General features: G+C 40.2%; 2 protein-coding genes, 1 non-coding gene and 1 pseudogene across 3 annotated transcripts; 1 reads left to right on the top strand and 3 right to left on the bottom strand.

Annotated features, from left to right (window-relative positions):
* Window positions 1-183,970: 183,970 nt before the first annotated feature.
* On the bottom strand, window positions 183,971-184,073 carry LOC122496391. The gene has a single exon (XR_006300792.1). It is a non-coding gene; the product is annotated as a U6 spliceosomal RNA (small nuclear RNA).
* Window positions 184,074-200,507: 16,434 nt separating this feature from the next.
* Window positions 200,508-201,872, top strand: OXGR1 (oxoglutarate receptor 1). Its single transcript, XM_043554608.1, has one exon. The coding sequence runs from the start codon at window positions 200,577-200,579 to the stop codon at window positions 201,591-201,593; it is 1,017 nt and encodes a 338-aa protein (XP_043410543.1). The 5' UTR covers window positions 200,508-200,576; the 3' UTR covers window positions 201,594-201,872.
* Window positions 201,873-307,673: 105,801 nt separating this feature from the next.
* Window positions 307,674-975,233, bottom strand: HS6ST3 (heparan sulfate 6-O-sulfotransferase 3). Its single transcript, XM_043581823.1, has 2 exons — window positions 974,348-975,233; window positions 307,674-314,728 (listed from the first exon to the last, which is right to left on the bottom strand). The coding sequence occupies exons 1-2, from the start codon at window positions 975,049-975,051 to the stop codon at window positions 314,020-314,022; spliced, it is 1,413 nt and encodes a 470-aa protein (XP_043437758.1). The 5' UTR covers window positions 975,052-975,233; the 3' UTR covers window positions 307,674-314,019.
* LOC122495973 lies at window positions 463,475-480,661 on the bottom strand (annotated as a pseudogene).
* Window positions 975,234-1,006,476: the final 31,243 nt, after the last annotated feature.

The following is a 1,006,476-nucleotide window of genomic DNA, read 5'->3' as shown; positions in this document are numbered from 1 at the left end:
CACCAGAACCTGACACACTGCAAGCTGATTTCAGACTTCTGGCCTCCAGAACCCCAAGAAAGCACATTTATGTGGTTTAAGCCACTCAGTCTACGTAGCATTTTGTTATGGCAGCTTGGGCTTGGGAACAAGACAAGAGTCCTCAACATGGCCTACGAGGTCCCATGATATCCAGCCCTAACCTACCTCTCTAGCCTAATCAGAAGCCTTTTCTTCAGGGAACTCTTCCCTGACCCCCAAGATGAGTTTAGGTCCCACCTGTTGTTTTTCTCTCACGGCCTGTGCACTCCAGAGCAGTGCTTCTCAAATTTAATGTGCGTGCAAATCCCCCAGGGATCTTGTTAAAATTCTCTCTCAGTAGTTCTTGGGTGAATACTGAGATTCCGCTTTGCTAACAAGGTCCCAGGTGATGCTGATGCTTCTGGTCCATGGACTACTCTTTGAGTAGCAAGATTTTATAGATGTTGTTTACTTTATAGAACTTTTTATAGGGTATGGAGATACATTTGTTTGGTAAATTACTGAAGATCTACTCAACCAGCTTATCAGCATTAGAAGTCACTATTGTTTCTCCAGCCTCTCATCTAGTATGTGCCTGGCACCTGACAGGAAGTTCCCAGTAATAAATATGTGTTTTGAATTAATGAATTTATCAATACAACATACTGCAGATCCAAGCTGGACTTTTCTTTTTCTTTTTCTCCCCTCACCCTTCCTCTTCTCTTCCTCCTTCCATCTGTAACTCAATATTGGAAGCCGTGAAACTCTGCAAAGAAAATGAATGTTTATTGAAGTCATGATATACTAAATAGAAGGGAGAATGATTGAGAAACCAAATAGAACAAGTGCCAAGAAAGTGTGACCTATGTCAAAGTAAAGAAGGTGGACACAGGACTCAAAACCAAAGACATTTGTCCAACAGAAGTTGTCAGTTATCTCCTTCAGGTTGATGTATTCAAGATCTATAACTCCGTCCCTTTCTCTTGACCTCTAGGCCCAATTTGTCACTTGAATGGACCAGAGATAACTCATTTTCACCTTGTCTGTAACTAAAATCATTGTTTATTTTATTGAAGTACATTTCTCTTACATTTCCCACTTGAGTGAATGGAGCCACAACCGCCTTTGATGCCCACCTCTGTCTCAACATCAATATCCAAACACTCCTACATTCTATAAATTCCTATCTCTTGAATTCGCCCATGTCTCCCCATCTTCACTGCTGTGTCCCTAATTTAAGTCCTCATCCTCTTCTGTCCACTCTTCACCTCTCTGCTTCCAATCTTGGCCCTCACTTATCATGCTATTATCTACATAAAGTCACTGAGGGGTGCCTCTTATCTTCATGTGAATCCCTTGCCTATTTCTTGAATATATGCTCTCACCACTCCTCTTGAACTCACTTCCCTCCTACTTAATACCCAGCACTAATCACTAGCACTGATAACTAGTTTTATCCCTAAAATGTGTTATGCCCTTTCTAATTTACAGCCTGGATTTCTTCTGCATGAAACGTCTCTGAATCCTTTCATACCCGTCTATCATCTTTCCGTCCATCAATACCCAAAATACACATCATCTCTTCCAGGAAGCCTTCCCTGACCACCATGGCTTCCTTGGCCCCTTGACATTATATTCATCATAGCAATCATCAAGATCTGTTGTAAATATGGTTTGCTTTTTTATGTACCCCACTAGTCTCTGTGAGAGAAGAACTCACATCTTTCTTGTTCATCAGTTTTTCTCTAGGACCTAGAACATGCAGTGATATAATAGCAGACACATACTAAATTGTTGATGAATGGTTAAATGGATAAACTTAAAAATAACACCAGTAATAAAATGGCAAAGAGAAATGCAGGGCTCAAACAAAAAAATTGATAGTGAAGGCATAGGAACAATGGACATTATATATATATATGGACATTATATTTACACACACACACACACACACACACACACACATACATATATTTAAAAAAGAAAGTTAAGCTAGAGAAGAGAAAGGAGAAATAATATAAAAACCAAAAGGCACAGTGCAGTTATGAGATCACTCCCTTTGTTGAAGGTACCAAAGTTAGCAAGCTCATAGGCAAGAGGAAAATTATCTCTGATGATGTTCAAAATGGAGGTGATTTCCATAGAAACAAAATCTTCCTTCGAGTGGAAGAAGATAGGTGTCCTGGAACAGATGGAAGTGTTGACTCTCCAGAAGAGATGGCTAGAAAGGAGGAGAAGGTTGTTTACTGCAAGAAGTGAGACAGGAATCACAGTGCAGATGGGCCTGGTCTGTGACAATTTGGTCTCAGGGCTCATTTCTCTCCCTGCATAATCTCTCAGTATACTCCTTCTAGCCTACACATGTCTACTTAGTCCTTTAGTATATACTGTTTTTTATTTTCCTCTAGCTCTTTTGTGTATAAACCTTACCACAAGTCCCTTGAGGGCAGAGACCATGCATTAAAGTCTTTTCGTAACCTCCACAGTGCCTCATATGGATCAGTGCTGACTTAATTTTGGTTGATGGGTTTTTACTGGTGAAAATGTGCATACTTTAGAAAACATAGGTGGTTTTTGTTTGGTTGATTTGTTTGTTTGTTTTTAATGTGCGAATTGTTGAAAAATGCAGCAGGGAATAGAAACATTGGTTTTATAATTGTCAGAAAAAAGTTATAGTGTTTTCCACTGAATTTATCACAAGAAAGATCAACTAGCTCTTAAATTTTCTCCATCGGTCCAGAGCAGAAGACTCTGGGAAAAGTCAGGACTATCATTTCTGGGTTAAGGAAAATAGAAAATAATTGTGAAAGCATGTAAATGAAATGATGTGAGAAAACTTTTGCATAAAACATGGCACATAATAAATTCTTAATATATGTTAGCTATTACTATTACTGTTTTTATCATCATCATGCTTAGGTTCTAGAATTCTGCTGAAATTTCACTGAAGAGTGATGATGTCAAAAAAATAATCACTAGAGGGGCGCCTGGGTGGCTCAGTTGGTTGAGCATTCGACTTCAGCTCAGGTCATGTTCTCCCAGTTTGTGAGTTTGGGCCCCGTGTAGGGCTCTGTGCTGACAGCTCAGAGCCTGGAGCCTGCTTTGTATTCTGTGTCTCCCTCTCTCTCCCCCAACCCCCGCTCACATTCTATCTGTCTCTCTCTCAAAAATAAATAGGGGTGCCTAGGTGGTTTAGTCCGTTACGCATCTGACTTCGGCTCAGATCATGATCTCGTGGTCTGTGGGTTCGAGGCCTGCATTGGGCTCTGTGCTGACAGCTGGAGCCTGGAGCCTGCTTGGGATTCTGTGTCTCCTTCTCTCTCTCTCTCTCTCTCTCTCTCTCTCTTTCTACCCCTCCCCATTCCCGCTCTGTCTCTCAAAAATGAATAAATGTTAAAAAAAATTTTTTTTAATTAACATTAAAAAAATAATCACTAGAGTAGAGATTTCCAAACTTTCTTGATTTGTAGCACTTTTGATGTTCTGTATCTTTTTTCACCGTGCTCCTAGGCTAAAAGAAACACCTAATTGTTTTATTTATTAAGTAATTAGATCCTAACAACTTAGTGTTTATGTTTTAACAACTTTGTAGCTGTTTGAAAAGTTAACACAAAAAGTTTGAAAGAAAAAAAAAAACGATTTTAATTTCATTCTTGAATAACCCTAATTAGTTATTAATGGATTGTGAGTGCCTATTGGGCACTGCATACAATTCTCAAAGCTTGAAATCAGACTGGAACCACTACTCCCGTTTCTCGGCCCACATTGATCTTTGTGCGGTACTTGCTTTTTGCCTTAGCCACTGCTAAAAATCCAACTTTGCAAAGACAGATGCTATCATTGAAAGGAAAATGTAGTATGAGTCTCATACCGAAGCTGAATTACCTTGGATTAGTATTTTGCACACTGTCTGACAAATGTTGAGCATAGCTGTGTTTTCCCTGGAAACACAAAATGTCCCACGGAACCCCTGTGAGTTCACTGCATTTTCTCAGCACATGTTTCATAGCACAGTTTGGGAACCATGCACTAAGGCAAGGGGCCCAGTAGGCTGGCCAATGTCAGCCAATGTCAAGGGTCCCATTGTCTTTTTTTTTTTTTTTTTTTCCTGATGTGATACTTGCATCAGGCCTACTGTCCTGAGGCCTAAGAGCATTTGAAGTTGCAGAAAGAAGGTCAGGTCAGAGGTTGCGGGACATGCCCCGCCTTGAAACTGAGGTCATTTGAAAACAAGCTTCTGAAATGTGGGTGAGGCTAATAGTCCTCCAGAATTTCAGATGCTTGTGGGGCCAAGAGAAAAGAACATGAAACAAAGAGGACGCTGATGCTGCCAGCTATTCATGGGGAAAGGCACTTGCTCATAACCGTTGCCTTTCAAAATGGTGAATTCTGGAAATAAGTGCAAAGAGGAAGGAATAATGAGTCTTTATACATACCTTTCGCTGCTTATCCCCACCGTTCTCCTAGGCTGGCGGGAACGACCATGCTTCCTTCATATGTACTGCGGTGTCCACGATAATTTGATCTTTTACCTATGATAAAGGATGAATATTCTTAGGCCCCGTCTCCCCCTCCTTGTATTAAAGCGGTGTTTCTGACAGAGAAGAGAATCCCCCAAACCGGAAATGCTCTAGGCGGCTGGCACGCTCTCCCTCCCGTGGGCTGACTTCGAAGATTTGTCCATCCATTACCTCCTACCCAGCTCCTGAATGAGGGGTCACGCTGGCCAGGGGCCCAGTAGCCCCTGGATGGGAGGAGAGCTACTCGCTCTGCTTTCCCTTCCTTTCCCACAGCTCCGGCTCTCGCGCGTCCGGACGCGCATCGTGGCTCCCGTCCATCAAACGTGTCCTTGATGTTTACTGTTTGTTGTTCCCTCTCTCCACTGGAGTATAAGCCCCTCACGGGCAGGGGGCTTTTTCTGTTTTGTTTAGTGGCATATTCCAAGTGCTGAGTACAGAACCTGACACATGGGACTGATGATGAATATTCGTTAAATAAATGAATAAAACGTGGAGGGATGGAAATATGGTACAGGATGAGTAAGAAACTGTGTTTGAGGCGGAGCATCCAAGCTGAAGTAACATCTGCTAAGGTGCTTCCCAGGGTCGTTAGAGTCACCTGTGTGAAGACCAGGGAAGAGTCACAACCCCCGATGGAGAACCACTTTGATGCCAACTTTGGCGTGAGCTATTGCAGAGTTGGGATTTCATGCTTCACTGATGTCCCACGAGCAGCCCAGATCCCTAGGAGGGCTCTTTGATGGAACGGGAGTGACCTCTTTTCCAGAAGGTGGAGAAGTGGGTGGGATTGAGGAAAAAGGCGATGTTGGAGAGGTCACGATGAGCCTCTGTGACAAGCGGGGGTATGTGAGCTCACTGCCTAGGAGGAGACACCGTTATCCCCGAGTGAAGGGATGGACTAGCTTCAGGAAGTAGAGTCAGGTGTGTGTATAAGTGCAGCTTTGATTACAAGCTAGCATTTAAAAAAATAAATGGAACTGGTTTTGATTTTCTACCATCTAATGTTCCTTAATGAAACTCTTTCCAATGCTCTGTCCCAACTCTGCTTCGTTTTGCTTCTCCCAGGATTTCTGCCCTACCTGGATCCACTCCTTCACTCATCTGATTAGGATTTATCAAATACTTGCCATATATCGGTCCCAATCGAAACATGGACGATCTAAAGATGAGCAAGACACAGCAGTGACCCCGAGGAGCTTGAAGAATTACACAGTGATCCCCAAAGCAAGACGGTCTCAAAAAGTTCCCGAAGGAAACAGCCAAATAGGCTCGGGAGATGTTGGAATCACCAATAAACGTGTACTTTCACCAAAGGACTTCTCAGAGCTTTTATTCTGGGAATGTACTTTGTGAGTCTCCAAAAAAGGTTGATATAGTTAGCTCTGTTTGAGAATTTATTTTATCACAGACCCTTTTATTTTAAAAACATCTAACTAGTATGATATTCTGGGGGATGCATTTTGGGAAACACTAGTCCAGACAAATCTTTTTTTTTTTTCTTCCGTTCTTGGGGCCTATATATGCTCACCTCATTCAACTCAACATCTTCTTTTTGATGTTCAATCTTCCTACTTTATAAGGGTCCTGAACTTTGTCAACAACTCATGAGGCAGCTACCATAATGACTCAATGCTACTTTCTATTCATTTCTTAGAACCACAGTTACCTGGAAGTTCCTGTGGCTCCAGAATATCTTGGCTGGACCAGACTTTCTTCCCTCGTCAAATGTCGCAGGCCATTTGCCCAGGCATTCCTGGCCAGCAGAGGGCCTATGGTGGCGGTAAAGTGACCTGGGGGCATAACCACCCTTTTAAATCTTAATCTCATCTAAACTCTACATTCTAAAAGAAACACCCATTTATAGAAAACATGTCACTTCCTTTGCTCCATTAAATGCCATTTGTGGCAAATGCTCCTGGGGAATTTCTACAGTCTTGGAGGTTGGAGGTGGGTAGAGACAATTTATTTCTTACACATGTACATGGCGATTACTATGTGTTGAGTACAACACTATGAAGCACATGCTATTATTATCCCAATCTTATAGACCGTCTCGTTCACCTTTCTGGGGCCACAAAGCCAGCCAGTGGTGGAGCCCGTTTGCCTCAGGGAGGCTGGCTACATAGTCCATTTCTTTACCACTGTACTAGGCTGGCTCTAAATGTAACATAGGTAATACGGTAATTAAGAAGTGTTAAGGGAAGAAGGAGACGAAGGAGAAGAAGAAGAAGAAACAGTAGGATACGATCAGGGGGATCAGACGATCTGAGCGAGAGTTGGGGGTGACAGATTGCATAGACAGGATAGGCCACCTCGAGAAAGATTTTGCCGAGGTGAGGAAGCGTGTCATGGGCCCTCGGGAGAAGCATGTTCCGAGCAGAAGATGCAAACTCCAGGGTCCAGGGAGAATTCTGGAGGGCATTCGTGTGGAAGGGGCTTCTGTGTTCAACTGTTCTGGCTGCCAGTTCGTCACTTAAGTTCTACCCCTTGTTTCTTAATGGTACCTCCTGGCTATGCCCTGCTCTCTCTCTGTTAACGGCACAATCCACCTTTCAGTCTGGATCAGCCATCAGCCACAAAACAGTGAATTCTGTCTTTCTTTCTTAGCACCCAGGACTCAGCTCACCACCTTCCCTCTATCAGCCAGATCTTTCTTTTCCCCTCTAGAAGGTTCCCTAGCTTCCCTTTCTAAATTCAAACTACGGCTACCTCTTTTCAGTTTGACTTATCAAACGATCCCATTCCAATACCCATTCAGATCTCGGTATATATTCTTGATAAATGAAAACTCCAAACTTCCAGACAATGTTCCGAATTTTCTTCCAAGAACATGTGGTGTGTTTTATAATAAAATTTTAATCTTTATTTTAAAAATAATTTGTGCAAAGAGAAAGCATCTGGCTTTGTTTTATCTGCTACAGAAAAGGGATCATGTCATGGATATATTCTTTACCAGAAATGGGCAATTATCGAGCCTTCCATCTGGATTAGAGAGAAAAACAGCTTCACCTTAGCAACAGCATTCTGATGCTGATGTCATCACCTTACATCATTTGGTCTCCTGTCACTGTGTTCTTTCTCTAACATCTCAAACCTTAAAAACCTCGGAGCTTTATAGATCTCTGCATTTAAAAGGCTTAATGAAAAAGGAAGAAATAACCGCATTTAAATATGCACTGAGTCATTATAATGTTGAACTCTGTTAGCAGGTCTCTTTGCTGGAGCAAAACAAAATGAGAATTGTTCTTTTTCAACTCACTCCAATTTTTGCCACTGTTTTGCCTGCACCCTTGTGTCTCCCGAGCTGATGCCCACAAGCTCCCCCTTGCACCCCCAACCTGTTGGACGGCCAGCCTCCCCAACAAGCCTGGTCACTTACAAATGTAATTATTTTATTTGGCAAAGCAGTCCAGTCCTGAAGGGATTGCGGTGAGATTACGATCATGGATCCCAGGGCTGGAAGAAATCTGACTATTCATCTAGATTCCAGTCCCTTATTTGAAGGCGGGGAAACAGAAACACAATGGTTGGCTTTTGTTAAACACAGAAAAGATCCTAACCCTCTGGAAGTTTGTGGTTCCTTAAGATTTCTGTGAGGATTCTCACAACGTGTCAGACCATTCCGCACCCCCCACCCTCCATCAGATGTCCTCCCCCCACCTCCCGTGGCTCCCTCCCTTGCCCCTGCCTCTCCCCTCCCCCCACGGTCCCCTCCATAGACAAAAATTCATGTGGCTCTGAACCAGTGCCAGGAATCTGTCCTGCGCCAGAAATTGGGCTGAAAGACTCCTCTGCCTGGAAGTTGAAATACAGGCTCTGGTCTCAAAATAAATAACATTTGAAAACTCACAGTTGTGTGGAATCATTTAAGTTAGGGTTACTTACAGTAATAAACATTTGTATATATTGGCAGGAACGATTCGCTGTCGATGAACAGAACACTATGCACAGACAGATGCCACTTTGGCAAAATCAGGCTCTCCGTTTTGGAAACCTCAGGCCGTGCCCCAAAGACAGAGACTTCCTTCAAGAGCCCTCTTCACACGTAAACCGCCAGGCTCTAAGAGTACTTTTACAAGTTCTCGATTTGCTGGATCCCTGACTAAGAAGCACACAGATGATATTTTTAATCTATTTTAATCTTAAAGTTATTTTTAACATAATTAAGCATTTATAACTTTGCTTTATATATACTTTGAGTTATATAACATCGCTGAGCTAATAATTTGGACTGCACTTTTAAAAATTCTCTATTCTCAAGATTTTTCACATTGAAGTATAATGAGGGAGGGAAACTGCCTTTTGGTTAGAAATCAATATCTTCCTTGTAAAGGCCCTTTTAATATTGAAAATCGCAACACAAAAGATCCCCAAACTTCTCAGAAAATGTGTATTTTACCGAAAGGGCAATTAGAACACATTTTTCACACTGAATCAACTAGTAAGTACTCACTGCCCCAATTACACTAACTGACACCTAAATACAGATTCTACCATTGTCCTCAGAGGAGACAAAAGGGCTGCCTAATTTGTCTTCATGTCTTCAATATTGGAAAGATTATTACTAAGCGTTCATTGCACACTTTCTTTTGGAAAGCACTTTACGATAATTTATCACTTCATACTCACATTCGATCTGGGAGGTCACTGTCTTTATCTTCATTTTAAAAGCAGAGACCCTGAGGCACAGCAGGCCCAGGACTTTATCCTGGGTCTCTGAAGGACCCACCTCTTTTATTCCTGGGTGACGGACCCACACTCGGTGTAAAATTTAGGTCCCTCAGTGGCACAAATACCCAAGACTCGGTTTAATTTGAAACTTTGAGCAAGGGTTTGGACTCAGCGGACACGTTTTATCAGGGAGTTGGCAAGCAAAACTTTGGTGGGTTCTCGCATTCATGTGGAAGAAAATAAGAAAGGAAGAGATTATCTTGGAAATATGGAAATATAGAGAACTTCCAGAAACATTCTAAAGGAAATTCAGAGGTTTAATTTAAAAAATCATCATTAAGTTACCCAGATCATATCTGCATAATGTTTTTAATTCATTTCTTGTGTTTTTAGCTGTGTGGGTGGCCTGTTTGATTTTTCTGCTCCCACCTTTAAAAACTCTGCTAAACAGGCAAACTAGCCACAGACTGACAGACCATAATGACACCTTGCAAAAACACATTTTCAGTTAGTTTACTTAGTTGCTGAGGTTAATGTCCAGGGCCACTGTGTACAATCAGCAAGGTTATGTTTGGCAAATCTCCAGTCCATAATTCAGGTTACAATCAATATTCTAGAGTCACCATTCTTGAAATATGTGCACATATTTGTGCAGTACACAACCTACTCAGCCATACATGTCTGCCCAGTTAAAATCTTCAGACCAAGCGTGAGTGAGTAGATAATAATAGGGCTGGTCACAGACTTACTACTTTTAGATAATCTTTGTGTTTCTCCACTGACTCTTTTCCAGTCTTTTGTAAATCTTGTCATTTTTCCCTCAACTCTTTCTCAAGCCCCTGACCCATATACATCTACAACTGAGATTTCACTACACTGTCCCTAATAGCCTAAGGACTAGGAACTAGAGTTTCTGTATCCCAGGAGATTAATAAGATAAATCCATGAATCAGCTTTTACTTCTAGAGTTCTAAGAACAATCTAGTTCTGTTGTACAATCTGGGCCAAGCTGCAGCTTCCTCAAAAGGCTCGAGTTCCAGCTCTACAATGCAATCAGAGGTATGGTGCTAGTCTCACTGCCCTGCTCCCTAAGTCACAGAAACAATTCCAAGCACTGAGTCCTACATTTAATAATTGGTGCCACTGGAGTCCAAAACATTCCCAAGTATTTTCCTGGTAAATACTAGTCCTACAAGATGACCTGGCGGGGGGGGGGTGGGGGGTGGGAAGGATTCTCTTACAAATTTGCTTGGGAAACCTTGCATACCGTATCCTCTACTTGGAGATACATATAGTTCATTAGCATATTAAAGGCTCTGACAAGTCCTGCAAGAAATTAATCTGTTTAATTTTGTTTATCCCGAAACTTATTTATTTACTTTTGGTAACTCCTTTTAATATCAATAATGCACTTTGGGAAATGCAAATCTACAGAGAAACAAGTTCTCTAAACAACGTTCCTTTACATGACTGAAGACTCTTCCCCTGATCTCACCCTCATTGATTAGCTAGTTTTTAGCATCCATGATAGTGTGCTCTGCACCATTTACATGTTTTCCTGAGCACTTTGCAGGTTTTCGCTGTACGATGAGTTGAGCTTTGCAACAATTTGCATTCAGGAAAGAGGAGGAGGGATACAAGGACTAGGGAGACAGGTGAATAGAGGGAAAAGAGCCAGATAGGTGACAAAGAGAACTCAGGGAAGGTTCCCTGAGTTTACCTGGCCACCCAGGTAAGATGAATGTAAATTCATCTTACATAAGGCGAAACTGAGGCTTAGGTAAGTTACATAACTTACTCTAGTTCACTCTACTAGTTTGATGCACAGCTTTAACAGGAACCCATGTGACTAACCCCGAATCCTCTATGCTCTCTCACTTCATTACATTTTGCACAGTATCACATTATTACGAATGCTGCCGCTATTGGAAAGGCATCATGGTGCAGCGGCCGAGGACAGGCTGTAATGCTTCCTCAAGTCCCACCTCTCCTGATGAGGAGCGCTGACAGCGGTCCCCTCTGCCTGGGATTCCTCGTCTCTGTAACAGGGACAGTCATCCTCGCAGGGTTGAAGAGAGAAAGAAAGGAATTAGTGCTCAGAGAAGACTTTGAATAATTCCCATCAATATTCAAATAAACACTGGAGTCATTGCCAATTGTTTTTGTTATTACTATTCATAGCTTAATTCCCACATTTTACAGGTTTCACAGCCAAGGCCTAGTTGTCGACTATCAGGAACAACTGGAACTGAATGTGAGGTATCATCTCCCCCCCCCCCCCCACCCCACACCCCCCTCCCCCGTCCTGACTTTCCCATAGAACTAAGAGGGGGCTGGGAGGTCTTCAGGTGTGAAAGGTCACATACTTACTGAGTGGGCTGTATGATGTCCTCAGTCCCTATGTAGTGAATGAAGAGTGAAAGAGCTGAGCATGGAAACAGAAAACAAAATACCCCCAGAGCCTTGGGCTCTGAGGCTCAGAATGGTATGAGTCACAACTCAGACACAGGGGTGAATTCTGCTGGGTCAAATGCTTTCTTGCTGATTCATTACTGTGAATATAGCTGATAGAGACCTGGGATGTTTACTGAGGGCTACAGCCCTGCTCGAAATACTCTCTGGCTTTCACATTGATTGATCTAATAGCCTGGATCTATAATCTCAAAAATAACTCTGAGTTGGGTGGTGTTTTTCCCCATTTCCAGTGAAAGGCTGTTAATACTCTCTCCTGATGAGGCAGACGGAGCACTTTACATGGATTAAAAACAAAGGAAAGTAAATATAAACTCTTTTCTACTATTTTTAACATCTCTCCCTTTGACCTTAGCAAGTGTGATTAAATTTAGAATTAAAATTTAACATTGGTAGAGCATTCAATGCATCAATATATTTTGATGACACATTACTGCAGCAGAGATGAATTTCGCCTTCTATTTAGGTCAGCTATGTAAATCAACCACATTAATGAGCTTTATTAAATCATCTTAGTAAAAGCTCCACTGTCTTTAATGTTTACTTAAATCCATGCCCAACAAAAAAACAGCTGTCACCTCCTGACAAATCTTATTCTGAGTGAGAGTTTCCTTCTTACAAGAGGAAAACTGATATACATTGTAGTCCAACAGAAATGTCATATTTAGACTCTTTTAAGAGGATACTTAGTTACAAAATGCAGGACTTACTGTTAAGGAAGAACATTGGTGAAGGGAGGAACCCAGGGGAAACACGGTGCGGCTGTCACATACTTTATATGCAGAACACAACTCTGCTGAAACCACTGAGTTACTTTATAGACAATTGCATTGACTTGAGGACGCAACGTCTAGAAGGTTTGGGGAGACTGGATGAACGAGGTTATGATGCAACTTCCTTACAACTTTCAGAAGAAAAGGCATTCGACTGCTGCATGGTTTCACTTTTTTTCAACATTCTTAAGAAAGTATAGGATATTTCTTCCTTGAGCCGTAAATTTAAACAGTCAAAAATAAAATAAACGGTCTACGCAAGGTGATGTTCCCCCAGGAAATGAAGTGTATGTGTTCAAGGAAACAGAGCTAGGAGTTCCTCAGATTGGTAATACTTGGTTAACAGCTTGCATTGATTCTGTGTACTTAAATGAACAAGACTGCCTTCTTTTGAACGTATTTTGTAAAATGTTGAAAGTTGATGTTGCGTTATTTCAGACAAGGCTTTTCCTAAGACATTTAATGACCGACCAAGGCACTAAATCGTAGTGCTGGCTTTAAAACTGTCTACAGGCAAGCTCGGGGACCCTATAACAAACAAAGTGCAGCCTCCACTCCGTGTGTGTGTGTCTCTCATGTGAGAGTAGGGTTTGCCGCATGGAGATGCTCTCACCTTGTAGGCCATGGGAGAAGTTCAGGTACCAGTGCTCCCAACAAGGAGACATCCATCACTGCTGTGAATGTCTGGAGTAAATCAGGTCCTCAGAGAGATAGATAGTGGGAACTCCGAAGACAGACCCTAGGTAGGCAGGGGAGGGAATTGGCCTTTGTCGGTTAAAAATGAATGCACCACAGCTTGTAATGGCAAGTTTTACACTTTTTAAAAAAATTTTTTATTTTTATTTATTTTTGAGAGAGAGAGAGGGCATGAGTGAGTGAGGGGCAGAGAGAAAGGGAGAGAGAGAATCCCAGGTGGACCCTCTGCATTGTCAGCGTGGAGCCCAAAGCAAGGCTGGAGCTCACCCAATGCGGGGCTGGAGCTCAGCAACCATGATATCATGACCTAAGCCGAAGCCGGACGCTTAACCGACTGAGCCACCCAGGTGCCTGGACAAGTTTTACATTTATTTCCCTTGTTCATTCGTTCATTATCATTCATTCTGTGAAATGGGTATTTGTTTAATAACTCTGTGCCAGGTAGCATTCTAGGCACTGGGGGTGTGTCCATTGAAGAAGTTATAAATACATGCCTGCGTGGGGTGGGGGAGATTCATAATTAACTGAGTAAATTACATAGTGTGTTAAAAGGTGATAAATGCTATGTAGCATAGTAAAATGAGGAAAAGGCTGGCAAACGCAGGTCTAGGGGGGGATCTACAGTATTCATAGGTTGTCGGGGAGGCCACACCAAGAAGGCTGTATTTGATCAAACACCAAGAAAGGGGCCACGGAGATACCAGAGAGGTCAGTTTTTGAGGTGGAGGCAAAGAAGACACAAAGACCTTGAAGCAGGGGCATACTTGCCTGGAGCTCGCTGGGGTGGTTGGTTAGCGGCCAGACCACGTACGGTGGGGGGTGGGTGTGTGTGTGGGGTGGGGGGGTGAGAGTTATGCAGATGGTGCTCCGGACAGTGAGCAGACTCACATAATATTCCAAAGACTTGGGTCTCTAGTCTTAGAGTTTTTAATCTGTTTTGCATCTATCAACGCATACATGAATTAACAATACCAGGTTTTTGTTTCCAAATGCATACACTTAACAGTGTCTAAAGTGATGACGCTTGCACCCCCCCCCCCAAAGTCCTCTGCAAAGCAAGCACTTTATTAAAAGTGGCCTGTATTGTGCATAAAGTGCTGTTCCTTAATTCTGCTCAAAGACATCCTTTCCTACAGCTGTCCCATCTCCAGCACAGCCTTTGCAGACAAATCACCACTCTACCGTGGCTTTTCTCCGTAGAGAAAGGACAAGAAGGTCAGCGGTGAAAGGGGGACCGAGGAAGAAAGCAACACACGGAAGAGGACAAGAGGGGTAGCCGAAGGGAGTCCACATTGAACAATTCCTTTGGCAATGAACAAAATCTGCTGGCCGTGACCGACAACACATGGTCCAGCCCCAGGCCAAAGCCACCTGTGGTGCCCACTGCTCAGCCGAGGAGAGGATATCAGGTTGCTGTGATTTTGGTACAGGTTCATCTTTACAATCAAGAGGATTCCTTCCTTCCTTCCTTCCTTCCTTCCTTCCTTCCTTCCTTCCTTTCTTTTTTCCTCAGAAATCAATAAAACAATTTAATTAAAAACTGATGAGTATAAAAGAACAATCCTATCAATCAACTTGATCATATTTACATTTCTAGAATATTCTACCATCAGCAGAATACATAATTTTTTCAAATGCATATGGAACATTTACTGAAATAGACCATAGTCTGGACCACAGAGTGAATCTTAACTAATGTAAAAAATTCAAACCATACAAGAATAGGCAAATCCATAAAGACTTAGAAAGCGAGGGGCTGGGGGGAAGGAAGTTTTTGTTTAGTAGGTGCAGAGTTTCTATCTGAAATAATTAGAAAGTTCTGGATAGACAGTGGGGATAGTTACACGGCATTGTGCATGTGTGTAAAGCCACTGAATTACACCCTTAAAAATGATATAAAATGGTAAATTTTATCCTATGTACCACAATACATAAAAATCAGTTGGAGAAACAATTCACATGCACAGTGTGTTATCTGACCAGAACAAAATTAAGCAAGAAAACAATAGAAAGGTATCAGAGAGTCCTCAAATATTTGGAAATGAAACAACACTTCTGCATCCTGTGATCTAACCTTTTGTCTTCCTCACTGCATGATCTGAACAGCTGAGCGAGCCCGCTTTCTATCTCAAATCCTGGGATAATAGTATTCACATCTTTTACTTACTTAACTTTTTTTTTTTTTTTTTACCATTGCCATGGCTGTGGAGGGGAAACAGAAAACCATAGCGATAAGGCATCCTTTCAAATAATGACAATAGCAGTAATAATATATTAAGTAAAATCTGATGGATTACTATTGTGCCAGGGGCTGTTTTAAGGGTTTTACTATGATCCCATTTAACCTCGACAACCCTGTGAGGGAGTTGCTTTACGCCCATTGTATAGGTGGGGTAAGATGATGGCTGGAAGTGACAGGCAGATCCGGAAGGGAAATCTCCCTTGTTTTGACTCCAGAGATGCTTCTCACCTCAATGCTCCAAGTCGCAGTGTTTTGTTGTTTTGTTTTGTTTTGTTTTTAACTAACTTTCTGTTCTGGAAAAACTCAAATGTTAACAGAAGTAGAGGGAGCAGCACAGTCAACTCCTCTGTACGCGTCACCCACTTTCGGTAATTACCAAATAAGGCCAGTCTGGTTTCATCTGGTTTTTTCTCCAAAACTATTTTATTCTGAAGCAAATCCAAGACATCAGATCATTTCATCTATAAACAACTCGGTATGTATTTCTAAAAGAGAACTGTTAAAAAGTATAACTGCAATACCATTTTCACATCTAAAGATACTAAAATAATTCATTAACATCATAACATATCCTGTCTCAAGCTGTGGTTTAACTACAAGGCCGTAATCTTATAGGTGTAAAATGATTCGGTAAAGATACAGAAGTAAATCTACCAGCCCCCTAATAGTATCCTTCGTTTTCAGGCACTAAAAAGCAAGGGGTATCTGATCAAATGAGATGTTTTACATGCACGTTGCTGAGGCCATACCTTGCTCCGAGTGGTAGAGTAGAAAACAAGAGGATGTAGGAAATCTAGGTTCAAGTCTGGCTCCCAAGCGTGAGTTTATTACTTACTGTTTTAGGGTCTCACTTTTCTGTGTATAAAATGAGAGGTTTCACAGTGATTTGTAGTTCCGAATTCTCAAATTCTAGAACTTTCTGAAGATTACGGTTTATCAATAGATAGATAGAGCCCAAAAGGATCTTATTTCATAAAAAAGACTTTCTTAGTAGACAAATCTTTCTTAACCTGAAAATGTAGAATCATTGGTATTAAAAGGGAATACTAGATAAATAATTTCAAACAGCCCCTTCCTCTCTGACACTCAATATATTTATCTATCCTATCCATCCACCCATCCACCCATCCATCATTTATCCATCCTTCAATCTATGTGCCTACCTATATATCTAACAAGACGTATGTCGAAAAGTAGTTTTTAAAATACTATGTGAAAGGAAACTATCATTTTTCACAGAACCCAAAACATAGTCATGCATGTGAATTATACCATTGTAAGTCTGATTGCTTTGTTATGTAATATGGAGAAAGAAAGAATTAATTGCAAATTCAGATGAGAATCAGACAGGAGGGCTTATGTGTTTCTAAAGATAAGATGCTCTTTGAAGTTCCACTTTTCTTCTTATGGGCAGATGACTATGACCCCCAGCCCTGTTTTACCAAGAAGAAAGTGATAGATCATTAAAAGCTCATCACTCAAGGGCTTCAAGGAAGAAGTGGCTTTGAAAGAACTTTTTTTTTCTCTCTCTTTCTAGTCTATCAGCTTAATGAGCAAGACAGAGGAAATAATCTGAGAGAGAGGAGAGTCTGAGGTCAACAGTAGGGAAAAAGGACAAAAATGGGTAATGAATAATGAACTTTCAAAAACAAAGGTAGAGTTTAAAAAGGAAATAAGTAAGAGCATAGTATGGCAGGGCCTTGGGCAGAAGGTCAGGTAGCCAGGCTCTGTAAGGAGCTGCGTAGCCTACCTCCCTAATGCATCTGGAACCTGTCTCCAGGAATAAAGGACAGAGCAGTAAGTCTAGTTAGTTTAAAATGTTCCATAATTGCCTTGTTCATCTTTTAGTGCTGTCTGTAGGTGGAAGAATATTAAATAAGACACTCAAATACAAGGAATTTTGGAGGGATTAAGTAAGCTGCAAATTTGAAAGAGTACATGGCCAAAATTTATGTAAAGCCATTTATAGTCAAAATCATGAAAGATGTAATCCACAAGAATTTTTTGTTATTGTCATCCAACGTCTACGGATATTTTATTATGCCCATTCTATAGATGCGAGAGAGATAACTTATAAGATACAAATATTGTGAGGAGCAGCTCTTACAACTGTGCTGTGTTGACTTATCTAAGCTGGAACTGCTCCCCTAGATTCCTTCCCTTGAAGGGTTCTGGGTTAGTACTGGCTACAAGAGACACTTGATGGGAATGTGGAAGGGAAGCGACAGCCATGTTTCCTTCCAGAGCTGAAGGGTGGTGCCAGGATCCGGGTACTGTGGTGGACCTGCTAGCTGGCCTGATGGGTATGGCACCTCGCCCAACTCATCACACCTCTAGCTCCTGGAAGATCTGCCTTCCAGATTTTCCAAGCCTTGGTACAGGTGCATGTGCACCTCTGTGCTGAAAGCCACCAGGTTCTCCCCACTGTAGTAGCATCATGGGAGAAGGTGGTGAGACACAGACAGGCTCCAAGTTATCTTGCAGGTTCCAATTAACTTTGTGGGAGTACCAGTTTATCAGTGTGGGGTGCCATTTGTCCTTGCTGTCACCCATAGTCAGCTTTCTTCCCGATTTACCTGTCTGGTAAAGGCTCTACATGTGAGGTTCAACATTAAGTGCACAGACACAGCCCACAGAGACTGTGCCACCAGCCCTGCACCTGCACACAGGTCTAACCCCTATAAGGCTCCCTTATGTTTTATCACACATGGCAATTCCTCTTGATCCAATATTGGCTGATACAGCAACCTTATGAGGTAGGAGAACTATTCAGAGACTAAAATTCATTCAGCGCTCGAAGCAAAAAACATCCTCCAAAATTCACAGAGGCCCCCAAATTGGCAAACAATGTGAATATTGTGTATAAAATTGACACGGACATATTTATTAATCAGTATTCTATTCAAATCTATAAGATAAAAATTAAATAATTCTAAAAATTAAATAATTCTAACAATTATTATTTAGTTAATTTAACAAAAAATGAATTCTAAAATTTCATAATTTTGGATTCCATATTATGTCAAATATTAAACAATTCTAATGAAAAATTAAATAATTGGGTTAAGTTTATTTATTTTGCGGGAGAAAAAGAGTGAGCATGTGCAGGAGAGGGAAAGAGAGAGAGGAAGAGAGAGAATTCCAACGAAGGGCTCGAACTCACAGACCGTACGTAGAACCACAACCTGAGCCGAAACCAAGAATTCGAATGCTTAACCCGCTGAGCCACCCATGGGACCTAAATCACTGTTTTCTAACAAAATAGTTCATTATTTTAAATGAATTATTTAATTTTTGAAGTAAATATTTGACCATGACAGAGCTTCTAGGAAAATAAATTTCCCACATAACGAAATCCAACATCACAGATTTTTTTTTTTAGCTTCATTGTGTATTTTTTATTTCACCAACTATAAATAAATTCTCAAAATTAAAGAAACAAAATCAAGGAGAAACGTCCTAAGACCACAAATCAAGAGTGTAGCAATGGATTTCACGTACTTGCTTTGCTTCAGCAATCTCCGCCTTTGGATGACCGTCCCCATAATGCCATTCTGAACTCCGGATCCGCATTCAAACGTCACTAAGTGTTATTCCACTAAATAACGCCACTGGAATTCAACTCCAGACTCAGCTTTTCATGATCTCCGCACCTCCAACCTCTTTCTCCTGATTCCTACTTTCTGTTAGTAGCAGAGATTGGTGTTTGTCATAAATGCGGCCTCCAATCCTGTTTTAAATACACCTTTTTCCTGTCCTTCCTTGCTGCTCTGGGGAAGGCGTCTGATGGAGGCCACCACCCCACCTGTATGCAGGCAAGACTTCCACTTAGAAGGACCAATGGGACACACTAAGCACTATTTCAAATTCATTTTTTGGTTGGGGCGCCCGGGTGGCTCAGTAGGGTAAGCATTGGATTCTTGGTTTCTGCTCAGGTCATGATTTCACGGTTTGTGGGACTGAGCCCCATGTCAGGTTCCACGCTGACAGTGCAGAGCCTGCTTAGTATTCTCTCTCTCTCTCTGACTCTCTCTCTCACTCTGCCCCTCCCTCCTCTCTCTCTCAAAAATAAATAAATAAACTTAAAAAAAAAACCAGAATTCTCTAAAAATAAATTAAATTCCCTTTTTTGGCAAAGGTGGCAGTTCGCTGCTTTTGGACACAAGGGTAGAGGCTCTGACTTCTGTTGCCCAATTCTGAGGCATGAATCATGGTGTTTGCTCCCAATGGAAACAGTGTGGTCTTTGCAGCATGCTCTGTGCATGGTTCTTGCTAAACAGTCTCTGGGCCTGATTCTTTGGACTTTCTGAAGATCTTATGAGCTACATAGGCAGGATCAAACGCTTAATCCAATGAGGGCAAATTCTCTTACTTGTAATGAAGAATATTGGCTGATGCAGGTGCCTGAGAGCAAGCCAGAATGCTCTTCAATTCTAAGTGGTTGAAAGACCTGGGTCCTTCTGCAAAATGTCTTCAGAATTTGTCCTCTTCTTTCTCACCCAATGCCCAATGTCACTACCCTAGTGAAGCTCAGAAAATAGCTAAGAGAGTGCTTTCCATATACCAGAACAATCTAAGCTTTTCATACATATTAACTCAATTAATCTTCATATCAACTCTATGATGTAGGCACCTTTAGTGCCTCCAGGAAGCAGATGAGCAGACTGGGTCTTGGAGAGATTAAGTAACTTGCAAGTATCTTGCAGAGCTGGGGCTGAAGGCCAGGTTTGTCTCCTAGATTCCATGCTTCACTGGTAACTTGCACACAGATATATCTCTGTCATTCCTCCACACTGACTGGAATCATGTCATTCTAGCCATGCCCCGGTGCGATGCCTTCCATGACTCCCTGGTGCCTCGGTGTTAAGTTCACATCTGTGGCTCCCATCCGAGGTCTTTAGGGGTCAGGTCACGACCATCTCCTCTTCGTCTTTATCTCAAGTTCCTCATGCATGTCCAGAAAGACCAGACACTCTGCTTGGCACAGGCCACGGGCTGTGTTTTCCCTGGTCTCCACACCCAGGGGACTTGTCTTACAAGACCAACCATCCATCGAAGTGTGCCTTTCATGCCAGGCCCCAGCGACCTGTGACATATACGAACCCCTTCAGTATTCACATGAACTCTAGGACACAGGCATTATACTGCATTTCCAGTTAAGAAAATGGAGGCGCAGAGAAAGATGAGGTGACTTACTGAAAGTCACGTAACTTGTAAGTGGCAAGGTCAGGATTTGAATCCAGGCCTGTCTAACAGAAAGCTCAAGCTTTCAACCACTGTGCTGCCGGCCTTCTATTCTATCGAAAAGTGGATCAAGGTGCCTGGGTGGCTCAGTCGGTTAAGCGTCTGACTCTTGATTTCGGCTCAGGTCATGAGCTCATGGTTGGTGAGTCTGAGCCCCAAATTGGACTCTGCACTGACAGTGTGGAGCCTGCTTGGGATTCTCTCTCCCCCCACCTTCTCTGCTCCTCACCCGCTCATGCATGAGCCCTCTCTCTCTGAAAATAAATAAATAGACATTTTTAAAAAGTGGGTCAAAGGTCCCTCAGATGTGACCTGCCCTTGGTCTTTGTAGCCAGAAGTGATGTCTGTGTCCACGCACACAACGCTTGTCTCAGACGGCTTGGGTAGCAATCATACACTCAACATTTAGCAATGGTCGTTCATGCCTATGCTTATTCATTCATTCAACATCTGTACTTTATATCCTGTGACTTATTTCATTTATAACTGAAATCTTATGCCTCTTAATCCCCTTCACCTCTTTCACCACCCCCACCCCTCCCCTCTGCCAGCCACCAGGTTGTTTAAGTCTCTTTCTGTTTTGTTTATTCATCTGTTTTGCTTTTTAGATTCTACATATAAGAGACATAATATGGTATTTGTCTCTGTCCCTGACTTACTTCACTTAGCATGACATGCTCTAGGTCAATCCATGTTGTTGCAAATGCCAAGATCTCATTCATTTTTATGGCTAAGTAGTATTTCATTATATATATCAATCACATTATGCCACGTTATACCACATTACACACACACACACACACACACACACACACATATATAAATATACACACACCACACTTTCATCCATTCATCTATCCTTGGATACCTTCACTGCTTCCATACCTTGGCTCTTGTAAATAATGCTGCAATAAACATTGGGGTGCATATATCTTTTCAAGTTAGTGGTTTCATTTCCTTTGGGTAAATACCCCAAGGTGGAGTTATGATATTTCTATTTTTAATGTAACTAATGAATTTTAAACTGTTTCTTAGGTGTCTATTCTGTACCAGGCACTGACCTTCATGTCGTGATACAGCAAGGAGGACAACAGGCAGACTCCTTGCCCTCATGGAGCTTGCATTCTAGCGGGAAGACATCGTATTAAAGAGTGAAGATATAATACGTAAGGTGCTGACAGCTGCTACAGAGAAAAGGAAGATCAATAGGAACTGTCAAAAAAGATAGGAATTGTTGATTTTCAGTAGGGTGGGAAGGGAAGGGTTTTCTGACAAGGTGGTACTTAAGAAGTGAAAGAAGTAAGGGACCAGCTACTGGGTCTCTGGTGGACAAATATTCTAGGAAGAGAGAACAGCACTCTGCAAAGACCCGAAGCAGAAGCAGGCTTGGTGCATTCTAGAAACAGCCAGGAGACCAGTATGCTCAACACACATGGGAAGAGGGAAAGTGGAAGTGAACAGGCCAGAGAAGTAGCAAAGGCAAATCATGTTGGACCTTATGCAAGCAATTTGTGAGGTCCTTTGCTTTTACTTTGAGTCACACATAAGGCCCCTGGAGCATTTTGAGCAGAGAAGTGTCATGCTCTGATTCATGCATTGAGGGCAGGCAATAGGGGGGCAACGGTGGGAGCAGGAGGCCAATTAGAAGCCTACTGATTATTAGACAAGAGACAGTGGTGGCTTGGAATAGAATGGGAGTCTGGAGATAGAACCAATGGCTCTCTCTGGAAGATTGTTGTGGAATGGGATAGAATAAGATGGCTCCAAGGATTCTGGCCTGAGTTCTTAGAAGGATGGAATTGCCATTCACTGAGAAAGGGAGAACTGAGGTTAGAAGCAGATTAGTGGAGGGAAGTGAAAAGTTTGCTCAGTCTGAGATACCCATTGGACACTCAATAGAAGGCAGCTAAATGTGGGTCTAATTTCAGTGCAGAGGTCTGGGCAGGTGATACAATTTGCATAGTCTTGTTTATACTAAAATCTTCATGACACAGCAGGATGTGTTCTGGCTTAACCTTTGCATCCAGCATAGAACTAGGGGCTCAACACATAACCACAGTGGAAAAAACAAAACAAAACAAAACACCAAAAAAAACAACTAAGGGTAAAAATCAGGCAAACGTTTAAGGAGTTAACAACCTTAGCTACTTTAATTGGGCCCTAATATCATCCAAATGCCCGTTAATATTATTCTCTAAGGAAACATTACATTAGTGAAATCAAAATTAGGGGGCTCATAAATACTTCAAATAAAGTAACGGTACATCTGTAGATAAAAGAACACAAATATTTTGTTCAAATGATTTTTATCAGGAGAGTTAAAAGTACAAGATGAGAGCATAGAGAATGAGCACAACTGACTGGAAAAAAAAATGGTTAATCGAAAAAAATGTTTGAACAAATCAAAAACGATCTCGATGGCAAACGAAAAGAAAACCGGGTTACGGCAGCATACTTTCGAGAGATTATCAATACTATTCCGGGAAAATGAATAAACAGAAAGTGGAGTTTGACACACTAATGGAATAAACGTAGAAACTCAATAACTAGGAATTGCAGAAATCCTCTTGTTAGCCACGGATGTGTAATGGCTAATTTCAAGTACAAAAATGTGAATCTACCGCGAGATCATGAATTCATTCTGCAGTTTGTTGTGACTTAGTAAAAGGGGGAGGATGTGATTCAGAATGTGCGGGCAAAGAACAGTAACTTTTTATTTTTTTATTTTTTAAAATATTTTTATTTATTTTTGAGACAGAGAGAGACAGAGCATGAGCAGGGGAGGGGCAGAGAGAGAGGGACACAGAATTTGAAGCAGGCTCCAGGCTCTGAGCTGTCAGCACAGAGCCCGACGTGGGGCTTGAACTCACGGACTGTGAGATCATGACCTGAGCTGAAATCAGACGCTTAACCGACTGAGCCACCCAGGCGCCCCAAGAACAGTAACTTTTTTTTTTAACTTTTTTTTTCAACGTTTATTTATTTTTGGGACAGAGAGAGACAGAGCATGAACGGGGGAAGGGCAGAGAGAGAAGGAGACACAGAATCCGAAACAGGCTCCAGGCTCTGAGCCATCAGCCCAGAGCCAGATGCGGGGCTGGAACTCACGGACCGCGAGATCGTGACCTGGCTGAAGTCGGACGCTTAACCGACTGCGCCATCCAAGCGCCCCAAGAACAGTAACTTTTTAAATAAAACTAGAAGCATGGTCTCCAGGCAGTGTATCTCCATGAGAAATGCAGTGTTATTTGTTATTCGAACTAGAGAAAAACGTTTCGCTGAGTTTACAGGTACCAGAGTGTAGGTGGGAGCTGTCTGACCTCCCTCAGTCAAGTAGCAGGCTGGGTAATCAATGTCTTTTGAGGTTCTGTGACTCTGCTTTTTAATTTGCAGTATCACTGAAAGCAATTTCCTGGCATTCCACAATCTAGCTCGAGGGGCAAAGTAATTGGTGACCCTTGATCTATGTAAACAATCTGAATAACAAAGATCACAAAAGGGACATTAGAGAGACATTCAATTTAAACTGCAGGCTTCTAGGCTGGGGGTTCTCAGAACCTTAAGGTGGCAAAGAATATGCTGGAAATGAGGAAGTTTCAAAAAAAAAAACTGTGAGGGGATCAGGGAGCGGGGATCCTAGTAATTAGAATTGTGGAATTTAACTTTTTTTTCTCCTTTTGCTTCTCCTTCAGCCTCACCTTTCTGGGCCCTGGAGTTGATCCTCTGTGGACTGCATCACTTGTACACCTGGAAGGAGATATTTTCCTTCATCATTCTGAAGCTCATTTCTGGAAGTGACTGTGACCCTTCATAGCTCCAGGGCTGGCTGAGCCCCTCTTCCTTGCCCTCAGCCAGGAGAAAGATTGGTTTCCCACTCTGCCTCACATCTCCTATAGGCTGTCTTTACCCTGACTTCACCTTTGTAGTCAGTACCTTCTTTAAAGCCTTCTGAACTATTTAAATTGGATTCTGCTTCCTTAGGTAACTGGAGTGCTAAGCAATTTCTAAGTGGCAGCAAAAACTCAAAGGGTAGCACACACAAGGCTCTCCTCATGAGAGTGCAGGACCCAATCCTGGGGAGGCAGGGCATTCTGCCCGGACCTTCCAGTGCCAGCCAGGGAAGGACATTCTCTGTCAGGCCCTGAGACAGGAGCCCTGGGCATCAGGGGGCAGCCTAGAGAAGCAGTATGGTGCAGTGGCTAACAGAGTGGATTTGTAAAACTGAACAGATTTGTGCTAAAACCCCAGGTCTGCCATGGAGCAAATTCCATTGCAAATCTTGGAACTACAATCTCCTAATATATAAACTGGGAAGCTAAAACCAACCTCGTGTAATTTACAAATTTTAAATAAACTAATACAAGAAAAAAAAAATTAAAAGGTAGGGACTCTGTAGTCTGATGCCCCCTAACACCATCTAAGGTAATTCACATGCAGTGCAATCTTCATATTTCTGTGTAAAAATGGTTGCTGGATTATAGCTGTATGCAACGCCGTTCACTCCCTGTATCAGCTGGATCCACCTCCCTCTAGACAGTCATTTCTCCATCTTTGAGTTTTCTATCATGCCCACAGAGCCTGCTGGAGGAACAGAGCTCCAACCATGCAAGGCACAAAAAGGTAGTTTATATTTATTACTGTTTATGGGATTAATATAGGACACAGCGTGGGAAAGATTAAGGTCAAAATTGTTTGAAAATTAATGTTCTCTAGGCTGAGACAAACGTAGCCACTTACACCCATTTGTCTTGCAGAGACGATGGAAACCCTTTGAGATTATGCTCTGGTTACCTTTGACTGATGCTGTCCAGTGAAATGAATGTGTGCAGCAACATTTGCTGTACCGTTAGAGAGAAAAACAACGTGCTATAGAATATGAGTCTCCATAACTAAAATGGATTATCACCAAGTAACATGTCAATTGGCAATATTAAAAATGCCCAAGATTACAAAGAATCAACCCTTAGTGAAAATGCACCTAAAACCTTTTAAAGTCACTTATCACATCTAATTGTCTGATACCAGGCACAATTACGCTATTATATATAATTTTAGTACCATGGCTTACATCATGCTAATTCACCCTATGTGCCATATTGAATTTCTAGTCTAAAATTATCAACATATTGACTTCAGTAAGACTCATATACGAGCCAGTCTAATATAGTTGTTCTAAGAAGCTCCCAGAGAGGGATATTTATCGGACAAAATTTTCTGAGCACCAATTATGTGCTAAGGAGCTAGATTCTGATAATATGGTGACAAATAATATGTCCTTGAAGCACACGCAGTGCAAAGGAGAGTGGGGTTGGGGAGAGACAAACAGCTCCAAATAGACAGCCGTGCCATAGTGGAGGAATATGAGGGGTTATGAGGGTGTCAGCTGGCATCTTTGGGGGAAGGGGAAAGTGGTTGAAATCATAGAGGAGTTCTCAAGGAGGACAAGGACACAGGCAAAATATTCCAGGAGTAGTGTCCTGAGACAGGATGTTCCATTTAGAGGTCTGCTAGGGATTGCTATGGCCACAGCACCAAGCTTAGGGGTGTCAGCATAAGGGCCTGGGTGGGTGGACAGGACTTTGTGTGTCAAGGGCTCTGATTTGCACTGTGTTACTTTGTGTACAGAAATTACTCTGTGTAATTTCTGGAGACCACTGCAGGTTTTAATCAGGTTAATTCATCTGGTCATGTAACAAGTATTTAAGGAGCCTACCCATGGGTGGGGTGTGTGCTAGGCACTGAGGATACAAAGGTGAGCCAAGTAGGAAAGGTCTCTATCCTCGTGGAACTTAGATTCTAAAGGAAGTGGGGTGTGCACTGAAAGAAAAACAGTTTTTTGGGGTTTTTTTGTGTTTTTTTGTTTAAAAAAATTTTTTTAATGTTTATTTATTTTTGACAGAGACAGAGATAGAATGCGAGTGGGTTAGGAGCAGAGAGAGAGAGAGGGAGACACAGAATCCAAAGCAGGCTCCAGGCTCCAGGCTGTCAGCACAGAGCCCGACGCGGGGCTCGAACTCACGAGTTGTGAGATCATGACCTGAGCCGAAGTTGGACGCTCAACCGACTGAGCCACCCAGGACCCCCGGAAAAACAGTTTTAATGAGAAAAGTCAGTACAAATTATGACTAATGTTATAAAAGAAATAAAGTACTGGCATGGAGAGTAATGGGTCAGGAGAATGAATTTTGGGTGAGGTGTTTAGAGAAAGACACGTTTAAGGAGGCGTCACTGAAGGAAAGGCCTGAAAGCTAAGAAAGATTCAGTTATACACAGAATGGAGGAAAGAATGTTCCAGAAGGATGTTCCAGGTAACATTATGCCTGGAGACAGGTAAGGAACTATACTTGCTCCAGAAACTAAAAGATCAGTGAGCCTGGAGCATAGCAAGAGGGAGGAGAGGGACCGAAGATGTTTTTGGAAAAGTCATCAGGAATCAGATCAGGGGAGGCTGTGAAGTCCAGGATAAAAAGTTTTAAAGTCCATTAAAGATGCTAAATGAAGGCATTTCAAGGCAGTGAGCAGTGAGCTGACATGACATGACCCTGGCTACTAGGTAAAGAAGGGACTGCAGGTAGGCAAGAATGGAAGCAGGAAGAGCAAGCATATGGCAGTTGTCCAGGAAGGAAGTCAATGTGGCTTGGATGACGGTAGCAGAGATGGTAAGACGTGGATATACCTTGGAGGCAGCACTGTTTTGTCTTCTGTCAGCATTCCTGGGGGATGTGGAGAAAGCATTTGATCCCAGATGATTCCTAACTATATGGGCCGGAACCATGTTCGTGAAGCCATTTACCGCAATGTGGATACGTGTGGGTTGCATGGGACAGGAGACATAATAAATTTATACTTTAAAAATAAAATCCTGCCTGTAGTTTGATGGATCTATTAAGCTTTGTGGGGTGTGTGGGAGGCAGGGAAAGGTAGAAAGACTTCCAGACAGAGGAAGGTTCTACATTCTAAGGGTAAGAAGGCTGCACTAACACACTGAGGAAATGACCACAATAGAGATGGACCCGGGTGAGAAACACAGAGCCCCTGGCGAGGCCAGTGGGACAGTGGCACAGTGGACAGGAGAGATGGCTTCATGGTGTGGAGAAAGTATGATATGCTCATGAAATGGATGAGCTGGCAAGGAGGGAGAGACGCCCATAGAGGAAGGGGATGGCCAGCGCCAGTGGTGATGACGTCCTGCAAAGTGCCCACAGATTTGGCAATTAGATGGTCAGAGGCCCTGGAAAGAACAGCTGGAGGGGCAGGGAGGGGGTAGAGGCACAGGTGAATGGTTGGTGAGGAAACGACAGAGTAGAGATGAACCTTGGAAACAGCTTCATTTTAAAGCAAGTTTGGGTTAGAGCGTCAAAGCACAGGGCAGATCACAGCGTGGGTACAGGCTACAAGGAGTGAGTCAGGGAGTGTTTGAAAAGGAAGGTGGATTGACAGAGAAAGGCCTGAGAAGTCGAATAACTTCATAATGCAGCAACATCCGCTGTAAGGAATGTCTATGCAAAAACTTCCTGCCGCGTGACCCTGATGGTGGCATTGAGTCCCCACAGGTAGAAACTGTAATCATCTGCATTTGACTGATAACACAATAGAGACTCAAGTGTTTTGCCCATGGTTTCTCAAGCCAAGAAGCGCCACCACCAAGATCCAAACTCAGTTTGGCTGTGGAAGGTGTCTCTTCACCCCTGTGCTGTGCTTCCTCCCCATTCTACCAGCTTTAATCCCAGGAGAAGCCAGCCAGTTTGTGTCCCTATCAATTCAGTGTCCGTCACTCATAGTTTTCAGCATCCTGCCTGTCTAGTGTTGCCACATATTGCCTTCAACTATCCTAAGGGCCCTCAGGATGTGACTACTGGCTGAGTACAATCGAAGCCAGCGGATGGCATGCGTCTTCCCCGAGGGCTGGCTTCTCTAAGGAAGACGGTACTTAGAGGAACGTGCCCATCCTCTGAACAGTGACGCTGCTGTTACTTTTTCCATTTCCGACCCCCTCTTGATCATCTCCATCTGGCCCAGCCCTCCACACCAGGTCCCTCTCTCTCAAAACAGTTCCTGTCCTCTATGTAACCACCCAGCTAAAATCATGTCAGGGTTCTTCAGACTTGGTGGGGTGGGGCAGGGATGCGCAGCAGCTTGGGGCAGAGTTATTACATCAAAACACTCATTGAGTCTGTCTTGATTAAATGGTCTTGGGACCAAAGTCCAGAATGGTTCTAGTTTTTATTCTTTCTCTGTTGGCTTCCTTGGTGACTTCAACCAGCATGGGAAGCTGCTGATTGATACTGGACATCTGTACACCCTTCGACTTCACCTCCCCTTGATCTTCACTTACTCCCTTGTTGTTGTCACAGCTGACCCACTTGTTTGTGGGTGAAATCTAGAACTATCTCTTAGTACGGTGTTTTTCAAAGAGTGGCCCACAGGTTCCTGGGCCTGCCATAAATCGATCGAATCAGAATCTCTGCAGGTGGAATAAGTCTAACCTCTGGTGAATAAAAGCTCTTTCTGGCCTCTTCTCTGGATCCTGGTTTCCTGACTGCCAAGCCATTGATGGTAAACAGGGCAGCTTACCTGGGCACCTCTGAGATCATTCAGATTCAACAACTCATGGGCACCTTTGTCTACACTGAGGGACTCAATCTCTTCTGCTTTCCCAGTGGCCTAACGCTTGAAGTATTAACTATTTTCTTAAGCTCTGGGATTAGCCCAGCTTTCAATTCCAAATTATTCAGTCTCACTTCTGCTTTTGATTGTTTGCACTTGATTCCTGCCTGGTGGATCAGGTCTGGTCTTATCTTCTCTAGTGACAGCCCAGGGTCCTATCCATCCTAGTAGCAAAAATAACGTTGGAAAGGTAGGGGCAGGGTCAGATAAAAGCTAAATTGAATAACTGCTTCTTTTTCGTGAAAGCATGAACAATGAAGTTTTCTCTCTTTTTCCCCCTGAATAAATATCCTTCAATCTCATGTCTGCCTTCATTTCCGAAGGTGTTAGTCTCTTATACGGTTTTCTTCCGTTTGAGGATTTGAATGTTAAACTTGAAATGTCCAACCAAGCTGCCATGGTAACAAGGCTGACCATCCTAGGACCAGGTTATTTCTGTTTTGTTTTTGTTTTTGTTGTTAGATCTTACAGTTAAAGACTGCCTGTCTCATATGTCAGTAACAGGGAATAGAAATTAGGAAATACATCAGAGTCACTCCCTGACCTATAAACACCTAAATTATGGATGTCCTATAAATAGAAATGTCCTGTACTGAGCCTCAAAGCATAGGTGCAGCATTTTCTTCTTTTCCTTTGAGAGGCCACGCAGATGCAGAGTGAAACATCCCTTCCCATCCTGGGTGCCACGTACCTGGAACAGCTACAGAGGGAATCTCCTTCCCCAGGGGACGCCTCTCACTGCGGGGTGGGCTGTGTGTCTTCCCGAATGCTTGTGAAAATGGGAATGTGTACTCACAGCCATCTTGAGTTGCCACTCGTGAGAACACTTTCCCATAGTGAATAGATAACCGTGCTGGTCCACCAAACTCCTTTTAATCCCAAACACAGCAGAATTATTACTCTTCTACCCTGCCCACACTACGAGTGCCCAGGCATTGGTTGGGTTGGCCTGACACGGATAGCATGTTTTTCAGTGTAACTTGCGTTCTAAATCTCAAACAAACCAACTCCAAAGGGAGCTTTTGGAACACCATCTTCAGGTAAATTAAAAATACGCATACATATGGTTCAGGTGACGGCTCTTTTCTCAGAACTACTCGTTCCATTGTTTTAACACAACAGCATGACTTCATTACAGGCACGAATTTCCAAGTAAATGAAGAAATTTTCCGTTTCATGTGACAATTTTTAATGAAAGTGCCCATCTCTTATGAAAACTTTGTGGTATCACCAGAAATCAAAACAGTAGGAGCTATTTTAGCCAACAGATGATAAGTTACAATAAAACAGCAAGCCAGTTCGTGATGTATGAATGTGTAGTATGTTGCACTTTGCATACGGGTGTTCGGAGCTGAAGTATTCTACTGACACCGTAAATTCCGACTCCGGCTTCAAACTCTGTCACACTGGCCTCTGAAGAACAAACATCACAGCACACTACAGCCATTCACCATGGCGGCAGACAGCTCCTATCAGAGCACTTCAGGGACGCCTGGGTGGCTCAGTCGGTTAAGGGTCCAATTTCAGCTCAGGTCATGATCTTTCGGTTCATGGGTTCAAGCCCCGCATCGAGCTCTGTGTTGGCAGCTCGGAGCCTGGAGCCTGCTTCCGATTCTGTGTCTCCCTCTCTCTCTGCCCCTCCCCTGCTCACACTCTTGTCTCTTACTCTCTCAACAATAAACTAATAAACATTATATGAATTAAAAAAAAAAAGAGCACTTGAGAACTGACAATTTTCTTTCATATGCACCACCTCCTTGGACATACAAGGGGAAGATATTTCTTTTTTAGCAATGAGAATATCAAGCCCAAGAAAGCAAATGACTTGTCCAGGTCCTATCAATGTCTGTGGACAAACTTAAAATACCTTCTGTCTCTAAGCCCATTGTTTTTCTACTGTATTGCCCCTCTGTTTTGGAATAAATACCTGATCCAAAATAAATATCACTTTTTCAGGCTTATCATGAGTAATTTGGGAAATCAAATTTACCTCTCTATTCTTGTTTTCTTCATTTTTTTAAAGTTTACTTCTGAGAGAGAGCAAGTGTGAGTAGAGGGGGCAAAGAGAGAGAGAGAGAGAGAATCAGAAGCAGGTTCTGTGTACCGTCAGCTTGGAGCCCACCACAGAGCTCGATCCCATGAACCACAAGATTGTGACCTGAGCTGAAAGCCAAGAGCCTGCCATTTAACCAACTGAGCCACTCAGGTGGCCCCTGGGTTTTTTGTTTTTTATTAAAAAAAATTAATGTTTATTTATTTATTTCTGAGAGAGAGAGAGAGAGAGAGAGAGAGAGAGAGAGAGAACAAGGAGAGATAAAGAGGGAGACACAGAATCTGAAGCAGGCTCCAGGCTGAGCTCTCAGCACAGAGCCTGACGCGGGGCTCAAACCCACGAGTTGTGAGATCCTGACCTGAACCAAGTCGGATGCTTAACCAGCCAAGCCACCAGGCGCCCTTGTTTTTTTTTTTTAAACGCGTTTTGATTTCCTTTCTCTACTATTGTGGAGAGCAAACAAAATAATGTGTGTGAAACACTGAATAAACTGTGAAGTGCCATCCAAAGGAAAAGGAATTATTCTGGTCTTCATAAACCATTTTTCTATCACTGTTGATGATGGTTTCTTTTTAAAATTTATTTACACAGGACAAGCGAACTGGAAAATTTCCTCAGAACGTTGTCAGAAGCAGCAAGGCCATGGGTTGGGTTCAAGAAGGGCTGAGCCTCAGCTCCTGTCACCTACTGTGGCCAGTTGGACTTGCTTTCTGTCATGCTAACACAGCACATGGAAACTAAGCAAGGGATCCGCTGAGGCAGGTGGCCAGAGCCCCATGCCACCTTACATGCCGCGGACACTCATGGTTTGAACTCCTTTGCCCAAACACAGATGAAGTGGTAAATTACATACGAGGCTGGGATATCTGCTATTTTCCTCCCTCATCTGTGTAACCAGGTATTACTGGAGAAGCACCAGGCAGAGCGTGGCCCATGCAGAATCGCTGGCTGCACATGCAGTGTATGTGGTTTCAAAAGTAAACATCCATAACCATTTGCTGAAAATTGGTTAGAAGGCCTTACGTGTCCCATAGCTGTGATCTTATTAGTTTCATTTGTGTGCACTGTGGGTTGTGTAGACATGTTGATAGATGATCTAGGAAAAGGAGAATATTTATGTATGTGTGTATACATATATACATGCATAGAGACCCAGTATATACATATAAGCCTATACACACACACATGCAGATATGTACATAGGCATGTATGTGTACATAAACATATACATGTGTATGTTTCCTTCCCCACAGAAACAAGGAACTATTGTGGTTCTTCTCCTATTAAAACATTTAGTTTCATCTTAAAAAAGCAAAATGTACTACTTCCATCTTGAATTTCCTTCCTTCCTTCCTTCCTTCCTTCCTTCCTTCCTTCCTTCCTTCCTTCCCCTTTGTAATAGGCATTTACTGAGTTCTAGCGTGTGCCAGGTCCCTATAGAACAAAGATGGAAAGTACAGTCCTCTACTCCAACAGTAAGGGACCCAGCAACTAAACTGACCTCTAGAACTCAGTGGGTGGGTGTTCTGATGAGGTAAATACGAGCAGCATGGACCACACTGCCCACTTTGGAGTGATAGCATATGGCCTCATAGGTCAAGGTGTGCACGAGCTGTTTGAAAGGATAAGGTGGTATTAGCAGATGGGGACAGGAGAGTCCCACAGCGGGAGATGAGCGTGTGTGGATAATGGTGTGGAGGCCTGCGAGAGTAGGGCTCTTCCAGGAATTTTAGGTAGTGTTGACCGTGAGTGAAGAAGTTGGCAGAGAGTGTGGCCTGGGTTGGGGGAACGGAGTTGAGGGTGGAACAGTGAATGATGGGCCAGGAGAGACTGAGCAGGAATTGAGTAATGAAGAACACGAGATGTCACAACAAGGAACTTAGAATGCATGCTCAAGGAAGCCCTGGCCTATGGCCCAAAGGACATCAGGGTGGGTTTAGTGAAAAATAAGGCTTCAAAGATATGTATTATCTTTGCCTCTCCTCCTTTTGTCTGGGCTTTTACGTGGATCAGTATTCCAGGGCAATGATATGTGCATCAGCTGTATGCAGATGCGTGGTTCCCACAGCCAGTTGACGGAGAAAGCCATAAGGAGTGGCAGGTCAGGTTAAGGAAGAGGCCCCATGTATTTCATTATGTGTGTGGCAGATGTGGATTCTCTGATCGAAACAGAAACGCGGGCGGAGAAGCAACTGTGTGTGTCCCACAAACTTTCACTGCTCTGAGATGATGGGTGTGATTGTGGCCCCAGGAGGGATGATAATTCCTGATATGCATGACTGTGGTCATCGCAGAGTGCCCTCATGCCCACTTACAGGATGCTACCAGGGGAAGCATCCCGTGCGGGGTCTGGAACGTGGATTTCTAGCCCCACTCTGCAGAGCAGGAAGCCCAGATCTGGACAGGTGACGGAATTACCCTGTCTTTTTGATAATGGCTGCAGTGGAGCCATTTGTCAGTTGGAGTGTCTCCTAAGGACCTTCTCACCTTTTGTAGCTTCATTTTAAGGACAATTATGCTGTGGGTGAATTTAGGGAAAATATTCCCTCTGCAATCGACAGCAGCCTTGCTCCAAGCATGAATCTGTCAGTGATGGCGATGAGAAACACAATGTTCCCCCGCAGATTTTTCTAGTAAATCAAGGGCTACATCAATTCTCCGTGGGTTAGGGGCTAATATCTCAGTCCTCAGTGCATTTAAGGAAAGATATTGTGTTAGTTTCATTTTCATTTTTTTTTTAGCCACGTACTGCACAATTTGAGGGTTCCCAATGGCAGAAGGAAACAGATAGGTTTGGCTTCCTAATTACATTAGGGAATATTATGTGTGGCTCTGGGCTCTGACTCCTTATGTTTGCTGCCACAGCACAAATAGAAGATTGCTTCTCCTATTTTTGAACCTTTTAGCTTCTCTGTTTCATGTTTTGCCCTCTGGCACAGACAAGAGCCTTTGAGTTACTTGCTACTTAGACAAAATCCTGGAAGAATATGAACCACATGTAAACAGTGACTAAATCTTAGTGATGGATTTAAGATGGGATTTATTTTCTATCTCTTAGATTATACTTACTTTCATTTCCTTGTTGTGCGAATATATATATATATATATATATATATATATATATATATATATATATCTCAACAGAAAGACAATAAGGCTGGAACCCCCTTGGAAAAATAAAAATTACTTACTCTCTGGTCTGTGCTTCGAAAAGTACATGGTTTGTCTCTCTCCATACTGCCCACACTTTCTAAGTAGTCATCTGTTAGGAAAAATCAGGTAAGATCTTTAAGAATCTCATTGCCAGTAGGACAAAATGCCCAAAACATGGAACCCGGTGGAGACAGACTTCTTACTATTCTAACTGAGGGTCAAAATAAGGCAGTGGAAGTCAATGGGACTCAACCCCAAACAAAGTCATTGGTCACGAGGTGAGCCCCTGGGATCCAATTTCAATACATCATCGCAAGCCAATAACACTTTTTGAGCACTGGAGGTGACAAGCGTGGAATGCTACCCTTTCTTTTACTGCATATGATCAAGATATTAATGCTTTATAACATGATTCACAATGATCATTTTTACTGTTATTATCAGAGTAACCTGGAAAGAGGAATAACCTCTGTAATACCAGACTAATATTACTATTACTATTACTATTATTTTAAATGATATTTATTTCTGAGAGAGACAGAGAGAGCAGGTGCATGGTGGGGTGGGGGGGGAGGGGCGGCGGTGGTGTGAGAGGGAGACAGAGGATCTGAAGCAGGCTCTGTGCTGACAGCAGAGAGCTTGATGCAAGCCTCAAACTCAGAAACCATGAGATCATGACCTGGGCTGAAGTCAGATGTTTAACCGACTCAGCCACCCAGGCACCCCATACCAGATTGATATTAAAAGGAGGATTTGCTGTGACTTCCAGAAGAATCTGAAAGTATTCACACGAGGAGGGAAAAGAGTCTGTGATTAGACTGATAAGGTCCATAGAAGTCTTCTAGTTAGTAGGAGGAACTGCATTGTAAATTTAAGAACTCATGCGTTGAATATAGTTAGATTGTCACACTGGGCTGTTCTATTAATTGACAAACAATGTTAATGTTACATTTATTTATATATGAACATTATGTTAATTTTATTAATAGCTAATGACAGCTACATTATACTAAAATAAGAGCTATACTCTACTATAACCACAGTCCTTGATGGATTGTAAATTACAAATATCCCAAGGTAAACAACTGAGCAGCTGTCCATACCTGAGCATGAGAATAGTATGGACCGAGGGATCTAAAAATAAGTCTGAGGTTTGAGGAGGCGATGACTGGATATTGCCAATGACCCGGATTGAGAATGCAAGGGAAGGGGAAGGATGTGGGGGAAACAGAGTTCAGTTTCGGGAATGTTGAGTTTAAGTACCTACGGGCACCTTCGAATAGACATGCCCAATAAGTTACTGGACACATGCACCTAGAGCCCAGGGAAGTTTGAGGATAGTAATAAATTGCTCATGTCTGATGGATCTGGAAAGAGGAGGATCTACTCTCTTCTTCTGGACAAGTGTTACACTCGGTGCTGTTAGTGGCCCAGGATTCTAGGTAAGGCCAGACGGTGAAAAGACAAAGGCTGAGTTAGCAAGAGAGAGGATCAGGGAAGTCAACCTGGCTTACAAAATATAACTGAAAGGGTAAGGTAAAGAGAAAAAACACAAGGCATGGGGGTAAGCAGCAAAATGAGGAGAAGCAGTAAAATGACTGGTGGGAGGTAGAGTTCTGAAGGACACCCTGAGTCCCCAGAGCAATGTTTTGCACGGTGCCTCTAGAATTTTGGCCCTGAGTGTGGAAGGGGATTGTGCTAGTTTTCTGTGGCTGCTGCAACAAATTGCCACAAACTTAGTGGCTTAAAACAACACACATTTATTATCTTACAGTTCCGTAGGCTGGAACCTAACGTGTAGATGGGTTCTACACGTTAAAACCAAGGTGCTGGAAGACCTGCATTTCTTGAGGAGGTGACAGGCGAGAATCCCTCTCCTTGCCTTTTCCAGCTTCCAGTAGCTGTTTGCATTCTTGGCCAATGGCTCCTTCCATCTTCAAAGTACATCACCCCGACCTCTGCTTTCATGGCCAGATTGCCTTCTCTCACGCTCTCACCTCCCTCCTAGGACCCTCGTGATGACACTGAGCCCAACATGGATAAGCCAAAATAATTCCCTGGTCTCAAGATCCTACACTTACATCTGCCAAGTTCCTTCTGCCATGTACGGTAACATATTCACAAGTTCTAGGGATCAGGACTTAGACATCTTTGGAGGAGAGATTCTTCAGCCTACTGTAGGGATGTAGAGATTCTGGAAAAACCTGATTCCCATGCAGAGGCACTCCAGATACAAGAAATCTTTCTTCTGAAAAATTATTATTTATGCATTGGACAATACTGCATGTTAACTGCAGGCCACACACTTTGTAGTTAGCTCCCATTTTGGAAATTTTCTTAGAGTAATTCAGCCTATCATGGATATGAATTCTGTTCTTTATTGTAGATACCAAATATCACTGTAAATTAAGGTCTGAACACTCTACTGAATACTATACAACAATTAAAAGCTTGAAAAATACAAGGAAACACAAAAAAATAGTTGAGATAATATATGCAAAATATGAAAACAGACCAGAAGGAAATATATTAGTTGAATAATTGTTGTTTCATTAGAAATACGGGAATATAGTCACACGTTGGTCCTTTTCTCTCTCACGTATTCTATAATTTGAAACTGTTTTTAAAAAGTGTCATACAAAAGAACTCATGTGTGTCTGACTCAGAGAGGAGACGGCGAGTAAGTCATTAATGCCAAATGCAAAAAAGGAAGTAAAGCGATGTCGAGGGAGGAGTCATCGCAGGATTTGGGAATGAGAGGGAGATTGGTGGTGGAGGAGAGGTGCAGCGGGAATGCAGACAAGTAGCGGGACAGTGTTCGTGTCCACAGGGCAGGAGCAGCCAGAGGGCACCGGTTAGGAAGGGAAAGATAAGAGCAAAACATCACGGAAGTCAGGGAGCAGTACAGTCAAGTCGTTGTTTTAAAGAGAAGAGAGGGACCCTCCCGTCTACCAAAGCAGCAGGCAGAGCTGTGTAACAAGGGCTAGACTACACTGACTGTACACTTGAGATTTTCCTGAGATGCTGCTCTCCTTACCCTGCAGCGAAGAGAAGCAGTGCCGGGGAGTGGAACGAATGTGAGAATAGTCTTTTCTCTCCCTCACGGTGGGAAGGTACCTCCATTTGACGGGCCTCAGTTTCCTCTTTAAAAAAAATGTTTTTATTTACATTTATTTATTTTTGAGAGACAGAATGAGACAGAGCGTGAGTGGAGGAGGGGCAGAGAGAGGAGACACAAAATCCAAAGCAGGCTCCAGGGTCTGAGCCATCAGCACAGAGCCCAATGCGGGGCTCGAACCCATGAACCGTGAGATCATGACCTGAGCCGAAGTCTGATGCTTAACCGATGAAGCCACCCAGGCGCCCCTCAGTTTCCTCATTTTTAACATGTGTGTTTTGGATCAGATGGTCTCTAAAAAGCACTGAAGCTATAATATTTCACACCCATCTCTGAAAACTCCTGCTGCATTTAGGAAGCCTTAGTTTTACCCTCTCAGAGTGATTAGACCAAAGCATAATGGCTGAAGACAGACTGCAGATCTTGTTTCATATCCAACTGTCTGCTTCCCATGCAGGCCAAACAATCAGCCCCCTCCCCCAGAAGCACTTTTATGCAAACAACTCACCAACTGGAAAAAAAAATGGCAATGGCCCAGGAGGTAGGATGATAAATTCTCCCTCTTAATGAAGACAGAAGGCAGGCAAGCACCATCTATCTAGGCAAGGGTCAGAAATTACCATTAAGAGGAACCATTACGGGAGAAAGTGAGGGTGTTCACTGGAGGACGCATAGTCTACCTTGGGTCCGGGAAGGCCATAGGGTTTTCGGAGGTATACCCAACTGTGGGTGTGCAATTCTCCAACACCAGGTGTTTGCCACTATGCATTTAGGAGAAATACAAATGGGTATCTGGGCAGAGAGGGCAGAGATCCTGTTGCGTACTAGACAGAGTATGATGGCAGACTGAGGAGGGCTGAGAGAAAAGAAATGGGACTATGGGAAGACATTGGCCAGACTGCATCTCCCAAAGAGAAAAACCCTAGTATTGTGCGATAAATGAAGGGAAGCAATTTTATGGGTACACTAGACACAGATGGAATCCTCTTTTGTGTACCTAAGAATAGAGGTAATTAGGGTTCAAGAAACATAGCTGCTGAATTTTGAGTAATTACTCTGAGAGACAGAATTTGCCACAATTTCCATAACAGAAAGAGGGAATAGTTGGGACAGAGACACACACAGTGATCACTGGTACTGAACAATCAAAGCAGAAGAGAAAGCCAAATTAGAGACACATCCTATAGCCACAGTTAAATTCAACTTTCTTCAAATCCTTGTGGAAAAGACGTTATAATTTATGAGAGAGCCCTCCTCTGTAATGTTTGATTTTGATACTCCTGCATTCAGATAGTAACTGTATCATAAACTGCATATACTTTCATTCTGTAGTGGTGAAATCAGACACTTATACCGACACTATAAAAATCTGGAGTTTAATTATTCTCCAAATACGGCAATAGCCACATGTATAGTTGGTGGAACTTGCTATGGACATTTGTCCTTTTTAATTTTGTTTTGTTTTTGGCTGCCAGCATGCATTCCCCTTCCCAAGATTAACTCTATTGCCTTGCCAAGATGAAATACACAATTGAGGGGAGTAATTCCACAGAAGGAATTCAGTACACTTTCGGAAAGGTGACAGTTCTGTGCAGGCAGCAAAAAAGAAAAAAAAGAAAAAAAAAGAAAAACAAAAAGAAAAACAACAACAACAACAACAAAACTGATGTACACTTAATAGAGTCCACTTGCTTGCCTAAAATCCACCACATCTTTTTTTTTCTTTTTCTTTCTTTCTTTTTTTTTTTAGAGAGGGCAAGAGCACGAGAACGGGAGGAGCAGGGACCGAGGAAGCGGAGAGAAAAAGAATCCCAAGCAGGCTCCACACCCAGTGGGGCAGATCCCATGACCATGAGCTCATGACCTGAGCTGAGATCAAGAGTCGGGAGCTCAACCAACTGAGCCATCTAGGCACCCCTTATTCCCATCTTGACAGTTCAAAAAAATGCCCAAACGAACGTAAGTTAACTCTCTTGACACATCAAAAGTGCACCAAAAGGAAGAGAACCCAGAGTCTTGCCAGTGACTCCATCCATCTCTAGGTTTACGTTATCCGATGATGCCCACCCCTTCTCTGCTTCCACCATGTTCCATGTTCTTCTCAACAGTCTTCCACCTATGAGCTAAGTAGCATCGATGCCACTTATAGGTAGTATATGTGATAACATGGCTCAGGAAGAGGAGAGAGAAGGGAACCCAGGTAAAACATTGAATATAAGCATAGCACAGCAAGGAAGCAAATGTGAGTTCATGGTTGCAGTTGTTACTTCTGTGACTTTCCACTGGGTGAGAACAGAGGACTCACGCCTTCCTTCTTCCACTTCTTCATCCCTTTGGCTGGAGTCTTCTGCGATGCACATGTTTCTGAGTCCCAGGTGGGTTTCTCTGTTTAGATTGCATGAGTCATGCAATGACAGTACCACAAGGCAACACCCATGGGACTCCCTGGGTTCTGTCCACACATTTTCCTTCCACCTATTGTCCCCTGATGGTCAGGGTCAAGGTTACCAGCCTACATGTTAACCCTTCTTTTGCTTGTTTGTCCAGTGGCATGCTGAAACAACCAGATTAAAAGGAAGTGGCTACTTCCTTGTCTCAAACAGCACATCTCAGAGTTACAGGGGCATGAGTACCTCACTGGGCATAATCACAAAAGAGGTAACCTTCATGGTGGCTATGTACTCTGAGTACTGCAACTATGGCAAAGAAAGTCAAGGTGTCAGTACTTAGAGTGAGCAGACCAGGAAAAGCTGTACTCTTACCAAATGGTGTCTTTACAAAACTTGATACGCCATATACTACCACTCATGGAACTCTAGAATGCCTCCATAAAAAAGCTGAACAAATTCTCAAGATGCCAAGGTTCAGATATCATTTATTATTCATACACATGTTCAAAAGTGGCAATTTCTTTAGGGTCGAAAACACCTAAAACTTATTGGGTAAAAATAACTTGGATTCTGTGGTATTGTAAATTCCATCATTTTCTCTACCTCATCCATTGTACTTCTCTATCTCTCTGAGTTTGATTCTGTCACATTAGAGGAAAAAATATGTCATTTAAAATACTTCATTTGTGGGGCACCTGGGTGGCTCAGTTGGTTGAATGACTGACTTCGGCTCAGGTCATGATCTCACAGTCCATGAGTTCGAGCCCCACGTCGGGCTCTGTGCTGACAGCTTGGAGCCTGGAGGTTGCTTCTGATTCTGTGTCTCCCTCTCTCTCTGCCCCTCCCCAGCTCATGCTCCGTCTGTCTCTCTCTCTCAAAGAATAAATAAACATTTAAAAAAGATTTTAAACACTTCATTTGTTTTCTTTTTTTTTTTTTCAACGTTTATTTATTTTTGGGACAGAGAGAGACAGAGCATGAACGGGGGAGGGGCAGAGAGAGAGGGAGACACAGTATCGGAAACAGGCTCCAGGCTCTGAGCCATTAGCCCAGAGCCCGACGCGGGGCTCGAACTCACGGACCGCGAGATCGTGACCTGGCTGAAGTTGGACGCTTAACCGACTGCGCCACCCAGGCGCCCCTCATTTGTTTTCTTTTAGTCACCTATTCAAAACATTTACAGAGTTGTACCTCTGTGGTGGGCAGAATGATAGTCCCTCAGAGATGTCCACATCCTAATCCAGAAAACTGTGAACATGTTACCTTACTTGACAAAAGGGATTTTTTTCAGACATGATTAAATTAAAAATCTTAAGGTGAGGAGATTATCCAGGATTATCCGGATGGGTTCAATGAAACCATGAGGGTCCTTATGAGAGGGAAGCCAGAGGGTGAGAGTCATACAGGGAGAAATGACACTAGTAGCAGAGATCAGAGAGAGAAAGAGTGGGGAGTGGGGACAGAAAGACACACGGATTTGAAATGTTAAACTGCAGGACTTCAAGATGGAGGAAGAAGCTACAAGCCAAGGGATGCAGAGTGCAGGTGACCTCTAGAAGCTGGGAAGGCAATAAATGTCCATCAACTGATGAATGGATAAAGAAATTGTGGTTTATACACACAATGGAGTACTACGTGGCAATGAGAAAGACTGAAATATGGCCCTTTGTAGCAACGTGGATGGAACTGGAGAGTGTTATGCTAAGTGAAATAAGCCATACAGAGAAAGACAGATACCATATGTTTTCACTCTTATGTGGATCCTGAGAAACTTAACAGAAACCCATGGGGGAGGGGAAGGAAAAAAGAAAAAGAGGTTAGAGTGGGAGAGAGTCAAAGCATAAGAGACTCTTAAAAACTGAGAACTTCTCGCGGTCCGTGAGTTCGAGCCCCGCGTCAGGCTCTGGGCTGATGGCTCAGAGCCTGGACCCTGTTTCCGATTCTGTGTCTCCCTCTCTCTCTGCCCCTCCCCCGTTCATGCTCTGTCTCTCTCTGTCCCAAAAATAAAAATAAAACATTGAAAAAAAAAAATTTTAAAAACTGAGAACAAACTGAGGGCTGATGGGGGGAAGGAGGGAGGGGAAGGTGGGTGATGGGTATTGAGGAGGGCACCTTTGGGATGAGCACTGGGTGTTGTATGGAAACCAATTTGACAATAAATTTCATATATTGGAAAAAAAAAAAAGCTGCGAAGGCAAGGGAACCCATCTGCCAACACCATAATTTCACCTAAGGGAAACCCATTTTGAACTCCTGACCTCCATTTTGGACTTCTGACATCCATTTTGGACTTCTGACCTCCATGTTGGACTTCTGACCTCCATTTTGGACTTCTGACCTCCATTTTGGGCTTCTGACCTCCATGTTGGACTTCTGACCTCCATGTTGGACTTCTGACCTCCATTTTGAACTTCTGACCTCCACTTTGGGCTTCTGACCTCCACGTTGGACTTCTGACCTCCATTTTGGACTTCTGACCTCCATTTTGGGCTTCTGACCTCCATGTTGGACTTCTGACCTCCATGTTGGACTTCTGACCTCCATGTTGGACTTCTGACCTCCATGTTGGACTTCTGACCTCCATGTTGAACTTTTGACCTCCATTTTGAACTTCTGACCTCCACTTTGGGCTTCTGACCTCCATGTTGGACTTCTGACCTCCATTTTGGACTTCTGACCTCCATTTTGGGCTTCTGACCTCCATGTTGGACTTCTGACCTCCATGTTGGACTTCTGACCTCCATGTTGAACTTTTGACCTCCATTTTGAACTTCTGACCTCCACTTTGGGCTTCTGACCTCCATTTTGAACTTTTGACCTCCATGTAGGACTTCTGACCTCCATTTTGGGCTTCTGACCTCCATTTTGGGCTTCTGACCTCCATTTTGGACTTCTGACCTCCATGTTGGACTTTTGACCTCCATGTTGAACTTTTGACCTCCATGTTGAACTTTTGACCTCCATTTTGAACTTCTGACCTCCATGTTGGACTTCTGACCTCCATTTTGGACTTCTGACCTCCATTTTGGGCTTCTGACCTCCATGTTGGACTTCTGACCTCCATTTTGGACTTCTGACCTCCATTTTGGGCTTCTGACCTCCATTTTGGGCTTCTGACCTCCATGTTGGACTTCTGACCTCCATTTTGGACTTCTGACCTCCATGTTGAACTTTTGACCTCCATTTTGAACTTCTGACCTCCACTTTGGGCTTCTGACCTCCATGTTGGACTTCTGACCTCCATTTTGGGCTTCTGACCTCCATGTTGGACTTCTGACCTCCATGTTGGACTTCTGACCTCCATGTTGAACTTTTGACCTCCATGTTGAACTTCTGACCTCCACTTTGGGCTTCTGACCTCCATGTTGGACTTCTGACCTCCATGTTGGACTTCTGACCTCCATTTTGGGCTTCTGACCTCCATTTTGGGCTTCTGACCTCCATGTTGGACTTCTGACCTCCATGTTGGACTTCTGACCTCCATGTTGAACTTTTGACCTCCATTCTGAACTTCTGACCTCCACTTTGGGCTTCTGACCTCCATGTTGGACTTCTGACCTCCATTTTGGACTTCTGACCTCCATTTTGGGCTTCTGACCTCCATGTTGGACTTCTGACCTCCATGTTGGACTTCTGACCTCCATGTTGAACTTTTGACCTCCATTTTGAACTTCTGACCTCCACTTTGGGCTTCTGACCTCCATTTTGAACTTTTGACCTCCATGTTGGACTTCTGACCTCCATGTTGGACTTCTGACCTCCATTTTGGACTTCTGACCTCCATTTTGGGCTTCTGACCTCCATTTTGGACTTTTGACCTCCATGTTGGACTTTTGACCTCCATGTTGAACTTTGACTTCCATTTTGGGCTTCTGACCTCCATGTTGAACTTCTGACCTCCATTTTGGACTTCTGACCTCCATGTTGAACTTTGACTTCCATTTTGGACTTCTGACCTCCATGTTGAACTTTTGACCTCCATTTTGAACTTCTGACCTCCACTTTGGGCTTCTGACCTCCATTTTGAACTTCTGACCTCCATTTTGGGCTTCTGACCTCCATTTTGGACTTCTGACCTCCATTTTGGACTTCTGATCTCCAGAACTGTAAGATAACAGATCTGTACTATTTTAAGCCAGTAAAGAGATAGAGACAATTTGGTCCTTATCTAGCATCCTCTAGCTTTGACTGCCCCCGCTGCTACTCAGTGTTCAAACAGGAAGTATGGGGGTCACACGGGAGATGCCTTTCTCTTTTCACTCCTAACCAGGTCATTACACAGGCTTGTTAATTTTACCTCCTAAATCCCTCTCTGTTTCAATTAACATCTCTCCATCTCTACCATCACCACCCTAATCCAACCACTGTTACTGTTGGATGGTGTTACTGCACCATTCTTTTTTTTTTTTAATTTTTTTCAATCTTTATTTATTTTTGAGAGAGAGAGAGAGAGAGAGAGAGAGAGAGAGAGTGAGGGAGGAACAGAGAGAGAAGGAGACAGAATCTGAAGCAGGCTCCAGGCTCTGAGCTGTCAGCACAGAACCCCATGCAGGGCTCAAACTCACCAACCGTGAGATCATGACCTGAGCTGAAGTCGGCGGCTCAACTGACTGAGCCCCCCGGGCACCCCTGTTACTGCACCATTCCTAACCGTTTTTCTCTTAGCCACACCTTACACATTCTCTGCACTTCACTCAAACTTATCTTTTATGGAAATACAATCAAAACCATTTCATGCTCCAAACAATTGCACTCGTCTTAAATAAAAACACTAATCCTCAAGCTGAATGAAAGGACTTGTGTCATGGAGCTTCAACACCGTGCTCCAGCCTCATCCGTTGCTGTCTTCTCTAACTTCTGAAGTTCTTCTCCGGACCTTTTTTCTGTCCCTCTGGCGTGCATTCCTTCTTTCCTTGGGTCCATTGTGCCTGCTGCTCATTTGCCTGGGCAAGTAGAAACTAGATTCTCCGGTCCAGGAAGCAGTCTCAGGAGTTGGAGCTGGGCAGAGGAGTGAGCAAAATGCCCAGCAAGTCAGGACATAGTTCAAGGGAAGCTGGTGACCTCATGTTAGATGAGGGCAGGTGAGGAGCCAAGCACGTCTGGAATTTAAGTCCAAGGAAGCAGAGAGAAGATATTCTGCAGAAGGGTCAGCTGCAGAACAGGATCCAGAGAGAGACTTGGGAGATGACATAGGAACTTAGTTACAGGTCCATGGAGAGCTCTTTGGAGCACATTTGCATGCCAAATAGAAAAAGCAGCTTTGGAGGGAGTGAGGAGATGGGGAGTGAACAGAGAAGTACAGAGAGTAGGAGAAATTGTTGTAGGTAAGCCCCAAGAGAATGCTGTGAAACGCAGTGAAACGCAGAAAGGGAAGTCTTGGGGTTGGTCAATGTAGAGGTCAGTAAGCATGGTGGATGGATAAGAGGAGACAGACAGTGAGGGCAACTGCCATGAAGAAGCTAGTCTGTGAAGAGACCAAAATGGAGCAGCAGGCTGAAAAAGCCCAAATGTCAAGGAAGGTTTGTGGTGTTCTTTGTTTTAAGACAGGACAGACTGGTACATGCTTCAATGTCTGTGAATTACTCATTGCTCTTTCTTATTGTGGAAATGACTGATTAAAAAAAAAAATTACTTATTTAAGTAATTTCCACACCTAACGTGGGGCTGGAATTCACAACCCCAAGATCAAGAGTTGCGTGCTCCCCTTGACTGAGCCAGCTGGATGCCCCCAGAAAATACTAGGTCCTTAATTTTGTGTATATGTATATATATATATACATACATACATGTACACAGTTTTAAAAAATCAAATGACATAAAGGTTAGTAAAAATAAATGTTAATTCCCTTCTCTCAAGCTTCCACCTCCAAGACTTACTCTCTGGAAACACATTCAATGATTTTAGCTGCTTACTTTGATATTTGCCATTGAATGTCTAAGCAATGTTCATTTTGGACATTTCTATTGACTCCTTTTTATGAATGAGGAGGTGTAAGCACTCAGAGAAATTCCATGTACCCCCCCCCCACATTTCTCTACCTCTATTTTCCCCAAAAGGTTATAGATCAATTTTTTTATTTAAATAAATATTCAGCATCTACTATGTAACTAATATTCATGGTAAGCCACAAAGTACACTGTTATTTATTTTTGTTGTACAGCTTTGTTTTTTCACAAAATTTCTCTGGGCTTGTCATTCATTCTTACCCAGCCTCTCCAATAGAATTGTATATTCCTCTCAATATAGTAAACACATAAATAAATCCATTCTGGTCTTGTAGTTGTTAGTGGCATTGAAGTCTTCCTTACTGCTCATCTGTCTGCTCCAATTCAGCCCAGCTACTCTCTCCTCATGTGCAAGGGCTATACATTTTACCAGAATCCTGTGGATTAATTCCCACAGACCATTTGTATATCGGAACTCCTGTTTCCTGAATTTTACGTCTTTTTCTTTCTTGCTTTACTCTGTCATTTTGGTAGTGCCACTTCTCTAGTAGCTTTCTAAGAACACAGACATAGGAGGTGAATTTATGAAATCTCAAATGTCTGAACATGTAAGTCATTTATACTCATATTTAATTAATAGTTTATCTTGGAGAATTCTAGGTCCAAAGTCATTTTCCACCAGAATTTGAGACATTGTTCCATTTTCTTCCAGCCCTTAATATAGTAATTGAGAATTCTGGTGCCATTCTGATCTTGACCCTTTACAGGTGACATGTTTTATCTTAATAGGAGTTTTTGTGATTATCTTTTTATCCTTAGTAATCTTAAGTTCAATGACAACGAATCTTATTTGTATTTTCAGTAATTCATCTTCAGGCATTTTCTTTTTTTTTTTAATTTTTATTTTATGTACTTAAAATTTTTTTCATGTTTATTTTTGAGACAGGAAGAAACAAAGCATGAGTGGGGGAGGGGCAGAGAGAGAGGGAGACACAGAATCTGAAACAGGCTCCAGGCTCTGAGCAGTCAGCACAGAGCCTGGCACGGGGCTCGAACTCACCAGTTGCAAGATCATGACCTAAGCTGAAGTCGGACGCTTAACCGACTGAGCCACCCAAACACCCTTCAGGCATTTTCTAAAAAGACATATCTTTTAATTTTGGAAAAATATTACTGCTGTTAATAATTTTCTTCTCTCTTTTTTCTCTATTTCTGAAATATTGGACCTAATTAACTGGTCCCCTATGTTTTTTCTCTCCTATTTGCCTTTTTGTTCTATTTTATCCTGAACTTTATCTTCCTAAGCTTCTACAGAGTTATTGATTTGTACTATAATAATTTCTAAATATCAAAAGCTTCTACTTATTCTTCAGATGTTCCATTTCAATGAAATCCTATGGTTCCTTCATGGCTGTGGTAGCTTCTCTTATTTCTCTGGGAAGTATAACCATGTTTTTATTCTTTTGCTCCCTGCTTCATATCCATTTCTGTTTTCCTTTACTGTTTGTTTTGTCTCTGTGCTCTTAAGGTAATCAATTTTCTCAACTGTCTGTGGAGCCTTGACTATTGATTCAGATTCATTATTTATTGACTATTGTTTTTTATTCATAATTTACTGATTCGTATTCATATTTAGGTACTAAAGAGTGCTGTCTGGAGGGACATCACTTCTATGAAGAATAAGTAGATCACTGAAGACTAATCTTCTACTAAGTATAAGTGAAAAAAATGACAATATACATAAAACATCTGCTGGGTTGTATCGGAAGGCCACTAAGGCATCGAGGACTTGAGGGACCAAGGTCTCTGAGAGAAGAGAAACATTTGGAGATAAACCTTGCATTCTTTGGAACTTCTCCCCTCGAAGCACTTGCAAATTCTTATACAGCGCAAGTTGCACTTCTTGGTGACACCATTTACCCTCCTGAAAGTGCATTCCTGATGGCTTAGGTGACTGTTGCCATCCTCTGAACCCTCTAGAGGAGAAGAAACTTCAAGAGAGACTTTGGGCCTACACTCCAGTCTTCTATGCCTTCCTCTGACATCTGCCAGGGAAACCCAACACATACTCAGGCTTATCTAACACAGAGTTTACCCCAACCCCTGGGATCCTGGACAGAGTATTTAATCCTGTGTTGCAAGAATGTACCCCCAAATCAATGTAATCTTGGTTACCCAGATTTACTGTGGCCTCCTTGATCAATCACCCTCAAATTCTAATCCCAAGCATCCATGTTGGACTAGCTCCTTCCAGTACACACTAGCTAATTCTTTCAGCTCCTTGGTGAGAAACTTCTTCCCTCCCTTTTTAGACCCAGTGTGTCTCCAGCCAGGTTATGCTGGGATTTAACTGGAGGTATCCACCTAGCAGGCAGGAAATGGAAAAGCCTCCGCAGTGTCCTCAGCATGGCAGAAGTAATAGCTTTTACTAGAAATGGGAGGGTTCAGAAGGTTCTGGGAGTTCAAGGGTATCAGCAGAGCCAAAACCTTTGGGGTGACCCATCCAGATAGCCCCATCCGATGTTTCAAAGTTTCAGATTTCCCTAACCATAGCCCTGAACTTAGCATAACCAGCACGGCTTGGGTTGCATTTAAGCATCTCTGGAGGTTGGCAACTCTTGAGTTTGCTCCTTAGCTGTGTCCACTCTTTAACTGCAGCAAGATAAGGGCCTCTTTATAAGCTGCCAGAGTCTCTCCACCTCTCACATTTAGCCTTTACCTATGTGGTTATAATCTTCAGTTTCTCACCATCCCTCTATGAGGTGCCAATACAAATCAGTGCTTATTAGCCAACTCTGCTGTGTTTGTGGGCATTGGTTCCTCTTAGCTTTTAAATACCTGATTATCTTGAATCATTGCAAAGGGCACTCACTTCTACTGAGACATTTTTATGGGTCACCACCAGTGAAATCTTCAGCACAGGGACCACCACCTCATGGCAGGGACTACACATGCTCCACCCAAGGTGGGGTTCTCCTTGCCAGCCAGGTGGTGAATGCGCTGGTCTCCAAACCCCACTGTAGCACCTGTTCTCTGAGACCGCCCTGAGTACCCCTTTTCCAGTACAGATCTTCTGAGAAGAGACCTCAGGACAGGATTAGATGTGCGACGGATGTAATGGGGTGGGGGTGGGGGGGAGCACCTTTGAAGGATGGAGGACAGGGTGGGATAGGCACGAAGAGCCACCAGACCACAGTGCAGGTCTGGTGGCCGGTGGCAGGAGACAGGAAAGGAATGAGTGGATAAGAAGAGTCCAAGATCACAGTACAGTTGTAGGAACATCTTGGCCAGGCTGTTGGAAGTCCCTGAGCAAGCTTGCCTGTTGGAAGAGTCCCCTGGCAGGCTCATACCCCTGAAATCTTCCGTCATTGGCTGGATGTAGTCTGTGACAGTGATAAGTATGTGGCCACAGAGGTGGGATTTGAAGCCTCCTTTCTGAGCGCTCTCCTGTTTCCTCTTGTAAGCCTGACTTCTCTCACATCCCCCAACCACCCACCTGTGTCATTCCAGAAGCGGCTTATGATGACATTTCTACTCTACTAAAAAAAATTCCCTTTTCTATTGTTTTACACAGCAATTTAAAAAATTCACTTTATTACAAGCACCGCACACAAAGCTCTGTGGATACAAAAATGTGTCACATGTGGCCCTTGCCTTTAAGGAATTTAAAAGTAGTGAGATAGATGATATAAGAAGACTATTTTAACATAATGTGGCAAGTTTTTATGGCACAGGAATTTAGAGTGTGGAAACATAATGGAGGGTCCCTAAATCAGCATGAGAATTGGACAAGATTCCTGCAGGAACTGAGGCCTCAGCTAAGTGCTGGATGATTCTAAGCCAGACAGAGATGGGGGGGGGTGAAATTCCAGAAATGGGTGACAGAATAGCCAGGGCATGGTGGTGAGAAATATCCTGCTGCATGTGGGGAGCTATAAGGCGGAGAGGGCAAGTGGGAGGTTGGGGAGCGGCCTTAGAGGAGGACAGGAAGTGCAAGGGCCCGATCTTGGGGTTTTCTGGTGTCACTTCAAGTAATTAAGGAAGAGTGACACAGTCTGACTTGGATATTGATATGGTCTGGCTTACGCCATAAGGAGTAAAGAGAGAGCAGGGCAGACTGGCAAGCGGCAGTGCGGGCCTGAACCTGGTAGGTAAGATTCAAGGGTAGCAACTGCAGCCAAAGACCAGGATGGAGTCATTACCCTGCCAGCCATCGTGCATGAGGTCATTCAGCCTCATTCCACACTGCCTGCCCTGTGCTGGCTAATTCTGCACATTGGAGAGGACGATCCCAGGAAGAACCTAATGTAGTGCTTGGCATATAAACAGTAATTTCATTCCGTTTCCTCACTCCATGTATCTAAGTAACTTCCAGTTTTCCCTCTTGTCGTGCCTTTGATAGTTATTTTAGGATGACAGGAATGGCAAGTAAACATGCTCAGTGGATCATCTTGCTTTAGATTAGTATGCTCCAGAGCCCACCTACCCATCGTTACATTACTTCTAAAGATAAGAGCGCGTGCGCGTGCACACACACACACACACACACCGTGCATCCATCCTTTTTCTTCCCGAGTTTCCTACTGTGGTCACCATTGCTCATTGCTCCCTTCCTCCACTTGCTGGGCCAAGAGTCCCAAAGAGTCTTGAGGATACTCAGAAATTCAAGATGTATCAAAGATTTCATGCAATTCATGTACTCATTTGACTTTACTTTTTTGAGCATTCACTCTATGACATCAAACAAGAGAACTCTTTGCACTCCTGGAGCTTTGGAAGAGCTGAGAGGGTTGGAAGCCTTCTGGTCACACACTGACTTTCTCAGTCGTTTGGAGGCAACATGTTCCAGGGCTCTTAACTGATGGCAGTGAGGTAACCAATGGGTGTGGGTTGTGCTGTTTCATTTGGCCAGCAGGATAGCATGGTGATTTCCTTCTTCAATCTCGTGGTACTACCCTAGGAACAACTGACAATGAATTCTCACTTAGCCACACTGTCTTCACATATGTAAGCTTCACTGATATCTAAAAAGCCTGAGCCCCCGAGCCAACTCCAGTGGAAAATTTGCTATCATGTCTAGATTAGATGCAGACCCAAGAATCCATCTTCCTACTGTGGAACAAGGCTTGTCACAAATAGCTTGAATTTATGGGTGCTCTTCTGCAGCAGAAACCGTTTCACCTTTTGAGGTAACCTTTACAGAATCATAAAATCAATCAGTTTTATTTGACATCCAAATCAGAGTGCTGCCCTAAATAGATCGCTAGCATTTTACGTGGAGAACAAAACAGAAGAGAGGAATGTGCCCAGGGGTCGGTGGAAGAGGACACTGGAACGAGAGCAGGACCATTCAGAGGTCACACAGTTGACTGTCAGACAGTACCCGGGCAGCATCGTGCCTTGGGTTCCTGTCTGTGATTCTGGATCTCCCCCCGTTCATCCTGGAATGGACCGATGAAAACGAGGTGGCAGGCTAAAAATGAATTGCACACAGGTTGATTCTCCTTTTAATCTTGTTTGGCTCAGTGCCCACAGGAATCTGTGTAGATTTGTCTGGTGGGAAAGGGGGCACAATTCTAGATGTAGTCTCTGTAGACAGATGGGATATATTCAGCTTAGTAAGTTTCAAACCTTAAATGAGTCATATGGTGAAGACTTCAAGAAAGGGGTGTGAAGTATGCAAACATCTGTGTGTGTGTGAGTGTGTGTGTGTGTGTGTGTGTGTGTGCATGTGTGTACGTGCGTGTGTGTGTGTGTGTGTGTGTGTGTGTGTGTGTGGTGTACTGTGGATACACATGAATCACATTTTGGTAGTTTCAAAGAAAAATTTTACAGTTCTAATGCTTTTGCAGAACTATCTTCAAAGGTATTTGTTCAACTGAAAAGCCAATATAACATAGTGGTTATCAGCCAGCCTCTGGCAATAGGTTTTCTGATCACAAATTTCAGTTCTATAACTTACAAGCTGTGTGACTTTCGGCAAGATCCTTAACCACTCTACATTTCAATTTCCTCAGTTATAATAATGGCACCTATCCCACTTATGAGTATTAAATGATATAAAATAAAGCACGAACAGTGCCTGGCTCATGACAAGTGCCAAGTGCTACGTATTAACTGTTATTATAAGTAAGGGGGCATGGTTGAACTCTGGAGAAAATCCTGCAGTTGGAATAGAGAGACAGTCTTATGTAGGCCTTGAGATCAGACAAACCAACATTTGGATCTAGCACTTCCACTTGCAACCTCAGGCAAGAGACTTATTTATTTTGGGGATAATTATGTCCCATAATTATTACTGGGAGTTTTTAATGAGATAGCACATGTAAAGTACCAAGCATAATGGCTAGCTCATAGTTGGCACTCAATAAATGGGAGTGATATTTACTAGTATCATTCACACACACGCCCTTGAAATAACATCACAAACTCGTAACTCATAACTATATGGTAGCACTTAGAATTTAGGATGAACTCAGACAAATAAGATATCGATGTCCTATCGATATCCTAAAATGAAAGGAGTCAGGATAAGCCTATAACGTGTAGTGTCAGAATGACCAGAACAGCCACTGTTAGCACGGTGAGCACTTCAGCCTTGGAGTTCTAATATTGTAGGTGGCTGTTGCGAAGATGTGGTGGCAACATGAGTAAAAATGACCAGAAGCTTCTTTAGTAGCAATTGCATTTCTTTTCCAAAATGTGCTAAGTGAAGGCCATCTTATTAGGATTAAAGTTGTAAAACTGAACGCACCTTTTGAGTTTCATGCTGAAAGGTGACATCAAACAATATGGCAGCATTTTAGGGAAATAACCTCCCAGAACACCAGCCCGTCACCAGCCCAGTAAAACAGGGCAGGTCTTGTTACTCATATTCACCAGGAAAGGTTTGGGAAGGGCAGCCCTAGTCATAAATGGGACGTAAGAGCAGGATAAAAAGAAGACTGTTGGTCCTGTGATTAGACCCTCTACCTTGATCTTTTCACATACAAACCATAAACACCAAAAAGATGGAGAACTTTAAACACAAAAGACAATATATGGGGCGCCTGGATGGCTCTGTCGGTTAAGCGTCCGACTTCAACTCAGGTCATGATCTTGTAGTTCGTGGGTTCGAGCCCTGTGTCAAAGCTCAGAGCCTGGAGTCTGCTTCGGGTTCTGTGTCTCCCTCTCTTCCCCTCCCCTGCTCATGCCCTGTCTGTCTCTCTCAAAAATAAATAAACACTAAAAAAAAAAAGACAATATATGGTCATTTTGTATTCATGATGCTATTTGGGGACACGGAAGACTTTCAAAATACAGTAATATGTTTGGTTTCAGCCACCTCGAGTTTTCTCAGAAAACTATGAAAGCAGAGAAATTTTGTTTCTGCAAAATTTCTAACCTGATTTATCCCTGACTGAGAACATTTGGGGAAATGCCCAAACACGGATAGGTAGAATTGAAACCATCATATTGTAGGTGCGCGCGCGCGCGTGTGTGTGTGTGTGTGTGTGTGTGTGTGTATTAAGACTTTATTTTTTTTAGAGCAGTTTTAGGTCCACAGCAAAACTGAAGAGTAGGCATAGAGTTTTCCCACATACTCCTAACTCACACACATTTATAGCCTCCACTATCAGTACCCTCCATGGAGTGGTACAGTTGTCTTAATTGATGAACTCACAATGACATATCATTATCCCCATAGTTTACATTAGGGTTCACTGTTGATATTGTATATTCTATGGGTTTGGATAAATATGTAATGGTATATGTTGTCCACCATTATAGTATCATCCAGAGCAGTTTCGCTGCCCTAAAAAAATCTTCTGCCCTTGGAATATTTATCTTTCCCTTTCTCCATCAACCCTTGGCAATAACTGATCTTTTTTACTGTCTCCATAGTTTTGCCTTTCCAGAATGTCATATAATTGGAATCATACACTACACATGATTGGCTTCTTTTACTTAGTAACACGCTTTTAAGGTTACTTCAGGTTTTTTTGTGGCTTGATAACTCGTTTCTTTTTAGAGCAGAATGATATCCCATCATCTGGATGTACCACAGTTTATATATTCATTCACTTTTGAAGGATACTTGGTTGCTTACAAGTTTTGGCAGTCATGAATAAAGCTTCTGTAAATACCTATATGCAGGTTTTTGTGTGGATTTAAGTTTTCAGGTCCTTCGGATACATACCAAGGAGCACGACTGCCAGATCACATGGTAGGAGTTGATTTAGTTTTATAAGAAAATACCAAACTGTTTTCCAAAGTGACTGTAGCATTTTGCATTCCCTCAACTAATGTGTTAGAGTTCCTGTTTGCTCCTCGTCCTCATCAGCATTTGGTGTTGTCAGTGGTCTCGATTTTGGACATTCTAGCAAGTGTACAGTTGTATCTCATTGTGTTTTAAGTTACATTTCCCTGATGACATATGTGATGACATACGGGGAGCATATTTTCATGTATTTACTTGCCATCTGTATGTCTGTTAAGGCCTTTGGCCCATTTTTTAATTGGGCCAAAGAATTTGAGTTTTCTTATTTTTGAGTTTTAAGACTTTTTTTTGCATATTTTGGATGACAGTCCTTTATCAGATATGTCTTTTGCAAATACCTTCTCTCAGTGTGTGGCCTGTCTCCTCATTCTCTTGATATGGTCTTTCTCAGAGCAGAAGTTTTCAATTTTAATGAAGCCCAACTTATAAGTTATTTCTTTCATGGATTGTATCTTTGGTTTTGTATCTAAAAAGTCACTACTGTGCCTAAGTTCATCTAGGCTTTCTCCTATGTTATTATTTAGGAGTTTTATAGTTTTGCATTTTACTTCTAGATCTGTGATCCATTGTGAGTTAATATATTTTTAAAAATTTTTTTAACGTTTATTTATTTTTGAGACAGAGAGAGACAGAGCATGAACAGGGGAGGGGCAGAGAGAGGGAGACACAGAATCTGAAACAGGCTCCAGGCTCTGAGCATTCAGCACAGAGCCCGACGCGGGGCTCAAACTCACGGACCGCGAGATCATGACCTGAGTCGAAGTCGGACACTTAACCGACTGAGCCACCCAGGCGCCCCGTGAGTTAATATTTTTGAAGGGTATAAAGTCTGTGTCTAGATTCTTTTTGTTTTTGCATGCATGTGGATAGCTAGTTATTTCAGCATCATTTGTTGACAACTATCTTTGCTCTGTCGTATTGCTTTTGTTTCTTTGTCAAAGATCAGTTGACCAGATTCATGGAGATCTGTTTCTGGGCTCTCTATTCATGTATTTATTTGTTCTTTCACCGGTACCGTACTGTCTCGATTGCCTTAGCTTTCTGGCAGGTCTTCACGTCATGTGGTGTCAGTTCTCCAACTTTGTTCTTCCCCTTCAGTATTGTACTGGCTGCCTGCTCGGGGTCTTTTCCCTCTCCACATAGAGTCATTTTGTTGATATTCAAAAATAACTTGCTGACATTATCACGGGATTGCACTGAATCTACAGACAAAATAGAGAAGAAATGACATCTTGACAATACCGAGTCTTCTCATGTATAAACAGGGACTATCTATTATTTTAGTTCTTTGATTTCATTTGTCGGAGCTTTTTAGTGTTCTTCATATAGATCTTGTACTTATTTTGTCAGAGTTGTACCAAAGGATTTCATTTTGGGGTTTGCTAATATAAATGGTGTTGCATTTTTAGCTTTCAACCTCACTTGTTCATTGCCGGTATACAGGAAAGTGATGGACTTTTGTACATTAACTGTGTATCCTGCAACCTTGTTACAATTGCTTATTAGTTCCAAGAGTTTTCTTTTTTGTTGATCCTTTCAGATTTTCTACAGAGATAGTCCCGTCATCTCTGAACAGCCATTCAATTTCTTCCTTCCCAATGAGTATACCTTTATTTCCTTTTACTGCCTTACTGCATGAGCTAGAACTTCCTGCACAATGTTAAATGGTGGGTGAGAGGGGGCATCCTTGCCTTGTTTCTTATCTTAGTGGGAAAGCTGCCAGTTTCTCATCATTAAGTAGGATATTAGCTACATGTGTTTTTTTGTAGATGTTCCTTCTCACGTTGAGGATATTTCTCTCTATGCCTAGTTTTCCAAGAGTTTTTATCATGGAAACCATCAAGTTTTAAAAGCCTTTCTGGTTAGGGGCACCTGGGTGTCTCAGTTGGTTAAGCATCCGCTTGTTGATTTTGGCTCAAATTATGATCTCACGGTTTGTGAGATGGAGCCCCATGTCGGGCTCTGTGCTGACAGCATGGAGCCTGCTTGGGACTCTCTCTCTCTCAAAATAAATAAATGAACTTTAAAAAATAAATAAAAGCTTTTCTTGTCCATCACGGTTTTTAGTGTCTAGCAGAGTGTCTGACACACTGCTATATACTATGCTTTTGGTTGCTTGTTATGGGCGATGAATGAAAGAAAATGAAACCACCTGAAATAATTATCCCCCCTATTTGATTTGATAGAGTAGTTAGTGTCCAATAAGAACTACAAGAACATGGCTGTCAAGTAAGAATTACCTGAAGTTATGAAGCATTCACCAATCTGACCTAGATATACTTATGATAAAAAGTCATTGGTCACAGAAATGGCCATTTACAGGGATGCTGCAGAGAGGGCAGCTTGGGTACAGCCTGCACATGCCAGAGAGGAATCCAGAAAGTAGATAATCTTTGCCCTCAAAGGGCACAGCTTCCCATCTGGGTTTTAGCATTTCCTGTCTTTGATGTTTTGGGACAAATCCTTTAACCTGTCTGAGACTCAGTAACCTCCTTTGTACATAGTGAGAATAGAAGAGAGTCCCCTAAGAGGCTTCTGGGAAACCAAATAAGACGATGCATAAGAAAGCACTTTCTAAATTGTGTAAGTGCCATAGCAATGCTATTCAGTTTATTGCTTCCATAAAGCATGACCTAACAGTCCTTGAGAAAACACCGCACCACATTCTGTTCTAACTAAACACTGACAGAAAATCGGGGCTCTGAGCTGTTACGTGTTTGCAGGATAGCTGAGATCCTTCGTTAATTCAACAAGTACTTATGATATGTTTACTATGTGCCAGGACTGTGTGAACACTAAAGATGCATCAGAAAATAAAACATGCGAAAATCCATGCCCTCATGAAGCTTACTTTCTTTTTTTTTTTTTTTCAACGTTTTACTTTATTTTTGGGACAGAGAGAGACAGAGCATGAACGGGGGAGGGGCAGAGAGAGAGGGAGACACAGAATCAGAAACAGGCTCCAGGCTCTGAGCCATCAGCCCAGAGCCCGACGCGGGGCTCGAACTCCCGGACCGCGAGATCGTGACCTGGCTGAAGTCGGACGCTTAACCGACTGCGCCACCCAGGCGCCCCATGAAGCTTACTTTCAAGTAGGGGACAAGACATTAAACAAAATTTAAAATTACATAGAATGTTAGAAGACAGCAAGTTCAATAGGAGAAAACAAAGTAGGGAAGGGAGGTAGGGATAGTGAGTGCAATATTTGTGTAATATTTCTAGTCTCTTTTGTTGACATACTATCTGTTCTTTCTTCATTGCTCTCCATTGTTGACAATTCTGGGGAACCACAAGGGAAACAAAAGTTAATTTAGGAATTAGTTGTGTTTGATGAGGTTTGAAGCTGATCTTTTTAAACTTCTAAACCACTTATTTTTTTATTTTTAGTTAAAGCACACACCAGCAAAAACTGTAAAGCTTCCCCCTTTTCCCCTTGCCACAGTATACATGAATATGGCAAGAAATTAATCAATTTAAAATTTGACAAATATATAGGTTAAGTAAAAAATGATACACACATTTTCTAAAATGTGGTAGAATGCACTCATTACTCAAATTTCATTTTCTGTTTTCAAAATGATCTCTACTCACTGGGACACAAGATGGGGAAAACGTGACTTCTAATACCATGTCTCTGATCCATACAGAATGAAACCCTTTACTTAAAACCCAACTTTATAATTAAAATAAAATGCAGCTATAACCTGTTTCAAATGTGCTAGATAAGCTGGTTTATAAAAATATAAAATACAATATGTGAGTCCAATTTGAGATTAATTTTACTTTTTGAAAACAATGAAATACCCATATATAAACAAAAGGAATTAATTCCCTATAATTTTTGTCTTTAATGCTTTATTCCCTTTACCTTTTAGGTTTTCCTATAGGAAATTCTACTTTATGGTTCCTGTTTCTCAGATCTACTTAAAAAATAGACGGTTAATTCATCTCCCTGTGTTTGGACAATGACAATGGCACCTTTATGGAGCACGTGGGTGAATATTACAATTAAGAGATTCGATTTAGTTACCTCTTTAAACAAAAGGTACTCTCCTATATATGTTCTGCTTGATTTGTTATTTGGTTCCTGGCCATAATTCCTGAGATTTCAAATTGAATGATTGTTATTTTGTTCTTTAATTACTGTTCTTAATATAGGCAGGTATCTGCCTGATATGTTAATATTCACTTATTAATCCAAAAAAATGTGATTAGTCACTTACTCTGTGTTGGGTGAATTCAAGGCATTCCCTTAACTTTGTAACAGGTAGCAGAGCCCAATGTGGAGAAGTGGGGTAGAAGAGACCTTTAGGCTAGTACATCCTTCAAGTTTCTGGGGTTCTCATTCAAGTAATGCAGTCAGAAGTACTCAGAGGAGGAAAGAACTGACACAGCATATGGATGTCCCGTGCTTTACTACCTGTCTCATCCACACTTGAAACTGAGGTAGAGTGAAAGCCATCCTCTATGGTAAGACCATGGCCCCGTTAGAACCAGACTCTCGAAAAGAGTCTGTTGGAATTCCTATGATTTATATGCTCCCTGAGAATTCATTTATTTTGGGAGAAAATGTCCTGAACAATACATCACCTAAGCTAAAAATCACCGTGTCTGCCCCTACTAATATCTTTAATCAACATGGAATACAGTTTTCATATTCCAAAGAGACTCATGCAGTGTTTTCTCCTCTCCTGTTAAAACTCTAACAAAATGTTACTTCGGGTTTACATAGCAATTATCCCCTGTGATTAGAAAGGGCTTCTAGTGATTTGTCTTAAAACATTGATAAGCAGTAGCTATAAGGGCCACACATGATTTCAATGATGGAGGAAGTCTATCCAAAGTAATAGGCTCTCAGGTTTGGGAACAGATTTCAAGGCTCTTGATATCCACAGATGGATCCTATATGTCATGGATAGTGTGATTTATACAAAGAGAAAATGAGAATATCAGGCATGGTGGTAACCTTTTTAAAGTACATGCCTCTTTTCAACAAGCATAAATATATTACATGGTGCTCAAGTTCAAAACTGATAAATAGCATCCCTCCTTGGGGAATATCCATACTGCAGGTGAGTTGCTGGTACTCAGATGTCTATCCTTTGTATGTCCCTACTGGTGAGGATTTGTCACTCTTTGCTTTCTTTCTATAATTTGTAGTATTAAAATATTGATTTTTTTCTAGGAGTAAATCTGTATTACAGTGTTGAATATGCTTTTCAAACCACTCATGCCCCAAGCCTTCCAACCAAAATTCTGATTTACTCTGCTTTCCTCTGAATAATTAATTCAGAACCAAAGGACTCACAAAAGACATTGGAAAATGATGTCAGGAAGGTTTTTTTTTTTAAGAAAAAGTAGCTCATCTTGGGTCAGTGCTTTAGATAATAGACTTTAACTGTGTCACAGATAGAAGAAATGTAATAGCAAAGCCCCAATTAAATTAAGGTGACATTTCCCCCTTTAAGGGATTATTTTAAAACCCTTCATTTCTCTTCATTTCCCTCAGGCTACGTTTTTGCATTGCTCCTTAGAGTTTGTTTTGGAAATAGAGCTTGTTTTCTTTTTCTAAGTGTGGGAACAAGGGAGAACTGCCTGATTTTGCCCCCAGGAGGCCCACACCGGACCTTCATAGTGGTCTGGGAGACCTGAGCATTGATGGGATCACATCAGGACAAAATCAGGTTTCCTAGAACTTAGAGCCATACTTCCCCCTGGCATTATTAGGAACTGGGAAAATTAATCACCATTGTAATTGTAAAAATTTGTCCAACTTGGGATCCCTCTTTTAGGGAAGATATAAAAATTAATGCAATACTTTGAAAAAGTTTCTGTTAGGCTACAGCACAGTGGAAATACCTGCACTGTTGCCATTTCTACCCCTCCCTTCGTGCTACGGCTGCTGCCTCACCCAGACTCGTCATTAAGTATTTAATTGTTTTTGCCTTTTGCATTAACCTCAATTGCTCATTCATTGGCTCATTCTGTATTTATTAAGTACCTCTGTACGCCAGGCACTGTGCTAGGAGAAACCAGTTAATATGGCACGGTAGCAACACTTAACAAAATTTCAGGTTAATTAGTTGTACAGATAGGAATGTAAATTCTAACAATCCCAATGGTTAGTGTCTCAGTAAAGTGCATTCCCATGGAGAAAGCATTAACAAACCGTGCTTGGAAGTTCTGAGAATGGTCGCTGCATGAGTTTCCTAAGGTTGTCATAACCAGCACCACAAACTGGGTGGCTTAGAACAACAGCAATGTTCTGCCACAGTTCTGGGGGCTGGAAGTCCAAGATCAAGGTGTTGGCAGGGCCATGCTGTCTCTGAAGGCTCTGGGGGAGAATCTGTTCCGAATTTCTCTTGGCTTCTGGAATTATCAGTGTTCTTTGGCATTATCTGCATTGTAGATGTATAACTCTGGTCTCTGCTTCCGTGGTCACAAGGCTACCTTCCTTCCTTTAAAATGATTTGTTTTTGTGTTTATTTATTTTTGAGAGACAGAGAGAGATAGAGCATGAGGAGGGGAGGGGCAGAGAGAGGGAGACACACAATCCGAAGCACGTTCCAGGCCCTGAGCCGTCAGCACAGAGCCCGATGCAGGGCTCAAACCCACAAACTGTGAGACATGACCTGAGCTGAAGTCGGATACTTAACCGACTGCGCCACCCAGGTGCCCCAAAGCCACCTTCCTTCTGTCCATCTGTGTGTTCACAAGAATGCTCCTTTCTATGTTTGTGTCTCTCTCTTCCCGTATGACGACAGTCATACTGGATTAGGGGCCCGCTCTACTGCAGTATGACCTCATCGTACTTAACTACATCTGCAGTGACCCAGTTTCTAAATAAGGGCACATACTGAGGTACTGGGGGTTAGGGTTTCAGTAGTTACTTCCTGTATAGAGGGTAAAAACTGATCTGTGTCCTGACTGATGAGCAGGAATTGCCGAAAAGGAAGAAATGGTCTGTGCAAGGTGTGTGTGTGTGTGTGTGTGTGTGTGTGTAAGTGGTGACAGACACTCCAGGCAAAGGAAGCACCATTAGCAAACAGTAATTTGTTGTTCACAATGGCACCAATGAGACTAGAATGCCACCTTAAACCTGGGCACAGACCAGACCGAGTAGCACTGGGTCTCACATTTCAGTGTCCTTGTGTATCTGAAACACCTTAGCACAAAGCATTTTCCTTCCCTTCAGTCTAAAATAAAGTTTTCTGCAAGTCATTGACCAGTGGAGCAAATAGGAATTACCTGGGGAAGATGCAGGGAGCAAACTGGGCCCCCAGGCCAGAGGACATGGGAGCAGTTGCTGGGAGTGTGCAAGTGTGTGCAGAGGGAGGAGACAATCCCAGCCTCTGCTCTTGGGAATCAGAGGAAGAGTGGGGAGTTTCCTTCTGAAGTTGGCCACCTAAGTCACCCAGGCAACATTTAGGCAAACTGAGATCCTTTTATAATCGCAGTCCTCTTTCCCCTGCTCTGGTGGCAAAGTTCTGAAAGGTGCTTAGAACTGCCTGATTAGGAAACTGAGTTGGAAACATGAAGTTGGACAAGAGGCTCCTGCCTGGCCTGGCACTTCGCAGAGCTGTGCAGGGTGGCCCCCTCCCAGAGTTTTCCTCTGCCTGGACCAGCTCCCACTCTGTCCCACCCCACTGATGTGCTCTAGGTCCCTCTCAGGGTCCCTCATGGCAAGGCTGCCCTGGGGGAGACAGGGCTCCATTAGCCACTGGACTGGGTTTCATAGTTTATAGATTTAAATGCCTGGCATCAGACCTCATCTGTCCTCTTTCCCCAGCCCACAACTGTTATAGCCCAGAAGGGAAAAGGGAAGGTGGGGCCAGGTCCTGTGAGGTGTAGGCTGGCACTTGCCCTTGTTGTGAGAGGTTCTTTGTGCTAATTGCTTTCTTCTTCTCCTTTAACTCTTAAGTATGGAGCACACATTCTTTGCTGTGACTTTGTTGTCGTTTTGGGTCATGACGGTGGCAGTGCAACTGTAGACCTGATCAGTCTGCAGCTGAAGGTAGGCCCATGCTCTGGTTAGCCCGGAAATGATCTTCTGTGGTGTCCCCTCCTCTTCCTCTAAATTTCCGCCCCACCCCCACCTCCACAGGAAGCTGGAGCTTCTCAAGTCCTTTGTTTCTTACCATCCTCCAGTGCCCTGGCTTTCCAGTCTCCCCCATCCTACCTGTAGTCTTCTTTAGTCACCCAGATCTTAGCTAGGTATTAAGAATAAACCTGTTTTATGTTAGATCTTGAAAGTAGATTACTAAAAAATATAATTTTGCACAGATCTGCACTCTTGGAAGCCATAGGCAAAGAGGAGTATATTCACTCCAACCAGTCTGTGTCAGTGGAGAGAGGCTGAACTACACAATGTCCATATGCTTCTTAACAGCTGTCCTGACTTCCTCCTGAGGACTGTGAATGAACAGTGAGGAGCACAAGGTGCCTGTATTTTCCAGGGTCTTAGGACCTATGCTTAGAGTTTCATAGTTTCCCTAAGCCATAAGCAGTAGGAACTATAGTCATAAAGACAAAGAAACCTATGTGTATGGATGTGCGTATTAAAAGTAACAGGTGTTACACAGAAAATAGGAGCCCTCTCTGCAAGAAGTCACTTCTATGAGTCACTGCTTACATACTGAACATTTCCACTTATCCAAGGTTAGAAGCCAGGAACCAGTGCATTTCCTATTCCCCCACCAGACTTTTCATTCTTAGAGTTGGTTTGATGTAGATCTCAGCTGGATGTCCTCCTCACACCCTGTGTCCCTGTGTTAAAATATAGGGCTTTTATCTTTAAGAAAAATCACTCACTGCATTCAAAAAATGGACCCCAAACACCATTCAAGTGTGTCTACCAATTCCAAGTAATTTTTAAAGCTTGGGGCAACTGAAGCCATGGCAAGCTTTCATTTGTCAATTGCTGGTAAGTCCCCAGTTCTATCAGGAAGGTTTACGGTCTATCAGCATAAAGACAGAATTCATGGTCATCTAGAATAAGCTATTCTATTCTATATGCATATTAGACCTTTTCAACATGATGCTTAACTTGTTCATTCATAAAAATATTACAGCCATAGTATTAATTATAATGAAAGCTTATAATAATCTGTACAAGATTTGTGCAACACTATTATAATCCAGTAAAAGAAGTAAAAGTTACTAAAAAAACCTGAAAGTTCCAACATTCTCTGGGAATTTCAGACCTTAAAGTCCAAACACTTTCAAGGAAGCTGTTCAAAGATTATCTTTACCCACTATTGCAAGGTACAACTCAGCTGTAAAAGGAGTTGATGACGGTTGTAATGAACAAGCAATGAGAACCCAGCCAAATACTTGAAAGTCTCTAGAGGTGTGGGGGCAAAAGAAGATGCTGCATTCTTGAAAAACAGAGTATGATGTTCAACTGGATTAATTTTCCTTTCAATGCCAAATGCCATTGGAATTAATCTGCACAGGCTTCCGTGAAACACAACATCCTAACTAGTGCTTCTCCAACTTTACTATATGAATTACCTAGCATTTTGTTAAAAAGAACATGAAGGGCTTGAGATTCTCTTTTTCTAAAACCCGTCAGGTGATGCCGAAGCTGTTGCACGTAGACCACAATGTGAACAGCAAGGACCAACAGACATCCTCCAACAAAACACCGAAATTCTCATCTTCAGTATTACAACAAAACCTTGCATGACATTCTCCATCTCCACTAAAAAATGAAGTGAGAACTGCCCCTTTTAACTTTTACCCAAACTATGGGGTCAGAAAAAAAAAGGGTTTTAACAAGTAAACAGTTTTGAGTGAAATAAAATAAAGCCCTCTTCACCAGGCTGTAAAGCCAACCTCTGGCTGCAACCATGCTAAGAAGAGCATGTTTGGAAAGCTGAGATTGCTGATTTCCATTCCCAGGTGTTTATCCTTGAGAATGAAAAGCCAATGCCAACAACTATGGTTAGCTTGGCTCTAATGAGGCAGAGGGGTAACCACCCAGGCTGTGCTAACAGTGTGAGTGCTGCAGGCAGATGGACATTGGCCAGCCAGGGCTACATGGCTTAGCAACACCCATCGGATGCCCTGAGAGTATGTAGGAAGGTATGTCCATGCTCAGAGAATAAATGGGGGCTGAGAACTGGCTTAAATGGTTTGTTATTGCCTCATAAATTACGTCCCATATATACAATGGTCCAAACGCTGCCTTGACTTACTCACCTACAAAGCTAAGAGAGTTAAGTGCTGAGATCCAAAAGAGAATTGATGGATCCAATATTTTTAATTTTCAAAAGATACCTTTATGGTTGGCCATATACCTTTTAAGCATATTTATGGGCTCACCTGTCTAATTCTTTCAGCGTGTGTGCGTATGTGGGTGTTTCAGTGCCTTGCAATGAAGCAAATGAAGTAAGTGCTACGTTTTCAAAGAATTAAAGGCAAACTAAATGCAATTAGACAGAAACGAAGAAATGTCTTCTCTTTATTTCTAGTAAGCAGAAGTCCTCCTGTTTTGGCGGCCCTACATTTATTCTTTCCTTGAAGCAATGGTTCCTTTCAATGAAAGCAATGTGAGACTTATTAGGGGGTTTCTTCTTCTGCAGTGAGTGGGGAAGCAGCCAGCTAGCTCAGCAAGGTGAGCTAAATACAGTCTGGATTTTCCTTACAACTCAACTGAAATCACTCAGCTGCCTTAAGAGACAATTGTCTGATTCCAGAAGGCTCTTTCTCTCCAGAGTTAACATTATAATAGACATCTGTCTCTTAACAGCTATACTGTCTTTTAAACATAAGAAAATAACTTCCTTCCCAATACATATAATGACTTTGGATTTAGACAAGGGTGAGAATGAGCGGAACAGAATTATATTTTGGATGGAAAAGTTATTTAAAACCTGCATTATATATATGTATATACACACACACATATATAATTATATATAATTATATATAATTTATATTAAATATATATTAAAGAAATACATGCACACACGTGCACACACACACACACACACACACACCTTGGTAAAGAGAAAAAGAGAACAAGAGAACAACCTGAAATGAGAGCATGGAAAATGTGTTTCTAACTCAAATAAAAATAGCTAAAAAAAGTCTTAAAGTCCGTGTGTGTAACTAGTCTGGTGGTTCCCTGAAATCTAAGCCAAGGAAACAAAGAGCTCTAAAAATGAGCAGTTTTAAAAACATGAGGCCCCTGGGAGTCTAGGCCCATCTCAAAATTGTACTTATGAAAGCTGAAGGCACTGGAATACTCATGTCCTGATGTATAGAAGAAGCCTTAGAATCAGGCCCTTCCAAAGATTTCTCTTTTGGAATCAACCCAAGTTATTGGCACTCTCCAGTGTATGGTTCTTCTACTCTTAGAATCACTTTCTTAATAAGCCAAGGTGAATTGCATATGAATTAGCCCATCCATCCATCCATCCATCCACCCTTCCTTCCACCATTTATTCATTCAAGAAACATTTAGGTCACACAAATCTTGTGCCAAGTACTCTGGTTAGGCATTAGGGAGAACAGCAGAACAAGATGCTTCTATCCCGTGTTGCCTTCTCTGCTTCTTCCTGATGGATTTAATCACTCCCTCTCTGCACTGCTGATGTGAATCCATATTCTTCAAAACTCAACCAGGTGAAAAATAGGGTTAACATCCTCTTGTGAAAACTAAAAGCCTTATACAAAATTCTTATGAGAATTAGAAGATTGGTTCATCTCCAGTCTAATTTTTGTACGCATCTAGTTTCCTTTTATGACTATGGGTTCTGAGAGGAAGAAATTGTTTCCCCAGCTTCTACACATATTAGACACACATAGGGAGGGAGGGCATGGAGGGAAGAGAGAGAGGAAGGAAGGAAGGAAGGAAGGAAGGAAGGAAGGAAGGAAGGAAGGAAGGGGAGATATGAGGGAAGGAAGGGAAGGAAGGAGAAAGGGAGGGAAGGAGGGAGGGAAGGAAGGCCGATCTTTGGTTCTTGAGCACACTTGAGTACATGGTCTACAACAGACTATTTGTCCTTTAGAAATATTTACTACTTGAAATTGAATTCACAGAGTCAATCAACATCTAATGAATTAGATACACATAGAACTTGGTCGTTAGAGTTCGGTTAAGTTCCTTCTACATAGAAGTATGTCAAAGGGTAGTGGTAGCATATGGGAGAAATTTATGGGCATACTTTATCTGGAAGCAAGAACATTGGTAAGTTTTCCACATATCAGAAAATCTCATGATACTGTGGACATGGTCAAATTGTTGGCCACTTTTCTGCCACCCTTTGTGAATGGGCGCCAGACCTGTGGGGTTGGGCATGATCCTTTATGGTTTACTTCTGCCTGGAGTCCACACTATCCTTTGTTCCAATCATTTAGGCAATAGTCAGGTATTCACAGATAGTTCTAGTCTTATTAAAGGTTTTCCATTTTCTCTAAATATAATCATTTTCTTTCTTGCTTTATGTTTAATATTTAATCAAAATTACATGTGTTCATGGCATTAAAATGAAATTTTTTTCTGCAAGTCTTACTTAAAAAATCTCAGTAGCCTCTTCTCCCCTGTCCCCCAACTACTTTAACTGTTAACTACTTCTATTTGCTGACTTCTATTGATTATGTCTTTTGATTATACTCACATTTATATAAATAATGTGCTCATAGTGTTCCAGTTACTGTTCTTAGTTCTCCATAGAAGACTAGAATTTAGAATTTAAGTTTTTTGGTTTTTTTAGCCCTCCCCCTCCCTGTAGGCAGTCTCTCTCTGTCTCTCTCTCTCCCCCTCATATTCTTCCTATACAATTATAATGTTGGTTTGCATCAACATATGGTCTTTTACATTGCTATGAAGTTGGAAAATGCTATTTCCGGCTGAGCCATATAGTGAACTATTGTTACACTTCCTTTCTTACACTCATGTTTATGTCCTTGGAGTTAGTGATTTTCCCTTCCCTTCCTTTCCCTACCCTTCCCTTCCCTTCCCTTCCCTTCCCTTCCCTTCCCTTCCCTTCCCTCCCCTCACCCCCTCTCCTCCCCCATCCCCTCCCTTCCCCTTCCTCCCCTTTTCTTTCCATTGAGGGAGTTGCCTAGTTTTCTATATACCTATTACTAATTAATCCCCAAATGCTTTACCACATATGTAAATCATATATGTAAATCTCCTCTTAATAGGCACACACATTCACGATGCTATTGATTCTTGTGTTTTGAGACTTCCTCGAAGCCCTGTGCCTCCCTGGCAGGATCTGGTGTTAATATTCTCTAGATTTACTGCTGAGATGCCCTTCTGGGATCTCTCTTCACCATTGCCCTTGGAGATTCTTTTGGCTATTCTGTTTCAGTACTTGGTTCCTGAACCCACTGTCCTTTTTAAATTTATATACTCCTTTGTTTTAAAATTTTTCTTCCTCTAGTTGCTTTCTGAAAAAAGGTGCAAGGAAAGAAAATTTTGGTTTTTTAAGTTTTTTTTTTTTTAAGGGAGGAAAATATGAGGACCTAGAATATCGGACCATGTCTTTATTTTATACTCTCAGTTGATGATGTGGCTGAAAACAGAGTACTAGATTGCAAATAATACCCCCCTCCACATTTTGAAGCCATGCATTGACATGTATCTCTACTTTCCAGCATGAAATTGAGAAGTGCAATGCTATTCTGAATCTTGATCATTTGTTTTGTTTAAAAAATTTTTAAATGTTTATTTATTTCTGAGACAGAGAGAGACAGAGCATGAGTGGGGTAGGGGCAGAGAGAGAGGGAGACAGAATCTGAAGCAGGCTCCAGGTTCTGAGCTGTCAGCACAGAGTCCGACGCGGGGCTCAAACCCACAGACCACGAGATCATGACCTGAGCCGAAGTCGGTGCTCAACCGACTGAGCCACCCAGGTGCCCCTTGATCATTTGTTTTTACTTTCTGAAAGTTTTATGAAAGGTTTTGTCTCTAGTGTTCTGAAATTTAACAGTGATGTGCCTGGGCTTGGGCCTTTTCTATCCAATTTTCTGACACTTGGTAGTCCCTTTAATTTGGAAACTCATGTATTTACATTCTGGAAACTTCATTTATAGCATTTCTTGGATAGTTTTCTCCTGTTTCTTCTTTTTGTATGAAACTCCTATCATTTGATTTTGCATCTCTTGGGTTAATAATCTATTTTAAAATATTTTTCTATCATTGTTCACTTATTTGCCTTTCCCCCTTTCAAGAAACTTTCCTGAGCTTTACCTTTCAACTCATTCATTGAGATTTTCCTGCTTTCCTACAGTACTTTTTTTTTAATTTTTAAGATTCCTTTCTGCTTTCTGAATGTTCCTTTATAAAGACTTCCTTTTCTTGTTTCATGAATGTAATAATCCATCCCAGTATTTTTGAAATGTTTTTCTACCACACTTTTTCTCTTTTTATTCCAAATTCCTTTTTGTTCTTTTTTCACTTCTGACTTTCAAGTTGGCATATTTCCTAAAATTACATCATCTTTGGATGTTTATAGGTCTGTAAAGCACCACTGAAAGCTCTTTGTAGGGAGGGCTTGTTGTCAGATGCACATTATAGAGGAATCTGGTTGGTCATTTCAGGGGGGTGCTCATGATTATAAGTATTTCCAAGTCTCCTTATCTCTTACCAACCTGTCAAATCCTCCAAGGGAAAAAAAAACCTTCCGATCTACTACCTATAAGGTATCATCCAGGCTGTGTGAATATGGGTATTGATAGAAAAGGAAATGGGGGCACCTGGGAAGCTCAGTTAAGCATCTGACTCTTGGCTTCGATTCAGGTCATGATCTCACGGTTTGTGGGTTCGAGCCCAGTGTGGGGCTCTGTGCTGACAGCTGCAGAGCCTCCTTGGGATTCTCTCTCTCTCCCTCTCTTTCTGCCCCTCCCCTGATGGCTCTCTGTCTCTCAAAATAAATAAATAAACATTAAAAAAAAATAAAAGGAAATGAAGGTGGAGGTTATCTCAGTTTGGTGCATAAACTTCCATTCAATACCTCTGTTTGTAGCATTGTTGGTGGTCCTGGAGCTAGTGTGTCCAGTTCAGAGAAGCTAATTATGTGTATCTCTTTCCAACTCCATGATCAGAGACTTTGTGTTGTTCACTGAAAATTAGCTTTGGTGGGAATATTTACCCCTTTGAAGTTGGCAGTGACTACAAATGGTCTTCCCCTTGCCCAGCCCAAGTGGATTGTTACCAGAACCAGTGCTTTGTGGAGCACACTACCCTGAGCTGTGCCCTGAGCTGTGTCTGGGTCTTCCCTGTGCCAGAACCCTGCTGGCGTACCCTCCAAAGACACACTTCTAGTCTCCTGCCCGGGGTGGGGGAAGGAAGCATGCTCGTGGGGCTATGCAGAATGGAGAGGGGGAGCCTAGCACCTACCCGCCTCTCAGACTTTCAACCCGCTCTCCCATCTCCAGCCCTCTCTTCACCCCCACTTTGAAAGCACCTGGCACCATCACTGCTGGTTTTCTGATGCACAGTCAGGTTGCTTCTTGTCTGTACCTGCTGCTGGCTTGGGTTTCAGCTCCCAGGGATCTGCCAAGTCAGTGGCCATTCATCCATCTGTCTTGCGACATGCAAAATTAGGTTTCTGTGGTTTCCTCTCTGTTGAGTGTTTTTTAATGTTTTTTTTAAAACCCTTTACACTCCTTTTAGAGGTTTGAGGGAGGAGCTCAATCTGCCCTTTTATTTTTATTTTTTATTTTTAACTAAAACATAGTTGACATACAATATTATATTCGTCTCAGGTGTACAACATAGTGATGTGAGAATTATATATATTATGCCCACGCCCAATAAGTTTAGTTGTCCTCTGTCACCATTCAATGTTATTACAAGGTTATTGACTGTAATCCATAGACTATACTTCTTATCCCCATGAGAGGATCTGTTTATTTATTTTACAACTAGAAGTTTGTTCCTCTTAATACTCTTCACCTGTTTCTCCCATCCCCCCACCTCCCTCCCCTCTGCCAACTGCCAATATGTTCTTTGTATTTATGAGTCTGTTTCTTCTGTTGTCATTGTTGTTCTTTCACTTGTTCATTTGTTATGTTTTTTAGATTCCACATATGAGTGAAGTCATATGGTACTTGTCTTTCTCTGTCTTAGCTCACTTAGCATAACACACTCTAGGTCCATCCACATTGTCATAAATGGCAAGATTTCATTCTTTTCTATGGATTAGTAATATTCCTCTGTGTGTATGTACATTATATATATATATATATATATATATATATATATATATATATATCTTGGCTATTGTAAATAATGCTGCAATAAACATAGGGGTGCATATATCTTCCTGAATTAGTGTTTTCCTTTTCATCAGAAAATAACCATAAGTGGAATTGCCAGGTTGTATGGTATTTCTACCTTTCTGTCTTTTTAATGTGAAAATCCAACTGAAGACTGTATGGTATATTAGGGGCTGGCCAAGAATCTGAGGGGTCTGGACCACTGAGGCACTCCTCCTATCCTGGGCCCACCCAGAAGTGCCTCTCAAGACCCCGGGAGGCCCCACAGCCAAGGTGGGCTTTCTTGTGCTACACTTAATAGTATGCAGGTCAGCACTGCCTTTGGGGGCAGGAGCAGAACCACATTAGTGAGGATGGAGTTACCATGGATATTTGCTAAGTATTCGCCTGATGTTATTCAGGGCTTGGCCAATAGCTACAAACTTGGTAACTCTGACTTCCTGAAACTCCATCTTATTGGCCTTTGTAAAAGACATACATATTTCCTCTTGGAAAAGTTTCCAAGTACCAGAGCACCTGAAGTGATCCTGTGGATTTGAGCCATTACCTGTTGGTCCATAAATTGGTTAGAATTTATTTGGCAATTGAGAAATAACTAATCTTGCTCCTGTTCCATGCAGCCTCAAGGTTCACACCATTCATCTTGTTAAATTCAGTTTTTCAGCTCCAAGAGGTAAGAAGGCATCTCAGCATGATAACTCTGATGAACAAATGGCATTTCTGGGCTGATCACTTAACAAAAATGTGTGCTGGGCAAGGAAAAAGCCATGCTGATTCCTTTCGTTCTGTGCCCAGTGGCCCTACCACTGGTGAGTGTAGGACGGCTGATTATTGAAGACTAGAAAACTTTTCCACTTTTCCTTATGAGACTGGCAACAATTTCTGAGACAAAGAACACTCTTGGCCCTGCAGGCAACCATGCAGCACCAATGTATACTCGGAAAACATGCTCTAAATGGTTTGCCTGGACTCTCAGGAGACCTTGTTCTCGGTGTGCCGGTGTGTGACATGGTGGGGCACCAACTTCACTTCTGGGAGCACAACTCCCCTGCTGGGACCAGAGGGAAAGGCTTCCATCCCCCTCAGAAACATCTGTAAGTGTGGGAACCCAGGAGATCAATGATTTCTGGATAAAAGTGGTGCTTTGCAGGGATAGGAGAGTAAGGTGTCCATCATATAAACGTGTGTGCTTGCAGTTAGATACTTGTGGGTCCCATCCTCAGCTCACCAGTTCCTAGCCATTTGCCTTTGGGCAACTGACCCTCTCTAAGCTTCGTTCTCTTTGAGAAAATGGAAGTAATCATAAGAATTACCTGGGGAAGCTGCCGGGAATAGGGAAAAGCAGAGGGCCCACTAAGAGTTTGTTATTGTGGGCTGTTACTGTGGGTGACATGGCTGCCTCCAGTCGGCTCAGAGCTATAGCAAGGTGGCTTCTTTGGAAGGGACAGATCAAGGTGCAGGGTCTACTCTCTGAGCACGTGCCAGGGCGGCTCCCTCAGAAAGCAGAGAAGGACTTTGTGAACCTCAAGAAGATGCGGAGTCAACATTAAATATTTACTAAGCATCCAGAGCACATGAGAAAGGAGATGAATTTATCTCCAGGAACATTTCACTTAACTTAAGGCATTAAACATCCATCGGAAGCATGAACACGTCCTCATTGAATCACTAATGAGAAGGTACCTTAGGAAGCATATTACATTCTTTAATGCCCGCCAGAGCTGAATCTTGCCCTATCACTTTTTCTCCTCTATTTTACACCCACACAGGTCACCGACAAAGCCCTGCATCTCTAAGACACACAGCCACAGTGACAGTGTATTTTGGCTTGAGCTCAGACATGTTTAATCAAATACACACACACACACACACACACACACACACACACACACACAGAGCAAACATATTGTGGGGAAAGTTCCCAAGTTCAAAGTTGGGTGTGAGTCTTTGCTCCTCTTTAGGCATTTTATTTATTTATTTATTTAAAAAATTTTAAACGTTTATTCATTTTTTTGGAGAGACAGACAGCGTGAGTGGGGGAGGTGCAGAGAAAGAGGGAAACACAGAATCTGAAGCAGCCTCCAGGCTCTGAGCTGTCAACACAGAGCCCGACGCGGGGCTCAAACTCACGTACTGTGAGATCATGACCTGAGTTGAAGTTGGCCGCTTAACCGAATGAGCCACCCAGGTGCCCTTTTTGGCATTTTAAATACATTTTGAATGGTGGGACTATGTGTGTGTGTGTGTGTGTGTGTGTGTGTGTGTGTGTGTGTGTGTATGTGTGCTAGTACGTATGAGTGCATATGGCTTTATACTAAGAATGGACCTATTTACCCCACTTCTACTTTTAAGAGCAGACATTGTTACCCCAAACATCTCTTTGGATCCCATTACATCCTATGCAAGATGTTCACTAACTCTGAAAATATATACCTTGGCATAAAAATCTTGAAATTTTCCATGGAAGATAGTAAATAATTAAGTAGCACTGATCCATATCTTATATGATACCGTCTCTTTGCTTCTTCACCTGTACAGTCATGGATTTTTTTTTTTCTTTTGAAAATAGACTTTACTTTTAGAGCTATTTTAGGTCTACAGCAAAATTGAGCTAGTGGCACAGAGATTTCCCATATACCCTCTGCCCCCACACACCCATAACCTCCCCCATTATCAATGTCCCCCACCAGTATGGGACGTATGTCCCAACTTATGAACCTACATGGACACATCACAATCACCCAAAGTCCGAGTTTACCTTGGGTTCACTCTTGTACATACTGTATGTTTTGACAACTGTATAATGACATGTGTCTGTCGATTATGTTAATGGTTCTTTGGCCTTACTGAATTGAAAGGACACCAATACAGATTTTTCTCCCCAGGCTCCACAGGCAGGAACTGCCTCAGCTAAGAAACACAGAGCTGCCCTTCTACCCAGAACATGGTCTAATGATATAACAAGGCTCCAACTTAAAAAAAAAAAAAAAAGTCTTCACAGAAGCCTCAAGTGAACATTGTCAGTAAATGAGTGTGTTTTCTAGGATTGAGCCTGTGCTGTTATGCTTTTCCCTGGAACCAATCGTTCAGCTTCCCTGTTTCTCAGCCATTTATCCTCAACCATGCAACTCCAGTTTTTCCCATGGTCAAGCTCGCACACTGGCAGGTTAGGCTGAATGGAGCCCTGACCATTCAGGGCTGACTCTGGTGTTATTTCTTCCTCTCTTCTAGTTGCCTCCAGCATTGCTGGGAGCCAGGGGGTCCTTGGCATTTCTTGTGCCTCTCCCCACCTGCTCCATGAAGCTAAGTGTTTTTGGTTTTTGCCCCTTAGTTCTGGAGCATGCTTACTCCCCTCACTCCTTCTCAGGCACCTCTCTTTCCTCAAACCATGAATTTCTTCTTTTTCCTCAAGGAAAACATGCTCTGGACACGAGACAAAGTAATCTCTACCTTCTTTCCTTTCCTATCTTCTTTCCTCTCCCCAATCTTTCCTTCTTACCCAAACGCACGCTGGTTTTAATGCTATTTCTTTCTTCTCCAGGTATTAAGGGCAGAGAAAGCTCTGGTTTTCATTGGCTCCATTACAATATTATAGTGCCAAATATCTCCTAAACTATAACCAATGTGAGGAATGGACTATTTCACTTGCAAGCTGAAAAATCAGGTAAATATGAGCATTTCTTTATTTAGTTAGTAGGAAAAAATCATTCTAGATTGTCCATGTGGGACCATTCCTAGCCACGGGTGGGCTATTGCTTTACACTCGGCTGAAGTTACAGCACCGGGTGGGGAGGCATGATTATAGAAACAGAGTTAGGGACAAATGCCAACATGAACATGTATTATATAAACAGAGCTCAAACTACCTCCATACACTCTGAATTTAGAAATGTTACCAATCCACAGATGAAAAACATTCTCACAAGTATCTAAGTCTGGGATAAGATAAAGTGAATGGACAGTGCATTGAGCACTAGAAGCACTGTTAGGAATTTCTCATGCCTTGTGCTACTTGCCGGCTTCACAAGCAACCGAAAGAATGGGACAGCCAATCAAAGTAGTTCATTTAACCTTTCAAATTTCCAGATGCTGGTCTTGTCTCTGCTCCTGTTTGGGTAACTGCCATGATGTTCCCTTTCCAATAAAACCTGGTGTGCAACACTCCCCCTGGGTGCTGCTGCTTTTATCTTGTTTCTCCTAAATTATCCAAAACTAACAGGGGTCTGTTGTGGTCCAAACTACAGCTGGAGCCTCCCCAGTCCAGCTGTAGACCCATGGGTTGCCTTTCCCATGAAGAGATGGCCAGTGTGGCTTTTCCTGAGGAAAAAATATACCCAAACCAGAAGTAGCCTGTAAGGCTTCATTTTAGTCTTACCCACATCATCCTCAGAAGTCAATAACCCCTACTGTTGTTGGGTGATGCATCATGGTCCCCTGGGAACAGACCCATCCTAGGGATTGCTACCCCTGGCTTTGGGTAGGAGGGGAGATTAGCCATGCATTCTAATGAAAATGCCAGAACATAGCTTTAGGTTTTGAACAGGGAAAAGGCTTTCTGTAAAATTAGACCTCTAGGAAACCTTCCTGTGCCAGTCATCCCTGCAACATATAGGGTCCTCCCCCAACAGGACCGCCACACAGATTTTTCATTCCCCACTGACCATTCTCAAGGCCCCTCGATCAAGTGAGATCCCTGGCCGACAGCAACCTTCCCTTAATAAGTCATATTTTTAAGTTTCAAATGTCACTTCATTCTGAATGAAGAGTGCATTTCATACGTGATGCTTGGAAGGAATATTAGAGAAGTGTTTTAGTATTTTGTCCATGATGGACTGGATCTGCTGTTAGAACGATTTTTTTCTTTGAAAATGAGGAACCCTTTATTCAAATAAAATCTTATGTGGAAGCCTGCTATACACATCACATCAAAGTGTAACTGCCCTGGGGGAAACCAAGGTAGATCAATTGTTGGGTCCACCTAGCCCCTGAGACAGCCATGTGGGAGCCTTACCTTGGGGCATGGTCTGAAGAACTTGGAATCAGATGATATGTCAGGCTCTTTCCTTCAACAAACTATTATTTGGTAATGTACCTGCACTGTCCAGTCTCAAAGACCATCTTGTGCCCATATGTTTTAGTTGGTTGGTTTGCATGTAAAAATAATACCAAGTCTTAAATATACAGATTGGGGGCAAAACTATGAAGATATTAGCTAGCAACCATTTACAAAGTAAAGGGAAATACATGGTTATCTCAAGACCCATACCCTCACTTTACATGGTGAGTTATCACCCCAGATATACCAGACAGCGTGCCCTCAATCATCTTGGTTCTTTTTCCTTTGTCACTTTCCCCTTTCACTTTCTTCTTGCCATCCTCTGCTCTTTCTCTTCTTTCTTATACTCTTTTTTTTCTGCTCTCTCCTTTTCTCCATGTCTTCCTTGATCTTTTTTTCTCCTTTTCTTCATCTTTAACTCTTTTACTTTCTTTCTTATTGTGTTTTCTTTTGGCATTTTCTCGGCTTCTGTCTGCTCCTTCAGTATCAGTCAGGCTAGGCTAGGTTACATCGCAGTAACAAAAATCCCTCAAATCTCAGGTGCTTAAAGCAAAAGGTTGATTTCTCAGTCATTCCACACAACCATCATAGTTTGATGGGGGCTCTGCTCATTGTAGTCATCCAGGAATCCAGGCCAATGGAATACCAATTTTCTCAAATGCTGCTAGAACAAAAAGAGGATGGGGGAAGCATACATCATCTCCAGAAGCTTCCACCTAGGCACGAAATATATATCATCTGCCTCCTCTTTCATTGTCAAAGCAAGTTGCACAGACATAGTTCAAGTTGGTGGGCAGAGTGCACCTCTACCAGGTGCCTGTGAGGTTAGAAAGTCCAAGCATATGGAAATGCCCCGGATGAGAACCACACTCGTTATGTAAACTCTGCAGATCTATTCCAGATTCCTTCTGCTCCTCAGCTGCTAATTGTCTTTCCCTCCAGCCCTGTCCCTTGCCCTCTTCATTTGTTGCCGATTGAAGCCCCTCCCAATTCCCTCCTCTTCCTTAGCCCATCATGTGGTGGCAGCACCAAGGATAGTCACAGGAAGTATTACTTAACACGCAGGGAGAGAAGCATCGTGGCTTTATGTACAATCCCTAGTGTAACATGATGACAGTCCTCGAAGCAGAAGAGAAGGTTGTGCCAGGTCCTTGTCTGGGCCCCTCCCTCAATGAGGTACAGCCCTGACAGACACTGGTCTTTTCCACTGTTGGTGCTAAAGTCGCGCTGCTTAAGACTCGTGTGGAACAGACTCTCCCTTTTCCCATTCTACATGGCTTCATATTAATAATCATTTAGACTCTTTCTCCATAACCACCATTTAGCTGCCCTAAAATAAGTCAGGGCAAAACCATTCCCACTATACTTTATAAACATATAGTAAGGGCACAAAGCAGAAATGTTAAGAGGGGTCACTTAGGATCAATTATAGTTATAATGGATCTGAAGAAATAGCTGCATTGTAAAATTATAAGGAAGTCTCTAAGGTAAAACCCAAACCTTAGCTATCAATAAAACAGTGCCTGAGAGTTGAAGAAAGGCAAGTACATTTTATTTGAATATAAATGTGATTCACTTCATCTGCTTAGTCAGATAGCACTGGAGGCCAGTAAACCAGAAGCTAAAATGCCTACTATACCTGCTCCTTTTCCCCAACTTGCTGAAAGTCATGTGCAGTTTTGAATCTTACACCTCTTTCCTGGATAGCATTCAATGGCATAGGGCTATTGAAGAACTTGTGAGGTATTGATAGCAGGAAGATTCTTCAGAAATTATTTTGTGTTACCTGGAGTGCCGTGGCTCACATCAGTTAAGGGTTATGTGGTATGATCAGAGACAATTGGGCTGGTGTCAGGAGTGGTCACATGTAAATGGTTGCTTCTACAAGATGATAAAAGACAAAGAAAACTTCTCAAACATCTCCCTCAATGTTCACCACGTTGACACAATTTTATAACTAGACAATTACTCTTTTGAGAACTAATTTTTTTTCGAGTTTTCAGAAAAACCAATAAAAATGTACCTGGGAGGTGCAATAATTAATTTTTTAAGCCATCACTGACTACCATGGTATTTTGGGGTTACTTGATATCATAAATCTGGACCAGGTAGTATGTGAGAAGGGAAGAGTAAGAGGAGGTAGTTGGTAATTCTTGGGAAACCAGAACCAAAACCAAAATTTACCACCTTCTCATTTTTTCCCAAAAAACAGCTCTGATTTTTTCTTAAGGCAAACTAGAAAATTTTGTGACACAGAAACAAAACTAAATGTTCCAAAGCTGCATGTTAGTCCTATTCCTTGGGCCACTAGATATATCCCAGATTTCACCCTTAGGGTAAGTAAACATGTTTCAATTCCCTGGCAAGTGTCCCTTCAAGTTGTTGCTTCCAAGATGGGGGACAGGAAGCTGACGTGTGGAGGTTGGGCTGGGAGGAGATGATCACAGGAAAGCTGAGGATACACAGCAATGCAGATGTGGGCATGTATGACCCATGCTGGGCTGGCCCATGACTATTTCAAATTCATGGGCCGTGTGTAGGGAGGAGTGTCTGGCTTGTTCAACTCCAGGCTTTGAGGAACTGAGACCTAACAATGATTGAGTTTTCATAGCAATTCCAAACACTTTCAAATACACAGCTGGGGTGGGAATTGTTTCTAAAAGGCCACAGACAAGACCCCTGCATTCAGGACTTCATGATTCTATTTACAATTGAGAAGCCAAAGGCGAATATATGGTTTCAGTAAGACAAGCCAAGTTCCATTCTTTGTAAGAAATCAAGTCTTATTGATTAGTAAATGAAAACATGCAGAATTATTAATATCTTATCTTTACTAAAGTTTCTTACTAAAGCAGCCACTGTCTATTGTTTTGTATACCATTTAAATGAATAGTACAGTAACCACATGCATTAATTCTCGTTACACGAGAAAGCTACCATCCCTGGGGCTTCACCCTCCTTTTCTTTGCTTCCTGTTTACCCTCTCTACGTAAAGTTGTTTCTTAATTTTTTCTTTTTCGTTTTGCAAGTCAACCTTCTCTTCGGCTTAGTTCTTTAGGTGACCAGTATTGGCTGTGCCTTATTTTAGGGCATCAAATACATGGAGATGCAAAACCCAAGGAAAAATGGTGACCGGGCTTTGGCTGCCTCTGTCGGAGGGAGTGCTCCATCGTTCCTGGGTCACAGCTCTCTGGGCTCTGCAGAAGCCTGCTCTCCATCTGCCTCCAGAGTAAACAAACAGCCTCCGGCCAGGTAGAGCTAATAACTCCATTTTTCTGCATGGGAGGGACTCATGACATAGAGAATGTGAGTCATCCTAGGAGTTCACACTGCCCACCCCCCAAGCTTGAGGACTCCGAACTATAGTAAACCATCTATAGAATGTAAGGGAGGAGTGACAGTGTGTGTAGACTATAGTGGGCACAGATGCTTCAACCAAATTGTAGGCATAATATATTTACATTTCAAGACAGGAGAAAAAAATACGTGTGCTACTTTTAAATAAAGAATATTCAGCATACACAACAACTGAAAGAATTCTAACACGCATTACTGCCTCTAAATAAATACTATTTTCGCAAAGGAGCTGACACATTGGATTTGGGGCATTTTCCTACTCTTATGGAGATGGTTTAAAATAGATTTGCATTTCAGATTTTTTTTTTAATCACTGAACATACATATGTCATCAGACCCATCCTATTGAATGCCATCCTAGGAGCAAGCTCACGAGACTCTGTTGCTAGAGCTGTGTCTAAATATCAGATGTAGGACAGGTATGAAGAATGATTTTTCTCACAACGTAGGGTCAAAATGATTATCTTTGGGTTCCTTTCCTATAATAGTCTTTCCAGAGAGCTCATGGTTTAACTGTTTGTTCCTAAATAAAGCATATTATTTTTCTTTTTTTCTTTAAATTTTCTTAATGTGTATTTTGAGAGAGAGAGAGAGAGAAAGAGAGCAAGTGGGGGAGGGGCAGAGAGAGAGAAAGGGAGAGAGAGAATCCCAAGCCGGGTCCACGCTGTCAGCACAGAGCCCGACGTGGGGCTTGATTTTACAAACTGTGACATCATGACCTGAGCCGGTATCAAGAGCTGGGTGCTTAACCATCTGGGCCACCCAGGCGCCCTAAGCATATTATTTTTCATAAGAGAAAATATGGAGTTTTTATGATCTAAAGATGGAAAAGTATAGCCAATATATTGTCAGAAGCAAATATATTTTCTTTATAAAAGACAATGCCGAAGCCTTTCTGGACATTATTTTTACCAGAATCTGCCAAAGCAAGACAGAGAATGGGATGGGCACACAGAGTGATTCTCAGAAGCCAAACCAAAAAGAAAAAAATTTAAGACAGATAAACATTATGTCATGTTTCTGAAACTTCCTGATCATCCTTAAAGTAGACCATCTGTCCCTGATGACGAAACTCACTGGATGAGACCTTGAGGAATGTAACTCTTTGTAAAATTTCTGAAACACTGAATTTGTTCCCCAGTATTCCAACTCTGTAGCAAATCTGTTACCCAGATGTAAATTTAGAAGCATCAGAGCTCTTGGCTCCCTGAAGGAAGAATTTCAATTTAGAAAAGGCATTATAGACTAACAAGAGAAGAATGCTCAAAACCTAAATTACCCAAAACAAACCAGGATGCAACATAAGGGAAGCAACTAGAGAATTCAGCAATAGGCCAAGGTGAGTTCCAGCCACTCTTATCACTGGGGGGAAAATACTCTGGCATCAAACAAAAATGAAACTCAGCAACATGATCCAAATGTTGAGCATATAGTCCGGTTTTGATGAAAAATTCACCTTTTGTTGAGTATTTTCCTAAGTGTCACTTAGCACATCAACAATTTCAAAGTTGACATTCTCCTAAGGGGTGCGTATGTGTGTGTGTGTGTGTGTGTGTGTGTGTGACTATCCATCACCAGCCCTCTACGACGGGGCAGATGGTACTGAGAAAAACAAAGTTGTCATAATAGAATCCATAAACAGAGTAACAGTGGGAGAGGTCAGAAAGGTTCAACAAGAAAAATCTTGGAGGAGGCACAGGTGAAATGGTGGAAGACATCAGGCAGTGGTGCTGACCTGGAAAACTTCTGCAGGAACAGTGCCAAGGAATATACTGCACGTAACCCTAAGAGGAGCGGGAGAATGGGTCCAGCCTCAAAGTAAGGAAGCAGATGAATGTAGCACGACTGAAAACAGGAGAGGTGAGGGGCCAGAGGAGGGGATTCGGGAGGGGCAGAAGGAGACCAATGGCTGACTAGCTAATGCGCTGGGCAGCCTCCCGCTCACACAGCTGCCCTGTAGAAGAGCATGTGCCCTCTGGCTCTGGGCGTCCTCAGAGCCTCAGACAAGGTTCCCTCTGTGTGCTTCTTAAGCTGGAATGTACCACACGAGAAGGTGATGGGCACTGAGGAGGGCACTTGTTGGGATGAGCACTGGGTGTTGTATGTAAGAGATGAATCATGGGAATCTACTCCCGAAGCCACACTGTATGTTAGCTAACTTGACAATAAATTAAATTTAAAAAAAAGTAAAAAAAAAAAGAATAAGAAAGTTCTTTCCACTGAACGTACAATGGCTGTCAAAGTGCACTTGAGCACAGTGGTTTGAAAATCAAAAAGACTCACCAAAATGAATCTGACATATTCACAATATGCCTAATAGCCATTGTACGTGTGACAATTAGGTCTTATAAATCACTACATTGCTTTGGCACCACTAAATGAAGGTGGTAATTTTCCATTCCATTAGATTTATCAATCACCACAGTGTATAGCATAATGAACACCATATACCCATTACCAAGAATAAACAGTTATTAACGCTTTGCCACATTTACTCTAATATTTTTTGATATAGTATATAAAGTAAGTTTCATGACACTTTACTCCTGAAGACTTCAGTAGCACCTCTAAAAACTAAGGACATTGTTCTATGTAATCATCACCCACTTCTGCATCTACCAAAATTAACAATAGCACCTACCGATCATATAGTCCTTGTTCCATATTCAACTTTCCCACATTGTCCCCCAAATGTGTTTTATGGCTCATTTATTCAAAGCAGGGTCCAATCAACGTTCACAAACTGCATTTGGTTGTTACATTTCTTTATTCTCTTTGAATCTTGCAGGCCTCCTCCACATTCCCTACCTCTGCACTGTTATTTCATGTTATTGAAGCAGGTAGCAGAAGAGGTTAGCAGGGGGCCTGGGGAATGGCCACCTTTTGGATTTGTCTAATTAACTTGCTCCTTGAGTCACTTCCCTTGGTTCCTAAACCCTCTGTTTCCTGTAAGCCGGAAGTTAGATCAAACGCTGTTCAAACAGTTTTGGTGAAAAGACTTCATCGATGATGCTGCGTGCTCCAGAGCAACTTCCAGCAGGATCCACATGTCCCACGGATCGTGAGGCGAAGGTGGATCGCTAGGTTAGGTGTGGTCATCGGAGCTTCATAGTTCCGGCAATCCCCCACTCCTTAACACCCACACCTGCTGAATGTACTGCCCACCAGCAAGCTTTCACGTGCTTACCAGAAATAAGTCCACATGACTGGCAGCATAGCACTGAAAGCTGTAAGTATTCATAGACTTCCAGCACCTTGGACGCCAAGGCACAGTTTCATTTAAGAATAAACTAACTTCCTATCAGCTGCTCTTTGGTTTGACGGGAGGAAGGAGGGCAATGAGTGGCAAACAGAACACAAAGGAGTAGAAATTTCATGAGAAATGAAGAGATGAAGAGACCAAATGAAAATAGGAATTTGGGGAAACTTTTTCTTTAAACACAGAGAGTGATCTATTGTGGGACCTGATGGCTTAGACTCCAAAGTCAGGACACAAGGATTCACCAGGTCTCATTGTCTGACTCTACTCTTGGGTACCTAACTTAACATCGCTGGACCGTCCTTCCCCATCAGAACCTCTCAATAATAAGGGCACTTCCCTAGTAGGGTTTCTGGGCAACTCAGTGTGAGAACAATACTTAGCACATTGCCAGACACATAGTAAGAGTATGGTGGATGCAGGTTGCTACTATTGCTTAATCCTGCACTGAATTAAGGAGCCATTTTCTTGTCCTGTATTTTTCCACTAACCATTCACAGGAAACTTTTTGAGAAAGCGGAAGATGAGGGAAAGCTATCAGAAGCAGGGGTTATATGGGGGTCAAGAACACTGGTCCCAAATTCCCCAAGGATAAGTCAGGGATGGGTGGGGAGAGCAGCTAAAACGAAAACCATCTTCCTCCTCAATGTCACAGGGCCAAATTCTTCTCAGACACAGAATTTCCTTGGTACTCCTCTTCATATGTGGCCCCGGTGTTGACAGGACTCAGTGGGCCCAGAGCTCTCTCTCTACCTCCAAGCTCCCTAGGGGACACGACCTGAACTCGGCAGGTCTGAGGGCAACACAGCTTAACGGGAAGCTGGGTACAAACTGACATTGATGGACCTAGTAATCAGCCTGGACAAGGGAAGTGAAACAGAACCTCATGAAATGCCATGGAGAAACATCGGTACCTCTACCATGGGTGCTCAGAGGGTCAGGCCCATGATGGAATGCTTTCCCTTTCCTCTGAAACACTGCTTTCCCTTCTGCCACAACCGGCTCAGTGGGTGCCTCTCAGACAGGAAATCTCGTGTTCCTCTGGGGCATTCATAATGCGGTATTTCATTTCAATAATCAAGGCACTCTGCATTCTGTAAAAGGGAAAACCAATGAATTCTACCACTTGCAATTTGGCTCTGACAGGAATTAATGTGGAAGGTTTCTTATTTTATTGAGCCACCCACAAAAGGGAGCGGAGAAAGCCTCAAATTCCTCTAAAAGCTCTTATTCCAGCAAAATAACCCAGATAAACATTTACGCTTCAGCTTTGAGATAATTTTCCCAAGCTCCATTTTTAACTTTTAGCGCAGCATAATCTTATCAGGATGGTTGATGCCCTTCAATTGAAGCATCAGCTCCTAGAAGAAGGGGTTACTAGACACTCACCCCGCTACCGACCTCAGTGGCCATCCTGAGATGGGGACTCCCAGGAGCTTTAGAAGGTGACCCCAGTGAGAGACATTGTGCGATGCCCTCTGAGGAGGAACACCTGTGTGGAAGGGGGCAAGCTGCCGGGGAGAGAGGGGAGAAGGCTGCCAGTGAGCAACTCTGCCTCCCGTCTCCACCCACAGCAGAATGGGAAGATGCCTATCTTTCATCTCAAGACTCGTCAAACCAGTGCCATCTGGTTACCTGTTCTTCAGGGCCAGCCTCCATTTCTACTGCGTTAACAGGCCCTGCATCTAGTAATCAGGAGAAGGTCAGCAGCAGGAGAAGGTCAAAAACAGCCCTCAGCAGGAAGCCCTGGGCCACTCTCATCGTGGATGCTAATGGGTATACACTACACACTGAAAAGAATTTTTTTTTAATTACACCATGATGAGGGAATTCTCATCAATTCTAAAAAAATATTTATGATCTATTTTGGTCTCTTCTAGGGCTTTCGGTCAGTCCACAGACTCCCGGAAGCCTTCAGAGCCTCTACAGTATATAAGAGCATGGTCATTTGACCTGTTGAAATCCCTCCATCATCTAAGCACAGTAATGAGCTTGTGGAAGGTGCTCAAATATTTCTTTCTGGGTTGAACAGAAATGGCCATTCATGTGCTGTTAAGTATTACATAATAATTTTCATTAGCTGAATCTTACTATGTGCCAGGCGCATATACATATACTAGTTTCTTCACACGTGCTATTTTACTGACTTCATTTAAACACGAGAAAATACCACAGAGGTTTCACACAGGTAGAAAGTGCTGGAGCTGCCATTTAAATGCAGGTCCATCTAGATCCATACCCCAAAGTCTAAACACTAGGAAAAGGACAGACAGAGAAAGTGGGAAAATGCCAATCGTGCCCTCAAGAGACTGATAATCTCACCAGAAAACAAGACACACTCCCATGAAATAATTGTAACGTGGAACATAATAAAATGCCTAAAGTAGGCACTATGTTCAGTTAGCAAGTGCTTCCAGAAGTCAAAGCTGGTGTTGATTAATGCACACGGGATGGTCGGGGAGGCAATGAGGTTTAAGGTGGGGTTTAGAAGACCACCATATTTTTGATTGACGTCAGTATAAGGAGGGGGCTTTGAGTGAGAGGGGAGGAGGATGGTAGAACCACACTAGCAGACAAGGCACCTAGCATTGTTCAGGTGTAATCCGTCCTGGGTGTTGAGTACTGTGGGAAATCACGGGATGTAAGGGAAAGAAGTGGCGAATGAAGGAGTGACGATGCTCAGTGGATCTTAAAGGAAAAGATAAAGGATGCAGATTTAGGCAGACGAGCTATAGCATGGTGAAAACAGGGTTTCAGGATGAACTATCAGGTGGTGGTGAGCAGGGCTCACTCCAGGCAGGGGCAGAGAGATGGAGAAAGCACCTTTCAGATTTCCAGTCATCAGAAGGATTGAGGACAAACAGAATATCTTCCTTAGCCATGCCAAGTGGACAGCTCCACGGAGAAGGTACGGACATTCGCCATGGGTAGGACCAGAGTGAGATATGGGTAAATATTTGCTTTGCCTCAGCTGGAGAAGATAGATTTTTAATAAAGAGACAGTGTGACTCATGTCACAGAGTGTACCAACAACTCAGGAAAAAGCCACTTCAGAAAATGCCAGAATGGCAGGCAGTCTCTCTTGATGTGCTCTCAGGAAGGGTTTGCACACACACACGTGCACACACACATACTTCCTCCTCCCAATGGCACTGGCACCATTCTATCCTACGGTGTCACTATGGGCCTGATGGGGTCTCCTGGGGACATTTTGGGTCTGGTTTCCACAGTCATTCCAGAGCCCTTGTAGATCCAGCTCCCCTGAAAGCTGTGCGATGTGGTGGTTGTGATTAGAGAATGCTGAGGGCCAACCAGACCATGCTCTATGACACCCTCAAAACAAAACCCACCGTGGTATCCACAGAGAGCAGAATTCTAAGAGGGCCCTATGATCTCCATCCCTCGGTGTCATGTCTCGTGTAATACCCTCCCCTCAGGTGTGAGCAGGACCCGGACTTGCTTCGAACCAATGGAATATGGCAAAGTAATAGGCTGTAGAGACTTCCCTGCTGGCTTCGAAGAAGTAAGATGCTATGCTGTGAGAGGGCCAGATGGCAGCAACCATGAGTGGTCTCTGGTTCCTAAGAGCGGTCCCCAGCTGACAGTCAGCAAGCAAACGGGCACCTCACTCTCAAGACAATAAGGAGATGAGTTCTGCCAGCAACCCAAGTGAGCTTACAAGTGAATCCTTCCCTGCTTGAGCCTCCAGATAAGGACTAGCCTGGCCATCATATTGATTGTAGCCTCGTGAGAACTTGAGCGAAGGACCCTGCTACACTGTGTGGGGAGTTCTGACCTGTAGAAATTGTGAAATAACAGAAATGCATTGTTTTAAGCCATTATGTTCATGGTAATTTGTTATGTAGTGAAAGAAAGCTAGTATAGCCCTCATTTTCCTGTCTTCCCATAAGAAGCCCAAGAAAGCTCCGGTAATACAGAGAGTCTGAGACTCTTTCAAAACAAGCTGGAAGAAAGGAGCACGACCTGGAGTTAAAGCTGAGGGCATGGAGTCCACAGCAGTCAAAGACTGCTGGCTACATAACCTTGGTCAAGATGGGAGTCCAGTTCTACCTCTCTCTAGATGACAGAGTTCTTCCAACTCCGATAGATTCTGATTTAAAAAACTGATGAATGAACGCATTTAATGTCAGTTGAACACCTACTGATGTGGCATGCTAAACATTACTGCATTCTGTCTCATTTAAACTTCAGAAAACATCGTGCCCACGTGATTATTACAGTCGCTTGCAGAGATAAGTAAACTGAGGTTCAGAGAAGTTTAATAATTTGCACAAGACCACATGGCTTGAAAGCGGTAGAGCCTGGAATCAGTCTTAGGACCTTTTCGCTGCATAATGCTGGACCGGCGCCCAGGAGAAAGTCTACTCAACTATTTAACTAGAAGCAATCAGGGAAACAGAGGAGCAGAGAAACCTCAGGAAGGGACCTGGAGTTGTAATAATCAAGTGGAGAGCCATGTAAGTGGTAATTCAATCTGACAGCTAAGACTGAATAGATTCCAAGTGATGGCTTTGAAAAAGTTAAATCACCAGGAAAGTTCATCAGAGTTCATTTTAGAGTGGAGAGAAGGGAGAAATTAGGATTTCAGGAGAATATTTCCCACCACACACTAAACACTGATGGTTCTAAATGGCTTTCTGTGGCCCAGACACGTCTCCTCAACTTTGGATCTATCTCTGCAGCCCTCCTGGTGGTCCCAATTTCAACTCAACATGTCCCCAAACCAAAGTCACCTTCACTGGAGTCCCCCTGCCCTGGTTAAACAACTTATGATTTCCTCATCTGGCTTTCATATCAGCAACTCCCTTTGCTTATCCCCTCACTTCTTAGTGGTCACCTACACCTCTAACCTATGGATTTCCTCCTCTTAAATGCTTTGAATCATTGTGCATGTTATCACGAACTCAGAGTTTCATTACCTCTCTGCTGGGCTATTTCAGTAGTCCCCTAACTTATTTCCCTATCCTCCAGCCCACCCCCACCCCCTTTCCTTACACAAATCCATCTTCCACATTAATTCCAAGGTGAACTTTCAAAAATGCAACTCACCGCCACATCTGAAGCATTTTAAAGACGCTCCAGCACTAACTGGATGCATTTCAAACTCCTTGATAAGGCATGCAAGACACTTCCTTCCTGGCCTCCGTCTCCTCGTACAACCTCATCCCCTCCCATATCTCCTCTTGTCCGGTTAACTTTATTTGAACCATATCCATATTTTACTCCATCGCCTGGGAGATTCCCTGCAATACCTTTCTATATTTTGTCTACCTACTCATCATTTCAAGGCTCAACTCAGGTGTCCCGTCCCCTACGAAGCCTGTTTGTGACTCTTCCCTGAGCGTCATGTTGCACATCTCCAGGATATCACTCACATTTTACCCTGAGGGCTGCCATTTGCATAGAAAATCATGCCCACGATCCCCCATGTATAACAGAGTGGCATGACACACTACCCTAAATGAACTCGGTGACTCTCCCACTATGACTACAATCTGATAACTGTCTCCTCTTCGAGACATTAAGCTAAGCTCTTTAACTGTAAAGGCCATGTCTTATTCATCTTTGAATTCTTAATGCCCATCTCAGTGCCCTACATACCGTAAGCCCTCAATAAGTCTCTGCTGAGTAACTGAGTGAACAGTTGGATGAAGTCATCAAAAGTCAGCCTGTGAAAGGGCAAGTACCTGAACTCTACATCCAGATTTAGAATCCAGAAAAAAGGACAAGTTTCTTGAGCCAGCTTACATTGGGCCTTCTGACCATACACCTCCCAAAGAATAATGCCAACTAGTTGACTGCAATGCTATTAGTCTGAAGATATTGGTAGAGAAAAATATTGCTGGTTCTTTCCATTTTTGGCACATATACAAAGTATTTTGTAAAAATCTCAGGGAGTCTGGTTCCAGCTGCATGCATGGAATGGACTTTCCTTTCTCTTTCCTTTCCCTTTTCTTTCTCTTTCTTTCCTTCTTTCTTTCCTTCCTTCCTTCCTTCCTTCCTTCCTTCCTTCCTTCCTTCCCTTCTTTCTTATCAATGTAGGAGAAATTTGGCTATTCCAGCATAATCAAAAAAATGTCTATGCAAGGTAAATCGGTGTCTTGGTAGCTTTCTGAGGTAATTACTTAGTTGTAGCTAAAATATCCAAGTCTAGGACTATAGGAGACTTAATTTTATTTATATATTGAGAAGTTAGGGTTCCCATCCCACTGTTTCTTCCTGAACAGCTGAGTGCATGGTTTTAGACTGCAGGAGAGTCTGAGGCTGTCCAAAGAGATTAACTTTCTTTCTTTCTTTCTTTCTTTCTTTCTTTCTTTCTTTCTTTCTTTCATGTATTTATTTACTTACTTAGCTGTTTATTTAGTGTTTTCTCTCTCTCTCTCTCTCTCTCCCTCTCTCTCTCTCTCTCTCCAGGGAATTTTAACTTGGCCACATAAACAGCGGCACAGACATCTTCATATTGGGAAACTGATCATAGACTTTCTAGCCTTTACTACTTGTTTATGGTGTGTGTGTGTGTGTGTGTGTGTGTGTGTATTTACTCCAAGGCCCCAGAACTGACTGTCCTATCTACAAACAGCACTACATTGGGAAATTGCACTCACCGCAGCCACATTTGCCTGAACACCTGTAAAAATCCCTGAGCTCATAAACTCTTACATGTTGCACAGTTATCAGAAAGATCCCGATATACTGTACCGTGTTTAGAATTGAAAGGTGGAAAGAGCTGGATTTTAACTTGGTTCTAGTTCTAATTGGCTAGGACAAATTGGGCAAGTCATTTGAATTCCCTGGGTCTTACATTCTCTTATCTATGGGCAAAAGTTTTTATGCAGATGACCTCCGAGACCCCTCTCAGTTTTAGATTTGGTTATTAGCTGGTTCCACCCCAACCCTGCATTACGTATTATATCAACAAAGACAAGCCAAAAGGCTGAATCTTATTGCTCTAGCTAGCAAAGAGCAGCATAAAGAGGTTAGTCGCTCAGCAATATTTAAGGTAAGCTCCTTGACGGTAAAGACCACGTCTTCATCGTCTTTCTGCCTAATGCCCAGCACAGTGCCCCGTGCATTCTAGAAGTCTGCAAACGTTAGCACATAGAAGGGTAAGTCCTAGTTAGAACTGTGGCTGGGAAGTGATTGCACAGGTGAGGACTACAATACCCAGGCTCCCTTGCTTCTAGGTGGGGCCATATGACTAGTTCCCCCCAACCGGATATGTGTTCCCCCCAAGACAGGTGGATGTACCTTTTCCACTGTCTCTTAGAAGCCGTGTTCTGAAGATGACAGAATTCCTGGGTCCTTGAATGCTCGTGTGGGGCAGAATACCCCATTACTCACTTGCGTCAAACTGTTTCGAAAGTAAGACGCAAACTTCCATTAAGTTAAGCCTCTAAAGTTTAGGGGTTGATTTGTTATGACAGTTGTTTTTACTTTAATGAGTACACAGAGAGTAATAATTGCTTCAATGCCAAAGCACATTAGATTTGCAAGAGATTCGCTGAGGGAAAGAGGGAGAAAGGGAGGGTGAGAGAGGGAAGAAAAGAAGGGGAAAGCAGGGAGAAGAGAGGAGAGGAGAGGAAAAGAAAAAGAAAGAGCTGGTTTGTTTGGAAAAGCATTTCATTTGGAAGACTGAAAGGTCAAGCTTGTAGGACTCAGACTGCAGAATTTTTTACAATAAGTCTAGAACAGAGAAGTACCTAGGACATTATGTAAGCATGACATAAGCAGTTTCCTCTGCATAGAAAGGGCTGGGGCTTGAACTAAGAAAAGTGTTGCACGGAAGAGCATTAAAATTGGGTCAATATCCCTGAGTAGACTCAGTCCAGCCCCATTCCACAGTCGAAACTGTGTTGGAGAGAGGTGCTGATAAGATGTTAGAAACACCGAATAGGTTAAGAGGGAATCTGTGACCCTCAGGGCTTATGCCCACCATCGGACTGAAACCCTGCAAGATTTGGAACACTTTGCATTATTCTCTAAGTCGACACAATGGCCTCGTATGTTGAGGTAAAGAGGGCCTGAGATACGTTCACTGACTCTTCTCCATTAAGTGTAGGGGAAGGCAGCCAAGATGCTGAGAGAGTCTGTGGGCTGCAGAGGTCTGGGGCAGGTTAAGAAGCAGACGTGGACCCGGGACTGGAGTTCCAGGAAGTCTCCCAGCAGCAGTGACAAGTACAGGTGCACGGCACCAGGGACCAGCCATCCCCAGTAGGTGCGGTGGCCTTCACACAAAAGCCCCGGCTGTGTGGTCACTCCAGGAGGAGCCAGAACAGAGGACTCAGACCAGACATTCCTTCCTGAGGCCGGTGGGTCACATACACCCCAGCTTCCCAGGGGAGAAGAAAACACAGTGGACTGGAGCATGATCCTCAACAGACTGACTTTTCACCAAGAGTTTCACCTGAAAAAGTCTAGTCTTAAACTGAACAATCCTCAAAAGACAAGATGTTCCCCCTCCATCCATACAAAGGAAGGCTCATGAGGAAATTTAATTCAGTTATAGAAAAATTAATTTTCCACAAATCCTAATTATCGTGCATAACTTTTATGCCCATTAAGTATATGTAGTATCCTTCCAGAAACAACACAAACCTGGTCAAAAAGCCGCGGTTACTGCCTTATTCTGAAGTCCAAAAGAAGTCAACTGGAGAAGAACTGTCCTCCTCTCCGTGACCAGAGGTGACCTCGTGCCCCAAACCTGCCTTTTAATCCCGGGGCGTGGAATCTTCTTGATTTCCTGCTGGAGCGGGAAGGCCTGGGCAGAACCCAGGACCCAGGGCTAATGTCCACAGCTGAGGCTAGAAATGGTCAAACTGCCAGACCTGTTAGGGTGACCAGACGCCCAAGTCTGCCTGGGACTGAGGAAGTGGGGGTGGAGTTCCCGAAACAGGGCTTTCCATTAAAGCCGGGAGACTCCTAGGCAAACTCATGCAAGTTGGTCATCCTATCCTCTTCCCCACTGAAAGGCCAGGCCAGGTGGAGAGAAGAGCAGAGGCCCTTCTGCTGGGCATGGATTTGTGCCCATTCACGGAGCATGGATGGGCAGGGGCTTCTCGGGCATGGTTGAGTCTTGGCACCCTTCTTGTAAGTGTGGAGTTACATAATGGAGTGAATGGACATGATTCACCATCACCGCCAGCGGAAGAACATACACACACCTAAATATAATTTACAAGTGGCTCCTCTTGATGGCATTGCACAACCAAATTAGCTCCTTTAAAAAAAAAAACACCCACTTTAAAGCACAACAGATGATCTGTACTTATGCTCGAAACCACAAAAGTTTGCTCTGGTGGCAGAAATGGCTGAGACAAACAGGACCGGATTTGGATTTAGTTCTGAGAGAATTGTATTTGTTACTGTACATCACACATGTGCCCGGCAACCTCCGAGATTGAAAAAAGTCCTGATCCAACACCCTATGTCAAATGCCTGGCCTTTGCACGCGCACGTAACTTGCAAGAGCGCTAAGCGCACTCAATTCCCTCCGCTGCAAGGAAGAGGCTGATAACGACTAGCAGAGGAAGGTTCGTGAAAGCACATCTGGAATGGCACAGATCTTGACGGTACTTCAGGATGATGGACTCCTCCCAGGAGAAGCGGCTCATGGAGGGAGGCTGCAATGCTCGAAGGGACTGAAGTTTCGAGAGCATCCAGACCTGGGGACCGGGCCTGGCTGTGCGAGCTCCCGGGCCGCTGCCCTGCTGAGTTTATTTTGGAAGTCTGTTTTGAATTTACAGCGCTGCCTCTTTAGGAGGGTATTTTAAGATGCTCTGCCAACCCGCAAGGGCTCCAAGTAGCTTTTGTTTCTGTACTCACACAGATGAGGAGCTAAACTAATTGAGAGACTGACCCAAATTTGTGAGTATCACAGAGTACCACAATTGGCCTGAATTCCCCGCACCCTTCGCATGTGTCTGTGTTCATGTCCATTTGGAAGTCGCTCTTGGAACCCTTGCAAAACTCTCCTCACTCACATATAATCAGTAAATAAATCATCAGTTCTGCTCCTAAGTGGTAATGTTCCAAGGTCCCAGGAAGAAAAATTTCAAGCGCTAAACTCTTCCAGAGGCCTTTGTTAATATAAACACAGCTTAGCAAAACAATTACTGTTTTCTTTCTTTGTTCCGTGACGGCACAGAGAGGCTTGTGCTCAGATATTGTCCTTTAATTGACATAATTTCGGTGTCTTAGTGTTGATCTACTCAAGGTTGTAAGAGCAAGAGATTCGCCTTACAGCCTTGGAATGTTTTCATTTTTATTCTTCCAAGTGTAGTTTTCTAGCCAAGAGCATTTCAAATCATCGTCAGAATTCACTGGAGAAAATAAAAGGGGGAAAATCACTCCCCACCCCGCTGTCTCTCCCCCCCACCCCCCACCCCCACCCTGCACACACACAGACACACAAAGGGAGGAAGGCATTTAAGGTAACTACAGGAATGCAAGTCCTACAAGAATTTTCATTTCAAATGGGCCTTTTCCATTCAGTTTATACATCTCTTTCTCCCTTTCCTTATTTCCAGCTTTCAAACTCCTTCATGATTAATAGATATGCCAGAAAGCTTCTTATTCTCTCTTTGGGAATCATGCTTATAACAAAGAGTAATTGGTTCAAAAAAGCAAGTTGCTGAGAGAGGGTGGGAGAGCGACGCACAGGAGTGTGTAAAGAAGGAGCAGCAAGGCAGGCGGAGCATGAGGCATGTGGGTGGCCTGCCAAGCGCAGCAGTTGGTGGGGACAGAAGGCTTCAGATGGACACATCCAGGTCCAGGCTGCTGGCTCAGACTCACCTGCACTGCGTCAGGCCTTGTGCCACCGAGCAAGAGTCTGCCCAGAGTCCCATCTCCAGGTTGACTCAGCTGCTGACCAAATCAAGGGTCCTTCGCCCCATCCCTCTAGGTTTTTTCTTAGGCACAATGTACACATAGGGATTTGGGAAAGGTAAGTCATCCTGCCGCACCGGGAACAGAAAGGGGAGACTGAGTCAACAGCTGAATGAAAGCTTAGAGAGAAAAGTGAGAAAAAGAAAAAAAAAAAAGAATCTAGAGGCTGGCTATTCAAAGCGTGGCCCACTCACCGGAGGCATTAACGTCTTCTGGGAGCTCATTAGAAATGCATGACCTCAAACCTCAACCCAGATCTACTGAAGAGGAATCTGCATCTCACATTCTTAGTGATTCATGTGCAGGAGCAAATTTGAGAAGTGCTGACCCGAGATTTCATCACATGGGGGGCTTTTAGCAACCACAACAGCCCATGCTCTGGTCTGCAGTAGGGCGCACACCTCAGTACTTTAAAAATAAAATCCTCTGGTGATTGGAATGGGCATCCAGAGTTGACCGCCAATAATACACAACAGAACAATGGTTCCCAAAGTGTGGTCTCCAGACCAGCAGCAGCAGCTGGTGAACCTGTTAAAAAGGCAGATTCTTGGGCCCCATCCAGACTCTGGGGTGGGGGACAGCAATCAATGTTTTAACAAACTTTCCAAATATTTATCCAGAAGAGCTATAGAAGGACCCCAAATAAGAGTAAGGGCTGTAAATACATTCAATTCTACCACTCAGAACTTCCCAGAAACATCCATTACCTGTAGTAGGTCTTTTCAAATGACATTTTAGGTTCTGCATGAATTAATCCAACATACCTTTCTAAATATACCCCCCCCCCATAATTTCCTTTAACGCATGCTGCTAAAATGAGTGGACTGGATTCTAGGGTCCCTTCCAGCTATAAGACACTGATTCTATGCTTCCAAAGCTATAACTTCAGCTACGTTTATTATCTCCCGGAATATGGCGACCTAGATGCTCAACCTTCTTTGTCTACAGAAGTCTCTTCTTCCTGTCTTCTTAGGTCAGATCCTATCCATTCTTGAAGGCCACGTATAAATGCTATCTCCTCTACTAACTGGTATCCCCTGCTAGAATGAAGCTCTCTCCCCATGTTTCTCATAGCATTTGCTCATTGCATACATTTCCCTGTTTTCGATCAGTCATTCGCCTGATGCTTTGGCTGTCAGCCATATGTACTGTTCCTTGAAACACAACAGTGTTTTATTCTTCCTCACTACTCCCAGCTTCTAGCACTGCCCTCTGCACATAGGAAGTAGCACATAAATACTGATCACAGTGAAATGACTGGGTTTGAGGGCTCTCCAGAGATTTTTGTGGACTATAAGATGAATCATGACTGCTTTTTTAAATATAGTGAGCAAGCACAGAATTCCAAACCAGCCAACGAGAGCACAGACATCATGAGTCTAATGAAAGTGACTGTTCCAAAAATTTGATTTCAAAAAAAGTCTAAGTCACATCCTCAAAAATCCATAAAAAGAAATTATATCAAATTTTACACTACTTGGCACATATTAGTCATTCAGTAATTATTTTGTTAGATGAATTTTTAGATGAATATTGATAGAAAATTTTCTGAACAAGAGCTCTAGAAAACTAAAAATGTTTTCATATATATATATATATATATGAATATATAACCTTTTAAAAAATGTTTAAAAGTTTGTTTATGTATTTATTTTGAAAGAGAGAGGAAATGAGTACCAGTAGGGGAAGGGCAGAGATAGAGAGGGAGAGAACCCCAAGCAGGTTCCGGGCGGTCCACACACAGTCCGACAAGGGGCTCAATCCCGTGAACCATGAAATCATGATCGGGGCTGAGATCAAGAGTCAGATGCTTAACCAACTAAGCCACCCAGGGGCCCCTATATGAAACCCTTTACTGAAATCTGATCTGACTTAACCCTCTGGCAGACACATTACAAATTTTATCTCATAATCTTCAAAACCCTAAGAGGGAGAGATTTTCTATTCTCCCTTCTGTGGGTAAATTCAGGCTACAGAAGGTTAAATAAGGCATTGAGAGCATCTGGCTAGAGAGGAGGCAGGACAAGGGCCCACCTCACACCTCCCTAAGTCCAGAACATCTCTGCTCTCCACTGTATAAAGATGCTTGGTGTTTCAAAGATTTCAAAACATTGATTTCTCTTATGTGACTTTGTAGATTTTGTGTCTATTTCTCCATTTTATGTTTGTCATTAACCACATACTTCTGAATGATGACGCGACCAATAGGACTTGGTGGGAATGATTCCTAATGAGCCTTTCTAGTGGGACATTAGAGAGGAGAAGGAGGACGAGAGCAAGGAGGGAGCAGAGGCTGTGCTGTGAATGGGGGGCGATACATCTGCACTGGTGTGTCTGCTATGCCTCTAAGAGTTTAAACTGGATTTAAATTGCACCTGGTAAAATACCTCACACACACAGGCACTGGCAACCTACAACCACATGCCAAGGGCAGAGGTGAAAGGCTTCACGGTGGTCTGTTTCAGGTGGATGTGCTGAAGAAATCCCGCAAACTCTGTGAATTCGCCCTCCTACCTCCCTTTATTAGCGGCACTACCAGCTCATTACAAAGTGCTACCTCATGCCGCCAGGCTCTGAGATCTTTTTGGTTTTAGAATGTTTCCCTACAGAATCTGCCTTCTTGCCTCTTACATTTAAGAATAACCCCTCTTCTCAATCCCAGTCTCCCACCTTTATCCAGAACTGCCAATTTGTCATTGAATGATAAAGTCACTTTATACTAAGGAGTGAATGACTGATAGGAATCCCCTGTCAGGGAATGCATCTGAAAAAAAAAAAAAAAAGATCTTAATGATCTTAATGCTCTTAAATGACTTTTTAATCAGTTAAACATGTAGAATTAGCTTGAAAGGTGACCAACCTTAGAAGTGTATGTGTTTATTGGTGGGGGGGGGGGGGGAGAAGGAGGATTGGATTTCCTTGGATTTATTTTCTTATTTAATCCTTATTTTTCAGGACAGAAAATTAGTGGCCATCACTAAGGCAGGAGACTTTTGATCTGACCTAGTTCTGTGATGGGCAGTGTTTAAAATTATGACTTTGATTCTGATTCTCTCTGGTTTATCTGAGAACAAAACTCATCAGTATGTAAATTAAACTCAGAGAGGCTGAGGTCAAAGTCAAGCACAATATAAGAACAGAGAAGAACCAGGGATGTTCAGGAAAGAAGAGCTCAGCGCCACAAAGGAGAAATGAAACAGAGCTCTGGAGTCAACACCACCACAAACAGAAGTTGTCATGGAAACCCCCGTTGGAAAGCAGGCAGTTGGATTCTGGAAACTGGATGAAGCAAGACTTGATGTCAAGAGAGGGGGGGAAAGGCTGAAGCCCCAAAATGAAGTCAGATCCTTCAGGGGAATGGAGTCATCATGCCATCACTGTGCCTGTGAATGTATACATCACTGCTACAAGATCGGAGCATGACCGATCTGTCCAGCCAGGAGGTCTATGAGTAAATGTGTTAGAATCTTCCTTTTATGGCATTGCGGTGCTCATGACTCATCCTGCAGAACAATGTGATAGGTGGGTGGAATCTCTTTTAAAAGATCCCCAAGAAGAATAGGTAGTATGTCCATATCTAATTTTGAGCTGAAATTCTTTCTCCACTCAAATATTAAGAGTGGAGGCAGGTTAAACAATCGCTGCCATGATTTTTTGTACTAAGTATTCCCTTACGAATACGGCCATGAGGATTGTGCAGGCATATCAAAGACTGACTTCCCTGTTTTCTGGCTCCAACAAACTCTGAAATTATATGATTACACGGACTTATAGCATTGGCACTCGTAATGTACGTGGATTGGTTTTCCATAAATTACCTCTTAAAGAAGAGTCTGTAGCACTAAATGTGCACATGTGGTTACAAAAATTTTCCAGAGAGGAAAAGCAGACAGTGTGCCAGAGAAAAGAAAGAACTCTTTCAGCAGCACATAAAAACTACAGAGGGCTAATTCAAAAGCAGAGTGTAAGTGCATGTTCTGTTACCTGAACACGGAATAAGACATTCTTTGGGACAGCAAGGGGTATATGTGAGGAAAAGGTAAAACAAGTCGCCCTAATGTAATATGTAGGGGGAAAAGGGCGGGTGACTTTGGCAATGAAGATCTGTCATGAGTAGGTCTGACAAGACTAAACTGGTCTACGCGTCCATGTTGAATAATACCACATCTATTCATTATGATCCTCGTGACTTCCTTTTGTATTTGTGAGTTACGCTCTAGCTTGAAGTTGGAAACAAGGATTGCAAGTGGAATGACAGGGATAGAAAAATGCTACACTTTAAGCATTTGGTTAAGTTGCTAGCTTAATACCATTATCATGACTAAGGGACGTGCTGGGTCTTCAAAACTAGGCAAGCAGTGAAAGGAAGAAAACTAGGACAAGACAGGGATGAGGTGGGAGCCAGGCCACGGGAGCAAACTCGGTTGCATCATTTGTGACCTGGGGCACCGGATTAACTAACACTGGTTGGGACCTAAAAGTGAATAGATCATGAGAACAGAAGTTGCCAGGCAGAAATATCAAAGGTGGGTGACGGCAACCCTGGGGTTTCAGGGAGGTTGTCTTAGGTTGGAGCCAAGTCCAAGAGGTAGAGTAGATAAGAGGCTATGGTTGAGTTTCTTAAGATGATTATCCAGCAAAGTTTAGGAAAGGCACAAGAGTCTTAGCCAGGTGGGCTGGGACCCACCATAGGGGCTGAATTTTTGCAGAAGACCTAGAATACAGAATGCAGAAGATTTGGAAGCAGGAGTGGAATCCTACCGATCTGTGGAACCGCGGAGGGAACAGAAAGGTTGTATCTCAGTGAGCTCAAAGCTGTGGCTCGGCTTAAACTCATTTCCAAATCATTGGCTACCAGATCTATGTTAGTAAAGGTTTGTTCAGGAAAATGGAAACTACTCCAGGTATTCCCAGAAGAAAAGACTTTATGCAGGGAGTTAAGGGCTTGCAAAACCCTTGGGAGAAAAGGGTAACAAAGGTCAGTGAACACTGCTTTTAGAATTTAGGGGAAAAGAACATTCAGGAATTACAGGTAACTCTGGTCAGTGATTTCAGACGCCTGCAACAGCACTACAGGTGGCCACAGAAGGCCTCCTGGAAGCCACAGGCAAAGCCTCCAAAGCTGCCTGTTGCTGCTACAGAAACAATGTTGACGTCAACTTCTCTTCTACTTTCAAATCTCCCTTGATATTTTCTCTTTGGCACAATCTAAGCAGGAAACCTCTGGAAAAGCTTCTGGGAAATGTAGTTTCCACATTTTACAGCCCACGTGATTCTGGGCGAACACAGAAGGGGGAAGAGGTGAACTGGCACAAGGACTACACGAGAAGCACTGATAATATCCCATTTGCTCGTGGAGATGTGATCCTGAAGTGATTTCCTGAAATGAGTTGGTAAGGCTGAGTCTGGGTGGGATTGATGCTAGGAAGCAAAGTCCAGTAGACTCCATAGTCACAGCCAAATGGAAGGATGGCTTGAAGAGTGTGTGGGACCACATAGGGAGAGACAGGCCATAGGGGGGAACATGGCAGGTGCAAGGTGATGACCTCCAGGAGTGACACAGGACATGCTCTGATTTAGAACTCTCACTGGAGTGTGGAGCATAAAGGGGGACAGAAAACTCAGCTGACTGAGGGCAGGCAAGCCAGGAGGAAGAGTCTATGGCAACCCAGACATTCAACTGATAGTTACTGAAAGGGTTTTATGAATAAAAAAATTACTCCAGAGCAGGAAAAAATTTGAATAGCCTGAAATAGGGCAGTGATGTTGGAACTAGAAGGAAAAAGGTAGAAATCTGAGCCATTGAAAAGGAAGTTCATAACCCAGTGGATAGTGGGGAGGGTAAAGAAGCCAAACAGACTCCTTGGTTTGTGATCTGGGCAACCTTGTGAATGGTACTACTAATTGAGATACTACTTGAACACAGACTAGAAGTTGGGTCTGAGTCATTCTGTTTTGGGTCTGTTCAGGGGGAAGCACGTTAGGATTACATGAAAGGCACAGTAATTCACTAAAGATGAGGATGTGTGTTGGGCTGGTCTTCCCCACTCCTGTGGACCAAAAAGATAAGCCTTATATGCAGATGTAAGTAAAAATAATCTACACATGTGACATTGGATGTCCCCTAGTCCTACTCCCTCACCAAGTTTGATGTCTACAATCCAACGATCGGTACTTTGCATTGTTGGCTTTAAGTTAAATACTTCAGCTTTTGTACTTGCAAGCCTCCTGCAGTGTGTGTGTGTGTGGGGTGGGGGGGTCGGTTGCCGTTTCCATCCAACACTTAGCCTGAAGACGGTCCACGGCATTTCTGTGTCACACTTACAATTCGCCACTGCTCTCAGATATAAGAATAAGACCAGGAGGAAGGGGAGCTAGAAGAACATTTTAGGGGCGCTTGGGAGGTTCAGTCGGTTAAGCGTCCGACCTTAGCTCAGGTCATGATCTCACAGTTTGTGAGTTCAAGCCCCGGGTCGCACTCAGACAGCTGCTGACAGCTCAGAGCCTAGAGCCTGCTTTAGATTCTGTCTCTGTCTCTCTCTACCCCTTCCCTGCTCACACTCTGCCTCTATCTCAAAAATAAATAAACATAAAAAAAAAAGAACGTTTCAATCCCACACAATGCAGGGATAGTCAGACATGTAGGGTTTGCAGACAGAGAGAACAGGACCTTCCTGCGATTATCTTTTCTTCTGTCTTCACAGACTCCTTTTCTGATTTAGACTTGGTACTTCCTTATTAATAACTTGATTCCTGAAATCTCAGGCAATTCCAAACCTATTTCTCCCATCAAAACAAAAAGAGTTCATCAAATAGAATCATGAGTCCATTAAGATTGGATGGTACATCTCCATGAAATTGTGATTTACATTGTACAACAGGTTAATAAAAATGAAAGCACTCTGTTGAAAGGGAAATATATCCAAGAATCTTTTAGGGCTATCTAAATTACATGAAATAATATTGCGAGAAAACCTGGAGAGACAGAGAAGGTACTGACTGAGAAAAAAGCACGACCAAAAACCCGCAAGCCAGTAAAGTGGTGTGGCTCAGAGCTCTAAGTTTTGGGTAGACAGCTGAAGCCAGAGAACATTCAGAGCTGCAGACAAACACTTAAATTAGGCATTCTGGTAGAGCAGGGGCTCCCACTGCAACGGCCTGTCCTACAGCTCTTATGAGGTCATTGTCGGTGTGTTGATTAATATGGCTCCTGAGAGCCCCTCCTAGCCAAAAGCTATGGGCTTTACAAGTGGTTCCAAGTGGACCAAAAACACTGCTCATTTCAACCTAGTCCAAAGAGTTCAAGAAAACAGTCATATGTCAAGAACTATGTAATAGTTTCCATATAATTCTGATTGTTTCAAATCATCAAAAACGCTAAAAGGAGTGGTCCCTGTAGCTATAGGGTAGTATGGGGCCTAAAACCCTTCCCAAATGCCTTCAAGCTAGTGTTGCTTTTATGTACTTTATTTATGTATACAAACATAAGTTCCCTTGGCCAGAAAACAGTTTGGAAACCACTAGCTTAAAGGATCGGTATGTCGGACAGAATTAGATGTTCGATGGAAACAAGACACAGAATGGGACACGAAGAGAGAACAGTGGCTACACTGCCCTGAAAAGGGGATGACTTCCTTGACGTGCTACAGCCAGCCTATAGGTGCTGGCTTCCAAGGAAAAAGGGGGCATGTCTTTCCCTAACTCTGAGTTCAGGGGCTTCACGTTAGCAGCTTGAAACTGGCCACGGTGGGAGTATTTACACCATAGAAACTGGCAAATGCCACACGAATCAGGGCTTTTTCTTTTTTTCCCTCTCAGACAGCTGGTTATAAACACTTGCCAGCATACCACTGGAACTTAATCCAAAGACGATTTAGCCAGGAAAACTGCCAAAGCCCTGTGAAACTCTGACCAATCGCCTCTGGCTGTGGTCAAGTTAGGGACGTGTGGAAGTTTGTAGAATCCAGAAAGAGGGGAAGGAGTTCTTCTTGGAAAACACACGTTCACTATGTAGTCGGACACACAGCCATAGACCAGGGATCTGAGAATTGACATGGAGAGGCCCATGTGGCAGGCGCTGCTCCGACAAGGAGCGAGAAACCTTTCTCACTCGACCAAAGACTCCACATAAAGGAAGGAGTTGGGAGAGCCAAGAAGGTTGGGACTCAGAAGGACCAGTATCCAGGTCATTCTGACAGCTAACTTCTGCTTCTGTTGGAGTCCAAACAAAAGAAAAATGGGTGCCAGCAACACATTCCTTAGGTATCACACAGAACTCTCCTAGACCAGGGGTCAGCAAGCCCTGGGTTAAGTGAGTGAGTGACATCACAGAAGCTCTTTCTGAGAGGCTCCAGATGGATATCATCCATCTGGGATGTCTGTGGCTCCCTCCTGACTGAAGCAAAGATTGGAAAATCTCTTCTGCTCCCTTCCTGGGTCCTGAGCCTCTTTAGCAAGATGTGTCATTAACCCTGAAATGGCTTCCAGCAAAACTCAGGAAAAGTTGAAGCTGTCACACACAGAATGAGAGGCTCTGCTCTGGCAGCCTAGTGGAAGGAAGTTTCGTTCCGTTTTGAGGAAGAAGTTGATCTCTTTGAATGGGTCTGGGACAAGCCTGCCTTTGCCTGACATGCCTCTCTAAATCTTACTGAGCCATATGTGTTTAAGATGGAGGGCCGGCTCAGGCAGCGAACGACAGCACTATGGGGCCACACGGTGTCCTTGCTATTTTCACCAGCTGCCTGGCAACTGGAGTCACAGTCACTGGGCAGCCAAGCGTGAGACCACAGGCAACGGTGCTTGTTCATCTCAATCCTGAGACCCAAGCTCATTAATTTCTTTAAAAAATTTTTTTAAAGTTTATTTATTTTGGGAGAGGGAGAGGAGAGAGAGCAGGGGAGGAGCGGAGAGAGAAACCCAAGCGGGGTCCATGCTTCGCACAGAGTCCGACGAAAGGCTTGATTTCATGACCCTGAGATCATGACCATGACCTGGGCCAAAATCGGGAGTCGGACACTTGACCAACTGAGCCACTGATGTGCCCCTTTTAAAGATGTTTTTATTTCATCTTTTTAAAGGAGGCTCTACAACCCACACGGGGCTTGAACTCAAAGCCCTGAGAGTGAGTCAGATGTTCCACTGACTGAGCCAGCCAGGAACCCCTCTCTGAGAAGCAAGTTCAAAGGCAATGTCGTCCCAAAGAAGGCTGAGTGCAGGCACGTTTTTCCTAGAGGGCGGCAATTTCCCTGATGGCTTACTCTCCAGCAGCATAGTTTGCTTTCTCAAGAAAACATTGACTTTATTATTTAGAAAAAAGATTTGAAGTATGTGAGGACAGCTTTAAGAGCTGCTATTCAAAATAGTTAACTAGTGTAATGTGGACACTGACCAATCAGAACAGGTGCTGGCATCAGTGCGAGGTTCCTGGAGACCCCCTGCATGCCAGCCTTAACTCCTTAGATGCTGGATCGTGAGAGATCGTCCCCAAGCTGGAGCATAGGTGACTGGGAAGCGGGACGCTCTGGGAGCTGGGGGGTGGGGTACACCAACCACTATGGAAACATTGCAATGTCTTAACAACCAATCAAGCTGTCCCCGTGCATCCTAGCTATGGAAACTTGACCATCCAGAACTTCATGGGCCAAAGGGGAAGAAAAGTCACTTTTGGCCGTGTTTCAGTTTGTATCATTGGTAATCAAGTGCCTGACCTTATGAGTTTCGGCCTGAAGAACAGGAATCCAGGATTATATAGTTCTTAAGCACCTGTTAAATTTCAAGCCGTTCCTTTATTTTCCTATCTTTGTGAATCTTTTCTATTTTTTAAGAGCACCCTTTGATGTCACTTTGATGACGTTTATTTATCTTCTCCAAACCTGCGAAGGCACTAGTACCTTTAAGTCGCAAAACGGATTCACGCTCGATGTTCTATATTTAGCAACCATCTGAGAGGGATCTGAGTCTGCACTTAGCCCTAAATAGCTACAAATAAGGGAGTAGCAGCAACATCCCTTCAAAAGCTTCTGTAGGAAGCACGGTGCCAGGGATGGTGTGACATCCCGGGACTTACAGGTGTGCAGGTGAGCTGTAAGTGAACAGGAAATCCAGGTAGTAGCTGATCGAAGAATCCGAGTGGTTTACTACGAAGCAGTTTCTCCACTTTTTCCAGATGGGTTGTAAGGAAACATTTCAGCGTGTTTATCTGTCTGCCCAACCCTATTTAGCAAAAAAAATGATTGCTCTTTGCTTCTTGTTACCATGCTCAGATGATACTATGGCAACCAGGCTGCATAAAAGGGAGGGGGTGGGGGGGGGATGCTGCTTAGCAACTTGAAGATTTTTAAAAGGCAAGTACTCATTTTAACAGCAACAGTTTCTCAAATGCCAGTTTTGAGGAGCGAAAAGAGAGGAACATTAGAGAAAGCGAATGGAATGACACAGTAAAGGAATGAGACTAAGCTCGTGGGAGTTTGGCAGGGTCCCTGCTCACTGATGGGGAAACTGAGGCTCACGGAGGGTGAGTGGCATCCTCAGGGGTGGCCAGTTAGGCAGGGGCAAAGCTGGAACTAACACGAAGACATCCTGATTCCAAATTCCACACTCTTTATCACACCATGCTTTAAAAAAAGAAAAAAAAAAGGAATGAGAAAATCTGAGAGAGGAAAAAATTTAAAAACCACATGAAAGTGTCAACAACGTGAAAAGAGATGGACATCTGTTTTTCAGGTAGAAACTCAATGGAAAGGAGAAAAATACATTTGAATGTATTTATTTAGGGCAAAAAACGGTGACAGGCAGACAGTGCTGAATTCTGGCGTTCCCTGAAAGGACCGCAGGTTGCCTGTTCCTGGAACACAGCATCTGGAGGAATCCCTGGACATTACAGAGACTCAATGCAGAGGGGCTGGAGGAGAGGGGAGGGCTGGAAAGGGGCGTGGAGGGAAAACGGAGGGCGGAAGCCTTGCTCTGATTTAGGAAAAGACTGTCTGAGTGGGAAACACAGGCCTCAAAATAGATGACCACGTGGTCTCGACCAGGACTAGAACCAAAGGTGGCCAGAGCTCCCACTGCCCTCCTCACAGGCCAACGACGCTCTGCTTCCCAGCTCCTCTGACCCCCCTGCCCCCTGCTTTCCTCTGGAGACGAAGTACTAGGTGACTTAAAAACCAGAGAGTTCAGGGGCGCCTGGGTGGCGCAGTCGGTTAAGCGTCCGACTTCAGCCAGGTCACGATCTCGCGGTCGGCGAGTTCGAGCCCCGCGTCAGGCTCTGGGCTGATGGCTCAGAGCCTGGAGCCTGTTTCCGATTCTGTGTCTCCCTCTCTCTCTGCCCCTCCCCCGTTCATGCTCTGTCTCTCTCTGTCCCAAAAATAAAAATAAACTTTGAAAAAAAAAAAAAAAAAAAAAAAACCAGAGAGTTCAAACACAGAGTCGCTGTGGGGTTAAGCCTGATGCGCGTGTCCAGGAGCGTGTCCAGCAACCACTGGAAGGTATGTCAGGCGAATGAGCCTTCTCCCAGGCAGACAGACCGGAGTCTCTGTATGATGCCCTGTCCTCAACCGTCTTGATCGGATCGAAGCCCTAACTCAGGCCCAACCTATTCCAAGCTAGCGGAAGTCCTATCTCAGCTTCCGGCGCCTGGAGTTGTAGGTGGAGACACGCATGGATGAAAACAGGCTGCTGGCTGAGTTTTCTGCTCTTCGGTCACTCTGTCACTCCATCACTCCACCAGCCCCCCGCCATGGAGGGCTGATCCTGTGCCGGGTGCTCCTCCCCACTTTGCCTTCGGCTGCCGTGCAACGGGAGGACCTCCAGGCCCAGGGATTCCAGGCCCTGGAGCGCGCCTCCTGGAAGAGGCGTCTCCTTGCTTTCCGGGTAATAACAGCACTGACAAGACAAGCGCAGCTTTGGGCTGCCGCGGTCACAACCAAGTAAGTCATGGGCTGGCTCCTCTCTGCGTTGTTTCCACTCGCTCCTAATTGTGTGGATGCAGAGTCAGCAAGAAACAGTAAACAGACTGCTTTTTCCTGTATGTAGTTCAACTCAAAGGGTTGTTAGGCTCCTAACGAACCAGCTGCCACCAAACATGAGTTCTAATGAGCCAAGAGTTTGAGGAGTGGGGAAGGGGGGGGGGTGGGGGCGCCGTTCTTATTCAGGACACAAAGACATGAAATGAGGACACTGACATGAAAGGAGGGATCTTCTGGGTTCTAGTCCTAATTTTGCCACTGGCACTTCCACCCCTTGCGATCACCACCCCCCTCCCCAGGTGTGCCACATACTCTGGCCATAATGAGTTTTTCTTTTCTTTTTTTTCTTTTCTTTTTTCTTTTCTTTTCTTTTCTTTTCTTTTCTTTTCTTTTCTTTTCTTTTCTTTTTCTCTTCTCTTCTCTTCTCTTCTCTTCTCTTCTCTTCCCTTCTTTTCATGTCTTTTATTTTTGAGACAGATAGAGTGTGAGTGGGAGAGGGACACAGAGAGGAAGACATAGAATCCGAGGCAGGCTACATGCTGTCAGCCCAAAGCCCAACGCAGGGCTCAAACCCACAAACCATGGGATCATGATCTGAGCTGGAGTCAGAGGCTTAACCAACTGAGTCGCCCAGGCACGCCCCCTCCTTAAGGAATTTCTTGAGAGCTCCATGAATAATTCCACACATTCGTTCCCCCTGTCCCCCAGTTCATGAGGAGGTGCCCTCACAAGACAATGCATTTGGTCTCGGGCTACTGCAGCTGGGGGTAGTCCTAACTGACATTTGTGTCATTTTTTTAAAAAGCACAAATCAGGGCCCCTGGGTGGCTCAGTTGATTTTGACTGAGGTCAAGGTCTCATGGTTGGTGAGTTCAAGCCTGGCATCTGGGCCCTGAGCTGACAGTGCAGAGTCGGCTTTGGGATTCTCTCTTCCTCTCTCTCTGCTGCCCGCTAGCCAAAAAAAAAAAAAAAAAAAAAAAAAAAAAAAAAAAAACCCTTAAAAAAATAAAAACCAGAAATTATTTTCAAAGTCGTAATCTCAGTGAATTAAAAAACAACCAGTTTTAGTTGTTTAGATAGCAATATCCCTCTTTTTATAGACAAGGACATGAGGGAAATCGTTTAGCTGGTCTTCTCCAGCTTAACCCGCCTGGGTCACTAGTTGGGAGCTAGTGAGGTTTGGGATAAGGTCCAACTCCAAATCCCCTGCTCTTTAAGGATTTGCAAACCTCCTTCTCTCTCGGCTTACATTAATTAAACCCAAACCTGCCTTTTAGAGCAAAGCAAAACAAATACACCCTCCCTTTCAAATATTGGCCCTCCAAATATGTGAAGGCAGCTACTGGCTCTCCTCCCGGGGCTTTGCTGGCTTCTCACACTTGAAAGTGCACAAGACTCACCTGGGGGAGTCTGTGAAACCTCAGATTCTGATTCACTGGTTCTGGGATGGGGCCTGGGATCCCCATTGCTAACAGGCCCCACCTCCTCCCAAATCAGTTGCTCAGAGGAGAAAAAAAAAATGTGTACCATCTTCACAGTCAAGACAAAGAACTTGCCTTGTTTGCCGTTCCCCTGCATGTACAAAAATGCCTCACTTACACGGAATATTTAATAAATGTCTCCTCTGTTGGCCAGACACAGTAAAATAAAGTACCTCCTCCTTCCCTCTTTCTTTAGAAAGAGCCTTTGTCTGTTCCCCGTTACTCAACTTATCTGAAGAACACAGTTGTCATCTCTAAATCGGTGGTGACTGTGATATTGAACCTTAGGTGCCCAGCATGGTGCCTGAAGCACATGGCGGGGAGGGCGGGGAGGCGTCTAATAAATGTAATGATCACCCCACCAGACAAACCCGAACCAAACCCGGCCACATATCAGTTGCCAAAACACAGTGTCCTCACTGAAACGAGACAGGAAAAATGCCTCCGCTGAAAAGAACACGCGGCAAGGACCGCTCCCGAGGCCTTTCCCGAAGGGGAACACAATGGCTCCCTGTTCGCCGGCGAGGCCGCGGGAGGAGCGCCCGGGCGAGCTCTGCTGCCCTCTGCTGGACGGAACGCCCACCCCGCGCCAGCGTGTCTGGTCACATCGCGCCAGCTCCCGGGGGACCCGTGTCCTGATCCAGCAGCTTATGCAACACCAGACTGCAGCCAGAGCACGTCTGAGAAAAGGAAACCACTGACTTCATGGCGCTTCGGTGAAAACTGGTGATAAGAAAACAGGGGGGCAAGAAAATAGCAAGTGCTCTTCCAGCGTAGCCGGCTCAGAGCAAAGGTCCTTGAACGTTATCTGCGCAGGACCCCCCAAACAGCAGCGGGCTCACTCCTATTTTGTTGTAGATGAGGAACCTGAGGCTCAGGGAACAGTTGGGTACATTACTGAGGGAAACTGACTGCAGAGAGCCCCAGCCAGGTTTTGAATCAGGGCCTCTTTGACTTAAGAATACCAAGCTGCCACACCTAGCTGTGCCCTTAATTAGCCATTAATTAGCTGTGTGAGCTGGACCAAATACCGGGTCGTGTTGGGTCTTGGTGCTCTTCATTTTCGGAATAAGGGGTTGGCTGAGGTAAACTGAGTTCCCTCTCAGCTCTCACATTCTGAATACAAGCCTTTGTTACTGGTCGCTCTTGTCGCCTAGGAATGGATTATGGGGTCATCTCCCCCAGGGAACCATGCATTTCTCATCAAGCATAATTACTGGGAGACAGCTGGCATGCCAGGCCCCCCACCATATTCTCCACAACTTACCTGGCTTCTCCTGTCCTCCAAATTATGTCAGAGGCTCAGAGGTGTGTTTTCTTTTTTTTTTTTTTTTAATTTTTAATGTTTATTTATTCTTGAGACAGAGAGAGACAGAGCACGAACAGGGGAGAGCAGAGAGAGAGGGAGACACAGAATCTGAAACAGGCTCCAGGCTCTGAGCTGTCAGCACAGAGCCCGACGCGGGGCTTGAACTCACGGACTGTGAGATCATGACCTGAGCCGAAGTCGGACGCTTAACCGACCAAGCCACCCAGGTGCCCCATCAGAGGTGTGTTTTCTAATTAGCCTTGCAGCTTTTCAAATCTGACCACTTGGTGAAATGTACCAAAGAGTCAGGCTTGCCTGTCCAAGATCCATGGTACATCATAATGTTGCAGAGAAAGGAATACTACAAACTGAACAGGTTCACCTAATGCCCATCAGAGGCCTTGAGAAACATTTATAAATTCTCCAGGGAGAGTCCCCGGGGTCCTGCCCAAATGAGCCAATGGGACCATTTACCTTTTTTGTTTTGTAAAAATGGTTTCATTGAGTGATTGACATACAAAAAGCTGCAGATATTTAAGGTATACAACTTGAGGTGTTTGGAGGCTAGTATATACCTGTGAAGCCATCATCGCAGTCAATGCCACAAATGTATCCATCACCTCCAAAAGTTTCCTCCTGCCCCATGTTTTGTTTGTTTTTTTGCCGTTCACTATTTACTTCAGGCATACTTTCTTTCAGTCTGCAATAATCCTTAGGAGTTTCAGTTGGATTCTTTAATGGTATGAAGGGGGTGGACATTTCAGTCCAGTCTAGTTTGGATATTGATTTATGACAGTCTTCTAGTTCATTGGAATCTTCAGGTCATAAAATATTTTAGGGGGCTCTTTTTCCACAGCGGGGCCAGGAAGCATCTCTGCTTCTCAGACAACTTGACAGAAAATTTCAAAATCCAAAAACATGAGAACTGGAAGGCACCCTAGAGATTATATGATCCCATTCTCTCATTTTATGGATGACAGTCTGAGCTATTTGTCCAAATAAAGAGAGTTCTCTGGAAACATTTTTTTTTTAAAGCAATAAAACAAAACCAAAACAAACCAATAAAAACAGATGCACCAAGCATCTTTTCCCAGACTCTGGATGGTACCTTTCATACACTGGCAGGAAGGCATTAGGAAAGCTTAGTCAACACAGAATCGGGGCAGCCACCAGAAAGTTAGGGTTCAGCCTGATTATTATATTCCCAGCTTTTAAGAAAGTCAGGTCTGGTGCCAAAAATATATTAATGCCTTTCCCGGAGCTCTCCCTCCAAACATGGCACCTGGAGGGCAACTCTGGTCTCAAGAAAACATGATACCACACAATATCCAGGGAGGCCCAAATGATGTTCACCCCTGAACTGATGATAAAATACCGATCAAACACTGATCAAACCTCTTTAGAGGCAGCCAAGTTGCAGTTGGAGACGGTATCTGGCAGAGTTTCCAGACTGAGAGCACATGCCAAGTGTAATTGAATGTGAGTATGATAAACAGTGATGGACCCCTCACTGACAGACTGCAATGCTGTTAGAACAAGATTCCCAGCCGTTCTGGAATTATGGGGAGATGCTGGGAGGTCCAGCTGCAACCCCCGAATTCTGCCATCCCAGCTTAGAGAAAACTCCTACTGTTTTTCCCTTAAAAAAATTAACTGTTTCAATCTGGTCTTTTGTTTGTTGGTTGGGTATTTTTTGGTCCCATCCACTGTTTTCCCTATTAACATGGAACTTCTGTGGCTTGTGTTTTATTTCATCCCATCGGGAGCAGTAAAGAAACTGCACAGGACTGAGGAGCCCCCCAGGGGTTCTTGGAAGTGAGGGGGTGGGGTTGGGGGTTCTTGAAGTCCCAGGATGAACCTGTAGGATGAACTTGGCCCATGTTCCAGGAGCATATTTATAACTCATGGTTTACATTTTTTGGTGGGGGGGGGAGGAGAGGAGGAAGAGATGACATTGACATTTTAGGAAGCAGCAAGTAAATCTGCATGGGTTTTAAAGATAAAGCACAAGATGTGAAGGAAATTCCTGCTTTGCAGCTAATTGCTTCGAGCTATCTATCGCCCCCCATGACCCCCTTGGGAGCCCACAGACGAAAAATACCAGATTTGACATTTGATTCCGTCCAACTTTTCGCCTGGAAAATACAATTACTACTATTATTATCACTGCTACCTGCACGACTACTACTTAGTACTATTTCTATCCCTCCAACTGTTACTTCCACTGCTATTACTAACACGCACCCCCCTTTTCTTCTTTTTTATAAGCTGGAGAAATCCCAGGACTCCAAGGGGACAAGACTGCTGCGATGTTCTGCAGGGCCTGAAAACATGGTGCTTCCTTTGACTTCCCACCTGAAGACACAACCCACTAAGAATTAATAATGGCTGAAAATAATAATAATACAGGCCAGTCTGCCAACACGGCGGCCATCAACCTTCGCGAGCCTGGGCGAACCACGGTGGATGTCTCATGCTAACACTTGGGTGACACACTGGATAAGTGTTAAGGCTGCTTGGGGCCAGCAGCCTGGGCCAGAGTCCAACTATCCTAGGCCTGCTCACTCTGAACTGAAGGGACTGATGTCACACTTGTAACACATCTGTGGCACACCACAGCAAGATCCGATTTAGCCTACTCATTACAGCAAATAATTTCAACAGTTTTTTCAGTTAGGAAAACAGAAGATTTCTCCTTGGGCTGATTCATCCCAGATGGGAAGGGGATTTGATTGAGAGAAGTCCGCATGTGACACTGATCACATGGAAATCTGTTGTTTTCTCCTCTGGGTTCTGAGATGCCACCTGCTGGTGTTTCCCAAAGACTTGAGGCTCAGTCGGCTCCTAACTGGAGAACAACCTCATTCAAGCAATTTTCATCCGTTCATTCATTCAACAAATACTTGTCGAATTCCTACCTTGTGCTATGCACTCCGCCGGGCACCGAGGATGTTATAAGGAGCCACTGCGGACATGTTCCTCCCACCGTGGAGCTTTCCACCTAGACAGGGACACAGAGAAATAAGCAGATTTGAAGCAGCATAGCGCAGGAAACAGAGTGCCACATGGCACACAAGCGCAGATGTGAAGGCTGACTTTGGGAATTGGGAAGTGCAGCGTCTAAGTGAAAAGCTAACAGAATTAGAAAAGTCAGCTGAATGTGGTGCAGGGAAGGCTACAGGAATCTGAACTGCCAGGTGATGCTGGAGGATAGAAGCTTAGGAAGGCAGAGTAAGGGGATAAAGACTGGAGTTCTGGCAAGGGCAGCAACGGGAATCTGCATTATCCATGACGCCCTAGCTCAGGGGAGCAGGGCCACGTCCACGTAAAGTCCATCCTCATTGTTTGGGGTTGCACAGGTGAGGCCCACCTCTCCACCGCCACTTAGTTTAATTTGGGCTCTCCCAGAGACATGTTCTCATAGGAGGCTTTGTGTGGATACTGGTAGCTGGGTTCCCATCTGTCACTTTCCTCCCAACCGAGCCTCCGGGTCCTCACCCAGGCTGGACCAAGGGGACAGAAGAATGTCTGTTCTCCGAGCTGGAAACACACCTCAGGAGAGACAAGGCACATGGACAGGGCTACATTGCTCCCTTTTTTGCTTTCTGAAATGCATTCTTAGATCTCTGTGACCTCAAAAAACTTTTATCACAATGTGGAGAAGTCCTAAACAGTTCAATTGCCCCAAAGCTCTTAAAAATGTTATCCAAGCATTATCTCCCAACACAGTTTTGGGGCCCAGATATTTTTAGGTCAATTCTTTCAAATCGTTAATTATGCAATTCCTATTTTTCCATAGACTTCTCTTAAAGATAGAAAATATAGAAGACTACCCAATTTATTTTATGAAGCCAGAATAATCTATTAAAGACTCCAGACATATCTGTCTCATTCTCCACCCTTCCCTCCCTCCTATCTCTCTCTCACAAATATAACTATTAACTTCAATTAACGAATAGCTCAAAAGCTCCTACAAAAGTCCCACAAAAATCTAGAAAATTAAAACTTAAAATGTAGTAGACTAATAATTCACTACAACCAAAAATGTCATCATAGCTTAAGGTGAGAAAAGCTAACAATATAGCCCATTGCATTAATGTCAGGTAAAAAATAGTAAATACTGAAAAGGCATTCAATAAGTTCAACAGCCATTCTTTCTTAGAAAAATACAAAAGAGGGGGTGCGTGGCTGGCCCTGTCAGTAGAGTGTGTGACTCTTGATCTCAGGATCATGAGTTCAAGCCCCATGTTGGGTGTAGAGATGACCAAATAAATAAATAAATAAATAAATAAATAAATAAAAATTATGAAATAGAGAAATGGAAGGAAGTTTCTCAAAAATACAAAAAATATTCACCTCAAAACAACAGGCGTATATAACAGTACAAACTAGGCCTGTAACTACTAAAATCAAGTCTGCGAGTGATGAGCACACTGGTATCATGATTAAGTAGCAGTGTTCTGGAAGATATGGCAAAGACATTAATTTGTGACACTCAAATAATCATAGAAAGAGAGGAGAAAATTGCAATTACTTGCAGGATATACAAATCATCCCAAATAAATCATGGAGAGACAGTAAAATGAATGGATATTAAGCACATGTATAAAAATGTGTTTATTTTTTTCATCTGTCACAAACAATTTGACATGTAAGAAATAAGACCCTTCATGATATCAAAAAAGCCCATAACATATGTAGAAATAATGTTACATCAGAAATATATAAGACCTCCATGTACCTATGACAGTATGACTTAAATAAATGGAGAAACACACTCTATTTTGGGGTGGGAAGACTTAATTTTGTAAAGATTTGAAAACTTACCAAAATCTAATGCTAAAATGTAAGAGTTTTCTTTGCAATTTATCAAAAATAATCCTAGAATATACAGAAAAATCCACGGGTGAAAATAGTAAAGAAAAATACTGAGAAAGGAAATTGATGATGCTGGATTACCATCAAGCAGAACAGGTCATGTGCCTGTCAAAGTTCCCTCTTCTGGGAGGATGGGACACCTTTTTCTAATAGGAATGCTTAGAGGAAAGTATATTTGCTAATTGGTTCACCCAAATGGGATGGCTTTTGCAATCTGACTGTCTGAGGGAGGGCCGTTCTTTTGAAGATTGAACAATGTAGAAAAAAAATAAACATTTCAATAAATGACAGTGGCCAACTGGGTATCCGTATAGAAAAAATGGAATTGGTTGCTTATCTTATACCATTCACAGAAATCAGTTTAAGGTGGTTTAAGGACCTATCAGTAATGGACAAAACTTTAAAACTTCTAGAAGAAAATATAGGATAGTAGTTTAACACCTCAGGGGAGAGTAGAATATCTTAAAACAAGTAATAAAAGCTTAAACCATAAACAGAATATGGTTACTTGACTACGTTAGAATTAAGAGCTATTTATCAAAAAACCACACAGTAAGAAGAAAAATTACTAACTGGCACACACACACACACACACACACACACACACACACACATTATGAAACTGGAGAAAGAATTTGTATGCAGAATATACCAAAAAACCCAAAACCCACATATGAATCAATAAGAAAAACACAAAAATGAAACATAAAATGGACAAAAAAATGACCAAAGGACAAACATAAATTTCCAATTAAAATACGAAAAGATTTTAAGCTTTTAAATAATTACAGCAATGTAAATTAAAACCACAATGAACCACTTTTTCTTTATCAGATTGGTAAACAAAAACATCCATCCATTCTAAGCTATGGTGAGGACAGTGAGTGGGCAAGAGCTTAATGGGACAAATAATCTGGAAAAGAGTCTGGCATTATCAAGACATTTAGAAACGTACATCCCCCAAATCCAGGATTTTCACCCTCACATATGAGAGGTAAGAACAACTCGTGAACACTGTCAACAAGGGACACATAAAAACAGTCATAGATGCCTTACCTGTAATAGGTAATACAAAACAACCAACCAAAATCATCAGTAGAATGAATAAAGCTGGTATATTCTTATAGTAGAATATTAAACAACAGTGCAAACAAATTACAGTTACAAGCATCCATGTAGATGAATCTTAAAACTTCATGTGGGTTGAAAACACCAAATTGTAAAAAAATTATATCCAGTTGATTCTACTTATATAAAAGTTAAAAATTAGCAAACCTAAAGAATACATACCGCATGGGTGGTAACACTATCGAGAAAAGCAAGATAATTCGATCGTCTTTTAACTTTTTTTTTTGTTTTTAAATCCTTGGCGGTTCTAAAATGGGCATTTGTTACCTACCTAATAATAAATGAATGTTTCAAAGAATATGCCTCAAGAGGTTTCACCATGGGAGGCCTTGGTTCTTATACGTTTTCATTCCTCAGGGCCCCTCGTCCTGGAGTCCACCAGGATCTTAACCTCCCTGAAGTGTTTTTCTTGGCCACCGCCTGGACTTGAGACCTAGAGAAGTGTCAGTTTTCAGGCTCCTTTACCTCCTTCACCTAGAGGGAGTGACACATGGCATGTTTGAAGTCCCCTTGTTTCACTGATCTGGGGAACAGGGTAAGAATGGACAGGAAGGAAGCTCCTGGCAGAAACATGGATGTACTGAGTGGTTAAGTTCAAGATGACCCAAAACGTTTTCTGATATTCCTACATGTGAGTTACAAGAGAACATTTTTTTTAATAATGATTTCTTCCCCTTTTTTCAATTTTTAAAAATTATTTAATAACTTTTTAAATTTTATTTAAATTCAAGTTAGTTAACATATGGTGTAGTCTTGGCTTCAGGAGTAGAACCCAGTGATTCATCACTTACATGTGACAGCCAGTGCTCATCCTGAAAAGTGCCCTCCTTAATGCCCATCACTCATTTAACCCATCCCTGCCTCCCCCTCACAGCCCTCAGTTTGTTCTCTGTATTTAAGAGTCTCTCGTGGCTGAAAATGGGGAGGATGTGTGTTCTTCTGACTGCCCTTCCAGTGGCCTGCTTATATCAGAGTCTATGTTGCATATCAAAGTTTGTCCCATGGCTTCGGTAGCAGGAACTCTAGGCTGCCTAAACTCATCTTCTGTCCAACCTTAATAGTTTGAGTCTTCATTTACCATTGATATCGATCCACGTTACCCTATAACGAAGGCTGTTTCACTGTATTGGATTGGATGTACTACTGGGCATCCAGTCTTTTTTCAGCATTGCCCAAATGAATGATCTGGTACATGGGCCTCCGGCGGAGGGAAAAGGTTTCACTGTATAAAAAACAGGAACATTGTTTCATTGTATACAAAATCGGGATGTTTCGCCCTTCTCCGCCACCTTTGACCTTGGTATAGCTTTGGAGTGTTTTTCAGATATTTAAATACATTTATTTTGAGTTACTTTTTAAGCATATCTTAAGGAATTCCTTCAATGTAATTTTTTTTTTATGGTTGCAGAAGTTACAATTAAACTAGTACCTGTCGGTCAGTGGTTCTGCCAGTGATTTTGCTCCTCAGGGGATATGTGGGGATGTCTGGAGACAATTCTGGCCATGGCATCTGGGGACCTAGCTGCATCCATCTGTGGGTGAAGGCCCAGATGCTGCCAGTCACCTTACAATGCCCAGAACAGCTCCTCACAGCAAAGAATGGTCCAGCCCCAAATGTCAGGAGCGCAGAGGTGGAGAATCCCAGGTGTCAATTTACGGTGAAGATAAAGCATGCGGGCAGGCATGCCTCTCTCCGAGTTTTGAATACTCAAGTCTTAGCCAACGCAACATCAGTCTCACTGACCCATCCCAGACAACAGCCATTTTGTTGTTGTCGTAGTTAACCAAATGGGTCAAGGCTATTTATGTTTCTCACAAGTCAAAAATCTCTCTTTGCCTAAAAGAACACCCTATTGGAGAACATTTTGTTTTGCCCTACACCACTTCACCTGCTGGCTTAGCTTGGCAACCGAAGTTGGTCGCACCGACTTTCCTGGCGTCACGAAGCTAAGGGTTTCGTTTTATTTCCCTGATGAAACCTAACGCAAAACTGGAGTGTGTAGCAATGCCCCAATGATTAACGATGTCACTTTTTCCCCTCAAAGTCTAAACGTTTCCATTTTCTGAAGCAATCTAGTTGTGTTAATTTTGGATAATGAATGAAAAAATTCCAATTAAAAATAACCCCAAATCATTGCCAGTGTTAGTTCTCAGGCTGTAAGTGAACTGATCAGAGACCACAGCAGCTTCAGAAAGAGAGCTGCACTCCAAGTAGCCTAAGAATCAATTCTTTTATTTTAATGAACTCTTTCAGGAGGTCTGGCCAGGCCCAGGTCCAGCCTGTGGGTCTCAGTGAGGTGAATATTACAGATTGTGGAAATTAGCACCGACCGGAAGGAGAGTAAGGCATTGTTTTGTACAGCAACCTGCATCTTAAGACCTCTGGCTGGGCAATCATAACAATAAAAAATATTACATACAGAGAAAGACAGATACCATATGGTTTCACTCTTATGTGGATCCTGAGAAACTTAACAGAAGACCATGGGGGAGGGGAAGGGGAAAAAAAGAGGTTAGAGAGGGAGGGAGCCAAAGCATAAGAGACTCCTAAAAACTGAGAACAAACTGAGGGCTGATGGGGGTGGGAGGGAGGGGAGGGTGGGAGATGGGTATTGAGGAGGGCACCTGTTGGGATGAGCACTGGGTGTTGTATGGAAACCAATTTGACAATAAATTTCATATTAAAAATATATATTATATAAAAGATTCGCAGGACAGCTTTTTAAAATAATGCAGATTTCTAGGGCTTCAGAGACTGAGATTAGTAGGTTTCGGATGGGAGCCTAGAATATCTAGCAAGCACCTTTGGGTGATCCGAAGCAGCTTGAGAAGGCCTGGTTTAGGACGGCATGCTTCTACTTCCTTGCATGCCCTATCACTAAGTTATTAAAGACATTTCTCTTTCCTGCTTGTCCTTTAGTGCAAAGATAAGTAGCAACGATTTAAAAGAAGGAACCTTGATTAACCACCGCTGTGGAAATGTTTGGCCTCAGCACTGTCTCCTTGGCCAAGGCAAAATAAAATTAGATGTTGCATGCAAAAATGCTTTATAAATTGAGGAGAGGGAAATAAGCCTATTTTCGTGCACTCAGCAAATAGCTTATATGTTGCCTCTCACACAAAAAAAGGTGCTTAGCGGCATGACTAAGCAGAGAAAAGCTACAGAATATCAAAATGTGACTGCATTGTTCTCTCTCATTTAGAGCTTAGGAAACAAGGATGGATCACTAGGCAGGGATTGATACCGTTCAACAGGATGAAAGGAGTCCCTAATTCAAAGAACTTTTGAATCCTGGCAGGCCGTCAAAGCAGAAGGTCATCATTCTGAAAATGACTCAGCAGAAATCTATAACCCCGCTAAGAGTACATCAGCAGATCTTTTTCAGGAAGCCTCACACATTTCAATTTAGAATCTCCTAGAAGGCTTGGGGGCCTGGCGTGGCCCGTTACACCCTTCATTCCATTCGGAAACTCACTATATGCCCGACCTCGGTCAAAATCCTGGAAAGTCTCCAAGATTACGTCCCCCTTTTGTGGAAATGGGGACAACTGTATTTGCCTCAGAAAGTCACTGGGAGGATTAAAAGAAATGATGTGTGATAAGAATGTCGACACAACAAAAGCACCTGTTCCCCTCCGCTGGAGACCCATGTACCAGATCATTAGTTTGGGCAATGCTCAAAAAAGACTGGATGCCAGCAGTACATACAATCCAATTTATTATTATACGCCAAAGCAGCCAACTGTGTGGGGAGCTTGACAAACGGGGACTGAACATGTGCAGTGCTAAAGTCTGTATGTTGGTACTTGACATCATATGCAATTTGCCTGGGAGGCCCAGCTCAGAGTCTTCCTGTTCTACTAGTCAACACCACACACACACACACACACAGTCTCATTCTCCCCAGCAAAGGTAGCTGCACTTCTGCAACAGAACTTTCACCTCTAAAGTCTTGATGCCCATCTTTTACCATCTTTTCACTTCGCCGACGGTCACTGCATCCTAAAACTTGCCAATAAAAACCTGAACAGGGCTGCACCTAGCAGTCAACTCCTCCCCATACAGTCAGTCAATTATCACAGCCACCCTGGAATTAGCAGGGTTTCCCGGGGGGTTTAAGTCATACGTTTTTCTGGCCTGAATGTGTGCTTTATTGGTGAAGGAAAGTTAGAATGAAGCACAAAGCAGCCAGCAGGGTGGACAAAGATCCCCACAAATCTTTGCTTAGACAATGATGTAGGTGAGGCTCGCCTGGGCAGGACGGGATTCTTCCCTCTGACAGTCAGCACTCAGCATTTATTTAAAACTACTTTCAGACACAGTTTACATCGATAGGAAAGGTGAGTCTTGTGATTCCACTCCTACCTCTTTTTTTAGATCGCTTGTGATACCACCCAGCTTCCCCCATCTGAATCCCCTGACATGGTTCTAAATGCCAGTTTAGAAAGTCAAGATCACCTTCACAGAATTAAGATTTATAACCTTTGAATATATTAAAAGAATGTGCCACAGGCTCTCCAAGAAACTCTTAAAAAGGAGTACTAGCAAAGTTTGAAAAATGGAATATGTGTGTAGTTGTCAAGTTAATTACATTGGAATGCAACATTCATGTGGAAGGAATATTTGATCTGCTTGCTTACAGAGGTCAGTTACATACCGTTTTTTTTGTCATAGAAGAATCATAGTAATATTTCTCCAAAGGCACAATATCAATGATTCTTTGAGCAGCACATAGGCACCGAATAGCTCCTAGGGACTGTTGTAGTTGAATTCAGATATTGAAAGGACACTGCAACCCGGCTTCCTTCTTCCCACAGAATGAGAACATTTAGTGTTGGATGGTGTTGATTATGGATGCAACTTCCAGAGAATAAGAATATTCAGTGTTGAGTAGTGTCTATTATGAGTGCAAATTAATTCGAAGAAGGGAAACAGTGTGCCTTAGTGTCGTGAGGAAAGCTTCAAGGACACTGGATGGGCCTGGAAAGATGGCTTGCACTGGTATCAGCAAAAGAACAGAGGAGGACAGTCCCACAAAAACACGGAAGCAGGGGCATGTGAATGGGCCCACCTGGCTGGTGTGGCACTAGTATGTTGGGGGATCGTGAGAAATAAAGGTGGAGTTGGGTCACATCGTAGAATGCCTTTGAAGGTTGGGGGACGGTATGTAATATCTTAGGGAAGAAAAAGTCATTACAGACTTGGGGCAAGAGAAATATCATGATAAAATACATGTTTCAGGAAAATTAAAGCAAAAATGACATCTAGGGGCTTGGAACAGAAGGCGGAGGAAACTATTTCAGTAACAGAGTTATGAGGCTAGAACAGAATAACAAGCGAATTGCTCACAGGTTCTGCATTTTTATATTTATCTTATTTTCCTCAGAATTTCTAAACATTTATTTCTATTATTTATTTGCCACTTAAGTTCTTCCTGCATGGTAGCCTTTAATTAATTAATTAATTAATTAATTATTTTGGCATTTCAAGAGATCACACACCTTCTCCACTAGGTTATATATTGGGACTCTATTTTATATTTATATTTTTTAATGCTCCTTAACATTGTTTACCCACAATTGGAAAAGAAGAAAAGGCAGCAAAATGATTTATATTGACTAAATTAGAGAAAGTTTTTACAAATCTTGACAAGAGATGGAGAAGCCAGGAGAGATGGTCAAAGGTATCTCCCAATTTTCTAACCTAGGAGAATAAAATATAATATATACTTAGAAAATGGTTTGTTATAGGGAAAGTTGATGAGTTAAGTTTTAGCTGTGTTGATATCCAAGCAGAAAGATCACATCGGCTTTTGGAAACAAACAAATAAGTGAGAAATCATCCATACTTTTGCATTACTTTTCACTGTCTCTTCTTATATTATCCTATTATGGCACTTTTGATTACCTATTCTGTTTCAAATACATGTTTTATCTCTATGGTGAATGCGGGATACATACCTATTTTATCTTTGTAGATATGGGACCACATTGTCAGATTTTTGTAGATAAAGGACTTTATCTTCCTCAAAATATTTAGCATATTGGGGTGCCTGGCTGGCTCAGTCGGTAGAGCACGCAACTCTTAATCTCGGGGTTGTAAATTCAAGCCCCACATTGGGTGTAGAGATTACTTAGTTATATATTATATTGTAACATATTATATTATATTAATTATATTATATTTATTATATAGTACATATACTATACTAATATATCATATACCATTATATACTACTATATATACTATATACTACTTTACGTGCTATTTAGTATATATAAATATATATATATTATATTGTATTAGTTATATAATATGGTTAACATAGTGAATTATACATGGTAGGTTATCGGTGCCATATCAATAAGCAGGCTGACAAATGTTTATCAGTGTTTCAAAACTTCAGCATTATTAATATTTTGGACCGTATAGTTGGGAGGCTGTCCTGTTGTACTGTAGGACGTTTAGTACCATGTCTGGCCCCTACCCACTAGCCGCCCACAGTATCCTCACTCCCCAAGTTGTGACAACTAAAAATGCATCCAGACATTGCCAGATGTCCCCTGGGAGTGACACTGTCCCTGGCTGGGGATCTGCTGGTTTAGACAGATGCTGGATTGGAGATTCAATTTAGGAGTCATTTAAATAAAGATTATGCTTTAAGGCTCGGTTCCAATAAGAAACGAAACAGAGAAGAAAGAGCTGGTGGCTAAGAACAAAACCTTGGGTGATGAATACGAAATGAGGGAGGGAGTTTTCAAAGAAATTTCTAGTTCCATGATATACCCATCTATACCTTGTACACAGTGGCAGCCAGCATTGCTCAATAGACAGTTGTGTTATGAATGTAATTTTAAATTTTCTAGTAGTTCTATTTTAAAAAGTAAAAATAAACTGATGAAATTAATTTTAATAGTACATTTTATTTAATAATACATATTACCACTTCAACATGTAATCAATATATAATAGTTATTTATGAGCTATTTACCTTCTTTTTCTGTATGAAAACTTTGGGATATGGAGTATATTTTATTTTATTTAAAAAAATTTTTTTTTAATGTTTATTCATCTTTGAGACAGAGAGAAACAGAGCATGAGTGGGGTAGGGGCAGAGCAAGAGGGAGACACAGAATCTGCAGCAGGCTCCAGGCTGAGCTGTCAGCACAGAGCCCGACGCGGGGCCCGAACCCACCAACCAAGAGATCATGACCTGAGCCGAAGTCGGCGCTCCCGACTGAGCCACCCAGGCGCCCCTGGAGTATATTTTATACTGATAGCACATCTCAATTTGATTATTCATTTCAAATGCTCTATAGCCACATGTGACTAGGGGCTGCCATATTGGATGGACAATTCAGTCGATTTAAATAAACGTTTTCTGATCCTTTCATTTTATGTTATTATGCTTTTCATAAAGGGAGCCACAAGGATTAGCGACGTGTCTGAAACTTTTTATCAATTTACTTAATACTTTATAAATATAAAAAAGATGTCTCTTTTTTACTTAATGTCTCAATTAAATTAAGATGTCTCAATTTACTTAATACTTTATAAATATAAAAAAGATGTCTCTTTTTTGTGATAGCGTTGTGTGAGTTTTGATAAATGCATGGAGTCAAGTAGCCATCACCAGAGTCAGGACACAGAACAGTTCTCATACCCCTAAAATTCTCTCTGCTGCTCTTTTGTAGTCCAGTTCTCTCCCACCCCAACTTCCATTTTTTTTTCTTTTCTTTTTTTTTTTGAAACAGGATTCTCTCCTTTTATCAAAAAAAAGATGTCAGGAAAAAAGGTAGATGGGAAGCAGACACAGTTGGGAAGATGCAACCGTCGACACTGAGTACATGTCTTTCCAAAGCTCACATGCGGTGAGCTCTGCTCTACTTGAAGTCATGCAAGCCCACTCTGAGAGGGGCCATGTGTCTTCCCTTCCCCCACATTCATCTGTCGTTCCTCTGCAGGTTACAGGAATAGGAAGGTCTCTCCCGGAATACTCTGCACGACAGATGGCAGGTTCACACTAGGAGACACCTAGAAGAAGAACTCAGCCTCCACAGGTGGGCGCCTTTCCATGGCTCAGGAACAAGGCACTGAAGTGGACCCTCCTTGCATGCTACATATTCCTTACACTCCGGCTTCTGGGTTCCCAAGTGTCTCTATCTTTTCATGGCCTCTTTGCTTTTCTAAGGAGAGAAACCTAAGAAAATGAGCTTTTTAGTGCATGTGCAGCTCCTAGAGTGGACAGGTCTGGACTGCGGCTGTCATCAAAGCATAGATGACCCGGGTTGTGCCAAACACCATGAGGGCAGGTATCCTTGGGCCAACTGACAGCAGTGGCTCTGGCTTTGTCATGCCTCTCAGCATCCCCGTTCTGTTCACAAAGCCGAGCAAGCAGATGGGAAGAGGCATGTAGAAGCACCTCCCTCACATATATGTCACTACTGGCACCCACGTTGGGAAGGGGAAGGTGGCCGGTTTGCTTGACATTGTTCCAGGAGCACATGCCTATTGTGCTGCCCAGAGAATCGGGCTCCAGAAATAGAGTTCCACAAGTCACACAAACGCCCACAAACACACGGAGACACAGAATATGCAGAGGCAAGCACATAGCCTCGAGTTCCCGCTGTTGAACATTTGTCCTTTGCTATTTGCCATCGTAACAATGCAATCATAACCTTTAGGGTGTCTATCTTGGACATCTTAGTATTCTCTACACTTTATATACTTGGGCTAACACTTCTCTTTATCCCTTACTCTCCCTCATATAAAGTTTTGAAGAAAAAAAAACAACAACAACAAGAGATTACAGTAACATAAAGGCAGGCACTGACCTAAACACATATGCATTAACTGACCAAGTACTTTGAGTAATCGTGTAATAAAATTAAACTAGAAAGAAATCCTACCAGAACCGGAGAATCCTTTTTACTTCACAGTTTTCCCTCCCAAAGTCTTCCAGCAACATGCCTCTACTGGAAAACCTGGAGACCATGTAAAGGCCTGCATGTTTGTAATGGATGACTGGCAACTAGTTTATCTAAGTTATTTCATTTTTTTAAATGTTTATTTTTGAGAGAGAAAGAGAGAGAATGAGCAGGGAAGGGGCAGAGAGAAAGGGAGACACAGAATCCAAAGTAGGCCCCAAGCTCTGAGCTGTCAGCACGGAGCCCGACGCGGGGCCCGAATCCATGAACCATGAGATCATGACCTGAGCTGAGGTCTTATGCTCAACCGACGGAGCCACCCAGGCGCCCCATCCAAGTTACGTCAAGTTTACCATGTAGTTCAACAAAATCCAGTATCCTCATTGGCACCCACTGTAAAAGGTGAGGAGTCCTGTGCACACTAGGACTTGCCAGGCAAAGAAGGAAAAGAGTGAAATAGTGGCAGTGGCAATACCATGTGTTCACAAATTACCGTTTCATTTCCTCCTGGGCATATGAGGACGCCACCTTTTCCCAGTCTCCCTTGCCAACTTAATTCTGGCTGGAAGAGACACAGACTAGAAAAGTCGCATGCCCTGTAGAGACCTAGTCCCTAAAGCCACCCACTGAAACCAGCACGTGCCCTCCTTGAGGGCCAACCAGATACTAGACACCCCATGAGGACCCAGGAGACGGCGGAGGCCCTCAATGGAAGGAGCCTGGGTCTCTGTTTGAGCACAGCCAATACTTCCAATCCTTAAACCACACTCAACTGTGAGATGAGCAAAAAATAAAGCTCTGTGAATTGCTCAGCTTCTGGAGTCGTCTGTAACAACATTTTTTTTTTTCATTTCCTAATCAACACGGGTCACAACCACCTGACTCCCAAATTTCCTAACCTTGGTCTCAAGGCGATCATACCAAGTCTCCTTCAGTTGGATGTAACCGTGAAGGCTGTGATGCTTATGGCTCTTTGGAGACCAAAACCTGTCTACTTCCCTGTCCAATTTCATTACTGTTTAGTTTAGTCCTGCCTACTATTCCATTTTGATTTGCCTGGTTTGGTCTAGAGGGGAAATAATTGGCGACAGGTTGGGTCTCCTAACATCCCCAAGGCAAAGAGCTGGCATACACTGTTTGGTAGTGTGCTGGTAAATGTTTAACGATTGGTTCTTTGGGAAAAATCATATGCATATATACAAGTGCATAAGTCTATTGCTACTTTTAATGATATTAAGAATATGTAGCACATAATTTACAAGTAATAAAATGTACAATACTTTTTAGTATAAATTTTATGTAGTCAATTGATTCTCACAGAACGTTTTCAGCAATTTTGCCCAAACTCTTGTATCCACAGGCAATCTACTATTGCAATTCAATCACGATTTGATAAAATTGCATTCCAGTCTGCTGATTCTTTTCTTAATACATTTATTGCCATTAAATCTGATATATTGTCTACCGTTAAACTATTTTTCAACCTCAAATTATATTCACCAAAATGAAACTTCCACCTCACCACAACACATACATATGGGAACTTGACTCATTTGTCCATTACGTGAGCAATGCTTTTGCTGAATTGGATAATTGTTTTTGAATCTTGGAGGAATTTTACAAGTTTTCATGCTAGCCACAGCATAAGGTCCATACATATGATGCCCTTTGATGTTTAAACTGTATTATCAAATATCTTCCCCATCAGTTTCCTATGTCTAGATCAGGGGCTTGGAGACACTTTCTGTAAAGGGCCAGTTAGTAAATATTTTAGGATTTGTGGGACAGATGGTCACTCTCACCGACTACTCAATTCTGCCATTATATAAAGGCAACTATAGGCAACACAGAAATAAATGGGCATGGCTGTTTTCCAATAAAACTTACCAGAAACAGACCTTCGGCTGAATTTGGGTCGCTGGCTGTAGTTTGCCAAATCTCGTCTAGGCAATCAATAAGACACTAAGTCAAGCCTCGATGTGTCGGGTTTGCCAATTTGTTTGGTGGACAGACTTCCATTGTAGTCAACTTCAGACTACTCATGTGGTATCACTGAATGCAGAGTCAGGAAGAAACGTGCAGTAGCTGAGCATCATGTAATACTTTCACCATACAGACACAATGGGGCTAACTGTAAAACCAGAGAGAATACCGAACTATAGCAAAACAATTAGGAAGTGACGCTGAGTATTCATCACCTTTGCTTTCAATGCGATTTAACTGCAAGGATTTATAACTTAATTTTTAATAATAGCTACCTTTCCCACATCGCTCAGGAAATTCCTGGAAGTTTACTAGTCAAGTCTCACGAGACGGTGCAAAAATGTTTCTAACACACCACCAGATCCCAGACAGTTTCTCTTCTCCATGGCCATTGTATTGGAGTCAGGGAATATCTCTCATCGATTTATTTTCTCCTGAGGCACAGTTACAGTTGTTGGAAGGTAAATATTATTGAATCAGTTATCTTGCTCAAAAGATAACTCTGTCAACACTTAAAACTCAAAGCATGCATCAATTCTTACTCACATGTTCAAAATTATTACAGGTTCATTGCATGCTTTACACCAAAACATGCTCGATATTTTCCTTACATAGTGTGGAGGTGACTCATCTTTATTTAAGGGGAGGTACGATGGATTATGACAGTGTGTGAAAAATCCTCAAGCACAGACTTCTTTACTCCTTTTAAGCATCCACTTCCAGGTGAGGAAATCAAAAACCTAAATGCAAATAAAGGTGACTTTGAACAACACAGGCTTGAACGCAGGTATGCAGGTCTGCTTGTACATGAAGTTTTGGGATAAATACAAGACAGTGTTGTAAATGTTTTCTCTTCCCTATGATTTTATTAACATTTTCTCTTCTCTAGCTTACTTTAGTGTAAGAATACAGGATGTAAGAATACAGGATATAATACATATGACACACAAAATTGTGTTCATCAACTGCTTATGTTATCGGTAAGGCTTCTGGTCAATAGTAGCGCTAAGGAGTGGTTAAGTCTGGGGACGGCCAAAATGTATACATAGATTTTCAACCGCATGGTGATCAGCACCCTTAACCCCCATGTTGTTCTAAGGGTCAACTGGATCCTAGAGCAAAACAGATCCTTACATAGATTGTCTGTACATGAGGCAACATGGCTTAATGGAAAAGGTCATGAGCTTTAGAATCAGACAAATTGGGTTCAAATCCCTGTTTTGATATGTGCTCGCTATATGACTGAAGGTAAATTCCTTAACCTTTTGAAGCCTCAGTCTCCTCTGTAAAATGGGTCATGAGGTTTAGAAGGTTCGAATGAGGAAAAAAATATGTGAAGTGCTACAACGTGCAGGGCTTCTGAAGCATTCGGTCAACGGCAGGTATTATCGTTATTCACTGAAACTCTCATAGTGCTCCGGTAAGTGTTATCATGAAGGTGGTGATACAATGGTTCTAGAAATGTCAACGATTATTCATGCCTTTAATGGTCTGATGCTTGGATTGGGGAGCCTGTGTTTCAGATACATGCGTCCTCTTCTTCATGCATTGGGTACCAGCAGTTGCTCTGAGTAGTCAAAAACTGTCAGGTCTACAACGCTGAATTAGCAATTGCCAATTCCTCGTGTGGCAGACTGAGCTGCTTCTGCTTTTCACCTAGACATGAGAAGCCACAGTGGCATGTTACCACTTGAAAATAATCTAGGGGCCTGCCATCGCATCAGTTTGTCCAACTTACTTAATAAAGCTGTCTAAGATGCTGTGCCAAAGATGAAGAGATGTACTTGGTTTTGAGTTAGCTTAACTTTTTTCTCTTCTATCTCACGGATGGGTAGCATCAGTTTTGGCCGTGGTATTAAGATGAGAGCATCTATTTCCTCCTGTGCTTCTACAGGAGCATCTTAAACTATACAAATGGTCAAACAATTCTTTAGGAAGATTTCTCTTTAATTTCAATATAAGGTCGTACACGATGCTTTGATATGCACTTGAGAGTTCCAACCTAACACTCAGGGAGCATGTTGGCCTCCTGTTGATATTGTCAAGTATCGTTCACGATGATCTCACGCCTCCTACATCTTTCAGTGGGGAAAGCACAGCCACATTAGAAATCTGGCTCGCTATTGCACTTTGAATCTTCCCCAAATACCATTGAAATGTCCAAAAATATAGATATGATCCTGATTTTCAATACAGTCATCTGATTTTATTTTTCTATTATAACTTAAGACACCTGTGCAGTAAGCAAAACTCATATTCTTGACCACCTGACCACTTTCAGTTGCTGATGACATCAAGTTACTGTCATCACGGTGACAGATAAACTTGACATATTTGGTGAAAGTATTCATCATTCTTAGCATATGTAGTTGAAGAATAACTATGTGTTCATTTGCTTTGATTTTTAATGAGGCAAAATAAAAGTCACCAGGACCAATATAGGTCAAAGAGCTTCCCGAAGGAAAGGAATAAGTGACTTTCTTTCTTTATATTTCTTTTCTTACTTCTGTTTTTCTTTCAAGCAACATGGAAACATGACCTCTACTTGCTGTATTTTGGTAACCAGAAACCTTCCAGCGAGATGCCTTTCTAGAGCTATTAAGTTGTATTTTGCTCCTTGTGTATTTAAATTCTCCAATTGCAGGCACAGGGCAAAGCCCTCAATATTTTCTTGTCTAGAGGATTTTTTAAGCCAAAAACAAAAGCCTTCAGCTCTTCCTGCTTTTTTGGGAAAACCTAAACACACAGGAGAGATTATGTTGGATCTCCCAGAGAGGAAGGGCAGTCCTAGACAGAGAAATGGGTGAGGTGTGCAGGCGAAATATTCTTCAGCAATGGGCCTAGTGAGATATTACCAGAAATGTCTGGTGTGAGTGAATACTGGCTTGTAGCTTGGGGGAATAAAACTGATTTTCATAACCCCAGAGAACCTGAGGATGGATTAAGTGCTCATTCAGCTGCAGGGGCTCCTAATGAAAGCAGTGTGGTGGCAAACACAGGCAAGAAACTCCCCACTAAGCAGAGAGTTCTCTCCTGAACAACTCTCTTAATAGGCAGGTGAAACTCTATATAGGCAAGAAGAGACAGACAGAGACATAGATAGATAGATAGATAGATAGACAGATAGATAATAGATAGATAGATAATAGATAATAGATAGATAATAGATAATAGATAGATAATAGATAAATTATAGATAGGTGATAGATACCTAGATACATAGATAGATAGATTTTTCCCATCCTCTTTAAGGATAAAAAGATGTGAATATGTAAATATATATTCAATATATAAATTTTCAAGACAACATATTTGACTTCCACATAATGGATGAACATAAGCATCTGAAAGGATATGAAAGCAAAAAAACACATTATACGGGGGGAAAATCCTGTAGTTCACAAGAAGTGCATGCATCTGAGTTATCAGAGGAAACATTCTGTGATGAAACAGATTATGCACCAAGCAAAATCCAGGAGAAAACTGTTTTTCAAGTCTAATTTATATTCTCAATATGATTCCCTAAGATATTATATAAATGAAAAAGGAAAAAAATTGAGAGCAGTGAAGATTACTTTCAGAGGGAAACTGTTATACTCAAAATGACAAACACAGTGGAGGCCCCAAAGAACAGAATGAATAGTAAATCAAGAAATGAGATAAACAGCTTGAGAACTCCTCCTAGAGCAAAAAAACAAAACACAACCCACAAGTAATGACTATAAGGAAAATATAAAAAGCAAAGAGGATAGCTCCTAGAGATATAATATAAACAAAAACAGGACAGCGCTCTTCATATCTTTCCCCACAGAAGAACAGTGACAGAGAATAAGTATATTTGTACCATCTGTGTATACAGAGTGAGGAGTGGAGGGGTTGGTGGAAAATGCAGAAGAGGTTCTAACCAGGGGTAGAATATCGAGTGATCCAGGAAAAACAAAAAATGTGTTTTCAGTCTTTTGCTCTATCTTAAAAGTTCTTGAATATTTAAATTTTATCCCAAAATATATCCAAGTCTCATTCAACACCATAAGAAAAAAAGAATGTTTCATACAGCTTTCTGATACTTGTATTAGCTGCTGAAAGGAGTTAAAACATTGGGTGGATTTTTAAAGTATATTATTAAAAGTTCTAAATAAATAATAGATAAATGAGTACCCTAAAAGTTAAGAAAGCATGGAAGTCTTTCTTGCCTTGAGGATTTGGTACTCTCAATACACCAATCTTACTGCTTACGGGATTCTAAATGAGAGGAGATTGCAAAGAAATCCCAGAGTCTGTACAAGATGGGGCCTGCTATAGAAAACTCTCTGCAGCCAATTCCCTCCACCATCCCTCCCAAAAAGCTGCTGAGACTCCAAATATCCATACATTGAAGGGTGAGGGCAAATCACAATGGCAAAACCCACGGGGAATTTCTTAATGGTTTCAAATCCTTTGGTTATACAGGTAATGTAAACTCTGGAATTTGGTTTAAAGAGGTAATGGAATTCAAGTGACCCCAGGCACTTTGGAGAAGTAAAAGTAAATTCTTTCTGGAGGGAAGCACCTGTACTATATGCCTCAAGTAATTCCTACAAATAATTTTTCATGTGCAATGTAATACACAGACAAAGGTAACCAGATACCCAAGAAAATTAATCTTCGTGAGAAAAATCAGCAGAATAAAACTACACAAAATACCTTCAAAAACTAGACTCAGACTGTAAAACAACTAGGCTATGTAAAAGAAATACTAGATAAGCTTAAAGATACCTGCAGAAACAGAAAACTATAAGAAAGTCACATTGTACATTTGAAAAATAACCAGATATAAGTTCTAGAAATTAAGAAGAAATTAACCTATTTAGAAACAATTTATGGCTTTAACATCAAATTAGAAACACCAGAATGGAAGGGTGCCTGGGTGGCTCAGTCCGTTAAGCACCCAGCTTCGGCTCAGGTCATGGTCTTGACAGTTTCTGGGTTCGAGCCCCGAGTTGGGCTCTGTGCTGACAGCTCAGAGCCTTGGAGCCTGCTTCGGATTCTGCATCTCCCTCTGTCTCTGTCCCTCCCCCGCTCACACTCTGTTTCTCTCTCTCTCTCTAAAAAAATAAATAAACATTAAAAAATTTTAAAAAAGGAAACACCAAAAAGGAGAATTACTAAAATAGAAGATAAATTATAATAAATTATACACAGTACAGCACAAAGTTGTAAACAAAACTAGGGGTAAAAGAAAAAGAAGGAGGAGGAGGAGGGGGAGAAAGAGTGAGAATCATAGAACACGGAGTGAAAAAGTTTAATATATATATGAACTAGAATCCAAGAAGGAGAAAAACAATTGAATGGGACAGAAGCATCACTCAATAGCAGATTAGACTTCGTGAAGACAGGATTAATACATAAGTGAACAAGTCAATAGAAATATCCAAACTGAAGACAGAGAGAGAAGAAAGAATGGAAGTTACAAAGAAGAGCATTAGCAATGTGGGACAGAGCAGGAATATGTAACATATGTGTAATCATAGTCCCAAGAGAAGAGGATAGAAGAAATGAGGCAAAATGATTATTCAAAGATATGATAGTTGAGTTTCTCAGACATGATAAAAAGCACCAGTCCACAGACGCCATGAACTCAATGAATCTCAAGCAAGATACAGAAGATGAAATCCACACCTAGACAAATTATGCAAAGACTGCAGAAAATCAGAGAGATCAGACAAAGAATAGAGTATCCTTAAAGAAGCTACAGTCGACTGACAGCTGACTTCTCAACATAAATAACAGTATCTATGAGTCCATGGAATGATATCTACAATGTACATTTAAAAAAACAGGGGTGCCTGCGTGGCTCAGTTGGTTAAGCATCTGACTCCAGCTCAGGTCATGATCACACAGTTCGTGAGTTGGGGTCCTGAGTTGGGCTCTGTGCTGACAGCTCAGGGCCTGGAGCCTGCTTCGGATTCTGTGTCTCACTCTTCTCTCTGCCCCTAGCCTGCTAGTTCCTTACTCTCTCTCAAATAAAAATAAAAAAACTATCAAGCTAGAATGCTATACTGGTTAAAATATCTTTTAAGACTAAGATGAAATAAAGATATTTCAGTAAAGGGGCGCCTGGGTGGCGCAGTCGGTTAAGCGCCCGACTTCAGCCAGGTCACGATCTCGCGGTCTGTGAGTTCGAGCCCCGCGTCAGGCTCTGGGCTGATGGCTCAGAGCCTGGAGCCTGTTTCCGATTCTGTGTCTCCCTCTCTCTCTGCCCCTCCCCTGTTCATGCTCTGTCTCTCTCTGTCCCAAAAATAAATTAAAATTTAAAAAAAAAAAAAAGATATTTCAGTAAAATAAAACTGAGAGCATTCACCATCAACACTACCTTAAAGGAAGTTCTAAAACATATAATTTAGGTAGAAGAAAATCTTAGATCTAAGATCTGAAATATAAAGGGATAAAAAGCAAAGGAAGTGGGAAATATGTGGGTAATTCTAAATGAATTGACTATAAACTTTTTTTAAATCAATGTTTTTTGGAATTTAAAAAGTGTATAATTAAAATATTGACAGAAGATTAAAGGAGGTAAACAATGGTAGAATTTTCAAAAGATCTTTGCATTGTTCAAGATGAGGATGAAAGAATTAATTCATATTAGACATAATAAATTAACCTACATTTCAATTTCCAAACTAAAAATAAAGAATAAAAGCGGGATATATAATTGCAAATAAGTAGAAGAAAAATATAAAATGCTAAAAAGAAAATAGGCCAAAAGAAGTCAGGAAAGGAGAAGAAAATAGCATGGAAGACGTTAGACAACTAGAAAACACAAAACTAGATGGCAGATTTGACCCAATATATCAGGAATTCTTGATGTATACATAAATGGATTACGTGACTGACTTCTGCCAGTACAAACGAAAACAAAACAAAATACAATAATTTTTGTTTTTTTTAAAACAAGAAATGTATTTAAACACAATAACAACAATAGTAACAACAACAAAACACTGGAAAGGTTGAGAGTGCTGTGTTAAGCATCACTTAGAGAAATTTGTAGTCTTGAAATAAATGTGTTAGAAATGAAGAAAGGCTGCAAATTAATAAGCTAAATATTCAACTCAAAACTTGGAAAATAATAGAGGAATAAACCCATTAGACTGAAGGAAAGTAGATAATAAAGTTGGGAGCCAAGATGAATAAAAATAAAAAACAAATATTCAACAGAAAGGAGCAGTGAAACTCACCAAACATTGGCCTTTTGAAAAAGCCTAATAAAACTGTTAAATCTTTGATGAGGCTGACTCAAAAACAAGAGAAAAGGAGATGAAACACAACTGGGACTCATATTACTACAGCGCCTTCGGACATTACAGAGGATCGTAAAAGGATATTATAATTTTATACCCTAAGTATGACAATTGAGATGAAATAGACAAATTCATAGAAAGGGTTTCAACTAAAAACACTGGCTCAAAAAGAAATAGAAACCCTGAAAAATCCTGTAAACACCAAAGAAATTAAATTAGTAAGAAAAATAATCTTGCAAAAAAGACCCAATGTGGATCAAGATCATCCAATCCAGTGAAGGCCTAAATGAACAGAAACGTACAAGAAAGTTTCCTGACTGTTGAGCTGGGACATTGATCTCCTGCTCTTGGCATTCTGGGTTCGCAGGTCTTCAGACCTGGACTGAAATCTACACCATTGGTTCTCTGGCTCTCACACCTTCCTTTGAGCACTACCACTGGTTTTCTTGGGTCTTCAGCTTGCAGATGGCACTTCAGCCCCCATCACCCCCTGAGTCAATACTTTATAATAAATATCTTTCTCCCCTGTGTGTGTGTATACGTATATACATATTATATATATTGTTTCTCTGAGGAATCCTAATATACAAAAAGATATCTTGTTTATTCCTATGATGCTACCAGCCCAAGATGGATGCAGACTCCCCACAAAAATTTTAAGCCTAACAATGGGCAAAATGGGGTTCAGACATAATCTAAGGAAGGGAAGTCATGGACAAGCCATTTAACTTCTATCCTAGGAACAAGTGCCCCCCATTGTCCAAATTGGCTACTTTGGGACCAAGAATAGAGGGGTGGGGGCAGGGGCTGGAGAAACTAATGCCAAGTCTATTCCCAAATATTTAGGACTCTTTATTTTATAAATAACTGGTATTAAGAGTGCCATTGGGGCGATTCAGTGATGAGAGGGGACAGGGAACTAATAAGAATGAAAATATAGACTGTTGGTCATATTTTAACTAATCCAATGATTCTACAACTAACCAGCCCCCTGTGTAGCCCTTAGGCTCTCGGGAGAAGCCTTGACAGCCACTGATTAAATAAACCTCTGCTGCTTGTGAATTGTTGCATGAGCTGCCCAATCCAGAAGCTGCTTGGGTCCAAGAGTTGCCACCTTCAGTCAGGACTTTTATTCGGGGCCCCTGTCCGAAGACACTGTTTTCTGCTTGGTTGATGGCATATCCGACGACTCTGTGCTGACTCTCCCAATTGGCAGTCAGATCACTTGTTCTTGGCCTCAGTATCAACTGTTCTGGAGAATAACCATAAATCTTCTGAGATGCTCCACCTTCACCCTCAAACACTACCAAAGGGAACTTTTAGTGTGTTTCATGACATACGTTTTAAGTCAAATCATCCCACTGCTACTTCTCAATTTTTGCAAAATTGCTAACGGGTAGAAAAAAGTATTTATAGACATTTTTTTTTCTATTAACACACGATTCTCCATTAGAGATTTTGAAAAAATTAATAGGAAATACCCCTAAAATTCTATGATAAATAGATAAATAGGAAATACCCCTAAAATTCTATCTCAGTGACAGAATTATAGATGGTTGCTCTCTAGAGTTTATGAAATGTTAGGTTACTTTAGTAATGGTTAGGTTAAATAAATAAGGAAGTAACCTGATTCTTTCATGGAAATTTTTATATTAATAAATAAATGCTTAAGGTATGTGTATACATATATGTATACATAAACATATATAATCTATTATATATATATATACACAAAATGTGTTGTATGTGTTAATATCTTTGTATGTCTGTAAGTGTATATATTGATATCATTCTTACACATTAACTCTTAGCGCTATAAGTACCTTAAAAAATTATCTTACCTTCTTCACACAAATCTAAAATTATCTGTTGTGTCCTGGGGTCATTTAAACCTACTTACATTTTGATTTTTATACTTATCAGTTGGTTTGCCTGGAATTGCAGAGAAGTCAATAGTCGTTGACTATTAAAGCCAGAGAAAACTTAACAGATCCAACTCAGCCCCTGCCAGAAAGATGATGAATTTATAATCATAACAAGAGGTGACTAAGGAAATCAAGTCCAATTTTATTAACAAGTGTATCTTGGGAGTAATTAGTTCTGGGCCAGAAGCCAATTTCAAGATCACTCCCTTCTTCTAAGTAGACTTTCATGTCCAGTCCCTTTGCTATGTTTTCACAATGCCAAAACCAAACATGCAACCGAACCATTTTAGTTAAAATGTCAAAATATCATTCATTTAGTTGGTTAACATGATACCAAGGCATCGAATTAATAGATGCTTTGCCCAAAATTGAGGAGATGCTTTTGTATCTATTGGCATAGCCTTTGTACATGTGATATTTAGGACTTTCACCTTCAGATGCCCTATGCTCCAAAGTATCATCGAAGACACACCGAACTCATACCTACACTACACTCAAAAATCAATTAGTCAATTTCAGATAGATTGAAGATTGACTTCATGTAAGAGATAAAACAATAAAGCTTCTAAAAGGTAATATGGTAGAACACCTTTGGGATCTTAAGATAGGCAAACATTTCTTAACAGGACACAAAAAAGCATTAACCATAAAGGAAAAGACGAAACAATTGAAAACTTCTCTCCATCTAAAGACACCATTCAGAGAGTGAAAAGGCAGACGAGAACAAAGAGAAGATGATTATTTTCAGTGACAAGGAACTCATATCCAAAATATTTAAACCAGTTCTACGTACTGATAAGAAATGCACAGGCAAACAAAACATGGACAAAAGATCTGAACAGGCAACTCACCAAAAGCAGATGTCCAGAAGGCCAATAAGCCTACTAAAAGTTATTGAACATCATTAGTCATCAGGAAAATGCAAACTAAATCTAAAACAAGATACAACTATATACCTAGCAGAAGGACTAGAATAATTGAACAACCTGACATCACCAAGTGTTGGTGAAACCGTGAACAATAGTGTGGGGGAACAAACTGATGCAATGCTTTCAAACAGTATCTGGTAAAGCGGAACACAGGTGCACCCTATAACCCAGCAATTCCCCTCCTACATATGCTTCCATATATACAAAAATGTGAAGATTTACAAAAATCTTCAAAGCGATGATGTTTATAATAATCCCACACTGGAAGTAACTCAAAAGTCCATGACAGTAAAGTGAGTAGATCAAGTGCGGTATGTTCATACAGTGGAATACTATACCTCACTGGGGGAATAAGGCACACGACACCTGAATACATCCCAGAAAGATGTTGCAGAATAAACCAGAAACACAAAAAACAGTATGGTTCCGTTTACATAAAGCTCAGCTCTGCACTGTACGTCAATAAGGAATGTTTACAAATAAACAAAGGCAATATAACCAGGCATGCTATATGCTTGGTCACAAGACAAACTACTTATAAAGCATGACTGTCATAAAATTACAGAACAAACACCCGACTTAGATTTATGTAACTCATTAATGCAGACACAAGTGAAAACATAAAGCTGGTTCAAACAAGAATTAGGGGAACCAGGGTTATAAAATCCACCAGGAAAGACAACATATTGAAATAATTTTCTGGGTTAGAGACAAAATCGTTCAATGTCCAACAGGGCAATAAAACTCATTTTTGTGATTACCAGTTCTATAAGACTGAAATATGTTCCAGTCTGACATTGAAAACACACAAGAGCTACCCTTTGTAGATATCAATGCTGTTAAGCATTTGATCGATCATCTTGAAGGATCAAGTGCGTGGAAAGAAGTGGGTTGTAAAGAATGAGCAAATAAATATATATGTGGAACTACTATAGGTTGTCAAAAACAAAGGAAATTGAAATTCTGTAAACATGGTTTCACATTCCAAATTTTCTATGATTCTTTTTTTTTTAAGTTTACTTATTTATTTTGAGAGACAGAGCACGCATTATGAGTGGTGAAGGGGCAGAGAGAGAGAGAAAGAGAGAGAGAGACAGAATCCCAAGCAGGCTCTGCATCGGCAGTGAGGAGCCTCATGTGTGACTCCAACTCATCAACAGTGAGATCATGACCTGAGCTGGATGCTTAACTGACTGAGCCCCCCAGGGGCCCCTAATTTTCTACAATTCCTCCTGGCCCACCTAAGCTGGTATATCTGAATAAATGATATACTATATTAAAAAATAAACATTATGTCAAGAGGGGGGTGGGCAAGAATATGAACTTCTTGCTTTGCTGAGAAATGAGTGCAAATAAGCAGGCCAGCCATGCATGAGATCGCTGTGGAGACAAGTCTCTACTACAGTAAAACCCGTCACCTGGCCTTCTCATCTCTGCATCCACAACCACCTTTGTGAAAGGTCTGCTGATGTCATATAAAATTTATGAAATTATAAGTTTTCTAATCTATAAAATTATAAGTTACCCCTTCTACGTGGTCTCAAGGCATTCAGTGTTCAACACACAGTCACGGAACCCTGTCCACATGGTAGGCACTGATCCAAATGCTGCGTAGCAGGAGTCAATGTGTAGGAAGTGGATGGACACATTTGGGATATATTTTTATGGTAAGAGGATGATCTTCCAAGAAACTGAAAATGGGTGGCTAGGAGGAGAGATATGAATCAGGAGTTTCACGATCTTGGGGTTTCTTCCTAAGAAAATTAGAAGGATGGTATTACAATTTACCAAGAGGGTAAAAAAATATAGGAAGATCAGCCTTACTAACTTTCTAACTTGAGAAAACTGGAGGTTCCAATGATAGTAGAGTGGGGAGATCAAGTGTGGTATGTTTATACAATGGCACACTATAAGGTGGGAAATGCTTATTGGACATCCACCATGGTAATGTTGAGCACGTGGTTGCATCCGGAACCTCACATTCAGGAATAGGTCCGGATTGAAGATACAGGATGCACAGGTTTTTAAAGCCACAGAACTGCATGTCATCACCAAGCAGGTGCGTACGGATGGAAGAGTTGAGGACAGAACCCTGGGGCACCCCAAGGTCGGAGCTCTGGAAGGTGAGGAGAAACAAAGCAAAGGAAACAAAGAAGAAAGGATGAGAGAAGTAGCAGGAGAACCAAGAGGGAGCATGTCCTGGAACAGGAATAGGAGGAAAGGCAGACGACAAGGCAAAGCTTCAGGCCAGGTGACAGAGGACACATGCAATTCCTCTACCATTTACTTTGCAGTGAAACAGGAAGGAGGATTATCCGACAGGGGTGAGGATGGGGCAAAGATAGCACAGGCTTGGAGAAAGAAAAGATGCACAACAGTAGTAGGCTAGGAGAGCAGGAGAGTGAACTAAAGGTAGGTGGGAAGCCTGAGGGCATGCTCAAGGTTAGCGTCGTGAAGAGAGAGTGGCATGACAACATGGTTTTATGTTTTCCTCCAGTTGCAGCCAGATGGTTCTGAGCGGGTGAGGAGAAGGCAGGGAGCTGGATTAATCCAGGGGCTGGGCTTTCCCAAAGGACCACGGCAAAGGGGGAGAGATTGAGCTATGGGTTTGTGGAAAGCATATATAATGGGCTTGCAGGTGAAGCTGTACAAGGAGGATGGAGCCGCCATGGGTAGGCAGGGGGAGTGGAAAGGTCGGAGGCTCCACGGATGGCAAATCCTGGTGGGATGGGATAAGTTCTTGAGTTGGGGGGCATGAGGGAGGGATCTGGCAAATGACAAGACGTGGAGGTCTGGAAGTGGGGTGGAGAAACTGAGGTTGGGAAGAGACGGGGCATGTAGTAATGGGAAGGTGCAGGGTACAGCTATGGGGGTGGAGGGCTGGGAGGGGGTGGAGGGCAGGGTCACTGGCGAAGAGGAAGCCAGAGAGCCGAGGCAGCAGAGGGCTGGGAAGGTCAGCATGTTCATTCCCCAGGGACTATTGCAGAGCTTGACCACTGGGCCTTTTCTGTGAAAGAGGAGGGCCCTGGGGTCACTGCACAAGGAAACCATCCAGGTGGAGGGCTTGGTGGAGGAGTCTTACACATGTGCCTTAAAGACGAAGGGGGAGGGTGTTCTGAAAGCGCAGGCCCAGGACCTGGCGGGCTGAGAGGTAGGCAACCGCCAGCCAGCGGGGGGCTGCCAGGAATGCATTATCCTCAGGGGAGACCAAATTACATCTCCTTAGGACAAGAGCTTGAGGACCCAATGGCCTCTGCTACTGAGCGGTCTGTTCAGAGGGCACAATGAGGGGGTCTGTGATGGGGTCAGACAGAGGGCCTCATGGGGACGGGGGTCCAGTGTTGAAGAAGGACATGGAAGTCTTTGGGCTCCTGTGGTGCTCTGAATAAAGAGGAGCAGTGGATCCGATGCACGATGGGACTAGGCCCGAGGCTGTCCCTTACTCTGTAAGGCTGAGGATGCAGAAGGGGCAGAATGGGAGGTAGGAGCCCAAGGCTCTGGGCTCCTCTTCACTCTGCCAACGCAGGCCCAGAGGCTAACGGGGTAGTGGTGATAGAGGAATGCACATTTCCTGAAGTCAAGCATTGGTTGTTACCACCTCTACAAAGAGCAAAAACAGGCCTACCAAGAGCTGGAAAACAGGGACAACAGGTATCTGCACATCTCACTGATATCTCTAGGTCAGGGGGAAGTTTAATCAGCGCACAGCACAAGGAGCCCTGTGGTCACCGATGAGAATGGCCATCGCCAATAAGAGAGATGAGAGACGAGACAGACTCCTTGCTGCTGAGGGCTGAGAATAGCGGTGGGGATTTTAAACCCCCTTTCCCATTTGTATGAAAAATCAGCAGACGCGATTTTGGAAACTGACTGTTGGTGAAGTGGAATCCACAACGGCCTCCACCCATGTGCTTTCAATTCATCAGGACATGTGAAGAATTAATATCCTGCCTGCCCAGTAGCAAGGAAGTTCTTGTGAATGGAAGGAGGGATGTGCCGTGGCTGCTGTTGCAGAAAGCCAAGCAGCATGAAGTATAATGGGAAGTGGGGAAAAATGGAAACTCAGCCAAGAACAGAAAACTGCACTTTAAGTGGATAATGGATAATGGAGATCGCTACTGGCCTAAGATGCCGTCCTCCAAAAAGAGTCACCTTTTAAGTGATTTGATTTCACCACTAAGCTGTTTGCCCATAAGATAAGTGCCCAATTAAGGCAGAGGGGGAGTTGCATTTGAAGAGATTAATGTTTCAGGCTTTTAGATTCCACATGGGAGAAAAAAAAAAATCAGGAATCAACTGTTTCTTGAACCTACCAGAATGATGCTTCCCTCCCTCCAGGTAATTGCTGCTGGGAGAGGCCAGCCTTCTTGAACTAGCATCCAACCTGGACCACTGTCCTTGGAGCTGATTGCTTGTAGGACAGAAAGGGCGGCTTTGGAGAAGCACTGAAATGCAATCACCACGTTGCCTCACAGGGGTGGCGCACTTTGCCCAGAAAGATCAGAGGGTAACTTGTTTGTACTACTCCTTGGCTGACTGGAAATCTTTACCTGGTTTCTAAACCTTAAATCAGGTTCCCCAGGGTCCTGGCATCTCATTTCTGGAAAGCAAGGTCAGTTTTAATGGTGGGAATTAGTATGAAGGAGAGAGAATGAGCTTCAAGGTGAAGGGCAGTGGCTGTTCAAATATCCACAGTGTTTACCTTCCCCTGATGGCTCCCCGGGCATTCCTACTTATTCTGGGGAATGTGCTTGAAGAGGTGCCATCGGCAGGGGGACATCAGAAGGCATGGCTGCAAGCAAACGCGCAGACATTAAATTCCACTTAAACACTGGATACCTTAATCTCCAAATTGTTCTGAGCCCAGCTATCCTTGCTCCCCTGCCTGGGGAGCCCACTATGTGGGAGGTCCCAAGTAACCATTAATTGCAGTGGCTTCCTTGAGCTCGTCCCTTATCAAACTGAAAGGCCAAAAGCAAACTGAATGTTAGTGGCACTGTGCACCACCCATCAGGTTTCTGTAACGCCAGAGGAAGGCGAATAGGCATGATGGTCACACCTTCCGAGAACTGTCGAGATGCTGAGCAAACAGGTGATTTATTGCTGCAGAGAGCCAGTAAGAGATTACTAAAGGGAGCAGGACACAGGAGATCAGTGACTAAATGATTTCTTAATGGCCTGAAAGAGTCCCACTGCCTCCCTCTGTACCTAATGTGATAGCAGAGGGTGCCCTTTGGACCCGGGACAGAATCTGGATCATTAACCTTAGCTGGATGTTTTCTAAGATAAAAGGAAAGTGGGTTGAGGCTAAGGGAAAATGCAGATAGTTGGGAAATTCTTCTTCACTGACAGGGATGGATCACAGACTTGTATTTGTGGTTTCTTGGATCGCTGAACACTGCCTTGAGAAATAAAAAGTTTTGGACTCTCACACTCCAGGCTCTGTGTGTGTGTGTGTGTGTGTGTGTGTGTGTATGTGTGTTTGTGTGCGTGTACATGCACATAACAGATTTTATATACAATTTCAGAGAACTAATGGACTCCTAAAAGTCACCCATTACATCCAGTTTAAGAAGTCCTGTCCTATATGGATTAGAGAGGGAAATGCCTTATCTAATAACACAATCCCCCTTCAAGAAGTTTGGAAATATTTACAAAGGAGGGTATATTCCTCATTAAAACAAATAAAATAGACATGGGTTAAAGTTAAATTCCTGAATATTTGTTTTTAGTTTCTCTTCCAGGCTTCCTTTGTCAACATGTCACCTCCAGGATTAAATATGGGTAAAACCTAGCCATTTATTAACAAAACATATATTTAGTATTAATAATGTGCAAACAAATATGCTAAGAGCCCTGCTAAGTATGCAGAGATAAACAAGGCCTGTTTTAGATGCTCAAAGAGATTCGGAACATGTTGTAAAAATTAGATACAGTAGCAATTCCGCTAATATATAGAATGTGACTTCCAGGCCAAGAAGATCAAAGGAAGAGAGTTCTGGGCCACATCATCTGGAAAGGTTTCTTGAATGACATGCAAACCGATGGTAAAAATGGGGCTCCTGGGGGGCTCAGTCGGTTGAGTGTCTGACTCCTGATTTCGGCTCAGGTCATGATCTCATGGTTCGAGCCCTGAGTTGGGCTCTGTGCTGGCAGCACGGAGCCTGCCTAAGAGTCTCTCTCTCCCTCTCTCTCTGCCCTTCCCTCACCTGCCTGCACTTTCTCTCTCTCAAAATAAATAAACATTAAAAAATAAACTGATGGTAAAAGTGTTTTTCAAACTGTTTTTCCCAGAAGAAATACATTTTATGTCACAGGATAGTACACATATTCATAGACATGAAATAAAAATTTTGCAAAGCAATATTTTCCCTTATAATGATCCAAAATACTCTGCTATATTCTACTCTACTCTGCTATACTATATTTGTTTTCATTTAACCAGAAATCATGATTGGAACCCATAAAGTTTATTTCACAACCCAATGACTATTTACCGTTTGGTAAATACTGTACAGTTTGATAAATCCTGCTTTAAAGGATGGCAGAGGTGGGGGTACTTTGCATGATTAATATCACCAGAGAGTTCCAGAAATTTTATGCTACAGGTACCATGATCATCGCTGTATGTCAGACAAGGAAATGGGACTGTGGACAGGTTAAGTAACACATTCAAGGTCGCTTAGCTCTTAAGTAGTGCAGCAGGGATTCGAACCTAGCACAACAGACTATGTAAAGGTCCAAGACCATGAGAAGGCACAGAGGGAAGAAACCGTATTTGCGGAAATGTGCAGTTTGGCGACTGTGTAGGGTAAAAGTAGGAGAATGGGGAGAGATGATTATAAAAGGAACCACATCATTATTATTTTCAAATAATTTAAGTAAAGTTCTTCTTGTCTTTGTTTCATTCTCAACCTTCTCCTGGAAAATGCACCTGCACCTAATCAGGTGCCTAATTCTTAGCCTAATTCTCTCACACTTGATTTTTTAGTTAGAGCCTTTAAGAAATGCAATTCTTACCATATTTCACACAGGAAAGAGTTGAAAACATATTGTGTTTCAATGCTAATGAAAACAGAAGAAAAAAGTGACAAGAAGGCTCTTTCGAGCACTCTGACTGGCAGGCAGAACTTACATAGGTGATTACATAGGTATATTAAATAAACATGCACATAAAGGGAAATGTTACTTTTGAAAATATAGGATGAATTACAGATACAAGTTAGAAGTCAAGAAAGGGAGAAAACATTTTCAATTGGTTCTTGGGATGTCCTAGGAAATAAATGGGATTTAGAAGGAAGATGTTCCAGATAAGATAAGGACAAGGGGAACCCAGAGAGTCCTTGGGAATTGGGTGATAGGAGGCAAACAGAGTAGGGGGGTGGGAGGTGAAAGCAACTGGAAGAGTTGATAGAGTGGTAAGGGGATTCAGGGCTGGGCCTGGATCGTGGAGGATCATCAACATAGTCTTAATTAAATTCTTGTCTTCTGTTATTCATAGTCAGCGCACGCTGTATGTCTGATGTATCTAAATGAGAATCTGATTCTTATAACAGCAGAGAGGAAAAGTCTAAACATAAAAACAAACCCAAAACCTAGCCTGTGTTTATGTTTGAAAAGTTATCCACAGAATCTTTTAAGTCACTATTAGTGTAATTTAGATGAGAGCACCCGCATTTTGAACTGACTGGCGGTGAGAGCAGGGGGATGCTTCTCAGCTCATACACAGTGACAGCTGTATTTATATTTTGAAGAAATAATGAAATGCTCTTATTTTTTCCTGTGTCCCATTAAATGCTGCCTTACATAATAAAAACATGCATTCAAAAGAAAGCACAGGACTTCGGGGCCAGATTCTTAATAATGATTATTACTCCAATGTTCATGACACCACGGATAAGTATCCTCTCCCTACTCCAAAAGTGATCATTTTAGGTCTTTGTTGACTTGCTGGATTATTGCATATATATGTATGTATAGCCTGTTCAAGAGATCTCAAAATATCCTTTCTGATTATTTGTGCTTTAATTTTAACATCAATAAAATGGAAAGAATAATTCATTAAATAGATCCACCTTGGATGACTATTTGCAGAAAAAAAAAGACATCTAAAAAGATATCTTGAACAATTTACAGATTCTAAGAAAACTGCCCTCACAGCTTCAACTGGAAATATGCCTCTGGTAGCCCAGACCTCTCCTAGCACGGGTCCAATAGGACAGAGACAATGTTGGTTCTTAGCTAATATTAAAACACCAATTTGGTTAGCAGTTGGAGTGAGTGTGTGTGTGTGTGTGTGTGTGTGTGTGTGTGTGTGTGAGAGAGAGAGAGAGAGAGAGAGAGAGAGAGATTTTGAATAAAGTAACTAGCCAGACCTTATTTTATCTGTTTTGTGTGTTAAAATGGTTTGACTGCCAAGCATTTGTTCTCAAAATCTGAACCTGTCTGAAACACAGTGGGTTTTTGTTTTCATGGGAGTTATGTTTTATAAACTCACTGTGAACACTAATCATTGCTCCTAGGAGAAATAGAAGGTTAGGTTCCTGTGAGCCTCTGGTCACATTTTTGTCAACGGATTAATACATACCCATATTTTATGTGTGTTTCTGTTTAAAGACACCTTATTTAATGTATAGTATCGATTCACTGACATTGAACTTGGCCAATAGCACTATAACTCAAGCCCAAACAAAGCTTATTAATGTGAAAGGGTGTTCAATATACCTAAATATTGAAAACTGAAAGTCAAAGAGTGATATGTATAGTGTATCCCCTTCTTGTAAAAACAAAAAGCAAACAAACAAAAAAAAACCTCCTATGTATGTGTGTGTTTGTGCTTACACAAGCATGCAGAAAAGAGTTGAAATATAATGCCAGGCTGTTAGCATTATCTCAGGGCAGTAAAGGGCAGAAAGGAAAGAAGAGTATTAACTTTTTCTCTATGCATCTTGTATTTTTTAAATGAAACATAAAGATATATTACTAATAAAATGTGTTTTATAAAATTTAATTTTAGCGTAGGCTGTAGCAACTTCTTTCTCGATATGTCTCCTGAGGCAAGGGAAACAAAAGCAAAAACAAACTATTGGGACTGCACTAAAATAAAAACCTTCTGCACAGCAAAGGAAACAAGCAACAAAACTAAAAGGCAGCCTATAGAATGGGAGAAGATATTTGCCAATGACATATCCGATAAAGGGTTTATATCCAAAATATCCAAATATATATCCAAAATATATAAAGAACTTGCACATCTGTCAGAATAGCTAAGGTCAACAACACAAGAAACAACACATGTTGGCAAGGATTCAGAGAAAGGGGAACCCTCCTACACTGTTGGAAATGCAAACTAGTGCAGCCACTCTGGAAAACACAATGGGGGTTCCACAAAAAGTTAAAAATAAACTACTCTATGATCCAGCAATTGCACTACTAGGTATTTGCCCGAAGAATACAAAAATAGTAATCCAAAGGAATGCATGCACCCTGATGTTTATAGCAGCATTATCTACAATAGCCAAATTATGGAAACAGCCCAAGTGTCCATCAACTGATGGAAGGATAAGGAAGATGTGGCGCACACACACACACACACACACGAAATGGAATATTCTCAGCCATAAAAGAGAATGAAATCTTGCCATTTGCAATGACATGGATGGAGCTAGAGAGTAAAATGCTAAGTGAAAGAACAGAGAAAGACAAATACCGTATGATTTCACTCATATGTGGACTTGAAGAAACAAAATAAATGAGCAAAGGTGAAAAAAGAGAGAGAGGCAAAACAAGACACAGACTCTTCACTGTAGAGAACAAACTGATGGTCACCAAAGGGGAGGTGGGTGGAGAAACAGGTGATGGGGATTAAGGAGTGCTCTTGTTGCGCAGAGCACAGGTGTTATACAGAATTGTCAAATCCCTATATTGTATGCCTGAAATTAATATTATACTGTATGTTAACTAACTGGAATTTAAATAAAAAAGTTTTTAAAAAGCGGAAACTATCTATTTATTTATTTATAAGAGAATAAAGGCGCCAATCAAAGTAATAAACCATTGGCTCTCTTTAGCTAGGCAAAAAACAAACAAACATGCAAAAAAAAAAAACAACCCAAAAACAAAGCAAACAAAAAACCCCAAAGAAATTAAACTAAGGAGAAGTTTTACAGTGTTTAAATTAGAATTGAAATAAAATAATGCTGGTAGAGTTGAAAATCTTGATAGTAGCTCACTTTTATAGAAAATATAAATTATTACAATAATGACAAAAAATAGAAAACCTGTGAAAATAATAACTATTAAAAATTAAAGTTATCAAAGAGTTACTTTTCCAAAGAGACTAAGCCATGATGATTCTAGCAGCCATTGCTTTTAAACAGACGATTTCAATACCATAAAAACAGTCGAGAGAAGGAAAAACCTATAAAGCCACCTTACTCATTCCATCGAAATGGAAATATATGTATGTGTCTCTCTCTTTCACACACACACACACACACACACACACACTGAAAAAGAATACATCTATCACGTTGCTGGGGAAGAAGTGTGAAACTAGAGAACCAGAAACTTTGAACAATGTTTGGAAGAAAAAGAAGACTGGAACAAAAGGGCACAGAAACCAGAGAAAGAAAAATATTACACGCAGAAAAGAAATGTGCAGACTAAAACCACACTTTCCCCCACCAAAGCCCTCTGGGCACTTCAACTTGGAAGGGCTCATGTAATTCATAAAGTGAAAGAATTCCAACTTGAAAAATGTAACAATTTTAATCTTGTATGCACTGAAAATAATGCATATTAATAAAATCTGCAGAATGAATAACAATTATAACAATAATGATACAACTACAAGGAGAAATGGACACACCTGCGGTACAATGAAAAACGTTTTAATTCTTGAGTAATTGGTAGACCAGGCAAACCAAAGAACTATCAGAAAAGGTATAGGGGATTTAAATAACACAAATAAAAAGTGCAGTCTGACGGATATTACTAAAGTATTCACCCATGGATCTATCCGTCAGGAGTGAACCAAGGAGACAGAAACCGCTTTAAGTCTTTGCAACAGGGGTGAGGGGATTTAGCGCAAGAAATTGGTTACACATGTGATGGGAGAGTTGCAATGACAGATGGGTGTTGTTGAGCTAAGAGATTAGCAGCAGCAGGAAGTCACCACCACTCCAAAGCTGGGATCAGTAGTAACAGACAGCTTTTTCAAGCAGTTTTACCATAATTAGTTAGAAAGGGATTTGGGGTCAGAGTTGGCTTTGTTTTGCTCTTTTAAGGGATCTCCCCCCCTCACTCCTGGAGGAAGAGGTTCTGGGCCTCCTTCAGTGCTGCTGCTGGAGGCTTGAGGTCCAAGGGGAGAGCAACTTTAATAAAGACCAGATGGAGGTCCAGGTCTGCGTCTCTACTTTCTTTAAAAAAAAAAAAAATCTAAACACGTTGTATAAGGATCATTCTCTGAAACAAATCTGCAGATTGAAGCAGGAGCATACTGTGTTCCAAAAAACTGTAATGTAGAAAGCTTAACACGGAGGCATATCCTGGTGAAGTGGTTGAATTTCAAAGATGAAGGATTTCTTCAGGCATTCAGGCAGCGATATCATATGCCCTAAGCAGCGAAAGCCGTCAGGCTGGCCTCCAACTCTCGCCAGTGGTGGTGAATGCCAGAAGACACTGATGCTGTGTTCTGAAGGAAAGAGTGACTCAGGACTAGTGTCCACAAATGTCTTGCCTTGCAAGCGCTATAGAATTTGGGGGGGTCTCAGAGCAAAATGAAAATGCAGAACCCCTTACTTAAAAGAATATTAAAACTTTCAAGACTGTGACAACAATATTAAACCAAGCACGGGGTCCTTCCAAGTGCCAGCCCCCGTGCAGTAGCGTGTGTTGCACACTGACAAAGCCAGTCCTGCTTTCTAGTATAAAGGAAATGCTCAGGCATACATACAAAATACCACGCAAACCCTCTTCAGCAGATTATTTGATGAAAAAATCCAGAGATAATATAAAGCAAAGAACTAAGAAATGAAGAGACTGCACTGGCCGTGAGGATTGAATTTATCTTACATATGAAACAAATACTAAACAACTTTGAGAATTATGGTTACGGAAAATAAATATTTGGCAATAAGAGAAAGGATGAAATTGCTAATGCCCTTATCTAGCCCTGCAGGTAATCAGCCGACACTGTCTAAAATTATATTATGTATTTAATGAGACATAATGACTCTACATTCTCAAGGTTTTATTTAGTCTCTTTCCTTAATTTTAGAGGGCTTTTTTTTTTAATTGAGAAATATCTCATGGAATGAAGAAATATTTATGTGAAGGTTAAGGGATCTCTCTGGTTTTGCTTCAGCTTATCTTCCTTCTATTAAATTCAGATAAATTACATTTAATACTTTTTATTGAGAAAAATAGATGACGCTGTTTTTATGAAAGTCCAAATGGTAATGATTATTCATAGATGATGGGATCTGAGTCCTTTACCTTCATCTCTGCCTTTTCTGCAGGAACTGGATTCTTTGTAAGTGCAGGCGTAAACAAAAGCTAAATTTACTTTTATTTTATTGCAAAATTTTAGTGAAATATTCTCTCACCAAAAGGCTCCAAGCCAGAAAGGATTTTATTGGTGAAGGCTAAAACTTCAGGAAGCGGAGTTTCTATAAGCTGGGCTGTTGTTTTATAGTGCAGAGAGTTAGAGAAGTTCCAACCCATTCCATGACATATCACTGATATCAAAGCAAGGCAATTTATTACCAAAAAACCCCACAATATGCCAATCACTTTGAATATAAACATGAACACAAATCACTTTGAATATAAATGAACATAACGATGCTATATAAAATATTTCCACCAGGCTAGACCCCCCCCCCCCCGCCCCATCCAGCCGCGCATGCTCCTGCGGGTGTGTGTGAAGTGAGAGATTTGTCACTAAGAAGTTGGTATACTGGGAGTCCAGCCTACGTTTGCGTGCGAGCGAAGGCGATATTCTCTGCCCCCCCACCCCCGCCCTTGACACTGGACTGAGGGCAATGTAGAGCTGTGGGCCACAAAGAAGGCTCAGAGATGGGCAGGGCCTACAGTGGACTGCTTCGGTTCAAACTGTCATGATCACAGAGAGGGGGCGCTGCCCTGGGTTGAAGAGGAAGGCATATCAAGGCGGGTGGTGGGAGGGGTCCACCCAGAGTACAGGCATGTAAGGGAGTGAAGTGCCTGCAGGCAGTTTGTTTTTTGTTCTGTAGTCAGTTTTAAAAACAGCTACGGGGCGCCTGGGTGGCTCAGTTGGTTAAGTGCGGGGCTCTTGATCTGAGCTCAGGTCATGATCTCACGGTCCTGAGTTTGAGCCCTGCATCGGGCTCTGTGCTGGGTGTGGAGCCTGCTTAAGATTCTCTCTTTCCCTCTTTCTCTGCCCTTCTCGCCCACTCAATGTTCGTTCTCTCTCTCTCTCTCTCTCTCAAAAAAAAAAATAGCTACTAGTTAGTCTGCTTATTATTACCAAGTATTTGCAATTCTAATGTCAGTGATAAAACACTCCCTTGTGAAAAAAAATACTCCCCCTTGGAATTAATAATATATATAATTTATATATATTATATAACATGTATAATGTATTATACATATTACATATTGTTAATTATGTATTAAATATATACACACATTATATACATTTAATAACATATTGTTAAATATATTATATATAATATATAATACTAAATAAATATATATAATATTACCTATACTTTAATAAATATTGCATTTTATAGGAAATTAAACTCAGAGATCTTTGAGTTACGCACTCAGCCATCAACATGCAGAATTAGCTCTACAGGAGTTTTTCAAGGCCAAGTTTGTAATGGTTTGGCTATTTTTAGCTGGCTTCAGAGGCAGCTTGTGTCACTAACCTCCGTGAAATGACCCATTCCTGTGTTTAAACGGTAAATTATATATAAACAATGATAGTGCAATGATTATAAAGTCAAAGAGACAAAACTCAGATTGTTTCAATTCTCTAAATTGTGGGATTTCTTGGACCTGTTACTTGGAACTTGAAACCGTGTGAAACAGAGAGCTCGCTGAAAGGTGTAATATTTTTGTTTGGTAAGTGAACATTTTAATTCGCACATGAAACATACTCATTTTCTTTCATGACTATCACTAAGGATATTCTGTAGTAGAGAGAGATGGGCGACACAAGAGGATCTACCTCAGGCAAGCATGGAAGCATGTTGCTGACGCTGATGCCCCCGTCACAATGGCCACACGAGGGAGTAGTTGCAGTGACAGCAGCCGAAAGAGAAGGGAGAGGGAGTCTCTTTAAGACACTGAGCACATTTCCTGCTCTGTTCTCAGGTAATCAGACAGAAATCGGCCCTGAATCCTCTGGACTGAGTAAGAGCCCTAAACTATTGCAAAGCAAGGGATTCAAGGGAGGAAAGAATGGATTTCTCTTGACTATTTGGATAAAGACTAGTATTCTTATGAATTTGGGTTTTGTGTGGACACCTCCACCTCAGCCATAGTAGAGTAACTGGAAACGAACTTACCTTCCCACCATAAACAGACAGAAAGCCAAACAAAATAAACGTGGCAACTATGTTCGGATATTGGACAACAGGCAGTGCGGGACTGCGATCCCTGAAATTAGGGGAACAAATGAGGTGAGCCTCAGCTTTCTTCCTAGAGACACTTTCTGCATCACAGTGCAGACAGGGAGACCCAAGCGAGGTCACAGGGATCTCCCAGAGGCAAGATAGCAGAGATTAGTGCCGGGGGAAGGTGGAGCATCTGGAATCTGTGGGACAGAGTAAAGGAGCAAAAAGTGCTTCATGGAGTAAGAGCTCCAGAACGTACAGAGGTTTCCCCTGGAGACTGAGGCTGAATATTAACTTCTGCATGTGTATGAAACGCTGGCCAAAGAACTTCCGGCTGAACAAGTCTTAGAGCTCACAGGGGATGAGAGAACACCCAGTTCGAAGCAGCCCGATGGAAAGCATTCCACAAAGACATGAGAGTCCAGCTTTAGTAGTGGGACTAAGCTAGATTTAGAGAAAGACTGCTGTAAACCCACTGACAAACCACAAAAGTAAACCTCAAAATCATCGGCTGGTCCACAAGTAACTCAAGCGTCTTCTTAAAGTCCATCATTGTTTGCAGGAAGATAACAAAACCCAGAACTCAACAATATAAAATCCACTATGCCCAGCTTCCAATACAAAAGGACTTTGTCATTAAATTCTTGCCACGGAAAAATATCAGGTCCAGATGGCTTCACTGTTGAATTCTGTCAATCACTTAAGGAAGAAATGATACCAAACCTCCACAGACTCTTGAGAAAAAACAGCCACTTTGTGTCGCTGGCACATTGGCACAAACCCAAAGAGCTTCTAAGAAATGGAAGCTGCAGACTGATACTGCTCATGAAAACAGTCACAAAAGCCTTAAGAAAATATTAGAAAATCAAATCCAGGTGCGCCTGGGTGGCACAGTCGGTTAAGCATCCAACTTCAGCCAGGTCACGATCTCGCGGTCCGTGAGTTCGAGCCCCGCGTCAGGCTCTGGGCTGATGGCTCGGAGCCTGGAGCCTGTTTCCGATTCTGTGTCTCCCTCTCTCTGCCCCTCCCCCGTTCATGCTCTGTCTCTCTCTGTCCCAAAAATAAATAAACGTTGAAAAAAAAAATTAAAAAAAAAAAAAAGAAAATCAAATCCAGCAATATATTGTATTAGCAGACTATATATGCATATATAGTATATACACATACACATAGACATATACATGTACATGTACATTCATATACATTCACATATATATATAACACACACCAGTTTTTATATATTAAATTTGTATATATTAGTTGATCTGTACTGATGTATATTATACCTCATTTACAATTATAAAAATGTAAATAGAACCAATTACTTGGAAAAAATTTTCAAAGCCTGTATCTGATAAGGGATTTGTCTTTAGATTCTATAAAGAACTCACATGACTCAAAAATAAAAAGGTAAATAACCCAATTAAAGAACAGGTAAAGGATATGAACAGCCATTTCTGTAGAGAAGATATACAAACGGTCAATAAACACATCAACAGATGCTCCGTATTATTAGTCATTAGGAAAAAGCAAATCAAAACTACACCGAGGGGTGCCTGGGTGGCTCAGTGGGTTAAGCATTTGACTTTGGCTCAGGCATGATCTCGCGGTTCGTGGGTTAGAGCCCCACATCGGGCTCTGTGCTGACAGCTCAGAGCCCGGAGCCTGTTTCACATTCCGTGTCTCCCTCTCTCTCTGCCCCTCCCCTGCTAGTGCTCTGTCTCTCAAAAATGAGTAAAACCGTTTAAAAAAATTAAAAATTAAAAAATACTGAAAGACTACTTTACACACTCTAGGATGGATATAAAAAAAGGTTAATAGCAAGTGTTGCTGAGGGTGTGGAGAAATCAGAACAAAAGTTACACACTTCCACCTTTTACACTACTTGTGGTAACGTAAATGGCGTATACACTTTGGAAAGCAGTCTGGCAGTTCCCCAGAACGTTAAATATAGCCTTATCATGTAACCCAGCAATTCCGTCCTTTCCCCGATATCTAACCAAGAGAAGTGAAAACATATGTTCACACAAAATCTTGCACACAAATGCTCATAGCAGCATCACTCATAATAGCAAGAAAGTGGAAACAACCCAATTATCCACCAACTAATGAATAAACAAAATGGGGCATTTCATTGTACGCCAATGTTTACAGCAGCATTTTTGTCACAGTCAAAAGATGGAAACAACCCAAATGTCCATCAATGGACGAAAGAATAAACAAAATGTGGTATATTCATGCAATGGAGTTGGCCATAACGAAGAATGAAGTAGGGGCACCTGGGTGGTTCAATCAGTTGAGTCTTGACTTGGGCTCAGGTCAGCATCTGACTTTGGCTCAGGCATGATCTCACAGTCGGTGAGTTCGAGCCCCGCGTCGGGCCCCTGCTGTCACCACTTCAGATCCTCTGTCCCCCTCTCTCTCGGCCCCTCCCCCACTCCTGCACTATCTTTCACGAATAAAAATAAACATAAAAAAAAAAGGAATGAAGTAGTTATATGCTACAACTTGGACGAACCCTGAAAATATTGCGTCAAGTGAAAACAGCCAGTCACGGAAGACCACATATTGTATGCGCCTGTTCCTCTGAAAGTCCGGAATAGGAAATCTATAGAGACAGAAAGAAGACTAGTAGCTGCTAAGGTCTGGGGCAGCAGATGCAGGGTGCGGTGCGTGAGAGCTACAGGGTATATGGGTTTTCTTTTCGAGATGATGAAAATGTTCTAAAATTGTGGTATGTCTGCATATCTGTGAATATACTAAGAGCCACTCAATTCTACACTTTAAATAGGTGAACTGTGTGGTGTATGAAATTATATCGCAATAAAGCTTTTTGTTGTTGTTTTCTAAGTCTGTTATTGGAACTAGGGCCTATGTTGTCAGAGAAACCACACGGCAGGGGCGGGACGCTGGCCCAGACACAGCCACACTCCCCAGGAGTGCAAAGAGCCGCCCCGAAACACAGCCTACACCCTGCTTTCGTGGGAGAACATGGGGAATCAGAAATCAAGAAACTGGGGACTCCCTGACCCATCCCCGTCCCCAGGAAGACAGGTGCCAGCGTAGACAGGCCTGCGGAGGCTCGAAGGTTCCACAGGTGCCGACCACCCACAGGCAGTCTGGGTGGGACCCCCGGGTCTGCAGTGACCCCGTCCCCCCTCCCGCACTGCGCAGCCTCTGGCCTGTGGCTTTGCCTCAAGGGCACCGCCCACGCTGCGTCCAGGGCCCCAGCTGACCTTGAGAGCACACTGAGCATGTCTGGGTGGGCGCCGGCCATAGGAAGGGTGAGGCGACTGCCGTGTACCACTCACCTCTGTCACCCAGGCTCCTGCTCCCTGGCCCTTGAGCCTGAAGCTTCTCTGACCGCGCCGCCAGGTCACGTGCGCAGAGTCGGTCCAGAGCAGGCTCTCGAGCGGCGTGCATGCGCGCTCCACGCGCTCGGGCACATCGTGGACACAAAGGGCGCCCAGCTGGTGAAGTCGCAGGTCATCTGGCCTGCTGCAGTTGAGTAGTTCCAGAGTGCCAGGCGGCCTCTGTGTGGCCCCGATACTGGAGCACCAGCTTCTCCCAGGGCTGACCTGACTTCCCTGAACAGGAGGAAGCCTCTCTCGGAGTCCAGGTTCCTCTGGGGTCCGCCCCCCGGGTCCTCCAGTTCAGTGTCGCTGGCAGCTGGTCAGGTGCTGTGCGCCCCTAGGCGCAGGCGCAGGGGAAAGTGGGGGGAGGGGGCGGTGTGCTGTACCTTAGCACTGCGTGGAGGTGGGGGAAGGGGGGGATGGTGTACACCAGCTGGACTCCAGCCCTGGCATGCCCCTCTTCCTGCACCCCCAGTGGAAATACTGTTTGACCATAAAAAGGAGTGAAGTAACGATGTATACTGGGACATGGATGAATCTTGAAAATACGCTAGTGAAAGGAGTCTAGGAAAATCTGTACAGATTGGTGGTTGCCTAGGGGTGAGGGGATGGGAAGGTTGGGGGGCTGGTAGTGATAGCGAAAGAGTACTGGGGGTTTGGAAAGTGGTGACGAAAATGTTCTAAAATTGACTGTGATGGGAGGTGCACGGCTCTGTGAAGGTACTAAAAACCTTTGACTTGTATCATTTAAATGGGTGAATTGCATGGTTTGTGAATTATAGCTCAGTGAAACTGTAATAAACGTATTTAAATAAAGAGTGGGTAAGAATGGAAAGAGTGGGAAAAAATGAGACTTTTCAGATACTATGGATAAGTAAGTATGGAAAGGAGTTTAATAGTACCTAGTAAAATGGAAAAGCTACATACTCTACGACCCAGAAATTTCACTTTTCTATGTGTCATCTGGAGCAGTTCCCCCCCAGTATGATCATGGGGTTAGGTCAAGAGTTTGCACCAGAATGTACATCAGAGGATCGCTGCTTCTCTCAGAAAAGTCTTGCTCTGTACTGTCATGTGAAATGAAAAGTGTGCTTGTGACATAGTTAACCTGTTCTGTCATAGACTCCTTACCTTACCATGGACCACGGCCAGTTTGTGGACCACAAACCACATTAAGCACTGCCAGTCTAGAGAAACTTGCCTATGTGCAAAAAGAAATAAACAAATACAGAATGTTGTGATGGTGAAAAATTAGAAACCGAACCAACTAATAGTCCATCAATAGTTAATGAATAAATAAATTGTGGAATATTGATTGAGTAGAATACCATTTAGTCACTAAAGGGAATGCAATACATATTTATATATAAATAGGTCTCAAAGTGTGTAATTTGGTATAAAAATACATAATAATATGATGTCATTCGTGTTAGTTAAAAACATATAAATCAATGCTCATTTATGCTCCTGGAAGTAAGTGTGTGTGTGTGTGTGTGTGTGTGTGTGTGTGTTTGGATAAACTGGAAAATACACACTCAATTCATGACAATGGCTACCTTTGGAGGAAGAGAGAATTCAGACTAAGAATTCAGGGCAAAGTGACTTCAGTTTTACTCATCATGTTTTATTAAATTACTTTTTTAAAAAAAGATTTGAGTCTAATATGTCAAAAATGTTAACAACTTTTGTTTTTAATGTTTATTTATTTTTGAGAGAGACAGACAGAGACAGAGCATGAGTCAGGGAGGGGCAGAGAGAGAGGGAGACGCTGAATCTGAAGCAGGCTCCAGGATCCAAGCTGTCAGCGCAGAGCCTGACGCAGCACTCGAACTCGTGAACCGTGAGATCATGACCTGAGCTGAGGTCAGACACTTAACCCAGTAAGCCACCCAGGTGCCCCGAAAATGTTAACAACTTTTAATACTGGGTGGTAGTTCATGGATACTTGATACATATTACTGGTACATTTATGTATTTTCAAATTTCTCAAGAAAAACAGCACAATAAGGTAGCTGTACTTTTAGTAAATTATGGCTGCATGTTACCCAGATATCTGCTCCAGTTATATTGAGAAACTGTTCGTGTGAAACTCCACCATCTGCTAAAGAAATCTTGACATCCATGGATAGCACAGAAACATCAAAGACTGACGTTTAAACCAGATGACAGAGCAGATATAGTTGGGGACATGTGGACAACTGTAGCCATTTGGGCAACAAATCCTGGAAACAAATTTCAGATTCCATCATAGAGTTAGTGAGGAGCATCTAGACCAAGGTGAAATTATCGACGGTACCGATTACGGTTTCATACACGACTTTTCATTAATTTTTCTGCTGGGTGGGAATAAAGAGCTGTTGAGCAGAATAAAACTTGTTAAAAGTGCAAGCTGTTCTGAGGAATCCTTATGTCTATTCCAGTCTGTTATTATAGGATTAAAGTGTTAAATGTGAGCAGGAACCCAGCAACATATGAAGAATCACAGCTTAAGCCCACCCCACCCCCCACCCCCCACTAGCAGTGAATTGTTTCTCTGACTCATCTTTTGTGCAGGCAAATTCATTAAAAGGCACTTGCCTGACTGTGAGGTGACTTCCTTGCTGAACTTCTGTGCTGGAGACCTGCTGAGGGCTGACTACGGTGCAAATTTCTGCAAGGGGGTGCTTGCTGTGGAAGTCCTTCCCCTGGAAAGTAATGCCCCATTTCATAAGTAATTGTGCAATCATGCAGTCATTTTTTCCCCCCGTTAAAATAAAATCACATATACTTATGTTCCAATTCTGCCCCTTGGCTTAAGGCAGACAAATTTACAAATTATGTGTCACACACAACGTTGATCCCTAAGAGTGTATAAGTACTAGAACTTATAAATAAAGTTTGGGGCTTTATTTATTAATTCAGTTCAACCAACTTTTATTTAGTTTCTACAAAGTCCCAGATACTTTATAAGTTACTGAAGATACAAAAATTAAAATGACATTTTTTGCCTTATAAATGGTTGTCAAATAGCGAAGAAAACAGATATGTAAACATATATGTATAGCTTAATGAGATACTAAAAGAGAACTATGAACAATGGTAAACCCCATGAAAACAGGACCACTGCTTTCCTTTTTCACAGCTCTCCTCCCAGACTTAGCCTAGTGCCTAACACACTGCATATATTGAGCGAATTTGTTTATTAATGAGCAAAAGTACTATAGATGAGAAAGTGATTGTGATGGAAGATGTCAGATGTTATTAAGGACAGTTGGCTAATTAAAAGTTTGGGTCAGAAGTTGGATCCGGGGCACTTACGTGGCTTAGTCGGTTAAGTGTTCGACCTAGGCTCAGGTCATGATTTTGCCGTCTGTGGGTTCAAGCCTCGCGGGGGGCTCTGTGCTGACAGCTCAGAGCCTGGAGCCTGCTTCAGATTCTGTGTCTCCCTCTCTCTCTGTCCCTCCCCCACTAGTGCTCTGTCTCTCTCTCGAAAATAACTAAACATTAAAACAATTTTTTTAAAAAAGAAGTTGGATCGAAAGTTGGTCGAAGTGGATACTTAACGAAAACCAACAAACCTGAAGCATTTTATTTAAAATAAAACATCATTTTGTTGTTGTTTGTGTTTTTCGTCAATCTTCTGATAAAGGGCCAAACCTTTTTGAGTGTCCAAACCCAGAGATGGGAATCTTTATTGCGCAAACCACATTTATGATGAATCTTCAATAATTTCCAGTTTCAATGGATTAAGAGTAGTAGAACCCAAAAAGAGTCTTGTGCGGTATCCTATCCCTCTAGATTTTTCTTTTTTCCCCCCAAATTTCCCCAAATTTCACACTTGTTTTGCCTATTAGTCCTTGCATGGTTTTTTTTTTTTGTATTTTTGAAGACTATCTTCATCAAGCCTTTTTAGTTTTCAGAGAAATATATCTATTGCCCATGCACATTTTCTTGATTTGTGTAAGCTCTAATTGAATCACATGGTTACAATAACACACACCATTGGAGCAATTGGTCCAAAGTGACTCCTGGTGAACACATGCTGACATGATGGGAGAAGCCAGCTGGAAAGCTGAAGAACACTCCAGAAGAAGGCTGCCCTGAGTGTGCTGTGGGCATTTTGCAGAGCCAGGGACAGGCTGGTTAATATGAAAAGCTAAGAAGTGGAGGTTGTTAAGAGCATTCATCTAATGTCAGATGACCTGATGTCAAAGCCATTTAAAAAAGGATTAAGGTTTTCTCAGTAGGCTAGGAAGAAAACTCTTCCAGATGAGAGGTCAAGTCTTGCAAACATACGACTCTCAAATAGGACTATATTTAGAGGGAATCTGAATCATTGGGATGTATCCTAATATGGGTTATTTTGAACAAGAAATTGCCTTTTGGAGGTAGTTTACTAGGATTATCAACCCAGTCTTTATTAAGTTGATTAGCTAAGGTAATTAATACACCTTCTATATGCATGAACCCATTGTTGATTGTACCGTTTATGCAGAGTTGATATTTGACTTTGCATGAGGATAAGAAGAAAGAAGAAAGAGAAGGGGGAGGGGGAGAGTAGGAGGATACATTAAGTTGATTCAAAGCAAAAACATTCTACAAGAAAGATTCTGACTTACATGGTGCCATACCCTGAGATGTTTACCTAGGGGTCTTTCATTTCGTTAAAATTGAAAGAACAACTTTAGAAATAATTTTACATGTTCATGTATGTATTCACCCCCATTCTCCCACACATTCACATGCACACCTACATAGTCAATACCTTTAAAAATATAATTTTATTTTAAAGTATGGCCATAAGATTTATCAGAAGCTCATAATTTAAATGTAATTTTATTGTAAACATGATCTTTAAATTCTAGTACCATACTTAAATTTTCATGAGAAGACTTTGCCCCAGAAAAATGGCATTACGTATGAGGGGTCATAAGACTTAGGAATTTTATTATGACCAAATCACTAAAAAGCTACAAAAAGTGAAGATCATCCCTTAATTAAGAGAGTTTTTCTTTAACTGGGAATTTATAATTTTGTATTCCAAAGAGGGAAAGGGCGTGAACTGACTGCAAACTTACTGTACAGATTGCTAGATTTCTTTGCTAGGCTTTTCCAGCAATTCCTTCTATTCCAATGCCTAAATTCTCCTGTCAGAAACCTTTCTCATGTTTCAAAACACCTAGGTTTTGTAGTGGGTTTTAGCAGGTCCCTTGCAGACGGTACAGAAATATTTGCTCAAAAACCATGGAAACAAACAGAAAGCCAGAACATGAAAACAAATCTTCATTAAATTATCATTTTTGCTTTTACAGGGTTTTTTTTATTGCAACTCGAGAAGATCTGTTTTCATACTTTCCTCTGTTATTTATGGATAAATCATAGTCTAATTTGTAGTAAAATAAAACATGTACGTGCTCTTGAAAGTTAAAATTTTCGATGAGGAAAAACAGAGATCCTCTGTCCTGTCCTTTTTTTTTAACCCTTTGTTTAAAAATCTTTAGGCCATTTTTACAGGCTTTTTACATATGTTTTAAAATGAAGTGTCATAATGTTATTTGCTCAATTTGTAGATTTAGCTGCCTATGGATTTTCCCAGCGATAGATGTGAACTTTGTTCTCCACCACCCCTCTCTCCATTTCCTCCAAATACCACATTTCTTCATTCAGTCAATATTCATAGTTTCTATGACTGTGGCTTATAATTGTTATAATTGTTTGCTTACACATCTTTCTGTTTTCCGGTAATTAATAATTCCTTATCTTTTTTGTTAAAATTTTTTGATATTTATTTCATTTTGAGAGAGAGAGAGAGAGAGAGAGACAGAGAGGGAGAGAGAGAGAGAGAGAGAGAGAGAGACAGAGCATGAGCAGGGGAGGGGCAGAGAGAGAAGGAGACACAGAATCTGAAGCAGGCTCCAGGCTCTGAGCTGTCAGCACAGAGCCTGACATGGGGCTCGAACTCACAGATGGCAAGATCATGACCTGAGCCAAAGATGGGCACTCAACAGACTGAGTCACCTAAGCACCTTAAATAATGCCTTACTTTAATTTTTATTAACAATGCCATGTCTGTTGGCCATGTCTGTACAGCTAATTTTTCTTTAAACTCTCCAGGAGAACAATACAATTCCTCTGGCTAGAAACCATTACTTTTGCTTTGGGGGACATCCCTCTTGGCCACTTCTGTTGTCCTGCTCCACTATGGGAGAGCTGTGCTCAGATCTGCTGACCCACTCGCCTCCGGGGACTTCTCGTTACCATGTTGGTGAGTGCTTCTTTCTCCCAAACACCGTTCTTCGATCCCGATCCCATGTCTTTTCTCTGAGTGCACTGCCTTGTTTTGGTTCCCTTTCCACCTGGGGGTTTCCTGAGAAAGGTGCACAAGAAGTAAAAATGATGAGGCCGTGAATATAGGAAAATAATATAGTTCACCTTTACACTGTTTTCCAGGTTGGCTGATCGCGACTCCTCTTGTAGAAGTAATTTCCTCCACAAGTGTTTGAAGGCACAGCTTTGTTGTGTTTTAGCTTTCAGTGTTGCTGGGAAGAAGACAAAGGTTGTTACACTTTCTGAAGTTTTGTACATGACCAATTTTTGTTTCCTCTCGGTTAGCTTTTAGATTGTTTATGATTATGATTATGATCATTTTAGAAATATACCCAGTATTTCGAGATTTTTTGATGGTGTGTGGTATTAAATAGTAATTGTCTTCCTTATTTTAGGAATTTGGTGACCTCTTTCCATCTGTAAACCTCTGTCTGTCTGTTCTGGAACTTCTTTTTATTTATTTATTTCTTAAACTTCTTGTTTAACATTTTATTTCATTTTGAGAGAGAGAGAGAGAGAAGGGGAGGGGCAGAGAGAGAGAGGGAGACACAGAATCCGAAGCAAGCTCCAGTCTCTGTGCTAATAGCTCAGTTCGATGTGGGGCTCGAACTCGCAAACTGTGAGACCATGACCTGAGCTAAAGTCGGACGTTTAACCAACTGAGCCACCCAGGCACTCCTGGAACTTCTTTTTATACCCTCCCTTCTATTTTCTCTTTTTCTATAATTTTTTAAAGTTTATTTATTTATCTTGAGAGAGAGAGAGCGTGGGCAGGGGTGGGGGAGAGAGAGAGAGAGAGAGAGAGAGAGAGAAAATCTCAAGCAGCTCTGCACTGATAGTGTGGAGCCTGATCCTGGGCTTGAACCCATGAACCGTGAGATCATGAACCAAGATCAAGAGTTGGATGCTTAACCAACTGAGCCACCCAGGTGCCCCACCTCTGTAATTCTTAATAAGCAGATGTTGGATTATCAGTTAGGAATGTATTCTGATTATCCACAAATAAGAATGTAAAAATCAGGATTTTTCTTTTTTTTTTTAATTTTTTTTTAACGTTTATTTATTTTTGAGACAGAGACAGAGCATGAACGGGGGAGGGGCAGAGAGAGAGGGAGACACAGAATCGGAAGCAGGCTCCAGGCTCTGAGCCATCAGCCCAGAGCCCGACGCAGGGCTCGAACTCACAGACCGCGAGATCATGACCTGAGCTGAAGTCGGACGCTTAACCGACTGAGCCACCCAGGCGCCCCAGGATTTTTCTTACATAACAGGATATGTGGATAGAGGCTAAAAGATGACCAGGGCTATACGTCTGTAAGATTCTCAGACTTTTCTTCATCTGTGCCAAATTACGGGTTTTTTTTAAAATTTATTTTAGAAAGAGAGAGAAAGCACACTGGGGGAGAAGTACAGATGGGGAGAGAGAGACAAAGGGAGAGCCAGAGAGAGAATGTTGTTAAGCAGGCTCTATGCTCAGCATGAAGCCCGATGTGGGGCTTGATTCCATCACCCTGGGATCATGACCTGAGCTGAAATCAAGAGTCCCAACGCACAACCCAATGAGCCACCCATGCACCTGCTAGCATCATATCTGCTTTCCACGATAGAAAAGGGTAAAAGGAAGTGAGTGAAGGGCCAGTGTAGTGCAGGGATCTAGCTGCTTTGGTCTGGGGACTCTTGACAATCTGGATGTCTTCTTTCCTGAGGGCTGTGAGTTTCTCCAACACTGAAGGCCATGTGCCATTCCAGGAATCTCAAGAGAAAGGTGCTGGAGGGAAGGGAAAAGTATGATGGAATGAAGCCACAGAGGTAAACAAGAAAAGGACCGTGTAGGATCTTGTGCTAGAAGATCATGTAAATACAGAACGAGCAGTGCGTGGTCCCTGTCTGCTGGAGGGTTACTGTCTATCTGGAAGAACTGTTATCAGTTGAAGAAATCTTGATAAAAGATAGTACATGCTCTGAACCATATTGTTTATTTTCTATTGAATAGTCTTCAAAGAAATGGAAATGTCCTCAGACTTCATAGCCACCAATATACAGCCACTGTTGTCAAGGGCCAATTAAAGATTCTTCTATAATCCATAGCTCTGGGGCAAATGATGTGCAAGTGTTCAGGCCAATTTCCACTGCTTGCTGGTTGACTGGGCACCTGAAAGGTATAATTCAAACACCTGACAGGATCATTTTTATCACAGCTCCTGTTTGTATCCCATAAGAGCATTAGCTCACACTTTTGATGTGGTACATGGGCTGTCCATTTTAGGGACAACAGTCCTGCTGTTATCAGCCCTGGAGAGGCTGCCTCCAGATCCTTTTCACGTGAGAGAAAAATAAACTATCTCTTTTAGGGCACGGGTATCTTTGTTTTCAATCACACACTACTGAATCTAATCCTGTGTGATATACACACATAGGGGCTTTCCTTAGCTGATGGATATTGCATGTATGTTCACATATGTGCACACCAACTAATTAAAACTTTCTGAAAATATAATATTAGAAACAAGAATTTACCTTCGGACCAAATCGTTTGTTTAGTAACACAATTCTGTATTTCAGTAAATACTGAAAGTTTCAATTCCATAATATAAAATTTACTAAGATCTATTCAATATATACTAAAGGATTCACAGATGGATTTTTTGAGACAAGAAATAAATGTTCTATGTTTCAGAACTTAAGTTTTCTCAGGTCAAAAATTCTGACCCATTTTATTTAATAATGTCTCCCAAGCATCTCTCATATAGTGAGAATTTGGTGTTTGTTGAACAAATTAATGGCCATGTGTACCAGTGCTGAATTATTGCCAGGATCAAGCACAAGCTTTGTTTCATTATTATATTAACATAGATTTGGTTATTATAAACCTAGATTTGTATAGATACAAAATGAAAATATATGCACATATCATATATCCTTTTTTTTAGTTAACATATAATATATATTTTAAAGTTGAATATAATTTATTTTTTAAGTTTATGTATTTATTTTGAGAGAGACAGAGACAGCACGAGTTGGGAAGGGGCAGAGAGAGAGGGAGAGAGAGAATCCCAAGCAGGTTCTTCACTGCCAGCCCAGAGTTCCATGCGGGGCTTGAACCCATGAAGCTATGAGATCATGACCTGAGCTGAAACCAAGAGTCGAATGCTTAACCCACTGAGCCACCCAGGCATCCAAGTTGAATGTAATTTAAAGGTGAATCCATCAAGGAGGGTTTTCTTGCTGGAAAATACAGTACAAGCAAAGGCTAAGGAATAAAAATATCTGGTCAGCTCTGTAATTTAGAGCCTTGTAGGTCTTTATAAGTGCCTGGAATTTATATTCTGGGCAATGGATTGGGAACTGCACTGAATAATTAGAATAGAGACGTAGCCAGATGTACCCTTCACATAGATGAGGCTGATGGCCATGGGTCACATGGAAGGCCCACCTTCTGGAAATTTCTGTAAGGACAAGAGAAGGGGATGGGATTGAGAAATATTTGGAAGACAGTCCATAAGACTTAGATTGATTGTAGGATCTAGGTGAAATATAGGAAGGTGTCCAGATCCCTGGGCAATTTCTAGAAGGCTTGTAGGACCACTCCTTGAGACAAAGGACTGTAGGAAGAAGTTGGGAGTGATGATGTGACAATGACTTCAGTTTTAAACATGATGCTTAATAGGATATCAAGTTGGAAATGTTTTGAGCAGTTAGATAGCTGTAAAGTTTGCTGTAGAAATTTACCTGTGGGTAATTTATCTTTACGTGGGTAAAGATTGCCAGGTACATATATACACACAATTCTCATCCATAGCTACATATAACTATGTATTTATGTGAAGATGCAGTGTATCTTTCACACCCTATATATAGATAAGTTTATCAGTAAGAATTGCTTATATAACATTATATGGGAATTGAGTGCACATTTATATGTTGAATTTAGATGTATAAGATAGAAATAACCATATATCTGTAGCCTTATCTCTGTGTAGATATTTCACATATATAACACATACATATTGATATTCTAAAAGGTTAGAATAGATGCTAGTATATTTGAGATCATTAACTCTGAAAAACCACAGTGGTAAAGGGGCACCTGGGTGGCTCAGTCTGTTGAGCATCTGACTTTGGCTCAGGCCATGACGTTGCAGTTTTGTGAGTTTGAACCTCACATCGGGTTCGCTCCTGTCAGCCTGTCAGTGCAGAGCCTGCTTCAGATCCTCTGCCCCCCTCTCTCTGCCCCTTCCCTGCTTGCACTCTCCCAAGAATAAATATTTTTTAAAAAATCACACTGGCAAAAAAAAATTGTCATGTTATTATTTGAAATGCTTAAATTCAGTATTCTGAGAAACTCTTAGATTAAACACAAATATGAAAGATGAGAAGTTCATGCAAAAATGTGGCAGGAAAGAAGGGAGAACTGCTTTGATATAATGACTTAGTCGGGTAACACGAAAATGCTACCAGGGGCTAAAACTTCTAAGGCCCTACACCAGGGCCTCGCTTAGGACCCAGTGACTCCAGTGTTCTACGGTCTCCACCTGGAGTGAATCTAGGAAGCCAGTTTCGGTTGCCATGTTGTGCAAATTATTTTTAAAAGCAAGGGGTTTTCATAAATATACGCTTTCTTTGACAAGCACATTTTGTGTATCCAATATAGGGCCAACATAACCACTACATTGTAAGGGAAAACAGGGAGGAAACCTCTTACGAGTTTAGAAACAGAGTCACCTTGCTTTAAAAACTGCTCTTTCGAGTTTTCTACTTGCCAGCATCATGAGACAAGGAAGATTGTGTTGGGTCTCCACCTTGTGGCTATAACATGTACATACCATTAGACATGAAGAGCTAAAATCCACATTGGAAATACTTATTTTCATTGACTTAACCTAAAATTTTTTGTCCAAATCATTTCCCTTCCATTGGACCCCTCAACTGCATCTGCTACACCACACACACACACACACACACACACACACACTTAATAATTGTTAATGACCTCAGCTGTACTTTTCCAATTATCAGTGAGCTAAGATTTATACTTTCAGAAGAGTGCAATTTGGAGTATAAAGTTCAAAAGTTTACCTTAAGAAACTCCTCTACAAGTTGGTTTTTTTTTCCATTCTCTCCTCCTCCCCCAAACAGATCTCTCTCTCTCTTTCTCTCTCTCTCTCTCTCTTAAAGCTTGGGATCTAGTGGAGGTTTGGAGTATGTGAAACTTTCACCTTCTCAAAAGCTGAAGCTCTGACTTACACGAAATTCCTACATTGGTAGCCATGTACGTGACTAAAAATGTCTTAAATTCTCCACTGTTTAGCACTGAGCAACTACTGTGTAAATCAGGCACTCCTCAATCCCTGTTATCCCTGGGCCTCACGTCATCGCCAGCATGGTGATGGAAACAACATGGGGCAGGCACCATCTGGCAGATCAGTCACAAGGGCTTGTAGTCATGTGTCCACCATGCCCATTGATCAATATACTAAATAAAAATAAACTTGGCATGAAAATGAAACATTTCCTTGAGAAAGACATCAGATATTGAGATGCAGAGTATGCATGATACCTGTGAATGTGCAGATGATTTTGCTTAGAATCATTCATAGAACCTTTTGAGATCAGCAAAGGACAAGATAGATACCCGTAGCTAAGGCAGCTGGAATTTCAGAGCCACATGAGTGATATGCCTTGGGTTGTGGAAGTGTGTGTGTGTGGGGGGGGGGGTGGGAGGCGGGGCGCGGTCAGGGGCAGGCAAGGCAATAACACAATTTTATATTTAAAAAAGAAAACAGAAATTATTTTGTCATGCAAAATACACGCTATACAGCTTAGAGGGAAACTCTTTCTGGATGGCAGCTGTGAATCTCGAGGAAGGATGAAATGCTGAGATCTTTATGATTCTCAGGATGAGCCAAGGATTAGAACTATATTGAAACACTGATCTGAGAAGGGGGACCCTCTGCCTGCTTAGACTCCATATTTAAAACCTGCATTAGATTGGACATATGTCAGAAAGTGGTTTAGTGCCAGGTCTGAAGACGGTGATCGGACCACAAAAATGATCATAACACAAAGGAAACAGTGTAAGAAACAGTGTAAACATTAAATGATTTCTCATGCAGTTTGGAAATGTGAATAAGGGCTATTCTTAAAATACTTTTGTATGTTATTATCTTATGAATAATAAACTTTAAAATAAGTTGGAAAACTTCTCTCTGACACTGGTTTCATGGGACAGACTTCCTCGTGACCAAAGTTGTTATGAAAGTTATTTTAAAAAGTGTTTCCATTTCAGTTTTACACCCCAAAGGTAATAAAGACTTAGTATAAACAAATACATTCAAACATGGATAAAGAGGGAAATGAAAGTCCTCTCTGTGTAGAGTGAAGATCTGACACGGAATGAAAGCTCCTGGCTTATGATTTCAACGCTTAGGAGTTTCACTGTCTGACAAAGCCATTTTGTGGCAGCGTCATCAAAAATCCTCTGTACAAATATTCAGCTTCTGCAGGCATCACGAGGGGCTGACACTAGGGGGCAGACAAGCCTATGTTTATGATCCAGCCTTCTGGAAATGGGATTGAGGCTTCAAATAATTGCTTGCAGACCTGACGAAAGAAGCAAAAAAACCCTGAAAAACAAACCAAAAAACTTAGCAATCCTTTAAAATAAAAAAGTAAAGAAACAAACCAAAACTGAGCTGTGTATTTTTGCCCAATTCAATAAAAACACTGACAGCTAAACAAAATATGTGTTTGCATATGAACAACACACACCAGTGAAATAGTGCTTAAGGAAGGAGATCCCGGTACAGCCTTATGGCTGAAGCCAGTGTGGCTGGAGGACAGTGTCTCAAGGGTGAGTGGATCAGGTTGGAGAGGCAGGCAAGTTCACATCTGGCAAGATCTTGTAGTCCTACAGAGGCCCAGGCATCCCCCTTTCCCGTTGTATGGATACCTTTGTAAATGGTGGTAGGATTCTTGGGGAAAGGATAAGGTGATATTGATACAGACAGGAAGCATCATCATGACCCCTATTGGAGTGAGAACATAGGAGTAGCTTCCTAAATGGAGTCTTGGTCCAGGCCAGCTTTCAATGGGAACATGGATCACACAGTGCCAATTTTCTCAGTCCCCAAATGTATAGCTGAGATGGACATAGGTAGGTTGAAAGAAAAATATACGGGAAAAGTTATATCCTGGAAATTTTAAGAATAAGAAAGCTCGTGTGCATATGTTAATGCCAATTGACTTCCAGAAAAATATTGTCAGAGGTATATACACAGGGAGATGTCATGATGATAAGGAGTCATTTCATCAGAACATGAACACCATAAATGTAATATGCCCAATAATGAAGCTTCAGAATACATGAAGCCAAAACTGACAAGACTAAAAGGAAAATAGAGAACGTATGATCAAAATTCAGGACTTGACACCCCCCTTCCTCAGAAATTGGTAGAACCACACACAAAAAATTGGTAAAGATATTGAAAATTTTAGCAACATTACTAATTTTGCCTTACATTCACAATGGCAGAACATTCGATCTTTTCAGGGGAACATAAAATGTTTGCCAAAATAGACCATGTGCTGGTCCATTAAATACATTTTAATAAATTCAAAAGATTACAGGATATGTTCTCGGACTATACTGCACCTTAAATTAAAAATAAGTGACAATAGTGTATGTTTTTAAAAACCCAAATATTTGGGATCCATTGTTCAAAGATTAAACCTCCAAGGAATTAGGAACACACTTCAAGCTGCATAATAATAAAAAGGCAGTAGATGAAAAATTGAGGAGGGGCATCTGGGTGGCTCAGCTGCTTAAGCATCTGATTCTTGATTTTGGTTCCGCATTGCGTGAAGCTTACTTGGGATTCTCTCTCTTACTCTCTAAATAAATAAACAGACAAACAAACAAATAAATAAACGAACATATAAAGAAGAGAAAGATTGAGGCAGCTGACATGGAACTAGATGGTCAATGCCTGTATTAGAAAAGGAGATAAATTAAAACCAATGATTTCAATGCACCTTCCAAGCTAGACTAAAATAGCAGCTTAAATCTGAACTACTAGATACAAAATAGTAAAAATAAAAGCAGAAATCGTTGAAAAAGGCAAAAGGGCAGCAACAGAGAAAATTAAAACCAGAAGACACTTCTTAGAAAAGACTAATAAAAGAGAAATAGCACTACACAGGAAAAAAGAAAAAAAAAGTTATAAATATCAGGAATGAAAGAGCATCTCACTACAGATCCTACGATCATAAAAAGAGAAAAAAAGGAATAGTCTGAATAACGTTATGCCAATAAATTTAATAAACTCAAATGAAAAATAAAATCTCCCAAACCTGATACAAAATAAAGAGAAAATGTCATTTAGGATATTGAATTTACTATTAAGAACTTTCCCCCCCCACACACAAAAAAACCCCTTCAGGTTATAGTTTCACGGTGAATTCTATCAAACACTTAAAGATGAAGTCACTTCTACTCTTACAGAAAGTGGAAGAAGGGGAATACTTTATAACTTATTTTATGAGGCCACTAACACTTAGATATCAAAACCTAAAAAAAAAGATTTTCCAAAAAAAAATTATAAGCAAAAATCCCTCAAGAATTTACATGTGGAAATTATAAACTTAATATTAGCAAATTGAGTCCACAATGTAAAAAAGGCATTTTTATGGAATGTGCATACTTTTATAGTACCTCAGTATATAGCACAGATAGTATTTTTAATATATATAGTATTTTTTGTATAATACTTTTATACTAAAAATATTCTTTTTTTTATCTGAAGTTCACTTTTAACTGGGAATTCTGTATTTTTACTTGATGTATCTGGTAACCCTATGAGTTCAAGATACCTGGAGTCTTTCACATAGTAAATGTTCTCTAGGCTGTTGGAATGGATGGGTTGGACATTGAACAGAAAGTAGTCACCACCACGCAGTTTCTAGATCATTGTGCCTAGGAATTAGTGTTCCTGAGGACATATAGTTTTGCATATCAGTTTAAGTTGACAAGGACCCTTTGGTCCTCGCATAGCACTGAGGTCACTTTCTAGCTATCTTCTTACTACCAACCAATTTGACCAAAACAGAGCCCACATCCAGAAGCAAAGACTGACATCATACCCTGTTGCCAAAGGAGCTTCTGAAATCAAAGGACCAAGTTAGAAAAGTGTACTGATTGATCTTGGAAAAGTTTTCCATAAAGTACCATAAAACAACATCTTAAAATTTAGGTGGAATATATTTCCTGACTACCCCAGGAAACAGAGTTTACTAGAATATAAGTTAACACTTCCGAGGAAGAGTTATTTTTAAAAATCCAAATAATCAATGCATCTAAAGACAATTATAATTTAACAAGTATCCTATTACTTGATTATTAAATCATTAAAATAATTAATTAATGGTTTTACCCTGATATTGCTGAAAGCAATGAGCATGGCAACTTTTCAAAGTAGTAGGATTTTTTTTTTTTAAGGAAAAAAATGTATACAACGGTCATAGTCATATTTTTCTAGTTTGCCAGTGTGGCTCTGCCTTCAGGGTGAAGGCGGGGTCCAGAGCCTTATCTGGTTACTTCTGTGTTCCCAGACCCCGCAGAGATGCTCAGAATGCTTTTCTGTGAGTCTCATTTCCATTCCTTTTGGTCCTAGCTGACAATAGAGGACCCTCTATTCTTCTGCAAATTCTCTCCCAATTATTTCTCAACATTACTAGAGTGTGCCTTGCATGTGCACGCAAACAAGTTCTGTTCACTCCCGCCCTGTGGCTCTGGATGTTTTCTAGCCCTTGTGTTTTGATTGAGCCCTGCTGAGAAGATGATGGCTCTGCACAGACAGAGAAGCTCCTTCCCCACATTCCTCAGCCTCCCTCCCCATGCCCCCTGCCTCTGAGGTAGGTATCAGGGAGGCACCAGGTTGTCTGAAACCCCCTCTGTTCTCTGCAGAAGTGGGGAGACACACACTCTCTCTTTTGATTAATTCTTTGTCTCCATGACAAAGCAACATGTACCCAATGACTTGCAGAGATTTTAGTAAAATAATTCTCATGCTCTCCATCATTTTCATCTCCAGTAGATGCTGTACATTCCTGCTAAAAGGCAACAGTGACATCTGCTGGTAGAGGGAAACATTTCCTGGTACAGCTATTTCCTTTTGTTTTGTTTCTCCTTTCAGTTTATGAAACTCTACAGTCAGGTCAAGGCAACCCTGACCCATAAGAACAGATCTGATTCCTGCCTGGCCATAATTATTTTATTTTTAAAATAAAATAAAATAAAATAAAATAAAATAAAATAAAATGTAAAATAAAATTACTGTCTAGCATATGATATTTACTATTTCAGTAACTATAGGGGATTCAAACAAAACAGATGAGCAGGTCAAGACATCACTGTCTAAAAGATCTCCCATTTCTAAGAACACTTAAAACGGAAACACATTAATTCACTAGCTGTTTTGCACGATATAGAACAAGTTTCCACTTTCAGTTCTGCAAAGACACAAGACAAACAAATGAACAACAAACCTGTATCACACTCAACCATGGAGATGTAGAATCCTGATTAGATGTGTGAACTCAGAGCTGTGGAGGCTGGGTTTGAGTCCCAAGTCTGCCTTTTAAACCTATCACCTTGGGCAAGTAACTGAATTTCTCTGTGGCTCAGTTTTCTTATCTGTACAGTGAAAATAAAGATAATAATACTTACCTCATAGCATTGTCATGAGGATTAAATGAGCTAATATGTGCAAGTGCTTAGCACGGTCCCTAAAATAGAGTAAGCACTCTATGAGTTGTAAGGAATATTATTATCTCATTTAAATGGTGTTAGTAAATGTTTCATATTAATCCTAATTAGCTGGAGAAGACTTGGGAGTACAATAAATAAAACAAACAACTCTAGAAATGTCAAATATTTCATCAGAATGAACATGAAAACAAAATGAATCTGCCAGGCAATCCTAAACCTTACAAACCTTCTTGAAAATTTAAAACTAGAAATGTTTTTGCTGTTTTAAAATTTACAAATTATTTTATTTTTTTTAACGTTTATTTATTTTTCAGACAGAGAGAGACACAGCATGAACGGGGGAGGGGCAGAGAGAGAGGGAAACACAGAATCGGAAGCAGGCTCGCAGGCTCTGAGCCATCAGCCCAGAGCCCGATGCGGGGCTGGAACCCGCGGACCGCGAGATCGTGAGCCGAAGTCCGACGCTCAACCGACTGAGCCACCCAGGCGCCCCCAAATTATTTTATTTTTACTAGCCATTGCCTATTCTGAAAAAGATCAAGAGAAAAAAAGAAAAGTCTTTTTTTTTTTTTTGCATTATGATAGAGTTCTGTTTCTTTTAGAATTCCAAATGCATGGTTTTATCATAATTTTAAAGTAGCTTTATATTTTCAAGATGAACAGATATTAAATCTTACATTAACTATAAGCAGATCCTCAAGACCAGCATATGTCAAATGACATCATTTGAGTCACATTAATTGAAACTTAACCTAATACAAAAACCACTATTGTTTCAAGAATTGAAACATGGCATGGGGCGCGTGGGTGGCTCAGCTGGTTAAGCATCTGACTTCAGCCTAGGTCATGATCTCACTGTTCCTGAGGCTGTGCTGGGCTCTGTGCTGACAGCTCAGAACGTGGAGCCTGTTTCGCATCTTGTGTCTCTTTCTCTCTCTGCCCCTCCCCCACTCATGCTCTGACTCTCTCTCTCTCTCTCTCTCAAAAGTAAATAAACATTAAAAAAATTTTTAAAAAAAAGAATGGAAACATGGCATGAATCAGAATTGATTAAGAATATTTTGTCCTCTACATTAAGAGGAAGAAAAAATGCTCAGTGACATTACACAGTAACAGTTACCCGAGGTCACTGCAGATTCAGCCTACACATCTTTGTTGTTTTAAAACAGAGGTTCACATAGCCCTGGGGCAGAGCTATGTTAGGGGTACACAGACTCACAGGGAAATAGAGCAGAGTCTTGTCAACACTTTTTTAAAAAAATCAACAATGTAGGTAAAAAAAAATTTTTTTTTTGGTATTTTAAAGTTTTTATCAGACATATGCACAAGTAAAATTAGCAGAATTCCATGTCTCCACTTTATCTAATGGAACGATTCGGGTCATTTTGAGAATTACTTTGAAAGATTAAACTGATACAGGAGGGCGAAGAGCAATGCCATTGTCTACTAAAGTGATTTCAAATCTGTTTCAGGTGAAGAAAAGAGACAGCCTGTCAAAGAAAAAAAAAACCCCAAAAACTTGTCCCATCAAAAAACTCAAACAACAAATTTTAATGTGCCCCAAGCATAAACTTGAACAGTTAACTGATAAACTGAATTAATCAATTTTCACAATATGTGCAGGCAAGCAGAGAAATGACGTACTTGGTGTTTCACTATTTTTTGCTTTCTGCATGAAGTGGTTTTGCTCAATTCGTAAGGAATTTCATGGTGAAATACCAAAGGACGTGAGTTTGTGGTCTGGTTCTAATTAAAGTCATTTTCAAATGGGCAAAACAAGCAGGTATCTGCAGAGAAGGCCCATTTGTGACAGAGCCCTGCACCCAAACACTCCCGCAGCCACTGCTGCCTCCGTCGGAAATGGTCTTTTTTTTAAATTTTATTTTAGGGGTATATTCAGTGGCTAGTAAAAACAGAACGATTGGCAAAACTTTTTAAAAAGCAAGCAACAATAAACCCAGATGAAATGCTCAGCTAAACACAGTTTATCAGTTCCCTGGTGCATTTTGGCCAGCCCGACAGCTGCCAGGAGGGAAATGCAAGACTGAAAGAAGATATAGCTATACAAAAATGCAGGAGAGAGAAAAACTAAAATATTACAGAAATTCTGAATTGAATGTATATCTTTAAATATATACAATGCACATATGACATATAAAGACACCAATATAGAGTATCTTTATATGTGTATATAAAACACACACTATATATAATATTATCTATATATTATGTGTATATATTATATAAGTAAATTACCATAACCTTGAAAACCTCAGTGAAAAAGATGAATTTCTAGCAAAAATGATTTTTTAATGGCATAAGGAGAAATAGAAAATACAAATGAGCTAAAAAACCTTTCTTTCTTGGGGCGCCTGGGTGGGTCGGTTAAGCGTCCGACTTCAGCCAGGTCACGATCTCGCGGTCCGTGAGTTCGAGCCCCACGTCAGGCTCTGGGCTGATGGCTCGGAGCCTGGAGCCTGTTTCCGATTCTGTGTCTCCCTCTCTCTCTGCCCCTCCCCCGTTCATGCTCTGTCTCTCTCTGTCCCAAAAAAATAAATAAACGTTGAAAAAAAAATGTTATAAAAAAAAATTCCTTTCTTTCTTTCTTTCTTTCTTCTTCCTTCCTTTCTTTCTTTCTTCTTTCTTTCTTTCTTCTGTTTATTTAATATGAGAGAAAGAGAGTGGGGGGTTGCAGAGAGAGAAGAAGAGAAAGAATCCCAAGCAGGCTCCCTGTTATCAGCACAGGGTCTGACACGGGGCTCCATCCCATGAATCGTGAGTTCAAGACCTGAGCCAAAATCAAGACTTGGACGCTTAACTGACAGAGCCACGCTGGCGCCCTAAAAACCATTGTAAATATTGCATTGTAACCACCAAAAGCACATGCCAAAATTTTGTACAAGTGTATCCCACCAAGTTTTTAAAGAAAAGATAATTGGGTGCTTGGGTGGTTCAGTTGGTTAAGTGTCCAACTTCGGCTCAGGTCATGTCTCACTGTTTATGGGTTTGAGCCACGCGTCGGGCGCTGTGCTCACAGCTCAGAGCCTGGAGCCTGCTTCGGATTCTGTGCCTCCCTCTCTCTCTGCCCCTTGCCTGCTCCTGCTCTGTCTCTCTCTGTCTCTCAAAATTGAATAAACATTAAAAAATTAAAAAAAAATAAAGAGCAGATAATCTTCATTGCCTTCTACAAAAATAGAAATCAAGTATTCTTTTTACTATTCAGTATGAATTCTCATACTGAAAGATTATCCCAATTTTCTATACAGCTAGCTGCTCACTCAGTAAGTCTGACTCATGCATCCATATCCAAGGGCTTCACCCCTGCGTGGGTTTATGTCTCCTCTACTCAGACCTGATTCAGTTGAAGGTGTGAATCCTTGCCCACACCCTGAGTCAGAGGTGCTGACCCAACTAAAGCCAAGAGATGGGACCGCAACATTCTGCATCTATTAGATTTTACTCAGGTACAGTTATTGATCTGCAGACAGACATCCTGGGAAGTTTCTTAGCAGAAGGGTTTTGTGGAACCCTAATTATTTCAATAAACTGCACTTATGTCCTACACCAGCTGAGTCTAACATCCAAAATGTACAACGGCAAGAATCACCTGCCAACATGGGAAGTGTGTGCTGAATTCGTTCTAATTCATAGGTGGATCAATGAAGACAATTTTCCAGTGGTCTTTTTTATAAAACACATACATCAGCTAAACCAACTTAGAGCTGTAGCCTGCAGAAGATGTGTGCTAAAATATTTTCTGACCCAGGAGATTTTTTTTTTAATGTTTTTATTTATTTTGAGACAGAGAGAGACAGAGCATGAGCTGGGGAGGGGCAGAGAGAGCGAGAGAGAGAGAGACAGAATCCGAAGCAGGCTCCAGGCTCTGAGCTGTCAGCACAGAGCTTGACGCGGGGCTTGAACTCACGAACTGTGAGATCATGACCTGAGCTGAAGTCGGATGCTTAGCCGACTGAGCCACCCAGGCGTCCCAAGGAGATTTTGTTTATTATAGAATTGTCCTTGGCCCTAATTCACCTAGATATGTTGTATAAGACTTCTGTTACTATGTGTTAAAATGCTTTTGAAGTTATAAACATTTACTCATTCATCCCGCAGTCTTTTATATGGTCCCCTATAGACTAGACTGGATTCATGATGTGAGGGAGAAACTGATGAATAAGACAGACGAGGTCCTTGCTTTTATGAGATTCGTATTCTAATGGGAGAACACAAATAAGTAGTGAGTAACACAGTTTCATGTAACAAATAAGGTAAACAAGAGAAGCAGGATAACGAGAGAGTGATTTAATGGGCCAGGGTTTGGGGGGGGGGGCGGTTAGATAGAGTGACATAGGAAGACTTCTCGGAGAAGGTGGCATTTGAAACAAAACCACATGCTGGGAGTCTTGGGAAGATCAGGCAAAAAGAATTCCAGACAAAACAATCAACAAACCTAAATAGCCTATGTTTGAAATGAGCTTTCTGTGGTCTAGAGACATCAACAAACCTAGAGTGCCTGGAGATAGTAAATGAGATAGATGATGGTCCAATCCTATGTGGCTTTGTAAGACAAAACATGGAATACTAGGAAAGACTGAGACACAAAGTAATGTACTTTGATGCCAGTTTTTTTAAAAGAGACTTTATTATGACTTACAAATTATTACAAGGAAGAAATGCTTTGTAGATTTCTTTGTAGGTTTAAAAGAATCTTTTATAGTCCTTTTATATGAGTTGGTTTTCCCAGAGATAGAGGAGAGAGGTCAGAGTGAAATAATTATCGCAAGGTTGGTGGGCAAAATCCATCACCCATGACAAAATCAGTTAACAACTTCAGGTGAATAAACATTAAAGAAATTTTTTTTAAATGTTTTTATTTATTTTGAGACAGAGAGAGAGACAGAGCATGAGCAGGGGAGGGACAGAGAGAGGGGGAGACATAGAACCCCGAAGCAGACTCCAGGCTCTGAGCTGTCAACACAGAGCCTGATACGGGGCTCAAACTCACGGACTATGAGATCATGACCTGAGCCAAAGCCGGATGCTCAACCGACTGAGCCACCCAGGCGCCCCAACATTTTTTTTTAAACAACAAGACGATCTTACAAATGTGATTTCCTATAGTAGACATTTTTAGTCTCAAGGACACATGCCAACAAAGTCCTGGAACTGTTAAGAACCCTTTCAAGGTAACAGGAAGGCTCTTTGACCTCCTTGGCAAATAGCTGGACCCTCATCCATGAAGACCAAAGAACGGCAGAGATGTCACTCAAATTTGGGAGTAACTAGCAGTATATATATTAGCTACATTTCCCTCATATTTATCTAGCAACAAGCAATTCTTCTTGATAGCCTGTCTTCTCAAGGGCTCATGTCAACAGTCTTCCATTCCTTCGGGATTTCTCATTAAACTCCAAGGGGAGGCACGTGGCTTCCATCTTCAGCTACATTTTCTGAATGAGCAAATATGGGGTTTATAACTTACTCTTTCTACAGAAATTTGGTTTTATTCTAAGTGGAGCAGAAAGTCATGGAGACTTCTGAAGTAGGAAAGTGATATGATGTTATTCGTATTCTAAAAAGAACATGAAGTCTTTAAAATGGATGTTGGGGCCTAAAAGTGAAAACAGAAACACTGACTAAGAGGTCATGGAAGCCTCCAAGGTATAATAGGGGGACTTCAACTCAGGGGCAGGTGGAGCTGTGATCAGGGATCAGACTTGATAAGCATTTTGGAATTGGAGCCAATAGGACTTACTGATGAGTTGGGCAGACACCTAGGAGAGGCGGTAGAAAGAATAGAATCATGAATGACTTTGGGGCTTGGGGTCTGAGCAATTGGATGGTATGATAATGAGATGGAGAGGATTTTGCAGGTATGCAGCAGAATCAGAAGTTCTGCTGGGTATCTGGAATTTAAAGTGGTCCAGGAGACATCAAGGTGGAGACAATAGGTAGTTCATTATATGTCTTTGGTAATCAGAGCCAATTTCCGGGAAGATATGAACTGATTCTATGCAATTGAATGGGATTTTCTAGGGAAAGAGTATGGATAGACAAGAGAAGATGACTGGAGTGAGCCCCGGCACATTTCAGCGTTTGCAGGACAGAATGGCAGAAGGACCCAGCAAAGCTGCAAAGAAAAGGAGAAACTGATGAGGGTGAAGGAATACCAGGAAAGCAGGTTGTCCCAGGAGTCAATGCACCATAAAAAATGTATGAGCTTGAGATATTGCCCCTGGACATGAGAGTCTGTGTGTACTAATCAGGACAGTCTCCATATGCTGCCGGAACAAATGGCCCAACAAGCATCCATTTCCCACTCATGCTACGTGTGCAGCTAGGGTTACCTGGCTGCCCTGCTCATTGTGGCCACTCAGGGACAGGGGCTGGTGGGAATTCTGTTTTGACACGTGCTTCCATGATTGACAGGACAGGGGAAAATGTGGTCACACATTGGCTCTCAGAGCTCTACTTGAACTTGACACAGGCCACTTCCTTTCACATCTTATTGGTTAAAGGAAGTCAGGTCCACAGTTAACCTCAAAATAGTTAGGCAAAAGCCATGTTACCATGCTCCCAGCAGAAGGTGAAAATAGCCCGAGTGATGATCAGGCAGTGAGTTGTTGGTAATAAGTAGAAGTGGGATGTCAGTGGTGCTATTCACCGCTCGTAGACAGTTAGAGACCAGAAAAGATTTTATTTTATTTTATTTTATTTTATTTTATTTTATTTTATTTCATTTTTAATATAATTTATTGTCAAGTTAGCTAACATACAGTGTAGACAGTGTGCTCTTTGTTTTGGGGATAGATTCCTGTGATTCATTGCTTACATACAACACCCATTGCTCATCCCAACAGGTGTCCTCCTCGTTGTCCATCACCCATTTTCCCCTCTCGCCCACTCCCCGCTCCTGAAAAGATTTTAAAGAAGATTCTTTGGTTCATTTCACCTAGCCTCGGCTTCAAAACCAGCTAGGATGGGGGACTTTTCATCCATGTGGTTTCACAGGAACAGGGGAAAGTTGAGTATTGGTAAAAGTTCCGGTGCTTTCTCCTAAGACACAGCTCAGCTGCGTAAGCACAATACCACGCTGCCTTAGGGATGAGTTCCCAGTCCACTACCCATGTAGCAGGGTCCAGTCAGGAGACAAACATTTTAATGGAGAGAATTTGGTAGAAAGAACTGTCAGCTGGATACAAGATCATTAACTACAAGAAGGAGTCAAAAAGAACTGTAAGGTTTAACAGGGCAGTAATGGTGGACAGCAGTTATAAATATAATGGCTGAGGGGCAATGATCAAGGAAGGAATCTGGAAACTTTGAGGAGGACCTTTCAGAGATGAGATTCAGAACTTTGGGCTGAAGGAGTGGTCGGTGGAGATACAGGCTCCTCAGGAAAGGTCACTACAGAGCACCTGCCTTTGAAGCCCAAGAGCCACAACCAGTGCCATGAACTCTGTGGGCATCTTAGCCCTCCTTGTGAGCAGATGTCACAGTGAGAACAGAAACAAAGAAAAAGAGTCATCCTGTTGTGGGTAGAGTTCATGCCGCAAAAGATACACTGAAGTCCTGATCCCGGGAAACTGTGAATAATGACTTCTTTTGGAAAGAGGGTTTTTGCTGATGTAATGAAGATGTAGGATTCGGTGAGGTTATAGTGGAGTATGGTGGGTCCTTCATCCAATATGGCTGGCATCCTTCTATGAAGAGAGGTACAGAGTCAGACACACAAAGAGAGCGTTGTGTGATGACAGGCAGAGAGGAGATGACCACGTGGTGGTGTGTGACATTGGGGTGATGCATCTACAAGCCAAGAAACGCCAAGGACTTCCAGAAACACCAGATGCCAAGACAAAGGCATGGAACAGATTCTCTTCTAGCACCATCAGAGAGAGTGTGGTCCGGCCAACACTTTGGTTTCAGACTTTTAGGCTCCAGAGCCAAGAGCAAATAAACTTCTGTTGTAAATTACCCAGTTTGTGGTAGCTTATGGCAGTTCTAGAAAACTAGCAGACTGTCTTTTCTCCCACTTCCAGCCCTCAGCCTCCCATCAGGACCACCCGTGGGCAGGCAGGGAGAAATGAGGTTCCCTGGAGTCCCCATGTCACAAAGCAGGATAAAAAGACTGTGTGGAGCTCAGAGGCACTAAAGTAATAATGGTTACAGCCTGGGAGATCTTGGACAAGCCAAAAAACTTCTACGACACTCAATTTCATCCCATATCAGATGGAGAACAATCCAACGGGGCCTCCTAGGGATGTTGCAAGGTTATATGTGAAATGCATGTAGTTGGCTTAGTTTCATACTTGCAAGACCCCCCCCCCCCACTTACTAAGATGTCTCTACATACGCTTAATATTTTTCACATGAGTTGAAAGCAAAGGAAAAGTTGCCTGATTTCCTGAGGGAATTTATGGCACGCCTACCTTTCTTTTGGAGAAATAAGAGCACAATGAAATTTCAGCTCTCTTGACAGTTTAAAGCCCCAGCATCTGGAGATGGGGGAGGACCCACGTGCAACCCCTAGAAATCCATCCAGTCAAAAGATGCTACATTTGAAATAAGTCCCCAAAATATCCAAACTAACTGGCATCCTGAATCTTTTCAGCAACCTAATGAAATGAACTTGAGATGAAAAACAGAGCAGTCAATTAAAAAAAAAAAAAAAAAGAATGTTATATAAGATATAGCAGCAATGCCAAGACCAGAACCGCTAGGCCGCTTTACTTTTTTAAGAAAGCACCTCTGTCACCTCTAACTTGTCTGAGTGGGAAATTTTGATCGCTCCCAGACACACAGCACATTTCCCACAAAACTAAGGGTCATTGGTCGTCTGTTTCACTCTCTTCCATCTAGGTTAATGACCTAAGTTTTAAAATGAAAGAGAAAATGAAAACAAAGTGGGACTCCTTCTAAGAGACCACGGGACCAAGTTTGCTCAAGAAAACAACGTTAAGGAGGCGACAGAAGTACAGATTCCTCTCTGTTTTCCTTGGGTATGCTCATGCTCAGAATTCTCAAGAGTTGACCCCAAGGAGGGGGGCACCACAAAAAACGGGTTTGCTAGTGTAGTGTGTATATTACAGGGCAATGGCTGGGTCCTGAGGATGCCTCACCAGGTCAGATCCCATAGCTTAGTCCGTAAAGACAATCCACCCTCTGAAACCGCTCCACCTTGTTGAATGGCTACCAGGGGCCAGAGCCTGTACTAGGGACAAGGCAAACAGTGATGAACCGGACACAGACTTAGAGCCTAGTAGGGAAGACCAACTCTGACCCATAATGGCATGTGTGACAATCCTTTTGCACACACAGTTCTCACTGTGCTTAGAACTTCCAGAAAACACTGTCATTTAGGTCATCCTGGGGCACCTGTGATTCCTCATGAGATCCTTAAAAGGCTTATTTTAGTCCAAAGCTGTTCTTTTGGAGCACAAACATCCAAAACTCAGCATGCATCTTGTGACTGCAGCTGCAGGGTATCTGGCTTCTGCTGGCCGCCCGGGTTCTTTGACCGCATCTCTGGCTGAATGTCAAATGTCCACTGGTTCTATACCTCTTAGAAACTCACCTAAGAAAGTGCTCTGAAATCGCCCGATTTTGCGTCATCCCACTGTGATGCGTGGTTCCGAGGGAGTATTCTGCCAGAGGCATAGATCTTCAAGAGATTCCTAAAATCTCTAATGGCGAATGGCCATTGATAAATGGTCACTTGAGCACCAAGTTCAGCTGCACCAGATTGGTGTTCAATAAAGTGTGCTGGGAGCGTGAGGGAATGGACCACTCTTCAACACTTCACGTTAAATGAAAACTCATGAAGAAAATTCATGACAAAAAAAACCATTCAGGGAAAAATACCCTATTTTCTGATATCAAGAGATCTATGGAGTTTCAGCATGGCTATCCAAAGCCCTTGGAATGTGGCCCCCATGTTTCACGTAGCAGTGTGGGGACACAGAGCTAAAAGGAACACAAGATAGTCATTAGTAGACTCCGAATTAGGAACAGTCATGCCAAGATTTTACGATTTTTGGAAGGAGGAATCAAAAGACATGCGCGAAGTTTTAGGAACCAGTGAATTCTCTCGGATATTTGAAGAAGGAACATGGAGTGGCTCTTAAGTTTGTCATATTCTGCTCAAGAACAGCGTTCTCACTAAGACCTCTTCTTTTTTTTTTTTTTTTTGATTGTGCTACTTTGGTGTTTTCAAATTGCTCGTTGTAATCTGACATACACTTGACTCAAGAGCCAGAAATGCTATTAAATTCTATTTCCTTATGCATTGTTTCAAAGGAACTTACACAACAGTTCAGTACTTTTAAGCAAGCGGACACAATGAAGCAGTCCTAACCAAATATGTTCATCGGCAGATTCAGCCCCACACGTGAGCAGAGCGCTGGCACCTATAGGACCCGCTTGGCAATTTCCTGTAGACACCCTCTCCACCAGCATCAGACACTCGGGTCTGAGTGTCCCATGAAGGGCTTCGTCAAAAGCTCCGCATTTTAAATAAGCTGACAGATTTCGAGAACTTTTAGAGGGGGAGCAATTAAGAAGGCTTAGTTTTTATGGTTAGGCTATTACTGTGGCTTATCATAAAGCTAGAAGTAGGGCTCCCAGGGAAAGATACATAGGGTCTTTGAGAAGATTACATATTGATCTCTTCTATAACTAAGTCCACTTAATTATTGCCTGTACTAAGTCTATAATACCAATGAAAAGATACGGCATGGTGTCAAGGTGAAGTCTGGAGTCTGGAGTTAGACTTCATGGGTTTCATATCTTGAGTTTGCCTTTTTCCTGAGGCCGGGCATGTGACCTTCAAACGGTATGCAGGATCACTGCATCTCATTACTTCATATGTAAAATGGACATAATCATAGAACCAACTTCGTAGACAGAAGTGTTGTTACGAACAATATATAATGTGGAGATCTAAAAAAGCATATCTGTACCACATACAGAGCCTTTCCTCCCAACAAGATTGTGATTTCATTTCAGATAGGCATGAAATATTAGTTATTTTTTATTCCATGCTGTCTGGGATGGTATTAAGCACTTGATAGTAATGCCTGACATTGCAGTCAACTCTAACAGTTTTCTTATGGTGTGTTATTATATGTGCAGTGTTTAGCCTGGTTCAATCTCTAAACCGTGAGATAGGCAAGAGGTATTTTCATCTCTAATTTACTACTGAGACAACAAAAGCCTCCAGAATTAAATAACTGGTCTAAGGTCATCCAGTGAGACATATGCAAAGCCAAACTCTGAACGGTGGTTTTTATTCTTTCAAATACATCTGTCCATCACCAGCATATTCTTTAGAAGGCTCTCAGTTAATATCTGTGCCTGTTTTGGTTGATTGACAGGAATGCAAGTCATGCTGAATTCTGGTACCTGGAGAGGCTCCTCAAGGAGGATTTGCGGTACCCAACATAGAGTGCCTTTCTGTGGTATTCTAGACTCAGCCCTGCCACTCCAGTCACTCAGCTTCAGGCACGATGCCTCTGGGGCACTGCTGTGGCCAAAGGATAAGGTCACAGAGGGAGACTGAGAGCAAGAGCAGAGGCAGGTCCAAACTGGTCATTGTTTATCCCTGCAGACAAGGCAGGTTGAGGTCAGCGCACAAGGGCAGGGAGGGGAAGGATGGTCCCAGATCCTTTATGGAGCCCAACACACTACTCTCCTGAATGCAATGGACTAGCTCTCATTCCTTGCTCCCACGAAAATGTTACAGCAGTGAGGGTTTGTCTCTGGAGCTGTCCACACTACACAAGGAGAAAAATGTAGGGACGCAGCCAGGATGTAACTCACTAGAAAAACACGTGCATGCGGCCCCATGGTTATATCTCTTGATAGGTAACAGGTTCACTTTCCAAAAGAAGTTAAAGATGGGAACCGTGGTTGGTAACTGCCCTGATATGTCTGAGGAAAACAGATTATTTGCAGACTCCTAGTATCCTCCCTGTCTTCAGTAATTTAATAAGACAAAAGCTTGAATTGTGCATAGAGCCAGCTTTAATGTCAGTTATGAAGAGATAACTTGCTGTGTCAGTCCTTGGGAAAGAAATCCATGTTACTGCTTCCTTGCTGCCCCACCTCTGTGTGTGTGTGTGTGTGTGTGTGTGTGTGTACACAGTGCTGTGGAGTGATTATATAACTCCTTGGGGCAAAGGTCTTTTTTTTTTACAGTTCCTCTTTTGTCTCTCAAGGCATTATTATCTACCTATCATCCCCTGTGGGTGGAGGGTCAGCCCCTGCAGGCAAAGTCCATCCAGAACCAAAGCCTTTCATAAATCACACATGCCACGTCCAAAAGATATCACCACTCAAGGGTCTGAGGGGGCATGACCCAGAAATGAATAAAAGGGGTGCCCTGCAACCTGGAGGCTCAAGAGGTTGAGGAACTTATGTGCCTGCACCCATGCAGAGATGAAGCCAGAGGTAATCCATTTCATTCATAGTTTATAAAATAATTCTGTGGCATCGAACAGGAAACCAGAGGTGTTGGAAGTCAACCCAATGAACTCAATCAAAGGAAACCAAATTTTGACGTCTGGTGGTCTACAAACATAAGAAATAGTAACTTAAGTGTTTCTTCCTCATTGACACTTCCAAAAATATTCTTGACTTTGGTACCTTTTCCGTGGTTGAACCTGAGTCGATCAAACAAGCGGTTTCCTAGTTCAAGGCCAGGCCTGACTTCATGGATGTGCAGACCATCCAGTAGCCCAGGGCTCATGTTCAAAAGGGTCCCTTGTTTGGCTTAATCCTGTATTGTTGTGTCTTGAAATGTTTAATCATGCTATCTTTGAACTTGTGTTTTGCAAGTGAAATGTGACGGGACAGTGGAACAGAGAAGTTACATGCTATATGCACGTGCACTGTGACTCTTTGTAGGCCTATTTACAAATAGAATGGATGACATTCAACGAGCAAAGAATTCTGGTGGATCCACAAGGCATGGCAGTTCAGTGACTCAGTACAAGTACCAGGCAAGTAAGTTGGGTCTTATAGCTGGGTATGAAGGGTCATTGACAACCCCTTTAGGCCATGCTTTCTGTTTAAAACAGAACCTGCTTCAGACCCGGAGGAAGACAATGACACTCTAATGAACACTAATGAACAAGGAACCCTATCAAGGAACCCATTCTTTACTTGTGTTACTTTCTTGAGTCGGCCAATAATACTGAAAATGGTGACCGAGAAAGAAAGGAAAAGATAGGGTAATGGTTTATTTTCTGTTCAGTCTTTCCTTACTCTTCAGTAAGCTGAAAACAGAGTTGGTAGAATGTGTGCTGTGCAAAGCAGAGTTGCTTTTGTGCAGTGTTTCCACTGTTGCAATAAAACCACAATAGACATGCAGCTTTGAAATTTGGCTTGTGTAATTTTGAGTATGCTACCTGAGAGACGAATGCTCTTACATTTTCATTTAAAACTAGTGTTGCACCCTATAAAGACCAATGGTACATTTCATGCTAATCACCTAAATATGTTGATTTTTCTGGGGGCGCCTGGGTGGCTCAGTCAGTGGAGCATCCGACTTTGGCTCAGGTCATGATCTCACGGCTTGTGAGTTCAAGCCCCACGTCAGGCTCTGTGCAGACAGTGCGGAGCCTGGAACCTACTTCAGATTCTGTCTCCCTCTCTCTCTGACCCTCCCCCACTCACACTTTGTCTCTGTCTGTCTCTATCTCAAAAATAAACAAACATTAAAAAATTTAAAAATTAAAATGTTGAATTTTTTCTGATTTAGAATGACATTAAATAGCAAAAGCCAAATCAAACCAAAACAAACAAAAAAAAAAAAAAGAAAAAAACAAACCCAATTACCATGGTAAGTCAAAAGGAGACTTCAGAAGAAAGGAAAAACCTTATGTTTTAATACTTTTTTTTTTTTTTTAAAGAGAGAGAGAGTGCAAACAGGGAGGAGAGGGGCTGAGGGAGAGAGAATTTTAAGCAGGCTCCAGGCTCAGGGTGGAGCCTGACCCCACGACCTTGGGATCAAGACCTGAGACAAAATCAAGTCAGTAGCTCAACCGGCTGAGCCACTCAGGGGCTCCTATTTTATTGCCTTTAAAGGCATTTTCTCCCCTACTTTTTCTTTCTTTTTTTATGGAACGCTTCACGAATTTGCGTGTCATCCTTGTGCAGGTTCCATGCTAATCTTCTCTGTATGGCTCCAATTTTAATATACAAGCTACCAAAGCAGGCCCTCTCCTACTTTTTAAAAAAGAAGCCCCACATTTTCATTCTGTAATGAACCCTGCAAATTATATAGCTGACCCTGCTCAAGGCCTCACACAAGCACAGGTCTGTTGTGCAAAACAGAGACTGCTGTAAATGTCTACTCTGGGTGACAATGTCAGAAAAGGACACTGCTCAAGGGCTCAGCCTTCAAAGAGCAAGTGGCTGTAGCCACGGGGTGCATGCATGGTAAGAAGGCTTCCCCGGAGCTGCTCTGTGGTCATAACTGCTCTGCAGAGTTGCTTCTCAGGAGGAGAAGCTTCTAGCACTGGCCTCGGTCTTCACAGGCTCCCACCCTGCTCTGTCCACATGGGAGTCACTGTAGAATGAACACAGAAACTAAAGCATAGCGTGTTGGAAAGCAGTGATGACCGAATGGCAATATTTTCTTTTCAAATAAATATACAATAAAATTACCAAACGTGGATGTGTCTATCTATTCAGTGTCTGTGCTGCTAAGGCGAGCACTGGGTGTAGTTATTCAAAGAATATCCCTTGGAGATTTTGGCGATCCGGTCGCCCCTAGTTAGAAATAAAATAAAACAGAAAGGTCAGCTCTGGAGACTCAAAAGGCTTGTAAAACCACAGGACCAGTGATTGGTATGTTTGATGTGGACAGGTGGGTTAGGGAGGACGGCAAAGGCCAGACAGACCACTTTTGAAGATGGGATCGAGAGAGGAGTGAGTCATCTGTCCTCAAGGTGCAGACTAACCAAACGGAGCATTCCTCAATTACCCCTGGACAGTGTTGAGGATTTCACAAGCATCTGGGTACGGTTTAACTCACAATTGGGATGAAAGCAGGATTTACAGTTAAAGGGGATTAGAACTGTTTTTGCGATTTAACCAGATATCAATCTGGCATAATTAGGAAGGGAGGAACAAGAAATAGCTTAATGATGTCACCTGGCCATCGTACATCAGTGCACATAGCAGAAGGGGCTGACTCCCGAGGACTGTCTGTGGCAAGTTGGAGAAAGAGAAACGGCGTCTTTGGCTAAATCACTTGCGTTTTTATTCTTTTCTGAACATGAGCGCTAAGATGAGCCACCCTAAGATTAAACACGATGCTGTCTTCACATCCCATTCCATTTCAACCTCCTCTTATTCACCAGCAGCTCATCCATCATGGACATGAGTGTGTCTGGCTTACTGTTCATCAGGCCCAGGCCAGCTGGAAACTGTTTGGGGTTTCTCACTCAAACCAGATTTCAACTCTGATTTTTCGAAGGTTAACAGGTTAGTACAGCGGTCTGTTGTGTCAACAAGGCCCTAGAAAAAAATTAATCGTGAAAGCAATATCAAAAGGTCAAATGGGAGAAATTGAAAATGCTATCATAAAAAAATTACATAAGCCTTTTGTATGTGTTTCTGGGGCATTTAAATTCAAATGCAGAAGCATGACAAAGAAAATAAGATGATGTTGCTCAATGTGGTCGCTGCCAGGGGCAAGTGACATAAGACACTAGCAGGGGAGGGAAAAGAATTTCAACAGCTCATAATGGCCTAATGTTCTCTAAAGAGTCTAGTGAAACAGGAGAAATCCTAACAGAGGTAGGAAGGGAATGGAATCTCTGGTAACAAATTACTTCTTTAGTGTTAGGTGAACTTAACGCAATCACCAATCACCATCGGCTGCTATAGAACTTGCAAATGAACTTTAGCACTGAAGAATTTGAATCTCTGAACTTCCTTTAGAGTGTTAAGTGTGGTTGATGTTCCCTTCACACGGTGAATGGAAAGAATGGAAAAACGTGGGGATACGGAAGGTAAGAGCGGTGCTGGGACAATTTTCTTCTATTTGCTTCAAACTCCCCATCCTGCGCTGGCCGTTGGTAGCGCCAGGGAGGCTCACAAAAGCCACGCATTGCATTATGGGTGCCTCAGCAAAGGAGAGAGCATGAAGGTAGGTCTACATGGTGAGTGTCTGTGTGTGTGCACAGGTGGGTGGGAGGAGTTACGTCTTAGACATAAAGACAAAGGTAATGTTTGTGTGATATGCTCGTATAGTTAAGCTTCCTTTTCCTGGTGAGAGACTTGGAACAGGCTCCTGAATAAAACAAGAAGATGGCTTAATGAGCCATGGGATTCCAGCCCAATGTTCTTTCCATCACTTCAAAGGTCCAAAGAAGAAAACAAAGAAATAAAACCTGAACCACAAAAGTAAACACCAGAAGATGAAAATCTGAATAATCAAAATATAATATATGCTTAAACATAATGGTATGTAACTAATATAAGACATGTGAAAGGTTAAATCTTTAAAGTAACAACAGCAAGCTGGTTCCTTTCTCCGAATAGTTTCCTGGGATATCCCCTTTACCTAGTAGAAATTTACTGATAAGATAATTGAACTAGGGGTGCCTGTGTGGCTCAGTCAGTGAAGAGTCTGACTCTTGATTTCAGCTCAGGTCATGATCTCTCAGTTCATGAGTTCAAGCCCCACATCAACGCAGAGCCTGCTTGGGATTCTCTCTCCTCTCTCTCTGCCCCTCCCCTGTTCATACTCTCTCTCTCTTAAAAATAAAGTAAATAAACACGTTTTAAAAAGATATTTGAACTAAATACCTGCTCAACAGAAAAACTAGTGGATAATTAGGTGTTCTACACATTTGAAATAGCTTTTATTAAACTTCCCTACTCAACCACTTTTAAAAACAATTTTTTTTACGTTTATTTACTTTTGAGAGCTAGAGAGACAGAGCACAAGTGGGGAGAAGCAGAGAGAGAGAGGGAGACACAGAATCCAAAGCAGATTCCAGGCTCTGAGCTGTCAGCACAGAGCCTGATGCAGGGCTAGAACTCACAGACCACAAGATCATGACCTGAGCTGAAGTCTGGTGCTTAACCAACTGAACTGTCCAGGCACCCCTCTACTCAACCACTTTTAATGGCTCCCCATTTGTTGTGTAATCAGATATATAGGTACAAATGCATATGCTAAAATGCACAGATTTTAAGTGTACAGTTTAGTGAGTTTGAGCAATGTATTTAGCTCAGTAACCAACACCTTAGTCAAGATACAGGATATTTCCATCAACCTAGAATGTTTTTAGTTGTCCATTCTGGCTAATTCTCCTCCCCTCCCCCAAACAACTATTATTCTAACTTTTATCCTCGTAGATTTTTTTCTTCTCTTCTCTTCTCTTCTTCTTTTCTTTCTTTTTTTTTTTTTTTTGCTTGATGTCAATGTCAATGGAATCACGATGGCATTATACAGAGTGGGTCTCTTCATTTCTGGCTTCTTTTGCTCAACGTAACATTTTCGACATTCACCCACGGTTGCCATCAGCATTCTTTAAAAGTTTTGAAGTGTCTACTTCAAAAATATATAGTCAAGCTTCAGAAATGAATCAACTCTGTGCAGTGTGTTTACCTGAAGAACTTTAAAAAAACAAACAAACAAAACAGTACTCATGCCCAACTTCAGAGTTACTGATTTAATTGGTCTGGGGTAGGAGAAAAGTATTGATGTTTCTGAAAGCTCCCCAGCTGATGCCAGTGTTGAAAACCTCCGGATGAGCCTCAGAAATGTTGGAATTTCCTCTTGAGTTCACACAGATCTTCCCCTACCCTCTTTTCTATTTCAGAGGCATTGGTGGCCCTTCCCCTTTCCGTTTGTGCTCCTGACTTAACAATAGCTGCTATTTTATGACAGCTTACACCATGCTAATGACTTCTATATATTACCTCATTTAGGTCTTAGAACAATCATGTTTTATCCCCGTTTGACATATGAACAAAATGAGGTTTAAAGAGAGAATTTGCGCAGCTTGTAAAAGTAGGAGCCAGGAGTCAAACATGGCTATTGTCATACGTCCCCCCCTGTGATCCTATCTCCTGTCCATTAATTATCTCTTTCCAATCTTTTCTTCCTTTGGCTTTTAATTTTTTCCTCAGTCTATACGAATGCTTAGGTTATCTTAAACTAAATAAGGAATAAATAGAGACTTCGCCCTTAAACATGTCAGCCTTCAAACTACACCCTGATTTCTTTCTTCCTGTTTTACTCTTCTGCTCACTTCACAAACTAGCGGCAGCCTCTAGCACGTGACTGCAGTGGCTCTCTGGTCACCAGTGATTTCTTATCCCTCCATTCAATCTTTCAATCTCTCCCTATGTTCTTTTTTAAAAAAATTTTTTTTAATGTTTATTTATTTTTGACAGAGAGAGAGAGAGAGAGACAGAGCATGAGCGGGGGAGGGGCAGAGAGAGAGGGAGACACAGAATCTGAAACAGGCTCCAGGCTCTGAGCTGTCAGCACAGAGCCCGACGCGGGGCTCGAACTCACGGACCATGAGATCATGACCTGAGCAGAAGTCGGACGCTCAACCAACTGAGCCACCCAGGCGCCCCTCCCTATGTTCTTTTCTTTTTTTTTTCTTTTTTTTTTTTTTTTAAATTTTTTTTTCAACGTTTATTTATTTTTGGGACAGAGAGAGACAGAGCATGAACGGGGGAGGGGCAGAGAGAGGGAGACACAGAGTCGGAAACAGGCTCCAGGCTCTGAGCCATCAGCCCAGAGCCTGACGCGGGGCTCGAACTCACGGACCGGGAGACGGTGACCTGGCTGAAGTCGGACGCTTAACCGACTGCGCCACCCAGGTGCCCCCCTATGTTCTTTTCATACGCTCAACTAATTGGACAGACGCCAGTGGGAAACTGCTTGGTGTCAACGTGTAACCGGAAACCTAAAGAACTTGGTATTAATTAAGGTCAAAAGAGGAATCAGATCCATGGGTATAGTAATAACTGCCCAAACAACAGGCAATTGTTATTGCTTGCTATGTATCTATGTAACATGCTGCTTAAGATCCAAAGAGGAGAATATAAGCTCCTCTCCCCTGAAATGGAGAAATCCGGTTGACCCAGGCAAGACTCAAGTTAGTAAAACTATTATAGTTAATAAAATTGTTAAACAATTTAAAAGTGAATAAATGCTGGATAAAATGGTATGGTTTACAAGTACAGCAAGTATCCAGAAAAGAAAAAAGTACTTCTGGGCAAAGAGACTCATAAAGTAGTTAGTATTTTATTAGGATGTATCACATCTCTAAGTCTTATATTGTCTTTCTGAGTCACAGAGTAGTTGGTAGGGTCAGAAAACTGGGAGGCAGGGACACTACACCAGTAGAGGCAAAGAGCTCAATTCCTTGATGATGATGCCTTTCTTTCTCTGCTGGCTTTTTTTTTTTTAAGAGTATTTATTTTAAGAGAGAGAGAGAGAGCACAAGTGGGGAAGGGGCAGAGAGAGAGGGAGAGAATCCCAACCAGGCTCTGTGCTGTCAAGGCAGAGCCCAATGCGAGGCTTGAACCCACAAAACTATGAGATCATGACCTGAGCTGAAATTGAGAGTTAGACACTTAAAATCAACTGAGCCATCCAGGTGCCCCTTCTCTGGCTTTTCTCTACTCCTTTTTTGTACCACATTTTCTTTGTCTATAATCTCCATTTCTCCCTGCTTCCATGGGTCACCATACTTCACATTAAAACTCCTCCTGAGCAGAGTGGCAATCCCATCCTTGGCTGTGGCCAGCAGCCGACCTGTACTAACTGCCTGGCTCTTTATCCTCCCAGAAGACCCTAACCATCTTCCAACTTTTACTGGGATTGAATCTAAAGAGACAATCTAGTCAGTCTCTTTCCCAAGAGTCTCAAATTTCTCAAATTTCCCAGAAAAACCTCTTTTTCAAAGAATCATCAAGATAACGTTCACATAGAAGCATAGCAAATGACTCACATTGGTGCAGCAACATCATACCTACTTTTCTAAGAAACAAAGCTTTGAGCTTCCCCTAGGTTTTCACAACTAAGACCCCTTTAATCTGGAACGGGCCATAGAGAATGTCTTGTCCAAACTCTGCTTTTCCTAGATGGAAACCTACGAAGGGAATGTCTTTTTTCAGCTAACGGAGTTGCTTTCCAAACACTAAAGTTCAGGCTTTAAATGTCTGGGCTTCTCTCCACTCTACCATAATGTCTTCTTCATTGAAGAAACATTGCAGGAATCTGGAAGGCATCACAACAATTCAATTCGTTGGCGAGTAGAGCATAGATCAAAAACTTGCTTTATTTAATAAGTGCATTTTCACTGAGCAATCCATTTTAAAGGCATTAGAAAACAAGTTAATCATTTTCTTTTAAATCAAGACAATTAATCTTATGAGAATACTGCTATCATATCAAGAGATATATCGTGGCTGAAATTACAAAAAAGCCTGACAAGGCTATAAATGGTGTTTCAAAACATAGGTTTGTTATTATTCAGGTATGGCGAGGTCAACAGATCAGGAGATGATTGCCATTGAAAAGACAGTTTGTTATGTTCACAGATCCCAGGAGGAGGGAGCACCCCACACCATGGATGGGGACACACAGGCATGCACTGGGATTGGCCAGGAGGCAGAAGGAAAGGAGGAACTTGATTACAGTTTCTGTGGGAAGGAACAGACAAGGCAGGGGAAGCAGACTTAGGACTGGCTAGTTTGAATAATTTCAGTGGGCTCTGGGGCACAGGCGCTGTCCCTATTTGTCTGGTGCCTGGCCTTGGGATGATTAGAGCAGATGGATGGTGGTCCAGAGTGTGACAGTCTGAAAAAGGAGGTGCTTGGGGATAGGAGCTCTGGATTGCTTGGTCTGCATTTGAAAAGTACACCCTCTGGTGGGTTTACTATCTCTAGAAATTGGCTAACCCCGAGAAAGGCGGTCTCTCCCAGGTCAGCAAAGTCCCAAACGTCAAAGCATCCGAATATAGACATACAAATGGTCATCAATGATAACTTCAGCTATAGTTGAAACTATGATCTGGAAACATGATCATTTCACATTTGGGTCAGGATAATCAGGGGAGAAAGAAATAGAATGGTTCTGCACAGTCACCAACCATTTGTCCCTTTCTCACTCAACTGAATAAGAGCTAAGACTAGTACTAATATGTTATTCCTTCCCCCCTGCCAGCCCCCAACTCAGTAATTAACGGCTTTCTGGAGAATGCTACTTGAATCTGCCTTCTCTGCAAAGTTTCACGGAGCTTTTTGGAGCAGGAGGATTTAAGATGTCAGTGCGTCTTTAAAAAAATTTTTTTTTAATGTTTATTTATTTTTGAGAGAGAGAGAGAGAGAGACAGAGTCAGAGACAGAGACAGAGACAGAGAGTGAGCAGGGGAAGGGCAGAGAGAGAGGGAGACACAGAATCTGAAACAGGTTCCAGGCTCTGAGCGGTCAGCACAGAGCCTGACACGGGGCTCAAACCCACGAATCGTGAGATCATGACCTGAGCTGAGGTTGGATGCTTAAGCGACTGAGGCACCCAGGTGTCCCAAAATTGGAGAATTTCTGAGTATCCAGATTATCCTGGAGATAACCCCATCCTCTGCTTCAAAGGCCCAATTGCAGCACATTGCAGGTGGCACCTGTGTTGCTCAAATAGCTGTGAAAGTAAGTGCTGGAATCCTGTTCTATCGAGTGTTCATTTAAAAGAAGAAAGTGCATTTCTGAATCTGGGCAGGAGACCAATTTTAAATGGAAGTTGAATTTTACCCTATAGGTCTTTGACTTGTGTTGCTAGAAGACCTAAATCTGAAGTTTAAACATAGTCTAAATTAGTGACATCATTCGCTAATGCAAGCTTGTTTTAAAGATATAAAAATTGTATCATTCTTTCTATTCAGAGAATGATTAAGGTCTATATTGGTTAGTATTTTTTTTTCCTGCAAATGACTACTTCATAGGTGAGAATTTTGAATTGTAGTAAGAAGTTATATTTACAAGTAAACATGAAAAAACAAGATAGTTAGCTCATAATAATCATCTTGTTGATAGAGCCAATATTGAGTGTCAGATTATAACACATTGTTTTCTGATAAAGTGATGGCTTCAATCAAGTGGCCACTCACGCGTAGCACGGAGAGGTAAGAACAGAGGCATTGGCCTCACAGAGACCTTCCTGGCACTCACCTCCGTCTTGCTTGGAGCTCTAGAATTCTCAGTGTCCTCCTGTGTAAAGGGAAGCCATAGGACTCGATGTTCAAATCAAAGTTTTAAAAAATTGTGGTAAGAGGGGCGCCTGGGTGGCGCAGTCGGTGAAGCGTCCGACTTCAGCCAGGTCACGATCTCGCGGTCCGTGAGTTCGAGCCCCGCGTCGGGCTCTGGGCTGATGGCTCGGAGCCTGGGGCCTGCTTCCGATTCTGTGTCTCCCTCTCTCTCTGCCCCTCCCCCGTTCATGCTCTGTCTCTCTCTGTCCCAAAATAAATAAACATTGAAAAAAAAAATTAAAAAAAAATTGTGGTAAGATACATAGAACGTAAAATTTTACTATCCCAACTATCTTTAGTGTACCTTCAGCGGCATTCGGTATATTCACACTGTTATGCATATCATCATCATCTGTCACCAGGACTCTTCGGCTTGTAAAATTGAAACTCTGTATCCACGAAACACACACCGTATTCCTCTCACTCCCAGCCCTGGGGCAACTGCCATTCTACTTTCTGTCTCCGAGAATTTGACTACTCTAAGTATCTCATATAAGCAGAACCATAACTGACTTTTCACTTACCATCGCGTCCTCAAGGTTCATCCATGTTGTAAGCACGCGTCAGAAGCTCCTTCCTTTCTAGGGGCGCCTGGGTGGCGCAGTCGGTTAAGCGTCCGACTTCAGCCAGGTCACGATCTCGCGGTCCGGGAGTTCGAACCCCGCGTCAGGCTCTGGGCTGATGGCTCAGAGCCTGGAGCCTGTTTCCGATTCTGTGTCTCCCTCTCTCTCTGCCCCTCCCCCGTTCATGCTCTGTCTCTTTCTGTCCCAAAAATAAATAAACGTTGAAAAAAAAATTAAAAAAAAAAAAAAGAAGCTCCTTCCTTTCTAAAGCTGAATAATACTCCATTACCTGTATATACCACATTCGGGTGGCTGCCACATTGTGGTTATTGTGAATGATGTTGCTATGAACACAGGCGTACAAATATCTCTTTGGATCTCTACTTTCAATTCTTTTGGGTGTTTACCCAGAAGGAGAATGGCTGGATCACATGGTAATCTATTTTTAATTTTGGGGGGAACGATTACACCCTTTTTTACAGTGGCTGCATCATTTTACATTTCTAGAACTGGGTATCTTAAAATGTCTTTTGCACATTTATGATTCTAGGACCTAACGCTCGTCCTTAAATCATTTCTTTCAGCCATTTCCTCTTCACCTGGAAATCCCGCTCATCACGGAAAAATGGTCAAAAGTCTTTTTACTCCAGGAAGCTTTTTCTGACCTCTCTTTCCCTTACAGTTGGATCAGGCACCTTATAGCACCCTAACTTACCAGTGTTAACACGAATCACTTTTCAAATCAATAGTTTATTTTTTTCCAGGACATGAGTTCCTAAAAGGCAGAGATCATGCCTTATTCCTCCTTATCTCCTCAGTGCCTGATACAGAATAATCAAGCAGCAAATGTCTGCGGAATGAATGTGGGTGGATTTGCACAAAATAGGGTCAAATACTTCCAAATGAGGGATTGAGGAAGTGATTAAAAACAGTGACACCGGAGAATACTTTTTCTCCTAATGCAGAGTATTTCCCTGGAAAGGCTGGGACTCAAATAATAATAATGAGAAGCATAACATTTAAAGACCTCTTAATAGTGCTGTCCAACCATCACCTGGGGGGGAATCTTCTCACTTGGGTTCTGGAAAGCCTGGTTCGGCATTCTTGCTGTCGCAGGCCTGCGTGCCAGAGGGTGAACTGGTGGTTTTACTGCCCACCAAGACGGAAGTGCAACCAGGGATTCTAGGCTCATCCACAGCAGAACGTGGAGGGGGCTTTCTCTGCTCACCTCTGTTAGACAATACAGAAAACTCGTCTCTAATGCTGGAAGGGACCTTAGAGTCCCATGATTCAGAGCCCTGTTATCTTGGATGGTGTAGCTGAGCTTCAGGGAAAGGAAGAGGCTGTTCGCAAGTCCTATGGCGAGAGGGCTTCACCCTGGATCCGGAGATCCAGACAAATGCTCTTCGCACACCGTTACAAACTATTTTTTTTTTTATTTTTTTCAACGTTTATTTAATTTTTGGGACAGAGAGAGACAGAGCATGAACGGGGGAGGGGCAGAGAGAGAGGGAGACACAGAATCGGAAACAGGCTCCAGGCTCTGAGCCGTCAGCCCAGAGCCTGTCGCGGGGCTCGAACTCCCGGACCGCGAGATCGTGACCTGGCTGAAGTCGGACGCTTAACCGACTGCGCCACCCAGGCGCCCCTACAAACTATTTTTAAACGACTTTGCAGAGCGGTGGAGGCCAGGCCTGTAACTGGATACAGTGAAAAGACACTTCAGTGGAAGTCTTCAATTTAGAGGGTCAGACTGAAGTTGCTTCCATTCCAAGCTAGATGAAAGGCCCTGAACCGTGGGCAAGCAGGTGATAGTACTGGAGCCAGACAACAGGACCTCAACCCTCCTGGGGCAAGAGGCCACCTCTGCAAATACTCCCTTTGTGCAGTCTTGGGTCCAGCCGGCAAGGAGGATGTCCAGAGATCCCTGGGAGTGTAAGCGGCTGTTCCGGGTAGGCCTCCAAAGTGGGCGAGGGAGGACGCTGTCTGCTGTCTGCCGGGGCGGGACCCTGAGCACTCAACTGCTCCGGCCTGGGAGGGGGGAGGGCTGGGAGGGGTAGGGGCGGCGCACCGGCCTCTGCTCCTAGTGTCCCGCCACCAGGGCGCAGCCGCGCTCCGAGGGCCACGCGGGGCGCACGGCGGCCCCATACCCGGTGCCAGGTGAGCGGAGACCGGATCCGGGAGCGGCCCGAGGGCCGGAGGGAGCCGGGTGCGGGGGTCCTGCGCCGATCCGGGAGGGACGCGGGGCGCCCTGAACCTGGGGAACAGAGCCCCGGCAAGTCCCTGTGACAGGACAGGGGCGGACAGAGCCGGGTCCCTGACTTCTCTCAGCAGCAGCAGGCGTACCCCGCACCCTGGCAGCGAAGACGAAAGCCTAAGATGGCCAGAGGTTTATCTCAGGGGAGCCTGAATAGGTTCCGGACTGTCAATCCCATCTTGTGCCTTTTTCACGACCAAGCGACCAAGCGTAGGTGTCTATGGGGGGTATTTTGGGGGCAGAGAGTTCATCTCTGACACTGATTTCGCTTTCTGGGTGCGTTCTCGGCCCCTTGCTGCCTCTTCCCAGGGTCAGCAAAGTCCAAAGACATTGCCCCACAGCCTCCCCAAGTAAAGGAACAAAACCTTACCCTCTCCCCAAAATGCCTTTCTTTACCGTCTTATCTTATGTTTTTTTTTTTTTGTTGTTGTTGTTGCTATGGATTTAATGAACAAGTTTGCTACTGTCTCTAAATATCCAAACTGTATGTAAAATTTCTGTGTGCCCATATTTGCACATTTCCCAGGAGAGATACCCATAGATTGTATTTGAAGATCAAATAGCTAAAATCCTAGCTTTGAGCCCCATCGACTGGGCCAGTGCTAACAGTCTTTAGCAACAGAGTTGCAGATTCTTTTTTTTTTTTAAGTTTATTTATCTTGAGAGAGAGAGAGAGAGAGAGAGAGAGAGAGAGAGAGAGAGAGAATGAACAGGGGAGGGACAGAGAGAGAGGGAGAGAGAGAATCCGAAGCAGTCTCTTCACTGTCAGCTCAAAGCCCGACACGGGGCTCTAACTCATAAACCTGAAATCAAGAGCCCTACCCTTAATGGACTGAGCCACCCAGGCACCCCCCAACCCTGAGTTGCAGATTCTTTCTTTTTTTTAATTTTTTAATGTTTATTTATTATTGAGAGACAGAGAAAGACAGAGCATGAGCATGGGAGGGGCAGAGAGAGGGGGAGACACAGAATCTGAAGCAGGCTCCAGGCTCTGAGCTGTCAGCACAGAGCCCGATGCAGGGCTTGAATCCACAAACTGTAAGATCATGACGTGAGCTGAAGTTGGATGCTTAACGGACTGAGCCAGCCAGGTGCCATGAGTTGCAGATTCTTAACTGAAAGCTGGAATTGAGGGAAAGGTTGGGGAGAAGGAGTCCTTCAAACTCAGGAAGGACAGCATTCATGCATCTCTCAAATTTGCCTGGATGAAGAACTGGTCTGTTTTCAACTAGTACCAAGTCAAATTAGTTTGCAGATATGTAGAGGAAGAAAGGAAGATGAATCTTTGTGAGTAAAATGTCTACCTATGGTTCCTCTTGGTACAACCCCAGCCATAGTTTCCAAGGACTCTGAAGGAATGTGAGAGGCACAGGGTTACAAGTTTATGCCTCCCGGTCCACTGGCAGCTTGAGAAGAGGAAAGAATGAATGTTAACTCAGCTTTGGAACAGCACCGGAAAAACCCAGGGTGTGTGTGGAGGGAAGGGAACTCTAACGGGGTGGGGTGGGGTATTGTTGGATTAAGAGTTTACTACAAAATTAACAGATACCCTAGAAAAATCACATTTCATCATGAATCCTACTCGTCTCCCCCCTCCCCTCACCCCCCAGCAGGCAAGAGGGTGCCATGGACATAAAACAGTTTATGCCATTTTTTGGTCCTGTCTTCCATATCAGAAGCTTGGAATCCCTGTCTATGAGGTTCATTGGCAAATTGACATTTAGGATAGCGGTTCTCAAACTGCTTGTTTCCAAAACACTGATAGCCTGCAGCTAGCCTCAAAGAATCACAATCTCTTCCCAATTTCCGAGAAAAAAAAATGAGCCAAAATGATGTGATTTTTTTCCTTTGTAAAAATATCCCCAAATCTTTGGTGTTTGCTTTTATTTGTGTGTTATCTAGTTTAGTTCAAACATATGCATCTGTTTATGTTGAAACTTAATAGATCATTATTTCTAGTTTGTAAAGAGTCTGTTAGTTCTAGGTGGTCTATAACCTCCCTTTGATTGAGGTCCGCTGTTGGAGCAAAATGTAGGGAGCATGTCATATCATTCTTGAGTGTCCCCTGAATGTAAATGAGTCCTTTGTGGACATCTGGCTCTCGGGATAGTAGCAGTGAATTGCACGAGATTGTGGGACGACTGAGGAAAGAAACCTGACCTCACATCCCTGACCAGTTTTGTCTGTTGTTGTAAACCTGACACATATTTTGTAAACTCAAACCATTCTTTTGCTGAGGTTTGTGGAAGAGGGGTTAAACTTCTTGGCCAACCCCTCCTCCCTTCCAGTTGGTCTGTCAGTCTTCATTAAATCCCCAGTTGAACTGTTGTTTTTCAAAACAAGAAGGTGGTTGTTTCTACCTACAACCTGTCTTTTCCTGATATGATTATTGTTTAAAATGGCCCCATGACATGGCCAGGGGTTCATTTGGCAATGACAGAAATTATAATTTTGCTTCTTACTGTATTTAGTTTAAAAAATTTTTAATGTTTATTTATTTTTGAGACAGAGAGAGACAGAGCATGAACAGAGGAGGGTCAGAGAGAGAGGGAGACACAGAATCCGAAGCAGGCTCCAGGCTCTGAGCTGTCAGCACAGAGCCTGACGCGGGGCTCGAACTCACAGACCGCGAGATCATGACCTGAGCCAAAGTCGGAAGCTCAACCCACTGAGCCACCCAGGAGCCCCACTTCTTACTTTAAAAGTCGTTAAAGAAGCAAACTTAAAACAAACAAAAAAAAGTTGCCATTTCATTAACCCTTCAGCCCCAGATAAAATTTTGCTGAAAATACTCATTGTTCTTTTCTTCAGCAAATATGTATTGAGAACCTTCACTGTGTTGGCCCTTAGGGTATGAGGTGATTCCGTGTTTCTGGTTTCAGGGAGTTGACAGACAAGCAGTGTGGACCTGACTAAGGACTTGCTAAGAACTGGCTTCTGGAAGTGCTGCCTCAGGGACTCTTCGACCGTGACCATTTTCTTTCAGGTACAAATTACTGCTCCCATCTGGGCATGAGCCCATTTAAAGAGTCTGGCCAAGGAAAAAGCTGTCTGCTGTAGTTTCCTGGCCTCAGAGAACCCTTGCTGGTCAGCAGTACCTGACTCGGATCACCTTCACTGCTGTGTAGGTAATAGTTCTAGGAATAGTGTGTCCAGCGAGAGTAAATTAACTTGACAAGGAAGGAAACATTTGCTCTCCATCTGTGATACACGGTCCCAGGGAGCACTGGCGTCTCCCCTGGAGGATCCTAACAGCTGCCCAGTGGCATGCTTCACATCCCGAGGCTAGTCTTTCCCCAATTCGTATGGAATAGAAGTCATAAATGTTTAAGGCCATCCTGATCTGCACCCTAAGTGAGATCCGGAAGAGTATATTCAAGGCCAATGAACTGGGGAGGAGTCTACTAGTTTCGATTAGTTTAAGCTGGGCCAGTCTGAAATCTACCTCTTTCCTGCACTGGGGGAAAGCTTGAAAGTGTCGATTTTAGTATCAGATAATAGTAATAATGACGGCAGACGATGATATAGCACGTATATCTTTCAAAACACATACATAAAGTATGTTTCAAAATATACTTAACTCATTTAACCTCTCTCAACCCAAAGAGGTGGGTGCTGTTATTGTTGACAGGTTAGCCCTGGATCACACAATTTAGGATGTTTGATATACTTAGCCCATCTGGGATACAGTCTAATTCAACCTTGTTATTTTAGAGCATTTATTTGCCTCTTGCCTACTCACTGTGAGAGGCATCCCAGCTCTGCAGACTGACTGCCCTAGTCCGCATCTTATGGCTCACTACTAACTAGCAGTGTGACCTTGAGCAACTCATTGTCTTCTTGGTGCCTCAGTTTCCTCTGTAAAATGGGCATGATCACAGAACTACCTTGCCAGACTGCTGGGAGGATAAAATGAATGCATACTAGAGTAGTAGTGCTTTGTACCCAGGACGCGCTATTATTTTTATTATCAGCTATTATTTTCTTTCCAGCTTCATCTCCCACTGGTCCTTAATATAGCAGCCATGCTGAGCAGAGCTCCCTTGAATATCTCCCTCTGTCATATCTCAGTGCCTTTGCACATGCTATTCCTTTTGCCTAGAATGCCTTTCCTTTCCTCTCGCTACTTTCTGCTTAAATGTTCCTTCCTAATGACCTTGCTTCATGCCCTCCCCTGTTCTCCAGGCAACTGTTCCCTTCCTTCTCATGCCATTCATCTATCAGAGGACTTAGTGATTAACAACTACCCAACATTTATTGAGCACTTATTATGTGCCCAATAGTGTTCCAAGTGTTTTTCCTGCCTTTTTAAAAAAATATATTGACAGCTCCATGTGGTAGGGTTACATTTCGTCAAAATTATGTCCATGTCTATCTCCCCCAGTAGACTGTGATAGTGGCTTGTACATCTGTGTGTGTTATTCATTTTGTATCTCTAGGAGCTGGCAGAGTGCCTAATTAATACACAGTGGGCACTCCGTAAATGTGTAAGTGGATACATTTTACCAACATCTATTTACATCTGAATAATAAGCTAATTGTAAGTGATTCTTCTTTTAAATAATCTTCATGCTTTTCTCGTTGCAGAAATTCACTGTCAAAATTTTAGAAAACCCTGATAAGTAAGAAGAAGGAAATTAAAACGCCACTGCTCCCAGCCCTGGAGAGCTTCAGCAACGTGCTTAGGGACACACAAGTGTTCTCAATAGCCAAACTGAGAATCAAGGTCAGGCAGGCTGGCGACAGAGCGCAAAGCTTTAACGCTGCATGAATCTGCTCTTCCTTCTCCCCTGGCAAACACACACACACACACACCCTCCCGTGAACAAATTATATTAGCTATTAAAATAGGTTGGAAGAGCCGACATTGGAAAATGAAATCTACCGTATGTATGATGGTGCAAGATGTGAAATCTACATTTAAAAAACGGACAGTATTCTGTCTTTTCATGCCTTCACACTTCCTGTTCCACCACGTACGTGAGGGAATCTGGACTGGGAGGCAGCGTAGTGAGGGAAGCAAGAATCGAGGATGGCCTCTAAATCAGAGAGACACAGGTTCGAGCCCCGGCTGTGCCACCAGGTGCCTTCCAGGGACGTGTTGCAAAACCTCCCTCAGTCTTTATTTCTCCTCTAAAATAGAGATAATAAGAAACACTTCACAGTGTCTTGTGAAGTTTGGAGGTTACGTGATGGTGAAGTGCCTTGCGCTTGATTAATGGTAGGTCTTGTTAAGTCTCTAATGGTGACATTCTGTGGCTTCCCCAAACAGCAACCTTGCCAACTTGATGTCCACGGCCGCTACGTGTATTTGTTTATTTGCAATCCTTCGTTTTCATTCTGGTGGTAACTTAACTTTCATATTATTATTAGATGCCTTGCCTCACAATCGTTTTCTTAGAAATTCAATCTCTTCTCCACAGGGTCTCTTTGAGATTAAAGAGAAAGAAGTGGCACATTTAGGATCTGAGAGCAATTTTCATTTAAAAGAAGATCATTGTTTTCATTACCCTATCATTAATGTTTTCTATTTTCCTTTATCAGGGAGTTAGTTTGAAGTGATTTGTGTTGCCAAACCGAACGCTTGTTTTCCTGCAAGATGAAAGGAGACAGCCATGAATGAGCCACTGGACAGTTTTGCAAATGCTTCTTCCGACTTCCCCGATTTTGCAGCGCCTTTTGGAAATTGCACTGATGAAAAAATCCCACTCAAGAGGCACTACCTCCCTGTAACATATAGCATCATCTTCCTGGTGGGCTTTCCAGGGAACGCAGTAGCGATTTCCACTTACATTTTCAAAATGCGGCCGTGGAAAGGCAGCACCGTCATTATGCTGAACCTGGCCTGCACAGACCTGCTGTATCTAACCAGCTTCCCTTTCCTGATTCACTACTATGCCAGTGGCGAAAACTGGATCTTTGGGGATTTCATGTGCAAGTTCATCCGCTTTGGCTTCCATTTCAACCTGTACAGCAGCATCCTCTTCCTCACCTGTTACAGCATCTTCCGATACTTCGTGATCATTCACCCCATGAGCTGCTTTTCCTTTCACAAGACTCGATGGGCCGTGGTGGCCTGTGCTGTGGTGTGGATCATTTCCCTGGTGGCCGTCATTCCCATGACCTTCCTGATCACATCAACCACCGGGCCCAATAGATCGGCCTGCCTCGACCTCACCAGTTCAGATGACCTCGCCACTATCAAATGGTACAATCTAGTTTTGACTGCAACTACTTTCTGCCTTCCCCTGGTGATAGTGACACTGTGCTATACAATGATTATCTGCACCCTAACCCAAGGACCTCAGAATCACAGCTGCCTTAAGCAGAAAGCTAGAAGGCTAACCATTCTGCTACTCCTCGTGTTTTACATATGTTTTTTACCCTTCCACATCTTGAGGGTCATTCGGATCGAATCTCGACTGCTTTCAATCAGCTGCCCCATCGAGAATCAGATCCATGAAGCGTACATCGTTTCTAGGCCGTTAGCCGCCCTGAACACCTTCGGTAACCTGTTACTGTATGTGGTGGTCAGTGACAACTTCCAGCAGGCCCTCTGCTCGATGGTGAGATGCAAAGCCAGTGGGGACCTGGAACAAGCAAAAAAAATCAGTTACTCAAACAACCCTTGACATACTTCATTTAGTCAACCAAGAAGAAAAGCCTACTGATATTTTAACTTCTAAGTCCAGAACGGCTCCCTCAGTGGCTCTCAGGAAATATTGTATGTTCAGGTAATCACGTGCCAAAGCCAGGACGGGGCTACCGGGAGTTCTTGGTAACCCATTTATTGAGATCTTCCCTAGGGTAGAGGTAAGAATGGGATACATGCATCTCAGCAGAAGATTCACATGTAGAATCCAAACTATTAGAAATCAGGGACATCTTACAAAACATCTAGTCTTGGGGCACCTGCATGGCTCAGTTGGTTAAGCCTCCAAATCTTGATTTCGATTCAGGTCATGATCTCGAAGTTCATGAGTTCGAGCCCCTCACTGGGGCCTGCACTGGCACTGAGGAGCCTGCTTGGGATTCTCTCTCACCCTTTCTCTCTCTGTCCTCCTCAGCTCTCACTTTCTCTCTCTCTCCTCTCTCTCAAAACAAAAAAATAGATAAACTTAAAAAAAAGAAAAACATGCCCTAGATCTGTCAGGAAGTTAGTGCCAAGATTGGAGAAAACCAAGCTACTCACTCATGGTTTCATGCCCCCTTCATACTGGGGCCTGTTTGTGTTGAACCCCCAGACTATCCAAGGCATTATTTATCTCTTTTTCAGTATTCTTTTTGTTTTCATTTCATAGCTTTAAAACTTACTCTTTCAAACTTTGCTTTGAGGCCATTAAACTGCGTTTCTCACAAGGCTTTAGTCAAGTAGATTCAAGGTGGTCAGTACAATTCACCTGAGACACCCCAAAGATGTCAGTGCAAATAGCAACATATGTGGGTCATTATGTCTGTATTGTTGTAGGTCGTTTTAAAAGTTGCTGTTGAGTTTATAAAAATGATCAACTAATACTAGTTGTTATCACCACATCCTGGGGAAGGAGGAGCCACTTCTTGGGGAAACAGAAGTCCTTTTAAATACCTTGTATATAGGGGCGACTGGGTGGCTCAATCGGTTGGGTGTCCAACTTCGGCTCAGGTCATGGTCTCACTGTTCGTGGGTTCGAGCCCCGCGTCAGGCTCTATGCTGACCACTTGGAGACTGGAACCTGCTTCGGATTCTGTGTCTCCCCCTCTCTCTGCCCCTCCCATGCTCATGCTCTGTCTCTCTCTGTCTCTCAATAATGAATAAATGTTAAAAATTTTTTTTAAATATCGTGTATATATTGGGTGTTAAGTAAAATCTAACGTCGTCATGATTTCTGTGGAAAACGATTCTCGGAAACACCGATTCCCTTTAGATAACTTTCTCTTTTGTGACTCTCTTGAAAATATGTTATCTATTTATTTTAACAGCTAAAGCTATTTTTGATTTATGTGTGTGCCTAATTATCACAATATAAGTTGAAATAATTTGAGAAAAATGCTCAGTCTGGACATTTAAAACCTTAGTAAATGTGTCGATACAATTAATAAACTAATTTATAAATTTTTTTATGTTTGCTTTTGAGAGAGAGAGACAGAGCGTGAGCAGGGGAGGGGCAGAGAGAGAGAGAGGGAGACACAGAATCTGAAGCAGGCTCCAGGTTCCGAGCTGTCAGCACAGAGCCCGACGCAGGACTCGAACTCACAAACTGCGAGATTGTGACCTGAGCCAAAGTCGGATGCTTAAGCAACTGAGCCACCCAAGTGCCCCAATAAACTAATTTAAAGACACTGGATAAATACTGAATAAGCTGGTAGTATTTTTCTGTGAAAGTGCAGTTTTACCACCATTATATATATTTACATGAAGCTTATGTTCTCCATGTGTAGAGAGCAAAACTGTTTGTGACTTTCAGGTTCTTCTAGAACATTACATCTGACTTAGACCTAAGTAAAGATGTGCTCCGGGAGCCTCTGCCAGGCTTGCAGGGGGAAGAAAGAGGCAGGCCGAAGCCTCCGCACATGGATGTTTCTGGATGATGGCACTGTCTCCACCACCCACCTTCTGAGCCATCGTCTCCAGGGCCTTTCCAGAGCATAAGGAACGAGTTGTTTGACTGGAGGGCTTGACTTCCTCATGCACGTTGGCTGCACAGCATGAAACAGCATTCAGAGGCCCGTTGGGAACCTGAAGGCCGGGTAGCTCTCCTTCCCATCTACCCAGTGTCCCGCCCTCACCAAAGTGTGGACAGGTCAGCCTCTGTACCACAGCTGTTGTTATTCTAGGCCGGGACGCAAACCCCTTTCTGTCTCTATTCTTTCTTATTTCAAAGATTTTACCCACCAGAAAAAAAGCCACCCGAATCTCCTTTATGTCTGTCTCAACTGTCTCTGTAGAATCTTTTTTATCCTTTTCCTTCTTCCCACAAATGTACAGAACAGTAAATCATTTCTCTTTCTGATTTCAATTCTTCCACTGTGTCTTTGGTCCTTACTCTGCTGTCTTAGGGATTTTACTCTGCCACTGTATCCTATTTTCTCAAATTTTTAACATTTCTATTACCTTGGATAACCGACCTTAGTTTGGGAACATGCATAATATTCCTTTATCCTCAAAATACCTTTGCTCACTCAGCTGTGTTATTCTTTTATTGGCCCTGCTCCCTGCAGGTATGGGTCAGGTGCAGATGACAGTCTGTCCTCCAGGGTTCTGCTGATAGAATATAATCGCAAAGATCCGAGCTAAATTAGACTCAAAGGGTCAGTCTTATTTTCCAAAGTAAAGAGTTCTGGGCTAATTGTGTTTGGAACTGAGGCCAAAAGAAGAGATTGATGATACTCCCAAGACTAGAATAGGACCCGAATGACCTTGTCTCATAGTTGTAGGCCAAGAAAGTACGGGGACAAAAGAGCAGAGCTCTGACTGTCTGCCAGAGAGGGAACTGCTGGGTCTTCTCACCATATGAGGAATCTAAGTTCAAGTCAGGCCCAATGTGCTTGAGTGCGGGGAATCTAGAAAAAACTGTTCCAAACTTTAGCGACGCGGTAACCCCTCCACTTTGTTTTTAACTGTCGATCATAGAATTTTTTTAAAAATGTTTTCTTTTTAATTTTTATTTTAGAGAGAGAGAGTGTGAGGGGGGGAAAGGGACAGAGGGAGAGAGAGAGTGCGCAAGAGAGCATCTCAAGCAGACTCCATGCTCAGCATGGATCCTGACATGGGGCTCAACCCCCCGGCCCTGGGATCATGACCTGAGCCGAAATCAAGATTCAGACGCTCAACCGACTGAACCACCCAGGAGCCCCTATCATGGAAATTTAAATGGTCAAAGAAGTAGAAAAAGTAACAAAATTACCTCCCATATCCATGACTGAATGTCACCAGTAACCAACATCCTGCCATTCTTGTTTCATCCATTCCCCCCACCCTTTTGTTTTGTTGCTAGAATATTTAAAAGCAAATCCTAGGAGACATAGCAGTTTCACCTATAAATGCTTCAACATTGATCTCTTTCAAAAAGCAGAAAACGAAACAAAATAAAAAATTATTTCTTAATATTATCTAATATCCAGTCCTTATTTTCCTTCCCTTGGCTACCCCAAACATGTCTTCATACGGTTGGCTTTTTCAAATTAGGGTCCAGGCAAGGTCTATGCACTACATGTGGTTGATGGGTCTATCAAATTTCTGTTCATCTATTAGAGTTCCCCTTTCCTTTATTTATTGTCATCTATTTACTGAAGGGATTGAGTCATTTGCCCTGTGGAATCTTCCTCATTGCGTTTTAATTCCGTTCGGCTGTTTGTCATGTGGCTCCATGCCCTGCATTTGGTGTAAGTTAGAAAGGAGAACTGGAGGTTAGATTAGATGTAGATTCTTTTCTCCCACCCTCGCTCCCTCCCTCCTCTCCCTTTCTTTCCCTCCCTCCCTCTTTCCCTGCCTCCTCTCCTTCCTCCTTTGTTTTCTTTTCCCAGAAACAGGACTCCACCTCAGGAGGTATAGGGCCTGACTGCTCTCCATTTAACGATTGAGCAGGGGTTTCAGGATGTATCGGCCTGATCCTTGTATCATAAAGATACAACTTCCTTTGCCCTTCATAGTTTTTCCATCATTACTTATTGTCTGGACCCACTAGGGTGTTCACAGTGGTGACTTTTAAAAGTCTAACACCCTTCTGCTTTCATTTGTTAAGACTTTTCTGTAAAGATCTTTAACCCATCAACTGTCTCTTCCCCTGCTACTCTGAGCACAGACCCACCGATTACATTTAGCTCCTCCTCCTCCTTTGGGAAGGCACAAATAAGGCATGAAAAGACAGAGTGTAAGTACTGGCAGAGTATCCTTTCTGGATGGGCCAAATTTTTGTTCTTTAACTCTTCAGGGTTAACGGCCATGCCTGTGACCCACAGGGTTAGAGCTGCAGCCTTGGGGACCGAGCTGGCCTTGTTGCACCATGCTTCTACAAACCCACCTTAGTGCCTCTGTGAATCTTCTTGGACTACGGCAGGGCATCTTCACTTTCCCCTAGAGAGTTCTGAGAAGAGGGAGAACAAGGCATTAATAATGACAAGGCCACGTAGCACTTGAGGCTAACTGCTCACTTCCTGTGCTAATTTCATTCTTAAATTCCACCCAGCGAACACCGTTCAATACAATCTACCTGATACTATACAATGAGTCCAGATGATATCAGATGATACAAGGCCAGCAAGGCAGAAATCCCTGAAGGGTGAGAGCCCTGTTCGTTACTGAGTTCCTGGGAAGAAACTACATTTGTTATGCACATTGATCTGTCTTCTTTCAATTCTATTTCCTTTTCTGCACTTTCTTCTGAATATTCTCTATTTACCTTTCATTAATCCTGGCTTGTACTATAGATAATTTGCTATGAAACTCATGCATCGAATTCCTGATTTCAGATATTGTATTTTTTTTTTTTTAATTTATACAATGTACTTTTGGTTCTCTTTATTCTACCACTTCCGCGAAGTAGTTTTTGTTGTTGTTGTTGTTTTTGTCTTTTGATCTGTTTTGTCCCTTTCCCTATATTTTCTAGAACTGAATAATCAGTTATTTTAAAGTCCCAATCTGTTTGCTCCAATGTCATATTACCATGGGGTCTGCTTCTCTTGTCTGCCATTTTGCCTGTGTTTATGGGTCATGGGATCCTGTCTCCTTGAATGTGTATTAGTTTTTGCTTGACTGATAAAAATTGCCCATAAGAATCAAAGGGACTCCCCTGAGAGGTTTTTATTTCAGTTATTTTACTTTTTGATTATAAAGTTTTTATTTAAGTCCACTTCTGAAATTTCCTCTCACTCACTAAATAAGTCATTTTCTTTTAACTCTTCAAGCATATTTACATAGCTCCTTTATTATCTTTGTCTATTAAATCTAGCAGGACTGGCTGTCTTGCCTTACTTCTGGTGGCTCCAGAAGGAAGCCATTTCCTGGCATTTTCCAGGTTCTAGAAGCCACCTCATTCCTTGGTTTATGGCTGCTCCTTCCATCTTCAAAGCCAACATCTTCAATTCTCTCTATTTGTGCTTCTAGGTGACTATCTCCTCTGCCCAACTCTGATTCTCCTACTTCTTTTTATTGTATCTCTTGCAATTACCTTGGGCCCACCTGGGTAACTCAGGATAATCTCTTCATCTCAAAATCCATAATTGAATCACATCCTCAAATCCCTTTTTCTGTGTAATGTAGGATATTTACAGGTTCCTGGGATTAGGACAAGGACATTTTTGGAAGGCTGCTTACACAGCTGACCACAGTGGTTTCTTAAAGAGCAACTGACTCAAGTAACAATAATAACAATGTAAAGTGACCTTGAGGCTGGTTTCTGATTGCTTTTTTTTTTCTTGGCTGTGAAACACATCTTTCTGTTTTTCATGTGTAATCATTTTTTACTGAATACTGGATATTGTGAGTACATCATTGTAGAGATTCTAGATTCTATTATTGTCCTCTGAAGATTGGTGACTTTTCTCTAGTAGACATAGCATTTACTTGCTAATCACTTTAAAATTATGTTGACTCGGTTCTACAAATTTTTAAAGAACAGATTTGTGAAAAGTCCACGATGTTTTCCATACCCTTCTAACACAGCAGGACCCAAATGCCAAATTCTGTTTCTCCTTTGGTCTTGTCCAGACTTGGCTTTAGGCTTTTTTTTGTCAAAGCATGTCTAGAATAGACCTTACTCTGGGGCATGGTCTTTACAGCTAAGACACAGCTTTCTGCCGTCTCAGCAAGATGCGTGAATGGAGTGTTAGTGAGATTTTTCTTCCCTGGTTGGGCCAGACGCCCTCACGCTGCTTGACCACTGGTGTCTCTGATGCCATAACAGCATCTTACTGGTGAATATCAAGTAGTCTCTCCTTGCAAACATCGCCCTTGACCCAAGAATCACAGGAAATCTGCATATATTTCTGCCCCTAAGCTCCCCATGATTTTTTTTGTCCTTGGTGCTCTGCTCCAAATATTTCAAATGATTCAACAATGCCAAACTCTGGCCTCTGTCTCCTTAGATCAACGGGACCACAGGACTGCTGTCTTCTGCTTAGACTTCAGATTTCTGCACCACAGTCAGGAAATTATTTCCGGACAGAGAGCCCGGGTGACCTTGGGGCTGATAGCATTACCTCGTCTATAGTCCCAGCCTGAAAACATTGGATCCTATGTTTCGCCTGGTCCTAGTGTTGCTAACAGTGGGAGGGCCTCTCCCTGACGTTCTACTGTACCGTGTACCAGGTGGGGGAGAGGTATCCGTGTGGAGGATTCCTGCCTTTCTCATTACTGCTTTCCACAAAACATGGGAGATTTTAGGGGCTCCTGGGTGGCTCAGTCAGTTGAGCGTCCGACTTCGGCTCAGGTCATGATCTCACAGTCCGTGAGTTCGAGCCCTGCGTCGGCTCTGTGCTGACAGCCTAGAGCCTGCTTCGGATTCTGTGTCTCCCTCTCTCTCTCTCTCTGCCCTTCCCCCCTCATGCTCTGTCTGTCTGTCTCTCTCTCTGTCAAGTACAAATAAACATTAAAAAATAGTTAAAATGTGGGAGATTTTAATTTAAACATGGAGGTGAGTCTCCTCCTCTCCTCAAGTGACACTAGAGCAATGACAGGAGCATAAGTATAAAGATATTGGAAGGTATGGAAGCTGAGAGCCCATGGTTGAGTGGTGAAGCCAGACAAAAACAGAGCTGGTAATGCGGGGAATCTGTAGGTAGGCTGACATACTCCGGTTAACTGCAAACTGCTTAGGAGTTACAACTACCACTAGCTCCCTCTCGGGGACGGTTGTAAATGGGACTGACAACAGGACGTTTGGTTTAAAGCCTGAATAAGAAACAACGGCATCTCCAGAGACTCTCCCTTCTCCTGTGCAAACCGACGACTGTCCCTTTCCCACACCAGAATTCAAGGCTCTTCATTCTGGGGAGGTTGAAGCAGGAAGTTTCTTGGGGACAATAGACAAAACCGAAGGCAGCAGAAAAGCGAGGTGCCAAGTACTGGATAAAAAGATGTGGCTCTGCTACCAAGGGCAACTCGTGCTTGCACTTCCTAACAGAAGATTGGTGCGTTCTTCTCTATGGAAATGAAAATACAGCAATAACCGATACAAATTCCTGATGTGGAAGAACGGCTTTCTTCATGCACCCAGGTGATCTGACTTCAGAGCCTGTGTGCAGAACTACTACACTCTCCTGACTTACATAAAAGGAGAGAAAATACTCGATGCTAACAGCTAGGGAATGGCTCAGCCTGCTCACCCACGGGGCTGCCTACGAGTTGACCCCCTCGTCAACCCTGCTTCTCAGCGCCTTCCTCTTCAGAATGAGCGGTCAGCCACAAATAACAAGGCGACCGATGAAAGCCTGGAGTAGGGATCAGAGACTCCAAAATGAACACACAGGGAAAAAGCACTCGGGGAAACAGAAACACCGTGGGGAGCATAAGAAAATTTCAAAAAAAACCCTATAAATTAATACTCTCAGAGACATCTTTGAAACAGACCAGGAGGTTCTAAAAGAATGACTGTTCAAAAGACAACAAAGAACTCTTGGCTACTGAGCAGGGGGAGGTTAGTGGGGTTATTCCACATGCCCTCCGCTACCTGCCCACGTCTTGGCATGTGCTCTGCCCTGGGGAGCCGAGAGTTCTCCTGGCATCTTCTTTCAATTTATCCTAAATGTTTCATAGCTAGAAGAAAGTCTCCGAGGCTGGTAGTATGATGCCAGAGTTATTTCCTGATTTCAGTGCAGGTAAAGCATTCTCTGATTTTTGTAATCTTGAGTGCCTCTGTGAGGTTTTAGGAAAGTGGGATGTCTTTAAGTGTACCTAAACCACTGAATTCCTTGAAGTTGCCCTATTTCCTTCTTATTTTACCTCTGTGATCGCATATGAAATAAGAGTATATGTTACGTGATTATATAGTAGCATATCATTTTTTTTCCTGTGATTTGAAAATATGCTCATAGCCTGAACATTGTTTTTCTTTCTAGAAATGCTCGCTGACACTACCTTAATGCTTCTAAATGATTTTTGGGGAGTTAGTCACAAGACCTTGCAGGAACATTAACAGAAAAAAAAAAACATACGTGCATAAAATCTTTTTTAGTCTTTATTTATATTGCTGCTGGTTAAGTAAAGGGATTTATAGAATGGAGGAATGCCTTCATGTTTAGGACTCGATATCAGTTTTAAATGCAATCAGGTTAACTAACACCAGCATCTTCTAAACCTCTATACCATGTGCAAAGTTCTGTGCTACACCCTGGAGACAGAAACCTGAGTAAGTAAGCAAGTCTGCTTCCAAAGATAGACAATCATGCAAACTAGCTGCATGATTGATATGTACCTTTTAGGGTGATTATTTATGCTACTCTGCATTTACTTACCAAATCTCAGCAAAATGTTTATCCAGTTCATTTTGCATTTTAGTTTATTATAACCCTAGTTATGTTCTAAGGAGCTTAATCCAAAGGGATTATTTCAGGAACATATATAATTATCTAAATCTCTCTCACTGATAACTCTGAAGGGTGTTCTAAATGGCAAAGCCACAGAAATATCCTAGGGTGCTAATTGTATATGGTTAAATGCCCTATTTATCCGTTTAAATCCACATAAGAGATAATCAATACCACAGTTAATACTTAGTATTATTTCATTATCAGAGGCAACACTATAAATATCTGAATCGTACACCATGAAAGCCAAAAAAAAAAAAAAATCTACATGTGCATCACAAATGATGCTCTCTGGATCAAAAAACAAAGTACCTTCTTGCAAAACATTTTCTGATTCACGTAGTCCATTTTAACTAATAGTGCTTCCCCTTCCCCAAACCCAGATGTTATTCATACTAAAGAATTAAAGCACAGCCAATGTTAAGGCCTCTATTCAATTTTTAGCCATCCACAAAAGCACTGCTGAAGTTTAGTTTTTGAGAACTTTTCTCCAACCATCCAGCCTAGGAAAACAAGCTTCCCACCTCTCTTTCCTATTCATGAGGCATTTTGAGCACTTTATTACACAGGATTTGGATTACCAGTCTTCCATGTCCGTGCATTCTTTTTGTCTCTGGTGAGATTTTAATTCCTCCAACACACAGTCACATTTACTTGTGTTTCCAGCTCCTAGCAATGTGCTAGAAGGTATGATATATGGAACAACAACACAAAGGAGCCTCTCTGAGAATAAGAAATATCTACTTATAATCCCACTTCTTATCTGACCAATTTCTGGATATGGAAAATTCATGCTTAAACTGAGTCTTTGTATTGCCTTTGAAGAAGAGGGGAAAGACTTGTTTTTAGTAACATGCTAAATTAAATCTACTGTGCAACCTTCCAATTGGAAACGACAAAAATGGCTAAACGAAGTATTGTCGTAAGCACCTATAAAAATGCTCACTGAGCTGGTAAGAAACTAAAAAATCCACAAAGGACAAAATGCAATATATAGCTAGGGAACTAGAGGTCAGCAAGCAACAAAAACAGCAATTTTCCAAACAGTACCTGGTGCTTTTGAGCCTAAGTTTTGATATCTGTGTTTGGATAAGTAGGGTGATCGTATATCCTGGTTAATGCCTGTTGCCTTGGTGTAATTATTAATAGCACCTACTCTTATTCTTAAAAGTATCTTGAGTGGCACATGGTCATCCTAATTATAAGAGACAGGACATAATGTAGGAAACTTGAAAAAGCAAGGATTCTAATAGGAGATCTCGCGAAAACCAGCGTGTTAATGGGCTCCATTCTCCATGTTAGGAAGAATGATAAATAAGGACACAAAGCCGAAGGAAGCAGCATGTGAAATAGCCTGTATTTACTTTGACACTGGGCAGAAGGAAAATGAATCTGCCCCTGAGAAATCATAGTCAGCATCAAGCCCTCATGTACATTTGTTGTTATCTGCATGTTTAAATTGAAGTTCAAGCGGAGAATTGCATTTAAAGTGATTTCCAGATGGGTAGTACCACCAGGCAACTGGCAGAACATATGCAAAACCTCTCTGAGGGGACACAGCTTTCACCTAGGTCTCCAAGAATTCCTGGTGGTAAAGTTTCCAAGGAAATGAGAAACACATTTAAAAAGAAAGCACAAGAAACGCCAACCAAAAGGCACAATGGGTGAAGTACATCAGAGTTGGAGGATAGAAGAATCAGAGTGTCAGACTTTCCTACGTGAGAAATATTAGGCATGGATTATAAAATGGAATGCTTATTTTGTTCAAAAAATTAAGAAAGTTCTAAGAAGTGGACTGATAAAGATAAGACTATAAAATGATTAAGCAAATTTAGGAAAACAAGACTTCCGGAAATAACAAATGTAAGTCGCTATAAAAAAATATTAATGGATTGGTAAAATAGGGGATTAGATACAGCAAAAAAGACCATTAAGGAGTTGGAAATGAGATAAGAAAGAAACTCTCTCGAATGATACCAAAGAAACCCAAAGAAACCAGAAAATGAAAAGTGTAAAAGGGCCCTGGATTGAAGCCTGAGGAGGCTTCACATATACATGAGCAGATTTTCAGAAGGAGATGGAAAAGAGAATGGGGGAAAAAGCAAAAACAGTCGCACAATTAGGTCACACGTGTTTATCGTAGTACTTAGCATGCAAACAAATGGGTCATACGAAGGGAGGCTTTGCATAGAATGGTGATGAGAATCTGTCGTAGGCCAAGGATTGTGATGAATCCAATTCTGTCACATGGCAAGTATAAAAGATAAGTCAGTCAACCAGCCAGTAAATAAATAAATAAATAAATAAATAAATAAAATTTAAATGAAATCAAGAAAGAAGAGGGAAAAAGAAACAGAAAAGTGGGACAAACAGAAGCCATACAATGAGATGGAAAAACAAACACAAATATGTCAGCAATCACACTAAATGTGAAAAGACTAAATATCCCAGTTAAAAAGAGCAAGGCTTTCAGACGACCCTTTAATTTAATATAACGTATGGCCTTTTAAAGAGACACATCTAAGACATAAAGACAAGTTACGAACTGGTGAAAAAATGAAAAATGCAACAGATTATAACCATGAAGGAACTAGAACTAGAAATTGTCTTAAGACAATACAAGTTTGATACTCATTAAAAAAATCAGTGTAGATGTTCCTGGTCAGAAGGCAGCTTTTGTCCATGCAGTGATTCATGGACCGAAAGACTTTTCATCTCCTGAGGCCTCCACTGCCCAGGGCCTCAGAATCTTCTTCTCTTTTAATGTTTATTTATTTATTTTGAGGGAGGGAGGGAGAGAGAGAGAGAGAAAGAGAGAGGGAGAGAGAAAGAAAGAGTGTGTGTGTGAACGGGTGGAGGGACAGAGAGAGGGAGAGAGAGAATCCCAAGCAGGCTCTGTGCTGAGAGCCTGCTCAGTCCCACAAAATGTAGGCTCATGACCTGAGCCCAAATCGAGAGTCTGATGCTTGACCAACTGCCACCCCACTGCCACTCGCATGCCCCCCGAATCTTCTCACCTTTCTCACATTCCATCAGCAATAACCGATCACAGTTCTCTCCAAATGGTTTGGTTGCAAGAGCCTCATTATCTGGCTATTTAGGAATTAAACGACTGGTTTTCTGTCGACCATCCCCACCTCAATACAGAACAAAGTAAAGATAGTATCAATGTAAAAGCTCCTTCAGAGAAAAGAAAAGGAAGAAGACAATAGTCATGGAAATGTTTAACCCCTGCCATGTAGACACTGTGAAAACCCTTTTCCCTGGCTGTGATGTTCCGGATTAGACTCAATTCTGTTCTCTAGAAGAAACTTCCTTTTCACTGTTCCCCATCCTCTGGGAGATTTTTCCTGATTCTTTCTCCTCTAAGGCAGGGGTTTTAAGATTTAGCAAGCATCAGAATTCCCCGGAGGGCTTGTTACAATACAAATTGCTAGGCACCATTCTTAGAACCTCTGATTCGGTGAGTCGGGATAATTTACATTTCTAACAGATTCCTGGGTGACGATGAAACTATTGGTTTGGGGACCACACTTTGGGAGAACCACAGTCCTAAGGCCCCATCTGAAATGGGCTGGAGGAATACGTACTCCTTGAGGGTGCTTCATGTTCACTGCCAGCTTCCTACTGGGGCAAGTTTGGAGGCGTGAGAGCTGTTTTATAGTTGCAGGCTTTTTAAAACCAGGCTTCAGTTTATTTAGCAAGATATTCCCACAGATACTTCCTAGATTCCTCATCTATTTGCTTCCAGTAAATCCCATGTATGAATAACCACATTAGTTCTTCCCTGGATAGAATTCTTTGATGTGTATCTTTACTTTCTGCTCCGCACCCCCCACGGTTGACTCTCTCAAATGCAATGACAGGTATCTCGAGGCCATGTTACAAAGTAACCTCGAAGTGGAAAGAAAGAACCTTAATGCAAACTTGGCCACAGAGCTGAACCCCTTCGTGTAACTGAGAACCCCTGCGGGACCTTTGCTGCTCAAAGTCCTTTTCCTTACAGCTTCTAATTTTGCTTTACAGCATAGATACAGTTTTGCCAATCCTCAAACGTGCAAGTTCCTGGACTCTCTCCATTCCCGTTCATCTCTGCCCTTGAGCCAGCCACTTCTTGCGGGGACTCACCTTTTTGTTTGTTGCACTTCACTCTAAGAAGAAACCAACACACCAACATTTCTAGCTCCTTCCAATTACTGCTTGCAAATCCACACATTTACTAGGCATCAGATACGCTTTCAAGATTACAGCAGGCCACGTTTTATGCTACCAGGGAATAGAGCTCTCCGTATTTCAGTCTGGTTTTATTGTTTTCCTTGCTGCCTGCCACCCACCTATTACCTCAATGCTACAAATTTTACAGTTTATTAAGGGGCGGGGGGGATTCCCACTTCAAGATAGCAATTTCCATACTGGTTAGGGTAATAAATGTTAGCTGATGAAACAAAATAGTCCCCAAATATAGTGATTTATGCAACAGAGGTCCTTTTCTTGCACAAGTGACTGCCCAACATAGGTGTTCCTGGCTGGTAGGCTATAGGGATTCAAGCGTTTCTGTGCCTTCTATCTGTGGCCTCACCAAGTCCCAGGATCCCAGAGTCCCTGCATCTGAGTGGATAAGGAAAGAGAGAAGGCATGCACTTCTTGCAACAGTGCCATATCACTTCTACACATATTCCATCGTCAAGAGCGGGTCATGTGGCCCCATCTCCATGCAGAGGTGGGTCAACTAACTGCCGACTGAGCAGACGCTTTCCCACGGTAGCTACCCTCAGAAAGGGGGGAGGGGCATGAGTTAGGGGGAGCTGCCAGGCCGTGAGCTTTCTTTGCACAAGTATCAAAGATAATACGGTAACGCTTTAGAAGGTAAAGGAGCCTGTCTTTAAACACCCGAAAAAGAAAGGATTTTTACACAAGCCACGAAAAGTTACAAACCGTAAATATATTGATAAATTCAACTATGTAAAAAATTAAGAGCTTCTAGTCATCCAAATACACCATGAAGAGAGCAAAACGACAAGCCTCAACTGTCTTTCGAGGCTGTCTCTGAAGATATTTGCTGTAGAAACAGCTGGCCCTACATACCCAGAATACGCGCAAAACCCTTCCAAGTGAATAAAAAAAGATAATTCGGTAGAAACAGTAAGTAAAACGACGTAAGTAGCGACTTCCTGGAAGTAGCACGAAAGGCCACCAGGTATGTGGAAAGCTGTTTCCACTCATTGGAATTTAGGGAAATGCAAAATGGAAGTGCAAAGAGCTGCCCTCTCGCACCCGTCAGGTTGGGTGAGTGTTTAAAGGTTGGGCAAAGCGAAGTATCGGTGAGGAGATGGAGAGAAGTGAATTCTCTTCCGGTGCTGTTAGGGACAAACATTTACACACTGATTTATCAAACAGACTGACATTGCCTCGTAAGGGTAGTGGGTGCCAGGGTTCTTGTTTTCTCATTATCCAATAGTAAACTGTGTGTGTGTGTGTGTGTGTGTGAGATCTATCTCACAGTACAAACATTTAAAACAGCACTCTTTTGAAAATATGGTGTAAGAACTATGGAAAAGAGAACGGCCACACCTCGGTTACCCTGGACACGTTTGTGAAGTCCCGTACTGCCTCCCTGTTTAGAACTGGCCCTTTCTTCCACCCCTGGATCAGCGGCGGATGGCATTTCTTCTCAGACTGATGAGAAATTCCAGCCCGAACAAATCCACCTCGTCATTTTAGTCTCAGTACTGGCGAACGGGGGATGAGAAAGCCGAGCCATGGAATCTTCTCCATCCCAACGCGCAGCCTTCTGCAGGAAATTCACGGAGGAAGCACACCTTCTGTTTATGTCAGAGGGGTTAATTAAGAAGAGTTGGTGTCATTTCCAATAATTACCAGAGATCGAAATTTACAGAAGGCGCAATGAGGGCCCGGAGGCTCTAGTAAAATAAATCTGCCTCTGACCACATGGCTGCAGCTGTTACATCTCAGAACGTATTTTTCAAATCACCTTGGCTTTTTGAAAGCCGGAGCCTGAGAATAGCGTGATTCCAACCACGTGGACTGGACCAGAAAACAAGAAGGCCCCACAAAATGCCACGTGGCTGTCCTCGGTGGCCTTAGAAAGGGACACAATTCATTTTCTTTTTCTCAGAGGAGTGAATTTTAAAGCTTCTTCTCCAGGATCCAGAATTTAAGGACAGAAATAGGCTCTTCCCTGTCAACTTTCAGACTGAAATAACCAGTTCTTATAATAAACTATCAAATGTAGTCTAAGTGAGGCAGAATTTCACACAGCCCTGTGTTGGGGAGCACAGGAAAAGAGGTTGGAAAGATACATTGGAAGTTTGCAACCTGTCTTTGTGGAAGGTGAGGTGAAGCCTAGAATTCAAGAATCTCCCGTTCTCTGAAGGTGCTCCAGAAACCACTTCAAATCCTACAATGAGTGCACAGCAGTTTTTCCTTTATCCCCCACAGGCGAAATTTTGCTCCCTAATTGCACATTACCTTGCCTCAAACACCAGAAACAAAACATCCACTAGAGGGCATAGAAAAGCTTATTAGAAATAAAAGTGCCTCTGAGAAAACCCTCAATATTGGAAAACATGAAAGGCTTAAAATGCGATCTCAGCCAAATGCAGCTGGGAAAGGCAAAGTGAGGATGCATTTTAAAAATACAGTCTCTTTCTATAAAATAAGATCCTCCTTTTGGAACGTGAACTAAATAGACAAAATTAGTAAATGGGCACCTTTTCCTACTGATGTGAAACAACTAACAATTTCTAACTTACCTTACAATTTAGATTAGCCCACAGATATCGGTGGTTTTCATCCAGAAAGGTCTTTCAAAAGAAAAGTACTGTAGTGGCTATTAAGCATCACAGCACTATTGGCTTACAAAGCCAGCACTTTCTTAACTCACTGTGCTTAGAAGCTTCCAAGGGACCCCTGACCCATAAGAGATGGGGTCTAATGAATGGAGATTTTGTTTGGGAGAGAGTAGGATCATCTGTTTTAGGAATCTGTGCCTTGAACTCACTGGGAAATAAAGTCATGATCATTTAGCTGGCTAATCCTTCATCTGGTTGGTTTATGGCCTTTGTGTTGTTGTTGTTGCTGTTGTTGGTGTTTATCTTGGGTCTGTGGGTCTCTCTCCGGAATGTAAGAAATGCGTATCAGCTTTGGAATCCTGCTTTGCGATAAAAATGAATTGCTAAGCCATGCTATGACTTCATTTGCCAACCACATTCCTTCTGCCTCTGCCGAATCACCAAATATCTCCGCGTTGCTGAAATCAGTTGAGCTACAAGTGAACTCTTAATAAGTATTGATGCATAAGGAAGATGAGGACATACCTGGAGACGAGATGCTGAGGGAAATTTTGTTGATCCCAACAGATAATCATTTGTTTTAAACTCGCAAGAAAATGGAAGTCAAAGGAGAAGTTGCCAAGAAATATAAAAAATTATGCTGTGGGTTACTTGGTTCCACGGAGCTTGTGGCAGAAGAGAAAAAAGGTGGGATGAAAAATGCAACAAAAGAGATAACACACTATAACAGAGCATATGTTGGTAATATTTCAACATGGAGACTGCTGTTATCTTTTGTCTTCCGGGATGGAAACATGGAAGAACAGCTGAGGAGCTTTTGGAAGAGACTCTCATCTTTAGTGACAGGTACGGTTTCCAGACCGAAGAATTCAGTGGAACCTCATCTAAAATTCCCTTGGGTGTCAGAAGCATCTCAAGTGAGCAGAAATTTTGAGGATTACGTTTTCTCCTGTAAAGGCAGTCTGTTTGCTTAAATTTTTACTGTGTGCTTGGCTTGGCATGTACAATAGAGGAGACATTTCAAATCAGAATTAAGAAGAACCATTAGACTATAGAATAATGATGGTGGTATCGATTATGACGATGACAACAAATTCTTCAGAGTGCTTGGTTGTAAGCACTTTGCGTATACTAACTCATCAAATCCTCACCAACGACCCTATAAATTAGAAATTACTATTATTATTCCCATTTATAGATGGAACTGAAGCGCAGAGAGATTAGGGAACTCACCCAAGGTCACGGGAGTAATAAACAGCGGAAATGGAATTGAACTCAAGGGATCTGTCTCAGGGCCTATGATTTTAACCGCTGGCCAAACTGCTTCTCTAATAAATAAATATTGTCTGTTATCATATGATGTTATGGTAAAACTTTGGTTTGCGAGCATAATTCGTTCCAGAAACATGCTTGTAATCCAAAGCACTTGTATATCAAAGTGAATTTCAAGAACCGTTGGCTCAGTTGTGATCATGTACTACTCGCTTTGCAAGACATCCCTTGTTTATCAAGTTAAAATTTATTAGAAACATTGGCTTGTCTTGGGGAACACTCGCAGAGCAAGTTCCTCACAATCCAAGGTTTTACGGTATTGTATATTACTTTATTGTCTGTTAGCACTCGTCGTGTGAATGAAAGGTAGTAATCTGCAAGTTCAAGTGTCCTGTACCAGTTGACAGATCCCTGCACAAGTTAAGAAGAACGAATGCTATTATTTGCACACAGTCTCATCTCGATCTTGTATCTTGAAATGTACAGTGGTATCTCAAATAATAAACTCTAAAGAAGCAGATCTCAACAATGTTCTTCATGTTAGATAGAATGTGCCAAAAATGTTTATATTCCTAGTCGCCTGGAAGGAATGGTTTGGGGCAATCGGAAGGCAAGTTCAGACACTGGTGTCATCCACTCGGCATCTTATTCCCTCCACTACCTTATTCCCACGTCTCCCTCTTCATTTTCCAGGCCTTTCCACATACTCATGACTATAAAATTTGCTCTCGCCCAGCAGTTTAGAAACTTTCATAAGACTGGTATCACACAGCGTTGGGGCTTTCTCTGAAGGTATGTTTCCCTCCCATCAGTCATTTTTAAGTAGAGCTTAATTTAAAATTCTATGACTTTGATCAAACCTAAGGGAATTCCTCGACCAGAAAAGATTGAGGGAGTGCCCATGAGGCACGGTTTTTATGGGTTTAGTTGGCCTATTCCTGTACTTACTCCCACCAAAGTAGAAGGCTTTAAAATATAGGTTTTATATTTAGTCCAATCATATGATCTCAGGCATTTTGCTTACCAAGTTTATCTGAGCATCTGCCTGAACTTTTCTAATCATTTCTTTCAGCTAATATTTTAGACATTAGGAGGTTTGAAAAACCATAAAACAATGCCACTCTTTTCACAAATATCTTTTGCTTTGGTAAATACAGTTATCTTTCAGAAATATGCATTATTTATGTTAATACATGATAGGTTTATTGTCATTTTTAAGTTAATAAATAAATTTAAAACTTATTCTTAAAAATTTTAAAGTTTATTTATTTTGAGAGAGACAGAGAGCATGCACACAGCAGGGGAGGAGCAGAGAGGGGAGAGAGAGTCACAAGCAGGCCCTGCACTGTCAGCACAGAGTCTGACATGGGGCTCAATCCCACGAAAAGTGGGATCATGACCTGAAAGAAATCAAGAGTCAGATGCTTAACTGAACGAGCCACCCATGTGCCCCCAACACTTTTTTTTTTGCTTTGATATCTAACATCACATTGATAGATATAATCCACATTAACCAAAGCTCTTTGAGGTCCTCACCACTTTTTTCATGAGTGTAAAGTGGTCCTGAGAACAGAGTCTAAAGACTTGTGCTTCACACACCTGGCCTCAGCAGCCCCAACCTCCACGCCATCAGAGGACCTGCCATGCTCCAGTGCCAAGACCACAATGGTAGAGTCTATAGCCCTGAGTCTGGTCATGACTGCCCATTTACTAAGAGGTGAGTCCTCCATGCCTTCATCCGTAGGGTGGAGACAATAACTAGTTCTAGGGATGTTAGAAAGCTTGCATAAGTTGCCAGAGGTTAATGTGCATAGCCCAGGGTCCAGAATAAAGTAGACAAGAAATACATAGTAGCTCCCTTCTAGTTTCCCGGGTGCCTCGTATGCACCGTACCATTACATCATATTGTCTTTAAATCCTTAATTTTTAGCCCAATAGATCATCGAGAACACCTGCTTATCTCTTTCCTAAATAATGTTCTTTCTAAATCTCTCCTCATGACAAAATCTTGTAACCAGAACCACAGCTTACATTTATATAGTGCTTGCTGTGTGCTAGGCACGGATCTACATATTTCATCTGTATTAATTCATTCAGTCCTAACGACAAACTCAAGAGTTAGGAGCTATTACATATAGTTTGGTTTTACACAATAAAAAACTGAAGGACAGATAGCAAGCAACTAATATAATATAACCAGCAAGTGTTGGAGTCAGCACTAGAACTCAGGCTGTTTTCAGATTCTATGGGCTTCACTTCGGCTGATGGTGCTAAACATTTTATAAATGGCTCCTAAGGAACTCTGTACCGGACCCCACGGGTTCTGTGTGCAGCCAGTTAAAATACGACTAATGGCAAATTGACTTCATCACATCGATATCTGCTTGGTTGAGAAATTGCAACAGCGTCTTCTCTCTCCTTGCTTTGGTATCTCCGTGGCAAAACAGGCCGACTTGTCAGCACTTAAGTAGGGTGGACCAACAAACCCAAGCTCGTTCTTCCGTGCAGTGGCTCTTTGGGACTGTTGCTGCTTAAACGCAATCAGATAATTGCCTCTGGAAGATAAACAAAAACAATTTCATATTTTCCTTCCAAATAATTGCACTGTAATCCATCGATTGGACTAAGGCCTCAGCATCAATGGCTACTTGACAACCCATGTTAAACATCTTTAAGTTGCCAGGGTTGGACAGAATGGGACATTGATACTTTTGTTGATGTGGGCACATTTGCATCCACACATACTGGAGACTTTTTAAAAATTTTAATAACATAATTACATAAATACATGACATACATTGTGTATGCACTCAAGCAGTAATTTCAAAACACGTTGTAATTTTTAGAACAGACGCTACATTGCTGCCAGAAGGATCTGAACAAGCCATTGTTTGGTGCCATGAGAATACTTCTCTTAATTTGTTTTTTTCCCCCTCACCTAGGTGTTAAACGACTGTCATTATTTTGTCATCTCCAGTGCCTAATCAAGTTAATTCGGAGCACCAAACATTTTTCTACAATAGGACATAACTTCTATTAGTTTCCCCAAGCTCATTGGAAGGTTGAGATTCACAGAATATTAAAGCTGGAGGGGCCCTGAGGGACCACCTAGTTTCTCCCTCTGATTTTACAGGTGGGGAAATAACTCGGTGTATGGTTCATGTGGGGTACATTGTTCAGACAGGGACGTAGAATGGGGGAAGGATGGTATTTCTTTTTTTTTTTTTTTAACTTTTTTTTTTCAACGTTTTTTATTTATTTTTGGGACAGAGAGAAACAGAGCATGAACTTGGGAGGGGCAGAGAGAGAGGGAGACACAGCATCGGAAACAGGCTCCAGGCTCTTAGCTGTCAGCACAGAGCCTGATGTGGGGCTCCAGGCTCCGGGCCATCAGCCCAGAGCCCGACGCGGGGCCCGAACTCACGGACTGCGAGATCGTGACCTGGCTGAAGTCGGACGCTTAACCGACTGCGCCACCCAGGCGCCCCAGGATGGTATTTCTATTTCTATTTCTTTTTCTAAATTTCCTTGCTAACTCTGGTGACCTAGTTTCTTCGGAGTTCTTTTTTCTCTTTGATCTCTGTGCCTTTCTCTCCGTCTTGGTCACATGATGGGTCACATCTGTCTCCTTCACACGCCAAAAGTTCCACTCAGCTGATGAAGTCACAGAGAGGAAACTTTCACTGGACGTAGGTAGGAGTAACAGCGTGGGGGCACTGCATCTCCTGACCGCATGGTAGATGAATTTAAATTGACCATTAGATGCTTCTTGTTGTAAAAGTCTCTGCTTCGTCTGGTGACCTACGTTTTCTGCCACATTCTCTGGATCTCTTCTGCCCATCCCCCCATCTCTCCCCCTTCTCTTCTCTCCCAGCTCCATACTGCTTTTTGTGGGTCTCAGGTTTTTAATCTCTCTCTGTGTTGTTCCTGCTTTCTCTCAAGGCCTTGTTTTCTGTTAGCTGTAGCTTTTCAGTGTGTTTTCCTAAACAAAAATGGTTCCTTCCCTAACCGGAACTCTGGTGCCAACAGCGAAACAATACTCTTCTTTTTACCCAGTTATATCATAGCTGAGACATATGCCAGAGCATTTTGGACAACTGGGCAAAAATGCTTCATCCTATTATAGGAAAGGTCATGCATGGCACCATTTGCTGTGGGAAATGAAGGAGGCAAGCTGGGGAGGAAGTCAGGTCAGGCCAGAAGAGCCACGTGGAGGTGAACGTAAAACAAGCAGCATTCTGCAGGGCACGGAGGGACCTGAAGTTCACAGTTCCTCTGGAGGTGGGAGGTGGTGATAAGCAGATGGATGTAGGGGCAGATAGCAAAGGGTCTTTCTTGTCATGGTGGGGTATTTAGATGGGGAACACCAGGCACCAGGATCTGTTCCCCTGGATCTTTAACTTCTCTACTAACATACTCTCCATCTGCCCTGCTGTGACCGTGGTCCAGCCTGCCATATCTTTTGCTTGGACTACTACCGTGCTTTGAGGTACAGAGACAAATAAGGACATGATACATGAGGCACACAGACTGTTAACTCAGGAGAGTTAGAGGAACAACGTGGAGGAGTAGATAGGAGATGAGGGGAAGACAAGCAGGGGCCTCGTCTCTTTCCAAAGCCGACTCTTCATCCACTCAACTCTCGAAGATCCTGGCAATATATCTACCCAAATCTGCTTATTCAACCTCCAGGAGGAAGTGTTCTCACCATCCAAACCTTTCTACCCACTGTCCTCTGGAAAAAACAAAACAAAAACAAAAACATGAACAATTTATGATTCTAGCGGATTTCTAGTGTCGCATAAAAGTTTCTTATAAAAATGAATATCAGAGTAACAATATTTTATTGATAAAGATCAATGAAATTAGTAGAGACGCTCCACGTTTACAAGAACTGGTTGTAATAATGTTTAGTTATTCTAGGCCATCTGTGCACACACAGAGATAGCCTCATTATATGTAAACACATAATAATACTAGTTATTAAAATTTGATTCTCTTTGTAGTGTATTCAAAATGAGAAGCAGAGAGGCTAAGGTACATATTCTTTTCTTTTTTTTTAATTTTTAAATGCTTATTTATTTTTGAGAGAGAGAGAGAGACAGAGAGACAGAGAGACAGAGCTTGAGCAGGGGGAGGGGCAGACAGAGAGGGAGACACAGAATCGGAAGCAGGCTCCAGGCTCTGAGTCATCAGCACAGAGCCCGACGTAGGGCTCAAACCCACAAACCGTGAGATCGTGACCCAAGCTGAAGTGGGACACTTAACCGACTGAGCCTCCCAGGTGCCCCACTAAGGTACATTTTCTATGAATGTGGAATCAGGAAAATAATTAGATGTGAAAAGAACTGTAGAGTTAAAACATTTTTTTCCCCTGGGATATTTATAGTTTTCATGAGAAAATCCAAGATGCCCTATAGGTTATCCTAGCTACTGACTAACCTTAATCACCCAGAGCTGGCAATGTTCATATATGGAAGTTCAGAGTCATCGAAAGCAGCAGGCTGCCTTGGGGAGTGTTCTCTGTCACACCATGTCATGCTGTCGTGCTGACCACGATCTCTGTCAAAGTCCCTGATGTTGACGAAGCCCATAATAAATGGTAGCTTCCTGGGGCGCCTGGGTGGCGAGTTCGAGCCCCGCCTCAGGCTCTGTGCAGACAGCTCAGAGCCTGGAGCCTGTTTCAGATTCTGTGTCTCCCTCTCTGTGACCCTCCCCGTTCATGCTCTGTCTCTCTCTGTCTCAAAAAAAAATAAATAAATAAACGTTAAAAAAAACAAATGGTAGCTTCCTTCCTTATTGGGTGAGGAAGGGGCTCCACCATCCCCACTGGAGTTTTACTTTCATAATTTATGTTTTGATTCTTTTTGAAGAAAAGAGAAAACAAGGCAACAGTTTATGGGTTTCTAGAATCTGCTAAACACTATGCACAATAGTTCTTTGTATGTGTATACACACATACGTATTTTTTTATATGCAGAACTGTCTTGTAACGTTGGTTTTACCATCTTTGTTTTACCGATGAGGCAAAAGTCTCAGCTATCGAATGGACACTGCAGACTGTAGACTAGATGAGCCAAAGAGCCAATATTTAGTTCAAGTTCTTGGTTCTCCAAAGCTCATCCTCTTCTTGAGCTTTCTTATTCTCCTGCCATCAGCTTTTTCCCCATGGGACTTGGGAGCCGATTAAAGAAACTTAAAGCCTTTTCTCCGACATATATCGAAAAAAGATGTCCAACATTCTGCATCAGCTAAGTTTGGGTTTTACGGTTGAAGCACACTTACTATTCACCCACTAGCTTTTGAAATTCCTTTGAATACAGGTAGCCCTCACTGCAGATGCAAACTGAAACCACGCAAAGTGGTTTGAATAATCAATAGGAAAAATCACGAGTGTTCCTTGGCCTTTAAAATTTTATACTGAGACATTAAAAACTCCCTTATGTCTGTTGTAAAACATTAGAAACACTGAGAATGAAAGTGTTTTCTTTGTAAAAAAAAAACATATCAAGAGTAGTTTGAAGAGTGCTCACTTTCTTCTCATTGTAGAACTTAGGACACGGAGCAAGCATCTTTTCTATGCCTTGTTGAATTGTTGTACTCCTTTCTAAACTTGGATCAGCTCTCGACGTTGTGTTCTCTGTGACTTCAATGTCATGAAACACCTCTGAGAATTCCTTTCATGTGAAGGTTTTCTTTGCCAGCTTTGCTTCCTCTGGGACATCTTTATTTATTTATTTCTTTTATTGCAACCACTTTCTTCATTTATGTTGATGAGTTCACTTCCAATAAGTTCCTTCTGCTGCACATCCAGACTCTCTCAAAAGGAGGCAGACTCAACATTCCTGACACCTGCTATTGCTTCTATAGTTCTTTTATGTTTGATTTGCATTTTACTTACATGGTTATCAGTTTTCACTTTTCTTTTTCTTTTCTTTCTCTTTTTTTGGCCGTCTTTGTTTCAATTTCCTCTTTATTTCCTAAAAAATGTTTCTTTATTTATTTTGAGAGAGAGAGAGAGAATGAGAGCAGGGGAGGGGCGGAAAGAAAGAGAATCCCAAGCAGGCTCCATGCTGCCAGCACAGAGCCCAGCGCGGGGCGTAATCCTGAAAACCATGATACCATGACCTGAGCTAAAATCGAGAGTCGGACACTTAACTGACCGAGCCACTCAGTTTCCTCTTTAGATCACCCTCACTGGGAAAGGCAAACATAACGATCCATACAAAACTATAATGGGGACATTTAAACCACTTTTAACCCTAATACATAAGTTAAAAGATAAAAAAAAAATTAAGAAGAGCTACAACTGCAGAAATTTGCCAGTGGATGCATAGCATAAAACATGTTAAGTATGGGGGATAAAGGGAAAGCATAGGGAATATGGTCAACAGTATTGTAACAGTGTTGCATGGTAACGGATGGCGGCTACATTTGTGGTACACGCCTATTGAATCGCTCTGTTGTATGCCCGAGATGAATATGATATTATGTTTCAATTATACTTCAATTAAAAAAAAAGATGTAAGTATGACATCAATAACATAAAGGGTTAAAGGGGGAGGGGTAAACATGGGGAGACTTTGTATGTGATTGAAGTTCAGTTATCAGCTTAAAATAAACAGTTGTAACTATGAGATGTTTAATGAAACCTTCATGGTTAACTACAAAGAAAATACCAACTGTAGACACACAAAAGAAAAAGAGAAAGGAATCAAAGCATATGACTACATTAAAAAAAAAATCAACAAATCACAAAGGAAGATGTCAAGAAAGGAAAAGAGGGAAGGACGAAAGAACCACACATCAGACAAAAAAATAACAGAAGGGTAACAGTGACTTTTTACTTAACAATAATTTCTTTGAACATAAATGGATACAGCTCTCCAATTCAAAGATACAAAATAAAATCAGGAAGTGTGATGACTACAGCTTTGCTTTTCTTGTCCCAAATTGCTTTCTCTATCCAGGGTATTTTGTGATTCCACATGAATTTTAGGATTGTTTTTTCTCTTTCTTTGAAAAATGTTATAGGAATTTTCATAGGGATTGCATTCATTCTGTAGATTGGGGGTGTGTGGCATGGACATTTCAACATTATTCATTTTCCCAACCCATTAGTATGAGATATCTTTCCATTCATTTGTGTCTTCAATTTCTTTAATCAATGTTTTATGGTACTCACTGTATCGATCTTCTACCTCCCTGGTTAAATTTATTCCTAAGCATTTTAGTCTCATTGATGCTACTGAAAATTATTTCAAATAATATTACAAAGCTACAGAAATAGAAAAGGTATGGTGCTGGCCTAAAAATAGACACAAGAGTAATGGAACATTAATAGGAAGCCCAGAAATAAATCCAACTGATCTTCGACAAATGCGCCAAGAATACACAACGGAGAAAGATAGTGTCTTTAAGAAATGGTGTTGGAAAAGCTGCATATCTAAATGCAAAAGAATGAAATTGGGTCTTTATTCTACACCATGCACAAAACAACTCAAAATGGATTGAAGACTCAAACATGATATCCAAAAATGAACATTTTAGGAGAAAATATAGGGGAAAAGCTCTTTAAATATTAGTTATGGCAATGATTTCTTATATATGGTGACAAAAAACACAAGCAACAAACACAAAAATGACCAAAAAAATCAAGTGGAAAATCTTTGTATAGCAATGGAAACAATCAACATAATGAAACACCAACTTTTGGAATGAGAGAAAATACCCACAAACCATATAGGTCATAATGGGTTATTATCCAAAACATATAAGGAACTCATACAAGTCAATAGCAAAAAAAAAAAAAAAAAAAAAAAAAAAAAAGTAACCCAGTTTAAAAATGGGTAAAGGATTGAACAGACATTTTTCTAAAGAAGACAAATGATGGCCAGTGAAAAGATGCTCATTATCTAGGAAATGCAAATCAAAACTGCAATGAGATATCACCCCACACCAGTTAGGATGGTTATTATTAAAAAAAAAAAATACAAGTTTTGATAAGGATGTGGAGAAAAGGAAACCCTTATACACTCTTTTTGGGAACGTAAAATGGTTAAGCCACTATGGAAAACAACAAAATTAAAAACAATAAATTAAAAATGGAACTACCATATGATCTGACAGTCCCGCTCCTGAGTATACACCCCAAAGAATGTAAATCAGGGCCTCTAAGTGATATCTGAATAATATCTTCACTCCCATGCCATGACAGTACTATCCACAATAGCCAAGTTATGGAAACAGCCCAAGCGATCATTGACAAACTAATAGATAAGGAAAATGTGGAATATTAGTCAGCCTTAAAAATAAAGGAAATATGGGGTGCCTGGGTGGCTCAGTTGGTTAAGCATGTGACTTCGGTTCAGGTCATGATCTTGCAGTTTGTGAGTTCAAGCCCCGCGTCGGGCTCTGTGCTGACAGCTCGGAGCCTGGGGCCTGCTTTGGATTCTGTGTCTCCCTCTCTCTCTGCCCCTCCCCTGTTCACACTCTGTCTCTCAATAATAAATAAACGTTAAAATTTTTTTTTTTAAATAAATAAAGGAAATACAGCCATTTGTGACAACATGAATGAACTTGGAGGACATTTTGCTACATGAAATAATCCAATCACAGAAGGACACATACTGTATGATTCCACTTACATAAACTACCTAAACTAACCAAACTCGAAGCACAGACTGGAATGGTGGTTATCAGGTGCCAGGAACAAGGGGCACCTGGCCAGGGGAGAGGGGCAAACGAGGAGTTGTTCAACTGTTCTAAAGTTTCAGTTATGCAAGATGGATAGCTCTAATGATCTGATGTCCAGCATAGCACCTAAGTCATCACTATGTATTATGCACTTAAAAATTTTAAAGTGTGGCTCTCATGTTAAGTATTCTTATGAAAAAAATCCACAAAGAGATAGAAGGAAACTTCAGAAGCGTTAGATGCATCTATTACCTTGGTTGTGGTGATGATTTCATGGGTATATACATATGTTGAAACTCGTCAAATTATATACGTTAAATATGTGCAATTTATTGTATGTTGATTATACTTTAATAAAGCCATTTTTTTTATTTGTTTTTAACAGCAAGCTAAGTGCATAAAAGAAAGAGTGAATTTCCTGGACAACTTCAGAAGCTCGTTCCTGCTTTAGGCACCACGTGAAAGAGTTGTCCTCAGTCTTTGTAACACCAATTTTTAACTCTGCTCTTTGGAGAATTATTTCCATGACCATGTATTTACCCAGCTCTTGGAGTCAATGAAGAAACTGCTTTCACTAATATTTACTTACTGCTGTTAACATATCTAAATGTTGAACAGCAGCTGGCCACCCCAGTTTCCACTGGGAGCTTTTATCTTCTTTTAGAGACGATTTTGTTTGACTATGTATCCCAGACGTTCTTCATGGTAAGTCAAGATATTTGCTCATATAAATATTTCAGGAAGGAATACAAAGAGCCTCAGAAAGAATCCTTGAAGAGGATACAGATTTAAGTCCAGATTCTCTTCCTGTGACACTTAAATTCTTTGTTCTTGTTTTCTAAACACAGTTCTAGAAATACTTCACCAGTGCAATCTCTCCAGATTTGAAGCGTCTCCCAGAGAAGGTCTAAAACAGGTCCAACCAGGAGCTGGCAGAGAGCTTCTCTTAGTCTGTGGTGTGTGTCAGGCACCATGCTCTCATTACAGTGCAGGGCTGTGTTGTGATGGAAGGAAGGACAAAGCATTCAAAATAAATATCTTGGTATTTTAAAGAGCCTTAATTATGAAAAAAGTGGCATTTTCACAATTCTTTCAACACCGTGGAAGGAAAAGCCTTTGTGCTCAAATGGCTTATTTCCTTGATTATTTAAAGGTTCTCTGCCTGTGGAGAAGGTCTTCTCCCAGAGGGAGGCAGAACCCTTGGGTCTCAGGGGGAAGGAGGTGAATCTGAATTCCACACAGTGGGTTAGTCTCAAGGATGAGCTTTGATGAAAGGAACAATGAAGATCGAATTGCACAGTAGTGATCGTAAACTTCATGCTTCCAAATCCCTCTAAGCTTTGGAGTAGATGAAGTTCAGGGTCTGCTGTCTACAGAATAGACAGTCATGATTCCAGCTGTGTCCACTCCTATACTATCCACTTACTCCTTCAACGAACTGATGTTAGAGTCAAATTTCAAATAAAGGACACATGCCCTCTTTCGGTAGGCCAGAGAAGACATCTTGGTGAGAAGGAGTGAGTTGTGTGCCTTCCCAAATGAAGTTATATTGCAAGCCTGAGTTTGTTGTTTGGAAATATGGTAGTTCAATCATCTTCAGAGAAATTAATTATTCAAGGATGTTCTAAGACAGTAAAGAGAAAGTTTTTAAAGAAAAAGGGGATTAGCAATAAAGCTATTGATGAGCAAATATTGAAACTAGAGATAATTAAAATTAATTCACCAGATATTTATTGAGCAAATACGTTATGCCAGGCAGGTCTGCCATGTGCGATTGTGCGGTATGTAGACTGTGCAAAAGCATCTGGCTACTCACAAAGAAACCATGTGAATTAGTGGAGACCCTAGAGTGAAAAAGATCTTTCAGCTCTGGGGATAGAATGGTGAACCCAACAGACAAAATCCCTCTCCTAATAGAGCTTATATTTCAGTGGAAGATGCACATTGGCAAGCACTTCTAGAACAGAGTGTGGGATGTTGCATATGTGGAATGCCATGGGCACAGTCAAGAGGACTCTGATCCAGGTAGAGTCTGGAGAGGGCAGAAAAATAAACTAACACCAGAGGGTGAGTGGGATCTAGACAGACTCACACACAGAATGTGGGCAAAGGGAGTGTTTCAGACTGAGCGAAGGAAATCGGTAAAAACTCAAAAGTGTTCCTGAGTTTGGGATTTTCAAGACTCTAAGTGAATTCCATTTTAGCTGGAGCATCAGAAGGAAGGCTGGAGAATGAGGCTGGGGGTGGGGGTGGGGGGTAGGCCAGGCAGGGCTCCCTACTGCAGAGCTTAGCTGACCATAGCAAAGTGGTTGGAGCAGTGAGTAACTGTTTTTGAGCAGGAAGGGAGGGAAGCAGGGGTGACAGGATCTTTTTTTTTTAATGTTTATTTATTTTTGAGAGAGAGACAGAGCATGAGTGGGAAAGGGGCAGAGAGAGAGGGAGATACAGAATCCGAAGCAGGCCCCAGGCTCTGAGCTGTCAGCACACAGCCCAACACAGGCCTCCAACCCACAAACTGCGAGATCGTGACCTGAGCTGAAGTTGGACACTTACCCGACTGAGCCACCAGGCGCCCCAGGATCTGCTTTTTGAAAAGACCATAATGAATGCAAGGTCCAGACTGGTTTAAGGGGAGCAAGAGACGAGTCTGCTTTGAACACACCCAGTATTGATTTTACTTTGGAACCATATACATTACTTCAACCACATTTAAATAAATTAAAAAGTAATTACTTAAAATTGAAAGTAAAATTAAACGGATGACCTTAACTACATATCTATTTGGAGACAAAACCATACAGAGAAGAGTTATTCCCAGTGACTTTAAAAAAACAATCACTTGATTGACCCTAGTGGGATAGACCTTGAGGAAAAAAGCACTGTAAGAAAAATCCCTTAAGATTTTAGAAAAATCCCTTAAGATTTAGCAATTATTTTGTTGGAAGAAATGTTAATATAAGTTTTCTGATATTTTTCTGTATGTGTCATGAACAATATCAAACAAGTAATTAAGTGAGCCATTCAGCAGTCTTGAAAGAAGATACAAGTATCAGAGCAAGGAGGTTAAAGGAAAACTCTATAGGTCTGAATTTGAATGGCAAGTATTACTATAAATTTATGCTCTATTTTTTTATTTAAGAAAAATTATATTATTATTAGACACAACGAGCAACCCATCTGCCGTGACACCATTAGTGCCCAGAGTGTCATCCATAAAGAGTGAAAGGAATCAGGGATCTTGTGAGAAGTATATTATCCTAGGTCTTGGCCCAGAATATGCACAAAATGAGTCTGGAATATCTCTTTGCACCAAAAGACACGATCTGAATTAGTTCCTGCTGGCCAAACATGAGCAAATGCAACCGTTAATAAGTACGATGGATTAAAAGACAATGTCTTCGTATGCTTGGGCTACCATAACAGAAGTACCATAGAGAAGGGGGCTTATAAACAATAGAAATTTCTCACAGTTCTGGAGACTCAAAGTCCAAAGTCAACATGCCTGCACGGGCGGGTCTGCTGAGAACCCTCTTCCTTCCAGGTTGCACATCACTGACTCCTCCCTGTGCGTCACACAGAGGAGAACAGAGAGGAAGCAAGCTCTTTCCTGAGTCCTAAAAGGACGCTAATGTTCATTCATGAGGGCCCCACCCTCATGACCTTATCTAATGCCAATCACCTCCCAAGGGCCCCACCTCCTAATACCAATGTGCGAGCGGGTAGAATTTCATGTGAATTTGAGGGGAGGACACGTTTATTCTAGAACACACAGCAAATGATATTTAAATGCCTGACCTCATAGATACCACAACAAACCAATAAATAAACAAAACCAAACCCTTACTGGTCGGTATGGGAGGATGAAAATGACTGACCTCGTGACCAAAGGTCCTTGAAGTCTTTAGAAATATCTGAACCCTTGGGGAAAGACAGCCAGTACCGGGATCAGGGGTAGACCTAAGATTTAAGCAGAGTCACCCATGTTTGTGGGGTTTCTGTTTCACAGTGTTTAAAAATCCCATTTACGCTCTGGGTCCGAGAGAAAGCCCGTTATTACTTAGAGCAACAGGTCTCACTCACCGAGACAATACTACCTTCCCCATTGTACATGAACGTACAGCTCTTTTTGGGCTGAAACCAAAATTTTTCTAAGTGATCTATGTGATCATCCATCACATAAATGAGATTTCCTAATCGTATAAGCACAAGAATTTTCCAGCATTCTAAAGAAATTGATTCCTCTCAGTTTAAATAAAAAAAAAAATGTGTCTCTCTTTTAAGATATAAATGGTGGAAGCTACAGAAGAACTATATCCAACACAAAAAAGAATTTCTTCCATTAACTAATTTCCAGAGATTGTAATTTTCTTAAAGACAAAAAAACGAAACAACAACAACAAAAAACGCTAATACAAATTTAGCTGGTTGGGAAAATCTTGAACTTTGCTAAATATGTCACTGTTATCTCTTTGTTTTCCCTGTAACAACGGCAGCAAAAAATAACTATTATTGGAAAGCTTTGCAAGTTAAAATGAAGCTACCCTGGGGAACCAAATAGAGTTGCTAATCCTGTATACTTAGCTGGTTAGTTGATATTTTAGACTATACTTTTCAATGTACAATGAAGGGCACCTGGGTGGCTCAGCTGGTTAAGCGTCCGACTCCTGATTTTGGTTCAGGTCATGATCTCATGGTTCATGGTATGGAGCCCCCGTAGGGCCCTTCGCTGACAGCACGGAGCCTGTTTGGGATTCTCTCTCTCTTCTTGTCTCTGCTCCTCCCCTGCTTGCATGCTTTCTCTCTCTTTCTTTCTCTCAAAATAAATTAATAAACTTAATAGATAGATAATTGCACGTCAAGAGACGTCCACTTAGGGAAAGTAAGAAACTGAGGGCTAAGCTAAGAAGGGACCCAGTTTGTATCGAGCACCCCAGCACACATCTCCCAGGCCTGGGCCCTCTCCAGTTTGAGAGAGTTACTTGCAATCTAAACAGAAAAAGGACATTAACTTGCATTCCTAGTGCTCTTAATTAGTCTCCCTACAAATCGATAAGAAAAAACAAATAGGAAACTGTGTGAAGGATGCAAAGCTGCTTCTCACAGGACAGGAAGGCCGCTGGTCAATAAGCACATCCCACTCATAAAGGGAGAAAAGCAGACGAAGCAGCAGTCCATTGCCATTTCCCACCTGCCTGACACGTTGGCCAAAAATTAGAAGTCTGACCAGCCGTGCCCGGGTGAGATGCGGGGCAATGGGAGCCCCACTCACTGCTTGTGGGATTAGACATCAGTCCACACATTCTGAAGGAGAATTTTGTATCATCTGGAAGTCCTGGATATTTGTTTCTTCTTTATGATGAAATATTTTGAGTATTAAAAAAAAAAGCGGGGGAAAATATGCAAACATCCATGTATCCGCCACCCAGAAGGAAGCATGCACGTGAAAGAAGCTCTAAATGTTTCTCCTTCTCATCCCTTTCTCCTCTTTTCAGATGAAGCCACCGTCTTGAAGGTGGTGTTTGCCGTTCTGATGCTTACTTACCTGTGTATGCGTCCACACGCCAAGTCCTCGAACTCCACGCAAATGATCTTATATTGTATATTTCTTCCCGGAACTTGGTTATTTTTATTTTTGTTCTTGGTTGCACGCACCATTATCTTTTCAGGAGTGACCCATATATCCACTTATCTTTACATCCATGATAGATGTAGCTGGAGTTTTTTCCTTTTAACTTCTTGCGGTGTTCCTTTGATAAATACACTGCAACTTATTTTTCAATCCACTACAGATGATCAATTATTTTTTTCCAGGTTTTTTGTGCTTTCTGGTTTGGGGTTTGCTATTATAAGCAATATTTCAATAGGCTTTCCTGTGTAGATAGCTCCTGTGAAAATGTGCGCGACTTATCCTGGGTGTGATTTGTACTCTCCTGTGGAGTAGTCTAGTTGAAAACCTCCCCAACTTGTAATGTGCATTGGAATCTTTTTCAAATGCAGATTCTGGTTCAGTGATGTCTGGGGTGGGAAGAGAAACCTCATTCTCAAAAACTCCAAGGTGATGCCAGGGTTGCTGGTCTGTGGACCACTTGGGGAGTTATGAGATATTAAGTAGCCTTTTGCTTCTTAGGACACTCCCATGCCCTTACATCAGTGAGCTCATGGTGTCCTTAGGTACGCCTTAAATGCAATTGGCCTGCTTTAAGTCTTTAGTGCGGAAGGGACCACTTATCTCAGTATACCTTCTCCGATCAATTCAATACACCATAACGGCGTTTTTAAGAGATGTGATAGAGTTTCTTTACGATGTCTTAACGTTGCCATAAGGCTCCCCTTGATTTTCACGTACAGGAGAGGTGATATGCAAGCCTTGGCTCGGCACTGGTGCTGAGCTGTCTCCGAACACAAACAGTGCTGGAGCCTGGGGTTACGAGGATGATTGCCAAGTGAACAACATGTTTTGTCCCTGGTCTTATATTTTATTCTCTTTACTGATTAGTGAAATTGTGTGTGTGTGTGTGTGTGTGTGTGTGTGTGCATGCATGTGTTTATTTTAATAAAAAAGTAATAAATGCACTTGGAAAAAACTAAACTGTGAAAAAATGAAACTGGATCCAACCCAATTGTGTGGTAAGTTACATGAGATTGTAGTGCTCATCTTGCTTGAGTTCCTTGCTACCTTGAGGGCTGTGTGGGTCCCGTGTGACATCCTTTAGGCGCCAAGGGGGGCCTCAGCTTCTGCAACAACCACGTGAGTTTGAAAGCAGATCCATTCCAGGGCACCTGGGTGGCTCAGTCGGTTAAGCATCAGACTTCGGCTCAGGTCATGATCTCACAGGTCATGAGTTCGAGCCCCACCTCGGGCTGTGTGCTGACAGCTTAGAGCTTGGAGCTGCTTTGGATTCTGTCTTCCTTTCTCTCTGCCCCTCCCCCACTCTCACTCTGTCTCTCTCTCTCTCAAAAATATATAAATATTAAAAAAAAAAAAGGAAAGCAGATCCATCCTAGTCAAAGCTTCAGGTGAGAGCACAGTCCACCTGCCGCTGTGACTGCGCCCTCGGAGGGAGTCCAGCCAAGCCATTCCCTGACTCCTGACACACAGAAACCAGGAGATAATGAGTGTGTATTGTCCTAACCATTATAACAACATGGATACACAGTAATAGAAAATGAATACACTACTTCCATAAATGATAAACATATACAAAAGATTTATACATCTCTCTCTCTTTTTTTTTTGCTCCAAATTTGGAAATTATTTAACATAGTCATATACACGTGTACTCTCTTAATTTCTAAGGCTGTCTTGTACTTCAGAGATTGAGGCTCTACATTTTCCTATTTAATGCACTTCTAGGTTGTTTCCCTTGGCTTTCAAAAGATCCCATTCTGTCGTCAGGGAATATATGAAAGTGGCTTCCAATGCCTAGGGACAGTAAACCATTTTTAAACATCTATCTGCTTTAGTTCCTGCTTCCCAGTCCCTTCTGTCTTTGTAGCCTTTCTTCCACTTGAGGTTTGAACTAAGATTAGTAACCATTTGGTTTACTCAGGACTAGGGTTTTTCTGGAATGCAAGATTTTTGGTGCTAACACTGGGGCAGTCCCCTCTCCCCCCAAGGGACAGTCACTAGTCCTGCAACCCCTTTAAAAGTTCAAACAAGAGGAAAAGGAGGCATTCTAAGGACTGCAGGCAATTTCCTCTATGCTCGGCCAACAGTGAAGGAATAACAGTCCCCACGTCTGGTCTCCGCGTTGCAGCCACGCTTGCATACCCAGCTTGGGGTTCCCTGTGAGCCTCTGCTAAAAGTGAATACGCAAGTGTCTTTACCTAATGCAAGAATGAATAAAAGACTGGATTTTCAGAGCAATCATCTACCTCTTTTTATAGGAGGGATAAACCTCTCAACCTAAAAGAATAGTTATCCACACAGGGCTTGGATTATGCCTCATAAAACAGCAAGCTTTCTATTATCACCTAAATAAAGCTGCCATCAAGCTGGAACAAAGAAGCCAGGCAGAGAAAGTCTCTGAAAACAAGAGGCTCGGCATTTTATTTTTTTTTATTTTTTATTTTTCTCTCAATATATGAAATTTATTGTCAAATTGGTTTCCATACAACACCCAGTGCTCATCCCAAAAGGTGTCCTCCTCAATACCCATCACCCACCCTCCCCTCCCTCCCACCCCCCATCAACCCTCAGTTTGTTCTCAGTTTTTAAGAGTCTCTTATGCTTTGGCTCTCTCCCACTCTAACCTCTTTTTTTTTTTCCTTCCCCTCCCCCATGGGTTTCTGTTAAGTTTCTCAGGATCCACATAAGAGTGAAAACATATGGTATCTGTCTTTCTCTGTATGGCTTATTTCACTTAGCATAACACTCTCCAGTTCCATCCATGTTGCTACAAAGGGCCATATAGTATCCAAAATCTATAAAGAGCTCACCAAACTCCACACCCAAAAAACAAATAACCCAGTAAAGAAATGGGCAGAAAACATGAATAGACACTTCTCTAAAGAAGACATCCGGATGGCCAACAGGCACATGAAAAGATGCTCAACGTCGCTCCTCATCAGGGAAATACAAATCCAAACCACACTCAGATATCACCTCACGCCAGTCAGAGTGGCCAAAATGAACAAATCAGGAGACTACAGATACTGGAGAGGATGTGGAGAAACGGGAACCCTCTTGCACTGTTGGTGGGAATGCAAATTGGTGCAGCCACTCTGGGAAACAGTGTGGAGGTTCCTCAAAAAATTAAAAATAGATCTATCCTATGACCCAGCAATAGCACTGCTAGGAATTTACCCAAGGGATACAGGAGTACTGATGCATAGGGGCACTTGTACCCCAATGTTTATAGCAGCACTCTCAACAATAGCCAAATTATGGAAAGAGGCTCGGCATTTTAAAGGCTTCGGAAATGCACAGTAGGGTGGTGATGCCGGGGTCTGGAGTCTGACTGGCTCGAGGCCTGGAGGAGATTATTCCTGCCTCCACTTCTCCGTTTTCTCATCTGCAGGGCCTAATACATGGCAGACGTTTTGTAAATCTACATCCCACCCTCTCCCTTTTCCAGAAGAGGACACGGAGGTCGTGCCTGGTGGTCCAAGGTGAACACTCGTTTCAGAAGGGCGGATAAGCCCATTCGACCTTGATGACACCCACGTCCAAGTGCACTTGGGAAGAGGCACTGAGAGCAGGCTCCAGAGCCTGGGGCCCCACTTCCTGCCCTCAGAAAGGTGACACCCCAGGTTTACGGCCCACACGTGAACTATATCCAGAGACAGACATTGCAAATCTGCTCAGTAGCACATTTGAGAGTCCCCACGAGGACAGATGGTTAGGGGATATTTCCTTGCGCCCAATGGCAGGATTTCTGGCTTTGTGTTTATGACTTCATGCTTCCTTGTCAGTGTTCAAAGCTATGGTTCTAAGGAATGTAAAAAAACAAAACCAAAAAACCTACACTTTCATATACTGGAAGCCCATAAATTAAGCACCTTTTAGCCTTTTCTTTCTTGGACTCAAAAAACCCAATCCACATACCATTTCCTGGGGAGCCGGAGATGCATTTGTGTGGCAGCTCGGAGCCTTCCATCCACAGCTGTCATTCTGCAGTCACGGTGCTCGGAGACCCTGGGACAAAGCTGTTACCTGCGCTTGCCAGCTCAGTAGTCAGGCTAAGTGGAATAAAAAGGGGCCCCAGGCAATGAGCACCCTCCTTTCACTCATGATGCTTCTAAATAGAGGCACAGGTGCCTGTGTGTTTGCTATTTTTATTTGCAAGTGTCCCATCTGCGGAAGGGCCTTTAAAACAACAACAACAAATGGGCTTTCGTTGGGGAAGGAAAACAAAATTGTCCGTTGAGAGTAATGAAAGTTTACTGATGACGACAGAACCCATTAAAGACTTTTCAATGTTTATTTATTTCTTTATTTGAGAGAGACAGAGAGTGCATGAGTGGGGGAGGGCAGAGAAGGAGGGAGGGGGGAGACAGAATCCTAAGCAGGTTCCATGCTTAGCACAGAGCCTGACTCAGGGCTCAATCCCACCACCAACTGTGAGATCATGACCTGAGTCCAGCTCCAGAGTCAGATGTTTAACCAACTGCACCACCAGGTGCCCCTGTTAAAGACTTTTAGAATAGACAGGAATCTGGGGTCTCCCATGTGTGACACCACAAGGTGTGTTATCAAAGAGAGAGATGTGGTTAAATGACTGTTCCTGGGCCACGGGGACAGGAAAGGAGCCAGAGAACCTTCAAGGAACGGCCGACAGACTTCCCTTTGTCTGGGGGCTCAGAGGGCAGAAGAAACAAAGAGGGTGGTAGCCCATGCGGATTCCTTCTGTACATTTTATCTTCTTACCTCCCTTTTTGCCCCACTCCCACCCCCTGGCCCTGAGACCTTTTAGTGACGGGCCTTCTGAGCCCGCAAACCTATCACGTATAGGTTTATATAGCCACCTTACGAGGAAGCCAGGATTGCATCCCTGAAAATGTCACTCAAGGTTTTTGCAGGAATCATATCGGTCTCCTTGGTTACTCGAAGCCATCCAGGTGACGTGTGTGTCTTTCACAAGCACGTGCTGCGAGGAAGCAGTTGAGAACCCAAGTGTCACAAGCACCAGGGTGCGCACTGCCCACATTCAGCAGCAATGGCAGTAGAAAAGGCAAACTGATACAGAGTTGATACGTGACTCAATAATGATGCATATTTCCGCTCTGGAATTTTTCACTGTCCTCAGTCATTCGTTCATTTACCAGATATTTATTTGGCCCTAGCCATCATGCCCCTCATGTTCCCACTTTCTCTGCAAACACCTTTAATTCCCTTGCTCTCTACCTGCCTGGTCGATACCAATACTAGAGAAACCAAATATCCACTTATTCCATTCCTGCAGCGGAGTAGCCAAACATTGGCTTAGCAAAGCACACAGTTTCATGTGTTTGTCTCACTTTGAGTCATGTTCATACATTTCAAACGGGCATACAATGCTGCTTGCTAATCTTATCACAGATCCCTAGTGGTCTCTTTCCCATTCCCTAAAGTGACTTTTTAACACATTGCCCTCTCTCCTCAAACATCTTGCTTCCCCTCCTCCCCCTTCACTCTCAACAAATGACCTTGCTCTAAAGTTCTAAGAGAAATTAGAAACAGTGAAATAGGAATTTCTTGTGCTTCCCGCCACTAGATTCACCATGAGCCTAAGGTTTGCACCTGCGCTCCAAGGGTGGTGACTAAAGTATCTCTTCAGATGTCAACCACATGTCTTCCACCTTCTCTCCCCTTTTCAAGAACATCACTCGTGTAAGTATCCCTTCTTTCTCTGGGATCATTAGTTTCCTCTTTGTACCAGATCATTCTAATGTGAAACAAAAGTGCCTCCAATCCTTAATAAAATATAAGATAGAACCACAGAATCCTCTCTCGACAATCTACCAATCTATTAGTGTTCCTTACCTCCCCAAGCAAACATTCTTGCAAGGGCTGTCCAGAGTTCCTGTCTTTACTACACATTGGGACTCCGCTAACACTGCTAATTAAAATTCCTGAGGATCCTGACTTTGCCACATTCTTTCTCTATTTTTGCCTTACCTGACTTCTACGGAATAGTTGATGTGATCAGACATTCCATCCTTCTTCAAACACTTTTTCCCCTTGGCCTCTGTGATAGCACACTCTCCTGATTTTTCTTTTACTTAGTTGTGGCCATTTATTCAGAGTCACTCATGCTTAGTCTCCTTTGTTGACTGATGCTCTTCTGCTTGGCCTTAAATATTGGAATATTCCAAGGGATATGTCTGGGACTCCTCCTCCCAAATGATACTCTCTTTAGGTGGTTTCAAGCGTCTCATTTCAATGTCATTCATAGGATAAAAAGTCTCACCTTGTGCATATACAGATCTTTTACACGCCAGACTCTTGCATCTAATTGATTATTAGATGCCTTTACTTAGTAACGTATCCCCCAGTCTTTCCTATATCAGTGACACTTGCAACTGAAAGTCAAAAAACAGGATGAAGTCTCTTTTTCCCTTACCCATCATATTGAATTCATTAGAAGGCTCTGAAAATTCTTCCTCCAGAACACATCCTGAATCTCTCCATTTCTAATGCTACAACCTGAAAGAAAGCCAACATCATTACTTCTCTAGATTATTCCATTAAGCCCTCAGTGATCTCTCTTCTTCCAGGTAGGTATTATCTTTATTTAACATATGAGGACACTAAAGCTCCACAAGGTCAAATGACTTCATACATTCATTCAGAAATATTTCTGAGCACCTGTTTTGTGCTGCCAGATGCTTATCTAAGTTGCAGGATATAATGGCAGTGCCAGTTCTATCTGACGCTAAAGCCCTGTTCTCAGTCTCACATACCATATTGGTATCAGATCAGGAATGTGCCAGAACATTCCTTCTAGTACAAGAAACAAATACATAGAAAATACACTGGTATGTAAGAACATCACATGCTTTGTAATAGCAGAAATATACTAACTCAACCTGAGGGCTTTGGGAAGTTTACCTAAGGGAGCCAAACTGATCTATTTCTATAGGAAATTTCTCCCAAGGATCCTGACATCTATTCCTTTACCAAAGTGGCTTTCTCTACCTGGCCTACCTTGTAGATCATTAGCCTGGCTAATGACTACTTAACTCTGCAAAAGCATTGCCTTATCTAGGAATGGTCTACCCTTGGCCTATCCATGTCAACAAAAGTTCTCTTCCTCTGTGTTCCTTAGTTGATGCTTATTATATTGTATTGCAATTTGGGGTTTATACCTACAAATAACTTTGTGAAATCCTTTAAAAAAATATTAGGTGCAGTTGATAAATCTAGATGGAAATACTTGAAAAATACATAGGGAATATCTAACTAACTAACTTTCCTTTGCAAAACCTGACACTCATCACCATGTTCTCTCTTACTAGCCTACATGTCTTGAAAACTAAAGAAGTTTAAAATGTGTATTCAGTACAGGGTTGAATGGAAATGTCATCCATATCAGTCACTACACAAGCCTGGAAAATACAAGCCCTTCTCTTTGATCTTTCCAATGAATCACAAGACTCATTTGCCTTTCTTAGTAGAATGGTGCTACAGTGGTGGTGGTGACACTTCCGAGGACAAAACAGAATCTGAACCAACTTTCCCCCGCACTCCAGGAAGTGGAGACTCTGTAAGGATGTTGCTGAAGATTGAGCCATCCCAGCCATCAAAGAAAGTGGGATCTAGGTACTTTGCACGTGTATGTATTTTTTTATTCCGAACAACTTGGGTTTTAGTTTTAATGGTTACTGCATCTCTCATTCAAGGCTTTTCATCTGGAATTCATCTCTATTCAAACAAAGTTGGGTTTATGGATGCTTGGCACAGCAAGCAAGACCACACATCATGGGGAAACGCCCAGTATTTCAGTAGGAGAGTGTCTGAAAGGATAATTAGTAGGGATGTGGGCTCTACTGAACATCAGGATGTTCTGGCACATTCCTGATCCAATACCAATATGGTATGTGAGGGGGCTTTGGGGGGAAATTTAAGGAAGCAGGAATGTTCTCTGCATATGTCACTGTCAGAAGGCAGGGGTAATTCTATAATCGAGCATGTCTCTTAAAAATTATTTATTTATTTATTTATTTATTTATTTATTTATTTATTTATTTATTTTTGAGAGAGAGGAAGCGAGAACGAGCAGGGGAGGGGCAGAGGGAGAGGGAGAGAGAATCCAAACAGGCTCCAGGCTGTCAGAGCAGAACCCTATGTGGGGCTCAAACTCGTGAACCATGAGACCATGACCTGAGCCAAAATCAAGAGTTAGATGCTTAACAGTATGAGCCATTCAGGCACCCATATATAATTGGGTATCTTAATAAATCTTATATCTAGAACCAAACAAACAAACAAAAAACAAACAAAAAAAACACACAAACAAACCAAAGAGTGAGGTTAAAGCATTAATTGGTAAAGGTGAGGTAGTCACTCAAGTTTGCCAGGAGAAGGGGATTGAGATATTATGAATTATAAGAAATGTACATATCTTATCTTCACCCACGTCTTTTGGGTGGCTCACATTTGGGGCCATTGCCTGAGTAATACCCATAGGGTATGCAGGGCAAAACCAGATGTATGTCTTTGTTCAAGTTTCTAGAACTGCTAAGTCAGCCCTTGCTAGCAAACCGCCAAATCATCACCTGGCTGGACGGCAGAAACCAGCTGGCTTTTGGAGGGGTAACGTGGTACCAATGCCATCTCTGGGGTCCACCCCAGACTCTGAAGCTGGAATGCTTGGGTTTGAAGGGTGACATTCCCACCCATTTCCTAGCTTTGCACATATATGCTCTGTTTCCTCCACTAAAATAGTATATACCTTGTAGGATCATTGTAAAGATTGAATACTTCCATGCATGTGAAGTTTCTAGACCCCTGAATGGCATATTGCCATCTGTGTTACTTCTCAATCCCACCACGCACACACATTCCTGGAATCCTTGGACCCCATACCTGAACTCAGTGGTTAGACAAACCCAGTTAGAGCTCCCAGGGCTGCATGGTTAGACAGACCGGATTAGCGCTTTCCAGTGAGGGGCAGGGGTCGTGGTGAGTAGGCAGGCCTGTCACGTGGTATTTGTGGAGTTGCAGAGATCACAGTCTGAATCTGGCATGAGGAGTCTGAATTGATTCTGCCAGTCCCCTGGGTCCTACACAGGGTGCCTGTAAGGCAGGGGTCATGGACCATGTGCAGATAAACACATTCTTGAGTGCAGTGGGCTGGAAGTGCCATTTTTCCAGGCCTCTTTCTTTCCAACGTGCATTTTCACACACAATAGATCCCAATAAAGCCTGTAAAACTGCCACAATTTCCCCATTTTAGGAAAGGCCAACCTCCCATTATAGGGAGGGGCTGTGTGCAGCAAGCATTAGTGCTGTAAATCACAAGGATGGGCTCTGCACACAGCGACTCCTTGCTTATAAGCCTTTTAATGTCTTCTTCCGTCACTGTGGCGTATGTTATTTACTCTCTGCCAGAGCTTTGGCTTCTGCCCTTCTGCTGACCATAAAAGTAATAGCCTATGTTTGTGCACAATGACAAATCAGAGAAAGCAAATATTATACCTGTGGAGTACAAATCCACCTGAACTCCTTTTGATCCCTATCACAAGGTTAGGTTATTTGGATGTGTCAGAGTAAGAGGATTTGGCTCTGTTTCCTTATGAGGGTAGATCTTACGAGCAAGCAGAGCAAATAGGCAAATACAGTTTGATTTGAGGGGTACAGACAAGGGCCTCTGTCCAGCTCCCCATTCTCCACAAAATGTGCAAGTATACTTTTAATCTATGTGCAATTGACTGCTTTACTCAAGAGTGTACAGTCTGAGGGCGGTCAGCTGGTCTTTCCTATTGACCTATTGCCAGATTTCAGAGCTAGGGGCATTTGCATTTCAAGTAATGCCAAGAGTTTAAGTTGAAGGAATACCTATCCAGTTGTATAATTCAACCAACAGTTAGTCTGTGGTGGAGGTATTTGCTGGAGCATGGCAGGTTGAGGTCCAAGGTTTTGGGCTACAATTTGCTATGCATGTGAACGTGGGTTCGTGCCCACTCAGATTCTAAAAGATATAGACAATTCTTTTTAGACCATTGAGGGACCATTAGTCCCATTGTGGCCACTAAATTCTGTTTTGGTTCAGTTGTATGCTTATTATTCTACATCATAAACAAAAAGCTCCCAGTATGGATCATGATGAAAATAATTTAATTGCCAGCTTGATGGAAACTCAGAAATTCCAACATCCCACCTCCTAAGAACCTATGCTAATTTCTAGGAGAAAATTCCCAATCGGGTGGACTATGAGTGTGGAGAAGGCTTTCCTGGGGCTGTGTTCTAAGGGAGGCCCATGCTCTGACCCTGGGGAAAGAAACTATAGACCCAGGTCAACTAGTAACCACAGCTGAACAACCATAGAAATGGAGGAATGGAACAAGACATGCCCTGGAAGGATTGAGTTGAGAAGACATGACTCTGGGCAGGAGATTCAACCCTGTCATGAAGTCTGAAACGTCCATTAAAGTACTCTACCTACAGTAACGAGGACTTATGAATGTGCAAGTATAGTTTTAATCTATGTGCAATTGACTGCTTTACTCAAGAGTGTATAATCTGAGGGAGGTCAGCTGGCATTATATTGGAAAATAACACATTTCAGGGGCAACTACAACATGTATTCTGAAAGCTAAATTTTAATCAACCCACAGTGTTCATTTGTATACCAAATGTCAGAAAGGGGTCTTATTGGTGAAAAAATATTGATCTATTGACTAGTATGAGGACTTAGAAATGGGATCTTATTGGTAAAATTCAAGGTTTCCAAGATATGTAGGTGTGCTAAGATATTTTGGAGACACCCCTGTGTTCCCTGCATCCCCCACATCTCACATGGCAAGGGTATAAAACCCAGCGAGGTCGGTAATCTGCTTATGCATACATAGCCCCTGAGATCCCCAAATGGTCCTTCATCCAACCATCAGGAGGATTTCTGAACATCTGACTAACTTTACATCCCAGAGTACTATGTCTGCAATGTTATGTTTGGCTCAAGAGAATATTTCATGCAAAGTAAGGCCAGAACATTTAGAAGGACCAAGAACCGGACCCTCATTGAACTTACTGAATGCTAATTATTTTTTCCTGCTTGCTTAATGTTGATTTAATAAATGTCTGACATGTGGATTGGCATTTTGACCTGCTCTCTTTAGAGCATGGTAGTGAGGTTATGGATAAAAAGCCACTCTCATCTAACTTAGTCATTTTGGGGTAGCTTCTAGTCTCTACCAAACAAACTAAAACAAAAAAAACACAAAGAGTCGGACATTACTATTTTTTCACCTGTTCAAGATGTAGTCTGAAACCTTTTTTTAGAAGGATAATTATATTATGTGGTTTTTAAATACTTTTCTAAATATAAGGATCTGTGGGAACATTTCTCTAGCGACATGGGGAAAGGGAAGGGATAACCAGATGGGGTCAGAAAAAGCGTCAAGTCTTTAGAGGGCATTAAACAGAAACACAGCACTGAAGGGAGTCAGAGGAACAGGTTTTCCCTTGGTTCTGCCACCAAACAGTTCTTTGTGGTTGTCTTTTCCTCTTGGACTCCATTACTCTCATCTGTGTAAAATAAGGAAGATGAATAGAAAAAGCTCAAAGGTTCCCTCTGGTTCTCAAGTTCTAGGAGTTCCAAGGGGGACAAGCAAACGGATCTCTCCACCTTCTGGGTAAGTCACCAGGAAGGTAATTCTATCCCAACAGATGAGCCCCCTGCCTGACGTTCAGGTAATAACTGGAACCACACTTTTGTGAACACTCCTCCTTTTCAATAAAGTATTATTAGAGGACAGTGGGAAATTACAAACATTTACAATTCATTGAAAATGAATTTCATTGATAGCTTTCTGATAGCTGTTAATACTTCATGAACTAGAATGTTGATCATTCTTCCATGACTGGAAGGGGAGGTAAGAAGGAAAAGAAGCAAGGGGTCATTTTCATCAGTGGTACAGAACTGAGGACAGGAATGGGGGAGGAGGTATGTTGAGGGGTGTTCAGGACACATGTAAGTACAAGTGGTGGTTAGTCAAAACCTGGACATCCAAGATTCCTAGGATGCCTGGGGAGTGAGAAAGGGAAATTGGGAAAGGAGGGACAAAAAAGGCACAGGTGATTACTAAGCAGATTTGCCTAGGGGTTACCTCTCCCCCAACAGGCCCTGTGCCATTACAGAAGCCACTGATGAACCCTGAATTTAGATTTGAGAGCAGAGAACACTATCCAGAAGGGGAGAAGGCACTGCCATCTTGGGATTCCCCAACTTTCCAGCTCTCTGCCACCTTTCCTCCAGAAGCTAATGCTTTCTCCTTCTCTTTGCTTTGTGAGCTGACTCAATGGGAAGGCCCAGGTTAACAGGGCCCACCCAGTTAACAGGTGTGTGTGTGCAGAGCCATTTTTGGTTGAAATCTGCTTCCCCTGTCGGCAGTTCAGAAGGAGACTCCTGGTCTCATCTGGGCCCCCAACAGAAGCTGACATGGGATCAGCCTTCCGGTGCTCGAGGTAAGATGGCAACATTCCAAACACACTTCACAAATCTTGCTCGGGGAGAATGGGCACAAGCTGCCTCAGGAGCCTACCGTTGGAGCACCTATCAGTCCCAGAGAGGGCAGCAGCCATCCTGCTTTCTTAGTGATCATCCAGCCCTATCTCTTCTGCCAAGAATATCTTCCAGAAGCTTTCTAAGATGGGGGGAGTGAGAGGGAAATTAGAACTTTTGCATATCCGAGCTCACTTTCATAGTCCCTACTCACACTTTATTGATCATTTGGTGGGTATAGATTTCTGGATTGAAAATGATTTCTCATTTTAACTTTGAAGGTGATGCTCCATGATCTGCTAAGCTTGTAATGGTAGCCTTGAGAAGTCTAAAGACATTCTGGCCCCTTACCCTTTGCTTTTTGTCCCTGGAGCATTTAGGGATATTTCATCACACTGCAGTATTTTGGCATTTGGCAAAGATATAACTTGGTATTGCTGTCCTTGCTTTAATTATGCTGGGGACTCATTTTCCTCATTTCTCAGAAATCTTATCATATTTCATTGATAATGTCTCTATTTTCTCTGCTATTCCTTTCTTGATTGCAATTTTAGCTGGATGTTGTATGCCCTAACTTGATGACCTAAATCGCTTATATTTTCTCTTCCATTTTCCCAACTTGGTTTTGCTGTTATTCTGTTTGATGTTTTGTAAAGTGTATGTTTTCAATCACTTTGATTAAGTTATATTTTCATTCCCCACAAAGTGCTCAGTTGAGAGTTTATCCCTTACTTTCCTATTTCAGTCTATGCACGTTTTCTTTTTAGTAGTGTCCTTTCAGTCAAAAGATTCTCCAAAAGGATAAAGACACACACCAAACAGACAAAACCCACAAGACTACAGAAGTGTCTTGACACTTGTGAAATACACATGATACTCTTCTACTTCAATGTCCCTTTTGTGGCCACATGAGTTGAGATACTCTTGTGGTTCCTGTGGCCAGCCCTGAAGATTCTATCCTACCTCTAAAATGCTGTTTCCACCAGAAGTTTCAGGAAACAACCGACTTGTCACCAAATCCATAAATGGAAGGGTTATGCAATCACTGTAGTCAAATGGATGAGCAAAGCCCTAACTAGCAGCTGCTTTAAAACATTGATTCAGAGTATGGCAAATCAGTACTCCAGAGTGGGGAAAGTATAGTCATGATCCTTCTGCTGAGTTTCATAGTTATAATCCAGAACATATCACTTTTACCGACTCCAGAGGATCAGAAAAGCCACTGAAATGATCATGGTTGTTGTAAATTTTTTCTTACTGGGTAACACAAGCTCAACATTTAATTGTAGCCATGTCCATGTACCTACACTCTGTTGAGATTCATTTTCACAAGGAAATATATTTTTTTCTGGTTTTTGTTCTTTGGGGTGTTGAGATCTGGAATTCATAACTGCAGATCTAAGAATGCTAAAGCCCTTTTCAGCCATAGGCAGTTCCCTATTTAAAAGATAGATTCCAAATTGGCATTTATCTCCAGTTCCAGAGTTGGAAAGTGGGTAGCAGCCTATAAGTGCCTCCCTGCTAGGAAAAAAGAGTTCCCGGGGTCAAGGAGACCAGGAGAAAGCAAAGACAGAGGTTGGAAGGTTGTCTGAGAATTACAGAGTTTCAAATATGCACCTTTCTGTCTCTATAGACACAAAAGTAAAAGAAAAAGTGTTGTAAAGGCCCTATTCTCTCTGAGTATGAGGGGTATTTCTGTACTGTGAGTCTGTCCACTGGGAAATCTGATTTCAGCCAGTAAATCATGTAGAATGTGGCTCAACAACTCTTCCTTATCCTTTTCTTAGCTTCACTCCGGAGAAGCAAACTTACTAATTCCGTGAAGACCAAATATTTCCATTAGGATAATAATACAGATCCCATAACTCTGTTATCACACTACTGGGCATTTATTCCACAGAAATAATTCTAGAAAAGAAAATACAGTTCTACCTGTTCTTCACAGAAAAATTATTTATAATTGCAGAACTACTGCTGTGAGCATTTGTGTCACACAGGGGAATGGTATGTAAACGATGCTATTTCCTTAATGGGTCATTAACAGTAATAACTATTAAAACCATGTAACTATTAAAACCATGTAACAGTAAGAAAAGAGATTTGCAGTTAAGTTTTAGTGAGAAAGGAACACAAAATATCACCTGTGTGATGATTGCCAAGTTTTAAAACGTATTTATATGGACTACGATGAGAAATAAAAAACAAAAATAAAGAATATTTACCAACAGTTTGCTGGTGGAAGTTTGGTCGGTGTCTCTTTGTTGTTATTTGTCAAATAGTGGTCACCGTGGAATCTCATTCTGGAACAGCCGTTCTGCAGAGAAGCAACTGGGAATCCCTGGCCTCTGATAATACTTCCTGGGTATGTTTCATGGTATACTTGTTAGGTCTAGGATACTAAGATATTCCATGAAAACAATACAAAGCAAAACAACAAAGAAAATACTTTTGACCAAATGAATGTTAAATCCATTTGCTCTCAAAAAATGTTACTGTAGGGCTCCTTAGAGACTTACATATGCTAATATAGAACATGAAGTTCCCAGAAGGGAAATAAATATGCAGTCTTTTCAAGACACCTCAGGCTACACAGATTCCCACCCTCTTCCCCAGCCCCACCTCCCTCTCTCCTCCCTCCCCTCCACCTGCCACACACACACACACACACACACACACACACACACACGCACACAGGCATTCTGCAGGACTAGTGTCTTGCTGAGCAAGCTGTGGGTCATTTCTGATTGGGTTGGCACATTTCCTTGGCTGTGCCAGAACTAAACAAACACTTCTCCAGGGTTCATCTTCTAACATAGTAGCTGAGCAATTTCTTTTCATCTTTCAAGGTCTCCCTCGAGTGTCACATCCTCTATGAGAACCTTCCCAATCCCTCCAGGCAGAACTAATGTTCCTTCCTCTCACTCCCCTTCCACTTTGCCTTTGTTATTGCACACTTTATTCTTTGGCAATTATTTGCGTTTGTTCTTCAGCTAGAAGGGCTGTTTTCAGTCCTCCCTGTGCTTCAGAATCCACTGGGGACCTTAACATAGTACAGACGCCCAGGAACCACCCCCAGAGATTCGGGTTCTTTGGGTCTGGAGTGAGACCTTGGCAAGGTCTGATGAGGACCACTGGGAGAAAGAATCAGCTCCTTAAGGCCAGGTGTGAGTTTCATTGATCTTTGTATTACTACTGCCTGTCACTAATGGGTAGGCACAAACTTCTGCTAAATCAATGTGCCCTAGCGAGAAAAGAGGAAATGCTTACTTAAACACTGGTTGTTAAATTCCTCTTAGTGAAATAACATGTTTTGAGTAGCGAGGTTCCTTCGTTTGCCATTTTAGTTATGGAAAGACAGCTGTGGAAGCGTCCAGGAGATGAGGAGAGAAAGGACACAAAAGGTCAGCATGTGAGAGACCATGAGGAGTGAATGGTCCTCTGGTGAGGACCAAGATGCCCGATGTTCAATGTTAAGTTTTCAGTTTTGCCTCATTGCCATACCCTGCTGTTGCTCTCAAACCTTAAGGAAAGAGCATTCCAGCATAACGCTCTGAAGTTCAACCAGTCAGGGCCTGGGCTGGGCTATCCCTTGAGTTTTGTCTGAAAAGAAGAGAGGCCAGAGCCTGCATTAGGGTGCAGGTGAGTGTGGTGCTTAGGGCACCAAAAACTCTGCAATCAAGATAAATACTATTCTGATGCAGTATTAAAAAAAATCAAAATGGGGGCGCCTGGGTGGCGCAGTCGGTTAAGCGTCCGACTTCAGCCAGGTCACGATCTCGCGGTCTGTGAGTTCGAGCCCCGCGTCGGGCTCTGGGCTGATGGCTCAGAGCCTGGAGCCTGTTTCCGATTCTGTGTCTCCCTCTCTCTCTGCCCCTCCCCCGTTCATGCTCTGTCTCTCTCTGTCCCAAAAATAAATAAACGTTGAAAAAAAAAAAATCAAAATGGAAACAAAAATAAGTCTATGATCAACCAAATACCAACATTTTATTATTTATTTAATTATTTATTGAATTTTTTTTTTATTTGAGAGAGAGAGAGAGAGAGAGATTGAGAGAAATGCCAGCAGGGGAGAGGGACAGAGGGAGAGAGATAGAATCCCAAGCAGACTCCATGCTTGGAGTGGAGCCCAATGCAGGGCTCGATTCCACAACCCTGCGATCATGAACTGAGCCAAAATCAAGAGTCGGACATCAACCGACTGAATCCCCCAGACACCCCCCAAAATTTTAAATAAAGACAGAATCAATCATAGCTGTGTCCCTAAACATAGTAGAGCCTGAGGAAAGGAAAAATCAGTAATACTAATCCTGTCTTTATCTAAAACTTTGGTATTACGTTCATGATGCATTTGGGGGTTCATTTTGATTGTTTAGTATATTGCACTAAAAAGTATTTATCAAAACCTTTACTGATCTTGATCACTGAAGCATCTGGTGCCCCCACCGGTTTTATGTCTGAAGCAAGTACCCTCACTTGCTTTACTCTAGTCCCAACCCTGAGATGGACACTTGGAAACTCCTCTGAAACTAGTCTTCCAGCTTTGCAAAGGATGCTGTGTTTGAGAATATAGGATGCCCAATTAAATTCCAAGAAAGGAGGCTAACCAAAAAATTGCTCAGATGACACAGTATAACCCAACATCTATAGTCACAGAACGTCTTAAAGAAAAGAATATTGCTTTTTGATAGTAGGAGGCTTCAGACTGATCTGGAGAAGGATCCCCACTGGACTAGCCCATTGATGCAAACTGCATGCAATCCTGGTCTGGGGATTGTCTTGGGACTGACAGAAATTGGAAAGGATAATATTGAAACATGGCAAGGATACACCAACAATCTGCTACAACATTGGCATGTGTATGACACAGAAAAGCAAGGAATCCTCCCTATGCTGGAATCAATGTCTTGGGCACAGAACTTCAAATCCCTCAGTGCAGGAGACTTCTGTCCCTGAGCCCACGAGTGTTGGTTAGGTGAAATGCAACCAGGACTTGCGGTCTAGTCTATAAAACATGGATGATACACCTGCATTGCTTGATGTATGTAAACCATTTTCTCTTGGGGATCAGTGTAAACAATTATTCAAGTTCTACAAATAAATGATGTGTTTCTTTCTGCCATCCTCACTCATGACTTCAGGGTGAAAATTTGAGGGGTAGGTACCCTTATGGGGACTGCAAAGATTTTGCTGAGAGGAAAATGTAACAGAACCACCACAACACCCCCCCTCCCTCACCTGCAAAACCCAGCTATGGTTGGCATATCAGCTGGTGGCAGGATTCCTTTCTATGGGGTGAAGAAGTTTTTCTGTCTGTAGTGAGATACCTTGATGGGTCCTTTCAGTTGGAGTGAGTGAGCACCCAGTCATGATGCAGGTCATCAGGGCAAAGCAGAGGGAGCCACGTTGCCCTGCCTTGTAAAGTGGGAGAAGCTGTAAGTTTCAGGACATCGCCATGATGCATGGGGTGCCCTGCTGGAGAATGGACATGAAAGGGAAATGAGTGCCTTTGGGACTTGGGGAGGCTATCCAAAGCTCTGTTTAAAGTTACTTGCTACAGTGTGCTTTGCTGTCATTTATAGCCTCACCCTCACTCACTCCACCACCAAATTCGTCAATAAAAATCTCTCTAAATATAAGCGTTTTTTGCAAACGGTGTTTTGAGAGAAAAGCACAACAAAAGCAAAACGGGTTAGCATTCTGTGCTTGGGTTGATGGGGGGCGGGGAGTGAAGAAGTGAAATGAATAGTCAGAGAATGGGAACTTCAGGGGAACTGAAATAAAGTATAGAAGCAAAATAGAAAAAAAGAAGCAAAAGCCCTTGAAACTCCTTGGCCTGTGTTAGGTGGGGGATGGAGAAACTGGGAATGAGGGTCCTTCCTCGTGGGGGAGCGAGGCTCCAGCCACCTCCTCTCACTATTACGAGAAAAGGTGACCCCATAAGACAGGCTAGGGTGAGGACTTCCAGGTGACTGACATAGAAATGAGAGCTTAAATGCCACCACGTGTCACATAATGGCATAATAGAGCTTCTTTTCCTAGAATAATAATAATGCACTTGACAAAAGGCTTTTACATGAGTAAAGAGAACATAATTTCTGAATATTTAATGCAAATTGCCATAGAATAAAATGATCATTAAATATGTAAATGCTATTTACACGTGCTTATTGCTACCATAACTCATCTCTTATATAATGCGATCTCTGTGCCCTAATTTGTTACTTGGTCATGGGTTCCACAAATCAAAATCTGGGGCAGCTTCTCACAAAGAAGCAAGTTGATGAAATGCACAAAAAATATCTCCTTTCAGCGCTAACAGGAGGTTTCTGAATTTGGCCTTTGTGCTCTTGATCCGAGGAGGAAAGATGGAGACCAGCACCCTACTGGGAACTGATGTGATGCCAGGTGCTGAAGGGCCATTCGGATCAAAGAGAAGCCCAAATGTCCCGTCTCAAGTACACACCGTGGGTCTCCTTAGTCTCCTTTAATGTAATACTAAGCAAAAGATTAAGAAAGTTTAAAAAATTGTCCTTTGATGATCACAAGTGAGCCAAATTTCTACTTTCTCTTGAGGGCTGCTTGGGTGCTATTTATTATTTTAAAAAGAAAATAAAGTGAAGCTGGTGAGAGCAGCCTCCCTCATTCTGACCCTCATTATTGTGCAGTTTTTGGATTTTCGTCAAAGGGCCCAAGGCCTGCTTACTCAAAGTGCATCTGGGCCAGCACTCTGATGCCAGGAGCATCTTCGTTAGAATCCACATCTTAACAGATTCCCCAGGTGGACTGTATACACATCTGTGGTGGGTTGTTTTTGTTTTAAGTTTATTTAGTTATCTGGAGAGAGACAGAGACAGCACGAATGGGAGAGGGGCAGAGAGAGAGAGGGAGACAAAGAATGCCAAGCAGGCTCTGCACTGTCAGCGTGGAGCCCGAGACTCAAGAAACCATGAGGTCATGACCTCAGCTGAAACTAAGAGTCAGAGGCTTAACCAACTGAGCCACCCAGGCTCCCCCCCCGTGGTGGTTTTATAACAGTGTCAGTTTGGATAAGACTCCCCCGAAATTAGGGTTGGCCAAAAGAAAACTTTTGCGGGAGATTGACAAGATGGACTTAAAGCAGCCTCAGTCCTGCTCTGGGGCCCTCCTAGCCAGGGTCCCTGTAAACAGGTGGCTGGGTTCCAGCTTTTCCCTGCTGTCCCCCCTCTACCTGCACACCCAGCTCTTCTATCCGACCGTCAGCCCAGCTAATCAAGGGAACTCCAGACAGGGGGCAACAGCCTTCCATAGGCTCCCTTCCCTTTCCCACTGGCCTCCTAGATTTCCCAGAAAGTTCCAACTTGTTCATGCATGCAAAAGCTTCAGGTCAGTTTCCTTAGTGACCTTTCTGATTCCCCAGTTCCACTTATGGGAACTTCCCAGCTCATTCCACAACCATAATAGGTGCAGTTTGTATAATAAACCCCTTCCTCTATATTACTCAGAGCAGCTTTGCTTTCTTGGTAGAATTCTTAACTAGAAACGCATTGAAGTTCAGAAGGCACTGGTCTAGGTTACAGTCGTGATTAGCAAGCAACATTGTAAGTTATTCATTTTGAGCAAGTCCACTGGCCCCATCCCTTACAGGGTTTATCCGAATGAAGTATGTGCTTTCCAAGCAGTGGTGGAGGGAGATTCAGAGGTCTCTGGTAATTTCTGGTGAGTGCCCCTTATTTATATGAGAACTAGTTTGGTGGAGACAGTTCATCTGGGAAGGCTACTGAGTCCTTTTAGCCACATTGATTGGATGTTTCAGCTCGGAAGAGGAAAAGGTGAGCTGTTCCTTTGGACTTTGGATACCTTATCCTAGTCCTTGAAAGTTTTCCTGGTGCATTTTTGAGTGATCTTTTTGAACTCTTTGAAGTTCTGTGCCGATCAGCTCTCTGTCATTTGAAAGTGATAGAAACCAACTCAAAAACAGCCCAAAGCAGTTAGAAGTGCTGTTTTGGTTGTTTGTTTGTTTTGTTTTGTTTCTCCCTTAACTTTTTTCTTTTTTTTTCTTTCTTTTTTTTTTTTTTTTTGGGTGGGAGGAGGGGTCAGCAAGTTTTAGGCTGAATTTGATCCAAGACCTAGGTGATGTCCTGAGGACTGAGTTTCCATCCCTCTGTCCTGGATCTTCCTCTTTGGGGAAAGATTTTTTTTCAATGGCTGCTGGAGACAATTCAGGGATCCAAAGTCCAGTGGCACAAAAAAGGTAATATCTTCTTTCTGGTCATGCAGGTGGAAATTCTGGGACCAGCCTGACAGGATCTGATGGACTGACCTATGCCACCTGCTCATCTATGATCCAGCCACCTGGCTAGGAGGTCATAGGCCGAGGTCCACCCTGACAGCTGCGATTGGCATAGTCTCTACCTGAGGCACCCTGAAGTCCTGGGACTGAGAACCAGTATGGCAGGAGGTGGTGTTTTTACAGGAATAGGAAATTGCTGTAGGCAGACACAAATCACCACAACCACCATGATGAAATGAATAGATGGCCACTTGAGGATCATAGTATAATATACTTTGGATTTCACTGTTCGGATTCTAGAAAGGAAATAAGATCATGGCCTCTTAGTTTAAAACTCATCGAATGTTCATTGTTGAAATTTTAGAAAGTGCAGGAAAGCATAAAAAGGAGGAAGAAAAAAAAGTCACAGCAATCTTATCACCAAGGGAAAATCATTGTTATTATGTAGGCAAGTAAACTTTTTTTCCAAGTAATTTACTGAAGAGTATTTTCCATATCATTAAATATACTTCTATACTGTGCTTTTCAGTAAAGGCACAATTTTTCATTGTATGTTTGTGCTACACACCTGGTCCCATATTGTAGACCTTTTTATTGTTTCTAAATTATGAATCCAATGTGTAAAATTCTTACCCATCAATCTTTGTGAATATTTATAATAATTTCCACAGGATAAATGCCTAGCAGAGAACTCGCTCGGTTCAAAGACATGGACATTTCCCCTAATTTCCAACATCTTGCTATCCATAAATGTATCAATTTATGTTTCTATCGGATGTTCATTTTGCTACTTCCTCAACAGTGATTATTAAGAGTATATTTTAAGCTTGCCAACTCCATAAGCAAAAATGTCATTGTTGTTTGCCCTTATATAACTGCGATGTTAACACACTTGCATATGTGAATATCGGGGCTTGTATATTTGTATGTGTGTGTGTACTTCCTCTTCAGGTTGTTTGCCCATTTAAGAAATTGGAGCATTTTTATCTTTTCCTTTATTTGTTAGACTCTTTGTAAACCAGGGACATTAATTCTTTATAATATATGTTATAAATATTTTTCCCAGTTTAACATGTACACTAAATTATTTTTTAATGGAAATTCAGATGTTTCCCTTTTTTTTTTTTTGTAGACCAAGTAATCTTTCCACTTATGTAACTTGCCCCTTTAGAATCGTTATTAAAAAATGCCTCTTTCATTGCAGGAAAGGGGGGGGGGGAAGGAAGACAAAAATGGAACTCCTGAAGTTCCTTTCCAGGCATTCTGTGCTATTCAACAGTTAATAATAGATATTTTGTTACCCGCTGATAGGAATTACACCAGCCGTTTCCCGTTCCTCCCAAACGCTTCTAAGAAGGCGAAAGTTGTTGCTAGCCATTTCTGACATAAAATAATGTTACTTTGCACTGCGTTTTCCGTATGAATTTGGGTTTCTTTTCATGTGGGTCGTTCATTTCCAGTGATAAGGGTGTCTGTTCTAGTCCCAGAAGCACACTGTTGAATGACTGCTACTTGGTAATATATTTTATTTTCTGCAAGTGTAAGTCACATCTAATTATTTTGATTATGTAAAATTTGACTACTATTTTATCTTTTTTTTTTGGATACACGGTAAAATAATTTTGTCAATCTAAACAAGTCCTTCTGAGTTTCTTATTGGAATTGCTTTAAGTTGATAAATTAACTTCAATAGAATTTCATATCTGTTTCTTTTTCTCAAAGAGCATCATCCCCCAAATTGAATATGCTTTAAGATCCACAAAACCATGACACCTCTCCTCCCACATTTAGAAATCCCGGGCTTGGGGCTGACAGCAGTACAATAGTTTAGCTTCCTTCTTTCCGGGTGATCCGCTGATCCCTCTGGCATTCCCAAGGTTTTCCAGTGAGGACTGGGGAGCTCTCTGTAAAATTCTCCATAACCAAATGAGATCTGACCTTGATCTCCAGCCCTGCCATGAGAGAGAGGGAGGAACTAAGAGGTCCCTCCCATGTTCTTTGCTCTTCAAGGGGGAAAAACACACCTTGCAGACAGGCTAACTCATGCTCCTCAAGGAAAACTGGGCAGAAGTCACAGTGGCAGAACTGGTCATTTTCTTCCACCTCAGAGCAGATTCTTTTAGAGCAGCAGGAAATGAAACGGTATTCACACTATCAATTACCCCAGCTGTTTACCTAACGAACTCAGCTGCAGAGACAGGCGTTTTCAAGACCAAAAGAATATAATAAGCCCACGGTAACCCTGCAGTAACAAGCACCTTGGCAAACTCAAGGTCTGAATTCACACGATTACAGTCTGGCTGCCGGGAAGATGCCATCACATTACTGACTTATAATGCCATGTTATTTATTGGGATAATTATGCTTTTCTACCCTTCAGGGGCCCAGAATCAGAGAAAGTGAGCAATTTATTCTTATTCATTCAGCATGTGAGCAAATTTCAAATTAGAATAGATTTCTCCAAGATCTATTATACTGCGTGGAGGCACTCTGCAGGCTTTGGTCCCTACCCGTAAAAATTACAGGGGCTTAGAGGCATTGTAGGAACCCGTGGGAAGCAGTGAAACAAATTTCCGTTTTGTCCAGAACTCTACTCTCCCTCTCTGCCCTCAAATGTTAGCATCTTGTGCCGGCTCTCTGAGCCGGTTTGTAACGTTGGACGCAGTAAAATGAAATTTTAAAAAAGCATCGCATCTATTCTGCATAACCCTGGAAAGGAGTTATTATTGCAGATGAGGAAGTAGTTAAATGACTTCTTTGGTGAACACAAGTTAATAATTTTCTTTTCACTGGGGCACCTGCGTGTCTCAGGGGTTAAGTATCTGACTCTTGATTTTGACTCAGGTTGTGATCTCACAGTTTGTGGGATTGAGCCCCAAGTTGGACTCTGTGCTGTCAGTGCAGAGCCTGCTTGGGATTCTCTCTCTTCCTCTCCCCCACCCCACCCCCGCCAAATAAATTAATAAATATTTTTAAACATAATTTTCTTTTCACTGAACATAATTCACTTGTTTGCTTATCTAATTTCCCACCAGGCTTCCAGGTCCTTGAAATCAGGCATCTTCTAGTTAGATCTCAAATACCTCTGGCTCTGGTATAGGTCCTAATATACAGTGGGAGTTTAACAATTGTCTGCTGAATGGTGGGTCAATACTGGGCTAAATGTTGGTAGAATGCTCAGATCCAGTCTCAGGCCTAATGATTATTATTAACCTCGTGAACCTGGGTCTATCACTTTGTTCTGGCCTTCATTTTTCTCATCTCTAAGGGGACATAATCTTACCAAACTTTTCTTTCTTTCTCACAAGTTTTTTTGCTAAGAATGAAATGAAATTTAGTGGAGGAGAGGGCTTTGAAATAAATTATAAAGTACGAATAAAATGAAATCCACCATGGGGAGCCTGGGTGGCTCAGTTGGTTAAGTGTCCGAACTTGGCTCAGGTCATGATCTCCAGTTCGTGAGTTCAAGCCCTGCATGGTGGTTGGGGGGGGGGGGGGGTCTGTACTGACAGCTCAGAGCCTGGAGCCTGCTTTGGATTCTGTGCCTCCCTCTCTCTCTGCCCCTGTCCCACTCGCGTGTGCGCGCTCTCTTAAAAATAAACATTAAAAAATTTTAGAAAAAGAAAAAATTTAAATGAAATATTAAATTCTTTTTAATACAAATTGACTAGATTAGAAGAGGCCATTATGAATGCTCTCATGCCTCTTAATATGCAGGTCAGGGCTGTTTTTGTGTCATCAGGGTTTACTGAGTTTATTCCGGTGGACCCTTCTTTCTGATGAGTGGTCTCTAGGTTCTATGCCCTTTTGAGTGGTGCAGGAGAAAGATCTCTGAATACGGAATCAAAGTATTAAGGCTTACTACCCGTTTTGCCAGTAATAAACCATGTGGTCAAATCATTTAAGCCCCGGATTTCAGTTTGTATTTTCTTTTCTGTGAAATAATGATGGTGATAGTGTTGGTGGTTGTGTCTACAGAGAGAGAGTGGGGTGGAGGGAATTGGCTAGATCATCTCTAAATTATGCTGCAGCTTTATTATTCCATGTTTTCACCTGTACCTTTAAAGTCTAGTTGCTATGGTCCAACTAGAGTTTAGAGAGAGCGTAGTTGAATTAGATGGAAAGCTCCGAGTTTGAGGCATCTGCATGAGCACACAGGGTCACTGCTAAAGAGTGAGAATCAAGAATACCATTTCCCTTTCTCCTCCTAAAAGAAAACATTTTACATATACTGCCAGTTGGGAGTAAATTCAGCTCCGAACTTGGACCTGCTTCCACTGGAGTTGAGGTAAGTTAGACACCAAACCTACCACTAAATTGGATGGCTTCCTAATGAGCCACTGGAACTCAGGCGGCCAGACTTCACTGTGAGGGCCTGAGCTGTTGACTTCTTCAGTGTGGGGAAGGTACTTACGAGGCTGTTGTCACAGGCATCACATGGAACTTTCTGAGGCCAGCACATGTTATGCCCAGAATCCGTGATCCCCAAAGACCACCAGGGAGCCGAGTCCGATGCAAAAGCAAAGAGCCTTTATTCGAGCTAGCTAAAGCTCAATCCCCTACCTGCACCGATGCAGCAATGAGATACCGGAGAGAGAGAGCGGGTTTCAAGAGCACAAAGGTTTTATAGGGATCATGGCCTTAGCCGATTGGCTGGGAAAGGGTCGTGGCCTCAGCCGATTGGCTGGGGAAGGATAGAACAATGGCTGCCAAGGTGTGGTCCCAGATCAGCAATTACCAGCGTCACCTGGAACTTGTTAAAAATGCAAATGTTGGGCCTGGTGGTCACAGACCCGCTGAATCAGAAACTCTGGGGATGGGGCTCATCAATCTGTGTTTGAACAAGTCTTCCAGGAGATTCTGATGCACCTGAAGTTTAAGAACCACTGTGTCAGAAGGTCCCTAACATGTTTGGCCTCAGTGTATACAGAACATTTCTCACTGGTCACCTATTAACCATTGGCTGTCAGCCTTGCTGTGCTATATAAATACCTAGCACCAAACACCATCCCCAGAGACTCTGATTAATTGGTTTGGGGAGGGGTAAAATGCTCCCAGGTCATTCTAAGCCTGGACAGGGTTGAGGGCTCCTGCCTTTGGCCCCTACCTGAGAGAAGCCCTCCCTCTTCTACTCACACTTTCCACACCTCTCACACTCCCTTTTCTCCCACCTTAAGACTTCAGAAGAATGCATCAGTCGGTAGCCTGCTTTCTTAGAAAACATAAGTTACTCAAGGGGAGGAGGCGTGGCCTGAGGTTTGATCGGGAACTTCTTTCTGAGGCCATGTCAGGGACATAGTTACTAATCAGCCAGCCTAGGTCTGCTCTTTCACACAGACTGTTCACCCACTGTTGCTTGTGTCCTGGTCTGACCATTCTTCCAGTGCTTCCTCTTCCTGGAGGTGCCCCAGCTCTAATCTTCTCCATTTTCCTAATGAATATTGCCCAGACATTGCAATTCTGCCCCTGCAGTATGTCTGAGAAATTCATCACCTTCTCTGGCAGGCTTTGAACTTAGCTGCTGACTCAGAGGATAGGATCCAATAAAACTGGTTTCCAAAACAGTGGGAATAACACAAATTTCATAAAAATCAAAGGCCCATCTTCTCTGTTGTATTTCACATGAGTTTCCCATGATTCACACATGTTGCTGTATTTTACCTTAAGAGATTGATGCTTCGTAGGGAGAAAAACATGTATGCTTGCAAAGTTTTCCATGGAAACTTTTCCTCCATCAGCCATGTTACTGCACTTCCTCAGGACTGTTTCGTTACAGACCCTGCTGAGACCTGATTCATATTCATGGGAAGAGAATACAAGCCTCTGAAGACATCTTGAACTTAAGGGTGAAGAAATATGCCTTGAGGAGACATTTCAGCTCCAGAGTACAGCTCAGAGCCACCAAATCTCCGAGAGAGGTGATGATGAAAGACAAAAACATTTTTTAGTCATGGGTTTTTATCAGCTAAACCCTGGGGATTAGTTCTTGGTGCTGGAAGAATGTGAGAGTCACATGGGCAAAGAGCCTGCTCAGTAATTTTAATGACCTTTCCTATGAATAAAATAGTTTTATTACTTTGTACCTTTGCTAAGGATTCAGGGCCTAAGAAAAGGCAGGCATGGCAGAAAAAGATGTTAGCTTTGACTTCAGTGGTGGAAAATACATTCCTCAAATAATCACACTGGGCTGGGCCAATGGAAGAGCTATTTTTGAAAAATACTGGAAATTACTGAGAGCCAAACCAAATGGGGTCTGAATACTCTCCCACCACCTTATATTTTCTTTCAGGCTGCTGCCTTCCATCGTCCAGAGAGGCAACTTCCAGTCATCCCCACTCATCCCTAAACACCTCATGCCACCTCCCCCAGGGACTCCCCAAAGATGACGTCGGGGCCAAAGTCATAGAATAAGAAACCACCACTGAGTCAGAATGGCCTTGACTTCTTGCCTCTCACATATGGACTTACCATGGCTGGCATGCTGTTAGTCAGCTAGGGTTTCTATAACACAGTAGTACAAACTGGATTGCTTGAATGACGGAAATGCATTGCCTCACAGTGCCGGAGGCCAGAAGTCCAAGATCAAGGGTGGGTTCCTTCTGAAGGTGCCAGTGAATAATCTGTTGCAGGCTTCTCTCCTAACTCCTGCTGGTTTGACAGTGTCTACAGCCTCACCTCAATCTCTGTCTTGATCTTCATGAGGCACTCTCCCTGTATGTGCATGTCTCTGTCCAAATTTCTTCTTCTAAGGGCATCAGACATATTGGATTAGAGGTCCACCATAGTCCAGTATGACCGCATCTTAACTAATTACACCTACAATGACCTACTTCCAAATAATGTCACATCTGGAGGTACTTAGGGCTGGGACTTCAACCTAGAAGTTTAGGGAGACACAATTTGATCCATAACAGGTTCCCATGCCTGATCTTTTCCAAAGTACCTTTCTCTCCCATGTGGCTACCCCTTAGCAGGGATGTTTTGGAGACCAACCACTCCTGCTTCCCCTAGAATCATCTCTCTTCACCAGGTGCCATTGCTTCTGCTATACTGATCCTCCCAATCAAGCCTTCCAACAAATTCACTTCTCTTTCTTCTGAAGAACGAGCTGCGGCCACAAAAGCTTTCCATGGCCTTTACGTTCCACTTAAGCCTTGGCCCTGCACCATCTTTTCCGCCACTGCCCCCCGTCCGCTCCCTCCATGTGCTGTCTCCCATTCACCCAACTCACTACAGTGTGGCCTTCACCTTCACTGCCTTACTGAAATGGCTCTTGCTGGGAATAGTAGACACCTTCCTTCAGCTATGGGCTGCAGAGGCTGCATCTTCCTTGACTGTATATCATGGCTTAACATTGCTAACCTGTTTTGACTTCCGGAAGTGCTCTCCCATTTCAGCTTCCCCAGCTCCTCATTCTCCTGACATCATGTTGTGTTGGGTTCCTTCCTGTCTCACTAGATGTTACAGTGCAGTCTCCTTTGCTGGCTTTTCTTTCTTTCTCAATTTCTTGAAGTGTCAGCGCTTCTCAGGGTCCAAGCCTCGATTCTCCAGACTCTCCCCTCCTGTGATCTCCTGTCCCACCAAACTCCAATGACCACCTCTATGCTATGACTTTCAAATGTCCTTCAAGCTCAGATGGCTCTCCTGAGCTCCAGGCTCGCATGTCTAATTATCTGCAGATGTCTTCGGGTGGATAACCACAGCCATCTCAAACTCAGTTTATTCCACACTGAATTCATGACAGACAATCCAAGTCTATTTCTATTTCTCTCTCTCTGCTCATTATCTTAATGGTACCATTAATGGTTTTACCCAGTGTTGAAGTCTTGGATTCTTCTTCACTCTTTCCTTTCCCATATACCACATCTAACCACGCTTATTCTCTAGATTCCATCTTGTTATCTTTTGGAATCCTGCTTCTGGCAGTGGCTTATGCAGGCTGGGGGCATCATTTTTCCAGACTACCACAGCAGCCTGTGGACAGGTCTCCTTGCCTCTGATCTTGCAGTTTGCTGATCCACTCTCCACACCACAGCCAGAGTGGCCTTTCACAGTGCAATACCGCTCTTCTGCTAAAAGAGATTTTTAATGCTTTTCATTGTTCTACAGTTGAAATTCAAACTCCTTAGCACTGGAGTCTCACAATTTGCTCACAACTATGCTGGACTCCTCAGCATCATTGTTCAATATCCTAATGGAGAGCTCCAATCTTTCTGAAGTACTTGCAAATCCCCAGTGCACTATGATTTCTTTCCACTCCTCACTCCATTCCCCTGCACGGCGAGCTCTTAGACCAGGAAACTCACCCCCAAAACTGACCTAAAAAGTCTTCCTCTATTTTCTCATCAGACAAGTTTCCACCACCTTTCCTAACTTTACCACATTATATATTGCATGCAGATTCATATATTCCTTGAAGACTAGGACTTTGCCATCTATGGAAAAGAAATAGCCTAATTTAGTGCACACAGCACAGGGACTGGCATATAGTAATCGTTCAATAAATGCCTGTTAAATAAAATGAAAGGATCAAACCTCCAGAGATAGCCAGCTTAGCCATATCCAACTTAAAATAGCAAAGAGTTTTGAAACCCCCACCAAATATTCTCAAATGCAGATAAGTTAAAAAAAATCAGAAAGGTCCCCAAAAGCTTGAGTACATGGGTAACGTTTAAGGACATAACATGAAGAATGTGTCCTTCTAATCTGTCTATTTGTAATATTTCAAGGTAAGATTGAGCCCTCTGAGGGGGAGAGGGAAGATTACTTATGTCTATGACTAATAAAAACAAATTCTGCTAACTCTTCCTTCAGAATATACCTCAAATCCAGTTACTTCCCACTACCCTCTCTGCTACTTCTCTGGCTCTAATCACCGTCATATTTTGCCTGGATTATTTCAAAAGCTTCCTAACATCTGCCTTCGCACTTTCACTTTGCATTCTTAATCCAGTAGCTAAGGGGATCCTGCTCAAAGAGAAATGTAACTTTTCACTCCTGTGTGTAATCCATAACAATAATCAAAATGCTTATAATGAGCTTCAAGATCTTACAAGAGTAGCCTTCCCACCTCCAGCCACAACCACTCTGACCTCCTCTCCCGCTGCTGCTCCTTCACCCTCACCACATCCCACACCTTGTTGCTCTTCACACACTTCAGGCGTGTTCCTGGCTCAGGGCTTCTGCACTTTCCCTTCTCTCAGTCCAAGTGCTTTCGCCAGATATGTCCCTGACTAGCTCATTTGTTTCCTGAGGTCTTTGCTGTGACGATTTCTTTTCAGTGGTGTCTCCCCTATTCACTCTACTTTAAATTACAATCGCTTTTCACCCCCACACTTCCTGTTTACCTTTCCTGTCTTGACTTGCTTTGTAGCACACAATCCTATCTGGTGCTCTGTCGGCTTGTTGATGTGTTTGTTTCTATTGCTTGATTTTTCCCACATGATATGCTCTTTAGGAGTTTTATCCACTCTTGCATTCTCTGCATTTAAAGCAGTGCCTGGCACATAATAGTTAATTGATAAATAAATGTTGGGTGAAAATATAAAATCAAATTTGAGGACTTTCACTTTAGCCATAGTGGAATGAGAGGGACCAGATTAATCTTCTGACTTAGAGAAAACATTAAAATGGAAAAATATAAGTAATAACATTTCCAGGTATTGGACAATGGGCAGCACAGGAAAGTTATCTCTGAGAGAAGGACAAGAAAGAAAATGAGACTCAAGATTGCTCCAGTTTACTGCCTTGAAATAATTCATGGGGTGTAATGCAGGTAGGGACCCAGCAGAATCCCTAAGTTGAGGAGGCAGAGACAGAATTTGGAGAGTCCAAGTTGGCTAGAACTCATAGGAAAGAATAATGGAGAGGTGATATCTATATATCTACATATTTATATATTGATATCTATCTGTCTACCTACCTATCTATCTATTTATTTATTTATAGAGAGGAAGAGGGAAAGAAATTTCTGGAAATCTACAGAGGATTCCCTTTGAATCTTTAACTGGGTACTGGCCAGTGCATGTGTGTGAGAAAACTGCACGAGGCCAGAAAAAGATAGCAGGAAGGATCAGATGGGACCAGTCCCCAGTGATCACATAGAGCCAAAAATAGTTTCTTTTCCACCAGCCAGAGTGGAAAGACCTCTTAATACCTGGATCATCAAATATAATGTTTGGAAGGGTATTGTCATAGCAGTGGGGCAAACAAGAATCAGAATAAAAATTGTTCTGAACCTATCTTAAAGTGGTTAAAAGAAAACATAAAGGTCAAATTATTTCCAAGTAACTTAAGTGTAACACTGAACATAGCCCCACAGAATTTATAGTTCTCTAGAAAATCATGATGTTAATTTCACAACATCTGGCATTGAATCAAAAATTAATAGGCATGCAAAGAAACAGAAAGTTTAATCCATAACAAGGACAAAAATAAATCAATAGAAAAGATCCAGAAATGAGATTGTTATAGGTTGGATAATGTCCCCCCCCCACCCCAACAAATTCATATGTTAAAGCCCTAAATCCCATATCTCAGAATGTGAAGCTATTTGGACATAGGCTCATTTTAGATATAATTAGATAAGATGAGGTTATTAGGGTGGTCTCTAACCCAAAATGACTGGTGCTCTTATTAAAAGGAAAATTTGGAGACATAAAGAAAGATGATGTGAAGAGACAGGTAGATGATTACCATCTTCAAGCAAGAAGAGAGTCCTGGAACAGATTTTCCCCTCATAGTCCTCAAAAAGGAACCAATCCTGCTGACACCTTGATTTTATATTTATAGTTTCTAGAAATGTGAGATAATAAATTTCTATTGTTTAAGCCACTTATTTTGTGGTACTTTGTTAAGGCAGCCCAAGCAAACTAATGCAGACATCAGTGGTAAAATTAGTACAGAGTGACACTATAAAGCTCCTATACATGTGAGGCATATATTTAAGAAGGTAAAGGAAAATATGTACATAATAAGAGACTTGGAAATACATTCAAAAGACTCAGACTTCAGTTCTATAAATAAAAACTATATTATTGGAGGAAGAGAATTACTAATAGGTTTTACCTGTAGAAGAATAACTTGAAGACGCAGCAATAGAAACAATTTGAAATCAAATACACAGAACAAAGGAAAACAAAATAATAACAGTATCAGTGAGTTGTGGGACAACTTTAAGTGGCCTACCACACAGGTAATCAGTCCTGGAAGGAGAAGAAGTTGAGGAAAAACAAATATTTAAAAAATATTTTATGGCCCAAAATTTTCAAAGAAGCTCAAAGAATTCAAGCAGATGAAACATAAAGAAAATTACAGCAAGGCATAATGTAATCAAATTATTTAAAAGTAATGTTAATGATTAAAAAATTTTTAAAGCAGCCAGAAGAAAAAGAAAAGAAACATTATGTACACAAAACAAAGTTAAGAGTGACACCAGGGTCAGAAATACTGCAAACAAATAGTAGTATAGCAACATCTTTAACATCTGAAAGGGGAAAACTATCAACATAAAATTTTATATCCAGCAAAAGTATCTTTTAAAAAATGAAAGCAAAATGAAAGCAGTGTGGAATGGCCCACCAAGTCATTTACTGAAAAACATTACAAGATAGTGAGAGATTTAAAAAGAAAAGAGAAAGAAAAAACCAAGAACAACAAAGACACAATAAATTGTTAACATTTCTCCTCTGTTGAGAAAATGCACAAAAATGCAAGCAATCCATGGTCACTTGTGTCCCAACAACAACAAGAAATCTTTATGCACCCAATAACAAACATTTAAAATACATAAAGTAAAGCTGTTAGAACTGAGGAAAGAAATAGACACATCTAGAACTATATAAGACATTTCAATGTTTCTCTCAACAATTGATGGAACATGTATACAGGAAATTGGTTAGGATAGAAGAAATGAAGAACTCATTTGACCAACTCGACCCAAGTGCACATGGAAAATTTACTAAATTAGGCCATATGCTGGTCCATAGGATATTGAAGTTTTAAATTATATAAAATATGTCACCTGATCACAATAGAATTAAATTAGAAATCAGTAACTCAAAGATATGTGGAAATTCACTAAATAGTTGGACACTACACACATAATTCATGCATCAAAGAAAAAATCATATGGGGAATTAGAAATTATTTTGAAGTGAATAGAAATGTAAATGCACTATACCAAACACTGGGGAATGAAACTAAAACAGTGTTTACAGGGAACTGTATAGCCCTAAACACTAGTATTAGAGAGGAAGAAGGGTTTCAAATCAATGACCTAAGCTTCCACTCTATAATCTAAAAGAGGAACAAATTAAAATCAAGCAATCAGAAAAAATGAAATAACAAGCATAAAAAGAGAAACGAATAAAATGGAGACAATATTAAAAATCAATAAAACCAAAAGCTGGGTCCTGGGGAAGATTATAAAAAAACAACAACAAAAAAGATAAATCTCTAGCCAGATTGATCAAGATGATCAAGATAGCTAGGGAAAAAAATTGACAAACCCACAAATTATACCAATATCAGAAGTTAGAGTGGGGAAATTCTACTGGTAGTACATTTATTAAAAGAATAATATAGAAATAATATGCATGATTTTGTGGCAATAAATTTGGCAACTTCTATAAAATAACACATTCCTCAAAAGTCATCGGCTACCAAAGTTCATTCAAGAAGATAACCTAGGGGCCTGGGTAGCTCAGTTGGTTAAGTGTTCAACTCTCGATTTTGGCTCAGGTCATGATCTCACAGTTGTGGGACGTGGGATCAAGCCCCATATCAGGCTCCACACTGAGCATTGAGTCTTGGGATTCTCTCTCTCTCTCTCTCTCTCCCCCCCACCCCCCTCATGCTATCTCTCTCTCAAAAAAAAAAAGTAAATAAAAATAAAAGGTAACCTAAACAGCTTTGTATCTATTATAGAAATTAAGTTCACAGTTAAAAACCTTCCTACAGTGAAAACTATAAGACCAGATGGCTTCACTGGTGAATTCTACTGAGTATTAATGAGGAAACAATATAAATTCTACACAAACTTCTCAGAAAATTGAAAGAGAGAGAGAGAGAGAGAGAACACTTCCAAACTCATTCTACAAGCCCAGTATCACTCTATAAAACCTGACAAAGATACTACAAGGAAATTACGACCAATATTTCTCTTGAACACAGATGAAAAATGTATTAATAAAATCTTGGCACATGATATTTAACAATATATAAAGGTATAATACATAATGACCTAGTTGATAAATCACATTAATTAGAAAAAAGGAACAAAATCACGTTATCAGCTCAACAGATACAGAACATAGTTTTTCAAAATTTAACACCTATTTATAAATTTAAAAAAAAAACTCTCAGAAAACTAAGAAGGGAGGAGATTTCCTCAATATGGTAAAGGAGATGAACAAAAATCACAGAGCTAACATCAACATTTAAAGTCTGTGGGACTTAACGTAGGACATAGGAATTCTGTTCCTAGATATTTACTCAGAAGAAATGAAATAAGTTGTAGGAGGTTTTTTTGTATATTTTTTTGCAGTATTGTAACTATCTTTTCTCACCTGCAGCTTGCATTTCTCTCTCTTAATATGACTTTTGATCAAGTCTCTTAATATGACTTTCATCAGGAGTTCTTAATTTTAAAATAGTTCTACTTATCAGTCTTTTCTAGTTATTGTTTTTTATGTCCTGATATTAGAACGTGATTACAAAAATGATTCTGTAGGCAAAAACTGGAAACAACCCCAAAGTCCATCAAGAATTTACTAAATAAACAGATTATGGTATTTTTACATGACTACTACTAAGCAAAGTGAAGAAACCAGGTACAAAAGAATTTATGCTGTATAATTAATTCTATTTATATGAAGTTCTAGAACAAAGAAAACCAATCTCTGCTTCTTACAATTAGAAGGATGCTTATAATTATCAGGGCCTGAGATGAGAAAGGGCAGGAAGGAGGCTTCTAGGAGGTTCTATATCTTGACTGAAGTAGTTGTTACACAGATATATGCATTTGTTGAATATCTTCACACTACATTTAAAATCTGGGCGTTTTATTGTATATCTTTATAATTTAAAAGTATTTTTTGGTAGTGAAATATTTATTTATTTTTCTTTAAACACTTTTTAAAAATTCCTTAATTTTTTTAATTTTTAAAAATTTATTTGAGTTCAAGTTAGTTAACATACAGTGCAGTCTTGGCTTCAGGGGTAGAACCCAGTGATTCATCTCGTACATATGACACCCAGTGCTCATCCCAACAAGTGCCCTCCTTAATGCCCATCACCCAGTAAACCCACTCCCCACCCACCTCCCCTCCAGCAACCCTCGGTCTGTTCTCTGTATTTAAGAATCTCTTACGGCTTGCCTCCCTCTCTACCCCCTTCTCCGCATCTATGAAAACATGCAGTAATAGGGATCAAGAACTTGAAGCTATGGCATATAAGGAACATGATGAGTGTGAATCAGGCTCGTAAAAATAAGATAGAGGAGTATCTCATCTAGCTTTTTAGACCATGTGAATTTCTTATCTTGGGTACCTATAAGGAAATGCACTCAGCAGGGAAGATAACTCATTATTGTTTAGTGGCAAACATTGATCTTTTTAAAGTTTCTAGAGGCTCTTGTGTAAAGGTCCTCCACTTTGTATCCAAGAAAAAGGGGCTTGTGACTCAGCAGACACTTGCCCAGCTGAGGCTCTGACGGAAAATCCAGTGCCAAGTGCTACTTGGAGATGTACATTCTGCAGCCATTTAGCAAACAGGTAGAGGTTGAACGAGTGCCCTCCTCTCTCAGGAGAAAGGGTAATCTACCCCTGAAGTAAAATCCAATCAGGTAGGATTCCAGTGGTCCTTGCAGCATGACGGTCACATGGCTCTACAATTAGCCTTACATATGCCCAGCCTTAACTGCAGGCGAGAGCACTGGTCACAGTTTTCAATCGTTCTCTGGAGGTTAATGCACTGGCTTTTAGCAAGATTTGACACAGCACAGAACAAGGTGCTGTGTTATTAACTACTTGGGAATTACAAATAGGTTATGGTAGACCAGATATGATTTGGAAACCACATAAAATGGAATGATCTGTAACTCACATTAAAACCAGAATTATGAAAATACTGCCTTGGCCTATGTAGCCTCTGTCCTAAAGGTCCAATGTATTGAAACCTCATTATTCCAGCTTTACTTCAAAGGCCCTGGGCTTTCTGTCCTCAATGAGTCTCCTAACTCCCCCAGTCAATGAGATGGTAACGTGGGCGACAACAGGACAATGAGCTGTGATGCAGAGCAGGGAGATTTCTCTGGAGTTCCCGCTGAAAGGCAATAGTCAGCCCTTCCTGGGGAGACATGATGCAGTAGCATTATCAGAAGCTCTCCCCCTGCTTCCATTTATTTTTCTTACTCTTACAGATGTCCAAGCGGCACTCTTACAGTCCAGTGGTCTTAGACGCGCACAGAAGGCGAGCCCCAAGCAGCCAACATCTTTTCAGTTATGAGAACTATCACCCCATGCCATAGATATGGAAAGCAAATGACATAACTACTATTCATGGAAAAGGCTTCTGTGAATCAACAACTAGCTGGGAAGATGAGGCAAAGAGCACAAATGGAGAATTTACAAAAGAAGAAATGCAAATCTCTAATCTGCATTAAATAGATCCACGTGTCACTAGTGAGCAATTTAAAGCAAAATGTGCGCCAGACTTCACGTCTCAGGTTAGTGCTGATTTGGAGAATAATTGTGAGTGTATGGTAAGACAAGTACTCTTATGCACTGTTAATGGAACAGTCCATGCCATACCCTTCTAGGGAAGCGATTTGGCAATCCATATTGAGTGACTTAAAATGTTCTTTCAATCAGTCATTATCTTATGACATGGTCCAAAGGAAATAATCTCACATGGGGACAAAGATGTGTATGCAAAGTGCTTATCACAGTGAGCAAAAACTGGAAATGACTTAAAGGTTTAATAAAGGAACAATGATTAACCAAGATATGTCAGATTAAGGAATATCATAAACCCATTATAAGTAATGTTTGTGGACAGTAAGAGACAGGATTCAAGGTTAAATGTTAAGTGCAAAGAGGATAAATGGGCAAAACTATGAATAGACATTCCAAAGAAGAAGAAGGTACATAATTCTATGCACAAGTGCTGAAACCCCACAGCTATCAGTTATAAATACAAATTAAAAAGAGACATTGATTTGCAGGCCTCAAAATAGCAAAAAATAGAAGAGCATATAATACAAAATGTCACTAAGTATGTGGGAAGATGGGAACTTGAACAACACTAGAAAGTGATATGTAGGTTCTTTGAGAAGTTTTCTCTGTGAGAACCTAAGGCCCAATAATTCCACTCACTCCTGGACATAGATCACAAAGACATTCTTACGCCCGTCCTTACAGGAACATGTAAAAGATGTTTGTCATGATATAGACTGGGGCGGCAAGAAGTTAGAATAACCCAAGTGTTCAACACTGGGGAAAGAACAGGCAAAATGTCATAGATTTACACTATGAAATGACAAAATTTGGATTAGGTATATGTCAATACATCTGTAAAAGAGAAGGTTGAATGAAAACACTAAAGGAGAATGGGATTTTAGTAGAAATGAATATTAAAGACCATATATGTGAAACAGTGCAACAATGTATTTCTCAAGAACAGGTGGATATATAGAAATGGGTAGGTAAGCATCTTTATCAGAAGGGAATCATAAATGTTATTATTATTATTGCTAGTTTATAATTACAATAGAAAAGGACTTTGCCTAGGTGGATATTCAATGATGAAATAGTTCTATAACTGAAAGGCATGAAAAATTCATTGCTCGGATACCTAGGACTTTAAAAAGAGAAGAGCCAGTATTAAGCTTCTACCATATAGTTCCAAGTTTGTAATAAATGTGCAAAAAACACAGGAAGGAAAGAAAAACATTACGATGTTAAAATTAGAATCTTTGAATGATCGTTTGTCACCTGCCTCCTTCATATCTGTAGGTAGGTGCCAAAGTCTGGCATAACGTGTCCAGCTGTTGGGACCTGGAGATATTTGAGCATGGGGAGTGGGCTGGGCTGGGGTGGGCAGAGCAACCTAAGATTCCACTGGATCAATGTTCTCATGGCATGAGCCTCAGAGCTCAGGCACCAAAGGGGCAGTAAATGTCCTCTGAAGACCCATTCTTTGGATACAGAACTTAGGCTAAGGGAGAGAGGAGCCACAGTCAGAAGGCAAGAAATGGTTCCCTAGTTTGCTAGGTCCTCAGTAAGAAGGTCTGGCTGGGGATGGGGGTGGAACTTGCTTTCCTCACATCTGCATGAAACCTCAGAGCTTTAGTCACACCGAGTGTCCTTTGGCAACTCCAAATCCTTAGGGAGGGGACTCTGAGTGGTCATATAAAGAAGAGCCCAGGGGTCCCCTCATTCGGTTTTGTAGGCAGCTGATGTCACTGAGTATGGCCAGATGTGGAAGGGAAATGATCAAAAGCCACAAATAACGGGCCAAACTAAATTATGAGCATCAGTCCAGGTGCTCTGGCCCCTTGGGTTTCTCATACTACCTAGAAATAAGAGGATGGAGGGGATAATAACTGGTTAGGGACTTGAGAACTTGCATTAGGAAGGAAGAGAAAGAACCGGTGAAATATGAGTTATTACTATTAATAATCATTCAGGTCAATGAGCTGAGGAAATGTTTCCTATTTTCCCTATTTTCTGAGCATTCAGCATATAAACATATTTTTATAATAAAAATTATAATAAATTAGAAAATAAAAGTCTCAAGTATAAAGGAAAAATAGAGAGGCAAGGTATTTCTAAGAAAAGTCCTGACGACAAACTGTCCTCATCGCAGGCTTATATTGCCTGTCTCTCTGCCCCATCCTAGGCTTTGTGTTGGAGTCTGGGAAAGAGAGAAGGAAAACACTGCCCTGTTGTCAAATGGCTCATGGTCTTGTTCTGGAAAAGCATCTAAAAGCCGTTCTTTTGACATAAGAAACTTTAATCCCATAGTTCAAGTTAAAGGACTGTTTCTAAGGCTATGGATATCAAATTTTGTGGAAGACAGTCTCTTCATGCCACCACCCTTACCGATGAAGAGTCACACCCCAAATTCTTTTTCTGCGGCTGGAAAGAAAGAAGTCGGGTTTATCACGGACCAACCACATTCTGCAGAAGCAGCTTCTTCCTGGTTAGTGTCCTGAGTCCTGTGGTAACCACCCCGCAATCCCTTTCCCCACAGGTCTCCCCACCAAACACTAGAGCCGGGGCCAGACTTCAGTAACACTGGTTGTCTTTGGTACTTGGCCTGTTTTCCATTTCCCGGGGCTTCCTCTCCTCTATCCCCAGAGAGGGCGCCCAGTCTCTCCCAATGCCCCACGCCTCCTGTTCCCATACCTATGTGCTACCGCGGAGCTTCACAAGCCAATATTTTCTCTTCCTCCACCTTCATAGTCTATCTCAGAGCTCTATTTGAATTTTCAAAGCACATATTTGTTATTACAAATGGATCTATTAGGCATGCTGTATATTTTACTTGCTTATTTTCTGCCTCTCTATATACTCTCTCCCACTCCCCAACATCAGTAATTCTTGTTTCTTATTCTCTGATGTAGTTCCAGGGTCTAAATCAGTGCTTGGCTTATAGAGAAAATCCTACTAGGCATTTGATGGAAGTATGAACAGATTTGAGGGAAATAATGTGGGGTAATGAACTTCCAGGAAGAAAGGCCTGGTAGATGATTGGCCATTCCATTCATTCATTCATCAGACATTTATAGAATACCCATGAAGTGTCAACCACTACTAGTATGGGAGGGGGGATTCAATTCTTGCCCTGGGGGAGCTCACAGTCTGCAAGGGTAGACATGCCAATGGAAACCAAATAGTGTGAAAAGCGCTATAACTGGGTAAGCATTGGAGCAAAGAGTGGGGGCATCCACTTGGGGGTCTCCATAAGGGCATCAAATGCCCACCTAGGCTGAGGCCATCAAGTAGGGAGGAGTAGCCGAAAAACCGGAAGTGGTAAGTTTTGAAACAGGGAGTTCGGGGCGGAGGGGGAAAATGCTGCCAAAGCTTGAGGGTGAGAGAGGGTAGTATAATCCGGGCCTTGGTGCTGCACAGCTCAAGGGGATGGTGTTCACATCATGCTGGAAGCGAGTACCTCTCTCAGGCACTTACAAACATCCAGAAGCAAAGGCCGTCAGGTGGCCATGGGAGTGTTCGGCACTTTGTAAATGCTCGGCGCACACTGGCTCTACCATAAGAGAGAACAGGAGGCTTCGGGTGGGAAAACGGGGAAGATGGGGCTGATCTTCCTAAGACAGTAGGCGTGGCTCACACTGAGAGAGTTTCTGCCAACAAGGAGGAGCAGGGCAGCACGTGAGATACGTAGCGTGTGAGGATGAGGTGGCAGTTAGTGGGGGTGACCGGGGGACAGGGACGCAGGGCTGGCTGAGAGTACTGCAGTTGTCCAGTTGTGAAGCAGCTCAAGGTTTCAACCAGAACGCAGGCAGTGGAGCAGAAGCACCAGGCTCGGGTGGGTAAAGGGAGGGTTGCTGGGATCTTGACTAATTATAGGGGAGAATAAAGTAGGTGGATGTGAGGACCGCCTCTGCAAGCCCCTGGCTCCAGGGCAGTGACGGGGACATGGTGAGGATGGCACAGGGGGCCGGAAGAAGAGCTTGCTCTCTGGCCCTCAGCCCCCACTAAGCACCTGCCAGCAGTCCGAGCTGCTCTGCAAGTGCCCACAGGACAGCAACTGTCCTGTGCTGCAAATAACCAGAAAGCCTCGAGATGCTTCTGCGCTCAGCATTTTAATAGATGGTGACAAATATTAAACCAAGGGAATGAATCTCTAATTATGGAGCTAGTCATCTGGGAGCAAAATAAGGATATCCAGGGCAGGAGAAATAAACTTCAAAATGCCTCCAGCCTGCAAATAAGATAGAGCCAACACACCCACTAGAATGGCTGTAATACAAAGGATGGAAAGTAACCAGCATTACTGAGGATGTGGAGAAACTGGGACACTTGCATTTGCTGGTGAGGAGGTAACATGGTCCAGCTGCCGTGGAAACAGCTCAGTGGCTCCTCTACAAGGTAAATATAAGTTAATTTATTTATTTTGAGGGGATGAGGGGCAGAGAGAGAGAGAGAGAGAGAGAGAGAGAGAGAGAGAGAGAGAAGAGACAATCCTAAGCAGGCTTCGCACTGTGAGTGCAGAGCCGGACATGGGGCTCGAACTCATGAACCGTGAGATCATGACTGGAGCCAAAACCAAGAGTCAGATGCTTAACTGACCGAGTCATGCAGGCACCCTTAAAAGGTAGATATAGAATTACCAGTCACCCGGCTATTCCACTCCTGGGTGTACATCCAAAAGATCTGCAATCAGGGACTCACAGATACTCGCATGCATGTTCATTGCAGCATTATTCACCACAGCTAAAAGGCAGAAATAACCCGTGTCCATCAACAGATGAGTGGATGCACAAAATGTGGTGTATACATGGGGTGCAGTATTATTACTCAGCCTTAGAAAGGGAGGATGTGCTGACAGAGGCTACAACACAGATGAAACTTGAGAACACTGTGCTAAGTGCAATAAGCCAGGCACAAACAGGCAAATACTGCGTGATTCCATCTACCTAGAAATGGCAAATTTGGGGGACAACAGGTAGAGTAGCGTCCGGGAGAGACGAGAATGGGGAGTAACTGCTTACTGCCTACCGAGTTTCTGCCTGGGGAGATGGAAACATGGTAGAAATTGATAGTGGTGACGGTCATACAACACGGTGAATGTCATTAATGCCGCTCAACTGTAAAGAACGGTTAACACGGCAACTTTTGTGTTATATGTAGTTTAGCATAGTAAAAAAGAAATTTAAGCACTTACATAAAATATGTAGGAAAAGGTACTGTAAAGATATGTCAGGGATTAAGATAAATATGGGGGGGTTCTTCTGGGTTTTGTGATGTTTTCGGGTAAACTGTAGCTTTTATACTTTGTAGTTTGTTGTGATTTCTTTTCTCATTTTGAGTACATTTTCCTATAGTAAAAAAAAAAAATACACAGAGCCAATGTGTAGTTGATAGTGCCATTACCCAAAGGAGATACTTGCGGAATAGTTAACTTGCTGCTGGACCTCCCTCTGTCTCTCTGTCTTCTTCACTCTTGCGGCATCCCTGGGTCCTAGTGTCCTCTCTTCACAGCTGAGGAAAGGGATCTGAGGAAGCGAAGGGACTTGCAAGGAGCCCCTCATCAGAAGCCCGCGCTTGTGGATGAGGCTGCCTTATGTTTGGAAAGTGCCACTTTGGATCATAACGCGGTTGAAGGAAATCACCACGGTGCAATTTCTTTCTAAGCAAATGTATGCCCCAAAATGAACTTTTCAGACTGAACCACAATGAGTTTTTGGTTGGAAAGAAAAAGCTGGTATCCTGTCCTGGCATAGCCACTGACAAGTCATGGAGCACTGGAAAAGCCAGTTAGCCGCTCTGGGCCTCGGTGACAGCATCTGCGAAAGCCAAGTCGATAATATTTATCAAGTGGCCACAAGGCACAAGACCCCAAGTGAGGCACTGAAGGATGGGGAGGCAGCATCGGCAGCTTTGCTCTCAGTGAACTTGGGATCCAATTGAGAAGACAGGATCTAGTTGAACAGAACTGAAGGCCCACGAAAGACGACGGAAGCCAGAGAACAGATCCATCAATTCTGTCTGGGGAAACAACAGTTGATGAAGTGTGAGAAGGAAATTGATAGGCGTGTAACTGAGTCACCGGCCTTTGTGTCTTGGAGGTGGGGGTGAGGGCTTCCAAGAACAGTCAGTGAAATCGGTTTTTCTGGTTAGCTGGTTGGCTGAACCCCTGCTTTGCTCTCTTCCATTCTCATAATGTATGGTTTTGATCTTAAATGCCTGCAGGTGACTTACAGGGGGTGGGAGAGGTGATGATCTATTCTCCGTCTTCTGCACGGTCCATGCACACACACACACACACACACACACACACATTCCAGAAAAGGCCAAGCATTTGCTTTCATATCTCAGTGGTAGAATGCCCTGTAAAGAGCTGGAAATTCTCATGCACTCATGTCTGTGCTTGTCCTGACCCACAGCCTTCTTGCCCCCACCACCCTGGTGCCTCCACTGGCATGTGGACTTTTTTTTAACTCCTTCCATCCCTTGAAGTCTTGACCTCCATCATTCTCTGGCTGGCCCTTCCTCACTGTTTCTCCTCAGTCTCTGAAACCTTAGATGTGTACATGAGTTATTCTGTTTGCTCTTCCCTTTGTTTCTGTGGTTGGGTTGGTCAGGAGGGCGGTGTGAAGAACTTTGGGTCTAAGAGTACAGGAAACGAGAAGGGTCATTTTAAAAGACAGGGATTCTGAATGGCAGCCTTTTGGCTCTTCTTAAGCTTTCACTACACCCCAAAGTCTCATTGTGTTAACTTTATTTGCCTGTTTTTAATTCCTGACTTTCTCAAACTTGAACACTCAAAGGGCCATAGATAAAAGACCATCCCATTTCAGATACAAAAGAGGGAAGGGTATTTCTGGCAGAGAGAACAGAAGGAGCAAAGTGGAAAAGATGGGAATAGGCATGATACATCATAGGCATGGAAATTGTCTAGTCCATCCAGTAAGTAGGGTCCTAGAAGAAAGTGGTAAGAAATGAACTCTCAGAATTAAATTGAGGACTCTGAAAAGTCTCAAGTGCCTCAATTAAACATGGTGGCCTTCATTCTGTAGCACATGGGAAACAACTATGGAAAGGTTCAGAAAAAGTAATGATACGATTGTGTCTTTGTTTTGCTTAATTCTGATGGTTGTATAGAATGAATTAAAGGGGAGAGAATATAGAAATCGACTTTTTAATTTATTCAGCAAATATTTATAAGTTGCTTCAATGTTACGGGTACTATATTAAATGTTGACACTAGACAGTGAACAAAATGGACAAAAATCCCTGTCCTCACAGAGCTTAAAGGCTATGGTTAGAACACTATGGGTTTGTTGTCACCTTCAATGGAGCAATGATAAGGGAATAGTTAATAAATATGAGATAATATTTTGGAAGTTCAATTAATAAGATGTTGAAACTTGGAGTATGAGAGAAGGTGGTAATACAGTTGACTACTTTAACCAACATAAGATACAGAGAATAAGAAGAAAGTTTTCTATAGCTTTCAGGAGAGTATGTTGTAGGTATACTAAGTACTAAGTGGGAGGTTTTTTTAAATTAATTAATTAATTTATTTTGAGAGACACCATGAGCTTGAGCCAGGAAAAGGTAGAGAGGGGGGAGAGAAAGAATCCAAAGCAGGCTCTGCATTGTCAGTTCAAAGCCTGATGTGGAGCTTGAACCCACTCACTGTGAGATCATGACCTGAGCCAAAATCAGGAGTTGGATGCTTAACCAACTGAACCACCCAGGAGCCCCTAAGCATGAATATTTTATAGGCATCCCTGTGGTGGTATCCAGAAGGCAGTTGGAAATATGCCTGGCGTTTGGGGGGCAGGTGAGAACTACAGAAGTGAAGGGCATCAGAATATAGGTGATAACTAAAGCCATGGGCAGAGTTGGAGTCATCCAGAAGGAATACATAGGGTAAAAAGAAAAGAAAATCAGGCTCATAACTTTTGACATCGGGGCTGCAAGACAAGAAATCAGTGAAAGACTGAGAAAAAGCCATCAGGGAAGCAAGAGGAGAAGTAGAAGATACTGGTGCTTTGGAGTTCAGAGGAAGCAAGTGTTTTAGGAAGGGATGGGTAGAGGTCAGTATGGGAGGAAGCCCAAGATAACCCATGAGATGGTCAAGCCCATATGGAAGCTTTGAAAGCAGCTTCTTCCTTGGAGCAGAAGGGTACAGGGAGGGAAGTCTGATTTTATAGAAGGAGGGAAATAAAGGGAGTTGAGGAAGGACTGTAAGGCATTCTCCAACTCTCTATTTCTTAACTTGAGTCTAGATACATTAGAAATAGTAGTTTGGGTGTTCTGTGACTTCCTCTGTGACACTTAACATGACACAATTCCTTTGCTATCATTTGTCTTATGAATTCCAAGAGACTAAATGTAGGGAGTGCAAAAGAATCAAACTTCTTCCTAAGGCCAACAGGAAATGTCTGATTTCCTTGTTGGAAATCAGGTCTTGTTCTCACTCCTCAGAGAGCTGGGGGTGCCTTGGATTCCCTCTCCATTGTCCATAGAAAGGATTCCCGGATTGCAGTGTCTAAGTGCTATCCCAACATCTTAGGAGATGGCACGGACGTGTTTCCCTATTTTGTAGCAGTAGCAGCAGCAGTGGCTTCAGATTAAAGATGAAATTCCCATGAAGGCTTCTCTGCGGTCAAAAAGCTCAGAAGCTTTTTGACTGCAACGCTCTTGAATGTCCTACAGAAAACAGGGTCCCCTTGGATGTTTCAACATCAGTATTTCTGAGGCATCATAAATCAGTAAATAATCCTTGGATCCGAATAAACTGAGTGAACCACAGCTGAGAGCTCTTAACTGGACAAGGCCTGCAGGAGATTTAAGGGATTAATAACTCAAACTTCCACCAGTCTACATGGTGACACAGCTTGATGTTGTCATAAGAACACCCGGTCCCCCTCTTTATTTATTGGAGTTCAAGTGCCTCTTCTTTCCTCCCATGGCAGTTCTCAGTGAATTTTGTGGCCAGCTCACACTAATTTATTTGTTCAAGTCTGCCCCCTTCAGCTTTCCGCAGAGGTTACAAAATTAAAAATTGTCAGTACCCATAACTGCCTGACCTTTTCAGTTGGAAAAGTTCAGAGACTGGCCCACTGGGGCTACAAGGTAATTCTGCCAGGAGCAGCTGTGGCCTCAAAGAATCAATGTAAATATTTCAAAAGGTAAATAATCAGTCAGAAGGCTTGGGCCAAAAAAACTACAAATGTTGAGCCAGACACAGGATGTCAAAGGTGGAGTAAACTTAAAAGGAAAGCTACAAGAGTGACATTTCATAAAAATAAAACCTTGTCAGAAGAAGAGCTTTGAAATAGAATTATCTAAGTTCCAATAAATGGCTACTCTTCAAGGGAACTCAAGAGAACAAATGGAAGAACATGTGAAGGTTTCCATTCATCCCGGACTTTGCACTGTAAGTGCTACACCATCACAATGGCCAAATTTATTATTTAAAACCTATGCAAAAAACCTTTTTTTTTTTTTTAGTCTTCAGGAGTTACTCTGCTGTTGGGTAGCACTGTAGAAAAGAAGCCAGGAAATACTTTAGTGAATGAGGAAGGAAAGACAAAAACATGATTACATGGCCTGAAAGTCTCTCAAAAGTCTTGCAACCAAGAGAAATGAGCAAAATGGAACTAACTGTGTCTGAATTATTCCCCATGAAAGTTCTATAAAAAGAGAGGGGTGTGAGCATTGAGAATGCACAAATAAACCCATATATCCACGGCCAATTGATTTTTGACAAGGGTGCCAAGACCATTCAATGGAGAAAAATAGTCTCTCCAATGAAATGTACAGGAACAACTAAATACCCCACATGGCAAAGAACTAAGTTGAACCCTTGCCTCACATTATATACAAAAGTTAACTCAAAATGGATCAACAACCTAAATAGAAGAGCTGAAACTATAAAACTTTTGGAGGAAAACATAGGGCTAAATCTTCATGACCTTGGATTTGGCAACAGATTCTTAGCTGTGATACCAAGAGCACAAGAAATAAAGGAAAGAATAGATATATTGGCCGTCATCAAAATTAAAAACTTGTGCACATCACAGGATATTATCAAGTAGTTAAAAAAGCCTACCCAATGGGAGAAACTATTTGCGAATCATATATTTGATAAGCATCTAGCATGCAGAATACATAAAGAATCATTACAACTCAACAATAAAAAGATAACTCAATTTTTAAAATGGGCTAAGGACTTCAATAGACATTTCTTAAAAAAAAAAAAAAGCTATCCAAAAGCTTACATGCCTTTAACTTGGGGCTCAGAGAAGACACACCAGATATTGACAGGCTTGTCAAGTAGACTCCTGTGACAGTATTGTCCTTCTTCAAGGGGATTAATCAGACTCATTCTCTAAGGCTCAGCTTAAGTGTTACCCGAACAAGAACATGAAAAATGTTCAACATAAATAGTCATTAAGAAAATGCAAATCAAAACTACAGTGAGATGCCTCTTCCCATCTGATAAGATGGCTATAAAAAAAAACAAAACAAAACTCCCAGAAAATAGTACATGTTGATGAGGATACGGAGACTTTGGGACCCTTGTGCATTGCTGATGGGAATGTAAAATGGTGCACCTGCTGTGGAAAGCAGTTTGGTGGCTCCTCAAAACGTTAAGCATAGAATTATCATATGACCCAGAAATTCTACTCCTAGGTACATACGCCACAGAACTGAAAACAGGAACTCAAATAAATGTATGTACATGTATGTTCATAGCAGCAAAATTCACGATAGCCAAAAAGTAGGAACAACTTCAATGTCCATTTGTGGACGGATGGATGGATAAATAAATTGTGGTGGAATATTATTCAGCCATAAAAAGGAATGAAGTCCTGATAGATGCTACAGTGTGGATGAACCTGAAACCCATTATGCTGAGTGAAAGAATTCAGGTATAAAATGTTACATATTGTAATATTCCATTTACATATATTCAGAATAGGTAAATCCATAGAGACAGAAGGCAATTTGGTGTTTGCCTGGAGTTTCCAGAAGGAGAAGCTGGCGAATGACTGTTTAATGGGGATGAGGATTCCTTTTGGAAGATGAAAATACTTTGGAAATAGACTGAGGCAGTGGTTGCACCATATTGTGAATGTACTAAATACCATTGGACTGTCCATTTTAAAACGGTTACTTTTATTCTATGGGAATTTCACCTCAATTTTTTAAAAAAATTAGAGAAGTGTGGGTCATAATTCTATGCAGAGTGACCTGGGCTTGCTCCTTTAGGAAACATCTGAGCCCAGTAATGTAAAAAAGTATTTCCGTAGAGCTTAGCCCAAAGACACGTGTGAAGTAGCTTTTGAGACTTTTCTCTCCTCATTTTACTGCACCAAGGCTGTGGGTGGGGCAGGGTGAGGTCTCTTTTTCACTGTCAAACACGCTTGCTTTCTCTACCCACCCCACACCCCAGAAGGGTCCCAAACAACCACCCTGAACTCTCAGTTTCATCCCTCCAGTAAATTTCACTTATCCTGGGGCTCTGAGAAGTGACACCAGATAGTGACAGATTTGTCAAGTAGACCAGTGAATTCACTCCTGCTATAGTATTGGACTTCTTCAAGGGGTGCCTAGCAGAATGCTCAATGTATTAAGGGTATCAATGCCAATAGATTGAAATACCTGTTGGATAATACATCTCAGACTAAGTAAAAATGTACTTATTCCTTAGCAATATATCCATGGGTGTGTGCGTGTGTGTGTGTGTGTGTGTGTGAGAGAGAGAGAGAGAGAGAGAGAGATGAATTGGGCAGAATATATTCACTTGTGGAAGCCTTTTCATGCATCAGATGACCTCCTGCCAATGCCTATGGGTATATCAGTCTTGCTACCACAGAGTTTCTGCCCTTCAAAGAATAAATTTATCATTCAGAGACCAATTAATTTAACCTAATTCTATCTTCAAAATAAATTGGGAGCTGCTTTATCGGAGGCCAGCTCTCTGAGACGGAACTGGAAATGGGCCGGAGAAAGGTGTTTGATGAGCAGCCGGTCACTGGTGACTGGAGGACTTGGCGGGAAGCAGGGGGCCATGGACACCACCTGCGGCTCTACACCTGGCTGTGATTCTGTCACCCCACAGCAGGCTACAGAGGACTTGGACGCTGTCAGCCTATGGGAGGGAGGACAGGAGAAGGAGGGTGGGGGAATTCAAGAAAGGAAATGCAATCGCTAGAGCAAAAATAACATTTTCTCCCCGAATCCAGAGTCAACCTGATTACTTCCATGTCCTCATTATATAAACTCTGAACAATGTCCGATTGTTCTGAAAGTGAATTCAGAACCTCGGGTGGAAGACAGCTGGTGGTTGGAGAAGAGGATGCAGAGGATGAGGAGAAGCTGCTAGGGCCTGAGCCCCCAGGGGAGGCGCTACAGGCAGCAGAGTGAGGGCCAGTTTATTTAAACTAAAACACAAGGTTTAATATATAGTTGACCCTTGAATAGAACAGGTTTAAACTGCGTGGGTCCCCTTATATGTAGATGTTTTCCAGTATACACAGGACACGACCATAAACGTATTTTCTCTTCCTTATGATTTTTCTTAATAACATTTCCTTTTCTCCAGCTGACTTTATGGTAAGAATACAGTATATAATCCATATGACATACAACATGTGTGTTCACCACCTGTTCATATTATCAGTAGGGCTTCCGGTCAACAGTAGACCGCTAGTAGTTAAGTTTTTGGAGAGTCACAGTTACACTTGGGGTTGTGACTACGCAGGAGGTCAGTGCCCCACCCCCACATTTTGGAGGACCGACTGGATCCACATTTCGCCGGCACTGCTGGGCTGCCGCTGTCCCCCATGGCATACTTTGGTTCTAAGAACTTCCCAAAACTCTACAGTGTGTCCTTTGCACTAACCCCCTGGAGAGGAGCCGTACTACGTGTGTGTCTTGCCAGTATGTTCTTTGATTGCTTTCACTGAATGCTTGCTTTGGAGTTTACAGGTTCAGACCACTGGAAATCATTTCATTGTGTGCCCTCCTCTTACTTAATCTGGTTGGCTTTTCTTAGGAAAGCCGTGAGGGGAAAAACTAACTTTACTCACGTTTGTGACATTGGTAAGAAAAGATAAGAAGAAGGTAGAGGGCCTGGTGGGAGACACGGGGCAGAGGGAGCTGCTGGGTAAGTGGGTACATTGTTACTCCACAATTTTGAAAGGATAGTAAAATCAACATAGAGTCAGTCATATCATTACCACCATGTAGTGGTAATTCTTGAAGCATGCAGGGGCAAATCAAATCACTGGCTTGAGTGTATGACCAAAGTTAGCCTGTTGCTGCACTGGTCATTGTAAAATAGTTTTGAATGTGGAAACACAGAACATTAAGACCAAAAGGCAGCTTAGGTATCATGTAATAGTATCTCTTCATTTTTCCTTCACTCCCTCTCTCACTGAATGAAAATCGGAGTAGCCACTGCCAGTGATCACGTTTCCCAAGATATGCCCCTGCCCTTGTGAAGCCTCGAAGCCTGGGAAAGAGTGGTGAATGACCTTGTCAAGGTCATATGAGTGCCGAGAGGCTGAGTCAAAACAGAATCCATGATACTTCCAACGGGCCTTCCTTCCCCAAGGGGTTTAAAGTAGCGGGAGCCCAGGAACCGCAGAAAGCCACGGGTCTTGACATACCTTCCAATCTATGACTAAACTAAAAAAAAGTTGAAAATTCCTGATGTTTTTTTCTGAAAAATTTGTTATGGGTTTTGCCTTTCCCCCTCAGGACACAGGTGGTTCCTGGAAGTCTGCAATGGCTTCCCCCAGCCCCCGCCACTTAGTACCGGGAATTTTTCCAGCAGCACAATTGCATTCTGAAGTTTATGCTTCAAAGCAAGTACTAACAGTGCTCTCCCTAGGTGCCCCAGCGAAGGCAACTCCCCCAACACCACCTCAAATGACTTTTAATTAAATCGAGCTCAGTCAGTCATGACTTATGCTTTGCCCTTCTGTTTTCCACATCTAAAGTTCTATTTATAAACCATTTAGTCATATGGGCTACTGGATTGGGAGCGTAATTAGAGTTGTATTACAGTATGGCCGCCTCAAACATTTGCCTCGCTTTGATAGGAGGCGGGCTAATTAATTGCTTGTGAAGGACCCACTGTACTCTTAGCAGGTTTGTCTGTGGATCCCATCTAAAGGGGATGCACTCCCTCTAAAAGCCCCAAGCCACACACTACTCCTTGGCCACCTCTCTCCGCTTACTGGCTGTGTGCTGTGTGGCTGTGTGCTGTGACAGAGGGAAGGAACAGCAGCCCCGCACCAAGCCCATGGGCAGCAGTGACTGCAGGCCCCCGGTCAGTGTGCGGGAGGCTTTGATCACCTTACAGCCTGCTGGTGGATCGGTATTGGAAGGTTTGGGCCCATTTCTCCTCCTGTCTTGGACGGAAGCCAGGATTTAAATAAAGGAAAGAAATAATAAGAAAAAGAAATCAAATAGAAATTCAACGACTGGAGTCAAGGGCAAGCGAAATTGATTTTAAAGGGCTGGCTTCAAGCCACAGAAACAAAAGAAAGTTGAGATGGAAATGACTCTCCTGCTCCTGGTTGAATCGCGGCCACTGCTGAAGGAGGGGGATATAATGGGAAAGGGGACATGAATGCTTCATTTTAGAATGCCCAGTGTACTGAAAATGAAGACGGGGCACGCTGCTTAAAATTTGAGAAAAACCTGTCCCCCAGAACAGTTCTGTCTGCCTAAAATGTAAGCAAGAGGCACCAAAATCAGAGCAAAATGAAAGGATGGTGGGAGGACAAGACAGCTTATATCTTGCAATTCTGCACTGTTCCTTTATTACTCGATTTCTCTACAGTCATGTAATTTGCAGCATGTAAGTAAGATGTCCAAATTTAGCCATTTTAACTCCACTTGTATCACCAGCTGCAAACAATGTCAGATTCATTAAGAGGTGATACTGCCTTGTGGTTAGGGGAGCCGGTTCTAAAGCCAGAATGCCTGCGTTCAAATGTTTGCCACTTATTAGCTGTGTGGCTTCAGACAAATTGTTTGACTTCTCTGAGCCTCAGTTTCTTAATCTATAATATAGGGATCATAGTAAGTGTAGTACATAAAGCAAGTGACATATGTAAAATGTAGAGGGCAGTATTTGCGCCTACTAAGTGGTAAAGTGTTTGTTAGTTTTGTTTTTAAATATTAATGCTTTCTGCTGCCCATCCTACTTATCTATTTAATTTTCCTCAAAAGTTATCAGTGCAAAATTTCCAAGTGGGGAAAAAATGAATCTTGACCTGATATTATACTGATATTATATACAAAAATTAATTCCAGGTATTGTGGGTATAAATAATAAAGTTGACACAATAAATCTTCTGGAGGAAAATGAAAAAATCTCTTTAGGACTATGGTTAAGGCAAAAATAATTTTTAAGCAGGACATAAAAAAACACTAACCATAAAAAAAAACACTAAAAAATTCTACTTAAAATTATTTATGCTATGGAAGTTAACAAACAAATGTGCTAAATAATTTAACCCCTCAAGTCTTAACATTTGTTTATAATCTATTCACATCTAAGTGAATTGAGCATGTGTGTGTGTGTGTGTGTGTGTGTGTTAGAATGTAAGTTCCATGAAGACAAGGATATTTGACTTTAAGACTTGCTGCTCCCATCTCTGGCCACTTCAATAGTGTCTGATATGTAGTAGGCACTGAATAAATATTCATTGGATGCATAAATGAATAAATGCCTTGCATTTGATAAATTAAAGGAAAGTTAATTTAATACTGTATTTGTAGGCCAGGAAAACGGAATGGGTTCCTTCCTAGGAGGTATAAATATTATGATTGATCTACTTTTATGTTTTCTCCAGCTAGTTTTTTTCAAGCAGGGTTTGTAATTGCAGGGAGTGATATATGAGTAATAGTCAACAGTGGGAACCAGTGTTCAAGGCCATGAAACATAAAGGAAATTAATTTCTGAGCCCACCAAGATATCTCAGTATCTATCACTTAACAGAATACATGCATTCCAGTAAAGATAACTCTAAAGCAATTTCTTTGGTAAAAGGAAATCTATTTTCCTATGGGAACTCTCAAAAGAAGTTGAATGAGTGTTTTCACAGGGAAAACTCCTACAATAAATGAGAGTTACAAAAGAAGTCTTTCTGTGAGAAAAGGCACAAGATGGCGGTCAGTTTCCTAACAGACTAAACATGACAGTACCTAGGACAGATCCTAGAGCATGCTTCTGATTGTCATTTCTACCTTGTTTATTCTTTATTTGCATAGGTTTCCCAAATTTTGCATTCTTTATATCCAATCAGGGAACAAATTTCTGTGAAAGTCTGTATTTCCTACCTTCTCTTTGGGGTCAGGTATTTTCCATATAACGAAGCCGGCGCATGATAGTTTGGGTCACCAGCATTAATAGTGATGTCACACTTTAGCTTCAACATCCTTCAAGTCTGAAGTCAAAGATTGTATCAAAAAAAATTTTTATAGTCTTTTGTTTAATGTTTATTCACTTTTGAGAGAGAGAGAGAGCGCAAGAGAGTAGGGGAGGGACAGAGAGAAAGAATTCCAAGCAGCCTCTGTAGTGAGAGCAGGGAGCCTGATGTGGGGCTCAAACTCACAAGCCATGAGATCATGACCTGAGCTGAAACCAACATTCGGACGCTTAACTGACTGAGCCACCCAGGTGCCCCGTGAAACAAATTTTTTAATGTGGCAAATTCCAAATCAGGTAAATCAACCTTAATTTTCCTAATGGATGAACTTAATTTGCACACATAGCTTCCAAAGCGATTAGGTCAGTAAGTGGTATCATCACCATCACCATCGCCATTTACACCCAGACGGCCAGAAAGTAGCCAAGTGATACAAGCCCAGTAGTTAACTGCTGGTTTTTGTGTGGATGGCTAAGAACTGGAATGGACTTTGGCCCTGAGACAGTTTAGCAGCTTGGCCTGAGGCACTGATCAGCTGGGGAGACCAGCTATTGTAGCTGCTGTTTTTGGTTCTGTCAGCACAGAGCAACTCATCACCATGCTGCATATTTCCATCTGCAAAATGGGGCTGAACACCACTCACAACAGGAAGGATTTCCACACTACCCATCTTGGAAACTGGCTGTGGAGGGAGCAGAATTAGCAAGGCAACGGGGAGGGAGGAAAGCCCTTGGGTTGCTGGTTGGAAGCTGAGAGCTGGCTGGAGATAATTCTCTCTGATCTATTGCCTGGAGAACATCAGGAGCCAGCTGGTCTGAGAAGATAAGAGAATTGTTCTTCTCCAGGCGAGATGGTGCCATTACCTATCAAGGAGTTGGGCTAGCTGCTTAGCAAACGTTACTTTCACCGTGTGCCAAAGTTTGCCCACGTTTCATCTGGATTTGAGAATTAGAAAAAAAAAAAGGGAAAAGGAAAAAAGCTCATGTTTTAAAAAATGACTTGGAATAACTTTGGAAATAACAGTAGTTTTGCATAAATGCTAAATTGCCCCTCATTGCCTCCTCCATCTGTTTGTATACCTGCTCTTGCTATCAGACTCTACCTTATCAGAAGCGGAGGTTCCACAGCTCAGAGGAAGAAAGGGAAACAATGGACTTTTACCCCTGCAGGATGGACGCATAAGAACAGAACTGAGTGTGGTGATGAGCGAATTTATATCTACTTGGGTAGGTTGTGGTGCCCAGCTGTTTGTTCCAAGACCAATCTAGGTGTTGCTATGAAGGTTATTTTTTTAGCTGTGGTTAACATTTAAATCAGTAGATTCAATTCTGACACCAATTCTAATGTGTGAGTTCTCCAAAGCCATTCTGTGACGCCAACAGTTCAACTCAATTCTCAATTCTGACACTAAGTACCTGGAGATAAAATTAGGTCCCATAGGTTAGGGGCTCGTTCCCCCCGTGCCCCCCGCCCCCCCCAACACTTCCAGATGCAAACCTGTGTTTCTGACTTACAAGCTATAGGTTGGAGGTTCTCATGATCCCCCCTCCTTGAATTAATTTGCTAGAGAGGCTCACAGAACTCAGAGAAACATCTTACTTACTAGATTACTGGTTTATGATAAAAAGACTTAAATCAGGAATAGCCAGATGGAGGAGACACATTGGACAGGGTAGGGGGAAAGCTGGGAGAATTTCCATGCTGTCTCTGAGCACACTACTGTTTCCAAAGCCCCACGTCTCCACCAACCCCGGCCTTTCCAGACCCTGTCCTCTTCTGTGTTTATGGAAGTGTCATTACACAGGCATGATTGATGAACTCATTGGCCATTGGTGATTGAACTCAATCTCCAGCCCCTCTCCCCTCCCCAGCAGTCAGGAGGTGGGACCTAAAGTTCCAATCCTCCAACCACAGGGTTGTCAGGTGACAAGCCCTAATCCTTAGTTGACCTAGGAGCATTCAAAAATTGTGTCATTAACATAACAAAAGACACCTTTATGCTTTCATTGTTTCAGAAAATTCCGAGGGTTTTAGGAGTTGTGTACCAGGAATGGTCTAAAGCCAAACATACAGTTGTTATTGTAGAAATAGAAGAAGAAGAAATTCTAAGTTACAACATAGAAACCCTGCCTGAGTTTCTAGCCTGCTGCCTTGCAGATTGTGGACTCAAGACTGCAACATCAATTCTTACCTGTTTCCAGCCTGCCCACCTGGCCTACAAATGGCTGACTAGCTAGCCAGCCCCAAATCACATGAGCCAATTCTTTGCCAGATCTATCTATCTATCTATCTATCATCTATTATCTATTTCTATCTCTATCTATCTATCTGTCTATATCTATCCACAGATAGAGTTCCCTACAGGATCTGTTTCCCTGTAGAATCCTGACGAACGCAAGCATCCCACTATTACAGTAAAGGAAAGATGTGCTGTTCCCCAGGAGGTATGGTTGAAAAGCTGCCAAAATATGGCCCGTCCTGAAACATCTCCTTCCTCTCTTTATCCCCAAGTCTACCAGTTAGCTTGCAAATTCATTCTGGAAAGCCACTGAGAGCGACAATATCTCATACAGAAGGCCATAGAAGCATTCTTACCCATTAGGCCATTAGCTTGGTAAATTTATCTGTTTGAGCAGGCCTTGCACCTTGAAGAGAGAGGCATAATACTGACTCCTGAAAATGGAGTTATATTGCTCATAGCCCTCAGGGGTAGGGGCCGGTCAGGGTAGTCATATAGGATGAGACAGGGACTACAAGGGCTGCCCGGGAGGAGGGTGAAAAGACACAAGGTAGATGCTTTGTTATGTTGGACACTATTATGAATGATCAGCATCATAAGATCAGTAAGCCCCAAGCTGGCCATCTAGTCATGGGGAGGCAAGTCCTGACTCAAGTAGCTCACAGGGGCACCAGAGTGAAGCCCCGCACCCCAGACCACTTCCAGCCGCCCCCTGCCTCCTAAGTGAGGTGCCCAGGTAACCCCACCCCGTCAGCAGCAAGCAGGGACTTGGCTTTCTCGATATGGGAAGAGGCACTCTGGGGTCGTTCGGCTTTCAAGGACTCACCGAATTTCTCCTCCTGGACATGTCATTCCTGGAAACCCAGCCCCTGTGCTGCAGGGGGATCCTCGGCAGCCAAACTCTTCCTCTCACTACTCCATCTTTGGTCTCTTATCATTTTTTTTCTTTAAAAAAAAAAAAAAAACAATTACCACGAACCAGGTTCCCATTCTCTTATCCTTACTTAGAACCCTTTGAGGTTAATAGTGCTCCATTTTGCAAGTGAGGCAATAGGCTGGGAGAGCTTGCCCAGATGTCAGCGGGCGGATCAGAGCTCGGCCTGGTGGAGGGCTGGTACTTGTGCTGACCCACAAGAAACTCAACGAGCGATAGACCAAGAAATGCCACGGCTGAGACCCCTTGGCCTGAGAGGGGCTCCAAGGTAGGGCCCCAGCACATGTGGGAAAGCCAGAAGAAAAGGGAGCTATTTAAAATGAAAGCCAAGGGGGTCTTTATTCTGTGAATTTAAATGCAGACATGACATTAACAGCAGGATAACCCAGGAATACTAGCTCACTGCTGGTAATTAGACATCGCACATCTTTACTCTTTGACAGATGCAAAGAATTTCAAAATATAATTAAACCTTCCAATACCCTTGTGAGGAGGTGGCATCATATTCATTTTACAGATGGGTGAATTGAGGCCAACAGAAGACGAGTCTCTGAAAGTTAGATCCCGAATCCATGAGAAAACATTAAGGAAAACCTGTGGTTCTTGGCTCCTCTGTGTTTCAGTCCCAACCAGCTCAGAGCAGTGGTCTAGAATTTTTAAGGGAGGAATCAAGATTAAATGTCGTTAAGGAAAGCATTTCACCCATATGTATCCATCTCAATATCTAAAGCAAATATCTAAAGCAACAGAACATAAGTTGGTCCGTACAAGCATTTAGCCCCTGTGTGAGTGGCAGTGGTCTTATCCGGGGTTTCCGAATAGGACTCCCACAGGTGCTACTTGTAAATGATACAGGTTTTCTGGATTCTCCCCTGGAGATTCTGATTTGGCAGGTCTGGGATGGATCCTAGGAGTCTGCGTTTTGAACAAGTTTCCAGGTGATTTTTTATAAGTAGGCAAGTTTGGGAAACACTGGATTAGTTTCGTTTTTTTTTCTAAGTACTTCTGAAGCCTATTAATGTGCCTAGCACTGTGTTAGGTTCTATCAGATAAACTCAGAGTATAAGGAACAGCCTCTTGGGGTGCCTGGGTGGCTCAGTCGGTTAAGCATCTGACACTGGCTCAGGTCATGAGCTCGCAGTCTGTGAGTTCGAGCCCCACATCGGGGTCTGTGCTGACAGCTCAGAGCCCAGAGCCTGCTTAGGATTCTTTGTCACCCTCGCTCTCTGCCCCTCCCCCACTCACGCTCTGTCTCTCTGTCTCCGTCTCTCTCTGTCTCTTGAAAATAAACAAACAAAAAAAGAAACAGCCTCTCCAATCCCTTTCTCCCCCTACTCAATGTCATGGAGTATACAACAAATGTTTAATGCCGGCCTACTCTACGGAAAGCCTTAGCTCTCAGGTTGGGTGCTACAGCAGTCACAAAGATCAAGAAACCAGGAGAGACAGACAGCTAAACAACAATTAGGAGCATGAGATAATAATGTGATAGAGGTGTGTACAAAGCATTCTGATAGAGGAGACAAGGGGGCAGGTAAATATAGCTGAAAGGAAGAGAGGGGAAATGTATATCAAGAGAAGACCTATGAGCTGGGTTTTGAAGGATGGATAGGAGTTTGTCCACTGGGAGTGCATTACAGAAAAAAAAACCAGTAACATAAGCAAAGGAATATATATATGTACATGTATGTGTACACATATATTTTAATCATGACTCTGAAGGAAAGGCAAGTGATTCAGTGTAAGTCTGTGACAAGGTGTGGTAAGAGGTGGTGGCTAAGGGTTTCTTTTAGTGCCCTCGTATGTCTTGCTCATTCATTCAACAAATATGTATTGGGTACCTGTTGGCTGCCAGAGAGTGTTTTAAGCTCCGGTGACTTATCAGTTACAAACTAATTTTTCAAAATGCCTTTCCTCATTAGTTAACACTCCAGTGGGGGGAGAAGGTCAAAAGAACAGCAGTTCTGCCTGGACGAGGCTTTGCTCATAAGGGGACATCTGGTCCTGGCTCTGAAGAAGGCAAGTGTGGGAACCAAGTGGGGGACAGAGTGTTTACATTAGAGGGGGAAGCAAACGGAAAAGCCTTGAGCATAGAGTTTGCCTGGGGCCTCTGAGATATAGAGAGGAGGCCAGCATGGCGGGACTGGAGGGAGACAGGAGAGAGTGTTAGGAGATGAGGTTAACAGGGTGACAGTGTTGGAGGGGACAGTTAGTGAGGTCTCAATAGGACGTTTGCAGTCAGGGTGAGCTATCAGGTAAGTCAGAGGCCTGTTCTGGCAGCTCTCCCAAAACGTAGCCACAAGAAGCCGGATCAAACCAGACAGGCCAAGACAAAGAAGGCTGGAGACACTGACCAAGTAAGGCAGAAAAGGCGTGAAACCCTGATGCCCCCAAATCCCCTCCCCAGTAATAAGCACTGCACCCCCCTGGCTAACATCTGTCAATAAAAGATAGAGACCCAAACCTTAGGTACAAACTCTCCCTTGAGCTCACCTGCTCTAATATCTCAAGAGTGCACTCACTTTAATAAACTTTCTTGCTTGTGCTCACTCAACCATCGTGATCTGGTCTATTCTTAAATTCTTTCTTGCCGTGAGACCAAGAGCCTCCAGTGACATCCCAGGGATGGGCTGACTGGAGGTCTTAAGGTTGGGGACCTCCCCAGTCTACCCAGCAACAACAATAGGCAGAGAGAAGGGGGACCTGATTACGAAGGGCTCTCTAGGATATCTTATGGGTTTTGGGCTTTTTTGAATGAGAAGGAAAACCACTGGAGGGTTTTAAGTAGAGGTGTGATGTGATCTGATTCTCTTCAAAGATGTATCACTCTGACGCCCATGATGAAAACAGCATGCAGGGTTAAGTGCAAAGCAGAGAGGAGACTACTGCAATGATCCGAGTGTGAGCTGATGGAAGCGTGGGCCCTGGGGGAAGCACTGGAGGTGGTATAAAATGGTAGACTTCTTGATGTCTTTTGAATTGTTAGAAGGGTGGATATAGAGCATGAAAGACAGAAGGAAGCTGAGGATCTTGGTCTCGTTCTGGAAACCATTTGCGACAGCATTACCTGATCTCTGCTTTGTGAAATCTTTCTGGTTTTCACCTAGAGAATAGGCGGAAGGCTATTACAACAAGCCAGGCAAGAGGTAAGGATGTTTGAACAAGACTGGGTCTGTGAGTTCCAAAGAAGGAACCGTGGTAAGAGAAGTTTTGGAAGAACAAGTGCAGAATTAGGTGACAAATTCAATGGGTTTAGTGTGACTGGTGCATGATGGAGGCACAGAGTAGCAGTCAGACTCATGGCAGGAGAGAGGATGACTTTGGCTTTGGCTTGTTGATCTTGAGATGTCTCCGATCTTTGGATCAATGATCCTTAGAAGGCCACAGGCAATTTAGCTCTGCCACTTGGGAAGGAGATCATGGCCAGGAAGTTGTGGAAACAGCTAGTGATTTTAGATATTGATGCTAACTTTAAAGTAAGCCTTCTAGATTTTGCCAAGGATAATGATTTTTACAATATATAGTGCTCATCTCTAAATTTAAGCACAGGAGGGCTTGGGAAATACTTGGAGATACAAATAGTCCAGTAGGATGAGCATGAGCGTTGGGGTGGGTGGAGGAGTATAGTGTGGGCTGTGAGAAATTCCCCAGCCGGCTTGGATTGGCCAGCCTCCACAAGCAGACTGCGTTCCTTGTGAGTTTTGTCTTTGCATAACTGCATAAGCACATTTATAAACTGTCTTTGCATTTTCATACGTTTATTTATTTATTTTGCAAGAGAGAGAGAGAGAGAAAGAGGCAGAGAGAGGGAGGGAGAGAGAGAATCCCTAGCAGGCTCCAGGTAGTTGGTGTAGAGTCAGATGTGGGGCTTGACTTCAAGAAGCATGAGATCATGACCTGAGCTGAGATCGAGTCAGATGTTTAACCGGCTGAGCTACCCAGGTGCTCTGCTTTTGCATTTTTGAAGCATATAACGGGGCAGTGGAGGCAGGGTTTGGGGGGAAGATGCCTGAGTGACTCAGTCAGTTGGACATCTGACTTCGGCTCAGGTCATGATCTCATGGTTTCATGGGTTCAAGTCCTGTGTCAGCCTCTGTGCCAACTGTTAGAGCCTGGAGCCTGCCTCAGATTATGCATCTCCCTCCCTGTCCCCCTCCCACCTGCACTGTCTCTCTCTCCTTCAGAAATGAGTAAACATTAAAAATATTTTTTTAATTAAAAAAAAAAAGCATGTAACAGGGATCTTCAGAAACCCCCCTGAGTGGCCCTTGAAATTCCTTACATGCCCACTATGTCATCTCTTGCTTTGGTTGTTGGCTGGACAGGCACGGGCTTCTAACGAACGAAAGACGGCCAAAGTGATGAGATGTCACTACTGACATTAGGTCATTAAAGACTGTGACTTCCATCTTGCCAGCACTTTCTGACCCTACCTGTTCACTTTGATGAAGCCAGCTGCCATTCTGGGAGCTTCCCTCCGGGGAAGCTCATGTAGCAAGAACCAGGGGTGGCCTCTGACCAATAGCTCAGGAGAAACTGAGGTCTAGAGACGACTGGTCCACAAGCAACTGAAGCCTGCCTACTACTACTGAAACAGCTTGGAAATAAGACTCTTCCTGGGTTGAGCCTTGAGATAACTACACCCCAGGTGAGCCCTAGACTTCAGCCTTGTGAGGGGCTCAGGGCAGCACACCCAGCTCAGCCATGCCCAGATTCCTGACCCACAGCAAATGTAAGATCATAAACGGGTATTACGTTAAGCTGCTAAAATCCAGGGTAATTTCTTACACAATAGATAATGAATACACCGATTAATGTAGCATAGCCTGGGATGGTTTGGAGGAAAAGAAATAAAGGGTCTTACATAACGAACCTGGGGGGTTTCCAAACATGTGACCCTGACATGGAAGGAAAGCTAAAAAAGAGGTCCTAAGAAGCGCTGGGGCAGAGCACAGAAAGAAAAGTGTGGAAATAAATGAAGACCAACCAAATGAGAAAAGCGGAGGCTACTTATTCCAGAGCTTGCTGGAACAAGCGAGTCGTTGACCATCACTTGCATTTGGCAGAGACTCAAAGGCGGGCAGAGGATGGGAGAGCTTCGAAGAGGAGAAAGAGGAAGTCTCCAGGGGTGTCCTGATTGGAGGCTGCTGGCCTGGGGAAGCAGGAGGCTGGCCAACTAGAAGTGGGCTGTCCTGTGTGATGGGTTAGGGGTGCACATCTGACTTCCTCTTGTTGGCCCCAAGTTGGAAGTGAGAACAAAAATTAGGGAAGTTGGCAGTTATTTATCGAAATCCTAGCCATTCGAGGCCAGTTGTTGCAGGGATTATTGTTCGGTTTCCTGGGCTGCTGATAAAGATAGTGCTCTGACTGGCCTTCTGGACGGCTTCACATAGATAAAGGGCTGGTTGCTGCAGACTGTAGGTCAGAGTTTTATTTTTATATTATGGTCTGGCCATTTCTATACTCAGTCTCTCAGAAGGAAGAGTAACTATGAAGAAATGGGCTACCTGAGCCAGATCCAGGAGATGCCCACAAAGGGACTCAGGACATCCCTAGTCACAGAAGGGAAAGTGTCGGGAGCCCCTGCTGCTTTTTCACAGGGTCACAGATGACCCAAGTGAATACCATGGAGAAATGCTTGGCTGCACCGTGCTTCTGGAATCTGGACCCATGACAAGTCACTGGTCCAATTTGAATTGCTCATGACCATGTTTTAGCCACACCTGTCTCTCCTTTCCTTACCTGGGTCTGAAAGCAAGTGGCAGTGCCGTTCCTGCCATCCACCTGATAGCCTTTCACACAGCCTGCTTTGCTCTCGCCGCATTTCTCTCCATAAAGCCACCATTTAAGTGGACTCTTAACCACTACGGCTTTTTTTTCTAGAAATAGTCCCAGGAGAGTCTTTACCTACATCGTCCTGAGTTGCACTGTAACTTTCTTTACTGGACCCCGTTTAATATGTTCTTTTTTTCACAGTCAGACTTAGGGGAGGTTTTCTTTTCCTTTTTTTTTTTTTTTTCTTTTTTGCTTTGCCTTTTCACCTGCTGACTAACTAGAAAATTACCCTCCGCATAGTAAATGCTATCTCATCCCGTTGTGAGAATCAAAAATTATCTTGTAACTTTGCTCTGTTGGGCAAAAATCTACATCAGATCAACACTCCCTCTTAGCAAGCAGTGACTTTCAGGAGAGGGACCAGGGTCTGGATAATAAGAGCAGGGCTTGTAATCTTCCCGGTGCTAATGAGGGTCGCATCCTCCCTGACTTTCAGGGCTTCTGCGGAGAGAGTTACAGCTTCCCCTGCTCTAATTAGCAATGGCTGATGGAAGTGGAAACCTGCGCCTTTAAAGGTATCCATTGCAAGTGGTTTGAACAATGCAGAGAACAATTATTTGCAGGCCCAATGGCAAAGATGGTTAATTAAAATAGTGATGATGTGGATGAGAGGCACGACAAACGGGGGTCTCTCTTTAATGAGAATGGTCTCATTCTCTGCTCCCTTCTCCCTTGGCTCATCAGGAAATAGCAGAGCGGAGCCCCCAGGAGACTCCTGCTCAATTAGGCCCCGCAGGCAGTGGAAGCTGCCAAAGGCCCTGTGAAGAGAAAATTTAACCACCTAATTTGGGAGGGAAGGAGAGAGGGCACAGGCTTTAATGGAATATGCCACTGGCACTTCCAGGTCTGTAGCTGATGGGACGCGCCTCTGGAAACAGAGCGTGTGATGTGAGCAGGAGACACACGGGCTTTGCCGCCACGCAGGCCTACACCGGGATCCTCATTCTGGCAGTGTTCCTCTCCCGCTCTGAGCCTGTCTTCTCATCGGAAAACATAATGACAATGACCTCCTTGAGGGCTGGGTGTGTATGTGTGAGGGGAAAAGAGAGGACGTTCACAGGGCTCACAGAGCACCCAAATAAAAATTGGCGCTTTTCCTCCTTACCTTCCTTTGTCCCAAACACACCTGCCCCGATGGACTTGATCCCTGTCATCTCTTGCAAACTACCGCTTACAGTTGATAGGACCTGTTTACAGTGGCCCACACTTTGTCCTGCCCGCTGTCACATTGAAGGTGTCCTAAAGACCTTTCTTGGGCATTTTGTGTCCTTTCTTCTAGGCGTCAGCACCCTAAGCATAGGAGCTGTTCTTTGTCACCTTCTTCGATCCTCAACAGACTGCCACTTGTCCCATCTGAGTTGGACATCACCTCCTCCCCTAAGAGAGAAGGGTCCTGGGAGGGACTCTGAGAACTAATGAACCCAACATCTGTCTCTTTCAGCTTTGAGGAAATCCCCCATTGTGGCTAACACCAATCTTTGTAAAGCAGAGGCATCTCGCGATCTCGATTTTGTTCTTTCCAATGACCTTGTGAAATTGTCCAACTTGGCTACAATCTAACTTTTTGGAAGAGGCAGAACTCAGGCCAAATATTCTGAGGACAAAGCTGGAATATACTCTCCATTTTCTGGAAATAACTAACATTGGACTCTGTATCTCAGGATAAATTATGAAAATCGCAGTGGCTGAAAATAACAAAGGCTTATTTCTGCCTCGTGCTACATGTCCATGATAGGTCAGTTGGGGTCCTGCCCACTAAGTCACCCCTGTAATCATCTGCACCGTGAGACCCGGGCTGATGGAACAGTGTCCCTTGGAGCATTGCTAACTGCCGGGGCAGAGGAAAGGCAGGCAAGCTAAGCATTTGCTTGATCCTAAAGCACTGGCCTGGAAGAGATGTATTTCACTCCACTCCCATTTCACTGACCATGCGTGAGTTCACCAGGGCAGGGAAGCATCACCCTCGCTGAGTGCGGGGCAGGGACACTGGTGAACAGTTGCACAGTTTCCCACTGACCCCATTTCTCTTTGTCTCAACTCCTCAGTGTTCTTGAAATCAGCAGAGTCTGTTAGTGGTCTACTCATTCCGGCTAGCGATTGTCACTACAGATGGAGGACTGTGGACCCTCTACGTGCTCTTTTTTGAAAGCAAAGACAAAGCAAGGATATCCACAGTAGTGTTTGCTTTGGAGGACACAAGTTAGAAGGTGATGTTTGCGCTTGGCGATCAATAACATGTTTAAATCCTGGACCGGAGGTTATATTAGCAACTGCAGAAGGAGAAGCTACGTGAGGCTTCTTGCCATAGATACGGTTCCAGTCTCCAGGGGTTCAAAGCCATGTGCAAATGTTTATGGTCTTCAACAGCAAGGTACTAACATGTCCCACTTTTTTGGTTTGTTTGCTGAAAAGAGGAGAGAACTAAATAACTTAACGAACAGCAGTTCGTGACGAACAGCAGAAACCGAATTTTAAAAGTGTTTGGAAGTGATACAGCAGAAGATGGCCAGGGGCCTGGAGTAAAGGACCCGAGGACTGAGTTCCCCTAGGACTGGAGTTGTCTTAGGACAGGCTGCGTGACTCCTCCATTTCTACCTCCAGTGTATGCTGTGTCTTCTTCCTTGAACTCATTTGCTTGTAAAAGAAAACAAAACAACACAAAACGAAAGTACCAAAAAAACTTTTTTTTTTTTTTTTTACAAACAAAAACCCAACCCAAAGCTTCTCCTTCTAGTTTATGTGACTTGTTGCATACAGGTAAACATCAGATATATTTACTTACCTACTCAGACTTCATGCTTCATCTACTTCTAGGTGGATTTGAGGCAGGGTCGGCTTTAAACTTTATGCAAATTAGGAAAGTTGGAACTGAAGCCAGAGCAGAGACCATAGAGTGAGTAGATGTTTCCACATCCCTGAAAACAGCTAATGATGGGCTCAGCACTGACTTGTCTCCATAGGTTCTGGAAACTATGGCACAGCAGGACCACACTGGCCTCTTGGGAGTGTCATGCATCTGAAGTCCAGGTGATTGTGCAGGCAAAGTGCCACTTTGAGGGCCATCCTCTCCTGCCTTTGTGGGACTACCTGTCCCCTGAGGCTTAGGAAAGGCTGACTTATTACTAGGATAGGTATGCAACAAAATCTGTCACACCAGCCCACTGACCAACAGTGTACGTAGCCCTCTCTCCATTCTGGTCCCTCCTAAGTCTCATGGCGGAAAAGCAGTCTGACCCATCTCTATGTTCAGATGTTATCTGAGACAACCTCAAGACCTGACCTGATTTAGGGATTTTTGTTCAATTCCATTTATCTAATGTTTATATATTGACTACATGTTCAGAGCCTGGAAATACAGAGATGGAGAAGACAGAGTGTCTGAATAAGAACACTGATTGGCAGAACCACCCTGGGACCTAGGCAGCTGGGGTCCCCTTGCTTATAGGACCCATTTTGGGCCTCCACCAGTCATGCCCCACCCTATAATGAAAGATTCTACAGTGCTGGGAGGGATGTGTCCAACTGAAGCCTGTGGCTCTCCCTCCTTCTGCTCCATGTTCTAGGTACACGGCACCCCAGATTTCCCTGCCCTAACAACCCACAACAGCATCTGGGGCCAGCATAAGTGTCTTCTGAAGATCTAACCTGGCCTGGTGGGAGTGCATCCAAAGCATGAGAGTAGGAGAGAGTTGGCCACAGTAGGACTCTTGGCCAGAGGTGTCCGCAGACTTGAGACCATCCCCTTCAGAGTGTGGGATGGAACAGGGGTGGGAGGTGGAGCAAGAGGGTCAGCAGGCCACGGCCTGTATTGGAATGTTTGCCCCTGGTCCTGAAAATGTGGAGATGACCTCGTGATTGGGCATTCTGGGAGGTAATGGTAGAGCTAGGTTGGAGACAGATCCCAAGTCTAGAATGGGTTTCTTTTGGCCAGCAAGGGGTTAGTCATCCACTGTTACCTATTTCTGATTGTTTACAGGAAGATTTGATCATGAAAAGCCAATGAAAGTGTTCAAGAGTCTGATTCTTCTTGTCTATCTAAATTACCATCTCAGGAGGTAAAGCAAACCAATTTACCTTGAGGCTTTCATCAAAGAAATCCGTAGACAGTTCAGGAACCACATGCTAACAAGATAGTGAGTCTCAAAGCAGAAAAACAAACTAAAAAGCCAAACTCCAACTAAAAGGTATTGCTTCATGATGAACTCCCACTTATTTGGGCCAAAGAATCCAAAGATAGCAGTATCATGGGGAAACACAAATAGTTTTGTCAACCGGATGTAAGTTAGGATTGAGTCTTCACAGATTTAAATTATTGTAATTTATAATATAATAATTATATTTATTATATAATACTAAAATTATACTAAATATGATTATATCCCTTCTTTGTTACTAACTTCAGTAATTTGGCAGATTGCCTTTATTATTATTATTTAGGTTGCTAATATGTGCTTAGGGTCTATCCTCCAAAGACTGACTAAGCAGTGGAAGTAGGACAAGAGGTCCCCTCCTTGTTATGACTGAAGACAGGTGCATTGGAACTTCTCATTAAAGAGAGGCAGAAACGTTTCTCCCATCGTGGCCCCTCTGTGGGTAACTCATGGCTTCACTGTTGCGATGGTACCTCAGTCTTCTCAACTGTTGTCATTCTAGAGTGTAGAGCTCATCAAAGAATTCTCTTTCACGAGAGAATTTCAGTGAAATTCTTTCTGCTCTGCCTTCTGTGTTGGGGGTCACATAATAGTTGTTGACTCAGACAAAATGGTTATCTTGCTATTTAAGTCCCTGCACCTGAAAAATGTGTAGGTCTTTGCTGTTCTTTGACTTCTTCCCTTATATTCTTAATTAACTCCATCTGTACCCACCCAGTGATCCCCTGAAGGCATTCCTCCTGCCATCCACCATGCCCACCCCAGGCCATTAGGTAGAATTCTTCAGAAATTCTGTGTAACTGGAAGACAGATTTAGTAAAGAGCAAGATGACGTGGGAGAGTGTGAGTGTGGTGGGGAGAGGTTGCTGGGCCCTAAATGCCATGCTTACTCTATCTCAAGGTCAATGGATTACCATTGGGAAGGTTGAACAGGGAAGTGATATGACCGAGTCTTTGAATAAGAAGAGGAAAAGGTTTGGAGGCTGGGAGAGCAATGATCTCATAGTCGAATGTGGGCTTTGGGTAGAAGCAAAGCTGATCTCAAATCCTAGTTCCAATATTTATCAACCGTGTATCCATTAGGTGGTTACTGTTTACTTTCTTTGATAAGTCAATTTCCTAATTAAAAAAAAAAATTGTAGTGCCTCAGAGTGTTTCTGTGAAGGTTAAAATGGGTATAAGAAGCTCCTACTGGCAGACTGGATGAGACAGAGGAAGGTCTACAGGCTGTGGCTGTGGAAATGGAGACCAGGGATGGATGCTGAAGGTAGAGTTGCCAAAAATGGTAAGAAGAGTCAGGGGTAGGCGGGTGTTCTGCCTCAAGTGACCTTATAGGCTGCACAGTTCATGACTGAGTGGGGGTGAGGCAGAACAGAAGGAACCAAAGACTAATTCAGATAGAAAAGAAGCTAATTTATTTCATTTTATATAAGTTGAATTGAGGGGTGAGTGGAAGACATTTAGGTGCAGGTGGTTATTAGTTCACCAAAGACAGGGGTCTAGAGAGCACTATTGGGACTGGTCAGAACATGGGCCATTGTGGTCACCCTGGGATTTGCTTAGCTTGCCCAAGAGGACAAGTTGGATTCACTCTCTCATTGATTTTTTCACCTACTAATTCACTCATCAAATATATACTATTTACTATGTGCCAGTGTAAGTGCTATTAAACAATGATGAATGTGCAGAAGTTGTGCCTGATCCTCAAGGTCTTATGTCAAGGTTATAGGATGAAAGGGAGCCAAGGATGCCCCTGGCCTTCAATCCTGGGCAGCCAAAAACCCAGGTCTGTGTGTGGGCTGGATGCCAGGCTGCTGAGCTGAGCATGGAACAAGGTAGAGCTGGTCTGTGGTCGTGGGTTAGGGCACAAGAGGAGGGAAGACTGTCTAGCCTGACAGTGTCTGAGAACAGAGCAAAATGCGGATCCAGAATAAACCATGTACAACACAGGGTAAGAAAGGTGGAGTGTGCAGGTCTAGATGTGGAAAGAGGAGAGGTTTTCTGAGGTATGACTGGGGCCAAGGGAAGAGCCTTTTCCAGCACACCTGTCACTTGGCCGATGAGTGCTAGAGAGATTGCCGAAGACATCAAATGGGCCCTATTCTTTTAACTTTAGCATCCAGCATCATGCCCCGCTCTTAGAAAGTTTAGTGTACATTTCTTAAAATGGAAAGACAAAGCAATAATAAAAAGAAAGGTAGGAAAGAGATATTGAAAAGAGCTCAATTGTCATTGTCATCAGTCTGTAGATTTAGAAGGTGGTAAAGATATTGTGGAGTCTCTATTGACCTTCAACCCAATTACAGAAATTATTAAGGGGGACAAAAAGTAGCTAATCTGAATTTGGGGGCTGTTGAAAATTCCTAAAAACTTGCTCCAATGACTTTGAGTACTAACACCAAGATGCACAACGTCATAGCGTGATGCTGAATGTATCAAGCACGTTTTCTAAAGTTCAGGATCTTAACTAGGGAAGGCTTTCTCCCCTAGAGAGCAAAGAAGCTGATGACATCAGATGGGGATTGTGGCTCTTCAGCTGTGACTGAGCTGCCTATGTGGGGTGCTGGTCTACTTTTCAATGGGGAGCAGCATGGGGGTGGCTGCGGGATTACTGGCTGTGGCTTGCAGCTGAACGTGGGAATACTGTCAGCAGTGACCTCTTAGAACAGTAATATATATGCTTCCATTTGAAACTTAACTGGCAGAGCTCCTGGGAGTGATGCCCTGGTTTGCAAAGACATAATGACTCCGTGTCATCCAACACCTGTAGGTACAGAGACGAGAAGGGAGGGCATCAGCACCTGGCTGTGCCCCAGATAAAGTGAGCCGCGTGAATTTGTGAAGGCACCGCCTTTCCTTTTGAGAAAAAAATTCTTTATTCAATAACTGTTACCTTAATTTTAAGATTGCCAATGTTTTCACTCAGAAATATTTTAAATTATATTCTTTTTGTAAGGTTTATTTGTTTTGAGAGAGAGAGAATGAGCAGGGGAGGGGCAGAGGGGAGGACAGAGGATCCGAAGGGGGCTCAGAGAGCCCGATGTGGGGCTCGAACTCACGAACTGTGAGATCATGACCTGAACTGAAAAAAAAAAAGGCTGTCACTCAACCGACAAGCCACCCAGGCGCCCCTAAATTATATTCTTAAAATATATCCCTGCTAGGTTCAATTCCCCCTTTTGTGTATATTAGGATGGGTTTAGTTAGTCATAAATTAAACTTGAGGACAATTGCATTTCTAGAGTCCTGATAGAATTTTCACTCCTTTGATTTCTTCTTTCTCTGAACAAACATGATTCACAGGAACTGAGGACATCCTGAAAGCTAGCTGCCCCCCATGGCTTTCAAACCTAATTTGTGAGGTCCTAATTTCCTCTTTAGCATATATCTTCTTATTTCACATGTGACAACTGTTTAAATAATTTAAATGATCAGATACATGCAAGCCTCACCCAGAAGTGTGAGGATTTTGGCTTTGAAAGTAACTCAGTATTTCCAGATTAGGATGAAAGTAACAGTTTGCCTATTTTTACTCTCCCATCTCCTTTTGATATAATTATAATGCTAGCTACAATGATGATATGACAACAGCAATGACACTACGAATCTAAACGTTCATATTATTTCTAATCCAGGGCTATTACTTCAGGTATTAAAATATTAAACACTTGGAAGTATGATGGGGGAAACTGATAAATGCTTGCATTTATATAAATGTGAATATCTTCAGATTATACAAGGAAAGCCAAATAAATATGATTGCGTTCTTACCACTGATTCCAAAGAAATTGTAGCTTATCAAAACAACAGAAAATAAAACAGGAAAGGAGCATAAGTAGTAGAAATCATAAAATAACTGAAGACAATAATCTATAAATTATAACCATTTTCTAATGAAAAGACCATGACTCAAATTATGTGAAGAAAAATTAAACTACATGTTAGTTACAGATTATAAAAAGTTGAAAACAATATTAAAATGAAAGTTGAATTGAAGGCAAAAAGTATTAAATGATACAAAGGGGGTCATTTGATATTGAAAATGGTAGCCTCATCAGTAAAGAATGTGGAACATTCTCTCTAATAAATTCTTATTTATTCTTTGATAACAAATCACCAAAGTATATAAACTAAAAACTATTATGAAATGATACACAGCTACAGTGGGAGAGTTTAGTATGCACTGTGTCTTTGATTAAAAAAAATACACACACATACAGTTGAGATATGTGTATATAATATAAATATATACATAAACAATACATATTTAATACATATATATCCTGGTATATAATCATTTAACTTGTGATACAAGTTAAATGTGCATATATATATATTTGTGCGTGTATATGCATTTGTGTGTGTGTAATTTGATAATGCAATACATTTTCTTTCCAGGTATCCATGAAATTTTTATGAAACCTGACCACTTACAAAGCCCCAAAGGAACCTCAGTAGAGTTTAGAAAGCAAAACTTTGCAGGCAGATTTATCTGAATACAACATGTTGATCAAAGATAATAGGAGTAAACGAATTTGTTTCAAAGTAAAGGGACAGTTACAACCAACAATGACAAACTGAAATAAACTTATAGAAAAGCAAGTAAAAGGATAAACTGTCAACAAAAATGAAAGGCAAAGCATTGAGACAGATGAAAATGGTGGGATTTAAAATAAATCATAAGGGGAGCCTGGGTGGCTTAGTTGGTTGAGTGTCTGACTTCAGCTCAGGTCATGATCTCTCTGTTCATGAGTTCGAGCCCCGCATCAGGCTCACTGTTGTTAGTGCAGACTCCACTTTGGATCCTCTGTCCCCCCCTCTCTCTGCCTCTCCCCTGCCTGCATTCTCTCAAAAATAAATAAAACATTAAAAAATAAAATAAAACATAAAATTAAATAAAAATATCCATGCACAAATTAAGATTAATATTTGAAAATGAAAATTAAGAAGTGGGATGATAAAGTAAAATATAATCACAAATAGGAAAAGAAAAATCTTATTAAAAGGAATGAATATTAACAGAGAGGTTTATGGGAGGGATGAGCAGACACAGAGGGAATCCCCCCAAAGCAGAAAGAGAGTGAAAGTTAATCACGAAAATCTGGAGTTTTGAAATAGAATGTGACGAAGCGGCCAATAATGAGAAAGCAATGGAAATAGAGAATTGATAAGAGCAGACTTGTTTCTAGAAACTTGTCAGACTGAGCTAACACGGATTCCTCTTTCAACCATAAACAAGTGGAAATGTTGGACCAAATATGCCAAAATAACTTTTCAAAACGTAGCTGAGCTCCAAAGACAGGACGGGAGCTAGAAGGAAGCAACAGCAGCAGCAGCAGCAGGCCCTGGAGGCTGGAACGCAGGCAAGCCTGGGTCCCTGGAGAGGAGGTGTGTGTGTGTGCGGAGGGTTCACTGGGAACAACCTGTCCCGAGAGTCAGGGCCCCAGGAGGGGCAGAGGCAGGAAGCGAACTGAGGCGTCTTACAATGAAATCCTCAGCTGACCCTACAGGCGCGTGCTTTGGAGCCGAGAAGTCCCCAGTTAAAAGACCTGGCCTTTGCCTCCGCAGCTACGTCATTAGAAACAGCCTGGCCTCTACAGGTGACATGACCTTGGAGGCAGCAGGTGCTCCAGGCAGACCCAGATGAGAGCTGTCAGCCAGCAGCCACACTCCCAGCATCTTGCGGGAATGTGCGCTTCCCTCCAGGGCCAGGAAGACAGTTCTGGAGAGATAACATATAATTTTCTTTGAGTATATGAATAACGTTCATTTTTCCCCCACAACTCATTTAGCTGCAGCTATGTTATTTTGACAACCTTGAATATGTTTTCTTTCTCAGTTGTTGGGGAGATCCAATCAAGCAGTCCACTGTCCTCTGTCCAACACGTGCACAAAGACAAAGATGCTACTTATGTATGCATATATTCATTTCAGTGTTAGTCATTTGGTGGAAACATTGAAAATAACAAGAATGCCCCAAAATATGGGAATGGTAGAATTACATGCACCTATTAAAATTATATTTTCGGGGCGCCTGGGTGGCGCAGTCAGTTGAGCGTCCGACTTCAGCCAGGTCACGATCTCGCGGTCCGTGAGTTCGAGCCCCGCGTCAGGCTCTGGGCTGATGGCTCAGAGCCTGGAGCCTGTTTCTGATTCTGTGTCTCCCTCTCTCTCTGCCCCTCCCCCGTTCATGCTCTGTCTCTCTCTGTCCCCAAAAACTAAACGTTGAGAAAAAAAAAATAAAAAAAAAATAAATAAAATTATATTTTCAAAGAATGGCAGTAAGAAGTTAATATATGTATTTACATTACATAGATTGTATGATTCTAATTCCCTAAAACATCTGTTATTTAAAATTTTACTCTAATTGCTAATACATAAAAAATGAAAGGAAAAGGTCAAAATAATGTCAGGATTTGGCTCTATTATGTATGCATTTTTTTCTCACATTTTTCAAATGATCTAAGATCACATAGTATGTTGTAATAAAAAATTAATGTAATATATAAAATAAAGAATTATGTTGAAATTAGCTTTTATTAATATTCAAATTTATTTTTATGTAAAAGCTGACCTGTGAAAGGGAAACTTTACTATATTGAGAGCAGATTTTCAGTAATATTTTTGACATTTCTTTCAGTCTTACCTTGAACAGTATTTTCATGGTGAAGGGGGAAAGAAGTCTTGAGTATTTCTTAGTTCTTCTCTTCACTTATCTGTTTTTTTTTCTTGGAAGACAGAAGCCCACAAAATGTCCATGCATGTCTGTGTGTGGGGGTGTGGGGGGATGCACACTTGTTTATATTTAACTTCAATTGTCTTTTGAAGCCTCTCCTATGGCTGCTCCAATTGCTCTAGAGTCAGGGACTTTGCCTATGATCCCCACTAGTTAGAGGAACACAGTCAAGTGACATGTCTCTGAGGCTTTAAATCTCATGAACCCATAAGCAAGGAAGGAATCCACAAATCCCACTTCCACAGAATAAAAAGAAAATGATAAAATGCACCATTCAGGGGATTTTTTTGAATGAAGGAACTTTTCTCTACTAGAAGTTAATTTTATTCTTTCTTTGCTTTTGTTGTAGGAACTAGTTATTTATTAAAAAATCTATGTGGATAAACTGTACACTTAGAAATTGTGGAGAAACCCACATCGGCTGCCATTGTTGTTGTTTTCTTCTTCTTCCATTTTCTCTCCCTGTCTTGCCTTTCCTCTCTCCCTCTTTTCCTTCCTTTTCTCATTTCTTTTCAGTTCCAAACTCCTTTGCTTCAGTTCCTGTTTTTGTCTCCCACCACTCTGTGTCAAACCTTTCCCTCATCCTTGCTCCCCAGGCTGCTGCTTTTCCAGGGCTCACAGTGAATTTCAATGTGCCGGGGGAGGGGGGTAGTGTGGGTGGGTGGGGAGGAGGGGGACAAAGAACAGGAGGACCACCGAAAACGACGGTTCTAGAAGCTCATGTGTTTGAGAGCCTGTGAAATCCTCCCTGGCCTCAGAGATTTTAAATTGTTCCAATCTATATTTTCTTTGTCTTTTATGCTTCTAAAGCTTCACATCCAATAGCCACATTTGTATCCAAAGCATGGATTCTTTAGAGTTTGACAAAGCTGATCCCATGCGTTCAATTTCCATAAATCCCTTAAAGTGTTTGACCAACTTTTCTCATTTTGCAAAAACGTCTAACAAAATCACAGGGGAAAACAATTGTTCTTGACATCACAACAGTTTAATATGGTAACTTATTCATTAAATTGTGCTTCACATCAATGGAGATCCTCAGTTCTACAAACTATCATGTTTTAAATAGCAATAAGGGTTGATAATGTCACAATACAATCTCCTAGTACCCGAGTTCATACATATTATTGCACAGAAACAAAAGGAAATATCTCTTAGGTGAAATAATTTACTATCTATTGGATAACTATCTTTACATCTAAAATGGGGCACCAGATAAAAGTCTAGATTTTTCTTTCCAACATTTTTCATCTTTGATACATTAAATGAAAAATAATGCAAACAAAACCCAGAAAGTACCTCTGGGGAACAAAAAGAAACAAGAGAAGAAGGAAAGAAAAGATGGCCATGTGATTACAAACAAAAGAAATGATGGGTTGGTGGAGGGCAACTGTGACAATAACTAAACCACGCAAACTCTGCTTCCTTAGAACGCCGTCTTCCCCGGCAAGAACTGAGGTCTTTCAGCACTGACATCTGGCCCTTTGAGGAGTTCCCACAGTGCAGCAGAGCACGTATCGCGCAGAGGCTCCATTTAATGCGTCAAAGGATGACAGTTGCAGCCTTTTCCGTAGAAAAGGAGACAGAACACAGGCTTCGGAAACATCTGTGCTTCGGCGTTCTCAGATCTGGAGTTTTGTTAGGTCACCTCGAGTCCTTGCCTGGAAGTTCAGGGGCTTTGGTCTTGCAGATGTAGCTGGTGTTCATAGCAAGGCCAGTCCTTCTGGAAATCTCAGCACTTCTGCAAGGTGGATTGGTTTTGCCAACGTGTGGCGTGGATGGGTCCATGTGCGTTCCATCCACGAGGCTACAAAACACACAGGTCTCAGAACTCACCCACTTGCCCAGAAGGGCTAATTCAAAGTTTTAGGGGGTTAATTCAGATGCATCCAGGTGAATGTGGTAGGAGGACAGCAGGATTCTGTCCCATGGAGAACGGAGGAGGGGGATAAGGAAGGTGCCTTGGAGAAGGAACCTCTCTCTGCATGCTCCCCAGAGGCGATGTGACTGGGTGGAATCATCAGACTCAGGCTGCCCTGATACCCAGCCGGGAGACTTTCAGTTGGAGTTCTGATGACCAGTGGAGGCACAATAACTGTGGGAAAGGAAAGCCTTGGAGACGCAGCTGTGAGCAGATCGGGGTATCCTTTGTCTAAGTCCAACCCAGGTTTCCCTTTGATCCGACCCTTCCAACTCATTCAGCCTTCAGTCCTGTCGATGCTCTGGTCCTGTTTCATGAGCCTCATGCCCTTGTCATCTCTTTTAAGTGGCCCAAAAAAATACAGTCCACATGTCTTCAGCCTGCTCTTGTTCTTGAGGACAGAAACCGTATGTCGTTTTTCTATTTTTCAATATTTCCTGGCACATATGTAATTCCCATTCTTTTCACCTTTGAAAGACTGCTTCCCTTTAAGGAGCCCTCTCCTCCTCTATAGTTACTCCTACTCTTCCAGACCCCCACCCCTGCATGATCCCATTATACAGGACTTTTTTCTCAGCTAGAGGTCAAGTTTAGAGAGGAAGACGATCAACTCTGTGTGAAGATGTTAGCCTATGACAGCTTAAAGCATTTCCTCTCTCTGGCAAATGTGCAAGGGGACTCATTTAACACCAAATATAACCTTTAAGAACCAAAGCAATAAGTTGCTGATAAAATTCCAGAGACCTGGGGAAGAAGTAGAGAGGAGGGGAGATTTTTTGAGCAGGGTTCTATTGATCATTCCTCACACCTAACTATTCAGGCTGTTACTGATTCTAGATATTTCTAACACTGAGCTTCCCTAAGGAGTTGTGAGCATATTCCCTCAGCCTTCATCTTGAATTGGACTTTGGATTGGCTGGGGTGAACAGCCAGCATGAGGTGTTTGAACGTCTGTGCTTCTCAATCTCCCCTGAAACACTGCCCATCTCTTGGACATTTCACTGCTAATAAGATGATTCCTCATTGGAGGCAGGGGTTGTGAGCCAACTCTACCAGTTTCCTTGGTATCTTGTAACTCAGTAGTTCTATAAGAAGGTAAGGAAAGATATAAATCAATAAAGACTTAGATTTCATAGTCTTGCAATTCCCAATCCTGATACTGATGCTGAACAGCATAAAGTAGTAGCAAAGGCTATGAAGTCAAGATGGGGGCTCTAAGCAACTTTCTTGTTAATAAACTAGAATTGAGAAATCTTTTAGCATCTCTGAATCCCCATGTGAAACTATCAGATGGGATAATGAATAGAGGTCCTCTGTAGCTAACACACAAGAAAGTAGTGGAGATAAAATGGGATACTGAGTGTACAAATGTTTGGAAAGCATTAAATGCTATACAAAGTTATGAATTTTAATCTTATCCTTTGCAAAACATATGACAGAATAGAGAACTCTGAAGAGCACTCGAAATATTTTTCAATTCCCTTTGGTGGCAGAGACTGATAGTTTTATCAGTATTAAGTTTCACATTGCCTCTTTAATAATAGATTCCCCCCTGTTGGTCAAGGTGCATGGCAACCAATAAGGAACACATTTCCTGGTATCCTTTGTTTACTTGTAGCTAATGGCTAGGTTCTAGCCCATGAGATGTGAATGGAAGCGATATTTGCAACTTCCTTCCGTGCCCTCTCTGTTGTCTGAAATACAAACAAGATGGCAGGAGCGGCAGCAGGCACCTTGCATCATGAGGTGGAAGGCACGTGTTCGTATGAAAGAGCAACAAAGAGGGGGCCCGGGCTTCTGTAACTCACCAGAGCTATCTGACCAGTTTGTCTTTTAAATGAGAGGACAATGGCTTTGATCTCCTTGAAGTCATTATTATTTTGAATTTCTCTGTTAAAGTGGCCAAGTGGGAATCCTATCCTATGGATTTAATGTTTGTTTTTGTTTTTGTTTTAATGATCCATGCTCATCTCCTTGCCAGGTCTATCTCTGGTAGATTTTCTTCCCTGTATAAATACTATCTCTACTCAGGCTTGAACAAGTCCTCATATTTCAAACCCTTGATTAGACGATGACCAAGTTACCTCCTCTAGATGATAAGAAACACGGTCTTATAATTCTTTAATAGCACACACGATATCCTTAGCTGTTGCCCAACACTGATTGCTAGTGTTATTAGTTATTAGAAGGAATATCCAAATAATTCTCAGGGCAGGCTTTCTCTGGTTAGCAAGAGTAGGCTGCCAAAAAATTAAAAAGAGACAGAAGAGATAGCATACCTTAGTCCCTGATGATAATTTAAACACACACACATGAACACGCACACGAGGACACCCCGTCCCAATCTGGGGCTCTCCTTGCCAAGAGAAGGGAAGGAATGTCTACCTGGGTGTTGTAGGAGTCAGTAGGATGTGGAAGCCCCTGGGGAATTTTCTCCCCCTCCTCTTGGGCTTTTAACAGCAATGTACCTGGTATTGATTTGGTTTTGGATCTTAAAGCTGTTGACTCCCCATGGCTCCCAAGATCCAGATGTCTTCTGTTGGCATCCCCTCTCTGAGCTTCACTCAGCATGTAGGTGTGCAGTCAATTTTTGGAGAACAAACTGTGTCCCTACCTCTTCATTTCTATCAACATAGGACCCCAGGGATATGACAAGCGTGCTGCTTTCGAATGAAATGATATGAGGGAGGAAGCCTGTGTCGGTCTTTTTAATTTGCTCAGCACTGGCCTCGGGCCAACACAAAGAGATGGTTTCTCCTCTGAACATCCTGATATCTGGTCTCAAGTGGAGCTCCATACATCACGCCTTCAGCGGCAAAGAGCCTTTTGATATAAATCCCGAGATGCCTAAGGAACAGTGTGAAGTCAGCAGAGGCTGCCTCCAAGTCTCAGCTATGCATGAATTCCCTGCCAAACATTTAAAGTGAGTTTAAAAGAAACAATCCGAATGCTTTCTAACTTGTTTTGATTTTCCACATGACAAAACACTGGATTGTTATTGTGTGAGTGTGTGTGTGCGAGCGTGTGCGCGTGTGCGTGTCACAGCGGCAAGCAGATAATTTGCAGCTAGGCAGAACATTAGATCCTAACATCGAAATGTGACGATGGAGAGAGAGCTGCTCATTAACTGTAGCTGCCATCTTCTTCCCTCTCTACCTCAGGAACAAATCATGGGTAAGATTTTGTGAGTCTAATTTCTACCGACTAACAAGCAATGTTTATTTGGTCCCTTTAACTTATATATGTCTCAAAAAGTGTGACTGCCTAAAAAGCCATCAGTCTCTCGGCTTGCTGGTGGGCCAGGGATGTAGAGACGTCCGGGCTCACCCCAGGCGGTGTGGCTCTGGGTCACGGCCGGCTCAGGGCTGGCACGGTTGTGCCACGCACGTGGGTTAGAGACAAATCCTTCTGGGCTTTAATAGCTGGCCTCTTGCATGATTGGCAGGAAGCTTTTATCCCTCATGGAACACACGAGTAAAAGGAGCTTGCACTTTGCAGTCCGTCACATCTAGCATACAACCTATGAGGAAGCCGGTTATGGTCTGTGGGATTCACTTTTCCCATCTACGTAATTGGGTCTAATAATATCTACCGTGTTGTGAATAGATTTAAAGTATGAAAAGGGCCCCCCCACAGTGATGGGCACAAGGGAGGCCCCCAATAATACTCCCCTCACGGGGCAGATGAAGCCAAGGGTAGTGAGAGAAGTACAAAGCCGCTTCTCCAAATCTCTCTTTGATGGAGACACTGGGCTCCCCTCTGTGCAGGCAGGCACTCCATGAATGCTTGTGGGTTGATTGACTCTCAACCCCAGAGAGACTATTCTGGAGGCTGAGATGTGGCTTACGTAAAGCTGGCTTAAACATCAAACATGTTAGATATCAATGAAATAGGCTTTTCAATCTGATTTAGGGGTTTCACTCATTTTGCCTTGAGCTCCTTGAAAGGACTGATCAGATCAATGTTGTGAAACTCTTGACCCGCTCTGATCCTGCTCCTGAATGCCAGGCAAGGGCTTTCTATCCCCTTTTCCCCACTTTTCCCCTTATTATTCGACAAACTTGGTGTTCCTGTAGTTGTGATTGGGAAAAATTAAAAACGAGAAGCAATTGGCAATGCAGCCCATTTTCAGGTCCTGTCTCACACACTCCAGCCCGAGCTGCCAGCTATGGGCATAGTCTAACAAGAGGAGAAGATCATGTGGGTAGAAGAAGGTTACCAGGCTGGAGATAGTCAAGATGTTGGGAGGTAGTCTGTCTAAACTCCTGGGACAACTGGCCCACTGAGTTCCATGTCTCCTAGCATAAATCAGTTATCATTTATTTAGTGACCCTGAAGATCTTTTGGATATTGGCTAGCTAAGCTCCTAGTCTTTGGGCCACATTCTTTTTAAACGTCTTCGCCTCTGTGCTATAGCAGCATTTCAAACTTGGAAGTACCATATCAAAGAAGATGCGGCTCCAAAGAGGTAAAACGGAAATACTCCTGGAAACACTACAAGTTCTGTAGCCTGTTTGGAAACGTTAGACATAGAGTTTTCTTCCTGCTTCCCCCAGCTCTTAATTTATTAGTCAATTCTTTTTGAACGAAAATAAAATCGGTAAAGGGTGATCTTAGACACTTGTTAATAAGCACTTTTTCTCTTAAATGCCACTACCAGTGTTCATTTCTCAGGGCCTGTCCTGAGACAGGCCTGTCCTGATTCTACCAGCCATTCCCTAAAAGACGGGAGATGCAGCACGGCTCCGAGCTGAGATGCAGGGGCTTTGCGGGGTGTGAGTCTCTAGTGATCGTTGATAGGAGGGTGACCTTGTTTAAAAACAGCTGCAACAACAAAACACTGCTACTTATGATTTGAACCGCATTCGCACCGGGTTCAAGATGAGAGTGAACAGCAAAGCGAGGGTTGGCGTAAAACCTCATTTAAGGGTGGAAGGGGACTTCTTTCTTTCTCTTTCTCTCTAGACAGACCAGTATTTCCATTACAGAGGCCGTGTGAAACAGACCAGTTTCAGCAGAACATCCAAGCCATAATTTGGCTTTTCATGTGTGCCTCTGTGGGTTCCCATGCTGCTGCAAAGGATGTTTTCAAGAACTGTTTCTTTCTGGTGCTTCTCTCCTTGAGCTTCTAAGGACGTCTAAGTCAGATGCATCCCTACCCTACTTAATATCATGGATTGAAAAACGTCAGGGGAAAAAAAGAAGAAGACAGATCCTCTCCAGCTGGGCAAGGATGAAGACAAAGAGGAAGCAGGTGTCCAAATCAAGCCACCTACAGCCAGATGTCCTCCAAAAGGCCCATCCTTCTCCAAGATAACCAACGCCACAGAAGGTTGGTGCGCCTGCTCATCCCCCCCCCCCCCCCGTCCTGAGGCAGGAGAGCACAGGGGGTCACCATCTCACCACCTGGCTGTTGTAGTCCTCGGTGACCGCCCCGTCTGTGTTCCCGTCCTCCTTGGGCCACCGGTGGCCCCTGTGCTCCCGCTGCAGCCTGCGCCCCTCCCGCCTCTTTTGCCGGTCCCTCTGGTGCTCTAGCTGCTTGGTGTGGTGGTAGCGCTGCTGGAAGAGATCCTTCGCGTACTCGTAAAGCTGCATGTCCAGGAAGTTGAGCTCCTCGATGCGCTGGCGGGCGCCCTCGTTGATGTCCACATTGGAAGCCCGCGTGATGTTGAACTGCGTGAAGGGGGAGATAAACTTGAGGTTGAATGTCCTCTCAAAGAGAAACTGAGTCTTCCTCTGGAATTCCGTGAGCCCAAAGAAGGCCATGTTCTTCAGGTTGTTTTTCGCGCTCTGCAACAGGATGGTGTTTCTCTCGCTCTCATTCATGAAAGTCAAGTTGTAGCAGCCCACCAGGCTCAGGTCGGCCAGCATGCGCACCTGGCGGTTGTTGGCCAGGTTGTAGGTGCAGTCCATGAACTCCCGCAAGCTGACCCCAGACCAGTCGTCCCCGGGGTAGCAGGTAGGCAGCTCATCAGGGGTGGGGCTTCTCCCATCACACATGTGGAGGGAGGTTTTCCACGTGGCCCCTCTCTGGACGTGTTTCCACTCGCTCAGGTAACGCGACACTGGATCCCGTAACATGGTGATGTAATAGAAATTCCTGGAAGAAATTAGAAGGAAGAGGGTCAGTCAGTCGTTGACAACCACAGCTCTGGGATTCTGAACCTCCGTTGTGTTTATATCAGCACTGAGTCAATTGCCTCTTCTGCCAAATGTTCATGTGAGCATCGTTGCTTGGATTTGCACCTATCAGGCAAATGTTCCCAAATGTGATATTTCCATAAACATGCATGGACCGGTTTTCAATACCATTCATTTGTTGGGTATTTCCTCCCTGCTCCAGTGTGGGGAGAGATGTGGTGGGGGAATAGGTCATTCATTCATTAAGCAATTTCTTCACTGATAAATTACTACCAGAAATAACAATACCTTATGTTAAGAAAACACACCAAGAGTTTTCAAAGTTATTCTCCAACCAATGTTTTATTTGATCCTTACAACAAACCTTTGTAGCAGATGTGGGACTATTTGACAGGGAAACGTGCAAGGAGGCAAAGTGATTCATCCAAGGTTGTGGGACCAAAAAGGGCAAAGCCGGGAGCCAAGCCTCCTTAGTCTTGCCTGTTTACACTGCTGTTTTGGATTACAAGGTAGGTGGGGTTGGGGGACGATGTGTTGTATGTGGAGACTGATGTTCACTGAACACCTACTGTGTACTAAGAGCTGCGACAGGTGCTTTATGATACTAGCACAGATAATCCTCAGCACAATTTCATAAAAGGTTCTTTATCATAACTTCTTCAAAGCTGAGACCATAGAGACTGAGAAAGGTGAAAACACAGCCTAAGATCCTAGAATGAATTAATACTTGAACTGCAATGGAGTCCAGGCCTATTGATTTTAACACTTCTGTGCTTTCCTATGTACTGTATTGCTATTTTAAAAATAAAAATATAATTAATATTTATTGAATGTCTTTTTTTTAATTTTTAAAAACGTTTATTTTTGAGAGACAGAGAGACAGACAGAGAGAGAGAGAGAGAAGAACCATGAGCAGGGGAGGGGCAAAGAGAGAGGGAGACACAGAATCTGAAGCAAGATCTAGGCTCTGAGCTGTCAGCACAGAGCCCGATGTGGGTCTCGAACCCACAAACTGCGAAATCAGACCTGAGCCGAAGTCAGACGCTTCACTGACTGAACCACCCAGGCCCCTTGAATGCCTATTAGTTGTCAGGTACTGTGGTTATTATAAGCACAGGTCTTCTCTACTGGCATCAGATGGAACATTGAGAAAAAATATGTCTTTCAAATGGTTAGCTTCAGAATGATTCTGTAAAGATCAGGGTGCTTCTTCTGGCTTAAAGAGGCAAGAAAACTGTAAAGAGGCAAGAAGAGAGTTGGAAAAGTAGATAGGTAAAGACACAACACAAAGCATTACAGGAAAGTAAATATTGATCAAAATGAGGAAAACCCGGGGCACCTGGGTGGCGCAGTCGGTTAAGCGTCCGACTTCAGCCAGGTCACGATCTCGCGGTCCGTGAGTTCGAGCCCTGCGTCAGGTTCTGGGCGGATGGCTCGGAGCCTGGAGCCTGTTTCCGATTCTGTCTCCCTCTCTCTCTGCCCCTCCCCCGTTCATGCTCTGTCTCTCTCTGTCCCAAAAATAAATAAAAATGTTGAAAAAATAAATAAATAAAATAAAATGAGGAAAACCCTTCTCATGATTTGAGCTGCCTCCCAATGGAATGAGCTGCCCACCCACCACTGGGACCAGGAGTGACAGTCAGAATGCCCCTGAGCAGACAAATGGTCCTGAAGAGCTCAGAAAGGAAGACTGGTCTTCCCTTGGCCAAGATAACCTGGATTTTTTTTTTTTAAACTTAATACCCAGGAAAAGCAATGACAAACATAAGGGCTTTGAGGGTGCACTGCTTTTGATGCTGCTTTTAAAAAGGAGTTGATAGGGTGCCAGGGTCGCTCAGTCGGTTAAGTGTCAGTCGGTTAAGCATTGGGCTTTGGCTCAGGTCATGATCTCGCAGTTCATGAGTTCGAGCCCCGTGTTGGGCTCTGTGCTGACAGCTCAGAGCCTGGAGCCTGCTTCAGATTCTGTGTTTCCCTTTCTCTCTGCCCCTCCCCTGCTCATGCTCTGTCTCTCCCTTTCTCTCTCTCAAACATAAATACACATTAAAATAAATAAGTAAATAGGACTAGATGAACTATAATATTTGAAACTACACATTTACTGTATTCAGTTATTTTGAATGCCTAGCCAGACAGTTTGAAACGTGCTAATGAAACTGCACTACCTTAAGGAATGCTAGCGTCTCCTTAAATTAGAAAGAGGAATGTGCTGACCACAGACAGGCCAGCCCCAGCCCCTGCTGTGGCCAGGCCCCATTTTACGTTACTCCATTGTCTTTCACTGTGACAGAATGACAATTCCATCAGTGGGAGAAAATTTCATGAAAGGTCAGTAGGGAAAGCAGAAAACAACTTGATACAGCTTCTGGGCTCCACGACGAAATGTTGATGGTGAAGTTTTGTTCAGAGTAGGTATTACTATGGTTGAATGCTATATGACATGTCATTACTTAATTCTGCTTTGGTCCCATCTCAGGGCTTGTTCATGTTTACATTTTATAAGCAGAGACTGATGTTTATTTCACAAGACAATTGCATAATAAATATAGAAACACAATAATGATGATAGTCACCTAACTCATTAAGGATGCCAAACACTTCAAGACAGAACAATCTAAAGCAGACCGATCTTTAAATTGGGACAAAGACCACAAATGGAAAATTTAAGATTTTCCTGTTAATTGGGCAGAAGAGAAAACACACACAAAAAAAGGATTTAAGGAAAACGCATGATGACAATCAGTTGATAAGTCTCCACCTCATTCACGTGTCTCAGGGTTAGAAACAATCTAGATTTTTTAAATCATAGGAGCCGGAGGGTTTTATGGCCAGGAATTACAACGGTTTGTGACGTAAAGGTTTAACTGGAATCTGCTCCTGGAATTTTAGTGGCTTTTGTCTGACTTGGGAAAACTGGCCATAGAATTGCTGGGGCCCTCGTTCCATTGGAAATTTACAGGGTCTCAAAGCTGACTGAACCTGGCTTGGCTTAAAATGGTATTGGTTTCAAATTTAACTTTATTCAATTTAACACCGCAGTTAACAATGACCACCCAAGCTGTAGGATGATGTTTACATGAGTAAAATAAGTCCCAAATGTCTTCAGGTTCTGCCAGCTAAATAGGTAAGAGATCAATTTGTACGTAAAACTCCGACATCAAGACACAAAAATGTACTAGTGGGACATTTACATTGACGGAGTACAAAGTTGTCCCAATCTCATGGTTCCGTAAAGGAATGGCCCTTCGCATTTAAGTATTGCTTTAGTCAGACATATTCTCATGTATGTTGTGTTTCCTTGTTTAAATCCTGCCAAGGATTCAAAATAGAAATTTAGAAAAACAGTAAAAATAAAACAACAGGTTGAAGAGCACTCAACTACTGGTGAAAGACAAAACACTTAAACATGATCAATTAAATAATTTTTTCTCATCTCTACTTTTCCATTTTCATTTGCTTCTCTCCTTGCAGACAGACAACTGCAAAGATCACTGTTGAAATGATGTTTATGTCCAGGCCACACGCCCACATGTGCAGCGTACAAGCTTTGCTCGGGTTTTATGAATCTTCTGCTCACTCCAAAGAACAACACGTACTCATTTTCTTCTGTTCTCCAGACTCCTGATTCAGTTTCTAGGGAGAAGTCTTAGAGGGTGCCACACTACTTAAATTTGCAAGTTTCTTTTGTACGCCTTTCTTGTTCAACAGCACAATGGAAGGTAAAGCAAAGAACAGAGAAAGACTAGCCCCAGCTCCCTAGCAAAGCCTGTTATGGCCACAGTGTGGAGGTCTTCATCCACTCTCTCTGTCTTTCCTAATGCAATCTCCTAGCCTAGGTACAGCGTCATCTGTTCAGACACCGTCCTTGCAGTTGACTTCAACTCCCCTCAGATTTGGGAAACACAACTAAGTAAACTACTATTTTCCTCCCTCATCTACCATTCATTCCTTTGTTAATTCTGCCAATGTTAATTGAGCCCCTTGTGTTTGGTAAGCACGTGGTGGGGGGTGGGGTAGGGTGGGTAGGAGACATCAGGGACTCAGAGATTACCAACACATCACCCTCAAGGGGATCTCCAGCACCCAGTGATTTTGTTGCAGTGAAAAAATCGCTAACTACCACAGTAAGGGAATGTTCTACCAGTCTCCTGGGACCAGAGCAATCTCCAAGACAGATAACTTTATTTGTCGGTGACAGCATTCTGTCAGCAGGTCGTCCGTTTGCCACCAACTTCATCGAGAGTTTGGGCGAATTCATTTAAGAATGTCTATAAAGCAATTGCAGCCCTTTCGAATTGTCATTCTTGGGCCCCCAAGGTAATGATGGCAAATATGGGGTGTGCTCGGGAAGATTAGGGAACAAGTCACCTTGGTTAGTTCAAGGATGATTTTAACTGATGATGATCATCTGGGCCATCGTGGCTTACTCAAGTTCAAGGCCACAGAAAACACACTTTTCCACGGCTGCTTTAGAACCACCTGAACGTCCTGCTCTGCTCTGAGGGAATCACATCAAACAATTCTACATGCAGCACAGAGGCATGACTGCCCTCCTTCAGTCTTTGACTTGTCTTTCTCTCACTTGCAAGCTGCTGCCTGGCCTTTTGTGGCCCAACTCCACCTTGCCTGATTTTTCCAGCCTCTGGGGTTTCCTGCATTACTCACTGCACTTTTAACCTGCACGTGAACATCGTGGTCACCTCTACCCTTGAATCTCCTTTTTGATAACTGGACTCAGGCCTCATGTCCCACAACACCTCACACAAAGTCCTGCTCACAGCAAATGTTCAATACACGATGCCACATAAAAGAAATGATGATCGTATGAGATTAAATGTATTTTAATAACTAAGGTTAATATCGCCTTTGATAAATATGCCACTATCTTCTTTCCTAAAATGAATCCAATATTGTTTTTGACTGTTTAAAATGTGTGAAAAGTGTAAAAAGATACATAATCTATGAGTGTATCCATCATTTGATTGTGATGGTCCACGTGCAGAGAGAGACAGTCAACACAGACTTTGGGTAAAAAGTAGAGTGTTCAAGCAACAGGTAATTAGTAGCGATGAGGTGCCTTTTTAAAAATGTTAAGCTTACTAGTTTTCTTCCCTATTGCTTCAAAAATCTGTATTTCACCAAGCAGTTTATTGTATAATTGCTCATTTCTTTAATTAGCAAGCCATTTAATTAACACACGCTTATCGAGGGTTTGTTATGTGTAAGGATCTGCTCTAACAAATGTGGAGAACATAAAAAAAGAATAAAATGCCCTCAAGTATTGTGTGTGTAAGGGTGGTCGATTAGAAAAAGCCATTGTGTAGCAAGTTACGGAGGTAAGGAGTGAACAGGCAATATTTAAGAGAATAGTTACGAATGTACGGAGAGAAGAGTGGTCTAGGTTAGACCAGGAGGTTCATGTTGTGCCTTTCACAAAATGTTTGTTTAATATATGAATGGGTGGGAGCTACAATAGGATGCTGAGTCCAAGGAGTCATGGGCTCTGAATACAACTGTCTATTCCCCAAATGGGAAAGGTGTTGATGTAAGAAGACTCATTTAGCAACAGCGTTCAGTGTAGACAGAAGTAGGCAGAGCCAGGAGAGACATTTGGTAGCTGTGGTAAAGGGCCAGTGGGGAAGAGCCCAGAACCATCGGTGTGGATGAGGAAGAATCAGTGACAGATTCCTATCATGCACCCATCTGTCATCCTTTCTTCCCTACTTCCACATTGCCAGCTTCCTCCAAACTACCTTTCCCTCTGTATATTCTTCTTCCCTTTTACCTCATCCTTCCTTTTCAATTCCTAAATGAAAGAAGGCACAGCCAGTATGCCCATCAAAATGGTGGAATGAGAGTAGACGTCTCTAGAATCACCCTGCATGTGGTGATTAAAAAATAGTTTTATGAGGCTATCACTCGCCTAGCCATTGAAAACACATCCAGAAGAATCTACAAAATGCTACGTTCATGGGAGAGATTTAATAAATGTATTCCTTCCACCACTAGATTAACCCTTGTAAAATCAAGCAACAAAATTAGTAGCTCCATGGTCCACAGCTCTGTGCATTCAGAAAAAAACAGCTCAAGTAGAAACTCCTCAAGTAGCCAACACCCTGTGATGTCCTCTGAGGAAGGAGCTTCTACTCCCCTGTAACCTGTGCCATTCATACTTTATCTTCATTCCAGTGACCAGTGACTGTCCTATCCCTTGAACAGGTGTCATGCCTCACTCTTCTTGTTTCACCCAGAGCATATGGTGCACGACTTTATACAACATGGATGTTCAGTTGTTCAATGTTTGTGGAATGAAAAAATATTTTATCAGCTACTGTCTCAGGGATTCTGATAGTGATACCCCCAGGAAACTGAACTTGGTGCCTGGACCAACAAAAGGTTACCCAGGCTAAAGGTTTCTCTTAGCCTAGATCTTGTGAAATGTATGGAAAATAATCAATTTCTCCACCTTCCTCTCACCGTACACTTTTCAGTGAGTTTTCCCTACCTAATCAAGTTTTGCCAAAGCTCAGCATCTCACAAAGAACCTTGTGAACAGTTGGAAGGTGGACTTGGGGGTCATCTGACGGAGATCTTTGGTCCTCCCAAAGGAGTGGTACAGACATCTAACAGTATACACCTTAAACATAAGCTGATGTGCGCATTTTCAAATAGTGACACTTAGCTCCCCTTCTGCCCCACCGTACTGCATACTGGAGTCATTTTCCAAACACTCAGAACGGAATTAATTTCTTGACTCTCTTTAGAGCTGCACACTCATTATGGGCTACCCATTCTTCATTATCTCAGTAGAGTGTTATCTGCATTATACTGTATCTGATAGGCGGAATGGTGGCAGTTAGAGCTTGGCAATCAGACTGCCCTTTGACACAGTGATGAAAAGGCCTTTTATTCGAGCCTTGAAAACAAATTAAGGAATTTAAGAATGATGTTCTAAGCAAATGGGAAATTGGGAACTATGATTGTTAAGTATGGTAATAAAGAACTTTCAGAGGCTGACAATGGTGTGTGTCAGAGCGATTGGTTCCAAGGATGTCCAGTATTGTGATGAGAAAATGGAGACATGCATGTGTGGTTATCTTACTTCACACAGAAGCCACACGTCCCCCACCCAGCTGCCGCTGCTCCTCCCTCGCGGCGACTTACAAAGCAGCCAGACCCTTTTGGCTAAGGCCTTTTTATTTTACGTACTACCCAGAGATCTTGACTCTTTTCAGTTGGTAGGATAGAGGGGAGAGGGATGCCCACAGCCCTCCTCTCCTCCTCTCAGGAGGAGAGACACTTCTCATCACTTTTCCTGCCAGTGTACCTGATAAGTTTAGAAGGAGAATACTTTTAGATGTAGCTGGTTTGACCCTTTTTGTTTTTAAATCAGTGATTCCCCACCTTCCCCCAGTTGGAAATGCAATACATCGGGGCACCTGAATGGCTCAGTTTGTTAAGTGTCTGACTTCAGCTCAGGTCATGATCTCACAGTTTGTGGTTTCGAGCTCCACGTTGGGCTCTGTGCTGACAGCTCGGACCCTGGAGCCTGCTTCAGATTCTGTGTCTCCCTCTCTCTCTGTCCACCCCCCTGCTGTGTTCTCGTTCTCTCTCAAAAATGAATGAAAAAATTAAAAAAAAATAAATGCAATACATTGATTTTCATGCCACTATGGAAAATGTGAGCAATGCAGAATAGCAAAAAAGAAAAAAAAATTAAAATTATGTATAAGCATTTCACTCATATATAACCACAGATAAATATATATTTTTCTTTATAGATTAAGGATCATAAATGAGCATGATATTTTTAACCTGTAATTTTAAGAAAAAGGTTTTTTTTTTACATTTATTTATTTTTGAGAGACAGAGTGAGACTGTGCGAGTAGCGGAGGGGCAGAGAGAGAAGGGGAGACACAGAATCCCAAGCAGGCTCCAGGCTCTGAGCTGTCAGCACGGAGCCCGATGTCAGGCTCTAACCCACGAACTGAGAGATTATGACCTGAGCTGAAGTCAGATGCCCCATCGACTAAGCCACCCAGGCTCCCTTAACCTGCACTTTAAGTCAAAACTACAGAGTGAACACTTTTTCTGTTTTATTTAATATTTTTCTATAAGAGTGTGATATTCCAATTATAGATGTACCATAATTTATGTGACTCATCTCCCGGTTTTGGACAATTAGGCTGATTCTATTTGGAGGAGGATACTACAAACAATAATCTGGTGAATATCCCAAGCCATAAATATTGACGCAGGAATAAATTGCCAGGAGTAGAATTTTGAGTCAAGAGAATTGCCCCCATTTTGCTCTCAAAATGCCAAAATATAGCTGACCATCACTAGCATTGGAGAGAACAGGGCCCTTCCACGAGGCCTGACATCAGGAGGTGCTGGGGGACAAGGCCACCCAGAAGCCAAGGGAGGCCTATAAAACAGGCTCTTGGCTCTGCTCCCTTCTGGTTGGACCAGGAAGAGGTCCCCCCAGGATCACATTTACCAAAGACGGATGTTCAAGGACCACCGGGGTGGGGTTTGTGACAGGGTGGTGTGGAAACATTCTTCCAAAAAGATTTGTTTATTTTGCACTGGATGAGCAGCTGGAGTATCAAATTAGAGACTAGACATTTGCGGAATCAAATCCCACTCATCAGTCTTGCAGCTATATTAAAGCTGACATCTGGATCAGAAAGACAGAGGTCCCTCACCCGATTATATTGGGGCCGGTCCTCCCAAGAAACAGCCCCTTGAGAGGCAGCATTTCTGCAGCTTTTAGTTGTCAACTAACTTTAATTATGAGAAGCCACAACACAGTACTAAAACAACCACACAAAAGCGTGAAATAAGAGGCTTCCGGACCACACTGGTCATTTCTCAGCGACGATCAGCCCACCTTCCAACCTCCCCAGAGGAAGAGGTAGTATTTATCGATAAGATAAAATTTTAAGTCCTGTCCCGTTGCTGCTTTATATTGACACGAACGCTAGGAGCCTCTGACTCACTAAAATGCCATGATTTTTGGGCGGTTGTCTAATTTGCTTTCACTTTCCCCCAAGTGGCTGCCGCAAGAATAAATTTCAGGGCATGCATGTTCCAGGGGCTTGTTTTTTGCTATCTTGCTGAGTACAGTTCCTTCCAGTACAGTTCCAAATGTGCCAGGGAGGGTCCTGCTCTCATGCATTATTCAGGCGCTTCCGTGCTTATTTGGTTCAGAGGCGCCCTGCTTTGCGCTGCCTTGCTGGGATTTGGGCAGGAGGACGTCTCAGGGCGCTCCGCTCTGCAGAGCTGTGGTTTATGCGTGTGGGCATCCACCTGAAGCCTGGAGCCGCCCCAGAGTGAGATAAGGCCCAATTCCGTCTCACTTGCAGCTCTAATCCCAGCCGGGCAAAGCGGAACACCAGATAGTACACTCCGATTGTGTTATCAGGCCGTGCGTGTTCTGCTGTGCTCTCTTCTTAGCTAATTTCCCAGACGCTGCTTTTAGCAAACGTGAGAATTACCCAGGGTAGAAGCAACGAGGTGTTTCCATTGCAATTGTTTTGCTCTAGCCAATTTGGAGAGGAAAAGAAGTAAATCGGGATATTTAAGAGCAAGGCACGTGTTTCAATATTTAGGCTTATATATTGAATATATATATATCTGACGGCTTCGGTACACATTTCCCTAAAATATCTTAAGAACTTAAGAAAAAAATCGTCTCTGTCCAGATTTTGCTGTGCTCGTCCATAAAAGATTCTTCTGAGTTAGGATTTTCCTAGATTCTGCTATCATGAATTGGCAATCATTTTAGGATATTTAACAAAATACCTGAGAGCTCTCTGCTTGATTCTATCCCTTGGCAGTTCTCAAAGAAAGAGTGACTTGGAGGTCATCCCTTGCGCAAAGATTAAGGACCAAGCTAACTTAAAATATGCAAAGTTCCATGTGAAACAAATATTTATATTAATAGCAGTAATAATAACGGCTAACATTTATTGAGCGCTATGTCCAAGTACAGTTATAGGTTCTGTATTTGCATTAACCAACTTAGTCATCAAAATAAGAGTTACATAGGCTTTTAGATGATGTCCGTAATTTCACCAAGCTCTCCCAAAGAGAGTTCTGATGGTCTCCTATCCTCTTCTAGGAGTCAGGCTGTTTTAAAGATGCAGTTTATGAATTAATGCTGCAGTAGGCCAGGCTTTGTTTAACTCAAAGCTCTAGAACAAAATGAGCTTTTGGGGGTAAGGGGTTTGTGTTTACCTGTGGGGTGGGCAGCAGGAATGAGGGTGAGGCAGCACACTGTAGGGTCGGGGGGCAGAGGGTTTATCTCAACTCTGGAGCATATGGGCTCAGAGGGTCCTCTAGACGGTCACAGCTTAGAAGTTCAGAAACACTTATCCCGACCTTGGCATGCACACAAAACTGCATAACAAATTTGCACTTGAGCTATAGAGACTAGTGGGAAAGACGGCAGCTGCATGAGTTTTTTAACACTCCTGAGGAATCTAGAAGCCAAAAGACTGTGGTAATCTCAGGACAATAATGGATGGTTGGAAATAGCGACACAAGAGAATTCCGATAAGGCAGAGCTCATGCAATGCCATAATTCTCTTCCTGGCTTTAACATAAGTCTTTTTTGAACACAATGCTACAAAATCTCAGAAATGTGTTCACAGGAGGTTGTCGGATCCTGAAGTTGGCTTTTGTTTCGGAAGAGAAGATTCAAGAAAATACACGTCAAGCTCTCCTCATTTGGACATTGCATGGGCGCATAATTTTGAGCATGTTGGAAACTTCACTGAAGGTGCAGTGGAAAGAGAATGGGTTTGAAGTCAGAAAGATCTGGACTTCAATTTTGGATCCTCCTCCCCCTTGATGTGCACTGGTTAGCTTATATGACCTCTGGGGGCCTTGGTTTCCTCGTCTAAATAGCCAGGGTATATACATGCTTATTTCATAGAGTTGCAGGATTAAAGTAATGAGCATAAAGGGCCCGGCGGCAGCAGATGCATGGCAGTCCCTTAACGTAAGTGCACATCCTCCCCTTTGACAGTTTTCCTTCTTGCATGATTATCAGAACCTCAGGAACTAGCCAAGTACCGTCAAGTTTTAAATGTTAAACAAGCTGTGTTAATAATAAAGAAAGAGAGAATGCTTTTCTATTTGTATAACATGCTTACAGTTCTCAAAACACTTTCCTTATCCATTATTGCACTTTATCCTCAGTAAAGGATTGTATCATAGCAGAATTTTCCAGGTGAGGACCCTGGCGTTCAGACATAGTAAAGGATGTTCCTGAGGTCAAACAACTCAGGCGGAGTGGCTGTGGGACTTCTCTTCTGATCCGTCTTCAGCCACTATACTCATTTATTTATTTAAAAATATGTTTGATTATGTCTTTCATGCCAAACACTGTGCTAAGTACTTGCGATATAATGGCACACAGGACACGGCCTGACCTCAAGGAGCTGACCACGCAGCCATCTTTGATGATCCTACACTGTAGTGTTTTGCTCCTATGTAGTTGAGTTAGAAAGAAAACATGGGATTTGCACATCATTCTACAGTTTTGGAGGTTTCACTGATGTGTATATTAGCTCATTTTCTCCTTGAAACCCACCAAAATGGGAGACCCAGAAGAAATAGGCAAAAATGCCAGGATACGGATATGCCTTTAGGTAATATTTGAAGTTGTAGAAAAAAATCAATCTGAAATAATAAACTCTTATTTCTAAGTAAGCAGTGTTGTGGACCTCAGTCAGGAGGCACACAATGTCTAGTGGTCTCTCTTTCTGTGACGCCAGTGGCCACTGGTGATCATTTATTAAAGGGTTGCGAAATGGTGAGATTCTAATTCTATCATTTCTGCTTCATTTGTTAGCCACAATGCTTCTATAAGGAGAAACTGCGCTTTATCAACTATTTGATCCCCCAAGGTATAGTTGATATAGTTAGGAAAGGTAGATGAATGTGTGAATCATGTTATTTATTGGTTTCAAAATAATAGATTACTTCCCTAGAATCCTCCAGAGGGGCTTTTTTTTTTTGGATGTTGTTTGTTATTTGTTTTTCTATCACTAATAGGTCATGAGTTTAAACATATTTAGTGTGTTTCAAGACATTGCAGACATTATACTTATTGATGTTCAAATTGTCTAATTTTTGGCCAGTAGGATCTTATTCAAGATGGATTCTGAGTCCCTTTGATTTGGTCCCTTACATCCCTATAAGCCTTTTATGCATATTCTTATAGGATCTTGAACGTTGCAGAAGTTCCCTATTAACAAAGACCAAGGAAGATGGGGTTACAGCTGGAAACATGCCACCAATCTGAAAGAACAAAGTGATAGCTGCCCAGCCTCTCCTCCTGGCCAGCCCGACCTCTCGCAGTCCCTACCCAGCAATGTAACTGACGCCTGTGCTAATTACCCCTGAGCGCAAATGGAGAAACAGACCAGACACCATCTTTAACTCTCATATGTTCTATCTGGCCCCAAACATCAGGGGTTTCTGCTTTGATTTTTTCTTCTCTCTTTTTTAAGTGCACATGCGTGACATTTTTCTCTGTGCTTGGAACAATAGGCAGGGCCAGTGACTCATCTGTGACTAGATGCCAATGTCACTCTACAAACTAATCTAGGAGAAACCAAATTATGCTGGAAGTAACACGGAGCCCTAATGAGGTTCTCTCCCAAATCCACTTATTCCCAATAACAGCGTGAGTTCCTTCCAGAAGCCCGGCTTACCACGTGGACACTCAGTGGGACCCTCCAGCTGCGGTGGGCTCTGAAGCACGGCTGTAATTCTGCCTAATTAATAAAGCAATGACAGGAATTTAGAAAAAAAACATATGCACGAGAATTTAAATCTCCCAGGAAAAAATCAATTCGTTCTGTCTAAATTTTGCCTTGGGTGCTCCCTTTATCAATTCAAGTGTGGAGCACAGTGACCTTAAGTTGCAAATATTTTTCTTCAGGCATGATTGAAGCATCAGAGAGGTAATAGCTTTCAACGTGCATTTCTTAGAAATTTAAAAACACTCAAATGAGGACACTCATTTCCCCACTTTGCTCTGCTATATGGAAATCAGAGAAAATAATCTTTAAAATGGTCAAAATAAATGTAGCTTGGGGCTGCTAAAGTTAGCTTTACCTTTGTGTAGTCAACACCTGGATTAAAAATAAGAAGCAGCAAGCCTCAAAAAGCAGAATTATACACCTGTAATGCCCTTGCTTGCAAACTTCCCTAGACATACCCCCTCTGCATTTATTATTTCTCTTGCTTATAAGAATCTGAGTTTAATAATCAGAAAAAAAGGAGGTGTCTGTCTCTTAAAAATGGACACGGCTCCCGTCTCCGAGTCCTCCACCGAAATGATGTGAAATATGCTGATGCTAATCTAAAATGAAAAACAATTCAAAGCCATAATGCAAGCAAACAAATGTAACTGAAAAGAGAGAAAGAAAAAAAAATCAACTAAAAACATCAACCAAAAAACCCAGCTAAAAGTGGATCGTCAGTGTTCAGTTCAGCTTTGCTAGAGCCACAAGGGGGCTCTCAAATCTTTCCAAACACTAGGTAAGTGCTGAGAACTGTTTTTCTAGTAATTAATTTCCACAAATCAATATTACCTATTAATGTACACTACAGAGACAAGCTACAGACTTCTGACACTTTATGCTCAAGTTAAAGAGAGAATTTCCTATAAAAATTCTAGGGGCCTGTAGCGATTGTAAGTCAAAACCAGAATGAGTTGCACCTGTGATTTCCTGTGTCTGCTCTAGCATAAAAAATCCCAACACTGCACATTTCATCAAAGGTTAAAACTGAATTTGAAGCACCATGTATATAATGGAATACATTGACCTCTGATGCATTTTTAAAGGCTGTCTGCTTCCTTCCACCACATCGCGCACCCCCAAAACAGCCAAGGAGGCTGATACACAAAAGTTAAAATGCGGTGACCCTTTCCTGGGGCAGGGGGAAGTTGCTAGAGCCATTAGTTCTGAAGGTTTTCAGCTCATGCTGAGAGTTTTATGGTGCCTTGGTGTTTGCAGCCTACATAAAAGAAAAAAAAAACAAAAAAAAACCAAAAAAAAAAAACCTTGCAAGGAAAGAGGGTATTTTCATTCTCCATTAAGCCAGAAGATGGAGGCAGGGTCTGCTGAGGTACAGGGGCAGAAAAGGAGGTTTCCACAACTAAGGACAGATTGGAAACTCAGCTTTCTCCGAAGCTTTCCCAGAAAAGAATACCACATATCACCCCTACCTCAGGCAAAATAAGGGAACAGAACAGACGTGCCCCCAAAACATTCTGTCAGATTCATTAAAATATCAAAATCATCTTTGTACAAATTCAGAAAGCCCCTCTGAGCTTTGATATAAAATGGCTTCTGATAACGGCCTTTCCTCTAATGGTAACAGTCCCAGTGAAGGGTAAGGATTGGTAACAATTCCACTGCGATAGGGCAGGAGTATTTTCATGGCATCTGGGGGATGTGGACCTTCTCCTTCTGGGCAGCTTCTCTCCTAGAACTGGCAATGAGGGAGGAAGGGGACACCAGCTAGGACAGCTCAATTGTCCCTCTGGATCAGAATTTCCACACATTCATCTACTTCTGAAATTAAGAATCACCATAGAGAGGCACCTGGGTGGCTCAGTCAGTTGAGCAGCTGACTCAGGTCATGATCTTACAGCTTGTAGGTTCGAGCCCCGCATCAGGCTCTGTGCTGACAGTGTGCAGCCTGCTTGGAATTCTCTCTCCCTCTCTCTCTCTCTCTCTCTGCTCTTCCCCCACTCATGCTTTCTCTCTCTCTCTCTCTCTCGCTCGCTCTCTCTCTCTCTCTCTCTCCCTCTCAAACATAAAAAAATAAACTTAAAAAAAGAGAGAGAATTATCATAGAGTAAATCCTGGTGTAAGAAGGCCAGTGTTCTGCCTTTAACTCAGGCACACAAGAGATGTGTTATGGAAAAACAAAGTTCTCTCTCATGAAATCCGACACTGCTTGGCATATGCCCCAAATGCATATTGAACTAAACTTTGAGGTAAAATGTGTAAATTTTTAGCTCGCACTTTTTAGAGTTAGTGCTTCCCCAAGTATTTTTTTAAATTGAAGTATAATTGACACATAATACAGTTGACTCTTGAACAGTGCAGGGGTGAGGGGTGCCCACCCCGGCACAGTTGAAAATACATGTATAAGTTTTGACTCCCCAAAACTTTAATAATAGTTTGCTGTTGGCCTGATAGCACAAACAGGTGATTAACACGTATTCCGTATGTCATATGCATGATATACCGTATTCTTATCATAAAGTCAGCTGGAGAAAAGAAAATGTTATTAAGAAAATCATAAGGGAGGGAAAATACATTTAGAGTACTGTTCGTACATTTATTTTTGCTTTTTAAATTTATTTCTTAAAGATTTTTTAAATGTTTATTTATTTTTCGGAGAGAGAGAGAGCTAGCAAGTGAGGGAAGGGGAGAGAGAAAGGGAGACAGAGAATCTCATGCAGGTTTCATGATGCCAGCCAGAGCCCAACAGGGGGCTCTAACTCACAAGTCACGAGATCACGACCTGAGCTGAAAACAAGAGTCAGATGTTTAACCAACTGAGCCGCCCAAGGACCCTCCCCTGCCAATACATTTATTTTTAAAAATCCACCTACAAGTGGACCCATGCACTTCAAACCCATGTTGTTCAAGGATGAACTGTATTATATTAGTTTCAGGTGTACAACATAGTGATTCAATATTTATATATATATCATGAAATGCTCAACATAAGTGTAGTTACTGTTTGTCACCATACAAAGTTATCACAATATTATTGACTATATTCTATATGCTTTTCACTCCCATGACATATTTATTTTATAGCTAGAGACTTGTACTTCTTCATCTTCCCCTACATCATCCATCCCCACTAGTTTGTTCTCTGTATTTATCAGTTTGTTGTTGTTGTTGTTGTGTTTTTTTTGGTCTGTTCTTTTTAAAAATATATATTTTACACGTAAGTGAAATCATACAGTATTTGTCTTTCTGTGACTTATTTCAGTTAGCATTATACCCTCTAGTTTCATCCATGTTGTAACAAATGGCAAGATCTCAAGCTTTGTTATGGCTGAATAATATTTCATATGATATACATATCTCACAAGCTCAATGGTATATATATCTCACACCTTTATCCATTCATATAACAATGGACACTTGGACACTTGGACCTTGGCTATTGTAAATAATGCCGTAATAAAGATAGGAGTGCATATATCTTTTCGAATTAGTGTTTTCATTTTCTTTCCAGTAGTGGAATTGATGGATCACAAAGTAGTACTATTTTTCATTTTTTGAGGAAACTCCACACTGTTTTCCACAGTAGTTGTACCAATTTACATTCCTATCACCAGTGCATTAGGGTTCCTTTTTCTCACTAACACTTATGATTTCTTGTCTTTTTTAAAAATTAAAAAATAATTTTACTTTTGAGAGACAGAGAGAGACAGGGAGTGAGCAGCGGAGGGGCAGAGAGAGAGGGAGACACAGACTCAGAAGCAGGCTCCAGGCTCTGAGCTGTCAGCACAGAGAGCCTGATACAGGGCTCGAACCCACATACCATGAGATCATGACCTGAGCTGAAGTCAGATGCTCAACTTACTGAGCCACCCAGGAGCCCCAATTTCTTGTCTTTTTGATTTTAGCCATTCTGACAGGTGTGAAGTGATATCTCATTGTGGTTTGGATTTGCATTTCTGTGATTCCCCAATTTTAATTCCCAGTTTAAGTAGCAACAGTCTCTCTTAATTTGCCTAAATAATTTCTTTTTGCAATTTCAAAAGGTACGTCCTAAGAGATCATGTTTTTCTTCCAGCTCTAATCCAGACTTCCATTCAAATCCTTCTTCTTCACCACTTTGCACATTACTTTTATGCTGTCCCACATCTAACCCATACTTTCATTCATGCAACCTCAGAATGTTGACCTTCTCAAGGGATATCCCTTGTTAAAATTCTGGTCATGACCTGGGATTGAAGTTTAGTCTAAGGCTTAGGTGTACACATGAGGGTCTTCAACTTGGTCTTGACTCAGAGCCCTACCCCTCCAGAAGGCAGCTAGGACTGAGGCAGAACTTGTGAAGGAGGAGGTCAAGCAGTAAGGAGGTAGAAACAGATCTTTAACTGATCCCAAGGCATTCCGTTTTTAGACAAAGCACATCTAGTCAAGTGTAAGTATATTTTTTTAACTACATTTTGATCTGTGTACTTAAAATCACTCAAGGTCATAAAGAGATAGAATTCCCCACCTCTAAGTAGGAGGCGAACATTATAGACTGCATGTTTGTGCCCGCCCCAATTCATATGTTGAAACTATAACCCTCAATGAGATGGTATTAGAATGCAGGGCCTTCGGGAGGTGACTAGCTTTAGAGCCCCACGATGGGATTAGTGCCCTCATGAGAATAAAAAGAGACTAGAGCTTGCCCTTTCTCCCACGTGAGGATACAACCAGGAGACAGCTGTCTGTAAACCAGGAATTTGCACCCTGGTCTTGAACCTCCCAGCCTCCAGAACTATGAGAAATAAATTCCTGTTGTTTAAGTCATGCAGTCTGTGGTATCTCATTATAATAGCCCCAACTGACCAAGAGAGCAAAGGTTGGTGTTTTAGAGAAAATAAAGGAAATCTTTTTCCACCAACTTTCTCCTCTCATAGAATATCCATTGCAATATACCTGATCATGCTGAAACCTGCTTTCTAAAGAAACTAAATGACTAAATGATCTGACGTGATGGGCTGGGGTTGGGGCTGGGGCTAGGTTTTGTAGAATTGGTCTTTCTCAATTTAAAATTCACCAGCCCAACTGCTCCTCTTCACTAATCAACTCAAAACCCATCACTTCTCTCCCATTTAGAGGTTTTGTGAGTTGAATTGGGTTGTCCCAAAAGATGTTGAAATCCCAACCTCCAGTACTTGTGAAAGTTACCTTATTTGGAAATCAGGTCTTTGTAGAGAATCAAATTGAGGTCATTAGTGTCTCCAATATGGCTAATCCAATATGCCTGGTGTTCTTGGAAAGGGGAGACATTTGGACACAGAGACATTGTGAAAAGGGAAGACAGTGTGAAAACACAAAAGGAGAAGACAACCATCTATAAGCCAAGGAATGTCTGAACATACCAGAAGCTAGGAGAAAGGCATGGAAGAGATTCTCCCTCACATAACTCAGAAGGAATCAACTTTGCCAACACCTTGTTTTAGGCTTCTAGACTCCAGAACTGTGAGACAATAAATTTCTGGTATTTTAGCCACACAGTATCTGGTCCTTTTGTTACAGCAGCCCTGAGAAACTAATGCAAGAGAGACATTTACTAGAGAAACAAGAACACAATGGTGGAGAAGGCACACACTAGCTACCCACATTAATAACCCTAGTTTTTCTCTATAAATATGAATGGACCATTAAGGTTTACTAAACATTTGAGGGGGAAAAAGTGAGTAAACAGAATAAATTCCTGGAAGAAAAAGGCAATTTAATAAACAAAATGTATTATTATGAACTATCCTGAAAAGTTACTGCAGCCATTAAATAAGAATAGGATAGTAGGGAAAAGAACATGAAAGAGTTCTTAGAAATTAATTTATATTCATATATATATTGGACCTGAAAAAAATCGATAGATGGAATAAGTGATAGGATCCAAGAAACCTGGTAGATAGGGAGGGGGAAGGTGTGGAAAATATGAGAAATTAAGAGACAAGGATATGCATTCTATAGGTCCAATACCTGTCTAGAAAAAATTTCCAATAGAGAGTAAAGAAGGAACAAGAAACCACAGGAAGAAATAATAAAGGTAGAGTATTTCCCAAGCCTAAAAATACTGTGAATTTGCAAATTGAAAAGTCCTGTGGAATTCAAGGGATGTAAGTGGAATTTTAGAGCCCTCAAGATAAAGAGAAGTTCCCCAAAGCTTCCAGAGAAAAGGGATCTAAAGAGATCTAAGATAAAATAAAAAATTAAATTGCTAACAGTTTTCTTATCAGAATTCTGAATGCTAGAAACATTGGATCAGTGACTTCAAAATTCCGAGGGAAAATTATTTTAAAAATTGAATTTTCTACCTAGTCAAACTATCAATTAAGTGTGGAATAAAAATACTGATAAGTTCAGAATATCTACTTCTTCTACATTCTCTGGAAAGAAAAATAAAACTATACTCTAGAAAATATCCCAACACAAGTAAAAAGAAATCCATGAAAAGGAGATGGGATCTAAGACACTGGAATTAACAGTCTACACGGGAAAGATTTACTAGGATAGGAACTCAGATATCTCCAGAAAAGGAAGCAAGGGAAGTGAGAGAAAAGTCACTTCCTCAGGATTCGTAGATTGAATATTTTATTTTATTATTTAAAAAAATTTTTTTAACCTTTATTTACTTTTTTTTTTTTTTGAGACCGAGAGAGACAGAGCATGAACGGGCGAGGGTCAGAGAGAGAGGGAGACACAGAATCCGAAACAGGCTCCAGGCTCTGAGCCATCAGCCCAGAGCCTGACGCGGGGCTTGAACTCAGACTGTGAGATCACGACCTGAGCCGAAGTCGGACGCTCAACCTACTGAGCCACCCAGGCGCCCCTAGATTGAATATTTTAGATAATAATGATGAAAGAGGCATAGAATTCTTCTCTCCACAAGATAAAAGAAAGACAATTTCCTGGCGATTCCAGGAAAAACAAAAACTGAAAGCGAAAGTCACAACTATATGTGAAGCAAACTAAAACATGGCAATATTTTAAGGATGAAATGGAATGCATGAAAGGAAAATCCATTTGGCTTGGTGTGGTTTGGGGGAACCAACGTACATTTCCTTTTTTTTGAGTCCAATCACACCATTTGTAGATATTTACATGGTTACATTAGGCATGGTGCTTACTGGTTTTTTAATTTTTAATTTTTAGAATCATCTTACAGAATAAGTTCAGAAGCCTATGTTTTACTGAAGGCCAGAATGCAAATATTCACAAAAGCCTCACAAAATGAAGGTAAGGGCAACCGATGTTGAAGGTGGAGTGAATTGAGGGGCACACATGGAACTAAATGTGCCTTAATGTCCTCATTTTTCATAAGAGAGAGTCAACAGAACTCTGCCACACAGAAAGAAATAGGCTTTTACTCACTGAATAATGAATAGTTGTTGAGCCCCTACATAGCAGAGGCAGGAGTCGAAGCAGGATATCAGTAAAGAGGCTGTGGTCCAGGGTCTCATTCCCTATTGTACAGTGACACCATCAGTGACAGAGTATGTGATGGAGTATACCTTTCTCGGGAAGGAGAGTTGCACATTGACGCCTTTTCCCACCCTTGCATTCAGTCCAAATTACATGGGAGAGGTTCTCCTAAAGTCAGATGTTGAGTCCACACTGCACCTTTCTTCCTGAGTGTGTGTGTGTGTTTGTGTGTGTGTGTGTGTTTACATTTTCTTTCCCATTTTTGCATTTATTTCTTTTTCTCAGATCCTAGGGTAGCTGTGGATTAGGTAAACCTGCATGCATGCCATTATTTTTCTGGAAGTAAATTGTAAATATATCTCGATAGCCAGCTAGCTTCAGAACCAAGGGCATTATATATAGTTCCTCTACCTGGCCAGATATAAGATTAGAGACCAGGCAGGGCTGATCTCACAGGTATTGTGATCAGAGAGGAAGACCAGAAGGAAACAGGCCCTGAGTCCTAAGAAACTCTAAAGATAAGAAGCTGATAATCCTATACCAGATTCCTTCAGGTTCAAATCTGCAGGAGTCATTGAAAACACGAAACCTTCCAGCAAATCCTAAGTCAGGGTATCAAAGATAAGTCTTGATTGTCCAACATCAATGCTTAAGAGGTGTGTGTGTGTATGTATGTGTGTGTGTTCACTTTTAAATACAAAGATAATCCCTCATATTCAGAAGGAGAAAAGACACCATATATGCTACTGTGATTTCTAATTAGGAAATATATATTTGGTGTTCATCTAGTTCCTGGCACAGAGCTCTTAAACCTTTGGAATTTCCTGAAGTGATGACAGCATAAATGTGTCTTTTGTTTTGCTAATGAGGCTACTGTTGGAAAGCTTCTGGGTAACCTAAGGATGGGAGAACCAACCCGGTGAGTGGTTCCATCTGGAGTCTTCAGTTCCAGATGTGGCCACTGGGGAGGGGAGAGGGGCTGGAGATTTGAGTTTCATCACCAATGGCCAGTGATATAATCAATCACACTTATGTCATGAAACCACCATAAAACATAAAAATAAAAAAGGACAAGGTTCTGAGAGCTTCCGGGGTTGGTGAACCTGTGGAGATATGTGGAGAGTGGCATCTTAGAAAGATAAGAGAAGCTTTGCACTCTTTCCCCACACCTTGCCCTGTGCATCTCTTACATCTGATAGCTCCGGAGTCATATGTTTTTCATAATAAACTAGTGATCTAATAAGTAAAATATTTCTCTGAGTTCTGTGAGCCTTTCTAGCAATTAATTGAACCCAAGGAGGAGGTAGAGGGAAGCTCTAATTTATAGCCAGTTGATCAAAAGCACAGGTAAGAGCCTGGGCTCGCAAATGGTATCTGAAGTGTGGGTGATGTGGTGGCAAAGACAGTCTTGTAGGACTGAGTCCTTACCCTGTGGGATCTGATGCTATCTTCATGTGGATAATACCGGAATTGAGTTGAATTGTAGGACACCCAGCTGGCGTCAGAGAATTGCTTGGTGGTGTGGGAAAACCCTCTACACATAGTAATTGGGATTAGAATTATACCATGACTGGTTGACAACGTTATAATAAGAAGAGCTTCACCTAAGAGTTGGGAGAAACCAATATCTCAAAGCTTGAAGAATAAAAGGTTAGCAAGCTGACAATTGTTAGCAGGCAAACTGCCCTTCTATGCAAACTTCATTGTTCTTATGTGCTAGTGAGAAGGGAAAAAAATGTTGAAAGGTTAATTTTAAGATTCAACTTCAAAATTCTTCTCAGGAAAATACCGGTTCTAGCTTTGTGGAGGCCTTGGGGTACAGGCTTGCAGGGAAATATTGGCCGGCCGAAAATCTCTGATGGCAGAATGGTTGAAAGATGTGAAAAACAGAGATGACTAATATTAACCCTTAAATTTATCCCTTGGATTCTGTATTGTAAGCCCTCTTTGCTACCCCTAAGTCATCAGTAAAGTCTGGAATACAAACAATCATCTTGTGCGGGTGTCAGATTGGGACAACCCAGGACAAGAGGCTGGGTTCTTCAGCCGAGTCAGGATTGGAATGTCACTGAATTCAGGCCATCAGAGCCAAAGGTGACCTTGAAAAGGAATGAAATTCCCCGAGTGCCTAGAAAACTTGGGGAAGGATGTGTGCTCCCCTGCCTGTCCCCAGACCCTGATTCCGACAGTATGAACGTAGCCCACCTGGTAAACCCCAGCCTTACCCCCCAAGCCCACGCATGCTCTGACCAACATACCCCCGCTACCTAAGTCTATTCTGAGCATATTCTTTCTGGTCTAATAGAAATTGAGTCTTCTAGCTTGGCTGTGACTCAGGCTTGAGACCTAGGTATTCTTGGTCCTTCCATACTTCCATCTTGAATTTCAAGCTTTGATGCTCATATTTTAAACAAGGCTTTCTTTGGGTGTAAAAAGACTAAATTCAATGGCAGGTACAAATGGTTATTTATTATATGTGTTCAACTTTCTAATTTGTTTTTAATGAGGTCTCCTATTCATGTTTTTTATTCATTAATTCACTCAGCAGATACTTACATCCTACTATGTTGCAGCCACTATACGTTCTACTCTATGAAGTAATTGCACCTTTTTGTACATTGTAACAAATGCATTTGCTTCCCAGTATAAAAAAAAAAAGTTGAATACTATTAAGCTTTTCTTAGGTATTCTTTTTACAAATAATGGCATTTTTCCTATTTACATAGAGCTCCAGACATTTATTGAACATTTTCCAACGATTCTTTAACACTCCAGCCAAGTGGGTAAAAAAGAATTGCTATTCTGATTCTAAGATGATTTAGGAACAGGGCCCAAATCACATCAGAAGTAGAAAAGCCCTTTAAAAATAGGACTGCTTTTTCTGGGTTTCTCTTTGCCAAAGCAGAGCAGTGCAGGGTCTCGTGATGGTGCCTTATCACTTCCTAGCTAACATGCTGAAGATATTTCCTTTGCAGCCCCAAGGTAAGTAACAGCAGTGGCTTTTCATTTCTGCTTTTGGTTTTACACCATTAAAAATGCTCATTTTGCTTCATTAACAAGAAAAATATTCACACTGTCTAGGGGCCTGCTGCTTCTTCATACAGAACATTGTCTCCTTATCACCTGTCCTAAACAGACCCAACGGAGCTGGGAGGTCTCTGGAGAATTTGTTTTTGGATGGCCCCTATTATTAGTACTTAGTGTATTGTTCACAGCAAAGAGGCCTATAATTAAGCTGCAGGAAAACTTGAATTGTAATTTCTCATTTTTGACTAACACAAGTAATAGAAAAATTGCCTAAGCTCTTTAGCTACATTATTGTTGCTATTTCGTTTTGTGTTTCATGGACAGTTTTCCACGAGGTAAAGGCAAAGAAAATTCCCTCACCCCAAAACACACACCCAGACAAATTCCCCAAAGTTAGGGCAACTTAGATTTCCCTCTATTTCAATGTAACAATTATTCCATTTTTAACATCATCCTAAGATTTGCTCATTAGACAGAATCCAAGCTGTGACACCACTTACTTGAACAAATTATTTAACCTTTCTGAGCTTTACCTTCCTCGTGTTTAAATGGTGATAAAAATAGTACCAAGTTCGCAGGGTTTCCTGGGAGGATTCACTGGGATACAATATGGAAAAATCTCGGCACAGAGCCATCCCATAATAAGCATCCATGAAGGTCAGCTATTCTCATCATTCACAAGGTTTTATGATTAATACTACTAATAATAACAATACATGAAAACAACCCATGTGAGTACCTTTCACAGAGTACTTCCTGTGCCTGGTGGGGGGAGGAAAAAGGTCTGCTTCCTCCTTTGTTCTTCTATGTCTTTGTGTCCCTCACTGATGGAAGGAGAGGGGATTTCTAATGAATTGATTTGAGTCTAGAACAGGATGAAGCCATGCTTTCCTGATAATAAGGGCTACCAAACCTTCCAAGGAAGCCACCATAGGGAGACCACCCTATACTTGCTTCCCTCATGTCAGGGAGCTGTGATGTCTCACTGTGCCCTCCAGATCTCAAATCGCATTCCCCAAATGAGCTTTGACCTGATTTCAGCCTTGCAGGGTATTGGATGCCATCTCAGTCCTTCATCAAGATGAATGTTGAGTCCTACTTGGCATTGCCTCCTTGGTCAGGAACCCCAACTGTAGCATTCTTGTGAGCTGGCCATACTACTATCCGAATGGTACCATGGTCTCATTTGGAATCCCTGGCCCCAGGCACTGGGACAAGTTCTATGGAAACATGACCTCGTGAAGCTCCTCAGGGAGGAAGGCGTTATTATCCTCAACTTTCGGAAGGCCACGCCAGGTTTAGAGAGGTGATGGCTTCTGCCCCAGAACTCATAAGTGTTAGAGCCAGCGTGTATATCCAGGCCTGTCTGACTGCGAAGCCAGTGTCTGTAAGTCTTATTCAGGGCTGCCTCGTATGTGCTAGGTACTAATAATTAGTGCCAGAGATACCAAGATAATGAAAACACTGTCCTACCTTCACAGAGCTTATGGCCAAGTCTGGAAGCTCAGGGTCAGTACTGTCCCACCCACTGTGGTCTGCAGATCCCCTGCATACATGACTTGACCTACTTCTTAATGTGCAGGTTCCCAGCTCCTGTCTTAATTCACTCAGGCTGCTATGACAAAAATATGGACTGGGTGGCTTAAACCTAAGCATTTATTTCGCACAGTTCTGGAGCCTGGGCAGTCCAAGGTCAAGGTACTGGCAGATTCAGTGTCTGGTGAGGGCCCTCTTACTGGTTCACAGGCGGCTGTCTCCTCACTGTGACCTCACAGGGCAGACGGGATAAGAGAGCTCTCTGGCATCTCCTTGTATAAGGGCACGAATTCCATTCATGAGGGCTCCGCCTTCGTGACCTAATCACCTCCCAAAGGCCCGCCTCCTATTACCACCACATTGGAATTTACATTTCAACGCATGAATTGGGGGGCTGAACTTAAATATTTAGTCCATAATACCGCTCCTTCCCTAAGTATGCTGAATTAGAATCGCTCTGAGGCAGATCTGAGGATTCTGCGTTTTTTAAAAAATGTGTCACTGGGTTATTCTTAAAGTAATTAAAAGTTGAAAACTACTAGTTTTAAATTTAAAAGCAGAAGACAAGACAGACTAAGAAATAGCATATTCCTAGGAAACTCTCCTAAAACATTTATCCATAAGGGTGTCCTTTTTAAATTCTTAGCCTGAATATTTCCTGGGGTTGCCTAAATCCACCAAACATAATTCTTAGTTAGGAAGAATCGTGTTAGCATCGGATTACAATAAAAATTTTATTACTAGGCTTCACTTTAAAAAAAAGAGGACATTATTACAGGGCTAACAAGGACCATTACTCAAGCGTGATGAATGCAAAATCAGAGGTCCAAGAGCTTTTTTCTTTGAGTCTAAAATATTAAGCCAATAGCTCAAATGGTTAGAGGTGAAACTATAAATTCTGCCCAGAGTAGCATGTATTTTGTTTTGCTCGTGTGTGTGTGTGTGTGTGTGTGTGTGCAGTTTAAAAGAGAGGAATGCTCTCAGTTTAGGAAAACTTCTCTTCTCCCATCCCATCTGCACTCTGCAGAAACCTGGTTGGGCTCCCTTCTTGAATGCCCATGGACCACTGCCTTCACATGAATCATCACAATCACTTCTCACGTTAACTTCTACTCAAAATCAGTAACAGACTCCTGAAAAAGTCCCCACTTCTTACCCTGACATGCAAAATTCTCCACAATCTGGGCTCCTTTGCCTTTTTTTTTTTTTTTTAGCATGTACTTCTTTTCAAAATTAGGCTTTTTCAAGGAGTTGACCTACTTAAGATGCTACATTCCCATAACTATGCTTTCTCTTTTGCCTTTTCTCCCACAAGTGCTGAGTCAGTAGGCACAGGCTGGGTTCTATGCAATAACAAAACAACCCCTGATTCCCAGTGGCTTAAAACAACAAAGGCTTCTTACTTTTTGTGCAAGTCGGGTGTCTCTCATGAATTAGCACAGGGCTGGCCTCATCGTACACTACTGGGTCAGCAGGTGAGTCGCCATTTTCAGCACTGCTGGTTGCCATGCCAGAGGATAAAGAGAGCTCGGGGAGACTCACATTGGCAGTTAAATGCTTTGACCTGCAAGTGACACGCATCACTTTTGCTCTCCACTCATTCATCAGAACTGGTCACATGGTCCCACCCAGCCGCAGTGAAATCAGGACATGCAACCCCATCAGCAGCTCAAGTGGGAAAAGTATCAGTAAACAGCATTCATGACGAGCTGAAGTGTTTTTTCAAATCCCATCAGTACTAAAGGCTGAGCTCAAATACCTCCTCCGTTGCTTTTCCTATAGAGCCCAGCTGGATGAGAGCAGGGTTTTTTTCCCCTTCTCTTAGAACTTTGATTTTTCTGTTCCGTTTATTTGGCATAATCAAATCCAAAAAAAAAATTACATGATTATTTCATATACACATGTCTTATCTCTTCTGAGACCAGAAAACTGTCTTTTTGCAAATCATTTACTTGATGTATCATAGTTAAGATAACATAATAGATGTTTAATAGTATATGTAGGCATTGACTATCTTTCTAAATTACGTTAAAAATACGGCATCTATCCCACCACATTTTCATTTTGTACCTCTAGACATGAGAGCTTTGAACTCCTAGTTTACCCAGTTTAAATCTTATGACAATCATTTCAAATACTATATCGTTAGTTGCTGGTTTTGTCCAGTACTCACATTCTATCAAACCCTGATTAGATGTTTTCGAATGTTTTATATGTATCCCAGACACATAGGACAGTGGCTGACAAATAATAAGCACCCAATAAGTTCTTGTTGAAGAGTTCATTCTATGTTCAAAATGACCCTAAAAGAAAACATCCCCATTTTACAGATGAATAAATGGGTTGAGGCTTAGGGAAGTCTGGCAAACAATATGCAGTATAATATTCTTAAACAAAATAAAGCTTCTTTTACCAACACCATTAAAAGGATATTGTTTTGATTTAGGATGCAATTGATATTTCTAGAACTTTTTTAAAAATGTTTTATTTATTCTTGAGAGAGAAGAAATGGGGGAAGGACAGAGAGAGAGAAGGACAGAGGATCTGAAGTGGGCTCTACGCTGATAGCAGCAAGCCGACGTGGGCCTTGAACTCATGAACCAAGAGATCATGACCTAAGCCGAAGTCAGACACTCAACTGGCTGAGCCACCCAGGTGCCCTGATACTTCTAAAACTTTTAAGCTCTTATTTTGGCTCGGTTCTTGATGGTGATCAAGAGATGTCAACTCTGTGGACTTAGGCAGAAAAAAAAATGGGGGGGGGGAGGAGGAAGGACAGGAAGCCTGTAGAAATGATGAACTGGCTAATTGACAGGTTCAGAAAAGAAAAGTGGGATCTCAGGGAAGCGATGCCTAGGTGCAGGCCCACAGCAGGAAGTCTGCTGAGGAAACCATTCCCGTGCCCTTCCCACCGGCCCCTGGCTCCCCAGCTTTGGGACTTTCCACTCAGTTGTAACTCTGTCTGTCTTCACTCTCCTCACACCTGTGAGCCACTTTCTCAACAATTGACTGGCTGAAACAAGCCTGGATGAGCCTTCTCACATGTTTGTGTCATCAATGCCCAATGGTACAAGATGGGGCCCTACCACTCTCCATCTCAGGAATTCCCAAAATAAGAAGAACAGTCAATGAACCAAACGGCAAGTTTCCAACACCATTATGTGCAGTCAATCAGTCCCCAGGGGCTGGACTGACATTCCTGATCTCAGATCCAAACGATAAGACCAACACTTGTATTAGACACGAGAGTAGAGAAAGGCTTCCCCAGACATGATCCCCTAGAAGCAGGCAGAATTTCTACTCTCATTCCACAATGAGAACACGAGTCAGGTAGGTCATCTGACTAGAACTGTGGAGGCAGAGCGTAAACTCAAGTCTTCCTTTCTGCAGATACTGTGTTCAATTTACTACATTATGCCACAATTCAGTCTATATTAGAATTCAGGGAAGACAAAAAAATTATTTATAAAAGTTAGAACCAAGTTTTCTTCATTTAGAACAATGCTTCCCAACTTCTTCCATGGAATGGCACATGTAGAAAATAGTCATTACTATGCAGCCATCTGGGATAAAATGGATAAATCTGGTTAGGACCAGACCCCCTCAGACTCCACAGTACAGCTACTAAAAACAATCATGGAAAAGCTGAGTATCGACCAATGTATCTGGGAGTATAATACTGATATAGTCCATGAGCAGGGATAGTTCCCCAAATATGGGCTTCTTATCTCCCATGAGCCAACCTGAATAGTCAGGGCAGGAAAAAACAGGTCAACATGCATGAAGAGCTCAGATTTTCATAGGGGAGACAAAAACGTAAGCAGAAAATTACAATGCAGTGTGACATAGCCACAAGGCAAGGGATACCGGCAGCCACTAGATGCTGGGAGAAGCAAGGAGCATATTCTCCCCTGGAGCCTTTGCAGGGAGGGCAGCCAAGCTAACACCTTGGTTTGGACCTGCTGATATTGATTTCAGACATCTGGGCTCTAGATCTGAGAGAGAATAAATTTATGTTATTTTTAGCTGCCAAATTTGCGATAATATGTTTTACTGTTAACTTGGGAACGACATTGCTCAGAATCTTCTTCTCTGTATGGGCTGGGTTAGAGTTCTGCAAAACAAATTATGTGATATTTGGAGCTGAAACTGAGGCAGAATTACACTCTGAAGGTCATCATTGGTTAGGAGCTTGAAACACGTGCAGAGGTGCAGGCAAGCTCTCCTCTGGCCCTTCTCATCTATTCTACCCCTACATCTTGGTCCTGACAGTGGCCCTGCTGACTGACAGTACTTCCAGACACACACTGCATGGGAACTCACAGGGACAACAGCCATGAGTAGTCAGGAACCTTCCATAGGCTTTGTATACCAACCACCTCATGGCCCCACTGCGTCAACTGCTTGTGCCTACTACCTTCAGGATCTCCTTTGCAAGCTTCGACCCAATTAACTCATATCGAGACTGATCAGTGATTTTTCCTTTGATTTCCCAACTCTCTTTCTCATTTATTATCATTTTTTTAATTTAAGAAAGAGAGAGAGAAAGTGCATGCACATGAGCAGGGGGACAGAGACAGAATCTTAAGCAGCGTCCGTGCTGTCAGCGCAGAGCCCTGTGCGGGGCTCCATCTCACGACCATAAGATCATGATCTGAGCTGAAATCTGATCTGAGCTGATCTGAGCTGATGCTCAACCGACTGAGTCACCGAGGTGCCCCTAGAATTCTCCTTTTCAGATCTTCACTTTCCTAGCTTCTGTCCCTGTTGTGAAAATTCTTACTCCTATGGTAAATTTCTTACTGTGCATAGTGGTTTACTCCCCTGATTGAATCCTGATTGATCCACACGTGTGAGCCAAGCTAGGCCTTTGCAAAATGTACTTGGAAAGAGGGGAAGGATGTCAGCAAAGGTACAAGATAAAAGAGCTAGGGAGGGCTAAGTGCAGTGACTTAAGACGAGGGAAAAGGTTTGGGTGGCTCCCGGGTTTCCAGCTTGGGAATGGGGGTGCTGATATTAGTTTTCTAGGTTTGCTATAATAAAGTACCAGACCGAGAGGCTCAGACAACGGAAATTTATTGTCTGGCAGTTTGGAGGCCAGAAGTCTGGGCTATGCTCCCTCTGAAGGTGCTGGGGAAGGATCTGTTCTAGGCTTCTCTCCCAGCTTCTGGTGTTTTGCTGGCTATCTTTGGTATGTCTTGCCTTGGGGATGCATCACCGCAATCTCTGCCTTCAGTTCACGTGGCATGTTCCCTGTGTGCATGTCTGTGTCCAAATTTCCCTTTTTATAGGAACACCAGTTACATTGAATCAGGAGCCCACCCTACCCCAGGATGACCTCATTTTAACTAATTATGTCTGCAAAAAATCTATGTCCAAACAAGTCACATTCTGAGGTACTGGGGGTTAGGATTTCAACATATGAACTTTAGGGGACATAATATAACCCATGATAGGAGGATCATGACTCAATGAAGAAATTAGGAAGATAGATGGGGGAAGACTGAGTTCCATTTCTGACATAATAGTAATAACAACCACCAACTCGAGTGCTTGCTATGTGCCCAAGAGCTGTGTTCATTTTTTTTTCATGTGTTTAGCTAGCTTATTCTTCACAAGTGATTCTTAAAAAAAATGATTAAAATTGGCATTTGACTTTCCAGAGGCTTAGAAATCCAGCTGTATGGCATTGAAGTCATTTGGACAAGGTCACACAGCTAAAACAGAGTAGATGAACCCAGATATTTCTGACCCAGGACCTTTGGTCTTAACCTGTATGATATTCCGCCTGCAGGGATGTCCATATAAGAGGGGTCTATAGTAGGCAACTGGATCAGGTGAACATACAGGTTTGGCAAATAGTAGCTTAGAAAAAGCTTGGGCATCCTAGAAACTTGTCCAAATCTAAGAATAAAATTGAACAATTATAACCTGAAATCGAAGAGCCAATATTCAACTGATTTATAGTTGTTTTATCTTCTGTGTACATCAATCCATTCAGTTAACTAAGACTACATCTTAAAATCTGATAACCAGGAAGATTGAAGGTGCAGTGAATGCTTTCCTGGTGCTGATTTTTTTTTTTTCATGATCTGGGTAAAGATTTTGTAATATTTGCTTTAATATGCTTTTTTTTTCTCCCAAGCCAGGACTATTACGGCTACACTTTTACTCAATCCTAATATTCTTTTCAATTTCAACTGAAATGTCACTTCCCCAGGAAAGACTTCTCTCATCTTCTCCCCAAATAAAGCAGGCAGCTGTGATGGGTGCTCCCCACATACCACAAATCTATCTGATCTTGGTTCTACCATGTTTCATGTTAATGGCTTATTTAGTTATGAGTCGCTATTGGAAGATCATATGCTCAGTGATGAGAGGGGCTAGCGATATTTTGTTTCCATTATGCCTCTAAATCCCTGGCACATCTCAATAACGTTTCCATGGGTGCATAAATATATAAATTAACTGAACTTTGATTATTGATTATCCTGAGACTTGAAAACATTTCAGAAACATTTTACGGAAGCGTTTTGGTTCTACCCATGGACATTCTCTGCGTGAATTTACAGTGACCTGCTTGCTTACGTGTCCTCGTTAGTGTCCACCACATTTATAAGATGAAGTCAATCCCTCTTCCAGCTATGGGCTGTATTTAGCAAGTGGTACAGGTACCTACAATTCCAGGTGTTTGTCAGGGAGCATACATACTTAATAAAAGCTCTGAAGTAGAATTTGTGGAACATTGCTTTGAAGATAGAACTACTCATGCCTCTAGATACCCAAAAATACATCCTCGGATGAGACTGCAGTAGTACATTCCTGCATACCTGGGACAAAATTGTATAGCTTGTCATAGAATTTCATTAGCAAACTTCACTTGGATATAAATGTAACATAACAACACTGTCATCTTTCTAACGCTTTTTAAGTCACTAAGATTCACCAGAAAAATAATTTTTGAGGGTACTGGTCACCCTATTGCTTTGTGACCCTCTTGTTAGTGACCCACAGAGCAATACTAAGCTCTGTATTTTACTTCCTTTGGAACTCTGTTTATTTTGATCATATTGCCAAGTCTTGGATTTCTTATTGGAAAGATGAGGACAATAATACTGAGATGAGAAAGTTTTGGACAATATGAAATGGGATAACACCAATAAAATTCTTGCTTATCATAGTGCTTGGTGCATGGTAATAAGGAATTTGTTATGTACTGTTTTGTCACCATCATCACCACGATCACCATCACCATTATCATTGTCATATTACCCTCTTGGCATTTATGCCTGGAAAGTGCCAAAGCATGTTCCTAACCACCTCCATCAAGTGAAATTACTGTTTGGACAAAATAACCTTCACCTCATCCTAATTTTTCCCTACTCTTACTTTTCCCTTGAACCAGTTTTCTCATTTATACATGTCTAAGTACATTTTTGTTCATACCACTAGATGCTGGCTCACAATCTTTGTGGAACCATGTGAGTTATTACTACGCACATACGTACGTACGTTAGTTTCCAAAGGGCAAAGATGGATCACAGAAAAGTGGAATGACTTGTACTCAGAGTAGCAAAGCAGAAAGAATTCTTGTGTTTTAAAGCGTGGCTCCAGCCCTTTTTTTTGTGCAGAAGGCCACTGAAGCTTCTCTTTTGCTGAATTCCTACACAGTCCCGTCAAAGAGTCTGATGTGCCTTTTGCCACGTTCCATGCTGCTTATTGTTGAAATGAAAGCTTTCCTTCTTTCACCAAATAAGGTGCAGAAACTTCATTGAGGGGAGGAAGGAGCCTGAGAGGACAGACCACAATAGCTGGAAAGGAAGAAAGGATTCCTGGCGTGCTGTGTACTGCCTGGGTAACCTAAATATCGCATAGTGAACTGATATAAGCAGGGATTTTAATATTATTTTTAAAGAAAGAAAAAGTCAATTTCTTTTTATTCCCAAAGGTAGCTGTGATTAATCTGTGGGGGTAAGAAGAAAGAGCGGCGAGACACAGAGCCCTTGAAGATTTATGGCTTTGTATGTGTAACGAACATAAGTTTATAAATACATTTGTAAGCCCCAGGCTCTACCCTTAAACATTCAAGACGCTTCCCTCCTCCCTCTTTGTACCACATGGCCTCAGAAACCACATAAAGGACACTCTGGGCTGCCATCTGCCCTACATTCTTATACGGAGACTAACTTTTCTCCGTTCTGACCACTTCAGCTGCGTGTCTTCCCCTCCCCGCACTACCTCCCCACCTCTGGTTTTACACTCATATATATCTTTTCTCCTTTTGGATGGGGTAACTTGACTAAAGCATTTGCCTTGGCACAAGAGAATAGGAAACCCCACATGGAATGCTGATCCAGGCATCTGCTCCACTGCTCAGCCTTCAAGCTTGTAAGCCCGTGTTTTAGGAGCTGTCTTTTGAGCCCTGCCAGGTTCCCAGGATAGGAAAACAGGCATGTCTAGCCTCCAGCTACAATCAGGCGGAGGAGAGATGGGTCCTAAATAGTTTTCCTTCAGACAGGCTGCAGCCTTTTGAGGGCAGGACCCACTTCACTACCAAGGTCTTTCCAGTTGTGCAGAGCAGGAATCGTGTTGGAAATTTCTTTTCTTTCTTTCTGTTTTGTACATTCTCCCACACCCAAAGCATGAACACCTCTAGAGTTATATTCCATGTGACCCAATAAGTGCTCATTTAAGCAGATTATGGAACAGAAAAGGAATCATAATTTTCCTCGTCTGCTGTCAAATACTCCGGAGGGTAGAACTACCCATGCCCCAACACAAAACTTCTTGCCTATCCACTCTCAGTATTGGATCTCAAACTATAAACAAATAAACAAATACTGGCAAGATTTCAAGTTTGAGTAGAGCCTATTTGCCAGAAAATGTTGAGTTCCAATCTTGGCTTTAACTCAGAGTCTATTTTTGTCTTAAAGGAGAAAAACAAACAAACAAACAAAACACATTTTCTCATCAATTTGCGCAAAGTCATTCTTACCTGCCCCTTTGGGTACCGTGAGGATTAATGACTTCTATTTCTTAATAATACCCGAGTCCCTCCCTGGTAGTAAGCTAGGGATATGGGCCCATTAGCTGCAAATGTTGCTCCAGTGGCCTTTAAGGATTAATATACCTCCCAAAGCCCTTAACTTACTGGGACAAATCTGGCTCAATGAGTTAATTGGCTAATTAGTTAATTGTCAACTCTGCAAGATGAGAAGTATTGTTATTTTCACTTTATCAAATTCTTGAGGATTAACAACTAGAGGGAGTGCATGCTAAGAGGATTTGAAGGATCCTGGATGAGTGTGACACAAATTGTTGGTCTTGTCAACAACCTCTTGTCCAGCCTTTCCTGGGGGAGTGAGGGGATGAGGCCATTCATTCTATCCCGTGGGTAACTGACAACCAGAGCTGTTGGGAAGAGATTGGACTCCACTGTATAAAAGCCTTCTTGACATGAAAGTGCGTGTCCTAAAGTAGGACGCAGAGTCAGGGTGGTAGAATAATTGTCAGTTTCCATGTCATTGAGTGAGAGAGAGATGACTGTTGTGATGTGTGAACTGAGGAAAGATTTGGTCTGCAGCATAACTGGATATGCAGAATGATGAAGTACTTTTTAGTGAGGCTTTATAATGCCACTTGAAAATATGGTTCACTTTAGAGCCAAAGGAAAGAGCATGGGGGAAAGTATTTGAAAATGTGAATATTCTATAAATAAGAATGAGGTGAGATCAGCATGGGGCATCTGAGTCACAGATACTATTAACAAAGGGAAGTCATTGGAAGGGGTTCAAATTGTTAGTTATGATCAGAGATTATACAGCTCAGACAACTTGTTTCTAAGGACAAACTTTAAAATTGCATGAGCCTCTGGATGGTTTGGGAGTGTGTTCAATCCCTTTGCAGACCAGTGCGTTTTGAAAAATTGGAAGTTCTACACAGAACAGTCATAGCCCAAAATGATGGATACGTAAGCCTTCCTGGTTCCACAGGAAGCATGTTTTATTTAAGGCTCTTAACAACAACAAAGTAGCTAATTAGACTTTTGGAAAAAAGGTATGCATGAAGAACAGGTGAAAAGTTGTTCTTAACAAAGAAAAGCTGTGTTAAAAGAGAAAATGGCTTCAAAAGGGAGCATACACAAACACAGATGGCCAGTTACAGACATTGTGCCAGAAACTCCTCGAGATATGGAGTAGACCCTCTTGGCTGTCTATGCAATAGTCATCATTCCTTCACAATGTCTAAGCCCTGATTTTCTTCTTGTTTCTAATCCCTTCTTCTTCCCCACGAATCAGGTATATCCTGAAAAGGATGGGTCTACTGCTGCCAAGGTGGGGAGTTTACAGATGGGTATGTAGCCAGTTTTGTCAGTGGGATATGAAAAGATGCCTACTGGAGGGCTTCTGAAATTTTCACTTCCTGATACATTTGTTTAAGTCAGAAATATCTCCTTTTCTATTGCTGGACAATGTTATGCTTTGATGTGTTTCTGTAACTACTTCAGCCATTTTATGGTTATAAGGAAAAACAGCCTTTAAATGAAGTCAACACAGAGGACGGCAAAACAGAGAGCTAGAAGGAGCTGGGATCCTTGATGACATTCTGAGCTACAGATCTTACGATGATATAACTCTGGAGTTCCTTTCATTAAGATGATAAATCTCATTATTTATTCCAGGTAAACTGAGTTCTCTATTGCTTGCAGCCAAAGGCACCGTATAAATCCAAAATTCCTGTTTGCTTTAAAACGCTAAATGTACACTGCACATTTATTTTATTTTTTTAAAGTTTATTTATTTTGAAGTAGAGAAAAAGTGTGGGTGGGGGAAGGGCACAGAGAGAGAGAGAGAGAATGCCAAGCAGGCTCCTCACTGTCAGCCCATTGCCCGATGTGGGGCTTGAACTCACGAACCTCAGGATGGTGACCTGAGGAGAAATCAAGAGTCAGAGGCTTAACCAACTGAGCCATCCAGGCGTCCCCACTGTACATTTATTAAGAGTATCATCAATGCATCCTGACATGGGTTTTGATCCTTGCCATTGACTATGTGAACTTGGATAAGTCACTTAAACTCTCTAAGCTTCAAGTTTCTGTCAATAAAGGAATAATAACCACTATTTCCTAGGGCCCCTGTAAAGATTATGTAAGAGAACACATGGAAAATGTACTCAATAAATACCTGAAATAACAAACATGCATACATTCTAAAGGCACTTCTGACAGCTGTTTTCAAATAGGAAACAAATCAAGTGAGAAAATAAACACCATTCAAGCAGCAGGATAAATAAAACTAGAAAGACATATGGTATATCAGACAGCATCTGAGTTGAGAACTTAAAGCCTAATTTTTTATACCTAATCCTGGATTAAGTATAAAAATATTGGTATTTTTCTCAGATCTCTTAAGAACCCAGAATATGAGGGGAGAATCCCTTAGGGATCTACAATGTGGGGCATACTCAATGTTTCAGGTCCTTGAAATTGTCAGAGAAGGATCAAACAATGAGACCAAGGTAGACTGGCCAGTGATGATAAGTAGGGCAAGAAGAAACTGAAAATGCTGACCCCAAAGCCAAGGGAAGAAAGTGTTTGTGAAGTATGGAGTAAACAACAGTGCTGAATGCTGTTAAGAGACTAAGTAGTGTAAGAACAGAGAAGTGAACATATGGATTTCCACGGAGGAAGATGATGAAACATGAGTGAGGGGTAAACGGTAAATGAAGGCTGAGAAGTTGGAAACAAGGACGACCTATACATTCTATATTTTACTCGGGCAGGATAGAATGAGTGGGACAAGAACTAGTGGGCAACCAGCGGTGTTTTTTCCTTTCTTTCTTTTAAGATCAGAGATGCTAGAAGATGTCTACGTGCTGCTGGGAATGTGCAACAAGGAGGGTGAAACTGACCGAGCAGAGAGAAGGGGGATGATCCCAAGAGTGAAGTTCTGGAGAAGAAGAGAGAACAATGGGACATCTGGCTTTAGGTAGCAGCTGGGAAACTATTCATTATAACAAGATGGGAGGTATGGTTGTATGCAGACAGAGGGAGGTACTTTGGCGGATTTGGAAGATGAGTGGATTTCTATCTGTTGGTGGCGGACTGGGAAGGTAAGTGGATTTCTATCTGTTGGCTTCCATCCTAGACAATGGACAAGAAAATATACCAGTCAAAAGACAGAATTTCCCAGAGATGGAAAAGCGTTCTACATTTCCCTTGTTCTAGATTTCAAAGTTTGGACCTTGGGTTAAAATCCCAGAATTCTGAGAAAGAAGAGTAGAATTTTCCTTAATTAGAGAGCATTCTAATTGCTCAGACACTGAGCTGCTTGGATGCATAGCTTCTTTGGCATAGATGCAGTATAAATGCTTTGGGACAGGATAGTCATGAATTTAACAGGAAAATTAATTCTCTGACAACTGTCCAACTACTTGGTGGCAGCATCATGTGGTGAAAAGAAAACAGTTTGAGGCTGGAAAATTGAGGTGTAATATTACACAGGGAGTGTAAACAACATTACACACCCTGTGTAATATTGGGCCAGGACTGTAACTTCTTTGTACTTCAGTTTCTCTGCCTCCATATACAATTATTATGATAATCTGTATCTAACAGATTTGATAAGAAAATCAAATTATATGAGAATAATGATAATAATGTCCCTGCTAGTTATAAGGGCTATTTCTTATTGGGTGCCTACTTGGGGGCAGTAATTCTAAACTCTCTCTCGGGGGTGCCTGGGTGGCTCAGTTTGTTAAGTGTCCAACCAGGGCTCTGGTCATGATCTCACGGTTCATGAGTCTGAGCCCCGCGTTGGGCTTTCTGTTGACAGCTCAGAGCCTGGAGCCTGCTTCAGATTCTGGGTCTCCCTGTCTCTCTGCCCCTTCCCCACTTGCACTGTCTCTCTCTGTCTCTCTCTGTCTCTCTTTCTTTCTCTCAAAAATAAACATTAAAAAAAATGTAAACTCTGTGTATGTGTATGTGTATGTATGTACATATATACATACACATACACACACACATATATCTTGCTTTTGGCTAATTGTGCCCCCCTCCCGATAAATTAATGTGTTGATGACCTAAGGCTCACTGCCCTGTATTTGGAGATAAGGCCTTTATGGCAGTGATTAAGTCAAAATGAGGCTATTAGGGTGGGCTCTAATCCAATCTGACTGTGTCCTTACAAGGTGTCCTTATAAGAAGAGGAAATTTGGACACACACAGAGACACTAGGGGTACACGCACCCAGAGGACAGACCAGGTGAAAACAGTGAGAAGGAGGCCATTTGCAAGCCAAGGAGAGAAGTCTCAGAGGAAACCAACACCGTCAGCACCTTGATCTTGGACTTCCAGCCTCTAGACCGTGAGGAAGTAAATTTCTGTTGTTTAAGCTTCTCAGTCTCTGGTGTCGTGTTATAGCAGCCCTAGGAGGCACATTTTATTTTATGTATAAAGCCTCTTCTCCTTCCTCCAACTCAACAAGGTAAGATACTGTTATCCTTGCGTTACAGCTGAGAACCCTGACACTTAGATTAAGTGGCTTCCTCAAGGTCACGTATGACAGGCAAATTCTCACAAAGTGCATATTAACTTCAGAATCCCTCTTATTTTTTATTTTTTTAAGTTTATTTATATTTATTTTGAGAGAGACGGAGTGAGCGGGGGAGGGGTAAAGAAAGAGAGAGACGGAGAGGTGGGGATGAGATAGAAAGAGAAAAACAGAGAGAGAGAGACAGTCCCAAACAGGCTCCACAGGGTCGGTGCAGAGCCTGATGAGGGGCTCGAACCCATAAGACCATGAGGTCATGACCTGAACTGAAACCAAGAGTCAGCCGTTTAACCGACTATGCCACCCAGGTGCCCCTAGGATCCCTCTTAAAGGTAATTGTAAAAATTTGAAGTCATAGAAACAAATTTAAAAACTTCTCTGTTTCTCATAACCACATTCTTAGATTCCTAGTTCATATGCTCGGATTTCATAGCTGTTTGCTGTTGTTATTTTCAGAGCTCCTACCCTGCTATCTCTTCAAGGTTTATTAGAATTTTTAAACATCCTTCTTATTGCACCTTTTATTGGTCCCTCATTGCAATTCTATCATTCAAACTCAATTAACCAGATTGTTTATTCTCTCGGCCTTTGTTACCTTCTCAGCTGGGATCACTTATGGGGGTTGCAGCTTGCCAATTCTGCAATGAAGTGCTTAGATCAGAACTTCGAGCGGGACCTGGTTTACGGGACAGCATTGCAATCGGAAGGCGCCCTTGTCAGCGCAGCCTGGGACCTCATTTGAGGCTTGCAAACATCTGCTCTCCCTGCAGCATTTCACTTCCATTAAACGTGGAGCCTCCAATCTCCCTTGTGCATCCATGCTTGGGCACTGGGTGACTTCCAGTTGAAGGGTCAATAAATATAATTAAAAGGCTCATTCAACTGGATCTCATTTTCCCAGTGTCTTCTCTTGGAAAGCCAACACTTTCCATGTCATAAATGGATTTTTTAAAACATGCGGGCTTTGAAAGGTTGCAGATATCCTCAGCCTATTGATTTGCACAGTTGAATGTCTGTCGAGTTGTAGTCAGGGGCCTTAGACTCATAAGGACACACTTTTATATGCAGAAAGTTAAGGGATAGTATTCACTGCATTATTGTCTGTTCAGTGGCTCCACTGAAGCAATGTCACCCATTCAGATCTCCTCACGGACAGGTAATAATGACCATGACTCATCAGGAAATAACAGTGAGAGAAAAAAACAGCAGTAGCCAGTTTCTTGAGCAGCTATTATATGACAGGGCATTTCTTCATATTCTTACATACCTTGGTCCTATTTCTTATGTTAACCTGGCATCCTGCCAATTATTACTTCTCTCTCATTACTAAGGAAACCAAAGCTTGGTGAATTTAACTAATGCATCTAAGGCTTCATAACTATAAAGTGTCTGAGATTGCCTCCCCATCTCCAAGACTCATGTCTTCTCGCTCTATTAAATTTTCCCTCAGCCAATCATTGCTGGCATTCCAAAAATATGAGTTTTCTTTAAAAAGTTACCCTTTGAAACTTCATTAAGTTGAATGTTGCTTTCTTATACCAACAGTCTGAACTGCTCTCCTGTTTTAGAAGTCTAGATGTTCAGTGAGCCTTTGAATTATTGGTTTATTGCCATATCAGTCAAAAGAAATGACAGTATGGTTCATTTTAAAAATTTCTTTTGCCTCTGAGGTTTTGCCAAGATCTGTTTATCGCTGTCATGTGGAAAAGGGAAATATGATGAGGCCTGAAACATTCAAATGTGAAGTTTTCCTTTTCCCATTCAAATAAGGGCCGGCAACAAATCAAAAGGCAAGATTTCATTTCCAGTGATTGACTGAGACAAACGAAAGGCTGAATAAATGCTGGGTAAATTAGATGTGGTGACTGCTGCTTAAAATACGTGAATCTTAATGCTTCCGAAAAGTAACAGACAGATTAGAAGCAGATCTTCTATCAATACTAATGGTAACATCAAGGATCATGATGACGGTAATGTGGATTTGTGTCGCCTTTTTCCTTCCCACCATCTCCAAGCCATCAACAGGTGCATCTGGGAACAAAGACCACAGGTGGACAAGTCCAATGAGCGCCACTGTGCTGGACCACTGTGCCTCATCTCCAACAAGCAGCCGCCCCTCCAGGAAGCGCAGCTTCTTGCCATTTGGTGGGTTGCAAAGGAGCATTCAGTCAGATGCTTGTTGCCATGGGGATAAGAGTCAGGAAAAGACCTGTTCAATTGGTCGCCCAACATAAAACCCTTCCCTTTAGATATAATTCTCTTTGGGCTCTCTGGGGGCCAGGCTGAAAGTGATTTGCAAAGAAGTCAGAAATTTGAATGAGTAAGAGCACAACCTTTAAACATATTTTTTATAGTTGCAGTCTTATCGCATTTTTGTTTGAAAAATATAAGGCAGGTATTAATGAAGGGGTAACAGAATTATCAAGTTTATACGATTTTGATAGCTTAGCATTTAAGAGAATGGGATTGGGATTCAGAGACTAGCTTCAAATCCTGCGTCTGCTACTTATCAGCTCTGTGGCCCCAGGGACGTTACTTAACCTCTTTTGTCTTTAGTCATTGCAACTATATGATGGAAATAAGAATACTTAGCGTATAGAGCTGTTGGAAGAATTTAAGAGCCATAATGAATATCAATCATATTTCAAATATCTGGCTCAAAGACAACACTGAAAATAGTCGATGTCAATATTAAAATTGATTATTAATGCCATGATAGCATTATGATGACCAGACTGGATAATAATGTCATCAGTCAGTTAGAAATTTAGGTTTATAACATGCACTTCCAAAGATAATAAAGAGGATGGAAAGGAGTGAAGGGTTTGAGTGATAATGAAAGCACTTGTGCAGGAATGACTTTGATATAAATAGGTTTTTGTTTCGGAGGGTGGGGTATTTTAAAGGAAACTAAGCAGAACATTTTTTTTTTAAAGCCACACAGTAGGGTACCAAGGTGGAAGTCACAGGTGACAATCAATATGCTTTGCCAAAAATATAAATAAGAAAATTCATCAGCTGGAAGAAGCATTGCTACAATGTGCGTGTTGCTTCCATCTGGAAGGAGAATGCTAGAAAGAAACTTAATATTCATGACTGACACATTTTCTTTGTACTGTCAGTCAGCCAGAACCAAAATGCACAGCTGGTTAGAAAGCCCATCTCTAGTTCATGTTTCATCTGATGACCTTATACATCAAATCAAAAATTGTGGGACGAAACAACCCTCTTCACCTAGTTTATTATTTTTTTCCTGAGGACGGTACAGGGACCAAAATCTGCCACCATGTAGCCTGTTTCCTTTCTTCACCTTTCAAGTTCTTATCAGAAATCAACACCAGAATTCAGTAATATAAGTCCACTTATCATCCCAAGAAATAAAGGAGGAGAAAATACACACTTGGTCAAATACCTTATTTGCAGGCAAAGTAATTTGTCAAACAGAAGATTCATTTTTGTTTTCAAAGTGCTGAAGTTATGTAGAGATGTCTTAAAATACATTTTTTTTTGGAAACTCAGCCATAAATATTCAGGAAATCCAAATGTTAGAAAGACTCTCCATTGTGAAATATGTTTATTTTTTATAGATTGTAAATTTCTGGAGTCAGATCCAACCTTTTCTTACACAGTTTCCTGGAAATGTTATCTGCTTAGAGGAGTATTTATCAGTTTTGTACACACGTGGAACTCACGTGCCTAATTATAAGTTCAGGGCTGTGCATTTTCACAAAGAAGATGAACGTCAAAAGTGTTACTATTTAACCTATCATCAGGGATTGAAATAAAGGAATTGACACATAAAGAATGACATCGAATTGTCTGTTCTCAGCAAAACAAAATCAGCACTGGGTGTTGTACGTAAGCGATGAATCATGGGAATCTACCCCCAAAACAAAGAGCACACCATACACACTGTATGTTAGCCAATTTGACAATAAATTATATTTAAAAAATAAAATAAAATAAATGAAATTGCAAAAAAACAAACCAACACCACCACCACCACCAACAGAAAAACCCAGAAAAACAAAATCAGTGGCCACCTGTCATTTATCTTAGCAGAAACTGTCATAATTGCAAAATCAGTAGAAACAAAAGTAGTCAGGTACGTGCACACCTAAATCTTCCTCGAGGATTCCATTCCTTCTTAGCATGTCATATTCAATCAGTAAGAAAATATTTGGCTGATGATAAAAAATGAAAATGAAATGCATTATTATCTTTAAACAATATTTTAGGAAGGAAGTCATCCTTAGAACCATAATCATACCCTTGTTCCCTCTCGAGGGATTGCTTCAAACTGGCATAGGAGTCCTAGAGCATTGTAGTGGAAATAAATTCCTAGTACTCTGGTCTTCTGAGGATTGATTGCAGATTTATATATCTTTTCTTGCTTTGGTATGGAACAGCCTGTAAAGATCCCCACATGACAAAGGGTGGTTGTGATCCTGTGGTATGAGAGATTAAATTAGACATCCAATGTGCCTCACCTAATGAGGGTTGTTTAAATTATCGAGGCACACACTGCCATTCTCCAGCTCATACACTGGAAGGAAGCATGAGGTAAAAATCCAGTGAATCCCTTTTTGACATAACAGGATGCAGGGAACTACCGTGTTACCCTCGGCAGGCACACAGCTCACCGACTCTCCTTCTCAAATGTCTGGGCTGTTTTGTATTTCGTAGATGATTGCCACTTCTTCTCTTGTCTCTCAATCAACCGGTCCGCTCACCATCCCATTGATCAATTTAATACCTTGGCTAAGTTCACCCCAGAATAATGTTTCTGTTTATGGAAGTCTGGCGTCTGGGGTAAGCAACAAACACACAGGAGTGTCCATGAAGCAATGACGTGGATGCTGGAAGGACAAGGAGAGCCTCTCCAATCAAAACACAGTCTCAGCTTCCAGGGCGCCTGGGTGGCTCTGTTGGTTAAGTGTTAGACTCTTGGTTTAAACTCAGGTCATGATCTCACAGTCATGGGATTGAGCCCTATGTCAGTCTCTGCTCTGAGCATGGAACCTGCGTGGGATTCTCTCCCTCTCTCTCTCTCTCTCTCTCTCTCTCTCTCTGTCCCTCTCTCACTCTCTCTTCCTCTTTCAAAACAAAGGTAAACAAACATTAAAACAATAACAACAACAACAGCCCCCTCCTCCATGTTTCGTCTTCCCCCTCCAGGGGAATTGGTGGTTAGAACCCTTCTGTGCACAGCTCTACTTGTCCACGCAGCCTGTTGGGAGAGGGATGGTCCATGGGGATGAGGGTACCTCATTGCCACAACTTTCAGACTGCAAGGTAAAGAATGATGTGAAATGGATCCTTTCAAGCCAAGGTCAGGGCTATTAGGGTATGTTGGCAAGACACGAACTCACTTCTCAGACCAAACAATTTGTTTTATTTCCCTCCATCTTTCTAATACCAGGCATGGGTCACATGTGACCAAAAGCAATTCTTGGTCATCTTGACAAATTGGTGTGGTGCCAGTAGGGAAGGAAAACTTGCCGATTAGAAAAGGATTGATGACTGCAAGTGTTTTCCAGGTATAAACCATCTGGGCAGGTGTCTTTTAACTAAGATTAATAAACATATGTCGCTGCAAGTTTCTCATTACAAGAGGCATGATAATGGAGATTCAAAAATTTCAAGTCAAACTGCCAGCCTGCCTGCCAGAGAGCAAAATCTCTCCAGATAAACAAAGCCATGCCAGCTCAGATAGGAAAAGCTCCACTTACTGCACCTGAAATGTGATGTCCAAGGTAAATAGTCCTCTTTGTTTCTGGAAAAGTGAATGTAGACCAGAGGTCTCTCTGTCCAGGCCAAAATACAGGTTATAAAATTTCCTCTCAATTGGCAATCTGTGCTCATATGGACAAAGCAACATCCTGGCCTCTAAGTTAATGCCTACAGCCAAGCACGGAACTATTTTAGAGCCTCTCACCAGAAATTGGTGGCCAGGGACCTGAATACAGCAACATTTTCATAGGGTAACTACACAAAAGTCGAGGACCATGGCAACAAATATCGGAAGTGTTCCATGGAACACCAGAGGGGAACATACATGGTCAGTTCAAAATTTCGTTTCTACCCAAATGTCAAAATGGGCCAGGGCCGTAAGCTTCCAGGGAACCATCTGAACCATGGTTTGTGTTTCAAATTCAGGATCAATGCGCATTTCCATTTTACAGCCCACGTGTGTAAATCCATCACTGAACATTCATTTAAATCTTGCTGTGAAACTGTGGGCGAACTCTTTTCACAAAGACGATTAAAGGCTCAGAAAACAGAATATCTAATCTCCTTGCCCGCAAAAGTTAATTATTAATTTTTCCATTTGCTTGAACTTTTGGTTGACTGAAGCCTTCACCTTTCACTTGAGATGTAGAGTAATGTTTGTGTTATCCTGTTTGATAACATATATATGGTGTAATATGCGTATGCGTGTTATCTGTTTATATATGTTAAGACACAGGGAAATAATAACTCTATTATTTTGCCTCATGAAACCATTATGTTGGTAAAAAGTAGACAGGCAAGTCCTTAACAGGGACTTACAGGAAACCATCATCAATTTGAAATAATTATCTGGAGTGGAACGTCAAAGATCTAAAATACACGACGGTACTAAAGAATGGCATGAATTATGAAATAAACACAGATAAAGGAGGACAGACACAAGAAGATGTGGTCAGTGTTGTACTGTCCAGGTAAAGACACTCCTTCCTGATCCAGCCTGCCATATAAATAAAGATTTTTAATATCAGAATGAGAATGAGTGTTATTTTCCTGGATTATATTCATTATTACCTTTCATAGCCTGACAGAGTTATGGCAACCAAATTTTATCCCATGTGTCAAGTTTGATGGCTTGATGTGGCTGTCTGGACCCTTGTGCCGAGAAGGTTTCTGAAGCTGCATCTGGGTCAGAGACCAAAGATAATCAACAATCCCTGCTGTGGCTGTAAGACTGGCAGCTGGTGATTACACAGTATACACTTGCTGTGACTCACTCTGTACCTAACAGTTGTCTCTCTCTCTCTTTTTTTTTTAAATTTTTTTAATGTTTATTTATTTTTGTGAGACAGAGAGAGAGAGAGAGAGAGCGAGCATGAGTGGGGGAAGGGCAGAGAGAAAGAATCTGAAGCCGGCTTCAGGCTCTGAGCTGTCAGCACAGAGCCTGATGTGGGGCTCAAAACCACAAACCACGAGATCATGACCTGAGCCAAAGTCAGACGCTTAAAGACTGAGCCACCCAGGTGCTCCTAAGGGGTGCTTCTTAAATGTTTATTATTGATAATAAAGAATGGAACATTAGCATGCAAGATGCCAAAAAACCAAAGGTCAGAGGTTAAAGGATGGTGAGGACAACCAAAGCTAAAATTAAAAAATGGGATTACATCAAACTAAAAAGCTTTTGCACAGAGAAGGAAACCATCACCACAATGAAAAGACTGAATGGGGGAAGAGAAGATATTTGCAAATCATACATTCCGTAACGGTTATACGGGGCAGCTGGGTGGCTCAGTTGGTTAAGCATCCAACTTTGGCTCAGGTCATGATCTCACAGTTTATGAGTTTGAGCCCTGCATTAGGCTTTCTGCTGTCAGCACAGAGCCTGCTTCAGATTCTCTGTCCCCTTTTCTCTCTGCTCCTTCTCCACTCTTGCTCACTCTCTCTCTCTCAAAACTAAACATTAAAAAAATAAGGGATTATTATCCAAAAGATATAAAGAACTTACATAAATTAATATCAAAAGAAAACACCTATATATTTTTAAGAAGGCAAAGGACTTGAATACACATTTTTCAAAGAAGACATACAAATGGCCAAAGGTATATGAAAAGGGTTCAACATCACTAATCATCAAGGAAATGTGCAAGTCAAAACCACAGTGAGATATTACCTCACATCTGTCAGATCAGCTAGTGTCAAAAAGCAAAAATAGAAACAAGATAACAAGTGCTGGTGAGGATGTGGAAAAAAAGGAACCCTTGTGCACTGTTGGTGGGAATGCAGGTTGGTGCAGCCACTGTGGAAAAAAGTATGGAGTTTACTCAAAAAATTAAAAGTAGTACTTTCTAGCAACTCCACTTCTGGGTATTTATCCGAAGAAATGAAAATACCAATTTGAAGAGATATATGCACCCTTATGTTTATTGCAGCATTATTTACAGCCAAGATATGGAAGTCGACTATGTGTCCATTGGTAGATGAATGGATAAAGAAGATGTGGTGTATATGTGTAATGGAATATTACTCAGCCATAAAAAAGAATGAAATCTTGCCATTTCCAACAACATGAATGGACTTAGAAGGTATTATGCCAATTGAAATAAGTTAGACAGAGAAAGACATATACCAAACGATTTCATTTATAAATGGAATATAAAAAACCCAAACAAATGAACAAACAAAACAAAATAGAAACAGCCTCATAGATGTAGGAAACAATCTGTTGGTTATCACAGGTGGGAAGGGGCTGGGAGGGGTTGGGTCAAATAGGTGAAGGGTACTAAGAAGTAACAAACTCCCAAGTCATGAGGAGGTCATGTACAGCATAGGAAATAAAGTCAATAATATTGTAATAATTCTGCATGGTGACATATGCAGACTAGACTTATCCTGGGGACCATTTCATAATGTATAAAAACATCGAATCACCATATGTACTCCTGAAACTAATAGGATGTTGTATGTCAGCTATATGTTAATAATAAAGTAAGAATAATTTCTACCCTACTGCTTTTAGTGTTTTTTTAACTCCAAAAATATAAACTAATAAGTTTATGTCTCTCACAGTCCAAAATGATGAACTTTTTTTAAAAAGCTGCCATAGGAAGAAAAAAAGAAACAACCCACAAGCAAGACAGATCCCAAATAAAGGTAAAGGAAGATTTTTGTATACGTTCCAGAAAGTTTTTAAATGCCTTTCGTCTTGGGCATCCTGTGGCTGGCTGCCTTTCTTTATTACTGTAAGTCAGTGAGGGCGACTCCGCTGGCCATAGGGCCTGGATCCATGGAAGGTGGGAGTCAGTGGCAGGGCAAAGCAGCCCATGCCTGTAAGCTAAGGTTGACACCAGAGCTAAAGTTGATGATTCCTGCACAAGGAGATGAATGTCTTTGCTGATCTCTTTGTGTTGTCTGGATCACATCTCCTGCATGAACACATAATTAGAAGTTTGTTAGACTTGTTATCTGTTACACAAGCCTCTGTCTGTTGAAATGAGGGCTATTTTTAAGCAAAAGGAAATAATTATGAAAATGGAATTTATATTTGATAGTTTCACCTGGCTGGTCAAGGAGAAACTTGCCATTTCCCAATCTGCTTTGGGGATGGCAATAAAACGAGCGAGCAAGTTTAAAAAAAAGAAATTAGGGGAGGTTAGGGGTGGCAAAAAATAGTGCAGCACAGAAGCGTCCTAATGAAACAGCCTCAGCAAAGTTCAATAACTTGAAGACACTGCCCGCTGCATGAGGAAGTCATCTCTCAACCTAGTAAGAATCTATTTCAGGTCACATAACTTGAGGATGTGGGACTAAAAATAGCTACTAAAAGCTAAAGGAAGAAGTTTCCTCAGAACTGCATCTATTATCAGGGCAGGTAGCAGGGAGGAAGAGACCTCTAAGACACTACTTCATGAATGACCATGGCAATTAGGGAATCAAAGGATATATGCTCTCTTGTTTGTAATCCTACAGAAATTTTTTTAAAGGGGAGGGATGGTACTTTCAAGGGAAAGTTAGACAACCATTTCTCAGAATTTGGGGAGGGAATTGGTTCGTGATATAGCCAGGGTCACTGTGAACGAAGGTGGGGCACCAGAATCACCTGTGGAGCCAGCTAACAAGCCATCTTATGCAAACCTTCGGCCATGGGATCCGGGAATGTGAAATCACATCCTCAAGAGATTCTGGCACAGAGACAGTACTGAAAACAAACAACGTTTTACAGAATGTCTTCTGAAGTTTAATTCAGACAGGCAAAGTTTTGTAATAAATAAATAAAAATCAGTCTGTGTGGGTATTTGGAATGGCACTTCACACGCAGCGGGAACTAAATAAATTTAGGTTGAATTTGAATCTTAATTTAGAATGTTTTGGATTTCCTCGTTTTAAGTTTTCCCCTCATTTCCAAAAATGATTACAAGAACTGCAGATAGCCCGTTACTTAACATGTAGTCAGGACTCCATAAATGTTGGTTAATTTGAGTCCTGAGTTACTTTTCAAGACTTCTTAATATTAAATAGTATCTTCATTGAGTTAGCTCTTGGGACTGATTTTAAGTTTTTCTTTCATTTGCAACAATGATTATAAATAGGTGTTGCACATAGTGTAGAAGAGGTGTGTGTGTGTGTGTGTGTGTGTGTGTGTGTGTGTGTGTGTTAGAATCTGATTACTGAGTTAGTTTCCAGGAAACAAGCTTTTAATAAACCACAAATCTTAAAACACAGAGGTACTTGTCTGCTGAGTGCTCAGTCTGTAACAGTGCTTATCAGTGAAGAGGGACATATAATGTTTCAGATGCTCAGTCTGACACTTTTCTAAAAAAGATGGGATAACCAGAGTAGGAAAAGTTGCAAATCAGAAGTCCTAACAAAGCTGATTGTTTGCTGGCCTTCTTTTGCTTAGGATTAGAACCCAAACTGGGGAAGGAAAACAGAACTTGACATACCATCAAATCAGCGGGGACTTTCCCAACGGCCTTGCCTCTGGTTTCTCCTGGCAGGGACACCTGGAGCTGCGCACTGGGTACAGCAGAAAAATCTCCAATGGAAGCCCTATTTTTATTGTTTAAGGAGTGGGAAAGAGGTCCCTGCCCTGTCAGAGAGAGTGGGGGGGGGTGGTGGGATCTGTTTTGTTCTGTTTTTTTGTTGTTGTCTGCTCTTGCCCAAGCTTCCAGGCAATCTTATGGTTTAGGTTAAGAGCCTAAAACTCTGCGAGGAGGAACCTTTCCTTCTGACAGAAGAATCGTGGTCCAGAGGCTATTGGGGAGGTATTCCCATTGTTTTATTTTGCTACTTGGCCCCAAGGTGGGTAGTTACAGTAAGTTTATGACAAAGAAGGCAAATACAGTTCTGGGTTTCTCCCCAGGGTGCCATGAAGAGGTGCCCTTGGAAGCAAGAATGTATAAAGGAGATCCTAGAGATGAGGAGCCAAAGAAAGTGATCTCATAAAACTGTGTATGATCTCCTGAGCTCACCACCAAGCCATGTATATGTGGATCCGAATCCAGACAGCTTTCCAAAGCTTTGAGGACTGAAGTGTGAGGCAGACAATTGCCCAGGTCCTAGACTGGAAGTGAGCAGGCCTATATGTGACAGATCCAAAGTACATAGCAAAGATTTTTAAAAATGAACTAACAAAAGGACCACAGCTCACAGAAGGTGGGTAGGAAATTTTGGCCTGAACATAATCAAGTTAATTGCCTGCTAAACAAAAAAATCAACATCCTCCATACAGTCTTACTCAAAATGTCTGGAACATAATCCCAAATTACTTAAAATGTTAAGAATCAGGAAGATCTCAACATCTCTCAAGGAAAAAGACAATCAAGAGATGACAAACGGGAGATAAAACAGATGTTGGAATTATCAACAAAGGCTTTGAGGCAAATATTATAACCATGGCCTAAAAAGTAAGAATGAATATTATTGAAATGAATGGAAGATAGGAGATAGAAGATACAAGCAATGACCAAATTAAAAGTTTAGAATTGAAAAATATAATAGCCCAAGGGGAGCCTGGGTAGCTCAGTCGGGTAAGCGTCTGACTCTTGGTTTTGGCTCAGATCACGATCTCACAGTTTCATGAGTTCGAGCCCCATGTTGGGCTCAGTGCTGACAGCATGGAGCTTGCTTGGGATTCTCTCTCTTTCCTTCTCTCTCTGCCCCTGCCCCACTCATGCTCTGTCTTTCTCTAAATAAATAAATAAACTTAAAAAAGAAAAAAATATGATAGCCTAAAAAATAAAAATCACTGGGAGCACTCAATAGCTGAGTGGTGATGACAGACTGAAGTCAGTGAACTGAAAGATTCACAGAAAGTATGCAATCTGAAAAATGGAGAGAACAGAATTGAAAAATTAGAACAGTGAATCTACTACCCATGAGACAATACCAGAAAACATTTATTTTATCAGAATTCCAGGGGAGAATTTGTCCCCAGGGGGATAAAGTGTGATGCAGAAAAACTGCTTGGAGAAGTAATAGATGAAAATATCCCAAATTTGGTAGAAAACAAACTTACAGATTTAAGAGGCTCGTAAATTCCAAACAAGATAAACTCAAAGAACTCCATACCCAGGCACAACATGATCAAACTTCTAAAACTGAAGGCAAAGGAAAAAAATCTTTAAGGAAGCAAGGAAAACTGTCCTCTACAAAGGAACAGCAATGCAAATGGCTGTGGGGTTCTCATCAGAAACCACGGAGGACCAGAGGTAGTGCAGTTTTCTAATGTTTAAAGAAAAGAATGGTCAGTCTTGAATCCTAGAGCCAGCAAAAATATGCTCCTATAAAGAGGAAATAAAGACCTCCTCAGAAGGAGAATTAAGAGAATCCATCAGCAGTACACCCACTCTAAAAGGCAAATTTTCTTCAACAGAAAGAGGAATGTTATCAGTGAGAAACTTGGAACTTCAGAAATGATGGGAGAACAACAGAAATGGTAAATACGTGGCTAATATATTGGACTATTCTTCTCCTCTTACTCTTTAAATACAAATAATGGATGAAGACAAAAAAGATAATATTATCTTACTGGAGCTTCAATGTGTAGAGGTTATGATGATCTTGAAATGAATGGTGATGAGAACAACATAAAGGGAGAAGGGCAAAAGAACTTTATGGCAGTAAATTTTCATATTCCACTGGAAGTGATAAAATAATAATTATAAGTAGACTATAAAAGTTAAGTATGGGGGCGCCTGGGTGTCTCAGTCAGTTGAATGGCTGACTTGATTTCGGCTCAGGTCATGATCTCATGGTTCATGAGATTGAGCCCCACAGGCTCATGTTGAGTGTGGAAGCTGCTTGGGATTCTCTCTTTCCCTCTGCCCCCACCCTCAAAATAAATAAATAAAATTTAAAAAGTTAAGTATATATTTTGTAACTCCTAGATAAACACAAACAAATTAATACAAAGAAATATTTAAAATTCAATAGATAAACCAAATTGGAATAAACAAATTCAAATAATCAAGAATGCAGGAATGAGAAAAGAGAGGAATGTAGAACCAAGGGAACCAATAAGCAAACAAAAATCAAATAAACATAAATCCAAGTATATAATACAAAATGTGAACAATGCACATATGAATTAGAAATGAAAGATTATCAGAATGTCAAAAAAAGAGCCTCAATTTTATGCTATCTTAAGCAACCTACTTTAAATGTGATGTCATAGGTAATTTTAAAAGCTATCCATATAAGCACTAAACAAAAGAAGGCAGCAGTAACCATATTAATTTCAGACACAGTAGAATTCAGGACAAAGAAAATTGTCAGTGTTAAAGAAGGAAATTGCAGGGGTGCCTGGGTGGCTCAGTCAGAAATTACATAATGATAAGAGGCTCAATTCACCAAGAATACGTAACAATCCTCGATGTGTATGTAATCTAAAAACAGAACTTCAAAAACTGTGAAGCAAAAACTGTTATAACTGAAAGGAAAAATGTACAATCCATAATCCAACCCTTTTCCTTCACCTATAACTATGACAAGCAGACAGAAAATCAGCCAGGATATAGAACTGAATGATGTCATCAACCAATAGATCTAATAGACATTTACAGAACACCCTCAAAAAAAAGCATCAAAATTTTATACTGAAAAGTACAAAAGGCTGATGAAAGAAATCAAAGAACTAATAATTGACCTGGCATACCATGTTCATAGAGTAGATGACTCAATAGGGTAAAGATACCAATTCTCCTCAAATGATCTTTACATTTAATGCGATTCCAAAAAAATAAAAAATAAAAAAAAGTCCCAGGAAGATATCTTGTAGATATAGGCAAGCTAATTCTAAAATTTGAATGGAAAGACAAAATAGCAGAGTCAAAACAATTTTTAAAAGCTAGATTAATGTAGGAAAACTCATACTGTTTGATCCTAAGACTTACCATAAAGGTATAGTAGTCAATACTGTGTGGTTTGCCAAAGAGGTAGACTTGCAGGTAATGGAACAGAACACAGAGTCCAGAAATAGATCAACACAAGTATGCTAAACTGATTTCTGACAAAGGTGAACAAGCAATTCAATGGAGGAAGGAAAAGTGTTTTCAACAAATGGTACTGGAGCAGTTGGACATCCATAGACAACAAAAGAAAAGAAAAAAAAAAGAAAAAGAACTTTGACTTAAACCTGACTTCTTATATGAAAGTTAATTAAAAATGGATCATCAACCTAAATATAAAATATAAAGTGAGAAAACATATAGGGGAAAAAAACCATAGGTGAAAACCTTGACGTTGGGTTAAGTGAAGAGTTCTCAGACATGACACCAAAGGCACAATACAAAAAAAAAAAAAAAAAAAGAAAAGAAAAAAAAAGATAAATTAGGCCTCATCAAAATTGAAAATTTCTGACAGTGCAAAGCATACTGCCAAGGGAAAGAATAGATGAGGTACAGTCTGGAGGAAAATGCTGATTACAAAATATATAAAGAGAGGTGCCTGGGTGGCTCAGTTGGTTAAGCGTCCAACTTCAGCTCAGGTCATGATCTCATGGTTTGTGGGTTTGAGCCTCACATCAGGCTCTGTGCTGATGGCATGGAGCCTCCTTGGGATTCTCTCTTTCCTTCTTTCTCTGCCCCTACCTCACTATCTCCCTCTCTCTCTCTCAAAATAAATAAATAAACTTAATATATATATTCAATATATACATTATGTGTGTGTGTGTGTGTGTGTGTGTGTGTGTGTATAACTCTTATCATGCAATAAGACAAAAACCTCATTTTTAAAAAAATGGGCAAAATATTTGAACAGACATTTTGGTAAAAATATATAGAGATATATAAAGAAACACATGGAAAGATAAAGAAATGCAAATTAAAACCAAATGAGATGTCACTACACATATTAGAATGGCTGAAATGAATAAGTACATACAAACGTACACATGGACATATGTGCATACATAAATGGTAATGCCAAGGGCTGGTCACGATGGAGAGCATCTGTAATTTTTGTACACAGTGCTGAGAGTGCGAACTGGTACAGCCAATCTGGGGAACATTTTGGCAGTTCCTTAATAAGCTAAATATGCATTTACCACTGACCCAGCCATTGTACGCCTGTATATTTACCCCAGAGAAATAAACTTGTATTCACAAAGAAACCCAGACACAAATGTGTACAGTTATTGAATCCATAATTGTGAAAAACTGGAAACAACCCAAATGTCCAGCAGCAGGTTCACATAAACTGTGGCACAACCATACAAGACAACTACTCATTAATAACACAAAACAACCAATATACTCAACCAACTGGACGGCTCTCAAGGGAGTTATGCTAAATGAACAAAAGTCCATTTCAAAAAGTTACATACTATGTGATTCCATTTATGCTGTTCTGAATAGGTAAAACTCTAATGATCAGTGGTTACCAGGGGTTGAATTAGGGAAAGGCTGAATCTAAAAAGAGCAACACGAGGGAGGCTTTTTGTGTGGCCATAAAACTGTTCTCTGCAATGGCTGTGGAACTTGTAAGAATCTGTGCATGTGCTAAAACTCTTAGAATTATACATCTTAAGAAAAGTCAACTTTATTGTATTTAAAATTCTTAAAACTTTACTTTTGATCACATGCCAAACTTTCTTAAATTTGTAATGTTTTCTCATGCAAAGTGTATGGCTGTGTGTGTGTGTGTGTGTGTGTGTGTGCACGTGTGCGTCCTGTCCCTGTGTGTAATTCTCTATTCATCTGTGCAACCACCAACAGGAGATCCTTACAGTCTAATGGAAGGAACACATGCTTTGGGGGCAAATCAAAACTTGAATTCTTGCCTCCCAAATTTATCTAATTAATAGTAACCTACTGTGTGCTAGGCATGTGCTGCGTTCTAGGAATAGAAAGCCAAATAAAATAGATGTTTTGACATCAAGAAACTTACAATCTTGGGGTGCCTGGGTGGCTCAGTCGGTTAAGCGACCGACTCTTGGTTTCAGCTCGGGTCATGATCTCACGGTTCTTGAGTTCGAGCCCCGTGTCGGGCTCCACGCTGACACTGCAGAGCCTTCTTAGGATTCTCTGTCTCCCTCTGTCTCTGTTCCACCCCTCCCCCTCAAAATAAACAAGTAAACTTAAAAGAAAAGAAACTTACAATCTCGGGACGAATTCAAAAGTAAGCAGATAAACGTGAAAGGAGATACATAAAATGTGACAGGCTGTGGTAAGTTCTATCCAGAAAATAAACAGGCCGATGAGCTACAGCAGAATGAAGGAGGGGACATTGAGACATGAAGGAAGACAATGAAGCATCCAGGCAGAGCGCTAGGAAAAGAGGCCTTCTTGTTGTAGGAATCAGTGAGTGCAAGGGAGCAGGGGGGAGAAAACCCTGTGGAATTCAGAGAACGACGAAGCTGTCAATGTGGCTGGAGTGCTGTGAGGGGAGAGAGGAGGCCCAGAAGGCGCCATGTCATGGAGTGTGGCTGTCAGAGCAGTGGGCAGCCACTGGTTTTTGTGGTTGTGTTTTGTTCTTTTTTTTTTTTTTTAAGCAAGGGAGTGGCCATGATCTGGTTTCTGCTATCAATGGGACCTTTAGAAAATTCTTTTTTTAATTAAGTTTATTTATTTTGAGAGAGAGCTAGACAGAGAGAACTAGAGAGACAGAGCAAGCAGGGGAGGGACAGAGAGAGAGAGAGAGAGAGAGAGAGAGAGGGAGAGAGAATTCCAAGCAGGCTCTGTGCTGCCAGGGCAGTGCCTGACATGGGGCTAGATCCCATGAGCCATGAGGTCATGACCTGAGCTGAAATCAAGAGTCAGACACTTAGCAGACTGAGCCACCCAGGTGCCCCTGGAAAATTCTTTTAACTCTGAATCTCAGTTTCTGCATATGCCAAACGGGAGGAACAATACTTTTGTGAGAAATACACGTGCGCGTGTGCGTGCGTGTGTGCATGCATGTGTGTAGAATTGTGCAGGTTATAGCAGGTGCTCAATGAAATATGGGCTTCCCCTTTTTCACTGCGTCTCGTTATCTCTGGGTATGTGTGCCCCTATACTGCTTTCCTGTTCATGTGAGCTTCTGTCTCTCTTGTCTGTCGTTTTATCTTTCGTTGAACTCTGGGTGACCTCGGAAGGAGAATGTTAGCAAGTCCACAAGCACTAGCACAGTCAAAGCCTCTGGTTCCTGTTCTCTTTGCCCATTTGCAGCTCAGATTCAATTTGGGTGAACCATATGAAGTGGCTGTGTCAGTAGATCTCGACTGACTGAATCAGGCTGACCCAATTTCACGGAACTGAGCTTTGTAAGCACACCAAAATGTGACCAACACGGATCTCAGTGGTTTCCTCATCTGCTAGAGATTAGATTATTTTTGAGAACCAGTATGGCTCTAAATTCTGTAATCAGGCCCACGTTGATTAAAGGCACAGCCTTTGTCACCAGTATAAGTGAGCATCTATCTCTCTTGCAAACTGTCTTGATCACCGACAAATTCCCAGGAGGCTCTCTCCAGGATCACAGCACCAATATACAAAGGAGCTTTCCCAAATACTGCACTTTATCTCAAAAGCATTCAATCCTTGTTATCTTTTCATTAGGCAGGTTTTAGGGTTTCATTGCATGGAGCACCGTTTCCATCACTTCCTTGAGGATAGGCTTGGTAGAGAATACAGCAGAATTAGAGAATCAGGTCTAACTAATTCAGTCAGTTGATAAAGTTCTAGTTTTCAGGTCCAACGTGAGACACCTAATTTATAGTTCCTTGAGGACAATGTATAACATCTATAAAATGTATCTTGAACAATGCTTTTTAGCCTGCTAATCAGTTGTTTGAAACAGAAATCCACTCTCCACCGCTTTCTAAGCAAAGCCAAGTCATTTTATCTGTCCACAAGCGAGAATAACGTTATCGTGTATTAGCTGAACGATGTCCTATGACGTGGTGGGTAGGCGTATTTATAATACTCTACTTTAGTACGTAATACTTTATCCAGCTCTCTACCTCCCCTTTGACAAAAATAAGGAGATAAAAATTAAAAAGTTACAAATCTCAAAAGCTCATTTCCTGAAGAGAGGATTGCAACTCCTTGTCTTTTCTCCCGCTCTGTGCAACGTCTGCTAACTCCACCCCCCAAGCACTGACTTTCACCAGACAGGTCAGTTTAAGCAGGTCATATTCATTTCCAAAGGGTTTTCATTACTACCATTAATCTTTCCCCAGATCCTCATGAGGAGATAAAGCAGATATCAATACAAATAAATATGCTGTTTATTTATTCATATCAAAGCTCCTTTCTTCTCAGCAGGAAGTGAATTTCGGCCTCAGTCTCCAATCTCCCATTAGTGATGAATCAAAGGGCGAGAGCAGGGAAAACTTGAAAATATTAAGATCGAGGAGGCCTCCAGGGCCTGGCTGTCCTCCGCTTTTTCTACTGAGTCTTTCTTTCTTCAGGGTGTTGTCATTAAGCTCACTGGTGAGTCTGGGGTGTAGCATGGTGGGAGTTCATCGTGAAGATCAGTGACACAATAAATATGATGGTTTTAAGTACGCTCTTCTCAACCCAATCAATAATAACTTTCATGTGATCTTGAGATGCAAAGTTCTTCCACACATTGCTTCTGGGCTCTGCTTAATCACGCCTCCCCCTCTTGTTTGAGTTCTCATGACTGAAAACCATGCTGCTAATCCCCCAGCAAAAGGAACTGCTCTATATTGTCTCCACTTGCTTTGCAAAGATTCAGTGGCTCCATCCTGTCCATAAACCAAGTTATCATTGCCTGAGCCCCTGGGAGATTCTTCTTCCTTTCACAAGAGAGAAGAGACACTTTTATTTGTCTAACCCCTCCCCGCACCCCCCCCCCCATATCGTTATGGTGGTAATCAGCTGTGGGATTCACAATTTCTTCATAGAAAAATAAAAACTGTTTTGAATTTCAAACCCAGAGAAAGAAATGAAGAGAAGGGGGAATACGTCAGAGATCGCTTCAGCCTGTATAACACCAAAACACTGGGTAAAAAATAAAACCACTAGCCAGACTTTGTGATGTTTAGCTGGTAGGGTGTTGCTGTCCAAATGGGACAAGAGGTAAGGAGGGCAGAGTCATGACCCATGATGGAGGCAAATCAGGCCAGTTCAGGATCCCAAAGACTAGCTACATCATTGGTTCCTAAGAAAGAAGTGATCCCAACACACAGCTTTGTGCACGAAGGGCTCATTCGGTGCCATACATTCTGTTTTCATATTTTGTGTCCTATCCACATACCCACTTAAGACTCTTAGTTCATAAGCCTCTTTGTTCCTTCAACAAATAATGTGTTCTATTTTGTCCTCATTTGATCATATGGCTTGAAATAATTTACTCAACTTACTCATAAATTATTCCGGGTCCGATGCTCTGTCTGTTCTTACAGATGAGAATTTCTGGCCTCTCTCAGAGTTTATCTTTCTTACCATAGACAGTTTCTGTGCATATTTTTCCTCTCCCTTCACAATAGGGACCGAGAAATTTCAGTATTGAGGTATTTGGAGGGTTTCTCCTCCCTCTACCTAAAATGAGTGATTTTAAGTGAGCATCTGATTAGCCTTGTTCAATAAAACTTCCCAAATTCCAAATCTCCCTTTGCAGGTCTACCATTTTAGAGCTGGCCAAGGGCCACTCAGCAGCTCATGGCCACACATCCATGTGCAAGGAAAGACACTAAAGCTGAATAGGAACAAAGAAAATTCATTATGTCTGGCAATGATGTGACGTGTTCATGGCAACCATTTTGGAGAGTATGGAGAAAATTGGCAATCCTTAACTCTGTGATAATTTTACTGCCTTCAGCTTCTTAAATAATTCAATAGCCCTTTTTGCTTGAACGTTAGCATATATAACCAGAGGAAACTTGGGGGCAGCATCGGGGCTAGATTGGTAAATTCATTATGTTCTCTGAAGAGAAGCATCAGATTCCAGAAAAAAAAAAAAAAAACACAACAGTATAGCTGAGACAAGCTTGAAAGTTCACCATCAATATGGATGCTAATACATCACAAAATTTGCCTTCAATTTCTATTTATTTCCCTAACAGATTTCTAGGTTATCTACAACCATTCCTGTTCCACATGAGAAGTTTATATTAAGGCTATGCGGATATTGGACACGAGATAATTATTTGGGAACATATTTATGAAAATAAGATTACTTTTTCAGGGTTTTAGTCCATGATTTTTCCTTCAAGGTTTGACAACTGACTAATAATAATGCCAATAAACACCAACAATAACATATTTGTCATTCCACTATAATAGCTAAGTGGAAGCAATTTTAGCGAAACATGATCATCTCTTGAAAACAAGATTTGGATTTGCAAGAAATGAAAGAAGGTTCACATTTCCCCTAATAATGGGAAAGAGATTATTTTTGAGGCCCAAAGACAACATAAGTTGTTTTGAATTGGGCTTCATCTCATTATTGATATATTTTCATTTGCTGAACTGCAGCAGAGTTATGATCTTCACTGGTTTCCTGTTGAGAGTTTTATCTTTCCATTTTTATAGTGTATGCTTTTTTCAAAAGAGTAAACTTCCAGAGCAATTTGTTTAAGAAGATACAGCTACTGAATATCAAGAATGCTAAGAAACTGTTATGAATACACTACAGCTTTTCCTGAGAACAAAGCTTTGCCCTTGGCTCTTCACCTCTGATAGCATTCTGGAGAATTTGGCGCAAGGCTGCTGGGTACAGTTGGGTAGGTTGTTCACTACACAAGGGCAACTGACCAAGAGATGAGGGGCTGAAATTTGGCTTCGCTTGCACAGCTGTATGCCCTGGCATTGGGCTGCAACCCACTGGAAGAAGGAGTGCCTTTTACTAATTTTCACAGAGGCATTTATGCACTCGTGGCAGCCTTATTTAGCTTGGCAACTAACACCTAATAGGAAAACTCTCACATGTTGAGATTAATTGGTTTGCTCCTTAAAGTGCAGAAAGAAGAGAGTGTGTCCACAAGCAAGATATGGGCACTGCAGGTATGGAAGGAAGAATTCCTCATCGCGAGACAGACATAGCTATCTACCTCAGGGTATGTCACAACTCCTTCCAGACTATTTCCTTATCAGTAAATTAGCTGTAATAATGTTTATACAGCAAGGTAAAGTATATCCTATACTGGCTGGTACTTAATAAGCCTGAAGTGCTTGGTGGTAGTTGTGGTGGTTGCTGCTGCTAGTGTTTTATTGTGCTGTGATTAATATCTCTTCCTTCCCCTCACTTCACAGTTAAGATTGTCACTCTGCCAGAACCAGCTCTCCCGTGCATACACGTGCAGCTAGGAACATTCGAGAAGAGGGAACAGAGCTCATCCCCACCCTGTCTTCTGTCTGCTGTCCATACAGTGGATAGTGAAGCAGAGCCTTTAACTCCCCCCCACCCCCCCCCAGAAGCTAGGGTGTGCTGCACAAGAGCTGCCTTATTCTCACTCTGGACTAGTGGTGTTGAGAGGAGTTTGCAAACCGCTGTAACAATGGGAAGTATCTGAGGGTTCATGAGCCTTTGCAGTTCTGTGAGGAGCGAGTCTCTGGCTTTCACTCAACTCTGAAAGTGCCTCTCTCCCAAAAGTTAAGACCTGCAGTTCTGGACTAAGGAGAGGGGGAAGGAATTAAGGAAGATTATTTCTCTCCAACTCCAGGAAATGGAGTTCTTGTCTGGAATGCATGTGTCAAGATCTGCCCTGTCCAGCTCTCTGCCTCCTATTCATCTCTTTCTGCAAGACTTGGGCTGCCCAGCTAAGGTTGCTGGTTCTTACTAATGCAGGATGATCACCCTTCCCTTCAGCTGAAGCAAATACTTGGCATATAGCGTGTGCAGTATCTACTGCTGCTTTGTATCTATTCTGTCAGCCCTCGGCATGGATCCCTAATCTCTACTACCCATTTTCTCTTTCCAGCTTCTTATTCCTTGATACTTACTTCTTCCATTTGGTACATCCATCCTCCCTCAGTTCTAACTGCTACCGTTCCAAATCTGAACCTGTTCTGGGAATCGTGTGCCATGCCTGCCACTGAGACCAATCTCTGTGCGTGCCCTCTGCCCACTCTGCTTTCTGATCTTGTGGTTCTGATTCTTTGCTTTAGTCTCCTGCTCTAAACACAGGCTTTTAAAATAAATCATGTTATTCAGCAATACATTCCAATAACCACAGTTCCATTCTGGGATTGGACAATAGGTCATCGAGGCCTGTAGTATATGATTCATCTTGGCTTTTTTCCAGAACCTCAACTTGAATTGCAATCTTGTTGAGCTAGGCAAGGATTCAAACGTCCTTCCGAAAAAAACAGTGTAAGTAAGATCAGGGGTTCTAATAAGGGAAATATACCTGCTTGATCTCGGGGCAAGTCCGAGAGTCAAAGGGCCATGAGTTCCCTCACCTGTGTTCCTGGATCTGCCCTCACATTCACTCCTACACTGTGACAGGAACATTCCACTGCTTTACATTTCCATCTCTATTCTCCTTTTACATCCTGCACTTGCAACAGTGATCACACTCACCCTCGCGCGCATGTTCTGCCAACTCCTCACACTCGAAATGTCCAAACCCTCAATTCACTGTCTCCCTGCGAATGACCTCTAAACTCAGATGCATTTTTACACACTGCTGTCAGAGTAGCCTTTCCAATATGAAACTTTGAGATAGTTGTTGGCTACCTCAAAAAGTTCCAGTAGGGGAGCCTGGGTGGCTTAGTCGGTTAGGCATCCGACTTCAGCTCAGGTCACGATCTCACGGTCTGTGGGTTCTAGCCCCGCGTCGGGCTCTGTGCTGCCAGCTCGGAGCCTGGAGCCTGCTTCGGATTCTGTGTCTCCCTCTCTCTCTTCTCCTACCTCCCTTGTGTTCTTTCTAACAAAAATAAATAAACATTAAAAAAAAAGTTCCAGTAACAGTCTGTTCCCATAGAACAAATTTCGAACTTCTCAAGATGGCACTCGAGACCACAGTCTACTTTAGGGGGGAAGGACCTCTTTTGCCAACATTACAATAACTTGGGGAAATGTCCTTCTCATTGAGTGTACCTTCCATGCCAATTCATAAATATCAAAGTACCTGTAGAAAGATGCACCTGTATAACTTACTGCTTTCTAGCACCAGGTGTGGCCCACAGAAGATGCTTAATAAATCTCATTTTATTATTTCCTCATCCCTGTGCCCTTAGGACAATTTTTCTTTTCTTTTTTTTTTTTTTTAGTTTTTATTTACTTATTTTTGAGAAAGAGAGAGAAAGAGAGAGAGAGAGAGAGAGAGAGAGAGAGAGAGAATCCCAAACAGGTTCTGCCCCATCAGTGCAGAGCCTGACATGGGGCTCAATCCCATGAACTGTAAGACCCATGACCTGAGCTAAAATCAAGAGTTAAATGCTTAACCAACTGAGCCACCCAATATTTAACTCCAACATAGAATTTTTGATTTCTCTCTATTTATATGTATTATAAACATTTTTCTCTTTACAATATTCCGAGTATTTGCTGACCATGGCTCAATAACCGCATAGCTTTTTTGCTCTGAGGTCTATTTTTTCCTTCTGCCAAACATAGCATTGCTCTCTTGTTCTTTTTTAACCGGGTTTGTTTAGAATTTAGAGCTGGAGTGCTGAATCTACCATTCCATGTTGCTGGTATGCACTGGAATTAGACATCTCACAAACCCTACTGAAATAAGCCAAACCTTTACCTCTGGATGGTGAATCTCCAGATTGGGGATGGGTGGGGGGCCAGTAGTTGCTGATCTAAGTAGCACTTAGATAGCACAACTCTGATAGCCTTGCTGAATTTCACTTTCCTCTTAGGTCCCTCTCACCTTGATTGGAATGGCCTGCACCCATATCTCGGCTGCAGATGTGTGCTACTGTCCATATCAAACTCTGGCCTATGCATGAACCCAAAGGTCTTCCCTTGTGATCCTGAGCAAAGCTGAGGCACCATGAAATAAAACAAACAAGAAAGACTTCACCAAGTGTGAAAGAAGAGCAAAGATACAGCAAAGAAAGAACTAGAAGCCTAGACTTGGTCATGATTATACCCACATAGATTTGTGGTATTTCATAGCTAGTGTCTGACCTTTCTTGTTCATGGCCCATCCTTGTTGGAAGTAGAAGCTAAGGGCAAGATGGCCTCCTTGCAACACACACACACACACACACACACACACACACACACACACACTATATGTATTTACATTGTAGTTTCTGGTAGTCTTGTCTAAGGTTGATGCCTAACTTCTCGAGGACTTTTTTAAGTCAAGCTGGGGTTACAGGTATCAAAAGCAGTCATGTCAAGATCCCTCACTGTGTGAGAGAGGACAGGATGCCTGCTCTGTAACAGGACAAAGCTGACAAAATCTTGGGAGGCTTGGCACCTTCATAGAGGAAGTGATGAACATTTGTTCACCGCAGTATTCCTAAACTGCACATATGCCCTCTGGATGTGGGTCTGGAATCATTGGGTTTCTTCTCCTCTACCCCCTCAGCCATTTTGGTCTGCTTATTTGATACTTCTATGAATAGCTGAGTGATTGCATCATGAGAATGCTCACGTCGGTTTCTCGAATTCTTTCTAAAGCTGACTCTTGCTTTTAATGTACAGGTTGCCCTCGCTGTCTGAAAGGGTGCTCCTACGGAAACTTTCCCAAGCCAAAATGGCGAAAGGCGAAAAAGCAACTTCCATTAATTTTCATGGGAAACATTGTAAGCCTACCTAGATCCGAAAAATCACGTCTCCCAGGCTTTTCTGATACCTTAGCGCACATCTTGCTAACGGATGCACGAAACAAACCGAGACAAAGCCCAGATGCGCACAGACACCGCGCAAAGCTCTGGCAGCTAGAGGCGGAGGTGCTGAGCGCGGTCCCCAGGGAAGGAGCCTGGCGGGGCAGCTCCAGGCGCGCTACTCGGAGCGCGCCCCGCCTCCTCGGATGCTCCGCGGATGCTCAACCGAGGTTGAACGCTTACTTGCACGTTTTGCCTTTTTCCGTAAGAGTGAAAATCCTCCTCAGATTTCTCCTGGTTAGTGAAAACAGATACCGACGTAGTAGGTCTTTTGCGACGCAAACTTTTGAAAAGTGGGGCATGCATGTCTCATTGAGTTTGCTGATCTCACCAGCCATTCCGCCAACGAATTAACTACCAAACACAGCACTGCCTTCCTTTCAGGGACGTAGCTGACCAAAGCGTCTAACCTCCTCCAGGCTACTCTCCATGGGGTGACCAGAATACTTTCAGAGAAGTTCCCCGGCTCAACCTTCTATCGGTTTGACAGTCACTGCACTATAATTAATCAATCCATATTCAATACCAATCTATTGAATACTCACTGCAACACAGAATCCGCTAGGTTTTCTTCCCTAATACCTCCTATTTTATCCCCACCAAAAAAATCACGCGCTGTTTGTTTTGCATTATAGTTTTTCCATATGTTGTGGCAAGCAAATTGTTATAAGACAATTTGCTACTCCTATGAAATAAATATGAAGTCCCATCAAGAATCTGTTACCTCTATAAGGCAGGTATGTAAGTAAAACATGAAAGCGTTAAGTCTGACTTATATTTGTCTAAGTTTCTGTGTGTGTGTGTGTGTGTGTGTGTGTGTGTATTTATATAACATGTATAACATGGTATATATATATGTGTGTATATATATATGTGTATATATATATATATAAAAAACATGCCAGCATTAAAATTACACTAAAGAAAAATTATTTGAAAAATTATTAATTGCTAAGTTGCAAAAAAAAAAAAAACAAAAACACCCACAATCAGGATGCATTTTCAATTAATAAGTCCAGCCTCTGGATCTCCAGTTTGGCTTGTATGAACAAGTGAACTGCGTTGGGCATGAAAGCCAGTATTTAGAGCCAGTAGCTGTGTGCACACATAGTTCTGGACGATTTATTATTCTGTACAGTAAATGGCTGGCCCATAATTCACAAGCTGAGAGTTAATGAGAATATCTGTCCTTAATACCCATAAGAAAGATAAGGACCAGCATAATGTGGTTTATCCAGCACTTCCCAGCCTTTCAAGGGCAAGAGTGAAAGCCTCTGACAGCAAAATGCAACAAGAAATATTGCACTGACCTACAGACTTCCTGCTCTCCCATCAAACCAATCCATGTGTACAGGCACTAAGGAACAATTCATTCTGAATAACTGTTCCCAAATAACTAGATCCTTTATAATTGTTGGCACAATTAATGATATGATTGTGTTGCTCCAAAGAAGAAAGGGATGGAGAGAGAAATTTATTTCTTCCTCATAACTTAGCTAGCAAAACTAGAATATATACACACATATGTGATGTTATACAATTATTTTCACAACCATATATAAAATATACATTCTCTATATATTCTATTCAAAACTACATGTGTATTATTATATATTATATATTTATATATATAAGATATGTAATATTCATACACACAAATGATATATACACAAATGCACATACACATAACATATATACACAGAAGGGCGGGATAGCAGTGAGAAACAAATTAAACAGGGAGAAAGTCCCCCAAATGACTAATTGTTTATCAGTTTATCTGATTTTATTACCAACCTTTAGAAAGTAAATATCTGCTTGGGGCCTCATCAGAGCAGTAATAAATATTAATAATTACCAATTGACTACAGGTTTTAAATGGTCTTTCTAAAGCAACGTGTCAGCAATACTGTGTTCCTAGTAAGCATAGAATGGATGTCTGCATTAACAGCTTCTCCTCTGTGTGGGGTTTTAAAGTCAGGGATGTTCTCAACGGTCTATCCTAATGGCCTCTAACTCTCTCTGCTATTTCCTTGAAGGCAGTTGAAGTGTCTTGTAAAGAAGATGTGTTACCACTCTGTGCTGAAATGAACCTACAAAATGCCCCACCTTAAATAAAGGCAGACTCTGTGTGTGTGTGTGTGTGTGTGTGTGTGTGTGTGAAACAGAGAGAGAGAAAGTGTGTGCGTGGGTGTGCATACATGTTGTTTAGGAACCTGATAGGGTTTAGCTAGGATGTGTTCCTCCCAGTGGTTTGTGGACCAGCAGTGTTGAAGTTTGTTAAAGCCGAAAATCCTCAGGTCCTTCCCATTGTCGATCTACTAACTGAGGGAGCCCAGGAATCTGTGTTTACAAGTTCTGCAGGCGATGTGTTTGCTCACTAAAGCTTCTGAAGTATCGGAATGGTTTTTCTTGACTCAGTATCGTGCTGTGAATCAAGTGGGTATGAGCCAGCAGATGCCAGAGACTTCGTAATGTGATCGCTGGCATTTTAAATTTTATATAAACGGTCAATGGTGTTGCTTGTATACTAATGGAAGATTTGATATTGCATTTTATGGAGGACATGCTCACGGGATCCAAAAGAGTAAAGAGGTATTAAGAGTCTTTTTGTCCCCCTCCTGCACTGTGGCTTACGTGGCAGGAAAGCATTCATTTTCTTCTGAGTTTAATCACACTTCAGTCAGACCACAAGAAACAGAGTTTGAGTATTCATGTTAAAATTCTATTCCTTCAAACAACGGTGTCTGAGGAGAAATGCAGAAAAAGCCAGAGAGGAATACAGAAGTGACCCAGTCAGGTTTGTGATCATTCGCTAAGAAAGGCTTACGCGTGTACTTACATGTACCGCCTGCAAAATTTGGGCCCCAACTCACTGTTGGCAATTCCTGTTCTACACGGTCAACTAGCTGATGGAGTAACACTGAGCATTCTCCCTTTTGCATAGACTGTGTTCCTTTCCCTTCCCCTTAATCTATTGCCTCAAAGGCAGTCCAGAGTGGTGTGCAGGCTGAGCAAGTGTGACCTTCCTTCCAAGCATCAGTGAGGTAAACAAAGAGCAGGCAAAGTCAAAGCTAGTGATTGGAAAAGTAATGACAGCCTTCTTCTCAAGCCCTTGGAGAAAAATCATGAGTATTTGAGACTCTACTGTGTCTGCCTGAGTAAGGAGAGACAAAAGAAAACAAGGTACAACGTGATCTTAGGGATGTTTTCCTTTCCGGTCCCTGGCCTCATCCTTCTTAGCTAAAATGGGAGAGCAAAACTATTATGGCATCCAACTGGGACAGAAGAACAAAGATGTTACCTAGTTTTAAGACCAGCTCAAGGTATCCCCTGGTTCTAAGCTAGGCATTGGGTTATGGGTATCTATTCAATAAAGTTGTGTATCTGATGCTTTTCTTTTTTCACTTTTAGCTCAGGGTGTGCACAATATCCTGCCTGCTTAACACTTAATTTCTGGGCTGACTGAGGTTTTGGCAATATGTGAACCTGGCTGGCTTCTTGCCACAATCTGCAATCTGCAGCTGCCAGTCTAATTTCTGCCCCCTGAGCTGTTCCACATGGCTTCAGGTGCCATTTATCACCAAATACCACGCAGGCGTCCAGTGGGCAGAAATTCTATCAATATGCATGTTTGCCACAACATGCATATACCCAGTTTTATTTCAGTCTGGCAATTCAAGACTTTATCAGATCAACAGAGAAGGAGTACTGTGTGTGTAACAGGTTACAAATGTGCAAAAGGTTTTGTTTCATAATTCCCACACCCACCCTCCAACAAAGCCATAACATTTTCCCAAGGCTATTGTAATGAGAACAAGGCAGGTAGAGATTTGTCAGATAGATGGAGATATAGACGACCTTTGTTTTCTTAAATTTTAAGGTTGGGGAGCATGTGTGTGTGCACCATACGCATGTGTGTTTACCTGTGTTAGTCACAGTGCACCACAGATAGGAGTTTGTGGTAAATGTTTGTTGAATGAATTATTGAAAATATTTGTTGGATACTTGGCTCAGGTCATGATCTCATGGTTTGCGAGTTTGAGCCCCGTGTCAGGCTCTGTGCTGACATCTCAGAGCCTGGAGCCTGCTTTGGATTCTGTGTCTCCTAGTCTCTCTCTGCCCCTCCCCCACTTGTGCTCTCTCTCTCTCTCTCTCTCTCTCTCTCTCTCTCCCCCTCTCCCTCTCACTCTCCCTCTCCCTCTCTCAAAAATAAATAAACATTAAAAAATTTATTTAAAAAAACAAAAATATAAATAAACAAAGACATACATGTATGTATGTTATTCATAACAGTTATAAAAAAAGCAAGCTACTTCTGGAGCGAGTTACACCCCTGTGTTAGGTATCTTAATCAGTAGGGATCTAATGAGACAAAGTTAGCACATAATTTCTGGCACACAACTGGAAGAGGTCTCAAATAATCTTGTCGAAGGGCAAACATCCTAGCAGAGGATGGCCTCATAGTCATAAATTGTATTTTGGCGACAAAGGGGGGATTATTTCCATCAGAAAATAAAAAGACCAAAGCTGGTGCAAGGTTGCCTCGGAAATATTTCTCAGTGACACCCCAAAGGAAGCTTATCCTTAGAGAAAGCTGCAATTCTTTTGATGGATTACAAGTGGAAGGATTCCCCTTAAAGATGTTAGAGACTTTCCAAGTCCCACAAACAATTGGCTGCAATCATGTAATCAGTCATCTCCAAATGTTATCCCACCTAGGCTCATAAAACTTTTACTTAATGATTTTGTCAGGCATATCCACCCAAGGGAGTTTCTGCCTGAAGAAAGTAGTGGGAAAATAGACATATGCTAAGAATCTTCCTAGTTAAGGGATTGAAATAACAAGCAAAAGACAATTAGCGCATATAATCAGCACTTTGGAAATTTGCTGCCTGCAAGGTTTTAAAATTCCCCTTTTAAAGATGATTAACACCGCACTGTCACATTTACTTTTCAAAGGGATATAAACAGAACTTTTGTGTGGTATGATTTTTTAATCATTTGTTTTAGTTTGTAAACTGAGGTTCACAAATGTTTCTCACCAGGTAATTAACTGCTGCCCGTTCATGTAGGCAGTAGGAAAAGAAAGGAAAATTCTAGTGTCAATGATTTTAACGTCTATTTTTCTTACTCTTTTTTTCTTATAACCCCAGGGCCCCCCCCCCCAAAAAAAAAGAACAGAACAGAGATGAACTTGTAGTTCTGATTGATTGACAATAGGATGTCCTGCTGGTCTATGTTCAGAATGTGTACCTGGAAATTTGGAAGAATTTGCCTCATACAATCAAATAAAAATCAGTTGCTACCCTGACTTCATTAACTGTGATGGCATTTATTACAGTGTCATTTCTTCATCTCAGATGAAGCTTTTATCTCAAAATAGAATGTGTCCTCGTCTCTTTCTGAGACCTGTTTCATAGTAAAACAGCTGCCAACACTCATAAAAGAAAAAAAAAAGCTCTTTAAAAGTCTGAGGCTATATTTAGTACACAAAGCCTTTGTTGCATACATTACCATATTCTTTGTCAAGTACATGGTTCCAACATACAAGGTGAAGATAAGAGAGGTACCCTTCGCAAGATGAAGAGGGAAATGGAGAGAGAGAGAGGGAGCCGCAGCTCACAGAATCCAAGGCACTATTGCCAAACCCAAGAAAAATGCGGGGGGTTGGGGGGGATCACAGAATGTTAGTGCCAGGGGGATCTTACATTCATCTAGCGGAGAAATTACCAAATGTCAGCGCAGGAGGGATCTTATGGTCACTGAATGCTGTCTTTCCACTCTAGAGGCGAGTAAACTGAGGTTGGAGCTGACAAAGATAAACATGGTGGTTACGGGACACTTGAAATATAGCCAGTGCAACTGAGGGCCTGAATTTTTTATTTTATTATTTTATTTTTAATGTTTATTTATTTTGGAAAGAGAGAGACAGAGCATGAGTGGGAGAGAGGCAGAGAGAGGGAGAGACATAGAATCTGAAGCAGGCTTCAGGCTTTGAGCTGTCAGCACAGAGCCCAACTTGGAGCTCGGACTCACGAACCACGAGATCATGACCTGAGCCGAAGTCAGATGCTCAACCAGCACCCAGGCGCCCCTGAGGGCCTGAATTTTAAATTTTGGTAACTTTAAGTTCCAACTTCAATTTCAGTGGGCTCACATGGCTAGTGGCTACCCTGTTGGACAGGTCAGAGGCCCTTCCTAGATCCTTCTCTTCAATTCGGTCTAAAGTCACGGCCAATCTGTTAAAACTCAAAAGAATCAAAAAAGACAAAAATCATTCACAATAAACAAAATCATCAAAGCCTTCTGAAACCATTCAGGAGCATGACAGGCACTCCAGGGGAACGTGATCAATAAAACAAAGACCTACGAGAACCAAAAACATCTATGAGGACCTCGATTCTTTCTCAGGAGGTGTGGAAAGCATAAGAGAGAGACAAAGTGGCAGCAGAGAGCAGCCAGGAGCACACTTCTCATTCTGACCTCTCAGCTGGCGAGAATTCTGCCCCAACTGCGACAGGATGAAGGAAAGAAAGCCTGTTGAGAGACAGAATCAACAAAGGACAAAAGGGGAACCACTGAGCAAGATGGCGAGGTTGGAAAGACCAAGAAGATCACCCTGCCCATCTCCTTCCCGAATCACACACGGAATCAATGCCGAGAGGATGAGTGGAGAGCAGACACTAATCAAGAATATTGGATTTTTATCGCTATGTTAGCAAGTTGGAGTATGACCTTGGGAAGCACACTTAACTGGCTATCTCACTTGCTTCATCTGCTGGAAGAAATGGTAATGAGACTTGGTTTCAGGTGCTTGGGGAGGCGTAAGATGAAAGTGTAAGATAGAATCATCACTTGTTCCTTTTCCCCTTTCTATCAGGCCATACTTCTCTTTCCAGTTAATAAGACCAATCACTTTCAAACCACAGTCTAGTGTCTTGTTATAGAATCCTTCTTTGAAAACAGTCAGGCTTAACACTTTTTTTAGCTTCTTTGAAAATATAACAATTGGAGCTAAAATTAGTGTTGTTCGTGTACTCAATAGAAAAGGCTTTACAATATTTAAAGAAGGAGGATGACTGTGTGAGGAAGTCCGTGGAACCTAAAGAAGTAAATGTGAGTAAATGTTGAATTAAGAATACTCTGAACTATTCTTTTTTTAAAAAATTCATTTCTATTATAAATTTAAACAATTTTCAATGTTTATTTATTTTTGAGAGAGAGAGAGAAACAGAGCACAAGCAGGGGAGGGGCAGAGAGACAGGAGGACACAGAATCTGAGGCAGGCTCCAGGCTCCGAAGTGTCAGGACAGAGTCTGACACGGGGCTTGAACCCATGAGCTGTGAGATCATGACCTGAGCCGAAGTTGGACGCTCAACCGACTGAGCCACCAGGCACTCCTTGTATTGTAAATTTTTTTAATGTTTATTTATTTTTGAGAGAGAGAGAGAACAGTAGAAGGCAGAGAGAGAGAGAGGGAGACACAGAATCCGAAGCAGGCTCCAGGCTCTGAGCTGGAGCCCATACACATAGAGCCCAACACAGGGCTCGAACTCACAAACCATGAGATCATGACCTGAGCTGAAGTCAGATGCTCAACTGACTGAGCCACCCAGGCTCTCCCTATCCTGAACTATTCTTAATTAAAGTTCCAACAATTATGATTCTGAGGGTACAATTGCAAGTTATTATAATTTCTTTCACTTCTACTATTTTTCTGCATGCCAGAAAATTTTCTTATTTTCTAACTTCAAGGTTACTCAAGAATGATTGTCTTTGAAAAGCACATTGTTGTAATATCACTTGCATCTTACTTTCCTATCCAATGTTTTCTCCATTTGTTTTTTAATTTCGTCTATTTAGGAAACTATATAGTGCTTGCTATATATCCAACACTAATCTAAGCACTTTACAAACGTTGAGGCATTCAATCAACAATGTTAGGAGGTAGGTACCATTACTCCCTCCAACTCATAGAGGAGGAAGCAGATGCGAAAAGGGGCTTAAGAGTCTTTCCCAAGCCATGGACAGAATTCCAAATGGTGGGGAGTGAAACAACCCATCTGGGTCTCTTAACCTCTAGGCCATGCTGCCTCGTTTTATATACACACTTAGGGCAAATTTAAAATGAGTGTTTGTAAAATTAACTGCCTTGAAACACTTTTTTAGGCCACAGTTTTTCCTCAGTGTTGCTTCCCCATACCCTCTATCCCCACTCACTTTATTTCTGAACAATCTTATACATGTGAGTCATTTGTCTCCAAAAGAGCTAAATCACCACTAGAACAAAGACCATATTGGAGGAAAACATCAGTACCAGTTTGTTTGTTTGTTTGTTTTTACTTTATTGTTTCTGAAATTTAATTTTTTTATGTTTTATTTTTTATATTTGAGAGAGAGAGAGAGAGAGAGAGACAGAGCATGAGTCAGGGAGGGGCAGAGAGAGAGGGAGACAGAACCCGAAGCAGGCTCCAGGCCCTGAGCTGTCAGCACAGAGCCTGACGCAGGGCTTGAACTCACAAACTGTGAGATCATGACCTGAGCTGAAGTCAGATGCTTAACTGACTGAGCCACCCAGGCACCCCTATTATTTCTGAAATTTAAGGAACAAACTGGAGGGTGCCTGGGTGGCTCAATCAGTTAGGTGTCTGACTTCGGCTCAGGTCATGATCTTGCGGCTTGTGAGTTTGAGGCCCACATTGGGCTCTGTGCTGACAGCTTGGAGCCTCGAGCCTGCTTCAGATTCTGTGACTCCCTCTCTCTCTTCCTCTTCCCTACTCACGCTCTCTCTCTGTCTCTCAAACAAGAGTAAATGTTAAAAAAATAATTTAAAAAAAAAGAACAGAAATGGAAGAAGGCCAACTAAAAGAAAAGAAACAGGTGGAGGAGATCAATATAGAGGAAAAAGAACAATAGAAGGAATAAGGAAATGTAAGAAAGATACAACACCTGTCAGCTTTGCAGAGCCTCCTAACATGTTCAGTTCTCACAAGACAAATTTAGTAAGCGCTAATTATTTAGAGTCAGTGACTTGAGTGGTTAAAGAACAGGTTGGCCTTCAAATAAGTACACCTTATTCTCCCAAAAGGAAGTAGTCTTGAATAAGTCTGCTGAGCCAATGAATAATCTTTTGTTAATTTTATTCACAGGGTGGCAAAGACAACCTGAAGAACAGAGAATAAGGCTCCAGCTGGAGTTGCACAGAAACAGCCTATGAGAGAGATCCGCACGATGGCAAACACCACTTTCCTTGCTGAGGAAATCCAGTGTGAAAGGCTTAGAATTTGTGTCCTCACTGTCAATATTTAGAACGATTTTAACACCTCCACTCTGATCTGATGGTATATGTCTAACTATCTACACATTTGAATTGTAAGCAATAATTTTTAAGTACATACATATGTACTACATGTATACACACTTCATTTTTTTTCCACTTTTATTGAGATACAATTGACATATATTGCTGTATAAGCTCAAGGTATACAGCAAAATGGCTTGACGTGCACATACTGTGAAATCATTGCCACAATGATTTCAGTTATTTAGTGCCCAGCGTCTCACATAGATACAATAAAAAAGAAAAAACAAAAAAAGAAACAAAAAATTGTTTTTCCTTGTGATGAGAACTCTTAGTATCTACTCTCTTAACGACTTTCCGGTTACCTTTCAGCAGCATTAACTACAGTTGTCATGTTGTACATTCCATCCCTCTTGCTTATTTATCTTACAATGGAAAGCTTTTAATCCTTCCACCTTTTGACCATCCCCCACTTCCGCTACCACCGGCCCCCCAACCACTGTTAACCACAAATCTCATCGTGGTCTATGAATTTGTTTTTGTTTTTGTTGTTCTGTCTATTTTGGACCTTACATATAAGTGATGGTGAATCCCTAATATATAAAAAAAGATAACACATCATGAACAAATATGGTTTGTCAGGGAATGAAAGATTTGTTTACCACTTGAGACTGAAACTATAATTCACTATATTCATTAAACAAAGGAGAAAAGTTACATGATCATCTAATTAGATGAAAAAAATAATGACAACATGTAATAATGTTCATCACTTAAAAATTTTCAAAATTGCAAAGGTGGTTTTGAAAGCAGAAGTCGCTAAATACAATTCACCACATTAATAAGTGAAAGGAGAAGAAAGAAAGTCATATATTCTCTCAAAAGATGAAGAAAAATCTGTGATAAAATCGATTTACTCATGATCAATATCATTGGTAAGCTAGAAATAAAAGGGAACTTTCTGAACCCAGTAAAGAGTAGTTCCAAAAATCTAGACTGAAAACATTCCTAACAGTAGAATGTTAGAAGCAATCACTTTAAAATTAAGAGCAAGAGAAGTATGCCCTGCTTCTATGCAGGTTGTATTAGAGATTCTTGCTTGTCTAGTAACACACAGGAAATAAAAAAAATTTTAATGTATTTATTTATTTTTTACAGAGAGAGAAAGCATGAGTGGGGGAGGGGCAGAGAGCGAGGAGAGGGAGAATCCCAAGCAGGCTCCGCACTGTCAGTGTGGAGATGTGGGGCTCATGAACTGTGAGATCATGACCAGAGCCAAAGTCAGGTGCTCAACCAAATGAGCCACCCAGGAGCCCTGAGAAACAAATTTTAAAATATAAGAACCAGAATGGGAAAAACAAAAAAGGTCAACATAGATGATATAATTATCTACACAAAAAATCAAAAATAATTAAGAGAGATATTAAATTAATATAAGATAAATGAATTTAGTAATCTGGCTAGAACTAAGATCAATACATTTAATCTGTATGCCATCAATGACAATTGAGAAAATGTCGTTTTTTAAAAAAAAGATAGCACTTAAAATAGCAACCGAAATATGTAGCACCTAGAAATCTAACAAAAGATATAGGTCATTATGGATACAATTTTACAACTTTATTGACAGACAAGGAAGAAATCATAACTAAATGAAGAGATATAACATGTTCCTTGGCAAGAAGGCCATTATATCATAAAGATACAATTCTCTCCAAATTTATCTACAGACCCAAACCCTATTCTTTTTTAAAGCAACTTACTGAGGTGATTCTACATGTGCATTAAAAAAAAACAAAATGGCAACTGGCTACTGGAAAAGATAAATAGTTGTGAAGACTTGCCCCACAAGACCAATTTAAGGCAACAGCAGCAAAAACACTGTAGGATAATTACAGGGATGTATAAAACAGAACAAATTCCAATAAAACTGAATAGAAAGACCAGAGAGTTGATATAAGACAGACACAGATGGCAACACAAAGCTCTAAGAACAGAGATGCCTCTTCAAGAACAGGTTCTGGACAATCACGAACCAGTGACCTGAGCTAAGAAGTAAAATTTGAACACTACCTCTCTCCCCATTCACAAAAATCAATTCTGTGTGTTTTAAGTATAAAAGTCAAACTTCCAAAGCTTTCTGAAGAAAGTACAGGAAAATATCTTTATCCTGCTGGAAGTTGGAAAGCATTTTTAAAAAGCACAAACTAAGGAATTAATAGATAAATTTAATTACATTAAGAACTTGTGTCATTAAGAGATATTATAAAGATGGTGAAAGAAAGGACACCAAGGAGAGGATATTTACAATATCTGTAACTGATGAGGATCTAATATGTGCAGAAATCCTAGGTATCAATATGAAAAAGACAAATGATTCAGTAGAAAAATGAGCAAAAGGTATGAATAAGCATCTCAGTGGGCAACATAAATGATATAAAAACTTGCTTTTTATTTTATTTTTTAATTATTTCCTTTTTTTAACTTCATTTATTTCTTTTGAGAGAGAGAGAGAGAGACAGAGCATGTGTAAGCCAGGGGCAGAGAGAGGGAGAGGATGAGAATCCCAAGCAGACTTCGTATTGTCAGTGCAGAGCCTGATGGGGGCTGAAACTCACAAACTGTGACATCATGACCTAAGCTGAAGTCCGATGTTTAGCCAACTGAGCCCCCCAGGTGCCCCTAAAAACTTATTGTAAAATGATCAACGCAGTTAGTAATCAGAGAAACACAAAATCAGATCATAACCAGATTCCATTTTATGCTCATTAGTTTGGGGAAGTAAAGGATCCTTATGCTATCAAGTTTCGTAGAGTACCTGGAGTAGTGGAAACTGTCCTAGGCTGCCTGCAGGAGTATTAACTGGTGTCAACCCACCAGAAGGCAATTTGACATTACCCTGTACCCTAAACACGTGCACACCCTGAGAATCCGCAGTGTGGTATACAATGGTACGTGCACAAGCATGTTGTAAACAGCAACTACTACTAACAAAATGCTACAAATAGCTCCAACCACCGTCCGTCCACAGAAAAATAAATATGCAAATGAAGGTAGCACATGGATAAATCCTAGAAATGTTCACTGAATGATAAAAGCATCTCTAAAATGACTACACTGAGTAAAATACCATGATATAGACTCAAAAGAAAAGCAATATAGTATTTGGGAAAACATATGCATTTCTAAAACTTTTGGAAAATAAGAACTGTTTTTAAAAAGTCAGAGAGTAGTTACATTTCAGGGTCATGTGGGAGCAAGAAGACCACACAAGAAGCTTTATCAGTACTGGCAATAATCTTGCCCTTAGATTTGACTGTCAGCTTATGACTCTTTGTTTTTAAATTTGCTTCAAAATTTTTCTCCAGGTGGGGCGCCTGGGTGGCTCAGTCAGTTGAATGTCCAACTATGGATTTCGGCTCAGGTCATGATCCTAGGGTTGTGGGATTGAGCCCCATGTAGAGCTCCATGCTGAGTGTGGAGCCTGCTTAAGGTTCTCTCTCTCTCTCTCTCTCTCTCTCTCTCTCTCTCTCTCCCTCTCTCCCTCTACCCCTCTCCCCCACTCCTGCTCTTTCTCTAAAAAAAATTCTATATGCAAGTTATACAAATGATTCTATATTTCTATAATTCAGAATAATTCTATATATGGATATATAACTGAGATTATATGTATATATTTGTAATATATATACTATATGTATTATATGTAGAAACATATCACATTTTTTGAAGAGGGAGGATGCATATACAATATACATACAATGTGTATCTCGATCCTGGAAATCAGCTTTTATTCTTTTAAACAGGGTATTCCATAAAATTGTTGCGTTGGCTATGATTAATTACATGCTCTGTTCTGTCGCTTGCCTCTTCCAGCTTCTGGTGGCTGCTGGCATTGCTGGGCTTGTGGCTGCATCTCTGCAGTCTCTGTCTCTTCTCACTGACCCTCTCCTCTGTGTCTCTAATTTCCGTCTGCCTTTCTCATGTAATGACAAAGCTGGATTCATGGCCCGTAGTCCACAATGCGTTCATCTCAATATCTGTAGCTTAATTATGGTTGCAAAGACCCTGTTTCCAAATAAAGTCCTACTCATGGTTTCCAAGTGGATGTATCTTGGGCACCATTCCAACCATAGCAGTAAGTCACCTGTACTCATTTTATTTTAAATATTATTTAAAAATCTGAGATACTGTTCCTAACAGATGATGAGGGAAGAAACAGTTGTGTGATTCCCTTAATTCAAATGTAGACAAAATATACACTGATGTCTGAAAAGGGCATGGCAAGATGGTTTCATTTTGTGCGAGAGAAAATAGCAGTTTTAATTTTACATTTTCCTATATTGTTTGAAGGTGTTTCAATGAACCTGCACTTTTTTTATAAGCACACACAAAATTAAGCTCTTTTCTCTTTAACGCTAAAATGCTATTGGCATGGTTCTTTTTTATATTTGAAAATCTCCACCTACATTTCAACTTAGGTTGACAAAATTGTAAAGGAAGTTAGTGGTATGTCACGGTATGCTATGCCATGATTGGCTTCCTGCCTGTTGGGCAAAGCTTCCAGTCTTCCCTGAATATCTTCATGGTTAATTGCTTCCTCTCAACAAAGGCAGGGGGGTCAGACTCAGATCTGAGTCCAAGGCCAGTGGAGCATTTCTTCTTTTAAAAATACCTTCTTCTTTGTTTTTGTTTTTGCTCGGTCAAAGACATACAAGGGATTTTAAAAGCATTATCTTGTTAACAATAACACTTCTGTTGGCATGATGATGTCATGAATGAGTTGCCAGGATGAAGATGTGGTGAATCCTTTATCTTCACTATAAAAGACAGACAGACAGGGATGTGGCTTGTCAAAGCTATGCAGTGAGGAAGGGGGGGATCTAGGGCTGACCCCAAGGTGATGGCCACCAGTCCTAGGTCACTGGAAGATGGCACAGTGAGATACCGCATTTCTTATAATTGCTGGGTTTCCTTGGGACTTGCGCAGAATCAGTAGCATGTATGAAGCAACTTTCAAAAAATGGAAAGGTTTAGTTGGGCCATGTAACTATCACTTTGTGACTTTTCTTTACCAAGTGCCAACTTTGAAATGTGTGGTAACTGCTATAGTCTCTCCAAAGGTACTAGGGTAGTTAAGATATGTAAATGAAGGAATTGGGAACTTCTGATTATTTCAACTGTCCTCCTGTTAAAGTCATGGCATTTATTATAGGCAAGAACTTGTGAGAGATTTTGCAGTTACCAAAAAATTCTTTACACAAAATAATATCTTCCTCGATTTCATTACAGAATAGAATACTGACCGTCAAGAATCTTAAGTTTGATTTATTCTCATGACCATGGATTAGGGTAATGGATAGATCAATTTATTTATTAACTCTGGATTATGGTATTTAGGAATATTATGAATTAAATAACTCAGTGCAGCAAAATAAAGCTTAAGAAAGCTGAGATACAAACTTATGAAAGATAAAAGTAGAAATTAATTAACTAGAACCCAAAAGACAACAGAGCAAGTAAACAAAAGTGTAAAATATACAGAATTTTGACGATGAGGGAAATACAAAGTGACATTACTATAGATATAAATATGGAATTAGAAATTATAAGAGAGTACTATGTACAAACTTATGCAAGTGCATTTTAAAATATATATGGAAGGGACAATTGTAAATTAAATTACCAAAATTGAATGAAGATTTAAATATTTTAATGGACTAATGATCATAGACAAAATTAAAATTTAGGCAAATCTCAGGGCACCTGGGTGGCTCGGTCTGCTAAATGTCTGACTTTTGGTTTCAGCTCAGGTCATGATCTCACAGTTGTGGGATCTAGTCCCACGTCGGGCTCCAGGCTGGGTGTGGAGCCTCCTCGGGAGTCTGTCACTCCTTCTCTCTCTGTCCCTATGCCACTCACACTCTCTCTCTTAAAAATAAATAAACAAATTAAAAAAAAAAATTAGGCAAACCTCTATCCTTAATTTGAGACTACCAATCCAGATAATTTTATAAGTGAATACCAAAAAAATCCCCTCCCCCCAAAAAAAAACCCCAAGGCAATGCAAAACAACACCTAAACTATTCCAGAGCTTAGGAAAAAATGTAAAATTTCACATTCATCCTACAGTGCTTATATAATATTGACTCCAAAACTGGACAAGGAGAGCTCTCATGCACACACACATACACATAAACACATGATCCAAAATTAATCTCATTTATAAATAAAGTACAGTAATCCTAAATAAAATATTCACAAAGTACACCTATCAGTGTATTGGCAAATTAATTAATATACATTTGCATTTTTATATGTGTATGTACATATATGTATAATTATATAATTACATATGACAAGATTTATTAAACTGTATATATTGTGCTCATTTTCACTCAATATGTGAGAAAATATCTTCACTTATCATCTTCAACAATAGTATGATGTTCCACTGAAACCACCAGTTTCCACTGAAATCACCAGTTTAAGGCAAAATAAAGAAATAATTTATTTGTATTGAACACAAAGCATAACTGCAGTGACATTAGGGGGAAAAAAAACAAACACTTTTCAGTTCTTTTTGTGTTAGTTTCAATAAATCCCCAAGTAGCTGTGGAATCAACTTTTAATTTTCTATCTCAATAAGAGTATGTTTTCTCATAACAGAGAGAAAGGGGGACAGGGAGAGGGAATTCCAAAAATCTGTTGAGCTGGAAGTATTTAAATGTCTGGGCTATTTATTTCCTAAACTAAGGGGGACTAGGAGATGCAGGGGATGAGAGAGGCCAGGAATCTGAGGGAGGGTATCAAATGCCAACTCGGAAGAAGACAATTAAAATGGCAAGAACTTAAACTGTGAAAGAACAGTTAGTGTCAACCAAACTCTACCGGTTGTTCCACAAAAGTGAGAAAAAAGCATGACTATTATTATTCAGTTTACAAACTTTTTAAACTTGGGGTATAGTTGACACAGTTTATGTTAGTTTCAGGTGTACAACATAGTGATTCCATAAGCTTATACATTATGCTATAGTCAAATGTAGGCAAGTGTAGCTGCCATCTGTCCCCATATCACTATCACAGTATTATTGACTATATTCCCTATGTGGTGCCTTTTATTCCCATGACTTATTTATTCCAAAACCGGAAGCCTGTATCTCGCTCTCCCCTTCACCCATTTTGCCCACCCCACGTCCCTCTGGTAAATATCAGTTTGCTCTCTGTATTTATAGGTCTGGTTCTGCTTTTTGTTTGTTTACTTTTTCTCATTCCACTTAAATTTGAAATCAGATGTTATTTGTCCTTCTCTGACATATTTCACTTAGCATAATGCTGTCTAGGTCCATCCATGTTATCACGAATGGCACAATCTCATCTTTTTTTATGGCTGTGGAATACTCTGTTTCATATGTATGTGTGTGTGTGTGTGTGTGTGTGTGTGTAAATATGTATGTAAACACACAACCTCTTCCTTATCCATTTGTCTGCTGATGGACACTTGGGTTGTTTCCATATCTCAGCTATTGTAAATAATGCTGCAATAAACACAGAGGCACATATATCTTTTTGAATCAGTGTTTTCATTTCTTTGTGTAAATAACTAATAGTGGAATTATTGGATCATATAGTATTTCTATTTTTAATATTTTGAGGAACCTCCATACTATTTTCCACAGAGGCTGTACCAATTTACATTCCTACCACATACTCTAAAATACTCTGTAGTTATACAGAGGAGATTAGCATGGCCCCTGTACATTTCACAAACATTTTTAAGGTTCTACTATAAGGCAGGAAGAACAATAGGTGAGACACAGTCACTTAATGAAGCTTGAAAATTTACACTGTAATGAGTGAGACCAGGCAAAACATTTATGTAAAATAAAGCATACAAAAGTATATATGGGTTGCATGTCAGAAATTTGCAAACTAGTTTAGCTCCAAGTAGCTAAATAAAAGTGCATGAGTTAGACTGATTAGTTCCACTATGTGGGGATTAGCCATGATTAATTAGCCAGGATCAAAAGCTTTTCCTCTATATTAACTGAATCACCTTTTCATAACACTCTGTACTCCTGGGTCACAGGGGTGCACATCCCTGACCCAAGTCTGGTCAAACAAGCATTGGATCCCCATTTCTCCATCCATGGTGACTGGTCCAGGAGAGGACACAGGATCCAACCAGGGCTACAGAAATCTTGTCCCAGGAGTTGTATGTGGGCTTTGTAAGACATAAGTTCTCTTTGAACTCTCCTAAACAAAGAAGTTGGAAATCTGGGGATGCCCTTGGTCATCTTTCATGCCATATAGAGAACACTAGTCTGCAAAGGCAGAGGATGAAGTAAACACAAGAGTGAAAGAGACAAGGTAAGGTGAGAGATGGATGAAGAAAAATGCCCTCCATCATGTGTGAAGTGGGGTATACCTCTAGCCTTCCCATTTATAGGAGACAATGAATTTGCTTTTTTCATTAGTCAAAATTTCTGACTCTTACGATCAAATATCTCCTGAATATATCTTCCCAATATCTACCTTGTTCCTGAGAGGCTTCCATATATGAAGAATTCACACAACATGCTAGTGTCACCATGTTTTTATTATGGTGTCTCTAGTGGCTCTGAATCTCAATCTACTTCAACCACCACTGGACCCTTGTCATTATCCACAACTGCACCCCTATAAAATACTATCCCTAATATCCCCAGTTTCTCATAATCGCAGAGATACACATACATATTAGTGGCTGGATTATGAAAAATCAACTGTGACAGATTGCATCATATAATTAGGTGTTATGAAAGTTAAAAAAAATAGTTCTTATTTGGAGTAGTAGTATTGAAAAAATCTCAAGTGTTCAATATAATTTCTATTTAAACATATGGCATGTAAAAGAATAGATCGTTAATGATTTTTCATCGCCCCTATTTTAAAACACATGGTATTCTTATATATTGATCAGTCTTCAACCAAAATAGACAAAAAGGGAAAACCGTAGCATTCCAACCCTGCCGAAAGCTAAATATAATTGATCTTTTTTTCTTCACATTTCTTTTAGCCTTATGCTGCATATTTAGGAAGCATGTAGAATTAATTGAATGTGATGAGCTACTGAAACATTCTGAGATAGCACTGGGATAATAGAGAGGTAAAGAGCTGGGCCACCATTAATCATAACAACATCCCACTTAAAAGCTGGAATGTATCAGCAATCTGCTGTTGCCATATTGATTTCACTTAGCCCTTCTGGATGGAATACGAGGGAGATTTTCCAGTGTAGAATCAAAACAGATGGTGGGGAGGTTGGGGAAAAAAATAGTCTCGCAGTATAATGGAAGTCACAGCAAAGCTTTTTGAAAAATATTATTATAATTCCTTGACAAACAACTGACATAAAACCAAAAACATCTATTGGTACCATGGCAAGAATCAGTGGCATAAGAACCTTACAGTCTTCAGTGATGTTCACTGGCTGTTTACTTTTTATCAATGAAGTTAGACCTTGCGGGTCTAGGGGAGTTCCTCAAATCACTTTATCAATCAAATGATATAATACAATTAATTAGATTAGAGCTTCAGGGGAAATCTTAACCTGGAAATGGAATCTTCAAAAATAACATTTAATTATAGAGCAAGTGTTTAAATGTTATATTTTTATAAAAAATGATCATTCATATTCATGAACCAAACATTTACAGTGATGCCTCATGACTTCATATGAGATTACTACAGAAGCCAAAATCATGTTATTCTTGATATGCAAAAAAGACGGAAGCCTAATATCACATAGGAAGCACTTGTGGTTTTCTTTATTCTATCTAAAGCATTATAAGTAACCAGTTTTAACTAGTTAACTCAATATAGTTACTACATTCTACCTTCCTTGTGTACATCCTTCCCTTACCACCCTTTCTTTGATCTTTACAATTTGAGAGGAACTAAAGTAATTGTATTCTACGTCCTTGCAAACAGCAATAGTCTGGTTGAAAAAAAAACAAAAACAAAACAAAACAGAATTTTTAGTTCAAGGGTTTTAATTCAATTCTATCACATATTAATTCTTTGACCTTAGGCAGGTCACTTAACCTTTTAAACCTTCAATTCCTCATTGCAAAATTGGAATTATATCAAATAATGCTAAAGGTTATTAAGATTAGATACATAGTTATATAAAAGTGCCTGAACTAGTCCCCTTACTTTCCCTTAGTCTTGTCAAGAAAATACACTCTCTCTTTAAAGTGGGAGTGGAGAGGGGTAGTTCTCAAGTGGAGTTTTTTGCAGCTTGGAAGAGTCTAATGCTTTTCTTGGGTCTAGTCCTAATATTGGAGGACTGCCTCCCTACCAATGCTTGCTTTGTTTGTTTCACTGGAGGAAAGGCAGTTCAACCAGAACTTGCTGCTACAATACATTGGTGGGCTTTGTCTTTCTGCAGCAGCGGGAAAGCCTGAAGATGGGAGTGAGGCACCAGGAACAAGACCAGACAAGTAGAAGCAGAGATCCAGAGGAAATCTGCTTCCAATCATGGCCAGCAGCCACATGGCTACAAGAGTGTTACTGGAGGCAAAGTAGAAAGTTTCAGGAGTGGTGTCAAACCACCTCCTGGGTGGGGCAAGCCAGAGACCTACTGAATTCAGTGCATTCAAGTGAGTTCTGAGATACTGATGTACATTAAGTATAATTGGCGCCTACTGGAAGCTCCTCAGCCTTCACGAAGAGAGGGCCTTGCCCTCTTCCTCCATGCCAAAGCTGGTTCACTCAGGAAATTGTGCTTCTGTTACAGTTACCTTCAAGACTTTGGGTGCACTGCCAAAACATAAACGTCCCCCCCTCCAACTCTGCTCTGACACATAGCTCCCAGAGATAACTGATTCATCTCTTTTAAATGGACACGGAGTCATGTATGCCTAGTGAGAGGAGAAGCCATCACTTTTACAACTTGGCTGAGCACTACCTTAAATCCTAGCGTGTTTAGTCACTACCACTGTTTTGCACTTTATTTGTTCTCTTTATGCCTTTTGGTCTCCTACTTCCTCTTCTAGAGGTTGGCATGTAGGTTCAGTGAAGTTCATCGAGGCTATGATGTTTCAAATAGAAGGTACGTTAGAAAATATTTATTTAGGTTTCCTCATTTTCATAAAGGCTAAGAGGTTGGGTGATCTGCAGTGATCACATAACTCATGGTAGAGACGGGAGTAGAACTCAGATGTTTTGAGGGATCTTTTGTACTTATGAAGCAACGTATCTTCTCTCACATAGGAATTACATAATTGTCTGGGCACTTAGTAGGTCTTCAACAATAAACGTTGGGTTAGTAGTTGTTCAACAGGTCATTTCCAATTTAGACATTTGATCTTTAAGAAAGTAGAACCCTCAGTGAAGTTGATGAAATTGTGAAACACAGCACAAGTGAGTGGAAAGAGCTTAAGTACGATGTGATGGTAAGTACACAGGCAACAGATTTGGTTTTGATGGACAAATATCGTTATATTCCTCTTGGCTACCTTGCCACCTCAGAAAGTGCTGCCTAGTGCGTCTACTTATGCGAAGTTGGTATTAAAAACTTGATTCATCAAAAGTGGAAAAAAGATGATTGTCACAGGGGAAGCCTTCTCAGAACTGAAGACAAGCTGCTCCTTTCCAACTGAAAATGTCCAACACTTATTCATACAGTTCTTACCAGACTTGATTTATATGAGCAACTGCCAATCCTTAACCTCCCCCTCATGCAAGTGCAAATGGGAAGCCTGCTCGTTCAGCCATTAAAATCACGTTAGTTTTGTTTGATATCCCGAATAGAAAATCATTTCTTCCCTCCATGTGGGAGTTATTGATTTACCCTGTCATTCGCTTTAAAATCTTCTAGTTTCTAAATATGTTTGTTGTTTACCTGCGGGGTTGTAAAAAATATGATTATTTTCTTTATGGGTTTCTAGGAGTTTGGCTTAAAAAATAAACATTGCTTACATCCTAACTGATCATTTGAATTCACATTCTCCAAGCCCAGTGAAAATTACACTTTTTGCGGAGAGAGGGGGGAAAAAAACCAAAATAAGGTAAAATTTCACGTGTACCATGTTTCCAGGCAATAATGAGGCTTCTACACTGAAACCTATGCATTTTCTTAAGGACTCAAATATTAAACATTTTTTACTTCTGAATTTCCTAGATGACATATGACTTTTATAGAAATATTCTTCAAATGGGCATGCCCAGATAATGGGAGAATTACCAGGAAAAATGACACATACGTGGTTGGGGCAGATGAAAACAAGGTTTTCAGTGAAAATGAAAAAAAAAGAAGAAGAAGAAAAAGCAAAAGGAACAGGCTTGATCCTACAGAATGAGTCACTTATTTCAGAAAGAGAAGAGGGAATCAGAAAGCATGATTTATAGTGCCATGGTCCAATAAATCATAGCCAGGAAAGAGTTGTAAGGTACAAAACGTTTCCTGTGATATGCCTCTTCAAGCACCAGATTGATAAATCTTCAAAAATTAGTCCCTACCCCCAAATGTATATTACAACAGAGAGCTGTCTTGAAATACCCTGATTCACAACACCTTCATTGTCAAACTAACAAAGAAAAGACCACAAGCTGTGTTTTGGGTTTATTTCATAGAGCACAAGGACTAAGAGCCCCAGAAAAACTATAAAGAAACATGCCCCCATTTCCCCACTTCAAAAAGAATAGAAAGATCAGTTATTCACTAAGCAGGATTTCCACTGTCATTATGGGATTTTACTCACAGTATGGAGCAATGCTACAATAGAAGAATAGAGGATGTTTAATGGCCATGTTCTCCAGGGAAAGCTGGGTCATCTCAGAAGCTTTACCTCCCAATACAAACGTTCAGTGCCAAGACTGCCAAAGAGGCAGGGGCAAGTCAATACGGGGAGGGTCCCAGTGACTGTTCAATAGCCTCGGTATTTTTAAAGCATGAATTTTGAACCTCGCAACTTTCTTCACACTCGCTTTTTCCACATTAAGTGGCTTTCTTTTTAGATGCTCCTGATGAATAACTCAGCACAAAGAGTGACTTGAGACTGCATAATTTAACCAGTGGTTTGACCAGAAGAAGACCCACCATGTCCCCCAGGATTAGCAAAATCAAGACCTGATCATCCAAGGTTGGCAGTGAAGCATGGAAAGGATCGGAGGTCCCTTTGGAGCTCCCATCCACATGACTGCAGCCATATGTGGAAAGGGATTACCACTTTAAAAATCCAGCCACATTTCTCTATAAATCTTGGAGGATACAAAAAATGTGAGAGGGGACACTACCTAGTTTCCTGAGAAGAGTCTCTCTCTTCTTCCTGATGTTGGCAGGCTGAACTGGATTTCATCAGGGAAGTAGCTAATCCTCAGCATCCCATCAGTTAACATTCTGCTGCCCTTAGATTACAGCTTCACCACAACTCAAGTTCATGAGCTACAACGAAATAGGGTGCAACTTCCCATGGAAACATGTTTCACACAGAATGTGTCTTCATGGATAGCATTTTAATAAGAATATGACATTAATATCTGTAATCATAGGGATGTAACTCTTTAATGAAAATAAATGTGAAACTGGCATTTTCTAGGGGAAAAATGAGCTCAGAATTTAAAACAAGCCTGAATATTCAGCTGAACTATTATGCACCTGAAATCATGGTATTCAATTACATCTTCTTGTTCCTTTAAAAGGTGCAGAACCTTGAAATCTTACAGCTACAGGTAACAGAATAATGTGACTGTAGTGGCCTCAAGTACATTATGATTAACATTTGCCTGGTATATCTTTTTTCCTCCTTTAACTTTCAGTCTTTCCCTATATTTATGTTTTAGCTGTGTCGTTTTACATGTGTCACCTGTAAAGAGAATGAAGCTGAATCTGGGTTAGCTTTTATTCAAACTAGTGTGTCTGTACTTTACACAAGAGGGTTTGGCCCTCTTATACCACTTGAGATTATCAATGTATTTGGAATTATTTCTAATCATCTTATTTTGTTGTTCTCATTTTTTCTGATTTTACCTATTTTTATTTTTTTCTCCTTTTCTGCCACATTTTTGAATTCAAATTTTTAAATTCCACCCCCTCTCCCCCTGCCACTGGTTAGGACGTGACACACACTATTTCTATTCTTTAGTAGCCATTTCTGTTAACAAGGATCTGCTGAGACTAGGTGAAGAATGTTGTGCTTTTTAATGCCATCCTAACTATTGGCTTCACACACACTCTTTCAGTGGGATGCTGGTATAGCTTCAAAGGTGACAAGCCCTAATCGTGCTTAAAGAGATGTGGCATGTTTTGTTAATCTTGTGAAACCAAAGAATCACATAGAGGGCAGAGGAGCAAAGGAGAGGAGCCAGTATATCCATGATGCCCCCATCTTTGTCTATACTGCATTCATTCATTCATTCATTCATTCATTCAGACAGCCATGTATTCAAGGAGCAGGCCTTTGCTAAGTGCCTCCCATGCTATGGGTATATTGCTTGATAATAAAACCGAATTGCTTTCTATGTAAGGGGTTTGCCTTTACTCACTATATTGTGCATTGCAAAGGAACAAAGGCACGGTCTTCTATTTATTTTCATCTTCTCACGCAGTAGTTCTCAAACCTGAATGAGCAGCAGAATCATGCAGAAGCTGACAGTCTGTCTTTCAGATTAAGGTGAAGCATGACCACGTTTGCATGGTGTTTCCTGTCAATTCTGCACATAGCGGTGATCCATAAATGTTTGCCACAAGTGAAGGAGATAGCTGCACTAGACTTGGGGGGCAGGTAGAAGTCTACATTTCTATAAGCCAGTAGTTCTGATGTTAGTTGACAAAAGGCCTTCATAGTGTGGTTTGCAGAATAAAAAAAAATTAATCCAAAGTAATAATAGCCAGGGTTGCATTTTATCTTTATGTCGGTCTGACCCATCTAATCCTATAAAGTTGTACCAAGAACCTCACTCTTTCAAAATCATCTCTGGCTGAAAAGCTCTCAAAATAGATTATGCCAGGTAGGACAGACAGCAAGGGAATCTGTGAGTGTGAAAGTGTTGCTCATTGGCAAGAAAAAAAAAGTACATTAAGAGAATTTTAAGACTTTAATAATGCCACATAATGTCAAATGGCAGCCAATTATATACTTTGCTAAAGGAAGACACGTTTCTGGTGGCAGTAAATTGTTTTCCAGACAGAAAGTTACTTTCAAAAATAAGAAAGAACGGATTGTTTCCCCTTGTGGATTTATCTTTCAGTTGAAGGGGAAAATGCTTAATGCTAACAAAGTGCCTTTGCTTGTCAACACCATAACCGCTACTTCTAACTTCTCACAATTACATGCTGGTTGGTATCTGGCACCTGTTTAATCAAGTATGATTGCTGTCTCCGTCTTGTTGCCAGACACACTGAGTTCATCCATTTGTGAGCAGCTATTCATCTGCTGACCTATGGCTAGCCTCTGTCTCCTCCTTGGAGGAAAAGATCGAATCTTGTTGCAGCTCAGAGCTAATGTGATTTTGATCTCAAGAGCCCTGTCTTTCTGGACACGACTTTTCTGCGAGTCCTCTTAAAAAATGGGTCAATGAAAAACACCAATTCAAAGGGATACATCCACCCCTATGTTTACTGTAGCATTAACAATAGTGGAATGATGGTAGCAGCCCAAGTGTCCGTCTATAGATGAATGGATAAAGAAGATGTGGTGTATCTGTATACACGATGGAATATTATGCCATAAAAAATTATGAAATCTTGCCATTTGCAACAACATAGATGGATCTAGAGAGTATAATGCAAAGCAAAATAAGTCAGTCAGAGAAACACAAATACCATATGATTTCACTTATATGTAGAAGTTAAGAAACAAGACAAATGAGCAAAGGAAAAAAAGAGAGAGAGACACACACTCAAATCAAGAAACAGACCCTTAACTATAGAGAACAACCTGATGGTTACCAGAGGGGAGGTAGGGGGAGGTGGGTAAAATAGGTGATGGGGATTAAGGAGTGCACTTGTCATGATGAGCATTGAGTAATGCATAGAATTGGTGAATCACGATATTGTACACTCGAAACTAATATAACACTGTATGGAAACTACACTAGAATTAAAATTGAAAAAACCTAATAAATACAAAAATAAACAATACTACCCCCCAAAAAGAAACCCAAAAACCAGGTCAATGGAATGAGAATGAATGATCTAGTGATGGAGAATACCATCAACACTTCTCCTGACGGATTTACATTAAATTACCATATGGTTAGCAGAGACATGTCCACACCAGAGTGTTGGATGACTTTGAATGGGTATGGGATATTTCAAATTCTTGGTTCAAAATATGTTACTACACCCCAACTCCCAGCTGAGACTAAAGCCTTTAGCTAATATTTTTTCTTGTTTGTAAATGATCTATATGATTGTTTTAAATATAGAAACAGCATAAGAGTAAAAGATCAGAATGTGTGGAATAATAAACATTTCCCTTCCCTATTTGTCTCCCCAAAATCCACTTCCCCTCCACAGAGAAGCCTTTGTCCTCATTCTCTTGTGTATCCTTCTAGAAATCTGCTGTGCCCATATAAGGAATTAATAACCCTTTCAACAAATATTTATTTACCACTCAATATGTGTCAAGCATTGAATATGGTGTATATATATCAGTGAGCAAAGAAGTCAATATTCTTTTCCTTCAAGTAGTATACATTCTAGGGTGGGGAGACAGGCAATAGATAAGATAAATATGCGAATTTTTTAGTCTAGTAGAAGATGATAACTGTTTTGGGAGAAAACTCAAACAGGAAATGATAGTAGGGAGTCTTGGGAAGTTGTAGAAAAGGGTGGTCAGAAAGAACTTCATAGACAAAGTGACATTTGAGCAGACTTGGAGGAGAAGAGGTTGTAAGTTCTGTGAATACCAGGGAAGAGCATCCAGGAAGAGTGAGTTGGGAGCATAAAGTGAGAAATGAAGTCAAGGTCCAAGTGGACCAAATCAGACTGGGATTTGTCCTTGTAATAAACTTAGCTTTTGTTCTAATGGAAATAGAGTGCCATTGAAGGGTTTTGAGAAAGGAATGACACTATCCCAATCATACTTTGGCAGGATGTCTGGATGTTTCACAGAGAGCAGCCTGTATAAGGTAAGCAAGAGCTGGGGGACACTAAGAAGGACATTGCAGTAACACAGTCAAAAGGCTGATCAATGACTTGGACTAGGATGGCAGCAATGGAGGCGATGAGAAACAGCTGGACTCTGCATGTAGTTTGAAGGCAGAGGCAACATGAACAGACTAAGGCTTGGATGTGGGCTGCACGTGACCCTGAGGATTTTAGTCAGAACAAATGAAAGATTGGAACTGTCACGACCTGAGATAGGAAGGCTGAAGAAGGAACAGATTTGAGGGGGGGGGGGGGGGGACGATGGAAAGTTCAGTGTTCGATATCCTAAGCTTGAAATGCTTACTAGATGTCAAAATTGGATATGCCAAGAAGACAGTTGGATATATGAATATGAAATCGGGGAAAAGATGTGAGCCAGACATTAAAATTTGAGAGTTGAAGACAAATGGATGATATTCAAAGCTCTGAGTTTGGGGGAGCCCTCACAAAAGTGAACACGGAGAAGAGAAAGGGAGCAAGGACGAAGCCCTGGGGTCCTGAAACAGTGGTGAAGGCCATGAGGTAAAAGCAAAGAGACGAAAAGGAAAACCAGTGTGAAGGGTCCTGGAATCCAAGGGAAGGACAATATTTCAAGGAGGAGGCATGACAATTGTGTCTAATGGTGGTGAACGATTTATCAAGATCGAGGTCAGTGGTAGTACTGACGTGAAGAGTTTTAGCGGGACAAAAACGAATTAGAATGGATTTAAGGAGTAAGAAGCCAAGGAGAAATTGGAGAAAATGAGTATAGATTAAGTCTCTTGAGGAGTTTTGCTGTAAAAGAAAGTCAAGAAAAGAGGTATTAACTAGAGGGAGAAAATGTGATCAAAAGGAGATCTGCTTTTCTTTAATAGAAGAAATACAAAGCTTTTTTCGAATGCTGATGATAATGATCTAATAAAGAGGGAAAATGTGTGTTTTACACATAATTATTTTGTTGCACATATAATACAGTTACACACTAATTTGAACATTCCTCCCCCCCCCACACACACTTACCTACAGTATTTCATCAAGTTCCAGTTCTCACTGACCAGAAAACACATCATTATTTCACTGCTAGGGAAGAAGAAAACTATTCTGCCATTGAAAAAGGAGAAGTCATTATTTGAAAGACACACCCTGATTTCAAAACGTTAACAAAACAAAACACAACAACATCAACAACAACAACAAAACACGTGCTTCATAAACAAATGACATACAGTCTGCCTCTTGGTGATAATAACAAAGAGAAAAGCATCTTTCATGACAGGCGGCAGCATATTCCATTTTATCAGTGTACCATGACTATCCAACCATTTATTTGTTGGTGATGACTTCTTTACAATTCTTTAATGCTACAAAAATGGGGCACTGAATACCCTTGTGTATATAATCATCTTCACCTGTCTAGGTGAATCTGAAAGAGAAATTCCTGCAAGTGCAATTATACTCTTAGGGATAATCCAACCAGCTGTGCATCAAGGTTTTACCAATTGCCAGCAATGTCTGAGATGCTGTTGGCCACCTTCATCCAAAATATGATGCTATCAAATCTGTTAACCTCTGCCTATATGGTGTGGGAGGTAGAAGAGTGCCTTTCCAAAGATGCCCATATCCTAACCACAGAACCTGTAACTGTATTACCTTACACAGCAAACACGACTTTGGGATTAATTTAAGGACCTTGAAATGGGGAGTTTAAACTGGATTACACAGGTGGGCCCCCTGCAATCACAAGGGTCCTTTAATAACTGAAGGAGGGAGGCAGGAGATCAGAGAATGGGATGTAAAGAGAAGAGATGTCAGAAAAACAGGGCAGGGCACCTGGGTGGTTCAGTTGGTTAAACATCCGACTTTGGCTCAGGTCATGATCACACAGTTCATGGGTTTGAGCCCCGCACTGGGCTCTGTGCTGATGGCTCAGAGCCTGGAGCCTGTTTGGTTTCTGTGTCTCCTTCTGTCTCTGCCCCTCCCCTGCTCATGCTTTTTCTCTCTCTCTCTTCCTTTCTCTCTCTCTCTCTCTCTCTCTCTCTCTCTCTCTCTCTCAAAAATGAATAAACATTAAAAAAAAAAAAAAGGAAAACAGAGGGCAGAGGGATACAGTTGCTGGCTTTGAAGACGGAAAGGGGTCACCAGCCAAAAATGATGGCCTGTAGAAACTAGAAAGGCAAAGAAACAAATTCTCTTCCAGAGATGATAGCTTTACTAAAAAAACACAGATAGTATCCTCCTTTATCATACACTCTGAAACAGTCTGAACAGCATTGGAGTTCTCTATTAGTTAACATTTCAATAAATTGTGCTTTGAAATTATCTCTTTTATAGAAGTTGGTCTGTATAGATTTTCTATACATTCTATAATTCCCTATGAATTCATCATCTTCATCCATAGTCTTTATCATGTTTGTATAGACCTGAGCAAAACAGTCTCTTGTGATTTTTAAAATTTTTACATCTGCACTCACTGTCATTTTTTTTTCTATTTTGCTTTATCCTCTTTTCTGTGATTAAGTCAGCTAATTTTTTTTTTCTGTTAACCAGCTTTTAGATTTACTTACTTTTCTATTTTTCTATTTTCCCATTCATGAAAATCTGTTTCATCATTTTTGAGTATTTTTTTTTGCTTTTCTTAGTTAGAAGTTTAAATCTTTTTCTTGTTTATTACTGAATTATTTAGTGCTGTAACTTTCTTTGAACGTGACTAGATGCCTCACATTCTGGCATATCACACTCTCATCAGTCTCTCCTACATGTATTACAACTTACATTTTGATTTTCTTATTGTCTCAAAAACAGTTTAGGAGAAAAATTTTTAAATATTTACATGGTTATGTTTGTTTGTTTGTTTGTTTTTACTTTAAAATAGCTATATTTTGGGGCATGTTGGTGGCTCAGCTGATGAAGCATCTGACTCTTGATCTCAGCTCAGGTTATGATCTCAGGGTTCTGAGTTCAAGCCCCGTTGGGTGTGGAGCCTACTTTAAAAAAAAAACATAAAATAGCTATACTTTGGAATTTCTCATTTTATTACATTGGATCAAAGGATGTTTTTGGTCCTATTTCAGCTTTGGTGAATTTGCTGAAGTTTTATTGATGGCTAATATGTTACTTTATGCAAATATTTCTTGAGCACCTGAAATAAACGTTATTCTCCATTTTCAGGATAACGAGTCTCATATATATTTACAGAAATTAAATCTATCTTATTGTTATTTAGGTTTCCTGTATCCTTAATTACTTTTGTCCAGTTGGTCTATTGATGACTGTAATAAATAACTTAAAGTCTCCAATTTTGCCTTATGTTTCTGGTGGTTTTATGATGATTTTTATAAATGATTTTTTATGATGATTTCCATAATGATGTCCAAATCACCAAATTTATTTGGTGATTAGGGCTTCACAGCGGGAGACCTCCATTGTGAGCTGTACTCTGTATCTTTATAAAGCACCACATTTTGTCTAGATTTACCTTGGATTCAAATTCATCTGGTATCAACATTGTGGCCAATACTTTATTTTTGTCCACATCTGCCTGGGATGTCTTTGTGTCTCCTGTGACTTCCTCCTTTTGTTGGTCACTTGGTTTCAGAGTCTTCCTTTAATACAGAATTCAAGTGGGGTTTCTCTTGTGTGTTTGAGAGCCTTCCTCTTAGATGAGTTTAACCAGTTTAAACTTAATTATATGATAGCTATATTTAGGCTTACCTCACTCATCTGTTATGGCTTTTACTTCTTTTTTAATTACCTGGCATAGGGGAGGAGAGAGCACAGTTTCCATTTATTTAACACAGCGATCTTGGGTAGTCTGGAGAGAGGCTGACCAAGCTCACTCTTAAATGCCAGAGATCGAGATCTTAGCTCTTTTTTTTTTTTTTACTATTTTTCAGTATCCCACACCCTGCATTCTGACCCAATATCCTTCAAAATGTTTTCACATTTTGTTTAATATTCTTCCTCATATATATTGATGCCTCTTTGATAGTGAGTGCTTTTCATGAATAAGAATTGTGTAATTGACAATAGGTGAGTGTTATCAACATATTGCCTTTCTGATAACTTTTCATGATTTGCAGCATTTCTGAACTTGTGCACTCCCCTTCCCATGTGCCCGCTCCATCCCCAACACACAGAACACATCAGCCTTTCTCAGATTTTGTTTAAAGAAAAATAATTTTTTCTTTAGAGATTTTGTGTGTCCCTTTGGTTCTTAGCTACAGGTGATTTTCATCATACATCATCCTAGGCTCTTCAAAAAAATTGTGCAGGTAATGGCTAATGTACTTGGCTGAGCAGTCTACCCCATCGCACAGCTGAAAGCCTGACGACTTTACTTTCTTTGTCAACTTAATATATTACATTCCGACTTTGAATGAGTATAAATGTCAAAATCCAGCATCCAGAATAGCCCTGCAGCATCTCAACCTTCAGCTTTTGGGGAGAATGCCAGAATCTGTTCTCTAAGATGCTTCTTAACTGTTAATGATTAGCACCTCAAAGCTTAGAGGCACTCATGACTCCTCATCTGAAAAAAATACCCATTAGCAGAAGCTACACTGGTGTGTGTGAGTGAAGGAAAACAAATTTCTCCAGACACCATGTCCTGGTGAGAGAAGTAAATGGGGGGTGTGCTGTCACTTGCTCATTCTCTGCGTTAATGCCGCTTCAGGCTTTGCTCATTTTAGTTTTGCATTAGCAAATAATCTTATTAAAAAGATGGCCATGATAACACTGATTGATGGAGAGGAAACATGCCTGGTTTAAAATACTCATAATTTATAATCAACTGTGCTTTAACAATGTAAAAGTGTCATTTAAAATGCTGGGTATATTTAATCTATTTCTGAGGGAGCAATTACATCTATATGAAATTCTAATGATTTGAATGTAATGTTCATCAAAGCGTTCTTCATTTTAATTTCAGTCCCCTCCTCTTTAACAAATAGTTACTTTAATCTATAAGAACCACTTTCTTGAATACTCAATGATTATTAAATGTCAATGTCTAGATAACAAAGGTGGGGCCAGTATAGGAGCAATCATAGTTTTACCATTTGTCGCTGTGCAACGTCTTTGAGCAATCTATTTTAGAACACTGACCTAGGAAGAGAATCTATGGCCAAGCTACGAGACAGTCTTTTGTTTCCCTTGCAGCAATAGTGCAGAGTATTTCCTTCATCTAGCAAATATTTGTGAGTGCCTCCTATGTGATAGGAGACTGCCTGGTGCATGCTGCAATGACAGGCTGGTCCCTGTCCATGTGGAGCTTGTGGTCTGAGGGAAGTGGCCAGATCATAAGTAAACACGGGGGCTGGATTGTATGTCAAGTCAGAGAGAAGTCCCTGCAATGTGTCAGCAATGGAGTGGCAAGATCTGATATGCACTTTTAAGAGGTTAAATCTGACTGTTCAGTAGGCAGTGAACTGGAAGAAGGCTCCGTTGAAACAGGGAGACGTGGTCCATTGCAGGGACCCTGGGGCAAGGTACTGAGGTGGCAGTGGGTGGATCAGAGGTCTTCTCAAGAAAGTAGCAATGAGGCTCGCTATTTTGTGATGTGGAGGTGAAAGAAGAAGCCAATTCACAGGTGTCTTCTGAATTTCTGGCTTGAGCAATGGGGCAGAGGGAGCTATTTCCTGAGATTAGGGGAAGGTGGCAGACATATGTCTAGAGCCATCACTTGCCAAGAGTCTTCCTAGGGCCTGTCATCTGTGACATTCACAAAATCTCATGTGGTTGGGGCGCCTGCGTGGCTCAGTTGGTTAAGTACCGGACTTTGGCTCAGGTCATGATCTTGAGTTTCATGAGTTCAAGCTCTGCATCAGGCTCTGTGCTGACAGCTCAGAGCCTGGAGCCTGTTTCACATTTTGTGTCTCTTCTCTCTCTGCCCCTCTCCTGCTCACTCTCTGTCTCTCTCTCTCTCTTTCAAAAATAAATAAACATAAAAAAACCCAACTCATGTGGTTAAATATTATCATTCCCATATCACGGAGGATGAGACTGAGGGCTGGAAAGGGTTACACAACTCACTGAAGTCATTGATCTAACAAATAACAGTGTCAGAATTCAGTTCTTTTTTTTTAAGTTTATTTATTTGAAAGAGAGACAGCCATGAGAGGGGAGGGCAAAGAGAGAGAGAGAGAGAGAGAGAGAGAGAGGACCCCAAGACGGTTCTGCACTGTCAGTACAGAGCCCGATGCAGGTCTCAAGCCCACGAACCATGAAATCATGACTTGAGCTGAAGCCAGATGCTTAACCAACTGAGCCACCCAGGTGTCCCCCTATTCTGACTTCTAAACTCAGACTCTCCTCTCTTCTCCCTTCTGCCCCTCTTGGAATAGTTTAGAAGAACTTTTAAAGTATGTATTTTTCCTTTCCTTCTCTTTTATTGTGTTCTTTCTTATATCCTCCGACAATAGGTACTGCCTTACTATAAATAACAATTTATTATAGGATCTCTCAAATCCTATTAGGACTTTTGTGGGGTTATAAAGGCAACTGATTAATATTAAAGTTGCTACAGAATACATATAGCACTTGGCTGTCTTTCTTGCTTATTGTTTATATCAGCACCTGATTAAGATAGTTTCTGAAATATCAGAAAAAAAAATGTAGCATCCTTAATACTTAAAAGTAGAGAAAATAGCTAAAATATATCTTGCTAAGTCTGTCACAAAAAGGATTTATGATTTTTGTTTGCTTGTTTGTTTTGTTCTGTTTTGGATTTGGTAGGAGTGGGGTTGCCAAACACGTAAAAGCAAATGGCTGACCTGGTGACCCAATTTTGTTCTACTAATGTTTATCTAGTACTTATTATGTGCAAGGCATTCTGCTAGATTCTGAAACATAGATCACACAATTAATTTTAAATGACTGGATATGAACAGTATCTGGAGGATTGGGAAAGTGGTTGGCAAATCCTCAAAAAATTATATGCTATGATAAAGAGCACTGTGTTGAGCTGCAAGATGACCAGAAGGAAGCCATGGGAATAAATGTCAGGTTCAGTTTGAGGTACAACTTTATTAATGATCTGGAAGAAGACGTCCATTAATGAAATTTCCAGATGCTACTACAGAGGGAATTGTCAAGCACACCAGTGAAAACAGAGAGCTAATATTATGTACAAAGGCTGATAATAGCAAGAAATAAAGGTTAAGTCTACAGAAAAGATCCTACTGCATGAAGTTCCACATTAAAAACCACCATATTCTAACAGAGCGACTAAAGATTCAAAAACTAAATAAATGCTAATTGGACTGCACATGTACCAGAGGTGAAAGAAAGAAGTAAGACAATAAAATCTGGAGATACCAAGGTGTTATATATACAGAAAATGAAGAGGAAGCTGGAAAAACAATTGCTAACCAAAACTAAAAATATTTTGTGATGTTTTGAGTACAGGAAGTATAAACCATTTTAAAAGCCCCTCAAAACAAATAGCGAAACAGAAGTCAAAACTGAAAGACTGTACTGAATTACGCGTTTTAAGCTTCCAGCGTCTGCTCCATTTTCTTGGTTTGTTATAGTTCAGATTGCAGGATGGTCCATGGCTTCTCTCTACTGCTTTTAAGGCAGAGCTTCCTTTTGCACCCATAGCAGCTGAGATAATGCAACAATAGAATTAATTTTTAAAGTCAGTGAAGGTTCTTTGTTTCAAAGCATCACTGGAGGTTGGGATTCCAGCCTGAGTGGGCATTCTACTTATTACCCTAGAGGACATATCTCCTCCCAACAACCCACCCCCTGGCATGGGCACTGTCATTAACCACCAAAACTAGAAACTTCTTCTCTCTCCCCCTTAGATACACTAATTTTATTATTTAAGTTTATTCTTGGACTAGACAATGAAAGGAGGCTTTAAGCCTTGCTCTTAAAGCACCCTGTGTGTATTCTTACAGCTGATTCAGTGTTTGGTAAGTCAGATATTACTCACCTAAGTATGAAAACTAACAATTTGATATTAAGCAACCATCTGGCTCTTTTTCTCTCTCTCTTTTTCCCCCCTACACCAAATAAAGGAGGTAATTTCCATTACCACTACCACTCTGATTTATAGTTTGGTTGTAAGATGAATGGTAGAAAACACTTTTTTTATATAAACAGAATTAGTTTTTATTTAGACACTACAATATGCCAAGCCCTTTGCACATATTAGCTCTTTTATGCCCCATAATAATCTTATAAAGATAACTGACTCCATTTTTAAAAAGCACTTCTTTTAACAAAACCCATAAAAAAATGTGGCTTTCTCTTGAATATGATAATTTTTCATGCATCAGGTCACGGATGATCAATTAATATCTTAATTGTGGGAAGTGCCATATTCACTGGGTTCCCAGATAAACCTTTTCAACATTTGAGCTTGCCATGCTATGAGAATGGTAACAAAAAAGAAGCTGAGAACATTGACCTTCTAACCCTGAAAATGACTCAGTGTTATATTTATACTTTGTACAGTGTAACATGTAGAAAAATCTCAAACAGTGGGTAGGTAGCCTCTCCTTTCAGGAGAAGATAATTTTAAATATTAGAAAAAAGAACATTTTCTTTGTTAATATTTAAGGCACTCCTGAGTTATGTTTAATCTCAGTTCTAGGGTCTCTCTTATCTATATTTTAGGAAACCGAATGATGCCATGAAAAGTACCCTCCCTAACCTAGAAGACTTGCAACCTGAATTGTAGATATGGTCTGACACAAATTAGGTAAATGAATATAATACTGGGCTTCTTTTTCATTCAGTAAATATTTATTGAGTACAAACTGAATAATCTCTCACCTCTGATACTGAAAGTGTAACTTGATTATCTCTCTTGTATTTTCAGTATTTGTGTCTTTCTTCTTTTACTTTATTTTATGAATTTATTCAAGAAAGTATTTATTGAGTGAATGCACTTTGCCAGGAAGTGTGCTAGCTGGGTACTGTCTCCTTGCCTTCAAGAACTTAAAATCCATGGAGAAGACAGACAAGAAAATAGACAATTACAATCAAAAGTACATACATGTGAGGAAACTACCCAAGACCAAGGAAAGAACTCCCCAAAAATATTAGAGGGAATAGGACTCGGCTTCTCATTCAGGGCTGGGAATGGTGACTGTTATTATAAGTCAAACACTAGATACTCTCAAAATTCACAGGTTATTGAGTAAAGTAGTATTTTCTGGTCCCCCCCCCCGAGAAGAATTTAGATGCAAGACCTAAAAGAATCTATTTCCAAGTAACTTAACTGCATTTAATAAAAAGTTTAAGAATATTTATAGGAATATAAAATATCCAGCATCCAACAAAGTAAAATGACAATGCCTGAAAGCCACTCAAAAATGATCAGACATACAAAGAAGTGAGAAAATACCACCCATAATGAGAAGAAAAATCTAACAAAGCAGATCCAAAACTGACCCAGATATTAGAATTAAGAGATAAGGATACTGGGTCATTATGACTGCATTTAACATGTTCAAAAATTTTAGTAGAGACATTGAAAACATATAAATGATTAAAAATGAACTTTTAGACATTAAAACAACAGTTTATGAGATGAAAGTATGAGCTGGAGAGAAATAACCACAGATTAGAGATTGCAGAAGAAGGAATTAGTGAATTGGAAGATATAGCAATAAAACTATCCAAATGAAACAAAGATGGAAAGCCTTTTTTTTTAATAAAAAAGAATATCAGTGAGCTATCAGACAACTTCAAGGGGCCTAACATTTATGTAATTGTAGTGCCTGAAGGACAGGATGAAGAAAGGGAAACTAAAAATATATTAGAAGAAATAGTGGTTGAAACTTTAAACACACTGATCCAAGAAATTGAAGAAATACCAAGCAAACCCTACCAGAAAAAAACACACAAAAATTATGAAGCAAACTACACCAAAGCACATCATAATCAAGTTGCTCAAAAAAAGTGATAAAGAGGAAATCTTAAAATCAGTCACAGAAAAATACACATAACAGAGAGTGAAAAGAAAAAAAAATGACTGTAGATTTCTCTTTGCAAGCAACACAAATGAGAATAAAATGGAACAATGACCCTAAAGTACTAAAAGAAAATAAAAACTGGCTACAGTGAAAATATCTTTCAGAAATAAAGGAAAAATATTCTTTCAGTCATACTAAAGGTGAAATAATTCATCATCAGAAAACACTGACTCCAAGAAATGCTAAAGGAAGTCTTTAAGGCATAAGGAAGATGATACTAGAGGGCAATATGAATCAACAAATAGGAATTAAGAAGTAAATTTTTCTTTATTCCAGATGACATTATTGTCTATGCAGAAAATCTAATGGATTTTCCAATGGATCCAATGGAATTTACAAGGAGAGCTACAAAAATAATTGAGTTTAGCAAGGTCACATTATAAAAGATCAGTATTCAAAAGTTTGTTACTATTTACATATTAGCAATACTGAGGATTTGAAATTTAAAAACAGGACTATTTATAATATAAAAAATATAAGGGTGTCTTTGTGGCTCAGTCAGTAAAGCATCCAATTTCAGTTCAGGTCATGATCTCACAATTCGTGAGTTCAAGCCCTGCGTTCAGGTCTGTGCTGACAGCTCAGAACCTGGAGCCTATTGAAGATTCTATGAATCCCTCTCTCTGCCCCTCCTCTGCTCATGCTCTTTCTCCCTCAAAAACAAATAAACTTTAAAATAATATATTTAAAAGATATGAAATACTTAGCCATAAATCTAACCAAAGATGTGCAAGACCAGTACAGTGAAAACTGCAAAACATTTATGAAGGAAGTTTAATGGAAAGTTATACCATATTCATGGATAGGAAGAATCAATATTTTTAAGATTTCAGTTCTCCTCCAACTGATCTATACATTTAAAACAATTCCAATAAAAATCCCAGCAGTCTATTATAGATAATGCTGTTATAAACACCATGATGCATGTATCCCTTTGTTTCTTCTATTTTTTTTTTGTTTGTTTGTTTCTTCTATTCTTTTTCTATTCTTTGGGTAAATAACTGATAGTGCAATTCCTGGGTTGTAGGGTAGTTCTAAACAGCCCAAATGTCCATTGACTGATAAATGGATAAAAATGATATGGTATATATACACAATAGAATATTACTCAGCCTTAGAAAAGAAGGAAATCCTGCCATTTGCAATGATGTGGATGGAGTTAGAGATTATTATGCTAAGCAAAATAAGTCAGTCAGAGAAAGACAAACACCATACGATTTCATACATATGTGGAACCTAAGAAACAAAATAAAGGTGGGGCACCTGGGTGGCTCAATCAGTTAAGCATCTGATTCTTGATCTTGGCTCAGGTCATATCTCATGGTTTGTGAATTCGAGCCCAGTGTCAAGCTCTGTGCTGACAGTGCAGAGCTTGCTTGAGATTCTCTCTCTCTCCCTCTCTTTGCAACTCCCCCTCCGTCTCCCTCTCTTTTTCTCTCCCTCTCCCTCCCTCTTTCTCTGTCTCTCAAAATAAAAAAAGGGGCACCTGGGTGACTCAGTCAGTTAAGTGTATGACTCTTGGTTTTGGCATAGATCATGGTCTTACGGTTTTGTGGGTTCAATCCCCACGTGGGGCTCTGCACTGACAGCACGGAGTCTGCTTGGGATGCTCTCTCTCCCTCTCTCTCTCTCTCTCCCTCCCCCACTGGCGTGGTCTCTGTCTCTCTCAAAACAAACTTAAAAAATATTTTTTAAAGAAACAAAATAAATGAGCAAAGTGAAAAAAAGGAGAGGCAAACCAAGAAACTGTTAACTATTGAGAACAATCTGATGCATACCATAAGGGAAGGGGGGGGATGGGTGAAATAGGTGACGGGGATTAAGGAGTGCACTTATTTTGATGAGAACAGAGTGAAGAATGAAAGTGTTGAAATACTACTATATTGTACACCTGAAACTAATATAACCCAATAAAATTTTTTTTTAAATCCCAACAGTCCTAAAATTCATATGGAAATGAAACTGACCTAGAATAACAAGACAACTTTGGATTAAAAGAAAAAAGGTGAAAGATCAATATTTCCTGAGCTAAAGACTCACTATAAAGTTGCAATAATCAAGACAGTGAAGTATTGGCATAAAGACAGAAAAATATGTCAACAGAACAAAATGAAGTCCAGAAATCTCTCCCTTTTTCTTATTATACACACACACACACACACACACACACACACACACAAACACAAACACACACACAGAGGAAATTCAGTAAAGAAAGAATTGTCTTCTCAACAAATTGTGCTGGGATACATTGGATATCTCTCTGCAAATAATTTTTAACTTTTATCCATATCTTGTACCTATATAAAAGTTAACTTCAAATGGATCATAATTCTACATGTAAAAGCCCAAATTTAAAAACTAATAGAAAAAGCATATGAAAAAAAATCTTTGTGGCATAGGTTAGGTAATGATTTCACCTTTAATACACTAAAATCATAATTTGTAAATGTATATAATGACAAATTTTACTTATTCAAAATTAAATGATTCTACTCTTGAAGATACTAAGAGAGTTTAAAACACAAGACAAATACTAGGAGAAAGTCTTAGCAACTCGGGTTCTAACTAAGGATTTATATCCAGAATATATAAAAACTCATAAAAGTCAATAATAAAAAGCCAAAGAACTCAGTAAAAAATAAGCAAAAGTTCTGAAGAGATACTTTACTAAAGGTGATATGCAAATAGCAAATAAGCATATAAACAGATGCTCAACATCATTTTTTGTTAGGGAAATGCAAATCAAACCCACAATCTGAGACCACTATGCACCTATCAGAGCCTACATATCCCCAGCACTAAGAACATAGAGTGGTACAGTTACCATGAAGGACAGCTTGATAGTTTCTGAAAAAAGTGAAACATGCATCTACTATATGATCCAGTCATGCCATTCTTAGGTATTTATTCAAGAGAAATAAAAACAAATGTTCATTCAGGGCTCACATACAATATTTCCAGCAGCTTTATTTATGATATCCCCATACTGGAAACAACCAAACTGTTCACCAATAGCTGAATGGATGAACAAATTATGGTCATCTATACAATGAACTACTACTCAGCACTAAATGAATAAACTGTGGGTGCAGACAAAATATGGATGAAACTCAAAATAATTATGGTCAGTGAAAGAAGCTCAACCAAAAAAAAAAAGAGTATGTATTTTATGATTTCATTTGCATAACATTCTCAAAAATGAAAACTCATCTCTAGGCACAGAGCCGATGTAGATCCGTGTTTGCCTGGATGAGGGTGAGAAGGGGAGCCAATAGAAGGAATTACAAAAGGGAACAAGAATTTGGGGGATGGTGGATATGTTCACTATCTTGATTGTGGTTTCATGGTGCATACATACGTGAAAATTGTGTTGTATACTTTATATGTGTAGAGTTTATCATATGCTAATTATATACTAATAAAGGTGCCTAAAAAGTTACAGACATAACCAAAGACCCCATTTCTCTCCCTGCCTCTACAGAAGTTATCACTATCAAAGTTGATATGTATCTACTCAGTGCATTTTCCTCACTTTTTCTACATTTCTGCGTACCCATTCAATATACACTTCTATTGTGTATGTTCTAAGTGTACATAATGGTTAATATAATGTGCACATTATGTTTTATTGCTTTAATCTCTCCAGAGTGTTGTGAAGGATATATGAGCTTTGTTTGTGAAGCTGTACTGCCTTCTGGGAAGAAGCCAGTCTAATCCCAAGAGGAGAATAAAGCAATGGAGAGACAACTTTTTCTAAAATGTAAAAGTAAGACCACAAAAGAAAGCAAGCCAGCAAAGATGTGATGAAGAACTTGGAAGAGAGGAGGCAAAAAAAGGAGGCTAATAAAGTATTTCACAATGAAACATCAAAAGAGTTTTAGAAACATCAAAATGATTTTAGAATCATAAAATAGGAATTAAAGGGATTTAAGATGAGACCATTAAAAAGCTCTTTAAGAGGCTGGAGGAAATGAAAGTAGGATAAAACAGAAATGTCATGGAAAATGCCTTACAGAACAGACTGCCGGTTAAGCCAAGATCGTGTTGAAGCGTGGAGAGGCAGAAAGCACTGCCAGGAAAGGGTATGGGGAGGAGGTGCCCACAGCCGGGTTGTGAACGCACCATAGAAATTAACCAGTAAGCCCCAACGTCAAGGTTCGGAAGACGTGCAAAGAGAGTCTTATGGGTACCAATGAAAAGAAGATGGTGAGGACAGCTCAGGAGAGCCAACATTTGTTGAAAGCTTTGCCAGTTAGAATCAGGTCATCTGTAAGCATCAGAATATCCAAAATAACAGTGGCCTAAGAAGATGGACTTTGGCTTTTCTGTCTCCTAAAGGAAATCCAGAAGTCGGCAGTACAGGGCTGGAAGGCCAGCTCCAGAGCTGCTTTGAGCTGCCCGGTGTCTTCTTCTCATTGTGACACCATCCCCAGGGAGGGGAGAGTCCTCATCGTGATCCAAGGATGTCTGCTGGGGCACCTTGTGAGGAAGGAACAAAGGGGAAAGAACAAAGGGCACACACACCCGCTGTTTCCTCAGGTTTCCTGGCAGGTGCCATCCAGAACTTCTGCTTTCATTTCATTTCATTGCCGGTGACTGTGCGTCCCAGGCATACCCAGCTTCAAGAAGGCTAGGAGATGTAGTCATCCTTTAGAGTAGCTATGCACCAGCTCAAAAATTAAGGTTCTGCAACTCGGTAAAAAGAGACCAGGGAAATCGGGTACACAATTAGCTGCTTTGCCACAAACCCCTTCAGGCTAAGTACTTTTATACATATATACTTTTAATCCTCACATAAACCCTACAAGATAAATCTTAGTATTCCCACTTTAGAGGTGAATAAAATGAGGTATCAAGGGTTCAAGTATATTTCAGAAAGTCACAAAAGGATTAAAATCTAGATCTGTCTGGCTCTAAAGCATATATCCTTTCACTTTTAAAAATGGGAAATTTAAGAGTCATGATCCCAGGATAAAGATGCTTGAGAATACAAATGCAAATGCAAAAAGAAAGCAGGAGGCCAAAGCATTAGAATGATTAAAATTTTATAAAAAACATGACAGGGTATTGACAATTTTGGTTTTTTAATAAGAAATTGATAAGCAATGCCGATGGAACATTTTTGGCTTTTGTTAGTGAAACCCTGGGTCTTTGACATATATTTTGTATAGCTTCATGATCCTGTACTTATGTGCCAAATCCCCGCTCTCTCAAAACCAATTTTCACTCTAAATCATTTATTGGCAAAACCTGATTTAAACTGAAATGCGAGTCTTTAACTTTATTATTTAGCTTACTTCGTGTGACTATTCAGGAACTTCCCCGCAACAATACCAGAGAGCTTGACCACAGGGACTTCTGTGCACGGCCCTGGATGCCACATAATAAATGGTATATGTACAATCCTACCCTTACAAGTCAAACTTTTTAAGAAATATATCTGGCTCCAAGGATTCAGGTAAGGTCACGTAGACTGTGCAACGATCCTCCTCAAACTGGAAACCAACTAAGCTGATGCGTGTGGAAGGGCATGGGGAGGACTTGAGAAATCCATATTGATATGTAATGTAGTATTATTAGTCCGTGACCAGATGCACTCCTTGGTCTGTAGCTCGGTAAGTCAGTACCTGAGGTGTATTTTCTTCCATAAAGAAAATGTGTCTATAAATTCACCTTGAATCTAAATTTCTTAGACATTACTATTATTAGACAAATATTGTGATTTACGCTAACATTCTAATTAGCTTGGGTTTAATTTGGCAATAGAAAAATCTTCCTCAGACACAACACTTTATGCGTGGTTAATCCCCGAAGACTCCTGACTGGAACACAAATCACCCGCAGAGGCAAATATGAGGACATTAAGTAGATAAAGATATAAAAATGCTGTGTCTGTTCTAAAATAATATGTCTAAGCACCTCGCACTCAGGTGATATGCACCATAAAAACACATAAACACCTTGTTCTTCAACAAGAGGAATTATCATTAGCTTCAGTACAGAGGCAACCAGCATGGGAGGGTTTTGAAGAATTTGAAACTTTGCTGCAGAGTCTGCTTGTTAATTCACAGTTTCTAGGTCTCCGCTATCTGCTCACCATGTGTCTTTGTACATATGTATGATTTTCCTTCAGTTCCCGCAGTGGTTATCATTACATAGACTTTCACTGAGCTCTTACAAAGATATGCAATGAAGAGAGAACAGGAAGATGTGCTGATGTGAATTGTTCTTTTAATGACACCCTGAAATGTGCGCTATGAATGACATAAAACACCATTTCCTAAGTGAGCAGCAAACTTCAAAATACCACCAGGCACATTATGTCATCATCTTACGAGCCAGGGGTCAAGCCAGATATGAGGATTATAAACCAAGAAGAAAAATATTTATTTCCATATTGCTTTTCATCAGTAGAAGAAATTTCCGTCGACAGTACACGGTGCCTTTTTACCATGTCAGGATGAGGGTAAAAGCAAAAGATGTCGAAATACAAACAAAACAGGGCCAATCAGTGACTCAATAGGTGAGGATAACCATAACTAAGGAGGTATGTTAGCTCACCTGAGAAGAAATTCGAGCGAACACAGAAGACTGCTAGCATGTCATTAAAAAGCTCTCTGTACATTCAGTTTTTTTCCTGACCCCCCATAAATTCCAAGAGAGAAAAAGAAAGCTAGTACCAAACCCAGGAGTAGAAGGAGAACCCACACGTGCCTCTCCCAGCTTGATTCCCTGGGGCGACTTCAGACCGAGCAGAAGCAGCCTGCAGAGTTAAGAGTCTCTCCTTTCTGTATTTCATTATCACCTACTATAAGCAAGTAGCTACTATGAGTAATACAAAAGGGAAGACAATAGCCATGGCCTTGTGCAGCTTATAATCCATTTCTCGGAGATAAAAGTACAAGAACAAGACAAATTCTATAGGAAGGTGCACATGAGTGGCAACAGGGTCTTAAAACTGATATACACTATAGGCGTTTAGAGGAAGAGGATAGTTAGGATGCTTCCAGAAGCTGAGTGGTTTCTTTTATCACTGTCTCCAATGTCAGGGGACCTAAAGAGTCAGATAGGAAGGAAGAAGAATGGGGAAGAACAGGAGAGCCAAACCCACATGTAGGCTTCTGGCGCTGTGAGGACACACACGTGCAATTTACCAGCACCTGGTCAGCAAGCATGAGAGGGCACCCCCTTGAATCCAGAGAGAGAGATGCGGGTTTCCCAGCAGACGGAGAGAAGGAAGACAGAGGGTGTTAGGAGACTGGGCTGTCAGGCACCCAGGAGTCTGTGGGTTCTCTTGTTCTGGGCTTTACTCAGAGAATCTCTAGACAACTTTGTGGAAGGTAGAGTCACAGTTATAGGTAATGGCAGAGGTGCTACATTATTGAACTACGTTTTCTTTAGTCCGGCAAGTAAGAGCACCATAAACCTGTAGGAAGCTGGATTCACTGAAAAAGCCGAGTGCAGATCACATAATGTAAAATAGTAATTATGCTGGCAATTACTCATTTTAAAGTCTAAGCAAGCTGGCTTTAATAAACCACAAACCACCTATCACCAAAACTCTCCTTTTTATTACAATAAAATAACACTTCCAAGCTTGTAATTGCTTTAGAGACCTAGAAATAGGATGTTGATGAGATTATTTCCACAGGGTTCAGATATTTATGAAAATCCTAATAATTTCAAAAGTTACAACACAAATATTACCAAAAAAAAAAAAACCCTCATAAAATAAAAGAGTCTCTGTTGCTTTTTCTGTTGTTTTTAAACCAAGAAGAAGGGTTGGTCTCACATTTTCTGGCTTCTTGAAGTAGGAGCTTCTTAGTTGCCATTTTAAAATAAAGATTTTGGGGGTGCCTCGGTGGCGCAGTCGGTTAAGCGTCCGACTTCAGCCAGGTCACGATCTTGCGGCCCATGAGTTCGAGCCCCGCGTCAGGCTCTGGGCTGATGGCTCAGAGCCTGGAGCCTGTTTCCAATTCTGTGTCTCCCTCTCTCTCTGCCCCTTGCCCGTTCATGCTCTGTCTCTCTCTGTCCCCCCAAAAATAAATAAACGTTGAAAAAAATTTTTTTTAAATAAAGTAAAGATTTTTGTAGGAGCACCTGGGTGGCTCAGTTGGTTATGTGTCCGACTCTTGATTTCAGCTCAGGTCATGATCTCGCAGTTCGTAGGCTCGAGCCCCACGAACATCACACATCACACATCAAGCTCTGTTCTGGGGGTACAGGGCCTGCTTGGGCCTCTCCCTCTCTCCTTCCCTCTCTGCCCCTCCCTAGTTCACTCTCCCTCTCTCTCAAAATGAATCAATAAAGCTTTAAAGATTTTGTAGAGGAAATTTGCATGGCATATACATTGAGGCTATTTCTAAGGGTAAATTTATTAACGTTTATTTATTTTTGAGAGACAGAGTGCAAACAGGGGAGGGGCAGAGAGAGAGGGAGACACAGATTCTGAAGCAGGCTCCAGGCTCTGAGCTGTCAGCACAGAGCCCCACGCGGGGCTCGAACCCACGAACCATGAAATCATGAACTGAGCCAAAGTCTGAAGCTTAACCGACTGAGCCACCCAGGTGCCCAGAGGCTATTTCTAAAGGAACAAGCTTCTCTCCAAAGATGCACCTCTATCTACTACAACTTTAAAAAGCTTCATCATTGAAGGAAAGATGTAGCTGGGAAGGGGATAAAAAATAAAAGAGGAACATGGATGGTGAGGAATGATGTGGAAAACAGTAGCTGCAACGGTGAATGTAGGCATTTACCAAATGTCTTAGTCTGCTTGAGCCGCTATAACAAAGTACTGTGACGGGGTGGGGTGGGGTGGGGGGCTTGTAAAACACAGAAATATTTATTTCTCACAGTTTTGGAGTCTGGAAGTCCGAGATCAGAGGCATGGTTAGGTCTGGTGCGGGGCCTCTTCTGGGTTGCAGGCTGATGACTTATTGTATCCTTTCGTGCCAGAGAGCAGGGAGGAAGTAAGCTCTCCTGACCCTCATAAAGGCACCATCCCATTCCTGAGGGCTCCGCCCTCACAGTCTCATCTTACCCTAATGACCCAAAGTCTCCACCTCCAATAGCAGCACGTTAGGGAGGGGTGGGTTTCAACATGCGAATTTTAGAGGGTACACAAACATTCAGTCCCTATCACTATAGAGCATTCATTCATCCCTCCATTCATTCATTCTGTTATTTAACAGATTTCAATTAGGGCCTCTTCTGCACCCAGCATTATTTTGTGAAAGTTACATCAGTAGTTATTTAATTCTGTTTCAGATGAAATCTTACACTCTCTATATAAAACAGATTAAAAGGGTATTTTAGGAAGCTAGATATGTGTCATAATTTCAAATGTATAATCTTTATTTTGTATAGTCAATCATCAAACAATATGGCTATTTTTGTGAACCCCCAGATTGGAAGTTGGTAGTTACAGAAGTCAACATCCAATTTTTTGCCACCCCTCCCATTTTTTGTTGTTGTTGTTATTGTTGTTGGTTTCACACTATATAGAAAGAAACTTTGATTCATGCTGGAAAGGAGTCACAGTTGGTAACAGTTCCTTAACAGCATGACAGCATGTGTTGTAATCTCAGGGAGCTCTTCAATTAAATAGAGGTGGAAGGAAAGCTTTGATCTGAGGTCTGCACAAAAATGATTTAACCTGGCACTTATTTATAGATTCAGTAAGTCACTGCGAGAGATACAGTGGTGAGAAACTATCTTTGTCACCCTTGTACAATTTAAATCTGGCAGGGAAGATAGACATTAAATGAAATTAATTACATGAACTATTATTTAAAATCATTGTAATAGGTGCTATGTGAGGGTAGCTGGGATGCTGACCTAGACTCGAGATTCAGGAAATCTCAGGATTAAAGGCTTGAAATAGAGCGGTGCCAAGGACTGCTGAGAGGAACCTGAGACACGGGACCCTGGGTGGATCACGTTTGTTATTATCACTTATTTTGCAGGGCAGGGGAGGTCCAATGTGGGAACCCCGGTGTGTTAAAATGTGGAATATCACACTGCTGAGTGTATTGCATTTTTAATTATCTTTTGTAACATACAGCTATATGATACATTTATAAAAAACGAAAATTTCCCCTACATATGTAGAACCTCTAAAACACCTCTCTGGGATCCCCACAGTGCCCTCCCATCAGAGAAGTTCTTGGGGACACGTGCCAGGGTTAAGTCCAAGCCTAGCTAGCTTGACACTGAGCAAGTGCTGTCTCATTTCTGAGTGTTGGTTTCCCCACCTGTGAAATGGAGTTGTGAAGAATAAGTAAAACTAAATACGAAAGGCACCTTGCACAATACTCACGAGCTAATAGCCATGTAATACATGTTACATTTACATTTCCTCCTCCCTTTCTTTCCTATACCTCAGCATAACAGGAATGAGAAGACGCGCTCTCCAGGGCTGGTCTGTGGAGTGAGTGCCACTCTCTACATGAAAGCATATAGTATGCGGTACACTTCCAAAAAGGATTAGTAATAAAAAATTAAAAAACAAAACAAAACAGAAAAAGCATAGCAGTATGGTACTTCACACTTACTTGGGACCAAGATGCTTTTATTTTTCCCAGAACCTGTTCCCTCTGAGTGCATAATCTGTCAATGATAGAAGGGCCTACACGCTCCCCATTTGCCTACCTAAACACTAGTCCCTCGTATGCATTGTCGGAGACTCACTTCATTCGGGTGGACAGCAGAATCATACGCCCTGCCACACAAGTGTCCCCACTCTATAAAAGTATACTTCTTTCTTGACTGCATGTTTTCAGATACAACCTTTGTGGTTGATGTTTGCTCCTTTACTTGACCCACGTACCTACACCGACGGAGGAGTCAAGGGCATTTGCTATCTTTCCCCGTGCGTTTCTTTTCCTTTTCACTTTTCTTTTACTGCATGCTGTCTTTTATAAGTCCAAAAACTAACTTGTGTCCTTACTGGAACAAAAACAGAAATAAAACGGCATAGAGATGGGCATGTATCTGGAGACACGGATGGCTAAGTAGATGCTGGATGATAGGGAGATTAGGTAGGTAGGTACATAGGTAGGGAGGTGAAAGAAGGAAGGTGACAGAGTTGTGGGCAAAATTCTAAAGACACTCCTACCCCCAAGATTCTCCTACCCTGTTTCAGTCAAGCACTAATCCAGGTGCTGCTTAGAAGGGATTTTGCACGTGTAATTAAAGCCCCAGATGGGCTTGATCTAATCACCGGAGCTCTTCAAAGCAGAGAGCCTTCTGCTCTCTGAAGTTTAGAAGTCAGATTTGAAGATGGAATGGGCCACATGAAACAGAAATACTGGCGGCCTCCAGGAGCAGACAGCAACCGCTGGCAAAGAAATGCAACTTCATTCCTAAAACCATCTGAATGAGTTTGGAAGCAGATTCTTTTTCAGAGTTTCAGTGTGGCTAACACCTTAATTTTGGTCTTGTGAGAACCTGAGAAGCCACCTAAGTCAACCATATTTCAGAACTAGAGTTATTAGCTAAGCTTGCGATAATTTCTTATGTAGCAACATAAAATTAACACAGATAAACAGAGAGGTAGGTTAGATAGATAGATAGACAGACGATAGACAGACAGACATCATTGCTGGCCTTTGCATTAATTAAAATATTAGTTGGAATTAGTTAATGACATGTACTAGGAGGACTATTTGGTGGTGAGTCTAGAACAATTACATATACCCTCTCGGTTATTACTAGAGAGAGAATTTACATTGTACTCTTGGTAGACTAGTAGGCTATTTAAGTTTTTTGTCCAGATTCACTTCTACTTAAAACAAACAAACAAAAAACAAACAAACAAACAAACCCCTTCTATAATCATATCAGCCTCTCGAATGGAATGCTTGATATTATGGGATATTTGAACAATTCAGAAAACAATAATGGTATCTAATTCAAGAAATAAAGGCAATTAAAATTTCTAGAAAAAGCAAAAAGTGATATGAGAAAAGTAATAAAATCATGATACACTGCTAGGATCTGTCGTAAATCACTGTAAATAATCACAATAATGTAAATATTCCTTATTGATTGTGATCTGTTAGAATTAGCTCAGAGACAAAGCACAAAAGATTTAATTACGATTACAGAACAGAATGTAGATGTTATCAATCTGAATAACGTAAAAGCACAAAAGAAAAAGTCTCAGGTGGAAAGGGAGGAAAACAGTAAGAAGTCAGAGGAGTAGGAAACACTATCTGTAACGGATAGAACACGAAATTAAGATTTAAGTATGTCGTGTTTCCTAAAAGTCAATACAACCAAGAAGGGAACTTATAAAATCTTAATACAACTATGTTTAAAACATGTCGAGGGAAGGTAAGAAGTAATATAAGTGAATACAATCATTCACTTTCATCATGAGAAAGAGATAATGTTTCAATTAGATGGATTTCTACTGTAAATAGCTAAAGATAGGGCAATTACTGCTAGAAGAAACAGGTGGTTAATAAGGGTTGCCTCTGGGAAGTGGTACAAGGAATGGAAGGGAGTCAGGAACGAAAATGTTGTGTAGTTATTTTTAATTGGAAATATTTCAAGAATTTAACAGAGATAGGATAATGACATAATAAACATCCAAATACCCCCAACTTTATCAAATTTACTGTTTTCCTGTATATCCTCCAGATTTTTTTCTAATTTGAAAAATGTTGAAAAGAAAAAAAATCTCCCCAGAGTTAACGACTAGCTTTGGAGTCGGTGTTTCATCCCCTTGAATATTTTGTTTTCCCCTTCATATCCATAAATCCAAAGCACTTAAATATTATTTTGCATGATTTTAAGCTTTAAATTACCAGTTTGCCATTTTTTCCTTCGACATTCTTTCTTTGAAATTTATTCAAGTTGACATACGTAGCTCTATTTCATTCAGGAATGTTTGTTTTTGCCATTAGTATATTTAGCAAAATGCTATTTTTATTTAATGACTACTCCACAGTTTACTTGCTAATCGCTCCAATTAATGGACAGTTGGACCCTTTCCAGATCATCACTATTATAAACAATTATGAGTATCCTTAACCATCTGGTTGTGTATTAATACAGATGTGCAAACGTTGTTCTACGTTGGCAGTGAGTTGCTAGTGTGTTGGGAATGCACACCTTCAACGTTATTCATACAGGTAAGTCAGTGATGCCAATTAAAATTCCTACCAGCAATGCGTGAGTGTTCCTGTGGCCTCACAATCTCTCTAACGCTTGGCATTCTCACACATTTTTAAGTCTGCATACTTGATTAGGTAAAATGGCATTGCTTTGCGTTATTCTGCCTTCACCTGACCATTCTAGAAGAGGACGCGCCTTTTCGTACGTTTGCTGGATTTCCTCCTTTATGATTATTCTGCTCCTACCCTTTACCCAATTTTGAATTGTTATTTGTTTTTCCTTGGTAATATGTGGACGATATCTATAAACTCAGGATATTAATACTCTGTTGTAATATACGTTACAAATATATTTTTCTAGATTGTCTTTCCATTTGGTACACATTTTTATAGAGATGTTACACACTTAAATATAGCCTTATTTATGTATATTTTCCTTTTCACTTTGTGGGGTTTTCTACCGTAACTCTCTCCCTACCTAGTGATCACAAAATAGTCTCTATTTTCTTCTAAAAATTTTAGTGTTTTTCATTTTCACATTTAATTTTTTAATCCACATAGGAGCTATTCAGGGCCCAGTGTAAGGTAAGGGTCTAATTTGATCCTCATGGGTAACCAATTATCCCAGCATCACTTACTGACTAGCCCAATTCTTTCCCCACTGGTTTATATGCTGCCCTGCCTACCAAGTTTCCATACATATGGAGGCGGTCTCTAGGCTGTTCCAGTAATCACCATGTTTCATCACTGGGTGTTCTGGAATTTTTATTTTATTTTATTTTATTTTATTTTTATTTTATTTTATTTTATTATTTTATTTTATTTTATTTTATTTTATTTTATTTTATTTTATTTTATTTTATTTTATTTTATTTTTTTCAATATATGAAATTTATTGTCAAATTGGTTTCCATCCAACACCCAGTGCTCATCCCAAAAGGTGCCCTCCTCAATACCCATCACCCACCCTCCCCTCCCTCCCACCCCCCATCAACCCTCAGTTTGTTCTCAGTTTTTAAGAGTCTCTTATGCTTTGGCTCTCTCCCACTCTAACCTCTTTTTTTTTTTTCCTTCCCCTTCCCCATGGGTTTCTGTTAAGTTTCTCAGGATCCACATAAGAGTGAAAACATATGGTATCTGTCTTTCTCTGTATGGCTTATTTCACTTAGCATCACACTCTCCAGTTCCATCCACGTTGCTACAAAGGGCCATATTTCATTCCTTCTCATTGCCACGTAGTACTCCATTGTGTATATAAACCACAATTTCTTTATCCATTCATCAGTTGATGGACATTTAGGCTCTTTCCATAATTTGGCTATTGTTGAGAGTGCTGCTATGGAATATTTATTTTAACCATAATAAACTTCAAAATAATAAATGTTAATAAAAACAGAAAATCTAATCATGTTTACTCTAAAGACAGAGAGTAAATTGGTAGAGCCACTATGAAAAACAGTATGGAAGTTCCTCAAAAATTTAAAAATAGAACTAACATACAATCCAGAAATTCTACTTCTAGCTATTTATCAAAAAAAACCCACCAAAAACACTAATTCAAAAAGATATGTACACCCTATGTTCATCTCAGCATAATTTGCAATAACCAAGATATGGAAGCAACCTAAGTGTCCATCAATAGATGAACGGATAAAGAATACGTGGTACGTACACAATGTAATCTTACTCTGCCATAGAAAGGAATGGAATCTTGCCAGTTGTGACAGCATGGACAGACCTAGAGGGTATTATGCTAAGTGAAACAAGTCAGACAAAGACAAATGCCGTATTATTTCACTTATATGTGGAACCTAAAAGACAAAACAGAACAAAACAGAAACAGATTCATAGATAATACTATGAATAATTACAATCATAAATTATATTTAGGTATACTTATATATATAATTATAAATTTATATATATATATTTATATCACAATAGCATTGCAATAATTTTGTATGTTGACAAATGGTAACTAGAGTGTGGTGGTCACTTTGTCATACATACAAGTATCAAAGCACTGTGTTGTACACCTGAAACTAATACAATATCATGTGCCAACTACTCCTCAGTAAAAAAAATTTTTAAAAGATTTAATTAAAGACAAAATAAAGGTAAAGAATTTTCATTTTTCTTTTGCAGAACTATTAAAAGAAAAAAGTGCTTTCAATAAAACCATGGATGACTGCTTCTACCAAAGCACCGCTCAAAGCAAATTATTTTTACAAAGAGTCACAAAATTGTTGAACGCACATGCCCTGGAAAAATATATTTTATTTAAAACATTGGATAAATTACCCAGTAGCATTATCTCCTCCCTTGGTATAAAATAAAATTCATATATGGGAGGTGTTCAGGATCTATTCTTGGAGAGGAGTTATAAATGGGCTCTAATGCATCTTTTGGAACCATTAAGCCTTGCCAGGTAAATAATGTGTGTTTTAAACATCGCTGAATCTATATTTACAGTCATATGATAGATGGTAATGGCTCTAAAGAGAAATGTTAAGATCTAATGGACATTTAAAACAGTCCCTCAATATGTATTTATGCAAGGGATCCAAAGAGACTCAAAAGCAGTTTAGTCCTATTTGATCAATGGCGATCAATGGTTTTGAAACATGTAGAATATTTAGAGTCCATATTTAAAACTCCTATAACAAGCAAGCCTGCAAGCTTAGGGTTATAAATGCTTCTTTGTAGCTTGGGACAGATGTGGAATTTTGAAAATATCCCATTAACATCACACCAAAAAAAGGCCAAGAAAATTTAGCACAGAAAAAGATGACATTTCACAATAGTAAAGTTGTGGCACCGAACAAGGAAAGCTGGAGCATCCTTTTTATATCCTCAAATGGATTTTCATTTTATGTTACTCGGTAGGAGTCATTTTGAAGACAATTTCTTCTGAAAATAAGCTTTGAAGATTTACTGTTTTTAAAAATCTCATTTGATTCAGTTTGCACAGGCTTGGTTTCTATTTCTGTTCTTTTTTCCCTGTAGAATCACTTACATTTCCATTGTATTGTTTGAATGAAAGAATCACACCTACTGAATCCTTTAAATGCACTGGGTGTATGGGGAGGGAGAAGATGTCATAGAACTAGAATTTGTGTCAGATTCCTAGAAAGTCTTTATTGGCTAAAGAGTGTCAGGACACTGTCGGGGACATTTGGAAGCTATCCAACAGCTGTCTATCAACATATGAAATGGAGTCATCTTGACTGATCTAAATGGTAAGCCAATACTCTTTACTCCAAAAAAAAAGGCTATTTGACATTCCCAAAGCACTAAGGTGCAGTCCTGGGGGCTAGTTCATTCTTTTACTGTCTGTCTACACAACACCATCCCTCAATCCTTACACTGGAATGATAGAGACTGTATGGTTTTGCTTGGGTGAGCCTGATATCTCGTTGAGTTTGGCATATGGAATTCCAATCTAACAGAGCCTATCAGCATGCAACTTAAAATTCCCTAGCCTTAAATCACCAAGTGATGCCTAATCCATCTGTTCCCTTGCTTTATTGTTGTTCCAAGTTCTTATGAGGCTGTCACACCAGGAAGTATCTACAGATACTGGTGTCAAGAAAGATGAATCTGTATCTCTCAGTGTTCATTAGTGTTCACACCCTAAAACTCTATTTAATTCTACCATTCACCTTCATTCAGTTCAATTTAGTCATTTTTCATGAGTCTAGGAAGCCCTTAACATGATCACCAATCTATAGGTCACTGTGTGAAGTGAAAAAAGTCAGGACTGGTTCACAAAACAGACAAGAAATGAAATAAAACCATTCATTCCTAGCTTATATATCTTTGGGCAAATATCCCATAATGGAGTAAATCATCTTTTATCCCAGAAAACTAGAGTCCTACACAACTCGTATGGTTTAAATTCTATAGGGGCAGAGAATTATAATAAGAAATCTTAACTTCACAGATAGAATATGAACTGATCTGCTCAATCTATTGCAATTAAATTCAATGTCATTCTTGATAGAAGATGTACCAGAAATTATAAAACAATTCAAGTTGACCACAATATGGATTATATAATCACAGGTAGAGATACAAAGAAACATGGATATATAAAGAATAACCCATAGAGAGAGGGTGGCACAAAATATATTGGGATACACAAGGAAAGTCTGAAATGAGACACACAATGGCACATAAATAGAAAATATGTGGGAAGGCAGTCCCTGAAAAAGTCCTATGGATATGCAGGTGCTTAATTGATGCTTTGGATGGTGGCTTAATAAGAAGATATCCTTAGAAGTTAGGAGAAAAAAAAATATATGTGTGCAAAGTAGAACCTAGGAGGTTCACAGAAAGGCACTAACTGACAAAAGCCAGAACAAAGACAGGCAAAGATGAGAACCACCTTGTCATAATTGCTCATACTGTATTTTCCTACAGAGAATTACTTAATAAATGTACATATCTCCCACATAAAAAGTGATTCATCTCCATGTTAAAATGCTTATGTATGTATGTATGTATGTATTTTATTACCACATATTATTTTATCAATAAACTATACATATATTTAGGCTTTTATGCATTATGCATCATAAGAGTGTCCGCTTATTTTATTTTCACCACATAATTATATGGTTGGTGGATGTTCTGACTGGCCAGGTTCGGAGAAGTGTGGGTCATTCAGACTGAACTAGCATGTGGTCGACTCGGGGGAGACAGGTCAGACTGGGATTGCTGGCCAGTGGCAGGCCAAAGTCTAGGAAAGTTGCCAAAGCTGAATATGGAATACAGGTTGTTCACCTCCCTTTGGAAGGGACAGGTTACACATAAGTGGGTTCAGAAGCAAGACAGACTTAGGACAGAAGGTACATTTTTGTTGGTAAGACTAGCAAAAGAAGGGTCAAGGTAGGTATGGGATCATTGAGAAGTCTGAGAAAAATGTTCGATTCTGACACTGGCAAGGTTCACCCAGGTCCAGCTGGCTAAATTCACTTTGGGATACCTCCCATTTCATCTTCAAGGACAGAGACAATCCATCTAGGCCTGGCTTCCTAGGACAGCAGGAGATTCAGCTTCCATCCAGAATTCTCCATAAGGCCCTCATCTCCACTGGAGAAGCATTTCTCTTGGATTTGTGAGCAGCAGTACCCAGCAGGAGGCAGAGGTGATGATACTGCAGTGGGGTCAGCCTGCTTTTCTTCATGGCAAGAGGAGGCCGGGGATCAGGACCCTGCCTGGCTTAGTAGGTATTTAAGCCAAGTATTTAGTATTTAGTAGGTATTTAAGCTAAGTTGACTTACGAATGGAGGAGGAGTTATCTGCCTTATCTGTGCATTTGCTTACAGAGAGAATGCCCATTGTCACTTATGTTTTCCTGGGAAAGACCATGGCCCCATGTGGTCCAGCTTTATCATTTTGGTCTCTGGCACCTGAATCAGCCATCTCTGGGTGGACTGTGCTCAGGACGTCCCACTGGTAGATGCGGGGCTCAGAGGTGACCCAGCGCCAGCTACCTTTGTGCACGATGCTGCTGAGCCACACCCCCAAGTTAGCGTGGCCAGTTCAAGGCTGGGATCTGCACTATGCTTTCATTTCTAAATTCACTGTTAGATGAAATTGCTTAATATTTTCTCCTATTTCCTTTAGCTGTCTTTTTAGCCATTTTCCAAATCTTGAGTTATATATTGAGTAGGCTAATTACACATCGTGGGAAAATTAGAATAATAGTCGTTGCAACAGACGTTAATACCACTGCCTGATTATTTACTACGCAGCAGCCCTATTTCAGCTACTGTCCTTCCCTTACCTCTCCAAGTGACTGAGAAGCAGCACAGAGTTGCAGTCAATGACGGGAACTAAAGACACAAGTTGAAATAGGGCTCAGCGGTTCATAGCCGTTTGCTTGAATTATAAAATATTTTCTTTACATCGTTTCCAAGCTACAAAATAGGAATCATAATAAGGAAGATGGGGCTTTCTATTCCAAATTACCACTTTGCGTAGGTATTAAATTTAAACAGTATCTTAAAATGCTTCACCTTGAGTAATCTATTTGACATTTATTGATTGCTTACAGTGCTAACTCAGGCTGCTCTAACAAATCCCACAGACAGGGCGGTTTAAACAACAAACACTTATTTCTCACAATTCTGGAGGCTGAAACTCTGAGATCCATCTCCGGCATGGACAGATTTTCGGTGAGGACCCTCTTCCTCCTTTACACATGGCCACCTTCTTGCTGTATCCTTCCATGAAATCATCTCTTTTCTGTCTCTTCTTATAAGGGTGCTATCACTTGAGGATAGCACCTCTGAATGTGTGAGGGTGTATCACTCATGGCCTAATTACCTCCCCAAATCCTCTCTTCCAAATACCATCGGGTTGAAGATTAGGGCTTCAACACAGGAATTTGGGGGAAACACAAACATTTAGCCCATAGCACTTATCAATGGGAAAGGCTGCAGATGCAAAGGGGAATAAGACACAATTCCTACACTGAAAGAAATGGCAGTCACATGCATGTGTGCTTGTGCATGTGAGTGTGAGAGAGAATGTAAGAGGGAGATGCTGTGGGGGTGGGGCAGTGGGGAGGTGGTGTTTAGGAACGGGAGAAGGGGTATCCAAAGCCATTGCTCTCCTATCCTTTCCTCCATCCTATCAACAGCTGAAAAGCATCTACTAACACTGTCTTTGTATTCCCTTGTCCTTCATTGATAGCTTATCATTTTGCATTTTCTCCCATAATGTGTTGTGCCAGAGATCAGTTCCACAGAGGAGTTGAAAGGAACAATCACATTCGTCCAGCTAAACTGGTATGATCTGCCCAGGATCCGTGGATCCCTCACTACTGGGCTATTCTTCCGCTGGGGACCCACATCTCTCTGGAGAGAATCAGGCTCCAGGCTGTATATGAGGTCTGCTTAGTTAAATAAAAGCCTGAACCATGTGTATGGAGACAGCAGGGACCAAATGAGGAAGGGAAAGCCAGAGGATAGCACAATTGGCATTGAGAAAATAAGGGAAGGATGTATTAAGCAAATTAAGTATCCTTGACATCATGCATCAGTATTTTGCTGACCTTCCTCATTGAGACAATGAGCCTGATCGAGTTGAGAGAAAGAGAATGGTGCCTTTCAAACTGGAACACCCGTGCCTTGGAAAGTCCGAGTACTCGTATGGAAAATTCCACATCACACGCTAAAATATGAGGTCCAGACTTTCCTATGGTCTCATGTTTTGCGGAAACCTAATCTGAAGTCATTAGTTGCATTCAGATAACTATGACAAAAAAGTAAAGTGGCTTCTAAGTGAAATGTTTATTCATTTTCCACAAACATACTGTGAGGTAGCGAACATGTAAACAAGAGTTCCGGAATGATTTCTGGCTGCTGTTTTCTTGAACTCGTGACACCAGCACTTAGTGTCTTTCTGAAGGCTGGTTGAAAGGTTCACAAATCCAATATCCCCAGCAGACATTTCATTAGGTTTCCTAACTTTAAAGCCCATCTGGAATGCCCTTATTCCTTGGCAACTCTTATTGACTGATGCTGATTATGCCATCAGCAAACCTCACGAACTCCAGTTCTTCATTTAGATCATTAATGGTCAATACAAGGCCTGAGATGGTTGACTATTAACCTCTTTTCATTCAGAGGACTGACACTGAATACTTTTCCTTTGTTTTTCACTGCATGCTTAGCATGGCTCTCTGTGGGGGAAAAGAAGAAGGGAGTGAGATAAATAAATCTCTCGGAACCTTCCTACACTCGTCCTTCATGTGCATGAGCTCTAGGGCTCTCAGGGCATCCCTGTATGAGCTGAGCACACGCAGTGCCAAAAAGAAAATATCCAATGTGTCTGGCTCCTGGTGTACATATGTAGAAGCCAGAAGGAGGTCCAGCCAACATGGACCACTGCCAGTGTGCCGTAGGAGCACAGCTCTGGGGCTCAGGCCCGGCTGGATTCATCACAATTCCACGGGGAGACTTGAAAATGCAGATTCCTTGCTGTTCCATTTCCAGTGATGTCTCAGCTTCCAGAGATCTTTTTTTTTCCCATGCCTTTTTGTTCGAAGAGCCAGGCTACTAACAGCTCTGTCTGCTCCTCAGTCCATCTTAGAGGGTAACACATGACCCCAAACTCAGCTTCCAGGGACTGCCTGCTCGTTTTCTGTGCGTCTGATCCCGGGCAAAGAGAATGTACTTATTTCCTTTCTGCTCTTAGGGGACGGAGAGACTAAAAAGAACTCAGTCTCCTTATTTGTCAAGGATAAAAAAGACAATTTGAGATGATATTTTCTGGGAAGTGCTGCAAAGAAAGGAATCAATGGATTATTCCAGAAGAAAAGACTCCTAGATGAGCCCGGGCTTGACAAACTAAAGGTTGAGAACAAGCCAAACATCTAGGAGGGATGGAAGAAAGAGGGTGATGGCCAGTGAGAAATATCTGTCCCTGCCACCGTCCTTTCGGTGAAATAAGCAAGAGTTTGATGATGGGACCTATAGCTGAGGATTCAGTAAGACCTGTTGCCTGGCAGAGTGCCAGGACCATGGATGTAGGTAGAGGCCTGGATGAATTGCTAGAGACTGATCAGGCTGCTTTTCTGCCTGTCTGTTATGTTTCTCAGCACTGCAAGCAAGGACTTGCTTCAGGGACAGAATGAACACAGCAGCTCCTGAGGATGTGAGTCATGGCGGGACTCGGAGGCTTGAGCCAGAAGACACCTGCCTTCACTCATCACATGTGGGCTGGTGGAAAGGCCATCAGCATCTGGATGCAAGGGTGCAGCACTGGCAGGCTAGAATGGCCTCGTGAGCTCCCAGCATCATTTTGTGGCATCCTTATGTAATATCTGATGTAGACACCCTCAGCAAGGCAAATATGCACCGTGTTCCACGAATGGTATCACGTGGAAGAATCTGACTGAAAATCCCATTGACAGAAGAATTCATCTAGGTCATTCTTTTGGCCGCTCTTATCCTTCTAAAAGTTGTTCTTACATTGGTTCAAATTGGTGCACTTTTAAAAGACCTATTGTTAAGGGAAAAGAAGGGATGAACAACAGGCAGAGCACAGAGAGTTTTTAGGGCAGTGAAACTCTTCTGTCAGCTACAATAACGGTGGGTATGTGACATTAATGCATTCATCCAAACTCAGAGAATGTACAACATCAAGAGTGAACTCAAACATAAACTATGGACTTTGGGTATAATAACACATTAGTGTAAGGTCATCGGTTGTAATGAACGTACCACACTGGTGGTGGCTGTTGATGGTGGAGGAGGCTGGGTGCATGGTGGGGCAGGAGGTATATGGTGAATCTCTGTACTTTCTGCTTGATTTTTTTGTGAACCTAAAATTGCTCTAAAAACTAAAGCCTATTTTTTTAAATGTCCTAATAGAATCTCTGAAAATTATTTGCATAGTTTCTGAGAAGAGACTAGGTAGCTCACCAAAGGGACCCCAGGCCACTTGGGCCCTTCTCATCCCTCATAGAGACCCCAGATTACCTACAAAGCTGATTTGCAGGCTCGGACATTTAGGAACTTGGGGGGAATTGCTTGCTTTTCTAGTCCTCTGACTCAAATATGCCTGTGGCTGGTGTCCCAGTTTTCGTAGTTTCCACCCTGCTCCCTAATACCTGGCTCCCTCTTAGCTAAGCCCGGAGAAGCTAACTCTTCAGGTGGCCTGGACCTGGTATCTTACACACCCTGCTCTGCAACCCAGGCCCTGGAGTACTCAGCACAAGAGAAACATTTTAATTCCAACACAGAATGTTAGACATATTGCTTCCCGACTGATTCAATATTTTTAATTTCCGGTCTTTGCTCTTGATCAAGTTATAATTTATTCATCTATAATCATCTTCCCACTTGAGGTATCCACATCGACCTAACTGATCTAACAGCTAATGTTTGCCCTCAGCAAGCTAATTGGGGAATGGGTCCTATAAACTATCCAGATTAGATCCCGATTGTGTATGGAGAACCAAAAGACTTCCTCGGTCGGGATTTATTCTGGTAGAATGTCAGGTGCAGCATCCCATCTGATCTGTATAATGTTGACTGGAGATGGGGCTTGGTGCCGGCTTATACAATCTCTATTTCCTCTAGCTCAGGTTGTAGTGTTGCCTGAGATATTTGGTGCTAATTAGAAGTGCCTACTTAGAACTATTTTGAGGGCAATGACTAATCCCAGCATGCTTAAGACAAGTTCTTCTGTAACGGAAGACGTCTAGTATCCTTTGTTACGTGTTAGTGAGATCAGTAATCCCAAGGAATCCAGCAAAGAAGCAGAACAGAGTGATTGCCAGGAAGTAGTGGTAACATTGATGCCTGTGAATTTGCTCCATTTTCTTTGTTATCCCCACTTTAGACATATGAAAATATTTGCAGCAATTTTATGCTGAACAAAAAGCAAGCACTCAATCAGGCTAAGTGCCTCTGATGAGAGCATAACATTATTTTCATTTTCTATTTTTAATTAGGATGCACCAGAAAATGACAGGTTGGTTACTCTTCTCACAACCTTAACAAATGCAGATGAGCAGAAATGCCTCACCGGTTGACACTAGAAGTCCTTAGTGCCATTTGTTAAATACAGTTCTTAAGCAAGCTTAAATAAAAGCATCAATTGATAGACAATGCCAATGTCAATAGATGATTTAGAAAAGTTGGTCTTTAGTGAAAGCCATCTCATAGATACACATGGTTTGCTATTTGGAAGCAGAAACTGTTGCTGACAACAGAGGTTATACCCAGTATTAAAATTTGATTTTCTCATTAATGGAAGCAATTTGGAGAGCAAATATGTTCAATATACATGACTATTTTAAACCTAGAAGAGACTAAGTCTTGGAGATCCTAAATTTCAATCATATTATTAGACAAAGAAGTCTTAGACTAGTTGGACGGGCTAGATCAAAGTTACAGAACAGAAAATAACAATAATAATAGCACCTAATGCTTTATTAACTTCTACAGTTTAAAAACACCTATAAGTGTATTATTCCAGCTCTGGAAACTGAGGCTCACAGAATTTAATTGACTTGTGCAGGTCACTTACCCCTTCCTTTTTCAATCCCTTTGCTTCAGGTGAAGCTGATATACCTTGTGAGCTTGAATTCTCATGGTATTTCATGGTGGATATTTAAAAACTCTTTAAAGAGTTCCAATTATTTTACTTCTATTTCTCTTGGACACATTCTGAAATGAAAAGATTGAACCCCTCAAAATTTCTTCTTTCTGTATATAGAAGCAAGTGATTTGTTTCGTACGTTTTCAATAGAGATACAGGCAGAAGGTTTGATATAGCTGTGCTGATGCCCAAGGTGGTATCAGCAGAAAGGGAGTGGGCGATCCTCAGTGCACCCTAGTAGTTTCAACATTAAACTTTAAAAGTAAGGTAGGAATATGTTCTATTGATAAATATTGATTTGGTTCATTTGCATATTGAATTGGGTATTCATTAAGTACTCACTGAGTATTTCCTTTTCTTTTTAAGTTTTTAAAAAATGTTTATTTATTTTGGGGGAGTGGGGTAGAGAGACTCAGTGCTGTGATTGCAGAGCCTAGGGCAGAGCTCGAATTCACCAACCATAAGATCATGACCTGAACCCAACTGAGATGAAGTCAGAGGCTTAACTGACTGAGTCACCCAGGCGCCCCTGAGTATTTCCTTTGAGAACTGTCAATGAACTACCCAGAAATATTGTCCCCCGAGGGCCACTTTACACATGGAACCACCAGAATGGTTTGTCTGAAAGGCAGAGAAATCTCTGTAGATAAACCAGATTGCTTTTGTATTATCTTACTGGAAAGAGTGCAGACCATTTTGACCTAAGAGGAATGGATTACACGTTCTTTAATGGTGTTTTCTACATCTGTAGTTCATCCCACAACTAAAATGGGACAATCAGTATTGTCTCTGACTTCACCTAGATATTTAATCCCATAGATATCTGCACAGCCATACTTGCTGTTCCTCTCATCTTCTTTCTCTTCACACCCTCTCTCCATCCATCTGTCTGTGAAGTCCAATGATCACCTTGATATCAATAGATGATCAGTCTCTGTCCTTACACCCATCATCTGTGCTGTATTGTTTTTTTCACTTCCCTTTGCTTACAGGAAATTCTTGTATCTTTCTTGTCTTCCTCAATCCGTGATAAATAGTTTGGTCATGGGGACACTTTTTTAAGTCTACCAAGGGCCCAAAGTGCTCTGAGTAGTACATTTTGATTGACTTTTCTTCCTAGCTTTGTGAATTCCATAGTGTTAAATTTAATTTTTGTGCCCATTAAAAAAAAAAAAGTCTAAGGCAAGTTAAATATGTATATTTAACCACTTTGAATAGTTATTTAAAATCAGCCTCTTCTATTTTTATTCTTAAATACCATCATTAAGATTTGTCTATACATAAGGTAGAATCTCAATGAGCCACCACATTATTCGATTAGTCATTCTCCACATCTTCAGACCAGTAATTAACATTTCACCTGTCTCAAATTGTGCAGTGTCTTAAAAGGAATGAAAACAAAGTGAAAGGCTGGTTTTAATAATACACCATGCCAGTTGTCATGATAGAAATGTTATGACTTTGGCAAGTATAGTACTTCTTTTGTTAGATGGTAATTTTGATTGATTGATCAACCCAACTATTTAAAATAGCTGATTATTATCCAACACGTTTCTTCTCCCCAAAAATCAGCCAAAATACGATTGTTCTGCTTATTATGATGATCAAAACAACTCTCTGGGTAAACGATTCACCCTTAAATTGTAACCAGGTCATTTGAAGATGTGAATTTCCGCTAGCTCCACTGCTTCTTTGGGTGAACTGAATGAGACCCGGATGTCCCAATGTCCTTGCCCCATCGGAGTAAGGAGTTTACACTCATTAAGTCATTATCTAGCCTAATGATTAAATCCCATGAAATGAGAGTGAATCATTCGCTCCAGGGGAAGTGTGTCATCTATTTTGGGCCAAAAGGAAACAATTTTGTAAATGACCTTTTCAGGGAGACAAGCAGTCCCTTCGGAGCCAGGGGGAATTAAGGCTCTTCTTCCTTACGGTGGGTAATTTTTCCTCCTCTCTTACGTAGACCCAGATACAGTAAGATGCCAAGCAAAGGGCTTAAGCTGTCTTTGCTTTAGGACTAACAGATTTATTAGTTTAGGTTTCATATATAAGATAAAAAAATCAGCATCAACAAAAATGTTGACAACGTACATGATGGGCTACCAGAATTAAAAAAAAAAAAAGAAAAATTGAAAAGGGATCATTGAAAAGGGATAATCTTTGTACATCGCTACAAACAAACAAATAAGAAATAATGCTGAGGTCCTGAGCAAAGGGAGATGTGCCTTAGGGACATACAAATGAAAAATAGTTTAGGGGCCTAGGCTGCCAATGCATTCAATAGGATTCAGCAAAAACTGTCACCAAAAAGGCTAATGGAAATCTTAGCCCACTGCTCAGTAGAAACAAAGTATTTTAAAGGACTTATGTAACAAATTTACACTGCTAAGCACTGATTACACTACATGTGGTCTTTTGTGTTTGTTTCTCTGATTCACGCTTAAAAATTTGAAAACCTATCAGTCTTTGGAGAATATCAGAGTATAATATAAAAATGCTCCAAAAACAAATAAAATAACCCATCGATTCACCATGCAAAGGTAACCATTCGCCAGTAGAATTCTGGGATCAAAACCATTTTCCCTGGTAGTTTTAAAGACATTGTACTGTTGTCTTCAAGCATGCATTGTCACTGATGAGACCTCCATCAGAGGTTACTTGTAGTTTAAAAATTTTCTCTCCAAATGGGAACTTTTAGATTTTTTTTTTTTTTACTCTTGGTGCTCTAAAATTTCACATTGATAGGTCTAACTGTGGGTGTTATCTCCTTCATCCTATTCAACATGCAGTGAAAACTTTTAACTGGAGAAATCTTGCCTCCCATTAGCTCTTAAAATTTTCTTGCATTGTCTTTAGTTTCTCCAGCTGTATTTTCTCTTTCCGTTGGTGGAACTTTTAACTGTCATATGTTCAACTGCACAGATAGATTTTAATAAATTTGTAGTATTTTCTCTCCTATTTCCCACTGTTAAAATTTTCCTGTGTTTGGATATATGGTATATATCTTACATATATATCTCAGGATATATATATGTGTGTGTGTATATATATAATCTTAGCATATATATCTTACATATCTTAGGATATTTTTTTGTCACTTTTGTTCATAGCATCGTGTTCTTGTTTTATGAATTGTATTATCTTCTCAAGTATTTCTGAATATAATAGTCATATTATCACAAGTTATCTTCCAGTTCTTGAATTTTCTGTTTTTTCTGGGGCAGCTTTTCTATGTGCTCTTTCTTTAAAAAAAAAAAAAAATGCTGCATTCTTCCTCAAATGTCTGAAGACTCTGGTTTGCCATTTATAGTTAAGGATGAGAAAACAGAGCGGCTGCCTGAGAGCTGTGTCTGTGTGTGTGGACCATCCTTGCTCATTGTTTCGATTTTGTGCGACCAGATCCTGAGCTCACTGTCAGGCTAGGGACCTCTTCTAAATGCTAAATGAGGCAGGCCTCACTTTCATCTGCCAGCACCCACACTGGCTATCCTAATTCTTCCCACATATTGGTTCTGCTTCTGTAGAGAAAAACTCTCTGATTTTTTTGCTCTGGTTTAACGGTTAGTTTCAAGCTACTGTGCAGAGAGTCCAAGGAAGGAAGAAGAGAGGAGGTCAGCTGACTTTTAGTGAATACCCAATCTTCTGCCTCAGTTCCCAGTCTACCCTGAAACCTGTCCCTGGAGTTCTTTCAAGCTGAACCCCATCAGTGTATTATATACGCCGGGACCTCCTCCTCTCTGATTTATTGGATACATTCTTCCATCCATTTTCTATCTTCTAGAGTCATAGTTTTATATATCAGTTTGATGAGGCTACAGTTCCCAGTTATTCAATCAACGGCTAATCTAGCAGCTGCTATGAAGGTATTTGTAGATGATATTAAAAGTCCCCAGTGAATTGATTTTAAATGAGGGAGATAATCCTAGATAATCTGGGTGGGCCTGATCCATTTAGTCAAAAAGCTTTAGGGCAGAGTTGAGGCTTCCTTAAGAAAGGAGCCAATCTACCTGTTGACAGCTGCTTCAGCTCATACCTGAGATCCAGTCTGCCTTTCCTGAGCCTGGACTGTGGATTTTGAACCTACCCGATGAGACATAACAGTCATGGAAGCTGATCCTTTGCAGTAAATCTCTTATTACTTACCTCCTATTTCTCTGGTTAGACTCTGACTGATAGATTTCTTAAATTCTTTCATCCACTCAGAGACTCCTCTCTCCCTGTATAGTGCTCCTTACTGTTAACGGATTTACACTACTCTTTTTCAATACATTATTGTGAACGAAGAAGATCTGAACATAAACTCTCAGTCTACCATTTGGTGCCAGGAGCCCAGGATTATTTAATTCACTCATTGTTTGGGTTTTCCCAAATTTTTGTGATTATTATTTATTATTGTTGTTATGAGTGTCATGTTGCACATCACTGTACATGAACCTTGTACATCTCAATCTTTCTCTACACTAAACTCCTAGAAGGAATTGCTGCATCAAAGAATAAGCACAGTTTAAAAGCTTTTGTTGCATATTGCCAAATTGTCCTCAGGACACCTATTTCTCATTCCTGACTGCAGGGTGTGAGTGGCTTGCAAACTTTCTGACGGGCCATGGAACCAGAACTAGGGATGGCCAACTTAGACGAGACTCACTTGCTACCTGAAAACAGTCTTCAATATTTTGACTCAAAGGAGTAAGCTAGGACAAATGAGCAGAATCTAAAGGAGAGAGAGAGTTTTTTTCTTCTTCCTGGCCAACCTAAGACAGAACGTTAAATTAAAAAAATAAAATAAAAATAATGAATAGTTTTTAAAACATGATGATGGTATCCTTAGATGAAATGAGTGTTCTCATCACTAGACCTTTCATGCACTTACTGATAGGCTGTCAAACAGCTGGGACTTTGAACCAAAATATTTGTAAGGATACTTCCAATGCAGAGCTTCTAGGTGTCTGTGTTTCTGTGCAGATGTGTGTGCATGTGTGTGTGTGTGTGTGTGTGTGTGTGTGTGTATCTTATTTTGATAAATCAAGTTATTGTTGTTTTTTTCACCATAACATTTAAAACCTATGGACAGGGGAAGAAGACATTACAGCCTGCAGATATGAGGAGGGTGTTACTACTTAAGCTTAGCTGCTTTCTGAGTTTCAGGCCTGTAGGTTATAAATGGTTGCTGAGGGCAGCATTGAATGTGTATTAAGGGTCAAGTCTGAGCCTGTGTAACTTTAGTTTAAGGATGAGTCTCTATGACAGGGCTAGAGCCAACTGCCACATGAAAGATGCTCAGAGACTGAGAATGTGAATATGAAAGCAGTTCTCTCTGGCTTTAACCTTTGTCAGAGACGGTCTCACAGTAGCTCTGCCTAATTTCCTCTAAATTGTGCTTCTAGCCGATGATCACTTTACCATAAGAATAAATAACTGAAATAATCTGGATTAGGCAGTAATGACAATACAACTCTGAAGAATCTGGCTGAGATTTTTTTTTTTTAAATGGCATAACAAAGTCACATATATTTGGCATTAGAAAAGGTTGTTCTGTATTCAATGAGGTTGGAATCTGGTTTCATATTTTTATTAAAAATAGGTGAAGCAGAGCAGTAAGCTTTCTTGTCTTCCACCTGTAGAGTAGAGAAAGCAGCCTTACCTACATAAGAGTGACGTACCAGATGAAGGGTAAATTTCATCTTAGAGAACCAAAATAAAACTGTGAATTGATATTGTAGATGGATATCAACACTAGGGAGTCATTGTACCTGAGTAGGAGACTTAATTTTTCAAATAGGTATTATCATCTGGCCACAAATGGCCTTTTCAAGCAAAAAATTCCAGCGTGAGCTCAGTAAAATACAGACCATACCGCGTCCCTCAAATAACACATTAGAAAATGCCCCTGTCTGACAACAACATATTTCCTCCTACACAGTAATTTTTGAGAGTAGTAATTGGATTTGCATAATCCTGAATACAAAATAACAGAAAAATAAACACAAAAGAATTAATAGGAGACCAAAATTAGTAAATAAGCGAATGGAAAAAATATACATTTCTGTTTAATAATTTGACCAATAATAGCTATGCCAGAAAAAGAAAAGAAGTAAAAAATGAACATCTGTTACTCCATGAAACGTTATTAATATTCATATAGAAAGAGTTGCTGCTGAATCATTCAGTATGGAATCTTAATGCAGTTTAATTATTTTCATCTTCAGGATTTGCACAAGCTCCCTGAAAGCAATCTGTGATTAAAGTTCCCCACAGATTCAGAAATCTGTAGCTGTCCTAATAGTGGCAAGTGACCTTGAATATACTATGAAATCTGTATGGCCCCCAAGGCTATGTAACTCTGCAGAAATGAAAAAACAAAAACAAAACCTATGCCTTTCCTAGAAATATTTGTTGTTTGAATGAATCTGAAAATTTCAATTTTAATTTTTTTGTATTTATTTACTTATTTTGAGAGAGAGAGAGAGAGCAAAAGCAGTGGAGAGGCAGAAAGAGAAGGAAAGAGAATCTCAAGCAGGCTCCACACTGTGGGCACAGAGCCCAACGTGGGGCTTGGTCCCACGAACTGTGAGATCAGGACCTGAACTGAAATCGAGTCAGACGCTTAACCGACTGAGCCACCAAGGCGCTCCTGAAAATTTCAATTTTAGCTGGTTACTGACTGATCTATATTCCTCATTCTAAGTACTAGTCTTTCTCTTAGCCACACTAACCATGATTTTGTTTACAGTGGAAGACACTGAATTTAGGCCTCGCTGGAGTCCGAATGCCGCTTCTCTCGCTTGGACGTGTGTGACGTTGAGTATCCACTGTTTAACTTCCGCCATCTGTTTTTTCTTCTGCGCGGGAATATTGATGCCTACGTTAATGGTGACTAATTAGGGCAAGTGCTAGATGAGATGAAACAGTCCCTCAATGAAACGTTACTGAAGAGCAGATACTCACGGAAGAGCTCATTTCTTTAGGGCGCACAGCCACCAAATATGCTATTTTTCTTTTAAATCTTCTCTGTGCTGACTTGGTGTTCAGGTTGTTCCCACGGTATAGGATGAGGAAAGGAAACGAGGAAAGAAGTAAAAAGCAAAAAAAGAAAAGAGAAAGAAAAGAAAAAGGAAAAGAGAGGAAAGCTACGCAGAGTTGCCCGAGCTAGCTAGCAAACTCCGGATGTGCCCGTGTTGCCAGCTTACGAAGTCAAAAACTCAAATTAAGTTTATGTAAATTCCAACTGACTTCCCCGTCCCCCTATTCTCGATATATGACCACCAGCAGTAAGAAGAGATACAATGGGGCTCCTTCACTGGCCAACCAGTTGAGAGACTATGGAGTTCCAATGACCGAGGGCAGAGACATGTGGCAGGTGGCTACCAGTCTTACATTAAAACCCCCCTTTAAATCCTTCGTCTCCAGTAGCCTGTCACCAGAGCCATCATTGACACATGGCCCTCTGACAACTTATCAATTACGAGACAGCTGCAAATTAAATATTTTGGCTGAAAACACCCCCTCCTTATGTCAAGACACATTAATTTGAAACAAACATTTTGCTGAGATGTGAAATTAAGCAGATCCATTAAAGGTTACTAGTCATGTGTTTTGATGTATTACTTTCTGATGTAGTATTTGCTGTTGGGCAGACACAACAATAGTTGACCAATGTGATGTATTCTTCATGGGACAGGAAGGAAACTGGAAATTATAGAGGGCCTGCTGTGTGCCAAGGACTGTGGTATACACTTTACTTTCTATACTTCCCTATAGTAATCTAGTAGGTAGGCATTTATTCCCAACTTGGGAATTGAAAATTTTGAAACCTACCATAGCTGAGCATTAGCAATAAGAATAAAAACCATATTCAGGTTTTTGGTTTTTGGTTTTTTTTTCTTATCTCTTATGGGCATTCATTTCACAAGGGACCAAACCTTCCCATGTGTTGGAAATGCATTTTCTCATTTCCCTATCCCTAGGTAGTTTCCATGCAGAGTAATGGTCTCTGTGCAGGAGCACTTGGAAAAGTGATCCAAAAATGCATTTCAACAATTTCAGAAGTTCTCGCCACTGCTTACAGGGTAATCTCTGTCTACGTAAATAGAGGTAAACATTGCAAGGTGCCAGGGCCAAGAGTGCTTCCTCGCTATCCCCTCCTGGCATGGGAGATGGCTTTCACTTCAGATGATCCATGAAGGTCTTTGGGAGTGCAGTAGAGATGTCTACGTTGTATTTGTAAGATAGCCTATTATCTGGTTTCAAATACCGAGTCAGAGGGGAACCATGCAATAGTGTCTAGAAAAGCTTTTGTCACGAAAACTCAAAATACCAATCTATCAAACAAAGATGACCTGATTGCATTTTGAATAGTAAATCACACACAGCACACTATGTCTGCATATAATTATAACCTGAGTAATGAAACCAAATGCTCTGATATCCGTATACTTTTGCCTTAATACTTGGGGTCCATTGGTTCTGTTTCCAGTTTTTTTAATTAATTGTTTTCCTTTAAGTTTCTATTTCATTTAAATTGAGGATTCATTTATGCTTTTATATCTAATATTATAAGATGGGGCTGAATGATGTTCCCTTTGTAAGGACTCAGCCAGATCTCAAATCTGATGCAGCAATGTTCAGTGTGTAAGAGCTGATTCTTGTCCATAGGATCCATCACTGGTTTTCTTCAGCTGTAATTCAAATCATGAGCAATGAAAGGACCTGTAGGACCTTTCTCCAAATGGGTCTGTTTCCTCTGCTTATACCCCCTCTCCTGTGAATCTTCAAGTTGGTAGCCAATTTAGCTAATATGGCTATAATATAGCAAATTCTCAATATTGATGCAAAATCAAAACTGCATGCTGCATATTCTCATTAAAAAGGAGGTGCCTGCGACCAGACCAGTATCATCTGAAGTCAGTACTCTTTCTCAACAAACACTGACGGACAAATAAACTTTAGGATGCTGAATAAAGAAAGAATAGCCAAGGAAACTGCCTTCCTCTTTCTAGGAGGAAGATGAGCCAAAATTTGCACTTCATTTCTTTCATACATAAGTAGGTGTAGTTATTTCTACATATCAGTCCACCATGCAAACAAGTACCAAGCACAAAACAAAACACAAACGCACAAACATAATTGGTGATGCTGATGGTTGTATAACCAACGAACCCACTTCCTGAAGACTCGAAATTGTGCCTGTCCTTACGTCAGTGCCAATATAGTTGAGGATACAGGGCATACACATCAACTACACCAGAATATAGTTTATAACAAAGCTGAATTTGCTAAAGATCAGTATTTTAGGAACTAAGATGAGGGAAAGACATGGGAAACAAAGAGGAGCCTGGATTTTATTGTCCAACAAATTTGATTGTAAATTCCAGTTCCAGCACTTACTAGCTGGCAAAGATATGAGTGATACCTACCTTCCCAGACCCCTATGTGGACTGGAAGTGATAATCATTTGTGTGCTAACTATGTGTACTGAGCTAACCCTTATAGATGCCATTTTATTTAACTCTCAGAGCAACTCTGAAGGGCTGTGAAAGACTGTACTTTGATGATCCCCGTTTTCCACAGTATGAAACTAGGACTCAGAGATAAAACATGTATCAATACCACTGCCCTACCTTGTCTCATAGGAAATACAAAGACCTATCACAGACGTGGAGATAACAGGTGCTTTATAAATGGTGACTCTCAGGATTAGGGTGATGGGAAAAGCTTCAAGGAGGAAAGGATTTCTCCTGGACTCTAAAGCATAAGTCTGATTCAAATAAACATGCAGCAATAGAAGGATGCTTAAATTGGGGTGTCTTGGGTAAACAAAGGATCAGCAAAGCATCCTTGATATGTCATAAGCTGACTGCAGTGGCTACACAAAAGATATATGCCAGGGATTAGTGGGACCCTTTGCATAATGATGGGCAGCTTATTTAATGAAGATTATAAATCTATTTCACCATACTAAACAGGTCACTGAAGAGGAGAGAGAGTTCATCCACAACTGACAGATTCATAAGTTCAAGGAAAAACTCATTAACAAAAACACACTTAAATTCAGAGGTTGTGAATCTGACAGCTGATAGAGTTAGAATAAACTTCCCTCTCAAGTGAATATCTCTTCTCTATGATTCTTTCTGCAGTGTCCTTCAAGACCTGAAAGGGTGGGGCGGGGGGGGGGTAGTACTTAAAAACAGAAGGAAGCAAGTACCTTCAACCTACCATCCTTTGGAACCACACGAAACTAATCCTACCTCTTCATGCCACCAGCTGGATGAAGCCACAGAAATCACAAATTTAAAAATCCATTAAAAAATAAAAACAAATTTTATATGTGCATAAACACATAGCATCCAGCCAAGCTCCCAAAGCCTAGCTTAGTGGCATCAGGGGGAGGTTTGGAAGGTTTTGGTTGACAAGATTGGAGCTGGAAAGAGTCAACTCCTCTCACAGATCTATTATTCAAATGGTGTAAATGAGGACTAAGCCAGTATTTGATCATCTCAAGCATTGTTTTAGCCAGTTTTTAGTGAGAAATTGCACGGTGGTAGCCATCGTGCCTCACTGGCTTTTTCCTCATCTATCGCCCATGCCCCTAAAAACACAGAGGGTCTCAAGCCTAGATATCACCACCAACTCCCAGCTTTGACCACTCTATTTCCAATGCCACCAACGAGCCTGCCCGCCCTCCTCCTCAGAGATAATATTTAGATACAACCAGCTCATCCTGTGAACTGCCTCTTAGATTGACATGCATACTACCAGATCATTTTAGAGATGGAAAGTGCTTCAAACTTTTCAGAGATTGGCTGATATGTGAGTTGGAAATATATAATCATTTCTGCCCTTCATTTCCTACAAATCTAAAATACCAAAGTGAGCTCAGCTGTGGGCATGTTTAGAGACATTCTGCATATTGTCGTCATTCTTTAAATGCACCCTGTCTAGATGTGTTACAAACATAAGTTGCCCAAATTCAAAGTAATTGACTTTCAGCCAACTGTGACCAAATCACAAAAAAAGAAGACACCATGTGTTACAGCATGAAAACCCACCCCAAACTCAGAAATTCCCACCCCAAGGAAACTTTTAATAGCCTGCCTTGAAACCAAATGCATTCTACGGTGGCTAAAAATAATGTATTCACTGGGGGTGGAGGGTGTAAATCTGTCTCCCTGCACAGATTATTCTTTAACAGAATTATTTTGTATATTTGTTATACTAAAAATATTCACAAAGTGAACATTTTTACCATCATATTTACGAAAAAAATAAAGGTTCTTTTGGCTGTTTCAGAATATATTTGATATTTGCTCAGTGTTTCTTTAACGAAAAGGAGAAAAGAGAGCCTGGAGGAAAGGGAGCAGCAAGCATGCATAAATTAAATTGCACTTTTATCTCTGGTGAATATTAAATACCAAAACCCACATTTTAATATATCTGATTATCACATGCATCGGACTCCACAATGGGGAATGGTGTAAAACCTAACTATAGACAATAGATGCCGAATAAATTGTATCTATGACATATGGCCATGAATCCCATTCCTCAACAGTAGCGTTATACAGTTAACTTCTAAGTCTGTTTCCACAATGGAAGAATCAAGCTCCAGAGCTATAATTTTACACAGGGACAGAGATTAAAGGACTGCAACAAACATATGGCATTTTAACTTTCCTTGACTGTAAGCGTGCTTGCTTTATCAAGGAGCCTTTTCTATTTTATTATTTAGTTGCACAGATCACCAGCTTCTTGATGGAAGGGGCTGTCTTGTGCATTCAGTGTCTTAGGAATGGAAGTTATTAGATGTACTAAATTAAAACAACAACAACAGCAATAAAAAAATGACTATCAATCCTTCTCAGATGTGCCTAGCCAACATAAGATAGCACATTAAACCCGAATAGGTTCAGTTACCTTGCGTTCAATAGAAAACTACAATAACTCAAGACATTTTTTTAGATGGCTTTGGCCTCTGAGCTGTATGTACTAAGCACCGTTTCAGCACTATTTACACAGGTAATAAACCATAATTATTAAAGAGGAATAAATGCATTGCTGTGGGCTAAACCACAATCTGGTCTGCACATCAATAAAAATATCTTTTCACTTGTGACAGCTATTTTCTTGGCTCGAAAGGTCATCATTTGCTTGAATAAATAGGCAAAGAGGAAGCTTTTCAAGCTGCATTTGAAGGAAAATGAGACCCCAAATTGGAGGAGACGTGTATGGTAATGAGAAAGTGTGATGATGAGTTGTGTGTAACTGCAGGCAGACGCCTTCCTCCTCACATGAAATTTTAATGATGGGTTACTTTTCCAATGGGAAAGTAATAACTTAGGTGAGTACAGTTGTACACTCCAAAAATGAAATTATTTTCAGTTTTAAAATATAACCCCGATGCTATCTACCTGCAATTTCGTCTGCCGCTGTCATTAATGAAGCACCTAAAATGAACATCTCATTCTCTGAATTACTCTCTGGTCCTTACGACCTGGCAGGGAGACATGGATGTAGACCACGTTTCTTAGCACCTCGGAAATTCTGGGAAATTATTCTGGGCAAAGGAGGGAAAACAGGAAGGAAATGCAGTCATTGCCATCTTTTCTGTGGTTGTGTCTGTAAGAGACGCTATTTTTTATCTATTGGACATTGAATTCTCCTCTTCCCTTTCCATCACATCATGGGATAGGTACACGGTTAGGCAGAAGGATATGTAATTCATAATTGTCACATTCCTACAGAAGGGATGATCTCAACTCCATGGTACTCTGAATATTGTTGATGCTCAGCATATGTTAATGAATGGGTGAATTATTGTCATGTTTATTCTCTTTGCAGAATATTAATACACATACTACATGTGGTAGAATGGAATCCATTGCATAAATGACTGATTGAAACATAAATTGGTGTGAGATAAACTTAAGTAAAGTACAAAACACAATGGTGACTTTGTCCTTCCGTATCCCTGTGCCAGGATTAACACTCCTTCAACAACCACAACCGTCCACCCTCTTTCCATCTTTATGAAGACAAAAAAAAAAAAAAAAGCGAGAATGAGGTAATAATAGAAATAAACTATCCATATTTAATCCTTTCGACTTACGTAAAATAATCAATTTCTGGTCTACTTAGTGCCAAAATGACTGGTTTGACCCACATTATCACTTTTCATTGGTTTGTTTTGGAATCATGGCAAAGAGAGTAACAGTCAAATGATACTTGTCTGTTAAAAATAGAAGACTGCCAGATTAGGAGAACCAGCCCCTGCTAAATAGATTGCTTCCATGTGCTGTGTGCTGAATACTCCTTTTATGTACTGATCATTTTTTTTTTTTCACTCACACGTCTTTACTGCAAGCTACAGAACCAAATAAAAAATGCTGTGCAGGTATGCTTGTGTATGTGTGTGTGTATACACGTATACACATTATGTATCATGCCAGGACAATCATAGTAGAAAAATGCCCTGTGTGTGTGTGTGTGTGTGTGTGTGTGTGTACATAACATATATACGTGTATACACACACACATACACACACACACACAGGGCATTTTTCTACTATGACTGTCGTGGCAAGCAGCTCTCAAATGCACCTAGTAACTTCCTGCTTGGATGGGTCTTCTGCTGGCATTCTTGCTGTCATCCACTCCTGTGAAGTGCATTGTAATTAGGCGTATGTTTCATGCCATGGAGCTGCACTACCAAGTGATAACAGGTTAGGGCTGTCAGTTCAGGTGTCAAGAATATGAAAGGATATTTAAGTGCAGATGACAACACAATGGGCATACTTCAAATCCAAGAGGCATTCGACGCTTGGTCCTTCATTGAGCAACAGGCTACCTTTGCAAAAGAAGCTATTTCTCGGATCCACTGGCCCTCCTCATGCCCCCAGCAGTATGCGCAAACTGAGAACTTTGTTCTTAGGCTCCAGTTTTCAACAAGCCTCTAATTATACACACAAGCCTCCCAGTCCTGATTCCACTTACATTTCTGACTGTAAATGAAGACTTCATTTCAAAAGTGTTGGATGATATCAAATATTAATGCCAACATTTAATTCAGCTACTTAAAACAGTTCGAAAATTAGACAACTCCTTTTGCTACGGCACTTGGTGTTTCTGGAAATACAGAAATATGGTTTAAAACAGACTACCTTTTGGGGCATCTACACAGGAACCTCTGAAAAGGTACACCAAGAAAAAAAAATCACAGTATAAAAGAGAAATGAAGAGAAAAGATAACTATTTTACCCAGGTTCCTATAAATTATATATGATAAAAATATAAAACTTTTTACTCGGAGTGAAATAGTTTAGTTACTGGGGCAACAAATATATGAATAAATTCAGTGTTTAGCCTGTGCTACACAAACGACTTTCCCCAAAATTACAACTGCTCAACTATTTCTAGATAAGTCAATATTAGCGGACTTGCAGAAAGTGACTTAGCTGTCAACATAACCTTTCAGATTTCCCAGTATACAAAGATCATTCCAATCACAGTAGTATGGCACAGAAATGCCTACTTCTATTTAAAAAACAAAACACACACACACAAAAAGCAAAACAAAACAAAACAAAAAAAACATAGCCTTCAAATCCATCCACCCACCTTTCACTTCTTTTCAGATTCTCTGTGGTTGGTAATTCTTATACAGGTTTTTACAAAACTAAAGATAGTAGTGATTGTGTTCTGTTATGCTAAATGACTTGGGAATTGTTCAGGTTTTGTTGTTATTATCATTACTGCAGATTTTCCCCTTACAGAAAAATGTAATACTTTTTTTGAGAGAGAGAAAGAGAGAGAGAATTTTAAGCATGCTCCACTCTCAGTGCCAAGCCCAACGGGAGGCTTGACCTCATGACTGTGAGATCATGACCTGAGCCAAAATTAAGAGTCAGATGTTTAACTGACTGAGTCACCCAGGTGCCCCTGATTCTTTCTTGTGCAAACAACAGTCCAGTAACACCAATAGAAATTAAATATGTGAAGAGAGTATTGCCCAAAGGCTGAAGATTATTTCACAACAATGCGATGACTTAGCCAAATTAACCAGCACCTATTAATACAAGTGGCTACCAATCTCGTTTCCACAGCATTTTGGCTGGCATGTGGTTGGAACAAAGTAGCAACAATAGATGAATTATGCATGTCCTAAACCAGTCATTAAATAATACCTGCTAGTATTCATGCTCTTACGATGTCTTAATGAACATTTGGAGGAAAAGGGGACTGCTTTAGAGGATTGTCTCCATCAGTAAAAATTCCGCCAAGGCATACCAAGGTTTAATTAAAATATCAAAATGTGGAGGAGAAACACAATTTGACAGATAAATGTAGATATCATGGCATTGTCACTGAGCTTTCTAATGAGATTAGATTCCTACTTTAATTGACATTTCCAACTGAGGCACAGATAAGACAGATTTAATGGGAGCAGTTATATATAGCTGGACTCTAGCTGGATGAATAAGTGTTTGACATTTAAATATCGTAAACGATATATGCTCCCGTCACTAATGCACTGTCAATGTTAAGAAGGATAAGCAGATACTTTAACTATACGCGGCACAGAAAGCACAAGTGAGGTAAATAAACCTTATGGCAGCTTAGTTGTTTCAAGCAAACCTTCATGAAATCGCTTTCATTCTGTGCATGCAGGGTCTTCTATAAAAAAGGGAAAATCCTCACACAGAATCCCTAAGGGTAATTTAATTTCAGGTTTATAAAAGGGAATGGGAGAATATAAAGTTGCTTTCCTGGAATTATTTTCGTTTGGTAGGAACAAAAGTCATGGAAAAAAAAATTGATCAACTAATGCAAGGTTGCATCATGATCAAGGCAAAAGAAATAAACCCATCATTTATTTAAAAATATCAATACAAGAACTTCTTTCTTTATTGGCCTTTAATGAGGTTTCCACCATGAATTCACCTTAAACACTTCAGCTTAATGAACAAAATTTGCTATTATGAAGTCTCTTTTGTATCGGGTCTAAAACCCAGGTGACACGGCTCTGGGATCTATGTGCAGTGCACTGCATTTAGTTCCCGAAGGGTCACTGGTTGTTTCTGGAGTCAAAGTCATTGTCCTCATTTGTCCAATTTACAGCTGGGGTTCCCCTGAGAATTCAGCAAGTACCACAGGATCATTGTATTTCCACAGATCCTTAAACCTAACTGCACAGGAACAAAGGAGGGAAGAAACAGAAGCGGAATAAAACATTCAGCTTCAGGAGGCAAGGTTTTACTGAGCTTGGTAAATATGAAGAGAAAGGAAATGATATGAAGATTGCACAGTTTAAAAAGTCGTTATTATGCCACCTAAATATTTATGCACAAACACAATTTCAGTGAGTTTAGAATATATCTGTGAATAGAAAGAGGTCATTATTCATGTATAAATATATATGTGTCTGCAATAGCGACATCTACCCTTAATATCCGGATTGAGCCCTGTGTATCAATTAATTTTGGAGAGTAAACTAATACCTTTATGGATTTTATTTTATTTATTCCCCAAATATTTATGAAACTCCTACTATGGTCCATACACAAAGATAAATAATGCATTTCACTGGTCTCCAGCAGCTTAGTCTATGAGATACACAAGAATATATTCAAGCAATTATATTCAACAGCCCCCTGATTTTGCCCACGTAGTCAGCACAGGCTTTGCACAGGTTGGAGGTTGGTGGGTGGGGGGGAGTGATGCTGAACTCAATATGAAAAGGACGAGGAGATATTTTTCACAGGGACAGTGTGGAAGAGAAAGGAGAAAAGGTCCTTTCTAGATGAGGCATGACAGGACAAGATCTAGTCAATAAATGGCCATAAGCTCAACAAGTCCAGGCTTGGACTGGTTTAAAAAGTGGGCGACATAGAATCTCTCGGTGCAGGAGAAAGTGAGGGAAGGAAATGGGGAAAAATGTTCCACCCCCACCCCGGAACTCAACTGGAACAGCCCTTTTCATTCATTCTCATATCAGCCTTTAAATAGGATTTTCTTTGAAGAATTAGTCTCCTGTGAAGAAAATATATTAGAAAATCAATTCATTAGTGGCACATAGTCCATGATGGAACATAATAGGGATGATACTAAAAAGAATCTAGATTAATTTAGGGCTTTGAGTGCCCATCCAAGAGGTGTGGACTTTAGGGCAATAGGGCCAATGAAGGGTGTAATATGGTTAGCGATGTGATCAGTTCTGCTTTTTTGGAAATTAAGTCTAGTAGCATCAGGATGGAGAATGGTTCGCAAGAGATCATGAGAATCTAGAGCAAAGGAGGCCCAGGTGGAGAGAAGGTAAGTTTGACTCTGCAGATGAGAAAGGAAGTCTACACTGTTTTCCCAGATTTGACAAAGAGTATTGGTCGAAAACAGGTGTTATAATTCCTTATTTCACAAAGCACTTGTATCTTGATCAGTATAAAACACATTTTGGGGGACTAATTTTATTTCTAACATTCATGCATCTGAACACATCCAAACAAAATTTACATGATCAAGTGTTATTATTCTTATTCTAGCCCAAATTGTGGAAAACCCATAAAGCAGAGCCAACTGTCTCAATTAGGCAAAGGAAAGAGCTACCCAAATGGCACATTTTGGCGATTATAGGAAAAACCAACCTAATCATAGTAAGTATTTCCTGCCATTTTAAAGATGTAAAAACTGAGGCCCAAAAAAACCTATGTACCTCATCCCAAGTCATAAAGCTAATGAGTGGTGAAGACTGCATTCCAAATCATGTTCATGTAATTCTGAAGCCATCACACTCTTTCTCCTTCCTCTACCACCTACCTATGTGCTTCCCACTCTTCCCTATTATTTCTCATCATGTCTATGATTCTAGAAAGGACTTTTCTGAAGTATAAAGTCTACAGGAGATTTAAATATCCCTGTAGTGGGTAGAAAATTATGCCCAGGGTTGAAGGATGGGACGGTTGCTCCAAGATGGTGGGTCAACTCCTAGTGCAACAGTCTTTAAAAGTTGTCCATGGGGACCCATGTCTTTGCATGACCAAGAGCTATGGTTTAAACCTCTTAGGAATATGGTGGTGCTTAAACCTTCCTCAGCTGTGCTAACATATTGTCTACACCTCTGTTGAAACACATTTCACTGTACTCAGGTAATAGAAGTGTCCTCTCCCCTTTGTCCCAGACTGGAGTGCACTGAAGTGTCTTGCTTCATCTCCGGGTAGGAAGACCCTGATGTGCCCCCACCCCAGCCTGGCTTGTAATAACATTTAATCTGAACTCACTCTCCCTATCCTCTCAGCAGAGTCCTGCCATCTCATATAGCTTACAAATGTACAGGAGGATTGCCAGGTTACATTTATCACACCACAGGGCTTCTAATGCAATATGATACCTTTTAGGTTAGGGCAAGGGGTTGCTAGGCCATGCCACGGTGAAGTGGCAAGATTCCCACCATGAAGCACAGAAGTCAGTGGGGGGAACCAAGGAGTCTGTGGTAGGCAGCTTGGGTCAGTTGTCCCCCAGAAAGAGATGCTAGGATAGGTGCGGGGTCTTTCGTAGGAAATTTCCCATCCATAAACACTGGCGTCTCCAGAGGACGAGCCTGTCCTGGAGCACTGTGTTGGATGGGCTCGGAGGCTCTTCCCTCCTAACCCGGAACCGGGTCCCTGTCCTCCAAACCGCTTGCATTCCTTCCCCATTCTTCTCTCACCTCTGCGTTTCGGTTTGAAATATGGCACTTTGGGGTCTTGGGCACACCGTTTCTTATTTTTCTCCAATTCTCCCAAAGATTCTAATGCCTTCAAGGCCAGGACCTGTTTTCTTGGAACTTTTGATCCCATTATTGTATCTCAGCCCATACCAGATCCTTAAATGTTTGATGAATGAATGTGCGATATCTACCTTAAAGCAAGAAACGGCAAAGAAGGATCTGCTGCTCACAGCTGTTGCCACAGTAACCAGCAGGTGACCTCCCTAAAAGAAGGCATCTGTGGGGGCAGAAAGCTAGGAAACAGTAGCATTTCAAGTGAGTCCTCACAGAAAAACAAAAAGGAAGCACTGACAAAGACTGGGAAGCAGCAAGGTGCTGAAGGGTAAAGTGTCTTTGGCTCTGCCTTGTGGCAATAGCGGAGGGTGGGAGGGGGCTTGAACGTTGGAGTGGGCATGTGTGGGGAGAGGGGTGGGGGAGGGGGCAAAAAGCTCCCAAATAAAGGCATCCAAACATGCACGTGCGAATGTGTCTGTGTAATCCTCTCACACCGAGAATCTATGTAACTGCTGGTGTGGGGGTTAGTGAGAAGTCCATGGTCAGCGCTTTCAGGGTGAGGCAGGAAGGGATGCTGTGGTGTGCTTTAAACAAGCCCATTAAGAGCTTTTCAAAGTGATGCTCATGTTTCTCATCATTAACTAATGAATTAACTAGTTCAGTCGTCCTCAACTTTTGACTGTTACATTAAGATGGCTGGATGCTAAGGGGCACTTGTACCTCAATGTTTATAGCAGCACTCTCAACAATAGCCAAATTATGGAAAGAGCCTAAATGTCCATCAACTGATGAACGGATAAAGAAATTGTGGTTTATATACACAATGGAGTACTACATGGCAATGAGAAAGAACGAAATATGGCCCTTTGTAGCAATGTGGATGGAACTGGAGAGTGTGATGCTAAGTGAAATAAGCCATACAGAGAAAGACAGATACCACATGTGTTCACTCTTATGTGGATCCTGAGAAACTTAACAGAAACCCATGGGGGAGGGGAAGGAAAAAAAAAAGAGGTTAGAGTGGGAGAGAGCCAAAGCATAAGAGACTCTTAAAAACTGAGAACAAACTGAGGGTTGATGGGGGGTGGGAGGGAGGGGAGGGTGGGTGATGGGTATTGAGGAGGGCACCTTTTGGGATGAGCACTGGGTGTTGGATGGAAACCAATTTGACAATAAATTTCATATATTGAAAAAAAAAGATGGCTGGATGCTATCATCCTGTAGATACTATTAAGATGCTCAGGACATCAAAGACAAGTCCTGGTCCCATCCAACAGCCTAATAAGGAAAAGAGGTTGGTATCTGCAGATTATATCCCTATGTGGAAGTTAAATTAACAAGCATAGAAGAACTTTGCAAAGGCCAGCCAGACAGAGGAGGGTGTGGTGATTAAGAAAACAGAGCCATTGTCCTGTCTCCTCTGGTCCCTACAGGAGTGACCTCTTTGTTCTATGACTATGCAAGGAAACAGATGCAATTTTCCTATCATCCCCACACTCAGGGTGAGTTCAGGGTTGACATTTTAATAAATTGTTTTATAGATAACAAAAGCTTTGAAATTCTGCTTTCTTTGTTTCCTCTTCTGAATGCTATGAGGGTTGCACAAATAGCTGAATTGTTAAGAAAAACAAATAAACGATGAAGTGTACAGTGTGGTAATTAATAGATGGACAGTTAATGAGATAAATTGGAATCGAAATCAGAGGAACTCTATATCATTGTCAGTTCTTCATGTTGCTTTTGAGGTCAGAGAGCCCATCTTGCTTTTAACTGGTTTTAAGTATTAGTCAGAATGCTACAATAATGTATTACAATGGTATTAGCAAATATTATAGGCCCAAGTCCTCAAAATATTTCTGCACCTTAAAGAATTCAGTATGAAACAATAAATAAATAAGTGTTTTGACCAAGTACAATATTCACTTAAATTTGAAACGAGATTTATGTGAATCTAGCATGACTCAAGTTCTCAAGAAGAAAGATGTAATCAAATATTTACAACACAATGTCATAAGATATATAAGAGAATTGAGTGCAAAATGATCTGGGCACGGAGTTGCTAATAATATCCTGAAAATAAATCTCTTTTAAAAAGAAATACAGCACAGGGAATGAAAATGACACATAACCTTCTCATTTTAATTTTTCTTGAACAACAAAAATGTGTGGTATACATACATACATACATACATAATATATATATGCATATACAGTTGACCCTTGGGCAACACAGATTTGAACTGCATGGGTCCATTTGTAGGTGAATTTTTTCAATAATTACACTGCAGTACTGTAAATGTATCTTTTCTTCCTTACAATCTTCTTAATCATTTTCTCCAGCTTACCTTACGGTAAGAATACAGCATATAATACACATTATATACAAAATATATGCTAATTGCCTTAATTGGTAAGGCTTCTAGTCAGCAGGCCATTAGTGGTTGTTTTGGAGGAATCAAAACTTATGCACAGATTTTTGACTGCACAGGGTGTGTTGGTGCCCTTATCCCCCACATTGTTCAAGAGTCAACTGTACACACACACACACACACACACATACACACACACATGCCTAACTGAATTTTAAAGTACCAAGAAATGTCTTATCTTACATTTTATTGTGTCTTTCTGGGTAGAGAAAATATATCCTATCAAAATGCAAACTAATCCACATAACCTGCTTTAATCCAAAAACGGACTCTCGGAACAACAACAACATAGATGTTCTCCTGCTTCACCTCTATTTACTGTAATCCAAGACCCAGGGATGTGGCAAACAACTTTTCCTTTTAATCTGAAAACCTCCCTGACCACCCAAAGAGATGACCCGTGCCCTACCTGTGAGATTGGCTGTAGGCATCGCCATGCAGTATTTGAGAAAAGGCAAATACAATGTCAACTTTTCTTTATTGACTATGACCTTACCTGTTGTCCTGCTTCTAGTTTACTCAGAGAGATTTTCCACCTAACAGAACCTGCTGACCACCACACCCAAGGAGAAGGTGCTGGAAAAAATCAAAATAACTTTCTGAGGAACAAATCACAGCCATCTAAATTACTCCTTTGACAGAGTAATGGATCTTATAGATGAAAGAGAACACAAGGTGTCATTTATCTTGACTTCACAAGACTTGTCAACTTTTCTTGGTCTTTTCTGAAGAACACAATCATAAATAATTTAGAAAATTATGACTTAGACCTCAAAACCTTTAAGGGAGACAACTACAACCTGGGAATGAGGACTTTAAAAAATAATAGTTACCTGGGTCTCCTGGGATGGAATGGGAATCATAAAGCAATTTGTCAGGGAAATTTATGGAGCCCGGTACTACCTATAATTGATATGAGGCATTCATTTCTTGGACAATTCAACTTAATTCAATTCAGCAAAAATACATTTGTTTAATGGAACTGTAATGGGGTTGAACACTGCCCTGGGCGTGTCAGTGATGGTGTTTACAGCCCTGAGAGTTGGCTTCTGGTTCAAGAAGCTCTGCTTGTTGCCAGTGTGTGGTATTTTGCTACAGCAAGCAGCCCAAGCAGACTAATACAGAGCTCTGGGCCAAGAGGCAGCCCTGGGTCCTCTGCATTGCACAGGTGGCTCTGACGGGACCAGGGATTCGCAATAGACACCAGGGTAACTCATCTAGAAGGCTGAATGGCCCTGTATGGTGGCCAAGAGCACAGCTCTCTCTGTGCAACTGGGCAATGATAGAGAGCTACACAACCAGGCTGGCTCCTGGTGGATTTGCACTGGTGGGTGCAGTGGATTAATAATCAAAATCTAAAGAAGGTACAGTGCACACAGAAAAAAGTGACAGTACAGGGAGAGATCATGTGGGGTATTAGTGAAAACTGAACAGAGAGGTTAGTCCTTCAAGTTGCTTCAGACAGATTTCCAAATCTGATTCCAATCTTCATTTAGCCTTATAATAATCTCCTCTGCCTCACTCCTTGTTTTCTCTCCTTCCTCCTTTCCTTCCTCCCTCCTTCCCTTCCTCTTTTTCTCTTTCTTTCTTTCTTTCTTTCTTTCTTACTTTCTTTCTTTCTTTCTTTCACTGAGAATATTTAAGTCCTATTCTCTTAGCAAATTTTAATTACACAATACAATGATGTCAACTCTAGTCACCATGATACACATTATATCCTCAGACCCTATTTGTTATAGCTAAAAGATTGTACCCCTTTACCAACCTCTCCCTATTTCTTCCATCTCCCAGTCTCTGGCCACCATGTTTCTACTCTGTTTTCATGAGTTTGACTTTTTTTTTTTTTAAGTTCCATATATAAATATAAGTGATACCATGCCAACATTGATCTTTCTCTGTCTGGTTTATTTCACTTGGCACAATGTTCTCAAAGTTCATCCATGCCGTTGCAAACGCCAGGATTTCCTTCTTTCTCACATTGAATAATATTCCATTGTATATATACCACAATTTTATCTGTTCATCCACCAAAAGATGTTTAGGTGGTTTCAATATCTTGCCTTTTAATAATGCTACAGAGAACCTGGGAGTGCTAATATCTCTTTGAAATCCTGTTTTCATTTCCTTTGGACATATACCTAGAAGTGGGATTTCTGGGTCATATGGTAGTTGTATTTTTGATTTTTTGAGGAACCACCATACTCCTGTCCATAGTGGCTTCACCAATTTACACCTCCACCAATACTTATCTCTTGTCTTTTTGATGATAACCATTCTAACAGATGTGAGCTGATACACCATTGTGGTTTTGATTTGCACTTCCCCGCTGGTTACATAACCATAAACACTTTTCTGTAACTGGAGGTCCAGGAGAGACTTGATCTTACATGGCTTTTGAAATTGGAAAAAAAAAATGTTTTTTGGAATTTGAAAAAAAAATTTTTTTGGAATTGGAAAAAAAAAATGTATTTTCTCTTATAAAAAGTGGGACCTTTCATTCTGCAAATATGAGAAAGCTCCTTCCTATTTTACCATTTTATTCTTGAGGAAGCCCTACATTCAACAAAATAACCAAAATACTCTTTCTTTAGAATGAGATAGACAATATATATTTTAGAATTTATATATATGTGTGTGTGTATATATATATATATATAGTTATACATATATATACACATATATATATAGTTATACATATATATATACATATATATATATTAGAAAGAGAGAGAACTTGTATATATTTAGAAAATAGTAAAGAATAATTCCCTCTCAAAATTAGAAAATAATAGTTCTTAAAAAATAGAGTTCTTGATTTTTTCAAATTGAGATTTAGCTTCAGATTCAGGGATATCTAATTTATATAATTAAATGTATACTTAAAATTACAGCTTATACTAGGGGTGTGTGTTTGTGCGTGTGTTGGTTTTTGTTTGCTTTTTATATTCTTGTCCAAGTAGTAGCTTCCCAACCATCAAGAGTAGAGACTGAGCTCCTGTGATGAAGGCATGCAGGCCTGAATTTCTCTGCATCTTATACTGGAAGAAGGCTGGGCCCAGCATAGCTAAAGCTAGAATGGATTACTTGGATGCTAAATTTACTGTTATTTCAGATGAAGCGTAAACATGGTAAGTTGAATCAAGGCATGTAGCTCTACTTTCTCCTGAAACATGATGTTTAAAAACAGTAAAACAGTAAAGGGATAAAAAAGGCATAAACTCACAAGGATATTCCATTTGGGAACAGAAAAGGAAACAGTAGCAAGTAAAAGGAAATCAGCACAAGTTCTGAGAGCAGAGCTGAAATCAAGTCTGTTGGGGGTGGAGGGTAGGGAGGAATGGAGAAAGCAGAAGTGAGCGGGTGAGCACGTACTGATCCCAAAAAGGCTCAGAAGTTGGAGGGGCCATGTTTCCAAGGTTCTTCCTTGTCTTAATAAAGGAATGTGGAGTTTCTATTGAGACTAAATCAGAGCATATGAACTCAGGAACAATGAGTCCATCTGAGGGCCATGGAGAACGAAGTGAAAGACTGCTCATGAATGGTGAGAAGCCAGCCTCTTTACCCATTCAGCTCGCACAATACTAGCAGCTTGGCTCACACATCCCAGAAAAAAGAGGGTTTCTCTCTAAGAGCAAGGACCACCTATAGGAAAAACAAAAAAACAAAAAACTTATCGAAACTGACACTTGGAGGTCACCCAGCAAAAGAGCTTTGTCATCACCTTATAAGTGTTCATTACCTCACCACTAACTTTGAGCAAACATTCACACATTTGAAGAAATCTTCCCACATAAATGAGAGAGGTGGGGCACCTGGGTGGCTCAGTCAGTTAAGCATCTAGCTGTTGATTTTGGCTTAGATCATGATCTCATGGTTTGTGAGTTTAAGCTTGGGATTTTCTCTCTCTCTCTCTGCCCCTCCTCATTCGTGCATGTGCACTCTCTCTCTCTCAAAATAAATAAACATTTAAAAAACGAGATAGGTAGAAACAAACAGATTTTTTAAAGCCCTTGGAAGAAAAAGAGATGAAACTAAAAGTTTTAAAAAAAAAAACTAATTAAAAAATCCAGAGGGTGCCTGGGTGTCTCTGTCGGTTAAGTGCCCCACCTTGGTTCAGGTCATGATCTTGGGGTTTATGAGTTTGAGCCCTGCATTGGGCGCTGTGCTGACAGCTCAGAGCCTGAAGCCTGTTTCAGATTCTGTGTCTCCCTCTCTCTCTGCCCCTCTCCCACTTGCTCTCTGTTTCTCTCCATCAAAAATAAAGAAACATTAAAATTTTTTTTCAAAAATCATCAGAGATGAGAAAATATTGTGGTCATGAAATAAGAATTGGAGGCTATAAAAGTGAGGAAAAGTATTATTAGATATTAATATTTTAATGTGAGAAATGTAAAATATCAATAGGAAGGTTAAAGGATCTAAGTTGAAAGCTCTCAGGAACTGGAGCAAAAAGTCCAAGGACCAGAAAACACAAGAGAAAACATAAGCATCCAGAGAATTCACGTGGAAGAACTAGGAGGTCCCGCAACTGACAGGTAGGAATTCTTGACAAGGATCAGGAGTGCACTGGAGAAAAAAGTTCAAAGAATCAATAAAATAGCCCTGAAATCAAGGACATGAGTTTCTAGATTAAATTACCCACCAAGTGCCTACGAAGCAAATGACTGACAGAAACTAACATCAAAACACATCATTTTGCAGTTTCAAAAGGGAAGATTCTATTAGCTTTGAGCAATAAAATACCATTTACCTTCTGTGGATGGCTGAGTAATGGTTACCCAAAGATATCAGTTCCTAATTCGGAGAACTGTAAGTTTGGAAAAAGTGTTCTTGCAAACGTGATTAAATTAAGGCTCTTGAGATGGGGAGGTTATTCTGGATTATCCCAGTAGGCCCTAAATGCAACTGTGAGTGCCCTTATAAGAGAGAGGCAAAGGGGAAATTAACACACACAGAAGAGAATGTAGATGAAGCGGAGACAGGCTTGAAGATGCTGGCCTGATGTATTTCAAGGACTGCTCATTTCCAGCACCGGATTCCCCCGGACTCCCCAAGAGGATTGATAGTGGCAATTCTCTTCCACTGAATCTATACTTAATCACAAGGATGCGCCCTGGGTCCATGTCCTCAATAGGACAACTGCCATAAAGGAGTCCCAAGTGTATCAGTTTCCTACAGCTGCTGTAACAAAGTACCACCGACTGGATGGCTTAAACGACAGAAATCTCTTTTGTCACAGTTCTGGAAGCTGGAAGTGTGAGACAAAGACGTCGGCCGAGCTAGTTTCTTCTGAGAGCTCTCTCCTTGGGTTGTAGACAGTGTCTTTGCCCTATGTCCTCACGTGGTGTTGCCTCTGTCTGTGTCCAAATTTCCCTGCTTCTAAGAATACTAGGCTTATTGGATTAGGGTCCACCCTAATGACCTCATTTTAATTCCTCTTCAAAGAAGCTGTCTCCACAAAAGGAGAAATGCGGTTCAGAAACGCAGCATATAAATTTTGGGACAGGCACAATTCAGCCCGTAATGCCACATTATAATTTACTCAGCCTTAAAATATTTTTATCAAAATGACATCTAAAAACAAAATAATAGTTTCAAAAGTTAGAGTATTACATAACTTAAAAAAAAATGTTTCTTTATTTTGAGAGACAGAGGGATAGAGAGCGAAGAGGGGAGGGGCAGAGAGAGAGGGAGAGAGAGAATCCCACCCAGGCTCAGTGCTGTCAGTATGGAGCCCAAAGCAGGGCTCAAACCCACAAACCGTGAGATCATGACCTGAGGCAAAACCAAGAGTCTAATGCTTAACCGACTGAGCCACCCAGGAGCTCCTAGAATATTACATAACTTACAGTTAAATTAGCACTCCTTGTCCCACTAGCCCCATCTGTAATATTTGCTCTCCAACAGTAGCCACTTTCAAGTTTTTTTTTCTCTATCCTTTATATCCACATTTCTAAATACATTTTTATACTTCTATTTATTTTTTCATCATAAACATTACGTGTTGGCTCCATAGTGTGGAATGTAAGGATTTTACTCTCGTGTACCCCTTATACACACTTCCCACCAAATGGTTAAATAGTCAATATGTACTTTATTATCACTATGTATTATTCACAGGTGATCCGAAAAGGAATTGTGTTTCCTTTCTCGTGCTGTATTTCGTTTTACATGGGGCTTAAAATTGCCTTCATTTTCCCTAAGTGTTCAGTAAAGCCCTGTTAGAGTTCATAGTCGGTTCTTGTGGCACTGGCGGGTCTGGTCCCAGATATAGGAAGGAATGGCCAAGGAGCATCAGTGGTGGCCCCCGGGGAGGACAGCCATGCCCGGCAGAAAGCACTTATCAGATCTTTGGCTGCATAAACACCACACACAGTCCATTTCTGTTAACTGCTCATTATCCATTTGGCACAAGAGACCCTCTGCCAACGGCCAATGGATTTTTCAAAGAACTAAGAAAATATTTGATTACCTGAGACAAATTCGATTCAAATATCTAAAAAGAATGGTTCAATGTATTATTCAATGAGCCAAATCTCTAAACCTCCTCCATCTTCGCTCATATATCTGGCTTCCCTCCGATGGCCACAGATGAACACTCCCAGCTAGATCCAGGATCAATACTCGACTTGTGGGTACCAGACATCATCCCCTCCCTGGCATTTCCTTTCTCTCTAGCATTTTCATTTCTCTCTGCTACTGAATAATTCCCACTAGTATACATTCTTGCTGTTGGATCTCATACCTTAAAAACACTTATTCTTGAACTCACATTCCCCTCCGTTGCCATCCTGCTCTCTATTCCCTTTTATATTTAACTCCCTGAAAAGGATGTCTGCATTCACCTAGCTCTGCTTTTCATCTGGCATTGTCTCTTGAATCTACCTCAAACAGACTTTGTCCCTATTACACCACTAAAAATGACTTTGCCAAGGTCAACAAGGACTTTCTCTCATTTGACCTCCCAGCAGCATCAAACACAGCTGGCCACTCCCATCTTCTTAAAGCATTTCTTTATTTGGTTTCCAGGACACCACATTCTCCTAATTTTTCTATTCATCTCTGGCTTCACTTCTTCTGAATCTTCTTTACTGGTTCATCCCTCTCTTTTCAGACCTCAGAATGCTGAAGTGCCCCGAGGCTCTGTTCTTTTTATATCTAATGCCACTTTCCACATCCACTCCTTAGGTTATCTCATTCAATCCCACTGCTTTGAAAATAATCTATGACTTTATGGCTCTCAAAAGAAATCTCTAGCCTCATTTTTTAAAAATTTTATTAGAGAGAGAGAGAGAGAGAGAGAAAAGGAGAATCTCAAGCAGGCTCCACGTTCAATTCAGAGCCAGACGCGGGGCTTGATCTCAGGACCCTGGGCTCTTGACCTGAGCTGAAATCAAGAGTCAGATGCTCAACCAACTGAATCATCCACGCATCCTTCTCTAGCTTCATTTTGTCCCCTCAACCCTGCATCAGTGTATTTTCTGCTACTTAAACCTCAGTTCCCTGTTCCTCCTCCCAGACACTTGTCTCTCCTTCTCCCCTGTCTTAAGGAACAGCAGCAGCACTGGCTAAGTCAGCGTAACAACTATGATGACAATTTCCTGCTACTTTTGCCTTAGGATGAAAAGTTGTCACAGAAATTTTAACTTGTTAAAAAATTTTTCTTAATGTTTATTTATTTCTGAGAGAGAGGCAGAGTGCAAGAAAGGGAGGGGCAGAGACAGAGGGAGACACAGAATCTGAACCAGGATCCAGGCTCTGAGCTGTCAGCACAGAGCCTGTCGCGGGGAACCCACAAACAGTGAGATCATGATCTGAGCCAAAGTCGGCGCTCAACAGACTGTGCCGCCCAGGTGTCCCCAAATTTTAACATTTTTTAAATACTACTTCTTTCAGAGCAGGATCCAGGGTAAAACAAGGAGATGAGTATTAAAAAAAAAAAAAAATTAAGCGGTAAAGAGAAGAACAGTGTGTCCAAGTGTAGGAAAGTTGAAGAACCACCATCTTATCTTCAGAAATAAGATAAAAAGACAGAGGTTAAACCACTGCTGGAGAGACCACGAGGTGCATGAGAGAGGACTTTCTCCACCCGGATGGGCACTGGCTAGAAATGGGCCACGGAGGAAGGGGGCATACACTGTCCCTCTGAGCACTTATTAGACATGGGTTGGTAACAATCTGCTCTGAAAGATTTCAAGACATGTCCTCCCTGGAGGGAGGAGGAAGAATCCAAAGGCCTCCTGAGGGCCCATATAACTCCTAGATTTACAGTGCACCATTACATTACCACCACGGTTTAGCGACACAGTGCAGTAAACACATAACATTAAGCCAGCCGCCATCTGGACCTTTCTTGGCCTAGGCACACTCAGTAGCTGTCCAGGGTTTACACCTAAGGAGGTGTTCACATATGTGTGTGCCTCCAGCATAGTTCATTATGGTTTTGTTTTATTTTATTTCATTTTATTTTCTCTTAATATACAGTGCCCTTCAAGTTTTCTTTTAAGTCTACCGCAAATAACAGGTTTTAGCACATCAGGTGATATTTTGCTTCCTGAAGCAGTTAAATTAATTTTCTATTACCAATGCAAATGTGTACTTTCCAATTTACCCACTGCACAATAAAACCTAATTTAAAGCAATTAATGTTCATTAATGGCCCCATCTGCATGTTTATCGCTTTATCCTTAAATACTTGAGACATGGTATCCATATTTTATAGCTCACTTCTTATCAGCAAGAATTCTTATCCTCAAGGGTAAATGTAAGACTAATGTGCCAGGATCTCATATCTTTATAAGAAAACTACATTGTCTTTTTTCTTTCTTTTTTTTTTCTTTTTTCTTTTTAGAGCTGTATGAGTAGGTTGAATGCGCATCATACTAATCGTACCTACTACCTAAGAAAGTGGGGGGCGGGGTTCTCTCTGGGCACTCACCTCCCTCTCCATCTTCCTTTCCTCAGAACTCGTGTGTCACAGCAGTGAGCGTGCTCTGGCCAGTTCTGCAACCCTCTGACAGGATTTGGCCAGGCATAGGATGGAATGCGGGGACAGCAGCACTGGCAGGTTATCTCACCTCGTCCCCTTCAGCAGGGCAACGCCTTGCCCGGAAGGGGCCAGGGGGCGGCGCTTCCTAGAATGTCAGAAGGCTTCTGAGCATGCGCCTTGATATCAGCCAGGCATCGCTTTGCCACTTAATTGCCTTCGTTGTGTACACTTAAGGATATTGTCTACACCTGTTCCGCATCAGTTTTCTCACTCTGCTTGATTAGGCTTTTCTCAGGACTAAGATAATATGCTAAAAGTGAAAAGATGTGTCGTCAATAAGAGGGTAGCTTTCACCCGACCAGACTGTTGGGTTCAAATCCTGGCTTCACGTCTCACCAGCTATGTGTGCGTGTGAGAGAGGCCTCTCTCTGCCTTGGTTTTCTCATCTGTAGAATGGGCATCATTAATCTATCTCAAAGGGTTCTGGTAAGGATTAAAAGGAGCTAATATGTATAAATAGCTTAAAACAGAGCATGGCAAATAGCAAGGACTTGGTGACTGCTTGGAAAAGAACAAAAGCGGTAGTTAGATGGAAAACAAAAGCCATTTTTATTAAAGGAATTTGTCTAGAGTCACCGTCTGTAGTGATAAATTGTGGTTTCTGAAGTTAGAGACAAGAATCCTGACATAAGGGCACATTGCAGGTGGCTGGTCTCACAATATCTCCCCCACAACCTAGAGGAAGGCATAGTAAGTATCTTTGCTATGACACTATTATGTCTAAAGCCCTGACAGCCAAATGCATGTATAATGCTTGCAAAAAGAAAAAAAAAAAAAAAGGAAAAAAATCAATAATATGTTTACACTCTTGTAACAAGGAAAGTGAATTCGTTTGGAAGGGATTTTTTTATATAATGTTGCTGAGCCAAGATCAACCCATCTGATTTCTCTATTCCTTAAAAAAAAAAAAAAAGAAGAAGAAGAAAGAAAGAAAAGTTAATAAATGTTTCCACACGTGTGATTTCAATGAAATTTACATTTATGAGTCATTATCATTTTGGCGGAAGGCAGAATGATACTCGGCTTGTCACTGGTGGGACAGATGGAGATGGGAGTTTAGGAAGTTGACACACTAGCTGACAGAAACGAGTAAAATTTACGTCCCAACCAACCTAATGGCAAGCAATTATCTCTGAACTAGGATAACAAATGTGCTTTTTTATACTCAAAAGATGACATGCATTTTAGAAGTTTCCAGAAGCCATATTTTCTGTAAAGAAGCAATTGCTTCTGTATTCAACATTTAGTACAAGAGTTTAATTGGATACTGACCCTCTCAGAAGATTTCGTTACAAGTTAAAGTTAGACATTAAGAGAATGGAAAAGTCTACCTAAAGTGGTGGCTACTTTCTGTTACCTATTTCTCTGTTTAAATATGGCCTTACAAACGTGCTTTTACTGGGGCGCCTGGGTGGCTCAGTCGGTTAAGCATCTGACTTCGGCTCTGGCCATGTTCTCGCGGTCCGTGAGTTCCAGCCCCACATTGGGCTCTGTGTTGACAGCTCAGAGCCTGGAACCTGCATCAGATTCTGTGTCTCCCTCTTTCTCTGCCCCTCGTTTGCTTGTGCTCTATCTCTCTCTGTCTCTCAAAAATAAATAAACAAACAAACAAAAAACAAATGTGCTTTCACTTCATATTCAATACTGTTTCTAGACTTTGGCATCAGCAAAATATAAATTACTCTATGCACAATCCATAGGCATACTATCTTGTGAGCATGATAAATAAAACAAATACAAGTGGAAATCTGGTGTTTATCTTGTCTTGAAAGACTATCTATCTTAGTATGAGAAAGGCATTTTTGATTCCACGATTAAATGACATCTTACATAACAAAAAATTGGCAAATGTACTGGTATAAATTCATCACGATGACATTATGTAATTAAAATGTATTGATATAAACCTTTAAGACACTTTAAATGTCTTACAGTGTAAATTTCAAATGCTTGGGCTCATAAATTTATTCTATATAAGAAAGTAACTTAACTAGATGCACTGTCCTATCTATAAATTATATGTCGTGAAACATGATGAAATAGTTACATGAATGACTTTCATTTACTTATTTTCATGAGGGCATAGAATATAACTGCTATTTGATCAAGAAGTAAAATTTTGAAAATTAACTTACATAGAAAGTCCAGAAATACACATTCTTGGCCTATTAGAGATGGAAGTGACCATGCTTATTCTCTAGATCAAATCCCTTAGGTTAGAAATAGTGAAGTTGAGGCTCAAAAATGTTGCTGTCACATCCTAACTGTGATATTAAATAACAGCAATGATACCGATACAATGAAAACATCCTCAGCCATTTAAAAATTAACCATATCTCTGTTTAATAGTCTCAAAATCTTAACCTCACAAAAATATTGGAAAGAAAGGAATACCAGAAAAAAAGAGCATGGATGTGATGTAATCCAATGAATTGATGATGGTGCTGTGACGTCAGAGGGAAGAGCAAAAGAAAGAAATAGGTACAAAAGAAATGATATTGAGCCCTTGCTCTCTGCCAAAATCACCGTAACATAACTTATTCAAAAAAGACTTAAAGTCTGTCTTAACGCTTACTAGTCAGTGTCCTTGGGTGAATCAAGCCCTATGAATCTCTGATCCCATATTTCAAAGTGAAGGTAATAATACCCACCGTTACCGTAGGGAATAAGCGAGATAATGCATGTAAAGTATGAAGTTATTCCTGCAGGACAGTAAGACTATACTGTACCCTTAGATCTTCAGATGGGCTCTGTCACTCACTGCTCATGACCACACCATGATACAAAGTCAGTGGCAGAGCTGGGATTCAAATTTTGTCTCTCTAGTCCCAAACCCAAGCAATTCTCCTGTTTGGCTTCAAGACATTTGTACATGGTCATCCCTCCACTCAGAATTCTCTCCCCACCTCCCTGTCCTACATCTCCAACTGCCTGCTAAATCCTATCCATCCTTCACAATTCATTTTAAATACAACTTTCAGTGAACTATCCCTGGAACTTCCCCTATATGTTCTCTTAGTATTCCCATATTTTTGCTTTGTTGTACTTATTAATAATTAAAGTTAATTACTCTTCTAACTATTTTTAACTACTGTTTCTCTACTAAACTGTATAAATTCCATGAGATCAAGGGCCATTTCTCTCTTGCTGAACATCTTATCTCCGATCCTTGGGAAGGTATTTGGCACAACGTAGGCATTCAATAAAAACTTGCTGGATACATCAGTGAAGGCACGAATGGATAAACAAAGAATGAAAAAGAGCTTTGTATTGGCAAATATTTTTTATTTTGTTTAGTAATGGCAGAATGCTAATAAAGTCCCTGAGGAAGTCAAAGGACTTTGTCCAGGGCAGAAGCAAGAATTGCCCAAGAAAAGGAGGAGGGACGATTTTGACATTTGTAGAAAAGAAGATGGAAAGATCACTGCAGACGTACAAATATCTTCAAAGGATCCCTTCATTGACATGCTATTCTCTGTGAAGTGGGAGGTGGCCTTCACGTGTGATTAAGAGAGAGGAGGGAGATGAAGTTTGGAAGAGCTCTGTGAAAAGAACAGAAGGTTCTGAATGAGAGACACAGAACTGCCAGGAGGCATCAAGCATTCAGCCAAAGTTAGAGACCATGAATTTGGAATGTTACCAATTTACACCGGCTTGGGTAGCATTTTCTGCTGCTCAGTTCAGTGATCAGAGTCTTGAAGACAGATGTTTAGATTCAGTATAAAGATGAGGATCAGGAGGAGGAGGAGGAGGAGGAGGAGGAGGAGGATGCTGACAAACATTGACTCACTCCACCAAACACTGTGCAAAGTTGTTTCTACGAATTATCTCATTTCTTATACACACAACATTGTGTATATCCATTTTTTACAGATGAAAATACGAAGACATTTTTATACCACTTTTTAAAGGTATAATTCACATATCATAAAATTCACCCATTGCATATGTAGAATTAAGTGAAATTTATAAATTTACAGAGTTAGCAACCATCATCACAAGTCAGTTTTAGACCATTTCCATCACTCCAAAAAAATTCCCTTGAGCCTGTTTGCACTCAATCCTGCTTCAACCTCCAAACCCAGGCAACCACTGATCTGCTCTCTGTTTGAATAATTTGTCTTTTTTGGACATCTTGTATAAATGGAATCATATAATAGAGAGATTTGTGTTTTGTGTATGTGTGTGGCTTTCTCACTTAAGATAACGTTTTTGTGGTTCATCCATGCTGTAGTATGTATTAGTATTTTGTTATTTTTTTATTGCTGAATAGCATTTAATTATATGGATACATCCCATTTTAAAATTCATAGGCATTGGGATTATTTCCAGTTTGAGACTATTATGATGTTGCTATGAGTGTTCATATATAATTCTTTGTGTGGACATATATTTTTATTTCTTTCTGTAGATCCTGGAGTGGAACTTGGAATTATAAACCTGTCTGGTAAAGTTATATTTAACTTTTTAGGAAACTCCCAAAATGTTTTCCAAACTAGACATGTACTGTCCAGTACCATTGTATATCCCTACCAGAAATGTATATATCAAATGTATTTTCTGTGTCTATTGAGATAGCCATGTAGTTTCTATTCTTTATTCTATTAATATGGTTATTCAATTAGTTAGTTTTCAGATGTTAGTTTTCAAAGTTTTGCACTCCTGAGATAAACCCCACATGCTCATGCTATAGAATACTTTGGATATGCCTCTGAATTTTTTTTTTGCTAATATTTTGTTAAGAAGTTTTGCATCTATATTTCTGAGGGATATCCATTTATAGTTTTCTTGCCATGTTTTTGTCTGGCTTTGGTATCAGGGTAATTGTGGCCTGAAAAAAATTAGGTGAGAATGTTCCCTTTTCATCTATTTTATGAGTTTGTAAAGATTGTTATTACTTTAAACATTTAATAGAATGTACTATTTAAGACAAGAGAGGCAGGACCATTGTGGCAAGATTTTAAATTACTAGTTACATTTCTTTATTATTCTGGACTTTTCGGGTTTTCTATTTCTTCTTGAGTCCATCTCAGTAATTTGTAAACACACAATTTTCTACTCACATCTTTATCATTTCCTTCCTGCTGCTTACTCTGGATTTAGTTTGCTTTTCTTTTTGTATTTCTTCAAGATGGGAGCTTAGATTATTGGGATTAGAAACTTTCTTTTTTGGTGTTATAAGCATCTAGAGTTATAAATTTCCTTCTAAGCACTGCTTTAGTTGCACTCAATAATGGTCACCTCTTTTTAGCCTTCATTCAACTCAAAATAATTTTTGATTCCCTGTTTGGTTTCTCCTTTGACCCGTGGGTTATTTAGAAGTCTATTAGTACCCAAATGTTTGGCACACATCTCTTTCTGTTGTGGATATCTAATTTAATTTTGCTGTGGTCAGAAAATATACTTTGCATGATTTCAATTATTAAAAAACCTGTTCAGAGGGGCGCCTGGGTGGCTCAGTCAGTTAAGCATCCAACTTCGGCTCAGGTCGTTATATCATGGTTTGTGAGTTCAAGCTCCATATTGGGCTCTCTGCTTCAACACAGAGCCCACTACAGATCCTGTCTCCCTCTTTCTGCCCCTCTCCAGTGCTGCTTGCTCCTCTTTCTCAAAAATAAGTAAACATTAAAAAAAAGTATTGGGAATATTGTGTGGCCCAGCATATAGTCTATCCTGGAGAATATTCCATTGCAAAAATGTGTTCTATAGTTTTTGAGTGAGATGTGCCCGAATATCAGTTAAGTAACATTGGTTGATGATGTTGTTCAGTCTTTTATACCTTTGCTGATTTTCTGTTATTTGTTATACTGATTATTGGAGTGGAGTATTTAAACCTCCAACCATTAATTTTTTGATTGTGTATTTCTCTTTTCAAACCTGTTATTTTTTGCTTTAAGTATTGGGGGGTCTTTGTTATTAGATGTGTATACATTTATAATGATTATATCTTTCTAATATATTGACCATTTTAACATTATAAAATGTCTTTCTTTGTTTCTAATGATATTTATTATATTGAGGTTTACTTTGTTTGATAATAATATAACTGCTCCAGATCCATAATGGTTACTGTTTCATGGTGTACCTTTTGTCAACCTTTCTTTTTAAAAAAAATCTATTTATTTATTTTGAGAGAAAGAGAGAGAGGGGGAGAGAAAGAGGGAGAGAGAGATAATGAACCAGGGGAAGGGGAGAGGGGGAGAGGGGGAGAGAGAGAGAGAGAGAGAGAGAGAGAGAGAGAGAGAGAATCCCAAGCAGCCTGCATGCTGTCAGTGTGGAGCCCTATATGGGGCTCAGTCTCATGAACAGTGAGATCATGACCTGAGCCCAAGTCAAGAGTCAGACACTCAACTGACTGAGCCACCCAGGAGCCCCTTTTTCCAATCTTTTACTCTCAAGTTCTTTGTGTCTGCATCTAGGTTGCATTTCTTCTAGGCAGTACATAGATATCACAAAACACCAAAGAACACGTGGGTTTGTTTCTTCCTTGATTAGCACTCCAAGGATTTAGATTACAAAGCTAATGAAGACACTCTTTTCCTTAACCAAACAGTTGTGAGAATAGGTAATGAGACACAGAAGTTTTAACACTCTAATCTTCAGAAAATCTGGATAGCTTTCCTTTTAGGTTATCTCTGCAATTTGGAATTAAATGTTTAACTGTTCTGAGAGAACACAGATAAATGATTTTCAGCTTCTCAGTCACTTTGTCTTCTTTCACTGTGGTTCTGATGATTTCAGATACCCTATTAGTTTTAAGGACAGAAGGAAAACTTAAAAAACATTTCAGTCTTCACATCATAACATTCCTTCACTGAAACTGAAGGAGAATGTACCTTTTTCTTACGGTTTTAAAAACTGTCAACCAGGTCACTGACTGATATATCAACAAAGCAGGTGTGTGACATTTTACTCTTAACAATTTCATGACTGTTGGACACTGCACCTATGAGTAATGACTCGTTGCTTCTTTTTCAGCCCCTACATGCGGACATTTCATCTACTCCGTGCTCACCAATAACATGTACTGTTCTCCTAAAGTCTATGTTTTCAAAACACTTGTAATGATAAATTACATTCTCTATATATACAATTGCATCCAATTCCAGCCATTCGATTTTTAGGAAATGCATGGTTTCCACATCACTCAGGTTACTATTTCTACTGACTAACATGCAACAGGCTGGACACCATGTTAACTAAAATGTCACGGCACTGGGACTAGAGGTCTGAATAAATCGGTATTTCCCAGAAGCTCAGGAAGGATGGCCTGAGAACTACCCCAGGAGCTCAATGTGAGGAGCAACTTCTTGGAATAAGCAAAGGCAGACCCATCTTTCTCAATCTCTACCTTGGGAAGGCTGAAGATGTCAAGGTCATTGTGTCTCCTGCAGACCATTCTAAAATGTCTAAGAGGACCATCCTTCTGGAATGTCATTGCTGAAATTGGTAGTGTCCAAGCAATGCATAATTATCTGACTCCAACCTTAGTAAATTTATGGGCTGTTTTATTCTCATCATTTTCCCAGGCCTTTGAATTTATGTCTGAGACACCTTCATCGATTTTTGCAATCTAGGCGAGAAAGTCTGCCTGCCTTGCTTCATCAGGTGATGACAAGGAACATAGGGCAAATTCTTCTTGAAACTTTGAAATCATTTATTTAATTATCCCAACAATTACAGATTTAGGATGGCTCCAATTATGGAAATAAGGCAAGTACTTAATGTTTAAAAGGTTACTACAATTTAAAGTTACTGAAGACTGGAGGTCTCTTCTGGATTAGAGCCTTGTCCCAGATAAGGTCCATTTCCTCATGAACAAGCTTGAGTGATTTTGTTTGTCAAATAAGCTAAAATGATAGGATGCTTGCCAAGCTTTTATTATTTACCAATAACAAAAGATATTTTTATAGTAACTTATAATTTTCAAAGCATTCCCATGTCCATTTTCCTGCTATATTCTTGTTACAATTCTGAGAAGTAGGTGTTATTGTGCCCAAATTGTAGCTGGACCTAATAAGTGCCAGAATCTTGATTGGAATTCAGTTCTTATGATTCTATATTAATGCATTTCACACTATATAATAGAGCGTCTCTTCATTAAAAAATTAATTGCCCTGGTATTGTTACTGCATTTGTACAGAATAAGGATTCGTAAAGATTCAGTATACATAAGAGAGAAAATAAATTTAATAAGTGAATTCATAAGCCATAGGGATTAAGTAAATTTCAGTGCATCTATAAATTAAATCCTGTCTATTTATTAAGAGGGTATTATGTTGAATATTTATTATTAAAAAAATATAACCACAATATACAAAGCAGAAATTTGCAAAAGACTATGTGTATACAGAATAGGCAGTTCAGAAATAGATACACACATATACAGTCAAATGATTTATGACAAAGATGCCACTAAAATTTTGCAGGAAAAAATTCTATTTTCAATAAATGGCTCTAGGGCAATGAGATATCCATATGAGAAAAAAATGAACCTTGTCCCATTATTTCACACCATATTTAACCAAGAAACCAAATGCAAAAAAATATATTTTTTTTCCAGAAGAAAACAGAATCTCTTCATACCTTAGGGTAGAAAATAATTTCTTAATTAGTACATAAAAGCAATGTACATCAAAGAAAAAATAATAAATTATAGCTCATTGATTTGAGAACTAATTTATCAAAAGATACCAGAAAGAGAATGAAAAATAATCCAGGAAGAGAAGATATTTAAAATACATATACCCGGGGCGCCTGGGTGGCGCAGTCGGTTAAGCGTTGACTTCAGCCAGGTCACGATCTCGCGGTCTGTGAGTTCGAGCCCCGCGTCAGGCTCTGGGCTGATGGCTCAGAGCCTGGAGCCTGTTTCCGATTCTGTGTCTCCCTCTCTCTCTGCCCCTCCCCCGTTCATGCTCTGTCTGTCTCTGTCCCAAAAATAAATAAAAACGTTGAAAAAAAAATTTTTAAATACATATACCCAAAAAAAGCTTAGTGTGGTATATCTCAAAAACTCTTACAAACTAATAAAAAAAAAAGACAAACCCTAATTTTTAAATTGGACAAATATATAACACACAGCCACTATACAAAAGAGAATATCCACATAACAAATTAGCAAAAATCAATAGAATTAATCATTAATTCAATGCAAATCAAATAATCCTTTTAGAGTAGCTAAATCCAGAAGACTGATAATACCACTCATTGGCAAGAATGTGGAGTAACTGGAAAGTTCATATCTTCCTCAAGGAAGCCAAACTGGTGCAAATAAATTTGAAAAACTGTTTGCCATTTTTAATACCCTATGATCCAGCAATCATGCTCCTACTTACAAGTGTGTATATCCATCAAAAGGCATGTACAAGAGTGTTCAGAGAATTCTTACTCATAACAGCCAGAAACTGGAAACAACCTAAATGTTTACCAATAGAAGAATAGCTAAATACATTGAGACATAAAATAGTAGGCAGCATTGAAAATTAAACAGGGTAACAATACATAAAATGTGAATAAATCTCCTAAGATATCATGTTGAGGAGCCAGACACACACAGAAAGTTCATACAATGTTATTTCATTTTTATGCACATCAGTAGTAAGGCATAAATAATTAGTCAATGGTGATAGAAGTAAAAAATCATTGCTACCTCTAGGGGGAAGTGTACTACTGAACATTCTAGAATGCCAAGAATGTTTTTCATCTTAATGTGGTGACAGTTGTATGTAAGGGCAGAGTCAGATGTTGCTTCAGTTTGATGTGCCTCCTTATGGCCAATGCCTTTTAATCATCTTATTGAATCCTGAGTTCAGCAACTGGCAATGGTGTCCCCTTTTTCTTCACAATTTTGTGAACAGCAATGTTGAATACTGAGCATGCACTTATTAAAACGAAGTTTTAGAACAGACACTCCTCCATCCCTCTCTCTCCACTTCTTTTTCCAGAGCTACTGCCATGCAAGATTCTGAAAGACGTCACTGAACACTCCTAGTGTCAACGTGACCACAACCAGGCAGGTTCTTCACAAAAGTCCCTTCTGCAAAAGTTGCCAATAGCATTTTTAAAACACCAGCGCTCATAGCAAAGCACTTTTCAGGCTTCCGAAAAATTTTCTTTTGAAACAATGATAACAAGATGCACTTAAGGATTCTTGATCCAGTCCATTCTTGTTCCACCTTGAATGTGAATGACTTCTAGATGTCTTTCTTTCTCTTTTTAAAATTATCCTTGTTATGTTTAAAATTTTGCTTTGCAATAAATAAAAATAAGGAAAGAATATCCCTTTGCTTGTACTGAATTAATATTAGAGTTAGAGTGATTCTACTTTTCTTCTTTTCTTGCTTTGCTATTTGAGGCATGTCCTGGGGAGCGGGGGGAGGGAATGCCAAAGAGACACATGCATTCTCTCTCTTTTACACACACACACACACACACACACACACACACACACACACTTAAAGAAAGAGTAATCCATTTGGCCATGACACATCTAGGTTTTGACAACCAGCATCCAGTGAAAAGGCATCCCAAATATGGCTTTAGAGCAACCATAAGACTTTTTAGGTATAATATACATAAAACCAGTCAGTTTGCTATGAAATCTAAGGTTTAGAACCCACCTAAATCTTGGAGCTCAGGCACATTAGCCCTAGTTTCTCAGCACAGACAATTTATTGAAGAATCCAACCAGCATCGCTCTTTTGTCCCTCTTTCTCTCATTCCCCTATGGAATGGCTCAGAGTGGAGCATAGCCAAAAGGAAAAAAGCTTTATGGTAGCCCTTATCTTAAGCCTAGAGACTTGGCCTCGAACACACCTCTTCCATACTGTCATATTTTGGTTTCATTTTGTTTCCTGGCCCTTATTCTAGTCCCAGAGGAGAAGTTTGAGATAGGGTCAGAATTAATTCCAACAATGTACTCCTAGTCTATCTTTTGAAGATAAGTTTGTGATAGGAATAAAATGAGGTTTCCCTCAATAAATGAAAGTGTATGTGATATAATTGGGATATCGTAAAGCATCCTGAGAAATCACGATGGAAAGCATAATGGAGAATAAATTACTAATTGCATTAGTGGTCTACTGTGCCCAACTCAGAGTATAACTTTTAAGTATACCTGGACTCTAGTCCCATCACTGTAATTTGTTTTGCTTGCCTTTTTAAAAAACTCACACGAGTTATTTTTAATAATGTGTTTTCAAAGGTAGGACAAAGACAATCTTCATAATTCTCTCAGGTATGAACAAAGGCACAGAAATAGGAGTCTAAATTGGAAGCTCTAGAGGGGATTATATCTATTGCTATGTTTTATACATTATCTAATTTCCTCTTGGCAACCGCAGATTCTGAATTATAACTGTGGTGATCATAATAACAATGAAAATGAGTGACATCTCTTACTAGCATGAACTGTGTTCAGCCCACTCCTTTGTTCTTGAGATGTGGGATCTGGTTTCAGAATCTGTAGAGAGCCCTAAAACAGCATGATAGAAGGTTAACAGGAAAATAAATGTTGGAAGACACATCTTTACTTTCTATCATCATGTTGTCTGTCTGTCTCTCCTTCTTTCCCAGGATCAAAATACGTATGTGGCAAATATGGAAGGGAAAAGATCTGTGTGTACTTGGTAGAGTTTCATTTCATTCTTTATCCATAATGCCTGGTTTTTCTCAGCGCTAGCATTGATATTCTCCAGCATACGATCAGAATTTTCTTCCTGCAGACAACTCATTTCTGGTATAACATACAGTCTTCTAACAGTCTTTTAAATGAAAGGGCTAGTGTTTTATGTAGGCCTCCAAGAAGTCTAACTATTTGAGGATAGATAACGAATGAAAAAAAAACTAAACAAAAATCAGCAACCCTCCCCTTGGCAGCCCATTTACAAGTTTTGAGTAAGAATTCAATGATGTTCTGAACATCGATAATAATGTTTTCTAAGACATTCAACTTCCCGGAGATAAGCAATAATCTTGTTTGCTCCAAACACTTTGGTATTCCCTGTTGAACTAGTCTTTGAAGCACATTTTCTAACACATCTGCAATGCCCCCTGATTTAGCCTGCTCAAGGAAAGGGGATGACCCACCCACTCTCTGGGGTTCAGTGTCTCCAATCCCTGTCATCATAAGTGTGTGAGATTGAGAAATTCAGTTGCACTGAAAAGCATAAAGTAAGGAACTAAGATGCTCATTTTATTCTCCCTTGACAGATACTGGCAGAGAGAAGATATAAACTTAACAGTGTCCTAAGGGCTCAGGTGAGCTTTTACCTCACTTCTAAAACACCTTAAAAATAACAAAAATTGCTGGTAAAGCGGCCAAGTCGGCCAAGAAGTTCCTTCTTCAACATTTTGTAATGTAAACTCTTGTAGGGAAAAATTGGTACTGCCCTTGTCAAATTAAATAATCGCTGCAGACATGGTAACTCCGGGCTGTTTTCTAATAATGATGGCTTGAGGAACAGGTACATCTAAGTATGCGTACAAGAGATAAAGATGGGATGTGTGTTCTTACATTCATGATGAAAAATGAACCATAGAGAGTCTGATTCGGTATAGATTTCCTTCATTTCAATCAGAATATTTGATTGAACAAAAATTAAAAACAAAGATTTCAGAAGATTTCCTACGTTGCCTACTCTTCAGCCTCAGTTTCCTTGGGAAGGGGTGGGAGGTAAGAATCAGACACATGGCGAATAGACAATCAGGTCTTCCCACCTTCTTGGTTCAAGACCAGAATGAGTCGTGAAGTGAGATTCTCCTGCCTTCATACTTACCTCAGAAAAGCTTTTAGCAAACACAAGACCCCAAATAGTATTGACATTTTAAAAATATGTTTTTTTAAAAAGCATTTGCATTTTCTTGCAGAGCAAATGGTCAACCATGAGATTTTGGTTGTCAATTCACTGATGATTATTATGATGTGATTATTATATGTGATTGAACTTTGTGACACCATAAGAAAGCCTTCCTTACTTCCTTTATCAGTGCCACTTGTTTTTATGGCATTTCTAAAGAGCTACCAAATATGAGCTCAAAGATGGCCAGCAATGCCTTTTTAAATTCAGTTTTAGAGTAATTAAGAGTCCCGTTGCTAACTGCAGCAATATTTTCAGAACCCATACCCCCACAAAGGTCTTCAAAGACTAGAGGCAAAATTCACAGATTACGACTTGCCTGTTTGAATTCAATCTTTCTTTCAAAGAAGCACACAAAACTTTTTTTATAATGCACTGTACAATCAAGAACAAATAGGTGAGATGTTTTCAACCCATAAGCCTATATCTCAACAATTCAATACAAGGTGACAATGGTTAGTTTAACCATCATCAGAACCTTTTATTGTGTAGTACCAAATACATCAAAGTGGAGCCATATCTCAAAGAACCAGGAAGCAAGAGATAGGTGGGCAGACAGAGGGGAAGGAAAAGAAAGGAGGGTGGAAAGGAAAGAAAATGTGTGTTTGTGCATTTCTTCCTGGGCCTCAGACCACAGATGGGGATTCGCTGATGTGGTGACTGTCAGGGAGTGAATTACCTACGTTTGAGTGGGGGTCAGGTGGGGGATGCCTTTACACTCGGGAAAATCCATTTTTCACACAGCAGAGTCATCTAGCATGCCCCGGCACTACCTTTCCCAGTGCTCCAGAAGGCCTAACCTCTTCTTGGAGAGATGATTGCTCCCTTAGATGGAAAGAGAGTCAGGAACTAGGGAAAGGGTTGACCTGACAGGCAGAGTATCAGAATAGCTGGGACAAAGGGACAAGGTCAGGAACTGGAAAAGCACCATTGTTTCCAGTGGCCATTGGGAGGTCTATGAGATACTCTCACAGCTCATAGCATATTCTCTGTGGCAAGAGATGTCCTAAGTGGCCTGTGTCAACACCATGCAGGTGTCACTACTGTCACACATGTGGCCCATGTCCTGCACTAGACAGCCATGAGACCATGATACTCTGACCTATACTTTCTAGTATTTAATTATTGAGCTTTCTTGATACATTTAGCCCAAGGAAAGGCAATGACATTACATTTCTATTATTCAAATTTTATATATACACGTGTATGCTTATGCATGTGTATATATAAAGATGTGTTTATATATGTATCTATACAGAAAGACTGTACTATATTACTGTATTATATAAAATAGTAGAGATTTAATACAGTATTATATATATACACATACATATATATGCATATATGCACATACACATGTGTATATATAGATATGCACATACACACGTGTATATATACACATACACATATCTACTATACACAACCACACATACCAGATATATAGTAGAAACTTAACATGGTATATTTTATACATACATAGATGTGTATGTGTATGTATGTATATATAGAATTGACAGCATTATATATAATAGTAGAATTTAATGCAATTTATAGGTCTTAGACTATATGCTTGAGACTATATACCAGGTATTAAACTTTTACATATCTGATATTTATCATGACAGTGAACGTATCAAGTCAGATATGCATTCCACATTCTGCATTCATTCATTCTATACTTACCGAAGGTTTTCCTATGAACAGAGAATTGGACCACATACTGTGGGGATAGGGAACCAAAGAGAATACAGTGCCTGAGGTCCAAATGAGCTTCAAGCCACATGACAGAAAACGTATGTCAGTAACTCATTGAATGCAAAACAGTATGGAGCAGGTGTCCCAAGGCAGACAGAGCCAGATGCTGAGAGTGTCTGAAGGAAGGAAGGGTTATTATGATTTGGTCTGAGAAAGGAGACAAGGAAATCATTGTTAAAGGAGATGCTTTTGAACCATTTTAATGACCAAAGGAGGAATATGGGATCTACAAGCCAACAGAGAAATGTGAGCCAGGGGATGAGGTGAGGAAGGTATCGCATGCTTAGGGATAACAAGCAGATTCACTTATGTGAAGAGGAAGGTGCAGCAAAGGAGCCAAGCCAGGGGCAATAGGAGGGACAAGATTGTCTGTTGGTGTGCATTCTATGTTGAGTCTGTATCAGAAGATGGGCCATTATGGATATGGTCAGGGCTGACGATGTAGAAGGCAAGGCATCTGAACTAAGTATTGAAAGATAAATATGATTTCTATAGTCAGAGGTATATATAATGAAGAAGAACATTGCAGGAAAAGAGAATTGCATTAGGAAAGGGGCAGCGACAAGAACAAATAGTGGGGACTTAGGGAATGGTACAAGTAGGATAATAAATTTTGGCCCATTCCTCGCATGTACTATGGGTCAACAAAAATTTGTTGAATGAATGAATAAATGATTGATCACAGGGACGTCAGGCAGAAAGAAGTTTCAAAATCTAGGTTGGAGTCAAACCTAGAATTCTAGACTAACAAGTCAGGTCCTTAGCCAGTAGCCATTGAGGAGGAACTAAAGAATTCTAAAAGGAAGGAGTGACAGGATTGACACTGTGATCTGGAAGAGGAATCTGGTATTGAGATTGAGAAAAAGGTTGGATTAGAGAGGGGTTGTCACAAAGAAAAGGCTACGCATGTATCACCAACTCCTGTTGGCAGGGATTTAGGTAATAGTAGGAATGTAATAGACAGAATGAATGGAAGAAACATTAGAAAGACACGTAATATTATTACTTGGCTTTATCTGACTGACCCACCCACACACAGCAAGGTTTGAAGGCCAGTAGAAATATACCCACAGGCCTACTTGTGGCCATTGTCTGGGGCTTCACACTTTGCTTCCCCTGGTGCATCATTCTTCTATTTCAATCTTCTGACACTTTAGCTCTGTTACCTGTTTCCAGGCAAGTCTGCACATGCCTCTTGGACTTGAAATAAGTTTTACCTCCTGATGTGACATTCAACCCTCATTCTTGTACTCTTCCTGTGCCTGACTGTTTCAGATAAACATAGCCCTCATATCAGCCTCAGCTTCTGGAACAAAACCCCAAAGATGGCCCACTCGTTTAGAACTTACCGTATTCTTTGAGCCCCTCAGAGGTAAAGCCACGAGGAAGGACTTACAAAAGGAGGGATTTCAGTAGAGATTGAAAGTGAGAAGGAAAGAAAAGTCAAAGGTGAATTACCTTTCAAGAGAGATCATTCACTCATAGATATTTCTAGAGTACCACTGTTTGCAGTCATGGTTTTTCATGCTTCACATAAATTAGGGAACGAAATGGCCAACAGTCCTGCTCTCATGTAGTTTGACTTCTAGGTGGGAGAGACAAACAATAAACAATAGGTATCATAAAAATATAAATGATACAGCATGTTTGAAGATGTTAAGTGTTCTGAAAAAATCAGCGCGGGGTATGGCAGAAATAGTACTGTGGGAAAAAGTGGAGCAGGATGCTATATTGAAAAGGTTGTCAGGGTTGGCCTCATTGAGGAGGAGTGATATGAGCAAAGGCAGGAAAGAGACAGAAGAAATTAGCCAAGCATGTATCTGGGGGGAAGAACATTCCAGGCAGAAGGAATAATAGCAGCATGTGTAGCAGGTTCAGTGAGCAACAAGAACGTCAGTATACCTACCTCAGAGCAAACAAGAAGGGGTATAATAGGAAATGAAAAACATAGTAAATCTGGGATAGATCGTGAAGGCTTTTACAGTCCATAGTAAGGGCTTTGGCTTTCACTCTGAGTGAAGTAGGAGCCATTAGAGCATTTGGGCCAAAGAGGAGCATGATCCAATTTACATTTTGTGGGATTACACTGAGTGTGCATTGAGGAAAATTACAAAGGAGCAAGGATAGAACAGGGAGGTCCCTGAGTAGGGCTCAGCAGTAATCCGAGTGAGACAGGACAATGTTCTCACAGCAAGGATGCAGCAAAATAGGGGGTGAGAAGTGAGCAGGATATATTTTCATGGTTAAACCAACGAGAGTTCCTCCTGAAAACCTGGATAAGGGGTGTGAAATAAAGAGAGGAGTCAAGGAAGAGTTCAAGGGCATTTTTTGGCCTGGACAACTAGAAAGATAGAGTTGTTATAAACTAACATAGAGAGAACTGAGGTTGGAGCAGATTACCTGGAGCACAGTGCAGCAGATATGGAAGCTCAAGATGTCTGTGAGCTATCCACGTGGCATGTTCAGTAGGCAATGGGATGTGGGGGTCTGCAGAAAGGTCTGCGATGGAGACATAAATGGAGATGTGCTCAGCATGGAAACCATACATAAAGTCATGAGACAAGATGAAATTACCAAAGGAGCCAGTGAAGATGAGGCAGCGAAACAAAGAGGACCAAGGACTGGGGCCAGGGGCACTCCACATTAAGAGACTGGGTGGAAAAATGGTGCCGTCCCTGAGGCAACAAGAGATAGTCTGAGTGTGGGGAGAGATGACTGGTTCGATAAATGAATTCTTTTTTTTTTATTTTTTTAACGTTTATTAATTTTTGAGAGACACAGACATGGCACGAGTTGGGGGAGGGGCAGAGAAAGAGGGAGACAAAGAATCCGAAGCAGGCTCCTGGCTCCGAGCTGTCAGCACAGAGCCCAACACGGGGCTCAAACTCATAAGCTGTGAGATCATGACCTGAGCCGAAGTTGGACGCTCAGCCAACTGAGCTGCCCAGGCGCCCCTACATGAATTCTTTTTTATCCATGTTGTGTTTGAGGTGAAATTATGAAATTCAGGTAACAGCTAATGGTGCACTGGTAAATAGTAAACAACTGACTTCAGGGGAGGAGAGTGTAATTTGTAGATTTGGCCAATTTCTCTGGTGTTATATACTCCCATCATTGCCAATTAGGAGCTACAAACTTGGAAGTCATTGTATTTTAGTAGCTCATGGAAATACAGGAGTAAGACCCAAAACAAAAATGTATTACTTTTTTGATTGAGAAATCAGCTCTAGGGAGGGGACAATTAAAGTGATAGGAAAGGATGAAATCTTCAGAGGGCATATTGTGATAAACAGGAGACAAGGCAAAACGTGGGTAAATGTCCATATTAAGGGGGCTCGAGAGATGTCCAAGGGAAGAAACAAACGCAAAAAGCTAAATTCCAGAAAGGTTTTATAAACTGGGATCCTTTTGCTACTGTTGTGTTTCTTCTTTCTTTTCTTCCTAGTTTTCCCCTGGCAGGTGAAAGTATATGACTCAGGTAAGAGTTTTTCTTTCAGTGCCTCAGAGAATGGACACAACAAAGCCTTTTCCTTACCGATAGAAGAACTTTAGTATGAACGTGCTTATGAATAGTTTTACCCATTTCCAGCTTTCCATAAAATAAAATGTCATAAGGATATCTGCATACTCCAACATTTATACCATTTGGATTTTCCAAATGGTCAATGTGTTTTTTTAGACACGTTCAAAAAAAATTTTTAAGTCAATTTACATTTGGTATAAAGCGCTGTACTTAATAGCCAAAAGTCCTGTTACACTGATTAATACTGAGAACAACCAGTAGGAAACAGTGGTGTCTTAGTTTGCTTTTTTGTGTGCAACTTAGTTGCACTGATGAAGAACAGAATTAAGACTATGATTCATTCTTAGCTATTTAGATACAGGTCATGCTATGGAAAACGAGACATATGTTAGAACAATCAAACATGTGAGGCAACTTTTTTAAATGTATGTATGTTTGTTTGTTTATTGAGAGAGAGTGTGTGAGGGAGGGGCGGAAAGAGAGGGAGAGAGAGAGAATCCCAAGCAGGCTCCACACTGTCAGTGCAGAGTCTGACGTGGGGCTTGAACCCACGACCTGTGAGATCATGACCTCAGCTGAAATCAAGAGTCAGATGTTTAACCAACTGAGCCACCCAGGCACCCCAATGTGATGCAACTTTTTAAAAGCCTTTAAAAGTCTCTATGTACTTTTCAAGTATAGCATATGTGTGCTAATCACATTTCTAGGATATTTCAAGATTCAAGTACAAATGTATTTGTAATTGTCGAATCATGTATTCTAATTTTTTTCATTTGAAAAACATGAACACTGTTAGCAGATTTGCTTTGGGCTAAATTCAATTTAGATTCCACCCCCAGTGTCTGCTGGATGGTAGAGAGAAGGCTACTAAATCTAAGGAAAATGCACTAAAAGCCTACCCGACATGCTCATTGGGGCTGTACTCTCAAGAAAGCTTGGGCAGCCCAAGCTTGCTATAACACTACAAGTATTCTCAAATAGCAGTTGAATGTTTGTCCTAGTTCTTAGTAGCTGCTCTGAATCAAAAGAGCTCTCCGTTCTTAGGACATTGAAATTATGACTTGAAAAGGAAAAAAAAAGCGTGTTACTGCATTTTTCCTGGATTGAAAATCACACTGAAGACAGTGAAACTCTTCCAAAAGGCAAAGTTCTGCTTCACCGTTTGGGGTCCTTGTGCAATCTCCCTCAGGACCCATACACAAAATGAGGACAATACGGAGACCTGCCTGTTCACATAATTGATCCACTTTCATCCGCATAAAGGGATGAGAAAGTCTCAAATTATTAACAGTCCAGTGCTTTTACAGCTCCCACCTACCATGCACTTATCGCTTTCAGATTTCTCCTAATTGAATTACTCAGAGCAGACCAAATGACCTTAGTTGTCCAAGCACTATTTATCACATTGTACTGTAAATGAATTACGTTATTGAAAGAAAAATATTCTCCTAATCCATTTTCCATCTTCTAGTAATTATATCCTCAGTGTCCTAATTTTTCCATGACTTTTCCTTTCAAGAAACAGCTATTAACCTTCAACATAGTCAGTGACCTTGTTTGGATGACTCTGTCCCCCCAGGTGACCTTGAAACAAAAAATTATAGAAGCATCAATTGGCAAGTTCACCAGCATTCAGCAAAGTATGAAAAGGGTAAGAGCTCTTCATTTCCCAGCACTGGCATTCATCATGGAAAGACACGTAAAAGAAAGGGCAAATTGCAATGACATGCATCCAATAAATTGGAGACTCTTGTCACAGTAAACGCGAATTCAGCAGTTTATAATCACAATGCATAATACGGCTACATTACTTATTTTTCAACCCTCCAAACTTATGCTTTTAATATGGGTTCTTCTGTGTCTTCCTTTTTATCATTAAAAATCCTAAGTGCTGTCTGCTATGAGATCATCTTTCTGAGTCTGTTGAATTTCATCTTGACTATTAGTAACAAATCTTTTTTGTAAAGGCATCCAATCAAGCGTCAAAGATTTTGAAGAAATCTGAAAGGTCACATAGTTTCAAGCAGACCATGAACAAACTGAACTAGAGGGGAAATGACCTACCAAATTGTTAATAAACTATTTGCAAGTTCAAAAACCCAGCCCTTCTCTTGGCAATCTGCATGGCATTTCATTTCCTTTAATGTGGTAGATGGGATCCAAATTCTCTTGCCTAAATTGGAGTTAAACCCAACAAATCAATGATCAAGATGATTCATCATTCCTAAATAGATTTATTTATGAACTAAGAGAGTATAGTTCAATACATATTGTACCGGTGTCAGTAGAGTGTCCACACTAAGTGATGTTCTCTATTACGTGTGCTTGGTTTTTTTCAGATAGTGTGAATGCTGTCACTAAAGTGCATGTAATAAGGTCAAACACACTTACAGAGATGTCCATGCGTGGTCAGGCTCTGTCATCTCCATATTACATTTCACCCAAGCGGGTTATGAAAGGTAGAGCAGCAACACAGAACAGACACTGGCAAAAAGGGATCACAGGTATGGGGTTGAGTCCAGCTCTCTGACTCTTGTGAATTCTACTAGACATTCACTCGAACCCCCTGGGCTTCTGCTTCCTCATTCATGAAACCGTCTCTGAAGTCATACGATCCTATCGGTCTCCGTTGCTACAAGTAAACACCGGATTCATTGCTCCCTCTTCATTTCTCCCTCTTCTCCCAAAGCAAAACAAAGCAAAGCAATAAATAAATAAATAAATAAATAAATAAATAAACAAACAAACACACACACACACACACACACACACACACAGAAAAGGGGGCAAGGAGACAAAACTGGCTCTAGTCTGTGCCTGAGACGTGCTGAGTTTCCCAGTTTTGCATGCCTGCTTCCCGAGCACTGTGAGTGTGTGCTAGCAGTGAGAAGCACTACTGTGGCAACCCATGCTCTGATGCTGTGATGATGCTCTGAATCCTATTAAACAATAGGATTCTTAGATTTCTGGATCTTTTCATGGTTCATTCCCAGTGATCGTAGCATACATATCACAACTTGAACAGTCGGTATTTCTGGTTCAGGATGGGTCCACATTATGAGGTGGAATATTTCCTCCACCTAAAATAGAGCCTTCTTTGAGATCATTCTTCAAATAACTTCCATTTTTGGAAGTATTATCATCTCTGCAGCTAGATCCATTGAGGAAAATCATTTCCAGAGATTTGTTTCCTGAAGCATTGTTTGTCTATTCACGGTACCAACAAAAGAGCTTGACCATTCTGTTTTGGAGTAAGGTGCTCCTAGGACATTTCTGATCCTGAGGTACAGCCATAGGTTCCTGCTACTGATTCTCATGTCCAATTTTGAGTTGCATCAGCTGCATGTTATGAAGCCAGTCCTCACTACATCCCACCAAGAATGTCAATCGATTTTCCAGGCTGTTTCTACTCCCTGCCCCCACACCCCTGAGGCAGTGCCCTAATCATCTCACAGGAGCCCTGGCTGATCTCCATGCCCACACTTGGAGTTGGACTCTAAACCAGACCCACTAACGAGATTCAGGTCTCCTGCCCATATGATACCATTTCAGGCATCTCAAGGGCTTCCTTGCCTTAAAAACAAAATTCTACTTTTCTAACTGCTGCTTCAAATTCCCTTAAGAGGATAAAGACATGCTTTGACTCAGTACACATTTTCCTGGGATAGGAAACATATAACCTGAAATCTATATAATTGATTATTCTGACAAAATTGATTACTATCAAATCCTTTCCTGAGGAAGGACTCTGATGGGGGAGCCCCACTGGCTAGCGAAATGGGAAAAGTATAGCAAAAGGAGGTGAAAGACACCACATATTTTGCTTCCTTTTTGCCTCATTATTATTTGTGATAGGAGCATGATGTTAATCTCCTGAGGTTCTTCAGCTAACTGAACAATAAATAAACACCATTTACTGAGTCGCTCAACAGTGAGAAGCAGCACCGTGAAAACGCTGGTAAGCTCCAAAAAGCTTCTCCTTTATAAAAGCAAGGAGAGCACTGGCAAATATCATCAGAAGTTACTTCTTTATACCTCTGTATATTAGCTGAAGGCTTGCAACCGTTCACGGAACTTTTGCTGGGTTGTCGTTGGTAAATGATAAGCCTTGTTAAGAGGAGCAAGCTTCATTGTGTTTTTACTTGCCCTATTTCCACCCCACCCCTAAATTCACAGTCCTCTTGAAAACTGACAGCCACAATCACTGTTAAAACCAGCAGTCTGGCATCCCTCACAAGGGGCAGAACGGTCCTGGAGCTTCTTGAAAGCCCAATTCTTAGAGAATTAATCATTATTTGACCTGTCTAGTGGTTCCCCAGAAGACCTTATTTGCAAGGATATCTTTATATGACATGACTTGAAACTCATCCAGTGTGAAAAGCCTTTGTCCCAGGGGTATTTGCCCCCCTCCAGAAAGAATCTTAGGCTCCTATTTAACACTGCAGCCACCTGAGGCAGTGGGCAACAATGGGACAACGGGTAGGGAAAAAGTTTAAAAGAAAAAGACAGGGAATGAGATGTCCAGAGGGGGCTTTGAACATCCCCAACATATTCCTAGTCATCTAGAAGCCCGTGTGCATGTGCGGGGCTGTGCACATGGCCAGGACTGTGTGCACGTTCAGGAAGACTTAAGAAACTCTACCTTCTTGCTAAAGTTGACATTCCGCGCAAGTAGAAAATGAAGGTTAAGAAGAAGTAGCCTAGTTGAGTGTTGAAGGTGTTCTCCAGGACACATATAGAGCTCCTGGCAAAGACTGGGCGACTTATTAATTCCAGGCATTTAAGAAAATATCTATCCAATTATTATCTGACCATTAAGAGAACTGGGCAGGGACTTCACTGACCACACACACACACACACACACACACACAAAGAATTCAGAGTTTACAGAATTACAGAGTTCAGTAAAGTCACCGAACAAACACCAACAGCAACCCTGGTGAGGAGGAAGAATCTGATTTCCAGGGTTACCACAGGGTATTAGCTAAAATGTTCATTTTTCAACAAAAAGTAGGAGACATACAAAGACGTAAGTGGATATGGCACATACACACACAGGGGGAAAAAAGCGATTAATAGAAACTGTCTCTGAGGCAGGTTAAAGGTTGGGACTTATAACACTGACTTTAAGTTAGCTATTTTATTTATTTTACTTTATTTTATTTTCTTAAAGTTTTATTTATTTATTTTGAAAGAGACAGACACAGTGCGAGTGTGGGAAGGGAAGAGAGAGAGAGGGGGAGAGAGAGAGGAATCCCAAGCAGGCTCCATGCTTCCAGCACAGAGCCCAACATGATGCCCAAACCCACAAAACTGCGGGAACATGACCTGAGCCGAAACAAAGGGTTGGACGCTCAACTGACAGAGCCACCCAGGCACCCCTAAATTAGCTATTTTAAATATGGTCTAAGAATGGTCACCAAAGAGAGTATGTCAATAAAAAGGCAGAAATTATACAGAGGAACCAAATAGGAATTCTGGAGACTAAAAGTATAATAAAGGAAATAAAAACTTCACTACAAGAGCTCAACAGAAGATTTGAGCAGGCGGAATTAAAAATTAGTGAGATCTTAAGGCACCTGGGTGGCTCAGTCACTTAAGCATCTGACTTTTGCCCAGGTCATGATCTCACGGCTCATGGGTTTGAGCCCCGTGTCAGGTTTGTGCTGACAGCTCAGAGCCTGGAGACTGATTCAGTCAGATTCTGTCTCCCTCTCTCTCTCTGCCCCTCCCCTGCTTATGCTCTGTCTCTCTCTCTCTCTTAAAAATAAATAAACATTAAATTTTTTTTAAAAAATAGTGAGCTTTTGGTGGGTATTTATCTCCCACAAAAAAAAACCCAAAAAACCAAAAATTTGAAAAGATATATACACCCCTACATTTACTGTAGCATTACTTACAATAGCCACGATATGTAAGCAACCCAAGTGTCCATAGACAGATGAAGAGATAAAGAAGCTATGGTACACATATACAATGGAATATTACTCAGCCACATAAAAGAATGAGATTTTGCCATTTGTGGCAACATAGATGGACCTACAGGGTATTATGCTAAGTGAAATAAGTCAGCAAAAGACAAACGCTATATGATTTCACTCACAAGTGGAACCTCAAATATCAAAACAAATAAATAAACAAAAAGCATAATCAGACTTATAAAAACAGAGAACAGACTGATGGCCGCCAGTGAGGAAGGGGTGTGGGGAGATGGGTAAAATGGGTGAAAGGGAGCGGGAGGTACAGGTTTCCAGTTATGGAATGAGTGAATCATAGGAGTGAAAGGTACAGCATAGGGAATATAGTTAGTGGCACTGTGATAGTGTTGTACTGGAACATGGCAGCAACACTTGCAGTGAGCATAGGATAGTGTACAAACTTGTTGAATCATGGTGTTGGACACATGAAACTAATATAACACTGCCAACTATACTCTGATAATAGTAATAATAATAAAAATAAACAACATAATCTGGACTTCATGTACAGAGAAGGTGTACATGCATGTGTGTGTGTGTGTGTGTGTGTGTGTGTGTGTGTGTAATGTTCAATTTTGGGTTTTTGGGAGGTGGCTTCTAGAACTATCACTAAGTCATATACATATGCCTTTAATAAGATAAAATGATCTCAAAAATATTTAGTGAGCTTGAAGATAGGTCAATTGAAATAATCTAGTCTAGAGAACGGAAAGAAAAAAGAATAAAGGAAAATGAATATAGCCTAAGAGCACCAAGTAGATTAATATATGCATAACGGGAGCCTCAGAGGAAGAGAAAAGAGCAGGAAAAAGGGGCAGAAAAATATTTGAAGAACTAATGGCTGAAACATCCCAATTTAAAGAAAACCATCAATCTACATATCCAATAAGCTCAAAAAAATTCCAGGTGAGATAAACGCAAAAAGATCCACAGCTAGACACTTCATAATCAAATTATTGAAGCCTAGGACAAAGAGAGAATCTTGAAAGTATCAAGAGAGAAGCAACTTAGCATACACAAATGATCTTAGACAAGACTAAATGACAAGCTGATTTCTCATCAGATATCAGGGAGTCCAGAAAGCAGTGGTATGACATAATCAAAATGCTGAAAGAATAAAGGCTGTCAACCAAGAATTCTACATCCAGCAACACTATCCTTCAAAGATGAAGTAGAAATTAAGATAGTCACTGATAAAAACTGAGAGAATGTATCTGCTTGCTTTTCTGCCCCACAAGAAATACTAAAGGAAGCCCTTTAGGTTGAAATAAAAGGATACTGGACAACAACTCAAATCTACATAAAGACATAAAAACCACTGGTAAAGGTAACTACATAGGTACATATAAAAAATGATATAAATGTTTATTCACTTGTAACTCATTTTTTCTCCTATCTGATTTAAAAGACAACTATATAAAATGATACTTATAAATATGTGTCTATGGGCACAAAATGGATAAAGATATTTCCAGGACAATAATAGCACAAGGAGGGGGAGAAAATGGAGCTACATAACAGCAAAGATTTGTATATTATTGAAATTATATTGAAAATAACACTAGAGGGGCACCTGGGTTGCTCAGTTGGTTGAGTGTCTGATTTCAGCCCAGGTCATGATCTTGCGGTCCATGAGTTTGAGCCCCATGTTGGGCTCTGTGCTGACAGCTCAGAGCTTGGAGCCTGTTTTGGATTCTGTGTCTCCCTTTCTCTCTGCCCCTCCCTGCTCATGCTCTGTCTCTCTCTCTCTCTCTCTCTCTCTCTCTCTGTCAAAAATAAATAAACATAAAAAAATTAAAAAAATAAAATAACACTAGAAAATATCTATGTAACACAAGAAAAAAGCTGTTATGGGCAAAACATTAAAGACATAAGACCTACAGGAAACAAATAGAAAAATAGCAGATGTATATTCTACCTTATAAGTAATTTCATTTAACAAAAATGAATTGAACAACCCAATTAAGAGAAAGATATTGGCAGAATATATAATCCAATTATATGCTGTCTGCAAGAGACAAACCTTCAAAGACACAAATAGGTTGGAGGTAAAAAAGATATATCATGCAAACAGAAACCAAATGAGAACTGAAGTGGTTATATGAATATTAGACAAAATAGACTCCAAAACCAAAATTATCACTAGAAATGCAGACATTTTACAATGTTAAAAGAGTCAATCCATCAAGAAGATATAGCAAGTATAAACATATATGTACCTAACAACAGTGTTCTAAAATACTTGTAGCAAAAACTGACAATATTAAAGAAATATATAATTCAACAATAATAGATGAAAATGTCAATAACCCACTTCCAAAAATGTTTGAAAGAACTAGCAGGTGATCAACAAAAAGTAAAAATCTTGAAAAAACACCATACATCAACTAGACCTTCGGACATTTACTGAATGCTCCACTTGACAACAGAATATGCATTCTTAAGTGCACAAGGAACATTCTCCAGGACATGCCATATGTCAGGCCACAAAACAAGTCTCATTAATTTTAAATCTATATAACTAAAATGGAATTAATCAAAACTCAACACCCAGATAATATTCTGGTGTGTGTGTTTTCTTTTTGTTTGTTTTTAAGTAGGTTCTATGTCCAGCATGGAGCCCAACATGGGGCCTGAACCCACAACCCTGAGATCAAGACCTGAGCTGAGATCAAGAGTCAGATGAATAATCAGATGAGCCACCCAGGTGGCCCAGCCAGGCAATCTTTTAAGTCATTTACATGAGTTATTTTAATTAATTCTGAAAAAAAATTCTATGAAGTATTGATAATATTGGGTCTAAGAAGCATGATTAGGTATGATGATTATCCACTTTTACAGATGAAGAAACTACAGTAGTGAGGGTTATATGACCTACCTATGATGGAACACTTCATAAGGAACAAAGGTACGAGCTAAACTTAATGCCCTATTCATGTTTGAGGTCTCAGCTTAAACGCTGCCTCATCAGAGATACTTCCTGCCCAATCTACACAAGATCCCCCCTGCAATTCACTCTTATAGCATCCTATTCTCTTTCTTCATAGAACTTTTTACAATGTGAAATTCTATATTTCTGGTCTGACGATGGACAAGTAGATAACATGAGTAGTGTGAACAACTTGTCTTTGTTTGCCTGGGACTTTCCCAGGGTTGACACTGACAGTTCCAAGTACTAGGAATCCTTTCAGTCCTGGGGAAACTAGAGTGGTTTGTCACACAAGGAATAAACAAGCTATGAGCGTTTCCTCATTGATGTCACACAACAAGACATTCCCTCCATAAGTGATCAGAGCTATCACCAGGACATTAGTGCTATAGCCAACCCTCTTTCCCCTGACAATCCTAAGTGGCTTCTAAGTCATGGGAGTGCCTCTGTGTCTACCCGCTACAAGGCACCCTTTTCAGTCACCATGGACACACCATGTAGAAACTAAATAGAGATGGGATTTTTAAAAAAATTTTTTTACATTTATTTATTATTGAGAGACAGAGAGAGATAGAGCACAAGTGGGGAAAGGGCAGAGAGAGAAGGAGACACAGAATCCGAAGCAGACTCCAGGCTCTGAGCTGTCAGCACAGAACCCGATGCGGGGCTCAAACCTACAAACCGCGAGATCATGACCTGAGCCGAAGTCAGATGCTCAACCGACTGAGCCACCCAGGCGTGCCAAGAGATGGGATTTTTAACCCAGGTTTTGAATAAAAATGGAAACTCTGTGAGAAGGAACTCCCATTTTGGGTACCATTATTGTTTACTTGTTTATTGCCCTTCTTTTCCATTTACTCCATAAGAGCAGGTGGCTTTACATTTTTGTTCACCATTAAATATGCAGCATGTAGCAAAGGCCTGGCATCTGGTGACTATTCAATAAACATTTGAAGCAGGGACCATGTAACTTCTAAGGCCTTGCTCTTAATCACCATCTACCTGCTTTGATGTAATACTTTAATTCCCCTGCCTTAAGAGTAACACAGGCTAACAGTATGAACTACTCACAACATTCCAGGAATGATATTATAATTAATTGACAGACCAAGTTTTTGAGGTAATTATTCCAATTTTCCAGATAAGGAAAAGAGAGATTAAAAAACTTGTCTAAGACCTCAAAGTTAATTTGTATTTGCTCCACAAATGTGTGCTGTAATTTCTCAACTCCATCATGCTTGTGGCAAGAAATATTTCTATACCCACACAGTGTAAAGTACAAAACATCAGATGCTTACTAACATTCCTTGTAGAGACCGCTTCTCCATGCTTCCCATATTGTTTAGCATGCCAATCTGGTAAGCTAAATATTTTTCATATCTGGGAGTTTCACCTGGGTTCCTCTCCAATTCAGTTCAAATTTACACAGAGTTATAGTAGTTATAATAATAACCTCTGAATTCCTCAGGCACTAGCAAATTTTGAGTCCATAATAATATAATTTCCCAAAGTTGTTTCTTCTTCTAATTTCTAAGACAATCAAGGAAACCATTTTCATTCATTTTTAAATTTTTATTTTATTTTATTTTATTTTATTTTATTTTATTTTATTTTATTTTATTTTATTATTTTCCATAACCAATGTAGCTCTTAAAGCTCTCCTTTCTTCTTCTCCTTTTTTTTTGAAAAGAATCCTCAGGTGTACATGCATGATATTTAAACTAAACTCCCTAGAGCTGAATATGATTTATCTTCAAACAGCAGGGAGGAGGGAGGTGAGTAGAAATCTTCAAATATATATAGATTCATAGCTAGCTTCTACTGAACTCCTGCCCTTGTCAACTCGTTTAGAACACAATTTTCCAAATGCCACTGCTTTCTGGGAATCAGGGGAGGGTAAGAGAGCTCTTTCATTTCATTAGATTTGTGTCAACTCCATTCTGAGTTTCGAGCAATGGAAACTCTTGGAAAAATATTCTGAGCTCCCCTTCAGGGCTGGGCTGCTGCAAATCTGGCAGCACAAAGCACTGAAAGTAAATAAAATGGTTCGCATTGTGCTCCAGGCATGAAGGAGCCCTAGAGATAGGACGAGAAATCCAGTTGATGTGCTCAGACCCTACCTCCAATTGTATGCTGCTGTTTTCTCAATAGTCAGAGCTGTAGCCATGGCCAAATTGCACAATTGGAGCCAAATCCTCCCTCAACTCTGTGTAGGCAACTTCATCCAAAGTCAGTAGGTGTAGAGTGCATATCTAAAAGGGACATTTGGAAATAGTGCCATTTAGTTCTCTTATCGGCCACATACTTACTATGCGGTAAGTGCTTTTCCACCAATTTCTGCACAAACGTGAGCCTGTTTGCTATTATCAGATGGCAACACTTGCTGTACAATTTCCTCACTTTTTAAAGCTTTTTGTGTTTTGCCAGTCAGGAGTACATTTTGCAAGTCCCTGGCAAACACAAGTGTACTTTCTCCTTGGCTTGAAAACTTGCGGAAGCCAGATGAAAGAAAACAGCTCCCAGGAAAAGCTCAGGATTTCATCAGTTCATCGGTGAAGTAGTCTTAGGCTTCTCCAGTCCAGTTTTGAGTGGATTGTGTTTCCTTAATTGAAGAAGTAAAATTTCAGAAGAGGGTAAGTGAAGAAAAGAGCGGAAGGTTCACTTCATGAACAAGTTCTCGTCCTTCCCTTGGCTCTCCGTCCTCAGGCTGAGGTGGCAGTTTCCATTTCCTATGTACATCTCACATCCTTTCGTATGGGGGTGGGATTTACCAGGTGCATACATCCCCCACCGTCTAAGGTGGGCTCCCTGAGGCAGGACCAACAGTGTCTTCATCTCTATAATGCTGGCATGTCTCATCAAGAAACATTTGCTCTCTACCTACTCTGTGTTGGGCATTGCTGCTCCTCCCAGGGAAAGGGATAGGGTGGGGTTGCATACTTCTATCCCTTGAGGAACTTAGAGCCTAGTCAGGACACTGATGCTTAAGCATAACATTTATGCATAATGCGAGTCAAGGTTATATGGAGTATGACCAGGGCGCCAAAGGGAACGCGGCAGATGTGTGTGTAATCCTGATGGTATAGTCAAGAAGACTGCTGAGAGAGGACTATGCCAGAGCTGAATGCTGACAGTGACACTAACCAGGAATTACGTCAAGAATGAGCATGGAAGACAGGAAGTTCTAGGCATGGGCCACATGCCAGTGAAGGGGCACATGCTTGTCAAGAGCAAGAGGGCAGGGAACAGCATGTGGTGTGCCATGCAAATTTCAAGGGCCAGGCTGGGAACAGTAGGGCCATTAAAACTGAGGAGGTGGACAGTGTCCAGCTAGCCAAGACTTTCTTTTTAATTGTCTAAGTTTTTAAAAAGATAGAGACTAATTTCAACACTGAGGAAACAGGCTCGTATCTGTGTTTTAAACAGTTTGAATTGGGAAATTAATAAAGAGGACGGATTTTATCTGTGCAAGACAGAAAACAAGGAGCCCAACTGGGAAACAATTTTAATCATCTTGGTGAAAGACCAGGGCAGCCTGTGTTAGGGAATTGTTATTAGGCCTGGGAGTAAGGTTATGCAAGAAACATTGACAAGGCAGAATGGGAAGGATATCGTGCTGGAAACGGGGTGGATGGAGGTACTCACTGGGCCCTGGGTTATGTAAACTTGAAGTTCAGAGAAGAGTGAGAGATTAAAGTTGCCTTATGTGCCTCCTAAATTTATCAGAATCAGAATAATCCTTGAGAGCAGATGAGATTCCCCATGAAGAACTTGTTAAAAGAGAAAAGCAGTAGCTGGGCATCCTTGGGGAAAAATACCATTTAGGGGGTGAGCAGGGGAGCAGGTGCCTTTCAAGGTGACAAGACCCTTCAGAGACCTACATGTGGGACAAAGACAGGGTGAGACCCTAGAGGTTCAGCAGTAAAGTTTTTCATAGAAAAGGCAGAAAACAGGGGCACCTGGGTGGTCCAGTCGGTTAAGTCTCCAACTTTGGCGCAGGTCATGATCTCATGGCTGATGAGTTCAAGCCCCGCATTGGGCTCTTTGCTGACAGTTCAGACCCCCTGGAAACTGCTTCGGATTCTGTGTCTCCCCCTTTCCCCCCTCCTCCCCACTTCATTCTCTGGCACTCTCTCTCTCAAAAATAAATAAAGATTAAAAAAATATTTTACAAAGAAAGGGAAGAAAACAGTGTCAATGCCACTTTGTGATTAGTCAACATAATGTCATATAACTTTGGCAATAAAATAGTCTTTGAAGACCTTTTGTGTAGTAAAGACACTTCTACCTATTGCTTACTTAATACATGAATGAATGAATGAATGAGACCAAAACTTCAGAGACTCTGTTACCTTAGGATATAAAGCGGGAGGCTTCATTTGTTGGGTGAAGGCTGAGCTTCAGAGTAGTCCAATCTCTAGCCTTACTTACTTACTTACTTAGTATTGGTAACACAAAATAAGCCATTCTGTCCCAAGCTGTTTCTTATCGACTTTTCCTCTCCATAGAACTTGCCGCCACGCATATTAGCAGTGATAGATGAGGCAAGAACTAAGGTGGAAATGCAGGATCCAGGGATAAGCTCCCTTCATCACTGGTCACAAATAGGACCCACTTCCACATTTCATGTAGGTTAAGGGTCATAGGTCTGTGTTTGGAAACATTGACAACTAGGTGTCACAACGTCCAAGTTTTAGCACTAGTTCTTTTATTGCCCACAAAGAGATCTCTGGGTCCGCACCTGTTCATCCTTGAATTGAAGTGACAGACTAATGGACTTCGACGTTTTCTTCCATTTTAAAGTTTTTCTAGATACTCACTCTCTGATGCCTGTGAAGCATACTATATTCACTTAATAAGTGCTCAACAAAGATTTCAGCCACTAATTCAGTCCCTCCGGACCGAAAGCTTTACACTGAAGCAAACAGAACGATGTGCTGTTTGTTCCTGAACCAAGCAGAGATTTATTTCACTTGCTGTGGTTGTTCTTCGTTTCTGCTTTCCCCGTTGTGTTGGTACATATGCCTTCACTTTATATTCCTGCCTTTCTCTCCGGAAGTCTGAGAAACACTGGTCGCTGCCAACGCATACACCCATGCTGACTCATCCAAGGAAGGTACTGAGATCCGCTCCTCCATGTTTTGACTCACTGCAGGGAAGAAGCACACTGCCAGGTTTGCAGCTTCCAGGGTTAGAAGAGTGAGAGGACAGCAAGATGAAAGAACAAAGAAAAGAATGAGAAGAGGTTCTGATTCCAAGTGTGGCTTGCAGCACGGTGAGGGGAGAAACACAAACAAATGACCTGGCTGATTTCACTGGGAACATGCGCATCTCACTCACGTGTTCCTGGATTTTGACATCTACTAATGTCTTGCCTGGTGTATTCAGATGACTCACCATATGGACAGAGGCAATGTTTTCCTTAATCCTTAGTGTAGTGTACAGCCCGAACTATCCAAGTTCCATCACCAACACTAACCACAAAAGGAAATGGTACTGCTGTTGCAAAACAGTGATTCACTTTCAGCACGGAAGCTGCAGAGGGCAGGGATCTTATTTACGTTATATACTGTTCTCAGAGCTCACCAGGCAGTGACTAAATAGCGAAACCCGCAAGCCCATCTTCTTTCACTAACATACATCTAAGTCCTTAATGGCCGCCTAAATTCTCAACGTTTCCAAGCGTTGGTGCTTTGGAACTGCTTCGCAAAGGTATTTAAAAAGCCTGAAATGCAGAAAGCAGGCAATGTTTTGATGCTCAGAAAACAAGTCAGAATATCTGGTATTCTGGAGATCCCCCCAAATAACAGTCCACTCTTTGATATTCTTGAATTAGAACAGCTCTCCATTTGGTTCAAACAAGAGAACAGCCTCCTCCCTCCTCTCTCACCTAGTCAGAGCTCTAACTTGCATGTATTTCCAGATATTCCCTATTGGGCTTGCCAAATGGCAGCCCTTTCTTACTCTGCTCTGGCACTCATAATCTTTTGCTTTTCTTGAAGATTTTCATGAGCCCCAGAGCACTGATCCTGACATCCAACCATTGCAAGAAATGTTTAAGAAATGTATGACATCTCGACCAAAGTGAATTGTAATTAATTGACTTTTTGAGAAATTTGCAATATTATCTGGAAATATATGGAGAAAACTTTTTTTTTAATTAGTTTTCTTTATTTTTGAGAGGTAGAGAGAGACAAAGCACGTATGAGGAAGGGGCAGAGAGAGAGGGAGACACAGAATCCGAAGCAGGCTCCAGGCTCTGAGCTGTCAGCACAGAGCCTGATGCGGGGCCCGAACTCACGAACTGTGAGATCATGACCTGAGCCGAAGTCGAATGCCCAACCTACTGAGCCACCCAGGTGCCCCTAGAGAAAACTTTTAGTTGATGTTTTAAAATAAGACACACACAAAATAAACATATGACATACAACCAAAGCGCACCGAAGATAATTATATTTTAAGAATTTTGCAACTTGTCTGGGATATCAGTAGATAAGATGCTATAGACTAGGGCTGAAAATCAGTCCCTCAGGGCAACAGAATCTCCCAATAGAGTGACTGGCGGTAAGGGTTGGTGCAGAGAAAAAGAAAAATAGGATAAATGGCTATTTCTTTTCCCACACAAACAACATTGTTTACTCTTAGAACATTCTTGTTTACCTCATTAAATTTACGACTCTTGGACAAGTCAGTGTCTTATGTTACCAGCCTTCTGAGAATGAAATTTACAATGTTCATTGCTGTTACTTCATGATAAAAACATTTGTTATTGCTGTGCCCTCTGATCTAAACAGGGCCATGGGCTGCTAAACTTTTATTTTTAGAAACAGAGAAGAATTGATAGATGATACCCAGGAACAAAAGAGAGAAAAGTACCATAATCTAAGCCATAATAAAACTACTCTGAAGAAAATTCTGGAAAAAGATGAGCTTTTTTGCGTATGCCTTACATTGCCCTTAAAACCAGAGCAGCTTGTCTGAAGTATTACCTTCACCTCCCAGCTCATTTGATTACAAGCCGGTTCTATCTACCTTTATTTTCTTATAGGAAATTAGCAACAATATCTATCTCATATGTGTTTGTACTCTCACATTTAGAATGTTTCTGCCTTGATTTTACATTGAAGAGTACTGAAAACCATTGATTTCTAATTATAATGGTAAGCTTCACATCTAAAACAATGTAGAACTCAATGAAATAAATTTCATTCATATCCCTATTCCAGCAGGCACTATAGAAAAAAGCCCATTTAGGGAGAATTTCCCATTTCTGAAAGTATGGCAGACTAAATTTTCTGTTTCCCTTTGAAAGCTCCCAAAATGATTAAATAAAATCTTTTTTAAAGCATAGCGTTTTAAAGCCATCTTGGAACTCATGAGAAAAAAGGAATCCCAGATAAACTGAATCCCCAAAATGAAATAAAAGCCAGCCCCAGAGAGGTAAGCCAGCATCAAAGCCTCAGCCGTCTTGAGGGTATTGGCCGAATTGTGTAACCTTGACTCTCTATTTAGGTAGATTGTCCAGGCATAGGAGGTAACAGACAAGAGTCTGGGTCTGCTCAGAGTGAGGAACTTAATAGAATTCTACACAGTGCTGAGATTCCAAAGTGGAAGATTAAAAAATAAATAATCTTTACCCTCAGGAAAGGAGAGTAAGGGAACTTGCTACCATAAACTTGACACTAGGTATGAGGAAAAACAAATATCCTTGAGAATTAATAATCACAAGTCAATCCTTAGGGACAATTTGTGATTTGTAACCCATATTTGTGTTCTTTGTATGTACTGAAAAACCACAAGCATGGAAAATAGATAAATGTGCAGCCAGATTAATATTAATCCCTGACATCCTTTAGAGAACTCAACATTAGGATGGAGTTCTAGTTCTCACAGGTAATTCCAAGAAAAACAAGGAAATCACAATAAAAATGATCACAACACATACAAGAAACAGCACACCAAGAATGAGAGATGACATAATTATCTGCAAAGACCTCAGATATTGAATACATAATACTCTTCTTTCAATGTTATTTTGAGAAAGAGAGAGAGAGAGAGAGAGCATGCACGTGTGTGTGTGTGTGCGTGTGCATGTGTGTTTGTGTGTGTCATGTGTGTAGGACAGAGGGGCAGAGAGAGAGGGAGAGAGAAAATCCTAAGCAGGCTCCACTCAGTGCAGAGTCCGATGCAGGGATCAATCCCAAGACCGTGAGATCATTACCTGAGCCAAAATCAAGTTAGACGCTCAACTGACTGAACCACCCAGGTGGCCCTACGTAAGACTCTTAACATAAAAAAATTTAATATGCTCCAAGACATAAAAGACTCAAAAACATGAAAAAATAAGACATTTTTAAAACCAATCAATATTTCAAAGTATCTATTGGATTTATTGATTTTTCAACTGAACCTTAAATATCCGTATGATAAATTAGCAGACTTAACATAGCTGAAGAGAGAACTAATGATCTTGAAGATAAATCTGAAGTAATCAACCCAGAGTGAAAACTATTAAAAATAGAAAAAAGTTGAAAAGAGATAGATGGGATCACTGAGAAAGTTTGACGTACATATACATGGAGTCTCATAGTTTCATTTACTCACAATGAATAAAACTAGAAGGAAATGTTGGAAAAATATTTTCAACAGTGTTTGAAAGATACTAAACTTATTCAGAAAGCTTAGTGATTTCCAAGCATACCAAATAAACAGAAATCCATACCTAGACATATTGAAAGTAAAAATATATATTGATGAAAATAAAGAAAAGATATTTGAAAGAATCAGAGGAAATAAGGGTTATCACTTATAAAGAAACAATGATACAGATACTGATTTCTCAGCATAGCAATGGATATCAGAAGATAAACTGCAACACACTGAGACAAAGCAGTCATTACCCTAGAATTTCATACCCAGTATAACTAACTTTTTAAGAACAGGGGCAAAATAAGAACATTTTCAGAAACGTAAAACCTGAGAGTTTTCATCATACACAGACTATCCCTAACTGCAACTCTAAAGGATATGCTTTAGAAAGAAAGAAATCTAGTCCAGATGGAAGGCCTAAAATGTAAGATGGGATTCTGAGCAATGAGATTAGTAACTATATGGTAAATACCAATACTAACATCTAAAAAAGCTTAATTTGTGAAGGTTAAAAATATAGAACATCATAAATGGAAAATAATAGCTTGGAAGCTGGGAAGGTGGTGAAAAAGCTAAAGCATTCTAAGGTTTTTGCATCATTTGGGATGAGAGTGAAGTTATGATTAATTTTAAGCTGTGCTCATTTACAAATGTTAACATATCCATAGTAACTACTAAAAAGAAACATAAAGAATAAATTTTTTAAATGAGTGCAGAGATAAAATTAAAAAGAAAGCAAGAAATTAGAAAAATTGAGTAACTAAGCAAGACGTAAATTTAAAATAAAAAGGTAAAAGAAAATTCCAATGAAATAATCTTTGGGGAATTTTTTAAAAAGATTGCTAGAGTTGACACACACACACACACATATTTGTGTGTGTGTGTATATATATATATATATATATATATATATATATATATATATTTGTGTATTTACAGGCACACATGCTAACATACATATATTCTCAACAAATGAGAATGCAAAAGTATCAGTTAAGTCAAACAAATGCTAACCCAAAATATCAGAAAGAGAATAGACTTTAAGGAGAAAAGAGCATGAGCAGAGAAAAATAAGGTCTCTTCATAAAGATAAAACATTTAATAAATTGGTAGATGTGACCAACAAAAAAGCCAGCATAAAGATGGAAGACCTGGACAGCCTACTTGACTCACATGGACATATGTAATACAGAACACTGCACCAAATAACTCCAGAAGTTACCTTCCTTTTAAGAACAGATGAACTATTTATGAAATCATCCACATGAGCGGCCATAAAGTACATCTCAATAGTTTTCAAAGGACTGGTCTCAGGTAGATTGTATTCCATTAACAGAAAGCAATCAGGTTAGAAATCAAAAACAGAAAGGTATACAGCACAAGAACTATATACTGGCAATATTAAAAGAGCATCTGCTTCTAAAAAATACATGGATCAAAGAAGACATGAGAGAAAAATTTTTAATGAACTGTTGAATGATTCTTTAAAAAAAACTGCATATTAACACTTGTGGGATTTAGCTAATAAGTTCAGCTAATAAGTTCTGAGGGAAATTTGTACACTTCTATGAATGTATTAAGAAGGATAAAATCTTTAAATAAATGAATTAAGTACCAAGCTTCAAAAGTTAGAAAACGAACAACAGTATAAATCCAAATAAAGCATGATATAGGAATTCATAAAGAGCAATCCATAATTAAAGAATGAGAAAACAAACATACAATAGAAAGCATCAAAATGCCAAGCCATTTCTTTGAAAATATCAACCACATAGGAAAACTGCTGGTGATATTAATTTTAAGAAGGAGAAAGAGTACAGATAAATAATAATTGGTATGAAAAAGAAGGCATAACTTTAGATGCAGAAGAGATTTAAATTAAAGTGAAAGGTTATTATAAACAAATTTATACCAAAACATTTGAAATCACAGACAAAATGGGTAATCTTTTAGAACATACAACTTATCAAAACTGGTTCAAGTAAAGTAGAAAACCTAAATAGTCATATAATCATTAATACAATTAAATCCACCGTTCAAAATCTTTTAACAAAGAAAACTCCAGGCCCAAATTACTTTACGGAGAAGTCTATTAAACATTCAAGAAATAAAAAATGTAAGGCATAAACAAACTCTTTCAGACAATACAAAAAACCCACACTTTTAAACTTATTTTATGTAGCTAATATAGCTTTAAAAAAACAGAGAAGAGTATGAGAGAATAAAATAATAGGCCAAGTCAATCTTGGACACAGTTCCAAAATTCCTAAATAAAATATTAGGAAATAAAATCTAGCATTATATTAAAAATATACTCACCATAGCCAATTGTCTTCCTCCCATAAGTACAAAATTGTTAGAAAATTGATGATTGTAACTCATCACATTAAAAGATTAAAAGAGAAAAATATATCATGTTCAACACAGATACATAAAATCATTGGTTAAAATTTAACATGCAAACATGATTAAATTATATGATGACAGAGGTGCTAGCTAATGCTATAATGGCAAACATATTACAGTATATAAATGTATCAAATCAACATGCTATAGACCTTACATTACACAATATTACATGTCAATTATAACTCAGATTAAGAGAATTAGTGAGATCTCTGCCAGTAAGAAAATACAAATAAATAAAAATAGAAGAATCAGAATGGAAAAAATAAAACTGTCCCCATTTGCAAAAGATATGAGTACATCCACAGAACACAAAAATAATATACAGATTATACATTATAAATAATTAGAGTTTTTTAGTAGAGAACCTGGGTGGTTCAATCAGTTGAGCATCTGACTTTTAACATTGGCTCGGGTCATGATTTCACGGTTATTGAAACTGAGCCCCAGTGGGGCTCTATGCTAACAGCATGGAACCTCCTTGAGATTCTCTCTCCCTCTCTGCCCCTCCCCTGCACTCTCTCTCTCTCCCTCTCTCTCTCTCTCTCAAAATAAATAAATATTAAAAATAAAGAGATTTTTTAGCAAAACTGTTGGATACAAAATATTCAAAATTAAATTGTATTTCCAATACCGCAGCAATAAGAAATGTAAATTTTGAAATATACCATTTATGGGCACCTGGGTGGCTCAGTTGGTTAAGCATCTGACTTTGGCTCAGGTCATGATGTTCCAGTTTGTGGGTTCAAGCCCTGCATTAGGCTCTGTGCTGACAGCTCAGAGCCTGGAGCCTACTTCAAATTCTGTGTCTCCCTCTCTCTTTGCCCCTCCCCTGATTGCACTCTGTCTCTCTCTCAAAAATAAATAAAACATTAAAAAATTTTTAAAAGTATACCATTTAAAATAGCACCAAATCCTATTAAGTACCAAGAAATAAATTTAACCAATGATATACAATACTTTTTAAAAATTACTCATTTTATGAACAATTGGGATCTCATGAAGATAAAATCTTCTACACTGCAAAGGAAACAATCAACAAAACTAAAAGGCGACAGACAATGGGAAAAGATATTTGCAAATGACATATCGGATAAAGGGCTAGTATACAAAATCTATAAAGAAATCACCAAACTCCACACCCGAAAAACAAATAATCCAGTGAAGAAATGGGCACAAGACATGAATAGACACTTCTTTAAAGAAAACATCCAGATGGCCAACAGGCACATGAAAAGATGCTCAACGTCACTCCTCATCAGGGAAATACATATCAAAACCACACAGAGATACCACCTCACGCCAGTCAGAGTGGCTAAAATGAACAAATCAGGAAACTATTGATGCTGGAGAGGATGTGGAGAAACGGGAACCCTCTTGCACTGTTGGTGGGAATGCAAACTGGTGCAGCCATTCTGGAAAACAATGTGGAGGTTCCTCAAGAAATTAAAAATAGATCTACCCTATGACCCAGCAATAGCACTGCTAGGAATTTACCCAAGGGATACAGGAGTGCTGATGCATAGGGGCACTTGTACCCCAATGTTTATAGCAGCACTTTCTCTAATTATTTTTTTTAACGTTTATTTATTTTTGAGACAGAGAGAGACAGAGCATGAATGGGGGAGGGTCAGAGAGAGGGAGACACAGAATCTGAAACAGGCTCCAGGCTCTGAGCTGTCAGCACAGAGCCCGACGCGGGGCTCGAACTCACGGACCACAAGATCATGACCTAAGCTGAAGTCAGCCGCTTAACTGACTGAGCCACCCAGACGCCCCAGCAGCACTTTCAACAATAGCCAAATTATGGAAAGAGCCTAAATGTCCATCAACTGATGAATGGATAAAGAAGTTGTGGTTTATATACACAATGGAATACTACTTGGCAATGAGAAAGAATGAAATATGGCCTTTTGTAGCAACGTGGATGAAACTGGAGAGTGCTATGCTAAGTGAAATAAGTCAGGCAGAGAAAGACAGATACCATATGTTTTCACTCTTATGTGGATCCTAGAAGACCATGGGAGGGGAAGGAAAAAAAAAGTTAGAGAGGGAGGGAGCCAAACCACAACAGACTCTTAAAAACTGAGAATAAACTGAGGGTTGATGGGGGGTGGGAGGGAGGGGAAAGTGGGTGATGGGCATTGAGGAGGGCACCTGTTGGGATGAGCAGTAGGTGTTGTATAGAAACCAATTTCATATTAAAATAAATAAATAAAAATTAATCATTTTAAACAAAAAATTAGTCTATAAAAATAAAAAAAATTGATAGGAATGACAAATTCATTAACAGAAAGAACCAATATTATGAAAATAACAGGTTTTCCCCAATTTTTCTACACACAAATAGATTTTTAAAATTATATGGAATATCCAAATAATGAAGAATAGCCCAGATACACTTGAAGAAGAAAACAAGGTGAGAACACCTGCCTAACAGGTATTAGTACTTACTGTATAATAAGACAGTAAGATGCTGATTCAAGTATATGTAAATAAACCAGAGAAGTAGAACTGAAAGCTTTCAAACTGACCCAATCGTATATGAAAACTAACAGTTGATGGAGCTGGTTGAAAAGCTATAGAGAAAGCTATATGATACTGAAGAGTTGGTTTTCTATGTGAAGTAAATAAAGTTGGATTCCCTATCTCACACCATACAGAAAAAATCAAATCTAGGCATATTAACAGATAATAGAGGAGAATATCTCTGCAAAATTGCTACAGATTAATATTTATAATATCAAAACAGGAAAACATTGATAAACTGGACTATGTTAAAATTAAGAACTTCACTTTATAAAAATAATCATAAAAAGAACAAAAGAGCTAACAGAAATTGGGGTAAGTTATTTGCAACCCATATGATGTTACAGTGGAACCATACATACAGTTTAAGGTCTAACCTTTCAAAAATGGTGGAAAATAAATATATGACCTCATATGCACACACACACACACACACACACACACACACACACATATACTGAGATCTGGGTGAATAAAAGTTTCCCTGAGAATATTTACTCACAAGTATGTTCTCATATAGATTTGGTGTCTGAATCTTTACTACAACATGATACAGGGAATTACAACCTGATATTTAACATAGAATATTCTCTGCCAATAAAATTCCTGAGATTCCTGACTCCCATCCCCACCCCTACTCTAATCTCAACCCAGGATGCAAAGGATTCCAACGAATAAAGCCACAAGGGAAATAAATTCACAATCTTAAATTACCAAATAAAAAAAGGAAAAAAAATCCATTAGGTAAAAGTCAACAGATAAATAAGAATAGATCTTGAAATAGATTTTGGATAATAGAACTATGAGATATGGAATAAAAATGAAGTATATTAAAATGATTGAGGACATAAAAGGAGAAGTTGAAAATACCTAAAAGGAATGAGCACTATCACAAAGGCAGGCAGACGTGAAAAATAGCCACCTGGAATTTCTAGAAACAATATAATTTAAATATAAAATCCAAGAGACAGATTAATAGCTGAATATGACCTAAATGAAGACAAAATTAATAAACTGAAATATAGAGATGGTAAAATTATTAAGAAAGCAGGACTGAGAAAGAAGTATAAAACCTGAAAGAGTCATTAAAAAGACCAACAACATCTGAGTTCCAAAAGAAGCAATAAGATGTGGGTAAAGCAGGCAATATGGAGAGCTATGGGAAGAGAAAGAAAGAAGATATTTAGTGATTTTCAAAAGATGCTTGATCAAACCTTGCCTGAAGTCCTTTCCATTACTCAGCCCTTCTGTTGTTAGTCCATACATTTTCTTAATTATTTAAGCCTATTTGCGTTGAGTATTTAGTTCTTTGCAAGTTAAGTTTTTCTAACTGATATGGGGAGTAAGAAAATAAAAATTAGTTAAATTGAAAAAGTAAACAAGGTACCTCTACACGCAGCATCTAGAAAAACAGATACAGATAAAGTCAGCTGAAAGTTAACAGGAAACAATACTTCTCCCAAGTACATACTGCCGATGTAAAGTGTCTCGACAAACACCTTTGGGTGACTACTGCTTTTTTTACTCACTGAGATACTTTGTTCTAAGCAATGAATCATTGGGTTCTATCTACTCCTGAAAACAATACTACACTGTATGTTAACTAATTTGAATTGAATTTTTTTTAAAAAAATTAACATTTTAATTATCAAAAACTTTGGGGTTTTTTGGGGAATTGTATCAGTAAAAATTAAACATCACACTCTTGTAGAGGATCTAAGCCACTTTGACACAGAGGCATCCTCAATTTCCAATCCTGGTGCAGAGCTTCAAATAGGGTTTCGAGACCCTACACTGTACATCTGTCTTAACTTTGTAGTTTCCAAGGAAACAGGACTTTAGATCCACTTCACAGCCTGGACTTGATGTTAAACCCTTTGCACACAGCCCTGCTTTGCTTGAGCCTATCCAAACACTGCTTTATTTAAATGTAACCTAAACTTCATTATCCCTCAAAATCCTATAATAACCCCTATGTTTTCTTCTGTTTGGTGAAATGCCCCATAGTTCCCTGGTATGTGGTCTCCCTCACTGCAATGGCACAATAAACCTGACTTTGCTGAATAAAAGCTCGTTCCTGGTGATCTCAGGCCAACTGGGCTAGAAAAGAAGGCAAAAGAAAGCAAACTAAATAACTCAAAATATAAAAGTATATTTTTAGTATTTGCCTGAAGAGAGTCACGTTGAGAGGAGTACAAAAGAGGCAAATGACAGAATCATTTGGTTGGTCTGTAACTAAATAGGGAGGGTTTTCATTGATGATAGCTTCTTGGAGAAGGCGAGTTTTGGAGAGAGAGAGATTCCCTTTGCTCCATTAAGAACATGGAACTAGCAACAGAGGTCCTTAAAGAAAAAGGACCCCCCTCCCCCTCCCCTCGCCACATGTATGCTTCCAGACAGGGACAGTTCCTTGTTCAATGCAGGTGGCCATGGGGCTCCCAGAAAACTGAGTGCAGCTTAAAACAAGTGCCAAAGCACACTCTGGGATCCAGCTGCCTCCCAGGGCTAGGGCTGAGCTCCTGGGCTGTATTTTCAGCAGAGAACTGGCAGTCATAAATGTCAAGCCCTGATCAACATAATCCCCTTAGTTCTTCCAGCTTAGTTCACAGCGAGTAAAGGTGGCATGAAGAAGATTTCCTATGTTGGAAAAAAAAAAATAATTGCTGAACTCAGATTGGCATAATATTATAGTATTAACGTTATCTATGGCCTTTATCTCCAGCAGGTTCAAGATTACTTAAGCGTTTGTGGGAATTAGATTTCTTTGTAATCAAGACAGAACACAGCCTTTTGGTGCCTTCTCTGATGGCGAAGTATGGTTATTTTTCAGCTGGGGGAACTAATAAGAAAAATCTGGTGTAATGCAGCAGTAAAAATAAAAAGTGGAGCATAATGAAGATGTAGCTCTCTGATATCCTCAGTTTCAAGAAACCCTTGTGGCTCCTCTCACCTTCTTCAGGTCCCACGGCTTTGACCTTGAACAGTGAGAGTCATACCACAAGGCGTGCATAGGCTACTCAGTGTCTTGAATGTGGGGTACTTACATAAGTAAACACTAAGGAAAACTACACATGAACCAAGTACAGTTGCATTTTTAAGAGCTTGAAAACTGTTCTAATCCTAACTAGTTCACCTTTAAATTACTATGGCTTCCTGGGCTCTATCAGTCCATCATGTTTGCATTTCCCAGCATTTTTTAAAACGCCAGTATGTTGATTTTCTTGACCAAACCATACTGAATTAAAAGCATCAAAGTGTGTGGGGTGGGTGGGCGTAGATTCTAAATGGAACATTGAGAGATTGTTTGAAGACACAACTTTCTTTCATAGCAACAGCTTTTGGAGCTTTAAATAACTCAGGTCATGCACGGGTACCTTCAGCCCCAATGGAGAGCTTCATCACCAAACTCCGTCCACTTCCCAAAGATGCAAAGCACATCTCACCTGCCAATCTCTACAGGTGTCAGCCTTGCAGGAAGAACATGACAGCCAGCTTCTCAGAAACGGAAGGGATCTGCCAATTCACCTACCTTGTATATTTCATAGACAGGCGATTTTAAAAGGTTTCAAGTCCCAAAGTTTGGTTGTTTACATCGATCCTGCCACTGATATGTTGCCAGGGCCTGCCACCTGTCAACTTTGTCCAACCTACCCAAAAAGGAAGCTGTAAGGGTGCATGTGCCATTACTGTAGAATATGGGATATTAAAATAAAAAATATTCCAGCTCTTTGATTTCCTCTGATTTTGTGGGTAATACAATAACCAGAATGAGATAGCTGAAACCAATAAAATCTGATTTATAGCATTAAAGGCAATCTTTATAGCACTTATTTATGGTACATTACATCTAAAATCCAATTTCACAGGCCGCTGTTTGAAACTTTCTGTTCAATCATAAATACACTACATACACTGTACCTCAGTGCCACAGAGTTAGATTACATAAATGTCTGTATCCCCAGAAGGTATTAAAATTCGGTTACTATGGTGGTGAGTGAGCTTGACAGTAATTTTCCTAACCAACTCTTCAACCAAAAAGATCCAGTCAGCATTTGATAAATACTGAAAACGCTAGACTACTGTCATTAAACCACACACACACACACACACACACACACACACACACACACTGCTTAGATAACTCTACATTCTAGAATGAAATTAATTGAAAAGAAGTATAGAGAAATAGGATAATTGATGACGCTGAAGGATACTTGCATTAATGTCGCTGGGGTATGTTTTCAAGCCAATGAGCAAAAGTACTTTTTGCATGACACCATCCGTATTGCAAGGAGACACATGGCTAAGTCTACACATGCTACTGTGGAAATATAACCTTAAGTGTCTACATTCATACACTTCAATGGAGAAGCCTATATTGAGTTCAATTACTATAATCATTGTCAAAGAGAGGGCAGAGAATACAATCTTTCGGAGAACTGTCATTTGAATCTTAAGCAACTTCACATTAGTTTAAAAAGGTTTTGATCTTAAAAAAAAAAATCAGGTCTCCATAAGCTTTGCTTGCCAGGTATTAGATAAATGTAAACAGAGTGGCTGGAATCTTCGCCTGAGCTAAAAGGAAGCAGACTCTTGCTTTGTGAGAGTTGGCACTTAAGTTTTATTCCCTAAAGACATTTCCAACTCATTGTCTCCAGAAATGTGTGTCATGCACCCCTCACCTGGCTTATGTTCTACGCTGGTAAGTCATTCCAGACTACAGTTCAGGGCTCAGATGTAAATGACAGAAAATGGCAGGAAAAGGGAGGAGACTCAGTACTCAAATAACCAACACTCACTACATCTCTGGCCCGTGCCAACCATTGCACTATGCCAGGAGTGCACTGGGATTCTGCGGGTCCTGAAGCTAATCCAGTTTGAGGATCCTCCTTAAGAAAAGAATACAGGCTTCAAAAAAATTACAAAACTAGGTTGCAAACTTAATATTATCTAGAAGGGACTTGAAACAAGTGAAGCTTTGGTAACAAAGTGGTAAAAGCATCTCTGAGTCTTGCTTTTCACATATCATTCTATCCTCCCTACAGCCCGGCAAGGTCAGCATTATTCTTTAGTTGAGGAACCTGCTGCTTACATGGGTTATCCCAGATGAGGAGTTAGGAATCCATTCCTTGGAATGCAAGCTCAAGTTTGTCTGCACGGAAACCCACGTATACTGTTGAGTTTCAGTTTAAAAATTTTTTTTTCAACGTTTATTTATTTTTGGGACAGAGAGAGACAGAGCATGAACGGGGGAGGGGCAGAGAGAGAGGGAGACACAGAATCGGAAACAGGCTCCAGGCTCTGAGCCATCAGCCCAGAGCCCGACGCGGGGCTCGAACTCACGGACCGCGAGATCGTGACCTGGCTGAAGTCGGACGCTTAACCGACTGCGCCACCCAGGCGCCCAAGTTTCAGTTTATATTGATGAAGGTCTGGGTTGTATTAGCTGGACCTCCCTGAGATGGGAAGGTACTATTGGTTGCTTTAGCCTCCAGAGAATTCTTCATGGCAAGGGAAGATTTGAGCAAGAATTAGATTCCCCTGGAGGGCTTGTGAACTACAGATTGCTGGATCCTACCTCCGGGGATTCTCACTCGGTAGGTGTGGGCAGAACCTGAGAATCTGCCAGGCAATGTTGATACTGCTGGCCCTGGACTATACTTTCAGAGACGGACCTAGCGAAGCTGGATTAATCCCAGCATTCCGTCCATCTGTTGTCTTCCTCTGGTACAACTACAGCTACTGTCATTCAGGTTTACTCTTACCAGCTCAGCTCAAACGGAGCTAAACCCCACCCTTTTCCGCAAAAGCCTTAGGCTGGATGAACAGTGGCTAAAATCCAAAAGATGCTGCAAAGGAAAAATGTTAGTGAAAGATTATGTTGGAAGTACAGACTGATTCCTAAAATCTGATTCAACAGTGATAAACTCAGCGTATTTAAATTAGCTTCACTATAGCATAATTTAAAATTGTTAAGTAACGGTAGTTAATGAAAACTCATATAAATGCCCCAAATTTTCTGTAAACTAATAGAAAAATAAAATCAATGAACAATGGTGAGAAGCCAAGGAAAGACAATCACCATGTTGGTGGGGGGGGGGGGGGGGAAGACCCTAAAACACTAAGGGCATGAAGTGTCATTCAAAATTGAGTTAGTAGGATTTAATCAAGGTATTTAAATGCATTCTACAATAGAGTACAACATACATTCTGTATTTAAGTCGGATTCAATATAATAATGATGGACTTTTATTACAAGACAGCTATTCAGTGATACTTATGAAATGATTGTAAACAAATTATCTCCGTGACATACTACAAAAGTCACATCCATAAATTATTTTAAGATGCCAGCACTAAGTATATTAAGATTTGAAAGACTTCAGTTCTCTCTGAACTCTTATGTCTCTTGAACATGTTTACGGAAAGAAAAAAAATGACCCTTTTGTCACTAGCATCTCATGAATTATTCTGTAGTAAAACATCTTGTGTATTTTGCCCTTTGGTTGAAAGCCTATGAGGGGCTTTGTTTATTCAACAAAGATTTACTGACACCTACTAGGTGCCAAAGATACACAAATTAATAAGATACCGATTCAGCCTTCAAAGAATTAGCCAAGTACATTATTCTCTTTGTCTCCTTTACTTGAAGAAAGAAAGTAGAAGTAATACAACTATCCAGCAAGTCATGTCAGAGATAGAAAAATATAATCTGAGCTTTGGGTTCAGGGAGGTTTTCTTCTGCTATCTCCATGTGACTTATAGAAATGGATGTTCAGAGATCCATAGTTTCCTCATGTGGTGATCAACAGACTAGGGGGTGCCTGGGTGGCCCAGTGGATTTTGGCTCAGGTCATGATGTGGTTCGTGGGATCAAGCCCCGCATTGGGCTCTCTTCTGTCAGCACTGAGTCCACTTCACATCCTCCACCCCACCCCCGCCTCTCCCCTGATCTCTTGCTCTTCAAAATAAACATTAAAAAAGAAAAAAGAAAAAACAGACTGATTTCTAAAAATATATACATAAGGTGAATATGGCCCCACTTAGAATACTTTCTGCTTCTAGGAGCAAAGAGGTTCATAAGGAGGGCTTGTGTGCATGGGTATTTGTATATGAATTGTCTAAAGAGTAGGAAAGTGCTGATAATGAAAAGAAATTAAGAGTTTTTCAAGTAGAAACAGATTCTGAAAAGGAACCACAGATTTTTTTTTAAAGAACTAGTGATAAAATGATCAAATTTTAGATCAATAAGGTGATATACATGGAAGTTCTGCAATTGCCTAGAAAATGTACCAAGGGTAACAATAAATCTTAGCTCTGATTCCAGTCAATTACCTAGTTTATGGACCAGTACACAAGAAAACAATGAATTCCCTTCAATTATCACGGGCTATAAGCACCTTCATTTATAAGAGAGTCCATAAGAAAATATATGTTTATATTTATAATATCAACATTTGATACTATTCTTGCTTTCTAAAAACGGCTGCTATGAATGTATTTTTACTACACATTTCATAGGCAGATGGTTTAAAAAAATACCGTTTAACAAAACAAAAACAAAAACAAAAACAAAAACAAAAACAAAAAACAAAACAAAACAAAACAAAATAAAAAAACATTTCCTAGCCAGTGTCAACCGTGTTTCTATTAATCTGCAATATATGGGAATAATTCTTTTGATCCTCTCTTAAAGCTGTTAGCAGAAACTTTTATTTAGTATAATCAAGGGAAGGGGCGCCTGGGTGGCTCTGTCGGTTAAGCATCTGACTTCAGCTCAGGTCATGATCTCACTGTTTGTGGGCTCAAGCCCCGCATCAGGCTCTGTGCTGACAGCTCGGAGCCTGGAGCCTGCTTCAGATTCTTTGTCTCCCTCTCTCTCTGCCCCTCCCCTGCTCATGCTCCGTCCCTCTCAAAAGTGAATAAACATTAAAAAAAATTAATTAAGGGAAATCATAAGTTTCTAATAGAAACAGATGACTTACATGTTGCAGGAGCCTTACCAAAGTAAACTTCAGGTCATATATATCAAAAACGTGCCTATGTCAATATGAAACAAACTTTCAGTACATTCCACATGAGGAATGCTGCCTGTTTGCACAATGCCTATGATGACGTGTCCAAACACACTTCACTGGTGTCACAATGTCATAAATCCTTCATGCTTCACCAAAATTCTCTAACAGATTCCTCTAATGGTTGTGTTTATTCTGCTTCATTGACTTTCAAGTTCACATCAAGTCTCAAAACTTTGAACTAAAAGGAATCTTGGAGATGATTTAGTCCCCTCCTTCCAGCTCACTCTCAGGTATGATTCATTGAGACCCAGAGAAGTCTGGTGATATGTCCAGGGTCTACATCTGGGTGATGAAAGAGCCAAGGTTGATTGAGGCCCTGGTCACATGACTCACCGTCCATTGGCATTGGTCTCACTGTGCCCGTTGATCAATGATCTTGGATGGTGCCCTGACACCTTCTTTGGAATCCCACGCTCTCAACAGCTATGTGAGTGTATGGCATCCAGACATTTGAAGAGCAAATATGAGAAGCAGGAATTTGCACATGGAATTCTGGACTAGCTGGCTTATGCTAACTCACAGAACGATCACTAGGAGCAACTGGCATGAAGTAGGTAAACTCTTAAAGCAACAGCCTTTGTAAATTGTAAAGCACGATGCAAATATAAGGCATTTTCAAGACCACATAACCTAAGACATTGTTATATGGAAAGTTTCTTAAAGAAAAACCAAGGTGTCTTGCTAAAAATGTATGGGATACCACAAAATATCCAAGCCAAGTTCTACCCACAAGCAAGCTGACTGGAAACATTTTAAAGATGTATTGTAAGCAAATGTTAAGAACAATCTTATTACCAAAACATATCTGAGATGAAACAAACCTGAAATTTAGCCAAAGGTTAACCAGCATTTGTAGAAATTTGGCTGCTTTTGAAAACTGTACCAAAATGCCAATTCTAAGGGGATGGAGTTGAATAAGACCATGATTTTCCATTTTCATAATTAAATGGGAATATATTTAAATCACCCATAAAATGATAGCATATTATTTTGTTTTTATTTTCTGTCAGCAATGTGTATACATACGCAACTCTGAACCTTCAATAGTCTTACAGCAATTTATAGAATTAATAAGAAATTGGATTCTCACAAACTAATAGACTTTTTCACCATGAAAAACCAACTTGAACAAAGATTCACAACATGGTAAGTTTCCATTATTCTTGCTTCATTCCTCTGCCTGGAAAGGCTTCCACCCACCATTGCCACCAATTCTCTCTGCCCCGAAGTAGACCCCCCCCACCGAGTCGGCCTTGCAGATGCTCACCTACCCCCCTCACCTCCATCAAGCCTTTCCTTGTCACTTCTCCTGCTTTATCCAATCCTCCTAACATATAGCTCTCGGCTCCTGTTGTACGCTAGTGATCATTTTTGTACTTACTTATAGTCTACCTCTTAGACCGTAGACTCCATAGACGTAGGAACAACTCAAAGGCCTTTATGTTCACAGCACAGTGCTTGGAGCTTGCCATGACCAATAATCTTGCTCAGTTTGATAAGGCTAACGTTCCTCATCAAATATCTTTTTATTGACTATTTCCCACAGTGCAATTAAAGGGAGGAACTTTTAGACACAAGCCTTCTTTTGATTAATTTACTCAACTCAGCACGTGATCATAGAAAAGCAGTCAAGTATTTAGTATATTTAGTATTTACTGCTGAGTTTACAATAACAGCATTTTAATAGAAAATGGAATCATGCAGGCCGATAAAATAAACGGCTCCCAAAAAAGCAACTTAAGTGATACTCTCAAAAGAAATAGTATATAGAGACTGAACAAAAACAAACTTCCTGATTTGTATCTTTCTATTTTTCCACCGGTCTCTGAACACAAGAAAGGAATGGCAAACCACCACCTCAAATTAATAAAGTCAATGTTTATTTATTTATTCATTAAATGCTGAGCCAGGCACATCCTAGGTGCCAGGGAAGCAGCATAACAGTGACCACAACTAAGTCTCTGCCTTCAAAAGGCAAAAACTTAGTGGTGGTGATGATGGTTGACGACCTGAGTTTGACTCTGAGCTCTGCCACATAGGAGCTGTGAAATCTCATGTAATTTACTACACCTCTCTCTGCTGCAATGTCCTAGTCTAGAAAATAATACTACCTATGTTGCAGGGTTATGAGTAGTCGATGAGTTAATATTTGGAAAGTTCTTTAAAGCGTTCCTGGCACATATGATGTAAGTGTTTGACAAAATTTCAAGGTGCTTCAATTCTACCAAAAAGAGACAGACACAGAACACATCTCTCTATGATCTGTCACCTGGTGACAACCGCTGTGAAAAAAAGTAGGAGGCGGAGGGAACAGAGGGGGTAGGTCGCTGCTACTTTATTCCTGGGTCACTGGAAGAACCACAGGGACTAAAGGAGCAGGACACTGGCTGGAGGCCAGGTCACAGAAGAACTGAGGGAGTATGATAGCTCCTGCTTCCGTGGGAAATACGGTCCAAGACCCCCAGTGGATTCCTGAAACCACAAATAGGACTGATCCCTATATATACGATGTTTTCCCTATACACATATCCATATGATAAGGTTTAATTTATAAACTAGGCGCAATAAGAGATTAACAACAATAATAAAAAAAACAGGACAATAATTGTAACGATGTACTGAAAAAAAAAAGCTGTGTGAATGTGGTCTCTCTTATTGTCAGCGTCCTCACCCTTCTTCGTGTGACGCTGTGAGGTGATAAAATGCCCATGTGATGAGATGAAGGGAGATGAGGGACGTAACTCTTCTGCTCTGGACCACAGGCAACTGAAACCTTAGGAAGCAAAACCATGGATAAAGGGGGATTACCGTAATCCCACAGGGCATTGAGGGTCGTGAAAAGGACCACACGTTTCAATGTGCATGAGGTGAAAAGCCACTGGAGGATTCAGAATGGAATATTAATGTTATTGGGGTTTTGTGGTAAAAGGACAATTGTGTCTGCTACAGAAGATCAGCGAGCACACAAACAGTCTAGATGAGAGACGATCTGTCTTTGACGAACAAGGTAGCAGTGGAGAACATAACATGTGGCCAGTCTCAGGTTAGTTTCGAGGTATAGTCCCAGGATTTCCTGACTGAGGGAAGCAGGGAGAGAAAGAGAAGTCCAGGGCGACTCCAGGGTTTTTGGTCCAAGCCTCTGCAATGATGAAATTATTATCCATGGAGATGTGCAGACCAAGGGACAGTTTTATCTACTACAAGTCAAATCAGTTTCCTCCTCAGAAATCTCCGGTGGGCCCCACTTACTTTGTGAAGTAAGTCCAGCCCTCTTGGCATTCGATTCGAGGTCCTGCTGGCTGACACCACAGTCTTGCCCCCATCCATTTCACACATGCTCTTTCTGCTTCAGCCACACCTGACCCATTGCTGGTCCCCAAACCTTCACAGTTTAATGACTTTTCCTTGATCTTCCCTTTCCTGGAAGCACTTCCTCCTCTTGTGTGCCTAAGTAAAAGTTACTCAGTCCTTCAATGATTAACTCGAAAGTCCATCTCTCCAATGACACCTTCTCTGATATTTCTTGGCAGAAAGTTTTGGGCTTTCTATTCTTGTCACACATACCTCATTTCACCTTAAATTATTTTACTTACTTGTTTTCCCGTTTCATCGAGTAGACTGTATGCTCTTTGAAGGTAGAAATCATTTCTTATTTATGTGAATAGATCCATGGTTCCTAACACACTGCTTGCATTAAAAATAATTCAAATTTTTGTTGAAATGAGATTAATATTATTATCACTGAAAATATCTTTCGGGGGGGAGCACCTGCGTGGCTCAGCTGGTTGAGAACCCGACTCTTGATTTCTGCTCAGGTCATGATCTCGGGGTTCGTGATATCAAGCCCTGCATCAGACTCTGCACTGACAACATTGAGCCTGCCTGGAATTCTCTCTCTCCATCTCTCTCTGTCCCTCCCTCTCTCTCTTTCTCAAAATAATAAACTTAAAAAATGTCTTTTGATATGGAAACAAGCAAGTGCTCTCTTCAAAATATGCTAATTTCAGAATTTTGCTATTTTTTTATTTCACCAAATAAACATATATTGAACATTTTCTTCACTTATAGAATGCCAATAGGTAAATCATAGAGGAAAGGAGAAAGGAAAGGAAAGGAAAGGAAAGGAAAGGAAAGGAAAGGAAAAAGGAAAAAGGAAAAAGGAAAAAGGAAAAAGGAAAAAGGAAAAAGGAAAAAGGAAAAAGGAAAAAGGAAAACGGAAAAAGGAAAGGGAGGATTGATGTGCCTCTGGTTTTTTGCATTTGTTTTTCAGCCAGATACATTTCTTTGGCTGATCATGTAGGTAATACTCTTGAGCTTTACATGATAAGGTTAAAATTTTTCTCTATGATATCCCAGCATATAGTTCAGGCAATATGCCTTAAGTTTTTATTTTTTCTTTCTCTTTCCAGCACAGCTACAAGCTTCTCTGGGGAACCAGCTGTAACACAAAGATTTGGTACACTATCTGTCTCTTCCATTTCAGAAAACTACAAATTATGTGCTTTGAGACATAGGGAAGTAAAACATTGATTGTATACAACATTTCAGTAGAGTGGAAGGTATTCTAATTACCATGATAATCAGCACAGTCCTTTTCATTGGAAGAGATTGTATAATTGAACATTTTTTATGGATTTTGATAAACATACTTTATTCTCTGAGGGATTTCAAGCTTCTGGTGTTATTTCTCTTTTCTGGATACCAAGGTATACAATTAAGGTAAAAGAACAAAGAAAGAACCAGACATTAACTTATAAATGAGCTAATAATTGACTATTACATAAGGGAATAACACTACTCCCTGACTCTTCTGATGCTGATTAAAATAAATCATACTGGGGACACTGGAAATCAATAACGTTCTCAGAAATCCTCTACCATTCTTTATACTGGTGCGTAAGCCTCACTTTCCATCCATATTATTTGTTGAAAATAAATAAATAATTTTACCTGGGGCACGATGATAGCAACCTTTATTATATGAAGTTACTCTTAATTGAGTACAAACTCAGCCAGGCATTGAACTGAACATTTCATATATAAAATCTTAAATTTTTGCAATAATCCAGAGGATAGTTAATATTATCCCCACATGTTTTAATTGAAGCTGAGAGAGATTAAGTAATTGCTCCAAGGCAACAGAAGTCATTAACAGTCCAAGTCGGGATTTGAACCCAGGCTACCTGATGCCAGAATCCACATCCAGAATCATGGATTCTGGATACTACCAATTTCCTTGATCTTCCTGTGTACCTATGTGCCTGTGTTGTCACAAGGAATGAACTGGTGGAGAAAAGTTCAGTAACCACTCTCATGGAGCCTCCCTAATCATTCCAAGAGGAAGGAAAATGGCTTCCCTAGTGTATATTTTGAAGATTCAAGTGGAAGGCAATATTGACCTTCCCAGTTCATTTTCCATCACCACATTTTATTAGAAACAGTAAAGTATGGTAGTATATTTCAAATTAAAGTATGTTTTAATGGAATTATTTCCACTAGATTCACAGGTAAATTTTCATAGAACATAATGAATCTTCCCCTGTTAGATTCCTACTTTGTAACTGAAGAAAATGTTTCTATGATCTTGAAAATGTACGACTCTGTCAACAGGACTTGCTGATGAATCTACCGGCACCTATTTGGAGCCAGTGTCAGCTGAGTTCTGGTCCTGGTGTTGCCATGATAAGAGTCAGTTCCTACTAAAAGAAGTGCGTCAAATGCATGCCTCAGTTTATAACAGATTGTTGTCAATAAACACTCATTTATTATTTATGGTTTGTAGCTCATAGAAGCATTTTTAAAGCGTCCTCTCTCTGAACACTGGTTCATGAAGATATCCACACAGTCTGTTTTGAAACTAATTTTATAAGGATGTAAAAAAATGAAAAATAAAATTCCTTCAAGGTGTAAACCCACACAGAAAACCACGGTAAAACTTGGTGCTATCTATCCAGACATTTTCATATTCATCTACCAGACAGAGATCCTTGACTTCTTATATTGGACCATTTATTTAATTTTTTAACATTTATTTATTTTTGAGAGACAGAGACAGAGCATGAGCGGGGGGGGGGGGGGGGGCAGAAAGAAAGAGACACAGAATCCGAAGTAGGCTCTAGGCTCTAAGCTGTCAGCATAGAGCCCAAAGTGGGGCTCGAACTCAATGAACCATGAGATCATGACCTGAGCCAAAGTCAGACACTTAACCGACTGAGCCACTCAGGTGCCCCTATACTGGACCATTGAAAATAATGACTAATTTAATTTTTCTGAGTTTCTTTTTGTTTGGTCTTTAAATTTTAATGTAAGTTTCTCGTGAAAAAAGATTCACAATATATCATTTGCTTTATGTATTGGGATGGAGTAGGACTAATTATACCAGATCCTCTGGTTAGTAATATAGGGAAAGTTTTGGTGTGGGAGTCCTATGAACAATGTGTGGGGCCCAAAAGTCTTAGAAAAATATAAGTAGGTAATATTTCACAGACAAACTCTAAGGAGTAAATAAAAAGCTTTGGCTTTAATTCTTCCAAACCAATACTAAGAAGATACAAATGAAATCTGATGGGATTAAAATGCGTACCTCTGAGATGGTTCATTTATTACAGACATGATGATTAGTGCATTGTCATATTTTTCAGAATTCAGTCATTATTTCAAAATAATATTAATGTGGGATAGGCTCCTCAAATCCATAGAACCCTATTATTAATTATTTTCCATTCCCTCTGCACAATATATCCCTTATATTTAAAGGGAATAATATATCTCTACTGATAGGTAAGAATACCTTCAGGTCCCAGAACCTATAAGAGCTGGAGTGGAGGCTTTTAAAAAAATCTGTTGATAAATTATTGAAAACTGACTGAGCTAGAAAACCACCAGAAGAGAAAATATTTGGTAAATGATGTAGAAATCTTAAAAATCATCAATACTGGAATATTTTAAAGCCTTTTCCCTTTTCTTCTCCACCTCACACCTCACTCATCAATTCTCCAAATGTCAGCTTAAACCCTCTGGCCAAATCCTGTTTCAGGGAATCCACTTGTGGAAGTGCCACAGCAGGCATTAAAGATGCCATTAAACTGACATCTGCTCCCGGACACATGAACCTTAAATGGCCCGAAAGCATATAATGCATATAATGTGCCATGCCAACTTAAGAGAAATAAAAAAAAAAAACAGAAGCAAGAAAACAGAAACAAATTAAAAATTACTTAAATGAAATTTGAATGTAAGTGTGTGCACAGGCGTGCATGCTCACACACACACACACACACACACACACACACATTAATATGCTCAACTGGCTTTAGATTCGTAGCATTGAGCACAGAATTGGAATACCACACGCTCCATTCTGATAGTGATGCATGTTTTGCATTATTTTGAAAGAACTAATCCTTATGCTCTTTTGCCAAACCATTATATTATCGATGTCATTTACATCTCTGCCACCTTTGGTCATACAGAGAAAGACTCTCTTCTTGTTCTTTTCAAATAAGCCCAAATATACATATCTTATGAAACAAAGACACATCTCATCTAATATGCACTGTCATCCCTAAGACCTGAAATTTCTTTCCCAGCACCCTGACTCAAATGATGTTCTCGGTATCTCCATCTCTAAAATACACTTGAAATTAATGGAAAGTTGAATTACACCCACTGCCTTTATTTTTAAAAATATTTTTACAAAGTAGCAAATTGTTTCCACTCGGTAAAAATGATGGATTATTGTATAGTGTGAAAAAATTAATGAGCAGATGGAATGCCAACCCATTATTCATTAAAATATTGCACTGGGTTAATTCAGCAAATAAAAATGGAGAAGAGAGCAGATGGCCATTTATAGTTCTCTTGAATTCTTAAACTACTTCTTTACAGCCAGAACTGCTCCTATATTTAACTTGAAATGCACAGCTCTTACCATATGCACAGTAAGCAAGCATTCATGTGACCTCATAAACTTTTCATATAGCACAGCAATGATTTTTATGATTTAGTTAAAGGAACACTATACACTTACAGAGCAACTTATTCCCATATCCCCAATATTCTGGGGATAATTTGAATTTCCTAGACTCAGTAGATCCTTGCCATCATTATCTGGTCTGAAGGAGGTTCAAGTAGGCACATGGGTAAAATTTCACAAAAGGAAGTGATCAGCTTTGTTATAAACGCTTAAGTATGCCAAGCATACATAAAATTATTACAGAGTAGGCAGTGTTTCTCTTAAGGCAATGCTTTTTCCCCCCATCACATCCTGATCTTACAAGTTATTGCCTTTTTCAAAAATTCTTTTCTCATGTAGAGTAAATGGAACTCTCATGCAAGTAAATTGAATCAACCACTCTGGAAGGGTGTTTGGCACTCTCTATCACAGCGGAACATACATACACTCGATGGGCCAGCAATTCCACTCCTCATTATATGCCCAACAGAAATGCACACTCATACCTACAAAAGACAAAAAAATGTGAATATTCACAGAAGCACTATTTGAAAAAGCTCAAACCAGGAAACAACCCAGATAGAATGAATAAATAACCGGTGACATATTTATACAATGGTATAATATAGGAAATGAAGATCAAGGAACAACAGCTATAAGAACAACCTGAGTCAATGTCACAAACACAAAGCTGAGCAAAAGAAGGCAAACACAAGAGCGTGTACTATGTGATTCCCTAGGTAGAAACTTCAAAGGTTGAAAAAAATCACTCTGTGATGATAGGACTTGGCATAGAGGTAGCTCTGGGGGGAAGAGTGGGGAACAGTCATTGAAACAGGACGGGGCTCTTTGGGGGTATTGGCCAAGCTCTATTTCCTGATCCGGGAGGTTGTTAGTAGGTTCTTAGGAAGTATGATGACTTTTTTTTTTTTGAAATTTACTTTAGAAGCTAAACAGACACTACAAATGAAAGAAAAAAGTCCTCTGTATCAATGCCACATAAAGAAATCACACTAGGATTAATAGCAAGAATTATATTCTATCAGAGGTAACACAAGTAACATAATACAACAAATACTATGTGAACACATTTTTCATAAAATTCTCTGATCCTCGTATTCCAAGAAAGCCTTCAGTAACTTCTCTTTTGTACCTTTACCGGTTAAAGAAGGCCTATGTTATTTCTCCCAAGCACTGGGCCTTCCTCTTCCTGGTGAGTATCCTAACTTTCCTTGGTGAAATTCCTTTCCCCGGTTCTCCTCCGTGGTCTATGCCCAATGATGTTCTCACCAGGAATGGCTGAAGCCAGTGTTTCTCTCAGGGACAGTGTTCTCATTTGGGGTAGGATAATTTTTTGTTGTATGGAACTGAGCCAAGCACTGTGGCGTGGTTAGATTCCCTGGACCTTATGCAAGATGGTGGTAAGCCTGTAAGATGTGTCGTTGTTATTATATGTAGCCTGGAGTTCATGACTGGGCTTCAGGGTAAGATTTCAGAGACAAGAGACCAGGCATAATGTCTTGTACATTGTTATTCCATCTAAACCCAACAGTGCCTGGGGCATGCTAGCTCTTCAATAAAGGTCATCTGAATTTATTTGGCATATATTCAATAAATGTTTATTGAGCACCTTTATATGCCAGGCATAGTTCTGGACAATAATAAGGATATAGACTTGAGTAAAATAGGCCAAATCTTGCACACATTACTTTTCTTCTAGTGAGAGAGAAAGATAGCAAATAGCAAATAAATGCAAATAGAAAAACTGCAGATAGTGAAGTTAGGAAAATAGGATAATGTGATAGAAATAAAGTGGAAGGGGGCTGGTTCCTTCCGTGGCCCTCAACCAGCAGTGACTTTGCCTCTGCGGACATTTGATGAGACAGTTTTAATTGTCTCAAGTGAGGGCATCGAGTGAGTAGAGGCTGCTAAACATCTTACAATGCATAGGACAAGCCATCCTCACAAAGGATTATCCAACCCAAAATGTCAATAGTGCCGAGGCTGAGAAACTGTGCTTGATAGAGTGACCAGGGGAAGCCTCTCTGAGGACGTCCCATTGGAGCTAAGAGCTGAGCAATGATAGACACAGGTGAGCAAAGCGTTGGAGAAAGAACATTCCAAGGCTCAGGGACAGCCAGTGCAAAAGCCCTAGTGTGCAAATCAGTGTGGGCAATGTGAAGAAAATGAAGGATAGAGGGGCTGAACTTAGCCAGGGGGAAGAATGGTGTATTCATGATGAATTTGGGCAGGTAATTGTACCTGGAAGATAAAGCTGGATGAGGGGGCATGGACTACATCATTTAGGGCTTTGCAAGTCAGAGTAAGGAGTTCAAATTTGATTCTAAGTCCAAAGGGAAACCCCTAAGATGTGTTAAGCAAGGAGATGACCATAATTCCATGAAAAAAAAATCACCCTGCCTGTTCTGTGAAGAACGGCTTGTAGAAGAGCCAAGTGGAAACAATAGGGTGAGAAGGAAGACTCGATCCAAGAGAAATAGGATGGTACATGCACAGAGTTGCCAAATAAAATACAGGATGGCAAGCTTAATTTGCATTTCAGAGAAACAATCAATACTTTGTTGTATAAAGATAGCCCACAAAATATTTGGTATATACTTATACAAAAATCGTTTGTTGTCTATGTGAAATCCAAATTCAACCGGGCATCCTGTATTTTTATTTGCAAAATCTGGCAACCCTGTGCATGCAAGAATGGATGAATATCCACATAGGTAAACAGAGAATAATGTGTATTTGGAAAATAAGCCAACTGCTACATTTCTCAAATTCAAAAATAAAAGGTTCTGCACAAATGATTCCTATATGTAGAAGAGGGGTGTGTCTAAATATATAGTGTTTATAGAGGAGATCAACTAAGTCTCTAATCAATTTTGACATTTATGTCTTCCTCTCATTAGTTTAAAATCTAATGAAAGTAGGAACATATATAGTAAATTGGTTCTCATTGCCCCCTGAGCTGTCTTCTAAGTCTCCAGCGACCTAGACCCCCAAGTTCAAAACTTTGTGGTAGGCTTCTTCCATGGCTTTAATTTTATATGTGAACTAATAAAATTTCCAAATTCTGTCAATTATTCTGCAAATTCTCTTAAATTAGATCCTCCTTCCCAGTTTCCATAGACCCATTTTTGTCTGGGTCTGACTCCTGCTCATTTTCTACACTCTCATGTTTAACCATTCCCTTGTTCCTTATCATGGAAGTGGTAACTGGTCATCCTTAGGCTGTATCAAGCCAGCAGGTGTCTTTAATTTGGCTCACACAGTAGCAAAAAAGAGTAAACGTTTAAAATTAGGAGCATTTCCTTTAAAATGTGGGTATCTGGCTACATTTGAAAGATCTGAAGATCTGGCCACACCAGATCTATCTACTCATGGTTACCACAGCTGGAGTTGAATGAAAACTTCCTTCTTTAGACAGAGCTTGTAAGTCCTCCTCTGTTTTGGGACCTGGCTGGCATCTGACATTAGATCACATTCAAATACCTCTATAGTGAGCGTCGGAGACCTCTAAAAGCTCTTTCTTGCTCTCCACTTGAACCCAAACTCTGGATTAGGCTGATAGCCCCAGCAATCTCCTTTTGTTCCTTCTTCCTTCACCTGCAATAGCCAGGAGAGGCTGAATCCACATTTCTTTTCCTCAATTCAGATTGGTTTATCTTTATGTTGATTTCCTATGTAAAGTTTTTTTCCATACAATCTCACCCACATTGTTCATTACTTGGATTTTCTTTCTGAAAGTTAACATGCAGATATTCTCCAGGCGTTTCTTAGGAACTTGCCTTTTCTCGCCAAGATGACTGTGTCAGCTCCCTGAGGACAAGAGCCTTCCTTGCTACCTCTTCTAGCAGTTCTGGGCATCCAAAAGCACTCAAAAAGTAGTTGGTGCATGAAATGACTCTACCACAACCTAATCAGCATGTAAAGAGAAAAGTGGGCCTGAATTTATTCCTTTTCTGAATGGCATACTAGTATGGTTTGAAACTGGTCATTTTTCCTGACATCAACTATTTTTAAAAATAGCATATAAGAAATAGAAACTGAGAAAGCTCTTTTAAAGTTCTGTTTAAAGTAATTTAATAAAGCCTTTGTATTAAACCACATTATCTTACTTTATTCCACAGATATATTTGATTCTATGACCAATAAAAACTAAAAATTTCATTCATTTTGCCCTTACTTCTTATGAGATTATTAAACTCAAAGATCCAATTTTCTATCGTTTTAAGAAGGCTGATTATTTAAATGTTAAAAGCTTGAAATGAGGAAATAAAGCATTCTCTGGGTTTGTATGTATCTATTAAAGCACAAAGGAATAGATGAGAAGCCTGAATCCTAAGGGAAAAAAAAATTAACTATGTGAGCAGATACCAAAATCTATTTAAACTGGTATGTAAGAAACAGTGAGTCTTAAATCATTTACTTTAATTGTACACCTTAAAAAAATAAGATTTAAAGTGGTCCAAAACGCAGTATTTCCTTAATGAAAAAAAAAAATTCATTCCACACAATAATTACCTCTAAAGAATATTTTTAAAGAGGTTCAAAGTCAAAAAATAATTAGTAAGAAATCCACTCGCAGTAGGGATTAGCAAACAGTCTGTGTTTTCCTAAATCAGCTCCTCTCGATGTGTTGTCAGGATCATGAGGCATGACAAATTTTAAATGGGCTTTCTGCCGAGAACTCATCCATAAGGTACAACCATTTCACACACACACACACACACACACACACACACACACACACACACTTCAAAGGGGTGAATAAAGCAGCAAACAGGCATGGCTTAGCCATTTTCATCATAATCAGTAGAAATGAAAATAACATTCCAGATAAATCTTTTAGGAAAGGCTTATATGTCAATATGCTATGTGAAACATGAACTGCATCTTTCATAAATTTACATGTATGTAAATTTACACATAAATATATATGGCTTGAAAGATGCTTACTCATTAACAAATAAGAAAAAAATGCACTGCTCAAGCAATTGAATCTTTAGCACAATATAGAAGAATTTAAGGGAAAAGTATATACAAGGACATTGGTTTCTGATTAGATTTACTCAGATTTCATGTTTCTGGTATGATTTACTCTAAATCATAAGATCATATGGTGAATAAAAAATAAAAGAACATACAAAAAATAAACAAACAAAATTAATGATCAACTCAAATGTAAGACAGCAGCCCTTAATTATCCAAGGGAAATTACATTGTTCATAACACAGCACATGACTTACTAATATCATTTGCATAGAATCATATGTCTCATTAGCACTTGGAAGGGATCTTAATGAGTGTCTAAGACCTGTAACTCTAGAAATACCACCAAGGAAACCTCATACAATGACTTTCCCAAGGTCACTCAATTTGTCAGTGACAGAGAAAGGGCTGAAACTTGAGACTTTTTGCTTTAGAAAAAAAAACCTGGTAGCTCTTGAATTTGTTTGGTTAATTACTTGCCCTGCTGATATCTTGCTTGTAGTTTGTTGGTTTCTTCACTTGTTTGTTTAAATGAAAGGCTGAAGATTCTATCTATTCTAAGAAAGTTTGCGAGGGGTTTGAAGTGCTCTTTGGTCAGGGATGTAAAAACACATCAAGAGTAGACTGGCAGATATCGAGCAAGAAATGGAATTGAAAAATGAGCCCAGGAGATTTTCACATTCAACTTTGTCTAAATATCTACGAACAAAGGGACGTCCGGAGACGCGCTATGGCTTGCTCCATGTTAACGCAGCTAGCTGGTGGCAGGAATGGGGCTAGAACCCCGTGTACCCGTCTGGTCTAGGTTCTTTCATTTGCATCTTGTCCTTGAGTTGTGTCTTCAGGGTGAGGCTTCATTGTAACATTGAAATGGAATTCTTCATTGAATTAGATCATCATATTAATTACAAATGCAAACACCATGCTCCAAAACCGGATATAGATGTTTTGATTATTTGGTGTTCTACAATGAGTCTATTATTGTTCCTTGCAATTAGAATGGATAAACAACCATTGCCTTAGGGTACTGCTCACGTGTCTTTAATCCGTTAGTTCATCATGGGCAAACAGGAACGCAGGCAGGACCAACATATCACATGTTTTAGAATTAAGCTTTGTGTCAAGCACAGGCTGGGACAATACACTCACAGCTTCATTGATTCAGACTATTTGGGAGGAATATGGTACAAGATGGGGACAAGTGAAGTGGTGAAAAGACGAAGTCTAAAATTAAATAGTTTTGAAGAAATACAAATCAATTATTTTGAAATAAGTGAAAGTAACCCACTCCACTACTGCCAAATATGAGTCCTGTAGGGCTTATTTTAATAACTGAATAACTCAGCTGTAATTAGCAGACAAATTGTTTATATGCAAATGGCATCAGAAAACATTTGAAAATACTTTAGCACATTAAAAATGTGCCATTGAATCTTATTTATTCCAAACTTCACATGGAAAATTCTTCCCTACAGGGAGCAGAGAGGGAAAAATTAGTATATTTGTAGTTAAATTATCAAAAAGTCTCCTACTAATAATGCTCTTACTACCATAAGAAGTGATAAAGATAGTAATAATAATTCATTTCTGTTCCTTCGAGGGAGTCCATATGTATTTTCTAATTTGTATTCTAACAGAGCTCTGTGCCCTGAGGGTACAAAGAGGTGACAGGACTTACCCAAGATCTAATAGCAACTATGTTCTACAGCCTGAACTAGAACCTGGGTCCTCTGACCCCTGCCATGTGCCCTTTTGCTTCCCCACATACTCTCCATGATAGAACACAGTGCTCTGGGCTAGGCCAGATGAGCCCTATGTCATTTTTCTTGCTAGCAGGGTCTACATTTGCCTGGCTTCATGTGCACTATGGCATCAAAGAGAAAGGTACAAAATCCACATATGTGCGATTGGGGCTTAGCTTCCCTGTATTTCAGGGACACTGGATTGCCCTTCTGTGTGATCATTGTTCCGTGGATCAGTACCTGTGTTTACCACCTCAACTCCTTGTTGATACGAGGTGGGCATACATATTCAAACTATCTTTTTTTCCGAAACACTGGGTTTAATTTATAAAGGGAACGAAGTCAACTATCCCTTAGTTTTGTAACAGCGAGGAAAAATGATAGCTCCTAATCTACCATTAACATTACCAACACCTAGATATATGGATAATCTTCTTTTCTCAGGCAACAGCTACTGTGAGCCTCACTTTGTCAAGGAGAGCAGAGACACCAAAAGAAAGAACCTTGGAGATTAATTTGTTAAACTAAGAGACACATGCAGGATAAGAAAAAAGCCTTTATGCTGTTTATGCTGCTAATTTAATTAATAAAGAGGCAGATGAAGTAAGCATGCACTCGTTCAAGAGTCTCTTTCACCTTAGCCTGTGTGTATGCCAATATTATGTTTATGGCCTTACATATGTTGATAAAGATATGATCTTAGACAAGACTCAGTTTGAAGTTTTTAATAGTAAAATGTCACCTCTCAGCCTCTGTATATGATACAAGGGAGATCTTTTTCGACTGAAGTGTGCCCACATGTAATACTGCCTATGACAGCAGATGAGGGTGCCAATACCTAATGACTGATCAACACTGGAGTTGACCAACATGCGTAGAGGGGAGGAAAGAAGGCTTGAGCTTTAAGTAATGCTGTGAGTGGCTTAAATGACCGTTTCTTACATCCCTCTCTTTGTTCTTTATTGTCAAGATTTTTCAGCTTGATTTCTCATGCATATCCTCCACCCCAGGCCTCCTTGACTATTTACTCATGGTTGCTTCAACAATAATTTTCTCACGCTGTTCCTTTGCAAATAGTATTTTGTCACCTGTAAAGCCCCTTTATCCTTTCTCTTCTCCACTCATGGAATTCTACTCATTTTTAAAGACCCAGATTATACGTCACCTCCTGAGAGAAGCCCTCAGGAAATGTGCACTCATCTATATTCAAAAATATGCTGGTCACACCATTATTATAGCACTGACCGTAATGTTCTGCAATTATTTGATTAGTTACCTCCCCAGTAGACTGCACATTCTTCATGGCCTGGGTCATTGTGTTATTCCTTTCTGCTACTCCTTCGTAGCCTGCCTCTTAAATGTGACCCTTGCCAATATGCTTCCCAGTGTCTTGCACACTGTTGGGCATACAGTAGGTATTCTATAAATGCTTATTGACTGAACCAGAGTGGAAGTGGCCAATGGATAATCAGGATCTAATGGGTAGTTAGATTTATGTGTGATGAAAACCCTCCTAAACATAATGCATTGACCTAAAGTCTCAACTCCCTGACCTTTCATTTACACTGCAAACCAGAGTGCATGAATCTTTGCTTACTTTTTTTTTTAATGTGCTATACACTTAGATTTCAGCCTTACATTAATCTGGGATATTAATTCCACCAGCACTTTTGATAGAAGCTATCATTTATACCACTGAAAAACCCTTCTGTGGGTTAATATTCAGAGGTGTAAAAATACAAATGACATTAAACATTAACTAGGCAAAGAAGTATGAGTAAAGAAATTGTACTGTGTAAAAACTGAGAGCTAAAATTAAGGCTAAAACATTTCACAATTAAAACAGGATGAAATGAACGTGTTACAGGCTATGCATTAATCAGAAAGGACATAAACCAAAGCAGAGGCGTATTTATTCCTTAAAAAATATTCTCAACTCCCTAAAGCGCCTGTAATTATTAATTATTTATAAACAACACTGGAAGTGTTGACACTGCATATTCCCATAAAATGAAACATAAAATAATAATGCCTCAATTTTATACAATCCCTTCAAGTTAATGATACATTTGAAAAAGGATCCTGTGAAGTTTTAGGTGGGCACGCATTGATGACCACCCAGAAATGGCACCCATTAGGTTAATACCTCAGTCTCCTCTCTCATTAAATATCCTCTCTTTGACCCTAACACCACAGACAGACAATATGAAGTGGCTGATCCAGTCCTGAGATCTTATGTTGACATGCCACAAACTTGCTGAATGACCATGAGTAAGGTCTGTATTCCTCTGGGCCTGAAGTTCCCAACGTAAACGAAAGGACTAGAATAGTTCATCTTTATTTCTTTCCAGCGAGTATTCAATCATCGGTATTTCTAACGTTTATTTGATTTGTTTTCCCTGCTCTTGTTTCTCACACAGAGGGAAAGGGTGGTGGTCTGATAAAAACACATGCCATTTTGTAGCATTTTTGGTTAGTTGAAAAGTCAGTTTATTGAAAAATTTTATCCATTTTGGTGTTTCTAGCCTCACCTAATAGACAGTCTAACCTCATGCAAGTATTATTTCATATACTAGGATAGGCAGGGTGGAGATGGGCTCAGGTGAAGGTATCATCAAAGACAAAGGTTCTTTCCATCTCTCGCCCCTACCCTCTTTGTGTCAGTCTGTTCTTCAGATTTCTAGTAAGACAGCTATCTTGGTACAATGGTCCAACAGGGAATACAAAGATGGGACTCATAACTTCCAATATCCTTGGATGATGTCATCATTCTCCTCTAAGCAAACAGCCAACAACTCATCTAAGTACCTTCTTCTTTCTGTCACATTATTAAGGTAATTTGGAAAGTAACCATTGAATCCCTAGAAGTCCAGTATGGTGCTAGGAGCTGTGAGTTATACAATGAAAAGTATTAAGAAAAATCCACTCACTCTTTCACTGTGGAATCATGACTGATACAGAAAATCAAGCATATCTGTTCCAGAGTCTAAAAACGGGACACAAACACTCTCCATGAGGTTAACCCAGCCCCAGCTGAATCTCCAGGTATAGACAGTGTTGCCTCATTCATACTTGTAGAATAGTAGAAATTCCATACCGTTAAATTCCATACTTAAGAAATTCCATACTTTTAAATGAAAATTACTTCATTATCGCAGGCTGCAGTGACCTTGTTCTTGAAGTGACTAAAGCTCAGCGATGCAGAATGCATTTCAGATTATAGTGGCTAGAAACCAAGGGTTTCCTGCGATATCTAGAATAAAATGTTCAGCAAGGTAAACATAGTATAATCCAAAACATAATCATAGTTGCTATAGATTAAAATATGTCATGTATCACAGATGGTATGTACAATTCATTCCCGAATCCACTCTTCTCAGATAGGACCTGATTTTGAGATGATAAGTATTACATTAGAGTCTAAAAAGGGAGTACGTGGGGTGCCTGTGTGGCTCAGTCAGGTAAGTGACTGACTCACGATTTTGGCTCAGGTCATGATCTCACAGATTCGTGAGTTTACACCTAGCCTCGGGATCTGCACACCGTGTGGAACCTGCTTAGGATTCTCTCTCTCCCTCTCTCTCTGCCCCTCCACTGCTCCCACTCTCTGTCTCTCAAAATAAATAAACAAACTTTAAATAAATAAAAATAAAAATGGAGTATGTGATAAAAATCATAATCATAATATCCAGGCACTTGAATGTAAATATTCCCAGAGTCAAATGGCCCTGGGATTTGTTTACAAAAACAAAAAACAAAAACAAAAAAACAGTGTGGTATGACTATATCACAGAATATCTAAATAGATCTTTATTTCTTATTTCCAACAATGTGGTAGTAACACTCACACACGTGCCTTCTGGAACATATTAGTGACAGTTTCTCTGTGCTGGAGACCTAGTAGTAGAGCTCCTTCTGGGTCACAGGGTAACCACATTTTCCATCTTCATGACTGCTGCTAATTACCTCCAAAATGGCTGTCCTAAATCCCACCAGCTGTATGTTAGAGTTTTTGTTTCACTGAATTCTCCACAAACGTATGCTATGATAAGACATTTTAATTTTTACCATTCCAGTGGGTGAGAAACACCACCTCATTTTTTAATTCGTTTGCACTTCCCAGATCCCCAGTGAGATTAAAGTTGAACACTTTCTTGTAGGTTCATTAGCCACAAAAAGCCTTTCTCCTACTAAAAAATGCTGGGGCGCCTGGGCAGCTCAGTCGGTTGAGCATCCGACTTCAGCCCAGGTCATGATCTCGCAGTCCGTGGGTTCGAGCCCCTCATCGAGCTCTGTGCTGATAGCCCCTCATCGAGCTCTGTGCTGATAGCTCTGAGCCCGGAGCCTGTTTCAGATTCTGTGTCTCCCTCTCTCTCTGACCCTCCTCTGTTCATGCTCTGTCTCTCTCTGTCTCAAAAATAAATAAACATTAAAAAAAAAGCCTACCTGTTCTGTTCAGCCCAGGTCATGATCTCGCAGTCCGTGGGTTCGAGCCCCTCATCGAGCTCTGTGCTGATAGCCCCTCATCGAGCTCTGTGCTGATAGCTCCGAGCCCGGAGCCTGTTTCAGATTCTGTGTCTCCCTCTCTGACCCTCCTCTGTTCATGCTCTGTCTCTGTCTCAAAAATAAATAAACATTAAAAAAAAAGCCTACCTGTTCTGTTTGCTCATTTTTCTATTGGGATCTTTTCTAGTTCACATGACTTTGTAAGTTTTTCACATATATGTTGCTTTTTGTGGGTTGATGCCTTTTCTATTCCTTTGCTCTCATTTTCTTTTTTTACAGTTTTGTTGAGGTATGGTAGAAAAATAAAAATTATTGTGTATATTTAGGTAGTTCAATGTGATTTTTTAAAGGGCTAGAGTGTGACAATTTAATATGCCTCTATATTGTGAAATGATCAGCACAATCAAGTTAATGCACACATCCAGTGCCTCACACAGAAGTACAGAGATTTCTTCAAGACACTGATTTCATCTCCTTTGCATATATACCCAGAAGTACCGCTGAATCATACGGAAGCTCAAATTTTAATATTTGAGAAACTTCCGTACTGTTTCCAAAATGGCTGTGCCCATTTACATTCCCACCAACAGTATACAAAGGACCCCAGAAGGAAACTCCACACACTGACCCAAACTTGTTATCGCTTATCTTTTTAAAATCTCTTATCTTTTTGATAATAGCCACCCTGACAAGTATAAGGTGGTATCTCATTGTGTTTTGATTTGCATTTCACTGATGATTCCTCATGTTGAGCGTCTTTTCCTTTACCTGTTGACCATTTGTGTGTCTTCTTTTGGAAAAATGTCTGTGAAGTTCCTCTGCCCATTCTTTAGTCAGATTGCTTTGTTTTTAGGTGGTTTTTGCTTTTGTTTTTTGCTATGGATTTGTAGGAGTTCCCTACATATTTTGGGTTTAAGCCTTTATCAGATACGCAGTTTGTAAATATTTTCTCCCATTCTATAGGTTGTCCTTTCAGTCTGTTGATGGTTTCCTTTGCTGTGCAGAAACTTTCTAGTTTGGTGTGGTCCTACTTGTCTATGTTTGCTTTTGTGGCTGTGCTTTTGTTGTCACACACAAAAAAAAAGACAAACAAAAAACAAAACATTGCCAACGTCAAAGAGCTTTTTCCCATTTTCTTCTAGTAGTTTTATGATTCAGATCTTAATTTACATCTTTACTTCATTATGAGTTAGTTTTTATGTAGGATACAAGAGCCTAAATTTCTTTTTTTTTTTTTTGCATGAGTCTATCCAGTTTCCCCATTTTAAAGAAACTATTCTTTCTCCTATTGTGTATCTTAGCACTGCTGATAAAGATTAGTTGACCATATATGTGTGGGTTTATTGCTGGGCCTTCTATGTTGCTCCATTGGTCTATGTGTCTGATTTTACACTAGTACCATACTGTTTTGATTACTATAGCTATGTAATAAAGAAATAAAAGGCATCCAAATCAGAAAGGAAGAAGTTAAATTGACATGATCAGTCTTATACATGGAAAACCCCAAAGATTCTACCAAAAAACTATTAGAACTAATAAATTCAGTAAAGGTGCAGGATATAAATCAATATATAAAAATTTGTTATGTTTATATACACTAACAATGGACTACTTGAAAATGAAATTAAGAAAACAATCCCATTTAAAATAGCAACAAAAAGATAAAATACTTAGTGGTAAACTGAGGAGGTGAAAGATCTGTACACTGAATACTAGCTGACACTGTTGAAAGTAACTGAAGACACAAAAAAATGGAAAGACAGCTCATGCTCGCGTATTGGAAGAATTAGTATTGTTAAAATGTTCATACTACCCAAAGCAATTTATGGATTCAATAAAATTGCAATCAAAATCCCAATGGAATTTCCCATAGAAGTAGAAAAAATAATTCCAGTATTTATATGGACCCACAAAAGACCCCAAATAGACAAAGCAATCTTGAGAAAGAAGAATCAAGCTGGAGGCACCACAATTCCTGCTTTCCTTTAGTCTCATTCTATAAGAGTTTGGGAAGGAGAAAGGAGTTAAATGCATGTAGCTGACTCACTATGTCAACTACAAGTTCTGAGCGCTCCATAGTTAAGACCCTCTTCATATATGAAAGGGGTCTGTCATATATATGGACTTATGCTCTGTCATGCATGCTGGTCTGCACATAGCTGCGGCTAGAATGTCACCGTGGCTTCTAAACTTGTCCTTCTAACATACCAACCACCATAGAACTTCTGATTTCTTCTCTCACCAAAGAGACAGGTGGAGATAATGTAGTTATTCTGCAAACGCACATGGAAAACGAGTAACTTCCAGGGATTTAGTATGAATTTTGTTACGATGCGTTCTTTAAGGAATTTGGGTTTTTTGTTTGTTCTATTCTTGATATGTTGGAGCACCATCCCAGAAGTCAATTGAGTACCTATTTAGGGTAATGAGAAGTATCTAGCTTGTTTTAAAACTAGGGATGGGGATGAGGGAAGATTGAGTTTAATGAGATAGTCTATCATTTCTGTAAATTTCATGAAGAGCTCTGTAGTCTAGAGTTGCCCAGATGGTTTCGTGGGGAAAACATCCCCCCATTAATTCTCAGGACCTTGTGCTTTCTTCTTCTTTTATTTTCCTGTGCTTATTGCTATGGTTTTAAAGAGTCACTTCTCGTCAAATAGGGAATTTCTTTTGGTTGTGTGACTAAATGGTGCTTAAGCGGTATGCCAATGAGACATTCATTATACAAGGTGCTACAGCAAAGCACCCAATGATCTGTGAAGGAAACAGAACTTCATCTTTGGTATTTTAAAAGTACTTTCCAAGACAGATTATAGCAGTTCACCACAAAGGGGACAAAAAAATAGTCTCACGTAGTTTTACAAGACAAAAGAATAGCAAGTATGTGCTACCTTGGCTTAAAAACACATAAGCTGCATGCCGTCTGAGTTTTTCCCAAACAAAGAGTTCCTGAACAGGTAGAAGAAAAGTTCTACAGAATGCATCAGCCAGAAGTACTGTGCTAAATTGCCCAATTACTCATGCTCTACAGAAACTTTCAAAATGCAGTTCACACCACTTGCTGAACTTGTTAGTTCATTTTCAATTGCAAGGAACAACAAAATAGTTTCTTTCCCTATTTTTGGGCGGTGAAAAATGAGTAACCTCATAAACTAGATATGTATCATTATCATTTATATCTGAGGAGGCTGCAGCCAATTATATTATTTTCCATGTTATCTGCAGGGCAACAAATAGAGGCAGGAGAAAAGTCAGCAAGCTGTTTGCACACGGGCTGACCACACTGATAGAGCACAGACCTGAGGCTTGGGGCTGAAGCAGTGAGTGGGGATTGGGTGGAAACGTATGCGTGAGAAGCTCCTTGGGCTCCATTCTCTTCCAAAAGCCCATCAGCCCAGAAGGAGGCTGTGTCATAAAGGAAGGTGATAAATGTTGGCCTCAGGCATGTCACTTAACCATCTGGGAGAAGAGGGTATGATAATACATACTTCATAGGGACTCCATGAAGACTAAGAGAGAGACATCCAGGTAATACAGACAGCACGATGCATACTTAATAGGTGCACAATTAAGCTCCTTTGAATCCCCCTTCCGTGTTACCTGTCAGATCCCAATCATTAAACTGGGTCTCATTCTCATGCTGCGATGCTACACTAAAGAGCAGGGCACACTTTTCAAACCTTTGAGTAGCTCTATATAGAGTGACTATTTCTCTGGGACTGTCATAAGCCCCATACCTGTACACCCACTAGAGTTTCTCCCAGTAAGACCTGTGGACTGTGACCAGACTTCCTTTTCCTTTCTTACATGCTTCAGATTCTTCCTCTCAAATGGAACTTGAAGTGTTTTCTCCCCATTGCTACAAGACTGCTTCAAGCATAAAAGTAAATACCTGAAGACGGGGCAGCTTTCTCAAAAAAAAAAAAAAATTAAGACTAATGGGTGTTCATTCTAAAAGAGCAAGGATCAAAAAAAATAATAATAACTTTCAAAGGAAAACAAATGCTGTTGCTCTGTCACCATCGAAGACACCTGGGGTTTGGTTTCCTTTTAAGGTTTTTTTTTTCATTCCTTTGAAATATACATAAATGTGATAGGTTTTCCCATTTAATCAGGAACGGGTCTGAGACAATGTGATAGAAAGAAACCCAGCCTTGCCTAAGCCACTGCCAGACCTACATCATGGGATCCTTTTTATTCAAATCTCTATATAGGATGACTAGAAGTGTGATTTATTAGAAAAATTAAAAGGAGATCAAAAGAAAATATTTTACCTGTTGAATTGCTAACTAGCTTTTCATCCTGAGGCTCTTTTTCTGTTTCTTCTAGATGGATCCATTGTTCAGTCTAGCCCAACTTCCAGGAAGCAGCTTTGCTTTCTCTTTCCTTAGCTAGATCTCAGAAACCTGAGAGTTTCTATCTGGGTTCCCAGTCTCAGTGTTGGCTGCTTTCTCTCTCTGCCTCCCTGGCCTTTGGTGAACCACAAGCAAGGGGCCTCTTGCCACTTGCTGAGTTGCAAAGTACCTGCCATCTTCTGCCCCCCCTCCCCCCACCTGCTGCACAGAGGCCGTCTGACTCCTTACTTCTGGATGCAAGATGCTAATTCCAGTCACACACTTTCCTTGCCTGGTGCAGGGACACAGTAAAACATAGTTGATTATTTTACCAAAACTCGATAGCTAGGCAAGATGTTGTTGTTGTTGTTGTTGTTGTTGTTGTTGTTGTGATCCCAAAAGAGAGATGCAACTTGCTTAACAGACCTTTAAATCTACATTTTTAAAGTCTGAATCGTCAAGGATAATGTAATCACAACTGTTTCAGAAACTGTGTGGGAAATAAGTCTACATTTACTGGTTAAATATTATCTCTGATGTCCAACATTTTTTATAAATATATGAAATTTATTGTCAAATTGGTTTCCATACAACACTCAGTGCTCATCCCAACAGGTGCTCTCCTCAATACCCACCACCAGCCCTCCCACCCCCCATCAGCCCTCAGTTTGTTCTCAGTTTTTAAGAGTCTCTTATGCTTTGGCTCTCTCCTACTCTAACCTCTTTTTTTTTTTCCCTTCCCCTCCTGTCGCGACCGGCGCGACAAACACTGAGGTCAGGGTCCTGAGGGTAGGGGAATGCAAGAAAAAAGAGAGAAGAGAAAGTTTGGGAACAGGAGGGTCCCCTGGGCTGATGGCCCAAGTGACGGCTTTATTGTTGCTGTACACAATCTTTTATAATATAAGACTCTTATGGATCAGGTCATTCTAAGAATAAACAGGTTTCACATGATCACTGCCAGCCAAAACATTTAGTTGTGTATACCTTGTGAACTTTCTGAACAGGTCACAAGACCTTGTTGATAGATTGCTAGCAAAACACAGTTCCCATGTTTGTGTCTATCTGACTAGGGGTAGAAAAAGGGAGGTAGCATTACTGCCAACACCTGCAGACCACAGGCTTCAGGAATTAACTCTCTCAGCCTTGACAAGGCTTTCGTATGCCCTTGAAAGTGGGGGGATGGGAGGGGGAACCACCGGGTTGGCTTGAGTCAACGGGGAACATTGCTCGACCCGGTCTCAGCCTGGCACTGGGGCCCGGCCCCCCACACCCTCCCCCATGGGTTCCTGTTAAGTTTCTCAGGATCCACATAAGAGTGAAACCATATGGTATCCGTCTTTCTCTGTATGGCTTATTTCACTTAGCATGACACTCTCCAGTTCCATCCACGTTGCTACAAAGGGCCATATTTCATTCTTTCTCATTGCCACGTAGTACTCCATTGTGTATATAAACCACAATTTCTTTATCCATTCATCAGTTGATGGACATTTAGGCTCTTTCCATAATTTGGCTATTGTTGAAAGTGCTGCTATAAACATTGGGGTACAAGTGCCCCTATGCATCAGTACTCCTGTATCCCTTGGGTAAATTCCTAGCAGTGCTACTGCTGGGTCATAGGGTAGGTCTATTTTTAATTTTTTGAGGAATCTCCACACTGTTTTCTAGAGCAGCTGCACCAGTTTGCATTCCCACCAACAGTGCAAGAGGGTTCTTGTGTCTCCACATCCTCTCCAGCATCTATAGTCTCCTGATTTGTTCATTTTGGCCACTCTGACTGGCGTGAGGTGATATCTGAGTGTGGTTTTGATTTGTATTTCCCTGATGAGGAGCGACGTTGAGCATCCAACATCTTATTTTTAAAGAGCTACTCTACTGAGCTTGGTGCTAGGGATTTACTTAATACAAATCACCTTATTGCTCACAAGGTAACACTGTTCTCAGAGGTGATTAGGTAATACATCCAATGTGTGGCCACTAGTAAGCGAAGTCTTTGAACCTAAACCAGCACATTCAGAAGCCCCCACCCAACCCCACACACCAATACCTTCTATAATAAATAATGTGCCCGTCGTTCATTTAAGAGGTTGGATAAGCTTCAAGGTTATTTCCAACTATAAGCTTGTGGAGGGCCTGGCTGAAACCCTCATAGATCTCAACTCAGGAATATGCACAAAGGAATTTTGGATACACGCTTTTTGATTAGGATGATAATAATTAAAAATAAAATTGTATGAATGATCATAGGGAATACTGATTAGACCAATTTAATAAAACCCCATCACCACCCCTCTAAAGATACATTTTAGCATCTCAATGATTTAATAGAAGATTGCTATATTGCAATTCCCAGCTGCACAAAACCTATTCTCAAGCATGATCATTATAATCTCGTGCTTTATTAAACATCTGAAAGGAATGGCATAATGGTCCTTCAAGGACAGCTCCATTAGGGGAAAAAAATAGAATAATCTACAGTATAATGTGTTTAAAATGCTTTTTAAAATAGTGTTGTCATTAAGGTGATCAGCACCTGGGTTATTCTCACTGAAACAAGCCTGAGGTCTGCTGATTAAAGAGACAGCTACACCCCCTTTCCCTGACCCATTAAATGAACCAAAGATGTAATCTACACATGTCTTCCTGTGGTCTAGTTTCATTAGGATGGAAATCTTCAAAAACCAGTTTGTTATCAGTGCAATAAATAGGTTGGGAAATAGAGGAGTGGAATGACACATAGCTTTATTGACCAATAAAATTTAATTGACTATATATATTCTCACTTGGAAATTGGTCAAAATGACCCCCAAATTCAGTTTGATGCTACCAGAGCTGCCTTCAAAGGTCAGAACAAAATTTTTAAAAAGCACAAGTCCACCGTTCTTCATCTTTTCCTAGCCAAAATTATATCAGGCATTCCTTCCAAATGAAGCTTGCCTGATAGTTGATTAATATTCCCCAATCCACGTCTAAGATTATAGGTGGAACTCTACTGGACTGAAAAAAAATTTAATAATAAGATTAATAAAACTTACATTTATGTTGTGACATAAAATCTACCGGCAATTTTAATGTCTGTTCCCATTTTTAAATTCTCACCTCGACAACATTATGATGCCCGTTTTTCAGATGAGGAAAATGAGGACTGAAAGATTACATGACTTGCCTGAGATGACAGAAAGCACAAATCACTAAAAAAGGATTCCCAGCCAGAACTTGGAACTGGCCCTGGGCTTTCTGTAGTATGCTATCTTTTTTAAGTTAAAACTTTCCCCTTACCTGGCACTTGCCATACTGCCCAAATTCTCCAGAACGTTATTACATGCTTTGTAAATGAGCCCGTAAATGGTTTGTGAAAAATGAACCTCTTACGCACAGCAGGCAGCAGGCAGTGGTAACTGTTATCTGCCTGCTGTGAGACGTAGGGCAAGTTAGTAAATCTCTCTGAAACTTAACTTTCTCTTCTTAGTATCAAAATAATAACATACTTGCCTATAGAGAAACCAGGGCAATAATGCATCAGAGGACCTCTCACAGAACTTGGCACATAGGGAGTTCTCAAAACGACTTATTTAATATACATTTCAATTAGAGCATTATCAGAACCTACACGTAATTAAGCTTGGAATTGTAGCCTTTCTTTTCAAAGATGGGACTGTTGGAGGTAAAATCAGCGGAGGGCGGACTTGATGGCATGCTCATCTAGAAAATCGGAAACAGAAGAGCATTGGAAAGAGAGACGAAAAGAGACAAAGATAAAAGGCTGAGGGAAATCAAAAAGGAATTTCAAGAAGACTGATGATACCTACGCACAGACAGGTATCAGCCTGCAGATGATGACTGGATGGCCCAAAGCAGATAGAACATTTATGTACTTAGTAATCCTCCCGCTAACTCTATGAGACAACTCTCGTTACTGTTCCCATTTTACAGAAGAGCAAATTGAGGGACAGAAGGTTAAGGATTTCCCCAAGGTCACACAGCCAGGAGGTGGCAGAGCTGAGATTCGAAGCCTGGCTGTGTGACTCCAGAGTCTGTGCTCTGATTCCATGCTATTGTTTTCCTGGTCTAGCGGGCAAAGGCAGCTGAGCGTTAGAGTGGGCACTGAACATACTCGGTCGCTCCACAAGAGGACATGGGTCTTGAAGGCAAACACCACCTGCGTGTGCCATCCTTTGGACACAGCCGTCCAGGGAAGCCGCTGGCTCAGAGCTTGGGATGACCAGAGCACAAGGCGGACGCCGCTTTTTGCACACTTGCCAAGATGGCTGAGGGATCCCTTAGGGTGCATGATTGTGGCTGAAAGACACTAAATTTTCCCAGTAACGTTCTCTGCACATTGTGAGGCTCTCCTTGTCGCTAAAAAGTTCAGAGAGGTCCGGGAGAGCTGGCTGCAGTTTGCTGGGCTTCCACTTGCGTGTGACATCATTGGGGGTTTTCCTTAAGCTCTTCCCTGCCCTCCTTACTCCTGAGCAACACCGCGTCCGCTTATCTCTCAGCCGCTGCCTTGGCATCTCACCACCTGCCTTAACCACACAGACCCTTCCAGCTGAAGCCCTTCCGTACGGGCTCTGCAGCGACAACCTGTTCAGTGCCACCACTGCTCATGTGACCTTTAACCTCCCTGAGAACCTCTCCGTCTATAAAACCCGGTACAACAGGATCTACCTCCCGGGGTAGGTGCAGAGGTACAATGAGATTATACTTGTGAAAATGATCTGGGATTATAGAAATATTTGTTGAATCTGGACTTTAGTAGCAAATATTACCTATGAACAGCTAGACTGACTGTTTCTAGACCCTCACTGTTGGTGAATCCATCTCAACTTTAGAGATGACCTATAAATCACCTGGATTAAGTAGTTTAAGAAATTGGATGTGACATCAGATATAAGGCTATCTCGTTTCAGCATACCCAACAATGGCCGGTGTTGTAGCTGCTGCTGCCGATAAAAATGCGCGCAGCCAAAATATCCTGAGCCATTATTATATGCCATTAATGTCACTTTCAGCATTGGAAAACTGCTTTTCTGTCATTTTTATGAGTAATGACTCACCTGTGCCTGGGATGTAGTTACCATCATTCACTCTTCCCATAGAAGTGGATGGTTTGGAACACACATGAGGGTTGGTATCAGAATCGGGATTCAAACTACTCTACCTGTATTGCTTAGTCAAATCAAGCTTAATTGACCAGGATTAAAATACACTTGTATCTTCAAAGCAGATACTTTTCTCGATCAGCCCCAAGGTACACCAAAGCAGGATTTTGTTTTTAATGGTCAAAGAGTCATCCCAGTTCACAAATTTGGGGATAATGAGTTCTGGCCAAATCTACGGGTAATTATGGAAAACCAAAGATGCCCATTTAGATATCAATTTCTAGGAATGAATTCATAAGAATGAAGCTAAAACCTAAATATATATACACATATATGTGTATATATATTGCTTACTCTGGAAAGGAACTTTATTTTAAAGCTAAGGAAAGGGAAGCCAGAAAAACTACCTAGCTACACAGTTGGTTAGTACAAAAACTAGCAATAAATGCAAAGTCTCTTCACCCAAGTCCAGTTTTTTTTAAGCATTATAAATCTAGAGGCACGGGGCTCCTGGGTGGCTCAATCGGTTAAGCGTCTGACTTCAGCTCAGGTCATGAACTCGCTTTCATGAGTTCGAGCCCCATGTTGGGCTCTGTGCTGACAGCTCAGAACCTGGAGCCTGCTTCTGATTCTGTGTCTCCCTCTCTCTTTCTGCCCCTCCCCTGCTTTCACTCTCTCTCTCAAAAATAAATAAGATTAAAATAATAATAATAATAATAATAATAATAAATCTAGGGGCATGAAAAACTAAGGCAGTCCTATTAATTTATGAGCAACACAGCCCCTCCTACTCTCATTCTAGGGAAAGTCCAGGTAGACCTCTCTTCAAATGGAAGAATAGCCTAGGAAAGCAAATAGTCAGTAGTGGGTTGATCAAAAATTCATTTCCATTATACTAAGAATGGTTCAGATTCAAAGGGCAAAAGCATAGAGCCAACTCACTCTTTAGACCCTTCTGAAATGTTCCATTTCCCCTTCATTCAGATATACAGGAGGTGACCAAGGTATAATAATCTATGGTGCTAACTTAAGGTGACTGAGGTCCTGGGAAAATAAATTGTTTGAAGCAATTTTCCCACTAAAAAATCTAGAATTTATTATCTCTGTCTGGCATTTATTGTCACTGACATCTGTGAAGATTTTCAGACAAGAATGTATTGTCTTCCACATCTCGCTCCAGTTCAGTGCACCATATTCCATTCAGGATTTTTTTTTTTAAATAAAGAACCATCTGTTTAAAATGACTTTATTAATTCCTTTTGGTGTATTTTTTGACATGTCTACAAATTACAGATCATAAATTTTCTAATAACAAATTGTTCATGGAGCTCTAGGCAGAACCTAACATGAGACTAAATATAGAAGTGGTATTTACATATGTACCCAAGTAATTCATACATAATAGAAGCCTTGTTTCCCAAGACCAGGATCACCGGTAGACAAGCTCTGATAACACAGAATATAGAGCCCCTATAGAGTTTCCATTAGGTCTAGCGAACTCTGCAGTAAGGCCACAGTTTTACTCTCATTACAAATCTCTAACTTATTTCATTGTTTTCTTCAAAAATACCATATTTGACTTGAGCCTAAGGCAAATGTTTTCTGAAAAGTTTGCACTCAGCCAATTTCTTTGTGACCCATTGTTTCCAGTGGTATTCAAAAGAGCAGAAGGGGAAACAAAGGAACAGAAGCAGAATTAGGTCTAATACTCTTAATGTACAAATAACCACACAGCGTCTCACTTTCTTCTGCAGATTGTAAAATTTCTCAACCGCCGGGCTCCATGAAATCCCACAGTGCCTTTTCCAAGCTCCTGATGGGAAGTGCCCCAGGGAGGTTGGGAAGGTGATGCTGGATGATGCCCTGGAGGAGGGCAGGAGCTGCTGATGAAAGAGGCACATTTCCTGTGCCCAGAAGCTGATGAAATGGGCTTTGCTACCATCTTTCAGATTTCTTCCTTGACCTGAGGTCCAGATATAAGAGATGGTGTTCAGACTCTTCACCAGAGAAGCCAAATAAAATGTTACTTAAGCAGTGAACACTGGCTTGGTTACAGCAAAGACAGGGTATTTCTATCTGCTATTGTTTTTAGCTGTTCACGTTCTGAAAATGGATATTAATGGATATATGTACTTGTTTGGCTCTGACGCTCTCACTCATCTTAACTGTTGACTTTTACTGTTCTATCTATATCCCACTGTAGTTAATTTACCCAAACATGTTTAAGTTGTAAATACATATATTTTAGAGAGAGAAAGATATGACACTTTCTCCATGAAACTGTCATCTCTTGGCTTGGTGACACTTATATTTACTGGTTCTCATCTATTCTGAACAGTCCTTTCTCTGTTCCTTTTGTTCCTCGTTTTTCTTCTGTCCCTTAAATGAGGATGAACCCCAAGGTTCTGACCTCTCTCCTGTTTTAACCCCTAACATATCTCCCAAGCCACAGCACTGCATTCTAATTACCTGGACATGTTCACATCCATTTCCAGCCAGCTGCCTAATCAACCTATTTGTATTACTGTCGTCGGCATTCATTACCTAGCCTAGTGCGCGCACACACGGCCAATTCCTTTGTCTAATTTCCCTAATGCTATTTGTGCCAATATTCTCTGAGTCAATCAAATTCAAATCCACAGCTGTCTTTGATTCTTCTTCCTCTACCACCAAATTGTTACCATCACGGGCACTTCATGATGGTGTCACAAATGCATATGCTTTCTGACATGGCCTTCTTCTTTGAGTCTCCGTTTAATTCCGTCCAGATAAAACTAAGCACCTCTTTGGTTGCATTAATCTTATGCATAATATATTCAGTAAGGCTCTGGGACATCCACACAAAGTTTCAATGTAATTTAGTGGAATTAATCTGACACGTAAGATTCCACCAAATGTAGGCATGTCTGTACGAGGCTACCTTTCCATTATAACCTTTTGTCTCCTTGTTGCCCTAAATACCAACAAGCTTAAAGAATGCTTTCCTATCTGTACACCTGCTCTTTCCTCAATCTTATCCCCCTCATCTACATTTACTGGGATCATTCCTGGGAAGCTCCTTTTCTGCCCCTGAGTACTGTGGCATTCTAGACCACTAATCCTGCATTCCCTGGACTTTTCCTCATTTGTACCCTGTCATACCTCTCCAGCATAGTGACAGCATCTGGAAATCTGGAAATTTCTGGAATTTCTGGCATGATCTGGAAATCATGCCTTATCGAACACTAGGACCCACATAGCATCCAGCAAGTGGCCTTTGCATAGTAGGTGCTCAGTAAGAACATGCTGCATATTGAAACAATGGACACAGGAGTCCCCAGGAAGAGGGAAGAAGTGCCATTAAGTCAAGGAATCAAGGCATCCCGAGGTAGACCTGACAGGTGATAAGGTAAATAAATTGCACGTGTGAAGTTACACGACCTCTTCAAATATACTTTGAGTTTCATGAAGTCCAATATCTCCAGTGACCCCAATGTCCACACCTCAGGGAGGACCCACTGACCCCTAGTGTCAGGCTTACCCTTTCTCAGCCCCTATTTCACTCCTGTCCCTGCAGCTGGACAACTCAAACCCCTGCTAGACTCCAAGGGCGTCTGCTACAAGTTCTGCTCAGAATCTTTATTTCAGCCATGATAACTGGGCTTAACTCTTCTCCCTCCAGAGTTTCCAGTATGGTAGCTGTATTCTTTTGCTTTGTGCTATGGCTACGGCTTCCTATTCTTCCCTGTCCCCAGTCTCCTGAGTGTCAGACGATTCTAGTTTGTATTTCTCAGTGCCATCCTCACATCTCCTCCAGTGTAAACTCGTACACTTGAACCTCAGCCAGGTGCCCTCTACCTGCTGAAGTAGCTCTTGATACTGAGTGGCCTGACTCCTGAAAATCCACTGCCATGCTCCAGCCACTTGTCCAGACGCCCCTCTTTGTCCTTACCATGAAGTCTCTCTGTGTGGCTCTTGCTGGCCCGGATATCTACTTTGGTCGCCCCACTACATTTGCTCCAAGAGCGAGCCACTGGATGTGTGCCCACAGTGCCCATAGTGCCCAGATGGGAAGGTCTGGATTAGAGCCCTGGACCCTTGCCCTCTGACCCTTCCTGTTCTAGTTGACTTGGTACTGACCACAGATGTGACAAGCTGGTAAAAGGCCAGCTATGGAGAACCCAGAGACACATAGCACAAACACTGTGTCACCTCCTGAGAAGTCAGGATCAGCTGTCTCTTGCTGCATCTGGCCTCAGGTGACCCCGTAAGGCTACGGCCAAAATACTACAAAGGAACGTACTTCAGAAGAGTCAAACATTTTTAAGAGCAAAGACATTGAAAATATCACAAGCCTCTGCACTCCTATAATAGGTGTATAGCATACATCTAAGCAATAAATACATGCACTTTGAATTGCTGCAAACCATTGAAATAAACCAAATTTCATTTTTTAATGCATGCAATAAACTTCTTCCGTAGCCTATCAGTTAAGATTGCTCTAACTTTAAAAAAAAAACCACAACTGACTCGTTCTGTATTCCTATAGCTCAGAAAAAATAGATCAACTAACTTTAAAGTTGGCAGGTTTACAGTTCTCACAGAGAAGAGAAATTAAAGCCAAGCTGAAGATAAAAAGTAAGTATTTTTTTATATTTATGAAGTCTTAAAATTACAGAGCTGAACATACAAGGTCAATACAGAGCTGGCAGAGAGCTGAAGTCGGATATTTCCTACATTAGCTTTATTTTCTAAACTGAGAAAGTATGATCCAGGGGGTGGAGATGTGTGAGCAGAGCAGCAGGGAAATGGTGAGGCGTGGTTCCGATGCAAACTGCTCATGAAGAGTAAACATTTACAGGTGGAACCCCAACTCTAGGCTTCATCCAGCGAAATCCCTTCCCAAAGAAATGTCAAAATATGAACTGTGGCATAGAATGCTTTCTTGGGTATTTGCAAGGTATTAGGTCTTCATTTTGTAATTATTTTGTGTTTTATTTTCCTACGTATTTGCATCTCCTTACCCCCCAGCAGTTAACTCCCCAGGACAAAATTTCTGCTTTCGTTAAACAAAGTCATAAACAGGACCATAATCCCAGCATCGAGAATAATGTCTGACACATGGCAGTTTCTCAATAAAAATTTGTTGAATAAATGAATACATTTTTAGTCCTACCGTGACCCTCTCAAGGGAGCTCACCAACCTTAGCACCTATTCAATGCACACAAAAAACAAAACAAACAAAAAAAACACCCTGCTTGTTCACTTTCTATATAAGGATATCTAAGCACTGTAATTTAAGGTGTCACGTTCAAAGGTAACATTTTATTTTATCACTTTGAGGGCCCATCTCTAAGCATGAGAAAGAATATTAATCTTCCTTGTATTTGTCTCTCTGATCACTAGAAATTTATTAACATTTAATTGTCTGGAATTTGAATTTGGCTTCCAGGAAGCTTCAAAGAATTAGCACACTCTGAGTAAATCCTTGTACGATATTAGTTTTTGATCTCAAAGGATAGTTAATTTAGCTTGTTTACATGACAGATTTGGACAGAGTTAAAGGTTAAATTCTACCTTGGAAGTCTAAATATAACTGACAGTTGATATTAATAATTTTATAATTACTGAAACTATGATTAGCATTGTCTAAGTATCTTGTGCTAGTAAAAAGTGTCATATGATTCTAGCTTGTTCTCCTGGGAGATGACCTGACTTTTGAATTTTCATTACCCCTAAAATTATCAACTTCAAAACAGCATTTATGAAAAGAAATTAACATAAACCTTTAAATGAGGTTTTTCTGAAAAGCTACTTGCTCATATAAAATTGAAAGTCAACAATGAAATTACTTAAATTAATCATTCCTTCATTCACTCCACACATAATTATTGAATATCTGGTGTGTGTTGTTTATTATGCTAAGTTCTGGGGATACAAAAAAAAAACCCATAGGATATTGTCCCTATCATTGAGGAGTCTAGTGCAGAGTTGGGCTTTATTTGCTGGTTTCATAAGCCCTGGTATTTACAAAGATGCCAAGACTTGAGCTCACATAAGGCTCAGAGCTCCATGATGGTAGCATCCAGGCTGTGCTGTTCACCATTGAATGTCCAATGTCAGGAGTATTAGTAAGTATGGGTGTCTCTATGGTGCTTTCCAAGGTACTGACGTGGTAGAAAGACAAATGTGGAAACAGAGATCAACACACAACGTGGTAAGTGAGATAACAAAGAAATAGAGCACAATGAACATGGCCTGGATGAATAGCTAAGTCTGCCTGCAGAAGCCAGAGAAGGCCTCTGACAGGAGTCACCCTTGGGCTGAAGCCCCTCTGGGATGAAGCATTATTATGCCAGGCACGGGAGAGGGTTCCAGGAAGACAGCACAGCACATGTCAGGCATGGAAGCATGAGAGAACATGACGTGCTCTAAACCCATAAATGTTTGGATACAGCTGGTAAGGAAATCTGAAGACTGCCGTGGACGTTATCAGGATTTCCCTCAGGTTTCCTTACTAACTGTTGTTACCTCATCAAAAACAATGCTCCTGCAAGTAATCTAAGTGAAAATTATTATTGGACTAAAGTTGACTCTTTTATAATTATTTCAGCAAAGGAGAGAGGACCTTTTACAATATCATTTGTAAAGTTTAATAAAGTGTTCTCTTTTCAAATACTTGTATTTTGATTACTTCCAGAAACATGCTTTAACAATTTCTCTATAAGCCTGGAATCAAATCAGAGCCACAGCTATTCCTTGACTCAGTGAGGATTTAATATTCTAATCTATACTGTGAAAAAGCCAGCATCAAAAATTCCTCATGGGGGTTCCCTGGGTGGCTGAATCGGTTAATCAGCATACTTGATTTCAGCTCAGGTCATGATCTCACGGTCCTGGGATCGAGCCCCATGTTGGGCTCTGCACTGTTGGTGCGGAACCTGCTTAAGATTCTCTCTCTCCCTCTCTCTCTGCCCTCCCCTGGTCACGCACATACACTCTCTCTCTCTCTCTGCCCTCCCCTGGTCACGCACATACACTCTCTCTCAAAATAAATAAAGAAACAAAAGAAAAAAGAAAAAGAAAAACAATTCCTCCGCCACATTTCCCCCAGTCTGATAAACTATCTCAAATGTGTGTTGAAAAACACAAATAAATTAACACAAGCACCCAACTAACAAATAAACAGTGGTTTGTGGAAGCTGTGGAGGTTCTTCATTTCGTGTGCACACCCAAGAATAATTTCCACTGAGTGCCTCTGGAGAGTACAACAAAACAAGTGTGTCTGGTCACTCTTGGAGGAATGAAGGAGACTAAACAGCCCTTCTCCTTTGAGACTGGATTGTGGGGAGGAGGGACGGTGGGGAACAAAGTGCAGTGTGATTCATAGGAGCGTAATCAGGGTCCAGGTATACCTTGAGCACAGCTGTATGAGGAATGACTCAAGGTCACTCCAAGGTCTGGGATGTTTAGGTTGAGAGCTGTGTATTGAGGGGAATAATAATAACTGTCTTCAAATGTAGGGAATGTGATGGCTAATTTTATGTGTCAATATCACTGGGCCAGAGGGTGCTCAGATATTTATTTGGTCAAACATTATTCTGGGTGTTACCATAAGGGGATTTTGGATAGATGAGGTTAACATTTAAATCTGTAGACTGAGTAAAGCAGACAGCCCTCCCTCATGTGGTTGGGTCTCATCCAATTAGTTGAAGATCTAAACAAAACATAATGATGGGCCTCCCCCAATTAAGAGAGAGAATTCTCCTGTCTGACAGCTCTCAGACTGAATATCAGCTCTTCCTGGTTCTACTGCAGCTTTGGGTTTGAGCTGGGATATTAGCTATGTAGACTCTGAACTTGCCAGCCCCCATAATCATATAAACCAATTCCTTGTAAGTCTAGATAGATAGATAGATAGATAGATAGATAGATAGATAGATAGATAGGGGGGAGAGAGAGAGAGAGAGATCTCCTATTGGTTCTGTTTCTCTGGAGAACCTGACTAATACAGAAAGTAATAACAAAGGAAGAATACCATGAGAAAACATGAAAAGTTGAGAAAGTAGAAGACATTTTGGGGTGACAGTAGAGAGGCCAATTTACAGGAAGAGAGGGATATTTTAGAGAAGATGAAATAGTCACATTGGACCCATGAGGTTGATTCCCACAGTTTCCACATCACTGGAAGTCTTTGAGTGGGGTGGGATAAAATTAGTATACTTTTTGAGGAAGAAGTGTTTGGATACAGCATATAACCTTCTAGAGGAGGAAAAGTCTGGAGGCCCCAGGGTCCACTCACATGCTGAAGAAGAGTGAACTCCTCTATATGAACCCAATTTTGAATCAAAAGAACTTGACAGTATTTTGAGTTAAACATTAGGTTGGCCAAGATGGAAAGGGCGGGGGCATGCTTCAAGTGAAACAGAATCATTGAACAAAATGTAACAAGAACGGATTTTTCCTTCTCTATATGTTACAATTTTGCAATTTTTGCACTTTTCTGCATTTCTCCTAACTAAAGCTTCACAGTGGAAAGCAATTGTTATGACTTCCTTGGATGCCTCTGTGACAGCTTCATCTTTCAAGCAAATCTCTAGGATTAAAAAAGGATTCTCAGGCCTTAAAACACCCCTGATACCGTAAGTCTTTTAAGCCAAAAACAAACTACAAACCAAGCAACCCTAAGACCCAAAACTGGAGCCTTTCCCATGTCAGCAAGTAAACACACTACGATAGATACACTATACAAACTCGAAACATCTCAGATGACAAATGAAGATGAGGCAAAAGGCAACCAAGGCGGCAGATAGAACACTAAGACTGTATAAAGGACAGAATTCATTAACATGCTTAAGTTGAGTTCTCTCTTTCTCTGCTTTTCACTTTTTTGACAACAAGGGAACCACTAAGGTTAATCTTAAGGAAAACTATTCGATCATGTTTAAGTTTCAAAAGCAATACTAAGAAAGTAATAAATATCACATTAGTATAGTGTCTCTAATTTTTCCCTGATCAAAGGTATCTACTGATGTAGCACTCTGTCTCCAATGCCCTTTAAGGAGTGAAGAAATACTAGTCTGAGAGGCTGGGTAAACCCTAAAAGGATGAAAGACTTGCTAGAATCAGCTGGTGGATTTGCTGTGAACTGATTTTGGTACCACATTAGCATCCTGATGTTAATAGCTCCCCGAGCCATACCTGAGCTTACCTTAAGCTTCACCCGTACCCTATACCCCCAAGCTGTTCTCCCCAGGGTTACTTTCTTCTAGAAAATATTTACTGTACCCTGCCGAGAGGAGTTCTCCACAGTATCTCTTCACTTCTCCTCTGTTCCCATGGTGCTTGTTAATATCAGCAAGTTTCCGCCTAACTGCCATAAAAAGAGCCCAGCTGTTGCCAGGGACAATGATGCCACAAGACTTTAAGAAGTGAAACCCAGATCACTGTAGCTTCTGGCTTCTGTCATTTACTGTTTTTCTCTGGCATCAGATGTGGATTACCCAGATCAGATTCCCCTCCACTCTCACTTGTAACAGAATACACAAGGGAGACATGGCCGGAACAAGTGTGGACATTGCTGGCCCTCTAGGAATCCTTACATGATCCCAGGTCGATGCTGAAATATGTATTCTAGGGTAAGTGCCCATTGTGGCTTGGGAGTTTATTTTAAATTGAATCTTTAATATGCAAATGTGAGATTCACCTGGGGCACCATAAGAATGAAATCTATCCTCCACCCTGTCTTGCACTCTTACATTAAAGGGAAGAAGAGTAATTTTTAACACACCCCTACGATGGTTTTATGCAAATTCTTCAAGCTAGGCAAATTATTTTTGTGTTAAAATTTTTCAACCCCATAAAAACAGGAGTGAATTTATGTGGCATTTTAAAACGATGTTAGGCACATTGTAAACCTATTTCATCTCATTTATAAAGAAGAGTGAACATAAAAACAGGCCACAGCATAATTAATAGTGAAATGATTTATAGCACCAACTCTTTCTCCATTCATATTTATGTATTTTCTGCAGTGTGGTGCAAGTTTTCCCTTACACATCCCCAATGCCTGTCCTTGCCACAAGAGAGAAATGCTAGCAGGTGAAATTCACCAGTTGGAGCTTAAATTCACTTAGGCGCACACGCACGCATGCTCACGTGCCATATACTCTTAGCAATGGTTTTCAAACTTGGCTGCATGCCAGAATTTCCTAGCGAGGGCTAGAAAGTACTGATCCCTGGGTTCCATCACCAGAGGGTCTGTTTCAGTTGGCTTTGGCGGGGGGGGGGGGGGGGGGGCAGTGTGGAGCATTGGGATTTTTCAAATGTCCCAGGTGAGGCTAATGTACAGTCTAGATTGAGATTTACTACATTAAAGTGTTTTAAGATTATTAGGCAAAGCTATAACATGGAATTTACATATCCCCTGTTAAATAACTTGAAGAATAAATTCAGAGGCTACCCTATAAGGCTGCTCCATTTCTAATTCACCTTGTAATTTATGACTTATAGCAAATTCAACAAGTATTCAAGTGAGTACCCACAATGTGCCAGGCACTGCAGTAGGTCCTACAGATACAAGAATAACACCTATCTTACCTTCACAAAGTAAAGTGTAGAGTTCCGCAGATATTTGTAAGTAGTTTTTTCGACTTTCTGTATTCCAGCGAATGCTCTACCTGCTCTTGATATTTACTTTCCGTAACAGGTGGTTCTTAAAGTAGATCTTGGCTTTTTCTACTTGGAGCTTCTGTTTTTAAATGTCTTACGAATACAGATGAAAACTAGCGAACTCACGTATCTTTATAAGAGCAATAAGAACACAGGTAATAAACCAATTCTAAAACCAATTAACATTTCAAAGAACCACCTGAAAGAGAAATAGGAAATATTATCTCCTCATGAGGATTTAATCCTACATTGTGAAGTTTATGAGAGAAATAAAAGTTCAGCACAGACTATACGGACAGCTCTTAAGATAGTAACAGTCTGATGTCCGTCGGAAGTAGGGCAATGAGTTATATGCCTCCCTCCTTCCCATGATTATTGGTGTGGGTTTGAGTATAATTTGAGATAAGCTCTAAACTATCTCCTAAGCTTTTCAGAAGAGTAGTTTTGGCTACAAAGGGAGTGCAGAATAGTAAATATGCCAGCATCATTTGTAAGATGTCATTTAATTTCTCTTGACTATGTTCAGCTGAGAAGTCTGCTCACAATGGTTTAATGAGGTAAATTGAAATAATTGCTCCATTCTTACATAGGAGAACATGAGCACAATAAGCTGAGTTATCAAACTCATGATCCAAATAAGTAGCAGAAATTTGAGCAAGAATTGATTCAAAAGAAAAACAAGTTTTAGTCTTGCATAGAAACCACCACAACTTTCTCATGGCTGACACAGGCTGCATAAAAAATGCCAGGAAGACTTAGAGAAATGTTCTCAAACATTTCTATTATATATTCACCAGGCAAGGAGTGCAGTTTCCATTTTTTAATTAACAAAGATCTGTTTGATTCTCTCTAGAATACCAATTTGGAAGGTAGTTTCTTTATTGTTATAATTTCCAAAAATCTCTTCTAGGACGAGCTTCATTTCAAAGCAATACAGACGTGAATTTCTAAGAAGGTTCATTTTTAAATAGTATAATGAGCCAGATTTTCTCTGAGCGCCCAAGTCACAACTTGGGAAGACTTCCTGGCCAGCAGAGGACCACTTACCACGTCCCATCAGACATCCACCAGTGAAGATGGTAATGTGGAAGTTGGCGCAAGCTTTATGCATGCACAAGAGGGCAGAAGAGGGACTCAAAGCTGGAAAATATTCATATTCTGGATTTTTCCATATTGTGGGTCAAAGAGGAAGACTAACAATGAGTTGTCTTGAATATCATAGTAATAATTGGAACCAAGATAACTAACAGTGATATATATTTTGCAGATGTGTTTAGGCTCCTACCTGATCATTTTCTGTGCCAAAGCACCACCACTTTATTCAGGAGCTTTTGCCACTATTAGATTGTTCTCAAATTCCTGTTTGTCTGACATAGTTCTATCTACTCATTCTTCCATATGCTACCCATCTAACTATTTAAAGATACATATCATATCTACTACAAGCCTTCTCTTTCTGTGTGAAATTCCTTAGTTTTCAGATGCCCTTCTATTGGATTCAATCTACTCTGAATGCTCTCTGGTTTGTAAATATCTCTGTGAGTGAGTTAGCACCCAAATTTGAGACAATATTCCAGATTTCAGCTTTCCGGTGCAGATGTCTATGGATATCTATCTTCCCTTGTTCTGGCCGCTTGCCCTCTTGTTGCCATGCCACCTTGTAGAAGGGCAAGTTCATGATCTACTGAAGCCATTAAGGTCTTTTTTCACATCAACAGTCATTGAGTCATGTCAGGCCTCCCCAACCCTGAGCGAGTACGGATAAGGTTTAGAATTCAGTACCTTACATTTAATCCTATCATATTTAATATCCATGGTTGGAACACATCATTCCATCCTATTAAGAAAAAAATTTGATTCTGTCATTATTTTGGCCTGTTCAACATTTTTTCTTAAAATATCTCATATGAAGACCGGTTTTAAAGCTTACTTGCCATCACTCATATTTTGTATCTTACACATAACCCAGAAGCATGTTTTCTATGTCTAACCGAAGCATAATTCACCCACACCTTTCTGAAGTGTTACCTGGACAGAAGAAGAATTGATCCTGAAACTGATTCCCTTTACACAAATATTATAGGAAGATGTTCTGGTCAAGAAATTGTCTTGGCCCCAGATTTAAGCAAAAATATATTAATTGCAAAGTTTTTGCTCGGTATTTATATAGCTAAGAGATGGCCCCTATGGAATGGTGGACCCTGTAATGGTTCCTTTTTTTTTTTTTTTTTTTTTTTGTATTCCTATAGATTTCAGTGTAAGTAAAGAGCAAAGATCTGCAAATTAATTAAGGTTCATGAAGTTGTTCATGATCTCTGTGCTGTGGGCAGGGGCAGCTGTGAAGATTATGCTTCTCTTTTTCAACATGTGTTTTGACCGTCCTCTGAGAATTGTTCCTGGAGTTGAGCACCTGTTTGGGTTCAGCGATCACCCAGGGGATGACGACCAAAATAAGGAGAGCTATTGTACCACACGCCATTGAGACCTGGAACCAACCAGCTCTGAGAGAGAGGGTGGCAATGTCTCCCAGCAGATTGATCTAGACAGAATAAATCAGGTATCCAGTAACGCTGCTGGGAATGCTGTGTCCCAGACTGTCTGGAGGGGAGATGGGAAGAGAAATAGAGTCCTGTCTGTGAGTGAGAGTGGCCCTCCTTAAAGGCAATCCATCGTGACTGTGTTAAGATATCAATATGGATGTGTGAAGAATTAAAAACTCTAGTGTCTTTTTCTTCATAGCACTAGTCACTATCTGAAAGCATTTGTTTACTTGAGTATTTTTAATCGTCTCTTTCCTACCATCAGAATGTAAATCCCCATTTGAGCAGGGACTACCATCATGTTTTGCTGTCATGTGTCCTTGAACAGTGCCCAGAGAGGCTCTCAATTACTATGTGTGACTATAATGATGTGTTGAAAGGCAGACAGAGACAGGGCAGAGCAAGGACCTAGACTATGTCCCTGAGAGGAAATCTCTCTTAAAAATTGATAAAGGTGAATGCAGTCACTTCCACACTTCCCACTCTGCTGAAGTTCGTGAGAAGGAAGAAACAGCAAACACAGGGGACTGTGGTCAGGAGGTGTCAGAAAGGGGTCAGGAATGGAGAGAAAGCCCCTAACTGCATTCGCAATAGGAGATCAAGTTCTGCTTTCCCAGGATATTCCAGGAGGGATTCACTCGTAAAACACTGGGAGGGTGTTACTTTGTTTAATCATGCATTTGCATAATCATAAATAAAAACCCCAAATGGACAATAGATTATCTTTAAGGTAAGGTGAATCTAACACTTTACGGATAGGTGTTCAATCAAAGGGACCATCTGACTCTATTACCATGCCTTTCAATTTCTCCCTACTCACCACAGGCATATCCGTATCGGCAGAAAAGCTGCTGGAGATCTTAATGAAATAAAGATATACTGTTTCTATGGTTTATGGTCTTCCCCTTCATCTGCCAGTCCAGTAATCCCATCTATAAATGTGAGGAAGTAATTTGGTCATGTCTTGTCTTAATAAGCCAGGAACCATCTTTTTCTTAGGTAATTGTTCAAACATAATTTAAGTATTTGTTCCTGAGACTTTCTTTTTCTATTTTTTTTTTTTTTTTTTTTTTTTTTTTTTTTTTTGCCCCTGGGGATCCTTGAATCAAAAAGGTTTCAGGTCTAAGGATCCATAACTAATCCACAGGAAGGAAAAAATATTTTGATTCAATAAGACTAAGAAAAAAATGTAAATACAAAAAACTCTCAGGAAATGAACATGATGTCAAACTTAACTCCCACTGTGTTACATTTCAACTGACATAAGAAGAGCAGTTGGTAAATTGTGGCGCCGCCTCTAAGTCAGATGATACAATGAGTTGCACAGTCTACCAACAAAATCGCTTCATGAATAATTCAGCACTGATGAAAATACTTTATGTGTCGGGCCCCTAGGTGACTATTTTGGGCATCACGGTTGCAAGCCATAGCTAATGGTAATGGGCAAAGATTCCCCTAGATTCCACGAGGTCACATAGCACCGGGTGACTTGAGGAGGCACCTCCCCTCTGGCCCTGGGCAGGCATCATATCATCCCATTTTCAGAAGCTTCTCAGTAAAGTTATCATTTTCATTACATTTTGCATTTTTACAGCACCTGTAATCATAGCTCCCAGGCACTATACATTGTTAATTTATTACAGGCATTTCAATTTTGCTAGTTAACTCCCCGGTCTCCTTACACACTAAGCCCTAAAATCGGCACCAAGAACTGAAATTCATGCGGCTTCAAACCGGAGTATGTTCTCGGGAATCTGGAGGCCTGGGTTCCAATATCAGGACTTCCCCTGATTGGCTCTGTGATGAGGGGAAGTCCCTTCTTCTTTCTGGGCTTCAGTCTTCTCTTGGATAAAAGGCTGAGACTGGACGACATGTCTTCTAAAATCCCCTGCAGCTCTAAGCTTTTCTGGTTTTGTGTGTCAGAGCTCTCAGGAAGATGTGTCTGACATATATCTGTGCATAGATATGGATTAAATCTGTTCCTGAGGTCACTCTTGCTCTGCACTCCTTAAGTGCATCATCCATCCTGGTGTTGGCCGCTGACAGCTCCCTGTGGAGGACCCCATGCCAAATCTAATTCCATAAGGTACTCAGAACCAGAATTAAATAGGAATGCCTAGGGCTAATTTAGATGTCCCAAGCTAAGCCAAGAGAAGTGATTCCTTCATGAGATTTATTTTAGAACAAAAATGGTTTGCAGAGCGAAGTGAAGGAAATGGCATTAAGTTACGAGAGCATGTTAGTTAGTAATTAATGGCACAGCTTAAAATGTCAATTTAAGAGATTTTCCTCAGTGAGGAAAATCCATTAACCAAATTTAAACAATGCTGACAAGGTCCCTTTGGCTGAGGAGGAACTGAGGATGTTGAGGTAGATACAGGAGGTCAGACAATGTCCCTACATGTTTCTTGCCCTTCATGTGCTTACAATTTAGCAGATAAAATGAATCAAACATTTAAGGAAGAGACAAGTTAAAAAAAAAAAAAGAAAAGAAAAAGAAATATCTGGACTGACAGCACATGATACATATTTGGGAAATCTTGAATCAGGTTTATATCCAAGTGCCATAAAGACCTCAGAACGGGCCTTTAGGGAAAAATAGAATTTGTTTTGGAAAGTGGCTTGGAAGAAATAAATACAATATATACACTGGAAAGTACTGAGAAGAAATGCAATCAGGTTGGACTTACCAAAGAATCCATTATATATTAAGGTCTAGAGCAATGCTCCCCACACAATAAGACCCAACCTGCCAGGAAATTTCAGAGCTCTGCCTGGCCATCCCAAGGTTAGTTCTCCATAGACGCTGGGTTTCAGATGACAGCCACTGCTCCCTTGCTGGGCCTATCGACGACCTCTACCTAACATTCTGCTCTAGTTATCCAGCAGGGAAACTGTGAGAATGAAGGAATCAAGTAGATTCTCTTATGGGAAAGACCCAGCCCCTGGGCTACAGGAAAATGCCAAGCGTGTTTATGGTGTAGGCCACAAGAGAAGTGGGAAGTGAGAAATGCAAAAGCAGAACAGTAGTTAAGGATATTATCCAGGGAAGAGAATGTGTCAATATACAAAAGGGAGCCACTGCAACTTTCTGAACCTGGCAGTGGCTACTCAACACCTGGTATTCATCACCCAACTATCCATTAGAGGGTTTCCTTTTCAATTCCAGGACTCTATTAAAACAGAACGAAAACAATGAAGAGGCAGTTGGAGATAGACAGACTTTCACGTGAGCACTCAGAGTTGTGCAGATGCCTGGGTTGAGCTGGGGGGTTGTAGTCATTGGAGTCATATGATAGATACAAATCTGAGCTCAGATAAAAATTTATAGAGAAAACTAGTAAGACAATGAATGCTAGGGCAGAACATAAACTGAAAAGGACTTTTTTTATGTCTGTAATTTCCCTATTTGGGAACAAGTATACCCAAAGTATAAAGCACCTGCTTTGTGCCAACAACTCTTTCCTAGACCTCATTCTCTATTAGAAAATACAGTGCTGGGAAAACCTGGAGGAATGAGCCACTCTTCTGCCTGCGATGATACAATGATATCACAACCTACAGAGACACTGAGGCAGGAAAAATGTTGGTCTTATGCAAAAATACAGAACAAGAGACCTGCCCAAAGACAACGTATAGACCAATTGGAGATACAGGATCTCCTCTGAACCAAGTCCTCTATAACCCACCCTCACCAAAAAACAGTAAAACTGGTATAAAAACAATCCACTGAGGGGCGCTTTGGTGACTCAGTCGGCTCAGGTCATGATCCCATGGTCGTGAATTCAACCCCTGTGTCAGCCTCCATGCTGACAGTGCGGAACCTGCTTGGGATTCTCTCTCTCTGTCTCCCTCTCCCTCTGCCCCTCCCCTGCTCACTCTCTCTCTCTCTCAAAATAAATAAATAAACTTAAAAAAAATCAACTGAAAAAGTGGAATTAGTAAAAATTTCAAAAGGAGATTCTTCCTCATTTAAGTCTCGAACTCTCGATATCATCTAAATATTGCTAAAACCAATTTCCACACACTCAAATAGTTCCTTAGGATATCTCCCAATATTTTAAAACAAAACTCCTTTCCTCCCAAATTGCTAATAAATGCACAATGCAAAAATCGCTCTAATTAATATATAAGGCAGGAGAGGGGCATGACCACTGTCATTTTTTTTTTCCTTCAACATGTGATTAGAATTACTTCATAAATTATTCACATGTTCTGCTAGAATAATAAAAGAGCATCTCATTTTACATAAATCACATTACTTATTTGGAAGGGGTGGCAAAGTTCCTCTAAAATGTTGTTTTGATAACACGGAAGACAAGGCACCCCAAGCTCTGATTAGCATTTGGTTCATCCCGTTTTGAAGTAAACAGTGTAAGCAACCCACTTGCATGAGCAACCACTTCACCTGCATCTATTATCTGTGGAGCATCACCGTCAAGGTTTGCCAGGGCTGCAGTGGAACTGTGAGGCTGAAGAGAAGAATCTCTCCATGTCTCTCCTCCATGTTTTCCGATACTCACTCTCCCCTTTGAAAGCACCATGACACACCTGTACCTCCTGCTACACGGAAGCTGTGTCTTCCATAAGCCTCTGCCAGCAGAGGCAAACTCTCTCCCACTCTCATTTATGAAACAGACTTCTGACATCTAACCACCCTCAATGCTTGATCTGTCCCTAGCATCGGTTTACTTATTAGTGCCCTTGAGTTTTGAGACACATGAACGAAATTCGCTGTTCCAAGCTAAGACCACTGTTTCCTGTTGTATTATAATTAACATTTAGTTATGTGAATAGCACCCTACTAGTTATTAGGGAAGACGATGACACAGGAATGTATGAAACATGTGCCCTGTCCTAAGAGGTTTTTTTTTTTTGATCTTATGGTCTACATGGGGAAAAAAATATATGTATATAAGTAATAGAATGAATATTTCAAATGGGGGACCAGCACAGAAATAGAAGGTGCTCAATATAAGATGAGCATGGAAGTTGATGTAACTGGAAATGTGGACCCCTCTTCAATCCTGGCCTATTGTAGAGTCTTTCTCAGGTCTTGGAGGCAAGAGAGAAGTGCTTTGGTCTAATGAAAAGAGTATGAGCTTCTTGATGGCTTTTCATGTCACACACAGAACAAAGGGCCTAGTAAAAGTTTAAAGAACATTTTTTGAATGAGGAGAGCCTAAAAGGGAAGACCATCAGGTATATAGGTAAGTGGAAGAATCAAAAAGTAGAACCCCCCCAAAAAAAGAACAACAACAAAAAAAGAAGAACCAAGAAGTATCCTTCTGAAACCACACAGCTTAGGTAGCCTCTGTACTTTTTTGACAGCGTTTCTTTTTTGTTTTGCGTAATCATCCACAAAGTATTCCCTATCACAGACCCTTTGAGAGACCCTAGGACCACATTCTCCCTGGCTGACTCAGATTATCCTAAAAAGAGGATGGCAAACACCAACCAATTCCTTGAGGGTCATGGTTTTCCACCTTGTCTGGCCAACCGAAGTCAGAATTCCAGGCATCACTTTGCCTCTCCTCTCCCCAAGCACAGATGGACAAGAGCCACAATCTCCAGCTGTCTAGAAACAAACGCCCTCAGCTAAGAATGCCCTTTATATTTGATCATTCAGGATCTGTAGAGAGTTCTTCTCTAAGCATCCCTGTGTGTGTTATTCATGTGGAGAGAGAGCATCTTGTTTTTATGTTGCCTACAATAAATTATAAGTGTAACAGCGGGAGCTTTTTCAATACTATTTGTAAATGCAGCCAGAGGCTATTAAGTGATTGGTGTATCAAATAAATATAATTAGTAAATAGAAAAATAACATGTCTGTAAACTGCCTTTGGAAATATGTGATTAGACCAAAGACAACAATTTCTGCCAAAGCTCCTAAGTGTTTCCAAGAGATACCAGGAAAATACTTTAACGATTTCATAATGACTTTGAAAAATTTCTATGTAAATCTGTTAAGAAGGTAGACAGTACACTTACTTAGTCCCAACTCCTTCTGAATGCTACATGTTGGAAATTTAAGTGCAGGGGTATGCTTAAGTGCGCATCATAATTTTTTCAGGGGAGTTAAAATGTGCTTGATTATTGACTCTATAAGTTTTGAAATTGACATTTGATGAGGTTAAGAAGAGTTATAAATATACCTCCATGTGCAAAGTGCTCTCAGGCGGTAGCGTTATTCTCAATTACTAACACTTAAAATGATCCCAGCAAGTCAATCAGTGTGAAGCGAGGGGAACTCACCCTGCCCTTCTCTCTTATTGGCATTATGGAAAAGTTTGCTCTTCACCAGTGATGCGATGCTCATTGTCTGGCAATGGAAACTGGAGAGTCACCCGAACCCACTGATTCCTCCTCTGAGAGATATAGACAGACACCCATGCTTGTCCCTTACTCATCTCCCCTGAATTCATATGGGACTGCACTGGAACTCCGTTTCCCTCATTGCTCCCACCCCAACTTCTCACTCCCAGGCCACATGAATTACTCTTCCAAGAACCTCACTTTTACCTGTGACTTCCTGGGAAAGAACCTAAAATGGATCTCTATGCACACGTAACAAGCCACACGTTTAAACCCTACCTACCCTTCCAGATTGTCCAGAATTTAGCTCCACCCATGCCTACAGAATTTCATTTCGTACTAACCCCCAATCCAACCTCCTAGTCAAGTTAGACTAGTCTCCTCAATGTCCCTGGGGCCCACTCCCAGGGACACCTCTGTCCCCCATCTGATTCAGGACTCTGCTACAATGACTTGCCTTCTAAGAGCTACATACTTCCCCACCACATCGGATCCCTCCATACATACCTGAGCGGACCCTACTTTGCATTTGCAGTCTTTCTGCATTTATGGTTTGTTCTGCATTTCACTGCTACATTGTTCCTGCCTGTGTGTCTTTTTTCTTGTCTTCCCAGTCCCTTAGAAATTCCTCCTGGGAAAAGAACACATTTTGTGTCTCTTGCCTCCTCTACAATGCCAAGACTGGTGCTGAGCTAAAAGCATGTAAACAATGATAACCGTGATGACGATGACTGTGACTGTGGCGTCATTAATTATGTTGTTATTTGCTTATGTGGCAGGCCCGGTGTCATCCAATGTCAACAATTATGTAATTTAAATCTCTCAACAACCAATTGGGATAAGATATGGTTAAATACACTATTTCAAACATGAGAAAACGGAGACATATGAAGGCAGTTTGATTAGCTAGTCAGTGAGTCACAACTGAATTTCAAAGAGGTAGGTATATTATTACCCTAGAGATGTTTACTAATAGAGTCAGTGTATACATTTGGCTTACAATCAGAAATATATGGCTCTTAATCCTCTGATCAGAACATTTGGCTGAGTTTCATGATTACTCACTTACTCATTCATTCAACATACACTAACTGAGTCACCTCTATGTGTCATACACTAATTACTAAATCCTAAGGATAGAGAAAAGCAATAACATATGGTCCCTGCCCTCAAACAACTCACAGTCTTGACATTGCCCAAAATTACATCTATGGCCTTATTTCCTATGAGTTGGAGGAGCCTGGTGGACAATAGTGTGGGATGGTGGAGAAGGAGCATTTGAAAAGCAACCAAGATCCAATGGTCATTTTGGGGCCTGGGTGATCGGTGCCTGGTGGGATAAAGAATGATGAGAAAGGAAAAAAGTATATTAGGAAAGGATAGATTGGTGAAGTGACTGGGAGAGCTCTAGCAAAAACTCTGGAAAAGCAAAGACCATGCCATGTGTACAGGTTTCTAGAAAAATAATCCCCGGGGCAGTGCACTAAAGCCCATATTTATCTGTCCAGAGCAGAGGTGTGAATGTGTGCAAAGACCTCAAGGCCAGATCAAATGAGACTGCGCTTCTTTCTAGTTTGGGGGCCCCTGGGGATTACTTTAATACTGAGCACTTCGTCATCATGCTTGATGGCTTCGGCGGCCTCATTTATCAAGGATCTATAGTTAAATTTAATTTTCCTGTGAGTGGAGGACAGCCATGGCAGCCGGGCTCCTTGTTGCTGATCCGTCCCCGTTGATGTCTTCTGAAGTGGAAATGATGGATGCCACATGTTCTGGCTGTGATTAAATTTGCTTTGACAAAGCAGCATGGAAATCTGATTTTCAATAGACTTCTGCATTTCACCTAGTGCTGAGTAAACAGATACAGAACATAATGCTTACATGGCTGTCAGGCTGCTAGCTAATTCATTGTGCCCATCTAATCAGGCTGTCCATTAAATTATTATTTGTCAATAACATGCAGGATCATTTTTGAAACTCTTGAGGAATGGGAAACTTGTTTTTAAGTAAATAAACGTGAAGCCCTTGACAAAGGCTGGGGATTTCCTTAGGAAGATCCAAATAACTCATCCGTCTCTATGTTCCCCACTTCCCTGAAGAATCAAAGCACCATTTAAGAAGTTTTTAGTTTCACTTCACTTGGCTCCCATTTCAAATGCAAACAACAGCATCCAATTACAACAGAGAATGAAGCTACAAACATTGACACTTTAGCTCCCCAGTTTATCTTTAAAGGAGAATGAAGCAGAAAATCACATTAAGTATGCATCTTATATTAGAGCTTTTAACCTCCTGCCTAGAAGTGCTTCGTGCAGACCACCTCCTGGAAAAGGCTCCCACTTTGGGGGAACGCAGAAGAGAGTTGTCTCCAGAGGCAAGCAAAAGTGGCAAGAGTGTGATGTTAATGCTTGTTCTTTTCCCCAGTCAGTGGGGGTCCATGTAATATCAGGAAAGCCCAGCTCCCAAACTCAGACATTCCTTCTCTCTGTACTCTTTTACTTCTGGCAGTTCACACCAAGTATTTTCTGACCTTGCCTGAGCCTTTCTTAAAACATCTGAGCCTCCATCAACGCTCTCCTTTTGAGCCAAACTCTTGTCAACCACCCGCATAGCCCTGAAATGTATTTGCCAATGGAACCCACAGACCTCACACCTTCCGTATCACTGAAGAGCCAAGAGTAGGCAGTGTACTTGCATATCCACACTGGCTGAAGGACCTTGAGCACATTTCTTAAGCTCTCTAACCTTTATATTTCTCACTGGAAGAATGCCATGTAGTCAAAGTGCAGTTGCAAGAGTTAAATGGAATAATGTGTGGAAGAAACCATTTTTCCCCTCAATCAGTTACCCTTTGTGACCCTTCAAATAGGAATTACCCTCTCTCAAAATTACTGGGGACCGGCTGTCAGTCTTCTTACAGTCATTCTTGCCTTTCCACAGAAAAGCGGTGACTGCGTGATGAGGTCTGGCTGCTCTTTGGATCCAGCTGGGGCAGGTCCCACCTCTGCTGGGACAGTGTGCGGCTGCCATCTCTGGAATGGCCTGCAGTTACCTGTCTAGCTCATTGGCTTTGGGAGGTAGGTATGTTGTATTCAGGAGAGAAAGAAGGTATCACAAATTGGCCTCCAGTCCATGGTGTGTTCTTCTCCCCAGCTTTTAAGGGTAACGAAACTGATATGTGACAGTTGTGTTTATTTCTCAAAGGGGAAAGGACTGGGGAGAGACACAACATGAATTATTTATTACACTCATTGCCCCAACACGGATGACTGGACATGCCAGCTACTCCATTCTAGCAGCTTTAATAATAAATAAGTGACTCTAGGAGATACAAAATGGTAGTGATGTTTCTTGTCTCATTAAGCCTTCACAACACCCCAGGTCAGCAAGTAGGGCAAATAAAACCTCCATTTCACACGGGAAGAAGCTGAGTTTCACAGATGTTTGGTGATTTGCTCAAGTTCACAAAACCTAGGATACAGGACAGGAAGAACCAAGCTTTATAATGTCCACTCAAGTACACTTTCTACAACCACACTCTGCTTTCTTACTTTCATGTGTCCAGGAGGGGACAGATCTCTGAAACAGTCCCCTGAGTTCTCAAAGTCCCTTGGATTTCTCAGTATAAGGTTTCTTTTCAACTTCCATGACCCCGTCACTGTGCTATTTTAACTTACTCGAAAGTATTTTGTTGCCAAAACACTTACACCCTCAAGGAAGCTGGCATCTCCATAATGCTTACTGTAAAGATGACCATGGATTGGCCAATGACCCTGTCACAGCCAGAGGATGGCCCTAGCTACAACAGCAACTAATGAATCACAGTCCACCCTCTGCCCGGCTGACCTGCACTGAAAGAGCAGTAAATATAAGAAACAGTTCAAGGTTTAACGTAATTATCATGAATTGAAATTTAAGCTAACACCCAGCGCACAGTGAGATGTTCCCAGAAGACTCCTCTTCTAAAATTTGGGCTTATAGTGATCTTACAGTGACTGGAAAAGAATCAAATCTTCTGCAGTATGTCTAAAAGGAAATGGAGGGATATCTGTAAAACATGACTTAATCCAACCCAAATCCCTTTTTTTCAAATATCAACACCACCAGGCCAAGAGAGTTTGAATCTCTCAAAGCCTGGTTGTATAGACAAGGTGAGGATAGAGGGTTTGCAGACTTTTACTTTGTCCAAATAAATTCATTGTTTATTAGGAGCGTGACCAGAACAATAAAGAGGGAAGAGAGGAGGATGAGTGGAGAAAGTGGAAAGAGATATTGCTAGCAATATAGACTCAACACTTTCTGATCAGCATTGAATGTTGCTCTGAAGATGAGGCATTGGTAAGCCCTGAGGAGTGCTCTAAACTCTTGCTACTCAGTGTGGTCAATGGATCAGCTACACAGGATTCATGTGAAACATGTTGGAAACACAGACTCAACAGATCTACTAAATCAGAATTTGCATTTTAACAAGACCTTAGGGTTCTAATGAACCTTAAGACTTGAGAAACACTCGTTGGTTATGGCTTTAAAAATGGGGATGAGAGGGGTGCCTGGGTGGCTTAGTTGTTTAAGCGTCTGACTCTTGATTTCGGCTTAGGTCATGATCTCCTGGCTTGTGGGATTGAGCCCTGCATCAGACTCTGAGCTGACAGCATGGAGTCTACTTGGGATTCTCTGTCGCCCTCTCTCTCTCTGTTTCCACTTGCATTCTCTCTCTAAATAAATAAATAAACTTAAAAAAAGAGTAAACACTTAAAATGGTGATGAGAGGCGCCTGGGTGGCTCAGTCGGTTAAGCATCCGATATCGGCTCAGGTCATGATCTCCCAGTTCGTGTGTTCAAGCCCCATGTCAGGCTCTGTGCTGATAGCTCAGAGCCTGGAGCCTGTTTCAGATTCTATGTCTTGCTCTCTCTCTGCCTCTCCCCTGTTCACGCTCTGTCTCTGTCTCAAAAATAAGTAAAACATTAAAAATAAATAAATAAACAAACAAACAAATAAATAATGGGGTGATAGTATGAGATCTAGGGTTCAAGCAGGGCTGGGAAGCATGGGAGACAAACAGCAGTATGGGAACAAATTATCAACAAGACAGGTTATAATATCTCCTTTGCATGTTATCTGCTTTGATGCGTTATTTTGGAGGAAGGATATGAGAAAATTTGTCACACATGTAGTTGGAAATGACAGGAATATTCTAATGTCACTTTTAGATAATTGTGAATATGTTTCTTGGGTACTACATGCCAACTTGACAAGTGGTAGTGCCTTCAGGGTTAGTTACAATGTGGAATCTGAAGCTTTATCAATGAACATTTGTAAGGTATTGTGGTAAGATACCTTGCTGTGTCTCGCACTTTGAATGATTCTTTATTCGGGCATGATTTCTAACATTATGTGTTGGTCATTAGAAACCATCGGTTCAATGGGTTATGTGGAACTGTCAAATGTTAACATACTTCATTGCCTAACATTTAAAAATTGCATTTGTTAATATTAACACCAATCTCATCAGTATTGGGCAACAGTGACGCTCATGGAGCCTCACACAGGCCTTCCAAAAATTCGAACTTTCTCTTGAGAGCTCAAATTTTATCATTAGCAACAAATATTGCCATTTGTTTCCCCTGAAGTGACAGACTCACTTTCGAAGTGATAGGTCCATTTTTGAGAACCTTTCTGCCAAATACCTGAGTCTGAATAACCGTAACTTTCAAGACATTATTTCAAATTAAAAAAAAAAAATGATGCTCCATCAAAAACACTACCAGTTGGGCTCACAATCAATTGTGCCATTGCTTTCCCTTGGCACAACCATCATATTTGGGTATTTGCTTCCTATGTACTTCCCAAGTCATTAGAAAGAATGTTAAAAAGATGTGTACTCACAGCTCAAGATTTAATGCAATTAATAATTACACTGCTTTAGCAAGGTCATTCTTATGTGAACGTGGCATTATGTGTACTTGTCCTGAATGGCAATGAAGACTATAGTGACTCGTACAGTTTGGTGCCCCACCTGGATAAGCCCTAGAACTCCACCGCTGCCTTTCCATCAGGAGTGCAAATATTAACACAGTAAAATAGTTTTGACCTTGCGGATGCCCCCTGAAAGGTCTTGAGATCCCCAGGGGTCTGCACAGCACACTTACAGAACAACCCTGCCTACTTCTCCAAGGGAGCCCTTACTACTGCCTGCCTCACTCTGCCCCAGCCACATTGGCTTCCTTGACCTTTCATGAACACACTGAGCTTGTTTCTGCCTCAGGAGAGTCGAGCTCTGTGGTTGCAGTTTCTTCCATTGGTGATGTGATGCTCCTACCTGCAGGGTTCACCTAGCCGGCTCTCCTCATCACTTCTGGTTTCTGTTGAAGTGATAGCCCCTTGAAGATGCTTTCCCCAACCGCCCTATCCACATTAGGCTCCATCTTATCCAGCAGAGACTCAGGAAACTCTCTACCTCCTTATCCTGCCGTAGTTCTTCATGTTACTCATCATTAACGAGAATTCCACCATGCATTAATTAATTAGTTTACTTGCCTATTGTCTGCCATCCCCACCAAAACAGATCCTGCATGAGGTCTAGGGCTTTGTCACATTTACCACTACAGCTCTGATGCCTAGAAAAGTGTTGACATATAATCATCATTACTGTTTCATGAATAAATTAACTTACTTAAAAATCCCTCAATACCGTTGCTATCATTTAAAAAAAATTTAATGTTTATTTTTTAGAGAGAGAGAGAGAGAGATAGGGCACAAACAGTGAAGGGGCAGAGAGGGAGATGCAGATTCCGAAGCAGGCTCCAGGCTCTGAGCTGTCAGCACAGAACCCGATGTAGGGCTTGAACTCATGGGCTGCAAGATCATGATGAGCTGAGGTTGGACACTGAATCGACTGAGCCATCCAGGCACCCCTACCATTGCTAACATTTTAAAGAAATAAAAGAAAGTCTTCTGAGTCACTGCTGTCCAATAAAAATATAAGGTGAGCCACAGATGTAATTTTAGATTTTCTAGTAGCCACCCTAAAAAAAAAACAAAAAACTAAAAGAAACAGCTGAAAATAATTTAATGGTGTATTTTATTTAACCCAAGATATTCAAAATATTACGATTTCAACATGTAATCAATATAAAAATTATTAATATGCTGCACTTTCTTATTTTTCTTGAAAAACCTTTGAAGTCTGGTGTGTATTTTACATTCACAGAACATGTCCGTTCTGATCAGAGAATACAATCTAAGGAAAAATTAGAGGAAACTAGAAAGCAAACAGTATTTGCTTTCTCTCAAATGTAATGGAATGAAGAGAAAAATTATGAACAGTAGCAAAGAAGAACAATAATAATTACCAGCACAACCGAATAAAGGAAGAGTCCAAGTTAATGCCATGTACTTTACAAAAATGGAGGCCACGAATGAGACAGCGAATGTGCCCCAACCCACCCCTTCTAATCATCCCCACTTCCACTCCTAGAACTGGTACTATGAAAAGAAGGTGAGTTACCAGTTTGCTGAGAATTTTCACTAATACCTCTTAATTTGGCGAGGATTAGAAGGAGGGGGTGAGCAGGCATCCCAGCCCTTAACTATCACTGCCGTCTCTGCCAAAATAAAATAAGCCCCCCCCCCCCCCCCGCACCACACAAATTCAAGGGACTAATTAATTCTAAGTCTCCACACAGCATCCGGAGTGACCTTTCTAAATGCAATTCTGATCATGACACTCACCTAGTTTAAATCCTTCACTTGTGCACTAACTTCATCCTCTGGAGAAATTCTGAGCTCATCAGCACATCACACAAGCTCATTGTGGGTGAGCAGCTCTATCCTCCCTTTCACCGCACCAAACGCGTTCTCCAGATCAGGAACCGCTGTTCTTTCCCTGAGCCACTCCATTTGCCCAGAATATACTCTATCTTCCCCTTTCCAGGCTAACTCCAAAAATCCTCTAAATTCAACCCAGCAACTTAGCAAAAGCCTTTCCTCTCTCCCTGGTTTACCTAATGATGGATTCCTGTGTCCTGGAAACCTCTAGATTAGTGCATACACAGCTCTATCATTGTAGCTCTACTTGTATCTCTTTTTTTAATTTTATTTATGTACTTGGAAAGAGAGAAAGCATGAACAAGAGAGGGGCAGAGAAAGAGGGAGAGGCAGAATCCCAAGCAGGCTCTGTGCTGTCAGTAGAGAGCCCAATGGAGGGCTCGAACTCACAAACTGTGAGATCATGACCCGAGCCAAAATCAAGAGTTGGATGTTTGACTGAGCCACCCAGGTGCCCCTCTCCATGTATGTCTTGACTGAAGTGCAAATTCCTCCAGATCAGGAATGAGATCTTCCATTGCTCTGTCACCAGAGCGTAACACAATGCCTGCTTCATGGTTTGCAGAATACATAGGTGTAGGACAACTTAGACTTGTCATTTACTGGCTGTCATCACACTTATAACTAATAAGTACATTACAAGAGATAATGAAAACCAAAGCACTCTAAGTAGGCACGTAATAATTCCAGGTGAAGTTCATTCAAAGTCACAGGTTACATCTGTTTATATCTCAAATAACTGAGAGCAAAACGTCCCAAGTTAAGTTTGGGATGTGTGTGTGCGTGTGTGTTTGTGTGTGTGTGTATGTGTGTTTGTGTTTCATATGGAAACATTAGGCAAATGTTCAAGGCTTTTGTGTCAGTATATCGTCAGTAGCTGCTGTGCCCTCTTGGCTGTAAGAGGTAAGAGCCAGTCTGCCTGATGAAGTCTCACAATGGCCACAAAGTTCAGAGTCCACTAGTAACCAGGAGGGGTGGAGGATGAGACAGAAAATGAGGTGGGTAATTAAGCAATACACCAGTCCCCAATCTCCCATCTCTATCCTAGCATGTGCTAACAATGAGCAACTCAAAATTTACCTCAAGGCAAAACAAACTAAATACTCTCTCTCTCTCTTTCTTTTTATTTTTTTACAGAAATTAAATAATTTGCCTGTGGCAAACTAGTGTGGTTACATAGAGGGACTGAAGGTCAACTTGCTGGCCTATTTCACACCCCAACACTCTAAATTTAATTGGTGCCGGAAGAAACATAATTCAGAGAACAAAAGACAACTTTCATAAAATGAATTCTTATTCTTGTAGGCATTTGAAGATATTTCCATCATAAAATAAAAATAGGATGCTATGAGAAAGAATCATATGTGAAACTAAAAAGAATATAATTATATATTATAATTATAAGTATAGACCTAGCAAAATAAAAATACAAATAAAGGCAGAAATTATTTTTAGGAAATTTTATAGCATGGAAACAGAACAGGAGACAGAAGACATGAAATAAAATTTAAGAGAGAAAAAGATTAATCAGGAGAGTCCACATCGAACCAATAGGAGATCCAAAAAGGGAGAACAAACAAAATGGAGGGAAACATGTAATCAAATAAATAATAGAAGAAAAAATTTTAAGACCAGAATGAAAATAAAAAATTCAGCACCCCAGAACATCCCTGTGAAATTTCAGCACAATCAAGACTAGCAGAAAATCCTAAGTGTCCAGAGGAAAATAAAACATGAAGAATATCTACAAAGCTATGAGTGTTAGACTTTTCATTATCAACACTAGATTCTAAAAGGCAATGGAATGATGCAGTCAAAATACTGAAGGGACATTCCATTATCCTAAAGTGCTTTGGCAACCCAAATTGTCAGTTATTTGAGGATAAAACACTGACACGCTCAAGCATCCAAGGACTCAGAAAATCTTCCTCAAAGGCACCCTTTCATAAGAAGTTACGAGAGTGTGTGCTCCAACAAAGCAACCTGCATTGCTTGGCTTATTAAAAATTGTAACATTCAATAAAACGAAATGAGCTATCAAGCCACAAAAAGACATGGAGGAAACTTAAAATGCATATTTCTCACTGAAAGAAGCAAGTCTAATATGATTCCAATTGTATGGCATTCTGGATAAGGCAAAACTGTAGAGACAGTAAAAAGATCAGTAGTCACCAGGGTTTGGGACAAGGGAGGGAGGGATAAATCAGTGGAGCACAGTGGAACTGGGGGACTGTTTTACGTGATACTGTAATGATGGATATAGGACATTATACTTTCGCCAAGATCCACAGGATGTTCGATAAGAAGAGTGACCTCTAATGTAAACTGTGGACTTTAGCTAATAATAATGTATAAATATTCCTTCATCAATTGTAAGAAATGTACCACACTAATGCAAGGTCATAACAGTAAGGGAAACTGTCATGGGAGGTAGTACACGGGATCTCTGTACTTTCTGCTCAGTTTTTCTGTAACCCTAGCACTACTCTCAAATAAAAAGTTGATTAATTAAAAATAAATACATTGTACCCACCCCTCACTAACCCTGCTGGTCTCCTTTACCCTGATCTACATCGTCTATTTTTTCATATATCACTCACTCATCACCTTCTAACATGTTAATATAATTTACCTATTCTTTATTGATTATTTTCTGTTTTCCTAGCTTCAAGGACACTTCCACAAGACAAGGATTTTGTCTTTCTTATACACAATTGCATCAAAAGTGCCTGGCACATCGTGTGCTCAAAAAGCACTTATTGAATAAAGATAAGAGCACAGTAAAAAAACAAAAACTGCAAAGAAAAATAAGAACAGGGATTTCTGGAAATAGAAGACATAATCCATACCAGTAAAAGTTGCTCTCTGTCTGATGCTGGACTGCAGACCTAGAAAGATTCTCATTCACATTGGGGCAGGAAGTGTGCAGGCTTTAAGAGAATATCCGAATATACAAAGTAGACTCAGAAAGATGAAAAATGATAGACAGATAGATAGATAGATGATAGAGATATCATCTATCTAGACTAGAGATCTAGTCTATCATCTATCTAGATCATCTATCAAGACTAGAGATATCAGTTTCCATATTTCTACAAGATCAATCACCATTTGACTCTTCAATAAGCCACACTTCCATAATCATAATAATACAGATGTTGAAAACATTTTCATAGTTTTAGAGTTAACTGACAGACAAAATATTTAAATTATGGTTTCAGAAGAAGGGGTAAATTTTATAAACCCTGATGATAGGAAAATAATAGTAGAGCTAACGGAATTTGGGAGTTAGAGGAAGAGGTGGGAGTTGGAGGAAGAGGAGAAAGGTAATGATGTTATTTCCCTCAGCTTTTGTAATGAGGAATCATGAAATGTTGCCTAAAGTTAATGCGACAAGCAATGGAGGTTCAAATAGATTATTAAAACTGATAACATTACAAAATGTAATAATAAAAGAATGATTAGTGAAGTGAAGGGAAGAAAGGCTGGGGGAAATCAAATAGTCCTTCATTTTTCGTATTAAGTGATCAAAAAGCCATATTTACATTTTCCAAATCAAGATCTAAGTGTATATGCTTATAACTTAGCATTACAGAGATTATTACCAGCAGAACCAGGAACTTCATTTTCAAACAACTTTATGGAGTAAATTCTATTATTTTACCTAGTTACACAGGAGGAAATGCAGTCACAGCAAGGTTAAGTAATCTGCTTGAAGTTTCGCAGCTAATAAATCACATTGGTGGGATACAAACTCATTTTGTTGGACCTGTGCTTATAGCCTTCACACCATATTTTCTCCTAAGCTATCAATGGACAAATAAACATGGTCTCCCCAAGTAAGTTTCAACTGCTTAAGAGTGGAACTATTTTTACTCATCTTCATATACTCTTAGGTGGTCAGTTCATTACCAGTCACATCCCTGGATGACCATCCAATAAATGACCACCGGGCAGACCATGCCCAGAAATATTCACTCATTTGCTCCTCTGACCCCAGGGGTAGGTCAGTATGCCTGAGAGTTCAGTTCAGACATAGTCATTCAAGGCACAGAAATAAGACCTAGTCCAGAATACCCCATCTCTCTCCTATAACTTAGGGAGTATGTAGGTCATTGAGTAAAGCCATAGTTCTTCTCTAGCAGACAGACTATCAAACATGATGCCAGTTACCTACCACTTAGGAAAATGTTGGAGTCAGTGAGAGCTGAGACCACCGGTCATTAACACAGTGATTCCACTGCAGTGTTAACCATGTTTTAGACCCAGAGGTCTCTCCAGGCATTTCTCTGTCCTGCCCACTAAGAACACGTCTTCTGAAAGGCAGGGAGAATGAACTCTATTACCTTGTGCTAAGTAAATAGGTTTTAAACAAGTGTTCTATCATTTTAGACAACTTACCAATAAAAAAATAAAATAAAAAAGAATGCACATATTTGGATCATAAACTCTCTATCTATTCTAAAGTCATTTTCAGCCAAAATGTGAAAATAAATGTTTTCTAAAGGCTTGTACATAGGAAGGATAGAGATAATGTTCCAGAACATAGAAATCTATCCTTTTTAGAAATAAGTGAAATGATTTTAGTATGAATGCTGCTTCATAAAATAACCTGAAAACTATAAGATGACTTTGAATGAAGGATAGGCATTACAAAATGTACCTAATAAATCAGAAGTTCAAAAATGCTATTAGACACTTCCTTCTCACATGACAGTTGCCTTTACTGGGAACATAATATAGGCGAATTATTAAATTACTGCTGTCTTAATCCAGACATCCAAATTCTGAATTCCTACAACTTCAATATCTGGTTAACCACTCATTAAAGATAAAGAGCTACTTATAGCAATCAGGTAATGGAAACGAATGTTTGCTGACTTTATTTTTACCACCCAAGGGTGAAGGAGGAAAGGCAGTTGGGGTGTACATAACATAATATTCTTTTTCTACATTTTTAATAAATAGTTTCGGGGCGCCTGGGTGGCGCAGTTGGTTAAGCGTCCGACTTCAGCCAGGTCACGATCTCGCGGTCTGTGAGTTCGAGCCCCGCGTCGGGCTCTGGGCTGATGGCTCAGAGCCTGGAGCCTGTTTCCGATTCTGTGTCTCCCTCTCTCTCTGCCCCTCCCCCGTTCATGCTCTGTCTCTCTCTGTCCCAAAAATAAATAAACGTTGAAAAAAAAAATTAAAAAAAAAATAAATAAATAGTTTCAAAGTTGCTACATAGCATACCTAATATACTACATAGATCAAATAAATAGCACTGCTTTAATGAATATCTTGCTCTAAGCAACTAAATTACCTAGTATTATTCCAACCGCTCCCCATAGAAAGGGGGATAGAATTAATTTGCAGTCATACCCCCCATTCATGTAGGATTATATTTAATTAACATTTGTATGATCTTAATCAGAAAGAAATTGAAAATATTCTAGGTATCACTGCTTTTCTTTTAATAAATATCTACCTAGGAGATGGTATTTTCTTCCATGGAAAAGGAAGCATTTCCAGGAAACCCAAAATGCCCAAAGGAAAACCAGTTTAATAAAGGTGCATAGGCCCCTGCAATGATCTTAGCTTCCATCTTAGTCAAGGAATACTTAAAAGCTCACTGTGATAGATTTGATTCTTGTCCCCGCTTCCTGGTCCCCAACCCTGACCTCCACAGGAGGCTGTGATATTATGATTTATAATAAGAAATATACATTTGGTCTTTGTCCCCATTCCTGGCGCGGAGTTCCTAAAACCCTTGGAATTTCCTAAGGGATGACAGCAAAAAAGGTGTCTTCCATTATGTTAAAGAGGTGACTTTTGGAACCCACCCTTGGATGGGTACCTGCTGCCAAAGGAGCCAACCAAGTGATTAGAGGGTTGAAACTTTAAGCAGAGACCCCCCTCCCATCTCCTGCTTCTGGGAAGGAGGGAGGTTCTGGAGGTTGGATGGCTAGACAATTGCCAATGATCTAACCAATCATGCCTATGTACTGAAACCTCTGTAAAAACCCAAAAGGACTGGGTTGAGAGAGCTTCCCAACTGGTGGACGCATGGAGGTGCAGAAGCAGTGGTGTCCTGGAGAGGGTACGGAAGCTCCATGCCCCTTTCCTGTGCCTCAGCCTATGCACCTCTTCCATCTGGCTGTTTCTGAGTTATATCCTTTTATAATACTGGTGATCTAGTAAGGAAAATGTTTGTCTGAGTTCTGTGAGCCATTTTAGCAAATTAGTGGGACACAAGGAGGGGACTGTGGGAATGTCTTTGTAGCCAGTTGAGCAGAAGCACGGGTAACACCCTGGGCTTGTGACTGATGACTGAAGGCATGCATACGAAGGGGAAAACCTTGTTCAACTGAACCTTTAACCTGTGGGATCAGACACTATCTTCACACAAATAGTGTCAGAATTGATTTGAATTGTTAGCACACCAAGTTGTATCCAGAGCATTGCTTGATTATGTGGAGGAAAACAAAAACAAAAACAAAACCCTCCACCCCCCCGCCCCCCGCCCACATACACACACATATTTGGAATTGGGTCCTAGAACCCAAACGAGAAGTGTATTCTCTGCCTTGCTGTTATTGGGTTGGCCATAATATTTGCCTTGGTCAATGGGACACAGGTGGAAATGGGTGATATGCCAGTTCTGAGCACATCCTCCTGGCCCTCTGAGAGCTTCCAAACACTGCCACAAAAAGAGTATACCCCTGGCAGCCTGCTGGTCACAGAAGAATGAGAAATATGTGGAGGGTGCCTGGGTGGCCAGTAGGCATCCGACTCTTGCTTTTGGCTTAGGTCATGATCTCACGGTTCGTGAGTTCGAGCCCCGTGTTGGGCTCCATGCTGGTGGGCACAGAACCTGCTTGGGATTCTCTCTCTCTCCCTCTCTCTCTCTCTCTCTCTCTCTCTGCCCCTCCCTCACTTGCATGCTCTTTCTCTCTCTTTCAAAAATACATAAATAAACTTAAAAAAAAAAAGAAATATGTGGAGCTGACCTGCACCTCACCATGGCTTTAAACCAAGACTAACTAAGCCCAGATATGATCACTGAACCTGCAGAATTGCCTGTAACAAAAAGTGCTTATTGTTTCATGCCACTAGATTTGAGGACAGTTTGTCACACTGCATGATTGTGGCAGTAGTTAAAGTTAACACCTAATAGTTTTGAAAACTACTTAGGTTGTCAATAAACCTAGACAATAAATTCCTAGAATAAATTCTAGACTAGAATAAATGCGATTCTTTTCAGTGCGTCCAGTGAGGTTCTAATGCAAATCACTACCTGAACCAATAAAGGTTCTTCCAGTATCTTCCCTAAGCATAGAAAATAAAACTGAAAGTACTTATTAAGTTCTTATTAAAAAATGTATGCCAATTTAAGAACATTTGAACTTCAACAAAATATATCAGGGGTGGAAAATGTTTTACTACTTACTAGTTATTTACTGAGCACCCATTAATTGCTAAACAAATGTCAAAATATAAAGATGAGAAGTAGAGGTTAACTAAATAGGGCAGCATCAGCCACATAGTAAGTATGATATAAATTTTAATGCTGTTACTCTCTTCATAATCATCTAGACAAACAATAGAGTGTACTATAATGATGTAATATAGTAACAACTAAAATGGAACCTTGTACAAAGTTGAAATAGGAGTTTACAGTACAGAGCCTCCATTTACTTTAGGCAGTCTGACAGTCTCTCAGAGGAGGCAGCATTCAAGGGGAAGGTAGGAAGATGTCTAAGAATTTGCAAATACAAGAGCAGGGGAAAGGCATTCTAGCACATATAAAAAGGCACAAAACGTGAATGTGCCCAACATGTCTAGAATGAAAAAAGCAGGAGCCACTCTACAAAAGGCGAACAAGGCCAACCCCTCATGCCTACCGCTAGCAAGGACCTCACTAGCTCCTTGCTTCCCCACAATCTGGACCAAGGGAGCCCTCCTGGTGAGCTGCATACTGACTTGAGAAACATAATTGCTTCCTTGAATTCTTACAAAGGAATTATAAGAAACTCAACAGATCTTACTTTTGAGTTGCGTGTTAGTGATTTATTGAAGTTTGCCAATATTAGGTATTCCTAATCAAACACTATATTATTCCTAAAGTTAATACGGACTCCAGTGACAGAGCAGAACAAAGAGGCTGGCTGATTACACCAACCGCAAAGCTCCTTCCTCCAAGGCAAAGGTGCACAGAAAGACAGATAAAATTCTTACCCATTTCAGAAAGAATGCTTTGCTTTTAGTGCAAACTGAGTCGCCTTGAGGTACCCCTGACTTTCAGTTATTCAGCTATTCTAGACCTTTTATTACAAATAACTGTTAGTGTACCTTCATCATTATTAACACTTTTCCCCTGAACTCCTTGTTACCAGACAACGTCACTTGCATGTCTAATAGAATCTCAAATTTAACTTGTCAAAAACTGAACCCTTTGATAAATAACACAATGTGAAAATAACAAAGTAAATAAATAAAGGAACTACTGTATTAGTCTGCTTGAGCTCTTATAACAAAATACCACTGATCGTGGGGATTGGGTGGTTTAAAAAACAGACAGTTTTTTATATATTTTTCACAGTTCTGGAGGCTGGAAATCCAAACGAGGTGCTGGGAGGACTGGTCTCCTGCCTGTGACTGGTTTGTCAACAGCCACAATATGCTTGTGTGTTCATATGACCTCTTCTTTGTAAGGGTAGAGATAGAGAGGTCTCTCTTCCCCTTCTTATAAGGCCACCTATCAGATTAGAACCCCACCCTTAAGATCTCATTTAACCATAATTACCTCCTAAAAACTCTATCTTCACATATAGTCATGTTGAAAGTAAGTGTTTCAACATATTTATTTTGGGAAGGATACATAGCGGTTACCAATGGTAAATTGTATCATCATTCAGTCTGATGATCAGGCCAAGAAAAACCTTGAAATTGGTCCCCTTTCAAACATTTTACAACTCACATTGAATTTATCACCAAATCCTACTGGCTCTACCTTCAATATAGAGCCCAAATCCAGTAAATTCTACCCTGCTGCACTCTTACCAACCTAGTTCAGGCTGGTATAATCTCATCTCAGGGTTATTACAGTTGTTTCCTATTTGCCCTCCCACTCCCACCCCGCCATTCTACCCCCTTCCCAAAATCTGTTCTCCACATAGCAGCCAGAGTGATTCTTTGAAAAACAAGTTATGTCATTATCACTCTCCTACTCGGATGCCCCACTGGCTTTTTTGTCCCACTGAGAATGAAGTCCAAATCCTTACCATGTCCCACAAGGCTCATGACATGCTCCTGACTACCCTTCCAACCCTCCCTAGAATTAAAGCTTTATAAGGCAAGTAGGTTCTCCTCCTCCTCTTCCTCCCTATTCTTCCCACTATATATTACCCTCTCCTAGAAAAGTACCTAGACCATTTGATCTACTTAAGTAACATACATATTGGATAAATGAACAGATTTAGGTTGTTAGAGTTTCTTGGTCAGCCTTACAATATGTAGTGATAGAATATATTAATATTATTTTAATAAAATTTATAATTTTCAAATAACTGGACATTAAAATATCTATGGGCTATGATTCAAATGTAAATCATCCAATTCCTCACTCCTAAACTAAAGATGCAAACATAACACTCCAAATTTGTTCATACTTCATCATTGTATTGTTGTTTTTTTAAGCTATTTTTTCACTAGGAAGTAGAACCTTAGAGCATGGGCCACAGATAAAATGTTTGAGAACCACTATGCTAACCCTGTAATGAACAAGCTCTCAGGAAATATGATGATGAATAACTCCTGGCAGTTTCACACACATATGCCCTTATTTATAAAAGTGTATATTGTGTAAAGTATGCAATATACTTTATGAATGCATCTGCTATATAATGTGAAGTCCAGACCAAGTTGAGGGATCACCTGAGAACAGGTGCACACTTCCTCAGAACTCAAGCAGGACACAGACATTCTCTAATTTACCTATATGATCTTGAAAAAAAATATCAGCGATCCTTGAATCAGAGTAATGAGATCTAGAGTCATGGCCACAGGCATGAAAAGTGGGTGATGATTCTGTAAATCATAATTAGAATCAGGAAATCAGGGAAAGATCATTGAGAGGGAAACATGCCACTCATCTATTTCTACTGTTTACCACCTGTCTTTTTCTCAGGGAGACCATGGCAGACAAAGTGGAGGGAATGGAGAAGACAGACACATAAGTCACATGGCGACGGTAAGACATCCTGACCCCAAGCCATAGCAACCTCCTGAACTCCCAGTCTGAGAGAAGCATCCCCAGCGAGACTGACTAGAAGGGACTTCAGATCATTTCAACTCCCAAACACCCTGCCTTCATTGTCTGCATGGGCTTTCCTTTAATTAGTATCTGTCTGCATTACTACAACCCTTTGAAAGATCCAGTATCACAATTATGCATCAAATCTGTGAGAAGAGAAAAGTAAAGGAACACAAGCAAAGCTACCTGGGGAAAATACATTGTAAGAGGTAACAATATCTGGGGGAACAGAGGCAGTGTTGAGATAGTTCTCTGTTGCCTCAAAGAGATTATTGACAGTATGATGGCTCTAAATAAAAAAAGCTCAAGAAAGAGACACAAGAGGGGCACCTGGGTGGCTCAATCGGTCGGGCATCTGACTTGGGCTAAGGTCATGATCTCACAGCTTGTGAATTCGAGTCCCGTGTCGGGCTCTGTGCTGACAACTCAGAGCCTGGAGCCTGCTTCAGATTCTGTGTCTCCCTCTCTCTGTGTCCCTCCTGTGCTTGCACTCTGTCTGTCTCTCTGTCTGTCTCTCTCTCAAAAATAAATAAAGATTAAAAAGAAATTAAAAAAAAAAGAGATACAAGAATTCAAAGAATATTTAAGACACCATAAGGAAATGAAAAGTAAGTTGCCAGAGCTCAGACAAGAAGTAGAAGGGGAAGACATATAAAAAGTCATACAAATTACAAGTAACACATAGAAAAGTGAAGATAATAGTGAAAAATCACACAAAACAAAAGGTAATTTAGCAAAGATACTTCTATTTCAATGATTATGGCAATGAGCAGAGACATGAAAACAAAGAAAACTCCAAATGAGTATTACTGGTATTTAGAAAGTAGAGAACAGGCAAAAAATTAAATGAAAAAAAGCACCCAATGAAATAATAGAGCTTTCCTAAAATGAAGACTTGAATCTTCAGATCTTGTCCCAGAAAAAAAAAAAATACACAGAAAGATCAAGGCCAGAATGTATTGTGGAAAGTCACTGAACTTCATGGATAAGGAGAAAGATTATATTGATATCCAATAAAAGGCAGGGGAGGAAGAAGCATTTAAATGGGGAAAATTACAGTCTGATCTCATATCTACCCACAGCAACACACACTGTGATCTCACAGTGCAGCTGGCCACAGAATTTCAAGGGAAAGAAAGGGTATTATCATTATTTTAGAATCATGCAGTTGGAGTAACAGAAAGATGCTCTTGAGCTTACAAGGACCAAGGGAAGGCAACGTCATGAAGCTTTCTTCAAACTACTGGGGAGCAGTACCATCACTGTTTCTGTAGAGGAAAATGGGTGCATACTATAAACACAACATCAACAACGAGAGGTTAAAGATCAGAAAAAAGAAAGAGAAAAACAATCTTTATTATCTATAGATGATATAACTGCCCCCAGAGAAGAATCAATAGAATCAACAAACAACTAGAATTAATGAGAGGGTTTGGTGAAGTTGACAGATACAAGATCCATTGATACCAACAGTAGCATTTTTCTACAACAATGAACTACTAGAAAATATAACTAAGAAGATAGCATTTGCAATCACAATAGACTTACGAAGTTGCCTAGGAATTTTAAAATAATTCACAAGCCCCTCATATAGAAAACATTTAAATCTATGGAAGGACGTAAGAAGACATAACTGATGGACAGTTTGTACTCTTAAGAGGGAATACTTAATATCAAGAAGTCAGTCCTTCCCTGTTAGATCTAAACTTCAGTGCAACCCAAATCAGAATTCCAGCTGAAATTTGGTGGATTTTGACCAACTGAATCTAAAACTTATTTTAAAATTTAAATAAGAGTTCTAAGAATTGCCAGCTCAATACTGCAAAAGAAAAGCAAAGACAGGGGACTTGCCTAAAGAGATATTTTTAAAACAAAGTCATACTAATAAATACCATATGATACTGGGGCAAGAAAAGGAGACTGTATAATCAAATAATCTTTTCATATGATAAAGTTCATACCTTAACTCAATTGATAAATATTAGTTTGCATAGTAACAGTAGGAAAATTGACTTACTGTGAGGAGAAAAATAAACCTATATTCCTATATAATAGTGTATAGAAAAGTGGATCTCAGACCAAAATGTGGAAATTAAAATAATGAAGTTAATAGAAATGATGTAGGAGAAGACTGTTGTAACCTAGGAATACAGAAGGACTTCATAAACATAAGCCTCAAAGCACATTTTACATAAATTAACATAGATGGATTTGGTGAAATAAAAATAACAATATCTATTTAACTAAGGACACCATGTGCAAAGTTAACAACAACAGACAGACTGAGAGATGCCTGTAATCTAACTCTAGCAAGGAACTCTTATTTATTGAGAATGCCTGCAAGTCAAAATCAAACAAACCAAAGCAAGAAACCCAATAAAAAAACAGAATGCTCTGTATATGCACAGGCCATTCAATGGAGGAAGAAACTCAAAGGCTAATAAGCCCAAGCTTAATAGTATTTAGAGAAATTCACATTTAAACAGCATTGAGCTATTACTCTACGCTATCACCTTGACAAGAACTGGAGAGCTGCCTCGCGTCAGAGTTGGACAGATGTGGGAATCTGAGAATCCCCATGTACTACTGATAAAGTTTACACAGCTGGGGTCATTCTAGAATGCAAACCGGCTCATTAGACAAATTAATCATATGTACACCTCTGACCCAGCAACCTCTAGGTATAAATTCCCAGGAAATTCTCACCCAGTTCCATGAGGGCATATACAAGCATATCCATCTAGACATACTTAGTAGTGGCAGAAAGTTGGACACAACCTAAGTTTCCATGAATAAAGCCCTGAAAATATAAAATGTGGAAAAGGTATCCTAAGGATACGGTGACCATGCTCCTCAGTGGCCTGAGTCAATCCCAATCAATGTATGCCTACTGTCCTGGTGTAATTTATTAGTACAGTGTTTTGGCCTCAACGGTGTTCCATTTTGGATGATAAATTACCCCTAATGCTCTGCAGAGAAAAAAGCCACAAACTATACACACAGGAACATGGATGAAACCTTAAAATGTCATGATGAGTAAAGAAGAAGTTCAATGAAGTCCTTAGTACAGCGTCACTTATGTAAAAACACAACGCTGTATGTTTTATAAGGAAGAAAACTCATTCATCAAACGCCTGGGATATTCATCAAACACACCAGAATGATTATCTATGGGGTCATGTCAGGAAAATGAAATTGGGGAATAAAACAATAATAACAACAATCATAAAATAATTATCATAATAATTTTTTCAAAGAGATTGTGTCCCATAAACTAAGGAGCAGGATTAACCTAGCCTCTAGAAGTGAGATTCAAAATGATGGTGGTGGGGATGGCTATTGCTAAGGGATCCAGCCAATTATGGAATAAATCAGAGCAAAACTAAACATATAAACTCAGTAGTAGGAAGGCTTGAGTTGAGCATTCTATTCATTTAAATGCCAATTACCATTATGAAACCGTGGGGATGAATGAGAACCGCAAAAGGTAAATTCTATAAATTTCAGTGGTGAAAAACCTAACCATATAACTAATAAAAATAGTATGTTGTGAGGAATCAAAAGTGTGCTAATCTCCTCAGTCTTCATAGCAGGGAGTCGACCGCTAAAGTCTAAATTTCAAACATGTAGGTAAAATAAGCAATATTCCTTAGGAAAGATTTACCTGAATTTCAACTACTTTGGGTTCATTCAGCTTCCCTCATTAACCTGAACTAAAAGTCAACTGGATATTTAATATTAAAATTGTAGCTATGGCATTATGCATTCTAAAGTTATTTCGATTTTACTTTTATCAATCTCTCTACCTATCTGCTTAGGGCAACATCTAGAATAACGCTCACCAAATGTTTGTGATGATTACATCCGAACGTTTATGTTCATTTTCCTTGCCTTTTTTTTTAATTGTTTAAATTTTACGATGGCTTTAACTTCTTTAGAGGAACAATACAGTTATTACAAATAAAATGAGAGGAAAATAGTGAATGCACGGCAGTAATGGCAGGAACCGTTCTTAGCTGCTAAGTTACACAAGTAAGTTCAGATACAGAGGCAGAGAACCAAGCTCTGTATGCCAAGACTTCCCACTACCACATATTAATTGCAGAAAATTGAAAGCAAAAACGTTATTCTGAGTAAATTCCCAGTTGCAAAACCCTATTTCCTCCTCCAGAGGTGAGATCTGTCTTCTTAGGATCTCAGAAAGGCACAGCTCAGCCAGGGTCCGGCTTTCCTCCACAGTTCATTACTGGAAAGGCAAAACCACAGGAGACGGTGAACAGAAACAATGTCAAATTTGTCATCGACAGCCAACCATTCTCGCTCGGGACACACGTCATTACATTTTACATTAAAAGGTAAAGTTAGCCAAAATAGTGCCCATGACTGATGCACCAAATTGCCACCCAGAATTCTCCAGTGGAGGCTGAGGTGGAACAGTTCTTGATATCCTTAGTTATTTGAGTTAAATGAAGTCTGACATAGTCCCACATGGAAATAGTAAGGAGAAACGTTTTTTTTTCAGTCTATTAAATTTAATTCATTGTGTATATTTTTCTTCCTTATCAGCAGTTCAAATTAATTTTTCTCATTGTCAATGGGGCTGACAGACTCCCACATTTTTAAATCCAAGCACACAATATTTGCTAGGACTATCCATACCCACGGGTGTGGAAAACAACATGTTCATTCCATTAGGTCTTAGCCAGGCTCTAACAATTACACAAAATAATTTATCCCTCGACGATCGGGTACAGCTGTATCTAACTCCTCCTGTCAATTTCCATTTCAGCAGCAGAAATTATGATGTTCTCGGGAGAGGAATGATTGGTTTTCAGTTACACACTGCTACAGGTGGAAGTCATCTGAAAACTGTAATGCCAGCATATGGGTAACCTGTGTGGCAGCATAATGATATCTGTATGTGCCTTACAGGTGCTCATTCAGGACTATGGCAATGTAATCAGTTTCACAGGGGGCAGAAATAACATGCATCTCTCCATTCACTTATTGCATTGAGCACTGAAATAATGATCCCCATCTAAATGGAAGGGCAGCATTCAATAGGAAAATAAGGGATAACTGCAAAGAAAGATCTCTTATCCTATTTAAGAAATGAATGAATGACAGACACAACTTGCAGAGGCAGCTTTCATGGGAAGTCTCCCCACTCATATCTCATGTGTAGTGGAAATACATTTGCCATTTGAAAATCAGGAAAACCTCCTGGAATCAGAAATACAGGTTTTTAAAATTAGTACTCATTCCAACATCTTGCTGCCTCATTTTTTTTTACCTGCAAAATGAGGAAGCTGATACTTTCTCATTCTTCCCTTGAAAGGGTATTTTGAGGACAAATGGAAGAAGAATGTACAAGTGGTTAGAGCTTTTGGAAGAAAAGTTCTCTTAATCCAAGCTATTACTATTATTATCACCGCTGACTATACAGTGGTTTCAAATCTCAAATCTAAAAGCTTTTTCAGACATCTATTATTCAAATCTTATAAAAAAAAATCCTGCATTATTTAGCTCCTTATTAGAGGTGGGTAAACTGAGACCTAAAAAGAATAAGAAACCTCATCAAGATCACACAATGGCAGCTAAAGAAACAGAAATATTAATTCTGTGTACAACATCCCACAAAAAGGCGAAATGAAACTCAGAACCATTAATATCAGAGCCTGAACCAGCAACTTTTATATTTAAAAAGGATTCAGTTGAAAACACTAGCCCAGTAAAAATCTTGGAGAAGCCCTAAGCAGAAGCACTTTTGCACAAACCACTTTTCTATCCTTTCCTTAGTTGTATTTTTTTAAATGTTTATTTTAGAGAGAGAAAGTGTGTGTGTATGTGTGTGGGGAAGGGACAGAGAGAAATGGAGACACAGAATCTGAAGCAAGCTCCAGGCTCTGAGCTTTCAAAACAGAGCCCCATATGGGCTCAAACTCATGAGCTGTGATACCACAACCTAAGCCAAAGTCAGACACCTAACCAACTGAGCCACCCAGGCACCCCTCTTCAGTTGTATTTCTTGATGTTACATATATTTTTTATTGAGAGTAAGGGCAATGTACTTCTATATATGATTCTCTCTCTGTACTTATGAAATCCCTCAATTTTCTTCATTGAATAACGAGAGGTCTACCTATGTGAAGTTGTCTTCATTTGCAATGCATTTTTAGAATAGACGAAGGCAAGTAAATATCTTCCTGCCAGTGTATTTCCCTCAATTCATTTAAGTTTTCCGTGTACTTTGCGGAAGTCAGTATTCTCTGAGTGATGGTAAGGGCTGTAGGGACATGTACAGCCCAAAGCCATGTATGAATTGGATTGCCCCATGGCACAACGGGGCAACACCCACCTTTAGCTCATGGACATTCCAACTTACAGCTCGAGTTATACTTTGAGAATTCTTAGAAATATTTTCCGGGGAGCCTAGGTGGCTCAGTTGGTTGAACATCTCACTCTTGATTTGGGCTCAGGTCATGATCTCACGGTTGTGGAATTGAGCCCCTTCACTGATCGTGGAGCTTGCTTGGGATTCTCTCTCTTCACCCTCTCTCTCTGTCCTTCTCCCACTCACATGCTCTCTCTCTTTCTCAAAATAAATACATAAACTTAAAAAAAAAAAGAAATATTTTCCAGATACAGAGCTCCACCTTAAAGGGCTCATGACTGTCCTACAAAGGCACCCACTTTCGTGACCCACTTGCTGTTCTTATCAGCGCTTTTTCATTTTAATGGAAGCCTGCCTATTCACATTTTCTCGCATGTTTTTGATGGATTTAAACTGCGGCCTGCCAATCTTTTGGGAATTCTCCCATGTGATTACAGGGGATGTAAAGTAGCAATTACAAAGGAATAAATTTGTTCCACATTAAAGATATTTTCAGCTGCTTTGGGAGATCACTTTGAAAAATTTGGAAATGTTTCCATCTTGTTGAATAAGCATTATTTACATTCTCATAGGGAGGATGTCACCAAAATTTAGTACTTGAGTATAACATAGAGTACTGTGGGTCAGAGTTGTCTCATTGGGGTAATACTTCTCAAAAGTGGCAGGCAGGAAAGCTGGACTTTGGGGTCACTTATTATTTTAAATTTTATTTTTATATTTCTAAGTTTCACCTTGAAATAATAGTATTATTTTATTACTGTTGCATAGGAATTATGCAACAGAATTTTATACATTTCAAACACTTTTGAAAGCTATTCTATCACCACTGAACATCTTTGGAGTTGTGGTCTTACATCACAACATGCTCATAAGAAATACATTGAAAGCAAAAAAAAAAAAAAGAGAGAGAGAGAGAGAGAGAGCCTCATTTTCTAAGAGGAAAGGTCATATTTGATTATGTTAGGCACTTTAGAACTAGGTCAAAGGAATGGAGAGCAGGGGTGCCACTAAATGTCATTGGGTGTCACTCAAGGTCTCCTTTTCCTATCTACATTCTAAGCCCTACTGAACTCTGCTAGCAACATTCATAGCAAAGCAATTGCTAACACCTGATCAGAATCTGCTGTAAATATCTGTAGTGCCCAAGACTGCCCACAATACACCAGCTACCACAGTCAGTGGCCACCAGAGGGGCAAAATTGTAGTTACAGATGTGAGTGTTGCAACATCTGGAGTCATGCTGCCTGAATTCAAATCCCACATCTGTCCTTTATCAGCTGTGTGACCCCTGGGCAAGTGATTTCACTTCACCACACTTTAGTTCATCTTCTGTAAGATAGGAATAATACTAGCCACTACTTCATAAGGGTTTTGGAATCATTAAACGTATTCATAGATACAAAGTATTTAACAAATAGTATGACGCATGCTCAGTAAATGCAAACTATTATTATTAGTCCAAACTCTTCTACTCTACCACCCAATTCATACTGGTTTCATTGTTATTCTAGAATGCTCCATGCTCCCATATGTTCCCCCATCCCCACCTCATGATGATCTCCTATCCCATGAATCTAAAATGGAAGAATCCCTGTGTTCTTCCATTTATAAATCCTACCCATCTTGTTACACTCACCTCCACCATAAGCTATTCCTGGGATACGTCAGGTCACAGTGATCTCCCACTATTTCTTCTCTGTCATTTATACTCTCATATTCTTTCATTGTTAATTACATACTTTAGTATACCATTCTCTATTTGTTTTCCATGTATTCATGTTATCTTCATAGTTAAACATCAGCATTAGGCACTGCCTTGACCTTCCTCATGCGCCAGAATGGTGACTAATGGTAGTTCCAAACAGGTGTTAGTTCACTCCCTTGTAAACACCCTAGGGGAGTTTTCTGGGCATTAGATGGAGGAGAAGGAGAAGGAGAAGGAGAAGGAGAAGGAGAAGGAGAAGGAGAAGGAGAAGGAGAAGGAGAAGGAGAAGGAGAAGGAGAAAAGGAGAAGGAGAAGAAGGAGAAGAAAAAGAAGAAGGAAGAGAAGGGGGAGAAGGAGCAGGGAGGGAAGGAATGGGGGTGAGGAGGAGGAGGAGGTAGAGGAGGAGGAGGGAGAGGAGAAGGAGAAGAAGGAGAAGGAGAAGAAGAAGAAGCTTTCCATTTTTCTCTTTCTTTTCATTTAATTCAATCCAAGCGTTTAGAAAACAAAATTTATAAATGCAGGAGGGGTTCTGATTATCACACACACACACACACTGCACTGAATGAAGCTCACTAACATCATATTAAAAATAAAAAGCTCTTTTGTGAATAGCATAGATAGCAGATAGTGGATAGATAGTATGCGTGATTAAGTTAAGTTACAATCAAGCTATAGTCGGTTGACCTAATCAGGGATTCTCAATCCAGGAAACTCATACCAGTCCACCAACCCAACAGAGGAGATTCTGTTATCTCTACTTCAGTCAACACCAGGAGTTTTGCTAATTAGTATAATGAATGTCCAAAATGGGTTTTCATCGGCACTAGGGTATGTTCAAGATACGCAGTTTGGCTAAATATTTCAGAAATGTTCCCACCCTTGAAAGAACAAAGTATAAGAACTACTGAAGCCGATAACCTGCACTCTGAGGGCTGGTACAGAACTGGCATTGGAAGACCTATAGTTGCATAAAGCTGCCTGCAGAAACTTCTACAGAATACTTACTTCGGAATACTGTATATCTGATTCCAGTGACTCTTGCTGGCAAGGTCACGGTTGCAGACCCTAAAAAGAATGGAGAGCTGGGACTTCATCTAACTCACAGAGCAAGCTGTATATCTGCTTTGTCCCCGCTTGCTAACAAATAGGTTCTTTAAATAATAATAGTAAAAAAAGCTCATTTGTGAGAAAGTGTCAGGAGGGAACCAGTACTTTGAACCATTTCCCTCTATATGTCGAAACTTTTGATCTATTCCCATTTAGAGTGTCCAAAACTGACAAATGAAAGAAAATAATGTGATATAAATGTGCACACACATGGACAAGGCAGGCTATGCTGGCACTTTGCTAACCAGAAGGCTGTGGAAATCAAATCAATCAATCAACTGATATTTACTGAGTGCCTGCTAGGTGCCCAGAACCGTGAAAGTACAAGATATCAGAAATTGGCATTTCAGATATCACCTAAAATAAATCTCCAATCTGGTCAGGAACAGTAGGCTAACTGAGTACTGCAGTCTACACAGTGAGATGAGGATACCTGAGGGTTGCTAGAACACTGCTATTTATTATTCCAGCTTTTCTTGAGGGGAAAAGTTAGATATCTGTCATACACGGCCTTAACAAACAGTCATGATTTATGGTCCATATATTTGCTTATAGGTCTAAGGAGAAAAGAAAAGGGGAGAACAAATGTAAGTAAGAATATAAGAAGCAACATAAATGAAGTCTCATTTTCCCGGAAATTTTGCTTTATTCACCATTACAATTTTATGCTAGATTACAAAAGTTTTGTGGTGTATGTCAGAGGTCAAGTGGCTCATATCCTAATCAACCAACAAATTCGACTGGACTCATCTCATGCTGTAGGGGACTTTAGGTCCCTCCATTCACGAGGAATTCTTAGCATGCCAGAAGTGAAACAGGTAAATTAGGGAAGTGTAAATCATGTGTAATGTGATATTCTTCTATGGATTGCAGCAGCGTGTAAGGTGAAAGGAAACAAGTCAGGCTCTTGGCAGAACTTACTTCACACTGGTTCATGGAAGACTCACTCTGGGCCAGGCTCTGCTCTAAATGCTTTGAATATATTAATCCTCACAGCTGCCCTGTGTGGTAGGTGATCAGTATTATCCCCATTTATAGGTAAGGAAATAAGCACAGCACACTTACGTGCCCCAAAACAGCAGTTAATAAGTGGCAGGAGCTGGAATTTGAAGTCAGGGAGTTTGGCTCCAGAACCCATTCTCTTAACCACAGCATCCACTCAGAGAGTATAACGAAGGTCAAAGTGTAAAAATATATATAGTAGTAGGCACTCGATACACTTAATTTCACTTTCCCTTATTTAGAAACCAATTTTATGTACTATAGGTGCTCAAAGAATAGACACTCCTCTATTAAGCAAACAGACCATTAGGTTCTAAGCCACAGCACAGGCACAGTATACCAAGGGTGTCATCAACTGTGGGCGTCAAAACTCGACAGATGTGGGTTGAGACACCTCTGTCTCTCTCTCTTTCATCACCATTAGAAGACATTCTATAGTCAGATGTGTGGGCTCTATTTTTTTCTGGCCCTATCCATTTCTTCCCACAATTCCTTCCTCCCAAACTTTCATTCTACCAGAGAGAAATTAAGATTGCCAAGAGTGTCATAAATTGCAATGCATTTCACAGCCAAGGAAGCCCACAATTGGTGAAAGCATTTAAATAATACGGCCACAAATTTATTTTTGCAAGCCAACTACAGTTATGCTTTATGGCTCTAACATTATTGGACAGTTGCATTTTAATAGATTTCATATTGATCCAGTGCAGTATCATTAGATCTATGAATAGAAACTCTCTCTAGAAAACAAATGCCACAGACAGCTAATCCATTAAATGTGGGGCTTTTCATGCCATCTTCAGGATGGCAGGCAGACTTGTTGATATGTTGTTATGGCACCATCCCGAGCAATGGCTATCACCAGGGGCCACAGCTCAGTCATGTCCCAGGACTTGTAGTTGGTCGAAAACTTGCAAGTCACCATCCTCTCGCATCTGGATTACTGCAAAAACCTTTACTTTTAACACCCTTCGATCTATTCTCATCATAGCAGACAAGAGTGGTACTTTTTTTTTTAAGTTTGTTTATTTATTTGTTGAGGGGGATGGCACAGAGAGAGGGAGAGAGAGAGAGAGAGAATCCCAAGCACGCTCCATACTGTCAGCTCAGAGCCCAACCTGGGGCTCAAACCCATGAGCCATGAGATCATGACCTGAGCAGAAATCAAGAGTTGGATGCTTAACCAACTGAGCCACCCAGGCGCCTTAAGAGTGGTCCTTTTAAAACAGAAGTCATTCCACTCACAAGTGGATACCCAAGGAAACTGAAAACATGCAACCATACAAAAACTTATACATGAATGTTCATAGCAGCATTACTCACAATGACCAAAGTGTGGAAACAACCCAAATCAATGAATAAAGAAACTATGGTATACCCATACAGTGGAATGACATTTGGCAATACAAAGGAATAAAGTACTGATATATGCTACAACATGGGTAGACCTTCAAAACCTGCAACATGGTTGCTAAATGAAAGAAGCCAGCCACAAAAGACCATGTATTGTGTGATTCCAATTATATGTGATGTCCAGAATTGGCAAATCTACTGAGACATTCAACACTAGAAGGCACCACATGGAGAAGAAAATGAACAACCCAGTTCATCACAGTCCAAATTTTCATTCATATGTCTGACATTTCACCTGTGGTGGTTGGACAAGCTGGAGAGAGGTGTGGGGCAGGCCTCTTCCCACAAAGCCTCTACATTGCATGAGCCTTGTCATCTTAAGTTGTCATCTCTTGCTTGGCAGCCAGCTTCCAAGAGGGAAGAAGACCAAGAATGTCATATCTGCTGAACTCTATTGGTTGAAGCCTGCTGGAAGGCTAGCCCATTCAAGGACAGGGAATAAAGATTCCACCTCTTGATGGGTAAAGTGGCATGAGCATACAAGGGAGGGGAGGGGTGGATGGTGGCCATTTTGGAAACAAGTTCCCAGAGCCTCACAGAGGGATTTTGAGGAACTTCAGATGTTCTCTCCCCGTGGTCTTTACTCCATTCCAAGGTAGAATGGAATTTCCCCAGAGTCAAAGATAAAATGAGTACCAGGAATAGAATGTGGCCACTGGAGTCAGGGGTGGAGACTTCAGGAATTCCCCCTCAGGGATAAAAAGGATTTTAGGTGGAATTGGATTAGAGCATAGCCCTGTTCTTGGAACTGTTGACTGTAGTGAGTGCTCTTAGAATCACTCCCTTTTTTTTCTTGCCCTCTTCTTCTAATGTGGCCCAGACAGCAGTCTTGATTCCACATCCCACTTATGAGTGCTTCTGCCTCTGTCCATCACCCCTAGATGGCCCAGTTATCCAAGAGGCTCAACCAAGGATGTCTCAGACTCAGAGCATGTTGCTCATGCCTAACTTGTGTCCAGGCTTCATGGGATAAGAACCACTGGTCTGTTCCTAAGGGTAGCAGGTACGTGAGAATAAATCAAAACCTTAATGAGTTACAAAAAAAAAAAAAAAAAGCATGCTTTGTTCTGTATTTATATTTATCAGAAATCTAGTCTTAGTGGCATGCAAACGATTATATTCAAAAATACTAAGATTCAGGTCTTGGCCACATTTACACAACTAACAACTCATGGCCCTATGAAGTTATATCAATTACACTCCCACTGCCCCAGGCTGAGATTATATTAGAGTCTTCATTAAATGGCTCTTTAAGTAAAGAGGCAATATGCTCTTTCATTAAGCTGTTAATAATCTTAGCTTGAGCAGGACTAAAGAAGTTACTCAAAGAAGCCATCAACAACACAAAAACAATCTCTCCACTTACTCTGTGGCTATTTTCCTCATCAACTCTTTCCACCTAAGATGGAGAACCACAAGTTCGCTGTGTGTAAGGCACTGTTAAAATTCTAAGGAGGTAATGGCATTTTTTCTTAATGAGGACCCTTATAAAATACTGGCAAGAGGGGAACCGCTAACTTGCCAAAAATAAAGATAAAAACACAGGAGGGATATTTCTTACAAGTGGGAACAGCCCTCAAAACAAAAATCCTCATACATAGTATCCTCAGCTAGTATTAAAAGAGGGAATCTCATTCCATTAATGAATTCTGTGCCAATAAATTCTTGAATCCATTTAACAAGAACTGAGTGTTATAAATGGGCTATGGAAAAAACATAAAAATCCCCCTCAGGGTGATTGTGGAAAAGGAAACAGTATAATATCAGTCAAGAGGAATGAAAAAGATGACAAGACAGAATAAGAGAAGAAAAGCAGCAGGTTGGAAGGGGGAGGCGAAGAAGCAGGAGTGAGTACAGGAGAAATGGAAAGGATGGTGTAAAGTAACCAGACACCATCCACTGTTTGTAGTCAAACTCGATTGTCCTTGGGGCAAAACTATTCCTACTTATTCTTCATATTGCTATATCAAAGCGCATATCAAAGAGACATCTCAAAGAAAAGGCTCCCAACAATACTGGTTATGCTGAAGCACAGACTATCAATGGGACCAGTAGCAAGAAAGCAGTCATCTTATTACCTCTTTGTTAATAGAAGCATACTGAGAGAGTCCCTCCAGTATGTGCTGGGACATGTGCTCAACATCATTTCTCTTTTCTTATCCTTTCCCTCATGTATGTATACGTATTTTTGGTGATTCCAAAAGGTTGTTGCAAAATTGCCAGTAGAGCTTGACAAAAGCTATCTTGAGAGATTGTGATTTAGTAAATATGTGGCAGTTCTAGGCACCTCTAATCCTATAGGCTCCTAAGGTTATTCTGATATATCACAAAGACCAAGAGTCATCAGCACAGAGCAAAGACATGGACAGAGATTAAGGACAGTATGTTTGAAGTCTGACTCTGAACTGATGGCTTTTAAGCAGGACCATGAGATCTTCAGTAATTCATTTAGCCATTCTGAAAAATTATAATAGTCCTTATATTTGCTTTAAAATGTGAGATATTGATATTCATACTTTAATAAGCCATAATATTTCTCATAACTTTCTATACTTGCCTCTATCTTTTTATCATTCTACTCCAATTTGCAGCACATGTCATTTGAAGTTAAAAAGACATGACCATAAAAAAAAAAAAAAAAAAAGACCACAAGAGAAAAAAAACCTACCCTTTTTTCAGAGATTTTGGCAAAGCAAAATCACAGTATAATTAATATTTTGCTATGGAGGAAACATGAAGTTCAGTTCATAAGTTAAGATATTAACTTTTCCCCATCATTATCAAGGTCAAGAGGATAGCATTAATTTATTTGAGCTGATGAGTGCCAATACCACTCCAAAGAAGAGGTATCCCACACTGTGCCACATACTGTCCCCAAGGAATATGGTAACATTGATATTGAGAGTGGTTGTGCAGAATAAACGTGATAATGAGTCAGTATAAAACATCCTGAAAAACATTCTAAAACCTAAATGGTTATCATTATTAGGTATATATGCAGCCAAATGCTCTGTTATGTTTTTTTTTTTTTAATATTCTATTAAGAGAGCCATCAGAGAATTACTCTGAAATCCTTGAGGGGAACTTTGAGAAGGATGAATAGAGGGATGCCTACAATCTTTAAGGTAACCTCCCTCAGAAAGGTGAACTATCTGGGAAATGGGTACAGTGAAACCTTCTCCGTACCAAGAACAAAAAGAGAAAAAGTGCCCAATCTCTAGGTACAGGTCTCCAGGGGCAGGAAGAAAACAATGGTTCTAGTTCTGAAAACGGACTAAACGAACTGAACAGCAAGAACCATGACCTTGGGTAGCCAAGTGAAGGGCAACTTTTTTGGAGCATGGCTCTGAGAAATTAAAGTTGTCCTCGCTCAAAAGTCAACATTGGCAGAGTGCCCTTGGCCAGTGTGGAGATGTGAATTAGCAGCATCTGTCAGAGCAGGGAGCATGATTTTGTCAACAGCCACCAAACTTGGCAGCCTCAAGCAATAGCATTAGCAAACTGAAGAGGATTCAATCTCTCTGCTCTTATAATGGAAATTGAACTGACCTTTCAGCCCCCATTTGGATCCGATAAGCCCTCAGGTTTCAAGGAAGTTTTAAGAGAGGAAGGATCCCCAAAAGGGAAGCTACTGTACTTCCTGTCAATATACAAGAAGACTCAAATCAATTTTAATTTGTGTTTAAAAGTCATAGAGGAGTTCAAACTCAGTTATATGCCCACATATATGTATTAGGGTCTCAGCAAAGGCCATTCTTCAAAAAAATTAAATTTCCCTGTTAGAAATGGTGAGCGTATCTTGGGACTGATCATCCATCTGTAGACACTAGGACTAAAACTCTTAAGGAAGAAGAGACAGAATGCCCCAAAAGGCAAAGTCCTCAACTTACTAAGGAGGAATTGAAGGGTATTTACTCTGACATAGGACCAAGTCAAGATTAAGGAGGAAGATGTACCTATGACACAGAGTAGTATCATACATTAGCCCTAAGCCCGGCTTCTTGATAACTGGTATATGTTCCTTAATAGAACATGCTTTGAAGCAAAATGAGATGCTAATCTCTCTAAAGTTGGCTGAAAGAATGGAGATTCTGTCCCGTTGCCACAGAAAGAGTGGTACTGCTGGCAGAACGTGTGGATTGGGCAGAAAAGCCACAGGAATGAACCAAGTCTCTAGAGTGTGGACTGACCAACAAAATGACAGCGTTTGTGAAATAGTAGTTAAGACATAGTGGCCATACTGGGCAGAAAACAACAATAACAAAAGCAACCTGAGCCACCTACAATCCACAGGTAAAATGGAAAAAGAAAAATCAGGATGTTTCATCCTCTAGTATATAAATAGACCCCTTAGCAGAGTCACAATGGGACACCCTTATAAGGAGATCCAAGCCCATAACAAAATCTGGGTTGAGACTAGATCTATCCACTTCATTCTTACACTAGCTTTTAATTTTTCCTTTGAAAAATAGACTAGGAAACAAAAGTTTAATAGTGTCTCTGTCATACATGGGAGCATAAAATCACTGGTGATGATGACGCCTACCAAGCTACTCTAAAGATTGACACGAATGACCCAATAAGATAGCAGCCTTCATTACCAAGAGCATACCTTCACAGTATTAGGTAGCCAGACTGACACAAACTAATGCTTGCTAAATGTGACGTATCAACTAACAATGGGCCATCAAGTCTCTATGGATCACACGCTAACCAACATGGGAAGCAGAAGAGAAGTACAGGAGTGTCTAGTCACAATTACGAGAAAGGCGTGAGAGTTCTGGTGCTGGACTGGGACACATATTAGAGATTTTTTATTCAAGTGAAGTCAGTTTTGATTTGCTGGGAACAACTATGTACCAAGTACTTCCACAGCAGGCACAGACAAGGAAGGAAGAAAAGATGAGAACATGACTTGCGTGAACATTGAATGCCAAGCCAATTACTGAGCAGCAGTCAGAATGAGGCATGACTCTAAAAAAATTTAAGATTTGTATTTGTTTATATTGATTACCTGGCAAAGGAGAATAGTTGAGGAAGTACGTGGAAGGATTTATTAATAAACATTAGTTAGGAGTCATACTGTACAATGGATTAATTCCCTGGGTGGGAAACAATAAGCAAGCAATAACAAAGTTGCCCAGGAGATCCTTGAGACACACTTCTGAGCAAGAGTGGCTGGAATTGAGAGATCTGGAAACGAGGGCAAGATGAGCACAGGTATCATGACCATGGTCTCATTGAAGGGTTTAGCACATCACTGAGACTGGAAGAGGCTATGTGTTTACAAACTGGCTAGTAGGAAATATTGCTAACAGCTAGGGTATAACTCACCACTGTAACTGGCCCAATGGGGCCCAGAGGCCTATTAGTATGCAAGCTGAGGATGCAGGCAGGTGATCGCAGATTATCCAGTTATGAAAGGTGACACATTCAGGGGCAGACAACTGGGAACCCCCATCTTGCCGTGCTCCTGTCAAAGTCTCATAACCATACATCTGCACTGTTCTGGGTATTTCATGCCCATTAATATTATAATTGCGAAGTTACTAATAACCATGTAACAGGAAAATCTCCTTCCTCCCTTTGAAAACAAAATATCTCTCCACTTTTCCTGCTCTTCTTTAATGGTGGTACGAAATGTGTCCCTGAGTCCCTCCAACCTACCACAGAACACTAAAACAATAACCATGAGGATAAATACCAGATGGCAAGCTTATGGTGCTAGGAATAACTTTCAGCAATGGTCACTTTTTTTTTTTTTTTTTTTTTTAGCTTTCAAAATGCATTTAGTTAGCAAAAATAATGGGATAATTTGGGGCGCCTGGGTGGCGCAGTCGGTTAAGCGTCCGACTTCAGCCAGGTCACGATCTCACGGTCCGTGAGTTCGAGCCCCGCGTCGGGCTCTGGGCTGATGGCTCAGAGCCTGGAGCCTGTTTCCGATTCTGTGTCTCCCTCTCTCTCTGCCCCTCCCCCGTTCATGCTCTGTCTCTCTCTGTCCCAAAAATAAATAAACGTTGAAAAAAAAAATAATGGGATAATTCACTCAAATAAATGGAATCTATTTGAACTGGATTAGCTAAAGTATAATATTCAGATTAACATGGGTCTTCTTCAGAACTGGTCCAAGAAGATAAATTATGTTAAAAACTAACTTATACCCTACGGTAACCCCAGACTGAGTATCAAGGAAGTCATTGTGATAAGTGTTCAGAATAGCTCGCAAGCAGTCATAAGCCACACACTCATGTCCTAAATACACAATAGCAGCAAGTGTCCTTTGCACTGTAGATGGCTCACCCAGGCTGTCCAGATGGACCCAGTATTGATCGCTAAGACAACATATAGCACAATATGACTGAAGATTTGCAGCAGGTTAGCCTGTGTTAACACAATAGTGGAAACAGAGTGGGGGTTAGCTATGAGTTTGCTTACTACCCAATGAATGCTGTGGAAAATCCTGTATTTAATAGATTACCACTCTGTAGACATTTTAGGGAGTTCTATTTATAGATCAGATGATACAGTGGAGCCAATAAAATATGTCTCTCAAGTGATATCATAGCCATGAAATGCAGTTGTGTGGTACTTAGGAAGACAGGGTCTATAATCATGTCATTTAAATATCCTCGGCATTCCAGAACCGTAATATGTACACATATTAATATTTTAAATGCATTCTTAGTCTGGTCAATGCAAAACAGTCATCTCATAAATCTTTCAGCACTGCAATACTGTTTTCATTTTATTCATTTTATTATCCCTAAAATTCTGCCTTGCACATTTATTTCTATTTACGACCCTTAAAAATACATTGAAAATATCTGTGTATGGCTGAACTCCTTGGGACAGTTCAGACTTCAGTTCACTCTCTGAGGTTCAGATTAGGGTGCACATGTTGTCCTTTCTTCTCCTACCATGAAAACACATGTCAGATGCCCTTATTCTGATGCACACCACAAACACCGAATAGTTCTAGAATTAATATTCTGGGGCTGAGCTAATTATGTATGTTTTCCTATTGCATTAAGTTCAGCTACTGCCAAATCCAAGTATGTTTCAACGAATCTAACTCCAGAATTGGTACCATTGATTATAATTATTGCCTCTGTAACTGAAAGACCTAATCCTCAGAAATGTAACACACTTGTCCTTATTTAATGCATTTCCAGGTTTCTTTAATATGCAAAGAAAGACTCAGAGTTGAGTATGAGTGGAAAGGCTAAATGGAGCTAACTCGTTCTACATAAGAAAACATAGTGAAATTTATATTTATACATACGAAGGAAGGAACAGAAGTAAGAAGAAGAGAGAAAAAAAGACTGAGCTACACGGAGGAGGATATTTTAAGAGTATTATTATCTGATACGCTATGATATAAATGTACTCTTTCCCCTATATCAACAAAATCTGTTCAAACAGACAAGAAGTACACACATGTGATTTAAACAAGTTAATATCAGGGCATGCTATTTGAGAAACTCTTAAAGAATATTAGGTCTTACTATGATCCATACCATTATTTACCATTTATAATGTTGACTAACGATAGAGACTCATGGTATTACAACACCCATAAGCAGTGCTATTAAAATGATGGGTGTTTTTAGAAAACATGCAAAGATATTTTAAAAAAAAAAAAAGAATTTCACCAGGAACTACGATGAACTAGTTACTATAATTAAGAATAAAATTTAATTCTAAGTTTCTTAGTTGGGAGTCAAAAATAGAAGCAGATTTTCTTTTATTTTCCTAATTTGAGAAAAACTGTATGTTTGTACATATACAGGCAAAAAAATTCCTGGCACAAAATCTTGTAAGTTTATTATGTGTCTTGATGAATTAAGAGCCATCAAATAACATGAAGAGCTATTTACTAACTGTAGTTTGTTCTGTAAGTAGTCATTTTGCTATAAAAAGCCTGGTTAAAAGCTGAAGATATAACATTAAATCATAGCTTCAAAGGCAGTTCTTTGGGGGAAGAAAGCTAATAGAGGCTAGAAATGCTATTTCCTCTTACTTCAATAATATAAAGATAGATCTTAGAGAACCTAACGGTATGGCTTGGTTCGCATGCCCATTGTAGTATCATTTATTATTTCTCATGACTCTTTCTGAATATCATCACACATTGCCAGCCGGCCTCTTCAGTATATAAGGCACACATACGTCAAAGAGCAAGCATGCTGTCTTAGACATAGAGTTCCATTAGGCATACATTCTTGAAATTTTTTAAATCTATTTTCCTCACGAAGGTAAAAGGAATGATTTTTAAGGATTCCAAAAATTTGGGGTAGGTGTTATGAAATGTATTCACCTACACCAAAAGTAAAATTGGTGTAGAAGCATTCAATGTGGCCAAGAATATTATTTTAATTGAATGCATGTTCCACTTAAAAAAAAAAAAAACACTACCGTACAGCCAGTACTGATTATTTACAACATAAAAGATGATTTGATTGACAAAAGGCTTCATGGTCATGTCCTTATTCACCAAACGCATTTTCCTGATCTTTGTTAAGTATCCAACTACTTGATGGCAATGAAGCTAGTGGAAAAAAAGGAAGCTCAGCTTTGAAAACATAAGGCAGCATTGCCAATGGACATCAAATCAGAAGTTATGACAGGAGTCAACAGGGAATGACGAATCAATTTACAGTCTGATTTTAGGAACCCATCCCTCTTACTAAAACGCCTTGATATACAAATACCAACACATGATCTAAATAACAACGTACAGCATGTATCATCAATAATTTAAAGATTTCATCTCGGAGGCATCCTAAGAGATATCAGTTTTCAAGTTTAGGAGCACATTCTCAGCATATTAAAGGACAACAGTGGAACAGAGAAGTGATGTTTCTTACTAAATATAACTGAAGCACAAAAGAAAAATATAAGCAGTAAAATGATCGTTTCTTACCTGTCATTGGAGAGAAGGAGCCAAGTTCACAGGGTTCATACACATCCAAAGGAGGAAGCCGGAGGGGGGCGGTGGGGGGGGGGGGGGGGAGAGAAAAAAATGACACAAAGGATCATTTTGGGTAAAACTAAAGTAGAGGTGACAATAAAAATGAAACATTTTGCAAAGAAAACCACTCTCTTCCCATACAGGAAGCATCTGATTATGTGGATTTATTCAGTTTTTTTTTTTTTTCTCCTGCCAAGTAAACTCGAGTTAATTTGCTTATAATGTTGTGGATCTCTCATACTAGACATTGTTAGGTTGTACAGCTGCTTCTATTCACAATGATAGATGTATAAAACCAGTCTCCCATTTTAAACATCATTCAACATAGAAAACATTGAACATGTCTCATGGTATCAATGGGCTCACACTCAGCTGCAGAAACTCTGCAGTAGTGTTCAAAATCACCTTGAAAAAGGGATTATAAGCCAAATGTGAATAGTCTGAATGTGATTTGCGATCTAATTATTTGCTCTGCTTTTAAAAAACGTTGACTGTATCTCTAAAATACAGGAGCCAGTGCTGGGAACTAGGACACATAGACGCCAACCTCAGCCCCTGTCCTTTAATACCTACTATTCTACATGAATGTGGTTTTCATATGATTTAAATAGGTGTAACGAGATCATCCATGAATTCTGAATCTGAGATCACCAGAAGATTCTCTGACACCAGCTTCACCAGGAAGTGTAGTCCCTGTTAAAAGTCAATTTTTTTTTTTTACTTTGCAGGGATATCATATTTAGAAATGAAATTTCAGGGGCGCCTGGGTGGCGCAGTCGGTTAAGCGTCAGACTTCAGCCAGGTCACGATCTCGCGGTCCGTGAGTTCGAGCCCCGCGTCGGGCTCTGGGCTGATGGCTCGGAGCCTGGAGCCTGTTTCCGATTCTGTGTCTCCCTCTCTCTCTGCCCCTCCCCCGTTCATGCTCTGTCTCTCTCTGTCCCAAAAATAAATAAACGTTGAAAAAAAAATTAAAAAAAAAAAAAGAAATGAAATTTCAGCATACAGTATTTTCTGAAGTTATTTATCAGTCACCTATTAGGCTTCTGAGGCAATGGCTTACAACCCCAACCCAACATCAAATCACCATGTGCTCTAGGAAACCTCAAATATACCCATGCTATTGTACCTTTCTAAGTAACATTGCTCTATTAGAGTTTTCCTTTTTTCCCTCATTTCTTAACCATTTTATGGTTAAGGGAGGCAGACAGGAAAACACACACAAAAGAAGTCAGATCTCCCTTTAAGAACAAGCAAAACAAAACTCCAATACCCATGTACTTGAGATACTTCACAACAAACTGATCATAACTGAACAGGGTCTAACCTTATCCACCTTATCCTTATTCACCTTATATGGATCCTTTCCAGATAATGCCTCACCTCTTACAGTTCCCAGTGACCCTGTCCCTTCATCCAACTTTTACCAGATTTTGCATTCTCTAAACTGAAAATTCTGCCTTTTTGTAAAGTTTGACCCAATGGCATTGTTGCTACTGAATACCAGTCATCCCACTTTACTGCCTTTGTAGGTGAGGATGTCACAGATCAGTTGGAGATTTGCCAGCCACTGATATTAGTCATTCTATGACTCTGATCTATTCAAGGCTTCCTACTGTATAGAAAATTAACAATGAGGTACACAGATTTCTAAAAATAATTTGAGAGCTCTAATGAATCTCAGACTGTATGAACCAGGTCAAAACAACTCCATATGTGTTCATAACACTAATGTTTATTCTTTTGTTCATCTCTCTCTCTCTCTCTCTCTCTCTCTAGCCATTTACTCAGAAGCAATTTAATGTGCACCCAATATTGTTCCAGGCACTGTGTTAAATACTAATGTGGAAAAGATACAAAACAAAAAATATTCTTCTCTTAAGGATGCCCATCTCCTGAGTGAGACAAATAGCCCACAAAGATATACAATGATATAATATGAGTGATAGAAGAGTCAGCCAAAGAACCATATACTCCAAATTTCTCAAACTGAGTATCTTTCCTAATTCTTAGAATATATGTTATCCCTTCTTCACTTTGAAGCTAAATGCCTCTTTTAAAAGTAAAAAATCTGATTATGTCCCAATCCTTACTAAAAATATTATAGCCATTTCACATGACCTTGCATGGATAATCTACATGGCCTCAGGAGTCTTGGCTTTGTCCATCTCTCCCACCTCATCCCAAACTACTGCTCCCTTGATCTCTGAGCTCCAAACACACTGTTCTCCTTTCAGTTCCTCAGAGATGCCAGGCTCTTTCCACCACTGGACCTTTGCACTTCCTGTTCCCTTTTTGTGGAATACTCTCCTTATAAGCTCCATCCTTCATCCGACTAATCCCTATTCACCTTTCACATCTCCAGGATCATTTCCCTGACTGCCATGCCCTCAAAGTCTGATCATTTTCCAGTGTTAAATGCATCCATCATACCATATTCCTTTCCTTCAGAAGTTAGATCTCAGTTTGCTTTTATAATTTCATTAGTATGATGTCTCATTAACAACTGTCTGTGCCATGAAGATGGAACATCTACTTTTGCTTACGAATGGTATCTTCTGTAGCTAGCATCTGGCATAGTGTAAATGCTCGATAGACACTGCTTATATCAAATCTGTTGATGGAATAAGAACCTCTTTTAGTGTACATGGCATGCGAAAAGTAACACTAGGGAAGAACATCCGTTGGGAGACATCAGAGAGGCCAGAAAAAGGTAATGAGTATTAAAGGCATGGGCATGTTTTCTCTATTTAACAAATTTTCCTAGGATCTCCTTTGAACATAATGATATTAACAACTAAAAGGAACATATCCACGCAGATTAATCTCTCTGTTTAGTTTTATACTTTCTTATACATTTCTATTTTACCTATTTCCTTATATTTAATGTTTGATTGAACTTGAAGTGGGGAAAGACCACTGCTGTATGGGATTGAAGAAAAGTCATTTTGAAAGCTGCTCAGGATCGAGACAGATTAAGCTGCCTAGGCCCAGGAAATGACCTTAATCAAGTCATTTCATTGTTATGGGCTTCTAAAAGCACCGCAGGGGAGACCAAATAAAAAGTTAGTCCCCATAGGACAGACAGTGCTATATCCAAGCTGAGCTTTATGGAAAATACAAGGGTAGGAATGTGAATCCTAAGATATTGAAAAATATTGTCATATGAGCAGAAAATACATTCTGTTTGGTTTCAGGGAGCCAGATTGGAAAGCTAATGATCTCAGTCTCATAACCAGCCTCCCCATCAGTCTCCTCTGGGAGATATGGCAAAGAAAGAGATAGACCAAATAATGAACCTGCATTTGCCCCAGGAGAAAGGACCCTGAAGATCGGTGTTATAGGTTACTGGTAAATATTATTGCCGGTGTAGAAACAGATAATTCTCTGGGTTATTTTGAATAGTAGTATTTATAAAGTACCCCAGTATAGGAGAGGCGCTGTGAATAATATACTTGAGGACAAGACGGGAGGAAGAGAAAAGAGCATTTTGCTGAAACTTTCAGCAGTAGTAACAGATTCTTTCCCATTTGTATTCTTTTATTTTGGGGGTTGATGAAACACAGAGGGTGGAGATCTAAGAGCAAGGAGTGGCATGTAGTGAAGAAGAGAGAGGCGAGTAGGACTCAGAGAGAACAAAGAGGGGAAGACAAAGACAAAGATAATCCAGGTGAGAATACGGCCAGACAAAGAGAACTTTGAAAACTGATTTGTTTCTCTTTAGAGCTCATCATAAGCTGTTTTCCAGTGTCCAAAGCACATTGCACACGTGACTTACATCAAGCCTATGAGACAGACGGAGCAGAGATCACCACCCACGTTCTTGATCACCTGAGGCTCAGAGACAATGCAAAATGCCAGACCCAGTGAGCAGAGGAGCAGAGTGGATGGGTAGGATGACTCTGACAGCAGCACGCATGTGGGGAGGGCAACAAGGCGCACCATGTCGTGAGGTTGGTAGAGCGTGAGCCCATGGAAGTGCTGGTACCATTGCCAGCCTGGGAGACAGGCAGAGCTGCTTCCAGAAAAGTAGAAATCCGGTTAAGTCCTGTTTTTCTACTCTCCATGCATTCTACAAAGGTTTCCTGCGGCCCAGTCTGGGGCCGCTCTAGAGAAAAGCGGGCACTGCACCTTTCTCCAAAAACCCACCACTTCCCTCTGCTTACACAGGAAGAAAAGTAAGAAGCACAGTTTTTGTTGTGACTGTTTTTTGTAATCAACGAGCGCAGTTTTTAAATTTTCCACTTTACATCATAAGCTTTTCTCAACGGCCTCGACACAAATTCTAAATCATGTGCTCCTGGGTTTCAGAAAGTTCATCTGAGTTTGACTTGACTGCATCTAAAGCATAAGCCAAAGATGTCCACGATATACTTGGTCGTTGATTAGTCAGATCCTGAAATGTATTATACTGAGAAAATAAAGACGTTCTCATTCCCGATTAAAACCCTAAATCCAATGTTACAAAATAGAAAACAAGGGTTTTTAGATAGAGCAGATATTTTTGTGATTAATCAATCTGATTTATGGTTAGGAATGAATCTAAACAAAAAGTGTCCAAATCACTTAGTTTCTCTTCAGCACACTGCCATTTTTAAGTGCATGTACACATTTCATAAGCATCTGGTGCTGTGGGCTCCTGAGTACACTAAGGCCACACTCAGATGAGCCTACAACCTGGGTCAGTCCACACAAGGACTGAGGACGGCAAGTGAGTCACCTCCCAGTATTGCACAAAACTCCCCCATAAACCATTTAGAAAGGGACACTGATGCCAGGATGGCAGAAGGTGGGCAGGAATAGGAGTGGGGAGTAGTGAGATGGAGAAGGAAAGACCCAGAAGCCTAGAGGACCTCGTGATATGCAAACAGACACCCTAATAAACATCAACTGCCTTCAGGACAAAGCAGTCAAATCTGTAAAAGCCACCGAGACCCGCATGCCCTTTCCCATCTCATGAATCAGCCCAACACTTGGAAAGTTAATCCTCTGCTGCCACACACAGTAGACTCTCTTCTCTCCACACACATGTACCTACGTCCTTATAATTCTTCAAGTGCAGAACTTACTAGTCCTTGTGGTAGACAATGCTGTGCATTCCTGCCATTTGGGGGATGGGGGCATGTGACTCATTCTAGCCAATGAGATGGAAGCAAAAGAAAGTGGGTCACTTCTGGGCTAAGGCAGTGAAAAGCTCACCACACTCCAAGTCTTCCTCGCCCCCATCAAGGTGATGGCAGAGGAGTTCTAGTGTCAAGACAGAGCTAACACAGGTTGAAGCCACTAGTCACTGGGCATGCAGGACAATTGCCTAAAAGAGTTGCCTGGACCTACGTGGACTCTGCATTAGAGAAAAACAAGTTTTTGTTATACTCCAGAGATCTAGGTGCTGTTTTTTAGGGCAATGTAACTTGGTTTAATCTGACTCAGTCTCATTGTCCATATTACTAATCACCAAGTTCTCTTACTTCCATTTCTCAAATCCCCTGAAATCTAACCACTGTGACTACCTTAAATCAGGTTATCATCCCTCTTGCCTGTGTCAGTGGAATAAGTCTTCCTGCTTCTGGTCTTGAAGCAGAATGGGCGGGCCCAACCCATCTCTTACGTACCTAGAGTCATCATTCTAAAGTGCAAATTGAACCTTTTGTTCCTCTACCTAAAACCATTCAATGGTTCCCAGTTGCTCTGAGGATAAAACACAAACTCCTTCCCATAGTATTCAAGGCCCTCTGGTTACCTCTTCAGCCTCATCTCTTGACATCCCACTCTCCATGCTTCAGTCCTATAAATATCTGATGTCCTTTGAATTACCATGGAGCAGACTCATTAGTCCTTCTTCTTAGAACACTGTTGTCCACCTCACTCAACTTTCTCTAGACTAATTTCTCAGGAACTGTTTAGGCAACACCTACTCTTCTGATTTCTTAAGGCTGAACTGAGTATTCCAGAGTCAACCTCTGTTCACCCAGGTCACTTCTTTGGGATAAACAATCGCCTGTCTCCTTGACACTCCTCTGCTAGAGTGAGAGGTCCCTGAAAGGCCTAGAACACAATAGACCTTTAACAAGTATTTGCCAAATGAAAAATGAATAACTGAATGCTTAAATCCGAGGCTCCCACCCCCACCCCGCTCCCCGCTTCCCTTCTCCACAATTATTCCCTTCTCTGTTAGCTTGGGCATAGAACAAAAAGGAAAGAGAAAGGACTCAAAGTCTGACCAAGCTGGCTTTAAATTATTTCCCCAAAACCAAGAGCACACTGCATACACTGTCTGTTAGCCAACTTGACAATAAATTATATTAAAAAATAATAATAATAAATTCTTCCTCTATCACTTGAAAACTGTGTGACCCCAGGCGAAAAACCTAATCTTTCTCAGCCCCCAAATCTCCATTTGTGAAACTCCATTACTCCATTACTCCAATGCAGTAATCACATCTCCATTAGGGAGTTGTAAACAATGGACTTGTGAACATAAAACAGCCCTGGAATGAGAGGCACAAAGCAAATGCGAAGTATAAATGCTAGGTATAATATTATTCCTGTTGTTATTATTATTATTGATCAGATAAAAACTAGTCTGATGGCAGCAATGGAAATGCACTTGAAAGTGAGATCAGCTTCCATTTCAAGCAGGAGCAAAGAGGAAAGAATTAGGCTAGAAATGAGTACGGGGAACTAGGCGGGCGATAATGGACTTCTACTCAACTCCCCTGCTGGCTTCCTCTGTCTTTCTCATCCTTTATGTTTTTCATAAATGCATTATTGTTTAAGCTACTCCCAATGTTCCTTCCTTTTTTGCCTCTTAAGACCCCAGTCATTCCTCCCCATGCTTTCCACGTCCCCTCCCCTTCTCCTGTCATCCTTGAAACTCCTCTCTGCACATGTCCCTTTTTATATTCCTGGCCAAGAAGAAGCAGGCTGTTAATGAACACAAATAAGACAGAGCAATCCATCCTCACTTGAAATACTAAGTCTTAATTCCAGGTCTTCCAACGTCCACATCAGTCATTCATTCGCCACACATTGATTGAGTGCCCACTGATCGAGGCCTGGGGCGCTGAACTAGGTGCAATTTTTCTCTCTAAACAAGAATTAATTAGTTACAAACTACCAGGCACACCTATTAGAATAAAATTTCTTGGAGGAAAAAGCAGTCTCTTCCATACTCAGGCCGTCTCAGTACGCAGGCACAGAGAGGGGGGTTTTATTTTGCTGCTGTTGTTGCCGTTAATAAATCATGTAGCAAATTGGTAGCATAGAATTTGGTTTTCGGCGTATATGAGACTTGCATTTTAGTCATGAAAATTAGCCACTCTTTTGATTGAACCAGACCAGATGTAAGGGCATGCATGCATAAACGGGAGCTCTGCTGCTCTAAGAAGCTGACCCTATCAATACATAAATGCATTTATCTTTTTAACCTAAAAATCTCACAAGTGTCAATGTAGCATACAGTATGGTCGCATATTAAAGGACATGGTAATTTCTTGACTTTCTGTTTTGTGTAACGTGAGATTCTTGTTGCTACAGAAATCTGATGACCAAAATGAAAACTCGGTTTATATCTCTATCATATTCCTCTATCTCTCCCCCACCTCCCCCAGCCTTCTGTATAAACTAGATGAGGCAACAGTATCATGGACACTATTGCTGGTCAAGAATTCCAAAGAATAACCTTCCCATAGGTCTAGGTAGAGTGTGGTACATGAGGGAGACTTGGCCTCTATTAAACTCTGGATCTTCTTGAGGGAAATAGAAAGAAATGTTACATGACCAATGTTTTACTAAAGGTTGATTTAAACACACACACACACACACACACACACACACAGTTACTAACCTTCCTCATGTAACTCATGTCCAATATTAAACAACCCAACAACCCAATTTCAGGAAATTCCTCCTTATAACTTAGTCCAACCCTCGGTATGTGCAAAATTCTCTGAATTATTTAGGGGAACTCAAGGACACTATCAAATTAAGGTGTTGTCCTTGTAAGCTTCATTTCACTATCCTTTGATATGAACTCTTCCTCAGAGATTGGTTTCCCCTCATTAACAGCATGAATATATTTCCCTTTCTGATGATTAAAGTATGGTCCAAGATACTACACCACAAATATATCCCATCCCAGTGAGCCACATTTGGCAACATTCATAAGATCTAATGTCACCACAGGTGCTAAACAGTCTCAAGGAATGATTCACATCCTAGTCCCCTGTCTCCTTGGTCAACCCATCATTGGATCTGTCTAGGGATCCTGAGTAAGCTATAGAGGAAATTAACCTAATTATCTGTGTTCTTAGAGTGTTAAGGCTCCAGCAAAGATGAAAATAGCCTCTCTTTCTCATGTCTGTGTCAGATTTATTCCTTAAATTTAAGAGCTTTCACCAGCTATGAAGAAGCACATTCCATTCCCTTCAACAAAAGGATAGCTACCTCTTCTTTTCAGATGGTGTTTGTTTTCTTCAAATAAAAATCTACCACTAGCCAAGGTCACTGTGCACCTCAGCAAGTGAGGTTATGTTTTATTTCATGGTTCTTCCTGCATTTCCTCCTTTTGGCCATTCATGGATGAAGATTTTTAAATGTAGGTAAGCTAATTACCCTAAGTTTCATCTCAACTCTGAATTCCTCATTTTGGAATAGACCACAGATGTCTTTGTGTCTTAACAGGTTTACCAAGGGATAAAGTTACAATGATTTCATCTGATTTTCTTTTTTTCTGCAACCATTGTTGGATGAGTAAAGTCCCTAATTAAACAGTTCATACCATTAGCAAAACACATTTAGAACAGTCCCGGACTTCATTTTCTCTTTGTAAAACTGGTTGATGGGTAACACTGCTGTTTTCTCAGGGCCGTATTGTAACCACATAGCTTCTGCCAACATGGACCTTAACAGACTGCTGATGGTCAAAGAGCAAGCAGAGGTTTCCAGGGAAATAAAAGAAAACTTGCAACAACCAGCTTAAGGAACACACTGCATATTTATTATCAAGCAACTAAACTATTATGTTTGTATTAGTGCCCAAGGCTGTAAGGAAAACGTGCATTCATGGAACCTATTTTAATAACCACTATCCACCGCCTGTCATCCCTGTTTCGTGTGCCCAGAGCTACATAAGCACTTACTGTCCTGTTAAAAGGCATTGCTTGGATGAGAGAGTAGGCTTTTAAGTAACTGCCCACCTTTCTGGTCAAAAAAGTAGAAGCCTGAAGAGTAAGGAGAGCCCAGAGAAATGAATATATTGTAATCCCAAGAATGTTCAGGACACTTTGGTGTTAACTATGGGAGCAGGAATTTCCAAATGCAAACTATAAGTTAAAATGTCTATTTAGGAACAAAACTATAGCCTCACTGGTGAGAAGAGAGTTGCAATTTAGCCTTGAACCTTGGTTTTTCTACTTGAGGAGATTCCTATAACTGTCAACTTCTTCCCTACAAGGTAATATGTTTCAGTAGCCAATCGAAGACAAAATGTTTAGGGTTTTGAGCTCTCATCCAAGCATTGTATTTAGCATCTATCTGATGTTACATAATTTTTTAAAAATATTCTGTGTCTGAGTTTCACACCTGAAAGTTAAAAAATATGAAGAGCCATCCACTGCTTATTTGAAAGGAATAACTAAAACAAGTTCTAGCTAGAGATAATAATTGTTGCAGGTTACTATAAGTTTCTTTTGATCTTTTTCTCATTAATTTCAACAGACTTCACTGGTGCAAACACTCTGGAGAGGTCATGATTTCTGGGTTTCTGATTTTTCTCCAGGATAGCCAAATTATTCTTCCACCTAGGGTGGTAACCAAAAACACGATTAACTTACTAATTACACTAAACTTGCATCACTGTAAACCAAATGCCATTCTTCTTCTCTGCATTCACATAGAACCATCAATATAGTAACTGTGTTTGGCCAAAGATACCTCTGAAATCCTATCATTAGGCCCACACAGATTTAGTACCACTCACTTCCCAGGGCACTACATGTGCTCTTTATCTACAGCATCTGTCACTGATCCTCTTGCCCTTTCAATATTTTCTATCCATTTGGACACAATCACTGCAGTTGTTAAGCTAACCTACTCAACCCTAATACCCCCAGCCCCGCCATCCGCCCCCTGCAACCGACACTCTCTCTAACATTAGGAGCAAGCATCACATTCTCCAAGCTTCGGTTTCATCTCCCCGAGCTCTTCTGCAAACCTACCCATCGCCATCACTAACGGCCTTCCGTGATTCAAGGAACTGTCACTCTCAGCTCCCCACTTGATGCAGAGCACTGACATTAAGATGTGCCCACCAGGGAAAAAATACTGAAGGAGGGGTGTACATAAAATGAAAAGGATTCATTGACCAGCAAAAATCAATGAAGCAAAAATGGACCATTTTCCTCTCATTGATTTTCACTGCCCATTGTATGTTGACAGCCATTTCTGCAACTTTTCCCTCCTTTGTAGTTCTCAGGGAGGCCATGCAACGACATGGGATGCTCACAACACTTGGCCAGGCCCTTTCCATTCCACTGGGTTAGAGCAGCATACCAGAAAGAAATGCACATTGAGGAAACAATGAGATTCTTTCTTAGTAAACTGCAGCCAACACGTTTGTGAGCAAGCTGTCCTCGCTGGACTCTGAAGAAATCACACCATGGCCCTCACTCAATGGCCTCTTGACTTCATCTGGCCACATTCTCAGATCTGCTGTCCTGTGGGAACCACGACCTACCCTCTTCCGGATTCAACCTCCCAGTATTCTAAAGAAATGGCCATTTTACACAGAGTGCCATCCATCATCTGCAAACGCTGGGAAGTTTAAGTCCCTGCCAAGAGCAGGGGCAGATATTCTGAGTAATTGGATGCTGCCTCTGTAACCTAACTGCTGCTGAGCAGCTGGAGACAAGAGGTGAGGTGACGAGGAACCTTCCCGGAAGAGGCTGCAATGCCAGACACTTCAAATTCCATCTCCGAGGCAATCAGGTGTGTGTCAAACTCCCTACCTATTTTTAAACAGCACACGCATTCTAAAACAAGTCAGCATATACTTTTTAAGAAGTTATTTACCATGATGTGTCATGCAGTCACTTAGGTCCTAGAGAAGCTCAGATAAAGATAAACTCTTCTGAATACATGCCTAGAATATGGGGGAACTCAGCCTGGGTTACACTCACTGCCCTTTGTTTTACCAAGAAGAAAATGCCTAACTAAAAACCAAGTCCTTCTTTCCTTAATTAGCATTCTAGCAGGGCTACGCAAACCTGTGCATTTAACTATGCATCAGTCAATAGCAGGGCAAGAGTGCGCCTGTGTAATTAAACATGCCCATATTCATGCACACACTGCTAAGCAAGGTAGAAGCCACAAAATATTCACAGACAAGTAGGAAGGGCACAAACTTGGCTTTGGAAAGGGACTTAGGATTTAAGCGTGTGCTTACAGTACTAATTCTTTAGATGTGGTCCATGAAAGAACGTTGCCTAGAAAACAGAGCTAACGATGTATCGGTTAAGGTCTAGCATCTCTTAATTACATTCCTAGCATATGCTTACTAGATGAACCCAGTGAATGAACTGTCCCACAAGTACCACGACCTTTCCTTGCTTCCTTCTTTCCTCCCTCCCTCCTTTCCTTCCACCCTCTCACCTTGTTATTCTTCTCCTTTCCTTTTACAAACATTGATTGAATGCCCATAAGTGTCAGGCACTGCACTAGTTCCCGGGGATGCAAGTCGACTAAAGTTTTCCCATAGCCCTTGAGTAACTGCCTCAAGCCCTTTCGACTTGGTCTAAAGGAACAGATAGTTAAGGCAATGATAAGGCACCCAGGGTTAAGTGCAATGATAAAGGTAAACCCGAGGTGCTAAGAATCACAGAGGAGGGGCATCAATCCATGTTTAATGGAATCATGGAGGGCTTACAGGGAAGAAGTCTTTTCTTGACCTTAGTTTTCGAGGTTAAATAGGAGTTAGCTAGACAAAGAATGGAAGGAAAGTCCAAAAGAGTAGCATGCAATGAGAGGCATGATACAACATGATAGGTTGAACAAATTGGAGGGCAAAGGAAAGAGAAATGAGGCTCCAGACATCAGCCAGAGGCAGTTACAGACTCAGCACACCTGGCTAAGGAATTTGAACTCCACCTTAAAAATTAAAATTTCATTGAAATCATTTAGGCAATTTAGAATTGTGGTAGTTCAGTTTGCCCTGTGTCTGGCTTGCTTGTTTGCTTTATTTATTTATTTATTTATTTATTTATTTATTTATTTATTGTTTTAGAGAGAGTGGGGAGAGGAGGAGAAAGAACCTCGGCGCCAAGCCTGACACAGGGCTTGATCCCACAACCCTGGGATCATGACCTGAGCTGAAATCAGGAGTCAGACAACTGACTGAGCCACCCAAGTGCCCCTCTCTGGCTTTAAACAATAGGACAACTTCCCCTTCCAAGCCCAGGCCTGCTGAAGCATCCCATATCTGCTCAGGATTCTGCCTTGGGCGAGCAAGCTCTGGGTAGCCTGTGTCTTCTCAACCCAGTTCCTGAAAGGAGCAGACCCAAATCTGACTGCACCAAATCCAACCAAGCTTGGCCAAAATCAGGCAGACCTCAGCTCCTACAGACCCATGAGCAAGAAAAATAAATTCATGTTGTGAGCCCTGAGACTTGGACCATTGTTTATTACTCTACCTTGTTGAAGCAATACATTATTTATTACTCTGACTGACTGAAGTACTGAGAAGTACTCATTCTCCCTACTTTTTTTTTTTTTTTGGTGGGAAATATTTGTGTTTGGGAAGTCTAGATTGCTTAAAAAATGAGAGAAGGGGTGCTTGGGTGGCTCAGGCAGTTAAGCGTCCAGCTCTTGATTTTGGCTCAGGTCATGATCTCACAGTCATGGGATCGAGCCCCATATCAGGATCTGAACTGACAGTATGGATCCTGCTTGGGATTCTCTCTCTCTCTCTGCACCCACACCCACCCCCTGCCCCCCGCACTCTCTCTCTCAAAATAAATAAATAAACTTTTTTTTTTTGAAAAAAGAAATGAGAGAATGCTGGGAGGTAGATGTTCAATCATTCACCACATTTTTAAGTGAACAATGAAAGAGACCTATGCTGGAGCACCTGGCTGGCTCCTGTCCCCTCCACGGTGAGCAGCCCATGCCTCCTCATGGGACACCATGTTTCTACCACTTGTCTCTGCTCCCCTGGTGATAAGGACAAGAAGTAATGATGTCAGAGGAGGGACAGGGAAGCCAAGAAGCAGGGAAAGCTTGTCTGCAGAGGGGAAAAAAAATGGAGCCAAAACACAGAAAGCAGCAGAAACCAGTAGCTATTTGGCCTTGGAGGGTAGAGGACATCCAAGATAAATTGCGTTGGTGCCCACAGCTGTCTGTCCTATTCTCAGTCTCCGCAAAGCCTGGCGCACTTCCTGCCTATTAACCCAAAACGTGACTCTGAATCACAATAATAAATCCTCCATTTGCTTAAGCTCAAGAAAAGATCTGTTACTTGAAACCAAAAGAAACTTGAGGAAAATTGTGCCCATTCTGTGCCATACATGTGCATGGCATGAGGGGTAACAAAGAAACAGGACAGATAAATAAATAGACATTTTTTTAAAATTTTTTTAACGTTTTTTTAATTTTATTTTTGAGACAGAGAGAGACAGAGCATGAACGGGGGAGGGTCAGAGAGAGGGAGACACAGAATCTGAAACAGGCTCCAGGCTCTGAGCAGTCAGCACAGAGCCTGACACGGGGCTCGAACCCACATACCGCGAGATCGTGACCTGAGCCGAAGTCAGACGCTTAACCGGCTGAGCCACCTAGGCGCCCCATAAATAGACATTTTTGAACAGTTCCCAAGTTATGACAGAAATGCAGATGGTAGGGGAGTACTTTCCCACACATAGAGGCATCCAGAAAGTCATCTTGGAGGAACTTACATTTAAGCTGAATATAAGCAGAATACTTTACCAGAGAAGGTGTAGTCAATGAGGTCAAATGCCATTTAGGTGGCCAGTAGGAATCTGAGAAATGGCCTCTCAGTTGAGCCAAAAAGGTCACTGGCTAATATTGAGAGGAATTTTGAGGAGTGGTCAGGACAAGCCAGACCACAGGGGTTGAAGAGAAGAGTGGGAGGTAGGAACAAGGGATGACAACACTTACCATACTTTAAAATCCATGCCTATGGAAGAGGCAGGTATTTGGGATGGAGTTGAAAACTTGTTTGTTGTTATTGTCTGAGTAGGAAAGCCTTCACATCCCAGACATGAGGACACAGGCTGATGTATCTAGAAAGGGCTATCTTTTTTGGGAATTGATGAACAGAAGGAACGGTACAATGAAATTAGGAAATAATGTGTCAAGAAGATAAAGACAGGCCACTCAGAAAATGCAAGTTTATTATAAACCAACTGCTTGGAAGGAAATTATTTTGGGGGGAAATGCATTGCCATCCTCAAATGGAATGCCTGAAAACTAATTACTATTCCTAACTTATTTATGCTCAGTGCCTCACCAACATGATCTTTCCATAATAGATTCATAGTTCAAAGTATGGAATGAAAAAAAAATGTAACAACCAGCAATGAATGACACAGAGACAATGATCTCAGGTATAACAGCAATTGGAAAAGTGAATATGGGGAGATGTTCAACTCTACTAAATTTACACGATTGTTTTCCTTTTTACAAGTCTCATTTCTCAAGGGCACTGAATGTATACCAAACAAATAATTGAAAATTAATTTTGTTGACTTTGAAGAATTTCCCATATGCATACAGTATATCCAATAAAGACTTCCCTTGGTGTAATCAGTTGTATTTTTACACACAGGAAAATATTAGCAGAGGAAGAGAATACTTGTGAAATGAGCAGAGCGTAGAAGTAAAGAAAGGCATCGTACTAAATACATCTCCTAGAACCTGGTGTTTGTAAGCCACTGCTATGCCCCTTCCACCACCACAATCATTACCGACACCACCATCCCCATCATCATCATCCCCATCACCACCCTTGCCACCATCATCATCATCACCACCACCACCATCCCCATCATCATCATCGTCACCACCACCATCCCCATCATCATCAGTACCACCATCATCCCCATCATCATCATCATCACCACCACCACTACCACCATCCCCATCATCATCATCACCATCACCACCCTTGCCACCATCATCATCATCACCACCACCACCATCCAATCATCATCATCATCGTCACCACCACCATCCCCATCATCATCACCACCACCACTACCACCATCCCCATCATCATCATCACCATCACCACCCTTACCACCATCATCACCATCACCACTACCACCATCCCCATCATCACCAGCAGTAAACCATCTCTACTACCATCCCTATCATCACCACCACCATAGCTACCAATGTCATCACCACCAGCTAGTTTCCAAGAATGATCTCTGAGCCGTGAGGGGCTATTCGAATCACCAATATTAGGTATGACTCATTCAGTTGCAACACAGTTTGGTGCTACTTTTTCTCCTGAAACTCCTTTCCTTCTTTATTCGTATAATAAATATAATAAATATACAAATGCAGGCCAGTGGCAGGGGTGGAAGTGAAGAACTAAGCCTCAGGGTGAGAGGTGGAGGAGCGGGACACCGAACAACCAAGCTGCAATAATGACCTGACTCTCAAGGCACACTAGCCTGCTTCAGGATGGATTTTTGATAGGAACTTACAAAAATAGCATGTGCAGCCAGGGTTTTATTTTTAATGTCCCAGCATTGATCAAAAAAAAAGGGGGGGTGGGATTCAACTAAGCCAATGATGGAGAAAACTAATTTCATGGTAAAATAATTCTAAAATGTATTTAAGGTGCACTGGCAAGACCATTTTCAAAGACATCTGCATTACAAAACATGCATGGGAATTGAAGACTCTATTCAGACAACCTCCAGCTGCTAAAGAAAACTGTTTTTCTGTAGCTCTCCCCCACTGTTTCGTGTAAACAATTTTATGAGGGAGAAAGCTTCCTTACCACATCTGCCCTTGTCAAAAAGAAAGGCACAGCATGGTGTAAATATTTTGCTTTGTTTCTTCCATTAGCAAATATTTCTTTCCTCTAGTAAAAGACATGAATAAACAAAAAGAAAACAGTGGCACTGAAATTATTTACTAGCTTACGTGGAGGGGATCGATATGGAAAAGCAATCGAAATCATCTTTTTCAGGTGTTGCCAAAGAAAGGAGATTCAGTGAAGGTGTGTCTTCCTGTGAACTGTTGTATTTTACATTTGATGCCAAAGATCCAAGATAAATATTTTACTTCTTAAAAAACATCTAAAATTCTCAAGTATAGCTTCTATAGCGTCTGTATACAGGGTTCTATAGTATATTTACATAGTACACTTGCCTTGTTTTGATCACCCCTTGCTCCAGCATGTGTGTGTTGAGTGAACTTAAACTTGCAGTAGGACGTAATACTCAAATACAGCCTTGTAGTAGCATGCCTTTTTTCTTTCAATTTCCTTGTTTTCCTTACAGCAAAAGGAGCTGATTGATCGCCGTGTGTGTGTGTGTGTGTGTGTGTGTGTGTGTGTGTGTGTAGCCTTTTAAATAAAATTTAAATGACCACACAAAATCATTCAATTAAATGACCACATAACCAGATAAATGTCCCATCAGTTCAATTTCTCTCTTCTTATTCACACTTATTTCAATTTAAAGACATCCAATTTCGGGCTTTCTGGGACTTCTCATAATTTATAAGGAAAAATGCCCATTCATGATGCCTAGCACATCACGCCATACATTGTTTGTGCATTTGTTTCTAAGCCTCATTTGTCATTTTCTCAAACTTAAGGCTTGAAGTTCTCATTTAGGATCGTGTGCAGCAATCTCTGACATTTTAGAATGCAAATAGCTGCTGGGAAAAGTCAACAAAAAGGTACGTTTAAAGAAAACAGAAGTTTTAATCATTAGGAAGACACAGCCCTTGGGTGTCAACATAAAGAAACACAGGACTGACTAAGACTAAATACACCATTCCAGGAATGGGTCTTTAATGAAGTCAGTTCCAAATTCCTGGGTTTCAGTTTGAACCTTGACACTGACTAGTTTTGTTCTCAATCCATACCTAGCCCTTGCACCAACCTTGTTCTTGGCTTTATTTTGCAGTGAACTTAAATACCATGTGTGTGGTGAGTACAAAAAGTGGGTCTTCAACTAGGCTACCCAGTTTTAAAATTCTGACTGTACCCTGTATGAGTTTGGGCACATGATTTGACTTCCCTCTCTCAATTTCCTCCTTGCAAAATGGTGCCAAGTAGTACCCATGTGATGTAGTTATTATGAAGGCTAGGCAAGTTAATACATAGAAACTGATTATCATAAAGGATATGCTAAATTAGTTCTGTGGTTGTTATCGCTTATACTTTTTAATGTTTATTTATTTATTTTGAGAGAGAGCAAGCGCACAAGTGGGGGAGAGGCAGAGAGAGAGAGAGAGAGACAGAGACAGAGAGAGAGAGAGAGAGAATCCCAAGCAGTCTCCATGCCATCAGTGCAGAGCCCGATGCAGGGCTTCATCTCACAAGCCCCAAGATCTGACCTGAGTTGAAGTCAAGAGTTGGGTGCCTAACCAACTGAGCCATCCAGGCACCCCATGTTATCACTTATTTTTATAATAATAATTATTTTCAATAAATATTGTATCTACTTAATGTATACAACATGATGTTTTGATACACCTATCCATAGTGAAATGATTGGTACAGTCAAGCTAAATAACATATCCATCTCCTCAAATGGTTACCTTTTTTGTGTCTATCTGGTAAGAGAACCTGAAATCTACTCTCAGCTAATTTCCAGTATACAATGCAGTATTATTAACTATAGTCATCCTCTATACATTAAATCCTTAGACTTATTCATCCTACGTAACTGCAACCTTCCTACATAACGGGATCCTTTGACCAACATCTCTCCATTTTCCTTACCTCCTCACCCTTGATAACTACTATTCTGTTCTCTGCTTGTATGCATTCAACTTTTTCAGATTACACATATAAGTGAGATCGTGTAGCATTTTTCTGTGTCCGGCTTATTTCACTTCGCACAACGTTCTCCAGGTTCATCTGTATTGTTGCAAATGTCAGGATCTCTTTCCTTTTAAAGGCTGAATTTTATATCTATATCTATAGATATAGATACATCTATAGATATATATTATAGAATATATATATCACAATTTCTTTATCCATTTATCTGACAATGACAGTTGTCTCAATACCTCGGCTATTGTGAAAAATGCTATAATGGCACCAAAAGTTCAGGCAGAAAACGCAAAAAAAGTGACCAGGAATACATTAAACCAAAAGGCTTCTGCATAGCAAAAGCCAAAATAAACAAAATGAAAAGTCAACCTACTGATTAAGAGAAAATATTTGCAAACCTAATATCTAATAAACAGGTAATTCAAAATATATATCCAAAATATACAGAAAAAAACAAACAATCCAATTTAAAAACGGCAAAGGATTTGAACAGATATTTTTTTTCTAAAGAGACATGCAAATGGCCAACAGGTATGTGAAAAGATGCTCCGTATCACTAATCATCAGGGAAATACAAGTCAAAGCAAAATGAGATATCACCTCACACCCTTGAATGCTTATTGCCAAAAAGATAACAGATAATAAATACTGGCTTTGGTAAGGATGTGGAGAAAAGGAAACCTTTATACACTGTTGGTGGTAATATAAATTTTTTTATTTTGTTTTAATGTTTATTTATTTTTGAGAGAGACACAGAGTGAGAGTGGGGGGAAAGAGGAAGAAAGAGGTGTTAGCACACCTCTGAGCTGTTAGCACAGAGCCTGATGCAGGGTCCAAACACACGAACCGTGAGACCATGACCTGAGCTGAAGTCGGATGCTTAACCAACTGAGCCACCCGAGTGCCCCAGTGGGAATGTAAATTTGTATAGCCATTATGAAAAACAGTATTCAGGTTCATCAAAACATTAAAATAGAACTACCAAATGATCCAGCAATCTCACTTCTGGGCATATACCCAAAGGAAATGAAATGAACACCTCAAAGAGGTATCTGTGCTCCCATGTTCATTGCCACATTATTTTTAGTGACTACTATCATTAACATGGCTGTCTGTCCCTTTGAATTATAGGTTCCTTGAAGAAAGGTGCAGGCCCTGTATATTTGTGTAGCCCAAACAATGCCTTGTACACGGTAGATGTTTAATAAATTAAATCTACCTAGACTCTGGTTTTTATTAGAAACTCTACAAAGGTAAAGATAAAAAATGACCAGGGGCACAATTATAAAAGAATAATAAGAATTCCAAAAATATCCCATCTTGAAGCATGATCTTGTTTTTCTTTTCCTATGAGACTAATTAAAGAAACACAGGACTAAGAACAAACTTAAGCAGAGGTTGGTGCCAGCTGCCAATACGGCATTCCTCTGAGTTTCCTTGCCATCTTTTTCCTTTGACATCATATCAAATGGAGATGCTTGAGAAATACCATTCGAATAATGGCAAATAGAACACAAGGACAGTTGGAAAGTATAATCATATTTTGAAACGTATCATAAACAACGCCAATGAGATCTACACGTGTGACAAATTGAATTCCAGCAAACATGGTAGACCCAGAGATCCAAGAAAAACTGATAAGTACAACCACTAATATGCAAACAAGACCCTAGACAGACCACCTAATATCTACCCAGATTGTACCTCTTTCTCTACCCAAAAACGAAAAGCAGGGTATGATGTCAAGTTAAGGGGGGGGGAGCTAAAAATCCAAAAAACTTCAATTTCACTCTGAGTCCAATAATTTTGTCTCCCATTCAACTTGTAAATAGGAGTCATTAAGAACAAACAGAAAACATATATGTAAAGGCAAAATAATTGAAATAAAGGAAGCTACCTTCCAGTGATACTACATTTTTTTCTAACTTTTTTCCCCTAACATTTCTTGCTAAGAAGTATAGAAAAATCAAATTCCACTCAGGGAGCACCACACTTTTCTTCTATGACCAGGAAGCTTTCATGTGTAATGCATGTGTCCCGTCCCATCAAATAATTGTTACCACATTTTAAAATGATACATGGTGGTGTGCCTGGGTGGCTCAGTTGGTTAAGCATCCGACTTCAACTCAGGTCATGATCTCACAGTTTGTGAGTTCAAGCCCTGCATCAGTCTCTGTGCTGACAGCTCAGAGCCTGGACCCTGCTTCGGATTCTGTGTCTCCCTCTCTTTCTGCCCCTCCCCTGCTCATGCTCTGTCTCTCTCTGTCTCTCAAAAATAAATAAAACGTTAAAGAATAGAATAGAATAGAATAGAATAGAATAGAATAGAATAGAATAGAATAGAATAAAACATGGGGTGTGTCATTTCTCTTCAGTTATTTTCATGGCTCCGCAGTACTCGAGAAATGAGTAAGCCCCCATGTATATTTTGATTCTACTGCCAATGGCTATTTGGGGTGTTTCTATGTTTTGCTGCTAAAAATATTTTTATGCAAGTTTCTGGGTGAAAATATGCAAATTTTTTCTAGGGTTTCCACCTAATAGTGAATTTTCTAGTTTCATGAGTTATGTGTAGGTTTAAATTCACTAAGTAATACCAAAGTGTTTTCCAGAGTATTATACAAATTCCTACTCCCAGTAGAAGTAAATGAGAATACCATCTACAACCTGATATTTAGTGTTATCCAATTTTTTAGTTTTTGCCAATCTGGTGGGTATGTATAGTTTTAACACTAATAACTCTTGAGTTGGAGCGTCTTCTTAAATCAGCTTTGCCATTTGAGTATCTGTGTGTGTATGCCTGGTGTGTGTGGAGTGTCTTGCTTAAATCACAGTATATTTACTATAGATACTGTGGATGACTATGTTTTGTTTTTATATTGAGAAACATATACATTGTTTTTATATATGCTTTTAGAATTAAGAAAACATATATAGCAATAATGAGAAAAATATCACGGTCAATGGCACCACTATCGACATCATTGGCCAAATTAGAACTAGAAATCACTCCACTGCTCTCACTTTCCGTTACTCTACCTTCCAGGAGATAGGTCCTCTGCTACCTTCCAGTAGGTAATCAAATTCTGCTGAAACTATTTAACTACAGAGTTAGGTCTAGAAAACTGGTTCCTCTCCTTCCATAATGTAATAAATATTTAGTTATTTGTATGCTCTACTCTTGTCTCTCAAGAGCAGCTATTACAAACTGTGATGCTATGAACATTGTTGTACAACAGTGTGCAAGCATTTCTCTAAGATGTATATTAAAAAGTGGCATTTAGAATCATGACAGTGTGTGAGTGTTGAAAGTTACTATTAAGAAATCCCAAAAGTGAATGAGCGTTCTCCACTGCAGTCACAACCTAACAACACTTTTTAGTTTGGCAGCTTTCGTGGGGAGGTAATGGTATCTAATGTTTTTAATTTTCATTTCTCTGAGTAATAATATTATTTAACATCCTATAAGATGTTTGTTAGTATTTTAATTTTCTCTTTTTTTCTCCTTTCCCCCCCTGTATTGTTGTATTAGATTATCTTTTCTTACTGACTTGAGGAAGTTCTTTCACCTGGATACTAGTTATTTGCCAGTTGTACATGTTGCTAGCTTGCTGGCTCCCCCTTGTCTTTTCACTCTGCTTACAGTATCTTTTGATAAAGAATATTTCAACTTTATTTTTTTTTAATTTTTTTTTCAACGTTTTTTATTTATTTTTGGGACAGAGAGAGACAGAGCATGAATGGGGGAGGGGCAGAGAGAGAGGGAGACACAGAATCGGAAACAGGCTCCAGGCTCTGAGCCATCAGCCCAGAGCCTGACGTGGGGCTCGAACTCACGGACCGCGAGATCGTGACCTGGCTGAAGTCGGACGCTTAACTGACTGCGCCACCCAGGTGCCCCGAATATTTCAACTTTAATATGGTCAAATTAAATCCTTACTTCAGGGTTTTGCCTTCTTGTGCCTTGCATTATTTGTATCTTTGTTTAAGAAATATTTGTCTATCTTGTGGTCATAAAAATATAATCTTCTACTTTCTTCTAAACATTTTGTAGTGTTTCTTTCACTTGCAAAATTTTAATCCGTTTAATTGGCTTCCTCATAAGAAGAGAGGCACCCGATTTCAATCTTATCATATGCTCAACTAATTATCTGCCTTATTACTATTTACATTGACCCCTTTCTGCAATGTTCTCTTGATAAAGTTTTCATACATTGCCTTTGTGTAGTGGGGTGCTCTGCATTTTACCTCATAGTTCTATATATCCAACCCTGTACACTGTCTAAATTGGAATATAAACTTAACTAAGCTCTATTATCTGAAAGAGTTTGCCTCGCTTACCTATTCTTCATGAGTGTCTTGGGCAATCCTTGTACTTTCCTTTTTCAAACAAAAAATTTTTAACTTTATCTAGTTACACAAATACACACTACTCTGTTGAAGTTTTTATTAAATTGGCATTGAATCAACATGGGAAAAATTAACATCTTCCTAGCTAGAAGAATGATAGAACTCTCCATTTATTCAGATTTTCTTTAACATTTTCCAATATAATTTATGATATTCTATATTTGTTCCCTAGTTCTAATCTCACACATCATTTAAATAGGAATATGATATTATAAAATTTTTGTTAGATTTATTTCTTGTTACTTTATATATGCTGCTACACTGACTTCCTGGGTATTCACATAGATAATTGCAACTCATGTTTATATCTTGATTTTATATCTAGCATTTTACTAAACTGTCTAATTAATTTTAGCATTTTATTTATAGATCTTTTGAGTTTCCTAGATAGGAAACCTTTGAACAATGGCAGTTTTGTTTTTGCTTCTCAGTTATTTATTTTTTTGTCTTATTACATTAGCTAACACCTCCAGTAACATTGAATAGAAGTGGTGATAGTCAGCATTCTTATCTTGTTCTTGATTATAAAAAGTGCTTCCAGCATTTCACCATTAGGTGGATGTTTTGCTGTACATTTTGTAGAAGTTTCTTTTACCAAAATAATGAAGTTTCATTACCCTCCTAGTTTACCAAGAATTATTCTAGGTCATGAGTAGATGCTGAAATTTATCAAATTTGTTTTTTCCCGAATCCATTAGGAGTTTTAAGAAATTCTTCAATGTGTTTGGGTAACTTATTACATTAATCAAGTTCCTCATATTAAGTAAACTTTGCATTACTGAGATAACATTATATACTATCTTCTTTAGATGTGCTAGATTTCCTGTGCTACAACTTTACCTAGGTATTTGCATCTATATTCATGAGAAGAATAGCCTATAATTTTTCTATCTTCTTATCTATGTGCTTCCTTGCCTCCAACGTTTTGCTTGCCTCACATAATAAGGTTGAAACTGCTCCCTCTTCCATATTCTTAGAAAGATTATATGTAACATTGGTATTACACATTCCCTGACCATCTGGCAAGCCACTTGGCCCTGATGTGAAGGTTTAAGGTCTCGTGGATTTGGCAGAACCCCTCAGGGTGAAAGCCAGCTTTGGAGCTCATCCACCTTGCAGAATTCCAACTTTTACTTCAGCTGTAGTTTCTTCCGATTCATGTTGTGTTCCATTCAGCAATGCATTTTAAAAGACTTTTAAAAATGCATTTTCACCAGCCTATGGTTCTTTTAATCAGGTGGTCTTTTATACCAACAGAAATGGATATCCCAGCGGCTATGTTCTTCTAACAACATTCAAACTGCCCTCACTTCTGAGACCATGTCTACTCTGGCACATGGTAGAGGTTCAAGTAATATTTTTCAAATAAATTAATGAATAGTACAACCAAACATGTTGTTGTCCTTATCACAACACATTATAACATTTACGTATGTGTTTATCACTCCTGCTGAATGGTCAGCGCTGAAGGACAGGAGCTATGTATATATCTGTTTACACATCTTCTTATCCCCAATGTCTAGCACATAAATATAATGAATAAATGAGTGAATAAATATACAGATAAATCAATCACTATAGTTAATTTGAATATATGTAGGTTAAATTTTACCCAGATGCTTTTTAATCTGCTACCAACCAGGTAATTAATGCAATGCAGGGAAACCAAGATGTAAATTATTGAATTCTACAGCAAAGTAAATTTACTGTCATTTAATTGGGTGTATCTCCCATTTTGTAGAGTTGCATATGTAAATCTCAGATAATTAAAAGCCTACAGTGAGTTGTTCAATAGCACTTATGATGCTTTTTTTTTTGTTTCTGCCCCCAGGCAGCTTGTTTTTGGCAGTAGATGTCCAGCTCACATGCATTATTTGAACATAAGTTATACTTCTTGACAAGATGCTCTGACCTCCCCATTGAAAGAGAGGGAATTCAAGTAGGCCTGTGCTGAGCAGGCACACTGCCAGACCTCTTTCCTTAACTGAAAACTGCCTGCAAATTGAATTTAGAGTCATATGAGCTGTCTAATTCTTAAAGCCACTGTTATGTGAAGTAATGGCCTCCCGTAGTTTACTGCTAAGTATAAAGATATAAAAAATCAATACCAAACACACATATTTCTCTGAAGAAAGACAAATGGATCTGCAATCACACAGCATCTAGTCTTAAAGCTTATATGAACCACGCCAATGGCTGTGTGACCCTGCTGAGGTCAAAGTCTGAAAACAGCAGTGTGTTTCCCAAACCCTAGAGCTCAGAGAATATAAACCAACTAAATACATGTTTACAAACATTATGGGATCTTACAAAAATACATATGAGCCTTGAGAAGGAAAGTGCTCCAGAATGAAGCTTAGTTACCAAAACAAAAAACAAAACAAAACAAAAAAAAACAAAAAAAAACTTTCCTATATATAAAACCATTAGCAAACTTAAATAACAAGTAGAATTCCAAACAAATAAATTACTTTCACAGTTCAACTCCTTTGCTTTGTTTAAATTCCTAGTAAATGTCTGATAGTCTGAAGCCAGAATTCTCTGTCCATTGTTGGGTTTGCTTTCTGCTCCCACATACTGATAATGGCACCGTGGCTAGGTTAAAAACACAGAAGAATGGTACAATCCCGGGGAAAACAATACCTTTTCACAGAAATTATTTTTTTGCTGTTATGTCATGTATAATATCTTGGCCCAACCTCGATCTCCAAGTAAAGGAATTTCATGAGACTCTTGCTTTTAATAATGCCAATATAGTGAATTTAGCTACTTGAAAACATATTTAAAGTAAACCAATCTGCTCATTAATCATCATTACAGTTACAAAGAGAATCAAGCAAATAACCTTTCAAAATGTTTTTCAGGTCAAACTTCAAATCACTCCTGCAACTTTCAAACACTGAGTTTTAAAAGGTAGTTTACCAATACATGCACACACTGTAACCAGTTAATTAAAGTAGATATTAATTATGCTATTATTCAATTTATCATTTTTAAGTTACAAAAGCAAATGTGAACACTCATCAATCCCTTTATGGCTTGGAAGGCATCATTCTCAGGTAAACGTTACAGCCATTTGTGTTCCCAAAGCCAGAAAAGGAACAGACTATGCAATCTTATCAAGAATTGTTGAAAACAAAAGGACAATTAAAATCACCTCTTAATCCCAGTGAATATGTAGGAATAAACACATTGCCACACTGCAACAGTACAAATATCAGACTCCACCATTATTCCAAAACTGCACGCCTATTCCTACTGTCAGGGATAAAAGCTGGCCTGGTTCAAACTGTACCTGTATTTTCAGATATACTTAGTATTTCTCCTTATTGCTTTATACTCTGCCCTGAAAGCAGTATGACCTTCCCAGTTTGTAGAACTTCTCCAATACAACAACCAGGATGACCTTCTATATAAGTAACTCAATGATGAAATGATGATCTTGACATCCCTTTTTTGAGGTCATGTAGGCGTTCCGGGTTTGGAACAAGATAAAATGGATGTGTATTTCTTCCTTTGTTTAATGACTCCTATGGGGATTTATTTATTTTCTTATTCCTTATTTATGATTCAATTAATACAATTCAGATGAGCATGAATATGATCTCAGAACACCTACCACCAGGTTCCGGTGTCTCTCCTGTCAAGACCAAATACAATCTGAATTGTCTCCCCCTTTTTACACCACCTCTTTCTTATAGACTGCTTCATTTTTATCAGTGACTACCTCAGTCTTCACTTCCCTCTTGGTTTTAATATATCCCAGCTCCCTCAGAATATGTACAGCAGGAAATGGAAATATGATCTGGGAATTTCAAATCTCAAACTGCAATTCAAAGATCTTTTTTTTTTTTTTTTTTTGTCTTGAGAACCTGACAAATGTAACAGATTGGGCAAGACAGTCTCTTAGAACCTATTCCAAATGTTATAAAAGAAAGTCAAATCAGAACCAGAGCACCTTGAGTTTGAAATGCTGCTGCTTGCCAAGGCTTTGTCCTTTCTCAATTACTTCCTACTTCTTTGAGTGAGTCTGAACTTTATTTTAGCACGCAGAAAAATGGCTCCATTAGAAGAATTGAGCAGAAAACATCAAAGAAAAACTGCTTTGGGCACTCTGTTGTAAGATGGAAATATCCTAAATCAGATGTCACACAGGCAATCCACACACCTTCTGTAATCTTGTTACTACAAGTGTGATTATATGCATAAATGCTTAAAATAGAAAATACAATTTGACATTCCTAATAGGCAGTGTATTCTGGATTCCAAGTCATCAACCAGTTACCCTTGAGCATAGTAAGGCTGGGTAAATGTTTTATGAATGAATAAAGGCAGGAGTCGTGTTCATTTGGATGATGATGAAAGAAAAAGCACTACCATGCTATTAGCCAAAATGGTTCTTTTTTTATTATTCTATTTTCCCCCATTCCTAAATGATTTATAAAAAAGGTCAAAAATGCTGATTATACAGCTAAACCCATCTAGTTTTCTACAATTTTACACAGCAGTAATTATAACCAAAGGATCAAAACAGGGATTGAACAGTCACTTTATATGTGGAATACTGACTGTATTCATCCTACCACACCTAGATAATAAGGCAGATTATGCAGTATACAGAGGAAAAATTTTTACCTAGCAGCAAAGATAGAGTAGAATAGGGGTATTATCTACTAGTGAAGGCCCTCTTAGCATTCTTCCTGAGGAAAGGGGGGAAAAAAAAAACCCAAAGAAACACTTAACATACCGAAAAAAAAAAGATAAACAAATTTTACTGTGAAAAATGCCAGCATGCAATTTTTACCCTAACTAAAATATTTTGAATCGTATTACTCAAGAGTATCTAATGATGAGATTTCCAGGGCTAAATTAACAGAGCTACTTCTCCTTGATACAGAAATAGGTTCCTATTGATCAAATTCAGCACAGGGCAAACTAAGCAGTCTTGTCTGCCCATCTGTATGTGTTTTGCCAGCTCAGAATATCCCTAAAGAGGAACAGAAGTGCTTGGAATCAATACTGTCCAATCCAATTTTTTTTCATGGCTATCAAAGAGAGTTCGGTAATTAAGAAACAATTCCATTAAAATGTCTAGCACCTATACTATAATCAACAGGGTCTCAGATGATTCTCTGTTTCTGAAATACTATTTACGTTTTCACTTTGTACATCACATTTATGTAACTACCACATTGTCGCCAAGGAAATAACCGCTTTCTCTTTCTACTGCCTGTGCTGCCAGAAGTTGTAAGTTAAGGGAAATCCCTATATGCTGGTTAAGGTTTGAGATTCTTTAAAGAGACCCATCTTGTGATTATGAAGCTTGTGACTGACGTTAACCATTTTTTTCAATTTAAGCTGTTTCTGATAAGTGTTTTAAAGATAAATGCCAATCTGGCCATATTCAAATAATAGAAATTTTTTGCTAAAAGGATAAGTAAGTGTTTGACCCCTGCAATGTATTTCAGAGCAAGGACAAAATAAGAGGAGGAATTCTAACCGAGGTCTTTAAACTAATTGTATCAGCTTCTATGTAACTGATAGAATTTAAAGTTCTACATATCAACATTTTTTGCCTGTTATTTTGTTCTTTTATTAAAATATTCATTTATACATTCTAGAGACTACAAATGATTTGCATGCACTAAGGATTGCTATGGTAATAATTCAAAGAGATTAATTTATTTCAAAAATATGCGATTACTATAAATATGTACAATAGCTACATTTTCAAAAAATAAAAATAAAAACTCTAGATAACAGGACAAATACTTCATCTGAGATTGAAAAAATATAAATAAACATTAAAAAAAAATTTTAAAAAGGGGCGCCTGGGTGGCTCAGTCAGTTGAGCTTCTGACTTCGGCTCAGGTCATGATCTCGCAGTCTGTGAGCTTGAGCCCTGCGCCGGGCTCTGTGCTGACAGCTCAGAGCTTGGAGTCTGCTTCAGATTCTGTGTCCCTCTCTCTCTGCCCCTCCCCCACTCATGCTCTGTCTCTCTCTGTCTCAGAAATAATCATTAAAAAAAATTTTTTTAAGAATAAAAAAATATTAAAAAGTCAGGACTGCATAGTCAAACCCATGACTTATGCCAAAAAATAGATGTAAATATATATATAATATATATATATAAAGTTTTATAATTTCATATAAATGAAATTATAGGGAAAAACAGATTAGACCAAGAAAATCTCAGCTTAAATACCACCATCACCGAGGGGAAAAAAAACTTTTGCCAAATCTCTAATTACATAAGTCACTTTCTCAAATGACTAAAATAAATTAGAAGCAAAACTGTCCTCTAGGAACCTAAAATCTCAGACTCTCAGAGCTGACAAAGTTAGGGCATTTATAGTACATACACATAATAGATACCTATATTACAGAATATATAAATAAGATGAAATACTGTATAAGAAAAATTCACTTGCTTCTCACTTAGGAACATGCATTTACACATCAGTAATTTGTGTAATTGGAGTGGAGAGCTGCTGGGCGTTCAAAACTGGATATAGCGGGGCCACTCTGCCTCATCTGAAAACAGATTACAAATGGATAACACATGTTCTGATTAAGCCCCCTCATCTTCAGTTTTACACAATCGAAATGATTTGCAACGAAGGCGATTACACAGCTAACTGGATCTAGTCTTTACTTCTACACAGCGGTAATTAAAACAAAAGTATCAAAACATTGATTGTCCGGTCGCTTTATACGCAGTATAGTTACCGCAGTCATCCTACCACACCCAGATAACAAGACAGAAAATAAATATGTTCTTTCAAAAATTTACCTACCAGAGCCGAGTTTTCATAATTCCACTGAAGCCTCAGGGTCCGACTGAACATACGTGTAATAAAAAGCCTTCAGAGAAGTTGGCTCTTCGACAAAAGATAGCACACCTTCGTCATTCTGCCAGGAACACGTGAGAGACTGTAGCTAACTCAAGAGGCCGTGGTTTAGCCATCAGCATTTAAAAGACATTTTTCTACAGTAATTCCACTGGCCTGATGAGTTCTGTTTCACAGAAGTACAGGCTTCCTGTGTCCATTATAAGCCAGGATTAAAGAGTTTTAAACCGACCTTAAAACCAGAAGATCGTTTGGATATCCTGGATATCACGTGGATAAACAGTTCACTCTGCTTTACAATAAAGACAAAGTTCTAAATTAACTAATCACCAAAATTTCATTTTAGAAAAAGCAATAGGCATACCAAAAGTAGTCAGTTATTCAAGTTCAAGCCTTACAAGCAATTAATTTCTTTTAAACTTCTTTCATCTATCAAGGGCTGGGGACACAAATATGTTGCCTACATAGTAGATATTCGTCCATATGTGTTTGATGGACTGATGTTTAGGCATTCCCCTTGAGCTCCATTATTTATGGAGCTAATACTCACTGAGAATCCTCTTACCCTACTAAGAAGCCTTGCTCTGTGGTACTTCATTTTAACATCATGCCACATGAACACATTTTAAAGCAAAGTAGTCTTGGTTAATACACAGAAATTAAGTCAGACCAGCAGGTAAAAATGGAGAGGAGAAAGCTGAGTCCTCATCCATAAAGAAGGAAAAAGAAGAATTTACACCACTCATCTTCCCACCCTCTACACACACGCACACACACCCACACAGCTAATTCCTGAACTTCAATTTATTTCAGCATATCAAGAATACTGTATACTTCTCTGCTAGGTTGGCATGAAGGCAGACATCGCATATTTTAGGATCTGATTATGTCATTCCTCAGTAATAAGAGAAGTGGCAGAAATAAAACAAGAAGAGAACTAGATAATTAGCTACAGGACTCAAAGTCTAAAATGCCAGCACTCTTGCTACTCCTGACTACTGTCCTCAAGATATGAGGATTCTACTGCCCATAGTGATCCACAGACAAACTGGCTGCAAATTTATCTTTTCTAATCAAATGGGTCTCTCCATTCATTAGAGAGAGAGAAAAAAAACCCTAAATGTTTTAAGCTGTAAGAAGAAAGCCCCGATACTTTAGCAGGCACCCATCCAAATGAAGATAGAGCACCACATATGAGCGGACTTTAGTGTTATAATCAATGCAACTTAAAAACATTGATCTGACACATATTTAGTATTATGAATAATCATTGTGCTGCATGGTAATTAGGGATAAATGCTAAGTCATTCACATAAATGACAAAAATTAATGTTAGGTTTACACAGCGAAATCAAATTTTCATGGTACTACACTTTTCATTAAATTACCCCCCAAATCAATGTCTGCTATCACATGCAGCAGATCTTGTATCCAGTAGCTCTCATTAAAAAGGCAAAGGTCTCAAATCTTAGCCCCTTGAGGCCGGTAGATGCTTCTGCCCTGCATCACCACAGACCCGCTGTGACTTTCTTAGGGGCCCAGAGCTGAGGTACATTCAGTTCCTAACACACGCCCTCATCTCCAGATCTTGGTCCACAGGCTCCATGGAAGGACCCTGTATAACACTTCCATGCTTAGGAGCATTTAGTTGGCAAAGAGCCAACACTACAAGATAGTGGAAACCTTGAGCTCACAAGGCTAAGGGTGAGCTGACTATAGGTTGTGGAGTGTGTATGAGAGAAAGGGAGAGATGCTTTATTTTTCTATTAACTTTTCTCGAGGATCTTCGACAATTCCTTACAATTATACCCAACAGGGAAAGATAAGGAGAGTAAAATCAAGGGAAGGAGTCCCAGAAAGGGGAGCATAGTTATCCTTATAACAGACACTCTTTTCCTTATCAGTGTTTCAATCAAGGCTGACTGAAGTATAACCAGCAAAAGTTGGTCAAGAAATATTTAAATTTTCTAGACCACTCAGAGGTAGGGGTAAGAAGGAGCTTTATGTACCCAGGGGTTCTGGGATGCAATTCTAGCTTCCTGTTATTGATTTCCAGGTGTGTGATGACTTTGGTGGCCTTCCAAATGAACAAAGTCACCAGTGGCTAATGAGATGACCTGTGGCTGCAATAAAAATAAACTAGAACCGGTTTCCTTCTACCTCCATATACTACTAAGACAACATTACAGTTACACTACTGAAGTGGCTTGAAACAGGGCCTGATCATTTTCACTCAGCAGTGTTGACAGACAATTCTCCAAGGTGGTTCTGCACATCTCGTATCAGCTGTTGTTTCAGGCCTAACTTTCCAAGATTATTTTATGGCAAACAGTCCTAGAAGATCAAGAGAGTGTCTCTCTCCAGGGCATGGGTTGATCAGGCTACACACAGTTTGTTAGAAAATATTGGGTTTCCTATACTCAGGGGTCCTCAGCTGTGGCACAAACCCACTGTGTGCACAGCGTCTACCTGGGCCACGCCTCATCACTCCCACGGGACTTGGAGATGAGGAGAATGGGGAAGAAGGGGAACCAGAGCAACCATGTAGCTCATGCCATCTGTTGTGCCATGAGTAAATCCTTTGTCCCAGGCCCACGAGTCTCATGTCTTTTGCCAGCATCCAAACTGTGGCAGGCTAACTTGTTAGTTTGCAAGTAGAGTAAAATCTCATACCTTTAGGAGTAATTCCTGGCAGGATAAGACTATCCTCCCAGGTAGCAGGGTAGAAAGTTGTTACGGATTTTCCATCCCCCTGGGAAAAAAATATAGGAGTATGTCTTATCCTGGGAGAGGTAGTTCTGATGCTGAAGGAAGAATAAATAGCCAGCTAGAAAAGAACTTCCCCAAGACCTTGGAGGCAGCCATATTGCCCACATAATCTAAAGATTCATTTTATTATGCATTAGAAAAAAATGTGTATTATTTTAAGATACCCCTTGTTGATTCCTGATGGAATTAGAATAGCTGATAATTCAAATAAAATTAAGACACATTCAGTAAACTAAGAAAATCTTCTTAAACTCCTTTAAAAATAAAACTGTAGGGGCTCTTGGGTGGCTCAGTTGGTTAAGTTTCCAATTCTTGATTTCAGTTCACGTCATGATCCCAGGGTCATGGGATCTAGCCCTGCATCAGGCTCTGTGCTGAGAGTGTGGAGCCTGATTGGTATTCTCTCTCTCTCTCTCTCTCTCTCTTTCTGCCCCAACACCACTCATTCTTGTGCTCTCTCTCTCAAACAAATAAACATCTTAAAATGTAAATAAATAAGAAATTTAAAATATAAAATTAAAAAGTTAAAACTGTAATGACATGAGAAATTAGGGTTTCTTTTCCCATATTAATTTCCTGGCTGCTCACAAAATACAAACATTAAGCTCAATCATTTTCCTGTCACTGGTTTTTTGTCAGTATTTTGAAGTGAGAAAGGGAAACCTTTAAAATTCTCTGGAGTACGAAAAATGTCTCCTTCAATACTTGGGTTTCTACTGCTCAGCTGTGTCATTTGGTTGGAGCACAAATTCAGTGATATGGTTCCAAAAAATGTCTATTTACCCTGAAGTTCTGAGCCTCTATGAATTTTACAGGTTTACTACATAGATTCTGCTGATGATTATAGTTCTCCTTGGTTAATTAACGCTCTGCAACATTTAATTTTGCACTACATAAATACCAGTAAAGAGAGTGAAAAATAAAACTAGATGCAAATTTTATGCTCATTGCAATGCACAAATTAGGCCATAGAAAATCCCTGGCTGGATTCAGAGTTTTCTTGCACCAGCTAGAGCCTCAAAAAAAAATGTTAAATTATTTTTCACCAATTCAACAGAGGTAAAAATGATCACATAAAAACCAGACTAAACAGAAACAAGTCAATGAGGCTGCTACACATAAAGCTTTATACAAATGAAGCATTGTCAAAACATTTCGAAATGTCAGAAATTCATTTAGAAATTTACAGTCTCTTAAAAAAAAAACAAAACATACACTCCTGGCATAAATTTGCCTTTCTGTAAATGTAGTCCCAACCTCTCATTATCACAAAAATGTCAGTCTTCTCAATTTCTAGAACTGTATCTATGATATTAATTTGCAGAGTGCGAGCTGTCTGCCAGTGTCATGTCCCAAAGGTGGCCTTTTTGATCGGAGTGTTTGAGGAACACAGCATAGAAGGACAAAACTGTGCACAATAACAATCAAGCTGCACAAGACGGCATTTCAAAGTCATTTTTAGACACACATTAAATCAGAGATGCATTTGTGTTGCCTAATCACTACTAATGAAGCTTGAGCAGATAATTCAAACTTCAATATTTAGCTAAAATGTTGAAGTGTAAGGGCACCTGGGTGGCTCAGTTAGTTGGGCATCTGACTTCGGCTCAGGTCATGTTCTCACGGTCCGTGGTTCCAGCCCCGTGTCGGTCTCTATGCTGACAGCTCAGAGCCTGGAGCCTGCTTCAGATTCTGTATCTCCCTCTCTCTCTGCCCCTCCCCCACTCACACACATACTCTCTCTCTCTCTCTCTCTCTCTCTCTCTCCCCTTCAAAAATAAACATTAAAAAATAATAATAGTTTAGAAAAATAAATAAAATGTTGAGTGTAGCATCTAAATTAAATACTATTACTTGGGAAGCTAAGATTAGGCATTTTTCCATTTTCTAGACACTCAGGACTGGATGATATGACCACAGACTAGAACAGAACTGAAACCCAAAGAGTTTGAAAAACCATCCTTGCTGATATTGGAAATTCAAAATAAAAGCCTATTTTTGTTTTTTTTGGGGGGGGGTTTTTTTGGATAAAGTTCTGTTACCTAGGTCAACATCGTTGAGGCTTTTTAGTCATAGAAGGATGGGTAATGTGATTACCATCTACCCCTTCTTTTTTCTCCTCTAATGTCAGGCGATTTTTTTTTAATTTTTTTTTAATGTTTATTTATTTTGGGGACAGAGAGAGACAGAACATGAATGGGGGAGGGGCAGAGAGAGAGGGAGACACAGAATCTGAAACAGGCTCCAGGCTCTGAGCCGTCAGCCCAGAGCCTGATGTGGGGCTCGAACTCACGGACCGCGAGATCGTGACCTGAGCTGAAGTCGGACGCTTAACCGACTGAGCCACCCAGGCGCCCCAGGCGATTTTTTTTAATACATTGAAAGAAAGAATGTTCTGTGAAACATGAAAAAAAAAAAAGCCAGAAATAAAATTACAAAAGTTTAGTTACAGCCATAGAAGACTAAATCTGCTTCTTTAATATTGGTTGGTCTACTAACATGGCAAAAATTGGCTGTTGGTTCCAGCTGGGGCCTTCACATGGAGGGGGGGTTGAAGAGTCGCCATTCTGACTTCACAAGCCACAGCCGAGTGTTTGTCTAGTGCCAACGTACTTGATAACCCACCCAGATTGTTTTGCCAATAACATAATTTCACCTCTTTAGCAGAGATGCCAAATGTTCTATGACAGGCTACAACTGCACTTTCAGCCACATCTATCTCATAATGAACAAAAAGAGTCACTGCCTCTCCCTCAGCGGAGAAAAATATTGCTAGAGCATAATTTCTTATTAATCATACACACAGTTTCTGAGGACAAGTTAGCCAGAAACCTCTTGGGCAATTTGTGTGCTCAAGACAATCATCTCAACTTCTTGTGGGGCTGGTAAATATTTGTAGTGAAGAATGAAAGATAGATGGCCAGTCTCCAGGGTATGGAGAAAAATACTCAATAGTCATTCCAATCCAGCCAGAAAAAAAAAAAAAAAAAGGTACAGAGGTAGGCAAGCAGAGGTCTCTATTCAACACAAAATGCTTAAAGACATCTTTACTAAAAATAAGCAGATTGCAACAGTAATTCTATAAAAAGTCAACTATGGTGAGATATTTCACAAATATCAATGTTCTGTTGAGATGAATAGACAAGTTTTTAAATAAGTCTCAAAACAAATCTTAAAAGTTCCTATGGCAAATACCACTGGGAAAACAAGAAAGTAACAGTCCATCAAAAAGACTCATAAAACTGAATAAAAGCCAATCGTACACCCCCTGAAAAAATGACTGTGTTCGAGTCAACTCATTTATTAAAACTACCCATCTCTCGGAGACCGAGTTTCCAGATTCCCTTAACTACCTCTGAGCAAAACATTTGTTTGAAGTCAGAGCAAGGCAGGCACCACTAGTGGAAGGACTAGTGGGGTCTTAGGGAGAAGAAAGCATAAACACGGGGAAAGGACAGGAATAAAAATCACTTGGTAACCTGGGGCTGCTCTGTGGAGCGTTTTTAAAAATCCAAACTATACATCTGATCTTGGGTTTTCACAAGTCCAATTAGAGTTTTAGCAAGCAATATAAGGTAATGCATAATACCTTTTATCTGTAGAAAATCCTCACTTTAAAATTCTATGACCTCTTTCTACACAGAAAGGAGAAGGGCAACAGAAGTACCTGACATTGTTCAATGTCTTTGAACATGTTCCTAGGTAGGAAGTCTATTGTGACAAATAGCTGGATAGCCCACTACACCTGCATTCTCTTTGGTAAAGAACATGAGATTGGTATGGCCTTCTGAAGGGTTAAACATAGGCAAGTACACAGCTGGGTAGGTAGATATAGGTGGACACACATATGGGAGTACAATCTTCTGAAGATAAATACATACATATATATGTGTGTATTTATTTATTTATGCATTCATTCATTCATTCATTCACTCATTCATTTATCTCAGATTTAACACGAGCCCACCCCATAAAGAGATATGTTTAGTATTGTTATTTGGTAACAAGGGAGTCACTGTCCATGAGGTAGAGTTGAGTAAGTGAGATGGGAGACTGAGTCACATGAAACATCCTCTCTTACAGGAACTCTACAAGAACTGGAATCAGACAGACTCGTAGCAGGGACATAATTTTATTTCTCCAAGCTTGGCATGGTAGATGTCATAAAGAAGAGTAGCAGTGTCTTTCTGGGGTGGAGGGGAGAGAGGGCCTATTTTGAATAATAGTTCATACTCAGCCTTCAAACCATTCTAAAGGTTTCCAGACTATACCCATTCATCACAAAGGTAGGGAGAAAAGACACAAAATTATACCTCATCCAACAATTATGCTCAATCTGTGTCTGCTAAAGTTCTAGGCATGACATATAAAAATGAACAAAACAAATATTCTCATAGTCTAATGGAGACAGGCAATTAAACTTAATTGCAATACAACCTAAGTGCTACACTAGAACTACAGAAATAAACAAGAAAGGCACTCTGGTAGGGAAGACTTAAGCATTGGATGGGAAGGCTCCCTAGGAGGGACTCTCTAGAGTTGAATCGAGAAAGTCAAGTGGATGGGGAGAAAGAGAAACTGTAGGAGCTGTAGCTGGAAGGAAAAGGCACAGTGGCAAAAGACAACATGATTCACTAGAAGCACAAGTGGTTTAGGATGGATAGGATTTTTTTTTTTTTAGTATTTCATAGGTACTGCAATAGACATTGGAAATATCCAGGAAAAAAATTGTGTTCAGGAGTCTGAAAGTTAAGTTAAGCCACAGGCAGAATGGAATGAGTATTGGGTGCCATTCTAAGTTATTTTGGCCTTTCGTACAGGTGATTAAAAAAAAAGCTGAAAAATTTTAGGCAGTAAAATTACAACCTTATTTGCATTGGAAAGAGACAGTTTGGGGCATATTTGGAGATGATGACAATGGTTGATTATTTAAGGGATACAATTAAGTGAGTCAATACAAGAAGCATAGAATTTACGACCATAAAATGCATTTTTTACTGGGTTGATTTTTTTAAAGTAGCCCAGAAGTTTTGTGTCAAGAGAGAAGATAAGCTACACCATCCTCAAGTTTTTAGGTGAGAACTAAAAGATAAGATGATGTGGGCAGAGGAACAGACCTGGCTTCACCCAGCTGCATTGACCACCGTCCCATGGACAACTAGGTGAAGAGTCTCCATCGCATCTGCAGTAAGAAAAACACCATTTCCTCAGCCTCTAGTAAGATGGAAATGAAGAAAACACTTCTGGAGATAGCACACAAGGGTAGGCCTTCTGGGAACTGAGAATTGAGACACAAAAGAGAAAATGAATGAGGAAGTGGGATGGAGGAAAAGATTGACTTGGGATAGTTACGAACACAGAGGATGCAGAAAGGCGGATGACCCTGCCATGTTAGGGAGCTCCACCCAGAAATCCCTCAGCTGGTAAAATAGTCAAATGAGACTAAAGTAGAAGTTGATGCTTTCGTGAGTGTCTTTACCTGGAGACCAGATATTGAGGGCTGTGGCTAGAAAATGCACAAGCTGGGAACACCTAGAAACAAAGGTGTTTCAGATTTCTAACTGGATAATGAGGTTGATACTAGCCCCACTAACTGAACTAAAGAAAGCAAAAGGACTACATTTAGAGGGCAAACTGCTTGCCTTTGTGGAACTCAGTTTCTCCACATTCATGGAATGAGGGCATTGCCCTGGTGCACCCTAACATCCATGCCAGTGCTGAGAACAAGAATTCATCAAGAACATTCCACTTTCAACTAATGGATCTCACCCCCCACAGCCCTCCTGGACCCCTCAACATGCCTCCTCTTTTCCACTACCAAAGCATGTATGAATACAGTAAAACAGAAACTTCTGGAATAGGAATAATGAAGTCTAGTTCAAGGCCATTAGGAGTGCCAAGTATTCTTTTTTTCAGAGGGAGGTCACACCACAGACATTGTCAATCATGTTCCCTTATCATTATGAAGGGAGAAAACTACTCCCACTTGCAACCCCACACGGGTCTTCTCACAGATAGAGGATTCTTTCATTATTAAATAGCAGCAGTCACAGAAAAGCATACATATTTGAAGGTGTTACTATTGGATAGGTCAGTATGCAGAGTAAGATACTGCTGATTAAATTCAGCCTCAGTTCACTGGTCTAAAAAGAAATCCTACACATAAAAAAATTATTAACTTACTTTGGGACTCATTTTTTATAAAAGATGTAGATATTAAGACTGATAGCCATCTAGCATGAATTCCATAAATAAAATATTTTTATTTCAAAAAGTTTAACATTATCATTTTTTTTATTACTTCTACCAAAGTGGAATGAAGAAAAATATATAGCGCTGCGTACTCTTGCGGGGCTTTATTTGAAGTCTTTACTAGGAGATGTTTGGGTAATAGTGGATTTTAGTTGCTCTCTCAAGAAGGAGTTTTGGCTTTAACAAAATATAATCTGTAAGACTTCAAAGTACTTTTAAAAAACATAAATGTTAAATATAAATGAACAATCATATTTGGCTGTCATATACTCTGGTTACCAATACGGATGTCAAGCCTTCCTCTGACACACTTTTCGCTCAACTGATTGTTTTATTTCATAAAAAACGTAATAGCTTCAGTGTTTTCTTCTTCAGTAAACACTGGGTGATATCTGGTTCAATGCTTTTCAGCACAAAATTACGCCAAAGAAAGGCCAGTGTAATAGGTTTGACCTATTATTTTTACCTATTTCTTTCCAATTTCCACAACCCATTGTAGCATCAAGCATCTCTAATGCAGGGTAATTCATTTCTGACTCTACAGCCGACCCCTAACTACACCGAGGTCATTCACTACATTTGATACCCTTATTTTTTTTAACAACCTCTCCTTAAATTTAGATTATGCTACAGCTTAGACAGGGTGTACTATGTGCTAAATCTTCTGATCTTCAAAGAATATGTTTACGCGCTTCGAGTACGGTTTGAAAATGAGAAAAAAAAATCTCTAAAAATGCTATTTCAGCAGACGCCATCCATTCAGTCTATTTATAAGAAACTAGCAGATGAAACTTCATCTCACATCACTATCCAGAGAGATGTCACATGTATAAATAGCACAGTAGCAGTATCTGTTTTATATATCATATAATTGTATACTTGGTCATGTTCAAATCTTTTTATTGCCTAAAAAAGGTGAACTCTATCCAGTATAGTCCTACAGAAGAAACCCTTTCGTTTAGGTATCACACTGAACCCAGAAAGCTTAGTATAAAATGTCAATGACTTACAAACCCATTTGTGTTCCATATGAACACAGAAATTTCCAGATTTTAGTCACAAGAAATTGAGATGACTCACTTAATTATTAGGCTATTCTGGATGTTCCAATCTTGTTCGGCTCACAAAAACAAGAGTGAAACCTCACGACTATAAATCAATTCTCGTTAAACATGTAATGTCCATTAGTGGGAAGTCTTCATTCTAATAAAACTTCCTTTTTGGGCTTGTTCCCACATCAGGGACCATGCCAGAATAAGCAGTTACTGCTTTGAAATCCACATGCCATGTGATACAGGCTACAACTCTGGTCATTTCCGAAAAGTCATAAGGTCTACCTGCCTCAAATTACACAGTGCTTCCATTTATACACCCCAGCCCTGTGTACTCACTGCAATGGTAATTTGTTTTTAAATTTTGCTCAAAGTGTACTTGCCCATGATTTAAACAGCAAGTAGTCCAGGAGGATCTATGGTATAAAGAAGAAGCTTCTGCCCCACAGTCTATATTTTCTCCACCTCCCTCATCAGCTTCTTCCAGCTATAAATGAAAGTCCATAATATGGGAATGATAGCAGTGAAAGCAGTTTACAGTAAGAAGTAAATGAGTTTATACATATATATACTTGGAGGGGTGTCACGAGCATAGGACACACTATGTAAGTGTAATCTGTGATGATAATCACTTTTATAGTCCCAGAGCCAACACTATCAAAAATACAACAGTTATATTCTGTCCTATAACTAGAATTAAGTCATCAAGACCAGAAACTGAGGACTTCCTAGGAAAGGGCATTGTCTTTAGAGAACCATGGGGAGCCAGTGTATGTTTCTAGTTCAGCAGCATACCTATCATGGGCCACTTTTCTACAAGCTGGGTACGGAGGGGTGAACCAGCCCAACACGGTGCTGACATTCTAGTAAGGAAAAACAATAAAGAAACCAACAAATAAACTTTTGAAGAAACACATTCAAAGAATGATTCCTTTTTTTTTTTTTAAGCCCATGATTACTCAAAATTTGCCAGGATTTTAGTGTGCTTTACATTTACATGGCGCTTCCCTATATGCTTCCTTTCTTTGTTCTTGTTAGAAGTAGGACTTTCTCACCTTGTCCCTAATATCATCCAGTTCAGTCATTCTTTCTGTTGGAGCCTCTTCCATTTTTCTTGAAGCCCAGTAATGTCCTAATCTAACGAGGGCTGGTTGTTTCATATTTGAACCATAAAAAATAAATTTTTTTTAGAATTTCAACTTTAGGCTTATGATCTATTTCTCATTATATTCTCAAATGTTTTTCTCCCTGTTAATTGTACCTTTTCTTATGTGGAATCCACCATTTTCTCAGAACCCCACCTCCTGAGATCTTTTTTCTCTTCTCCAATCTGGCCTCCCTTGGTGAGCTACCCTTCAATTGTCACCCTTCAATTTTTCTATCTCCCTTGGATGCCTTGTTTTTTAAAACCCACACTTTTTAAAAAAAATCTTACCCTCTTTTTGCTGCTATGCATTATCAAGTAACTTTCTCGGAGTACATGTCTGAAAACGACTTCATCCTGGCCTCCTGATTGATTATTTATCAAGATATAGAACTCCTGACTAAAAATCTCTTAATGCAGGTTTGAAAGTCAATGTTCCATTGACTTCTAGGATCCAGTGTGCTAACGAGCACAGTGGGAGGAAAACTGGACTTTTTTTTTTTTTCTTTTACGTCTTAACAAGGTTAATTCTCTCTGTTAAACTTGATATCCAAAAATTTTTAGAAGGCATTGTTACTCTGCTCAACCCTATCTGCAATGTGAAAATCTGTGACCAGTTTTCACTCTGGGAACTTTCTTATATAAGATTTATTCCCATCGGAGTGCCTGGGTGGCTCAGTCAGTTAAGCATCCGACTTCAGTTCAGGTCATGATCTCAGGGTTTACGAGTTCAAGCCCTACATCGGCTTGCTACTGTCAGCACAGAGCCCTCTTTGGATCCTCTGTCCCCCCGCCCTCCGCCTCTCTCTGCCCCTCCCCCTCTCACTTTCTCTCTCTCTCTCTCTCTCTCTCTCTCCCTCCCTCAAAAATAAAACATTTAAAAAAAAGATTTATTCCCATCAACTTTTTTCAGTTACTTATTCCTGAAACTCCTATTTGTTGAACAGTGGACATTCCAGATTGAATTCTATGTCCCTTATCTTTCTCTCACACTTCCAGTCTCTTGTCTTTTCATTCTCCATCCTTACAGACTCCCTAAATTTTAACCTCCAAATCTCCTACTGTAGTTTGTATATCAATAATATTTTTTTCAGGAGCTCTTTCTCCTTATCTGATTATTCACTTTTACAGTATATTATTCCTTTTATGGATGTACTATCTTAAATCTCTGTGAGGAGACCGATGATAACTTTTCTTGTAATTTTCCACGTGTTCTGAACTCCGAATTACCTGTTTCCTTTACAGTCAGTTTTCCTATATTTTTTACAGGTCTTTCTCTAATGTTGAAGACTTTCCTCAGCTATCTTGTGCTTCCGTATTGTTCATTATTTTATAATAATAATGGGGCCTCTGTGTTCATGGGTAAGATTTGCCAACTGGAAAGCTCTACTTTAGAATGAGCAAGTGAGGAGCAGTCTTTGAGTCAATGGCCCCCCATGTCCTACCAAGTGGAAAGCTTTACTTTGCAGCACAACAAACGCTCCAATTGTTTTCTGGGTTATCCTCTCACCCTTCCCCCAAAAAGCATGTTTAATATTTTCAAGTTCACTCTATTTTTCATTTACCTAGTAATAAGTACTGGAGAAAAGTTGGGGGGGGGTGGTCAGTGAAAGGATTTATTAATCTACTTCATAGTCCCTGTGCACAGGGCTCATTCCTCATGGCTATAGTCTTGCTGAGATTCTTTAGTTGAAACCACTGAAGGCTCCCCTGCTCTAGAGGCCATGTGGAATCAGAATATTTTAAACCAGAAAAGGCCTTGAAATTCTGAACCACCGGACCATACACATGATGATTCTCAACATTCTTGAGAAGTTTCATTAGCATCACCCATGTATGGACATTATTGGTCTGAAACAGTTGTAAGGTCTTTCAATGGACTCAATATATTTTTATTGACATGGTGTTCATTGTAAGCCAACTCCTCTCATTAAGAAATGTGAACAAGATAATTTAGTCCAAATAGTTCCCTCAGTATGAGCTCATATGGGTTCAACATGAGCCAAATAAGAAAAAGTGAGAGAGAAAAGAAAACACAAGACTAGAAGGTAGGAGATCTGGGTGTGGATCCTAGTTCTACCTCTAATCAGCTATGAGACCTTAAGTAAGTTGATTCACCTTCCTGGACCTTTTCTGTAAAATAAGAACCTCTCATGAGAATAAGCAGCATAATGAAATACTAAGTCATGGCCCGAGATAATGTGTCAGAATGATTTAAATTTGTGTATATATTAAACCTACAAAATACTCTTGTTTTATATACCAGAAGTGGAGGAGGAAAGAAATCAAGTTGTTATACAATGAATAGAGTATATGGAGACACAAGAACCAGCTGGAACTCAATACAGACATCAGTCCCTTGACACAGTGGAGTATATACTGAATGAATGAACAAGTGGAAAGAAATATATGTTTAGAGCAGTGAAACTCTTAAAAGATGAATGTTGCTGACATTTGTAAAGAGTAAAAAGTCATGACATCATAACAGAGTGTCCCCCGGCGAGTTCACTGTTAAAAGTGTTACTCCTCCCTAAGACAGGTTGGAGATTTCCAGTAACATTTGTCTGTGCCTCTGACTGTCAAAGGAATTTATTGTGCATTTACACAAGGAAGAAAGAAAAATTAGAAGAGAGACCAATCCTCATACTTTTTTAACATAAGAAGTATCCCCAGCAGAGTTACTGGGGAAACAAAAGTTCCCCTTAAATAATTTCAGGGTCTTTCCATCGATGTATTGAATAGTCAATAGCAGTTTGCTTTTCCTTGGCACATCATGAACTGACTAGAGCAAGAAAGATATCAAACAAGAAAAGGCAAAGGCTTAATCTAGCATAATAATCTGTCTTTGCATTCAGACATTCCCTTCATTTCAGAAAACAAATGTTGATAGTTCCTACCAAGCTTATTTCTTTTCTTTTTTTTTAATGTTTACTTATCCTTGAAAGAGAGACAGAGCGCGAGCAAGGGATGGGCAGAGAGAGAGGGAGACACAGAATCCGAAGCAGGCTCCATGCTCTGAGCTTCAGCACAGAGCCCGACACAGGGCTCAAACTCATGAACCGCGAGATCATGACCTGAGCCGAAGTCAGATGCTTAACCAACTGAGCCACCCAGGCGCCCCTACCTACCCTATTTCTGATCAGTCGTGAGGAATCAGAATTGTGGAAACCTCTTAATTTAATTCAAGTGCTAAGAATCCTCATGTGTTCAGTGATAACACGAGCCCCTCTGGGATAGGGACAAAGCAGTGATGGTGGGGAAGGACAGGAGTGAAAGAAGTGATAGTGCTGTCCTTGCATCCAGAAAATATAAAATTCCTTGAAGGCAAGGAAGACAAAACATTGAAGGGGCTGAACAATGAAAACACCTGATGATGACACTCAGCAACTAGGAAGCCACCTCAGTGGACAACATGAACAAAGGGCCAAGGATAGAGAAGGAAGAGATTGGTGTAGACTGGGGAATCAGGGTGACCTCCAGGAAGGAGAGAAAATTAACAGCATGCAGGACAATAGTCTAGAAATACGGGAAGGAGTGGGGAGGAATCTTGAGTTGGTAAACTCAGCAACCAGCACTCAAGGAACAAAACTACAAAGAGGTTAGTAAAGTGACAACGAGGAAGTGGACCACAAGGTGTCTCAAGTTGTTCGAGGAATGCTCTCGTGGCATATTTAGTATCCACCATGGCCTTCTAGACCACTGCCCTGAGCTCTGACCCCACAGTGCATTTGTGAGGATAACAGGAAGAGCTAAAAGAGAAGAATAGAAAAGAAAAAGAAGGACTTTATTCCCCAACTTTAATATCCTCCATTTTGAAATTTATCAATCAATATATTTGAGTGTTTATTTTTGCCATGAGGTTACATTAACTTGCTCGGCTGCCACCACAAAATAGGACAGACTGGGTGACTTAAACAACAGAAACTTATTTTGTTACAGTTCTGGGGGTTGAAGTCCAAGATCAACTTGTCGGCACACCCTGGTTTCTCCTGAGGTCTCTCTCCTTGGGTTGCAGACGGCTGCCTTCTTGCTGTGTCCTCAAATGGTCTTGCCTCTGTGCACACATCCGTAGTATCTCTATGTGTGCCCAAATTTCCTCCTCATATAAGGATACCGGTCTGATTGAATTAAAGCCCACCCTAAAGGCCTCATTTTGACTTAACAAGCTCTTTAAAAACCCAATCTCCAAATATAGTCACATTCTAAGGTACTAGGGGTTAGGGCTCCCACATATGAATTGGAGGGAAAAAATCTCAGCCAATGACATGTATTTTATGTGTTTTTTAGCAAAAGAGAAATGACACTGATAACTATATACAGTACTTTAAACACAGCATGATACATTGGACATTGTTGTAAATGTGAAATGTAATTTAAAAATACCGGGGCGCCTGGATGGCTCAGTCGGTTAAGCGTTGGGCTTCGGTTCAGGTCATGATCTCCCAGTTCGTGGTTTGGAGCCCCGCATCGGGCTCTGTGCTGACAGCTCAGAGCCTGCTTCGGATTCTGTCTTCCTCTCTCTCTGCCCCTCCCCTAATCGCACTCTGTCTCTCTCTCTTTCTCTCTCTCAAAAATAAACATTAAAAAAAAATTAAAAACACAGATTTTGGGGGCACCTGGGTGACTCAGTCACTTAAGTGTCCAACTTCAGCTCAGGTCATGATCTCACAGTTTGTGAGTTTGAGTCCCTTGTCGAGCTGTGTGCTGACAGCTGAGAGCCTGGAGCCTGCTTCAGATTCTGTGTCTCCCTCTCTCTCTGCCCCTCCCCCACTAGTGATCTGTCTTTCTCTCTCTCAAAAATAAACAAACATTAAACAAAATAAAAAATACAGATTTATACAAAAGTACAGATAAATACCTTATAATTTGAACAATTAAACTCCGAAATCTCGCCAGACAGGGGAGTCGCAAATTTAGACCAGGAAATGATAATGTCGACCTTCGATTACCCGCCCACTGAACTGATGAAATATCTCAATACATTATTTGCTGGAAAGGCTTTTTGATAAAAACAAATGACTGTGTCCTAGGGAAATGTAAAGCAAAGGGAATAATGCAGTAGAAAGAGCCATGGATTAGGATTCTGGTGTTCTGGGTACTAGTTTGAGGCAGAAATATCCAAAGAGATTGACAAAGAGAAGGGAAAGAATTAGGAAAGAGCAACATTGTAACAGCTAAAGGGATTCAAGATCCAAAGAAGAGGTCAACCCAGAGTCCCCTGCTGTGAACAGATCAGCCAAACATGGCCTGAGAAGAGTCTGACACACCTCTGGGTTCACTCAACCTTCACAAAAGCAAGCCAGGAGAGCTGAGACAGTTAAGGACAGATTTGGTGGACGGAGCAATGAATAAGAAATAAAGTGTAGAGGATTAGTGATTTTTTTTGTTTAGGTCTGACCACTGGAGACTTTGGTGGTGGCTTAGAGGAAGACCAGACAAAGGAGGTTTTTTTTCCTTCCTTTTTTTCTTTTTCTTTTCCCTCTCTTGTTTTGTTTTGTTTTGGTGATAAAACTAGAGCTTGTTGACAGGTTTAAAGAAAGAACCTGCTTGGAAGTAAGGCTTGAGGAATCTAAGGAGTGATGGAATTCTCCCTGGGTTCCCTGAAGCAATGTGTGAGGAAGTTCTAGTCGTGTTTGTCCCTCCCTGTCCTCAGGGGGCTTATAGATTAGTGGGGCTACAGACAATTACCATAAAATTTTTGTTTTCATGGCTGGATGTCAAACTGAAGAGAACACATTGGCAAAGGAGAACCCACATGTCCTTGAAAGTCTAAGAAGGTCTTCCAAAGAAGTTGGAGCCAAACCTTGTGGGATGGGCAGTGTGTCAGGTGAACCTGAGAGAGGAGGTATTTCATGCAGATGAGTTTATGCAAAACCAGAATCATGAAGAATACAGACAGACCCCATGGAGAGATTCACCTAAAAAGGGAATAAGACGCTTCTATAATTCATAGAAGGAAAAACAGAAAATATGAAAAACAATCTGGTCAAGTTTTGGGAAAGAATGGATGGGAAATGAGAGGAAGTTATGCCTAAGGACCCCCATTTTCTCAATTTTCTTCTTAAACCACATGAGCTGTTGGTCCGATATAAGCATCACACTTTGAATGTTCACTTTTAAAACTGCATAGTGCTTCACGGGACAGTTTAGCATCAAATACAGACACCCTCAGAAGAAAGGAAATAAGATGGACTGGGCAGAGGATAGGTTTGAAAAGTCACCTGGAGACAAAGGCAAAAAGTTTAAATGAGGCAGATAACAAGGGCTCTGCCCATCAACACAGCTCAGTTGTAAGTGCAAACAGGCATTATTTGATCAAAAAAAAAAAAGGCATCGTATCGAGAATTCTTTCAATTAACCTCCTTATAATTTACAATGAGAATTAGTCAAAGTACTAACAATCTTACAGGAGAGATAAAACATGAACCAAAAATACTGGTGTGCAAATTGGAATATGATACGTACCTAAAAGATAAATAATGTTCAATCCTCATAAAAGCAATCAAAGTAAAGTTAATCCTATCTAGGGATCAGATCATGCGCCAAAAAAACAAACAAAACAAAACAAAACTTCATAGAAAGTATAAGGGGTTTGGAAAGGGCATCATGGATCTCCATTGAGTTGGTAAGGTCAAGACCTGGTAATATGAGAGAGGAAAGCCACCAGCAACAAAAGGGACTATGATACGGAGGCATCTGTACCCTTCAGAACAGTCTTCAAGGCTGAGTGAACTTGACCAGTATTAAGAGGCCAATCAAGTCATCTGACTGGAAAGCAAGGGTGACTGAGGAAGCCATATGGACAACTGAACCTAAGGCCAAGGCAGCCACTGGTCAAGGAAGGCAGGGAGCTGAGGCAATCATGGTGATAATTAGGGTTGACACGCAGCAAAATAAGAAAAAAGCTGGTTGGTGTAGTAGTTGGCTAAAGCTGCCATAATAAGTCCCACAGTCCAAGTGCCTTAAACAACAAAAGTTTACTTTCCCACAATTCTGGAGGCAGGAAGGCTGAGATCAAGGCATTGGCAGAGTTGATTTCTTCTGAGACCTCTCTCCTCGGCTTGTAGATGGCCATCCTCAACCTGTCTCCCTTCACATCCTCTTGCCTCTCTGTGTGACTGTGTGTTCAAATTTTCTCTTCTTATACGGACATTGGTTATATTGGATTAGGTTCCCTCCTAATAGCTTCATTTTAAGGTAATCATTTCTCGAAAGATGATCTTCAAATCCAGTCACATTCTGAAGTACTTGGTGTTAGAACTTCAACATATGACTTGGGAGAGGGAGGAACACCTCAGCCCATAACAGTTGGTAATTATAGGATTCTTTTAAAAATGCAGCAGGTAATCAATCTTCCTGGTCAAAATTTAGTCGCAGACATTCTTGCCTAGCTTTGGAAAATAGAGCAATATTCAGATGATCTTCTCTGCCATAGAAAGGTATCACCCTCGCTCGGTTGAAGAACTAGAACGTGAAGTACAACTTTTGGTTGTGGGCTCTTTTTTATATTAGAGCTGAGAATTTTATTATCACCCAATCATTTTACCTCAAATAAAAACATAGAACAGAGAAGCGGAAAATGCTTTTTTAAAAAATGGACAAATTTCAATAATCTGTGGCTTTGGCTACTTCCCAGCTTCACTTTTCTTACTATTTATTAGCTAAATAAGCCTACTTAGGATTTAAAGTCAAAAAGAGAAGGCAAAATTGCCATGTTCTCTTCACTTACGATTTTCAATATTTTAAAAAGAGCTTAAAGACCTTTTATTTTATACAATTGCCCATAATTGTCTTTATGGTCTTATTGGTATTAATTTCATACAGCTCATTTAGAATGTCAGGCCACATACGCAACATAGTAATAAAGTCATTATTACTGCATAGAGATATAATTATAAGTAATTTTGATTCTCTCATTTTTGTCCTCTTACCTTCTTCTCATTTCTGCCCACATTTTATAAGAATGAAGATGAGTTTGGTGACCTTTTGCTAAAGAACATTTACTACGAAGAAGCTGATGATTTCATCCTGATCAGGGTCCGGGAAACTTTTATTTTCTAGCACTTTTAGCGCCTTCGGAGTAAGTCTGATTATAATATCACTGAATTACAAATAAACTTCTAAATTCAGAAGATGATGCTAAGGCTACAAAACAGTAAATAATTCAAATAATATATTTGAATTTTAGCCATAATTCAATATAACGTTTTTTCCTTTATTAACAATATACTAGAGAAATAATTATTTAAAAGTAAAAGAACATAGGAATAAGAGGAAAAATAAAATTTCTCATCTTTTGTCCAAGATAGGATGACATACATCATTAAATATCCTACAATAAAGTTTCTTGGAATTAGGTCAGCAATTTAAAGTATGTAGTAAATGGAATCTATGCCCACTAAGGCAATTTGCATATTTCTACAGGCTTCATTAGACATAATTTTGAAGGACTTTATGAATCTATTAGTTCTTACATAAGAGAGCACACTATTTGGCCCTGGTAAGGATAAGTACATTTTGGCAAATGTTTTGAGTTCCAAACGTATAGGGGAAAAGGCAAAAAGAAATGGAAGATCCTATTTCCAGGCCTTGTGCTGGGGAGGGGGTAGAGTAACACCCCCTTCTAGGTAGCCGGACTAGAACCTGTGATCTAAAGGGGAAAAACCCAACCAATTTCAGAGCTTGTACCATGAGGGATGAAATGAGATGAGTGGAATGTACTTAGTGCTGACCATGCCTTTGTTTTGGGAAAGACACAGGTGTAGACACAGAATTATGCCAATGTAAAACAAAAAACATATTGTACAGTGGAAACTTAGAGAAGCTGGGGCTTTGAGGAACTAAGTGGGTCTGCGAAAGATGATTATATAATAGGCAAGATTTGTATCTCTGAACACGATCTTCTAATTGGAAAAATATTGCTTGCCAACCATCACTCCCTCTTAGGCGCAAGGGTATGTTGTATTTCAGCTGCCTGCTCATAGCTTAAGCAGAGCCTGAGAACATTCAGATGGCAGAAAACCCTAGAAAAAGAACTAGACCTGTCATGACAAAGCTCACCCAGGAAGTCCAACCCACGGCAGTACATAAAAATGAAATCTACAGATATTCAGAAATGTCTACATTAAAGGACCTTTTCTTTTTGTAATTTAGAAGAAGACATGAGGAAGAGGTTTAGAATTGCAGGACTAGAGCCGTCTGGAGAATGACTGTGTTATTTGGGGAAAAGTGAAAACCACAACCCTATGAATAGAGGGTGGGATCTGAAGGAACTGGACATACTCACTGTCAGTCACCTTTGGAGTTTCAAACAGCAAGACTTGGAGGGTGGGACTAAACTGGGAAGAGGGGAACTCCATACTCTTCCTTGGTATTGTTCTCTTAGGACTGGACCCGAAGGAATCTACCTCAAGGGTAGACATAAATAGTGGAGGAAATATACCTCTGAAAGATGAAAGCAGGCAGGGGGATGCTGGCAAAAGCATACCCTGTGGTCAAGCAGGGCAACATGATTTGCCTGAGCAGGGAAGCAGCTTCAGCTGGAAGGGCTGAACAAGACTATAACCTATGAGAGTCGCCATTGCTAGTGGCCAATGAGAATTTGGTCTGGGTGGTGATCTTCCCCTGGGCCATCTCTGACCTCGTGCTGCAGGTAATGACTGGAAATCCAAAGTGATAAAGAGAAGAGCAGGGCCCTCTGAGACTAGCAGAAAGGGCAGCATGATAGCAGCAGGACTCAGCTGCCCAAACAAGCAGCTACTTGGAATGCAGGCTCCAATCATGGCGACAGTGAGGACTGGGGTCCCAGGAAAACCTGAAGTCAGCTTTCTGCAGCAGAGCAAAGAGCCAGCCAGTGCCCAGCCTGACATCAGCGGTTCATGGAGGCACTGTCCTGGAAAAATATTAGCCAAAGGAGGTTATCTTGAAGAATCCAGAAAAGAGAGAGAGTTCGCCTAGTACAGTTTTCCAGGCAAAGGGAGCAATTGTATTTGAATTTAACTTACACATGACATCCCGTGTATCCCCCATGCTGGTGAGACCCCGGGGAAACATCTGTATTACATTTCAAATAAACACAACTCCCATGAAGCTAGAAATTAGGGTTATTCTAATTTCATCGGTAGGAAATTTAAAGATTGTGATATTTCCTCAAACTAAAAAGGGTAATACCCCAAATTAGAGCCCAAAGCTGCTAATATTCACAGCGACGCTAAGACACTAGCCGCAATGTTGTCTCAGACAGCGAACACCCAGCAGGCACACTACATCAAATTGTGGAAGCACAGTGATCAACGTCAATTCGGATTCTATGAATGAGCCCCTAGATTTTACCATGCCTTTCTGTCAGGGTTTATTATCTGTTAAGGGGTTTAAATTGACAACAGAAAAATATTTCTGTGAAATCCGGTAATACACAGTGGTTAACCATAGCCGAATTTTATAAACTGTGATTTGTCAAATAATTCATGCTTTTCCCCAAACACAAGCCCTGCATTATTCTGACAGCAAAAAGAGTCTACCTAGCACCTATAATTTACCATTGAACCTACCGCATATCTGCTTTATCTGGCTTCTTAGAGGGTTAGGAATTTAAGCCCCCAAACCACTTTGTGATAGAAAATGTAAAGTCTTCAAGCTAAAAGGACTGGAAATATCATTTCCCTGGACTTCAAATGCGACCATACATGCCAGCTCAGGCTGAGCAGAGAACACTGACTGTACTCTTTAGTAGACACATCTAAGAAATGAAATTATACAAGAGAGAAAGTAACAATCAATCAAATTAACAATTATTGAGTGGCAAGCTCTCTTCTCAATATGCTCAATTTACATTAGTAACTGTTAAAATGGCTGCTAGTAGCTCACTTAGTCCTTAAAAATAATGAGACCGATAGTGTTGTCATAGGGGTTAAGTTCTCTGTCCAAGATCGCACAGCCAAATGGTAGAGTTGGTATTTAAAACCAGTGTCTCTAACACCGACATCACTGTTCTTTTTACAATATCACGCTTCTTCCATCTGTAACCTTTCTGGTACTTAACCACGGCTTCTGTCAGGAAATTTTTTATTCTATTCTAAATCTCATTCATTTAAGCCTGTTTACTTGAAATCTTTTCTCGTAAAGTTTTGAAACAGCTGGTCACTGTCCTTGGTTTCAGAACTCCCTCACATACAGTACTCGGAGATAATTAAATCCCCCATCAGCAATTTCTTCTTTTGGCTGAATAAGCCCTTTCCAATGTTTCCTTAAAAAGATTTCTGCACCCTTAAATATCTTGCAGCATCCCCATATCGTGTTTTACAGCTGGAACACTGGCACATGTGTTTTGGGGAGTCATTTATAACCCTGAGGACCAACCCTTCCCCCATTGCCATCATGTTCCTTAACCAAATGTCTTCTGTTTAATGCTTAAGCAGCTTGGTTCTCCCTGCTAAGCATTTTGTCCTCCTTGAGTTTCCTTATGTTTGCCGTGACCATTTTCTCCAATTCGCCAAGAAGCTGCTTCTGTTTTCTAAGGAGCACGGCAGATCATTTGCCATCCTGGCAAAATCTTTACCTCTTCTGTTTCAGTGTATGTATCTTCTTGAGAAGCACCTGTTACAAGCTAAATGGTGCTCCCCCATCCATAGGTTAAAGTCCCAACCACCAGTTCCTCAGAATGTGACTGTGTTTGGTTGGAATTAGGGCATTTAAAGGTATTTAAGTTTAAATGAAGTCATTGGGGTGGACTCTGATGCAATGGGACTGAGGTTGTTATAAAAAGAGACTGTGGGGGCTCCTGGGTAGCTAGCTCAGTCGGTGAAGCATCTGCCATCTGCCTTCGGCTTAGGACATGATCTCATGGTGCGTGAGTTCAAGCCCCACATCAGGCTCTCTGCTGTCCTTGCAGAGCCTGCTTTAGATCCTCTGTCCCCCTCTCTGCCCCTCCCCAACTTGCCTGCTCTCTCTCTCAAAAAAAAAAAAAAAAACTAAACTAAAAAATAAGATTAGAACACAGACACATGCACAGAATTAGGACCATCTGAATGCACCATAAAAAGACCAGTCACCTACAAGTCAAGGAGAGAGGCCTCAAAAGATACCAGTCCTGACAACACCTTGATCTCAGACTTCTAGCCTCCAGAATGGTGAGAAAATAAATCTCTGGGGTTAAAGCCATTCAGTCTGTGGTCCTTACTATGGCAGCCGAAGAAACTACTATAGCTCCCTGTAATGCCTCATCTCACTAACCATGTGATTAATTATGTAAAGAATTCCACACTAGGTACCTGGGTGGCTTAGTTAGTTTAGGCATCCGACTTCAGCTCAGGTCAAGATCTTATGGTTCATGGGTTCGAGCCCAGCGTCGGGCTCTGTACTGACATCTCAGAGCCTGGAGACTGCTTCGGATTTTGTGTCTCCTTCTCTCTCTGCTCCTCCCCCCACTCATGCTCTCTCTCTCTCTCTCTCTCAAAAATAAATAAACTTAAAAAAATTAAAAAAAAAAAAGGATTCCACACAAACTGAAAATCCCCTAATACTGAAAAGTCACATCACTTCCGTGGTATTCGTGTCAAAAATGAGCCAACTCTATCCATAAGTAGGCATTAGATGATTCCTGAATCGTAAAGCACGCTACAAAATAACTGACCAGTACTCTTCAGAGGGTCAAAGGCATCAAAGCAAGGAAAGAGCAAGAACAGCCACAGAATGGAGGAAACTAAGGAAATATGAAAACTAAATGCAATAGGAGATTCTGGATTGAATCCTGGGCCAAAGAGTATTAGTGGAAACCCGGTGATTTCACAATAAGGTCTATTCTTAATTAATAACATTGTACCAACTTTGATATTTCAGTTTTGATAAAAGTATTATTGTTATGCAAAATGTTGACATTAGGGAAACCCAGGCAAAGCATACATGGAAAATCTCAGTTTTACCTTTGCGATACTTTTGAAATCCCAAATTATTTCCGAAAAAACCCTAGAATAACAAATATATAGCAATAAATATATCATAATATAAATACATATTATAAAAATTATATATTCTAAATACATATAAAACAATAGATATAACAAAAATTTAAATAAAATAAATGCACCAATAAATAACCACTGGGAGAGGAAAAAACCTTTAAACACTAAAGTATTCTCTGAAATAAACTCTATTAAAGAAAGCAGGGGAGAAGGAAAGAGCGACTATTCATTGAGATCTACTGGATGATAGATCCAAGCACTTAATCCTCACAACACTGTCATCCATAAAATGTGACAGCGGATGAAACAAGCTCAAAAATATTTAAGTAACTCATTCAAGGTCACATAACAAGTATGAGGCCTGAATTTCAGACCCAAGTCCATTTAAATCCAATGCACACGCTAGTTCTACTGGCCTCCCCACCAACTTAACATTCGTTTAGTTGTATCTGTTCTGCCTTTGGGGTTCCCTTCCTTGGCCGCACATTGGAATCACCTGGGGGGCTTTAAAAACACCCCGATCCCAACCTAGAAAACTCTGATGTCATCGTTTTGGGGTTCAACCTGATCTCAGGATTTTAAAAAATCTCCCCAGATGATTGAATATGAAGAGAACAACTGTACTAGCTTATCAATGTGTGGGGTCACACAGAACAGAACTCAAACCTTCCCAAAGACAGAGCAATCCTATCTATCATTTCGCTGGGAGTGAGAACGTATCATCAAAATCAATTCAATTTCACCAGTGCAACACATTCTTTATGGGAACAACGAGAGAAGTGGAAATTCTTCAGGAGAACAGGAGAACAGGGACCAGCTGTAGAAGGGTGCCATCAGCTAATTGCGTATGTGCCAAGAATTTAGAGGCAGTTGATTTGAGAGATAAATCTCTGAACCCTTTCAGTACAGAGAAGAACGTAGCAATCTTTTGACGGGTAGAAGTCAAATGACTTAGTGTCTTTGATTTTAATTTCCTCTGGTCCCTTTAAAATGGCAAAGGAAAACCATCAAGCTATGTAAGACTCTAATTGAAAATAAACATTTTCCTACTTTTGAGTGGAATTGAAGCTGGGAAAAAACTGAATAGCTTCAAGGTGAGGAATGAAACAGAAAGCACCATCAAGAAGGCTGCAGTGAGAGGATTTGAAAACCATTCCGTTTGCTGAATTGTGAGCCGTGCAAGCACTTACAGACAATTACAACCCTAGAAAACAAATAAAAAGTGGGTAAGTAGGCACTTTGATACTTCTTCCTAATTATAGGGTTTACGAGCTGGATTCTAAAAACACAAATAGAGGCAATGCAAACAATAGTAACCCTGAAATGAGGTTATGAACTTATTAGCTTTACATAATTACACAGCTGTGACAGGTTGACAAGACCCCTCCCTGAGGCACAGTGCCTCCTTGCCGCTGGGTCTTGGAGTAAGGGTACCACCTTTGTGCTTTAGATTTTGAAAAAAATGCAACTTAGGTGGAGGCATGTGGAACTGCCAATATTTGGCCTACGAAACGGCAAGTCCATATTTTGAGTGACAATATGAAGATCTCCTTCATCTCCCTTGGGTTTCTCAGGGGCACAGACTTCTTTTCCTAGAGCCTTTGAAACATCCATAGCACCAACCACAGAGCTGCGAATAATAGAGCAAGCTTAGTAAAGGCATATACAATAAAAGAAGAAAGTCACCTACCTATAGAGAAAAGCTGTATTTTCTAATATCTAATGAATCGAGAAGCCCCTGGAAACCACCATCTGTGATATATATACCAAATAACATTTCATTCTGGTAATTGGCCCAGATACCAAATTGTACCTGCAAATCGGCTGACTGGGGCTTTTAGAGAATGATTATTTACTGTCCCTCTTGATTTATTTGTAGAGGGCTTTGGAAATTCAGTGGGGTTAGGAGCCTTTCACTGCATTTAGACACACATACACGCACACAAAGAAGGCTTATAATTAACTGTTTTACATACCCATGATTCACAAATGCTTGTGATTAATCTTCCATGTTTTTAGATATAAGGGAAAAAAACTAGGCAAAGAGCAATCGCCAAGAAAGGCATAAACTAATTCTTAATTGTCTAACATTTGTTTTAGTAATGAAAACCTGTTTATGAATTCCCATGTCACACACACACACACATTTTGCCTTTGAAAAGCCAAATATGGACTTGGCAGATTTTTCTCATATATGCCAAAGAGAGATGTCTATAGAAAGTTTCATTCCAAAGAAAAACTGCTAAGTTCTTCAAGGCTCCAGGCAGCAAACTGCAAGATATAATAATAAAAGCTCACGTTTATTGAGTGCTCGCCATGTTTGCTGTTCTAGTGCTTTAAACATATTAGCTATTTACTCTTCACAATGATCTTAAGAGGCTGGTACCATGTTTATTCCATTTAGCAAAGAAATGAGAGGCTTCAATAGGTCATTTTCCCACAGACACATGCTTCTTAAAAGGCAGCCTGAGCTCTGTCTTATGTGGCCTCTTGCCTGAGCAGGTACTCAGACTCACGATTCTCCTGCCTCACATGGATAGCCCACACCAGCCAAACTACAATGCAACCATAATAATATTCCAGAAGTACATAATCCCATTGTACGTTATTTTGATTTGTATAGTAGGTTATTAGCAGCTATCTTGAGTGTTGCTCAATGAAAACAAAGAGGCATCATCTCCCATACAGGCATGCATTATAAGTTTGTTTTATTATGTTTATCACTTCAGGGTTTATTTCAAGTTCATTATGTAAAAGAATGTTTGTCAAAAAAAAAAAAAACACGAGGATATGCCCACTGAATGTATATTGCATTTCTAAGTGAAGTGCTAGCAAAATATGTTAGAGAGTTTATAATTCTTTTAATTTATTGAACAGCTTTACTGTTTTCAGTTTGGAAACTAATTAATTGAAACCATTTACAGGTATAATCATTAAACAAGAATTGGTTGGACCCACGTTTTATCAAAACAAGATGTCTTCGTTTTAATTGGAAAGATTCCACTGCTAGAATTCATTTGTTGGGGAATGTCCGCAGTGGGGAAAAAAATGTATCTCTAATAAATTTAGTCATTGTAATTGGATTTCATAACACGGATCTTGCTGAAGAATGATGATGTTATATAGGAAACATACACTTGTAATATGAATATGACTGGTCTCTGTGGTCGGTTTTTTATTTATTTATTGAGAGAGTGGGAGAGAGACAGAGAAGGTGAGTAGGGTTGGAGAAGAGAGAGAGGGAGAGAATCCCAAGCAGGCTCCACACTGTCAGCACAGAGCCCGACCCGGGGCTCCATCTTACAGACTGATATCAGATCATGACCTGAGCAGAAATCAAGAGACTGTGGCTTAACCCACTGAGCCACCCAGGTGCCCCCCCTATGGTAGTTTTGAATCCAGTCTTCATGAAGTATAAAACTGGGATAACAGGCTTAAAGTATTGAAGGCATGTGAATAATTCAGATTTTTGCAGCCAAGATACAATCGCATGCTTGGGGAACGAAGTAAGTTTGGAAACCCACAGGTTGTGTTACTGTGCAGTTACATGGAGTACTACAGTAGCTTCCTAATTGGCCTCCCTAATTTCATGTTATTCACTCCCTGTAGTCTATTCTCAACACAGCAACCCGTAAGGCAAATTAGATTAGTTTTCTGAAGTGTATCATAGTGGGTAGAATCAAATATAAAATCCTCACAGTGGCCAACAAGGTCCAACCTTCATTCTGCTCCAACCACACTGGCCTCACACCGGTCATGTGAACCCCCATCAAAGAGCCTCTGCACCATGGTTCCTTCTGCCTGCAGTGAAGACTTTCAAGTGGATGGTATTCTCACTTCATCCAAATGTTACCTCCCAAGGGGCCTTGGCCGTCCACCCCATCTCAGACTCACCCATATCCTACCCCAGCATTCTCTTCAGGCAACTGACCCATTTTGTTTCTCACTTGCTTTTCATTCCCTTGAGAGCATGTACCATTTGTTTATTTGTTTGTTTCCTGTCCTCCCTGCTAGAAAATAAATTCACTGAGGGCAGGGACTTATTTTTTTGGACCCAGGACCAAGAAGAGTGCTAGGCACATAACAGACATTCTCTAAACGTTTTTGGAATGAATGAATGAATCTGAAAAACTGAGTGACTGGCTATGAATGAACAGCCCATTTTGATTTAAGTTGAAATATCAGAATTAGAATGAAGATGGAACCTTCATCCTTAAAGAAAGCAGGATTTGCAGATTTCATGGGTTCTATTTGGAGGACCACTTTTCCCAAATCCAATAATCCTTGGGGAAAATATATGGAGTCCTGAAAAATAAGAAAGTAAAAATTGTTGCATTTTCTCTATTGTCCACTGAAGATTTTTATTTCAATTATATATTTATTTCATTTTAGTGCTTTTTTATTCTTTTTTAATTTTTTTTTTTGCAACGTTTATTTATTTTTGGGACAGAGAGAGACAGAGCATGAACGGGGGAGGGGCAGAGAGAGAGGGAAACACAGAATCAGAAACAGGCTCCAGGCTCTGAGCCATCAGCCCAGAGCCTGACACGGGGCTCGAACTCACGGACCGCGAGATCGTGACCTGGCTGAAGTCGGACGCTTAACCGACTGCGCCACCCAGGCGCCCCTTTAGTGCTTTTTTAAAGTTTATTTATTTGAGAGAGAGTGCATGAGAGTGTTATTTTTTTAGCTATTTATTTATTTTGAGAGACAGCACATGAGCAGGGGAGTGGCAGAGGAAGAGGGAGAGAGAGAATCCCAAGCAGGCTTTGCACGGTCACCATAGAGCTCGACTCAGGGCTCGATCTCATGAACCATGAGAGCATGGCATAAGCTTGAATCCAGAGTGGACACTAACCAACTGAATCACGCAGGCATCAGTTTACTGTTTACTTAATGAACAGTTCTGTTTACTTTTACATATGCATGCCTCCTTTATTTTTTTAGTTTATTTATTTATTTTGAAAGAGAGAGAGCACAAGCAGGGGTGGGGCACAGAGAGAGAGAGAGAGAGAGAGAGAGAGAGACGAAGACAGAGAATCTCTCCACACTGTCAGCACAGAGCCCAACGCAGGGCTCGAACTCACAAACCATGAGATCATGACCTGAGCCAAAACCAAGAGTCAGACACTTAACTGAGCCACCCAGTCACTCTTAAATATACATGCCTCCTTTAATGTTCACATTACAAGTATATTACTTACAATGTGATGATAGTATTATATAAGTTAGGTGGGAGGACTAGATGCCTTAAAAAGCAAATAAAAAAGAGAAACCATGTTTTAAAAGTAAAAGATAAATGGGAGTATTTTTTGTTATTACTTCTTGCTAGTTTGTTATTTTGTATCCTATCACATTTCTTGTTCTCTTGCATTTAATTCTAAGAGTAAATACATACCTCATTTTAAGAATAGGAAGGAAGGAGGTGGGGTGGATTCCCAGATAAGGGCTCTAAGAGAATTAGTTCTAGCGTGACTCACATAACATGAAGCCATTATATCTTTGTCCCTATGGAGATGCATCACACAGTGACAAGAGCTCCTTGATCCTCCTCAACATGTCCTGGAATCATGATACACCTTCCACCATAGTTTGTTCTAGACCCCAGTCTCCTTTAGAACATCCTGCCCAGTCTGTGGGGATGTATACGTGCCCTCCATAATGTCAAGGGACTTGCCAATCCCTGATTTCCTGATAAATATTATCCTCTGTTTTCTAGAACATTGCTTGGAGGACCTTTAAGCTACCATAAAACCAAAATTTCAATACTAAAAAGGATATTGTTGCTTTGCAGAGATGTCTGCCAAAGTACAAAATATGTGACAAAGAGAGAGAACACTACAGACCAAACTACATGTGCTGCAGAACCCACTCGACTCAGAATAGTGCGGTGGGCTCACACACGGCTGAGAGAGTTTGCAGTATATGTGCTAATGCATTCTGGCCAAGAGCGTTCGGCACAGTCTGCCATAGCACTCACTGGCTGAAAGTGCACGGCAAAGAGTATATATACAGGGATCTGTAATTTTGTTTTAATTACAAAAACACTTCTATGATAAATAGTGCTAAAACGAATCATTATTACGCAGGGAAGCACGGAACATGCAATATATTCAGGAGGAGGTGATAATTATTTCACGAATGATAAAACAATTATGTAAAGATATGAAAAGCTGAATTGTGGAGAAAATGAGCCAAGGCACGAAAACATGCATTCATTTAATAAACATTTACTTATCTATGTGCCAGAGGGGGGCACTCAACCAATACCCAAATTTATAAACTAGACATACAACAACGAGAAGACATTGTTCCTTGACCTCAAAGAGCTTACAATCTACTATGGAATAATACATACATAAATAAGCAATATGTTGACTGTTTACTAGAGCTTTTGCAAAATTCTACGGGGTTTTTGTCGGTCTTTTTGGAGAAAGAGGTGGAAGACGTGAATCCTCCCTGTTTTGTCAGGAGCACCTCTACTAAAGATTACTAGAACAGAACCTAAGGAGATGATTGGGTGAATCAAGCAAAGAGGGCTTCCTAGATATAAGGAACAGCATGTGCCAAGGTGAGAAGGAAAATGGCACATTCAGGTGACTGTAGGTCATTGTGAGTAGCAGAGGTCAGATCATAAAGGGCCTTCTATACCATGCTAAGAAGGAGCTTGGTCTTCATCTTGAGTAAAATGGAAAGTAAAATGGAAATATTTTAAATAAGGGAGTATTACGATCAGATTTTCAATCCAACTATAACAGACTGTAAAACAGTCCTGTCCTTTTCCCTTCCTTGAGAAATTGAGGCATTGACAATACCCTAAAAGTTCTCCATAGAGGGGAGACAAAACCATGAATGAATGAATGAATGAATGACTTAATATTTTACTAATCTCTGTTCTATGTGTTATGCTAAAGCAATCCTACACAAGGAGTATTTCTGTGCAACAACTAAAAAAATGGGGTTTTAATAATTCAATAGTAATCAATATTAACGTTTGTTACTAGCTTTCTTATGCAACTCTGATTTCCGCCATGAATAACTTCCAGTGGAGTCAACATAATGGAGTCTAGAAATTCTCAATAAAGGAAAAACAAAGGTTAAGAGGCATAGAAAGTGGGGTAGAAAAGAAAGCCATTTTCCCTGAGATCAGGAACACGACAAGGATGCCCACTCTCACCGCTGCTGTTTAACATAGTGCTGGAAGTTCTAGCATCAGCAATCAGACAACAAAAGGAAATCAAAGGCATCAAAATTGGCAAAGATGAAGTCAAGCTTTCGCTTTTTGCAGATGACATGATATTATACATGGAAAATCCGATAGACTCCAGCAAAAGTCTGCTAGAACTGATACAGGAATTCAGCAAAGTTGCAGGATACAAAATCAATGTACAGAAATCAGTTGCATTCTTATACACTAACAATGAAGCAACAGAAAGACAAATAAAGAAACTGATCCCATTCACAATTGCACCAAGAAGCATGAAATACCTAGGAATAAATCTAACCAAAGATGTAAAGGATCTGTATGCTGAAAACTATAGAAAGCTTATGAAGGAAATTGAAGAAGATTTAAAGAAATGGAAAGACATTCCCTGCTCATGGATTGGAAAAATAAATATTGTCAAAATGTCAATACTACCCAAAGCTATCTACACATTCAATGCAATCCCAATCAAAATTGCACCAGCATTCTTCTCGAAACTAGAACAAGCAATCCTAAAATTCATATGGAAGCACAAAAGGCCCCGAATAGCCAAAGGAATTTTGAAGAAGAAGACCAAAGCAGGAGGCATCACAATCCCAGACTTTAGCCTCTACTACAAAGCTGTCATCATCAAGACAGCATGGTATTGGCACCAAAACAGACACATAGACCAATGGAATAGAATAGAAACCCCAGAACTAGACCCACAAACGTATGGCCAACTCATCTTTGACAAAGCAGGAAAGAACATCCAATGGAAAAAAGACAGCCTCTTTAACAAATGGTGCTGGGAGAACTGGACAGCAACATGCAGAAGGTTGAAACTAGACCACTTTCTCACACCATTCACAAAAATAAACTCAAAATGGATAAAGGACCTAAATGTGAGACAGGAAACCATCAAAACCTTAGAGGAGAAAGCAGGAAAAGACCTCTCTGACCTCAGCCGTAGCAATCTCTTACTCGACACATCCCCAAAGGCAAGGGAATTAAAAGCAAAAGTGAATTACTGGGACCTTATGAAGATAAAAAGCTTCTGCACAGCAAAGGAAACAACCAAGAAAACTAAAAGGCAACCAACGGAATGGGAAAAGATATTCGCAAATGACATATCGGACAAAGGGCTAGTATCCAAAATCTATAAAGAGCTCACCAAACTCCACACCCGAAAAACAAATAACCCAGTGAAGAAATGGGCAGAAAACATGAATAGACACTTCTCTAAAGAAGACATCCGGATGGCCAACAGGCACATGAAAAGATGTTCAGCGTCGCTCCTTATCAGGGAAATACAAATCAAAACCACACTCAGGTATCACCTCACGCCAGTCAGAGTGGCCAAAATGAACAAATCAGGAGACTATAGATGCTGGAGAGGACGTGGAGAAACGGGAACCCTCTTGCACTGTTGGTGGGAATGCAAATTGGTGCAGCCGCTCTGGAAAGCAGTGTGGAGGTTCCTCAGAAAATTAAAAATAGACCTACCCTATGACCCAGCAATAGCACTGCTAGGAATTTATCCAAGGGATACAGGAGCACTGATGCATAGGGCCACTTGTACCCCAGTGTTCATAGCAGCACTCTCAACAATAGCCAAATTATGGAAAGAGCCTAAATGTCCATCAACTGATGAATGGATAAAGAAATTGTGGTTTATATACACAATGGAATATTACGTGGCAATGAGAAAAAATGAAATATGGCCTTTTGTAGCAACGTGGATGGAACTGGAGAGTGTGATGCTAAGTGAAATAAGCCATACAGAGAAAGACAGATACCATATGGTTTCACTCTTATGTGGATCCTGAGAAAATTAACAGGAACCCATGGGGGAGGGGAAGGAAAAAAAAAAAAAGAGGTTAGAATGGGAGAGAGTCAAAGCATAAGACTGTTAAAAACTGAGAACAAACTGAGGGTTGATGGGGGGTGGGAGGGAGGAGAGGGTGGGTGATGGGTATTGAGGAGGGCACCTTTTGGGATGAGCACTGGGTGTTGTATGGAAACCAATTTGTCAATAAATTTCAGAAAAAAAAAATAATAAAATAAAATAAAATAAAATAAAATAAAATAAAATAAAAAAGAAAAGAAAGCCAAACTGCAGCTAAGAGAACCAAGTTCGAAACACATTCTCATTCCCTAACGGGGTGAATCTCAGTTCACACTCTCTCAATTTTCCTCCTTCCAGACAAAGTGGGAATAACTATACTACTCCCTGACTATGCAGAACTGTTTCCCAAACCAAATGAAAAACATGCTTATCAGTGAAAAGCACAAAATATCTAGGTTATGAAAACCTCATCTATCAGTGTGCATAACATAAGTGCAAACATGGGCACTACTGTGATAAAAGTCATAAATCCAATACTAGTACATATTTGACCATCGATTATGAGATGGTTTTAAAATTTAGAAAGTGTATTTGTTGATCTAAAGATAGCTCTTCCCCCAAATATTTACCATGTGGGCACAACAGTAAAAATACGTAAAATAAATTTTTCAAATGAAAATTTCTCATCCACTAGAGTCCTTCTCCATGTTACATTAAAGTGCATTCAGATTCAGTACACCATGAATCTGATGAAGAAATAGGATGGCATAAAGGGTGAAGGGTAAGGAAGAGAGAATTATACAAAGATTTCCAGGAAAGTAGACACAACACAGGGACACTTCCAAACACAAAAATGTGGCCTTTTATTCCCCCCAGATGTGTCATGAATCCTGTCATATACATCCAGGTGCACATCAGGTAATTCCCAGCACTGTACCCCACCTAACCAGAATGTATTGGTGACAGTACATGGTTCCAGGGCACGCAGATGCCAGCTATGTGTTTCTTGCTACTGCTGGCTGGAAAACTTGAGGTAAATCCCCAGCAGGAGGGAACTGGAGAAGGCCACAGATATCTGTGACTGTGTAAGGTTGTGTCCCAAAGTTAAATACAAGATTTTCATGAACGATAGAGCAACCCCTCTATCATGGGGCAGAATCTCATCTTCACAAAGATACATTGAGGGGCATCAGAGTGGCTCAGTCAGTTGAGTGTCTGACTCTTGGTTTCAGCTCAGATCGTGGGATTGAGCTCCACATCAGGCTCCACGCTAGGCATGGAGCTTGCTTGGGATTCATTCTCTTTCTCCCTCTGCCCCTCTCCCCTGCTTGCACTCACTCTCTCTCTCTCAAATAAAGAAAGAAAGAAAAAATATATATATATATGAAGATAGGTTGGAGTCCAAACTCCTGGGACCTGTGTGTATGACCTTATTTGGAAATAGGGTCTTTTCCATATGTAATCAAGTTAAGATGAGATCATTAGAATGAACCCTAATCCAGAATGCCTGGTGTCAGAAGAAGTGGGATGTACCATGTGGGCACAGAGACACATGGGGCAAAGACAGCCAGGTGACAATGAAGGCAGAGGTTGAAGTAATGTCTCCATAAGTCAAGGAAAGCCAAGGATTGTTGGTACAAGGAAGGATTCTCCCCTACACATTTCACAGGGAGCACGGCTCTGATGACACCTTGACCTTGGATGTCTAGATTCCAGGCTTATACGACAATAAGCTTCTGTTGTTTTAAGCCATGTAGTTTGTAGTACTTTGTTATGGCAGCTGTAAAAAACTAAAACATGGTTTCATACAAATTCATCTATCTACCTACCTATCTCTCTATTTATCTATCTATCATCATCAAAAGATCATACCAAGCAGGGCGCCTGGGTGGCTCAGCCCGTTGAGCATTCAACCCTTGATTTCGGCTCAGGTTGTGATCCCAGTGAGATTGAGTCCTGCATCAGTCTCCATGCTCAGTGTGGAGCCTGCTTAAGATCCTCTCTCTCTCTCTCTATCTCTCTCTCTCTCCCTCTGCCCTTCTCCTCTGATCATGCTCTGTCACTCTCTAAAATAAATAAATTAATTAATTAATTATCAGACTAAGCAGAAATGATGCTTTAGTGAATACTATACCACAGAGACCAGCTATATTCCCTGTCCAGGCCCGATCAAATGCAAACTGGTCAAATTTCCCTTTTTTTCTTTTTTTTTTTTTTTAATTGGCTGTTCCATTTTCTCCCTACATTTTTATACAGTTTCAGAATTAAGGTATCCTTTTGCTACAGATGCCTGAAGGATGGTTTCACATCAAAATAGAAAAGAAACTCTTAATGAATAATGTACGTTTGTTGACTAGCTGCATTTTAACAGAAAAGCATTCATACTAAACTGTTACAAATGAATACTTTTGTGATCTTTTCCTTGCTGCCATATTACAGGGTTTTTTTTTTTTTTTCTCTTCTCAATATAGGAATTTTAGGCACCTATTAGGCACCTATTCAACCAACACTAAAAAAAGTCTAACTTAAAATCAGTAAAAAGCCTGAATACAGCTAATCACTCAAGAAGGTATTTATGGGTGGGTTGCCTGGGTGGCGTCAGGAGGTTAAACGACCAAGACTCAAGTCATGATGTCAAGGTTAGGGAGCTGGTGAGTTCCACCCCTGCATTGGCTCTGCACTGACAGTGCTGAGCCTGCCTTCGATTCTGTTTCCCTCTCTCCCTCTCTGCCCCTCCCCCATTCACGCACACTGTCTCTCAAAAATAAATAAACATTAAAAAAATAAAAGGAGATATTTATGGGGGCCTTGCACACACTGATGCTGAACTTCAGGCTCCCAGGGCAACGCGTCCCCTGTCCTTGAAAGAACTGCCAGTCAGCTGGGAAGGACACAGTCTTCAGGAGGCTGGGACCGGTGGCGTCTAAGTGAAGCCTGGAGTTACAGCCATAAACAGGAATCTGGTCCATAACCGAGAACGAAGCCACGCTGCCACCTGGTCGAGTTCCGATAGCTTGTTTTCTGGTGTCTCCATACACTCATCGCTGCTTACGTCCTCATTTCCAGCCATTTCTTCTCCAGCTCAGTATTCACAACCCCTGGGCCATGGTTGGGATGTGCCTGTGGGCTGATTGAACCACTGTGCCATCCCACCTCTTAGGGTGCTACCAGTATAAAGGCAGAGAGGAGGTCTGGATTGCTGAGCCCAGCATTTGGGGGAAGGGGATTATCTTGCCCCCCTACTGTGAGCTGGAAACTGCATTTCCAGCTTTGAATTACAAACTCATCCAGAGCTAAATTCCCAGCACAGAACTCATGAAAAAAGACAGAAGATGCAATTTAATCTGTGTCTATATATAAAGCCAATCCTCATTATTTGCAGATTCCATATTTGCAAAATCACCCACTCGCTAAAATTTTTTTGTAACACCAAAATCAATACTCCTGGTGCCTCTGTGATCTTTCAGACCCCGTGCTCAGAGCAGCAACAATTCCGATCCACGTTCCCAACTGAGGTTGAACAAGGCAATGCTCTGCCTTCTTGCTTTCATAGTGCAAACAAGTGTCTTTTTTTGTGCTCTATTTAGTGCTATGTTTTTTTTTACATTTTTTGTGCTTTTTCTTGGTAATTTTGCTGCTTAAATGGTCCCCAAGCATACAGCTGAAGTGCTGCCTGGTATTCCTAAGTGCAAGAAGGCTGGAGTGTGCCTTAGGGAGAAAAATACATGTGTTAGATACAGGCAGGAGTTATAGTGCACTTGGCCATGAGTTCAATGTTGATGAATCAACAATAGATATCAAATATTGTGTCTTTAAACAGAAACATACATAAAATAACGTTGTGTATTGATCGGTTGAAAATGCTGTGTGACCAGAGGCTTGCAGGAATCTAAATCTAGATTTCCCCTAGGAGTAATTAGTATTCACTAATTCAGTGTTCACAGAAACTTCATAGACACAACTACCACAAATAACGAGAATAGACTCTGTCTCCATATATGTATACATATATACGTACGTACAATTACGTATATATGTGAAATCAACTATATACACATATATAAATATATTTATACAAATATATAAATATAAAATACATTATGTATACATATATACACATGTTATTTATAGGACGTTATATCGTTTTTCACTATGTTGGCTCTATAGAGGTGGTAGTCAACAAAACCGATATGGCCTCACTTCTCAGGAAGCTTAGTCTAGTAAAGGAGTAAAACATTAATTAGCAAACCTCTCTGGGCTGCTAAATCGAAAGGCACATTCTCCAACCACCTTCATCAGTAGTAAAACTTGATATGTTTACCTTCGCTGATTTCTCGCTCTCTCTCAAGTGGTTCTGAGGTAGAGCAAGGAAGAAGACATTGCCTTAAAATGTGAGCTCAGTGGGGCAGGGCTCTTTGTTTATTTTGCTCTGAACCCCTAGCTCCTAACACAGGTACTGTGTACATAACGGACTCTCATAAATGAATAAATTTATTGGTCCACTGAACACACAAACAGCTGGTACCAATAAGAAAAGGGTGCAGAAGCAAACTGCAAAGTAAAACTACAAAATATATTCATTCATCTGATAATAATTCTTCTAATTCCTTTCTCCTTGCTAAGAACTACTGAATGTGTGCTGGCAGTGGGAAAGTTAGCCAAAGATAAGCAAGCAGGCAGGCTCTCTAAGGGCCAGTGGAAATTAGGAAATGAGCAATCCAAAAACATGCTTGTGGCTAGTTTAGTGTTCTAAAAGATTCTTCTTTGTAACTGCCTAATACCTTTCTGCGCTCCAATCAATCAATTTATTGAGTTCAGTTGCTCAATAAATTTGGCCTGTATAACCAGCAATGAAAATGCTTTAAGCCCTTCAGGAAAATGATCAATAATTGTAAATGCCATTAATGAAAAATCATCTGTAAGTTGTTTGTGCCATTGTCGTTTTATTCCTAACTCTATGCATATTGACAGCGAAACTGGTAACATTCCAGCTGTTAATCTTTGTATTGGGCTAAACGGGGGAATCCCCCAATACAACTAGGCAAATAGGTAAAACATTTTAATGGGGAAAAATTTTTTTTCAATTGACTACAAATAACATTTTAATGCATGCATCCCAAGATATCGGCAATACCAACTGAATGAGAAGAGACAGTCTGGCCAGTTGCCATTTTGCCACTAACTAAAAAAGCTAAGGACTGCTCTGCAAATCTCCTAAATAAAAAAGCAATCTAGTTTCTGGCAAGGAGATCAGCAATGGCCATTTCATATAAATGAATCTGTCATGATTTCATTTGCGCACAAGCTCGATCATCCAAAATAGCAGAAACAGCAGGCTGTGGTGTGGCTTTTCTTTATCTGTTTTTGATAGACTGCTTCTCCCTTTCCTGCCCCAAATGATGACTGCCATCGATGAAAAACTGTACTGTGAAATTGCAAGAAAATTATTCTCAATTTTAATAGTCAACTAACTTACCAAAGAGAAATTGTGCCTTTTATTTTGTTAGTGCTTTACAGATTCCTAACACGAGATCAAGTACAAATGTGATCTTCCCCTTATATATCTTCATCAAAATAAGATAAGTGGAGTATGACAGGCTATAAAGCACATTCTTTGCTTATTGGTATGCCCACCTGTTCCAGATCATTTGCAAGGCTGCCAGTAACAGAAGGAAGTGGCATAAATGAAACATGCCTTTTTCAGTAAGATTTTCTTGCAAGATCCACAGAGAACATCAACTATTATTTTCTAAAGCCAATCAAAGGTCTTCTGTGCCAATATGCCCATCTCGACAGCCATGCACGCTGGCCTTATTTCCCAACTCTGGCTATTCCGGTCACGTGGTGCCTAAGCTGCTTCATTAGGCAGAACCAGCAAAGACAGAGTGAGGAAATGGTGTGCTCTTCATTCCAAATACAAGCAGAGCCCTTTATTTTTTCTTTTCTTCAAAAGGCAATGAAAGTTGTTATAGCTTAGCAAGAGGATAATGGCAGTGCATCACTGGGCTAGGAGAGGCGTAAGACTTGTATTATACTGTGTCCTCTCCACCAGCAGGACTTGGGGGCTCCTCACCGATGCCCGAGATTTCCCGGGCCAAGAAGGATAAGATGACTCTACCTCCCTCCCGCTCCTCATCCGCTCCCATCCCATCTGTACTGAACATCATGTTCCCAGACAAGTTCCCTCAGGAACTGTAATTTTCTGATTAATGTTACACTATGAGAAGATTCAAAATGGCTGAGCAGGGTCACTCCATTCCCTAAAGAACCATAATTGTAAGGCAGCGATAGCCTAGCCTGAATTTTTTCAGTTATGTTTGAAACATCCTATTTTTAAATCTACCTTTTTGAGGAGTTAATTATTATAACTATGGAGGCTAAATTTAGAAGAATAAAATTTGTTGAATCCTCAAGAAATGTTTTGGGTTTCGGTGGTGATTGTTTTTTTTTTAAAGGAACAGCAACTTTAATTTCCTGCTCAAATATCACAGAGCTCTAAAAAAGTCTCCATCATGTCTTATAAAGTATACCGTTTTTTAAACACCTAATGTCAATTTTGTGCAAAATGAAAACAAGCCCGTATTTATTCAGCAAGAAGTAGCGCCATGTTAAGGAAGAAAACTAGAATATAAATCTAGTCATCTGACTTGAAGTTGAAATCACAAAACTAGTTAAAATTTGGCTTTGAGTAAATATACCTCTTTGGACTCCATATTTTGCATACACATATGAAAAGGTCAGGCCAAACGACACTAAGATCTCTTCAAAGTCCTGAATTCCACTATTCTAATCAGCAAAGGAACAATATGACTAAAAATCACTTCTTGTTTCATTTAATACTTAGTAAACCACAAACAAAATAAATTGTCCCTCTGCAGGGCTGATCTATGTGAAAATTCTATTTTACTTTTGAATTCATCTCCTAAAATGCATTGTTAAAATACCTTCTTTCTTAAAGATATGACTAAACAAGGCCATTTGTTATGAATTTTACAACTGTAACAAAATCCGCACAACTTACCATATGGGTTTGAAAAGACACTGAAAGTCTTCTTTCTCAGTTTTGACTTTGCCATCCTCTGAAAGAAATTTGGCTATTGTCCAGTTTAATTTATGTAACACTTTGTTGCCTGTGTTTAACATAATTGCAGACATGATACGCATTCATAATTGCAACCTAAGCTCTAATGGTCTATTTTTCATCTCATCAAAAACTAGCTACAGGAAGAAAGGAATTCCAAGACAGCAGCAACAATCACAATTATTCACAGGACGTCCATATTAGGCATCATTAGCTGATAAAGTTCAAGACCGATGATGTTTGCAAAACTTAGTAGATGGGTTTAGACCCAAAACATGAATCATAACAATTATCACATGATATATATTCAAGCCTTCAATAGCCACCAAATATCCTATTATTTGCACAACTCCAACCTTTTAAAAAAATTTTTTAATGTTTATTTATTTTTGGAAGAGAGAAAGCGTGAGCGGTGGAGGGGCAGAGAGAGAGGAGACACAGAATCAGAAGCAGGCTCCAGACTTGGAGCTGTCAGCACAGAGCCCGACGCAGGTCTTCAACTCACAAACTGTAAGATCATGACCTGAGCTGAAGTCAGAGGCTTAACCGACAGAGCCACCCAGGTGCCCCACAACTCTAGCCTTTCTAAGTAAATTCAAGAGGGATTTGAGAAGTAAAACAAAAGCTAACATGTAGCAGATACCTGGATGCTGTTGAAATAAAATAGCACATTTTTCTTCTAAAAATTAAGTTTTGCCACTATATCCTCCATAAATTCTCCTGTTAATATTCTGCAAGAATACATGGACAGCTAGAAAATTCTTTTTTTTTTAATTTTTTTTAATGTTTATTTTTGAGACAGAGAGAGAGCATGAATGGGGAAGGGTCAGAGAGAGAGGGAGACACAGAATCTGAAGCAGGCTCCAGGCTCTGAGCTGTCAGCACAGAGCCCGATGCAGGGCTGGAACTCATGGACCGTGAGATCATGACCTGAGCCAAAGTCGGACGCTTAACCGACTGAGCCACGCAGGCGCCCCAAGAATACATGGACAGCTAGAAAATTCTTAAGAGATGTTACATAAAATAATGCATTGCTTTTCTATCTCTTTCACCCCAATTTCTTCTCGGACCATGTTTACCAAGATTGTCCTCCATGCCACAGGGGTGCCTGTGTTTTTTCTGCTCCTCTAAAGAACATAACATTGCGTGCTTTAACCAATTAAATTCTACACTGTGTGTACCCTTTCGCTTGATTTCCAGATTGCTTCTACACTGTGTGTACCCTTTCGCTTGATTTCCAGATTGCTTTATTTTCAGATGTGTTCAAGGTACTGTTATTCATATATTTAAGAAACACTTGGATTAACCAATGAATAACATTCAAGAAGAGGTGAAACAATATTGAGACCAAGGCTGGAATCTCAAATTCTAATTAAAAACAGTTTGCAAATGACATATCAGACAAAGGGCTCGTATCCAAAATCTATAAAGAACTCACCAAACTCCACACCCGAAAAACAAATAATCCAGTGAAGAAATGGGCAGAAGACATAGACGCTTTTCCAAAGAAGACATCCAGATGGCCAATAGGCACATGAGAAGATGCTCAACGTCGCGCCTCATCAGGGAAATACAAATCAAGACCACACTCAGATACCACCTCACGCCAGTCAGAGTGGCTAAAATGAACAAATCAGGAGACTATAGATGCTGGAGAGGACGTGGAGAAACGGCAACCCTTTTGCATTGTTGGTGGGAATGCAAACTGGTGCAGCCGCTCTGGAAAACAGTGTGGAGGTTCCTCAAAAAATTAAAAATAGTTCTACCCTATGACCCAGCAATAGCACTGCTAGGAATTTACCCAAGGGATACGGGAATGCTGATGCATAGGGGCACTTGTACCCCAATGTTTATAGCAGCACTCTCAACAATAGCCAAATCATGGAAAGAGCCTAAATGTCCATCAACTGATGAATGGATAAAGAAATTGTGGTTTATATACACAATGGAATACTACGTGGCAATGAGAAAGAATGAAATATGGCCTTTTGTAGCAACGTGGATGGAACTGGAGAGTGTTATGCTAAGTGAAATAAGTCAGGCAGAGAAAGACAGATACCATATGTTTTTACTCTTATGTGGATCTTGAGAAACTTAACAGAAGACCATGGGGGAGGGGAAGGAAAAAAAAAGTTAGAGAGGGTGGGAGCCAAACCATAAGAGACTCTTAAAAACTGAGAACAAACTGAGGTTGATGGGGGGTGGGAGGGAGGGGAGGGTGGGTGATGGGCATTGAGGAGGGCACCTATTGGGATGAGCACTGGGTGTTGTATGGAAACCAATTTGACAATAAATTTCATATTAAAAAAAACAACAGTGCCATCTGATAATGACAGTAAAACGCAGAATGCAGCCCACCCAAAGGACCCTTCAAATGAAAGAGGGCTCAGGTAGCACGCACACGTGTCCATGTACCTGTAGTGTGTTGATGGTCATGTTCTCTGCACCTTAAATACAGTCAGTCTGTCTCCACCCTCAGGAGAGGGTGTAAATGTAACCATTTACATATCACATAATACACTTGTATATTCCCTGACAGTGGGGCTGAAGAACTGTAATCTGGAAATGCAATATCCCTGTTCCCAGCTATGAGCACCAAGGGTCACAGTAAAGTTCAAATTGTGTAGCAAAACATTTCTCTCTACTTCTTTAAAAAGAATTATTTCTTTATTCTCTTATCATTTCTTAATTATAGTGAATTTGGAAAATATGACCTTCACAATGTAACCAAAGTCAGACCATCATGATTACCATTTAAATGCATTGCTTCCAACCTTTTTATTTATCTATATTCCTATTTTAACAAAGTAATATTATCCTTTATGGATGTGCTACTTATTTAATATAAGGCATCTATTATATAATTAAACATTATATCTAAGTGGGGTTAACTTTCCACTGGATATAATTTGGGTAATTTAGCTAACAATAACAAACAATATTTTGACAACCGCCTATTATGGATTTTTTTTCAATTTTTCACAGCTGAAGGGAAAAAGTGTCAACAAATATCCAAACAGTATATTAGAGGTGTGTGTGTGTGTGTGTGTGTGTGTGTGTGTGTGTGTGTTTCAGAACCTCCCCCCAGGACAAAGGTTTTGTTTTGTTTTAAATCATTATCAATTTGATAGTTAACATGAGGCATCTCATTATGGCTTTAATTTTTAGTTCTTGAGTATCAGTAAGATTGTTTCTACGTGCTTATTAAATTATAATATATATTAATATATATTATATATGACATATAGAATACATATGAATAATATATATTCATTTCTTCTGCCCATTTTTAATTAGGGAATTTGTATTTTTCTTATTTATTTGTAAAACACTTTTATATTAAATTATATCATATCATATCACATCATATTATTATATCATGGATCTTAACCTCCAGATGCATATTTTGTTTTTCACAATTTGCCATTTTCGTTTCAACTTTGTGCATGGTATCTTTTTATTCTTTTGATTTATGGAAACCATAAATATTTCTGTAGTCAAATCCATCATTATTTTCACTGTTGCTTCTTTATCTGCTTTTATATACAGAATGTCTTTCTACCTACAAATATAAGGAAAATACTAACCTTATGGTGCTTGTGTAATTTCTTTATTCTTTTTTCCTTTTTTTTTTTCTTTTACATTTAACTCTGTACTCCCTCTGGCATTCACAATGAAATACTGGTTCAGGTAAGAATGGAACTATTTTTCTAGTAAAATTAAGACCTTACTCCTAGTTATTGAATAAATCTCTATATTTGCACTTGTTTTAAGGCAATATGATCATAGTCTATTTTCCTTTGTGCCATAGACCCTTTCAGGAGCTTTCTGTTTCTAGATTCTTTCTCAGGTCTTACTGATCTTGTGTCCTTGAATAAGCCCATTCACTTCCTGATGTCTGATTCCATTACCTACAAAACAGAGTTGGATCTATTTGCAGATCATTTTAAAAATTAAATATGATTCATATGAAATGCTTATCACAGCCCATGTAAAGTTTGGAGCACTCATTAAACAGAAGTTCCTACTTATTGTTTTATTTATTCATTTTTTTATTGATCTATATCTCATCTTGTGCCAGTACCACAATGACAAACACATTTGAAATTTAACATATGCTCTGATACATCAGTATAGGAAAACTCTGACATGTTTACTTACCACTTAAGCCTAATTATCAACACCCCCTCCAACAGTCATACATTTAAGAAGTATTTCAGCACCAACAATTACACCAAGACTGTATTAGGCACCATAGGGGCAACAAAGAAATGAGAAATAGGGGTGCCATTCAGAATTTTTCAAACCCCTGCCTCCTTCTGTTAATGCACAGTGTATATTCATTTATTCAACCAAATCTTCATTAGCCCTTGAAATGATTGGATATCATGCCAGGGGCCAAATATAAGGATGGAATATTTTGTCCAGGTTTCGCCATACAAATCTGATGCTGCACATATCAGATATGAACCAATATCTCCCACTTGGGGAGTTTGCTGAGATAATAATCTCCCTTCAATATTCAACTCAAAAACTTCTTTCATGAAGTCTTCCCTGATTTCCCCATTAGAGGTCATTATTATTTACTTTTTTTACCTGGCTATTCTGTTTATCTGTATGTCTGCCTATCAGTCACCCTCCCCACCTTTAGACTCTTTCCTCATCAAGGTCAGGGCTGTATCTTTCTCACTTTGCATCCCTGGCAAACCACTACCATTCAACAGTGAGCACAGTGAGCAGGTACAAACATGCTTGGTCTCTTTCCTCACCTAGGATATGTTAGTTGAATGATCTTATCGGTATCGCATGTCATACTGTAGTTTCATGTGTATTTGTGCAATGTGCTCCAGGTTGGGGAATATTTTCATCCCTTTTTGTATATCCAGCTGGGCCATATGTTGGCCTTCATGTAGGGAAGCATAAATATCACGATTTATTTTTACACCATGTACTTTGAAATATGAATATTGGGGGGGGTGGAGAATAGGACACACTTACCATCATCAGTATTAAAAACAAGGCTAAAAATCCCAAATATTCTCAATATTGAAGTGTTGCATTATAACAATCTTCCCTAAATCCTGAGGCTTGAAATTTTATTTCACTCCTAAGATTTTTATTATCTCCATTACTTACTAGAGACTTTTTAAAAATCATTCTCTTTTATCATGTCACTTGTTACCTAAATTCAGTATTACTGTTGAACATTTCAAACGTTCAGTTCTTATTCCCCCATCTATAATTGTAACGTAAATTCCTTATGGACAAGGACATCTTCTTCTTTTGCTTTATATATCTCACAGCACCTAGCACAGTGTCTTGATCTTGCTAGGTCATCAAAAACTTATTTACTGATTCAAGTAATTAACACTTTACTCAGGGATATGTGTAATAGATCACCAAAGTGAACCCAATCTCTCCAGCCAGGTGTTTCAGAATCAATTTTGTTTGCAGAACCCAAAGCATTGACTTATTTATTCAATAAGTAATTTTGAGCATGGGCAAGACACTGTTTCAGGCTCAATCTAATTGAGCCCCTAATATGTGTTCAATATTGGGCTTTTCACGTGGTCTTGCTTATCATAGCATTACAGTTCTATGAGGTGAATATTATGATTCCCATTTCATCAGTAAAAACAAAACAAACAAAACAATGAGCAAAAAGCTGCTTAAATTTAAACAGGCAGTGAATAGCTGAGCAAATATATGATCCCAGTCTATCCAAAAGCCAAGTTTAACATCTTAACCAGTAGCATACTGCCTGTAGAAGTGTCCAAGGCTTTATCAATGAAGAGATAAATGGTTTATCAGATGAAATCGATAGAAACTTTATAAATAGCTCTCTCCTTTTTTAAAATTATATTTATTTATTTTGAGAGAGAGAGAAAGAGAGACCAGGCACAAGCAGGGTAGGGGCACAGAAAGAGAGAGAGAGAGAGAGAGAGAGAGAGAGAGAGAGAGAGAGAGAGAGAATCCCAAGCAGGTTCCACACTGTCAACACAGAGCCTGATGCAGTGCTTGATCTCACAAACTGCAAGATTATGACCTGAGCTGAAAGCAAGTCATACACTTAACCGAATGAGCCACCTAGGTGCCCCAAGAGCTCCCTGCTTTTAAGCTTAAAATGTCACAAAAAATATTTTAAGTTTCAATATTAAAAATGACTGCATTAAGTTTCAATATTAGCAAATATGTCCATTTCTAAGACATTCCCTGGATTTAAAGTCAAATAAATTTTAAAAATGTAATTTTTTTATAAATCATGACACTGTAGAATGTTAATACAGATATGCAGAGGCTGAAGTGGAGAATAATTATCAGGATGCAGTTTCCATTGAAAACAAGAAAACTACATTTCAAACATACAGGTCTATGTATATCTTGTCTGCAGAAAATGTTTAATGAATGTTGACCTAAAGAAATCAATATAGGAAGAGACTTTCTTCACAAAATCCCAAAAAATAGGATAGCATGTGCCAAATCAAAAACCTGTTTAGAGTAATTTCTGCCAATTTAAGATTATAAATACCTGATATGCACCTTAATCTAACTCAAAGATGTGCATTCTCCCCACCCCCACCCCCAGGGCATAAAGACATGCTATGCTTAAATAAGTTGTAGATGTTGCTTTTTTTTTTTTTAACATTTTACAATTCTTGTTGCCTGAGAAAACACTAGTAACTGCATTTTTAAAAATCATGCCATTCCAAAAAAAAAAAAAATGAGAATGACCATAAATCCAGTTCCAAACTTCCCATTAGATATGCCTGAGTTGAACCCCTCTCTGGTCATGAAATGCAAATGACAGATAAAACATTCTGCTAATTCCAAAGTTCCAATGCAAGATGAATATACATGGCACTTTAGTGTTCCAGTCTATAGCTAACGGAGAGCATGGGTATTTTCAGACATGAAAGCAAAGTGCCATAATTTCATGAAGATAAATGTGATATACAGGTATAGGTAACAGTGGTATTCACTAGTGTTTGAGGAGTAAGAAATCAGAATCACTGAGGCTAAGAATTATGGTACAAGGTCTTACACTCTTCAAAGTACTAGTTGAATGTTTTCTTTTTTTTTTTTTTATTAAGCTGTCAGAATTATCTGTGTGTGATACCAGATTAATGTCTGAATAAAAATATAAAACTGATTAGAAGAGACTGAGTGTAATTAAAATGAACTAATCCAAAATAAACACAACAGTTTAATGCCATTAGTATTCCAGCTCCTTAAAAAGTTGTTGAACCTAGTGCAAAAAGGATTACAAATTTCAAAGAAAACTAAATTAACCACATAGCTGAAAAGTGAATTAGGAAAACAAAAATTCCAGGCTGTTGAGCAAACAAGAATTTTATTTTCTATTGTTCTAAGTTTCCAAAGTTCGGAAGTTCCCTTTCTTGCTGGAAAAGTAAATCGGTCTAAAAATCAAGCCACAAGAGTTTATGAATTGGAATCTCTTTAAAAATACCACACCAAAGTCACTTGCAAGAAAATGTAAATTATCTTCTGAAATTCCGTTGTACTTCCAAACTGTGTTTGTGTGTCCCAGGCCTTTTAACACCAATGGAAAAAATCAATCTGAAGATTCTTGACTTGCTATGCCATAGGTAATCTCTTTCTGCATTAGAAAGGTAACTCAGGGGCACTTGGTGGCTCAGTCAGTTAAGCATCTGACTTTGGATCAGGTCATGATCTCAAGGCTCATGAGTTTGAGCCCCATGTCAGGATCTGTGCTGACTGCTCAGAGCCTGGAGTCTGCTTGAGATTCTGTGTCTCCCTCTCCCCCCCAGTCCGCCTGCACTCTGTGTCTCTTTCTCCCTCTCAAAAATAAATAAACATTAAAAAGTATTTTTTTTTAAAAAAAAGAAAGGTAATTTATACCAGTAAAGGGGATAAAAATGTAACACTGTTGGATGTGCTTACCACTTAAGAAAAGGGATTGGTCACATTCCGTCCAGAAAGATCATTATTCTGAAGTACTGGAGTCTGGTAGAAAGCTCCTAAATCTGATTTTATTCCATTAACTGATGTTCCCTGTTTACCTACCAGAGGCAAGGCATGGTGTTAGATCCAGAAGGTATAAAAATGAAGAGATATGGATCCTTCCTTCTAGGAGTTCCTATCAACCAATGACCAAACATAGTAACACCACATTTCCACATACAGCCATACCTTCATACGGTTTACCGCCCTCCCCCAAAATAAAGCACTAACATTTGTTAACATGACAAATTAAAGCTAACCAATTAAAAATACTCTAACGCAGGGTGGCTTTGGGGTGAGGTGTTGGCTACACCCATGGCTGTTAAGGTGTTGACCTTTTGCAAGCTTCTTGGCTTCTTAGCCTGATTTGGCACTGAAAAACCACAACTTTTCCTTCCAAACTTTGCTGCCTATACTGCTCCCTAAAATGTCTTCTATTCTTCTCATGCCACAATTCTTACTTACTCTAAGATTTCCCCCAATCCTTCATCACACTGACAGATGAGAGTCTGCAACAAAAGGTTCAAAAATATATCAGCCCACTCTTTAAAATGTTAAGGAATTTCTCTCCCTGTCGTCAAGTAAAAAGGAATATTGAGCCAGGTCTTTCCAGGACAGGCACTGCCTCCTGAGAGCACATTAGACTCTTTTAGAAACAATCTTAAAATTTTTGGGTCACACAGTATATAACACTAAATTGTATCCTGGGGGCATATAAGGCCCAGAGCAGCATCCAAAAGAATTCATTTTATTCCTAGGGAATAGTCACTTTTTTCCCCCAAAATAATGTTCTTTAAAATGAAATAATTGGAGAATGACTTCCTTAGTCCACATATGAGATCTAGAAACACAGTTGAGTGTTAAAAGGTATGTTCCTTTAGAAAAGTTTTATAATTGTAACCCCTCTCTTATGAACAACAGATGCTAAAAGAAATTGTCATTCTACAGAAACAGTTCATTTTAAAATAAATCAATTAGAAGACGTTACTAAAGACAAACAAAAATATCGAGATATTTCTCATTTATATTCAAAGCTAAGGATTAGGAGAACAACCCAATTACTCATCCAATCTGCCCATTTAAGCACCTGTCAACTAAAGGGATTAATATGCCTTATGTTTATGGAATTAAGGGCAGTTCTGTCACAGTCTCTGCCTGAGAACCATTAACAAACACATTTTCTAAGTATGTATTAACATTTCTTAGCTGTCTCTACTGTAATGACCCTGATACAAGCTAATCAAAGCATTCAAATTTCACAGCTATATTATTGTACATAGAAGGCAATGCCCCCCAAAAAAGACAGGTGGTCCCCCCACCTAAAAAATGTTTGTTGCAAATACCCAATTCATAGAAACTAATTATTCTCACATTCTCAAAGGGATTTTGTTTCCTTGAAGAGACCAATTAAAACAAGTGTAAGAAGGAAATGATTAAGTCACAAAAGTGTAAAAAATGTAGAGAACTACATAATGTAGGATCTGAGTTACCAAAGATACCATATGTAGCATCTGCAAATGATTATCACTCTCAGATGGTAGCAACACCTGCTTTGGCTCCGGTTTTGGTGTGAAAACTCTGAAACAAAGGTATTAATACTTTACTGAGCCTATCTGAGGATAAGTGAACTACTCCAGCAGTGATTTCCTTCCCTTGACAAATGGAATAAATGCACAATAAATAGCTTTTACATATACAAATAGTTTGTTAATAATTACTGAAATCACATAATCAACAATAAAAACAAACAGACCAATTACAAATTGGCAAAATACTTGAATAGACACATCACAAAGGAAGAAACATGAATGGCCAATATGCACACGGAAAGAAGTTCATCATTAGCCAACACGGAAATGGAAATGAAAACTATGATGAGATCCTCTTATGCCACTAGAATGGCTGAAATGACAGACTGGGGTCAGTGTGAACATGGAGGAACTGGAAATCTCATCCGTTTCTGCTAAGAATACAGAAATGGCAAAAACATTTGGGACTGCTGGACAGCTTCTTAAAAAGCTAACATGTGCCTACCTGATTCCGTGATTCTGCTCCTAGGTGTTACCCAGGAGAAAGGAAAATATATATCCACAAAAAGATGTATACATGAATATGCAGTTTCATTCATAAGAACCCCCAAACTGGAAATAGCTCAAACATTCATCCATAGGAGACTGGGAAAACAAATTTTGTATATTCATGCAATGGGCTACCCCTCAGAAAAGGACCAAACAACTGACACATGCAACAACATGCGTGAACATCAAAAATATGTTGTAGAAAAGAAGACACAAAAGAGTTCTAGAATAGGCAAAACTAACCATTGGTGATAAAAAGCAAAATATTTTTTTTTCCTCTGGGAGACAGTGGATTGATTGCAAAGGTGCACAAGGAACTTTCTGAGGTGATATAAGTGTTCTATATCTTAATTGGAGTGTGAATTACATGGGCATATAGTTGCCAAAAGTAAAAAAAAAAAACTGCACAACTAAAATTGTGCATTTTTATTGTACGTAAATTATGCCTCAATTAACAAATACAAAATCAGGAATGATCAATCACATTAACATTGACCATTTCAGACCACCCAATAACTAAAACTTATATGGTATGCATATATTCCAGGCTGTTCCAAGCAGTTTATGTATGTTATCTCACTTAATCCACCTAACAATCTTATGCAATAAATGGTATTATTGTCCTCATTAGATAGATGAAGATCTAAGAACTTCATCTAAGAAGATGAAGTTAACTTGACCCAAAGTCTCATAACTTGTATATCCATCTGTCCCTTATTTAGACAGTTAATAAGTTAAACATACATTATATCAACTTGAAAGAGTCCCAGGTAGTTTAGAGTTTGGGTTGATGAGTTCTTTAACTCACAAATTACTGAATTATTATTCTACAGGGTTATATGGTAAATTAAAAGGCTGTTATAGAGTATTTCTGACTCACGAATGTGTACGCTCATGACAATTATAACAGTCAATATACAAAGCTCCATGAAACAGAGAAGTGATAGACTTTTAAAAAATTTTTTAATGTTTATTTATTTTTGAGAGACAGAGAGAGACAGAGTGTGAGTGGGGGAGGGGCACAGACAGAGAGGGAGACACCGAATCTGAAGCAGGCTCCAGGCTCCAGGCTCTGAGCTGTCAGCATAGAGCCTGATGCAGGGCTTGAACTCACGAACCGTGAGATCATGAGCTGAGCCAAAGTCAGATGCTTTACTGACTTAGCCACTCAGGCACCCCAGAAAAGGGATAGTTTTTACCAAGATTCATTGAGTGCATTCAGGCACTTTCAATCTGTGCAGGCAGGACAGAAGTGTGTAGCGCTGGGAGAACTATCAGTTAACTAAGGGACATCCAACGAGGGGACGGGGGACCTGCTACAGCTGATGTGTTGAACGGTGACTTGGACAGTGAAAAAACAAAGGATGCTTATTAAGTCTCTATCGACACCCAACTTGGAGGGCTTTAGAGGGTCATGGTTTCAAACAACCCCTAAAAGTTGGAGTTAAAAATAGAATGATGAAAAAAAAATAGAATGATGTTCAATAGCAACAAAGATAGATCTTCCAATCAGGAAAAGGGGTGGGGGACGTAAGTACAAAAGAAAAGGAAAGTCTTCTGTTAAAAAATGCCCCATAAAAGCAGAGTACAACCTCTTCTGTGCTCGCCTGGTCTCCACACCATTTTCATTACTTTGATGTCTTTGCTATCCCTGCTTAAAATAATTAAATATGCAATAATCAATACATTTTAAATTAGAGATACTCAGTTACACATTCATATAATTTCATTCCAGAAATGTATGCTTTAAATTTTTTTTCTAGATTTTAGCTCTCTGTACTGTCTATCTCTATTTTCATTCATTATCTTCAAATTAACCCTCTGGGTCTGGGAACCAGAGGGTAGGTTTACTCCAAGGAGAAGGAAAAGAAACCACTCTGAAATACTGATGGACTATAAGTCAAGGACTTAGAGTGACATGACATGAGGAAAAGGAAAATCCCCTGTACAAACCATGACATATTTTCCCGCTTTTCAGTTTGTCAGAGAATTATCCTATACACACAATTCCAAAACCACAAAGCCCTGAGCCACTAGGGGATCTTCCCTCAGCTGCTCAGTCTCAGTGCCTCTTCTCATGTTCCTCCTCCCTGGTGGTGTCATGTTCCCAACAGCATCCCTTTCCTGATATACTCCTGTTATTAGGTCTCTAATTATACCATTACCAACTCCCCAGTTCCCATCAACTGTGATAAGTTCCTGTTATCAACCCACTAATTACGTCCATCACCCTCTTCCTTATCCATACTAACCAATTAATCAATTAATCAGTTAACAAACATCAAATTAATAATTATCAAAGCACATTACTAGATACTGCAGGGGAAGAAAATTAGTATATGACACTCTTCGCTCAACTCAAAGAATCTAGTCTATTTATGGAGCCAAGAGCCTGTGTGTGTGTGTGTGTGCGTATGTGTGTGTGATTTAAGCACTACGTAATCAAAGACAGTATTCTCAGTGTGTTGAGATGAACAGAGGCAGCCCCCATTGAAGAGAGGGAGGACTTGAACTTCCCTGTCTGAAGGAAGAACAGAGTTCAAACTTGTAGTGAGTTGTATGCACAAAACCCAGAGGTGGAAATGATAAGGCCAATCTCCCTTGAAAAGAAAGTTTGAGTCCTGCAGCAGAGTGTTACAGAACTGAAGCAGTAAATTAGCGAGATCATTGAAAAAAGACTTTCAATAGCAAAATGCAGAAATTTACTTATTCTACAGACATCATGAGTCAATGACTTAACTGAACACTGCATTCTCTGTAAGAGAGATCCAAGTAAACTTATTAAACTTGGGTCTCCTGATCTTAAATCAGAAGCCAACCTACTGATAGCACATAAGAAGAGGAATAGCATGACTGATGGCACCAGCCATTGGACATGGATAACTCTTGGATACCTCCAGGCCTGTCTCCACTCTGTAACTATCAATGATCTATAATGGGTAGGGAGGGCTCTTGTTAACATTAAAGTATTTTCTTTGTATCTGTACAGTGCAACTTTAGGCATTTCTTCATTCCTATAAGTAAACAATATAAGCAAAGCAATGTTGTTTCAATATCCCTTGAAATTCTGTTGAAAATCTCGTTCAGTAAAGTAAGAAAAATCTCAGTAAGAATTTCACAATTCACAGAGTCAATGGAAGGTAGTGTAAAAGTGATTCAATTTTCTCATTTATAAAATAAAAGGGTTAGACAAACTCTAACATCTCTCTGAGTCCAAAAGGGTTTAACTCTGTAATCACACTCACATTTTAAATTTGTTGATATGATAATTAAAAATTATTAGTGGTCCTTTAAATACTTAAGAAACTAGATTTTATTTTGCTATAGTGACAAATTAAATTTAAGACATACATTAATGTCTGATACTCATGTGGCAAAAATGGGTCAAAGTTAGACAGGTATTGAGAAACTTGATGTATCTATCAGTAATCTACTGCTGGATAACAAAGTACCACACATGTGACAATAAGTGTGGCTCAAAAGAAGGCATATTTATTATCTGGTAATTTCTGAGGGTCAGGAGTCTGGGCACAGCATACTGGTCCTTGGCTCAGGTTCTCACAAGGCTGTAATTTATGGTGTCAGCCAAGCTGCATTCATTTCTAGAGCATGAGGTCCTCTGCCAAGCTCATGGGGTATGGAAGTATCCCATTCGTGAGGTCCTTATCCTACTTTCTGGGTGTCCTTGGGGGGCCAACATCAGCTCCTAGAGGCTGTCTGCATGCCACATGGCCTTCTTCTCTGGTCTCTCACATCATGGCAGCCTCTCCCTGCTGCTGAAGGGCCAGCCAGAGAATTTGGCACTCCTGTCTGCTAAAAACAAAGTCTTATGTAATACCACATATCCACAGGAGGGACAACCCACCACTTTTGCCAAATCTCATTTGCTGGAAGTAAGTCACAACTTCCACCCACCACTCAAGGTTAGTGGATTATACAAAGGCATGATTCACCAACGGTCACCTTAGGGTGTGTTTCAAAATGTGAAATGTGAAACAACTGAGTTACTACAGCCACCTAATTTCCTCCCATCAATTAAAAAATATTTTGGGGGGGCGCCTGGGTGGCTCAGTCGGTTAAGCGTCTGACTTCACTTCAGGTCACGATCTCGCGATCCGTGAGTTCGAGCCCCATGTCAGGCTCTGGGCTGATGGCTGGGAGCCTGGAGCCTGCTTCCGATTCTGTGTCCCTCTCTCTCTGCCCCTCCCCCGTTCATGCTCTGTCTCTCTCTGTCTCAAAAATAAATAAACGTTAAAAAAAATTAACAAAAAATATCTTTTGATGGAAAGATAAGAAGTAAAATGAGAATGGAAGGTTACTATTGGAAAACTTCTTGTAATAGTCGCCATGACAAGAATAAGGGTAGAAAGCCTACGTTCAGCATTTTTAAGCAGCGGGCATCACACACCTCTTATGATATTTACCAGTTACAGTAAGTCCATGGGGGAAGTTATTATCCTCATCTTACAGTAAGTAAAATGAGCAAAGATAGGTTAAGTTGGCTTGCACATGTCCACACAACTAGAAAGCAGCAGAACTGTCTCAGAACCCGGTACAGCACCAAAGGGAATGTCTAGTAGTTTTGCAAATATAGTAACGAGGTTACTCAGCAAATCATAATAACCTTAAGACTCGGTTTTCTCATCTGTAAAATGGGGAAGATAATAATACCTAGTCTAGAAATCTCCTAAGGTTGTTGTGAAGATGAAATACATACATGTATAATAGAAAACCTAAAGCGCTTCACTCAAATCTGAAACCTGGTAAGTTCTTAATAAATAGTATCATTGCTGTTCAGTTATAAGCACTGAGTAAATGCTGAAGTATTTATACATTTGAATGTATGGGTAAGGATGATAAATTTAATGGGCTTTTGTGTGTTAATTTTTTTTTTTTTTACTGGTAGGAAATGTTCAGGATATTTACTAATCAGTCGACTACTTTTCTATGTTAAAGACTCTCGAGAAATAAAGAGGAATAAATATTGCACCTATCTTTCTGTACAAGAAGAAATAAAACTCTCTTATCCACCAATAAATTGAAATTCAAAATAAATTTTTTAACAATTCCTGTTGGTGGGTCAAAGACGTGGACTGCTTACATGCTTGATAAGGATGTTTGAATTAGCCTTTGTTAAAAAGTAAAGTATTAAGATAGCCAAAAATGGACTATTCAAAAGAATGAGTGGATCAAAGAAAAAAAAACAAGATATTCAGAAAGATTTAATCATACAGTAATAACATTATTGAACATTATATAAGTCATCCTTAATAAATCTATAATGTTCTTAAAACTTAGACACCTATATTGTTAATTGTCTAGTCTAAAAGGCAGCTATTTCTGAGACCAGAGATGACTATATACTTCCCCTTGAACTCCTTGGCTTGTCTTTCCCATTAACTTGTTTTTCATTTTTAAATGTTACTAATCAGATCAATATCATCACCATTTATAAGTGTTGACTTTTCATAGGGGATATTCATCAATGTTAGCCATTGCACATGATCAAAGGCCACCTATAGGACACTGCTGTGCTAGTAATTGTTCAACAGACAACCTCTGAGCAGAAAAAGAGTTTTGTCAATCTCTATGGCCAATTTCAAGCTACCAATAGGGTGTCAATGATCAAGAGGTAGGAAAAGGTAGGTCTGGCACACCACATAGCCCTAGTGGGAGATCAAAAGGAAACCACTGAGAGAATATTAAAATTCAATTTAATGTAGTATAACTCATGTATCTATATGGTGATGTCTTGGAATTTCCAAACTGGGCTTGGGAAGACTTCTGGAGGAAGTATGGAATTTTTCAAAGGAAGGATTGAAAATAAAATAATCATACTACATATTCCACAAATGTTCTCTCAGGTAATCCCTGATTAACCACAGAAGGTAAGTATTATTTCCCTCATTGTACAAGTAAGAAAACAGAGGCTCAGGGAAACATCCTCATAGCTAGTAAGAGGCAAGTCCTTCCACCCTTTCGTCCCTTCCTCACCTCTTTCCTGTGTTTCTTTCTCATATTTTCCTTTCTTCCTTCCCTCTTGCTATCCCTTACCGGCTCTCCTTTATTGTATATTCATCTACTGTTTTCTATGCTCAAGATAGTGTGCCTGGAACCAAGTATATGGCATGTTGGGAGGGAAGAACCACATGGGACCCAAAAGAGAGAGTAAACATACTCATATTGCAACAGCATACTTAACACTAGACCACTTACTTAAAATTGAGAATAGACTTTAGTCTGCTATTAACAATCAATTTGACTTAACATAGTTTTTTTCTTTACAAATTAGGAACAATTAAACTATTGCTAGAAACTCCACAGGAATGTGATAATGCTAATAGACACACTTTTTGCTCTTCTCTGTGAATACGATAAAAAAAATTTACAATATATTATTATTACGAAAACCTAATTTATCTTTTAACTCAGATGCCAGAAAAAAAGTAGAGTCTCTCCAACATCCTCTGGAGCACACAGAAATCCTCCAAATAATAAAAGCACATTAGCAAAAGCTTTCCTTCTGAGAACACCACAAAGCAATAAATGAATAAGTGAAAACTTAACAGGAAGATCTTCTTGGCACAAATATGGCAGTAATATTTTAATGTCTTAGCTACCTTCTCTGCTTGTTTTTTCTACAGTTAATAAAATAACACAATTAAATATATCTATTGATTTTCACATAGTATATAAAACTGAATGATTCTGAGTATTTGATATTCCAATTCCCTCACCTTGGGGTACATTATTTTCCTTAAAAGATCTAAGTCTCACTTTGTACAAAAATGATTTTGAATTTGCACTATTCTTAAACTACTCCCTATCACAGTGCTAAACAATGTACTATAAGGTAGGGATAATTTAAATCATAGGATCACACTCTGAGCTCTTTATTATAAAGATTACTGGCAAAAAGTTATATTCACACCTTCCTTCATGCTCTGCACAATGAGGATTATACATTTTATACAAACCATATTTCTACCAGATATGAACCATGTCACCTCTAAAGTTAATTTATCAAGCTTTAGGTGTAGCTTTATAAAAATGATACCATGCTGATTTTAAAGTGAGACTACAAAAGATATAAAAGCTTCTATCCTGTCCAGAGAGTCAACATGAAAGCAGAATAAGATTTAGGATTAGAGGAGAAGTTTAATCTCTGGCTACAGCCTAGAAGAATGGCCTACCCCTTATCCCAAGATGTGTTAAAGCCCTAAATACTACTGAACTCCTGATTACCAGCTGTGGCCATTCTATTCTAGAACAAATTGGGAACACTGACTAAGCCTGTCTCCAACTGAGGCACTCTTCTCAATAGGCATTAAGGACCATAAGAAGAGTCTTGGAGAAATTCAAGCAGTAAAGGAGCCACAACTACAACCAGACATCTGGTTTACCCTGCTTCCTCAGCACATATATATTTGAGAGAAGAAACTAAAAGAATATAGAAGTTACCATCTGCCAAGAGAGGTAGAGAATATTTTTAAAAAGAATATTCTAATGTTTCCATGTTTGCTTAATCTTTAAAATTGATGCCTTATAAAAATTTTCATAGGACACATGACTGTGATCATTCCTCCCCCACCATTATTTTCATTATTAAACAATTTTCTGGCATCACAGGCTAGAAATAGTTACCAGCATCTGAGTGCCAACCTACTGACCTCATCCACAAAGAAGAAATCTTGGCCTGGTGAAGCTCTGGCTCGCTCATTTAGCTTGGTAACGTTAAGAAAGCTGAACTGTTTGGTGTTAAGAGAGGAGGTCAGAGACTGGTGGCTAGATAAGAGGCTGTTGCAAAAGTCATCCCAGAAGTGATACATACTGAATTAGCACAGTTATGGGGAAAAGGTAAGAAAGGGAGCATGCATTGGCATACACATAAGAGGTAAAAAGCAACAGAGTTCGGTGACAGATTGAGTGTGGTGGATGAGAGAAAGGGAAGAGTTTGTTGAAGACTGGAAGAATGATCTAAACATACTGCATGGTACTTTCAAGAATCTACAAAGACTCTTAATATCTAAGAGCCCTTAGATGTGAATTATGAGCGTCTCATGGAAGATCATTCAGTTCATGCTTACTGGGCTGAATTAAATATCCTATGCAATATTTCAAATGATACTATAATTACAGATAATTTTAAAAAATTTTTTTAAATGTATTTATTTATTTTTGAGAGAGATACAGAGAGAGTGAGTGGGGAGGGGCGGAGAGAGGGAGAGAGAGAATCTCAAGCAAGCTCCACACTGCCAGTCAGCATGGAGCCCAATGTGGGGCTCTAACTCACAAACCTATGGGATGCGACCTGAGCCAAAACCAAGAGTCGAACACTTAATCGACTGAGCCACCCAAGCTCCCCCAGATAATTTTAAATAAAAAGGCTTAGTTTGCATACTGAAGACATTCTTACATTTAACCGAAATTAAAATGGCAAAGAAAAATAACTATTGCAGCACTGAAGAGATACTGTCATTGACAAAAAAGGGTAGAAAGCAAGAAATTTCAAGCAAAGTTCCTCCTTGCTGAGCCAGTCCTCAGTTAGCATTAAGTTATTTTAAACGTTCTGTTTTCTCCTGGAATGTGAAAAGAATAACAGCCAAAGAGACAGAGAAGCAGAGCGCAAACCTTGACCCTGTCACTGTTAACATCTTGGGTCCCATTCAGCTATCTGGTCCTGAATCTTCTCATCTATAAAATAAAGATTTCAGCTAGATGGTTTATAAGAATCCATCCATTTCTTTTTTTTTAACTTTTTAAAATGTTTATTTATTTTTGAGAGAGAGAGAGAGAGAGAGAGAGAGAGAGAGAGAGAGAAAGCATGAGTGGGGAAGGGACAGAGAGAGAAGGAGACACAGAATCTGAAGTAGGCTCCAGGCTCTAACTGTCAGCACAGAGCCCGATGTAGGGCTCAATCCCACAAACTGTGAGAACATGGCTTGAGCCGAAGTCATATGCTTAACTGACTGAGCCACCTAGGTGCCCCTGAATCTGTCCATTTCTTACAGTCTTTCATCCATTATGCTAATTAAAAGCTTAAATATTATATATTCATATTCTCATAGATAGTCCTTTTTGTGGATAAAAGGTGAGTTTAGAGGACCAAAATGCACTCATCACCTTACAGATAAATGTCTCAATTCTTTTTTTAATGCTAGGCCTGCATATCAATGTATTTCATACAGGTAAGAAAAATCATACATACACACACACACACACACACACACACACACACACATAGTGGGACAGGTTTTTAAAATAATTAACAATCATTTATATCAATATGGTATACACATTTATTTCTAACTTATAAGTTTATTGAATATTTAACAAACCAATAGGATTTCCACAAAAGCTTCCCCATCTGTTAGGTTAAGGATGTAGCCAATGACAAAAAGAGAATCAGACTGTGGTTACCAGAGGTGGAGGGAGGATTGGAGGAAGGTGGTTAAAAGGCACAAACTTCCAGTTATAAGATAAATAAGTACTAGGGATGGAACACACAACATAGTGACTATAGTTACCACTGCTCTGTGAAATACAGGAAAGTTAACAAAATAAATCCTAAAAGGTCTCCTTATAAGGAAAAGAACATTTTTTTCCATTTATTTTATTATATCTTTATGAGATGATGAATGTTAAGTAAACTTATTGTGGTAATCACTTCACAATGTATGTAGGTCAAATCTTTATGCCATACACCTGAAATTCATACAGTGATGTATGTCAATTACATCTCAATAAAACTTGGTGGGGGAAGGGGGCAGGGGATGTGGCCAATGGTAAGAAGCTTCAGAAACTTTCAAAAAGTATAGGATGAGTGACATTTTTCTTTTACTATTATCAGGTTTTAGGTATGATCACATTTTCATGAACTCTAAACCTAGGGGCCATTGAAATTTGAAGGTTCGTCTACATGACCTGCTTTGTTTCCAGAAGCCTTTGAAATCATTTTAGTTAATGATTCCTTATAACTGCCATCTCATTTAGTAAATTAATATTGCCTTAGCATATTCATGAAGACTATATTTCTTAGGCGTAAATGTGATGGCAATCCTTCAGAAACCGTATCACCCCATCCTTGTGAATATTAAACTTTTCTAATTAGAATCCATGGACTCACTGCTCTTAAAATCATGTCCAACTTATTACTTAAATAAATCAACATGGCTATTTTGATTCATTCTGGATATCCATATAGAATTCTTCCATACTTGCTCTGTGATTAAGCTCCATAAAGGCAAATATAACACATACTAACTTGGATGTGACCAAAAGTGTATGATTAAATACCTTGAGGTTCATTTTCCAGCAAACAAACCACATATGAGTTTATGGCAGTCAAGGCAGACCAGAGGGTACTTGACAGCTTAAAAGCCATCAAAGTTGGCAAAATGATTGCTCTATAATAGAATGGGTGATAAATCCACTGCTGGGGGCTCCATGGCTCTAAGACTCAGAGGCCATGGCTACACCAGATGGCCAGCAATCAAATGACCTGGCACAGTTACCTGCAAATGGCTCCTAATGCACAAAATGGGAGAAAAGACAGGCTTTATGCAACTCCCTATTGAGAACATCATGCAAAACCTCTGTGCATTGATGGATCCAAAATAAATAAATGAATGAATAAACAAGCAGGCAAACAAACAGCAACACATGAAACCTTTACTTTTAGAGACTGATTGATTCTGCATGGGGCAGGCAATATTTGGGATTTGGGGGTAACTGGAGTAATCCAGTTGGCCCATGGCTGTAAACGTGTTTTTCTCCTAATAAAGAATAATAAAGTATAATGCAAAATTTAAGCACCCTTTATAAAATACCAGCTTCCCCAATGGATTACGTTCAACATGGATTTTGGCTGTATTATAATTCTCTGCTTTCTAAGCCATCTTTTTCATTTCCAAAAGAAAATATTTTAACCAACATGCACAGATGGATGATGAACAGCTCCATGAGAAGAATGATTCCTGTACAGAATAGCATAATAGTTCAACCATCTAATCTTATATGTAGACAAAGGATTTAAATGATTAGTTTTTTCAGGTGTGGATTATTTGCTTTGAAGATCATCCATGGTTAATTTAAACGTCTGAATCACTCAACATACCCCTGGTTATCTTTCCATGGCGTTCAAGTTTATACTCAAGGAACCCAAAATGATCATGGTCTTAGACAAACATAATAAGATGATATAAAAGGATGATTGTTTCAAAAGTCATATAATGCATCCCAAAGCTATATATTAAGGTATTATCTATGCTGCAGGTTCTCTTCAATGCAGAAGACTACCAAGAATTACCTTCATTTGAAAAAGAAGCAAAAGACTTCAAAATAAAAAAGGCATTATACAAAAACAGAATCAACTCAGAAATGTTTCTTAAGCACTTGTCTTTGGTCTAACATAGTCCTGAGTTCTGTAACAAAAAAGGAAAAAAAGACATATACCAGCCTTACAGGAACTTAACAGATATATCAAACAAGACTTATCCAACACATTCACACACATTGCAAAATTATGACATCTTATAAGGCCAAATATTATTAATCAAAGTAAGCTTACAGTTTATAGACTATAGTGCTATAGAAATTCAGGAAAGACAAGATCACTGTTAAGCAGGGTTAACCAGAGAAGATTTCTTGGAGGACATGGATCAAAGGGCTACCCTGAAGGGAGACTCTTCTCATTCTTTCATGTGTCCAGATTGCCTGGCACAGTGCAAGGATCACATAACAGTTTTCTGAATTTAACTGAAGGGAATATAGAGTTTGCAATAATGAAATGGAAGTGAAAGACCATTCAAGCTAAGAGAGCAACATAAGGAAAGAAGAAAAGGAGCAAATCAATATCACTTATGTAGGATTTTTACTAAACTGTTTAACTGGGACATAACCATAAGGAAACCACCAGACAAATCCAAACAGAAGGACATCCTGTAAAACACTTCAAGTGTGCTCTTCAAAAATACCATTATCACAAAAGATAAAACATAATATAGGAGTGTTCTAGAGTAAAGGATACCAAAGAGTCCTAACAATCTAATGCAATTCAATTCCTTAACTAGATTCTGGAGAGAGGAAAAACAGCTGCACAGAACTTCTTCCCCCCAAATCAGAGAAATGTGAATATGGACTGCATTTTAGATAATATTACTGAATCATTGCTGAATTACTGGATGTGATAATGGTTGTGTAGAAGAACATCCTTATTTTTAAGACATGCAGCTGAAGTATTTAGTGGTGATGTATCATGTCTACAACTTAGTCTCAAATGGTTCAGTGAAAAAAAAAACAAATCTATAAATAAATACACACCTACGAAGACAGAGATAAAGCAAATGTGGCTTTGGTGAATCTCAGCGAAATAAATAGTGGTGGGGAGAGAAATAATGAGTCAGATGGGACTAGATTAGGAGGATGGATGGCACCAAGAAGTGAGGCAAAGATCTGTGAGTAAGGAAAGTATGAACAACTGATGGAGATCCTTGGATTGCAAAAGAGGAACTTGGCCTTGACTTGGAAAAACAGTAGGGACACAGGATACACAATAGTCTTTGACTTAAAAGTAAAACAATGACTTCATCCATCAGGAAAATAAATATGGCAGCCCTTGGCAGACAGCACTAGAAAAGGAATGATTTGAAGGCCAATTAGAACAGTCTCTCATAATAACCAAAGGGACATTTGAAAAGTGTTGGCTTCATAGAAGCAGAGGAATTGAAAAGACAAAGATAGAACCGGTAGGAAATATACATTGTCGATGGATTACTTCCACAGATATTAATTCCTTAGGCTTATTTCTCTCACCAGCCTCCCCTAAAATCTCAAGGCAGATATTATCATCTCTCCTAATAATGGTCTGATTCCACTAGAATTTGACCACAGCAAGATCCCACGCTGGCTGTGATTGTTCTCACAGGATTGAAAGTCTCAGCCACAAGTAACCCTCAATAAACATGAAGCTCCAGGAAACAAGTGTGTATCTGGTTCAACATTAATGTCCAGCATCTACACAAGAATAAAAAGGAAAGTGACACACAGGGTTCAAAGGAAAGGAGGAGGTCAAAATGCTTGTGAGATTTCTAACATGGAGGCTGAGAGAAGTGGAGACATCTAGAAAGAGAGCTTACTTAGGGTGAAGGTGTCATTCTCTATGCTATTTCAGAGATGATAGTATGTTAGTGGGATGGAGAATTTATTTCAGAAACTGTCTATAGCAACAGTATTCTTCCCAAATTGTTTTTGGACCTGATTTGTTTAAAATACGGTAGATATTCTTACTCACATAATTAGTTTGTCTAATTTCCTGTCAAATCAATATTTATTCACACAAATCAATCTTGTTGCTTTTTTCCCTGAAAGTATTTGGTCAATTTGTGTCACTATAAAGAAATTTTCCAGGGCATTTTCTCCTACAAATCTTTTTTTTTTCTTTTCTACACAATTTATTCCTAGTCTCTCTTTTTGTTTATTGCCTAGTTCACTTTGGTGTAGATTTTAGTTTCCTTACAGACCAATCATACATTGATTTGAGTATTTTTCTGCATGCACTCTATGTACATAATAAGAGCCATATGGACCTGGGTTTTAATCTCAGATCTGCTACCAATTAACTTTGGCTCAGTACATGATCGCATAGTAAGTGAGTTCAATCCCTCCATCAGGCTCTCTGCTGTCAGCATGGAGCTGCTTTCGATTCTCTGCCCTCCTCTCTCTCTCTCTGTCTCTCTCTCTCTCTCAAAAGTAAACATTAAAAAAGAAAAGAATAAATTTGAGGACCACTTACCAAGTCCCTCTAATTTCATAAATATCCAAAGAGATTAAGTAACTTCTCAATGGTCACACAGTTTATAATGGTAGAAATCCAGTTCATCCAGGGTCTTCTGTCTTCCAAGCCAGGTAGTGTTTTATCCACTTTATCACAGTGGCATCCAACTGGGAAAGAGCTGGAATTACTACCAATGTGCACTGTAATTTTAACACATTCCTAAAACCAATGCTATGCTGCAGTGTGAACAAGTTAGCAAAGAAGAAAGTTCACTGAGGTCTTATGTACATGAAAGAGTTGCCTGGGCAGGGGAAATATTATTTTTTCAAGGGTAGCAAAATGTCTTTTGACAAATATTGACACATATTCTATTACAAAGCTAGAAATTATCCTTAAGGAAAACTTCTTTTAATCTCAAAAGAACCACTTTAAGAGCTCTTTTTAATTATATAAATGCAAAGCAAGGTTCCAGTGCTTTATCTTTGGGATATACAACATGGCAAGCTTAACTAGAATCTGAGCTTGGGCCAGTAAGTAGAAGGAATCACTTTGTCCCTTAACCACAGTCACTGGTATAGAGTTAGAAGCTGTTAAAAACGGGTTGAACACATTTGCAACTTAGGGGTGTTCTGAGATGGAAGGCATTGAGAACTCAAAAGCTTCTCTCTGACATTCAGTGGTACTGAACTCCATTGAGTTAGCCCTGACTAGGGCCAAGTTGGAAAAGCCCCTGATCAAATTCACCATAAGAAAGAGGAACATCTCCAGCTAAGCCTAATGCCAGCATAAGGAAGAAACATTCCCACCCACTGCCACAACCACAGCAGCCAACAGGGCTAGTCAGCAACAGCAAAAACTCTCATTGCTTCAAAGGAAGCAATACTCTCAACTTTTTGGACTTAAGAGAAGACAAGACCAAGGAAGGCTGGCCTTTGGTTTTCAGCAGCCACCTTTGACAGCCTTAGACATAAGATAGGAGGAGTTCCTAAGGAGAAGAAAAATTAGAAGAAGTTAAGGTAGGAGCTCAGAATTCTCATTTGAATATTAAAATAACTATCTTATTTGTAGTCACAGGCTGAAAGACTAAGGATGCCTCATTACAACATCATATGACATTATGTTAATAGACTCAACTATGGCTCAGGCAGAGGGCTCTTTCCACAAATATAACTTCAGGGTCTCAAATAGTCTCTACCTTTCATGGATCACTTTTGCCTCTCATAGCTTACAGAGTTCTCCAGAAGTGTCTCCCATGGGATCAGGGCTCCCCTCCAGGAGCTGTCTCAGTGCCCCTCTGCCCTGCTGTGAGCCACCTCTGCTCTGTACCCTTCTGTTCTTCAGTATTTCTTCTCAGGACACTCCAGGGCATGGAAACTGCCTCAGATTGCTGATGCCCTCTCAGGGTGCACTGACCTGCCTTATGAGGCCCAGAACTCCCTCAGGCTTCAGCTTCATCCTGAACCCTCATCTCCCTCAGACACTATCTATCCACGAACGTTCACCTTGAGGCCAACTCACTGCTCTCAACCACTTTGTGTTCACCTCTTGGCCAACTGGGATCTGCTCCCCTTCCTTTGTGTTCTCCTCTCCTTGACATGTTTTGCCCCCAGGAATTCACCCTTTTAGGTTTGACACAAACAGTGTTCATCTCTTGGTTTGCACACAAACTATCAAGGACCTGGCAAACAGCAGGATCAATCAACAACCTCACAGCTGACCCAAAAACATAGCTTCCTTCTGAGCTTCATACTCCGCTGCCAAGTGTGCCTTGTTGTTCCAGAAACAATTTCTCCAAGGAGGAATATTTGTAATCTCTTTTGTAGTTGGATTCTTTTGAGTCCCTCTCTCCCATGCTCACTGCATTCACTGCCTCTCAGCCTTGCTTCTATATGGCTGAACCTCAATCTCTAAGACTGAATCTCAATCACTAATACTTTTTTTCTACATTAGGCCCCTTAGTCCCATATAAATCAGTTGATACAAATATACATCACAGTATGGAGGTGGATTGTTGGCTTTTCACACCTAGGCAAGGACATGCTTTAGATTCAGCAAGGATATACTTTATACACACTCATACACATAAACACACAGCAAAAGAATTTTAAATATATGTACACATCCTTTCATTTTCATCTGACTATTCATTCCCATGAATGGAATATACTGAAAAATATTATAGATTAAGGGAAATAAATAAAGAAAGAGAAGAATGTCCTTAATTATATAGTTCTTTATAACTTTGACATTATTTGTCAGATGGAAATATTGATCTGAGAAGTAAAATAGCATGATGAGCCAGAAACATTAACTGATGTCTGCTATCTACAAGGTAAATTCTATCATATTCACCCTTTACTAGAAGTGCATGGATCCTGGGCTTCAATTACTAAAGTAATAGGACTAAGTTTGACAGCTATGTTAGTTATATTATCACAAGTCTTACTAAAACTCATTAATTTTCTATATGGAAACACAGTCCTTGACTCTAAAAGAAAGGAAGTTTCAGTAAGGATGTAAGAAAGATCTTGACTTGTGCAAGAGTTTGCCAAGATATTGTTTCCAGGACATTACAGTCAAGTTACAGGCAATCATATTCAGTCATAGCTTATTTAATAATACCACACCTTTGTGGACTATGCAGTTTGTAAGACACATTCATTTTAAGTCATACTTTTTTACAAAGGAAGAAGAAGAGTTGCAATGGGATGAAAGTGAACTTTTCAGCGTCAGAGTGTGATGTATGACCTATAATTAAGGTTCAATATTGTGTGCTGCCTTGACATCTGGTAAAATCAGGTGTAGAACAGCCTCACTGTAAGTGAGGCTTCCCACACTGCATCCATAAAAAGTGCTTTAGCCAAATAGCCCTCCTTGTTGTTGTTTTTTAATGTTTATTTACTTTTTGAGAGAGGGAGGGAGAGAGAGAGAGAGAAAGAGAGAGAGAGAGCAAGCAGGATAGGGGCAGAGAGAGGGAAAGAGAATCCCAAGCAAGCTCCTTGCTGTCAGCACAGAGCCTGACACAGGGCCTGGTCTCACAAACCGTGAGATGATGACCTGAGCTGAAATCAAGAGAGGGATGTGTAACTGACTAAGCCATCTAGGCATCCCCAGATAGCCCTCCTCATCAAAGAAACCAAGCAACAGTTTTTGCTTCTCCCTGAGTAGCAGATTTTAGTTCCCTGCCAGCCCACAAAATTATTCAAACAAGCCAATCACATCCTCCCACAGGAGCAAGGAAACATTCCACCCTCTTGATACTACAAAGTCTGCCTCCCACAGCTCCTGGTTGTTCATTCTGTTCTGGAGTGCAACCCTGTGCGACCCTGCATGATACACTGTCCTCCTCTTGGCTGTGTGCATATGTGACTAAAAAATTGGTCTCCATCTCATGTATCTAGTAGTGGATGTCCTGTGTTCAGCCATCCCAAAAACCCTAGGCAAAGAACCCCTCACTCACCAACAGGATGAAGAGGAAGCAATCAAAACACAGAGCAGGCACATGGCAGAGAGGATGTTCCAAGCCAAGCTTTCTGACTGACTCCACAGCCACTGCTATTCCAGTCCCCAGAGCTACACCCACCACATGATGACAGCACTCAGGGGGTAATTTCTGTGTGAGTTATTTATGAGGATTATCTCATCCAAGCCACACAACTATCCTGTAAGATAGGGACCATGATTCTTACCATTTTACAGATGATGCATCTGATGCACAAAGAAGTTGAGTAACCAGCTAGAGACTGATGGAGCTGGGATCTCATAGCCTGCCACTGCCAAACCCCACTCCCAAAAGAACTACAGCCTTCCTAATCGAAGAGTCCTCTGCTAAATGGATTTTACAGAAACACTCAGCCACCAGACAAAAAGAGCTGAAAAACATAAGATTATGAGTATAAATTGGGTGTACAAAGGTCACTCTGATTTGCAACCACGCCTAAGCAAATAGTGGTTTCTACTGAGAATACAAACTGAAGGCAAGATTTGCCTCAAGCATGGTTAACGAAAAGCAGCACACAATCCTGATATCCCTATCCTCCAAAGTCATAATTTTTATTAAACATTTTAAAATAGCTTAGTATATTTTAGGTCCTCTCTTTTTTCTATACTCATTTTCAAATCCAGATATAATTACACAGTGACATGTCTAGCTCGAGCTACGTCTCTTCAGATTTCTTGAATCCAGCTTCTATGCTTCCAACTGCCCTGCTGAACATCTCATTCTACTTCATCATGTCCATATCTTTCTCCCTCATCTAGACTACGATCTGCTTGTGAGCAGTGACCAGGTTTTACTCATTTCTTTTTTCTATCACCAAAATCTCACTCAGTCCCTGAATGGTTTTTGAAAATGAGCCAATAAATGAATATAAAAGTATATAAAGTCAAGCAAGGAACAATTTTTTTTTAATGTCAAGGGGTTAGAAACTACTTTATTTTTATCCAAAACTAGTTCTTCATTTAGAGGCTACATTTTTTTTCTGAACATTTTGACAATGTTTGGAACAGAATTTACAATTTTCATACAAAGTGATAAAGTACTTCCCTAAAAATAATTTTTTTAACTTGTCATCTTTTTAAAAAAAAGTATGGTAATTTGGAACTAATATCTGTTATACAGTCATATGTCATTTAGGAATACAAACCATGTACATACATACATACAAAGTCAACCAACGGACACTATTGATGAGCAACATTGAAACAGACCTTCTATGAAGCAGTGAGCTCCTCACAGAAAGTAGAGTGTTCAGTGGCCAATCATCAAACATTTCTGCCTTTGTAAAAGTTGAATCAACTCTCTTTCTCAGAGCATTTTTAACTATAATACATGGTTTTACAGAAAACACAAGCATCTTATTATTCTAATATAAACTGGTTTTACAATATTTTTTCTTTTCTCTGATTCTCTGCTCAAAAAAAAAAATGTTCTTTTATGTACTAGGCTGTGTCCAAAACTATAGAAAGTTTCCTTGTAAGAAACTTTTTGATAAAGCACAGTCTCATTCTAGGCAATATTTAACCTATTGTTCAAACTTAAATTTATAATAATCCTCGAGGAAGGTTACTGAAATGCAGCTCCTAGGGGCCCATGGGTGGCTGAGTCAGCTAAGTGGTTAAGCATCTGACTCTTAATCTCAGCTCAGGTCTTGATCTTGTGGTCTATGAGTTCAAGCCCTGCATTGGGCTCCATGTTAGGCATGGAGCCTACTTTAAAAAGGAAAGAAATTCAGATTCTAGGTCCCAATAAACTTCCCACATACCTCACACCAGAGATTGCAATCCAGCAGATCTGGAATGTATCTAAGGGATCTACATTTTTCTCAGGTCCTGTCTAAGTTGGGGGTTGTATCAACTATACTTGGAAAAATATTGCTTTCAGAATATTGCTATTCAGAAAATATGAAGTCAGTTTGAACAGCAAACTTAAATTTAAGATTTTTTCAAGGCTGTTTGCAACGATGTGGAGAATGATTTCAGGACAAAGAGGTTTTAATCAAGAAAATCTGTTAGCATAATCCAGAGAGAAGTTTACGTAGGATTGAAGAAGAGTGTAGGATGGAAGAAGGATGGCAAGAAAAATATTGCAGAGGCTCAATATTGACAAACTAAATCATTAATACTTGGTGATTCAATAGTTAGGCAAAGTGGGGGGAAGAGAGTTGGGGTGAAATCAGGAATACTGAAAGACAAATTCACTTCCATAACTCAAGCCCTGGAGACGGACTAGCTGGAGATGCTGTTAAGTGAGGTGGTTATTATGGTTATTAGCCAAGTCTGTAACCTGCACAAACCAGCAGGAATACTGCCAGTTCACAGCGGTCTCTGTGAAAATTTGGAAAAGTAACCACATTTTATGTAGAAGCACATCTCGAGGCAAAGCTTGGTGAGTGGAAAACTCCTTCGGGCAAATTAGAAGGTGCTCCAGTCTGTGAACAAACAGCCCTGTGCCAGTCACATTTGGTGTAACATAACAAAGGCTGGATTTAAGCCCCCACTTCCCCTGAAAAAAGGGTCCTCATGAAAAGCATGATGTGCAGTTGGCCCAGAGAGACACTAACAAGATTCAGGATGTGGTGAACGGCCTTGGGAATTGATGGTTAGAAAAGAAGGGAGGCAAAGTCACTAAATGGAACAATTCTCAGGAATGGTGAGGTAAATTGATGAATGGGTTACCTACATGCATAATGAATTTTTCTAGGGTTGCTTTCCTAAAAGGCCCCATAAAAACCTCACAGAAGCCCTTATCACCCTGCCTGATATGAGAGCAGATATTACTAAAGTGAGGGTCCATTTAGGGGAGGGACCTTTGCTGTGTGATTCAGAGTAACACAGCCAGGGGTAACTCTCACTAGACTGCAAGATGAAAGAGGGCAGGGATGGTTTCATTCATGGCTCCTATGCCCAGCACCATGGACAGCACCCAGCACACTGGTACAATGACTGAAGTCCAGTCTTCAGTAATATTCTTCCACTTCATTTGTGGAAACACGATTTGGGATTCTCTGTTCTTGTTTTCACCTTCCCTAGTACTATAAAATAACATGAATAAGACTAACTTTATAAATGACACATTAGTCTGGAGGGGAGGTGGGCAGGGAATGGATTAAATGGGTGATGGGTATTAAGAATACACATCAAGTATTAAGTGATGAGCACTGGGTGCTGTATATAAGTGATGAATGACTAAATTCTACACCTGAAAATAATATTACACTGTATGGTAAATAACTGGAATTTAAATAAAAACTTGGAAAAAAGAAGAAATGACAACTTAGTGTATTAATACCACCAAAACTTGGCAAATAAAGCAAAATAGGCTTCTTTTGGAGATTTCTCAATTGTAAAAGAAAACAACTCTACCATGCATTTCATTGTATCTCAATTTCTGCTTACTCAATTTACATATTATTCTATAATAAATCTTTTGTCTTATTTTGACTAATTCTGGTCCTACAACATGTAGCTTTGTATACCTATTCTGGATTTTCTCTCCCTCTTCAATAGTGTCACTTTTTTGTCACAGTCATTTAATTTCCTAGTTCTTTATAATGGTGCTTAAGTTGTTTTGACTGAAGATGTTCATCAGATGGAAACAGCACAGATGTCAGCACCTGTATGCTAAACCTGTGTCTTAATGTACCATTTGGTTCATTATTTTACAGATTTTACAGCCATAGTAGGAATTGTGGCTTTTTTATTTACAGGGAACATTTCAGGAAATACTGTTTTTATTTCTTTTGTAAATTCCTACTAATTGTTAGTGCTCATAACTTTGTGCCTCAGAGACCTCATTAAATACAGCAAAAAATACTTGAGAACTACTACCAATAATTATATGTGTGTGGCGAATTGCCTTTAGAATTAAGCTACATTTTCTTAAAAAGAACAGCCCCTTAACTTTCAAAAGTCAAAATTTCTAGGGAAAGGGAGAACAGAAAAGAGAGAATAAGTAAGCATTTATTATGTACTATAATACAGAAATTTATAATATTTCTCAAAACATCTTGACAATAATTCTGTGATGTTGGTATTGTTAACCCCAGTCCACAGATGAGGAGCTTCATAAAGGCCAAGGAACTTGCTGGAGACCATAGATAATGTTGTAATCAATACATGTTGTAGATGCTGGGAAAAGACAGATCAAGGATTCAGTCCCTGAGCCTGCCAGGCTCTTGTCATGCTACCAGTTGTGGACAGTATTTAAGCAATACAATTTTTCCTAACATCACAGTCCATTTTCAGATTATGACATACCAATGCATGTGAATGTAACACTGAAGAATAAATTTATCTCTAGATTGAATCACTTTGCTATCTGTCTGCTTGACATGAAGGATAACACAATGGCTCCCAAGCATTTGTCTATTTACCAAAAGCTTCTTAAAGGAGTTTACAGTAACAAATTTGCATCTGTAGTTAATAATCCAATAGCAATTTTAGATATCAATCCATAAGAAGCACAAATGGTACTTGAGCATGTTTGCACATATGTTTCATAAAAGATAAAATATACTGTTGGTTAAGCCATGATGGCAAGTTTATTTTTCTTTATTTAGCTTAGTCCCTAGGACATTATGATGCCCCCTTGTCAACTCCGTCTGCTCTTATGACTCAAATCGCTCACCTACTTGGTGGAAGCTTAGATTATGTTGATCTCTCAGGGCTCCATATGCTTCTAGGGACATGGTTACCATATTGCCGACTTGCAAAGCTCAGAAAACAAATTATTAAGGAAATGAAATGCCAGGAACTCAAAATACTGAAGACAAATATGTAAATAAATCCAGAGAGTAATGTTGGCTGAAATTACCATTGAAATGTGGCGTTAAAAACATATACACAGGGAAGCGTTTATCTTCCCAGGGCCTCTAGCATCACTAATTCCATGCTAGTGTCACAAACAGTAATGTTCATAAAGAAAAGATTTACCAGTAACATCTAAGTTGTTTAAGTCCACGGGATATATTTTGCACATAAAGGAAATACTAGCAATCAATTTTCATTCAAGGTCAAGTGTAGTTGGTATATTACAATTTTCTAGAATTTAGGTGGCATATGTTAATTGGCTTTTATCTCATGTTGAGAGATATTAATAAGCAATAAAGACAAATAATTGAGAACCAAAATAAGCACCCTGCCATACACACTGACCCAGGTCACAGGCTTGAAGATAGAGATTCTTTAGAGTACCCATGATAATTTATTAAATGTGCTTTATTGAAGAGCAATTTGATCCCCGTAGGAAAATTAATTCATTCAATGGAATTGGGGGGGGGCATTTATCTATATACTCTAGGCACTGGGATACAGCAAAATAACCCAGAGAAGATTGCTACCCTCAAAGTACCTATATGCTGAGATACAGAGTAGAAGTAGATAATAAAAAGAAAGTAAGGAAGCAAGATCACTACAGATCACGACAATGGCTATAAAGAAAATAATCCAGGGGTGTCTCGGTGGTTCAGTCAGTTGGGCATCTGACTCTTGATTTCAGCTGAGGTCATGATCTCAGGGTGCAGAGCCTGCTTGGGATTCTCTCTCTCCCTCTCTCTCTGCCCCTTCCCCACTCACAATCTCTCTCTCGCTCTCGCTCTCGCTCTTGCTCTCGCTCTCGCTCTCACTCTCTCTCTCTCAAAAATAAACATTTAAAAAAAAAAGAAAAGAAGCAAAGTGATGGGAAGCAACTAGGAGTCAGAGGTGAGTGGATGAAAGGCCACATCTTTGTAGAGAAGCCAGGCAACACTTACTGAGGTGGCGTTTTTGCTAAGTCTTGAACAATGAGAAGGGACAAGACCAGGGATGAGCTGAAGAACCATGTGCTGAGTAGAGGGAATTGCAAATGCAAAGAGCCTGAAGCAAGAAAGAACTTTCTATGTTCAAAGAACAGAAACAGTGCCAGTGTGGCTAGAGCGCAGTGAGCAAGGAGGGTGGACTACGATGAAGCTTAAGAGGTAAATAGAGGCAGATTTTCCTTGTGTGACATGAAGGACTTATAAATGACAGAGATTAGTGAAAGTTTCCTGTAACTTGGTGGATACCTAAAATTAATGCCATCTATCTGGGCCTGCTAGTGAATTGGAAGAAAATAATAATAATAAAATTTTAGGATTGGAGGGGAATTTATGGATTATCTATTCTGCCCCTTGTTTCATAGAACCGTGAAGGCCCAGTGTGGTCAGTGAGGAGGGGAGTCAGAACTCTGGGTTCCCTGAGGTCTAGTGACCTTTTCATGACGCCCACAGGCTTATAGTTTTTACCACTTGAGACTCCAGTGGCTTTCTACCAGACCCTGTACATTGCAGACATCTAGCTGCTGAAGAAAGCTACTCAAACTCTTCTCAGAAGATGGAAATGAAAAAGAACCAAAAAGTGCTAATGCATCCCCAAGGGGGGAATGTCTTATTACTCTGTCTTAGGCAAACGACAGCCTTGAATAGAAAATACAGAAAAATACAGGGATAAAGATTCAGGGAGTGCTACCAGAAAGAGAAATTTGATGAAATTACAGAAAATGGGGAACCCCATAGGTGAAATAGCCTCAATTAGCAGCTAACAATAGTTAAAGTTGGAAAAGACATGAAGTCTACCAGAGCTAAAAGATAAACATATAAAAACACAGTAAAAATGACCTTTAAAATTCAATATTAACAAAAATCTCAAAATTACTGATTGTCAGGTCAGATTCTCTTTCCAATTGCAACCCTTTTTCAGGTCTTTTTTTCAACTGACCAACATAAACAAATAAAAATACTATAGAATAAAACAATAATATAATACTGGAAGGACACATGACAGGATGCTTACTTGAGGAACAGACTGATAAGGGTTAAGACAGTCCCTCTCTTTCCAGAGAGAGAGAGCTTAGACTTGTCTGGTCAAGGTATTTACCTGTTTGGGGGCATGAAGCTAAACCAAATAACTTTATGAGTAATGCTCTCTATAACAAAATGGAATCACTTTGTCCTCCCTGAATGCAGAGCATGATTAACAGGGTCAAAATTCTATAAGAGAGAAGGAAAGCAGATTTAAACTAACATCATGACAAAATAAGATAAATGCAACATAGAAGTTGTGATAGTCAGACACAGCAGTGTTTTTAATGTCGCTATCAGTGTGTCAGGCAAACCATGATTTGTACACCCATGGGATTACATTGGGAAAAACCCAGCCACTTATTTCAATCAAATTGATGAGAACAGACATGATTGAAATAAGCAGAGAATGCTTGAGGAAGATTTTCCTTAACACTCACAGCTTCACATAAAAGAGTCCTCATACATCTCCTTAAATCACATATTTGTTAGCAACACGAACAAAAATCTAAATGGCCCTGTTTTCAAATTGGTGAAGAAAGCAAGCAATGAGACATAGAAAACACAAAGCTTAGCCTTCAGGAAGCTTCATTCCAATGTTAGATTTATAAATTGTTTAAGCGACAATCACTACATATTCTCACTCTTGTTCTTTTAATAAAAATAACACATAGCCAAAATTCCTTTTTTATTTATGTATATATGTATTTATATTTTTTAGAGCAAGAGAGAGCATGTGCGAGCAAGGGAGAGGGGCAGAGGGAGAGAATCTTAAGTAGGTTCCACACTCAGCACAGAGTCTGATGTAGGGCTTGATCTCACAACCCTGGGATCATGACTTGAGCCGAAATCAAGAGTCAGATGCTCAGCTGACTGAGCCACCCAGGCACCACTCAAAATCCCTTTTGTAAAGTATGTCTCTAAAAAATGTAGACATAGTGTATTCAATTTATGTGCACACCATGTCTGGTGTTGAAATACTGGCATATTTGAAGATCATGTACATTAGCTACTATAAGGTGGAGGTTTTTAGAGGCTTCGTTGGTGGCTCTCAGAATGATATGTTCACCTCCTAACCTCCAGGAACCTCAGAGTGCGATCTTATTTTAAAAGAAGGATCTTTGGGTATTGAGGAGGGCACCTTTTGGGATGAGCACTGGGTGTTGTATGGAAACCAATTTGACAATAAATTTGATATTAAAATAAATAAATAAATAAATAAATAAATAAATAAATAAATAAATAAATAAACAAACATTAAAAAAAAGGATCTAAATCCAATGATAAGTATCCCTATAAGAGACACACATAGGAAAAAGTAGGGAGAGAAGAAAAGGCCATGGGAAGATGAAGACAGAGGCAGGAGTGATGCAGCCAAAAACAAAGAAATGCCTGGAGCCACAGAAGGTGGAGGAGGCCGGGATTTCAGAGGGGACCCAGCTCCGCCGATGCCTTGGTTTTGGACTTCTGGCTTCCAGAACTGTGAGAGAATAAATTCTCTTGTTTTAAGCCACCAAGTTTGTCATGATGTATTATAGTAGCCCTAGAAAATTAATACAGAATCTTTCTGCTCTTCTTCTTAAAGACTATAAAAGCACTATTGCAACATTAAAGCAAGGTTTGACCAGAAGATTGAGACAAATCATTCAACAAAATCTGGCAGGTATTTTCATTTTAGCATACTCCTGCTGACTTTTTGTCCATTTACTTACATTGTTGCACTCAAACTGAGCACATGATTTCATTGCCCTTTTCTCACTAAAAATTACATCATAATCATTTTCACTGCGTCTATGATGGCCTTCAAATGTATTTTAATGTCTGTATCAATTCTGCTGAATTGATACACTATATATTACCTATTTTGCAAGCTTCGAAGGTCTGGACTGATTCTTGTATTAGTCTAATAAATGGCTTAGATAGAACTATAGTAAGACACAAGTCCTGGATATGTTTGATGCAACTATTACAACATTGCAAATAGGCTGGATGATAATGCACTGAGAAACATCAGTCAGTCACTCGCCAAGTATTTCTTGAACAACTACTAAGTGCCAGGCACTGTTTCATGTCTTAGAAATGCTACAGGAAACATAAAGAAAGTGTACAGGCTATTGGTTTATATCACAACCAAAAAGTCAACTGATAAAACATGGTCAACATATTTTACAAACATGATAAATCTGATCAACAATGAAAGAACTCTTAGCAAACTAGAAATGGAAATGTTTCCCCTAATTTAATAGATGCCATCTCTCAAAACTACAGCAAATACCAAGCTTCATAGGTAGAATGTTAAGAGCATTTCCTTTGAAACTGGCAACAAAGAAACAGTATCATCTGTTACCACTTAACATTGTTCCAGATATCCAAAAAGCACCATAAGATAAGAAAAAGAAAATACAGGACTGAAACAAAAGAGAGATAAAACTATCATAATTGCAAATAATATGACCATCGATATAGAAAATACCCCAAATATCTACAAGATTTTACAATTAACGAATTCAGTGAGATGACTGGATATGACATCAGGGTACAAAACAAGTTCTTACAAGAGCTACAGAGAGCATAGTTATAAAAGAAAAGATTGATCATTTTGACCATGCTAAAATTAATCATTTCTCATCAAGGCACCATAGAGTGATCTTGGCAACACATAAAACATATTTCCACGTATATGGCTTGCTAGGCATGAATACTAGAAATGTATAAAGAAGTACTACATGTTGATAAGGAAATAAATACAACCATTAGAAAGAATAGACATAAAACTTGAACAGGTCTTTCATGGAAATGAAAACCCAAATAGCAAATAAACACATTAGAAGATATTTAGTCATCAGGGAAATGTCAATTAAGACTACTATGAAATACCAATTTATTCACATTAGATTGGCCAAAATAAAAGCCTCCAAACCCTAAAGGTTTGCCAGTATATGTTCATGATACGCAGTAGAGTAACATGTAACCTAATATCCATTATCAGGAGGATGACAAAATCATCATGTGCTTTGTTCATACAAATAAAATGTTACCCAGCAATTAAAATGAATGAAATATTTTCTATGTACAGCAAGGAAGAAGACTCAGAAATAATCTTAAGTGAAAAAAAATTGCACAAGATAACGCAGAGCATAGAATTATTTTCATAATGCTCAAAATCCAGCAAAACTAAATAATACATTGTTTGGTATACGTGCATAAATTAATAATAATAAATATTTTAAAAACAGTAATGATGAAAGCAAAATCCATAACACTGATAACCCTTGAGGAAATCAGGAGATAGGAGATTTTAGAGGAACACATAAACAAATTCATTAGTTAGGGTAATTCCTCTAGTTCTTGAGTTGGATAATTTGTTCACGGGTTTTCGTATTATTGTTAAGCTTCAAAACTTATATATATGTTACATAAATGTTTCACACATCATAAATATTACATAGGAAATTTCTTAAAGTAAAAATCAGAATACACAAAAGAACAGACAAAATTTAATTGTTCTAATGTAGAGAGAAAAGTTGCAAATGAACAGAAAATATTGCTGCTGAAAGCAACTTTAACTATAGACCTCTCATTCTTAACCCTAGCTGTACATTAGAATCACTTAGAGATATTTTTTAAATTAAAAAAAATGTTTTATTTATGTTTGAGAGAGAGTGCAAGCAGGGAAGGGGCCGAGAGAGAGGGGGACAGAGGATCCAAAGAGGGCTCCATGCTGACAGGTTGACAGCAGGGAACCCGTGTGGGGCTGGAACTCATGACCCACAAGATGTGGGGCTTGAACTCACCAACCCGCAAGATCATGATCAGAGCTAAAGTCAAATGCTCAACTGACTGAGCCAACCAGGAGCCCTGAGGTTGTAGAGACTTTTTAAAAGAGGCTGGACCCCTCCTGGACCCCTCCTGAGATCCGATACATCAAATTTACTGGGCTAGACACCTGCCATCAATTTATTTGTTCTCCTTTGATTTTACATTCAGCATTTGCCAGACGATTCTTTTTTTTTTTTCTTCAATGTATGAAGTTTATTGTCAAATTGGTTTCCATGCAACACCCAGTGCTCATCCCAAAATGTGCCAGATGATTCTAATACGCAGCCAGGCAGACAAATCACTGATCTAGACCAGGCCTTCTATTTTCTATTGAGAAACTGAGGCTACTATGTTAGTGGAAATCCCAAGCTGGAAATCGTTCGCTAACTCACCAAAGTAACCCTACCGTCAGGAAATTTCACCAAACTTTGACTGAAACGAAGCACGAGACGAGGAAAGAGTACATTTTGAAAAGATCTCATTCTGAAAATAGTCACCAGTGCTCTCCTTGCACATTTTCTCCAGGCGAAAATTACACAAAGCTTCATCATTTTTCCATCCCTGTCTGGGTGGGTGGGAGGAACCCTCCCTGCTCTATATCCTTTGCTCCACTTTGTACTTACTGAAGTGCAGCAAAGCCCTAGAAATCAGCCCAAAGAGGTGTCTAACAGCCTCTTCCCCACACTCATCAGTCTTTTTGTGCAACCGCTGCCCAGATGACAGAGGCCAGTGAGGTGCTGACAAATGTGCAGGGCTGCCTAGAAGGAGCACAGATTCAAAATATAACCTGCAGCTTCTACTTTCCCTAGGCTTTGCCCGGAAAGGCTTCATGGCAGTTCAAACGGTGGCCATATCGTGGGATCCCAGATTATACTCACACGAAGTCATCAGACAGCTGTTAACAATACCTAAGGCGATTGGGTATGTTAAGGCGTCTGCTTTCTGCTTCACCATGCAGAAAACTGGGGAAGGAGGGAATGATCTTTTGATTCAATAACCAAAAAGCCTTCTGCCCGCCTCTCCTGTGGTTGGTTCTGACAGGGCATCAGCCAGTCACTGCTTGGTAGTTTTGCCCGAAGTACTTTAGGTCCTTCTCTCTAATAGGCTGCAAGAGGGTCGGCCCCCACTAACCCTCTGGAGGACTTGGTGTTTAGGAGAAGGGATAACCATGTTCAAACAACTGGGTCCATATCACCCTTCTATGATTATGGGTGCACACACACCCCCACTCTCACGCTCCTTTCCCAAACACACAACCTCAAGGAGCCACCATTTTCCTCTCACCGACTTAATCCTCCTGAATCCAAACACAGTACCCTGTGATAGAGTTGTATGTCTCCCTCAGATCCCAACGGTATTAAGACAAACGTTTACTGAAGGTAAAAATGTGTCCTTAGGCATTTACCCCAAGATGGAAGTATCAGGACATTTGCAAAGACTTGGAGCATTAGGAATAATAAACACTGGCATGTGTGTTAACAGTTTCAACGGGTCCTGCTCTTGAGCAATTCACGTAACCCTTGCAATATCATAACTAACTTACTTGAACTGAGACTCCTTTCATTCCCCTGGCGAACCCAGAATGTTTTGTCTAAACTCAAAACAGAAAAAGGCCAATGGATGGGATTACGCCCAACACAGACAAATTCTAAATAATTGATAGTTGACTAAGAGAAAAATGCATAAATATGCAAACAAAAATAGAATTTTTACTCCGTTTTATTATGTTTCTGTTAAAATGAAGAATTATACTGTAGATCCTGAATTATACCATGTAATTTAACATGAAGAAGAAAATTATGGTTTTTTAAAAGCTCCGAACATCAGGCTTGTTGGCTAGAGACTGGATTAATGCTTATGATGTGAGAAGTCCTTTTTTCATTGAACATGTCTGCCAGCTGGATTGAAAACATGTCTTCTTAAAATACAGTAAAGCCTAATATAATAGGCATTTGTACACAAAGCAGCCATTCTTTTATGACTGAGTTCTGAAAATTCTGTTATTTATAAGCACCCCATCTTCAATTCAAATAGGGTGGCCCCATGCCCAGAGAGCCCTTTATTTTGGAGTGGGTAATAGGATTCAGCCTGCAAGTGTAGAAGCAGGGCCTAAATTTAGTGAACTATTATGCCTAATAAAGGAGAGAAAAACGTAGAGTGAGGAAAATAAAAAAGAGATAGCCAGCAACGTGGGGGCGGGGGCTGTGCTAGGGTTGGGGCTGAGGGTGAAAAACCATAGGGAATGTTGAGCAAAACGATGTAGGAAAATTTGGAGGGTTTTTTGGAGCAAAATACTGCACTCTGAACTCTCTCTTTGACCTCGTACATTTACAGGGGGGAAGAAATTAAAAATTAGGCCATAAGTTTTCATTGAATTATCAATAGAAGCATGGAAAACCTGAGCACTGCTCGGTGTGTGTGTGCTTAGAAGAGTTATCACAAGGAAAAAAAGAGGTGCTGACAGCTCAGAGCCTGGAGCCTGCTTCGGATTCTGTGTCTCCCTCTCTCTCTGACCCTCCCCCACTCACACTCTGTCTCTCTCTCTCTCCTTCAAAAATAAATAAAATATTTTTAAATTAAAAAAAAAAGATTTAAAAAAAAAAAAGATTAGGCCCAGCCAATCAACTAGATATTGCCAGCCACTCCTCCTCTGTGATTTCAAAGTAACTGAGTTCTAGAACATTCTGAGTTGTTTGAATCAACAATAATAATGGACAGCATGTGTTTTTGTTCTTACATTTTGCAAAATTGTTATCGTGTTATCTCATTCACATCCCCTTTGTTTTCTCCATTATTAACACCCAGGAAGTGAACCAGTCTTAAAGAGCAGGAAAAAGAGCCAGTAAGAATTGAGAAGCAGAAACTTAGAAGTTCATCTCAGAACATAAGTAATAAGCATAGTAAAACTGTACCAGCATCACGGTCAACAACTATGATTTGGGTAAAGTGTGGATCAATATTTAATTAAACACATTACACAGAGGAAACAAAACATGCAGACATCTGATTTGCAAAAATAAATGTGAACCCTATCATCCTGTAATCAAAAGATTTAAAAATACAAATCCTTTTATCATTCATTACTGTTGTTATAAAGCACCATTGTCTAAGAATATTATCTTAGAGTTATATCAACTTTTACCATACAGAATTAAGATATCTTTTTTACTTCAGGTTTTTTAACAAAAATATTTTAAAATATTGCTATTAATCTGTATTACAACAAGAATTATCCTTATACAAGAGTAAAATGCAAATTGTAATTATTCACAGCTCAGTTTACCAACCTATTCTTTAAAGCTGTGTTCTTTACCCACACCAGAATCATGAGGGGTACTCATACCTGGTTCTCACCACCAAAATTCTGATATAATGCGTCTGGGGTATAGCATGGGGATGGGGGATTTTTGAAATTCCCTAGGTGATTCTGATGTGCACTCAAGGTCGAAAACTACTACCCTAGATCCATTGAAGAATTTCTGGGCATGGGTCCTATAATCTTAACAGGCCTTAGTGGGTTCCCAGGTGATGCTTAAACACAATAAATTATAAAAATATTTTTAAAATGTTTTTGATTTACATGTACCTGAAAAGGATTCAAAGATACTCAAAGGTATAACAAAATCCAGCATCCTCCTAACTTTAGTTGCCTCCCTAGAGAAGGGGCAGAACTCATTCAAAATGCTGGATATGATCATTTTAAATATCTCCTTAGAATGCCTCACTGTTTCAAAAGGTTGTCTTTGTAATTTATCTCATTTAATAGGACAACAACTTTGTGGGGTAGTCTTATAATCCTCATTTTAAATATAATGCAAATTTAGATTGAAGGCTTTTGACTCACCCAAGGTGAAATTAGCTAGTTAAGCCATGAAATTAGAACAGGAGAATCGCAAATTTCTTCCTGAAATATCTGCTTTTTCCTCTGTATACACAATGACCATATTACTTAGAAGGAAATCATAGTTCCTGGCCTGACAAAGGCACTAAATTGAAAAAACTCACATTTCATACTTGTGGCTTCTCCTTTATCTTTCTAATTACACAGTTTAAAATGAGTTTCAGGGGCTCATGGGTGGCTCAGTCAGTTAAACATCCAACTTCTGGCTTTGGCTCAGGTCATGATCTTGCGGTTTGTGAGTTCGAGCCCCACATCAGGCTCTGGGCTGACACAGAGGAGCCATCTTGGGATTCTTTCTCTACCCCTCCCTCCACGTCTCTCTTGCTCTCATGATAAATATATGAACTTAAAAAATAAGTTTCAGGAATAATAGCATCTACATGGTGCACAGTACATGTCACAGTTGACAGTATTCATAGAATAATGTCACATGAATGATTCTGATCTCCTTATTTAAAACCTTTAGTTTTGACCCATGACTCCCAGTGCCTAGTACAGAGCCCTAAAAGAGAGACAATCCAATCAATACTTATTAAACAAGGGAATCATGTGTGCCACTTCGAGGTCAAGTTTCTTTCCTCTAAACTTTTAATTTCAAAATAACTACAGATTCACAGGAAGTTGCCAGAAAAAGGGTACAGGAAGATTCCTTGTTTCCTTCACCCAGCCTTTCCTACTGGTCACATCCCATATAACTCTAATGTAGTATTAAAAGCAGGAAATCAATATTTGTATCATCCATAGAATGTGTTCATATTTATAAACACTTGTGTGTGTCTTTCTATGCAGTTTTGTCATATATATATAGATTCATGTAATGGTAATGGCACCACCCCAATCACGTCACAGAACTGTTCTGTCACCCTTAGAGTCACAGCCTCCCTTTCATCCTTAACCCCTGCCAACCACTAATCTGTTGTCCACATCCCCAATCTTGATGTTTCCAGAATGTCTTATAAATAAAACCATACAGTACGTAATCTTCTGGGATCAGCTGTTTTTCACTCAGCCTAAGGCCTTTGAGATTCATCAAATGTGTTGCATCTATCAATGGTTTATTGCTTTTTATTGCTGAGTAGTATCCCATAGTATGGATATATCACTGTTTGTTTAACCAGTAATCCACCGAAGGACATGTGGGCTGTTTCCAACTTTGCGCTATTAGGAGTAATAAAGCTGTTATGAACATTCACGAGCAAGTTTTTGAATGCACATGCGTTTTCATTTCACTGGCATAAGTGCCCAGGAGCTAAGCATTTTAATAAGTGGGCATGCCTCCTCTACTCTCCCTCCCTTCCACCAGGGGGATGCAAAGGACAATAGGGCTTCTGGGCTGGCACAGAGTCACAGAATGGAAGGAGCCTGGTTTCTGAATCACTGAGTGCAGCAGAGTCTCCTCCTGCTCAGGAATACCCACCTGGGAGGTTAAGTAGCCCAGAAATAAACTTTTATTGTACCTGGGTCTGTTAGAGAAATTCGGCCCATTTTGTCTAAAAACCTAACAAGCAAAACAAATCCAAACTAATACTATACATTCTAGCCAACGAATGAAATATATTTGCCGTAAGTCAATTGCATTCAAAAATGATTTTTTAAATTTTAACTGTTAGAAATCTTTATAAAACATCATTACTGCCTTACGACAACGGTAACATGGGTTGTGCAGGTGGTCCCCTACATTAAGCGATCCCCACACAGAATGGCTTGATTCCATTTGTGCCTTCCTCTAATATTACGTCTCCCACTAGATTTAATATACAACCTCTCTCCTGTTACCTAGCACACTGGCATCAGGTTCACCTGGAGGGCTGTTAACAACCAGACTGCAGGGGCAGGGGGCACTCCTAGAGTTGCTGGTCCATTTGCATTTTTAACAAGTTGCCCAGGTGATACTGAAACTGTTGGTCTAGGAAACACATTTGGAGAACCATTGACCTAGAAAATCAGGAAAATAAACTTGCAGCGTTTTCAAACCAGAGCAGCAAGACCCTGAAAGGCGACATCCATGAGAGTGTCTCTAGTGAGCAGTAAGCTGCACTAGAGAGCCAGACTTTGCAGCATCTACTCTGGCTTGAAGGAACTGGGCTTTGCTATTGTTGTTTGTTTGCTATGTTTTCACTTGCTTCCAGCTTCTCATGGAATCTTGTCAGTCAGACTTAAAGGTTACCCAGTCAAACCTCTTCTCGAACCAAGAAATTCCTCTATATTCCCAAACAAGCAAACAGCCTGCTGCTTTCAGCACTCTCGGCGATGGGTAACTCACCCGTATGTTTTTTTCAGATCGTTGACACTGTCAGATGGGAAATGTCTAGTTAGGTGTTACTTTAAAATGATGTAAATTATGTTTCTTAAATTCTACATATGAGTGAAATCATATGGTATTTGTCTTTCTCCGCTTGACTTATTTCACTTAGCATAATACACTCTAGCTTCATCCACATTATTGCAAATGGCATGTCATTCTTTTCTATGGCTGAGTAATATTCCACCGTGTGTGTGTGCGTGCGTGTGTGTGTGTGTGTGTGTGTGTGTGTGTGTACACACACCACATCTTCTTTATCCATTCATCAGTCTATGGAGTTTTGGGTTCTTTCCATAGTTTGGCTGTTGTTGATAATGCTGCTCTAAACATTGAGGTGCATGTACCCCTTCAAATCTGTATTTTGTATCCTTTGGTAAATACCTAATAGTGCACTTGCTGGATTGTAGGGTAGTTCTATTTTTGGTTTTTTTGAGGCACCTCCATATTGTTCTCAAGAGTGGCTGCACCAGCTTGCATTCCCACCAACAGTGCAAGAGGGTTCCCCTTTCTCCATATTATGCTAAGTGAAATAAGTCAATCGGAGAAAGATAATACCACGTGATTTCACTCATATGTGCAATTTAAGAAATGAAATAGATGAACATATGGGAAGAGGGGGAAGAGAAGAAAGGGAAACAAAGCACAAGAGACTCTTAATGATAGAGAACAAGATGGATGATGGGTATTAAGGAGGGCACTTGTGATGAGCACTGGGTTCTGGATGTAAGTGATGAATCACTGAATTCTGCTGAAACCAATATTGTACTGTTAACTAAATAAAATTTAAATTAAAAATATTATGTGAATTATGATCTGAACTCAGACATGGGGCAATGAAACCATCTTAGCTTCCCCTAATAGCTTCTTAAAAGGAATCTTTAAAAAACTTCTTACATTTTTGGGGGAGCTTGGGTGTCTCTGTCGGTTAAATGTCTGACTCTTGATCTCAGCTCAGGTCATGATCTCATGGTTTGTGAGTTCGAGCCCAGCGTTGGGCTCTGGACTGCTCACATCAGGCTCTGCACTGACCGTGCAGAGCCTGCTTGGGATTCTCTTTACCCCTTCCCCTGCTTGCTCTCTCTCTCTCTCTCTCTCTCTCTCTCTCTCTCTCTCTCTCAAAATAAATAAATAAACTTAAAAAAATAAAAAATAAAAACTTCTTACTTTCTTTTTTCCATTACACTTATTCAGAATAAGAGAAAAGAAAGACTTTAAAAAGAACCAAAAACATTTTTTTAGTATGACCAGCAAAGCCTTGTGATAAGTAAGGCATCAGGAAATTCGGCTGGAATCACAGTCTTCCACTGATGAGTCATGTCATTTAATTACTCTTAACCCCGACTTCCTCATTTGCATTATGGGGATAAAAGTGTGTCCCTTACTACTCACAGGTGCACCACATCAAATATTGTACATCAAAGCATTTTCTAAATTAGGATAATCAACTCATTAGCTATTAATAGCTTAATGATTCATTCTATCGCTGTTATTTAACTAATATACCACTCTCACATACTTTTTCCAATAATATTTTCATCTCTGGGTCAAACGCTCATAAATTTCTGATATGTAAATGCTCTCTGGCCTCCTCCTGCATTTTTTAATTATATAAAAATATCACAAATCAGGGCTGTCTGTCTCCTGAGAATTTCAAAATAATGTTCCCTACCTCTCTTAACCTCTCTACATTCATAATGATGGCTGCCCCAAACTTAAGCTTCCCCTCGTACCAACAGAAACCTAGCCTGACAGGATACTAGCAGCTCTCTTTCTGATAGTGGGGGACCAAAATATTTTCAGTGCCCTCTGCTGCTTCCTCCTGCCTATATTAATATCAGGGATTAGCCTCTGCTCCTTTCCCACAACCAGCCTGAAGGTCTAATCTTTCCCAAAGACCTAGAGGGATCTAACATTAATCCCTTTTGTCCCGTACCCCAAAACAGGAGCACTGAGGAAGGCATTTCCCCCTTCTCCCCTATTTCTGTCAGTAAGACCTACAAAAACCCAAAGGGTGCCCACCCTCTTGGCTCAGACATTTAGATACCCTGAGTCTTTTTGTTCCCTCCCTACAGAGTGGAATGTTTTTTCAACCATCCCAGGAAGGTCCCTCACTGCTTCCTGGATTGTGCCAGCACCCAATCCTTCAACCTTGGGTTGAAGGGCTGACCCAGGCTCTGCTTAGGAGAGCTCTGAGCTGGCCAAGCATACATTTGACTTTGTTTTTGCCCTGTTCTCCTTAAGTGTGTTCTCACTTCCTTTTTTTTTTTTTATTTATTTATTTTGAGAGAGAGAGAGAAAATACACATGCAAGTAGGGGAGGGGGGAGAGAGAGAGAGAGAGAGAGAGAGAGAAACCCAAGCAGGCTCCACACTGTCAGTGTGGGGCTCGAACTCATGAACTGTAAGATCATGACCTAAGTCAAAGTCAGATGCTTAACCAATTGAGCCACCCAGGTGCCCTATTTCCTCACTTTCTATCTAGCTGGCCTAGACTAAGTCACTTCCCATATTGGACCCTCCACCCCATACCACTCCTACTTTACTGTTAGCTTCTCCTCTGCTGGGTCTTCCCTTGGCCCAGGTTGGAAGGGTTTTATCCACCCTGCTAGAGACTAAAACTGGATGGACTGTTTTGCATCTGGTTATCTTTGAAGCTATTTTTTTTATGTTTATATTTATTTTTGACAGAGAGAGAGAGAGAGAGAGAGAGAGAGAGAGAGATAACATGAGTGGGGAGGGGCAGAGAGAGAGGGAGACCCAGAATCCAAAGCAGGCTCCAGGCTCTGAGCTGTCAGCACAGAGACCAATGCAGGCCCAAACTCATGGACCATGAGATCATGACCTGAGCCAAAGTCGGACGCTCAACTGACTGATCCATCCACACGCCCCTCTTTGGAGCTATTAATTCACTTTCTGCTGCTCTGCCTTATTAGGTCAATCTCCTAGAATTTTTCAGTGCTTTCAGCATGTTCAGACCAATGGCATAAAGTAGTCCACAATCTGTGTGATGTTCCCCCTCCCCTCTCCACAGCAACAGGACCCTCAGTGGCCATTCCTGACAACCTCCATGGTCAAGGAGAGGACCTGTCCATTTCATTCACTGAAGGCTTGTTAGTGTCAGCTCTCAGGGCTCCACTCCTGGAGTTTGTGATTTCATTTGCATTTCTAACAAGTTTCCCAGGTAATACTGAAGGTGTTGTTTTGGGGAACCAGTTAACTGAGAAGCAGTAAATGGTTAAAAGAAAAACTCTAATGAGGAACCAAGGTTTTCTAGGAGTGTACTTGCCTATATAACTAGGTGGAATTCTGCATTCCTACACAGAAACCTAATTCAAAATTTTTAAAAGCAAATGTGCTTATGATAAACTGTTCAATACTCTGCCTGCCAGTCAATCTGGAGCACAAATAATCCCATCAAATGCACAAGCAATTTAAGGAGGAAAAAAGTGACCATTGGTAAAGCTCCGTCAGAAGTACACTCATTCACGTTAGCAATCATAATTTGTTTCTAGTAAAAATAAGAGCCCTCCTCATCTTGCCTAGTTAGTTCCTTCCCAGGCACCTTTTCTCAAACATTGTAACTTGATCCTGAAGGCAAGGCTGAAGTCAGCACCAGGGACATCAGAAATAGTGCAAGTCGTTAATCCACACTTAATATTTCTCTTCTCATTTTGCAAAATTTCAAACCTAGAGAATATTAGAGTGAACACGTGTATCCTAGATTCATCAATTATTATTTGCCACATTTGCTTTCTCTCTCCACATATCTTCTCCTTCTAATTGCATCTTCTAAGAATAAAAATATTTTCCTAAGTAACCACAAAACCATTATTGCACTCAAGAAAACTAACATTAATTACTTTAATTTGTGATCTGTGATATAGTCTACATTCAAATTATTCCAGTTCCTCCTAAGCCTCAAAAATGTCCTTTATAGTTTTCTCTCCTTTTTTATTTTTAATTTAGCATCAAAATTTCATGCACTGTATTTGGTTCTTAGGTTTCTCTAAATCTTTTTAATTTAAATATTCCCTTTGCTTTGTGTGTGTGTTTCATGATATTATTTTCTTTAATCCAGGCCAGCTGTCTGTCACACTATCCCACTTTCTAAATTTGTCTAATTGTTCCCCCACGATAAGATTTGCTTTAACATATTTGGCAAGAATATTACCTAGGTGATATGATAGCAAATCAGGAGACATACAATAGCAGGTTTTTCTATTACTAAGTTTGATCACATGGATAAAGTGACCTCTACTTTTTAAGTTTATTTTTCACTTTATAAGAACCTAAGAGACAGAACACTTAAGTCTACATGGAGATACCTTCAGACCATGTGAAGATCCTGCTTCCAACCACCCTTCTCCAAAAGGGTTAGTACTGACTGATGATCCTTGAAGGATCAATAATTGAATGAGCATTACAACACTGTGATTTTCTTATTTTATCTCTTCTGCTGTAATTACTAATTAGCATTCTTCTGTTAAAAAAAGGGATTTCGGGGCGCCTGGGTGGCGCAGTCGGTTAAGCGTCCGACTTCAGCCAGGTCACGATCTCGCGGTCCGGGAGTTCGAGCCCCGCATCGGGCTCTGGGCTGATGGCTCAGAGCCTGGAGCCTGTTTCCGATTCTGTGTCTCCCTCTCTCTCTGCCCCTCCCCCGTTCATGCTCTGTCTCTCTCTGTCCCAAAAATAAATAAACGTTGAAAAAAAAAAATTAAAAAAAAATTGCAAAAAAAAGGGATTTCTCTGTACTTATATAAGTATATACACACGAAAATACATACATATAACTATAGACTCATGCTTTAACTTAATATGTTATAATCCATTATCATATCTATTCTTTTTTGATGTTCAAATTATCCAAATTTAGCCTATTAAATCTACTCCATGCCAGTTCCTAGACATGGACACATTCTCACTTTGGTTGGTTTTTTGCTGAGTTGCTTAAATTTTTCAATGAACTCTCACTTTAAATGGATTTTGATAATTTGTATGAGAAACGATTTACATAGCTTAGGTAGGTGGGTAAGTCACTGACCATTTGAAAATAGCTTAAATCACAACAGTCCAGGCTAGCATACTTGCAAATATTGACATACAACATCATTGTGTATTTGAAAGCAAATAGTTAATTCCATTTCAGTAGGGTTTATTTCAGGACACTTTAAGTAAAACTAATGCTAATAGTAAAGCGGCATTAAAAACTAAAAATTACCCAGAATCTCACACCTCTAAATTACCTTGTCCATTTTAAGTCACCTCTATGGATTTTACACTGTTGTAATAATAATATCTATATTATTATTTGTTGTTTTCACCTAATAAATAGTAACTTATTTAATTTTTCAGAGGAACTAGACGTAAACTCAGTGATATATGGAGTTTCAAATCATATATCATAAAACCAAACCCTATCACAGCCCACAATTTTAAATTATGAATTAATTTTATTATAAAAGGAATTCAGGGGGCTCCTGGGTGGCTCAGTCCGATAAGTGACCAACTTCTGCTCAGGTCATGATCTCCCAGTTCTGTGAGTTCCGCATCAGGCTCTGTGCTGTCAGCTCAGAGCCCACTTTGGACCCTCCATCTCCCTCTGCCCATCCCCCACTGGCTCTAGTGCTCTCTCTTTCTCTCTAAAAAATACACTTTAAAAAACTGCTAAAAGTAAAATTTTTAAAATCTTTTAAGTAATTCAGGGGCGCCTGGGTGGCTCAGTCACTTAAGCATCCGATTCTTGATCTCAGCTCATATCATAGTCTTACAGTTTGTGGGTTCGAGCCCCACGTCGGGCTTTTTGCTGACAGGGCAAAGCCTGCATGGCATTCTCTCTCCCTCTCTGCCCCTCCCCCACGTGCACTCTCTCTCCCTCTCAAAAATAAACATTAAAAAAAAATTAAGTGATTCAGACACATGACAAAAGTAGAAAAGCATAAGATGAAATAAAATGAAATTACATTTTCCTTCTCTTCAAGACCCTGTCTCTCCTTCCTCAAAACCATCAACTTGCACAGCTTCTTACAGAAGGAATTCCAGAAATTTCAAATTTATAAACCTAAATGTCAGCAAATCCTTTGTTGTTGTTGTTGTTGTTGTTGTTGTTGCTAAAGAAAGGAGAATTCATAACAGCCAGCGTTCTGCATTTGAATGGTTCAAATGGAATCTGAGGAACTTTTTCATTTCAGATCAGCACACCCCTGGTAGCTAACTCTAAAGGATATACGCCTAGTTTTTCACGGGGTAGCTCTACCATAATTTATTTAGCCCATTCCATTGTGGTCGACAGTTTTCATTTCTGTATTTGCTTGTTTATTACTGTTTCAGGCAATGGTACAATAGACGTTAAGTGTGCGTGGACACAGAGGAGGGCCTTTATATCTAATAATATAAAGGTGAGGTCAAAAGATCAGAGTAGACTTTAATCTGAGAGATACTGTCAGTAGTGTGTAAGAGTTCTCTATTCCCCTATACCCTCAGTAATACTGTGGTGTAGCAAAATTTCAATTTCTACCATATCCCAAGGGGATAAGTGAAAATTAAGCTTAATTTCTTTAACTAGGAGGACGAGCATTTTTCTTGTTTATGAACACTTTATATTTTTTTGTCAATCACTATCTCTGTGATTTTTCATTGAATTATGTGTCTTTCCTTTATGATTTGTAAGAACTCCCTTTCAAGAGGAAATTAGAGCTTTGTCAATTGCATAAGTGAAGGCATTATCTTTTTCCCTAGCTTGTTGTTTATCTTTTGATTGTTTATGGCATGTTTTGCATATGTAGTCAAATTGATCACTGTCTTGCTATATGACTTACTGATTAAGAGTTTTCTTTACTTGTTAAAAATTGTGGTAACATTTTCTTCCAGTATTTTTATCTTTTCCTGTTTTTATATTATAGTACTTTATCCACAGAGGTTTGATATAAAGAATGATTATATTTAGCTTTCTTTTTTCCCAAATAACTAGCCAAGCTATCAGGATGCCATTTGTTAAATTTTCCACTCTAATCTGAAATGTCACCCACATTCCACACTCAATTCCTACATGGATGTCTGGGCTCTATTTGGTTCCATTAATTTCTCTTTCCGTTGTCTCCCAGAACTGTTTTCATTACAGTAGATTTAAATATGTACTGAGTCTAATGGGCACACCTGCCATTTCTACTTGGAGTTAAGGACTTGAGCTCTAGAGTCAGACTTTCCTGGGTTCAAATCCTGCCTCTGCCTCTTACTGTGAGACCTTGGAGAAGTTATGTCAATCTCTCTGTGACTTCCTTTCCTCATCTGTCATAGAGATAATAATAAAAAGTATCCCATAGGGATATTAGGGGGCAAAACTGATATAACTCATACATAATGGTTATAATTGTGCCTGGTGGAGAGCAATTTTTAAATAAATATCAACTTTCTCCTTTCAAAAGATTTCCTGGCTAGTCTCAGATTTTTATTTCCTTGTACAACCACCAGGATTGATTTGCCAATATTCAAACCTTCTGTGGTAGCCAGCCTCTAACATGGCCCCCAATGATCCATGATGCCTAGAATTCATGCCCTGAGGCAATCTCCTCTCACATTAAATAGGACTGACCTTTGTGGCCAGTGGGATATTGCAGGAGTGACGGTGCATGACATTCAAAATTAGGTCATAAAAGACATTACTGCTCCCACCTTATCCTCACTCTTGGTTCACTCACTCTGGGAGAAGTGGCTACCCTGTTGTAAATACATTTAAGTAGCCTCTGGAGAGATTCACCTGGGAGGAATTGAGGCTTCCTGCCAACAACCACGGTCATGAGAATGAACCATCATACAAGTGAATCTTCCAGCCCAAGTCATGTCTGCATATGACTACAGCCTTGCCTGCAACTTCGTAAGAGACTCTAACCCAGAACCACCCAGCCAAGTAGCTCCCAAATTCCAGACACAGAGAAACTGCATGAATTAATAAACACTTATTGTTCAAATTCACTACATTTGGGCTAATTTGTTATGCAGTGATATATAATTAATACATCCTCCCAATTTTATTGGGAAGATGCTGAATTTACAGACTCATTTATAGAGAGCTGACCTCTTTACAATATTAAACATTCTTATCCAAGTAGAACTTCTTTCAGTTGAGTCAAGATTTTTAAAAAGAAAGACATAAAGAAAAGAAAGAAGGGAAAGAAAGAAAGAAAGAAAGAAAGAAAGAAAGAAAGAAAGAGAAAAGGAAGGAAGGAAGGAAGGAAGGAAGGAAGGAAGGAAGGAAGGAGAAAACCTGGTAGATATTGTAAGTCTTGTTCATCTATGTCTGGTGCATTCCTCATATAATTTTTCTTTCTATTTTATTTCCTTCTATTTTATTCTCTAAATAGTACCAACACTATCAACTTTAATGCTATTAATCATCTATTAATTTGTAACCAGCCAACTTACTGAGTTTTGTCATTTTTCTAGCAGCTAATACATTTTTCTAGCAGCTATTTAGTAATAGCTAAAACTATACAACTGATAGTTTTGGATTTTTCAGGTGTATAATCATACCATCTGAAAATAATGACAATTTTGCCTCATATTTTCCTTTTTTCTTTACAGCTATTATTTTTCAAATTACATTGGCTGAAGTAATAAATACTAGCACTAAAAAATGTATTGTGGCAGAAGACAATATAAACCCTTAGTATTTATCAGTTTGATTTCTTCCATTTCTCTAAACGTTCTGTGGTTAAAGACTGCCAGTTTCCCAAGTTGGGTTGAAATGGTTAACATTTTTATTTAACAACACCTCATTTTAATAGAAATATTAATAATTAATTTTTTAATTATGCCAAATCAAACCTTCTTAAAGTTCTTAGCAACATGACTTAAAGAATGTAAAAAAAAAAAAAAAAAGAAAATGGCTAAAAGATGATAGTCATTGTCATAGTTCACGATCTTTCACTTGCTCTCCTTAATCCTACTTGACCTTTCACCAAAAGATTTGATTATCTTCCTAACCCATGGGAAGTTGAAATCAGAACTACAGAAATAAATAAATACATGCTTCTCAATGGAAAAGGTTAACATAAAAGGGAGCAACATCTTGAGATTGCTGAGGAAAAAAAAATCTTCCCAAATAAATTTTCCTTTTAATAACTCTCAAAAGTAATGCAATTTCTGAAATATTTAAGTTGAAAAACAATTTCCAGATAAAACAGGATAGGGAGGAAGCAATGGGGAACATCTTTGAAACCAAGGAAAGTGAGAACACTACAGAGTAACTGGTAAATTGATTTTTAATAATGTTAGAAGCTTGCAAACCCTCTCTCTTCATTGTGCTGCACTAAGAGAATACATTAGCAGGCGTTAAAACACCTCCAAGGATTTTCAATTTTATTATTATATCCATGCAAGGGAAAGGAAAGACAAAATAACACCCAGGTAAGTAAAAAGTTCATTATTACCTAGAATTGTTTAGTGGTAATTTTTCCCTTATCTGTGTCTAACAGAAGAACATCTTGCACTTTATACAGAAGGCAAAATGAACATACAAGTTTAACGTTGAAGACCCCACATTTTACAGATTCTAATTTTGGAAACATTTTCTTGCATATAAATGATAATTCTGCTTGAGAAGACCCTCTTCTGTGCTTTCCAGGCAAATGTTATGCCAAGACTTTCCAAAGTGACTTATCACAACGCCAGATTGATAAGCAGGTTTGATCAACACTAGCAAAATCCTCTCACATCAAATATTACAGGATTTACAAGAGTACAGACCGTGACGGTAACATGTAAGCTGGCTTTTTCTGTGCTTAACTTGGAACCACAGACGTGTTCAGCTCAAACCTTTTCAAGTCATAACATCTGTTATGAGCATGATGAAAAACAATAGACTTGGGAAATTGGATTCATTTCAATACTAATTTCAGTGGCCTGACTCCATGTAGCTACAGGATTGACATGAATAATAGCAAGAGCAAGAAAGACTATTTAACCCAGGTGAGGAAATTTGTGATTGTCGACTGCAGATTTGGGGTCTATACCTGGGACATGGCAGAATACCCTTTTTAAATACCCAACTAATCTCTTCAGAAGCACAGTGTAAGATTTATTGTAGCATCTCAGTCAACAACTAAGAAGAAAGGGTTTATCTTCACGTATTACACCATGGGAACTGGGGTTAAATGATCTTCCTTTAAGATAAATTCTTCATTGATTTTCTGAACTGCCAATCACAACCTCAGTCAACATTTACACCAACATTATTTGGTTTTCAAATGAATAGATTCTCCTTAGTCTGCTAAGTGAACATATCAAGGTCTTGGCATTAACAACTCAACCGTATTTTCTTTGTAAAATTTTCTCTTCCTCTTTTACTTCTGCTGAACTGAACTGAAATGGAGCCCGTGGCTTAAATTTTTGTCTTATGTTGCAGTCAAGTCCAACAACACATGTCTGAGAAATAAACTTGCTCTAAAGAAAGATGACTGGCAAGCTAAAACTTGCACCAAGCTACACCATCAATATACTTTCATAAGTGGAATGAATCTCAATCTTCATGGAGTTGAAACATAATGCCCCTGGATATTTCCTTTTTCTGGAGGGGTTGTGACATTTTATTTAAAATTTTGAAAATGTTATGCAGCATTTTTGGAGAGTTGTTTGGGAAGGGAGAGAAATAAACTTAACTAGAGAACAATATGATTTCTGAAACAAACAAACAGAACACCACCACAATATCGTCTTTAAAAATATAATATAGAACACACAAATACGCTTGATTTGCTTATTTCAAATTATGGAAAAAAAGCTGGAAACCTGAGAACCCGTTGTTCTACTTTTTAACTTTAACTTAGCAGCCCACGCCCCATTAATAACTCAGAGAATGTTAACTGAAAATTATACTGGTACTTAAAGATTATTGCAAATGCAGAAGAAAATGCAAGTCAACATTCGACTGAACATGAACTCAAATCTTTCGTGTAAGTTTACAAATTTCTATTTATGGGGGAATATAACATTTAGGGTATTATTAGTCAATCAAGGACAGAGTGTTCCAGGATATAAACTGTCATGAAATTTTAATTTGGTAAACCCTAACTTTCATGAATTTTTTTTTCTCTGTCAGTTGTCTGTATTCAAAGCATAGGATGAGCATGTATGGAAGTGCTGAGTCACTAAATTGTGCTCCTGACGCTAATATTGCACTGTATGTTAACTAATGGGAATTAATGTCTTCAATGGTTTTTTTTTTTAAGTTTATTTATTTACTTTGAGATGGGGTGGCAGAGAGAGAGAGAAAAAGAGGATCTTAAGAAGGCTCCATGCCCAGCATGGAGCCTAACACAGGGCTTGATCTTATGACTAGGAGATCATGCCCTGAGCCAAAATCAAGACTGGTATGCTTAACCAACTTAGCCACCACCCAAGTGCCCCCTTAACTAACTGGAATTTAAGTAAAGACTTTAATAAAAAGCATCCCTGGCTTTCATCTGTGACATAAACCCAACTGCCATGTGTGACTAAGAACACTTTGATTAGTTATCAGGCTTTTCTTCACTTTTATTTTTCTTTAAGCACAAAGTCCAATCTTCAAGAGCATGTGTGGCCTGAAGAAATCTAGACATAAAGATACTGGCTGTTCCCATAAGTGCCCACCACTTTGAACAGTGTCTGGGGAAAGCAGCTGAGACCTTTCTGAAGCTGGGCTATTCTAACTGCCCTGGTTGCTGGTTCTCTGGGTGGCGAAATACATGCCTGCAGTCCTTGAGAAGACAAGCCTAAGTCCCTTTGTGAGGGAGTTTTCACAACACAACACTTAGTGATTTCTCACTGAATCCACAAGTACACACATTGGTTTCAGTAACCTTGACAAATAGTTCTTTGGGGGAAAATGCTATGGAAGGCATATTTACCAATTATGTCACAATCAGAGTTAGGTTTCATTTTACATGGCTAATCATTGATTAGCACTATTTCAAAAAATGCAGGTGTACTTTGAGGTACATTCCCTCAGACCCTCTAAATATGATACAACCCATGGCTTTTAGTGTTATGTGAATAGCCAACACCTCCAGAACTCTGAGTAATCGGGACTACAGTAATAGGTCCTCAACTTGACTCTAATGGATTTTGAATGTTACACCTCCTTAGATGGGATTCTCTTTGGAACAATCTATACCCAACATTCATATATTTACCAATAGAGTGCTGCTGTAATAACTTCCAGCAAAGCAAGTGTCAGTAGTTTTCCACGACCTGTAGATTTTCTGGGGCAAGCACCTTCTCCCACATTTTTGCTGATTCCCTTGGTAAGAATTTTGATTGCATCTTATTGACATTTAACTTTATTTCTTCAATGAAATTCTTACTGAGTGCTCACTCTATACCAAAGAGCATGCTAGGTGCTAGCGATACTAGGTGGATAAGGGATTTATACTCCTTGCTTTAATGGACCTGAAGCCTGTTGGGAGATACCAATAATTAAACAATAGCTTTTCAGTGGAATGGGATGCACAGAGTGGGAGCACCCAGTTTACTCCTGGTGGAAGGGAAAAAGTAAAGAAGGGTGTCAGCTAAAGTATCTGGAAAGAGCATCATTCAACTGAGATCTAAAAGGTGACTGGGAACAAAGAGCTCTAGCAAAAGGTGGCAGAGGGTAGAAGCGGAATTTTCCCTAATCAAAGAATTGTGTAATATATTCTATTCCTCTGAACTCTAAGTCTAAAAAGAATGCAGTATCCCCGCCCAGCATCTTTTCTGATTATATTATTAATTCCTACTAATGTTAACTGTGGTCCAGTCAGAAGGAAAGGATTTATTATAGATTCCAAATAGTAGGTCATCCTGCAGTATAAAATTTAAGAATTCCTCAAAATTGCACAGTTGGAATATGTACACAGGGAAGCTTTCATCAGGCTACTGGTTTCATTTATGAAAATCAATTTTCTGAACAATGGCTGCTGAAACAATGAGCATTTCATCAAGCCTGGGTCTTAGGTGAAAAAAGGCAGCAAAGGAACATAAGACTTGAATATGGTTGGGATGAATGGTCAACCATTACGTTTTGTTGGCAACGTCATTGTACATTTCACAACAGAATGGAAGCTTGGGCAGGCTGTGCTGATGTTCTATTTCTGCATAACAAATGGCCACAAAGCTTAAAGTAGCTTAAAACAATGCACGATTCTTATCTCATAATGTCTGTGTATCAGGACTCCAGGCACAGCCTATCTGGGTTTTCTGCCTCAGGATCTCACACAGACTGTAATGAAGGTGTCAAAGCTGGGGTCTCAGCTGTAGCCTTGAATTAAGAAGGACCCACATCAAGCTTATGTAGTTGTTTGCAGGATTAAATTCCATGCTGGCTGTTGGCTGGAAGCCACCCTCAGTTCCTTGCCATAGGGATCTCTCCAACACGACAGCTTGCTTCAGCAAAGCATATATGCAGAAAAGCGAATGGAGTCCACTATCAAGAAAGAAGTCACAATCTCTTGTAACCTAATCATGGAAGTGACATTCCTTTAATGTTACCATATTCTGTATGTTACAAGAAAGTTCCCCAAGGGAAGGGGATCACACAAGGTCATTAGTACCCAGAGGCTGGGATTACTGTGGACCATCTAACAGGCTGTCTGCCTTACCTGCTGATTGATGGTCCGCTCTCAGTGTGTCACAGGTCAGTGTAAAATGTTATCAAGTTTTATCACATTTCCAATCCTCCAGCAAGAATATACAAACATGGAATTATAGTACCTGTTTTTCTTGGTTTTATTTTTATAAGTAATATTTAGTATGGTCAAAGCACAGCTGGTTCCAACAGAGGATTTTTATCATAGATGAGAAATCAAATATACTTCAACTGAACAATATGGTAAATACTTGTCCACTACTACACATGAAATAAACAGTAGAAATGTAAATGGTAAATATGGGTGTGGCAGAAATGAATTCTACTGGTCAAATAAAATTCTCGCACACCTAGCAGTATCTGAAATCCTTTAGCAACATAACATCCTCATACCATTCTAATAAATAATACTGGGCTGTGGACACACACACACACACACACACACACACAGCACACTTAAAAATTAATGTAGTCACTAAGACAAACATGCTTTAGAAAAAAGCTGTCTAGCCTAAAAACAACAATGCTCTGAAACAACAATATGAATAGGAATATTTCAGGTAAAATGCTAGAGGCTATATTTTGTTTTCTAAGTAATTGCATTTTTCAAGGATTGATGATAGCCTTATGAAAAACAAGGCACTATGAGCTCACTCTAAGGAAGAGTTCCTCCAAAGGCTGCCTACTTCAATGCAAATATATCTCTAAGACAAAACAAACAGCAAAATGTCTCTCAGTGCCCCTGACTCTAGTGTGTTTCTCAAATGCTGCCTTAATCCATGCTGTGGGGTGAGATTATTCCTAACCCAAATGTTTCTTCAGCATGAAAACAGAAGATAATTTTACTAGAAAATGTGCCTGTATTCCATTACTTTTGTCCTAATTTGATCCTTACACAATTGAAAAAGAATTTCCTTTCTGTCCTTATTATTTATACACGGAGAAGAGAATAATCAAGGAGAAAGCCAAAAAAAATCATGTCAAAAAATTCCTCATCCATCCATGGGCAGAACGGGTGTTCTTACAACACCTCAATCAGCTGGCTCATCACACTGATTCTTAGATGGTGTTCCAGAGACTAATGACACTGTTCACGAGCAATAATGACCTTCATTCAACAGAAACATCCAATGTGAAAGTAACATCAAAAGGAAGAACTGAAATACGAACTGAACATTTCTTTGTAATGAAGGACAGCTCAGGGTCAGGATATGCTTCTAACTACCACAGGAGACAATACACATTCAATAAACATATCCCGAAATGTAATATGTGCACTCCCTATGTTTAACAACTATCCAATCAATAACAAAGAGAAAGAGCAGTGGCCATGTACAACCAAACCTATAAATATTCATTGTGCAAGACAATATCTCATGATGCAAAGATCATAAGCTTTGGTGTTCCAAAACAGTTGTTTGACCTTGGGCAAGTGCTCTAAGTTTTGAGACTCAACCTAGGAAATGATGACAATGATACCTACCCCTCAAAGAAGACATTTAAATAAGTATCTCTTTCCTCCTGATTATTTCTACAGGTTTTCTCTTTTAATCCTAAGCAAAATGTATGAATAAGGAAAGAGTATATTAATTGTTGAAGAACTGTTAGACAAATGACTATTTTCTCTGGGCCCCTATTTCCTCATCTGTAAAATGAAGATGAAAATAGTGCCTATCTTAGGACAATCTTATACATCTCTTATAAAGTGGTAATATTTTTGAAAAGCTTCATCTGACACCTGCACACACATACATACAAGTATATAACTGTAGGCTAGATAAAGTAAAGCTAAATACAACATAATAAACAAGATGAATAAGGGATACTATGAATAAGGAATGACGTGGAAGAAATAGGGATATGAAAAGATAATTAACAGTTTAAGAGAAGGAAAAGATAATGGGAGATATGGTCATGAGAAAAATTACCTTGCCTCCGCTCGCCAGCAAGAATGTCAATGTCTTATCTGCAAAAACCTATGAATGTGTTGTGTGATATGGCAAAGGAGAATTGAGGTTGCTAAACAGGTGACCTTAAAACAGAAATTATCCTGCATTCTCTAGATGGGCCCAATGTAATCATAAGCGTCCTTAAAAGTAGAAAAGAATAGCATAAGAGGAGGTCAGCGTGATGTACCGTGCCGAGGACTGGACGTTCCATTGCTGACTTTGAAGATGGAAGAGGCCACAAGCTAAAGAAGGTGGAGAGTTTCTAGAAGCTGGAAAAAGCAAGAAAATAGATCCTCCCCTGGAGCCTTAAGAAGAGAATGGAGCTTTGTCACCCCTTGACTTTAGCCCAGTGAGACAAGTGTTGGACTTCGGACCTAAATATTACACATTTGTTTCGTTTTAAGCCATTAAAAGTGTACCAGTATTTTGTAGTCTGTAGTATTTTGTTGCAGCAGCAATGGGAAACATACAGGAGGCTGAGGAGAAGTAACACATCCCATCTCTTAAGCAGCTAAGGAACAGACTGATGAGCGTGGCTGTCATTGATGCTGAAGAATTAGAAATCCCTTCTCTTAGTAATAATTATCTTTGGATGAAAGGAAAGGTTCCATGACCCTTTGGCAGCTTGGCAGTTAGGACAAATCCCTTTAAGAGAGGAGAGAAACAGTACAATATTAAGTACAGAGTACAGACATAGAGTCCAAAGATATGCTATTTGCCCCTGAAATTTAGAAATCCTATCTGAAATGTATCAGTTATCTCTAATCTAGAGTCACAGATGGCAGCATTTTTTCTTGAATAACACAAAGCCCAACAATAGTGAGAACAGAATTGTGCCCAGATAAATTATATGCACTTGACACAGCATGGCTTCTCTCTAGATAGGGTAAAAATTTTAGCTGATAATTAAGCACCAAGTGAACCATTTGAAAATTTCAGTGCCATGAGCAGAAGAAAATTAAATTAAATCAGAATGAACATATTACGTCTGGGTTGAGTAAAGACAGATTATTGCTTTGTCTGGATTCTGTCTTGTTAAGGAGAAGCTATTCTTCAAAACATCCAACTCTAAAATACAATTGATAGGATGACATTAGCAAGTAAACATGATAATTAAATCATTTAAGTTAAAACTAACGTGCAACAGAATGTTCTGTTGGTTACAAGGGCAATGCTTCAGAGGGCCTATATGAGTGGGCTTGTTATTCAGTTCCACTCGACACGTACTACTGAGCCAGGCATAGTATTAGATGCTTGGTCTTTAAAGCTAATAAGACACAGTCCTTACCCTTCATGAACTTCATAGTCTAGAGGAAGAAGATGTGGTAAACAAATAATATTAACAAAGAATATGCAAAGAAACTGCCATCGAGTTTCAAGTCATAAGTGTCTAAATTTGGAAAGTGATCATTTGTCCACAGATCTCCCAACCTACGTATGACAAACTTTTCTAAAAAATTTAAATCAGTAACTTCTTAATACTATTTTCACCACAGAGATCTTCATGAATCTGATGAAAATCATGGACCTTTTTTGGGTAGAAGACAAATGAGTCTGATTGTCATTGATGTTGAAGAATAAGGAAGCTCTTCTATTAGTACATAATTCCTTTTAGATAAAAAGAGGGTTCGATGCTGGAGAAAGGGTACCAAATACAAACATATTCACATATAGCTGCATTCAATTTAAGGATGTACATATGAACCCTTGATTTAGAGCACCTTATGATGTACACATGAACACTTGATTAAGAGTATCTTATATGAACTGAGGATATATAAATTACAAATCACCTCTACACATGGTAATTAAAATAAACATACTAAATAATTATCTTTTAGCAAAGGTTATAAAAATTTTTACGGTAATGGTAAAGGAGAATGAAATGCATCCCTTAGAGCTTGGGAGTCCAACTCTTAAAATATTCTTGAAGTTTGAAATTTTAGCTTTAAAATGTCTGTAAGAATTTTTATCCAATTCCGTAATATATCTACTTTTTCATTATAAAAAGTGTTTTAATTAACATTCAATGAATACTTAAGGGGCACCTGGGTGGCTCAGTTGGTTGAGTGTCCAACTTCAGCTCAGGTCATGATGTCGCAGTTTGTGAGTTCGAGCCCCACATCAGGCTCGCTGCTGACAGCCTGTCTGTGCAGATCCCCCTTCGGATCCTCTGTCCCCCTCTCTCTGCCCCCCCCCCGTTTGTGTCCTCCCAAAAATAAATATTTAAGAATAAATAAATAAATAAATAAATAAATAAATAAATAAATACTTAACTCAGCCCCTCAACCTCCATTTCTCATGTTTACCCTAGGACTTCACAATAATCCTGGCATATTCCTATGTATCCCCAGGGTAAGAATATCTTAGTTTTAAAACACCATGAGAACATGCTAGAGTGGTCTCTTCATGAAAAGAAACTTGTATATCAGATAATTTTTTTTTAATTTTTTTTTTCAACGTTTATTTATTTTTGGGACAGAGAGAGACAGAGCATGAACGGGGGAGGGGCAGAGAGAGAGGGAGACACAGAATCGGAAACAGGCTCCAGGCTCCGAGCCATCAGCCCAGAGCCTGACGCGGGGCTCGAACCCACGGACCGCGAGATCGTGACCTGGCTGAAGTCGGACGCTTAACCGACTGCGCCACCCAGGCGCCCCTCAGATAATTTTTTAAATGTCATAAACTTACATATGTGTTGCACCTGATATATTGAAAACTGTGTACATATACATGCATATATATTTACAAATTGCTTCATTTTAAGATTCACATGGTGCAAGTTTCCCATGCTGAAGGAAAAACTAGTCCTACAAAACAAAGTAAGAGCCCTTCCTAATAGCAAATGAAAGCATGGCTCAAGTTTAAAATGGTGTGATTTTTTAATTGGATTAAATTTTAAATGTATTTTATTGTTTTAATCTACACATCAAAAATGTAATCTAAAAATTAACACATTAATATTTTAGACTACTTTTTTAAAAATAGGATAAGGTTCTGAAAGCAATCCATCACATTTTCTCTTCCCATTTTGAACACTGGCCAAATTCTGCACAGAGATCTAAATTGAAAAGATATTTTATAAATTATTTTTACTTCACAGAAAAGGAATGCCATTTTCCCCCCAACCCTGTAGAAGCTTAGTTGGGAATAAATAGCTGATTTTTCTACATATACCCAGAAAAGATGGAACTTCAAAGACTTTCTTTGTTAGTTTAGCCATTATGTCTGAGAAGAAAACATCCAATATTTCTACAAGATATAAGCTGGAAGCTAAGAAAATCCAAAACATTTTGTGTGTATGTGTGTAAACATTGACTTAAGAAAAGAATTAGTGATAAGTATCTATATACAAGTATAAACATGTATTCATTTAAAAAACATTTACTGAGCATCTATGACACAGCACTGGGTTGGGCCATGAGACTAGAATTATAAAATGAATTGTGATGTGCAGGCAGAGTACAGGGTTTGATAAGAGATGCTGACATGCAAATGAGATGATCCCCTCTCCCAAAAAAATGAGATGATGCCACAGGAGAAGTGTTGACATGCTAAGAAAACCATAGACTGATTCCAAGGACCCCAACCATGCCACCTACTTTCGCACATCTCAGTACCCAGCTCAGTAAGCACAAGTCCAGATCAAAATAGCTAACACTGATGGCACTCTTCCTCCATGCCAAGCACTCTGCTACATGCTTCATATACACTACCCCTGATCATCTTTTCATCAATCTACGAGGGAGGCATTGCTATCCCTGCTTTATATTTGAAAAATAGGCAGTTTGGAGAGGTCAATGTGCCCCAGGGTACACAACGGAAATGACAGAGCTCAGACTTCCACCAGGTCTATCCATCAACAAATTTTCTGTCCTGAATCGACCGCCAACTACCCTTCACATGTCAGGTGTCTTTTAGATTGTGCTGCTTCTTGTTTTTATACATTGAATTCATTTCTGCAACCGGCTCCAAGTTCAGGACATCTGGGTGACACCATATCCACTTCTTGGAACCTGGTCGAGTTCTCTGATTCAGCAACACGCATCTAAAAGATAAATCATCTATTTCCAACATACCTAACACACAACAGTCAATAAGGACCCAATAACAGCAATTTTTTTAAGATAAAAAATACCTAATTCCGAAAAGGGGAGCCGAGAAACACTGCACAGAGCTTCCTGATTGACAGGACAAACCATACTCAACAGGACAGAGTGAGCAATGATTCCTTTCTGGATATGAGTAGGTTCTTCTCCAGCAAACTTAACCTCAGTTCTGCTCTTGGAGACTCTCTTGGTCCTTTGTCTTCCAAAATCTTTGTTTATACCTGCGAAAAGCATCTTCCATTTGCACTGTTCTCCAAATCCACACAGGAGATGATAACCAAGAAGCCCCTTCTCAAGATTGAATAATAATAGTAAACCAAGGCCAGTTCAAAGGGAGAGGGGTTAGTGGCCTGAGGATTATGTTAGGAGATAAACAGTCACACGCTATAATTCACGGGTTTGAGTTTCTTTGGCAATCCACTTCTTCAATTATTTAATAAACTCCTGGTCTACTTATATCTTCAATCATCTTTGCTTCTCGAACTCCAGTCTCCCTGCCACAGGTTTCTGGAGCCTGACCATCCCTTGGCTTTCAATTTAAAGGCCTCTGCTGTGATGAAATTCGAAACCATAGCCTTGGGCAGGGAAGCACCACCAATAATTCCTTCTTTCCCCTCAGGCCTGATCACCTTGTAGGTCCAAATGCTTAAGGAGAGGGACTTGGGAGATGCTAACAACTCATGCTCACTGCCCCATTTCATCTCTTATTAAGCGTCCAGCTCTTCTTGATTTAAGGAGAGAATCTGGCGTTTTAAACGATTTCAGGCCCTAACCAAAGATAATATCTCTAAAAAAATTTTTTTTTAATGTTTATTTACTTCTGAGACACAGAGAGACAGAGTGTGAGTGGGGAAGGTGCAGAGAAAGAGGAAGACACAGAAGCAGGAGCAGACTCCGGGCTCTGAGCTGTCAGCACAGAGCCGGATATGGGGCTTGAACTCACAGACTGCAAGATCATGACCTGAGCCAAAGTCGGTCGCTCAACTGACTGGGCCACCCAGGTGCCCCAAGATAATATCTTTTTTAAAAATGAATTATTCCTGCACCTCTTTTTTTTCATTTTTAAAAGCTCACCTTCAGCTCAGTTCTTTTCTTTCTCGTAGCATGTCATGAAAGTCTCACAGAGGAGGCAGTACACTCCACATCCTGATTTGCCTTACTATTTCCCAAATACTCTAGCCTTGGTAGGAGCAGCATCCATCAACGAACAGCAGGCAGACATTTGACTGATTGGTTTGCAAACACATCACCAAAATCACCAATTTCTGAACCCAGAAACAGAGGGCAACTCCCTATCCTTGACTAGCCAAGACCCCCAAAGCAAGGAGCTTTGTTCTGAAAGAGAATGTCAGTGTAATGTAGTTCCTCCAGAAATGTGATAGATGGAACCAGTATGGATATTGCCACACCCTTTTGAATCCCACTAATGTCAAGAAACAGGCACCAGTAGTGTAGACCTGCAACCACACAGCGGAAGAGAAAAACGCTGGTGTAACTGGCAGCTAAAGAAGCCGATGCCTGCGCTGGCAGTAGGCAGCCAGAAGCTGGAGATTTCATCCCCCAGAGCCCAGGAATTAGAGGCACCAGAAATCTCTGAAGTTAGGGGACTGTACGAACAGCTGACAGATACTCGTAATGCTGGTTGAAAGAAAACTCAGGTCTCCAGATCCTTTCTCCAGCTCCTCCTGGCCACGTGACTGCCCTTCTCATGCTCCAGTAGAAAACCAGAAGATTACTCTGGAAGTAGTGAAAGAGAAGAACTCTAGGCTCAGATAAGTACTGTACCCTGAAAAACAAGGATGCGTGATAATCTTGAGAAAACTTAAGAGTGGCCCCGGAGTCCTCTACCTTCACTAGCTCCCAGAACATTGCAGCCAGGCATCTACCTCCCCTGCAAACAGACAACCCAAGAGAGAAAGATCTACACCTCTTGCAGGACAGGAGTCCCCCCAACAACGCAGCTCATGGGTCATTTTCAAAGTTTCCAATTAGCTTTTCATGTCTCACCCTTAGGTAGTAATTTTAGTCAAAGAACACCAAATATTTGAGAGCTGTCTCTAGAAAAACTGAGGCTCAAAATCATGAAAGTAAAACCAGAAGCTAGAGGTAACAAAGATAAAGGAGAATAATTTTTTTAATTCTATTAAAAAGATCTCAGAGGTAAGAAAAGGTATCACATCTATAAAATAGGGGTGGAAAGAGGTTATAAAAATATTTAGGGAACAAGTATTCCCAGTGTTTTGATGTACACAAGAAAAAAGAATTTTTTTTAATTAAAATTTGACAGCACAAATGAAAAAAAAATGGGTTGAAAGATAAAGTTGAGGAAATCCTCTAGAAAGTCAAAAAGTTGGAAAATCAGAGAGAAACTATAAGGAAATTAGGTAATCAATCCAGGAATCCCTACTTCCAAATAACAGTTGCTCCAGGGGTGCCTGGGTGGCTCAGTCGGTTGAGCTTCCGACTTCGGCTCAGGTCACGATCTCACCGTCTGTGAGTTCGAGCCCCGCGTCGGGCTCTGTGCTGACGGCTCAGAGCCTGGAGCCTGCTTCGGATTCTGTGTCTCCCTCTCTCTCTAACCCTCCCCTGCTCATGCTCTGTCTCTCTCTGTCTCAAAAATAAAATAAAACATTAAAAAAAGAATTAAAAAAAAAAACAAATAACAGTTGCTCCAGAAAGAAAGAAGAGTAAAAATGGAGAGAGAGAAACTGACAAAGAAAAGTATTTTTTTAGATGTTCCAGGTTCGAGAAGATGAATTTCTAAAATGAGAGAATTCACTGAATGTTGAGCTAAGCAGATGAAAATATCTGCTTAGCAGCACATCATCCAATGCACATTATCATGAAATGTGCTAGGAACAGTAGGAATGACAATGTTCCAGATGAGAAGATACAAGTAAGGTCACAACATAGGATCGGAAATGAGAATGTCCCTGAAATTTCAGCAGCAGCATTGGAAACCAGAAATAATGGAAATGTGTTTCTCATGCTAGAGCCAATTGTAAGAGAAGAAGAAAACTTTAAGTCCCATGACCCTTTCTCAGGATACTAGAAAATATTTTCCACCAACATGAGGAAGTAAACCTTGAAAAAGGAACCCAGGAAATAGGGGATTTAAGATAAATGACAAATCATGGGAATTGATGGCATAATGGAAAATGGAGACTCTGGGATTAAGCTGACCACAAAATGCAGAAAACATTTTCCAGAGAAAAACAAAACTGATCCCTTATTTCATGTGTTTGGAGGTACTGAGAAGAGATTCACACTTCCATCAGAGTTGAGAATGAAGAAGTAGGTGGTCACAGAAAACTGACCAAATGAGAAATGAGACAATTATTAATTTCAGGAAGGACAAATAGTTTATGTAATTATGATCTATTTCTTGGATGATCTGTGTGTTTATAATATTGTAATCCCAAAGATTGATTTAATAAGATGATAAGAATATAATAACTTTGGATGTTTCTGTATATAAATTCAGGATGGAGATATTAGGTATAAGAAAGAAAAAGTCTTTTATCTTACTTTCATACCACTATATTACTAACTTGCTAGTGTTGTGTGAAAAAATAGGAAATATACATATTGATCTCTGCCTTGGTTCCTGACAGAGCTCCTAAAATCCTTTTAATCTCCTAAGTGATAAGAGTCCAGGAGCATCTTTTGTTCTTCTATTTGGTCTTTGGCTCTGGTTCCTGACGCAGTGCTCCTAAATTCCTTGCAATTTCTTGGCTGATAGGAGTGTCTTTTGTTCTGATGAGGTGACTTGGTGAGTTTGTGAATAGCTTCAGGATAGGGGCTGATCACCAGAAAGGCCAAGCCATGATAAGCTCAGAACTTTCCACCCCAATGGTTATCCTCACCCTCCTTGGGGGGCAGGGGAGGAGAAGAAGATTAAGCACTCCTACAGGATGATGTCTCCATAAAAATCCCCAAAGGGGGTGCCTGTGTGGCTCAGTCAGTTGAGTGTCTGATTGTGGATTTTGGCTCAGGTCATGATCTCAGTTTGTGAGAGTGAGCCCCGTGTCAGGCTCTGTGCTGTCAGCATGGAGCCTGCTTGGGATTCTCTCTCTCTCTCTCTCTCTCTCTCTCTCTCTCTCTCTCTGCCCCTCCCCTGCTCACACACTCTCTCTCTCTCAAAATAAATAAATAAGCTTAAAACAAAATCACAAAAGTACAGGATTCATAGTGCTTCTGGGTTGGTGAACACACCCATATCTGGAAGGGTGGTACACCCCATCCTAATGGGACAAAAGCTTCTGTACTCAGGACTCTTCCTTACCTTGCCTTATGTGTCTCTTCATTTGCCTATTTATCTGTATCATCTATCGCATCCTTTATTATATAATAAACTAGTAAATGCATTTGCTTCCCTTCAGTTCTGTGAGTTGTTCTGGCAAATGATCAAATCTATGGAGGGAGTCATTAGGACCACCAATTCATAGCCAAGTCACACAAAAATTGAGTAATCTGGGGACCTACTACATGTGATTGGTATCTGAAATGGGGGGCAGTCTCGCAGGACTGAGTCCTTAATACGTGGGGTCTGTGCTAACTTAACCTGTGTCAGAATTGGACTGAATTGTGGGACACCCAGCTAGTGTCACAGCAAACTGCCTGGGTGGGAAGAAAAAAAAAAATGACACACCTGGTGTCAGAAGTGTTGGGAGGGTGGTAATGCTGTAAAAGGACAGAAGACACATGGGAGGAGTGTGTTTTCTACTCAGACTGCCATAACAAACACCACAGAATGGGGCACCCAAACAACAGAAATGTATCTCCCCAGCATTCTGGAGCCTAGAAATGTCAGATGAAGGTGTCAACAGGACTGGTTTCTTTCTAAAGCCTCTCTCCTTCATTTAGAGATGGCCATTTTCTTCCAGTGTCTTCACATGACCTTCCCCCTGTGCAGGGTCATGTCCCAATCTTCTCTTCTCCTAAGGATACTACTCAGTTTGAAGGAGGGCTTAACGTAATGACCTCATTTTGATTTAATTACCTCTTTAAAGGCTCCCTCTAAACACAGTCACATTCTGAAGTACTGTCGTGGGGGGGTGGTAGGTGGGGGGGGGGTCAGATTAGGGCTCCAATACACGAATTTTTGGAGGACACAATCCAGCCCATAACAATAGGTCAGTAAATAATCATCTAAAACTGAAAAATCCTGGTATTAAAAACATAGAGGCAAATAAAAAAAAAAAAACATCTGAAAGAACAAAGTGGTTGTCTCTGCAAAGTGGACATCAGGTGCCAGTTAATGGAGGGGAATTGCTTTTCTGTTATAAAACTTACAGAACTAGTTGCTTTAAGAAGCACATATTTAAATACAATAAAAACAAATTAGACTATTTCAACATAAAAATAATTATGAACATGTGAGTAATAGCCAAAAATATATCATTACCAATTAGGCAAAACTCTTTGCTTATTACCAGATGCTTGGGGGAGCAACAAGTTATGACAATTAAAACATAAATAAGAAAAATGGTGATAAACTAACCAGAACTTGCAGTGTTTTAAAATGTCAAACACTTAGGTTTATGACTTCCCAGGCACCGATAATCTAAAGAAAGGCCAAGTCTATAAGACCTCATGAACCTGATCAAAGAAGAGATGATTCTACCATGGACACCCACACAAAGAGTATTTTTCTTTGTTTCCTATACATCTTTTGAAAAAACAAAAGAGGGAATTATGCAAGCCATTAGTATCCTATCAAGCCTAAGGGCTGGGGAAAATAAACTCTAGAGAGGAGCACTGCACCAATTCCCATCTGATTAATAAAACTACACTCCCGCAGGCAGCAACGTAGTCCGCTGGGGCCATGCGTGCCTGCCCAAACTGCCCCCTCGTAGACACCTCATTCCAGGAGTTAGAATTGCCATGGAAACCTTCCCCGAAGCTATAACTAGAAGAGAGCTGCCGTAGGCAGTAAGTAGGGCCCTGTTAACAGAGGTGCTAGGGATCCAAAGACATAAGGAATGAAAAGGAAGGCCCGTATTTAGGACAAGCTATTGTGCTGCTCGGTTGGCAAAGCCAGCAGTCAAGTCACTGGGGCCACAATACCACCTGGGCTAATCACTGAGGTCTATTCAAACCACTGAATGGCTGGTATGGCATTTATGGTAAATACACCACCACTTGGAACACGTCCTTGGTCAAAACCGGCCTGGGTGATTCCAAAGACTTCTTTCAACCTTCAAGTTTCCAGTTTCAACCTTCAAGTGTTCCTGTAACAGCTTACCCTGAATATGGTTTCTACTTTATCTGTTGGCATAGTCCCAAGGTTCTCCTACCTGTGGGGACATCCCCCGATAAGCACATGACTCCTCCTTCACAAGCCACCCTCAATTAGCAGCAACGAACACCCTCCCAGTCAACAGGATGATCAGCCTCCATGGAATGTCAAGATCCCCAATGGCCACACATAGCCAAATTTGCACAGAAGTTTTGGGTGGTACTTTCTAAGGGCTTTGAGTTTCTTTCATACCAGTCTTCCCCTGTCATTCATCAACCCATGGCAGAGCCAAGAAGCATCAACTAGGTAGTTGAACAACTACAAAGAATATATACCTACAGTAGTTTGTTTTCTTAAATATAATCTCGATTCAGTTTTGAGAACCTGGCTACAGGCCAGTCAACTCTTCTTCTTGCCCAGTCTACACCTCAACCATTTCCCTTATCAGGCTCTCACATCCTGGGCTACAACACATCTTCCCTAACTGTCCCAGGGCCAGGTAACAGGCAGCTAGGGACAGACTCTACCCCGGAGCCCACAGAATTCTTCAAATTATCAAATCCACAGAGAACCTGTGAAACCACGTTAACACCAGCCACCTGCCATTCATAAGCTGTCTCCTGCAGCTCTGGCTTGCTATCACCCTGTCCCTGGGAACAACCCCCTGGGTGGCTGTGCCTGGCAGCCTGCTCCAGTTGGCAGCTGTAGGCAACAAAGAGTTCTGCCTTCATCTACCCAAGGGTCAATGTGCTGTGTCCTGCCACCAAAAGAATGTTTAAACCTTATAAAGCACCTGCCCCCACATCCGTAACTCGCAGAATTTGTTTTTGGTGACACACTGCATTCTTTAACTTTGGACACAAGTTGGGGGAGGGCTTCCACCCCTGCCAGTTTCTCCTGAAAATTCTAGAACTACTGTTACTCCAAAAGCTCGACTTTGTCAACTCCTGGGGAAAGCTATGGGCTTCTCCAAAACCCTCAGTACCATCCAGCACTGCAGACCTCCAAAAAAGACAGGAGAGATTTGGGGCCCAGACTTTCTCCCTCCCCCAGACACCTTTCCTTTGCTTGTACCTGACCTTTACCACAAGTCCTAGCAGTAGACACCTCTAAAGACTTATTACTTCAGGTTAATAATCTGCCAACAAAGAACACAAATATTCTGGGCACCCACTACCCTGAATTACAAACACAGAATTGTTGTAGAGAGTTGCCTCAGCTTTGATGCTGACTCAGATGTCCTTAGTGTGGTTATGGTCCTAAATATCAGCCTATGACCCAAAATAAGTACCGGCAACGTGCCTGAATTTCCATTTCCTTTCCTCAAGTAGATGGCAAGTAAATGTTTACCTATGTGCTGCTGATAGAACATATAAATAGGCACAACGCCAAGTCAATGCATATTTTAGATACTAAGCAATCCCCTGCACAAAATGTGAAGTGCTTTCGATTTTGTTTCATTTCAGTCCCTTAAATCATACTGGCATTCTTCAAATCCTCACAGATTGAGCAGTACTTTTTCAAATGAGATGTCCAAAGAGGGCCTCTAATGATTAAGGGAAACGCAAGCCAGTAGCGAAGCAAGACCGAACACCCACGTAACCAAGAGAACATTCAAATGGTGCTGCACTGACTCTAAACACTCGGGGGAATCACTTACCTAAATTTTGTCAGGCTCCACAAAGACTGTCAAGAGGCAAACTAAACAGATTGTTACAGTTTTATAGATGACAAAAATGAAATCAAAAAGGTGAAGAGACTTTCTCAAGGTCACCAGTTACTTGCTAGTAAAACCAGAGCTACAACTAAGGTCCAAAATTTACAAGGCCTACAAGAGACACATATACTCAGACCTTCAGTACTTTTATGTATTAAGCAAAACTGTCATGTATCTTTAAGTGAAGCAAAATTTAAAACTATGATATAAAACTTGGGGAAAAGAAACCTGAAACATGAAAGAAAGTCATCAGATATCTCAGATATGTTTGAAATTATGGATCTTCATAAATAGAGTAAGTTGGACAATATTCAACATTATTGAGTACGGTTTTCCCACTGTCTTACGTCTGTAATTCACTGAGCGTACAAGGTTCCCTCCAAGTTCATTATCACTGTGGAATTTTACGCCCCTGATCGCTTCTTAGATATTTTCTTTCTTACAATAATTTCAAACTAAATTAAGTATTTGTAAAATACAGTTTGTGTATATATTACCATATCTTAAGATGCATAATGAATACAGGAGGGAAAGGACTTTAACATACAAAACCACTTCTTCCTAGCATTAAAGTCTGTCAATTTAAATGAATTCTAAATGTCTTAAAAACTTTCTCAACAAATTTAAATGACCAATTTTAGCCCCTCAAAGGATAACCCTTCCAGACTCCATTCATAGTCCCAATAATGTTAAATGTTTAAGACTCTATAAAAATATTACCTTACCTCAGAAAATTCTGAAGGGCTATCATTTATATAAATCGCATTTGTAAAGCAGTATTTATCAAAAATACGTCTTAAAATCTAGCATTAAACAAACATAATCTGTCCTTTTATTTGTATAGTCTTCCCTCTAAATGACACATTAAAAAACAGTAAAATAATACTTTTCATTAATTGTCTGAGAATATTGCCATATATAACACGATTTTACTAGTGAATTAGAAATAAGTGGAAATTTTCTCTAGGTAATGAAAATCTAAAGCTTTGAGATTTAAATAAACTATCAGTCCTAACATAATATGTCCAACCTATACACAGTAATAAAATAAGGTAATATAGTGGTTTCCTAGGGATCCCATAACAAGGTAGGACAAACTGGGTGGTTTCAACATTATAAATGTATTGTCTCACTGTTCTGGAGTCTAGAAATCTGAAACAAGGGTGCTGGCAGGGTTAATTCCTTCCGAGGGCTGAGGGAGTGTCTGCTCCATGCCTCTCTCCTAGCTTCTGGTAGCCTCAGCCATTCCTTGGCTTGTAGAGGATATTATCCCCCTGTCTTCCCTCTGCATGTGTCTCTGTGTCCAAATTTCTCCTTTAGGAGAATTAAAGGTTATTAAGGTTACATTCATAGGTATTAGGGAATAGGACTCTAACATATCTTTGGGGAGGGGGATACAATTCAACCCATTAGAAGTACCAACTAAATATCATGAAATCCTAAAGCATTGGTAATCATTTCCCTTAGAATTCTTTAATCTACTAAAATTGAGGAAAAGGGTAGTTTACACCCCTATCCTAAAGATATTCACGAGGCCACTGATCCCATCAGTGAAGCTGATAATAAAGCTTTTGAAGATGTCTGGAGAAGGCGTTTCTGCAACTTCTGTCAGCCTATTTGTGCTAAAGAGCTGCCTCTGTAAGTGTCTTCCTGGAGTATAGCCTTCTACCATCTATTGCCACAAATCTTCATGGCTAGCACAAAGGCACAGAGGACTGATAAAATATTCTTGAGTTTCTCAGTGTGGTTCATTTAAGGGAGACTTGTCACCTCACACAGTTTATGGAAAGAGGTAGGTTATAATAAGAGAGATGGTCCAATTTAAATCCACATGATATTCATATGGCAAATATTTATTGAGTTCTTATTATGCTAAGCACTGTTGTTGGCATTGAATGAAATGGACAAAAATCCTTTATGAAGCCTATTTTTTGCTGGGGGTAGGGACAGAAAATAAACAAAATAAGATGTAAAATATATAGCATGTTAGATGGTTATAAATGCTATACAAAATAAGGAAGGAAGGAAAATAGAAAGTACCAGAAGGCAGCAGATTGCAACTTTAAATAGGCTCTTCAGGGAAGATGATGCTGAGCAAAGAAGGGGAGAAGATATGGGAGCACACTCTCCAGGCAGAAGAAATAGGAAGAGCAAAGGCCCTGAAGAGTGTTTGTGTTCCAGGAACAGTAAGGAGGCCTGTGTCTGGAACCGAGTGCAGGGGCCACTAGAAGACCTGGAGCAGAGGAGTGCCATGCTCTGTCAGACTGTGGCTGCTTTGATGAGAATAAGTTGCAAGGAGGCAAAAGTGGAATCGCAGAGACCAGCTAGGAAGCTACTGGCTTAGACGAGGGGGGTAGAGGTGCAGGTGGTGAGAAGGAGTTATATCCTTCATATTTGGAAGCTCGATGGTCATAAAGATTGGCCTAAAGGTTGAATCTGAGGGGTTTGGAAAGAAAAGGAGGTCGAAGGTGACTCTAGATTTTTAGCCTGAGCAACTGGAAGATAGTTTCCATTTATGAAGCTAGGGAAGATGGTGGAAAGGCTAAATTTGGAGGGAAGTTCAGATGTCAGTTTTGGGTGTTGTCAACTGAGCTGGATCATTCCTCAGTTACTGGAGAGGAGGCGCTACATGTGCAATTAGACATATGAGGAATGATGAGAGGCGTGCAGTGTGGAGGCATTTCTTGGGGAGTCCAAAATATATGCGTATTTAAAGTCATGAGCCCAGATAAGACCACCAGTGGCAGAAACGGAGGAGAGGTCCAAGTACTGAGCCTTGAAACATACCAATCAAAGGAGGTTGAGGAAATGAACAGAGATTAGCAAGGGAGACTGAGAAGAATCAAGTGTGAGGCAGGAGGAACACCAGGAGACTACGGTATCCCAGAGGCCAAGTGAAGACCGTGTTTCAAAATGGAGAAAGTGATAGACTATGTCAAGGGTGACAATAGAGCAAGATAACTGGCAATGGACTGCTGAATCTAGCTACACAGAAGTCATCAATGGCTTGACGAAGCAATTTCAATAGAGTGGTAGACACTGCTAAAAAGAAAACCACAAGACACTGCTAAAGAGTGGAGCCACTTAGGGTAAGGCCTCAAGTCAGTAAACCAAGACTGAATACCTAACCTAACTGCAGTTTCAATTTTCCTGGAATATAACCTTCAACCAGTCAACACGGGAATTTCCTGGTCAGCACTAGGAAATTTACAGAGAAGCCCCATCTGTTACCTTTAGGAGTGCGAGACCTTGCCTAAAACGATGGATTCCTTGTTAATAATTTCCTTTCCCCCACTCCCTCTCTACCTTTAATTTTTTTTTCCTTTTCTGCAGTTCAGTGGAGCTCCTTTCTATTTGCTAGATGGGATCTTGCCCAATTCATGAATCATTTAATAAAGCCAATTCAATCTTTAAAATTTACTTGGTAGAATTTTGTTTTTTAACAAAACAAAGCCTAATTATAGAGGCCTCACGAAAGAATGGAAAGAGTGGGATGGAGATAGTAATTTCATATAATTCTTTTCAGGAGTTTTGCTATAAATTGAAAAACAGAAAAATCAAAAGCTTGAAAGGGATGGTGAGTCAAGGGAGGGTTTCTTTTTTTAATAGGAGAAATAAATAGTATTTTTATATGTTGATGGAGATGATCAAATAGAGAGGGAAAACAGCTGAAGCAAGTCAGAAAGGGGAAAATTCACAGAGCTCTTGAATAAACAAAGCGTTAGAAACAACTGAATAGGTTGAGAGACTGGCTTGGTACTGGTGCTAAAAAATTAGTCTATGGTAGTTGTTATAAAGGCAGAGTATGTGAGTATATTGATGAGATGATGAGAGTCTGGGAGTTCTTTTCTTATTGCTTTTCTTTTTCTCACTGAAGTAGAAATAAAGTTGTCAGCTGAGAATGAAGATGGGAGAAGAGGTATTAGTAGTTTGGGGGGTGGGGGAAAGCTATGAAATAGCTTAGGAACATACAGATCTAATGGACTAGGGAAGCATGGCACAGGTGCATTTGAGGTTCATGGTCATGACTTAAAGTGAAACTTATCAGTAGGACTGTCTATTTTTCCCTGGCCCCATTCACCTGCATGGGTTACAGACGCAAAGAATAGAATCTATCGAGGATTGTGGCTTTACCAATGAAGTGACACAGGAGCAGGACATTGAGACAAAGGGCAAAAGAAAAAACACAGTGAATGACTATGGAATTTACACAGAGTACAGAGAGAAGTAAGGGCATGAGGAGGTGAGAGACAGTGAAAACATGGTGGTCAATAGATTGTAGTTCCAGAGAATTACTGGAGAGTTGGAGAATTACTAGAGTCATGTTACAGAGAAAATAAGTGGGAAACACAGGGCATGGTAGTCAGAGAATAAGATTCTTGGAATTAAGATGTGGAAGAGTTGAAGTTAATAGCAATAATAAGATCCAGGCTAAACCAGCTGGGGAAAACCAGAGGGGAAAGAAATCATCGTCATCAGAAAATCATGATGAAGGAAATTAGAGGCAAGGAAATTAGCAGCAAGAATACAGAAAGGATCATCCTCACAGATACTGAGGAAGAATGAGTGGAGTGTGGAGAGACACCTTCAACATGGAGAGCTCACAAGTCATTTATTCCAGGGACATGAGATTCAAAATAGAGGGATTAGAGAATTTTTTTTTCTTAGTATTCTCTTGCATTAAATAGGAAAGCCAAAAGAAGACAATCCTATCTTACTTTTCTTTAAGTTGAATTTATTAGACAGAGCCAAAGAAAAGCATACCAATTATTCAGCATAGCCAGGAAGGGATAAGAAGTAATCATAAAAAGAATAGGACCTGGACCCAAGAAATCATCCATGCCCCATACCCCAGCCCTAGGAAGGGGTCAGAAATCCACATTATAATATTTAAAAGTGTGAGGCAGATGTCAGTCTGGTCGGGACCATCATTCATTCCAAAGTGGCCAGCCACGATGGGCCTTTGGCACAGTGGTGGCAGCACAATGAAGCAAGCTCAGCGAGGCACCACAGGCTTTAGATAACAGATTGACTCAAGATCCCACTCACTACAGGAAATCAGGATCCCAGCATCCTTACTCTTCCCTGACTCTGGGATGTTGAGAGTCAGCCCTGAAGCTGTTTGACCAGCCCCTGGGCTACAAGGGGTTGGTGGCTGCTGAAAGTGTAAAGTCAGCTGAAATGCTGTCCTGAACAAAAATAAACACGTACGCACTCTGAAGTCTGGGAACATTTAAAGTGGGACTCGGCATTGTGGTGAATCTCAACTCCATCTCAAAGATAACAAAGCTCATTTTCAAACCTTCTGTGTTTCTTTGTCAGCTTTCTGTACACATTTATGCCTCAACACGCTCTATTTCCATAACAATACTGCTATCCCAATTGTGAAGAGTGAGCAAAACTTATTACAACTGAATATTCTCACATATCAATGTAAACTTCAGGATGGGAGACAATATAACACAAGGCACTGCGAAGGCTTGGAATCTTCCTCCAACAGTTCAATTTTGGGTCACAAGAAACACATTCATATGTACTTGGAGCTGTGAATGAGAAGTAAACAACACTTTCCAAATCCAAAGGGGAAGAACATAAGACAAGCATCTTGCTAAGAAAACTGTGAGTAAAAGATCAAAGTGTTCACTTAGGCACGTAAATGACTTTTCAGAACAAAAGGAGGTTTCCACATGAAGCTGCATATTAATTCCCCAATAAATGGCACCAAGACAGTAAGGCAAAGATTCTCTGATAGATATTCCCTCTCTGTCTGTCTGTCTGTCTCTCTCTCTCTCTCTCTTTCTTCACTTTATTGAAAGGAGTCATTTGAGGAATAAATGAAAATGCCACCATCATGGAAGCACTCACAGCAAACCTCATCAGAAACCAAACCCGGATCTAGTGTCCTCAGAGAACAAAGAAAAGCAATTTCTAGGGCAGCAATCTTGTTTTTCCAGTGTTCAGGGAACTCTAGTATTGGTAAATTTCCTGACTCCTAGCAAAGAGCTATAGAAAGACCATTCTCAAATGCTAGACAACCAATTCCTTAAAACGGACCTGCAAAAGTCCTAACAAGTTTGATCATTATTGGCTCCGGTGTTGACATTGTAATGTTGAGCTAAGTATAGACTTTGATTCTAGTGTGGCTTAGTAACAAAAACCCAATGAAAAGCAAAGGACAAAGAGCAAGCGAAACCCTCATATACTGGTGGCAGGAATGGAAAATGGTGCGACGGCTTTGGGAAACAGACCGGCAGTTCCTCAGAAGGTTAAAATAGCAGCACTGCCATGTGACTCAGCAACTCCATTCCTATGTACATATACCCAAGGATAAGCAAAATGTACAGTCATGCAAAAACTTGTACATGAATGTTCATGGCAGCATTATCCGTAATAGTCGGATAATGGGACACCATTATGAAACATGGAAACCACCTAAATCTCTCCATCAACCTGATGAACAGATAAATAAACCATGGTATATCCATGTAGAGGAATACTATTGGGGCAATAAAATAAAGTATCACTAAATGCTACAGCATGGAGAAACCTTGGGAACATTGATACATCAAAGAAGTCAGTTACAAAAGATTATATATATTTTTATCTCATTTATATGAAATGTGGTTGCCAGGTGCTGGGGGAGGTTGGAGGGAAGCAAGCAGTGACTGTTAATGGCAAGGGGTTTCTGTTTGGGTTAATAACAATGTTCTAAAATTAATTGTGGTGATGGATGTATGACCCTATGAATATACTAAAAACTACTGAGTGATTTTAAATTTAAATGGATGAAATGTGTGATAGATTAATTATATCTCAATAAAGCTATTATTTTAGAAAGCTAAGGACAGCTCCTAAGCCAGAATTAACATTTTCCTTTAGGAATATCTATGTGCCAAAAACTGCTTTTTCTTGGAATGTCATCCTTAGAATTTGGACTTAACAGGTGAGCAACATATAAAGAGTAATTCTTTGTGACTTCAGAATGCCCGTCCATTTTTTTCCCATGTTACTTTATATATAATATAGAAAGTTGGGAAAAAAAGAGAAGGGGGGTGGGCGTGTTTGTTCCTATGAGGAGAAGAAATGTCCAGAAGCCAGAAAAGTAGCATCTGCTCCTGCTGGCTGTGACTAAAATTAAGCTCTAATTTAGCTTTCAGCTAAAATTATCATAATTGAAGTAAAACTAACAAACTGGATGTGACTTGCAATTTTCTTATCATTTGGAGAGAAGAGGCCAAATGGTTAACTCCGGAAGAGTAGGCTTCTCCCCTGAAGGGTGGCCTTATGGTTTTGGATGGACAAAGACCCTCTCTGTTAATAGAACTTCACTTCTTCCCCAATCCTCCAAATACATGTTCTGTAAGTTGTATTTGGAGAAAAATCTAAGGAGGCAAATGGAGATGAGCACCTTGGGTTAGCTTGGAATTTAGGGAAATTATGGGTTTTTTTTCTTTATTTGACTGTTCTTTTTTGGTTCTTTCTTAAAAAGAAACTTTCACACATTTGCAATCAGATATACTCCCACACACTACACATACCCACATGAGTGTTGTGTGTGTGTGTGTGTGTGTGTGTGTGTGTGTCTGTGTAATCTTATACATGTAGTGGTCCACAAGTACTGATTTAAGAAAACAAAATAGCACTTACCACAAATACGTGCTGCAAATATTTGTTCAATACAAGCTGTAAATATTAACACAATAATGATAATTTTAAAAATACAACCAGAAGTGAGCACTCCAGGGTTCTGGAAAGAAGCCAAGCACTAAAGTATGTCTGGCTTGCTCCACAGTGGTGTCAACTCCTGTTTTTCTTACAAAAGGAAAAAAGAGAACATGGCCTTATTATAAAGAAAACCCACTGACTTCATACATAACTTGGAAAAAGTCACATCTCTCTTGGGTATCTATTTTACCTATTCAAAGGCTAGCAAGCTTGCTATTGAAAATGCAGAGGCATACAACCTCAGCAGAAAGGTACCAGGTCTGCGAGTATAATACACATAATTGTATGATTAACACAAACAGTCTTTTACAAACAAAATGGCATTTTCACTTGTTATAATGGGTGACAAGTAGAATCAAGTAAAACGTACAGAAATTAATGCATACAAATGGGGAAATTACACTCTATGTTATATAAAGCTTTAATTTCCTCATGAGCTTCGACACATTCTGTATAGAAAGATTTGTTGGACTTTTTTTCATTTTTAATCTCTGAAAGAGGATTCTATCTAAAAACCTAACATAAACAGTGGCAGTTATTGTTCTGAATGTAAATAAAAGCTGCTTCTTGCACTTCAAGTAATAGATCCCTAGCTATCAGGTTAAATAACATGTTATGTTTATTTTTACTTATTCTGCAACTATTAATAATAATTGGCTATATTTAAACTTCTCTATTTCCACATAAATGATGATGGTCTGTTTTTTTCTGTTTCTTAGTAATGGCTTGGGTCATAACCAACCAATATCAGTTGTCAAGATCTTAGAGAAATATGTCTGAACCTCCTAAGAATAATTAATCTAAATCCTTTGTGCAGACACTGGGTGTAGTATGATATGAGTCACTGGTTTTCTCCTCTACAGTTGATACATTCAGCAAGAAGAAAGACTTTTTGTTTAGTAGCAATTGACTTTGTTTTTTTTCCCAAGGTCAAATACATTTAGATAAGATTTGTTCATCCACAGATAGATCTAATGCTAGACTTCAGAAATTTAAGAGTTTTTGATACATTCTGCTTTGTTAATATTGGTGTATTGTTGATGTATTTTATTTTTTGGTTTCATTGTCTCATCTACGTATGTACTATACTTTGAAATATAACATACCTACAAAAGAGTATATGAAAATATATAAATGCAACTGCATAGTTTAAAAAGCAGTAAGAAAATAAACTACTTGCATCTGACTTTCAGACCAATAAGTAGGACATTCCCATACATCCCCAAACTATTTTTACTACTTTTGTATGTAACTTTAAACAATTCATAGTTTGGTTTTACCTGTTTTTTGTACTTTACTTAAATGAAATAATGCTAATTATCTTCTCTTCTGAGAAAATGTGTTTTTGAAATTCATCCATGTTGATGAGTATAGCTATTGTTCACGATGGTGCTTTGTTTTTCACACAAAATATCTATCCCCTTTCAAAGACATATAGACTGATTTGCCTCTTTGAAATAAACATTAGATAAATGAGCCCACTCTAATGAACCCATGTACTACTGAATCCATGAACTATTGAGTTGCATGATTTCAAAGACGTGAAGCAAATCATTCTCCATTACTCTTTCTTCCTCTTCCCCTGCACCCCACCCTCATATACCCTCTCCAAGAAAAAAAAAAGCTATTTTTTGTAGAGCTATTTCAGTTTTTCTTACCTCTGAATGCTTAGAACAAACAAAAGGTACAGCACCAGGTTCAGAAAACAAGTAGAGCTAAGTAAGAAAATGCTAAAAACAAACAATGCTATATAGTTCTGTTCTCCTGCTCAATCATGCCACCAGAAATAACTAGCACCAGCTGCATCTTGCCACCTGGGTTCTTACCTCCTGATGACCACATTGCTAAAGGAGGGTTTGTAAGAGAGTTAGCTTTGAGTTGCTGGAAGAAGATATTCTTGAGTTAGGACAGCAGTGAATAAACAGCTGCCCTAGGGAAGAGAAAACTTTTTCTAATACTTAGCATTAGAAATAATTTTTTTAAAATTAAGGGTATTAGGAGAAAGGTTGGGGAAAGGAGAGGAGCCAAGAAGTTGATGTAAGGCTGGAGCAACGTTTGGGGTGAAGGTGTTCAAGAACACTATTCCTGATAATGGAGTAGAAGAGTGGTTTTTTTTAATTTTTTAATGTTTATTTATCTTTGAGAGAGAGAGGGAGAGACAGAGCACGAGCAGGGGGAGAAATTAGGAGACACAGAATCCAAAGCAGGCTCCAGGCTCCTAGCTGTCAGCACACAGCCCAATGTGGGGCTCGAACCCACGACTGTGAGATCATGACCTGAGCTGAAGTCGGACGCTTAACCAACTGAGCCACCCACGCACCCTTAGAAGAGTGATTTTTAAGAAAAGATATGGAAAATAATAAAGTTAAATTTACTTGCATTGCTGGATGCGCATTTCCCAATATCTTAGTAAAATGTATTATAGACAAGAACTACATGTGAGTGAGTTTTCTTATGGAAATTGAGTAAGAGAATGAATTTCATACCTGGGTTGATGCGGGGAGAACAAAAACAGCAAGCACAATATATAAATATGGCCCATAAACATATAATCCTATGAGAACAGGAGATTGGAGACAGGGGTGAATTTAAGAACCATACCTCTACTCCAGCCTGGAAAAGGCCAAAAAGCTTGGAGAGGGTTTTGGACACATGCTCAGTGTGCAATGGTGGTTCAAGTCAATCTTACCTGTAATTAAAGAGACACGGAGACTTCAGCTGACATCTGGGTGTGACAGAACAAAAATATGTTAACCTCTTCTTGGTTTCTATATGGGTACATCAAAAAACTAGGACAAGATGAGGACAAAATCAGGACAAGAGAACAAGGCAAGATACGAACCATAAGGTGCTATTTCTGTGACATTAGGTAAGAAAGTAATAGGAGTTCAGAAATAGAATACATCAGTGAGGAGCAGAATATCTGAAACCATCAGGCAGGACATGAAATTTATACCAGACTTAGGAAAAATCTATGGCATTTTGGAAGATGGGCAGAAAGAGAGAAGATCTTGCTGGGTGGGCACAAGCACAGAAGAGTTGCATGAGCTAAGATGTATAAATGAGAATTGACTATGGTCAAATGAAATCAGTGCTAAGTGGAAGTATAAATAATATGGGGAAATCCAGAGGAAGGGATGATTAATTTTGTCTAACAGAAGATCTCTCTAAAAAAGTAGGTTTAGAGCATTTAAGAATGATAAGGATCTAAATAGGTAGACAATGGAGGAAAATTTGTTTCTCACAGTACAGCAAATAAAGTAAACTTGCTTAAAATGTTGGAGAAAATTCTTTTTCAAAAGTCCATTCTAGTGCATGGCTGGGCTTGCATGACAATAAGAAAATGAAGTAAATCTCAAGAAGATAGTAGAAAGCAAGAGCAAGAATCCAAGGTGATAAGCAGGCTCTCAATCTAGCAAGTACCCTAAAGTACTTGCCAGTTCCCAGTAACCGAGATGGAAAGCAGTCTATAAGCAAACATTACCCAAAAGGAAAAGGATATTGCTATTTATATTAAACTCACAGTAACTTAAAATGTCTTTACATTTGAAGACAATAAGAACTTTTAATGAAAAATAAGTACATAATGCTAAAAGATGTAATCCTCCAAGAAGATGTAATAATTCTAAACTTGTATATAGCTAATAACATAAAGTCCAAATAAATAAATCAATATTTGACAGAACTAATAAGAGAATTTAGAAGATTCATTATATTAGATTTTTAACAGAGGTCTTTCAGTAACTAACTCATGCAACAATAGCAATAAATAAACTAAAACAGATAATAAAACCATTTGAATGAAATTAACAAAGTTAATATAATTTATTCATCTATATGTGTTTTGTAACCTACTTTTCCACTTAACATTTTTAACTATTGATTTTAATATTCCTCTCATTTAAAGTCTTATTATAGCTAAAAATAAGGACATTGATGTATTTAAAAATTTTTAAATATAAAATACAGTGTCGAATAGGAACATATGTCCTTATTTCATTTTTTTACCAAAATTTAATTCAAATGATAAAGTACAAAGAGAACGTGATAACTGACAAAATCTGGACTTTTCACCAAAATAACTACTCTTTAACTCAGTTATTTTTAATCTTAAGTCACAGGCTTCTTTGAGAATCTAATAAAAGCTTTGATCCCCTCTCCAGAAAAACACATGCGTGCAATTTTGCAAACTATTCCAAAGAATTTGTATGACCTACCTATGGAACCCCAGAACTTGTTTAAGTATCCAAGTATACGTGAAAATGTTGCTGCTAAAGCAACTAATCTTACTTAGAATGGGAATTCAATGAAATATTTTTAAAAAATAAGTTAGCACCAATTTCTAAAAAATGTTACATTTACATTTTTATTGCAGTTAAAAATGATGTGTCCAGTCATTTTGAGCATCGCTAATGTTGTCTATCATCTTTCAATTAAACAGTACTTACTGAGCACTAGCTACATGCCAGGCTCAGCATGGAATCAAGCAAGTGCTAAAATCAATGCTGTCTCCCTCAGAAATGTATGACTATGTAAGAAAAACAAATAATAAAACCAGAAGGTGATAAACGCAAAGAGTAGATCAAAGTGCTAAGCATCCCAGCATCTAACCTGAAACAATATTAGAATAAAACTTGAGAAAAATAAATATTTGCCAACTATGCCGAGTGTATGTTTGATCAGAAAATTCACTTAGAAAATATTTTAAATTAGTTTTCCTATAGTGGAAGACTGTGTAAATATTTTGTACAAATACAGGAGAAACATGCCAAATATAATTTTTCTTTCTTTCCCTCTAGACAAAGGCTAATTTTCCTAATCTTCCCAGGAAATTCCTTAATTTCCTATCAGTGAAACTCTCTTCAGTCAACATGTGTATGCAATTTCCCCATTGTAACAGACTATATCATGCAAGCGGCAAATTGTCATGGACAGAATCTTTGCTTCCCAGAATAGCATGCATATTTATGAAGCTGTGAACTTGAAAAGAACAAGCTAATCTTAACCACACATGGCTGTTGAGAGGGGTTCTTGCTGGATCCCAGACTTAAGAGTACAGGAAGAAAGGAATAAGAATGGAATAGAGCAGAAATGGAAACAGGAATGAAAATGGCACCTCAGAAATTACCTCACCTCTAATTTCCCAGAGCCGGTAACACGTATTTAAATGCCTTGCCCTGTCTTCCATAAGTCTGCTGCCTGCTGCAATACCTACTAATGAATTATAGACAGAGAAAAGGAAACCATGTTGATTATTTTAATGACTTTTAGGTCCAATATTTAAACTGTCTACAACTCCTGTGCCTTATATTTTCTGTTTTCCTAATGCTTCCACCCACAGCATTGTCTTGGTACCAGCAATAAATATTTTCTGTCTGATTATAATTATTTGACTAAGAAGAACTGAAATGAATCTCAATTACCATTCTAGTGGGATAATGAATACCACATTCGAAGATCATCACAAAGGCTTTCAATGAAGCAATACATAGGGAATCGATTGTGTTCCTTTTAATGTAACGTCTAATGTTGTCAGTTCAGTAAATCAGTCCACTAAATATAAGAATAACTATTTTCTTAAAGATTGAAAAATAGCTATAAAGTACAACACTAACATTTTAATAAATGCTTTCTCTCATCTTGCTGATCACCATATTAAAGTTGGAGTTAAATGTCATTACTTCTCGGTGTTGATACCCTCGACTCTTCATCTTATCTCTTTCTTTAAAATAAATTAGTTCTTCATTTCTCAACAACTGATGGAAGTAATGTAAATCCAAAAAGCAGCAATTATGCAAAAACTAAAGTCAAAACCGTTTTCTTTTTCCCCCCTCTCTAACAGCTTGTAAGCATAATTAATCAAATCAAGCTTCCCTCTCATCGTGAAGAGCTATAATTTCAAAAAGCAAATTACAGCATTCTTGCAGTAGCACATATAAAGTATATTAAGAAAATATGTATATGAAGTAGGAGTTTGTTCTTGGAGATAAATTTTATTTTATTAACTCCCATTCTGTATCACAAATTCAAAATCATATGATATACACTGCCCATTGAAGGAGCTATCTTATTACAGGAATTTTGAATCACTGAAAATATAATAAATTAAAACACTTCCTATGTCACAAGAAATCAGTCAGAGGAACAACATTAATGGACACCACATCCTCAGGAATAATCTCAAACATATCTAATGTATTATGTTAATAAGTATACCTTAGCAGTTTCTTTTTTTAACAGACTCATGACACACGTGTAATAAAACAAAAAAGTACTATTCTTTACGTTTATTTATTTATTTTGAGACAGAGAGTGCGAGTGGAGGGAGGGACAGAGGGAGAGGAGAGAGGGAGAATCCCAAGCAGGCTCCCCGCTGTCAGTGCTGAGGCCAATGCGGGGCTCAATCCCACAAACCACAAGATCATGAATGGAGCCGAAATCAAGAGTTAGATACTGAACTGACTGAGCTATCCAGGTGCCCCGGAAAAAAGTACTGTTTTGAAAACCTGTCTATAGTGTCCCAAAATGTCCACAATTAGGATATTACCAACTTCCAGCAAGATAAGTTATTTTCAATGTTTCCAGGAAACAACATCTAATAATTTCTCCTATTATTATTTGCAGAAATGTATGGATATTGCTCCCTCAGTTCTGGAGATTCAGGAAGGCCATGTGTCCAAATATTTGCCCAAGATTATGAATGCAGGGAAAATATGGGAAAAGTAATTTCCTTCCCAAAATACGATATTAGAGAGAGCATTTTCTTCCACTGAAGCATATCTTAAAATCCCTCCGCTTTCTTAAAGCCTCTCCAGACTAATTGAATGTAGAAGACTAACAAATTTTATGGCTTCCTACCACTTACTACCACCCTTTCCTATATAATTATTCCCCTGAGTGTTATAATGCTATTAAATCATCTATTTGGCATACGCATTTTTAATTTTAACATTGATTGAGCCGTCTACATCTTCCTTGTGTTTATTTGAATCAATGCTGCCTGTCTACTTTGTTCCCAGCCCAGGACCAGCTCCAGATAAGGCTGTCTGGTAGAAACTGTTTCAAAAGCTGTTTGGTATAAATGATGATGATGACAAAAAATTATTTGTTAAAGTCAAGATTTCTTATACTAGAATCCAGTTTCATAGGGAGGTAAATTTTTTTTTTCTTCAAAGCAAAGACCTTATTTACAGGGTTAAACACTTCCTGACAGAAATCCTAAAACACAAAAAGAAACCATCGACTTGCACACTGAGCAGGCAGAGCATATGTGCAGAGTGAGCATACGCACTTCCCAAATGGAGACACTGACTCAGTCAACAAGACCCTTCTGGTCCTCCTGAAAGGATAAACTACTAACTAGCTCTTTCATTCGAAGAGAAACAGTGTTTAATTCACCTTCAGACAGATCATATGAAGCAAAACGAATGTGGACTCGTTTTCACTTAACGGGGAAGAGTTAACCAGGAACCAGATAGCATTTCACAGCAAGGCAAGTAACAAACCAATCTTGAACCAATTATAAATTGGTTTATATTATGTATATTCTTGTGGGATATATGTAGATTGCACTACAGATCACTAATAACTACTTTTATCTGTATCAGTTGTTAAAGACATTAAACTTTAACAAGATAAAGATATTAAACTTTTACACAAGACCCAGCATTAGATTCTAAAATTAGTTATATATTATTCTATAGTAATATAGTAATATAAAATAACACACATTATTTTCATTTTCATGTATATAAGAAATTCTGTATGCAAATATATATATATATATATATATCGCTCAATCTATACTGATCCTCTACTTAAATATCATAATTTGTGAAAATACAGAGCTGTCCAAAATTTGATGAGAAGCATAAAGAATGCAAATTAGAAAATTCCATAAATGATGCATTTCATATGTTCTTTGTATTTCAACAAAAATTTGCTATCAAAATATATTACCTATCAAATATGAAACTTAAAACATTCATGAAATATTTTAAAAATAAATGTTAACTTAGGGAATAAATATGGATTTTTCAGAAATATTTATAAATATATCAAGCAAATATGAATAATATTATTTGACAACAAGTTTATTGTTGTCAATAGTGTTCCCATAATTTTGTTTCCAAATAAAAAAGCCATTAGGTTTTCCAGCCATAATAAGATCCAGGTACGCAATGCCCACAATCTAGAAATGGGAATTTACTTCAGAGGAATTATTAGATACCTCTGATCTCCTGATAATTCAATAAATGTGAAAGGATAGAAATATGGAAAACTCAGGGCAGGAAAATCATTAGAAAAACATCAAGTAATGACTCTCATGCAGTTGAGCTTGGAAGCCTTCCAAATTGTGTGTGGTATTCTCTGTCGTCTCCCCCAGGCAATCAAGGAGTTTACAGTGCCCTTCGAAGACACCCCCAGCTCCAGAAAGATCAACCCTCCACCTCTGATCATCATCATTAACTAAGGCAGATCTCCATTAGATGGTCACTTGAGGAGACCTTGGCACTAATGTATAACAAATAATGTAGTGCTCCTCAAATCTAATCACATTTTTAATAAAATAAATGTCTACTGGAGAATAAAAGAGAAAGCATTTAGAAGCACAGAAGACTCTAGCTCTCTTTGCTGTTTGCTGTTCTGGATGAGATGCAACTCCACCCTGAAAATAAGCCACCAACCAATATAATTCCACTATGAGGGTCAATCAGAGTGGAATCCACATTAAGTAGAAAACTATTTTTCAAAGTTGAATACCTTTGAAAGCTGCAAGTCACATTTTTAAGTTAAATCTTCCTAGTTCTATTAATTAAAATCTTAGGTGAATCTGATAAAATATTATAAAACAAAGTGGGGGGGGGGGAACCATGGCTAAATAAATACAAAACCCTGACTCAGTTCTTTCACAGATTTATCATGTACTTCACACTCACTTTTTCATCTTCCCCCAGACCACCATTTTCCCTCAATTCTCAGATGTCCTTCCAGTGCCATACCGGCACTTTGATTCTCCCCTTATCCAGAACGTGCCTCCCTGTCTATTTTGCTCCTGTTCCTCAAGATCAGGAACTCTTCAGTCATCTTCCACAGCAGCCCACAAAAGTGCCTCATTCAATAAACATGTGTTACTGAAATGAGACAATATTTCACCTTTAGCTGGATAGTGGGCCAACCATTTGGCCAAAAAACAAAAACAAAAACAATAATAGTTCCTTTTCCTTCCCACAAAACTAGACTGGAAATAATAGTGTGAGGCCCATAAGGTCAGGGCACAGAATGAGAAAAGGCCCAGATCGCTAAACTTCTCTGGTTTCTCAATAGAAGAGAGCCAAGTTGAATCTTGCTCTTTCCTGGTCCTGGGAATTTACTATTCACAAAATCATTTAAATAAAGTATACATCTTTGCAGAATTTGAGGCATTAAAATTTACCTGAAAGTATGATATTAAACTATATTTTAACTGAATTAGTGTGTTTTTAAAATGATAGACATTTCCAACTCAACCTTCTAGAATACAGGTCAGAAAACGTTTTCTGTAGAGGGTCAGATAATAAATATTCTAGCTTCTGTGGGCTATCACAACTATTCAATTCTACCACTGTGGCATGAAAATAGCCATAAGTAATATGTCCATGGATAGGCGAACCTGTGTTTCAATAAAACTTCATTTCCAAAATCAGGTAGCAGGCCCAATTAGGTCTGAAGGCGGTAGTTTGCCAAACCGTGTTCTAAGATAAAATCATGGGATTATTAGAACCTTGGAACAAGAGCTGGCACTATAAGTTATCTAGTTTAGCAACATTTTTGAATTCAAAAGTATTATATAATAATTATTGTCCTTTGTAAAATACATAATCATTTCCTTGAAGAATATTTCCAAATAAAATAATAAAGAAGAAAGCAAAAGTTCCCTCTAATCTCACAACACTGCGATAGCTACTGTTAACATTTTGCTATTTACTCTTGTAGTCATTAAGTATAAATCTCATGTATAAATTTCATTCTTTTTCATATGATATAGGCACTTTTTTTGCAAAGTAATTATCATACTACCTATGCAATTTTGTGAGCCATTTATCTATTTAACGACTTTTCAAAAGCATTTACTTACACCCTTAAATAATCTTCAAGAGTATACTTTGAAAAGACTACATAATTTTATCATCAGCTGCTTATGCCATAAGTTATTTAATCAGTCCCTTCACACTAGACATTTCCCTCAAGTTGCTATGCTGTTATAAATAACTAGACAATAGATCTCCCTGTGCATAGATCGTTCTATGACAATCTGATTACTTCCCCATGGTAAATTCTTAGAAAGGGAATTGTGAAATCAAAAAGCATGGAAAAAGTTTTTTGTTTTTTTTTAATTTTGCGGCTTTTGATACATATTGCTAGATTGCCCTCCTGAGTGGATTTATCAATTTATACCTCCACCATCAGTAAACCACAATACCCACTGCCATGTAATATTGTGATGTTTTCTTTTTCTTACACTTGTCACCTTGATGAGCCTCAACTGCTATAAATAGTTTGGCATGTGTTTCTTCCCTCAGTGAAAAAACTGGACCCTTTTCCTAATTTTGGAAAATTGTTTTGTGAATTTCAACTCTCATTTGAAGGACAAAGAAGATAACTGAGGTTCAGAGGGGTGAAGTATTGTCTCAGGGTCACAAAGTGAGAAAAAAAAAGATCCAGGACCAGAACTCAAGTCTTTAGCTGACAGACCAAAGCTTTTTGCATTGTACTATGTGCTACCCCCATGCTACCCATCTACAATCTATATACTTGGATCTGTCTTACAGAGTTTAAAAATTCTCTCTAGATCATCTTATTGCTTAATGTTTAAGTGCAAGATAACCAATACATGTTTTTTTTTTCCCTTTTGTCTTTCCTATTGCCAAAGTGTTTTGGACCAAGGTCTACTGTAAAGGCAAAGTTTATAGTGACTTATTTTATGTTCTGCTTTAATTTGTATATTGGAGAGGATTTTTAAAAAGCAAACATTGTGAATAACAAATATACCAAATAAAATATATATGTATTTCTAATGCTATACGGTTGTTCTTAGAGATGGCCATACGTCTTGGTTTGGCCAGGGACTGCCTCAGTTAACACCTCTTTTCCAGCATAATAATTAACAGAACACTCCTTCGCTCTCAAAAATTTTCCCATGTGGAAGAGAAAGTTAATCGGAGATGTACTTGAGAATCACTGCACAGAAAAAACAAGTATCTCTTTCCTCTAGAACACTAGAGTCAATGACCTCTCTCTAATGATGCTTCTGGTATTTTTCAACATCTATGCAAAGTATAGTCCAGTCAACATTCTAAAATATATTTCTCATGAAGTTATTATAGTTTTGCTAATATTAAAAATCTTTCAAAGTAAATTAAATGATCGCTTTTTCACCATTAATTAAATTTCAGTTTTGCAACCTAATGCAGCAAATGTGATTATTTTCTAAACACACTGAGGCATATTATATATATATATGAAACCAAAAGTGACTTGTTAAAAAGACCCTAGATAAATAGTCGATAAATATTTACATTCTCTAAACTGTTTTTTCACGAAAGATAAACCAACCTCGCCCACTGATGTCAGAGTTCTACAAATTTTCTCTCTGACTATAAGATTTCTTCCTATCACAGTTTGGAATATTTGGGTTCTGATCTGGGTTATCCCACTGCCATCACTCTTCAAAATATAAAGGTCACAGTAATTTTTTTCTTCAATGCAAACCTAAGTATGCCACTAAATGCTTCATGGAGCTCTGGTGGCCTTCACACAAAGTGCAATTTCTAGCTAATCCCCCATGTCCTTTCAGAATTTGGACTTGCTGCCTCTACACTCTTAAACACCCAACACAACCACTGCATGTTGTCTTGTGCTATTGTGCCTTTCCTACTCTGTTCCATGGTCTTAGAAGGCCATTCATGATCAGTCCCATCTGGCATCCATTTTCTCTATGCATGGTGATATTCCTTCTAAAGGACATGCCCTTCTAAACTTTACTCAGGTGACAATGACTGTGGGAAACCCTCTCTCCGCTGGATCAGATGCCACTTCTCCAAGTTCTCCCTGTGCTAAATCCCAAATAACATCTGACACATATTTACTCAGCTTTTGCTATGTACAAGGCATTGTGCTAGATGCCAGGGAAAGGCAGCAGTAAGACACATTCCTGCCCTCGCGGAGTCTTCCATTTTAAGTTCACAGGATGTTACCCTCTTTTCATCATTGCTTTACTTGCTTACCTTAACCAACAGATTACAAACCCCATAAAGTAAAGACAGTCTTCTTTGTCTTTGAATTTTCAGAGCCTGGACTAAGGTTGGAATTTAATAGGAGTTTAACCTACCATGAGAAATATCCTGACAAAACATGACATCTAGACTTCTAGGAGAGTTAGATGAATTGCATATGTTTAAAGTTTTAGTTTACTTAAAGATTAAATATTTCAAAAAATATTTTTCTCTACCACTACTGAATTTACAGCTTGAAAGGTTGCAATAATGTTTCTCTCTCATCTCCAAGAGTATTGCTCATCTTCATTTTTCCCCCTGCAATATGAAATCTCTTCCATTCAATTCCAGGTGTTTGGCAGAAGTGAAAGTTGCCATGACAAAGAATAGGTTCTCAGCTTCACTTCTGCTGAGCTGTTAGTTTCTACCCTTAAAATAGGCAGAGGATACAAAGGTCAAGCGCGATAACCTCGTTTCATGTGACAGGTCAACTAATATCTATAAAGTTGAAATGGAGCTCGGTAATAAAAAAATTTTGCAATTGCTGTAGAACAATTTGGGTGCTACTTTATCTTGATTTAGGTAGCAGACTATTAGAGATGTCTCTGGATTCAAAGAATGTGCACAAGAGGAGGGCAAAGTGTCCAGCCTTAGAGGACCCTCGGTAAGATGAACAAATACAGACCCGTGTGCTGGATCTCAGCACTAGCGTTCTTTGTCAAGGAGCCTAAGGAGAAAATTCACTTTATAATACTCATCTTAGTATCAAACCTTCTAATAATTTGTTACTAGTTTTTTGCCCTTTCCCATTTTCCATTTCTCCATTTCCTTCCTTCCTTCCTTCCACTATGCACAACGTGTTTTGCAGGTGCACACGCAAAATCATGGTCACGTAAGTGCAAACACACCTCTGTTTACCTCATCATAAATCCTGACATCTTAGTGTTTAAGCACACCAAGAAAGAATCTATGGAATAACGTCTATTAAACAAGATATTGCCCTATGTTTAAATCTAACAAACTTGAGCATTTTAGGAATTGTCTAAACACATCATCTCCAACCAGCTAAAATAAGAAATTAATCATTCCCATCCCAATCCACAGTTCATTAATGAACAGCCAAATTAGCAGGTTTCTCTAAGAAATTTTCATCTTAAAATAGGTGCAGCTTTATAAGTAATGTTTAATGAAATGTTCAGGCTTGGAAATAAGTGATGTCATTCATTCAAAATGTATTCATTTTACATTTCATTCATTCAAAAAATGGATTCAAAATACATTTACTTTTTTTTTAGTTTCATGTTTTTATTTAAGTTCCAGTTAATTAACATACAGTGTAATATTAGTTTCAGGTGTAGAATTTAGTAATTCATCACTTACATATAACACCCAGTGCTCATCATAAGTGCCCCCCTTAATACTCACCCCCCCCCCATGTTTTCAGCATGTCCTAAATACAAGACTGTGTGGTAGGCATTGTGGGGAAATGGCAAAGCTGAATCAGCAATAAATTGTTACCAAGAAGCTCCTCCTCCAGTAGCAAGCTTATGGATGGCAGCAGAAGTGATGATAAAGTGTCCCAGGAGTGCAGATGAGGCATGAGCATTGCACACTGGGTGAATCAGAAACGCCTTCATCTGGGACACAGTTTTTGTCTGGATGCCCCAAATCATTAGGGAGAAGGCAGAGGAACATGACATTTAGAAGAAAGAGCTTCAGGCAGGTCAAAGGAGAAAGCAAAGCAAAGCGCAGAGAATTAATCCCATTTGCACGGGCCACTGAAGGAAGGAACACCCTGAGGACAACACTGGCAAAGCAGGTTTGGGCCAAATCATGGTGTGCCTTGAACGCCAAGCAAAAGAGCCTTATTCACTGGAATGTACACTCCACAGGGGAAACCACTGAAGTTTTCTGAGAAAGGATTCAAGAGTTTGGCCTTAGTTCCGTTAATTGGACAGAAGAGATATTTCTTCCTCTGAGAAGAGTGGAAGAAAAAGAAAACTGGTGGAATATAGAGAAATTTAGAAACAGAAAAGAGGGAAGTCACGAAAACCATCTCATCTCAATGCATACAGTAAACTAAAATGGTCCTAGCAGAGAGCAGGTAGATACAGATGAGGCTAGGAATCTATGCAGAAAGGGAAAGTTGAGTATAAAGGCTTACGGATTTATCAGAAATTTGTTACAGAATAAGAGGGAAGGTTAAAAAAAGGGGGGGAGGGGGGGAGTTGTTGGAAATGTAGTTGGAAGTAGGTGGGAGCCGAACTGTGACAGGCCACTGAATGAATGCTAAGGATTCTGCCTCCAATACAGCAAACGATGGGAATAAAACAGAACATGAGCCAGGGTGGAGGACGACCCTAGTAGCAGCATTGAGGATAGACAGGATAGGGGATAAACTGCAGAAGACGACATAACCAGCTTGCAGGCTAATCCAATAGGCAGAGAGAGAGATGAGGATATATTCGATTAATTGTTTAATAAACCAAAGCATAATCAATTTAGAATATGGAGAAGGGCAGATCTAACAAAATTAACAAAAGCACTCCCTGTAAAACATGTGAATAAAGCTATGTCACTTGAAAAGCTATTTCATATTACAAGAGATGCAAGTAGGAAGAGTGGGAGATACTTGAACCCCTTCACTCAAAATAGGCAAAAAAAAAAAAAAGTCAGTTGAGTGTTGGACTCAATTTCGTCTCAGGTCATGATCTCACAGTTCATGGGTTTGAGCCCCACGTCAGGCTCTACGCTGACAGCACAGACCCTGCTTGGGATTCTCTCTCTGCCCCTCCCCGCCCCTCCCCCTCAAAAATAAACATTTTTAAAAAAGGAGTTTCAGGGTAAAGTGATCATGAACTCATCCACTGAAAGTTATTCTATCAGCTATATAAAGAGTAAATTATTTTATTAATTACATAACATACAAAAAAATAGCCTGGAAAATGTTGGCATTTTCTAAACACTGAATTTTGTGCCAGCTTTTCTCCCTATCATTCTGCCGTTCGGAGATACAGTCTACTATCAACTTCTCAGGAGTCTCTTCTTGAGGGTTATCCAAGTCCCTAAAAAAATTAGCTATTCCAAGAATCTATTCTTAAATCTCTAAGTATACACTATCACCCGAAGATTCAAATGTTAAGCTATAAAGAACAGGAGCTGATCATTCCTCTAGAGAAAATGTGATGCTTTTGATTTTAACACTATAAATTTTAAGGAATCACAAGCCCATTGAAGAAATCTTTTTAAGAACATAAACAGAAATCCTGTAGCATATGGATCAGTCAGGTATTTAAAGATCAGAGCAATGCTGTCCACCATGATTTTCTGCAATGATGGACATGTTCTATGTCCAACAATTTGATAACAGCAGAAAACTCCACTAACATGGCTCCAAGAAAGTTGAAGTAAGTCCTCCATTAGCAACCCGTTTATGGAAAATCAGAGCCCCTCCTTCCTGTATCCCTACGGTGATTCTGTAATGACAATCAACTAATCAAACCATGATGGTTCCCATGTCAAACTCAAGTCCGCAGCTAATATCGAACATCCTCATTAGTCTACACTAATGCTTTCCAGTTTGTACTTACCAGACACCAAAACCGTCCATAGAACAAAAAGTATAAACACAATGCTCAATAAAGACTGCCAGGCTTTTAATAAGACACATGGGAACATACTAATCCAGATTTCTTGTAGGCAGATACTTCATAAAAGGTTAATCAAAGTGCTGGGCAATGTGGGAACATCTGTATCAGGCTCAGCACTATTTTTTTTCCAGAGAGCTCAACATCTGCACGTAGGCCAAGATTGCTCCTTGGGGACAACCCTGAGCCTTAAAACAGAAAGATTTGCAAGGGCATCAACTGTTGTTATGTTAACATGACTTCTCTTCAGCAACCACTTCTAAATCACAATGACGGTTGGAGGGAAAAAAAGGGAAAAAAACATTTCTGTGCTCTGATATTGAATATCTTTGTAATATATCTTTGAATATTCTTTGTAAAAAAAAACCTAATAAGTAAGCAAACCTATTAAATACTAAAGATATATTATCTCTGTTTAAAAAAAAAACTGAAAAAGAAAAATATTTGAGATGTTACCATCGAACTAATAAGATTTAAATGGAAGGATTTTCATGCTATTACACGCGACCTGTTTAAAAGGTACAAAAATACCTGACTATGGCCATCTGCTGAAACAGCTGGAGGGTGAAGCCTGTCCATTGATCACTCTCCTGTGTTTGCTGTCATGACCCTGCTTTTAACCACATACTATTTATTTTAAAACAACAACTGATTATAAAAATCCATTTTTGTTTCTTGCTATGACTCCGGTAAAATGACTTTCATTCTATTCACACAACTAACAAAGGAAAATTTAAATTTCAGACAATTACAGTGATGCTGTTAAGGACCAGGCCATGTTTATATCACAAGCCTTTCTTCTGCACAGTATTTATCTGAATACACACTCCTCCTTCATAAAAAAAAAAAACAAAAACAAAAAACAAAAAAAAAAAAAAAAACAGAAAAAACCTTTCATTGCTAACATCCACATTTGTACATCCCCAAACCTCCATACATGAGTATTTTTTAAGAATCTAAAAAGTAAGTTACCCTACAAAAGGTCATGGAATGAAAAAACCTCATTTAATTTATTTTGTATAAAAATGTGATGTTATAATTGCAGTGTCTTTTCACAAACTCTCATCTTTTTCCACCAATCTCTTCACCCATCTATACTGTTCTATTTAGGTTAACACCACCCACCGGGATAAGAAAGTGACCATTTTTGTTTTTGTTTTCTTTTAACTTAAGGTATTGCTTGTGAACCAAGTTACTGTAGTAACTTTAGCCACATTCAAATATTACTTCAAAGTTTTATTTGTTTTAAGAGAGAAGAAAGCACAAGCAGGGGAGGAGTAGAGAGAGAGGGAGAGAGAGAGACAAAAAGAGAGAGAGAGAGAATCCCAAGCAGTCTCCACACTGTCCGTGCAGAGCCAGATGCAGGGCTCAAACTCCTGAACCGTGAGATCATGACCTGAGCCAAAATTCAGAGTCAGATGCTTAACTGACTGAGCCACCAAGGTGCCCCTCAAATATTACTTTATTCCATAAATTAGGGATATGATTCTCTCTCTCTACCTGAAGGGGTTCCTGAAAAGGTGAGCTGGTATATTAAGTGTTGAAATCTACCAATTATCCTTGGTCTGAGATTCAAAAATAAGGCATAAGATTATTGACAAGCTCTACAAGTACCAATGCTGAAGTAAAAGACCACCAGTAGCCCTGACCTTCAAAAACTATTAGAGTTGCTGTTTTTTTCTGAAGGAGTGTCAAATAACTATTAAATAAAATCCCCAAATATGAGTGCTTAAGCTCCTAATTGAACCCAACTCTTAATAATTTTACAAGTTGTTCTTTGTTCTATTTCAAGGCACGATTGTTCCATAAATATCTATATTATCTTTCGTTAATAATATAAATCTTGATTGAGGGGGAAGACTGTCATACCTTTTTGATATCTCTACATCCCCTCAGTTCTAAAGGGAATCTATGGGATTCATTATCACTGAAGTTCACCATCCATTAGTTGTAAAATTAGCCTGTGGCTTGAAAATTAGGATGTGACAATACATAGCATATAAGAGCAGCAACTCATATTTAGCATAAACTATTGCATCTAGGAAATATTTTAAGTAATTTAGAATCTTCAATCTAAAATTTGAAATCATTTGAAATTGAACAAATTTTTTTTCTTTCATAATCAGTAATTAGGGAGAAGATTAAAGTTATTCTAATAATCTTGCTATTTATTCACCAACATGAATTCACCTTGGGGATAGAGATTTTCTCTCTCCTAGTCCCTAGTTGCCTATGGAGTGCCTGACACAGTGCAAGCTCATTAAATATTTGTCAGTTTGTTTATTTTGCTGAAGTACTATCTATACAGTTTTGTACTTTTCATAGAAATTTAACTAAAATTAAGAATGTGAAATACATTCATTTCTTTCTATAGATTAAAAAATAACCTGAATAATCAAAAGTGGTTCAGCAAATGCACTTTTAATTTAAATAGTTCTTTTAACAACAAACATTTGAACAGACAATAGCCTCCCAAATCCACGATGAATCGTTCTGTTGCTTAGAGGAGAATTAAAATGAAAACTACTATGCCAAAACTTAGAGGCACCTGGGTTGCTCAGTAAGTTGGGGATCTGATTCTTGATTTCAGCTCAGGACATAATCTTACAGTTTATGAGATTAAGCCTCACATTAGGCTCTGCACGGACAGCTCAAAGCCTACTTGGGATTCTCTGTCTCCTCTCTCTCTGACCCTCCCCTGCTCTTGCTCTCTCTCTCAAAATAAATAAATAAATAACCAAACATTATTTAAAAAATGAAAACTGCTATACCAAATATACTATACTACTGTACCAAAATAAAATAACCAGACTATCATTTTCTTTTAGGTAGTATGGTCCTAAATTGGCTTGCATAGAATATCATTCTCAAGTAAGTTAACAAGTGTTTTTTAATAAAAGTGTTCCATGATACGCAATTATATTTCAAAAGCCCTCTTAGATATTTATAATCTCTGAAGTCAATGTTTCCTAAACATAGTTATTCACAGAACATTTGTTTCCGGGTTTTTTTTGTTGTTGTTGTTTTGTTTATTGTTTTTTGTTCTCTTGTTGTTTTGTGGGGGTTTTTTGTTTTGTTTTGTTTTGCTGTCCAGCTCTTAGCATCTTGCAATATTGCTTTCCCTGGAACACCAGCTTGCCAAATGAGGCAAAGAGTATGTACTCAATAGATACTTGATGGTATGCTTTTTGCTAAAAAAAAAAAAAAAAAAAAAAAATCATTGGCATCTTCCTGGATGGCGAATCAGGTCATTATTTTATATTGATTTCATTTGAATGGAATCCTGGCTATATAAGCTTTTCAAAATCAATCATGTTTTTGGTTTGTTGTTGCTAACAGCCCTTCTCTTTCCCACTTAAGTCATTGCCAGAAAGCTCTGTCGTAGCACAAAATAATATTTCAATAACTCTTCTTGTCATCAGATCAAGGAAGCTTTCCTCTTTTGAGAAGGTAATTTTTTGAATAAATACATTTATTCCTTTGTCAGGACCATCAATTTTCATTAAAACAAAAGTTTATTATCAAACTAAATCCCAATCACTTCATTTTCCCAGCAAGATTCCTCCGCCTTCCTCCTAACACATCAATTTCCCTTTTTCCCTAATCTATACTCAAGAACACAGGAGTTCTAGTCATATCTCAAAATATGAGCCACACCAGGGATGCCGACGAGTCAGAAGTACCTCTTTCAAGTTCCTCTCATGACCACCAACCCTCACCAGCAACACTAAATGAGACGAAGGCTGGCAGCATCCAGACCTTACTCTTGGGCTGTGACCACTTAATTCGACAAATACTTACCGACCATCTACTATATGCCAGGAATACAATAGTGAATGAAACATATAGACCCTCATGGGGCCCACATTCTATGAGGGAAACAGACAACAAACTAAATAAATAAGTAAAATATATGGATTACTAGGTTTATAAATGATAGAAGTTTTTTTTTTTTTTTTAAATCAGCAGGGTAGAGGGATATAAAATGTCATGGATAGGAGTCTGGAAATTTTTAAAGAGTGGTCAATAAAAGCCTTAATGCAAAGGCGCCCTTTGAGTAAGTGATGAGACAGAAAAGGAGCAAGCAGATACCCAGGAAAAGGGAGATGCCCAAAGCCCTGAGGTAGAGTATGTCTGGCCTGTGACTAGCGCTAAAAAAATGAAAACAAAAACAAAAACAAAACAAACAAACAAACAAAACAATGGGGTTGTGGTAGAAGAGGAGATCAGAGAGGTAACAAACCAGGTTATGTGGGGATTTACAGGTTATCAGAAGGACTTTAACTTATTCTCTAAGGTATATAGGAAGCCATAGGTGATTTTTGAGCACAAAAATAAAGTGCCCTCATTTCTATTGTAATGAGATTACTTTGGCTGCTATAGTAAGAATAGATTCAGTGAAGTGAGAGTAGAAAGAAGTAGGAGGTCAATTCAAAAGCTAGTTCCTTCTAATCCATGCATTAAAGAGACAATGGTAGCTTTAACCAGAGCACTGGCAGTAGGACATCTGTGAGAAACGGATAACTCCAAGGTTTGGGTGATTCTTAACTCTTACTATGGCAGATGTTTTGAATAATATATTTACTGAGAAGGTCAGTCACCTTGTCATATTGCCCATTTAAATGTGAACTTCTTTGAAATGCTTTTTTATATCCTTCTGCTATTGTACTGGATACAAATCTTCTCCTCAGATCCCCTGGGTTATACTATCTGTCTCTTAGACCCCACTAACACCCTGGGGGTCCAGCTGGTCACCAGCCTCACATGTGTCAGGCCATCCCCCTTGGTCACTGCTGTGCTAGGCTGACCAGCTGGATGTTCAGAGTTTTTGAATCCTTTGTCAGTTTCAGACTAGAATGAAACAATGAGGGGCATGAGAACCGGCATGTAGAACAGCCAGTAAAGTGGTCTAATGACACAGGTGAAAGCTTACTGCCTATTGGGCATGCTCTGACCAATAGGAAAGAAAACACAGAAGGGCGCTAGGCAGATACCTCCCCTCCAGCTTCCCTCCCACGGACTTCTCCATCGCTAAATTCTCCTTGTCACTCATTTGAGAAGTTCCGTATGCTGAGTAAATACACCTGCCACATCACTTTGGCTCGCAGGGCATCTTGCCTTGCTTCTCTTCCTTTAACCCTCACCCTTGTAACCTGAGCTGGAACCTCATAAATAAAGCATCAGCACTTTAATCCTGCCTCAGACTCCACTTTCTTGGGAAAGTGGACCAAGAGAGCCATCAATGTGTCAGGCTTCTTTGAAGATGATGATGATGATGATGATGATGATGATGATGATGATGGTGATGATGTTTACATTATCATTACAAATAACTTCTCCAGCTGTGATCCATTGTCTTTGGTAGCTTCTGCCATTTTCAAAATTTTCATTTTTATGTAGCCAAAAGTTCTTTGGTAGTTTCTAGATTTCTTGGCTTGATTAGAAAGGTCTCCACAGGAGCACCTCAGTGGCTCTGTCGGTTGAGCATTCGACTATTGGTTTCGGCTCAGGTCATGATCTCGCAGTTTGTGTGTTCAAGCCCCACATTGGGCTCTGTGCTGACAACACACAATGCAAAGCCTGCTTGGGATTTTCTCTCTCTCCCTCTCTCTCTGCCCCTCCCCTTGCTCTCTCAATCCCTCTCTCAAAATAAATAAATAAACTTATAAAAAAAAAAAAAAGTCTCCACAACCTGTATGTTACCACATGCACTATTAATTTTCTTCTTGATTTTTTTAAATTTTTCAAATGTTTATTTATTTTTGAGAGAGAGAGACAGAAGGTGAGCAGGAGAGGGGCAGGAAGAGAGGGAGGCACAGAATCCAAAGCAGGCTCCAGGCTCTGAGGTGTCAGCACAGAGCTCGAGGAGGAGCTTGAACCCATGAACTGCAAGATCATGACCTGAGCCAAAGTGGGATGCTTAACCAACTGAGCCACCCAGGCGCCCCTAGAATTTTATTTTTAAATTTAAGCCTTTTGCTCAACTGAAATTAATTTTATACATGTTTAAAGTAATGGTACCCATTTATTGTGATTTCCAGATGTGTGGGAACAACTTATTAAATAAATCATCATTTTTATAATGAAATAAAATGCCAGCTTTATCATATGTTAAGTTTCCATATATACTGAGAACTACTTCAGAATACCTATCCTAGTTTATATGTCTATTCCCAACCATTTTTGTTGTTATTAGAGTTGTCTTATGGTGTTTTGGTATTTGGTAAGGAAAATGGCTCTTCACTATTTCTCCTTTTCATATTTTAATTTTTTTCTCAGATACTGATTTTTCCAAACCTTGAACTTCTTAAACTCCAAAAATAAGTTGTAATTTTAAATGAAATTTCCCTCAGTTTATATATTATAAATAGGATATTAGTTCTCTGTGTTTACGTCTTGTTTTGTATCTTTCAATATTATTTTGTAATTTCATTTATATGTATTGTGTGATTTCCTTGCTTAAAATTATACCTAAGCATTTTGGTTTTTGTCATTCCCAAAACTAAGAAATTTTTACTATTTCCATCTTTAAATAGCCATTAATGGTATAAAAATTTAATAGTTTTCTTTTTTTTAAGATTCTATTTTTAAGCAATCTCTGCACCCAACGCGGGGCTCAAACTCACAACCCTGAGATCAAGAGTCACATGCTCCACTGACTGAGCCAGCTAGGCACTCCTTAATATTTTTCTTATAACCTGGCTCTCTATAAAGTTTCCTTACCAATTCTAGTCACTTTTACTAGCATATCTTGGGGTTTCTAGTTACAGAAGAAGTATCTTCAAAAATAACCCAATAACCGTACTTTTTATAATAGTTATTGTTATTATTATATTTTCTATATTTTATACTTTGACTTTTCACATTTACTTTAACCAACAAGAAAATATTAAATAATAACAGCGATAGAAGACATCCTCTTTTCTATCCTGATTTCAGTGGATATAGATTAGTGTTTTACTATTTTGGCTGAACCTAGGATGATGTTTGCTATCAGGTTTAGTAAGTAGTCTTTATAATAATGTGGTGTTTCCCTTTTATTCCTATTTGGCTTAATTGTTTTATTAGGGATGGCTGTTACATTTGTCAAAAACTTTTTCAATAAATGTATGAATTTTTCTCATTTAGTTTATTGAATCAGGAAATTAATAGTTTCCTGGATATCCGATCCATCCTTATATTCCTAGAATTAAACCTAGTTGGTCACAATGATGTGGGAAACAAAGGCAAAAGGAAAAAATTAAATTTCCTTACAACTTACAGCCCACTGACAAGTCCTTGAGACAGGCAGAGTGACCCTCTAGGAACTCAACTGCCTCAATGTTAATACTTTGCTAAGGACAAAAGGCAATCTTAGCTTAACATCATCCCAACCTCCAGGATCCTGTAAGTCTTCTTTACCACATAAAAAAATTCCTTTGGAAACTTCCTTTACCCCTGCCCCCAAGATATATATTAGCAATCATCCCCCAAGCATATGGCCCACTGATATACATCTAAGGGGCCTCATGATTGAGTTTTTACTAAACAGTAATAAATGACAGTTTCCTAACAGCAGCTAGCCCCTCAATGTCCTGGAAACCTTGCTTCCAAAATTCCTTAGAGATGTCTGCTATCTCTAACCCTTCCCAATATTTAAAGTATATAATCAATTGCTCCTCATAATCCCAGTGCAGCTCTTTCTGCCCAGAGGTCCTGTCCCCGTGCGTTAATAAAACAACCTATTTGCACCAAAGACATCTCAAGGATTCTTTCTTGACCATTCACATCAATAGTGCATATTTTTTTTCATATGTTACTATACTGCTGGATTCTACCTGGTTAACATTTTGAGGAACTCGGTTTAAAATGCAAATTTTTTAAAAATAATCACCAGAATAAACTATAAGAAACCCATTTAAACCCAAGAGTTTTCACCAATATATTTAGAGGTAAAATAAAATGAGACACAACCTACAAGAACAAATTCATATGACTATATTTATGACAGAGGGAAAAAGTCCACAATAGAGAATGTAGTTTTCACACAGAGTTCGGAGAAGAATGATATCAGTGGTTCTCAAACTTCAGCATGGGATCAAAATCACTCGCCAGACTTGTTAAAATGCAGACTGGCAGGTCCCGCCTCCCAAAGTTTCTCATTCTGTACATCTGGGGTGATGCCTAAGAATCTGCCTTTCTAACAAGTTCCCACATGATGCCGATGTTGCCGCAGCTCCAGGGACTACACTGGGAGAACTTCTGCAGTGGCTCCCTGTAAGCTTTCAACTTTCCAATTGCTTAAACTTTGAACTTCAGCCCCCAACATCTGAAAACCGGAGATAACCATCATTCCTCTGAAGATGACTGTGAGAAATAATCTAGGAATTATTGGAGGAAATAGCATTTAAACAGAGCCTGGCACATGGCACACATTAAATAAATGTTAGTTATTTCTCACTAAGAAAGTAAAGAACTAAAGAATAAAGAGGAAGAGGAAGAGGAAGCGGGGAGAAGAACTAAGAAGAAGGAAGATGAACACAATCCCCAAAACTTGTGAACTACTGCCATTTTATGTCAATATCTAACATAGGAATTAATGGCAGAAAGAACTGAATTAATGGGGCGCCTGGGTGGCTCAGGCGGTTAAGCATCTAACTGGATTTCAGCTCAGGTCACAATCTCACACTTCATGAGTTCAAGCCCCAGGTTGGGCTCTGTGCCTGGCAGTGCAGAGCCTGCTTGGGATTTTCTCTCCCTCTCTCTCTCTTTGCCCGCCCCCCCACTATAAACAAACAAACAAACAAACAAACTTTTTTAAGAAGTTTAAAAAAAAGAATTCAATTAAGAAGAAGAGTATAGTCATCCCTGTATGAGGTGATGGTAAAATATATCATAAGGACTTTCAGCACTGATTCCTAAATTCCCTGAAAAGAAAAATAAATCTTATTTTAAATTTGACATTAGGTATTATTCCACTTTAAAATTTCTGCTAAGTTACTTTCCACATATAGCTTGATATTACGTAATGACATATGGAGCTATATGTGGATAATACTCTTCTTTACAGATCTTAAAATATCTCTAAAGAGATAATACTCCTTAAGGACCTTAAAATAACCAAATATTAAAATATTTAAGGTATTTTATAAAATTTTCCTGTATATCTTGATGGTTGAGTCAACTTAAAAATGAAGTAACTCAGATTTATTTCATAGATACTAAACATTTGGAAGTGTACCTTAATAAAAAAAAAGATTCATTTAGATTTTTAATTAGGAAGTGTACAGGCACCTGTAGGATGTTATATAGAAGCTCATCTGATTTACTTTTATGGGAAACCTTTGGGGGTTTGGGAATGTGACTGCTGGAGTCAATTTCTACCGTGTTGTGCATTGACAACAAAAGATGTCTTTGTATCATGAGGTCTTCCAGAGAAGAGGCCCTCCTCTGGAGGCACAGCCCTGGAAGGAGCTGGGAAACAGATTTCTCTCCCATATCTCTTTCCCTGCTTTGCACACTCAGTGTGGCCACTCCTTCTCTCTCCCTCTCTCTCTCTCTCTCTCTCTCTCTCTCTCTCTCTCTCTCGCTCTCTCTCTCTCTCTCACACACACACACACACACACACACACACACATACACACACACACACACCATCCCTCCTCAGGCATAGTCAGGGGCAGGCATGTGTCCCACCCTGAACTCAGGAACATTAAATGAAAGTTTGCATACCCAGTGTTAAAGCTCCCAGACTTCAGCTCCACTTGGCTTCCACGGTAATGGATGTATAAGCAAATATATTTGCATATACAAGCAAATCTCCCATCAGGTGAATGAAAGAACCTTCTTTGGGGAGTGTGAGCTGCCCAGGAGAAAAGATTTAAAGATACAAAGCTACTTTTTTTGGAATTTACTTGGCTATAATCAATGTTAACTCTTTAGAGTATATCCTATTGAATACCTTTGCTATTACCTATATATCATCACACCTAAAGAATTAGATATTCTCCTCCTGTGTATTTTAAAAGATATCACAGTCTACAGCTATTTTAGGATCTGCTTTTGTACTGTGCACATTTTCACATGATGTTAAATATTACATAATATTATTTTAAGTGGCTATATCAACAAACCCCACCTCAGCTTCGCATACACACAGAGCTTTTTAGTGATCTTAAGCAATAAAGAAATAGAAGGGTAATTACAGAAGGAAATAGGACATTCTAAATGAGAGCAGTTGAAGAGTTGAAAGATTAAGAGTTAAACAGCTGAAGGAGAAGAAGAGAGGTTAAAATAAAGGATAAGAGGGGAGAACTAGTTAAGCTATCCAGAAAGCACTTAATAGACTGACATCAGCCTCAAACCACAGGTGGCCAGCTTGGCAACTCCCTTGGCCACAAGAAAGAAAGTGGACCTGGGCTGCACAGAGAGAAGGACAGAGAGAGGGAGAGAGAGAACTGGCAACTTGATTAAGCCCTAGATCTATCCATGACTGATGCTACAAAACCATGAGAATTTTTGCCAGTCACATGAGCACAGAAATTCCTCTTGGAGCTTAAAATGATTTGAGTGGAGTTGCTGTCATTTTCAATGAAAATACACCTTGTCCTTTAATTAAACATCAACTTCTCTATCTCTAAACAAACTAGGAAGACTTTCAAATACACAACACACCTATCAAATTCATCATTATTTAGAGTAATGGTAAATATTGGGTAAAATAATTCATGATTTATTCCTCAGAACACTAATTTCTCTCACTAAGGCAGACAACTACTAGAACCAAAAAGCTCAATTCCCTCTTCCATCCCACTTTATTAAATAACATGTAATATGTGGCCATATTTTCCATTTTCTCAAAGGCTAAATTGCTCTTCTTAAAGTACAAGTTGATTGTAGTTTCATACTTTAACATTGTGAATTCAGAAACAGAATAAATAGCACTAACAAGTATCTTTTAGTCTCTCTGAAAGCAAAAGGACTGCTAAATAGTCTATCTTTAAGAGGATCAGAAGTGCCAGGGGCTCCTTGAAATGTATGCGCTGGGAGACGCAAGGATGATAAATCATCTCCATATCAGAGCTGCTCATCTTCCTGCTGAGTCACACTGAAGAGGGGCCCAAAATTCTGTCACACAGCTTCCTGTTCTTTTCTTACAGGTTATCTCACACTATTAGGACCTTACCAAAGCCAAAGGTTCACAAAGTGATGAAGTGCAAAACAAAGAAAGTAAAAAAATATACATTTAGTCCTAGAGCCCTCACATAGTAAGATATCCACAGCCAACAAACATTGCCATTGCCTGAAAATCCCAGTTTTCAAAAAAAAACAAAAACTGACCGTAGTCTCTCTACATGAAATATGATGCAAAAGCATCCCCAGCAGGGAAGCTGGGTTAATTTTAACCAAGTGGGCTTCAGCCAAGGGCATCGCTCATCCTTGCTCTTAGGTCAAAGGAGCCAGCCCCAAATGCTTCTCACAATTTCCGTCTTTCCACTAAGGTTTAGGAAAAGAAATAAACGTAAGGAAGATGTGTGTTTTCAGGAAGGCACACCTGAATTTAATAAGCTATTTATCTCAAACTTGGGGCGCCTGGGTGGCGCCGTCGGTGAAGCGTCCGACTTCAGCCAGGTCACGATCTCACGGTCCGTGGGTTCGAGCCCCGTGTCGGGCTCTGGGCTGATGGCTCGGAGCCTGGAGCCTGTTTCCGATTCTGTGTCTCCCTCTCTCTCTGCCCCTCCCCCGTTCATGCTCTGTCTCGCTCTGTCCCAAAAATAAATTAAAAAAAAAAACGTTGAAAAAAAAAATAAGGTATTTATCTCAGACTAAGGCCCCATATATCTATTAACTGTAAATAATCTGTGCCCCCTATAACTTTGCTGGTCAAGATGTGACACAAACCAGCAACATGAACAAGACCCGAGAGCATGTTGGAAACTCACAGCCTCAGGTCCGACTGTGAATGTCCTGAATCAAAAACCAGATCTTAACAAGCTCCCAAGGTGATTTGTGTGCACGTTCAAGTTTAAAAAGCCTGGCTCTTTAAGGAGCAAATCACCGAAATTTCTTAGAAATATTATTTTGTCCCCACAAAGCAACTCATCGAAAATTGTATATATCGATACTCATTTTAAGATCACAAAATTAATGAAACTAAATGGCATACTCTTTAGAGATTCAAACTTATGTGATAAAAAGTATAAATTAAAAAGCAATTTAGGACATCTGGTACCCCGGAGGGGGGTGGGGGGGTAGAAACCAAAGACCAGAAGAGGTTGAGACCAAATAGGTAAGGAGTTCAAGGTAAGACACTAGGATGCAATAGTATCGTGGATTCACAGATGTTCCTGTTCTTATGCTACATGTATTTTGTATATTCAGACATGACATAATAAGCATTTTCAAAAGTAAGGAAACATAACCTCAACTGGAATAAAAATAATGTTTTATAGTCATAAAATAACAGCTTTTGCATAGGCCAAGTATATAGAGAATTGAAAAGGACTGACTTAGCAGCCTTGTAGGGCATTATTAAGGAAGAAGAACAATGAAATAATCCAGATGGGTCATAAAGAATGCTTTATTACTTAAGAGTGGAAAGGTAACAACAAATACATACATAAACAGATAGATCAAGCATTTGTTTGCATTTTTCTTCAGAGAGGGAAAAAAAAACCCACCCTGCATCACCAGCATCTCTCTGAAACATGAGAAGCAAATGGTGAGTCTGGGACAACAGATGCTTGGAGTGCAGTGAGGAGGAGATATTCAAGAGATGCTGAGCCAGGTTATCCATCAGGGACTTTCGGAACTAGGGACAGATGTGGACTGAATGGATTTTCCAGCCAACAATGATGCCCTCAGGTAACCAGGCATGTGTTCCTTATTTGCAATTTTGCATTAAACAATAACATATTTTAAAAATTCATGCTCACAACAACACTTTGTATAAACCTTGAATTCTAACGCTCTGCTTGTAAGGAAAGAAACATGAATGTGCAAACATGCGGTCTCGGGTTTCCATGATCCTAACTGGCACATTGCGTCATACACTTGCTTTCACGTCTGGTGCCTGATGAGAAAGTGAATCTTCAAACAATGGATGACATGCTTCTCATTAAAACTTTATGTGAGAATTGACATATTCTTTAACATACATAGAGCACCCTAATCCTAACAATGAGAGGTGGAGGGGAAACTGAATAGAAAATGTACTCAAAAGCTGTAGGTTTGATTCTTGGCATCCCATTGATTGGGGAAGAACAACCTTGGGTAAGTTAGCTCACCCCAGTAACCCTCATGCTTTCCTCATTGGTTAACTAAGCAAACCAAGCTTTTTTGAACATGTGGACACAGACATAGATGTATCTCCTGAAACATCTTCCCTGATCTCCATCTACTTCACTATTTCTTGACTTCTTGGATATTGACCTTCATCTGCTATTGGTTTGTGCTTCTGCCAAAGCATGTTCAGCTAAACTTCTGGCCATCTGACTTGGCTAGGCTTCCTGACCACTGACTTTCTCTTTCTCCCAGAGGATACTGACTCCAGAGGAGCCATCTCGTCCTTCCTTCCACCCTTACTTAGCGTATCTCACCTATGCATGACTGAGGACTCATGGCATGCCTTATTCCCATTTTTGCAGACCAAAGTAGACATGAAGAGTTCAGAAGAGTTACTGAGAATAATTGGGAAATGAAAATACAGCGGAGGTTAACCTGTCAAAAATATTCATAAAATTGATTAAATTATTTCCCCAACTATGCCAGAACTTTAGACTTTTACCCAAGTATTATCACAACCAGAGGTCCTAGGTCCAGATGTGTCACCAAGTAGACCCACTGGAAGAGTCTTATTGTAAATTTTCTTAAGCTTTTCCTGCGGCATTGATTAGATATGATCTTAATTTTCTTGAGCCCAGCACACAGCTATGCAAAATATGATGACCATAATTACTGGAAGGAAGGAAGTTGAAAAGAACTCACAGCTCTTAGTGACCTTGACGAGAGTCCAATCTAACTCCCCTACTTTCCATTTTTTAACATATGCCTACGATCATATAACTAACTACTATCAGAACCAGAACTAGAACGCAGGTCTCAGTGTAAAAATAATTCCTGTAATTTTATGATGTCTGATAATACTTCTGAATGCAGGTAACTTAACAACTTCAGGCTGGCGACACTGTGCCATTTTTAAAGCCACCAGGCCAAAAATTCCACAACAGCCCTCAGAATCCTGTGGTAGTGCCAGTGTGATATTTCTACTGGCCTTTCTCCTCATGGTTCTCTAAATCAGTCCTATGTCCAATTTTAACTTTTCTCTCTTGTTGGAACAGACGAAAAGCATGCACATTTGTTTTTACTCCTCACCACAGCAATACTCAGATTTATGAAAAATTGCCTGGGTTTGTTGTTGTTCTTGCTGTTGTTTGTTTTGTTTTGTTTTTTCGTCACAGAGCCCAAGGCATTAACCATCGTTAGAGACCTAAGTTCCTGTTGCTGTGCTATGCTAGAGTATGCTAAATAGAGCTGCCCTTAAGAGGAGCAACACCTTCAGAAACCAATACCTACAATTCAGAGTACCTGTTTTTGTTACTTTGATTGGAATCGTATATCGAAACCACCCATTTGTTTTTAAAGATATGGTATCTGAATATGTGTGGTTCATCTCTCTGGAATGTCAGTCACATACACCTATTGTTCTATCTCAATATTAGCTATTACTCCAGAAAATGACTATCATATTGAAGTATACCAGCATAAATTTCGTTTAGGCCTCAAAAGCTCTTTCAAGATAAACTACACTAGACCTAGACTCCAGATTACTCTCTAGCCGAAAATACATCCAGCAGGTTTTGTGTTATGTGATACAAGACAGACAAAAACATAATTCACTTTGTATTGATTACAAAATATATACTCTCTCACCACTCTTTTTTTGTCCAAGCAATTTAGTAGAAATCTGCTTTTCTGTTTCATTTGTTGTTGAATGGAACACATCCTGAATTTGTCATCTCTTCTTTCTCTACAAGGAGTCCTTCATGTTAAAGGTAATCAATCAATTGGTTTACAATAGAATGCCTGATATACTGCAGTTACACATCACTTCATTGATAGGAATAATAAACCTAAAATGGAGAAATGGTAGACATGTTTTAAATGAACAGGGAAAAAAAGAAGGTTTCATTGGCAATCTTTTGGAAAATATATCATCAAAAAAACTAGAATATATGGCCAGGAAGAAATGGTTCATTTCTTGAAGAACAAATATTTCATCACAGCCATTAACCACTAGGTAAGAGACATGTCAAAAAAGAAAATTTCAGTGACACATCACCTTTCCAGAACCATCCAGGAGCTAATACTGTGCACAAAACAAGCTTTGTGTTGACAGACAATAAGAACCTGCCAGTGTAATATGTTGCCAAGCTACTGATTGAGGGCACCAAGGCAAAGAACTGACACACTCAGAAGCTATGTCCACATACAATTAAAGCCACAAAGGCAGATATTTGCAACATTTTAGGGAGTTGTGATTCCCTGCCATTTTTAATACAATATAACCATTTTCTAAAATGTATTGGATCTCTTATAAAAATTAAGTCTGAGTAGTCTTTAAAACTTAAGTTAAAATAGCACAGAAATACGGTTTTATGAGGTGACACAGAGAAGAAACCCCTAAGCACCAAACAACTGCAGGCACAATTAAGAATTTCCAACCACTGCCAAATCATGCCTAACACAGAATAAAAGAAACATACTGATTGAATGCCAATGACTACCCTTTTTATGTGATATTCCAAAGAACAAAAAGGAGTTATGAGATAAAGAAGGCAAGAAAGAAGAAAGGGGAACAAAGCAGGGAAGAAAGTAGATTGGCAGCTAACAGAAGCAGCAGAATTCAATCAGCAGGGATGGCCTGGCTGGGGTCTAGATAAATCTACTCGGCTTTTAGATCTCATTTTGCCAATTTCCTTTTTGAAACAAACCTTTTCTGGTTCCTCTAAACACGATTAAGTTTTCCTCATAATACTTTCAGGTTACAGTCAAACACTCTGAAACTTACCCTTGGTATCACTCATAATTTGTATAATTATTAGTCTAATGTTTCTACTCCCCTGTCCCTCAATTACAAGCTCTGTAATGGTAGAGACTATATGTCCATATCCATAATGACTAGCATATGGTATATATATGCTCAATAAATATTAGAATAAATGAATTAAATATAATCATTAATGTAAATATTTGAAGAGGCAGCATAATGATCAAAGGCATAATCTGGAGCCTGACTGCCTGGATTTGAATTCAGTTTCTGCCATTCACTATTCATACAAACTCTGGCAAGTTTCTTAGCCTCTCTGTGACTTTGTTTCCTCAGTTCAAAACAAGGCTAATAATGACACTCTCCTCAGAGGGTTATGGAAATTAAATACATCAATGTTTATAAAGTGGTTAGAACAGTATAAATAGCCATAAAATATTTGTTAAACAAATATTTGAATGTTAATAAAACACATATTTGCTTGTAAACAATAAGAATTAAATTTTTAGATATGTTAACTATGAATCCAAATTTGGTATTCCCAAGTATAATAGACTATCAACATGACATGTTCTAGCCAACATAACTGTAAGAGCAAAAGTAAAATTTCCCCACTGGGGTTTTAAATAATATGTTAAAAATTACCTAACTTGTTAAAACACCTAAACAATAATAATTAATACCTATAAAAAGCCATAAAGGTGGATGACAGAATGACATCAGCAATAATAGCAGAGTAAGAACCTCTGAAAATTCTTTCCTCTATAAAAGCAATAAAAAAAAACTGGCAAAAATAGTCAAAGATAACTTTCTCAGAACTTTGTAAAGTAACGAAATTCTTGCAAGGACCCAGAGGGCATTTCTGTAAGAAAGCCAAGTATCAGTAAGAACTTTGTGGCATTTAGACTTGCCATGCCTTGCCCTCCAGCTCACAGCTAGGTTGCAAATCAGCAGCCTGAAACCCACCTTTGGAAACAATGGAGCTTCCTCTTTTTCTATCTGCTGTGAAAGGCAACTGCATAAAGCCATGACTATAAACCTGTGTTAATGGGCACATAATGCGACTGTACATATATATACATCAAGATATATAGATATATACACATACACACACATATATACATATATACATGTGTATATGTACATATATACATGCATATACACGTATATATACATATATATACATATATGTGTGTGTGTGTGTGTGTGTATTACTGAAAGCAGCACAAAGGAGGGAGTGGAAAATGGAGCTATGTAGGAGGAAAGTTGTTTTACAATACCGAAATTAAGTTGGTATTGATCCAAACTAGACTGTTATAAATTATGATGTAAATTGAATCCTCAGGGCATTCACTAAAAAAACCCCAAAATTTATAGCAAAATATATAGTAAAAGAAATGACAAGGGCATTAAACTGGGAACCTAGAAAATATCTATTTAACCCAAAAGAAGGCAGTAATGGAGAAAGAGAGAAACAAAAATGACAACACATACAGAAAACTAAACAATCTCCATCTTTAGTGGGAATGTTCATTACATTTACATTTAATAAAATTACTGATATGGTAGGGTTTACACCAAAAGAAAGCAGAAATGACTACACCAATATCAGATAAAATAGATTTTAAGGCAAAAATTGCTACAAGAGACAAGGCAGGATATTTTATAATGATAAGGGGGTCAACCCATCAAGAAAACATACGAAGTTATGAGAAATTATAATATATAAAAAGAAATTATAAACATGTATCAATAACAGAGCCCCAAAATATATGAAAACTAAAACTAACAGGAATGAACAAAACAAAAACTAACAGAAATGAAGGGAAAAACAGGCAATTCAACAATAATAGCTTAATAAGGAAGGCTAATAATAAGTTTAATAATAAGGCTTCCATGTCTCACTTTCAACAATGGAGAGAACAAGCAGACAAAAGGTAAAGAAACAAAATTTTGAACAATATTATAAACAAACTAGACCTAACAGATATCTATAGAACATTCCACACAACAACAGCAGAATCATATTATTTCCAAGTACACAAGGAACATTCTTCAGGATAGACCATATGTTAGGCCATAAAGCAAGTCTCCATAAATTGTAAAGGATTCAAATCATACAAAGTGTATTCTCTGACTACATGAAGTGAAGTAAGTAATACACCTTTACTCACTCTTTAAGGTGGAGACACTCTGAGATAGAGAATCATCCCTACCCAGGGCTTCTGTTCAAGCTATTTCCTTCAGTGGAATGTTTCCCTCCACTCTTCAGCTGATCTAAATTCCATCCACTTATGCTGGGATCTAGGGTTGGCTATAACAGGGACACTCAAAATAACAATGGCTTAAACAAGATATTAATTTCTCTTACACGTAGAATCCTTAGCTGTCATGACAACTCTGATGAGGTTGACAAGGGCTCTTGCTCCTTTCATTTTGTTATCTGCCATATTCACATGACTCCAATATCATGGCCCAAGATGGATGTTCCAGCTTCTCGCTATTTTATCTGTGTCCCATCCAGTAAGACAGACAAAAAGTAATAAGGGGCAGGCATACTTCCTGCTTTAATAGCATGATCTAGAAGCTAAACACACAGTTCTGCTTAGAACCCACTGTACAGAACTTGATCACATGTAGGTGCAAGAGCTGTGAGACGTGCAGCATTCAGCCAGGAAATCAGTGAAATTAGATAAATTTCACTCCTATCTAAGAAAGGAAGAACAGGTACTGGAGAAAAGTAATAGACTCAGCCACACCACACCGCAAGTCTCCACCCAAGTTCAATGTCCTCCAAGGAGCTCACACTACTCAAGCTTTCCTGCATTTCTGAAATTACTTATCTACAATCAGTTCAGACGACACTTTGAAAGCCAGTTATTCTTGATTGTTTCATGTATGTCCAATCATTCTGTTCCTCCATTTATATTAGAAGGTCTTTGAAAATAAGATCTGTCCCTTACGCTACTTTTGACTCACTTCTCTGCCTCCATGTACCAGGCACAGTGTTGGAAATATACGAGGCACTCCTATATTATTACTCAGTGGTTAAAACGAAACAGTTAAAATACCTGAAGAACACAAAATTACATTAACATTTCAATAAATGTGTTCTGAAAAGGTATTGCAAATGCTATTGCTGAAATTCAGGAGTAAATTGATAAGTTGTAGTTCCTCCAAAATACAGCTAAAATCATTTATAAGGTTTTGAATAAGGTTAGATAACCTATTACTTATATCACTGTAGCTATTTAAAAAAAAAAAAACCTAAGGTTAAAATTACAGCTGATTCATTTTAGTCACAGCTGATTAATTACAAGTCTTGATAAAATTAAGCAGTTGATGTGAAACTTCAAAAGAAATTATTGATTCTTCTCATGAGCAACAGCCAATTAAAACAGTATGGTGCAAGACTGCTCTAGTTCTTAGTATTCTAATTTTGGATTTTTTCTCTTCATTTTTTTAAACAAAGAACATTATATAAAGACTTCAAATTAGCTCTTGGCTTTTCCTATTCAATATCAACCACTTACTGAGTGCCAATCATTTTGCTGAACCTTCTTTAAAAAAGAGTTTTGCCAGTGGCATAGCAAATGAAAAGAGATGATGAGATAATCATAGCTAAATCTTATCCGGTGTGCTGCCTTTTCTTCCCTGATGAGAACCCCACATGACATTGTTATGTGGCAAAAGGACATGATGATTCAAACACCAGAACTGTTTCTTTCACACAAACAAAATACGAGAACCCCCAAAAGGTGTGGATTTTGAACAAAAGAAGTTTAGGGTAGATCTTGAATTCCAGATATCCTACTGGCAATGTTACTTTTAGGAGGAAATTGAAATTGATGCTTCTTTTATAAATGGCAGGATTCCAAGGTGGATCTCCTAAGACAGGGTAGCCATGTCCTATATCAAGTGAATATACATTATTGTTTAAGATAAAAATTAAAAAGCATAAAGCTATCCAAATCAGTTCATGCAAATAAAGCTGTTGAAATGTCTGTATAACTCATTTCATTTTCCATTCCCAGAAGCTGAGTACTTTTCTCCATAGCTGACCACAGTCTGAACTATTGCTCTGTTTTTCAATTATTATAAAAATGGTATTTTAGTATTAAAAGAAAGTAATTCACCCATTAATCTATCACCTAAATATAACTGTCTTTATATTTACATTCTCTCCAAGCCTTATCCATGTTTTCCCATAGCTATAACTGTAGTATAAATATAATTTTATCTTCTATTTTCTTCACTTAAAATTAAATAGAATTTGTGACATTTTCATGCTGATATATAATCATCATAGTTATGATTTTAGTGGATGTATATATTCCATTTAATTAGTACAATATACTTAATCATCACTCTTTTCCAGGGACTTTTGGAAAATGTCGCCTTTCTGAAGACTTCCGTTTTTCATTTTGTTTAATGTTTATTTTTTAGAGAGAGAGAGAGAGAGAGAGAGACAGAGCATGAGTGGGGGAGGGGCAGAGAGAGAGGGACACACAGACGCCAAAGCACGTTCCAAGCTCTGAGCTGTCAGCACAGAGCCCAACAGGGGTGGTGCGGCGTTCGTTGGGAGAGTTCGTTCAAACTCACGAACCGCAAGATCATGACCTGAGCCAAAGTCAGATGCTCAACCGACTGAATCACCCAGATGCCTCAAGACGTCCATTTTTAAAAGATGGTCTTTGCCAAGCACTAGAGGTTCCACATTATAACAGAAATAATAAGAAATACCCAGAAGGACAACATATGATTCCTGATTGCAACTAATTTACAATACAATAGATGAGGTAAAACAAGAGCAGAGGATAAAACTCAACCAGGACTTCACAGGAAAGCTCATTAAGGAAGGTTTCACTAGGCAGATCTCACTCGTGTGAGGCCTGGAAATACAACGACAGAGTGTTTGGAAAGGCAGAGAAATGTAGGGAGAGCATTCCAGAAGGGGGAAAGGTTATTTGACTATGTCAAAACAAGAGCTTTGGCCAGAATGGTGAAATCTGTCCTAAACCGAAGCAGGGTTGGACCTGTACATGGACATTTCATCCTTTCTAGTGGTGAGGGTCAGCGGGGTTCAAGGACTGAGCACCAGGTAGATAAATAAACCCACTCTTTTGGCAGTGTGTGCCCAACAGGAGTGAGGAGGGAGGTAAAGACTCATAGGTAATTCCTCCCTTACAAATGTATCCCTAGATTTTTCCCTTCGTTGCATAACTTCATTACAATCACACAGGTGTAGCTCACAATATATTTAGGGTACAACTACTAGATGGTCGACATTTTAGACACTAAAACAAGAATAATATCACAATGTGAAAAAATATTCATCATATATTTTTAAGTAGGACACAAAATATATAGTTATAAATAAACCACTACCATATAAACCTAAATATGGACATAAAAATAAAAATGATTATCTTTGGGTCTTGCATTATGACTTGACCTAAGGAAGCAGGTAAGAGGACAGGAAACCTTCTCATGGAGAGTTGCTTCCACCTACCTGGACTCTTCCCTAATTCTTTCCTTTACATTCTGTGGGATCTGTACCTCTTCTTGGGTGAAAAAAACAACAACTTGGCTTTATATCATAAGGCACTTTTCCACATCTGTTGTTTCTTTCATACATTTATGGCAAGTCTCTCAACTATATCTTCTGTGGTTTTCCAATGTCTATGGGGCATCTCCCCTCATTCATAACAGTCCTCTCCTGAGACACTGGACTAGAAGACTCTAGTTACCTGGCCCAGGCAGAGCCATGGGGTATGAGCAGGTACATTAAGAAAATTAAATCCTGAATATTTTCAAATATTAGACCATAATACCCATACATATTCTTTTTTAATTTTATTGGAAATATGCCTGAAAATATGCCCAGCAACATCAGAGCTAAAATGTAATCTCATTGTCAATTCCAAATTATAAAGCAGTGCTCTCCAAGCACATACCAGCTGGAGGAGCTGGAGTAAGGCATTCCTGTTTACTTCAGGTATCTTCCAGAACTCTCCACCACAGGTTCAGCTCAGGGATGGAGGTAACTGGTGTAACGAGGGAAGCCCTAGGTTGGTCACCATGTATTCGAATTTTCACATGACCAGGCAATCTATGGAGAGAGATAATATTTTGGAAAGGTCTACACTTAGGTACTATGGCCTAAGGTTCTAGAGTAAACATGGGTCTGTGGCAGGAATGACCAAACAATTCAGAAGAACTATACAAGTAAGCTGAGGTTCTGAGCATGGACTCAGCTAGATTTCTCAGGATCACAGCCCTGTCACAGGGTTGAGGATACCGCCCAGAAGCCTTCCAGGTTTAACAGGAGTGCTAATAATGTCTCCTCCAGAGCTATTCAGAAGCAATCCCTAAGGTCTCTGTTCACCTTCTGTTAGTTACAAGGGTGTTCTTTTCCAGTCACCCTATGTACCATGCTTCATTCCACTTTCAACTGCTTCTCTCAAATATAAAGAAAACACAGTGCTGGGCAGCCACTAGCCTCACATTCTCTGACACTCAGCCTGTAGTCTCCCATCCAGTGTTTCTCAAAATGGAATACAAACCACATCTGAGTCAGAATCACTTAGGACATGTTATAGGTGGGGTTATGCGCCTCCCCCCTACCCCCCGACAATTCACATACCAAAGTCCAAAATTCACATGTGAAAGTCTGCCAGTATCTCATAAGGTGACATTATTTGGAAATAGGGCCTTTGCAGATGATTAAGTTAAGATACGGTCAGTAGGATGGGCCTTAGTCCAAATATGACTATCTCCTTATAAAAAGAGGAAATTTGGAGACACATGTACATAGAGAGGACACCCGTTGAACATGAAGTCAGAGACTGGGATGATATATCCATAGCCAAGTAACACCACAGCCCGCCAACAAAGCAACAGAAACTAGGAGAGAGTCCTGAGCAGATTCTCCCTCACAGCCCTTATAAGGAACCGGCCCTGCCAACACCTTGAGCTTGAACTTCTAGCCTTCAGACTGTGAGACAATAAATTTCTGTTGTTCAAGCCACCCAGTTTCTGGTACCTTGTTTTAACAACCACTGGAAGCCAATCCACAGTGCTTGTTAAAAATGCATGTTCCCCAGGGAGCCTGGGTGGCTCAGTCGGTTAAGTGTCTGGCTTCAGCTCAGGTCATGATCTCGTGGTTCGTGGATTCGAGCCCCACATTGGGCTCTGTGCTGACAGCTCAGAGGCTGGAACCTGCTTCGAATTCTGTGTCTTCCCACCTCTCTCCCTCTCCCCTGCTCATGTTCTGTCTCTCTTTATCTCTCAAGAATAAATAAACTTAAAAAGAATGCATGTTCCCTGGTCCTCCAGGCAAACCTAAAACCAGAAACTCTGGTCATGGGTCTCAGAAATCTATCTCTATAAAACACTCCAGATGATTCTGATATTTTTAAAAGCATAGAAACCTTCCACAAAACTTAAGCTAAATATTAAACTATAATACCAGTATAGAACCTCCTAGGAGAAATCCGCTAATTGAGATTTTGGAGATTATTCTTCAAAAGAAACCTAGGTGTGTACCTACAATGAAATAAAATAACTAACCTCTATACAGCAACTTATAAAAGATAGTTTCACATGCTTTACTATATTGAGTCATCACAATAACTGTCAGGTACATAAGGTGGATACTTATATTAGTCCTATTTTCTAAATATAATAAGGAAGGTTCAGAATATTTCCAACATGCTGAGCATCGCACAGCCAGAAAGGCACTAAGCTAGTGCTCCCAGCCAGGTTTGGGTATATGCTCAATAAATGTTTTCCGAGTGTTGAAGGTCAAAGCTAATCAGTGGGAAAGATTAGGCAGTGGAATCAGAAAGTGGCACTATGGTTCCAGAGAAGTGTCTTGTTGAAAGGAGGATACCAGTCAGGGTAGTGTCCTGGGTCCTGCCAGCAATTGAGGGCAGGCATGAGGCTATGAAGGCACAAAGGAAATAGCAAGGCATGATGGGAACAGTGGGCTAATCCTAACAGAAGTAGGCCAACTCTTTCCTGCTCCACAACCACAAAGCTATATCCATTTTGTATTTAACAGGCTTGAGGAGATTTTGCAGACCTAATTTTATGTATGTTTCAGAATTAATTCAGAACCACCACCACTACCAAAAAAAAAAAAAGAATGTTGGTGGCATTTAGATTATTTAACTTCACAGCTACTGACATTTCAGAAAAGTCATGATTGTCACCTTGTGCCTTACACAAAAGCTAGGGAAAACAAAGGAACACAACTTCAGTAAATAAAGATTTCAAAGAAGAATGCTTTTAACCAAAATGATAGCTTATGGATATGTGCTTCAGTCCTTTTACGTACTGAATTTCCACTCCCGATACGTAACCCATTCTTTACACCATATAGCTAACTAGAGAGAGTATGATGTGATACTTTTACTATAGAAACATTATTCTATTGATTAGAAATTTCAATAGAAATGGAGAAAAATAAATTACATGAAAATTCTCTAAAAATGAGAATGAAAATGCACTGCCTGTTGCTGTATGACACAAATTCCCCAAATAATTATTGGTAGGGTCCATTGCCATATAGTTGTATAAACATAAATGAGCCCAAGATAATACCCAAAGCTCAAAGAGTAATGACAAAGGTGGAAGAGATGGTCTAGTCAGGCATGAAATTGATTTTATAATAACAAATATCTGTTGCCTTCCATGTGCTAAGTAAATAATTCTGAAGCAGGGGGTAAAGATAATAAAAACAAAATCATTAACTGCTTCTACTAAATCAAACACAGAAAGAAACCCATTGTCATGTTGACCCTGAAGCCTGTTTAATGGCTAATTAAAGCAATTATTTTCATCACGACACAGCCCTTAATCATAGGTACGTTCAGAGCTGTAGGAAAGTTTGGCTGGTAATCTTGTTGGAACTACATCCCCCCAAATTTACACTGAAAACATGAGAGACGCTGTGCTCAGGTAAGGCAGGAGAAAGGAAAGTAGGGGATGAACTCAGTGTTGGACCCCACAATTGGATCATAGACTCCACAATCTAACCTTCGAAGGCAGGCTTAATATGATGTATAATCTCACTCTTTAGTTTGTGAGGGTTTTTTTAAAGGACTAAATTAGCTAATTACAGATAATGGAAGTTTATGGTCAGCTTTAAAAAGTCACTTTGAATGTCATTATGTCATTTATGTTCCCACAGCTCAGCTCAGTTGATTAGAATATAATTCTAAGGAGAATAGCATTTCTGGTTCAATGCCCAGGTGGGTCAGTTAGCTTTACTCAGTCCCTTGGCCCCACCACTCATCATTTCTCCACCCAGCTATTTTCAAAGGTGAGGCTTTTATCTAAAAGGAATCACAAAAGAAAAAAGGGGGAGAGGAGAAGAATGTTATCAACTTTTACAAATTCCAGGAATAATTCCAGAAAAGCTCTAAGCAAGTTCCTTATTAATGACATCTGCCCACGTCCAAGAAATCACATGAAATAAACACCTAGTGTTTTTGCCTTCTTAGTACCCTGCTCTTCTTGATGCTTCCCCTCCCCCTTTCCCAGTGCAGTTTCCAGAAACACTGCCTTGGTCCTAAATGGCTCAATCCTCCAGGCCTCGGCAGAGACAGACACCTTTCCAAAACTGAGCCAAACAGAAATCCTTGCCTGGGATTTTTGAAATTGGATTCAAAGAACATCTGTAAGTCTGTCCTTCTTGATGACACAAGCAATCAGACTTAGAATTTAGGAGCTTCTGGTGGCCATAATTTGACCCCCTGCAGAAAAAATTTGGCTTTAGTGAGAGGCAATGAGGCCTCCACACAGAGAGAAGTTGAGACAGAAGGTAGAAACAAAGGGGCTGGCGGTATTCAGTCCCATCCCACAGCTTGGGCTTTGCCTGAGGCTCAGATCCATCTGTACCCCCCTATTGTTTTATTTTTTAACCTTTCTTGGATTCCAAGCACTGCTAAATCCCTTCGTTTTTGCCTCAATAAGTTTGAGTTCAGTTTCTGTCACTTGCAATCCAAATAATACATATGTACTCATTTACAGGCAATGAAGCAAAAAAGAGAATGTCATTTTTAGTTCTGGCATCGACTCCATGTATCAGTCTGGATAAGAGGTTACGATGCAGTAACAAACAACTCTGTGCTCAGCAGAAAAAAATAACAAAGAATTAGTTCAAAATGACTGCATGTCCCTGTTCGCTGAGGACAGTTCCAGTTTATGACTCTATTTCAACCAAATTATTAGTAGAGGCTCCTCTGAGTCTCAAAAGTGATCTGGTTTGAATGATAAAACTATACAGTCACACTATTTATTTCTCACTTACCTTATCTATCCATCACATAATGCCCAGGCTGAGGGAATGGTCACTGTATTGAACACTGCCACTCAATATAACAGAGGGAAAACAGAGGCCTAGTGTCTTAAACTAGCAATTAAATGCCACAGACTAGAAGCATCATCTAGATATATCATGTCTCCTTCACAACTCACAGCCCCACTTCATTGCAAGGAGCCAAGAACTCAAATTATTTGGTGAACAGTACTAATGACTTCCAAATTCTAACTCTCTCCTGTTGTGTATTGGTTTTCTTATTTGTAAATCTAAAATTCTTAGTCATTTTTTTCTAATGGACTATTATATAGGTCCTTAGATGAAGATTAGTTTATTTTAGTTTATGTTTCCTTTTCTAAATTTATCTCTTGACAACCTGCATCATTTCATTTCACATTCATTGGATGCCTGTTTGCCAAATATAGTGCTCACTCTTGAAGGATAAGGCAATGATTAAGACATGATCCCAGCCCCCAGAAAGTTAAAGCAATTTTAGTATTCTTTAGAGTATCTTTTAGTTCATTGTACTCGTAATTTACTAAGTGATTCCTTTAAGAACTGCCAGAGTTAATATCCCCAGGGTATGGTTCACTCACCTGCTAAGACCTCTAAAGAAAATCTCTATGCAAATTTAATATAGCTTATTCTCCTAATTTAATTTTAACTCTATAGCTTATACTCTTATGCAATGAAAACTCTGATCTTAATTAAATAAGCATAATACAGAAAATCCTAATATAAAGCACTTGCAATGTCCTTTACATAGAATTGACTTTTTCATTACAGCTACTAGAACTCCTTCCCCCCATCCAGAATTTTCTATCTCCTACTACTAGGACACTCAGAACTTAAGTTGCCCTGTTATGACTAAGGCTGAAACTACATCAAAATGTTCCTATTCTGGTTGCTTAAAGTCTAAAAGGAATTGGGGAGGAGGAATTTGTACAGTTGTTGCCAGTGATGCAAAAGCAGAAAATGTAGATCTGGCACCAGAACTGGAACTTGAAGTATATTTTCTTGCAGAATATTGTATAACGTGATGAGCTACCACCTTATGAGTGCTATATTTCAGCAGTATTATGAGTGAAATGGGTTTTTTATGGACCTCACCACCACTGATAGTCAGTCTAGGGACCTCACCACCATTTATAGTCAGAAATAGGTTTTAAATATCAAGCAACAAAGCTATACATTTACTTTCAGAACACTACTGCCTAACTTGGTTTATCTGAATGCTGTAGGTAGGTGAAGATACTTGAGTGAGATGTCCAAATCCATCCTTTGCTTTAAAGTCAATTACTCTTTGTCAAGGCCGTGTTATATACGTTCAACACCTGGGCCTCAATCATTTAACCAACATATACTGAGCACCTCCTATACCCAAGAGAATATTCTAGATGCTGGTGATATGTTAGTGGGCAAGCGAGATAGATTGTCTATGATCAACTTGGTATCATCTCTGCTCCCTTCTATAGACACTTCACATTGCAGAGAGAACACAGAAACCAGCCTCTTCAGAATGCCCTTCCTAGCATGGTGCCAGGTTAGAGCCATCCCATGAGAGGAGTCCAGGTCTCTGGGAAAGTTGCAGGGAGACTCATGGGCAAAATGTTAGTTCTTAAGAAAAAAGCATTGGTGGTTCAATGGCAAAATGTTAGTTCTTAAGAATCCCTAGGATCAACAGTGGCAATTCCCACTGAGACTGGGAGGTTCTCTGAGACAGCTTCTGGGTAGGTTCCTACAAGTCAACTACACCCAACCATCTGTTTCCATGACCTTCTCCAGAAATAAAGATACAATTTATAATTCAACTTTTTGAACTAAACAAAAATAATAGGTTTTAAGTGAAAGGAGACAATTTACTGTGTGTACGCACTCACAATGAGTTAGGAAAGGCCAAACCAAAATAACTTAAACATATTTGGTATTAAAAGATGATGTATGGGTGCGCCTAAGTGACTCAGTGGGTTAAGCGTGTGACTCTTGATCTTGACTCTGGTCATGATCTCACAGTTCGTGAGATCAAGCCCCATAATGGGCTCTGCTCTGACATGGATTGGGATTCTCTCTCTCCCTCTCTCTGCCTCTCCCCTACTCTCTTGCTCTCAAAATAAATAAATAAACATTGAAAAGAAAAAAGATGATGTGTGTACTGTCTGCTCCAGTTGTCATAACAAAAGACCATAGATGGGGGACACTTAAACAACAAAATGTGTTTCTCACAATTCTGGAGGCTGGGAAGTCTAAGATCAAGGTGCTGGAAAGTAGGTTTCATTTTGAGGCTTCTTCCCTACACTTGTAAGCAGCTGCCTTCTCACTATAAACTCACATGGCCTCTTCTAGTGTAGAGAGATTTCTGGTATCTCTTCCTCTTTTATAAGGATGCCAATGGATCTATCGGATCAGGGCATTACCCTCACGACCTAATTTAATCATAATCACTCCTTTAAAAAGGCCTATTTCCAATACAGTCACAAAGGGGCTAGGCCTTTAACATATGAATACTGGGGAGAAAGGACAAAATTCAGTGCATAGCGATATGACTTCATATAACAACATATGTCAGATATTTGGTTCAAGGATACAAAGAAATCCTTTCTAAAATTATAATAATAATCAGGGACAACTGGGTGGCTCAGTTGTTTAAGCGTCTGACTCTTATCCTCGGCTCAAGTCATGATCTCAGGGTTTTGTGAGTTCGAGCCCTGCATCAGCCCACACACTGTCAGTGCAGAGCCTACTTGGGATTCTCCCTCTCCTTCTCTCTCTGTCCCTCCCTCCCCCACTCACGATCTCTCTCTCTCTCTCTCTCTCTCTCTCTCTCTCTCTCTCTTAGAATAAATAAACTTACAAAAATGTCTTAAAATAAAATTACATCAGTAATCATGATAGCCACTACTGGATACACTACATCTTGTATATTATATAATACAACCCTATACACACACACACACACATTCTCTCTCTCTCTCTCTCTCTCTCTCTCTCTCTCAACCATCCACGAATCACAGCCCTTCAAAGCTGACAGCTGAGTAGGTTGACCACAGACAGCATCAAGATCTCTCATTCCTACAAGGCAGCAGCACTTTGGCTAATAAGCAGAAATATCAGAAATAAAAGTATCCCATGAACCACACTTGGCTTTATAGTCTGGGAACATCCTGAATGGGTTTGTGACTACTGTACTATTATTTTAATGTTCAGTGCTATTATAATTTATAATTGTTTTTATATCCCACAATAATATCCCCAAATGCACCGAATGGTGATGCTGTGAAATGTGTCACCCCCCCCCACCTCCAGTCAAAAGCCATGGAGTGAAACTACACGTGATAAAAAGCTATGAAAAGGGTCAAGGTTTTATAGTTTATTTATTCATGTGTTATTTTTATGTTACTTGCTATACATAAAAAGTATATTTAAAAGTAAAATTACACTACAATTGTGGTAGATTTATGAAGTCTGAGAAAGCAACCCTCTGCATTACAATTTATTACAATAAGAAAATTAGTGTTGAATTATGTGAGTTTTGAAAAATACACAGTCTTTATGAACCTATTCCTCACATAAAATGTGACTGCGTCGTGCATACAACTGAGAAGCATGGACATCCTGCGAACCCAGAGACGGTGGAGGGATCACTGTTCTGCTTTCCAAGGAACGTTTGTTCCTGCCTATTCACAAATGTACATCTCTGCCATTATTTAAATAACCTGTAATAGAAAAATTGTGTCCATGTCCTCAAAGTATTACCGAGATGGAATTGACAAAAGATAATAGGGCACACGAGACCCAAAGGAAAGTTGTCGTTAGCTCCAGCTGAGACTTCGTGCTAAAGTCATTTGATATGTGAGTCACACCTCCATCCAGAATCATCAATGTGCAATTTTGCCAGGAAGCAAGAGGATAAGCAAGATGATCTGATGTCCTTTGCAGTCTGATAAATGTAAGTAATTGTTGGCAGTTCAAAATGTAGCTATGTTAGATTTTATCTTTTGTTGAGCCTAACCCTCTGCTCTAATCAAGTACTTCAGCCACTTTGGAGAACCACCTGATAAGCCTTGTTGGTCTCTGGCGTTGTACACATTCCCTTCCTCCCAGCAAGTTTCATCAGAATGTAGCCAAGGGCAAGAAGACTGTGTTCTTGGGTCAACGGTGGGAGGTCAGCCGTGCCTGGTTATCTGTCTTAAAGCTGGATTCTTTCTCCACTTCCAACCTGTCCCTTGATAAACCAATTCCTTTTTAGGGCTCTTTTATGACCCAAATACCTAGAATATGTTTCATATCCATTCCTTCCCATCAGTAAGATCCCCACATTCTCATTGTAAAATAACAATCTCCCAGCATGGACAATGTGCCCCTTGTACCCTCTCGACACATACATAATTCTTGATCCATCTAAAAGAATTTCCTATCCTAACTGGAACCACCTTGCAAATGTTATAATAGAGCACTCACAAAATTGGTATCATACCCTAAATTTTACAAACAACAGTTTGTATTACCATGAACAAAATGAAAAGATGCAGCCTAATAGTTGTGTCCATTATGGTACTTAAGGTTACCACATGGTATCACACTCTTACAGTGCTTTGAAAAAGCCTGACAGATTTTTAATAACATAAAAGATATTCATGTAGTCAGAAGAACAGATTTTTCTCCTTTCCCACTGAGAAAAAGCAGAAAGGAAAATGTTCAAGTTGAAACCAAGGAGGTTTAGTTAGATTTAAAGATTTAGAAATTGTTATATAGGATTAGGTGAAGAAATCTAAAATATTCTTTCCTGTTGTAAGAAGAGAGATGCCTGTCTGTCAGCAATGCTTAGAAAATATCACAGAACAGCCAGACTGACCATTCCTTTGGGGCAGGCACCGTATTTCTTTTGTCTGCTTTTGATTTATCAGTCACTGGAATGTATGTGGCATACAGGCACTTACAGAATAGACATTCAATAAATATATGTTGAATGAATGAATGTCTAATCAAAATGTCAAGTCAAATATGTTCATTATTGTATATCTACTTTAGCCAATCCTCATAACTACTGAAAGTAAGAGGGATCTTAGAAGATGTGCCCACGGTCAAAACAGAGAGTGGCAGACCTAAAACTTGAGTCTCTCACTGTTAAGTCCTATCAGTTAAACAAGCATGTAACTCTGTCCACAGAAGAATAATTAACAACCTCTATTTTCCCCAGAACATGAGATGAATTGATAAAAAGTACCCTGAGTCCCAATAACTAGCAATAGATTCAGACCAGCCAAACTAAAATATCTTATGTCCACTGTTAGCCAAGCATTACTGTGGTGCTCTCACGTCCATGGTTGTTAGGTAAACATCTGGACTATTCTGTGAGGTAGGGATTGTTATCTCCATTTTAAAGATAAAGAAAAGCCACAGAGACATTAAGCCAACTGCCTAATGTAGCTCGGTTAGTAGAGATTTGAAGCCAAATGTTTTGATTCTACTTCATTCTTTTCCTATATCTTGAGAAACCATAGAATTCATTGGACAATTAAATACGATGACCATCTGTTTCAGCATCTAAATGAGGACATTTTTTGAAAATGAAAAGACTATGAAAATCATCAAGCATAAACTCACTCTGTCCTGGGAAAAACTGGAGGAAGACCATTCTGGTCCTGCCCCTTGATCCCTTCCTCTGTCAAAGCATGTCTGTATCACCATAATCTTAATCACTCCTTCATAAAGAGTTTCTACTTTTGGATCAGCATATCTGTCTGTACATTTTAAAATTCTAAGGTAGGTATTTTCACTTTGCGTACTACAAAAGTAGCTGGAGTGTTTCAAGGGATTCTAAATGAATTAAGAGTCAATACTGTTGTCATATATTAATTGAATTACAATTGCTTAAATAAAGTCAATTTCTATTCAAAATTTCCAAGGAACAATAAACTCTTTCTCTGTGTAGGGTGATATCAACAGTGCTTTGCAGGGGAACTGAGAGGAAGTAGAGGTAGGCTAGATGCTAACACCCCAATTTCCTACACAACACCACAATGTCATTCTATATTTATATAATGGCTTTGGGTTGGAAATTTGAAAAGAAGGGGTTATTTTCTGGGTAACTTCTTAGTGAATGGTAGAAAATGTCAATTCCCACTTATTACTGCTTAATTAGAACTTTTTAAAAGTTATTTTCAAATTTCAGCATTTTGAAATGTCAACTTGTAACACTTGCAAATAATTTCTAAAAAGCTGTATAAACTAAGCCTTATACCTTTGCCTTTTAGAAATAACCCATGGTGACACTGGGTTGCTTTGGAGAACTGTAAAGGCTCTCATCTCCCCAGAGCTTACCTCCCTGCCCCATAAAATAAAGCTGAGAAAGGTTTGAACTCAGAGTCAATCAGTTTACTTCTGTTTATAGTCATCCGTGAGGGCCATGGTGTCTTTAAAAACAAACCAGGGTGTTCATTGTTTGGTGGTACCAGAAATACAAATAATCTAATTTGCTGTGGTCCGTGTGCTGTGTGGATTACCCCTTAAGCGTGGACAAGCCAGGACCAGTCAAAACCCATCCTTAGAAATTTGAGGATTTTGCATAGCTAGGGAGAGGCTGACAATCTGTTGTGCAGGCTCAGAAACACCTCTCAGTAAAAACTAGTTAAAGATGGCTCTGCTTGGGGTGCCTGGGTGGCTCAGTTGGTTAAACATCCTACTTCAGTTCAGGTCATGATCTCATAGTTTGTGATTTCAAGCCCGGCAATGGGCTCTGTGCTGACAGCTTGGAGTCTGGAGCCTGCTTTGGATTCTGTGTCTCTCTCTGTCCCTCCTCTGTTCACACTCTGTCTCGGTCTCAAAACAAATAAACGAAACATTAAAATAAATAAATAAAGATGGCTCTGCTTGAACAAAAGGCACATCTCCTTCCATGATCTTTATCCTGGAGATTTCATCCACCTGCTAACTTCTACGCCTCGTCCAGAATTGGCACAGCCAGTACAGGGAGCCATTGTGATATCAGTATGAACGTGGAAGATTGACTCTTAATATTGTTTACTAGGAGAAACTGCATTATTTGAGGTTAAAACAAAACAAATTATCATAGGCATAGGTTTGCGATCTCCCAATGTCACCCCATCTGACCATGCACATGAAGCCACTAACTCCAGAACATTCTCATACATCTAGGGGTAGGGAGGAAAATGGAAGTGTGTCACACACCTTGGCTGGCTCCTAGCCCCAAGAGGTAGCCCATTAAATGGTTCTCACCCCACCTGAACCCAGACATGTGGCTGTCATCACAGAGAATCCCCTAACCCCTCACCAACTACGAGTTCTTTGTCAAAGAAGATGATTTTCCTCCTGGCGAAGTATTAATCATGATAACATTGTAAATGAGAATGAAATATCCAGACCTGGACCTGGGCCAGTGGCTGCTCTATTCTTGTCCAGATCTGATTTGTATAAGCCAATAGTCTACTCCATGTAATAAATGTCTGAATCTCAGCTTCTGCTTCCTATAATCTATACCAAATCTTCTGTGATCCATTAAATACTTATGAAATACCCTCATTTGTTGAAAGTTTGTCCACAGTTGTTTAATAATTTTCCACACAAACTATGCAGATGATCTTATGCCTTATAAGGAAATCAAGGGTGGGGGGGAAACTTAGGGCTAGAGAGGTATACCCAAACACATCAATATTTTCTATCAGTACTTAGCATTCTAATTACAATAAACATGACAGGATTACTTCATTTCCCATTTATTATAATAATGTGGGCATTTATATCCGTCTTCCCTTCCTCTGTGAATGTTAAGTCTATTGTAGAGTACAGACCAGGAAAATTTCCTAGGCTAGTGGTTTTTAACCTGGAATCCTTGAACTCTCAAGGTGTCCTGGGAGAGAACCCAGGGAGTCTATTAATTTGGATAGGAAAAAACAAATTTGCATCTTTATTTTTTCTACCTCTAGTGAAAATTTAGCTTTTCTTTCAACATATCATCACAGTATTAGTCAATCCTGTGACTGGGTCGCCAATAGAATTCATGTATGTCTTCATATCACATTAGGTTGTAACAGCTGTCTCACAACACCAATGATATTCATCATTACTTCAAAATCATGGTACTTAGACGTCCACCCCATGTCACAGTTTTATTTTGTACAATTTTTTTGTTTACAAACTTTTAAGGAATCTAGAAAAATGATTTTTAAAATTTATATTTTTATTGAGGGATAATTGACATACAACACTGTATTAGTTTCAGGTGTACAACATGATGACCCAGTATTTGTATATATTGTGAAATGATCACCACAGTAAGTCTAGGTAATATCTGTCACCACACAGAGCTACACAATTTTTTTTCTTGTGATGAGAACTTTTATGATCTACTCTCTTAGCAACTTTCAAGTATGCAATACAGTATTCTTAACTGTAGTCACCTGTTTTATGTAATTTTGAAAACAGTGTTTTAACACAAATGACTTCTTTTGTAATCCTGTGTACTTTATCTTAATTTATACACCTACAAACATTATTCTGAGAAGTCATTTACAGGCTTCTACAGACCAACAAAGAGGTCCAAGGTACAGAGAAGATCAAGAATCACTGTCAGTCCTCACATTTAATAACATAAATAGGGGCCCCTGGGTGGCCCAGCCAGTTAGGCATCCAACTTCAGCTCAGGTCATGATCTCAAGGTTCATGAGTTTGAGTCCCGAGTCAGGCTCTGTGCTGACAGAGCAGGGTCTGGAGCCTGCTTTGGATTCTGTGTCTCCCTCTCTCTCTGCCCCTGCCCCACTCACACTCCGTCTCTCTCTCTCAAAAATAAACTTTTTTTTTTTAAAATAACATAAGTAAATGCAGGGAGACATTAAAAAAAAGTTTTTTATATGAACATGCTTAAGTAAATAATTCATAATATCATGTGATCCATTTCAGGGTAAGTGCAGATTTCAATCCTCATTAATTCAAGTTCATTTTAAAAGGTATCCTTTCTTTTTTATGCAGCTGTCCAGTTTTGCCAACACCATCTGTTGAAGAAGCTTTCTTTTCCCCATTGTATATTCTTGCCTCTTTTGTGGTAAATTAACTGACCATAAAAGTGTGGGTTTATTTCTGGACTCTATTCTATTCTGTTGACCTTTGTGTCTATTCTTGTGCCAGTACCATACTGTTTTGATTACTACAGCTTTGTAGTGTATCTTGAAATCTGGGACTGTCATATCTCCGGTTTTGTTCTTCTTTTTCAAGAATGCTTTGATTATTCAAGGTCTTTTGTGACTCCATACCAACTTTAAGATTACCTGTTATAGTTCTTTGAAAAACGTTGTTGATATGTTGATAGAGGTTACATTAAATCTGTAAACTGCTTTGGGTAGTATGGACTTTTAGGAATATCATTTCTTTCAATCCATAAGCATGGAATGTCTTTCCATTTGTGTCATCTCCGATTTCTTTTATCAATTTTTTTATAGTTTTCAGAGTACAGGTCTTTTACCTCCTTCATTAAGTTTATTCCTAAGCTACATGCAAAAGAATAAAACTACTTTCTTATGCTAAATGCCAAAATAAACCCAAAATGGATTAAAGACCTAATGTGAGAAACCTGAAACCATAAAGTTCCTAGAAGAAGACATATGTAGTAATGTCTTTGACACTAGCTGTAAAAACATTTTTCTAGATGTGTCTCCTCTGGCAAGGGAAACAAAAGCAAAATTAAACTATTGAGACTACACCAAAATAAAAAGCTTCTGCCTAGTGAAGAAAAACATCAACAAAACAAAAAGGCAACCTACTAGATGGGAGAAGATATTTGCAAATGATATATCCAATAAGGGGTTAATATCCAAAATATATAAAGCACTTATACAACTCATTACCAAAACAAAAATAATAATCCAATTAAAAAATAGGCAAAGGACCTGAATAGACATTTTCCAAAGAAGATAAAAAGATGACAGACACATGAAAAGATGCTCAACATCACTAGTCATCAGGCAAATGTAAATTAAAGCCACAATGAGATGTCACTTTATACTTGTCAGAATGGGTAAGTTCAAAAACATAAGAAATAACAAGTGTTGATGCATCTGGGTGACTCAGTCGGTTGAGCATGGGCTCAGGTCATAATCCCAGGGTCATGGGGTTGAGCCCCGTGTCAGGCTCCATGCTGAGTGTGGAGCCTGCTTAATATTCTCTCTCCCTCTGACCCTCTCCCCTAAAACTTTGTTTTTAAAAAGCATTGACAAAGATGTGGAAAATAGAGAAATCCTTGTATGCTGTTGGTGAGAATGCAAATTCATTTAGCCACTGTGGAAAACAGTATTGAGATAGCTCAAAAAATTAAAAATAGAATTGCCATATGATCCAGTAATCCCAAAGAAAATGAACATGCTACGTCAAAAAGACATATGCACCCCTATGTTTACTGCAGCACTATTTACAATAGCCAAGATATGGAAGCAACTCAAACGTCTATGGATAGATAAGTGGATAAAGAAGATGTGGCCCATGTATATAATGAAATATTACTCAGCCATAAAAAAAGAATGAGATCTTTCCATCTGCAAAAACATGGATGGACATAGTGGGTATCATGCTAAGTGAAGTAAGTCAGTCAGATAAATACCATATTATTTCACTCATTCATGTGATTAAGAAACAAAACAAAGAAAAAAAAGACAAAAAAATACAGACTCGTAAATACAGAGCATCAACTAGCGGTTGCCAGAGGGAAAGTGGGCAGGGATATGGTGAAATAGATTAAGGGGAGTAAACGTACACTTCTCTTGATAAGCACCAAGAAATGTATAGAATTATTGAATTATTATATTGTACACCTGAAACAAATATAACACTGTATGGTAATTATACTTAAATACAAGTAAATAATTAAGCACTCTGCATATAATATGGGGGGCAAAATGTATCCTCTCCTGAAAACTAAAGAGAAAGGAGCCTTCGCAGCTGTCTGGGAGGTACATGATACAGGAGTCCAGTGGGCTGGATAAGGACAAATTTCTGCCATGATAAACCCAGGATGGGTAGATGGATACAAAACTGATCGTACTGTTCATGAAGACTGTTCACAGAGAATCTTACTCTTGTGTTCTTTGTGCCTGGTTTTCCATTTCATTAAATCTCGTTAAGAATAAAATTATTTACAGTGTAAAGGAACAATTATAATTAATGTTTGATGATAATTTCCTTGATTTTCCCCCAAAAAGCCCATGCTATCTTCATACATAGAAGTTACAGAGGGCAGAAATATCCACCTTGACTCTCCATGGCTTTCAGACTTACCTGGGCACTTAAACACCCCTCATTGTTCAGCCAAAAAGACCAGACTAGAACAAAAGTTACCTCGGCCCTAACAGTCTGGTTTTTTTCATAGAAAATGTTTACTTTCTTTCATCTCATTTTTCTTTATATTTTTCACCTGCTAATAATTATCTCTTTATCCTTATCTTCATTTCAGTAGAGACAAATATGTAGTTAAATGGCCTTTCTCAATGTCCTGGGAATGAAGGTACCTAATTGTGATGTTGTTGCCATCTTACTTCTGAAACCTTCCTGAATGACAGTTACCATTCACTATTCTGATGACCTTCATCCATCCCAAGTAAACCCCACAAGAATAAGTGGGGTTTAAGACAATTCCAGGACCTTGTGGTACCTTTATAAATGCAGCTGATCCTGCTTTCAGTTTCTTCTATGAGAAACTTGGTTCATATGACCTGTGTAGTACTTGCTGTAAATCCCTAACACATTCACCAGGGCTGGCTGAAGGGGATTAGTCTAGGACCACAAAGTTCCTTTATTTTCATATTTCAATGTCAAAAAAAAAAAAAATCAGGGACCAATTTCCCCATAGATCCACAGCCTTCACATATTTCTATCTTCACACAACTTCCCAAGCTTTGAAGAATAACATTTTAAAGACGCTAAAGTTCAAATGTTTCAATCTCCCGACTTTGTAGATAAAGAAAGGTAAACCTAAGCGGGTGGAGAGACTCAGGCAAAGTCCTCCAGGTGCCAGAGCTGAGAAAACGTGCTTCCTGTGCCTTTTCCATTTCACCACGCTGCCTCCTGACCCTCCCTGAGTTTTCTTGCATTCATAGGCACTTACTACTGAAAAAAAACTATCATCAAGGATATTTGCTAACACTTTAAAAACAGCAGTGTTCGACCAATTTTCTTCCTTCATTCACAGCTTCATATCCCCTTTTTCAATTGGTGCTTTCCTATAGCTGATTATAGCTCAACAATTTGAAGCCTACCATTATGTACCAATCTATACCTAAGAAACTGGACTGCTTTAAAGTGCTTATACTACTAAACAAAGAATCAATTCCTGTTCTTTTTTATTAAGTTTACTGGTATTTGCTAATGAATTTCTGTGAAACAAAATATAAAATTTTTAGGATGCAACCCAAAGACATTTTGAAAGTAATGGCTTTGTTCAATTGAATAATCTTCCAGAAAAAAAAAACCCTCAAATATATGAATTTCTGTTCTTATAAATAAATCCCTTTTGGCTTTTACTCCAAAGCCCAGGAAGGCAGCCATTGTAAAGGGGATTAAAATAAAAGGCAAACAGGCTACACTATAAGAAAACTCGCTCAATGAAAAGAAAATATTTAAAAGGCCATTCAAGCTTGGAACCTAGCAAAGTAGCGACCAAATGATTTGAGCAAGAACATCAAAGGATATTCGCGTATAGTGGTATATACGTGGTAGTATTGAACACTTTGTCTTTGGTGGCAGTAACAAAAGATACAATACATGAAAGGCTCAGATTCTTAACTCATTTTGTGTATCTTACAGAACTCAGATGGAAACTCGCGACCAAGTGAGGGCACAGCCAAGAAAACAACTTTATGGAAAATATTGCTATGCATCCAAATCATGGTTTAATACAGTCATTGATTTAAGCTTCATATTGTAATATAAGTTTAAGTGGAACTAATAAACTAGAAACAGAAATTTTACTCCTCCTCTTTATGGCTACTCTCTGACAGAGATACTAATCAATGGCTACTTTTTCCACCCAGTTAAACAACCACAGGTACAAATGGGAGAAGACCAATGGGAAAATCCAAAGTTAAATGTTTGTAAGGATATGAGCTAGAAAGAACCAAAGAAAAAATTAAAAGGACAATGGATGAGTGTGGTGGCTTTCAGATGTTAAAAACACTATAGTAAAGTCAGAAAATCTAATGAAAACACAAAATATTTGTATGCCTCTTAAAATACAGAAGAATCTCTACTGATAGAACTCAACCCAGGATTGGGTTTCTCTAGATTTTACATCTGATCAGTACCAAAGTCCTTTTGAATCCATCCCATTGGTCTTCCCAGAGCCACTGTGTGCTCCCATGTCCTCTGCCTCACTTGGAACACCACAGTAGTCATGAGCTGTCCTCCATGTGGCAGCCAGAAGGCCCTACCTAAATTGGTCCCGTCCATCCTCACTTAAAATCCTCTGAAGGCTCTCCATTACCCTTATGATACAGTTCAAGTGTCCAAACAAATCTTTTTTTTTTTATGAAATTTATTGACAAATTGGTTTCCATACAACACCCAGTGCTCATCCCAAAAGGTGCCCTCCTCAAAACCCATCACCCACCCTCTCCTCCCTCCCACCCCCCATCAACCCTCAGTTTGTTCTCAGTTTTTAACAGTCTCTTATGCTTTGGCTCTCTCCCATTCTAACCTCTTTTTTTTTTTCCTTCCCCTCCCCCATGGGTTCCTGTTAAGTTTCTCAGGATCCACATAAGAGTGAAACCATATGGTATCTGTCTTTCTCTGTATGGCTTATTTCACTTAGCATCACACTCTCCAGTTCCATCCACGTTGCTACAAAAGGCCATATTTCATTTTTTCTCATTGCCACATAATATTCCATTGTGTATATAAACCACAATTTCTTTATCCATTCATCAGTTGATGGACATTTAGGCCCTTTCCATAATTTGGCTATTTTTGAGAGTGCTGCTATGAACATTGGGGTACAAGTGGCCCTATGCATCAGTGCTCCTGTATCCCTTGGATAAATTCCTAGCAGTGCTATTGCTGGGTCATAGGGTAGGTCTATTTTTAATTTTCTGAGGAACCTCCACACTGCTTTCCAGAGCGGCTGCACCAATTTGCATTCCCACCAACAGTGCAAGAGGGTTCCCGTTTCTCCACATCCTCTCCAGCATCTATAGTCTCCTGATTTGTTCATTTTGGCCACTCTGACTGGCGTGAGGTGATACATGAGTGTGGTTTTGATTTGTATTTCCCTGATAAGGAGCGACGCTGAACATCTTTTCATGTGCCTGTTGGCCATCCGGATGTCTTCTTTAGAGAAGTGTCTATTCATGTTTTCTGCCCATTTCTTCACTGGGTTATTTGTTTTTCGGGTGTGGAGTTTGGTGAGCTCTTTATAGATTTTGGATACTAGCCCTTTGTCCGATATGTCATTTGCGAATATCTTTTCCCATTCCGTTGGTTGCCTTTTAGTTTTCTTGGTTGTTTCCTTTGCTGTGCAGAAGCTTTTTATCTTCATAAGGTCCCAGTAATTCACTTTTGCTTTTAATTCCCTTGCCTTTGGGGATGTGTCGAGTAAGAGATTGCTACGGCTGAGGTCAGAGAGGTCTTTTCCTGCTTTCTCCTCTAAGGTTTTGATGGTTTCCTGTCTCACATTTAGGTCCTTTATCCATTTTGAGTTTATTTTTGTGAATGGTGTGAGAAAGTGGTCTAGTTTCAACCTTCTGCATGTTGCTGTCCAGTTCTCCCAGCACCATTTGTTAAAGAGGCTGTCTTTTTTCCATTGGATGTTCTTTCCTGCTTTGTCAAAGATGAGTTGGCCATCCGTTTGTGGGTCTAGTTCTGGGGTTTCTATTCTATTCCATTGGTCTATGTGTCTGTTTTGGTGCCAATACCATGCTGTCTTGATGATGACAGCTTTGTAGTAGAGGCTAAAGTCTGGGATTGTGATGCCTCCTGCTTTGGTCTTCTTCTTCAAAATTCCTTTGGCTATTCGGGGCCTTTTGTGGTTCCATATGAATTTTAGGATTGCTTGTTCTAGTTTCGAGAAGAATGCTGGTGCAATTTTGATTGGGATTGCATTGAATGTGTAGATAGCTTTGGGTAGTATTGACATTTTGACAATATTTATTTTTCCAATCCATGAGCAGGGAATGTCTTTCCATTTCTTTAAATCTTCTTCAATTTCCTTCAGAAGCTTTCTATAGTTTTCAGCATACAGATCCTTTACATCTTTGGTTAGATTTATTCCTAGGTATTTTATGCTTCTTGGTGCAATTGTGAATGGGATCAGTTTCTTTATTTGTCTTTCTGTTGCTTCATTGTTAGTGTATAAGAATGCAACTGATTTCTGTACATTGATTTTGTATCCTGCAACTTTGCTGAATTCCTGTATCAGTTCTAGCAGACTTTTGGTGGAGTCTATCGGATTTTCCATGTATAATATCATGTCATCTGCAAAAAGCGAAAGCTTGACTTCATCTTTGCCAATTTTGATGCCTTTGATTTCCTTTTGTTGTCTGATTGCTGATGCTAGAACTTCCAGCACTATGTTAAACAGCAGCGGTGAGAGTGGGCATCCTTGTCGTGTTCCTGATCTCAGGGAAAAAGCTCTCAGTTTTTCCCCGTTGAGGATGATGTTAGCTGTGGGCTTTTCATAAATGGCTTTTATGATCTTTAAGTATGTTCCTTCTATCCCGACTTTCTCAAGGGTTTTTATTAAGAAAGGGTGCTGGATTTTGTCGAAGGCCTTTTCTGCATCGATTGACAGGATCATATGGTTCTTCTCTTTTTTTTTGTTAATGTGATGTATCACGTTGATTGATTTGCGAATGTTGAACCAGCCCTGCATCCCAGGAATGAATCCCACTTGATCATGGTGAATAATTCTTTTTATATGCTGTTGAATTTGATTTGCTAGTATCTTGAGAATTTTTGCATCCATATTCATCAGGGATATTGGCCTGTAGTTCTCTTTTTTTTTTTTTACTGGGTCTCTGTCTGGTTTAGGAATCAAAGTAATACTGGCTTCATAGAATGAGTCTGGAAGTTTTCCTTCCCCTTCTATGTTTTGTAATAGCTTGAGAAGGACAGGTATTATCTCTGCTTTAAACGTCTGGTAGAACTCCCCTGGGAAGCCATCTGGTCCTGGACTCTTATTTGTTGGGAGATTTTTGATAACCGATTCAATTTCTTCGCTGGTTATGGGTCTGTTCAAGCTTTCTATTTCCTCCTGATTGAGTTTTGGAAGAGTGTGGGTGTTCAGGAATTTGTCCATTTCTTCCAGGTTGTCCAATTTGTTGGCATATAATTTTTCATAGTATTCCCTGATAATTGTTTGTATCTCTGAGGGATTGGTTGTAATCATTCCATTTTCATTCATGATTTTATCTATTTGGGTCATCTCCCTTTTCTTTTTGAGAAGCCTGGTTAGAGGTTTGTCAATTTTGTTTATTTTTTCAAAAAACCAACTCTTGGTTTCGTTGATCTGCTCTACAGTTTTTTTAGATTCTATATTGTTTATTTCTGCTCTGATCTTTATTATTTCTCTTCTTCTGCTGGGTTTAGGCTGCCTTTGCTGTTCTGCTTCTAGTTCCTTTAGGTGTGCTGTTAGATTTTGTATTTGGGATTTTTCTTGTTTCTTGAGATAGGCCTGGATTGCAATGTATTTTCCTCTCAGGACTGCCTTCGCTGCGTCCCAAAGCGTTTGGATTGTTGTATTTTCATTTTCGTTTGTTTCCATATATTTTTTAATTTCTTCTCTAATTGCCTGGTTGACCCACTCATTCGTTAGTAGTGTGTTCTTTAACCTCCATGCTTTTGGAGGTTTTCCAGACTTTTTTCTGTGGTTGATTTCAAGCTTCATAGCATTGTGGTCTGAAAGTAAGCATGGTATAATTTCAATTCTTGTAAACTTATGAAGGGCTGTTTTGTGACCCAGTATATGATCTATCTTGGAGAATGTTCCATGTGCACTCGAGAAGAAAGTATATTCTGTTGCTTTGGGATGCAGAGTTCTAAATATATCTGTCAAGTCCATCTGATCCGATGTCTCATTCAGGGCCCTTGTTTCTTTATTGACCGTGTGTCTAGATGATCTATCCATTTCTGTAAGTGGGGTATTAAAGTCCCCTGCAATTACCACATTCTTATCAATAAGGTTGCTTATGTTTATGAGTAATTGTTTTATATATTTGGGGGCTCCGGTATTCGGTGCATAGACATTTATAATTGTTAGCTCTTCCTGATGGACAGACCCTGTAACTATTATATAATGTCCTTCTTCATCTCTTGTTACAGCCTTTAATTTAAAGTCTAGTTTGTCTGATATAAGTATGGCTACTCCAGCTTTCTTTTGGCTTCCAGTCGCATGATAAATAGTTCTCCATCCCCTTACTCTCAATCTAAAGGTGTCCTCAGGTCTAAAATGAGTCTCTTGTAGACAGCAAATAGATGGGTCTTGTTTTTTTATCCATTCTGATACCCTATGTCTTTTGGTTGGCGCATTTAATCCATTTACATTCAGTGTTATTATAGAAAGATACGGGTTTAGAGTTATTGTGATGTCTGTATGTTTTATGCTTGTAGTGGTGTCTCTGGGACTTTGTCTCACAGGGTCCCCCTTAGGATCTCTTGTAGGGCTGGTTTAGTGGTGACAAATTCCTTCAGTTTTTGTTTGTTTGGGAAGACCTTTATCTCTCCTTCTATTCTAAATGACAGACTTGCTGGATAAAGGATTCTTGGCTGCATATTTTTTCTGTCTAGCACCCTGAAAATCTCGTGCCAATTCTTTCTGGCCTGCCAAGTTTCAAAAGAGAGATCAGTCACGAGTCTTATAGGTCTCCCTTTATATGTGAGGGCACGTTTACCCCTTGCTGCTTTCAGAATTTTCTCTTTATCCTTGTATTTTGCCAGTTTCACTATGATATGTCGTGCAGAAGGTCGATTCAAGTTACGTCTGAAGGGAGTTCTCTGTGCCTCTTGGATTTCAATGCCTTTTTCCTTCCCCAGTTCAGGGAAGTTCTCAGCTATTATTTCTTCAAGTACCCCTTCAGCACCTTTCCCTCTCTCTTCCTCCTCTGGGATACCAATTATGCGTATGTTATTTCTTTTTAGTGTATCACTTAGTTCTCTAATTTTCCCCTCATACTCCTGGATTTTTTTATCTCTCTTTTTCTCAGCTTCCTCTTTTTCCATAACTTTATCTTCTAGTTCACCTATTCTCTCCTCTGCCTCTTCAAGCCGAGCTGTGGTGGTTTCCATTTTGTTATGCATTTCGTTTAAAGCGTTTTTCAGCTCCTCATGACTGTTCCTTAGTCCCTTGATCTCTGTAGCAAGAGATTCTCTGCTGTCCTATATACTGTTTTCAAGCCCAGCGATTAATTTTATGACTATTATTCTAAATTCATTTTCTGTTATGTTATTTAAATCCTTTTTGATCAGCTCATTAGCTGTTGTTATTTCCTGGAGATTCTTCTGAGGGGAATTCTTCCACTTGGTCATTTTGGATAGTCCCTGGCATGGTGAGGACCTGTAGGGCACTTCCCCTGTGCTGTGGTGTATAACTGGAGTTGGTGGGTGGGGCCGCAGTCCGACCTGATGTCTGCCCCAGCCCACCGCTGGGGCCACAGTCAGACTGGTGTGTGCCTTCTCTTCCCCTCTCCTAGGGGCGGGATTCACTGTGGGGTGGCGTGGCCCGTCTAGGCTACTTGCACCCTGCCAGGCTTGTGATGCTGGGGATCTGGCGTATTAGCTGGGGTGGGTAGGCAAGGTGCACAGGGGCAGGAGGGGCAGGCTTAGATCGCTTCTCCTTAGGTGATCCACTTCAGGAGGGGCCCTGTGGCAGCGGGAGGGAGTCAGATCCGCTGCCGGAGGTTTGGCTCTGCAGAAGCGCAGAGTTGGGTGTTTGCGCGGAGTGAGCAAGTTCCCTGGCAGGAACCGGTTCCCTTTGGGATTTCGGCTGGGGGATGGGCGGGGGAGATGGCGCTGGCGAGCGCCTTTGTTCCCCACCAAACTGAGCTCTGTTGTCAGGGGGCTCAGCAGCTCTCCCTCCCTTTGTCCTCCAGCCTTCCCGCTTTCCGAGCAGAGCTGTTAACTTATGACCTCCCAGACGCTAAGTCGCGCTTGTTGTGGGAACACAGTCCGTCAGGCCCCTCCGCTTTTGCCAGCCAGACTCGGGGGCTCTGCTTGGCTGGCGAGCCGCCCCTCCACCCCGGCTCCCTCCCGCCAGTCCGTGGAGCGTGCACCGCCTCGCCGCCCTTCCTACCCTCTTCCGTGGGCCTCTCGTCTGCGTTTGGCTCCGGCGACTCCGTTCTGCTAATCCTCTGGCGGTTTTCTGGGTTATTTAGGCAGGTGTAGATGGAATCTAAGTGATCAGCAGGACGTGCGGTGAGCCCAGCGTCCTCCTAAGCCGCCATCTTGCCCACACCCCAAGTTTTTAATTCCAAACAAATCTTAAAAGAATCATGATTCACCCCCCTGCCTAGCTTTTCACCCCAGATTCCATCAAGACCCCCTTCCCCAGTCCCCCAAACACACACACACACACATACACACACACACACTGTTCTCCAGATATGTGAAAACACATGCAGTTCACAGAACATATCATGTTCTGCCCTCCCTCTGAGTTCTTGTACATGTAATTACCTCTAGGAAGAGGGCTCTTCCCCTCACTATATCTGCTGAGTGGATTTAGCTTAAACATCTCTTCCTCTGTGAAGCTTTCCCAGACTTTCCCAATTAGAGTAAGGGCACTTCCTCATTTGTGCACCCATACTGCCTTGTACAGACTTTACAATGCACTCATTATAAGGTATATTCTCTCCTTCCCTTCTATAAGTCTCTATGGGAAGGGAACTATGCCATGTTCGTCTCTGTTTCTCAAGTTCTTAGCAGAGTAACTCACATAAAATGGTTACTTAATTAGGGGTTGATGAATGAATGCATTTAATTAGACCATTATTCATTCAATACTGAATAAATATCCATTTAATATCTCCTATATGTCAGACACTGTTGTGGGTGCTGGGGAGGTACTAATAAAAAGGCACGATCTCTATGACTAAGAAACAGTCTAGTTGATGGTAGAGAAAAGGAAATTGCCTCTATCAAGTGCCACTAAGAACAGCTGCTTTGACATATATGATCTCATTTCATCCCTACTCTGACTCTATGAGGGGTTGTCAATCCCATTTCATAGTCTCTGAGAGTTTAACAAATTCTTGAGCCTCATACAATTGATGCCAGAGCCAGAATTTGTATACAATGCTATCAAATTCCAAAACCCATACCCCTTTCTACTGTGGCTTTGTATTTTTCCAATGTTTAAACTTCTGGGGTTCTTTGTTGTTAACTTTTTGTTTTTACTTCTGACATAAGAACTGGGACCTGGATAATAAGACTAACTTGTTCACATCACTCTGAAGCAGTGATTCTCAGACTACTCTATCTAGGATATAGAAGCAGTCATTGCCAGATGCTGCACTATCAGTTCTATGAATTGTTTCCATTTTCCTGTTTCATTCAGAAAACTCAACAGCAGACATACTAAATCCACTGTGGTCTCATCCAGACTTCAATAAGAAACTACCATTTCAGAACCTCTAAGTCCTGAGGCTGGACCACTGTTTTAAATGGTACAGCGAACTGCCAAAATCAAATGGAATCTAATATTTTATATAATCATCAAAATAATGATGATAGTGATGACAATATTAACAATTATGAAAATGATTGTAGCAACACCCCAGAAAAACTCAACAGTGCTCAACGAAGAAAGCAAAGGAAAAATCACGTTTGTCTCTCAGGTTCGTGATACCCAAGAAAACACTGGCTCTGCTAACACACAAGATTTCCATCTTTAAATCTCCTGAGGAATGTATTTCCTACTCTTCTCTTGAATGCCTCAGTGCTATCTGTAGCCCTCACTTTTTCTTTTGTTCTTTCCTTTATCCCATATTTATGCTTGCGAGCATTTTAAGCTTAATATTACCAGCACCTGATTCTATGTAAAAGCTTTATTTATATTTTTTTCTTACAAACATTTATATAGTTCTTGCTAAGTATCACACACTGTTATAAACATTTTATAAATATAAATTCATTTAGTCCCTGCAACAAGGCCATGAGGTAGGTATTTTTTTGAGGTAGGTATTACCATTATCCTCATATTACTTATGAAGGAAATGAAGGGAAAGAAATTAAATAACTTATCGAGGGTCACAAAATTGATGTGGGTAAAGCAGAGTGGCAGCTAGAGTCTTGACCCTAAGTATCATGCTAATCCATCTCTCAGATAAATATGATAATGCATACAGCAATCCTGGAAAGAAATGTCAGCATGGGTCATTAGAAAACTACAAATAATATGTGAATAACTGTTGACTTTGAATCATACAGCCTTATGTTCCAAGTGCTGCTTCAAGACTAATTAAACACCTCCAGTGGATATACAGTACGGAGATGCAGCAGGTTCTTCTGGAATCCTGTGATCTCCTGATAAACCTGTTAATCTCAAGGTCCCGGTACCATTGCTCAATTAAGGACAGTCAAGTGATGCTAAACACCTGCCTCCAGAAAGATCCCTAACACTTTGAGGAAGTGAGAAAGGCCATCGTCAGGAATAAGTCCACTCGTGCTTAGAATGTGGTTATGTCATAACTCAACAGAAACAGGAAGCCCTTCTGAGAAATGCTCCATCTTAAATTAAGTCAGATCCCAAATGAAGAACATCAAGCCCAAATAGGGTAACCATCTATCTCTGTTTGCCTGGGAGAAGTCCAGACTTCAACTGTGGTGCAAGTGTAAATATACACAACACGCTCTCTCGCTCTCAAATGCATACGAACCTGGGAGATAAAATTTACTGTAATCCTCACCATGGACAACCAAGGGTTGGTTGTAACTCTTAACACATTTAGGCAAGAATGATCTCCGCCAATGACCATACGTAGCTTCTCTAAAAATGTCAAAGCTTACCATATCTGATTCACAACTCTTCATCTAAAACCCAATTGCTAAATCGCCTTTGACATCCCAACCAGAGAAAGATTAACAATTTTTTTTAATGCTTCTTAACTATGTAACCACCTGTACAAAGTCTCACACAGGCCTGCAAGCCGTGGCCCCTGTCCTCCAGCTGCCCCACCCGCCTGAGAAGATGTTAATGTTAGATTTCTGGCTCCCACCATGCAGCTACTTAATCCTCACAGTAATGCTGTGAGATCAGGATCAGTACCCTCTTTTTAGAAAAAGAAGAACAGGCTTGGAGGTCACTGTTGAACTGATCAACTAAATTAATCATCTGGACACTGCTGAAATAACATGGAATTTTTAGCTCCCATTCCTACCACACTTTTGAGATGACGGAACGTTTTAATATACACATGACAGAGTCTTTGAGATTCACACAACCTTTGTTTTCATTTATTATACAGTGAAACCCCATTCTCTCTGGGACCAATCCTGTGTGCGTGTTTCACCTGATGAAACACCAGGCTGAAGTATGACCTGATGGGACTACATTGCCCATACAGCGGCATTTATTTAAGTACCCGAAAATTCAGTTGCCTTTTATTTCCTGTTTTTATACAACACTGTGGAAGACAGAAAAATAAAATGTTAATACTGGTACTAATACAATTTAGGAAATGCGAATTATCATCAAGCATACCAAAAGCAAGACATCAAAAGCTCATGGGACACAAGCTGGTCGATTGTGAGTTTATTTGTGAAGGAAATAGCAATTCTTCAATGATACACAAGCAATGACAGAACTGGGGGTGAAACCATGTGTCTATAATTGAAGTAAGGGTAGAGAAAATGGAGACAGTCATAAATCTGTGGATTAAGAATCAATGTCAGAAAAGGATGTAAGTGATTCATATACAAAGAGAAACTCAGAAATTGTTAGAGCTGTTGATATGAATAAAATTGTCTACAGGTTTCTTCTCAAGGGAAGACAAAGGCTAGTTTCCACTCTTCTGAACAAATTTTGTATGAAAGCTGGTAATTCACATTAAAGTCAGCATCAAAACTGCCTGCTGAGTCCCCTGAAAAATTACCACCTAGAAAGCCCATCCTACTGTTTATTTTTTTTAATGTTTATTTTTGAGAAAGAGAGAGAAGAGGCAGAGAGAGGGAGACAGAGGATCCAAAGTGGGCTCCACACTGACAGCAGAGAGCCCGATGTGGAGCTCGAACATGAACCCACAAGATCACAACCTGAGCTGAAGTTGAACGCTCAACTGATTGAGCCACCCAGGTGCCCCACCACTCCACTGTTTAAATACATTTTTTCTATCTCCTAAAGTCACACCAAGTAAGCTGAGAAACTAAAACCTTAGGTAGGAACTTAGTTTTAAAATAAATTCACAATACACGCATTTAATGCTTAACATGGTTTTTAGTGCAACAGACAATCATACATACATTGTAGCATTTACAAAGAAAAACCTAGGGCCCATTCACCATGCTTGATGCCATAATTAGGGGTTTTATAACATTTTCATTGCTATGGGATTGTCTCTCCTCAACTCCTTGCTATTAACCAGCCAATCTGTGTTACTCAGCCATTGTATATGATTTCACTCTTGTTTTCAGAAAGACCTTCTGTGATAGAATGGGATAAAATGAAAACTATTTGCTGTCACCATCAGCCTGTGGTAGAGGAGATCCCACGGAACTAATTTAATATACTGTGGGTGGAGACTCACTTCTCTCTGAGTCTGCCCTGACTTGCTGTGTTCCAGTTAGGTGGCAGATACTAATTGCTTGTTGCATAAATTTTAAAAAGAGTCTCAAAAGTTAAGAATATATCCAAAGTAAGAAAAACAGAATGTCTTTTCCAGCCTAACTTTCACCATTTACTTTGACTCACTCTTTCGCAACTGGTTTTTAAGCAGCTGAAATCCACTTATAATTCTCGCTGAATGTTGGCTTTCTATTCGCCGCTATGGAGAAAGCTACAAGGTCAGGAATCAACCTCGTCAGCTTTTTTCTTCGGGTTTTCAGAACATACAGCCTTCTCTTTTCTGGAACGACTTGAAGTTCCTTCTTCTAAAGCACATCCTTTTCCTTTGAGGCAAAAAGTCTCCTTTCTTTGGTTCCTCCGAGCTAGACAGTTTCTAAGCTTCTCTCTGGCGTCTGTCCATCCCTTTGAGCCTTTCTGCATCTTTATACCCTAGAGGCCTAAAATGACATCACTTTCTTTAGCTGATCCCAACTGAGCTCTTCCGACAAGAAGTATGAAGATTAACTACAAATGGTCCTTTTAAATGGCCATGCTTTTTGGAAATAATACAGTAGGTCATGAGGCACTAATCAGGAGGAGCTGCCCATGATGTAGTTGTTAAGAGGAAAAAGTATACTACAGAGCAATATGCCCTTTTGTGGGAAAACTATATTTATAATAATCTGTACACATCCACAAAATGAAAGGCTACATTCAAAATGTTGACATTAAGGATGACATTCACTCTTTTCACTTCCTACACTTAGTCAATGCTTGAAATTTTAATAAATAAGCACGTAGTTCTTTTGTAATGAAAACAAAAAAGAATGGTTAGGCTTTTTCAGCATGCAATGCCTTCTTTATGCAAGGCCCTGCCCTAGAGACTAGAGATAAGAGGATAAATTAAATGTGGCCCCACCATGGAACAGTTAGTGATCTCAGGGAAATGGACACATAGGCAGTTAGCCATACTATCATTGTTTTGATATGGAACCAAATGAGTAAATAATTATTGGTTATCTAATATTTCGAAAGAAAACAATTTATTCACTGGTGCCACTGAATCCTTGCAGGAATTTAGAGGGAAGAGGAAAAAGGAAAAGTCAGCTGGTTTCTGTTGGAAAGGACATGTGCTGGATTCAAGCCCTCACTGCCTTTTTTACCTGCCATTACACATCATGCAAGTTACCTACTCTCTTAGAGCAGTGGCTCTCAAAATCCAATAGGCATGCATATTATGGAAAGATGATCACACAAAATGCAGATTCCTGGAGAATATGCCTAGACTTTCTGATTCACTAGGTCTTGGTCAGGGCCCAGGAGACTGCATTTCAACAAATACCACAGGTGATTCTGCTGCAGATGGTCCACAGATCACACACACTATGAAAAACACTGGGGGGGAGCCTCAGTTTCCCCATCTAAGGAAGACGCCTACTTTCTTCGGGCTTTTGTGAACATAAATCAGACCTACTAAGGGTGGTTCCATTTTTTTATAACCATGAAGTCTGTAGAGATGCCTTCAGGATGTTGATGGGATTGGCCACAAGCCAACCTTCTCTGTAGTGGGAACCCTTAGAACTGCCTGTGACTAGTCAGATTTTCCAGAGCACAGAGGAGTTGGAGGTTGTATTCATTTCCTAGAGCTCCATAACAAATAACCATAAACCTGGTGGCTTAAAACGCAGAGATTTATTCTCTCACAGTTCTGGAAGCTGGAAGTACAGAATCAAGGTGTTGGCAGAGCCATGTTCCTCTGAAGGTTCTAGAGGAGAAGACTTGCTTGCCTCTTCCAGTTTCTGGTGGCTCCAGACATTGCTTGGTACCACACCAATCTCAGCCTACATCTTTACATGGTCTTCTGCCATTCTGTTTTTTTCTTCTCTTCTGTCTCTTATAAAGACATCTGTCATTGGATTTGGAGCTCACCTGTGTAATCCGGGGTGCTCTCATCTTGAGATCCATATTTAATTACATCTGCAAAGACCCTTTTTTCAAATAAGGTCATATTCACAGGTTCCAGGTGCTAGGACATAAACATATCTTTGGGGGTGGGGGCACCATTCAACCTACTACGGGGGTTTTATGGGCTTTTTTCTCTCTCTGGTTCTATAACCCAACCTCTGCTGAAGTAATTCACCTTCTAGATCATCTTCCATCCTGCACAAACTGTGCACACATGGACACAGACTCTCTCTCCGCGTTTTTAAAAAAGAAATTTACTGTGATAAAATATTCATAAAAATGAACCATTTTGGCCATTCTTAAGTGTATAGTTCAATGGCATTAAGGACATTTACACTGGCGTACAGCCATCAACACCATCCACCTCCAGCATATTTCCATTATCCCAAAATGAACCCCTTCAACATCTGTACGCCTTAAACAACTCCACATTTCACCCTCCCTCCATCCCCTGGTAACCTCTAATCTGCATTCTGTCTCTATGGATCTGAGTAGTTTAGGTACCACACATAAATTGAATCATATAATGTTTGTCCTTTTGTGTCTGGTTTCTTTCACTTAGTATAATGTCCTCAAGATTCATCACGTGACATGTATAAGAATTTCGTTCCTTTATAAGGCTGAGTAATATTCCACTGTATGGATACACCACATTTTGTTTATCTGTTCATCTGTTGATGGACATCTGGACTGCTTCCAACATTTGGCTGTTGTGAATAATCCTGCTCTGTTCTAATATGTTTCTAGATATGACGTGGAAAAATTCACCCATAGAAGGCTGTTGTGAATATAGCAGATTGTACTGGAGAGAGGAAGACATCTATCTTACAAAAAATAGCAACATTCCAAATATGACTATCAAACCAACCTGACCTTACAAAGTCCATTAGCCTTTTCTGCCTACTCTGTTTCCACTTCTCTCTACGGTTTCTGGTCACTCGCTCCCTTCCCTCTCCTTCCTCTCTCCTCCTACTCCTTTTCCCTCCTTCCCTTCTAACCACAAATCTCTGGTGACCATGTATCCAGGGTGATTCAGCTACCTTTTCTCACCTTGTTTCTGCCAACCTTTTTTTCTCAGGCTCCCAATTTGTAGCATCAATTGGCTTACAGGCCATTTTCCTAGGCAAAGCCCATGGCCTCCCCAGATGGATTTCTGGGGCCCTCCCTGCTCTGTGACATTTGAAGTAGCACTAGGACACAAATGTAGAAAAGCAGCTAGTTGAAAATGAGGGACAGGAGGATGAAAGAGAGAGCAGGGTTTGAGATGAAGAGTTTGGCATAGGGAGGAGAACAAAAATTTCTTTCAGTTCAGGAGAGGGAGGAAAGAGAAGACCTGAGGACAAAGACCCTTTGGAAGGACATGCAGAGGACTCCGAGCCAGCAAATGAGAAAACTGTCAAGAGATGCACAAAGTTATAAGTGCATCCGTTGATAGAACAGCTGGCCACATTGTTTACACTCGATGGCAAATATGAGGGTTAGTCATGCATAAGTTTTCAGGCTAACTTCACTAGTATCAGCTACTACAGGAATTATATGTGCATGTGCTCAGAGAAGAAAAATAGGCATCCTTCAACTGAATTCAATTCATTTCTGAAAGTACGTCACATAGTAATTTTCAAGTGGTGGGACACTATCACTCTATTATTTTAATGGGGAAAATTAGTATGTTCCAAATCCATCCAAACATCCATCCAGTTCCCCCAAGTACCAGTAAAACACCTGTAAACATCTAGATAGCAATCCAAATCAACTTCTGAATGACATAAATTAAATCATTTGAAACACCAAGTATCTAATTCTTTAACACTTAAGGAAGCATGTGGAGGGTATGTTTGCACACAGTACACAGGGAATCCTTCCTAACAGTATCAAGTGGGAAAATTATTTTCCTTTTACACATGCAAGGAACATATACGTAATGTAAGTAAACCATGAGATAACATGTTAGAGATACTAAAGGTCCCAGATTCCATGTTGGAAGTGCTCCCAGATCATGGCATAAAGGAACTGAGATGTAGGAAGGGCCGAATGTTCAGGGAAAAGCATGAGGAAGATCAGTGACTATGCAAACACTTTCAAACAACCTGAGTACAGGCTGACTGAAGCCAGTATCCCACTCACTCCATATCCTCTTGACTGATTTCAATAGCAACAAACTTTTTTGTTACATACACACACATGCATATTGATTATGGTAAATTGCTGATTCACACTGTGTATTTAGTATAAAAGTGTCTATAAATCCTTATGGTAAATATTTGAATAATGAGGGTTTACATACACCTGTATACTTTCAAAGAAAAACAACCTATAGGGAATTATTCTCACATTATCTTAATATATTAATGTTAATATATTCCCACATTAAATTAATTCTAAATTAAATCCAAATTTTAGTTTCTGTCTCTAAGGAATTAATGTTACAGAGTTGACACAGAGCGAGAACTTAGCTGGAAGGTATATTGGAAACACAACTCACCTTATTATTATAACCTTAAGAGATACATAAAATTAGAAGTTCCCTCAGATTAGTTGAATATACTAAAATATGAAGCTGTGGTATGCAGTATGTACTTGAGATTCTCAAATTCAATAAAAATATGTACTTTAGATTCTCATGTTAAAAATAGCCTCTGTTATAGATAAATGGATAGAGAAAATCACACACGCATGCGTGCGTGCGCGCGCACACACACACACAAACACACACACACACACACACACACACACACACACACACACACATCAGAATGTTGTTCCACCATGAAAAAGAAAGGAAATCTTGCCATTTGCAACAACATGGATGAACGTGAGGGCATTATGCTAAGTGAAATAACATTTCTAATTATGCTAAGTGAAATATGCTAAGTGAAAGAAAAACACTGTACGGTCTCACTTATATATAGAATCGGAAAAAGCCAAACTCATAGGAACAGTAGAATGGTGGTTGGCAGGGGCAGGGGGGTAGGGGAATGGGAAGATGTCGGTCAAAGGGTACAGACTCCCGATTTATTAGATGAATAATAAGTTCTGGGGATCTCATGTACAGCATGGCACCTATAATTAAAATACTGTAATATATACTCGAAAATTGCTGAGAGAACAGATCTTCAATGTTCTCACCACACACACACACATACACACACAAGTTAATTATGTGAGGTGATGGATGTGTTAACTAACCTTTTGGCAATAATCGTTTTGCAGCATATATGTGCCTCAAATCATCATATTGTACACCTTAAACTTACACAATGTTATATGTCAATTACATCTCTCGATAAAGCTGGGGGAAAAGTGGGCTCTGCTATGTTTCCATGTTATTTGATTTTGGCAGCTTAAAGTCATTCACCACAAAGTAAGAAGGGAAGGAGGGGTAAAGATGGGAGGGAGGAAGAAGCCTGCGTTCAAACAGGTGTTTCCCCTATCAGAATTGAATCTAAATAGGCACATTGCCACCAAAAGGAAAGGAGCCAAGGACTGGAATGCACACTGGGATACAGTATGAGAAAGAAGAGTTCTTCTGGAAGATTTTTCTTGAAAGCTAAGATTGTTTTTAGAGGGAGAGAGAGCGTGTAAGTAAGGGAGAGGGGCAGAGGGAGAGAGAGGGAATCTTAAGCGGGCTCCATGCTTAAGCCCGACGCAGAGTTCCATCCCACAACCTGATCATGACCTGAGCTGAGAGTCAGACGTTCAATTGACTGAGCCACCCAGACACCCTGAAAGCTAAGACTTTTAATATTGCCATAGGAAAAGGAAATGTGTGATTCGCTTTCTAAAATGTTGCTCTCTCCATCAGGGAGAAATGAAATACAAAATAATCTCTCTAAAATGTGTCTAAATCTCTACATATCCACACAAAAACATGAATACTTTGCTTTAACCTTTTCTTTTTTTTAATGCAACACAGCCTTCCAGGTTTGTTTTCAGCAGATACTAAGCGAAATCAATTACTATTCCCAGGAAATAGTCCACTGAAAAATTATTTTTGAAACCCGTCACATCTTTTACACTATCTGGCCCATAAAGTTACAAATCCTCTCCCAACAGAAATCCATTCCATCTCAAGGAAGAAGCCAAAGTTCTATGCAATCCAATCTCCTCTAGGGATCTGAAGACAATTTCACTCTTCTGTTTTTAAACATCTCGAAAAATCCTTACATTTGCTTGAAAGGGCAAACTGATATTCCCTACACACACACACACACACACACACACACACACACACGCACACGCACACGCACATGCACATACACACACAAGGAAATAACAGTACATTCTACAGGGGCAGTTTCTGTGGTAAATATTTCAATCAAGTCTATATTTGTAAACCTTTTTTGAAGTATCTGCCTTAAAATCATGCAATCTAAAAATCGACTTCAATAAGCCATATCTTCCCTGATTCCACAAGGACTGCCTCCAGGCCAGAGCAAAAAGGTAGCTGCCTAACCATTTTTTTAAAATAACCACTGCAAATGTCCTTGATAATGTATTTCAATGTTTCGACCTATTAGCATCAAAAAGTTCATCCTGATAGTTAACCTAATTCTCTTCAATTGCATAACAATATCATTCTCAGGCAAGTTGGGAAGAAATGAACAAAGAATTCTGAGCAAGTCAGAGGACCTGGTTTCACATTCTGGTCCACTACATTTGCTGTGTGACATCATGCTAGTTATGGGTCCCCATTTCCTAATTGTTAAAATAAATTACTGGACTAAATTACTGGTCTTTACAGGTATGACACTGTTCTAGCAGTAAGTAACTAACTGGTTAGCTCAAGTCAAACTAAACAGCCATCCACATATGTATGTATTATTATTTTGTGTGTGTGTGTGTGTGTGTGTGTGTGTGTGTATACACATATATAATTATCACGTATTTTATTTGTATATTAGTTAAACATATAACTATTTCATTATATATATATATACATATATAACTAAACATATAACTATTTCATTATATATATATACATATATAACTTTTTCATTATATACATAATTAGTACATATATATTTAGTATAAATACAGACAAAATTAATATCTTAGATACCTTTCTTTTACTCAAACTGACCAACCCTACTCTTTTATTTAATGTTCATTTATTTATTTTGAGAGAGAGAGCACATGCGCCATATGCACATGAGCAGGGGAGGGGCAGAGAGAGGGAGACAGAATCCCAATCAGGCTCCATGCTGTCAGCACAGAGCCCAATGCAGGGCTTGAACTCATGAACCATGAGATCATGACCTGAGCTGAAATCAAGAGTCAGATGCTCAACTGACTGAACTACCCAGGCATCCCATCTTTTCTAACATTCTCCCCCCTGACCCCCCCCAATTCAGTTCGTTTGTTCTTGTAGAGAATAATGCTTTTAACATATCAATGATGTAACATATTAACTAATTTTTCCCTGTATATTTCCTATTCTCCCAGGATACTCCCTCACTCCCAGATTACTGCAGTCTAGGAGACAGGTAGACATTTGGGGGTTTCTATTTCAGAGAAGAATCAAAGAGGCAAATTCTTTACTTTTGCACCTAAAAAGCCAAGGACCTCACATAGGCAAGAAACTTACTTGGAAGAAGAATATGCTATTTCCCAATGCTACCAAGAGGCTACGATAGTTTGCATGGGTGTAGGTACCCCCCAAAGCTCAGGAGCACCACATGGGTGAGGAGGCAGCGTTGTGCGAGATCCTACAGACCTCATCATCAGAACAAGGAAGGTCTCTAGCAATCTCTAAGGACCAACACATAAGAGACCAGAGAGAGCACCAGTGTGGACCCGCATGCCTTGGCCTCTGCAAGGTCCCCCCAAATTAGTTGGAACCTATGAGCAAATGGAAACCAAGAGCTAAGTGAGGATTCTGAACTGACAGCTATTACTTTGAATTGTTGAAAGCCTTGAAAGAGAAAAATAATTGAGTTACATCTATTGGAGACCCTGAGGTTGCGGTCTTAATGCCATAACATTCACACTCTTCTCTGACTCAATTCTCTGAATCTTGTATAAGTAGCAAGGTCCAAAGTAGACATGATGACTGAAGAGACATACTCTAGGGAGCCCAAGAATAACCTCATTGTTTGCAACATCACATATTGATTCCAAATCCTCCCTGAAAGCCTGATTTTGATCATCTGAGATGATTTAGCAATAGCACACAAAATTAGTGCCATTGTAGCTGGTCATATTCATCTAAGGGGGTTATGCAGTAAGATTTCACTATTGCTGGAAGAGATTAAAAGTAATATTCAACACATGCTGTGACTTCCTAGCATAGACAAGTGAATAACATTTAAAGTTAATAGGTATTAACTTTAATAGCAGTCACAACAATTTTATATTCAAACACAGTTACACCTAACTTAAAAAGAAAATGCAATATATCCTGTTTCCCCTTGAGAGAAACTGACAACAGTTCATTACCTATGTACAAAATGCATCATATTTGGCCAACTTCCATTATGAGCTGCCCATAGACCTCACTCCCTAGTGGAATGAACCTCAATAATTACACCAGAGGCTTCAAATTTCAATTCTATATCTATGGTGAAAGTTTAAAACTAGCTTACATAATCCTCTTTCCATCTGTAAATTACCTAGAACTGGAGGAAGAATATGTTTTTTTCCCCCTTTGATTAATACCAAAATAGATGGAATGCATAACAACCCAATTTGCTTTGTATGGTGATAGGATTAAGCATTTCTGATTCATCACAATGACATCGCCTGTTCCCATAAAGCTTTTTAGGAAATCAATTGCATCAGTTAGAAGTGAATTAGCACACTCTCTTGATTGCTTTAACATAGTGGTCATAATTACAGAAAAAAAAAAAAATTCCCCTTTCATGCAAAAGACCTCCATTCTGCAACCGATACAAGGATTTCTATTACAAAACTGATTTTGATATGATAAATTTATTTTAGCATAAAGTCATTAGAACAAAGTAATCACTTTGTCAACTCTCCTCCCTACACAAGACACCCTGGAGATTTTCTAATGCCATAGGGCTGCTGTTCCAGAATTTGCACTACTGAATTCCTATCATTGCATTCACGATGGTGGAAACTTAAAAAGAAAATCCTACAACTCTGAATAATTACTGTGTTTTCATTGACCCTGCATGTAAGGGTGATATAATTTCCCCAAAGGAATGGTTAAAATACTGTGCTAAAGTTCAGAATAGCTTTTTAAAACAGCTTTATTATCTTCCTATGTTCATTTTAATTTGAACAAATTAAGATTCTCAAGGGTCCCTTTTCCATTTGTTTATCCTGAAGGCCACAGCTCTCTACATAAAGGCTTATCAGAAAGACATAATGACATTTTCAGCAGCTAGGCAGCCCCCTCATTCCTGCCCCCCCCCCAAAAAAGTGAAAAGTTTCTAAGGGACTAGTTGGTGCAGCTATGCCAATTTATTTTCAATCTAGGTTCTCAGGTAACTCAAATATAAGTGTGATAATATTAACCAACTCTACAAACACCCCAGGGAACATTTAAACTCATAATTTCTTTTAAAGAGCATCTAATACCTTCCAAAGAACTATTAATTTGTGTGCAAACATGTTCATACTTAAAATAAAAGCCATTGTGGCCAGATGTAACTGAAAAGACACCACAGTCCCACCCCCAGGATGCTTACAAATTTAAATAATGGCCTATTGACAGGAGCAGCAACCATTGGCCAACTTGTCAATTATTTAAAACCCTGACAGCTTTGTTGTTCCAAAAAGAGCTATCCTATTCCCCAAGGGTCAGTCAACAGATTGGTATTGTCAAAGTGGTTTAACAACTAAGTTTCATTAGTCAAAATAATTCTAAAAAAAAAATTAAAAAAAAAAAAATGGGGCGCCTGGGTGGCGCAGTCGGTTAAGCGTCCGACTTCAGCCAGGTCACGATCTCGCAGGTCCGTGAGTTCGAGCCCCGCATCAGGCTCTGGGCTGATGGCTCAGAGCCTGGAGCCTGTTTCCGATTCTGTGTCTCCCTCTCTCTCTGCCCCTTGCCCGTTCATGCTCTGTCTCTCTCTGTCCCAAAAATAAATAAACGTTGAAAAAAAAATTTTTTTTAAATAATTCTACAAATGTAGTAGGTTGTTTTATCTTACTATGACTGAACATTGAGCCAGCCATAGCATATCCATATTCCTATTCAGCCACAGCATTGAGCATATCACGTTAACAAAGTCAAAGAAGTTTCAAATATGATCCTTGCCCTTAAGAATCATACAGTCTGCTAAAAAAAAAAAAAAGGCAAGACAAAACAAAACAAAACAAAACACTCAAGAAATACTCGGCAAATAAAAATGGAATTTTTAGTACTAGTATTTGCCATATAAATTTCCCTTTCCAATATGGTAGCCACTAGCTACATATATGGCTATTAGCACTTGAAATGTGACTAGTCCAAACTGAGATGTGCTATAAATGTAAAATACACACTTGATTTTGAATACTTATCTAAAAATATATAAAATATCTCATTAATAATGTTTGTATTTATTACACATTGAAGTTACAATATCTTGAATAGACTGGGTTAAATGAGATATATTAAAATGAATTTCAATGGTTTCTTTTTAGTTTTGTCAATGTACCTCAGTGAAAAACAAGAATTACATATGCAACCCGCATTTGTGGTTTGTATTCTTTTCCTCCTGGATAGGGCTGGTACAGATGATAAATACAAGTGTAATTGGGAAAATTCAGGGAGGGGCTGGCCTTTAAAGGATCCAGAGGACTTGAACAAGGTAGAATTAGGAGGGAGGCATGTTTCAGGCAAGAACTGGAATGTAAAATTCTACGGGCAGAGGGGACATTGTCCAGGAAGTGCATTTGGAGGGTTGGATATTTGGGTAGAGACCATGTTTTGGGATCAGGCAGAGGGGTACACATATATTCTTTTTCTAACTTCTCCTCTCACTTCTGATGCACTTTATAAGCAAACTCACTATAAGAGATACCATAAAGAAGTACAAAGTGAGTTTACAAAATCTTCAGTGAAAAAAGTGAGAAGCTGAGATTCTATCTGCCAAAGGTAACCTTGCATAAATGACTTATCATCTCTGCCTTTGATTATTTTCCACAGTACCTTAACATTGTGTAATGTCTAGTATTTTTCATAATGCCAAGTTATCTTCTGACTTTAAGAATTTTTTGCCAAGATGTGCTTGAAGAATATCACATACCAAACAGATTGGTATCACTTTAGGGTCAAGGTCAGCCAACCTTGAGACCAGCTTCTCAACCATCAGCTGAAGCTCCCACTCTCCACAACAACCACCCCAAACATTATACTCTCTTTGGCCATCCTCCCCCACCCTTCCTGCCCTATCATGGATGGTCTAATCTCCAGCCCCATAGAGACAACCTTCAAACTTACCTCCAGAAACACTTCTTGCTTCCCTTCCTTGTATGCTGGTGAAGGGAGAAGGATCCTTGAATAACAATGCTTCTGGGGACTGAACCTATGCCCTTTTCTCACTTCAGCCTACTTCTCTCCCAAGACCAGAGGTCCTCAAACTTGTGTTCTCAATATACTCACTAAAATGATTTTGAAACACCCCACTAACACTTTCAAGTTCACATCCAAAAATTACCATACAATCTCATATAGGATATCATTGGCGAAGGATACAATTCCCTCCATTTTATAAATATTGTAACACCATTTGAAAATATTACCATTATTTCATTCTTTTAAACATGTCCAATGTTTAAGATATGTGAGATCATTATAGAGATTTCATTCCCACCTTCATCTAGTTAAAAAATACATGAACAAGCTCTTCTTTTACATTAAGAAATATTACATCATTCCTTTTTCTCTTAGAACTCATAATTCTGTTTTGCTTCTCCAACAAAATTTCCACCCAGTGTAATATATTTTATGTTTAGAAGTCTTTTATTGATCACCTTATCCTACATCTCTAAAAAAAATGTTGATATATTTGATTTTTTTTAATTGCCTGGGACCATAAGTTTCTAAGTGATAACATTTTTTTTCTGGATTGAGTTCTCATTAAATTACCATTATATCCAATTAATAAACACAATGTAACATATTATATATTTGATAGATATTTATTAATTATATAAAATAGAATTTATACGGAACTATTAATTAATTAAGATGGTTTTCATTTTTTTCAATTAGTTTATGGGTTCGTGGATAATATAACTTACTGCCAGAATGAAACAATGTTCTGCATCAGGTTTACTCCTGTTTTCATTTTTTGTGCCTGAAACATTTCCTAAATACTAGGTAGACAGAAATAAAGAGTTTTATTATGAGAATGTCACACAATTACTTAACTCCTTCTGAGTTATATGCTAAAAACCAAATAGCATTCTTTTCATTTCATGGTATGCAAAAACAAACAAACAAACAAACAAAACAGAATGTACCCAAGTTACAAAAGGATATATTACCCCCATTTGGGTCATTCACTCTCTCTGTATAAATGCCACCACTTTTGTGTGGGGCCCACAGAAGCACCACATCAAGAAAGAACAAACTGCAGGTCTGCCCTTCTTTTGTAAACAGGAAACGAACTCTGTGAAAGGAGGTGTGGGGAAGAAGAATCTGCTTGACCACAGAAGGATCCTCAGGAATACTGATCTTAGAAAAACAACTTATGAAAGTTGGAAACCTAGCAATTGGATTCCCTTAAAATTATTTGCATGCCCACATAAACTTTTGAGTCTTTATGTTACTCCCAGAAGTACATGTACCTGAATTTGAAGACCATGGCTATAGTCCTTTCACTGATTTCCATGACGTCAACTACAAAACGTCTAAGTGCTGATAACTGTCAAACATACATCAGGTCGGTCCACTCTCCTGAGATTCAGAAGCACCTATCTAGGAACCTATTGACCATCCTAACTCATAAATATTTCCTGAATCTATCCACTTGTCTCTACCCCCCTGCCCTTGCCCTGGAATGCCATTTTAACATCCTCATTCACTCATCTCCCTGTATCCAGTCTTATTTCCTTCCTACCCATTCTCCACACTTCAGCTAGAGTGGTTAAAATGATAAAATAAAATTGGATCATGTTCTGACTCTCTTTAAAATCTTTAGTGTTGCCCCAGCATTTAGGATAAAGTACAAATTCTTTATCATGACTCACAAGGCAATCCGAATCTGGTCTCAGCCCTTCTGGGCATATTTCTGCAACTTTTCTTATCACTCTAAGCTCCAGCCAATCTGGACTTCCTTCCATTTTCCTTCCTTCCCTCCTACATACATACATGTTCTTTCCTCTGTCCACGTTGCCTAACTTCTTCTTAAATAAAGCCTTAGTTTAACTGTTATTACCTCCAGGAAGCCTTTCCCTGATTCCTATAATAGGTTAGAACCTCACAGATAAATGCCCCTGGGGTACTCTTAATTCCTCTATCACAGCACATATCACGTGTCACTGGAGCAACCTGTTTAATGCTTCATTTCACCCAAAGACGATCAACTTTATACTGCAAGGAACATATCTGTCTTCTATTCCTAGTACTGAAACTGAAATATTGTAAATGTCACACAAATGAATAGTTGGTGAATAAAAAAAATTCTTATCAGTACATAATCAAAATTTTATTATCAGTATATTTATCATTCTCTAACACAAAATTTGCTTGAAATATATCAATTTCCATTATCCCTTGAAAGCAAGTCCAGAATTCCTTCCTGATGACTCATAAAAGCATCAAATACTCCAGGGGCATCTGGGTGGCGCAGTTGGTTGGGTGTCCAACTTTGGCTCAGGTCATGATCTCGAGATTTGTGAGTTTGAACCCCACGTCAGGCACTGTGCTGACAGCTCAGAGCCTGGAGCCTGCTTTGGAGTCTGTGTCTCCCCCTCTCTCTGCCCCTCCCATGCCCTTGCTCTGTCTCTCTATAATAAATAAACCTTAAAAAAAACTTTTTAAAAAAAAGCATCAAATACTCCAAAGCAACTAAACATAGAGACCTAAGCACCAAGAGTTTGTTTGTCTACTGTGTTAAAAGTGCTATTAAGGAAAAAGCCAGCTCTTTTGAAAGGACACTATAGCCTGTACCAACATTCCATTTAGATAGAATCACATCAGTCACCTACATGGATCCAGGTAGGAATTATGTTGATTTAAAGGTTCTCATTCCTCGAATGTTCTGAAGAGGCTTAAAATAGAAGTTATTATTAATTTCTGACAAATTTCCATACACCATATTTGTGTTTGCCTTGCCTCTTACATATAAACTCTTTGTGTGATAACATTCATTATTTTTATCTGCATGCTCATAGTAATTGGCTATTAAGTATTTCAAATTTTTTTGTACAGTAAAAATTAGCAAAAACAAATGTATAATTGGCTTTAATAAAACAAATGAGCACAGTGCAAAAATTACTGTCTTTGCTATGAACACAGTTAAGCTGTATTCTGTAACAGTGTTTGCCTTATTAAACCACCCATTACAATTGCCTTTATGGGTAGCATCTTTCATATGAAGTAGTGCAATATGATAAGCCAACTGCTGCTAAGTGATTGACTTCATTTGTGTAGCCAGATGAAGAGATATCTCCCATATCAACACTCTAAGGCATAAGACAATCACAAAGGAATTCTTGGACAATCAATAAGCATCAGTCATGAAAATAATTAACCTTCTTATTAACCATTTCCATGGTATGCGTTCATGTACTCACCTGTACGAATATAAATACTGAGGAACCGGTATCTCCACACTTTCTCAACTTTAATATCTTGGTGGTTTCTACTCTGTATTCTACCCTGAATAATTCATAAATTTTAATTTTGAGTCAGGTTGCCTGAAGAGATTTTTTTTAAATATAAGATCTCCCACAAAAGGTAGAAAATACTGAGCTCCCAGTATTCTTTCCTCAGCCCTTTCCACTGCCCTATTTCCTCATTCCCACAAAGATAAAATCATTTTGTCATTTGTCAAGTTCTAAATTTTGCTGTTGTATTTTCCATTTCTCCATATTGTGCGGCCAATCCTTACCTCTTACCCTGTGTCACCCAGGCACCACGATAATCATCTTACTGGGGTAAAACAGTAATCAGAGGAGACTTGAACTTTGACCTAAGGGGCCTCCAGCCTAGCAGAGGAGACACAATAAACACATAAATATATGTAATTCGAGATCATAAATGTTGTAAATAAAACAAAAATGGTTTTGAGCTAGAGGGGCACCTGGGTGGCTCAGTCAGTTAAGCGTCCGGCTTCTGCTCAGCTCATGACCTCACAGTTTATGAGTTTGAGCCCCGCGTCAGGCTCTGTGCTGACAGCTCAGAGCCTGGAGCCTGCTTAGGATTCTGTGTCTCCCTCTCTCTCTCTCTCTGCTCTTCCCCTGCTCACATTCTGTCTGTCTGTCTCTCTCTCTCTCTCTCTCTCAAAAACACATAAACATTTAAAAAAACTAAAAACTAAACAAATAAATAAATAATAAAATAGTTCTGAGTGAGAGAATAATAACGGAGAGAAGATCTACTTTTTTATCAGGAGGTTGAGGAAAGCCTCTTAGAATTAATTACATTTAATCTGAGACCTAAAGAATGACATGTCAGGAGCAAAGGGGATAAAGGCATAAATAGAATGATAAACAAAAGAGCCTTATAGATGAGTCTTCACTATAGAGAACTGGTTGCTGCCAGAGGGCAAGTGAGTGGGGGTATAGGCGAAATAGGTGATGGAGATTAAGAGTAAACTTAGCATGATGAGCACTGAGAAATATATAGAATTGTTGAATCACTACATTGTTAAATATACTGAAATTAAATTTTTAAACAATAAAAATAAAAAAGCAAATTAAAAAAAAAATGAGCCTCGCAGGCTGTTGTAAGGAATCCACAGTGCGTCTAAATGGCAAAATCAGATTTAACTTTTTTAAAAAAGGCACTTTGGGCTGAAGAATGGATAAAAGGTGACAAGACTAGAGCAAGGAAACTGAGAGGGCTTCAGTGTTAGTCCAAGTAAGGGGCCATGTGGCTTGGCTTAGAATGTTAATGATAGAAACGGACAGGAGTTGGTTTGGAGATATACAGGAGCTAAAAGCTCACATCTCAAACTGGATGTGAGAGGTGAAATGGATGAATTAAGGCTAACCCTCAGTATTTTTTCTCAAACAACTGGGTAGATGGTGGTAGTGTTTACTGAGATGAGGAAGACTAAAACAGGAAGAGATGTGGAGGATGGAATCGAAGTTTCCATTTTTGGAAATAAGCCTGACAAGCCCATAAGGCAATCAACTGTCAACATGGCAGCTGGGAGATCATCTGAGATTCATGGGTAGAGCAGGAGACCTGTCTGAGAGAAAATATGGGATTGGGAGTCATGGGAGGAAGGTTTGGGTTTAGCTGACAGAAACACCAAAATTCTGAGACAGAGTAGTGAAAAACCATGAAGTGAGAGAAGAATAAAATAAGAGAGTCTGAGGTTGAAGAAGCCAAAGGAGATCACATTTCAAGAAAGGAGTGGTCCACTGAGTCTAGTGCTGAGTCAAGTCTGAGGACAAAAAGAGCAAAACTGTGGCCACTGATTTAGGCCATATGAAGGTCATTTGCCACCTTGACAAGAGCAGTTCCAACTGAGTGTTGGGCTTAAAAACAAGATTAGAAGTAAAGCATCAGCACATGTAGATGACTTTCCAAGCAGGGAGATTACTAAGAAAACAGGAATGGAGCAAATGTTAGAGAGAAATATGGGGCCAGAGATTTTAAGTCTGTTTTTACACAAGGGCCTGGTAGTGACAAAGAGATCAGCGATGCAGCGAGAAGGGATAAGTGAGAGAAGGAAGTGAGAGAAGACAGAAAAGTTGGAATGGAATCCAAGAACGGGCTTGGATAGGAGGAAGAGGGATAATTCCCCTGTTGTACTAAGAGGGAAGAATAATAATGCAAGTGGGTTTGCAGATTTGGTAATGAGAAGACAAATAAATATCTTCCTGATGGCTTCTATCTTCTCAATGACATAAGAAACAAGGTCACTCTAGCTGCAAGATAAGTGGGAAGAAGAAGTCTGAGAGATCTGAGGAGAGCGGATGTTAGGAAACAGTCATTACAGGAGGTGGGAAAGTGAGTCCACTAGAGAAATATGGTAGGATAGCAGTTTTGAGATTTGTGATCATGCATTTAAAATTAAACCAGGCAGCCCTCTTGTGTTTTTTTTCTCTAGGAATAGTTAGCTGCTTGGGTGCTGGCAAGGAGATAGTAAATGACAGATTCAGTGTCAGAATTGTTCTAGAAATAAATAACAGAGGAAGAAAAGTAAGAGAAGTTGAGGGATTTTTCAATGGCGCTACTACAGTGGACAACCATGGAATCTGAGCTGGGTAAGGAGAAAAATGAAGAGAGGGTGCTTCAGGTGATGAATGGACAGTGGGAATGGGCTGGGGGATGGGGCAGTAGACAAGATGATTCAGAAGGTAGAGGAGCCAAGCTGGAATCGTGGATGGGTGTTAGAGTCACTGAGAGGAGAATAACGACAGGGTTCAGGGCACTAATCCTATGCAAACGGGAGCTAAAATCTTCAATGAATGAAGAAAGATGACCAGAAGATCATCTATAGGGATTTGAGGGTGAAGGTGCTATAATCTTGGAAAACTCAAAGGATCAGGGGTTTTTGATGTAGGGAAGGAGAAGTACTGGTCTGAAAAAGAGTAAGAGAAAACAAGGGAAAAAACCATGCCTCTCCATAGCTTTTTTGTTTTTTAATGTGTATTTTTTTGAGAGAGAGAGGCAGAGAGAGAGGGAGGCCCAGAATCTGAAGCAGGTTCCAGGCTCTGAGCTGTCATGACAGCACAGAGCCCGATGCGGGGCCCAAACTAAGAGACTGTGAGATCATGACCTGAGCTGAAGTCAGACGCATAACCAACTAAGCCACCCAGGCACCCCCATAATTTTTAAATTTATTTTCTACATTTCACTGAAATTTTTTTTATTGGTCTTTTGGATAGAAACAGTTTTATGCCATGAAGGATGATCCCATCATACTTCTGCTGGAACCATGGCCTTCTCTTTCCTGACTCTGTGTTTGGCCCCAAAACAGCCTGTACTGTACTTGCAGCACTCGGGCTACAAGTAGAAAAACTTTCTGTTTGATGGGGCCTATTTTCAAACACCAGTTGACTGCCTACTCTGCATAGTACAAATCCTTGTCATCTTGCAGCTCAGTCACAGGGCCTCATATAAGGCAGAATTCCAGATAGTTATGAAGTATATATTTTTCTATAAGTAACCATAAATACTGAGAGAATATTGGCACAAGAACAGACACTCAGATCAATGGAACAGAATAGAGAACTCAGAAATGGACCCACAAACGTATGGCCAACTAATCTTTGACAAAGCAGGAAAAAATATCCAGTGGAATAAACACAGTCTCTTCAGCAAGTGGTGCTGGGAAAACCGGACAGTGACATGCAGAAGAATGAACCTGGACCACTTTCTTACACCATACACAAAAATAAACTCAAAAAAATGGGCGCCTGGGTGGCTCAGTCGGTTAGGCATCCAACTTCGGCTCGGGTCATGATCTCGCCGTTCATGGGTTCGAGTCCCACATCAGGCTTTGTGCTGACAGCTCAGACCCTGGAGCGGGCTTCAGATTCTGTGTCTCCCTCTTTCTCTGCCCCTCCCCTGTTCACGCACTGTCTCTCTCTCCCTCTCAAAAATAAACATTAAAAAAATATTAAAAAAAAGAAAACTCAAAATGGATGAAAGACCTAAATGTAAGACAGGAAGCCATCAAAGTCCTCGAGAAGAAAGCAGGCAAAAACCTCTTTGATCTTGGCCACAGCAACTTCTTTTAACTCAACACGTCTCCGGAGGCAAGGGAAACAAAAGCAAAAATTAACTACTGGGACCTCATCAAAATAAAAAGCTTTTGCACAGTGAAGGAAACAATCAGCAAAACTAAAACGCAACCGACAGAATGGGAGAAGATATTTGCAAATGACATATCAGATAAAGGGTTAGTATCCAAAATCTATAAAGAACTTACCAAACTCAACACCCAAAAAACAAATAATCCAGTGAAGAAATGGGCAAAAGGCATGAAGAGACACGTTTCCAAAGAAGACATGCAGATGGCCAACTGACACATGAAAAAATGCTCAACATCACTCATCATCAGGGAAATACAAATCAAAACCACACTGAGATACCACCTCACACCTGTCAGAATGGCTAACATTAACAACTCAGGCAACAACAGATGTTGGCGAGGATGCGGAGAAAGAGGATCGCTTCTGCATTGTTGGTGGGAATGCAAGCTGGTGCAGCCACCCTGGAAAACAGTATGGAGGTTCCTCAAAAAATTAAATATAGAACTACCCTATGACCCAGCAATTGCACTACTAGGCATTTCTCCACGGGATACAAGTGTGCTGTTTCAAAGGGACACATGCACCCCCATGTTTATAGCAGCACTATCAACAATAGCCAAAGTAGGGAAAGAGCCCAAATGTCCATCGATGGATGAATGGATAAAGAAGATGTGGTATATATATATATATATATATATATATATATATATATATATACAATGGAGTATTACTCGGCAATCAAAAAGAATGAAATCTTGCCATCTGCAACTATGTGGATGGAACTGGAGGGTATTATGCTAAGTGAAATTAGTCAGAGAAAGACAAAAATGATATGACTTCACTCATATGAGGACTTTGAGACAAAACAGATGAACATAAGGGAAGGGAAACAAAAATAATATAAAAACAGGGACGGGGACAAAACAGAAGAGACTCATAAATATGGAGAACAAACTGAGGGTTGCTGGAGGGGTTGTGGGAGTGGGGCTGGGCTAAATGGGTAAGGGGCATTAAGGAATCTACTCCTGAAATCATTGTTTCACTATATGCTAATTTGGACGTAAATTTTAAAAAATAAAAAATAAAATTAAAAATAAATTAATTAAGCTGTTAAAAAAGTAATGAGAGAATATCCAGCATCCACCCATACATTCAGACATATATTTTTTCCCATATTGTATAAACTATTCATGAAACTGATTTTCCACTTAGCAATGTATCACAAAGATTTCCCAACATTAGATATTCTTGTCCAACAAACATGATCTTAATAAATGCATTATATGACATTGGATAAATCAGCTGAAATTTATTTAAGTAAGGTGCTACTGTTATATGTCTAGATGTTTTCCAAATTTGGGATATTATAAATAATGCTATAATGAGCATCCATGGGCATAAATCTTTGCAAATATTACCAAATATAAATGCCTTGAAGAAGTATTAGTTAGTCATAGGAAATGGATGACTTTAACATTTTTGAGACATAGCATCCTATTATCTTCCAAAAAAGCTTATAAAAGTAGCATCTAAGATTTTCCTTGGACCTTGCCAAGCCTGGGTATATTCTTTGTTTCCTTTCTTTCTGTCTGTCTTTTTAATAGACGATAGAACAAGGACCCAAAAGAAAAGGTCTTGTTCAAAGGTCAGCCTCCCTTCCAGAACCTGGATGTGCTGACGTGCCAAGGCGTGCCAGCTCCAACATGCAGCAGGTAACAACATTCACTGCACACACTTCCCTTAAGATGCCTTTCTTTCTGCTCCTGCATCCTGAATGCTAATTATCTTCCCTGCTGCCATCTGACCATGTCAGTCCTTTACACAAAATTACCCCAAAGCTCCCTGGATTAAATTTAAATTCCTTCACAATCTTTACCGCCTATTTACAGACTTGCCCAGACCCCATCCCTCACCTCCTACAACCAAGTCATTATCAGCTTGCCTCCCAACCTCCTCTAATCCTCTACTCCTATCAAATTTAATTTCTGGATTAAAGCTTCCAGGCAAACACAAATCGCTATCATTTCATATTTTTCTATTGTGTTTCATTATCTCTTATTATTTTCCCAATTTCCTACTGTGTTTTCCCTCTTCCTCATAACAGGTTTCATTTTGATTTATTAGGTATCTTTTCCAGTCCTCATGACTGTATCTCTTTCCATTTCAGATTTATTTTGCTGGAGCTCTTCAAACTATAGTTTCTTTCTTAGGTATTTCAAACCCTCTATAATAAAATGAATGTTCTATATTTGTCGAGTTCAAAATTACATTTCCCACTGGCTATCGCTTTCAATAGGACAGTAATAGTTACTACACAAAACCAAAGGAATAAAAAGAACAAAAAACCAATATTACAATATTTTAATATCCTTCCCATTCTGATAGACAGGACAAGTCTCTTTGCATGTGGTGTGTTATATAGCTTCAAAAGAAAAGGGCCTTTTTCTGGATGGAAATTCTACTCTTGATAGCCTGATATGGTCCCACTTAGGGAAGGAACTTAGAACTTCATTCTACTATTTTCTAATTTGTAGAAAACAAATATTTCCACACCAAAATTAGAGGAAAATGCATTATCTTAAAAAAAAATCCAATGTTTTAATAAGGGAAAGCAGATGTATCAATCAAGCAATGGCTCTATACTGTCATTCAAAAAGAACGTATAACATGCTTATCAAAATTATGGAATGAATCCTTCAACATCTTCTTATTTGGTATGCATAAAATAAGCAGACCTGTTTTTTTGGCTGACAAGACTACACGCCAAATGAAAGATACTGGGCCTACATCCCCAACACATCCACCCTCAGAACAGGTTTGCCAATACCCTTCTCAAAACTGTTTTACCCAAGCCTCAGCCAGAACCCAAGACCAGCCAACAACATCTCTGCCCTTCTCCTTGCTATCATCTTTCACCACTGCCAAGAGTGATTGCCTTAGGTACCAACCACTTCTCCCATTGCTCTTCCTTTCCTCCTGGCCCTTTCTATAGCCAATCCCCTTCAGTCCTGTCTTCTGAGCTCTCTGGAAACAGGCCTGCCCGTGCCCATTCTCCATTCAATTCCACCCATATATACTTAAGCTCTTCTCAGAATGATCACATTTTTTCCTACCCTACCTAGATCCTGCTTTCCTAAGGATTCATTATCCCCTGTAGCCCTCTCTAGAGGAGACTGCTCACCCTTGCCACCCCATACACAAGCATACTTGCATAGCATTTTCTCTGCATTTCTAAACCATTATTTTTCCACTCATTATCACATTTTTCAGGGGGTCATGGCATCCGTCTATCCCATCCTCAACATTTCCCTTCCCTGGCAATAATGATCCTATGATCACTCTCACAGTGGATGAGAGATTTGGCATCTGTCCTTCTCCAGTCCTCAACTCTGCCATCCATCCAAACACTTCCTTAGCAACCTGCTCCAAGCCACTGTCACCTCCTGGGTTACCTGCCCTCCATCATCTTAGACTGTGAACTCACTCTCTCACAACACAACCTCCTGACATTCCGTTTTTTCTCATTCGTACACCTTAAGCCTCCCTCCTCAGGCTACACGCTCTACCTTTTCCCAAATCAAGAACAGAACAACATGGCATTTCTCTTCAAGGATCCTATCACATCCCCCTTCAGTCCAACTATCTATGTATACCCCACTTATTCCCAAGAACACAAACACTGCTGGAAACAGCACACAATCATTCATGCTGGTATCATCAATGTTTTGATTTCTAACTTTAGGGGAGAAAACAGCTTTTATTTGCCCTTTATGATGGTCAGTCCAGGGGCCAATGCTAGCTTCAGAAGTCCTTAACCCCTCTTTTTGTCTATCAGCACTCTTCATCAAAGCCTTTCCCCATATGAACATACAATTTAAGTAAAAACAGTATATACAACAGCTTCTAGAAAATGCCCTAGTTTCTTGTACTCAAAGTTTGGTGATATGACACATAACATCAGCATCACTTGGGACTTAGCAACTTGTAAGAAATTCAGGATGTGAAGCCCTACCCTAGACCTAATGAATCAAAATGTCCATATTAATAAGATCCCCAAATGATCAACAAGTACATTAACGGTTGACAAGCACAGCCTGGGCCCCACTTGCCCTTTTCTCCAATTCCTCTCCCAAGACACACACACACACACACACACACACACACACACACACACACTACAGAAATTATGAGAGCTTCATTGGACTGTTGAATCTCCTAATTAGTTACTTCCACCTTATTCTTTACACCACCTTTTCCCCCTCACCTGACGTAGGTAGCCTTACCACTTTCTTTCAAAAGGAGATGTAGGTCATGAGGTGGGAGCTCCCTCAGTTTCTTGATCTTCAAACTCTAAGTCCGTCAATCACCACAAGGACCTTCATCTCTTGCTGTTCATACTGGATTCCCCTCCTATCCAAGGTAAGCCCTCCTCTCCCTCCTAACCCCTTTGGCATCTTGCTCCAGGCATTTTCTCCTTTCTCTGCACTGTCAGGAACATATCAGTCTTCACTTCTGATGGGCTCCATTTTCTTAGCCTATGAACATGCTCAGATACTACCTGCCTTTTACAAAGCTTCTCATGACCTTGAGTCCCCCTCTAAGGTCCACTTTGTCATTCTCTTTAATTCTGTCTCTTGAAAGACACCTACACTCATGCTTCCACTTCTACTGTTCCCCCCCCCCCCATCTTCCTTTGGCTTCCATGAAGCTCCTCTCCTCTTCCCGGGGAGGTTGGCCTCCAGCCAATTTCAATCCTTGGACCTCATGTTCTACATGACCCACCCTCCCTGTACACTTTCTCATGTCTAAATGCTTCAACTACAACTTCATGCTGATTTATTTCCAAAGTCTACATCTCTAGACCCTTTTTTCATCCAGACGGCTGGACAATTACACTTGGAACTCCACATTCAATGTCTCCAAAAACTGAATTTACCTTCTTTACCACCAAATCAATCCACTGATACACATCTGATGGGGTACTGATGAGCACATCATCTATATAGTTTCCAAACCAGTACTTTGAGACTTTTCTAAGACTCCTGAATCCCTTCCTGCTACCCTCTTCATTCTCACTCTCCTGGTCTGTTTAACTTTTCATCACTTCCTATGGATCAAAACAATGGATTCTTATTTTGTTTTCCTACCTTAGCCTTATGCCCACACCAATCCATCTTATACACTGTGCCTAAAGAGATGACCAATCTGGTCATATCCCTACTCCACTCAGGGTCCTTCAATAACTCAGTATTACTCATAGGGTAAAGTTCAAACTCCTCAATAGGACATGAAAGACCTTTCAAAATCCTAAGCTCTGATAACTTCCTAGACTCTTTTCCTACCAATCCAACATGTTCTTCTTATGCTCTAGCCATGCTGAGTTACTTGCATTTCCTGAATATGCCTCACGCTTTCCCAACTCTGCCCCTGCTGCTGAGACTCTTCTCTCTCACCTGGTTAACTCATACTCATCATTTGAGATCAACCCAAATGTTGCCCCCTCTTTGAATCATTTCCTTGCCTGAGCCCCCAAATAGAAGTAAACACCTCTCCTGCAAATTATTATGTCCCTTTATTTTAGCACTTATCATTTCATGGTACTAAGAGCCTAAATGGAGTCTCCCCGTGAGGTGATGACCCAAAAGAAGGCTGTGATTATGTTCTATTCTATTACCTATATTCCTAGTACCCAGCTGTTATGTACTGAACTGTCCCTCCCCTGCAAATTCATATGTTGAAGCCCTAGCCCCCGAGTATGATGGTATTCGAAGATGGGGTCTTAGGGAGGTAATTAGATGTAGATAAAGTCATAGGGTAGGGCCCTAGTGATGGGATTAATGACCTCATAGGAAGATAAGAGATATATTTCTCCCTGTCACTGTCTGTCTCTCTCTCTCTTTCTCTGTGCCATGTGAGGACCGAGTATGATGGTATTCGAAGATGGGGTCTTAGGGAGGTAATTAGATGTAGATAAAGTCATAGGGTAGGGCCCTAGTGATGGGATTAATGACCTCATAGGAAGATAAGAGATATATTTCTCCCTGTCACTGTCTGTCTCTCTCTCTCTTTCTCTGTGCCATGTGAGGACACTGAGAAGATGATTGTCTACAAGCCAAGAAAAAGCCCCTCATCAGAGAGTGAATCTGACAGCACTGTGATCTTGGCCTCCAGAGCTATTAGAAATAAGTTCATCCCTCCCTCTCCCTGGTCCCTCTTCCTTCTTCCTGAGCTAGCTAGAGAACTAGTATGGGTCAGGTTTTAGCATTTAATTACATTCTGGTTTATAATATGATGTCTTTATGCAGTCAACCTTTTCTCCATCTGAATGAAAAGTTCCTGAAGGCAGAGACAACACTTAATATTTTCTGTGTGTCTTCTCTAGCACTAAACACAGCACTAATTATGTAACACAGAATTTCATGAAATGCATTAGATGGGGTTTAGCAAACTGTGGCCCACTGGCCAACACCAGCCCATTGCTTATTATTCTATGGCCCTGGAGCTAAGAATATTTTTTACATTTCTTTTTTTTTTTAATTTTTTTTAACGTTTTTATTTATTTTTGAGACAGAGAGAGACAGAGCATGAACGGGGAGGGGCAAAGAGAGAGGGAGACACAGAATCGGAAGCAGGCTCCAGGCTCTAAGCCATCAGCCCAGAGCCCGATGTGGGGCTCGAACTCACGGACCGTGAGATCGTGACCTGAGCCAAAGTCGGACGCTTAACCGACTGAGCCACCCAGGCGCCCCATTTATTTTTTTTTTAATTTTTTTAATGTTTTTATTTATTTTTGAGACAGAGAGAGACAGAGCATGAACAGGGGAGGGGCAAAGAGAGAGGGAGACACAGAATCGGAAGCATATTTTTTACATTTCTAATTGGTTGGGAAAAAAGTAAAAGAAGAAGGATATTCATGGCATGTGGAAATTATATTTAATTCAAATTTCAGTCTCAGGGCATGTCGGTGGCTCAGTTGGTTAAGCGTCCAACTTCAGTTCAGGTCATGATCTCACATTTCATGGGTTCTAGCCCCACATAGGGCTCCATGCTGACAGCTCAGAGTCTGGACCCTGCTTCACATTCTGTGTCTCCCTCTCTCTCTCTGCCCTTTCTTCACCTGCACTCTGCCTCTCCTCTCTCTCTCTCTCTCTCTCTCTCTCTCTCTCTCTCTCAAAAATCAATAAACATTTAAATATTTTTTCAGTCTCTATACAGTTATATACAAACACAGCCACATTTATTCATGTGTGTGTTGTCTGTGGCTGCTTTCATGTCCCTACTGCAGAGTTAAGTAGTTGCAATGGAGACCATCTGGCCCACAAAGCCCGAAATATTTACTCTTAAATCCTTTACAGAAAGTTTGCCGATCTCTGCATTAGAAAGTTGAAGCGATTGAATTAAGTTCACCAAGATTATTGAAATATTCACCCAAAATACTTCCCCCACAAAAAGAAAAAAGAAAACTCTTCAAATTGAGTAAGTAGGTAAAAGAATAAAGAAAGAATCACAAATCTGCTATTGGAGAATCCACTTGCAGAACTGTCCATGACATAATCTGATACTAAGAGATCACAAAGCATCACGAATTCAAGAGAGAAGGTCATGTCCCTGTATCATTTTGCTCTGAGAGTCTTTCTAGACAGGAAGCAGTAACCAGTGTGGGAATCCTGCACAGTCTTTACCTAGACAATCTACACTGAAATTAATGCAAGAAGACATAAAAAAAAAAAAAGCTTTCTTTCCAGCAGTTTACACCCATGTTGTGCAGAAGGAATATGAATCATGGATTGGAAACAATGAGGCTTCTTGTCTAATTAATCATTTTTATGCACTAGTCTCTCACTGCAGGATAGGGATCAGTAAAAAATGACCTAAAAGAGCTGGGACTTCCACACCTACCTTGCTTTCTGAAACACTGTGAATAGATGAAAGTTGAAGCCAGTGGTGCCCCAGCACAGAGATATTTTGATCAAATGATGGGAAATGCAAAACTTGGAGACTTAACTGACTTAATAAGGTGCCACCTTTACCTCATTGTAACATCTGTACTTGTGCAGCCATGGCCCCTACAGGTGCCAACACATTAAATCCATCGCCTTCCTACCTGAAATCTCAGCTTAATTGGACCATTTATCAAAATGGCACCTGTTTTAGAGGCCAGATCAAATTGATTACTGTTGTTCTGCTGGATCTCCACAAATGCTGTTAAGTACCTATTTTTAGAGCAAAAGATGGGTAAATATTTAACCCAAAGATTATAGTAAATATAGTAGGTAGATGAGAAGGAATATATCTGATATGTGAAGAACATCCACACTTATAAAGTAAGACCAAATTTTTACTTTTGCATGGAACTTGCGGAAGATGGAATCAATGCAAAATCAACGTTTTAGGGCTTACTCTTTCAAAGAGATGGGCTAAAAACAGTTCTGGCTCATCAATTTAAGGTGACTAATCCCAACAAGCATGGATTTAACTGGCCACAATTTTAAATATAATAAAAATATTTATGCAGAACACTAGATAAAGTCCCCATGGAGTACCATGAAGCTACTGTCTAAGGATCAGCAAGTTGATATGAAAAATGTCTAGATGAGCTGGCTCCCATCAATAACAGCCATGGCTAAAATGCTTTGTCTGTAATGTACCCAAGAACAAGACCTCTCATATCTTGGCTTAACATTTCATTTTACTGTATGTAAGTGCCACTTATGTGCATTCACACCAAGACCTCTAACCTAGATTAAGGCCTCCAAGGACATAACTGTGCCATTATATTTCTTTAATCAGAAAAATACTACTCTACATCACAGAATTTGAAACTACAAAGTGTGTTGTCCCATTTAAATGGCATGTCGCACTTAAATGGTATATTTTTGACAAAAATATAAACAACAGCAACAAGGAGACAAAAGATAATGTACTCTTAATCTCCCCATCTAAATTCTGAAAATGTTCAAAGTATGAACTCTGAAATGTATATAAATCCAGCTATTGGTTATTTCTAAATGCTCTAAATTCTTTAAGTTAGTGTAATGAAACCATTTTTAAGAGTGATATGCTCTCTCAAAAACTCATCATTCTACACACAAAGTGACACTTTTGGCTGTATCTTTGCTTAACCCTCATCACGCCCACTACCACTGAGGGGACTACAGAGGCCTGGAGACTCAACAAAAAGCACTTGTTTCCTACCAAAGATCATCCAGGTCGTGGCAAGACCATAAACCAAATTTCCTACCATATTGCCCCAAGACTCACCATAATAAATGACTACATGTTTATAATCCATTTTTCCACAAAGTATCCTTGCTCTTCCAGGTTTCTCTTTTACTTTTTTTCCCCAGGTGAAGTACATTCTTCTCTTCTTTCTTAAATCTTAAGATACTTAAAAATCATCAATTATAATTGATCTCAAGGAGAAAATACCTACATGAAAGCCAAAAAACCTGGGTAAATAGCAGTGCCAGAGAAAGAGCCAATAGGAAAGAAAATAAACAAAAATAGGTTATAAACTGATCACTGATCAAAAACAGGAAAGTATAGTTATTAAAATAAAATGTTATACCAGGGATATCCTGATGCAAGTAGGGATGGATGTACAAGAGCTATAAGATACACTTCTTTCCTTTTCCACTAAGAAAATGCATAAAGGAGGGACACATTCGACATAACTACCTAAAATAATCCTATCTACGCATTGAAAGAAGTATTTTAAAGCATGATGTTTATTTCAAGTAAAAATGCTTCACTTTGGGAAGAAACATGACTCTTAGAATATTGAAGCCTATTGTTTCTTAATGTATGGGCATTGGAAATTATTTGCTAATTCACAAAATGGTTTCCAAAGGAATATTCCCAGAATAACTCACCGTTTACACCTCCTAGTGTAGGCAATCTGTAATAACAGCATCAGCATCTACACACTTATGTCCCCTGGATAATTTAATTAGGCCAAACTCACTTTGATACGCATTTACTTCTCAAATGGCCTGGCATCTGGGTATACCTGTCAGATACAACCAATTAAATCTATTGTCTACAAAGGATGTCTGTGATCAAAATTCACATTTTAAGCTACCAAAATACTATGATGCTTGGAGGAAATGTTTTATTCTTAGTGACTCCCTCAATTGCCAACTTACAAGCTAATATATTGCTGTGCATAAACCATGCATTCAACTTCAGAATAATTCAATTACCCTTTGGAAAAATTAAACGCACTCTCAGTAACAATGCAAACATACTGCACTTAAGCAAACATAAAAGTCTACCCGAATTATTTAAGAATAGCCTGAAAGAAATCTAAGTAATGATGATGGAGAGGATTTTCATTCTAAGTGACTGTAAGATTCTTACCAAAAGAAACTCATAAAAAGACCACTGGTGGAGGGAATTGGGAAACAATTAGCTGACCTGCAACCTTGGGTCAAGCACTGGCTTCCTCTAACCCTGTATTCAGTTATCCTAAAACAAAGATAATTTATATTCTGCCTAGAACACAGGACTATAACCATATATAAAAACATTTTGTTAATTTCTAATAGGTACCAAACTACTAATCAAATTGATTCTCATGGTAAAATTTGATACAAGCTTGAAGATTTTACTCTTCCCTGTCCAAACCCACAGCCCTCAGTGATGGGGCTCTGGAGTCTCATTTGCAATCATTAGCCTTAAGAACCACAGAATAAATGAAAGCACCATAGAGGCTAATATTCTAACATAGAAATTAGAACATCTTGAAAATCCATAGGTAACATGCAAAAGGAGTTATGTGTGTCACTAGGATGGACAACTTGCTGCTTACAGGGCTGATTCGTCCCCATATATATTCAGTAATTCACACTCTGCAAAGGGAGAGGAGGAGAGGAGAAGAGAAGGGGGGAACAGGGGACAGAGGAGGATGCTGGAGGGGAGAGGAGAAGAGGGAAGAACGGAAGTGATTGGAATATTCTGTCCGAGTTTATATACAGAGGTAGCTTCCATCTGAAAGCAATTGCCATGGTTAGAGAGAGAAATTGGAGTCCCTCAACTAGATATCCAAGGATAGCATTTTTGACCTTTTATGGTAGCAACTATTAGGGTGAGTTTTATAGTTATTGCCAAAAATTGTAGCATATATGTTATTGCAACAGCTAAGCAATTTTCTTCCTTCTCTTACCACCCCCCACAAGTTAGACACAAATCAAGGAATAACCTAAAAAATGAAAAACAGAAAGGTTTTTTCCCCTGCATCCATTCCAGAAAGAACATCCAAGGGGTTATTTTGTGTCACCACAAAGTATAGGTGTTCTGTTCTGAGCACAATTGCTCTGGTCCCATCCATGAATGTCAATACTAGAAATGGGTCTTGGGTTCAGGCCCAGACTGGGGCATTAGAAAGACACTCTGTGTACCTCAGCCCTGCCAACACCAATGTGGGAATCAGCTGAATGGTGTCAGTGGCGGGTTTGAGCAACTGTGAGGGCAACCATATTACAAAGGGCATTGGAACAGGTTGTCTTGTTCTAGTGTTGGAGGCTGTGCTGTCCAGTGTAACAAGAATGCCTATGTATTATCACCTCAGCAACAGGCCATTTGCTAAATGGCCACTATCACATTTCCTATTGCAAAATACGGGTGATTCATTATCCCATCCATCTCTATTCCCCTCCTCCAACTTCACTCGACTTACCCCATTCTTGTCCCGACTGGATTACACAACTGACATACTAATACTGAAAATTCAAACAAGAGAATAAAATATTGGTTTTTTTTTTGATTTGGTGAAATAAAATATCCTAAAACAAGCATGGCTTACAATGAGAGGCAACTTAGCCCACAAACACATCCTACAAATCATAAACAAATAATAGGACATAGTACATGGCTACACTCCATTTCTAAACCAAAACACATAATATCTTCAATTTTGCAGTTTCAATATAGAATAGTGCAATAGAAGCTCCTGGTTTGACATCTTTTACCAAGTTCAGATCCATAAATGCCACTGAAATAGACACAAAGACTACAAGAGTCATCCCCTACACACACACACACACACACACACACACACACACACACACACACAAAATGAATCCTATCATTAAACTATGTGAGCCAAAGCATGCTTCCAGACAAATGAAAAATTAATTTATGAGAAAAAAGGAATGGAAATCCAAGAAATTAATGGCTTAGCAGTCCCAAGTGTTAACTTCCTATTTATTCCTCTAAAATTCACTAACACACAATAATTCTCTGTAAATAAGTTCATTTTGATTATTCTGTTACTGATTCAGCCATATGAGCAATTACTAGCTGTTAGGCCTGAATAATATGCTCCTGTTTAAAGAGCAGTGCTGGAGAAGCGAAATCCTCCAGGTACCAGGTGAAGCAATGAAGCCCATTTACCTGGTATGAGATCAGTGGGCAATTTTCATTAAAGAAAGTTAGGGACTCATGTTAGCTTTCACTGATCTTGTTAACTCCTTGCTCGGATATTGACCTTGTGATTTTGCCTCTGGTTTTCTCTGAGCTTTACCACATTCTTTAATTTCCTGTGTGATTAATCTTCATCCCAGGGAAAATGAAGCTGATGTTGAACCATAAGAAATGTTTCTCATCACCTTTCCACACAGACATGTGTAGCATCTTCTAAAGCCTGGAAATTATTAAAGTCCATTTCAAGGCCTTAACTCTTTTGGCTTATGTGATTTGTGCCTTGTTAGAAAGGAAATCAATGTATTCCCTTTACATCATAAAGTGGCTAGGAGGAAAATTATATTTACTCCAGCATCTCTAGATTGTCTTATGAAGTTAAAAAAAAAGAATTGAGATTGGTATTTTATGGTTACCCAAGGAAAAATAACCTTGATTTTATCCAATTGTATTGTCAATTTCACCATCTCTATTTCAGAACTCGAGTAAATTTAAAGTCAACATGCTATAGTTTATTGTTCAATCATTTAGAATCAATTATAAAATTTAAAATGGCACTTTATCATCCAAAAAGAAAATTTAATATTATAACTAAAGTTGATTTTTTTCCATCTTGAGTGGGAAATATAATCATTTTTTTCAGTCATCCATGCTAAAGAGAGAAATAACCCAATGTAAAAGACTACATCTTATTCATTTTTGTATCCTAGCACCCAGGACACATAATCTGCCGGGTAGCTTACATTTTACAACCACGTGGTAGATACTGCAACAGTCTAGAATTCCAGGAAGCCAAGCATCAATGGCGTCCTTTTTCTGATCATGAGCTTGTTGGAACCACTTTTTGCCTTACTAGACTCTGGAGGCCACCAGTTTACCCATGCCACTCCTGGATGTCTACACCATATTTTCCCTCTCCTGTTTACTGCCTGCCGAATGAACTTTATTTAGGACATTAACTTCAGTTCATTCCCCCAAACTCTGCCTCTCCACTCCCCTTTCTATTACAGTTCAATAGAATTTGGTTAACAAAATCACTCAACAAAGATTTATTGGAAGCTACCACAGGCATTGTTCTCAGTGCCTGGATCACTGTAGTATTTAAGACAATCCCAATCATTAGTTTGAATTCTACAGATGAGAATAAGCCATAAGCAATGAGACAAATAAACAAGTGACAATTTCAGGGAGCAGTGACCACCCAACAGTGATTTGAGTAACAGTCCTATTTGCCCCACTCAGATAGATGTAATTGGATTATTATTTCCCAAAAAGACTTCTCCTGACCCTAACTGCTTCCCAATCAATCAAAAGGTAAGGGTGTAACAAACTGATTCCTCACCAACAAAGCAGCACCTATTTTCCCCATAAAAAGAAGTTTATGTTTTGCTGTTTTGTTTTATGGGGGGGGGGGGGGGCGGAGGGCCGGAGGATTATTTGAGACACAAAGAAGGTATATTTTCTTCTTCACAGCTATTTTTGTCAGTTCATTTCAACCTAATGTACAATAATGTGTAAGATCTTTGAGCTATGGGAGGAAGGATAAGGAAAGGGACTTCTTAAAAAGATAAAGCAGGGGTGCCTGGGTGGCTCAGTCGGTTAAGCATCTGACTTTGGCTCAGGTCATGATCTCATGGTTCGTGAATTTGAGCCCCATATCAGACTCTGTGCTGACAGCTCAGAGCCTGGAGCCTACTTTGGATTCTCTCTCTCTCTTTCTCTCTCATTCTCTCTGCCTCTCCCCCACTCATACTCTCTCCCTGTCAAAAATAAATAAAACATTAAAAAAAATTTTTAAAAGATGAAGCAGAGTGCAGGGCAAATAGGGAATGCACAGGGATAGTGCAGGACCCTGAGACCCATAACAGCAGGGTTGTCACCAGCACTTTTGTTCTAAACAGAAAGAGGTGGAGTGAGCGGTTATAGGGACCCAGAACAAGAAAGGATGTGAGAAGAGGGCTACCTAACAGATGCTGTGACCTTGGGTCAATGGGCACGGCCAGCCCAGGAGAACCCTTGATTTCAGTTTCCCCCTTCCCTCCATCTCCTACTGAAGCTCCCCATTGGCTAAACTCAATAGTAAGGCAGAGGCAAGGCATGCTTTGAAGTACCCTATACTAGTCACATTCTCAGGTGTTATGGATTGAATGTGTCCCTCCAAAATTCATATGTTGAAGCCCTACCTAACCCCCTATGCAATGGTATTTGAGGTAGGAGTCTTTGAGAGGTCATTACAATTGGATGAGGTCATGAGGTAGTGCACTCACTATGGGATTAGTGCCCTTACAAGAGGAGACACTAGAGAGTTTGTGCCCTCTACACACACACACACACACACACACACACACACACACACCAAGAAAAGGCTATGTGAGTACACAGCAAGAAGGCTGCCATCTACAAGCCAGGAAAAGAGCCTTCATCAGACACTTAACCCTCCTGGACCTTGATCCTTTCCCATCTCCTGAACAGTGAGTAACAAATCTGTTGTTTATGCCACCTGGTCTATTTTGTTACAGCAGCCTAAACCAGCTAATACGAAAGGAAACAAAGTAGGGGGAGAAGGGTGGAAAGTGGATCTAAAGAGGCAAGCGAAATACTCAGCATGCTCAGATATATTTTATAAATTAAAAGTTATCAATACTATGGCTCCAAGTGTGAACTGGCTGATATTTAAATTATCAGTTCAGTCAGAAAATGTGTTATTGCTAAATATGTTGTGTACTGAGTCTCTCTTAGCCTAAGACGAAGACCTCCTCAATTTTTTTTTGCCAGCTTGCAAACAACATTAATTGACAAGCAAAACCTTTTAAAGGAGTTGGCAAAACAAATGTCCATTTGTGCCCCAATAGTATTAAAGCTTTAAGAATATTTTTTCTATTTAATTTCTGAATGAGATTAGTATTTTGTAGTAAACTGTCATGGTTTCTGTATCCATACATTTACCCCAAACAGGATGTTTCAATCCTGAGGCATAAAAACGGGAAAATCATGACATTGTCAGACCACATTAATTTCAACAATTACATAATTAAATTCATGAAGCCAGTGGAACAGACTTAAAATTTTATATCATATGACTTAGCTATATAATATGTGAATTTATAGAAGCCCTGGGCCAGATAAAATGTCACAGATTTATTAGGGGATATAAAACTATTATCAGGAAAAGAAGTTAAAGTTTCTTTAAAGTTTTGTGTGTTGTTTTTTTTTTAAGATAAAGTGTCCATTTGAAACAGATCATCACAAACAACCTAGCCAGCCCAAATGAGCTGATAGTTTCACTTCAGGGAAAATCACCACAATTTCTAATTAAAGCTCTTTAAGTGGGAGAAAAAAAGGAAGGTGACTTCAGATGTCTGTGAGATACACACCCTTTAAAAAAATGTGTCTTTCCTTACAACTTAAAAGCCAAGAAAACAAATCAGAAAATTTAAAGTTTTAATGAGGCTTTAAATCTGTGTATTTAAAAAGGTCTTTCAGGGACGCCTGGTGGCTCAGTCAGTTAAGCGTCTGACTTCAGCTCAGATCGTGATCTCACAGTTTGTGAGTTTGAGCCCCGCATCAGGCTCTGTGCTGTCGGCTCAGAGCCTGGAGCCTGCTTCAGATTCTATGTCTCCCTCTCTCTCTGCCCCTCCCCTGCTCACAGGCTGTGTGTCTCAAAAATAAAAAAATTAAAACATTTAAAAACAAAATAAAATAAAAAGGTCTTTCAAAAATATATTTCTCTAGATGATCTTTCTCAAAACTCTTAAAAATGTATCTAACATCATGTTTATTATCTGCAGGGAAAGGATGACAAATATGATTTAATAAGCAACCACTATGTACCAAATTCTATGTTGGTTGCTTTATATACCCCATCTCATCTCATCCTAACCACCACCTTCCAGGACAGAGATTATTTCACCATCTCATAAGGCACCTGTAGTCAGCTTTGTCTATCTCCAAGTTGCCAGAGGCTAAAAAAAACTGCCTGATACTCATATCAGGATGCACTCAATAAATGTTCCTGAAATGAATGAATGAATGATGCTACTAGAGTTTAAGTACCTGTCGTCACATGAGCTCAGGTCTGTCTACCTCCACCATACTTTTTTTTATCAACATGCCATGTGGAAAGTGTGAGCCTCAAAGTACAGTCACAGGACAAATCACCACATAACATTGTTCTCAGGAAATGCAGCCTCTCTGACTACAGCGATTTGTTCATATTATTTAGATGACGTTCCACATTAAAATACCTTCACAAGGCTGACAAAACTATATTGGAAGGGAAAATGGACAACAGAGAAAAGAAGAAAAATGCCAAGAATTTAACAGAGCAGTGTCTAAGGGGGGAACTCCAGGCAGGGGTGAATAAGGCTAAGACCATCTGTGAGCTAGGTAAGTTCTTTGAGTTAGTTAAGTTCCAGAAGCACATACTTAAAGATCTGAATTTAGGCAAGTGATTTAAGGGGAAGATGTACAGGAACTTAACAGGTGTCACAGCTGGTCCCCCAGGGCATCTTTGTGTAAAAGATGCAGCTTTTGGGGTGTCTGGGCAACTCAGTGGGTTAAGCGTCTCACTCTTGATTTCGGCTCAGATCATGATCTCGTGGTCGTGAGAGTGAGTGAGGCCTGCATCGGGCTCAGTGAGGATTTCAGAGCCTATTTGGGATTTTCTCTCTCCGCCCCTCTCCCACTTGTGAACTGGTGCACACGCATGCTCTCTCTCTCTCAAAATAAATAAATACACGTTAAGAAAAAAGAAAAGAAAAGAAAAGAAAAGAAAAGAAAAGAAAAGAAAAGAAAAGAAAAGAAAAGAAAAGAAAAGATGCAGCTCTATAAGGGGATGGCTTAGGGAGGCATTGGTGTCTTTGTGGAAAAAAGAAAATGGCACACCAGACTCAACCACAAGCAACAGCTCTCGGTGCCTGACCGAAAATGTCCACTGAGAAATAGCGTGAGCTAGGGACTGGAGGGAAAAACAAAAGTGGTGAGAAAGCCTGTCCCTGCCAAGAGCAGTCAAAGCCATCATGGAGAAAGAATGGTGCACATCCAGGCTTGGTTCGGCACCAGCAAAACCCATCTGTCAAGTGATGGACAGCAGCAAATCACATCAGAGAGCACAAGACAAAAATATTCCCTAAACCCCAGTCCTTCAACAGATGCCTTCTTAATTAAGCGGGGCCAGGCCACATTTCTTCCTTGCAGTCTCCATCTCTGGCCAGTTCTGATGTAAGCTTTAAACATATCCCTAATGCTTGTCCTCTCTCCACGTGGCTTGGTTAGTTGACATTTGGTAACTGGCATGTTCCCACAGGAAACGTGAAGTCCTGGAAATAGCCGGATTAGCAGAGAGAAAGACATCATATACAGTCATTCTCTGCCAGATCTCGTCCCTTGGCCCCTCCAGGTGTTTCCACCCTGGTCTGACTGCCCCGAGGTTCAACTGCATGGACTATGACAAGGCGCCCCCTGCCTTCTGGCTTCCATTTGGATTTGGCAGATGGGGAGCCCTAGCAGGAAACAAGAGTGGGGGAGGAGAGTGGGGTCTGGGTATTTATTCTCCTGGTTTTTGCAGGGTTCCCTCTAGCTGCTATGTCCCTCGCCTGACAGTCACTGATGTTCTCGAGGTAGTCTGCTCTAGATGACCCTCTCCTCTGCTTTCGGGGACTTCTGCCACTCTGCATCCCACCCTAGCCCCTTATCTCCGTCGACACAGAAATGGCGAAGACTATGACTGCTTCCAGTCCTGAGTCCTGGATTATCCCCAGGTCTTCTATCCTATATCTCTATAATGAATCATTTTATAAATAAATTGTTTTGATGTGAGGACACCATCTCTTTCATATCTTTCATACTGGGACCTTGACTTACATAAATTTATGCATTCATTCAGCTGGTATTTATTAAATGCCTACTGTATGCCAGGCATTATTCCCTGTGCTGGAAATACAGCAGAAATAAGATAGGCAAAGAAATATATATGTATACACACACACACACAAACATACATTCATACTGCTGCTGTGCAGTATAACATAGTTATTAACAGTACAGACTGCAGTTAAACTATCTGGTTTCAAATCCCTGCCCTACTCTTAATTAACTGTGAGATTCTGCAGGAATTTGATTAAGCTCTCTGTGCCTCAGTTTATTCACCTGCAAAATAAAAGATGACAGATAGATGATAGATAATAGGACCTCCTTCCTTAATTTGTTGAGAGGATTGAGTGAGGAAATGCTACACAGCCAATCAGCCCTGAGTAAATACAATCATATTTTAGTATCTCCTAGAGCTTCCATTCTGGCAGAGGGGGACAGATGAGTAAAAACTGTCTCCGTTATATCGTAAACGGGCAATGGCGATCTTAAGCACAGTACTTTAATTTTCCAAGATTCCGTTTTCTCATCAACTAATCAATGAGAGAAAAGTAAACCCTATCTCGCAATTTGAGGAAGATGTAAATTGGATTATGTATATAAAACACCTAGCACAAGGAGGTCCCCAATAAATGCTCATTGTCTTCTATCCTTTTACTTCTTAATTCAAATTCCTTGCTCTTAGATTAGATACGATGTTCAAAGTCAGCTTCTCCTTTACTGACCACCAGGAACACTGCTGGCTTCTGTCTTGTTTCCTGACATCCCACAATGGCTCCAAGGCAGGAGACGATAGGCAGAGAATGTGATGAGGAGGGCTCCAGAAATGCATCCTGGAGTCACAGGAGGGGTCTGGAGTCAGAGAGAACCCAGGGCGGAGACACAGACAACTCTGTAGGTCAAGGGGACCAGGGGAGTCAGGGCAGGAGTGTGGAGGGTAGGGAAAACAAGGCAAGTGCTGACAGAAAATTAGATGGCTATGTTTTTTGTATTTTTTAAATTTTTTTTAATCTTTATTTTTGAGAGAGAGAGAGAGAGAGACAGACAGGGTGAAAGTGGGGGAGGAACAGAGGGAGGGAGACACAGAATCCAAAGCAAGCTCCAGGCTCCGAGCTGTCAGCACAGAGCCCGATGCGGGGCTCGAACTCACAGACTGTGAGATCATGACCTGAGCCGAAGTCGGACGCTTAACTGACTGAGCCACCCAGGTGCCCGTTTTTTGTATTTTCAAACATTCCTTCCACTTTTGTTTTCCCTTTATTTTTAGTAAAAAGTCCCTTTGAAAATGGCAACCTGTCCTAGTATGCTCAGGGAACATAGGAAGCCGCAGATTGTGCATGCTTAGACCAGGTTAATATACCGTAGAATGTCACCTCTGTGGCAGGAGGGAGGGGTCTGGGATGGAGACAGCCTTCAACTCTAAGAGGAAGTGTCTTCCAGACTGTGTCCCCCACCACCACCTCTCTCACCCCTTCCCACCCGTGATGACATCATTTCTTAGCAAAGGATGAACCACAAGTAAATATAGTAACATGTTAGTTTGGGTGAATCTGGTTGTGTGTCAGATTATTTTCTATACTTCTTTGTAGATATAAAGTATTGTCAAATTTAAGATGAATCTCCACTTTGGGGAAATGATCAGAATTTTCAACAAATGCTATGCACCGTAATATTTCTCTATTATTTATCAGAGAGGGGGTGGGGGAGGGAACACACTTTAAAGGGCCAGTACTGAGGCTCAGTGACTCATGGAGTGCCCACTCAGTGGAATATTATGCGGTCATTAAAAGGACTGCTCACAGGTGCGGGTTATGTGCCAAAGCAGAACAAAAAGTTTATCTGCGACACAAACAAGTAAAATATGCTAGAATGTCAGCCCTGACTGCCCAGAAATTGCACAGTAGTGATAATAGTTAACATTTACTTACTATATACATAGTAGGTGCTATTTTATGTTGTTTATGTATATAAATGTATACAATTCTCAGAACAAATTTATGATTAAATACTATTATTATCCCCATTTTATGGATGAGAAAACAGAGACGCTGAGAAACAAAGGAATTTGTCAAAGAGTATGATGCTAGGAAGTGGCAGAAACGGGGTTTGAGCCCAGGCAGTTGGCTCCAGAAGAGTCTCTTAACCACTCTTCTCTACTGCTTCCCATAAATGGGCCAAAATAATAATAGCTACCAACCGTTAAGGCCAGCAATCATCTCGGTCCTCACAACAACCCTGTGTGTAGAGATTATGGACTCCACTAAAAAGATGAAAAACTCAGCAGAGAGAGGTCTAAGTAACACACCTAAAAACACAAAGCCGGAAAGAAACCGACAAATCATAACCCATGTCCTAATCGTGACGCTCTACATTCATCCTTCGCCTTCCTAAATCTTCGACAGGAAGCATGTATTCCTTTGGCTAAAATAATTAAAAACCCACCAAAAAACACAGAAAGACAGAAAGCCCAGAAGAAAAGGTGCTTTTAACAACCGCAAACATAAAGCAATAAAACATTTTAGAGAACAAATTTGAACGTGCCACGTTGTAGCCTTCCATTAAGTCTTCTCTCATATTCATTTCCCACAATTACTGGAAGAGACTACCTACAATTTCATATCCCCCAGAAATGATTCTGACGAGCCACACTTGGGAAGGGCAACATTTCTTTACATGATTGGCTGGATATAGCTACTGCCACGGGCAGTTCACATCTCGAATTCAATTTAATGGCGTGACCAATGATTTTCTTTCCAAGCCATCCGAGTTGTGTCTCATTACCCATTAGCACCCAGGAATTACTACTCACTGGGTGAGCTGAAGGCCGTGCGTTCGCAAGCGACACATCACACAAACAGCTTCCTGCTTCTTCGAGGAACGCAGCTTACGCGCCGCTGACACAAATTGGACAAAACAGGCCCGGGGTGTTTGGAAGCTGCTGTGGCAACGCAGACATTTAGACTGAGAGAGCTGCCTTTGCCACCAACCTCACCTCTCCCGGACACCTTCCCCCTGCCTCCCACACGGACAAAATGGCTCTCGAGGTGGAGTGGAGGTGAGCGAAGAGGTGGGATTGGAAATGATTCACCGGCCAAACTGCACACCGGCCGGCACTGTCTCTGCTACCGCGCAGCTCACATGCTCGGCAACATGTCTCTCTCTTCCTCAGAATTCAGCTGCCTCTCAATGGTCCAAGCCTCCAGTTCCTCATTTTGCTCTTAAAGCCATCGTGGTCACCTTCATTCACTTTCAAATAATAAAACCCCTGGCTGGATTTCCTTTTTAAAATTTTAGAGACGGATATTTCCACGATCTGGAGATCTCCTAATTATGCTAACTAAAGAGATCTTCAGGTCACAAGGTTAACTACTCACAGCTCCAGGCTCAGTTAAATTTAGACCAGTTCTGGGCCCTCAATAATGCACATCCACAGTATTTAATAATCTCCTTTAAAACAATCGTCTTGGAGCATAGGTAGCTCACCTCAGATGCCATCCAGTTAATACAGTCTATATAAGCCAATAAAGGATTTTTTAAAAATTGTAATGAGATGGGAAATTTTATTTACCAGACTCGAGGAGTCTGGAGGAAACAGATCACCATGGCGGGGCTATTCCCCAGGAAAGAAATAGAGATGAGGTGAGATTACACTCCCTGGGGGCTTGGTGGGATACGTGAGCAACGGTACCTCCATGTAATTCCTCCTTACCACCGATTCCACCTACCCAAGTAAAATCCTGCAGAATGTACCAGCTCACAAAGATGCTGAGTATGAATGAATTTCACGGAGAAATGGTCTACAGGTGGAATTCTGGATCCTGGTCTGACTGGTGCAAACACGCACACTAGCGATACATGTTTATAAGATTATACAAGTAGAATGTAGCCACAAAAATACAAACTACAAAAATGAAAAGGCAGACAGTAAAACTCTAGGAGAGTTTCTTTTTTTTTTTTAATCTTTTTTTCAACATTTTATTATTTATTTTTGGGACAGAGAGAGACAGAGCATGAACGGGGGAGGGGCAGAGAGAGAGAGGGAGACACAGAATCGGAAACAGGCTCCAGGCTCTGAGCCATCAGCCCAAAGCCCGACGCGGGGCTCGAACTCATGGACCACGAGATCGTGACCTGGCTGAAGTCGGACGCTTAACCGACTGCGCCACCCAGGCGCCCCTAGGAGAGTTTTTTAATGACCTGGAGTTAGGGAATGACATCTTAACCAAGAAACTAATATGAATAAACTTTATAAAAGGGGGGTGGATACGGAGCCTGGTGTCTCAGTCGATGAGGCATTCAACTCTTGGTTTCAGCTCAGGTCATGATCTCATGGTTTGTGAGATCAAGCCCCAAGTGGGGCTTTCTCTGCCCCTCCCCCATTTGCATTCTCTCTCTCTCTCTCTCTCTCTCTCTCTCTCTCTCAAAATAAATAAATAAACTTAAAAAAAAAAGAAACTGGGGTGCCTGGGTGGCTCAGCCTGTTGACTGTCTCACTTTGGCTCAGGTCATGATCTCACAACTTGTGAGTTCAAGCCCTTCATCGGGCTCTGTGCTGACCGCTCAGAGCCTGGAGCCTGCTTTGGATTCTCTGTCTCCCTCTCTCTCTGTCCCTGCCCTGCTCATACTCACTCTATCTCTCTCTCAAAATAAATAAACATTAAATTTTAAAAATTTAATTAAAAAAATAAACTAAAAGGAAAAGATTGAAATACATTAATTAAATATAAAAATTACAGTTCAATCAAAACTTTTTTTAAAAAAATGAATAGAGAAGCCACAGATTAGGAAAAAGATCTTTGCCATATATGTAACGAAGGATTAGAACCTAGGGGCACCTGGGTGGCTCAGTTGGTTAAGCGTCTGACTTTAGCTCAGGTAACGATCTCACAGTTCATGGGATTCAAGCCCCAAGTCAGGCTCTGTGCTGATGGCTCGGGGCCTGGAGCCTGTTTCAGATTCTGTGTGTGTGTCTCTCTCTCTGTCCCTCCCCTGCTGGCACTCTCTCTCTCTCTCTCTCTCAAAAAAATAAATAAATATTTTTTTTAAAATTTTAATAAAAAAAGATTAGAACCTAGAATATGTAAAGAATTCTTACAAAACAATAAGAATTACCACTGTTATGGACAAAATGTGCTTCCCCACCAAATTCAGATATTGAAATCCTAACACCCAATCTGATAGTAGTAGGAAGTGGAGCCTTTGGACAATGATTAGGTCATGAGGTTGAAGTCCTTATGAATACAATTAGTGCCCTTTAAAAGGACCTCAGAGAGCTCCCTCCTTCTCTCCCCATCAAGTGAGGATACCAGCAGTTGGCACTCTGCAAGCTGGAAGAGGACCCTCATCAGAACCGAAGCATGTGGCACCCTGATCTCAGAAGTCCAGACTCCAGAACTCTGAGAAATAAATCTCCATGGTTTATGAGGCTTCCAGCCTCTGGTATATTTGTTATTGCAACCTGAACTAAGACAACCACCAAAAAAAAAAAGGGGGGGGGGGGCTATCAAAAAATGACTCACTGAAGAAAAGCACTGTTTGTATGCACCAGACTGACAATGAAAATTTAAATTTAAAGTCTCACTGCTGGTAAGGATATGTAGCAACTAGAGTTCTTACACGCCACTGATGCAAGCATTAATTCGAGAATAATATCTAGTAAAGTTAAAGACATGTATGTCCTACAACCCAGCAATTCCACTCATAGGTAGATGCCCTAGAGAAAAATCCCAGATGTGTGCACATGGTAATGTAGACTTTGTCAACTTCCTATATTGAGAAAATCAAAATGCCCATCAACGAGAGGAAGGATAAATAAAATGGGATAAATTCATACGATGCAGAAGTACAGTGCAATAAAAATAAACTATATCTATATTTATTCACGTGATCGATCTCCAAAAACACAATGGTGAGCTAAAAAAAAGCAGACTGTGAAAGTATAGCAGGTGTCCTCATGCCTTTTATGTAAAGTTTGTTAAGTATGCAAAACAATCATCTCATTTTTGGTTTAGATATGCATGTATACAGAGTAAAAGTATACAAATATGCAGAAAATGATCACACCATACTTAAGTTAGGATTGCGTCCAGGAGAAAGGTCAGAAGACCTGGGAGGATGCGCAGGGATCTTCAACTGTATTTGTGTTCTTTCTTTTCCCTTAAAGTGGGCATTTAAGGATATTTTTACAAGGTTTTTATATGGTTTAAAAAAATTCATAATAACAGAGAGCAAAAGAACCTCACTAATGAAAGCAGGTGTAATGGGTGAAATAAGGACATGGGGGTTTATGACACATATACTCTATAATACTATCCCATCATCAAAATACCCAAACTTAGCATTCGGGATCCACTTGCAAAAGTTAATGTATTTTGCTTATCTCTGAAAATGAAACACATAGGTATTAGGACCCCATGCAAAAGTAATTCCAGGGATTTTCCATTTTCTCTTCTTTTGTAGAGGGGCACTGCTTGTGTGTGAGACAGACGCACAGTGAGATTCACTATTCAGACATCAAAACGTCCTGCCCTGAGGCAGGAGTCAGTTATAAGCCACAGAGTAGGAACATTCATTTTCACTTACCTTGGTCTTCACCTCAACTGCCATTATCACAGACAGAAAAAAAAAGGAGACCCCCCCAGAAGCAGAATCAGAATCTTTAGGGGTGGACGAAGCAAATGGTTTACACTCCAGTACTCCAGTACTGAATGGTGCCCTGTTTGTGGCGACGTGATGGGAAATAGATGACAAGTACTTGTACAAGGGGGCCAAATTTAAGGAAAATCTGTGGCTGTCTTATGAAAACTCCACTGGGCTAAATTAAGTTTTCTCCCCTTGAAAAGTCAATATTTGGATTTGTAAAGTCCAAGATAAGCCAGTACAAAATAGCATAAAAATCCCTTGACCTAACTCACAGTTTATACATTAAGTCAAACCAAAAATAAGTTATCAGCTGCTCTGTCAGTATAGGAAAATCAATATTTTCCTATCATACCATCTGCTTTAGCAGTGCAAGTTAATAAATTTAGCTGGTGAAATTTTCTTCTCTCTTTGGATTCTGGAGAAAGAAGATATATTTTCAATAGTTAATCTAGTCACTTACTATATAGAGCAATGAAAAATGAAATACTATTATTTGAACATGTGAGTTTGCCGTGTTCGGTAATAGAATTCTTCACCACTGAAATAGCAAACCTGTATCACATCTATTTTTCAACACACTCCACCCCGGTCCCCCTACTTCCAAACTTCTTGCCCTGTTTGCCCCCCAAAATTGTATCAAGAGAATATAATAATCTGAACTCTAGAAAGTAACTTGGCCTTTGAGGCATGCTTTCAACCCTGAGTGTACTTTGTTTTTCTTTGACAAAATAGAATTGACTACGTTTATATAACTTGAATACATGTGGACTAGATCTATAAACAGATTCAAAGAACTTTCTAATTTTCTCAAATTTTGTAAAGATATTGTTATTGAAAGAGATGTGCACTGTGAGTGATCATATCCTGATAATATGTATCTTTTGAAGAAAATAAGTTAAATAAGACTTCAGCTTTTAAACCACAGGCAAACAGTCCACAATGGCAATAGGCTTTCATAGAAATGTTCAAAGCAATGACATATATCTTGAGTACCTACCATGTGCCTAGCATGTATAATGATATATCAAGAAATCATGTTTTCTTACATGCACTGCCACAATGCCCAGGCATCAAAACGGATGCCAGTATTTCTTTTATAATATTTTTAATATTCTACAAAAAGCTTTCTTTTAATTTTTACCCTAGAGATATTTTCCTATTAGTGTGCCTGGCAGCAATTGACCAGTCAGATAAAAGTTCCTTTTGATGTAAGTTTTTCAGTTAGAAGAGTATATCCAAATTGGTAGAATCATCCTAATCAGGAAATACTCTCGTTTGAGAAATAGCAAAATTAGCAGACCTTTGTTGTTCTTGGTATACTCTATGATGTCAAGAAAATGGTCTATCCATCCTGTAACTTTCTTTCAGGCTGCCATTTATCTTGTCTTCCGGGGTTGTTGAGAGTTAATATCTATAAAAGGCTTTGTGTTTTCTTCACAAAAAGAGGGTAAGTGGAAGAAAAGCAGCAGTATATCACTGCACTGTGGAGACATTTAGGTGAGTTCCATGCAACCTGAATGTAAAATTTTAAGTTTCCCACAAACACAATATAAAGACAGCCACCTATGGTGCCATACTTCCACCAGAAAATAGCATCCTTTTTATTATCTTTTTTTTTTCCTAGAGGAGAAGAAATAAAGATTTTTGGAGTAAGAAAGTATCTAATAAAATAATAGAAAACAATATATGTAAAGAGTTTCGACATTCTCTCAATCTAAAAAGACATTTAAACGATACAACATTCTGTTCTCTAAAAACAGGAGCATCTAATTCAGTCCTGCAAAGTACTAGCCAGGAAGTCACCCAGCCTGCTGCACATCTGTTTATGCAAACACAAACGAGCAGGCTGAGAATCGAGGCCATGGTGCAATCACTCGGCTGGACACTGCTGACCTGACCCCAGAGGTGTGGCAGGCCAAGTTTGTAGTGGGGTGAGTGCTGGAGACAGGACCTCCTGACGATTGATGGTGTAAGGTTTGTATAATCCCAAGGGCCGGAAGTTTATCTTGCCATCCAAATAAGAACCATAATAATAAAAATAGAAATGATAGCAACCATAATAATGATGATGACATAAACAGATGATGAAGTTGATGTCATAGAATGAAAAAATATAGAAAGACATCTGCTTTCCTTAACTTCTGCTAAGGCTACGGTGCCTGAGCAGGGGAATTGCTGAATGCCCTAGGGACACAAGATCACACCTCAGGACATGCCACGCCATGCCAAAGCCCACCCAACTGTGACCTAACAGTGGCTAGCGGAGAACTGGCCCCCCAGGAAGGTTATAAGAAAAAAACCCTTCTCTTCCTGGTAACCACAAGTCAGGTGAAGGGCATTCAACCTCAGAAAGTTTACCAACATGAGAATGCTAGGAAATAGAAATATTTTGGCTTACATTTATCACTTCCTTAATTCCTAATGTCCATTACTTCCTGCTTTTGAAAACTGGTTTGGAGATGGGATCCTAAAATTTTGAGAAGTGAGAATTCCTTCAGAGAGTCTGGGACCGTGGACATGATGGAAAGAAAGCTGTCCGCCTCTTGGGGAATCCCAGGAGGAGGCTCTGTAGCTGGAGGGGAGTGCTCCCCTATCTTAGGGTTCTATCAGAGATCTTGAAGTACAGCTTGTCACAGCGTGGACAGCAAGATGCCACAGCACCAGGGGCTGGAGGATATGATATGCAATATCATTTTGCGATGGGACCGCAGTGTTAATGGCTGTGGATGCTTAGGGTAGGAAATAAGGACTAAGGCATTTGATGAAATCACTGCGGTCACAAGAAGAGGAAGTAGCTTGCACAGCGGATAGTAGCTAGAAAGCATTAAATCCTTTTGTCAGGAAATCCAAATGGATGTGAGGAATACCTGAATAAGGAAAATATAATTCCCTTTCACCCCCTTGAATTATTTCAGATGGTATCAAGGCATTAAAATAGCACTTCTCGGGGTGCTTGGGTGGCTCAGTCAGTTAAGTGGCCAACTCGTAATTTCAGTTCAGGTCTAGATCTCATGGTTCATGGGTTAGAGCCCCGTGTTGGGCTACACTGTCAGCATAGAGCCTGCTTCGGATTCTCTCCCTCCTTCCTCTCTGTTCCTCCCCAATTCATGTGTGCATGCATGCATTTTCTCTCTCCTCTCTCTCTCTCTCATTCTCTCTCAAAATAAATAAATAAACTTCAAAAAATAAAATAAAATACAGTTCTCTGGTGTGATTCGTTATAACAAGTCCCATTGGTGCCAGATCAATTCATTTTTTAAAAGACATTAAAAGCAGTATTTAGGGGATGAAATCTTTTATAGCCACTGCAATGTATCAGTGTGTGTGTGTGTGTGTGTGTGTGTGTGTGTGTGTGCACGCGTAGATGTGTATGTCTGCATACGTATACATACAAGTATTTTTCAGTGCATTTACACTGAATAAACTCGACAAATATATAGAGGGAAATCTATTTTACAATGAAACTTTGCTACTCTTATTTGCTAGGAAGTATTAAATATCCACCCTCATCAATTTCGTGAAAATGCATTCATGTAGTTTCCACATGGTGCTTGCAGAGGGCCATAAAAGCAGGTGATCTAGAGAGTCATCAGCTCATTATTTAGTATCTTTCCAGTCATATCTGAAGTTTACACTCTAAGAATGGTGTTAACCAACATATTATATGGTTCATAGAGCTGTGTACCTTGAGCACTGGAAGAGATACTATGCAACAGGAATTAAAAATTAATGTAGCATCATTCATGCAATGGCACCAAACACAACTCTCCATAAAAACGATGGACTTTCACTTTCTACATGAATTTCTAAATTTTTCTATTTTGTTAAATTTCCTGTGGACTTCACAAGTAAAGACCAATATTAGTCACAGAAACCTGGGGTGTAAAGATATCATTACTCCAACCAGCCTAATCTAGGATAGCTTCCACCATGAGAGGGATTTACAAATTTGAAATGGAAACTAATTGGAAAGCAGATATGCTCTCATCTGAATTTCTGATGATGCCATTTTGCAGGCCAAGCTTCCTTTTAGGCAAGGAGTTTTGTCCCTTACATCAGGCCCCAAATAGCTCCATCTATTCAGCCACCATCATCAGAAATTCTGAGGCATGCCAGAGCTCAGAGTGACACAGGTGCGTCTGCAAACAGCCGTCTGAGGGATGTACACCCAGCCCCATGCACAGCTGGGATGTGGTAATAAATACTTGGCAGGCTGGCATTTATCAACTGTGTCTCTAATCTCAGAGATAACCAGGCAGAATACCATGGCCACCTGCCATGAACTCATAGCTGTAAGTTTTCTGGCCTAGGCTTTGTCCTGATCAGTCCCTGGGTAGCACTAGAACACACACAACAAGGGGAAGGGGGGACGAGGCTAGGAATGAATGAAAGTTACAGTCATACAGAGAGTATGGAACTAAGTATGGTCTGTACTTCTTGTTTGGAGACTTGAACACATGGATGTAATTCATTATCAGTGTCAGAAATATTTTTTTCACTCCTGGAAGGGCATAGAAGGCATAGAAGGCTGTTACTCTGGAGAAAATTTAATTTTAATCTTATATGCATTTGGGCTGCTAGCAAACTATTCAAACAATCACATGAAACCAGAATCTGCATGTCTTTTGACTTTGACACTGGCTAAAAGGCATTCCTAGGTTTTTCTTACCAAATATGAATGAGATTGTCAATGGGTTGTATCTTTGGTAGGCCTACCTTCTACTTTCTGGTCAAATTCTAAAATAAACCATAGTATGATTTGTAAAAGCCTCAGCCTTGTCTTAGAAGAAGTTATAGTTTAACTTCTAAAATTAAAACTTGGGGCACCTGGTTAGCTCAGTCAGTTAAGCGTCCAACTTTGGCTCCAGTCATGATCTCGCGGTTTGTGGGTTCGAGCCCCACATTAGGCTCTGTGCTGACAGCTCCGAGCCTATAGACTGCTTCAGGTTCTCTGTGTGTGTCTCTCTCTGCCCCTCCCCCACTTGCTCTCTGTCTCTCTCTCTTTCTCTCAAAAAATAAACATTGAAAATATTAAAAGTGAAGTGATATACACAGAAGTGATACAGAAATCAGAACCAAAAAAAATCAATATATGTTCAATGGTTCTCATTTCTTTATAGCTAATAGTTATTAAAATGAATTAATGCTGACCAGGTACTTGGCTATATAACAGCCCACTAATTCTTAGCCAGTGACCTTATAATTAATTTTATAAATAATATAATTGAGATATATAACTGTCAAGAGATCTTCTGTGGTCGTTCCTTCTTTAAGTAAAGCAATCTATATCCTATATACAAAACCTCACCTTCACTATAATTGTTCAGCTGTATACATGGAGGATACAATTTCATGTTGCTAAGGTCTCCTTTTAATTCCATAAAGCAAATTAATTTATACATTCTTAGTATTTAGATGTACTTTAGCCCTAAAACCCAAAGAAAATTCCTATCCCCACTTATTAAACATACTTAGATAACTGCCAATGAACCAGTCCTCCATGAGTTATATAGATCCATTTGGAGGTTGCAGGGAGAAAGAATAATAGAGCCAGCAACATGAGCCTCAGAATGATGCAGAAACACTGGTCAGAAAGCTGCATTTCAGAGCAAGAAAGGCACTTCCTTGCCCTGAGAAACAAAGGTTGTGAGAAGTTTGACAATTGACCATTGAAAGGGCTATGGGAAAAGCCTTGGGGACCAGCAAGGTTACAATTCAAATCAAGAAGCCAGGAAAATATCTGGAGACGTAAAAAAGAATAGGAAAGAGAGAAGAGTGGAGGTTTGGTTCATGAAGATAATAGTTTTGGGGTGATGAGTAACCTTGGGTTTGTAGCAGTGACCAAAGGAAAACAGGCCTGTGGAACACGAGTAAATTTAGTCCCACAGTGTTTGGGAGCAATGAACAATAAGGCTGGAGAGGACCCCACCGTGACCCATACCAGATGCCCAGTAGCTACAGTGGGAAAGCTGGGCTTTGATTTTCCCAGTGTCCCCTGCAATGGTGGTTAGTAGCAATGAGCAAATAGAAGCTACATGGCCCTTCGCCCAAAAGATAGGTTGTTTGTACATGTGGCTGGCACTTCCCAATGCCAAGGACATGCTATCACTCTCAGTGGCCTCACAACTGAAGGGGGTCGGACAATGAACGAGTGAGCCACTAACCCACACTTGATTCCTGCATCTTGGACCCAGTGGTGATAACAAAAAACCAGCTCACCTATCCTTATACCTTGGATTCCTGAACACCAAGAGCTCCCCTGTCCTTTCCTCAGGTCGCTGGGCCCCCGAGCAGATTTTCTGGTGTTTGTTTTGGCCCTTTGTACCTGTTTACACAGTCCTTTATGCCTTTTCTCTCCCATCTTATATTTTTATAGTTTTCCTCTAAATGCTATTTTGCTTAACTGTAGACTTCACACAGACTGAACTGTGTTTTTGGTGCACATTCGGTGGTAAAATAGACAGAAGTTTCTTACATAATGTAGCCAGAGAGGCAATGCAGGTCTGGTGTGACAGCTTCATGGTGTCACCAGGGAACCAATCTGCTAAGGCATGGCTTCAGCCCTCAAGGTCATCCTGTCTGAGGTGTAGGCCAGGAGAAGGGAAGTCAGAACAGAAAAAGGCATCCTTCTGAGGACGCAGGATTCTCAAAAGCCTCACCAACACTTAATTCACAACCCACCAACCAGAGTTGTTACATGGCCACTCCTAACCGCAAGGAAGGCTGGGAAAAGGTGACTGTATCACACAGGAACAGGGGTAGCTAAATATTGGGATCCTAAAACAAAGAAAGAAGGAGACATGTTTACTGGGTAGAAGCCAGCTGTACCTGCTACATATGTGGAGCTGTGTTTCACTCATGATCCTCTTGCAAAGGTCCCTCTGAGATCTCCACCTGCCTAGGACAGCTCTCCGCCCCCCACTGGCACTACCATGCTGTGGGTGAGCAGTTACACCATTGTTTTCCTAAGTCCCCACACAGTTACCGAAGTCACCCAGCAACCATCGTCAACATGGTCCTCAAGACCCAGAAAATCATTAATCAATCCTGTGGCCTTGGGAGGTTATTTATTCTCTCTATGCTGTTTAGCATCAACTGCACAAGAGGATAATAAATCCCTACAGTCATAGGGCTGTTGTGAGGAACACAGCACCTTTCCCTTTCCTGTCTGATTTACCTTCCAGATAGTAGAGAGCTGAGGGGACCTTCTGAGGGGAAGCATTTAAGGAGATGCCAATCAGAAACGCAACAGACATGGGGCACCTGGGTCGCTCAGTCCGTTAAGCGACTCTCTTTGGCTCAGGTCATGATCTCACGGTCTGTGAGTTCGAGCCCCGCCTCAGGCTCTGTGCTGACAGCTCAGAGCTTGGAGCCTGCTTCAGATTCTGTGTCTCCCTCTCTCTGCCCCTACCCTGCTCATGCTCACTCTCTCTCCCTCTCTCTCAAAAATAAATAAGCATTAAAAAATTTTTTAATAATAAAAAAAATACAACAGACATGGGTCATAATCCAAAGAGGTGAGACCAAGACGGACAAAGCAGCTGAGAAACTAAAGTAACAAGGACAGCAGAGACCTGATAAGAGGAGAGATCTGAATAGGAGTCTGAATCTAACAATTCTGTGGGCCACCAGTGGTGGCTGCCCCAGCCTTTACAGGCATTGCAGAGAGGAAGCAGTTAACATGCTGACCCAGGGTGACACTTCATACTAAATTGCTCTTCACTTTCACTCACATCTGTGCTCTCAGGAACATACTAGAAGAGTACCAAATGATGCCTTCTACTTCAGGAAAAAGCACACAAGTAAAAGCAGATCGAAAATAGAAAGAAATCATGTGGTTCCTGAGATTGATGAACTCAAGCCTATTCTGAAGACCCAAGGATAAAAAATTGCTTTAAACTAACATTTACTGAGAGTATATTTTACTATTTGCCACACACTTCTTGAGATGTTTCCAGAGCTCTACTTCATCTCATCACATCGTGAATTTATGGTTGAGATACAATAATGCCCCCATTTGGCAAAGGAGGAAACTGAGGCAGAGAGGGGTTAAACGACTTTAAGCCTGTTGGGAACACCTGTAGTGGTGGGGGCGTGGATGACCTTGTACGGAGAGTGATGCTTTTCGGGCACCGGCTCTACAACAAATCCTCGGTGATGGTGACCACCATGGCGAGGAGGTCCCAGCGAACCTTATCACCTTAACAAAGTAGAGAGTGATCATCCAGGCCATGTTTTACATCAGGCAATAGAGCCCCACGCACAGTGCTGCCTGCAGTTACTCACAACGAGGTCGTAGTTCCTTCCTGACAGAATTTATGCACACACTTGAAGATATGTAGGGCTGTGGAGATGGATTAAGCATGCCACTGGGAGTGCACTTATGCACGGAGACAAGAAGATGCTCTGGAAAGGATAAACTATTTCTGCAAAGGGTTTAAAAAAAAAAACCTTCGAAGCTATACAGCAGTTCTTTTTATCAAGCAAAAGCTCAAAGATGGCATTAAAGATTGTCTCTGTTATTCATTGCTATTTTCAGGAAGCAGGGAAGTCTGCAAAAAACATGTTCCATCTTCCAATTTGACATCTTCAAATAATATAATTTCCTACGTGGGTCTGTTAATGTTATTTTTGTTTCCCTTTTTAGTTTTGACATTTCAAAAAGAAAATCCTTGAAACTAGCAGACAAATCTTGAACTAGTGAAGGCATCATTTCCCCCCAACATGTTGCTCTCTTGGCGGATGTAATGGTTTTATATCAGAAATCAATAAAATTGCATTTTAAAATAACCATTACACACAATATTCTCATTAATTCCATGAATAGCACAGGACCTCTAAGTTTAATCAATAACAAAACGCTAATTAAAGTTTGGAAATGGGATCAATTTACCTAATAGAAATGATAGATAACCATTACAAGCGAGGCTAAACGGAATGAAAAGAGGGAAGAGGAGCATAATAAGATGAATTTTCTGAATAAAAAGATAAGGCTAGAAAATAGAGACCTCCATACTTCCTAGGGTTGAAAGTTGACAAAATGCATCAAAGGAAATGCTTTTAAAGTTCAGAGACCAGGACTAAATATCTTCAAATGTATTCTGTGGGTTATTTTTTTTTTTTTACATCTACTTTTGGTTTGGTTACATGGCCTTCAGGTTCAGGCAGACAAAATACATTTCCGGTGAGCAGATTTTTGAGTACTCTTCATTTTACAATATTACATAGAGAATGAGCTGAGGGCGCCAGGGAAATGCCTGCAGTATATGAAATGGCAGCCAATAAGGGGACCAAGGCTTGGAAATGGGCTGGGGACAATTGTCCCCACAGGATTGCTGTGCAGAATACAGGAGACTTAGATAAAGCTCCGAGCACAGTGCCCAGCACACTGTAAATGACCAACAGCTCACATCTAGTGTTATTATTACTGAAAAGCAACAAAATGATTCCTAGAACGCACATTTTGCAGTTTCAAGGGATCCTTAAGGAGTTCCACTTAATGAAGTAGCAGATTACCAAGTGTATTAATTAGCTCTGGTGTCCTGAAAGAGTTTATTCAATTTGCAAAATAATAAGATGGCTAGAAAGGGACTTAATGAAATCCCAGAGGAAACTTCACTACCCCTCTTTCTAAATGCCCTGTATACTTATACGGTGCACACTCAAATGCTATCCAAGCAACGGCCAAATCTAAGCCATAGGCTAGGTCATTACTGTTTTCAGCCTCCCCCACCTCCCTCGCTCTCTCTCTCTCCTCTGACTTCTTTTTTACAGTCTGAGATCTCTCCAGTTTGGAAGAGTATACCCATAATCAGTCTCATCCTAAACGTTTATGACACATCCACAGCATAGCCTCCAACTTCCTCGAATCAACTGCCCTTCTGAGAGTTCAGCACTTTTGTTTATCCTTCAATTCCCCATCACCAGTGTCATGGCTCTCTTAGAAAACGTACACTGAAGCTCCCCTCCCTTTCCTTACCCTCTGCTTTTACTAACCACTTATTTCCTATGTTTTATTTACATTACCTTAATGACATCTCTAAGAAATGCAGAATGAAATACCCGATAGGAGCCTGAAAAGGCTGGTTGAATGGAACTGAGCTGTCAAGCCGTGTTCCATCTGATTTCTTTCTGCTTTGAGTAGATGGTTCTACTCATAGAAACAGGGTCAGAAGCAGTTGGGTCAGTGAAAGGGTGAAGCTGTGAAAAATCCACTGGGTTTATCTGATCTCACCGAAAACCTGAGGAGAGAGATCTCTGGACCATGGCAACTTTGATTTCTCTCTTGTGCTTCTAAACAGAAACCTGGAGCCAAAGGCATCAGAGGACCAGAGGAATGGATAGAGATAGGGCTGTGGGGGAAGAGGTAATGGATTTGGCATTTCTGTGATCTGCTGGAGAGAGGAGTGAACAACACTGAAGGGGGCAGAAGGATGCTCAGAGACCCCTCGGAAGACTCTTGAGCACCATAATGCCTCTGGGAGAGCTCAAACACTCTTTCCTTCAACCTTGCCACATACTGTCCCATTTTTCACTTCTTCTCAACCTTACACTCATTCTAACTAAATATATTTCTGTACTAATATACTACCAATATTGCCTTTTAAAAATTATCATACTTGGTCAACATTATAACTCTTAATGAAAATATCCTTATCTTGGGGCACTTGGGTGGCTGAGTCAGTTCAGCATCTGACTCTTGATCTCAGCTCAGGTCTTAATCTCAGAGTCATGAGTTCAAGCCCCATTTTGGGCTGCACAATGGATGTGAAGCCAAAAGAAAGAAAGAAAGAAAGAAAGAAAGAAAGAAAGAAAGAAAGAAAGAAAGAGAAAAAAGGGAGGGAGGAAGAAAATATTCCTATCTCTATTTTAGTACTGATTATAACAATAGTAATTTTTGTCAGAAAAATATTCTCTTTCTTAGTACTAATGATAACAATAGTAATATTTGTCAGACACTTCTCTATACACTTTCCTAATCTCACTTAATCCTCACAGCAATGCTGAGTGAAATAAGCCAGGCAGAAAAAGACAATACCTCATGGCATCATTTATATGTGGAATCTGGGGTGGGGGGGGTGGGGGGTTACATTCATAGAACAGAGAGTAGAAAAGTAAATGCCACGGGCTGGGGTGAGGGAAATAGGGAGAGACTGATGAAAGGGTATAAATCTTTAACTCTAAGATGAGTAAGGTCTGAGGAGCTAATGTAAAACATGGTGACTACAGTTGATTACACTATATTGTATAATTGAAAAGTTGCTGAGAATAGAATTTAAATATTCTCACCAAAAAAAATTTAAAAACATAAATATATATGTGAGGTGAATAATGTGTTAACTAGATGAAAAGATTCTTTACATAATGTATACATACATATCAAATTACCATGATGTACACTTTAAATCTAATCGTACCATTTTATTTCTTAATTATACCTTAAGAAAGCTGAATTTAAAAAAAAATCCTTACAGCAGTACAACTGACTCTCCCATTCTCCAGAGGATAAGTAATTTGCCCACAGTCACAATTAGAAAATTCCAGATCCAGATTTGAACCCAGTTCTCTGGCTCCTGAGCATGTCTGGATAAGTTACTTGACCAAAGTCATCCAATGAATAATATTAAAGATTCGACTTGTGTTCTGACCCCAGGCTCAATATTCTCTCTGCCACCCTGAGCAGAATGTCTTTGCTTTCTATCTTGAAGGGATGCTCCTTTTTACTTTCCATCTGCCTACTCCTACTTCTGTTACAAGAAATGACTCCTATTGAACTCCTATGAACTCCAGCTTTATTGAACTCAGCTGGCTTTTGTAAATAGAAGGTGTTCTACAAAATAGTCACATTTTTGGCTGCTTGAATTATACATATATATTCATTTGTTCGATCAAAATGTTTTTTAATTTTTTAATGTTTATATTTGAGAGAGAGAGAGAGAGAGAGAGAGAGAGAGAGAGAGAGAGAGAGACAGTGCATGAGCAGGGGAGGGGCAGAGAGAAAGAGAGAGAGAGAGATGGAGACAGAATCTGTAGCAGGCTCCTGGCTCTGAGCTGTCAGCACAGAGCCTAATGTGGGGCTTGAACTCACAAACTGTGAGATCATGACCTGAGCCAAAGTCGGACACTCAATCCACTGAGCCACCCAGGCGCCTCCAATCAAAAAAGTTTTTTTTAAACATCCACTAGTTGTGGGCACTGTGCTAAGCCTTGAGGCACAAAAGTGAGTAAGACAGAGCTCACATTGCGATGGGAAGACAGACGAGTAAACTATGGAGTGGCACTAAGATGGGAAGGAACAACACACAGGAGACAGTGAGTGCACACAGGAGGTAATTAACCCAGGCAGAGCCATCAGGAACATGGACACTGGGACCTGGAAGGTGAACTGAGGTCATTCAGTAGTGGGAATGGAGCCAGAAGGAAGAGAATGCATAGGGACTAAGTGTGTCTAGTCAGGGAGGGTGGGAGAGACAGGTCCTCCAGAGGACCACAGATATGTGGTGTGCAAGGGCTAGAAGATCAGCTCCAGTGTGTGTGTGTGTGTGTGTGTGTGTGTGTGTATACAGGGCGGGTGGTGGAGCATAAGGCGACTGAAAGCAATGAATGTCTCTATGCAGAGACTGACTTGAACAAAGTTGCTTTTTAGAAACCTCATTCTGGCAGTGAGATGGAGACCAAGCTGGAAGTGGGCAAGTCTAGAGGCAGAAAGACCAACTAGAAGCCACCCTGAATTGTGATGGCCTGGACTGGGTAGGGGGCAGAAGGAGGGAGTGAGGCAGACAGACTGAGAAGTTTTGGGGAAAGAGAAAGTCATAGAGATAAATTAGATACAGGAATTAAGAAGAGGAATCAACAATGAGGCCTAGGCTTCTGGCTTGATGGTGGGGCCGCATCAATGGTGTCTCATCAACTCTTGAACCACACTTACTACAGCCTTCAAAGCCCATCATGTCTGGGTCCCAGCCACCTCTCCAACCCCACCTAGCTCAGTGTTGCTCACCAGACTCCCCTGCTGCATTCCCCTGCATACCTCAAGCTTGTCTCCACCTTCAGCTCTCTTCATCAACTGTTCCTTGTACCTGAAGCAGACGTTCTCCAAATTCACATCGCTGGTTCCTTCTTGTCCATCAGGTCCCTCCTGAAATGCCCCCTCCTCAAAAGACCCTCCTTGACCACCCTGTCTGTTTTTTTTATTTTACAGTACTTCTCATTATCTGCCTTTAGTTTCTTTGTTACTTATTACTTGCTAACTGCTACCTCTTCACTTCTAAGTGTATGCTCTTATGAAAGCGAGAATCTCCAACAGCTCAGGCAGCACCTAGCGTATGGTAAGCAGTTGGCAAATATTTGCTGCATGACTAAATGAATGAATAAATAAATGAGTGCATGAATGAGTGGAGAACTCATAGGGATGGGAAGCTGGGGACATACGAAAGAGTTCAATTTTTGACATGAGGTACTAGATGGGTATTAACAATAAGAGCATAGTTACCATCCAGAAGGTAGACAACATGGAGCTCAGAACAGAGTCTGTGTCTGACAACAGATTCCGTCATCACCAACAGATGGGAACGGAGGCTCTGAGACTGAAGGAAAGTGCCCAGGCAGAGAGCAAAATTAAGAAGGCAAGAGAGCCAGCACCTAGTACAGTACCTGGCACACAGTAAATACTTAATAAGTGTTTATGACACAAATCAACAAATGAATGGATGGATATGTTACAGTTACTTGCACACACATCTGATCCTATAAAACGCTATGTAAGTTTCATTTGGACATCAAGTTTGGACCATTTATCTTTTTAACACTTACAGTCTACTACATGGTTCAATAAATGCCAGGTGAGGGAATTCACAATATGTTATAAATTTTTATCACCTAATTTACTCCTTAACATCTAAGGTCCAGGAGATCTGTGTCAATGTGGGTGAACTGCATCACTGCTCACAAGTATCTGCTTTCTCCTCTTGCCCCTAACCCACCCCTGCCCTTTGAGATTAGCCAGGTGATTTGCTTCAGCCAATGGCCTGTGAGCAGACATGATGTATATCACATCAAGTCATGGCTTTAAATCCAACTGTGTACTCGATTTAGCTTCTTGGGTTCAGTCTCACTGCCAGAAGATGCCCCAGATAGGAGCTGCTCCTTTTGGTCTGTGTTCCAGAATGATAACACAAATGGAACAGACCCACAGTAATTCAGCAACCTGGATGTCCAGATGGTATGATATATAGACCTACAGCCAATCCACAGCCACAAGTAATGTGAACAAGAAACACATTTTTGCTAGTGTAAGCCACCGAGACTTGAGGGTTATCACTGCAGCAAAAGTTGAGCAATTCTTAGATTCCCCAGAAGACATGAAGGCCTCTGGGATGAAAGTAAGGGAGTGAAGACCTCAAAGACAAGGTCTTCCTTGACAAATTCCACACAAAACAACTCGAGAGATAGCCCTACATCCCTTCCTAGAAGGAAGTTCAGGCCAAGAGGATATCATTTACACCTTACATAGTGGCATGTGTCCAACTAAAAACTGAAGGATGAATCATCCAGGAATTGATATTCATTATTAAATAAGATTCGATTGGGGGCGCCTGGGCAGCTCAGTCTGTTGAGCGTCCGACTTCAGCTCGGGTCGCGAACTCGCAGTTCATGAGTTGGAGCTCCGCAATGGGCTCTGTGCTGACAGCTTGGAGCCTGGAGCCTGTTTCAGATTCTGTGTCTTCTTCTCTCTCTGTTCTTCTCCTACTTATGCTCTGTCTCTCTCTCTCTCAAAAATAAATAAAGATTAAAAATAATTTAAAAATAAATAAATAAATAAGATTCGATTGAATCTGCTATTAGAGACTCTATCATGACCCCTCTGGTCTATTACACCAGTAATAGCCTCCACTCACTACCTCTGTATTCAGCCTCCACTCACTACCTCTGTTTTGAATGTTTTCAGTTTTAAACCTATAGCTCTTAAGCTACTCTGAAAGAAAACTTAATAAAACTATAAACATAAAGGAGCATTAAAGTAATGATGATAAAAATAATCAATTTTCATTTCTTTTACAGTCCTGTAAGTCTTATGGATTTAATCAAGTCATGAAATTTTTTTCATAGAAAATTGCAGGTAAAGAAAAATGAACTGAAATACATTTTTCCACTCTTGCTTAATCAAAATGAATCCCTCAAGTAGGAAAATATAAATACTTGTATTAAGAAATTTATTCTTGGGGCACCTGGGTGGTTCAGTTGGTTAAGTGTCCGACTTTGGCTCAGGTCATGATCTCATAGTGTATGAATTGAAGCCCCACATTGAGCTTTGTGCTGACAGCTCAGAGCCTGGAGCCTGCTTTGGATTCTATATCTCCTTCTCTCTGTGTTCCTCCCCTACTTGCACTGTGTCTCTCTCAAAAATAAATATTAAAAAAATTTTTTTAGAAGTTTATTCTTGCTGGCTATAGCTACACATTTTTTATTATGTGATAATACGGATCTTAATGTTTGTATCAAAAATTAAATAAAACATAAACTAGTATATTGGGAGAAAGATTTTAAATTTGCATACAAAGTAACCTAGACTCTCCTATCTATACCTTCAATGACAATTAGAGGGTATCCTAAATGCAGTTGTCTGACAGCAGTAACAATTAAATATTGATAACTTTAATGATAAAGTAAACATACGAAGAAAATCGGTGAAGAATTATTTCACAGGATTCACAGTTTATAGAGGAAGAGAAATGCCATTTTGAGCAATAATATGCCAGACACCATACAGGGCACTTTATACATATTTATTTTCATTCACAATGTCTAAAACAGAAGCATGTATGTTAGCTTTGTTTTACTGATAAGAAAAATGACTCAAAAAAAGATTTTAAAATTGATCGAGGCTTTACTTAATTTTCTAGAAATTTTACTTTGATTTTGAAACCAAAACAATGTTACATGTAAGTCATAATGAAGACTGATATTCAACTTCATCTGAAAGTTACTATAAGCAACACACTTATTTAAACCATAGTCCTATATATAATAGTATGTTAAGTTCTCTAAAGTTTGTTAATTGAAACAGAGTATATGGTAAGCATCATCTGTGACAGGATTTGTGACCATCCCAGAGATGTGAGCAGATGCCATTTCCATGAGCCAGTGCTGATGCAGAAAAGGGGGCACGCCAGCAAATAGAAATATACATTTCAACACCTTATATACAAGTATTTCCATGTATCACCAGCAGCACTTTGCAAATAAAATGATTACAACCTGAGTGGCTAAAAGTTGATTGTTGCCCAAGGAGGATCAACCTTTGCTTAGATACCAATCTTTGCTTAGAAGAATAGGAACTCATTTTCAGGTGTCCATTCTCAATGGAGAGAAAGAAATTATCACTAAATTCTGCTACCTGGGGAGTAAGCTCTTTGACAGCAGCTTGACAGATAAAGAAGTAATCAGCCAAATCAGAAAAGTCAACATGTCCTTTAGCAGGCTGGCAGACAGAACAGAACACCAACATGGCATTGATCTACAGATCAAAGGTGTCAAATCCACAATGAATTGAGGTGGTAGAGATCTAGTCATAAGAATCACTGAGTCAGACTTCATTAAGGAAAGTCAGATGGCCAAAATCAAGTGCCAGAACCTGTTATACAACCCAAGGTGAACCCATGCGCACTATGGTCACATCACAGAAAACTTGGGCTTTGGAATCAGTTCAGGATGAGTCCTGAACTGACTCATCCACTGACTAACTGGGATATCTTGACCAAATTGATGCTCTGAATCTCAATTTCCTCCTCTGTAAAATGAGGAACATGAAATGAGGCTCTGGGAAACGGGGCTAATGCCTTACATTTCTGGTGAAGAGTAAATGAGATAGCATAGGTGAGCTGTCCAGCACCTAGCAGGTGCTCAGTAAATGACAGCTATTTATGTTATAAATCATTTGATCAGCTTGGAAATGGTGTTCTCAGCAGTTCCCAGCAGATATGGGATAGAAATGCGATATCACAAAAGTTGCCTCAAGGTGAACAAATTCAAGTAAGTCCAAAAGACGTCAGAAAAACGTTTTAAAGGCACGTGGAAGCACAACCTCAAAGAGTGTGCTTTTCCCTGCAAAATGCCGATAAGCAGCCGCTGCCGCCGCTCGAAGCTAGAGAGTGTGTTGGGATGACTCCTTTGCAGCAACGGTGGTAGACAGATTGTGGGAAGCAAGGAAATCAGATCCATCAGAGCTCAGGGAATCCTGTGCCACAAACCAAGAAATGGTTTTCATAGCAAATTACATCGCGGACACTCTTCATCACAGTAGCCACTTCCATCACAGCTACCCCTCCACCCTCACGGCATCATCTCTAAACCTGAAGGGCAATAAAATAAAAAATGCTCCCCTGTTCCACTGTGAATAAAGGTGAAGACCGTATGCCTAGGATTATACGTAATCCACACACAGAACTAAAACAAGGAGGAGCGCCTGGAAGGCTCAATGGATTAAACCACCAACTCTTGATTTCAGCACAGGTCATGATCTCACAGTTTGTGAGTTCGAGCCCCCCATCAGGCTCTGTGCTGACAGTGTGGAGCCTGCCTGGGATTCTTTCTCTCTGCCACCCCTTTGAAAAATAAATAAACATTTAAAAAAGAACTAAAACAAGGAAAAGAGGCTTATATATCACAGAGTCTAATTAAAAATAGATATTTGAAGAAACATTCAGGGAAAAAGCATACCCTCCCTCAGAGAAGTGGTTTACACACCTGCCCACAGAGTCAAAAATAGTATAAAGTGGTGACCCTGATGTCCACAATTTACTTGGATTTTCAAATATCTCTAGATAGGGCTTTAAGTCCGAGGGTAATTTATACCCACACACAAAGGTCTCCTTAGTGGAAAGGCATCCAGATATTACTTTGAATCCCATCAAACTTTCAAGACCCATCCACCTAACAACCACCAGGTACATAATAATGTAAAGTCAAAGTGTAAACTTGTGTACGTGGGCCATAAGGCTCAGCAGGAGAAAGGTCACTAGAGACAGGTGAAAGAAACATTCAATCATTGCCCACAATCACATAGGCTGTCTCCTTCAGGATTCCTGTGGTTGAAATTCTAAAGAAGTCCCCAGAGCTCCACCTTTCCCAAACGGCGAAACTCAGAGGGTAGAGCAGGTATCTTAGTGCTCTGAGTCAACTTGTTTTTCTTCTTTCTTTTTGCCCAAATGGAACACACTTTGGAGAGCCTTGTCTGTTTGCAGTGCACACATGAAAAGTTAAAGCCAGGCTGTTTGCTAATTGTCAAAAGGAAAAAATTACATATACATATATATGTATACTGTGCATGCATATACACGTGCATATTTGTATGTAGGCACATTACATATATATACCGTTTATACACATAAAACATAGACACACATATGTGTACATACACACATATACATACAGTACATGATTGCATTTAGACCTACTCCAGTTTTTTTAGCATCTCTGCCCAACTGGGGAGGAGCACATGGACCCTATATGTGTGAATAAATGCTTCCAACTGCAAACATCACATGGTAAGTACCCACACGTGACCCAAAGCATGATCCGCAAAAGCAAAGAGAAAGAGATACAGAGTCGGATTCAGCAAGCTAAATACTTTCAAGTGCCTTTATTTTCACTGCCTCTAAATTCAAGCAAAATAAACAATTTTGGAATTGAACAAGTGCTACTGAAAACATTACGTGGAGTATATATGTGTGTGCTTCTGCATACGGCCCAAATCCTTAAAATCAATTAATATGCAAGAAAATGCAGCAAACTTATATAAGGTAAAACTCTGCGTGGTTAAAAGAGGTAACAGTAAGAATGCATGTTTTCCATAGCACTTTAGAATGTTCAAAATGGCCTCTGTCCCCTGGCTGTGGTGCAGGGAGTGGTCAGCGGCCACACCAAAGACAGCATAATAGATATGTAGCCAACAGTTTCAGTTTGAGGCCCACCTTTGTCATTCTTTAGCTCTGGAATATCAGAAGTGAAGTTCCTCTTCTAAAAAAGGCAAATATTCATACCTAGTCTACCGGGTTGCTCTGAGGCATAAATAAGAAAACACTTTGTAAATGTTAAAGCATTCTACAAATAAGGAGAAAAAAAAAGACACAATCTCTTGAACAACTCCAAATGGATGGGACAGGTATTTTTATCCCAATTTCCCACTAGGAAACTCAGTGCACTCATATGACAGACAGCATTCTGTAACATCCAAATTGGTGACCAGCTGATTCTAGCTCACTTGTCTTACAGTACAATTCCTCACTTTTATTATTAGCTATTAAGATCATATTTTGTATTTTTTTAATTTAAATTCCTGTCAGTTTGCATACAATTGTTACATTAGTTATATAATTAGTTATATTAGTTTCAGATGTACCATATAGTGATTCAATACTTCCACACATCACCCGGTGCTCATCATGACAAGTGCCCACTTCATCATGTATTTTAAATATCTTCAAAACAAACTACAAATACACAATTTCCTCAAATCCATGTTTTTATAATATCATGACGAGCTACATAATGCATCTAAAACATTTTAAAATTATTTTTAAACAGTGAAAGTGAGATGTGTACAACCATATATTTTTTGTTCATTCATTCAGTAATTCAACTGAATATCTACCACATTGTCTACCCTGTCCTGGGGCTCTGTGGGTTTAGCAGGGAAGATGAGATCCCTAACCTCATGATGTTTGCATTCTCCTCAAAAATATACTCAATAATCAACCAAGTAAATAAGAAAAGTACATGATGGGGGGGGGCACCTGTGTGGCTCAGTCAGTTGAGTATCTGACTCTTGCTTTCGGTTAAGGTCATGATCTCATGTTTCATGAGTTCAAGCCCCACAAAGGGCTCAGCACTATGCTTAGGATTTTCTCTCTCTCTCCCTCTCTCTCTGCCTCTCCCTTACTCTCTTTCTCTCTCTCTCAAAATAAATAATTGAACCTTAATTTTTTTTCAAAACAGAAGAAAGAAAAAACCATGATGGTAAGTGTACTGAAGAAAATAAATAGGGGACTGAGAAAAAACTAGGAAAGCCAGCATGGAAGGGGAGGGAGGAATGACCTGTTAGAACAGATGATGAGAAGCACTCTGCATGATGCGACCTTCCCAGGAAGACCTGAAAGAAGAGAAGGCTAGCCTAGTAAAATAATGGAGGAAGAAGATGGCGTAACAGCATGGAAGGTTTTTTTGCATCTCACATCCATGAAATACAGCCAGATCAACACTAAACCATCCTGCACACCTACAAAACTGATTTGAGGATTAACACAACAATCTGCATAACCTGAACCACAGAATTCAGCAAGTACACAGTGCAGAGAGGTGAACTGGGGGAGAGAAGCCACGGAGGGCAGGGAGCTGTTTTTGCTTGAGGAGAGAGGATGGAGATGGCGGGAGAGTACAGGAATAACACCCCCCACCAAAAGCGCTGGAGAGAAAGTGGAAAAGTGGAAACAGCCACAGGGACTGAACTAAAAAGGGATAAAGGAGAAAGGAGAGGGTTAAATTCTATTAAGACTCTATAAACAGGGGGAGCACAGAGTCTGAAACTCCGCAGCTCAATACCTGGTGGTGCTCTGGTGGGAAGGGTGAATCCCCAGGAGCAGAGTGAGGTCTGGGGCTCCTCAGGCCACAGGGGAAGAGGCAGTTCCCCTGGAAGAACATTTGGTAGAGGCTGTGTGGCCATCCGGTCCCAGCAGACCCTAGAGAACAACCACATTCTCTGGTGCTGGAACAAAGTCGTTAAGGGTGAAGTCTGGTGCCAGATGTGTGTTGTGATATTCCGTTACCCTTGAAACGCTGCTGCTACCTGATCGTGTTAACTTTTTTTGGGATGGGGTGGCACCCAGCCACAGTCTCAGCATCGGCAGCAGCACGGTCCCGCCAATGTTCCTTGGTGTGGCTGACACCCAGCCATTATTCATGAGACTTTCCCAGACGATCTGAGCAGGTCAAAGCCATAGTCCCCCCAAAAGTGAGGGGTCAGGAAACACAGCCATATCTGAGATAAAACTCAGGAGGGAGGTGCCTGGCAACCTGACAGCTTGGTCACAGACAGTGTAAAAGTGGGGAGTGGACAGAAGCTGGAGACAAAGGATGGGTGCACAATTGCTGGTCTGGGAGACCACAGAGTTCTTATACTAGAGACTGGAGAGCTGGTGACACCATTTTCACCTCTTCCATGCATGTGCATGGAAGTGCCACTACAAGCGCCCCAACAATCCACCCCAGTAAGCTAAGCAGCGCCATCTAGTGGAGAATGGAGTCGTTACACTAAGCCCCACCCAACTGGGCCAACCTTGCTCTTCAGGAACACCACAAGTCTCTCTGCCTGCTTAGTTTACAGACTATAAAGTGCTTCATAGTTTGACTTTTAGGGGAAAACGATGTAATTTCAATCGTATTTCAGTCTGTTCTCTGGCCCATCTATTCAGTTTTCTTTTTTTTTCTTTTTCATTCCTTTTCTTTTTCTTCAATACAAAGAAAACATTTGTTTTCATTAAAAATATTTTATTTTTTGTACTATATTTTTACTTATTTATAAATCTTTCAAATTATATTTACTTCCATCATTTCATTTTATTCTATTTCATTGTATTTATTTTTTCAAATTTTCAGACATTTTCCTTTTTTTTTTCTTTCTTCTTTTTCTTTTTTCTTGTTTTTTTCTCCCCCCCCCCTTTTTCTCTAATCTATCAAGCTCCTTTCAACAACCAAACCAAAACACACATAGGATTTAACATCATTTATTTCATTTTGTGTGTGTGTGTGCTGTTTTAAATCTTTTAATTTTAATTTTTTTACCTTATTAATTCATTTTCTTCCTTCAAAATGACAAAATCAAGGAATTCATCCTGAAAAAAAGCAGGAAGAAACAACAGCCAGGGACTTAATCAACACAGATACAAGCAAGATGTCTGAACCAGAATTTAGAATCACGATAATAATAATACTAGCTGGGGTCAAAATAGATTAAAATCCCTTTCTGTGGAGATAAAAAAAAAAAAATAAAAGCTAGTCAGGATAAAATAAAAAATGTTATAACTGAGCTGCAATCTCAAATGAATGCCATGGCAGCAAGGATGGATGAGGCAAAGCAGCTAATAAGCGATAAAGAGGAAAATAATGGAGAATAATGAAGCAGAAAAAAGAGGGAGACTAAGGCAAAGGAGTACGATTTAAGAATTAGAGAAATCAGTGACACATTAAAAAGGAACAACATCAGAATCATAGGGGTCCCAGAAGATGAAGAGAGAGAAAAAAGGAAAAAAGGGTAGAAGGGTTATGTGAGCAAATCACAGTGGAAAACGTTCCTAACCTGGGAATGACACAGACATCAAAATCCAGAAAGCACAGAGGACTCCCATAAGATTCAACAAAAACAGAGCGTCCACAAGGCATATCATAGTCAAATTCATAAGATACTCAGGCAAGGAAAGAATCATGAAAGCAGCAAGGGAAAATAAGTCCTTAACCTACAAAGGAAGACATATCAAGTTTGCAGCAGACCTAAGAACAGAAACTTGGCAGGCCAGAAAGGAGTGGCAGAATATGTTCAATGTGCTGAATTGGAAAAATATGTAGCCAAGAATTCTTTATCCAGCAAGGATGTCATTCAAAATAGAAGGAGAGATAAAAAGTTTCCCAAACAAACAAAAATTAAAGGAGCTTGTGACCACGAAACCAGCCCTGCAAGAAATTTTAAGGAGGACTCTCTGAGGGGATAAAAGACGATAAAAAGAAAAGAAAAAGACCAAAAGCAACAAAGACTAGAAAGGACCAGAGAACACCACCAGAAACTCCAACTCTACAAGAAACATACTGGCAATAAATTCATATATTTCAGTACTTACTCTAAATGTCAATGGACTAAATGCTCCAATCAAAAGACATACGGTAACAGAATGGATAAGAAAACAAGATCCATCTCTATGCTGTTTACAAGAGATCCACCTTAGACCTAAAGACACCTTCAGATTAAAAGTAAGGGGATGGAGGGGTGCCTGGGCGGCTCAGTTGGTTAAGCGTCCGACTTCGGCTCAGGTCATGATCTCGTGGTCTGTGAGTTCAAGTCCCGTGTCAGGCTCTGTGCTGACTGCTCGGAGCCTGGAGCCTGTTTCAGATTCTGTGTCTCCCTCTCTCTCTGACCCTCCCCCGTTCATGCTCTGTCTCTCTCTCTCTCAAAAATAAATAAACGTTAAAAAAAATTTTTTTAAAGTAAGGGGATGGAGAACCATCTATCACGCTAATGGTCGACAAAAGAAAGCCAGAGTAGCCATACTTATATCAGACAATCTAGACTTTAAAATAAAGACTGTAACAAGAGATGAAGAATGGCATTATATCATAATTAAGGGGTCTACCCACCAAGAAGACCTAACAATTGTAAACATTTATGCTCCACATGTGAAAGCACCCAAATATATAAATCAATTAACAACAAACACACAGAAACTCATAGATAATAATAATAACAGTAGGGGACTTCAACACCCCACTTACAACAATGGACAGATCATCTAAACAGAAAATCAACAAGGAAACAATGGCTTTGAATGCCACGCTGGACCAGACGGACTTAACAGATCTGTTCAGAACATTTCACCCTAAAGCAGTGGAATATACATTCTTTTTCAGTGCACATGGAACGTTCTCCAGAATAGATCACATACTGGGACACAAATTAGCCCTCAACAAGTACAAAAAGATTGAGATTATACCATGCATATCAGACCACAACTCTATGAAACTCAATATCGACCACAAGAAAATATTTGGAAAGGTAACAAGCACTTGGAGACTAAAGAAAATCCTAGTAAAGAATGATGGGCTAACCAAGAAATTAAATAGGAAATTAAAAAGTACATGGAAGCCAATGAAAATGATAACACCACAGACCAAAACCTCTGGGACGCAGCAAAGGCGGTCGTAAGAAGACAGTATATAGTAATCCAGGTCTTCCTAAAAAAGAAAGAAAGTTCTCAGATACACAACCTAACCTGACACCTTAAAGAGCTGGAAAAAGAACAACAAATAAAGCCCAAAACCAGCAGAAGACAGGAAATAATAAACATTGAGCAGAAATCCATGCTATCGAACCCAAAAAATAGTAGAACATATCAATGAAACTAGAAGCTGGTTCTTTGAAAGAATTAACAAAATTGATAAACCACTAGCCAGGTTAATCAAAAAGAAAAAGGAAAGGGCCCAAATAAGTAAAATCAAGAATGAAAGAGGAGAGATCATAACCAAAACAGCAGAAATAAAAACAATAATAAGAGAATATTATGAGCAATTATATGCCAATAAAATGGGCAACCTGGAAGAAATAGACAAATTCCTAGAAACATATAAACTACCAAAACTGAAACATGAATAAATAGAAAATTTGAACACACCCATAACCGGTAAAGAAATCAAATCAGTAATCAAAAATCTCCCCCAAAAACAAGATTCCAAGGCCAGATGGCTTTCCAAGGGAATTCTACCAAACATTTAAGGAAGAGTTAGCACCTATTCTCTTGAAGCTTTTCCAAAAAATAGTAATGGAAGGAAAACTTCCAAACTCTTTATATGAAGCCAGCATTACCTTGATTCCAAAACCAAATACCCCACTAAAAAAGAGAACTATAGACCTTTTTCCCTGATGAACATGGATGCAAAAATCCTCAACAAAATATTAGCCAACCGGATCCAACAATATATTAAAAAAATTATTCACCACGACCAAGTGGGATTTATACCTGGGATGCAGGGATGGTTCAACATCCACAAAACAATCAATGTGATTCATCACATCAATAAAAGAAAGGACAAGAACCACATGATCCTCTCAATAGATGCAGAGAAAGCATTTGACAAAATACAGCATCATTTCTTAATAAAAATCCTTAAGAAAGTAGGGATAGAAGGAACGTACCTTGAGATCATAAAAGCCATATATGAAAGACCCAACTCTAATATCATCCTCAATGGGGAAAAGCTGAGAGCTTTCCCCTAAGGTCAGGAATAAGATAGGGACGTCCACTCTCACCACTGTTATTAAACATAGTATTGAAAGTCTTAGGCTCAGCAATCAGACAACATGAAGAAATAAAAGGCATCCAAACTGGCCAGGAAGAGGTCAAACTTTCACTCTTCACAGATGACAAAATACTCTATGTGGAAAACCCAAAAGATTCCACCAAAAAATGCTGGAACTCATCCACGAATTCAGCAAAGTTGCAGGATATAAAATCAATGCACAGAAATCAGTTGCATTCCTATACACCAACAATTAAGTGGCAGAAAGAGAAATCACGGAATCGATCTCATTTGCAATTGCACCAAAACCCATAAAATACCTAGGAATAAATCTAACCAAAGAGGTGAAAAATCTATACACTGAAAACTATACAAAACTTATGAAAGAAATTGAAGAAGCCACAAAAAATGGAAAAAGTTTCCATGCTCCTGGAGAGGAAGAACAAATATTGTTAACATGTCAATACTACCCAAAGAAATCTACATATTCCATGAAATCCCTTTCAAAATAACACTAGCATTCTTCACAGAGCTAGAACAAACAATCCTAAAATCTGTATGCAACCATTACATATGCCAAATAGCCAAAGCAATCTTGAAAAAGAAAACAAAAGCAGCAGGTATCACAATCCCGGACTTCAAGCTGTATTACAAAGCTGTAATCATCAAGACAGTATGATACTGGCACAAGAATAGACAGTCAAATCAATGGAACAGAATAGAGAACCCAGAAATGGACCCACAAACGTATGGCCAACTAATCTTTGACAAAGCAGGAAAGAATATCCAGTGGAATAAACACAGTCTGGGAAAACAGGACAGTGACATGCAGAAGAATGAACCTGGACCACTTTCTTACACCATACACAAAAATAAACTCAAAATGAATGAAAGACCTCAATGTAAGACAGGAAGCCATCAAAATCCTTGAGGAGAAAGCAGGCGAAAACTTCTCTGACCTTGGCTGCAGCAACTTCTTACTCAACATGTCTCCAGAGGCAACGAAAACAGAAGCAAAAATGAACTATTGGGACCTCATCAAAATAAAAAGTTTCTGCATGGCGAAGGAAACAATCAGAAAAACTAAAAGGCAACCGACAGAATGGGAGAAGATATTTGCAAATGACATATCAGATAAAGGGTTAATATCCAAAATCTACGAAGAATTTATCAAACTCAACACCCAAAAAACAAATAATCCAGTGAAGAAATGGGCAAAAGACATGAAGAGACACGTTTCCAAAGAAGACATCCAAACGGCCAACCAACACACGAAAAGATGCCCAACATCACTCATCATCAGGGAAATACAAATCAAAACCACAATGAGATACCACCTCACACCTCTCAGAATGGCTAACATTAACAACTCAAGCAACAACAGATGTTGGTAAGGATGTAGAGAAAGAGGATCTCTTTTGGACTGCTGGTGGGAATGCAAACTGGTGCAGCCACTCTGGAAAACAGTATGGAGGGTCCACAAAAAACTAAAAATAGAACTACCCTATGACCCAGCAATTGTACTACTAGGCATTTATCCAAAGGATACAGGTATGCTGTTTTGAAGGGGCACATGCACCCCAATGTTTACAGCAGCACTATCAACAATAGCCAAAGTAGGGAAAGAGCCCAAATGTCCATCAATGGATGAATGGATAAAGAAGATGTGGTGTATATATATATATATATATATATATATATATACACACACACACACACACACACACACACACAATGGAGTATTATTTGGCAATCAAAAAGAATAAATCTTGCCATTTGCAACTACGTGGTTGGAACTAGAGGGTATTATGCTAAGTGAAATTAGTCAGAGAAAGACAAAAATCATATTATTTCACTCATATGAGGACTTTAAAAGACAAAAGAGATGAACATAAGGGAAGGGAAACAAAAATAATATAAAAACAGGGAAGGGGACAAAACATAAGAGACTTAAATATAGAGAATAAACAGAGGGTTACTGGAGGGGTTGTGGGAGGGAGGATGGGCCAAATGGGTAAGGGGCATTAAGGAATCTACTCCTGAGATCATTGTTGCACTATATGCTAACTTGGATGTAAATTGAAAACAAAAATTAAATTTTAAAAAAGTTAAAAATGGAAAAAAATAATGGAGGAAGAACATTCCATGTAGAAGGAACTGCAAAAAAGGCTGGAAAGGCATAGTTGGAAACCACTTAGGAGGGTACCACAGGAATCGAGGGGAGAGAGCATGGTGGTCTAGCCTTTGTGGCAGATGAAAAGCAGCATATTTTGAGAGTAAAATCACCTGTACTCGGGGACGGACTGGCTGTGTGGGTGAGAGAAAGGGTGGATACAATTCCCACATTTGAGTACCTGGGTGAGCATTTTGTAGGTGAGAAAAGGTGAGATTATCTAGTTGAGGGGAGAAAATATAAACATAATGAATGGCATGATAGAAGATTTTTTAAATTCTTTTTACATTGTAAAAACACATAACACATTTTTCCACCTTGACAATGTTTAAGGGTCATGGTTCAGTAGCATTAAATGCATTCACAATATTGTGCAACCATCACCACCACCCATCTCTAGAACTCTCTACACCTTGCAAAATTGAAACTCTGTCCCCGTTAAACGGTAACTTCCCAACCCCACCTCTTCCCAGCCCCTGGAGACCACCAATCTACTTTCTGTCTCTATAAATTTGACTGCTCTAGGAAGCTCATAGTAGTGGAATCCTACCACATCTATCCTTTTGTGTCTGGCTTATTTCACTGAGCACAATACCCTCAAGATTCATCCATGTTGTAACATGTATTTGAATTCCCTTTAGAAGAGGATATGCTTACAATGTGGCCATGGAAAGACTAAGGGAACCTGAATCAAGGTCTATCTGGGCGTCAAACAGAACAGGGCAGAGAGGAGCTGTGCTCGGTGAAGCTTTCTCTTGCGTTATAACTGAGAGGATGGGGTTAGTATATAACTGTTAGGACTGGAGAGGAGAACTGACTAATACCCCCAGGTACCACTGCAATTTCCCCTAAGACACAGTAAGTAAAGTGGAGATTATCCAAAGACTTTTCCACTCTGAAGCATCCAGGTTTCTTGGGTCATTGACCTGGGGTGTGACCTCGGTAGAAATCCACATGTTTTTCTTTAGCCTCCCCCTCATCGAACATGAAACCAGAGCTAGACAATAGCAAAGGTGAAGAAAAATCAACTTCTCTACAGGCTTTCCCCCACAAAGGCTTTAACATAGCACGCAGTAATTTCCAAGCTTATATTTTCGATTCAATCATTTTCCAAGAAAATGGAGGTTATCAAAATGATTGTTATTATCCACAACATTTGGTAACAGAAAAACAACAGGGTCTTGTCTCATGTTAGGCTCCACTGCTATCTAGCAGCAGCTCTCGAACAATCTCTATCACGTCTTTAATTCACCCAGAAGGAGCCTACTGACAACAGCTCCCCTCCACAAAATGGAAATTCTTAATTTCCAAATACTGGGTGAAGGCAGAAATTGCAGAAGACTTTGCAAAGGAAGCTAACAATTTAGGTTGGAGTGATGGGCTGGCTATTTTCCTGCAATTCTATGCATTTGAATCCTAATCTCACAGAGGTCTGTAGTTCAGAGGAGGACCTCCAGAGAGAAGAAGGTAAGACAATGACATTACTTTGCAACCAAGTGTTAGTACAAGGAATTGTGTTAAGGATTTTATTTGCTTACTCACAACAGGTATATTATGTTTCATGTTATCTCTGCTGCAGGTTCTAAGGAGTTCTATGCCTTTAAGCACAACAGGTACAGAACAAGAAGAAAAGCAAAGTAATGATACCAAGTCCTTTACAATCTGCAGCAGATATAACAGCAAATGTAGTATAATTAAGCTAAAATAAAATCAATACTCCTCTTCATTAACATTCTACTTCACAAACTTAAGAATATTACCCATGAATATCTAATTGCAGTTTTCCCTCATGAAGTTCTATTTTGAAACCTCTGTCAAACTGAAATTGAGCTCCCTGATCACATTAGTGAACAGAATTATTTCAGGAATAAAGGATTCTTGTCTTAAATCATGAAGACATTGCCTTTATGTCCCGGCATACTTTCAGCAGCTTTTTCAATCGCTGTGCCCCAGAAGTCATAATGAATTGCGGGGTTCAATATCATTTTAGAAAAAGTCAAGGGTCGGCAATACAGCAAAGCCTCAGAAACGCAAATTAATTGAATGAATCAATTTATGAAGAGTGCTATTTTGAAAATGTGCTATATGAGCAGCATGGTCTAGTCTCAAGAGGTGTGGACCAACAGTCACAAATTCTAAGCTGGAGTTCTGACCCCTTCACCAACTAGCTGTGGCATTACCTGAGTCCCTGAGCGTCTTCCAAGTTGCGGTATCTCATCTAATAAAAGTTCTTCTCCTAACTCCTAGGCTTATGGAGCAGACAAAACAAAATAGGGTAGGTGTGAGTGCTTTTAAAACCAGAAATTACTCAACATATGAGGTATTATTAAGTAAAAATAACTGCTGGTTAAAAAAAATCATCAAGGAAAAGTCCTTTGATAGCCTGCAGCAAAAATAGATAAATTGAAACAAACCAGGACAGAGATGTGGATATAAACCCAGAAGATCTGTTTTAGTCTAGAGAAACTATTTTCAAGAAGTGCTGTTCAGAGATAATGGATTCTCTTCTAGGAAAGTCTTGGTGACAGACCACAAGAGCTCTGAAATGGAAGCGAGCTTCTCCATCGAGATCAGCCTTCCAGAACATAGCCTCTTGTGTAGCTTCAAGAGCGCAATTTCCAGCAAGAGCTTCTGAAAAGCAGACGGTAGGCAGTGCTGCTGCTAGAGGTCTGTGAAGATGCCAGAGGACAGCTAAATAACCTGGAAGCTTCTGGCTACTGAGCTCAAACAGGCAGAATAAATCTCTTCTTTCCCGAGGAAAATATTTGGAGGGAAGTTTTTCCAGCCATTGCTAACTATAATAATTGCATTTGACATTTTAGGAGCACGATTCAATAACTAAAACATGTAAATGTAAATGACTTGCAGGAAGAAATATAAATGGGCATACATTCAAAGACCAACTGCTCCTCTTCTGAGAAAATGAGCTTCCAAAGTTTCTCACAGTTAGAAGTTAAAAAAAAAAAAGTTCTGTAATACACCATGAATTCAGAGTAGAGGATTTTTTTAATATAGTACCATATATTACAGAAAATAAAACCTCTAGATTCAATTGTGTTGAGTAGTTTATGTAATAAAATAACAATGTACTTCTGTATTACATGCAACGTATAATTTAACAACTGAATTTCAACCAGTGGCCACCATTCACTAACAATAAATGCATGTGATAATAGAACATTAATATTAGTATCTGAAGCAGACTATTATTTTTAAAAAATTAAGTATGTTACGGTAAATGAACTATTGATACATAGTGCCATACCAAATGTAGTCATACAATCTGGTTCCATATACCTGTTTATAAGCTATCCACAAAAGGAAGGAAGGGAGGGAGGGAGGGAGGGAGGGAGGGAGGAAGGAAGGAAGGAAGGAAGGAAGGAAGGAAGGAAGGAAGGAAAGAAGGAAGGAAGGAAGGAAGGAAGGAAGGAAGGAAGGAAGGAAGGAAGAAGGCAGGAAGGGAGGGAGGGAGGAAGGGAAAATCCAGCAAGGTTTCTATTTGATACTTTGATACAATTGTGATTAGTTCAAATCTCAGACTCACCACTTGCTAGCTATGAACAAATTATTCAATGTCTTTAAGCCTCAGAGTCTTAACCTGCAGTAAAATATCAAAAGAGAGATACTTGGCTCATTCAATTGTGAGTTCTAAACAAGTTACTCCATATAAAAGACTTGGCTTAGTACCAGGTACCTATAAGTACTCAATCATTCTTACTGTTTATACGTCAAGTGCTTCCGATACAGCAATTAATCTCCTGGTTTCAAGATTCTATTGATATCATTAAGAATAGTTGAAAAAATTTTTATGAATATTTATTAACCATTTCTTATGTCTATGCTTCCAGGAGGAACCCCTAAAATTTTATTAATAAAAGCAACTTTTTTATTTTCAAAAGAAACAACAAACACTATAATTGAGGTGGAAGAGTTCTAACAATAACGCTCAATATCAGAGAAGGGAGGCAGATGTAATTTTCACTCTCCTCCTGGTAGGAAGCTGACAAATATGGAGGAAGGCATCACACTGCCGGCTGAGAGAGGCATGGCGCTGTGTAAGGCATCTGGTCATCTGCTTTAAAGTCCCTCACTACTGCACACAAAGGGGGTGCATATAAATAAGGGTTTGGAAGGTGGGAAAGGAAAATACATAAGAAATGAATTCTGTTCCTAACCTAATGGCGTGATAGACACATAACCATAATCTAAAACAGACGGTGGTGAGGATGATTTTAGAGATGCCAAGGAAAAGGTGATAATGTTGAGAGAAACTGGATTGACCCTGTACATTGGCCCTAGGGACAGGAAGGGCCATGAGTGATCTCTGTATGACTCTTAACTCCATACATGCTGGGACCTTATTCATCTGGCTCACTGCAGTATCCCCAGCACCTAGGACAGAGCCTGGTGGGTGCAAGCATGGATAAATGTGTGTTGAATGAATGCCTGGATAAATAATGATTTCAAGATCATGAGCACAAAGAGTGAAAAGACAGCATTACCAGGAATTTCGATAGGAAAAGCCAGATGCTAAATAAAGATGACGCTAGTATGCAGCAGGGAGAATGAGAAAGATAAAGAGTTTGGTTAGTGATGCATGAGTGTGCTGGTGTTTTGCAAAATACATAGTTAACAATAGCCTTCACCGTGCAGTCCTGGTAGAGTGGATAAGGAGCCCAGTTTAAATGGCATTTAGACTATTACAGATATAGTCTGGATCTCTTATTTTAAAGACACTTTGCCCAGGACTCAGTTACATTCAATTCTCACTTTTCTGTCCACTAATATCTTATTTTACTACTTAATCGAGTTTGTCATTTCCCAATATGTAAATTTCACTGTTCAAACCTGTCTCTTGACTTAACTATGTAAAAATCTGACAGTTTCTGCACTATTTTATTTTATTAATCCATTAACTTCATCTACTGAAAGACTTGCTTATTTCCTTAGTGTGAGCCCAGTCTCTCCATTTATTAGTATTTGGCCTAAAGCCGATATACTTTGGCTTTTAAAATAGTCCTCTATACAAAATCTGGTCGGTAGCTATTAGAAATCTAAATAAAAGATCCAGCTCTACTTTTCACTTCATCAGACATGTCCTTCCTTCATGAGGCAATAGCATCTTTTCCCAGAGGACAGTTCCAACCTTCCATATTGTCTACTCCTACCTGTAAAGAAGTATTCCTGGTCTACAAAAGAGCAAGGACAAAGCCGGTTCCCAGGTGTCTGATATAAATGATGCTTGGAACAGATAGATTTACTCCAAGCTAAGAGATCTCACATAGAATGTGTCCCCAGTGGGCTATATAATGGCAATCGGGCTAATTTACTCAAAGACTTATTTTTGGAACATTCCTTACCCTCATAGATAGAGACTGATAGCCAGGGCATTTACCCTAAAATAAAACCTAAGATCTGCTCTGCTAAGAATTTACCAAGGTAGATATAATTCTGGAGCAGGGGTGAGTACTCCCCAAGTGGAGTCCTCCTTCTATTCGCATGTGAACAAGCAGTACATATCTTGCACAGCCCCAAGTGAAGTCTGCCAGTTAAAGCTCCCCCACCTAGTTACATGGAACTCAAAGGCATCCCTCCTCACAGGGAAGAGGTCTTACAGCTAAAAAATCCCTCTGAGTCACCAAAGAAACCTATGCTGGCTACCTATTTTTAACCCAAAGTGGTTTTTTTATTCTTTATTCTTTTATACTTTTATTTATGGAAAATTCCAAACATATACAAAAGTAGACACCCCCAACACCCACCTTCAAAAGTATTAATTCATGGCCAGTCTTGACCTTTACATACCCTAACTTACTTCACCAACCCACAAAATTGTTTCGAAATTCCCAGACGTTATACCATTCCACCATTAAATTAGGTATGTTTCTCTAGAAGACAAAGATTCCCCTTCCAAACCATAACCAAAATAACTAAGTCACAGCTCCCCAAAATCAACAATTCCTTCACACCATCATTCAGTGTTCATCTACTTGATTTGTCCTACAAACAATCTTTAAAAACTACAATTTGCTTATTTGAATCAGTACCAAAACAAGGAAATACATTATGATTGGTTGGTAAGTTTCTTGATTTCTTATAGTCTATAGATTTTCTTTCTGTCTCTTTTTTTCTTCCCTGAAATTTAATTTGTTGAAGAAATCACATTGTCTGTTCAGTAGAGTGTCTCAAAGTCTAGACTTTACTGACTGCTTCTCCATAGCATCACCTAATATATTCCTCTACCAGCCACATTTCTTACACATTGATAGATTTATGGAAAGCTTGGTCCGATACTGGTTCAGTTCAGAGGGTGGGGGGCAAGACCATTTCAAATATAGTGTGTATACGTCCATCAGGAGGGAAATAATGTCTGTTTGTGTCTTCTTCTGCAAAGTATTGATAACCACTGCCTGAATCAAATAATTCATTAGGGTTGCATAAAGATGACATTCTCATTCAATCATACCTTCCTCATTTATTATCTGGAATACTCCTATAAAGATAAGCTTCTTTGGGGTGCCTGGGTGGCTCAGTAGGTTAAGTGTCTGACTTTGGCTCAGGTCATGATCTCACGGTTTGTGGGTTTGAGTCCCGTGTCAGGCTCTGTGCTGTCAGTTCAGAGCCTGGAGCTTGCTTTGGATTCTGTGTCTCCCTCTGTCTCTGCCCCTCCCCCGCTCACACTCTGTCTCTCAAAAAATGAATAAATGTTTAAAAAAAATTTTTTTAAGATAAGCTTCTTCTCATCAAATATTTGGTTATCCTCGGGTACTGTTTATATAAGAAAGGCAAGATAAATGCTAATTTTTCCCTTTATTCACCAGCCTTTTTTTAAAAATTTTGAGGTTTGTACCTTACAAAAGTTATCCTTGAATTTTGGAGTTGTTTTGAGGGGAGAGTTGTTTGTTTTATTATGAATCCACAGATTTAAACATATTTGATATGTTGAAATTCATTGCAGTTACTCTTTTTGATGATGTGTAAACTTTCCCAGCTTTCTCCAGAAGGAGCCAATATGAATTGGCTCCTCACTTCTTTCAACATGACCCTAGCAGGGCAGTTTCCTTTCTAGAATGACAAAATATTGTGGGTTCATTTTGTATATTTCTTACCCCTGACCAGGTATCAGCCATTTCTTCAAGAAGTTCTTTCATTTTAGCTTAAGATGGTATTTAGAAACAACAACCTAGGTGCTGGGGGTGTCCATTGCTGAGTTGATCATTCTTTCTGCAGTTTTTTGGTGGAGAAAGCTAACACGACTTAATCTCATTGATCTTCTACATCCATCCTCCCTGCCCAAAACCCCAGTCCTCAATAGCATCAACATAATTACTAGTTTTCTTTATTGTGCAATACACAGTCTGATTTCAAGACTATCATCAATGATATAATTGCTAAAAACAATTTTAAGTGTTTTGCAAGTATTTTCATCCTTGGGGGCACATCCTTCCAAGAATATACAGATCACTGTGTTTTAAATCACTTGGGATGGCTCATCCCTGTGTGGTTACATTGCCAAATGAATATACAATCAGATTCATCTATTTCATTTACTACTGGTTTGAGAGGATTATCCTTTAAAATTCAACTTTGTATTATAATTAGGTAAAATAAGTGCATGGTTCCAAAGGAAAATTGACAAAATAGCATAATTCTATTCCCTCCCTCTTCAAAAGCTAACTTTTTAAAATTTCATGGTTTACCCTTCTGTCTTAAAATATAAGTGCATGTGTATAGATTTATATTTAGATTTTCCCTTTCTCGGTAAATAGTATCACACTACACACACTTTTCTCCACCTTACCTTTTGTTCTACGTACAAATATATCCCAACAATGACTCCTCAGATAGATAGATAGATAGATAGATAGATAGATAGATAGATAGATAGATCAAACTACATCTTCCTGATCTTTTTTTTACACGATCATAGTACTCCATTCTGAAGATGTTCCATAGATCATTCAACCAGTCCCCAACTGATGGATATTTCAGTTATTTCCAATCTTTTACTACTACAAATAGTGCTATAAAGAGTAGCCTTGGTCATACATATTTCCATACTTTTGTCACTTCCTGTAAGTGGGGAACCCGTCATTTTTAAATGTAAACAGAGAAATAAATATCATCAAACATTTTGAAAATAAAAAACAAAATGCAAGATGACCGAGAGGCATGAAGATTAGAAACTGACTCCAGAGAAAGTGAAAATAATTTAAGAACCTAATTAGTATCGTCAGAGAGAATCAAGAGGATACTGCAGTCACAAAATAAGAACAAACTGCTTTTAAAATGTGAGATGAGAGAACAAGAATGAGATACTACCTGAAGGATGTGTGAAGTAAACCACTCTTTCATGATTGGTATTCAACAAATACTTTCTAATGTTGATTAATTAGGGGATAAAGATGTAACCTCTGTGTGTGTGTGTGTGTGTGTGTGTGTGTGTGTGTGTGTGTGTGTCTATCTATATATCTCTATGTCATATACACAGAAAAATATAGAAGTGATTGCCTCGGGGGGGTGGTATTGGAGATGGGAAACCATTTTCATCTTATGTCATGCGGCATACCTAGAATTTTTTCACAATATTTTAATTAAGCATAAAATATGAGAATGAATAAATAAATGTGAGCTGGCATTGATACGCTTTTATTTGCAACATGTTTCTCAGAGCACTGAGGAACTGAAGACTATTCTTACCTGCTGAAAACCTTCCAAAAGTAATGTTAACAGGTGACAATTTACTCTGATGTCCAAAACACAGTGTGACAAGCATGATTTACTTCTAACTAACACATTTCCCTTAGAGCTTGCTGAGCCTCCTTCTTCTGTCCATCACTCTCTTGCTCTCTTTTCCATTTAGCTGGTCATAATAATAATAATTAAAGTCCATTACTATCCCTTATATGTTGTCTTTCTTATATGATGCTTTTTCTGTTCATAAAATTCAGGTGAATAGAATATTTTACTTTTCTTTCACAGAAAGTGAAAGTAAGTTGTTTAATTTGAAATGCAATTCCCAATTAATTTTCTCTCACTAGCTAACAATTAACAAGAAAAAAATCTCTTTCTTAAACTAAATAAAAATTATTGTCCTCCAAACACCATTTTTATCCCAACCAGAGAATTTTCCTCTTCTAAGACAAATCTTGTTCATCCTCAAAAAAAAAACCATTTTGTTCTATCACACTGGACAATGTGTGCGTGTGTACTCAATAATTCCACTCTTATGATAATAGATATTATCTCCTTGATAAGTATGTAAATGAGACTGATCTTTCTGTAGTTCTCAAGTTCTTTATAGATGAGAGTTAATGTTAGAACATTTCAGCTACTCGGACACAATGATGTTATCAACTCACATGCTTTGACAAACTTGTTAATAACTTTATCTTTGAATTAATTCAAGACCCCTGGTTGCACTGCATTAATTCTTTGATTAGAGTGATTTGAATTCCACCAAGGTTTTTGAACTGTGCTACAGTGGACAAGTCACTTAATCTCGGTGCGACTCAGTTTCTACCTTCACAGAATGGAAATAATACCATGCATTTCAGAGTTATATCCTGACCATCCTATCTAAAATGACATCTCCACTGTGTCTCCCTCTCTTTCTACCCCTCCCCTGCTCGTGCTGTCTCTCTCTCTCTCTCTCTCTCTCAAGAATAAACATTAAAAAAATTTTTTTAATGACATCTTCATTCTTCTCTTTCCCTTCTATCTTATTTATTTTTCTTAATTGTAGCACTTCTTTCTATTTGCTATCACTCTATTATACCTATTTTTGTTTACTGTCTCCCATTCTAGACTGCAAGTTATTTGAGGCTAGAGCTCCCCCTGTTTTTTTCATATCTATACTCTGCAGCCCTTACAACAATGCTTAGCGCATTGCGCCTGCTCAGTAAATGTTCCTCAAAAGGTTGAATATAGAGCATTGCTGAAAGATTAAAGTAAGATAAATATAGAGCATTGCTGAAAGATTAAAGTAAGATAATGTACACAAAATGCTTGGTGCTTTGGCAGAAAGTAAGCTCCTAATGAAAGGTAAATATTAACATTTTCCTATGTTTATTATGTCAATACTTCCTATTTTTTGCCTAATATTAAAAAGACAAGGGAGCAATATCTCAAGAGACGAAGACAAAGAATTTGTTGGTTTCTTCTGCTCTCATAACATCTTCTCTAACAATTAGAAGCAAGATGATTTATCTGAACCATTTGTGGACAGAACTCTACAGGGACCATTTTATTTTTTATTTTAAAAATTTTTTTTCAACGTTTATTTATTTTTGGGACAGAGAGAGACAGAGCATGAACAGGGCAGGGGCAGAGAGAGAGGGAGACATAGAATCGGAAACAGGCTCCAGGCTCTGAGCCATCAGCCCAGAGCCTGATGCGGGGCTCGAACTCACGAACCGCGAGATCGTGACCTGGCTGAAGTCGGACGCTTAACCGACTGCGCCACCCAGGCGCCCCTCTACAGGGACCATTTTAAGGAAGTTTAAGAAACACTTATAATAGTGATTGTAAATAATAATTTATAAACACAGATAAAAATGTTACTATGTTCCTAATAAAAAACAATAACTAATGCTTGTTATAAAATCAAAGTATAATATAATGCTGAGGGCAATTAGGTAAAAGGAAACTGGTAAATGAACTCTATGCTAAATGGATCTGTTGGTGAAACAAAGGGCCACATGGTGGTTCTCAAACTATACACTCCAGGGCACTACAGTGAACCCACAGGCCACCACAAGGTAGTTTTAATTTGGGAGGAAAAGCAGCACCATGTGACAGACACTGCATGAGTTACTAGTCAAAGTAGTTCACAGTTTCAACATGAGACTGCATTATGTACCTTTGATGATGTCATATCTTTGCAAAGGTGAGTTTGGGGCAGTTGATGTGCTAAAACACACGAATCACATGGATATCACCATGGAACAGAAAATGAGGGTGATAACAGCCAATCAGATCTCAGGGCTTGTGAAGTGGCACAGTGCTCAATATGTACACACATTCCATTTTTAAGAATTAAATTAAAATATTTTTTCTTTCAACATATGTGTATTAATTTTTTTAACAGTTACAATAGTTTGGAATAAATATTCATTAAATTGTCTGAACCTAACCACTTAAGTAGAATCATTAAGTTTATTTGTTTGGTTTATGCCTAGGAGCCCCAGGGGAAAAAAGTTACTGAAAACTAAGGGCTTCAGGAATCAATGAGGTTTGGAAATCTCTGCCGTAGAAGCTAGAGACAAACCACATCAGCACGTGTAGACCAGAAAACAAATTTCGTAATTTGCCAAGACATCCTAATATACTGCGAGATGTCTTGGAAGCCCACTGAGAGAACATCATAAAAAAAAAAACAGATATTCAAGCAACCAGGGAGGCCTGAGCAAGCTTCTTGGATGCAGAATCAGAGTGTGAAATGCGGCTCTTGAAGAGTGTTCCATCCTGTGACCCGTGACCCGTCACAACAACGCCTGCAGCCTAGGGGGTGCTTCCCTGTGGCCAAAGAGGGAAGGAAAGGCATTTTGAACACACCAGGCCAGCTCTGAACCGTGAAGCTACCAGAGCAGGGCAGACACAAGAGGCAGGAGATGGGAAGGGGTAAACAGAGGGGGGCCAAGGAAGGAGGCTGGTATGAAAGCTGGAAATTTAGCATTTCATGTCAACCACCTTCTGTAAGGTTTCATCTTAATAAATATAATAATATTGGCTTTTTTTTAAAGTTTATTTATTTTGAGAGAGAGTGTACAAAAGGGGGGGGGCAGAGAGAGGGAGAGGGAGAGAATACCAAGTAGGCTCAATGCTGTCAGCACAGAGCCTGATGCAGAGCTCAAACTCATGAACCATGAGATCATGACCTGAGTTGAAATCAAGATGCTTAACTGACCGAGCGACCCAGGTGCCCCAGTATTGGCTTTTTAACTAGATATCTGAGCATTTCCTGTCATAAACTGATCCTAAAACTGTGTGATTTCATGGTCTTAACCAAAAATCTAAGGTTTATATTTCTTCATTAAAAGATACTCATCTAGTACTACGTGGCAATGAGAAAGAATGAAATATGGCCCTTTGTAGCAACATGGATGGAACTGGAGAGTGTTATGCTAAGTGAAATAAGCCATACAGAGAAAGACAGATACCATATGTTTTCACTCTTATGTGGATCCTGAGAAACTTAACAGAAACCCATGGGGGAGGGGAAGGAAAAAAAAAAGAGGTTAGAGAGGGAGGGAGCCAAAGCATAAGAGACTCTTAAAAACTGAGAACAAACTGAGGGTTGATGGGGGGTGGGAGGGAGGTGAGGATGGGTGATGGGTATTGAGGAGGGCACCTTTTGGGATGAGCACTGGGTGTTGTATGGAAACCAATTTGACAATAAACTTCATATATTGAAAAAAATAAAAATTTAAAAAATTTTAAAAAAAGATACTCATCTAATCTATATGTAGGTGTACTGGACATCTCAGCCTGGCCTGAGAGTAAATCTTTCCAATCTTTTTCTGTTCTTAAATGATTTTAATACAGTCTCATGGGACCATGTATGTGTGCATGCACACACATAGCAAATAAGCTCCTTATTTAATCTACCCTTCCTATTTTCCGATTCTACCCATTTCCTTCCACCTACTTTCTGTGCTATGCCAAGGCCTCACTTGCTGTCAATCATCTTGCGTTCTTTTAAGCTCCCACAATCCAGAAGCGTTTTTACCACTTCCATGTTTATCAGTTACACAGGGAAGTGGGTTCACTGCCTCCTCATCCCCATTTCCCTCCTGCACAGCACTGAGTTCCCCTTGAGAGTCCCAGGGAGGCCTTTATCAATCTGTGTCTCCAGTTTTTCCTTACTCATTGGCTTTTCTCCAGTTTGCTCGCCTTAAAAAAAAAAAAAATCCCACCATTTTTAAACTTCAGGGGATCTGCAGACATAAGGAAACTCCTTGGCTGCATCTTTGCTCCAGCAGGAGAAGCTCACTAACAGGATCACATGAAATGGCTTATTTTTAGGAGAGAGGAAGTAAATGTAAGTAGGCTGAACTGCGCCCATATCAAGTTGCTCTTCTCCACTGAAAGTTTTCTCTTCTGTTGCAGGCAGCAAGCCAAATTCAAATTCTAGTATCTCCATTGATTAACTGTGTCTCCTTAAGAAGGGCACTAAAACTTCCTGATTCCCAGTGTCCTCATCTGTAAGATGACGACAACGACACCTTCTTCACCTGATGGTGAAGACGGACTATCAGTGATGGACAGACAGACACAGCACACAGGAAGTCTCATTATTCCCTTTTTCTTTCTTGTGTTCCTTACGCTCGACATTAGTTAACTGCTAAGCAATTAAACACACAAGTTATCAGTATGAATGTGATGGTCCTGAAACACTACAAGTGGAAACTCTAAAGTACAAATCAGGTAGTTTTGCTTTTATCATGAGCAAGATCTAATTCTTCCTCACAGCCATGATTCCATTCTTCGGCAGTACTATAGGCAACCACGTTAACTAGGCAGGCTAGCAGAAATATGCTAAGTAAGCCAAACAGGTTATTCAGACAGACACCCTTGCTTCTGAGCCCTCCCCTCCTCACATTGTGTCTGCACACATTTTGAGAGCTCGCTGTTGGGATGAGATGCACAGAGAGCACGTGTGGTATTAAAAACACTTCTGCTAGAGCTTGGAGGTGGCATGATGGATTACATACTCGCTCAAGGTTCCTTTCCACTCTGTGATTCCATAACTCTCCCAAGACAACTTCTAAAATTCCAACACTACCAAACAATTTTCCTACAGCAGTGTTATTTAAATACGGGACTTTGATTTAACTGGAAAAGGTGGGACCGTCCTCAGTCTAAACCAGAAAGAGAGAGAAAAAAAACACCACTCTGGAAATCAGGAACTTAGAATTGAAATCCCTACTTCTCAGATCTTCAGTCACCAGATCTGAAAAATGTGGGCTGAGCTCAGCAAACTTGTATGTTTCATTTCAACCATGAAATTCTGATTCCAGGATAAGGTTGCTGCCTATCACAGTACCCAGTTCGGCAGAGGGTCATAAATAAACATGGGAGAGCTGCTCCCTCTTCAGAAGTGTCCTGTGACCCTTGCCACTTTCAGCACTGGTTATCCCTGAGAAAAGGTGGGGGTAGAGAACAATAACTAAAGAAAAAAAATAACAGCTGTGGATCAGGATCATTAGGTTCTCTCTGCTCTCTATTTCAAACTAGTAACTTCAAATAACTGCTCAAGGACGTGCCTTTGTGCACCAGAAACATTCAGAAAAGGACTCACATATGTCTTAAAGATAATGGTTCTCCATATGAATGATGCTATTCTCTCTGGGGGCTCAGAAATTAGCCAAACTCCTGGCTGCCACTGCCATCTTCCCCCCCCCCTAGACAGCACATACATTTTCTCTTTACATGCCCCACAGAGTGCTTAATTAGCACCATCATGGGCCCAAAATAAATAGGAGACTAGTCCTCAACTGTCTAAAGGCCCAGATTATTTTAATATTCCAAGAGTTACCAAGGCAACCAGAGTTTAAGAAACACAATATTACTGCCAATAAAGCCTTCTGATTTGTTCGATTTTTTAAGACAGTTACTCTTTAAACCGAAAAAAAAAATGGTGTTAAGTTTTAACAACACTTGGAAAATTTTTCAATATTAACTTCCAGCTTTATAATCTAAATAAGCCCACACCAATAAAATCTTAATCATCATCAAGCACTTCACACTTACACACACACAGGCACAAGCATGCACAGTATATTTATATATCAGAGATACCACGTCGTTAGGCATATATATGTATATATATAAAGAGGCCCAAAGAGGATTTTCATGAAAATGTTAATAATTTCTATAAAAATCCTCACGTACTCACATGCATGACACTTGCATATAACATTTCAATTAATTACCTATTCATGAAACACTTGAGTACTTGCACAATTCAGCAGAATTAACGCAGCATTAGTATGAGGACATGGTAAAGATTGTCTAATAAACCCTTCCTCAGAACGTTTCATGTTTGCAAAGCACTGAGGCTCAGTAAATGACCCAGCAGCCTGGCCGAATGCCCCAATCTGTTCTGTACAACATCAGGCCCCTTCTGGCCCTGTTTGATTTAGGCCAGGGGAGTCACATGCAAGATCCTCGGGCTATAAGGAAAGATAGAGCGAGAGCACATGGCACTCTGCAGCCCCCAGAAGCCAATTCAAAAATAGACTTCCTCCTGTCCTTCCTCCTGAACAAGCACTGGAACTCTGATAGGCTGTGGCTAAATAACTCTGGCAGAGGAGAAAGTAGAAGAGTTAAAGATGTCCCTCTTCCTAATAATAGCTACCATATTAATGTGCCAGCTCTGAGCACTCTACAGACATTATCTGATACATTCCCCAAAACTCCTTGCAAAAGATGCATGAAAACTCCATTTATGTGATGGGAACCTGGAGCTCAGAGAGATAAGGGGCATGCATGTTCCTGAACCCTACTTTTTCTAACTGGCCCCATGCTGCTCCTTTGAAGGAACTAGGTTATGAAATCTCTACTATGTTAACAGAGATTTTCATATTCCTAATAGACACGTGGGGTTTTGAGAGACTCGCCCATCCACTCACCCCATCTTGCTGCTAGGAACTTAGAGGAGGGAGAGTTTTCTCCATGTGATGTTGACTAACCACTCAGAGCCCTGCAAAGCAAGCTGAGTGATGAGAGTGGGAGTTGGGTAGTCACAGCATCAATGGCCATCAAAGCGTCCCACAGAGAAGACGGGAGCGAAGTGGCTAAACAATTACTACAACTCTCTCCACAACCACTCCATCCTCCAGGCAGTGGACATTAGTGGCACGTTTTTTCTTTGTTTTGTCTTGTTCTGATTTGTCTATGCAACCTTCTCTTCTAGCTTTGTTCAGTCTTGCTGGGACTCATGACCCCACTTCTTTTTACCAATGCCAAAGTTGGAGCTCATTCACTGCCGACTACCCAGGAGCCAGGGCACAGGTGTGTAAGAGAGATAATGTCCTCCTCATGATCCAAGGCGTGTGGTCTTGGCTCTACCAATCAGACAGTCCAGCCCAGACTCTGACTGGAGCAAAACTGAAGGAGTGACCAGCCTTTATTCACAGCAACTGCAGAAGTGCCCTGGTGGCAGCCACAGTTTTGTCCAGCAGTGACGAAGTTCTGACGAGACTGTCCCTGCCAATGATGAGATACTGTCTTCTCTGCACCTGTGGGGTATGGTTTTCAAATCTGGTTCTTCAGCTCCTATGTTTTGTCCCCATCCCCAATAGTTTGATAGTCTTCAAAATGGCATTTTTCCACTTAAGGCAGCCAGCATCGGTTTCTGTTGCTAGCATCAAGCAAATCACACACACACACACACACACACACACACACACACACACACGTGCGCACACACACACACACATACAAACACACCTCTCTACTCTGTCACAGACTGTATTATTGTTCTTAAATATTGACCAAGATGGCCTTAAAATTCCCCTCAACTGGACCATACTTTACACAGATTTCTTCCTGACTCTAGGCCCCTGCCATATCTTAGAAGCATTTACATTATAAAACTTGAACTATAAATTCTTTCTCTGCCCTTTTGAGATGTAAACCTTTTTAAAATTCTCTTGCTGGTTTTGCAACCCAGGAAGGGTTTCTCAAGGTTCTGGCAGCCAACTCTCTGAAATGTCAACTTCAAGGAAGAGAAGCCCTCTCTAGAGAAGGCTTCTTTTCCTCGGTAGAGAGTAGAAGCCTAACTTTGGTGGGTCCCTTACTCCAAATTTTAAAACTACCTCCTGTCATGAAGATACAAGAAAATTGACTTTTCCTTTTGGTAAGGCCAAAGAACAAACAGAGATGGCCAATGACTACCCTACCCTCCACTCCAGCTCTTAAAACCTCCCCTTCCCTTTGTTCAGCAGAGTTGAATGCAGATTCTGTTGAGGTCTCTCTCGTCTAATGCAGTGTCCTTGAATAAAGTCGTCCCTGCCTCTTTAACTTTGTCCAGCATAAATTTTGCTTTGACAATATTCATTACTCCTCCCTAAGAGAGAACCAGATTCCTCACACACACACCCTGATACCAGGTTTGGCCCATGAACTTGCTCTGGTCAATGAAAAGTAAACTGAAGAGATATGCCACTTCCAGGCCAACACTGCGTGTGATCTAGTCTGTAGTCTGCCTGGTTTCCTCTTGCCTAGACTACCTGAATTCTCGAGTGAAATGAGAATTGACTCGAGTCAATCACAGTTGACTCGTTGTGTGCACAGGTGCCATGAGCAAGAAATACATTTTGGCAGTTGTAAGCCACCAAGATGTTGGTTATCATTTGTTACCACAGCACCAGCAGTTTTGACTGGTCACATGCCTTTTACGGCCCGTGGCCCTGCAAAAGGGAAGTTCTGAAATGGACCAAGTATCTCCTGGAAACCTGCCCTCTGACATTGCCTTCCACAAACTAGCAGTGAGCTTCTGAAGTCCTCCTGGACAAGACAACCCAGAGGGAATCCTGGATAAACCAGGGGGCTTTAAAACAGCATGTGGACCGCACCAAAAGAGGTAAGCTTGTATGATCCAGGGGCCAACAGAGGCCTTTGGACAATCCCAGATGGTGTTTCAAGGGGGCCTTTTCAGTGCTATCCAAAACATTTTGCTCACATTCCTCCTAAAATATATAGGCACTCCTTTTACATATTTTTTAGTTGTCACCCAAAAGTTTTAAATTTTAAAAAGTTAATTTTTTATTGACAGAAAGATATGAAATATTAAATATTTTACAAGACAAAATAGGATGAAGACCAACCTCAACTGAAATCACTATTTCATGACATGCTTTGATAAAATAGGTTTTAACTATCATAGTGAAAACTGCACTGAATCCAAAAGGAACCACATGAAATATGTGTTTACAGTCTTATCTAATGTATCTTTAAAACTTTGTTAGTCCTGGAAAACACAGATGTTAGTTTTAAAAGAACTGGCACCACTACGCTATGTTGCAAGGCTTAGCTTCATCCTTCTCAGAAACATATGTAAGATCTAAAAAGATAAGAACCCCACCAGGTGTGTTTCCTTGATTAATCGTTAGAGGAGCCCTCCTCCAAAACTAATATTTCTGAGCAGACCTTTTGCTGGTGCATGGGATATTTGTGATCCTGGAGCAAATGCGCTACATTAACACTTCAGATCGGTGAAGAGCAGGCCTTTATTTGTAAAGCAAGGGAGGAATTTGCAAAGCAGACGCCTTCTCAGGCAATTTGAGAAAAGAATAAATGTAGAAGTAGCAAATCTTAAAAGCAAGACTTGCAGCGTTACTGCAAATCCTTAAGACTACCCATGCATGAGCGTACTCAGAAAGTGTGCAAGCCCCTGTTTAAAGAAAATGTTTTATATACATACAAAACACAGTTGGTGTGTATGGGACAGAGAAGCAGCAGGTGAGCGGACGCTCTCTCATAGGTGCTCCCTGGACTCACAAAACAAGTCTGAGCAGAAAGCCTACTCGCATTTGAAGTGACTCTTCCTGGAGACCAGGGGACACTTTCTCACCGCAATGATATCTGCACAGCTACCGTAAAGCACCAGGAACCATTTCTGGAGCACCACTGAGGACTGAGAACTGCATTCCCCAGAACTCAAATCATGTATCACAGAATGCCAACAAGACCATAAAATTTTTTCCCGGTTTTATACATATTTAAGAATTCGTGGGTAATATATCTAAACTCTTCTCCTAAAAAGAACCCTGCTAGCAACTACACTTTTGAATAAAGAACTGTCAACACTGGCAGATTCAGATCTTCTGCTGAGAAGAATTTACCCCAACAGAATGATCGAAGTACATCATGTCATGCAGCAGTTTAATAAGGACATATTCATAAGCTGGAGGGAAAGAGGGTTTTCAGTAAGCTATGGATACATTAAAAATCATTATAAATTAATTCTACGCTATTATGTCGATGGCATTTGCTGAACAGAGCTCTATATGGTTCAACGTACCACCTGGGCTGGAACCAAGAAAAATATTGTACACTGGTATGGTTTTTAAAAAAAACTATCTCAGAAAGACTTACTATCAAGATGCATTGAAATGGCACAGAAAAAAATACCATGCTTATATGCCCACTGACCTATGAAAGCAGCATGCTACTCCAAACACAAAAGAACAACTCTATAAAATCAATAACTCTCCTCCTTTCTTAAGAATGGGTGGGGGCGCCTGGGTGACGCAGTCGGTTAAGCGTCCGACTTCAGCCAGGTCACGATCTCGCGGCCCGTGAGTTCGAGCCCCGCGTCGGGCTCTGGGCTGATGGCTCAGAGCCTGAAGCCTGTTTCCGATTCTGTGTCTCCCTCTCTCTCTGCCCCTGCCCCGTTCATGCTCTGTCTCTCTCTGTCCCAAAAATAAATAAACGTTGAAAAAAAAAAAAAAAGAATGGGTGACTAGGGGCGCCTGGGTGGCTCAGTCTGTTGAGCGTCCGACTTCGGCTCAGGTCATGATCTCGCGGTCCGTGAGTTCAAGCTCCGCGTCATGCTCTGTGCTGACCGTGCTGACCGCTCAGAGCCTGGAGCCTGTTTCGGATTCTGTGTCTCCCTCTCTCTCTGACCCTCCCCCGTTCATGCTCTGTCTCTCTCTGTCTCAAAAATAAATAAATGTTAAAAAAAAAAAAAAAGAATGGGTGACTAGATGATTCCAGTCTTATTAGAAGTTTGATGGCAGATCTCAAAATAAGGTTTTATATATATTAATATCAGATTACATGGGGGACCTTTTATGTGAATAATTTAGTAGCTATGATGATTTTATCATACATTTCTTTTGGGAAGGGGGTGGGGTAGGACAAAAAGTCATATTACAGTTCATATGGAAAAACATTAATAATCAAACATAATGGTTCATTAACATATCAAACAAACTAAACAACATAATCCCAACACAAAATATGAAAAATAACTGCTAGATAACAAAATGCATTGCCTTTCATCTGAACTGTGATAAATTTTTAATGGGCCAGAACTCTTTGTATCACAATCAACTTTGATTTGCAAAATTAAACCACATAATACAACAATAATATGCCAAAGAGAATTCTTCACACTACATCTTATCTCATTTTTCATTGTAGTATGCACTTGAATTCCTCCAAGTACTACCTCAGTGATCTCTTCCCTACCTGTCCTCTGAGCTTCCAGATGTAAAATCCTAGTCCTGGATTAAAAGGTCCATATAGCGATTTCTCCTGCATTTCCAAACCAAGAGGTCCAAAACCAAACTGAAATTCTTTGCCCACAACTTTCTTTTTCTTCCTGTATTCAGTAGCACCACCCATATCTATTTACTCCCTTAGGATCCTTTTCAACCATCTTCACACTCTATATCCAAACATTTGACAAGCACTCTGAGTTTCACACATGCTCAACCATTTGATTCAACAATTCAGTTCTTTCTTTTAGGTTCCCATTACTCCATTTTTCCTCTTTTTTTTTTGTTTTTTGTCTTTTTTACCTTCTGTATTTTCATACCATTAGATGGATGTTGGAATTTATGAATCCATCCTCCACATTTCTTACATTTCCTATCATTTCTTCCACATCTTTATCTCTGCAGCATTCTGGGAAAATTCCTTAGGTTGAACTTCCAAATCAGTGGCTGGCTATTCAGCTGTTTCTAGGCTGTTATTTAGCCTATTGGCTCTGTTTCTGTTTTAGTAATTTTATTATTTCCAAGATTTCTTGGAACACTTATTTCGGTCTTATGAATGTGAAGACATTTATCATCTGAAGATCTTAAATATTCTCATTGTAAAATCTTTTTTCAGGCTATTCTATCATCTCTATTTCCTTGGGAGCAAATTCCTGTGTATGTGGAGTGACTGTGATCTCTTCAATGATGGTGCCCTTTGCAAGTCCCTACTGACTTCCTCTTTTATGTGAGAAATTCTCCCTTGTACTCTTATACTTTACCCCATCTAGTTCCTCCTTTTACCAGAGATATGGATTTGTTGGTTTTATAATCTTCTCTTTTACATACTTCTCTGAGTTTTGTGTGGGAAGGAAAGATTTCAATATATGCTTTCCCCATCAGTCTTAAAAGATAAAGGTCTTTTATCATCTGTTCAGGGGATTTTGACAATAGCCTCCTAACTCATCTCTCCTCCCCAGCGTCTCAAGTCACACGGCAACCAATGGGATCCTTAATGGTTCTGCTAAGAACCCAATCTCTGGGTTTGGTGTTATTCTTCTAACTAAAGTATACTTCAATTAAAAAAAAATGTGTAGTAAAATGTGCTCCTAAATCCTTCACTCTTAAGAGAAATAAAGAACTCTATAGCAAGGATCATGTAAGGTAAAACCCCTGAATGTTAGCCCCATCTCCTTTTCCACCCTACCTCCCCACTCCATCTCTTCATTATCGCCACCCTCTAACCATCCCAACTACTCAGAGAATCTATGCAATTGCATGTTCCCCTGCCTTTGCTGATGTGCACTGCACTTACATGTCCCACTCATCTGCCAAGATCCAGAGAAAATCCAACGATCTACTCTATGAAATCTTCCATATGTTATGGACATTTCATGATCTGGGCCTCCATTAGACATTACCCAGACCCCTATTGGTATATTTTCCTCATTCTGCCTTAATAATGCATTAGAATCCCCAACTAGGCCACAACTTCTTGAGAACAAAGGTTCCTCATTATTTCTTTCCCTATTTCAGGCAGCACCTAGCACAATGTTCAGCATATAACAGGCACTCAACAAGCTTTTTTAAATAAAAGATGACCCTTGTTCCAGTGACTAGAAATGCTATTTAGCAAATATATTTAGCAAATATATACTCATAAAATTAAATTCCAAGAACTGAGGAATTAAAGGATGTGAAGACGTTTGAACTAGGATTCAGTATTATAGCTTTCAACTGTAGGTAAAGGAAATTTCCTCTTGACATTCTGAACCTGTATCAGCCTCAAGTACTCCTCCCCTTCTAAAAAGCCCCCTGATGGCTCAGTCCTCGGGCTCTCTTGCATGCCTGCATGCCTCTTTCATTGTATTTACTATTCAAAAGTGCAACTGCCTGTGTATCCGTCTACACCACTGGATTATATCCCCTCCGAGAGCAGAAGCCAGATAGAGTGTTTATCCGAGAATAAATAAAAGTGTGTTGGCTACATAAATGCTTAAATACCACATTTTCCCTTATTTGTCCTCAGAACAGCCTCAAGCAGTAAGGAAAGCTGTTATTATTCTCATTTCCAATAGATAAACAAGAGTAAATGGAAGTTAGACGAACTCATGGTCACAGGGGAAGGGAACTTGGTAGCAGAATTTAGATCTTCTTGAAATAAATCACCACCTTTCTTTTTACTCCTATATAATAGGAAGCATCCATGGTCAGAAATATATGAATGGGACAACCTGGAGCTCTTTACATAAAGGAAATAACCCTCACAATAGCACAGTGAATAAACCCAATCTTTAAATAACCCTCAGAGTTCTGTTTCATCCATTCACTCAATACTAAGAGCTTCCAGAAAATAACTAATATCATAACAAAGTAGTCAGCCACACGCTGGTCAGCACAACACAATCATTTCTAGGTGTCCAGGGCAACCCTATTAATTTAACCTGTTTGGCAGAACTTTAAAAAGCTACAAACATCACCAGATTTAACGTATGTTAATTTCTACCAATTCAGCATTTTCATTACATGCAACGTCCTCTACTCTACAAACAAGATGCTTCTACTAAAACCTCACATAACCACATAGGTTTTAAGTTATTATTGCTCTTATTATTCATTTCATTAGCTATTTATTTAGTGTTTACTCTATGCCACGCATGTTGCTAAGAGCTACATAAATTATCTCCTTTACTCCTCATAAAAAATACTATGAATCAAGCACTATCATTACTGCTTTTAAAAAATGAGAACTGGAGCTCAGAGATATGAAATAATACGTCCAAGGTCACGCAGCTAATAGAGAAGGGGATAGGAATAGCTCCTAGTCCTTTCTGGTGCCACGGTCCTGGCGCCTCCCTACTATGGACGCTGGTTTGCATTAGTGTCCACTGGAAGAATGCATCTGGTCAGATATCCTCATAAGTTTGACATTATCATCATGTTGAATTGTATGAAATTGCTATTTTTGTGGGCTAAAAATGGTCGAATAGTTCAACCTAACACTTAGATGTTAATTATCTACAGGTTTTGCTTCCTTAAAAATGTATTATTTTCTTTTTATTTTGCATAGAATATGCATCTAATGACTCCTGAGATTATTATTATTATTACAAGTTGCAGTATAAGACATAAACACCAGTCAGTCCTTCACGTAATTCCCCAATTCTGATCACAGACTGATTATATGAGAAACATGTTGGGAAGATGTGGCCAGGAATTCTCCCCTTCAGAAAACCATTTCCTGATCAGCATGTGCTAGAGTTAGAGACAATGATCTGTTTCTACAAACTTGCAATGATTAGTATAGTACCTCCATTCCTTTAAAACACAAATTAAAGCCTAAATAATTCCAAGAAAATGAAATAAAATAATAAAATAATGATAAAATAAGATAAAATAAATAAAATAAAATAAAATAAAATAAAATAAAATAAAATAAAATAAAATAAAATAAAATAAAATAAAAGCAAGGCAAAGCAAAGCAAACGCTAGCACTGGGGAATGAGAGTTTAGAAACTAGAACATTCATGGGTGCCTGGGTGGGTCGGTTGGTTAAGTGTTCAGCTCGTGATTTAAAGCATCCGACTCTTGATTTTGGCTCAGGTCAGGTCATGATCTCACAGGTTTGTGGGTTCAAGCCTCGTGTCAGGGGAGAGCCTGTTTGGGATTCCCTCTCTCTCTGCCCATCCCCTGTGTGCATGTACACTCTCTCTTGTGCTCTCTCTCTCTCTCTCTCCCTCTCTCTTTCTCTCTCTCTCTCTTTCAAAAATAAATGAACATTTTAAAAAATAAAAATTGTTAAAAATACATTGTTAAAAAAGAAACTAGCACATTCATGCAGCCCACTCTCCTTTTCACCTTCATTGATCCCTGTGCCTTTCCTTCCCGTCTTAGAGGAAACAGGGTCCTGCATCTTCAAGAATAATCCTTTCATTCTTGCTCTTCACCCCAGCCTGTCCTCTCCTCAGGGAACTTCCTCTGGAAATCTTATCTCTGCTCCCTGCCTCCTGGCTTCAGCTCTTACACCAAACACAAGCAAGTTGGGGTCTCCTGTATCTACAAAGAGGCCACACTTCCCGGGGCTCTCTTCCCCTTCTTCCACTTCTCTTCCCTGGCAAAAGGATTAACAAAGTGACAGGTTCTGCCCATACTCCCTCACCTCCCACCCACTCGTCATCTCAAACTAGCCTGGCTTAGCTGTCCCTTCTCTAAAATCATTCTCAGCAATAGCCCCAGTGACCCCCTCCCCCCAATTACTGGTCTCTCCATTCTCACCCTACTTAATCTCTCCCTAGCTTGTGTTAATATTGTCTCCTCCTGCTCCAATGTGCCCTACGGGACTCATCAACACTAACCCTTCCTGGTTCTCTCCCTACCTCTATGACTGTTCCTCTCCGAGCCTTCCTTCTTTCACTGTCCTATGCACAGGTCTCTTCCTTGGTCCTTTCTCCTCAAATCCATACCTTTTTTGCCCTTAGACCCATTTCATTTCCCAAACGAAAATCACCTAGTCATTTTGAAATCCCTTCCCAAATTTATTCTGCAGCCTCACCTCCCTTCCCTCCTGGAACTCAGCCAAGCCATCACCCAGGTGCACCAGAGTCCTTACTCGGATGGCCCTTGGCTTTCATGCCTTTATACATACTGTTTCCTTCACTTGATCTAGCCCTTCACCTTCATATCTCTACTTGAGTGTCACATTCTTTGTGAAGCTTTCTCTACTCTTCCTGAGAATATTCAGTTCTTCCTCAATGGTCCCAAAACACTTTGTATACACCAGTAATTTATAGCATTTACCTCACTGATAAAGTTACCATGGTAACTCTGTATGGGTCTGTCCCTCTCCAATCCTGTTCTTGACTTCATTGTTCGTAAAAAGAAAGGGACTGGGTTATATAGTCCCCACTGTATCTCATGTAACACTGAACAAGTGCCTGGTTCATAGCAGGTCTTCAAAATGTCTGTTTTATTGAACTGATCCATCTGTCTGGTCAGGTTTATATACAATCTTGTTCAGAGGTAAGGGTTTACGCTAGGTGATTTTTTTCGAATCCTTTTGAATACTAATAATCCATTATGTAAGACATACACAACACAAAAACAAGAGTTAACATTTTAATTTTTTTATTTTAATTTTTCCTCCTAATATAAACACATTGTCAAAAAAATACAACTCTTTAAGGTTCATATCTGGAGGTTGCCTCCACCTAACAAAGAAAACAGATTCATTCTCTTGAGAGCACCTATCAGTTTCCCAAGTCAGCCAACTGCTTACTACTGCTTTCTTAAATCCTACTTTAAAAGTCCAAAATGACAAATTATCTCACAGGTCCCTGAGCAAATACTTCACTGCTTTCTGAAATGTCAGTGCTGATGCCCTATGCCTACTCAGTTTTGTTTCATTTTAAGCCAATAGAAATATCTCTTCCTGCCAGCCTACACTTTGTTTTATAAAACTATTTTTCCCTTTCTTATTTTTCAGGATACAATTTCTCTGATAAACTACCCCTAACTTCTAAACTTTGGGAGTTAAAATATCCCAAAATATCTAAACTTTGGGAGTCAAATATCCCAAAATATCTAAACTTTGGGAGTTGAATAGCAGGAAGAAGAAACTGAGTCCAAAGCAAGATGGCCATGAAAGTGAACACTGGAAAAATCATTGCCAAAGATGTTTTCCACCAATAACTAACATTTACCAAATGGCATCAAATACTAAAGAAATGAGAAAGCAGGTTAGCACTTAAAAACATTATCACATTTTAATCTTCATCAGAGTAAATGTCATTATTCTTGTTTAACAGATCAATAAACTGAGGTTCAGAGAGGGTTAGTAATCGCCCAAGGTTACTCAGATAATAAATGGTAGGCCCTTGCCATATGTTGGAATGACCTGAAGTAATTTTCTCAGGAAAGATGGACTTGCCTGAAGGTTTCTGCTTCTGCTCCTGCTCCCTGGCATGTGGTTCCTGGTCAATCACCATTGTCCCCATAAGGGAACAGCAAACCCATACTCTGCCTGCATTTCTGCTATGCACCATGCTAAGAGCCTTCATCCATTTTTTTTTCATTTAATCACTGAATGAGTTATATATGAGGCAGAGCAGTATTGTCACATTACAGATAAGGAAATGAAAGTTCAACACCTGAAGTTCAGAAATAAACCCAACATCTCCCAGTTAGGGGAGCAGACTAAATCTATCCTCAAAGCCAACACTGCTGTCTCAACATGGCCAACACTGCCCTAAAACAGCAGGATCTTGCCTGAGACTATCACCCAGAACTTGGCTCTACTATTCTGAAATTCAGTTGTGATAAATCATATTCAAGACCGGTTGGTCTTCTGGATGTTCTGAAACATCGCCTCCTATCCTGCCACTTAATCAGAGAGCAGTGAATCTTTCCTTCTTTGGATTTCTCATAGCAATAACTGTCTTCACCGGGCCACCTTTGGGTTTTCAGTCACTGTTTGCACTGAGGATCACTCTGAGAAACAAAAGGGTACAGTTGTAAAGCACCCGTGCTATGAAACCAGGCTGCTGGGTTTCAATGCAAGGTCTGCCATTTATTATGTGACTTGGGCAAGTCACTTAAACTCTCTGTGCCTCAGTTTACCCACATGTAAAATGGGGGAAATGACCCTCCCTATCTCAAAGAGCTTCTGTGATTCTACAGTGAGATAATACCTGTAGAGTGCTTAGAGCAGTACTGCCTCTATGATAAAGTTCAATAAATATTAGATATTTCACAGACTGTTAGAAGAGTCCATATTGTGAGAAGAGAAAAATAAAAGGAAAATCACAAGAATTGGACTTTGTGGAAGCTGAAGAGAAGACATGTTTAAGGAAAGGAGAAAAGATGTGCCTGATGCTCTCAAAGGTCCCTGTCTTAGTCAACTCAGACTGCTATAACAAAATACCACAGACTAGGTGGCTTAAACAACAAATTTACTTTCTCACAGTCTGGAGGCTGAACATCCAAGATCAAGGGTGCCGGCAAGGTTGATGTTTGGAGAGCTGTCACCAAAGAGAGGAAATCAGTGTGTGAACGCAGGGAGGGAGGATATGAGCTGTCTTGTGTCTTCCTTTAAAAGGACACTAATAATATCAGATGATGGGCCAGCCCTATGACCTCATTTAATCTCAGTTACTTCCTTAGAGCCCCCATCTGCAAATACAGCCACAGCAGGAGTTGAGCTCCAACTTATGAATTTTGCCATAAGGGACAAAAATTTTCAGTGGTAAGTCACTGAAAAAGTAACTTTGGGGTTTGGCTAAAAGGAGGTCTTTGGTAAGCTTAAAAATAAGTTTCCATGACTCTGACTTATTCACCATACAATGTAGCGTGTTTACAATTCCTCTCTAAGTATTCAGGGAAACAGTTTTAGAAGATTAAACAGAATCCTAAGATTCATGTATTCTGACAGAAAAATAGTATGATAAATTACAGACCATGATAAACTAACTGTACTTATGTTGTTGGCCATGGAAGACAGAAGTACTTGGTAGATACAGAAATCTTTTTTCTATTATCAGTTTTTCATTATTAAAAATTACTGTCATTCTTAGTCTTTAACAAAAAAAATCTCTAACCTTTTTTTAAAGAAAAACTGGCCAGAATAGAACGGACATGAATTTTCATTGTATAAATTATCCCAATCAAAATTTGTATTAACCTCTGACATCTTCATGCTCCCCTTGTACTGAATCTAGGGCTAATTAATACCTATTTAAGTATTCAATTTCTACCCTGGAAGCCAAGATAAACTTGTCCACAAGACAAGAATATATTTGCCCAATAGTAAATCTCAATGAGGAGACAGTCTCTTTTTTTTTATTTCATAAAAGATTTTGTATAAAATTTAACAATAGCAAAGAAAATCTGGAGATTGTACAAAGGGGAAAAGGTTTATGATATCACCTCTATTAGGTAATAATCACTACTATTCCTTCAAGGTTTTTTTCCATGCATATTTTAATATAACTTTAATTATGGTATACACATAATTTCCTATTCTGTCTTTCTCAATTAGCACTTCTGTTGGTACACATATGTAAGTAATACATGTGTGTTGATTACACAATATATAACTGAAAAACTAATTTAACCATTCCCATGGTAATGGACATTAGCATTGCTTCTAGTCATAATTTTAAACAACATTGCGATGGACATTTCCTACACCTACCTTTTTCTATCTTTGTATTATTTCCTTAGATTTAATTTCCAAAGGTAAACTTGGGGGTCTATAGGTCTAAGTATTTATAAGGCTCTTGATACATATTCTAAAATTGCCTCCACATTTTATGGTCACCAGTAATCTCAGACCCCTTTCTCTGTAGCAAAAAGTTTTCCTACCACAACAAGCAATAGACAATTTGCTGCATTAATTTCACTTCTCTTATTACAGAGAACATTTTTCCTGTCATGGTTATTTCCTAGTTCCACTCTTCCTTTGTGAGTTACCCATTCATTATCTTTACCTATTCATCTGTTAGAACCCTCATTTCTTTTTCACTGATTTGTATGAAGCCATCTCTTTTACTCATAAAATTATTTAATAGTAAAAGTAAGAACATTAGAAGGATCCTTGACATTCTGCTGATGTTACACTAAGCTGAAGAGTAAAATCACAGTCACTAATAAATGAAAATTAAAATATTTTAGGAATACTTTACCAAGTTCTGACAGTGTTTGAGGGACAATTTAGAGGATTTAAAAGTCTTTACTTTCACTGAAACTTACCTGTTATAATTATACTTCTCTTTTGAAATGAAAATAAAGGGTTTATTTCCCAAACATGGCATACCAGCCAATGAAAGACAAAACATCTTATTTCCTATCCCCCACAACCTTTAATTTTATTTATTTATTTATTTATTTATTTATTTATTTATTTATTTGAGAGAGAGAGAGAGCATACAAGCAGGGGAGAAGGGCAGAGAGAATCTTAAGCAGACTCCACACTCAGCACAGAGCCCGGCATGGGGCTTGATCCCATGACCCTGGGATCATGACCTGAGCCAAAATCAAGAGTAGGATGCTCAACCAACTGAGCCACCCACATGCCTGTCCCCCACAACCTTTTAATGCATTATGGAAACAATTCAGTGAATTCAAATAAAGCGGAGAATTCTGCCCCTCTAAAACTGATGCTTACACTAAATCTCAACTTATCTGACATAGTTTAATGTTAACATTATCATTAATCCTCTCCATTCACTGAAAAACTACTAAGTGCCAGATGATGTGCTGAGTGTTTTAGATCATTAGAACATTATACTTTGACGTGGTATTAGCCACCCCACTTTATAACTGAGAAAATATGGGTTAAAACAGCTAACCACCTGGCCAAGCCAGTCAGCAGGTGATGGACAGAAATGTAAACCCAGGACCTATGTCCCTCGCCACTAACTATCTAACCTTATATTACTGCAGCCCTTACCATGGAAATATTGTGTAGTAACTAATACTGACGAAAAGCAACTTAGAAACAGACATTTGTCAAGTGTATTTGGTATACATATTGGGGTTGGAAATTCCTCAAATGATATTTCATCATTAATAAAAGTCAGCATTTTTAAAGTTTACGTTTGCAAAGTCTAGCCTATCATTACTTTTTGAAAGTTTAGCCTATGTAACGTACTAAAATTTAAAATAGAATTTTTCATCCTGGCAGTTTTAATGGTGGAAATCACTTTTATGTAAATACAATAAGATTCTCAAACACTTTGCTTGCTTTTGATGGATCTGCATACAGAACATTGGGTTAATCAGATAAACTCTATGTCCCAGAAACTGAGCCAATTTCTCCGTTTTCTAACCATTTTCAGAGGAAGTACAACACACCTCCCAATAGGCACACAAACTTCAGCCCAGTTGATGGGGAAATGGCAAAGAAGGATTCAATTTTCTCCCATAGATTTCAGAGGAAGCATGGCTCTGTGGACACCGTGATTTCAGACTTCTGACCTCCAGAACTATGAGACTATATATCTGGTGTTTTTAGGACAATTTGTGGTACTTACAGCAGCCCTAGGAAACTAATACAGTGATTTTTAAAAAATAATATTTACTGGATTTTTTTCCTATTGATGGACATCTTCAGTGACCGTGAGGCATCTACTTAGAAATATGTTGAAGCCATTAACCATCATGCCAAAAGGAAATGGTGATAGATTTGCTACCCACATTTCTCCACTCAAGTTTCCCTTGAGAACACACACACACACACACACACACACACACACACACACACACAGCTTGGTACATTTAGATTTTTTATATAGGTTATCATAATTTTGAAAAAAGAATCAGAGTGCCCAAGTGTCCTTCTTGGGCATCTAGCCTAGGGCAACGTGAGGAAAGAAAGTTGGAAGCTTCCTGCCCCAAGTCATAGGCAGAACCACCCAGACAGGAGTCTAATCTCATTTCCAGTGCTATTACTATTCAATGTGCTGCTTTTGACATAGGAACTATTTTTTAAATTGATGTGGACCTTCCTCTAGAGCTTCTAGATAAAGTCTGGAACTTCATCAGAAATCTATTTGTTTTATTAGCTAATTTTTTTTTAAGTCAAAATATTTGGAGTGCATGCATGGCTCAGTTGGTTGGGCGTCCCACTCTTGATTTCAGCTCAGGTCATGATCCCAGAGTCATGGGATTAAGCCCTGTATCGGGCTCTGAGCTAAGCATGGAACCTGCTTAGGATTTTCTTTCTCTCTCCCTCTGCCTGCCTCTCTCTCTCTCTCTCTCTCTCTCTCTCTCTCTCTCTCTCAAATTGGCCCTGTGAAAACATAAATACTCAAAATGTTCCATTGAAATCCCACCACTAACAGTTTCATCTCTAGTGAAACTAGTTGCCTTCAGATAATTAGTTATCTTCAGATAACACGTCTTAATCTCCATGGGATTGGTTTAGTCATTCTCAGACATCTTATGAGAAAATATACATTAAACTACATGTATAGGCATTATTCAGCTGCTAGTGAATAATCTCTGCAAATCTTCCTGGAAGTTTACTATATTGTTCAGATCCCTGTAATTGAAAAATATAAAGGTTGTACATTGTATTCTGTCCTGGACATAATAAGCTGTCTTTACAGGGGAGGAATAATTTTTTTTTAATTTTTTTAACGTTTATTTATTTTTGAGACAGAGAGAGACAGAGCATGAACGGGAGAGGAGCAGAGACAGAGGGAGACACAGAATCTGAAGCAGGCTCCAAGCTCTGAGCCATCAGCCCAGAGCCCGACACGGGGCTCAAATTCACGGACCATGAGATGGGGACCTGAGTTGAAGTCGGACGCTTAACCGACCGAGCTACCCAGGCGCCCAAATTTTTTTTTAGTATCACACATTTTCCTTAATTGACCCAAATAAGAGATATGTTTTTCAAAAATAGATTAGGATGATGACATGGGGTTATCTTTTGTTTCTCTTCTCTCTGATGCCCTGGCAGCTTTGGGACAGAGATTGGCTTTTCTCACCTAGACAGACCTATAATTCTTAGCATGAATGCAAATTACTTTAAAACGAGGTGATGGGAATACAAACTGGTGGAGCCACTGTGGAAAACAGTATGGAGGTTCCTCAAAAAACTAAAAATGGAACTACCCTACAACCCAGCAATTGCACCACTAGGCATTTATCCACTGGATACAGGTGGGCTGTTTTGAAGGGACACATGCACCCCCATGTTTATAGCAGCACTATCAACAATAGCCAAAGTAGGGAAAGGGCCCAAATGTCCATTGATGGATGAATGGATAAAGAAGATGTGGTATATATACACAATGGAGTATTACTCAGCAATCAAAAAGAATGAAATCTGGCCATTTGCAACTTCGTGGATGCAACTAGAGGGTATTATGCTAAGTGAAATTAGTCAGAGAAAGACAAAAATCATATGACTTCACTCATATGAGGACTTTAAGAGACAAAACAGATGAACATAAGGGAAGGGAAACAAAATAATATAAAAATAGGGACGGGGACAAAACAGAAGAGATTCATAAATATGGAGAACAAACTGAGGGTTACTGGAGGGGTTGTGGGAGGCGGGATGGGCTAAATGGGTAAGGGGCACTAAGGCATCTACTCCTGAAATCATTGTTGCACTATATGATAACTAACTTGGATGTAAATTTTAAAAAATAAAAAAAATTAAATTAAAAAAAATGAGGTGAGCTTTTTCTCCTAGAATCCTGATACAGGAAAATAGGAGTCACACTCTTGTGGTTTTAAAGAAAAAAAGGCTATAAAAATGAAGGCACTTTTTAAAAAAATGTTCAGGAACTACTTTCATAATAAAAAAATAAATTCCATTTTGTGTCCTTTGACATAAAGCATAATGAAGCAGGCACTAACCGTTCACAGTGATCTAGAAATCACTAAGAACAATTTTCTACAGTAACAAAAAGGTGTTATTTTTAGCACCTCAGAGCTGGAATCATCAATAATTGGCATTCTAATTTGAAAGTCGTCGGGATCTGTTTATTTAAGTGATTTTGATCAATTCCCTGCCAAGTCTAGTTTGTTTCTCTGCCCTTCAACCACACTGTTTCCTGTTCCACTTTCCAAATTGTACATTACACTTTATCATGAAAGCTAAATTTTCTTAAAGAACAAGTGGATTCTGCTTGCTTTTTTTCATTTTTATTTATTTATTTTTTGGTACCAATTCATTTTTTCTTTGCGTCTAATAGAGAGGATATGTTTTTTTTCAGGCTTCCTTTCATCTCATACAGACCTAAAGAATATTGCCTTGTCATTTTCAGTGACTTTCACCTTTTTTCTAAATAATATTTATTTATTTTTTAGAGAGACAGTGGGAGAGGGGCAGGGCAGAGAGATCAGAGGCTCGGAAGGGAGCTCTGTGCCAATAGCAGAGAGCCCCATGCGGGGCTGGGAAAGTCAGACCCTTAACTGACTGAGTCACCCAGAAGCCCCAGTGCATTTCACTTTCTATGGACCATTTGTTTCCTGGTTTTATCCTCATATGCTACCACTGAGATGCCCTATTTCTAGTGTATTACTCTTTTCTAATCCCTACTCTGTTGGGCATTTCACATGCACAGCTCTGTGTAGTTATGCAGATGTCACCCTGTTCTCTGCATCTTCTTGCCACCCTTACAAGTGCTGCTTTCAGAAGCAACCTAGTGTGTGTGTATCCTTCCACTTACAGATCCTTTTCTTATCATTTATTTAAGCTGTCTGAAGTTGACTTTCCTGAAATTCATTTTCTTTAGATTGCTGTCTTCACTTCTTTGAAGTTTACACAAAGACTACCGATCTTGAAATGCATTTTCTTAATTAAATGAAATGTTCATCAAAGAAATAGCTCCAGGGATGCCCAGGTCATGATCTCGGGTCATGATCTCACGGTTCGTGGGTTCAAGCCCCACACTGGGCTCTGTGCTGACACCGTGGAGCCTGGAGCCAGCTTCATTCTGTGTCTACCTCTCTCTCTGCCCCTCCCCCACTCGCACTCTGTCTCTCTCTCTCTCTCTCTCTCTCTCTCTATCTCTATCTCTCAAAAATAAATAAACATTAAAAATTTGAAAAAAAAAAAAAAAGAAGAAGAAGAAGAAGAAATAGCTCCAGTATGCAGGTCAAGGTCAAGGGTAGCTATAAATACAAGCACAATCTCATCTCTTTTGTCTTTCTCCCTCTCTCTCCAGACCCTACCCAGAGAGGTTTCCACCTCACCATGTGTCACATACACTCTCTTGCCTTTAATCCACTGACTGTGCTGTAATTCTCTCGTTAAATGGTTTTGTCCAATATGCACTTAGGATGATGGCTAGTGTGTTTTCAATCTCATCACGACTTATCAAGACAGCTGAAACCTGGCAATATCTGTCAGAGATAAATAAACTAACTGGTCAAAGGGCAGGTTAGCTGTCGATGAGTGATTTTGAGTAACCTAAAAAACACAGAGTAAAATGGGAAAAACACACAGCCTGAACTTAGTAATGAAAGTAGACTTCTTTTGAATGACATTCCCTACAATGATTAGTAATTAAGTTAATCCTTCATTATGTGCTTCACTGATCACTATCAAGAATGACAAAACACATTTGCCCTTTTTTCAATTAAAATATGTGGGAGTAAGTACAGAAATTGGAGAAAATGAAAGTTTGGCTTTTAAAATGTCCCTCAACCACACTTAGTCACTTTGTTGGCTTATCTGCATCTCTTGGCATCTCAATTCTGCATCTGGAAGATACAACAAACTTTCCTGGTGTTGCTGATGACAAGTGATATGACCACCTTCTTTTGCAGCTTGATTCTCCCAGTCAGTGCCGCCTACCACCTGATTCATGCTTCAACTCCAGTTAACAATTCAACACTAGCAAATGCAATGGTTTCCTTTTTAAAGGCACTAAGCCTTGTGTTCTCTGAATTTTAAAAAAGCAACTTTAAATAAACCATAACTTACTTGAAAAACTATTTTTCCAAAAGATGTCTGCATACAGTGACTACACCTGGGTATCAATTACTTTATAAAATTGCTTTCATCCCAGGCTTGCATGAGAGCCCTGGGAAAGCAGTCCAGGCAGGAACAAGAAGAATGAGGCATGATTTATAACGTATTTTGAAGAATTCTAAAAATATATTAGGGAGCATCTATCTGAAGTTTCTGTCCGACTTCTTTGAACATCAAGGTTCTCTAATCTATTTGCATTTCTACTTTTTAAAAAACATTTTATTTATAAGCAATTTCAGGATCACGTCTAGTACATAAAAGACATAAATTGTGATCTTTTAATATATGACTATTTGATAGTGAACACAACATGAAGAAAAACGGGTCTCTAGAGTTCTCACTTTCAACTTACTTTCCTGTGTTTGTATCCTAATTCTGGTGGAAATCTTTTATGCTTTCAATAAAAGTGATGAGTGCTTTTCTATGACTTAGAACAGCCAGCTTCGTGGAATTATGTGAATAATGTGTCATTACACTGATATAATAAACCTTTGGCCATTGATAGTTCTGATAACCACTCTTTGTAGTATACTTAGAAATCTTAATCAAGTAATGGGTCTTTGATATTGAATATGTTCTAATAAACCAAGAGACATACCCAGGTAAAAAGGTGTGAATATTCTATATAACAAATTTTACCATAAATCATTATTAATTCTCATAAAACTCCGTATGCCAGATATTTTATCCTCCATGAGCTGATTAAAAAATAGAGGCTAGGGGCGCCTGGGTGGCTCAGTCGGTTAAGCGGCCGACTTCAGCTCAGGTCATGATCTCGCGGTCCGTGAGTTCGAGCCCCGCGTCGGGCTCTGTGCTAACAGCTCAGAGCCTGGAGCCTGTTTCAGATTCTGTCTCCCTCTCTCTGACCCTCCCCGTTCATGCTTTGTCTCTCTCTGTCTCAAAAATAAATAAACGTTAGGGGCGCCTGGGTGGCGCAGTCGGTTAAGCGTCCGACTTCAGCCAGGTCACGATCTTGCGGTCTGTGAGTTCGAGCCCCGCGTCGGGCTCTGGGCTGATGGCTCAGAGCCTGGAGCCTGTTTCCAATTCTGTGTCTCCCTCTCTCTCTGCCCTCCCCCGTTCATGCTCTGTCTCTCTCTGTCCCAAAAATAAATAAGGCATTGAAAAAAAAATTTTTTAATAAATAAACGTTAAAAAAATTTTTTTTTAAATAAAAAAAAAATAGAGGCTAATAAATTAAACTGTCTTGTCAAAGTCATATGGATAGTAATGGCAGAGATGGGATTTGAACTCCACTAAATCTGATTTCAAAGCTCTTCACTACATCATGCTATCTTTGTTTTCAATTAAGTTTAGGATTCCCTAAATTAGTGAAAGACACATATACCATAAATTAAAATCACTAATACCTTGAAAACCTAATTTTAACTAAGCTTTCCGGCAAAACATTTTCCTAACATTAATAAGGAAAACACTGGCTCATCTAACTCCTGTTTCTTCATGTGCTTCCCTCAATCACCCAACCCCATCAGGATGCTGGTAAGCACTCATATAAACAGAAGGTAAACAGCAGCCAGAGAAACAGAGGGTCTGAATAATCTACAAACTGGGTAACTATCTTCCAAACAATCAAGAGTAAACTGAATTAAATGGTTTGTTTAGAGTGTGTCTAGAAAGGGAAAATAAGTTATTTTCAATTACAAAGAACAGTCTTTATTATTTTTTCAGTAAACTGCATTCGTTTTAAAAGATGAAAAATGATCTCAAGTATGTAAATCATACTATTTTTAGATATCTCTTCAACGTAAACAATTTAGAGATTCAGTTCTAATCACTGCAGTAAACCACTTACAAGTATTTAAGGTTTTTCTTGAAACTGCCCTGACTGTTAATATACATATATTGGGTCACTTGTCTAAATACAAAGTGGTTAAGGAACATTCATGTATCACTATTTTTACTCCAAGTTTTATTTGGATCTGCAAAAAAACTTTTTTTGGGAGCTCTGTAAATTTTGAAAGTTCATTATCTTATTTTATAGGGATATTAGCTTCATTATGCAAGGCGTTCAATCGCTGCTGTCAGTAGGATCTGTGCTCATCCATAAAGCCTTTTCCAATGAAGTGAAAAACATTTGCAGACTACATTATGTTGTGATAGTGAATGATTTTAAAAGATGTCAAGTTCTACTTTAAGGAGTTTTCTATGAAATAGCATTTATATTAGAGAAAGGTTTGGGGGAGGTGAAGGATGTAAGTCATCAGAATTTCATTTATTTTTAAATATAATTAAGCTCTCAGAAAGCATCAGCACCTTAACTTTGAATATCTTTTTTAAAGACATTACTGAAATATCATATTACTGTTTCTTGATTTTCTAATGCATCTCTGAAAATGAATTCACTTTAATAAGTGGGAGGATTTGTCTGGGAAGAAAACCAGACTATAAGCACAAAGGAAGGATAAAATGTTCAATTGTATTAATTATACTTTCATGATATGCCATTGATCCTGACATACATATTTACCACATTTATAAACTTCAGGAACAATCCAGTGATAAGATATGAGCATGTGTATCAGAATTGCCTGAGGCCACAATTCATATGCTTTTTTGCCACAGATACGTGGAAGCACAGTATACAGCCTTCTGATTGTGTGAGGAATCATCTGTGCCCTTGGGAATATTTTACTGCGTGTAATATCGTGGGTTTACACTTCAGTTCAGAACTGAAATAACTGCCTTAGGAGGTATTGCGTTGATCCCAGGTTCTTTCCAATCAGTCTCATTTTACCTCCACTAATCCTGGAATTTAGATGCAAAATAAGAAATTTTTACTTCTTTGGAAAAAGGGATTTCCAGGAGAATGATCTACCCAAAAGTGGGAAATAACAATACTTCTAAAAATAAACGAGAAAAAAATATGATTATTGTCACATTTTTAATAAAATACAATCTTTTTTAAATGACCTAAACACTAACTTTAATGGAAATTGATAACTATATTGATCTATGCTGTCACTTTCATTTTCTTTTAGTATGGCCACAGTTAGACTTGAAAATACTTCCTCAGGCTCAAAATAGTTGATTTAAGGCCTAAGTGCCACGCCTCCCCCCCAAAATGCACTAAACTTTATGTGGCTTGTGAACAGGGGCACTACTTGCTCATTTTGCATTTTTCATCGCAACTGAGCAGAGTCCTACTAACACATGATAGGAAATTACTATTTTGTTAAGTCAAGAAGTAAAAAATACATAAACTTTGTAAACTCTTGTTTATGTTATACACACTGTAAGTCTTATGCAAAACTCAAGAAGAAAAAGTACTCTTTCCTATCAAGATTATTTATAAAAAAAAATAAATAACGTGCTTCCATCGAACAAATTATCTTAATTTGTATGTGCTTTTTTGCTGAATCTTTCACTATTTCAGGAAAAATGTTTTTATTCCCAACTGACCACAGGGAACACCAGCTCATCCTTAATTCATTAAGTGCCGTTTTTTACCCGCTGACATTTGTCAAATTATAGGATTCATTATAACAGGGATGTAGAGTTATGGCTTTAGCTCTTTTTGTTCTAATCCTTTTTTCATGTATTCTTTCTTTTGATTTGTGACCTTCATTACCAAGAGAGCTCATTTAATGCTTTCAGTTCAGTTCCAGGAGGATAAGCAGTCAGATACTGCAGGAATTATTTTACATACCACAGTTATTAACATGATTACTCAGAGAAATTATATTAATATCCAAGTCACTCCAGTACTTCCAGGAAAAAGAAATGCTTTTTATCAGAGTTTTTCCTTTGGCACAGAGAACACGTTCTTACCTATTTACAGTTAAAATCCCCAGGTGAACGTTTCCTCGGCCAAGTAGCAATGCATTATATAAAGAGTTCATTGTAGATGCAGATCACCTAGGTCACAGATTTCTTTTTTTTTCTGATTATGAAATAATGTATTCTGATTATACTAAATTTAGAAAATTGAAAATAGTATAAAATAAATAAAATCACCCATGACCCCGCATACCTAGAAATAACCCTATCATTTTAATATGTTTCCTTCACCTTTTTTCTATTCATGTTAAAGATATTCTGTGTGTAAATCTAGACTACTCTAGATTTAGAATTTTATATCATTTCTCACCTAACATTATATCAAAACTTCTTCCCTGTAATTAAATATTCTTCAGAAGTATTATTTTAATTTTAACGAAAATAAATGTACTATAACTTATTTCAACATCCCCTTACTAAAACTGTACAAAATGCAAACTAATCTATAATAAAGCTAACCAGTGGGGGAAAGATAGGGCAGGAGAAAAAAGTGTTAAGGGGCACAAGGAAACTTTTGGAGATGACAGACACGTTCATTATTTTGGTTGTGGTGATAGTTTTATAGTAAAACATATATCAAATTTCATAAATTTTAAATATTTATACTTACTGTACATCAACCATGCCTCATAAAGCTGATAAAAATAATTTTTATAAATTCTCCTATTATATGGGGCTCATAGCTGGCTCAGTTGGTAGAACATGTGACTTTTTTTTTTAATTTTTTTTAACGTTTATTTATTTTTGAGAAAGAGAGAGAGAGAGAGAGAGAGACAGAGCATGAGTGGGGGAGGGGCAGAGAGAGGGAGACACAGAATCTGAAACAGGCTCCAGGCTCTGAGCTGTCAGCACAGACACCAATGTGGGGCTTGAACCCATGAACCATGAGATCATGACCTGAGCTGAAGTCAGACACTCAACCAACTGAGCCACCCAGGTGCCCCAAGCATGTGACTCTTGATCTCAGGACTGTGAGTTCAAGCCAGTGGGTGTAGAGATTACTTAAAAAATAAATAAAACTTTTAAACAATATTTCTCTTATTACATAGTAGGTTGTTTCCCATGGTCAGCTATTATAAAGTGGTAATAAATATAATTCTCCATGTCATTTCAAAGAGAATATAATTTTGTACACTTAAGGCTTAATCAGATTTGATGAAGAGACATTTTGATTCTTTTGCAATTCACAACTGTTTTTATTAAATTTTTTCTGAAACTAAAATATTTACTATACTACTTAAGTTTAGAACTAAAAAGTATTTGGAGGTAAAACTAGATAAACTGTTCGTTGCTACCATGAAGGCTCACATTAATTGAAGACTTTCCATGAGCTAGACACTGTGTTAGCATTTTACACTATAAAAGCAAGTATCTTCTTGTTTCTTTCAACAGTATCAGGCAAAACAAAGTAAAAATGTGACAATGTTAAGTAATGAGGTCAGGAGGAAGCTTAACCTATAGAATTCAAAATCCTTGGAAATGTTTGGCCTTGTTCCTCTAAGTTTCAACTAGCAAAATCGTCAGAAGGACCAATGGATAAATTAGGTATTCATATAATGAAATACAACAAAAAGGAACAAACTACTGATACCTGCAATACTGCAAATGATGAACATCCAAAACACTACGGTGAGTGAAGAAAGTCAAACACAAATGAGTACATGTTGCATGACTCCATCTATATGGGGACCAAGAAGAGGTGAAACTAATCTATAGATACCGAAGTCAGAAAGTTGTTGAACTATGGGGGTGAGGATGAGGATAAAATCAATTAGAAAGGGCCATGAAGGAACTTCCAGGAAGTGGCTACACAGGTATATACCGTTGTCAAAACTCACACTAAACACAGAACCATGCATTTAATTATACATTACTTATTAAAGTAAATTGAAATAAAATAAACCTCCAGGGGCGCCTGGGTGGCTCAGTCGGTTGAGCGTCCAACTTCGGCTCAGGTCATGATCTCACGGTTCATGAGTTAGAGCCCCACGTCGGGCTCTGTGCTGCCAGCTCAGAGCCTGGAGCCTGCTTGGGATTCTGTGTCTCCCTCTCTCTCTGCTCCTCCCCTGCTCACGCTCTGTCTCTCTCTCAAAAATAAATAAAGATTTAAAAAATTAAAAAAAAATAAATAAACCTCCAGAAATCTAAGGATTAGCTCTAAAATTATTCCCATCCAATGCCATATCTTTTGTTTTGTGTGACTCTGTGACATTCAATGAATCCTACTGAATATAAGGACAACTGCCACCACGTGGATGATATGACCAAAGATGATGCTGAACAGAAAGAACTGCCTTATCAAAAAATTGAAAATAATCAGAAGAATGAAATAAATTTAGATGAGGAAACCCAATTCAAATTCAAATACTCTACTTTGAAGTAAGCTAATCAGATCATTAAAATCCAATATTAGGTCAGAGGTCGAAATGAACATAAGGCCAAAGAATCCCAGACAGAACCTTCTAACCTCCCTCTAAAATTAGCCTATCACGGTCCACTCTGAAGCAGCATGTTGTCTGGCTAAACAGTTTTCATATTTGAATTTTTTTTTTCTATAAACACAGCCAAAGCTGGCTCTCTATAAATTCCACCCATTGCATCTGGTTCTGCCCTAGTTAGCAACCCCCTCTTCCATGACAGTCCTAGGGATATCTGCCAATAGCAAGCAAATTTCCTTTAAGTTCCTGTTATAATTAGACTGAACAATTCCCTCAACTGCTCTTCATTATAGCACAATTTTTAAGTTGCCTCACCTTTCTATTTTTAAAGTGTATTTTCATTCATCCACACTTTAATTCATCCATACTTCTATTTGATGTTTAAAAGGAAAGGAAAGGAAAGGAAAGGAAAGGAAAGGAAAGGAAAGGAAAGGAAACCTGTTGGTGATAATCACAGCCAAAGTGCTTCCCAAAGCATGAAACAAAGGAAATAGATTCACTCAGGATTCTCCCACAAACTGCCAGAGGGGTGGTAGGTCCAACCCAACACGTACAGCAGTCGGAGGAAGAGCAGATTTCAGAAGCATGACTGTGGTGATGCCACTATAAAGTCTCCTTCCAGAACAGTCTTTTGGAAGTTTCCTCAACAAAGCCAGGCCTCAGAGGTGGCCTTCCCTGCTGACCACAATTGGCACTCTGCTGAACAACTTGCTGGTCCCAGTGCTTGTGTCAGAGAGAACAGTTGTGAAAATATCCAGCTCCTGATAAACAATTAATGAATATGGCATACCTGGAGAGAAAAACTTACCAATTCTAATATAAAATGTGCCTCTTCCATAAAGAGGATCATTATCAGCCTTGGATAAGAAATGTATCATATGCAACTGATATGCGGGTATCATTGATGACATTATTTTTCCTGGAGAATCAACACTGAAGGGAAATGAAGAGATAGTCTACAAACTCAAAGGAACAACTATTAGGGACAGTCAGGAGAAACACATCCAAACTCTATGATCGCTGAGAAGAATTTCTTTGCAATTTTCATCCCCAGCAAAACGCTTAGTGTTTGTAATCTTACAAATAATAACAAAAGGAATTAAAGGAACAGGCTATAATAGGAAAATAAGAAATAGATAAATAACATGAAAGGGTTTGGGATATTACAATGCAAAGAATTAGCAAAATTAAAACCTATAAAACAGATAAAACCAAACCTCACAAAAAAGAAAATAATTACATTGCTAAAACATAAATTGGTAAAAAATAAGAAGAAAAAAGAGCCAAAGAAAAAATATCAAGGATAGAAAATTAAAGAGAGATATATGAAGGTAAAACCAGAGCACCAAAAAAAAAAAAAAAAAAAGGAGGGGGTAAAAAGTAAGACAAGTGAAAAAGAATAATTACCATGTAGAATACTAAAAGAACTAGATTAAAAATTAAAAATATATAAAACCATAAGCCAAGGTATACATGGAAAAATGCTCGATGTCACTCATCATCACAGAAATGCGAATCAAAACCACAATGAGATACACTTCACCACTGTCAATATGGTGGGTATTATAATAAAATTTTTAAAGTGTTGGCAAGGATGTAGAGAAATCGGAATACTTGCACACTGTTGGTGGGGAGGCAACATGGTGCAGCCGCTGTGGAAAACAGTATGAAGTTTCCTCAAAAAAATTAAAAATAGAGCTAGCATATGATCCACCAATCCCCCTTCTGGGTATTTGTCCAAAAGAATGGAAATCAGGATTTCAAAGAGAGATTGGCACTTCTATATTCATTGCAGCATAATTCACAATAGCAAGACAGCCAAGATGTGGAAACAACATAAATGTCCATCCATAGACAAACGAATGGATAAAGAAACTGGTGTGTACATGTGTGTCATACATAAATACATGTATACATACACATAATGGAATACTGCTGAGTCTTTAAAAAAAAAAGAAGAAAATTCTGCAATATGTGACAATGTGGATGAACCTTAAGGACATCATGCTAAGGGAATAAGGCAATCACAGAAAGACAAACACTGCATGATTTCACTTACATGAGGTATTTAAAATAGTCAGATTCACAGACTTGAAGAGTAGCAGTGTTTCCGGGGACTGGGGGGGTGGGGGTGGGGGGAAATGGAAGGTACTAGTCAACAGGCATAGCTTCAGTCAAACAAGATGAACAAGCTCTGCAGGAAACAAGAGAACAAGAGAACTGCAGGAAAATATGGTAACTGTGGTCAACAATCATATGCTCTACTCTAACATTTTCAGAGGGTAGACCTCATGTTAAGTCTTCCTTCCACAATAAATTAAAGTTATGATAATAAATTAATATCATATAATATAAAAGAATAACAATAGTAAATGACAAGAAGGATTTTTTAAGTTAAACCAGGAAGGTTTTTGTATTCGTAAAGGTAAAATGTCCCAAGCCTTAAGTGGACTAATAAACCAAGACAAACAACCTACAGGAGAGTAAATTGAAACCATTTAAATGAATAGAGAGGTTCTTTAAATAGCAGAGTAAGATATACGCTTCTCTTAGGTGCAGTTAAGAACTTGCTCTGAGTTCAGCGCAAACGTGGCAGGTCTCCTGCAGATTAGCCCAAGACTTACAGTTCCTGGCAAAAGATGCCAAGATGCTTTTACTGGAAAGCTAAGGGCGGTGAGCTGATGAAAGCTAGGAAGATCAGAATCAGCACACTTCTTATGACAGACACTCACCCAAGCCCTGATGTCCACCAGTCCTCAAATACTCTGCTTGGTGGTAGGAAGAGGAAACCAAGGCCTGGCTTTAAAAACGCACACAGCCGAGCTAGGGTTCAGAGCTATAGGGGTGTGTTTCCAGGACTGGTAACCTGGGTAAGGCCCGAAGACTCTGAGAAACTACTGGGAGTGAGGCATCAGAGAGAGGAGGAAGTTGGAAATCTGAGAGCAGTGATAATTGAAGAAGAAGTTCCAGACTAGATAGTCGAGGATAAAGAGCTCAGAGAAAACTGCAGAGAAATTCATTACGTGTAAATCCCTCTCTAAGCAGTTTTTAATGCAATATGACAGAGCTCACTGAAAAGCCCAAGGCTTAACCAATAGGGCCAATAATGAATGCAGATTTGGGGATATAGTTGCTCTTGGCATTACTTCAAGAAAAAGGAATTAAGGAAAGACAGGTTCACAATGATTGGTTAGGTAAGTTATTTCTCCCCATGGGATTCGTCCCATGTTTCATAGACCCTAAAACCTTCCCCAACTAGGATCTGGTAACCCTTTGCCTTTACAGCATATATAATTAATGACTTTTCCAGAAATGATATTTTGCCCAGAAGACAATATCATTTGCTTTAATGGTAGCAAATCCTAATCCACGGAAAGAGCCTAATTAACCCCTCAGGGATGGTTCCTTCTGGGTCAATTCAAATTCGTAGCCAAGAGTATCTCCACTGTCTCAAAAGGCTCAGGGTTCCAAGCCACCTAAAGGGGTGGATGACGTGGAAAGGGGAAGAGCAACCAGTTCCCAGACATGCACCTGCTTTTTCAATCAAAGCAACTCATTTCTGTTATTACCTCCTTTGAAATTCTTAAAAAACAAAACAAAACAAAAACTCCCTGCCAAATCAAGTTTGGAAACCCCTAGGATAAGTTACTGTATTTACCCAAAAGTTACCATCCTTCTCCCCAGAATTATACATTCTTCATTTTCAGTGGAAACACTTTTCAAACTCTTTGGTATTATTGTCCCCTCTCAAACTGAAGAGCTACATTCGTGAGTCTTTCATCCTGAATAAAGAACTGCAGTTTAAAACATACTGTACTTGGGGCACCTGGGTGGCTCAGTCGGTTAAGCTTCCGACCTCAGATCAGGTCATGATCTCACAGTGCGTAGGTTCGAGCCCCGCATTGGTCTCTGTGCTGACAGCTCAGAGCCTGGAGCCTGCTTCGGATTCTGTGTCTCCGTCTCTCTCTGCTCCTGTCCTGCTCACACTCTGTCTCTCTCTCTCTCTCAAAAATAAATAAATATTTCTGAAAAATCTTACAAATAAATAAATAAATAAATAACACACTGTACCAGTTTGTTAGGGCACCATAAGAAAGTACCACAAACTGGGTGACTTAAACTACAGAAATGTATCATCTCCCATTGTGTTGTCTAGGAGTCTGAGGTCTAGGTGTCGGTAGGGCTGGTTCCTGTAGAAGCCTGTGAGGAGGGATCTGTCCCGGGCCTCCTCCCCTCAGCTTGCAGATGGCTGTCTTCGTGCGCACAGGGAAAACGTCATTCTGGGAAAAGACTGTCTCCAAATAAGGTCACATTCTGAGTGTCAGAACTGTAATTTATGAATTATGGGGAGGCACAATTCAAACCTTAACACATACTCTTTGCATATGGCCATTACTACTACTTAAGAAAATAACTCAGATGAATTTTTTAAAGACACGACTAATGCTCCAAATTGACTTCGATTCTTGATTCCCAGCCACTCTTGGTTCCATACAAACTAACAAAGATACCGATCCCAAGGACTTCAAATCCGTTAATTGTAATATCACTACAAGAATCATAATAGGCCATGTTTCAACAAATCGAACTCCAAATTATGTCAAGCAAAACTATGCTATACCTTCCAGCCCCTGTAATTTAGCTATTAGATTATCTGTGTGCATACCTGCCAGCCACAAAATCCACAAAATCTTTTCAGCCACAAAATCTTACTTAAGAAGTAAGAAATGGTCTTCTTTCAGAAACTGAACAATCATGGCCAGAAGAAACCACTCACAATACTGCCTATACTACCACCAAAACTATCACGTTTAAGAAACAGCTTTGAAGAAACATCTTAAAAACAGAGACAGGGGGCGCCTGGGTGGCGCAGTTGGTTAAGCGTCCGACTTCAGCCAGGTCACGATCTTGCGGTCCGTGAGTTCGAGCCCCGCGTCGGGCTCTGGGCTGATGGCTCAGAGCCTGGAGCCTGTTTCCGATTCTGTGTCTCCCTCTCTCTCTGCCCCTCTCCCGTTCATGCTCTGTCTCTCTCTGTCCCAAAAATAAATAAACGTTGAAAAAAAAATTAAAAAAAAAAAAAACAGAGACAGAAAAAAAATTTATTTTTGGAATTCCTCTTAAAAAGAGGTCAGAAATAAATAAATATTTTGATAAACCTTTTGGAATGAAGGAAAAGATTCCAAACACATTGACGCTTTATTTTTTTAACTTTTTTTAATGTTTATTTATTTTTGACAGAGAGAGAGAGAGAGAGAGAGAGAATGAGCGGGGGCGGGGCAGAGAGAGAGGAAGACACAGAATCCAAAGCAGGCTCCAGGCTCTGAGCTGTCAGCACAGAGTCTGACACGGGGCTCGAACTCACAGACCATAAGATCATGACCTGAGCCGAAGTCAGACACTCAACTGACTGAGCCACTCAGACGCCCCCACATTGACATTTTAAAATGACCGTTATTAAGCTCTCTACAACAAACAAGAAGGGGAATGTGTGTAGGTCCTAGCAGAGAGAGGGAATGAGGATGAGGAGAAGACAGAGAAGGAAAGAGAAGCAGGGAAAGGAGACAACTTGGAGACATAGAAAGGCTGCCTGATGTAAGATAATTTCCACTCGAACCCCCAAATCTTCAGGAAATTAATGAAGGGAGGTAAGGGATTTGGGAACCCGAAGGAGCTAGGCTTTGCACCCAGGCAAGGCAAAACCATTCAGTACTCTTCTGGAGAAGCCAGGTAGGGAGGAGCACCTCAGCTGATATCTGGATCGTAAGAATAACCTGGTTCCATCTGGTTAGCTCGGGATACACTTTAAGGCTAACCCACCATGCACACACCATGATACAGCACTGCTTAAAGTCAGAGACTGTCCTTGAGAGGACATCTTGGAAACAAAAGAAAAAAAAAGAGAGAGAGAGAAAATTCTTTGCAATATTCTGGGCCACCACACTGCCAGCATTTCATGAGACAGAACCTAATACTTAATCAACTCTTACTAGTTATGAGAACATTTTTAGAAGTCTGCTTTTAGAAGAAAGCTCTGATCCTGTCTTTGGGTCTTCCTGCAGCCAGAAAGCTTATCTTTTTTTTTTTTTTCAACATTTATTTATTTTTCGGACAGAGAGAGACAGAGCATGAACGGGGGAGGGGCAGAGAGAGAGGGAGACACAGAATCGGAAACAGGCTCCAGACTCTGAGCCATCAGCCCAGAGCCCGACGCGGGGCTCGAACTCACGGACCGCGAGATCGTGACCTGGCTGAAGTCCGACGCTTAACCGACTGCGCCACCTAGGCGCCCCCAGAAAGCTTATCTTTAACTCGAGATTACAGATAAGACTTTTAACTTCCATGATAAAATGTTGATTTTAGTAACACAGTCCAGTACCTGATATACAGTAAGCACTGAATAAATGTGCATCAGAAGCAACTCAGGGTGTGTCTGGGTGGCTCAGTGGGCTGAGTGTCTGACTCTTGACTTCAACTCATGTCATGATCTCACAGCTGATGAGTTTGAGTATGGAGCCTGCTTGGGATTCTCTGTCTCCCTCTCTCTCTGCCCCTCCCCTGCTCTCTCTCAAAATAAATAAATAAAATTAAAGATGAAGAAGAGGAAGAAGAAGAAGAAGAGGAAGAAGAAGAAGCAGCAGCAGCAGCAGCAATTCAGGAATGTTTTGACAATACAGGTTCCCAAGTCCCACCCCAAACATACCAACTCAAAAATCAAAGATAAGGCTGGGTGAATATATTTAAAAGATTCTGTTGCAGAAGGTGTAGGGATTTTACTTCAAAATCTCCAGGAAGATGCTAGCTGTTACCTCCTCATGCCTCCTCCTGCTCTAAGAGTCCAAATCACCATGTCAAGGTGGCCTGACTCAACTTCCCCATCAATTAACAAGCACATAAGGGGTTGATGAAACCACAAAGAATTGTGAGATCTTCCAAGGAGAGCATCTAGGATAAGAACAAAACTAAGGACATCTAAATAACACTACCATTTGAAGGGCACCTGAAGGAAAAAGAGTACTTTAGAAAAAACAAAAAATAGTCAGAGAGATGAAAGGAGAATCAAGAAAACCTGATAACTATACCAGATAGCTTCAACCTGTAATGAATTAATCACATAGAAGGGTAGCAAGTATTTATTGGAGTTAACATAGTAGATATTACCAGCAACCTTAGCAGGAACAATTTTACTGGAGGGGCAGAAGCTGAAATCCAACTGCAGTATGCTAAGGAGTGGAGACATAGTAAGACCAAGAGCCAGTGCAGAAGCATCAAGAAATTGGAATGCTCTGGAACAGAGCAAGACTTATGCTCAGCCAAGAGTAGTTGTTGCTATTCATGTTGTAAGTAAGAGAGACACTTGAAATCCTTTCAAAGAAAGGAAATACTGGGACTTCAGGGGTGGCCGGTTTAAGAAGGGTCGCCATTGGTAGACCAAGTGCACAGAGGAGATGGGAGACCAAAGCAAGAGGCTGGGTGGGTGGCCTCCTATTAAACAGAGAGCCAGACACTTCACTGTCTTTGACTGGAGAAAACAGGGTAAAGATAAATGAAACATAGGTAAGTTTTCAGGAGGAAGTGGGAAGAAATGGGGATAACCTTGGTGGACCCAATATTTTCAATACAGAAGAAAACAAAGTAGGAGTTAGAGGGGAGAGGTTGGAGGGGGAGCCTGCAGAAGTGAAACTTTGAGTTCATTACTAATGAGAGAGAAAGTATAAGGATGGCTGGAGACTCAGATGAGCCAGAATTCCATGATAATGGGATGGCAACAGCCTACACAGTTGTGTAGTTTTCTCCAACAGGGTTCAGCAGACAGGGTCAGGTGAGAGAAAACAAACTGTAGCATCAACCCTGACGCCAGATTTTGCAGAGTAAAGTGCAGCAGAAGAGTAAGTGTAGCATGGCAAAGGGTCCTGGTGAAAAAAGAGCTTGGGTGATAAACCACATGGCCCCTAGTAGGTTGGAAAGAAGTAGAGGTCAAGAGGGAACTGACTGGTAGATGCAAAGAAAAAAGAGAAACTAAGAGATTAATGGTCTACATGAAATCATCGAGCAGGTATAGTGGGAGTAAAATTATGAGAGACCAGGAAGGAAGGAAGCTCATGCACTTACAGAACTAAAATTAAATAGCCATGGTCATTGGCTAAAATGTCCCAACAGAACCTTGACCACATGCTGTTAACTTGTGTAATTTTATTGAGTCGGTTATAAATGACCACATTAAATGATTCCTCACATGATATAAAAACTGCAATTGAAGGCCGTACTATCACATTGCTTATTTTACTTGTCTTACATTTACCTTTATCCTATATAGGATCTGGGTGGTTCACAACGTTATAAAATACAGCATGATAGAACAAATTTAAGATAAGTAAGAAAGATGGAGGAATGGGTTAATAAGATTAAGCAAACAAGATGGAACTGGAATTGAGACTGGTTTGTGAAGCCTAATGCTCCTTAAGATCGATGCAAGAAATTCTTCTTAGAATTTGGTGCCAGGGAGAGTTTTCTCCTAACACACTGGTATATTCCCTAATTTTAAACAAGAGGAGTTATTTAACCCATTACATTTCCATTTGGATCTTGACTCCAAGAAACATGGAAGCATGTATTTTCCCCGATTATAATAGCTATGCTTAACCCAGGTGTTTCTATTAAAACCAATACCTTCCCTCATGATATATATCTTGCTCTTTTTCCTTGATGCAATAGACTTTTGTGGAATTTATAATGGCATGCTACCGCAAACACTGCTGGAGTAGATGCAACATAAATTAAAAATAAATATTCAGAAACCTCATTCCTAACAGTGATCTAGATAGCCACTGGACCTTTACTTAAAATTTCCAGCTCCATACTTAATTTCAAACCCTAAGAATAATTTCTCAGTTATCCTACAGCGTTTTCTCTTTTCTACATATGGCAGATGGAGCACAGTGAAATATCCTCCATGAACTTGGCATATCACTACATTGATCCGTCTAAATGATACTCTACAATGGAATATCACTGATAATATACTGTACATCAAACCTACTCTCTACTCCCTACCACTACTTATTTGTATTCTGTCATCAAAAGCAAGAACCTTCAATAGTTTATCATAAGTCAGAGGTGCTTAGATGACGAAACTGCTTATATACACCGTGTTTTACTATGGATGACTCACTGGGTTAGCAAAACATGTGTTTATCTGCTTATGCTCCAGCGGTGACCCACGGGCCTCTGGCTCAAGAGTAGAAATCTGAGGCAACTCCAAACACCATATCAAAGACTTATCCATCCTCAGTGACATTAGATGCCTATAGGCTTTTTAGGCCAAAGTTGCCTACACCTTCCATTACTAATAAAGCAATATCTATTTTTTTTTCCTTTTACCTTATTTTAGTTGTTTATTTCACATCTATTCAATTAAACAAGGAATTGGGAGTGCCAAAATAAGGAAGCAGATGGTGGGGCTAGTCTGCCAAAGCAACTTGGCTAAATAATTTTGTCCTTAGGGACCTTTAATGCCTGGAATCAGTGCTTCCATTCGAGTCCCCAATGGTCTCCTTGTCCTAAAGGATGACCCTCTTGAGATGGTTAATAACTTCACACCTAAAATCACTGTTCCTGGCAATTCAGGGGAACAATGGGCTAGAAACTACCATCAAGAGAGCTATAAGCCCAACTTCTAAAAACTATTAAGGAAATCTCCTGAATGTTTTACTTTCTTTTCTTTTTAATATCTGGGATGATTCAGTCCCTATATGACAAAGATGAGAACTTAAGTCCATGATTTTCAAAAGCTTAACTTTATGCTATCAGCCAAATTGCTTAATTGGCCCATGCACCCAACAACTACCATTTCAATAAGCTCTGCACTTTTAATTTTCTAAAACAACCAGGTGCTCCTTTTCTATAATGTTTCCAAGAGGAAAGCACAACAGAAGATCTTTATCTACACTCTTCTGAATGCTCAACAAACTAGCTTTTCTGCAACAAGCTTCAAAAAGATTTTTCCATCATATAAATCTTTTATCTGCATCCTTCACTCATGAAAATTAAGAGATAGTTGAGGGGCGCCTGGGTGGCTCAGTTGGTTAAGCGTCCAACTATTGATTTTGTCCCAGGTCATGATCTCATGGTTCGTGAGATGGATCCCTGCACTGAGCTCTGCGCTGACAGTGCACAGCCTGCTTGGGATTCTCTCTCTCTCTCTCTTTGCCCCTCCTCCCCTCAAAATAAATAAATAAATTTTTAAAAAGAGATAGCTGAGTATAAAGACAATCATAACCATAACAGCCGTGCCCTTTTCATAAATAATCTCATGCCAAAATTCCTTTGGCAAAAAATCTTAGCTAATGATTCTAGACTCTTCAAGGGAAGAGAATTTATATGTACCTAGTCATACTCAATGCCAGCTTTCCAGGAATGGTTTTCCTCAGTACTGGAAACTAGATGAGAAATTTCTTTGACAGTTATTTATATCTTTATAAGGGTGAGAGACTTTTCTCATAGTTGACACGAAGCAGCCTGAGCATTGGCTCCAATCATCCAATCACAAGGTCATTTGTCCAATGCTCATTCTGTTCAGTCTGAATACTTTTTACTCACCAGTCGCTGGTAGGTGAGGAAATCTATTGCACTTGAGTAATACATGCTTTCTCTATTATTTAAGAATACTCAATTCTTCACCAACAGACAAGCAAAATAAATAGAATGTATAGAACTCAAAGAAATGTTACACTTAAATAAAAAGTAAACTAATAGCTTAAGGAAAAAGCAAAAGTCATAGGATGCATTAAGTACGGATAAAGAGTAGCTTGTGAGACATAGGCATATGATGTGTTAATTATAAATAGTAAGTTAGTAACTTGTAAGATGGAATAAATGGAATGTATTATGGAATGAGTAAGAGTATTACTCTTCAACTATAAGGTTCAGAAAGACCAAGTATTAATGTAAAATCACACCATTCTGTAGTGACAACCATGTTATCCTTAAATCAGCTATTTAATGTGGTTCAACTCTGGATGAACAAGTGCTCTCTCCAAAAGAACACAAATAAAACCCAAAGATGTTCAGCAGGCTAATTAGCAAGCTAATGCTCTTGGCAGGTGTACTTGCCCTTGCATCCCTCTGATAGAAACCCCCCGTCTGTCTGTTGGGACTCCTTCCTCAAACCCCACTGTCGTCCTCTTAACCACACCACCAGTTTGGAAGGTGATACAGCAAAGAGACAAGATAGATGAACATTGTATACCCCAGAATTCAGATGATGGGTTTCCTTTCACCCCTTAACTTACCCCACCTTTCTCCTCTTGATTTCTTCTTACATGCTTTGAACTGACTTAGTAAACCATATAATTAGAGCATCTTATTTTTTCCATGAGCCTTTATTTTCAGTGGTCTCCGACTGAGAGGCTACCATTGCACTGGTATAATTTCCCATGCAGCAGTGTGAGTGGGAAGATATATTAGGCTAAGCTGAAAATTATATATATATGTATATATATATATATATATATATATGGTTAGAGGGTTTGCAAAAGCATAATCATGAAATCATGTTAGTAGAAATATAATCTACTATAATAATAGATTTAGAAGTACATGTATTTGAATGTTGTCTTATGACGACTGAAGGTATAATTGAAAAAACATAACTGGAAAGAAGCAAATGCACATAGCTAAGTGTCTGAGCTTTTGAGATCAAATGCAAATGCATATAAGTGTATGTACTCCTAACATCAAATCCTGGCTCCACCACGTTTCTTTGTCACCTCAGGCAAATTTCTCTTTGTGCCTCTATTTCCTCATCTGTAAAATAGAGACAATAACATTAATAAAATAAATATTAGTAACCATTTTGAAAGGGTTATTTTGATCATTAAAGGAATTACTAGCACATGTAAACCTCTTACAACAGTCATATGATAGGAAATACTTTACATTTTTCAGCTATTGAAAAAGAAAGAGTGCAAGTTAGAGTATGACCAAAGGAAACAAAATTTGGGGTGACAAAGGGTTGTACAAACACTACTCCCCATTGCTGTGGTAATGAGACTCTCTTCTCATGCTAATGACATGGCAAAGGATAAAAATCACAGTGTATAAAGCAATAGTAAGTAATCAATATGGAGTAACATGCAGTTTGTGTGTTCTTCATCAGGTTGGGATGGATTTTAGGAGGGCTTAAGTACCAAACAAAGAGTGAGTTCATTTGAGGGAGGGATGGGGTAGTAGATGAGAGAAGGTTCAGAGTCCAGTATCTAGAAAACTTTGGGAGCCCAAGGCCAACTCCTCCTCCAAACAGAGCGACCAGAGCCAGTAAAAATAAGCCAAGTGCTCATGAGTCTGTCATGTCTTACTCATAACCATTGCTACTAGAAGAGACCTTGGACTGGTGGGGATTTGAGCTCACTCTTCTGATGGCTGTTAGGAACTAGCCTGGGCTATTAGCACTTGTGGCCATTTGCTGCCCCATTAGCTTTCTCCACTCCTTAGTGGCATCAGAGAGGTCCTAGGTGTCCAGAAGGAAGAATGCTCACAAGGTATCAATGCACATTATAATCAAACATAGCAATAAGAGTATGAGTTTTCTACAGACATCTCCATTCTATACCTCTCAGGGTGACCTCACCTCAAATAATCCTAGCTTCACTCTACATTTGCTTGACTCCTTAATAAGCCTCTAAAAAAAACTGTACCAAGAAGCAAAAAAACCCTACCTATTCCAATTGGGTATATCTCAATTCAGCTAAATTAAATACACATAAATTCAAAGTATTAGTAAATCACCAACTCTGAAATGGCATACTTTTAAAACCCTAAAGGGAAATGAAGGCATTTTTAAAATGCTAGCATGGTTGGGAATACACCTACAAATAATTTAAAATATTCTTTGGATAGGTGTGCAAACGAATTTAAATCCTCTGTGACCGGTTTTAACACTATCTATTTTAGGAGGTCTGAGATTCGGAAAATGAAATTCGTAGTGCCCAAGTTTTATTACTCACTTTTCCCATCCAGCCCAGACCAGATAATTTCATTATAGGTCAGTGGATCTCCATTAGCTGTGGAAATTCCTATATTTATCGCAAACCTTATCCAGTTTCCAGATGAGACTTTACTGCTTTGAGTCTTGATGGATAATTTCCTAATGCTTTTGTAATATATGTCTGTTAGATATGTCAGCACTCCATATTTTATACAACTGATTTGTCCATGTTAGGGCTCTTGGGTGCCAGAGCTGGTAATTATTCTGCTAAGCTCCACGCATAGAAGTTTAAATAGAAAAAAAAAAAGATTATTGTGTACTTTTCATGAAGAAACATAGTTGTCTAAGTCACAGGAAGACAATGCCAAGTAAAATACATTTTTCTTCAAAAAAGATAACATTTATAGATTTTTGTGTCTTGATAAAATTTGAAAAAATCAGAAAACTATAACAAAGGAAATAAAAGTTGTCCAAAATGCTCCCATTCACAGGAAACCAGATTTAACAATATGATGCACTGGGGGAAAAAATGGAGGAATATATATACATATGTTTATGTATTTTTTAAATAATAGGAGTTGGAGTATATAGAATATTTTTATAAACATTTTCAATGATTAATATACTGTGAGCATTTTTACATATCCTTAAAATATTCAAAAATGCGCTCTAAATGACTGCAAAAACTACATAGTCCTTGCATACATTTCCTATGGCTGTTGTAACTAAAGACCACAAATTGGGGTGGCTTAAAACAATAGAAATTTACTCTCTCACAGTTCTGGAAACCAGGAATCTGACACCAATGTGTCAGCAAGGCCATGCTCTGAAATCTATAGGGAAAAATCCTTCATTGCCCTTTGTAACTTCTGGTGTTGGGAACCTTTGGCATTCCTTTGCTTATGGCTCCATAACTCCAACCTTTGTCTTCATTGTCACATGTGTGTCTGTCTTCATTCCTGTGGCCATCCTCCCACAAGGACACCACTTATATTCGATTAGGGGCCCACCCTACTCTGGTTTGACCTCATCTTAAGTTAATTACACCTGCAACCATGTTCTTTCCAAATAAAGTCACGTTCTGAGATCCTAGAAATTAATACTCTAACATATTTTCCAGTTGGGAGGACACAATCCAATCTTTATCAGTCCCCTGTGGTAAAAGAGTTTCCTTTTTTTTTATTTTTGCTATTATATTTAATGCTGAAAACAGTCTGTGAAAGTGATTTTAAACTTGATGCACTATTTCAGAACTCATTAGTCCTTATAACAACCTTATCCCCATTTTACAGAGTGAAAATTGAGCAGAAGTATTAAATAACTGCCCAAGGGCACTCAGATAATAGATGAAAAGAACCCTCTGATTCAATAGTCTTTGAGATTAATCATACGCTATAGTAGAGAATGGAATAGATCTAATGCAAATTTCATTAAATCAAGGGTCAAAATGATTGCTCACTGAGCAACCAGGAATTTCTTTTTTTATCTCAATCCTTAAGTCTTTTAGACCATCTTAAAATCTTCTTTCCCCTAAAATGTCTGAGTCTTGATTTTGCTACCCTAAACTCTTCTAATAAAACAATATCTAGCACCCAAATCTTTATAATTTATAAAGTACACCAAGATCTATTATATTTAATTCCACTTAATAAAGAGATATTAAAATCATTATCATACTTAGTAAGATCCTTCTGAAGTAAAATATTACTCTTTTTCCCAGTTTTATTTAAAAAATTACTGTATTTTTCCCAATTTTTCTCCCATTATTTTAAAATTCCTTTCAATAGTTTTCACATCCTACATTAAATTAATTAGCAGTTATTTAATGCTATTTTACTATTTATAAAGAGATTAATTTTTGTTACATTTTATAGGTTCATGAAGCACTAGAGACCAGGGATTTATTTTATGTTATAACTGTGCAGAACTCTTATTACTACAACAGTTTTCATTTGATTTCCTAGGGTTTTCTATATCCATAATCATGTATGCATTTACTAACATGAGTTATTCACCTAACCTTTCATATTTTTTCCACTCATAGTCCTGCAGCAAGCATCTCTAACATTGTTAAGTATTGATAGAAAGCATTTTAACATTCGTCCTGGTTCTTTTTTCATAATTTCTCCTTTTCTAGGTTATAAGTCTCTACTTCCTTTCTGTGTTTTTCATGTTGATTTTCCATCATTTTTGGTATCTGTTATTACTTTGCCAGGGCTGCCATAACAAACTACCACAGACTAGGTAAATTAAACAACAGAAATGTATTTCTTCATGGTGCTGAAGACCAGATGTTCGAGATCAAGTGTTGGCAGGGCTGGTTTCATCTTGAAGCCTTGTTCTGTCCATACCCAGCTTCTCCCTTTGTCTTTACATGGGTCTGCCCTCTGTGTCTGTCTGTGTTCCAATCTTCTCTTCTTATAAGGATCCCAGTCATATTGGATTATGGCCCACCCCAATGACTTAAGTTAACCTTAATTATCTCTTTAAAGTCCCCATCTCCAAATACAATCACCTTCTGAGGTACCAGGGTTAAGAATTCAACATATGAATTTGGGAGTGGGGGACACAATCCAGCCCATAACGGTGTCCCTATTCTTCGCAGATTTATCTCAATCTATTTTCTGGATTCATGCAGTCTATTACATGTTTTTAATTCAATCACCTAACATTACAATTTACAACGAATGTGAATTTTTACTGTAGTGCTCTAAACCTATCCTTTGTAGCCTATCTTGTTTTCTGGTATTTCTGCAGCCTTTCCGTGTGCTGCAGTCATTCATCATCACTGCATATTTTTATAGATATTATGTCTTCCTTTCTATTTTCTCAAGTGGGTATCGTCATCCAATCTTATCTCCTTGTGATTCTTGATATTTGTTTTCCACTTCTACCAGTGCAGAAGCCTGGCCCTACAAATACGTTCTGTCTCTTTGATGTTAAAATACTTTCACAATGGGATTTGATTTTTTATTTTCATTTATTATTTTCAAATGTTATTTTCCCTTTGTGAGGCTTATTATGACTTTTGTAATTCTTCTGCTATTATTTTGATAAGTTTAAACCACAGGGGGTGGCTACAATGCTAATCCATTTAGCATTTTCCTGAAAGTTCTTGTCTTATGAAATATTCAGGCCCAAATCGGTTTCTTTCATGCTACAAAAATCAAGACTCTTAGGACTCCATTCAAAATAAGCCTCAAAGCACTTAAGGAAGGAAGAAGCAAGGAGAGAAAAGGAAGGGAATTAAATTACTAATACCTACTGCATCCTAGAAACATCATTTCAAAATCTCATTTAATACTTAATCCTAAAAAAATGGATGAAATGTTCTATCTCATTTTACAGATGAGTAAACTGAGGCTCAGAGACGTTAGGGACTTTCTCAAGTTCATACAGGTAACAAATGATAAACCTCAGGGTCAAAATTAATTTGTATACTCCAAAACCCATGCTTTCCCCATGACTTCATATTAACTCCCATCCATCCTTACATACCTTTTCATCTACCTTCAAGTTGCCCTGAGCCTCTCTGAAGAAGTAGAATGATGAGAATGTAACACAGGTGCCCAAAAAATCACCACAGGGTGGCGGGTCTGCCACCTGCACCTCTCTAGCCCACCTCTCAAATCAACAGTTTAAAATAGTGCTTCGCAGACATTCATTGGAAAATTCACTGCAATTTAGAAAGTTCAGTTCAATAAATGTATATGGAGCACTTTCCACACGCCTGACACCAGGCCCGTTGCCTAGAACACACAGATGAATGAGACATTCATCTGCCTGTGAAAAATCTACGGTCTGGGACTGACATGCGGCAGGGAGACTGCTATACGTTAACACGTTTGCAGGGGAGTTTGTCAGGCTACTGTTCCTGTCTCAAGAACCCACCCCAGGGGCGCCTGGGTGGCGCAGTCGGTTAAGCGTCCGACTTCAGCCAGGTCAGGATCTCGCGGTCCGTGAGTTTGAGCCCCGCGTCAGGCTCTGGGCTGATGGCTCGGAGCCTGGAGCCTGTTTCCGATTCTGTGTCTCCCTCTCTCTCTGCCCCTCCCCCGTTCATGCTCTGTCTCTCTCTGTCCCAAAAATAAATAAATGTTGAAAAAAAAAATTAAAAAAAAAAAAAAAAAAAGAACCCACCCCAGGCTACGTCTCGACGGATCAAGAGACGGCCGTGTGTACCTCAATACTACAATACTCCTTCCCACCACCCCAATCCCAACTGGGCCAGGTGAGGTAGGTCAGTCAGCTTTCTCGGCCACAAATTTAAAATTAGGCCTATAAGAAGTGAGCTAGAGAGTAGCAATGTAAAAGAAGCCAATGAAAGAAGAGAGTACGTAGCCATGGCCATGATGTCATGCATCCTGCTGTCCAGCTCCTGAAGCTGACCAGATTCTTCAGACTCTTCCAGACATTCATTGTTCTCCTGTCTGTTTTCCAGAGATGTTGCTCTGGCCAGCCAGCATCTTAAATAAACACCGCTTCTGGTGTGAGCTAATTACACTGGCTTCTATCGCTTGGAAGTAGGTGAGCTCCAACTGATGCAAAACTGTAACTATAATACGATAAACGCTATAACAGATATATCAGCAGGGTTCCGTGTCTGTGCTATGAAAGAGCTTCTGACCCAGCCTCAACAGATGACACCTGAACTAAGTTCTGAAAATCTAGGAAACTGAACAAAGACACAGAGGTGGAGGGAGGGAGGTAAGGCCTAAAGTAGTCACAAGATCAAGGAGGAATGATTGCTGTGGTTAACCTAAACTCGGGCTAAATATTAAGCCAGATCATCAAAAAGCCACATATCTTGGCCAATTCATCAAAAATATATATACTGATTGCTTATCATGAACCAGCATGTGGTAGAAATGGATAAAATTGGAGTCGTTGTACTAAAGGAACTCACAGTCCAGTGCAAATGGCTTTGCTCTCTACATGACTTATGAGAAGTCAATATATTTATTAAGCCTTGGGTGATGGTGTTTTGTAATAACAAAGTTTCATTCATTTGGAGGTTTTTACACCCTTTTATGTCTTATCAGAATCAACATTATACTAATAGCTAATACTGACATAGTGCTTTACATGTGCCAGGTGCTTTTCTAAGCACTTTACAAATATCAATTTACATAATCTTCACAATTCTGTAATTAGACACTATTATCCCCATTTTACTGAAGAGCACACCAAGGCACAAAAATGGTAAGTTACTTTCCCTACAGGGAGTAGGTAGAATTTGTGTGTGTACCCAGCAATCTGAGGATCCACATTTTTAATCGCCACTGCACACTGCTTTATAATAGATAAAGTAGGGAGGCACCTGGGTGGTTGAGCATCCAACTCTTGATTTCGGCTCAGGTCATGATCCCAGGGTTATGGGATCGAGTCTCAGGTCAGGCTCCACACTGGGTACAGAGCCTGCTTAACACTCTCCACGCCCCACCCCCCGTCCCCTTCCCACTCATGAGCATGCATGTGCATTCTTTCTCTCCCTCTCAAATCAAAAATAATAGGGGCACCTGGGTGGCTCAGTCGATTAAGCGTCTGACTTCGAGTCAGGTCATGATCTCACAGTTTGTGGGTTCAAGCCCTGTGTCGGGCTCATGCTCTCTCTCTCTCTCAAAAATAAATAAATGTTAAAAATTTTTAATAAAATCAAAAATAATAATAATAAGCTAGGAATAAAACTAAAATTACCCACCCTTTCACAGATTTTTTTTTTCATTTTATTATGTTCCCTTGTAAAGTTCTACAGGAGAGACACGAATCCGATCCCTGGATAGATACTACTTTGTGTCTTCATTAACACTGCCTCAAAATTTCCTAATATGCTGGTCTTCATAATTACCATTTTAATGGAGACAAAATATTCCATCAGTTTGTTTTATCATAGCTTAACCTACCATTCCCCTACCATCCAGCTGTGTGTGACCTTCTCATCCCAATAAAACCCTGTATCCTAGGCTAAAGAAATCAGGAATGTAATCTAACCTAACAGTGGAGTGTGTGCATCTCTGGTATTCCTGCAAACCCACACCCACGACACTCTGCTCCCCTCTTCCCTTTTATTTGTTGTATTGCCTTCACGGTACACTTTTCTCCTTTTTAACACAGATCTCTTGGACTTTTTCCTGTGCTCTCTGTTATCTCTTCACATGTTGGAAAGGATCCCTCTCTCCCAGGTACTCCCAATATGTCCAATTTTATATTATCCCCAGGCTTATATTAATTTTTATGTTTAACTATTGAGTTCACCTGGAACATAGTTTATTGTATGAGACGCAGATCTAAAAGAGTTCGCTTCGCTGTGTTTCTAAATGTTGTTGGGAAATTGGTTATTAAATGGGTATTCCTTACCCTATTCTGTGATAACTACTACATCCCACATTCAGTCCGCAAATACGACTGTATCAATTTCTAGAGCTTTTCATCCTATTCAATTCCTGTTTTTCCTTTTCCTATTCATGCATCACTATATGCAGTTTATATTATTGTTTCTAAACTGGTATATATCCATGACTAACTTCACCTCGTTACTTTTCTTCTTTAGTAATATTTCTAGTATCCTGTGATTTTTTTTTCAGAGTGTTTTAGAATGATTTTGTCATGAAAGAGTTTAGCAGATTTTTAAATGTTTGAACTTATAAATGAACTTACTAAAAATATCCAGTCTTTACAATATTCATTCTCCCACTGAGGAAACATTATTCATTCATGCTTCAAGAATATTCTCCAGGAAAGTGTTGTCATTTTGTTTATGCAGGTCACAGTGATTCCCTAAAAAAGCGAATTCCTAAGTATTTTATATCTTTGTCACTATAGGGGATGAGATTTTCTTTTCATCGTATTCTTCAGTCACTCATTAGTGATATACCAAAATCTCTGTTTGATAGAATTGATGTAAGTAACAGCCCTTTGAAGAATGTTTCTTATCTCTAGCAAAACTACCATGAAAACATTGTTCATGACGTCATTCCATGTCCCTTTAAGCAATAAATTCCTTCCGGAGGTCAGAAAAAAGAAGTTGTTGTGGGTTTTGCTTTGTTTTGTTTTGTTTTGTTTTGTTTTTCCTGAGACAAACTTAAATCAATGACCAAGTCTCTCTAAGTATTTTATTTTTGAGGGCATCTGGGTGGCTCAGTTGTTTAAGCTTCTGACTTCAGTTCAGGTCATGATCTCTCAGTTCATGACTTCAAACCCCGCATCGGGCTCTGTGCTGACAACTCAAAGCCTGGAGCCTGCTTTGGATTCTGTGTCTCCCTCTCTCTCTGCCCCTCCCCTGTTCACACTCTGTCTCTCTCTGTCTCTCAAAAATAAATAAACATTTTTTAAAAAGTATTTTATTTTTTGTCTTAGCAGCCAAGATATTAAAAGCTTAAGTTCATGTTTAACTGCACAAATGAACTAAACTTAGATGCCTGGCACACACATCTTTCTGTTCCTTTTAATTGGTTTTCATTTTACTCATATTTTTAATTGTCCTATTTTAATTCTGTAATCCACCTCAAATTGTCTTTGGAGGTAGGCAGTTAGCCTGGGAAGGTTATGTACCTTAATATGCACATTCACAAGTAATTAAGCTATATGATAATTGAATAGTATTGTTCATCTGTTCCTAATTATATATGCTGAAAATGGAGTAATCAACCTTTTCCCTTCAGGACACACTGTAAATCTGTCCCTCTGTGTCCCTCTTAAGAAAGGATCAGAGAACATGAGAGAGATCCCACAGGTCACCTTGAGTCCTCTTTAATTTAAAAGGAAAATATAATCATTTTTTTGTAAACTTTGGTACTTCTAACACTTTTAGTAATAAATCACTTGCGCTACAACTTAATAACTAGTCAAAGTGCAGCAAACAGTATGTCACGGAGACACATCTGGGACACCCCTGGATGCATGGCTCCTGCATCATAACTTCTGAGGTCGTTACCATATCCCCTTGGCAAAATCAGCTGCTCTTTCTCCTAAGTTCTCATCACCTTTTCTAATTAATCCGTCTCCTTGGGGCAAGTCTGTCCTGCCCTTGCTGACCACGCCTCTCCCCTTACCTGGCTCCCACTTCACCTATGCCAGCTCATCCCTCGATACAATCGTAAAACTGTCCAGTGTTTAGTCCGTCTGTAAGGTCCTTGAGAACAGTGACAATGTCTGATTCACCTTTTATTTCCAGTGCGTAGCCAGCACCTAGCACTTCCAACCTCCTCTCACTGTATCTCAGTGGCTCAGATTGTTCTCTTCCATCCAAAAAGAGAATTTTTTTTTTCTTAAATGTATCAGCAGGGACTTAGCCACCTCTGCAAACCAAACTTGTCCTATTGCCAAACACGAAGTATAAACACTTAAATACTGGTTGTTGTGCCCACCCACCATTTATACCTTTCTAGTCTCGATTTCTTGGGCCACTTTTTGGATCTTCATTCCTAGGCCCTTCCTGGGTCCCTTTTGACCTCTCTGATACCTCAAAGTCATGAACATCAGTGTAATTTATTGTACTGCCCTTAGCCCTTCTCCAGAACAGAAGAGGGTATCCAATTTTTAATAAATGCTAAGTAGCTCTCCCAACGTGGAAAGAAACAAGCTTTAGACAAAACACAGCCCAATCTACCTATGAAGGAGGCCCCTTCCACATATAAACAATGCATGACCTTTTAGAAATCGTAGTAATTATTCTCTAACACCTTCTCCTAGTCCATCCCATCAAAACCCAAGTGTTTTGAAACAGACTAACCCTCCTTTATGAATGAGAGCTATCTCCTCGAGAAACCTTTATTTCTCAGAAACCTACCTACTCATGTACTGACGTATGATCACATACTGACACATGATCACGTACGACATACAATCACGGTTTGTTTGCAGTTTCTGGGGCCCAGCTCACAGCCAATGGTCAAGATCTTATTTCCTGCAAAGTCATCTGCCCACTGGAAAACCTTGTGTACCTGGCAATCCAGGGACAGAGCTATCCCTCATCAGGGAAGTTTTAAGGTAACAGAATCTCGGTCCCCTTGATACCAAGGTTTAAAATTTCTAAATGCTTTTAGACAAGAAACTTTACAAATATTATTCCCATTACTGCTTTCATAAAAAGGGAATGTTGCACAAAACTGTGTCTTGATAACTGTGATCAAGTGATACATACAAGGATAGTGAAAGTCATAGGCCCTAACCTTCCATGGGAAGCTGCACTCTGACCTCCTTACAGAGGAGTCCCTAGTGGGGACTAGTGCCCTAATGGGATACTGAAGGATGGGAAGCTTTTGCCCTTTTCCACAGAACATCCTTTTTCCTTCAGGTTCTTGTATCTCCTTATTTAACATCCTATTGCAACTTTTGTTTTATCTTATTTCTGTGTTCTGCTCTCTTCTCTCCTTTATCTCTTTCCTTCTTTGTTCCTCAAAATCCCAAAAACTGACCAGCATAGAAGCCTGACTTGAGGAATTACGTGCCCACACTCTACTGGGGCACGTGTCATTCTTTGTCCCCCTGAACCCATGGTGCTGTCACCACGGACTTCCCAACTCCCAGCGCCAGGCTCCTTACTCTCCTCTCCAACTCCACATTTATCATCAGTCTTGACTTCAACATTTGCATGAATAATCCATCCAACATCTCGTCCCAGCCTTTCTTTGACCTTCTTAACTGCAGGGATCACTTCTTGCCCCCACCTCAGCACTTACTCACAGAGATCACACAATTACAGCACCTGCTCCAGCATGTCAAGCTCACACACTCTGTTCCCTGACCATCATCCCCTGCAGTCCAGCACACTTACACCACAGGCCAGCTCCCCTCCTACAGTTCCCCAGACAGACCTAGGCCATCAACCCTAACACACACCCTTGACTGTTCTACTCTCTATCCTCGTGTATCTCTTAACCAGTCTGGATTGCATGATCTGGGTCTATAAATGCCTCCTTGCCACCATAACTCTCTTGTTCCCCCACTGGTAAAACCCCAATCCTGGTTAAATACCCCATGCACTTACTCTATGCCTCTACCAGAGCAGCTTAATGTTGCTGAAGAAAATCACAGAACGTTGCTGACTGGACTGGTTTCAAATTTATAATCACAGGTCTCAGAACAGAACTCAATACTGCCAGACAGCTTACTTCCTAGGAAATTTGTTTTTCCAACTTCTGAGATAATTATTTACACCTTCTCTGCTCTCCTCAAGTTTCCAACATTTGTTCCTCTCTGCCCCTCTCTCAGCTAATGACCTTGCTGTGTACTTCATAGAGAAAAGAATGCAATCAGATTAGAACGACCTCATCTTTCAACCCTCAGCTCACCAACCTGCCTGGATCTGTACTCAAATACTCTGCCTTCATTTCTGTTAAAAAGAGAAGAAGATAGATGAGATCCTGTGTTCTATGATTGGATCATCTGTCATTGTCTTTAAAACATCGCTCCTACGATCACCCAGCTTTGCTTTATCATTCCTGTTAGCATTCAAACATGGCTCAGGGGCTCTTGCAAGGTTGCAGTCTCTGAAGACTAGACAGGGGCTGGGCGATCCCCTGCCAAGCCCACTCACACCCGCTGTTGGCAGAAGGCTTTAGCTCCTTGCCATATGAGCCTCCCCAAAGGGTGCTCAGGACACAACTTTACCCAGAGAAAGAGATGACGGAAGAGGGGTGAGAGACGGAGAGAGAAAGAACACCAATACAGAAGCCACGGTCCTTTTATAACCTAACCTCTGAAGCAGCATCTCATCGCTTTGGTTGTATTCTTTTCATTAGAACCAAGTCACTGAAGTCAATCCTGGGGGATAGAGAAGAATTAAGCTTTACCTCTTGAAGAGAAGAGCGTCAGAGAATTTTTGGACATATTTGTAAAACCATCACTGTTTAAGGACTTGAGGTAATTCTAAGTGTGATACTGAACAAAAAATAATAACTCTTCAGTCCAGCATATATTTGGAGCCCTCTATAAACTACCCTATATCATCCCAATATCACACCCTCTTCAGCCAATTCAAACACTTTATTATGTGCCTGTTTATTACTGAAAATATTCACACTCTTTCTTATAGCACATCTTCTTTAGAACTTGTATATGTAGTTCTCAATACAATACCATGAGCTGACTTGAATGTTGTGATGTAAATATTTCCAAGTCATTTTGTCTATGCCTTACAGAACTGTATTTCACTCTTTCAAAGCCAGGACCAGATCTCCCCAGTCTGTGTCCTCCACAATGCCCAGTATTGGGCTACGTACAATCACGAATCAATCAATCAATCAATCAATCAATCTAGCCAGCTACCTATAGAAATAAAACCACTTCAAAATAAAATTAAATAACAAAACCACTAATTCAAAGGGATACATGCACCCCCATGTTTACAGCAGCATTATGTACAATAACCAAGATATGGAAGCATCCCAAATGTCCAATGATAGATGAATTATAAAGAAGATGTGGTATATGTGTACAATGGAATATTATTCAGCCATAAAAAAGAAGGAAATCTTGCCATTTGCAATGACACGGATGAGCTAAAGAGTATACTGCTAAGTGAAACAAGTCAGTCAGAGAAAGACAAATACCATATGATTTCACTCATGTGTGGAATTTTAGAAACAAAAGAGCAAAGGAAAAGAAAAAGAGAGAGAAAAACCAAGAAATAGACTCTTAACTGTAGAGAACAAACTGATGATTGCTGGGCTCGAGGGGTGTGGGGAGATGGGTTGAATAGGTGATGGGGATTAATAACTTAGGGCACTTGTGATGAGCACTGGGTGTTGTGTGCAAGCGTTGAATCACTATATTGTATACCTGAAACTAATATAACACTGTATGTTAACTAACTGGAATTAAAATAAAAACTTTTTAAAAATTAAATATTATATCACTCTTGTCAACCAGTCAATGTTCTCACAACATTGTATTATTCAATTTTTTTTAATGTTTATTTTTGAGAGAGAGAGAGAGACAGAATCCGAGGAAGGCTCCAGGCTCTGAGCTGTCCACACAGAGCCTGACACAGGACTTGAACTCACAAACCATGAGATCATGACCTGAGCCAGAATAGGACGCTCAACCGACTGAATCACCCAGGTGCCCTCACAACATTGTTTAAATTGTAAGGGATCATTGAGGTCACCATTCTACAGCCCATCCTTTTCCTCCCTCTGTCCTCCCACATCCATGTCCTCCTGTAGCTCAGAACCATACGAATTGAAGACCTGGTCCCACACCAATCTCGGCAACCAAGCCACAGTCCTGACTATGAATGTGAGGGCAATGACTAGTCTAATCCAGAACCCAATCCCAACTTGACTTTGCTTCTGTACTCTGATCACTTGTTTTTTACTCTGCTTCTGAACCTACTTTTTTACCACTTTTATGCTTTTGAATAACTAGATTCTGTGTCCTATATTTGACTTCCATTCTTGATGGCTGTTTTAAGGATACTCGGGGATTTATTTTAATCATTTGTGGTAGGAAGAGCAGACACAGAAATGATTGTTAGGAAGGAAGGAGTTTTGTATACTCACAGAGCCCTGGTGAAAGAAGGCACAGTATGCCACACCAGGCCACGTAGGGGAGCACCAGGGTCAGCTAGGTGACAGAGGAAGCAAGGGGAAAACCTGGACAAGAGGCTTTCTTGTGGTTTCTCAGGGAAGGAACAAGGGAGGCAGGGTTTAGGACGGGCTAGTTTGAGTCGTTGCTGTGGGCTCTGGGGTATAGCAGCTGTGCTAAATTGTCTAGTACCTGGCCCTCAGGTGATTAGTGCAGGGGTGGGGCACAGGGAACAGTGACCTGGAGTATAAGAGCTTAGTAAAGGAAATGGTTGGGGATATGCACTCTGAGTTAGTTGGTTTTCATGTGCAAGACATGCTCAATGTCATGGGCATGTACTTTATCTCCAGGAATTAGCTAACCTTGGGAGGGGCAATCCCTCCAAGGGTCAGTAAGGCCCCAGATGTCAAGGCATAAAATACAAAAACCAGAAAACATGGTTGTTATAATAATAATAATAATAATAACAACTTAGCTCCACCCTGGTTCTGCCTTGCTCTTCCTGGTATTCTTACTACCTGCCTAGACAGCAGTCATATATGCACAATATCAGCACAGGTATGGTTCTGCAGTACACTTATCTTAATGAGCACTGAAACTAATGTAACACTGTATGTTAATTATACTTGAATGAAAAATAATAATAAAGTACTTGCTACTTTATGCTCAAAAAAAAAAAAAAAGAGAGAGAGAGAGAGATGGTTCTGAAATCAGACACACCTCAGTTAAAATACCTCACTGCTCTTAGGGGTGCCTGGGTGGCTCAGTCGGTTAGGCGTCCGACTTCAGCTCCAGTCATGATCTCACAGTTTGTGAGTCTGAGCCCCACATCGGGCTCTGTGCTGACAGCTCAGAGCCTGGAGCCTACTTCGGATTTCTGTGTCCCCCTCTCTCTCTGCTCCTTCCCCACTCATGCTGTCTCTATCTCTCAAAAATAAAATGAAAAACATTTAAAAAATTAAAATAAAAGAAAAAACCTCATTGCTCCACCAATGATTAATTCTGCAGCCACGAACAAGTCACTTAACCTCCCTGAGCCTCATTTTCTCATCTGTACAATGAAGGTGATAATGGTACCTACTTAATGCAAGTCCTTACATAAGAAAGCACTTAGCCTAAAGCAGAGTAAGCAATTAAAATGTGTCAGCAATAATTACTAGTTCTTCTCCCTCCGATTTCTCCCAAAGTGTACTGTGATTGATATGTAGTAGACACTCAATAAATGTATGTTGAAGTTAACTAAGCCAACAAGGAAGTAAATGGAAAAAAATCAATGAATAATCTTTGACTAAGCACAGAAATGTAACACTTTTCATAGATGTAGTTAGGATAATTGGCAGACCAGAACTTGGAAGTGAGGCCTGGATTTGAAGTCTAGTTTTATAATTTAATCCCATGTGTCTCTCTACAACAGGATGGAGAGTCTATTGGTAGGCTCTCCAACATCCATTCCCCCTTTCCCTTGCTGAGAGAGCCTTGATTTTGTCCTGCTATCCACTATCCCCATCTTCACGGATAAATCCTGGAGGTCCTATTCCCATTGCCATTGATTGGCTTAGGGGTGGGAAAGTGAACTTTCTGCTCTAAATATTGTCCCTTTGGCCAGGAAATTCTGCCTGAGCAACTGCAGCCTTCCTGCAACCATGAGTCAACAAGGTTAAGGGGGTAAGGCAAAGGTGTGAAAAAACACCTGGGGCCTCAGTAAAATAATGACAGCTAACATTTAATGAGTGCTTACTGTGCTTCAGGTATACCTCTAAATGTCTGTGTGCATTAACTCATATGATCCTCAACACTAATACCAGGTAGGAATGTTTTTGTCACTGTTTTACAGGTCGAGAAACTGAGGCTTCAAGTATTCACGCAGTCTGTGCAAAGTCACATGGCAGAAAGTGGCAGAGTCGGGATTCAAACCCACGGTTGGACTCCAAAATTATGTTCTTCGCCTCTTTGCTTTACTAGATCTGGAAAATGCTATCAAGACAGAATCAACCAATTCACTCTGGGCTTGTTATGAGACTTAAAATGTCTCACTATTAAGCCAATATGAACTTGAGATTTTGTTAAATGCAGCTGATAGTTTCCTAATAAATATACTCAGATTCTTCATCTGTAAAATGGGGACACTTCTACGTGCCTCAGAGGGTTGCTGTTAACATAGAGTTCAACAAGTGCAATACCCTCCCTCTCTTCTTCTGGATCACCTCCTACTGCTGGTCATCACATCTCTCCTGGTTTTCCATCAGCTTACTGACCTTCTTCCAAGACCCTGGTCCAGAAGAAGTCTGGTCAGGTCATGATCTCATTGCTTGTGGGTTCGAGCCCCACATTGGTCTCTGTGCTGATAGCTCACAACCTGGAGCCTGCTTCAGATGCTGTGTCTCCCTCTCTCTCTGTCCCTCCCCCACTTGCACTCTGTCTCTCTCTTGCCCGCTCTCAAAAATAAATAAACATCAAAAAAAAAAAATTTAAGACTCCAGTCCAACCCAGATACTTTGTATAGTTTAAGGTCTCCACCCAAGCAAATGTGTATATCCTCCTAGAAGTGATCAGGCATACCTCATATATGAAAACCAGCTCCTTACTAAGCAAAGTTATTCTGCTAACAGATCTTTATTATGAAACATAAACTCTTGATTCTAGAAGATTTTATTTTCTCTTCTGAAGTAACTTTTTGCTCTCCTGTAATTAGCTTCAAAAGCAAGTATGCAGAGAACAGCTCAGTAGATTATCACATGCTAAATCAGCTTAAATGAAAATGAGTTACATTCTCAGCACACTTTGAGGACATATTAACCGAAAGTTATAATTTATACTGGTCATATGAAAATAATGATAAAGTCATGAATACAAAAGTAAAAATACCAATTTTAGGATAGCTTCCTCAAAAGGGTAAAGCAATTCAGGGGAAAAAAAACTTTTATACCTTGATCTGTGCCAAATCCCTGGAAAAAGAGTTTCCTGATGGTCTAAGGAGAAAAACTTGAGCATCTTGATAAGCCTTTTATGATATATTATGTCCTGTTTTAAGTGAAACTGCTCATTACTCTAACAAGTTGTCGAGCTGAATGTGTGTTTTGCATATTTTCGAATGCATCTTTGTCATTCCTGATTTTTGAAACTCCCTGTAAACACTGAATTATATATTCATTGCATTTCCAAAATCCAACTTTCCTTCCTTTTCCATTCTATGTCAAAAGGCTCCTCACTGTCAGAGTAAATTTAAGTTTGTAGAGTACTTTATCCTTTACCAAGTGTTTTCACTTAACCTCCAACAATTCCAGAAAGGAAGACAGGACACATATTCCTATCCAAAGTGTCCGATAAATTAGTAAATTTATTCATGCTTGTTTTCTTTCATTCTTTCATTTATTCAGACAACATTTATTTGACAGCCATTATGACCAGGCACTATTCTAGGCACTGAGGATGCAGAGGGAAACAAAACGGTCACTATCTTCAGGAAGCTTAAATATTGGCAGGAAGGCCACACAATCAATAAGTAAACAAGTCCATGAAGAAGCCTAGATTCAAACCGTGTTGCTTAATCACAAGTGCACAGCTCTTTTCAGGATAACACTCTCCCTCCTTGGTCCAAATGAGCTGACACAAAAGTTCTCTTTGCCACGAATTTGGGCAGTTTGATTTCTTGGACTCCAATCTCTTTGGGTTTCCAAAAGGGCTCAGATTTTTCATAGTCTTCTGAAAAAATTCAGTGGACAACTATCGAAGCAGCATCTAATAACCAATTCATTCAGAGCATTGTTACAGACAGTTGGGAAGATTATCCCTTATCCTCCCCAAACAAAAGAATTGTGGATTTAGAAATAAAATTTAAAAAGAAACATACACACCTGTAAATGTTTGAGGGCGTTAACTCAGATGATCCTCATTACTAATTGTCGGAGGAAGTCATCTAGAGGATGGGACTGATGGGTGAGCCAGCACAAGCTGGACCTGGGGTAAATGGAAGGCATCCCCCAGCCACTCCCCTGTCCTTGGAATGCACTTTCTGCCTACATCCCCACACTAGGAGCTGTCTCTAGGACACGGCCTTGAGATAGTAAGGTGTAGAGACCATCTGGACTGAACTCAGCTAAGGTCTCTGTATAAACTCTTAAGATTCTGGCAGGCAGGTACAGAATCATCATGGGGCCACACGCCCAAGACAAGTCTCATATGTAAGTTCCCTTGCTTAGTAAACCCGCCGCCTACCAATCTGGAATGGCTGCCTCTTCCTTCAGTCTTTCTTTGCCCTCCATGTACAGGGGTGTTTCTGATTTCACCCAGGAAGCTCCCAAAGTCTGGAACCAACACTGACACCAAACAGGAATGTTTTTATCACTATTTTATGGGTCAAGAAAACAAAGCCTGAAGAACTCGTGCAATCCGTGACAGGTCGTATAATAGTAAGTAATAGAGTCAGGACTTAAACCTACATTTGGGCTTCAGAACATATGTTCTTTGCCTTTTATTTTACTGGATCTAGAAAATGCTATTGAGGCAGAATGTCTGCCAATGCTAAGACCTTCTTCCCTGGAAAAATATGGTCACATAAAATTTTAAAGTACAAATTAATATCCTGCAAGAGTCTACTCATTTAGTTATTAGCCGTTGTGACTACACAGGCTTTCCACGGGACAGCATTTCAAATGACTCCTCTTTGCCTGTTTTCCGTCTTACAGCACTCACTAGTAGGTTAACTTCTTCCACATATCATTAGTAATTCATGACTTATTCGTGAAGGTGCACGGCTAGCACTACTAACGGACCTAATACAATGAATATCTTATTAGGAAGAAATTAACAAATGAATTGTTGCCGATCAATAGGTGTTGAAGAGAAAATTACAATGATAGTAAAGCCTAAATAATTTATACACAATATTGATTTTTTCATTACATTAATTATTCTTTATAGTACACATAGGGAACTCACAGAATAAAACTTTCAAAGCAAAGAAATTTATCTGCAGTGGTGCTGTAGGCTTAAGTGTGAATTTAAAAGACAAAGAATGGACCATGAGAGCTGAGAAGTATTTTTAGATTAAACACGCATCAGATAATAAATTTGACAGCTCCAACGTACCGGAGTTCCTTCATGTTGTCTGACGTTTTTATACACAATACTTTTGATATTTATTTATCAAGAGAAGTATTGATAGAACTGTTTCTTTAACAGAATCATTAGAAATAGAACTATCCATTAATCCACCTCTTTCATCGAATGTTTGGAAGGCAGAATGACAAACTCGATGAAGCTATGTGGGAAAGAAAACCTTCTCTAACAGCTCGCCCAGAATCTTTAGGTTAACGGGACTTACATTCAGTTGACTGGAGTGCAGGCTCCTTATAGTTAATATTCGGAGCCAGCAGAATACAATTCCTAAGGCAATTTTATCATGGCAAGTACACTGCACACAGATGCAAGGGCCTGCACAAGAGCCTCATGTTTGCAGACCATTGCCAACTCTAGCCATCACATAATGGGGTTCCAGAGAACAAAAAACAGTGCTGTACGTAAAGAGTACATACATGTGAAAAAGAGTATGTTCTTCGTGGATGATGCTGTTCCCAGCAACGCAAAATCCCCTCCTCATGGATGGAAGAAATGAACTCAACACACATGCGCCAAGCTCAGTAGAGGTACTAGGGACAGATATTGCGTTGAATATCTACAAATGCATATGTTGAATCATGTTTGGCTCATGACATTTTGACTCTTGGAATTTGCACAGTGAATTGATAGTTCTTATGTCAAGTTTTGTCAGACATCAGCTTTAACTATTTTTCAGTATCTAATGTTAGGAGATTCCATGTTCCTAATATTTTGCAAAGAGTTGCATATATGTATAGTATCAAGCATATCATATCTCTCCCGCAAAATTAATATGGAAATAGTGTTTCAAATGGCTTTTAAATAAAAACAAAAAAAAACATCAAAATAGTTTCAAATTGATACTTTTTTCTAATTGATACATTTTTTTTTCTTTCCTCATCATTCACCCCCAGACTGAAAGCCACATTAATGTTACTTTTAATGTTCTTAATGTTCTTGGAAGAAAATCTAAGCAACAGGAAGCATCTCATCTCACAAGTGTGCTTTTGCAAACTACAGCTGGTTTTGCAAACTATTTTGTCAGTCTCAATTAATATCTCTATACAACTTCAAATTTATAAAATACCACATACAGGTATAATATAATATGCATCATAATACAGGTAAAACTTCCCCAATCTGTTACTATTATCAGCTGATTCTGGGGTGACAAAACACCCAAATTTAGCATCATTTCTATCGTTCAGTGAAAAAGTCACTGTCTATGGTGACTGCTATTCTGTGGAGTGTGCTTTGCTGCATTCACCGTTCTTTAGGTGGAGACTAACAGTCCATACAGAAAACATGAGGTCCAGGTACGAAAAGAACAGATATTTATAAGTGGTCTCATTTGTAGACTTGAACAGGACATTCATAAAATGGATTAGAAGACATTTCAAACCATTTAAAGGCAAGTTATTCTGCATGTTCATCCCACCCACTGCCCCCCCCCCAAACCCAAATCCATTCTCCATCTTTCTCTGGCTTGTGGAACACACGTGGTTATATCAAGTAGCTCTCTTACTGTTCACTTTCTGCGTGGATTCAGCCAGTGGAAGGCAATGGGAGGAGACCGGCAGGTGGGAGGAGAAAGTGATCAGGATATTTCCTCCCCATCCTGTCTTCTCTGCCTCAGCTCCATACTTCTGGAACAAGCAGCTCCCATGGGAAAGCCCTTCTTACCACTGGGGCCGTAGCTCCTGTCAGGCCCCAGCAGACAATGGATGCTGACAACATGGTCTCCTCTCTCTGCCACTTCAGGCCCAGAGGGGATACCCTTGTCGGTAGTTACAAGGGGCCCCAGGTCCAGTGGTGGCCCTTAACCAGTCCATACCTCTGTAATAGCCCCATCACAATCCCAGAGTGTCCCTCTGTTTGCTTCTAGGACCCTGACTAATACAGCTAGCTGTGCTAGAGAAGAAGAATGTGTAAGTAATCCAAAGAACACCCGCAGCATTTAATGACACCGGCCCTCGGAGGCAGGGGATAGATGGCGAATTACTCCCCATAAAGGCACTAATGAGACCAACCATTGCACGCAAGATAAACTGCTCACCTCCATTTTCAATATTCCTTCTGATTCGGTTTTTTAAGATTTCATTCTTCACCTTGACTACTTTTGTCCTTCTGCTCTCCCTCCTCCATAGCATCCTTTTAATTTACGCTCCACATTATCAGTGTCTGTTCTCTCTTCCCGGGCACGTCACTTTGTTTTTTACTGTACTATACAGATCTTACCTTGCACACACAGCTTAAGTCACCAACTATATGTGTTTAAAGTCATGTGTACCCTTCTCTCTAGTTCTGTTTTCACTTTTTCAAGCAAATCTATAAAATTCTACAAGTTCATAATTAGAGTCCACAAAACATAGAAGCTACCATCCAACTATATAGTCAACATCCATAACCTTGATTCCTTTGAAAGAAATACTCTGTAAAGTCCAACAAATAAATGTGGAGGACAGCAAGGAGGTTAGCATTTCTACCCTCTTACGTTTATAAAGAAACTAGAATGCAGAGGTAACCGTGAACATACGGTGTTAAATGCAAGGTTCTGACAACAAATGGCACAGTACTTACCAATAAAAGCATGCTAAGATATTAATAATAGCAATGAACTGCAAATATTTATGTGCCCACAGGCAACTAATTCAATTTCACTGCAGGATTGCTCCATTTATGAATTTAATTGTGTGTGTTTAAACATTTTTGCTGCTGTTTCATTAATTACCCATAAAAAAAAATAAAATGATATGCTGAAGAAAAGGAAGAGTGCAAGTTTCCATTCAAATGCCTTCATTTAAGTGCCCACTAAGTGTCCACGGCAGCTTACAAATTAACACTTACCTTCATCATCTGTGGCTTTTCTGCATCACAACTTACAGATTCATTTTTGGTCTCTCAGGATGAGAAGTGCCAGAGTCAAAAAGGTACAGGGGCACCTGCGTGGCTCAGTCGGTTAAGCATCTGACTCTGGATTTCAGCTCAGGACATGATCTCACCATCCTGAGATTGAGCCCTGCATCAGGTTCCACACTGAGCATGGAGCCTGCTTAAGATTCTCTCTCTCCCTCTCCTTCTGCCCCTCCCTTGCTGGCTCTCTCTCTCTCTGTCTCTCTCTCTCTCTGTCTCTCTCTCTCTCTCTCTCTCTCAAAAAAAGGAAGGGGAATGGTACAGGTTTACCTATCACTTTATTTTTACACAAAACAGCGTGGATGTGTAAGACGAGCCCCATGAGAAGAAAATGATGGCTAATGCTTACATGTGGCAGGCTTTGCTTCAAAGGTGCCACATGCACCGTGAGAACCCACCAGGAGTAGTACCACCATGCCTCCCATTTTCCAGAAAAGGAAGTCAAAGTACAGAACAGGTAACTGACTTATTCAGGGTTACATGAGAGTAAGAGGTTGAGCCAGATGAAAATCCAGCTCCCTTGACTTCACAGCCCATGCTCTTAAACATCTCCCTAACTACACTCACAAATTGGACATCAGCACAATTCACGGTGATTTTCAGTGACTGATAAATTTGTCACTGATTTCTTCCAACTTCCCTTGAGGACTGTTTTCCTAATTCGGGGTCTCCTTCCAACACTCCTCAATATCACAACCACCTCAACCATCTGACTTCAACCAGTAGTAATCCAGTACATATTATTTATACTTTTCTCAGCTTCCTAACCTACATCGAAGACACTGTGCTCTCCAGAGGCTGATTTTTTTTTTTTACTAAAGTTACAATAAATGAGATTAACCTTCCCAAGAGGCTGTTTGTACCCACATGAATTTCTGAGTTGTAGCATACTATCTCATAGGAGAAACCTCCTAGCATAGTCCAATAAGGTCTGGCTTCTGTCCTTACTTTTACTCCTCTAGAGAATCAGAGTTGACATCTTGCTAATCATGGAAGGCAACTACTAACAATTAGAACTGTCACCTGAAGTAAGAGAGTCATGCTATAAAACATTTAATCATTCCCTCTTTTAAAGAACCACAATCTTGTCAGGTTATGCTGATATTTTTCCAGTGTAATCTAGAACATGTCACAGACTTTCAGCTGATGTTTATGGAGTATCTTTCATAGATCAGTCTCTGTGCTGGGAACTTTGGGTGTGTTTTACTGAGCAAATGTATGTGCTAGAGGAAGATATAAACAAATAATATCATCTAAGTTAAACATCTGGTACGCTTCCCAACACATAGTTAAATGCTTAGCTATAATTAAAACAAAGCTCTATTAGCCAATTAAAATCAACAGAGGATTTATATATAATATCCATAATTTAACAAACTCAAAAACAAGATAATTAATTACTAGAAAATATTAATTTGGGCTCCCCATTTAATTGTTTTCATACTAAACCTATTTCTTGGCCCAACAATTTATTTCATGAGTCTTAAAATCACATTAGGATTTGGCAGTATCATTTAGACCTGTTTAATCCATTATCAAGCATAAGTAACTTTCAAATGCCATAAGCTTCTGATTGTCCTTCGTCAAAATGAGATGATAATAATTAGCTTTGGGGAATAATAATACAAGAGTCTAAGATTAAGCAAACCCACATTGTCAGTGGCTAAATTTACCCAGAATTCAATTATTACATGAGCATTTGGATTTTTCCAAAAAAAAATCAACCCTTGCCAATATCCCAAGGTAACCAGCAAGAAAGAGGCAAAAAAATAAATCATCGATCACCATTTGCCAGGTTCCAGTTTTAGCTTCACAACTCAAAAAGAAAAAAAAGGAATGGGTTTAATTCAACCTCTTTCTGATTTATAGCAAATATTGGTGGTTTGGACCAGAAGCAATACTTTCAGAGACTCTGTAATGAACATGTAAGTGGATACGGCATAGAGACAATCTCTTATCTCCTTAGTTTCACACAGCACACAAACCTGATGGTGAAAATTAACCTTCTTCGCAGTTCAACATTTCTAATTAGAAGAGACATCAAAGAGATTATACTTTAGAAGGCTGTATGGGCCATAATATTCTAGACAATCTGAAAGAGAGCTCTGCTGACTCCTTATATATTGCAGCCCACTGTCTAAAGGAAAAAGCAATAACCAGATGATGTTTCAAAGTGGTGATGGCTTAAAACATAAGAGACTCTTAAAAACTGAGAACAAACTGAGGGTTGATGGGGGGTGGGGGGGAGGGAGAGTGATGGGTATTGAGGAGGGCACCTGTTGGGATGAGCACTGGGTGTTGTATGGAAACCAATTTGACAATAAATTTCATATTAAAAAAAAAACCTAAGTGGTGATGGCTTTTGGTGGTAAGTTATGTTATATTTCCTCATCTTTCCTTTTTTTTAATTTTTTCAATGTTTATTTATTTATTGTTTTTATGTTTTGTTTTGTTTTGTTTTGTTTTGTTTTGTTTTGTTTTGTTTTTGAGAGAGAGAGACAGAGTACAAGCAGGGGAGGGGCAGAGAGAGAGGGAGACACAGAATCTGAAGCAGGCTCCAGGCTCCGAGCTGTCAGCATGGAGCCCAAAAGGGGGCTCAACCTCATGGACTGTGATATCATGACCTGAGCCAAAGTTGGAAGCTTAACCGACTGAGCCACTCAGGCACCCGACTCATCTTTCCTTTTTATATTCATTATGAAGAAACAGAAGCTCTAGTACACTGGACTACTGCTTTTGGCCCTCACCATGTAAAACAGTCTATACCACCAGACCTGTGCTTTCCAAGTTCCTTGGTGGAAATATTTACAAATGTTTGACAACTTAGTAGTTCATTTGTAATCTTTTTTTTTGAGGGGGGGGGGGTTGTGTTTTGCTTTCTCTGCATGGGGCAGAAGAGGGGAGAAGAAAGATACCCTGAATTCAGCTTAGATTAGAACACAGAATCTTAAAATAGAAGGCCAGAGAGGATAAACTCTTCCTCAGGGAAGAGTTCCTTTCACAACCTCAGTGGTTAATGAGCCACGTTTCAAGTTTTCACTGCTGGGGAGTAAGCCACTGCACAAAAGAGTCCATCCGCATTTTACATAGCTACAAATTTTAGGAAGTTCTTACTCTGAGTTGAAACCTTCTCCAACCACCTGAATCTCAAGTATCCTAGTTCCATCCTTTGGAGAAATACAGAGCAAGCTTCCTCCATCTTGCACACCTTCCTCCTTTGAGTATTTGAAGGCAATTTTTACATCTCTCCTTATTTTTTGCCACCTCTATATTAAATCCCCCCCGCTCCTCCAAATTATTCCTCATGTGACATGGATTCCAGCTGCTGCAAATAAATTGGAGCTGCAGCTTAACATTAAAATGTTCCTACACACAAGAATGCAAAGGAGAGATCTGAAAGTTTGTTTATTTTTTATTTACTTACACCTGTAATTGGCACAGTTGGAAAGACTATCCAGAACCCAATGGTCCCTGTGGGAGCTGTATCTATGTGAGCTCCCCTTATCACTACACACACACACACACACACACACACACACACACACACACACACACCAGTCCCATGAATGGTTCTGTGATACCAGGTGGGTCCGGAAACCTCACTGCCCCGGCCCCATGGACTGGCTAAAAGAAGACTCACAAGTTCCAAGCTGGGCTATTCAGAGTCATGCCCCAACATTTCAAATTGGAACATGGAGAAGGCTTGCTAGCCTCTTGGCCTGTGGAGCTATTAGACATGACGGCCATTTACCCATTTCATAGAATAAGCCGATTGGACAGAGTGAGATCAATATCCAAAGAAGTATGGGGAGAAAGACCCCAAACTTCCAGTTCCGATCATTCTTGAAACCAACTCTACCCCTCCGTTTCCTGTGGTCTGGTTGTTAAGCCAGTAATGCCCCCTGGCTGAACTGAGTTTGAGTCAGGTTTATATCATTTGCAACACAGAAGGTCCTATCTACCACAATATTCATTAGATTCCAACTACTCTACCAGAACCAACAGAAAGTAGGTCATAAAAGGGAAAAATCACTACCCCACCCTATAAAAGGTGTGGACAGAATCTCTTGCCAGCTTTATTTAAGAATGAGAGTGATACTCACCTACCAAAGATGAAGGTCTTTCTTCCTAATAGACTAACTTCCATAGGGCTGACACTGTTCAAAACTGCATTCCTAGAACTATTGCAGTAACTGGCACATAATAAGACCTTAAAACACTCTCCACTATACTTTTCATAGTAAACAGAAAAAAACAATAGGCAAAACATCATATATAAATTATTAAAATGAAGATTCAAGTCCCTGAATAAACCTTAGATATATCATTTCACTTCCTTAGGATTAAATTGCCCATTTGCCATATATATTGTAGGACTCGATCACCTCTTCAGTCTTCTTTAGCCATAAAATGCTATGATTCTATCCATACTCAACAATAGTTAAGAATAGTCTTCTAAAGGCCTGAACATGCAAATAAAAGAAGGGAACATGGTAATAAAGAAGGCAGCATAAGAATAATAATTAAAAAAAGAAGGGTTCCTGGGTGGATCAGTCGGTTGAGCATCAGACTCTTGATTTCAGGTCAGGTCATGATCTCATAGTTCACAGGATCAACCCCTGCTTCAGGCTCTGTGCTGAGCATGGAGGCTGCTTAACAGTCTCTCTCTCTCTCTCTCTCTGCCTCTCTCTCTCTCTCTCTCTGCCTCTCTCCCCTGCTCATGCACGTTCTCGCTCTCTCTCCCAAATAAATTAATAAATACAAATATACATACATAAAAAGAATAACCTACTAAAAAGATAGTTGGGGAGGAAGCAGAAGAAAAATGAGCAGAAATCATCAGTGATGTGATTGAAGAGGTCACTCATACATGCCACCTTCTGATTTGCTTCCTATTTTACTCTAACTAATCATTGTGCTGGAAAAAACCCTCTGTGCTGGGTCCAAACTGCCAGCCCCAGAGCCTTTTTCCCTTCCTGGGCATGTATAGTCCACATGATGGCTTCTCCATCTAAACCATGTCCTTTCAGAGTTGGCTTCCCACTCTTGCCTTTGGTCCTAGATATTCCATTTTTTCATCTTTAAAGATAAAGAATGTTTTTTTTATCTTTAAACTTTATTTATTTATTTTGAGAGAGTGTGTGTGTGTGAGCAGGGGAAGGGCAGAGAGAGAGAGAGAGAGAGAGAGAGAGAGAGAGAGGATCCCAAGCAGGCTCTGCAATATCAGTGCTTAAACTCACTATCAGTGCTTAACACAGGGCTTAAACTCACAAAATGTGAGATTATGACCCCAATGCAGGGTTTAAATTCACAAATTGTGAGATCATAACCTGATCCAAAACCAAGAGTCAGAGGCTTAACTGACTGAGCCACCCAGGCGCCCCCTAGACATTCTCTCTTGCTCTCGCACCATTCCAGACAGGTTTCCTTTTTGTCACCAACAGAATATATACACCCAAGTACACTGTGTGCTTTCCCTGTTTCCCATCCTGTACCCTGCATTCACTGATGCCCAAATGTCCATAATTTTCCACTTATTTATTAAGTTCGGAGTTTAGGATTCTGTCTCGACACAAGAAATCACAAAACGGCATCTCTATGGCCAACAGACACATGAAAAGATGTTCAACGTGACTCATCATCAGGGAAACACAAATCAAAACCACGCTGAGATACCACCTCACAGCGGTCAGAGAGGCTAAAATTAACAACTCAAGAAACAACAGATGCTGGCGAGGATGTGGAGAAAGGGGAGCCCTCTTGCACTGTTGGTGGGAATGCAAACTGGTGCAGCCACTCTGGAAAACAGTGTGGAGGTTCCTCAAAAAATTAAAAATAGATCTACCCTATGACCCAGCAATAGCACTGCTAGGAATTCACCCAAGGGATACAGGAGTGTTGATGCAGAGGGGCACTTGTACCCCAATGTGTATAGCAGCACTTTCAACAATAGCCAAATTATGGAAAGAGCCTAAATGTCCATCAACTGATGAATGGATAAAGAGGTTGTGGTCTATATACACAATGGAATACTACTTGGCAATAAGAAAGGATGAAATCCTGCCATTTGCAGCAACATGGATGGTACTGGAGGGTATTATGCTAAGTGAAATAAGTCAGTCAGAGAAGGACAGATATCATATGTTTTCACTCATATGTGGATCTTGAGAAACATAACAGAAAACCACGGGAGAAGGAAAGGGGAAAAAATAGTTACAAACAGAGAGGGAGGGAGGCAAACCATAAGAGACTCTTAAATACAGAGAACAAACTGAGGGTTGATGGGGGAGAGGCGGGGGAGAGGGGAAAATGGGTGATGGGCATTGAGGAGGGCACCTGTTGGGATGAGCACTGGGTGTTGTATGTAAGTGATGAATCACAGGAATCTACCCCCAAAACCAAGAGCCCACTGTATACACTGTATGTTAGCCAACCTGACAATAAATTAATTAATTTTAAATTTTTAAAATGGCATCTCTATAAAATAAGGTGACCTACTTTACAATGAACTGCTCTAAGGAAGTCACCTCAGATCCTTTCATAAAAGATGACCTTGATTCAAGAAATATTGTTAATACAATTAACAACTAATGTTAAGTATGACTACATACCAGCACATTCTACTATGCACAGATACTGTGCTAAGTATGTTGCATACATTTGCCCTTTCAGGTCTCGTAACACCTCTCTAAGAGAGTACCAATTACTACCTATGCATTAAAGATGAAGATTCTGAGGCTCAGAAAGAGTAACTTACTCCTGCTTACTAAGTAAGAGCCACTCTTGGTTACACAAGAGAGCCATATCCATCTGAATCCAGAGTTCTTGCTGTTACCCACTACATGACTTACAAAGACACTAATCCCTGTGAGAAATGGGGAGGGGGCCTTTCAGGGGGACCAAAAGCAAAGAGACCAGGGAACTAAAACATGATCTACTTCTTGATTTTGCTTAGAGTCTGCCCTATTTGAAGAACCTTGTTCCCATTATGTAGCAATAGATTATCTGCCATTTTGCATTGTGGAAACATACCCTCCATTATCCAGGCTAATCTAGTTGACTGTAGAATGCTGTACTCGGGCATTCCAATGACAGACTACTAATTCAATCTTCTCGGTGAGGAAGATGGTACCGGACATCCCTTCAACCTTTTCCCTATAACTTTAGATGTAGGGCACCTCACATAAACCACAACCATTCCTTCCTACGACATCTAGAGCAAAAAAGTAACTTAGAATATCAGGAAGGGGAGAGAGCGTGTAGAAGAAAAGGAAAAAGGATTATAAAGAGTAGTGTAAAAAAAAAAAAAAAGCTACCATGAAAATTTTGAATTCAAAAAAAAAAAAAAAAAAAAAGAAAGCAAACCGGTTCAGGGTGATTATCTGATAACTTGCGATTCAGAGAGAAATAAATGTTCATGGTGCATCATTAAACAAAAAGAAGCCCTTGTGCAACGGAAACTATATGTTCGAATAGCCACAGTGGAATTTTCCTACATCCCAGCGTAGACAGATACTGAGGATTTCCTATGGGAGTGAGACCTCAGTGCTGTAATCCATGTAGGGTCTATAGTAGCAGCAACATTTCATCACTAAGCAAAAATCCAGTTATTTTTGGTTCCAGAATCTCTAATTCCTCCTAAACTCTTCATCTATTCACTGTGAGTTTTACACACATTGGCAGAATATACTGCCGGTCTCTGTTGAGGAGTCTTTAGATGTTCCTGTGTGATAATCAAAGTCTCTAGTTTTACTGAAATGGAAGCTGGGAATCAGACTAGCAGACTCCTTGGGGTCATTCAGGAATTAATACATAAAGGTCTAAATACAAAAAGTACAACTTTGGCTAAAAGGTAGCAAAGATTGTCTCTCATTGAAATAATCTTGTTTGTCAGGAAGTTTGAGAGTCATAATTAATTGAAAAACTGTTTTGAGCTAGACATAGAAGGGCAGGATCTAAAATACTACACAATTAGACGTTTTTAAAAGTAAAAGGTCTTTAAAATATGCTAAGGAAGGAGCCTTCATACCAAGCCCAACCAGTTTCCTATTCTAACCAATTTCCATTAAACAAGGAAAGGAGCAGGGAGGAGAGAAAGTATTTGAAAAACTGCCAGACTAAAAAATCCCATAATGAAATTTTGCTCATTCTTGGAGAAATGAAGTAGAATTAGATGCTTCAGTGGTGGTGAATTTCAGAATCTGGGTAGCTTCCAGTAAATGAAGTTTTTCCATAATGTCAAATGCAAAAGCTATCTGATATCAACATATTGAGCTTGAGTTTTTAAATTCCTATTTCCTTACACCAAATTGTTTGAAACCTTTGAGATAAAAACTTCAATAAACTAGTGTTCCAAGCTTTTAATATTTTAGTCCCTTGAGCAAGCATGTCAGATTAATCTTCAAATTGCAATGGGCAGAAAGAACATTCAACCAAATTCTTAAGCCCATGCCTCTCTCAAAGGATGTTAATAATGTAGGCAGTTTCATTGGCTATTAAGATTTCAAACTTTCCTAATTCTCAGCAGTATTGCTATTTAAAAGTAGGGGGTGTGGGGCGGAGAAAACCATCTATCTTGAAAGGACGGGATTTTACTTATTGTATCTCTGGATTCACTTAGCACGTAGCACGTTGCCAGGCACACAGTAGGCATTTAACTAACACCTCTGGCACGAGTTGATGGTTGGCCTGGGGGAGAGTGGAAATCTTGCTGAGAACAGCATGAGTCCAAATCTGGCATTGCTCAGCAACAAAGACCATCTCCAGAATTAGGGTTAGCGAGGTACAGCAGGAATTTGAAAGTGTATCTTCAAAGACACATCAGGAGGATTGTTTCCCCGAGCTGGAGAGGAGCCACCCAAGAGCCACCTATAGAGGGATTCAGCTCGTCTGGGGCTTCAGCATGTCTGTAAAACTCCTGCCCTGCCTCTCTGCGCCCAGCTCCTCCTGCCTTTTACCGGGTTTGGGTTTCCACTCACACAACTTAGGAGCAAGATCCGACCTCGCTAGTCTAACCCAGGCCTCCTCTCCATTCCACGGTCAGCGGGAGGCCGCACCGTCCTAGACACACGGAAGAACATACACTATTGCTCCCGGACACCTCTGAAGATGCAAGGGGGTGGCAGGAACCCCGGGGGCGGGGGTGGGGTAAGGGAGGGAGAGGAGTGAGTTCAAGCCCAGGGCTCTAGCCAGAGGTTTCTTATCCCACTCCCCAAGCCTCTGCCCGGACCGCTGGAAGACGCTGGGGAAACTACCCGCAGGCTCGGGCAGCGCAGGGCCGCCCAGGGTCCGCACCGGGGGGTGGGGAGAGGGGCGGGGAGGTGTCAGGAAGCGAAAGGGGGCCGGAGACAGTACCTGGTGTGGCTGTGGTTGCGGGGACAGTCTTTCTTCTCCATGATGGCCGGCACGCAGTTGGTGAGCTCCGTCCAGTCGGCATGCAGCCCGCAGCTCCAGCCGGTGGAGAAGCGGGAGAAGAGCCACGTCTCCTTCTTGCCCGGCCGGTGGCAGGTGCACTTCTTCTGGCCCGCTTTGCAGCTACACGGCTGCTCCAGCCGGATGTTCTTCACAAGGTGCCGGCCGAACGTGGTGCCCCCGGTCTTCTGGATGTGCAAGAACACAATCACGTCGCGCCCTTTGATATTGAAATCCACGAAGCGGGTCAGGTCCTTCAGGGTGAAGTTAAAGCGCGGCACGAACCGGGGCAGGGAGCCATTCTCGGGGGCCTCGGGGTCCGGCTCCTCTTCCTCCTCCTCCTCTTCCTCCTCCGGCTCCCCGAGCTCCTCGTCCTCGTCCTCCGGCGCCGCGGCCCCCCGAGGGCCCTCGGGCGGCCCCCGGGGTGGCGGGGGCAGCTGGGGCCGCCGCTCCCACTCCTCCGGCGGCGCCTGTGCCCGGCGGGCGGGACTCGGGGCGGCCGGCTGTCCGGCCTCCCCCGCGCGGGGCTGCTCCCCGAAGTTGGCGCAGGAGCTGGTGCAGGAGGGGGACACGTACTGGTACATGATGACCACGAAGAGGAGAGTGAGCACCGGCGTCAGCAGCCACTTGTTGAACCTTTCATCCATGGTCCCGCTCTCAGGCCGGCAGGCGAAGCGGCGGCGGCGGCAGCGGCGCGGACTGGCGCCCGCTCGGAAGTTTCGGGGACTCCGGGGCGCGGCTCCGAGTCCGCCGCTCCTCCATGCCCCTGACGCGAGGCGTGCGGCTGGCTGGCGGCCCCGCGGCACTCCGGCACTCCCGGGCTGGCAGCGCCGGGGCCTGCGAGCCGAGCGGGGAGGCGGGCGCCGGCGCGGGTGGCTGCGGCTGCGGCGTGGGGCGCCCTGCGCTCCCGGGGGCGCCCGGCTCGGCCCGCTCCCCGCTCCCGCCCGGGCGCGGCGCGCGCTCTCAGGCCACGCGGGGCATCCCGCCGCCGGCGCTCAGGCGCTCAGGCGCTGAGGAGCGCGGCTCCGGTCCTGCACCTGCCCGGGGCAGCCGGGCGGCTGCGGCCGCGAGCGCGGGGGCTGCATGAGGCTCGCCAGGGCGCGGGCCAAGGGCGAAGGCGCGGCCCGGCCCCGCCGCCCCGGCCGGCCGCGAGCACCGCGCTCTGAACGCGCGCCCGGCGCCTCTGCCCGCAGGTCGCCGGGCGCGGGAGCCGAGAGGGCAGACGGCGCCCGCCGCAAGTTTGCGGAGGAGCCCCCGCGGCGGCTGCGGGCGCGGCGCCTGTGCGCAGCCGCCTCTCCGGCAAGAGTCGCACTGCTGTCCGGGTCGGTCCGCCCAGGCGCGAGCACGCAGGCACACTCGCACACCCTGGCTGGCACCGCCACAACCCGCCAGCCGGTGTGACAGGAGCCCTGCTACCCGCAGCAAAAACCTGCCCTAGGTACGGAGCATGCGCCAAAGCCTTCCCCAGCCCCGGAGGAGTTTCCAGGGGAGGAGTCCGCTGCTCCGCGGGGCTCGGAGGAGGCAGCTGGGGGTGGGAATCCCTTCAGCCTCCAGCGAAGAGGTACTTGGGAGAGAGGTGAAGGCGGAGAGAGGAGAGAGGCCCCGAGGAGAGCCGCCGGCTCGGATCCGAGACCTCTAAATCCGCAGCTTTCTCTTCCTGAGGATGGACGCAAATCTGGCCGGCCTCTGTGCAGGAATACCACTTGCGCACCGCTGGGCAGACTTACCTAGACAGGTCTGCGCTCGAGCTGGCTGGGGAAAATCGGCTCCAGACTGCTTTTAATTTCTACCCAAGACATTCTAACTGGTGCTCAAGTTTTATTCCGGTCCCTCCTTAACTACAGATTTGGTGTGTCCAACTCCACAATTGTATGCAACCAGCATCCATTCATCAATTATCCATTAGGTACCTGCTGTCTATCACAGGCTCTTTGTTGAACGCACACTTCATTTCCTCCACCACGGGACCAACCAGCCCACAACCGCGCAGTACTTAGAAGAGCTTAGGGGTCACCTCCTAAAATCCATCCTACTAATAATACACACCGAGTTCCCAAATGTGCAAGACTCACCCCTAACCCCCAACGTGGATGATAAGACCGACACGTACCTCTATTTCATAAACTAAATAAGCTCTAGTTGACGTGCAGATTTTTTTAACTTTATTTTTCAAACACGTGAATTTTGCATTTACCTGAGTACCACATCTTTGTTTAATAACATTTTCTGTTTTTCGGGTAATGAATGGATGTACCATCAAATGGGAGTAACTACCCCTCCACAATCCCTACACTCGTTTGACCCATGTGGAGAGGGGAGGTGTGTTGAAGAGGGAAACAATGCAATGTGATTATGTCCCTCCTGGCTACCTTGCCAATCCCAGTCCACCACACCTGGCATCTCCTGCCTTTAGAGAGGTCAACCTTCCCACCTGGCCCCTTTGTGGATGGGTATGGTACTTGTCTTCTCTTGAGACAGTGTACTTACTATGTCTTCCATTTGTCAGACTACCCCCTTCACAGCCATCAGTTAAGACCCAGATCTCTTTCAGGGATGCTAATTGAAAGTTATTTTTATTGTTCTAGACAGGTGGAATTCTTCTCAACAAAGCTTCCCGCCTCTGCTTCCTTTCCTCTTTTCAACTCTATAAACAACCACAAACAGTGCCCTTCCTGATACTGTATGAGCCTACATTAGTTACAAAAAAAAAAAAAGTGTTGGGTAAGATGAATCAGCTTCTTTAAAGCTTACTTAATTCTACTTATTTTTCTCTCACTTAAATTCTAAAATCCTATTAATGACATCACACTGCTCTCCAAAGCAAGAAATTGTGAGTGATAAGACAAAGAAAACAATAGAACTCAACAGTTACTTCCTGAATGCATCTGGCTAATGGTATTACTTATTCAAAAACATACACCTTTGCTTACCAAAGTAAAACTTCATTATACTTTTTTATGTTACTTTATTTGAGAAGTTTCTCATTTTCTATAAAATCATTTGCTCTCACATGCATAAGTATAACCTTGTCAGCTACCCAAATATATAACTTCAGTGCTTCGGCAATTTGTATAATGGAAAGCACTTTCTAGATATTATCTCATTTGCTCTGAGAACAACATTCTAGGAAGATAAGAGAAGTATAATATCCCATTTCAGAGATGAGGAGATGGAACCAAGGAAAACCAGGAGAAAGCAGAGCCAAGATTAGCAACCACTAACATCCCTGAGATACATTCAAATCGCCATTGAAGAAACCCAATGAACATCAACAACAGAGCCCATAATTTCCTCTCTCTCTCCTCTGGAGACCCTTTGAGTCAAGAAGCAGGAAGAGGCAATGGAATTGCAATAGAACAATTAAATTATTTTCCCTCTCCCTCTGGCTTTAGAGACAAAGCTGAGCAATCTCTGTATCCTGCGGTTTGGGACACCTACTCTATCAGTTTCCAGATAAACAGAGGAGAGACAATAACACTCTTGACATGGTTATGTCATTGTTAAAAGACATTATTTAGGGAAATTTCAGAAGAAAATATGATAACAAAAATATCACAGTTACGTTATTAACAAAATGTATAGTTCCATAAATAAGTGCACTTTAACCCTTTTCAGTGTAGGTTATCCCAGAAATCTGTTTTTGCTTTTAGTAAAATAACTAATGGAGGGCCACCATTTCCTCGAGGTAACCACAAGAAAAGCAATGCATAGAATCAAGCAATTACACAGACAATTCAAGCATGTATGCAAGTATTCATTTTTAATGAGAGGTAACTTTGGTTGTGTAAACACGTCTGTCCCAGGTGTGGCCTCCCTATTACAGTTGTGGAACTTGGTGTGAACTTAATCGAAGCTCTTAAATCATGCAATAAACAGGTTTCCTTATCTACAAGGGCAGACCTCACATCCAGGGGCAAATGAATAGAAACCTTGTAAAATTGAATGCTCTCCAGGTAAAAGGAAAAACATGTTTGCATTCAGCCTGCTACAGTTACTCCACGATGACACCAGCTGGCAATTGTTTCTGGCTAACAGATTGCAGCTACTATGAATCCTACACAAATTATTAAAATAATAAAAATAATGTTTTCAAAGACTCTCTTCCACTTCCTTTGCCAGTCTAGCAATGAGCTTAACACTGTCTGTGAAGCAATTTGTTCACCTAATTTTATGCCTTAATAAGCTTTACTACAATTATTTTCTTGCCTGCTTCCTTCTCTGCCGTAACTTTAGTACTCTTCTTCCCTGTTCTTCTTGAATATTCTCAAGCCCGTTAACAACATTGCACTCCCCTAGGATTGAAACTTTTGATTAGAACAGTCCCCATTTAATCAAGTTCAATTGGGAGATAAAATTGCATCTCAAGTTCTCCATTTTCCCTTTGGTGCCAGAAACTGCCTTTGAGAATGTTGAGGAAACCCTGGAGAGATTAACAATCCAAACAATCACAGAGAATGGTTTTGGATCCCCTACGTTTGCACACAGGAATATATAGATACGAATGCCCTTCAAATACAGATGAAAAACAAAATAGATTATGTAAGTCATTGGCAGCATGAATCTCTCCCTCAGGAACACAAAGGACTCCTATACATTGAAATACTTTTTTTTTCATTCTTGTAAACAAACCTAAAAAAAAAAAAAAAGCCCTCATGGTAAGCAGTTTTCCAAATAACCAGCAAAGCAGTCACTTTTTTTCCTGAGGAAGTTAAGCAGAAGAGTTTGTATAGACACAGCAAACTGCAGAAAAAATAGTGATATATACTAAGTGTATTCCAGTTAAATTGGGACTGCCAATCAGTTACATGATTGTAACTTTGGGGGAACCATAACCCTACTTACTGTTTTCCATAAAGTTCTATTTATATGAGCAGTTAATTCTTTGCTTTATTGTATAACACTCTTTACCCACTGTAGATAGCTGGCTGTGAGTGATGAATGGCCACTCTGCTACCTGTCTTCATTACCGCGGTACAGCGTAAGCAGATACAATAACCTTTTCATTGTAGAAATTCACGTATGTCTTCAACAAGAACTTTTAAGCATTCACACATACCACATGCTGTTCTGAGTGTTTTGGAAACAACATTAAACAAGACCAAAAAGGACACTACCCTCATGTACCTTACTTTCTAACAGTAGAAAAATAAATGATGATTAAGTAAAAAAGATTCACACATTTAACCCAAAAATATCTGTTGAGCCACTACTATGTATTAGGTACTTTTAGGTACTTGGGATACTTTAGTGACCACTAAAGACAATGATTTTTGCCCTCAAGAGTGTGAATGCCAGCTGGGTAAGACATTACCCAGGAAATGGTAGGGAAGACATTAGAGGGATAAGAGAGGCAGGTCCTGTTGGACCTGTTGGCCACTATAAGAAATTTACTATGAAAAGATGGTAGCCACTGGAGGATCTGAACAGTTTTTAAAGGCTTGTTTTGACTGTTTTGTTGAGAACAGACTGTAAGAGGGTAAATGTAAAAGGAAAACAAGTTAAATGGCTTTTCCAATAACCAGGATGATGTGGTGGGAGGGGAGGGAAGTGGCTGCCTGCATTTTCAAGACAGAGCCATCAGTTTTTCCTGGTGGATTGAATGTAAGGAACAAGAGGAAGGGGGAGTCAAGTACAATGCCAAGGCTTGGGCCTATGCAACTAGAAGGATGGATTCCCCATTGCCTGGCATGTCACCTGGTACCATTACACGTGATTTGTCAGGGTAAATGTGGAGGGTGATGTAGCGAAGGATATAAATGGCAAGGGTGAAAAGGATTTGGTCCATTCCACTGGGTACTCAGAAAAGACCATTGTTATGAAGAGGCAAAGGGGCTGAGCCCTGAAGGATTGGAATGAACCAGCCATGCCAAACATCCTGAAGAAGAGCTTTCTCAGCAGAACAACAAGTGCAAAGGTCTGAAGTAGGAAAGGCCTTGGCTGGCTCAAGGCGGAGAAAAGATGTTAGACAGGATGGTTGGGGCAGATCACGTAGAGCATGGTAACAGGTGCAAAGAAGCCAGCAAGGAGTTTTAAGCAAGGAAACGACAAGAATAATTGACATTAAAAGCTCATTCGGCTCCATAAGGAATGCATTTGATTAGGAGGGATAAGAGAGAAAGTAGGGAAGCCAGTGAGGAGGCTGGTGCAGTTTTCCAGGCAAGAGAGGACGAGGGTGTGAACTAGCATGGGAAAGGTGGAGAAAATCATTTACGGTCATGAACCTACCTGCAAACTCCTTATGGAAAGGTGTAACTTCATTTATTTTCTAATAACAGAATGAAACTTTGCCTTTACGACTGATTTTCTGAAAGACAGGAAAATGGAAAGTATCCAACTTATTTTAACCCATCACTTCTCAGTGAACCTCTATCTCTTTGGGGTAAATATTCAGGTTCCTGTGTCTCCTCTCCTCTTTCTCTTTGCCTTCCTCTGGGATGATCTGAGGTAAGGGAGACATCTTCATATTGGATGAAGGAGATGTGGGGAGTTTTCTGTTCCTACAGCCCTCTCCACAGTGTGTGGCTAATCTCACCTGGACTCATGTGTAGATCTTGACTCCTGCTGTTACGGCCGCCCTGTTATGACCCCAACTGTCATAGCCTGGTCCATACAATCTGCACTTTCTCAGCCAAACTTCTGCCCTTACTGTCTGCCGGCCCCTTTAGCTCTTCTCTGGTCTTTTCTCAGGGGCACTTTTGCACCTAGACCCGTGGTTTTCAACTCCATCAGACCCAGCAGTAGCTTGTGTTGAACAAATATTTTGTAAATAGTCCCTTTAAAAGTCCCACTTTAAATGTCATGCAATTTTTGCAAAATTAACATAAAATGCCCCAAATGTAATGTGAAGGAGATATTTTTTAAGTAATTCATAATAGAACACTGTATATTTCAACATGGAAATGCCCAGACCCAAGTATAGCAGACAACATCAAAACATCAGATGCTTGTGTCTCTTAACTATCTTGTTTGGATATGAAAGAAGGAGCCTAGAAGTCATCCCTTTCAAGAAGAAACTGAACAAGCAAAAGGTGTTAGTAGACACTAGGATTAAAAATAGTGGTTGGGGGGACGCCTGGGTGGCGCAGTCGGTTAAGCGTCCGACTTCAGCCAGGTCACGATCTCGCGGTCTGTGAGTTCAAGCCCCGCGTCAGGCTGTGGGCTGATGGCTCGGAGCCTGGAGCCTGTTTCCGATTCTGTGTCTCCCTCTCTCTCTGCCCCTCCCCCGTTCATGCTCTGTCTCTCTCTGTCCCAAAAATAAATAAAAAACATTGAAAAAAAAATAGTGGTTGGGTAAGAACAGATCTGGCTTATAAATATGTATGCATATCATAAGACAAAGAGGAGAATAACCTTATTAAATGAAGCAAAGGTAACACACCATGACAAATTACCAAGATGGATTTTTGGATTAAACAGGGAAATATGATATTCTCATAAATGAGCTAGATCCTCTTTTTAAATGTTGAGTCAAAATACTTCTCTATTCTAGAAAACATCTGAAAAAAACATACCTTCTATCTTGAAATCCTACCACACATCAAGGCTAATCTCATTTCTGAACATAGTAGAATATTTGAAAGTCACATTACTACAAGACAACTCTAGCATTGCCCCCACCAAAAAAGGTCAGTAAAGACACCCCTCCTAGGCACTAATGGCACTAATATCACTTCCATTGAGAATCTAAGTACTCCTCTTTCTTTCTCCCTTCAAAATAAATCAGTTTGGGGGAGATACAGCTAAGTGACATATTTGGATTTGAACCATACTTGGATTTGATCCATACTTGGATTTGGTAGCCTGATGCAGAGATGGAGAAAAGTGGCTGGATTCGAGATAGATGTTGGAAGTCAAATTAATAGGACTTCATGAAGGGTTGAATAAGGGGAGGAAATAAGGAATGAGTCAAAGATGATTCTGATGTTTGTGTTTGAGCTAGAGGAAGGCTGATGGATCTATTTACTTATTGAAAAGGAGGAAATAAATGTGAAACACATTTGGGAGTCTGGCGATTCAGGGTGAATTCTGAGTTCTGCTTTGGATAAGTTAAATGTAAAATACTAATGGGAGTGCCAAATGGAGATATCAAATAAATAACTGTTTATGGGATCTGGAGTTCAGCTATGACAGAAGTTATATGATGGTGGTTTTAGTAACATGGGTAACAGATAGTAGCAAGTGTTGTATAAATATTGAAAAAAATATGTGAAAAACTAAATAAGAAATTACTATGATACAAGAGAGAAATGACACACACACACACACAGAGAGAGAGAGAGAGAGAGAGAGAGAGAAATAGCAGTAGAACAAAAGAGTAAAAATTTGAGAAATATTCCAGAAGTAGAATCAGTAAGATCTAGCTATTACATGTGAAGCAGTAAGAGAGGGAGAAATTAAGAACAGCTCAAAATGTCCAAGCTTGGAAAGCTACATGGGTGGCAATACCATGAATATGGGAGAAGAAATTGCTGAAAGACTGGGAGTGAAAATAAGTGTAGATAATAATTAACTCTCTCAGCAAATCAAAATGTTTGCATTTTTCAGATGGGTTTGAGCTTCAAAACATTCACACTTCATTTTAAGGAAGCAGGCTTTAAAAATATACTTTCATTTTTCTGCAGCTAGACAGATAACCTTAGTTTAATTATTAGCTTCAGAAGGAAAGGTCTAGCAAGGTACAAGCATATTTGGTAAAGACTCTTTTCTCTTTTCTAATGTTTCATATGATAAATCAGGATGCCGTGCTCCTCTTTTCCATGTTGGCAATGAATTTTATCCTTCATTTCAGTATCTGTCTCTTGCTCCTCTGTCCCTCAACAGATAAATAGGTAGACAGAGAGAGAAATCTATCTCCATCGAACTACATCTACCATAAGAAATCAAATATCTGAAGCAGGTTCTAAGAAATACTGTAAGTAGCTACTCTTTGCTCCAGTAGGATGGCATTTTCCAACAACACAGAAAGACGGGTGATCTGAAAGCTCCCTGAGGGAAGACTTTAATTCCGACTCTTTTTTTTTTTTAAGTTTATTTACTTATTTTTGAGAGAGGGAGGGAGAGAGAGAAAGCACCTGCGCACAAGCAGGGGAGAGACAGAGAGAGGGAGAGAGAGAATCCCAAGCAGGCTCTGCACTTTCAGTGTGGAACCTGATGTGGGGCTTGAATTCACGAACCATGAGATCATGACCTGAGCCAAAATCAAGAGGACACTTCACTGCCTGAGCCACCCAAGTGCCCCCGTCCCAACTCTTCCTTTATAAAGCCCAGTCCTTTACACTTACCAGACATCTGAATAAATGTTCTTTGAACAAGTTAAGAAATACACATGCTTCAATTTTAAATTGCCAAATGAATTCCAAAAACTCCCTTGCTAACATGTGCCTAACCTCAAATCCCTGACACTTTTTGCACATCTTGTCCAAGGTGAAGTGAGCACGGAATCCCTCAGTAAATCATTCAACTGTGTTCCTACTACTGATAACACCCTTTTTGGCACAACCTTTCGCTAAGGTTTCTACTGATGTTCCTATGGTCCGATGAATTATACGATACAAAAGCAAACTTCTATTACACATATATGAATATCTATATTCACTTATCAAAAAGACTGGTCACCTTGCCGTGGAAGTATATTAGCTACTGGGAAAAATTATTTTTGCTACCTTCTAATGGTTACTATATAGAATCTTATTATCTTCCAAACTTTGTAATTATTTCCTTTCTTCCCCCAAGGAATTCAGCCGTAAACACTCACTGTCCTCAGAGCATTTTCTTAAAGCTTTCTGTTCTGCTCATTATTGTTCTAGCTCTCTATTTTACCAAGAAAGCATATTCTAAATGTAAAAAACAGGCTTAATGTAGCTATAACTGGCTTACCCAAACCCAAGTCAAGATCCTACACACAACCCCAGAAATACATACCCATTTTTATTCGATTAATTAATATAAGTACTCATTTTAAAAGTCATGCTGAGAAATGCACGGGTTTTTTTTTAATCCAATGAATTCTTAATTGTGCCCAGACACCCAAATTCAATATGCTTTTTTGCACAAAAAAGTCATTTTGAAACAGTTGCTCTTTCATTTTTCCTCCCTCCGTGAAGTGTAGCTGTCTACTGATCATTCTTGCCTGTGAATTGCTCTTAAGCATTTAATGCTAATTCTTCCCAACTATTGTGAGTTAAATGTTGTTCTTGTGATTTTATAAGGCAATGATACATCATTTAAGTGTCTAACGCTAAGGTGCTGTCCTAATGTAGCAAATGCAAAAACATCTCATTTCCCTGAAAAGAGGGAAATTGAAACATCTGTCTTTCGGGCCTTTGTTGTGAGACGTTCTATTTGCAGAAAGGGCAAAATGGCCGAGCAAGCTAAGACGATGATGTGCTTCACGTGGTGGCTACTTGTACGGGTCACGTGCCCCACTCACAGAAGAGTGGGCTGAGGATGGTTGTTTGTTTGTGGAGAGTTAACACAAATACCAGGTCTTTGACAACCACTCTTTCCTGGGTCTGTCTTACCAGCTGCTGTTCTACCATTTATCTCTATATGTTATCAGTCTAGACTCTATTATCAGCATCCTCTTTCCACTCTCTTACATTCCGATAGCAAAGACCCACATCTCCCCACCACACACACACACACACACGCACACACATGCACACTTTCTAGTCCTGACAATCTTCCATCAGGAATACTTTACTGTAGCCTTCCCACCTGATGACCCAGTTTGCACTCCCACACTCAGCTGAGAAACGTCCTCTTCAATAAAGTGATTTGGACACTCCATAGTCATCTATTGCAGGTAAAGTTAATTATTCCTTTCTCTCTTCCACCTCACTACAATTACACAGCTCTAATACCAAACTATGCATTTACATTACGTTTCTAGAAATGACTCTTAGGCGGGTCTGTGAATTCCCTATGAGCAGGCACTATTGATTGTTGATATCTGTATTTACCCAGCTGAGGTAGGCAGAATTCCAGCGTGCCTCCCAGTGACCCCTACCCTTGTATAATCCCATTCTGTTGAGTGTGGGCAGAGATGTGATTCTGTCAGGTTGTATGGTAAAAAGAAATAATCCTGGGGGCGCCTGGGTGGCGCAGTCGGTTAAGCGTCCGACTTCAGCCAGGTCACGATCTCGCGGTCCCGGAGTTCGAGCCCCGCGTCGGGCTCTGGGCTGATGGCTCGGAGCCTGGAGCCTGTTTCCGATTCTGTGTCTCCCTCTCTCTCTGACCCTCCCCCGTTCATGCTCTGTCTCTCTCTGTCCCAAAAATAAATAAACGTTGAAAAAAAAATTAAAAAAAAAGAAAAAAAGAAATAATCCTGGTTATATCTGACTCTTTGAAAGGCAGAAAAGTGTTCTCCAGCTGGTCACAGAGGAAGAAATAAGAGAGATTCATTCTTACTGACCTGGAAGAAGAATCATTTTGTGAACTGCCCAGGGGGACCACCTGGCAAGCAACTGCCAGCAACCTCTAGGTGCTGAAAGCAATCCCTGACCAATAGCCTGCAAGACCTCAAGGAAATGAATTCTGCCAGAATTTGAATGCACTTGGAAGCGGATTCTTCCTCAGCGCCCCCGGGCAGGAAATGACCCATCTGACTCATTGGTTTCAGCAAGATGAGTCACTGAGCGGAGAACTCAGCCATGACAAGCCCCAGGTGTGATCTGCAGAACTATGCCCCACAAACTGTATTTTTTGGGCTGCTATGTTTATGGTTATTCATTATATTGCAATAGAAAAGTAATACGCTGGCCCAGTGCCTGGTATATAATAAAATATTGGCTGGTTATTTGTTGGGTGGATGGTTTGGATTAATCAATCAAGTTAGGGAAGGAAGAAAGTTACTACAGGTGTGTACCTAGTGGCCTCTAGCTGGTGGGCCATCACAGGGATGAGGTTTATCTCCACCTTGGATGCACAATAAAATCACCTTGGGAGCTCAAAAAATCCTAATATTAGACCTCATCCCAGACCAGTTAAATCAGGATGTGGGCATCAGAATGTTTTCAACTACCCATGTGATTCTGAAGTCAAGCTGACATTGAGGCCAATGCTCGAAACAAAAGATTGAGGCTTTTTCCCCATTTGGCCCAGTTCCTGGCTGTCCTTTCTTGCATAAAAAAGGCCCAGGCTTCTCCTAGTGGGTGTTAATTGCCAAGCTGACTGGTGAGTTCTCAAAGATTCAATGTGATGGCCTGGTTTGTGGTAGAGATCAGAACCATGTGTTGGAAACCCAAAGATTCAGCCGGAAGGAGTAGTTGTCTCTATGAGAGTGGGACATGAATTTCTCCATGACCCCATAGATTTCTTATCAAATTGAGGAGCTGGAGCCTGAAAGCCAATGCCCCCTGGATTATGGGCTACTCAGGGCAGAGTCATGCCTTCCTCTTATTCGGATTATTTCTAGAACCTAGTTCAATGACGCTCAGTAGGTGCTTCTTGTGAAACTGAATGAATGGATGATTTTTACTTGAGTTTCATTTTCCGGTGCCACATCTTTCACTTGGGCTATAAAAGCCAAGTTATGCACAGTTGGCCAAAGGTGATTTGAACTCTATGACCACTCCTTTTCACCTTTTTTGTTAGAGTCCCTCAAAGCTCGGCCCACCTCTGTTTTCACTCTAAATCCCCTCCACCAAAAGCTTTACCTGTGCCCTTGCCTTCAGTCTACCACCTGTACACCAGTGACATTCAGGGCTCTCTCGATCTCCAGCCCAAACCTCGCCTCTCGACTGTACCTGCACTAGCCCCCTGTACCTGCAGTAGCCACTGCCTTCTCAATACCACTATTTGGTTGCTTTACTAATATCTCCAACTCAACATGTCCATAACCAAACTCATGATCTTTCCTGTGTATGTGCCCCAAGTCAATGGCAAAACTATCTTAAACCAGAAACCTGAGAGTCATCCCTGATAATTCTTCTTCATCATCCCTCTCATTCCATCCATTTTCAAGTCCTACAGATTTTTACTTTCTAAATACTTCTTAGAACATTTTTCTTTCTAATAACTTGATAAAAGCTAAGCTGCCATTATCCATGGCTTTGGCTCACAATTCTAACTGGTCTCCCTCTTTCTGAATCTTTCAATTTATTTTACACTTTGAAGTCATAATATTCTTTTCAGATATCTGATCATATTTTTTCCCTGTTTACAATAATTCATTGGTTTCTCATGCTTTTCAAAGAATGACTTACATCTTCAGCATGGACCTCAAAGCCTTCTCATGCCCACCTTGCCCCCCTCATTCTCTGCAATATAGTCACACTGGTCTTCTTTCATTTTCTAGAATATGCCATGAACATTGCAACCTGCCTCAGGATCTTTGCACATGCTCATTCTGTCCCAGAACACATCCTCACCATCCTTCACATAGTTCATTTCTACTCATCCATCAGATGTCAGCCCAAATGTCACTTCATCAGAGAAGTTCTTCTTGATACATTCCACCAGTATCTCTAATCCTTCTGTTATGCAGCACTTCCTTTCTAGCACCATATGCTTTCATTCCATAACATTTTAGCAATCTTCAATTATACATTTATTGGTATGTCATTTGGTTAGTTGCCATCTTCTTTACTAAGTGTATGTCCCAAAAGACAGAGATGATACTTGCACTCATCACTGTACCTGCATCGCCTAGCATAATGCCTGGCACATAGTGGACACTCAGTAAATATTCACTGAATGGAGGAATCTAGACTTTGTGAATACCCTTATCCTGCTTGTCTCGAGAGACAACTTTTACCCTTTCTTGATGTACAGGTATTAGGAAAACTGACACTCCCCTTTTTGACAAGAGACGACTCTGTACTTGGACGAAGTAAATTAATAAAGACTTCCAGCGTTTTAAGGATGCCTGTTTGTTGTGTCCCAAAGTCTCCTTTTCTTTTCTGATAGCCTGTTTTGTCTTAGGTGCGTTATCTGCCATGATAAACTCTCCAGAATCCCTCACTCACTCTTCCAAAGGTGGCTTGGTACAAATGTCACTTGTGAGCTGCAGACTAATTTATTACTGTATCCCCAACAACCTCTAGGGGGCACCAAAAATAATAGCTATTTCAGCAAAGATCTCTAAAGGAATTTGCTCAGTATTCTCTAAAATAGCAAAAAGGAAACAGGCTTGTATAACTCCATATGCTGGAGGGTTATATTTATAAATCCCCCTTTGCTGTGCTCTGAGAGAAGGCATGAGTCTACTCTCCCTGTTGGCTCAGGCCAAACACCTCTTCTTGACTCCTTGGGGCTTCCCAACTTCTTTCCACGCACCACATATTACTTTGGGAGACAATGGTTTGGGGTCAAGCTTAAAATGGCTCGCCACAAATAGCAACTCTCTCGGCAGCACTTATATTTTATCTTAGAAACTCCACGCAAATGCTTTGTTTTACTCCATAAAATATTCCAGTATGCTTTATTTTAAAAATACCTTGCCTAAACGCTTCGACAAAAAATGATACCCTCAAGTAGTATGTCTGTCTTGTAGTTTCGCATAACCCTGGACGTAAGTGTCTACCATGATGCTGTATATACACCAGTTTTGAAACAAGACTGTGAAGGTCCAGTAGATATTCATTTGCCAAGTTTTGAAACAAGACTGTGAAGGTCCAGTAGATATCCATTTGCCAACATTAATTAGATCACATACACAAAAGTGTATGTAACATACCAGTACAATTTTAAAAATCTATCATCCCGCTTAAGAAACAAAATACTATTACGGGGCCCCTGGGAGGCTCAGTCGGTTAAGCATCTGACTTCGGCTCAGGTCATGATCTTTCAGTTTGTGAGTTTGAGCCCCACATCAGGCTCCGTGCTGACAGTGTGGAGCCTGCTTGGGATTCTCTCCCTCTCTCTCTGCCCCTCTCTCACTAGTGATCTCTCTCTCCCTCTCTCAAAATAAATAAACTTTAAAAAAAAAAAGAAAATATTATCTGTATCTTTGGACACCCTCTGTTATCCCTCCTACACTGAACTTCCCTTGCATCTCTTTAAAGAAAGTTCACTTCTTAAACTTTGCATTGACATTTTCTATGTTCTTCATGTTTTGACATTATATCTACGCCTCTCAACAACATATTATCTTGTTTTATCTGCTTTTTAACTTTATGTAAAGGGACGTGTCCTGTACATCTTCTTCTGTGATTTGCTTTTTCAGTAATCAATGTGTTTTTTGAGATTGAGCTATGTTGATACATGTAACTATGGTTCCTTCGTTTTTTCTAGGTTCTTATTATTTCTTTGAAGTAGTGTCTCAAGTCAGAATTTCTCTTCTTATTGCTGGGAGGCAGAGGGACACTATGAAAATAGAGAAATGTGTATTGTCATAAGTATCCATTCTTTCCACAGGGAAGTATGGAGATTACCTCTAATTAGCACTTTAGGTTACTTACATCTTCTGATTCTAAAATAATTTACATTTTACAATTCTTTTAATTTAAGACAAAGGTAGATAACAACATGGATCCCCTTCCATGTGTATAGAAATCTCTAGAATGGCAGTTTTGCTATTTTTCACTTCCACACAGTTTTGTTTTGTAAATACATTTCCCAAATGGATGAGCACCTATTATAATACAGTTACTGGAATACAAATAGTATCCTCTAAAGAATTTCTTGATTACTTTTCCATCTTGCTTGTTTTAGAACTGTATCAACTGTTGCAATTTGTTATTACCAATTCACCTTTCAATGTTGTACTATGGGAAGGAATTTTACCCACAAAATTGCTTTTTAAAAAAACTCCATGAATTTGTAAGAGACGATGTAGGTTAAAAACGTCTATTTGACGAGCCAGGCATGCATTTCCCCGTAGATGTTGATGGAGTATCTGCTAAGCGTACTGACCCGGGGTCTAGGTGGAAATAGAACAGGTTCCCTTCCTAGGAGGAGCTCACACTCTCTCAGCCCAAAGAGACTTGCCCGTGTGGCTGTCATACAAGGCGTGGATGATGAGGAACTTGAAAGAGCTGCAAACAAAATGTAAGAATAAGAATCAAAGAGAAAATCATTTCTACCCAGGGAGTCAGAGAAGGCTTTAAGGGGAAGATGGCATTTAAACTTTGGAAGATTGGTAGGATTTGGAGAGCCGGGTGGAACGGAAGTGATAGAGGATATTAAGGCTGAGCTAGAGGTAAGAAGGGGCAAAAAGTTCAGGAAGCAGTGAGCAGTTTCATTCGGCTGTAGGAGATAATTTACAGGACAATAAAGGCAGCGATTCCTATTTTTTAATAGTTTTTTTCACTCTGCTTCTTCTTTGGGTCTTAGTGGGTCAGCTCTGCTCTTACCTAATGCCCAGCCACATGTGTTGACATAACAGATGGTGCACACACACACACACACACACATACACACACACACGACCTTTTCAGGATTTGGTTGGAAATAGAGATATAAGGATTCCATCATGCATCCCATAGCAATAAATCTTTATTACCCATTTCCTCTCCTCCAGAAGTCCCATATACCATTTGGCTCCACACTTCTCCCAACCTCCCCACCTGAGCCTCCCCCCGACCGCCCCCCCCCCACTGGCCATCACCCCTCTAGCCTCCAATCCCTCAACCAGATCTTTCCTTCTGAACTTATCCTTCCCTTTTTATTGTGGAGAGCCATCTGGCTTTTGTTTTCTCCAATTTTCCTTCCCACACAACAGCAAAGGAAGTCTAGTAGCTTGAAAAAGAAGAGGAAAGGGAAGATTAAGAGACGACAGAGAGGAGGAGATGGAGAAGAAAAAGGAAGAAAAAGAAGGAAAAGAGAAAAAAGAGAGGTAAATAGTTTCTTCCCTAGAAAGATGGTAGGACAAGCATGCAAAAACTTACACTGTAAATTTTCTCTGAACAGTCACAGAACTTGATTTAATCTCTAGCAGTCAGACAAAGTAGATGAATTGGAGGTCACCGGCGTCCTGCAAGTATCCGTGTCATGGGTACTATGACTTCAACATCGGGGTCACATTTTCATTTTTTTAAACCCTCTACTGATTGTCTGTTCCATCGTTTGGTGGGTTTGTGCTTTCCTCCTACCACTTCATTTGCAATAGCCTTCACTGTTCCTTGCTTTCCACCACACACTCCCCCCTTCCTGTTGATTTTTCCCATGGGTGGCATAGACAGGCAGACCATGTTTTGAATATTCATGGCTCAGCCTGTGCAATGAACACACAGAACAAGTAAAACAGCTGTCAACAACTCTGCAAAATTCTGTTTCTTGGATGAAGACCATCAGACGCACCTGCAGATAAATGTTATTACATCTTCTTTTCCTTTGCGAACACCTATTAAGCAAAGAGATATTGTAGCCATTGATTCCCACAAACTCTGTTAATAACCAAGAGCATCAGGTGCGGGCAAGTAGAAGGTAGTTAAGCACAACCTGCTATTGCCAAGAACAGTCCCCGGGAGCCTCTCCTACCTAATCGTTTACTCTTACAAATACACAAGACAAGAAAGTCAGTGCAGAACTAATGTAAAACCCAGGGGGCAGAAAGTAATAGGAAACTCAACTACTTAAGCTTCCTGGATCTCCGGAGAAAATCACTTCTAAACAATTACAGTACGTTTTGTTAGCATCATCTCCTCCAAGCCAAGAAACAGAATAGTTTTTGATTCATAAGCAAAGGAGAAGGTAAAATGGTGAAATGAAAATGGCAAAGTGTGCATTATATCTGATGCTTAAATAATGGTCTATTATTTTTTCTAAGATCAGCTTACTAAAGAATTTACATATCTCCTATTTGGGAATATGGATTTTCCAAATTTAGAGAGAGTGCTTTATATTATATCAAATTTTAGACAGCTTTAATGGGACCTTTGTCATGATTGGTTACCATCATTGTTTCAAAATACATATCATCCAGCTTCTATGCCTAAAAGTCATGCATTGGATGGGGCGCCTGGGTGGCGCAGTCGGTTAAGCGTCCGACTTCAGCCAGGTCACGATCTCGCGGTCCGGGAGTTCGAGCCCAGGGTCGGGCTCTGGGCTGATGGCTCAGAGCCTGGAGCCTGTTTCCGATTCTGTGTCTCCCTCTCTCTCTGCCCCTCCCCCGTTCATGCTCTGTCTCTCTCTGTCCCAAAAATAAATAAACGTTGAAAAAAAAATTAATAAAAAAAAAAGTCATGCATTGGCAAAAGTTGACTTATTAAGAATATCAAAGACACCTAGGAAACTTGGGACTCACCAACTGGTGGACTGTTATCACTTTTATGACATATGGTGGTTGTGGGCGTGTGCTTTCCTAACTGCTCTTGGCTATTGCGAGATCTGAAGAAAACAGGATATTTGTGGAAATTGTGAAGCAAAAATCACTTTATCCATGAACAAATATTCTCTTAAGGGGAAAGTCTCGGTGATGTATGAGAAAAAGCACCTGGCTTGGAATCGGAATCAGTCTCTGCCACTGGCCAAATGGTCTTGTTTGAATAAATAAACATCTTCGCTTTTGTGGTGTGGAGATAGTCCTTCCTATAACCCAGTGGGATTGAAAAGGTTAGAAGAGTTATCCTTTGATAAATGTCTGTTCCCCTTTCTCCCCTCTCTTGCCTACCTTTGACCAGTTAGCATGGCAAACATTTGCATTTCCTTAGTGAAAAAGGAAAATCTCTTCTCTAGAGTGGGGCTAATCCCTGCATAATGTTGGAAGATGGGCAAAGAAGCACAGAAACTTTTAGTTTGAGTATTTCTGTTTCTTGGTTTGTCTGTTGGCTTGCTTGGTATGGGAGCAAAGGAGAGAGGTTAAGCAAGATTTATATTCCACCAGAAGGAAACCAGAGGATCCCTTATCTTTTCTTTTCCTTACCCAGGAAGCAAACTTAAGTCTAATATTCAATTATATTTAATCACTCAGAGAATGGGACAATGACAGTAAGTGACAGCACTGAAAGTTTCCACTTATATTTTGTATCCTCCAATTAAGGAATGAATGGGGCGCCTGGGTGGCTCAGTCAGTTAAGCGTCTGACTTTGGCTCAGGTCATGATCTCACAGCTCCTGAGTTCAACCCCCGCATTGGACTCTCTACTGTTAGCACAAAGCTGGCTTCAGATCCTCCCCTTCTCTCAGCCCCTCCCCCACTCGTGCCTGCTCTCTCTCAAAAATAAATAAACATTAAAAAAAAAATTAAGGAATGACTGACACCAGAGATATGTAAGATAGATAGAGACATAGATTCTCCTGAGGAAACTGCCTGCATATGTCAGGTAAACAGTATGGAACTAAATCTGTGAGTTCTTAATTTAGGTAAAATGTTAAAGGAAATAAGTACTTGGTCATTATATCCTGATGTCTTTTATAATTTTATTTACCTTATAGATATCATGAGTATTTCCAAAGTATTAGATACAATAAGATACTCTTCATTTTTGAGCTATTCTGCAAAGATCATAAAGATTAGATGATCCCAAATTTTTGTCCCACTCTCTAGTGGGACATTTCAGCAAAACATTCATTTTAAAATAATAAAGCTTCTAGGTGCGCCTGGGTGGCTCAGCCGGTTAAGCATCCGACTTGGGCTCAGGTCATGATCTCTCGGTTTGTGAGTTCAAGCTCCACATCAGGCTCTGTGCTGACAGCTGAGAGCCTGGAGCCTGCTTCAGATTCTACGTCTCCCTCTCTCTCTGACCCTCCCCTGCTCGCACTCTGTCTCTCTCTCTCAAAAATAAATAAACATTTAAAAATATTTTAATAAAATAAAATAATAAAGCTTCTGTAGGGACAAGCCCTTCATTGGTCCAACAGGTCACATTGAGTGGGGAATAGGAGGTCTTGGCAGAGATCTTGTTCCAATTTCAGCCTTAAATTTTCACAGGTATAATCCCCAATACACTCTTTTGCACTTCAACAGCTATTTCTTTACTTCTTTTTTTTTTTTTTTTTTTTGCCAGACCCATAATAAGCTCAGTGCTTTTACTTATTTGCCTATATGTGGTAAAATGCATATAACATCAAATCGGTGTAGCCTTGAGCAAATCACTTAACCTCTCCTGTTTCTCAGATTCTCTCATTATTTGGATTCCAAACTCTGCCATTTATATCCTAAATCTTTGCTTGGAAACATGGACTAATCAGGAATTCAGCTGACCCTACAATCCTACAGGCCTTTGGATCTAGTTGTCAGAGTTACAAAAGTCCTGAAAGACTTGCCTTTGGTGGATATATTTTGGAGGCACCTAGAGACAACAGTTGTGGCTCAATCAATTTTTGCATCACCACCAAGTGCGGGCTACCAGCACTTCATGGACAATATGACTTCACCATGACCAATGCCACACATCCTTCATTTCCGATGTGCCTCCATTATATACCTCACCACTCCTGGTTCCAACTGATACTGATGCTTTTGTTCCAAGGAAGATAAACCAGTTCACTGAATATTAGAATTAAGGAGAACCTGAAGCTCACCACATTGGAATCCAGAAGGGAGACAGCCAGTCCTCATGGGAGAACAGGAAACTTGTTCTGGGTGCGTCAGAGAGACTGATTTCTTTCCTAGGGCTTTCTTGTCCAAGTAGCGCGAACTGAGCGGCTAAAGACAGCAAAAGTGCATCATCTCGTGGTTCTGGGGGCTAGAAGTCGGAACTCAAGCTGTCTGCAACCAGTAGGAGGGAATCCTTCCTCACCTCTTCCATAGCTTCCAGTCATTTGCCGGCGATTCTTGGCACTACTCGGCTTGTGCCAGCATCCCTTGAGGACGATTCTGCTGTCGCATGGCCTCCTCCTGGGTGTCCGGTCTGCACATGGTGTTCTCCTCTTCTGAGGACACCAGTCATGTTAGCTTCGGGCCCACTCTCGCGGCCTCATCTTAACTTGATTCCATCTGCAAAGGCCCTATTTCCAAATAAGGTCACGATCACAGGTACGGGGGTGAGGACTTCCACGTATCTTTTGGGGGACGCCATTCAATCCATTAGTTTGACCTAGAAGCTTGTTTAGGGTCAACCTGAGCAACTAGCTTACCTGGCTGCCTCCTCAGAGAGCAAGCTTTTCTGAATCCTTGTTGCAGTATTTCCCTGTTAACAGGCTTTCCCTTCTTTGTTTTCATCTTTTCAATGATTTTGCTCCATCTACCAACTGCTCAGCTTCTCTGAATCACACATTCAAAATCAGTGAGAGAACAGGATTATTCTAATAAGCGACCTACTCTTCTCTCTTGCAAAGCCCTTCATTCTAATCACCACTCAGCCTTTGACAAATCTACACCTTGGGGAAACCTGGGTAGGATGCCCACCCGCCCATTATTTCACCTGTGGCCCCGGGAACAGGATTCTGAAATGTCCATGTAGCCACTTAAATTAAGCAATCATCTCAGGCTACTTTGCTTAGGGATCCTGTGCAGGGAACAATAGGCTATCTAGGACACAAAGAAAGCTTTTAAATATAGAATAAAATTATTACACATAGAAATCTATGCCTCATACTTTAAGAATGTAAGGTATGAAATTCAAGGAATTCACACAGATGCCAATAAATCCACCTTGCCAGAGAGATGTATTGTGATATAAATTTCATGCAAAATGCAGTGATTCATAACTACCTGTATGTTAATGCTGCTTAGGGAATCATAATTTTTAATTACCTGAATTTTACACATTTAAATTTGCATATATATTATTATATTAGTTCAGCTTTAAAGACTATATATGTACTTTATATATGTGTAACATTATAATGTGTATGTGTGTAATTATAATTGAACTCAAGGGATCCCCATAATGATTCAATAACAGAGAGGGAAAAAATCAAAGCCAAAAGCAATAAATCCATTTTAATTATATGTTTAATAGCTTGTGGCTGCAGTTTTTTTATACATATTCATTCATGTGTGCCTTTTGTATTTTGCATTGATTTTAAAACTGTTTCTTCAATGTTTTATAATTATGACCCCATGTACATCAGCTCAGTTGAAAATTTTACATATTCAAATTAATGGGAAAATACATAAGATGTTCATCTGCATTATTGAAAAGTAATTTTTACATGCTCGCCATAGTTACACTCAATACATGCGATTGCACGGACTCAGTGTTTGAATGACCATAACTTAAATGCTCTGTTTAAAATCAGGAAAATGATAAGTTGTTATATAAACTCAATGTTTTTGAGCAGAAAATATTTAATTCATAAGGGACTCTTTACCAATTTGAAATGGTATAATCAGAGCATGATTTATTGTATTTCCCAAAGCATGAATCAAATATCCTGATTGCCTGATAATGTTTTGGTTTTAGCTATTAGCATGTTTTTGTTTTTTGTTTTACTGCACTTAAAACATGGGAGGATTTGATTTTAATGGGGGTATGCATTTCAATACTCATTTGGTTACAACTGAATATATAATACTACAACTTGGGCAATATGTCTTTCCTAAACTCTCTGGAAATTCGGCACGCAGGAATTACAGTGAGGCATTGAATAGAAAATGGAGAAAAACATTACTGCCTCTTTTTGCTTGAGTCTGGTGTGGTCTCCACTTATACATGGCATGAGAGAGCCATCTACAGAACGTTAAGAAAAGAACTGTCTCCTACAGTAGGTACAGAAAGTCTGAGAATGTCTGTTAGGACACATTACTCTGTGGTGACATGTGCTGTCACACAGTGCACACGGGATTGGAGCCCGGGATGGACTCAAACAATAACAGGCAGCTCCTGGAAGGATTTAAAACAACCTCATCATATAGTAAGACATGTCACATTCACAGTGGTCTAAGGCCTGAAAAGCTCTGTTGTCAGGCCAGGCCGAGCAGGCAGTCACCAAGAGTCTGCGATGATAAAATCAGGAAGCAAGCCATAGATCTGACACTGAGTGCCCTGGGCCAGCATGAAAAAGACCGTTAACATGTTGCCAAATAGATACACCTTTCTCGTTGAATCATTTGACAGTATGTCACCGACATCTTAAACTCCGTACATCTCCTCGGAACAAGTCCATTCTCCTTTATAACCACAGTTTCCTTATCACAACTAAGAAAATTAACAATGCTACAACCTAACTGAATGTCCAGTTTCTATTCAAATTTGCTCCCGGTTTCCCCCCAAATATCCTCACTAGCTATTTGTTTTCTGAAGCAGGGATCCAATCAAGGTTCACACTTTGCACTTTGTTGCTAGGTTTCCTCTTCATCTAGGATGGTACCATTTTCTTCCCCACGACATTAACCTGCAAAAGATCAGGCCAATTTTATCGTAGAATGACCCCACAGTCTGAATTTGTTCCACTGTTTCTCAAAAAGTTGTTTACCTTATTGCTCTCTTCCTTGTATTTCCTCTAAAATGGAAGTTCAGTTTAGAGGTTTGAGTAGATTGTATTTAGCTAAAAATTTCGTATTTTAGCCAAAAATACTTCATAAGTGATGTTGTGCACCTCCCATGACATCTCATCAGAAGGTTTATCACCTTGTCTCACTACCTGGGATGATGTATTTGGTCATCTGTTAAGGCAGTATCCCCAGATACTCTGTTGTGCAATTACAATTATACTTTTGTAATGAATAAGTGAACTCTTGGGTGATTCTTTGGTACCATTCAAATATCACATTCTCCAAAATCATTTTACCCAATGGTTTTGGCATCTATTTATGAATCATATCCAAATCAAGCATTACATTGGGAGTTTCAGATGATGATTTTTCTGATGTTATCATTTTGTCTACATTTATTAGCTTCCCTTCTCCCACTCCCTCCATAGCTCTCCTCTGCCCCATAATTATCTCTCCCCTGCCTTCTTTCTTGAACATCACTATGGATCTAAGGATATTTTTTTGCTCGGTGTACTATAGTTAATTACTGTCATCTTTTGTTCTGGCTATCATCAGTTTGTTATTCTTTTTTTTAAATATTTATTTATTTTTGAGACAGAGAGAGACAGAGCATGAGCAGAGGAGGGGCAAAGAGAGAGGGAGACACAGAATCCAAAGCAGGCTCCAGGCTCTGAGCAGTCAGCACAGAGCCCGACATGGGGCTTGAAATCGTCAACAGCGAGATCATGACCTGAGCCAGTCGGACACTCACCCAGGTGCCCCTTCATCAGTTTGGCTAATGGAAGTATCTGCAAGCTTTCTGGCCTGTTGGAATTCCAACTCTCTACTCTTATTTCAGACCACTTAATCTGTGAAATATTCTTTACTGGGAGTATTAAGTGCCCTCTTCCCCTTTGCTCCAGTTGTGTGTTGTATATCTCCATTACTATAATTAACATTTTTGCATGATTATTTACAGGTTTGTCTCTCCACTGGTCTGTAAGAACCTTGAAGGAAGAGACATGTTTATACTCGTATCCCCAACATTGAGCATTGTGCCTGGTGAGAATGAATTCTGACTGGTGGAAGGAAGCCATGATTTCTCATGTCCAGTTTATTACTTCTTCAAATTTGTTCTCCTTTTTTTAAAAATTTTTCTTTTTTTCTATTTTATTCTTCTTTTTTTTTTTTTAGTTTTACTGAGGTATAATTGACATATAGAATTGTAAGATATTTAAAGTGTACATAGTGGAGTGGCGATTTGATATACATAGACATTGCAAAAGGACTCCCCCCATCTACTTACTTCACACATCATCACCTCACATATTTACCTTTATGGTGTGTCTGAGAACATTTAAGTCCTAGACTGTTAACAAATTTCAATGATACGATACAGTGTTATTAATCATAGTCACCATGGTATACATTAAACCCTCAGATGCTATTCATCATATAGCTGAAAGTTTGTAGCCTTTTACCAACTCTCTTTTCTCCCACCACCCCTGCCCCCAGCACTTAGCAACCACTTTTCTATTGTCATTCTCTGTCTGCCTTATCTCACTTAGTGTAATACCCTCAAGATCCATCCATGTTGGTGTGCCTGGGTGGCTCAGTCTATTAAGCACCTGACTCTTAATTTCGACTCTGGTCATGATCTCACAGTTCATGGGTTCAAGCCCTTTGTCAGGCTCTGCACTGATAGTGAGGAGCTTGCTTGGGATTCTCTCTCTTTCTCTGTCTCTCTGCTCCCCCCCCCTCAAAATAAATAAATTTAAAAAACAAGATCCATCCATGTTGTAGGAAATGGCAGGATTTCCTTCTTTCTCGTGGCTGAATAATATTCCATTGTATGTATAGTCCACATTTTCTCTATTCGTTCATCCATTAATGGATACCTAGGTTGTTCTCTTTCTACTTGGTCTTGCTTCCATACTTACTAAAGCCTCAAGGGGCCACACTCTCTCACAAAAGGATGAATAACCTCTTCAGGACAGGAGTTTTAAAGCTGTGGTGCTTGTCTAAAGTATCCAGTATTGTCCTTATACATCTTTTTCAGGTCTTTTCTATGGAGTCCCCTGACTTCAAACCCAAGCACTACACCACTTTCTTGCTGATGCTTCCCTGGTTCCTAAGTGAATCACTAGGATCTGAAAAGGAAGGTGATGACAATGTCATAGCAAAGAAGTTTTCTTGATAACGAGCTTTTCACTCTGGACTACTGAGTGAAACTGAAGGATCCTCAGTTTCAACCAATTAGAGTCCGGAAGGATCCTCAGTTTCAACCAATTACTTACCCAGGTAAAGGCATTTTTAGTGCCACAATTAATAGTAAAAATTTTTTAAAAAATAAGTTAATATCCCTTTCTTACAGAATTGAATTGCCTCACAGTTAAAATTTCGGTGAATGATTTCTGATGTGCACTGGCTGAAATGGCTTTAGAGACTGGCACTATGCCATTGTTATCAGTGACAAATGCTGATGTCTTATTTCACCTCCACAAAACCACAAATGATGTTTTTCCTCCAGCAATTAATCAGGGACCAGTTGGATATCACTATCAGGGCCTTTTTAAACTGAGTCAACAAAAAAATAATAGCTGCTAGTGGTCTATGGAGCACTCTCTACTTTCCAGAGTGTTGTTAAATACCTTATTTTATTTAATCTTCTTCAAAAAGAACATCCATGTTTTGAGCCCAGACCCATATATCCAACTATTTCACTATCTCTATCTGGATTCCTTTTAAGTGCCTCAAACTCACTGAAACTCATCGGTTGTCCTAGCTCGGTGAACATCCCTCCTATTCATCTATGTGCCCAAGCCAGAGTCCTAAGCATCATAATCACACCTTTATTACTTTTTTCCCTAGGTATTTACTTGTTTGTTTGTTTGTTTGTTTCACCTCTACACCCGACGTGGGGCTCAAATTCATGACCCCAAGTTCAAGAGTAGCATGCTCTTCAGACTGAGCCAGCCAGGTGCCCCACACCTTTATTTCTTTGATATGTCCTTCCCTCAGACATTCAACCAACAAATATTTTGCATTCTGACTTCCTAATGCCTTGAATGCTACCCATCTCCTTGCCACATTGTGCCTCAAACTCAGTATGTCCAACACCAAACTCATTTCTTCTCCCCTAAAACCTGCTACGTCTTCTCAGGGAATGGAACCACATTCATGCAGTTCTCAAAGCTAGAAATCTGTATGTCAGTCTGAACCCCTCATGCTCCATACATGCATGTGTGCTTCTTCTTTTCCAGCCCTACTCTACTGACTTGATCTCTCTTACCTGAACTGTTTCAATCACTTCTTACCGAGTCTTTGTGGCTCAGGTTTATTCTTCGTATGGGTGTAGAACAGTCTTTCTGTAACATTTGTCTGATAATCCACTCCCTCACTTTAAACCACTCTCAAAAGTAGCACGGAAGTATGGCTCAACATTAAATAAAACTAACTCATTATGTAAGAATTCAGACTAGTGGTTAGCTTTGGGGAGGGAACTATGGGTACTGATCGCTAGCAGGCAGTAGGAGTGTGGACAGTATGTACCATTTTTTGATGTGGGTGCAGGATACATGTGTGTGGTAGCCGTATGAGAATTCATTGAGTCATTTAAGTATGACGTGCTCACTTTTCTGTATCAATGTTTTTCTTCAATTAAAAACATTGACTAAATAAAAAAAATTGATTAGCCAGTGATCATCCTATCAGGACTGAGCAACAGCTATAGTTTTTTTCTAGATGGCTTCATCATGGTGAGTTTCATTTTTAGCACATTTAGAACGAAAGCATTCTGGTCACAGTTAATCTTCAATGACCAGCAAAGAGTCATATACTTGTTCTTACGTATTCTGGGTAGTTGGGATCTACTGATTTGTTTCATGTCATGATGATAATGCACCATCTCACTGTAAACATTCTCTCTTCTAGTGGGCAACTGCTCATCCATTTTAGGGGATGAGTCCCGTCAGCTCCCCTTTGTCACCACACTTGTTTAATGCCCGTATGAAGCAGTTTCGTGAGACAGAGAGACATTTTGGTGTCACTATCATCAATATGCTGACACAGACTCAACTCCATGCCAGCTAGTATTACTATTCAACTCTTCCAGCCTGGCTGAATTAGAGATAAAAACGAAAGCCAAATGCTTAACTATAAATCCAGACAACACAGCAGAGATACTGGTAGGCAAAGAGATACCTTCTGAGGCAATGGCAGAAATCGTTGTGACATTTTAAATTATAGAAACTTGGAACACAAAGTTTAGGTGAATAATCTGACTTATACTTTCCAAAGAGCATTTAATAAAAATCCCCACCAGTTTAGGAAATGTTATGAACAGAAAATTCTGCTACATGGACATTAAAGTTATAACAATGAGAAACAAAGATAATCTCATAAAGCACCTAGTACTGATAAAATGATATAATGTTTTATTATAGAATCATAATATAGTGTGACAAATATATAACAAAATAATATAATTGATAATAGATTTTCATTTTCAGTGCCTACCATGTCCTAGGCATACACGAAGCATTATTTAGATACATTGTTTTGTTTAATACATTATAGTTTTACATATACTTCTTGTGACACATTACAATAAAGAAAAAACAGTGAGATGTTCCCTAACTCGTTCCATTGTTCTTAAAGTTTTTATCCTCTCCGTATTGTTTTTTGGATATCCGTGAATGTCCATACTGGCAGATTAATCTTCATTATTATCGTCACATATGTTAATATGTTAACATAATGCACTAAAATACCTAAGTTTTGAATCCAACTTCCCAGTAGTCAACTGTTAGGAAATGTTGTCATCCGTGACTGAAGTTGTCCACCAGTCATTATGTACACTCTAATCCGTTTTTACTTATGCCTAGCCGCCCCCCGCCCCCAAGATGTTTCTGAGAAGTATATCCCTGCTCATCCCACTTGTCTTTAGAAGGAGAAGCTCCAGATGTTCTGGATACCAAATGATTCAAAATAAAAACTGTCTGGGGCATGAGACCAAAGGGCTGGTCTAGTGAGTGGTTATCCAGTTTGAGGAAGGGCAGCAGAATCAATGAGCTAAAGGGGTCGATGCAAGGAGAGAAGTGCGAACTACAGGGAAAAGAGTCTAGAAGCCAAGGATGGAACAAGCAGGGACTTCTTGTTACACCGAATAACCTGTGCCCCCTAGGGTCATGTCCATGTCCCTGTTTCTTCAGGGGCAGTTGCAGCTGAGGGTAGTGACTAACATTTGAGCAGACAGAACCACTCCTGCAAACAGTACTCCCGCAACTCCAGCCTAGTTTCGGAAACGCATTCACACTGAATTAAAGATGATTGATATCGGATTAACCATGGAAGGGAAAAGGAGAAGAGGGAAGAGAAAACAGAAAGGTACTGGGCCCCAAAGTGGAATGGACACAAAAAGGAAAGTAACTAAAAAGGTTTCCCAAGTCTGCTAATGTTGTCAAACCTCCAGTCCCTTTCCTCTTCTGCCCCCCTCAGGATCTCCATCTGACACAATATACACAAGAAATAAATTCCCTATTTGATTTCCTACTTCAACTACCTTCCTGCCTCATTCCTCTCCAGAATCCCCCCTTCCTAATTCTAGAGCTGAAATACGCACTCAGAAGCAGAAGAGAAGTTAAATAGGAAGAGTGAATTTCTCTGGCTTTCCTTTGGCTAGGCAAAAATAATCAAATTTTGCCTTTTGAAATGAAACAAATTGTTATTTGATTGTATTAATATCGGTTGCTGGATCAGGAGGATTTTAAACCAAAATTATACAAATGACGTAAATTTTCTTGGCTCATCATGCTTGATAATTTTAGACAAAGTGATTTTTAGCATTTGCAGCTGCAAATATAACAGCTTCAAGACAACAATCAACACTAAATTTTGACATTTTGCTATTTTTGAATTATAGTATTTTTGAAATAAAGTCACATCTTCACATACTGCAATTTGACTTTCGAGTGATTCTTTAACCAATTAAACACTCATTATGGTACTTACAGTAAGCTACAAGATATTTACGTATGGCATACAGTCCTTGTCCTGATGTTGCCTTACAAAATGTCCTCTGGCTTCTGGAAATCTTACTCCCTCTAGTTTCCAGGCTAATTCGTTGCCTCAAAATGAAACACTGAAAGCAGAAAGGTTATGTGGGTGTAGCAAACACAGCCAGTTGTCTACATAATACACATCACTCCATGATTCCTCAGCAACAGAAACGTGATTTTGTTGGGAGAGAGAGGGCAAGATGGGCCCACTATACAATTACATTTCCTAGACCCATCCCACAAGGGGGGGGGGGGGGTCCAGATGGTAAAGAACTAGTGGATGAGGTCAGAGGATACGCTTCTGGAAAACTTTATTAAATATAACCAACTCAACAGGCACTCAGGTTTTGCCTATTGGCCTTTCTCTTTCCTCTTCCTCCTGCTAGGAATATATAAATGATGACTAGGGATGTAGGAGTCGTCTGTAATGATGAGGTTAAAATCCACACCTGGAAGATGACAAAAGATTGCACAGCTCTGAGCTATCATAAGCAGCTTCAGTGTGCTTATTTACAGTTTCATGAGGAAAAAAATACAATTTTTCCGTGGTTTAGGCTACTCTGTTGGGGGGTGTTGGTAATGTCACCCTAACTCAATCTCCTTAAAAAAATTTTTTTAAGTTTTTCATTTTAATTCCAATGTAGTTAACATATAATGTTATATTGGTTTCGTGTGTGCAATATAGAGATTCAGCAATTCTGTGCATAACTCAGTGCTCATCATGATAAGTATACTGCATAATTCCCATCACCTATTTCACCCAACCCCACCCACCCACCTCCCCTCTGGGAGTCATCAGTTTGTTCTCCATAGTTAAGAGTCTGTTTCTTGGTTTGCGTGTGCCTCTTTTTTTCCCCTTTGCTCTTTGTTTCTTAAATTCCATGTGTGAGTGAAATCCTATGGTATTTGTCTTTCTCAAACTTATTTCACTTAGCACGATACCCTCTGGTTCCATCTATGTTGTTGCAAATGGCAAGATTTCATTCTTTCTTATGGCTGAGCAATATTCCATTGCTGCTAATACACATCTTCTTTATGCATTCGTCAACCAATGGACACTTGGGCTGCTTCCATAATTTGGCTACTGTAAACAGTGCTGTAATAAACATTGGGGATCATGTATCCCTTTGAATTACTAAATCTCTCAGGTGATACGTTGAGATGTACGGCTTATACTCATATAATGATGGAAATTAATTACTTGAATAGCTCATAAATTGGGTATGAAAGTAGTTCCAAAACTGGTTTTTCAAAAACATTTTGACAGTGTGCTGGGGTGGCTCAGTCGGTTGAGTGTCAGCTCCTGATTTCAGCTCAGGTCATGATCTCATGGTTCATGGGATTGAGCCCCACATCCTCTGTGCTGACAGCATGGACACTGTTTGTGATTCTCTCTCTCCTTCTCTCACTGCCCCTCCCCTGCTCATATGCACGAGCACTCTCTTTCTCTCTCTATCAAAAATAAATAAGTAAACATTAAAAAAAATACTGTGACCAATTGGGAATGTAAAAATCAAGACCACAATGAGATATCACCTCACCCCTATTAGGATGACCCATTAAAAAAAGAAAAAGAAAAAAAAACCTTGTGTACCGTTGGTGAGAATATAAAATGGTACAGCCACTTTGGAAAACAATATGGCATTTCCTCAAAAAATGTTAAGTAGAATTTCCATATGATCCAGTGATTCCACTTTTGGTGATGTCAAGACACACACACACACACACACACACACACACACACATACAATTTATTGTCAACTTGGCTAACATACAGCATATACAGTACGCTCTTGGTTTTGGAGATAGATTCCCGTGATTCATTGCTTACATACAACATCCAGTGCTCATCCCAACAAATGAAATCCCTCTTCAATGTGCATCACCCATTTTCCCCTCTCTCCCACCACCTCCCACCAGCCCAAAGTTTGTTTCACATATTTAAGAGTCTCTCATGATTTGCCTCCCTAACTCTCTGTTTGTAACTATTTTTCCCCCTTCCTTTCCCCCATGGTCTTCTGTTAAGTTTCTCAAGTTCCACATATGAGTCAAAACATATGATATCCATCTTTCTCTGCCTGACTTATTTCACTTAGCATAATACCCTCTAGTTCCATCCATGTTGCTGCAAATGGCAGGATTTCATTCCCATTGCCAAGTAGTATCTCGTTGCACATATAAACCACATCTTCTTTACCCATTCATCAGTTGATGGACATTTAGGCTCTTTCCATAATTTGGCTATTGTTGAAAGCGCTGCTATAAACATTGGGGTACACTTTGTTCGTAGCAGCACTGTTCACAAAAAGATGGAAGCAACACAAGTGTCCACCAAGGATAAACAAAGTGTGGCATATACATAAAACAGAATATTATCCAGCCGTAAAAAGGAAGAAGATTCTGACATATGCTGTACATGCAAGAACCTTGAGGACATTATGCTAAGTTAGTCATAAAAAGATAAATACCACAGGATTCCACTTATATGAGGTGTCTAGAGCACCCAAATTCACAAAGACAGAAATTAGAATGGAGTTGCCCACAGCTGGAAGGAGGGGGAATTGGAGAGTTGTTAAATGGGTCTAGAAGTTCAGTTTTACAAGACGAGAAAGTCCTGGACATTGGTTGTACAACAATGTGAACGTACTTTACACTTAAAAATGGTTGACATAGTAACTTTATGTCATGTATATTTTACCACAATGTTAAAACATACTTTTACCAGTGGAAGCATCTGATAAAGTGCCTACTCCCTGAAAAGGGGCTTTCTAG

The sequence above is a fragment of the Prionailurus bengalensis genome, chromosome A1 (assembly GCF_016509475.1).
Source record: "Prionailurus bengalensis isolate Pbe53 chromosome A1, Fcat_Pben_1.1_paternal_pri, whole genome shotgun sequence".
NCBI lineage: Eukaryota > Metazoa > Chordata > Mammalia > Carnivora > Felidae > Prionailurus > Prionailurus bengalensis.
The sequence above is the reverse complement of the archived record's forward strand: the minus strand, read 5'-3'. Positions and strand labels throughout refer to the sequence as shown.

What these genes read in the sequence shown, in the direction of transcription:
- OXGR1 (XM_043554608.1), top strand. Translation starts at nt 200,577, where the DNA reads ATGAATGAGCCACTGGACAGTTTTGCAAATGCTTCTTCCGACTTCCCC.
- HS6ST3 (XM_043581823.1), bottom strand. Translation starts at nt 975,051, where the DNA reads ATGGATGAAAGGTTCAACAAGTGGCTGCTGACGCCGGTGCTCACTCTC. An exon ending in CGCAACCACAGCCACACCAG is followed by an intron (nt 314,729 to 974,347) that starts GTACTGTCTCCG and finishes AATTTCTTCCAG; the next exon opens with GAATTTCTATTACATCACCA.